Here is a 1,010,000-nt window from a genome sequence, read left to right on the forward strand (position 1 = left end):
CGGTTTTCTCAAAGGGTCCGTGAAACGGTTTGGACAAATATTGCAAACGCGCAGGTTACGGCTACAGTAAAACATTAGCGCCACAATATAAGTGATGCTGCTCATATTACGAGAGCTACTGGTGAGAGCGACGAATCAGGGAACAACGGCGCACATCAAAGATTGGCGCTACTTTGCAAAAGAGGCGGTGACGCGTGGATAGAGGGGGTTTTAGCGGAAAGGTTGGAGGAGCTTCGTGCGCTGGCTCCAAGACAACCGGAAGTAGACGACATGACGTCACATCACGATGCAGAGCCAGTGAAGGCGGAGCCAGTGAATCAGTTGGCGAACGAGTTGAGGAGAAAAAAGCGTGGCTATGAAGGAGGGTAACTTGTAATCGCCCCTAGAATTCGTAATATGGGACGCCTCACTTAAATTGTGCCACCGATGTTTTACTGTAGCTGTACCCTAGGTGTCCACAAAACTTGTCGAAACCGTTTCAGGGACGCATAACAGCCTAACCTAACGACTCAGCACAATTGTACGAAATCGTTTCAGGTTCGCGTTAAACGCTTGCTCATCCGGGCACTGCCGCAGTTCATGCTCGTTGTCTGGATGGAAAACGAGGCCTTATAAACCCGTTATTTAGAAGCTATAGAAATAAATGTCGCCCCAACGATTGTGATTATTTGCATCTTGCTCAACATGTAACCTTGTGAAATGTTTACGTTTATGCAACGCCCAGGTCGCAAGCATAATGTCATGGATTACACCATGTTTATACATTACACCATTCACAAGCTTCGCGGAAATGCAAACGCGAAATCTGGGGAATGTGGCATTGGAGCATGGGCGTTGTTGGGCGAGTTATTCGATTGAAAGGGCTAAAGAGCTGCACCTAAAATGCGTATACGCACCTGTTGGTAAGGAGCTTATGCAAAGAATGCGCAAGGGTGCGTCCCTTAACAGCGAAGCAGTTCAGACTTTGCCCGGTCACACCTTTGCAACTCCGGCGACAAGACGTTGATATTTAGCTATTACTACGATGAATTTTTGTCGTCTCAATGCAGCAGTTATGAGCTCGGCTGAAATGAATGCTCGTGCTCGTTCTGAAACAAGATCTCGGCGGCAAGCTAGTACCAGTCCTACCTTTGTATCAGAACATTTAAAGCACATATTGTTACAAATATTAAGCTTCATACTAAATATTCTTGTCTGAGCCAACTGTTACCATTATTAAAATATAAAATGCACTTAAACTTGTATGGTTGAACTTGTTGTATACGGTTATGCAGTTGTATGTCGGTATGTGTTCCTTTATTTAGTTGTGTGCAGATATGTCAGCCGTTTCGTCAACAAAACGGTCGACTTCGGTTCGTGTTTTTAGATTATTGGACTCTTTGCATACTTTCACTAATTTACGGAACTGTTTGTGTGTCTGAGTGTCCTTTTACTCTTCCCTGTGACTTCCGTTGCTACGGTTGTGTCCTCCGAAAACGTTCGTGCTACTGTATTGTTTTCAGTAAATGCTTTTTTTTCCTGCCTAAATATTTTGTTTGCCATACAAAGAGGAGTAGCCCTAATGGCGTCAACCTCCCCTTTAAATTTATACCAATAAATAAGGTAGGAGCCTATCATCAAATCGGGAATGTGCGTGTCGTCACCAAGACGGCATAGTCTGGTATCGATGCAGACCATGGGTCATTGCAAATCTTCGACCTTTTTATACATCATTTTTGGCCGAATACTGTTTGCATTATACATATTCGCATAATTGGTTTTGCTAAGAGCATGCAATAAGTCATACAAAAGCTTAAGCAATATGTATCGCACCGGAAATTTCTGCTGTCACGATTGTAGTGCAAGCGAAATAAGGCTATTTTGTTGAACTATTTTTGCTATCAATTCCCAATTATATGAAAAAGGTAACTAGGCATCACTCGATTCCAGTCACAATGTTCCGAAGCAAATGTATGCCTCATTCGGACGACGTTACTTGGACTTCTCGACCAAAGAACTATGTTTCCGCAGGTTACACCTTGTGAAATTGCAACCAAATTTTACATTATCAAATGCGTAATCTAAGCTATTATTCTACGCGGTGTCCAATGAGCGCAGAAACGCAAGCTCTTTAATCCTTCAACATTAGTTTCATGAAATATTTTTATACAATTAGCTTAAAACTGCAAGTGGAGCAGTGTGTGATAAGGAGTTTCCTGAGTAAGTTGCATTGATAGTGCAAAAAATACAGGACAGCTCGTTCACTGATATGGCGCTTTCTTTATTACCTCGCTTTTGTTACAGACATACTTCACACGGACATTGGTGCATTCTTTGTCTATATTATTCTCTTCGTTGCAAGCTGCTACGGGGCATGTAAGCATAGCAGACTCTTCCTATGATTTTCACTGCTTTTAGGTAGAACAAGGAAACAATTCGTGCTCTTATTTTTAACTTGCCTTACCTCATTCGGCCATTGTTACCGCGATGTCTTAATGGGAGTAACATCTGCAAACTTTATTACATGTTTTTGTGGTAGAGCTGTCCGGGCCAAATCATCGCATCATCAGCATTATGGTGGGATTCTTGTCATTCCTTCTAATTGCCTTTGTGAATTTGCAGTTAACTCTAGAATAAAATTGCAGTCTTTGTTATATTTAGTAAAAAATAACTGTTATGAATGCACTTTACGAATTTTCGTTGTTCTTCGTGCGTGGTGTGATAAAGTTACCCACGAGGAATCCTGTGTAATCAAAAACTTCGAGTATTCGTTTTTTATATATATGACATATATCCACCTCACGCATTCTTTTTTAATTTTAGAGGTTGGTTCACTCTATGCTAAATATATGTTAGTTTAAACGTTCGTGAAAATGTATGTCAAATAAGAAATTGACCCGCAGTATGCACAATATATATGTACTTTTAATGAAATCCGGATTATTTCTGGCGTAACATATTTCACAGGATTGTCTCAAATCATTTGTGGTGAGCTCTGGATGGCGAAGTACGCAATACTGTGACTTGAGGAGCCAAAAGACAAGCGTCTCCTTTTTTTTTCCCAAACTTGAAACAAACGCAACTCACTCCCTAAAGTTTCGCGCTGCCCTACAATGAAGGCTGTGGATGCCAAACCTTCATTTCTAATCGCTTCTTTTTTCTTTGATATGTTGCAGGTGTACTATTTTCCCGTAGCTACCTGCACACAACGTACAAGATGTTCATGGTGTCCGTACTCTGCCAATTGCTAAGCCTTCTGTGCTTGGTCACGTACTACGCCATGTATGCCGATGACGGAATCGGCATTCCTCAACTGAAGCTTCTTGGTGCGTCAAAGACTCGCGGAGTAGCCGTTATACAAATTAATAGAAAAAAATTGTCATGATATGCTCCTCTTCTAAAATGTCACCGCACCTTGACTTGTTTGGATAAAATTGAAGGTGTTGACAACTGCAGTGTCGCCGGCTTCTCCCCCAAATAATAAGGTGTTCAATTATCAAAGAATGGTAACATGAGGTGATATGAAAAGCGTTTCGGCAACAATGCACATTTGGCAAACGTGCTTAAACAGTCAATATAATAAACAGAAACCAAAAGCCACTTACTCCAGTTTCTGCGATTGGACGCTATACTCTATCTGAGTCGTTCGTTGCAACACCGTGGAAGCTGCAGGAGTATTTAGCCAATAGAAAGGCAGAACACCCCTCAAGACTTAGTTCATCCGCGCCGCGTCGCCTGCCTCAGCGTCTGTTCACGCAACAAATGTTTTGGCGTTGTAACCATAAGCCGCGCTTGCACGAATGGGACAGCGGGGCTTCACTTCGATTACATACTTTCTCAGCAATTCATCGCAGCCTCGTTAGCTAGTAGTATGAGTGAATGCCTTTATAAATGTTCACCCGCGCCGCATCGACTACACAGGATCTATGGGGCGTTTGCTCGCCTCGTCATCAAGTATCATACTATGGCGGATTAGTAAATTAATCACGCAGTGAACACGTAGGCATTAACAGCGTTCAACATCGGCAACGCATTTCTAGTGCCTAAATTTAGACGCCACCAACTGGAAATCAAACCACTTTTACGGCTCGTCGCCACCCGTGTAATTACAGCAGCGTAAAAACAAAGAGCTGATTTCAATAATAACCGCAAAGCATACCTGATCCTTTAACCTTAGCTTGTAATGAGAATAAGCGATGGCAGATATCGCCAGTTATATTTCGCTGTCAAGGCGGAGAGCCAGTAGCATGCGCGAATTCAGATCAAAGCGGGCAGTTCACTGTATGGGATGCTGCCATGATGCGACGTAATCGCGGTTAGAATAGATGCGACGCTTACCCACGGTAACCTCCACAGTAATTTGCGGTATACGACGTGCATGCGCAAAGAGCCTAACATGTCGTATGTCGCTCTAACGTGTCATGTACTAAACAAAACTGAAAATCTCATATCTCGCTAATAATCTGACAGCTACGCCCGGAAATATGCTTCACTGCACAATGATAGTGCCTGTCTTCACCTCGTACCTTCGGCAGCACTGAAAGTTACTTCTGAAATAGAGTACAGTCTATCTATCTATCTATCTATCTATCTATCTATCTATCTATCTATCTATCTATCTATCTATCTATCTATCTATCTATCTATCTATCTATCTATCTATCTATCTATCTATCTATCTATCTATCTATCTATCTATCTATCTATCTATCCAATGATACAAAATAAAGATTTTAAAAACACACAAGAACACGTTAAATTTTGATACACAGATACACTATCACTTTCAGTAAAGCAGGTTATTAACGTCTTTAGGGCACATTGCTGTAACGAGGCGTTACTTCAAGGCCCAAGTAATTTTTCGACGCTGAAAGGAAGATCACCAAGGCGACTCATTGCTGAGCTATACCCAGATCTTTGCTCCTTAACGTTGAGACAGCTTATGAGAGAGTGTTCTACGTTCTCCCATGAATGCCAGCACGTTCAACATATCTGAACGGCGTATGTGACACAAAAGACTTAGACGGTGGATCAGAAAGCCTACTGACGGCAAATACAAGCAGAGATAAGAAACTGCAGATATGGTTCATTTTATAAATGAAAGGTATGTTGATAAATTGACAGCAAATGTAGAAACTTCGCTGGACTTGTGTAGTTTTTTCGTTGAAATTTCAGCTGTCGTGAATTGAGTTTGGTGTGACACAAGCGGAATAATGCGTCATCGCAGTATTTGCTGCGATACCGACATGTCCAGGAATCTATTGCTACCAGGCATCCATATATATATATATATATATATATATATATATATATATATATATATATATATATATATATATATATATATATATATATATATATATATATCCACCTAATGCCTAATCCTAATCGACCGTGCTTTGCATTACGAAGATGGGTGAGTCTGCTTTTCTAGGAGCGCCCTTGTGGGCGCTTTGCCACCGCAGCTTTTCCTTCAGCGCCACAGAAAGTTGCCCACCCAAGTCACAGCAAAAATCAATGAAAGAGATAATTGACGACCATCCGCTATGCAGTCGTCGAGGTGCATTTTCTTTGCACACTATATCTGTCAAAATCCTGATCGTCACTCAATATTTCCATGCTGTTTTTGCAAAGATATTTCGTGGATGCAGATGTAAAACCCAAAGCAATCAGTGCATTGCGAAGTAGTATAGTCTTCAACTGTACCTCTCAATGCTACTAAAGCAGCTGAAGGCAGCAAGGTAGTTCTTTTTTATCTACGTGGTGAATACAAAGTAGAGTCGAGCTAATAAAAGCTACATAGTAAATACGAATACACTAATTACTTATCAATCTGATGTTTTCTTTAACTTGACTCCTCTGTTCGCAGGCAGGATGCTGTCGTCAAGCAGCACACTTGTGTTCCTCTTGCTGCTTATTCTGGTGGCAAAAGGCTACACGGTAACTCGAGGCAGACTGAAAGCCAGTACGTCAGCCAAAATCGGGACTTTCATGACACTATACGTGGTCGTGTACACGGCACTCTTCATCTATGAACGTCAGGTGAGAAAGTCATGCAGGGAATATCTGGATTTCATTACTTTTTTTTGTTGCAACTTCCAAAATGAAGCGAAGTGTGCACAGACCTTTCACTAAGCCCACAATATGCATGAGTAACTAAAGAACGACCTCGCCGGCTATCATCGTGCGAAATTACTTACCCTACGTTATTTTCAGGAGCCACCCGTGTCACATTGTCTATTGGATTTAAAACTTCATAGTCCGTGACATCCGCTGTTGCACTTCTTTTCTCTGATCACATTGTTCTCCTATGGCGTTGTGCATGGTAGCCGCGAATCGAATGCATTTCACACAATCATCAAGCGGTTTTCCTGCATGATAAGGAAGGTATATCATTTCAACCTGCATGGTTATGCAAATTACTCACGAGGTCAGGGAATTAAATTTCAGACTGGAGGTCCTGAACTCACTAGCGTATCAAACTGACGCAATCAGGCATTTAATTTCACACTCGACAAAATATCTCCGCTACTTAAAGAAGTCAGTGTTCTCCGCCCTTCGACGCATATATTGAACTGTGCGTGCAGTACTTCGACCCCGGAGAAGTGCTGTACCTGTACGAGAGCCCAGCCGGCTACGGTATCGTGGCGCTGCGCCTTGTCGGTTGGGGCTGGTTCGTGTACGCCACTGTGTTCACGCTGCTTCATTACCCGGAGAAGACGGCCTTCTACACGCGGCTGTTTCTCCTCTACACGGTCTGGTGAGCGTTTATGACTAACTTCGTTCGCGTGCGTTCTCCAGAAATTTGACATAAATTCGCATCAACTGGTTCTTTACGCAAGATCGCTGTCACTATGACGAACGAAAGTTCTTGTACTTGTGCACTATCGTACACAAGTAGTTTGATGGGACGTACTTACCTGCGTTTATATCTGTAGATTCACAAAATATGCGTTCCTGGTGTTCGCATCATTCATGAACAACAGGGCTCCGACAAATCGAGCATTCGCAGTATGTGCTATATAACAAATTATCGCTTATAACAAACAGCTACCAATGGGACTGCACTGCATTGAGTTCTCACAACAGTATCACGCCGAATCAACTGCACGGTAATTTTGTTGACGTTAACAAAATTGCTGAATATTTCGAAACTTCTCTAACGCGTCAATGCCAAAATTGATGCAGGTTGCTCTCGGCACCCGTCATCATTTTGATTGCAGCCTTTGTGGTGCCAAAGTGGATGCGAGAGAAGGTCATCAATTTCGTCGAGCTCATGGTCATCTTCTTTGCCCACATCGTCTTTCTCGTGAGTTTCTAGCAAGTCTCAGTAATCAGGAATTCGATCGCACGAATAAGGTCACATTTAAATGCTCGAAGCCTGCTCATTACAGCTTTTAGTTAACAAGGGTCAAGGCAAACCTTCAGAATGGCACTCCTGGAGCGCTAAAAATGCGTTTTTCCAAGTGAGATTGCCCTTATATATCCATACAGTTTAGACATTTTGGTGTGTACTTTGCCGTGCAATGCTAATCATTATCTTTCACGAAAGCATATTATTTAACACCGTGGGAGCTGTGGTCAAGAACATACGGCACTGTTTGGAGCTACAGCATTATACGTATACTGAAGTTAATGGACGAATAACAGCTAATTTATTCACTTCGAGAAAAAAGCGAAATCAGATTTTTTTTTTACACTGCGCATCTTCTCACAAGCATGGCATAAATATATCTTGGTCGGTTTTATAAATTATAGCAAGCTTGCTTCTCCTGAAAGGGACGTTGAACCCATTGCTGCGCGAATTTTGTTTATATACGAAACACACAAATGCACATCTTGCGTATCTCCACGAGAAAAGAGAACTGTTAAAAAATTCCTCTGTACCTTTTTATACTGCATCAACTTGATACCGCAGATCATTTCTTTTGCAGAGATTTCGTGAATACCCAACTTCTAAATGTAATTAAGGAAAATTCCGCAATGGGCTACAGTTGGTTCGACATATTTAACACTTCTGCGCAAAGCGACAAAGGGACTGGACTCAAGCGGGAGAAACAACACGCAACACCTGAGCACAAACAATCAGCTCTTTTACTTTTCAGAAAACGAGGCCTACTCGCATGCTTAGAGATGCTCTCCCCAGTCTACCTACGCCCTCTATTGTCAGTGATCAAGCTAATCTCTTCATTTCTGAGTGATGTAGACAGCCCGCTGACACATTAGCAGTGTGAGGTCGTCTAAATCATTCAGCAATAAAGAGATTAGCTTAATCACTGACAATAGAGGGCGTAGGTAGACCGCGTAGAGCATCTCTGCGCATGCGCGTAGGCTATACGTATGCCTCGTTTTCTGAAAAATAAAGCAGTTAACACTCCGCGCTCAGATATCCAGCGTTGTTTTTCTTGCTTAATGCCTGTATTCTTCGTCGCTTTGTGCAAAAGTGTTAATTATCTTAAAGGCACAGTGCGATTAATCACCTGTCCCACACTTCTGCATATTTTAGGCAGCTTGTCGTATCTGAAGTTTTTAAATTTCTAACTCTAAGTGTGCTAACCGTGGTCAAAAATTATTTGGAGGCTGTTTGCATGCCACCAAGAATATTTAGCCGTCTAAGTGTTCCGCTTCAAGGCTGTAGCACAGACGCTTACTGGCGGTGTGCCGCACCATGTAGACATTCCCAGCAAAACTAATGATCTGCCCCACCAAGTCCAGGTTAACTGTGCTTTCTCATTTTAGTTTTCACTTCCCCTTTTCTACCGATCAGATGTACCTCATGAGGCACTGATTCCTTGAGGAATTTGTGGAACTTAAGATAATTCTCATTTTTAACCTATTTATTGTTTTTTACAGATCTTGACAAGACCGTCCAAAGCCAACAAGAATTTCCCTTTCCACGTGAGGACAACGCAGGTATGAACACAATGAGTACATGAAGCTATCACTCGTACATCGACGATTTCATCGATTCTTTCTTACGAGGGCTAACCCAACTGCATGTTAATGTTACATAGTTAGGTCTGTGTGCTACACATCTTATCGTGTCTTTTTATAATGCTCCATAATGTTAGCAGTGTTGAGCGCTATTCGTTGCTAGCACTGTCACTGCATTTAGTGGTAGCAAAACTATGATAGTCACTAATTGGGACACACATAATTCAACCGTAACATAGGTGAATGGCCACTAACTTCGCACCCACTTCGTCAGGCTACCAGAGCGTATCAGTTATCTATTATAGACAATAGATTAACAGCCTAACTGCAGTTAATTATATAAAGCTCTATTAAAATATTGGCTACCCGTGCTTTCTCTCTCATCCACCTTTCTGTTTTGAAGCATTAAATGCTTTCGGCTCCCGTTGTCCACGACATTCAAGTGACCTTGACCCAAAAGCTAGAGCCGTTATCCAGGCACTCAAACGAGACGATCGGGCCAAGTTTCAAGAACAAAACAAGATCAACCGGGCGACCAGTCAAAACTTTAAGAAAATGCGGTATCTGTCCCCCAACCCTTTGTACAGGACTACATTACAAACAAGTTATAAAAATATTGCTTCCGAGTTCTTCCTGATGTTTGTTCACATCTCTCAATCTGCAACTTCTAGTGTGCTAAAATTTTTTGCCATTGCCAAAAGCGACGTTCAAAGGCACATAAAGGGCACCCCATACTTTATTGTCATGTTCTGGCGCTGAGACAGGGTTGCCTGCGCTCTTTTGAGAGCCAGCGGTCCGTGAGTTCCGCGGCGCGGGTTTTACGTCTCCTCAAGAGACGGCGCCACGCTGGCGCCAGGCTGCGTGGCACCTCCTTCAGGCGCTTTTCTTCTTCGAGCTGGGCAGTGCGCTTTGTCTCTCTGGCATCTTTCGCTGCCTGTCATGCCGCCTTCAGCAGGTTTTCTTCTTCTAACTGGGCAGCGTCCATATTAGCCAGTGTACAGTATGACATGGTGCGGTGTGGTGCGGTATACCCTTGTGAACGGGCAATACACCCATTTTAAGATCCTGGCTACTATGATCTCCAACCAACCTAGATTGCCGTTTGCCATTTCATGCTTACATCTACTCTCGATTACGGAAAAGCCAGCAATCTTTTTGCATGTTTCTTAATGTCACGGCTACAATTTGTTCGTTCTATCGCTCGTTCCACAGTCATCAGCCTTCTTTCTCGATTTTTATTGTCTTCCAGTTTCCAGCCTATAAGATACCACTGGCAGAAAATATCGATTTGTTTCTTTTCAATAATCAGGTACGCTTCCAGTATCCTTGTATAGAGCGATCAAATTAATTCGTTTCAACTCATAATATACAATCGGCGGGTAGAGACCGGGACACTTGAGGTCGCTGAAGGACCCGTTCATCATGCTGTTTACTAATAACGGGATCATGATTACAATCATGATATTTATTATAGCCGTTGAATGTCCTGTGCCATGATTTGCATTTTATTGGGAGCTTTGGTCACTGTTTGAGCTGTAATAATTTGCATGGGCAAGTAGATACGCACTGCAAAAGGACGCAATTCGACATAGGTCATGTTATTTCGATCCCTCAATACCACAGGTGGACGTTGTACAGCATCCAACCATCGGTGTCATCTCTGAGAACTACATCGACCGGTTCCCGCACCACGCGTACGCGCCCACAGAGTCCGTGGTCGCTGCGCCAGCAGCTGGCACAGTCACCGCAGTGGCAGCGATCGACTATGCGACACTCTTCGGCGGCGCAACTAGACACGAGCACGAGAACAACAACTGGCAGCAACTGGTGAGTGATCTAAAATGTGGAGGGGGTGGTTTGTGATGAAAACTGGTTTTTGACAACAGAAACTGTTCATGTGCGTATTTCGGCATATTTGGTCTATATTGAAGTACGTGAAGCAAATTTATGACAAATTCACAACGGCAAAACTTCGCCAGCGGGAGATCGAGTTGCCATTTTCGTAACGTACTGCCATAACTGCAAGCAGGCCGGCAGTCCGATAACCAAAAGCGTTTACTAATGGGATGAAGCGATATAAGTACATATGGAAGTAAGTGGCATAAACTTCACGTGTTAGTAGTAGGGGGGGGTATGATGATGGCTGCTCAATCTGTCCACAATACCAATCTCCGTTTCATAGTTTTTATCGCGGCAACTAGAGCTGCGAAACGCGAATAAGTTTGGCGGTTTGTTTTAACCAAAGTAAGACTACGACGTGGAGTATTAAATAAAAACATTGAAAACCGACTCAATTTTTTGCACACAGTGCATAATACTTTCGTAGTTGACTGCAGGAGTGACATATGAAATTGAAATGCAGCCACAACATGCCATATTTTGTGAACGTGTTGTTGGTGTGGTGTCGTGTCTGCATCGGGCGCAGTGACGTTTTTCCATTGACTATGGCTGATATACCTTGATTGGCTTTTTTGCGCACTTTATGAACGCAACCACATGTCTTCTTGAAAAAAAGTGCAGAGAAGTTACAAATACAGGCTTTCCGATAACTTTTTAGACGATGATGTTAAATGTAATATGTGATAATACAGCTTATCGATTAGAATTAGAATTCCGCGGAAATTTTAATAAATATGGATACTGCGCGGTACGTAATTCACAGCTGGGGCCACGAGACAAAGACGTAAAAAAACGCCTCTTGTTGCTATTTAATACAATATCTCGGTTGACTCAACTTTTAGTGTTGCAGGGGAGTTGCAAAGAAGTTTGAAGTCGGAAAGATGGCAGCATATTTTTCTGCATATGGGCTCGACTATTTCGGAATACTAGGCATTTCTTAACAATTGTCATGCGTTGAGTAACATAAATTACAAATAGAAGAAGGCCGAGTGCTGCACAGTTTTCTACCACGTTCAAATTAGCTGTTTTACTATGATATTTGTCAGAAAAACTCTAAATATTAAAGACAACAAATTAAATTTTAAGCGTTACCTTTTCATTTCGAAGCTATAGTCAGTAGGCCACCGAATGATCTCATCGTTCTTGTTTTCTTTTCAGAAAAATTATCCAAATCAACTCAGTGTGACACATATGCTCGATCACTTGAACGGACACGCAGGAGAAAGCATGGTAAGCGTAAAATTTGTGCGACACCACTGTGGCTTCAGAGAAGTATTGTTACGAACCTGTTATTGGCACCTTTTACATACGCAGGATCTCATTTGGCGCTATGACGCAATTTTTTTTCACAGAACAAACTATATTGTTGCTTATGAAGTGCGTAAGTGTAAGATAAACCAATATGTAGAGGTTTTTGCTACACTGAACATCGAGCCTTTAGAACATTCCAACCACGGTATCGCCATTTGCGAGTGTGCGCGCTGAAATTAGACGAATCGCGCGAAATCTCACGGTAGCTCTTCACGAGCCGAAAAGTTCGGCTGCATACATGTTGCGTAATTCCTTCCGGCTCTCAGTGATCATGTTGAGAAGGATGACTCGGTCCGTAGTATACATTTTCAAGCAGCGAATCCACATTATTCAAATCAAATAAAGCGTGCTGAGGCAACTACTACTGCTACAACAACCACTATTACAAACTGATTACTTCTACGGTTATCAACACTACACCCCGCTACCAATACCAGCTGTGTAATTACCGATTAGCGGCTCTTACAACAGGTCCTGGCATTGGAAGTGTACAGTGACCGCTTTAGTGATGAAGAGACAAAAGACAACTTGGCATGTTAGTGCCCAGTGACAGCCGGGAATGGTCATCTTTCAGACGATGTCACGTCTAAGAACACTGATGCTGACTACCTCTTTTTTACCGATTGCATTCAGTGAAGCATCAATTAGGCTTGCCCATAAGAGACGCGCTTATGGGTCTGAAACGTTCTTATCTGCGACAGTGTCATGCTCCACACTCGGGCTATTGCTCAGATCAAAAGAACCTTATTGAGACCAGTATATCTTTTTAATAACCCTAGGAAACTTGATGAAAACCAAACCTTCATGAATGACATATCTTCTACAATGCTTCGCACACCGAAACATTGGATATAATCTCCAATTTATTCATTCGGTTGTTATGAAATTACGCTGCCCTGCCAAATTACCGACTCACACGCGTAAGCCTCCGCAAATGACCTACAGCCGCTGCTGCTTCTTTTATTGCAGCCTCCCGTTAGAACATCCTAGGATTCGTCGCTCACCTACTTTTTCTCCTTTGCTCTTTTGCTTTCTTGTCCGCTCAACCGTCTGTGCTCAACTATAAAGTCAAGGGTATGTTGCTGTCGTACCTGAACGCACGAAAAGCACGACGTATGTTTGTGTGCCTGCAAACATCACCGCACACGTGATCCGTTTGATAAAGTCAATTAACGTGTCTTCCACAATTTTCTGCACTCACAAGCAAACACGTTGGCGTAAATTACAGCACGTTCAGGGCTCGTTTCTTGCGGGCCTTATCAGATGTATACGACATTTGCACAGTATTATCTTAGTGTTTCGACTTCACATTGCTACTTCGCAAAGACAACTAATCAACCGTGCTTTAGTGCACTACTGCCAAGGACAAAGCTTAGAGCGTTATAATTCTCCCTTACGAAGACACCGTCTGAAGGTTGGTACTCATAAAAGCTCTTCAAAAGTGCTCGCACAACTAAGCATCTCCAAGCAGATCGCTCAAAGAAGGGAACATTACCGTGCATGCTCAATAGTAATGTGCGCCATCTTTGAGCAAATATGATACAGGCTGGATTTCTACAAAAGCTGCTTTTATATTCCCCCAAAGTCTAGCAAATTAAGCGTATAGTATATATTTGCTTTCTTTTTTCAGATATCTGTTATAAGTTAACAGGTATTAAGAACTTCTTCCCATCCGTTTCATTGCGGGTACGGCCCTCTCTGTATGCTGTAACCTAACGCTTTGACAGAACTTGCTTTTACAAACTCTTCACTGATGATCTCAGAGCTTCGATTTGCCATCTCAAGTTCTAAGAGTAACACTTTTTTTTTACACAGAGCCAGAGGATAGACCGCAAAGCTCGCGTATGCACAGAAGTGTTCTTTATCTTTGCACCGGCTCCACGTGAAAACTTTCATAACATTAATTGTCGTGTTCGCTTCTGTAAGAAGCGCCATTCATTGGTCTTCACAGCCAGTTTAAAGGCACACACGCACCACGCAAGACGTTTCGCGCAACGGTGCCACCACTAACTTTTAAGAAACAAGGAGTGTTTATACTCAGAATGATCTATGGGCGTAAATTCTTGGGTGAGAATGCAGTAGCACTCGGTTGAAAAATTAATAATGCAAGCGGACAAATATAGTAGCGGTTCCAGCAATAGTTATTCCGTAACATTTTTCAGAAGAGAGCTTATTTTAAACAGCACTCTTTATCCTTTCTCAGTTATTTTTTTAGTGAGAAAGCCCGAGAGAGTTGCGAGAACATGTAAGAGGGAACGTCTGGTTATATAAGTGTTTCATGCGATAATATATGTAGTGACAGTTCGAATAGCCATCATAAGAAGTAATGAAGGAATACTCATGTTTTTACATCGTATGGTTAAGTTTATTCTTTAAATAATTGAAGTATTGCAATAAAGAGGTGATAGCCGAAGGTTTCACTACGTTGAAGAAATCGTTTACCATATTGAATGCGTGTCATGGCATCAGATACAGACTCGCGTCATGACCGTGCGTATTCCTGTGTTGATCTACTTGGCTTTTTTTTTACGTATGGAACGCTCGCAACGCCACCTGTATTTGCAAAATCAAGCTATTTACAAATACCTTAGATGCATGCGCACCTACCGCCGTTCTTTCATTGTGTACACCGCGCACAAGACAGCTGTGTGCACATGGCCAATATCTCTCAGCTTACTTAGCATGATAAGCTGTCAGTGCATCAGCCGTTGTGTAGCTTTGGTTCTGCCTGCCACCTGAGTGCAACCCTTTGCTCGGTTTTGCCTGGTTATTTGTTGAACAGATGTCACAAAATACAAGTCTTGAGTCACTTCTCTTTTAACGCTAATGTTATTTGTGTTGTATTCCAACTGCCTTTCTTCCTTCCTATTAAATTTGTTTTGTATTTGAAACTACCTTTCATTGGATCTCAAGTTTTTTGTCTTAAGCACTGAAATTGGAGGAGAGGAAATAATTTTCATACGTAAGAAATAATCCACGCCTAGAGAGGTGTAAGCGACGCGCAAACTTTCTCCCAATTCAATCAAGGAGCTTTATCGCAGTATAAGTAAACCAGATGACTGCGGTCACTATTGTCAACGTACTCGTGTCCTGGTCTCTTGCAGCCTTCACCGACACATGTTTCACATCGCACAGAAGAGGATTCCGAAGAATCGCCAGCGGCACCGGGCGAGAACACCGACCTCCCAGAGGCAGCTCCGGGCGTGCGCGAGCATTTAATATAAACTGATGCGACTTTCAGTATTAAAGTGATTTCTAGCAGTTGCTGATACTCGTACCCTTACGTTGCCAAAGACACAGAATTCCAAACTTTCGGTTGTGTGTAGTGTTCTCTGTGTGGTGTCCGTTTTCGTGTCGTTCAAGAGATCGTACAGTAAAGCGCATCAGATTTCCCAGCGAGAACTCTTTATTAACAAAATAACGAACGATACAGTAATTTCGCGTACGGCTAAATGTTTGTCATGCGTATAGCTGCCCACTTCAGGCAAATTATTATATGGTAGATATTCTTAGCTCTCTAAACCCTAACACAGGGCTACAGCACCCAGAAGTTCATTCGTTTTCTCAGCGTATCTTGTAATGCCACGATGAACGCTTAAGATCGAAAGCAGCTCTTGTTGAGATTCATAAAAGATAATGGGGAAGGTACTCTCCGCACTTGTGTGCCTACTCGGAATATCATGTAAAGAGTAAAATATCGCGTGCTCTACTTGTTTTCGGGACGTTTCGAGCGCTGTCAGCAGCTCCAGCAGTGCGGAGGGTGAGCAATGTGAACAACGCGGCCTTTCAACGGCAGGAGATAGCGCGCTGCTCTAGACGCCGAATGTTTCAATACAGTCAAGCCATTAGTGCGTGGGCTGATTTGCCCATTGGATTTGCTGTGCATCCCTGAACGGCATGGAGGTAAGCAGTAAGGTCCAACGACAGGAAGAGGACTGCATGACAACGACGCAATGACAACGATGGAATGTCGACGACGGCATGACGACAATGCAAAGATGACAACTGTATGATGACGTCGACGACGGAACAACAATGGCGATGTCATGGGATGACGACGACTACAACACGGCGGCGCTGTGACTAATGTGATGACGGAGCTAGAATGACAACGACGGAATGATGACGACACCACGGCAACAAAGGCATGGCTACAATCGGACGACGACAGTGGAATCGCTACGACAAAGCGACGATGATAGAAAGACCACGATGACACGACGACGTTGAAATGATGATGGTGGAGCAATGACAATGGAGTGACCCCGACAACATGACAGCGGTAGCATGTTAGTGTTGGAACTAACTCCCGCGCTTACGTCTATCATCTGCCGCCGCGAGCCGCCTCGATTCGCACTTTATCCGATTTTTGGTTGCGATGTTTGGGTGCGCAAATAGCAAATCGTCCAGAAGTGTAGCCAGGAAAAAGCAGGTATGTCAATGGAACGACCATGACGGCATGACGACTACTCTGTGATGACGCAATGATGGCGATGGAGTCATGACGATGGCATGAAAGCGATGGTATGTTGGTGTTGGAGCTAGTGTCCGCGGGCCGCCTAGTATCGGTCGATCGTCCAAGACTAGCCAGAAGTCATCAATGTTGAAAATAATACGATGACGACGGTGTGATGTCGACATTACTTTTAGTATGACCCAAGTATTCCGCAATCGCTATTCGACAAAACAGAGGCCATCAGCAGCAGCGACAGGAATGCCGACGGAATAAGTAAACAAAGCTTCGCATTAAGAAACTATCGCCGTGGTCTTGACAATAATCTACAATTGTTTCTGCCACTTTTTTGCTATTGCTTTAAAAGGGTCTGAACTTAAGCTTGCTGGTATGGCTTCATTACACTTTGTGCCCGAAAAAAAAAAACAAATGCTAGTAGTCAGCACCTGTCCAGTCCTTCTTAATTTTGATGCTCTTTCTTGCGCGTGTTTCTCAATGAATTTATTGTTGTTTTGTTTTATAGATACCTGTTACTTGAGCAGCTACGGGCATCAAAAGTCCAAATTTCTCGAGCCAGCAACAACGCAACTAGGCCCCCGAGGCTGCTCCACCAGATTGAAGTTAATTGCTTATTTAATCAAGTGTTAAATATCGTTTGTACACATGAGAACGATCCAAAATCGGAATGTCAGGGGTCAGACGGAGGAAAAGAAAAGAGCGTGGGTAAGCGCACAACAGCTGACACAGCAACACAAGGATCAGCCACGTTACAAGTTCCCGGGGAGCGCTAGCGCCTCTAGTGACCTTCACACAAAGCTAAGCACGCGACCAGGGCCGCACGATCTGCTCTCGAGAACAGAAGAAGAAGCGCGTTCGACCGCTTACGATGCAGCGGACCTGGAACGAGAGTTCCCTGCGGCGGTCACTGCCACGTCGGAGCCGACGGAGGTCAAGACGCCTGTGCAGTTCCGCGGAAGTGGCCTTCGACTCGTCGGGCCCCGAGTCCGTTACACGCTACGTACTGTTCGTGCTGTTCGCGGCTGCGACGGTGATCGTAGTCGTGGCGCCCGGCGCGCTGCTGCTGCGCACTCGTCCGTGTCGCAACCTGAGCGGATGCTACTCGCTACAGCGGGACCTCCTCGCGTCGATCGACAACCGCGTGCCTCCGTGCGACGACTTCTACTGGTAAGTGGAAGTCAGACTTGGCGCTTGCAGCCAGTACGGCTTGGGAGTGCAAAAATGTAGCGCCGTCCTGTGCCCGATGTTCAGACAGGTACGGCCACAATATGAGAAAAGCGTGCATGAAACGCCATGCCATACACATGTCCAGTCGCAGTTGAATAGCGTAATAAATGGAACGTTTGAGACAAACCGCGGCCCGTGTTCATAAAAAGCTCTTGCGCTAGGATTGTTAGTAACAGTAAATTCTAACCAGCCCTGATGCTGGACATATTGTTAACGAAGACGGTCAGCCAATGCAAAGAGCACTCAGTAAATAACCAATTAGCGAATTCGGCCCCAGATTTGAAGTTCGCACGGTGATTCTTGGAGGATATCCCTATAATGGCGCAAAAATTGACGCAGCCCTCCTCTGTAAACGTGTTTTGAACGTTCTAGTTGCCATGTTGTGAGGGTCCATGACATCTATACAAGTTCAACTGCAGACCAAGTTCAGCGCAGATACCACGTGCTGTCTACAGCTGTCCTTTCAGATAACGTGAATTTTCAAACCGTGGCAGCGCACAAAGAGGCGACCGTGAACGATGTAAGGACAAAGGAAGTTTGAAGAGAAAACTTTGTGCATGTTATTAAGGTTTCTAGATGCATTATATAGACTGAAAAGTGAACGTCAAAAGCGTTCGCCATAACAAAGTGACATCCAAGGTTGTTAAGAACGGCCCAGCTGAGGTGCAAGTTTTCCCAGCCAGTTGCGACAGCAGCGACAACTTTCTTGGAACGCCACCGTTACGCTCTAGCCTCGTCGCCGTTGTGACTGAATGCGATCGGTGAACCAACTGGTGTTACTCAGCCTGCCACCGCCGCCCTAGTCTGCCGCGAGCGGGGAAGTGCTCGCGGGAACGTAGTTCGAGGCTCCTTCCCACGCGCCGTCCAAGACGCAAGACAATCGGCACCCGGCCGCGCTGCGGACGTCAGCTCGAGGAATAAAAGGCACCTTTCCTGACACAAGCACCGAGTTCTACGAAGTCTGTCTGACGTCGGCTCCGGACCGTGAACTTGTGCGGAAGTGTGTGTGTGTGTAAACCGTCCCGCAGAGAGTCGGCTTGTTTACGATGCCTCCACGAACGTTTCCGTCAGCTTGGGAAAGGGGGGGGGGGGGTACCGAGTAGACATTAAAACCGCTGTGGTGCGGCTGCTCAGCGCACGCTCTGAAGCAGTCATGCTAGACTGATATAGAAGTTAGGAGGCCAAAAGAAGCATATAAAGTGCTAAAAAGTGGGCACGTCCTGTGCTACCGGGGCTTAGCGCAGAGACGAGAACTAGAAGTCGGTTTCCAGATTAATAAGAATATAGCTGGTAACATACAGGAATTCTATAGCATTAACGAGAGGGTGGTAGGTCTTGTTGTGAAACTTAATAAGAGGTACAAAATGAAAGTTGTACAGGTCTACGCCCCTGCATCCAGTCATGATGACCAGGAAGTCGAAAGCTTCTATGAAGACGTGGAATCGGCGATGGGTAAAGTCAAAACAAAATACACTATGCTGATGGGCAACTTCAATGCCAAGATAGGCAAGAAACAGGCTGTAGACAAGGCAGTGGGGGAATATGGCATAGGCACTAGGAATAGCAGGGCAGAGTTATTAGTAGAGTTTGCGGAACAGAATAATATGCGGATAATGAATACCTTCTTCCGCAAGCGGGATAGCCGAAAGTGGACGTGGAGGAGCCCGAACGGCGAGACTAGAAACCCTGGCATCATACAAGATGTGGACGTGCTCAGCAAGGTGCGCTGCAGTGACTATAGGATGGTAAGAACTCGAATTAGCCTAGACTTGAGGAGGGAACGGAGAAAACTGGTACATAAGAAGCCGATAAATGAGTTAGCGGTAAGAGGGAAAATAGAGGAATTCCAGATCAAGCTACAGAGCAGGTATTCGGCTTTAACTCAGGAAGAGAACGTTAGTGTTGAAGCAATGAATGACAGTCTTGTGGGCATCATTAAGGAGTGTGCAATAGAAGTCGGTGGTAACTATCGCAGGTGACGAAAGATCTGATCAAGAAACGCCAATGTATGAAAGCCTCTAACCCTACAGCTAGAATAGAACTGGCAGAACTTTCGAAGTTAATCAACAAGCGTAAGACAGCTGACATAAGGAAGTATAATATGGATAGAATTGAACATGCTCTCAGGAACGGAGGAAGCCTAAAAGCCGTGAAGAAACTAGGAATAGGCAAGAATCAGATGTATGCGTTGAGAGACAAAGCCGGCAATATCGTTACTAATATGGATGAGATAGTTCAAGTGGCTGAGGAGTTCTATAAAGATTTATACAGTACCAGTGGCACCCACGACGATAATGGAAGAGAGAATAGCCTAGAGGAATTCGAAATCCCACAGGTAACGCCGGAAGAAGCAAAGAAAGCCTTGGGAGCTATGCAAAGGAGGAAGGCAGCTGGGGAGGATCAGGTAACAGCAGATTTGTTGAAGGATGGTGGGCAGATTGTCCTAGAGAAACTTGCCACCCTGTATACGCAATGCCTCATGACCTCGAGCGTACTGGAACCTTTGAAAAACGCTAACATATTCCTAATCCATAAGAAAGGGGACGCCAAAGACTTGAAAAATTATAGACCGATCAGCTTACTGTCCGTTGCCTACAAAGTATTTATTAAGGTAATTGCAAATAGAATCAGGAACACCTTAGACTTCCGTCAACCAAAGGACCAGGCAGGATTCCGTAAAGGCTACTCAACAATAGACCATATTCACACTATCCGTCGGGTGATAGAAAAATGTGCGGAATATAACCAACCTTTATATATAGCTTTCATTGATTACGAGAAAGCGTTTGATTCAGTCGAAACCTCACCAGTCATGGTGGCATTGCGGAATCAGGGTGTAGACGAGCTGTATGTAAAAATACTGAAAGATATCTATAGCGGCTCCACATCCACCGTAGTCCTCCATAAAGAAAGCAACAAAATCCCAATAAAGAAAGGCGTCAGGCAGGGAGATACGATCTCTCCAATGCTATTCACAGCGTGTTTACAGGAGGTATTCGAGACCTGGAGTGGGAAGATTTAGTAACTTAAGAATACCTTAGTAACTTGCGATTCGCTGATAATATTGCCTTGCTTAGAAACTCAGGGGACCAATTGCAATGCATGCTCACTGACCTGGAGAGGCAAAAGCAGAAGGGTGGGTCTGAAAGTTAATCTGCAGAAAACTAAAGTAATGTTTAACAGTCTCGGAAAAGAACAGCAGCTTAAGACAGGTAGTGAGGCCCTGGAATTGGTAAGGGAATACATCTACTTAGGACAGGTAGTGACTGCGGATCCGGATCATGAGACTGAAATAATCAGAAAAATAAGAATGGGCTGGGGTGCGTTTGACAGGCATTCTCAGATCACGAACAGCAGGTTGCCATTATCCCTCAAGAGAAAAGTTTATAACAGCTGCGTCTTACCAGTACTCGCGTACGGGGCAGAAACCTGGAGGCTTACGAAAAGGGTTCTACTTAAATTGAGGACGACGCAACGAGCTATGGAAAGAAGAATGATAGGTGTAACGTTAAGGGATAAGAAAAGAGCAGATTGGGTGAGCGAAGAAACGCGAGTTAATGATGTCTTAGTTGTAATCAAGAAAAAAATGGGCAAGGGCAGGACACGTAATGAGGAGGGAAGATAACCGATGGTCATTAAGAGTTACGGAATGGATTCCAAGGGAAGGCAAGCGTAGCAGAAGGCGGCAGAAAATTAGGTGGGCGAATGAGATTAAGAAGTTTGCAGGGACAACATGGCCACAATTAGTACATGACCGGGGTAGTTGGAGAAGTATGGGAGAAACATTTGCCCTGCAGTGGGCGTAACTAGGATGATGATGATGATGATGATGATGATGATGATGATGATGATACTGTAAATAAACCCATATTCTTCGTTCTCGATGACAAGCAGTGCTTCCCTTCTTCAACGTCATCAGCGTGGATAAGTTGGACGACGGCATGGGCCAGCTACCTTCTAATTCATGCCCGACTCCAATCCTGACAACGGGTTACGAGCGATGGGATTCAGCCCTCTATCTTAACAAGGTCCTCCAGCAGAGAAGTCGGGCGTTTGCCCCCTTTCCGTGTGTGCAATGCTGTCAGTCGGCAAACGGAAAATACACTCCAAGTATGCTGTTGAACTGCGCAGTGAAAATTCCGTTTAGATCGAGGGCAACAGATAACTAAACATTCAGTTTTTCCCTGGATACATCACGGATTTTATTTGCACTCTAAGATATATATTTTCTTTAGGACAAGGGTTGTGGTGTGCATTTAATATTTATGCCAATGAGCTACTGACTCATCATAGCTTATTTCGCTTTCTTGTCATCAAAGCTAACTTATGCTAGCAGGAGTGACACGTCATGGTATAATCACATCGGCGACGAAGTGTCGAACACGGCAAAGTATAGTAGATGCATTTCAGTTTTCGCATTCGCCACTACATGAGATGCTAGCATAGCTCACTCATAGAGCCATCGCGCGTCGCAATTTCATTACATATTAATTGGAATGGTCTGCTTATTCGTTTGCTCGCTTCACGTTTAAGTCGAAAGCGCATGGTAGTGCATACTCAATTGCCGATGTAACCCGAGACGTAATTCAGTGCGTCCAAGTAGTGACCGCTTTGCTTTCCTGAAGAAGATACAGAATACGTGTTACCTTTCTTGTTCAAATGCATGCAAAATCCATAAATTATTATTTTATGCAACAACTGAACCAATTTGAACGCGATTGATTCGAATTGAAGGAATACTGGAATTTATATTGTTCCCTGAAGCTAAATTGACCTCTTCATGGAGGCGAGCACGTTATTTCCTATAACACAGCATGAAACCCTGCGCTTCAGGAAGATTCACCCTATGTTGGCCTGCAATGTGCGTGCCATGTATTCGTGCAACGAGGCGCCCTACGCTGGCGCAAGTGGCTGACGTGGGCAATGTGTCTGTTACGTGGCATACACTTCGCAGTGAAAGGTCAGGAAAAATGAAGAACGAAATAAAGGATAGGCTTATGAGCCTATCCAGAGTGCGATTGCAAGCACACAGAGTTCAATTCGTACATTTTTCTTTTTAATGGTGAAAAAGAATTATCTTCGGCGCATATCAACACAAACACGCGTACATTGAGACGCGTCCACAAGAGAGCTGCGTCACAAATATAAGATGGAAAGTCGCGGCGTGTGGAGTACAGGGGAGAGGGGGAGATCACGCCTGGCCTAGGGCACGCGAGGGATCGCATGTGCCAGAGGAATGCTTCTGTTTCTTTGTTCACAATTACGGCAACTTTTGTGAGACCAGGGTAAGTATTCTGTAAGAGTCCACCTAGTGGACATGTCCATTTCCTCTGCTATTGAAGTTCTGATTGGCTGAGCTGGGCTGTGCGTCCGCAGCAGCCAGGTGCCACAGCCAATCAGCACTACAGCAATGGGCAAAATGGACACGTCCACTAGGTGAACTCTTACATACCTCCCCAGGAAGGGGGTCATACAACCCCACGTCGTTATATGAGACCCAAACTATGACCTCCACTAATCTCCGTGTTCCGCGAACTGCATTACATAGCATTCTGCACAGGTGGAACATTTTGTGATTGCAGGAAGACTGCTTTTCATAGAAAATTTATACATTTATGAAAAATAAAATAAGTTAATCAAATGAAAAAAGCACAAACTGAAGTCATAAACATCAACATAACCGAAGGGCGAGGATAATCTCTTACAAATGATGCTGAAGACACATTTAGCTTCATAAATATGGTATATGTTACAAACCGTAGCTGTTAGTAAGTTCTTCCATGTGACCGACTTACCGCTCTTCACAAACATGCACTTTTTTCACTTTGACAATCCTAATACTAACGCATTAAAAAATCTCAGTGCCCTTCCACTCTGTGAAGAAGAATAACCAACGAAGCTGTGTATGTGGGCCCCTTAGTGGCGAACTGCACCTCCGCTGCGGGTCGACTCGGCATTGCACTATCTTCGGGATCGGCCCACTTATGAGGTGTGCTTAACGCCTGCTTCACCTCCGCCGCGGGTCCCGCCGGTATTGCACTATCTTCGGGATCGGCCCACGTATGCGGAGTGCTTAACGCCGGCTTCACCTCCACCGCGGGTCGGTCCCGCATTGCACTGTCTCCGGGATCGGCCCACGTATGGGGAGTTTTCGGTGGACCGCCACAAAAGAATCGCCGGTTGGTATAGCTAAACAGCTTTGCTGTAAAAGAAAGTTTTAGCCCTCTCGTGGGGCTCGCTACAACCGTGACGTTTGCGGCCATGGCCTGAGCTGCCGACGCTCGATTCCAGGCACGTCTGCGGCGGCTGGGACAGACAGTATGCGACAACGCGTGGCCAGACGGCGTCCTGGTACGAGGAAGTCTTCATGGATGTGTTCTTGTGGAAAATCATGCAGCGCATCGTCCCGAAGACTCCAGTGAAGACGTTGGATAAGGCGGCCTCAATGCTGCTCCATTGCGTGAAAGATGTACGTCCGAGCTAGTAGGCATGCGGACTACCTATGATGGCAGAAATAGTGATCTTCATGTCAAGACTCTACGGTTATCGTAACTGCGATAGATGTGCATTCCGCTTTCAATCAAATAGTGTAATCAATAAGCATAGCGCTACGCGAGTAACATTCTTCAGTGTGTAAAATGCTGTCTTCTGATTCATCGTTTGGTACCAGTCTCCCATGCTTTACAAGATACCAACGGCTACTGCGTGTCAGGTTTCTTCATCTTCAAGTGTTTTCTAATCACATGGGTAACCCCGACTTTGCACGCAGCATTCGGCTTTAAGGCGCGCGAAAAAGATTGTTGACATTACTGCGGTGCCAGGATTCGCTTCATTGATTCGATCAGTTAAAAAGGAAGTGCAAGAAATGGCACTGATGGAAATTGTAACCAATTCCCTTGACACCTACTGAATGCTATAGCAGTACAGATTTTACTGCGCGCCTCAAACGTGTTAGTTCAATACCGGTGGTTATACGTTGCCGTGACCCGCATTTTACAATGCCTCAGGCTCTATACAAGGCTCATTTAACTTGAGCCAAGCATAAAAAATATGTAAATGCCGCGTAGCTAGAGCGAACCAAGGTAATGTTGTTTGCCGTCGCTTGGAGATGCTCATAATTTTTTTGCATTCCGCCTAATTAGATAATTAGTCCTACTTAATTAATCATTATTTTGCTTGAACAGCCATACTACGGTGAACTCAGAGGCTAGGGCCACATTTGCTTGAGGTATCGCTAGTAAGAGACATTTTTCGACAACAGTCCATTTACCGGCTTCACGGAACATTTTCCGCCATAAAGGCTTTCGCAATCATTAAACAAATCCCACAGTAGTCGTTGTAACCACTGGAAGCACATCATCATGCACCCCTTATGCACCACGAGCCACCTCCACAGAGAGATTGGTGCAAATATTTTGAATATCTGCTCGAGTCACCCTCCGGCAACTGTACACCCAATGAATGTATAATACACAGCATTTGCCATAGCACAGTTTTCAACCTGTCCCCTTTTGATGAACCAAGTGAAACAAAGAAAACAAGTAAGGACTGCCAAAGCTGGTCTCCTGAAAACCTCAATCTCACCCTTGCCATGACTTCGCACTTGCTCTTATAGCTTTTAGGTGACAGAACGCTTCTTGGTCACGCCGTTTGCTTCCGCAAACTAATGTGTCAGGCTCGTCCACACTCAGAGCAGTCTAGATCGTTCACCCGAACGTAAATTGCTGCCCGACTGGTAAACGTCAAGATGTGGATTCTCGCTGGTGACGTCGCGCTGACCTTGGACGTTTTCGCGCTCGCACGCAACCTTCAGTCTGGGAACCACGGTGGCGAGGCGCTCAGACACTTCCTCCAAGAAGTCGGGCTGTCGTGGCCGCACAGGAGTCCGGCCACCCGTGAGCAGCTGTTGGACTCGCTGGTGGTGCTCTCGCTCGACATTGGCATGCCGACGCTGTTGAAGTTCGTCGTGGGTCGCCACCTATCCCGACCAACGGAAAACTCGCTGTACATGTCGCTGGACCGGCGGTACGAACTGTGGTCTCAAGACATCGACCGGCTTCACGGCAGAGGCGCGCTCAGCCGCTTTCTGCGCCGAGGGGCCGAGGTCATCGGCGGCTTGGGTGGCTCCTACAGCACCATGATCGAGGACGTGCTGACGACGCACGAGGACCTGTGGTCATTTGTACAGGCACGCGCTCATCTCAGTATCCCTGTTTCTGCGAACGTAGTCCCCGTGATGCAGCAGTCCTCGAAATTCGTCTCACTAACATCTTGGCCACAAGCACTGCTCCATCTCTTTAGTCGGAAAGATCCAAATGAGCGTAAATGCGCTCTATATTTTAGACGTAGAATTGATGTTTATGAAACTACACATATAAAAAAACAATGTAATGCTAACGAAAGTGACAGTCATGATTAGCATAGACGCGTTCATATCGTCTTCTCGAAGGTTTGGGGTCACTCCTGTATTTCATTATTGTGCAACTAAACGCAATGTAAAAATGTGTTTACCTTAAAAATCGATATGTGCAGATAAAGTAAAATGAAATGTTTTTTGCTAATATGCACATTTTATGATCCATACTCTACTACTGAAAAACAAACGAAAATGCAATAAGAGCTTTCATTGTTTAAAATATAGCAAGTAAGGGTGCACTTACCCATGAATACTTAGTTATTTGCACATTCCTCGTCTAGTTATCGAGGGCGTACAACTTTATCAGCGACCGAATTTTAGGCACTAGAAATTTGAGTTTTGGGCGCCCTAATACAGTCACTTAAAGCCATGTTTTAGACGTGATAGGGGCTTAAATAGGCACTAGAACTTGTTTGCAAACCGCGACTTGTTCTAGGTATCAAGTTTGTCCAGCCTATCGTCATGGTAAGAAAACTGCCATGGCGTTTACTTGTGAGGCCTGAACGGCAATAACCATACAGTGCAAGCCATCGATTTACAGAGCTTTGAAAGGTACATGAAAGGTCGCTATTTCTTCAATCCTCATTCTGCAGCCTTGTCTGTGTCTGTGTCTGTGCAGCTGTGTCTTGCCAGTACTCACCTACGGTGCAAAAACCTGGAGGCTTACGAAAAGGGTTCTACTCAAATTGAGGACGACGCAACGAGCTATGGAAATAAAAATGATGGGTGTAACGTTAAGGGATAAGGTGAGGGATTGGGTGAGGGAACAAACGCGAGTTAATGACATCTTAGTTGAAATCAAGAAAAAGAAATGGGCATGGGCAGGACATGTAATGAGGAGGGAAGATAATCGATGGTTATTAAGAGTTACGGACTGGATTCCAAGGGAAGGGAAGCGTAGCAGGGGGAGGCAGAAAGTAAGGTGGGCGGATGAGATTAAGAAGTTTGCAGGGCCGACATGGCCACAATTAGTGCATGACCGGGGTGGTTGGAGAAGTATGGGAGAGGCCTTTGCCCTGCAGTGGGCGTAACCAGGCTGATGATGATGATGATGACCCCTGCCACATTTGTTCTGGCAATGGCATTGCACATTTCATAGCCGACCTTTCTTGCTTATAATGCCGCATCAGATAGAGCAAGCTCGGAAAACACAACATACACCAGGAAAGATGCTAAGCGGTTAACGAGAACAGCTCAAAACTGTGCTTAATCGATTGAATTAACTTAGAAATGTTCCAGTAACAGAATAGTTGAGCAGTACACGTTTACAGGTCCTCGTTAAAAGTTATAAGAACAGAAACACAGGATTAATTTCTCCAGATATTATGGTTCAAGCTTTTGCCTTTTTTTCTCTCGAAATAGGTTTGATGGTTGACAAGGAGAAGCTAACATTGACAAAGAGGCGCTTTTTTTTTTCGAGTAATTGACGGCTGGGACACACTCTAGGATTCTTGAATGCTAGCCTTATTGTCTATACAGTGAGCTGCCCGGCGGGGAAAACAAGGTAAAAGAGGAAAAGTATGTGACCTCAAAGGAACGGGCATCGCCATAGTATCGGAAGAACGCCATCTCCTGCGCAACGTTATCACGTGACAAAGTTGAAGCGAGGGACGCGAGACGAACGGGCGCTCTGTGTTGTGGGCGTGTGCAGTGACCGAAGGGACTTATTTATCTTGACCAGTGTAATGTAAGATAATATATGAAGAAAACTTTTAAGATACCACTGGACTTATCGGCGAACTACAACAGCCTGTAAGAACCTCCGAAGTTGCTTTGCGCAGAAAATAAAAATCTGTTTCTTAGCTAAGACCGGCTGTTTCTTCGCACGGACTTGTTTCGACAGCCACTGCCACCTACATGAAATACATTAACCTTCTATAGTCACGTATCTGTGTCACGATGCGTAATCAGTTCACGAGAATGCTTCCTCAAGCGCTTTCTGAAACTGCTATGACTTTGTTTTTCGCAAGGTATCTTTCTTTATAAGAAGCATCTCAGAGCACAGGAGTACGAATCTCCTTACACGTACTTATTTAAATAACAAAAAGGGGTGAACCAAGCCTGAGCTAACCAGGTTAGCTCAGATGATAGTGCGGCTGCCCTGGACAGGCGGTGAACCCGGGTTCGAGTCCCGGATCAGGGCAAATTTTTCTTCAACTACGAGGCTTTTTCCTTCGAGGAACCCGTATGGGTTTCCTTTGTAGCAATTTGCTACATTTGGGTGGATGTCTCATTTTTCCTTTACCTTAGGTGAGAGTCGCACCCTCGACCTTTGGTGGGAGTGGAACCCACGGCCTTTATTGTTAATTAAGGCGAAGTTAAATAAGGTACAGCTGATTAAAGTAGCGCCATTAAGGCATTCGAGCCCACGAGCTTTAGTGGGAGAAAACTAGTAATAAGATGTAACAACGCATTCGAATGAGAATATCAAGCTATTTAATGTCTCTTGAGCAAGCACTTTTCGCCTTCAACCTGTTTGACGTTTAGTAAAGCGACTGCCGATTTTCGCACATTTCGTACCTTATTCATATTGTATTTCACGCGCAGTAACGTCGCCCTTGACTTATTTAGCGTCGACACTAGGGTGACCATTTCTTTTTCCAGCGTTTGACACTCTGGAATGCACCCCTCGCCTCGGTCTTCATGTTGCTATTGCACGCTACTGCGAGCCACAGGGCCTATTAGGCCCGATTCTTTAAGGTTTCTTAAAACACGCGCCAAAGACTCTCACGGCGCACTCACGTAGCCACCGAATCTCCGCTCTCGCAGCTTCTCCGAGCGAGCTCTTATCCGTTGCATGCTCGGGTACTTGGCGTCATCTGGCAGAAAGCACAACAGTGAAGTTAAATGGCACTTGGCGGTGGCACGACAGAGGCTGACAGTGACACAGGCACATACATCTCACCCCGTTTGTGGATCATTATTCTCATGTTTTATTATATCCTTAGTTCCTGACTATCCATGCGTGTTCTCGGCACGGAGAGCTATTATTTGGTGCGTATTCCATGTCCATACAATATCTACAACAACCTAACCAACCGTTTTTTCAAGTGCTTACAAGATAGCCAGATCCCAGATACGCCAACCGTGTGTGAACCCCGTGTTAAACCCGTGCGAAGTCACATAGGAAGACCTTGTCTTCAATAAGAGGAGATTATGACGGGATGATGGGCAGAGTTTGTTGCAGAAGGGCAGAGTTTATTCCTGCTTTATTGCAGAGTTAAGGTAAGCGGCCACCAGCCGGTATGTCTGTAGGTCTGCAGAACCAGAAAAGAAGCGTAGGCGCCGAAAAGGGGATTGTATTTCCAAAGGACTTCGCACGCTTCGCCTAACACATGTGCAGCCAAATCTACAGTGAAGCGTATTTCGAAGGTATAGTCTAGGGTACACCTGTTTAAAGAGACAGCATTTTTTCAAATCCCCACCTGCAAGGTAAGTGTAGTTCCATGTCCACTGGCAAAGGAGGAGACTTTTGGTAATCTTTATCTCTGGTATTGTTAACCCGTGTTGGGGAGATGGTGAGACGCTCTCGAAGCATCCACCAACGTTGACGACACAAGTGTTTATTTTCGAAATCACGCTGCTGGAGGCGTTGGAACGAGCTACAGCGTCTGCCGATGCTGCCAGTTCTCGCGGAAAGAAGCGAGATATTCTGCTTTCAAAACAAAGAGCTCCACAAAAAAAAAAAACCTTTTCAGGTGTCAAAAGTCAACACAGCCATATATAGGCACAGATGACACAAACAGGCATTTAAAGGCCTTACAAAGTAAGGGCTAAACAGCATTCTAACACATAATTTGTTCTCAAACAAAAGGGTGGGATCCTGACGAGCGGAAACAAATAAGCATTTGGCTATAATCTAATCTATACGTGATAAGGTAGCAAAACCAAATGTTGCTTTTTTCTCGACAGCAGACGGCTTACAGGTACGCCCATAATATATGTCTAACCTTTGTCGAAATATTCCTTCAGAATAGCAAGCTTATAAGAGTAAATGCGCAAGAACGTTGGCAGAAAATATACATACAGAACAGTTTACAATTTATCCTTCCCGCAAATAAAACATTAAATCTCATGTAGTCTAGCTCTCTCTTGATTGCCGCACCTATAGAGAGTGTTATTTTTGATTCATAGGCACCGCCATCGTGGGTTGTTACATGAAAAGTTTTTGTGCGAAGTGACCTTAAATCAGTATGGTCATGAGACACCGAGTGCATCGATACAGTCATTTTCATGCGCGGAAATCGACTGCAATAGAGTGCGTTTGGTTGTAACAGAGAAAATGGCAGCATTAGGAGTTCATAGGAAGGTATCCGTAGAATAGCCTACGTACACAAGTAGAGGCGTTTATGAGGCGCAGTGGCCGTTGTTGCTTACTATTAGTACATTTGGTCTTCGTGCTTTACGTGAGTAGTTTGCCAACTTCTTGTATATTGTCAGAATTTCTGTTCCAGCGGAATGGTATTCCGGCCTTCCTTCATTCACAAGATAGCTGGCACAGTTAAACACCTAAGTGTCTAGAACTTGAGCATTCAGTTAGAGCGTATACGTTCTCGTCGTAATCCAGGAAGTAAATTTGAAAGTTTTCATCACACTATCGTGCAAGCTAGCGCTGTAGTCAACTCATCTGACAAGTTCAACCATCTCCCAGTGCAAACATATTCAAAATGTGTACTTTAAATGAAAGCAGGTAGATTTCTGCGCGATTCCTTTCGATGACGTATTCTTCCTCTTTCGCTATTTTTGGACAAGCACTGCCGCCTTTTTAGGGCCGTTTTAAGACGTATAATGATTAGTTGTTGGTCAGAGATATTCTGCTTGTCCTACTGCGACTATTACACATGGAAAAGGAGGATTTGCTCTAATTAGATGTTGTTTTATTAAATAAACCTGTCGTCACAAAGGAACTATAATTCATAGGTAAGAATGTAAAGTGCAGAACACAAGTGCTAATCAGGGAGTCTAACCTAACCTAACCTGCCTAGATTCAAAAGGCTAAGATGCTAAAATGCAAATAGTGTGAAGTCATTAGTTACGGGTGCAGCTTTAACCATGGCGGCAGCTGCATGAGTTTCAAAGTTTGTCATGGGGCCCTATAACGTAAAACTATTCCCATATGTATTTATTCCAACCTCATAATGTCAAATTTGCGTAACTGCCGACGCAAGCATAGGGTGGTGAACCGCAGGGTTGTCTGAACAGACCAATCAAACGCCCTCCTCGTTCATAGGAGTTCAATCTTGTTTGCATAAAATATGAGTAACATTGCCTACACCGAGTGGCTTGTCTTATCTAATTGGCTGGTAAGAGGCGAGGAGCACGCTCAACTGGAGAGGGATTCGGTGGGGCCGAGCCACTGCACTGAAAATCGATAACCGGATGAAGAGGGTGGCGCCGGCGTCTGCGATTGGTCCGCTTTCCTTTACTTCGCTTGCTGTGGCTGGTTGAAAATCGCGGCGGCATGCAACGGAAGCATAAGAATTGCACTAGAACGGATCCTCAGCAAAGAAGAGCGGCAGAACGAGGTCGTAAACGTGCCGAAAGTGCTCGAAAACGTTACACGGCCACGCAAAAAGTTTGATTATGCAAATAAACCAATGCTCTCCGGCAGGTGCGAATAGCCAGTGCATGAACAATCGGCGACAGCCATTTTTTATTCCTTTCGGAACGGAGCAGCCTGCGGCTATTCAGAAGAAAATTCAGTTCCGCATATGGATGCACCTTTTCCGCGTACACGTCACTTTGACGCGGTGAGTTTTTGCGGTTTTGTGACGTCGCGTGACAGGCAGGTGAAGTGGGTGCAGCCCGAAAACTTTTGACGAATAGCCGAGAGCTAATGGCGAAAAGGCGTCGAATCAGAAATAAGTATTTTTGTTTTCCACAGTCAAATAATGGATAATAAATGTGTGTACGTCATATCAGATGGGGAGCTATCGCTGTTTTCGTGTCGTAGCGTGACAGAGCAAAACGGAGGGTGGTCCAAAAAAGTTTTTGACCAATCGCGGAGGGCTGATTGCAGAATTGGAAAAGTTTGGAATAGTATTGCGTTATAGCGCCCATGGTGCTGATTTTTCCCCCTATACTGTGGATTTTGACTTTTCTTTTAGTTTTAAAGTACTGATTGATTCACTGATTAATGACAAAGGTCGAACACAATAACTGGGCTACAATGTGGCTTCAGTGAAGTGCTTCAGTATAACTTTCAACGTCTCAGGTTCTTAAAAGCACTTCTGAATCTACGTACATGAGCATTTTGCTTTCTTTTTCTCGGAGCAACGTGGTCGCAGCGAAGGGAAACAGCACCAGCGAAAACGTGCCCAACACAAGGACGTGATATCCACTGAGCAGTGCAGTGCGCTCCACTACTTTATTTCCGTTTGGCTCTACCCTTCTGCAGTGGATGATACTCGCAATACTCAGTTATTTTGGCGAAATGTTGGTCTGCTGTGTGCATTCGATAAACGTCCACTCCTGCGCATTGCTACACGCAGCATTCTTACAACACCTATACCGCACCCCGGTACGTGAACCTGAGCGACCCCGAACTTCGGCGCGCTATCAACGGCCACCTGCCCGATGATTCGCAGCTCTGGGTTGACGACGAGGTCGTCGACTTGCACCCAGGCATCTTCGACTCCATTGACGCAAGCTACCTGAGAGTCGACGGACACCGCGAGCGTTTCAAACTGTTCCTCGGTGCCTACCTGGTCTGGACCCTGTCTCCCTTCCTGTCCAGCCACCTGCATAAGGCCATGCTCGCCGATATGGGCAAAGTGGACTCTGCTCTGGCACGCCGATCGCGCGAGTGCTTCGAGACCATCAGCCACGTGATGCCGCTGGCGAGCTGGACGCTGCAAGCCGACCTAATAGGAGACACCCGCTTCGCGTGGGGCGTCGTCGGAACCATTCTCCGCGCCCTGAACCATTCCGTCACATCCTACAGCCAATCGGCGGGCGCCGCAGTCGCATCGACGACGGCGCACGTGAAGATCAACGCGCTGAACATGAGCTCGACGTGGCCTATGCTGGACAAGGTGTACGCGTTTGTTCCCGGCGAAACCATCAACGGCAGCTACTTCGATCGCTACAGGCGCGTCGCGCATGCCGCGGTGCTCCGAAACAAGCAGTCACTGCGTAGTCCCCGCCAGAACATCTACCACCTGCCGGGTGTATCGCACGAGGTCGTTTACCGTCTCCTGGTGGCCCGCGAAGTTCCCGTGAGCTACGCCAGCTTATCGCCCCCGCTATCGCTGCCGGGACACGCCCTCGCGGTGCCGCTCGTCACGGTAGGAATACCCGCGACCAACCACGTCCTGGCGCTGCTGTACATGGACTTCTACTCCGATGACCATTTCCAGGTGAGGCACACAAGCGAGAGCGGCATTTGGGTTTCGGGATAAAATGTTTACACGGTGAAAAAAAAAATGGTGGCTTTCGATAGCGGGAGAATGCACCTGTTATTTATTGCTCTGTTAGAACTAATAATAACTTGATAATACGTAATAATTCATTTGCCAAAATGGTGCTTAGAAGCACATTTGAACGAGGTGTCTTAGACTAACTCATATTTTTCTCACGGCAAGAGTATTAGTTATGGCATAACTTCATAACATATCAAGAGACGCTTGCCATATAACACAACGAGGAGCCCAATTGGGCTCAATTTAGGAACTCGCGTCAGATGTAAAAATAAATGCACGTGGGAAACAACTGAGTGTTCTTGGAAGGGAATGCCCAATGCGAAGCGACAGGTAAAAAAGAATTGCACTTTCTCACTAATTATGAGGCATTGCAGCGATAGCTGGCGCAATATTGTGCGCATAAAAGGTTTTGTACTGTTTTGTGTGGTAACAGTTGAAGCAAACATTCGCTGACGTGAGCAAAACATCTCCTTTGAAGAACAAAAGTTGTTGCTCTAGTTCGAGTAATTCTCGTTTATGGCGGTGGCCCTTCCCAGTAGTAAAGTTTAAGTTCTTTCGCCTCGGTGATAGTTTATGGATAAGTTGCAGAGATTGCCCTCAGCCGATGGCTTTCGCCAGCGCCTAATAGTATATGAACTTGTGACATGAAACTGCAAGATATTGCCTGTGTATATTCTAAAAAATTGAGGTGTTCGTAGAGTGCCGACTGACCAAATCAAACATCGTTAACGAATTTTCTCGTAAAACAAGCCATGCATTTAAAAGGCTCAAAAATACAAAGATTTAGGAATGCCAGCAATATGCGGGATATATACAGACAGTACTTATTCAATTAATGTTTGGAAGAGTAGACAGTTGATGATATAACGCACATGCCAATAAAAGAAAGCGCATCAGGGCACGGAGCGCGGTTTTCTTTCATGCGCATAAGCAACTGTACAGTAGTTGCAGTGGCTGCAAAGCAGGTGCATCGCAGCACACGGATAAACTTTCATCCTTCTTTTTCACATCACTGACTTAATTTACAGGCGTTCAGTGCCTACATAGCCTGTATAATCTAATTCTTCATTATGAACATTGGAGTAGGTAGCTTCACGCCTCCTCCAATAATTCACTATGCGAAATCTACGTGCTCTCCAGAGACGAAGGTTTCGTCCCTGTAATGCACTGTGGTCCAGAGAATGTCCACAGTGTTGTTTGCAAAAAGTTATGTTGGTTTGAGTCTACCTAAGTATCAGGGGCTATACGTGCATATGGCGTCTTAGACAACACATAAACATCAGCAGAAAACCGTCCGCAAACTTTTTAGAACGCAACTCTTAGGCACCCGTTCCTGCATTGAGAGTCGACGTCCCTCGGCGTAACCGAGCGAATGAGCACAGCGAATAATAATGAAAGGGCGCAGAGGGGGATGAAAAACGGCGACATCGAAGACAGCGCGGTGGGAAAAGCGGATGAGGGAGGTGCAGCGGAATCATGAGGAGGAAAGCGGAGGACGAGAGTGTGGCGAAAGGTTGAGTACAAAAGCGGAGTGCCACACGAGACGTGCTTCACGGCGGCAAGCGTGTCCACTTATGTCATATATGGAAACAAAACGCTGGCGTGGGCTTCGGACCCACTGCGCATGCGCTACTTCGTCTACGCCCCCCCCCCCTCCCCCCGCCGCTAGAGAATACGCCCCGCGCGGGCCTCTAGTTGCCGTGTTCACGCTTTCTTTCTGACCAATGAGCGACGCATTCGGTGGAAGTGCTTCGTCTGCCGCTGCCACTGAACAAGCGACCCAAGCAGAGGCTCAGCGCAGCCGCCGAGAGGACCCTGTCGCTTAGAATCAAGTATTTTACCACAGTGTATCGCAAATTCAAAACACCTGAACAGCTGCGCTCAAAATTTGCATTAGGGAGTATCGCAACCGTCTGTCGACTTTATAAACCAAGTATATTTCAACGGCCTTAGTGCGGACCAAGTGGCGTCATATAGTTTGCCTGCCCTCGAAAGTGATCACCATGGCACTGTAGCCAAGGGACAACTCCTCGACATCATTGCGCAACATCCTAATACGCTCGAACCAACATGTTGTTGTTGTTGTTGTTGTTGTTGTTGTTGTTGTTGTTGTTGTTGTTGTTGTTGTTGTTGTTGTTGTTGTTGTTGTTGTTGTTGTTGTTGTTGTTGTTGTTGTTCGCGTCCATCTTTTCCGCAAGGTTACTCGAACCGCCCGCAGCCACACAGTAATGAGAAGATGAAAGAGATCCTGGGGCGGCCACTTTACAATGACATGGAAAATTTCGGGGAAACCCTCAAGAGCCGCATCAACGGCACGGCGGAAGCGCGGACCTTGACTCGACAGGAGAGGCACGACATCATTAAAAGCAGCATAGCGACGCTGTCGGCCGTGCACGTTATCGAAAAGCACTACGCAGAGCTTGCGAATGCCGTATGGTTGCCAGCGGCCACGTCGTTCCCTGGAATTCCGGACAGCAAGCTCTTATTCCTGCTGACCTGCTTCATGAACTGCGGCTCAACCGGTCGCTTACATTTCCTAAAGGTACGGTATTCACTACACATGGTTTCACCAAGAGGTTCTTCCCTGATTCAGTCTTACAGCGCTAATATTATGCAGACGCCTGTAAGCTCTGAAGACTGAAAGAGACAGAGAATAACCATCTTTGTTTGGCACCTAATTCCTTGCCCTACTGGATCGCGGACATAACGTAGCGCCGCGTATCAACAGCGCACAAGTGACGCGGGAAGTTGGATCACGTGCGGAGCGTCCGCTACAAACTGGCTTAGCCACAGCACTTAACCTACAACAAGGACGAAATCACCGTAAAATCACCGCGGGAAGGAATTCATACTTAAATCTACGCTAAAAACAGCCCCATACGAAAGAAAAAGAATGCAGCAGGAGGTTTGTATTCGTACCACAGCGCTCGTCCTGCGTTGTTTTCGTGTGGACGTCGCTTCTCGCGCTGATTTCAAATATTCATTTCAACTAGCTTGGCTTTACAGGTTAAGGCGAGGAAAAACGCAACTTTCGTAGGGAGCAAGTAGTGCTCCCTGTATCACATCGTATCGAGTAAAGCTTCGGCGCTTGGCTGACTTGAGGACGACCGAGGATGTTATTCCGAAAGCCCCAAGGCAACCTTTCCGCTGATTAGTCAGAAATAGGGAACGACAAGCGACAAAGTTCCTGTCCAAAAATAAACCACGTGAAAAAAAGGCTCGCTGCAAGCCATGTGAGCGCCACCGAGGCGAAGCGGTGTCACGTGAGCAAACTTTCGACGTCAAAGCGACAGCAGTGACAGCGCTTCCACTGGAGGCACTCGAGCCCAATGGCTCCAGGAACACCCTGACACAGGACACCAGGATTCCCTTGGATATTTCTTCGAGGACAGGGCCGAGAGCGCAAGATCTGAAACCTTACATTGGGTGAAAGTGTGACGCTACTCTCGACAGAGAAGCTTTCCTCCTCTTCTAAAAAAAGAAAGAATAGTTTTTTTTAGGCAGCTCTACTGTGCCAGCTGAATGTTAGACCGGGTTAATTTGTACAAGGTTTGCGCAGTTTTTATGCCCATCCTGAAAGAGCATGCCTATGGTCAAGAGGACAAGAGAAAGGCCTCTGATGAAAAGAACGGCCCTAGTCGAAGATGTGTCTAAATTCTCCAAATACTAAGTTCCTAGAGCTACAGCCGCTTCTTCGTTGAATTTTGTATTGTCGCATTTCACTAGCGTTACAGGGGAGTCGGCGTTTCAGTGGTCCCAGACTAGTTTGCGTGCATGAGCTTTTTGGCAAGTTGAAGAAGCGTGGTATTCACTCACCAAAGCTTCATCACCGATATATTGCAGAGGACATACTGCAACATCGCACTGCCAGCAGTACCAAGCTTTCTAAGGGTCTTCCATTGTCCCCCCGGGAGCCAGCTGGTGACAAATTTCAAGTGGCGAAATCCAGTGGAATGAACTACCTCACTAGACCGAGCATCGACATGGCACAACATACGCTGGGCGCTAGGGACAGTGAATTGTCAAAGCACTGCTCATGTTTTGCGAAAAACAGAGAGCAAGGGGGCAGAAGCGAAGGGAGGAACGTTTATTTTGTTTATAGCGTTTTCTTTATCGCGATTGTCCTCACTATAGCCGGTATTTTAATTCTAGTAGCAGTTTTGCTTCGTAGGGCGTTTTAAGAGATCACTCTGGAGATGTCTACTGCAATGATTGTCTTAAAGCGTCCTGTGTTATAATGCCTATATCTTTGGGACACAAAGGAAATTATTTATTGAAAATTGCTTTACATGCGGCAAGTAAAAGCAGCTCGATCTTCGTTGGCACTAATTTTTTTGTTGGGTGCTTACGTACATATGCACATCTCAGTAGAAAACAATGTCCTTATATAACCAGTGACTATGAAGACCACCTTCCTTGGGAACTCACGATGTTAATGTAAATTTTGTAAATAACTACCAGCAGCTGGCCTCACTTTGATGTGGCAATTACAATAGGGCGTTGCAGAACTGAGAGCATTAGCCAACCCTCGGGAGATCATACTCTACTTTTACCAAGTCGCTGTATACTATAAAAACACCAAATAAAGCACATGTTGCCGTAACTGACAAGAACCCTTCAAGGTTGACGCCTCTCGCATACGAAACGCACTAAGCCAGTGTTTATAGCCTCATGGTCCAGGAAATGGCGCCGCCTGTGATTCTTGCGAAATGGAAGTGCTTTTAAATAACCTTTCTGGTAGACGCTGGTCACCGCGAGATACTAATGAGTGTGCGTCAATAATCTGAACTGTCCGTACCATTTCACTTCTTTCTCATCTAGAGTAGCCTGCTACGCATGCCGCCAGCAGGAAAACCTCTCCAGTTGTCAGTTAGCCTCTGCCTCCCTCACTCGCATCACTCGTTTTAGCAGCACTTGCCACGTGAGAAGAAACAGCTGCCATTTTGCTCTGCGCATTTCAAGCTGATAAAATTAATCATCGCCAACGCATTCAGCAAAGTGTGCGACTACAATGCATGACAAGCTTTTATTCAGCTGGCACTGTAGGTGTTCAGTACAACAGCCAGACAACAAAAGAACAACGTAGTTCAGTCAAAATGCCTTAAGAACCTATTTACTTGCTTAATGACTCATTCATCTTAGATCACATTACTTTACCATCGCCTTACCTCACCTCACCCTACCTTACATTTTACTTAACCTTGCCCTTGACTTACTCTACCTTACTTTACCTTACTTTACGTTATCTACTCACTCACTCACTTTACTTTAACTCACTCACTTTAACTTACGCTAATTACTTACTAGCTTCCTAACTTACGCTACTTGCCTACGCTACTTGCTTGCTTACGCTTATTGCTTACGCTACTTAATTACGCTACTTACTTACGCTACTTATGTTACTTGGCTGTGAGACGGTTGTGAGCAGTCATCATTACTCCAACCAATCGGCTCTGCCAGTAGTAATTTCATGCTTATATCTACTCTCGGTTACAGGAGGAGGAGGAGGAGGAATAAACCTTTATTGTACAACCAGCCCTTTATGACGGCCGGGCCTAAGCCTCCCGTGAGGGGACGTGGAGGGCTTGCCTCACCGCCGCCTCACGGGCGTGCTTGGTCACCCAGGTTTGGTCGTCGAGGGCGGAGCTCCGCAGAGCCTCATGCAACCTTGACGAGAGAGTCGTGTTAGTCTGTGTGTACTGTGCTGGGCACTCCCACAGCCAGCATTTTTTTCCAGAGTAGTAGTACTCCTCAGTAGTAGGCTAAGTGAGAGCCGCCACTTGAGGAGTATGTGGTATACGCTCTCACTCGGATCTACACTGTGAAAGGGGAGTCACCGCAGTAGGGTAGTATTGCGCTATTGTAGCTGGGTAGTGCAACAAACAGCGCAGTTTTACTCTGTCGCCGTTAGGGCAAAGGCAATGGTGCAGCTCCCCCTACTTAGACGCTAGTTGATGCAGCGCCGCCCTTATTTGTGAGAGAGTAAGCCATCAAATAGCCTCAATGTATTTGGTTACGACTGCATGGGAATTGATGAGCTTTGCATTCTCAATTTTCTGTATCGAGAGCAACCGCTCGAGCGGACGCTGGTCGTCACCTTGTCATGCACTGAAGAAGCTTCGCCGTTACAAAGTGAGCCTGGTGAATATATTCCGCGAAGCTTGGCGCTACTTACATGCAAACCTACAAATTTCAATGCAAACTCGAAGTATATGATCGTCGGTGGATATTGCATGATAGAGTAGGCAACATCTGAAATCCAAAGGCCCTCTTTCTCACCACGCACATTTTAAGCATTGTTTAAATTAGCCACATTAATGTTTCTAGATCAGTACAGATCGAACGTTTCCATTGTTGTGAGGCCACATCTAAGCCAAACTCAATGTAAGCGTGCCTTTCGTAATGAGGGTAACATATAAAAAACTCGCAAATTGCATTCGCAAACAATTGAATGGAGTAGTTATTAAATTAGTTGCCAACGGCTTTCTGGAATTTCTGGAGAACGCTTTCTCGCTGTTTGGCACAATAAACATTTATTCCTCCTCCTCCCTGAGGAATTTACTATTTTAAAACGCTTCCTACCAATAATTTGGTATCCAGATAAGGCAACAGTACTGGTAACATAGTTAGACCTTTGCTATATTCAAAAGTTACAACTTATTGTTGGCCTGTAATGCTAACCACCGCGGTGGCTTAGCGGCTATGGATTTGCGATGCTAAGCACGAGGTCACGGGATCAAACCCCAAAAGCGGTGGCCGCATTTCAATGGGATCGAAATGCAAAAACACCCTTTTCCCGCGCACTGGCGGCACGTTAAAGATCCCCTGGTGGTCAAAATTAATCCTGAGACCCCCCCCCCCTCTTCGGAGTGCCTCATAATCGAATCGTGGTTTTTGCACGTAAAACCCCTGAATTCATTGGCTGAGCACGTCTTGGTGGGCGAATTGGTTATGCATGTTAACAACGAAGGCGCCAAATAAAACTACGGACGATGGAAGACGACATGGAACAACCACGTAGGATGGTACCAGCCAACCATTGACTAGTAATGGGAGTGGCAATCGGCGAAGTAAGCTGCACTCGACTTGCAAGTGTCCTTTTAATGCAAATAACGCAACAGTATACTGATAACACACCCAGGTATGTGTTACTCCTTTGAGATATTCAAGCGTTACAACTTGTAGATTAACAGCAGCCGAAATCACGCGTTATGTAAAACGAATGCTTTCGGTCAACTGCTATGAAGCTGCCCTGTGTACGAGGTGGCCAGGTTCACTTCAAGCTGTAACCACCAGCTTTCTCGCCTGGTCATCCTGGCAACTTTGTGGCGAGATAAGTTCAATTCAAAAAGAGTTTGATGGGTGGCACATATGACCTTGTACGTCTTACATAGTGTCATCTGCTAATTAAAGGCGACTAATACGGTCTCACAAACAGAATGCCTTAAGAGACAGCAAAGAATTTTTCACACATAGGATACGGAGCGTTAAGTACACGTCACGCTTAAAAAAAGAGTGACAGAATGCGTAGATTGTCACCAAGAGGCATGCCATGCATATTTTAGGTGTTTACAAAGCTCAAACCAGACGAAAATGGTGGGCAACGTCATACCTTTAATAAAGCAGTTCCTGGATTTCTAATACCGACTATGTCATTCATAATGATAGATAAGGGGAAAAGATGAAATATTGTTCAGGTTGATCGGCTGTACGAGAACAAGATCTATCGAACTGAAAACAGCAGCGCGCAAAAATTAAAGTAGCTTGAAGGTCGGTCGGAAATTTGAAAGTTCTACATTGCCGCCGTCCTTCAAAATGATTTGGTTCGACGAGAAAACGGAGTGACAAGTTAGGAACCACAAAACAATTTCGCGAACACTGACGTCATCTACGCCCACGGTAGCACACCACGCAAAGAAAAAATTCACTGATGATTACCATACTCCTTAATGCGAAATTTGAGCTCAGCTTTACACGTGTTTTTATTTCGCTGCATATTGGCAGGCGCGTACAATCTGTCTCGTACGGCAAGTTATAAGCGGAGCGAAGTGTGGCGCGACTGCTTCTGCAATGGGCGTCTTGCGCTGGAGTTTGAGGCATAGTAGCGGCGCCTGGTGGTGGCGCGCGAAACGTTATCTGGGTAGTACCGGCTTGGGTAGTATTGAGCCCTGGCTGTGGCGAAGCACGTTTATACCCAGAGTTTTGCGTCAATTCGCGCTTTTTTTCTGCCCTGTTGCGAGTGCGAAAAAGCTCGTGACTTCTCACAGACCTCGCAGACCACGCTGCGAGCTCGCCGCAGCCTATCGTTTAATGAAAACGGACTCTCCGTGAGACGTAATGCTGGAAGCAGAAGGAATCGGCGACGCCGTTCCGGAGAGACCTATCTTAGCCTCGAAAACGTGTCACCATCGTTACTTCTGCGTCGTGGGCTGCCATGAACAAGAAGGCCTGAATCCCAACTTCAGATTCTACCGTAAGATCGACGCCAAGCGTCTTGTGTGCATTGATGTGCCACAGTGTGGTGAATGTTAAAGCAAGGGCGTTACGTGGACGCGGATTTCATCTTCAGCCGCATCTGCTACGGTTCTCTCAATGGATCCATACTTTCTTTCAGAATGTCATTAGCTTATATTGTGCGTAGAACTATTTTTATGAAAATCCTCCAAGAGAAAAATCTCCCTACACCGAACTTATGCCGAAACCTGATATACGTAGAGAAATCGTAGAAATCGAGAATACGTAGAGTACTTTTTCAGTATGGCAAGGTGATGGTGGAATAGCCTTTACTCCAACTTAGTATGGTCCACGAGGCCAGAATTCCCGATCGTACTAAAAAAATTACGAGGTGCTGGTGTACAACGATCAGCTGGGTGTGGAATCGTCGTACGTTTAAACCGACAGCACCTTTGCACACTCATTTGGTCAGGGGTGGGCGCATATTGGGACTGTAATTGCGTGTTAGGCGTGGAGATGAGCAGCACAACTGAGTGTTGCGGGCGGGAAGGAAACTTCTCTCAAGCACACGTGAGGATCGGGAGCGACATTCTAGCTTACTATCAACAGCAACCTGCTTATGACCTCATTCCAAGGGTCACTTGTGATCTGCCTTTTGATGCATGATGTGCGTTGGTTGCTCACCTGCACCACCTGTAAGAACACCTGCACCACCTGTTAGAACAGGTTCACTTACGTCAGCATAAAAAAGTGAACTATAATTTTTATTGCACAGTTCTTCACAGAAGAGTACAATGTTTCAATAAAGAAGAGTCTGTGTCTCGCTTCTGAGCGTAAGTTCACGTGGTTTCGCTACACAGCTGTGTTTGGCTACGAGCACTGGTAACTTAGCTTCTTAGCTTATGAAGCTTATTGCTCACTTATTACTATATAGAGGTAATGATCGTGGTAGCATGACTGCTTCGCTTTTGACGCGCACATCAAGCAAGACGTTCTTGCTTGAGGCGCCAAGTAAATCAAAGCATACAAGAGAACAATTCGCAGATTCGCCCAAGGTGCAAAAAAACATCACAGCGATAAGGTAAAACACTTAAGACGCAGTAATAGTAGGCGCAAACATTCGCAGTGGCACGCTTGCAACCCGCGCACCTCGGAGCCATGGATATACAGGGTGTCCCAGCTAACTTGGACCAAGATTTCTTAAATGCCCAAGAGCGCTAGAGAAATCGTACTGACTGCATAGTAGCTGTAGTCGTATGTACTTACGGCCAGTATTTTTTCATCACAAAGTATTAATTAATTACTTTTAATTAGTGAACTTCTTAATTATTGTTTCAATCGCAAACACAACCATTACAAAGTTCTAGGACACCTTAAATAACCTCCTAATCAAGCAGTTATTTCTTGCTGAAGTGGTCCTGGTTGTTTTTTCCAAGAAAAAACAAAAGCCGGCGAAATACGCGAAATACGTGAAAAACGAAATAGATGTGCACTCGCACGCCGCTACTCAAGCGCCTACAAGCAACCATTGAAAGATATACGGCTGCATTCTCTTATCGCCGCATCGTACAACGCTCCACTACGCTTATCAATGCGTCAGCGGCGTGTTGTCTGGATGCCGCGACCATCACATAGCGGGAAGCCCTGTATCGAGCTGCCGCTGCTAGTAAAGCCGTTTATTCGGGGCTATTCGCTTGGGAGCGCTTGAGAAGCGGCGCGCGAGCGCGCATCTATTTTGCATTTTGGATATTTCGCGCTTTTGTTTTTTCTCAGAAAAATCAACGAGACAAAGCCGAGCACTAAACATATGCTTGATTCGGAGGTTATTTGAGGTGCCCTGCAACTTTTAAATTGATATGTTTGTGATTCAAGCGAAAATTAAACACTTCACTAATGAGAAGTAAATAATTAATACTTCGTGATGAAAAATACTGGCCGTAAGTACATGCGACTACGGCTACTATGCAATCGGTACGATTTCTTTAGAGCTCTTGGGTATATTTAAAATCTTGGTCCAAGTTAGATAGGGCACCCTGTATATAGGTCGGCCCTACACCACCGTGCGAGAGGACAGGGAACTGGCTTTCGGATGAATCCGAGCAGATTGCATGAACCAACCACGTGCGCTGCACCACAGCCATAGATCTGTTGTACAGCAGCCTGTTATATGCCATCTCACGAAATCATCGTTATTCTTTATGTTTTCTGCACAATATATGCCGAAATAGTTCTTTAGAAAACATAAAGGCGGATATCTAGCATGTGCGACATTAGCTTTCCCCTTTTGCCACAAGCCCTTGGGACTACTTTCGCCAACATAAACCAAACTTGTGAAAACATCATCTTCATGTACTGTTCTTGCACTAAAACGGCTTTCGCAATTATGGTTCAAAGCAGAAAAGATGACGCTTAAACAAGCGTTACAATAATAATGGTTATATGATGCTAAGTCGTTCGCTCCGTGGTATTTAAGAACTACAAGCTAGGTCTACGTCTATGTACTGTTTATTAAAGAGTGACGTAATGCACTTTTGGGAATAACAATACATGAACTAAAATGCCACGGAGGGAGCGACTGGATATCCTATAGCAGTTATAACTAAACAAATTGTACGTGTTTCACATTTTTCTGTTTCTGAACCACAATTCTTCAAGTTGTTTTAGCGCAAGAACTACTTATAAAGATGAGCTTTGAACAACTTTTCTGAGGAATAAGACGTTATCAAACTTGCCGGAAAATGGCAAAAAAAGTTTCCTTTCAGTCTTTCTTTAATCCAGCTGCAGTGCTCAAGGTGCAGCAGGAATCGACGGGAAATGAAGACAGCGATTGTCATTGCTGGCACGCACGTGTGTATCCGTCAGCGTTTATGCGTCTGGACACGTGACAGGAAGTGTTTAAAATAACAAAGTTCAGCCTATCCGCTCTGGGTGCTCTCCACAGAAATCACGCCAAATTACGGACGTTTTCTTTACAACTGCAGTTCTGGGGGAAACCGAGTCATTCCTGCAGCTGGTCAGTATCTCGAGTGCCTGCACCTGCCCAAGTGCCATGAAATACAAGAAAACAAAGCAAAATTTCATAAATTTTTACGCACCATCTTGCAGACATCATCAGTGGCACCAAAACGTCGAAACGGTAAGTTTCCTAACCTGATGGTGTTCCTTGCATGTCTTGAGCTATTTCTCGGGACCAGATCGTCCGACTTACGGCTAACACGTTTAATATTTTTACTTATGCTATAGCAGCAACCTCAACCAATGTTTGTTTAAAATCTAACCCGTATGTTCACAGTGATACAATGCTATCATTGAATTCAGTGAGGAACAGTAAGGTTTGATGTATGCTGGCTACAATTAAGGCGGACCTACAGCTTACGAAGCTCGGAAAAGGTTTATGGCTTGTGTCTACTCGATAAATGTTATTTTCGTTACTACGAGCCATGAACTGTCATTATCATGAATAATACATGCAGCTGGGTCATTTAGTTGATTCAACTTTGAGAATGGTGCAAAATAAGACACGGAGGAGAAGGACTTATCAGATGTCAGTAAATTCCTTCAAGTTCGTGTCTTATTAGCGTCGTTCAAAGTTCATCTCATTCTCTTGCCAGGCTATTGAATATTGCTTTGGTTTTCTGGATATTAGCCTTCAAACAAATACACTTATACATTGTCAGTTCAGGTCCTCTGTCATTTGTTTCAAGCCACCTGTTTTATAGGCACTTCCATCTGCAAAGCAAAGTTCGTTGAAATATTTTCATTTATATCTTACACATAGCGTAACTGTTCTTAATCCAGCACCTTGAACACTTACAAGCGTATTATATGTTTGAGAGGCGTGATTGTGCGCTTTCCTTCGACACTCGTCCTAGCAGTTTTTCTCATCTTAAGAATTATGACAGCCGCTGTGAAACTTCTGCAGATGTTCGGAAATTCACGCATGGTTTCCTTACTCATTGACAACGCAATGAACACTTCAGAATGCATCTCCATAACATATAAATGTTACTTAGAGGAGTTCCTTATTGCGCAATCTTATCAACGAGGTGAATAATGACAGCGACGTGGTTAATTGTACCGAATCAGAAGTGAGCACTCGCTAAAATCGGGTAAAAAATTGGCGCACAAGCTCCTGCGTTAGTTGTGTAAGTATGCGTGAGCATTGTGCCACTTGCTCATTTCCACGCAGCCCGCTGTCATTACCAATGCTATGAAACTTGATCCGGCCAGTACAAATGACAGCGCTGGGGCGACACAAACTGGTGCGGATGGCGGCGCCAGGTGCCTTGATGACGCAAGCAAAGTACTGAAGGTGGCGGCGCCAGGTGCGCTGACGACGCTTTCATCATTATAGGCCATTATCGCTCTTTAGCACCTGATCGAACCGCGTCGAACCGCTACGAACCGTGACCAAACGTACTGCGCTGGCGGCTTCGTATGGCCCGTCCGCGCGGACCATACCTTGAAAGCGACCTGCGATGCCAACAGAGTGTACCGACTGCTGATAGCTTCGCGCGCCATGTTCACGTCGCTTACTCAGCGCTGAAGAGATACGCGCGGGCCCGTATCTCGAAATGTATCTGCGAAAGGGGCAGAGTTCGGCGTGTGTTCAGAGCTCCGTTCTGGCCGTTTCGTTGGCGTTGAAGCGAGAGGTAGCACAAAGGCGAATTCGCTCGTTGGTGCAGGCGCTATCTTGATAGCCATCGCCTTACGGGACGGACAGACGGACGGACCGACGGACGGACGGATTTTCTCGTTGGGTAAGAGTAGAAATGCTGAAGTATTAAAACAAGCTTTTCTTTTGTCCTCGCCAGATGGTACACCGTCGAACTCTCGACTGTGTGGTTCATTGCTGAATATTTTTTTTCCTAGATCAAGTGCGTTTTCTGAGCTTTTGTGAGTATCTTGTACAATGTTGAAATTAGGCTAGTGAGAATTTATACACCTGTCATGGCGACTCAGCGGCTATCACTTTGCGCTGCTGAGGATGAATAAAAGGGTTCGATTCCCAGATCAGATTTGCTGGAAGTACTAGCCCAGATCTGAAACGCCAATCCTGGACTTCCGTTCCAACCACTAGTTGGAAGCTGGTCAAGAATGGTACCACTCTGTCTAGCCTAAGGAACGCTTTGTTGAAGTCGTGCCTCCACAATGTATGCGATAGATTGTCAGGGCCAGTAGCGTCAGAGCCAGCAATGCGTAAGTAGTACAAAAAAGGGGAGAGGGCCTCAAATAAACGCACGCTGACCTAAGGGATGCGGGTACGGCAGCAATGAGCTAGTGCATTGCTTGCCATTTATCCAACGGGTACAGTCCTCTGGAACATTAGACTTTAGTTTGGCATCCGTGAGAACCTTCGCAACCTGCGCAACAGAGCACAGCCACAGAAAGTGATTCCTGGCAGTTAGGGAACGTTGCAGGGTTATCAGTTGCAGATCAAAGCAAGTAGGGTAGTGGTACCAGAACAACTATCACTAAAATAAAGGTGTTCTTGTGCGTGCCCTCGGTAACGAGAGGTGTCTTTTCGGACGCGATTGTGATTGTTATATGAACAATATCTACGTCATTCTTTTTCGTCAAAGAATACAACCGACGATGACGGCAGCGTGCATCCAAAGGACGCGGCTGGCACTACTGTCACTTTTGCTGCTGCCATGGCGGACCGTTCTAGGCGACGACGGCAGAGACGGCGACGAGAGAGCAGGCGACCCCCTCTACTTGACGCCACTCATTAACAGCGGGCGCCTAAACGAGGCGCGATCCCGCAGCCAGACGGGTCGCATCGGCGGTGACGAGCTGGGATTCGTGCTGGGCTACTCGGGCTACCTGACCGTCAACAGAGAACTCAACAGTAACCTGTTCTTCTGGTTCATCCCGGCACTGGTGCGTACAAACACATAACTCAAAAAAAGTGGTGTTTGTTAGGCGTGGAAGAATGACACATTGCCGATCGCTGATACCGTAACCGCCTTGCTCGAAGTGGATGCCTATACTGTTCCGCCGTAGAAATAGACCCATCACCACACAGCGCTCTCCAAATGGTATCTCTTCCCAGATAATTACAAAGTGCAAGCCGTTTAACTTTGGCGATATGAAAAGAGCGGGAGTATTCAGCATGACATGACCGATGACCAGAAGTGGGCAAATGCCCCTTTTTATTGCGATAGCAATTATGGGGACACTCATAGGCGCATTTCTGCTGTCGCCGTCGTCGTGAGATTCCGTATGAGTGAAAGCATGAGTGAAAGCGTGTGAGGGTGAGCCGGCGAAAGCGGTTCAATCTCGGGTGCGCGAGCGAGGAACGCCTCCCAGATGCGTGCCCTCTCCTGAGGCGGGAGAGAGATTCTTGTTTGGGAAATAGGAACATGGGGTAAAATCCTGAGGCGCGCAAGGCATAGGGGTCAGGCGAGGGAGGAGGGGCGTTCTTTTGCGGCGGCTGCTAGGGTGCCTCGATATTTTCCTCTTCCGCCGCTTCATACAGAGTAGAGACAACCGCGGCGTCTACTACGGCGTTGGCCACGCGAATCCCGGGCGCTGTAGTAGACGCCTTTGAAGGATGCCGTAGGGACGCGTTGCCGGCGCTCGTGTTTCTTAAAAGCGACCTGCGACGTGGCCAAAGTGCGCGCCCGCGCACTTTGGCCTCATCTTCAAATGATGAAGCCGCGCGGGCCTCATCTTCAAAGTGATCTGCGATGTTTGCAGAGTGCGCGTAGTGCCGGTAGCTTCGCATGCGCTGTGCTTTCGACGTTTCGTTCGCGTTGAAGCGACAGATGCACGGAAGTCAGTTGGCTCGGGGCTGCTGACGCAATTCCTAACTCCGGCGTTTTCGCAGACAGTTTCCGCTGTCATCGAGCGAGATGTCTTCATGTTTACTTGTGCGCGCGTGACACCGTGCTGGTTAATTTAGTTAAAACACGTTGACGGCGCTATAGTTGGTTTGAATCTATGATAGAATGTGTAAGCACAACTGAACAAGGACGTAGAAAGAAGCAGACGCACTAAGACAGGGCTGTCTCTGTGTGTCTGTTTCTTTCTACGTCCTCGTTGAGTCACGCTTACGTATTCTATCATTATTAATTAGTTAATTAGTTTAGTTAGTAAGCGAATCTTCACATGTTTATACGGCCGATAAATCTGCTATCTTTACTTCGTACAGCTATCTACTAATTTGTTATCGCAGTCGGTGCTTCGCCTTTCGGGGGAAGTGCGAATGTTTTTTTCTTCCTCGCACTCAACGCTAGAGTTGCGCCTTCTACCTGACCATCATCCTCGTCTTGTAAAATTCACTCTCCTTGCCTTACCCTCACCTTCAGTGCATAATTTTCGTCCGCCCTTACTCAACCTCAGCGTGTAATTTTTCTCCCACCCTCACGGAACCTAACACTTAATTTTCTGCATTTAAATAATAGATTGCTTTAGATGGGATTGAAAACTGGCCATATACGTTGGAAATGGTAAAGAATGACTTCTTTTTTCGCTTTGACCTTTCGATGTACCGGCTGCGTTCATCAATTAGCCGGGACTGCTTAAGGGTAGCACAGCCAATTATCAATTCGGCCAAGTTGCCCTGTTTCCTATTATTGTGCCTTTTAATAAATTTCGGCTGTGTTTTGCAGACAATTGTACACACGGGGCAAGGAAGCGGGCTGTAACAAACCATCACAGAGCTCGTACTATAGCCAGCTATATTATTTTGCGCACTCAAAAAAACTTGAACTTTGAATACTTGTACGATTTAACAACTGCTCTAATGTTGTTGCGCTAATTAGGCTAATTTATAGCTAGAGCAGCACTTTCCCCTACACAAAGCAGCAGGCCAGAGGCTAAGCTCCTCCGGCTGACCTCTCTGCTTTTCTCACATTAAAGTCTCACGGTATGTTAGGCGCTGAGCAAATATCCACAATACTAAGCGAATAAAAATGAATACGTCTTTCCCATACAATGTGCAACTTGTAGTCGCTACAAAAGGTTCAAGTTCTTGGCTTGTCAATGGTGATAGCGGCAATCGCAGGCGTTTGCGAATGTGCCTCAAAGTGAGCTTTTACTTTAGGATAGAGGCGTCGAAGGTCGTGCGCATGAATCATCGTGTTTCATTGAAGGGCATTGAAGACTGGTATTAGCTAAGCATTAGCAGCACGACACTCTCGTCACACACAGCGCTTGCAGGCACACCCAGCGACAAAATATTGCGGGGCCTGAGAGCTGAGAAAAAGCTGAATATGTGCACAACCACATAACGCTGTCTGGTATTCACATTTCAGGCCTCGACTAGAATATGCTAACATTATCGTATACAGTTTTATTGGCTACTGCTACAGGCTGCTAGGGACGTGAATGTTTTCGGAGATGCCGTGGTCCGTAAACTTTTGTCGGCGGGTGCACCTCCTAAAGGAAATTCAAGAATGAACTGGGAGATACGACGTAATCTTCGCTGAATTTATCAGCCAAAACCGCAACAGCAAAACATTGAAACTAGAAAAATATAATAGCGTAATCTTAAGGTTGTTGAACTGTCGGAACAGCAACTAGAAAGACGTTGGCTTACGAGAGCAACATCACTAGCAGAAATCATTCCGTATAGCACTTTAGTAGTTCCTCCCCCAAGGTTGCGCAGACGGAAACTTTCATGTCTGTCAGACATTGCACAAGTGTGCGTCTAATAACAGCGAGAACTCAGTGCTTGGCATTCAGGAGGGTAGGGGCAGATAAAGGTCACGATGGAAATCTGGTTGTACCTGGCGCGTTTTCCCCATCTGGACATGTATTTGTGATGCATGGAAAACATACCACACAGGGAGACTCTACTCCACGCCTCTCTGTTCTTCTAATCAGCCATATCAAAATGGCAAAAAAAACAGATATGTTTCAAGTTAAGCTAGCAATTAGGTTGGCAATATTTCAATCACTTCTTTTTCAACTGAGCTCGTGTGACAACGTTGATAAATGAAAAAGAACCGTAACAGAGTCAAAGACTGCGCACGCTATTGACTACTTATTGACGCAAAGCTGAAGTGTTGCTTACAGTTAGATCAACAGCTACACTAATCCATCCATCCATCCATCCACCCATGGCTTGAATCGCGACCTCCTCTTTTTGCTTCCTGCATTTCATCGAAGTGTCCCTCCCTTACCCTCGACCTCACATACTTTCCAAAGACAATCATCACCTAGCCCTTTCCACACTCTATCAGGCTGAGGGGCAGATGAGGGCGAAGATGGCCTTGTGAGCCCTCTTGAGGGTGCCCATGTTGGTCAACGACCAAGGCATTCTAAAATGAGAATCGTGCCGAATATCACAAAAGGAATTATGAGACGCACGTCCGTTGGCATGGTGTTGTAGTGGGTATAGTATTGCGCGGCTAATCACGAGGTCACGTGATCAAATCTCGGCGGCGGCGGCCGCATTTCGATGGGGACGAGATGCAAAAACGTCTGTGTCCCGTGCAGTATGGGCACGCAAAGATCCCCTGGTGGTTAAAATTAATCCGGAGTCCCCCACTACGGCATGCCTCATAATCAAATCGTGGCACGTAGAACCCCGCAATTCAATGCAAATTTCAAGACGCATTTCCGAGTAAAAGCGGCGCTAAATGAAATGCATCTGTAGAGTTCCCGTGTGGGCTAATTACATGTGAACATGACTGAAGCTTGAGCCTGGATGTAAACTTTCAGCAAGTTGCCATAACTTTACCTTGTAGACTTGTCGAAACGTGGAGTGGTGGGCGATCATGGTCGATTATAATTTTCCCGTGCGGTTACTAACTTTTCAGAAAATTGTAGCAAGGCACGTGGAGTGGTGCGCCTCATGAAGATTTTGTGTTCGCTGCCACTGTTTCAAACCATCCTACAAATAGATAATAACGCAATACTATACTACGCATAAAATTCACGCAGCGGTAAGAAAAAGTCAAGTTTAATAGTAGCCGCGGACAAGTTAGCATAGCTGCGGGATTGGAGTGCTACTCTATGTGTATATAGTAATACGGGATGAAATACAGTTATACAAAAAGGATAAAACAGCTCGACTTGCGCGGAGGCCATGCAAGTGGCAACGTACTCACGTATCGTATGGTTTATTCCCACAAAATAGTAATACATGGCTCGTATTCACAAAAAGCTTTTACGCGTGAACTGTTCGTAAGAGAAACTTTCGGCCAATCTTGATGCTCGACATATCATCAGAGAAGGCAGACAGCCAATAGTTTCACCAGCCTAAAACCAGTCAAACCAAGAAGCACCTGAGAGGATACACGGTTTTCCCAAACAAAGAGCATGCAAGTCAAGGCACTACAACACACCGTATGTGCAAAGGCTGATGTCATAGTGATGTCATAATCAACAACATAGCGTACAATATGTTCAAGCACTCCGTTCGTAGCAATCACTCTTGCTGGCCCCGGTGAGCATCGGAAAAACGGATCAGGGTTCTTTTCACGAGAGCAAAATGTAATTAAAAAAGCAAAGGTGGTTCAATCGCTGTTTGATAAAGCATTCTTGTAAAACGCAATTTTTGCTAATTTTGCAATAGCAGGTTGATTAGAGAAGAAAAATGAAGGCCAAGGTCTCGTTTTCAGAATTTCACATTCATATTCCAGCACCGACCGGTGTGACGTCACGGACTTCAAAGTGCATTTTTTTTTTTTTTTCGTATTCGGGTTGATGTGGGCTCATAAATGTTCTCGTAATTTGTCAAGTTCAAACTATGGCTTTTTGTTAGGATACAATGTTTTGATACCGGTAAAGAAATTCATGACGTCCCGGCGGGTTACTGTGGGAACTACAAAAGCAATATCGCTGCACGTCTTTCGTTTTTGTGCCAAGCCTACTCTGTCGGTTAGAGTTGGATTCTTGGTTTTGCAGAAAGATAACTCACTAATACTGCTCAGATATATTTTTCCTGTTAAGCGTCCCCTTAACGCTACCTGCAGCAAATCAAAATTTTGTCTTTATTATTGCTCACACAGGAACGGCCAAGCAAGGCGCCCGTGCTGGCGTGGCTGCAAGGGGGTCCAGGTTCGTCATCCTTGCTGGGCGCCTTTGCCGAGCACGGCCCGTACGCACTTGTGGGAAGCGATCCCCCCGTGCCCGTGCGGCGCTCGACCACGTGGACACGATTCTTCTCGATGCTGTACGTGGACGAACCGGTAGGCGCCGGTTTCAGCTTCACCGAATCTGAGCGAGGATATGCGCGCAACATGACCGATGTGGCCCGAGACATGCTTGAGTTTCTGCAGCAGTTCTTCACGCTCTTCCCAGAGTACGCCAAGAGGGACTTCTACGTGACGGGCGAGTCCTTCGGCGGTGAGTTCCATTAACATCCACATGCTCCGTTCGAACTTCTGAAGAAGCCTCGTGGTTATGTTTATTTCTACGCAAAATAGAACTATCAGCAGTTGAACTGCTGTGAAGAATTCACCATCTAACTTCGTTTCAGGAACACTCGAATGCTCAAAATATTAAACAGAAATAGAATGCTACGCCATACCATTATAACAAAAAAGCATAACGATTGCTCTAAAATACACAATGACAGTGTACAATACATTCGTCTGCTTATAATGCGTGAATGAATACTGCGCTTATGCTTTTCTTTCTTTTTTCTGTTAGTAAGAGCATAAGTGCTCAAGGAAGAGGAGGAAAGGAGGGAAGGAAAGTAAGGTGGTCAACCAAATGCACATCCGGTTTGCTACCCTACACAGCGGAAGGAGTTCAAGGGAAAAAAAGAAAGGAGATAGAGAGAAGATACTACCAGTATGAATACGCGCGGTCATTCTAAACGTCACGCCTAAAATCGGTCACTGAGGCCAGTCGATTTCATGAACCGTAGCAGAGCCCGCGTCACTTTGTAAGCCGGCGACGCACCGGACCATGGTCCGAGAATCTTATAGTCTGAAAATTGTATGCTATATAATCGGTTTAAGACCCTCCGAATAACATCGCGTTCGATCTCATAGAGATTACAAAAACGCAACACGTGCTCGATCGTCTCTTCACATTTGCATAAGCAACAAATTGGTGCGTCGGACATTCCAATAACAAATGAGTAGGCTTTCGCAAAAGCCACCCATAACCAGAGGCGGCACTGTAAAGTTGTATCACGGCTGGAGGAGTTCGATGGAATCTTCAACTTCAGTGTAGGATCCAGCTGGTGGAGTCGGCAATTGGAGGAAATCTGGGTGTTCCGCAAAGTTTGTCTTGGTTTGAGCAAGTAGACGAAGACCCCTTGCAGCGTCTGTCCTTAATAAGGGTACAGGAAGGGTCAGGGTTTTTTTATGGGCTGACCGGGCGGCATCACGAGCAAGGTCATTTCCGATAATGCCACAGCGCCCCGGAAGCCATTGGAAGATGACGTCATGTCCGTTTATGAGGGCTTGATGGAGAACCTCTCTGGTCTAAAACACCAGTTGTTCATGGGTCTTGCAGCTCTGGAGGGCTGCCTTGCTGCTGTCTCATCCACCAGTTCCACAGTCACTGTTATTATCCTGGCCTTACAAGTCACAATTACGTTCAAACTGCCCTACATTACGACCTCTACGGCAACAGAACTTGCCACCCTGCGTGCCGCTGTTAATTACATCGCAAAAGCCAAACCTCGAAAGTGGGTCGTTCTTTGCGACTCCATAAGTGCTCAAAAACGTTATGTGAGTTACAGGAGTAATGTGGGGAGAAAAGTTGAAGTTTCTGGCTTAATTAGGAGCTGTGCAAATAATTATAGAATACTTGTTTTCTTCCTATATTCACTTGCGTATTACTAGGTACTTAGTAGCTATCCCCAGTCTCCTCGGAGACCGGAACAAGCGACCTTGCTTATATTTGACTTTGATGATTAACGATTGTAATGAGCTCCCCAATGAAGTGATGGCAGCGTCTAGTATTGAAAATCCTATTGAGAGCCACATTCTTTGAATGTTCTGTTACTCATCTCTGTACATACGCAACTGTTTTTTTAGTTACTTTGTAACTTACTTTGTTTGGCAATTTGTTATTTTGTCTACCGCTTTTGCGAATTTCAGGGCTTAAAAAATGTATTTACTGGTCTTTTCTATTGACGTTGCTGAATATTTTTCCATTGTGACCACCTGTATTTTAACCCCCCTACGATAATGCCGTGCAGGAGATGTAGGTGTACCGAATAAATAAATAAATAAATACAGGACACCTTATGGGGTGGTGTAAAGGCAAAGCTTAAGCTGTATGGACTAATTAACCTTGACAATACTATTACCTAAACTAGCGATACATTTATGCTGTAGACTTATACAGCAAGTACAATTCCTTGTTGAATTATTCAATTTCTTTGTAGCAAATGTGCATTTTTTATGTACGCTGTACTGCTTCTACTGGGCGGTATCAGGGACCATGGTGGGGAACTCATTGCTTTTTGCCCCTGTATCATCTTGATATTGTATGTGGTTGCAAGAGATAAATGCAAATTTAGATCATTTTTCGGTCCCCCATGGTTCACCATGTGTGATTGATAGATGGCTCCCTGTCTGTTAAATATAACTGACAAAAGAATTTCCAGGCTATTTCGCTTACTGTAATAGTAATTGGCAATATATATATATATATATACTACAACGGGCCTTAGCGGAGCAAGCTCTCTTCTTTACTGGGCCTTAGTGCTGGCCTTAACTGAAGCTTTTTTCCATTCCTTCCTTCCGGTGGCGGCGGCGACGGCGGCGACGGCGGCGGCGGTGGCGAACACGATCGCCAACCGAAACTGCCATGAGAATGAGCCCATAACAGATTACGCTGTAAAATATTAGCGACTTATTTCACGAGCAGAGAGGCTCAACCCTTAGCCTCACTTGCATCTCTCTCTCTCTCTCTCTCTCTCTCTCTCTCTCTCTCTCTCTCTCTCTCTCTCTCTCTCTCTCTCTCTCTCTCTCTCTCTCTCTCTCTCTCTCTCTTCAACTCATGTTAAATAAAGGTTTTGTTTTTCTGAATGTTCTTAACCTGCTTCATTGTGAGTGTTACGGTGAGCGACCTTTACAACGCAGTGACCTCTATAACAAAAAATTTTGGAGGTCCCGAGCTGTTCCTTATCAATCATCTGGCTGTAAAAAATTGGCTTCCTACAGTTACGAATTTTAACTTTTTTCTTTTCAAATTCAACCAACCTCGTCGATCAGAAAATCTATTTTGCCGCTCCCATTTATTTAGGCAGCAGCTGCCGAGATAAAGCTCCACTTAAGACCATTAATAACCAATTTTTGTTTGTTTCTTCCAACTGCCCCGTGTGAACGTAGTGATACTTTAAAACCATCGTTTACTGTAACATTATCCTCGCCCGACGCTTCACGCAGGAAAGTTCGTCCCGGCCACAGCATTTGCCCTACACGACGCGGGTGACTCGCTGCGCGTCAAGATCAAGCTTAAGGGCATCGCCTTCGGCAACGGGTTGACGGACCCGCCAAGCACGATAGACTTTGGCAGCCGCTTGTACCAACTGGGCCTTGTCGACCGGAAGCAGGCCGCCCACTTCGACCAAAAGAGAGACGTCGCTCTGAGCCTCATCAATGGCGGCCGCTATTACGAGGCCGCCTTCGTCGTCAACAACCTCATCTACAATCTGCCCAACGACTACTATAACCTCACTTCCGCATACTTTAACCACGTGACTGGCTATGAGAGTTACTACAACATGCTCGCGATCAAAGATCCTCCCGCTGTCACATCGTACGAGGACTTCGTCCAGACGCCGGCGGTGCGGCGAGCCCTTCACGTTGGTGAGAACGCGTTCCGAGACCGGAAGGACGTTGTGAACCACATGATAGGCGACATCCTCAAGTCGGCAAAATCTTACATGCCAGTGCTGATGGAAAACTACAAGGTCCTGATGTACAGCGGTCAGCTCGACATTGTCGTACCGTACACCGCCACGGCGCAATTCGTGGCGACGATTCCTTGGTCCGGGGCCGAGGCTTTGTCCGCTGCGCCGCGCCAAATTTGGCGCCCGTCCTCCGAGTCGTGGTGGCGAGCATCGGACTCTGATTCTGCGGTGCTCGGCTACACGCGACGCGCGAAGGGGTTCAGAGAAGTCATGATACGTAACGCAGGTCATTTCGCGCCGCACGACCAACCTGAAGCAAGCCTGGACATGATGACAAGGTTCATTTTCGACTTACCATTCGCCGATGGCGAAGACGCATCCCAAAAGTAAGCTGTCTAGACGCTACTGTCGGGAGGCGCAACACAAAGATGGAATAAACATTTTTGTTAAAATATTCGCTCTTTGGTGCCACTTGATTGTCTTGATCGAGAACTTCGTCGACAAAGCAGAACGGGGGCGGTATTAACGAAAATACTTTTACCCTAGAAATGTTCGTGTGATCATATATGCCAGCCAATCAAGATGTAGGGTATATTATTATTGAAACCTGCTGACCAGTAACTAGCAGCACTTACGAACTCTAGGCTTTGTTAATTCAGCCACTTGGTGCGGTTTTTTGTAAGGACTGATTTTTCTTGCATTTTGCTTATCTCCATCGGTTCCGACAACGACGCTCAATCACCGGGATTGGCCATTTCGAGAGAGGGAGGGAGGGAGGGAGGGTGGGAGGGAGGGAGGGACAGACAAACAGACAGACACATGCAGCAGGCTCAAAACGACTGAAGTAGGCAAAGAATGCTAATCACATTATTACTTTACAGGTTCACGCTCAGCTGACGCTGTTCTTGGCGTATGCCTACAAATACCAGGGTTGTTCAATAAAGGCTGAGATTGATGCTTTGAAATCTTTATTTCTGTAAATTATTCATTGGCACTTTTTTCTCTTTCTATGTAGCCCCCGGTAAGCGAAATTCACGCGTCCCACCGCTTCTACGAAGGCCAGATAACATGAGTGAAGGCATCTGTTAACGCCTATTCAGAAATCGCCTCCAATGTCTTAACTATATTTTGTTCCACGTCGAAGCAATGCACTTCGTTGTGTTTAGGACTGCTCGGCACTTCTGCTAGTGCGCAGTGATGCGGGAGAAAGACAGCCAGTCGTTTGCGAACGTTGTTCTATTGTGAACATTGAGGTCAACTGACAGAACCTTAAAAGAATATAAAGAAAGTTAATAAGCTGCGTAACGGCAGTCAGCAACGTCCAAACATGTGTACACGAGAATAAACGGGTCCAAGCAGCCCCAAGCTGAGAGGCTCATGGTTCCGCCGTCACGGCACTGTAGAATCCCCGTGCTTGAGTCGGCTGCAACGACGACACGTTCAGGCCCCTTCCAGCATGGTCCTCGGGAAGCACGTCCCGCTGAGGATCAGCAGCGGCAGCCTAGAGACAGCACGGCCTCGGTGCCCGGCTCGTACGCCGCTCGTAACTTTCGTGCGGCGGTCGCACGTGAGGACAGCTCAGGTGCGGCAGCTCACGGATCGGTGGCCCTCCGGTCATCCAGCGTCTCGAACAATGGAAGCTGGAGCCTTGGTACGTCGGACACCCTCGTCCGCGCTTGGGTCCGCGGTCCTGCGCACCTTGCGATGCACTTCTCGCCCGGAAGGACCTCGCTTTCCCCAGGTGCTCGGAACTGCTACCCGCCTCGTTCCGCCGGTCTCGTGTACCCGTTCACTTCTCCCTTCACGGAGCTTGGGTGTCCGCTACGATCTTCTCGCAGCACTTACGTATGACACCCTTTTTTACCGTGAAGTACACTCAGCGTCACCCTTGTGTAGAGCGCAAGAACTGTGTCCCCCGGAGCGCTCCGCAGCCAGCCAGCGACATCTAAAGGTAGAGGCAGGGCCCAAGATAAGATTATTCGGGCGCGCGTACCCAGACACTTCTTATCTCGTTTCCAGAAGCTACTGTTAGACGCCGCTGGCCCCCTCTTGAGGGCATAGTTTCCTACAATGAGAAAACTCTGGCGCTGTAGTCATTGACTCACCATGGGAATGATGGGAAGTACATGGATTTGTCTGATCTTCGTGCTCGTGGATTCAGACGTCTTTGTGGCTTTGTTTATTACGATTTCTATGCCTTCACTGTCATAAATTTCAGGGCAATCTATACTCTTCGAAGTGCAGAAGACGTTGCGAACACGCTCAATCAGCAATAATTGCAACGATTGAGCTTGTCGAGGTCGCCATATTGAAATGCGCCAAGCGTCTCAAGGCACTGGCATGCCCGCGATAAATTCCTACGGGCGTTTCACATTGCCTATCGACGCATGCGTCCGTGGGTTAATTCTTGTGGGATGTCCTCAAACGAACTCTGAAGAAAGAACTGCCGTTAAGTCCTTTCTGTATTCGGTTCTTACCATGCGCAGACACAGGGGGAGTGCCGACTTACTTGATATAAAGCTTTTGTGTATGAGAAGCGTATGGAAAACGCGTATGGATGTCAGGAATGTCCGCGTAGATTAAAGGTCTGCGAGGGAACACCTAAGTGAAAGTCTTATAGGTACACGCGTGATGCCCTCAAGCACATGATTGAACCACCAGAGTGGTTTCAGGAGCTTGACAGTTTGGTGTTTGTGACAGCCTCTTTGAGGGCCTTTGAAATATGTACAGTCTCTCCAAATTGTGTAATATTATTTTTCTGCACCACGTGACCTGCTTTGCACGCGTTTACGTGGTGTTGTAATGAAGGTAATAAAGAAAGAACAGCGTCCGTGGTTTAATGGTTTTAATATCAGGCTTCTGTGCTGGAGGTCCTGCGTTCGAATCCTGCCGTCAGTCAATTTCAAGAATCTTTATTTAATGAGTTATGACCCCATACATTGCTGAAAGTGACGAGTTCACAAAGTCACAAGCCCGTTTGACGCCAGAATGACGCAGTTTAGGCAAACCCATGTATTCCCATAATTCCCAAGCTTCCATTGCAGCTCCCGTAGACACTAGCGCCAGAGCTCCCGCTATAATCATTGTATGAAACTCTATGCTGGAGCGGCACGGCGGCAGCCGTTCCGGCGCTCTATGCAAGGGTGGTGCCGACTGCGCACATTGAAGTCGGAGAGTGCAGCTTCTAAACCATAGGACGATCAAGGGGATTGTTGCAATGCTTATGTGAGTGGTAAAAAAAGATATTGCTTTGACGTGGAACAAAGCGTAGCTAACACATTGGAGGCTACATTTAGGAAGGCGGCGAAAGATCGCTTCACTCATGCTATGAACGCTTGTTAGAAACAGTGGGACGCGTGAATTGCGCTTGCTGGGGATCATGTAGAAAGGGATAAAGGTGCCGATGAAAAATTTTCGGAAATAAGTATTTCAGTATTTTCATTTAACAACCCACAACCTATCTGGTAAATTTGTATGTATGTCCTAAAGTTTTCTTTCTGTATTTTGCTAGATCAAGCGAACTTCAACCTCTTCCTATTTTATATCTTTAACAAAATGTCCTCGCTGTATATTTAGTACGGTGTAGTTTCCGTGCACTCATAAATCATTTGCAGAATAAAAAGAAAGTAAAATAAATGTCATCGCACCACGGATGTGAAAAGCCGACAAGTTTATTGCTCGTGGACCTAGACGGAACAATGACTCCAGTGTCCTGCGTTGGTTGGTAACTGCTTCTTTTTCTTATTCCTGTAAATATTCCGTGTGCTTTGCCTGCCTCTCATTAGAAACTGCAACTTTCATCCAAGCCAACAATCGTGTCTCGAATCAAAACCTCGAGATTAGCCTAAATTTTATCGCTCGCGGAACCACGTTGGAACACACGATGACGAAGGAATTTCCACCGCAAGCAAGATTCGTAGGCTCATTGTCGTGCCCTTGGACAGTGCTTGTGCAACGGCAGCGTGCTAAAATAACGAATGATTTAACTACAGACGCGAACAATAAATAGATGTCAGTACCGTACTGCCCCACAAGAGCAAAGAACACTCATAGCACTCAAAGTAAGTATTATTTACTTGATAAAATGGGGCTACGAGAAACACCGCAACAGATGGCTCCCAGTCGACTTTGTCCACCTAGTGTTAAGCGCGTAGGCGAGCCTGGAGTGACAGAAAATCGCTGTAAGTTGCGTCTTACGGTCTTCACTTTAGAGCGAGTACCTCAAACACGTATACCACGTATCACGAAGCCGGAGCAGTCCAATCTGTGTTATCTATAGCGGCACTGATGACTGCAACCACCCATCTTTGCGAAAAGAAAAAGCACTGTTTTCTAGCTAGCACACCTCACTGCATCACTGAGTTAGAAGACCTCCGGCCTTCCCGGCGGGATATCTCGATGCCAGCAAAGAAAGAGAAGAAGAAAAATAATGTTGCAGTTCTGTTAGAAAGGAGAAACAATGACAGATAAAAAACCATTAGACTATTACATGACGCAAGACTCATAGTTGGATGGGCTATGTAAATTGCTGTAAACGCTATCTTACTAACTCTAGACGCCTGGTGTCACGCGATAAAAAGATACGTATGAACCCAGTTCTCTCGATATCCGAACAACGATGGAATGGGGAACAGCGCCGGGAGGAAGAGTGCTTGTGCTAAAGCGAACGTTCCGTACCGCCACCCCGTTGACTACTTCAACTGTGCCGTGTCTACAGAAAATTACTGATCACGTGGCCTCCAACACTGGGCATGCGTGATAGCGCGCATCAAGCCACCAGCCTCGCACGCTCGCTTTGGCACCAGCAGCATACCACATGGCATCCAACACGCACTACTCGTACGCAGTCGCACCCAGGACAGAACGGCTGCGCCGACGGCACAAGCGCGCCTGCAGCGTCGCTATAATTGCTATAGCAATGAATTATTCTTGCAATTATTATTTTTGGTTTCACGTATACCAAATCTCAATATGATATGAAGCGTAGTGGGAAGCTCGCCATCAATTTTGACCCCCTGGGGTCCTTTGACGTGCACTTAAATCTGGTGCATGAGTGTTTATGCATTTCGTCCCCATCTAAATGAGGCCACCGCGGCGGGGATCGAACCCGTGACCTCGAGCTCAGCAGTGCAATGCCATAGCCATGGGACTACATTGGCGGGTATAGCAATAAACACACCGCGTCCCATTGTGACGTCACTATGCTAACATAGCGGAGGATCACAATCAGTCTTGTTTGATCTGTGGTAAATGAGATGATTGTGTGTGGAAAAAGTAGAAAAGAAAAAGCTTGAGTGATTGCAAAATTGCAGCGCTTTAATATCCCACTGCCCGGACATTTTCGGTCTTCTGCCTTTTGCCAAATCGAAATGTGGCAACTACACCAAGGCATCGAACTTACAACTTCGTGTTTAACAAAACGCCTAATTCACTGGAAAAGCGCACCGGTATGAAGCGTAAAACGCGACAAACGAACGTGAATAGTGGGTACGAAAGGGTTTTTCAGATAAATGTGGTGAACTTGCTACGAACTTTCCTGAAACTTCCTGTTACGATAGGCTCAACGTTCTCATACAAAATACATCTATCCAAAAACGGGAAAAGGTTTTTTGTTCTGAAAGCAAAATCTACCCTGCTCATTCCTATACGTAAAGCCTCTCAGTGGAAATTCCATCGTAGGCCCTCAAAAACTTCGCTTTTTATTTGTTACGCGTAATCAGAACGACAAAAGCTGAGTTCCTGCTTCTACAGTAGAACCCCAGATTTCTCATCAAGCATCCGGGCAAATTATGACTGCACGCAAGATATCATTTCCAATAAAGGCCTTTCTGAGAACTGATTCCTAAAGCGATACCGCTCATTTGTTACAGTTGTCGCCATGGGATGACGACAAAGGAAGGCTTCAGCAGCGTTTGAAATATCTTCCTCGTTTCGAACTGTGGCCAACTGCTGAAGTTCACAAAGCAACGAAATATATGTGAATCGCGGAAAACAAGCACCAAACTCAAAGGCTTCCATCCGTATTCACAGAAGTTCATCCGCTAGAAGTTCTACCGTCACTTCTTGTGAATGGTGGTGGAGGTTTTTGCGACCATAGCAGGGTGCTAAAGAATATCGTAACGCAATCTGGACCGAATTCACGAAGCATTTCATACGCAAGAACTGATCCGTAGACCCGGTGATGGTCAATGGTCACATCCCTCAGGTGTCGAATTCAGAAAGCTTTTTTGTGCGTAAGTGCTGCTTTCCAATGGCCGGTCACCTACGTTAATAACGTGTTCAGCAACAAGATTCTCACGAAAAATTCCAGCGTAAGAACAACTGACGTAAACGTTATCACGGCAGAAGTGTTCGTGTAGGAGCAGGTCCCAGTCAATCCACATGATGGACGTTATTAGTGAAAGTTGTCGGATGATGGTAAAAGGGTCTTATGAACTAAATGCTTTGTGAATTGGGGCTGAACTCACAAATCTAAGTTCGTCCTTCGGAATGACACAAAGCATTATTTAGCCCTCCAGGCTGACACAAGGAAAGTTTTCGTTTTTGAAACTTCACCTGGCATCTTGATCAGGCTGAGCAGTCCAGGGGAAGTGTTCCAGCTTTCTTTTTTGTGCTCGAGTACCCAGATGTACGGCCTTTCTTTGAGAGCTGGCGGTGGCGCCGGCTCAAGTTTCGTGTTTGCGCTCTTCGTCTGCCCAAGATTATCTGCACTAATGCTATTAGCAGCATCCACGGGCCCGTGCTCACAAATCTGTTTTTGCGGTAGAACTGTTCGCACGAGCAGATGCCAGCAATTATGACATCGGGCAAATTGATATGGAACCAGCGGCCTCGTCTGTCGGCATGGTAGGACGGCAGTGCGCTAGTCCGCTGCGGAGTGCCGTCGTGCGCCGTCATCCATAATCAATCCCGACATCGCCGACAACATCCCGACATCCCGACGTGCGCCGAGATCCATCAGAAATGATACGGTTAGAGACAGAGACTAATAAAAATATATTCGCTATTCACAAGCTAGCTTGGGCACAGCCACTATGGCGGACAGTCTAGTCTAGCAGCATTGGGTGGTGATGGTGATGGTGGTGGCGGAGGTGGCTGGGGTGGTGGTGGTGGTAATGATGATGATGATGATGATTATGATGATGATGATGCCTCAATTAATGGCACATACGCAGTATGGGTGATAGGCCACGAACCAGGTCATAATATGATTGAAAAATAAATTAGTTAATAAGTACGTAATGAAGTGGAAAATAGACGAATAATCGAAGATGAGTCTCCTTCGTCCAATCGATGATCGTCGTCGTCGTCGGTCGTCTCGTATAGTACTCCGACAATGTTGTCTGTGAAGGTGACCTGCCAGTAGCAAACAGCCTTTGCGGGCAAAAAGCTTTGTGAATTTGGCCCCAGAACTTTAATAATATTACATTAAAATCATGCGCTTCGCCAAGGCGGTGCTCGCAAGGACATTCGTTGCTACAAAAAATAGCCTTTTCTTATTAAATTACGCCTGCAAGTGCTCAGGGGCGTTCTTGAGAATGGCGCCGAACGTATCCAGCTGTTTCGGAAGATTTTAAAAGCCATCAAAACCAAATATCGGTGAAAACAAAGGCAGCATTTCGGATGATGCACACGCAAAATTAATGTGTGTGGCTGAATGACAGCGTCTTAAAGATTTAATAAAATGCTTAAATCACTAGACGAATGTTATCCGCTATTTTCAGTGTCCCGGGAGAATTCTACATCCCACCTAGCTTACATTTGGTTAAAAGAAACGAGCGAGGGAGGCATGGATGTATGGGAGTGTAATGTACGTGAAAACTTTAACGTTCCTGTCGCAATTATGAGCTTTAAAAGTTATTACCGAATTATCGTCTTCGACTCTCCGCCAAAATGTTACGGGGAGGAAAAGACGTATAATATATTTTCAGGTTATATACAGAAGGACGCTTCGAATGTAACTCAAGATGGCTACCAAACCACATCAATAGGATAGGATAGGAGAGCAGAGGATACCCTTCTTCGATGACGCGTACCCACTGCAGAGGATTGGCCAAGTTTTGGATGGTATTAGGAAGATGTTGGTATTACAAAAACTGGTAAAAGTGTCATGTGGAAAAGGATAAAAATAATGTGTGAAGAACTTAAGAAAAATGCCTTCAAACAACCATAGATTCCTCCACGGCTGAGCCGACATCCCTGTGGTAGTTGCCAAGAGAGTAGACTCCTAGAGAAAGAATGCTTAAAATGGAGAAATTTAAAACAAGTTGCGTAAATGTTCGTTCTAAAATGCTTTTCCTTAAAGGGGAAAAACGGAGGCAGAATAAGAAAAAATGATCGATGGTTCCATCTACTGCACAGAATGGGCACAGAGGGGAGGGTGCCACACCAGCCCTGTGACGATAAAAGTTTAATAATGATGTTCTACAGCATAACCGAGTAAAATTACTTCTGGTGTGAAAGGAATTTTCGTGCAGAAGAAATACGAGGTGTCGATATTCTGAAAATTTTGCTATCGCTGGATTCAAATGTCTAGAGAAATTGCATGTCTCCTGAATCAAGTAGCGGTTCGGTAAACTGATGCCGGAAGTAATGATAGCACGAGGCCATTGAGGGCTGCTCTCGCGAGACTGTCAGCCATTTCGTTCATGTATAATCCCCTATGACCAGGCACCCAAGGTAATCTAATTAAATTTATGAACCACACGAACATCACCGAGCGTCGTCTTCTCCCCAATAGAAAATTTATTGGCGTCATTACGGCATTCGTGAACAAGCTCTAGATATCGGACATTTAATGATAAAACATGTTTGCGTTTTTTGGAAAGCGCCTGGGCACAAATCCTGCGAACATGACTTGGGATTCCACGTTGCGCTTCAAGTTGTGGCGCAATAGACGAAGCTCGCGTCACTCTTTGTGTCCGTGTTTCTGCGCGTTGAAGCTGCTCGAGCGTTTGTGTGGCTGCTGTCTCGGCATCGACACCACCTACTTTCTGCCCTTCCCGACATGTGGCCGGAGTCTATTTTTATCGACATTCACGAATTCATCACACCGTCATACTTTGCCCCCGCTAACCCTCCAAATATTCCCCCATGGGTCTTGTACACAATACGCGTGCGACTTTATATTCCCGGCATTTCCAAGGAATAAAGAATACCTACCGTGGTCCTGAGACAACTCACACTGGACTATGTGAATAAAGAGTATGATATCTTTATAAATGTCTTAGAAACGGTTCGGTGTCATTGTCCGCATTAGCTGGGGTTTTCCTCGTTCCGGCAAATCGTGTCATTCGAGAATTTCGTCTGCATAAGAAAACAACATTGATACCCATTGAACTTGTGGCAGTCAGAGAGGTAGTTATCTACACTGCGGCAACCTCCTCAACTGCGGAAAGCGTTCAGTGAGGCGTAACTTTTCCAGTAGGGATGTCAACTTCCCTCTCTCATGGCTCGTACTAAATGTAACAGAAAGGCACTGGAGCCATGCGGAAAATCGCCACAGACATTTCCAAAGACTAGGCCTTAGAATAACGTTAAGGCTACCACAAAAAATTTCCGCAATGAAGTGCCAGTGTTCTGCACCGTCTTAAACTGATAGTGGCGTTTCCACGTCATTACATTCACTTCAGGCCGTGACGACGTCTCCAAAGCGTGAGCGGCGCCATGTGCACGAATATATCAAGCATGCGGTACATAATTTTTCTCAATACTTAGAAGATAGACAGAAGTGGCCCGGTATTCTTGCTAGTCTCGACACCCAGCCATTGCCAGAGGACGTGATGTTGGGCCCCTCGTGTGACCATAATCTACTTTCAGGCCATCCAGGCCATACGTGATTTTTCAAATACAGTTCTGAACTCAAGGCTACAAGTAGACATTTCTATTATGCGCTTTGCCTCTTTCCTCAATCACCCATCCTGTTCCCCTTTCCCTCTTACACTTCCTCCCTGTGAAAGGTAAGAGTGCACCTCAGGCCGGCCTCTATGCCTTCCTTGTTATTAAAAACTCTCTCTCTATCTTTCTCTTCTTCACTGTGATGTCCCCTTACCACTGCCTCACATGAGGTCTGTAAATAAATAAGCAAATAGATAAATAAAAGAGCAGAAAGCAAAGGCGGTGATGGTTTCCGTGTTGAACTTATTTTTTTAACCCTTCATTCATTCATTTGAAATGCGATCTAGCCTGCTGTGTCGCCAGCCTTTTTTTTTTTTTTGCGGGTGTGTTCCTTCCATTTTGACATTAAATGAAGCATAAATGCTTACCAAAGACACGGAAACACATTGGAATCATACCGGAATGACCTGTCCGCTCGCAATGTTTCTAGACGCGCGGCGCGAGTGTACGTGGCGTAGAAAAATATAGTCGTCGTGGGCGCTTGACGACGAGAACTCAAAAGCTATGAAGGCGGCGGCATAATTTCCGTAGCCTAATATTTTAGGCCTAACATTTTTATAGCGTAATATTTTACGGGACATCCGCGAAAGGTCAAGCGAGAGTTTTGACACGGGGTGGTTGGCCGTCCTGCACAGGCCGCTCGTGGGACATTGAGGAGTTGACAGAAAGTTTTACCGTAGACTTACCTGGTGGTCTATCTGTACCGTTGTATCATACAGCAAAAGAAATATTGCTAATTAACATTTTAATTATTCACTTCAGGTCACATGTTGCAATGGCGAAATTTAGGCCGATAGGTATAGCGAAGTTAGCTTAGTAGGAACTGTCAGCCTAGCACCATGCACCTCTGAGATATCGAACATTATAGTATCCTACGAAATGCATGGACGTTTCAGCGAACAGTTTTAAAAAAGCGCGCGTCAAATAGTTTGGGATTACCTTAACTTACCTTAGCAGGCTTTGGAGGCGAATATCACGAAAGTGGCGTTAGTCTTAGGGTTTCTGCTGAGCAGACGTGACTACACTATGCTGCTCAATTTCAATTTCGCACTTGGAACAAGCGCCTGCAGTCGAATAATTACAATCTTGTGAATCTTTTAAATTAGCCATCCGGAGATTGTAATCTGTCGCACAAGTAACATCCATCTCTTGCGGTAATCCAACTGATCAGCGCGAAATGTGTTATACGCTCTGTGCGATTTCTTTGTAATTTGTCCGAAATAAAAAAAAAAACGTGGGGTTCAAGTACAAGGTTATTGTCATTGCATGTACAAGAAACGGGCTTACATATTATATACACTATAAGGAGGGCCCAGAGGGAGAAACAGCCAGGGGGACCTCCTATCATTAGTGGGTGCATAAGAGTATTAGAGCAGCAAGTAGAGGGCGAACAAACAAACAAAACAAAAAAGGATAAAAAACGCATCAAGAAATACAATTCGTAAGGAACAAGTTATAATAAATAGAAAACAATTTAATATGTATTAAAAACAGCGTGATACAGCAATATTACAATAAATAATCATAAGAACGAATATCTAGTAATAAGTAACAAGAAATTTGGCTCTTCTGCATATTACTAACAAAGAAAAATACAATGTGTTTTACGAAAATATGAAGCCTAACGATACAATAATAAAAGTAATGTGAAGAAAATGTTATAATTATGAAAATGTATTTTTGACAAATGAAAAGATGGATCTGCTAACAGTATTCTTTTCATATTGTGTTTAAAGAACTGAAATGAAAGAGAAGACTTAATATTAACAGGAATGCGATTCCAAAGTGAAATACCATATAAACGAAGTGTAAATTTTTCATAGTTTGATCTGATTTTAGGTAATAGAAGATTATTGCGTTTTGAAAACCTAGTATATTTTTGTTCACGAAGTTATCAAAAGGAAGACTGTCTAAGGTTATTTCACGATGAAGGAGACGAAATGTAATGAGTGACAACTTGTGATAGAACAGCTGTTGAATGAGTAAAACGTTAAGATGTTGATAGATAGGTAAAGAATGGCAACGGAATCAGCTAAAAGTCATTTATTTTATTGCCTGATTTTGAATTCGTTCAAGTGGTCTGAGATGAATGGCATATGTATTACTCCATGAAGATAAACAGTGTGATAAATGTCTATTAATATAAACGTGATACAACGATCTAATAGCATGAGGTTGGAAGAATGCACGTGTTTTAATGACAATGTGGATGCCAAACGAAACCTTTTTATGAGCGAGTTGGCATGGCTGTTGAACGTAAGATATTTGTCGAGAGTAACACCAAGAAATTTAACAGTGCCAGATGTCGGTATAACATAAGTATTTACCGAGACAGTTATGGAAGAAGAAATCGCCGTTTGTGGGTTATGAAATAGTACAAACGTTGCTTTTAAAGGATTGATTTGAAGTTGATTATCTGTGGACCAGGGATACACATTTTTAAGATCAGTGTTAAGTGTGTCTTGAAGCGCGGTAAGCGATGTCTGTGATGAATAAATGATCGTGTCATCAGCATATTTTTTATTGTGTTTTACGTGCCAAAACCACTTTCTGATTATGTGGCACACCGTAATGGAGGACTCCGAAAATTTCGACCACCTGGGGTTCTTTAACGTGCGTGTCAGCGTCATATAACAAACAGTTACAAGTGGTAAGTACATTTGGTAGATCACTTATAAATAATAAGAACAACAATGGACCTAGTATAGAGCCTTGGCGAACGCCACAGTTAATTACTTTAGTAGAAGAGAATTGGCCATTAAGATACACGACTTAAGGCCTGTTATACAAGTAGCAACGAATAAGATTTAAAGGTGGACCCGTAATACCGAACGATTCGAGCTTATACAGAAGAATAGAACTATCCAGAGGGTCAAATGCTTTTGTTAGACCGATGAATATGGCTCCTGCAACAAACCATTCATCAATAAATTGTTTAATGTTATCCGTGAAGTTAATTAATGCAAATTCCGTCGAATAACCCTGCCTAAAACCAAACATGGAACGGAGAAGGAAGTTTAAATTCATTTAGATAGTGCATTAGACGAGTGTATATAAGTTTTACGATGACCTTACTAAAAAACGGCAAAATGCAAATTGGGTAGTAGTTATTAATGTTTTCACGAGACGCCTATTCTAACATAGGGATTACTTTACCATGTTTCAGCAAATCAGGAAATATGCCTGTGCTAAAAATTTTGTTAACGATGTCTGTAAAAACTAATGATATGTCTGCCGCAACTAGTTTTATTCTAGAAAGCTGAATAGAATCTAGGCCAGGTCCAGTAACTTTAAGAGAAGAAATTACCTCTAAAACTTCTTCGAAAGAAACCGGTCGAAGGACGCGGGTGGGGAATCATCCCACGTCTACGCATTACGCTTGCCAAGGCGTGGGATCGTTCCCCACCTGTGGCAAGTTGTTTTTTCATCCACTTTCATTGCCATGAATTTATCATCTCTTTAAGTCAATTAGTACGTACAAGTAATTTCCCCTATGTTTTCCTTGGCGTCTTTGTTTGTATTTTCTTCATCATATCATGAGAAGCCAACAGACAGTTAAAGCACGTCGCACAAATCTTGAAACCATTTTCATTGAACCAGTGCTGCAAGTTTGAATAGTGTGTGTAAAGTCCTTCGTTAAAACGAGCTGGAATGTAGACGACTGGGTATTGGGCTCTCGGTGTCAGTATGGCATAATGTAGCAGGTTCCTTTTCATTTTTTACTATGTTTTACATCAAGTATATTATTCAAGTGGTTCGACAGATGTTTACAAGTATGCTAAATATGAAACAGAGAATGTTCTCACACCTTAAGTTCCTGTAGATAGTTTTAAAGCTCGCATGGAGTCAACGCTCTGTAACTTTTTATAAAGACATGTGGCGAAAAGCATCCTTTCAGTGAACAGAAGCTATTGTAACCTGAAGGGAGTCGTAGAATAGTTACGTTATAATATTCACAATTACTCAGCCAGTCCTTCGCAGACTTTTTCAAAACGCAATGTTTCGGGAGACCTTCAACATCTCTTGATTTACTGAACTTTCTGGGTTCGCATTCCTTGTTGTCTTTCCAAGGTTTCTGTCGCACATGCGCGTCAACCTTGTGAGAATAAAGAGTGAAGGAAAATTTTATATTTAGCCTGAATGCCTCGCACGCATGTTTTTAACCGCCTCTTCCAGGTTGGGCAAACTGGCGGGATCCCTATTCGATAGTGCCTCTGCCGAAGTCGCTGGTTTTAAAGTTTGTGACAGTTCTCTTATGACTGGCCGTGTACCTGATGGCAAAGTGTGCAGCTATACTCGTCAAGCCTCTTGAGTGAGTTCGCATTCTCTCGTGTAACATAACTTCGTCACGCTCGCTCATAAACCGACCAATTTTTGGAGCGCTGCGCTTTCAAAGCACTAGTTGTTCTTCGTTAGCACTCCTTAGTCAACAATGCTTACGATGTTCGCGTCTCGTATGACATGCGCGTAATACTTCTTACTTTTGTGCGTAAGGCCACTGCGTACTACCTGATGTCGTATGCATAATCTAATTTAAATGCGTCATCCTGAGATTACAGTCCGCACGGCAGCTACAGGTTTAACGGCCACGCAAATATTTCTCAGACCACTAAAGAGCGCTCAGGAGCCCGAACAGAAGAGTCGCACGAATTCTGGTCTACCCTGCAAAAGTTTCTTGAACTTCAAGAAAGAATGTGCCGCAGCTAACACGAACAGCAGCAGTCAAGTGCAGTCGTGACATTATTGGCATGCATCGGTTCGTCACCATGCCAGTTCAAGTTGGAATCGGTTGGCACATGACAAGGGTAATTGGACATCGGAGGGAGAGGACTTCGTCCTGCAGTTAATGATGATGATGATGATAATGAGGAGGAGGAGGAGGAGGAGGAGGACGACGACGACGACGACGACGACGACGACGACGATGATGATGATGATGATGATGATGATGATGATGATGATGATGATGCATTATAGTTAGGTTAGGTTAGATCCTTTAATGTGAATTCGAGGGATCACCTGTAAACTGAAATGTCTTAAATGAACTGTTCAGAAATAAAACAGCTATGTTACGACACGTTTCTCTTTGTGTTTATCTCCTTCCCGAAATTATGAAGCGCGAAAAATTACAACAGGGAGTCCACGGGACCGCCGTCTTTGCCTACACAAACAGAAGGCGGTTAGTTGGAAACGAGAAAACACCGCACTCTCTTGAAACGTACACCTTATGAGCAAACCCGAGAAGAATGTCAGAGGCCATTGCACATTTTTATCAGCAACTTTGCGCAGCCTGTCCCCGCGAACAACGCCTGTGGGTCAGTGCTTATCAAATTTTTCCGCTTTGGATGTTCTAACGGATGCCGCTTACAGAACTGCGATACCTGTTTCTCCTGTGTACTTAGATTTAGGGGCACGTTAAAGAACCCCCGGTGGTCCAAATTTCCGGCGTGCCTCATAATCAGATCGTTGTTTTCGCACGTAAAATGTCATAATTTAATTATCTGTTCTTTGTCCACAGCCACGAATTTGTAAACTTCTTGTTTCCATTCTTTTCAAACTTACCAATTTCCGAAATTTTATTTTTAACAATTGAGGCCTTGAATCAAAATTCAGCTTGAAACAGTCACTAGAAACTAACTTTCCTCTGAAAAAGAACAAACTTTACTAAAATCGACGTAGTGCTTATCTCAGAAAAGTGTTTCTGCGTTTTACATGCATTCTGGTAGGCAGCATCGGAGTTGGGCCCCAGCTAAAGCTAAGTTTACTTCCGTTTGAACATTGCTTCGTTTTCATTGTACCGCAGCTCTGAAGGAGTTTTACTTCTGTAATCTGCTGCAACGCTCTGCTGTCTATTGTAAAAGCGAAAAGAACCCCCATAAAGCTATCCCTCAGCGTTTAGTCCTGCCTCCTGTTTTTGGGCAAACAGATTGATTGATTGATTGATTGATTGATTGATTGATTGATTGATTGATTGATTGATTGATTGATTGATTGATTGATTGATTGATTGATTGATTGATTGATTGATTGATTGATTGATTGATTAGAGTACCCAGAGTGCTGTGCTTGCCTTCCGATTTGACTCATACAGTGACAAAGATAGGGTGACTAAAAGAAGCAACTGCCTCTAAAATTTGTCCAACCACTTCTCTGGCACAACATTCAACGTACACACTGCGAACACTTATTAAAAGATTACTTCTGCCGGCTGAGTGCGTTCACAAACTATGCACACGATACAACACCACAACAGCCAGTGGAAAAGATCGTGCGTCACGAGGGTGCAAATCAATTGACTAATACCATGCCACGGGAGATGTGCATGCGAAGCTCCTGGGACAGGGATGATCAGTCGCTCTGGATTTATCTGCGTAAGCGAGGTCACAAATTATCACGAACGTTTGTTCCAAGAGCTGACCTGTAGTAAAATACTTTGGTTATGCACATAACAGTAGAATAAATGGTGATGCGTGCGACTCTTAGTGAAAGTTTATCTCACATACTTATCAGAATGGGAACATTTATTCGTTTATCAAATGCGATTAGTTCAGTTGTGTGCATTGTGTCTGGTGCTGGCGGAATGTCGCTCAAAGCAATACCCAGGTAATAACTTTCCTCCTCAAGCTGGCGCAGTCGGGGTCCCTACAGCAAAGTGGAGAAGTGTGTTCCTTCATATAATGAGGACGTGGAAGTCAATACTTGTTGTGCGCTGTCACAGCAAGTTGGCACGAGATGGCACCATTTTTCGAACAGTATCTGTCGATATCTTTACAAGGAGTGCGCTTCCCTTGTGTGCGTTCGCTCGGCCATGCGGCTTAGAAGGTCGGGCTCAATTGCAAGGATGAGCACGTACGAACTAGACGTTCTCAAGCACTGCTTCGGGTCCACGTGATCGCCTGAAACAGCCTGAAACCTTGAGGTATTAAGAATCCGCCCCTCGATCTTTTGAAGGCACAATAACGCAGGTCCTCTTGGACTGCCATAGTTGAAGCGTTTGCCCCACATTCTCGTTCCAGAAGTGATTTTATTTATTTATTTTTAGCATTTAGCATTATTATTAGAATTATTTAGCATCTTTTAGAGCGAACTTTTATTAGGAGTATCACAAGCAAAAACAAAACCAAAAAAGCACGGGCCAGTTTTGTTCTTATCAACGGCGTAATCTAAATTATGTTGTTTAGCATCCCAAAACCGCAGAGTGTGTTATTTGGCAAGCCGTATGTACCAGAGGGCTCCCTATTAACTTTGACTACCTGGAGTTCTTGAACTTGCCCCGAAAGAACTGCACAAGAGCATTTTCGCACCCTGATACCATCGGAATGCAGCTGCCGTGACCGGAAAACGAACCCGCAACCTCGTGCTCAAAAGCGTAACGCCAGAGCTGCTGAGCTTCACGCGGCGGGTAGCGCTGTTGTCTGCTGCAGTGGTGGCCGCAGCGTGAACAGCTGTTTGCAGTCGCCCGCGCCACGGCTTTGCCCGGCGAAGGTCTCACATGTGACAGCGGATATCCCCCCCCCTACCTATACTCGCGTTGGCTGCAGTTCAACGCGCTACCTCCTTTCTCTCTCTCTCTCTCTCTCTCTATTTGCCTTGTCTCATATACGCCAACACTGCTTGCTAACTACTTGGTGCGTACAGTCAACCTAGTGTTTCCACTATCGAATAAAACGATTTTTCGTAAGTTATGATAAAGTTTGTGGCGTTAGCTAAATCAGCTAATCCCGAAGATTCCACGTGGTTTTAGTTACAGTAATGACCTCTGCTTCAGCGTGACGTCAGTAAAACAGAAAGCAGGGTGTTTTGCTAAATGTTAGAAATATTTAGTGCAAAGCACCGCCGACTAATAACTTACTGAGTGGCTCCCCGGAAACGGATGTGCGTGAAAACTGTGGCATGAAAAGCACGCAAGGACGAACAACATTCATGACGTGCGCAGCACTGGTAGGCCCTGTATGAAAGTAGACTGAATCGAACGCGCGGCATTTATTGAAGCTGCTCTGCGGGGGCACGGAACTCGTATAACGTTCATTGATAAATTCAGATTCCTAGGATTATCACGCTTAGAATTTCGCCAAAACGGCTTCAAATACATGCATACAAAGCCAAAGTAAGTATTTAAGGGGCAACTTCAGCTCGGGCCCAACTCCGAGACGCCGCCTATACTCAAATACATGTAAAACGCAAAAACACTTTTCTGAGATAACCCCTGCACCAATTTTAATGATTATTATTGCAAGTGAGAGAGAAAGTAAAATTCTAGCGTCTGTTGCAAGCGGAATTTCGATTTAGGGCCTGAAATGTATTGAAAGAATTTTCAAAAATTCCAAAGTTCGAAAAAAAGTAGAAGCACGAGGTTTACAAGACACTCTCCGTCAAAAACAGACATCGCGGTTTTTTAAACGGCATCCATTAGACCATTCAAAGCGGACAAATTCTATATGTTAATATATATATATATATATATATATATATATATATATGCGTGAATTTTTTACGTTGAGTACAAGGGTTCTGCAAAATCTGTATTTCCGTACTACTAATTTTTTTGTATTTATGTGTAACATATCAATTTTGTCCGCTTTAGGTTTACTATTAGGTACAATTCACTGAATTGTTATATCTTGATAGTTTCGTTTTCTGAAAATTTTTTATTTGCGCCACTTCTTGATAAAAAAGTGACGACCTAAATCAAAAATTCGAAACCAGCAGTCACTAGATTTCAAGTTTTTTTAGTGCAACGAACCTCGTCAAATTTGGCGCAGTGGTTGCCGAGAAAAACGAATTCTCATTTTAGATGTATTTAAATAGCAGTACCCGAGCTAAAGCTTCCTCTTGATTCACTTACGCAATCATAGGCTCAACTGCTTGGAATTTTTAGGCGGTACGCTGGTTAGTTTCTGCCAAAAAAAAAAAAACTTTTCTATCTAATCTTGACCGAACTCTTGAAGAAGTTCTATTTGGCGAAAGCGCTTGCAGACTGAAGTGCTGTTAATAAAAATTCAAGAATATCCTCTCATCCTGAAATAAACCTTATTTTGCTGATAAAATGCACATTATTAAGTATTGACGCGTTGTTTCGATACCTTTACGGAAAATATCGCAATAAATAAGGTTAGCACCAAAAAACTCGCTGAACTCAGCTGGTTTTTTTTTTCCTCATCGGTAACTTGGCATAATAACATCTTTATTAGGCGTGTTGTGGCATCTATGTGCAGCAGTGTGTTTCTTTTTCTAAGTTATTACCGATTTTATAAAGAGAGGTCTTTCGTGCGTTTGACATCGCCTAACACTTCCTGCGGTTACATACTTCTTGCAACTGTTTTTTTGCTTTCTGTTATCTCTTTGGCAGGTATGTTTTATTTCTTGTCCTTTGTTTCGCCGTTGTTAGTAAACACTAAACTTAATTTATTGTTCTTCGGTATAACCTAGTTTCTTGAAGTAAAAAAATAAACAAATGCCAGAAAAACCCGTCTACGATACTAGTATGCTGTGCGAAACCATTCGCACAGCATAAATGTTTTAGTCAGCTGTCATTGCAGCCGATTGAGTGGCGCTAGACGGTGCATTCGTCCGTTGGCATTTGCAGCCAAACTCACTGCGCGTCTCTGGAGACCTTGTCGGGACACTGTAATTACGAGTAGTTTTAATGAGGTGCGGGAGCAACGAAAATACAGGACCAACCCATTCGAAACCATAACGAAGAGTAACGCTTTATTCACAACACATACTGCACGTGGACAAGTAGGCCACACAAGTCAACCATGCTTACAAACGCACTACAGTAGCAACCACGACATATTCGTCCTTGCAGGGTTGAGCGCAGAGGAAACTAAACACACTACAAATTCTACCGGACCGGTGGCACAAGCTTGGGTGACCACATCTTGTGCGGCCACCGCGGGGTCACTACAGTGAACATCCTGTTCCTCATCAGTCCGCCCAGCAAGTGGGCTTCTTGGTCTAGTTGGACCAATTGGATTAAAGAAACGATAAAGCAATGGAAATGATGATGCATTAAAAAACAACTTGCCGCATGTGGGGAACGACTCCATGTCCATATAGAGTCCCACGTAATGCGAAGACGTGGGACCTTATACGGGCGTTGGATCGTTCCCCACTTGCGGCAAGTTTTTTTGTCATTTCTTTAATTCAACTAATAAGTAAAAGTAATTTCCCCTATGCTGTCCTTGATGTCTTTGTTTGTTGACTTCTTATGGTGTGATTAATAAATATCGGGCCCCTCGGTTTTCTTTCTTCTCGTTCGTTAAATAACGAGGGTTTTCTCGTTCGTTATATAACGAGGGGCATCAATGTTACATAACATTGATGCCCTCATGTAGCACGTGTGGATTTATTGACCAACTTACTTAATCCAAAAATACCACGTATTCGTGACGCCTGCGGCAGAACGGATGTTCCACATCCGCCACCATGGTTTGTGACTGGTGGCGCTGGCTAACACTCCCAGGGTTAGTTCTAGTAGTAAAACATAAATACCCCAGAAAATGGAATGGAAAACGGCGCCGCGGTATAGCTCAATCGGTGGAGCATCGCACGCGTAATGCGAAGGATGTGAGATCATTCCCCACCTGTGGCAAGTTGGTTCTTCATCAATTTCTATTCCCATTAATTTATCATTTCTTTAATTCAATTAGCAAGTAAAATTAATTTCTCATATGTTGTACTTGGTATATTTGTTGTCCTCCTAAGGTGTGTGTGTGTGTGTTTGTGTGTGTGTGTGTGTGTGTGTGTGTGTGTGTGTGTGTGTGTGTGTGTGTGTGTGTAAGAGACAATACAGACGCTGCTTGTTAAGAAACGTGTCAAAAGTTTCCCCGAAAACCTTTGTGCATAGGTGAACTTGTCAAGTAAAATGCACACTCATTTTTGTTCTTCGTACATGGTTTTAGATCTAGCCTTGGACCCGGAGTACACGTTGGAAGCATATGCTTCCTGATGCTACATTTCACTCCTATATGAGCAAAAGCGCTATGAATGATGAAAACTACTCGAAAGAAATGCCGAATAACATGAAAAATAAAAAGCCAAACCAGGGGTGGATGATTTATTGTCGTACTTGGAATTTTTCCCCTGTATATTAACCTTCCGCTCGAGACGAAATTATATTCACTCAGTCAATTCCGTTTTCTGCATGCCACTCGTTGTCAGGATGAGACCTGTACTCCTGCTTCTGCTGTGCGGCATCATTTCCCCACCTTGCGTCTACGCAAACGGCCAGCATGGGTAAGTCTTTGTTTCTTGTCAATAACGCTGTAAGTATCAGACACACCGCGAAAGTGATGTTTCGACAACTACTTTCGATGACCGTCATAAACGACACTCTGCGGAAGTGTTTTAGCACTGAGTGCATCAGAAATTCTAACCTCCTGCAGCCCTCGAGGGTCTTGTGCCAGCTTTTAGACTTCTAAAGAGCTGCCAAAGCGCTTAACTTCGAACGACAAGAGCAGTGCGACTAGGTTTTACGAGAAAATGGCATTCCATCATTCAGTACATTCTGAAATATTACTACTTTTCAATATTTCAAGTACCTGTTTTTGTATCAACAACGCTTGTTAACTGCTATAAATGTATTGCCAGTATTGTCTCTCGCCCCACTTTTCTAAGAATAATTATACAAACGTCGTTTCGGGGCATCTTGTTTTCGTCTTTGCTATAACCGTCGTTTGTCTTTATTATCTTTCATTTATTTCATGTCCGAAGCGGGCACTGCTACAATGCTCTGGTCGCTGCATTTTACTGTGAAATGTTATGTTAGCGTCGTGCCAACTGTTTTGCACAACATAGATGCACATCCTGTTTCTTCGTTATGCGTGCTGAAACACAGAGAACAAGTATCTGTCCTTATATCTGTGTTCCGTTTCCTATTCTACTCTTCAGTATGTATAACAAACAGCGTAAAGCAACTAGAATATTGCTCACAAGTAGCATTGAGAGTTGATCGCAATTTGTATTGCGCCACCCTTTTACATCGTCTCACGAGGCAATCTGTTGCTTCTGTCGTATAGTAAGATGCAGAGGAAGGAAATACACTCGAGTGATATGTCTACCACGTCTTTCACAGTTGGTGCGCGTGATGTAGGTTAGAAGCCGCACAATCTGTTTCTGTGCGACATTATATGTCCTGCTGAACAGTGCAGATTGTGCGGCGTGTTTTCTGGGCACTGTGTTGACACATCTTTAATGCGACAGCGTTAAGGGCCCCGCGTAACAAAAAAAAAATTCCGGTGTCGGCGTCTTTCGTCGGATTCCGAACTACAACCAGGCAGCATTCAGAACTACAACCAGGCAGGCCCTCCGCGTGGTGCAGAGGCGTTACTTAAATAATTCAATTCCTCGAAGCAATATATGCCAGAAAAAGCCTAAAGTACAACCTAAACACAACCTACAGACCTAATAACGTCGGACTGTAACTTGAATATACCCGAAAACGTCATTCTGTTAAGCCGAAATACAAACATAAACCACTTTTCCAGCCTTTATGCCATTCATAGGGCGGTGCGCTGCGCTCGGTTCCTTGCAGCGACACTATCCAGATGACGCTCGCCTCCGCACATCTGTGGCCCAAGCAAGAGGCCGCGTTTGTACCAGAAAGTTTGCCCGCTCGCCTTTGTGCATAGCGTTCGCCGCCAGCATTTCCCGGTAAACATTACGGTTACATGAGCTGCAGTAGCCGGGAAGCGCGAGAAGCAGTCAGGGGTATTCGAATGTTATCGCGCTCCACTCTTAAAGGTGAAGCTTAGACGTCCTCCAAATTTTTTTCCCTAGTGAATGTAATGCAGAAAAGGCCAGCCCTCGCATTGGAAAACGTACTGTAGTTAAAGTACCATCTGCTTCTCTACTCTGACATGCTCTATTGGTTAGCATCTGCATTTGTTACTGACGTTAATGTTTTGTTCGTTACCGTTACATGTCTATCCACCTATTTATCTGCTAATTTTTAGTTTATGCTCACTGTAACTTTCTTTGTTCTTTTGCTACGTACGACAAGCATTCGTACCCAGCACAGCTGCTGAGAATTGGATAGATGTAAAGTTTATATTAAGCAAAAGTTGTCAGAACATTCAAGACTGGCATGTAGGTCCCTGAGATAGTATGAAAATAAGACGAAAATAAATTGCGGGAGAAGCCATCTGAGAATGACTGTCGACGTTAATGCGATTAGTAGTAAAGCATGCAGCGATACACCGTATTGCCACAACCGAAACGCGTCATGAATGGATCACGTGCTGCAGGCGAGCTCCTCTCTCGAGCTTCTCGCTAAGCACGCTGCGGCATCTACCGGTGTCACTACGAAGTCCGCGCGTGTCTAAATATATATTCAGACAAGATTACCGGGAAGTGGGTGAAGTAGCCTAAGAATGCGAATTGCATTATAGATACATTTAACATATATTTAAATATATAAGGGTGCAATTTATAATTTACCACTACACATCAGAATGCAGCCCTAAATAATAGGCCTCCGTACTTACTCGTCGCGCTTTTTAATCTTTTTTTTTTTTTTGCCGTTTCAGCTTACCGAAAACAGATACTGTACAGCCATTGACGCACAAATGACAAAATTTCAGTATTATGCATTCGTTGCGAGCTAATTTCTGTCTTATTTAGCACAAATATTATTTATTTATTTATTTATTTATCATTGATTGATTGATTGATTGATTGATTGATTGATTGATTGATTGATTGATTGATTGATTGATTGATTGATTGATTGATTGATTGATTGATTGATTGATTGATTGATTGATTGATTGCAATATGTCGGCCCAACAATATCGGCTGCCTTTCACAACGGTAAATGGCAGCATGGTCGAAATATCGCATGACGTGAAATGAGTCCTTACCACCGTAAGCCCAATAGTCGGTTGTTTTCAAGTATACACAAAATTCAAGTACAACACTTGCGGTATACATGAAACAGTTCTTTTAAAAAAAAATAACGAATAGAAAAGGGCGGTACGAGATAGCAGGATCCACAGTGATCTACCTACCCCTGTTCCATTTATTATCTTAGATCTTCCTGGTATTAACGTGCAGCAATTTACTCTCAAGGTTGCTTTAGAAGCACTGCTAAATAATTAATGGCATCTGCGAAGTAAAGAAAGCATTCACGGTAAATTTTATTCTGGGCCTTTCTTTTTCATTCCTGATAACAGGCCTGCTTTACATACAAATGCAGTGTGCTTGGCTGAAATGCGACTTACGCTGCGGGTCTTCATTTTCGCAAATGGCTCTGGCCAGCTACCACGATCTTCACATGTCATTCACCTTATACCCGCGTTGCACTGCTAAGCCAGGGCGCGCGGGATGAAATCCCTGCTGCGGCGGCTCTATTTCGATGGGGGCGAAATGCAAAAAACACCCGCGTATCGCGCATTGGGCAAGCATTAAAGATCTTCATGTGGTGGAAATTAATCCGGAGTCCCTCTCTACAGCGCGCCTCATTATCATATCGTGGTTTCAGCGCGTAAAACTTTAGAATTTTAGTCATTCAACTTAACAACGTTGCCATTAAAGAGCGTTCTAACAGTTTGGTCAGTAATAAAAGATATAGCAAAAAGTAAGGTTAAAGAAAGCCAACGTAGTGGCGCAATATGGTGCCCTTGTGGCGAAGGTCTGCTGACCGCCTATGTAGAAAGAAATACACAAAATACAGTCAAAATGCACTCAAAACAAAGAGTTCTTGATATAACCACCTATAAGGCACTTGTTCTTTTCAGGTACCAAGAGGCATCGCGAAGTGATGGCAGTAAAGCTGAAAGAGGAGGTAAGGAAAACATTAACCGTGCCTTCTAGCAACCATAGAAGGCGCTTATTGTTTGCATTAAGGACAACAGTAGGCAGAAGTCCAAAAAAACATATAGAAGCTACCTTCGTTTTTAACAATTTCCAACCAAAGAACTCACGGCATGTACAGCCATCCTGTGCGCATTACAGCACAATTGCTTTTGAAAGCTATGAACGATAGTGTTCACTCCACAAATTGTCTCTTATTAGTTTAATTGGTGCCGACCAATGTTCTGACCTTAAATGCTAAACCATAATAAATTAATGTTCTAACGAAAGCGTAAAATGTTGCGAAAACTGACGAAGAATCAATTCCCCGACAAAATTTTGAATTAGACTTTTGAAAGTCAACGTTCGTGTTTGACGTGAATGCCTACGCACGGCACTTGTCATGGCAAGCTGCACGAAGCCGCACAACAGGATGTGCGAACAGTGCTGTCGCGGGAATACTAAGAAAGGAGGCACTTTTGCTTTTGTTCACTTTCAACAGATTTTGTTACGACGAAAGTAGTGAGCTTCCATCCCATAGCGAGTAGACGCGTCTGCAAATGCAGCGTATGTAACATAGCCCCGCAGTCACTATCTCCGTAGGGGAGACTCACAGACTACGTAGTTTAGATGCGTGTGTGCCACCACGTGAAGGCTTGAGACGCTGGGGAGGCTCACGACGCTTAGGCCGCGTCGAAATCCCTAGCGACGGTTCTCTCCGAGTAATGGAAAAAAATAATTTTAAGTACATGCTTTTCCATAGCACAAGCGTCAGAAACGCTTGTCCGCCCGCCCACGCGTTTCTTATTCGTGTTGCACCCATGTACCCAGATGAAGCTCACCCATGACCATGTATCGAACATTTTACGGTCATCGACTCTAGTCGACTAAGATAAACAGCTGCACTTTATATGGCGTGCTTACCCACTATTTGTACGCATGGCAAATCAGTTCGGCGGAAGCCCGCAATGTCGAAGAACGAAATATTGTCATCCACCCGCATGTAAACGCAGATACATACGGATGGATGACAATTTTCCATTTCATAAAGCTTACTCCCCGTTGTGGGCTTCCGCTGAGTAAAACTGCTACATTCAGTGTCCCTGTGTTTCGAGTTGCCGATAAATTCGCCCTCGCGATGCGATCTGATAACCTCTTGGTTAGCTCAAATGACAGAGACCGCCCCGAAAAGGCGTTGGTCCCGTGTTCGATTCCTAGTTCAGGACGAATTTTTCTTCAACTGCAAAGCTTTCTTTCTGAGGATCCCGTGCGGGTTTCCTTCGTAGCTTCGTGCTACATACGGGTGGGTGACAATTTTCCCTTTCATATATATATATCCGTAAACGTCGCTTCTTGCTGTCCAATAGTGCGAAAATTTTATTTTCATCGAATACTGACAGCTGTTATAGGGACACTGAAGGAAATTAATAAGTCGAGCTAGGTTGAACAATTAGGTTTCTGTTATAACGAATTCATCATTTGTAGCGAGAAAATATTTTTTGTTTTTGATAAAATGACGAAAATTGAAAATTGTAGTGGCGCTACCTGTTAAGAATTATGGTAGCTTTCACTTGACGTCAGGAATGACTGATTCGTCGAAAGCGGCCAGGTGGAGGTCAGGTGGAGATTATGTCATCTCACCAGTTTTGGAGCGGACGGTTACTATTTAGGAGCAGCAGCGGTACCCTCGGCAGCGATTTTCTACGAAACAAAGTGCTATATTGGCAGAGAGAAAACAATGGTAAACTTCTAGACGAATAATTTTTCGATCTAGCTCGGCCTAATATTTTCCTTTAGTGTCCCTTTAACCGCACTCGTAGCGGCAGCTGCGGCGTTTCGACAGTCAACATCTTCCATCCAGAGCTCATTAATATAGCCAAGTGAAGAACCGTGGATATTCGCATACACAACTTTCGCAAATCCGTACCCAAGCGAATTGATGACACGAGCGAATATGAGATCATGATATTGTTTCGTATGATGCAGGTGACATCACAAGTCAAGGCGACGATGTGGGAGAGCCGCTCTTCCTGACGCCTCTCATTGAATCTGGAAAGTATCAAGAAGCCTTGCATAAAAGCAGAGTAGGCAAGATTGGCAGTGTTCCAGATGTGCTCAGCTACTCAGGATTCATTACCGTCAACAAGGAGTTGGGCAGCAACCTCTTCTTCTGGTTCTTCCCTGCCATGGTAAATGAGGCACAAATTCACAGTTCTGGGGCCGATTTCACTACCCTTTTAGTTAGTAAGTGTTCTTTGCTACTGGACAGCCGCCTTCGATAATAATGTGTCCAGCATAAGGATCGGCTGAAATTTTGTTGCGAACAGTGCTAGCGCTTGAGGTACTTGTGCATACGTGTACTGGTCTTTATCGATTGCGGTAATATGAAGTTGTAATAGCATAGTGTTTGCCTGAGCTCGCTGGATGCGTCTTTCAAGGAAATGTCTCCAGCACAAAACACTGATATTTACATCAGTTTTCTTGCAAACATTTCTCTTTGAAACGATTTCTTCTCTTGGAATCAATTCTCTCTGAAACGCGTATTTTTTTTCATTAAATTTACGCCTAAAGGATTCACATATCTTATCAATATCAATATCTTCACACGAAAAGCATGCTGCGTCTATCTTTCTTTAATGCTGGCTTCTCAACAATTTAAGAAATGAACGCTCTGGTCAGCAAGCCACTTCATCATTATATTTTATAGAGTTTATATAGGTGGCAGCCTGCATGAACACCACGTTCGTACAAGTTAACCGCAAAAAAGTTAGAGAAACACGATAAAATGTAACCTGCGTTATAAGAAATTACAAATAAATAAAAAGATCATGCGCACGGTCAGACCCCCCTTCATCTGCATTTTGAGTGCATAGTGCATCTGCATCGGCACACAACCTACCAACACATCATGACATCGGATAACGCATGCACTGCGACATCTTTGCCCCGTAATGAAGCGAACTGCGGGCACTCCGCAATCTCATCGCTGAGAATGATGACAGTGTCCAGCGTCCAGGCAATCATACCAGGAGGGAAGGCGTGACAGAGTGCTTCGCGCCTCATTCTTGCATTCCTAACAGGCACTGGCGTGCTGGAATTGTGGTGACGCACACCGGTGGCATTGCAAGACACACTCAAGAAGAAAAATTGCCGGCGTCGATCACCAGGCGAAATCCGCCTGCAGCTACAATCCAATACCACGAAGGCCGCCAGAGAAAGCCCCAACCAAAAAAACACGCATTATATACAGTCTCTAGAGTAGCGGGCATTGTGAAAACGTACCAGGCCATGCGACTCCTGAAGCTCAAAGTTGCTGGTAGCTGCTGCATTAAGCATTTGGGCAACCAGCATCACAAGTGGTGCACAGCGGTGTGACGAAAGGGGGCACGTGGGAAAATACACATAGATAACACCTGCAATGGTTCATTTGCAGCTTGCAGAAACAAAGCTCGGAATTTTTTTAAGTGACGCTATCTCTACCTTTTTCCCAGGGTTTGGCTTCGTCGTTGCTTCCTCACCGGATATTTGTGAATGTACTCGTATATAGACAACTTTGGCCACTGCGTATGCTCTGGCCGCTGTTTCGCCGAGTAGACGACCGTGGCCAATGGGTAGGCACCCGAATAGAAAGCGTACTGCTGGCTATGGCCTGGCCTAGCAGACAGTCTGGGTCACTAGGTGCGCACCACTGGGCATGCGGGGTTCGGACACCTTCGGCACTGGGTAAGTGCAATTGGGTATCGCCACTGCGTGTGGGCTCGTTCCTAGCCAATCCCCAAGAACTGATGTGCCACCGTGGTAGAAAAGGTAGAGAAGCCCTAAATGTATTCAGATATGTGTCTTACTGCTCACTTCACACACCTCTCATCAACATTCTTCTCTTGACAAGCAACATGCATCACCTTCCTCTTCGCGACGTGAAGTTGCCAACAGCTACGGGAGGCGAGGGTGCGCTCGTGTCATGCGCTGCTGCTGCTACCTCGTTAACCAAGACAAGCTTCACGTCATATATATTCCGACATTGTGTTGCGTCTGCGTGCTTTCTTTTTTTTTGTTTCCTCGCAGGAAAGCCCCGAGAGTGCACCCGTGTCGTTGTGGCTTCAAGGTGGACCCGGGACGTCTTCTCTTTTTGGGCTCTTCGTCGAGCACGGTCCTTACTTTGTGGACGAGAACGGTGCCGCGCAGCTGCGTCCAATCACGTGGACGCGCACCATATCGGTTCTGTACGTGGACAACCCGGTGGGCACCGGCTTCAGCTTCACACAGAGCGAAAAGGGATACGCGCGCAACCAGTCGGACGTAAGCCGGGACATGATTGAGATGCTGCAACAGTTCTTCACGCTGTTTAGTAACTACTCCTCCAATGATTTCTACCTTTCTGGGGAATCGTACGCTGGTGAGTGCTGGCTTGAAAGAGTTTGATTATTGATCATAATGACAACGAAGGGGGAGAGGGCTAAGACTTTGTGCATACACCCAAGTGGGCAGCTAATCACAGAGGTCTGTCCAGTGGGAAACCAGCGCGCTTTTTTGGCTGGATCGCACTGGGGACGCTGGCGCTCGCTGGGAGTCACTGGGACACCGGTGAGAACACTGGACAAGAGCTGGGTCACACTGGACGAGCCGCTGGTTTCACTACCATGACGCTGGGGCGCACTAGTTTGTGCTGTACAGGCGCTGGTTCTCACTGCAGTTCGCTGGTTCGCACTGGAAGCTGCGCTGGTTGCGTTTGTGCCACGCTGATTGCAGTACGCAAGGAGTATAGACTGCGCAGAATATGTCATCGGTAGATACGAGTCTCTTTTCCTAAATAACGCTATATCTTGGGTCATAAAAGCTTATTTCCTGTTGCATCTTGGAATAAAGGTACGCGAACTGCCACGTTTATGCTTGCATATGTGACGCTGAAGATCACTTTCGTTTTTTGCATTTCCCTCTTGACTGGACAGATAGCTGTAGCCTTGAACGAAAGTATGCAGACGCATATAACGCCTCATTCCTTAGTAGTTTGTATGCAACCGATTACTGCGAGTTGTCGTCGTTGTAGTGGTGTTGTTGAGTCGACACTAAACCCAGAAGTCACTCAGACGCGTTCGAATGAACCCCAGGAAACCTGCTCCTGAACGATTGTACCGTACCGATAACAAAGCTGAGGCGATCCGTGCGCTTCCCCTTTCCCTAGTGTACTAAAAATAATAGATTAAAGGTTAGGTAAAATAAAAATATACGGTATAAAGAAATAAAGGTAAAATAAACATATACGGTATCCTAGTACCGCGTATTTCTCGATTTAGAGCTATTTTTCGCACCAGTGCTCAGCACCTTACCGGATGCCACGCCTGCCCAGCGCTCCAATATCCAGCGCGCGACCCTGAGCCGGCATGGCACTGGACACTGGATACTGGGCTTCGCAATTCGCCGGTATCTCCAACGTGGAGCAACGCACGCCGGCGAAGATTTCAAAGGCGCCGTTGATTCCCCGGTGTACACATGGGACAGCTCCATCATCTGCAGTTCTCGCGCATCTAGCACATCGTTATGGTATTAAGTTTTTTTTTTATGTTACAAGCTAAAAACGCACACTGATGCATCAGCTTTGTATTTTCGAACCTCGGGTGACGTTCACGTCATGGAGTAACATAGGAAGTGCATTTGCAGCTTCCGCAATCCAACGGCAAGCGTTCGCCCGTAACTGGCGCTATTAGGTCGTGATGCTCACGCGTTGGGCAATATTATTGGACACGGGAAACCGCAACGGGAACGTGAGATGACGGTAGCAGCCGACAATAATACATGTCCAAAAAACAGAAAAGCTTAATCAATACAGTCATCGTAACTTCAGTGTCCTTCAATAGTTTTTTTTTTCTAAAGTATTTAAGGACCCCGGTAATATCGTCTTATTCAAACGCCTTCCCCCTGTCGCCGGTCAGTGTCACCTTCTACCGCTTTTTTTCCCCTCTTTGAACCAAAATGCACCAATTTTCCTGAGCAGTTCTTGTTTATTCGTAAGGTTTTTTAACATTCTCCCTGTGCCAACGGCTGCCAGTACTCAAAGCTGCTCCCACATAATATCTCATCATGATTAATTAGCACCATGATCATTATGCACTGATTACATTACCGTCGGGCTGAGCTATCACTGAGCGACTTTGTGAACTCCTGACACGCGTATTCTCTTCGCAGGAAAATATATACCTTCCATTGGCGCTGCCCTCCATAAGTCCAAAGGAAAGCTTCGTGTGCCGATCAACCTCAAAGGCATTGCAATTGGCAATGGCATGATCGATCCCATCACCATGCTTCTCTACGGTGACTTCTTGTACTACGTCGGGCTCCTGGACAGGTACCAGGCAAACCACATGCAACAAGACTGCGACCACATAGCGGATCTTATACGTGAAGAAAACTACATGGAAGCCACTTCACTGGCTTACTCAACTGTTTTGGGCGTCGTCACGGGATATCCTTCGTACTTAGGCAATGTCACTGGCTACAAATACGGCTACAACTACCTGCTCACAGAAAAACCCGAATCGCACAGCCGCTACACAAGCTTCGTCAAAACACCCATGGTGCGCCAAGCCATTCACGTTGGGTCAACGCCTTTCAACAAAGCGGCCTTGAATGTGGCAGTCTACTTCACCAAGGACCTGATGCGGTCTGTTCGAGACAACTTGACTTTGCTGTTAGACAACTCCTACAAGGTACTCCCCTGTAGACATTTTCTGCGCACGAATTGAGCCCTTTAGACTGATCTTCTTTCTCGTAAACGCTGTCGTACTTCTTCTATAGTAGTTATTCTTTCTTTAGGCAACTGAGTTTCAGTGTTATAACAGACTGTTAATGCTAATGTTTTAATGTTATCATGACTGACTGACTTAATATTCGGGAGGAAGCCCGCGTGGAGGACCTGATTCGTATGTGCGAAAGTTCCACGGCTCTCTGTGCTACCGAACAGCGGACTTGCCTAAGCTACGCAGATACCCGAAAGTGCATGACAGAATTCAAAAATTTAATTTTCTCCAAGCCTGCAAAGCCAGTCCTTGGCTAGCTCTTATCGATACAATGTGCACTACGGCTCTTGGTCATCCTTGCGGCATGTCCCACATTTATTTTCTTTCACGCCGTCACGTGATCACGCTGTCCATGCCTCCACAGCGTCTCAAAATGGCACGGCTCTGGTATTTTTTCGCCAGCACTAGACAGCTGCTGTCATGGAAGAATTACAATCTAAAAGAGACGGGCGTCAATTGTGTCACGTTTTGTGTTAACAGGTGCGCATCTGGTAGCTTAATAGTGAATTCTTTCTAGATAGAGAAAAGCTCCAGTGAGTGAGTGAAGGCCTATTGTAACTCATGAATTAACTAATGACTAAACGTTCCTACGAACAAGAATGTTCGTAAGTCCGTAAGACCGCTCTCTTATGAGGAAGTAAACAATTAAAATACGTGCTTTCGAAATCTGAACTTCTTTTGCTTTTCTCTCCCCTTCCTCTCCCCACTTCTTCTTTGCTTATTCTCACAAGGTACTCATCTACAGCGGCCCCCTGGACATCATCGTCTCGTACCCTGCGACAGAAGCCCTCATGTACTCCCTGAAATGGTCGGGGTCCAAGGAATGGTCGAAAGCCGAGAAGAAAATTTGGCGTTCGAGCGACGATGAATGTGTGTACGGCTACTCCAAGCACGTCAGAAATTGTACGTTGGTTCTAGTGCGAAATGGAGGTCACACCGTGCCGTACGATCAGCCGGAGGCAGCGTACGAAATGATCACAAAATTCGTCAACAATGTCCCGTTTGTGAAATAGTACGCGCATATTGTTACCAGACCACAGGTCGGGGGCATAAAACAGTCGGGGGCATAAAACAAAAAAAACGCTGCTTCAAAGACGCTAGCTTTGAAGCAGCGTCTATGGCTAATACAAAAGAAAAGAAACTCACAAAGGTGACTATTTGGGCGAGTTGATATTTCAATTGCATAACGTTGTTTTGACATCAGCCCAGCTCAGAATGAATGCAGGGAAAATATGGAAAACAAGAACGAAAGACAGGAGGTGTACTTTAGCTCAGCCTCCCTCCACCCCCCCCCCCCCCCACCTAGTTTGCTTTTTCTTGACCTTTATAATGTTTTACTTGCCTTCTTTTCCCTGCTTCATAGGTGAATGAAACACTCTACCAAGGTCATTACTAATCGGTACTCATTCTGTACAACGAATTACTAATGTCGTACGTTCGGAATTGGAATGGGATTTGTTTGTTTTCTGAATGCGGGTGCAAATTATGTTCCTTGTATTGCACTATTAATTCTCTCATCCTGGACCCAGTAGTGTCTGCAGCATTGTTCTATATAAAATAAATGACTAAATAAAGAAATATTTTCTTTACTCAATCTGACTTTCATTAATGGCAATGAAATCTGACAAAATAACTTTTTCTTGTTTATTTACTGAACCTCTTATTTACCAAACCCCTGGGAAGGGGGAGTGCTAAGAGCCCGTTTCTGCAAGAAAAGTTAGAACTTCGTTCAGGAAAGTAGCAACAAGGACACTTGTCCGGAAAGAGATGGTTAGGACTATATATATATATATATATATATATATATATATATATATATATATATATATATATATCACTTTAGGCCGTGGGTATATTCTCACCGCCTTACGAAAATCTGTTGCATTGGCAAAGACGAGCGCGAGAGAGAGAGAGAGAGAGAGAGAGAGCACCTTTATTGGCAGGCAGAGATATTCGTGCACACGACCGATGACATCCTGCTCTACACAAGGAGAAGGAAGAGAAATTAAAGGCAAATTTTTGTGAATGCCTCTACCGTGTACATTAATTGGGTTGACATAATAAAGCTGAGCCAACGGTCAAGGCGCGCCCTTAAAAGTTTGCTAGGTCTGTGCAGCTCTCACGGCGCAGCCTTACAGATAGGCATCGTGCACAGGCACGTATCTGGAAGTCAACATCGAATGACACCTTCACAATGAGATTAGTGGCGCCGTCAGAAACTTTCCACTGTCCTATCAATGAAACTGTTCTATAAATGAGAAGAAGAGAAAGACGAGCACTGTCAATTATCCTGCTAATTATTCTAGTTTTATTCTACCTATCAGATCAGCATTGATTTCACTGAACTGGTTTCTCCAAATTCATTATTAGCATTGTATTTGTTCTCTCCTGTATTGTAACGTCTCTGAAAATTCACCCTTCAGTTGGTCTTACTGCTCGCTCGCATACTAGTCTAGTTATTCCAATATCTTCCTCAGTTTTTTTTTTTGTTTTACCTCGCGTTCCTCGTTTTCAAAAAAAAAAAGAATTTTCTTGCGCTACTTCCTGCCACCCGATTCTTCGCCTATCCCGCTTAGTGGCTGCGAGCCATGACAGAGGTTCACCATCATCATTCTCCCAGTATCGGCATGCATCGCAGTGATTAGGTGTCGGAAATTTTCAATACGTGGAGATTCCATCGAATCAATAACAACCTGGACGTAATTTAAACACTTCAAGTTTATCTGGAAAAAGTCAGTGGTATCCAACAGGACAATTAGAGATTATAATTTCCAGGTTACGTTCCCGTGTTCCCCCGCTAAACGTATATTTACAAAGGTAGTGGACTGGTGATATCGCCTTTACACCATTTCTACCAGGAAATACTGCTGACATCGCCTTTACGCCATTTCTACCAGGAAATGGAAATTATTGATCACTATTCTTTTTCACTCCGCCTTCGGTTTACATTGCAAAGGAAAAATACTTGAAGCACCGCCTGGTAAACATGAATTTAAGTGCTGAAATATTACCCTACTTCTGCACTTCGGTACTGGATTCTAGCCACAGCTACGTTTTTGACGCAGTGAGTGCTTTCATCACAGCAACAAGACACACGCGATCCTAATCCCTACTTTCCCTACAATTCCCACTCTAGTTCTTCTAAATTGCTATCATCCTAAATACTGTAACAACCTTCTCATTTTTTTTTATTTTACCGGCCATTTATATAATCTCCTTCAATTACGGAAAACTCTTTTTATCTGCAGTCACTCCTTTTTATTGCCTGATTTATTATTAGCTATTGACTGAGCGTAAAAAACTATCCGATCCTCGGCCTATCCCTTATTGTGGGCACGTGCCATGTTTTCAAAGCACACCAACAACAACAGTTGGCATACACGTATAATTCGAACGCTCCACTAAGAGGCAAATGGTTGTCGGAACAGAAAGACCGCGACATGGTTAACTGTGTCACTCGATTATTTACACCTCAACCGTGGTGTTGGAGGATATTTTCTACCCTTTAGCGTAGGCCCCTGCCGTACACTGGGGTAAACTCCTAATAAGCAACGTGCGCTTAAGTTGTATTGGGTAATGAGCCCGCGCCTACACAGAAAGACAGCAGCCAGCAGCCACAAAGTGGAAGAAAAATGCAAAAAAAAATAGATTCGTTTTGCAAAGAGAAAGAATGGAAAGGGAAAGCGTTGAGTACGGCGCATAACAAGACCAATGGTGGTTTTAAAGCACGGACGGAAGGAACGGATGCTCTTTCAGAATTCGCGGAAGACAAGCGCACCTCAACCTTGAAAGCACCTCGGCCCGCAAGTCTCGAGCATTATATTTCATTACGCCGCAAACGCGCGATTGTCCAGTGAAGGTTAGGTAGTAGCAGTTTGCTGTTCCCGAGGTTTCTCACACCCACAACACAACCCACCACACGGCAATGGGAGGCAGCGCTGTCCAGCTCCGACTCGACGGACCAGCTTAGCCTGGTCGACCGAGCGAGAAGGGCAGCCAAGGCCGCTGGGCTCCGGGACTCAAGGGATCACTCAATGCAGAGCAGAAGAGCTGACTATGTTCATGAGCTCTTTTGGATGAAGTTTATTCTCTCTCTATCTCTCTTTCCAAAAGAACGATTTCCATAAACCGGTGTGTTCGATTTATAGCGCCCACCGAACCTCTCTCGCCACAGCACTGAATGAATTTGACATCCGGTTCATCGATAAAACGATAATTTGTTTCTTTGTGACACTATGTTCCTGTACAGGTGTCATGTAATAAAAAAAAGTTATGTATCGCTCATCCCGTGAGTCTGTATGTGTGGTCTTTGCTTCGCGCTAAACGTGTTGTAAGCAACCATACACCAATTAGCCCAACTGCATGTTCTACTTAACAAAGTGTCTGTTTGCGACGTCACAGATGTTCCTTTGGAGAACACATACGCTTTGGGCCACCGCCTGTGAAAGATTGCCACACGCAACGTAAACCGTGATAACACATGTGCCACGCACAGTCTCATGTGTGGGCGCATTCCACAGTTTTATACATTCCACAGTCTTATAGCAGCGATTGATGACGTCATTTTTCAACAATTAGAATGAACAATAGGCAGTAGGAAATTGGAGTTACGTGCAAACCTGGTATTATTATTATTGATGAGGCACCTGGAATTATGAATTCCTATGAAAGCTGTTTAGTAAGTAAATTATAAAACATAACTATTAGGTGACAGTTGAACAAGTCCGTTACAACAAGGATGTTATTTTCACAAAGTAATAGGGTAGCACTCATGAAAAACCCACTGTTGTCGATAATGCGTATTGCTTGGTTTTGTAAGTGCTGAATATACGAGATATGACAGTAATATATGCTTCCCCAGGAAACAATGCCGTAATTAATGGGACTATGAATGAAAGCAAATTATAATGTTAATAATGCGTCTTTGGGGAAATACGCTCTTGATTTGATTAATTATCTAATACCGAAGGTACACTTTTGCTTAATGAAGGCAATGTGTTGAGAAAACTTTAGGCTCGAATCTAATTTGATCCCCAAAAATCATACACAGTCGGAGACTGGAATGTGATGACCATCTAGGGTTATCTGAGGCAAGCCAGGTAGCATTCTTCGGCTAGATCGAAAAATCAAGAATTTAGTTTTGGTAGGATTGATAATCAAATGATTTGAAGAACACCATGCAACAATATGTTCAAGCTCATTCTTTAGTTTAAGGATTATTGTTGTTAAAGATTTGTCATGCAACGAGGCAGTAATATTGTCTGCGTATAGTACACAATGTGCAGATTTAAGACGTAGGTAAATCATTAATATAAATGGAGAACAGTAAGGGACCTAGTATGGAGCCTCGTGGTACACCTTGGTTAATAACTTTAGTATCAGAATAAGCACCTCCAGAAAAAAACTTTTTCTTCTCTACCATGCAGGTAACCTTTTAGTAGTTTTATTATTGCACCGCTAATTCTCAGGGCTTCTAGCTTAGTAAAATGTACGTTATGATTAATCGCATCAAAAGATTTAGTGAAGTCCGAAAATACCGAACCAACGAAGTTACCCGTATCAATCGAGTGACGGATGTAGTCGGCTAGGGATATTAAAGCTAAGTTAGTCGAAATGCCAGCGCGAAAACCAAATTGAGAATACTGTAACAAATAAAATTTTTTTATGTAAATATTTAGGTGCTTGCAAAATAACTTCTCAACAACTTCAACTATCGCCCTATTTCTATTCTCTCGTCGATTAATAAACACCTCCGTTTTATCACCTTTTTATGTACAGGAATAATCTTAGCCCTTTTAAGAGTAGTGAGGAAAATACCGCATTTGAAAATATTATTAACTATAATACAAAGTATCAGAAATGAGCGGTGCAACAAGTTTTAGATGAAATACAGAAACGTTATTTAAGCCAGGGCTAGTATTCTTTACAGCTAATACCACAGAGCATACCTCATCTGCAGTTACGGAAAAGCAAAAAAAGAAGAATGATTGCAGCGATAAATGGGATAAGTAGCGATCACATGACGACTCCTGCACATGTTATAGAAGTAGTCACTGAAACTATTTACTATGCTAGAAGAGTCAGTATGAGTTTTATTGTTTTACTTTATTTTGTCAACAGTATTACCGGATTTAGGTAAGTTTATGAACACAGTAAGAAGTTGCCATTGTTTTATTGGGGAGGGGGGGGGGGTGCGTTGGCCAAGCAAAACCAGGGCTTCAACTCCAAAAATGCATTTCTGGGGCTTTAGGACAAGGTCGTGTTCATCCAAACATTCATATAGAAGGCGAAGGTGCTCTTTGTGCTCTTCGTCTGTGCGACATGCAACGAGAATGTCGTTAAGGTAGACGAAAATGAACGGGAGTCCGCGCGTAACCGCGTCCATGAACCTTTGAAAGGTTTGTGCCGCATTCTTCACATTGTTGCGTAGGAAGACGCAGACGAAAAGCTATATACAAGTATATTTACAAGGGAATAAACCGCACTTGGCCAAGAGGCAACAGCCCGCGCTATCCTCTAATCGTCGTCGTCATCTTCTCACTGCTCGCCTCTTCCTCATTGTAAACACTGTTCCGTAGCAATATCATAAGGCATACGGACGAACTCAAATAGGCCAAATGGAGTAGTGATTGCTGTATTCGGAGTGTCGCTGGGTTCGTGAGGAATTTGGTGGTACGCGCTAATCAAACTGACCTTGCTGTATATTTTGGTTCCTGCAAGACGGGCATCAAAGTCATGTATTTAGAGAAGGGGATATTCATCCGTAGTAGTGACGGCATTCAAAGCTCGGTAGTCACCTCAAGGCCACCAGTCGCTACTGTCCTGCTTTGGGGCCAGACGCAGAGCTGAAGACCAACTGCAAGAGGAAGGACGAATAACGCCGAGCTGAAACGTGTTCGAACTCACGGAGGGCGACTTCCAATCTCCGTCCGGCGAGCCTCAGTAGCCGGGCGGCGACATGTGGGCCGGTGGTGGTGATATGATGCGCCACCTTGTGTTTAACGGGCAGCACATCGTTTCGGGGCTTCGTGAGTTGCGGGTACTCAGCAAGTATTTTGTCGTGCGTTGAGACCGGCCGAAACGTACAGATGCCGAATAAGGTGAGGTTGGACTGCAAGTCAAGTACATCGAAATATGTGGCGTTATTCTTTAGGCGCCGATCGCGAACACTCACGTATAGGTTTACATGGCTGAGGAAGTCCTCTCCCAGTATGGCAAAGCTAACGTCGGCGATCACAAACACCCATGTGTGCAAGCGACAGAGCCCGATGTCTAGCGTCAGTGACCGGAGCCCATACGACGCGATGACGGTGTTGTTCACTGCGTGCAGCGTGGGTGTGGACTTGCCGCGTTGACGATCTGCGGCCGTGGCGGGAACGATAGAGAGCTCGGATCCAGTGTCGACGAGGAGGCGAGTGCCGGTGATGCAATCGACTACGAAGAATAGGCGGCTTGCTCAAGGGCCGATTTCGCATGCCACCGTTAGCAACTGGCCGGTGCGTTTCCCGTCCACGAACAGGGCTGAGTGCAGCGACTTGTTTGTTCGCGAAAGCGACGGTAGTACCAGCACAACTGGCGCGGTGAGTCTAAGTGCACTGCGAGGCTGTGAAGGCAAATGGTTGCGTCGAAGTTGGTCGCCAGCGTTGCCACCCGTCGTCAGGTAAAGTGGTTGACTGTTTCCTTCAGGCGCGAGAGTCGGCCTCCTGGCTCTGAGATCCTGTCAGCGGCGATAGGTAGTTGTGCCGCAGACGAGCAGTCACATATGCGGTCAGCGAGTGCAGCTAGCCGGTAGAGACCCGTCTTGTCGGAACACCCAGTGCCATGCGTGGGGACTGTGGGAGGCGTTGCAAGAACATTTGGAATTGGAAGCTGGCTCTCGTTTGCGGATTGCGCACCCAGTAACTGACGCAACCGGTGCAGGAGTTGTGACGGTCGTTGGTTGTCGAGTTCCTCGGAGAGGAGCGGCTGGAGCCTACTCTGTTGTGATGGCTCGATGCGCTGCAGAACCGTGCTTTTCAGGTAGTCGCATGCTGTGGCCGAAGGCGTACCCGCCAGCAAGTCATCCATGGCATCGGCGATGTCGGAGGGTAGCGCGGCGATGACGTGCAGTTACATTGCTGTCTTTGAAGTGATGCACCGGAGTTGAAAACGGGCCTCTACTTGCATAAACCAAACTCGGAGAATATTCAGTAGCTGAAGCTCTGCGGCGACGACAGGCGACGTAATCTTCGCATCGTCTGTGTCAGCAGGAGCAGGAGCAGCGTCGTCCATGGTAAGTTCGTCGAAGAAAACGTAAATGTCCTGGGTCACCACTTGTTGGGAGCTAGGTTTAGCGGTGGCAAGGAATACACGTCTTGACAGGTTGAGAACGGAGAGTCGACTGGCTTTATTCAAAAGTAAAAGCAAGTTTGCCTAGTGGCAGTGGTGGCACTCCAGTCGGGCCCCCACCTCGGTTCCAAGAAAGAACAGGGGGCAATGACCCCCACGGCAAGGCAAGGCGAGGTAAACTGGATTTCCGGAGCAAGGAGCAATGACCCCCCACGGCAAGGCAAGGCGAAGTGACGGGCGGTCGCTACAACGTAATGCATGACAAATAAAGAATCCACACGGTTTAATCCTCTAAAATAACTCTTAGCAATCCACTGCGTTATAGTTTAATCTAGAGGTTATGGAACCGTCTAGCTAGTCTTCCGTACACCTGCCAGTCTCACAAGTAGAAACAGAGTACAGATATCTAGCACATGAGCTCACAAACGAAGTAGGCACACTATTGATCCAAGTACTTACTTGAGTGTGGAAACTCCGTAAAGTCCATTCAATAGAAAAAAGAAACGGTAGGAGTGTTGTAGTTAAGCGGAGCTTGACGACAATTATTCTCAGGTGCTCAAATCGCATGGGAGAACTTATGGAAAGCGCATATTCGTATCTGTAACAGCTGCAGAAGCATAGTACTCGTCAGGATGTCCCCAGGAACGCAGTCGTCTGTCAGCCTTACCAATTGTCTTGTATGCGCACGTCGTAAAGCAGTCGTTTTCTTGGCCACACTTAAAGGTATGCGCAGATTTTGCGAAGCATCCTCGCTTCATTAAACAGGTTTACAATACGAATTTTGCAGGTTTCTCGGTGCATTTCTTACCTGGCGCAGTCATAGATTAGAAACCAGACGCAGTGGACAAGCGTTGCCCCAGTCGAAGGAACATTCATACAAAATTCAGGAGCAGAATATGCCGCGGCACTTGCACACGTGTTAAAACACATTCGGAAGTTTGGAGAATGCCTAAAGACACAGAAAATAAACCTCCTTTCACACTTCCGTCTGAATTTGCATTGCCGCCATTGCAGCGCTTTGTTTTCGACTAGTATCCATGGCGATGCGGCCGCTGCCTCTTGCTCAGAAGTATGATAAAAAGTATACTTTAAAAGTTCACTGACCAATGCGCATTTTTACATGTAAAATAGGCTACGTAGATTTTTTTCCAAATATATCAATAAATTCGGTAGTATTCATCTTATGCCGATTATCTAATTTTCATTGCAAATCTAAACTTCAAGACGGGTAATGCTTGGATAAGACAGTACACAGTGCCTAATTTACACTTTAACAAATACTAATTAACAATTTAATTATTTGCCACAGCGCACACATAATACAATCACACAATTTGTGCCAATGGATACGCAGGCCAACGCCATTTATATGATGAAATCCCCAAATGTCACCCTGAAGTGCATTACGGGATGCATCTGGCATATTTTCCCTAGAATTCGTAGGCAGTGCAGCTCAAAACTGAGGAATGACAGCATATACCATATAGTCGGTTTGGGGAATGAATATGGCACCTACTGGCTTCTGTACCTGAAGAACTGATACAGTTGTCATCACGTTCCAGAATAATTTTGTATTTAAGGCCTTTATCAAAGGAATCACTTGACGAGAAAACAGGGATGAGCCTGAGCTGCTTGAAAGTTATGAATGGCATGACATTATGTTGCTGTTTCCTCAAGCTGACTGGGAGCTACAAAACATTAATGCTGCTCCTTTAATAGGAGATAGTCAGCTTTGCAAAAGCTTAAATAACACTGTCGTAGAACAATACACCGTCAATAACAACTTCAAAGCAGAACCGTAATCTGTAAAGGGCTACCTAGAGTCCGTTTGTCTATCAAACTCAATAGTATTGCCACATAGAAGTTGAAAACACGATTCCTTCCACTAACATGGTTAAGCTAACGAATACAGCCACCAAATGTGTCAAACTAACTTTTGGCCAAACTAACTAGCAGCTGTGAAAATGCTGAAATTTTCGCAACTAGAACTTCTTGGAACTGCGAGAGTAGCCCAACTGATATCACTACAAAGAACTTGCAGGTGCCTATTACACGTCGTTTTGGTTCCATTTATCACTGGTGTTTGAGGGGAATGATTGAAGCCTAGAAAAAAAATGAAGACTTTTGTTGCGAACAGAGTGAAGAATATTCGAGTTCAAGCGATTCTTATCACATGAGTTGCTCAACATAGTCAAACCCGTCTGACATGGTTAACCGAGGTTCAGCAGGAAAATGCTTTCAAGAAGGAATTTCCCGTTAAGAAAGAGCGCATTCGCTGCATTAAAATAAGAAATTTTGTTCTCGTAATTTGCACTGCATGTAAGCATGAAGAAATTAATACAATTAGGATGTTAACTCAACAAAATTCAGTGGGGATCACAAGAGCTTATGAGGAGCAGAGAACGTATTCTGCATGTTATGGATAAAAGGCCTGAACTCTTTGCTCCCCTCGTGTAAGCAGTTAGTAAAAAACCTTTAACATCACTGCACTGGTCTTCCATTTCATGCACTACTACATATCTGAGTATCAGGACCCCTTTTTTCAGGTAGCCACAAACAGCAAAATAGTTTTTGATTATGAGGTTGCAAGCACGAATTAAAGTGTTCATGCTCACTATGTAGTGATTTCAGTTAAGGAAATGTGCAAATGCCTCTCATATTATAAAAGCAAATGACGTTGAGATCACCCTCATGAGATTTTGTCCATATAATAGAAACATCTTTGCATCAACTCAGCGTAACCATTATTTGATTGATAACTATTTGTACTGTGACATCTATTGACTCAGCATAATCCCACACTATACTGCACATATTTTCGCCCGACTCCACTATTCCCGCAGACTGGTTGCGTTATAAATACAAACGCGGTATTTTAGGCAAGTGCGTTATCTCAAAACATGCCAAGAGTTGGTTTAACAAAAACATGGTTGCACTGCACTGGGAACTTCTGGTTCACAAACTTTTTAGGCATGGCGCGTTCGGATTTTGTAAGCGGGAAAGATTTTGCATTCAGCATTTTCGTCATTCAATACAACGTCATTAGATTCAACTAAACACGAGTACTTTTTTATTTCGGTTTGCGGCACAGGAAAATTCCGGCACCGCCAGTGGGACACCGCAGCGTTATCTCTAAAGAGAAGCTGCAGACGGTAAAAACGCCCATCACACATTCCTCCACGTTACAGACGATTGACTGCATTAATGCCCTTTCTTGCATACAGTCATCGGCCGAAACTTTCTGCTCACAGCTTTGTGCATTCTCCTCGTAGGAAATCCGAAAATAAACTAGTGAACCCCATTACAAAACAATTTTTACCTTCAGCGTTTTCTAACGACAAATTCACGCCGTCGAGAACTTGTTCGTCATCCCGATGCGATTCTTTCTGCCGAATTTGTCACCCCTCCACGTGTTTTGGTGATCTCAGCCGTGCTGTAGCATGTTCTTGCGCTTACTCTTAAGACGGTTGCACCCTTTGTGTATATTTTTCGCACAACAATAATCGTCATCTGCCTTGCATGCGTTTCCTTCGTTCTAAGCTCGGCGCTCGCTACTTTCCCGTCGAGAATTCTTTGTCATGCTGATAACGCGCAAGCCGTTCGTGACTTGGAAGTACCAGGCTCGCAGCGTTAAAGAAAGGAAAGGCGGGCAAGCCAGATGACGATTATTGTTGTGGGACAAGATAAGCCCCAAAGGGTGTAAATTTATTTAAGAGTGTTGAGTAATGTGTTTACTCCAAAACATGCAGCGATTGTTTACGCACTTAGCCGCTGACCCACTCATCAGGTGATCTCAACTATACAGTATATCTCAACTTCATGTAATCTTCCCGATCTTCCTCCAAGCACGCCGACCATGCTCTCATGTTCACGTGGCGCGGCAGGCACTTCAGAGCGTCATAGGGAACGCACAGAAGAAAAACACGGAATTCTGGGGACAACTGAGGGAATGGATGGATGGATGGATGCAAAACTTTAATAAGGTCCTGAGGTACGCGACTCAGCGCGCTGCGGGCCGCTCCCACGTTGGGACAGTCAGGCCTTGCCCGACCGCCGCATCGTGGGCCCTCTGGACAGCCCATAGTTGCGCCCCGGCATCGGGGCTCTTGATAGCGGAGAGCCACTTGTCCACATTGATTTGTTCCGTGCCTCGTAACGAGGGGCAACGCCAGAGCATATGGTCTAGGCTAGCGATGTCATTGCAGTGCCTGCAAGAACTAGTGGCATAGGTGTCGGGATAAATTTTGTGGAATAAAGCCGGGTTGGGATATGAACCTGTTTGCAATAATCTGAGGGTCAATGCCTGCGCTCTATTTAACTTCTTGTGGGGAAGGGGAAAGTCTCTCCTGCCGAGATAAAAGTGCTGCGCAATTTCGTTGTATGTGGTCGGTTGATCTCTATTCTCCACCACTGCGGGCCGGCGTTGGAGTTCTCCATGGTCGCGGAAAGCGAGACCTCGCGCCTTGGAGTGGGCCAACTCGTTGAGGTTTGTGGGGCCTCCCATGATGGATCCCATGTGAGCGGGGAACCACGTGAGAGTGTGGGTGGCGATGCTTTTGCCTTCGAGGATGCGACAGGCTTCCTTACACACGGCGCCAACGCTGAAGGCGCGGATGGCTGCCCTGGAGTCGCTAAAGATATTGGCATGTCCGTCGTCCAGGAGGGCCAAGGCAATGGCCACTTGCTCGGCCGCATGCGACGACGTGCTTCGTACCGAAGCGGCGTTAACGGTCGAACCTCTGTGGTTGATTGAAACTACCGTGAAATTGTTGCTGTTTGCATACTGGGCCGCGTCAACGAAGCAGCTGCCGCCAGGGAGTTCGGTTGCGCGGCGTAGGAGCGCTACCGCTCTGGCCTTCCTTCTTTCCACGTTGCGCTGGGGATGCATATTGCGCGGGGCGGGCGATATGATGATGTTATCTCTCTGCTCTTTCGGAAGGCCCTGGTAGGCATCTTCGACAGTGGCCGGGGGGACGCCCATCTCAGTTAGGAGTCGTCTGCCCGCCCTGGTGCCCGAGAGCCTGAGAATCTGTGCCCTTTCTTGTGCTTCTGCAATCTCTTCCAGGGTATTATGAATACCCAACTGCAGGAGTCGGTCGGTGCGTGTGTAGTTGGGTAGTCCGAGCGCGCTCTTGATCCCCCTCCTTATCATGGCATTTAGCTTGTCTCGCTCGGCCCTCTTCCAGACGTGCATGGCCGCTACGTACGTAAAATGGCACAACAAGAAAGCGTGGACTAGCCTTAACAGATTCTCTTCGCTCAGGCCTCTCCTTCTGTTAGCTACCCGCCTGATTAGACCGATGACGCTGTCCGTCTTTTTTGCTAGTTTTTGAATGGTGATGTTATTCGAGCCCGCCCCTTCGAGTGTCATTCCCAAGATTCGAATGGACGCGACTTTGGGAATGGGATCTCCGCAATTGGTGTAGAGATTAATGTCAATTTCAGAGGGGGGTTTCCAGTTCTGTGGCTTGCGGCCCTTTCTACTTGGGCTGTAGAGTAGGAGCTCCGATTTCTTCGGGGAGCACCGGAGTCCCGTGTCGGTTAGAAAACGCTCTGTAGTGTCGACAGCTTCTTGGAGAGCGGCTTCGACTTGACCGTCACTGCCACCCGCGCACCAGACAGTGATGTCGTCCGCGTAGATCGTGTGACCGATGCCTTGGACCTTGCCTAGATACCTTGAGAGGTCGACCATTGCGATGTTGAAGAGGAGTGGTGAGATGACTGACCCCTGGGGGGTGCCTCTTCTGCTCAGCTCCATTTTCTCCGATTCCAAATCTCCAGCCTTGAGGATGGCGCATCGTTTGTTCAAGAAAGACCTGACGAAGGCATGGAAGGACGAGCCCAGGTTGAGTTTGGAGATGGCGTCGAGAACGAACTCGTGACGGATGTTATCAAAGGCCTTCTCCAGGTCCAAACCAAGGATGGCTCTCGTGTCCCGAGTGCAGCGTTCCAAGATTTGGATCTTGATAAGCTTCATGGCGTCCTGGGTGGAGAGGCCTGGCCTGAAACCTATCATGTTGTGAGGGAAAAGGTCGTTGGTCTCGATATACTCGGCAATTCTGTTATGGATTGCGTGCTCGGCCACCTTCCCTACACATGACGTCAGTGAGATTGGCCGGAGGTTGTCCAGGCTCGGCGGTTTACCGGGCTTTGGGATTAGTATGACCTTCGCCAACTTCCATTCTTCCGGTACGATTCCCTGCTCCCAAATCCGATTTATCTCATTTGTAAGAAACTCGATCGATGCGTCCTCCAGGTTTCTGAGAGCCTTGTTGTTAATGTGATCCGGGCCGGGTGCTGACCTACCGTTGAGGTCGTGTAGGGCGCGGCGGATTTCACTGATTTTGAAAGGTTCGTCCAGCGCGGAGTTCGGCTTCCCTTTGTATACTGGGTATGCCGCCTCATCGGCCACAGTTTTGAGCGGCAGGTACTTCTTAGCCAGCATCTCCAGCATGTCCTTTTCCGAAGACGACTTCTTGGCTTCGTGGAGCGCTTTAGCGAGGACACTTCTCTGGTTTGACTTGGTGCCGGAGTCGTCGAGCAAGTGTTTGAGAAGATTCCACTTCCCTCCCGTGCGCATCTGCCCATCAATTGAATTGCAAATGTCGTCCCATTGCTGCCTAGACAGGGCTTGGCAGTGCTCGTCGATCTGCTTGTTGATCTCGGCTATCTTTTTTCTGAGCTTGCGATTCAAGCGTTGGCTTTTCCACCTCTCGAGAAGTGATTGCTTAGCCTCGAGAAGGTGCGCTAGCCTGCTATCCATTTTGTCTGTCTGTAGATCCGTCTCTATGGTTTTGGTTGTGGAGCAGACATCTTGCACAATTAGTGCGCACCACTGGACGAGACTCTCCGGCTTTTCTCCACGGGCGGCGCGGGCCTTGCGAATCTCACGGAATTTGTCCCAGTCGGGCACCGAGAACGCCTTCTTTCGTTTCTGCTCCACTTGTAAGCTGGTGACCGTGATGTAGTGATCACTACCGAGGTCTATGAGCAGATTCGACCACATGGCTGAGCCAGCGTTTTTAACAAAGGCGAGATCCGGGACAGAGTCCCTGGTCGAGGAGGTGCCCCGTCTGGTGGGAAAGGCTGGGTCCGTCAATAGAGAGAGTCCCGCATCTCCCGCCTCCTGCCACAGGCTTCTGCCCTTGACCGTGTCGTGCGTGTAGTTCCACGCGTGAAAGGGGGCGTTGAAATCGCCGGCCACAACCAGTGGAGAGTTTCGGGCGAGTTTCGTCGCCCTAGTGATGATGGTTTTGAAACGTTGTCTGTGATCGCTCGGGCTGCTATATACGTTAAGTATAAAAATGCTAGAAATGTTGGATTGGCTTGGGATGACTTCTACTAGGGAGGTCTCCGTCTTGCTAGGCCGGACCCCTAGATCGTGTGCGACGAAGGTGAACTTGCTGCTGATTAATGTGCAGATTCCTCTGCCGTCCCCACGGAGAGCAAGAGCTTTGTATCCCTGGAGTGAAACCTGATCAGTCATCGTTTCTTGTAATAATATAACATGTGGCTTTTCTGTGTGAGTGCGAACAAACTGCTGCAGGGTGCATCTTTTATGGCTGAGTCCCCTGCAGTTCCACTGCCAAATCCTAAATTGGGTGTGTGGCGCCATCCTTGCTGTATAGAGTGCCTTCCGGCGTTGCTACTAGGGTCTCGAGGGAGATGGTTCTATTAATCGGTCCGGGCATGTGCAGTGGTGGCGGCGTAGGTACCAACGTGGCATCCGTGAAGTAAACGGGACGTACGTGGGTCGACGTCCTGATGTCCATTTCCTGCACCTTGGACTCTATCTCTGGCATTCTGTTTTCTAAGCATTGAATTTTGACATTTTGCGCATCTAACTTCTGATCCACGACCAAGAGTCGCTGATCCACTGCAGATAGTCGTTCGGTGATCTTCTTGATCTCGTAACAGATTGAATTCAACATTTCTCTGACTTCGGACTTGGCTTTAGCCGGTACATTTTCGGGCATGCTGGGAACGGCCTTTCTTTTGGCAGGGTTGCCCGAGTGGCTCGCATCCACGACCATGGGAACGTCTGCGGTTTCGGGAGAGGGGGTCCCCGAGGGCGATGAACTAGGGACTGGAGCGGCGTGAGGTCGCCGAGGGGGTTGGGGAGAGGGGGTCACCGAAGGGATTCCTGAGGGGGTTGAATTAGGGACTGGAACGTGGTGAGGTTGATTAGCCTTTCTGAGCTCAGCTATTTCGGCTCGCATTAACAAGATTATGCTGCGCATCTCGGCATTTTCTTTCCTAAGCTGGGCTATTTCAGACGAACCATGCTCTGGCGCCGCACCCCCAGTTACCTTTACGGCAGTTCTCCCTCCGCACCCTGTCTGCCCAAGTGGCGCCTTGTTTCCCAGCACAGGCTGGCTCCTCGAACCGGACCCTGTTCTGTGGGCCCCGGCAGTGGCTTCCCGATCTTGAGCGGCCCCGGGACCTGGACCTGGAACGGCTCCTGGACCTGGACCGGGAACAGCTCCTGGACCTCGAGCGGCTTCTCGAGCGGGAGCGCCTGCTGGAAGGTTTAGCCGGTTCGCTGTCGGCGCTTGTCTGTGCTGGTGACGGGTCTCGATTCCTGAATTCCGGATTTCTTTCCCTTCTCCTCCGCCGAACGATGTACGGGAGTTGGAATCTTTGCTTGCAAATCTTGTCCGCTGTGGCGTGCGGGCCCCCGCAGAGGCTGCAAGTAGGCGAGCAGGTGTGGTTGTCGTCGGGGTTGTTGGCCCCACACTTCCTGCATAGCTTGTCCTCCGGCGATGGGCAGACGTCGGCTCTGTGGCCTAGTCTACCGCAGGCATAGCAGCAGTCGTGCTGCCTGAGGTACAAGGAGCACTTGACTAGCGCCGAGCCGTAGAACACGAAGTTGGGGACCTTGTAGCCGTCGAAAACGATTACTACCGTTTCGCTATTCTTGATTCGCTTGGCTCCCAGGGCTAACGGATTTCTCTCGTTGAGAATGCTTCTGTCCAGGTCGGCCTGGCTCTCCGACACATCAATTTGACGTATGACACCCTTACACGTGGCGTGCGGCGCGGCTTCGTAAGTGCTGAGTTCGTACTGTTTCATTCCCAGGGTGATGCAATTCATTTTTAGATAAGCATCTGCGTTATCGCGAGACGCGGTGCTGAGGACGATAATATTTTGTGTTGCGTTGGGGCAGACGATGTCATGGCTAGCTTGCTCGGACGTGAGTCCTGCCGCGGCGGCAACGGCCCGACCAAGCCGAGCGGAGCCCGTTTTCTGAACATCCAGACCACCCCTGGGGCGGGCGATAATCTTCCAGTGTTCCTTCGGGAGCTGAGGCATTCGCGACGACTTGATGATCTTGTGCTTTAGGCTAGTGGGCTTCCTGCTGCCATTGAGACGCGCGCGGTGCCCCTCGCTGCTTGCCGCTTCACGGGTGCTGTCGCGACGAGAGACGCGCAGGGCGTTTTTCTTGACAGCGGCGGAGCGCCAGCCGTGCTCCGCACCAAATTCTTCCGGCGGAAGATCGTCTCCATCCATTACAACAACCATTCCCTCTGCCATGACGAGGCGGGACGAACCCTGCCCGGCGAGCGCTGGTTAGGCCTTGCCGTCAGACTGAGGGGAGCGCGGCGTCACGGAAGAGAAGCAGCTCGAAAAACCAACGAAAAGGCCACCCACCGTAGAAAAGTTGGTATCCGTGGGTTCCTCTTTTCCTTATGCATCCGGTGGTGCAGAAAGCATAGAGATTGAGATGAATTTTCAACGAAAATATCGAAGAAAGCAGGAGCCGGTGTGGGCACGACCGTACTACTCGGCGTCTTCTTCTTCCTTCACTGAGGGAATAAAAATCTGGTGTGACGTCAGGACATCTATTGTTCTCCGGATCCAACTGGTCTGCGGGGACACGCATGTAAATCTGAAGACCGGAAGCAAAATGGTGTCTGCCGCGTCGAAGCCCTTGTATAAAGCCGATCTGACAAAGTTTGCCGAGTACAATGCTCATGTCAGGAGCTACAATGCTCCTGACATGAGCATTGTAGCTGAAAGTGGTGTATAAATTGTTTTGTTTTTTACAGGATCGACGTTATTTCAAATACGTGTGCTGCACTGTGCAAGTTATGGCGTCGGCAGTACGCATTTCTTAATCGAATGAGTCCTGGCGAATGCATTAAATGTCGAGTAACATTAAGGCAAATTACATGGTTTGTCCGCGTGACATCATGCAAATGGCATTAAAATTTAAAGCATTAGCAAGGTAATGTCCTTTACTGCGTTCGTGGGGCACAATACTGCTGCTTGCACGCTACAATTAGTTCGAGTCGCAATCTGGTGGATTTTATGCATGTGACCAATCATTCCTTATGGATAAGGCATAATATCGTAGCCTCGAGTTTACGAGTTACAGTTGTTAGCGAGACTCCTTTAGTTCAAGCCGCCGCCGTTGTCAAAAACGGAAGCATCAGGCCCTGGACTACCCATGCAAGGTGTCGTGCAAGGGTGTAGGCAGTCTCGTGAACGGCGGCGCGCTGCGGTGGATAAGGATTCGCGCTTGGCACACAAGTAACGACGAGGAAATGGGGTTACTTCGCGAAAAACATTGGGATTCTCCCGGCTACGACTGTCACAATCACAAGAGAAAGTTTTGAATGCTGCCTAAACAGTGAGTGCAAAAGCAGTACTAAACGTGGGAGCTGCCATAAATCGATTAGGCTTCCTTCGAAACGTTCTTTACTGTGTTTCAAAAAGAAAAGGGCGACGAAATTTTATCACCGCCGACTTCTCCAAGCCTTAATATAAGAACGCTTTCATCGCACAGGTTAGTCCCCCATGTCCGATGGCGTATTGAAATCGTGCAACACACTCCAGGCTCAGTTCATCCTGGAGTTTCAATATGGAGGCAAAAGGCGTAGCGCATAAGCAACAGGACAAAAGAAGAACACACACGACACACACAGATTTCCCATTCTGCCGCGAGAGACGCTATCAGGTTGCTCGGAGCACGTGTTCTAATATATGCGGGAGAAGGGTATATATGTATGCTGTGGTCCCGCCATAAATACTCGTTGTTTAAGGTTAGCGCTAAACGTGTGTGTCGTCTGTGTCCTTCTTTTGTCCTGTTTCGGATGCGTCACACCTTTTGCCTCCATCATGATATACCAACAAGCCTAACGTACAAATTTAGACAACGTGAGTTTCAGTGCAGAACAGGAAAAGCGCCAGAGGGTACATGTTCTCGTGAAATTGTCGGTCGACAACCTTACTGACCCAACTGGCTGCACCTCTCAGTTGTGAAATTCAGCAATAAAAGTGAATTGAATGTTATAGCATGTACCATGGTGGCTGACTGACAGTTGTTATTTTGTGATAGTATGAGCTTTTACGCTCATGTGTCATGGTATATTCATTGCGCGCAGCAGAAGAAAGAATATTCAGCCAGCTAGCTCGTACCAAACTTCTGCTTGACGCACCTGCCCCTCCCGGGCTTGTGAAGGCAGCAGTGTCCACCAGTCGAAGCTCCTCTGTTAATATGTTACCTTGGTTTAAAATGGTTTGTTACGAATGTTGGCTCTCCCATAATCCCTAATGAAAAGGCTACAGGCAGAGCACATTGGTTGGAGATGATACTAGCCACAATCTTAAAATGGGTGTAATGCACGTTCGGAACAGCACACCTCATCCCATCACACCGGACCGCGCCATACTGTGCACCGGTCCATATGGACGCAATAGTTTCCTGTCACAGAACCTTATTACAAGTATCTCTCAGTAAAACGACCATTCGCGGCGCGTCTACGCTGCCGGCGTGGACGCTGCCGGCGATGCCGGCGCTACCGCCGCGCTGGATGCGCCGCGGAACTCGCGGACCGCTTGCGTTCAAAAAAAAACACTCAGCGCCAAAAGGTGACAGTTAAGTGTATAGTGCCATGTATCTGCCTTTTGAACGTCGCTCCCCCGCCCTCCCTCATTGGAAATGACAAATAGAACTTCAGCGTACTAGAAGTTACAGCTTCAGTGATATTGTGAACAAACATTAGAACAAACTCGGAAACGATGTTTCTGTAACTTGTGTGGGAATTAACTAGCGTATGTAATGCGGTCTTGACTAGTTGCCAGGATGATCTCATTTTGCTCGTGCAACTTGCGCGGCTGTTCTCGTTTGAGTAAGCGGATAACGGCTCTGGCTTTTGGCTCAAGGTCGCCGACAACGGGAGCTAACAGAATTTCATGCTTAAAACGTACCCTTGCTCGGGCTTTACATTCCTATTCGCTAAGAAAAGGTGGCAGCCCGGACGGCGCAATTTCGGCAAACGCTTTCGTGCAGACTGTCGCAGAAGAGGCGGTAGTGTGACTGGCGACAAGATGGTGCCGGAAGGCCGCCAATCTTCGATGAGGCCGTGTGTCACACCGTGGTCTCGCCTCTAAGACTTCCTAGCATTGGTGGTATTTCCATACCTCCCGCCACGTCTTTTCCGAGATACACGACCAATATGACACGATGATGATGGACGATGACCAGGCAGGATGCGCAGGCAAAAAAAGTGCTTTGTGAAGCATGAATTGTGGCATATTGTGGATTTATAACGGGTGAGTACGCGGTGCCACATGTCCCAGTTTCGAGTAATATATTGGGGGGGAGGGGGGAAATGACCTGGGACACGGATTCTATGCGTGATTCATCGTGGCAGAAATGTCAGTCACTCAGAATTCCATGAACAGCTAGGCGAGCCTGAGTAAAAGTAAGTGTTTTTTTTTTCTTTACATAGCCAACGAGATGGCGAGCACTTTGGTAGCGGATGCGTGCTCTATACGCATGACGCAGGAAAGATGATGCGGAACCTCCTCTGAAAAGGAATGCAAGGAGCAACGCAATTTCAGGAGCGATTTACCTTAGAGCTCGTTTCTGTATTTGGCCCTTTAGTGCAATAACGGGAGGCATGTCTCCCTTGCCTTTGGGGCACGAGAAAGATAATAAAAAGAAAAGTGATGACGTTAACTAGAATATTTCTCCACTCTCTAATATTCTCTGAGATTAAAGCACCACACGCGTAATGCGAAGACGTGGGATCGATCCCCACCTGCGGCAAGTTGTTTTTTCATCCACTTTCATTTCCATTAATTTATCATTTCTTTATTTCATTTAGTTAGTACGAGTAATTTCCCCTATGTTGTCCTTGGGGTCAATGTTTGCTGGCTTGTTGTGATATGATTAATAAAGATCGGGCTCCTTGGTTGAGCCCTTTGCTCATCATTCTCTGGGGGAGGGGCACGGAATGTTCAGATACATAAGACTCATAGGGCAAAAGGAAAGTGAAGACGCACTATCGCACTCAGTATGAGCTACAACGCAGGGAGATCGCAGGGACATCGCAAGGAGATGCCTTCGTCCTGCAGTGGACATAAAGGTAGGGTGATGAGCTACAACGGGCGAGCGTTCGCGCGATGTAGGTGATACTGAGCGCGATAGTACGTGCACAAGAAGTGCGTTATAATGTCAAAGCTACTAGCGCCAGCCGTTCACTCTCGAAAGGCGGCATATCGCGCAAGTTTGTTTTCTTTTTTTTTGTGGCAACTAAGGGCGAATTTGATGGCCCAGTATACTGTAACTTGCTGGTAGCAAATTGTCGATCTAATTACTAAACAGAGAGACAGAAAGAAGAGAGAGAGCGCCAAATTCTGTCCATAGAATATTGAGCGATAAGACCACTTGCTATCAATGGGACGTATCGACGTGGTTATCATTTTGTGGTATAAGATAAATGTAGTAGAAATATGTAACCGGAACTTCATCAGATTTAGAAATGCTACCGGTATCATGTAGATGTACCAGTACTTGTTAGTCAGCTTTGAATGTATGACGTAGCGTCCCTAAGCGCACGTGAGCACAAACGAAGGCGAAAGGGGCATTTTTTTGCAAATGACTTACCGAACAGACGATTATTTAAAAGTGTGGGAGAAAATAAATTATACACGCCTAGCCTCCACTTTCCCCTAACCCGCCATCCTAAATGAGTGATAGTGTTTTCAGTGGTCGAAATCCCGTTCCAAATCACGTGCAAAGTTTGAAGTACGGAAGTCTATGAAAAACCGTCTAAATTTAGAGGCGATCTCGCGTAGCCAAAAGCGATTTGCGAGGAAACTACAGTGTCACTTGAATTATTCTAGGAGTGTTACTAACTCCAATGACTCCGCTATCAGCTCGTCTTAAAGGGAAGCATTCTTTGGCTCATATTACCCCGCACCTCCACCAGGTATGTTTCGTAAGAAGACGCAGATGAAAAGCTATATACAAGTATATTTACAACGTAATACGCCGCACTTGGCCAAGAGGCCACAGCCCGCGCTAGCCTCTAATCGTCGTCGTCGTCTTCTTACTGCTCGCCTCTTCGTCATTGGTAATACTATTCCGTAGCAATATTAAGCACTATGTGGTTGGTAGGTAGGTTCCTGTATCACCTTGTTTTACAGAAAAGACGCTCAGTGCCCTCTCACTCTGCGAAGGATGACCATCGAAGCTGTGTATCTCGGCCCCTTAATGGCGAACTGCACATCCGCCGCAGGTTGGAGTGGCATTGCACTATCTTCGGGATCGGCCCACGTATGGGGAGTGCTTAACGTCTGCTTCACCTCCGCCGCGGGTCGGCCTGGAATAGCACTATCTTCGGGATCGGCCCACGTATGGGGAGTGATTAACGCCTGCTTCACCTTCGCCGCGGGTCGGCCCGGCATTACACTATATTCGGGATCGGCCCACGTATGGGGAGTGCTTAACGCCTGCTTCACCTCCGCCGCGGGTCGGCCTGGAATAGCACTATCTTCGGGATCGGCCCACGTATGGGGAGTGATTAACGCCTGCTTCACCTTCGCCGCGGGTCGGCCCGGCATTACACTATATTCGGGATCGGCCCACGTATGGGGAGTGCTTAACGCCTGCTTCACCTTCGCCGCGGGTCGGTCCGGCAGGTGGGCGCGGCGAAATCGCTGGGCGCATGTGGCTTACGGCCTCTCGTTTCTTCATCGTGCAGGCTCTGCTGATTTCTTCTGCCGGGGCCTTATCTTCGACTCCCTTCGCTGAACCGCTTTTTGGACTCAACCGAAGACAACAAAATGGATTCGACGACGCAGTCCCGGAAGGGGCTCTTCTGCATTTCCTGCCCGGATTTGTTACGTCAACGGTCACCAATGCTATAAGAAGTGGACTACCCCTCGGCATCGACAGTGGGCGCGGCGAAAGCGCTGGGAGCATGTGGCTTACGGCCTCTCGTTTCTTCATCGCGCAGGTTAGGCATGAATGTCCAATACGTAGTGATGACATATTTCTTGTTATTTTGCCGTGCCCGCGCACCTGCTTGAGTATTGCATATGAATGCTTTTGTTCGTGCAAACTTATCACCTGCGGGGATGTAGAGTTAAATCCAGGTCCTCTTACAGTTGAGGAAATGTTCGCGCAACTCTTGGAAAGACAGAATGAAATCAAAGCACAAATAGTTGACTTAAAAACTCGTCTTGAATGTACTGAAAAAGGTATTGAGTGTTTTGGTGTACGACTGAATACCCTTGAAGAAAACGCTAATGAAACCCATTCAAAACTAACCGCTAGCGTTGAGACTCTTCAAGAAGCCGTCGTAACACAGCATGCTAAGCTAGTTGACCTTGAAAATCGCAGTCGTAGATCAAACTTGATAGTTTTCGGTATTGCGGAACACGCGAATGAAACTGAACTAGACTTGAGGAAAAAGGTTATTGATGAGTTGTTTAGGAATAAGTTGGGCGTGAACTGCTCTTCAGTCGCCCGGATTCACAGACTAGGACAGAGCGAACAAAATCGGCCAGTAATTCTTTATTTTCAAGACTACAGGGAAAAGCAAGCTGTCTGGAAGAATGTTTCAAAGCTTAAGGGTTCTCCGATAAGTATTGATAACGACTACTGTGAGGACACTCGACGGAAGCGTAAATTGCTCTGGCAGACAGCGAAGGAAGAGAAAGCAGCTGGTAAAAAAGTATTCCTTGTGCATGATAGCCTTCATGTTGACAATGACATCTACAGTTGGAATGACTCCTCAAACACTCGAAAATGGCTTACAAAGGCGAGAAAGAAGCCTACAAAGATATAGCAGTTCCCAACTGCGCAGCCGCGCCTGATATCTTTTAATGCACAGAGCACTAGTAACAAACTTGATAAGCTTGAAAATATCCTTATTTTATATGACCCGCATATATGCGTTATTACAGAAACGTGGCTACATGATCTGATAGGCGACGACGAAATTGTGCCGCCTGGTTATCAACTCTTCAGGCGTGATAGAGGCTCGTGTGGTGGCGGCATAGCCGTTATTATAAAAGATAGCGTTGATGCCACTCTTGTTGATCAAATTGCGGATCATGAAAGCCTTTTTTTGAAAATATCGTTTAAGCAAGATACCTTTTTCCTTTGTGCCATGTACCGTACACCCAATGCAAATGATTTGTTTTTGAATAAGCTATACGATCGACTTTTAGGTTTGCGTAATAAAAACATATTTATAACTGGTGATTTTAATTTACCAACGATTGATTGGGAGAACCTACGTTATGGCTGTTCTTCTACTGGTGATTCTATTCTTGACATCATGTTTTTGCTCAACCTTAAGCAAGCGGTGACTGACTATACTCGAGGCAGCTCAATTTTGGATTTACTGTTCCTCAGTGAAAGATTCATTCACGGCACCTTTGTAATTGAGCCTGGTATTTCTGACCATAAGCTAATCTTCTTTATGTGGGATAAGGCTTTAGATCGAACTAAAAAAACTCAGTCAGTCACTGGTGTAAAAGAATTTTCTAAGGCTAATGATGCCGCTATAATTGATTACCTTGACACGCATATCCAAACCTTATCACACGATGTTGAGACCTCATGGCAACTCTTTGTTAAAATCATACATTATTGTCTTGATAATTTTGTACCCAGCCGAAAAATGTGTAAGCACCGTGTAAACCCGTGGATTAACCGAGAAATGATCCACATGAAGCGTAAAATTAAAAGACTACGCAAGAAGCGTGCAACAATGACTTCCCAGTTTACAGAATTAAAAGTTAAGCTACAAACAAGCTTGGCAAAAGCAAGGAAATATTTTTATACTAATACATTGACAGATTTTCTTCAAACTAACCCCCAAAAGTCGTGGCGCTACTTAAGTGATTCGAAAACCGGGATTAGCAAAATGAATGTCGATGGTTTGGTGATAACTGACTCCTGTGCTATTGCTGAACATTTTAATGCATATTTCCAGAGTGTTTTTACTAAAACCGATGATTACGAATTTCAGAATTCAGTCGTTGAAACTGATACTGACATAGAAGTAACGAGGGAAGGAGTAATACATATGCTGTTAAAACTTGATCCTAAACAATCTGCTGGGCCTGACGGTATCCCTAATGCCTTTCTTAACCGATACGCTGAGTATTTATCCGGGTTTCTAACTGCTCTTTTTAACTGTTCACTGCCTCCAGGGGAAATACCGGCTGACTGGGGTATAGCACGCGTTAAGCCGATTCATAAAAAAGGTGACCACTTGTCGTTTGAGAATTATCGTCCTATCTCTATTACAAGCAGTTGTTGTAAACTTCTCGAGCGCGTTATTGCAAACTTCATTCATGAATTCCTTAGTGATAACAATGTACTATCAAAATTTCAACCTGGATTTAGAAAAGGGTTATCCACCGTTACACAATTAGTTACAACTGTACATGAATTTTCACGAGTGCTTGATGCATCAGGACAAATAGATGTTCTCTTTCTTGATTCCTGTAAAGCCTTTGATAAAGTGCCACATGGGAAATTGCTGTACAAATTACAGTGCTTGGGGTTACTAGGAAAAATAGTTCAAAGGATTGGGGCTTATCTTCACAACAAACAACAGTATGTGGTAATTAATGATTCATCATCTGCTATTCTTCATGTCACGTCTGGAGTCCCACAGGGAAGTGTATTGGGACCACTTTTGTTTTTAATTTATGTTAATGACTTGGTTGATGTTACTCCCGAAAATGTGTCTGTACGTTTGTTCGCGGATGATTGTATCATTTTTAAACAAATTGTATCACCCAGAGATCACATTGAATTGCAACATTCACTGAATGTTATTGACGACTGGTGTCAAAAATGGGGCGTGCAACTAAATACTCAGAAAACAGTACTACTGCGTATCACCAGGAAACTAAATCCTAGCCAGTTCTGTTATACCGTTAGAAACAATAGTATCTCGATTGTAGGCAAATATAAGTACTTAGGTGTCACCCTCACAAGCAACTTAACTTGGTCAACCCACATTTCTGATATCTGCACTACGTAAGTTATGGTTCCTTAAAAGAAAGCTGAAATTCGCACCCTCGCAAACAAAGCTTTTAGCTTATAATACGTGTGTTCATTCTAAGCTTGAGTATGCTTCTATCATTTGGGATCCCTATTTGAAGAAATATCTTGCAACTTGAACGTATTAACAGAAAGGCTGTTAGGTTTATATTTGGCAAATATCGTAGACTTGATTCCCCATCCAACCTAATGCAATTAAACTGTATTTCTACTCTAGAAGCCCGCAGAAAGTTTAGTCGCCTTTCATTTCTTTATAATTGTATGTTTGGTAACATAAAAAGATCTTCCTGACAGTATAAAACCCTTAACAACACGACGCACACGCCATGGCCATGAATTTGCACTAACCCCAATCTTTGCCCGATCAAAATCTTTCAAATTCAGTTATTTTCCAAGAACTCTGGAAGAATGGAATTCTTTGCCGTCTGATATTTTTGGTTCCAATAATTTTCTCGCTGAGTTGGAGTGTCACCTTCTCTCTTAAGCTTTATTTCTCCTTTTTTCTTCTTTTTGCTTCTTTCTTTCTTGCTTGCTTTTTGTTGTCTGTTGTTTTGTACATTCATGTTGGATGTAACCCACACCTGCTCGGGCCACCACATTGGCCTGCAGTATTTTGAAATAAATAAATAAATAAACACTATCTTCGGTATCGGCCCACGTATGGGGAGTGCTTAACGCCTGCTTCACCTCCGCCGCGGGTCGGCCCGGCATTGCACAATCTCCGGGATCGGCCCACGTATGGGGAGTTTTTTGCTTACCACGCCAACGACACGAAACTTTGCTTGGACGGTAGAGGTATACACCTTCGCTGTAATAGAATATTCAAAAGTCTGCGATGGCGGAATCGAACCTCTAACGCCAAGCACAGCAGCCTTATAGTCTAACGGCTAGGCCACGATCCCGTCTGTTTTTTTCTTTATTGCTAAGCCACGATCCCACGCATGCTCCTTTCGTGACAACGCCAGCTAGCTCTTTGAGACGACTGGAACGTGCTTCAAGTCACACAGCACGAGCTAGAGCCTCGTGCGCGCAAGTCTCCATTCGGCTACAGACTTACCACTCTCTTTCCCTTGCGTTACCAGCCGGAGAGTGCCAGCTTCCCTCATTATTGCCTTGTGGCAGCTAACGCTATGAGACGCTGTGTTAGCACACCGCTTGCGGGATCGGCCCACATTCCCCACTCTTTTTTTCGTAGCAGAACGCTACGAAGATGCTGCGCCACACTCTGCCGCCTTGGGAATTGGTACTGGTTGTAACAGAACAGGCTGTAACGTTTTTTTTTTTTTTTTTGGATCAAAAGAAAATGTCTTATCGCCTTCATACTACGGTCGTCGTCCTGCTTCTACCGTCGCATACAGGCGCGCGTCAAACACAACTGCTTACCTTATACAAACACGTTGGTACATCTCGTAACTCTTCGAAGAATTCAAACGGGGCTGAACAGCCAGCTACCCGCAAAATGCTTCGCTTAACATCGATTCCGAGAGCGCGTGGAATCAGCATAATATTTGTCCCGTATGCTCACCTTATTCCTCAAATAGCAGCCTTTCAGATGCATGCCCAGAAATTAGAGGCATTTGAGCACTAAACACCAGGGGACGCCTCCTGACCTCTAACATTCAAGATTCCCGCGAAGGCGCGGCAGTGACGCATAGCACTATGTTTAGCCAATTACGAAGCTCAGCCGAGCTAAGGGAAAGAGCACTGACCGCGCGCCGGGTATAGAACTCACTTTCAAGTTGTCAGCGAATTCGATCGCCGCTCGTCGAACGCGCTGGGTCATCATCAGGCTTATATCTATAATTTTTTTTTTTCAATTTCATGACTGTGTTGTGAAGACAGCAGAATTGGGATAACTTTCTCGTCGTTTAGAGACGCGCGGTTAAAAATTAATAGGGACAATCTGCGTTCACGCCAGCAACGTCCTTTGCTTGTGCCGCGTCTTTGCCGCCAGCAGCTGCTTGCAGCTGTCCGGGCAAGGTCGAAAAATGCGACAGCGGATGCACACCGGCTGCCTGTACTTTGGCGTGTCACAGTGCGATGTACCCTGCTGGCGCTTTTTCGTCCCACTTATAATATTGTGCCCACTGCAAAGCCTGAGTCTTAGTTGTATGCGGTGTGAGCAAGGTCTCTTCGTGGATCAGAAAAACAGCTTATATGAACTGTTGTAACGTGTCAAAAACGTAAGTTGTGCCATAACGATGGTGACATTGTTTTTGTCTTGGTGATCGTGGTGCTCCTAACGTCTATAGCTGCTTCAGCATGGCGTCAATGAAGGCAAAAGTGTATTGTATCTTTGGAACCATCCAAGCGAAGCGCTGTGCTGGGGTAGTCCAGTGAGCAGTCAGACATAGGTATGTGCGATGTCCACTGGGTGTTAAACTCACTGCTGAAAAGACACATGTGCGCGAAGTAACTGTGAAACCTGGGCGCACTATTTTTCGACGTGAACGTCAACATGTTGTCATTCGTTAAAAAAAATCGCAATCTGGTGATGATGCGGTTAAAATCTTACACAAACGGCATAATGCGCTCACGTACAATGTTTTTGTCGTTCAACGACAGAGTCAAACACCCGGAAAGAAGAATCTAGTGATAAGACAGATAAGATATTTAACGACTGATGCTGATGGTAAGGAGTTCGGACTGAGTCGGCGAAAATTCGATGGCCTAGCTGGGGTCTACATCTTGACATTCAAGTGGGGACAGTTTTACGTAGCCAAAAATCGCGTAACCACGGCAAACTGAGATTTTGACTCATAGTTACAGACATTGCAATAGAGATATATTCGTGCCATAACTTAGTCTATACACATTTATCTCCTCACAGGTAAGACATCTTGTGCAAGGACGTTTCATAATGTGTTCTTAAGAATAAAAAAATTCCTTTTAAAATGCATTGGTAGGAATCGTTAATTTGCATTTTTAGACACAATTTCTCTTTAACATCCTATGGCTGCACCCTGCTAACGATTTATTTCTAAACCCGTTTCCGCTTTTGCGCATCAACTCAAGGAAACGTCAACGAGAAATCGTAAAATATTGAAATATTTTAGTGGGTTCGAGTTTTTCGACATTTGTAAACTCCCTACCGGACTCCAAAAAACAAGGTTTTAAATATGGAAGATAAACCGACCGTATCGAATTTACTTTAAGAGGAAAACAGCTTATATCGGAAACTCACTCGCATATATTATTGCCGGAAAAGAAGCTCAAAAGAAAGGCGCCATCTGCATAACGACATACCAGCGATGCCAGCGTACGCTCAGACGTTCATCTAGCTCAGCTTTTTTGTTCTCAAAACATGTTATACGTCATAAGCACATCATAATCGCTTTTACATCCCGTACAGAACTATTGTGAAGTATTTTACTATGTGCGCAAGACACTGCAGATTGATTATGTTTATCAATGCTCACGATTTTGAACCTTGACTTCGGCCTGTGCGGTTCTAGACGAACGTTGGCACATATATCGAATTTTAACACGCATAGGGAATGCAGTCACAGAAAAATCGAGTTTTCGAGCTCCATGCACAAAAGGCGCCTGGGAAATACTGCCGCCAGTGCTTTTCAAGGAAGTGCACGAAAACACACTAGGTGACGACAAACCATTTCGAAATTTCGCCCAACAGCGAACCGGCTATGTGCCTGCTATTAACGCAACATCTTAGCAACAGACAGAAGTGATATCGTACGCCCAACAGCGATCCGGCTATGTGCCTGCTATTAACGCAACATTATTTTTTTTACAATAACAAAAGAAAGGGATATCGTACTCAGAAACAGAAAACCTTAGCCATTTCGTCGTAATGTCGGAGTGAAAAGCAATAATGTACGCAATGTTACAAGTATTGCTGGCAAAGAATGTCAGTTAGGAGCGGCGTGCTTCGTTTGACAAATGGGTTTAACTTCCGGTGAACTTGTCTCGCGCTTCCTGCGACGATAGGTTCCAAGCCCCCCGTTGAAAACGTGCTTGTCAACTGAAGGAGGAAGTCGTTTTTGTTCTGATATATAAACACTATATATAAACACTATATAAACTCGTATATAAAACACTATAGTGAATACGGCATTGTTATTTGCTTGAAGTTCACCCTTTTCTTGCACGATAACCATTATCAGAATGAAGACTGCGCTCGGGCTCCTACTATGCAGCATCGCTTTTTCATCTATCGTCTGCGCAAATCACGACTACAGGTAAGTGTCCTTGCGTACTTTAGTGCCTATTTTTGAGAATATGCTTCATCACAGCAGTATCTTGGCAACTATTAAACTCATCACTGGCCCTGACCAGACGTTGAACATACTAACCGTATTAACATTCATGAGGTCCTTATTATATCCTCAGTAATTAAAGTACTGTCTCGTGGGCCCGCACTAAAGCGCTGAAGTACTGTGCCCGCATCCGCAAGTCAAAATTTAGACCAAGCTTAGCGATAAGCCGGCACTCAGACGTTCGGTAACTGTTCTTCGAAAATAACTTTATTTTACCAATACCTTGGTACTTCGTCAATGTAGGCTAATTGTGAATGCCGTTTTGGTTGCCCACTTCTCTACAAAAGCCACTGTTGACGTGGCTTCAAGTTTTGTCATGGTTTGTTATCCAACTCAGCGGTCTTTATAATAAAGTTTGGTTCTATACTATAGCTATTAAGTTATGCTTGTCACGGTATCTTAACTCGACTCGTTTAGCTTCTCGGTATATACTGTAGAGAAATTACTCCATCCGTGCCACGCTATTACTTCAAATTCTTACAAAAAATGTCCAAATTATTTGTAAAGACCATTGTTGCCGATATATTTTACCTGCTCAGAATGAATAGACTCGTTTCTGATTGCGCTGCCTCATGGACTGTTTTCTGCCGTCTGCCCAAATCCCAGCTAATCACTAAAACAAAACTAGGCTCGTCCATGGCATTGCTAGAAAATTCAAAGTACAGCAGACGAACTGAGCTCGCACTTGGCCGTTTTTACCAGAAATGCACGGGCGCACCCACCTCGTGAAAGGCATGGAAATGGTCACCGTATTCAATGGCTCTTTTTAACATGTATTTAGCGTTTTTATGATATACTGTACGCGTTGGGAACATTGGACGCACACAAAAGAGGTCGCGCACAGCTAGCACGATGAGTTGGGAAAGCGAAAGTTACCCTCCAGCCAACTGTTGCATGAACCTACAAAGGAAACCAATACGGGTATTCTAGCTTAGCGCTACAGTTGGGTGGATGACAATCCGTGTCCCTTTCATGAACCTTCCCCCACATTGCGGGCATCTGCAGAACTGATTTTCCATACAATTAATTGTACAAAGCTACAGATCTCCCTCTCCAACGATTAGCGTCTATTTATTTTCAACACACGGAGTCCGCTGATATCGTGTTGTGTCCACCACTCTTCTTTCACCGGCTTGTCGGAGTGTGTTTAGCAGCAGCCGTAGAAAGGCAATGTTCGCGGTCGTTCGGTGGAGCGGTCAGCTCTCCTGAAATTAAAAGCGCCAGTGAGTAGTACACATTGTGTGAAGCGTTTTTGTGGTACCTTGTGAGAATATTCCCGAATTGTGTGTGCATTAGACGCGCCGACGTAGTTACAGAAGCTGCAGGCATGTCTGGGCAGGCCGCGCTTCTAAACGGTGTACTAGGCTGCATGCCCTCCCAGTCGACACAATTTCTTTAATCGATGCTACGCATACCGTTTTTCTCTTACTCATCAGTTCTACTTTTCTCATCATCCGCAAATCATTTTAAGGCGAAGCTTTCTTTGTTAACAATCCCGGACTTTCCTGACTGTGGCCAGCGCCTGCTGCTGCTGCTGGCTGCTGCTCATGCGTTATCGCCGTATGGCTCACAGTCCGGTGCTAAAGCCAGAATAAAGGGGATCTATTGGCTGCGGGACGGCGGCCATCTAGGAGCGATGGCTCACACTACGCTCACACGCGTAGCATCGAATTAAGAAATTACTATTCTCAATGTCATGGCAGAAGCTACGTCAAAGAAATAATAAACTGTACAAATTACGAAAGGTATCCTCTTAGTTTAAAAGAAAATTTGGTATGAGCAGATGCTTACTTTCTCAAGTACTTTTTCTTTATCCTTATATAATGACGGGCCTCCTTTGTGTTCCAAGGTGCTTCTCTGATATGTTACTTCACTGCAGGTCATGTGATCTCCTGCGAACCCAATTTTGTTTGCGCAAATGAATATGGTCCCGCACTTCCACATCTCTACATCGCTTCATTAATTAATAAAATGAACAAACTGCGCCCACGTGGGCTTTTCTGCAGACAGAATCGTTGTGAACGAATTGCCACACGTGACGATTAATATAACGTTTTAGTCGCATACAGAACCACCGAAGCCCCGCGTAGTATTTCGCCAATCATCTCCATTTGCTTTCTGGCACAGCATTTAACGGCTCATGATGAAAAACGTTGAATAGAAAGTGTAGAATGGTGACCCCTAAAACACCTCTTTTCATTCGGTGGTTTTTCAGGCACAAGATAGCGCGGCGTTACAGTATCGATCCTGCAAGTGAAGGTAAGAACAATAATGGTCTCAATGGCGTTCACTGCTTCCTGCAACGAAGGTCCCTAATAGATGCAGCAGAAGTTGTCAGGTACCATCAGGTATCAATATATCTGGTATCGGGTGCCGTAGCAGTGACAGAAGAGCAGTCTCTGACAGCGATTAACTGATAACAGGGATAACGGTGATAACTAACTGTTACCAACCTCTGCACGAATGGGCAGAGGTTAGTATCAAAGAAACTTATAATATTTACATATTTCTTTACAGCCCACTCGTGCGGCCCTTGCGCTGTTGCATCCCATTCATAAAAATTCACATGCTTCTTATGATAATGTACATCTTAGTACCACTCCCGAAACAAGAAACAAATGGGTTGTATGATTAATGTGGACACTACTGCTTGCGCATTCAATCCGTGCATCCCCTATTATCATTTCTTGAGCCCCTGTACTCATACGTCCAGGAGAATGGTCGCAGTAATACATATCGGTATTTCTTGCACTTTTAAAAAAACCGATGCGCGTCATGGTGTGATACGATAACGAAAATATTGACAGCCTGCTAATTCGCCGACAGCTGCTATTTCATTTTTTCCTCTTTGTTACGTGTAGGTGCACCTTCGCAGTGGTTAAAGAAAGAGGCGTATTGCAAAACAACTGCGCGCGTAACGTACGTTACAACGAAACTTCACGTTTGAAGAAACACATCCAGCAGCGAACTAATTCAGTGCGCGAAGCGAAAGATCAGCACTTGCACACTTTCGCAACCACTGGCGCGAGACGTTCTCGTCTTAAATTGAAATTACATTCTGGGCTCTTGCGTGCTGAAATCACGATATAATTGTGAGGTGCGCAGTTCTCGTCTTCCCTTTTCTGCGAATCAGCGGCGCAATATGTCGTCGCTTCTGTCATTCCTAGCCTTCTTGAGGTGTGGGTGAAGTGCAGCTCTGACAAACCACCCTTTGCAAAAATAACGCATTTTCTTACATCTCAGTACGAAGTCTACTGAGGACAAAAACAAGTAAATGGAAACAAAACAAATTTTCTGTGTGTAACTCTTGTACGCAGCCTCACCGCAGGTTTCCCGTATTCAGCGTAACGTTTGTATTTTGTCAAACAGGCGCCACACTGATACGCTCGATTTCACGCCACAGTGTGACACCGTAGCAGAATCTACGGCTGCCGTCGTCCGACCAGGAGAGTGGTCATGCACACACACGTCTTTGGCTTCGATGATGTGTCACGTTTCTCACGCGGTATTGCAGAAGTGTGCAAGAACTCAATTTTCTCCCTCCGTATTTTCTTGTTTAATGTGACTATCTGTCAGGTGTTTGTGATATATTTGCCAACATTAGAAACCCACTGTGTTTGCGATATATTTGCAAACATTAGAAACCCATTTTCAACAACCTGTAAGTGAGACTATGAGGAACGCGATATACGTATCATTTTTTCCCTGTCAAGCTACGCACTTCCTTCTGTGCCCGACTACCTGCCTCATACTGTCAGAAAGCTCGTCTGCGTCATTACACGAACACTAGCAGCAACTAAGGAACAAAGCTCGCTCCTACCAAGGAATCGTCAGTATAATGCGAGAAGTTGCGTCCATTTTTTTGCGTTTCTATTTTGTTTTTAAGTAAACTGAGATGCTACAGCAAGAAGAGACACTATAAGCTTCGCGGCGTTCTCACATATTTCAAAAATCCCCGCGCAATGACAACAGCTGTGGACATACAAAAGCTGCTAGCTGGATCTTCACCCATTCGCGGACGCAAGATATTCCTTCGTTGTTCTCAAATAGTTATATATGGAGCACCCACAATACACTGCCAATACGTGGCGTCACATAAGCTGATGCGAGAGCAGTATTTTCGCTATCTTTCTGGAGGAGCAAGTTTGCACATCCGCCAAGGCTGACAGATTCACAATTACAAAAATGTTATCTACCGATTTGCAGCTCAAGTTACCGCTTGTCTTAAGTGCCCCTCTAAGCGCCAAAACAGAACGAAACACAGTGTTTGAATCCTTTACAGTAAAGCACAAGTTGCGATCCACCGCGCCTCTCGCAATGCATGCGTGTGAGTTCTACTTTCACGCAAGCGACAGCTGACCAGGCCGCTGACATTTGCCATAAAAGGCCCGCTGCTGACAAGTGATGCCGTGCCGTTAACCCTACTAGCCACTCTATCGCTAGTTTATTACCGCATAATATCCGGGCCAAGGCAGCGAATGTTCGTTCCAGTCATAAATGTTGAAAACGTTCAGGATGTCGGAGCAACCATCTGCAGATTGAAACGCTTTGTGCAGAGCAGACGAGCTGTCCGCACAGCCTGCAGCTACCAGGTGCGTCAGCCTCAGTGCGCATACGCGTCACTCCGCATCCGCCCGACCCTGCAAGAAACCTTCCGTGTAGCAGTAAACAGTCGCCACAAAGGGCACGATGTTTCAGCCCTCTAGCGCATGTTTTGCAGGTGCTAGTTTAATAACACAGAAAGTTTTGTTGTTGTTGTTGTTGTTGTTGTTGTTGTTGTTGTTGTTGTTGTTGTTGTTGTTGTTGTTGTTGTTGTTGTTGTTGTTGCAAATCACTTTCTTTTGCACCACCATTACATTGGTCCAGAGCCACACAAGAAAGCGCTCATACCTGCGCTGTCTGTCAGCAAGCAAAAGTGGGCAACGGAGAAAAGAAAAGCTGTGTTCTTTTTTTTTTTTTCCTCTCCTTCGGTGCATATAAAAATAGACATCAGATTTCGTTTGCGCCGCGGCCTGCCCAATAATGGAGAACGGCTGGTATGGCGGGACGTCAACAACATTTCCCGCGAAAGACAGGCTCTTAACACCTCAGGCAACAGAGGGTGCGCATCGCAGAACGCTGTTATTTTATGTGGAAAACAACGAAACTAACCCCGAACAGATATCTTTTGGCAGACGGCACAATTCCACCTCTTGAGCTGAATCGATTGACGATGTATATATTACCTCTACGAAAGGTAATGACGTCGGTTCAGTTAGCACAAATAGACCAAATAGCCATAAATTACTTACTTATCGGGACAGCTTCCTACTGCGAGAATGAAACTGACCAGCAGTCAGAGAGCATATATCTAGTAGAAACCCTTACTCTATAGCAGCACCTTCGAGATAAACTGCACCTAATTGTTCGCCGGAATACATTGGTAATCCACGTAGTTCTTTTCCGCAGTACTAAAGAAAATGGGCGCTTTGTAGGTGAAGAATCACGAGGAATATCAGTTTGTTTGTCCGCCCGTTTTGGCAAACAGACGTCTCGGAGCTAGCGCTTTTCCAATATAGTTTAGGCATTTGGACGCCTCCTTAACTGTGCTTGAGTTCAATTACGCAACTGAGACGTATTCGCTAAAATTCACTAAAGGATAGTCGATTAACGAGGTTTCCCTTTGTGTCTTAGTGTCAATTGGTATTTTTGTGAATGTGTTTGTCGAAACTCTTCACGTAATCTACATATGGCGTAATCACTCTGTCTCGTGCTCTCTTTTATTATTATTATTATTATTATTATTATTATTATTATTATTATTATTATTATTATTATTATTATTATTATTATTATTATTATTATTATTATTATTATTATTATTATTATTATTATTCAATACAGAGGTTGATGGCAGGCGTGAGACTAAAAACGAGAAACGCTTGACGAAGGGGTCACATCTTCTAGTGCAGGCGGCAGCAAGGAACATCCCACATACATACAATTACATTAACAAACTACTTATTCCTAATAGAAACAATTGCTGGAACACATTTGAGAAGTTTCATTCGGCCCCGTACATATTGTACAAGAAAGAGGAGCGTACGAATTGAGTTCGCAAGACTTCAGCAAGATGCAAAATAAGAATAAGAACGAAAAATGATCACACTTCAAGGTGGGGCATCAGCCCTGCAAGTAGATTGGGAATCGTAGCATGTTTAGGGGGAGAGACACTGCCGATGTGTTACGTTACGAAGCTTTTACTGTCACGCAGCTATCGATAATATGTCTGCGTAGATGCGCATTTGATAGGTTCTGAAGGAAAACGTCCGAGTTATTCAGTTCAATTAAAAGCACCGGTAACTGGTGACTAATCGTCTCAAAGGCTAGGCAAGTTATCCGTACAGTAGGCAACGCCCAGGCTGCCTTCTGACGGAGCGGATACGGAGATTTGAAAGGGCGCAGTGACGCTGATTTTGATGCAAGCTCTGTCGATTGCTTTTGTTTTTTTTCTATAATTGCATAATAATTTGTAAGCATGTAAATTTAAGGGATCTCTTAATTTCTCTTCGTTAAGCAAGTGCCTGACTGTATGTCCGTAAGGTATATTATACACAATACTACGAAGAATTCAACGTTGTAGGACAGATATCCTTGTTAAGTTTGTTGCCCGAGTGGTTGCCGCGCTAATGAAAAGTAATTTAGGTAATAATTTAATAGGGCATTCTACAGAAGCAACTTTATTTTATGTGGCAGGGCACACCCCCCCCCCCCCCCATGCCATACTACAAAACCTACAATTTGGAGTGGGGGGGGGGGGGGGGCTTTCGTGGCGATATGATTTATCTGTCGTTCCCACGACATATGTTCTGAAAAATACGCTTCCAGTAATTTAAAAGACTGTACAGTTTCTGTAAATTCTCTCTTGTACGATAAGTTAACAGTAGGGTCACTGTTTTTTTCTTTGTGTGTGTGTGTGTGTGTGCGTGTGTGTGTGTGTGTGTGTGTGTGTGTGTGTGTGTGTGTGTGTGTGTGTGTGTGTGTGTGTGTGTGTGTGTGTGTGTGTGTGTGTGTGTGTGTGTGTGTGTGTGTGTGTGTGTGTGTGTGTGTGTGTGTGTGTGTGTGTGTGTGTGTGTGTGTGTGTGTGTGTGTGTGTGTGTGTGTGTGTGTGTGTGTGTGTGTGTGTGTGCGTGTGTGTGTAAGACTCAGGAAATTCAAGAAATAGACGCACATTCCCATTGGGTGGCCTGTTAAAACACTAATGATACAGTGTTGTTGGCTACTACTGAAACAACTTCGACGTCATCGGACGAGTAACAGAAGTCTGGTACGAATACGCAGCTGATTTCTTTTTCATTGACAAGCATAGGCAAACCTTAAACGCGACTGGCAACACCGTTTGCATTGAAAGCTGAAAACAGTGGTAGTTGAAAACAATCATTATTCAGCCATGACTCTGATATCATTACGGCGAATTAGAAGCCGTAGCTTTGAAATAACAGTTCAAACTCCTCGCGTTCATTTATTTTTTATTTAGAGAGCATGCATTTATGTGAAAGCATGGCAAGGAACCATGATTGATCCACTCAGATGGTAAAATTACGTGCATGTCACGAGGTAACGTGCGCAGAAGAATCAATAAAAAACACTGACAAATTTTATACGCCGATTACCTCAACCCGATCCGAACCATGGTAGCTTCGGATGAACACTTCGCCACTGGAATGCCTGACAAACCGGCAGTTGTTCCGTGCCCATTCCTTCCTAATTAGGAACAGTGATCAGGCTCTACAGGTCAGCTCTTCACATATATACAAATTCTTCCCCGTGTTTCCCAAACGGTTTCTATTTCCTGAGCCAATTATCTGACTTTGCTGTTCAAATCAAACAATGATTTCCGGCACTCTGTCTCCCTTAACGGGAAGCATATGACATCCTTCATTATCGCAGTTTACAATCTCAGCTACTTGCATTAATCTAGCCACTTCGCTAACCTCACTCAACAGGTCTTCGTGCTCGTTCTAACGAACACCATAAAGCCATTTTTTTCTGCTTCGTACTTTAGGTTCATTTAAGACTGCGTTCAGTTGTTTGAGGTTTCGTTCATCGCGCGCGCATTCGACTCTTTCAACTCTTTTGCGTAGGTCAGCAAGTTCTTTGTCTTGACTGGTCAAGGCGCTTCATTATGATGTCAAAGTAATTCGACATAGTCTGTACCTGCTATTCAATGTGGTTATGTTGTCTCGGCTACATCAGACCATCAAGTTTTCTGCTCATCTCGGGAAATTCAGCAGCAACATTTATATCACCAAGGCTGGAAGCTGTGTTCGATGTGCCGTTGCGCTTTGCACGATCGAGTTTTACATGTAGGGCAGACGAATGCTTTGCGAAAAAAAAGCTGTTCTTATTTTCGCAGAATGGCTTGTTGTCCCCGAGCATACCCCGAAGTGATAGGAACATTTGCGCTATTTTCATTTTAATACACTATCGCAGTAATATATAGGCTTGCTGCAATAAGAACAAATGTCTGACTCGGCGCCAGCCATCACAACAAACGCTCCAGGCACCAAATGACAGTTTTGGCAACAGCAGTGACACAAGAACAAAGTGGGTGCACGTAAAGAAAGAAAGTGCACAAACCTGCACTTTAAAGAGAAAAGAAAAAAGTGCGTCTGGTGTCTGCTACTGCTGCCCCGAAATTTATTGTTGTACTTTCCCTTAATCACCTAAACCAAGCACCTATTTCAACTTCAGATTGTGTCTTTTTGTACACTTTTGTATATCAGTTTGTTGGACCTCGCAAAATTAGGTGATCAGCCCAGATAGCTCTCTGTACATTTTCTATTTTACAGCAAATTTAATTGTTGAATATAAACTTAGCACTCAGTGTTCGTCCCACTCGTGCTTCAATGTATGCTTTGGTGATAATGTTCCGGTCGTTCTGGAATAATAAAACTAGACCAGTCGAGATTAATAACCCCATCGGGCACAGAACTCGCCCCTATGGAAGCCAAAAAAGGCGCCAGCATGAATTCATCGTGTTCCTTCTATTCAGGTTCCAGGTCAAGCGAAGACGATGATGTTGGAGAGCCGCTTTATCTGACGCCTCTAATAGAGGCAGGAAAGTACGAAGAAGCCTTGCAGAAAAGCAGGGTAGGCAAGATCGGCGATGTTCCAGATGTGACCAGCTACTCGGGGTTCATCACTGTGAACAAGGAGCTGGGCAGCCACCTCTTCTTCTGGTTCTTTCCCGCCAGGGTGGGTATCAACATGGAAACCGCACCTCCGTGTTCACCATCGCGCAGGTCAACTTTTCCCCTTTTCAAAACTCAATTAGAAGCACACAAAACAAGCATCACAGACTTAAATGTTACCTTGGTTCCCTTAAGGGCCAACTGCACCGATATTTCACTTTGATTAAATGTTATTAATTATTAGTATATACCCCTAAAGCTGTAAATTGCCTAGTATTCTCGTTAGTAGCCTTTCAACAGCACCTAAACAGACGCTCAGTAGCGACAGAAGTGCACTAAAACCGCAGTGATGGCTCAGTGGTTATGGCGTTGTGATGCTGAGCTCGAGGCCATAGTGCAATTAGCCACGGTGAACGCTCGTGTATCGTACTTTAGTTTCACCCTGAAGAGCTCCGCGTTGTCAAAAATAATCCGCAGCCCTCCACCTACGGCATCCCTCATAACCCGCTGTCCAGCTTCCTGACACTAAACCACCACAATTTTAACTGCACTGTGGAAGAACTATTACCCGGTTGGCTTCTCCACACTGGAAAGCCTTCGTGCTGAGAAGAGCGCTGGTCTAAAAGCGCATCTGTCCTGCAGGTGATGTTGGGAACGATACGATGCTGAGTAAATCACGAAAATTTAACATAGTAACGCTAAGTCTCCTCATACATAACCGAGCAATAACGGCCTATGTAAAAGAGGCTTATGCAGGGGTTGAACTTCAGGGGTTGAACCCGAGCTGTTTCGATCTTCAGGCTGGAGGTCATCAGACTCCATCATTAGAGCAACGGTATAACCGCATAAATTGATAACCTGAAAGTGAACCTGAACGACGTCTGCGGTGTCAGATATCCGAGCAAATTATAACAAATGGTGCGCGATGACCTATCGAAAAAAAAGCATGCACCAAAAAAAAAAGACGCACGAACATCCTTGGTGATAATTCATTTGCTGCTTACGGCACGGAATTCCTTTTCTTATATTATTTTTGCGTGTACGTGTGCGCGTGCAGGAAAATCCCGAAAGCGCACCAGTGTCGACCTGGCTTCAGGGTGGACCCGGGACGTCTTCACTCGAAGGTCTGTTCGTGGAACATGGTCCTTACTTCATTGACGAGAACGGCGATCCACAGATGCGGAACCTGACGTGGACGCGAATCATTTCGATGCTGTACATCGACAACCCGGCGGGCACCGGTTTCAGCTTCACGGAGAGCGAGGATGGCTACGCAACCAACCAGGACGACGTGAGCCGAGACATGCTCGAGCTGCTGCAACAGTTCTTCACACTGTTCAGTGACTACGCCTCCAACGATTTCTACATGTCCGGAGAATCATACGGCGGTGAGCATCGGCTGTAGTTAGGGCGGGAAGTTATGTAAGAAAATGCCTGAGGGGGTCGCCAGCTACAGGCGGACGTAGCGGTTTCTTCTCGACTTGGTAATAATTTAAGGGTACACCAAGGGATAAATATTAAGCTGAGCTAGAGCGATATATTATTCGTCTTGTAGTCTATCGTCGTTTCCTGTGCACCATGCAATGTATGCAATGTATGCAATGCATGCAATGTATGACGTAATCCACACGTGACATTCCTCTCTGCCGTTCTCCGTGCATCAGCCAGTGTTGACATCACATGATAAGTACCACAGTCCAAAATAGGCAACACCTCTCCAATTTTCCATTTCAGTCATTTTCTCGCTTACAAAAGCCCTGTTCTTGCTGTGAATGACGAATTCGTTATTACAGAAGCTTGATATTTCGATCTAGCTCGGCCTAATGTTTTCCTTTAGTGTGCGCTTTCCCTGGAGGCTCAGCTCTCGGGCACTGTCACACATGGATGTCACCTCTGATGTTGAGGAACGTGTCCTTGATTCAAAGGAGTTTCACTGGCACAGTTTCTGTTCGTCTTGCTATGTCGTTCTTTATTTCTTCTATTGTATTTCTCACTCTCCATTTTTTCTTTTTGACTTCCTGCATTTCACGTCTTTTCCAATACCATCCGATTCTTTACCAGTCCCCTATACTGGTAAGCGCTATTCTCTACGAGTAAATCAACTCACATCGAATCTCTTCGCAGAGCCATGTCAGCAGTGTCTTTGCCTGAGCGACACATATGCACTCAACCTGAGTTAGACGCGCCACAATGATAAAAGGCGCATTAATTTGTAAACTGCCAAACTCTTTCCAGCTTGAGCATCACCGCAGACGAAAAAATGGTAAGAATGAATTAAATATGGCACAGCGTGCGTTTACGAGAGAAAGAAGTGTGTAGAACTTGCAGTAAAGTTGTATTTGCAAAGTGTTTGCACGGATGATCGCCAAGTGTGATAGCATATAGTCAGCAAAGCAACAAGGAACAAGTCAAAAAGAAAGTTTTCATTGAACCTGGAAGAGAGAGGGCGAAAGCTCTTTAATAAAACGCAGAGATTTCTGCCGCCGTGTGTACAGTGGCCCATATGCTATTCTGCACGAGGGAAGGGATGAGTGATTGAAACGCCCCATGAGAGAAGGGGAATGGGTGGAAAGAAACGTGCGGGAAAGATGGACTTAGCATTTATATGTAAAACGAAGTCGGATGCACTACATTCAAGATGAAGGTGATGTAAAAATGAAATTTGGTCACTGTAATCTGTATATAGCATTTCCTAAAGCTTGTAACGCAAGGCAATATCCCGAAGGTAAGCAAACAGCGAGTTTAAATCCTGCCGCTTCCTAAAAGGTCAAGTCATTGAACCTAATGTGCTTCTCAGCGCCAGTAGTGCCTGAACAATTTTGCCCATTTGACTTATATAAATTTTTCTTATCTCTATAGGGTAGGAATCCTAACAGGATATTCTAAACCGTTCACATAGCACCACAGTGGTAACAATATGGACCGGCAGATTGTCTAGTCATATGTGTAGGGGCGTTTCTTCTGTTTAAAAAATATAAGGGCGTGTTTGCAGGCTTATCTGCTTTCTTTTGCCATGGGCTTCTAGAATCTTGCGATTGCGTTATGTTTAGCCATGCCCAGAGATGGTCACATCAGTCGAGCACAGAGTGCTCCCGAACTTCTAATAATAAATCGGCAGTTTCGCCGTGAGGCCCGGCATCAAATGGTGTTCGCTCCAGGCGCAATTATTAGGTGCATAAAAGTGTAACAGCAACGCGAACTGAAAGGTTGGCACGAATGAGAGCTTTTCGGCGTAGCGCAACTATTACATGGACGCTTAGAAGAGCAAGACACACACACACACAGTGTTCGGTGTGCGTGCATGTAATAGTTGCGCGACACCCAGAAACGTTCAAGGTGGCGTACCAAGAGCCTAAAGCTTCCTACTGATCGACGAATGGCAGACCTATTATTTAGCAAATGAGGCAACTTTAGAAATCCGGGGTCGAATTCACAAAGCGTTTCAATCGTAAGTGTTTATTTTCCCCAGTGGCCGGGTGCCTTCGCTAATATGTCCAGCATCACGATTGGTTAAAATTATATTTTAAGAACAAATGTAGCGTAAGGGGTTTTTGTGAATACAAGCCCCGGTGGTCGGATTCGAAGCCATTTAACTGTCACTGACATATGTCGTCGCTGTAATACCGTTCCTTATACTGGACCTGCCGGCATTCGTTCTTAAGATTCCATTTTTGGCCATGAAAGTCGTTGTGAATCAACATGTGCGCTGGCCAACGGCCCCTTATTCACCTAGCCAACACCAGCGAAGGCCGTTTAGTGATAGGCGGGCTTGTTACCCATCGTCCCTTCGACTATTGACACTGTGCAGTCTACTGGGCGCTCTACTGGGCGGTCAACGGGCTACCCACTAGTGCAAGTTACGTGGGAGCGCATTCTTGAACGTTAGCCCTCAAGTGCATCGCTTCTACGCAGGAAAATTTGTCCCGAGCATCGGTGCCGCCCTGCACGAGTCCAAAGACAAGCTCCGGGTGCCGATCAACTTCAAGGGCATCGCTATTGGTAATGGCATGACAGACCCCATCACTATGCTTCTCTACGGGGACTTCCTGTACTACATCGGGCTCATGGACAAGCAGCAAGCGAGGCACATGCAAAACGAGTGCGATCGTGCGGCGAGCCTGATCCGGGAAGAGAACTATGTGGAAGCTACTCTGCTGGCGACCTCTCTCATCTTCGGCGCTGTCGTTGGAGACACTACGTACTTTGGAAATGTCACGGGCTACGAGTACTGCTACAACTATCTGCTCACTCAGAGACCCGAGCCGCTAGATTGGTACAAGACTTTCGTTGACACTCCTACGGTGCGCAAAGCCATTCACGTCGGGCAAATCCCTTTCGAAGGCGGATCAATGGAAGTTGCGGTCCACCTTGCCGCAGACCTTATGAAGTCTGTTAAAGAGCGGTTGACCGTGCTGGTGGAAAACTACAAGGTATATATTTTCGCGTATACTGGTGTTAATGGTGTTCCTTTGCGAGTCTGAGTAATCATTCGTTTGACATCAACTTCGCATTTACGAGCTATTGCAAACGTTCATGTGCCACGATGATGAGATCAAAAAGATCATGGTTTCAAGGTTATCTAGCTTCATAGTGTGACAAACGCTAGCACTCATGGGTAGCTTCATTTGTGTGATGGTCAGCGAAAAACGATGGTTGCTGGGGTGATCATGACCCTGGGTGTTATACAAATACATGTCAAAACTTCCAGATGTAATAGAAAAATTCTGTCCAGCCTAGGCGTCGATGCATTGTGGTGCGCTGCAGTTCACGTGTCGCTTCACAATATTTAGCGTATTTTTTATGGCCGATTGCATTCGCAGTAGTTCTATCGCTAAGCAACATAGGCCAAATTCACAGAGCATTTCGTTCGTAAGTGTTGTTTGCCATTGACCTGCCGACTTCGCTAATCATACGTCGACTATCTGCATTTCCTATTATCCACTCTCAGAAACAGCTTTAGCAAGGTCCTTCTACACTTTCCTTCTGGTCACGAAATCTCCCGAAACTTTCATATAGGGACAGAAGTTGGCCCCAGAGGCGTTGTCCCAAGTAGAAGGGAAACAGTATGGCGCGCCAGATGGCTGGGCTGCGCGATCATGCAAATATTTTACGAGAAAAGGCGCCTCTCCAACATTTATTTAGGCATGTTTGTAGAGGGAACATGCAATGGGAACTTTTGGCAAAGTAATTTAACGCGCAATGCGTTTGTGCTTAGATTATACAGGGCACTGGTGTATGATTCACGTGGCCCCCTCGTCCGCAGTAGCCTTCCTTGCACAAACCGTTTTGGTCGGCTGTGTCTACTTGCACTTCGTCTAGTTAGTTATATAAGCTAGTTCGGTAAATTAATTAGCTTAGTTAGTAAGTTAGTCATATTTGATTAGTTAATATAGGTAAGTAGATTAGTTTAGCCAGCGAGTATTACTGTTAGTTACATAACTTAGCTAATTAATTGGTTTGATTTGCTAGTCTAAATAATTCATTTTGGCTAAATAGTTAAGTAATTAGTTCGATTAGTTGTAATAATCATTTGGTTAATTAGTGCTATTATGCAGTTAGTTTATTTGTTCAGATAGTTTTGTTACTGTAGTCTGTTACGTTAAACAGGGTGGCGATTTGACACGTTGTGCCGACCATAGTCAGGCGCCGATAGCAATGGCAGTCGATCGTTGCGCAAAAGCGGGCGCGCGCACAGAACGCCCGTGGCGTCCGTAGCGCGTCCGCTCCGATGGCCTACATGTGCCAGCGCCGCGGTGCCTCCACTATGGGCGCTGTGTGAAGCGCTCCCATAGCGTTACGCGGGAGTTTTCGAGACCAGACGAAACATGTTGAAGGGACCTATAGTTTCAGCTTAAGAACGTTTTTGACAGTATGAGGCGGCCTGCTTCTTTGGAGTACTGGGGCCGAAATCACAAAGCTTCTTGATCGTAAGTACTGATTGCCACTGATCAGCCGCCTTGGCTTATACTCATATGTCGACCACCAGCATTTGCGGAATTTTTCCCTTAGGTACAGTTCTAGAGTAAAAGCTTTTTGTGGATACGGGCCCTGTTTATCATCGACTCGAACAGGGCTGCGAAGGTTGAGTTATTTTTGGCCTGCATTTACACAGAACCTGCGAAGAAAGGGCGATTCCTGGGCAAGGTCCAGCAGCGGCCAGTCGAGGTGATAGCACAGGCCTCTACCGATGTGTAATACCCACCAATAAACTGCGCATGTATTCATAAAAGCATTCTTGCAATGAAACGGTCCGTAGGAGGAGCGGCCAGCCAACTGTTACGTCGTGCATATTAGCGAATGCGGCTCATTGACAGACGGCGCCCATGCCAGCCTACTCATGGCAAAGGCGAACGTTAGCGCCGCCCCCCCCCCCCTCCCCAGAGAGTTCTGTAGACGAACGTCATCCTCGGCAAACGCTGAGTAGAGCTTTTATCGCCAGTCGAAAACTCGCTGTATGTGTTTTATTTGAACTGAATTTATGTTCCATTCTGGGCCTGATTTCATCTGCCTTTCTGTGAACTTACTCCGTGTTTTCTTATCTCCGCACGCTCCCTCCTGAATGTACTGCGTTTATGCGAGGGGACTTTGCGTTTCGGCGTGTTTTATGTGACACATATTGTGTAATCTGTCCTTAGAGTATTTATGTGACTTTCAGTTTGACTTCACTTTAAGGTTGGTTGTGTTTGACTTATGTGGGCTGACTGTAAGTTTTAGTGTATTTCATGCGAGTTTCTTATTCCTGTGGTTGTTCACTGTATGTAATGATACGTGAAAGAGAGTAGCTTACACTGCTTAAAGGTACCAATATCTCCTAGATATCATATATACAGAAAACAGTGCTCACAAAGGAAAAGCATTGTTAATTGGGCCTCTGTTTGCTAAATCCATTTCTTGATTATAAAATATGCCGCGTAATTATGTTCCGCAGTCTCACTTTTTTATCATTCTCTTTTTTTCTCGTCATAAGGTACTCGTCTATAACGGTCATCTGGACATCACCGTCCCGTACACTGCAGCCCAGGCACTCATGGACTCCCTGCAGTGGTCGGGGAGCGAGGAGTGGTCGAACGCCGAGCGGAAAATCTGGCGCTCGCACGACGGTCAGCACATACACGGCTACGCTCAGAACACGAGGAACTGCACGCTGGTCCTCGTTCGGGACGCAGGTCACATCCTTCCGTACGACCAGCCGGCGGCAGCGTACGACATGATCACCAGATTCGTCAACGAGGAGCCATTTGCAGTGTAGAACGCGCACATCAATCACAGATCGCGGAATAGCGGGGTAACCGAAGGCCGTCATTCCGATGGGCCAAGAGACAGCACGCTACCGCCAGAAACTGTGATCTCTACTTTTGTTCTTGTTAAGGGTGTGTGTGTGTTTTCTTTTCTTTCTTCTTCCTTCTTCTCTTCTGTCTTTTTTTAGCCTCTTGCCCTGCGGCATATATATATATATATATATATATATATATATATATATATATATATATATATATATATATATATATATATATATATATATACACATTTAAGCAGGAGTGTGGACGCCCCCTCATGCATAAATTGCAATGGAGGCTTAATGGAGTTATCGTCCATGAGTCAATGCGCGTAACCTTGGTATCCTTTGGTAGACCTCTTGGCAGCCCTTAGAAACCTCTCTCGAGTGACCCTCGCTTCTGGGCATAGCCACAACAGGTGGTGAGTGCTCGTTGTAGACACTGGAGCAGGGCCCTTTCGACAGTTCACTGGGTTGTTCAGGTGATGGACTCCAGGCCCCGGCGACGGAAGTTGTAAGTGCCGCCCCCTCCTCCCCCATCTTTCTGGCCTGTATTCTTCGAAGATAGACTTCCCTCCCTCGAGAAAGAATACGGAGAGAGGAGCAGATACACGGAGGGTGAAGACAAGCGTGTCCCGACGGAAAAGTTGAAGTAGTTTTTTGACTAAACGCTTAAAGCGGGGTTCTGAAGGAAGGTTATCAGATGGGATTTTTTTGTCCTGAAAGAGAGTGCGCATTTTTCTCCGGAACGGAGGAGAGTTGTGAACACTACGTGTCTTCGGAAATTTGTGACGTCTTGGAAACCTTCTTCGGCGTTAAACGAGTCAGTGTGGATGTCGACCACACTAATGTTATTCAGCCTATTTACGGCGTTTAATACAGGGCTTGCAGCTTAAGTATAGTAAGGCGTCTAGATTTTCTGTCCCGTAGCATCGAGTATCCTGAATTCGACGGTGTGATGGATTGGTGCGAAGGCGACTCAGCCTCTGCGTGTTTCTTCTCACACGAACTGCTTGTTTCTTTTAACCCAATAAAGACGGGTTCCTTTTATCGTGTTTCTTTTTTCTGCGCCTCAAGGACAGCCACCGAAAGCTGAAGATATATTTACATACAACTGCCGCAAGGTAACTCGCGATCTTTTGAACAGCACAAAATTGGCCACTGTAGCGCGCTTTGTTGAATCACGATGAATCGAAATGTGTGCTGGTCAGCACATATCCCAGTGTGACCTTATATGGTCAAAGAATCACTGTACACTGAACCAGTCTCATGCCCCGCATGCACAGCGGGCGCCCGTCCTGCCGCCGGACACATGCTGCGGGACTGATTCGGCTAGCAACGCCTCAGCGAGAAACACACGCGACCACATATCACCTCGTTCGAAGACTCGACTACCCCGACCGACGAACATCGAGCCCACGACGTACATGCTCTCCCTCTGCAAGTTTTGACGTGAGGCGGGCGTCCATCTTCGCCGGCGATTCCGTCACCTCAACCCCGACTTCCTCCCTTTCTTACGGTGAAGACCCACGCCGTTCCTCAACAAAGATTTTCGCCTGTATTTTTAGATCGGAGCTGTATATGGCTAGTGTACCATGGAAATTTCGTGTCCGCACACAAAAACTATCATCATCAATGGCTAACACCTCCGTAAGCAAGTGAAAAAAAAATGCAATGGCTCATAGCCCCGTAACGCAGAGGCTACAAGCACTCAGCAAAGTGAATCGAACAGTGCTTACATTCTTTCTAATCGCGCATACAACATACAGAACAGCATATCCATAAATGCCATCATCAATGGCTCATACCCTCGCAAGCAGTGGCTTGCGAGGGTATGAACCTTACGGGGCAAGCAGCCCGTAAGGTTCACGGATACTCACTTTGCGTGTATTAGTTGCGACGACACTACCCCTGTGGTCATCGGTGATTTCAATGTGGATGTGTCGGGACCGAAAAGGTAATGGTTTACGCTTTTCGTGTCGCAGACATATCGCTTGCGATGCTACATCGATCCAGCCCAACCGACCATCCAGTGGCGTGCGTACATCATCCTTGTTTAGATGTACTTTTGTTCGTTTATCATACCACCCGGTTCATGGCCTTTCTCCCGCAGTGGGTCTGTGCCATTGTATAAGAATCAATCATCGTCATCATGTATTCCGTTAGATTTAAATGACAATGGTGCGAAGTTGATGCAGAACTAATTTCAGTCACGTGCAGATGCACCTAATTCACATAAAGACTTGTGGAATTATTTTACTGCAATTTACTGCAATATGAAGCCTTGCAGTGTTCATAGTAATGTGATGTGGAAAGCTGGCAATAAAAACAGTTCGACTTTGTCAATAAGACGACAGGGCGAACAACTGAAAAACCTCGCTATAGCGAAATTGTTCGAAAGGAATTAGTGCCTTGAACAGCACTTGCACAGCATCTTTAGTTTCTATTTATGTACTGCACCGAACTAGTCGAAACCACACTCTTCGCGACACCGTGCAAGCTTTTAAAAGACTAATAATGAAAGAGACAGTCTCAAAGCTATCGCGCACCACTATTAGCATATTCTATGACCGTTCCAAATGCACTATAATTTGGAGTAGTACAGTTTGGCCTAAGCTACACAGAAATTGGCGCAAGCATACGTTTATTCGAGCATCCAGCAGTTTACGTTCTTAAGGACACCGTTTCTGCTGCGATTTGATTTTGTCATGTGTTCTTTTAATAATTTGTTCATTTCTAATTTCTTGGTATAATTCGTCATCAACTACTTTTAATTCTTGTTTTTTTTAAGCTTTGTGATTTTCTGCTTTAGACATTTCATTTCTTAATGTGTAGCCAATTCATATATTGGTATGTGCCATGTTTGATGAAATCAACATCAACATTATTAGCACTTTGTTGCTGTGACGATGGGTGGAGGGGGGGATGTTTAGAATTTTCCTACTTCAAGGAAATCTGGCTAAGCTTAAAGCTGTACTTTAAACATATTAAGTTAACCTAGATCGGCAGATTGGGCTTTGGGACACCACTTGGGACAATGTTTTCAATATTTTCTGGAGGACCGTATTTTCTTTTTGTATATATGTCAGTGAATAAAGTCACAGTGCGTTCGAATGTTATCCAGTGAACACTAAACTTTATTTTCCTTCCCTCCACGAAGTCAGGAAGCCTGTATACTTCTCTGCCAACAACACTGCTACGTCATCGTCATGGACCAGGGTGGATTTCTTCTGCGCCGACCGAGCAACCGATGGCGGTCTAGCCGAATTAGGGCACGTTCTTATTTGGAAGATCTGTGCCTGTACTCACAAGAAATTCTTTGAGCTGAGTTGTTCATTAGAGCAAATTCCTGCCAAACCTCATGCTGGACATGTTATCGAGGGCGATCCAACCAATGGCAAAGAGCACTTAGAAATGTTTTGTGAATTCGCCCGCCCCCGGGTCCATGCTTCACTCATGTATGGTAGCAGAAACGCACTCCCGCTACAGCCCTTACTTACAAGGCATGTTCGCACGCCAAAGAAATTCACAAGAGCCTCCGCCGGCCAATCGTGATAGTGAACATGTTATAGTGAACGCTGTTCAATATCGAACGCTTTCTATAAATAAATGAAGTTTATATTTTCCCTCTCGTACGGGCGAAAATATTGGCGAATTGTAGCCCTGCAGGACGGTATTCTCGCGCAATCACTTTCCGCGACACGGTCCCTTTCACGAGATTTCGCGAGACTGTAGCTCCGGACGTGTCAGCGTCTACGAGCGACAACGATCTTGGCCCAATGACAAACCTCGGCCGGCCTGGAGCGTGCGTCTGGCGTTCAAACCAACACTTCCCAGATTACTCAATCCCTCCTTGCTCTGACGGTGACGTCAACACCGTGTGCCGATGCTTCTATAGCACGGGCGCTCGATAAAGACAAGTTCTCGTCGAGCGGCCGCGCTTATCGCAGATAGCGCTCGTTTTTTTTTTCTGTTTTCTTCTGTTGGTCTGTGATAGATTCTTTTTTTTTCGCTACGATGTGCCATGATGTCAAACCAACAAGCCCAAACAGCCACAATTCTTGCAGCTGACCGTATTCCGCGGAAGCATTCCTCCTTGAACCGCAAGAGATCATGCCCTTTTTGCCTGTTGCATGTTTTTTTTTTTTTTTTTACATGCATAGTCACCATTCACGACGTCCCTTGGCGATGAGCACCGTTGTACAGTCTAGACTAATACTCGTTATAAACTGAACAGGACGAGCTGTCGTAGCCACGGGTTAGCCGAGCGCTATTTCGCTAACTAGTGCACAAAATATAAAGGCTTTAATTTCCGTTGTACGTCAGCAGTCGACAGTTAAAGGTGGGCTTTTTATTTGTTACTGAAGAAGTCAAGGCGTCATAGTAAGAAATGACTCGAGGGGTGTCTGAAAAGGGATTTCTCGAATTGCTTAGCGCATAGCTGCGCGAACATGAAAAAGTATTAATCGAGGTTTTTATCCCCATTTGTGCTGCATTCGCGGCAATTTCTCGCAAGGAAACACGGCTTTTAATGCATAGCACCATATAAGTTGTGTCAATTATGAATACTTTTGTTTATGTACTATATACGTTATGTATACGTATATACGCTGCAGTGAAATGGCAAAAAGGAAAATATCTGCCTCTCACGTGGAGACACGAACGACTAAAGTGGCCTCTACAAAAGTGTTGCCTACTTCTTTGATTTATTCGCCCTAATGAAAGCCTATAGCGTTCGTTGTTGCAAGAGAACAAAACGCGTAAATACATTCAGCTAAAACTCAAACAACTATGTTTTTTCAAACTGTAGTACCACTTTTCACGCTCGGCCAAAACCATGCATAATTCTCGGTACGTCCTTTATAGAACACTGCTATAAGGCAGAGGCCATAAAGATGCAGGAAAGAGAAAGGCTGCTGTTTATTTAGTTTTTTCTTCCTTTCTTTCTTCCTTGTTTCTTTCTTTTCGGGGGGGGGGGGGGGGGGTGCTGACAAACAGCCGGCAGGAATTACGTCCAGAAAAGCTTATGAGCGTGCGGTTTGCGAACAGCAGCGTCTTTTTTTTTTTCTTTAGTATAAATAGCATGTTATTTATCAGCAAGTTAGAAATAGCTCCACCTACCTTCGTAGAGGAGGTATTTCGTATTCCTTCCGTGATACAGCTCGTAGCCACTTGTATCGGCTGCTTTCTTCCTTCCGGAAGGAGAACTCAAGTACCTCCGGCTCGTTGGTGGTAATGCGCGGCACTCTGGCACACAACAATCAAATGGCATGTTTATAGTTTCCTCATTCACGTTTCAACGAAACAGCAGCACAACCACACAGTGACCGCAACGTCGACTGCACACAGCACACAACGAGGTATCGTACGCACGGCACGACGCAATCGCAGAACGACGTGTTCCCGCGCCGGCATCTCGTCGCCTACTGCCCGGCTGCGAAAAGTGACGCGTGTGACGTCACGCGAAAAGCGAGCAGGCATTCAGTTATATCGGTTACATCTAGGAGACGTCGTTCAAACGCCAGACGTACGCTACAGACCGGCTGTGGCCACGCATGCTGTAGCAGCACAATTCCGGGAATGATTTCACCCGTAGTCGCCAACACGTCGGTGCTAATCTCGCGAAAAGTATCCTTGACCAAATTTCCGGAGTCCCCCGCTACGGCGAGCCTCATAACCAGATCTTGGTTTTGGCACGTAAAACCCCATAATTTTTTTTTATGTGCCCTTGAAAGTAATTGCCCGATAATACTACACCAGGGCCCGTATTCACAAAATGCCCTGACACTAATATTGTTCGTACGAGAAAATTCCAGCCAATCCTGGTTCTGGACATATCATTAGCGAAAGTGGCCATCCAATGTCTAACAGCCCTTACAAACGAAAACCTTCGTGAATTTGGCCTGTGCAGTGCGTAGTTGTGATGCGCAAGGGTCGACAACATTGTCGAATAGTTCCTTCTGCGTAGTGCTGCCCTCGGCGATATTACAGCGAAGCTGTCTATGGTAGGACCTGGAACAGAATGTTTCCGAGATGTCGACAAGAACAAATTGTCATGTGGGCCGACCTTGGTGATAGCGCAGAAAGGGTGCAAGCTCAATGGCATATGCTCCTGTGGGTTCGGGGACCTGTAAGGCGCCCTTGAACTGCCCTTGAACTTCCCTTGTCACACGTGGGATCCAATGGAAGACCCAGGTACAAGAAAAAAAATGTTTTGTGCAACTTTTTGAAAAAGAACTGTTGAAAGATTCTCGGCGCGAACCGCGCAAACACGCTTGCCACTGCTCGCGCGTTCGTCGTCGTCGTCTTCCACAGCTGGCTCCGTTGCCGCTCATCATTCCAGCGTCAAATTTCACTTCTGACGTCGTAATGGGGAGACCGGGTTTACGAAGGGTAAGAGCGATTGCTTAAGGGGGTATGAGCCATTCATTGTCTTACATGAAGGTCAGATTTAATAACAGACGTGAGACGCGAATGTTTATGCGTACGCATATCGCCACAATGACCACAGATTAGGATAACAAACGTGTTCGTACCTCTGTTCGATATTGTGGGTCACCTCTGTGCTGTGCACTAAACAGCTTCGCTGGCCTTCTACCTTCACAGAGTGCAATGACTCATGACTTTTTCAGTCGAGATATCGCTTGTTTTGGGCAGAATTAATGCCTGCAAATAATTTCACCGAAAGTACACCACGTCGTCAAATGACCACGTTTTGGGAAGACAAACACAGCAGCAGCATCAGCAGCAATGAGAGAGCGTGTCACGAGGAAGCGCAGAAGAAGACGAGAAATCTCGTTCGGCGTACGCTGCCTGGTCGTCATGAGGTCCGGTGAGTCAAGTGTCTGTCGTTTTCGCACTAAAAGGAGCTCTTTTTAGCCGTTTCAGCAGAGCTGTCGAGTTAGCCGACACCACGACCCATAATTCAGAGAAAGATCTTACGCTATAGAATTGTTCGTAAGAGCAAATTCCAACCTATATCCTGATACTGGATATATTATTTGCGAGGACGCTCGGCCAGTGGTACAGAAAACTTACAAACGAAAAGCTTTGTGGATTCGGCCCATAAGCTGCGTGTAGTGTCGCATAGTGATACCTACCGCACAGCCATTTCATGGACGGTATAGCAATCATTTTGCGGCCCAAGAAGCGCGATTTTTTTTATTTTCCAACGTTACACTTGAGCTGCAAACGACCATGTAGCGTAGTGTTCTGTCGACTTCTGACCGTACCGGTGAGCTCGTAAGTGTGCCGGTGTCACACCATATTCACCTGTATATCATCGTGGATCAGGAACAAGAATCAAAACCGCATCTTCATGCTCAGCTCGGCAGAACAACAAAAGCCGCCGAGCTGGCTCCATTTGTCCTGAGGTCCCTAGGCCCGTATTCGCAAACCTTTACGTTCGTAAGTGCTCTTATCCGTCGGCCGGCCGCCTCCGTTAACATGTCCAGCATCAGCGTTGGCTGACAGTTGCTGTTGCAAGGAATTCTAGAGTAAGAGCTTTTTGCGGACCCTTGTCGTGTGTCGTGATCACGGCCTACGCCAACGCATCGTATACTTTTGCCGCTACACGAAGTATGAGAAACAATCATTTAGGATTCATCGTTATACATTTAGCTGTAAAGCGCACTTGATTGTTCCAGTGTTCCTTATTTTTTCTAAGCTAAACAGTCTAGATTCTTGACTTAATCTAAATGCTAAACTTGCATGCATGCTTTTAGACATAGGTATACAACTGCCTCTTACCTTTGGTTAACCAAGATATAACACAGGTATTTAAGGTACCCACACCTTATATAGGGTCTGGCGTATTGCAGTTTCTGTTACAGCAGCTGCATCTATTAAGCATCGAACATTGCCGCGGTTTAAAACGGCTCTTGCTGTTTTCTTGCGAGCAATGCAGGACTAGCCGGCGATGATTCAGCCGATTCAGAGAGCTCGTACACTTGTGTGTCTTGCCTATTTCTTACAGGAACCCCCAAGCAACACAGGCACCCTGACCCGTCGCCTCGCGTCATGTAAGGAATCGAGTTTTGAAGTGTGCACGTACTGAACATGAAAGAAAAAAAAAATCGTCCGAGACGCATTTTTTTTTTTTCGAGGAGGCAAGGGTTCAAATACTAAAATAAGGGTACTTGTTCTTACATACAGCAGCTCCCCACAGTGATTTGTGTAAGAGCTGCCAAGCCAAACATAATGTAAATTACATTTTACAATTTCAAAAAGGTGTCTTGGCGTGACCCGATGCTTGGTAAACCAGCAAAGATGCGATAACAAAAGCAGGCGGGTGGCAGCACAACCTTGAAGCGGGCGCGCTAGCTCTTCGTTGCGTCATGAATTTTGACTGCGTCTGCGTGAAACTAGATAATTGCTTATCGATCTAGAAAAAAATATATATATAAGGGAAAAAAAACGGCTCAAGTTTTCAAGACCTTTTTCAGAACCAACTGACACGCGAAAATGCTTTGAAATTCGTGACATCAAATTGACGTCGCGGCGGCGGGGCCTACACAGATTCGCTATTCGAAAAGCGAAACCTTGCGCTTCACTTTCTCCGCTAATAATAATATTTTCCAGCTTAAAATTGGTGAGAATTGACTCTGCAAAAGATTCGCCATCGCTTGAAACAGATTTAGTTTTGTTTTTTAGGGTCCCTATAAAATGAACGCGCCATCATCAAAGGCACCGACAGGCCTTGAACAAACATCACTTACAGCGCATACATAGACAGGGGACCAAAAGAACGACGAAGACCTTTTGGTCTCTTGTCTATGTATGCGCTGTAAGTGTTGTTCGAAACAATGGAATACCAACTAGCCCGTACCCAAACCTTGCTTGAACAAACGTTTATTACGAACAAAAAAGCTTTCTGAATTCGATCCCATTTCTTTTAGGCCCAAATTCCATCAAGTGTGGACTGGCGTCAGCCTATCGGGAACGCGAATGCACGCGTCCCTGCGCCATGTGTTCCTCCGTGACGTCACAGTGGCGTCATTTCAGTCTCTATAGCAGTTTAAAGGAGTTCCCGGGACACGTCTCGTCTCTCAACTTTCGCTACAGCGCCGCATAACTGCGAAACAGTTAAGGCAAAGGAACGTAAACGGACGAACTGCAAACAGACATACGACACGAGCTTTGATTGAACGCTTCCGTTACTGTCTTGCTTGTCCTTCGTCAACCAAATTCTCGCCGCCTCCTCTGGCTGCTCCTTACGGCATGCAAAGTTCCGACACGCACACTTTCGCGTGAAGTTTCGTTATAAACAGCACGAATCTTCCGGGACGCGTCTCCGTTTAACATAATTAACCCAGATGTATGCGTTTCCAACAAACGCGGTTTTTCTTTTCGCATTGTGCAACACTACAGAAGTAGTGTATTTGACTTAATCTCGACCTGAAGTTTCCACGAGCGTTGTCGGCGCCTGCCGCTACAGCGGCTGGCTGTGCACAGCGTAATAAAAATATCTACTCCGGGTACACATCGTCCGGCTTAATGGGCATCACAAAGATCTACATTTTAAAAAGCAGGAGCAGCAGCAGCTGTGCGGACATCCTAGAGCTATTCCGAGACTATATGAGAATTCTTAAAAGGGTCATCGTCGAACTATATACTGCAGCACTCGGTGTCGGAGAATCTCGGAACACGCTTTTCAACCGCTTCCTCTACCTCACTCGTTCGCACGTTTTGCTTCTTTTGTGCCTGAACACGACCATCTAGATTACTTCCAAGCCGACACTGACGCTGTCAGCTGCAACCCACTCTACGAAAAAATATAATAATGATAGAAGGTATGCGTAAAGCGTCGGCGGCTTCTCGCTTTGAATGTGCAAGCTGTCGACCTATATGCCACTGGGTGCAGACCTTGGCTGATACAGGAAATATATGTCGCGCTGCCTTCTGCGGAGCACCCTCCCCCCCACAGCGAGCATAACAGTCTCATAAAAAAGCCAACCAGAGGCTGACGCCGCACTACATGTGATTTCTTGCCGCTGCTTACATGCAAGCTAGTGAAAAGACTGGCCGTCTACCTTGTGTTCCACGTAACTTGTGCCAGAATTTAAATATATTCAAGTGCTCCCGCGTAGCTGGGCAGAAGCGAGTGATGTTGTTTGCCATCGATTGGAGCAAGTCGGATTTTCTTTACTTCGCCTAATAACTTAATATTAATTAATCAACTTCTCAAATATTATATCCAAAGCAAAATTGTCAATGAGGAAATTTTAGACCACCTTGGAAATATTCCCAATCCAGCTTTCTGTTGCTCAATACGTGCTACACAAAAGTGTTTTTTTTTTTTCAAGCCTGAAAGAAAGCCCGCGAAACACGAAAAAGTGCCGGACGACAAACTGGATCGGGAATTTTTCAGGATGGTTTAATTTTCTCGTTGACACTTTTGCTCTGAATGTAATGTTTGGGAAGGTGATTAATTAATAATTAGTAACTATGTAATTAGGCGAAATACAAAAACATACAGTCTTACTAGATCCATGCAAGCGACGGCAAACAACATTACACCTCGGGCCGGTCCGGCTGCGTGGCACTTGCATATTTTGAAATTTTAACACAAGTTACGTGGGACACCTGGCATATATCTAAATACACTAAACGGCCTCCAGCCCCACCACAACTAGGCGAACATAGCTCTCTGAAGATTTAAAGGCAGCCACAGATAAAATAATATGCAAATTATGCATATAAGTACAAAATTATGGTGGAACATCACTGAAGTCGAGCAACAGGCGAGTACATGTCATGGAGAGAAATTATATATCGCACCAGGCATTCAAGTTTTTATTGCGAGCTGACAGCTATCACGGTCCTCCACACCTACGGTGCAATACTAGCTGAAGGGAAGTTTTAAAGAACACATTAAGCATGACTCACGACACGCACCTTCAGCAACGGGACATCGTTGAAACTCTGGTGGTGTCCTGCTTCTTCTTCTTTGGGCGCTGCAGAGGCGTGTCTAGCATTCTTGCGGAATGCACGCCTCGATAAGACTTATGAGCCAACGAAAACGAGAAGGAAAAGGCGCGCCGGCTTCGACCGAATTAGTTCTCCTGTCATGCGACAGAATAATCGTCGTGCGCTATATACGGGAACTTCTCGCCCGCGCTTCGTCGCGTTCATCTCGGGCACCACCAACACTCGCTCGGAACTCTTGCGCGCGCATGCAGAGACCCAGCACGCGAGGAGGACCACTACCAGAACTCCGATGTGGCCTTCTACGTGGGCAGCTTCCTCATCATGGCCGCGCTCGTGGGAATACTGTGCGCGCCCACCTACTTGATTGGCAAGCAGTTCGGTGCGTGTGCTACGATGCTGGTTGCATAATCTGTTGGTATCCCATGGTCTGACCGTGTACTTGAAAGCTCGCCTACGGAGTCATAGCTGGGAGGTCGCTCGAACGCGCTCTGGCCGATTCGCAAGTAATTTTAGTCACGTCGACAGAGGCTCGATCGTTGAATTGATTTTTCCCCAGCCTAAACACGGCCGTGTTTTTTTTTTTTCAGCAATAGAGAGAATGGTGTCGGCACCACATTTGACTAATGCGAACGCTCACAGTACTTCAATTTTTTGTCTCTGTGTGTGTGGAAATTTCAACTATATTAGCAACCTAAGTGATTATCCAACATACAAAAGGAGTTCACAGCTGTCGGAGATGTTCGATTCTGCAAACTGCCCCGTCCACTGTGCGACATTTTGGACCAATTGACCAAAACGTGTGCCTCAACACCCTTGACGAGAACACACACAGGCCAAGTATGGCAGTTGGATTTTGTTTTTCTTATTCAGCTGTCTTTAGAAAAAAAAAAGGCGGGAAATTGGGGGGGGGGGGGGGGGGTGTTAGAGGGTACGCCATAACTGAAGCGGAAAATCTCGTGTAATATAAGCTTTCGGTGCCTTATGCACTAAGCAACACATGATGTGTATTTCACCTAGCGCAGTTGGCCACTTTTATATTTCGGTCAGCAAAGGTCGTATTTATCGCCGTGCTGTTTTAAAAGATTTGTAACAATACATATGCTAAGACGTGCGATCCGTTCCTTTGTTTCAGCCGTCGACAGATACACCTTCATCACGGGTGAGACAGACACGTATCAAATATTTTTTTTTGCTCGAGCAGGTGCATGCAATCAGTAATACGATATTGGCCACCATATGCTGAATGGCGACATCTCAGTACCTCGCCAACGTACTAATACACAAAACAATAGCAAGGACGATTTGCCGCGCAGGACACTGATTGATAATTTAATTACCACTCCACGGAAAGTTGTTCACTCCTGACGTCAGGTGTCGCGCATATTTTGTTACGAGTTTGATTCGCCTCTTGCTACCTGTTTTTCACTCCCTTTTCTTAGCTTATTAACGTGCGCAAAAGAGATGCGGACGTAATTCCGTTTCATGTGTGCAACCATAATGCATCGTCTTTGCTTAGTGCAAGATGCCTCAACCATTACAAAAAAAAACATAGCTATCCTAGCTGCATTTAGGACAGGTTTTGCACTCTGCGATATAGGCACCTCGCGCGTGCATATACGTTCACTATAGAGCAACATAGAGGTAAGCGTACAGAAAGGAGACACTTGAAAGTTCGCAGTGTTCGTGATAACTGTCGCTTTAGAAGGCGTGGTGGCAGAGCAGTGTTTATATGGGACTTACTCATACGAGAATCCGTCCTTGTAAGGTGACGTTGATCTGTTGCGACGCGCAGACCAGGCGGAACCTTCGGGAACGAAGGGTGCGGTTCCGTTGCCTCGACGCATCTTCGTGGCTGAAAGCGGTGAGTAAGGAGCCGCGCATTTCTGCGCTTATTAGCATTCTAAAGTGCGTGTGAGTTCCGCCACCAACAGTGTGTTTGAACTCGACAAGCTGGAAGCATATATAACAATGAAAATAATACCGCAGTTTGTCAGCTTTGATATCTCTTTCCTCAGTAGTGGCACCATTGTTGCAAAAGAACAGTCACATGATACCATGACAAAAGAATGGTCACATAATTTCAGACTAGGTAGTCTTAGTGGCGGTACGTATATGCCCCTTTGTCGTAAACGGTGGCATGACCTATTTGTTGAAAAAAATGCGTGCAATAAAGCCGAAATGCGCAAGCAGTATTTCGCAAGACTCTAACACTGGCTTAAACGCGTCGGCCCACACACGGAAGTCAATTGACAAAATAGAGTGGCTGTTTGACGCACTATAGCCTTGTTATTTCCTGCTGCTGCTACGTGTAAATTCAGCCAAATCTAATATGACGCACGAGACTCATCTGTTTGCATGCAATAAAACGCTCCAACCCGTCGAGCACTAAATTGTCATAATCTCTCATCGCTCTTCCAGACCCTTTGCGGCGAATGAACAGCAGCCAGAGACGTAAGCGGTTTGCGTTTCTTTTTGATGATTAAGTCTCGGCCAGGAGCAACCTAGTAAAACTATGTTGCGCAGCAGGAAAAAAGAAATCGTTCTTACAAAACAGTGAGCGTACTTTTCGTAAGGCGGTACATATGTACACAATCTACAGGAAAAGAATAATGTAACAATTCTATTTCAATGCTATTCCATCTTGTGATCAGAGATCCACGCTTGGCTCCGTCCACAATATCACCGGGATCGACCAGCCGTGAATAATTGATGACAAGACAGATAAGAATAAAATCGAGCGAAAGGAAACCGTAGATAAACCGGCTAAGCGCACGATTCGCGGTATCCATTACGCAAACCTTACCCACAATAACCCGCCCCTCGTTTTGCGGGCGATAAGGAGTGATTAACGACGACTGTGAATGAACCCCTCGAAATGGTGACATATTACTTCATCGACGACGTATACTATACTTTCACACGTGCTTAGCAGTTCGTAAGTGAGATACGTGCCTGCCAATAGTTCTATCAAACATGTTAAGAGAACGCGGAAGGCCAATGAGGAACAGTTCTTACGAATTAGAAGCTTAGCGAATTCAGTTTTATTGCTTTGATTAGTTTTTTCCTCTGTGGTGCAATCTCGCCACTAATATTGCAGTTGCAATAATGCGCGCGTCCGTCAAAATCTTACTTGGAACATTGAAAACTGTATTTCTGAAGTCATCACATTGGTTGCGCATGCAAGATATAATAAAACCGCAGACTTCAGCGCATCTCATGTTAAAGACAATGTCTTCCTTAGCTTGTTACCCCCCCCCCCTTTTCTGTATTGGATATCTGGGTTTCTATCCCTCTTTGTGAACCGATGCCGAAGAAGATGCAGTATAAATATACGGGCCGTTCCCGTGGGTATATGTGCAATCTACAAGAGTGCAGTGTTAACCATTGAAGCACTCCCATGCTCCCCCTACGTACCTCACGCGAGACGTGACGCCTGTTTCTAACCTCCAACTCGCTCAGGAAGATATTGTCCTCGGTCCATTTCAACTAGAGGTTAAACGCCTTCCAACTTTTTTTAAACTTCCCGAAGCTCCATGTTTAGAAGACAAACATTTATTTATTGCCCAGCACAGTTGACGGCAGATTTGAGGCAGAATTTGTGGCCTCCGGCATAGTGCTGCGCCTTGTGTGACCGAATCATTAACATTAGCGACTCATGTCTTTCACTTTCTCACTCATTTAGATTTTCTCGTCCAGAAAGGGGTCACTACAATGCAGCGCAAAGGTGCGTGACATCTTTTTGTGCTTCACTGCTCCGCCCCACGGCTGTCTCGGGGAGCTTACAAATAGAGTAGCAATCATTCGTAACTAGTTCTTAAGTAATCGATAATCATTTGAGGGCGTTTAACAACCCGCATCTACGCTCGGGCGTGAGAGAAGAAAACCTTCGGCACAGGGTTTTTGTTAGCATGAACGTAAAACCATGTGCATGACCGTTTTCGCATTCCGCATCAACGGAATGCAATCACTGAGGCTAGGAGCCGAAACTATCAAGCCGTAATCAGTAAGAAATCACCACAGCCCCTGAACCACCACTTTTGGGTACCGCCAATCGAACACGGCAGTCTTCCGTTATAAGTTGATGAGTGTACGACCCCTAAACCGAGCGAGTCTAAATTCCAGGCGCTCATTTTTAATCACGACCCACAGGTAAACTATCAGTCGAACTACTTTGCTTTTTTCATTTTTTTTAAATCCTTTCTCGGTGCGTTTTCCTGAAATGCTGCCTCGGCGCCCGCAGCCCAAGAGGTGAGCTCTGCTGAAACGCGACAGCGCCATAAGCACAGCCCTTTGCGTCACGTGGACGTGGCTTCCGGCGGTTCCCGTAACCGAGCACTAGTGCCCTTTCTCCTACCCCTTGGGGGAGCAGCGCCGTTCCGGCAGCATTCTCAAGTGCAGATGCCCTGTTCTGTAGTCCTTTACCTGTGTAGGTTCTGCAAGTTCTACGTGGACTGCACTTCCTTTGTAGCGGATGCAGTAGATGATACTTCGAAAGAGAAATGCAGCGCGCAGGGCGTTTTGCTCGTATTTTCTTTAAGGTTTTATAGTTTTTAATGAGGCGTGGCACAAAAGTAGTCACTTGCCGTCCACTCAACTGCTTGCGAGTTTACCAGCTCAGGAGGTGCAAGTGAGATACTAAAAGTAGCGAAAAAGAAATATTTAGAAACACAGGTTTTAAGGCGTCTGTGTGTGTCTATACATCTTCCTTTCAGTCTACGTCTGTCCCGCCGCGTTCCTAAAATGTCGAACCAACTGGCCCAAGCGTCCTTGCTTGTTAGCGGTATCCGAAGCCACCTTGGGTACTTCGGTTTATGAGTCTGCGCAAAAATAGTACCAGACAATCACCGTTAATTCGGAGCTTCCCAACACGGCACCCCTGACAGCAAAAATGTGGTTTTGAAACGTAAAAATAACATTACTGGCTCTGTTTACAAGAACGGCTGAATCCGTCAACTGCTTAATTGCTACATGCTTACAGTGATGGACGCGGGACACGCGGACAGAGGGGCAGCGACGGCCTCCAAACATCACCACGTGCCCAAGAACCCAGAGGCAGCGCACAATGCGTCTTCAAGTATGGCCAATTTTTGACTAGTTTGACATTTACTGAACGAGCATCCCTAAGGATGAGTGACGCTGTGAACGCAAACTTTTTTCTTGTTTCTTTACGCGTATGCAAGCGTAGCAGAATGTAACGCCTGGTGCAGGCTGATGTTCGCCAGATCTTTTAACCAGAGCTGATTCTTTTGACTCAATGTTTTCTTCACTGCATTTAATTTGAGAGCCATTTATTTCTACGTTTACTTTTTCTATTTTGCATCTGAGCCTTGTATTTATTGCTGTATTTTGTGTTACAACTTGTATTTAACATTTAACATTGTTAATCCTGTTCTTTTTGCATATATTATGTATTGTCCCTGCCTGCTTGGGCCTACTGTAGGCCTGCAGTATGTTCTAAATAAAATTTAAAAAAAAATATCCTGCAGCTAGGCGGAGGTTGGGAATGCACGTAGCGCGGCGTCTATTTTTATGGCAAGGCTGTCTCTCGTCTCTTAATTTTTTTTCTCTATCTCACACGGATGTCCTAGTGCACGCAAATCAGAAATGAATGGGCTGATCGTACAGCTAGTTTTCGAAGTTCGCTTTCTTCCGTAGACTATTCCTTAGAACACGAAAGTGGTTTAACTGCCTCGGCAAAATACTGTTTATTAAAAATTCAGCACTGACCAATTGCAACAGAACGTCTTCGTAACGAAGGTAGCTGAAGAATGTCAAATGTGGCATACCGATGCCTGATAGTCACTCATTTCCTATTTCTATTGTGCATGTCAGATCTGAGTCAAGATTGCGCTGCAAGAATTATATCAATCATGTACACCCATCCAGTAATTACACCACGTGTTCTTTGATCGTGCCTTCAGTTGGCAGCTTTGGTTTATAGCGCATGTGGAACGTATACGCCGCGGACACATTTATATGTGCCCGTTGGGTATTGTGCCAGAGCTGGTTGAAGGCGTCATGTCCTTGAGTGAAGAGGCGCGACCACCGCACAGCTGCGTAACGAGGATGTCGCCATCAATTTATGCGGCTTCCTCTCATCCACTCACTCAGGTGCTTTCGAATCTCGAACGACCGCTTTGTAAGCATGTCAAGGCATCATGTATTCAAGATATCGCTGATCATACATCTATATTCCTAACTCCCGGAAAACTCAAGCTGGTGGCGACAGCAATGCTGCCGAGTAACGTGCTTCTACATGTATGCTTAATTCGGTATATTTGAGGACGTATTCAAGCATGACGTGGCAGTGTTGCTTATATCAAATACTACAGAACGAACAATTAAGAAATAATAACGAGGAATAAAAAGAAGCACGTAGGTACCTCCAGCCACAACCACGAGAGAGAAACGCGAAAAGTGTGCATGCGTAACAATCATCACGCAAAATACCCCCCTCGTGTATTATTAACGAACGTTACATGGACTCACACCAGCTATCGACCGCGGTACGGGGAGCGAATAGTTATATACCTATAGTGGCAGCTCCTCGCACAGAATCAGACAGCCGCTTTGCGAATTTAACTGCACTATGCGTTGCGTGCGCAGAGCTCGACCATGCCCGCATCGAGAAATGGAGGACCACTATATTGAATGTCACGTGCACATGGCCGCTGGCTGCTTTGGTTTACATGCACTGTCGTCGTATGGCAGGTGGCGAAAACCCCGTGCAGCTGCTGTGCTTCTTCGGCGCCACTTTCGACGGCCCGTGGCCCACGAGTCTGTGCAGCCACTTGGTTTACAGCGGCGCCATTATGGGCGCCGGCGAGGACTGGCTGCAGCTCGACACTAGGCCGGGCGCCCGCAGGGGTACGCGAATTGGTTGTACTGGTAGAGTGTGCTCTATAGTGCTTCGGATACTGGGGAGTTACTGGACAATTCAGTCATGTTGTCAAATTGTGCGATGGCCGCGTTTAGAGCTAATCGGAGAGGCCGCGCGTAGCAACGCTCTCAGCCAATCAGAGCTGGCAAGATGGCGAATTCGACAATATGACGAAATTGACCGTGTCCAGAATAGCACTGATTGTTCTTGTAAGTAGCCGCGGCTTTCTTGGTTCCAATGGAGTCCGTCGTTGGTACAATGCACAGCGATCAAAAGGCTGAAGTCAAACCCACGGGTCAAAGCATGCATAAATGAATTACGTGACGACGAACCACATGCAGTGTCTAGTGAGCCTCTTCAAATATCGCACTTCCAGCATCTACACCGATGAAACTTAGCTAAAAACTCGAAACACTTGCCTTATTAGGTTATTCAATATAAGCACGTCGATTTTGTTGCACTTAACAGCAGACTCCTTGTGCAATATCCTTCCCATCTCCATTGGCTGCTTTGGCATGTCATACAATAAAAGCAATAAGATAAATAAGAATGATGTACATTAATGCCACACATCAATGCAGTCAGCCGGCTGCAGTCGTTGAAACCACACTGCAGGCCCTGAAAAGTTCCCTTTCACAACTCGCAAGAAGCTTAAATGCAAGAGCTCGCAGAAATATAATCATATCGAGCGCACGTCAAGACCTGCGTGATGCAAGGCTATAGCTGTGCGTCATATCCAGACGCTACGCAGATCGTTAACCATGGAAGTATCGAGTAACCACGTACTAACCATGTAACCCGAACACAACCATGTAGCATTTGCTTACTCTCGTTTACGGGGTCCACATGTGAAGTTGCCACGTGCCATGGCGCAGCTTTCAGCACCTTCCTGGCGCTGAAGGACAGCGCTGAGGGTGACAGCGCGAGGCAGTGGCAACTAGTGATGGGTGTGCGCGAGCCCCCGACCACTTTGGGCGCCGCTGACACCGCCGACTCGTGGCCGCTGGCGTTCGCCGGCCAGGGAAAAGCGCGCGACCTGGCGCGCCGTGCGGCCAACTGGCTGAGCAACCGGCGCATCGACGGCCTCGTCTTCCTCGAGCAGCGCCTGGACCCAGGCCGCATCGACGCCTACGTCACCATACTCAAGGCTAGTTACATCCAAAGAAGGATGTGCGTTGACACGTGGGGCTTATCTCTCCCGACACCGCACTGCAGCTGCAAATTGTATTTTGTGCAAGGGCAACGATTCGGGGAGGACAGGGAGATGAGAAAAATCTAAGAAAAAGGGCAGTGGGAGCGGGGTAGCCCGAACCCTATATGACACCTTTTGCCGCAACAAAGCGCAATATTTCACGTGGCTCTAGCGGAAACTCAAACAACTTCGGATGTGAAGAGCTTAACCATTTCGTCACCGAAACATCCCGTGATGCTTTCCGGCGGGGTACAAGGGTGACACCTCACACCAGATACCACTGACGCATTGACACGCACGGTGGCTATGGTGCGTTCAGTTGAGTTCATTCAGCACTCGACGGGACTAGAGGGGTGGAGTGTCCCCCTGCTTTTCCAAGAGAAGCGAAAAATGGGAAGAGCCAGTTTGGCAGATTTCGGCGACGCTGTCATTCCATGCTCTTCAATTGCAACATCCGCCCACTTCAGCTTTCGGCAAATTGAGAAGTAACCCTTTTCACGTCCGAGGCGACGCTGCGCTTGACGAACGTTTTGGGCGAAAGGTGCTGGGCAGAGGCCCAGAAAGCGCCTGACAGCCTTTTTATCTGCGGGTATACAGGGAACTGGGCGAAAGTGGCAATCTTGTTAGAATCAGGTTGGACGCCTACGTGACTGACGACGTGGTCAAGAAACTCTAGCTCCTCAAAGCAAAAATTACATTTCTCCTGCTTTAGACTGAGGCCGGCGGACCGTATTGACTGCAGATTAAGCCGGTCAAGGTGCTCTTCAAACGTTGCGGAAAACACTATGACATTGTCGAGATAGACTAAGCAGGTTTTCCATTTCAGCCCCAAAAGCACGGAATCCATAAGCTGTTGGAAAGTAGCAGATGCAGAGCACAGGCAGAAAGGCCAGACCTTGAATTCGTATAGTCCATCTGGCGTGACAAAAGCGGTTTTCTCGCGGTCTCTCTAGGGTCTACCTCAATTTGCCGATGCCCGATTTTTAAATCCATGGAAGAGAAATAACGAGCGTTTCGAAACCTAGCCCTCAAGTGAATCTTCTATACGGGGAAACAGATACACGCCTTTCTTTAGCCGCCTGATTTAGCTTTCGAGAATCCACATGGAAACGCAGGCTGCCGTCCTTCTTGACCAAAACTACAGATGATGCCCAGGGGCTCTCGGAAGGCTGAATCAGATCGTTTTCAAGCATTTGGTTTACTTGCTGTTGTATCGCCTCGCGTTCGTTTAGGGGCACACGATAAGAGTCGCGGTGACTCGGTCTCGTTGCGTCCTCTGTGGTTATTCGCTGCTTGGCTAGGGGCGTCCGGGCGACTCTTGACGTCGACGCAAAGCAGTCGTGGAACTCGGCCAGGATCGCAAGAAGCCGTTCTCGCTTGTGTTGTGGCAAAGTAGTGTTTACGTCGAGCACAGGTGCCGGGTCTTGTGCAGACGCTTCCTCGAGTACTGAAAAGCAGCCACGAACAAAAGCGACGTTGTCGAAATAGGCTGCAGCCGTTCCCTTTGGTAGGTGCCGTCGCTCTGTGCTAAAATTGTTTAACAATAGGCATGTGCGCCCATCGGTGACATTTACGATGTCTCGTGCAGCGGAGATACCGTGAGTAAATAACAACGGTGGTTTTTCAAAAGGCTGTTCCGCCGTCTTGCTCAGCGTGTTGATCGTCTCTTGTATATAGCACACAGCAACCTGTTCGGTCACCACAAGATTCAGTCGTAATGAAGAAAAGTATATGCCAACCACAGGAGTTCCGGACGGCGTTCTCGGGCAAGCTGCTGCTCCTGTTCAGCATCTTCTGGCTGTACGACATGGATAACAGGGTGAAGAGCCTCTTCTTGGAGCACCGCATCAAAGAACTCATCAGGTGAGGCGAGGCGCAACGGTAGACGTCGCCGTGCCCGACGAGAATGCCAACATGCTCCGAGACCGAGAAGCTCGCTTGTGCTGTCGAACGCCACATAGGCGCTATAAACGCAGCATTGCACGTGTTTATCTCGCTATGCGCGAACTGCGAGGTGACAATGGGCACACAATAAACGCCTACTTAACGTTCGCGAGAGAGACCATGCTTCGTATAAGAGTATGCGATTGCGTTGTTTATGTATAGGTAATCGTTCAAGTAGCACAACAGATTACAGCAAGAAATCCACACATGAATTCTGGTTTCAAACGCACGCGGCGCCTTGACAGCGTCGAAAACAACGCGGTCGTCGCGTGGTTGACGCGTGGACGCCGCGAATACGTCGGAACTGAGTCCCATGTGGTTACCGCTTTAGGCAACGGTTGTTCACAGCGTCCGCTTCTATGGTGAACAGAGACGCGACGCGCGCGCCGCAGGCTGACGGACTTCACCCTGCTGGAGACTCACGTGCCGCCACGTAAGGAGGGAGAGTGCGCCACCTTCTTGCCGAACTCTTTCAGCCGCTCGCCCGACAGCAATCGCCAGACGTTCACTATGGTAAGTACTGCAATAAACTTGCGGCTGTTGTGCACACTGACAACAAGCTCATCATGAGAAGCCAACAAATTTCAACACCAAGGAAAACATAGGGGAAATTACATGTAATTCATAATTGAAATAAAGAAATGATAAATTGATGGCAATGAAAGTGGATGAAAAAACAACTTGCCGCAGGTGTTTCTTTCATCCACTTTCATTGCCATTAATTTGGCATTTCTTTATTTCAATTATTAATTACATGTAGTTTCCCCTATGTTGTTCTTGGTGTCTTTGTTCGCTTCTCATGACATGATTAATAAAAATCGGTTCCCTCGGTTAACCCCCTTTCTTCTCGTTCTCAGAACAAGCTTGTCACAATAGTTTACAGAAAACCAACTAACGAGCGCCAACAATTGCGTTCTCATAGTAGCCATGTAAGACATTGGGAAACAGCAATCCCAAACAGCCAAGCTCTCCGTTTCAAGCGGATATGCACTAAAAGAGAGGACTTTGCATCGAACTGTGAGCAACTCTGTGTATCGAGTACTACGCCCGCGTTATCCTCCCTCTTTCATCAGCAACGCGATTCAGAAAGCAGACAACCTTGATCGTCATGCGATCATCAACATCAAACCAGCTCCCCCAGATTCATTATTCTCTGGTATTCAGCATCAACTCCCAACATAATTAGTATCCTCCGGAAACACCATACCATGCTCTTGCAGAGCGAAAAAATGCGCCAAATTGTTCCTGAACCTCCGCGGGTGGCGTACAGACGGGCCACCAAGCTCAGAGATGTTGTCACGTCCTCCAAAATAAACTCGGTTGACTTAAAAGGCTGCGCACCATGCGGAAGTACTCGATGCAAACTCTGTCCCATGATGAGTACCGCTAACGTTGCCATGAGCACCGCATCTTCATTTTCATTCAAAATCCAAGGGGATAACAACTGCCATACTTGTAACATTGTATATCTCCTCGAATGCACCATTTGTGGCGCACAATACATAAGACGAACGGAAACCCTTTTTAGGCTGCGCTTTAATAATCACAAATCACATGTCAAATTTATGCTGCAGCTCACCCTCTACAAATATGTGAGCACACTAGGCTACCCTATCGAAAAATTTAAGGCCACTATTTTCAAACCAGGATTCTCCACTCACTACAACAGACAAGCTTACAAGTCATTCCTAATGCACAAGATCAGCACACATTCTAGGGGAACTAATGAAAGCATGGGTAGGCTGACGTGCATGCCCAACTGGTAAGAGACACGTTTCCAAGATTGCCGACATGTTTGGTGCTACAATGAATATCCTTACTGTCTGTTTTATGCGTTTCTAAGGTTATATATGTTATATATAGCCTGCTTCTGAAGCTATATGTATATTTCCGCATTATACATTAGAGATTCTTCTCGCCCTTCTGCTATGTAGATGTCTATCACTTCACTTTGTGATATAATTTTTCATTATCTTATTTTTCATGCATGCATAGACTTTGTATAAAAAACAGTTTGCCTTCAATCACAAAAGATAACCACCTGTGCAAAGAATGCAGTGGAATTCAGTTCGTGGAACTCGGAGGTTAGTAGAGGTCACAGTATGGTTGTCATATAAAGATGGGGGCATATTGACCATCTTCGTGGTCTCACAAAAGTTGCAGTAACTTCAAACACAGAACAAGAAAGACAGCTATCTGCTAGCAGCGGCGACCCCTCAAATGTCTATGCTAAAATGTGACCCCTCTCCCCTCCATTCCACTGGCTGCGCCTTTCCATTTCATACTTCGCACGCCTTGTGGGCGCCACAGCATGTACACGTGTTTGTATTCATAGGCTACCTAAGTTATTGTTTTCTCGTTGTTTTTTTTTTGTTTTCTTTTTCTTGAGTGAATGTACACGTGTTGTTATTATGACGCCGTACGTTTCTTTTTTCGTATTTTTTTAAATTTGACTCTTAAAGAGAAAATGCATAAATTGAGCTCTGGGTGCTTGCAATAGGCTGGACCCCGGCCGAAACGTCGAAATTGCCAAAATATTAACGGAGCAGGAGCGTCTGTCAGGCCTCGATGCATTTTGCTCTTAGCCCCGTTTCTGTAAAGATACAGAAGAAAATAAATCTTTCTTTCTTTCTCTTTCAAATTAAATGTTTGTGTTTACTTCATTATGTGCGCCTGCACTTCTTGGAAATTATATATATATAAGGTGAGAGTCTGCCGGTATCCGGTATGAAGAGGCACCTGTAGGTTGAGGACGCACGTACGAAAAAGACGACGCTTTATTTTCTACGCTTCTGCCGAGTTCCGGCCTTCGTCAGGGAATGGCACTTGTAAGTTGAGGACGCACGTAAGAAAAAAACGATGCTTTCTTTCCTACGTTTCAGCAGGGGTCCTGCCTTCGACGGGGAATGCCGAAACATAGGAAATAAAGCATCGTTTTTTTCGTATGTGCACACTCAACCTACGAGTGCCTAAACCTATATAATGCGTATGTTTGTTTCACAATAAATTTCATGTATTCGTGGCCGCTCAGGTTTGGTCACACCCACTTGTCCTCGCAACTTTCCAAAAAAGTGTGTACATTGCCGTGACGTGAGCCCATGTTCGGCGCGCGTAGAACGCCGTGCTTGCATGGATGGACCGCGCGGCGTCCCAGGTGGACCAAGGCTCAGTGTGCTTCACGCTGACACTGGCGGTGATACGGTTCCTGCTGCCGCTGGAGCACACGAGCTTCGGAGAGACCTGCCAGGACTTCTACCCGGTCTCGTACATGCAGGCGAGTGCGCTAGAACCACTAACTAAAGTTGATGTTACGAAACAATAATGTTTAAACAGTGAGAACACCGAACTCTGATTCGGCTTGTGTCAGTCCGTTATGGCTAATTACCACCTGGTCATTAGAATGTTCTCCGAGATCTTGTGTGGTGGGCACGAAGACAATGACAGATTTGCGAAAGTGCGTGATCTGTTGGCGTCTGAAACAACTGAAGACACTAATAACTTTACGGTACCCCTCCTAAGATTCATTCAACCTAACTGTGATTTAGACTTGGTTGCGAAGTGATGACAAAAAGAAAAGAGAGTCAGTTTGGAAAGTTACAGTGCAATCATAAGTTTCTGCTACATAGTCCAGTGGGCTGTCTAGTTATTTGTCAGTGTCCACAATTTTTCAGTGTTTCTGTTATAGCACAGACAATGAATTTTCGAACAAAATGAGACTCGGACGCCTGTGCTGTTTTACAGCACCGTGCCTGCGAAGTTTTGTCACATGGCCAAGACATGGTGCGCTCAGTGATGCTGCTCCCGAGACACGTACAACTCGAGCGCGCTGCGGACTCACGTGACCTCTCTTTCCCCGCAGCACTGTCGGCTCTGGGAGAATGTGCGTTTCGACAGTTCCAATGCCGCGAACTATGCTGAAGTTCCGGGAAAGGGTGGCATGAGCTTTCACCGCCTGGAGGCCTACGACGACGTTGCATCACTCGACATTAAGGTCCGTAACACCCCACACCTGCCGAATAACTTCGTAATCTCGGGGAAGAAATGTAACAAAAAAGAATTTCCAGAGCGTTTTCTGTGCAAGGGTATGAAATCCCCCCTCCCTCCGCAACCTTCTGCATATATATTTTTCAGCGCTCTACAAGCAGATGGGATTTCTGTCAGCTACTCCACAAAGTAGTGCAGTTGACTACACTGCTGATACCTTAGTTAAAGAAAAATGAGGAATTGCTGTTGTGCGTACCCGGCCATCTGCAGGAAGAGTTTGTCAACATGGAGGAACTGATAACACTATAATTCTCTTGGTTACAGCGCAAGAGAAACGGAGACACAAGAACAGAAAATATGCATACACCTCTAGTTGGGATAGCAAGTTGTTTGCATTGGTACCTAAATGCTCTTGTTTTAGTTTCATTATTGTTAGTTTGCTCTTCGGAATAAAAATTTCACATGCGATATTGTAGTAACGCATATCCCACATAATGCTCCATTTTAAGCCTCTTAAATTGTGTCTCGGAGATAGTCACGCAAAATTTTACTTGCGAGAGCAAGTTACTGTCACCACTGGTTCATGTCATTTTGTCTGAAGCCTCGAGTGTCATATGTCGTTATCACGCAAAGAGAGCAGGAAAAGGCGGGAAAATACGAAAAGATGTGCACCGAAATGTTGGAAGCTAGAGTCGTCATTCGCCAAGCACAGGCAAGCTGGTGCCATAATAACGTGCCGCGATAAACTCGGAGGCTTTACCAAGGCCGCAGCACTTCGTCAGCTTGCGCTTGAATTTGAAAATGAGGAGCGAGAGTGCTTACATCAGAGACGCCATGTGCGAGAGCGACTTGAACTTGTCATAATGGCAGAAAACAGGTCACAACTTTATACCCCGTATTCTAGAAAATTCCTCCACTCAACACTTCACTTCGACTCTATGTATAGATGAATGGATACTATGAGCGTCCCCTTTGGAACGGGGCGGTGGGTTGTGCCACCAAGCTCTTGCTAATATATTGCCTAATGTTCTACCTATGTTAAAAAAGAAAAAAAGGAAAGGAAAAAAACCCACGATGAATTCCCATAACCAACCTCTCTGAACCCCCATTGGGAACTTTGTTTTTGCATGCCCTTGTTGTTTGTCGTTTCCCTACTTTTCTTCCACCAATCTTCCTATCGCCGCTGACCCATCTCTGCTGTGGACAGCTCTCACTGAACCCAACGGCTTCAAGGAGGCCAGAGATGCCTAAATCGACCGCTGGGCAGATATCTTCATATTCTAACACAACATGCTCCATTGTTTCCCTAGCTTTACCGCAGCAAGCACATGCTTCTCCTTCCTTCTTATATCTCGCTTTATAAGTGCGTGTTCTAAGGCATCCTGATCTCATTTCTAAAAGTAATAAGCTTCCCTTGGAGTTATTATATATTGTTGATTTCCTTATTTCGTTTTTTCCTCTTACATAGTTACCCATAGCAGGTTTCTTTTCCATTGCCGCCACCCATGAAATTATCTTAGCCTCTCTGACTTTCCGCTTGATGTTCTTTGTTGCCATGTATCTCACCATACAGGTCGAATACTTGCTGGTAAACTTCCTAGTTCTTTTCCTCCACTGTGAATCAATGCTTTTCTTGTACAAATACCTGAAAACTCTTCCAGCCCATTTACCTTCTTCTATATTCCTCAGTCGCCCTTCATAATCAATTTTACTGTGAGCTTCTGTCACCCATATCACCCCGCACAGCTTCATTTGTAGTTTTCTTGTGAGCGCCCAATGCGGGGCATCCCACTGATCTTTGGTTGCCATCAAGTCCCGATGGTACACCTGATTTCAAGCAACCAACCACATTTTCAAATGTAAGTTCCGGAACCATTATAGCTTTCCACATACCCCGGAGCACCTCGCACCTATCGTATCCCCATAGTGCTCCGTGCTTCATTATGACCGCATTTCTCTTCCCCTTTGTTATTGTTTCTTCCTGTGTTTCCAGATATCTATCACTTTCGTTTATACATGTACCAAGGTATTTATATTCTTTTACCCAAAGTATTTCCTGGCCCTTAATTGACACTGTCTGTTCAGTTTTCATTGAATACCATAACACCTGACTTCTTAACGCTAAATTTGAGGCCTAAGTTCTCGCCTTCTTATCCACAGATATTAACCAGACGTTGCATATCACTTTGCTTGCTGGCTAGCAACACAATGTCATCCACATAAAACAAACCTGGAAGCTGCTGCTCTACTTCTGTACCCACCTGAATGTGTGAGAGATTAAACCCGGTATTACTTTCTTCAGCGGTCTCACCATCCTCACCATGTACATCATAAACAGCAGTGGGGATAAAGGGCACCCCTGCCTCATTCCCTTGTATGTATCAATTTTCTCCTCGCTCCTCATCTTCCCATTCAATGTAAACGGTACTTTCTAGGTAAATCTCCCTCAAAAGCTGTATGCAATCATCGCCCAAGCCTTCCCCTTCCAGAATATCCCACAAAATGTTGCGTCCTACGTTGTCATATGCTCCTGCAATGTCTAAAAAGGCCGCATATAACGGTCTCTTTTCAAATCTGGATATTTCAATAGACTTAGTAAGGACAAATAAGTCATCATCCAGACGCCTACCTGTTCTGAAGCCATACTAAAGTTCTCCCAAAATGCCATTATTCTCTGCCCATGCTTGAAGCTTTGATTTTAGTGCCTGCATTGCTAGCCTGTATATTACCGATGTAATGGTCAATGGTCTATACGAGTGAATTCTGTCTTCCTCCCCCTTACCTTTATAAATTAGATTCATTTTGTTTTGTCACCAAATGTCTGGTATTCGCATATGTTTTAAAGTTTTTTATACTGCTTTCAACAGACCTTCCTTACTTTTTGGTCCTAGTTCATTGATCATCCTAACGGGAACCTCGCCTAGCCCTGTGGCTGTGCGCTTCAGAATTTTCTCTTCGGCTTTCTTCCAGTTGAAATTTCTCAGCACCAGCTCCTTTTCCATTTTGTTCTCTTTCATGCTTTTTTTTTTTCAAGAAAAACCTCGTCATTGACTTGAAAAGATTCGGCTGTTATTTTTCGGATGTAAGTTAATGCCGCGTCCCCTTCCGATTTGTTTCCATCTTCGTCTGGGATGTGCTGTTGTATTATTGCAGACTTCCTGCCTAATAAGTTTGTGTGGTACCAAAAAATTCTAGGTGCGGCCTTCTTTTTTTCACGTATTTCTGACAACCAACGTTAACTTTTACCTTATATCTTTGCTTGAACCAGTATTTGAACCATAGATTTTTTCTCCCGGTATATTGCCCATTTTCTGGCTACTTCATCCTGCGGCAACTGCGCTTTTTTTGCCTGCCCGTGCTCTCGGGAGGTCTTCTGTCGTTTGGCGATCGCTTCTTGTATCTCCCTGTTTCACCAGCTTTTCGGTTTATTTTTTTCCTTTCCAATGAGCATGTTGCTTCCCTTTCCGTATTTCTGTCGTTATTACACTTAGAAGCTCACCATATTCCCACTCAGTGCTTGATCATTTGCCAAGTTCTTCCTCAGCTCTTGTCCCTACATTTGTTATTTGCTCAGCGTTCAAATTCCGACTGGTCATTTTGCTCTCCTTGCTCTCTTTCGCAACTACATATCCCATTTTCAAAATGATGCGTTTATGCTCGCTCCCATGCTGCTATACCCTTCCTCGTAAAGGACCATTTCTTTCAACTTATCATGGATTCCTTCTGTCATCAGGCAGTAATCAATGGTCGATTGCCGATTTCCCACGTGGTTTGCCCGTCACACTTAAGCCCTGTATTCACGATAACGAGCTTATGTTGCTCACAAAGATGTAGCATTGACTTCCTATTGTTGTCGGTATAGCCATCTAGATCCTGTATGTGGGCATTCATGTCACCTAATAGAATAATTTCAGCACCATTCCCGAAACCCTTAATATCTTCACTTAGACATCCCACTAACTCTCCATTCCTTTCTCTGCAATTATTTCCAGTCCACAAATACGTTACGCCTAGCCAAGTTTTCTTTCCACTCACTGCACATGATAACCAAAGATGCACTTGACATTTTGATTTTACTCTTTTCTATTTGGCTCCCTGGTGAACGAGCATTCCGACTCCCCCTTCTTTTCTTTCCCATTTGGTTCTGTTGCACCCTTCCCAAACATAGTTCTGAATCACTTGCAGCTCTAAAGTGCGTTTCTGTAACCGCATACACCCCTATTTGTTCTCTATGCAACTGCTCCTCAATCTCTACCCACTTTTCCATTTCTCTTCCACCCTGCATGTTTATGTAGCCTATTGCATGGCGAGCTCTCTTTATTGTTTTCCTCCTTTTTCTCTTATTAATGGCTGTGCTATTATGAGGTTCCCCTATGGGACCTACTTCATTACTAACTACACTGTCCTCCTTATTGACCGTGGGCGCCCCAAAAAAGCAACTGCGTGACCAGCAAGTCGCCAGCCCACTTCATGTCCAAGCCTGTGATTGAAGTGGATCCCGTCTCGTTGAAAACCACCACACCTTCTCAATTCCGTGTTTACTTCTACAACCTCAAAAGTTACCCTCTACAACCTAGAAAGTTAATGGTAGCGCCGCCCCTCGGCAAGTGGTCATTGGTCTTCATTGAGGTCCCACGGCAATTCCTGAGAAACGTAGCATGTTCTGCACTCCAGGGATAACGCTGTAGTCAACTCGGCTAGGAGAAGTGCTGGAATTCAAAGATGGAAGGATTAACTGGTCAGCAGTCGAGATAAGAGACGATTAGAATATTGCCAAGGGAAAAAATAGAATATTGCCAAGGGAAAAAAAGCAGGGAAGTGACTGATAGAACCGGAATCATTGAAATGTAGATGTTACAGTATAGTGACAGAAATATTAAATATGAAAGTTAAGATCGAGATGACACAGGCAAAATACTAAGTAGCAATAGATGTAGTGAAACCCGATTAAATTAAGCACGCTAGGTGACTATTTGTCTCCACATCGTTTCAAAGGAGATGCCAATAAATATGATCATCATGGATTAGAGGAAGGATTAGAGCAAGTCACGGATGGTTTGAGAATATGGGGCTATATTCACTTCCTTCCTAGAGCGCAACATTTTTTTTTTTTTGCCTGATTTCCTTCATAAGCCTAAAATATTCCCAGCGATCACACATGGCGATTCCCTTCTGACTGAAATTTTAAAACTCAAACCGAAAATCCCTGAAAAAGGAAAAGTGCGTTAGTGGATTATCGCTACACCAGCTCCACATATGACGGCACAAATTATGAAACCATCTGCTTTAGGCTACCTGTATAAAAATGATTGAACTATGTAACAGAAACTTACTGCGGACGTCCCTGCACAAAAGATGGCCACGAATGCGAAAATACCACGAAAACCACGATGCTGAACTGACGTCATCCGCATCGGCGGGAAATTGAAAACGAGAAAGTTTGGCCTTCGTTTGAACTGCGAATAAACAACTCTCTCCCATTGAACGGATTCTAGCAAAAGGATAATAAATCATTCTAAACCAATTTAGTGTTTCTCCTTGGTCTTTAAAATGTGGGTTCCTTTCGCCTCGTCTCCTCCCCCGACATTGGCAGCTGGAGACCATCCTGTCGCAATTCTCGCGGCTATGCGTGGCGCTGGTACACGTGGACTTCGACGACTACCTGGGCGTGTGTGGCCGCAGCAAGGGTCCCTTTGCGCGCCTTGCCTCGGTGCGCGAGGTGCTACGCCGGTTCTCCATCACAGCGCAATTCTACGTCGACCTGAGAAGGCGCCGCCGTTGACGGGCAACCGCACAGCCCGGGGATACCAAAGCGAGACCACCCGGCGCTATGTTTCCTGCATGCCGCTCTCCTTCTACTTTTTGTCTGTTTTTTTATAATCACATACTTACTGGTTCAGTTATGACTCTTTCAAATTCCATTTGAAAACGTGCGAGCATTACTTATTTGTTGTCACTCCCGAAAATCCAATCTGCAAGACAGATGTGCGAGCGGTGTTTCTCGGAAACTCGTTGCAATGTTGATATTATGCTGCACGGGTATATACATCTCAAAAGCACGAATCATAATTAACGAACCGAAAGGAGGGATTCCTTGTAGACTTTCATAGCAATCAGTCGAAATTAAAATATGAGGAATTCATCTATATATCTAATGGCACGTTTAAGAATGGATGACGTGCAACTGTAGGTACAGAAAGCAAACACGTAAGAATTGTTATGCAAGCGTACAATTTTCGTATATACAAAATTAAAAGTTTTGCATAAAGCACAAATATAGAATTTAATGGACACAGTGTGGATACACATTTGTCTTTGTGTCTTTTTCTAGCAGGTCAGAACACAAGGAACACTTTTCTTTTTCATACTACCTCGAAAGAACCTTCCTTACCCCTCACTGCAAGTTAAACAGAGCACAGGCAACCACCCTTCGCCTGTTACAGACCAATACATATCCCTCCCTCACACGCTATCACATCATATACCCCGACATCTACCCGAGCCACATGTGCAAGATCTGTAAAACTCAATCAGCAACACTCCCCCACATGCTATGGGAGTGCAAACATCAATACCCAGACCTTAATCCCATGACCCTCTCGTCGAGATGGCATGCCGCCCTGCGCAACTTCCATCTCGACGACCAACTCTAGGCTACCCAGCAGGCCTACGAAGCGGTGAAGAGGCAAGACCTCAACGTCCATGTTAGGCCTAGGCCCAGCCGACTAAACTGCTGGTTCTCATTAAATCTCTCTCTCTCTCTCTCTCTCTCTCTCTCTCTCTCTCTCTCTCTCTCTCTCTCTTACTCAAGAGTCTAACCTGAAAATGTAGGTTATAGGTATATTTGCTAGTGTCACTTACGAAACCTGTCATTGCAGTGTTCACATTCCACTGCTCCCATATTGCATGATGTATAATAGCAGTGCCATGATTTTATTATAATTAACAAATTACAACAAACCATATGAAACTGGATGGTGTGTATATCCATGTGTACACCATAATTAAACAGGAGGATGCGTTTTCCTTCTTTCCACACTTCATATTAAGAATTCACACACAAATTTTCTTTGCCACCATGCCTGACTTAGCCTGCACAAAAATAAAAGGGACAGTGCAACGTTGCTTCAAACATTTTTTAACCTGACAAATAACTTTGCACAGTTGCACTAGACAATGCCGTCACGAGCATTTCTATTCAGTCAGCTGGGAGCCCACCATTCTGCTCGGAGAGTTGCCTCGTCTTTCACCACTGCAAGAACATTTTTTTTTAACTCCTTTTAATTTCAATGAGACACAAAGCCTGCCACAAAAGCACAGATCTCATCACTTCACCAAAGTTCATATACTCCATTTCACACATAAGGTGCAATGCTCTGGAGGCTTGAGAGACTTTTTGCAGTAGCTGCGTTCGTGCTTCGAAATAGTTCAAAGTTTTCTGACCCGATTTTTGTGAAAATGACGTTTGTATATCCTCAATTCTGAATGGAAAATGACTTAACCCTTACAAACAAACAAACCATACACTTATACAGCTGCTTTGATTTTTGTGTGCAGCCTGTCGTGGCACTCTCGCATGCACACTCGCGCAAGTGAACACCGCTAGCGAGAAACGAAGCATAGATGGAATGTGTGGAGGGATACATTTTGGTGATTGAACTCCTTACACAGCTTCCACAGCGTTGCACAGGAAGTATGAAACAGAGTATAGAATAACTATCACTGTATAAAGTCCTCCCTTAATGACTAACTTTTCATGAGAAGGCTGCAGGGCTTCTTATGAAACGATGTCCCACGATGGGAACATTGCTCAATGATTGTGAAAACGGTTTTTCATTATTTTAAAAGCATATTCTATATGCGAATCACTTCTGCCCCTATTCGATTTGTATTTGATTCGGTCTCAAAAATTGCTATTCGCATACCCCTACTCGAGCGTCATTGAGATATTCAAAGTGCAACCTTGACTGTGCAATGCTGGCAGTTTAGGCTGTGTTGCGCAAATTCAGCTTGGCGCTGTCTGCCTGCAAGCAAGCTAACCGTCCTGCAAGCATGCTCGCTGCATTTAACTTTGTTGCCAGCGAACCCGAACGGCCTTTTTTACGAGCTTCATTTGTGCGCGTGATCTCGAGCCCAATCACTGATGGGCCCGAGATGGCAGTGACTCACGATGGTCTGCGCGGACGTCACCACACAGGCCAGCAGTGAAATTGCGTCATCACCTGTGTTGTAGTCGGCCTAGCCAGCACTGCTTCGCCGGATGTCGCCGAAGCAGCAGCTTGGTGCTGATTCGATGCAGAGCTCTTCGCAGCAGCCACACGGCTCTCAAAATGCCAAGAAAACACCTCGCCAATGGAATGGCAACAATTTCTTCATGGCAACCATTTTTCCGACATTGTGCGCACAGATCATGTTTGAAGAATAGTGCGAGACATCATGCAGCATTTGAAACTACTGTCGCCATTATACATTAGTTCAATAAAGAATGTGGTGGTGTCACAGAGGTGTTCGAGTAATTGAACAGGTCCGAAAAATTGACCAGCGACTGCAAACGAATTCATATTGGTTTGTTTTGGTCATGAGCAATTGGCAATGCAACTTGTTTACTGAAACTGTACATGTGTTAATCTTTCTATTCGTCAGTTTCAAATAGTTAGAAAATTCCGAATATTGAAATTCGAAGCAAGGCAAATATCGAATAACATAACACTCGATAGAATATTCGAAGATATCGAATATTTGCACAAGTCTATGTGCAACCATTTGATTCACTAACCCTGAATATTCGCTCGAGGGCCATGCATGCACAAGCCAACGTGCAAGAACATGGGGGATTCTTTCTTGCCACCTTTTGGAGGCTCATTCCTGGCGTAGAAAGTAATGTCAACACAGTGCACCTGTTCAACACTTGTGCTTGCGTGAACCAGCACGTTTAATAAGCAAACATTGTTTTTGCACTGTCCACTGTAATGCAACAGCAGGACAGAGACAGAATACACCTTACAAAAAAAAACACAGATTTATGAACACAGCAAGAATGCCCATGTAACCAGGTTCATTTCACAGCAATTGTGCTGAAGTGAGTGTACACCAAACATCGTCCCAACTAACCCTCCAAGAGCCATATAGCAAATTACAGCAAAATGATAATTAGAGAATCGGCCATCACAAACATGCTTTCAAGATGACCCTTTAGTTTTTCATAGTTTTCACAAGCTTGTGCATTTTATTAAGGGCATAGAGCAGTTTGAAATGCTGGCAATAACAACATATAGTACAGGATTGCTAAAAGTCAGAGGGAACATCTCATTAACAGTGCAATTCAGTGTAACTTCAATATTTCTTCTACATCATGAAAAAATTTACATATGAGATGCTTCTAATAAAAGATCCCGTTGCTGAGCTGAGGCCAAATTTAAACTTCTCTGAGCATCTGACATGAGAATACCTTCGATATAGCTGATATTAATGATAAGTTTATCCCCTCTACATGACGATATCGGTTAGACACATTTTAGATTTATTTTGCCTTAGTAGATAATTCATAGTAGATAATTCATTATGTCTGTGTTTGTTATATTTAAGTTCAACTGTACCGATGAGCTGTTCCCCTAAGAGTGGGCAACCGTGAACTCAGTGCACTAAAGATATAGATATTCTTGAATAACAACACACCAGCACAGAATGGCTGTATTACCTTCCTCAAATATTTCTCATATGCTGTTTTTCTCTTCCTTATGTTAAAAAATGCAGTCTTGATAAGATTGCATTGGTTCGATCTAAATGACATTCCTCTACAAAGGCCACCATCAATACGTGCATTGCAGATATTTACAATACAAACAGCAACTTAACTGTTACCGAAGCTTCAGCAATGGCTCACTGCTTAATACCAGAATCTCAGCAGTCAACATTACTACATACAAGTGTACATTAGGTATAGTCGAGCACTATGCGCTGCGTAAATCTCTATTCCCTATAGACGGCAGTCTCTTCACTCTACATCCTGACTTGGCTCAAGGTTCAGTGGCATACCACTAATGAGCAGAATCTAATAAGCATTAACCATGTACATTCAAATCTCAGCAATTTAAGATAGTTCATTTGTGTATGCAGTTTAAAGTGTCATAGTGGCACATTTCTGCAACAAAGAAAAGTGTTGCACTGATTCGAATATTTGCAAAAATCATGACTGCTACTTGACCAAAACATGTTTTTCCATAGCACTGTGGGCCCCTCACAGTTAGTTTTACTTTATCCTTTTAATGAAGAAACAGAGTATAATGGTAAGGGAAAAACACAAAACGACACAAAAGTGCTCATGATGACCAAATAAAAGCAAGAATAAAAGCAGTAAAATGCATAGACTATTTGTAAGCCATCATAATGTAACAAATAACAGAAAACACAGCCACAAAAGGCCAACATCCACACAACAAACTACGAGATCCTTTAAAAAAGTGCCAAGCTGGTTTTTCCCGCAATACACAAATGAACAAAATGTGGCAGCCAGAACAGAGTTAAACAATGGCAATTACTGAACAGCTGGTACAATGTTATTGTTTCTGTGTGCAAAGCATGATGGGAAGAAGCACACAAAACCAATAACAATCCACAAGCTACACTCTAATCAGCATTTTAGCAATGCATGACCCATCATTTCGAGTTAATGTGCATTGCAGAAAATCCACCTTAACGCTATTCTGAAGGGTCTGCTGCAATGTAAAAATAAATCAAACGAACAACTAGCATCACTCCTTTCCTTAGCTGGCCCTGCCTCCTATGTATATTACACTTTCTGATTCCTATGTGCATAGCATGTGTTGCCAATACACACCAAGCCACAATTCAATGATCCCTTGTAGATAAATGGCTTGCATAAACATACTTCATTGAAGCATGTTAAACCTACACATGAAGGTTGTCCAAGAATTTCCATTTTTGTTTTGTTTCTGCATTGTTGGCCAAGATTTAAAACAAGCCTGCAATAAACACCATGCCTCAGTGTTACTGAATTGCATGCTCTTTTTTTTTTTTTTACGTCAGACGTTAGGTTGAGTATCAGCAGTGGTATCAACTTGTCAGGTGAAAAGACCGAAGTGATACCACTTTGCCATCTTATATTACGTGAGTACCATGGGAACTTTTCCCACTTTCAGCACAATCCCAACTCCACTTGGAACGACGGCAAGTGTGCCACAGAGGCAGCACCAAGAATCGCGCATGCCACAATACCCTTCTTCAGTTGCACATTCGGTGACGACTACAGAGCATGTGCCATGAAGCCTTCCTGAGACTATCCAAGAACAACTTACAGGAATGCTTTTACAGCTCGTTTCAAAACTGCAACATAATGTACCGCTATTATCGCAATTAGGATGCGCACAACAAACATCTCTGTCTGGTAGCACTTGAAATCATAGTTTCCAACCCCGAAATTTTTTTGTAAAGTGCACAAATTTGGGCCTGTTCTACGATTTTACTAACATTTCGTCAAGTGTTGCGAAAAATAGATTCTGTCCATGGAAAATTTTGAAAAGTGCGAATGAGGTGTCTTATAATACCTGTGCCCTTCACACGGCCTTTGGGATTGAGCAGTCATGCATCGTGCAAGTTTCATCAAGACGTACGTATTCTTGAAATCTGCAACGGCAAAACCACTGAAAATGCCATAGTTATCCAAATGCAATGCATTGCTTTTCGGTAGCTGCTGTGTCTATAGGTTCTCACTAAGTAAAGTGTGTGTGTATCCTGCAAAAGAAAGCTGCACACTTAACGCAAGCTTCTCCTCCTCCTCCCCTGTTATTACCGTGGAATTTTAATGAATCTTATCATTCATGGGTCGGCAGGTATGCTTGAAATCAAGGAAGGCACCCCTTTTAGGCTGGCAACAAAGTTTCCATGAGGCAAATTGACTTTCTCTCTTTTAGCCATGATGGCAAACTAAAACAGGGTCTTTTTATTCTACACATGGAATGCCGTGATTAATTTTCTACTAGGAAAGCAGTCCAGGAATCAGCGAGCAACCAAGAAGTCAGAAATCAGAAAGTTGAACTTTCACTGTTAAAAGAAGCAACAAAGGTAACCATTTTTCTCAACAACAAATAGGTGATTTTCATTTTTTAGCCATGTCGTCCCAAACATTGGTGGCACTTATAACCTACTTCTGAGAGTTTCGCCATTAAAATGTCTTGGAACAGGTTGGGCAGAGGAACAGTAGTAATTACGTATCCAAATTCTTCACATAACACATGATGCCTGTAGATAACAGGAGAAGATCTTTTGAGGATCGAAAGCTGAGACAACCGATATTCAGCTTTCTGCAGCTAAAGAAAACGCCGTCCACAAGTGCCTCCGGAAAAAAATGTTTTGATCATTGTGCATAATCCAGTGTTCTCACAATGCTTGCATTGCCCCAGAGGGCGAACAGCTGGATTATGAAAATTGCAAGTGGCTGCCGTAACCTGCTCAACGGAGACGACCTTACAAAACAACACAGACAATGTTTTAAGGTTAGTCTACAAGAGACCTCATCTTCCCAATTGCACATATTCGACAGGACATGCAAGTGGTCACAAGCACATGTAATTACAACAAGCTCTCAACGAATCGAAACAGTCATCTCAAACTGTGGCCAAATGAGTCCATAAAGATACGGACACGTTGGACTGTAAGAGCCCCCAGTTCCCAACGGCCGATTTTTCACAAAGCAAACTACAAAACACATAGCAAAAAAGAAAAGAGCAATAACGTCAGTCACTCGACAAACAATTTCCTTTCTCACAAGAAGGTTGTGCAGAGTTGGCCGAGTGCACGGCTGGGGCTGCCCGCACGGAGCTGCGCCGCGATAGGAGTCCGCACACCAAACACAGGCGTCGGCTCTGAAAGGCGCTGCCCTCTGTGAAGCCCAGCCTCAGAGGTCCTCCGTGTCGTCCTGTTCAGTCGGCACCTCCAGGGTGCTCATGGAGAGAATGCTGCCGCCAAGCTTCTCCGTGCGTCGCTGTTGACACTCAAGCACCAGCCTGTTCAGCTCGGAGGCACTGTAGCCCACCAGCTGCTTGAGGTCACACACAAACTTGTATACAAAGCGCTTGCCGTGAACCTGATGAAAGGGAGAGAAAGAAGCAGAGACTCGGTGAGCTCACAGCCCCCCTTGCATGAACAGTGGGGTAACAGCAGTAAAATAGCACTGACACATATTTTCGAAGTTGTAGAATTAATCACATGCTTCTTACACAAAAAAGAATGACACTCAGCAAACATGAAGGTTGGGAAACAATTTTAAGATACTTAATTTGACAATAAAGTGCAATATGCACACTCAATGCGCAGGACCTTGAGGCATCAGCATTATCATGATGTCATGATGCGGAGCAAAATTTGCTTACATAAGTAGGGCTAGGTATGGCAATATTGCCCTTGAAAACAAATGTGCTGCACAAATTTGGTCCGGTTGTGCTCACATGCGACAGCCGCAGCAGTTACAGGAACGAAGCCAGGCAATGTATCATGACATCATGATGTGTCTACCTCCGAAGTACTAAAACCAAAACTGGTTTGTTGACACAAGCATTATCAGTAAATTATACAAACTGGGATACATAGCGCAAGAATGACACAGGGACAAGCAGGAACACGGGACGAGTGCTAACTTTCAACAACTGATTTATTGCAGCTGGTGAGAATAATCCCAGTTTGTATGTATCCCACCAACACGCCCAAACTTCTTCCCTGCTTAGTAAATTAATTGGGTGTGCTGTAATGCTCAGCGTTATTTTTTCTAGCATTCAAGGCCAACTGCAATGAAATTTCACTCAAGCTAGAGTGGCTACAAATACCTATTGTATACTCTCAAAGTAATCCTGGAAAAGCCACAGGGCTGGTAATTGCCCAATTTTGTTTTTATTGTCGGATACAGCTCAAGTCTGCAGTGAATTCCCGCCCACGCCCTCATAATCGCCAGCCACTGTTACTTCGCGAGGCAGCAAATATTAGTTCGTACTTCAAACTTTCCCTGTAACCTAAGTAATGGTGTGTTATATAAGGCATCGCTGCCTACTCTTTGGACCATCTGGCGAATAGCCCTTACTGCAAAGCTAAGACCCATAAGTGTCGCAGCTGTGGAAAGACTGGCCATCTGGAAAAGGTGTGCAAGTCTTCCCGAAAGTCTGAAAAGAAAATTCAGCATGTCACAGAAGGCGACGCAGATACAGCTGACATGGACGATCACATCTCCAGATGTGTTTATCACATCTGGAGTCGTAAGAAGGGAATTTATGCAATGTTGGAAATTGAAGGAATTTCCGTATCGTTCCTGATTGACACTGGATCATCGGTTTCAATACTAGCCAAAGAACTTTACCGACGCCATTTCGATACTGCATTTCCTCTGACATCAACATCCGTCCAGCTCCTCGATTATTCTAAGTCAGCAATTCCTAAAAAAGGATGTATTATTGCTCCAGTTTCATTTCATGGCCGATGCACTTCTGCCCTTCTGTACGTTGTGTCGGGAGGAACGACAATTCTTGGTTTAGATGATATCGCGGCTCTGGATATGAAGATTCAAGGGTCACCTCTCAGGTGTCTGCTAAGTACGCAAGAAACTCCTGTGCTCCCTCCTGAATTACGTTCCGAGTTCGAGCACTTGTTTGAAAAGCAGCTAGGAACTGTCAAAGGTTTCACTCACAAGGTCAGAGTTCGCGCATCTGTTCAACCAGTGACCAGCAAACTGAGACGACTACCACTCGTCATTAGTGAGCAAGTCTCGGCAGAAGTACAAAAATTAGAAGCTCAGGACATCATTAAGCGCGTCGATTCTTCAGAGTGGGTCTCAGCAATTGTCGTAGCCAGAAAAGGATGGCTCGATTCGCATGTGCGTAGACCTACGAGAGCCAAACAAAGCTATAGTAGTGGACAGTTTTCCCCTGCCACAAATTGAGGAACCTTTGAACAGCTTGGCTAGTGCACAGCGATTCTCCAAGCTAGATTTAGCTTCTGCATACCATCAGTTACGACTAAGTCCAGAGAGTCGTGATCTTACGACGTTTATAACCCACGACGGACTATTTCGCTTTAAGAGGGTGTGCTTCGGACTGGCATCGGCACCGTCAGGATTTCAGAAGATGATGCATATGATCCTCCAAGGATGCAAATGCGTCTTGTTTTACACTGACGACATAATCGTGTACGAACACTCCAGAGAGGATCACTTGGTCAATTTGCGCACTGTTTTGAAACAGCTCTCTGACTCCGGCCTCAGGCTCAACTATAAATGTGTTTTTTGACGTCGCAGAGTTGACTTTCCTAGGTCATGTTGTCAGTGCCAAAGGGTTATTCCCACTGATGTCATCTATCGAGGCGATAACCAAGGCACCATCACCTACAAATATTAATGAACTTCGCTCGCTGCTGGGACTCGCAGGCTTCTACTCCAAGTTTATCCCGCATTTTTTCTGATGTTGTGGAGCCAATGCGTGTTTTGCTTCGAGGAAACGCGCCTTTTCACTTGGACTGCGGCAGCCCAATCCAGCTTGGAGCAGCTGAAAACGTTGATAACATCTTGCGAAGTTCTTCACCTTTTTTGATCCTTAGTTACCCGTGTACATTACAACTGATGCCTCAGGATATGGATTACGTGCTGTACTGCAGCAGGATAACGGAACATCACTGCAAACTGTCGCGTTCGCCTCACGCACTCTTCAACCGGATGAATGGAAGTACTCCGTCGGTAAATGTGAGGCCCTTGCCTGCGTCTGGGCCTGCGAGCACTGGCACGTTTACCTGGGGGGCCGACCTTTCATCTTGCGGACAGACCACGCTGCTTTGGTTACGCTCCTCTCAACGAAAGGCACAGGTCACCGTCCGTTTAGGATTGCGCTCTGGTCATCACGGTTGCTGTGCTACAACTACATCATGGAATACAGGAAGGGTAGCGAAAACTTCGTGGCTGACACACTCTCCCGGCTGCCCCCTACAGAGTTTCATCCATGATGCACCCGAAGAAGAATTTATATGTCTCTTGTCCCCAGTAGTTACTATGCAAGAGCTTCAAGAAGCAAGTGCCGCCAATCAGGCTATCTCTCAAGTTAAGCAGTTTAGCACTACTTCTTGGCCTGACAAGAAATCCTTGTCAAAAAGAGCTGCTACCTTACTTTCACGTGCGATCTGAACTCTCTGTTGTTAGCGACATTCTTTGCCGGGGTGACAGGATTGTCGTGCCTTCAACTTTGACCTGCCGTCTCATGGATCTGGCTCATGAGTCACACCCAGGAATTAGTCGTACCAAAGCTCGCCTTAGGGAGTCATATTGGTGGCCGTGCATGGATACTCACATTGAAGAACTTGTACGCACATGTGTAGCCTGCCAGTCATGTGACAAATCAGCACGTACATCTGCAGCTCCAATGCAACCCGTCACTCTTCCCGAGAAAGCCTGGGAAAAAGTTGCTATCGACATTGTGAGACCTTTCACACAAGCTTCAGCTGACTGCCGATTTGCCATTACACTTATTGATTATTACAGCAAGTGGCCAGAGGTGACTTTCATGCCTGATGCGACCACGTCTACAGTTAGAAAAATTCCTACTTGAACTTTTCGCAAGAGGAGGATATCCACGTGGTATCGTATCCGATCATGGTCCACAATTTTCTTCGGCGAATTTTGAAGATTTCCTCAAAGAGTGCGGAATCACGCATTACAACTCGTCTGTGTATTACCTGCAAGCTAATGGTTTGGTGGAAAGATTTAACAGGATATTAAAGTCCTATATTCAATTAGCCCTGTTAGAACGTCGTGATCTAAGAACAGCAACGTTTGATTACCTTCAAACATATCGCTGTACGCCTCATGTGACTACTGGTGTTGCACCCGCTGTTCTTCTTCATGAACGCCAACTCTGAACCAGGCTTGTGGACTTTTGAAGAGTGAAATTCTCAGACTCCATACACTTCATCCATGTCTGTTGCACACCTCATCACTTCCGCTGATGAGAAGACTCAAGAACAGCAGACCCTCCAGAGATATCAAGTACAACGCCATTTTGAAAAGGTTGCATGACGACGATTGTGTTTGTTTCTGTGATTGGCTGGCAGGGTAACACAACCCCGCGTGGTCCGGGTGCCTTGGTTTCCAACTGCTGCTTGTTTAAGTTGTATCCTACTAGCAGCTATTAAATAGCTCCTATGTGGACAATGCGTGCACCTGGCAGCAAAGTGGTAGCGATGCGGATACGGTGCATATTGAAGAACTGTACGCAACTGTTGATTTCTCAGTTGCGCCTAGACAGCCAGGCGCATTGCTCGCTCATCATTTGCCAGTCGATGGGCATCTCTCTTGGCGTGTGTTCTCCCTGTTTCGCTTGTGACTTCAGCTGTTGCAAGAATACTGATGCGTTGCGTGGCCATCGGGTACTGGTATACATACTCGAGCATGAGCAATGGCTGTGCAGTACGCAATGCTGAGTAGAGGAAGGCCGAACACATCTTTTCTGTCCCAGATTTCAGAGCTAAATCGTGCACCGCAACGCAGCAGGCAAGTGGGACACGGAGCAGCTAACCCGCACAAAGCATGCAAACTGCAGTTGACGAAGCTGCACAAGCTACATTTCAACAGTACAGTCACTTACCAATAAGGTTTGCTTGGCAAACGCTTTCTCGGGGTGTCTATAAATACTATAGCGCTGGCGCACGAAAACCAAAGGTAACGTTCAAAGGTGAATTGTATTCAAGGGTGATATGCTCGAGCGATAATTTCCGGTAGTGCATCATCTTCAAGATATTTCATGAGTCTCTACATCAGACGTGTCAAAGTAGACGAGCAAAATCCTTTCCGACAAGCACCAGAAACGAGCAGTAACTGCTTGCTGCATTCGGCACGAAGGAGAACGTGATGCGGCAGCCATGGTGTAGATGTGGCGGCAAGTCATGCAGGACTGCGATGATGCCAGAGCAAAATGGTCCAAGCTTTATTACGGCCGCCGTCCGGCCTGTCTGGCCATGAGTTTTCACACACTTAGCCACTTACCACCGAAACCCTCTAGCCTGGCCGTGCCACCTCAGCTACTCATAATCCTTTATTACAGATGGAGGTAGTAGTCCGATCAGTCGAATCCGGCACTTCCAGCATGCCAGGCAGCGGTCCGTGAAGTTGGATACGTCTTGTCAGAGATGCTAAGATCGCTAAAATTTTACCCTGCACTTTAAACGTGACCCACAGCAGCGAGGCAATCACTTGTTGCCACAACGCTAGTGGAAACATGCACGGTGAGTGAGCGTTTCCTTGTTTGTCGAAGGCAAATGCAACACCCTCGCTTCAGTGAAACTGAACAGCATACTGCTGGTCAGCCAAGTTAGCGTGCGATAGGACATGTTCTATTCCCCCGCCAGCCACACAAGACTCTGGAGTGTTCAATTTTCGCCGATGTAGCGCAACCGCGCCACGCGTGGACTGGGTCCGCAATAAGCCGGACCATATCCGCACCTTTAGCTTGGCAACCCCAATGCACTCTTCTTTGAGCGGAGGCAGAACAGATCAAGGCCCTGCTGCTGAACGTAGACAACCAGATAGAGAAAACCGGCTGGACTCGGAGGACGCTTCCCATTAAAAGAGCATCGTGGGTGCGCAACAGCGTTGTCACAGCGCACGAAGCAGCTAACAAAGTATACCAACTCTGTGGCTAGCGGAGGTGTGGGGACCTGTTCGCTGATACACCGGAACGGAATACAAGCAACGAAAGTAGGCAGCACGGGCGCTGGTTCTCTACATTCTTCACTGTACGTCACCTCCACCAGGCAATAATGGCGGCATTTTTTTCTTCGGTTTCGGTATTAAAAACATCTATTTTTGCAAGCTCATTGTGATGGACTGACCTGTATTTCAAGCGTAAGATTTTTGAACAGAGACTACTGCATGCGTAAATTATCTGAAACTGGGTTTTTTTTGCCATCAAAAATTTCGTTGCAGCTGGCTTTTAAAACGGTTTTGTATCTTGGTCTAATGCAAAAGCGAAAAGTTGAAAATGTCATGTCGGTACTCCTTTAAGATCAAAACTGAGCAAGTTGGTGAACTCGCATATAAACACAGGCATCATTCAAATTAACCAGGATGAAAGCAAGTTTGTGCCATGCAAGCTGGGCATTACTATGGACAATGAGTACATAGTACCAAAGCAACACATGTGGCCAGGAGAAACATCGTTGTAGAGGGCTCTAGATTCATTCCTGTCACCTGCGGGTAGGAGTCGAGCCCAAATATTATTCAAAGTCCCAGTTTACGACAACACACACATCCTACACAGCTGAAAAACTTTTCTATGCTGCCATTGAGACATTTCACATGGTAAAAAGAAAGGGGGACGGGGAAGCCTGTGTTGGGTAAACTTATTTAGTCCTTTAAGGGCCAAATTTTTTCAGAAGTGATGTTCCCTAAGGGTCACGTTTTTAGAGCACAGCTCTTAGGCACCAGTTCCCGAGGCAAGCGTAGGCGTCGGCTTTCTAACTCATAGCCAAGCATATGAGCACAGCGAAATAAGAGAACAAACTCGGAGCACAGTGGGAGATGAAAGACAGGCATAGCAAAGAAAGAGCAAGGAGGAAAGCTCAGGAGGAGGGTGCAGTGGAACCATGAGGTTGAAGGCGGAGAAGGAGGGTATGGCGAAAGCATGAGAAGAAAAGCATAGTGCCGCACACGACAGGCTTTGCAGTGACGATGGATACGAGATGGCACCAGAGTAGCACACATAGTCTGTATAGAAACAAAGCACTGCATGAGCAGAGGTCTGTCTGCGGCGGCGGCTGCTGTGCCTACGCGTCACAATTAGCAAGGCAGTCACGCCACACTTCACTCCATTTGCAATGTGCCACACAAGACAGATTGTCCGCACCAGCCAATATATAGCGCAATGAAAACAGGTATACTGCTGCACTCACATTTCGTATTACGGAGTATCATAAGCATCGGTGAATTTTTTATCACACATTTAAATTGTTCAACATGCCTAATTTCAAGGAACTTCAATAGAGATTTAGAGGTAAATGCGCATTATGTCGCACCTCAATGAGGTCCGGAATCTGACTGCATTCGACACATTGTTGTTCAGCTCCCACAACACACGTCACGACTGTTCGAGGAGCGAAGTACAGCTGACGGTGGTCTGGTGCAGGCCATCGTCAGTTCACTACATATAACGTACATGTATACATGCATACATACATGCCTGCACACCCATACATACATATACATGTGCATGCATGCACACACGTGCGCACACATACATACATATTTTTTATGTATTTTGTAATTGCCTGCACTGTTAATTTGTTCATTATTGTTCGCTTGGAATCATATTTGCAATACTTTAATTTTATTTCTACCAGACAATGTAATAGTCTGGTAATATGTAATATGTAATATTATGTAATATATAATACCCCCAACCAGAGGGCCTTTAGGGGTAATTGGAGAATGCAGGGAGAGGCCTTCGTCCTGCAGTGGACATAAAATATACCGATGATGAATAAATAAACACGCACGCACGCACATGCATATATACATATAGACATACACACATCCTTCTAAGCTTTGAAGAGTCTTGGAGCATGCAAGATTTTCCCCACCATCCTCATCCTTATAATCATCTCCTCTATTCCTTCTTTCTACACCCTTTCCCCCTCCACAATGCCGAGTAGCAGGTCAGAACATTGATTCAGGCCGACCTCTCAGCTTTTCTCTCATAATAAATACCTCTCTCTTTCTTCTAAGCTCTCAGATCTCTCTACCTATGACCGGCTACGACACAGAGACACGACCCTAGAGACGCGAGGCCATAGTAAAAGTGAGACATGCCATTTGAGCACCCACAAGCAAACTCAGTTATGCACGCCCATCAGAAAAACAATAAGAGGGAGAACTTTACATTAATCAAATGTTTGATCACTAGACTACACTCTAAAGGGGACATATTCTCGGGCAATCAGTTTTGGTGACACTATCACCAGCGTGTGCCGTAGTGCTCAGCCAGCAAATCAGTTCATCTGGTTTTGTCAACCAGCCAATAAGCATTCACAGAAAGTGATATCGCCAAAAACGATCATGTGAGAACACGTACCTAGTTCACACGCACCTCACAAAAAGAGATGCAAACAGCAGTATTGCCGATTTACGAGGACCCACATATAAATAATCGCACGCCTGGGATGAGCCATGCAAGCGAGCATCTCGCATTGGCACTTTGAATGATAAGAAGCACAACAGCACTCAGCTTTCCGAAAACAAACTGCGCGAGAGTGCCAATTATAAAGTGTGCAAACACAGCAGTGAGCATGCGGCAGTAAGCTAGGCAAAGCGGAAATACTCCACTTAAGCCTCTCCACTGAAGTAAGTTGCACCCTCCCCAACCCCCACACATGCATATAAAAAAATATTTCATAATGGAAAGTTTAAGAACACAAACCTTAGCAATCATGTCACCATCGTAGTAGTACCGAAGAGCACGGCTGAGCTTCTCGTAGTTCATGGTAGGCTTGTTCTTTCTCAAGCCCCAGAGCTGGGCCACCATTTCGGGATAGTTGAGCTTGAACTCGCCCTCGTCACCGACCCACTGGATATACTCACGACTGTCCCGTTCCGTCAGCATTTCCAGCAGGAACTGCCACAGTTGGATCTGGCCATTGTTGCCTACATATACCGGCATCGAAGCGTATCCTCCATGAACTATCACAAAAAGGCACAGGAAAAGCTAGAGCTGTCTGCTTTGCTTAACCAGACTTAAGCTTAACTAGGCTTCAACAGAACGTCCAAAATTGCTTGCAGATACAAAGCAGGTAAAAAGCAACAACATTATTTTAAGCAAGTCCACCACATATACAGTGCTGAACACAAAAGAAAGAAGAAGACAAAAACAAAGCAGTGTTTCTCCTGTAAGGAATGGCCGTACGGGGTGACAACGTGCCAGCTATTTCAGCCCGCTGCATGTGTTCCAATCCAACCGGACGGGGCGCACTTCAGAGAACTGCGAATAACCGGCAGCCACGTGGCGCGGGGTCAGCTCAGGAATGTGCTACCCGGCGTGCCACCTAGGACGGAGCAGAGTTCTACGAAGCCCCTCTGACGTCTGCTCCGGACCTTTACACATGTGTGTGTGTGTGCGGCACTGAAACCTGTGCGGCACTGAAACCTGTGCAACACGTGTATGTGAGCCCGCCTCCTCCAAAAGGGCGGGTCATCTTCAATGACGTCGAACTATGATGTCGAGCGGAGAGGATATAAGCAGCGATTGTCGGCTGCTAGTGAGTGCTCGTCGTTGGGAGCTGAGTGCTCGTTGTCATGCTAGAAATGTACTCGTGAGCTGTGTGCTCGTAAGCTGTTTGCTGTATGTTAGTCTTGTGGGCTCCATATGGGAGTCACGCTAGACTGTCGACGTATGTCTAAGATGTAAATAATGTAAATAAATCCTGTTCACCGAGTTCCTCTCTATGACTCCTACATCTGGTTGACAGCGGTAGGATCGTCGGACGAATCTAATACTCCATCATTTCAGTTAAACACAAGAAATGCTTTTGCATCACACATCTGTAGCACTCACATCGGGTCTTCTAATATTTTTTTTCTTCTTTTTTTTGCATAAGCTGTTTAATTTCCTGCACTCTCAAATTCACAAGCACATGATGTCATGGGTTAACCTACATATATCTGCTGAGACTAAGGCAGCAAGTTCAGGTTATCTGATTGTCCAAATTATCGAACTCTCACTTTGCTAAGCTTCCGTCAAACCTAAATTTTCTTTTTTCCCACAATCTGGGATTGCAAGGACAGCTAATTTTTAAGAAATTAGGTTTGGAGAGACTTGTCACACATTCCTTGACAACAACTGCATAATACAGGTTCGTTTTGAAGATGCAAGCGCCAAAACGTCTAAATTTACCAGAAGTGGTGGCTCAGTGCCTATGGTGTTGTGCTGCTGAACAGAAAGTCACAGGTTTGATTCCCAGCTATGGCAAGCTACACTGCAACAGGGACAGAATGCAAAAACACTCATTTACGGCGCTTTAGACGGACATTAAAGAACCCCAGGTGGTAAAGGTTAACCTGAAGCCCCGCAGTACGACATACCTCATAGCTTGCTGTGCATCTTTGTGAAGTTAATTTACCTAGCTCCTTAAGTTTGTTCAATTCACATCTTTTTACTGCGTATGTCTACTTTCAAATGTTTTTGAAGAAAGAGAGAAGAAATTGGATGCGCACCTTACAGGAGTTAAAAGCTTTGGAGAGCAAAATTTAGGCCCCGACACAAATTTTGTGACATGATCCTCCCCCTCCCCCTCGGCCCTATCAATGTTTGAGGGAATAACTGGCAACCATAACCGCAGTGCTTGCTGCAAGGAGGCTTACAAAAGTGTTGACTGAGCACAGATAGCAAAAGCCAGACACACCTGTTCTGTTTCCAGGTGACCCCTCATATGCTACTCTAGGCGACAGCTTGGGTACCCTGATTCGCGACCGAGCCGGCTGGCTTGCTGCTTTCTGGATGGCAATCACCTGCGGGGCTGGCTGAACATACACGGGCTGCTGAATCACAGCTGGAATGAGACAGATTATGCATGTATGACTTCATAAATATGTCCCTGCCTTTGATATGCATACAAATGTAGGTTTACTGTTTGTAAGACTAAAAAAATCAAACGAAAGGCATAGTGTAAGGCTCTCCTGCTTGACATGGCCTCATTAAAAGGAAGTAAAAGGAAAGGAAAGTTAAAGCTGTAGAAGCTCTACTGCAAGCTCCTCGCCCATAAAAGGATGACACTTAGGCTGGGAAAGACATATAAGGCGTTTTAATTTAATGCTACAATTACTCTCAAAGTGTCAGACCTGGAGTCCGGCATTGTCATGACACAGAGCAAAATTTGCTAACTTCATGTAGCTGTAAGGCTACATGTGATGGGGCTGCTCATAACAACATAGACAGTGCTGGGCATGGTTATTCTGGCTGTGTTTGAGTGTGGCAGCCACAGCGATCACAGGAATGGAACGAGCCATTGTTTCACGATGTCATGACGCATCCACTTTCTAAGTACCAGAACAGAAACTGGTTTGTAGAGAGAAGTATTAACAGTAAATTATTCAGTGTGCTGCGACATTTGCCAGCATTATAGGGGATTCAGAGGGCTTTGACTTTCATTTACTGCAAAAAAAAATTAATTAAAATAATTCAAAGTGTCATGTCAGCACTTCTTTAAAGAAATTTGTGGAGATCGGCACAACTTTCAGGAGATACACCTCAGACACGGTGAACAGGTGCAGTACCACTTGACTTCCTTCACAGTGTTGTTGTTTTGTTACTGCCTTGTGCACAGTGAAGCTGTGCATCAAGGGGCAACGCACTGCACTTTGTGTTCAGTAAAAAAGGTGGAGGCCTCACATGCTGCACAGTGTAGCACCTGTCCTGTGTTCCCTTTCTGTTTAAGTTCACGCTATTTATTCTTCTGCCATTACGAACCAATTAGCCTATGCTCGTGGACAACTTTCTGTAGCAATGAAGAGAAAGCTACGAAGGCAAAGCATGTGCAAGTAGGAGTGTTCCTTAAAAAAAGAATTGTTCAACATTCTCATTCGCCTTAGTTTAAATTGGGGAACAGAAGACATAAACATCTTATCTATAACAGCAAAATAAGACAAAATAGATCACCGAGTGGCAAAACACACTTGCAGAAGCTGCATCGCCATGGCTTCCCCTTCACTGCCACACAAAGATGTCCGCAAGTATAACAACATGTATATTATTAATCTACACTTCTACTTGTTTAGCTTCCCGTCTTCAACATGTTGCTGATTTAAGACCATTTCACACAGTGCAGTGCGGACCAATATGAGTGCCCCATGAGCAATTAATGTGCTGAGAGCTTACGCTTTGTCGTCGTCGTGATACAGCTGGAGCATGAATATTTCAGAGTGAAAGGTCCCAGGTTCCATACCAGTTGCAGTGCCTTCTTTTTATCAGACTTTTATAGTTCATTTTATCATCATCATTCTTGCTGTGGATGATATGTGGCTAGAGAGCCCTCGCGAGCAGTGTGGAATGAACATGTAAAAGTCAGCTAGCTTTACAGCTTTGCGTTCAGTACTGTGATGGCTCTCGATCCCAATTCATGCTTCCAGGCTGTTCGAAACAGCCATCAGCGCTATTGGAATTACAGAATCCTAAAATGTGCTTTTCATAAAGAAAGAACTCATTGAGGCCACATATACCACACTGAACCACAGTTAAAGAGAAGCTTGCAATGCAGCTTCTCTCTGTTCCCCCAGCTGATAGTTAGCTCCTCCAATTGCATATCAAGTACATACCTACAATTTTGCACTTGCGGAGCAGTTCGAGGTGTGTCCAAAAGGTATCACCAGGGTCAAAGGACACACGTCGAACGAACTCTGGGTGGCTGAGATCACACAGCTGCTTTCCTGTCAGGTTCCAGTCGTCTGCGTTGACATTCTGCAGGTTGAAGTGTTGCGATGCCCACTGAAACCATCGCTGCACGTGCTCGATCTTCCATGATGATGGGTCTGGATCCAAGACAAAGCACATAACAGCATGTGTTCTTTTTCTACGTCTTGATTATTTCTATGACCTGGATGCAATTCACAGTTTTGAAGACCCTTCTCATAATTTGCAAGTGCACTTCTCTGCACAGCAAATCTCCCCAACTGATGCAGTCAGCATTCAAATGATGACGAAGTGCTAGCCGCACATGCTAGTGTTTGTCTCCTGCACGTGGTTTCATCACCAGAGCCACATCCACATTTTACACGTCACAATACAAGCAAGCTGTGCTTGTGCACGCTGTTTGCAAAAATGACCATGCCATCATTAATTGGATTAACTCGCAGGAAAGTTAGCTTTACATTTATGAAAAGGGTGTATAGTGGAATTGTACAACAAAGTGTAAATGTAAATCACGGGAGTGCTTTCATAATTTGGAAATCAACCGTCTGATGAACATATGCCATCAGCATCAAAAGTTTACGGATTGTGGGACCTGAGAAAAAGCTGAATACTTCAGGAACTTGGGTACATAGCATGGTGTTTGGATTTCCATGCTGTACTAGTACAGTAGACTTCCGTTAATTTGAATTGTAGGTTAACTCAATCCCAACTAAAAGGTCCTTGCCCCTTTTTTAATTTGGCAAGCCAGATAATTCGATCCAATTCGTTGGCCCCATCAAGGTCAAAATAATGGAAGTTGACTGTATGTACAAACAACATAGTGTTGTACAATTTTACCGGATAGTGTCACAAAGTGCTAGAAAATTAATTGTACTCTCAGATTTGGTGGCCTGTAAACTTTTCGTGCGGAGTGCACATGCATGCATGTGTTCAAGTATAACTTGTAAGGCATCACTATGCCTTTTGTGTTTCTTCATTCCTGTAGTTTCTGCATTTGTACTGCACAGTGTCTGCCATGAATTTATGTAAATATTGGATAAAAACATAAAATGAATGCAGATGGGAGGGCTGTGAGGAAAAGTTGCCTTTAAACACCTTAATGGGTCTACAGTCCCGGACAACTACTTGGAAGCAACCAACAACGCAAATTACTTCATGCACATGAAATAATTAGAGGTGTACGAATACTGATAAGTACATTTCAAGTTGAATATCGACACGAATCAAGAAAGAAAAATATCTGATTATCGCATATCAGAAAATTTATGACAAAGTTTAATGTTTACAATCTTTATGCAAGAAAACATGGTGCTGCACATTCTAAGTAATCAACTAGCACTGCAACTAGATGCAGATGTCTGCAGCCAGGCGGTCAGCGCACTACAGTCACATGGCACTCTCATACCCACCATGTAAATTTAAGCTATAGTCTCATGAGGGGTTGCTGGAAGCTAAAAAAATACCAGTGTGCGTCTCTAGGAGAGAGAAGCTACCGTATGGTATGCAGCAAAGATGGAAGCCATGAACAACGTTGGTGCCATCCCATAAACAAGCTACCATAGACGAGGCGTTTTATCAGCTTCCAGAGTATCATGCAACTGTTTTGCATAGATATGCATCAATTCGGCACCAAGTCGAATGTGTTAGATCGCCGAATAAAGTAGCGCCAATTAGGTTTAAGGAGAGGAGGCTACCCTGGAGACCGAACTTTTTTATTTTTTAGGATATCCGGACGAAACTTTCAGGGTATGTTCACACCACCGAACTATGAGGAACTGCAAAGTTTCATGAATATGTGTTCATTAGTTCCAGAGTTATTGAGGCCTAACTAAGTGGTTTATGTATATGCCTGAGGAAGAGCCTGGAGAAATGCCAAGACGTCGTAGGAAGCTGAAATTCACTGTTATGATCGCTTGATAGATATCCCAGGAGGCTACAGAGCCCTTTTCTTTAATTTACCCTGCAAAAAATTTTAAGACAACTTTGACTTTGATGTAGCCAGTAATGACCAGATTCATCAAAAATTAATTGCTTATTATAAATTAACTGCACTAGCTTTAAAAAAAAAGAAGCCTTTTGCCCCTTGGCAAAGTCATTCAGGAACAGGATTAAAAAAAAACGGCATACAAGTCTGAAGAGCGGTTCTTGAGATATCACCTTCCACAGCACCACTACTAGCGAAAAAATCCATTCTAAGAAAACAGGCCTTAACTGAAATGCAGAAATTATAAGGAAAAGGAAATTGAAATCGGTCAAAAAGACAACTTGTCACAGGCAGGGGTTGAAACTACATTTTCTGCCTTACACTGCAGTGTAATGACAGTGTAATACCAGTGAGCTACCACAGCCAGTCCTTCTGTCAACATTTTTAGGTACCCTTGCATACTATAAGTACAAGATTGACCCTGGGAGTGCTGTCCGGCCCCACTCAAAGCCATGGCAGCCATCAAAGCACATCAAATGAAAAGTTTTAATAGAAGCTGGCAAAAGTGTGGCAAATGATGCCAATTTCCATAATTACGTGCACAATGCTAGGAGACAGTAAGGCTGTAGTATGGGCCAGATATGAAACAAGGGAGACCCATAGTGAAAATGGCAAGTTCAAAAGTATGTACACTTCTCACCAGTTGGTATCTTGTATTTATCTTGCTCCTTCTTGAATTCGCCGGAGACAATCCACCGTGTTACATTCTCCGGTTCTTCATTTTCAGGCAGTACTACTTTACGTACAACAGGAGGCTCTCCTATCAATTCCTCTGAAACATGAAAAGGAGAACATGCTGCAAAACAAGGACACTATGACCAGATAACTGTCGGTTTTACAGTATACTACTTCTATGGGCCACCTAAGTGTGTTGCATCATAAAAAAATGTGGTACTGAATACTACAATTTTCAGTCTTGCACGACCAAGCCATGCAAAACTCCAAAATAACCTCTGTGCAAACACTCAGGTTAATTAAAGATAACCCTGCTTTAAAAATTGATCAAACCTTTAATTTGCAGGACAATACTATCAGAGCTAGTGTTGGATGGCATTTAAGTTAATGCTGAAGCAAATGATTAACATCTAGCAACAGCTACACGCCAATCTGAATGTAATGTGAATTTGAATAGTAGCGCTTGTCCGCGTCTTTCGTGTCTTCTTTGTGTGTATGTGTAATTTTTGCGCTGTATTTGGAATTTACAATGATTTGAATGTGCTTGTGGCAAAAGTTTCACAAAGAGAGTAGGAATGAAATGTTTGTAACATAATGCGCTTGTTTCATTATCACTAACTGTTACGATCATCCTCTTTCCCTACTGTTCCCTTTTCCTTTTGTTTACCATGGAGCAGCTGGACAGAAGTAAGTCCTTTGGGCTGACCTCTCAAGCTTTCCATCAGTAAAGTCTCCCCCTCTACAAACAACATAAACACTTTAAAATGGTAAGGTAAATCATAAATACAAAGCTGACATGCAGCCGGAAAGGGTTTTATGGTTGCCTGATAGAATTATTCCTGTGCAATTCTGCTTGCATCTGACAGGTGCAGTTCTGTACTAAATGGCTCCTGTGGGTTGTTACCCAGCAGAATACATCAAATTAACAGTGCATTATCCAAGATTTTAATGGTTCGTTTTTTGGTTTTTTTAATGGTTCAAAGAAGGATTGCTTCAATCATTCCAAAACAGGCTCATACGTTCATTTGCAAAAGTTTGCAGGACAAAACTGCAAAGGTGCCCCTCACACATGAAAAACCGGAACATATGCCGAAAGAATTTATTTGGCAGCATACCTTGTGGCATCACATTCTGGGCCACTGCAAGAATCTCTTCAGCTGGCTTTAGCACGTCCACAATGTTTATCTTCTTCATATCTTGATTTGAGTAGGAAAGAAAAAAAGATGGCAAAAGGGGCCTTATTAACGCACACTTTAAAACTTGCAGAAACTATGGCACATGCATGCTGCATGTGTAAAGGCAAAACATAGCAAGTATGACAGTTTGGGAAACAGTTAATGGATATTTTAATTTGATACCAAAGTTGATAACAAAATGCCGGACCTTGCAGCACTAACATTATCATGACACAAAACAAAATTTGCTGATGTTGTGATGTTGATAAGACATAGGTATGATGTCATTAACATAAAAAATGTATGCAAGCATTTCTTACAGGTTGCTCTTGTATGCCTGTTAACACCACCGATTTGTCTGGGAGACTCTTGAATTCTAACCAATCTTCCCAATGGTACCGATACAGTCATAAATCTTCAGGAAAACTGTCCCAACCCCACCCCAATTAAAAGAAAAACAAAATAGTGTCATGCAGCACAGTAGCATTGTAATTGCCATTATGCACTGGGCAGCTAGCTGAAACCAGATTTAAACCCAAGCCATTTGTGTAGGCAGTACAGGCATGCCTAACTCGGTTCGCTTCAGATTGAGACATACATTGAGGAATGCGCGTGAGAGAAAGGTCTCAAATGCATTGCCTAATGGCCGGTTCATCGCAATACTGATTTGTTGTGCGGTGAAGCATATTAAAAGTGTCAAGGGGCCACTGTCATAGGACATGTGTTCCTTAATTAAACATGCATGCATGCATCATCTCCAGTCACAGTATGAGCACCAAAACAATTAGTAACTGTATTGGCAGCCCTTCAGAGGTGTTTCCAATGTTGCTGTGTTGCAACTACTAGTGCCAATGCGGGAAGAACTGTAAACACAGTGCTCGCACCCATGCCTGTGCATTTTGGCACGACATACAGGCCACATCTGTGCATTCTGATCAAGCCACCGTGCCAATACATGCTGTGTGAACAAGGGTAAATTAGAAAACATGAGCTTGGCACTATCATTAATGAATACAGTCAAACCCACTTATAACGGTACCAGTTTTAACAATATATTGGTTACAACGATAAGAAGCTGCTGCATCGTCAACCTTTGTATGTTTTCCATGATGAACTAACCGGCTTACTACAATGCCCCATGCCACATTATCAGTTATAACGACGAAGTCTGGCTGCTGAGTGTCCATGCCGAAAGGTAGTGAAATGCGAAATCCTTGAAAAGCAAAAAAGAAAATGAGAAATTCGAGCCACTGAATGATGGCCCCGACAGCCGCTGCATGCTCATTTTCCAACCTCCTCTGTGCAGCTCTTTTTCGTCGCCCTCCCACTCCTCCAAACGCAAATGGGCTGTGCCCATAGCTCTATGCCGCATCACCCTTTGAAACACAAATGGACTGCGCTAACTGCGCTGCTGCCAGATTGCACGCTGGCTCCTCATTCAGTGCAGTTCTGCAAACAGCTTAATCGCTCGCGTCATCTTTGTTGGTTGCGTCGAAATCATTCCTGGCCACATGGTTTCTCAGCCTCGTTTGACTCGCCGCCAAAACGGAAGATGGCTGATCCACCCGCTGATCATCAGCAATGCACGACGTTGCCGGTAAGAAGAAAGAGCATGGCCATAGATTTGGAAACTAAGTGCTTCTAACCGATGAGGCGATCGTTGTGAACGTGCTTGCACCGGATAGCGATGGCGACGATGGCAGCGATGACGCAGTAGGGCAGGCTGCCTCGACATTCTCCTCACAGGAGGCCCGGCAGATGACTCAGTCCCTCCGGTGCTTCATTTTTGCGAGGAAGCTTCCGCTGCACTATGTGGAACATCTGGAGGCCTTGGAGAAAGATGTCGGCATGCTTCGTGTAAAGCGTGCAAGGCTGACAGACATAGGGTTTTCTCACGCAAGCCAGCGAGAAGTATGTGGCGAGATGCTTGTGGCGATCTCGCCTCAGCATTTTTTCTCGATTTCTCAAGCTGACAGGCTGCAGCAGGAACATTCTCCCATTTTTAATGAGGCCCCTTCTGGGGCCACCAAAGCGATGCCTCGTCGAGCTTGCATATCGCTTGCCCCCTGTGCCCCTCTTTGCAGTAGTTATATTGGTGCCATTTTTTAATGCCGACAGCCGCGGCTTGTTAAATGCGATCGGAGCACCCAGGAAACAGTTAAATGAGTGAACACAAACAGCAGCCGGATTGAGGAATGTGGTGGGGAGAGGCACTGGCCTTTCCACAATTGTAGTTTTCTCACAACAGCTCTGCCATTCCCCTATATTGATTTTTTCATGCAACTCGGTTATAACAATTATCGGTCATAACAATGGAATTTTTATGGCAGTTGAATATAGTTATAAGTGGGTTTGGATGTACAACCGTTCAACTGGTGTTATCACACGGAATAAGCACACTTGCTTGCCATCTGCAGGTTAGCTGGGCCAAGCTGTTGGTCAAAATGTGCATGATTGTCTTCACTGTGCCGTTTGAGTTGCTTTTGCTTAGTTTCACTGCCAGAGTACATATTTCAAACTGCGAGTGAATATTCACCCCACTGCAGTCAGTATTTTTTCAGATCTTGTATTTCTTAGTTTCATTATAGCAGTAGAAGACTGACCAAGATAAAACATGGCCTGACCAAATTTTCCATTTACCTTATTATACCCAATAATTTATTACAGTCTCTGTTTGTTAAGTCGAGGGTCGACTGCAAAAAATTATCTTCTCTCCAGCACCGACCGAGACATCCAAACACAGGTCCTGGCACCAGCTGAAGACGCCATCGTGAAGCACAGCCTGGCAGCCTACGTAGCTTAGCCTCCCTTATCCCTTCTAATAATAAAGTTGACACTCACTCACTCACTCTTAATTCAATTAATTTTTAAAAATCAGTTGAGTTAGCTTGCCTTTGACATTCATAACGGGAGCACAAAATCTAAAGAAGTTTATGCTTTCTGTGGTAGATAAAACACTGAGCACTACAGATCCAGGTAGATGTCAAGGAAGTTGGGAAATCAGTTTATCTTACCAGATTTTTAGCTTAACATTTCATTGAATTTGTGAAACTATAAGGCCCCTGGCCTATTAGCATAGTAGAGAATTCATATCAACAGAGTTCAACCTAAAGGAAGAATGTTGTTAGTTTTTCAAAACAGAAATAAGGCTATACTAAGCAACAAAGTTGGGGTGGAACTGCACATAGTACTGCACATCTGCTTCACCGGCATGATGCTGTCCCAGAGGCTCAAACGAAACAAATTACAATGCTATACCTTTATAAACTTCCAGATGTGCCTTCAAGGACAAACATAATGCTCTTAGGCTTCCTCTGATGATTTATTGGGCAAACTCCTGCATGCTCATCAAGTGTGACATTGACATGTATTTAAAAGCAGGGTATCACATAGGAGACGTTCTCAGGAAAAACAAGTAGGTCAAAGACCAACAGCTCACCATCCTTATTGGTGATCTCTACGTTGACTTGCACAAGCCCCTCTCCTTGCACACACTGGTCAACTAAATTCTTTGTGGCATTCAGCTGCAACAGTTTGAAAGCACTGGTGGATCACTGGTACACATCCTGGCTGCCCACCATTCTAGCAACAACAGAGTTATCCCCAGATATGCAAGATGACATAGTACGAGGTCTGTCCCAAAAGTTCGTGCAGTACGTCTAAAAAAATTAATTCCACAAACTTTCAGCTACACCAATGTGGTCACCTTTAATACGCTCCCCATTAAATGCAATACGCTAGTTTCACTTCTTCCATTGCTGCTGGAGGCACCCTTGGAAGTCCTCTTTTTTTCAGCGATTCAGCAGCAATGTCATTTCCTTTTGAAACTCATTCATTCATTCATTCATTCATTCAAAGTTCTTTGTACAGGGTGACTTTGCTGGTCAATCTAAGCATGCAGTGCAATGTTATTGCATTCCCGAAATTCTGCCTTTGGAGCAGCAATTTGCATTTAGGGAACAAAAAAAATGACACAGGGGGCTAAGTCCGGCAAGTACGGAAGGTGTTCCAGCACAGTGATAGAGCTGCGTGCCAAAAACTCACACACTATCCGTGCAGACTTTGCAGGGGCATCATCACGGTGCAGAATTCAGCACCCCTCTTTCAACAGATTTGGTCACACGTGGCCCTTACAACCTCTCAGATGCTTCAGGACTTCCATGTAGAAAGGTGCGTTAACAATTCGACCTTCAGGTACAAATTCATGGTGCACAATTTCATGGCAGTCAAAAAACATGTTCAACATGACTCTGATGTTTGCTTTGCTCTTCTACACTTTACTTGGCCTTGACTCATCTTTTTTTTCCACTTCTTGCTCTGCAACTTCAGCTCAATGTCGTATTCGTAAATCCAAGTTTTGACGCCCTTTGCAAAAATTCATTGCTGTCATCTGAAGTTTTCAAATCAGTGCAACATTCTCTTTGTCGCAACCTTTGCATAGGAATCAGCAGTTTCAGCATCCTGGCACAAACCTTTTTCATTTCCAAATTTTCATTCAAAGTTCAGTGAACAGATGACTTTCCCAAACAAAGTGCTTCTGCTATTATGCTAACAGTTATTCAGAGGTCACTGAGCAAAAGAGAATGCACCCAATTAATGTTTTCATTTTTGCACAAGGTGGAGGGGCATTCTGATCTTACATTGTCCTTGGGGTTATTACAGCCTTCCCAAATACACTGGACCCACTTGAACATGTTTCTTTCCTTTAGGGAATCCTTTTCATAGTCATTTTGCTGCAGCATTTGATTAAATTCTGCACCATTCTTGCCCAATTTCTCAATAAATTTGATATTGATTCTTTGTTCTGTCTATTCTTTGATTTCAATTTTGACAAAGACTAAACATTCGTTCCACAAGTAGTGCACACATTAAAGTCAGCCTTGTCATGCAGTAGTCCATGTCACAGAGAGCAACCACAGTCCTTTTGAGTGGAGAAAGGCATCCATACACCCTTTCCCACTTTTTTGCTGACTCACTGCATGAACTTTTGGGACAGACCCCCTGTGCACATTCTTAAAGATATTTTGTTACACTTCTGATAAATTAAGACATCCATCCAAGTTTCCTTCCTGAAAGCGTTATATACTTCTAGGACTGGACATTAAAGGGCCCCTCACCAGGTCTGGCCATTTTGAGCTGACAAGTGCAGTGAATACGATGTGTGCTAATGATCGTATGTGCTAAGTATTACATACATCCCTACGCACTGTAGAAAGAGCTTAAATTTTAAACCAAACACCGTTTGCCCTTCTCCTTGCAGGCGCCGCGCTCTCAGGCAGAGAGTCAACATCAATCGCACAAGTGCGCCTACAAACACGGCAGTGCTGTGACGTCACTCACAGTGGCACATGACTTCGAGCATTATTCAAGGCAACATCAGTTATTTGTTTAATCTGTTGTTCCAATAGTTGAATTAAAGTGTAGAGAAGCAAGAAAACATACAAACCGAATGTCTGCGCGTTTTTGTTTTACTTCGCACCGTAGCAACAGAGATGTCCTTCCGTTTCGTCCACTTGTTCTCACGTCGTGCAGTTGCACACACAGATATGTTACAAAATATGTTATGAAAATATGTTATTTTCTACCATGTTCCAGCCCTGTGATCATGCTCTTTCATTCTCTAGCATCTGCCTCAGCGCTCATGACTGTGGCACTGACTTATACCGCTAATCAGGTGCTCTCGTGCAGAACACGCAAAATCATCTGCTGCGCAAAACGAAAGAAACATAACAGCTCGGGCACGACACCATCACCGGAAGTGCACCACTCAGCCAAAACACGAGATATAAAAAAATGAAAGTGGGGCCGGCGACATATTTGTCATGCAATCCTCTGGCTCCGGTACGGGAGAACACAGAGAACAAATTTCGCTTGTGGAGGCTAGATGGGGACAAGTAGAGAGAGTGTCTATATTTGGTGATGACGCTTGCCTCCTGAAATCATATGCTCGCAGCACCTAAAATATTTCTATCTCTGCTATTAATGAAATAATTTGAAAAATTTTTGCAGTAGAACACTCCTTAGAGGGCACGTAACAACTTCCAGTGCATAACCAAAATTTGCTATGTGGCCTTGTGAGGGGGAAACTGTAATCGGTTTCTTATGCATAATAGTAAATTCATAAGACTGGATCTTGTTGCACTGTGGTTCACCTGGCATATCTGAGCACACAGAATGAAATAAATAACTATGTAAAAACAAAATGCACTTTCATTTCTGCTGAAATAAAAACATGCATTAAATAAAACCAACCTATTTGCTCATATGCTCAAACAGCTAGTCATCGTCATTAAAAGCCTAAATGACTGCAATAACCATATTCCATGCCAGCACCATGTAAAGGGGGCTGAAGGCAATGAAAGAGTGGCATTTAAATTACAGATTACATACTATGTTTTTTCCAAGTATGGCGATTGCAAATTTTCACCATCATTCTGCTCGAGCACAGCACAGTACAGCTGAGTTCACACTTAGGAACAGCTTGCTACAATCCTACCTTAGATGGCGGCTATGTCTCAGCCACCCTTTGTCTCTTGAGAGCAGTGGAAGGCGAGATTACATTATTAACACCACTCAGTCATTCACTTCAGTATGTTTACACCTGGCACAAAGCATTCATGAAATGTTTACTAGAACTATTACAGGGCTGTTATTGTTATTCACCAGACGCTACGGAGCATTTTTTATGGCAGAGAATGCCTCTGTCTATTTAATGCAGCCAAGCTTCTCCTATCAACACGATTTCAGCAAGGAACAGCACAAGAGCTTCCTGTAACACAGGAACCATGCTGTCCATGTCAAAGCTCCACTAGCCCTGTGCAATCAGTAGCAGATTCACAGTGACAATGTCAGGCAATTAGGGTCTGAACGCTTGTCCACTCAGTTTGGCTTGATCATATTTATGCTTGCCTTCTACACAGGGAGAGTTTAGGCACTAAGGGAGACCAGAAGCAGATGGCTGTCCCAGGAAAGGAGTGGGTAGCACTCGTGTAACGACATGTAGCAAAAGAAGCAATCAATTTGCACTTCTTTGCAGTTTTGCAATCAATTCTTTTTCTTAGTTCACATGCTTCGCATTCACCGCACTAAAGTAGGGTTCACATTACTGGCAACACTATTTCCACTGTACTTCCACATGGTATTATGTGGCACACTTAAAGCAGCTGCGGTAGTTACTCAGTAGCATGTTTTGTTGGCACGCAACACACCCAGTATCTAATCCTGCAGAACAATAGAATCATCATCATCATCATGTATTCTTCCCTTAAAGATCCCAACAGGGACATTACATATTGAGGGGATACATCAGCGTAAGAAGGTCATACATAAAGAATAGGCATAAAAAGCAAAACAAAAATCTATAAGAATAACAAAGTGGGCAGGAAATATTAGGCAATCAATACAATGCAAAACGGAACAAAGCAGGGGGAAAAAAACAACACAGTAGTACCAGCAGCATAGATAGCTGGGAGAGGAGTGCATGGAAAGTAGCTACTGTAGGTTGAAATGGACGGTTAATAGCTGCCTAAATTTAGAGGGATTGGAGTCGGTAACAATAATTTCGGGAAGATTGTTCCATTGTTCTATGGCAGTGGGAAGCAAAAATTTATTGAAGGCATTGGAAAAACCGCGCCAACGCCAGATGCACAGGGAGTTTAATAATTCGTGAGATGAGCATAATGGAGCATGTAATAAGTTATCACAAAGTGCAGGAAAGTTAAAATATAATTTATGGAAGAGACAAAGCATTGAAAGTTTACGGCAGTGTGCTAATGGTTCAAGACCGAGAGACGATTACATGTTAGTTACGCTGAGCCAGTGAGTATATCGGGAAGTTATGAAGTGAGTTGCACAGTTCTGGATAGCTTCGAGCGAGTCAGTCAAGTAGGCCTGATGAGCATTCCATATTGCAGAGGCATATTCCAGTTTGGCACGGATGTATGTTTCGTACGCTCGTTGACTGATGGAAGGAGGGAACATAAACAGTGAACTTTGAATGAAACCAAGTGTTCTGGAAGTGCTAGTACAAAGCTTTGTGATGTGGTCCACCCAAGTTAACTTGTTCATTATTTCGACACCGAGGTACCTGTATATGAGTTTGTTAGTGATAGCGCCACGAAATTCAGGGAGTACGGGAAATGAGTAATGGAGCATTTACGTGAGACATGCACGCATTTACATTTCAATATATTGAGCCGCATGAGCCAAACGGAGCACCATTTCTGGATTCTGTTCAAGTCGTCTTGTAATAACTCCTGTTCGGTATCGTCGGAGATGTGACAATAAATGAAGCAATTGTCTGCAAAGAAATGGACAGATAGGAAAGAAATCCCAGATAGGAGGTCATTCTAGAAAATTAAAGAGAAGCGGAACAAGAACAGAACCCTGGGGTACTCCAGAGATAACTTATGTCCACTGCAGGATGATGGCCCCCTCCTACAAACATTAATTACTCCTGTCTTGCATCGGTTCCTTTGATAGTACACCCGCAGATTTCCTAATTTCATCACACCCCCTAATTCTCGGCCGTCTTTAACTGCCTTCCCCCGTCCCTTGAAACCTATTTTGTTACTCTAGTAGACCATCAGTTATCTGCTGCACGCATGGATTTACCGACAAGGGAACAGCTAGAACTGCTCTTATCACCATAAATCAGTATGTGCCTGTGTGATAAATGGACACGACCCCAACTCTTGTTTCGAACCCTGGAAGTTGTACCCCCCACACACAAACAACACTTTTGGAGCACACGTGTTTGTCCACTAGTAATCCTCACACATAGCCCTATGCCTGGCACAAGTTTGTCACACCTAGTGTAAAACACTATCAAAGCAACAAAGTAAAGTTAGAAAAATGCAAGCGTCATATAAATACCTCTTGGGTGTCCTGAAGAAAGAAGGAATAGTCCTGCAAGCTGATTCCTAGGCGCTGTTCCAGCAGCGTCCGCAGCGTACTAAGTGGCTCAGTAATGTCCATGTGCTGGGCAATTACCCCAACTTGAAGGCTGGGATAAAGCAAAAGCCACGAGATAAACAAATGTGACACATAATAGTATGCACACTTTGTGCGCTGCGGCTAAACTACACCTGTTGCATGTAGCGCTCTGGAGTAAAAATTTAACAGCACAAAGTACAAGGGAATCACTCTGACCCTACAAAAAAAAGCAAATACAAAGAAAAGCTCATCGTAGGTGACCATCGGTCCCTCACACTGAGTGGCCTTCCACAGCTTGCGGAGTGCCAGGATACAGCTAGAGCTGTCTACATCGAGCTCAGGCATTTCAAGCTATTGTCCATATCAAACAGTACAAGTATCCTTTTGGTGGCACCACAAAAGAGTATGAGAGCATTGCTAACTTCAATTGACTTCAAACTTTGCTGTGCATTCAATACATTGAACAAAAAGGTGAATGCACTTGTAAAGTAGGCTTTCCCTGCCTCACTTGCTGAATTCGTGATACTTCCCATGGTCTTGTTCAAACAAAGCTGAGTGATGCTGAACCAGTGTTCTTCAGGGGGTTTCCACTAGCGATAAACCACACAATAAAGGGATGTATGGGACTAGTATAAGTCATGTGGAACAAGGAAAAATTACATAAGCATGCCCTGATTTGCTTATAAATCCATCAGTATCCCATCTTCGACCCTTTTCTCTTTGTATTCATGCACTCACTCTCTGCCCACTTCTCCTGGTGTGCTGATTTAGGAACCTCTGCTCTCTGAAGGTTTCATTACTTTTAATGTAATGTGTTCAGTACCCTGTACCCCCCGCTTTTATTCCTGTTCCTCTTCATTATGCACATTTTAAGGGCTCAGTCACTTAACTTATCACATGACCGTTATTTGCATACTTTCCAATGCCTTGGATGCAAAATAAAGTGCAAGAACTAAGTCTGTGAAGAAAATGATAATACAGTTGGTCTAACAAAGGCAGATGAAGTCATTGGCCGCTAAGGAGTTTGGTGTTCCATGAAGCACACTAAGTACGAGTCTTCAGAACAAGGCTAACAAAAAAATAAAAGTGATGGTGCACAGGTGCACAGACGACTGTTGAGTGCAAATGTCATCACTGAATAAAACCGAGAAGTTCTTCTGGTTTCTGGACATCTATGTCATAATTTTATTCCTGAAGCTCATTTTGGACAGCTCGTATGAAGTCATATGAGAAAATTCTATGATATATAGTTGTCAGATCTTGTGATCCTATGGTGCAAGGACTTCCCATCCAAACAAAAGTTAAAAATACAAAAGCTGAAAGAGCAGTTTTTTTTTTCATTTTGATTTGTTTCTCGATCTTACGCAGAACATTTGTGTAATGCAAAAGTGCTTTTAATGCATTCTAAGTTAATGCCACATCAAAAGATGTTGCCTCCAGCCCTGCTGCTTCTGTCTGGTATAAGTTAACAGAAGCTCAAGAGAGAGGAGAGGAAAAGCTCTTGTAAGCCTCTACTACTCTCTGATAATATTAGGGCACAATTAAAAAAGTGCACCTGCTCGCAATTCTTGCATTTAGTGAGCTACCATTTAGTGAGGACTACTTACCCCTCCTGAAGCTGGTTGAAGAGACCCGAAGGAGTAGCCCCAGTGGAGTCCTGAAGAATGACATTGGTGGTGGTGCCATCGTCCGATGAGACGATGGCCTCCACAGCCTCAAGCATGGTGGTGCCATCGATGACAATCTCCTGGCAGCCACCTCCTGCTTCGGCCTTTCGGTCCCCTTCTCCCAGGGCCATCTCAGCCAGTGCGGCTCGCTTCATAACACTTCAAGCAGCACACAGCTGTTCAGCACATGCATGTGTGTGAGAAATAGAATTATTAGATAGTGATAGAATTATTAATTTTAAATGTTTTCCTAGTAATAATTATATTAAGACTTGATTTACTTGTCACTACAGAGTGACAGAGAGTTTTAGCATGTTCAGTATTCCGGTATACGCAGGTGGATTGGGTTGATTGCCAGATGAGCGGAGGCGTAAACGTGAATGGACAGAGTAATCATGTTCATGATTACGCCACTGTCAAAATTTACACCAGCAGCAAATTATAATATTAGCTCTGTGTTTGTCTGGTTAAGCTCTACACCGTCACTCCGGCCACTCGCATTGAGGCCTCTGCTCACTTGGCAATCTCCAATCCACCTGCATATAGTGAAATATCAGAGATGGTAAAACTCTCTAGTTACCTACTATGGTAGCTTAGTAGCAGGGGCATAGCCAGGGGGGGGGGCTTATGGGGCTTCAGCCCCCCCCCCCTAAATTCTTTCGTACTGTCAATGCACCGCCAACCAAAGCAACCCCCGGCGCTGGAAATCATTCTGGATTTTGTCTAGAATGGCTTTTTCATGCTGGAAAAGACATTTAACTGCGAAAATTGCAAACTTGGGCTGGATTTCGTGGCAACGCCCATGCACCAGGAGTCACATAACGCAAGCCGCCCCATCCGAACACAAAGTTTCAATGGCGTTTTGATGACAAACGGGCTCACTGCTACATCTCGCGGAGGCCGTGGAATCTACGGAGCGCATGGATATCAATTCCGAAACTTTATGGGTATAAATCTCATAAACTTTTGATGTGAAAGGTGCATTGACATTTCCAAAGTAGTGCTTTAGATTTTCAATTGCGGAACTTTGTGGGTCTAATGTTGTTATAAACATTTCACGACAAAGGTGCATTGACTTTTATAAAGTCTTGCATTGGAACATACAACGAGACAAGCCAAATCAACACGCTATCAGACAAGTTGACAAAGCCTGCAGCGAGGTCCGATAAGACGAAGCGTTGTGGTGGTTCATTTGTGCCGTCATGTCACATAAAAAAATATCAAAATTTTCTTGCACCTACGCCAAAGCATCCATGTTAAGACACTAAAGCCAGCCAAGGTAACTACATTCTTATTTATTTTTCCTACTTTGACTTTTATTCGCGAGGACACATTGAGCGTCTTCAATTTTTTTGGTCTTGCTACCCTACCCGCGGGCTGCCAGAGCCAGCCAGAGCGCATATGTTTTTCTCGTGTTGCCCTGACCACCGCGCGGTGCACTTCGGTGCGTTTTCGGGTTGCTCTGGCTTAGTGGATTTTCGCCTGGCAGAGTTTTAGACGCTTTCTGGCTAGCAGACGAGAAAAAGAAACAATGGTGGCTCGCCGCCATCACTGTGGGGACTCGACGGATTGCACCGCGTTCGCTTGAGGGCAACCTCTAGCATGCGTATGGTTCTCTATGGACCAAGCGTCTCACGCTTTTTTGGATATTCCTTCGGTAGCCACAGTAGGTGCGCAAAGTAGGCATTCAATTATGGCCAACATATTTTCCTTGGGTTTTTTTAATTTCGGTGCGTCTACACCACAAAAGGAAAAAAATACATCGTTGCAGCGCAGCGAATTGTTGCATGGTGAAAGTTCGATTTTGTTACTTCTTCCTTTGCGGAAAGTAATGGGCCACGGGACATTTCAGTTGCCGGATACTCTTATTATATTAATGCGATAGCAATTATATGGACACTCCAAGCGCATTCCTGTTGTCATCGTCGGCCTCATGTCTCGTATAAAGTCCAAGGACGATAACATTGTTACCGAGCACCACACGCTCTATGTGCGAGTGAAAGCGTACGGGAAGGGGGGGGTTGGAATGAGTGAGTCGACGATGGTGACTCAGTCTTGTGTGCGCAAAGGAGAAAAGCAGAGAGCAAGCTAGTCATCTTCCGTCGCGCGTGATACAACGGGGGGAATGGATGGAATGGGGGCGGTATCTATGATTCTGTGAATCTGTGATTGCGACACGTTTATTTGCTTCGTTTGACGCATTATACACCGTGACTTTTCCTTGGATACATACATATATTGGAGACTTATATGTACATTTAAATATCTTATTGGGATATTTTGTGTATACGTGCAGTGAACATTGTTTCCAGTGACACTTTTTTGTCCTTTATCAAGCTCTATCTTCGCATTTGTATATCCCATTGTATCTTCGCGTTTCTAATGTACGAGGGCAAGTCAAATGAAAGTAAGCCTACCCACCCCGTGCAATAATGGTTCGGTTCGTTATCTGCGAGGCATGTGCGTAGAAGAGAGGGATGTCTCATTTACAAAAGTGACACGCAGGTGTGAGGATAAAGGTTCTGTAATGCTCTCATACATTCGGTTGAACATGGTTGCGTGACATATTGGAAACTCCAAAAGTTGAACAGCGTGGTGCCATGATGTTTTTGACTGCTGAAGGTATTTCGTAAAAAGAAATTAGTTGCCGTATGGCTGCCGTGCACGTTGCACATCGCATTTCATTGGTCACTGTGAAGTGTTGGAGCAAACGGTTCAAAGGAGGACGTGAAAGTTGCAAAGACGATTCAAGACAGGACTAAAACCATCGTGAAATCACCCTTAACAAAATTGCAAAAGTTGATGAGGTCATGAGACAAGAACGGAGGATAAGCATCGATGAACTGGCAGAGCATCTGAACATCAGTCACAATTCGGTTCACGCCATAATTAATGAACATCTCTGTCATCGACTTTTGTGTGCGAATTGGATGCCCCAGATTTTGAACCACCGCCAGAAGACGGAGAAGTTCGGCGCTGCCTTGACTGGTCTGATCCGGTATCACAATGAGGGTGACGACTTCTTGTCTGCAATTGTGATCGGGGACGAACCATAGTGCCACTACTACGAGCCTGAAACACGACGGCAAAGCTTACAGTGAAAACATTCGAATTCACCATGCGCAAAGAAAGCAAAGGCCATCATTTCCGGCGGAAAGGTGTCGACTTTTTTTTTTTTCGATCGTCAGGGACCATTACGGATAGAATTTGCTAAGTCTTGAGAGACTATCAATTGTTTCCGGTACTGTGAAACATCGAAACGGCTGCGTGTTGCAATCAAGAAGAAACTAGAAAATTGTGGAAAATTGACGAATGGGGTCATCTTGTTCCATGACAATGCCCGTCCCCACATTGCTGATGTATTTAACACAAAACTGGCAATGTTCAAGTGGGAAACGCTGCAACATCCGCCACACAGTCCAAACCTGTCGCCTTGCGACATCGACATTTTGGGGCAACCGAAAAAAAACAGCTCAAGGGAACCACATTCATGTCGGACGATGACGTGAAAGATTCAGTTACAGACTTTTTGAAGCAGCAACCAAAGGAGTTTTCTGAGACCGGAATCACGCGACTCCTTAGTAAATGGGACAAACGTCTGAATGCTCATGAAGACTACTTTTAAATAAAGTACCCAGTTTGTCATATATTCGCATTGGCTCACTTTCATTTGACTCGCCCTCGTATGTTTTGCAGAACTCCTGCTTTTTATATGCGCTCTCTGTTGCGACTATAATTTCGGTGCAATTACTCACGATACACGACCGGTGACAGCTGCTCCTGCATAATACATCGGAACAAATGCCAGCGTCATTAATATTTTGCGCTGGCCGTTGCATACGCATGTGAATGTAGACACGGTTCTTGAATGATAAAGTTTCATTAACATATTTTTCCTCAACTTGTTCCCTTCATGGCCTTTACATTTTTCATATCAGCGGCATGCACTGCTTTGTGGTTTCGAACTGATATAGTTCTAAAGTTCGTGTGATGTCTTCTTTACTTATTAAATAGACAAAAAACATGGAAGCATTGATATCGGTTATTTTGGACACAATTTTTAGCACATACGAGTATATTCTTTTATGAAGAATGATATATTTTACTTGTTTTTACGGTGCCTAGCGTTCAAGTATTCGTTTGCCGTGTCTTTGGCAATGGCAATGCAATTATTATTTATGTATTTGATCCCTCGACAAATTGTTTAAGAGGAATCACTTTTGATGAAATTTGTTGCATTTTAGAGAGAAAGTTAAATTGTAGTGTCTGTTGGAAGCGGAATTTCGATTTAGGGCTGGAATTTTGTTTAAAATATTTCGAAAAATTTGAAAGTTCGAAAAAAATAGGAGCACGATATTTACAAATTAACAGTTCTGTATCAAGAAGAGATATCACGATTCAGTCAACAGCATCTATTATAACAGTCAAAGCGGACAAATTTGGTATGCCAATTTGTATCTTACGTGAATTGGTTACGTTGTGTACAAGGGTTCTGCAAAAGCCGTGTTTCCATAATACTAAATTTTTTCGATTCATGTGTCCGCTGTAGATGTGCTATTAGATGAAATTTACAGAATTGTGATATAATTTTTCATTGTTGAGTCACAGAGCTTTAAACTTGATAATTTTGTTTCCTGAAAATATGCAATTTTGGCCAATTTTTAATAACAAATTGACAACCTAAAGGAAAAATTCGAAACCAGCAGTCACTAGAACCCCCCTCCCCCCCTCCCTCCCTAAGATTTTCTTCTAAATGCAACAAACTTCGTCAACTTTGGTGCAGTGGTTGCCGAGAAAAATTAATTCCCCTTCTACATGTAATTAGATAGGAGCACCCGAACTAAAGGTTCCTCTTAAGGAGGATGCCGTGATGCAACGAGAGCCCCCCCCCGCCCCCCGAACGCAATTTCTGGCTACGCCACTGCTTAGTAGTTGTGGCATTTTGCTGTTGAGCATGAAGTCATGGGTTCAATTTTCAGTTACTGTGGCCACTCTCCCATAAGGGCAGAATGCAAAAACGCTTTTGTACTTATATTTATTAAAGAACCTCAAATAGTCCAAATTAATCTGTAGGCTTCACTATGGCATCTTTCCCTACCTGTGAGTTGTTTTGGATGTTTGGTAGTTGCTTCAAGATATCTACTATTGGCTGAATAGACTTTTTACACACAGGACCAAATTTATACAGTCGCATAATGGGGTAACCTAAAAGAACTATTGCAACTTGTGTTATTTGCTTAGTCGTCATACCCTTCAAGAATTGCAAATATCTTATCAGTTAAATGCAAGCACAATTTGCTCCCTGTAAGTGCCTAAGATATACGAGAAAATAATTAAAACTTATTTTAAAATCAAGTTAACTCAAACTATTTAATGTACAGTATCTCTCATGGATTCTTTAAATTATATACGAGTTAGCAGAGTGTGTGCATAAAGTTAGTGCTAATAGAGAGAGACAGAGAGTTCAGGAGAGGAAGAGACACTATTTTATACAACCCCTCAGGGAGCATGGCTCAGCACCTATGCTAATAGCAATGAAGAACATCAAACATTTTTCCAGAGCCCTCACTCTCAACTTAGATGAACCTTCAATTTCTGAACTAAGCACTATACAGTGGCATACAAATCTGTCCAAGCAAACAGTGTTTGTTGGACGATTGGAAAGCAACTGAAGGTGCGTGCAACAGATGGCAAGGAAAGAAAATGTGGTTTCATATGGCATTCAGGTTACTAATTAGTCTGAAGCATATCTATTTCACTATCATTACTAATAAAGACATTCAAATACTAACAGTGCCTCCAGCTGCAGTGAATCCTGCTTCTTCAGCCCTACTATGCATGCAGTAGGGCTGAATGCATGTACTTAATGTACGCTACATTAAGGTTCCCAAATTGTAAGCCCACAGATCCTGGTGATTCCACAAATGGCTTTCATGAACACTAAAATCAATGTATGTCCAGTAATGATACAACACCATTTGAGTAAAGTGACTAATCAATAGTATTGGTACTGACACATAGTACTATCCACAGTACTACAACAATTCATAGCGTTTGCAACTGGTAGTGCTTTCAATAGCTTTGCAAATGCTGGCTCGTGATACTACAAAAAAATATTGCAATAACTGGCTGTCAATAACACTCAATTGATGCATTTTCACCAAACATTTCTTGGCAAATTAATTAAATTGTTCTTTGTCCTTGGTGTCAAAATCCCAAATACGGCTAGCGTTATATTCATACTCAGAACTAACTATTAATTACACCGGACCAACAAAATTTGTAGCAGCACAGCCAAACACACTTATATTGGCTTTATTTCCACTCTAATCAAACAGTTAGACATACAATTTAATCACATGTCAGCCACACATTCTCGTAAAAAACACAAGCATGTCATGTCACTCTGCTCCTCCTGTCTGAAATCTGCCCAATGGCTGAGACCAACCACACCAGTATTTCACAGCCACTTCAGAGAATGTCACTGTGGAGTTCTGGCTTGACATCTATACTACTGATAGTACTATCATTAGCATGCTGTTGACAGTACTTTTTTTTTACCATCAATAATTGGTTTCGTTAGTACTACTGCTAATTTTGAAGCATTCATGTGCAGTTCTCCCCCCCTTCATCCCCTTTCAATGTTTTCGTCACCATAACATTACAAATCTCTGATCAGTCTCACCCATTGCACCAAAGAATGAGCTTTTCACATATATATCTGTGTTACAAACCTTCTGTAGCTATATGGTAAATCGTCATCCAATCAGCCAAATTATGTGCACTACACAACAAAGGGCCCTTCGAGAAATCTCGAAGTACACTAGTCCCACATATTAAAATTAACATGTCCTACAGATGCAAGTTTCTTATATCATCATTAAATCTAATCTCTGCCACCCTGAATCATATCTTCCTCTCATTGGCATCCATTATATCATTTTAATAAACAGCCAGTCATTTGTTTGACGCATTGCACGGCCTGATTAAGTGTCTCTTCCTCTTATTTTCAACTAAAGCTAACACTTAATAACCAAAAAGTCATGCATCTCGAGCTTGTTGAAGTAAGTACATCCAGGAGGTACTGGCAAAGCAGTACATTCTAAGCTTGAAAGACAATGAGCGAGAACTTTTTCTGCGCCAAAGCATATGAAATAGAAAAATAAAAACACTTTGAAACTCATGATGTCACATAGACATAGTGGTGCTGAAGTGTTGAAGCAAAATTATCAAGAACCTTACCTTCATTTAGTCTAGTAATAACCAGCCTTTCTCCACTAAATAAATGAAAATATGGTCTTGATTTTAAAATTTAATCAGTCTAAGTTGATTTAGTGTAGCCTCTCTAGTATCTCCATAACTCCAACCTGTCTAGAAAGGCCAAATCCACTATTTTGTACCCATAAGTGCACAGAATTATTTAAGTCTATCCAAGCTGTCAAATAAAATTGTTACCAACCAAACAAAATCCAAGCTGTCATGTGAACATGACGCATTACTACTTGTTGCTGGGCTAGTTGGTTCATACTCCTTGCAGTGGAAAAGATGTGAATACAAGTAAAGAAACAACTACACAGGAAAGAATGTTAATTGCAACTTACTGTATTCAGAGGTGAAGTGTGTTTATAAGGATGGAGGCATATTACATAAGAAAGAAACAGGATCTCTGCATAAGCAACACATCAGTGGGCCTGCACAGCAACGAACGTCAATTATTCATGTGCTTCCTGGACTAAGCATGCACTTTTTCAATTCAAAGTCAAATGCTATCTGGTTGGTCCAAAAATGTGGTTGTGCATACTGGCAACTTCATTGTAAAGCGTATCTGTCTTCTGAATAAAGTTAGTTGCGAGTAACATTCTTTTCTGTCCAGTCGTTTCCTTACTTATTCTTGCAGCTTTTGCAGTGCATGAACATGATGCCACTGGAAGCCGTGCATGCTTGATGCTGCTTTCTTGGGTGCACTCATTTGAAGACTAGTAGGTTTGTTTTTCTAAGAATGCAAAATGCTGTGCTAAAAGCAATAGACAGTGTGTAAAAACAAGAGACATTCAAGCTGGTAGCCTGCACACTGTCCTGTCCTTTCCCTCTTTTTGTGGGTGTGTTCATGTATGTTCTTTTTTTCCCTTTGATTCTGTGCAGCATTTCAAGTTCTGCTTTTGTGACTTTTCTCCTTGACATCCATTTCTATGAGGAAAATGATGACAACAGATGCCGACTCAGGGAATCAGCAACTGCATAGTGGTTGCCATAACGTGAGGCAACAACTTCTGGAACGAGGCAGCCAACAAGTATATGAAATCGTATTTTATATATGGGACATCACAATTTGCAAGTGAAACAGCGGTGTCCCATAAACCTGTCATCTTTCTTTCTCCATTTTGTTTTTGTCTATGTGGAACACTTCAAATAGCTGTCATATCTAGGACCCTGCTGTTTTACACTGTGTGGTTGGGCAAACATTAGCAACAAGAAAATATGCAACAATAATCTTGTTAAATACCTAGAATGTACTAGTTTGCTATTTAACTGCTTACTTTAGGGCAGATGTTGTAATTGTGAATATGAAGCCAAGTAGTAGTGACATTATGTCTGCTCAGCAGAAATCCTAAGCACATTTTATGCATTTAATTATTGTTGAAATTTTTTTGGTGCTAATGTCCATCTTGCCACTTAGCCTACCTACAAAAACAGGAGGAGTCGAGACACACGAGATTTTTTTTTTAATGTTCTGCATATATAACAAAAAGAACACCTGGTAGACTGCATGTTTGGGTAACATTAAACATAGCATGACAGCAGTGTGAGATAAGGATATCATCAGTAAGCTCAATCATTGCAGGCTGAAAAACAATGCAGTGCTGCTACATGGAAGCTGCCACCATTCAAACAGCATACTATCGTGGGCAAATGGAATGCAAAGAGGAAATCAGTAGAAAACCTCTTACAACTAATAACACAAGAGATTGATTTTGTAACACTGCAACCCTTTCAACAAAGATGATGCAGGCCTCAAACTACTTGTACAAGCTGAAATCATGTGGACACAAAGCGGAAACAGAATGTGTTGTAGTTAATCCTAACTTGTTCACATTCCACGACAGACAAAGTGGAAAATCATGCACTACACAAATGCAAGACACCTGCCTTCTTTGTATGTATATCAGAGATGGGGATTTGGATGCACAAAAACGTAAGAACTTGCAACTTACACACAACCTAAGTGCAGTCTTTGCATTTTTTTTTTTTGTCTATTGCTTCAACAGCACTTGTTTCAGCGCAACTGGTCAGTATGAACATGATAATCTCATGCCTTCACAGCAAGTGTGCACATCACTGAGTTACTTTTCATTGGCTTGCTATTAGAAACATCCTAAATGTTTCACTAAAGTCGGCCCTGCACTCTTGAATGCGAGTTGTCGATTCCTTTAAGAAACACCACATCACAAACAGGTTCAAGTGAATATAACACTAATCGATAGAATTAAAAGCAGGGGAGTAGTCTCAATCTAAACAAACTAACCCATATATTCATACTTAATATTAGGGTGTGAAAGGCTATAAACAAGCGTAGTAGCAGCAAGCAGTAACTGATACTCAAGGCAACAATTTCATCCCGTGCACTTGAAATGAATTTAAACTGTTTAGATGTGCAGTTTATCTCTGTAAAAATACCTTGTCATACTCTTATGCCTTTTTCTAGTTAACACACCATCCCTCCCCTCTGCTGCCCATTGTGGACATGAAAATAAAGTGGGGGATTTTAGTAAACATGTTTAACATCAAGGAAAACATTGTTTCTGACGAGATGTGTTCCTTTGGGATTTAATATATGTTACTGTTGGATGCATATTCTGCTTAGCAGGTTTACTTTTTGGCTCGTAAAGCTTTAACCTCCGGCATACCAGCACTTTCACTTATGCCTGGGTCAACGCAGGTCAAACTTAACACACACCGTGCTCTGGAAAGGATTTTCAGTCTCACTTGACCTCAAAGGTGTTAGTGTCAATATGGGTACTCCACAAAGCTAATTCCTGCCAGTCTTGGCCACACTTGGTGCACACATGAAACATTCCAATGCAGGCCAGGTTCAACGAGGACTGAATGCTTTCATGCTACATTAGTGTTATTGTGAGTCCTCAACGTCATTCCTGCATGTCTTGGCCACACTTAACGTATATGCATGAAGCATTCCAATGCAGACCAGGTACAATGAGCATTAAAGGTAGTCATGCTACAGCAGTGTTACTATGGTTACTCAAAAAACTAGGCAATTTAGACTACCTTAAAAAAATGGTCCCGTTCACATTTAATGGGCAGGAATCTTTCAATAAGGCAGTCACACATCCGACAAGAGCCACATCAAACGGCTAAAAGTATGTTTTCCTCAAGAAAATTTTTATTAAAACATACGGTACAGCACGAAAACAGAATACACAGACGAGAAGCCTTAGTACAGTGTGTCGTAACATGCTTTTTCATTGGTGACATGACTTTTAGTCATCACGGAGCTTACAAGCAATGCAGAACAGTCCCCGCCCCTAAAATCTAACGAATAAGCAGAGCGTACTACGAGTGAAATGTTTCACATCATAGACGCTAACTTTGACACACACTACATCCAGAGCCGCTACCAACTGTCGGCGATGTCGTGGGACAGCTAGGTTTTTTTTTTTTTTTTTTTTTTGTCACTTATTAGTGGCACCCCTTCCAAGGTCACATTCCATTTCAATTTGTAGGCGCCCCACAGGCGCTTATTGCGGGCCCTGCTGCACGTCTCGTGTGTCAACGTATGCGCCGCAGCTTACCAAGGGTCACGACTGAGCACTACTTTGCGCGTTTTTCAAACAGTGCAGCAACTCCAAGCTCCCTAAACGTCTTTACACAGTGGAATCACACACGCTCGTAGGACGCTGGCTCGCACAACGCTGGGTCCATCGGTTCAACGCAGTGCTTGCTGCACAGCTCAACAAAGGAACCATACAACCGCGACTATTAACGACTACAAACCCTAGCAAGGCAAAGCGGATGTGGTGTAGATCGCAAGGAAGACGCATTTCACGTGCAATAATTTTGAAAAGAGGAAGAGGAACAAAGGGCAAGATGGCTATTTCCGGATATGACGCGCCAGTGCCAGTACCATACCGGACGTGGCACATGCTGGGGAAAAACGCAGAAACCTAGGCCTACAAGACAGCAATGCCGCTCACACCGGCGCTCTCAGAATCGCCAAAAGTGCCTACCTCTACGACATGTAGCCGAGTGATCCCAGCGTCGGAGGCAAACCAACTTTTTTTACGCCGCGCGGTTTAAACAGGAAATTGCAGACCAAAGGAAATACTGCTGATATCATGTGACCGGATCTGGATTTCTCGCAGCATCTCGTACCTTTACACCAGTTTCGGTATTTTGCGAGACGAAGAGCGAGGGGCGTCTGGGAAAGTGCTTTTCGTTGGGAACGACCGGCGGCGAGGTGAGTTATTACGCGTGGTATTTATTACTTGTTAAGGTTTCTATTGTGAATTTTGTCCCCATAAATGTGGGAGAGCTTTATTCGAGAGTTTGTGTCGTTTCTCTTATAGAAGGTGTGTGTAATTGTGGATTAAGAGGAAGATTAATTCTTTCCAAATGGCCGTGTGGCCAAACCTGCCGTGTTAAAAGCGAAAATACAGCGTTTGGCTCCATGAAAATTAATCGCGCATTGATTTAAGTACCGAGAGTTGGCCACAAGTAGTTTTTACTGAACTATCCGCCACCTGTGGTGATGTGTTACGCTCAAAGCTTCAAGGTCGTTGTTGTGACCTGACATGTTCTTCAAAGTGCGGTGCGATATTTGAACGTGCTTACCTCCTATAGCGCTCGACTTTTTCATTGTATGTTGCGACTTGCTTGAACGTGCACGGTTGAAAATTAACCCTCCCCTACGCTTTCTCTATTCAGGAAACATGGCCTTGAACGCGAGAGTCACCAACTTGGCCAAGCAGTGCATGGCGCAGTGCAAGAGGAATTATGGTGTCAGCGCCGTTCTAATGCAAAAGTCCCTAGACCCTATTCAGCAGCTGTTTGTGGACAAGATCCGCGAGTACGCACAAAAGAGCAAGTAAGCAGTTCTGTCATCTCCAGTGCAAGTTCCCTCAGCGCAGCGTTCGTCGTTGCTCCAACCTGCTTTAACGACTGAACTCTTGCTGGATGTATTGTGGCTATATTTCATTTTGTGTACTTTTAACCTCACAATGAACTCCTGAGCCATCATGGCCGTGTTGGTAGGTTGGTGCCTAAAGCGCTTTCTCTCCAATCCTGTTCGGGCATGACGGTAGCGTAATAGCACCCTCACATTTGGGTCGCATAGCCAACATGTTTTTCAGTAGAATTATGTAGCACACATGGATATTAGCAGAGAATGAGAAAGTGAATTGCTTGTTGCTGATTTTAGTAACATGCTAGGTCATTAATGTGCAGTACCATACGAAATGTCGGTTTTAATGTCTACCTCAACACTGCTTTGTGTCTAACCTGCCAATGTCGCACAAGCATTCATGTTGGCATGCATACTCTGTTTCATACACAGCAGCCAACAGGCTAGAAACACTTCTCTCACTGCTTGCATTCGCAACCCAAAGATAGTGTGCCACATATGAAAGAAAGGTATAGGTATGCGTCATTAAATTCACTGTAATGTTAGGTCCCATACTTTTATGTCGCAGAAGATTACCTATATGAAAGGGAATGCAGACACGAACCCATTTACCACCGAATGAGCAGAACAAAGTTTCTGCAACCAGCAGCTGTAATTGATGTGCTTCTTTGTGCTCGCAATGGAACATGTGTCGCTAACTGGAAGCGCAAAGGTGCACACATATGTGATTTGACATAATGACCACAAGTTGTAGTTGTAATGTATTGAGTAGTTATCCTGTAAGAAGCGTTTGAAGATCAAAAACAACATAACTGCGAACCGTGTGGAGCAGACTTGTGTGGCCGCAGTGCTTGCATAGCTTCTGCAGCATTGCCTGGCAAGTATGAAACTTGTCAGGCAATGTATTAGTTTTGTATGATATGGCAAATTTATTGCATGAAAGATGTTATAGATCTCAACCTATTCACCACCGAACTAGCAAAGTGTGACATGTCAGCGGTCGCAACGCTTCATTTGCTGTCTCGACAAAAACGGTACGCCACGTGCTGAAAGAGCAAAAGTGCACAAATAATTTGACATTTCACGTAAACATGCATGCACAAGCCTGCTATGCATGAAAATTTTTTTCGTCGCTGCTTCGCTTCAATTCTGCAATTTGGACACACGCTCTGAAAGTGACCAATTACAAGGCTAATTGAAGTGTTCTTTAGTTAGGTAATGTTGCTCTGCAATGTCTTAAATGTAGTGCCCGCTTCTTCAACTACACCATCTGGTTTGACAGAATAGGTAGTATTCACAAAATTGGTATGACTTTGACACGAAACGTGAATGTGGCAAGGAAATTTTGTAGCCTTCCAGATTAAGTGCACCGACATGCATCAGTGTACCGTCGTTTGCCTTAACTGAAAAGGAGTGTTCGTATCTAGAACCATGAATGTGATAGGAAGTGGAAAAGATAGTGGTTGTAGCATTGCATTGTGCGATTGTACTTGATAAGACCTTGTGTGTTTGCCAACAATTAAAGTTCAGTTGTTAGGCCAGCATTCATTCCGTGTACTCCTTGTTGTTCTTGTGTATCAATTTTTTTCGCTGGTTTTCGTCTTACTTGCTCATGTGTCAACTTGCCCTGCATTTAGCTTTGTTGTTCTTTCACTGGAGATCTTTACTAATTCTTCCTTCTGTTAAAATAGAAATCCTGGATAATGTGGTGATCCTATTCCAGTGCTCTTACATTTAACTTCATCAGTGGTCTGATCATCACCCGATCTGTAGTATCACTGGGATCGCCCAGTCGTGAATGTTGGATGATATTTACCAATATTTAGGTGTCGTGTCTTCTTCCATCCTGTGACCGAAAACGCATGCAGGATATCCAACCATGAGAGCTGGCTGTATATTCAAAAGCACTGGTGGGCTAGTTGGTATGATATTTACACAGTAGTGCAGAAGCAGATGGATGACATAAGAAAAGACGGGACACAGCACTGTCAAATCTTTTTCTTTCACCATCCATGTGCTTCTGCACTACACTATGTAGATAATGTACATGCAACCTCGTCAAGCGCAGTGTAAAAGGAAGGCCTTCACAACATGAAAGCATGTCTCAAATTGTACACATTCATTTCTGTTAAATATGCGCTAAAATTTCAACAATGAAATGCTTTTCCACACTGGTGTAAAGTTCGTGTTGGAGCTGAAGTGGAAGAACTATGCAACATTAAAGGGACACTAAAGCGAAACAATAGATCAGTTTAGACCACGGAGTAAGACATTTAGGAGGTGAAACTCACGTCAGCGCGGGCGACCAGATAAGGTCACAATTGTTGTATGCGCCGACGGGGCCATATACAGTGGTGGCGCCATGCGGCGCGTCGTAGAAGCCGCAGCGAAAAAAAAATGCAGCACCCGGGCAGGCGGCTCCAGCGCGCTCTCAATGGCGGTGATTTCTTTCCAGGCCGCCAGCACGATAACGGCTCCGCGGGCATGTGACTTTTTCTGGTCGCCGCAAACAGCGGAGTTTCCACTCCTAAATGTTTCTTGCTCCGTGGTTTAGACTAACGAAGCATTGTTTGAGAACCCTGCAGGCAGTCATTTCAAAAAAATTGTTTATTAGATGAGAAAATGAAGGTTCAAGTACTATCAGTATTTGAATTTCGCACCGAAGCCCCAGCGCCGGTACGGCAGGGTGACGTCAGGGAATCCAAAGTATGTTTTCGCATTTGGGCCGCGTTGGCTGAATAAAGGTTCCCGAAACTTGCTATGTTTATTATTTGGTTCCTTTAGAACACAATGTAGTCAATCTGTACCACTATATATATTTAGTAGGCCCTAGAAGATGCCATCAAAATCCAAGACGTCACAGCACCCAGGTGCGGGAACTTAAGTAGGCGTCGCCACCCGTATTTCGTTCTTGCGCTTTTTCTGGCTTACCAAACGTCTTAGCGTTGTAAGAGTGGTGACTTTAGTGTTGTAGAACGGTAATTTACTGATGCAGAAGAAATCATTTTTCGCTTTAGTGTCCCTTTAACCCTTTCCATACGGACGAGCACAAATTGCTCTGTGCTTGTAAACACTGGATGGCGCAAGGGCACTGTTGAAGAGTGGAGATGTGAGCATAGGCTTTTTTGTTTTGGTGTGTTGCCAACTGTCTATTTCAAAATGGCATGCTCCATGGGATGAGTGAACAGTTTCAATCATGTTGGAATGGTTTCTTTGGGAGCAATTTTGCAAAACAGTTAGTCCTGTTGAAATGTGTGAATGAGAAACTTTAGTCTTGCTTTATATAATCAACAGAATCATTTGCACGCACAACAAATTTATTTTACCGTGTTTCAAGGGTTATTATTAACACATTTTGTGATACCTTTGCAGATCCAAGAGCGAGCTGTTTCTTGATGCTGATGCCTCCATCACCAAGGAGTACAATGATGAATTGCTGAAAACAGCACACCAGTATGGTGGTGGCAAGGCTGCCGACATGACAAGTTTTCCAAAGTTTGAGTTTCAAGGCAAGTTGTCGCAGTAGTTTATGTGCATAGATGATTTTTTTTACAAGTCAACAATTGGTGGTTGCGACAGTCAGGCTGAAGCTGGTTGAAATTCCATGCAGTTATGCCAGGCATTACAGCATGACCTTCTTGAATATACTGTTGTAGAGATGAAGAGCTTAATTTTATTGGACAGAAGTATATTTGTGCTGGTAGGCACTAGAAATTCTGCGACAACCTTTAATAAAGGCTAATTGTTTACAAGTTATCTTCTTATTTGGGAAGTGTGCTGTTATTGTGTAATTGAAGCTAGTCAGTCCTAAGGCACATCTAGTTGTTAGTTATCCCAAGACTCGCAGATTTTGAGATATCCTCCCATAAACCTATAGCGCATTCCATTGACATCACTTATCTCTCCCGAAATCTGGAACAATATGTATGGAAGATTTTGGAAATGAACATCTAGAAACTATTAGTAGCCTCAGGACTCTTAATGTGTGGCTACATTTAAAGCACTGACCAACTTCTTGCAAATCGTTGGCAATTTGCAGAATAGCAATAATTTATTTGTACCACCCAATGTGAACAGTCTTCAAAATTATGGGGTTTTACATGCCAAAACCACCTTCTGATTATGAGGCACGTCATAGTAAAGAATTCCATAAATCGTGAACAGTCTCCAAGTAACGTTGAACATGCTTTGCATTATGGCCGTCACCTGACTCACTGTTCTTGCTGTGCTCCCCATTTAGGTATTTCACAATGTACACTTTAGAAAGTTGAAACGGGCAAGTCGCACCTTGGGTATATGTGTTGTACTTCCAGTGAGGTCAATATTTATTTTCCAGATCCTACATTGGACCCCATCAACATGGAACAAAAGAAGTGATGTAAAGAAAGCAGCAATACCTTGTTAGAATAAAAAAGTAATTAAAACAGGTGCATTTATTTGTACATGTGTCATTACGTCTCTTAAGCTTTGCTATCTGTTCTCCAGGATCCAAGTGACACTTTCTTCAAGCAGGGGTAGGTGGAAATGTCTGAGGGGGAGAAAAGAAGGCAAGAAACTATTTTATTTTGAAACACAACACACAGCAGTTGCATAACTAGCAACCAGTGTACCAACCCAGAACTGAGCTGAACTCGCTTTCCCACCTGCAGTCGTATTTGGTGCACTATGCCTACCCCCAATAGCAGTGGCCCAGTGTGCGCTAATGCAGCCCTCTAAAAATGGCCGCATTTTGTGCTGCAAAAGTCGTTACACAGCACAGCAAATTTGCTGGCTCGCTAGCGGTACCAGGAAACACAGCCTAGTGAGCACAGTTCGTAGCAGGACATGAACCATTTGTGTGCAGTGGCCAACATTTTGCCTTGAGACACAGCCCTCCAGCCTCTGGTGAGTGCACTTCTGTATGTGGCTTCTCCTGTAGCATTTAGTCAGCCAAATATCAAATGCATTAGCACAAGACCCTCTGGAGAATCTGTGCTGCAAACACAGTATTGTGTAATGCCAGAGGCAAAGAGTACAATGGGCTAACAGACAGTGAATACTGCATGGTTGCACTCGGAAGTACTACTAGCAAGTGATAAATCCAGTGCCCGTATCTATCACCTAGAATATAATACCGTTTCTGCTGTAAAGGGCAAGCACCGGGTATCTAACTTTAGCAGATGCAGCAACACCCTCTAGCCAGGGTAGGTTTCTCATGGACCCCATTCAAAATTCCATTTGAGGATTTCAAAGAAATGCTTGAATGCCTCCACTGTGATGTGTGCCAGTGTTTAGGCACAATTAAATAAGTTATTCATGAGGTTAAAAGGGTCCCCTCAGGCTCTGAAAAACAAAGCCAGCGGATAGCATGTGCCGCTCAGAACATACAAGCCAAATTTCGCAATTATGTGGAGCTTGCGAGCAGAGTGTGAAGTCTCCTTTTTCTCGAACGCTCTCTTTTCAACAAGCTGCATTTTGTCACTGATTGCCATACGCTGCTGCTATTGGCTGACGCCAATCAAGAAGGGTGTCTAGAACAGTTCACTTCCCGCTCTTAATGTGTATATTTATTGACTGTTTCATAAACAGGCTGAAGTGAAAATCTGCATTTCAAATTTCAATATTCTGAAATATGAATTACTAACTTCCAAAAGTATGACTATCATCTGCTAATGCTTGGCCACACCCACCAGCATAGAAATGAAACTTTGGCCATACTGCTTATCAGTGTCGTCGTCATCGGGTCTTGCTAATTTCTTAGTTTGTAACACCCAACTAGCCTCGAACTACGCACAACTCAAGGTCAGACCACACATACACTTGACAGCGCATGCTCACTCGTGGCCGCTCCTGGCTAGATGTCATAGCAGACAACTTCGTATTGAGTTACTGTGCAATTTGGATGTGGCTGCTATCCTTTGGTCAAGCTGGTCCACACCAAATAGCACGACCAAACTGGAATGGATTGCATGTGCGCACACTCCAGGCCTGCCAAGCACATAACCACTATATTTGAATGTAGTTTCATCTGCAGCACAGCATAGATAGCGCAGCCGCTGCAGGGCGCCGTGACGAGCACACTCGCCAAGGACAACAGCGTGCTCCAGTTGGTATCCGCGGGTGACGTGACTCAAGGCCCAAGTGCCAACATCTGACAAACGGTCATCTGCTTCCCGAGTTTCATACCCTCGAGGTGTGTCGCCATCCTGGTTGAAGCTTGTTACGTTAGCCATTCTTCAGAGAGTCTGGAGTGCGGCATCTATCGCTAAGCCGATGTGCACGCTGCTGACATACTTGCACAAGCGAAGATGAAGCTTCTTCAGCCCTCGGAAATTGTGTGATCGGTGTAGAGATAAGAGCAAAAGGAAATATGAGCGAATAGCTATGCATAGCTATCTAGTTTACTGTAGTACAACAAAGGGATGAGACACCGTGAACTCTTCATTTTAGCGTGTCATAGACACCAAAATCAGAAGTACTGGAGTCTATTTGAATATCCAAAATCAAACTTGAACTGCATGCCATAGTGAAGTTCAGTAAGCGAAGCATTGTGGCCACCACTGCACTTCATAGTAGCCCTTGCAGTGTGAGGCATTGAAGAAGAAGCAGGAGCACCGCAAAGAGGATCATTGGTGATCTTTGACTGCCAATAATTTCACTTCTGCTGAATGCACTGAAGTAATTCTTGTGGCAAAGTATTTCTGAAATAGTCCGTCAAATGCATTTATCGACTTTTATGTTCCAAGGACACCCCAAGGACGTGAGTGATGCTGGGCTCTGGATAAATTTTGATCATCTGGGGTTAACATACACCTAAACCTAATAAGCACAGGAGTGCCTCTACATTTTGCCCTATTGGAATTCGACCAGGTATTGAACCTCTGACCATGTGCTCAGAACACAATGGCCACTGCAGTGGTTTGGGAAACAGCGAGTACGTTAGGCAACCCATACTTGCTTGTCGTATACTTTTGCAGAGCATTCACTTACACTGCATTGCCAGTAACAAACTAAGCCAGTGTTTTCACAAGAACATGCTGCAGAAATAAAATGAACACATTAACCATGCCAGTAAAATTACATTGTCCAGTATGTATCTTCTAGGTCATACTCACTTGGCTATGTTGAGGAATGTGTTGAGCTTCATCTTGAATTCCTCTGGAGAGAGGAGCAGTTCAAAGTTGCCCGCGCATTCACAGTATTTCATCATATTGGACTTTTTAATCTATTGGAAAAAGCAGAATATTTTATTTAGGCAGTGACATTAGAGCTGTATTCTTATGTTCAAGTGTGAATGCACTACGTCATAGTACAGTGAACGTGCTACAAATGCATAACCTATTATTACTTTTGCCTTATAGCAGTTTACAGTCAATGCGTCAGTAATATAAGGGGCAAGAGCATGCTTTGCATTTACTCATTCCAATGCCACATTCAGTTGCAGAAATTCATGCAAGATTTATACAAATGCAGAATCCATGACAGTGAGTGGTCTGTGACCATTCTCGGAGGTCGTAGAATGTGTTGCTACTATTGACAGCTAATGCATTGAAATTAGACTGGCTCATCCATTTAGACCACTTCAGCCATTCAGGCTGCGTTTCTCAAGGATTGTCTCAATGGGAGTCGGAAGACAGCCCTCAGCCAGGTACAGCCTTTGCAAGAAGTATAGACACCACTATGCAAGTGAGGAGCAAATTTTCAGGCCTTATAACAGGCACTCATAGCACTGCCTTTCTTGACTGTTGCAGCTCAGAGCAGAGAGAAAGTTCTACTAAGGCATCAGTGAGCAGCTCAGCAAGATGTGCAGTGGCCTTTAAGCTTCAGCTTTCCAAACTAACTATTTTCCTCCATGGAGCCTTTTTGCATTTAACGTAGCTGAACTACAACCATTGCAACAATTTCATAAATAGCAGACAACATACAAGTGAAACCTGCAAAATTTCCAGGCTCAGTACCGCGTAAAGTAACCATTTGTAAATATACGCAAGAAAAAACTTGATGAGATGCAATGGGCAACGATCACTTGACCTGTTTGTCAAACGTAAAATTGCTTTGGCCCCTTGTGGTCAGCATTTAGCAGATTACATGACTCACCATGTTGCATTTGGTGCAGCGCAAATCCTGCAGAACTTGTGCCATACAAAGGTGCTGCAGGCTTTCTTGTAGCAAAGCCTCAATGTCGGCAGTCTCATACGGGCTTTCACAAAGAGAGCAGTACCACCGGGGGCTGAAAAAAGCAGAGGGAGAACATAGTCAACATTAATTTGTGCATTACGTGGCCCCATTAAGCTGCTACGATAAGTTACCCTGCCACCCTGACAAGCATGCTGATGATGTCTCTCCAACAATATGTGTGCAGTGTTGCGATTTTCCTGCCCAAACCAGAGCTGTTGCACCACTTGGTATGCCATGCCACAGATGCCCTTCTATTACAAATGCTGTAGTATCTCCTCAAATGCACCTGTTTGTATTTTTCATGCCCATAATGACCAACCTGGACAATGGTGCACTGCTTAGGTTCGAAGCAAATAAAATATGTTACAAATGCCGAAGAAGAAATATTGCTTCATTTTTGATAAACGGTTAAATGTCATTTGGCACACAAAAAATTCATGTGTTAGTCAAGTCGTTGCTCATCGTCACTGCATTCCTCTCCTGTCATTAAGACATTATTTCCTTTGCCATATGCTGTCCTTCATATCACTGCTTGAGATACTATCACACTGCTGCAAAAGTAGCACTGCTGTGCTGCTTTTGGTATCCCGCAACAAATTGCATTTAAACCTTCAAATTATTTGTGACACTCCACTTCGCAGAAGAATTTCGACAACGCTGACTCCCAGGCACCCACCGAGCAGACATATAGAGACATATCGTAAGGGTGCTTACATTCACGAACAATTTTTCATTTCTTCCTACAAAGTAGGCAGTCCTGCAGTATATTGCTATTGGTACCTCTGTCAAACTTTGCAAAGCTAAGGGTTTATGCTGGAGAAATGGTGCCAGAAAAGTGCATGTTCTGAGTGACTGTCCTGGGTTACATAAACCGTTAAAATGAAAATTTACCAATGAAATGAACTGTCAAAATTTGTCCCATTCACAAATAAATAAGCCACTAAAGATAGGTAGAAAAGCAGCGCTTACATTCCATGACTATCACGGCCCTGGTAAGGATCTTTGCAGAGATCAAGGTCCCTGCAGTTGTTGCACGTTTTGCAGATGACCTGAGAAGGTGCACCAAAAACATTGATTTCTTACCAGAGATCATCGTAATAATTTCTTACAGTGAACTGTCAACGTTGGCCAGTGTTTGCAATAATGCAGTTACCATTCAAGCAATGTATTTAGGCAATGTATTGCCGTTGCCTAAATTCATATGTATCAATGTATCAGCCGTGTTTGCAGCAGGGCTCCTCTCTCACGCCTCGCTCTGTACACGCTGCATCATCTAAAACACACCCGGGATATCTGAGCAAGGTTTCCATCCTTTTGCATGGCCTCCGAGGTGTGTGACAGGCCGATGTGTGCTAACGCTAAAAATTAATCACATTCATGGTTCATCGCTAGAGCATCGGGCTGCTATGCTTGTGGAGCCTGTGCGATGCGATTTCAATTTTGCCCAGGACCAAAAAAATTTTTAATAATTTTTTTTTTTTTTTATTCAAGAGCGGCGTAAAGTTCAATGGTAATTTGGGTAGTTACCCAGAATGAGCTCATTAACTTTCTAAATTAAATATCTCTTTCGGCCACATGTTGCAATTATAATATAGAAGCCCAGCAGTAGTGAACCAGGGAACACAGCGGGAAAGCGGGAGATGTAAATTCAAGGCGATGAGCAAAACAAGAACAAGGTGAAAGCTGGAGCCAGCTGTCACCTTGTTCTCATTTTGCACAAGCAGTAGTGAAGTAAGTCATGTCTACTTAGCAGAAATATTAAGACTAGCACCACTTTTGAGATACTTATCAGTCTTCAAAATATGCCGAATGCTAATGCAATGCCATTTAGCACATTTTGGGGACGGGTGTCTCAACAGTGGTGTTTGGGTTCGCAGCTATGCTGAGCAGACATGATTGAGCTATTGCACAGCTCCAGTTTTACATTTTCAACATGCATCTAGTAAATCATTTAAAAAGTTTATTAGCACAGATCAGGTCATTCAAGATCTCAGTTGAAATATTTGTTACTGCTAACCTTCACCTAGCCACATAGGCTAGCTGCGCTGAGGGCTAAAGCCCAGATAACAGTTTTGGTTTAAAGATTTCCACTTAAGGAAAAACACCCACTACATAATGGTGATAATGAAAATAGAACCACACCTTGCAGTTCTTGATAGTGCCACAAGCGTTCTGAACCTCAAGTCATCACCAGTGACAAAATGCTAATTTTGTCCAACGTGCATTAAAAACAAAATGGAGCACTACCTCAGTGAGCACAAAGGAAAGACAGGGATCTTTCCAGGTTCCTTCTTCGCTAAACTCGCCCACTCCAATGAGCTTCAGGAGATCTCGCCGCAGCTTTGTGGACTCTTCTGTGATGTTGACATCCAGAGAGAGGACCTGCACACATCAAGGAGAGGAAAGGAAGCCACGTGTTAAAGACAAATTCAAGGAAATAGCCTGATCCATTTACATCTGACTTCACTCTCGTCACCAGCCTATTTTCAGCAGAGTGAACAAAAACTCTATTTAGAGGGCAGCTTTTAGGTGCCTGTTCCAGTGGCGAGCGTCAGCGATTCTCGTAACCGAGCGAACGAGCACAGCGAAGGATGAAAGAGTGAACGCAGAGCGTGGCGAGAGATGAAAGGGACCTATAGTGAACAGAGCGTGAGGAGGAAAACGGAGGAAGAGGGTATGGCAAAAGCGTGACAAGAAAAGCATAGTGCCACGCAAGACGGGCTCTGTGGCAACGATGGCTACGAGATGGCACCAGAGTAGCACAACAAAGCGCTGCACGAGCAGAGGTCTGTCTGTGGCAGCTGCTGCGAATCGCGCCCACGTGCTGCCTCTTGCGACCTCCCAATCAGCTAGGTAGTCACGCCACATTTCGCTCTGTTTGCAACATGCCACACGAGACAGATAGTCCGTGCCAGCCAATATATCACGAAATGAAAACACGTATAGAGCTATGCTCAAATTTCACATTAGGGAGTATCGTAATCATTGGTGAATTTTTTCATTTTGGTTTTCGTGAAACGACTCGATTCCGGTTAAACTCTAGAGTAAGAAAGTAGTAGTTTGAACCATTTTGAACCAGTTTATATTCGTTTGTGTAGACTAAGAGTAAATAAGAAAAACAGTATCAATTTATTCTGTACAACAGATTGACAGCACTGCTGATCTGTATGGAAAATCTGCAATCAAGAAATAGTTCTCGACAAAATGTGACTCTCAAATAGCTAAAATTATGGTTGTCATCTTCCCTTCTTTGATTTGCTGTGCCGATGTAGGCATGCATTACTTTGACCTCCTATACTCCATTTTATACATAAAAGGCAACGCTATGAAGACTAGAAAGACTTCTCACCGCGTGGATTCACTACCAAAAAGATAGTGTGCCAAGTATAAAATAAACATATGACTATGCATCATCTAATTCAATGTAACATTAGGTCTCATACATTTATGTCGTGACATATGATGTATTTACTATATGGAGAACATTGCAGATCTGAATTTATTTACCACCAAACAAGTGGAGTCACATGACTATGCTAGCAATGGCTATGGCACACTGCTTGCACTTGCAACCAAAATACCTATAGTATGTCACATGCTGCTGTAAGCACAAAGGTTCGCAAATAATACGTGATTTGATACAGGCTTATCTCCAAAACTTGTAGTTGTGATATTGGGGGCGAGGACGAACTATGGAACCGCCTGCCGCCAGCACCTGAAGGATGTATATAAGCTTGGACCACATGCCGGAGCATCTGCTTCAGTGCCGTCGCATGCTTCGTTTTTTGCCGTACAGCTGCAAAATTTTGATTGGTTGTAACACTTGTTCTTTGTTTTAATTTTAAGGTTTTATATGCTGTGTGAGAATGACCGGTGTTATTCCAAGCCAATTTGGGCCAGTTTTTGCTCTAAGTACTATCGCAGAAATAGAAAGCATGCTGACATCTGCAGAAGTGCTATGTTCATTAAATTTTCTGGTGTCAAACATTAAAACTTGCGAAATGTACGAAATAAGTTTCATTCGCAAGAGTGAAGCAGTCAAATATGTGAAGCGAGATATATGCGACTAATGCAGTAAGTCATGTGCGTGGCACAGCCAAATATTTCGTAAATATACAGCTTTTAGTTGGTTTGAAAGTGTGATCTTGTCGCAGATGTTTGGGATTTGTTGGTATGCCTTATGTTATTTCATTTACTTTCTCACGCACAACGTGCCCACACGCCTGTATCGCACCATGCTCAGTCAGATCTTTGGCCGTCTACAGGCCATAAAATGCACAGCTTTATTATCTTCATAACCTTAAGGTGCAGCTATCTTCCTTACTTAAGTTACCGGCAATCTCAATGGTATATACATCTTTGTAGTGGCATTTTAAAGTTTTATCGACTGTGCAATGTAAGGCCTTCAAGACCAGCACATGCCTTTGTTAGCCTGCATAAACGTATGGTGACATGAACTGTGTCCATTATGTGTTCAAAGGTTGATGGCGCATTACAAAGTCCAAAAGGCATGACATTAAATTCGTATAAGCCGTTGGGTGTGATAAAGGCTGTTTTTGGCCTATCGACGTCAGCCATGGGCACGTGCCAATAGCCGGAGCCTAAATCTAGGGATGAAAAGAATCAGTTCCTTGTAGGCTATCGATGGCGTCACCGATTCGCGGTAGCGGGTATACATTTTTGCGAGTGATCTTGTTCAGGTGCCAATAGTCTACACCATAGAGTTTCTAAATAAATACCCTAGAGGGAAATGTGGCGCCAGTGCCTATGGGGGTTCTCATGAGCGTTGCCTCAACCTACATGGTAATGATGGGAAGTACAGGCTTCGGATTAACTTCGGTCTTTAGACTAGTGGCGTTTGCTTGTGGCGCAGTAAACAAAGCTATACTCAAATATTATCGCGTAAAATCTAATTTTATTTCTGCAATATGTTATATAATGTACAACATGCTACATAAACTTTGTATGACTTTGAGATGGAAGCATGGTTTACTATGGTTTGTCACCAGGACACGCCAGGGTATGCATACTTGTGCGATTCTGTTCCTGATTTAACGCCAAAGAATAATTATTTATTGATTTTTGCAACAGCAAAACAACCGTGCATGTACTTATATAAAAGTACTCATCAAGTATTTTTGGAAATAAAAATGTTGTATTGTGACAATGCGTTGCGCCCTTGAGCGGAATGCTACAAGTGTCGTCTGCTACGACGCCTGCTCGCTGCAAATGCGTGACTTTTCTTGCAGATGACGGGCATTTGCGAACTCTCTCACTCTTTCGAAAGGCTGCGTCAGCTGTCACAATTGCTGAACGTCTTCAAGTACTTTCAAGCACATCTGATGCAGTGCTAGCTAGGACGCTAGTGGCCTACTATGAGTATTTCGTCATCATATTTTATATTGACGTACCGCTTCCGAAGCGTTACGGCGTGGCTTTGCACTTACCCATTTTGCGACACTAGACTACAGCCAGGAAGCAGCAACCTTTCCCACCACAAGTAAGTTTGTGTTCTCAAAGTCCTAAAACACGCATTTCAATGAGCATATAAACGAGCAATGCATAATGAAGTTCTCAATAAAATTTGATTGTCAAGCCACTAGAAGTACAACTGTATGTCTTGTATCAGTAGTGCCTTCTTTGTCCTATTCTGAAGTTTCATAAAGCATGTAACGCTACAGTGCCAACCTAACACACTTAACAAACCAAGGCCCAAACGCTCAAAACATGTTCTTTCAACGTTTACGATGCTGTCGCTTTCTCGTCAGGGCTTCGACGACACACTGCGACACAAGCATCGTCCCAGTCGCTGGCCCAGCGCGCTATCACCACTCCGAGCAACATAACAAAGGCAGAGCTTTGCGTTGCACTGTCCCACTGCAGGTTATAGCTATTGCGCTTAAAGCGAAACCAAAACTGCCAAAAAAATACTTGTAGACTAGTTCGCCAGTCAATAGAATGCCAATCCGAAGCCTGTATTTCCCATCATTCCCATGATGGTTGAACAATAGCAGCGCCAGATTTGCCTCTAGGTATACTAATATGAAACTCTATGGTCTAGTACACAGAACCGTACAGAGCCGTCTTTTCTTTTTTTTTTTTCGTAACAAGAACGACAGGAGATGCTCATGGACTGTTTGAGGGTCGGCTCACTTCACGGAGAAGCATTTCGTCCATTTGCTCATTAATCACACAGCGTTCTGAGGCAGAGACACGATATGGCCGTTGCTGCAATGGCGATTGGAAGCCAGTGTCAATATCGTGTGTGACAGCAGACGTCCGGCCCAGGGAAGGTTGCCCAACATCAAAAGAACGAAAGTCTGCTAAGATGTGCAGAAGCTGAGAACGCTGAGCTGGAGTGAAGGCATTGGCAATAGATGAATCGAACACACCTGTGGGCAAAGGGTCGGACGTAGAGAGAGAGAGAACCGAGCGTGCTGTAACTAGCGCAGGACATGTCACCAGGAACATCCGTAATTTGTACAGCATCGATCGCTTCCACATAGCCAAGACATTCGCCTTGAAGCAGCATCACAGGGTATGAGAAAGAGTTACAAACAAAAATAGCTGTGGAGCCCCATTTGACGTTCACTGTTGCAAAAGTTAGCAGCAGACCTTTTCGAGTATGTTACGTTTCGCCTACGACGCGCGGTATAGCCGGCGCGGATGCAGCGGACGCCGGGGCTTCGTTCAAAGCGGCGGACATTTTGGCCCGTTCGGCGCCGCCGCTACGCCTCCCCGCCTAGCGCGTCCAGGCATGTTCCAATGCCACGTGTCTTCGTGTGTGCGTGTGTGTGTGTGTGCATGTTGGTGCCCACGCTTGTCAAAGCGCGGCAGCCGGGGAGAGGAGCTCCCCCAACTGTGAAGCGAGGAGGTCTGACCGGCGCCGGCCCGGCAAATGCGTCACCTACTCGTCTCAACGTGTCTCTCAGCATGTCCGTGCCCCGCGTCACGTGCGCCTCTGACGAGACGTTCCTTCTTGCCCTCAACTGCGAGAGTATAAAAGCAGCTGCCCCCGGACACCAAGAGAGAGGCTCCGATTTCATCCGTCGAGTAACGTGCTCTCCTGGCTCTCCACATCGGTCGACCTGACCGGCCGCTCTTTTGCGATGCTAGAATAAACAAGTTGTTCTGTTAGCAGTCGACTCATGCTTTGCCGGGACCTTCGGATGCTTCCAGTTGTGCCCCAGGCCGCCAGGCCAACGCTACCCTTGGGGCTTGCAACCCGATTGCAACAACTGTCTGCCAGCGGTGAGATCGCGACAACGGAGGCCAGCAGCCAAGATATGCGGTTGACTGTATGCTGAGCAGCACAACGACCATCCGGGAGCAGTGCAACGAGCCCTGTGTGATGACTGGTTGCCTGCAGCGGAACGACTGCGCTGAATTCTTGGCTGCGAGGTTTGGTGAGTGCGGGACTTTCTTCTTCTGAGTTTTGCCAGGCTTTTGTTAGTGTCAGAAACAGAGCTGGTAATTGTGGTTGTCGTTGCTGCCGGGTTAGTTTGCGGCAAGACAATAGTAAGCAGTAGAGAAAGCGGCATTCAGAGCAGCCATGGATTTGAAGTCGTTGCGCAAACCGAAATTGCTGGAGCTTGCAACAGAGTTGGGTCTGGATGTCTCAGACAAACTCAGAAAACCAGAACTGCTAAGGGCTATTCTTGAGTTAGAAGCTGAGGATGACGAGCTGTCGGAATGCCTTGAGACCATTGAGGAGAGGGCAAAAAGAGAGGAGCGCGAACTTAAAGAACAGAAAGAGCGAGAGCAACAAGAAAAAGAGCGCGACCGTCAACACGCTTTGGAAATGAAGCGTCTCGAGATAGAGATGGAACGCGCTCGTAATGGAAGTCAGGCACACGGTGCAGGAGAACGAGTATTGTTCAAAATGACTGACCTGATGCGGCCGTTTAAGCTTGGAGAGGACATTGGTTTGTTCCTGGTTATCTTTGAGCGAACGTGCGAGAAGCAGGGGTTCTCTCGGGAAACGTGGCCACAGCGCTTGCTCACTTTGTTACCCGGCGAGGTGGCCGACATAGTCGCTCACTTGAAGAGAGAGGAGGCAGAGGATTTCGACAAAGTGAAATCGAGTCTGCTAAAAAAGTACAGGCTGTTAGCGGAGGCGTTCCGTCGGAAGTTTCGGGAAAATGAGAAAGGCAAAAGTGAGTCATATACAGAGTTTGCCTACAGGCTTATGTCAAACATGCAGGAGTGGCTCAAAGAAGAGAAAGCGTTTGGTGACCACGAGAAAGTTCTGCAGTGTTTCGGGCTGGAACAGTTTTATAGTCGGTTACCTGAGAACGTGCGGTACTGGGTCTTGGATAGGCCAGACGTTAGTACGGTGGCTAAAGCCGCCAAGCTAGCCGAGGAGTTTGTGACGCGTCGGGCTCGCGGAGCTAAGGACGGTCTAAAGGGTGAATTTGGCTCCAAGTTTGAGAGGCCGAAGTTCACACCCATGAGAGCAAGGGGGGACACACGTAGTGCGGATGCAAGTGAAAGTCCGACCGAACGTAAGGAGACGGCGGCAGCCGAAGCCGAACGCAGAAAGCGGCTCGAGACGAGGCAAGTGCGCGTGTGTTATACGTGCTAGAAGCCGGGTCACTTTTCGGCACAGTGTCCGGAAACAAAAACAAAAGTCGTGTTTTTGTCATTATGCAGCACTGACGAGAACATGAAGCTTCTCGAGCCTTACATGCGAGACCTCCTCGTGAACGGGAAAGAGTGCCGAGTGCTTCGCGATTCCGCAGCTACGATGGATGTAGTTCACCCCTCTTACGTAGAACCCGATATGTTCACGGGCGAGTGCGCATGGATCAAGCAAGCCGTAGAAGCTCATAGCGTGTGTCTGCCCGTAGCAAAAGTGCTTATTGAAGGACCTTTCGGAGCACTCGAGACGGAGGCCGCAGTGTCATCTATGCTGCCCCCCCAGTACCCGTACCTATTTTCGAACAGGTCCGATCACTTCCTGCGCGAGAAGAAGCTTTTGTTTGGTGAGGCTAGCGTTCAGGCCTTAACCAGATCGAAGGTTCGGGAGCTCGCTGCAAAGGCGGTAGTTGCGGGGCCGACGTTGTCGAACAATGAGAAAGGGTCAGAGGCGCAGCAAGCTGATATTCTGAGCACGTCCGAACTGAATACAATTGAGCCTGAAGCGTTGAAGGCACCAGATACTGGAGAGGAAATGCCCGACACGGGAAAGTTAGAAGAGCTATCTGCAGATTTGCTCATCGCGCCTACATCAGACGGACTTAATAGGTTGCTAAAAGTCAGCAGGGCGGCTTTGATAGCCAAGCAAGAAAAAGATGGCAGCCTAGAAAACATCCGCTACAATGTCAAGGAAGGTATCGCCAAGGAAAATGCTCGTTTTGTGGAAAGAGGTGGGGTCCTGTACCGGAAGTATCTAGACCGCAGGGGAGTGGAGTTCGTTCAGCTGATCGTTCCTCAGTGCTACCGTCAGGATCTGTTGCGCTTGTCGCACGGGGGTTCGTGGTCCGGACACCTAGGAGTTAAGAAAACTAAGGACCGTCTCTTGCAAGAGTACTATTGGCCAGGGTGTTTTCGGGACGCAGACCACTTCGTGAGGACATGTGACACCTGTCAGCGGGTGGGCAAACCAGGGGACGAATCGAGGGCGCCGTTGAAATTGGTACCTATCATTACGGAGCCTTTTAGACGGCTCGTTATTGATACAGTGGGACCTCTGCCGGTAACAGCCACGGGGTACAGACAAATTTTGACTGTGGTCTGCCCAGCGACAAAGTTCCCTGAAGCAGTGCCGCTTAAAGAACTCAGCTCAGTTGAGATAGTCAATGCACTACTGTCCATATTTGCGCGAGTTGGTTTTCCTGCGGAAATCCAATCAGATCAGGGCACAGTGTTTACTAGCGCTTTGACGACAACTTTTCTCGAAAGGTGTGGGGTAAAGCTGTTACACAGCTCAGTGTACCACCCACAGTCGAATTCCGTTGAGAAGCTCCACTCCGTCATGAAGCGCGTGTTGAGAGCATCGTGGTTTGAACAAACTGACTGGGAGCTGTGTCTGCCTGGGGTGATGTTTGCATTGAGGACCGCGCCGCATGCGGCTACGGGGTTTTTGCCAGCTGAGCTGGTGCACGGTCGCTCGCTGCGATCTCCGCTTCGCATGCTTCGAGACGGATCACTGCCCTCTCCAATGGCTGCAGACCATCTCTTCCACAAATGGCCGCCTCCTGCGCTGGAGCCTCGCTTTGCAGCAATGTTCCTTTGAAGTGCATTACAAAAAGGGGAGTCTCAACGGTAACGCCGATGGCTTAAGTCGAAGCCCCTAACGTAGGAATCAGCCTCAGAGTTGTTTGTTACTGATGTTTTTCTTCCTGAGGCAGGATTTTTAACATATTGCTTTTGTTTAGTGTTTCAAAGTGATGACGTGCTTTCCAGTGCAATTTTCCAATTTGTGGACGTGTTCTGGGTGCTGCTAGACTACTGTAAGGAACTAGGCAGTAGTATAAAAGGGGAAAGAGCCTGGCATGGCTTAGTGAGGGTTGTGCCGTGCTTGCTGACTGAGCGGTTGAGTTTCGGCGTAGTTCTAACGCTTGCTGGGAACGAGAAACAAAAATGGCAACTCTCCCGAAGTCACTTTGCAGTGTCCTGTGTGAACCTGAACGTGAGAACGAGGCCTTCTCGGTGCGCTGCGCTCAAGAAACGCCGAGGGACGACCGACTTCGGTTGTGAGCATCATCGAGCGACATCCCTCCGGACAGCGGATGCAGTCCCCTGACCATCGGGATCTCCTTCTCCCGGCGGGGCGGTCTGTTACGTTTCGCCTACGACGCGCGGTATAGCCGGCGCGGATGCAGCGGACGCCGGGGCTTCGTTCAAAGCGGCGGACATTTTGGCCCGTTCGGCGCCGCCGCTACGCCTCCCCGCCAAGCGCGTCCAGGCATGTTCCAATGCCACGTGTCTTCGTGTGTGCGTGTGTGTGTGTGTGCATGTTGGTGCCCACACTTGTCAAAGCGCGGCAGCCGGGGAGAGGAGCTCCCCCAACTGTGAAGCGAGGAGGTCTGACCGGCGCCGGCCCGGCGGATGCGTCACCTACTCGTCTCACAGTGTCTCTCAGCATGTCCGTGCCCCGCGTCACGTGCGCCTCTGACGAGAGCTTCCTTCTTGCCCTCAACTGCGAGAGTATAAAAGCAGCTGCCCCCGGACGCCAAGAGAGAGGCGTCCGATTTCATCCGTCGAGTAACGTGCTCTCCCGGCTCTCCACTTCGGTCGACCTGACCGGCCGCTCTTTTGCGATGCTAGAATAAACAAGTTGTTCTGTTAGCAGTCGACTCATGCTTTGCCGGGACCTTCGGATGCTTCCAGTTGTGCCCCAGGCCGCCAGGCCAACGCTACCCTTGGGGCTTGCGACCGATTGCAACTACTCGTGCCAGCGGTGCGATTGCAACAACGGGCGTCAGCGCTGAGATTCCAACAAGTATAAAAGCAGCCAGATGGAGAAAGTAATGCGACGGCGTCAGAGAGGCTGCTAAATAAACACCTTTAGAAAATGAACTTTTTTATGAAGAATCTGGTAATAAAGCTAAATAATGTGACTTCAGACTACCAGAGTAAATATTTTATTATATTTAATGCATAGATAGTACATAAGTCATATGCCAATGACTCTAGTAACAGCCTCATGTTACAGCAGCAGCCAGATACAATAACAAACAGCCATAATCTGATCGCAAATGAACCTTGAGAAATATAGACTCTAAAGAGAACAAATAATCTGCACAAAATGCAAGAGCATCTTGTCTAGGCACCACAAAAAATCATGCATCACCATTTATATCGGAACAAGTTCACATACACACTAGAACATAATTGTAATAAGTGAATGCACATGCTTTGCAAACAGATTGGACATTAGCAAGGCTGTACGAACCTTACAAATGGCCTTGACGAACTCTAAAGCAGGACTAGTTGGTTTCAAGTGGCTGCCTGGTATAACTGGAAAAACTTCTTTGCCATCCAGAAGGTTGGACGACAGCTTGTGCTGTATTTTTTGAGTAATGCTGAGAAGAATAGAGGATAATCAAACACGTTTAAGTCTGTTAGTTATAATTTGGGGAACCTTGCAGAATCATCAATGTCACAAGGAAACAACGCATCACAGGCATGATTTTCAGACAGGAATTTCACAGACATTCATACTCTCACAAAATCATTTACAGGACCGTGAAGCTGTAGCTGTTCAGTTGTAATGCGATATGTTTCGTATGCCTCATTTCAGTACTTTGTCGGAGGCCCAACACACCTACTGTTATCAAATGTCACAAGTAGCATAATTGCAGTTGCCGTCACCAGATGCCAGCACCTGTAATTAAGCTGCATCCTGCTCTATTTGAAGCTTAAGAAAATTTCAAAGCTAAAGAAAATTTGGCACAAATAGACAAAATACAAGAATCTGAAAACAGGTTTTTCCATGCAACTTGTACACCACAGCTAATATAGAGATGCTCGTGCTATCAGCACACACAAAGCAGGTAATATGTTTGTAAATGCTGCTCTCCTCTTGATACTCAAAGTACAAGCCTGAGTCACTCTATTCTGCGAGCATTCTATAGGCATTTTTTCATGCAGGAAATTAATGTGTCTTGTTCATCTAATAAAATGTAGCGGGCAAGCTTTCGCACAAGTCTCACCTGAAAAGCTTCTGGGACAGCTCACCACCAACTAGTCTCTTCATGTAGACGAGTGTCTCCACACCTGTGCTGTGCTCCTTGGACTGAATAGAGGAACAGGTGTGATTAAGCATCATGCACGCGTCAATATTGCTAGCCATCTGGTAGCTTTTAGGCACAAGCTTATGAATAGGGCTAGCGCATAACACCATTCAGTGTGCAGTGAAACCACACTGCCAACATTGATGGTTCCACAAAATCTGCCTCCGCCAGCATCTTCAACTCCCATGAAGGCCTTCAGCACCCAGTGGCAGAGCACTTTCACTGTGGACACACTGACTGTGACGTTGCCAGCAGCAAATAAAGATGCTGCCACTACCCAAGAAGCAGGCGCGGGTGCATGTTTGAATATGTGGGCTTCCCAAAATGCACCGAGGAATGATAACACTTGGCTTAAGAGGTAATAATTTTGTATTCCGCATGTTTTTTGTTTGCAGAAAATCTCCCAAGCAGTTTGGGGTCTTTTGACCATTCAAAGAAGAACTGGCACATATTTTTTAAGTTGCAGAAACTCTGCCACAAGCAAGATTTGATGCTGGAGGAGAACATCAAGAGCAATAGTTTGATATGCAGCAAAATGCTACCAATGGTGCATAAATGGTTGCTTTGCTTACTTCAACAAAAGTCAAACAAGAGATGTCGCGGGTGCATGTTTGAATATGTGGGCTTCCCAAAATGCACCGAGGAATGATAACACTTGGCTTAAGAGGTAATAATTTTGTATTCCGCATGTTTTTTGTTTGCAGAAAATCTCCCAAGCAGTTTGGGGTCTTTTGACCATTCAAAGAAGAACTGGCACATATTTTTTTAAGTTGCAGAAACTCTGCCACAAGCAAGATTTGATGCTGGAGGAGAACATCAAGAGCAATAGTTTGATATGCAGCAAAATGCTACCAATGGTGCATAAATGGTTGCTTTGCTTACTTCAACAAAAGTCAAACAAGAGATGTCGCTGGAGCCAATGTTTCAACAAGGGGACTTGCCCTGACAAAGACGAGTCCCCTTGTTCAACCGCTAGGGTGGTATTCTCGGGTGATCACTATCGCAAGACTTCATAAGAATAGGTCGGGCAAACGCCAAAAAGAAGCTCTCATAGGCTGAGTATCGTGAAACTACCTCAAAAAGCGATCTCCCGGGAATATGGCCCTTGTTAATCAATTCATGGTTTCATCTTCCTGTGAATGTCTGACTTGTTTGGCTTGTTTTTCTTTTATTTTTATACAAATCTGAATTTGAGCACTCCCATGACATGCATACTTAAAACCTGCATAATGAATTAGCCAGCAAAAAAGAAGGCTTTATTCCCAAATGCCACCTTTGCAGACGTTTTTTACACTTTTTTGTCCATGCTTTAGTAGTTTAAAGGAAGATAAGTTTTCATATTCTTTTTTTTTTTTTCTGGGGTGGGGGGGGGAGGAGGAGATCTGCCAGCAGCCTTTGCTTTGTGCAAAGGTGTGTAGCCAAAATTTTAATTTATATTGCATGCTATGTTCGCAGGCATACCACTTGACTTGCAGTCCTTCTCTGCACTTGTGAGGCTCCGGGCATGTCCAGTTCCTCCTTCAATTTTAGGTACACAGAGTTGATGTAGCTGCCTATGACCATCTGCAAAGACAATTGCAACAGTGGCTGAACAAGGTACACACTTAACTTGCGACTGATGATGTTAGGTGTGACTGAAATCGAAAGCAATATGATGTGTGTGTTAGGAGCAACATTAAAGGCTCTCCACAAGTGTCACCGTGTCATGCTGATACTCAACACATTGTGAACTGCCAAAGCACCACCTTGTCAATAAAACATGCACAACTTGCTTTACTCCAATAATGAAACAGAACAACGTCTTGTGGGAGAAAAGGGTAAACTTCTGTTGCATATATTCAATTTTCATTAATGCGACATACAAGGGACATGCCGAAATTGACTCTGATTACCAAAGTTTCAATTACAAGTGTTTAACAAGTTTGAACACATTCTGGAGCCTCGTAATGCAGTAACGTTAGAAGAATGGTTGTTTTACTGATTACTGAATTAATTGAAGTCAGCTGCATAAAATTTTAGACAGCCAACCAGGATTACCACAACCCTTGCGTACATTACACGAAATGGTAAAGTCCAGTAAAACAAATAAACAACAAGAATGTTGTAGGTGGGGACAAAGCATGCCACTGAAAATATTGCTACACTTGTTACAAAACTTGACAAATTCAGATTGTGGACATAATGACATCAGTAGAAACTTACATTGAAGTTGTCTTGCACACCTCCAACTTCAGGCAAAAAATGGGCAAGGTTCCAAAACATTCGCACTTCCGCCTTAAATAATAAAATAAAACAAAAAAGAAAGAGCAACGCTGTCAGCATGACTACTCCTGTGTTGTGAAAAACGTCCAGCTGTGATTGGCAGGTCAGTTACCTCATCGTCAGCAGACTCTTCTTCTTCTGCTTCCACCAGTTTACCTTGCACACCTCCGTGATTTGCCTGCAGATAATCAAGGCAGCTTACTATAGGGGTTGTCAATCATCCCACACACAGTGCGAGATTTGTACAGAAATGAACAGCCTAGTAATATGAATCCAGCTTTCCACTGCCTTTTTGCACCATATAATAAATAAGAACAGTGCGCAAGATCTGAGCGACTCATTTGTTTTAACCATACCAAAGCTAAGTCACAAGTTAAACAATATTACACGGTTCTGGAATAACTTGGCCAAGGCACGAATACCACCAGTTTCTACGCCGTTTGGCCTCAATTATCAGGACTATGACATGCGAATACGTGCACGCACAGCTGCCAAAATTCAATGTGCATTTTACAGTACCGGAACTGCACAGGGACGTTGTAGTGCAGGCGCTGGATTAATTTTGACACTGCGGGCTTCTTAAATGTGCATACAAAGCACGGTGCAAGGGCACTTTTGCGTTTCGCCTCCACTGAAATGAAGCCGCTGCAGCTGCAAATCAAGCTGACAATGTTGTGCTCAGCAGCAGAACACCATAACCACTGAACTACCAAACGGGTAGGTACATGGCTGTTCCTTCTGGTATTGCAGAAGTGCAGCTCACCAATTCATTTAAACTTAGCATTCACTCTAGTGTCCCTTTACTTGCCTTTCTAAACACCACACTGTACATGGCACAGGGCCACGACTGTGCCATGCACAATGTGGTGCATGGTCATTTACGCTAAAGAGTCATGGCAAATCAGTTATGCAGAATCCCACAAGGTAGAGGAAGGTTCATAAAAGGAAAAATTGTCATCCACCTGTATCTAGCACGAAGCTACAAAGGAAACCCATAGAAGTTTCTCAGAAACAAAGCTTCATAGCTGACGAAAAATTCATCCCGGTCTGAGATTCAAACCCAGTACCAATGCCTTTCCGGGGTGGTCGCTTATCGTATGAGCTACCATCTGCTAACCTCCTGGCTAGCTCAGATGGTAGAATGACAGCCCCAGAAAGGCGTTGGTCCTGGGTTCGAATTTCAGACCATCTGATTATGAGGCACTCTGCATCAGGGACTCCAAATGAATTGAGACCACCTGGGGTTCTTTGACATGTACCTAAACCTAAGTGCACTAGCCTTTTTACATTCTGCCCCCATCAGAATGTGCTTGCCGCAACCAGGAATGAACCCATGGCCTTGTGATAAGCAGTACAACACCATAGCCGGTGAGCTATCACGGCAGGTTAGAGGGCCTAGTCAGGGCTATGAATCCTTTAATTATGGGGTTTTACGTGCCAAAACCACAACCTGATTATGAGGCATGGATGAATGCTCCTGTGCTGCCATAATGCCCAAGATGAGCACTCACAGCACACGTGAGTGCCCTAGTGTTTGCAGGGGATACTAAAGGGAAAATGACGGCACGCAATAGGCATAGGGTGACATCATCTTGTTTAGGGCTAGGGGAAGACACAGGGGCAGGTGCCAAATTCAAATTGTTTATTGTCAACATTCGTGTTTCACTCTGTACCAGCGTGCAGATACAGAAATGAGTAAGGCAGCAAATAATGTCTCACTTGTTTTTTATTTAATGTGACAGGAGACATCTGCAAGACAACATGCGCTCATGCACCTTTGCAAGCGTTTCAAAGGTTATTTGTAATGGTTTTCAGACATCATGCTCTTCATGCAGATGCTACATCTCCGAAAGAGCAGATTGTGGCCAATCACAATAAGAGACGCTGCATCGACGCTGCATCATTGCAAAGCTGGCAGTCGCAACCGTGGTAACACAGTAAAAAGGAAGTTCAATAAGGACACTTTGAATATTACTTGTTGCTTTCATTTTCAGCCGCAAAGTAATTTGTCAAGCTTCAAGCTTTCATTTGCGCAACTATACAGTTTATCGAAAAACATAGTATGCCTCCAACCATTGGGATTGTGTTAAGTGGGCTGGGCCAGCTCAACGCGATCCTAACGGTCGGAGGTGTACTACATTTAGTAGTGATCATCATCAAGTGTAAAGGACATGAAAATTCAAAGCTTCATTGGCTTGGCTTAGTCTCTCCATACCGACTCTATGTTGGCTCAGTCCACAATAGCAAGTTTACGAAACATGTGGATTTCATAAAAAAGTACAGCGGAAGATCCGCAGTGACTGTGTCTTTCCTGAAAGTCCCCAGTACCACAGCAACCCTGCTCTACACAAACTACATAGGTTTGGCTAAATAAGAAGGCTCCCTGACACTGTTTTTAGTCATGTTCTCTCAAGTACTGGTAGACACTAAGGAAACTATGTTTCTGTTAAAATGTGTGGGTTACGACTTCAGGTTGAGAGAATGAGTGTGGCTGTATTTCCAATTGATAAGGAATGTTACATTCAGGAGCTTTTAAAGTTAACCATTTGCAATCCTGCATTGACCAATCATGACATCATCATGACATCGTGACTGAAGCGGCAAAGCACTGTCTAGGGTTAGCACTGCCCTTACTCGCCTGTGAAGACATCACATGTGTTGTAAGCTTGTAAGCTTGCAGACTTAAAGCTATTATCAACTCAAATCAACAAAAATCACACAACGTCATGCAATGATGTCATTGCAGTCCTACCTTGGAAAGCCTAGACTTAAAGTGCAATTTTCTCTGCTAATATAGGTAAGTGATTTTCCTGAGCTGAGCACAAGCTCGCAGAACTCCATAATAGTGATGTACTGCTATAACAAGATTAAGAGTTTGCCTTGCAATGTCCTTTTAACAATACAAGGAGGCAAGAATATCGTACCGGGTCCAGCCAGAGGAGAAGCTGCCAGGCGGCACGCACAGACAGGTCAAGGCTGTGGAAGAGTTCACGACCACGGATGCCACTGATGACATAGTCGGCGTGAGCCAGGCCATCCTGCAGTCGGCGACGCTTGGTACACAGCACCAGTCGGCTTGTGCTTCCATACACTACCACCATACCCAGGCGCTCAAACTCCATCACAAGCTGGAATTCAAGCCACACAGCGCAAAGAAATAAATGGGGGTGACATTTAGTTACCTTACGCCGACACACATTTTTATCAGTGAAAAAAAAGGAGGCTCATTCACTTCTTTATATATGCTGGCAAATCGTGTTGCACCAGTCTTGCATGCACAAATCCAAAGGAAGTAGTGTGAATATATTTCAGGCACTTTCATTACTGCATTACAATATGTATACTGTACTTCTTTTGATTTCTGAGACGAAATTGAATACGAATCGAATAGTGCCTCAAGTGAAGCGAATCGAATATTGAATATGTTTCAAACAGTTTTCCAATAATGAACAGTTGTTATCACAATTAATATAAAACGATGGTCATATTCCAGTATTCTTAAAGTTAGCAAGTTTCTGTCATCACATACAGTCGAATCTCGATAATTCGAACTCGAAGGATCCCGAAAGTTTGTTCGAATTAAAAGGGGGACTTGTTCTTGAAGTACTCATGCACCGTAGCACGATGCACGAATGGTGTGAGTCTTGAAATATCACGAAGCGCAAGCATACAGTCAGTGAGAACCATGAAACTGCCCGCACCAGCCAATGCTCGCTTCCCGATAACGGCAGAACACAAAACTTCAGGGAGCAGGCTAAGCTGCCGCCAGGCCAGCGCAGAGGCAGGCACATGCAAAGACCATTTAAGGTGAAGGAGTTACCAGTGAGTTGAGAGGCAGGCTGAGGGGAGCGCAGTTGCGAGGGGCGAGAGAGAAGCGAATTTGCTTTCCCGCCAGCTTGAATTACCTCTGCCGCCTAGGCTTACTGCCACCTAAGACTGCCACAGCGGAGTTGACGAGGCCGGGCTGGGCCTCCGCTGCTGCTTCCCTCTGCATGCTCGCATGCTTTTCCTTTTGTCTGCTGACAGATCGGCATTGCATTCATGTTCTTCATCCTGCATTCTTAACACGCCATGTCTTACGAAGATGACAAAGTCGTTTCCACTGATAATAATCATGTTGGTGTGCTCTCTTCTGTCGCGGCGTCGCTGCATGCGAAAGATAAGGAGAATGAGGTATTGGGTGCCGCCTTCGCGTCCTTGTATTCAGGGTTCGTCTTGTTGTACAGAATCAGATCTGGCGCACTGTCTCCGACAACCTTTTTGTCAGGACGTCTTGGTTTAGACTCCTCAGTATTAAAAAAAGCCACAATTTCGCTCGAAAGGCAAAGCATCGATTGCGATAGCAAATTAGTGGACAGCTATACGAAGCAAGGATAGTAGTTTTATCAGCCGTATAAACTTGTAAACGTAGGCATACTAACTAAATTAACAAGCATGGCGCCACGCACGCACAAGCAAACATGAACACATCTCACTCGACGACGGCGGTAGGGCATGCGATGACGGTTTTATGACCCTTGGACTTTATACAGAACCTCGCACGCGGTGTTGAGGGGTCTCTCCTAAGCTCTTCCTCTATGGCGGGTTCAGAGCAATGCTGGTCGAAGGCATCGCAGCGCAATTTGGCGCGCTGCTGAGGGCATTGTCAGAATGCGGTATGTTTGAATTAACTGTCACAAATGCTTGCGCGTTTGAATTACCAGGCGTTTTCGCCCATCAGGAAATACATAACTTTGATGGGAATACAGCGTCAGTTCGAATAAACCAGAAGTTCAAATTAAGTGTATTTGAATTAACGAGATTCGACTGTAGCACATTATGAAGCGTTGTTTATTAAAAGCACAAACGGAGCATTAGGAGCAAACAAGTAGTTTTTTGCATGCACAGGGCGCTTCAGAGAGTGCGAATGGTTGCTGTGCAGCCTGTAAAGTATGGCCACCTAAGTGACGTAGCCTGCTCCACTACACAAATTTTCATGTTGCATGTTTACACTATGCCTACAAGGGTGAAAATATACCGTACTTTTGCTCCAATTTCGTGTTTATTTGAATGTAGTTGACATTTTGAAATAATCGCAACATATATGAAAAATGCTCACACTTACAAGTAGTGACTATTCAACTCGAAGATCGAATCGAATAGGCCGCTATTCAATTTGTTATTCAAAAGTTTTGAATATTCGCACACCCCTAATAAGTACTGTTTACTTCCGTTAGCTCAAACCTGACGAGGCTGACAAAATTGACTGAATTATTCAGCAGGCCGAATAAAAACAAAATGTAGAAAAAATGCCAAAGCACACCGCTGCTTCATTTCACACTATGTATTTGCTGGATTCTAATGTGCCCCCAAATTGAACTTTCTGTGTGTTCAAATCCAAAAAATAACGTAGAAATGACATTAAAGCTTAAAGGAAGTAGAAATCTAATGCACACCCGATTTTTTTGTAAGAAAAGTGTAGCATGCCTCCGACTCTGGTAATAAGAAAAGGGTGAAACCAGCGAACTTTACCTAAACAGAATAGAAATTTGTTTACGCCTACAGGGTGTCTACCAAGTTGACATTTCCAAATTCCCTGAGTTTTCCAGGTTTACCCTGAGTGCCATTGCAAATTTCCCTGAGTGATGCAGAACTATGTTTTATGTCAAGACGGGCTGAAACCATATCGCCCGATACTGTCACTCTCTAGTAAGCTATAGAAAAAATTTAAAAAACGACTTAATCTAATTTGAATACTAAGGAGTAGTGTTCATGTAATTCAAAAAGAGAATAGAAGTCGGGGTTAGTAAAATGCACAGCAAATAAAATGTCTTCGAAAAAAATTGCAAATGGAGTCGGACATTCTCAAATACGATAAAAAGGAGATGGATATAGAAGCAAATATTTTCGAATATGAGCTATTTCTATCAACTGATAGCAAGCTAAGTGGTATGAGGCCCGAACTCTGTCACAATTGAGATTCTCTCTCAACAGCTCGTAAGTCAACCTCAACTGTCCTGACATACTCTCAGCCCGCGCACGACTCTTGAGTGTTGTGTTTCACTGCTTTAACGAGTTTATTTTGGTTTGGATGAGGGACACTTGCATCTCGGCATTAGCCAAAACTTAATTTTTTGAGCGCAAGCTCCTCCAAAACGGCGGCAGCAAGCTTCCATTCCTGTTTATTCCTCAATGCGTAGGTCATTTCTATTCTTGTTTTTCTTCCGCCACTCGTTCGCCCCAAAGACCATTTGAAGTATCTTGGTCAGTTGCACAGTCTACGGCCGATTTTTCGAACTCCCAAGGGCCGCGAAAACGTCCGAAAAATCGGCCAGTTGGAAAAAAAAATAAATGCGTGTCATTTAGTGCCTTTAGGGGCTCAAACCGCCACAGGCACGTTCGAAAACGCTCTGAAGGCCTGTCGGTACACATATTAGGCATATCGGTGCTCGTACTGTGACAGGAAATACCGGGTGCACGCGTGTATAATTAAGGAATACATACTGTGTTCCGTGGCAATAGCCCCTTCCCACGCTTGTTATGCTTCACTGCAATACTTTCGCGTATGCTTCACCAAGTAACATTTCTGTACAGAGGTGAAGCTGACTTTCAGGAACCGGCATTGTGCAACGCACCGTGCTTTCCAAGCTTCGAAGCCAATCGCGAGGACCACAAAGGCGGAGTCCGTGCCATTGCTGACAGCAGCTGATTCTTTCAATAAAAAACTCGGCATCCAACGGCAAGAAGCTTCATAGCGAACGTCAAAGCAGCTAGCTAGGCCTAGCGTTGCCGCAGTGGCGGCAACGGCTGCCAGCGGATCTGCGTGCGAGAGTGCCGGTTCGAGGTGGCGAAGTAATCAAAATGGCAGCGGTGGTGCCTTTGATTATTGCCGTTTCGGACCTGCGGTCACGGCAAAACGTCCGGAAAATCGGACGGCGAAGAGTTCTTGCGTCCGAAATGCCACACGTTCTGATACGTTGACTCTATGGGGTACGTGGCGGTGCCGCGAAGCCGTCCAAATTATCGGGAATCCGGAAAGTCGGTCGTTGACTCTACATTGGCAACTCCTCCAGCCGACGACAGGGCATCAAAGACGATTCATTATGATTCCTGTCTGTTACTCGAGCCAGCATTACCGCGACTTTCGACCCTTTCAATAAAATTGCCGCTAATTTTCCCTGATAGAGGCCCAAATTCCCTGAGTTTTCCCTGACTTTTTCCCAGACTACTCAAAATCCCTGAGAATTCCCGGTTTTCCCGGTTGGTAGACACCCTGGCCTAATGTCCACCATTATCAGTCCATGAAAGCACTTCATTTCTGCCTATGAACAGAGCACACATCCTTCGTACGGTCCATTATGCGTTTTATATTCAGGATTTATCGAACGATTTTGCAGCAGCCGCAAACAGGATGGTGGCCTACACCTAGACAAACCACTTCGCTAGTTTGTCCTGCGAAGCAATATTCCAGACAGCCAAAAAACATGTGGTGCAACTTGTTGCTGCTAGTTTAGTATGTAAAATACCTTAACTTTCAAATGAGCTTTTGTAATTGAAGACTGAAAGCAGCGCGACATCACTGTCATGCTATGCAAGGACTTCATCTGTCGCCATCTTGTAGTGGCGATGATGCTGACTAAGCCGGCTCTGATAGTAAGCTGTTGCGAACAGGGTTTTGGTTCCATATCCGACTGTACCGAGCAGGCAACTTTCAGCCCAGTTTTCTTGTAAGCAAAAGGCATGTGTGTTAGAATTGGATCGGTATAGTAATCATTAATTGTGAGGTACCGTTTTCACTTTGAAATCTTCCCAAGACAGGCTGAAAATAGGCATCTTTAATGGAATGACATGTGTTCAGTGCGTTTACTGTTTCCCAAGCTCCATCGAAATAGACGCTGCCCCTAAAGAGGTCTCTATTGGAGTCGCCATAGGGGTCAGGTGGGTGTGTGCTGACCAGTCAAGTTCAATTTATCTCTCAAAATCTAACTTTAGGACCGAAATAACAAAAGCTCGGGCACGTAAACATGTATGGTAACCGGCCAGGACCTTCTATTGTGACCTAATTAACAGGAGTAAAATTAATGAAAGTACTGTATTAAAAATTTCATCATAGCATGAAAATTTTACTTTCGTAATTTAAGTGAGCGCCAACTATGGATGTACTGAGATTAAATGTTTCCTTAGCTGTTGATGGGGCCACAGCTCCCACAAAATATATGATATTAACATGTGTCTCTATATGTTTAGTTCTGAAGCAGAAAAATAAAAAGCTTTAGAAGCTTAATCATTAGGAATCTGTTCTTATGAGAAATACATGCACGATATAAATTGAGATGATGAATGAGCATAGCAATCCCAAATTAATGCTCACACAATCAAAACCCTGCCCTGCAACTACCGTGACCCTCCAGAAAAGCAAAAGAAATGTGTTGTGATTCCTCACCTGCGTGAACATCTTCTTCATGAGATTGTTAAGAATCCTTTTCAGCACAGGCTCGTACAGTAAGGCTTGCGAACTCTTCAGCCATCTAAAAATGTGGAGAAAAACGAGGATAACAAGAATTCCATGTACTAGCACTGCTTAACACAACAGTAACGAAACAACTATGGCTACGGTGCACACTTAAAGCCATTTGTGCATACAAATAGGGCAGATGGCCAAGTGTCCATTTGTCATATACACTGTTTACTTCTTGTAGACGCTGCGAGTCATCTAAAGTAATGCCAACATCCTTTTCGCAATGTCTGTACAATTAACTACTGGTGGTAACAGCAAGAAAGCATTGTTTTGTAAGCCACTCTACCTACAGCCCATGAAGGTACACAGGGCACCTGCATGAAAGGAAATGTGTGAGGCCTCTTACAATGTCATCACTAGATGGCTTGGAAGAGCTTGACAGGCACTAGAAGAAGCTACAGGTGCTGCTTTGCGCTCTCTTCACTCAAGCAAGGCCGTGGCTTGGCACGCACAGTTTTTCCAGCCACCAGTAGCTGCCGCGAATAGCTGTGGAGCCTTCCCCGGCTTCCATAGAGCGCACACCACACACTCGCATGTTCCTTTTCATAATGGTGCTCTGTGTGATTATGTGCCTCAATGGAAAAAAGGAGAGGGCAACCTTGTGCCACTACTTATGGGCAAATAGGGGGAAGTTGGGAGACGGAAATTCAAGGCGACATGTATGTCGCCTTGAAGAAGACAAGTCCACTTGTCGTAACGTTGGCTCCAGCTTTCACCTTGTTCTCGTTTTGCTCATAGTTATGGGCAAGTGACACGCAGCCAATGACAGCATTTCCCTTTACATATTTTGAAATTTCGCATTCGTATAGTGCTTCAATGCGACCATATAAGTAACATCTAGTAAGTGAGCACCACACTATAGAAAAACATGTCACTGAAATAATTACTGTGCAGCAGTGGTTCCTTTCTCATGATTCATATGGTATAATAGAAAGACGTGCACAGAATGCTAAGGAATATAATTAAATCCCTACTTCTCTATGTATCTAAGATACAAATTAAATAAAGAAAGAAAGGGCCAAAAAGTACCGAAAGACATGAGCCAGCTGGTAGTCTGCAAACACATTACGATAGATTGCGACGTCCCGCATCCATCCTGCCACCATGGCCCGAAGCACACGGAAAGCACTGGCAGAGAGGGCCACGTCGTCGTAGCTGGTCAATGATGGGTTCGCACCCTGTTGATGCCCACCCACCATGCTGTCTAGTGAAACACTTGCTCCACCACCAGAATCAAAGGCAACACTCGAGCTCACGCCTTCCAGCTCTGTCAGGTTCTGAGACTGCAAAGAGAAGAGTTGATTGATTGATTGATTGATTGATTGATTGATTGATTGATTGATTGATTGATCGATCGATCGATCGATCGATCGATCGACTGATTTCACTTATTTGTGTTAGCTAGCACAAGCACCTTGATGCCTTAAGCATATCACCACATTGTTTTACTTTTTGCCAGTGACCGTTTTTCAATGAACCATCACTGTTATCAAAATATCACAAGGTGGAGGACATGTATACACCGTGTCTAAAATTGATTTAGTGCTGTCACAAATCTTATAGTGAAACAGACTTGTATAACCAGATTGTACATGTGACGTGAACAGCGTTGCACATTCTTGAATGTACACGAGTACCAGCAATTAGTTTGGAATGTACAGTTATACATGTATAAATAGCGGACAAATTCAACCCATGTGTTTACATTTGACGACTGACAAATGTGCTTGCCGCTATTGTCGTGATTTGGGTGTTGCTCATGTTTCTTGACACTTACTAAAGAGCTTGATTTTTAACTCACACTTTCGGCAGTGTTTGGTCATCCACCATCACTACATGACAATATCGCACAACACAGACCACAAGACAGCGTACACACAGATAATTCAAGCACAAATAAAAATGTCACACACACACACACACACACACACACACAGGAGTTTCCCTTTATTCTTGTTTAACATTATACAGACTCCAGCCACTGCTATAAGTGCTGCGTTTGAAAGTAGCGGCAAAATGGTCTGCACAGAGTGTCACCAAGTTAGCGATGTTGCAACGAAAGACAGCCTATAGGAAATAAATATAAATGAAGTACATACTGTGCTAAGACCTCACTGAGAGAAGGAGATTCTTGAATATGGGAAGGAAAGGTTGGGGTAAAGTGCAGCGCAGTAACTGTCTCTCAGCAGAGGACACCTCAACCGAAGACCTCACTGAAGTGGCAGTTAGGCTCATTCACAAACATGGCAAAGACATGCATGATCATCTGATTCATGTTCTAGGCTTCAAAAGAACTACAGGTAAACTAAGACAGATTACCATGCCCTCCAAGGTTTCATTTGTGAAAATTTTTCGTGCATACCTGAAGTATGGTAGTCACAGCCAAGCCATTTAGATCCATCTCAACACACACCGTGGTATAGGCCCCTGGGTTATTGACTTCAGAGACAGATGCCATATCTGCTTCAGCTAGGAGGCTGCAATGGAAATCTTTCATTCGATGCAATCCAAGATAGGCAAAATTTGCAGCCTATAATACCCCAGCAACTTTATGCACCATACAGGAAGCAAGAGTGCTAATGTGCAGGGTGTCTAGAAAAACACGGAGCTGCTGACCAGCTGTTGACATAACTGGTACATATGGAGTGTATTATCCCTTATGCACAAGCTTTAAGCAGTGCTTAGTCGACTTCTGTTAACTTGTTATTGGATTTTTTGCTTTAGCATATACAGAAATATTGTCATGTCTGTGAAGATGCAAATTTCTGTAAAAACTAAAATTTGGCCTTTAAATGAAATTTTTGTAACTAATAGGTTCCTTTTTCCCACTGAGATAATATTTTTATAGTGACTGTTTAAGAGCATAAAAAAGTGCCAGAGGAAGCAGGCTAATTAGTGTGAAACACTACTAAACATGACAAGTGAGGCAGACTCACTGGTACGAGACAGTGCAAAACAGTATGAAAATAATACACGGTTGCAACCCAACACTACAACATATCAGTTACATTGTGCAACTTCTGTACAATAAAGCTCAAGCTTTGAATCCTGGTCTCACCAGTTGTCATCAGCTTCTTTGCCGCCCAAGTCTGGCCTGTCTGTCTCTGAGCACCAGAGGACAAAGTTTTGCCTCTGCAGGTGACGTGCATAAAAGAGATCGCAACCAAACATGATGGCATCCCTTGGCAGGTTTCCCAGAGGAACGTGGAAGTAGCGACACTGTTCCAGCATTGTCTGCAGAGAAGTCAACATGATACACATTTAACGAGCATGGAGAACATCTGTCACATGTTGTATACCATAAAAAAGCTGCACACAAAAAGATATTCACAGGAAATAGCTTACTTCAACTGGTATTGACACTTCCAGTTGTTTCAAATTGACACCCTGCAGAGGTGGTGCTAGGCAGTGGTTGAGCAAGGGGTGTTTCGGGCTAGAGCGAACATTTCGGCAAGAGGACTCGTCTTTGTCAGTGGGTCCTACTGGAGACAAGTCCCCTTGTCGAAATGTTAACTCCAGCCTGAGACATCTCTCGTTTAATCAGCACCGATCACTTCAAGTCTCCACCTTCCTGTGAACATATTGTTCGTAGCATATTTGGCATCGTTTTAAATACCCGCTATGTACTTTAAACCTCAAAATTTATTCGTACAATTACATTTCTCTTTCAGTACAAAGCAGTACGTAATTAATCAATCTCGGACATTACTGAAAAACTTAAAAATGTATGCATTAGCACGTGCTGCCAATGTGAAATAAGCACCGTTTTTAGGATAAAAAGTCACAATTAAGGCAAATGAAGTTAAGGCCAGAACTACCACACAGTCCAGCTCAAGCATCCTTTGAAAAAGTTCACATCATAAAATTTAGAAAGCCTTGTTAAGTTCCTGTGACATAGCTGCTGGATGCAATGGCTGCAAATGTAACAATGCCCTTGGGTCTGATTTCAGCCACTGCGCATCGAAGTATGTGTGTCAATGAGGCTTAATACTAACTAAAGCAATTTCAACAATTAACATACCATTAAAATAGCTTCTAATTCGAATGAGTGAAGTCATGATCATAGATGAGGCATGAGATAAAGCAACTTGTACAGTTAACATACCGTAAGAATAGTTTCTACATTGAGGTAGTGCCTAATCATGGCTTTGGCCCCAACTCGCTGCCACTCAAGCACACGATAAAGGTCCTCCTTATCGTCAACATGCATCGGTACCACAGGAAATTCAAAGAGACCAGGCATAGCCAACTTCAACTCCTCCAGGGCTGTTGAAGAAAAGAAAGCACAAGAGAATGAATTTCACTGATGACCTTTTTTCAATGTTCTGAGCAATTAGATAAAACATTTTATGGCTATGAATATCACACTTTGGCAGAGAGACAGTAATGAGGAGCCCAAGTGATTACTATGGCTAACTGATTGCAACATGCAACAACAAAAGTTCCAGCTATAATGGAGCCTGACAGAATCAGCTGGACATGAAACTCACCAACACAGCTCTGTACAGCCACCATTGTTGGCCCCCTCTTTTCGTCTCGATATAGCGCTAAGCTTCTCTGTATAGCTCGATGCACCAGGCGGACATCTGTTTCCACTCGCACCTCAAATGCATAGCCGTCTTCAGGAAGTAGGTCAGCTGATGTGCCTCGTTCGATCCTGGAAAGGCATTAGACTTAACTAAATTGTTCAAGATATCTGAACGAAACATGGAATGCAGAAACTTGTAAATGCTCTGCCAACATATAACCTAAGACTACTTGAAGTTCAAATGTACAGGCGCAGCGATAAAAGATTAGTGCAAGTGACTGGTGGCCGGAGCGGCGAAATTGCAACATGCAGCACTGTTGTTTCCCGAGTGCGCCGATAATGAGAGTGCCAGGCACATTCCATTTTCCAAAGCAGGGGGGGCTGGCAGAAACCGACCCATCTGAAAGCCCGCATTTTGAAACCCATCATATGCTTCACTTTTTGGCCAAGCTATGCACTAATGAGGCTGCACACGTGAGCCCATATATTTATTGTTCACGTGCAGTCATTATCAGCGATGGTAGTTTCTTTACTGTAGCCTTGTTGCGCAGCCTCATTGGTACATAGCTTGGCCAAAAAATGAGGCATATATCAGCTTTCGAATGGGTCGGTTTCTGCCGGCCACCCCTGCTTTGGAAAATGGAATGTGCCTGGCACTCTCGTTATTAGTGAGCTTGGCAACTACGGCGCTGCATGTCGCAATTTTGCTGCTCCGGCCACCAGCCACGTGCGCTAATTTTTTCGTGCTGGGACTGTACACACTTGTAGCAGCAGTTTTGCACGCCTAAATTTGGAGTATAGTCGAATTCCAACACAAAACTACTTTTGTTATATCCAATATTAAGCATATAGTATTTGTCACACATTGATATCAGTGAGAAAGACTTTAAAAATTATGGGGTTTTATGTGCCAAAACCACAATCTGATTATGAAGCACACCGTAAGGGGGGGGGGGGAATCCGGAAATTTGGACCACCTGGGGTTTTCATGGGTGTTTTCGCACTTTGCCCCCATGTGAGAAAAACTTCAAATTTACTTCACTATATCTTATATTTCATTAACCTGTGCTTGTTATATCAAGGTTTGACTGAAAATCGGAATTTGTGTGCACAACCTTAAGTAAATTTATAGACTCAATATTGTGTAAAATAAGGGAGCCAGGTTGAAATCCCTCTTCCATTAAATTTTTTCCATGTAATGGAAAATGGATGCAATGTAGTCGCCTGTTTCACCCAAAATAAATTACGACTAAGTATTATCTGCAGTCAATGCAAGGCTAAAAAGGGCTATTTCCTCAGTAAAAGAAACTGCTGCACTTCCCGTCACTGTAGTACCACAACTATATGCATGCTACATATAAAAAATGTGACACTGGTGACAGCGTCACCATACCCCTGCTGAGAAAAAATCTACACTTCTAGTTTGGCACAGCCACGCACAAATTTTAAATCCCAATTTATTCTGCAATCAAATGGGCTATTATTGCATCCCAACACGGTATTGAACAAAACCCACCACAATATGCAACCCCAGCATGTAATGTGAATGTGAATGAGTCTGGCGAATGTGAATGAGCCATATTTGTACACATGAATACCTGATTTACACATCGTATTGTGCATTGCACGTACAGAAATAGTTAAGAGGAGAGGTTGCTGAATAATTAACTAAGAAGAAAAGGCTCGGCCAGGAGCGGTGAGCATAGCAGAGTGGAGCCGGCAGAGGAGAGGGTGAGAGTAAGTGACAAAGTTTTCCAACAATGCCATGAGTTTCTACCACACAGCCAACATGTGATACTGGTAAATGGTAGAGAAGGACAACAAACAGAGAGACAGACAGGAATTTCAAGAAAACCTCCACAAGTGCAAAAGTACCACTAAGTGGTAACACCACAATGCCGCTTGGTCCTGAGAATACACAGATAAAGATGGTAGATGATAGTGCCCTCACACACAAAAGTCAGCTGATAAGTGCAAGAAGAAGAAGAAGAAGAAAATAAGCCCCGTTCAACTCACTTGGCTTGGCGCTCAGCCTTGTACAGTGTGCTCATGTTTGGCATCTGGTTGGAGCGCACGGTATCCACAGCAAATATGACACTTTTCTTTATAGGTGGCAGGAACATACCAAACATCATCTTTTGGCCACTGCATTACAAGCACGACAGCACAGTAATACCATGAGTGAGAAACAGAGACAACATTCCAGAGTAAGTCTCTTCAAGCATTTCCAAACCTAACCCTTTCGTTAACGACTGCTCTGAATGCAAGCTTTTCAAGCAGTGAATCTACAGAACATACAGTTCATGGCATGAAATTATTTGTCTAGTTTTTTTTACTTTCACGTTGTGCCTCATTTCACAAACTGCGTAAAGCATACTAACACGCATGGCAAATCTGTGTAGATTTCTACATCAGCTCGATTTTGTGTACATGCTGCCGCCCAAAATGGATTATTGGAAGAGTGGGATTGCAATGAGTAGATCAAAAGAACAAATATGGTATGTACCAAGCAACAGCATGAAATTCAAAAGCAAAATAAAAGAAAACACACAAGCTATGTACACCTACTAGGTGGTGCATCTAAAAACGAATTTAGCAGCAATGTTCAAGTTGCGCCAGGTTGAGAATTCCAATGATCAATGGTTTGGGGAAAGAAAGTGTACTTGATGGTGACAGGTAAAATCCTTAATAGTACTTATGAGATGCCGCATACTGCCTTTCACTGCCACTTGGCACATAATACTTCATATAAACTGACTAACCAATTGAGCACAATTAGGTTTAAATATATTTAACCAGGAATTTTTTTGCTACATGAGCATCGGTGTAGTCGTGCATATGTAAATCCACAACATATGTACAAACCTATAACAATCAAATCTGCAAATTTTAATTCCCTACACCCTTTCTTTTGTGGCAATTATTTCAAATGACCATGACAGAAAATAGAATAACCTTCCCATGGCATTACATTGACGATGTGCTCCAGAAATCGGATGTCCCGAAGAAAAACTATGACAAATATGCAGCATCTATGCCCATGTTTGCCACTTGTTCTTACTGTTGCTGTCCAGACACAAACTGACCTAATTTCATTTGAACTGCAAGACCAAAATGAGGGGAAAATAAACAAAACAAAAGATGACAGAAAGGCAAGAAAAAAGGAACTGCAAACTCTCATGATGTCACTGCAATACCACTTGCAGACCATACTTGGCATGCAGCTGTGGCGACACTTACTCGACGTGATGGTAGAGGTACAAGTACTTGAGGGTACCTGGTTCCAGGTACTCATGCTGAGCCAGTGTGCCAAACTCCAGATGTCGAAAGTTGAATGTGTCAGTTTCCTGAAAAGATTAGGCAGACACTCGTGTTGTTGAATACGCTGCCATTACTTCATCGTCACTATCATCATGATCATATCTTTGAGTGCACTGCAGGGTAAAAGCTCTCTCATACTGATTTCCAGTTGCTCTCTATCCCAAGTTGGGTGAGTCCATGAAGCTTCCCAGTTTCATTGCTCCGCCGCATCTTTTGCTGCCTTTGACTGCATTTTGCTTCTGTTGGCGCCCATCCCACACAAAAATGCAGCATTCTGTTACTCGTACTAGGCACTTTAGGTAATACCACTGTCCTCCTTCCCCCTTTTTTTCTGCGCTGTACGGGACACCAAATTAAAACATTATGAGCATCAGTGCAGTGCTCTTAAGTAGCCCAATTTTCTCCGGCCTCATTCTGGTAAAAACTGTTTGGAGTAGTTGAGCATAGCTGTGGTTTGGGTAATTTGACTACAGTAAAAGATCGTTAACTCAACGCCCATTAATTCGGACATTCGGATAATTCGTACGGCTCTACTGGTCCCGGCCAAAGTGCATGTTAGTCTATGGGACCAAACCTTCGTTAATTCGTCATAATTTGACCCCACAGCGTTTAATTCGGACAAACGCTGACGGCTGCCGCTACACGAAAGTGTGGTAAAGCAGCACTGGCACCAGTGGAGTGAAACCGAAACATGAGGCATCGCCATCGTCATCAATTTGCGCGGGCGATCGCAGCGTCACCTAACGTCGGTGTCTTCTTTCTTCGCTCCACTGCGCCTTCAACGCCATTTTCCCTTGTGTTGTCGAGTCAGCGTCATCTGTTCTTGCGGAATTTTCTATTTTCGTTGTGACCGTGTTTTGCATGCCAACACCATCATGCGCTACAGTGATGGCAATGCCGGCAAAGCGGCAGAAGTATGAAGCCAAGAACTTGGCGACTGAGGTGGAAATTTTGCAGGCGCTGAAGAACGATGAATTGCAACAGTACGTTATGACCAAGTACAACGTGAATGGAGCACTTAAGGAACGTACATAAAAAATGAACAACAGATTCTTCAAGCCTTCGAAAGCAAGAAGTTTCATGCATCAAGAAAGCGGTTACAAACCGCAGCTCATCGCCAGCTCGAAGAAGCTTTGCTCCAGTGGGTTGCTGACTGTCGCAACGCGCATGTGCCTTTTAGCAGACCACTCATCATGGCACAAGGTGAGAAGTACGCAGCAATGATGAACAATGAATCGTTCAGAGCTTCAGAAAGGTGGTTCGCGAGGTTTTGGAAGAGACACGAACTCGTCTTCAGAAGTGTGTGCAGCGAAAAGGCCAGCGTTGACAAAAGTGTGTCCACCAAGTGGAAAAATGTGAAGCTGCTTGAGCACATCACCATATTTGAACCAAGCGACATGTTCAATGCAGACGAAACTGCTCTACTTTTCAGAGCTCTGCCTGACAAGACCGTGACTTTCAAAGGGGACCTGTGCATTGGTTGCAAGAAGTGCAAGCAAAGAATAACTGGGCTTCTTTCCGCCAATATGACTGAGACGGAGCGCTTGCCACTTGTTTTAATCGGGAAGGCACATAAGCCACGTTGTTTTAAAAACATCAAAAGCCTTCCTGTCGAGTACAGAGCGAACAGGAAGGCTTGGATGACCTCGGATATTTTTTGAGGCTGGCTGCAGCAGTTAGACCGGCACTTCACGTCTAAGGACCACAAGATAATTATGGTTGTTGACAACTTCAGTGCACATAACTGTACAGTCGAACTGAAGAGCGTCAAGGTAGTTTTTTTTGTCGCCCAACACTACATGTGCCCTTCAGCCAATGGACCAGGGTATCATTCACTACGTGAAGTTGAAGTACCGAAAGCACCTGCTACAGCGAATGATCTTATGCTCAGAAGTTGGAAAGCTGTATGAAGTGGACTTACTCGGCGCAGTGCACATCATTGCCCACGTGTGGAAAAATACACCTCCGCAAGTCATCACCAACTGTTTTTGGCACAGTGGTTTTGTGAGTCCCGAGCCTGGGGCAGTAGCCGATGAGGTGTCAGCAGAGTCCACTGATGATGACTGCCCAATCTTCGATGCTGTCCTTCCCACAGATGTGACCCTTCAGGACTACATCGCAATTGATGATTGTGTTGCCACGACTGGTCTCCTGACCGAGGAAGAAATTATTAATGATGTCATGGGCACCCAGGATAACCATGATTCAAACGAAGAGTCATGCGAGGAGGTGCAGCCGCGACCTCATCGCACCTCACGGGAAGTCACGGAGGCGCTTTTGATATTGGAGGACGTTTGCCTGAGCACTTCCCCGACAGTTTGTGGGCTGTTGGCCACTTGGAAAAAGAGTTAAGAAAAATTGTGACGTCAACCGGAATCTGGACGCAAAAGCAGACGACTATTGCAAAATACCTTGGTAAATAAAGGTATGCTTCTCCAACTTGATTTTAACATTGTTTTTCCTGTTCATTCGTTAATTTGGCATTAGGATAATTCTGACATTTTTCTCAGCCCCGTGAGATTTAAGTTAACAAGCTTTTACCGTACAAACTCTGAACTTAAACTTACAGCGCAAACACCTAAGACGGACCACAAAAGGAAGATACAACACACAGCGCCAGTGTGTGTCGTATCTTCCTTTTGTGGTCCGTCTTAGGCGTTTGCGCTGTAAGTTTAAGTTCAGAATTATGTACCAACTAGGCCCAAATGAAGTTTTACTGTACAAACTCTTTGCTTTGCATCCTCTTTGTACTCTATCTGTTTGCAAAAGTGCACTGTGTGCTATGGAGAACTGAACAATGTTTCAGCTCCGAGCTCTAAAATTGAAAGAGAATATGTGTACGCTTAGTTGACCCCCCCCCCCACACACACACACACACATATTTTCATTTAACAACAGTTATCACAGCGGAATAGCAACTTTTGAGCACAGAATGGCAAGCTAACGGAAGTAATCAGTCAAATTTAAAAGTGCATTTTTTCCACACATCTACTCCAGCATTCAAAGCTGATTAGACTCATACGTTCTTCCTTATGTTTCACGCTGTTACATAAGTTGCAATGAACCAACTAGCCCAGCAAGCAACCATTATAGTATTTATTGAAGGTTGTATAATCACGAGTTTCACTGAACCATTAGAGCAAGAGGCAGACGAAGCATTCACTCCCCGCTGCTGGCACTTTTCATGGTAGCGCCATCCCAGTGCAGGCGACGCTATTAGCCGCGGTGGCAGAGTGCATGTGAAAGCGTGGCGGGCTTCGCTTAATTCGTACCGCCTATGTGAAGATATTGTCAACGTGGCATGAAACCGTATCATTTGTTGCCGACTCCCAAATTCACCAAAATAAATTTTCTCATGCAAACTTGATTTTGTCGACTTCCCGATAATTAGGAAAATTCTGCGGCCCCTTTCCGTGCAAGAAAAATCAATCAACGACTGTACTTATTTGCATAAAAGGTCACATTTTAATACAACGAAATTTCTATATAGCAAAGCAAATTGCTGATTTTACCTACTTTGTTGTATTGAGGTTTAACTGTATTTGTCCACCCCTGATATTTTTACCATGCATCTGCTCCAGTGTGTCAAACCATCTAACCGAAGCAGTGCCTGCATCCTCGCAAAAATCTCTGCCAAAAAGTTTTAAAAGTAACACAGTTGACAAGGATCAGTCAAGTTCCCAGTGCCTTTCTATTGAGCATCTAATAACAGTGCATAAAACAAGGGACAAACATAGATGAGACATACACAGCACTGCATATGTATTCTCTGTTTATCCCTCGTTTTACGCACTGTTATTAAATGACCACGTACTACAACCAATAAGCTGGAATTTCCACTATAGTGAAGTTTAACTTTCCACTGAGTTTCCATTACCCAATGAAGCAATTAGGCATATTCAGAAATATATTCCACACTTACTTCAGCATGCAAGATCAATGAACCAAGGCATAACCTGCCTCTTAGCAAGAATCTCTGCCACAGAAAATCTTACAGTCCACAAAATTCAATTGAATTCTCATTGCCTTTTGTTGCCTTTGATAAAGACTGTTTTCAACTTCTGAATTTTACTGTAAGCTTTTGCTAGGAGTGACCCAGTACCTTGCTGGCATAATCCCTGTAGTGCTGCTTGGAAACAAGGCACACGCATCCCAGCTGAGCCATGACCCGAAAATCCAGGGGTACTTGCATTTCATAGATGCCTTCAATGTGCGGAGCTGACAACTCCTGCATGATGTCCCTGTGCAAGCAAGGGAAAAAATTGTTTGAGAATGCATTCAAGCTTTTACAGCAACTTCCTTTATGTGTTCTTTCAACTACGTAGCAATGTATCCTATGCTCACTTGTACGTAAGTACCATAACAAAGCTACACTGTACATCTGACAGCCTCTGTAGTTGCATTGCAGTATCCCAATGTTGGCTCTCTGTTACATTAAAGAGACACTAGACAGCTACACATCAGTTCAGACCGGTAAAAAGTTTTTTCTATGCTCCTATTCTCAAATATGTGTGAGTTTTAGTACTGGAAAAACTCAGGCCGAATTTTCCTTTTCAAGTTTCGTGACCAGAACCCCACTACCAGCATGTCAGCATGATATCAGAGGTGTCAGAGTATTTGAGCCATCTCTGATGCTGGAAAAGTTCTCAGAAGTTTCTAGGCTGAATAACTGATTCCTTAGGGTATAATGCAGTCACCTTTTTTTTTTGCGATAAGCAACTAACGAGGCCTGAGAAGAGGCTGTCAAAGTCCATGACATGAGACCAAATTAGTGTGAAAATTTCACGATGCAGCATCACCCATCTTTCAATTTTTGCGTGTTCTTTAATTTACAATGCCTCCTCTCACAGTAAGAATAGCCCATGTTGCTATTGTACAATTGACTAATACAGCTAAACTTAATATTCCTCTTTTTTGCCCCCCCTCAAACAATCATAACAGTCAGAAAGCGTTAATAGTAGTGATAAAGAATTCTAGTGCAAGTACACATCCGTTAACCTAAACTGTCAATACTACAAAGCTTGTTGTTCAATATCGTACCACGTATCTTTTAAACAAAGGTGATCCCAATACGACGCCAACTGGTGACTACAATGAAATAGACCCAAAAACAATGTGGCTATACCACAACAAACTATACTTGGTTGGTGCACTAACTATATCCCAGACATACACTGTTTAAAGTCAGCTTGGAAAGATGTTATAAAGGGCCACTGAAGCAAAACCTCAGTGCATCCGTTACCAGCAGAAGCTTTCTTGCTTCTTGGATTGAAGCTACGCATAAAGGTACGCCGGGCTGTCAGCGCCCAGCCCCGCAGCACCGGCGGACGCAACAGTCCCAGGCACAGGGACATCGGGGCCGCAGCCCAAGCCTCCAGTCACCAAGGTGTTGCTTCCGTGACCCTTTATATTATTTTGCATACAAACTGAAAACTGCAAATGCTGCAGTAAAAGGAAGAACAAAAAGAATCCTCAGAACTCACTCTGTTCGCTGTTGAAATGTGGCCTCTTCTATTGCATACTCATACAAGTGGTACACAGGATGAGACCTCGGCAAGTGACGCATCACCTTACGCCAAACTGCAACAGCGCCAGTAACGGGGTAGCAGTTAACAACAAAGGCGCTTCCCTGCACTAACGGAAGCTAGCAGGAAAACCATGCAAGTTGGGACCTTGTTGCAGCAGTGAAAAAAAACTGCAGTAAAAGTGTGTACTGATTGATTGATTGATTGATTGATTGATTGATTGATTGATTGATTGATTGATTGATTGATTGATTGATTGATTGATGTTAATGACTAACACAGGCACTATGAGTGATGCCCTTGTGGAGAATTCCTTAATAAATTTGACCAATCAAATTTCTTTTCATTTCATCCACATTGGAGCACGATCACCGCGGCCGGGAATCGAACACGCTAGCCTGTGCTCAGCTGCAGAATATCATTGTCTCTGCACCATCACAGCAGTTGAAAATGTGTTCTAAACAAGCGAGGAACATGTGTGAAGAAAACGTGCTGGTAGGAAAACTTCGATAATGGTTACTAAAGCAAGTGCATCCCGTAAATTAAATGAAATTTTTGAATACCTAGTTTTTGAATTGAATACGAATATTAAAAATATAATATTCGATAATATTCGAAATTTTCGAACATTCGCACACCCCTAAAAAGGAGATCAATGTCCACTCTATAAGAGCTATGGAGGAGGAGGAGGACATACAACAGCTTACAGGAGAAAATTGCAGCATTGCAATTCATGCAGTTTTGTGTGGCTGTGGCCACACATTGTTGGAAGCATTGTCAACATAAAAATGAGCGGGATAGTCACTCCTTGACTAGAGGGCTGATTATTTGATTTACTGATGTGTTCGCCAGCGCTTTCCATCTCTAAGGTTATCATTATTTTCTACATGATTAGAAAATTTCAAGGCTCCGTAGCGATTCAGGTGAAGATACCAGAGAATGAAATTATAACAGCGTATTCACTTGGACTGGTTGGTGCACCTTGTAAACAACAGCTTTAAACAGCATGAAACAGGGCACAGCCTGTCCTGTGGTTTTTTTGCTGTGTCCTGTGCAGCGCTGTTTAAAGCAGTCGCTGTCATTTCTAAAGTAGTAGCGTTTCCTCACCTTCACATGTCGCCTTTTCCCTGCTCCCCCCCCCTCCCCCATTCCCATGTACGGGAATTGCAAGCGAAAAGTGGCAAGGCTGTTTTTCACTCATTTCGCGACTGTTTTGGTTCTACCCATTCTATACCTCCTCTCCCTCCTCCTATCTACCATTCTATGTACCTCCCCTCTGGACTTGCACGTTAGTAGAAAGGTAAGTGCTGCAGTTTCTGCAATGCTTTTGCAGGGGGCCACATAATTACAGCTGTCAAGAGGCTAATGTGGCAACGCCCAGGGAGCTCCAGAGAGAATCGTGCACACTCAAAGTGATGGAAATGTCCAAACGAGTTTCTCGCATTGCCTTTCCTCTCTGCCACACTTCTGTCATGTGTATACACGACATGACTGAATGAATGAAACAACGTTTATTCCAGATTAGCATGCGCCGAGGGCGCTGCGGTGGAAAGGGAGGGGGTATTATTGCAAAATTATTGCCATAACCTACGCTCGACACAGCATGCAAGGCAGCCACAGTGCAGCGGAAAGGTCGAAGAAAGAGGAAAAGAAAGCTTCACTTTAAAATTGCATTATATTGATGCAGGTAAGATATAGATGCAAAGCTCTCACTCAGGCTTTCTTCCTCCCTGGGCAGTTTGGAGTTGACATAAAAGATCCTTGGCACAACCAGACGCAGCTGGTGCAGCTCCGCACCCACCAGGGCCCACACCCGAAACACACCAGGAGTACCTGTCCGGTCCAACTGCACACCAGAAAATGAAGTTTCACACTGCTGCTCAAACAAATTTGGAGGACGCTTAAGCTTCACCTTTAAGAGTGGAACATGTTAGCATTCAAAGATCCCTGACTGTCCCACACATCATGGCAACTGCAACATACGTAACCATAATGTTTACTGGGAAATGCTGGCAGTGAATGCTATGCACGAAGGTGAGCTTTCTGGTATAAACACAGCTTCTTGCATGGCCCACGGATGCACGAAGGCGAGCACCATCTGAATGGTGTTGCAAGGAACCAGGCGCAGTGCTCTGTGAATGGTAGAAATGCTGCAAAGCGATTTGTGTTTGAGTTTCCATGTAACAGAATTATGTTTTCTTGTATATTCAAATTACAATCCAACGCTATCATGTCTTTAGGTTGTGTGTAAGTTTTACTTCACAATTTTTCTTATGCATTTTACTTTGAGAAATTCAATTAGTTCAGTAACGTCTTTGCGCTACATGGAGGGCCTGGGTGGTTGGGTATATGTGGTTTGGAATGACTTTTCGTTCCCAAGATGGTCGACGCTGGGCGCAGGACGCCGACGCCAGATTTTCTATGAGACGGGACTCTTAACACTTTCGTGTTAATACCATATACGTATTTGGTTTTGATGCTCCATTGACAGTAATCCGAATATAATATTTTTGGTTAGAAAAGGAACTTGAAAGGGAGGATAGGAGAGAGAAAATATAGGAACTGCCTCGAAATGACTATCAACTGGCAAAAGCTTTTGTGTACCAGCACAATAAATCCTAAAAGCAAGCGTTAGTATAATAAGTTAACAAGGTAGGTTCTGTGGGAACTCACAAGTGCATATGCTTAGGTCAAGGCCCAGAAATCACATGAGTGCCAGCTGTATTTGTGTACTGGCAGCTACTGCAAAATGTAACAACCTTTAGAGTGCAGCTCTTATGCACCCATTACTGTGTTAAGCATTAGCGTCAGTGTAACTGAGTGAACAAGCACGGGGAAGGATGAAAGAGAGAATGCGGAGTGCAGCGAGAGATGAAAGACGGCTATAGTGGAGAGAACGCAAGGTGAAAAGCAGAGGAGAAGGGTACAGCAGAATCATAAGGTGCAAAGCGTAGAAGGAGGGCATGGCAAAAGCATGAGAAGGAAAGCATAGTGCTGTGCAAGACGGGCTCTGTGAGGACGACCACTACGAGATAGTGCCAAAGTAGCGCATTGTCGTGTGTTCACCGATGGCATGCGGAGAGCGTGCCCACCAGTACCATATATGGAAACAAAGTGCTGCATGAGCAGAGGTCTGTCTGCCGCGGCTGCTGTGAATCGTACCCACGATTAGTGAGGCAGTTGTGCCACACTTAGCTTCGTTTGCAACGCGCCACATGAGACAGATTGTCTGTGCCAGCCAATATATCGCGAAATGAAAGCACGTACAGAGCTGCGTTCAAATTTCGCATTACAGAGTATCGTAATCATTGGTGAATTTAAAAATTTTTTTTGGTTCCTGAAAACCGCAAATGACAACCCTTATTTTCTGCAACCTTATGAGATCTTTATTAACATTTTACTGCATACAGCTGAACAAGGCTACACAAAAAATTCTAGATCGCTGCTAAAAGAAAATCTTTAACTGCCATTGTTCATTTCAGTTAGCAAACACCCTCAAAAAGAATGAAATAAACTGTGAGGGGAGGGGAAGCCCAACTTCACTTTATGAGAGCATAGCTTGCTATGGGCTTTTAGAGTGCCACCTAAAACAGCACTAACAGGTCTGATGACGATCGTCCGGGCATCATGACAGTATGACAATGACATTAATTAAAGCCAGAAAAGAGTGCATAACAGCTGTCACTCCTTTTGGCCAAGCTCAGTTACAACAGACTTAACATTGCAGAGTCATTCCCCAGCAGTGCAAAAAGCTATAGCAGTGGCTGCAGTAAAGAAGCAAAGCTGCTAGCTGCAACACTGCAGCAGTAGCAGCAGCAAACACAACAAACCTGAATGATTTGCCAGGGTGAATCAAGAAGATTACGTTGCGCCCTACGCAGAAAACTTCCCAGCGTGCCAGATGTGCCAGCCCGAATGGCAGCTCCTTTAGAGGGAGCTGCTGCAGTCTTGTCCGTGGCACTTGAAAGGCTGTTGGTGCCACGGTTCAATCGCTTCACACGTTCTTGCCGCTGCCGCTTCTGGTGTGCCCACTTCTTCTTGTGAAACTGTAGCCACTCAATCATCTCTGCCTGTTAGAGAAGCAAAGCATATGGATGCCCATGAAAACACAAGTACATTCTCTCTTGCTAGATGTCTTATCAAGTACAGTTTTTACTGCACACACCACATGTGTGATACAAACACTCAATGTTCATGGAGATAATACTACGAAAAAAACCTTATAAGAGAGGCATGTAGCGTAACCTTTACAAAATAATATTGCGATAATAGCATGAACCAGACACTACATAGCCATATCCCTGAGCTTAGAACAAGGCCTTTCAGCATAGCATGCTAAACAAATTGTTACTGTGCTGTATGCCTTTCCTGAGCCACCTGTATGCAAGCCACTGACTGTGCAGGCATGCATCACACTAACGAATCGGCAATCAAATAATGATGAAAGGTTTTAACCAAAGCATGATCTGCTGCACCGAGGGGCCAAATCGAGGTACCAGGGAAAACGCTGGTTAAGGCAATAAAATAGGGGAAGTTGGCTGGTTGACTTGTGTGACTAAAATGCTATAGGCGGATATGCAACATGAAATAAAGAAGATAAGTGGGCAGCCTATCTGTTTCATGTTACCTGTCATTTCGCAGCACAAAGTTAGAAAAAGAAAATGTAGCATTACATATAGAGCATCGTTATGAATACAGTCCAACCTCCATATAACAAAGTTGTACTTTCAGCGAAAAACTTCACTAAATCGCAATTTTTGTTAATACGAAGTTTCAAAGCTCCAGCAGTAAAAATTATATTACGAATCCATAGAACATTCTTGTTGGATAGTATTCTTGTCAGTAAGCACTTACAAACAAATTGTAACAAGGTCAGATAGCATGGCTATGAAAGCCATGCTATGCAGATGACGCTGACAGCAATGCATCGGCATGGCTCACAGCGTCCAATAAATGCATGTGTTGATATTGCGCGGCACCGTAAATCTTGAACGCCACGGTTGACTGTGCTTATTGCCCGCAGCCATCATCAGATGGCACTCACAAATTAAAAACAAAAGTCTAAAAAGATACTGCTACTTGTCCTCAGAGAAAAAAAAAAAAACATCCGAGGACACGCCTAAGCTCTTCTTATGAGTTGTGAATGCGAAAGCATTAATGTCCAATTGAGCGCCGCTGAGCGGTCCTTCGAGTTATGAACTCCTTGCGGGCCAGCGATCGTGTTGAGACGCTTGGAGCGTTTTGATTTGGCCTTACCGAGGTGCAGTTAGAACGCAGGCGAGAGCTTGCACAGACAAGGAATGTGCAGATAACACAAGCTTGCAAAAGCAACAGCGAGGGTGATTGGGCATTACGGCGATGCCCTCTCCCTTTACGCAACACCTGGCAAGCTACTGCAGCAGCAGGTGTCCCATTTCGCCCACCCTGCTCCACTGAGGTATGCTCTTGCCATGGTGTCACAACCAATGGGTACCCCGTTGAGGAGCACTCAAAAGATGGTGTCACTGCCAGCGGGAATTTCGGTGCCATTTGGCTGCTACAGACGCCAGGCACCAGCTTTTTCGCTCGATGAGCCATATGATGCTTTCACATAAAAATAGTGCAGTTTCGCCAGAGTGAAGCATTGACGGCGACAGCAAAGAGACAACTACATGAAGTAAGGTCCGTAGTTTTATCGGTGTAATGCACCCTCAGGCAAACATTAACAGATCTCACTCGATGGCCACGCGCACTCTCTGTCACAACATGGGCGAACGCTGTGTACCGTATCACCGAAACTTGAGATTACATGATTGCGAACACGACGCACAGGAACATAATGCGCATCAAGGTACCAATTGTCTTGGCTCGCCCTTCGTACTTGCAACAAATTAGCTCCAAGAAGTGGCACGTGGTCCGCTTATGGACAGCCATGCGCAGCCACAGCTAGGGTAGAGGAGAAGACGCGCACGCTAGGAGAAGGCAGATAGGCACACAACTTGTGCCCTCCCCCCCCCCCCACCCGCCCCACAAGTGCGTGCTTGATCACATTATTGTGCATTCACCTCTTCCCCAACTCCTTGCGCTGAAGGAATCGTCAGCTCTCATGTTTCTTCAAGCGCTCTGAGCTGCCATGTTCCCCACGGCCTCTGCAAGTTATTTACCAACGCGACAAATGGTGCATCGGTGTTTCCTGCATACCATGTCCCAGCACGTGTGCTTTGATGGCAATTGTGCTGCTCAAACTTTTCCTGCAGAAGGAGGCTTGCAAATAGCTTCTGCCTTGGCCGACATTTTTATAGTTTCTTGCTAGATTTACAAGCCACATAGGCTCCAAGTACATGCCTGAAATGGCCAAAAACCTTGTTAAATCCGAGCTGTGTCATGAACTTACTCTGTTTTCAATGGAGCTAAGATAAGGAAATTAAAGTAGTTTGTTACATCATGAAATTTGTTAAGTTGAGGTTCGTTATACTGAAATTTGACTGTATAATGCAAGGTGCTTCTACAGAATGGTAATTCAGGAGTAAAAACCAAAAGCCTGTGTTATTTATTTGTGCAAACATGACGATACACAATGCCGTATTTCTTGACATGCACAAAACCATTAAGGCCTGCTCACTAGCTCGTTGATGAGCGAGCTGTTTATTGACCCTAATGAGGTTGTTTAATGTCACCATGACACTTAAAGAACTCAAGGCAGGTCACAAAAGCCTGAGAGTTTGTGGAGGTACACCATATACTAAAATATGAGCAGATTCGCGCAATAGTGATGCACTGGTTTTGCTTTTCAATTCAAAGATCAATCTTACTGTGGTGCTTGGTTTAGCTAGCTAGCTTGATAAGAGGGAAAATGTTGGTCTGGGCTGGTTGGTACATCATTGGGACGGGAGCAAACAGTGCTTGTACGTGATGATGTGAGGACGAGAGTCAGCACCTTGTCTGTCGTCATCACTTCGTCCCATCCAAGCGCTGTTTATTCCTGTCCCATTGATAAGAGGCTTTAAAGATGCAAAATACACGGTACCTGTGGCTGTGGCTGTTTTGCAATTCACATATGCTGGTTTGTCCTGATTATAAAGATTGCCACCCACATGCCTCCCAGCATATCTGGTAAATTATATTAGCTATGTTCACATACCCGCGAGCTTGTTCTGTGAATAAATTTCACCATGAGCTGTACAGTCTGGTTTCATGTCTTTCATAAGTGTATGCTGTTAGCTCTCTAGATAACCTTCAAATGGTCATCAACAATCAAACATGTCATCTGGTAAGTGGCAGCAACATGCCCTGAATGAAGTTCTTGTTGACTTGCCCTGGTTTGTCCAAGTGGTGGAGGTGGCCCTAGTGTCTCCCGCCATGACTTCTTCAAGCTCTCTTCGTTGTTATTTTCAGGCGACCGGCCCCTCTTCCTGTGAGTCACGGTTGCTACCACCGGTCTCATTTGTGAGCTGCAGCCAGGCTGTCCAAGGTCCTCAATGTCAGCCATCTCAGCTGAATCCTCAGCAGTGGGCTGAAGCAAATTAGGTCATGCATGAAACTTGCTTTCTTAAGCATTCCAAGTGCACAAAGAAAAGTGAACGAACAACAAGGAAACGCACATGGGGGTCAATTTAAACAAATGGATTTATTTGAAACATATGATGCACATAGATAAGCACCTACACCTGTAAAAGCATAATTTTCTATGGGACATTTAATTATGAAATTATTATGAATTACTTAATTCAAAATTACTTCTTAATATGAGACATTTAGTTAGAAAATTCTATCAATCAATCATTCTAATTTTTACAGCATGATACACAGGCATGATACACTGTGCAAACAAAAATGGTAGCTAGAGGAAAATGCTGCTCTCTCGCAGCTTGACAATACCTAAGTCCCAGAGCCAATGAAGCTCATGGTAGGTTTTAAGGCAGTTTGTACACAATCATTTCTTATGAATTACGATGCAAAGTCCACCAAAACTGATAGAACATAATGTTTTTGTTTGTTTATTTGATTGATTGATTGATTGATTGATTGATTGATTGATTGATTGATTGATTGATTGATTGATTGATTGATTGATTGATTGATTGATTGATTGATTGATATTTCATTTATATAACCTTTAGACCTAGTGCGATTGACAACAACAGGCCATCTCAAGGCAGCAGCACCACCCCTATGAGATGCGCAATGTCAAGTGCTGTGGTACAAGTGCCACACAAAAACACACAATTCAGCTTAGAGGGCAGAAGCAATTACCTATGCACTGAAATAGGCACCTGCGTCCTTGAGGTAACGTAATTAAAAGTAGATTTACAACTTTCACGCATCCCTCATTCATGGCTCCAGACATCAGTCAGCTACTACTACGGAAAGAAACCATGCCACAGAGAATGAGTGAAAACTAGGGATGTTTGAGTACCGAAATTTCCAAACTAGAATCAAATGTGAATATTTGAGAAAAGCTACCTCTGAATATAAAATTTAATACAGAATATTTTTTTCATTTCTAAACAAAGTGAAATATGAAGCTTGTACAGAGTCCATCTGATAAAAAAAAAATGAGGCTTGTACATACGTTATTTGGCACTAGTGCAATACCATTCACTGCTAGACATTTGGTCAACTGAGGAGCTTGTAAGTGAAGAAAAACTTATTTCAGTTATTTGGCGCATCACGACAGTGACAGTAATGAAACAAGGGAACAGCACGTCACCAGATGCATGTAGTGTTTTTTTTTTTTCATGGCTTATAAGAGGAGTCCTTAATCAAAATGCATTTCCAAGCAATGCTACATGTTATTTTTCAAGCATACTTACACTTAAATCAGACTATTAGTATTTCACATACACTTTGTACTTCACTAAGTCTTGAGAAGTCAATAAGACATTGACTTCAAAGTGGACTGAAACTGAAATCATGGCAAGAACACTCGTGTGGTAGCTCGTGAGACATGGAACTCGCAGGATTAACCAGAATGCACTAGTCCACCTGCTTCAGAAGTTCAACAGCATAACACAGACATGGACAAAGAACACACAACACAGGACAGGTGCCAACATTCAACACTGAGTTAGATGTTGGTGCCCATCCTGTCTTATGCGTATTTTTGTCCACATGAAGCTCCTGAGGTTATCTTGGTAGCTCAAACCAAGATTATGCTTGCCTACCTGCTGTGGCTGTTGCTTGGGTGCAGCGGTGAAGAGCTCACTGATCCTCTTCTGCTTGAGCACATCATTCTTTTCAAGAAGCCGCTTGTGTAGCCAGGGCGGGTGAGCAACACGAGGCACAGGATTCGCTACCTGCACGTTGTGTGACATCACGCACTCGACTATGGGCACAAGCCGTAATGAATGCAAGAAAGAAGCTGCAGAGAGTCCTAGAACATACTGCCACCCACACTTTATTCCAGGAGATTTACTCAAGGTCAGAGTCACAGTGTTTTTTTTTTAAATTTTATTTTAGCCTGAGAACTATCGAAAATTGGCTGCCATGCTTTAATTTTTATAGTTGCAACGCGTGTGCCACAATGTCCAAACTAGGTCATGTTCCTGTAACAAAGCCGTGCCCAGTAGAATGCTCATTAGGTGAAGAGTAGCTTACTACAGCTCATATGGTCTTCCTACATTTAATAATGAAAAGGCTGAATTTTCAACAGCAAACACAATACAGTTCAAAATGTTGCAAATCAAGAGGAATATTCTTGGTGACACAGTTCTATGCAGATCTGTAGAGCTTGGGACAAAGTTTGAAGTTCTAGTTAATCTGCACACACTAAACAAAAACTTCCAATTCAATTTGTTCACTGCGTTGCGTGGCTACGATTTGCCTGTGTAGACCGACAAAATCCAGGAAACCATTAAAATCTTAATGCTTCCTGGGATATGCCTAAGTGTAACCTAACAAAACACTGTCCCCCCCACTCGTGTACCAATCTGACCAAAACATTAAAGTCTGTGCTTCGCACAACAGCAGTCTAACAGGTTGGCCAAACCTCACCTGTTGAAGAGCTGCAGGAATGGTGATGATCTTCTGGATGGTACTGCCTAACCTCTCAATGTAGTATTCCCAGTCAAGAATCTTCCAGGTTTTGAAAAGACACCAGTAAAATATACGGTCACCAACTGCTACTCCTAAACTAAAAGCATACAAGAAAGCAAAAATTTTATGTACAATCTAAAAAACTTTAACAGCTTCAAGAATCTCGTGCACTGTATATATCTTATTTTTGTCAAGGTAGGCAGCTATGGTGAGAAGACAAATATGAAAAGAAATAAAGACAAAGAGAATCAATATTTTGTTTTGTACACTGGATCCACTGAGGTTATTATCACTAATGTTAAATTATATGCAAACAAGCTGTGAAAGGAAATAAAGCAAATTCATCTGGCACAATTTCATGCATTTCATCAGGGATAAGAATAAGCTATGCAGAAAATATTATACACACAGTTCGAATATCAAAGTCGTCAACGGATGAAGTCTTCAGCCATCGCCTCAGATAATGCCTCTTGACGCTTGGCTCAGCTTGAAAAATGGCCAGTGGAACAGCCCTGAAAAATTTAGTAGCGCATTACTTCAACATTAATGCAGCACACCATATTTCAAGTCAGAACTGCAAGACTTGCTGTACACACTTGGAAGATCCTTCAATACGGAGATAAGTACTTCCTGATTCATTTATCAGAGCCAGTGAGATGATAACCAATTATCATCAATCCATGAAAATGGTTCAACAAAGCAAAGCATCCTCATCCCATTGAAACTAATAAGTGTCAAGTATCATTGCAATTTAAGACATATCTGCTTCTGTTTTTGTCTAAGGAACACTTGAGTCTGTATGAATTAAGTATAGAAATGTGGTTACAATACACATGCTTGTAAAGGATGCTTTAGACACATAATATGCAGTGAACATACTGAGTAACACCTCCAGCATATCATTAAAGCTTGTGTAGCTCCTTCTATAAACTAATAGCGTTGAAAGAAGAACTTGGACAAAAGAGAAGAGATGGCCAAGCTCAGCTAGTCTAACCAACTAGCCCAGACCGGCTATCTGCTTAACCCTACAGTCCTTTTCTTCAAACAGACACAGATATAACTGCAACCGTTTTTTGTTGTTGTTTTTTCTATGGGAGCCAAAATAACTGCTGTTCCAAAAGCATGTTCTCAATGTGCATGCTGTAGCCCTTGTTTTCACAGGCATACTGTTCACTTCTGTACTTCTTTCAGCGCTTGTCTGTGGCATTTGTTTCCTTGTGTCCTCATCTTTTTCACGCTGCTTAACCTCAGTTCTAAGTATGAACCAACTAGCGCTCCATGAAGATATTACTTAAGGAAAAAAAGCTTTGCAGTGCAGTGACATGGTAAAAACTCTAGAGACATCTCCAGTTCAACTAATGTTGATTATTGTTCATTGAAGGTATCATCCCCACAACATTCTACTGGCTGGGAGTCTAAGCAGTACAGCCTTTGTTCCCAAAGATACACAGTTGCTTGGCAGTGCAGATGCCTTTGTCACCTTTCTGTTACAGGAGCCCCTTCAGGTTTCTTGGAGATGACGTATCTACAGCTGAGTCCAGCATCTTTGACCATCTGGTCACCAAGGAACTGTCACGTGGAAGAAAGCAATGGTGCAGCAATTAGCCTTCAAGACAGAACAGCTCTACAGAGTGCATGCTTGATGACAGTAGCATTTTTGAAGTAATCATCATCAGCTTGTTTTAAGTTCGCTGCAGGACAAAGGCCTCTTTTGCAGAGATTTCCAACTACGCTTGTTCTACATTGACCAAACCCACCATTTTTAATGGCAGAGTGAAGAGCTAAACGAAGCCCTGTAATGAGATAACTGTTATTATAATAAACTGAGGATAACAACCAGTGGAAAGATGGATGGCAGTGTCACTTGCTATCTCATCTGTATGGAACATCTACTTGGTGTTTTTCACCACTCAAAAGTCAAGCTCGTGGGCAAGAAGTTAAAAAGAAAATCCAAAGAGACATGAGAAGTACCCATGAACCTCTTTCTCTAAAGAGAACACGAATCAGTTACATAAATAGTGCCACTTTGGTGCTAGAGCTGCCACAGACACAAATTACCTGCCAGTCACTTCATGACTTTTGGCATGCAAAACTATGTATCACTGCTGGTTAACTGGCATAAAAAAGATTCTCTAAGTGGTATCTCATACTTTACATTCTTCTTGTTTCCCTTTACCAACTATTAAGTAATATCTGTTAAAATGATTACCTTATTTGTCTCCAACAATAAAAGCAAATGGTAATTACAAAAGTGATCACGGAAATTAACGTGAGCTGTCTTCTGCTGCACTCCACACTGGCAGCATAGGTGTATGGAGTGCATGCATTGTGAATTTGCCTTCCTACGTAAGCACCTGTTCTGCATGCAAGTCTTGCTCACATCAACGTATTGCCAGATGCGCCATTGTCTTGAAGTTCTTACCTCAGCAAGCCTTTTCGCTGTGGATATAGAAGTAGACTTTTGGACTCCATAGTCCTCCAGCTTCCGTGACATGCTCCGATTCTCAGAGATTAGTTCGAAGAGCTCATCGTCAGGCATGTTTTCTGCCTGCAAGAGAAAATCCAACAATAGGAGCAAGAAAGGTAGGAACTTTTAAACACATAAGCCAATTGACAAAGGAAATCGCCGAGGCTCACAATATAAAGATTAGGGACAAAGAGTGTATCAGTGAACCGTCTATCACTCTTCATGACAAGGAACTGCTACCTATGTCAAATTTGATTATGCGTCAGTTTGTCACAGTTGCCTCGATGCATCTCTGTATCTCGTGCATGTCATGGTTATCAAATGGTACCTATATATATGTTAGACATATCTTCAATAAAATATCAGTTGAGAGTCAGCACCATGTCGTCGTTTTATACCTTCTTTTGTGTTGTGTTGCGCTGTAACAAACCTTACTATGAATCCCAACCAACTGGCCCAACTTGCCGTTTTGATGTAGGAACTGAATACTGATACATCTTGTCCTCACCAAGAATTATTTTCCGATGCCACATTTAACCTTCTGTATCATTTCCTGAGACAACACTGAAATTTACTGAATTAGAAGGCAGTAAGTCAGTGAGGGAAAGCTGACAAATGATGAACTCAATACATATTTCACAAAGGCATTGGTGCAGATAAGTCTATGTGTCAGTAGGCACAGATCTGGGCAAACCAGGGTAGACGAATTTTGTCTTAGTGTTAACCTGCTCCGACTTATTCCTACATTCGCCTAACAACATTTTTGCTTTAACACATATTGAGCAGCTGCTTTTCCCCCAACACATGTCCACCATGTCTACCATGACTTGGGGACATGTCTACCATGTCCCCAAATCAACTGGCCTTCAACAAGAATAAAGTGAATGTTCCAAAATAATATGTCATTTCCACGAAGACAGCAATAGCCCACGTTCAAAAACTGAATGCATATTTTCATAACCAACTCAATCGAGGAAATACTGAATGCAGCAGCGAAAGGTTACTACTAAATGGCAGCTTTGGTCTTACTTGGCCATAATGTCATCATTTATTCTTTCCTGCATCCCACCCCATTTCTTGCATGGAGGTTGCCGAATGGTTCTCAGTCAATGCAGATTGTTTTACTGCACTCGAAGTGAGGGTTCATGTCATCTTTCCTATATGAAGGCTGCAACTTTCAATACACGATTACACACCTCCTGAGTTCTCGAAAGCATTCACCAGTGCACACAGTCAGCTGCTGCATTAACGGGATTTTATTAGTGGGTAACATTAAATCAGGTTCAGAGTTGTACCCTCTTAAGGCTCCGTTTTTATTCATTAGGTGGGAAAAGGTTGATTACCAGCTGGAAAAATGAAGACCGAAGGTGACTTTATTAAATTTCAAGGACTAACCACAGCGCTAGCAAACCAGTGTTATGTCACGGATTACAAGCTTTTTATTTTGTATGTTTGGGCCATTTCTGTAAAGAGAAAGTTCACAAAACCCTCTTCCTATTGTTCCTTTAGAATGCAATATAATCTTTTTTTTTTATCAACAAGATGTTAAATTGTCCAAAGCAGGCACTGTTTATATCACTGACGTTGTAGGCAGTTAGTGTAGGAAGTTAAATTAAAGTATGTGGATTTACGTGCCAAAACCACTTTCTGATTATGAGGCACGCCGTAGTGGAGGACTCCAGAAATTTCGACCACCTGGGGTTCTTTAACGTGCACCTAAATCTAAGTGCACAGGTGTTTTAGCATTTCGCCCCCACCGAAATGCGGCCGCCGTGGCCGGGATTCGATCCCGCGACCTCATGCTCAGCAACCCAACACCATAGCCACTGAGCAACCACGGCGGGTCGTGTGGGAAGTTCAAAGTGGCATTGCTGCCTGCCTTTTGTTTTGTTTTTATGTTATATTTAGCTTACCAAGTCTCAATGCGTGGCCAGCTTCATATATGTTTGGTGTATAAGAAGAGTACTTTACCAATGTAGTCTAGCTTGGCACTTCAGTGTCGCTTTAAAATTGCAATGATCTCATCCTACTGGAGCAAAAGAATGCATGAAGTCGTGATTATAGGGGCCATAATACGCTCAGCCAACTATTCTGTTCTTTATTTGTAACCAAAAGTAGGGCGGCCAATGTGGTTATAACATACAAAATATAGGGCTCTCAGAGCAAATATTAACCAGAAACTTTATTTTATATCTCTGACTCTAACCCCTCCCACTAACAGTGACCACCATTTCGACATGGCATATGAGACCCCAAGAGTCATGGGGCCACCATTATGTCATACGCTCGAAAACCATGTATACTACAACCCGTGCAGAGAGGGTGCGTGCCCAACACTGTACAAGGGTCCCAGCAGCAACAACTGAGCTCAATGTCTTCCGCTTCTATTTTTTCTGTCCCCAGTTCTGCTCCCATGCATTAGAGCTACATAAAGAATGACACCACCTAAAGAATGGCATCACCATCTCCTTGCTCCACATGCTCTGGCACCTGACAGCACAGCAAAGCTGCTGTTGATGCATTATGCCAGCAATTTATGCACAAACCAGTGAACACCTGTAGAAACTATCTTGGTTTGATTACCGACAACTGAGACATGCATGCGAGAATGAAACCATGCAAAACTGTAAAACTTGAATGAAATTGCAAAACTGTTACCCTGTAACAGCCGGGCAGGGCTCATAATATTGGAAATAAAATAAAACACATCTACTGCAATTTGTGATGTCACACATTGCTGCCAGACTGCTGTGTGGTTCCAGTGGAACATAAAAAAATATTTTATTATAAATTATGTGAAGCACCGAATGGGCCCATACTTTGCCAGTTTGCAGTGAGATACATATGGATTAATACTGAATGCACAGTTCAAGTTCAGATGCCCCTTTAACAAGGAAAAAAGAAGCAGTCAGGTTACCTTGCTGTAAAGCACATCAAGCCAGTAGTCGGCTACTTTGGCGACTGCCGCATAGCATTCCTCTAGCGTTTTGCCCTTGAGGAACGCCTCAAACACCGATGATTGGAAGATCTTGATCAGCTGGAGTTCACCACGTCGCTTCACCTCGAATCCTTTTAGTTCGGCCAAAGAACCATCAAAGTTGAATACTGCATACCTAAACATGACCAATCACTTGAGAAACATGATACATACGTTCAATTCTACTCATGTAGGACAGTGCCAGCCTGTCAGTGAAGTAGCCAACATTTGTATTGACAGAAATCCCTGCCATCATAATTCATGATTACCAGTAACATCGCTGACAGCCTTAGTACTACATATATAAAGGAATAGTGCTAGTTATGTAGACTACGCAGAAATTTAAACTGCTGCGAGTTTACGATGTAGAGAGCTATACCCTTATGGTTGCAGATGAGTACTAATGAAAACAGTTCAAAGTAATTGCATTAATCAAATTGTAGCATTTGCACTTAAGTTAAAGTACAACCAATACAGGTTCACTAATGCAAACAGCTCTGCTAAAACAACAGAAGTAATCTGACAAGCCTATGAAACTCTCAAATAACACAATAAAATGCCATCAGACTTGCACTTTGATTTCCCAGCATCTTTTTCAATTAGTTCACGTGCATATCTTAAGCTTCTTACCCAATTCATTCAAACTTCACAATGATAAAAACCATAACATTTAATTTCCATACATCTGTACTTCTGTAAGCAAGTCCAGATTGTTGGAAACTGCCTGGTTACATGAAACTCAAGTAGTGATAATGTCTTTATAACACCTTTTAACGAGACCTTGATTGTTATGCACAATTTTAAGCTTTCATATTGAACTTTCACTAAAGCGCCTGCTTCCGAGTTCTCTTTCAACACAATTTTCTGTACAAGTGTGGACAGCTGGGGCCGTATTTTGCAATTATTCTTGTCTTTCAATTATGTTAATTTCCTCTGCATCAATTGACCAGTCCTGGAGAAAACGCTTCTCAGTAGCTTATGAAAGCCAGACGCAAAAGGTGAAATGAATAGCTAGAAATCATTCTCAGCACAAAATAACACATGGACAAAGAATAGACACGGACAAGCACACTCGCCACTGATTTTATTTTTCTCGATGCTTCACTTCATATACCCTCAGGCATGCGCACAAGACCATAAACAAATGAGTTTACATGAGATAAATACCTTAATCACATCCTATCAGCAAGAAAATGAAAGTCATTCTCGTAAAGAGACGACGACGGAATGTTGATACACTGGTCTCCAAATTTTCTAATATGCATAGCCTCTGCTTGTTCCCGCGCCACCATATCTATTTTTCCACAGTATGCACGTGCTTGCCAGCAAATGTTCGCACATGCACACTTTGCAATGATATGGCAAATGCAAGCCTGCTCCATTTCCGATTGATAATGCATGCTCTCACAAGCAATCATTTATACAACGGCCAGCTTGGCTCACGTATACCTTGCCGCATCTTAAAGGAATCTTATAAATGACCCCGGCTGAACGTTTCAACAAACACTTTGCGTGCTTCTTGACACCATCGGTACTTTTTACAGATAACAGGCGAGCGCAAATACGAGAAAGTTTCTGAGGAGCTGAACCTACTACCAGAACATCATACCTAGAAGCCACATTCTCTAACGAATGAGCCACTCTGTGCACAAAGGGAATAACAGGGCATGTTTTCCTTTTCTTTTCGCTTTCTTCCAAAGCATTGTTTGGCTCACGCTGAAATTTCTTCAATGAAGCTTCGTCCTACCAAAGCTAACAAAGTTGGGAAGCCCGCTGATACAAGCCTATAAATCTGCAAACTGAAGCTTTCCTGCATGAAGTTGGAACAAGACCTAGGTAGTACCAACTGTAAGATTGTACTGGTAATAACTCTTTTGACTGTTTTCAAATGGACAGAATGAAACGAAAAGAATTATTTCTGTGCTCAGGGGTAGTGTATCCAACATGCATGGTTTTCACGGAGCTTGAGATGAAGATCTGAAAATTGCACCTTGTCAATATTAGGAAGCTCATGGGTAAACTTGCGCCCTTGTCCAAGTACTTTAAAAGTGTCTAAGATGCCCGTAACATGCTCAGTGTAGGCCTTATCCTGTTGCTTCTTCAACACAATCAAAAGGTCATCTACATACCTAAACACCTGCAAAACCTTGTCTTATAACAAAGCTATTTCCAGGTGCTGATCAACGTTTGCAAGGAAAGCACTGCATAGCACAGGCGCCACATGATCCTATACATACACCATTCTTCTGTACAAACAGCTCACCTTCAAAAGAAATGAACATTACCCCAGGATAAAATTCCAAAAGTGCTAAAAAACTTTCCAACAAAGCTTTGGCATTGTTCTGGAAGGACACATCCCCATTTTTTTCAATACAGGACCACACAGCCATAAAAAGCTCCCTGTGAGGTATAGAATAAAATATCTCTTCAACGTCAATCAAGGAAAAATATCCGACTGAGAAATTGCCCTCAAGCAATGCAATTACATCACAGAAATCTTTTAGTAAAAAAGAAATCATCCAATACAAGACTGTTAAACTGTTTCAACAAATACTGACTGACCAATAACTGCTATGAGTTATTTTCGCTGACAATTAACCTGAATGGCATCACAGGTTTGTGAGTTTTAACATTAAAAACCAAAAGGTTGCTTCTTTTACACTCACTAATACTCTTCACTAACTTTGGCAAGCCATAATCATTGGGGGCAGACAGCCACCCACTTCTGAAATTCTTCCGTATAGCCTCCATAGCCTTAAGGTCGAAGCGTCGGTCTTTCGCTGATGTCATATGAGTATGACGAAAGGATGAATCGAGTGGCACGGTTTTGTACAGCTTCAAGAGCGTCGATGAGATATGCTTGATGTGAATTCCAGACTGCTGAGGCGTATTCTAGTTTAGGTCGTACAAGTGATGTGTAGGCAAGTAATTTTATGTGATATAGGGCCATCCTCAAATGACGTTTTAAGAAACCTAAAGTTTCTTAGAAGCTGAAAAGATGGTATGCACATGCGTACGCCAGTTGAGGTCGTCTGACACAGTGACACCTAGGTATTTATAAGTGTCAGTTGATTCTAGAGCCAAATTATTAATTGTGTACGCAAACGTCCGAGGATTATGGCTGCGGGTGAATGACATGCTCTTCTATTTGTTAACGTTTAGTGTCATTAACCAAGTGGTACACCATTCTGAAATATTAGCAAGGTCACTTTCTAGGGTTATCTGATCCAAAGTGTTAAGTACGGTGCTTAGAACAACAGAAATCTGAGCTACTTGGTAAGGATTCATTATGCAGAAAGGGGTGAGGCGTGCGTGTCCTTGCATGCGTGTCCGTGAGGCGTGCATGTCTCTTGTGTCCTGTCTGCACACCTCATCCCTTTTTACATAATGAAAAAATTGTGGGGTTTTTGTGCCAAAACCACTTTCTGATTATGAGGCACGCCGTAGTGGAGGACTCCGTAAATTTCGACCACTTGGGGTTCTTTAAAGTGCACCTAAATCTAAGTACACGGGTGTTTTCGCATTTCGCCCCCATCGAAATGTGGCCGCCGTGGCCGGGATTCTTTGCATAATGAAGTACAGTGCGGTAGATAACACAGTCATCCACAAACATGCATATATTACAGTATACACGCAAAGATGAGTCGTTGATATAGATTAATAGGAGCAGGCCAAGAAACGAACCCTGGGGGACGCCTGACGTTACTGGAACCGGAGTGGATAGGTGGCTATTTATAACAACATATTGCGACCGATTAGTAAGAAATTCTGTAATCCATGTTAAGACAGTAGGATGTAAATTTAGCTGGGAGAGTTTCGCAAATAATCGTTGGTGAAGCACTTTATCAAACGCTTTAGCATAATCAAGAAAGATCGCGTCAGTGTGTACGTTACCATCCAGGTTAGAGTCGATGTCATGTAGAAAAGCTGCAAGCTATGTTTCACATGACAACCTCTGACAGAAGCCACGTTGTGAAGGATGAAAAAAGTGATGACTGTCAAGAAAATTTATTATGTGGGATTAGATCACATGCTCCATGATTTTACAGGGGATGGTTGTTAGAGAGATAGGGCAGTAATTAAGTGGGGAATTTCTGCTACCTGACTCGAAAACCAGAACGACCTTCCCTGTCCTCTAGTCGTCTGAAATGACTCCTGGAGAAAGTGACTGTGAAAAAATTAGGGTGGCTCTGAAATTTACTTTAGGTATAAATTTACTGTTAATTCCTTCAGCTTTTCTTTAAAGCGTGTCCAATTGGCATCAACATTATGGTGGTGAAAAGTTGTCTGAAATGTGGGATAAAATGTGCTAAGGCCCTCATTTATTGCTTCATAATCACCTTTGTCATACACCTGTATCGTTTTCTTGTGCATTTCACACTTTGTTGGTCGAAAAGAAAAACCGGCATGAATTACTTTGTGGTCGCTGATTTCGTTGAGATAATGGATGTATGATAGGCTTTCGGGGTTGTTAGTTAATATTCGATCTAAAATATTGGATGTATCCTGTGAAACATGTGTTGCTTCAGAAACTAGCCGGGTCATATTAAAATTGAGGCTGATATCGAGAAAGTTCCTGGCTTTGGTTAGTCCTGTCAATGAACACAAATTGTCAGTGCGCCAATCTATTTGCAGGAAGTTAAAATCGCCAAATAGAAGTATGTGTGCATTTGGGTGAGCAGCAATAAGCTGAAATATAGTTTGGTTAAGCTGGCTGCAAAATTTGGAAGTAGTGTGGGGAGGTCGGTAACCTACGCCTAGCAGTACGGCGGTCTGTAGGCATGAGGTCTGTAGGTCTGTAGGCCAATAACATTTCCAACTATGACTGAATATTGATGACTGCACAAGACAATCGCTCGTGGAATGCAATCAGCACACCGCCACCGCACGTAGATGCACGGTCATTGCGGTACACACTTCAATATCACTCACGTCGTCAGTGAGCCACATCTCAGTAAGTATTAGTAGATTACTCCTAGAGGACAATACAATGCTAGATATACGTTCAGGCTTTTGAAGAAAACTGCGAATGTTATTGTAAATTGCAGAAAGTGAAAGAGCATTGCTAGAGACAGCATATGCTCGGTTCTTTTCTTTCTTTTTTGGCGCTTCAGTTGCTACGATAATTTTTTGATGCTGTTTGTACTGTCGTCAAAGATGTACCGCTTTTGGTTCATATACAGCGTTTTGAAACGGATGGAAAATGGCTTGTTCTTGCTTTTCGCAAAAGCAATCAGTTGTTTGCAGGCATTTTGGACTGGGCGCGAGAAATCCTCACTGATGCCATAACTTGTCCCTTTAAGCATTCAGCCATTTGACAGTACTGCAGTTTTGGTCTTGTGTAAGGCAAGCTTCACTATTATGGGCCGGCGGCAACCAGCTGAGGGACAGCCTAGGTGATGCGCGCTCTCTACATCCCTTGGTTCCAAGGTTAACTGCAAGTTATCGCGGCAAAGGTTTGTGACCGACTACTCTGTCTCTGTGAATGTTTCCGAGGAGAAGGAATGGTAGGCGGAACACTGTATTTAGGCCCGTTCTTTAGCACCACAGAAACCTCACCCAGTACTTTATTGTCCCTCAGAACCTGGAAACTTGCGGTGCAAACGGTTTTTTTCTTACAGCTGGTTACAAGCATAAGACACCGTTGCCATTGGAATTCTGTCGTTTGAGCTGTTATTTTCCAAGACCACTTTCCTGTCCCCATGTCCATTCTTTGTCCATATCTTATTTTCTACCTAAAACCATCTCTAGCCACGTACCAACTAGCCCGGCGGCAGACGTTACTATTAAATGAATAGATAAAGAAAATTAACATTGCAAAATCTTGCCTCTGGATTTATTCCAATAAGGCACCCATAATTTGTCACTCTGTATGCATATAAGAACAATAACACACAGTGAGCAGAGATACTAAAATTTCATATTTGCTGTCAGAATACAGAACACAGTTAGACCTCGATATATCAAACACGGATGTATCGAATTATTGTTTATATAGAACACTTTCTATATCACCTGGAAAATCGCAGGCATTTTAAGTTTTTTATTTCGAACGGGGTCGGACGTAAAATGGATATATCGAACTCTACCATCCTAGACCGTGTGCACTCTGTGGACAGGTGGTGAGCTTTCCCGCAACACCCTCGAAAATAGCGGTGGCGCGATGTGCGTTCACGAGTGCTGTACACATCAACTGCACCAAGGGCGCTGTTTGAACATAGCGGCGCTGATGTCGCCGCGCTCCCAACTTCAACTGAGACTGTAGCTGCTTTGACTCTTCTACGCCACTACTGCGGCACAATAGAGGGCACCGGCCTATTGCTTGTGGATCGTTTAGACTATGTTGAGGACTTCATGTTTAAGCACGCGGCTGCCAATAAGAAGCAGGCTACACTACTGCTGTACTTTCGGCCAAATAAATAAATATTTTTTGTAACCCTTCAAGCATTTACTGTGCCACGGTTGTGGCACGATCGGGGATCGTTGTTCGGAGTGGGCGATTGGCCTAGACCGCGCTGACTAGCCACGCAAAGTCAGCATGATGTAATTGACCACGCGCTTCCGGCGGACAAAGTCGGCGCTGCCTAGGCCGATTTTGCACGGCGCAAACAAATGCGCGCTCCGAACAACGATCCCCGATCGCGCCCTTGCCTTATTGCTTGATTTTCAGAAGTTTTTGATGCGTTTTCTGTGTGATTTTACATATCGAATGTTGGCTATATCGAACTATTTTGCAATCACTGCACTGTTCGATATATTGAGATCTGACTGTACTTTCATCAATATTTGCAACTGCCTGTCAAGTAGCTTTATTAGAAGTTTAGAATAAAATAACTGTTCTTCTGTATGCAAAGAAAAATACATATTGGTTACAACCGATTGCCTCACCTCTTCTTCAATTTCTTGCCCTCTTCCTTAGAAGCTGGCAGGATCATGGCCAGGTAAGGGCCATCCACTTCAAAAAAGATTGAGTTCTCTGACCGTTGGACGTACTCGAGTGTCTCAGCATTGACAAGCTCATGGTACTGGTCATTTGTATTGTGCTCCTGCAACACAGCAATGCAACAATGAAACGTCAGTCCAACACCCTTACAATGCTATAGTGACATTAAAGGCGTCCTGACATTGAAAGCAATTTCCAGCAATTGAAACTGAAAGCAATCATTGCAAATAACCCCAAAATCAGTTATTCGCAAAGTGCTACACTCCACAGATTCATTAAAGTGTTTACTGGTTTACCAGACACACATAGAAGCAAAGAAAAAATGTCCTCAAGCTGATCCCAGGTCTACTTTAGATGGATACTAATGAGAAAAATTACACCACGCTATGTTGCTAGTCTTCATATAAAAAAAAATTAAATTAAATTATAGGGTTTTACGTGCTAAAAACCACTTTCTGATTATGAAAGTCTTCATTTTATTAAGCAACAAGTATGATACCATATACCATATACCAGAGGCAGAGTAAATAAAATTAACATAACACTCAAAAAGCAGGCACTACGCCCCCAATTCCATTTCAAAATTTTCATGCTGCAAGCAAATGTTGCATTTTTGTTTTGTTTCACTACTCTCCTCTCAGTCCCAATAATACCACCCACCAGCATGCTGAGAGCTATGCTGCCATGCTTTGCATACAAAAGAAATTGAGAGAGGAGTTTAGCATTGAACTGTAATTGCAGATGCAATTCACTTCCAGCAAATACTATTGCGAATTGATGTGTTTCTGAGTTCTTTACTATCACCCTTCACCAGGGACATAGCCGGGGAGGGGGGGGGGAGGCTTATGGGGCTTCAGCCGCCCCCTCCCCGAAATTTTTTCATGATGTCATGCACCGCCAACCAAAACAACCCCCGTCACCGGAAATCATTCTGGATTTAGTCTAGAATGTCTTTTTCATGCTTGAAAAGACATTGGTGTTTCGACGGCGAGCAGGCTTATCATGGCATCTTGCAGAGGCCGCGGAACCTACGGAACGCATGGATTTCAATCCCAAAACTTTGTGGGTGCAAAGTTTTTATAAACTTTTGATGCGAAAAGTGCATTGACATTTCCAAAGTCGTGCTTAAGATTTTCAATTCCGGAATTTGTGGGTTTAATGTTCTGATAAAAACTTGATGCCAAAGGTGTTTTGAGCTTTCTAAAGTCGTACATCGGACCATACGAGACAAGCCAAATCAACACACTGTCAGACAGGTTGACTTGAGTGTACTACTCCAAAGTTGACAATGCACGCAGCAAGGTATGATGAAAATAAGCGTCGTGGTGGTTCATCTGTACCGTCATGTCACAGAAAAGAGTATAAACATTTTTTTTCACCTATGCCAAAGCATCCATATGATGACACTAAAGCCAGAAATGGTAACTATATTCTCATTTATTTTCCTACTTTTACTTTTATTCGTAAGGACACATTGAGCCTCTTCAATTTTCTTGTTCTCGCTACCTGCGGGCTGCCAGAGCCAGTCGAATGCATGCGTTTTTCTAGTGTTGCCCCGACCACCGTGTGGCGCACTTCAGTGCGCATTCGTTTTTCTCTGGCCAAGTGGATTTTTGCCTGGCAGAGTTTTGGTCGCTTTCTGGCTAGCAGACGAGAAAAAGAAACAATGGTAGCTCGCCGCCATCACTGTGGGGACTCAACGGATTGCAACGCATTTGCTTGAGCGCAACCTCTCTGGAAAGCCTTGTCTCGCCAGTGTAGGATACTGAGCAGTGTGCGTATGGTTCTCTGTAGATCAAACGTCTAACATTTTCTTCGATATTCCTTCGGTAGCTGCCCGAAGTAGGCATTCGATTGTGGCCAACATGCTTTCCTTCATTTCGGTGGCTCTGCCCCACGAAAGAAAGAAAAGACATTGTTGAGGTGCAGCAAATTGTTGCGTGGTGAAAGTTCGATTTTGTTACTTCTTATTTTGCAGAAAGTAATGGGCCACGGGACGCTTCAGTTGCTGGATACTCTTACTATGTTATTGCAATAGCAATTATGTGGACACTCCAGGTGCATTCCTGCTGTCGCCACCTCCCTCATGTTCCGCATAAAGTCCGAGGGCGATAACATCGTGACCGCGCGCCGCATGCTGTATGTGCGAGTGAAAATCGGGGAGGGGCATGGGTGAGCCGACGATGGTGGCTGTTTTGAGTGCGCAAGGGAGAGAAGCGAGGAGGAAGTGCGCCGCCTTCCGTCCCACACGATTATAATGGGGAATAGGATTCTGCGATCTGTGAATCTGTGATTTCGTAACATGTTTATTTGCCTTGACGCATTATATACAGTGACTTTCTCTTAGATGCCTACATTTATTGGAGACTAATACGAATAGTGAACTTTCTTGTTGCAAGGTTTTGTGTATACATGCAGAGAACATTGTTTTCAGTGACACTCTTTTGACCTTTATTAAGCTGTATCTTCGCATTTGTATATTCCATTGTATCTTCGCATTTCTAATGTACGAGGGCGAGTCAAATGAAAGTGAGCCAACCCACCCCATGCAATAATGGTTCAAGATCAATAACGATCCAAGACCGGGTCAAATCCACCGTGCAATCACCCCTAACACAATTGCAAAGGTTGATGAGCTAATTAGGCAAGAACGGAAGATGAGCATCAACAAACTGGCAGAGCTTGTGAACATCAGTCACGTTTCAGTTCACACCCTAATTCATGATCATATCGGTTATCGGCTCTTGTGTGTGCAATGGATGCCCAAGATTTTGAACCACCATCAGAAGACAGAGACGTTCGGCACTGCCTTGACTCATCTGATCCGGTATCACAATGAGGGTGACGACTTCTTGTGCACAATTGTGAGCGGGGATGAATTATGGTGCCACTATTACGAACCTGAAACACGATGGCAAAGCTTACAGTGGAAACATTCAAATTCACCGCTCCCAAAGAAAGCAAAGGCCGTGATCTCCGCCGGAAAGGCACTGACTTTTTTTTCGATTATCGGGGGCCATTACTGATCAAATTTGCTAAACCTCGAGAGACTATCAATCGTTTTCGGTATTGTGAAATGCCGGATCAGCTGCGTGTTGCAATCAAGAACAAACAACGTGGAAAATTGACGAATGGGGTCATCTTGCTCCACGACAATGTCCGTCCCCATGTCGCTGATGTGTTTAACACAAGACTGGCAAAGTTCAAGTGGAAAACGCTGCAACATCTGCCATACAGCCCAGACTTGTCGCCTTGGGACTTCTATATTTTGGGGCAATCGAAAAAACAGCTCAAGCGAACCTGATTCGTGTCGGACGATCACGTGAAAGAGTCAGTTACAGACTTTTTGAAGCAGCAACCCAAGGAGTATTATGAGACAGGAATCACGCGACTCATTAGTCAGTGGGACAAATGTCTAAGTGCTCATGGAGGCCACCTTTAAATAAAGTACCCCGTTTGTCATATATTCACATTGGCTCGCTTTCATTTGCTTCACCCTTGTACATTTTGCAGAACTGATGCTTTTTATATATGCTCTCTGTTGAGACTATAATTTCAGTACAATTACTCAGAATACCCGACCGGTGACAGCTGCTCCTACACAATCTCTTGAAACAAAGGACTGCGCCATTGCGACTTTTCCCTGGCCGTTGCATATGTACATTAAAAATGTAAACAAGGTTCTTGAATGACAAAGTTTCATAATTATATTTGTCCTCAACTTGTTCATTCCATGGCCTTTCCAATTTTCATATCAGCAGCATGCACTGCTTTACAGGTTTCAAGCTAATATATTTCTAAAGTTTGTGTGATATTTTCTGTACTTATTAAATAGACAAAAAACATGGCAGCATTAATATCATTTATTTCGAGCACAATTTTTGGGACATACGAGTATATTCTTTTATTTAAAGAAACACATATTTTAGTTTTCTTGACAGTGTGTAGCCTTCAAGAATTCGTTTGCAGCATCTTTGGCAATGGCAATGGAGTTATTATTCATGTATTTGATCCCCCGACAAATTCTGTAAGGAGGAGGCCAGGCTGCAACGTGGGCCACCCCAGAACGAAATTTCTGGCTACACGACTGCTCTTCACTGTTTAGAGGTTGTGGGAACATAGGTTCTCAGACTCGGCTACGGCCCTCAAGGAAGACACTGAGACCACAACATCTAAGGCTTAGGGTTCTTCCCACAAAGCCAGGCTAGCTCTGACCGATGGGCATTTCGAGTGTGCGCATGAAAGCTTGGACCATGCTGTATGCCACAGCCAGTCGTTCTCTCAGCAGCGGGCGAGAGACGCCCCGTAAGGACTAGTGGTCACATATAATGTGACGGTCAGTTCACGTGCATGGCAATGGCAAAAAAGAAATCAGCAGAAGATAGCAGCAGGATTGGCATACCTGCACCATGATGTTGAGCACAGCACCAGGGTAAGAGATGGTGAGCTTCGGTTTCTTAGCATTGCTGGTTCGAATAACAAAATTCTCAGGGAAAGAGGCAGGGAGCACACACCAGATGCCATCAGTATCGAGCTCGAGAGGTCGCCTGAATGTGAAGCAAGCACATGCCTTAAGATGATGAATAAAGGAACAGTTATCATTGAATGAAACCTTTCATGGTGGCTCAGTTCCCACAGCATTCCAATTACAGTCAAAAAAGCTTGTGGAGAGTGTTTCCACACAAAGCTTGCAGAGAGTTAGTTTTCCACAGCAATGCAATTTGAACTGTGATTTCTGAAGACCTTAACGGGATGCAAAGAGATGAAATGCACAACAAATGCACTAATTGCCAGCTTGCAATTACTTAAATCTTGAACGGAACACAGAGGAGACATGGGACATACAATAAATGCACAAACTACCCATTAGCGATTCGTTGTATGCCTTCAGAAAGTACACAAGGAAGACAAAGGACGCACAGCAAATTTCGCAATTTACCTGCAATCTGTGCATTTGTTATGCATCCCATGCCCTCTTTCAGTCCAGTCCAAAGTCCTTATGAACACAACCTAGATTTCGTGCTTTAGAATTCTGATGCTGAGCACAAGGTCGTCGATTCCATTCAATACAGCTGCTACAACCAAACACAATTCCTCTTTGACATACCTTGTAGTCCAATCATGCGAATACATAAACTAAGAAACTACCAATTTTACTTTCTTGAAGGTAAAATTGGGAGGGTTGGTCCTGATTGCTCTTTGAAATGGCACTTAAAATAAGGGACAAGGCGAAAACGGGGACAGGAGGACACATGCATACATGTGCCTCGTCTCCCTTCTTCAGCTTGTCCCCCCGTTTTAAGTCCTTCAAACATTTAGTACTTCCCTTTTCTTCTTTTTCACGGAGTTGTGATATCGCAGAGTTTCCAGACTACTAGCACACTTAACAGAATTGACGGCTCCACAAATGCAGCTAAAAGGTATATATAAAATTATGGCTGTAAAAGAACAAAACATGCCAGCAGGGCAACTATTCTTGATGACCTGTGTGACATTATCTGTTAGAGATCAGGGTCTCAAAGGAGCATAGCTAATGTACTGCAATTCTGATATTATGCTTGGCGTAACCTTGCTGTAAACACTTTCTTTTCACTGATGCTATCTTCGCATGATGACCCTTTCTTCAAGTTTCCCAGATGAAGCTAATGATAACTCCATCCACATTTAACTGGTAAGAGCAGTGGGGAGGAATGGTCAGGATTCATTATTTTATTTTATTTTATTTACTTATTTACTTACTTTATTTGTTTGTTTGTTTGTTTGTTTGTTTGTTTGTTTGTTTGTTTGTTTGTTTGTTTGTTTGTCTGTCTATAACATCACAGGCAACACTAGGGCTATGAGAGACACCGTAGTGAAGGGGTCAATAAGTTAACTTTGACCATCGTTGGTTATTTAATGTGCACTTAAATCTAAGAATATCGGCAATTCTGCATTACACAGCAATCAAAATCAGAATCAGAATCAAAAATTTATTATTAGAAGTTGGGTCACAATTACAAGTACTTAGTATGCAGAAGGAGGTCCCATAGTCAAAGACTATGGGACCTCCTTCAAAGTCAAAGTTGGCAATTGAACCCGTGACTTTGTGCTCAGTAGCAGTACACCATGACAGTACACCATGAGCCCCCATGACAGGTACGCGATTTTAGAAACACTAGCATAGACTAAAAGGTGCAATATCACTTTGCACTTCATAGTAACTAGGTTCAACTGTAACAGAAAATTGAGATACACCATTGTACCCCATCAATTCAAGCACATGAAGTCGTTTTTCACCAGCTTTAGCATTCCGCCACCTTTCATCAGGTTTGTTTTTTTCAAGAAGCTGCCAAGCCACCCCGTACAAAAATGAGCATAAGCACACTTTTCAGCCAAGTAAAAGGCTGATTGAATTATATGTTAGAGGCATGTTAATTAATATAATAAAAATAAGAAAAACCCACCCTATCTGCTCCACGAGCTCTCTGGCGTGGGTGATAATTCCAGCACCTGTGTGGCACACAATGCCAGCCATTTCCATGCTGTACCATCTTGCCCTAAAACCAGCACAAACCATTAGATTTCACAGCTGCAAACATATGCACTAAGCTAGAAAAGAAATGATACACCATGCACATAGAATTAAATATAGCACAATGCACCAAGCCAGGTAATGAAAATCGATTTAATGAAAACTCTTTTCAACACCAGAAAAAAAAAGTATGTTACCTTAAATGCACACAGAGAACTTGCATTCTGTACTAACACAGGCTCTTATCTGCTGATCTGTAATTATCAATTTCTTTGGCTGTTTTCGATTTCATTGATACAGTGAAATGTTCTGATCTGCATTTTTATGTAGCCCAATACTAAACATGCAATCAATAAACCAAGTACAAGAAGAAAAAAAAATAACAGGATAAAAATTTCAGTCAAACCAACAATTTATGCATAATTGACAATCACAAAACACCAGACTGAGTTCGTCAGTCATGATTTCATGAATTTTCACAATTACACTGAAATGACACACACACACAAATAAAGCTTTAAAAAGTTTGCACCCTTTGGGGCATTTTGTCCCAGAACAATAATCATCATCTGCCTTGCTTGCATTTCCTTTTATTTTGAAAATTCTGCACAAGCTAATTTCCTGTCACGAATACTATGTCACGCTTACGACGCGCATGCCGTTCATGGCCTGGAAGTAGTTCATGGAGCATTCAAGAAAGGAAAGGTGCACAAGAAAGATGACAATTATTGTTATGGAATAGCATAAACCCTAAAGGGTGCAAACTGTTCTTAGAGTGTATGTATTACAACAAAAGTAAAATGTAAATACAGTTAAACCTCGATATAACGAACTTCAATATAACGAAATTCTCGATATAACGAAGCATTGAACTTTTCATAACCTGTTTCCCATAGAGCATCATGTATTTAGAATCTCAATATAACAAAGTGTGTTTGTATACGACTTCAATATAAAGAAATTTCACTGCCGCCGCTGCAAAGGAATGTCGAGACAATACATGTAAATGGAAACTTCCGTGGCTGCAGATGGTCAAATGATAGAATTACAAGCAACTGCTTGCAAATGCACCTCAAATCGTGGCCGCACGACAAGAGCGACCGCCGAAATGGAGCTGCATCATGTTCCGTATAAAGTCCAAGTGCAATAAGATCCTATCGGCACCGTGCACCGAGTGCTTTTGGTGCAAGTGAAAGTGTGCGAGGGTGAGACTTTAAGATGGTGGCTTCACGAGTGCCGCCTTCCCGTGCGAGCGAAGGGAAATAGGGGGAGGGGAGCGAGCTCGCGGCAATGCAATCAAGCGCGAGCGAAGAGGCAGGGGGAGGCGGATTGAGGGGTAAGTTTACGCACACCTCGGTCATGACTGTGCATGGCTGTAAGTGCGACTGGGTGCATACCTGGCCACGCACCCTGCTTTAGAGGTAATGTGCCGTGTGCACAAAGTGTGGGCATGCCGAGACGGCGTGCACCATGTAAACTGTCTTAAAGCGCATTTAGTATTGGAGGTTGTGTAATCTTGAGTTTCGGTGACTCGTTGGAGCTAGAGGCAGAACCCGCTGTGGTTGCTCAGTGGCTATGGTGTTGGGCTGCTGAGCACGAGGTCGCAAGATCGAATCCCGGCAACGGCGGCCGCATTTCGATGGGGGCGAAATGCGAAAACACCCGTGTACTTAGATTTAGGTGCACGTTAAAGAACCCCAGGCGGTCAAAATTTCCGGAGTCCTCCACTACGGCGTGCCTCATAATCAGAAAGTGGTTTTGGCACGTAAAACCCCATAATTTTTTTTTTCTGGAGGCAGACAAAGCATTCGCTCCCAGCTGATGATGATCGAAGTTTATTGGCGCAAGGGCATCTAAGGCCAAAGAGCGCCGGGCCTTGTGTTTTGATTTATCAAGATTGTGAGTTTAGACTATGACCTAAAACAAAGGCTGTATAGAGGCCTACACATAAGATAGATCTATAGAAATTAGCACATCATTTCTAAAATAATTACTAAAATAGATATAAGGCCTTAAATGCATTCGCTATAGGCACACATGTTAAATTATTCCGGATTGTCCGAGTCCATTGGTGTACAATTCTTGCTTACTCAAGGAGTGCGAGAGCTCAGACATACTTTTGTGCATCAGATTGTACCTCACCTGTGAGGCACAATCTGATGGTTAGGATGGAATGAGATGATGTCTATAAAGTTATCTTGAGCAAGATAATTAAGCACTCTTTTAAGGTTAAAAAGTGCATCCTCTGATAAGAACATTGAGGGATGGGGGGGTGTGAGTAAAGTTCGCTAAAATGAGCCACTCGCTCTCGGTGAAGTTGAGGACATTGAATGAGGACATGTAGGACAGTTAAGTTCTCACCACAGCGTGTGCACATCGGTGGGTCAATTGCAGTCAAGAGGTATTTGTGTGTGCCATAAGTGTGTCCTATTCTGAGTCGTACCAGGGTGACTTCGGTGTGTCTACCAAGCTTCAGTGGGAAAGATTTAGTTGACTGCGGTTTAAGCAGGTGCAGCTTATTTTCGACTTCCTTGTCCCATTCAGCTTGCCAATGATTACAGAGCACCTTTCGTACCGTAGGTTTCATATCTACACCAGGTACCCAGCTTACATCAATTGTACCCCAATGAGCCGCTTGTCCAGCATTTTTGTCTGCCATTTCATTGCCTGTGATGCCAGAGTGGCCTGGCAACCAGCATACAACAAGGGCAAGGTTTTGTTTATATGCTACGTGAATGTGTTTAATAAGGAGCTGGTTTAATACAGGGTTTTGGCTTGCTTTGCTACAGGAGAGGGCTGTGACAACGCTTAAGGAATCTGTGTATATTATAGACTTTTATATCTTATGATGTACAATGTACTCAGCAGTGATCAGAATATCGTACGCTTCCACTGTAAAGATGCTGCTATGGTTATGCAAGGTTTTAGAATTGGAGAAGTTTGGGCCATGGGCTGCACATGATATCGAAGTTGGAAGGTTTGAAGCATCAGTGAAAAATGCCATAGACCTATACTTGTCTTCAAGGGCCAAATACTGTTGCTGGATGAGGGCACAACTCTTTTTGTTAAGCTCTGTAAAGGACAAGTCACAGGTGACTGTACATTGCTCCCAAGGTGGGATGGGTTCAACATAGTCGCTTTCCTGCAGATCTGTGAAAACTACCTACTCCGAGTTTTTCTGCAACAGATTTTACTGCTAACGGTAACGGCGGGGTGTGTGAAGGCCTGTTTAAATACAACTGATTTGTAGACTGATCACTTATGAGTGCTTTGCATGGATGTTGTTTTAGCGACATCGTTCTTATTGCATAGGCGACTCCGAGATATGTACGCTGATAATCCAGTGGCCACTGATCTAACTCTACATAGAGACTTTGCATAGGGTTTGTACGAAAGTCACCAAGTGCTAGGCGGATTCCTAAGTGATAGACAGGATCGAGTAGCTTAAGCGTTGTCTTTGAAGCCGACTGGTAAACAATACATCCATAGTCTATGCGTGACAACACAAGGCTTTTAAAAAGAGATAGGAGGCAAAACCTATCTGTTCCCCACGACTGGTGAGATAAAATCTTTAAAAGGTTCATAGTTTTAAGATACTTCAGCTTCAAATGTTTTGTATGCTGCATGAAGGTTAGCTTACTATCAAAGATTACACCCAGAAATGTTTTTTCTTTTCTATTTACCAGGCTTCTCCCATTCATCGTAATGCAAGGGTCAGGACATACCCCTCTTCGTCTAGAAAACAGCACACAGGTAGTCTTTTCTGCACTGGATCTAACCCCGTTTTCGTCTGCCCGTTTCGCTCCCAGCTGCTGGCCGCTTTTCCTGATAGCGTCGTCCCAGTGCAGGCGACGCTATCAGCCATGGGGGCGGAGTGCACGCAAAAGCGTGGCTGGCTTGGCTTAATTCGTGCCTCCGAGAAGATATCGTCAATCTACGTGGCATGAAACCGTATCATTCGTCGCTGACTCCCAAATCTATCAAAATTAATAGTTTTCTCAATCAATTTGCCTTTTTCGATTGCGCGATCATTCGGAAAATTCTGCGGCCTCTTTCCACATAAGAAAAATCAATCAGCAACTGTACTTAATTGCATAAAAGGGCAAATTTCCATAGAACTAAATTTCAATATAACGAAGCAAACTGCCGATTTCGAGAACTTCGTTATATAGAGGTTTAAGTGTATAACATCAGCGGAAGCATGCTTCTCACCCTTTTCTCATCACGTATCCATAGAAGGAATTGAGAATACACTTGTGAGCTAGTTGCAGTGAGTCATACAACACTTCCAGGTTTTTGGTTGACTTGATTTCTGCTGCATCCCCTTTTGAAACGGCTTCAGACACTTTCTTTTTGGCAACCTATGAGAAAAAACATGTATGTTTTAATTTTATTCCACAACCTTGAGTGTACAGATGCTTTTTCCACATGGCAGTCTAACCGCCACAAGTGCTTTATGAAATAGCTACAAAGCAGAAGTAGAATGACATCTTGAAATAAGTGATAGAGCACCTGATTTACTTTTCAGTTTGAACAGATTTTATAAAGATTGCCTGCGACAGCACTGTGCTGACTTCTAAGGTGGATCTTTGGAAGAGGTGGAAATGACCTTCATGAGAAATTATGTCCAGGTGTTCACTAAATAATGTCCAAGTTGAACGTCAATATCACAAACACAGACATAGCGAAATGTTGAATATAACAAAAGCAATCTAAAATGTTTCTCGCTAATATCAGCATGTAACGAATATATTCTTATGATGAGTATTATTATGATTATGATGAAAAATATTTTTGTCTTTACAGAAATGCTAAAACCAGCACCAAGTTTGACATATCCCTCCTCAAAATGTGTTATGAAATGCATTGGCATTTCACTAAATAGTTCATAAAACATGTCTTTCTAGCAGCTCAGGGTGATCTTAACTGGAACGCCAGTGCATTGTTTAGCGGAATTCAGGGCAGATATCTCAAAAGTGATGCTAATCTTCAGATTTTTGTTAAGCAGGCATGACTTCACTACGAAGCAGCTTTAATTTTTAAAAAGTTTATTAATTACGTATATCAACATAGCAATTTGCATGCAAGTAATGTCTGCTTCTTTGAGTAATCCACTTGAGCACACTGAACTGTGCTATATATTATTTCATGCAATTCTTAGAAAATTTGTTCAAGCTAAAAGGAAAGACAACAGTATTATATTAATGGAGACAACGCACACAAGAAAATAAATTATATTGCCTGCACAGATGGAATGTGAAGTTAGGATGTCAAAATATTACACGAACAAGGATTTTTCAAGGTATTTTGATGGCAGACTGAAACCGGAACAATTTTGCTGTAAGCAAGCATGTAAACAGAAAAGAAGTACATTCTCGCATAAATATGGCATAAGTAGAAAGGTGAGTGAATGAGCTATGGTTAACGACTAAAGCAAGGACTTGAAATAACAAACCTTTAGAAGTGCCTTAAATTCATACCGGCGGTCACGGAAGTTTCGCACGGTATCAACGTAGAAAGAATTTTCCTTTTGGCATATGGTTGTCTCCCGCACTTCCGTGCGTGTTATGTGCACTTTCTTGTAGGCTTTCCTGCAGTAGTCTAAAGAAGCAAACACGGACGAGAAAAACATGGAGTGCCAGTCAGCACAAATTTGTCTTTGCTTTGCTCACTCATTGCAGCCATGCAAATGAGGAAAAGTGAGACATATCAGTGTTAGTTGAGCTAAGTGCAGAGCATAGAATGGACAGGGACACTACAGGTGGTTACATTCCTTTTGCATCACAGCGATCACATTCATGACGATTGTTGTAACAGGCAAAAGTTCATGTTTCCAATATAAAGAATAAAGACACTAAAGACCAGCGAGGTGGTCCTCAGTGAATCATTTCATATTATTTGTTTTCATACCCTTGCAGCCCAAAGGATTATAGAAAAAACCAGGGATGCTGATGCTGATGGAGTAGTCCACACCTGCAGGGACATCACCCTTCCGGACTTTGTTCGCTGGATGCTCGGCCTTGGACCAAAGTGTGCCGTGAACAACAAGGATTAACCTCCTCAGCTACCGGCAATGGTGTACCATGTGGCCGATCTTGCCCCTGTCGAGGAAGCTGGCATATGTGTCGCAGAAGGTGTCGACGTGCTTCTCCGGGGTAAGCATCAGAACAAAGTGGCCCCACTCCGTAGGGTACTGAACTTCCTAAGAGACAATGAACTGTATGTTGTTCCTTCAGATAAAGAAGGCGGGTTTGCTGTCTTAGTGCTTGACTTACTAAAGAAAATCCCAGAATGCCATTAGCTCAGTATTTATTTATTTATTTATTTATTTAAAAATACCTTACAGGCCTCAAAGTGAGGCATTGAGTAAGGGGGGCAGTACATAGAAAATACATTGAATACAAGACATCTATAAACCGTATCTGTTTACAACCTACAACCAAAGTACAACTGAGATGAAAAAAGAATTATTTAGATCACGATTCACTAGGGAAAAGAAGAAACATAAAAAAACATAATATAATAACAAGGAATAAATCACACAGATTGTTGTCAGTGAAGTCGTGTAATTAAAAAAAAACAGTTATGATGAAAAACAATAACAGAAAAGTTACGGACGCGACATTCCAACGAAACGGTAAACATAGCGACATAACAGTAATAATGCGAAAATAAGCTGTAAATATAGTGCAAGTATAGAAAGCATTGTGCGACAAACGTAAAATTTCACTTTTCTTTAGTCATGTAATCAATCAAGGCATCACGGAATGAATCGTAGTTAGATTGGCTTGCAATGCTGTCCGGGAGTGAATTCCATATTCTGATAGCACGAGGAAGAGCAGAGTAATGGAATGCCTTTGTAGACCCGTAAAGGCGGGCATAGCTGAAATGATTATGAAGCCTATGTGACGTGGAATAGGGTCGTTTCAAGCATGCGGGTGTTCGAGTGGAGTGATGGAATTTGTGGAACAGTGTTAAAAGGGCAATGTCTCGGCGAGTGCTCAAGGTTTGTAATGAAAGCTTAAGTTTTATTTGTGTAACACTAGACTGGTAGCTGTAATCGTTTATGATGAAGCGGCTTGCTCTATTCTGGATCCGTTCTAGCGTTTCAATTAGGTATTTCTGGTGAGGGGACCAAATGGGAGATGCATACTCGAGCTTGGGACGAACGAGAGTTAGGTAAGCTAGCTTGCGAACATTTGAAGGAACATTTCTTAAGTTGCGTCGCAAGTACCCCAACGATTGGGAGGCATTAGCTGAAATGGACGTGATATGCTCTGTCCAAGAAAGATTTGATGTGAATAGAACCCCTAGATACTTATATTGTGTAGCTGTTGTAACAGTGTAATTGTTAATATGGTAGGGATACTGTGAGGTTGCCGACTTCCGGGTAAAAGACATTACTTTGCATTTTGTGGTATTTAAAGTCATTAGCCATTTATTGCACCAGTTATTGATTTGTTGAAGGTCTTGCTGAAGAACGAGATGATCATCTGAGTTTTTAATAGGGCGATAAATTATGCAGTCGTCGGCGAATATTCTGATGGTGGAGGACAAATTTTGAGGTAAGTCGTTAATAAATATTAGAAAAAGCAAGGGACCGAGCACGCTACCCTGTGGTACACCAGAAGAAACGTCTGTTACGGAGGAAGAGTAGTCATTTGCAATAGTAAACTGCTGACGATTAGACAGGAAATTTCGGAGCCATGACAAGGTAAGACAGTCTAATTTAAGTGCGGAGAGTTTTGATATTAGGCGACAATGTGCGACACGGTCGAATGCCTTCGAAAAATCAAGGAACAAGCAATCAATTTGTAAGTTATAATTTAAGTTAGTGTGTAGGTCTGTTGTAAATTCAAATAACTGTGTATCGCACGAGAGGCCCTTCCTAAAGCCATGCTGATTATGAAAAAGGAATTTGTTAGTCTCAAGATGTCTGTAAATCTGCGAAGCGATAATGTGTTCAAGCAACTTGCAGGGAATGCATGTCAATGAAATGGGACGATAATTCTCACAGGAGTTCCTGTTGCCATTTTTAAATACAGGTATAACTTTCGCCATCTTCCAATCTGCGGGAAGGTGGCCTGTCGCAAGTGATTGTCTGAATATGTAAAAAAGAATTTTGCTAGATATTTCTACCGTATTCTACCGTATTCAGTCATGTACTGGTGTGAACTTATTGAAAGTGAAGACTAGGGCAAAGCAACTTTGCCGGGATTTAGATTTACGTGCCTTGGAAAAACGAATTGAGAAAAGCAAGAAGGCGGGTTTGGAGATGTTTCTTTTGGCAAAAGCTCATCAATCTGATGTTCCCTTCCGCGTCTTTGTTTCAGAAAGAGGAGCGTGGCAAAAAGAATTGGGGTTGTTCCTGCAACAAAATCTGAAGTCATTATCTGCTGAAGACCCATTTTTGATTAATAATTCCCAAGAGGTAATTGATTTCCTTAAGCCTAATGAATGTCGTAAGCTTGCCGCATTCTCAATCGACATTAAGGACCTTTATTACTCGCTTCCTCACAATAGGTTGTTGAAATGCATCAGCGAATGCATTGAAGATTTAGGTGAGGTTGACTTTCAAAACCGAGCAGTGTTAAGCTTGGGAAACTTCCTCAATCTGGTACAGTTTTACCTTGAATCCACATACGTGGAATGCAATGATGAAATCTATCTTCAGAACAAAGGAGTGTCCATCAGGTCTTGTATTGCATCCTTGTTGAGCTACCTGTTTTTGGCAAAATCAAACAGAGCCTCGCAGCAACTATTACAAGGAACTAAGGTTCTGAGAACCTTCAGATACATGGATGACTTTTTGGTAGTTTTACAGTTCTGTGTCTCGGAGTTGTTTTCCGCTTCATCACAACTAGTTGGTATATTTGAAGAATGTCTATCCCCCCTGGTCTTAACACATGAAATTCCACAAGATGATTCCCTCCGTTTCCTCGACCTCAAGGTCGTGTTTTCTAACGATCAGGTTTACTGGACCTATGAGCCCCGTGCGCAAAAACCACTCCTGCCCTTGTCATCAGCACACAGTAAACTAGTTAGGAGGGTTATTTTTCAGGCCTGCTTCTCGAACGCTTTAGATCAGTCCTGCCACCACAGACTAAATGGCGGTTTTCAAGCACAAGTTACACGCCTGAAAGCCTCAGGCTATCCTGACGGATTACTCATCTCAGTAACTGAGACAATTCGCAGAAAAGAACAAAACCTAACATTAAAGCCATGTTCTCCGAAGAGGAGCCCACAAGAAAGGACCGTAAGGTTGCAGTGATTTCATACGAGCATCAAATCACCCATCAACCTTAAAAAATCAGTGAGTGGGTTGGTGTACATGTAGTGTTTTCTGCCCAACACAAGCTCTGTTCGATATCAAGGAAAAGCACCCCTATCGAGAAACAAAAAGCCCAGTGTGAAGTCAGGCACTGCAACCGTTACGTGGATTGAGTGCAGGGGGTAGTGTACAGAATCCCCTTGAAATGCGGCGCATGCTACGTAGATCAGACAGGCAGGTGTCTGAACGATCCTCTGCGTGAACATGCGAATAATGTCAAGAATGGAAAGAAAGGTTTCTTAGCCCTGCACTGTAGTGCATACTAATGTACCCCTCTCTTTGGAAAAAAAAAAGTAATCTTCACACACAGGGATGATCTAACGGGCATAATCGTTGAATCCGCTAACATGGCACGTGAAGAATGCCTGTGCATAAGTAAGCCATCCCTGGCCTTATCACGAAAGGAGATGGCATTCTTGGACAATGGCAGCGCGAACAGTGAGCGGTGATGGCATCTTTATATGTTTTTCTTCTTGATTTTTTTCATCTTTATTGTTTCTTTTTTACACATATATTTTTTATGTTGTTTTCCCACTGTTTTTTCTATATACTAACACTTTGTATCAGGCAATAAAATTTCAGTTTGCAGTAAGCGCTCGTCCTCGTTTTTTCCTGTGTCCTCTGTCCCGCTTCGCGCTGTACTACAGTTTAAAATTAAAAACCTACTAGCCCAAACCATCACTCTTATAATAAAGCACTTTGTTAATGCATGGTGATAATTTTTTTGTTCGCTTTCTTTATTTTTTCATTATTCTAGCCCAAGTTAGGGCAAGTACCTAACCCAACCTGAAGGCGAAGAGAGACTGCTTTCCCTCTATTGCTAGTCTAGAAATAAACGCTTATATATATATATATATATATATATATATATATATATATATATATATATATATATATATATCATCATCATCATCATCAGCCTAGTTACGCCCACTGCAGGGCAAAGGCCTCTCCCATACTTCTCCAACTACCCCGGTCATGTACTAATTGTGGCCATGTTGTCCCTGCAAACGTCTTAATGTCATCCGCCCACCTAACTTTCTGCCGCCCCCTGCTACGCATCCCTTCACATGAAATCCAGTCCGTAACCCTTAGTGACCATCGGTTATCTTCCCTCCTCATTACATGTCCGGCCCATGCCCATTTCTTTTTCTTGATTTCAACTGAGATGTCGTTTACCCGCGTTTGTTGCCTCACCCAATCTGCTCTTTTCTTATCCCTTAACGTCACACCCATCATTCTTCTTTCCATAGCTCGTTGCGTCGTCCTCAATTTCAGCAGAACCCTTTTTGTAAGCCTCCAGGTTTCTGCCCCATATGTGAGTACTGGTAACACACAGCTGTTATACACTTTCCTTTTGAGGGATAGTGGCAACCTGCTGTTCATGATTTGAGAATGCCTGCCAAACGCACCCCAGCCCATTCTTATTCTTCTGGTTATTTCAGTCTCATGATCCGGATCCGTGGTCACTACCTGCCCTAAGTAGATGTATTCCCTTACCCCTTCCAGTGCTTCGCTACCTATCGTAAACTGCTGTTCTCTTCCGAGCCTGTTAAACAATACTTTAGTTTTCTGCGGATTAATTTTCAGACCCACCCTTCTGCTTTGCCTCTCCAGGTCAGTGAGCATGCATTGCAATTGGTCTCCTGAGTTACTAAGCAAGGCAATATCATCAGCGAATCGCAAGTTGCTAAGGTATTCTCCATCAACTTTTATCCCCAATTCTTCCCACTCCAGGCCTCTGAATACCTCCTGTAAACATGCTGTGAATAGCATTGGAGATATCGTATCTCCCTGTCTGACGCCTTTCTTTATAGGGATTTTGTTGCTTTCTTTGTGGAGGACTACGGTGGCTGTGGAGCCGCTATAGATATCTTCCAGTATCTTTACATATGGCTCACCTACACCCTGATTCCGTAATGCCTCCATGACTGCTGAGGTTTCGACTGAATCAAACGCTTTCTCGTAATCAATGAAAGCTATATATAAGGGTTGGTTATATTCTGCACATTTCTCTATCACTTGATTGATAGTGTGAATATGGTCTATAGTTGAGTAGCCTTTACGGAATCCTGCCTGGTCCTTTGGTTGACTGAAGCCTAAGGTGTTCCTGATTCTATTTGCGATTACCTTAGTAAATACTTTGTAGGCAACGAACAGTAAGCTGATCGGTCTATAATTTTTCAAGTCTTTGGCGTCCCCTTTCTTATGGATTAGGATTGTGTTAGCGTTCTTCCAAGATTCCGGTACGCTCGAGGTTATGAGGCATTGCGTATACAGGGTGGCCAGTTTCTCTAGAACAATCTGACCACCATCCTTCAACAAATCTGCTGTTACCTGATCCTCCCCAGCTGCCTTCCCCCTTTGCATAGCTCCTAAGGCTTTCTTTACTTCTTCTGGCGTTACCTGTGGGATTTCGAATTCCTCTAGGCTATTCTCTCTTCCACTATCGTCGTGGGTGCCACTGGTACTGTATAAATCTCTATAGAACTCCTCAGCCACTTGAACTATCTCATCCATATTAGTAACGATATTGCCGGCTTTGTCTCTTAACGCAGACATCTGATTCTTGCCTATTTCTAGTTTCTTCTTCACTGTTTTTAGGCTTCCTCCGTTCCTGAGAGCCTGTTCAATTCTATCCATATTATAGTTCCTGATGTCCGCTGTCTTACGCTTGTTGATATATATATATATATATATATATATATATATATATATATATATATATATATATATATATATATATATATATATATATCTTGTGCCTGAGAAGGTTATTTAGCATTTTAGGATAGTCAGCCCTAAAGAGGCCTACCTTCCCATGTTTCTGCAAAAAAAATTAAAGAAAAAAAAGGAAAGCTGTTGCTGCTTTGCATTAGCTTTCCCTATGACATCAAATGTTTAGTTATACTACGTGATTGTGAAGCCCTGTCTCTCACATGAAGATGAAAAAATAAGAGTGATGATTCTGGTATAGCACGATAGCATTCCAATTTTGAAGACTGCTGCAAGGTGACATGCACACGCAAGTCCACTTATAGTATCATAATCAAATGAGCAGGAAAATACTTCTTTTCTTTTTAACTCTACATTGATGGGTTGATACTAGATTTTTTCACTATAAAATTGAGTAGAGAAAGTATAATTTAACCAGTTATCAAAACAAGTAGCATGATTTATATGTACTGTATCATGGAAGAGGCAAGTGCACTTTGGAAATGAAGTTAAAGTAGAAACTCACAAACATGCCTGAAAAAAAATTTGTGATCTAAGTAAGGCATATACATTTTCACCGATAACGCATATACAGGTTTATTCACGTGGTCTGTAGGTGAGTATGAATAAAGTTACACTGTATAATAAACCATCAGAGAAACGACCGATTCTTGCAAAAGTGGCAAACAGTCTTCTATGTTGCCACATGAAAGGGTGAGACAGGGTCACCTTACCAGCCAGCCGTTTCTTCTCAGCAGTGGCTCTTTCCTCACGAGACAGCTCATGGAATGCTCGGAATGGCATGCCTGGTTGGGCTGGAGGAAAACGTTCAGTCTCCAGCTGCTGCTGAATCCTCTGGAACTCTGCTCGGCTAGCAGGCACTGCGAATTGATATCAAGACAGAGGAAAGGTAGGGCACAAGTACAAAAATATACAGAAAATGAAGGAAGTATATGGTACTCTGGCTCCATGCTGCTAATATTTGGGTTGAAGTAACCATTTTTGTTGTTCGCTTGTTCATACCAACTAACTGATTTTGAATACAAACCTGCTGCGATTTCATGTAAAGTGCAAAATAGTGACTAAAATAGCTAGTGCATTACTACACAAAGGTCAGTCTCGCATTGTTCCATGTAGTGTTTAGGCTGCAGAAGATATTTGCAACTGGATGTGAACAATCTGTTCTGATGAATCATGACTCTTCCTTCCTTTTCTTTCCTGTCCTGCGCTTTACCTTAAGCTTCCAGTTTCACTTAAACTTTTTCAACTTCAGTGCCATTTTGCAACAGTACCATGCACTGTAGTACATATCCCAACTGCTGGTTCATGGCCACTGCTGTTCTATGTACTTGCACCTTATCGGTGTACCAGAAGTGCCTTGGTAATCACTAAAATTCTGACCCTTTCACTACTCACAAGTAGCGTAACTCTTCATTTTTGGTAAGTCACTGTCCCTTTCATTTTAACCCTCTAATGCTTAAACACAGTTCCAAATTAACGAAAATTTGAACAAATTGATGGCATTTATTTCTGGCCATAGAGAGTACATATGTAGAAAAAAGAACTCAGAACTGTTTTTCCCGTTATGACCTAATTACTGTGCCAATTATTTATTTAGTAATTCATTTCTTAAATTATCTGTAGCTGAGACTTCACTCCAGCATATCAAAAATGCAACTATGAGCTTTGCGTTAAGTTTGCCATGATTAAATCAGCATCATCATTTGAAGGCATCAAACTCAGCATAGTATGTATGATACATACGGTGTTACAGGGTTAAAGATCCTAGATTAACTTCTCCCTGAAGTAATTCCACCCAAAACAACACTAGCATGATTTGCAGTTCTGCCAGCTAGGCCACCATTCTCTACATAGAGAACTTTATGACTCCACTGGTGACATACAGCAACAATATCAACAGTGGCTAATTTAAAAACTAACATGGTAGGGACGGTTGGCAGCCAAATGTGTTAGGGATCTCCACAAGCGGGGCCTGTCTTGCTCAAGGAACGTATGTGAAACACTCTGCGGCAGAAATTAGCCAGCACACGCAGTTCCCAGGTGGTATCTCTCCCTTAGAATGATCTAGCCACTTGCCGCCTACCTTCAGTTAACTGATGAGAATAATGAGTATAGTATTTAGCATAATATGGCCTACGATGAACACAGGAAAGAGTTCAGGAAGGGCGCACAGAGCAACTTTTCTGGCTATCAGCCGTGTTGTTCAGCTTGACATGGTTGATTGCAAGGGTCCAACATAACCATGTAGGGTAACTGCTCACCAGCCTGTCACCATAACTAGAGACACCATAAGACACAGAATAGCAGAGCTCTGTTTAGCTCGTAATAGAACTTGTTACTGACTGTACTCTCCCCTCCACGTCCACGGCATGGATCTGCGGCAAGTGGCGCCAGGTTTGTTGAAGTCGCACGCAGCACAGTCGGCCTCGTCGACCATGGCCGAGGGCTGTGTTATGGACAGTAGTCATATGAAAAAAATATGAAACCAAGAGCTCAAGACGCGATGCAATGCTCTTATAAATAAAGATGTAAGAAGCGTTCATAAATAACAATAAGCAGCAGTTCTTGTTTGATGTAAGAAACATTGAAACAAGAAAGTACTGTTTACCATTAACAGTTCTCGATTCATTTGTGACAACTTAAAAGCTTGATGGAATTAGTGATGTACAACTTTTCTGGCTGATACATATACAACTGAAACTTACAATAAATAAAACTGAGCTCTACATAACACAAAATTTGCAAGCGATAGTGTTTTAAGGCAGATGTAATTTGGCAGCAACAGAAGTATTAAATAGTAACTATACCAGTAATAACCATGACTATTAGCACTGAGAAATTAATGTCTCTGTAGTAACAAACTTCTGCAACATCAGTACTTAAAAACAGCCTAGACTTCTTAAGTAGCTTGAGATAAAGATATAGATGTTACCTGCAGTCGATTGGTGAGGATAATATTGGGATACATGGCACCAACATCAAGATGATAAATGATGGGCCTCTCTAGCCTTGATGGAGTGTCCCGCAGCGATGCCAGTGCCATCTTGATTTCCTCACATACCTTTCAGGAAAATGAAGCAGAATAGAATAAAACGTGAGCACCGTTCAGTCCGACAAACACGACAAGTTGGGTACACTGGTAGAATTTCATCGTGATGGATGAACAGCGCAAAAATATGCAGATCCCACGCACTGTGGGAATCAATGTAAGCGAAGCTTTCCGTGCTGGATACTTTGATTGACGATAATTAGCAGTGATGTTGACGGCTTAATCTTAATTTCTTCAATGTTTAGGCTAACATGAGAGTGGTGAGTTGATGTTAAACATTACCTTGCGTGCACCACTGCTGTTTGTCTGCGTAGTACACAGAACACACAGGGAGAGGTGTTTGCTTGAGGCATTGTTGTGCGCCATATTTTATAACTTCTGAGAGGTTTAAGCGTTGTCATTTCCTCTCATGGCACATCGCATTGTGGCGTAAGTATTAAATTTGAATTGGATAACGTGGCTGTACGTTCCAAAACCACACTCGGATTATGAGGCAAGCCGCAGTGGCGGGCTCCGGATTAATTTTGACACCGTGATGTTCTTTTTAACGTGTCCCAAAATCTAAGTTCACGTGCGTTTTATATTTCACCCCCATCGAAATGCGGCTGCCACGATTGGGATCAAATCCACGACCTCTAGCAATGTCATAGCTGCAAAGCTAATGTGGCGGCCACAGAAGTGTTGATTTGACGGTCGACCGCTTCACTAGTGTCTCCTGGACCCTGCCGTGCACTTTAATTAATGCGGCTCTGCTTCTGCATGCCCTGCGTAAGTTGCCCGCGTGACATATTTGCATGGCGCTTATTTTTCAGAAATAGCAGCAGCGTACTGTACCGTATCTTGAACTTAAGCTTATCCTGTTTTGCCGCAACTGTTGTGGTTTAGTGGGGTTTCCTTGCCTTCTCACGTCACCTCCCCCCTCTCTTATATTGGGACTGCTTTTTCTCCCTCTCCTTCTCTCTACAGTTCTATCTGCATCCCCTCTGGCTTCGCACGTTAGTAGAAAGGGAAGCGCTGCAGTTTCTGCAATGCTTCCGAGGGGAGTCACAGATAATTACAGCTGTCAAGCGGCTAATATGGCGACTGCCAGGGAGCTCCAGAGGGCATTGTGCACATTTGACGTGGTGGGGTGAAAACGAGTTCCTCTCGTCGCCAATTTTTCTCTTACTCGCGCTGTCATCTGCACACACGCTCCGAACCACCCTCCAACACGGTGTGCGCGACAGCAGCCCACAGAAGCAGCAGCAGTGGGATAGTCGAAGGAAGAGGAAAAGAAAGCTTCGCTTTAAAATGGACAAGTAAATTTAGAAGTCAGCACTTCTTTTGTTCATTTCTTCTCTAAATTTACATTCTTTCTCGCACTGTTTATCTGTCACTATGCTGTTCAGTCATTAAATTTGAATATACAGTCAAAAGAATTAAGAAGTTTCTTGATTAAGATGCAGCATTTTGTTGGAACCATTTCATACATGCTCTGGATAGCAACATGTAACTAAGCTGAGATAATGGTATTTGTGCACTGACCTCCTCAAAGTTGAGGGCCTCGCTCAATGGCACTTTCTCTTCCACCTCAATGGCATGTTGCATTGTCTTTGGGACAGCGTCAATCAGCATTTGGAAAGCCTCAGGTACCTGAAACAATGGCATCAATGCTATCAATTAAGCTTTGGCTTGACGTCTTGCTTTACTAAGATGACAACAAGGCGAGGCAAATGTTTAAAAATATATCTGCAACTCATTGCTGCCATCCATTCCCACACCAAAAGCAGTCAGTGTAGCAGACAGTGGCCTTTATGTCATAGCATTCTTCAGTACACTGCCACATCTCAGTACATGTCTTGGATAACCCAGACATTAACATCTCTGCACATAATCAGGGTGTCTACCAAGTTGACATTTCCAAATTCCTAGAGTTTTCCAGGTTTTCCCTGAGTGCCTTTGCAAAATTTCCTGAATGACACAAAACTTTGTTTTATGTCAAGACGGCCTGACACCATGTCGCCTGATGCTGTCACTCTCTAGTAAGCATGTTAAAAATCTTAAAAATGGCTTAATCCAGTTCAAATAGTAAGGAGTAGTGTTTATTTTATTCAAAAAGAAAACAGAAGGGAGGGCATAGTAAAATGCATAGCAAATAAAATATCTTCAAAAAAAGAATGGTAAAGCCCATTGCAAATCGAGTCAAACATCTTCAAGCATGAATAAAAAGAGGTGCATACAGAAGTAAATATTTTCGACTGTGAGTTATTTCTATCAAGTGATAGCAAGCTCATTGATCTGAGGCCCAAACTTTGTCACAAGTGAGATGCTCTCTCAGCAATTGGATAGTCAACCTCAACTGTCCTGACATACTCTCAGGCCACAAACAGTGCCTCAGTGTTGCATTTCACCGCTTTAAAGAGTTTATTTTGGTTTGGGTGAGGGATGCCTGCATCTCGGCGTCAGCCAACACCTTGCTGAACTCAAGCTCCTTCACACTTCCTTCCTCATTCATCCCTCAATGCGTGCTCCTTTCTATCCTCGCACTCCTTCCGCCACGCGTTCGCCCCACGGACCATGTGAAGCATACTCTTGGACAGCTTTAAAGTCAACGCCCGATTTTTCGGACTCCCTAGGGGCCGCAAAAACGTCCGAAAAATTGGGCAATAAAAAAAATGTATGCATGCCTTTTACTGCCCCCAAGGGGCTCAAATCGCCACAGGAACGTCCGAAAAAAGCTCTGAAGGACTGCCAGTACACTTATTAGGCATATCAGTGCTCGTAATGTGACAGTACACCGCGTGTGCACACATGTATAATTAAGAAATACATACTGTGTCCAGTGACAACTGTCCCTTCTCACACTTAAGCTTCACCACAATACTTTTGGTATGCTTCACCGTGTCACATTTCTGTATTGAGGCGAAGCTGACTTTCAGCAACCTGCATTATGAACATGTGCTTTCCGAGCTTCAAAGCCAATCATGAGGATTACAAAGGCGGAGTTGGTGCCATCGCTGACAACGGCGAATTCTTTCAATGAAAACTGCACCACAGAACGGCAAGAAGCTGAATAGGGAATGTTGAAGCAGCTAGGCCTGGTGTTGCCGCGGCTACGGATGCCAGCGGATCTGCGTGCGGGACCGTAAGTTCAAGGCGGCAAGACAATCAAAATGGCAGTGGCGATGACTTTCACGGCGGTCACGGCAAAAAGTTCGGAAAATCGGATGGCGAAGGGTTCTTGCGTCCGAAATTTCAGACGTTTCCATACATTGACTCTGTGGAGTAGGTGGTGGTGCCACAAAGCCATCCGAATTATAGGGCATGTCCCAAAATTTGGGTGTCCGGAAAATCTGTCGTTGACTGTAAACTGGCAACTCCTCCAGCAGACAACACGACGGCATCAAAGCTGATTCGTTACTATCCATTTCTGTTACTCGAAGCCAGCATTAGCACGACTTTCGTTCCCTTTCAATAAAATTACAGCTAATTTTCCGTAATAGAAGTACAAATTCCCTGAGTTCTCCCCGAGTATTTCCAGACTATTCAAGATCCCTGAGAATTTCCAGTTTTCCCAGTTGGTAGACACCCTGATAATCCAATCAAAGTTAATTCACTATGGCCCGAAATCAAATTGATAGTCTAGCAACAGCAAGAATAAGAAACCTCGTCAGTATGACAGGCAAAATGATCCTTTTGTTCCTTAAATTTGTACTGTCCAGTCATACTCCAATAATAGCTTTGAGGCGAGCTGACCATTCAGCATGTGTTTAATAAACATTGATCGATTGATCACAAGTATACTTGTGGACAACTTTCTCTAGCAATAAAAGGAAAGATATGGAGGCAAGGTACACACAAGAGTGCTCCAGAACTGTTCCACATTGTTATCAGCATTAGTTTAAACTGGGGAAGAGAAAACATTAGCATCTTATTTACAACAGCAAAAAAACACAAAATACACCACTAAGTGGTCAATTTGACCTATTTTTCTGCTTTTCTCTTCCACATTCGGGCAAATGCAAAACCATTGCACATGGAAGCTACGCTGACTCAGTATATGTTCCAGGAAGCAAGAAGAGCTGTCAAACTCTGCCAGAATACTAGGCACAATAGTATATAGGCTCTGCCTCTGTAACTTCCCCTTCATCACCGCAGAAAGTATGTTTCACACACTTCAGAACACTTTGAAATGCAGGAAGAATACAATCACAAGTTGGTGTTCTTTGTAGAACATGTGCAGGATGCATATTTCATGCCATTAAATGCATGAAAGTGTTTCACCTAGAAACATCTCTAAACCCTTTCACACACATAATGCCAACCATACCAATGCAAAACTAGTGGCAAGAAGTCACCTGCCCAAGACTAGTAACCAACAAAGCTTTTGTTCTCACTGACCAGGCGAAAACGGCAAGGTAGGTCTGCTCGAAAGACACCCGACTCGAGTGCTTCGACGTGACCACCGACGTAGGTTTCTTGGTCGAGCACATGGCCATCGTCTGTCAGCTTGTTAAAGATGGCTTCTTGCTTGTTGGGAAAGATGATGTTGGCATGAAACGCACGCACCATCAGTAGCGCCTCGCACAGTGTGCCAGACCCCTTGCGCAGAACCTATGCAGCATGAGACGGAACGAAAATGTAATGATGTGAAACCATCCTGGCTGTTTCTAACCTAGCCCTCCACATTCTTGGATAATAACTATAATTTACGATCAACATTCCGCAGCCACAGTTTGGCTATGAAGGACACCATAAGGGAGCGCTCCAAATGAATTTGGACCAGCTGGTTTAGTGCGCACTTCTATCTCAGTACACGAGTGCTTTTGCATTTTGTCTACGTCAGAATATGGCTACCCAAGCTGGGAATCAAACCCTCAACTTTGTACTCAGTAGCAAAAGCATTCTTTTGGCTAAAGACAAAGGAAAACAGTATGTCAAACACATTCCTGCAGAATTTTACATCGCAAGCTCTTTAAGAAAGCCTTTTTCTAAAGAAAGTAGCTTTTCAAAGGCAAAATACTCTCATTTTGTTCAATAAAAAATTCAACGATTTTCTGATTTTGTAAATTTATACTTGCTCAGATTAAATACAAATATTGATGCTACCATGGCTGGCCATAATAAGCAAAATATTTTGTAGGGCATCATTATAAGTGGACTGGACTGCACTGGCAAACATGCATCCAACATAGTGCCACTTTGCAGTGTTTCTCAAGAGTTATGGTTGACATTGCTTGCAATAATAATGTAGCTCTTACTTCGTCAGGCTCCATAGGGATGATGGTGCACAGGGCAAAAATGAACGGGTGGACGTATTTCATGTACAAGTAGTAAGTAGCCACAGCATCAGACACTGAATAGTTTGCGAGGACCTGTAGGAAAAGTAAATGTCATCAACAATGCATTAAATCTTATCAACATTGCATTCTATTCTAGACTGGTACACTCCAAGTAGGTCTAAAGAGTTGTTAGGCAAAGTTCCTGAATATTGCCATGCCAAGTTTCATCTTGGTTGGAGACATCGGTGTCCACCAACACACTTAATTCAAACACAACATTGTAACAACCATACTTTCTGTGAACATGCTCAAATATATATATTTTTCTGAATAATTTATGTTGAAGTACACGCATGGCTCACCTGCGGCTGTTCAGTAGCCATCCTGCACATATCCTCAGGATCCAATTCCACGGGGTCATACCTCAACTTTGCCTGCAAAGTTGAAGCATGGCAATTTGTTTGGTGAAATGAAGCACTCTACAGAAAACCTTGGCAAATTTATAAACTTTCATGACGACAAAAAGCTTGGTAGTGTTAGCCAAAGGTACGGCCACTTTAATGTCACATGTTCACACATGCTTCACACATGCAGCTTCACTATGTCTAAATGACAGCTAGACATACAAGTGACTTTCTCAGAATCCTTTCTTTTCAAGAAGGGAGAACTAAACCTCCATCTCAAATTAGGAGGACGAACAGATGAGGGAGAAGCAAAACAAGTTAAAAAATAAAGAGAGAGAAAAAAGGGAAAAGGAAACGAAGACATCCAGAGACAAACAAACCTTAGCTACAGCTTTGAGGTTTTGGCTTCCAACAGGCAGGTAGCTGTCACGACGCACCCAGTGAAGGCAGTCCATGTGGACACTGGGACGACTCAGGTAGTAGCCTTCACGGCTGCGTGCATAGCCCACTTCCTTGGACATCACCAGACCATGAATCGCTGCGCGCGCTTCTACAAACATCCTGCAAAAAGAAAGTCAAACTGTTACAACTCATAAAACACAGAAACAGACAAGGCATTCTAAGTATTTATCAATACCAGTGCGTTTCGCAGCACGTGGTGCTCTCAAAGAAACAGCATTGCTACATTGCAACAGGGGATTAAAAATCCAGCCAAAGGAAGCCTAAAAAGGGCTGCTGCTTATGCCCACAAATGCGACGGATAACAATGAAAACAACACAGCCCAAAACTTTCTGAAACTTCCTTTATCAACACATCTGTTGTTTCAAGTAGATAAGCTGCAGGAAGAATGTCACAATATGCCAATAAAACATTGCACCAGTCACATTGGCATTCCCAAGCATGCTTTGGTAAGTAGTACACTGTGATAATTTCTAACATAGATCCTTCTGTATGGACTCATGCTTTGTGCTTTAATCGTATTAGAAAAGCTTGATGCAGATCAACTTGAAGCAGGATCACAATGGCCCATGTGACAGTGGTATAACTCTCACATATTGCCATAATAGTGTGAAGCTACGGGTGCATGCAGTATACAAAGAAAACAACTTGCCAGTCGAAGTTGTCACCGTTGTAGGTCACAATGACTAGTGGTTTCACCTCGATGATGTGGTCAAAGAACCTCTGGAGCAGTGAGAGCTGACGAATAGAAGTGTCAGTGCTATTACTATAATAAATGTGAGTAAAATCTGTGAACACGCAAAAATTACTTCTCAAAAGGTAAAAAACATGCCTTTTCTTTCAAGTTTTGTATCAAGAAGTCAGCTGCTCTTACCAAGGATTTAAGGGTGCAAGGGACTGTGATGTGGACAAAATCTGTTAATGAACTACCATACAATTTTCAGTGTGGATTACACCAAGAGTAGAGGTACTCTTTCTTACCAGCACTGAGGGCAGAATGCTACTATCCTGACTATACTCAAGACATCAAAGCATTGCTACTCTGCTTCACATTTGTAGACATTCATTTTTCAAGCTAACGTAATTTCCTGTGAGATGGCTGGCAAATAACAACCATTAAAAAATGTTAGCTAGTTCTTACATTTCAAATATTTCAAGTCAAAGTTTTACTCTTTTTTGTCAGAAAAAGGCTTTCATTATAGCTCAATGTGCATTCCAGTCATGCACGCACTTGGTTGTTTAGAACCGCGAGCTGCAAGCATTCACTTTCATACCATTGCTACACCAGCCCCATGAGATTGTAAGTCAGCTTGACTAACCTCATTTGGTTCATTGAAGATGATGAACGGTCCCTCAAACTCAGGCCTGGGCGTGTACTCAAAGTCTTCCACATCTGCTGACACAATCTCACGGTTTGTAATCAGGTAGCCCTGGCCATCAATCATGTAAGAGATCATCATGATCTGATCCGAGGCAGCATCGGGAAACTTGAGAGGAAGCTTTGTTGTTTCGATGTCGTAAGCCAGAACGGTGACATCCTGCACAGTAAAAATTTACAGTAAGGCTATGGCTCTGTCAAAGTGCTGTGAATGTAAAATGTTTCTGTGTCCTCTGAACCCCCTGCAACATTATCTAGCACAACACTACATAAGCAAACCAATGAGAAAGCCAATGAGATGAGCTTCATATGCTTCCATGCATTCCTTTACAGCTGGGGTTCCTGACTGAGGAGAAAGGCAGCAATTTCAAATGCTTCTTGCACCTCTTTCTAAAATACAAGGAAAGAAACAGATTGATAAGCAGTGACTACCAATATAATGTTGAATGCCAAATATCGATATAATGTGGATGAGAACAAGACCACAATGACTGGTCTGCAGCGCGGCACGTGATATCAGCAATATAAGGCAGTTTAGGCTGAGAGGTTCATGGTGCTGCAATACAAAGCCAGCCACAGAAGAGATCAAAACACTGGTGCTTTTATATCATTACATTTTGTACGACTGTGAACTCAATATCTGTCGAGTTTTGGCGTCAGATTTACACATACACTGAGTGAAACCAGTAGCCACAGAACATGTCAAATATACTATTATGAGTTACTGCCGTTCACCCCCCCCCTTCCTTTTTTTTTTTTGTCTTATATAAAATGCAAGGCTATACCAAAGGCGTCTGACATTAAAATAATTGCTAGCTGCATAGCTGGAGTGAAAGAGGGATCATAATGAATACAGCTGGGATTGCAATAAACTTATGCCAACCTATATGCACTGAAAATAACTCAATTATATGAAGCAATGCTACTCAAATGGTGACGAAATCAGCTAAAGCACAGTCACAAGCACACACAGTCAGCTAATGTATACCATTAAAATGTATCAGCATAAACGCAGCACACAGCACAATTTCCTTCTTGCCACTATAGATTGAATGGCCAAAACATTCTACTTGTCTCAGCAATGCTTAATCTGCATGCATGTGATCAGCAGTGTAGAATACATTCTTTCAAAGACGTGCTGCGCTTACTTGCATCTAGTGCAATGCATAGGACAAGAAAACAAAACACATGAAACTCTGTGCCTCACCAGTTTTTTCACCACGCAACACGACCCTAGAATAGCACTAGCAAGACACAGTTTCACATACATTATGAATGTCATTAGCATGAACACCAACATTGAAAGCAGCCAGTACAAGGCACCGAACTGCACTTATTCGGCGGAAAATTTTCATAGAATTAGCAATAAAGAAGAGCAACACAGAATTCATCTTCGCTTTTTTAAGAAAAACAAATCAGTACTGGTGGTTTTGTACAGAACAGAAAGACAAGCACTCACAGGTACTTGGAGAATGTCCTCTCGCTTCTTAATCTCTGGTGCATCATTGCCACGACCTCGCACGGCATACCAGAGGCCAACAAAAATCTTCAGGTCAATAGAAACTCTGATGTGGTAGGGAACGTCATATTCTCTAGGATAAGAAAGATGGTGGAAAAAGAGATTAAGCAGGAAAGGTAAAGTTCTTCAAGGTTGTTGGGCTCTTTTTTTTTTTGAAATATTTGTGAATGACACAAACCTGAAACTGACACAAATATCTTTGCTTACCTGATGTCCACTATGTTTTCAGTCTGCTCCACAAGTTTCTTAGCTGATGCTGAACCTTCTGAATCATTTGACTGTGGCCTGGTAAAAAAGGCGGCATCATTTCAGCTTATAATACATTCAGTTTACCTTACACTAGACCAATGAGGAACCAAAAGCATGTAAATCAAGTATAATTTTTGTTTGTGAAGTTAATCGTTGAATAAAGCATGTCAGTTAGGTTCATACATAGCGGGTTTGTTATTGTTTTGAGTTAATAAAGAAACAGGAAAAAGAAATATTCAGAGGATGCTTCAGCTTTTGTTTTAACAGCTGAACGCGATAGCATTCAAAGATCACTGACTGCTTGTAACAATTCCCAGCAACCACAGCTTTCTTGCGGATGCGCGAAGGCAAGCGCCATCTGGATGGTGTTGTTGCAAGGAACCAAGCAGGTCGCGCTGCTCTATGAGTGCTAGAAATGCTGCAAAAGGGGCTTGTGTTTGAGTTTCTGCATAACAGAATTATGTTTTCTGGTATATTCAAATTACGATCTAATGCTATCATGTCTGTATGTTGTGCTTAGGTCATACTTTACAATTTTTCTGACACATTTTACTTTGAGAAATACAGTTAGTTCAGTAATGCCTCTATGCCACATGGAGGGTCTGCGTGGCTGTGGTTCGGAATGATTTCTTTACGAAACATTGTCCGGTGCAAGACGCCAACATCGGATTAAAAAGATGAAGATTATAAAAAAAGCAAGAAAGCATGAGATGGCAAAGGAAGAGATAAAGAAAAAGAAGATGTGAGAAACTAAGGAAGTGGCCGAACAAAAAGAATTGAATATATGAAAGAAAAAAATGCATGTGGAGCTACATGGCCAACACTGCAAAAGGACACATAACAGAAGAGAGCACTCCAGCTACACTCTGGGACCAGGGGCAGGAGAAAGAGCTGGACACTGGACATGACGGGTGACTCATGGAGATGACAGCAATAAAGTGGAGGCTGTGCTTCAGCTGTCGCAGCTGTGAGTTGTTAACTGAGTGGGAACCCCACCAGAGACCTCAGCTACAGGCTGACGACGCTGTTTCTGAGAGACTCTGCAGCTACATACTGCAGGCTAGCTTAGTCAGCTGGGCAATTCAGGCGTGTCAGTGGCCCCACTGTCCCTACCTTCTGGCCAGATCAACGTTGGACTGGACGGCAGACACAGCGACATCCCGTCTACAACACATTGGCGGGCCCAACAACTTTTCTTCAGAAACAACGACGACGAGGTTACATGGCAATGCCGGAGGACACAACGTAAATATTTCAAACTTTCTAACACATCGTGTGTGAGGGCTTTAGGGCATACTTTGAATTAACTCACGCTGTGTATAGGTTGTTGTTTATTACAGTTTTCTATTCGATTTGTAGTCGGTATTCATTGATGACATTTGCATTCTTCTTTTATGCTCATGTCCCATAAAGGCTTTTCATAATTCAAATGTTCCTTGTGCCATATTTACCACCACAAGACCTTGACAGTCATATGCGGACATGAGGCATAGCAAAGCCAAGAAAATGATGAGGCACAAATAGCGCCATCAATTACAAGACATACTGAGTGCATGGCTATAGAGAAAAATGCAAACAAGAAGTTGTTCTCCATGAAACAACATACAGAACTGAACACAAGTAATGTGTGGGTGTGCGTTTCTTCTTTTTGCGCATACTTCGGGCTTAAGGTCGAACCAGAATGAAGAAACTGTGGCTTTACAAAAGGAGATAAAAAAATGAAAATTAAAAATGTGCACACGATCATCACTCATATACACTCGGCCACAAAAGTTAACATACTGCACAATCTGAGAAAAAGCTGGATACCTATACATCCTGGTTGGTATTTGGATTTCCCAGCCTGTGCGAATACTATATGCAGACGACATAGTGTCGTACAGTTTTACTGGCTATGGTCATTACCTGCTAGGAAATTCACCGTTTTCGCAGACCCAGCAGTGCACAAGGCTTTTGTGGCCGAGGATAGATCATGTGGAAATATGGGTAAACAATCCCACTCAGTTATCATGCAATCGAAAAAGATCTGTTTAATGTCTATATTCAAGCAAAATAAGAGATTATGCCATTTTGATGGTTTTGCGAAGCTACATAGTGGCATTATATTGACTGAGGAGTTTATTACTAATAAACTGAAAGAGGATTACTACTGTATTAATTTTTTTCTCTGTAGCCCAAATAATAAAACAATGTTTTGCTATTATGCCTCAAGGGCCAATGAGCAGACAGAAGCACATCAATGTACAAAACTAAACAATTCAACAGAAATCCCACAACTGAGAAAAATGTGCATTTGGCTGTAACATTCAAAAACCTGAATCGCCTTCCTGATAAAGTGTTTCAAATGCAACACTGAGGCTTACATAAATTTAGCATTCGTAAGACAAAAAGAAGCAGTGCACATACTGCAACACACTGTCAACTATGGTATTCATCAGAGAAAGAACTTTAGAGCACCAGCAACGAACACAGCAGGCATAGTTTACAGCATTTGTACAGCTCACAGATTTTCAAAATGAGAGAATAGAAAAAAGCCACGATTACCCTAAGACATGTGCCAGTGAAGAACTTTTCCTCTCTTGATTTTTCCGGACAGCAGGAAGTAGATCTTTGCGCACTTTGAGCAGATCATTCACAGAGAGGAAGAGCAGCTTCAGGTAGGTTCTTTTGAGGCCCACAAGGTGATTAGGCTTGAAAGGGGAGAAATCGTACAACAGTTTCATCTCGACACTGCTCACTGAAACAGAGAGTAGTCTGACATTTTTACTAAAGAGCATGCTCTGTAGACATGCGAAAAGCCTTTTGGCAGTTTTATCATTTTAGCCAAATGTAAACAGTAAGTGATTGCTTTTAAACTTCATGTATGTGCTATAAGCATCTGACATCGCACCAAAATTGTACAGATTCGAATAACAAATGCCTAGGAACATCTGTAGACAGGTTAGAAGAGGAGGGCTTTATTTGGTTAGAAATGGTGAAAGGCAGACACTTCTGTCAAACATGCAGACATATTTTAGCATGAGAAACCCTGCCATGGTGATAAATATGCCAATATTTGTGCAAGATTAGTAATAACAAAAAAGGTCACTTTAAACAGGTTTGTTGGCGAACTGCTTCTAACGAGCACTTTGACTGACCAGACAGCGTGCAGTGTTTCATCAAAGGTATGGTGAACAAAAAAATAAAAAAGAAGACTAAGCACAACAGAGTAATGCGCACTACCTGTGGACTTCCAAGGTGTGCCAGTGGCATCTTACCAGATCAAGGTCTTCCTTTGGGCAGAGTTCCACGCGTGATAACGTTCCCTGATATTTGCGGGTGAGGAATGAGATGACCTCTTGCTCTGCGCCAGGCTTGGCAGCAACATAGAAGTAAGGCTCGAATGGCAGGGACACCTTGAATCGGCTCCCATCTTCTTCAATGAAGTAGTAGTCAACAGCACTGATGAGCCGCTTGTCTTCATTGAGTATCTCAGTCTTGAAGGATACGTGATAAAGATGAGAGCGGATTATTTTTATCAGCAAGGAAACGTTGCCGGAAATGTTGTACACGAAGCTTCATTAACGGTACTGGCACGTTCAAGATATCCTTAACACAAATCTACGCTGTGTGTTCGTGCCAAACGTCTGAACACTCTAAAAAAAAACTATAAAACAAATTACTCGTTTTACGTTACGCTAGTTGCTCTGTGCAAAGCATTCGTAGATATTCTAGGAACCATTCAACTGAAAACCGAGTCTATGTCACATACTGGCGAACCTCATCAACTGGACACGTCCACCACCGGTACATCTTTCAACATTTTAGTATAACCATCTTTTTCTTTTTTTTTTTTTTTCGATCAGAGCACCAGAGTTTACATATCGTTAAGACATCGTAAGCAGCGTAGCTCTAGAGTCTCCTTTTCTTTTTCCTTCTTTTCTTTTAATAGAAAAATATGTTGGCGCATGCGACAGGCTGCGGTTTCAGCGATCACGTACCGGATGGATGTTTATTAGCCAGCCGATTCTTTCGGTTCCTTCCCGGTGACGTTCAAAGCCGAACTTGGCATCAATCTCATCGTTAAATAGCGCATCTAACAGACGTCTCTCCGATGTGTCCTCTCTCCTGTAAAGAAAAACACAAACGTTTGTAATTGCGGACAGATCGCACGTCCGTGAACGGACCGCCGGAGACTCTCCGGAGCACTGAGCAGCTCACCCCGCATTCTTGGCGTCGTCGCCGCTTTTCGCGAACTTGTCGGACTTGAAGTTCTTGAAACGACCACTGTTTTGTAAAACCATAGCTATGAGCTAAAAACCATATTGGTGTAATGATCTACAGCAAGTTTAGTAGCAGCTGATGAAATCTAACACGCTGGCCCAATCCCTTTAACAACTCCCGCCAAATCGCTGACGCCCGCCGCCGTTACTTCGCAATGGCGCTGCAAGCGCTGTCGCAAAACCAAAACTTATTTTATGCACAGCACCCATGAATAGAGTGACCCAGGTCGCTCTCCCCAATGACATTTGGATACTTATTCCCGTCCTCCATTTTCTCACACTAAGTGCACAATGTGACGAGCATAATGTGACGATCACGGTGTGAAGACTTTAGTGACTCTACTCAACGTTGCAAAATTTGTGAGCACCAAGGCTGTGACCGAGGTCTGGATGCAAATGCGAAGAATTCGAATTGTCGCACATCCCAATTTCACTGCAGTCAATTGATGCCACGTTTATACAAGACAGATACTTCACTTAAATCACGCAGCGACAAACGTATTCAGCGGAAACATTCTTATTATATGGCACACAAACGTACATATTTGAGAAACTTCAAAAGCCTTCCTCATAATACAGGGAGTCCATACATGCAGAGGGCTCCATGCAGTACTTGTTTCCTTATACGTCAACCACAGCCAAGCGCGACCTCGGTGCTGAAAAGCAAGCCGATAATGCTTCGATATATATATATATATATATATATATATATATATATATATATATATATATATATATATATATATATATATATATATATATATATATATATATATATATATATATATATATATAACGAAGTAAGCCAACGCCCAAATTAGGTTTTTGAATGTCACACCTTAACTGCGGTGCACATCACGAACTCCATCTATTAACAAAAGTAATGGTGGCGAGTTTTGTATAGTCAAATGGAAATAATAACTCGCATCTGGCGTGTCACAATCTGTGATATCCCAGAAAGCTGGTGTGAGATTTTCAAGGCGGTGTCGCCACGTAGCTAGCTCTTTCGGCAAGCCGCCTATTGAATTGGCAGATTGCACGTCCGGAATAAGCTCGAAAGCTTATTCTGCACATGCAATCTACAAATAAGCAAAGACACGGTTAAAGAAATCGCAATTTATTTTAAGAAAAATAATGATAAAGCTAATTTTTCAGAATATGGTCTATATGGTGCCTTCAGGTTATCTAGTCATTCAAGATTATACTAGCAAAATAGCACTGACCAGTGTCACAGTAAGGATCAACGAAATTGTGCATGGGCACCACCAATTGAGCTTGTTTCACAGCATTTTCGCCATACAGAAGGCTAAGAAGCGTCCAGTGGCCAGCCAAAAAGGTTGCTATGCACAATAGCAAAATTTGGAGTACAAGGTCACACCACTTTGCAATACCAAAAAGTGAGGCTCCAAGGAGCGACTGCATGTGCCCTGGACACTTTACTGTGTCCCTTGCACATGCATGTAATAAGAGAAACATATGTCATTTGATGCTGCTAGTGAGTGATCTCCTGTTATCTACAAGAGCAAGTGAAACAAATATTTCCGCACTTGATAGAACGCCTTCACTCCATGAGTCAAGGTTCACCCATACTTGCAATGCTGGACAAGTTCTACAAGCTGCAACAGCTCAATGTATGGTTACCGTTGTGTTGATGTAATGACTGCAGGAGAGATATCACCGTGGATGTTGTCTACTAGTCCTGGGCGGCTGGAGGCTGTCAGTAACAATGGTGGAAATGCACCGGGACATCAGTGTACACTTAGCCAAGCCACGGCTTTAACAGGCATCATATATAAGATCAATTTGGCAGATGTTCTTGGATCCCATACTACTGCAAGCTTGAAATACACCATGAAATTTACAAAGCTTGAATATGCTGGTCAACAAAATGTAGAACTTAAGATGATGGCCTCGAAGGTGTTTATAGTTTGTTTCAAGAAATATTTGCTGGAGTGGTAGCGGTACACCTAGCAGTGTTTATAATTTTGTGCTTTAGTCCCAAAGTTTAGATTTAGAAAAGCTAATGTTTCCAAGCTACACAAGGTGTCGATCATTGACTTAATTTCAAGCTTTTTTTTTTCACCCAAAATTTATCCAAATATGCAACTATTGACTCAGGTTTCTCTATTGAAGGTTCTTTTCTATTCATAAAATTAAGAGGGGAAAAAAAGAAATAGAAGCAAGAGCACAGTTGAAGACAGCAGTATGAAGGATTTTGCTTCTAGAAAATTCATAGGGAAAAAAATTAGTTACATAAAGTGACCACTCTCAAAACAATCTAAAGCACAAATGTCACAAGCCATCATAAAATTCCTAGAAGATAGCTTTTCCAACCAAGCATAGTTGCTTAATGCTTCTGCAAGTCATAGCTTATATAACAATTGATCCAAAGCAATGAAATTTGATCCCAAGGGTTACACTAGTAGTGAAAAAATGCCTCTTAAAGTTAACTCGTATATATTAAACCTTTGATAAGTTGAGGTTCTTCCACCATGTATATATTCCCTAAGTGCCCATTTAAGGATCTGCAGAATCGGCACTCCCATCAATTGGGAAATCAACCCACCGTGGTTCCTTAAGTGACGATGGTGTTGCAGCTAAGCAAGAGATCACGGGATAGTCAAACCTCACCATAATGAAGTCTAATTTGACACAAAAATGCCTTTGTTATATTAGACTTTCTTTAAAAGCATATATTTTTTTATAGGCTAATATTGGCAAGAAAATTTTTAGAGCTACTTTGTTATATCTCACAACTCTTCATATTTGTGTTCATCATGTACAAGTTTGACTATATATTAGAACCTCATTGAATCATGCCTGTTCCTCATGCTTTCTCTGCTCTTACGCTCTGAAGCACCGGTCCCGTTAAGTTTCCATAGAATCATTTATATCAGCTTCTCGTTTGCTATGTTTCTCTTCTTAGTTGTTAAGCCCACGAGCTGCAATGGCATGCCCCAAATATGGTACTGACCATCGGCAGAACCTGTGTTAACTGCCACATGTTGCCAGTGAAAATGGTTACCTTGCAGAGGCTGCCATGTGGCACAGAGGATTGCAATGCCCGTGTCCAGATCATCACTGGTCACCTATCTCAATCCAGCTCATGAAGTCAAAAGCAAACAGCAGGTGGACAAAGGCACAAAAGGTCTCCCCTCACCCATAATAACGGACGCGGTCTTGCGACCTTCAATACTTTGCATGGCTTCTTCGATATACTACACCGCTTCATAGAAACTGAGAAAGGACTGAGAGTGCCCAAAACAGGCCGTCATTGAATATTCGGCCCAACTGCCAGATGTAAATGACAAGCTTTATTTAGTCATAGCATAAAAAGCCAACAAACCAAGACACCAAGGGCAACACACGGGAAATTACTTGTACTTACTAATTGAATTAAAGGAATGATAAATTAATGGAAATGAAAGTGGATGAAAAAACTACTTGCTGCAGTTGGGGAACGATCCCGCGTCTTCGCATTACACATGCGATGCTCTACCAGTTGAGCTACCGCGGCGCCGTGTTCCCATCCACTTTCTGGGGTATTTGTTACTACTATAACTAACCCTGGGAGTGTTAGTCAGCGCCACCACTCATAAACGTTGGTGGCGGATGTGGAATATCCTTTCTGCCGCAGGCATCACGAGTGCGTGATCTTCTTGGATGAGGGCAACTGGTCAATAAACCCAAACGTGCTACCTGAAGGCATCAATGTTGCCAGATTCGAGACCCTTGTTATGTAATGAACAAGAAGGGGGTTAATCGATGGGCCCGATACTTATCGGGCTCCTCAGTTAATCCTCTTTGTTCTCGTTCAAGCTTTATTTAGTGCGATTCATGGCTATGACGGCTCTATAACAAGCTTTGCTGGGCAGGTTTTCAATAGTTTTTGTTGTCTCCAAATTCAACTTCACTAAGGAATGAGGTGTTGTGTGAAAGTAGCTTCTTGTCTCATTAGTAGTGCTGCCCCAAGCATTATCGGAGGCTATATTTTCCCAGATGCTACATTCCTTTTCCAATGTATATACATATATCTGGCATTTATTTATTTTACTTATTCATACTGCAGGCCAACATACTGGCCCATGCAGGAGGGGTAATGCAGTTGACAAGGTAATAACAATGCAACAAAGATAATAAAAAAAATGTATATATAAACAGTGCATGAAAATGATGCATCCCATAGCCACGTTACAAAAATCACAATGCTTCCCTTAGCACAGTAACTACAACAAAATAATCGCACATTTGAATTTATATGTGGATCAAAACGCTGTGCCAAACAACAATCGGACACTAAACATAACTAAATGCAGGAAATTTCACATATGAAAACGAGAAAAATAGTGAAAAAAATTGTGTTTATGGTTGTGTTATTTTATGTGAAAAATAGTTTTCCAACGCATTTGTGAAGTTCCCCGATTGAAGTACTTCAACAGGGAGAGAATTCCATTCGTTTATAGTACGCGGATAAAAACTATTCATGCGAGATTTTGTTTTAGCAAATAATGGCGTAAGGGAAAAGTTGTGTCTATGTCTTGTTTTTCGTGCATTAAGAGGCGTTACATATTGAGGTATTTGAAGCCCAATTTTTCCATTTATGATGTTATGTAAAAACTGGAGATGACTAACTTCACGCCTGTGTTCTAGTGAAGAGATTTTATTCCTAAGCATTAGTAAGGACGGGGAATCCTCTCTTTTATATTTTCCAAAGATAAATCTAACGGCCTTCCTTTGTACACGTTCCAAATTCATGATGCCCTTTTTGGTATGAGGATCCCATACAACCGCTGCGTATTCAAGCTTCGATTGCACGAATGTGTTATATGCTAAAATTCTTGTGTTTACCGGTGCCTTTTTAAGTTTCCTTTTCAAGAACCATAATTTCCGCAAAGCTGCTGAACATGTAAGGGAAATATGGTCTGACCAGGAGAATCTGTTAGTGAATGTGACGCCTAAGTATTTGTATTGTTCAACTTCAGTTATTTGTGTGTCGTTTAGAACATAGGCAAATATACTAGGTTCCTTTTTTCTTGTTACTCGCAGCAAGACTGTTTTATGTACATTTAATGCCATTCCCCAAAGTTTGCACCACTTGGAAATTGCCATGATTATCTGACTATCATGATTATCATGACCAATGATTGCCATGATTGGCCATCTCTTGTTAAAAACAGCCTGTTTTGCAACTAGACCACCATAGCATAGTGTTGACAAAAGACTGCAGCACACTAGGCAATGTTCAGTATGTGTTTATACAGGCAAGCAATCTACATAAGCAGGGAGAAGCTGACAAAATGGTGATGTCCAAGGATGAATACACAAGAGCTGCAATGTGCACACGAAAAGCTGAGAGGATTGTCGGCTGCCTTCTCCAGGGAGCCCATTGTCACCTAGCTATGTCTGGTTTTGATCTGCAAAAGACAATAGGCAGACATTTCATTAAGTTATAACACTGGTCGAGGAAAAAAAGACAACTTTTCTTCATATTCCAATCTGACATACCATAATGAGGCACTATGCACCAGACTAATTAAATGTGTTGCCAGAACCATAATTAGCAGCATCCTCGAATGCAATTTGTCAGCACCAGTTGTATAAACTTCTGAACTGCTTGATAAATAGAAGCAACAAGTCCAGTTTCTGGGAAAATATATATTTGAGTTACAAATGGTGCTGAGCTGAAGCCCTGTCATGTAGTTTGAAAGAAAGTTATGCCATAATTGTTTGTGCCAGATCTTTTCTACTCTTGTAGTAGATATTGCCAGCTTCTGTTTCCTTATCAGAAATAGAGAACAAAATGTTTATCCAATGTATGCAAGAAAGGTCTGTTTGGGGAACCCATCGGCAGTATATAGCCATGAAGATTAGTTATTAGAGCTGTTACTATAATTCTAGCAAACACTAACGCATCAATCTTAATACCACTACTTTGCAATCGTAATGCTCACCTTTTCTGGTAGTAACTAAGAAAGCTGTGCTATTCGTTACTTTCAATATTTGCTTGGAAAACTAAAGCGAAACAATGATATGGTGCAACCGGCTGTCTTTAGGTCTAAAAGCATTGAAATGTAAATTGCATAAAATGTACATTACATTACATGAAATGTAAAGTTTCACTTCATGTAAACTGACCATTTGCAAAATAATGGTTACTAGTTGAGCATTTGCAAAACAGAACCAAATTGGTCAGAACTGCAGGTGTTCTTCTCATTATCACTTAAGCCAAGTAGTGAGAGAAGCTCATCTTTTAATGCACTGAGGCGCACATATCCATTCATGGTAGCATATCGCTTTCTCCTTTTCTTTGACAAAGGAATACATAGCTGCTCTTGAGAAGTGAACAGCATGGCTGGCAGCATTAAGATCATATACTACTCTTTCTGCACACACATTTTTCCAAAATGAAAAGCAGCCACCTTTGCCTTTTTCACAGTAAGTACTGTGTGGGTCATGTGACATACTAGATCTTACAGCAAAAAAAGAAAAGCTAACATCTTTCGCTTGCAGTAACTGCGACAAATTACTTGTAGAAGCCTTTGACTACACCACTGAGCTTTCTCCTCTAGGTCACTATGACTGGTCCTAGCATTTGCACGTCTGAAAACTTTGTGCCAGGTGCAAAGATCAAGTTTGATTGAAATAGTCAAATTTACTACCGTGCAGACGGCACTCAACTGAATGTAAATAGCTACATTGTATTTCTCTGTTCACACTCACAAAAACGTATATAAATAAATTAAATAATATAATAACAATATGACTCAAGATTGCATGATGACAATAATGATCACATTTTTATTTAGGGTTGGCTCGAACGCCTATTATAAAAAACGTTGCCAGATAATGCTTTTCATTGCATGCATTACTCCCTTGAGAAAAGGGAATAAAGAATAAATCACTGAACGATATTCTCTTTTAAAAAGTACACCATAGCTCCATAACTACTGACCAATATTTCAGCATGGAACATAGCACGCGCACAAACTCGAACACTCATACTTAACCAGGGAAAGGCTATTTATGCTTGCATAGAATGACTCCCAGGTCATAAACTAATCACTCAGCACAGGCCTTATGCCGTCACGGCAACGATGATCTATTGAGCAGTCTTCTCAATAAAATGGAGGCATTACTTTCTCGAAACTTCCACGTGTCTGCACAGCCTCTGCTAGCTATACAAGGATACTTAATAGACTGGCCCTCTTATTTCACAGCAGTGAAAGGAAGTCACAGAATAAGTTGCAAAAACTAGTTGCATACTTTTTCCATCGCAGGCAACTATCTTCACTTTGTCAGCTTTGACAAGCTCCTGGACTTCCCTGAACTCAACATCCTTCAAGACGAACGTCCAGACATTATCACAGAATCGGTAGGTGCTTAAGTGTCCAGCCTGAAAGGAAGATAAAAATTTAGTATTATGGCAACAACAAAGTAACGTAGGTGTAAGAAAACCATTGCAGAGAACGCAGTAAATGCAATAATGTTTGCAGATATTTATGATTTGCACCTGTGCACCTTTTATGCATGCATTACTGACCCACAACATGAAGAGACACTAAATAGGAACACTAAGTTAAGACTAATAATGTATCCTTTCAAAACTTGGTTTTTGTTTCGTTAATTTCACGGTAAGATGTTGAGTTGATGAGAAAATTAAGGGCAAGCTGTCATTCTTTGAATTTCACACCGAAACCCCAATGCAACATCCCAAATTTCAAGGTATTTTCTTGTGTTTGGGCCACTGTAACGCAGTAAAAGTTCTTGAAACTTGCTAAGTGCAGTCTTTGGCTCTTTTACAATAGATAGCAGTCTATATTTACTAATAAAAAGTTACACAGATCCGAACAGGTGCCGTCAAAATCCATGATGCCACGTAAAGTTGGTGCAGGAACATCAAGGTGGCTCCACCACCCATGTTATGTTATTGCATTTCTTATGGCATGCCAAGCCTTTTTCACAAGATAGGATTTATTTTTATATTGTACTAAGATAATCCACCAATACGCCTCAAATAATTTTTTTCTTTAGTGTCCCAATAACGATAAAAGAAAGGAGGGTCAGAGTGAGCATAAAACACCACTTGTCACGCTGAATGTTGCTGCCAATTATAATCACATAGCCATGCTGTGGGTAGTATACTCAATTAAATGTGCCATATTTCAGTGCTGGGGTGGAAGAGTACTATATAAATTTCATAAGATCCCAAAGCTTGGAACACTATGAACCCCTTCGTTCACCAGCACTTAGGTAAGTCAAATGCAATCTCGATGATGGATCACAATACTAGTAACAGACGACGCAGGAAGCTTCGGTTTCAGCAATTTCAGTACACATATCAACCCTCATCTTCAGTTACTTTTTACTTGTGAAATCTCACCAAGGGTACAAATAAACAACTTGAATAAACTAAGCACCAAGAAACTGTTCACTGAATTGAAAGTTCACTCAAGCAAAACAAACACATGGACTAGCTATAAGTAAGCTTCTGATTTTATAGTATATATAATAAAGAACATGCTGCAAATGTTATCCTCGGTGTTTAATATTAGTTGTTTTAATAACCAGTGCATTTCAGCATGAAAAGTCAAAAGACGATTAATTCTTAGAAAAAATTGTAGAACAGTAAAGAGAAGTGAATTCACCATTTTTATTGAGGATGAATTCTTAAAATCATTCAAGCCAATTTCCATGCTTACACACTCATACCATGCAGCCATAAACAATGCACATGTATCCAGAGATACTTTCATTTACAGGACAGCACATTTGTTAGTGTTTATTATCTAATTTTTATTGCTTTCCTAGATAGCCATTGGCCCAGTAATTACACTATGGAGCCTTAATTATCTGAGAGTACATTAAATACTAAATGTACTAAAAAATACTAAATGTGACCAGTTCTAAACGCACCTCAAATGCACCGCTCCTTCATACATGAAAAAAGCAAGCCACCATGTCACTGGAACCTGTTATGGTGTTCTCATGGTACCAGATACCATGGAAGCGTACACACACTATGGCAGTGCTGTCGAAAGCTGAGTGCATTCAGCACTCAACAGGACAAAAGGGGAAAGCATGTCCTGCAGACTTTCTGAGAGCAGCAAACAATTGGAAGGACTAATATGGCAGCTGTCAGCAACACAGACGCCTTTCTTACGCCTGAAGCTGCACTGCATTTCACATGCACATTGAGCAGGTTGTATAAAGGGTGCTGCACTTGCGCAAACATAATGTGCAGGGAAACTCTGTCACTCAGAAAAATTGAAAGAATATATTACGATTACAACGTGAAGCAATGCCACAAAGAGATCGGAAATGGCGCGCAAAGGTGGATACCTGCAGGGCGTATTTTTCCTTCGTTACTGTGAACTGCCCTCGCAAAATAAAGTGAAAGGCCAAGTGCGTGCACAATTTAGTTGTCCTCACTGCTGACGTCATTGTCAGCAAGAACGGCATCGTCTTCCATGGCACAAAGGTTATTGAACAGGCAGCACTTCAGGACTAAGAATGTGCTAAATCAGAGGAACAGAGACAGCACAAGGTGCACAGTGGCGACATACACAGCAGGGCTCGATACGTGGTAGTGATTGCGCTGGTGCTTTGTGGTTTAGCTCACTGCAGTTTGAAGTGCCAGAAAAAAATAACAGGAATAAACAAAAGCTTTAGATTTAAGTTACAAATCCAAATATAATGTGAGGCACATTCTCAGGACAGAAACCGCGGGGGAAGAAATCTTATATTGGTTCAAATACGGCAATAAATTATTTGTGGCGCTCTCAACGAATTAAGGCTTTGTACCATAATTATGGAGTCAAACTACCTAAGAAAGCAAGAAAATTGGGACACAAATTTTCATGGCAGCAATCCTTTAAAATTTGCAGTTTTGAGAGTGCCCTTTTCACTAGAAATCAGAAATCCTAAAGTGCCCAGAGATGACTGAGAGATTGGTCAATCTTCTGTGTTTGCAGTTCCAAAATATGGCGGTGTCGCTGCCGAGTTCTTTTGTGATCGCATGGTGCAAATTTTGCTTCCCAAGCAGATAGGCGAGAGCAATGCAGGAACAAGGGGCGCACACAGACCACTTTTCTTCGAGACGCGAACCCCTGTAAGCAGCTGAGCACTGTGCCAGGGGACATCTCTGCCCCTTAATAAGACTGGTGGGTTTCTGGCAGCCCCGAGGGATGCTCAACCACCACTAGGCTGCTGCTGCGGTACCATGCACTGGTATCAGGATCAATCCAAGGAGTCACCAGCTTCATTACACTGTGTCCAGGATCGGCTTAGTTGTGATTAAATGGTCTACAGGATCAGCCCAGTTTACTCGACCAGGGAGCTCTTCACGCAAAGTGGGGCGAAGCACCAAAGAAAGCTTTGCTTTAAAAAATACCAAACAACGCACTACGCAGCTGAGCAGTGAAATGACTTCAGTTTCATTTAGGTGAGTGACATGTCAGCTCAGCCTAGGGGCCAGAAACATTCTAAGCTCATGCTGGTTATTCCTATTATTTCTCTGCATCCACGCAGGGGCGGGATGGTAGTACCACTATAGTACAATGGCGTATACAGGCTGTTTTTTGTTAACATGTGCCCAGCTGCAGAAGTTCTCGATGACATTTATTGCCGGGCATAAGCTCTGGATGCCATTTAAAGACATTATTAAATATTCAATGGTCTTCGAACGCACTGCCGCGAGTGCAACCTGCCGCACTGCAATGTGCTGAGTGGACTATTCAAACGTTATTGCGGCTTTCCGTAGTGCTGACCTTTGAATCCGTGCTCTGACCGCGCGTACGCATCACTACGTCCCTCTCACCTATCTCTTTTAAAAGCTAAATTGACAGCACGAGATCATAGTTGAACAAAAAAAATCTCGTTGGAGAAAGTGACGTCATATGGGCAAAATCGGTAACGAGAGTGCCTTCTCCAACACTTTTTTTTTCTCACAGCATATACCGCTTCACTCAAATATTACCTTGAATGTCAATCTCGTCTTGACTCTATTTGCCAAGGCGTTGTTGATGGCTTTGTCAAACTGTAGGAGGACTTTCAAGGCGAGGTGAGGAGTGATCTGTCCACACTGCAAAAAAATCGAATGCAGCAGGTTGGTGAAAGCACATTTGAAGCGTTCACGAGCACAGCTCCTTGAACTTTTCCAGGTCTCCAAAAAGAAGCCTAGATTTGTCAAACAGGTTTTATTCGGTTCGGGAAACGTCCCTTGGCTGTGCGAAACTCCACAATTGATAGCCGATGCAGCTCTTCTCCAACTTTCGCCTCTCAACACAGTCGTTCAACGCGCGTAAGGGACGGTCTAAAACAAAATATCTTACCTGTATTAATTCATCTAAACTCTCCTGCAGAGTGTTTCCCAGCGTTGTGTTTCTATATAGCTGATAACTCATTCTGAAGTAAGTGCGTATAAAGTTACAGCTCACGACAAAGTTCACAAGCCGGCGCACCAACTACCGACATTAGACAATGAAACTACAGGGTTGCCAATCGGCCACGGCGTGAATTGGCTCAACTCGACTTCATTGCTGGTCACAAAAACGAGAAAAACGAAGTAACTTGAATAAATTACGTTAAGTACTAAAATATCGTAAGATGTTTCTACTTATTAAGTTTTTATATGACTTAATTTTGTTCGCTTGAACAGTAAAATATGATATACTCCGACGTATTGCCATGGCAACGCTTCGCTGCTTCGTTTCGTCGTCAGTGACGTCACTGACGTCAGAAGCATGTCTGCCCCTCTCCAAGCTGCCGCTCGTTAGCATAGAAACCGGGCCCTCCACGGGAGTGTTGTGAGCCGCTTCTAAAGGTGATACCAAAGAAGCTCGCCGGAGGAGTTTCTCTCCGTACATCTAAAGTGAGTAGAGAAACTATTTCATCTCGCACTCTCGCCGGCAGTGGCTGTCATCTGCAAGGGACTGCAGCTAGAGGCGACAGGCTCAATAGGGTCTCCGCGCGCCGTTCAATGAAGGCGGTATTTTGTTGCTCTCTTGGTGATTTTGATGCGCCATACCTTGATCCCGTCGTTTGGTTTCGGTACGGGGAACACGACACACTGAAGCCGCGTTATCCACGCTTCTCTTTTTCTAAACGCCGTGATCTGTTTATTATTTCTTATTTTTGTATTTTTTTGCCTTGGCGTGTCGCTGGACGAAACGACGGATGTTTATGTGTAGCCGCGGAATAATAAAAAAAAAAAATGCCCAATTGAACGTCTAAAGCATACCGGGCAAGATGACGAGTTAAATTCTTGTAAACGCCGCGGAATTATTCGTGTCACAGCTGTTTCAGTGTCACTGCGCATGTAAGAGCATTGGACGGCAAGCACACGACGTGCCGCAGGTTTGAATTAAAGATCGCTACCTTCCGTCAGCTACGAATGCACCGCATCAGATTTTCCGCAGCCCGCTTCAGTACCCGTAGCGTTCTCGAGCTTTGATTTTGATGCAGGCGTGTTGTCATCTGTGCATCCGCTGCTGACAAACATCGAAGCATGCACAGCGCGCACTTGCTGACTGCTGTAGTCGCGTAACCACTGGCGCTTTGCCCGACAAGGAAGCTGCGGAAGGCGCATCCGCGCCGCGGATATTCGCGCGGTGCGCTGCAGGACCATTTTTCGGAAGGAGTCAGCCAGTATGTAAGTAATATACTGCCGGCGACTGGTTGCAAATTGTAAGAAGCCCAGCCGGGGAACTGCGCGCCCGGTTTCGTGGAAGTCCGGCGCTCACTAGCGCGTTTTATGCACGCTGCGCTGGGCGGCCGGGAAGCTCATCCGTAAACACAGCGCTAGAGTTTGTTACCGGCGCTGCGCACCGTGCGCGCGACTAGAATACATCGCGAGCCGGCGGCGGTGACCTTGACGCATCGAGCGCCCAGCGCTCGTTGTCTTGGTGGCTTGCGATAGGAAACCTGCTACGGTTGCGCAATCAACCGGCGCTCTTGCCGCGGGTGTACGGTTCCATTCTGGGTGCCCACTCGCTTGTTTCTGCGAGTTCCCAAACGCCCTAACTTCATCGCAGCGATGTGGTGCTTTTTTTCTGACAAGTGTATTTCAAACACAGAGCGCGATATCGTTACGTGCGCGGTGCTTGCGTGACTTATTTAACGGTGGTGTGTTTTACCTGCATAGTTAACCCCGTCAGTGTCATAGATTAGTAATCGTTCAGCGAGTCTTGCGTGTCAGTTTAGAACAAACCAATTCAATTTATGTTTGTTGAAATAAAGTAGTTGCCGGGGTGTCGAAAGGGTTTCGGCGTCGCCTTTCTTCATATTGAGCATCCTCACTCCTTTTTTTTTTTTTTTTTAATCCGCTTGTATTGTGAAAGTTAGAGATTTGTTGTGCTACATTCGACGGCAGCTGTTGGACGCCATGCGTAGATTTTCGGCATGCTTAATTAAGCTTGTTTGCCCAAATTGCGATGCGTTGGTCAGTGCGAAAGAGAAATATAAGAACTGCGAGCCATTTCGCTATTTCTTCTCTCCTGTGTTTGTTCACCTTTACTTACTGGTAACATAAACGTTCAACTTCGAAACGGGTTCAGCGTCGAAGTTTTGCAGATTTCATTCGATGGCGGTGGCTCGCGAAATATCGCGAGCGTAAGCATGCGAGCCCGCAAGCAGACGTTCAGTCTAACGGCAGGCTTTGGGAGAGTGTTCTGCATTCCTGCGAAATGCTTGCGCTGTGTGACGACGCAGCGGCTATATTTAGTCCGAATAAGTTGCATGTGTGCATGCTTTCCCTCGGGAAGCAAGGTCGCGCTCGGCATCTCGTCGAGCCACTTGATTGCATTCATGACGACAATTTAATTCTTCGCATCGGGAGTCTTCCGCAGCGCCGAATTGGTTGCCTCTGCGGGCCGCGACCACTCGTCTGAAGGCTGCACACGGTGTATGGTCCACGGAAAAAGCGGGCGGTGATGGGAAAAGACCGTGATTAACAGCGGCCGATGTGTTCGTACGCATGCATGTGTTTATGGTTACGGTGTCGCCCTTAGATAGATCCTGCGCTTGTACGTAACCGTGCTCTTTTTCTCACTAGTCTTTTGACAGACCATGCACATTGAAAACCAGCTTGCGCGGTATAGATCGTGAAGAGCAAGCCTGACATTGATGAACTCGAGTTTTCAGCTTGCGCATGCATCGGAAAAGGCACGCGAGGTTGTTTCATTCCGTTATTTGTCAGAACAACTCCGTCTCCGTTGTGATAGTGAATCTACAGTGATTGCATCACACCAGCTACTGAAGCTTTATGGCCGGTTTAATTGTACTAAATTAACGCTGTCTTCGGAAATATGATATATACCTCATAGATGTACGACGCGTACCTCTCAACGTAACAATTGGTCGCACATAAGGGCAGGTGCACGGTTCCTTGTGCGAAGGTGTACAGCTTCCCACAACTTTGCTCATGCGGTCAATCCAAGTATAATAGGTATCCAGGCTGGGTTGCTTTCGGCAATCCCTGATCAGGTCTATATAGCTTCTAGCGCACTGTAATACAGCCTTCGGTGTTATGGTGGAGTTTATTTTAATTTTTTTTCGTCTTATTGCTCGCGGGAGCTCTGCGACACGCTGTGCGGAAGGATAAGCTTCCCGCACAGGTAAGAACGACGCTGTACGCAGCACTGTAATGCCCAGCGCTCAGCGTTTTGTCGTGCTGCAGTGTCGCGCGCGTGTCTTTTTCGCTCTGGGCTATGCACAGGTTTGACATATTTTGATTTTACGTGAATTCGCCGCAACGTTTACAAAGGTCTTGCAGAATTCCTATTCACGTAATAATTTTATAGTTTACAGCATGATACATCGGGTTTCACCGCTTAAGATATACTATTAAATGCAATTTACAAAATATAACCTTGTTGAGTTACAGAGCTGAAACTTGATAGTTTCGTTTTCTGAATATTTACTATTTCCAACATTTTTTAAAATTAAAATATCGACGACCTCAATAAAATACGCTTCCAACAGTCACTAGATTTTGACTTTTTTTTTCTTTTGTATGTAACAAATCTAAGCAAATTTTGTGTTGTGGTTGCCGAGAAAAACGATTTCTCATTTCCCATGTATTTATACAGGAGCCCCCAGCTAAAGTTTAATCGCCCTCGACCGTGCAGCGAGACAGAGGTAAAAAGGTTACAACTCCGTGTCTTGCGACGATGATAACGGGCGCGGGACATCAATTGGTTTCACTGTGAGAGATTACATGCAAAGGCTCACATTTGCGGCAAAATTCGAGGATACAGCACGCATCACGTAAATCACCCAATACGCGCGCGCATCACTCTAGTAACCAAATTCCTTAGTCAAGATTTCGATAGATGATGTGCTGATGCAGTGATCTTCATGTAGCCTATATTAGAGACGCTGCTGATGTATATTTATGAAATCAGTGGTTTCGTCGCGCGCTTTGCTCGTATTTCTGTGGCCTTCGAAGAGTTTCTTGCGTCCGAAAGTTCAGCTTGTTAACCACGCGTTGGTATCAATCATTGACATAGGAAAGCCTCGCACTGGACATTCCTGATTTCAGCATACCCGCTCTCTTCATTTGTTACCAGTGGCATCTTGGCCTTGCACGAGACCGGGATGCCACGTTGTCTCAGAGAGGCCCTATATAGACGGAGGGATTCCGCTCTGCCGACCAATGGCAGTTTTAGCAGAATAAAGTTTTGCTCCCCCCCCCATCTCTCTCTCTAATAGCCTAACCTACCCTCGCATTTCGATGAGGTTACTACGCAGGGGTTCCTTGCGTGCGCCACGCTCATTTGAACACACGCCGAAGAGGAGGCAGGAGGCTACACTTCGGAGTCGCAATGACCTTACACGAATAATGGCGAGCAGCGAACAAACGGAAGTTATCACGGGAGCCGCGTTTGAGAGCTTCGTTTTTCGACCTTTACGAGAGTCCGCGTTACGTGACGAACGAGAGGTAAATTGCCCCTCGTCGAACACAGCGTCTCACTGCTCATTAACGGGCTCAGATAGCAACTTCGCACCGAGAGGTGGCCGCACTTCATTAGTGCGACATTCGGATGTTGTTTCAAAGCGCAGCTATTTTAGGCACCCGTTCCTGCGTTGAGTGTCGGCGGAACCGGCATCACGAACGAACCCATCGAAGGATGAAAAAAAAAAAAGAAAAGACAGCGAACGCGGAGGATGAAAGATGGCAATAGCGAAGAGAGCGCGAGGAGGAAAGCGGAGAAGGAGAGTATGGCGAAAGTGTGGGGAGGAAAGCGGAGTGTCTCACAAGACGTGCTCCACGGCGGCGACCAGCTACGAAATGGCGCCTTAGTAGCTCCGCCGCTAAAGCTTTAGTCGTCAGTCGCCGATGAAGTCATTACTAAAGGTCATCTGGCGGGCGCGTCCGCCGATACCCTTTATGGAAACAATGCGCTGGTGTGGATTTCGGACCCACTGCGCACGCGCCATGACCCCTCCGCGCGAGCCACGCGTTTACACTCTTTCTGAACCGTGAGCGACGCAACTGGTGGAAGTGCTTTGTCTGCCGCTGTTTGAAAATGAGCTGCGCGAGCAGAGGTCAGCGCCACCGTGGAGAGGAGTCTGCCGCTCAGATTCGAATTGTTTGCCTCAATATATCGCGCATCTAAAACACCTAAGTAGCTGCGCTCAAATTTCGCAATTAGGTAGTATCGTAATTGTCGGTGAGCTTCACAGCGGAGCTGTATATGTCTAGCCTCCCATGTACTTTTCAATGTATGTGTCTAAAAATTCCTGCGTCCTCAATGAGGAGGCGAAGCAAACCGGTAGGGCATGTGCTGACACCTGGCGTAGCAAGAGAAAAGCTAAGAAACCGTCCAATACTTAGTTTCATTCAATAATTAATATAGAGGGAACTCTGACGCTAGTGTCTACGGGAGCTGCAATCGGGGCGGTTCAGCTAGCACGGAAATTATGGGAAGTACATGAATTTACCGTTCGTCGAGCCGATCGCTTATCAGGGACGACAGCGCTTCCTTTCCGCCGCTCACTTGGCCACGGTCCACGCGCATGGTTCTTTCGCACGAAGCGCGGTTGAAAGCGCTGCAATACGATTGAGCATGAGCGCAGTCACGTGGTTTTATTTCATATTTCGCGGGCTTTCTTTATACGCCGAAAAAAAAAATCACCACGCAGCATGTACGTTGACATAAAAAATTGGATTGGTCGTTTCTGAATCCCCTCTAGAATGCAACGAAACGCACTCGGTCCTAAGGTGAATAAGGAAAACCTTGCATAATTCATCTTAGTTAACTAATTAAGCGGTATATAAAGAAAAGATAATCCAAGGAGCGCCACATGACGGCAGACCATATGCCGCTGGTTTCATTCGGCTGCTGCTAACCACTTTATTAAAATCCTTCGTTAAAGTTGCGTGAAACACCCTATATAGACCGGCTATACACTGTTGCCGCTTCCCGGCAGCTGCAGTTTATACAACCATAATCTTTACCGGGAAACGCTTGCAGCGAATGCTGTGCGCGAAAGCGCGTTTTATGGTCTTTGTTTTTTTTTTTTTTTCTGGACGGCCGGCACTGCCGCGGACGTGGGCGCCATCTGGTAGTGCATCAAGATGACTTCCTCCGCTTTCCTTTTCGCGCTCTTCGCTATCGCAGTCATCTGTATTTCTCCTCACCCTTTCATCCCGTACTTTCATCTGCTCTCTCTTTCTCTCTGCCTCATGCTTTCACTGTAGCCTCATGCTCCGCTTTCCTGCTAGCGCCCTCTTCGTTATCGCCTTCTTTTATTCCCCGCTGCGCTCCGCGTTCGCTCGCTTGCGCCGACGAGGCACGCCGACGCTCAACGCAGGAACGGACGCCTAACTGCTATATATATATATATATATATATATATATATATATATATATATATATATATATATATATATATATATATATATAATGTTATTTTTGGCCTGCGCACGCGCTTACCGTATATAGGCAGCGAGCCTGCATGGTAAGCCCGGCGCTCCTGGATGTCAGCGGCAAACTTTCTTAACAGGTCACTGGGCGTCCGTTAACTGCAAGTGAAGCCCGACATACCATTATTTCCCTCCAAAACTTCGTTAAATCATGCGAAAGGATGAGTTCATTTTGCTGTTTCGAGATTTTAAACGCATTAAGCACTATGAATAAGTGTCTGGGAACCGAAAGCACTTCGGTAAATCGAAAATTTCTTAAGAGCTGGTCTTGGCAGATCGAAGTTTGACTGTACAAGAGTTTCGATGCCGCGAAAACGTATCCCTGAGGGCCGCACTGTTAGAAAGTTCCCCAGTGCCAAATTCTCCGTTTGTCTAGGTTTTATCATTCTCTGCTGGTTCTTCTACACTACGTGGATAGACGGACGGACGGACGGACGGACGGACGGACGGACGGACGGACCGACGGATGGATAGACGGATGGATTGATGGATGGATTAGGGGCCCTCATGATCTTTAATCAGTCAGTGGCCGCAGTGTAGAACGACCAGTAGAGGAAGTTGATACGTCTGTCTATACTCAGTTTGTAATGTGTCATTTCTTCACAGCAGCATACAGTTCTCAGTTCTTTAAATGCTTGAGTTGAGTAGTGCTAGAGTAGCGCTACAGTAGCTATTACTGACTGCGCTTATATCTAGTACGTGCCTAGTGCCCTGCGTGCTGCACAGAGGTAGACGTCCACCACTTTGTCGGTTGTCGTTGCAGCCACGCGGCCGCAGAGGACGTTCGGCTCGTCCGCGTTCTCGCTCCGCGAATATTTCGATATCGAGACATGCCTCGAAAAAGGGAAACGTATCAGCACTCCATGCGATTTCTGTAACAGCTGTTGTTCTCACGGCTCACTGAGCAACTGCAAGTTTTTAACGGACGAGAAGGTAGAAAAGGCCGCCTGCCGCAATATGCAGACGTTCGTCTCCTGCTGCCACTAATCCAGTGCGAAGTATGAAATCATAGCATAACAACGGACGCACACGCGCGAACATATACTCACATTTCAAGATATGAAAAGGGCTTTTGTACGTTCCTCTCCCAGCTGACAGCTATGGCACGATTTCGTTCTGAGCGCGTGCTCAAGGCCTGTGCCCTGTGTACATGGCGATTCCCCCCTCCCTATCTTTGCAAGCGTGCGGCGCTGTTATCATATTGCGGAAACGCGGCAAGGAGCCCACTAGAAGAGGGCTAGATCTCTTGTCGATCTGCCCTCTTGGTACGCTTGCACGTACAGCCAAACGTGACACCCCTTGCTCAGAACGCAGGAGCGATGCGCCGTTCCGGAGAGAAGTCGCAACATATAACTATACACAGCCGTTGTGCGTTCCAGGTATGGTGTACTCAGAACTGCGTGTCTTGCTCGTATACACGTGACTTCTCCCGAGTATACACGCGTTCTATCGGAGGCAGCCATCCAGCAGCTAACGTTCGAATACCGCCTGCTTTGCTTCGCAGCAAGCAGACAGCTCGCGTGTCGCGAGACAGGCGTGACGGCGGCTGCGTACGCGCACGGGGTGATGGGGTCGAGACGACCAACGTCATTGGTAGGGGTTGGTATTCTTGACCCCCGCGGCGTCGAGGCGGTTGTTGCGGTTCCGGCAGGCCGACCGCCCAGTTCTGTCAGCTTTCGCCCGTGGCTGCGGCCAGCGCGGAGTGCATGGGAGAGGGCAGGAGCACAGGCGCGTGCCTCGGACGTGACGTGGCGGCGCCCGGAAGCGCCGACTGTAGTCATGCTGTAGTCTAAACCAGGGCACCGGGCAGGGGCAAGTTGCTCCGCACTGTTGAGTGGTCGGTTTGGATTGGGTCCGCGGAAGGCAAAATCTGCGTGGGTTGCAGCGCAACCGGCGTATTAATCTTGATTACCTATAGCTGGGCTTGTTTAACGCGCAGCTAAATCTGATGCGCATAAGCATGCGGGCGATGTCGCTAACGCGCGACCTCATTCACTGCGGCAGAACGCTCAGCAGTAGTTATTTGTTTATATGTATATTTTTTAACATACTGTATATGTGTACCAAGCAGGATAGTTCGTTGAAAGCATACAAACCCATAAACAGAAATCAGTTATAGTTTCATTTTTACAAAAGATAACATGACGGAAGAGATAAACGTACGTCAACCAGGTGGCAATGCACAAGAAATGCATCCTACTATTGTAAAGATACTCCAAAACAGGTGAATAAAATATACACTAAGGGGTGGTGATAAAAGAAGTTTCTGAACGATGCAATCCAGTCGGTAACGTTTCCTTACTTCAAAACGTTAGTTCGTGCAAATATGGGTTTACTGTGATATCTGTGCTCACGACAGGAAGATGTAGGCCCAGCATGAACTGTACTCAAATAGTAAGCGAAAAAAAAAACAGGCTTCTTCTTCCGCGTCAGCTGGTGATAGTAAGTGTGCTTATTGCAAGTATTTCTGTAAGAGAATGGTGTTGCCTGAAGTGTTTGGTGGCGTAGCGGGTAGCTCGTATTTGAGCAGTGTATGATGTCTTGCGCTATATTTGATGCATGACTATTTGGAAGGACTACAATGGCAGAGCACGAAGTGTTCCTGGGATTTCCAAACCGTGATAGACCGTTTGCACGGTCTGTCACTTTAAAATGTTTACACCCCTTAAGGGGGCCGTTTTGTCCCGCAGCTAACCCCGTTATCCTTAAGGCTACAACAAATGTATTGCATACGACTAAGAGCTTAAACTAAAGATGCGGTGAGAGAGACTATACTTGAAAACTGTGTATTAATCATGACCATCGCTTGCGCACCGAAGTATCTGACATGAAAGTCTGACAGCGATAGCTATGAAAGTTTATTTCATGCATTTATCGTACCATCAATCGCAGCTATCACCGCGTTTATGCGCCACGGTATGTCACCCGAGAGGAAAACCTAATTTGTCTCGCATCAACTATTGTATCTTACTCCTTAGAGGTGAGGGTGTTAGCAATATGGTACAGGTCAAACACCTTTTATATGCCCATAATGGTGTTAAAATATTCTCCGTTTATGACTTGAAAACAAACGTTACGGCAGTAAGCAGATGAGGACGGAGTGAGACACAAACGACACATTGGCGCCCGCAAGTGTCGTTTGTGTCTGACTTCGTCCTCGTCTTTTTAGCGCCGTAACCTTTGTTTTTAAGTCATGAACCAACTAGCTCAGCAAAAAAGTTTTGTTAAATCGTATTTCTCCGTTTACATTGTGCCATACACTATTAAAAAGTTTACACCCATTGGGGCTTAACTTGTCCCACAACAATAATCGCCATCTGCCTTACTTCTGTTTCCTTTCTTGAGAACTCGGCGCTCGCTAATTTCCTGTCGAGAAAATGCTGTGTCACGATGATAACGCGTAAGCCATTAGTGACTTCGAAGTACCGGGCCTGCAGCGTTAAAGAAATGAAATGCGGACAGGACAGATAACTATTATCGCTGTCGGACAAGATACAACCCAGAGGGTGTAAACTTTTTTTAAGAGTGGGCGAGACAGATGACGATTATCGTTGTCGGACAAGATACAACCTAGAGGGCGTAAACTTTTTTTAAAAGTGTATAGTGGTTACAGAGAGAATTAATTGACTTTTACTTGTGGAGCATGGCCTGGTCGCGTCCATAATCGTGCTTGCTCAGAATCACACTTGTCTCATATCTGTAGCGGCACCGGAAGCTGTGTATCACTGTGTGCATGATTTCGTGTTTCTGCAGTTGTGCAGAAATTTATAGTTGCGGAGGGGCCGGTGACCTTATAGATGCGAATATTTTCCGTTTCCACCCAGATGAATCAATCAAGGTACGTACGTCATCCTCATGAAAGCTTGACAGCCGGGGTCAGGGTATAAGCCATCGCCAGCTTGCCCCCATTATGGTTTCAGAAGGTCATCTACGAGTATCACTCACTGTACGGGTCACACAAAGATCAGAACATGTTTAGCGCGGCCATCAGGGTAACTTCAGAAAGCGAGCGGGTGGCGAGAATATCCTTAATTGAAGATTTCACTGTTATTGCAAACGTTCCAGTGCGTCAACTCTAATGGAGAGCTGGTCGTCCATATCAACATTTCTTTTTCTTTAATGTGATTATTTCATTTGTTTGCAGTCTGACACCCACCGCGATAGCCGCTGCGCTCTTAAACAAATGTACACCCTTTGGGGTATATATTTGCCACACAACAATAATCGTCATTTGCCTTGCTTGCGTTTCCTTTCTTGAATACGCTGCGCCCGCTAGTTTCATGTCGAGAATGCTATGTCATGCTGATAACGCGCATGTCGTTCGTTACTGGGAAGTACCGGGCTCGCAGCGTTAAAGAAAGGAAATGCGGACAAGACAGGTGACGATTATTGTTGTGTGGCAAGATACGACCCAAAGGGCGTAATTTTGCTTAAGAGTGTATGGCGTTGCGCTGATGAGCTCGAGGTCGTTGGTTCGAATACAGTTGCATTTCGATGGGGAGCGAGATGTAAGAACGCTGGCGTACTTAAATTTAGGTGCGCGTTAAAAATTCCAGGTGGTCAAAATTAGTCCGCACTCCCCCAGTTCGGCGAGCCTCCTAAACAGGCTGTAGTTCTAGCACGAAAAACCTCGCAATTTATTTATTTAGTCTGACATGGTGCAACAAAAACCTGCGACCGCACTTCTCTGCAGCAACTGCTCATTCGAAAGCTATTATTATTATTATTATTATTATTATTATTATTATTATTATTATTATTATTATTATTATTATTATTATTATTATTATTAGCTGTTGCAGCATCATCATCGCTATTATTATACGGGGCTCGCCACCTGCTATGGCGAGCGCCGCCTCTTCTATGTTCCCGCAACCGTCTCCCCGTGAAACGTGACGTCACAAATTTCGGCAGCACCATGTGTTCACGCGAAAACATGGTGAAGTCCTCGTCGTTGCCACGACGTTGTGGTTCCTCGATGTGGGCGCGAACAGAAATTTTGGCCTTCCTTCTCCCCGCAGTATCTCTGCGATAAAAAGCGAGGGGGGGGGCGAAAGAAATAATGTTGGGCGGAAGCCACGGGAACATTATTGTCAAAGTCAAGCGATAGCTTGTCAGTAGACCTGCTGAGATGTGCTGCTAGTTAGGCCTTGTTGGCTTATGTCGTGAGGCATGTATAACCTGCGCTGTGACGTTACACTGCTTCCGCGATTGTCCCGCCTGCGTTACAAACGACAAGCATTGAGAGTACACACATCGTGCGCTGGTATCAGGATCATCCCACCAAGTTACCATAGGCCCAGTTTAGTAGGCCAGACAGCCATCCATCCATGAGAAGTGGGGCCAAGCGCCCCCGGTAAGCTTCGCTTTAAAATCGGGGAGAGTTACAAATGAGTACTGTATATGTAGGGTGTCCCAGCTAACGTTAGCCAAGCTGTCGAACGAAAAAAAAAATAAAAAAAAAGACACGTTGCAAGATGAGATTTCAAGATCTACTGTCGAGTTGTCACAACGCTCTCGACCGAACACGGTAGGTTTCATAATTGTATCTCTCACTGTGTTTTTTCTTTATTTAATTTTTTTTTTCATTGAACAGTTTGGCTTAATTTAGCTGCCAGACCAGCGGTGTACCAGCCTACCCACCGATTTAGTGGTTCTCTTTCATTTGGTTATAGGGTGTTCAAGCAAGCGCTACCGGTGGTACAGGTGTTGTATGCCTTGGAAAGTGCAATCAACGGTAGACGTACGGTTTAAAGGAACCTTCCCAGTCTGCCGTGAAGCTGCAGACCTAGATGGGGGAAGAGAGCCCTCGGTAATGGTGATGAAACGATTCGGCGATTCCGAGGAGGAGGAGGGGAGGGAGGGAGGGCGAGTGCACGGAAAGAAGTCAGTGTAGTGCGAAAACGATGTCGCCCGCCACGCTTGACACGCGGGCCGCGGCACTAGAGTGTAGCGGCACGCGTGGCCTGTCGTGTGTTCCGGGCGCCTCGCCTCCGATAAACGCGGGTCGTGGCGGCAGGGCTCGCGTGGGAGCCGGAAGGAGCGGCGGCGAGGGAGGGAAGACGCGCAGCCGCGGCGCTGCTGTCGATTTCTGCCGGCTAGTGCACATGCAGACCGTTTCAGTGACAGTGGCTTCCTTTTAGAATGGTCTGTAGCAGTACGACTTTAATGCGCCTGTGAGCGCGCTCGTGCGTGTGTGTTTAGCTTCGCCTTTATTGTCTAGAGTTCTGCCGCCGCGTTTCGTCGTTAATGCGATAGATTCTTTCTTCCTGCCTCTCTTTCTTTTTTTTTTTTTTTTTTTTTTCAGCGAAGCTGTATAGGGCTAGGTTCAGGACAAAATTGCGTGCGTCTATCGAGCCGTGTGGATCGAGAATTTCTCCCCATACTTGGGCCCGAAGATACAGTGCAATACCGGGCCGACCCGCGGTCGAGGTGAAGCAGGCTTTGAGCACTCAGTCAACTTGCAGAAGTAAGTTTAATATATTGAGACCACATACAACCCGTATCAGATATTAAGCTGCTGAGAATATATGCTGCATACACTGACCCGCGTCGGTCATGTCTACGTTCGTACCGCCCTCTCTTTGTCGGCGTTCCAAGCGCTTGCGTATCTCCGTTCCTCTCGCTCTGCCGTGGTGGCGGTCCCGTAAAAGCGTGCTGCCTGCCAGGACCGCGAGGCGGAAAAAACGGTGAACCGTCCATGTGGTACCGATCCCGCAAACTTGGAACGTTTCGCCGGAGTAACAACCAGGTTTTAGAGGGAGTTTGTGGGTAACCAGTTTTTTGTGGCCTGTGTTGTGTGTGACCACTTGTGGTTTTCGAGTGACCTCACAACCATTACTGCACTGCGGGACGTCGACCAACGCGCGATCGCCTTGGCTACGGTGAAGCAGTGTGTGCCCTCGGAGTGCGGTGAGGTGGCGTGTCTGCTGTATACGCGCCGGGATTCGTTAGTAAAAGGTGTCGTGCCGAGTTTTGCAACAATACATGGGTACGTATACCCCTGGTGCCTCATCATATTTTGAGGCTCCATCATGGAGGAGCGAATAGTCGCGTCTCACCTTCCATTCATGTGCGTACGGCGTTTGACTCACCGCAATGGACAGTTCGCCATTAATTAAGGGGCCCACATACACAGCTTCTCTGGTCATCCACCTTTACAGAGTGGAAGGGCACTGATATATATATATATATATATATATATATATATATATATATATATATATATATATATATATATATATATATATATATATATATATATTTTAAATACAAGGCCCTGGCCAAAGCATGCTATTACGATTATCAGTACGTGAAACAACGAATAAATACCATAGACGCGTTTCGTGTAGCGCCAGCACTTACAAGGATACTGTACGACAGGCAACCCAAAAACTTGATTATAGCAATGTCTGTCGATCGATTTGGCTCCCTAATCATGCATACCCTCAGGCTCCCCACAGACTTAGCTAACGAATTCCACGGATGTTCGCGTCACATGCGCTGTGACATGATAAGTTTGATGGAGCTTCAGCGCCGCAGCGCGAATGCCCTGCTGCGACATATGGTACACTGGTTTCTTCCACCGATATGCGTGGCAAGTTATTCGCAAGCGCAGAATTAGTGCAAAGAGCGAGAAATTCTGTAGCGATTTAGCCGCAAATGCGAGAGAAATCATTACGTCGCAACTCTTTGGGGTCCCGGATCCGTGATGTAAAGCGTATATATATATATATATATATATATATATATATATATATATATATATATATATATATATATATATATATATATATATATATATAATTTTGCCGGCTACACATACGCTTTGCCCACTTTTTTCAAAGTGTCAAAGGCTCGTACACCAGCCGAAATGGCGGAAATATATAGGGCAAAACAATATATACACGCTTTTCTAAGCGCTGTCGTCCCCTTTCTCCCTCTACCATGTGACCGGCTTCCCCCCCCCCCTCACAAACACACATACGCTTTGTCCCACTTTGACACTCCTAATGCTAACGCATTAAAGAAAGAGCGACAGTCGGGTCCACGGTGTTGTTTCCCAGTTAACGTAACGTGACGTTGCGTCGTCATTAAGCGGCCTAGCGTAAGTGACAGCGCACCGTCTCTGCTCGCTGTGCTCCCCTCGCAATGAGACCGTTATGCCTATTTCGCTCTCTTCTTCTGGCTAAGAAGGTGAGCAACGAGGCATTCATCGCCTTGTTCCTTTGTTGGCAGTGTTAATGGTCGTTGCACTGCCACTCTCCTCGTGGGTCTGTTTGTTTCTCTCCAACGTAGGCGTAAAGTGGCGGGTGTCCGCAGAAACGGTGAGTGTGTATGCGCGCGGAGCCCCGAAAGCAAGAAGGAGGCGTGTACGCGAACGCAGACTAACGGGCAAGGAAGCGAAACGTAACGCACACAGGCAGGCGCGACGCAACGACGACGCAATCAAATAAAACGCGCTCGACAAGCGAACGTCGCCGACGATTTCCCCTTCCGGCATTCCGCGCTGAGTTCCTCTCCGCCGCTGCCGGCGAGGGAGGAGGGGGAATAAACATTTATGCAAGAAATATGGAAGCGGCCGGCAGTGCTCGTCGGTCGGCCGCGCCTGTGTTGCGGGAGCGCCTGTAGGCTGTATATTCCGTCCCATTAAATCCATGCAGTACAGCTGAAGTAATTCTGGTCGCGTCGGAGGGACGAGAACTTGCAGAGTAGAGGACCGCCCATGGCCGGCAGCTAATCCCCTTCTGCTCGCGGAGTCGTCGAAGGGAATGATCACGGAAGAGGCTGACAGTAGGCGGACGTGAGGGGGCTTTTTCGCCTCCTCCTGTTCTCGCACCCGACTGCTCGTCACGATCCGTATACAGCGCGCCCTTTGCACTGCGCGCAGCTGATGAGGCGAAGTAGTATGTGTTAACACGCCCTGTACGAAACTACTCGCTGCAAGGTATATCGAGAGAGGGAGGCTTATGGGGGGACCTAAATACCGCGCATACCGAATGACTCGGCCTGCCGTCGTCGTCGGTGTCCTGCGCTTCCGGGCGCCGGCCGCCCCGTCCCGCGCGCGGCGGTTGCCCGCTCGCCGTCCTTGTCGCGTCGCCGCTGCTTTGCTATTTCATGGCGCCCCGTCGCATTCATTCATATTGAACGCCCGGGCGGAACGCGCCGTTTTATTCGTTACGTTGCTCTTTCTTGTCGAGCCGTCGCTGTTTTTAAGTTGCGTGCTTTCTTCGTCCGCTCGCAGCGACGTGTCTCATTGGCCGCCGAGTAGGAAGGGACGGAGGGGGGTACGAGCTTGCTCTGTTTTCGTGCTCTTTTTCGCCACGAGCCTACATTGTTTTGCTGCTTTTCGTCGCCTGGCCGTTGCGAAATTTCCGTTGGCTGTGACGGCGCTTGTCGTTTGTTCTCCGTTGACCGTAAATGACAAATGGCGTGCGCGCCGCGGACGTTTATTCTTAATTGCTGCGCGAAACATCGTGTGTGCCTTGTGCGGTCTGCAAGTTTCATCATCGCTCGATGAGAATAAGGGAGATAAAACGTTCCACGCCGCTGTGTTCGTTCATAAATGATGACATTTTGCCGGAGGAATATTCTGCCAGAATCTGTCACAAAAGAAATAGAAGAAGAAGCAGGTGTCCTACTTCGAGTACAACGTCGTACAACGTCCTTTGTGCCGTGCACATGAAGACGGCTTTTAATGACAGTGCCGTGCCGAGTGTTTGGCGTAACGAAATACTTGGACACTGAGAACCGTAACGTTACGCCCGCGTGCCGAAATTCGTGGGGACCAAAACGCGTGTCTCGATGCATGGCTGCCGTATTTTATATTCTACGTTCGTCGCATTTGCGCCACCATTTCCTTTTCTTCAAGATCGCAGTGCTTTATCAGTGGCGTGACGCAAAATCTTACGTGTCCGGCCAGTAAACCGCAATTTATGCGATAAGCTGCGCCGTATAGATTATTCGGCAAGTGATGAGCTTTTTGCCATGTTCGCTTCAACATTCACAGCTCTAGCTGGAAGCCTATAGCTATGTAACTGCCCTCCCAACGTTTCATTAAGCAGTGTCTCGTTCTCTCAACCGTACAGATAGGGTCCATGCTATATTAACGCTGTTGACACGTTTTCCAGGTTACAACGTCGCTGAAGTCCAATTTCGATGGAAAGGTACTTATAGACCTTCACGTACGTACGTTGTCATTCCGCGTCGTGATACGCCGCAAATTTAGCTCGCTGTAAATTGAAAAATATGTAGATGTATATCTTCGCCACTGGAGGAGTAATTGATGGAAAAGAAACGTGTATTAAACGACGCGTGGGCTGTTTTACGCGTTCAGTATAGCAAGCTAGATACGTGAAATCGTTAGTGTATGCATGTACACATGCACACACACACGCACATAGGCACGCGCGCAGAGGGAGAATGTACTTTTGTTTAAAATTCGAAAACATCTTAGTTTCGCTTCAGGCTAACCCCTCTCTCTCTCTCTCTCTCTCTCTCTCTCTCTCTCTCTCTCTCTCTCTCTCTCTCTCTCATTTGAAGCCGCTGTTGACGCTTCTCAAACGCGTTTGAGATGTTTTTTAATGATTGCTAGCACGAATGTTCGCACACGGGCGGGCGGCACGCGTTGTTCTGGTGAAAGTATGCACTGTAAAATAATTTACACCCCTAAAGGTGAAGAAGGGTTTAAATGTGCCGATGACTCACACCCTTACACCCATAAAGAAGGGCGCGAGGGTGTGAGTTTATATATATATATATATATATATGTATATATATATATATATATATATATATATATATATATATATATATATATACCCTTATTAACTTCTAAGGGCGTAACATTTTCTTTTATAGTGTAGAAAGTTACCCGGTGCGCGGGCGCGCCCATGCATGCCGTTCTTCACGTGGACATTTCTGTGGACGAAAGTTGCGCGCGCATGGTCAGGGACCGCATGTCATGGCACGGCACGCGGAGAACTCGATCCTCCAGCTGACGCAAGGGCAGTGCCGAGTGGTTTTTTTGCAGATCGCCACGAAGTGTGTGTCACCCATATATAAATTCCACGTACATGCAGGAGCAACGGGGCGTCGCAAATTGACGTCGCACATTTAGCTCTTGTATATACGAAAAAATATGTAGGCGTGACTCAACGAGGACGTAGAATGGAACAGACACACAGAGACAGCCCTGTCCTTGTGTGTCTGCTTCTTTCTACGTCCATGTTTAGTCGTGCTGCTTACACATTCTATCATGGATTCAAACCAGCTAGCCCGTCAACGTGTTTTAACTAAATTAACCAGCATGGTGTCACGCGCGCACAGGTAAACATGAACGCATCTCGCTCGATGACAACGGAAACTGTCTGGCAAACGCTGGAGTTAGGAATCGTGGCAGCAGGCGCGAGCCAATTGATATCCGTGCTTCTGTCACTTCAACGCGAACGAAACGTTGAAAGCACAGCGTATACGAAGCTACCGGCACTAGGCGCATTCTGGAAACATCGCAGATCGCTTTGAAGATGAGGCCCGCGCTTGCACGCATTTTCGCCACGTCGCAGATATGGCGTTCGCCAAAGGCGTCTACTACGGCGTCCGTGATTCGCGTGGCCAGCGCCGTAGTAGACGCCGTGGTTGTCTCCATTCTGTACAGAGCGGCGGGCGAGGAGGACATCGAGGCATCCCATCAGCCGCCGGAAAAGAACGCCCCTCCTCCCTCTCCTGACCCCCTAAAGCCCCTTAAACTTCGTAAACTACTGCCACGCTTTGAAGAATGCCGCCTCCTCCTCGCGCGCTCTGGCCGAGGCCGACGCCGCGTCGCTATTGGCCTAATAGCATCACGTGGGCCCTCGCGCCGTGCATCAGCGCCATTTTTGCTCGAGAAGCGTCAACGGAGTGGCGAGGAGCGCATGTTGGCGCCGTTGCTACGCTCGAGCAGTGTAGGCAGCGCCACGGTCGAGGAGGAAGCGTGAAAGAGAGGAGAAACAGAGTGAGAGGAGAGGAGTGAAGGCGGAGGAGGAGAGTGTCACTACTTTACTAAGTTTAAGGGGTTTTATGACTCCCCTGCCTCGCGCGCCACAGGAGAGGGCGGCGGCGTTCCTCGCTCGCGCACGTGAGATTGAACCGCGTTCGCCGGCACCCTCACACGCTTTCACTCATACTGAACCTCACGACGACAGCAGAAGTGCGCCTGGAGTTTCCATATAATTGCTATTGCAATAAAAGAAGGGCGCGACAGATACGGGGCTCCTATGGCCGTTGCAAAACTTGTCTTTTGGCCCTACTTATTCACTGACGGCGAATTCGCGTGCTGAGCAAGATTGCGTTCCTGGACGCTAGAGTTTCCTACGAAATATTACTAGAGGCAACTCCGGCGCTAGTCGGGAGATTAAAGTATGCCGGTTCAGCCAGCAAGGGAATGATGGCATGGTACATGGCTTCGTCCGCCTCAGACGACTTTGTGGCTTTGAAAGCTGATTATTTTCAATAGGGTATTGCATTGCAAATGCTAAGGTTCGCATTAATTGTACTTGTGCGCAGAGACTTGTTGTTCGTATACGGGCTTCGAAGAAAAAAGTTGCTGCTTGTAAGTTGACAAAACCAAAGCGTACTAAATAATTCCACAAGAGCGAATACAATATAAATCAATGTGCTATTCGTCATGTGCTATTCGTCAACGTGAATGATTACCCTGTCAGATTTAATTCTATAGTAATTTTAGTTGGAAACATTCCACGGGAAGCAAGCACGCGCTGAATCCTTTGGGAATATGCCCGATGTTTACACTCGATTCCTGCATCGTAGACAAATGCATGAACTTTGTTCGCGCTTCCCCGTATGCGATGATACAGAATCTCACGACGCGCGTCGTGTGTGGTTATTAGGCTTCCCACACACGCGTTCCCCCCATTGTCGCGGAACTTTGTATACGTTCGCCTTTCATTTCGGTGAACGCGTGACCTGACCGTCAGCTCCGTCGCGTTCACTATATATTGTGCATACGTGCGCTTAATGGTGGCCGCCGTCCTGCTCACGCGGGAGCACGTTCTGCGGCCGTTCTTCGCAAACGAACGCCGCGTGATATTTCTTTATTATGTCCTGCGGCGAGATTAACTGCCTCCGTGCGAATGTGCGCGTCCTTCCGCCCCGCAACCCTCGCTCGCTTCGCGCTGTGGCTCGCGAGAGAGCGTCCCCGATTCCTTGTTCTTCGCGACGCCGCGGCCGTGGTTCCGTGCTCTAACGGCCCCGGCGTGTTCGGCCGGCTGTGGTCAACCTTGCATGGAACATCCGATGTTTGCACAAAGAAAGCCGGCAAACAGCCGAGGCACGCGCGGCGCTCTGGTTCTCGCGTAGCGTTTCCCGCGCAAAAGATAGAGGAAACCCTGCTGTGCTCGTTCAACTGCCATGGCAGTGGTGGTCAGGGCATGGCTTTGTCTAATTTTCATGGTTGAGGTTTCAAACTTTCTTGTGACATTATTTATTGCACTTAATCTTTCCGATAAAAAAGCAAAGGCAATCGTATTATTTTTTTCTAAACGCGTAAAGACGAAGTCTCGGCCAGTGTGTATACATAACCATTGCGAATTGTTGAATTTGTAGCGCAACACTTTGTTGAAAGTAATCAGTTTACAAGGTCACACAGTCGTTTCAAGCCAGAAAGAGGAAGTTCGATCGGGCCAATCACCGTACTGCACATCATCATTCCCATGCTGGCTGAACCGCCACGCATACTTTCAGCTCCCGTAGACTCTACATATAGTGACGTAGTTCTAGTAATTTTTATAGGAGGCGTTGTGGGATTCTCGAAGGCTATCCCGCGGCACCTTCCGATCATTTCCGCGTGGTATACCTGCGTCGATCGTGAGCACAGCCACGCAGTCGAACGTGCCATTTGCATGGCACCTTACAGCACATGTTGCGACGGTGTAAGGCAAAGTGCGCTTCACCAGGCACGAATTGCTCTAGATTACGTCTTGTATAGACGAGCTCGCGCCCTTTCTGCAGTTGCGTGTGCCAGTGCAGTCGTCCTCCGCTCTTCGGTGCCGTCGAAATGTTCCTGCACATGCTTATGTAACCAATCGCCCGTACCATCTATGCTGCTCTCCGACCGACGCGCATATATATTCAGATGGACCGCATGATTGGTTATTGATAGCCGGAGATGTTGCGCGGACATCTTCTCGGTGAAGGCAATGTTTCCGGCCAAACGATATTCAGAGTGCTAAATAAGGAACCCATATTAAGTGTTTCGTGTAAAGAAGCCTTTGTATGGAGAAGAAGCAAAAAAATCGTCCCTATCAGGGAGTTGAAGTCGAAGGACTGTGCTGCACTTGACCAGGGCCATTTATTTGGGTACATAATTTAGGGGTGTGCGAATATTAGAAGTTTCCAATACGAAAATAACAGTCCTTATTCGATTCTTATTTGATTCCAAAAATCAACATTCGAAATTTTCGAATATTCGTTCTGTTCGAATACCATGAGGGGCAGCAAAGCATTCTGCTGTTTACAGGGAGAAAGAATCATCAAGTGGATACTTTTCCGAATGATTCTAAGGACCGCTGTTGTGTAGGTGTAACAGCTCCTGAAGAAACATATGGATGGGATCACTTGTTCACAATAGTTTATGCAGTCGTTAAAATAAGCATTGTTTGAATCCCACCGATGGCAACGGTTGTTGTGGTCGCACCGATGGTACGACCTGTTGGGAACTCGGCGCTGACGCCCGTGGTTGCACCTGGGTCGCAAGCCCCAAGGGTAGCGTTGGCCTGGCGGCCTGGGGTACAACTGGAAGCATCCGAAGGTCCCGGCAAAGCATGAGTCGACTGGTAACAACAAAACAACTTGTTTATTTTAACATCGCAAAGAGTTGGCGGTCAGGTTGACCGAAGTAGAGAGACGGGAGAGCACTTTACTCAACAGAAGAAATCGGAGCCCCCCTTTGGCGTCCGGGGGCAGCTGCTTTTATACTCTCGCAGTTGAGGGCAAGAAGGAACCCCTCAATAGACGAGCACGTGATTGTACAATGAGATAAGGTGACGCATACTGTCGTAGCGCCGCCGGTCGGGCACAAAGACTGGGAGGAGAAGGAGACTTCTACTCTCGTAGCGCCTTCGGTCGGGCACAATGGCTGGGAGGAGAAGGTGACTTCTACTCTCGTAGCGCCTTCGGTCGGGCACAATGGCTGGGAGGAGAAGGTGACTTCTACTCTCGTAGCGCCTCTGGTCGGGCACAATGGCACATACACTCACACACGCACATGAAGACACGTGGCATCGGAACATGCCTGCACGCGCTTGGCGGGGAGCGTAGCGGCGACGCCGAACGGGCCAAAATGTCTGCCGCTTTGTTGCAGTCGCGCCGGCTAAACCGCGCGTCGTAGGCGAAACGTAACAGCATGTTTCGCCTTAGGAAGCCTACGAATTTACTGTCTCGGGGTAGACAAAGCAATTTATAATTTGGACACTCTCACCATGTTTGGATTCCTTTACAACGACGTGCGGTGCTGTAGTATTGTATTTAGCTGCTTCATCGCGATAGCGCGCCTTGACCAAAGACCTCTAACAGAGGAACTTGCTTTAGAATGCCGACATCACACGCCATCGCAGCGTAGGGCGACAAGGGCACTGTTGCAGTTTTTAAGGGCAACAGAATTGGACAAGCGGCTGTAGCCTGAACAGATGTTTATAGCGCTGCAAGTGCTACTGTGCTGTATGGTGACGGTATGCTGTGACAGTGACCGACTTTGATTGTATGTCTATCCTCCTTTATTTATCTCTACTTTGCTGTCACTTTACCTCCCCCTCTCCTCTCTCTCCAGCGTAGGGTAGCAAACCGGACCTTCCGATATGGTTAACCTCCCTGCCTTTCCCCTTTCTTCGGTCTCTCTCTCTCTCTCTCTCTCTCTCTCTCTCTCTCTCTCTCTCTCTCTCTCTTTCATCGAGCTATACACTTTACTGCATGCGTCTGGTGACGTGCTCTTTCTTTGTTTCATTACTGTCATTGCAATGGCGCATCACATATATGACCACCTTTTCCTTGTTTCTCGTCGCAAGCTTCTCAATCGAGCTGAAATCCCACTGATAAAGGCATTAGATGTATCATGTAACGTAAACAAGCCTTTGGTTGCCAAACAGACTTCGCAAACCTTTTATGTTTTACTTTGTTTAGAAACTGTCGATATTCGGTATTTATTTCGATATTCAGAGGCCATTTCTCTCGCATATTCCTATTCGATTGATTAATTTCGCCATTGGACACCCCTACAGTATATACGTGCTGAATTAGCCAGGCAATTAGAAGCGTGAGTCGCAACTACTCACGTTGAAGGCTCGCGGATTACGAGAATCTCCTCTTTCTGCAATTAATTGCTGCACTGCCACGCCATCTACTGCTCTGTAATCAACTTCGCGCACTCAGATGCATCGGTTCCCCCTTTCCCATTTCTTTCTTTCTTTCTTTCTTTCTTTCTTTCTTTCTTTCTTTCTTTCTTTCTTTCTTTCTTTCTTTCTTTCTTTCTAGAGGACTCTGTAATCTCTGTAATATCATTTAGAGGGAGACGGAAACGCACAGTCCGTTTCTGGTCGCGAAATCAGCCGTCTGCCATGCTGAAACGCGTGCATCTATCGTAGTTCTTGTAAGATATTAAGCGGCAACCGACGCGCATATATATTCAGATGGACCGCATGATTGGTTATTGATAGCCGGAGATGTTGCGCGGACATCTTCTCGGTGAAGGCAATGTTTCCGGTCAAACGATATTCAGAGTGCTAAATAAGGAACCCATATTAAGTGTTTCGTGTAAAGAAGCCTTTGTATGGAGAAGAAGCAAAAAAATCGTCCCTATCAGGGAGTTGAAGTCGAAGGACTGTGCTGCACTTGACCAGGGCCATTTATTTGGGTACATAATTTAGGGGTGTGCGAATATTAGAAGTTTCCAATACGAAAATAACAGTCCTTATTCGATTCTTATTTGATTACAAAAATCACCATTCGAAATTTTCGAATATTCGTTCTGTTCGAATACCATGAGGGGCAGCAAAGCATTCTGCTGTTTACAGGGAGAAAGAATCATCAAGTGGATACTTTTCCGAATGATTCTAAGGACCGCTGTTGTGTAGGTGTAACAGCTCCTCAAGGAAATAAACAAGACTCGATTTCAGCAGCGGCGACACATTCAAAGGCATATTCGTGCAGTAGTTTGCGGAAAGAAGGATGACCTCTCTTCAGAAGAGTGACTTGCGAACTGTAAATACTACTACTACTACTACTACTACTACTATTACTACTACTACTTGCATGCCACTCGTACGGGCGGCCTGGGCTTCAATAGCACCCCCAGTGATGCGGGTACTAACGTAGGGAGGGCGCGGTCATTGCACGCCATGGCACGCAATGACCGCGCCCTCCCTACGTTAGTACCCGCATCACTGGGGGTGCTATTGAAGCCCAGGCCGCCCGTACGAGTGGCAATGCATGGTCGTGTACAGTCGCGTCCGCCGCTGCCCTGCAGCACCGGGCGTTGTTTACACGGTCGCGGAACTCTTCGCGTTGCGGAACAAGGACAGCGGACGCGCGTAACCAACTTGGATGGCAGACCGCGAGAGAGAGGTAGACGTTGGGCGCATTGCACACGCGCGGGCGTATAGCGTACGCACAAAGGCGCGCTTTTCACGCTGTGCCTTAGTTCAAACTCGGAACGTGATTGGCCGCGACTGAACGGCACGCATGCTCACTATGCGGTGACTATATAACCATTCAGTTTAATGTGAATGCAGCTGGCACTGCATTCATTCGTTATACCGTCGTTTTCCTGCTGTGAAAGGCACGAAACGTGCCGGATGTCAGATAAAACAGCGCACGCCGCGGGGCCTTGGCGTACACGAGCTGTTTTATGCGTCCCTTGTAAAAGGGACGTACGTCAAGTCAGTTTAGACTGATATTCCGGTAACGGTATTCTTTGAGAACTCTGTTATTAATTTCGCGGTAAGGCGCTGATTACTGGAATAGAAAACGGGGACCTCACTGGAGAACTCCGGCTTCGCTACGTCTGTGTGACGTGATAGATTTCCATGTATTTTCTCGTGTTTGGGTTGTTGTGGCGCTGAGAAATTTCTCGAATCTTGCTAAGAGCACATTGGAATACAATGTAATCCATCTTTACCGATAAATAATTAACCAGGGCGGAGCAGCCAGCGCCTCCTACATAGCACAAGGGCCGTGCACTTCGATCCATGACGTCGGGGGAGACGTCATGCTACCTTGCCCTACTGCCATAAACATCTAATGGGGATGCTCCCGAGTAAGCTGCGACGATTTTGACGTCACCGCTTTCGTCACGCCGGGCTTGACAGTGGAAAATTCGGTCCAAGTGGCCTGACCTCATAAAGCAGAGCGTGCCCTGGCCTGCTATCTACAGAAGGCGTTGGCCGAGCAGACGCCGTTAAAATTCATGACTACGTGGTGAGCGGGGTCCGGAAACTTCGAAGCGGCGTCGCTACCTGTCTGCCCCCCCCCCCCCCCCCCCGCCTTCTTTTCTGCATTGTTTATGAAGCATCATCTCGCGGTATAAGAGCGGCTGTTTTCGTCTTGTAGAGGTGTAAGTTACCAGTACAGCTAAACCAATCTTTCCTTTTTTAGCGTCCCCTTTGAAAGCTTTACACTCGCAAACAGGGTGGTGCTGTTACGTTCTTTCATCGGCACCCAAAATTCTGATACATACAGTGAGTTGTACGATCTATTATCAATAGCGCCACGTTATACCAACGCTTCCAGTGTTCTGTTTTACCGATTTTCTAATAAAACCGACAGAGCGTGTAATTGTACTCGAAGCATGTAGCTAGCTTTCCATCTTTTAGTAGTGAACTTTTCCGGCGTTTCTTGTTCACCTTGAAGCTTTTTTTTTTTCTTTGAAGTAGGAAATAGGCTTCCACGTATAGACACACCACGGGTGATCAGGATTTAAGGTGGTATAAAGGCGTGTACATGGAATAGATGCAAGGTCTGGGCCCATTGCTAATCTATTTGGTGAACGATCTACGCAACACAGTCGTGCGCGCTTCGCTTAATGAAACCAAAATGAGTGGGTCAGTGCGTAAAGGCAAGCGTAAAACCGTCGATAAATTGCTAACTCAGAGCACAGAAAAAAAAAAAGCAAATTAGATAGACCTTTGGCAAATCCCACCTGGTTCAGGGGAATTCTTTGTTATATAAAGAAAAATCTCTGTTGCGTAACTTCCATATGCGTTCACTAATTTCTAAATTTCATTTTGCCATGTAATGGTGGATGCGTACGTACGCGTGAGATCACTAAAGCTAAGCAGTCAGCGCCGTCACTCAGTTTAGGTGGAAAAACCACATGGAGTGCTCACGGCTTCTTGTTTACCATGGTGAGCCCCTTCCACGTACAGCCTAGACCCGAAAAAATTATTCAAGAAGCGGCATAGTTTCTCTTTATAACAATACGGAATTCTGAACCGCGCCGTATGAGCGCACTGTATCCTTTTATACCATACCAATAACGTATAATAACAATTTAAAAAAGTAAGATAACCATTCACTCGTTCTAGTATGCGTTCTCCAACATACTATTGCCGTGTTGTTATTAGACCTATAGATATGCTGTTCGCAAACGATTCCAGTATATTCATTGACTTGAAACAAATGTATCTCGATTGGTTGTTTTTTTTCATTTATTATTATTATTTATTATTATTAGGGGTGTAGTCCTTTAAGCCTGCTTCTCCTCCCCCGCGGGTCGGCCTGGTATTGCGCTATCTCCGGGATCGTCATGCGCTCACCTTTTTTATTGTTGACGCACAAACACCAGAAATACATGGAAATCTTTATTGATTTATTTCATTTATTATTATTATTATTATTATTATTATTATTATTATTATTATTATTATTATTATTATTATTATTATTATTATTATTATTATTATTATTATTATTATTATTATTATTATTATTATTTGTAGTAGTAGCAGTAGTAGTAGTAGTATTTACAGTTCGCAAGTCACTCTTCTGAAGTGAGGTCATCCTTCTTTCCGCAAACTACTGCACGAATATGCCTTTGAATGTGTCGCCGCTGCTGAAATCGAGTCTTGTTTATTTCCTTGAGAAATAAAATTCTACTCCTACGGAAACGCTTAAATTCATCATCGGCATTTCTGCGGGACGACGACTAAGCAGTTGTCGTGGAATGACTCCAGTCAATTTTTCAGCTGCAGTCTGTCGTGTTTTGCCATTAAGTTCAAGGGGCTAAGACATGCGCTTAATGCTTAGACGATATGCGAAACCTGCAAGTGAGCTTACATGTTCGACATTACCAAGAAGGCGTGTCTCGGGCTAGAATCGCAAATAACGTGCCAAGACGCGGACCGGTGGCATCATTCTTAACACCCTCCGTTCTCCGCACCGTCGAAGCTTTCAAAAAGAGCGTTGTAAGCTTTAACACTGCTATATGCAGGAACTCGGCGATCCTGTTTAGGGCAAGATTGATGTGTGGGAAAGCCGGCTTACTGAATTTTGTATATCGTCCCGTATTAGCGAAGCAGCTTAAGAAAAAGAAATGAAGAAAAAAAGAAGAAAGAAGAAAAGCGAGAACAAAACGCAGTGTTGCGTGTTTTTTTTCTTAAGGCGTTCTATAGTCTTCGCTTACGTAAACATGATTACAGTAGAGGAACGAGAAGCGCTGCACCCATTACCGTACACTGCGCAGTAAATTGCACCCTTTAAATATAATAAGGGTGCAAATTATTTTACAGTGTCCGGGCACGTCGAGCGGCCGGCGCGATATTGGTCATCTCATTCAACTAGCACACGAGCCGTCACCGCGTATGTAACGGTTGCCCTTGTTTCCCTGTTTTATGCGTTCCGTGGGATACGAAGCACAATGAGACAAGTCCGCGCCCTCGCAGAAACCTTGTACCATTCGGGTGCAGCGCCACTTGCACACTCGCTGCCCGCCCTGTTCAGCGAAAGGTGTCGGTCGCACGAGCCAGCCAGAAAAAAAAAAGAAAAAGAAAAAAAAAAGCCAGGACAAGGGCTACTCTGTCGTCCGCCGCTGATCGCCCCAGCCGACTGAATAGAATCGCTTCACGAAAGCATTAGTACAGCGAGCATGTGGGCGAGCATTGCATTCCTTCTCCGAATCACATCGCCTGCTCTTCGTCAGTGATTGGCTGACACGAGCTCTGGCCTTCACGGATCTGCAGCACGGAGTTGGCGACGTGGAGCGCACAGCTTCCGTACATTACAGGTCCGTCGGCTCAAGGACGAGTTTGGGAGCTTGCGTGCCCTAGCGGTTAAACGGTGTATTTGTTTAACGCGTCGTCGCCGAAATTACTACCCCGCGCCGTTCTTGAGCCGTCGAGGGCAGAGTCGTGCCGTGTCACGTCAACGTGAGCGAAGCATTTCCCCCCTTTTTTTTCTTGCCGTAATCGCAACTGTTCAGCAACCGGCAGTTTCTTTTTTTCCTTTTGGCGAGTCGAACGTGTCGAGCCAGTATATATGCGTCTCAAGTTTGATTTATGCGCAGAAACGAAGAGGTCTCCCACGGCCCCTCGGGTGTGTGCGGGGTTTACTTTCTGCCGGCTCCGCGCGGCGTCCGAGTAGCTTCTTCCGCGCGGCTCCTTTCGCGGCCGGGAAGCTCGCCGGTGTGCGTTCGCTTGTGGCGTGAGGAAGTCGACACCGTTGAGACGCGGTCGTCTACGTTCGAGCGCCTTTTAAACAAATAAAAGAGGAAGAGAGAGAAAAAGAAGAAACAAGTTCTGAGAGCAGGAGCTGGCGGGAGGTGCGAAAGAAGTATGTATCTAAAGGAAACAGGAAGAAAAACGAGTAGCAGAAACTGGTGAAAAGCGGGCAAGAACGAGCGAAAAACAACCGAGTCTGCTACCATCAGTCCTGGAAGCTAGAAGGATATATGAAAGAGGGAAGTAAATACAGAAAGAAAGAATTTGGAAGAGAAAGTGAGAGGGTAAATGGAAGGAACTAAAGAAGAATAACTGAAACGGGTGCGAAAAAAAAGAAATGCTGGAAAGAGAGGAAGATCGCGCGTCGGAGTGAAAAACTGGCCAGCTTCCCGAATTTGACGCGGGACGCATCGCTTGCCCAAGCACCGGTCCGCCCTCCCCGTCGCCGGCTTTCCAACGGATCTCTCGCCACCCACCCGCAATCTGTCATTCGAAACCTGGCGTGCGTATACATATACATATATATGCGCGTTCGGTCCAGCCGCAATACATACGCGTATACTGGCGGGTTTGCGTGCGTGGCGCGGATACCGTTATAGCATCGCGGTGACGCCAGACACCGTCACACCTCGGAAATGCGGTCCACGCGCAAATGCGCAGCGCGCCCGCGAAGTCGTGTCGGCGCAACCATGCGCACGTGCAGATCTCGGTTTCGGTTGGTTTTTAATAAGCGTTTCCGTCAACCGGTGATATGGACATCGTGTTCTTCGCGATCTCAGATTCGCCAAATTTGTACGATTTCAGTGCTGCACACGTACGGGGCAAGTAACGTCGGGCGGTGAACTTTCCGTGGGCTCGCCATTTCTGAAACTTCTCCGAACGTATATGCTAGAAAGGTTCCGAAGTGGGTCGACGCCGTTGTCTCACGTGCGCGCCGACGGACCCTAGGACTAACGGGAATGGTGCTGCGCATGCGCCGACTCCAAAAATGTGTTGGATGCACGGCCTCCGGCTTTAGCCTCCTGTTTCGATCCGGACTGCTGGTACGATCTGTTGGGAACTCGGCGCTGACGCCCGTGGTTGTACCTGGGTCGCAAGCCCCAAGGGTAGCGTTGGCCTGGCGGCCTGGGGTACAACTGGAAGCATCCGAAGGTCCCGGCAAAGCATGAGTCGACTGGTAACAACAAAACAACTTGTTTATTTTAACATCGCAAAGAGTTGGCGGTCAGGTTTGACCGAAGTAGAGAGACGGGAGAGCACTTCACTCAACAGGCGAAATCGGAGCCCTCCTTTTGGCGTCCGGGGGCAGCTGTTTTTATACTCTCGCAGTTGAGGGCAAGAAGGAACCCCTCAAAAGACGAGCACGTGAATGTACAATGGGCTAATGGTGACGCACACTGTCGTGGCGCTGCGCACGATCTCGTAGCACCCTGTCGTGGCGCTGCGCACGATCTCGTAGCACCCCGTCGTGGCGCTGCGCACGATCTCGTAGCACCCTGTCGTGGCGCTGCCGGTCGGACACAATGACTGTAACGAGAAGATGGTCCCTGCTTTGGCATCGCCTGTTTCGGGCACAATGACTGGAACGAGATCCCTGCTTTGGCATCGCCTGTTTCGGGCCCAATAACTGGAATGAGATCCCTGCTTTGGCATCGCCTGTTTCGGGCACAATGACTGGAACGAGATCCCTGGGCGGTCGCATCGCCGCAGACGCGCCTGGAAACACCTGGCGATGAGTGTTGCGGCGACGACGATCGGGCCAAAATGTCTGCCGCCCCGCCGCAGTCGCGCCGGCAAAACCACGTGTCGCAGGCGAAACGCAACAGACCGCCCCGCCGGGGGAAGGAGATCCCGATGGACAGGGGACTGCATCCGCTGTCCGGAGGGATGTCGCTCGATGATGCTCATAACCGAAGTCGGGCGTCCCTTGACGTGTCTTGAGCGCAGCGCACAGAGAAGGCCTCGTTCTCTCGTTCAGGTTCGCACGGGACACTGCAAAGTGACTTCGGGAGAGTTCACATTTTTGTTCTCGTTCCCGGCAAGCGTTAGAACTACGCTGAAAACTCAACCGCTCAGTCAGCAAGCACGGCACAACCCTCACTAAGCCCTGCCAGGCTCTTTCCCCTTTTTATACCACTGCCTAGTTCCTTACAGTAGTCTAGCATCACTCAGAACGCGTCCACAAATTGAAAAATTGCACTAGAAAGCATATCATCACTTTGAAACACTAAACAAAAGCAATATGTTAAAAAAAATCCTGCCTCAGGAAGAAAAACATCAGTAACAAACAATTTTGAGGCTGATTCCTACGTTAGGGGCTTCGACTTAAGCCATCGGCGTTACCGTTGAGACTCCCCTTTTTGTAACGCACCTCAAAGGAATATTGTTGTAAAGCGAGGCTCCAGCGCAGGAGGCGGCCATTTTTGGGAGAGATGGTCTGCAGCCATTGGAGAGGGCAGTGATCCGTCTCAATGATAAACCTCGAGCCGGCTAGATAGCATGACAATTTCTGAACGGCCCACACGAGACATGCACACTCTTTCTCGGTGGCGCTATACGCCTGCTCACGACTGGTCAGCTTACGACTAGCATACAGGACGGGGTGTTCTACTTCTCCATTTTCCCGTTGGCACAGTACAACGCCCATGCCTCGCTCACTAGCATCGCACTGAACAATGAACCCTTTTGTATAGTCTGGCGATCGTAGCACAGGCTGGCTTGTTAGGGCACTCTTTAGGGCGCTAAAAGCTCTTTCCTTGGTCTCGTCCCAGACGACTGTTTGAGGCTCTGTCTTTCTTAGAGCATCCGTCAGGGGAGCCGCGATATCAGAGTACCTAGGGATGTACCTCTGATAGTAGCCGGCGACACCTAAGAACGACCGAATATCGGTCTTGGTGCGCCTTTGCGGAAAGTCTCGCACAGCGGCCACTTTTATTTCAGAGGGGCGGCGACGACCCTGACCAATCACGTGACCGAGGTAGACAACCTCGGCCTGTGCTAACTGGCACTTAGGAGCCTTTACTGTCAAGCCCGCTTCGCGCAGGCGGGTTAGCACTGCCCGCAAGTGTGTCATATGCTCAGACCAGGATGCGGAGAATATCGCTACGTCGTCTAGATACGGTAAAGCGAATTCTTGCTGTCCCCGCAACACTTTATCCATGAGGCTTGAAAAACAGTATGGCGCGTTCTTCAAACCAAAACTCAACACTTTAGGACGGAATGTTCCCATTGGTGAAATGAACGCCGCATACCTACTAGCCTCTTCTGTAAGTGGAACCTGCCAATAACCCCTGACAAGATCTAGGGTGGAAATAAACTGAGCGCTACTAACTTTCTCAAGGCGCTCCTCGATGTTAGGGATCGGATAAATTTGATCCTTAGTGATGGAATTAAGCCTGCGGTAGTCGACGCAAGGACGAGGTTCCTTGCCCGGTACCTCAACTAAAATCAAAGGGGAGGTATAATCACTCTCACCTGCCTCAATAACACCGAGCTGTAGCATTTTCTTTACCTCAGCCTCCATAATATCGCTCTGGCGGGGTGACACCCGATACGCCTTGGATCGTACTGGCTCTGGGGAGGTAAGTTCTATATCATGAGTAAGTACCGAAGTCCTACCAGGCCTCTCAGAGAACAGACCTTGAAACTCTTGTAATAGCTGGTGTAGTTCGGTTTTCTGCTCAGGCGACAGCGGTGCTTTACTGATAAGGTCACTAATGACTTGACCGGTGTCTTCCCTGTTCGTCACTGAGCCTAGTCCTGGAAGCTCGACCGGAAGCTCTTCAGGAACGTTTACCATCATGCACACCACTGCTTCCCTTTGTCTATAAGGTTTGAGCAGATTACAGTGGTAAACTTGCTGTGCTTTCCGCTTTCCTGGCAGACTTACCACGTAGTTAACGTCCGACAGTTTCTGAACAATTCGTGCTGGGCCCTCCCACTGCACGTCTAGTTTGTTGTTTAGCGATGTGCGCAATATCATGACCTCATCGCCAACCTCAAAACGACGGGCCCTGGCTGTCCGATCATAATAAACCTTGGCCCTCTGCTGGGCCTTTGTCATTGCTTCACCTGACAACTCCTGTGCCCTTCTTAAGCGTTCGAGGAGCTTAAGCACGTACTCCACCACGACTGGGTCGTCGCCCCTACCTTCCCACGATTCTCGAAGCATGCGAAGCGGAGATCGAAGCGAGCGACCGTACACCAGTTCAGCTGGCGAAAACCCCGTAGCCGCATGCGGCGCGGTCCTTAAAGCAAACATCACCCCAGGCAGACACAGCTCCCAGTCAGTTCGATGTTCAAAACACAACGCTCTCAACACGCGCTTCATGACGGAGTGGAGCTTCTCAACGGAATTCGACTGTGGGTGGTACACTGAGCTGTGTAGCAGCTTTACCCCACACCTTTCGAGAAAAGTTGTCGTCAAAGCGCTAGTAAACACTGTGCCCTGATCTGATTGGATTTCTGCAGGAAAACCAACTCGCGCAAATATGGACAGTAGTGCATTAACTATCTCAACTGAGCTGAGTTCTTTAAGCGGCACTGCTTCAGGGAACTTTGTCGCTGGGCAGATCACAGTCAAAATGTGTCTGTACCCCGTGGCTGTTACCGGCAGAGGTCCCACAGTATCAATAACGAGCCGTCTAAAAGGCTCCGTAATGATAGGTACCAATTTCAACGGCGCCCTCGATTTGTCCCCTGGTTTGCCCACCCGCTGACAAGTGTCACATGTCCTCACGAAATGGTCTGCGTCCCGAAAACACCCTGGCCAATAGTACTCTTGCAAGAGACGGTCCTTAGTTTTCTTAACTCCTAGGTGTCCGGACCACGAACCCCCGTGTGACAAGCGCAACAGATCCTGACGATAGCATTGAGGCACGACCAGCTGATCGAACTCCACTCCTCTTCGGTCTAGATACTTCCGGTACAGGACTCCACCCCTTTCCACAAAACGCGCAGTTTTCCTGGCGATACCTTCTTTGACATTGCAGCGCACGTTTTCCAGGCTGCCATCCTTTTTTTGCTCGGCTATCAAAGCCGACCGGCTGACTTTTAGCAACCTATCAAGTCCGTCTGACGTAGGCGCGATGAGCAAATCAGTAGATAGCTCTTCTAACTTTCCCGTGTCGGGCATTTCCTCTTCAGTATCTGGCGCCTTTAACGTTACAGACTCAAGTTTATTCAGTTCGGGCGTGCTCGGAATATCAGCTTGCTGCGCCTCTGACCCTTTTTCGTTGTTTGATAACGTCGGCCCCGCAACTACCGCCTTTGCAGCGAGCTCCCGAACCTTCGATCTGGTTAAGGCCTGAACACTAGCTTCACCAAACAAAAGCCCCTTCTCGCGCAGGAGGTGATCGGACCTGTTTGAAAATAGGTACGGGTACTGGGGTGGCAGCATAGATGACACTGCCGCCTCTGTCTCAAGCGCTCCGAAAGGTCCTTCAATAAGCACTTTTGCTACCGGCAGACACACGCTATGAGCTTCCACGGCTTGCTTGATCCATGCGCACTCGCCCGTGAACATATGGGGTTCTACGTAAGATGGGTGAACTACATCCATCGTAGCTGCGGAATCGCGAAGCACTCGGCACTCTTTCCCGTTCACGAGGAGGTCTCGCATGTAAGGCTCGAGAAGCTTCATGTTCTCGTCAGTGCTGCCTATTGAAAAAAACACAACTTTTGGTGTTGTTTCCGGACACTGCGCCGAAAAGTGACCCGGCTTCTGGCACGTATAACACAAGCGCGCTTGCCTCATCTCGAACCGCTTTCTGCGTTTGGCTGCCGCCGTCTCTTTACGTTTGGTCGGACTGCTTTCGCTCGCATCCGCACTACGCGTGTCCCCCTTTAATCTCATGGGCGTGAACTTCGGCCTCTCAAACTTCGAGCCAAATTCACCCTTTTGACCGTCCTTAGCTCCGCGAGCCCGACGCGTCACAAACTCCTCGGCTAGCTCAGCGGCTTTAGCCACCGTACAAACGTCTGGCCTATCCAAGACCCAGTATCTCACGTTCTCAGGTAACCGACTATAAAACTGTTCTAGCCCGAAACACTGCAGAACTTTATCGTGGTCACCAAACGCTTTCTCTTCTTTGAGCCACTCCTGCATGTTCGACATAAGCCTATACGCAAACTCTGTATATGACTCACTTCTGCCTTTCTCATTTTCCCGAAACTTCCGACGGAACGCCTCCGCAGACAGCCGGTACTTTTTTAGCAGACTCGATTTTACTTTGTCGAAATCCTCTGCTTCCTCTCTATCCAAGCGAGCGACTACGTCGGCCGCCTCGCCGGGTAACAAAGTGAGCAAGCGCTGTGGCCACGTTTCCCGAGAGAACCCCTGCTTCTCGCACGTTCGCTCAAAGTTAACCAGGAACAAACCAATGTCCTCTCCAAGCTTAAACGGCCGCATCAGGTCAGTCATTTTGAACAATACGCGTTCTCCTGCACCGTGTGCCTGACTTCCATTACGAGCGCGTTCCATTTCTACCTCAAGACGCTTCATTTCCAAAGCGTGTTGACGGTCACGCTCTTGTTGCTCTCGCTCTTTCTGTTCTTTACGTTCACGCTCTTCTTTTTCTTTTGCAGTCTCCCTCTCTTCAATAGTCTCAAGGCATTCCGACAGCTCGTCATCCTCAGCCTCTAACTCAAGAATAGCCTTTAGCAGTTCTGGTTTTCTGAGTTTGTCTGAGACATCCAGACCCAACTCTCTTGCAAGCTCCAACAATTTCGGTTTGCGCAACGACTTCAAATCCATGGCTGCTCTGAATGCTGCTTTCTCTACTGCTTACTATTGTCTTGCCGCAAACTAACCCGGCAGCAACGACAACCACAATTACCAGCTCTGTTTCTGACACTAACAAAAGCCTGGCAAAGCTCAGAAGAAGAAAGTCCCGCACTCACCAAACCTCGCAGGCAGGAATTCCGCGCAGTCGTTCCGCTGCAGGCAACCAGTCGTCACACAGGGCTCGTTGCACTGCTCCCGGATCGTCGTTGAGCTGCTCAGCATACAGTCAACTGCATCTCTTTGCTGCTGGCCTCCGTTGTCGCGATCTCACCGCTGGCAGACAGTTGTTTGAAGTCGTAGGCGATCTCACCGCTGCCAACCAGATGTTTGGATCTGACTGCTGGTACGATCTGTTGGGAACTCGGCGCTGACGCCCGTGGTTGTACCTGGGTCGCAAGCCCCAAGGGTAGCGTTGGCCTGGCGGCCTGGGGTACAACTGGAAGCATCCGAAGGTCCCGGCAAAGCATGAGTCGACTGGTAACAACAAAACAACTTGTTTATTTTAACATCGCAAAGAGTTGGCGGTCAGGTTTGACCGAAGTAGAGAGACGGGAGAGCACTTCACTCAACAGGCGAAATCGGAGCCCTCCTTTTGGCGTCCGGGGGCAGCTGTTTTTATACTCTCGCAGTTGAGGGCAAGAAGGAACCCCTCAAAAGACGAGCACGTGAATGTACAATGGGCTAATGGTGACGCACACTGTCGTGGCGCTGCGCACGATCTCGTAGCACCCTGTCGTGGCGCTGCGCACGATCTCGTAGCACCCCGTCGTGGCGCTGCGCACGATCTCGTAGCACCCTGTCGTGGCGCTGCCGGTCGGACACAATGACTGTAACGAGAAGATGGTCCCTGCCTTGGCATCGCCTGTTTCGGGCACAATGACTGGAACGAGATCCCTGCTTTGGCATCGCCTGTTTCGGGCCCAATAACTGGAATGAGATCCCTGCTTTGGCATCGCCTGTTTCGGGCACAATGACTGGAACGAGATCCCTGGGCGGTCGCATCGCCGCAGACGCGCCTGGAAACACCTGGCGATGAGTGTTGCGGCGACGACGATCGGGCCAAAATGTCTGCCGCCCCGCCGCAGTCGCGCCGGCAAAACCACGTGTCGCAGGCGAAACGCAACACTCCCCGTAAACGTATTAAAGTTTACGCAATACATAAGAAGGAGAAGTAGTTTAATGATTGGAAAATGTAGAGAGGTCGGCCGGAAACTGGAGCATCTGGCTTGCTACTCTGCGTAAGGGAAGGGGAAGAGGGGGAAAAAGGGTCACAATGGGGGGCGATAATGGGAGGAAAGAGGTGAAGGACACATTGCATAAATGTTATCACAACCGTGAGTCCAGGCCCGTGTCGCCTAAGAAACATGAGAGAGCACGCATTGTCTCCATCGTTTGCCAACTCTGTGGCCATGCGCCTACCTAAAAAATACGCAATACAGGAACACCGGAGTCGTCTACGGCAGCAGCAGCGCTGGAAAGCGCCATCTTGTGAGGTTTTCTTCAACCACAACACATTAGAAACGTTTACGTGTTGCGCTATCGTGCTCACAGAAAAGAAAAGGAAAAATAAAAAATAAACGATACACACTATACGAGAACGATTGTGGCTTCTATACGCCTTTGCGCCATCGGATAGGTAGAACATGGTCGTTGCAGTTTATCTTTGTGCTCTCTCTATATAATAGTTGACGTCAGGGTCACAAGTTGACGCACCCACAGTGACGCTGCGCACTTTTGTGTCTCCATTGTTCTGTTCTTCCGTTAATTGTAATACATTTACGGGCAGTCTAAATTTATCCAATGAAGCTCTTTACCAAGAAAAAATACATGCCGACGGAAGCTCCGCGAACGTGCTTTCTGTGTATTCTGAAACTCTCTCTCTCTCTCCACACATACGCACACACACACACACACGTGTGTGTGTGTGTGTGTGTGTGTGTGTGTGTGTGTGTGTGTGTGTGTGTGTGTGTGTGTGTGTGTGTGTGTGTGTGTGTGTGTGTTTGTGCGTGTGTGTGTGTGTGTGTGTGGGTGTGTGTGTGTGTGTGTGTGTGTGTGTGTGTGTGTGTGTGTGTGTGTGTGTGTGTGTGTGTGTGTGTGTGTTTCCTCCTCATCATTGCGCAGAGCTGAGGTGAGGAAGCGACGTCATCCGTTTCCTCGTATGGAGAGCCTTCTCAGAAGTGGAAAGCGAAAGGCGCGCCCTGCTAATGAGACGCATGCATGCGTGTCGCTGCAGGTAAAACCACTGCCGTGGTTGCAGCCACGCTCGGCGTCTATTAACGACGCCTGTCAACGGATGCGTGGGAACCGTACCGTTTAACGTTCTTCGCTTGTGTGGCCTTTCTCGCGTCACCTTATAGCGGAGAGAACGCGAGGCATTCTTCATCGCGCATATGCCGTGTATCCCAGCCAACTTTAGCCGAGCTGTTCAACGAAAAAGAAAATACTAAGAAAACGCGGTGCAAGATGCGATTTGAAGAGCTATACGGTACGTGTTCGGTCGTCGGACCTGCTACGACTGGACACCGTAGGTCTTCAAATCGTATCTTGCACCCTGTTCTCTTAATCTGTTCTGTTTCGTTCAACAGCTCTGCTTAACTTCCTGGATGCAGGCTGGTTTGCAACAGCCAACAAGGGCCAAGGGTTTAAGGTATATGCCTGGCAACCTACATATATTACGGTGCGTAATGGAGGTCTCAAAAAAACAATTGTGTGGTTTTACGGGGCCAAAACCACAGCCATATTATGAGGCACGAGGTGTATAGTGTATACACCTCGTGTCTCATAACCTGGTTATAAGACGGATCAAATATCTCCAGATGAATTTCGACCACCCGGTGTTCTTTAACGTGCACCTAAATGTAAGTACACAGGCGCTTTTTGCACTTCGACCCCATCGAAATGCCACCGGGATCGAACCCACGACCTCCAGTTCAGAAGCGTCAACGCCATAGCCATTAAGCCACCGCGGCGGGTAACGGAGGTAGGTCTCGGAGTACTGCGCTCTTAAAAAAAAACGCAATTTTCGTTCATACAAGGTCGTCAGGGAACCGATGTGTAGCCTTTCGGTGCATCGGTAACTACAGCACGCGGTGCATTATCAGCCGCGGTGTGTGTATGTGTTGTGAACTATTTTGGGTATATCGGTTTTGATTCAACGAAGAGAACCGGCATCTTTGTATTGCCAGCATGAAATGGCAAATCTGCTTGCTCACTGTCTGATCGCTTGGCGTAGGGACTAAAACGTAAGAACGCATGCTCGTGCACGGCCAACCTAAGCAACCACGAAACGTCTATAGGCGCCAGGCGCTCCCAAATATTTGTGATACACCGGCATCGTTCTCACGCATTTCAAGTCTAGTAGACTTGAAATGTAGTCGCTAGCCTCCTGCATGAGGCCGATGACGCTGCTGAACACAGCGGTCACTGCGGTTGGTGAACCAGCACAATACATATATAAGCTATATGCTTCGGCATTGCCTTTTTTTGCCCTGTAAAGCCTTAGTAATATCCGAGAGGGATCGCATAAAAAGAATGCGACGGCTATTGTTGAGGACAAAATTTCCGTAATCCGGGAGAGTGCGTCGTCGAAAACGGGACGAACGCAACGGGGAAAAAAAAGAAAAAGAGAAACGGTTATCATCCTCTTTCTCGAAAAAAAAAGAGAGAGAGAACAAACGGGATAAGGCCGCAATACCTCGCATAGGCACACCGCACAACGTTTATAGATCTATAAACGTTCATGCCGCATGCTTGGACCATGCGCTATGTAGCGCAAAATTACCTGTAATCCAGCATGTACGACTTCTTAGAACGCTCGCGCAGTTCGTAAACGGTCGCTTTGCTGGGCCAGTATAATTCACACTGCAAGGTATGATGTTATTACTAATCAAAACTATTTTATTCATGGGTAGAAACCTCGTCCACCGAACCCAGTAGTCGCGCAATGTAATCCGCAGCTATCAGTTTGAACGCTTTTCAAAGTATAAGGTTGGTATTTATTATGATAGAAAAGCTGAGAGGTCGGCCTCAATCAATTTTTCCGCTTGCAAAGTATAACAGCTCAAGTTCTACCGTAGCAGAACGGTACCCACACTGTTACGATCGTCGCGTGTGCTTCATTGCTCCTAAACCGCAGCTTAAAACTAAAGGAGAATACTGCAGTTAGGTCACATTAGCGAATGGAATTTTCAGAAGTACACAATCTATCTCCGAGGCTGATTGTACGCTCAAACACGCGCGCACACATCGCGCTGCGTGCTCCGTCCGCCTCAACGTACGGCCACTTCAGTACGACTCACAGAACCGTTTTGCACATAGAGGATGCCACGTCAGACTAAAGAGACCGCACGAGCGCCAGAATAAATGCCAGAAACTACCGCTGAGGATATACAAGACGGAGCGCTCGCCCAAGCCAGCATGCCGACTGCCCATAGGTGGCGCCGCTGCATAGCAATATGGTCTGGGAGAGTGTTGAGGTATCTGTACAGGAAAAACATTGATTCACAGTGGAGGAAAAGAACTGGGAAGCTTACCAGCAAGTTTGCGGCCTGTAGGGTGGGCAAACACAGCAACGAAGAACGTCAAGCGGAAAGTCAGAGAGGCCGAAATAATCTCATGGGTTGCGGCAATTGAAAAGAAACCTGCCATGAGTAACTACTTAAGAGGAAAAAACGAAATTAGGAAAGAAGCAATTTATGATAACTCAAAGGGAAGCTCATTACTTTTCGAAGCGAGATCGGGATGCCTTAGAACACGCACCTACAAAGCGAGATATAAGAAGGAAGAAGAAGCATGTGCTTGCTGCGGTAAAGCTAGGGAAACTATGGAGCATGTTTTATTAGAATGTGAAGACGTCTGCCCAGCTGTCGATTTAGGCACCGCTGGCCTCCTTGAAGCCCTTGGGTTCAGCAAGAGCAGTGGAAAAGTAAACATGTCCGCAATAGGGATTAGTAACAGGCGATTGGAGGATTGGTGGAAGAAAAGTAGGGAAACGACAAAAAACGGAGACGTACAAAAGCAAAGTTCGCAATAGGGGATCAGAAAATTTGGTTGTGGGAGTTCATGGTGTTTTTTTTTTTCTTGTTTAACCTGGGTAGGACAATATGCAGTATACTAGCAAGAGCTTGATGGCGCAACCCACCGCCCCGTTCCAAAGGGGACGCTCATAACATCCATCCATCCATCCATCCATCCATCCATCCATCCATGGTGGCGCCCACGAAAAAAGACAGCAGCGGATGCGGCTGTGGTATTCAGGCTTCGCCAGGAATTCGTCAGATTTCGTACGAGTCTGTCCAGGAATCTATAAGGCTTAGACCGCGGTAAAAGTCTGGCCTGTACTGCACTCGCACTTATACAGCGCGTACACGCGAAGTCAGATTATGCGCGTGTGTGCCCCTTTGCCGCGAGTATCGACTTACCGAAGAACAGTTCGCCATACACGTTCCGTACAACATTCCATACACGTGTATACGTGCGCGCAGAAACGTTCTCATTGGTAGGAAGTCGTTCACGTGGTATATAAGGGCGAATCAGAAAGTCTTTGCCTCCCACCCCCCTTTTTCTTTTTTCGCCAAATTACAGCTGTAAATGCGAAGTCAGCACATCCATTCCCAGCGATGGACCTTTCTTGGACCGGCCTGGCCTTATCTGCCGGTAGTTCCGCGGCACGGCGCTGCTGTCAGTTGTTGAAGATGGTGGTTGCGCTGCACACGTCCACGGCGTTCGAGCAACGCAGTGTGGTTCGTTTTCTATGGAGCGAGGGACGAACGTCCATCGCAATCCGCAGGGAAGTGCAGCCCACGTATGGGGAAAGCTGTCGCTTTGAAAAGTTTGATGTGGTGGTGTTGTGAGTATGCAAAGGGCCGTGAATACTTGCATGACAATGAGCGTTCGGGAAGGCCACGTGCGTCGCCGACTGACGACTGCGATGGGACAAATTTCTGAGCCGGTGTGGGGACTATGTGGAAAAATAGTGTAAGGTACGTAGAATAGTACGTACATTTGTAATTACCTTTACGTACCTTATTTTGGCTTATAAAAATGGCGGCATATACCTTCTGATTCGCCCTCGTATGACTTCCAGAAACTTCCATAGTAATTTCGCGCTCAATATTTATGGAACTATCATATCGGCATCGACTGGCGTGTGACTCGGCGCTCAGAAGGGAGTACTACGGAGGCCACTTTGCTGCGTATGCGCGCGTGTGTGTCCGTGTTTGTCACGTCCCTGATGATTTGGGCCGTCGAAAATAGCGGTGTCCGCACCTTGGCCCCCCTCTCGCCAGCGGGCCGGCGCCTATTTCGAGGCGTTTCGAAAACCCCAGCTCGAGCAGCCGCCGATGCTGTAACCGCGAGGCCCTGGCACACTGCGCTAGAACGCCTCTGATTCAGCCGTGACGTGCGTCCGACCCTCGCGCTCCAGTTCGCGCTCGACTTCGCCTGCTCGCTCGCTCGCGCCACAGCCAGGTGCCTCAGTTCGCGGCCATGCGCTCCTCAGCACGTATATATATACACGTACGAGCACCAGATGTGTGCGCCACCTCCGTACTGAGACTAAATAAGCGAGGAAACAAAGGCAGCGGGCGCCGCGATTGAGGGAAAGCTCTCACGCAATGCATGGCTGCCATCTCGTGCAAGCGGGAGGCGGGATCGTCGTGTGGTTTACGGAACAGCTTTAAGATCACCGCAGCGCGTCAAATGCGCAGCACATATAAGTATATAGAGCGGCACTATTTGTGAAAGGAAAATGGGTTGTTCTATACAACGTAACTGTGCATTAACTCTCCAGATTTTTTCTACTCGGCAACTACATCGCATGCAGCTGCTAGACCTGCATCTACCACACACTGTCGTGCATTGAATGTATCTCGTTTCCATCGCCGCGCTGAGATGTTCTAATGCCGCAGTTTTGTCCGCGCTATGTATAAATTAACACTGGAACATTCTATCCTGGTCACGCCAAATATTTGTCACCTACTGTATTGTGAACCACTCATCTTGCACTGTATCTTGTACTCTCCAATTCTGCGATGTTCCTTCGGGGCTCAGTATGTTGCAATTAATTTTTATACCATTTCCCAGAAATCGGAAAAAGAATTCCGGAAGCGGATGAGGTGCCGATCGGTGGCGCGTGCCCTTGCCAGCAGGCATGCTGTTATACGGCGCGGAATTACGCCCTGGCAGTTCGGTAATAAGGTTATCCGCTGCTTTGTTCGTGCATAATTGCGGGACGGAAATATTTATCGCATGGCCTTCTGCGTTTCCGTGAAGCTTTGTTGTTTGACTTTTAACGCGATAGCGTTAATGGCTGAGGCTGCGGCTGTCGCAGAAAATCCGGCATCGGCGTCCGGCGTCGACCGTTTCGCAAAAATAATTTCGAACCACGCAGGCCCTCCATGTAGCGCAAGGAAGTTATACTGAACTAGTTGAATTTCTCAAGGTAAAACACGTCAGAACAATCGTAAAGTACGACTTACACACAACCTGCAGAAATATAGCGTCGGCTTGTAATTTGGGCATACGAGAAAACATAATTATGTTACGCGGAAACTCAAAACACTAACACAACAAGATTTGTGCGCGACGGCACGCGCAAATCTCCAAGGCCATGAAGCGGCCCGCCCGTTTCGTTGCAACACCTCCAGGTAGCGCTCGCGTCCGCCGCATCGCGGCCCAAGCATGAAGCCGCGTTTCTACCAGAAAATGGGGGTTTTATGGGAAATTATGGGGTTTTACGTGCCAAAACCACTATCTGATTATGAGGCATGCCATAGTAGCAGACTCCGCAAATTTGGACCACCTGGGGTTCTTTAACGTGCACCCACATCTGCACGTGCACCTACATTTAACGTGCACGTACCACGGGTGTTTTCGCATTTTGCCCCCGTCGAGTTGCGGCCGCCGTGGTCGGAATTCGATTCCGCGACCTCGTGCTTAGCAGCCCAACACCATAGACACTAAGCAACCACGGCGGGTGTTTCTGCCAGAAAGCTCGCCTTCGAACATAGCGTTCTCCACCAGCGTTTCTCGGTAAACATTGCGGCTACACAAGCTGCAGTTGCCGATAAGCGTGAGTAGCAGTCAGGGATCTTTGAATGCTGTCGCGTCTTAAAGGCGAAGGCTAAGCGTCCTCCAAATTTTGCTGGAAGGTATTGTAGTGTGTCTTTACCGACGACCAATGAACTGCACCATTAACATCTATGACGTCACGATGAATTACTGCGGCGAATGCAAGGCGGTTTACCAAGTCTTACCAAGGCTCGTCCTCCCAATGTAAGAATGATTTTTTTAGAAGGGTGATTTACTAATACAGCTCAGTTGTTTATTTTATATATATATATATATATATATATATATATATATATATATAGATAGTGTTTCTTTAATAATAAAAGAAAGTCGGATAGACCAGGTGAGGCTATTTTGAGCTGACAAGCGCAGTGCGTACAATGTGCCCTAAGGATCGTGCCTGCTAAGTAGTACATTGCTACGCGCCGCGGAAAGATCTGAAATTTCAAACCAAACGCCATTCGTCCTTCCCCTCGCTGGTGCCGCGCTCCCAGCCGGAAAGGGGACGTATATGCGGAAGTGCGCCTACGTACATGTGTATGCTGTGACGTGGCACATTGCATCTGTTACTTGTGCAAATCTGTTGTTTCAATAAACAAATTAAAGTTTGGAGAAATAATTAAACACAGTCATAATGTCTGCGTGTTTGTTTTATTTCGCACCGTAGCAATATGTACTTCCGTTTCGTCTGCTTGTTCCCGCGTCGCTCAGCCGGAGGCGCAGACAACGAAACTATGTCATTTTGTACCGTGTTCCAGCGCGCGATCGTTGTGATCGCTCTGTGGTCCGCTTGTGTCTGCCTCAGTGTCCATATAGCACTGACTTGTAGTCATTGGTATGTGCGTAACAACACACGTGCAGTTTTGCAGTAGCTCGGCGGAAAGACAGCAGGAGCGTACGAGGGAAGCTGGATGCGTCGATTGTATTCCGCCTACGAAATGTAGACTGCAGACTCGTGACCACTTTGCCGCCTGCCATACGGTCCCGTCTGCACTGTAAAAATATCGATTAATTTTCACGGGGCGTGAATACACAGCGAACTAGCGACAGCTTGAAGTTGTTGGGCTTCGGGCTAACGTGCCCGGACCCGGCTAGCTGTAGCTCGTCTCCAATCCGCAGCGCACGCAAAAGGGGCGCCGCGGCGGGTTCGCTGACTCACCGGCAAAGCGTAGAGGCGACTCCAGCCGTGGCACCAACGAATGGGGGGTTTGTTCCCTGTTATGTACAAAATGCGCGTACAATACAGGAATTCGGCACTGGGGTGGCAGTCGCAGACTACGGGTGAAAGCACCCGGGAAGTCTGCTCCGCCACGCTGGCTCTTGCGAGCAGGTTCGCCACACGGAAGGGGTCCGCCTTGATCAGAGGGGCGCGGGACCAAGTGGGTCCGCACGTCCGACAGCCACGAGCACCGAAAGTCAATCTGTCCGGGAGAAAGCGCCCGCGCACCTCCGATGCTCAAGGAGAGAGAAGCCGAAGAGAGGGCCAGAGGGGCCCGCTCCTCAGGCACTGTTCTTACGCGCGGCGCACGGCACAACATGAGCCGCGGCGCAAGCTGCAGGCTCCGCGTCGCGACGGCGGCCGCGGGGAATGTATACGCTATGCAAAATAAGGATTGGAACTGCGTGTCCCGAGCGATCGCGCGGGCGAATGGCCGAAGTCGCCCGTGAACAGGAGACAGGGGTCCAAAAGGGGTCCCCACAAAGTTTGTAGATGTCCGCGATCACTTATTTCACACGGCGTACACTGCGAATCTAGCGCTCTTGCTGGTCTCTGAAGCATGGCCGCGCGCCGGAAAACTGAAAAACCAGGTGGGCAGCTCTTGTAGCTAGCTATTCGCGCAGTTTGCGACGCAGCAATTCATACGCGACATTGCAAAGCTCCGACCTGACACGGCTCGACTCAGCGGCCTGCTGCTGCAATGAGCACGCGAGACGCGTTCGCTTGCTGCCGCACTGCGGCGCCACCGGATTTCTATTATTCTATTTCTATTTCTTCTAATTTTCTATTACGTTCCCCACGGTAATAGAAAAGTACGTTCTTGCGAAAATTAACCCGTCTGAAGTCGAACACCATTCCACATCGAGAAAAATTAGAACAACTTGTTCATCTTCATTCCTGGTCATCGAGAGTATATATTCATACAAAAAAAAAGGAGAGAGAGAGAAAGAAAGAAATCTATGAACTGTCATTATTTGAGTTATAATCAATGTGTGCATCAGTTGATTAGTAATTGATTTTCTGACCCATTCAAACTTCGATCTAGCACATCAGAGACGCTACCGTGGAGACGCTACCGTTCTAAATTGCGAGGTTACACACACACACACACACACACACACACACACACACACACACACACACACACACACACACACACACACACACACACACACACACACACACACACACACACACACACACACACACACACACACACACACACACACACACACACACACACACACACACACACACACACACACACACACACACACACACACACACACACACACACACACACACACACACACACACACACACACACACACACACACACACACACACACACACACACACACACACACACACACACACACACACACACACACACACACACACACACACACACACACACACACACACACACACACACACACACACACACACACACACACACACACACACACACACACACACACACACACACACACACACACACACACACACACACACACACACACACACACACACACACACACACACACACACACACACACACACACACACACACACACACACACACACACACACACACACACACACACACACACACACACACACACACACACACACACACACACACACACACACACACACACACACACACGCATATATATATATATATATATATATATATATATATATATATATATATATATATATATATATATAATGATGAAAACGAGTACGACGTACGTTTAATAAGCACAGTATATTTTACTGACGTTTGGGCTGGTGGACCAGCCTTTGTCAAAGTCCACCAGCCGAAACGTCAGTCAAATATGCTGTGCTTATTGAACGTACGTCGTAGTCTTTTTCTTCATTTTACTGCCGCAGCCAGCGCGATTTCCTCAGCCATCACTATATATATAATATCCCGAAGGCGCTGTAGAGTAACTACTGTGATCGCTTTTGTAAACATAATCTCTACGGTGTTGCTTTGCGAGCTTTGTGGCGGGCGCGAACGGAACTAGTCAAAATAAGGGTTGGTGGCGTTCCGATCTTCGCTATGTATCGAGACGCATGCGACTTTTTTTCGGGAGATATATTTACGCGTCGTTCGTATATATACGTACGTCTCCGCGCGTGCTATACCGGCTTCCGCGCCCCAAGTGCGCGCATCGATCAACCACCATTTTCGTGCAACGGAATAACCGCCCGGTCGTCTCTTCTTCCGCTTCCTTGCACTCCACTCTCTTGCCCGTGCCGCTTCCTTTCTTTTCGTTTTCTTCTTCTTCCCCCTTAGACAGCTTTCTTCGTGTTTTGGCCGTTGGGCATTCCCGATTTCAGATCAGTCTTGCGCCAGCCTTTTCGCGGCTGCCGTCGTGTGCCCCCCCCCTCCCCTTCTCCCTCTCTCTCCGTGGACGTCCAGTCGGTTCGCTTGGCACGGCGCGCACGCTGTCAAGTCTTCCAGAATGATGGCCGCGTCCTGCGCTCCGTCAGAGTTCCCATTCCTCCCTTTTATATTTTCCCAGGTGTATGGAACGGAAGGTACACCCTGCGAAAAAAGAAGAAACGAAAGAAAACGGAAAATAGATTGGGCGGAGCAGCACTTGTATGTGTGTGTGTGTGTGTGTGTGTGTGTGTGTGTGTGTGTGTGTGTGTGTGTGTGTGTGTGTGTGTGAGAGAGAGAGAGAGAGAGAGAGAGAGAGAGAGAGAGAGAGAGAGATGTGGGGAAGAGGGGGCAAGGGAGCCAGTAATATGTGGTTACTTCCGAACGGACACGGTGTTTGCTGCCTTCCGCAGCCATGCCGGGGCATATTCCGGAAGAAACATATAAGCACGTTTGTGGGAGACGGTGCTGCTATTTATTTTATTGTTTTATTTTTTTCTTGAGGGTAATCACTATAAATAGTTCCACCTTGATTCGCCAGTAGGTACCTGGTGGTAAAGTATTGCGCCCTTCGCGGATAAAAACCACCGCGGCGATTGTTATAGTGTGTGTGTAGACTAAAAGTTCAATGGTTCATTGGCCGAAAGCGTTTTTACAGTGTCCCCTTTGTACGTATATTTATGTCTGACAAGTTGTACACGTTAGAGCCGCTATACTGACTACTGCCCCATTTGTCGAATGTGACGTGAAATGCAAACGTGCTTTTTTCAGCTGCTTGTACTCGAGTGTATAGGTGATTTCGGTTGAGTCATTCATTGCGGGGCCGCCGTCTTACGCGCCCTGATTTAACCCCGGCCTCTTTCCCCGCGGGCCCTTCCTATTAGAAATACGCAACGACAACATTCGTTGAGCTTTTCCCGGAGGCCTTGGTGAGGATTTGCAGCTGTACCGTAGATCCGCATGAAACTCGCGTAATATTTGGAGCATACTGGTAAGGTGTTTCGCAAGTGCGAAAATCGCAGCCGCTATGGTGATCTATATACTGGGTGATAATTCTGTAGTTTATTAGAACTTAAAAAATATATATCCTGTTGCAGATTCGTATTTCTAGTCGTTGAGCTCGATTATTCTGAGAGGCGGGCATTACTTGCAAGAGAAATCAAAACGCATATTGAAGTAATTAGGAAAGACCCATTAATTATCGTTTCACTTAATTATATTACGGCACATACTGCAGTTTACGAATTGTAGGCCGTTCAGTTTGCAAGGCGTATCCACTTGAAATTAATTTCCAGAATGACGCCAGTTTGCATATATTCGTCATCAAACTTGCCCTAAAAATGCACTGTTGTTCCACTTACCTTTTTAACAAGCCACTCTTTTAAGCAATGAACCACAAAAGTAACTGGAACGCCCACGTATTTCGTTCCACACTTTCCGAAATAATGTCTTGAAACTGGTGTCACCCTGGAAATTAATTTCAAGTGGATACGTCTTGCAAGCTCACCGGCTACAATTCGTGAATTGTAATATGTGCCTAAAGTAATTAATTGGGAAGTTCATTGTTAAATTTTTATTATTTATTTGAACATGTGTTTCGATTCCTCGTGCTAGTAATGTCCGCCTCTTGAGAGGCGGACATTACTCAAGGACATGAATTAGGCCCTCTGCCATTACTCAAGCTCAAGGACATGAATTAGGCCCTCTGCCACACAAGCGGTTCCGTAAAATTTAAAAACGATCACCTTGTACATTTGGAACGGGAGTGCGAACGTTTCTTTCCGCTGCACCCTTGTCTGGACACTTGTTCATGCATCTTCACTTTTATCACATGGCAAAGAAAAGAAAAGCTTTGGAAGTCGGTACCGCCATTGGGAATCGAAGTCCTACCCCTACGGCAGTGCGCTGTTGCAGTGGCGTATCCAGACAGAGAGAGAACTTTATTGAGAACCAGCAGTTTAATCGGCTGGGCCTAGGTCTCCCACGATGAGACGTCGAGGTCTTGCCGCTTCGTAGGCCTGTTGAATAGCCCAGAGTTGGTCGTCGAGATGGGAGCTGCGCAGGACTGCGTTCCATCTCGACGCGAGGGTCACGTGATGTAGCCCCCCCTCCCCTCCCCAAAAATAAGAAAAAAAAAACCTCAGTGTCCTTTTACTCTGTGAAGGATAACCAGCGAAACTGTGTATGTGGGCCTCTTAATGGCGAACTGCACTTCCGCCGTGGGTCGGCCCGGCATTGCATTATCTTCGAGATCGACCCACTTACTTTTGTGCTTGAGTACCTAGAATGACGTTTTGTTAAGAAAGTGACTGGAACGCCAATGCATTTCGCTGCAAAGTTCGGGAACTATTATCTCGAAGCTGCTGTCATCCTGAAAATTCGTTCCAAGTTGATCCGCCTTGCGAACTCCACGGCTAGAATGTGTAAACTGCAATATGGGCCATAAAGTAAGTGCTTAAACAGTTAATAAATGTTTTCATTGGTAGATTATGCATTTCAATTTCTTGTGCAAGTAATGTCCGCCTCTTCGAGTAGACCAGCTCATGAGATAGACTTGTGTGCTATCTGCCACAGGCAACCATTAAACAAAAATTGAAAATTGAAAGTGTTCGCTGAAACACCCGGTATTCACTGCAACATTCGAGTTGTGGCGTCGGTGCACGTATTTCGGATGCCGCAGCGCGCAGTATTATAGCGAACGACGACAACGTTGCGCGCATTGCAAGCAAGTCGTATTTTTTTTTTTTTTTTTGAGAAGGCGGCAATGACACGTCTTTTTCCAATGATGCAGTTTTTATCTCCTAAACTTGTATTGATTTTGTGCGAACCGCCCAATTATTGGCCTATCCCCCACACGTGAGTATGTGGTGCCTGTACGCAGCAAACAACAGTTAAATATATATATATATATTGTGGGGGTTTTACGTGCCAAAACCGCGATCTTCAAGCTGGCTGTGTTCGTTGTGGTCTACTTTTTTTTTTTCTAGATTCTGGTTTCGCGACGAGCGCCGTTCCGCCTCTCTGCGGCTTTACGCAAAATTAAAAGGAAAGGAGGAAGAACATCACGGTCATGGCACAGGTGTGCGTGACATGCGGACGTGTATATATAGTATGTGTGGTCGGCGGAGCGCTCGGATCGAACGTCCCGTAACGTCCTTAACCGCTATACACCGGCCTGCCACCTCCCTCCTTTTCCTCGGCGCGTTATGGCTGCGTTCGTTCGGTCGGAAAGCTTCCGCGGTCGGTCAGTCAGGCGCTCGCCCGCTCGCTTGGTCGGTCCACCGGCGCCCACGGCGCGCTTCGCCATTATGCCGACGGCAGCGGGGTGTATTTTTAGACGCGCCACGGGCGTTCTGACTCAGCGGTCAGACTCGCGCACGTCGCAAGCCGAAAGAAGACGCAAGCTTGGCACCCACCCTGTCGCCGGTGCCGAGGGGGCGAGGGGACAAGGTAACCACGGAGCTAGGCTCCAGTTTCTGCTCCTTGCACTGGCTCGAGTGTTTCGCCACATGGCCTGACCTTTAGCGAATTGTTCCTGCCAAGCCGGCGGGCGTGTATATTTATTTATATTCCTTACATACATACATACATACATACATACATACATACATACATACATACATACATACATACATACATACATACATACGTACGTACGTACGTACGTACGTACGTACGTACGTACGTACGTACGTACGTACATACATACATACATACATACATACATACATACATACATACATACATACATACATACATACATACATACATACATACATACATACATACATACATACATACATACATACATACATACATACATACATACATACATACATACATACATACATACATACATACATACATACTCGTTTTCGTGGCCCAGCTGTGCTGCTTTTCCGCTTGTTTTACCTTTTCCTGCGCTTCTTCGTGACGTCTCATTTCGTCACGAGACTCCGCGTGCGTGCAAACTGTGGGCGCGAGCGTGCGCGGGGCGATGACGTTGCGTAATGTTATGTCTCCATGCTACGTGGCGCATAGCGCTGTAGCGCGCACACTTGCTGTTTGTATACGGTGGCTTTGTCGCCATCGCGGCTGTTGCGTGACTCTTCATGCTCATCGGCCGCTGCGCGTGTGAGCCCGTACAGTGAAATGTCGGGCTGGCGTGCGTCGATACCGTGGGTTTCCGCACGCTGAGCCATATACCGCGGTCTCTGCAGCACGCCGCGGAGCTCGCGGCGTGTAAGGCTGCAACCGCAGTGACCTTCAGGGTATCGCGTTGGAAACCTTTGTTGCTGCGTGGACAAATGGAGGGATACACCTTTAAGAAAGGCGTGTATGGTAATAAATCCACGCGCTGCCTTCCAACGTTTATCTTACGGAGCTACTTCAGAAACAAAGTAGAAGTGTATGAGAAAGCTGTAGGGTGAATGGCGAACCGCAGAGAGCATGATCATTGATGCGTGTGCCGGAAAGCGCCCGTTTCGTCACATGTGTTTTTCATGGAGTCACCGATCGGAGGATTGCAACGCTTCCGCTTTAAAAGACAGTGCACTCGCTGTGTCTCCGTCCCCGCAGCAGGCTGTCCCCTCCTTCCTGTACTCCCTGCGTGAAGGAACAGCTGATGCGTAAAAGTATAGCGTCACGGTAGTGAAGCGAAGTGGTGGAACAGGCGAGAGGTGGGCTGCAGAGCGAAAACGGGAAAACTATAGATAAAATAATATTGACAGTTGGGGCGCCTGCACCAAGACAGTGGGAGGAAACGCCTTGTTGGTAAAAAAAAAAAAAAAAGATAGAGCTGGCAGATCGCCAAAGCAGTTTCCTGAATTACGTTAAGTCTGAAATATTGGGAGGCTGAAAAGGAACAAAGAAAAATGAATATCGCAGCGCTTGGAGCGACAGGGGTTCTGAATCTGGCGCTGTCACCGCTGTTCTCATTTTGTGAAGACGAAATCATATATACTTCTGTTTATTCTTTTTGTGGACGGCTCTTTTTCACTCTCTCTCTGCTTTAAGGAAAGTGTCGCTCTCTCATGATGAGCGCAGCTACAGGAGCGTTCTCACAGATAATTCATATATATATGGGAATATTATAATATTTATAAAGTTGTATATATGTACACCAAATTTCATGGTACCAGGTAGGTTAACTTACTGAATTCAGCGTTCCTTTTTCTATTAATTGTCCTTGTGAATTTTTTTTTCATCACAGGAAATAAAGAACAGAAGCAGTGCAAACAAAAGCAGACCGCTTGTTCATGATCTGTATTACCTAATCTGTTTCCCTTTGCTATCAGCCGCATAGCGCTGATATTGTATTTGCTGACCGTCTTTATACACTAGCTCTTACGCACTGCCCTACTCTTAGCCAGTGCTACAGAATGGGTATGTGCCATTGCTTATGCGATCGTTAACAACGTCGAGTACGTATGTCCAAACCCGGCCTTACGAAATTCTCCACTCAAATTCAAGGATTTCGGTGCGCATTCGTTAGTTTCTGTGTAATAGAATATGAAACAGGGAGGAACTCGTCTGTGCATGGTGCTACAGGGTCGCTTTGCATCGTTGAAATCGTTGTACGAGAGCAGCTAGAGGCGCAACCACGTATTTCGGTATAGTTGCTGCGATATATAGCAGCCTCACCTGGCCAGAAGAAGCGTATTATAATTAATATCGATGTCACGGTTCCTACGAAACCACAAGTCTGCTAAAAAAAGATACATTCTTTTTCACCAACACCTGAAACGTTCCGCTGCAGAAAGTATTTCAGATAATGGGGTTGAAGGAAAATCTCGTTTCGTGGATGGTTGGAGAAACATGAGAGAGAGAGAGAGAGAGAGAGACGTATTTACGAACGCGAGCGGTATAAGGCACGACTGTTTAATGAAGGAAAACTGGGGGGGGGGGGGAGGGTAGAGGACTGCAAGATAGTTTAGGTTGGGTAGGTGGGGGTGAGAGGCGCTGCATTAGGCAGGGCTATGAGATAGTTTGATCTCTCTAATGGGGGAAGCACTGCGCACCCTTATGGGAGAATACATTCAGCTTTCAGCACGGCTGCCTTCATCGCCCTGGAAATAAGAGGGCGCCTGCACAAGTTGATGGCAGACGCATACATAAACGCACCGTCGCGCACGATTCAAGCCGAGTTTGCCCGTATAGCTGACTCTTGGCTGATACTGCGCAGCACGTACGCCGTTATATGTTCGTCACGTGATCGGCGAGAAGCTGAGAAGATTGGTGGCGGAGGGATGTGCGTCGCTTAATATGCGTGTCACACGGCTGCCTGCGCCCGTCCTGCACGCACTGGTGGTCTTTGTTGCCTCCGTCGCCGGTCCCGCGTGTGTATTACCCACCCCAGGAAAGGATACGCACGCAACGGCCACCGCTGCAGTGGCTCCTTTGGCAGCGGCAGGCTGCAGACACTGGTCAGACGCTCGCCAAGGCCTGGCGTTCGCTCATGACGCGCGCCGGATGCGGCATGGCGGAGGACGAAGGCTGCGTGAAAGCTGCTGCATCTTGGGCGTACGGCGCGCGAGCTCGGCTAATTACTTCTCCCCGACGTCAGTCAACGTGACCCGAGCTCTTTCGTGCACCTCTTTCGTGCAGCAGTTGCAGTGGGGCGAACGTGGCTGTCGCGCTGACATTACGCGCGGTGTGGATATATAGGCGATACTTAATTAATCAGGCGCCCTCCTGTGACGCCAACTTTGTCGGTGAATCTACGGAAGCTTTCTTACTCCTTTGTTTACGGCCCTAAGCAAAATGCTATACGTAATAGGATTATTATTATTATTATTATTATTATTATTATTATTATTATTATTATTATTATTATTATTATTATTATTATTATTATTATTATGTTTGAAACTTACGTACAAATGACTGACAGATAAAAAAGGCATCGAAAAAACAGGATGATGACTTGAAGGGGAACGACGCCTACCTACTCTTCGGGAACCAGGGGATAGAAGCAGAAATAGAAGATAGGAAGAAGGGAAGTAAAGAGGAAAGAAACAGCAAGATGGCAGGCCACAATTAGACTGAAGTAAAACAGTGTCAAAGAATAGAGCACGGCAGTAAAGAGCACGACCTCCTGTATGGCGCTCGACGATGGCTGCAGGGTGCGCTGCTTTAGCAACGCCGGTCAACTGTTCACACTATAGGAGCTCCGAATTTTCGAGATACAGCAGTGCTCACATATACATCGCACTAAGAACGAAAGTTCTCCAGCAGCTCAGCCGCCTTGTCTTCCGAAATGTGCCCGATTATCCGTTTATTTCTCTTGTTTTCAATCCATAAATCACTCCGGAACACTGTCCCGCTTTCACAGCGCTCAACCATTCTGAAGCTGATCCTTCTCGCCTTCCGCCGCGGTCCATGTGGGTAAGGGTGACCCGCCGGTGGGCGCGAAGTCGCAGGTTCGATGCCTGACTTCGCTGGCCGGATTTCGGTCTGCGCGGAACGCACGGATGCATGTCCGTTGATGTTTAAAGTGTATATGTGCTGACGGACGCAAGAGAGGTAGGTGTGTATTCCCAGCAGCTTACTGCGTCGGAGACCTTCTCCGTCTGTTCGCTGGCGTGCGCGTCGCTGCGTTCGGTCGATATTCATTTCCTACGGACCTTTCACCAAATAGCCCTTACAGAGGTCTAGCCTCTGATCACCGCACTCGTTGCTATATAGGGGAACTATTAGGTGTTCTATTCTGGTAGTCTACAAGGCGGTGCTGCGGCACATGGTACGGCTGTCAGCGTGGTAGCGCGGTGTCTTTAAGGGGGTACGTACTGACGTCAATGAGGCCGCCATTGTGTTGTATACAGCCACCGCGGTGAAAAGCTACGCGTTTCTCTCGATTCGCTTATGTCCAGCGGCAAAGTGGAAGCTGTGAGATAGGACAACAGTACGGCGTATGTGACGTCGCGAATTCACCTCAATGAGCGTCATAGTCGATACCTTTCGAGGACGCAGTTGCATGCAGAATTGTGCTATGAGACATGTGCTGGTTGTGAATGGTCCTGTAGCCTACACACCGCTCTCGCATTTTCGCGGAGAACAGTGGCCAAAACAGCAGTATAGTAAAACATAGGTGCACGAATAAAAATTGCAGCCGCCGGTCTCCAACGTCAACGATAGTGCGAGCGAATGATGGTTAGAAGTCAGGCTCGCGATCTGCGATATTAGGACGCGGCCAGTTTCAGAGGAAGCTGTCAAGACCGAAAGCCGCTGTGCAGCGACGGGGAAGCACCTGTGACATGCGCGCGTGTGCACGGATAGCAGCGTGTACATTTTCGCTCCATGTATACGTGATTGCGAATGCGTATAATTTTTTTTTTCGGCCAGACGCACGAAGCTGGGATGCACAGCAGTATATATACATAGATATGTATACGTGTACAGATGCGTGCGTGTATGCTGCACACAGTGGGACTACACCGCTGTGACTGCGGCTGCGTTTTTCTTTATGCACAGTCTGCGTCGAAGGCAGCGCCATTTATGTGCCTTCGCCTGTTTGAGCGTGCATGTGTTCGTGCACGCGCGTATCCGCGCGCGCGCGCGCGCGCGTGTGTGTGTGTGTGTGTGTGTGTGTGTGTGTGTGTGTGTGTGTGTGTGTGCGTGTGTGTGCGTGTGTGTGTGTGTGTGTGCGTGCGTGTGTGTGTGTGTGTGTGTGTGTGTGTGTGTGTGTGTGTGTGTGTGTGTGTGTGTGTGTGTGTGTGTGTGTGTGTGTGTGTGTTTGCATGTGTGTGCTTGCGGGTGCGTGTTTAACGCCGCATGGTGATACGTTGCAGTCTTGTCAGAAGCTCTGCAGCTCGGTACCCACGCACACTGCAGGTTGCGCGATAGGCGCAGCCCTTATACAACGCGTGAGCAACACCGCATAATGAAGGGGGTCTCCGAAGGTCGTGGCGGCGTCGGCAACTCCATGGCGCGTCGCCGGGTGTTTAACGCGTCCTGCGGCACTGTCTGCGGTGCTTTGCTGCTCTTGGCGCGGCGGTGCCGTAATGGACGAGGCGTAGCGAACGTGCGGCGCTCTTCGCTGGCGCAAGCTCCTCCTGCGAGATTGCGCGAAGCGGGAGCGCGATACGCACCAGCTGAAGAATAATAAAAACAGGAAAAAAGAAAGGAAGGAAGAGAACAGGCTTCAACTCGCGGCTTGCGATCGCATGCCGTGATTGCAGGGTATGTTCTGTGGAAAGAAAAAAAAAAGAAATAAAAAGACGAGGACCGCGTAAAGTCTCGTCCTTCACTTTTTAATGTTGATGTATATTAAAGGAAAGAAAACGAAGCGCTGTTGGCCGCGTGGGAGCAAATATTTTCCTCTTTGTGAGAAAATGTGTGTGGCGTATACAGTAACGGCGAAGGTCGGTGTCTGCGGTCTTCGAGCCCGCAAGGTTTCGAAACCTGACGCTATAAAACGAGCAAGAGGGGTTGGAATGGTACGTAATCTATGGATGATGAGAAAAAATGGTAAAGTATTGTAAAATTATAAATATTGTAAATATAATGGTGTAAATACACGCCAAGGTGGCGGTGTACTGCTGGCGATAAATGAAAGGCTGCCTTCAGGTTGCATTAAAATTACACCCAGTTTGGAGATTGTGTGAGCAGTCGTAAAACTAGCTTATCAGAAGATAATTTTGGGTGTCTTATCGACCCCCCCCCCCCCCCCCCCCCCCCCCCCCCACACACACACACGTTTCACTGCAGCATTTGTGAGCGATTTGCATGATCCGATTCATAGTATTTGTTCTCGTCACACCACAGTGCCAATTTTCTTGCTTAGTGATTTTAATATGCCGAATATTATGTAGGAAAATGATCCCCCCCCCCCCCCCCCACACACACATACACACAGTGTATCCGAACTCCTCTGTGACACAAGATTTCTTAGAACTCTGCAATGTCATATCGCTCACACAATTCGTTAAGGCACCAAGAACCACCCCGTCTGTTTCCAATACAGTTGGCCTTGTTTTTACTGCTCGACCCCATCTTATTTCCGAAATAACATGCCTCCCCGGTATCAATGACCACTGCCTACTTTCATTTAAAGTTTGCCTCGAGCGACGTTTGCCTCGAGAAGTTATAAGAAGGCTGACTTTCTTTCAGTTAATAATGAACTCGCAGTGTTTCTTGATGGATACTTGCGTGAATTTGACTGCCGCAATGTTCAGCCAAACTGGTGTATCTTTGTTAATGAAGTTACCGAATTAACAGATAGGCACGTCCCTGGTTACACGATTTCCACTAATCTAAAAAAAAAAGGTATAATCGTCTGCTAAAACGCTTGTTCAATAAAAAAAAAAAGCGCCTGTTTAAATCAGCTCTACTAAGCCATAGCAATGCTCGTTGGTCCCTATACATTTTAACCTGGATTGAAAGTTTTCTTGCTAACCGCTCTCAGTTTGTTTCAGCTAACGGCACCAATTCCGAAGAATTCTGGTGTACCGCAGGGCTCAGTGCTCGGTCCTCTTCTTTTCCTCATCTACATTAACGATTTACCATTTTGCGTTTCCTCATCCGTTCATTTGTTTACCGATGATTGTGTAATTTTCCAAAAAATAACAGGTAACGACGCCGCTCTTCTTTTAACATTAACGTCGTCATTGTAAAACATGGCCTATGGTAATAAACATTAAGAAATGCAAATTCATGTGAGTGTCTAGGAATACTACCAGTTTACCGATTTATCATTTAACGCACAACTTGACTGCGTATCTTCACATAAGTACGTTGGAGTTCACATTAATAGCAACCTAATCGCATGCTCGGATACCTTCGTCGCAACTTTGCAAAATGACATTGGTCTCTCGAACTAATGCTATATGAAACGCTCATTCGCCCTAAGTTAGAATATATGCCGCGTCGGTTAGGGATCCGCTTCATAATAATTTGGTACACTCGTTGGAAATAGTGCAGAGTAACTCGGTCCGTTTTAAATTCTCCGATAACAATCGAATCGCGAGTATCACTTTATTGAAACCTGACCTTAATGTATACCTACGCTTGCTTCCCGACCTACGATGCTTCGCTTAAGCCTTCTTCACAAACTGTATCATCATCCCTACCTGCGCGATTTACTAATACTTCCTCCCCGTTAAGTTTCGCGCCGTCTGGATCATGCTCATAAAGTTGACATTGCTTCGTGTAAAACCGAATCATTCCTACATACCACGCACATCGAATGATTGGAATTGCCTTCCCAAATCGATAGTAACAATTTCAGGTCATGAAAAATTCGTGAGTTTATTAACCAATGTATTGTGACATTGTATTCTGCCTCCTTATTAGTTATTATTATATAACTAGAAACATTGCACTGCTTCTTTGTAGTTAGTGTTCTTTTTTTGTAACATGTTCTATATTCTGCCTCTTCATAACTATTATTGCAAAATTAGACACATTGTATTGTTCTTGTATTTAAAATGTTGTTGTTTTTCTGTTTTTTATATCATTCCGTTCCGTAATGTCTGTTGACCCTGAGGATATGATAAATAAAGAAATGAATAAATAGGGTTGCAATAAACACGTTGACTTCGGAAAGCGGGACGGCAACGCACGCGCACGATAGAAATAGCACCTCATCATCATCATCAGCCTAGTTACGCCCACTGCAGGGCAAAGGCCTCTCCCATACTTCTCCAACTACCCCGGTCATGTACTAATTGTGGCCATGTTGTCCCTGCAAACGTCTTAATCTCATCCGCCCACCTAACTTTCTGCCGCCCCCTGCTACGCATCCCTTCCCTTGGAATCCAGTCCGTAACCCTTAGTGACCATCGGTTATCTTCCCTCCTCATTACATGTCCGGCCCATGCCCATTTCTTTTTCTTGATTTCAACTAAGATGTCGTTTACCCGCGTTTGTTGCCTCACCCAATCTGCTCTTTTCTTATCCCTTAACGTCACACCCATCATTCTTCTTTCCATAGCTCGTTGCGTCGTCCTCAATTTCAGCAGAACCCTTTTTGTAAGCCTCCAGGTTTCTGCCCCATATGTGAGTACTGGTAACACACAGCTGTTATACACTTTCCTTTTGAGGGATAGTGGCAACCTGCTGTTCATGATTTGAGAATGCCTGCCAAACGCACCCCAGCCCATTCTTATTCTTCTGGTTATTTCAGTCTCATGATCCGGATCCGTGGTCACTACCTGCCCTAAGTAGATGTAGTCCCTTACCCCTTCCAGTGCTTCGCTACCTATCGTAAACTGCTGTTCTCTTCCGAGCCTGTTAAACATTACTTTAGTTTTCTGCAGATTAATTTTCAGACCCACCCTTCTGCTTTGCCTCTCCAGGTCAGTGAGCATGCATTGCAATTGGTCTCCTGAGTTACTAAGCAAGGCAATATCATCAGCGAATCGCAAGTTGCTAAGGTATTCTCCATCAACTTTTATCCCCAATTCTTCCCACTCCAGGCCTCTGAATACCTCCTGTAAACATGCTGTGAATAGCATTGGAGATATCGTATCTCCCTGTCTGACGCCTTTCTTTATAGGGATTTTGTTGCTTTCTTTGTGGAGGACTACGGTGGCTGTGGAGCCGCTATAGATATCTTCCAGTATCTTTACATATGGCTCATCTACACCCTGATTCCGTAATGCCTCCATGACTGCTGAGGTTTCGACTGAATCAAACGCTTTCTCGTAATCAATGAAAGCTATATATAACGGTTGGTTATATTCTGCACATTTCTCTATCACTTGATTGATAGTGTGAATATGGTCTATTGTTGAGTAGCCTTTACGAAATCCTGCCTGGTCCTTTGGTTGACAGAAGTCTAAGGTGTTCCTGATTCTATTTGCGATTACCTTCGTAAATACTTTGTAGGCAACGGACAGTAAGCTGATCGGTCTATAATTTTTCAAGTCTTTGGCGTCCCCTTTCTTATGGATTAGGATTATGTTAGCGTTCTTCCAAGATTCCGGTACGCTCGAGGTTATGAGGCATTGCGTATACAGGGTGGCCAGTTTCTCTAGAACAATCTGACCACCATCCTTCAACAAATCTGCTGTTACCTGATCCTCCCCGGCTGCCTTCCCCCTTTGCATAGCTCCTAAGGCTTTCTTTACTTCTTCTGGCGTTACCTGTGGGATTTCGAATTCCTCTAGGCTATTCTCTCTACCACTATCGTCGTGGGTGCCACTGATACTGTATAAATCTCTATAGAACTCCTCAGCCACTTGAACTATCTCATCCATATTAGTAACGATATTGCCGGCTTTGTCTCTTAACGCACACATCTGATTTTTGCCTATTCCTAGTTAACCTAACCTAACTTGGTACGATATGCGTACCAAGTTAGGTTAGGTTTAAATATTTGTGCTGAAGGTTAAATATGCGCGTTTATTTCAGGGCCTATTTTTTCATTGTTGCTACTTGCCTGTAGCTGCTATTAAGAGGCTATGACTTCCTAACGGCCACGCTACTGCGCATGCGCAGTACCTTGGCCTCAAGTTCTAGCGGGCCCCAATACTTGCGTCCCCCTAATCTAAATCTCTCTATTGTAGCGACCGTTTCCGTGTGATTCCGTAGCACACTGCACTTGTAGAGTAAGAGAAGAGAAAAAAAAAAAAGGGGGGGGGTTGTCGAATAGCTATAGGGTAGCGAACCTTGATAAACGTGGTTGTATTATTATGATGCTGCTGACAGCTTTAAATCACCGGCTAAGTGATAGATAACCTATCATTGCAATTCAATAGTATACACGTATGCATTCTAGTTTAACTAAATATCGCAAGATGGGGCGGTACCAACGCTGCTATTGACGTCTACGCCTTCGACATTCCGGCACCAACTAAATATCATTGTGCATGTCATCCCGATTTTCTTTCTCTCTCCTACGTGGAATCTGAAATCATTTCGGCTTTCACATTTTATTCATTTATCTTTTCTTTTTCAACCGAGAATTCAGCTCCCGAAGAAACTTGCTTCACTCTGTAGCTGGAGCTTAGCAGCGTTTGTATTCTACGTGTCTCTTCCAGATCGGTCCATCGGCATGCAGACGAGAAGAGACAGTTTTCTGTTTCCACGCGCAGGAAGGTATATGCCCGCCGAAGTGCACAACCTTCTTAATTTGACACGCGGTTATCGTTGCACGGGTTGAGCGGTGATCACTGCTGCCGTGCTCGCGGTCGACAAATTGCCGGCAGGCACGCGATGGCTGCGTTGTGCGGCCGAGCGTGTCGTGCGGGGGGGGGGAGGGGGGGGGGGGGGTGTCGCAGTGCTTCGGGATCGAATGGCGTGCTTGTGTCGCAGCTTGTGAGGTTAGCGCGACCTCGAATACTGTCGGAAATGTGGGCGCATTTTTTCATGCATTACTGAACGAACTTTGCGGAGGAATACTAAAAGCTGGAAAAAGCGATATGCGCACCAATCAACCTCGAGGTACAATATGCTCGGAGAGGTCACCCTGTATATATAGATTTCGTAGTGCTGCCACTACACCTGTAATTGTCTTCCTTCTTCTAACGAGTTTCCATTCCGTTCCATGATAGACCACTGTTCATCTGCATCACTTGTTACACGGCCCTCTTAATCTTCACTCGAATGCCACCTGCTTGCAACTGGCCTCTAATCCACACACAACGGTCTTTTCACTATCTTAACTTAGCACATAAATTACTTTCCGTTGTTCGTTGCGCTTTACTTAGGTTAATGCTATATTTATTTGGTGTCTTCAAACGCTCTGTCCGTGGGCCAGTAATGCCGGAACGCAGTGATTGCGCAATTTTCTCTTCAAGGATGTTGGAAAGCGGCGCCCTTGAACTTTGATAGTACTTGTCGAATGCAGTCCAACGCATTTTCATTCTGCGGCCATTCGCCTCATGTTCAGGTCACATTGTAATTACGGCGCATTAAATGAGTCGTCTGCGCGTGTCAAAATTGCTGTAGGACACAGGACCAATGGGCATCCATCGACCTCGGAATCGTGAAATGTGGGCATATGGCAGGGAGCTGTGCTCCCTTTCGTACAACAGGCGCAACGCTGCGGAACCTACGCAACAAGGTCGGTCACCAAAACGTATCACTCCGCGCGTTCCTTCTATACTTCGCTGCGCGCCAGCTTCATTTGCTCCCGCGAGTAAGCATGTGAGGCTACAAATAATAAACACGAAAATAAAAACAGAAAAATCAAATTTAGCTTTAAAAGAAAAGTGCTTAGCAGCCGTGTAAGTGCGCGGTTTGTTTGTTTCTAAGGGTGAAATCTGTTTTCCATTCAGAACTGAGCCCATAATAAAATACATTCTCACAAGAAGTCGCTCAAAAAACACCGCAAAAAGTATCTCTAGCCTCCACAGCGTTGCACTTGATGTTTGAAACGGAGTACAGGCGACGCGTTGATGCGGTCAAAAGAGCATTCGTAAAATGTAAGCGACACAGCGGTGCACGCAACGTTTATTTGCCTGACTTCCCAATAACTACTCTTGTCTTACAGTCTTCGCTAGTACGCACTCGATGTACAAGACCATTGCCCGGCCGCGGATTATGCTGCGCATAATTGAGCAAGATTTAATTGTTGAATGGCTGCAGCCTAACCAAAAAAAAAAAAAAACGCGCATTTATTCTTTGGGATTTGCGCATCACTGTGCGGTGGTTCTCTCTACACAAAACCTTCGTGCGTCTGCGAAACTTCGGCGGCCGCCTCTGTCGCAACCGAGCGGCGTCGCGCTGTCGAGGCCAGCATTGTATACACATGCACGTCTCTGAGTTTTCTTTCGTCGCGAAGAATGGTCCATCTGGACTTCTCTGGCAATTTACTGCGAAAGACTGCAAGCGCCGAGTGAATGAATGTAACTTAATTTGAAACGGCTCTTTGTCGATTCATTCACTGCCACAGCAGACACCGAGAACGTCTCAAGAATTATATGCTTGGTTCGTTGGTTGGTCAAGGTGTTTATTACAGGCGGTGTAATTAGGCCAGGATGTCTGGGCCGGCAGTTGGTTCGCCGCCTCTTCTTCCACTTGAAAGCTCCTGTGCAATATTCATTTATCAGAAAGCCACGAAACACGGAAGCGGTACACACGCAGATTCGCGTGAGCCTCTCGCGAACAAACCCAGCCTTTAAAACGTGCGCTCCTTTCTAAATTTGACATGTATGGCGGTATTACTCACCTGCTGGCTTCTATATATCTATATATATATCTATATATCTATATATATATATCTTCTATATATCACCGTAACATTTCTTACAAATGGTAATTTGAATTACTGCTGCACCTGCTAACGCCCCCCAATCGAACGTATTCAGATAAATTACAGCAACAGCAGCATTGAGACCTGTCCGAACGGGTTCTGTGAAGAATAAAGTAATATGAATTTTGTGAGCATATTGTAACTTCTGTTTACTTTCTTACTTTCTTCTTATCCTTCTTTCTTCCTTTCTCTCTTTCTTCATTTATTTAAGACAATATTACAGATTGTCTTAGGGGACGTGGCTTAAGGCAAACATTTGCCTGCAGGCTGTGCCGTGTTACCCGTACAGTTGCAGCAGGGCAGAACGGCATTCAACGGACAACGCATGAAACTAAACTTAGTACACACGTTTCCAAACAGTTCAATACATAATTCATGGAAAAAGAAAATGAAACAAAATGTAAAGCTTGCCTTATACAGTTTGTTAAGGACCACCAACACATATGAAACATTTTTATACTCGTAGGTTAACGCTTCCATCAGCTTTCTGATATAACAGTTCTTTTCTAGTCTTCATAAAATTTTGTCTCTCAATGCCACAATTTAGGAGGTCCCACACTATGTGGTATTCATTATGAAGGCCAGGAAGATGCGCTGCCAATTCCTGATCTCCGTATGTTGTTCATCAACGTGGTTTAACTGTCTTGACTTTTTCTGAATTCATGGCTAATCATTCTACCGGGACTCTTGTGTTGGAAAGAATATCTGTCTGCCAAAAATAGGCCGCAATATTTCCAGAATGGATTTATGAATGTGAAGTTTTAGTGTTGTTAGCGCTTTATATTTGCTATAGTATGGTTTAGCAGAGTCTGCACGTCCCAAGTAGTTTCCTATTGCGTGCAGTACACGGTTTGGAAGTTTTTGAAGATAAATTTAGTTAGATTGTGCAGCTGTCGACGAAACCAGGGGTTTGACGCAATATTTCGGCTCAGTTAAGCACAGCGTATGCATACCTTTCAACCTGTGAACATCAAAATTCGTAAAAATCCTATAAACATGACAAGAGGGAAAAGTGTGTGTGATTGTGTGAGGGGGGTTAATAGCATGCATTTCATTAAAGTTTGCACTGAGCACACGCAATATGTGGGACACATACGCACTTTATTAACGATGATTCACGAAGAAAAAGAAAGAAACTAGGAACAGGAGTAGAAACTCAAAATAATAATAATATTTGGGGTTTTACGTGCCAAAACCACTTTCTGATTATGAGGCACGCCGTAGTGGAGGACTCCAGAAATTTTGACCACCTGGGGTTCTTTAACGTGCACCTAAATCTAAGCACACGGGTGTTTTCGCATTTCGCCCCCATCGAAATGCGGCCGCCGTGGCCGGGATTCGATCTCGCGACCTCGTGCTCAGCAGCCCAACACCATAGCCACTGAGCAACCACGGCGGGTTTAGAAACACAAAAGGACCCACCGTGGTGGTGTATAGGGACTTTGACCTCTGCTAAGCCATACTGCGCGGCATCATATCCCTGCCGCGGCGGCCGCATTTCGATGGCGCCGAAATGCAAAAACACCCGTGTATACCCGTACATTGGGCGCACGTTAACGAACCCCAGATGGCCAAAATTAATCAGGAATCCCCCACTATATACGGCTTCCCTCGTAGTCATATCTTGGTTTTGACACGTAGAACCCCAGAATTTAAAAAAAAGAAAGAAAAAAGGAGAAAAAGCGAAAGAAACTGAAAAGCAATCCAGTGGGGTTTTTTTTTTCTTCTTCTTTTATTTATACGTCACAGTTACTTTCTCGGCGACCTTGTTTTGTCTAATTTTGCCTTCGCAGCAAGTACCCCTCTGGTGTGTGGCGTTCTCTGCTGCCACAAATTTCGTTATATATATATATATATATATATATATATATATATATATATATATATATATATATATATATATATATTGCAACCTTGGCCAGCCCCAGCTTTCAGCTTAACTCATTTTTGCTTTTTGCAGACAGAATCTATATTTCTTAAAACTTTACGTGCAACATTTGTATTCGGGAGGGTTCGCAGGTACTGCGTATGGCATCCAAGAGTGTGCACTCTTTCATCCCTCTCCATCTCACGTGGAGCAGTATGCCAGGCATGTCACTTTCTCCGCTGAGTGCAGAGTGCAGTATACCTTCAGTATGGTCACAGAGCCTACGTGCCGCAAAACCAGTTTCGGATTCGCAGCTCTTTAATAACGAAGTACGATTTAGAAATCCGTTTTAGCATCAACCTTCTTTACTTTCAAGCCGCCAGAGTGGCGCCAAGTTGTTCTGCTTGTCTCTAAAAAAAAAAAAAAAAAAAAGAAATCACTTCTCGCTAAGCAAACAGAAAAGTTGCTAAATCTAGCGACGAAATTGCTACGATGGCGTCACTGCACGGAACGCAACGGAAAAGGCAGTAGGCTGCGCTCGGCATACCACTTTCGTGCTTTTAAATGCTTTTAACTGCTGTCTATAAAAGGAAAGTCGAAGCTGACTTCTAGTGTAGAGGACGTTTGTGGCAGTCCCGTGGGCTAGAAGGCGAGAGGCGCTGCTGTTCTTTCGTTGCGTCCGTATAAAACACGCATTTGTCTAGAATGCATTCGAATGGATAGTCTGGATCCGTTTGGACGAACGTAATTTACTTTTCTGCGGAATAACCCCTCGGCCGTATACGCTTTACTCAAAGGGGGGCAACGTGGATATTCTTCTGGAGGTCGTGCCCAACTGCCTATCAGGAGCTGATGTGCATCACTTATATGCTGTGACGGCGAAGGCCAGAATGGCCTCGCAAATTCTCTTTATAGAGCCGCGGACGTTCATCGGCCGAGGGCACTGACAAGCGCAACAGCGGGGCAGGTTTGCCAGGGTCACCTGGTACGCAGCAATGTCACAGAGAAAGACCGTAGCAGTATTTTTGATGAAGACGCCCAAAGTGTCGGCCAACGACCTCTAGCCCTCGATCGCGCCGCTCGCGCGCTTCGACGCTATGCACGCGAAGCTCGATTGTACCTTTTGTACCGATTGTACCTTTTATTTCCATTACTCGATGCCGCCGCCGCCGAGACACCAACGAATGCGCGGGTCAAAATCGCGGGCGAAGAGCGCACGCTTTTAGCCGCTACAAGCTGCTGCTGCTTCCCGGTGGCTCGCGTTTGTACGCGCATACACACGCGCCCTGCTGGCCCTCATGCTCACGCCCGTGCACCCGGCACGTGCATGCGTGTCTCGCCGTTGGAAGCTATAGATCAACCCACATGCTCCTGCCCAGATCGTTTGGAATTGACAGGTCTGAACGGACAGACGAAACGCAAGCGGGCTCGCTTCCGCACACACGTCGGCTGGCCAGGCAATGCTGCGCAGCGGCTCCGTGCCGATCGAACGAGCGCGTGCCCGCCCCGTCCCCGGCAGCGCGGAGGCTATCTGCATGCTTGACGACGACCACCGCCGACGGTCAGGGAGTTGCGTCCGTGACACGACGCGGCGTCGCCGATTGGCGTTGCAGGAACGAGGAAGGGTCGGCAGTGCGCGTGTTGGCTCAAGGTCGGGGACGCGTCGCCGGGCTCTTCGTCGGCTGCGTGCTGGATGTGCTCGATGGCTCTGGCTGCGTGCGATGCATCACTGCTGCGTGCAGGCGCCGCCGATGCGCGTCCCGCGCACTGAGGCCGCTCGCATCGCGCTCTGGCGCATGGCGTGCGCTCACCGCGTGTGTCCATTGTCTTGGATGGCGTCCGAGATCCAGACCTCACTGATCGCTCTGTGTGCGTCGTGACGCTCCGTCCCGCCGCGTAATATCTGTCGTTTTTAGCGCGCTCGTGCGATGTGGTATTCGTTTAGGTAAGGAAGACGAACCGTTCCGTGCCCGTCTATGGGCCTGCGGTCTCGTAAAACCGGTACCGACCGGCGCGGGACCCTGTAGTTACAGCCATCCAGTGTTTCACCATCTGTCAGCCGCGATGAATTAGTGACTATGACGTCTCACTGCTGAGCGAGAGGTAGCGGGTCCGAATGCCGGATGCGGCAGCCGCATTCCGATGGGGACATATGCAGAATGCAAAAGAAGCAATACCGTGCATGGGGTGGTCAAAATTAATCCGCAGCCCTCCTATACGGTGCCTTTCCATAGCCCAACGTGTGTATACGTTCGAGACGCTAATCCCTGCAATTTAATTTTTAATTATGTTGCCATTTCGGCCTCTTGTTTGAAGGCGAAGTTTTTAACCATAGATTCTGTGAAGCATGCACGATGTTTGCAAGCTGTGAAAAACACTTTAGCGCTGTACTATAGCGCGTCGCATTTCACCTACGCGGCAACGAATAATTTTCGTATTTGACCTCCGAAATATCAATATGTGATGTCGCTTATTGAAAAAAATTACATGTAAAAGATGAAACACATTTTCTTCTTCTTTTTCTTTTTTTTTTTACTCGGTAGGCTTCGTTAGCCAGAGCACACGTGACCATATGTGTTTTCTGGGCACGCCACTATATAGCTGCCAACCAAGTAGTCTTGCCGGCGTGCTATACTGCGCTAGGGTGCTGTTAGTCATTATCTTTAGAATCGCTTAGTCCTTCTTCGACCGATTTGATTTTTTAATGCTGCCGGTTCGTCAAAACTGATGTGTTTATAGCTACCGAAGCGATTGCCGACGTCGCAATAGTGTCAAGAATATCGCTTATCTTTCGACTGACAAGAATTACATATTCAGTGCATTCGCAGTCGCCAATACACGAAGCGAAAGTGGTGAACCGCTGTCACGCGTGGCTTCGTGGGGTCAGCGCTCCCCACCGCGAGTGTAATTAAAGCAGGCGTCACATGTCGATGTGCTCGCGGAGGAACGCTCTTGAAGCGCTGGCGATATCGATCTCCGGTGCACATTCTGCGAGCCGACCGAAGAATATTCGTTACCTTTCTTCAACCCGCGCACGGATAAAGTTGATTTGTTTTCTCGGCGTTTGTATTTTACACGCCGCAAGCCGCTGTCTCTGATCAGTGGCACCGCAGCCACCCTTTCGCATGCGCATTGAATTCAGTAATGTTCATTATCATCTATTTTTCCCCTCCTCCTTACTTCACCGAGAGACGCGCCAGTTAGCTTGTCACCGCTGTATGAGATCTGATCGTCAAGTCAGCTTTCGGGTCTTGGACTCTTGTTAGCTTGCTTTTATTCTGAAAAGACGGCGGCAGTGCACCTTTCAAAGATGAAAAAGAAGAAACAAAAAAGTAAAGAAAGAAAACCTGGTTCAACGAGGTTTCTGGCAATCACGAAGTCTTTGTACCGTTATCATTCTGAGTTGTGCACTCCTATACTTAACAAGGCTCGGCTATACCTCGAACGAGGTTGAGGGTATACAGCATGCAATTGAAGCATGCCTTATTAATTTTTTCCCCCATTCTGCTTCTCAGAATGTGCGTGTCACCATTGATTGGAATGACCTCAAAATTGATCGCTTATTGATTAATTGGTCATGTTTGGGATGATGAATAGCGAGGGAATTTCCACATGGACTCACCCGTTCGTAATTCTGCGAGACCAATAACAATATGCCATTCGCCGCCCCTAGCCTCTCATCTACCTTCTGCAATCCTCGCTTACGCATTCTTCTTTTCTCGTCTCATTTCGTGTGTGCTGCCCAGTAGTGCTCCCCCCTCTCCCTCTCGCCCTAGCTGCACACGCCGTCTTGTCCTTTGATGCATATAAGAGAGGCTCATGGAGGCGAACGGATGACGCATTGCCTTTAAGGAACTCGATCATCCGTGCAATCGATTCGCGACACATGTCTCTCCAGAGCTAGCTGCCCGGAGTACGCGGTACACTTTTCGCGGAAAGTGGCCCCCGCTGTTCACTGCGGCAAATTAACGGGGCAAAAGAAGGCGTGCCGTTGCACGCCCTGTGTTTGCCGACCGCCGCTTTGCCGGCAGGGAAAAAAAAAAAAGGAAAGAAAAGAAAATACGGTAAATAAAAAGACGATATATATAGATTGCTAGGTGGAAAGCGCCGGCTTGGCTCTGTACACGAAACAAGGATGGACCAGCGGCGTTACGGAAAGATTCGCGTAGATTACGGGCGTCGGCGGCGCGGCTGGATTAGCTGGTCCCGAACATGTAACCGGGTGTGCCCTGACGTCATCGTGTGCTGCTGCGGCCGCCGTTGGCAGCGATGCAGAACTTCTTGGGGTCCTTGCAGCGTAGATTTACTTATTTTATGTGCTTGCGCGTGTTATCGTAGTGAGCAGTGCTCGTAAGTTTGGTGATAAGAGGACCGCGGTGTTGCGGGCGCTTTTTTTTTTTTTTTAATAGTACGACTACGTGCTATTTGTGCGATGTCGCCTCCTGATGACGTCCGCGCCAGGCTTTTTTTCCTTCAGAGGCTGCTGAGAATAGATTCGCGAACGCGTGGAGCAACACTCGTGAGCCCGAGAGCGTACCGAGTATGTCTTTATATATAATGATGGCATGTTGCGCGCGTATTCTGTACCTGACCACATTAATATTTACCAAACAGTTTTTCCGTTCTACATTTAATCTATAATGGATTTTTTTTCCACAACCGACAAAGATACTGTGCATGCATTTGACTCTTCGAATGAGAATTTTTGCGTTCGCGGTCGTGTTACTGACTGGGTACGTACTTCGATCAGCCTTCAAATTCGCGAGTTCAGAACACGCGACGAGCCATAGATATCGATTGCCCCTAAAAAATTGGCGTCCACTGTGACCGTGTCGTGACCAGACAGGGTCTTTGTTTCAAACCCTTTCTGACGTCTCAGTCGGTTGTACAATGTTACGTGAACAAATCCGCCGCGTGCATACTTGCGTCAACATGAAGATAAAATCAAAGATTTGCGGATATTTATTTTATTTACATATACGAGAACTCCCGTTGCAGTCATTGACTTTGGGACCCTCGTCTGCATACTATCTGTTACATAATCATTGTTATTGAACGGATAATGAACTGAAGCTGAAGGGGCCGGGTGAAACCAGGCGAAAGCAACAGATATGGGGAAAAAAGTGCGTCACTTGATTCCATATATGTTGTAGCTCCACTTTATCAATCGATTCCGTACGACTGACTGAGGCGAAAGCCGGCACACAGGGTACTTGTAATAGATTCAGTCTCGTTACCTGCTCACCACTTCCAGTCGGCAGCAATATAAATTTTCGATGCAGTTTTTGGCCGAAGGCCCGTATGTACCAGTGGAGGGTGAAAGTGAGGGAACAGCTGCACCGCGAAAGACGTAGCGAGGCCTTGCTGGTTATTTGGTTAACGGGACGCAGTGTACAACGAACAGCTCCGAATTAACCCGGTGTCGTTCCAGCGTGCATCAAAGGCTCGGCACGCGAGTGTCTTCACATTCTGCCCGCGTACGAACGCGGTCGTCAATCGCACCCACGACCTCGTGTTCAGCGCGCACCTTATACCTAGCTACTGAAGCACCGCGCCGGGTGCAAGAGATATCTTTTTTTTTTAAGATTAAATCTGAAGGTGGATAACGTCGCTTCTCTGGGTGTGAAGCTTGAAATATGAAATCACCCGGGAAGAATTAATGCGCAAAGCACCGCCGGCCTGCGCTCAGTGCTACCGGTGCTACCAGGGCCCTTTCTGCCCCATGCAAGGCCAGATTCGAGGCTTCTTTCGACGCGCCGAACAGCTGTGGCACAGCGCAGGCTAAAGTCACTGTCAGACTGATCAGGCGGTCGGTAATGACGACGTAGTTAGTGAATGGCTAACGATTTCAGAGACAGTGCAAGGACGCGTTTCACGTGTGATGGCAGCTGTCCGTGTCACACGCATCCAGACAGGACAGTCAGCAGTTCCCGCCGCCTCCTTTGTCTTGCGTTCGTGTCTGAACGTTCTGGCTATTAGTGTCCTTGGTTATGGCAAGTGGCGATCTCACTCAGCTACGGGTGTACATCAAACATCAACGAACATTAGTGCAGTGGCATTATAGTTAAGTACGTCGAAAGCAGGAACTTATGAGGCGATTTTAAATCGCTTTATTTCATGCGTCTTTCGTTCCCTTTCCTGTTTCAGATAGCAGGCGATGTGGACTTAACATTTTTCTTTAAAGCGGGATTTGCGCAGAGGCATGCTACTTGCGCGCGGGTTGGATGTTTTGTTTTGTTGGCAGATTAATGGTCGTCCTTGGTTGTAGATCCCTCTCCTTAACTACGTGACAGTTTATGTAAGCTTAATTGACTGTCGTTTGCGAGGCCGTGCTCGTCCCCTGTAATTCTACGCTTTTAGAGTGCCAGAGACTCGAGACAAACCCTGAGGCAGTGTTTGTCGTTTTTCTTTCCCTCTATATCGAGACACCCATTTGTTGTCTGCGTACGATAGTCACGGATTGCTTAGCCCTCGGGCTTCGCGTTGCACCACTTCACCTCCTTTCTTCCTTTCTGTTCACCTCTTCTACAGTGAAGCTGAAAAGAACTGAGTTTCGCAGCTCTTTCAGTGCGGCGTGCGTGCGGTGGCGTGCCCGCGGCGTTAAGAGTCCATCAAAGAGCAACCAGCAACGCAGCCTGCGACGGAGTCCCTGATTATCAATCACTGTAAAATAAAGGGTACTTTCCGCATACCTCTTACTAATAGACCACTTCTTAGCGCGGTTTCCTTAGCCAGGAATCCGTAATATTTTTTTTCTCACGTCTCCTTTTACCAGCTTCATGCTGGAGGTCAACTGTGAGTTTGTGTATACGACTGCGGCGCTGAAGGCCTGACGGCGTGCTCAGTATTAGTTGTCAACGAAAGGCAAAATGTTACGAAACAGCTAGAGGACTATAGTTTCTAAACAAGCTATACGAGTGGCCCGGAAGATCCCTTTATGACCAGGGCATCGGTGAGAACGCACTCGCGCGGCCGGAGTCGGTGATGAATTATCGTCGCTAGGAACAACCAGCAAAGAGCTAACTCCCGGTACTTCCAACGATGGCGGCGAGAAATGCGTAGGCATCTTAGCTGTCTTTGATGTATCACTTGTTCAGATTGCAGCATACATCTGTGAAAGATTTTTTAATATATATTAAAAAATATTTCGCAGATGTACGTGGCAATCTGAACAAGTGATACATCAAAGACAGCTAATATGCATACGCGATTATATATATATATATATATATATATATATATATATATATATATATATATCTCCTTAAGCACCACTTCCCTGACGCCTCATCTGTCATGAAGGCCGGTGCTGTGCCTCTTCCGGGTGCTGTTACAAACCTTTCTATGTATTTTATTTTTGCTTGCGTTTACACTTCGATCGATGCTAATAGCAGTAGCAGTTCGGCGAGGCGTTGTGCAGCTGTGATTGCTGTGTGCGTGATAGGCATCCTTCGTACCAGCGCCGCAATTAACGCTGCGGATATACGTGTGTGCTGCCAATGTAAGCACCCCATTTTTCGTCCGCGTTCTTGTTGCTTTCGGCTTTATTGCGCAATCGCTCACACGGAGAGAGATGACAATAGACGCGCGGCGAATGCTGCATGTTTTGTTAAACATCCTTTACCAAGAACTATTTGTATATATTAAAATGATAACTGTCGTATTCCTTTTATAGTGTCTCTGATATTGCCAATTATGTTTTGTGTACGTACGTGCGACCGCTTATCCTACCGACATGGGCAAAAGTCAACCCTTGATAGATTCACTGCTCTATTAACGAAGGGCCCCATGTCGCAAGAAATCTGGTCTTGGACGTAGTTTCACGGAAAACCACGCATACCCATTACGCATACCCAATACGCAGGCGCTCCGCATGGCGCAGAGGAGTTACTGAACTGATTGTATTTCTCAAGGAAAATGGCGTCAGAAAAATCGTAAAGTACGACCTGAACACAACTTACAGACATGATATAGCGTCAGATTGTAATTCGAGTATACTAGAAAACACAATTCTGTTACGCGGAAACAAAAACCCATTTTTCAGCATTTCTGCCATTCATAGAGCGGCGCGGCCCGCTCGTTTCCTTGTTAACAACACCATCCAGAAGGCGCTCGCCTCCGCCCATCCCCAAGAAAGCTGCGATGTCCGGGAAGCGTGACAAGCAGTCAAGGGTCCTTGAATGCTATTGCGTTCCACTCTTGAAGGCGAAGCTTAAGCGTCCTCGAAGTTTTTGAAGCTGTTAACCCAAATGAATGAAATCTGTAAAGATTCACTATAATGTCGCGAGAGGAAAAGGCAAGCAGTCGGTTATTCCAAGAGAACGGTCGTTTACTGTTCCGCTTTTGCAGCAGCTACCACACACACTTCGTCGTCCTTGGCTTCCAGCGTTACTAGCGCGTGGCAATATGATAAATAAAGGCCTGCATTCGCCCGCCCTCTCACCTGCAGACTTCAGTATCGCTTTCACTCGCGTATTTCATACTTCCCCCTTATTACTGTCTCATTCTTTTTCCAGTCTCCTCTGGAGTGCTTTAATCACCGTCCACTTTTCTATACCGAGAAGCATGCGAGCGGTCATTGTATACATGCCGGCAAAAACCTAGCTCCTAATAAATAATAAAAAATCTACGCTCTCTCTCTCTCTCTCTCTCTCTCTCTCTGCGTGTGCGTGTGTGTGTGCGTGTGTGTGTGCGTGTGTGTGTGTGTGTGTGTGTGTGCGTGCGTGTGCGCGTGTGTGCGTGCGTGTGTGCGCGCGCGTGCGCGTGCGTGTTCTTTTCAACAGTAACGCATGCCACCTGCCTGCTTTCGCGCGAATTCCTCGCTCTGCCGTCCGGCAGAGTTCCGCCCTTCTGTCGACCGTCGTGCAAAGCACCGCTACTAGATACTTCTAGTAATAAATAATCTAGTAACGTTGGTGCAAAGCGCATGCAAGAGCCAGCGCGCGCTGACTCAGACGCGTCGCCTTCGCCCCGCCTCGTCGGGAGTTCGGCCGTGGGGCGGCGTCTCCAGAGAGGTGGCGTGTCTTCTCGATGGCGTCACCAGCCTTGTGTATCTGTGTCGGCAGCCTTGCTCGTTAATTCCTCGGCCGCGACTAGCGCGCCGCGCGAGGTTGCTGACCGACATTCTTTCCCTCCGCAGTGTCGCGCGCCGGTTGGCTTCGACTATGCAGCGATGGTCGAGGAGCCGTTTTATACCGCTGTTCACGCCGGGGTATCCGGAAGCGAGCTAGGCCCCCGCCGTCCCTGTTGCATTTACGAACCAGTATCCGCGCGCCTTCGGTCCTGCACTCCTGAATACGTCACAGATAAAAAAAAAAAAATTGGCCTATCACAATTACCTCGTTCAGTTATCCGAGATTTCAGTTATTATTACTCAGACATGTGAAATTTCGCTCATCGCAGCCTCGGGAGGCGAATGAGCTACAGCGAAGGAACCAGCCGATTACTTTTACGTTATACCTTCAAGTGAGAAAGAGAAAATAGAGGAAGGTCAGGGCGAGTAAGCAAACGGTTTAGCAGGTTCCGCCGTGGTTTGCTACCCCAAATTGGGGGAACAACGACACGGGAAGAGAAAGCGTCCGAAAGTGATGCGGACGCACACACGACGGCGTTCACTGCGCATTCGAAGACAGTCGGACAGTCTGTGGTCAAGAATCGCAGGAGAAAAGAAAATGTACGGCGAAGCAGGGGACAGTTTCTGCGAAAGCTTTCTCACCCTTGAGGACGATGACACCGACCGCTGAGTGTATACGTCTACATGTGTACGCTATTTATGGAAGCGGTGTTGGTGGCGAAAACGTTCATTCGGGGGAAACCGGGGGCAACATCTACTGCATGTTGGTCCCGGCGAAAAAAAAAAAAAAAAACTGGGGAGGGGGAGAGGAGGAGGAGTTTAGTTGTTACGATGGTAGCTGTGTACGGGGGCCGATCTGTGGAATCGAGCGATGTGGGGCCACTGTTGTTCGGAGAGAAGCAATTAGGTGCACTCTGCCGGGTGCATGATGCGGGTTTTCACAAGGGCTCACTAGTCGCGGTGCGCCAGTTGCTATGCGGGGCTTGGAACTGGGGGGGGAAAGGATAATTTAGATGATGACGGACACAAGTTCGTACATCCTATCCCTGGAGAGAAGCGCAAACTAAATAAAGCCCATGCAAACTGAAGTCTCTAGTGTAAGGCGTTTCTTAGTGGAGCAACAGCGCAGCTGTAGTGCAGTCAGAGTACGTATATGCGCCTGCGAGCCTCGAACGCAGAAGAGCAAAAACAAGGTGCGCAAGCCGGTGTACACAACAGCTGTGAGCAGTCGGGTCTGCGTAGCGCTGTGCTGCATCAACCCTTCTTTCCCAGTGTGACGTTGTTGCCCCTACTCCGCCACGTTGTTGCGTGCCGATTCGAAAAAGCGAACTTGCGGTTTATTTCCTTTATTCATTCGAAATGATAGTGAAAGACACTCGTGCCGAAAAGATAGTAGTGAAAGGAGGATAGAAGGAACCACAGAGAATGAATGAATGAATGATGTTCCTTTCAACACATCCATTGTGAATGTCAAAACAGAACTGCTATACTCGGAACGAGACGGCATACTTTGTTCGTTTCCTTAAATCAACGTGAAAGGTGCAGTAGCCAGGACGAGCCACACTCGACTGTGATGCGCTGCTGATACACCCTGCGCGGAACGAGTTCAGCTCAGACTCCGCAGTGAAAGGTCTAATTAAAAAGTCGTTTTGGTGCAAATCCATGCGTGATCCTACTTTGCACGTATTACCAGCCTCTAAGTAATAACTGCGATGCGTGGGCCCCTTGTTTTATATCTTCTTTCACTACACATTCTTTATATCTGGTATGCGAACACAGCCGCTGCTCAGCTCCTTTGAGAGAGAGAGAGAGAGAGAGAGAGAGAGAGAGAGAGAGAGAGAGAGAGAGAGAGAAGGAAAGGCAGGGAGGTTAACCAGACTGAGTCCAGTTTGCTACCCTACACGTGGGGAGGGGAATGGGGAGTGAAAGAGAGAGAGAGAGAACTTAAGTGTAGGATGTTTTAGTCGGGCCCTCAAATCTGTTGCCTTCAGGTAGTGAAAAAGCGCTCGAACTGCTTTCCGCGCTAATGAACTGTGAGGCCAGGCTCCCAAGATCTTCGCTTCCGTAAATGACCTGTCATCCAGTCTATTCAAGGCACACTGGAGAGTCTCACGTTGATTATCGAAGCGACAACAGTGGCACAGAAGGTGACTGATGGTCTCTTCACACTTGCACTTAGCGCACATTGGCGAATCCGCCATTCCAATACGATAGCTGTAGGAGTTGGTGAATGCTACTCCTACCCACAGCCGACACAGCAGTGTTGCGTCACGTCGATGCTGCAAGAGAGCTTCGTAGTCTCGCTCGTATCATCACGTTAAGTTACTGGCATACACCACAGAACTCTAAGTGTCGTTTATACAGCCTCGACCCATCACCGAAACTTAAATCAGCTCCTTTGAAACTACGACGCACTATTATGAGGCAGATACTCTCTCTCGCCGTTGTTATACGGGCGCTATAATAAAACAGTAAATGGAATTGTACTGATCCGCGCTTCCCGGCATCGAAATATAGGCTCCTTTCCGAATGGTGACACACACTGACTGTATTTCCGCGACGCTGTATGCCAACGTGCTGATGGCCGCACGCAGCTGCGCAACTGATCACGTTGGCAGAAATTATACCTATAGCTCGGTTTGGCCGAATAGTTCGTGCGGGGAAGATGGCGGCGCGGTCCACATGTTAACGTAATTCCCGCGCGCGCTATATACGCGCGAATATGTTTAGCTAGAGGTACGCTCCCCTTGGGGAGCATGAAGTAACTCTACGTTTGGCAACTTCGTGGCGCCAACTATAGTGGCGGCTTTATTGGGGGAAACAAATATAAGAGGAAGACAGAATGGAATAAACTGGAGCGCGGATCAAATTAGCGCACGTGGCGCAAACTTCGGGAGTATGCTGCCGAAGTTGGCCTCGTGCGTTCAAGAGTACTTATAGGAACCTTCTGAGTAGCCCGTTTTCCATGTGAACAAGTAAGCCGCGCGAGTCTCCAACCGTCATTTCGTTTTGACGTGAGTAATTTCACCTGTTTTTTTCTCCCCCTAACAATTACGTTACCTGACCAGACGATATTCCTTTGAGCTCTCGACTACCGTGTCTATATGGCCGTAGATGTTACCAGCATCAGATTGTGCGGCGCCGCGCAGCATATAGAGGGAGCTGTGTCCATCCCGCCGCGGCTGTCGTGGGAGGCTCGCTATTTGGGCGAAGAGCAGCTGCTTGCGTGACACTACACACCGACCGGGCGCACGCGCGAGCCCAGCACCGCGTGGGCGCTACTTGGGGCACGCTTTTTTCTTTTTTCCTCTCTTTTTTATTTCGCTCAGGCGGAGGTCGCGAGGCGGGGAAGCCCCGCGGTAGGAATGCGTCTCCACAAACGCGGACTCGTTCGTCAAGGCAACGCGGGCCATCCTTGGCGGAGTTTACGCTCTGGCTGGGCAATGAGGAGAGAGGCTATACGAAGGGTTTATTGCGATCAGCGCCATCTTAAACTCCATGCATGAGACAAACGCTGAGTCAGCACGCGTCCTGTTGTTCTCCCCTTTCGTGTCCTTGTTTTAATTGTGCGGTGCTGTTCGAAATGAATCGTTACCGATTAGCCAAATTTGTGATAGGGTTGCTTTCTGGTGATAGACTGAGACCCGCAATGCCTTACTGTGTAGTGAAGGTCGCCCGTGCCCCTGGAAATAGTGTTCCTGTACTTTCCTATTAATTAACGCTTATTTATTTATTTATTTATTTATTTTAAAGCGACATATTTCTTCAGTTCTTCCTCCGGTTTCGCGGTTTGTATGTTTCTGGTAGTTTATGGGAGAAGAGTCAACTTGGGCCACCGCGTACGTGCTCTCTTGACGAGCAGACATGTGGCACTGGAAGTGTGCCCGCACAGACAACTTCGGCACTGCGCATGTGATAACGGTATGCGCCCATTCCTGGCCATGGAATACCCCGTAATGGCTTTGCCAAGGCGGCACAATGGGTATATGTCGCCTTAAGTATATTAAATCGGAGCGGCACCCCATCCGCAGCAGACATGTCCGCGTCGGGCGTGGCTGCTTGATGCGTAGCCACTGCAACGAAGCTGCAGCCGGGCACTATACATACGCGGATAGTGGAGGTTGCCACGGGGTTTCAGCTGGAATGCTGTGATTACAGCAAGACGCGCTCTCTTGCTATCATTTGGCATTGTGGCTGCCAGCGAAATTGCCACTTAGTATGTCTGCCGATGCGCCCATAAGGCAGCGGGATTCAGGGATGGCATGGTGGTATGCAGTATAGGTTACGTGAGAAAGCTCTTGCTGACATTTGCGGTCATCTTCGATGGCTTATGTCGCAATTTTCTTTCTCTTCTCTTCTCCCTCTTGTTGTGTGAAGTAGATTGACCTGACGAAGGGTAGTGCCGTGCGCTCCTTTGTTTTAGCTGTACCGCCGTTTTCGGTCCGCCGTTCGCGCGCTGTCTGTTGTTTATAACCGGTTCACGAGTCCTTCCTCCCTCTTTTTTTTTTTTTCTTTTACGATACAGAGTATAGTGCCGCAAACAGAAGCAGTTCATTTACGCACTGTATCGATGTTCACAGCCTCCTAATTAAATATCGGCACTATGCAGCTACGTGCAAGGGCAACTTGTATCGTGTAAATATGCAGCGTAGTTCACTGTGTACGCATTCGTGCCGAAACTGTGAAGGCACACACGAGAGCCGCGGCTGTACAGCAGTTGGCAGCGTGTGAAGCGCACAAAAAATTTAGAGCGCGTTTGCTCGGCACCAAAGAGGCAGGTGTGTATAATCAATCGGCAAGCACGCGTCGCGTGAGAATGCGACATGGTGTGCGGCAGAATAGCCCCTTTCTGGAACGAGTCGTGCTTCGATGCACATGTTTGTCCACTTGCGTGCTTTGCGTGCTTTGCGTGCGCCGTGCCTTTTTCATCGTCCACTTGCAATGTGGCGTGCGTCGCTGTATCTCGCTCGGCGCCGGACGATACACGCTCTACCAAAGCAGGCGGCCTCATGCGTCGAGCTGCGTTTGACGTCATACCCGTTGGAACCTGATTAGGCCTAACTAACCACGAGAACGACGTGTTTCTCCTCTATAGCCCGTTGGCTTTCTGCGAGGTCTCGGCGGTGATATATATGTATGTGTACATGGCACCGTATATTTCTGGACTGCATTCGTGGCCTCATCCCTAATCTTTTCCGTCTGTCTATATATAAATCGCTCGCAGAGATTTTATCTTCGCTTATAGACAACATCTGACTGAGGGATTCTGATTTGTGGCGCGCAGTCGAAAACGTCTCAAGGTTAGGTCTATAAATTTGAGTGTGGAAACCGTGGGGGCGGTCAGAAAATGTAACTATTATTGTTTCGGTTATTGCCTTCTAGTGCAATAAGGTGAAACTCCAGTAGCCATGCATGAATCTTCACAGTATAACTGAGTACGTTATCTTTAGAAACGTCCCCCCGACTTAGTATGAAAGGTACCGCTCGCCGAAGCAGCTTTCTTAAAATAATCGGACTGTAAGAAATACATTTCGCGAAATACTGGTAACGATGTCATACGGTTTAAATTGGGGGTGAGGTTTTAATCACCAGCGTCATGCTTGTTTGCGTGCGCGCGTGCGTTCGGCGAGTGACGCTGATCTGGCGCAGGTGAAGCCAGCGGAAGTGCGGCGCCTTGTCCCGGAAGCAGCGCGTATCCTGCACTTAGCTATATTGCGTGCGGTCAGATAATATTGCTGCCGTAACATCTTTTTCTTTGGGGGTTACCGCGTTTTAGGGGTTGCTGTCTCCGTTCATGTCCGGTAAGAACGTATACAATAATGCGAACACGTATGCGATCGTTATTTTAACGCGATAGCGTTAAGGAGCTCGTGTCGCAGAAAAGCCGGTGTCGTCGGTGTCGGCGTCCGCGGCGTTGGCCGTGAGTGATAAATCACGGCAGGCACTTCATAAATAAAAAGCAACTTCCAAGATGGGCTGGGTGGGAATCGAACCAGGGTCTCCGGAGTGTGAGACGGAGACGTTACCACTGAGCCACGAGTTCGATGCTTCAAAGCGGTACAAAAGCGCCTCTAGTGAACGCGGTGTTGCCTTAGAAACGAGCTGTTTCTAAGGCTCAGGCGTGCGTCGCTTGCTCAGGCGCACATTTCGTTGTCGCGCCGAACGCTTCGTTGCTCGACGCTCACCGCGTCCGATGCGGGGCGCGTAGTCGCTGCGCCGTAGCCCATTGTCTTACACCCCTTGGCGGGTCGACGGGAACGCTGTCGCGTTCCACTCTTGAAGGCGAAGCTTAAGCGTCCTCCAATTTTTTTTCTTAAAGCGTTTTTCTCAGTCACCGGCGTTTACCGCGCGCCACCCATCTTAGCGACGCTCTCGGCGCGCTGTAATGGAAAATTTTGGACGTCTTCCCAAAAATTTGGAGGACGCTTAAGCTTCGCCTTTAAGAGTCGAACGCCATAGCGGTCAAATACCCCTTACTACTTTTCATGCTTCCCGGCAGCTGCAGCTTTTGTAACCGTAACTACCGGGAAACGCTGGCTGCGAACGCTATATATGCACGAAGACAAGATTTGTGGTAGAAACGCGTCCTCTTGCGTGGGTCGATCTCCTGTTATTGTTTCGCACATTTAATGTACCACTCTGAGAAGAGCTAACAAAAAGGACATGCGCTGCCGGTGTTTTTTATGCGAAGCATATTAACGTAGGTTTCGGGCCTTCGCGCGACGCCCGGCGGTGGCCACCATTGACCCTGAAGTGGGGTCACGTGACATGACGTCACGTGATGCCGTCACACCGGCTGCAGATGGGGCCTCATATCGCGCCGTCGGTCGCCTCCCGGCGGTGGCCACCATTGACCCTGAAGTGAGATCACATGATGTGACGTCACGTGATGACGTCACACCGGCTGCAGATGGGGCCTCATATCGCGCCGTCGGAAGTCGCCCGGCGGAGGCCTCCACGCTTCGGTTCGCGCCGTCGCGCGCGACGCGGCGGCGGCGCCACCATCGCTGCATCACGTGATATGTGACGTCACGCCAGGGATGAAGCGGCGCGCGCCCGCCGTCGCGTCAGTCTCTGTGCCCGCAACCGCGCCAGCGTCTTTGCGCCGGGCGTGTATGCGGTCAAGATGCCTCCAAACGCTAAGGATACGCTAAGGTTAAGCCCAGTGGATGCGAAGCATCCACTGGGCTTAACCTTGATAAGCCTCCAATTTTTTATTTCTTCTAATTACATTTCTTTGTGGGCTGCCGTTTCTCAATATTCCGAGGAATAACTTTGTAATGAATTAAAGACAAGGTGTGAGCAACTTTGGTGGTAAAGGAGTGGTTGGGTATGCGTGGTTCAGAATTCTGTGCGAAATTCTTAATGCCGAAACTACGTCCGACGCGGGTAGCCGACGCCGGATTTTCTGCGACGCGGGCTCCTTAACGCTGTCGCGTCGAAAGACTTCACCTGCCTTCTTCAGTAGCTTATACGGCACAACAGGGAGGTATTTCGGAGGAAGAAACGAAGGAATTTCGTACTGCCGCGCACATGAAGTGCTGTTGCAAATTGAGTCGCGGAGCGCCAACTTCCGGGACAAGGCTGGCTTGAGTCGAGGGCGCTCGATGCGATCGGTGGTGAGCGCCGCCCTTTGCGCCGTCGACGCGCAAGGCTTCCTCTCCGACCGGTACCGAAAGGCCCCTACGACGCGTTCTTACTAATTACTACACCGGCGAAGTCGCTCTCGCTTTTCTTGTTTTTCTCTAGGCCGGCGCTGTCCCCCGAGGGTTGCTTCCGGCGCTGATATGTATACCGCTTGGCTGGCGTGCGAGTCCGTAGAGTGCGCGGTAGCCCGAGATAGATGGTTGCAACTCCATTGGCATGCGCCGGGTGGCGCGCTCTTTTGTCTGCGTCCGCTCTTGTAGACGCTTGTCTCCGATCCCTTGCTTCCTTGTGCGTTAGGAGTTGGTCCTGTTTTCGTAAACGGCGTCCCTTCTTTGCGCTGAACGCCTTTTGCGCTCTTGAATCCTTTCTTCCTTTTAGGTGGACTCTCGCTGGTGGCCGGTAAAAGGGGGAGGCTGGCGGGGGCGCAACATGTGCATGCACACGCGTGCGTGCCTATGTGTGTAGTGGGGAACAGTGAGCCATAAATAATTAAGAAGCACGTGGGTAATTTAGTCGTGTTGTGATGCTTTAAAGAGGCCGTCTTGGATCTTGTTATTTAACTTTTTTTTTTTTTGGCGGGGAGGGGCGACATATAGGTACCTTTTCTCGTTCTCATATTTTTTTTTTCCTTTTTCCCCCTTCTTTTTCACCGCAGCACAAGTGTTCGACGTTAGTTGTTTCTCTTTATACACATTTCATTTCCTTATCGCTGCCGTCGGCCGAGGCGTACGTATATGTAGCTGTCGCGTCGTTTTTCTCTATATCGAATTTTGTTATACTTCCCTGTTGGTCGCGAGCTTCGCGCTAACCTTTGCTACTTTTCTTTTTGTTTTTGCATTTTATGTGATGCAGTGTTGCAGCTGCACTCTCTTTCGGCGTCACTGTGTGTGGTACCGCGTGATGCCATTGCGTATGTATGTATGTACGGCGGCGGTTCTTCCTGCTGATTGGTGCTTGCTCGGCTTCAGGTGGCCTCCATTTGCACAGACGACCCGCCCACTTCACGACAAAGCTCAAAAGAAAGTAAACCGTGGAAGACATTAGGGCCGTACATCCAGTGAATCCGTTCTTTCCTGATAGCTGCAAACGTAAGACACCGCTGTATGGTGGCCTTGTGGTTAAAGGAAAACGTTAATTCGGTTTTCCAAAACACTGCTTTCACAAAACTTTCGTCGCATTTCTTCGGCACAAAGAGATTAGTCATTTGCGGAGAGGACGAACACCGAACTTGCCTCGAATTTAGCGCCCGAATCGCGCAACTAGTGGATCGGTTGTGACGTCACGGAGTGTACGCTTTCGTGCATTTGTAACCTTATTATGCAGAAAAAAGTCTGCGAAAAGCGCCCGCGGTTAGCTCCTTTTATTATGTTTTACAATACGGTGTCACCGTTTTAGTTCTAATTTGAACCACTACCTCGCCATTAGCAGATGCTTTCGAAATTTGTGACGTCTGAAGAAGCTGGCGCTGAGATTTCAAGGTGACGTCGCAAGCTGGCGCGTTTCAGCTCACGCGTCTTTTCTGGCCCCGAGTCAGTCTGGCTTTGGCTTCATTTGCTCTTTAATGCATACATTTAACTCTTTGTCAGTGGCTATGGCATTCTGCTGCTTAGTCCGCTGTAGGTCGTGAGTTCGATTGCCGACCACGGCGGCGCCGCACTTGAATAGGTCGACAATGCCGACGGGTGCGGGAAGTTCAATGTGGCGTCGCCACCTGCCTGTCGTTTTGAGTTCTTTTTTATTGCGTTTTCGTGCGTTTTTTTTTTTGCATATCATGTCTCGACCCACAGTAAGAGTGGTTTCTCAGTATTTTAGAAGCGTAATCTTTCTCGAGTTGAGGATCTTCGGTGAGCACGGGCTACGGTGGTCCTTGCACTTACCGTCGCCTGGGTCTGAGAGGTCCAACACCTGAAGACCCCGCCGTGAACTATCCAAAGTTCGTTGCTCCAGCTTCTACAGCGGACATGAACCACCAGTTGTGGTTATGCCCAGGAATGAAGGCTATACCGAGCAAAGGTTATTGGAGCTATACCAAGCTACGAACGGATCGAACAGACAGCTTTAAGCGTCGGCTCATGAACCACGCGACGAGTTCTAAGTCACTATACTGCTATTTCTGTATGAGGAGGACCTCCACATTTTTATTTAAGTAACCATCTGTGTCGCAGAAGAGGCTTTTCAGAGAGAGAGAGAGAGGTGCTATTTACTACTACAGTTCAACGTTATTTCACAGCGAAGCTGCATATCAATAGGAAATTTCCGTCGTCCACGAACAAACCGCGAACCAGCTCGTTGGTTCTTGTTCTTGTTCCCTTAGGGAAATGCGCGCAACCCACTCTGGGGAATCGGCCATGAATCGGGCGGTGAAGGAACTGTTAGCATCTTTTTTTTTTTTTTTTTTAGTAAGGGTGAAATGAAATAAATATCATGCAAATGTGATTTAAAAGAGAGTTTTAGAATAGGGGCCCCAAACGTTTTGAGGCCCCAAAGAAATAGCGTCGAAGCCACTGCTCATGCGCAAGACGCAAACTCCGTTTGGGTTTTGCGTTGGGAACGCTATTTCACCGATTTAGCGGGAGCCCAAATAGCGGCCCCAAAAGCTTTGCGTCGGCAAACATGGCGGCACCCATCGAAGCGACGGCTCTAGCCTAGCACAAAATTCGGTTCGATTCGCGGTAACGCGTGAAGTTCGCAAGCTAGAAGAAGTGATTGCGGTTATCGCTTTCTCTCAACTAGCGTGTGTTATGAAGATTGACTCATTAGACACCGCTGATTTTGAATTCGATTGCGGATTTTATGGCTCGTAGGCCTAACGCGGATAAGCTTGGCTGGTGAAGGCTAGTAAAGTTGGTTTGCTCAAAACTAACCGCAACTAATTGTTTGCTGCTTACAGAATAACCTCTAAATTGTAATTAAACGCGAATACACGCAAGTCAAAATTATTATTCCTATCATAAAATGGTATATTTTATTTAGTTATTTCTAATAGCTTTCCTTTGACGCCGTATTGGCGCTGTCAGCGCAAAACGCTATCCGCAAACGTAAAACCCTATTCTAAAGCTCTTCACTCCTACGTGCCCCAACGCTAACAGCCGAAAAGCTCTTTGGGGCCCCAAACTATTGGGGCCCCAATTCTAAAACTCCCTAAAGTGTCTACTGCTACAGGCATGAATAGTCATTTATCCAAACATATTGCGAATTTTGTGAGCATAATAAGTATTTAGAAGAATTCTAACATGCGTTGGTGTCACTGCTCACGCGTTTGTCGTCGTCGTCTGCTTGCACAGCCGTTGCCGCTCATCATTCCAGCGTAGAATTTCGTTTCTCATCTGTCGTCGTAATGGGGAGGTCGCGTTAAACATTTTTAACGCGATTTAAGGGCCTCGTGTCGCAAAAAAATCCGGCGTCCCGCATCCAGCGTCGACCGTTATTCTACGGAATGTAATTCCGAATCACACGTACCCAACCACTCTTCTGTCACCGGATTCGCTCACACCTTGTCTTTCATTCTTTACAAAGTTATTCGTCGGAATTTTGAGAATGACAGCCCAACAAATGTCCAGAGAAAAGAAAGCACCGACAGCGCATGTATAGCTTTTATGTTGGATCTTCTCAGACTGAAGTGTTAAAAATGCGAAACAGTAAAAGGAGATCGACCAACGTAAGAGGCCGAGTTGCCGCCAGAAAGGTCGCCTTCGTGCATAGCGCTTGCCGCCAGCTTTTCCCGGTAAACATTTTAAAGCTGCAGTTGCCGGGGAGCGTGAAAAGCAGTCAGGGATCTTTGAATGCTATCGCGTTCCACTTTTTAAAGGCGAAGCTCAAGCGTCCTCCAATTTTTCTTAAGTTTATTTACGGTGGTATGAACCATTGCTTAAGGGGTATGAACAATTCATTGTCTTACGCGACGGACGCATCTAATAACAGAGGTGATACGAGAATGTGTGTGCATACCTATCGTCATTGTGACCACCGATCAGGACAAATAACATGTTCGTACCTTTGTTCAAAACTCAGTGTCACCTCTGTGTCGTCTGCTAAACAGTTTCGCTGGCTTATGGAATGGCTTATGACTTGTCTTTTTCTCCTTGGTGACTATTTAATATGTTCGAGAAGGTCCTTTCACTTAACTTTATCCGAGCGAGGCGAGATGTTCGCCGATCCTCCGCAACGCGTGCCTCGATTGGGGTATGTACCGTAACGTGGGGCAACGGTGTGCGGAACAGCGAGGCACCGCGCGTTGTGTGCAGTTCGACGTCTCTGCATGCTAATTAAGTGTAGCGCCGTGTGAATACCGAATGAGGGATTCGGCGGCTTCTGGTTGCGTAGTCGGCGCTGACTCATTTCCTCAACGTGACTTCGATCTTTTTTTCTTTAATCAGAAAGATAAAAAAGAAGTCATGCCTGCGTGCATGTGCTCGATCGGTGCTTCGATTACAGCCGTCGCTAAACGTAAAGTCTTCTCGGCCTCCCACGTCGTTTAGATAACGTCGGCTATTGCGATAAATGTCAGCTGTTGAGCACGTGCCTGCCTCGCGGTCTCTTTGCGTCATGGAAAAAGCTGAGCGATCAAACAAAGTGGAATAAAACTGTTTTCGTTTACCATGTTCATATGTTATATCCATTCGAATGACCATCACTTCGGAACCGAGGAATATTTTTATGATTAATTTTCTTTTCCCCGTTAAATCATTTTCATCACAAAACCAGTCTGGATTAATAAAAAGATGTCACATTGTGTTTCTTAGCTAGTAGAATACGTAAAGCGGTTAATACAGAAAAATGCGCAGGGGTGGATGTATTTTAACACTTCTTGTAACCTCTCTCTCTCTCTCTCTCTTGCGTTTAGCGATTGGGATTGTTTGTACGCCAGTTAAACACTCACACAAGGAAGGGACAGTGTTTTTTTCGAATGTATTCACCTCAGCCTTACGTGGTGTGTTTAAGCTCAATATGCAGTTAATGTTCAATGACATATGCATAAGGGGGATCGACGAGCTTGATCATTTTGTTGTTGACAACTATGTGAAGCATTTACAACCATAGGAGTATGCATATGTTTAAGATGTTCGTCACGTTTCTATACTATCTTCTCATGCAATTTTTACGCTGTAGTTTCGCAGTTTCTTTTTTTTTTTTGTAATTCCTCAGTGAAGCTAACAAAATCTGGCAAGAACGAGAACAACGACAACGGAAGCATTTCTCAAATATATGTATTAAAGAACAACAACACTGGTATTGTTGCTGTTGTTGCGGCTGCTGCTGCTGCTGCTGTTGTTGTTACGCACTCACACCAGAGGGCACGGTTTGACCTTCAGGGAGCCTGGTGCAGCTTGAAGCTTGGTTTTATAATGTCCACCTTCGTCACCTTTAAGCACTGCCGCCGTACACGCAGCCTTTAGCTTACGCCATAATCTGTACCTAACTTGATTTCACCGCACTCCGGGGGGGGGGGGGGGGGCAGGAACCCAATGTGAAATGCTACAGCGCAGGTTATTTAAAAATGTATGTTGCCCCCTTCTCGTCAAAGTAAAAAAGAAAAGAAAAGAAACTCATATGCAATCTAATTAAGACGCGTCTAAGCGAGCTGTAAAACCCCGAATGCGCTGACATCGGCAATGAATTAATCTCGACTATGGTGTACACTGTTCAATCGTTATATCGAGTTACGCACGATTAACGCTCGCCATAGGCGTCTAATTATGTTAAACAAGCGCTGGAACCTATTTTACAAGTTATAAAAACGCTACCAGATGCTTTCGCAGATAAAGAGAGAGATCGCACTTTGCAATCGTGAAGCTTTTTATGATAAAGTTGTGTTGAACTGCTGAACCTGCCGCCATATCGACGTTACCGTGGTGTAGTGATGCAGAGCAATGATTGCTGACATCGTTTATGAATTAGGCTGGGTATTATGACGTTGCTTATAAACGAAGAAGGAAACTAGTCCAAACGAGAGTGCTGTGCGCGTTTCTTCTGATATCACTCGCGCGCGGCGACAGCAACGATTACAGTGACGGAGCGAGCCATTCTGTACCGCGACGTCATACGGCATCTATCTCCTCGGTCCTGGCTATCGAATCCGGTTCGTAGAAGCAAGTACTGTAGCAAAGTATCTAGGGAGCTCCGGTGCTTGCCAGTATATTTTCCGATGTTTAAGGTTGCCTGCGTAACCAGCAAGCAGAACGAAGAGCTAGAACAGCTGCATCAGTAGTCGCTATGAACATTGAGGTAGCCGAACAGGTCGCCACAGCCATGGCCGTACGGACCTGCCGATGGCACGCGCCGGTCATCGTCGTCACAGACTCTCAGGCAGCCTGTCGCCATTTTCGGGCTGGAAGAATGAACAAGAACGCAGTCAATATCATCAAGAACCAAGACATCCCTGAAACGTACATTGTCTGGACCCCGGAACGCGAATCCTTGGTGGGAAGCCAAGCGGCTCACGCCGCCGCCCGAGAACGTGTACGCCTGGCAACCCCACCAGGACATTGTCTGCCGTCAGACGAAGACTAAATGGTACAAAGAAAATACTACAACATTCTAGAATATTACAGGAAGAAAAGGAGGGAATATCCGCCATCAGACATCCAGCTTAACAGAGAAGAAGCCGTCATATACTACGCCGACTTCAGATGGGCAAGTATACCACCACGGCACTCTGCTACACGCGATGCACCCGTCGCAATTTATGAGAGACTGCCAACTCTGCAATGCGCCAAACACCCTTTACCACGTGATCTGGGAATGCAAAAAGAACCTGCGGCCAACGCCTATCCAAGCACCGACAGAAGATCAGTGGGAGGCACAGCTGACAAGCTCAAAACCTGAGCGCCAACTACGGCACGGTGAACAGGTCCAGAATATATTAGCACAGGGCCACGGCCACCTGGAATAGGGTGGCCGCCCACCTTTGAGGGCATCAACATTTTGGTCTCCTAAATGGTTTATTCACTCACTTAAGCGCTTGCACCATTATATTACACGTTATTGCGCGTTATTATATTGTCACGTGGTGGTGACGTTGAAGAACACAGTAGCAATACTGTGAAAGACAAAACTAACTTTTATTGGGTGAATCTGTGCCCACAAAAACAGGCTACACTTATATAGCACAACAATAGCGGCGAACATGGTCGGCGGTGGTCGAAAATCTCATCAACGGGTCAAGCGCAAGAAAAATGTGACAAAAAATGCAAAAAAAAAATGTGACAAATCGGAAATGTTCTGTCAGTATTCCTGTAAAAAAAATGATGGCGTTTTACATGGCAAAGCAAGTCACGCACTATGAGAGTTGCTGCATCATATACGCAGCAGCTCCCGATTAAGTTGAGTTGGGTTCTTTACCGTGCCCCAAAGCACGCAGTGCACTAACGATTGATATTTTAAACGACGTTTTCCTTCCCTCAATTGTGCCCACTTATAGCGCGGGCGCAGGGGGCTGCTGTCTTGCTGATTATGCAACAGCTGTGGCCACTGCGGGCATGTGCACGGCACTGGGTGTGCGAACAGCCTTGGCACCTCGTGCAGAATGTGTGTGCGCTACTGGGTAGCTGGGTGCCCGCATAGACCAGCAGAACGAGAGGCAATAGGAAGTGAAGTAGTCGGCAGCAGAAGCAGCCGAGTGTGGAAAAAAGAAGTAAAGGAAACAAAATGAGGATCAGGACGTGCACTTAGCCACCAGCGTTGAACTCCAGAACGTTCAAGGTGAATTCAGCAACAGAAAATTGAATAATCTTGGATAGCAGAGAAGTGGAAAAGATGTCGGTAACAGAAGCAGGCGAGTGTGAAGGGAAAAAAAAAGGAGCACAGAAAACGGGACCAAAGCGTGCATTGAGCGAGGAGCGTGGGTCACGCAGAAATGTAAAAAAAAAAAAAGGAGTAGTAAAGACGTCCCGGTAAACATCAAAGAAGGTTTACTTATCACTGATTCCCACGCATGCGTGGCATATCCGCCGACTTTTTCAATTCATTTCTCCCTCATCGGAATACCGTCGGGAAACGACTCCGCGACCTCCATGCTCCGCAACAAAGCTCTGTCGTAGACGTGCACTGAGCTATCGTGGCGTTACACAGCCCGCAGGTTACGTCACAGCATTGGAAAGCGCGCGCGCTAACCGCCTGCTATCTTCGGAACGTTAATGGCGCGCAGCCGTGAGGTCATTAACGTGCCCGAACAGGGCGAGCGGCTGGCACCGTTCTCTGGCGACCCGTGGGTCTCGCACGGAGCGCCCTGTTCGCCTGTGCACCATCATGTGGGCACGCGATTGGCTTGGAAAAGGAGCCTCGCATGCATATAGTGCTATGTGTATATATATATATATATATATATATCTATACGCTAGGGTCTATATTTAGGGACTTCGGTCTGAAGACGCGCGTCCTCGCGCGTACGTACCTCGCGTGCAATCTTCGTGCGATGCCTGTGTACGTGCACGTGGCCCGCTCACTTCAAGCTCACTTTCACCGCGCGGTTTCGCTGCTTCCCCTTCGGCCGAAAAACGTGCCCTCGAATGCGCCGTTATTCGAGCGTAGAAAAGGACAGCCACCGCGCGCGCATGCAAATGCACGGCCCATTCAAATCGGGCTGCAGCGCGCGCGTGCGCGTGCCCTCCGCGAGACTTTTTGCTTAGATATGTATATAAGTTATACCCTTGACTAAACTAACCCGTGTGTACGGGTTTTTGTTTATAGACTTCGCGTCTCTTTATGTCCGTGACTGTTTTCTTCTTTTTTTCTTTTTGCTCTCCTATGCCTAGCTCCCGTTCAACCTCTAGAAGCAAATATGCGACTAAACACGCGTCTCTTGGCTCGCCCTGCTGTGTGTATACGTGCGTATATAAGCCGTTTGATTTTTAGGGGGCTTGTTAGTTTGAGAATAGCTGCGTGCCTTTCGCCACCTGGCGTCGGATGACCCACATGGAGGTTATTGTCGTGTCGCTGCCTCTCGAGGCATGTCTGTTTTATGTGGTTGTAAGGCTTATACTGGCGTACTGCGCGGACGCCGGTGTAAATCTACGGCGATTGGCGTCAGTGGACGTTTATCTGCCGGGGTACTGTACGGTGTCCGTCTCCGCTTAATTGCTCTGTTGGCAATCCTCGTAAAAAAAAAACTGTGCGCGTTGCCCTGCATGTATTCGTTTCACGGTCCGTCGCTTGTATATTTCGCGGATGCGCCCCGCTCGCGGCAGTAACAGGTGGCGCGAGATCGTTGTGGCATTTAAGTCTCGTTGTATGCAACACCGCTCCTCCCTCATGCGCAACGCGGTGACCTGTCCATTAACGGGTTGTTAGGCGGGTACCCGTTGATTGTTTTTTTTCTTTTCTTTTACGTTTTTCGGGCTGGATCACCATTTTAGTAACAATCACCACCTTCAGAAAGAACCTTGCGACAAACCTATAGTTGTCGACGGTCGAAGCTGCATTTCGTCTACGCCCTGCACGTAAGTACTTGCCATATTGTCGCACTGATGTAGCGTCGTGGTTATTATTATCGTGACACAATTATCAGCGCTGGAAAAGAGTCATCCAGGGGCTTTTATTGTCTCGCGCTGAGCGGGCCGGTCAAACATCTCTTCCCTCCCTTTCGATCCTCAGCCCTGGGTAGCCAACCGGCCTCGGTCCTTGGGCGGCTTGCGTGAACATTTAGCGAGGAAAATAATAACGAATTTAAGAACGCCTTATTAAATGTTTCATAGACAACGCCTAGTGCGCACAAGAACGCGTTCTTCGATTAGTTATTATTTTAGTTATTAAATGTCCGTGCAAGCCGTCCCTGGTTAGCATCCCTGCCTTTCATTTATCCTTCCCATCTCTCATCTTGAGTTAGTCCCCTGTTTAACCGCCCGCATTAACCACGGGTTATATGTTGAAATATATGTTGAAATACGTTATATATGAAGCATGTTGAAATCCGCGCATTCGTGTATGTAGCGTATGAGTAATATCGTTTTGTCTCATCTTGAGTTAGCCCCCGTTTAACCGCCCGCGTTAACCACGGGTTATGTGTTGAAATATGTTGAAATATATGTTGAAATACGTTATATATGAAGCATGTTGAAATCCGCGCATTCATGTATGTAGCGTATGAGTAATATCGTTTTGCCTGTTGTGATAACGACGGTCTCATGTTTATGCGAGCCTCCACATGTTGAAAGGACGGACAAAAACGCTTTCTTCCACGTTCCTGTCAATGACCAAACACGTACTCCTCGTACAATTGGCATAGAATAGCAACAAAGTGAGATGACATACGCTTGATCCATAAAAGGTACAGCAAGTGCTAAACATCTGAGCCTGCAAGATTGCAGGTCTTCTCCCAGGTATACATAATATTATTCGTTTTCTTCTTTTTTTGTGTGTGTACGGATATTCATTGTCAATACGATTCGAACAGTCTTTGTTATCTACGAATGCCAAGGCTGCTTAACGTGTCCTTTGTTGATAAAACGGATATAGTTATGAGTTCACCGGACCACTGCCATTAAGGACTATACACGTCAACAATCATCGTTGTGCTGATGCACCGGTTCCGGAGATAACGTGCGAATTGGTGATTTTTGCACATAATCCAGCTTTCTTTTATGTATAGTCAAGGGACTTCACTCGTGGAGGCAGTCTGCAGATCTGTTGCCGCATTTTATGCGAAACAGGCGGCCCGCCATCATATTTGTGGCGCTGAGAGTGATGTACTTTGTTATTTCAGTATACGGCTTTGAAATATACGGGAGTCCATTCGATATTCGTAGTTTCTCCTCGGCAATTTGTATTCGATTCGACAGTTCCACACTTCGAACACCCCTATTCTTCTCTCTCTCAGAACTGGCATCGCTTTTGATTTTGTTAGCGTTCGAGGCTGTAGTGCATCGCGAATGTGGTCATTTTCGACAAGGGCACCCTTCCGATCGCGTGCGCCCGCCTCTGGCACCGACCCACCGCGAAACCGGTTCCGTTAGCCAGCCGCAACCACGTGACCCCGCTTCTTGTCCTTTCGTCGTCGAGCGAAGATTGCACGCACAGCCGCCTGTCTCTCGGAGCGCCGGCTCGCATCCAGTGCGTTCGTTCGCGACCTTGCGCAAGGTCATGTAAGCGCGGTGGCATTTATGCTGTCCGCGCCGTGAGCCGAAGTGGGCGAAGATCGACCTCCGATCTCCTTGTCTTGTTGTGTCTCGCGCTCCGCTTCGTGTCACGTACGGCGGGGACACCGCCGTGTGTACGTGAAGGTGAAATGCATGTCTTGGCTCGCGCCGGCGGCCGTCGGCGCTGCTTTAATGGCGCCCAGTGCGCGCCCTCTCTCGCATGAGCTGTCTCCGAGAAGGGCGTCCGAATATACTGTATATGCGTGGCTGCTGTCGCATCGCCTCGGTGGCATTCTCCGTAAGCTGACCAGCGGCTTCGTTCGCGGAACTCTGCTCGTTTGTTTGCGTGCGAACCGTTTCTCATCGACCGACCGTTTTCACTTATGATAGTTGGCACGATTGGCTAGCATCTTGCGCTGACATCTTGTCTATTAAAGTGCTTTGTGAGTGCGGAGCGTTAATCGCCACGGTGCTGCAGGGAGCGCACAGAGGTGTTGCGGTGGTAGGGGCGCTGGAACTGTAGACAACAAGTGGGGAGAAGAGCATTGAAAAGGAAGATTTTACTGCCCAATGTTGCGTGCAGTAACTTAGCTCTTTTATCTGGTTCGATGTTCGTCTTTAGTTCTTTCATTGCATGTAGAGCGGATAGGTCAGGTTCTTGTTTCCGAGTGAAACATTACTGTTTGGTTAGCACTCTGAGAGATCAAACATTAAGGAAAGACAAGATAAATTAAGCAGTGTTTATATGCAGTCGTTTTGCATACGTGCGTGCCCGCGCGTTCCATAGTCGAAAATTTTGCGACAGCAGCTTTCCTTTGGGCCTTCCTTCGCTGGGCAGTGCGTGAAAGGTGCCCCGGTTGAGCTAATTGTGCGACATTAGACAGAACGTGCAAGCTTTGCACGCTGACTCCTTCTCGCTGCACAGTGTAATCCGCGGTTGTAAGTCGCGCCCTAACACTAAAGTGCAAGCGTGCGTCAGCGATCACGTCTCGCGGCACTCTCGCCTTCATTTGCATTGCGCGTGCGAGAACGAAGCGTGCGGCGACCGCGCGGATGAGGTCAGAGGTCGCAGCGAAACTGAAGCACGCGCAGCACGCAAGTTCGGGGCCGAAAGATTTAGTGCGCTCGCAATCGCCTTCAAGTGAATGCGCTTTCGCGAACGAGGAAACGGAAGGCGGCCACCGTGTGTTTGTGTGTGTGTCTGCGTTCGCGCCAGCTTTTGTTCCGTCGTTCTTTGATCCTCTCCTCGTGGGCATCGTGTTCGCTACTGGCCAGTCTAGGTGGTTCTGCACTGGCGCGGCTGCTGTTGACCGTGTGGCCTCGTGAGCACGTGCCCGTGGATGTTTTGTTCTTAACGCGCGGCCAGCACGATTTGGCCGCAGTCGTTGAAGCATACATGCTTCGCACGCGCCAGAGCCAGGGAAGAGGGACAACACAGATCGTCCGGTCTCGAGCACGCTTTCCCAGCCTTCCCACGCGGTTTTCTGTGCGTTCCCGCCGAGCATTGCGAGGCGAGCCACGTGTATCGGCGAGCTAATGGACTTTTTTTTTTTTCTCTCTCTCTCTCCCGCATCTCGAGGAGAGGCGCGGCCTTCGCAGCTTCCGCGAATGCGACGATAGGGGGCACTCTCGCGGTTGTCTGGAAACATGTCCGGCAATAGAGATTAGTAAGAGGCGATTGGAAGATTGGTGGAAGAAAAGTAGGGAAACGACAAAAAACGGAGACGTACAAAAGCAAAGTTCACAATAGGGGGGTCAGAAAGTTTGGTTGTGGGAGTTCGTAGTGCTTTTTTTTTTTTTAACCTAGGTAGGACATTAGGCAGTATAATAGCAAGAGCTTGGTGGCGCAACCCACCGCCCCGTTCCAAAGGGGACGCTCATAACATCCATCCATCCAACCATCCATCCATCCGTCCGTCCGTCCGTGCATTCATCCACCATCCATCCATCCATCCATCCATCCATCCGGAGTAAAGGAAGCTCTTTACTCCTCTTTTAGCCCGCTTCATCTACCCTACGGCGTCGTATCTTATTTAGTATCGAACACGTTAGTAAGGTCGCCTCAAACCCACACGTGTGCCGTTCTATTCTAAAACTTTCTTCGCTGAGATACGAGCGTCAATACCCGACCTATGGCAAGCGCTGTATAAGTGAGCCTATGCGTCTTGTGCACAGCGTATACCGCCATGCTGTAATCTCCGAACGTATTTATTGTCATTCCAGATTGTCACTTATTAACACGATATGATGTTGAGATTAGGTGTCGCCTGGCTTTACCACGTACTGATGGAGCGATACTGCGAGCTGTCGAGGGAGAGATTTGTAGGCGCTTGTTTCGAGCGGAGGGAGATAATTAAAGGTTTGCACGCCGCGTCGTGATGTGGAGTTCAAGGCTTACACGTGCCAGTACCGACGATCTGGAAAACCTTTCCTTAAGTTCATAGCACCTGCGTCGCTTTCGGACCTCGTTCTGTCAGATAACTGGAGTAGCAGGACGCCTTCTCGACGAATGACAGCGAGTGCGCGGGCGGAGAGATTTGTCAAGATTGATTGTTATGGCGATATTGACGCGCGAGTTGGAAGGGGGGGGGGGGCTCGAAACTGGTATCGATTGTTCTGGTGATATACGGTTCTGTTGGGTTGTTGATTTATTGTCCTGGCGATATTGAAGTATGAGGCGGTGTAGTGCGGAGAGGGCGGAACCAGGAGAACGCGTTGCACCAATGGAGGCCTGTATTGGAACACTTCGTTCACTGTGTCTCGGTTGCGACGCTCCCAAAGCATGATTCGGTTCAAAACGCGAGTTTAAGGAATTGGAGCGAAGCCCTCAGCGCACTAAAAGCGCGTGCAGTATGCAGCAGCCCAGTAGGTGAAGTTGGCATTGTGCGCATGGCTGTCTTAATATCACAGATTAGTGTATTTGGCGAGTAGGGACGAGCGGTGATGGCCGAGGCCAACTGGGCATCTAGCGAGGCTGCTACAGGGAGCGCCGCGAACGCCGTCGTCCCCCTTTGCCTTCTCAGTTGCCTGATATCGCGGCTCCGTGCATTCGAACAAGCTGTGTCACGCACATGTTGGGAACATTTGTTATCGAATTACCCCTTCACACAAGAGAAAGTTCTAGGACACTGGTCCAGATGGGTTTCGGCACTCAAGGCCTTAAGGGCTTTGCTCAAGTTCTTAAGGACATGTGAATTGTGCGACCGCCTTTGACTATTGTTGCGCGTAACATCGCGTTATTGTGTGCATTTTTCTTCTTTTTTTTTCTCTCTCTTCCTTCTCCTTTTATTCCCTTTACCCCTTTCCCCACCACAGGGTAGCCAGCCGGTATTTACACTGGCTAACCTCCCACTCTTTCCTTCCCTTGTGTCTCTCTCTCTCTCTTGTACATTTCCTGTACCGCCTAGGAACGACTCTTGCTATATCTTCTGGATCTGCGGACTTCGAATACTGTCCTTTTGCCAGACGTTTCTCCCGGCAGAGGCCGCAGCCCGAGGACTCTTGCCAGTCTTTAGCGCTTCGTACAGTCAGGAACTCCAACTTTGACCGATGCTACATTTTCTTTATAGCAATTTGTTGCAATAAATCACGCGTTCCCAGTGGGAGGGAAAGTTCGTGTATGCGCGTGCTCTTCTCATGACTCGTCACGACCCTCGTCCTGACGTAGCCGCGGCCTTGTTCACATCAATGCGACGGTATAGCGTATCGCATTTCACAACGCATTGCGGTAATACGGTGTGACAGCGTTTCCACGCGGTGCGTCCTCCTTCGTCCGAAACAAGCCGGAACCTGTTTTATGGCGAGCGCGTTTCGCCGGTGAGTGAAGGAGATCCGCGCACACCATCAGCCGGCTAAGCTGCACACATGGCTTATACGAGGGACGGAGTCGTGGAGCGTGCCGTATTGGACTTGACCACCTGGGGTTCTTTAACGTGCACATAAGCATTAGTGCACGAGCGTGTTTTCATTTCGCCTCCTTCGAAATGTGGTCGCCGCAGTCGAGACTCGAACCCGCGACCTCTTGCTTAGCAGCAGAGCGCCACCACGCCACAAAGGCGGGTTACCCTGAATGTTAGGCAGACCGAGCCATTCGTCCCAGGGGAATAAATAAGGCGGTGGAATGAAAGCATATGCAAAGGTGCCGTATCAATTGAGGTAAAACCTGTAGGTCCAACTTATTGTTGACTGCTTTGTATTGTTGTAGATTTGTCCTTTCGGCTGTATAAAGCCTACATATACATATATATGCAAAACTCGTTAACAAATCAATTTCTTTTGGTCTGTTGCGCTTCGTAGACTTTCAGCGGACTGCTTGAAGAGATTCTGTGCAAATATTCGTCGTCAAAAGTTAAGCTGTAAATACACAGGCCGTCTATATAGACAGCGCACGTACTTCTGTGGGTCATTTACGGGTGTATAAATAAATTTTCGGGAGGGCCAACTCTATTTCTGTTTATTTTATACACATTGAAGAGTTCGACGTCACCAGCACTATCGCTTAAGGCTAGTCAGCAGCCTTGAACTTATGCCGTTATTGGCATATAACTCACTCGAAAGGCGTAACCATTGATGTCTGTATACGGGACAACGAAGCCGTCATCTCTGCCAATCTATGGTTAATTCGTCGCTGTCGCATAATGCGACGGTGCCGTGCGTTCTCGTGTCTCATCGCATGCAGCGGCCACGAGGGAGGTGCTGTATTTCTGCCGGGGCATATATACTGCACGCTATGCAGTGATTGACCTTGCGATGTCAGGCCGATGATCGCGCCCCCGCCCCTGCGATGTTCGATTAGGACAGAGGCCGCTCGCATCGCAGGATCGGCTTGCCCGCCCTGGCGTTCTTCGATCGCCCGGACCCCCTTTCTAATTGCGCAGGGTGGCTGACTGCTCGCTGCATGCAGGTGTCACCGGCGTGTGTTGCGAAAGGAGCGCGACGGGCGATCACTTCGCCTGAGCAGCCGATGGCGATCGATTGCCCTTATCCGGGGTCAACTGACTACGTCCGCGGCCGTGGCGGGATCGTGCTTGTACAGCATGGACTCTGTGTGGACATAGCGGATTGCGGGAAGCCCACGCCTCTGTTTTGCTGTACACGAGATGGCGTTGACCGCGCGTACGCTGGCTGCCCGCACTTTTGATGTGACCCACAGATTGACAGTCGAGAGAGAGATGAAGAGTAAAGGCAGGGAGGTTAACCAGATATCAGTCTCCGGTTTACTACCCTACACTGGGGATGGGAGATAGGGATTAGAAAGAGGACAGATGACAGATTAGAAAGAGGATTAGAAAGAGGAATACAGCGGTGGCGTAGAGGTAGACCATCCGCCTGGCGTGCAAAAGGACCGTGGTTCGAATCCCGGTGCCGCGCAATTTTCCACCGGATAAAAAGAAATCCGCGTGTTGATAAAATTGCATAAACAAGGCCTGGAGTGCGGCCTGATCCCGGTGATCAGAACCGGTAACGCACTCCCTCACCAGAGCAGGATTGGCCACCCTGATGCAGTACTTGGCCACAACCTCCTATATGAATACAACAATCAAACCCCGGCACTCAGTCCCCATCAGCTGCGAAGCAATTGACCACGGCGGTGGTCAGACCTGTGACGCAGCAGAGGGTGCTAAGAATCCCTGGATCCGGACAGGCCGCCATTGGAATCTCAACCTGGCAACGTTTAACGCTAGAATGTTATCTAGTGAGGCGAGTCTAGCAGTGCTATTGGAGGAATTAGAGGGCAGTAAATGGGATATAATACAGTGAAGTTAGGAGGCCAAAAGAAGCATATACAGTGCTAAAAAGCGGGCACGTCCTGTGCTACCGGGGCTTAACGGAGAGACGAGAAATAGGAGTCGGATTCCTGATTAATAAGAATATAGCTGGTGACATACAGGAACTCTATAGCATTAACAAGAGAGTGGCAGGTCTTGTTGTGAAACTTAATAAGAGTTAAAAAATGAAGGTTGTGCAGGTCTACGCCCCTACATCCAGTCATGATGACCAGGAAGTCGAAAGCTTCTATGAAGAGGTGGAATCGGCGATGGGTAGAGTGAAAACAAAATACACTATACTGATGGGCGACTTCAATGCCAAGGTAGGCAAGAAGCAGGCTGGAGACAAGTCAGTGGGGGAATATGGCATAGGCACTAGTAATAGCAGGGGAGAGTTATTAGTAGAGTTTGCGGAACAGAATAATATGCGGATAATGAATACCTTCCTCCGCAAGCGGGATGGTCGAAAGTGGACGTGGAGGAGCCCGAACGGCGAGACTAGAAATGAAATGGACCTTATACTCTGCGCTAACCCTGGCATCATACAAGATGTAGACGTGCTCGGCAAGGTACGCTGCAGTGACCATAGGATGGTAAGAACTCGAATTAGCCTAGACTTGAGGAGGGAACGGAAGAAACTGGTACACAAGAAGCCAATCAATGAGTTAGCGGTAAGAGGGAAACTAGAGGAATTCCGGATCAAGCTACAGAACAGGTATTCGGCTTTAACTCAGGAAGAGGACCTTAGTGTTGAAGCAATGAACGACAATCTCATGGGCATCATTAAGGAGTGCGCAATAGAAGTCGGTGGTAACGCCGTTAGACAGGAAACCAGTAAGCTATCGCAGGAGACGAAAGATCTGATCAAGAAACGCCAATGTATGAAAGCCTCTAACCCTACAGCTAGAATAGAACTGGCAGAACTTTCTAAGCTAATCAACAAGCGTAAGACTGCGGACATCAGGAACTATAATATGGATAGAATTGAACAGGCTCTCAGGAACGGAGGAAGCCTAAAAACAGTGAAGAAGAAACTAGGAATAGGCAAGAATGATATGTATGCGTTAAGAGACAAAGCCGGCAATATCATTACCAATATGGATGAGATAGTTTAAGTTGCTGAGGAGTTCTACAGAGATTTATACAGTACCAGTGGCACCCACGACGATAATAGGAGAGACAATAGTCTAGAGGAATTCGAAATCCCACAGGTAACGCCGGAAGAAGTAAAGAAAGCCTTGGGAGCTATGCAAAGGGGGAAGGCAGCTGGGAAGGATCAGGTAACAGCAGATTTGTTGAAGGATGGTGGTCAGATTGTTCTAGAGAAACTGGCCACCCTGTATACGCAATGCCTCATGACCTCGAGCGTACCGGAATCTTGGAAGAACGCTGACATAATCCTAATCCATAAGAAAGGGGACGCCAAAGACTTGAAAAATTATAGACCGATCAGCTTACTGTCAGTTGCCTACAAACTATTTACTAAGGTAATCGCAAATAGAATCAGGAACACCTTAGACTTCTGTCAAGCAAAGGACCAGGCAGGATTCCGTAAAGGCTACTCAACAATAGACCATATTCACACTATCAATCAGGTGACAGAGAAATTTGCGGAACATAACCAACCCTTATATATAGCTTTCATTGATTACGAGAAATCGTTTGATTCTGTCGAAACCTCAGCAGTCATGGAGGCATTACGGAATCATAGTGTAGACGAGCCGTATGTAAAAATACTGAAAGATATCTATAGCGGCTCCACAGCCACCGTAGTCCTCCATAAAGAAAGCAACGAAATCCGAATAAAGAAAGGCGTCAGGCAGGGAGATACGATCTTTACAATGCTATTCAGAGCGTGTTTACAGGAGGTATTCAGATACCTGGATTGAGAAGAATTGGGGATAAGAGTTAATGGAGAATACCTCAGTAACTTGCGATTCGCTGATGATAGTGTCTTGCTTAGTAACTCAGGGGACCAATTTCAATGCATGCTCACTGACCGCGAGAGGCAAAGAAGAGTGGGTCTAAAAATTAATCTGCAGAAATCTAAAGTAATGTTTAACAGTCTCGGAAGAGAACAGCAATTTACAATAGGTAGCGAGGCAGTGGAAGTGGTAAGGGAATACATCTACTTAGGGCAGGTAGTGACCGCGGATCCGGATCATGAGACGGAAATAATCAGAAGAATAAGAATGGGCTGGGGTGCGTTTGGCAGGCATTCTCAGATCATGAACAGCAGGTTGCCATTATCCCTCAAGAGAAAAGTGTACAATAGCTGTGTCTTACCAGTACTCACCTACGGGGCAGAAACCTGGAGGCTTACGAAAAGGGTTCTACTGAAATTGAGAACGACGCAGCGAGCTATGGAAAGAAGAATGATGGGTGCAACGTTAAGGGATAAGAAAAGAGCAGATTGGGTGAGGGAACAAACGCGAGTTAATGACATCTTAGTTGAAATCAAGAAAAAGAAATGGGCATGGGCATAGGCAGGACATGTAATGAGGAGGGAAGATAACCGATGGTCATTAAGGGTTACGGACTGGATTCCAAGGGAAGGGAAGCGTAACAGGGGGCGGCAGAAAGTTAGGTGGGAGGATGAGATTAAGAAGTTTTCAGGGACGACATGGCCACAATTAGTACATGACCGTTGTAGTTGAGAAGTACGGGAGAGGCCTTTGCCCTGCAGTGGGCGTAACCAGGCTGATGATGAAGAGGACACACAGTCGAAGGTTGCACCTAACCTAATGTCACCTTACCTAACATCCATGCTTCAGCTTTCCATTGAACTCGGCAGTGCAATGCCAATAGCCCGCCTCACAAAATTGTGAAAGCCGCCCATCGTTCTGCTATCGCCGGAGTGAGTGCAACCGTGGTTAACCATCTATATTTTGACCTTTTCAACAACTTCTGAAAATAAAAAGCTGGTACAATAAGTCAGTGTTGTTGTACAGACCTTTCTTATGTTTGTACAGCGTTTTCCCTCCAAGTACACGCCTACGCCCCGGCTAGCTGGCCCTCAGCGTCGTTATTCTGTCAATAGACAAGCCAAGCCAACGCATCGAAAACGTCAAGCAAAAGCAGCGCTGCTTGACGTTATCTGCGCATTGTAGGCTAAAAAAAAATCTTAGGAATTGTACTGCATTTCAATACCAATAAAAAGACCAGGAACCGCGTGCACTATAGGAGAGGGTCACGTGATATCTCACTTATGCATCTTCATATTTTTGCCGTGTGGGGCGCCAAAGGTCATTTTTGGGGACCTTTAGTGAAAAATTAATTGTGTGTATCCACGTTTAACGAAAAGAATGGGGCTCGTTTTATCCAATAGAACAAGCAATCTTTCCATCAGCGGGCTATCTCGATTGATGTTCTGAGCGATTGGCTGCCCCTTTAAAGATAATCTTCAAAAAAAAATATACAGAACTTGAGCGACAATGACGGTTTTGGAAAATAGGACATACAAAGGTGGGAAGATAAATTCTCAAGTTGATAGATGCGTTATGGTGACACGTAGGTATTTAGCCACGAGAAAATGCCAGGCTGCGGGAAGTTACAAATATATATATATATATATATATATAGCATGAGACAGAGGAAGTTTTGAAAGAGACGCCATACAGACGTGACTCTCGGTACACAAAAAGTGTTGCTCCACTTTGTTGTTCGACTCGTTGCTGCGACAGCCAAGTTCGTCACGGAGAGAAGCGGCAAGCACGGCCGCACGCACTTGTGACCCCTGGCTCGTTGCCACGATCTCACGGGAAAACGGAAAATGCCGAAGGTATATTCCGTTTTCGTGTTGCCGAACTAGAAGACCGCGCTTCGCGATAACCGCGGTGTGTGTTAACCATGGTTAAAACCGCCCGTGAAACAGGGGTATTGATTAGTCACTCGCCTGCTCGCTTGAATTTTATTTGTGGCAGTACCGTGGTTCCCGGCGTAACGCTATACGTCGACTGTTGCCGGCTCGCGTTGGCTCGATATCGAAGAATTGGCTCGGTATCTAAACTCGGAAACTTGTGTGGCGGGCGCTAGCTTCCCTCTTGACGTTTGGTGTTCTATACCGAGCACCAAAGGTGTCCGTGAAGTAGCATATAACGGTACAGTACGTTCGTCGGCGAATTGTTAAATAGCGCCAAAGGGGCTAGCGCAAAGCTCGTTCAAACACTCCAGAGTGGCTGTTCCAGCTGGTAGCGTTGTGAGTTTACTAGTTTGTGTATTTAATACAGCGACGACTCATTCATCTTTCAGGCCCTTGCTTGCTTGCCTGCGCTTCTCTCAGTGACTTTCAACAAAGCCACGTATTGAAAATCATACTTCACATTTGCGCAGTGGCGTATAGTGCGAGCGCGGATTTAGCTGCGCGCAGAGGCGAAACACTGTCGAAACGCACCACAGCAGCAGTACATTGTTAAACGTGAAGCTCGACTAAATCTTCTCAGCGGCAGCAGATGCCCCGTTCGCGCTACCAGCCGTACACGGTATACTTTGAGCGCTGAATGCAGCGCTGGCACGGCTGAATGACAAACATCCCACGCCCCACTCCTCGCGCGCCGGGGCCACGAATCGTCTGCACCAACACCTGCGTCTCGCCTTCCATCTGCGATGTCTCTCATTGTTGTCGACAAGTGCAGTGCCCCATATAGGAGCGTTACCGGCCGGTCGTCGCCACTCGACGCGTGAACCCGTCCGCCCATCGCGGCAGAAGACAATGGCGCGGAGTGTCACGCTGCGCTACGGCGGCACGCGGGGACGTGTGTGTATACCCGCAGTCCGCGGCTTTCTTTTGACTCTCTAGCCCTTGATTTTTATTATTTTTTGTTTATTTGGCGTTGGGTTGTGCTCTGGCTCCCGTGCGTCCCCTTGTCTGGTGCCGCAAAACAGCTCACTGCTCTGGCTCTGTACGCGGCTTAGACCTATAGCTGGAATACGCGCCTTTGTCGAGAGGCCCGGCTGGATGCGGGAGAGCTGCCCGATGCAGCGTACTCGCCGCACGGCTTGGAGAACCTCTCAACGTGTTTATTGTGTGACATTACCTCGTTAATTTAAAAAATTCAAATTAGAAATTAAGAAAAGAAAAACTGTCCCGCCGAGTCTCCGTTGGCAGCCTGCGTCGCTAACACTTGTAAGGCACGCACCAGCTCGCTTTTACTGAGTAAAACCGAGGTGCGCTATATAAACCGAGTGTTTCACGTAGCCGAAGGCAAATTACGAAAAAAAAAATTCTTTTGTAGCTTGATGAGACCCACAGTACCGATGCGGACTCGCCTTGAGAAACTTTTCTTTCTCATAGCGTCTACTTATCTATCTAGATTATATATCAATTAGGACTATTATTGGAGATTCATCTGAGAGCTTTCTTAATATAGAGGTTATTATAACGCGTAGCCTCTACTACGCCACGTACGTCGCCTGCTCTGATGACGTCAGTAGCGCTATACGGGAAGAGAGAAAAAAAAAACAAAAAAAAGGGAGGGGTGGTTACTGATTTGCTCAAACGTGAGAACATGGTGGAATTCGACGGAAACGGCGCCCTTGTTCTGGGCCCTGCATTCGTCGCTAGCGTGTCATCCGTGGCCGACGCGATGTCTCCTTGGGCACCAAAGCTGCGTGGTGCCGATTGCCCTTTTGTGGACAGCCATGTGGGCTTCGTTCTTATAGAACTCGCACTTTTAGGGCGCTTTATAATCCAGGCACTCAGTAGCGCCATTGTATATAATTAATAGAGGGACACCAGGCAGCTCCGTTATACGCGCTAAAGCGCATTTTGTGGCGTGTTAGTGGAACTTTTTTAACCCTCGCGGATTTTTCTGGCTTTTGCTGATGCTGTTTTACCAAGCAGGCGCGCGAGCCTCACGTTGGGTAACACATGCGCGACCGCGTTCGCACGGCAGTTTCCGTTAGGCTGTATATAGACGCAGGCATGAAACGGGGAAAAAAGTATAACGGTCAACCTTACCCCTATCTTTGGCGTCGTATTTCTCTAAGCAAACGTCCGTCTTCGCCCTTCTTCCCTGAGCGAACACCTCCTCCGTCCTCGCCACATATCACTGCCTCGATGTCTCACAGTGTGCATTCGCACGAATTGCGGCATAGGCCTTTTAGCTGAGGCTGTGAACGGTGTAGCTCGTGAGCATAAAACATTTTGCATCACATTGATGTTGCGACAGGTACGGGGCATAAACGTAAACGTTGCATGAGATTGCACGCTGCACTATATGACAATAAAGACAGTTGCACGCGTAGAATTTAGTTTTATAGTGTTTCTGTAACCGGCTTCGCGAAAGCTTCGCTTCTTCACCCGCCTTGGTGCCTTGTATAGCGGCTTTGGCGTGGCGCTGCAAAGCACGAGGCCGCGGGATCAAACCCCGGCCGCGGCGGCCGCATTTCGCTGGCGGCGAAATGCAAAAGCGCCTGTGGTGCTCTACGTTGGGTGCACGTTAAAGAACCGCAGGTAGCCGAAATTAATCCTGAGTCCGCTCAGCTGTATACGGGCCGTCCAGAGGGCCTGCGGCGCGGCGGTCAGGCATGGCCTGCCCGTCCTGCCCGTCCCGCTATATATATATATATATATATATATATATATATATATATATATATATATATATATATATATATATATATATATATATATATATACATATATATATATATATATGTGTGTGTGTGTGTGTGTGTGTGTGTGTGTGTGTGTGTGTGTGTGTGTGTGTGTGTGTGTGTGTGTGTGTGTGTGTGTGTGTGTGTAATTTCTCTATAGCAGTTACTTCAGAGAATGAAGAAATGGAAGAAAATCTAGCTTCATGGAAACAAATGCATCAGGTGGCTTTTCTTTCACGGTGTACACAACTTTTCTTGTAACAGTCGCGTCGTTTGATGATTCATTCAGTATATTCATATTTTCAAGTTAATTAGTGCACTACGAAATATTCTACAAATGTCAGCAACATGCCTTTGACGTCATGCGTGGGACGTGCCACATTTAAAAAGTAAGCTTGTATTTACGTAACGCTTTAAACATGCGCTGTATAGGCGCGCAGCTTTTCTTTGTTTTCGGCGCGTACTAAGCACGCCTTATTCGCAACTTGTCGGGTTCCAAGCGAATGCGGACAGGCCCTCTCGTGCATCTGATCCGAATGTGTAGTTTAGGTCGAGGGAGCCTTGGCACAGAACATATAACCCATTGTTCTCGGCTAAACAAAGCGGTCACCGTCGTAAAAGGCAGAAGGGGCGCGATAAAAAGAAACGTAAATATTTTTTATTAGTATTCTTCCTTGTACACGCTATTGTAGTTTCCTCTTGCGCGATTGCTGATAAGCCTCTGCTCTCAATAAAGCTTGTCACGTGGGTATTATCGCTTGGAGACCCACATTCTCCATTGGACGCCGTCGCTCGCTCTCTACGTCGACCTTGTACTATGTTTTCCATTGGAAACACACTTGTTGAATATATCCTGCGATAGTTATCGCAGTTTTGTCTCATCAGCTGCATTACTTGAAGCGGCGCGGATGCTGCACTGGCAAGACAAATTTTCGAATTGGTGTTAGTTAATTAACAAATTTTCACTAACAACGTTTGCGAATAACAACTTTAGGGCAGATGTCCCAATAACGAAATGGACGCTGTACAATAATCAAACAATATCCAATTAGTATACATGAGCTTGCCACCAGTTTCGAGAAATACGAGTATATAGTCCGCAAAATCTGTGTCGAAATAAGCACTGATGTGCCACTTGACACTTATCAGCATTGTGAAGGGCTTTGTCGGCTTAGTGTGAGCCTACTGCGACATTCGTTGAATCGAGCTTCGTCGACCTTCAGCACCTCGTTCGTGCGGGCCACTTCGTCTCTCGGTGTATCGCCTCCTTTCCGCTAGAATCGTAAATGCAAGCCCACTATAGCCAATCCAAATATATTTTACTGCTACCGGCCCGGCGCAGTACCACAATGGCTGTGGCGCTCTGCTGCTGAGCACGTGGTCGCGGGTTCGACTCACGGCCGCGGCCGCAGCATTTCGATTAGAGTGACATGCAGAAGCACTCGTGTCCTAAGTCGGTGCACGCTACAGAGCCTCAAGGGGTCAAAATTTATCCGGAGCTCTACACCATACGGTGTCCTTCCTAAACCACTGTGCAGCTTGGGACGTTAAACTCCAATATATTTAATGTTTTACTGTCTGCGTTCCATGTTTCTTTCTTTTCTTTTATTTTTTCGCGTGAAATGTTTTTTTTTTCAATTCGGGAGGTCGCTTGCTAAAACCGCCGTGTAACAAGAACATGTAACGGTAGCATACCGCCCACATCTTTTCAAACCGTACTACCCGTGCGCCTAATGCTTCGGTATCGTTGTGTAGAGGAAAGCAGCCTTTTCTCGATCATGCACGGGTCGCGTGCGCACACGGCACAATTGTTGCGCCACGCGTGACGTAATCGGAGCTTCAGTAATGTTCACCAAACGAGGGCTAGTTAGTGATGCGTTCTTCTAAGCATGCAGTGTTACAGCACACATATACACGAAGGCAAAATACAAGAAGGGACAGGAAATAGCAGACTCCGGATGTAGGTGCCTTGTTCGAAGGCTTTCGACCTTCTCTCAGTCAAGGTCAGCACTCTGTCCCAACCCTTCTTGACATTTTTCCTGCGTGCTCTAACGTTGCTACGGAGAATGCAATCGGAGCAAAATTTGGCCGGCTCGCGCGCGGCGTTCACAGAGGCGTCGTTTGTCAGTATACGTTTGTCGATCCGAGCGGAAGTGGTCGCGTTCAAGAGAGCTCACTCAGCCATAGCTAGTCCATTCAACTTAAACCGGTGCTCATGAGCAGTTAGAGGACTTAAAAGTGCGGAGCTTGTCGCTCCCAATAGCCCGAGCGGGGGCCGGACCACAGCCAGAGCAGATCATGATTGTGTGCCCAAGTATACCACGTGCAGGGACACCGGGAGTTGGCTGCATGCAGCGCGGTTCAAGTCCGTCTTCATCGACAACGAGTTCGGTCACAAGTGTGATGTGTTTAGGAAGCGAGCACCATTGCGAGATCGAACCGTAGGACCTCCACTGGTTGTATCATAAGTGAAGCGCATGTCAGATTTGAAATGCGTGAATAAATATCGCTTGTGCGTTTGGTTACGTCGTTTCCATGCCCTACGATCCATACACCTTTAGAGACACGCGCAAGACGTCTCACGTACCCTTTACTGCGGCAGTGTTCCCAACGCAGCCTATACATGGAGTACAGATTTCTTGGGCTAGTTGTTTCGTTGCAGTAATTGCATTCTCATGCGGCAAAGTGTATACGTATGCGGCAGACCGGTAGATGCCTCAATAACAGATTAAGGGAGCATAGGCAAAAATTGAACAGTTATCGAGATGGGAATGTTTCAGTGCACTGTGACGATTGTGGGTGTGAACCACTGTTGAAGGATTGTTCCGTCATATATAGAAATTCGAATAGGTATACGCGGGAAATTGTCGTAGCAAGCTTGATTGTGAAAGAGGGTGCTAACTGCGTCAGCGCCCCGTCGATTACTCTCAGTGGAAGGGAAATTGCCTATCTGGAAAATGCTGGTTTGCACTTGCGATTATTTTTACTTTGTATTCGTTTTGTCGGTATGAGTACCATGCGCTTCTGAAATACAATCAGTTGATAGTTAGCGCACGTCCTTGTTCTCTTTCTTGTCCGTGTCAGATCAGCGCTATGACATCCAATTACAGCCTATCCGACTTTTGTTTTTCGTTCTGTTCAGTCATGGTGAAATACTGCCCGTAGCGATAGCCAAATTGTTCGGTAAGAAAGAAAAACGAAATAAAAAAGAAAGTTTGAACCTATTAATGCATAAAACAATCCTATTAACCAACCAATCCATAGACATAAAGCAATCCTATTATAAGCCTATTAATGCACTTCGCCTCTCTCTCTCTCTCTCTCTCTCTCTCTCTCTCTCTCTCTCTCTCTCTCTCTCTCTCTCTCTCTCTCTCTCTCTCTCTCTCTCTCTCTCTCTCTCTCTCTCCTATCTTTTGCATTTATATATACAGTTCTGGCTCTTCTGGGTCGTAAACATCTACTTCAACCTTGCGTCTAGCGCGGTAACTGTCACTCACAGTGACAGTCGACCTCCGAGTGACAGTGAAACCTCTCTTGTCTGACCCAGACTCTGCACTCGTGCGATGGAATACGTCCAGAGTAAACGGACACACACGCGCACGATGTCAAGTACAGTTGCCGCTGATAAGCCGAGTATATGGGATACAGTCGCGCTTGCTGTTCATGCACCTCTGTATCGGCTCATCGATGACAATGTTATCGGCTGGTGCCACGTTGATCGCGCCATTGCTGGTCCCAACCCTGCAAGGCATTTCAGTGCGCGTACTCAAAGACACTGTGAACAAAGGAGCTACATTGCAAAATACATGAATCGCTTCTTGCAGCCTTGTAAGCAATGTTCATTTAATGCATGTAGACGCGGGGCGAAAGCTCTTTAATGAAATGCAAATCTGCCGGCGCGTATGTTGCTGCCTGTATGCTATTCTGCACAGGAATATGTATCGGAGACAGAAAATCCCTATAGGTGGGGGAGAGAGCGGGCAAAGTAAACGTTGAATGAAATTATGATCATGGTATCTACAGTTGCCCAAAAGGTGCGACAGGTGCTGCAAAGGCGCCGTCTCTATTACACCATTTCTGGGAACGTTGCTTAGCGTTTCCAAGTTTTCTTTTTCTGTTCATCCGGGCAAACCATGCGCGTCTCCTTCTACAATATTTTACTATAGCCTATTTACGCACGCTTCAAGACGAAGGCTTCTGCAAGCGATCTCCCTGCCTTGTATCAGTTGTCACCATCGCATGCCTGCACGTTTCCCAATTTTCCTTCCTTCCATGTTTGGTTTCTTTCTTATTTGACTTGCATTTTGCTTCTCGTTTGTCATCCAAATGTCGCGCACATCATCATCGTGGCGGCGTAGACGGGAAAATGCGAAGGTCGCAGAGCTCGATCCTGTGAGGGTGACAACAGTTCTCAATGTGCTCGGTAATGGCGACACCGTATCCCAGAGATCATGCAGTGATGCGCGTGCAATTAACCTACGTATATAAGCCGATTCGTTGTATGTGTTTACCACAGCTCCCTATAGCGTTGGCAGTCAGAGACAATTAACCAACCACCCATTGATTGAAGGATTGGATCGTCGCCTAGAAACTAACACTTCATAGCAAGTGATTTAGCCATTGCAAGCTTGGCATTTCAACCAAATGTGCTCCATTATTTCTAGCGCACAACTGGTACCACGGTAAGTATCGATGGTCATTCAAAGACGACGCAGATGCCTTTGTTAAATGCAGCATTAAGACCAGGCTGATGATACGATGATTGTCTGAAGCTAAACGATAAAACTGATGTGAAGTGGAAAAAATTGACAGCTCCTTCCAATGAAAAGCATTTGCGCTTACGAAGCGTGGTTACTACTTGTGATAACGTAAGGCTCGGTATAGAAAGCGGCAGACTCTTTGCACTCTTAAGTCATTTACTGTGAGGAGCAGCTGAGACACAAAGAGAGAAAAATAAGTTTAGATATATAAGTAAATTACCTTTCTACAATGCGAAAAAAGAAAAGGCCCCTCTTACCGTGACTGTAGGCTTCATAAGCCAAAAAAAGACGCAAGGGCGAAAGACGTGTAATGACGACGCCTTGAAGTTGCCGCTGCAGCTCGCCGTGAAATCATAGATTTTATTGCCGTCTGCTCAGGTCAGGGTAATTTTTTTACAATAAAGACGGGGTACATATTTTACTCCTAAAAGAGCTAGAGACCGAACTTGACCAGTTTTGAGAACATTTACTACGCCTAAACTGCCCAAGTACCTGAAAATACTAATCGAAATATGTGACTCACACTGACGTACCAGCGCTGAGGTTCTGGCGTGAAATTCAGAAAAATTGAAGTTTGTCCTTCATTTCTTTTTCATCTATTCAACCATGAACCTCGAACTGCCAAATTATTTAAAGCATACCTCTGAAAGAATGATTTACCAGTGTGAATGGATTTCGTGTTTTCTTTTAGTGTTTATTTAATTTAGAGGAATTGTTACTACTCGCTCCGCTTCAACTAGTGCATCAGACCAGGCTTCGTCTTCACTCAGCATTTGCGGAACGCTCTGACTCATACTTTGCAGGTGGGACGGCTACCTTTCGTAACAGCTGTCACGAGCTGTATAGATCTGAATAGAGCTGAACTTGTACAGAGCTAAATGAGAGCTTGCTGTGCACCTTTATGAAGCAGTTACTGAGGAGTAACGAGCTCGGAACTTCCGCGTGTGTATCAGATTTCTGCAGCTAAATTAAGGCAAAATCAATTCATCTTGCTGGCATGACTCGGACACCAACTGCGATCATCCTTTAATGCAGGACGAGGTCCTTTCGCTTCAAGTTCGTCCTATAGTCACACGTGAACTTGGTGACTAGTTGTATGGACATACTGGCGGATAAAGATCGAACGGGGGAACGCCCGCTAGTGAGTCAGCTTGCGTTTGCCCTGCAGCGATAGATCAAGTTGAATGGCCCTGGTCTTGCAGACACAAGCCGGTGAACTGATGGCAGTGTCCTTATGTCTTTTTCTTCTCCTCGACCGGGCGCTAACGGTTGCTCCCTGTGTTCTCAGTTAAACGGGTGTGTCTGCCTTTCGGCAATGTCTCACGCAGATTGCATCTGGCGATCCTATTGTGAAGGCAGGGGAGAATCGTTTCGGCCATGATGGAAACGCGCGCCCGCTATGTTATAGCCTCCTGCGGGCGCGGTCTCGCCGTTGGCGAGGCCCGCGCAGTTGCGGCGAACCGGCGAAGCTGCCTGTTTGCCTTCCATTGGCGGTGTTCCCTTACACGGCGACTGTTGACATGGCGAACGGGTCGCGCACTTTGTTACTGGCTTGTGTAACTCGAGACATCGGATTTCGGTATACACTGCGTTTGTGTTGTTTGGAAAGCCACCTTTGCTTGGGGAGGCAGTGTCCCGAAGAATGCGCGAGGCTGATAAAAAAAATGTGCAGTACCGCCCGAAAGGCGAAGCACCGATTGCGATAGCAAATTAGAAGATAGCTGTGCGAAGTAAGGATAGTCGTCTTATCGGCCATGTAAACTTGTAAACGTTCGCTTACTAAGTTAACAATGATAGAATATGTATGCGTGACTGACGTAGTAAGAAACAGACACACAGAGAACAACGCTGTCTTTGTGTGTCTGCTTGCTTCTTTCTACGGCCTTGTTCAGTCGCGGTTACACATTTTATCATGAATTCAACCAACTAGCCCATCAACGTGTTTTAACTAAATCAACCAGCATGGAGTCACGCGCGCACAGGTAAACAGGAACGCATGGAAACTGTCTGTAAAACGCTCGAGTTAGGAATTGCGGCAGGAGCCGCGAGCCAATTGACCTCCGCGCATATGTCGCTTCAACACGAACGAAACGTCGAAATCACAGCGCATGCGAAGCTACCGACACTACGCGCACTCTGCAAACATCGCACATCGCTTTGAAGATGAGGCTCGCGCCGGCGCGCACTTTGGCCACGTCGCAGATCGCTTTCAAGACACACGAGCGCCGGCAAGGCGTCCCTACGGCGTCCGCGAAAGGCGTCTACTACGGCTTCCGCGATTCGCGTGGCTAACACCGTAGTAAACGCCGCGGTTGTCTCCTCTCTGCCCGGAGCGGCGGGCGAGGAGGACATCGAGGCACCCTAGCACGGTGTCACCCCAGCAGCCGCCGGAGTAGAGCGCCCCTCCTCCCTCGCCTGACCCTCTGCCTCGCGCGCCAAAGGAGAGTGCACGCATCTGGGCGGCGTTCCTCGCTCGCGCACGCGAGATTGAACCGCGGTCGCCTGCTCACCCTCACACGCTTTCACTCATACGAAACCTCACGGCGACGGCTACGCCGACGGCGACGTCAGAGATGCGCCTGGAGTGTCATATTGCTATCGCAATAAAACGGCAACCAAGCTCGACAGCACAGAGTCTGCCTGTGCGAAACGCGGCGGCTGCTATGACGCTTCCTAGACAGTTTTTCGTTTAGGATTCGAAGACGTCAATCTGAGGAGATGGGAAAGGCGACCTTCCTGGGCTTTGGTTTTATAAGGATTTAGTCCGAGTATTGCGTTCGAACCAGCGGCTATTTAACGTGCACTAGCTGAAATCTCAGCGCTTGTAGTGAATGCGTGCCCGGTATGATGTGGATGTGCCATTTTGTTCTGTTGTGATAGCAATTATTCGTCAGCCCGAAGCGCGTTCCCGCCTACAGCGTCGCGTACAAGATTGTTTATTGCCATCCTTTATGCAAAGCGTAATATCATGCAATCTATGCAATGCGAAGGTCACAATTGTATTCCCATGCAATTTTTTTTTTATGTTTACACGCACTACACCGCTCACATGCTCTGCCGAAACGTAAACACCGAATCCGGCGGTTGCATTTAGTGTGAAATGTCTACGCAGCGATTTCACAAGGACTAACGCAATGTGCGATGCTTGTCGAGGGACGAATGGCGATAACAGTTGCATGCACAGTGAAAGACGACACATATCTCTAGCTGCATTTTAGGATTCTGTGCCGCTCGTGTTACAGGCTCGCAGTGGCACATGTCCATTCTGTAGGATTGGCCGGGGATGGGCAAGCACCCAGTGGCACATACCGAATGGTTAAATAAAAGAAAACCAAAGAAAAAGAATGCGGTTAATATAATGTCTTATTCATTTAACAGGTCGGTGTGCTCTAGGGATAGCAAGTGAACCGACATTATATGCATGTTCAGGTTCTATGTCGTTTTTTTTTTTTTTTTTTTTTTTTGTTACGCATAGCAAAGGCGCACTTACGGGCACTACTTTGTCGGTGAGCATAAACCGGGGTTATGTACAGTAAGTCCGTTCACTGTGTACAGGGTGCCCCAGCTAATTTTAGCCAGATTTTTAAGATGTGCAAATGCCACGTGGCAGGACAGAACAGTAGCTGGCGACACAGGTGGCAGGCGAAGTGGCAAGTGAGGGTCGAAAGAGTGCAAGCGTAAGTTGGAGAAGCCCGGCGGATTCTATCGCATAAGTGTGATGTAACGAGCAAAGTGATTGAAGTTGCCGCGCAGCATCAGTTCTTGAAAGTGGTATAGCAACCCACTGATATTTTTGGTGAGCCGAACGCGCAGCTTCATCTGCGCTGTCATTGCCGCCAATTCCGCAGTGGATCGGTAACCATTATAATACAATGTCGTGTCGTTTCTAACTTGCTTTGCATGACCATGCCGATTTGTTTTCGTTGCCGTCATTTTCCGGGTACTTACTTTCGGCTACTGCTTAAAATGGTGTATAGTTTTCCCTCCCTCCCCCCTCTCTGTCTCTCTCTCTCACACTTTTATTTCTCCACACTGCGGCTCGCTCTGTGCGTGAACACGTGGTTGGATAGGAATAAACCCGCGCAGGGGGCAACACTTCCTTCCCACTGTGGTTTCCCATCCATTCAGAAATTAGGGCACGGGCGCATGCACCCATGCAGCAATGTTGACGAAGGCTGCGCGTAACCCCGCGTTGATATTCGCGTGCGCGCGCGTGCGCATTCGAACTTGCGGCGATTTCCTTTCGTTCTTCCACCGTCGCGGTATTTGTGCCACTTCGCTGCGGATTTGCGTAGCAATATCCGGATGCGATCGAAGCACCGCCCACGCGTGTGGTTGGGAACGATCAGCTGTGATCGGGTCGGTCGTTATAACCGTAACGAGCGGATATGTGCGTGCCTGTGCGAGGGTCTCGAGCTCGCGTTGATGAGCGCCCCATTTGCGACGGAAAGCTCGGCGGCTTTTCTGCTCACGTTTTTCTTGTCTTTTTCTTCTTCTGCACTCTATTTGTATCGTGCTGTGTAGCCGTCTGTACCCTTCGAGCATCCGCGATAGAATGAGCTTGTACACGTCACTCGCGGCATTGTACAGGAGAGGCGCGAAATTTTCCACGCCGTGGTGCATGCGGGATCGAGGTCGGTGAAGCTGCTTAGATATAGACCGAAACTGCATGGCCGAGCTCTCTGCTTGTGGTTTTTGCTGCCGAGCCTCGGTATAACGAAATGGGTTGTGACGAACTAACGGCTATAACCAATCAAGCGTAATTCTCTTTGAATTTCCTATTGGCGCTCACGCATATAAAATCTTGGTTTAACAAAGTGAAAGTGACCTCTGACTGGATATGCCGATGCTTGTTTATTGCGATAGCAATTATTTTCGGGCGTTCGCAGGCGCATTCACGGCTTCGGCGCTGCCGCCGTTGTCGTGCGGTCCCGCTGATGGCGCATGCGCGGCTCGTGCGGGAACCGCCATTTTAAGATTTTTTTTTATTCAGAATGAAGACAATGATAATTTCGCAGCAGAAGACCATCCAAGACTTCTTTGGAGCGAAGCCTGCTTAGGGCCGCACCTGTGTTAAGCACGCAGCGCTTTTACAATTTGCGCTATTTTAATTGTTTAGTTCCTTCGGCTGTGTGCGGCACGCTCTTGCATCGGATTTTCTTACGACAGATTGAATACAACCCCTCCCAACCCAACAGCGGCCATTATTGGTCGTTATAACAGACAATGTTATAATGAAGTAAATGTTATAATGAGTTAAATACGCCTCCCTCGTTATCTTCGTTATAACGAGGTTCTCTATTTTCATTCAGCGAATGTAAAGATTCTTCAGTACGCCCCTTCGATGTTCTGCGCCATTGAAGAGTTAACCTGCGCATTAGCGTTACTCGTTTTCAGTACTGCTTATACTTAGGCCGACAAATGTGTGCAGCGCTAAGTATACATCTGAGATAACGGACATGTACACCTGAATAATGTTCACCGAAGGAAAAACATTCAGGAATCAATCATTGTTCTCCCTCAAAATTTTTTTGCAGAAATTGTCGCTCATTTTGCGCGGCTAACGTCATAACAATGTTTCAAAGGTGTGTTTCTATGATATGTTGTTTCATGGTCGTACGCGCGGAGATTTCAGAACATGATGATCGTTACGTCGACTCGTGCACTATAACGTTGCGCGTACGCGACGTATCTTTTTTATTTTTTTTTTCGTGACTCCAATATCTTCGCGAACATTAATTATTGTTTCACGCTTCCAAGCTTCTACTGTCGGGGGTTCGAGTTAAATCAAAGGGATGCGCTGCGCAAGTATGTGGCTTGAAGAATGAAAACAGAACTGGTGAAAATGAGGATGAAGGTGTGTCTGGCGTATAGCGCCCTTTTGTTGGTATGTGTACGAAAAGAAAAAATAACGCAATAGATGAACCAAAATGTCTTGCCGAACTCGCTCTTGCAGCTGCGTCAAGGCGTAACGTTGGGCTGTATTTTTTCAGCTGCGAAGTTGATGTTGCTCAATCTGTCTCGCGCCGTATATCGAAGCTGCGCCATCGTTCGCTCCTCCTCTATTTGTTTTTCCTTGTTTTCTACGCAAGTTCCTTGTTCTCCGGTGGCTCTGCTTATGCGTCCAGGAAAAGGGCAAACGTGTCTTATCGAATACCTGGCACCGAAGAAGCCGCATATCTTTCCGCTATAGTCCGGCGCCGCCGAAAGAGGGCACATGAAACGTGGCCTGCTCAAGACGAATGTCGTTGTTTCTTTTATGTTCGCTGTTTCCGTCTCCCTCGTATACTTCGCGGCCTTGTACTGGATGTCTCCGTCTTCTGTGGCGTGGGTATCATATCAATATACGTCGCCTTCGATAGTGACATGGGTATGCGTTGCCAACAGCGCGCCAGCGACCCAGGTTTATATATACCCCTATAGTACAGGCGGAGCTATCTTCGTATTTTGCTTTCCTTGACATCGTCTTTATTAAATCGCTTCTTGCGTATGGCGCAATTCGGCCTTTCCGGATGGCGTTTTTGAAACGGTCGTACATCACAAGAAACGATAAGAGGTTGGATTACTCTGAGGAAGCAGATGTCTCACCCTGCTGTGGTAATGAGACCCCTTCACTGAAGTTTAGGCGCGTATAGAACCCTAAAACGGCAAATGCTTCGTTTTGCTTTCGCTATACCGGTGTCGAGTGCTCGGCACAATGGATTATTTGGTCTCTGCCAAGGTCTGGCGACCTGAATTGTGTGTATCTCGTGCAGATAAGAGGCAGGCTCGCGTCTCCATTGATAGAGGGTGCGGACTACCCGCTGTGGCGCGCGTGTAAGCAGGCGTTCTTATCGCCCTCAACTGGAACAGCAGCGTGTAGTGTCAGCTCTGTTTGTTCAGGTTGCCCCACGCACATCGCGAAACGCTGCCTTGCAAGTGTTTTTCCGCGTGTCGCGCACGAAGTGTACCATAGCGAAGCGCCCTGCTTCACAAGGCACGGGTTCCAAAACGTTCAGCCCCGCGCCGCACTCGTCCACACGCGCCCTTATGCTCGCCCTCTGGCTCGCGCGTGGAACGGCGTCAAGTTTTCCGACTCGATGAAGGCTGTGGTGAAGGCGCAGCTAACCTCTTGGTTGGCTGCAGCCCCCTGCAGCTTCCCCACTCAGTGGCTGGAAACGAAGCCGCCCACGATGCCGCCCGAGCTCTCGCACACCGGGCGCATCATCCTTCTCCTGCGTCTTCCGATCCCGACCAGCCCTCTGTTCTGCATCGCGGTCACGCGCGGGACCGAATGGTCACGTTGAGAGAAATTCTCCTTCACTACCGCAGGGAGCGGTTACGCTACCCCCCAGCACACAAAACACTGAGTAAGTCTCAATCTACCACTTGGCGACTCCTTCAGACACGAACCTTTCCGAACCCCGTGCTTTACAACCGCATGTACCCCGATGCATACTCTCCACTCTGCAAAGCGTGCGAGGCCCGCGCTGACCTCGATCATATTATCTGGCAATGCCCCAAAGCCTCACCCACCAACACCTCCCACACTAACACACGCATAACTACGGCCGAGCAGTGGGAGACATTGCTGCTCAGCTTGGACCCAGAGGAGCAGCTCTGGGCCGTCCGGATGGCCGAAGACGCCGCCAGAAAGCAAGGACTGGCCGCCGTCTGAGGAAGGGGTGATTGGGGGTTAGTCTCCCGACCCCCGCCACCCCTGAACCCCATCAAGGACATAACAAAGTTTTATCTCTCTCTCTCTCCCCACTCAGACTTTGATACTCGCTCCCAACCGAGTCTCTCTCTCTCTCTCTCTGTTTTATTGTTTTAGCGCGCGTTTTCTTTGTTTCTCCTCTATTCTCTCCATTTTTGTTTTCAACCTTTCCTTTCTCCAGTGTAGGGTAGTAAACGAGAAGCTTTTCTCCAGCTTAACCTCGCTGCTCTTATCTAATTTCTCTCTCGATCAAAAGTGACGTGCTCTGTCATCGTCGTTCTCATTCTCTACTTTTATTTTGATCCCTCTCCTCTTACTCTAACGATGAGTAGCTGGGTAGAACATATTGGCTTATCAAGCCGACTCCTTCATTTTCTTTTCTTTTTCGTTTTCTTTTTTCTTCACAAAGTTCTCCCTCCACGGTGATAAATCTCCATTCCTATGATCTGCTAATTGCCTCTTGGCGTGTTTCGCAAAAAGCTTGTGCCTATCTACGTGAACACATAATCGGACGCTTACGATAAAAGCCGAGCGTTTTGTAGTTGTGCTTTATAACGCAAATATTTTGGCATTCTCGAAACGAAAACTGAAACCAAACATGAGATTTCGCTAAGGTTAGTGCTTACCATTGTGATGGCGCTATGAACTTCCTAGCGTCAAGGGGCCTATTCGAACGACTCTCGACACCCCGGCATTTTCCTTCTCCGCTTTTCATTCTTCCTGTCTCCCTTTGCATCTCCCCTGTGTAGGACAGCAAAGCAGATCCATATCGTCCGGGTAACTTCCACGCCTTTCCCATCTCGCTTATATATGTAAGAAATCAACCACTCAATCAATCAGGTAGATTTTGCACACCCAGTGATTCAAGCGTTCTCCTCGTGACTAACTCACGTATGTTGCTCCAGAAAAAAAAAAGAATATGAAATGAAGAAAAATACAAATAAGTAAAGAAGGTGCGGACAAACAATAGAAAACGGTGTAGGCGCTGTTACAGCTTATCAGGGCGCCACATAGTCACACATAGCGTCAGTGTCAGATAAAAACAAAACATGTATCGCCCCACGGTGGACAGTGTCGGGCAGTGTCAGTTTGTTCCACAATCCAGTCTCTCTCAAGTAACGCGACGCATCCTTTATAGCAACTCGCGCCGACGTCTGTTTATGCCAGTGTCCAAAAAATGTTGCTTTCCGCGAGGTGGAGATTATCCGGCCGGTCTAATGTGGCGGAGTGCTCTGCTGTTTGCTCGCTGAAGCGAGGTTGCGGTAGTTGAAGTGCGCTCGCTTTGCTGCGACTTTCGTTAAGTTGTGCCGGAGCCGCGCACCCTCGCCTCGCGGTTCAGGCTCCGTCAGTAGTTGCTCGAAGCACTTTTCCCTCCCCTCTCGGTTCTCCCTGCGCCTATACGGCGTCCATGACTCTCATTCGTCGCTTGTCCTCGACCGCGCTCGCGGATAGCCTTCGCACCGTGCGTCAACAACTGACCAACTTCCTCGGTTTTACGTTCCACCCCCTGTCCGACGCATACATTTATTTGTTTATGTATCTCCGCGCTTACTGACCCTGTGTCGGTTGGGTCGTATCTTTCTGCATATACGTGCGTCCGAGAAGCCACGTGGAACGACGTCGCGTCCTTATTGGCGGTGACTGCCGTCAAACTGCCCGTTAGCGCGCCTCCTTTTTCTTCTCCGTGTCTTCAGTTTTCCTTTCCTTTTTTTGTATTTTTTGCACGTTCTCGTTATTTGTAATGGCGGACATCGCGTGCCACCGGGGCACCATATCCGGGGCGAAAACAGCCAAGCCGCGCTCGTGTTACTCTCTTCCTCGCAGAAAAGCCGTCGAAATCATGAGCTCCGCGACCAGCTTGCTGCTTCACTCTCGCAGATAATATCTCGTGGCCTTTTCCTTCCTTCGGCTTAAAGTTTCTCCACCCTTCTCATCCGCCGTGTCCTTTAACTGGAGTGGCGATTTAGAGAAGCCGCTGCTGCGGCCGTCAGAAGCACGCACCACCCTCCCACGCAGTTGCGAAAACCGTCCACCAGCTTTATTATGTCGCTTTACTGTTGTCGGCCCTGCTCAAGCCAGGGAGGGGAGAAAGGGTGCATTCGCGCGGTTGAGGAAGGCCTCGGGTTGGGGGAGGGGAAGTGCTGTACTTTGTTTGCCTGGCTTTGAAGTGTGCAGGGACGTTAGCTTGCCCGTTCATTCTCTTTTCGTTGATGTTAACGCCGCAGGCGCGGGGTGAGAGCGCTCGCATTTTCGACGGGCCTCGACGTTCGCGAAGCGAGGCGGTGGCTGCGCCGCTGCGATTAACGTGTTCTCGCCCCCCCCCCCCCGTCATCCCGCCCCCTTCGCTGTTACTTTCACTCTCTCACTCACTCCTTCCTTTCCTTTACGATCTGCATCACTTAACCGGCCTCCGTGGCATCTCCCGCATACTACATTTTCTGCTCCCGAAACTTATCTTTGTACTCTTGTTCTTTTTTTCTTCTTCTTCTTTCTTGCCCGGTGAACAGTGAGCGGGTAACGTACGACGATAGCGCAAGTTGCGCGCGTTCTCGCCAGCGAAAAAAAAAAAAAAAATCGCCGTTGTTGCTTTGCTGTTTTCCCTCTGAATCCTCTGAATCCCAGTGACGGCGGCGTTGAGAAGCGCCGGCGTTTCCTTTCTCTCTTTCCTTTTTCATGTTTTTTTTTTCTCTCTCTCTCTTCTGCTGCTGCGCGCAGCGGCTCCTCTTCTTATGGCATCCCGCCTCGAACCGCCAACTCTCTCCGTTTCCTCCTCAACCTGTCCGTAGCGCCCGCTGACCCGCTGTCTCTCTCTTGCTCCCCTACTCCAGCTCTCCCTCTCCGACTTGGCCTCCCCTTTCTCGCTGGCGCGGATGAATTCCTGGCGGAGCGCGGGTGTCATTCGCGTGATGCGCTCGTCGGCGAGCGCACGCACTCTGCGATAGACTTGCGCCGAAGAGAGAGGAGACGGCTCTCCTCGCGATTAACCGACCCTTTTCACTCGACGCCGCCGCTAGCGGTCTCGGCTTGTGGGTGTGTGTTTCTTGCTCCCTGTGTTCGTGTGTGTATGTGCGTGTTTTCGATTCGGTGCTTCTCCTAGGCTCCCATCGAGGGAACGTCGTCCGACGAAGTGATACGGCTTATTAACGCTCGGAGAGGGGTGCCGGTGGGCCCTTGTAGTTTGTGCATCTACCTCAGCGGGCGTCTGCGTGTTGGGATTTAGTGGTTCGCAGTCGGTGCGGTTTCGACGCCGTCGGCTCTCCCGTGTTCCACCTGCGTTTTTCATCGACAGGAGTCTATTCACTGCTGGATTGTGCGGATTGCCATGGTCTGTGATACCGGCCGCGCGGGCTGAAGATCATTGGAAACTTTCGATTCCGTGTGTTTTGGTGAGTATTTGATTGCCATTGCCTTTAAAATATCGTGTTTGTGAACCTTAATGGTAGTTGTCTGGAGCGCTCGAATGCCGCAGTCTGGAATGGCGTAAGAACGTTCACCGGTGTCTGCTGGTTGATAGCTTTCTGCGACGCAGTGAGACGGTAGAAGTTAAATGAATAGAACTGTGGAGACGTAATTCGTGCAAGTACATATCGCAGGAAGCCCCTTCGCGTAGCGGTCAGTCCGTACTCTGTCACATATACTATTTGGCCGATACTGCAGGCAGTGCGCAATATACGACTTCAGCCGCGTACCGCTTTTCTGTTGGTTAAGTTGCCTCTAACCCGCAATTGCTTGTGAAAGCCATTCTTTAGAGAACGGCGGCTCTTACTGGCTTCTGCTAGTATTCCAGACACTGGACGTGCAGGACTAATAATTCCTTGAGACACGTATGCAACACTTAGGTCATGAGCGCATCTATGCAGTGTGGAAATGCTGAGCACAGCTTCCGCGGCAGGCACTGGCCCTGCCGCAGGTCAAGACTCTTTCGAAATGCGTTTGGTTAGAATAGGGAATCGTTGATCGGCAGCAAAGCACGCGTTCCGTTCGCTCCTGCACCTCTCGTGGAAAACGACAGGGCGTTATTCCGATAGTACTAAATTTGGTGGTACGAACGCCGGACCAACCAGTTATGCACTTTCCCTTCACTCGTAAAACATCGCCACTGCAACAGCAGGCGTTAAAAAAACAATCGTGCCGCAAGCACGCGAGGCTGCGCGCTTGACAACCTGTGTCCAAGGGTGCCTGCCGCGTTGTTCGATCCGTAAACAACACATGCGAGGAGGCCTTGATCGGCGCAGCGCGCCGTTCGCCTTGGAAAGGCCGCCGAAACCATGGTTATGATCCGTAACAAGGTCGCGCCTTGGGAGTCACGCTTTCGTAGAGCTGAGGAGCAATATTCCGGTCCCCGGATTTTTTTTTTCCCCGTTCTTTCGACGGTGCGCTTTCGGCCGTGCTTCAATGATGGTGTTCCGGTGTTTTTAATTGTGAGCTCCTGTCGCCTATCGCCTATCGCGCACCCAAGCCCATGTGTTTCTTCTACTTTCGACAACGTGGGTTTTGTGTGCGTGTGTGTGCCCTGGGATACGCTTCCTGTCTAAGTTACTGTGCCGCGCCTATAGCTTCTTTGAGTTTCCGTCGGGCCTCAACGATTATTGCATCAGAACCTTACCGTTCTACCGTCTCCTTCCAACTGTAAACACGCACATGTTTTACGAAAAGGTATGCTATGACGCTCTTGTGGCACTCTATAGATTCCCGTACTTTTAGATCGTCTCGGACACCTTCAGCCTCTCACCGGTCGTCGACGGAATCGCATGTGTGCGCTTTCATTTATTTATATATATTTCTCGCCGAATATGTGCGGGTAGGCAGGCGTCAAGCTGTGCAGCCCTAGCGAGCAAATTGGTCGGACATTTGCCAGCTGTGGGGAATATTTCTTACTTCCCCTTTCTTTTTCTGTCGCTCGCCGTCTTGTACTAACATTCAGAGAAGTGATGCGCGGTCTAAGATGATGTTGGCGTAAGGCTATGTTGAAAAAAGTCCAAGTGCTACGTTATTTTCAACAGTAAGTTTTTGTTTCTCATCACACGCGCCACCGATGCCGATCGTTTTGCTAAAATCGCAGCTCCACGCCTGAACAGGTCGCCGCGAATGTCTTGTCAGATGCGTTGCTTTTAACCTTTCTCGGAAGCCGATGGCCGGCACGGAAATATGGTAAACGTTTATTTTAGGGTAGTTAATTGTACGTCCTTTACCATTTTGGCGACGTGACTCGCGAGGGACTTCGACACGCTTGTGTAGGTCGTCTCACGTTTGTCGCGTACGCGAGCGATCAGGCTCGGCAGGTCTTCGATCTTCCGTGCCAACAGTCTGAAAGTGTATGTGGTTGCACTTGATAATTTAAGTGACCTTGTTTTTTTTTTATTTCCGAGATATCTTGGTTTCTTTCTTTCCACATCTATCTCCTCCTATGCCGCCTTCCTAGGTGATATACTTGTACCAAGTAAACTCAAGGAGGCTTTGCCTCAAGGCACTGGGCTTGGATGCGTCCGCGTTCCCCTCCATGCTTCGGCGTATGTATGCAGCTAGAACCTTATTTCAGGGGTGTTTTCAATCTACTGGTAACCTATTCCTTCGTTCATGAAGGGCTTTTAAATAAGTAAATGATAACAACGATAAACAGAAAGAGATCATCGGTGTTGAGACACCTACCCCCTCCCTTCCACCCCTATACATCACTTTCCTCCAGCTACGCCGCTGTATGAATGTTCCTAAGGTAACATCGAGAGTGGTCCAAAATACGGTTCGTCTTTCATTGTAAACTCTGGGGACTTGGAAAATTCCTTGTCATGATAAACTCCACTATCTCGACCTTTTGTTTCTTTTTTGTCGCGCTCGGTTTGTTTTCATCCGCTTCGAATCAAGTACCGAATCACGCTTACTGAATAAGCTGGGTTCTCGTTTTCTGCTGTTAACTGCCATGCTTTCTGAATCCGGGATTTCTACGCGCGTCGGTAGTGCCGAAGTTCCAATGAAAAGCGCGACGGGAAAACAAGCCGCAATAGGCGGGACTTTCCATAGCTGGAGCACTTCTAGCATACATTTTTTCTTTATTTTGTTTTGTCACGTCTTCGTGTTCGCCTAGACTTGGCATAACGCTTTCATTTTACGGCGGGTACTTTGGTCGACGAGCGCCCAGTATACGCGTTGTCACTAGGCCCTGCATGCACTGCTGTTCCCGTCTGGCGCCGACGCGCCTGTATCGCCCGACTTCCGTCCTGCGCCGCTTCAGGTATTTCGGCGGTGTCCCCGTGTACGACCTGGAAAGTTACGAGCCGTAGGCCCGAGTCGTCAGCGAGGGGGCGGGGGGGAGGGGGAGGCCCGGAACTCGTAAACGGGACGCAGTACCCTGTACGCAAAACGAGCCTGCAGGAAGTTATCCTGTCGCGGGGGTCCCGTTGATAGCGAGGTCTTTCGAGCGGGTTCGTTCATACTAGCAGTATACATACTATCTCGCTCAACTGTGGGCCTGAAGATACCTTGACTAGGGTGTAATGACGTCGGTGCCTGCGTCGCTGCAGCCAAGGGTTCCTTAGGGCGTAGCTCTTTAGCGCGCGCACCCCTTGGCCGCCAGCCGCATTGAATCAAGACTGCGTTTCCTTGCCCTATATGTTGCCGTACTGTATTGTGTACATGCATTCTAGAAAGATAGATTCCGGCACTTAGAAGCTGGAGATGCTAGTCTGGCTAGTTTCCCGCCTTGTTATAGTCCAGGTGTCCGTGACAAAAACACATACACAGTCATGACAAAAACGGCTCATGCACCCACGGGCACGCTCAAACGCGTTCGCATAGTATGCACATATTCTCATTAAGACCTGTAGATGTTAGAAGAAGGAAAAGTCCACTAGTGCCCCACTTAATGACTTTACACATACTCATATGCGTGACACCCACGGTACGAGTAAGTTGTGGCAAAAAAATAACACAGAACTGTAATGTAATTACGTGATTACACAGAACCGCGGAAGGAGGAGACACATTGAGACGAGAAGAAATCGTGTAGCGTCCTGCCTTCATGCCAAGTATGGTACGCATTATATAGACAGAGACAATTAAGCTTCTGCCCAGCAAGACGCTTCTGTGTAATAACAAACCGCATCCACGAAGTCGGTTCGTGCTAGCCCGACCTTGGTGGTGCCTGCAAGGCACAAATCATGTACTGCCAACGTGGTTTACCTCAGGATATATGGCGCTGCAGTCGCCCGATGACAGAGTGGGAGTAATGAAAATGAGGGAAATTCCGTCCACGCAAGCCGGTGGACTCCAAAGAAAAGAAGGTGTCCGCGGTCCTGTGGCTTTTTCCGCATCATATATACGCTGTGAAAGCCTATATATTTGGTTTCACACACGCACGCACACACACCTTCTCTGTCGTTACCGAACCTCAAATCGCCTCTTCTAATCCCTAATGCGGACATGTTTCCTTTCCCCCTGCTATCCCTGAACCCAAGGGATTAGGATGTCAGAGGAGACTAAACCGACAGCTGGGTAGATATCTTCAAATTTTATATAACATGTTCCATCGTTTTCCCTATACTGTACTGCAGCAAGCATATGCTTCTTCTTCCCAGGAAAGAAGAAGCTTGTGCTTCTTCTTTCCTGATCTCGCTTCGAAGAGTAAAGAGCTTCCCTTTGAGTTATAAATTCTTTCTTTCCTGGTTTCGTTTTTTCCACTTAGGTAATTACTTATAGGAGGTTTCTTTTCCATTGCCGCCGCCCATGAGATTGTCTCAGCCTCCCTGATTTTGCGTTTGACGTTCTTTGCTGCCACGTTGTTTACTATACTGGTCGCATATTCGCTGCCCAGCTCCCTAGTTCTTTTCCTCCACTGTGAGCCAATGTTTTTCATGTGCAAATACGTGAACACTCTCGCAATCCATTTACTTTCTTTCATATTCCTCAATCGTTCTTCAAAATAAATTTTACTCTCGATCGCAGCGCCAGAGTTCCCTCTAGTGATTGTTGTAGGAAACTCTGTCGCTTTCGACAATGGGACGAAAAAGCGTGCGGCTTTCTCACCCTGCTATGCGGGCAGCTGCGTCAGCAGTGTCGGCAATGCCACAGTATAGCCAGGGACCCTTAGAAATGCTGTGCTGTGCTCTCTTTCAACCGTTAGGTGACACGTTCCTTTTATCTTCGATGCCTCTGTTCGAGTCACTGCTGTTTCACTTCTTCCTGTCATAGATAATTTAGAGCCACGCATACGTTATTCGCAAAACGAAGGAAGACAGGACGCGTGCAGCCGACGTTTTTTACTCTTTCACAATGTTTTTTTCGACCACATGTCGCTGCTTTGAACGATCGGCGGATATGGTCGTCTCCGGATGTGTCTTCCTTTTGTCTTTCGCCCTCGTGAGACAGCTGGCCCGCGCTTCCTTTGCGCTGTTGGCGCGATTGGTCGCTCCGAGTTGCGAACCCGCAAAGGCGGCTCTTTGTATTCACACTTCGTTTGCAGATAATCTGCGCTGGACGAGGTAGCACGTATACAACCTCATCGTGTATTTCCCATATTACTCGCAATCCCGGCAGAGCTAGTTCTCTTGCTCCTCTAAAAGCCTATAACGAACATTGAACAACACTGTCGCTGAGCTGCTGTTACTGTGCGCCAGGGTCGAATTCGGCTGGCACGTGGAACACGTCGGACGCTACATAGACGAACCTTTGCGTTTTCAAGAAAGACTTCCTTTTCCAGAAGGGTTCTTGCCAGTTGCGCCAGCAAGAGCCCTTCTTCCTGTGACGTAAATCGGGAGTGCAGTCGTCACGATGGTCACATGAGTCATCGCAGCTTCGGCAACACTAGTTTTTGTGGCAATATCTCCACCCCCCCTCTCTCTCTCTCTCTCTCTCTCTCTCTCTCTCTCTCTCTCACACACACACACACACACACACACACACACACACACACACACTTGGCGCGGCTACAAAAATATCACCGGGTCCCTCCTGCAGCTCTCTTGTCTGCCTGTCGGTCGGTGGCACACGCGGGAAGGAAGCGAATTAAAAGCGCCCATAAGACCGTTATAGCTGTCGCAAACAACACTACGCGCCACTGTGAGCGCGTGCGCATACATAGTATGGGCGCGCAGTTCCGTCGCACAATTGTAAAGTGGCGTTTTTTCCGTAGTCCGCCGGGGCGCCCGGTCACACGCGGAGCGCGCACACCTCCTTCCGCTCGAGCTTTGCGTTCCTTCCTTCCTTTCTGTTTCACGGCATTTCTGTCTGTGCTTATTCCTTCTTTTCTCTTCCCCCCCCCCTCCCCCCACACACATTCTTTTTGTTTGTTTCAGCATTCGTCGGTGCGTATTTTGGTGACAGAGGCGGCACGTACACGCCTCACAGAAGTGCTCGCTCGAGAATATTTTTATTTATTTATTCGTTTTTTGCGGAACGTCGACGCTCGAACGCGAAAAGAAGAAAAAGCCAGCGCAACTCTTTCCATGCCGGCGGCTCGCCGTGTTCCTTTTGTTTTAACGGCCGAGCGGGATGCTTCCTTTTGTCACCCGCTCGTGAAAAAAGGAAATAAGAAGAAAAAAAAAAGAGTGCGGGAGAGCGGCGGTGTGTGTGCTGCGCGGAAGGAACCGGAAGCCCCCCACCGGCGGGGGCAGTGTTGGACAGAAAAGCGTGCAGCATGCCAGCCGCCGCCGATTTGGCCCACTTTCGGTGACAATCCCCCCCCCCCCCCCCCCACTCCTCTTTGCCGCGGAACGCAGCGCAGTACACCCGCATTCAACGCTTCCTCCGCACCCTCCTAGCTTTCTGGCCACCGTTGTATACGCGCTCGTTTGCCCACGCCGTTTTCCAAAATCCTACGTGAATTAAGCCTTTTGGTTCATCTGCGACAGCAGCTGGAAAACATCGAAATTGGGCTGCTGCGTCCGGTCCTCGTTTTCGTTTGTAGTTGCTAAAGTGGAAGCTTGTTCAAGTTGGTTTTGCTTCTTCAGGCATGGTGCGCGAACGGAGAACGACACGGCGACAATGTGACGCGCACACACAAAAACGCTTTTTTTATTTCCTGTCATTACTGTTCCTGTATCGTCGTCCGTTCGCGCATTGTGCCTGAACAAAAGGTTCGTTGTGCGGGGTCTTCGTGAGGTCAGTTCCTGGGATTAAGCACAAGGCGAGGAAAATCTGCCTAACATCGTAGTCGCGGTTTGTTTCGCTGTCAAATATGCAGGTTGTTTGAGCGAACCCTTCCAAAAAAATTTTTTTTAATTGTCTTTAGCAGGTAACAGAATTCTATAGAATAGTAAGCTGTTTGAATAGTTGGTTTGACATGATTTTTGCAAAGGGGAGCGCAGAAGCGTTGCGGAAAAAAGAAGACCTGGAGAGGAAAGACGTTCACTTGCGTGTGCGTCTTTCCTGTCCAGGTCTCTTTTCCGCAAGGCTTTTTTTGCGCTCACCTTTGCAAAGAATCAGCGCAATTCTAGTCCACGAGCTGGTCTACTCGAAGAGGCGGACATTACTTGTAAAAAAATTTGAATGCATAATCGACTAATTAACAAAAATGTACTAATTAAGCTCTTTAACTAGTGGCCTTGTGGTACATATTACAATTTACAAATTGTAGCGGGTGCGACTGCAAGGCATATCCACTTGGAAAGACTTGTGTCTATGACGCTACTTACGAGATATGCGCCGTCAAATTTGTGGCAAAAATGCGCTGTCGTTCCACTTACTTTCTTAACAAAACGTCGTTTTGTGCATTGGAACGCAAAAGTAATTGGAACGCCAATGCATTTCTTCGCAAAGTGCGGGAATTACCATCTCGAAACTGGTGTCATCCTGTGAATGGATCCGCCTTGCGAACTCCCCGGCTAGGTTTTGTAAATTGCAATATGTGCCATAAGGTAATTAGTTACACATTAGTTATTATTTGTTAATTAGCGAATTATGCATTTCAGTTTCTTGCGAAAGTAATGTCCGCCTCTTCTAGTAGACCAGCTCATGCACTAGAGCTATTCTACTGCCACAGGCAAATGATTTTTTTTTTTTTTTTGAGCGTTTGCTGAAACACCTGGTATGTACAGAAACTCCGGGGTGGCTCTGCTGCCGAGCGCAAGGTAGCGGATTCAAATCCCAGCCACTGCGACCTGCGTTTAGCGGTGGGCGGCACATAAACTCTCGTGCACCGTTAGTGCACTGTGATTAACGCTAGATTGTTAACATTAATCCGTATATAGGTATACGATGCTACGTCCCCCGGAAGGCCGGAACCAAACTGTAAATTTTGAACGACAACTTGCACCATTTACTAAACACGCTCACGGACCGCGACGTTTGTATATTCTCGTACTCTCGTTAGGATCACTCTTTTCTGCAGATGTCTCTGCCCGCACTGGGAATCTTGAGCGAAGAAAAAAAGTTGACTCTGTTCACGGCGCTGCTTCCCTGTAGGTAGTGTACTGTCGCACGAAATTAAGTGCGATTCTCATTTGTGGGGAAAAATATCCTTGTAGTCCCATGCAGAAAGCTTGCGAAATTTGGTTAAGTGTTACTAATGACAGTGCGACATAGCGTAGCAACATAGCTCACAGATAAGGCATCACATTATAACCCTTAGAATAACTACCTTTATTTCGATGGCGTACAGAAAAGCGAGATAGAGCGAAAGGCCAAGGAGCGTGACAACGGCTTACTCAAGATTGCAAGCAGTTCGCAATTAAAAAAAATAACTGTCCTAATTAACACGGCATGAATAGCGTGCCTGCACAAAGACGACCTCTTATCTCTAGTTAAAATGACTTGAAGTATTCGTTAAAACAAATGGTAATACGAAACGATACAGTAGTGCTGCGAGCGTGAGTAGTGCACAACATGAGTGCCGAAGTTCTGGGATCATGCGGAATGCAACTGCATTGGTACGCCTTTCGTTGGCACATACACATTGAGACACACCCAGTCTTTGCGTGCGACAATGTTTCCAAAAATAGCAGGGCCACTTGCGTCGGTTACACGTGCCGGTTCGCCGTAATCAGCAAGCACATCGTTCTTCCTTTCACTTGGTTCGTTTTTTCCTTTTTTTTTTTCCCCCGTTGGTACGAGGAGAAAATGGCCCGCAATTAGTGATCGGCTCAGCCATCGTCGCTTCGAGGCGTTTTATTGCCAGTTTCGCTCTTCGATCTTCTTTCTCTTGTGATCACTCATGCAATGGAGGAAAAACTAAATTGTGCTGCCGCCCGTTGGACGGCGGGCACATACAGACGAGATTTGTTACGAGACCAGCGCCGACTGCCCGTCTTCCTCATCGGTTTTTAATTTTGTCTTTAGCTGGCAAATTTTGTCTTTTGTCTTTAGATAGCATACTGTGCAGTGAGCTACGCAGTACAGTCTTTGCGAGCCTACTGCAGAGTATGCTATCCATCTCAGCCGTATATATAACTACCTCACCTATACCGAATGTAATGACTTAACGAGGTTACGCGACGCGTGCTGATAGTTCACGCGTGCGGGCCTCCTGCCTTTGTCGACGACAAGCTGTTATACACTTCGTACGCATCGTAAGTCAATGGCTTTGTTTAACACAGACATGTAGCGCACAGCCCACGCTGTTATAGCGCGTGCACTGTAGTCATGCAGCACACGTTTCAGTTACGCGGTGCGGCTTCTAATTGATTTCGATGTGCGTGGCGTGAACGTAAACGTGTGCAGCTGACAAACAGTGGTGGCTCTCCAGGAAAACTAAACGTTTCGCTCCACATAGTAACGGTGGTCTAGTGCATAGATCAACATTATACCAGAACCAAACTTTAGTTTTGGCAATGTCGCGCTATAGGTTCGACGATGCGAGGATATGTGTATTTGAGGAAAAGGGAGAGACATTTCGCGCGCATAGCTGTGTATACACGCCGTCGAAAGATGCGAGCTTCCTACCTGCTGCTGGAAGAAACGAAAGAGGCGCGTTGAAAGAGGCCACCCCAGGCGGTTTCTGCGAACGGGCTGCCGGCCTTCCTCCTGCCCGTCGCGGGCACCCTCGCGTTGCGTCACTGCTATTCGGATCCCGGCTCACGCTTCCCGTTTTGGGTCGCTTGCTCGGCTATCTGCCACGTAAGAAGCGGAAACGGCCGCTCCCGCGTCGATTCGCGCGTTTGCGGCGCAGTGCGTGTTTGCTCGTTCCGCGGCACGTCGCCTCGCCGTGTACACGTGTTATGTTCGTGGCTCCCCAGAGGCATGCCCCGTTCCCTGTCACTTTTTTCCGCGGGCTTTCGTTTCTTTCTTTTTCTACGTGAGTTTGCGCGAGCGAGCGCCCTGTCACCATATAGTCTGCAGACCCAGGTTTCTGCAAATAAGCCGCGCTAACGCGTCCTCTCTGCACCCGGCTGCGTTTTATTTCTTCCCGTAGGCTGCTGCTGCTGCTTCCGTTTAGCCCTCCCCCCCCCCCCCCCTCCCTTCCCTCCATTGCCGCTCTTATTGCGGTTGTGTGGCGCGTGCGGTGTGCGCCGACAATGTGCCGACATTTGAATTTTCCCCGTAAACGCCGCAGCCGCGCCTCCGAAGAGCTTTTCGATATTTTTATTCCAATTGCTGCGATAAACATTGTGGACGTTTTCCCAACCGTGTTCGCCGCGTTGCCTTCAGAACTTCCCCGGTAACTCCGTGATCTCTTGCTTGTCCTGTTGTCGTGGCAACCATATAAATGAAGCATAAATAAATAATTAGAATTGCTAATTAAGTACATGTATACCAGGGACTGTATGCCACTACACATACGCGCCCGATTGGGGAAAATTAAGAAAAAAATGAAGGAAGAGAAAACATTCAGAGCCCTTCGACTATGGGAAGATAGAAGACCAGCGAAGGTGTACATATATATATATATATATATATATATATATATATATATATATATATATATATATATATATATATATATATATATATATATATATTGTTACGTAAGAAGACGCAGATGAAAAGCTATATACAAGTATATTTACAACGTAATACGCCGCGCTTGGCCAAGAGGCAACAACCCGCGCTAGCCTCCAATCGTCGTCGTCGTCTTCTTACTGCTAGCCTCTTCGTCATCGGTAATACAATTCCGTAGCAATATATTGCTCAGTAGCTATATTAAGTTCTGTATGGTATGCTGTGTCGGTTGAGTAAAGACACAAATACATAACTTCGTTGTTTGTTTCGTCTTGTTTAGTATTTTGTAATTTTTATTCTCTTTTTTGTGACCTTTTTCTTTTCCTTCTTTTTTTTTACTCTCTCTCTATTTTTACTTTATACATATACACTGACGTTTCGACACGCATCGAGCTCACAGGGGTATGTGCCATTGAGCTTGGACCCTTTCTGCTCTGTCACCAGGATCGACCCACGTGATGATTCGTCTTTTCATTTTTTTTTTTTCCAGATCCAAGCCATAGACAGCTTCGTTGTAAGACGTAGGCGTGTTTACAAGCTATGCTGTGCGTGTCCGCTCGTTGCCGGGTTGGGCCCGATTTGCTAGTCCTCATTGTAGTGCATCAATGCGACGCGTGCGTCACATTGCTATAATATCTGAACGTAGCTTCAGTTCGGCGTGTAGTGTCTGTGCCACAGGGGACGTTCCCGGTTGTCTCTTTCTCCCTTGTGACTGGCTCCGGTATGACCCACTTCGTTACGCACCACGCCGGTCCGAGTGCGAGCACGAACGACGAGTGAGGAGACGGTAAACCGTCTACGCGTCTTCGATGCCCACTCGTAGACGCTATTGTTGCTGCCAGCCGGGCACGACGCGGCCTGTTGGTCTTTGTTCATTCTTGCTCTTTCTCTCTGTGCGCATTTTTGTAGTTGCGAATGGATAAGCACAGTGCACACAACGCAGCAGCCCGGCGTGTCTGTTGTCGACAGACGTGTGTGGTATGCGACTATATAAGATAAGAGCCGCTGTCTCTCCTTGATGGCGTGTTTTAGATGAGCGTTGCGGATGCCCACATACGCCTTCCGCCGTTTGTCCCTCGCGTTTATTTTAACGCGATAGCGTTAAGGAGCTCGTGTCGCAGAAAAGCCGGTGTCGTCGGCGTCGGTGTCGGTGTCGGCGTCGGCGTCCGCGGCGTTGGCCGTGAGCGATAAATCACGGCAGGCACTTCATAAATAAAAAGCAACTTCCAAGATGGGCTGGGTGGGAATCGAACCAGGGTCTCCGGAGTGTGAGACGGAGACGTTACCACTGAGCCACGAGTTCGATGCTTCAAAGCGGTACAAAAGCGCCTCTAGTGAACGCGCTGTTTCTAAGGCTCAGGCGTGCGTTGCTTGCTCAGGCGCACATTTCGTTGTCGCGCCGAACGCTGCGTTGCTCGACGCTCACCGCGTCCGATGCGGGGCTCGTAGTCGCTGCGCCGTAGCCCATTGTCTTACACCCCTTGGCGGGTGGACGGGAACGCTATCGCGTTCCACTCTTGAAGGCGAAGCTTAAGCGTCCTCCAATTTTTCTTTTTTTATCTCCGGGTTTTGGAGCAGACGCCGACACTCACGCCAACGCTGCGGCGTGCCTCGCGGAGGGTTGCATATGTGCTTCCGCCATCGTAAGTGGCTGGGATCACGTGGCGAAAGGAATGTCTCCACTGCGCCGCGGAGGACTGTACAGACGGCTTCCTGTGCACGAGAGATAACGCGAAAGGAAGCCCCTTGCGGGTGTTTCTGTCGCGCTTACACCGAGGCCGCTGTGTTACGCGGCTGTATACCGTATACCTTCTCCGTATATCCCTGGCTGCATATATATAATCTTATCAAACACGGAGCCCCGGTCAGGTAACTGGAAGATGGTGTACTAACGTTTTCGCACACTTGGATGACCTTTCGGGTGGATAGTGCTTGGGATTTGAAGTTGGGATTTACGATTACCTAAACATCGACATCCCAAGAAAGCGTTGCAGGGAGAGAGACGGAAGCGCGCACTGGTATAACATGTGGTTCCTCCACTTCGCCATTGTTCATGCCAAACTGTATGTGCGCCGCTTCTCGTCTGATTAGCCGAAACTGGGCGGCATTGTGCTTGTTCATTGCACTTGGAGCCGACATCAGCGGCGAGCACACAGGGATGGTGGCTCGCCTTCTTCCGCCGAGTAGCTCAGGGGCGGCCTCATCAAGTGAGGCACTTGCGGTGTGTTAATTTAGCGGATCAGTCAGTACGCATCTCAGTATGTGAGCCGGCTTCATTTGCATGTACCGAGGTAACAGAATTAAACCTCTCCGAACGGCGTTAACTGTTCCACACGGTGCCGTAGCCATGCAGTCATTACTACTTCCGTGTATGTATCTTTTCGGCCTGCTGATTAACCCGCGTTTGTTCAACAGCAGGGGGGGGGGGGGCTCTTTCCATAATGGTTGTCATTAAAATTTCGGTGATTGACCTGGCAGTGACGGCGGCTCTGCCCCTGCTCTTGCAGAGGGGAGGAGCGTCGCCCTCGGCCTCCCGTGGGTGATCAGCGCCGCTGGTAGCGGCCGCAGCAGTGCCACCGCCGGCCGTGGGGGCATGCCTCGCGAGCTGGCCGACGTGCAAGTGGTGTCCAGGATGCCCGTGCCGTCGTCTATGTACTCGTCGCGCTCGTCGCACCTCTACTCGTCCACGTCGTCGCTGCGATCGACGAGCCTCGACCGGCGGTCGGCCACCCTGCGCGACAGCTCGAGCTCGTCCTCCACCTCGAGCAGCAGCTACATTTCGCGCCTGCCGCCCAGGCCGTCGTTCGAGCACCGATCCAAGGTTTGTATACCCACGAGTGGCAGCAGCCCGTTCTCCTCTGTACACTTCGTGCGGTTTCCTACGGACATTACTAGAGGGAACTCTGGTGCTACAGTGTCGACTGGCGCTACAAGCACGGCATGCAGTCCAACGGGCATGTGCCGCGATCGGCAGTTTACGGATTTGCCTCAACTTCGTCCTTCTGGCTTTGAGCGTACTTGCGACTTCGCAAAGCGGCCGTTTTCGACCCACAGTTGCGCTGTAAATGTAACAATTCGCAATGACTACGCATGTACGCGGATAGTTAATTGCGTTGTTGTGTTTACAGGACTGAGTGCTTGGACATTTGGACAGATGAAGCGTAGTAAATAACGTCACAAGAACGTCCGAAACCATAAGCACGAAGACAAATCCGTCTACTGATATTCCCATGGTGTAGCTGAACTATCGCAACGCCAGAGTTCCCTCTAGTAACTTTTGTAGAACTTTCTATGGTGTACGTGGGCATGTTGTTCTTATTGTGAATCTGTAAACGTGGAATGCGGGCTCTTACAGGTCGTGCACTATTTGAACCGTAATTGACTTCCTTTTGAGCTACTCTTCGAACTTGTAGACGATAACTGGCACGGCAGTAAGCGGGCACCCTTCGTAATATCTGCGCCGCGCCTGCCTTGATAATGACTCGCAGAGTATGCTGGCGACCCACGATGGCGCACTTGGCATATGAACACCCTTTTAAGAGAGAGAGAGAGAGAGAGAGAGAGAGAGAGAGAGAGAGAGAGAGAGAGAGAGGAGCGCCTTATAAAATTTGAGCGTATAGCAACAGTAATGTCATGCTACTCCATATGTGTGTTATGATGAAAGCTCCTGTGACATCCTCAAGATCGTTTAGGTGGAAAGAGCGTAGGGAGCGACACACTTACTTAATTTTAAGCACTACTTACCTCGAGCCCGGGATCCCATGTAGAACTGTGGTTCATGCATATGTCTTGGTCTAGTCTGTATTTGCTAAAGACACGCTTTTACCGCTTAAGAGGAAGATTAATTATCTCGGGCCCAACTCCAACGCGGCTTGTTCAAATAAATGTAAAACGCAGAAACTTTTTTCTGAGATAGCCTCTGGACCGATTTTAATGAAATTTGCCACGTCTGAGAGAGAAAGTTAAATTCGCGTGACTCATGGAAGCGGAATTAAATTCGATTTGGGGCATGAATTTGGTTAAAAGAATTTTCAAAAATGCGAAAGTTGAAAAAAAGAAAAGAAGAAACACGAAGTTCACAATTTCAAAGCTCTGCGTCAAGAATAGATATCCTGGTTCTGTAAACGGCATCCATTAGATCATTCAAAGCGGACAAATTTGATATATAAATTCATATCTTACGTGAATCCATTACGTTGTGTACAAGGGTTCTGCAAAATATGTATTTTCATATTACTGATTTTTTTTTAGATTCATACGTAACGTATCAATTTCGTCCGCTTTAGATGTACTATTAGATGTGATTCACAGAATCGCGATATTATATTTCATTGCTGAGTCACAGAGTTGTAAACGTGATTGTTTCGTTTTATGAAAGTTTGCGACTTTTGGAAAACATTTAATAAAAAAGTGACTACTTAAATAAAAAATTCAAAAGCAATCGTCACACTAGATTTTGAGTTTTTCTTCTAAATGCAACAAACCTCGTCAAACTTGCTGCAGTGGTTGCCGAGAAAAACGAATTCCCCTTTTACATGTGTTTAGCTTGGAGCACCCGAAGTAAAGGAATTTCTCCTCTTAAGAATGCGAGGGGAATGAACGGCGCCGTAGCGCGCACAGTTCTACAGCATGCGCTCGGCCAACGCGTGGTGCTCTCCCCGCAGGTGGTGTCCGACCTGCCGCGCCTGTCGTCGCGCGTGGTGCTCGACGTATCCTCGGGCAGCCGTCGCAGCCTGACGCGTCAGCGCTCGGGGGACGCCATCTCGGACGCCGGCTCGCCCGTGCTCACCCGCTACCGGGACCTGGGCACCGACTCGCCCTCGTCGCGCGCCAGCTCGCCGGCCCGGCGACTGCTGGACGAGAACTGCAACCGCGCCTCGACCCCGACGCGCCGCTTGGATTGGAACCACAACGTGTACAATGGCAGCGGCGGGGGAAGCCACTCGCTGCCGCCCGACAGTCCGGGCAGGGACTCGGGCGCCTCCATCTCGCCGGCCTCGTCGCGCCACTGGCGGAACCTCGGCTCGTCCACCAGCTCGGTGGACTCCGGTGGATCCTCGTCGTCCGACTGCTCGCCGGGACTGAGGCGCGCCCGCAGGCTGTCGCTCACCTCGGAGGTGAGTACACACGCCCGAGTATCCTATGGGAGGGCACGTTCGACCGAGCTCCTGTACCGCGCTACGACACGGTCGATGCGGATGCCTCTCGGCCATTGGATATATATATATAGAGAAAACGCGACCGAGCCGAACGTTCAGCTGCTTGCTCCCCGTGCTATCGGAGGAGCCGCGTGATTAGAATTCGGTCGCATCTCCCAGCTCGAAGAATTGAGCGCCGGCTGCGAGTGCTCTGAGCTGGAGCTTGGCGCTCGGGATGAACCAAGCGAATGTGAACCGCCCCGCGAGAGCGCTCCAGAACGCTCGAAAGCAGCCAGTCGAGTGTAGCATTAGTTGGAGTGATCGATCTTCGCTGGATCGCTGCTAAAGCAGGAGACACACTGCGCGACTCCGCGTGACATCCGACGCACTGTAGTGGTAGTAGTAACTGCAGTAACCGCATCTGTCGGCTTTCAGTAGTCGGAGCAACCATCGTTCCGGCGTCGTGTCGGACGCTTCGTCGTACCGCGTCTCTCCTGCTTACTTTGCCGCCTTTCGGGAAACGTGGTTGACTATACGTGACGTGCTTCGGGATGTGCGTCCGCCATTTGAGGGACTATTTAAAACGAAACTGGAGACAACGCAAGTGCGTATGTGACGAAGTGCCAGTGTCGCTGCCGCAGCCATAATGACGGAGGAGGAGGAGGAGGAGGAGGAGGAGGAAAAAACTTTATTCATGTCCTGTACAAGGTTTGCCACCCGCCTGGCTAGTCCCATGTTGGGACCGGGAGGTCAAGCCTCCTAGCCCTATCACGGGCGTACTGGACAGCCAGGACTTGAGGGATATGATCTGGAGATCTTATCATTCCTAAAAACCGATTCCGGGAAAGGCCAGGGCCGAGCGACCCACACTCCCAGAGCATATGTTCAAGCGTGCATATCTCCTTTTTGCATGCTTTGCATATAATATTCATGTCTGCAATGTCATACCATTCCTTTATTTGTGCAGGTGAATTATAAGACTCTGTTTGTAATTGCCTAAGTGTAACTGCTTGTGCTCTGTTTAGTCTATAGTGAGGGGGTGGAAACTCCCTCCTTCCCATGTAGTAATGTTTTGTAATTTCATTGTATGTAATGAGGGTATCCCTCTGTAAGTTCTCCAATCCAGCAGAATCAAAACCATATGTAGAAGCGGCCCGGTCTGTAAGGTCGCGGGCGACGCTGTTGGCCGATTCATTTGGATTGACAGGAATACCATCAAGTGAACCAAGGTGCGCCGGGAACCAATAAATGAAACGCGTAACATTTGTTTGCCTTTTGTTAATTATTTTCGCAGCCTGTGCGGCAATTTTTCCCCTACTGAAAGCTCTAATAGCTGTTTTCGAGTCGCTATAAATTTCTGTAAATCTATCGTCTGTTAGTGCCAATGCAATGGCAACTCTTTCAGCGACTTCAGGTTTGCTAGTGTAGACCGTGGCGCAGTTGGTGCAATTGCCCTGATGATCCACTACTGCCGCCGCGAACTTAGTTCGATCGTTGTAAGCAGCCGAATCAACAAAGCAGGCTCCTCTGCCCGCTTTATCCATTTTCTTGATTAACGCCCTGGCTCGCGCAACTCTCCTGTTGATGTTATGTTTTGGGTGCATATTCCTGGGTAGCGGTGCGACAATTATGTTGTCTGCGAATTCTAATGACGCACTGTGGCTTGGCTTGTGGATAACACCTCTGTATGAATTTTTCTTCGTAGTTTCTAGTTGGCACCATTGTGGGCGACTCGTTGCTTTAGTTATTTCCTTGCTGCTTGTCGCGCTACAATATCCCGCCGCCCGGTATCCACATATCGCGCGATGCTCAGTGGGATACTGTATGCACAGCCTTCCGCGTTGCAGCCCACGTGCCCTCGTTGTGTAATTCGTTCTTCCTCTGCGTGGCAGTTATCGGCGTAGTTGCACAACAAGATATGCGACAACCGTTTGGAAGGCTATAATGAGCCTGCGGTTGCAGCGGTGGTGCAACGTTGTTTGTGAGAAGACGTCAGCGCTCGCCCAATCCCGTAACATATTTCCGCTAGGCGCTTGTTGCGCGGCATGGGTGTGTGCTAGTTGCCTGTTTCAACACAAGCTCGAAACGGTTCCAGCCCGGTCATTGACGTCAGCTCTGAGCTGTGCGCATTGAAACATCTAAATGCCCGGCGTACTCGACCGGCTGACGTAGTCGAACGTGCTTGCTAAAGTATATTGTTAGTCGGCCTTCCTCTGCCTCTTTTTCTAGTTGGCCGGTTCAGGTCTTGCAAACGCTGTGTACTAACACCTCGCGGCCGGACGTCGTGAAGAACTCTTGCGTTCCGAGACGGCCCAAGGCCTGGTTCATCCCGCTCATCCAGACGGTATTCCTCCGATTGCGACAGCAGTGGTATATACTCGTTGGCGTGGGAGCTCGGTCGCCTAAACGCGTGCGCTCGAGTATATTTAGAGGCCACGAGAGAGTAAGGGCACAAAGCGAGGGTGAGAGTTAAAAACAGAAGAGCGAGTGTCTGGAGAGAAGGCACCCGGCTCAGAAGCCGCGGCGGCGCCTCTGGAAGCGCGTCAGGAGGCCGCTGCCCTGGAAACGCCGCCGCCTCCTGGCAAAGGGGTTGGCGGCTCGCCGCCTCTCTGGCCTTTCCCTCTGCCTCTTGCCGTTCCTTCTCTCAGCTGGCCCTGGCTGCGCAACTGACATTCGAGCCGTCTGGCCCGAAAAGGGGATGCCGACACCACCCCCCTCTTACACAGCGGTGCCTCCGTTGCTCCCGCTGCTCTCGCCTGGCCCGCGAACGTCCGCTGTATACGAATGCGCCCACGTGGCTTCTTCGCACCCGCGAAAACTCTTCGCCGGCCTTTCGTCAGCGAATTTAATTGAATTCTGGGGTTTTACGTGCCAAAACCAGGATTTGATTATGAGGCACGTCGTAGCGGGGACTTCGGATTAATTTTGACCACCAGGGGATCTTTAACGTGCCCCAATACACGGGACTTTTTTGTCAGCGGGAGTTGCAGTGTGGGCTTTTTGGTATATGACATCTTAAGGAGTATTCTAGGAGCGCAAGCTACAACAAGAGCGTAGCTTGTTTGTATATTTGTGTCTTCTTGTGTCCGCGTTCCTGATTTCGCTACCAGAGTAATGTTCTTGTCACCGCTGTTTTGAGGGCCTTCCATTCAGTTATTCGGGGGAGTTATAGCGGCGACGTGAAGACTTTACTGCCCGCGACTTTGGCAAATTCGGCAGCGGATCTGTCCGGCTTTGATGAGAGGCTTCGTAAAGGTGCACTTCTTCTACGCCTGTCTGTCGCCCTAGGTGGCCAGGTTAGCGGCTGCTTCCATTGCCTCCGTTCCGCACGACGTGGAGTCTTTGCCAAAAGTTGCGAAGCCAGTGTCCTGTCGCGTCACGCGTCTGCCCCATAAGCTGAGAAGCGCGAGCGACAGCGCGCCTGTGTATACGATACTATGGAATCGATGGAATTTCTTAACACCGGAAAACATGTCCGGTCACGCGTGCAACGGCTTCGATACCTTTGACGAACACTCCTCGTCAACTAGGCGACAGGATCATTGTCTTCGACCGGGATTCGGTTGGCAAAAGTGTCTCGCCGTTCTGTCGACGTCATCGTCCCCGTTCATTGTGCCGTTGTCTGTCTCCTCTTGCTCGGAAGGGTGGCTTCAGTGGATCGCGAGCCAATGTTCAATCTCGCCAGTCTTGCACCGCTGTAAGGATCTGTTAGTCGTTGCCGTGGTCGTGCATGGCAGGGTGTAAACATTAACGGCAAGAGTCCTCAATTCAGAACCTTGAGAACCGACATTACTGTTGGCAATCGCAAGGAACTCCCGTTGTGGCGTTCTTTCTGTCATAAGTCGCCGCAGAGGGCGGCTTAAGACGACGCGGTTATGTCGGCTGACGTAATCGATGCCTTATGAAAGAGAGACAGGAGGCTGGTCTCGTACGCACCTTTCTCATCGCGCGCGCGCGCCTTGTTGGGCGTTTGTGGTCAAGGCCGTCACTAGCGGGAGGCCTCGCTAAAACATCGACGCGACTGCGGAGCGATGCATCAGCGCGTGCCTTTCCCGCTTTCTTTTTTTTTTCGAGGCCATTGAACCGTTATATGGAGGCCTCCAGCAGGGTAGATCCAGGCGTCGAAGTGGCACATCGCCGATTCTGAGTTTGTGCTTTTTTGCCGTAAACGCGTCATTACCTCCGACAGCGAAGAGGTCCTTGAAATAGTATGCATACTCGTGGCTTATGAGATAAGCGAGAAGGCGGTAAAAGAAGAACAGGAAAATAAAAAAAAAACACAATATGTTGTGCCGCTTAAATCAAGATTTCCAGCCCCCGTTTGGCCGCTTCCAGAGCGTTGTCTGGCAGATATCTATAACGGTTCAGGGATGAGTTCGTGCAGGCCTCGCTTGCTGCTGCATGCGGACGTGCTCCTGGTCGATCTCCGGCGCATATTGTGGGTAGAGAGCTTTCGGCTTGTCGGGTCGTTCGTTGCATTGTTTGAAAATATTGTATCGGAGCACTCGGCTCAGATTAAAACGCAGGTCTGCTCCCGCAAGTATAGCGCTCGCAGTGGCGTTTCTCGAAGTGTCCTAATTCAACGAGACGGCACTTTCGTCACTTAAACCCGGCGCGAAGGTCATAAGCGCTGTGAGAGGGAATTAACGGTGTAATCACTATGCATAATGCCGCGCACGAGAGCAGTGCTTAAGAACGACGTAAAAATGCCATCACTTTGACTGTAACAAGAAGAACAGTTACGCTAGCAGCTGTATTGAATGGTTGTGCATCGATATGTTCAGTAGCATTCAATGGGTCACTGTATACGTCAAACACCTGATTACCTGTTAAAGCCATTGCCGACACGCTGCTAATAATTTCGTGTTAGTAGGGAAGGCTTAAAAAAAGGGGGAAAAACATGAAGTTGTAGCTTGCTCAGCAAAGTTGGTAAGGCCGAATCAATGTGGACATGAATGTCCAGAAAATACGAATTTACGAATTCTGTTCATCTAACGAAAGGGAAGAAGCGTGGGAACTGTGTAAAGTCACTGTCAACGGGTAGTATTCGAATGCTCAGTATTTGTCTGGTTTTTGCGCTCCCCAGTCAGCTCGCATATAGATGCTGTTGTAGTCAAGGTCAAACTTCCACGTATATGAATGAGGAGACCGGGCCAGAGCGGTATAGCTGAGGAGAGATTAAAAAAAAAAACACGCATATTTACAGTAGTTACACCGTGACGCGTGTGGAGACTCGAAGCTAAGTTTGGAGCTATAGCCTCCGTGAAAGGATATCTCCGTATAACAATGGGGCTCACGCAGAGTTGCGAGTCGCGATTACAGCAATCCGCGCGCAGTCACACAGCCAAAGCTGCGCAGCAAGTGAAAGTGGTCAATTCCGTTGATTGTCTGCCGCCATTGAAACATTGAAGTGCATTCGGCCTGGTAATCGAACCTGGGAGCGCGCGAGAATTCGCAAAAAAAGAAATCTGAACAGTGGGAAGTCGAAGGCACAAAAGCCTGGTCCGCATGTCTCTCCGTGGCACGCGGCGTGTGTAACACGTTTTCCGCTGGAGCGCGTAGCCAAATTATGCAGCCCGCGCGTAATGAAACCGCTCGGCTTGCTCGGGACGAGTCCGAAATTAACAGCATTCGAGGGCTTAATCAGTGTCGCGCCGGGAGTAATTGCACCGTGTACAGTCAGTGCACTCGGGCAGCTGCGGCGTCGTCAGCGTATATACCAGCGGAGCCGCATTTATGAATAAATTTGCCGCCTCGCCCTTTGTATATACGCGGAGCTCTGCACCCGACGGTGCTAACTCGTGTTGACGCACGCTTGTGTGGCGTCCGTCAGCAGCGCCGATCGCGCCGACATTGCCCCGGGGCTCGGCGGGTTTCGAGTTGGCCGAGCTCAATCGCCGTAATGGGGGATCGCTTCGCTGCGTATAGCTGTGCACCTGTAGTTCTCTGAGCGAATTCACTGAACGCCCTGTACTTCGGATCACGATGTCGTACCTTGTCACTTAATGGAGAGTGCGCGCTTTATCGTGGGCTGGCTGGCGCGTATACTCATTTGCATAAGAATCGTCGCTCGTCGCGATGCTGCTCATGTCTGCGACCTGTCCGGAAGCTTCGCTTCGTTGTCCTGTAAGGAGCCTTAGTTTTGGCTCAGTCTGTGGCCGCTGCCTCGGGAACGAAAAACGAAAACGCAATGTGATATTGAGGTGGACAACACCTCCCCTACGCTCTGCATTTTGTCTGCTAATGGTTATATTATGCTCTGCTTTATTTTTATGTATTTTTTTTCCATACCGCACGACAGTGAATGCAAGATGATATTATAGCTCGGAGGAGGGCAGTCCGTTAAAATTTCTGTCGTGGACTCTTCTCTGAAACGTCATACTGTATAAGATATACGTTTATGGGAATTCTATATAAGGTAGAATTTCTTGCCAGAAGCCGGAAATGCGATCGCACCAAGCGACTCATATTTACAGTACATGTACGCCACCGGGTGCTATGTGCTGAGGGCTCAGCGGCACGCCCTCCGAAACACCTTCACCTCTGGAACAATGCGTCGGCGCTTCTTAAAAGAGCACTGCCACTGGATGTGACGCAACTTATAACCTAAACTAACTTTACCACCCGTTGCCGGCTCGGTGAGGCTGCTTGAAAGTCGGCGTGTACTTCGCGCCCTTTCGCCGTGTCTTCCTTCATCATCACGGTGGCCTTAGACCCGCGACTTCTTGACACGTATTACTACCGCTCGTATATGTGTGTGCGTTTGTCTCCGCGAATGATGATTGAGCGCCTTTGTGTTGGAGGTCCTCGTCGGGCGCTCGTAGCTAGAGGTCGAGAAGTGGCGCGAATAGCGTATAGGCCACGGCCGTGAAAGAGCCGTACGCCTTTGTATTCAGTATATACCTCCGCAACAAACCTGCGCCAACGGCGGCAAGGAGTCGGTGAATGCCCCCTCCCGCACCTGCTCGGCGCTTGGGCGCGCCGACCGGGCGCGTGTGTGTGTAATACCTACACGCACAAGCGCGCCGATTGAGCTGGCGCCTATGCGTGTAAGTAGCGCGCCCCATTGTTGCGAAAGTTTGCGCCCTCCTCCGCATTCCGCGTGTGCTATACATCCAGACAGACAGGCTGCCGCCGTATGTGGCTACACAGCGTTGGTGTATAGCGCCTCGGCCCGCGTGGCGCCGGTTATGAAACCGCACTCCTTATTTTTCTCCCTCTTCCTTTGTACCCGGCGCGCTGTGCCCACGTCGCGATGGATCACCGACGCGGCCGCCGCTTCTTCGCAACGGTGGCAAGCAAGGGGCGCGCGCCTCGCGAGTATTGTCTCGCTCTTCGCGTTCTTATCCTCTCTTTCCGAGACTGTATACTTGCCCCACGCGCCGCCGCCGCCATCTCGCACTTTTTCGTTAGGTACCCCGCGTTGCCGCAACAGTTCCTTCTTTTTCTTCCTCTGCTGACGTCACCGCGTGCGTTAACCTTTGATGGAGAGGGGGGTCGACACATTTCGAGACGTGGCGGTATTGCTACGCGTGCGTGTGTTAATAATGTCGCTAGTGGCGCTTTCGTGCGGCTAACCTTCTTGCACCGCTTTCGGCGGCGAGGACTTCGGCCCGCGGCGGCACAGTCGCGCCGACTTTCAGCCGCGATTGATATATGAAGCCGAATCGGTTCGCGCCCTGTATGTATACACATGGTGTACACCACGCCCGTACTCTCCTATACGCGCACGCGTTGATGCAGTCTGCCCCCCCCCCCCCCTTTCGTGCGCGTGTTGAGGTGGTGTGACGAGGTACCTTGAAAAAGGAATTGAATAATGCGCGTGCTTGTATATGGAGTAGCATAACGCGCGCCGCACTTTGTGCCATCCGTATATACGCATTCGTCGAGAAGCCTTAGCAGCGTTTACTGCGCGCGCTCTGTTCGCCTTTGTTGTGTGTGTGTGCGTTTGTGTGTCTCTTTTTCTACTCTCTGTTGACGCGCGGCTCAGACGCAATGTCGAAAGGTGGTGGATATCGACCGTCCTCCCATCGCTGTCGGTAAATGGAGGTTTAAGTCCTGTGCCGCCCGCTTTGTGTCTCGATGATTGATCGTCCCGTCGCTAGCCGGGCAAAGTGTTATCGTCTTCTTTCTTTTTTACTTTTCTTTTTCTTGGATTCAGCGCGCGACGAGCCGCGGTGATGCTTTGACTTAGCTGCCAGCGCCGTTAACGCTGGCCGTTGTGTCCTTCGCTGACCTCGATCTAGCGCGCGGTGCAAAGAGAAAGAGGCGAAGAAAATTTTTGCTCTTGTTTCGCCGTCTCTGCGGTGCTTCGTTCCGCGAGGAAGTTAGTCGCAAGCGGCCGTTGCTTATTTCTGCGCCTGCGTTTTCGAGACCGGTGTCGGCCCCGAACGTTGCCGTCCGTCAAATGCAGATGTTGCAGAATATAATACTGCCTGGCTCGCCTGACCTTATAAAGCCATTAATCGTCATCGGTCTTTGCTCCCATTCGCGCTCGGCATTTTCATTTCTCTCGCTCTCTGTATGTAGCACGCACAAACTTAATTTATTTCGCTAATTAACTAAGGCTGGCGTTGTCGCTGCATTACACTGCCCTCTCTCTCTCTCTCTCTCTCTCTCTCTCTCTCTCTCTCTCTCTCTCTCTCTCTCTCTCTCTCTCTCTCTCTCTCTCTCTCTCTCTCTCTCTCTCTCTCAGTAAATTCGGTTCTCATTCGCGAAGGCGCGCGAGGAACGGTGACGTCGAATGTGACATTATGGCAAGTGGATCGCGCTGTGTACAGTCGGGTCCCCCACCGTTTGGCCGGACACGCGCATGCGCGGAGCTCGTGCGAGCTTCCCACTGCTGCAGTGTATAACATATAGTCTGGAACGACCATGCTGCACAGCGGCGTCAAATGGCACCGTGTTCCCCTCTCTGTCCGCCCGCGCACAATGCGTCGGCACTGCTTCGGTCGGCAGCCGCAGCTGCAGAGGGCCGATGAGGTGCGAGCCACGGGTTGACGGACTCCATTTATAACAGTGGACGCTTCGTAGCTGACCGAGGATGCGTGTCTGTATTTAAAGGCCAAACCGCGCCCTTCTTGCCCCCTATGCTTTCGAACACTATGCAGTTCGGGCAGGCAAGGTCAAAATCGCGAGTGATTGATTTGCTATACGCCACCCTATATGCATCGCTTATCCTATATTCGACTGCGTCACAGTGCATCTCTATCAGCCGGCGGGGTGAACCGCCCCGAAACCACAACCTCTGTGTGAGTGGTCGTTAAGCGTCGTTGCCGCGGAGACGCAGGGCGTGCGGCTGGCCACGCGCTTGCATTACCAGGCGAGAGAGCGCGTGGCCCGCTTGCGCTTCTATAGCTGAACGGCTATATTTAGCGGCGGCTGTATTACGAGCACACGCGCGCGCGTGGGCCTGCGTTGCGAGAACGGGCACTCTGCGCGCGCGCGTGGACGAGTGTAGAGAAAGCACGCGCCTGGCAAAGTGATGCCGGAGATAACGAGTGCGCAAGGAGTCGAAGACAGTGTATACGGCCTCATAGTAGAGATTGTGGTATGTTGCCTGCGTGTGTACTTGTAATGGCGCCTTGAACGTGTGGTAGAGCGTATGGTACAGAGCGAGGTCTCTGGGAGGCATTGGCTCTTTGGTTTACGGGCGAATGCGTCACTCCGTCGATAATGGGAGCGTGTGAGAGCGAAAGATGCTCATAGCCCTATGTTTTAACGACGCTTTTTCTGTAGGGACCCCACGTTTCGCCCCCGTTCAGTTCGTTTCGTATATAGATTGTAAGCCTATCACCGTTTCTGTTTTATTGCACCGAGATATTACTCGCTTCGCGTTGTCGGTCAGACACCTATGCAGCGCATAAAAAAAAGAAAAACATTTACTGTATATTTTCTTAGTCAACTTCCAAATCTTGTTAATGCTCTTGCGCAGGTTACAATGACGAATAAATAATAAGGGCACCCGCAGAGACGCAGTTGTTGCAGGCACATACACAGCGACGGCTATAGAGAGAAGAGTGCAACAAAAACCGAGCAAAGAAAAGTAAAGAGAAAGAAAGCGATGGGCTGGCGTTGTTTATAGATAGAAACGGCAACCGTGAGCTCAACCGTATTCGGTGACGGGTGTGGAGACTTTTGCGGCCGGCTTACCGGTGCTGGTGTTCTTAAAGGACAAGAGCACGTGCTCGGGCTCCGACCTGCGGTCGCCGGGGAGCTCATCGTCCCTCTTTTGTCCTCGTGCGTGCGAAAAAGAAAAAAAAAAAAATCAGGAAAAGAAAGGTTGAGCGATAGGGAGGGGGGAAATGTATGGAGAAACGTTTCGCAAGACGCCGACGCACTCTATACTCACGGTGTATGTGTGCAGACGGCGCCGCTGCGTCATGGTGCCGTCCATTTCCTCGATATAAAAATGCCGTTCCAAAGCCGCGGGGCGAATGCGCCGTCGTTTCCTGATACGTGTCACGCCGCCCCTTAGGGAACGTCTTGCGTGCATACACACGCACTCGCCCATCTGCCGAGTGCCCGCGCTGCTCGGCCAGCCGTGTGCATAGAGCCCTCGACAGAATGACCGCACCGTACGCGCGCCGGGCGCGTTTATTACCTCGGGTGGGCGTTGCTGTGCTTGGCGCGAAGCTGAAGAATCCACCATAATTCGCCTTATTTCCCCGTAATTCACCTTGCTCCACCTTAAGTCACCTTACTCTAACTGGGTCCAACTTTAATTCTGTATTACTACTGGCGTCATACAAGACGCTGATGACATCACTGATGATGGTGATTTTCGTTGCCACACTCAACGGACAACGCCGGATTTTTTTGCCTCATGGGACATATAATGGATCCGCATTAAAAGAGAACTGCAAAGGTAGCCCATATATGCCTCTGCAGGCGTTGTCTCGACGCAACTTTATATATCTATTCTCGGAGCGCGAAATATTCTCCGCGTTGGCTCTCAGTGGCTATGGCTTTCTGAGCGCGAGGCCGCGGTATAGCCATTTCCGGGCACGGCAACCGCATTCCGAGCAGGGGCAAAATACGAGGACGCGTCTGTGCTTACATTTAGGTGCACGTTAAAATGACTCCCAAGTCGCCGAAATAAACCGGGAACTCCCCGACGCGGCGTCCCTCGTGACACACGGCAGGTGTCTCATAATACGCAACGCCTAGTGACGCCGCCGATCGGAGTACAAGACGGTTCCTCGCCGTGTACACCGTTACTTGTTGGCAGGCGTATACGGTACACCAAACCGAAAGCGTGGCTCCGTCTCGGTCTCGTTTTGTGTGCGGAGCCCCCTCATTGGTGGCTGTATAGGTAGTCTAGCCGTCGCTTCCAGAGTATAACGGTACTTCCGCTCACGCGTCGACCGTCTATAAAAAGACACGCTTGTTCTCACCCGTCTTCCTGTATAATGCACGCCACCCTGCCTCTTCCTGTCGTGCACATGATACCGCCGCCGGAATCCCTCGCACTTTGAAGGGGGTGTGCTCGCTCTCCTCTTGTTTGCGCAACGCGGTGCGCCTGCCGGGTGCGCTCGCACGAACTTGTAGGCATGCGTGCCTGTGTATGCTCACGTGGGGCATGCACAGGGACACTGCTTGTGGCATGGCACTCACTGAAGCAGGAACTGTCGGGCGAGTGTGGACTTTGCAGTATGCGAACGTGGTTCCGCTGTCATCGGGGCGCGCGGGCGCATGCATCGTTTCAGGCTATCAGTGCTGTATATCTGCGCGCGTCCGCTTCTCCGTGTTGACCGCTCGTATTCTTTACTTCGACGACGTGGGCGCCTATTTTCGGAACGCTGATGCCACTGCGTGTGTGGAGGAATAGCGCTATAGCGTTCCGGCGCGGCCGTGATAGAAGGGTGATAGAAGAGTCGGGGCATTGTCCCCCGGCCATTCCGAGTTCCTGGAACATTTATTCCCGTCTCGACCGACCGAGACCCACACTGCCTCGCTGCGCAGTGCTCGCGCCTAGTTTCGATCTGACGCTGTTGCTGCTTCTCGAATCTTTTCACGCTGCGTCCCCTCCTCCCACTGTGCATGGTGCCAGCAACCTCCTCCAGACCCCTTCCACTCTCTGTTTAGGGAGCGTTCGTTGACGTTCGTACGGCTCAGTATTCGAGCCTCGACTCGAGGAAATCACCTTCACATACTGTATGTGCTATAGGGCGTTGGCTCCACTGTCTCCTGCCTCACAGGCCGTTGACCACACGCGACGTATACCGCTTCCGGTATAGGAGGAAGAGTAACGCTTCCCTTGTCTATGACGGGCGCGGGGAGCGGCGGCTGCGTGACAAACTGCCGCTTGTTCCGTTTTTTTCGACCCTGTCCTTATCGAGCTCACAAAGGATGGCAAGCACGTCTACCTAGCGCAGCGTGCCTGTGTAGTCAGCATTGTTGGAAACACGGCGGATTCAATTTTTTACGCGCAGACTTGACCGCAATTGGGTGTTTGCCGTTGCTTGTGCAGTTCCGTGTAGGACATGTCTCACGCGGCACTGACCACCCTTTAAAATGGCATATCTCCGCCATAGCATTTATGAAACCGATCTACAGTCCGATTGCGGGTACTAGCATACACATCATTCTCTCTCTTGCGTAGTCGCTGTCATTGTCCCTTCGGAGTGTCCGCGACAGTGTGTGCATACGTGTGTGAAGGGAGGGAGGAAGGGAGGGCGGAGACATGCTGCTCGATTCTCGATCCGTGAAAATTGACGAACCGCCATGCACTGAACATATGCGTGCACTGCATCGTCCGCGCAACTATCGAGTCTACTCATATAACAAGAAAGATGGCAAGGCACGGAGAGTGTTGTCGCACTTCGAGGAGGGAACACCTGATTTACATTTAGGCGGAGCATAACCTTCGCGGCCATCTGGTTCTCGCCGGCAAAAAAGAAAGAATGAATGGAAGATAGAAGGAAAGAAAAACAAATGGGTCATGCAACGCGTTGTACAGAGAGCCGGCTAACAGGCATCCGTATCTAATCTGAGCTGTTATCGGCGCTTTATACAGTTCCGCTGTTCTATATCGGTGCGCCGCGCGATCTCTCTGCACGCGCGCAACACTGACCGCAGCTCGCTTTTCTGGCACCTCTTCACTTCTTGACCATCGGGTCACCTTGAAACGAGATCTCGGCCCGCGATTCCCGCCACATCAAGAGAGAGAGGGAGCGGACAGCGGCTTCGCCCGCATTCCTCGAACCCGGCGTTGCGCCGCGCGGCGTCCGATCGCATTCCCGGCCGGCATTTCTACTCCGCTGGCTGCTTGCTGCTTAGTGGCGGAGATGGCGATGCAAGCGAGAGACCTTCTCTCGGAAGCGCGCCCGTCGGACTTCTCCTCCGCCCAGGCGGCCCCTTCTCCTCCTCTTGTCACGCTGACAGCGAGCGCGATAGAGCGCGCCACACTGAGTGCGGATGTGACCCACTTTTTCCGGCGGCGATCTCTCTTCGCGCTGCTCAATATATAATACGGCTTTCGGGCAGTGGCTGTTGCGTGCGGGTGCCAGGAATAGGTTATTCCAGCGCACGTGGCCTCGGGCTTCCCAGGCCGCCCGCCATAGCTGGCTTGCTGACATGGGGAAACGCGCAGCGTTTTTCTCCGCCTCAAATTATCTCCGCACACGCCTGCAGTTACGTCAGCGACGATACGCCCGTAGATTGAAAATTGCCGGCCTCGACGTCTCACCTGACACATCTGAAGGGGCAGAGATGCCGCCGCCGCCGCGCATTGATGGAAAGTTCGGCGAAACGTTTTGAGATGCGGGTTTATGTTTTAAACATTCACTTTCTGGTCGAGAGAGATCGTGTTTTGGATCCACGTATAGGGGCGTGCAGCACTTTCTTTGGGCCCGGTTGCTGTCAGGACGGAAGCGTGTTTGACCGCCACTTTTGTATAATGGACCTTCGTGCTTGCTCAAGTTCGGCTCAGACGGTGTAACGACAGAGCTGTAGTATTAGCCAGCTTGTTCGTGTGCGCCCTCCCATAAGGCGGTAAATTTGCGGTGACGTACAGGGGCGTAGCCAAGGGAGGTGGTGGGAACACACAGAGCACATGACGCACCCCCCGAAAAATTCCTCGTTGCGCCGCTGGTGACGTATCACACATCCCCGAAAGCCCGTAAACTGGAACATGCACTATACTATGGCCAAGCTGTGTACATAGGGTGAAATACGTGGCAGCCTTAACACACTTTAGCATAAACTTTCGCATGCGCACGTCAAAGCCAATGCACAATGTACCTTGCTGTGCCGTTGCATAATAGCTGCCTACTCTGACAGGCAATATTCGACTTCCAAGGCTTTGATTCGAGACTGTGTCAGCCGCGTTTCTTGGTTTGGCGGAAGAAACGTTAGTAGGTACACGTACAATAGGTTCAGGTCTAGATTAAACAGCTCCGAGTAATTAAAATTAACCCGGAGCCTCCGATACGGATTCTCTTCTGACTCCGATGTTGGCTTCGGAACTTTAAACTCCGCGATTCAGTCAACCAACGCCACAGATGAACTTCCAATTCGCTCTGGCTTTCATTGCACGTGAGTCTTCTCCCCCGCTCTTGAGGGCGGTTGAAGGCAGGCGCAGCTGTTAAACATGGCCTGGCGGCGCGGGGAATTCCTTTACTTCGAACGATTGGGAAGCTCGGTTCGGCTCGCTCATCGCAGTGGCGGGAGGCCCCTCTCATCATTGCATTACCGGTAGCGATCACCGGCTCTCTCTCTCTCTCTCTCTCTCTCTCTCTCTCTCTCTCTCTCTCTCTCTCTCTCTCTCTCTCTCTCTCTCTCTCTCTCTCTCTCTCTCTCTCATTCTTTCTTTTTTATTCTTTTTTTTCTATAGAGGGGGCGGGGACGCAGTGAGTGAGTGAGCGAAATCTTTACTGAGTTCTAGAATTGTGTTTTTCTGCGGCTGGGGCGGATTCTTGAGGGGCGTCTTCCTCCTTGTGTCTATGCCGGAGGTCTTCACCCGCTGCTTCGTACGTCCTCTATCGCAGTGGTCGGCTGTCCTCAGTCCAGGGCTCCACTGGCCTCTGCGGAGGGCGCTGGTAGTCGGCAACTTTGTCGCTGAAACTGTGGCTGGGGAGGTATTCTGTAAGAATCCACCTAGTGGACTGTCCATTTCCACCGCTGCTGATTGGATGCAGCTGCACGAGCGAGGAGGAGACGAGCGGCCCTGGACAGTCCACTATAGATAGTCCACTAGGTGGACCATTACAGAGTACCCCCCTCCCCCCTGCTTCGTTTGAAAAAAAGGCGTCGCGAAGTTTAAACGACTGTCGCACCGGGAGAGACCCGAGTCCTGCATGCGCATCCAAGCTCGCTTGCAGTTTCCGATCTTTCATGTACTGTAATACCGCGCAACGCTAATATCGCCGAGTTCGCCACTCACAGCGTTAAGGAAAGCTCACTGTCGCGTACCTGCACGCACGCACCTTTCTTCTTCTTCTTCTATTTCTTCTTCTATTTCTTCCTCTTCTTCTTCTTCTTGAACTTCTTTTTTTCGTCGCGATCGCTACCGTTCTCCCTCAACACTCTCTCCTTTACTCGTCTGCTCCCCACAACGCTTAATGTATAGCACGCTAGAGCCCAGTGTCAGTGACCAATGTGTGCCTCTTTCCATGTGCGCGCGTTCAATTCGGATCACTTTGTTTCCTTCCTCGCTTCTTTTCCTTTCTTTCTTTTTCTCTTTTTGCTCAGATCGGCTGACTCTAGCCTAAGCTTCGCACTCATACATTTCACCGCTGATCCGGGTCTTTCGAGCAGCTGTCGCTGTCGATTCCACAGCAGCTCGTTGCTATACAGCTGCGACGTATATCGCTGTTCCTCGTAACCGCAGCCTGAAATAAAATTGCTAACCCTTTGCACCAGCCGCTTCTCGTTCTCCTTATTTGTTCCACTTGGAAACAGTACAGAAGAAAAAAAAATCCGCAGGTGTGTGAATGACCTCGAGCGTGGACCCAGTTCGAAGAGGTTTCTATGAAACAGCTGCTGGGGCACCGCTCGGTCTCCCAACTGCAGCGCACTCTCATTTTGGGAGCTAATACAAATCAAGGACGTATACCCGCTAATCGTTTCGCTCAGGAACATAGCGAGCGGTTCGAGAAGGGCAGCGGATACTAATAGCCAGTTACAGCCGCGGTATCACCCGTGATAAGTGAGCGTTATGCCAACGGCTCGAAGGTGCACTGTGGTAACCCTCCAGCGCGGTTACCGATTTCCCCCCAATTCTTGATTTAAAACGCTACACAGGACGCTGTGTGTTTTCCGCCCATAGAACCGCACTCTCGTATCGCTCCAGTGCGCCGCGCTGTCCGCGCGGACATTACGAAATCAATTTCCGGTTACCTAAAAAAAATAAGAAACAGTGTACACACGTGTTCGTCTCACGCTCCTCTATTTCTTGTGCATTACCAACTCGCCCAGCAGTGTAACTAGCTTTCATTGTAAAGCTTACACTTACGATGCGCCGGGAAGCCCAGTATGTTGTGCGTCACTCAGCGCTGGCTTTCCTTAATGTTTTCGCAGAAGGAATGACTCCATGCTGGAAAAAAAAAAAAAAGAGAGAAGAATTTAAAATCGGGCTTTCTTGTTGCGTAACGCGTGCTGAAGTCTCGCATCAACATTTCCTTCTGCGCATGCCGTGTAACGACATACATATCCTTGTTCCGGCAGTCGTAGTATAAAGCGTGGGTGGTCTGCAACAATATAAAGAAAGGGGAGGGCTATTTACGTCATCTTTCGCTCTCACGTCTTACGCAAGCAAGTTGTAGGGCTTTGACCTAAGAGTCTTTAAGTACTGATGACGTCGGGCGCCAAGGTGGTCGTTCAGCGATTCCGCGTGCACGGCCATGGTGTTGTAACAACCAGCGCTGTGGAGACAGACGTGACGAGGAAGGGCGTCCACACTCCAAACTGTGAGGAGGTTTTCTGTGGCATTCGTACCCACATAGCTGTGTCGCGAGCGACAGCCTTTCTTTGAAGGCCGAGAAACGGTCGCTATGACCGTTCTTGGCGTCTTCAGTTTGTGACGCAACCGTGTCGTTGGCATGGCTCCTTTCCTGGTTGTGCTGGTCTAAGCGATCTTCATGGATGTGTTCCTCGCACCCTTCGTATTGTCATGATTGAATCATCGGGTTTATTTAGCCGCCAGGTTACTTTAGTGACCGCCTCTCTGTAGAGAGAGAGAGAGAAAGGTTGTATGGGAAGGCGGGGAGGTTAACCAGAGGTAGTTCCGATTGGCTACCCTGCACCGGGGGAAGGCGTAGGGAGATAAAAAGAGAAAGATAGAGGAAGGAGGGGAGAGAGAAAGAAAGAGGGACGAGCACACAAAAAAAAAACGCGCACACTATAGAGCGGTAGGGGACGGCGTTCTTAAAGTCTACCGTGAAGGCCCGTAGACCGCAGAAATCATAATAACGCGAATAAGACCCTCTGCGCAAATGTGCTTTTGGAGCACTGGCCTAGAGCTTTTACTTCTGATAGTAGAAGATTGTACAATTGGTCCATCACTCTGGGGTCCGCGTCTCTAGGTTTTTGCGGGAAGTGGTATAACGAAACCTGGGAACCTTCGGTGAAATTCTTTTGAACGGTCACAGGAGGTTAATTGCGGCGCCAGACATCGTAGCTTACATGTCTTATCGTTTAGTACCTCATGGTTGCTTTCTACTAATTGCTGCTGGGCTGTTGGTTTTTATTCACGGAAAGCGGAAATAAGATCTAGCTAAGACAAGCCAAATGAGATCTTTAAAAAGGAGGGGAAAGAAGGATATATATATATATATATATATATATATATATATATATATATATTAGAGAGGTTACTTCAATCGATGTTAGCTTAATTCATCTGGCGAAATATATAACGAAACCATCAAAGCCATCATGATTGGTGGAATTTCTTTCTGCAACGCTGATACACTCAAGGCCGCCGTAGCCGCCGTAGTAGGAGTGCAGTTTTCTGCATGTAGAAATGCCATTTTTCAATGTTTCTTTCATCTTCTTTTCTCGATCTGGACAGCTGATCAAACGAGGTGTGACTGCAAGACGACATACATTAGCCGACGGCCAAGTGCCTGCAACACGCGCATAGAGCTCGCCGTCCGACGTGTTGTTTTCGTCGTCGCTGCGTGATATATATTTTGACGTTACATTTCGTTGCGAAACCGTTCCTCACGCTTTTGTGCTTGGTTGCCTATTTTTTTTCCGCGCACATCCACCGCACCGGCCGGTGGTGCAACACCGCCAGCAGCTGCGAGCTCTTTCGCGAACACCCGAGCTTGACGTGCTATACGCGGGGACACGATGTTTACCACAGAACCGCATGACGTCACAGGCGACGGAACAAAACAGTGCCCACACACACGCGCGCGCGTCGTGAAGTGCGCGTAGCGTGCACTACGCCGCGAGTCACGTGGGCCCGCACTTTCAGGAAGCCACCGCATTACTCATCGAGCGTTGTTCATCAGTTAAAGGTCCTGCAGGCCTTATATACGTTGCCGGTACAGCTGGCGGATGGACGAATAGTTAAGCTTCCGTTTAAATGTCAGCAAACGTCTGTTCTTTCTTTCTTTCTTTCCTTCTTTCTTTCTTTGAGGAAGTAGAGCATTTCGTTTGGATTTCAAGCGGCTATTGAATTAAGACACGTCAGGTGGAAGAAGATTGAAAGAGAGCTTGAGTCGTACGATCGGTTATTTTCGACTCTCTGAAAGCATTAGTATATATGCGTGGTGGTTGCCTTGTGTCGCTTCTTTCTTTGTCGTTTCTGTACGTTCCTTTGAAAAAATATCGTGGCTTAAAAATGCCGCTGCTGCGAAACTCGTTGTGTTTCGTGTCCACATTGCCTTTTTTTTTTTTCCCCGGAGAACTGCACTTTTTCGCAATGCGGAGAAATGTTAGCTGGAACAATGTACCCATAGCGAAACATTTTGCGTGTTTATACTTCTCGTAACTGGTATAGTATAGGCATAATATTTGTAGCAATTCCGTGTGCGTGCCTGAATTCACTTTTGCAATTACATGCGCCTTCCCCTTACGTAAAAATTTTAATTACTAAGGTAATTGATGAATAATACTTTGTAAGCCCTTCCATTCATGGTTATTGCGAATGACGCCGCCAAACGGTGTGCTTCAAGAAATATTCTAAAAAATCGTCTCAGTCTCTTGTACGCTTTGCTTAATAAGCACTTGATGTTTCCTGGAACACTCAGTTTATTGGTTTGTCTTTTGAAATGTGTTTAAATGTGTTCTTTCTTCATGTCAACACATGTTCCTTTATCTCGCAATCCACTTTTACAGCGCCAATATCGCCAAAGGCCACTGTCTTAGCGCGACTTCTTTGCCCTTGGCTGTGAGTGAACCCTAACGTGTGCCCTATAGCCGTTGGGATCAGCCTTTCGAGTGATGACTTCTACTGTCCTTTGCTAAGCAAAACAGATTGCGAAAGAAGCAAACGATCTCCATTTTGTTTCCTAGAAGAAAGAAAGAAAGAAAGAAAGAGAAAATGGTCTGAGCTTTCTTTTTCTCTGGCACAGTATACGTGAAATAAATGTTCTTTTCTCTCGCTTCCTCCATCTGGTAGTCGCAGACCGCTGAAGGTTATATCTTGAACTATATTTAGTTATCGCCATGTAGTGGTACTGAGGCAGATTAGCATAATTTCAGCTATGTGCGTCCGCCAGTTTTTTAAAGCGAGTAGCTTTCTTTTGCTCTTTCGGCCGTTTCGTGGTTGGTCGGTGGTCGATGGTCAAACTCGACGAGGAGAACGTTCGTTCGCTCCCTCCCCCTCTCGTTCATCTGTTCGTTAGTTCGAGTTGTTCGCTTACATTGACGATAATCGTCCTCGATTTCTGCACAATTTTATTTTTATCCACGGCATTAAGACTGTATTATTTTTTAACGCGTTAGAGGGGCACCATCTTTGTTTTTTTCTTGGACCAGCGCTGCTTTTGTGCACGAACATGTCATCTGTGCCAACGCGGTGTATGTAGACCGTCTCGACCGTGTGTGCATGCAGCCTTCTAGCGCTGCTCCGCACGGTCGCCATCACCGGTCTGAGAGGCTCCTTTTGATTACTTATGTTAGTAGCACATAATTGCTCTTTTTTTCTTCCTTTTCTTTCGTTTTCTCAGCAGCCGTTAGAGCTGTTATGAAGTTCACACAGGTCACAAAGCATGCACGCTTAGCCAGAAGTTTTAACGTTGCTGGTCGCGGGACCTCACCTTTTCTTGCAGTCTCGTTCATGGGGGACCTTACAAAAGGCCAACCGCAACGTAATTTCACTTTGGCTAATATTATTACAAATGCGTAGTATGTAGTACTGAAGCAACATGAGCAAAGCTGCGGGGCTTGTACTTATCTAATTTTATTACATAGCAGCCTTTAAATAGCACTTAAGCAGACGACGCGTGCACCTGGCGTACATGACGCGAGTCCCAGCACGTCGCCTCCGAGATTATTCAGCGCGCCGCACGTAGTCTCTGAGGACGGCGCGTAATCTCGCAGGTCAAGCCTATGAGCCGCACATTCTGGGTGATGAGTCACTTCGGGCGAGCGGCGTACTTTTCTTTCGTGATTTTTTTTCGTGAGCGAGTTTTTTCGTGATGCGTGTGTTCATACTTTAGTCTTACAATTTTGTACAGATGCTTCTCTGTATCTTTCTTTTTCTTTTATTGCCTTTTGTTGCACTACAGAATACATGCAAAACACTGCTTAGACCCATAGCCAGCGGCTAGTAAAGGGTCCAATGGAGAAAGATATACGAATTGTCGGCAACCGTTTGTCAAAATTAGAAATGTCAATGAAGAGAAATTTACAGGAAACGTGCGAAAATATTCATAGTCACTCTAAACACTCGTTAGAGCACCAATTGCCAGAAGTAGTAAAATTGCATAAACTAAAAACTGATGAATCTAACAGGAACGCGTAGAACTTATGCAAGGATTACAGCAACGTAAATTGATTGTATACTGTCACATCACGAAGACCACAAATAGTATCAAATCCCTCGGATCACCACGAATGCATAATATCACACCACATAGCTCATAGAATGCATAATATTGTATCACATCGCCAAGCAATGTCACATCACCGACAAAATATGGGTGTAGGTATAGGATTACGTGCAGATAATATCAACTGTAAGCGCGTATTCAAAGTGTGTCATTCATATTAATGTAGTGATCTTATTTATTGCAGTGGAAAAGTTGTTGGTAATTTTGAGGTCATGCGGTGGATTATTCCAAATTTTCACACCAGTAAACTCCAGCATTAGCTCACCATAAGCGTTTCTTTTTACGGCTAAGTTAAAATTTCCGAAGGTATGGCTCGGTGTTGCGCGTGTAGGAATATTAAAGGTAGATATATCAAGCGGAAGGTTGCTTCTTACTATGTTGTGTGCGTGATGTAATCCATAATGTGTATCATGTTGACAAATGCCTTTTGTTCATTTTTTAAAATTTATTTTTACCACCTTGTACATTATGTAGTCTCCTTCACCCCTTGTCTATCCTCTCTCTCTCTCTTTCTCCCTTCCCTCTCCTCTCCCATATTACCGACCGTCGTTCAGGTGACGGTAGATGTGTAGGTAGACAAAGAGTGCGGTCAGCGGCAACTTTCCACGAATATCCGTTTCTCCGCTTTATTTAAGAACCGATCACTGCCACCCGAGTGTGCAAGCTGTGCAGCAGGCACGCGGACATGCTCGCGGGCTCTCTTGCGCGCGCGTGTGTGCGGTCCCGACGCTCGCACCTCGAACAGGGCGGCGCGTTCAAGGGCAGAGACCATCGACCGATATCGATCGTCGCGCGGCCACCCCCCGCTCGCGGGCGCGTGCCGTACCGTACAGCGCGCTGCCGTGGACCAGATGCGGATCTCTCCCTCCCTCTCTCTCTCTCTCTCGGTCCCGCGCACACACACACACGCACAAGCGCGGCAGCCCTGCCGACGACCCACTTTGGGCGCCCTTTCCGCCTTCGCCGCAGCGTTCACCGCTGGCGAAGACGCCCGCCGTGCCCGGCAGCCTTCGCCGTTTCGCGCAGGGAGCAGCGTCCTTGAGAAAGAAGTCCCACCCCCCACGGCTGCTACTGTGTCGAGCTGCACACGCAGTGACTTTCGGGAAGCCCGTCGATACGCGGCTTGAAACGAGATAGGGATTAGCGACGAGTGCGCTTGTCGAGTCTTTTAAAGATATAAAGAACAAACGGAGTAGCGGCGACTCCCTTTCGCGAAAGTAACGGCGTTTGTCCCCTCTTTGAACCCGTTTCGAGAGTTCTCGTATACCTCGATAAAACACTTTTGGTCTCATTGAGGGCAAAGCCAGTTAAAACTAGTTCGAACGTTTGCCGCAAACGCAGCATTTCAGAAAGGCAGGCCATAACCCGCCGGGGTTGCTTAGTGGCTATGGTGTTGGGCTGCTAAGCTCGAGGTCACGCGATCGAATCCCGGCCGCGGCGAAATGCGAAAACACACGTGTACTTACATTTAGGTGCACGTTAAAGAACTCCAGGTGGTCCAAATTTCCGGAGTTCCCCACTACGGCGTGCCTCATAATCAGATCATGATTTTGGCACGTAAAACCCCATAATTTAATTTGAACGTTTAAGGAAGGCCATATATATATATATATATATATATATATATATATATATATATACTTATGATAAGGTGTCACCCTGGGCATTCTACGAGGGTGAATCAGAAAGTCTTTGCCCCTATTTGTTTATTAGCCAGAGTAAGGTACATACAGGTAATTACAAATATAATGTATACACTATTACTCAGTGTATACACTATTAAATATATACGTTACACTATATTTCCACGAAATCCCCGCACCGTTTCAGACCATTTGTCCCATCGCAGCACTAAATTTCAGGTGCCCCTGTTGTCAGTCAGCGACGCACGCGGCCTCCCCTAACACTCATTGTCATGCAAGTCTTCACGGCGTTTTGCGAACTCTCAACACCACCGCCTCACACTTCTCAAAGCGAGACACCTTTTCCCCTTACGTGGGCTGCATTTTCCTGTGGATTCCGATGGGCGTTCGCCCCTAACTCCATAGAAAATTAATCACACTTCGTTGCTCGTACGCTCTGGAAGTGTGAAGCACAACCGCCATCTTCTATGATGATGATGACGATGATGATAAGGATTTAATGGCATCCCCTTTGAAACGGGGCATTCACAGATAGCAACCTAGCCTGCTTGATTTAATCAGGCATGCTTCTTAATTCTCTCCTTAATCTTAAACATCTCCTTAGTATATTTTGTTCCTTCAGAATCTGCCTTGTACCGCTGGCTTCGACTGTGAGAGGTCCCGTCGTATCAATCTCTTCCATGCTTTTTCTTTTCTACCAATACTCTAAAAGTCTCTTGCCTATCTCGACTGTTGACCGTTTTACGCTTCCGTGCACTTTAAACCCAAGCGCTTCTGGAAGATGTACGTTACCTACGGATGAATCCCTTCGCATTCCATTAGGATGTGCTGAGTGGTGTCCAAATTTTTGCTGCAGCATACACATGCCTCATCTAGTTCCGGATATTTTCTCCGGTATGTTTTTGCCCGTAGGCAACCGGCTTGAACCTCGAATAGCAAGGCACTGCCCTTTGTGTTATCGTAGGGATTTTCCCTTCTAATTTCTGTCTTCTCATTCTTGTAAATCTCCATGGTCGTTTTCGTTTCTATTCTTTGCTTCCAGTTCACTCTCTCTGTTTCTCTCACTTTCTTCCTGATGACTCCTCGTTATCTAGTTACAGTTTCAGTTACCTTGTGCTTGGTTGCTAACTTTCTTGACCTCTTTCTCCATTCTGTGTCCACGCTTTTCAAGTACAGACACTTGTGCACTTTAGCTGCCCATTTATTTTCATCCATGTTCTTGAGTCTTTCTTCAAAACTAATGTAATCTGTGCTTCTCTGACTTCAAATGGGGCCCAACCCATGTCCCCCTGCACTGCCTCATTTGTGGTTTTGCCGTGGGCTCCCATAGCCAACCGGCCTACCGATCTTTGGTTAACTTCCAACCTCGACAAGACATCCGATTTGAAGCACAGAATGGCATTTGCAAACGTTAGCGCTGGCACCATTGCTCCTTTTCAGATTCCACGCACCACCTCATACTTATTGTGTTCCCACAGTGTCCTGTGTTTCATTATTGAAGCATTCCAATTCCCCTTTATTTTCAGATTCTCTTTGTGGGTGCTTCAGTGAGTCTTCGTATATGTATACGCCGAGGCACATATATATTGCTTGACTATGGGTGTGACTTGCTGTTGAATTGACACCACGTAATTACTCGACTCTTCAATAAAGATCATAATTCCTAATTTATGTGTGCTAAATTTGAGGCCTAGATTTATCGCTGCTTTGCCACAGATATTCGCGAGTGCCTGTAAATTTTGTTATTGTCCGCTGCTAGCACTACATCGTTCGTAATAATCAGTCCATGTAGCTTCTGTTGCACCATTCGTCCATTACGCATGCAGGATAAGTCAGGCCCTATTTCACTGTTTTCCAATCGTCTTTTTATGCCCTTAACATAGCGCGTGAACAACAATGGAGACAGAGGACATCCTTGCTTCAGTCCTTGGTGAATTCTCACCACTTCATTACCTTTTCGACCTTCCCACACAACTTGTACTCGATTAGCTGTGTATATCTGCCCCAGCAGCTCCACGAAATTGCCATCTATGTCTTCGTGCTTGAGAATATCCCATAACTACTCCCTGTCTACGTTGTCGTAGGCACCCTTAAAGTTTAGAAATACTATCCATAAAGGTCTATTCTGAGCTACTGAAATCTCTATGCACTGAGTTAGAACAAATATATTATTTTCTAAGCGTCTGCCTCGCCTGAACCCATTCTGCAGTTCCCCTAGTACACAATTTTTCTCCACCCACTTCGACAGTTCCAATTTTATTGCTTGCATTGTGATTCTATATCTCACCGACGTTACTGTAACTGACCTGTACGAGCTTAATTGTCTTATCATTATCACCTTTACCTTTGTCGATGAGGTTCATATTACTTTCACTCCATCCAACCCGGAATTTTCTTCGTTCTAATCACTAGCTCTATGGCATTCGTCAGCATTGCCTTGCTCTTTGGACCTAGGTTTTTGAATAGCTGTATTGGGCTTCCATAGGGTCCTGCTGCCGTATTCAACACTGACTTCAACACTGACACTTCAATAACTGACAGCAGCACCGGGCCGGCCCAAGAAAGGTCCACTGCTGGTAATGGATATGTTGACTTCGCATTTACAGCCGTAATTTGGCAAAAAAAAAAAAGGATGCAAAGACTCTCTGCTTCGCCCTCTATATGTCACGCGAAAGTGGAAGTGTCCCGAAATAGTGATCGGTCTTGATTACGGTCTCTTATTGGTCGCGTGACGAACGCATTGAAACGACGTATATACGCGCGACCGAGAGGCAACCGAAAAAGCTACATGACTGAGGAAATGCTGCTCACGTTCCGCGGAACTTGGCGGGATGGGCAAGTTTTCGTTGTCACGCGATGTTGATTCCCGCTCCTTTTGGTGAGTTACGAAAGGCGCGGCGTTATTGATCCCTTTCTTTCTTTCTGTTTGGTGCGCGAATGTTAGGAAAGGCCAGCTCGTATTGACCGTTTTTTGTTGCATCAAGGTGATTGACAGAGCTAACTTGACCTTTCTTAGGCCGTTGTCCTGTGTTTTTGTTCCGGTTCTCCTTCACCCCCCCCCCCCACCTTTTCTTTTTCTTTTCCTCGTCTTCGAATACTTATGAAGACATGGCGTGAATGGACTTTTATTCTCATTGCCAACTTCTTTCTTTCTTTTGTTCAGCGTCCAACATATAGGTCATGTGACAGTTACGAAATCTGTTCACATTGCGTTTCAACGCTTCCTGAACAGAAAATAAGCGAACGAACAATTTCTTCTTGCTTGACTGCTTTTGTCTGCTATTTACTTTTTACAACTGCCTCATCGTATAAAACGCGGATGCAGCGTTTCAAGTGAAGCGGGTGATGTACATGTCCTATCTGTGCCTAACTCGCGTTCTTATGATTTTTAAATTTCTTCTCTCCTGCACAGCTCGCCAGACTGGTATTGTGATCTAGAGAAAGAAACTCTGAGCTAAGATGGTTAATTACGACGCTAATTAAGTTGGTATTTTAATGCCACCGAGGGTAACCCTGAACTTGACGCGTATTTGTTTTATGTATGGTTGCGGTGGAAGCTGTTGCAGGCTGAGCTGGAAGTAGTGACCGTGGAGGGCGAACGAAGTCGTGCGCATAAGACATAGACGCACATCTGCAATGCATGTGTGTCAGTGCGTAATATGTAAGAGCAGTCAGTCAGTGACATTGGTTGCAGTGCACGCTATGAATGGATGGTGCAAACAGGTCGTCGGATAAAAGGCAGTAGACGTTCAAAGCCACTGCCTTAATGTTTCACACAGCACACAGAGAGAAGGGGTGACGCTTTTTGCGAAACGCGCATCAGTTACAACGTCCCTGTTAACTCATTCAGGCCCTCAACACACTATAAGGCATTTCTATGCATGGTTCCGCTCTGTGTAGTACTACTGCTACTAAAAAATAATAACAATAATAAAACGGAGAAGCAGCAAGTGCAACGCGCGTGTCGTGCATTGCTGTTGCAATGCGTTTCACCGCAGACCTACGCAGTTATGCCGTATTTCGTGCTTGGTTTCCGTCGGTGTTGAACGTGCGTGTACGGGTGGTTTCAGCAGAACGGCGACGTGACGTCTGTTACTTGACGAGAAACTATGCGCACCGCGTGACACTGACATTTACCGGGTGCGTTCACGTAACCAGCTGTCGGTGGTGAAGAACAGCGACGTTCTGTTTGCCGTGCACACGGTCGCAGGTGCGACTCCCGTCTGCGGCGGCCGCATTCCGGTGCGCGCGGATTGAAAAAAAAGAAGAAGAAAAAAACAGAATAAATGAAAAGCTCGTGTGTATGGAGGATTGCGTGCTGGCCAAACGGTCCCAGATTGTGAGGATTAATCCGGAACGCTTGCAGTGCGCCGTTTTACCAGAAGCCAGGTTGTGATAGATTTGAGACGCCAAAACGTGTTGTAACAGCGATCGAAATTTCGCATAGCAACCTCTCTCTCGTTTTCTCCCCGAAGTTATGGGCGCGTATTCGCAATAAGAAGCTCTTAAGCTAGAATTATTCGTGAGAGCAAGTTTCAGCCAATCCTAATGCTGGAGACATTAGCGAAGACTTCCAGCGAGTGGCAGAGAACACTTACGTACGAAGTGGGCTGTAAATACGGCTCCTGGGTCGTTAAGGCCGTGTATGCATAATTCATTCTGGCAAAAGCAACCATCGAAAGTGAAGTTCTGCAGTGTTTAAGCAACAAGACGAGAAGGAAAGTTCGACGTGTGCCGACGGCGCGTGTCACGTGATGCGCAACCACTTTCGTCTGTGCCCACTGCGAATCCGCCTTCGTAAGCGCACGATAAGCGGAAGGCGTCACCGTCGTACAAACGTATATACTTGTGCTCTGCGAGCAAGCCCTTCATAAATGAATGCGAAATGCGGTATAGCCCCGTTTATGTCGCCTCTTTCCTCGGGCACTTAGCTAACGCGGCAAGGCGGCGGCGTTGCTACTTCTCGGAACTCGCCGCTGCAGCCTCTCTCGATTCGGTCGTCTCGATCTCGTTCATCCCTGGAAAACGCAAACGGGTACTCGTCGCATAGGGCGGCGAGCGATGCCATACGCGTTGCGGGGATTACGTAAGAAAGCTGGGATGACGCGAGGCGGCCCACGGTGCCAGGCCGCGGTGGCGTCTCACGATCAGATTGCATTAATTAGCCGTCCGGTCCACTATTTTCAGAGCTCGGGCCAATTCGGCGTGTTGCTGTTGCAGTCCTTTCTGCGTGCTCCGTTTTCGTTTGTCTTCAGTCCTTCAACTTTCTTTCCTCATTTATCTCATATCTCTTTCTTTCTGACCGCGTTCTGTTTGCGTCATGGCTCGTGACGCACCCGCTCGTCGCATTTGTGTGTGTGTGTGTGTGTGTGTGTGTGTGTGTGTGTGTGTGTGTGTGTGTGTGTGTGTGTGTGTGTGTGTGTGTGTGTGTGTGTGTGTGTGTGTGTGTGTGTGTGTGTGTGTGTGTGTGTGTGTGTGTGTGCGTGCGTGCGTGCGTGCGTGCGTGCGCGGGGGGAGGGGGGGCAAGTGGAGTTGCTTGTTGCAAGGCGGGAGGCTGGCGGAAGCGCGCGTAATGGAATAAGCGGTCGTAGTTCGTGCGGCTATAGTCAGTGCTGTATTTAGCCCTAGTCTGTATGCAAGTAACATGCGGCGGGCAATCGGCAGGTATAGCCACAAGCTAAGGGGTCGCAGGGGCTACCGAAACTTTCAACCTCGGGTCACCGACGACTTGCTCGAGCATGGACTGATAGCGAAGACCTCGTAAACAGAGGACGGGGATCAGTGTCAGGAATGGTCAGCTGAGAACAGATCGACACAAATGTTCGGGTAGGGAAAATCGCTGCACAAAATCGCGCACTCCTACGGCGGGACACAAACCGTCGTTGTGTTTAAGCGCTCACGGCAGCCCAAGTCTCGCACACGAGCCCGCAAAATAATCGTTTATTGACATATTTCTTCTTAAGGCGCTATGTCGGCCACTCCTTTGTGCCCGAGAAACTCGAACGGTTGTTTAATTTATACTCAATTTAATGCTTGATAAGTTACACATTTGTACCGCTGGCACCGCGAAATACTCGTTCTTCTTGCGTTCTTCTTTTTTTCTTTTTTTGCACGATATAGAACGGGGAGAGCGGCACGATACAGAACGGCGCACAAATGTGGCGTCGGCCAGTCAATTCTTGTCTCACGATCAGGTGGCGTAGTTACGCAGATATAGTTTCGTAAGCTTATGCGCCTTGTTTGTGCAGAAGAACGAATACCAGAACATTTGCGATGCACGCTGTGTTTCATCTATTATTTCTTCTTTCCCTGCACACGTGCTCTATGAATATGACGTAGCGACGAGCCCCGTCATGTTGTCGCCGCTCTAAATTTCATTTCCAGATGTGCTGACCTTCTTAAAAGTGGCCTGCCATATATGTACTCGTCGACGCATTCGCTCAGCGTAATCGCGCTCGTTCGTCTCCACCGCAGCCTCGCAATACGCGCGAGTGCTGCGGGGAAGCAGATCGTAGAGTAACAGAAGCGCTTATACCGGCAGATGCCGAGCGCCGCGTGAAGCCATTTCGAATGCGTGCGCTTTGTGTCGACACGATGGGGCGGGGACGCTTAAAGCGTGTTCGCGCCGAATTAATTATGCTGGGGCTTTCGCAACGCGTCGTCACGAACGGTCTTCGGCGCAGCGAAGTTCCTTTGTGCGAACACCATGACGGGGTGTGCGTTCCCCGTCGCATCCCCTTCGTGCGCCCGCTGTTAACTAATTCATGCGCGGGAGCTTGTACCCGCTACAAAAGTGAATATTATCGGTAAAAACGGCTAGACAAACGCAAGAAAACACCGTTCAGTTGGAACCGCGAGAGCATTTTGATAGGAATTAGATGGGTACTGACACGTGTCTTCCAGGTTGTGGAAACTCTTCCACGCGCTTCTCCCACGTAAAAGGGTGACACTTATCAATCATGAAGGTTGAGAAACACTTATAATATATTTTAATTTGACGCTGAAATTAGTTTCCTGATGGCGAACGTGGCGTCATCGACGTTATCGCGACAAGGTGACAAAGGGCGGATGCGCCATTGGGTGGATAGATGGATGAATTGTGGTTCTTTAGGGCGTTAGCGAATACCATATATATATATATATATATATATATATATATATATATATATATATATATATATATATATATATATATATATATATATATATATATATATATATATATATATATATATATATATATATATATGGGTTTCAACGCCTTTAAAAAGGAGGCGTTGAAAGGGAAGAAAATTCACCTCTATTCCGGCAAGCAGAATGCACATATGGTTGGACCCTCCATGACCGAGAGAAAAATGTTCATGACCCATTTGGCGATCCTGACTCGCAGTTTGAGAAACACTGAGATAGGCGGAGTACGTGGAAAGTAATATGCAGAATAATTACAAGAAGCGACCATCGTTCCACCCGCGTAGTTTGCTTACGCTGTCACTTCGTTGAGTGTGTGTCAGTGCGATGGCCTTGCACACCGTCACTGCGTTTATTGCTTCCGCAGAGCAGCCGGGTTGCGAGGCCCTACTGCTCTATACAAACAGTATAGTGCGGGAAACTGCAATGAAATCCGTGACGTCGCCTGACGTCATCGGTGCTGTGGTCTGGCGCTAATTTCAAAGCTTTCAAATTGTGGTCTGCCACATTCTGCGCTGATAACCTTTTTCTTTCGCCAGACACCTATAATGAAAGAGAGAGTGTGTTTGTTTACATGAAGGCAGAGAGGTCGGCCTGCGCTATGTCTTGCTCTGTCATGCTACTATAATGTGGGAGAGGGGGACTGGGAAGGAAAAAAAGCGACGACGACGAAGAGTAGAAGGGGTATGTGTCCACCACGCACATGCCAACCACGCACATGTCCATCACGCACATGTCCACCACGATGCGGCATCTGTAAATGGCAGTTTTGAGCAAACGCCTTACCAGTGTAAACTGATTCCGGGTTTCCCTTATTCCGTGTCCCATCAATCCGATCTGCTTATCTCGAGCTTATCTTCGGCTGCCCTATCAAAATACTGTTTTTTCTTTGTCGGCTACTCCGTGGAATCTCCGTGGAATCTGCGACTGGGATTCCGATATGGCGTCCATTCCTCGGCCGTCGTGCCCCCCCTGCTGGCCCGAGAACAATGTCGATGAGAGGAGGAGACTCGGTTTATTAGGGTGCCGCGATTCAGGACATCGCGCGGCGGCTGATTGCCGGGCACGACGAAGGCGAAAGTGGCCTTTTCTTGTCGAGGAGGAGGGAGGTTGGAAGGAGGGGGGGGGAATGAAACTGGAGGGGGGAGTGGCTTCGCTGTGCGTCCCCCTGGCCGCGCCGCACGCGCGGCGGTCGTTGCGCTGCGCCCGCGTCGCGAAGGCCTTTTTTTTTTCCGACGCTCGCTGCGCTCGAGAGGTGACCTCGCATCATGCCTTCGCCGCATTTTTCTAGGCTTTCTTTTTGTTTGTTTGTTTCTCCCCTTATCTTATTTCTGCTCGGTTTGTTGGGGCGTGTTATTTGTGGCCGCGGCACCCATTTCTAGCCGTATTTCAAACACTGGCGGCCAGCGTATACTCCATGGAGGGCGCAGCATTTTTTTTTTTATCTTCCGTTTATACGGTACGGAGCTCTGCCGTTCCAGCTTTTTTTTTCTCCCTGTCTCTCCACCTGCCGCGTTGTTGCTTGTTATCTGGGTTACCTGCCTTGTGGTCGAAAGCGCTAGCTACGCACTCTTCTGATATGTCTTTTTTTTCTTTTTCCGAGCCAGCAAAAAGAACCCACCATTTATTCCTGCGCGGTGCTGAGAGGCTCGCGCCGCCTCTTCGTCTAACGGCGCCTGTTTTGCTCTCCTTCCCTCGGACGTGTCGGCGATGATGCGGCCGATTGTCGCTCGCGGGGCGCAAAAATGCGGGCGCCGTTCGTTGATCGGCGCTCCTCAGCGAGCGAACAAGTAGGCCTTGCCTTTCTTCTCTCCATCTTCTTTTATTTCCAAGTGCGGAGTCCTCACTCCCAATACGGTTGCCGCCGCCAAATCGGCGGCGCACCCAATACGTAATCGGCGTAACGCATCGAATAGCCGACCCGTCATCCAAGGTTGAACGCGTCCCCGCTTTTATTGAACGCTGCTATCGCGTACAAGATTGAGGCAGAGACGGAGGCGCACCTTTGATGTGTCGTTTGTTTCGCTGGAACACGGCTGCTGTGTGTGGCGTTTCAGGATCAGTTAACGAGGAAAGGGGGGCTTCACTTCTGCGATATATATAAACTGGGTCGTTATACTTTACTGTCAGAACGGGAAAAGCAGTTACGAATCCCCCTGTTATCGCTTCAGGCCACAAGGCAATTCGCAAGCGAGTAAGCGCGCGCGGTGCAGAATTCCGTAAGATGGGCGATACAGTTGGGGATAGAAAACCTATACGTGGCAAGCTTGCATGTAGGTTCCTTACCTGGGGTCGTAGTGATGATAATGACAGTGGATGATACTTAACGTCTCAATTTTGCACCTTTGAGCTATTAGGTATGTTGCAGTGAAAGACTATGTGTCATTTCTGATCAGCTGTAGGTGTTTTGTAACTTCCGCGGTGAGTTGTATAGACGCGGCTGACAGCGATGCGAGGCCTGTCATTTCTTGAATCAGTCTGGTTGCAGGCCTTACAGCTATCAACATTGTATTCTAATAAATAAGCTATCCATTCACTCGCCGGCTTCGCGCACTAACCGCTTCGTCTTAATCGATCCAGTGTCGCCATGTGTCATTCTCTCCCATTTTCGTAGTCCTCTTATATGCTCATATACGCTGTAACGGTCCCCTTAAACTGTACCGGTATCTGAATACGCAGACGTCTTTGTTTATCTTTTCTCCTCCCCCTCCCCCCCACTCTCCCCTCATCCTGCGTTCCTGTCGATGAGGTCAGTACGAGCAAGAGGACCACGTTATTCAAGCCATCGTGGAGCTCGAGTTTAAAATTTGCTAGCCAGTGGTATGCGGAACTAACATTACTTATAGCTACGTGACCGAGAGGAAAAGAGGATGCGTAAGGCTTTGACCACTTCTATTTTTGCATTCGCGGCTTTGCTGCTCTTATTTTCAGTCGCACAGCACAACCTATGAATAGGTGTCGCGCTGCAGTGAAGTTCTAAACACGCGCACACGAAGGGAGACGTTTCGGATTGACGTTATATAGCCTGTTTCCGGGGGAAATAAAGCTACAGAGTGTACAGAGAGACGCGCGCACATTGATGATCGTGCAAACCCCCACTCCGTCCCCGTGGGCGTTTCCCGTTCGAGTCGTGTGTCACGATTCGAATACCATTCTTGGCGAACATATATGATCTGGCTGCTCAGGCTGTGCTCCTGTAATGACGATGTCGAGCGTCGCCTCCGTTCGGGTCGTCGTCGTTTCCTGCGCGCTCGATTCGGCGTTTCCGTATATCGCTTACATCCTCAATGGGAATCGGAAGCAGCAGCCAGTCTCGGTCTTCTCGCCATCACCAGACGTCCACGAGAGTTTGCGGGCGCTTTGGAGAGGCGCAGTGTGGGCCCGTCGGGGCATCGCACGACACGCGATGTGTATGTGCGCTTTCACGAGAAGCGCGAAGCTCTCGACCGAGTAACAACGTTTTTAGATTGCCGAGTAAGGTCTTTCAGCGCTGGAGGAAAGGCGAGAAATAACGCGTCGGGGCAACGCAGGTACAACGGAACGCGCTTTCCTGCGCGCATCAGCGTTTTCTTTCACCACTTCCCCCCACCCCCCACCCCCCCAAACACACACTTTATTTTTTCTCGAGGTAAAAAGTGTGCACGCTTGCGGCTTCTGGGACGATGTACTTGACGCTGCGCAGCTCATATTTAGATTGATGCCAGAGTGCGGGAAAGAAGGAACGAGAGCGGTGCATACCAGACGCGGAACGAAACGGCGCGTTCTCTGAAGTGGGGGGGGGGGGGGGGAGCGCTCTGAGAAACGTCTTCATCTGTGGATCGCTTTCGCGTCGTGCTGCTCGGGGAAAAAAAGAAACTTGGAAGAAACGGGCCGCGCGGGCTTGCAAGCGAAGTGAGACGTGTACGTGTGTACTTGTACATGCCTGCCGCCGCGGTTCGTTGAGCAATAGATGCCCGCTGCACACGCGTGCGCGGGAAGACAGTAAGTGCGGACAGAAGACATTATGTGCGTTTCCTGCATGTCGAATGGGGCTGACCACTTTGAACGGACGACGCGCGCCCCAGGAAAGACCGCGTCGAGTTCGTGGTCCGCAGTGGCTGAGCGCGTCTCTCATCTTTCGCTCGGAGGCTGCTATTTTTGATGCCGCTGCGGGGGGAGCGAGATCTTCGTAGCCGGCGCGTGCGTCATTCGTTCCCCGGCGGCTGACGGCACAGATGCGATGTGTTCCTCTTAAACCTGCGCCTGGCCGCAGCCTTGATTTGTCGCCGAGATGATATTGCGCGCTCACGCGCGAAGCAGACGTCGTTTGTGTGTTTGTCTGGGTTCCCATATACATCTATCGCCAGGCCGGTTCTGCGCTTGTATCAGCCCTACCGTCCCTTCGCTGGCGTTTGACTGTCGCTATGCGTCGAATATAGCATTGAGGAAAAAGTGTCCGTAGCTGCAGTTTTGCGAAGCGAATTGCATCGATCGCACTGCACGCGCTGCCCTTGGCAGTATAATGACGGGCGCCGTCGTTTCCTGTATACACGGATTCGCCGTCGATGATGTCGTGAAGCCTTTTGCGTTAATGTGACGGCTTCTGCATACGGAGGATGCCTGTTTCTCCGCCGATTTTCGTGTTAACTTTTTTGTTGTATCATTTCTTTAGTTGCATCACGTGCATCCGCATGCTCGTTCGTCTTCTTATTTAACAAATTTTGTCGAATAAGCTCTCAGTCCTTGGTCAGCACACCTCGCGTCTTCGGATGCCTGTCTCCGTCTGTTAGCTAAACTCGTTGAGTTTTCACCATGTACCGCATTCGCTTCTGTGAATCCCACTGTAGACGAAGCGGTGCCATCGAAGCACTATTTACCGGAAATTTTGCCGGCAGTGCGAAAATAAGCGGCATTTTATGTGTCGTTTCTTCGTTGTGCGCAGAGCGAGTGACACGTGTACACGTGTTCTTCGGCCTCTAGCTCGGCGAAGATACGTCATGCTCCGTGCGATAGTTGCCCGCTGCGCGCACACAGCTTTGCGCTTTGCTGCCAAATCGCCAAAATGGAAGTTTCTGTGCGCCTGACTATGTTTTGTGCATACAGACAAGGGGGATGGGAAGGGGGGGGTTCAAGAACATTTATGGGAGCAAGTCTTACAAGATAAAAAAAAACGACAACTTTATGCGCTGCCGTGGACATGTAAGACGCACAGGACAATTAAAACATACATACACACGCATGGAAATGCCAGAATTCAGTTTATATATTTCGTATTATTTCTTCCCTGTGATAACAGTATACGCGCGTCGAAGTTTCATGTATGCATACTCAGACACGCCGGTGGTGTTTAATGGAATTGTTTTTTTAGTTGACTTGAAGTTTATTTCTTGCGTAAAGCGTACATTGAAATATGTGAAAAAGAAAGCGTTCGGATCCGTGTAGCTCGAGGCACCTTGAGATCCCTAACAAAATTATGTACAGGAAGCGAAGCAAACTGCAGGTAAAGCAAAGAGACATGCTTAGGTGCCTTTACGCCTCCACCGCAAGCTCAGTTCTGTCGTTTACCCGTTCCGACTAGAATTTTCGAGTTCTGGTATTTATTTCTCCGTGATCGTACCACACGTACCGATGTTCATTGTCAACATCATGCGTACCATGCACCGGAGCATTGCTTCTGGTTAAAAACCTCCTTGCCCCCCCCCCCCCTCCTCTCTCACGCGTAATCTTAATAACGTTGATTCGCTTTTGTGCTATCGCCTTGAGGACTGCTTTGGTTTCTGAGACTGGCTGAATGGTTATCACTCTGATTAATCGATGGTTCATCCAAGTGGGACATCGCAGCGATTAATCTGGCGCAATCGTTAACTATCTGTACTCGCCTGTGTAGGGGACAGCTTCCGCTTTCGAGTCACCTGCCAATTATGGCAGCGGGGCATCAAAAGTAGTTTTGCTGCATCACTTGTGTTAGGGTGGAATTGTGGACCTGGTCGCACCGATGCGTATTGAGAGGGCGGCGTGCAAGTAATCTTGAAAGAGCGCGTCATGCCGCTGGAAACCGTCGAAAAGTGACCGCCAAGAACAGCAGACCCTTACTTATAGACTTTCCTCTAGCCTGTTTGTCTACTGCGCTGGACACAATTTAAAGGGCCAGCTCGTCTTGGTTGATGCGGTTAATTTTGTCAAAGCTCTGACGCTTATATCGATTACAAAGACGGCGCCGAATAAAACAACACACGAAGAAGGGGGACACGAGACAGCACGTAGGCGAAGCAAACGTGCTGTCTCGTGGCTGTCTCGAGGACATTTCAAGCACTTCATGACGAGTCGTTTGCAGCGAGAGGGTCAAGGAGGAACGCATCATGATATAGACTCCATGATTGAGAGTCTATATAAAACTAACTAACTAACTAACTAACTAACTAACTAACTAACTAACTAACTAACTAACTAACTAACTAACTAACTAACTAAATAAATAAATAAATAAATAAATAAATAAATAAATAAATAAATCGGGATACAAAGGTGCATGTGAGGGAACTCTTGGTTATTTGCATTAAGTACTGCACTCTGCAGCGTTGCTTCTTTCGCTTGGCTGTTCAGAAAAAAAATTAGTTCGATATATTGTATAATCGCACTTGCTTGTTGAGTTATCTGAAGTCTCGTTTTGAAGGGAAGTATATATATGACAGGGGCGGCTGCTTACTGGCAATTAAGGTGAGTCGTTGGAAGGAGGGGGCTTTCGTGAGTTTCGTATAAACACGCTAACATTTCATTCATAATCATCTTTTTTCTTATTACGACGCACGTTATATCAGAAGGCGGAAATTAATTCGAAAAGTGACAAGATCTAAGACGTGGTCCTTCCTCGAGCTGTACATGCATAGCGGGCGCTCCTCTGTGGGCAGCACACACGTATACATGTAGTGCTTATGACGGGGACCGTCAGAAGCGTGATCCGAAACGTCCGTCTCGATGCGCTGTTATTTCTCGCCCTCAGGAAGGTTTGACGTCATAGCGTTTCGTGTTGCTTTGTACCGTGCGGCGTTGGTGACGGCTGTTCCCATGCGTCGGCTCGCCCGCCCCGTGCGTTGTCTCTGCGGTGGGCAGTATAAGCTACGAAGGCTGCTGGGGCTTCTGCCGAACTCTGGCACGGCTGCGAAAAAATAAATAAGAAAAGCGACTCGTCGCGCTATGCGCACTTCCGCAATCTGGAAATGCGTCTTCATGCTCCACTGATCACCTCTTGGATGAGACCTCGGGGAAGCAGCGACTGCTACCGTGTGTTCTGGCGAACGCCCTTTGTATTTCGCGCCATTCATGAAGGAGGTCGAGCCAGTGGAGCTTCACGTAACCTACATTGCGTCCGGATTGCGCGAATAGTCAGGCTGCCATTGCATGTAGAGTTTCGTTAGAGACCGCTCGCGTTGGAGGCATTAAACAGCCGCTATTTTCCGCGAAGTATATATAGGGTAACTGTTCAACGAAAAACAAGATATAAGAAACACGGTCGAAGATGTAAGACATATATACGGTCGTCAGACCTCTGACGACCGAACATTGTAGGGCTTGATTATATACTCCACCATGTGTCTTTCAAGTCTTCTTGTTCGTTGAATAGCTTGGCTAAGTTCACACGGTATACGGCAAACAATGCCCGAGCGGTCATTTTTTAGATGCGGGGCTGAGCTGTTTGGCCGGCAGCGTCTCTTATTCCTGTCAAACCCGATCGGTACCGAATCTCGATCATGATTGGCTCCTTTCCGCACCAAGCGCAAAGGACCCGATCGCTTTCGAGAAATTCAATCTCAATCCGGCTTGATCGCGATCAAAATGAAAGCGCATCCGCAATCCTTACGTTGCGATAAAGTCGAGTTGTGTCGCGTCAGTGTTGAGCGCGTGATACGGAGTTTAAACCTCGCGGTATCTCGCTGCGTTTGTCCTGCCTGCTTGCTGTGAGATACTATGTATGCCAAGGATTATGTAGTCGTGAATGTGGACCTCTCCGTATAAAACACCACGCCACGCGGCCGTTCTTCTACGCATGCGTATACACTGTAGAAGTGCAGTGCACTGGTGACCTACACGCGTTTTCTGCGTGTTTCGCTCAGCCCCGCTTCCAGAGTTTGTGTGTGTTTGCCACATCCAGAGGTCGATAAACAGGAAGAGGACGCATGGCGACATTGCGTGTGCGTAGGAGGTTCAGCGGCGGAAGGTGGCCAATGCGTGCGGTTGTGACGACACGTCGACATCGTCGTATTGCTCAAGCGCCGGGTCGGTTCGGGTCGCGCGCCGCTGTAGTCGGTACATGCTCGACGTCTGTCGTCATGTTTTTGTTCTCGGTGCTGCATGGAAACGCGCGGAAACGGAATGGTGTGTAGGCCAGGAAGGAGATACGCACGCGTGTAGTTCCGTGTTTTCGACGATTGTGACTCATCGATGCACGCCTGCCTGCCTGCGTGCATATGCGTGCGTCCGTGCGTGTGTGTGTGTGTGTGTGTGTGAGAGAGAGAGAGAGAGAGAGCACAGCGATATAGCGATTCCCGATGTGCCATGGCTCCTCTCTTCGTGTTGAAAGCGCTGGCGGCGGGAAATAATTAGCGTTGCGAAAAGTCGGTCGCGGCTTCCGCAGCTTGGCTGACGCTCACTTCCGTTTGTTTCGTGCGTTATCTAAGTCACGGAACTTGATGTGCTAGTCGCGCGAGATCGAGGAATGATACAGGGAACCTCTCGGGCCATGATATGGAAGATTGCAAAGCCTTTCATCGTGCATGTGGTGTAGTACACAGCTGCCGATGCATTGCGAGATGTTTCTTCAGTTTAATGTATATAAGGCCGTGATTCGTCCGTCTTGTCATTTGCGCTGTTTATGTGTTTGCATACTTCGGGCTATTGCGATAAAGTTTTCGCTTCATCCTGCAGGCTCGATATGTTTGGCTTTATTTCGCATTGCAGAAGTTTTACACGAACTGCGTTGAGTTGCTTCATTCAAAGCAATGCCGCTGGACCTGCATTAATGCGAATCGCGCTCAGTGATCAATATCAAAGGCAAGACCGAAAGTTTCATGTAAGAGACCAGAGTGGCCCGACGTCTTGCGCTAAAAGGAAAATAATATTTGTAGTGGGATCGAGCTACATGATCCCTGCCATGTTCGAATGCTTGAGTCAACTGCAATTGGAGATAAACTGCCGTTTATGCTCGCTGTTGTAAATTCGATTGGGATTTGTAGGCTGTTCATTCTTTGTCAGCCTCTTTTTGACATTTTCTTTAGCCGTCGTGGGTTGGCCTATAAGCCGGCCGGCGAGACTCCAGGAAAACTTCGAAAGACAGAAGCACGGCCGCACCCTCGGTCGCACTGATCTCGCAGATTTGTAATCTGCACACACTAACGCCGAGCGCGCGCGCGCGCTTCGCTCGCGTAGACCCTCTTTTGCAGGTGTTACACCTGGCTCAGTCCTGCATGCTCGAGCTCTGCCGCAGACGTTTCCTCTGCTTTCTCCTCCCAACGGCTTCGCATTTTCTTTCTTTATGTCACGGCACGAATGACTGGTCATGCGGTCACCGCCGGCGAGTCAGTTGTAGCCAGCCTCGTGCCCAGCGGGACACACTCCTTCGCCGACAAGTAGGTAGAAAAAAAAAAAAAAAGGAGGCGCGGGGGGGGGGGGGGGGCGTCTGCGGCGTTACCGAACCTCGGTACCCGTCGCGTGCCGCTTGGCTGCACCAGCTTAGCCGTTGCTGCCCCCGAGGAGGTTGTTTTTAATCGTTCCGAGTGGTCTCGCCGCCGTCGCTTGGAACAAAGAGAGGCCTGCGACTTGCGTGTACGAGAGACACAGCCGGGGGCAGGCCGCGGACCCCTCCTACTTTCTGTTTGCGCACTTCGGCTTCCTCTCGGAGGGGCAGGGAACGGCCGGAGAACGGCCGCGTTGTGTAACGGCCGCGGAGAAGCCGCGATGCGTGTGTTGCGCGTCGCTTTGAGTGTGTATCAGCCGAGTGACAATATCTATCTTGCCGGAGCGTCGCTAGCAAGCCATTTGAGGTGCAAATCAAACAAATACAAAGAAAAGGCAGGACAGCCGCGTTTTTTGTTCTTTGTGCTCGTTTCACTTGCGCTGCAATGGCTCCCTCAAATATCAACCAATGTGCTCAAGAACAAGTTACCATGTGGAGAACATTTAATCAGGCTTGCTACTATATGGGCGAACTCTCTCTCTGCACTTTCTGTATTCCGAAGCATTGCTTCCTTGGCCTCGCTTCGCGACACGCCACTGTTGGTATAGCATTGTGTGATTGGTCCGTCGAGCCTGTAGCTGGAGATCGGTGGACAAGGACGGAACGACGCCAATTAAGCTTATTACGCCTGATGCGTGTAACGAATAACGATCGTATGATCTCTGTTGCTCTGTTTGTGTAACACGGTTGTCACGCGTGAAGTCGTGCGTGAGCTTGTCAATTTCAAACCGACCAGTCTCTGCGAGAAAGTCGCTTTCCGTAAGCGTGGCAAGAACAGTGACTGGCGTGCGTCGGACGATCGAATCGGCTACGACAGGCCGAGTTGAAGGGTAGATCAGTGTCGAAGCGGCCAGGCGCAAAATTTGTGAAACGTTCAGAAAAAGAAAACGAATGAAAAAAAAATATATGGGCCCGATTTTAAATTTTTATTAGTGATATCATAAGAAGCCAACAAACGTTGACACCAAGGACATCATAGATAATTTCGCCTATGGTGTCCTTGTTTGTTGACTTCTTTATATGTTAGGCATGTTCGAAAATTACATATATCATACGTAATTTTCGAACATGCCTCCTCCACGGCCCGTCACGAACGAATTCCCCCTTTCATGATCATAATACAATACTGAACACGCTTGCATTTGGAATCGTAGAATCTCTCCGCGGGGCTCGCTAATATAAAATGAGCTCGCGTATCCCGGAAACCCGCGCCTTATCGCGACCGCGTTTTGAACCGTGCGGGATCGTTAGAACGAGTCGTCTCCGTAACGGCGGTCTTCTCCTTGACGTGCCCTCGTCAGGCTCACTCCGCCGCTCGAAACGGATGCACTTATGATATGAGCTGTTATTCAAACTGCGTCGTACGCCAGACGCAAGACAAAAATATTAATATAAAGGTAGCTGAAGGGCAAGGGAGGCAAGGGCAATCAACGAGCACATTCAAGACTGTGCGGCGTCGCACCGGCGCTGCAGCCTAACCAAGGAGCCTTAATGACTTCCTCTGCGACCGGTGCACGAACGCGCTGGCTGGTAAGGCTCGTCCTCTTATCGGCCTCGAAGCGGTGGCGCTGCCATTGGCCCGCGGCCGGAAGGTGTTTCGTCGCCCGCGGATCGCCTAACGGCCCGACACGCACACGAGGGCGACGAGCGATGTCAAGCGGCGCCCGCAAAAAAAAAAAAAAAAAAAAAAGAAGCCAGCGAAAGGCTAAAACAAAAGAAATGGGGGGGGGGTAGGTGTCGGAGGCGCGCGGCCTAGAAACAGGAAGCGGCTGCACCGCGACCGTTTGCAGCTGCAGTGGTCGGTGGCATCGTGTACGCGTGTCACGATCTCGACTTACTGCGGCAGTGTCGGGGGGGGCGTAGTCTTCCCCGCAGACACGGGGTCCTCGAATAGTTTGACTGCAGCTCTCCTCGTGCGTATCGGGTGTGTGTGCGTGTGTGTGCGTGCGCGCGCGCGTATCACGCATGCTGTCATCCTGTTGTATATACACACCCCCTTGCGTATATAGGTTGCCCAGGTTCCTCCTACGTGGAGGATGTGTATACGCGTCTGCATCGCGGTTTTGTTTGATCTGGAAACATTTGACAGGAGGCCTGCGTATGTTAGGAGGAGCGGGGCGCCGCAGTGTAATCGATCGTGCGTGGCATCGATCAGTCTTAAACGTTTGTCGTGATTTACCGATTGGTATGCCATCTACCGCAACACCTTTATTATGAGAAAGATATATATCTCTCTCGCGCGCGTGGGAGGGGGAGGGGGGCGGGACATTTCAGCGAATATTTTGATTTTACGACTACGCGAGATATCTGTAGAAGAGGCGGGCCATAGTTCTGCGTGCATTCACCGCATCGTGTGTTTATACGTACACCGCTTCATGTATTGTTCTGTCTTCAATGGCTAGAAGTGTGCGAGGTCGTGACCGAAAATTAGTCTCTGATAGGTGCATGTGCTTTTTGGTTGTTTGTTTCCTCACGGACAGCCCGCTCTGACGACGGCGCTAGTTTAGAGAAGACGGTAATGTGTGCGGAGCGCTGCCCTTTCGCTGACGGTGCGCGGAGCGTCACACGCCTCCCGTTCTAAGGAAGGTTCCTTCTCGAAAGAAAACACGTCAAAGTGCGAAGAGAGGGGAGCGGGGCCAGGGGCGCTAGCCACGTGTGTGTTCCCGCCGCTTTCTTTCTTGTCTAAGGTCGTGGAGAACGGAGCGTTTCTGGCAGGCGCCAAGGCGTGACATCGGGGCCACGGACGGCCACCGGCTTCAGCTACGCGCACGTATCCTGCGCGGGCTGTTGCTGGCGCGCAGTCCGAAAACATGGTGGTGTATAGCGCCGCGGGTGTGCGCCTATAGCTGCCGCCTGGCAGTGTGTTGCGCATGAGGGGGAGGGAGTGTCTGTGGCAGCCGACGCACGCTCCTGCACTGACGCGCGTAACCTTGGCCCTCGACAGCCGGAAAAGAAACTGCTTGAGGATGCAGCAGCGCCGCTGTATACAAGGGCGGCCCACGTAGCGGGGCCGTGTACGCATGTCCTCAGTCTTATTCTGCGACCTATTATCCTTTTCTTCAACGCCACGGTGAACGCTGAGGTGCGAGGAAATTGCAGCCCACTTGCTCTATCGGGCCCCGCGTTTTGAGTGTGTTCGCAGTAGGTGAAGGCTATTTATCAAGAAGAGGTATGTGTCTTTGAGAGACGGGTGGCTCTGGGCACGCGCTTGTCAAGGGTGTCAAAGTTGTATGCGGCTTGGAAGGTGAATGCGCCTCCGATGATTACGCGAGCTTTCAGATTTGACTACGATTTGCTGCAAGCAAAACGAGCTGTGGGGAGGAATAACTTGTGGTAAGGCGAGGAATGGTAATGAACGCGCTATAAATATACAGTTGGGCGGGCGCTACAGGCTGGCTGCCAACCTGTAGCATGCCGAGCGACTCGCAGAACACACAAGAGATATATTGCTTCGTCTTAAGGTGTAAATGAACTTACTGCTCGTGCTTTTTAGTTCGCGACACTTAAAAGTACGTCACGTTCCTTAAAGGGACACTAAAGCGAAACAATGAATCAGTTTAGACTAATGAAGCATTGTTTCAGAACCCTGCAGGGAGCCATTTAAAAAAAAATAGTTTGATTATTAGATGAGAAAATGAAGGTCCAAGTATCAGTATTCGAATTTCGCGCCGAAACCCCAGCGCCGGTATGTCAGCGTGTGACGTCAGGGATACCAAAGTATGTTTTCGCATTTGGGTCGCGTTGGCTGACTAAAGGTTCCCGAAACTTGCCATGTTTAATAGTTGGTTCCTTTAGAACACAATGTAGTCAATCTGTACCGCTATATATAATTAGTAGGCCCTAGAAGATGCCATAAAAATCCATGACGTCACAGCCACCAGGTGCAGGAACTTAAGTAGGCGTCGCCACCCGTATTTCGTTCTTGCGCTTTTTCTGGCTTACCAGACGTCTTATCTTTGTAAGAGTGGTATTTTTGGTTTTGTAGAAAGGTAATTTGCTGATGCAGAAGAAATCATTTTTCACTTTAGTGTCCAGAACTTGGGACATAATGTTCCTCGGGAGGTTTACATGTCACGCGGCCGATCAGAACAGTTCACCTGCTTCGATGGCGATCCACCGCTGGTCTCTTCTTCTCTTCTTGAACACGTAGCTGCCTCTCATGTTCTCGCTGCACAAATCACTGTGTCGTTTCCGGATTTCGGCATCGCGTCGGTGCATTTCCATCCTCGCCTTCGCTTTCCTTTTTTTTTCTTTTTTTTTTTTTTGTGCTGCGCTGTCAGAGGGCAGCATATTTTCCTTCGCGGAGCGCGGGTGCGAATATCTTCCTCGAAGCCCCGCGTACCGCTTCGCGAAGTGCCCTTTACAATCGACGCTAACGCTCGAACTATATGCCGAATGAGCGTGTTTATGTATAAACTGCTCGCGCCGCTTCCGTGCGTACACACGGAAGAACGCTCGCGTGATATCTTGCAGCAGCAGTTTACATATGGCCCGCTCGCGTATTCCTCGTCTGCGCATTTCGCTCCGAAGCTAGCGTGAAAGAGGCACGCAAGCGCCGCTAGCTAACCTCGATAGGGGCAGCTACTGGGTTCGGCAAGAGGGCGCGCCACCCCCCACACACGATGGCGTTGCATCCCCGCCATACACGCGTGCGCTGCGGCGAACTGGATAGAAAGGGTGAAGTCTTTGGGCTTCTTCAGCGGTATTCGCTCTCTCTGCCATTGCTTTTCTCCCGCTGTCGAGTCCTTGTTCGCTCGCCGTTTGGCTGCACCGCAGATCTGGTACTCGTTCGCTGGACTGAACCTGCCCCATTCGAATGCGTGGTCTTGCTCCGCCGCAGGGTACGCTTTGGTCTTTTGTCGTACGTCCGCCGTCCTCGATCCCTTTGTTGCGGGTTCTTACAAAGAGGCGGGGAAGAGAGTAAAAGCGAAAATATCTGGCGGTGGCGCGTGTGCACGTGTGTACAGACGCGCACGAACGCATTTCGCCTAGTGCGGGCGATACCCCTTCGCGAGGGCGGCGACCGCTATCGTGATCGAGGACCGCAGTGCGTGGAGTCGGGGCCGCCGCTGGGCAACGTGCCGGGAGTGAGCAATCGGCTCCCATGCCCGGTGCACTTGTGTGCCGCTACGTGCGGTCTATTTGCGCGTCTGCCACGGAACGTCGTCAGGCCATTCGTGTGCCTGCCTCTGTGCTTCCATGTTAAGTGGGAACAGCGCTATGTATAGGTATAGACATGATGGAACCTTGCTTTCTGTCGGCTGACTATACTCCTCCCCAAGTGAAGGTGAACGATAAAACCAATTTGGATGGGGGGGGGGGGGGGGAGGGGTTCGTGCAATTTAGAGCATTCAATCGCAAGTTCTGAGGATCTACCTTGGATTACCACGCAGTGCGTCAACGGCCCAAACTATTGCCATTGCTCAGGATTATTCAATTACGAAGCGCATAGCCGTCGAGACAATGCGTTCACATGTTAGGCACATTGCCCGGACCCCTTGCTACCACCTCGCCGCATTCACCGTGGAAAGACCCCGCACGTCATTTATCACAACTGTCAGGGCATATCGTGCCTCGCTTACATCGGGGTACGCACCTGCGGCCAGGTCGGTGTCTTCTTCATGGTGTTTGTGCCGTCCTGAAGTAAACCTCAGAATTCCAGGACTTCAGAAAAAGTCAGATCTACCATATATGTAGTCAGATCAAAAAGTCAGATCTACCATACTATCTGTAGCCCTTCTCTACAACCTCGCTGGTGGGCTGAGGTCGAGCTCTGCTACGCCGAAAGCATTCATTCGAGAACCGTTGGGTAAATGCCAAAACATGACTAAATATACACATATGCCACTCGTAAAGAACTCAGCGCCGAGGAGACCAAATATCCGTCGCCGATCAGAAATCATCGCATTGTTTGAAGTCGTATCATTCCTTCAGTAACGGCTGTAGTTTCAATGGGATAAAGCAGGTATAGAGTCCTTTTTAAGCCTGAAGCAAACAGTTCGGGTATTATTTGACATGCCTTGTTGGAACATGGATGTAATAGCAAATAAGACGCAGCGCCGACCAAATTACAGTTTTAGAAGAAAAACAACAACGCGATACCGGCGGAATTGAAGCTGTTTATCAGCTGTTTCAAATTTCATGTTGACTGTAAACGCAACGCTCCTTAAACATTCGTTCGCGGCTCGCGTCTTTCATATCCTGCTCCGCGTTCGCTCTTTCATCTCTCACTGTGCTCGTTCGCTCGGTTACGCCGACGCTCGGCGCAGGAACGGGCGCCTAAGGACTGCTCTCTACGTAGCACCTTACATATGCCGTTTTCGCCGGTTGTTTTTGGATGTTTTGTGCTTAAGTCGAATGACAGGAAACTACGTATTGCGCGATTTGGCACGGATTGAGAATAACCGTTCCTTCGTCTCGGTGACGCGGGCAAGTTTAACTGCCAAGCACCTGCTCATTGTTATGCGCGTATTCCCCTTCGCGGCGCGCACGCGTGCTTTGCGGAGGGACCGACTTTATCTTTCACGTGCGCTTGGCGTGGCTGGAGTGATTCGGATGTACCTTGTCTTTTTTTGCTTTCTTCTCTAATGCATGCGATTATAACATTAGCCGTTGCTGCGGTATATGAGGCACGCGCCGCCGTCTGCGCTTCGGCGCCTCCGCCTTTCGCGGTTATTATTATTCCGCCCCTTATATTTCCTCGTCGACATGTAGCGCGTGATATGAGGCGAAGCATTACGGCCGCGGAGTGCTGCTCCCCCGACTTGTGGAAGCGTCCTCCTCGTCGACGTCATGCACTACATTGGCGTATAATTCCGTGCACCCGCTCGATGCCACTTTAGCGCTGCCCTGGAGGGCAGCCAAGTATTGCGTATGCGTAAGGATGCCGAGCTTCGCGTCCCATATTGGCCCTGTCTCATTGCCTCTTGCCTATATGTTTTCGTCTGTCTGGCCGGGCGGGTTCGGTAGCAGCGACTCTTGCGGCTGGCCGAGCCGCGTGCACGTTTCTTCCTGCTGCGTGTTTCTTTTTCTTTCTTTTTTTTTCGTAAGCACGGCAGACGGACTTTGAACGACTGGCGGTTGATGTCTGCAGGGCGGGGCGAACTTTAATATGGCGCGCATGACTGGGCAGCTTCGACTATATACCGTGCCGTACGTGGTGACCGGTTTGTTTCCTGCGTACGCTTCGTTTTCCTCTTCGTATATTAATCGAGGGGAAAATGTGTTTGTTTGCTCGCGTGCTCCTGGTAAACCGAAGTTGAGGTTTTTCCCAGCCGTGGTTGAACTGAGAAAGAGATATGGGAGTCACGTTAATTTTGTCCTGTTTGTCACGCGCGTGGAGCGGCACTCTTGAGAGCTTCCCGCAGGGTCGCGGAAAGTACAGTGTCGAGTTACGTGGCAGATATTTATCATTAAACGAACTGACCTTTATACTGTATGTTCATGTGGACATTTGAAGCGGGCATGTTCTCGTCTTCTGAGGCTGTACTCTGCACTGACCGCTTTCGCAAGTACGTTTAACATTTGCGACACGCATTTGTCCAGCGCGACGCCCCGACAAAACGGCATGCATCGTTCCTGCAAACGCACTCGAGGACTTAGCAGCGACGTGAAACCAACGTTTCGTGGCTGGCCTGCCATTCCTTCTCCACAGTCCGCTTTCGCTTTCTTAATCGATCAGCGAACGCTAAAAGTGATATCGCCGAAAGTGATCAGTCCAGAGTATACGGTCCCTGATGCGCAAAATTGATTGAGCGGTACTTTACCAAATGTATAATGTGCAGTTAAATAGGTGAGAGGTATATATATATATATATATATATATATATATATATAAACGAGGAGAGGGGCTAACCGAGGGTCCGGATTTTTATTAGTCATATTAATATTATAAGAAGCCAACAAACACTGACACCAAGGACAACATAGCGAAAGTTACTTGTGCTTAATAAATGAAATAAAGAAACGATAAATATAATGGAAATTAAAGTTGATGAAAAAACAACTTGCCGCAGGTGGGAACCGAACACACAACCTTCGCATTTCACGTGCGATGCTCTACCAATTGAGCTACCGCGGCGCTGTTTCCCCATCCACTTTAATTTCCATTAATTTATCGTTTCTTTATTTCATTTAATAAGCACAAGTAATTTCCCCTATGTTGTCCTTGGTGTCAGTGTTTGTTGGCTTCTTCTGATATGACTAATAAAAATCGAGCCCCTCGGTTAACCCTCTTTCTTCTCATTTATTAATATGTATATATATATATATATATATATATATATATATATATATATATATATATATATATATACACACACACCAGTGAACCATAGAAGGAAGTATAAAAATTCGAGAGAAATGCGTCAGCATTACGTCGCACTTCTTTGAAGTCCCGAATCCATGGTTTAAGCCCCGCCCCGTTCACCACATTGCAAAGCGTTGTTCGGGAGCTCACTCGACACACGTGCGCGTGCCTTCAAGAAGCGAAGTGCTCCTCGAAGAGGCATATATGTGTATAATTATGCTCTCCTGTTGAGAAGTCAGGTTGCATTGTTGACTGAAGCAGCATAGGCATGCTGCATAAGTGTATACCGTACAATACCCTGCGTGAGCCTTGGCTGTTCCCGCCGCGCTCATGCGCAGGTCGTTAGTCACGGCGCGTTTTCGGCGTTGTCGTTGAGTAGTTGGCCCGGCGTCTCCTAATCGTGCGCATACGGCTGTATAGCAGGCGCATCTCTGTGTGCGTACAGGCGACGGCCGTGTATTTGTACGCACGGTCGGCTGTCGTGCCTCCACTGTCCTCGCCTTCTGCTTGCGTCCGCGTGCTTGCGCGCGCGAATACGGCGGGACGCTGTAATGGCGTGCATCGTTTTCATTTCCATCGCTCGGCCGCTCACGCATTCCTCCTCCCGTGGGAAGGTAGACCGTTTTTTCCTAGGCGCCGCCATATTGTGAACGCAGTGGCGCCGCCTATGAGCAGCGCCATACTGGCTTGGGAGAAAGCGGTCTTTTGCATGGCAGGTATACGCTCTGCGGTGGGTTCTGGCGTTTGTTTTCGCGGTCGTGTGGTCTGTTTAGTATGACATGCGTCTTCTACGTGGTAAACGGTTCTGTGAGACGTGCTGAAGTGGTTTAAGGCGTCATGGCCGGAATTTCTGCTGGCGTTGAGGTGGACCGAACACGCAGCGCGATGTGTGCGTGCATATTTGAGCCTACAATCAGCCTCGGAGATCAATTGTGTATTTCTGAATGTTCCAATCACTAGTGTGACCTTATTGCAGTATTATCCTCTATTTCTAAGCTGCGGTTTATGAGCCATGAAACATACGCGACGATCGTAACAGCGTGGGTACCGTTCTGCTACGATGGGAGCTGTGCTGTTATACTTTGACAAGCGTTCAAACTGTTCGCTGCAGGTTTCATTGCGTGACTACTTGGTTGGGTGGATGAGGTTTCCACCTATGAATAAAATAGTTTTGGTTTGTAATAGCAGCATACCTTATAGTCTGAATTAAGCTTGTCCAGCAAAGCGACTATTTACGAACTGCGCGAGCGTCCTAAGCAGTGGTAGGTGTTGGATTGCAGATATCATTGTTCTATATAGCGCATGGTCCAAGCATACGGCATCAGCGGTTATATATCTATAAACGTTGTGCGGCATTAGCCCGTTTTCTCTTGCTTTTTAGAGAAAGAGGATGGTAAAAGATTTTTTTTTTCGGTTGTGTTCGTTCAGTTCTCTACGACGCGCTCACACGTATTACGGAAATCTTGCGCTGAAAAATAGCCATCGCATTATTTTTATGCGAACCCTCTCATATATTATGGCTGTATAACGGCCAAAAAAGGCAATGCCGAAGCACACAGCTTATATATGTATCGTGCTGGCTCACCAACCGCAGTGATCGCTGTATTGAGCAGCACCATGGGCCTCATGCAGTAAGACATATGGTAATTTGAAGCATACTAGACTTGAAATGCGTGAGAACGATGCCAGTGTATCACAAATATTTGATAAAGCCTGCCGCTCAGGTGGTTCGTGGTTGCCTTAGGTTGGCCGTGCACGAGCATGCACCCTTATGTTTTATGTTTTACTCCCTACGCCAATCGATCAAACAGTGAGCTGATTTACCATTTAATGCTGGTAATGCAGAGACGCCGGATTTCTTTGTTGAATTGAAATCGATATAAGCAAAATAGTAAACAAACACGCACCGCGACTGATAGTGCGCGTACATCGCGGCTGATTATGCGCGTCACATTTTTGCGCCCCCAAGACATATTTCTGCCTACAGTATAGTTACTGATGCACCGAAAGGCTTCCCTGACGACCTTACATGAACGAACATGGCGTAAAGTTCACAAAGTAAGGTCTAAAACATCTCGAAATCGTTCCGCAGCACGCGACAGCAATACTTTCAAGCAGCGCCGCGCCGGATCGCCCAAGCCAGAGAGGAGGAAGAACTCTCCGCGCGCCCTATCCTCCTCGCCCGATGAAACGGTCTATAGATTTGCGCGTGAACACATACGTTTGCGCGCGCCAGTTCCAACGCACACTGCGTGCCTCGTTGCGGTAATCCGCGCACGAGTAAAATATTTGCTCCCGGAGCGGAGGAATGCGCACCTGTAAATGGAAACCGCGGCGGCCGCCGAGGCTGCCCGCGGTCGCGTGGCCCTGTTTGTACGGCGTAGGAGCGTTGCTTTGATGTAGCAATAATAATTTCTGGTGTTTTATGCGTGTCATAACCACGATCTGATGATGAGTCTCGCCGCATATAGTGGGAGACCCCGGATTAATTTTGCCCACCTGGGGTTCTTTAAAAGGGACTGACAGCGGGCCAGAAGAATGTGCTGGGAGACGTTGGTGGAAATGAAATGATGATGATTTGTATCGATAGAATCCATCACGCTGTTAGCGATTTAACCAGGAATTATAATTTTAAAGTGGCGATGAAAGTCCGAAAACCAGTAAATGGCGCGGCCTGGCGGTGAAATCTTGGTACTCCTGATGTAGTAGTATACAGGGTGTTCCACGTAACTTGAGCTAAGATTTTAAAAATGAAAGACGCGTCGGAAGTGAATCGAACCGAAGGCATACTATTGGAAATAGCCTATAGTAAGTCAGACAATTTTTGTTTTCCCCATTACTCACTAATTAATTAAGTTTAATTATCCAACTTTCTAATTATTGGCTGAGGACCCCAAGTATGATGCGCAGGTTTGTAGAGCACCTTCAGAAACCACCGATCGAGTTGTTTCCTTTACTATACGTCTCACGTAGTCCTTTCTTCCGGGTTGCAAAGAAAGCCCGCGAAATATGGGGAAAAAAATGCCACTTGACGGAGCGTTTGCGCAGTGGTATTGTTCTACTGGGCAGCGTGCGTTTGGTGAACAAGGTCGGGTCCTTTGTGAATGGCGACAAGGAAGCGGCAGGACGTTCTTTATCTCATCGGCAGCGCTCGGCCAGCAGCACGCATTTTCGCCGTCATCCGACGGGAGCCGACCTTGTTCGCCGAACGCACGCTCGAGAGCAGCACAATACCACTTCACAAGCGCTCCGTCACGTGGCTTTTTTTCATATTTCGCGCGCTTTATTCGCAACCCGGAAAAAAGGACTACGTGAGACGTATCGTAAAGGAAACAACTCGATCGGTGGTTTCTGAAGGTGCTCTACAAACCTGCGTATCATACTTGGGCTCCTCAGGCAATAATGAGAAAGTTGGATAAGTAAACTTAATTAGTGAGTTATGGGGAAAACAAAAAAAAAATTGTCGGAGTTACTATATGGGCTACTGCGAATAGTATACGTTCGGTTCAATTCGCTTCCGACGCGCCTTTCATGTTTAAATTATTGGCTATATGGGGCACCCTGTATATATGAGATTGCTGTACCTAATACCCCTGTCAAGCGGGCAAGTTAAGTGCACTCCGGTCGGAGGGCGTTCACGGAACGCACTTTGCTGGTCGAGTATACGTAGCCTCGCCGCCAGCGGTTTCAACGGTACAAAATGTAATGCATAAAAAAAGGACACGGAAGTTAATTCTAGCTGTTGAACAGCTTTTAACAAAATAATCAGAGAATAACTCGCTGATATTCTGTACTAGCAGGATCAAATGCCGCCTCGTCGCACGCCACCATATTGTTCTGGATCGGCTAAGCATTCGTCTTGGCCGGCCTTGACTTGCAACACTCTTATGATAAAAATACTTTCGTTTTTTGTTGAGTAAATATAGATTAGAATTGTTCTTCTTATTTATAATACAACTAAAGCAATCGCTTTTTAAAAGTTTTTATTTTATTTTGATCTACATCTTCAAAAAACATGCTTTTAGTCTGTCGCCATTTTTTTTTTTTTTTTAAGTGCGAGTCCACTGTTTTCCCGTTTAGCACAGCGTAGCCTAAAGTGTCACTCAAGGTCCCGAAGTGCACTCCCCGTAAGTGCACTTAACTTACCCGCTTGACAGAGGTCTCTCTGCTGTTATTAAGTACAGCACACTTATTGCTTAAAATTGTAGTTCGTGTATTAGACGCTTACGCTTTATTCTGCGCGCATTCCGATGTGAAGAAACTCCACACCGACGAGCGTCCATCGCGTCCCTTAAAGCACGGCGGCGCACATGCTGCTGCATACACGCGCGCGAGCTTGCGAATAACGAGTACCCGGAGTTTTTGCGTGGTCTGCCTGTGAGATACAAAATGCCATCGGCTAGCAGCGCCCTAAATTAGTGCCAGCACTGCAAGATTAGCGCACGCGAGTGGATACGGCAACACACTGAACTGCGTGTCACACGCAAAGGCGTCGTTTCCGCGTTCGAAAACTTGGCTGAAAACACTCTTGACTGGTTAATGAGCAAAGCGGTTGGACAGGAAACCACGAACACACGTTGCTAGTATTGTAAATATAATTTAACACTTCGGGAAAACATGAATCGCAGGAACATCGGCTTGATAAAATAACACTATTCGCACATCTATACGGCCGCGCTTGTGGTCTGCGACCCACCAATGCTGGCGTATACATACAATCGCTATCGTGCGCACCTGTCACTCAAGAAACAGTGACGCCTACGCACAGCTAGGGGCGAGAAAGAAAAAAAAAACACTAACGAGCGCCAACTCTCGTTCCCTGTGTGTTCTCGTCATTCTTTCTTGAGTATAGAATACCAACACGGCCAGCATTCAGTACTTTAAGTCACATATCACTGTTTTCAGCATGCTTCCATGAACGACTGCAGCCTCACTGCAGACTGGAAAGATCTAATAAAAAATTGTTCCACGACGTTTCCCACGTTAACACTTCATGCTTAGGCACTCTGACTGGTGAGCTTTCCACACACACACACACACACACACACACACACACACACACACACACACACACACACACACACACACACGCACACACACACACACACACACACACACACACACACACACACACACACACACACGCACACACGCACACACACACACACACACGCACACACGCACACGCACACACGCACACACACACACGCACACACACGCACACACACGCACACGCACACACACACACGCACACACACACACAAAGGTGCCATGAGAAATTGGTTGTCAGTCCTTTTAATGTGCGCGCAATGCACAGTACACACGTGCGTTGCATTTCGGCCCCATCGAAACGCGGCCGCCGCGGCCAGGATTTCATCCCGCAACCTCGTGCTTAGCTGCTTTAATATGGGAACTGTCGATTTTTTCCTCGCAGCCACGGCCGCAGCCGGGCTTCGCGAATGCAGGCACCTCGCTCTCCTCTGAGCTTTCCTAGTGAGCTCGAAAGGTGACGTCCACGTCTCCCTCCTTAGGCACGAGGGCGCTGCATATCGTCATCTGATTTGACTCGTGGGCCCGCGGAAACGCCCTCACTTATGGCAGATGGACATACAAATGTCCATGTGCCCATAAGTGAGGGTGTTTCCACGGACACACGAGTCAAAGCACACACAAGCGCACGCACGCACAACTGGTGTTTTGCTCCGGACCACCGTCAGTTGCACTTCGTTCCTCCACAAGACGCGTGTCGAGTGAACTCCTGAGCCGCACTTTGCAATGTGGTGAACGCGGTTTAAATCATGGATCCGGGACCTCAAAGAGGTGCGACGTAATGCTTCCGCATTTAATTGTTCACATTTACCGCTGAATACGAAGCCCAAGTTACCGCATCGTGGCGGACGACGACTGATGCTCCCCTGCTTTTTCGCCATGATTGTTCTCTGATCAGTGTAGACGCTATTAGTATAGTGTCCTTCTCGTGATAGTTTCTGATATGCATGTAGTACGTGGCGTCGCCGTCTTGCGAGTGTACAACTTCTGCCAGACGCGTGATCGTGACGGCCAGATATAGTATAAGGGACCGTTGTCACATTTAAGTGTTCTCACGTTGTGCAGTTCTCAGCGTAGCCCTCCACTCCCCTCCCTCCCTTCTTTCGCGTCCTTTCTCTTTCTACCGCAAAATTCAAGGACCTTGAGGCATATTATCGTATAATGCGACGAAATAACTTCTTTTCGTCAAGGTACGTCCCTTTCTCTTTTCGTCAGCCGCCGTTCATTTAATTGAAACCTCCACCTTTCACACACCGGCCCTGCGTCAACGCCGTAGACACGCACACACACGCACGCACTCACTCACTCAGATGTAGCCAGATCCGCGCCGCACTCGCGATCGTGGCCTCGGCGTTCGTCGGACCCCCCGAGGGCCGTGCGGCGTCAGATTTTCGACGCCTCGGGCCGCTGGCGCGCGCGCGTGTCCCCCCTCCCGATCGCCTGCCCTGTCTTCATTCCCTTCTTTCTTGTTTTGCGTGTACGCGTCTCTCTCTGCCTGATTTATTTTTCCGTCCGGGGCACCGGGGTCTCCCTCAAGGGCGGCCTTGCGCCGGCCTGTCTAATGACACAGCTGCGCCTGTCGCCTACGCCGGGCACTGTCGGCACGCGCGCGTTGTGTGTATGTGTACGCAGCCGCCCTCGCGATCGTCACAAATCTGACCGTTCTTAGATCGGCGGCCTCTGTCGCACAGCATGGCGTATTTGCTCGTCTAAAGCACTAACCCCCCCAGTTACAAAAGAAAAAAAGACGACGTAACTTTGCATCAAAGGGAACTTGCACCATGGCGCGCACCAGGGCAGGCAAAATTTCAGTGACGGTGACAGCAGAAATGACGAAGACTATGGTAACTCAAAGTTTCCCCATGGTCGGTGCTTTCGTACGCATCAACTGTCTTGCGCGAGTAAATACGACACATACGTGCGCGAGTCCTTGGACGTCCGCTCTCTGCTGCGTACACACCGTCCATTCTTGTTCCTCTGTAGCGCTGTCAAAGTAGCAGCTGCGAGCACGGCCGAATCGGAAGGCCATCGGAGCTTTTTCCGTCCGTGCCAGAAGGTGCTTTCTTTTTAAAACCGCTGTATTGGTGTGTCTAATTTTGTATGAACAAGAATGGCTATCGTTCTATAGACGCTTATTTCAAACGTGGCTATTGTTTTTTGTCACGTTTTGAACAGACACGTGCGCCAGTTCCGGAATCGAATTTAGCAACAGCAAAGGGAGGCGGAAAAGAACTGTTCTTGAGCGTGCACTTCCGTTCCAAGAGCTACGCTCACACCTATTTTTCATTTCTATTATTCTGTTTTGTATGTTTGTGTTCTCTTCCTCTCTCTCTTCTGTACCAACATTTGCTGCCGCAAATGCCATTGCAAGCTGCGAGCACAATTTGTCCCGCCTGAAATCGTCAGACGCCCGACCGTTAAATTATAGAGCCCAGCAGGAACTCCGTCGCCGCCGTCGGCATTATCACCATCAATGTATAAGGTCACAGTGATCTCCAGTTACACGTGTCAAACGTCGACTGACTCACTCCTATGCCTGCGGAAGTGAAATTAGGGAATTTTAATGCATACGGCTGCGACGCCTTTGCATTCTCCTCTAAGCAAATAACCGATTCTATACCACGCTTCGTCGAACTCCTTGCACCGTGAACGGTTCTCTCAGCTTCTTCGAGGGCTCGCGACGCTTGCGCAACACTTCCAAATACGCACTTACTTCGAAGCTTTCAAATGGGAGTCTCGCCAACGAAGCCGTGAATCTAAAGCACCATATAGGGTGTCCCAGCTAACGTTAGCCAAGCTGAGAGATACAGTTAAGACATACGGTGTTCGGTCGTCACATGTCCGACGACCGAACACCCTATGTCTTATAACTGCATCTGGCACGGTGCCTTTCTTTTTTTTGTTTTAAAGATCTTTCCCTTTGTTAACAGTTCGGCTAACGTTAGCTGGGACAGACGGCATATACGCGCATTCGCAAGTTTGCCTCCGAGAACGCAGCACTGTAGCTGTCTGCTGCTATTGTGCGACTGCAGGTGACTTTTTGGCCCGACGGGAAAAGCCGCGTGTTTCTTCGCCGCCCATCGCTCTTTCGACGCCGCAGCTTTTTCGGCCGAGCTGCGGCACGCGCACCGTCCGTGCAATGCGCGCTCGTGCGTCCGTCTGTCTCCGTTTTACGCCCGCTGCGAGAGGAGACTTCGTTTCCCAACGCGCTGGGAGTGGAGCGTGGCGCGACGGCGCGCTCTTTTCACGCCTGCTTACACGCCGCGAAACTGGCGCGCGTCGCCGTCCTTCTTTACCTTTGGCGTGGCATGACGTATGCCCACGCTTTGCTGCAGCGGTCCCGTCGTCCCGGCCCGCGAGCACCCCCCCCCCCCCCCCTTTCACGAGCCGTGTCGGTTTCTCCGCCTCATATTGTACGCCTCGTTTTCTCGTGCCCTCCATTATTTTATGCTCTTTCTCTCGGCAATGTCGCCATCCTTCGCCACGTCATCTCTCCGGAGGCCCGAATCCTTCAGCTATGGAGCGCGCCGCGCGCGTGCTCCTTCAGTGGGTGTCCCATTTCGTGACCTTTGTCGCGAGCTTTCGCCCCGGTCGTAGGGCGAAAGCTCGCGCACCGGAACGCTAGCTAGCCGAGCTAGCGACTGCGTTGGCGTGCGAAGCCAGAGAAAAAGAAAAAAGAAGAAAGGGAAAGAAAGAGGATGTAGGAGGGGGACGGGGGATGCATCTTTGCGTCAGCCGCGTGACGGTTTCCTTTCTTCTCTCCCGCGAAAGTTGATCTCTTCCGCGCAGGCGTACTTCACTGCCGATCTCCTTTTTGTTCCGTTCCGCCTCGATGATTCAAGACTGACGTCCGGAGACGTCTCGCAGCTGTCGAGGGTTGGCGGGTGCTAACGTACTCGCGCATGCTATATGACCTGTTCGTCTTCTTGCTTGCAGCAGTCCGCCCACTGTGTAGCGTTACCGTTGCGGATGGCCTTCTCCCGTCGCGTATTCGGCCTGACGCCGTAGGCTGCTTGTGTCGCTGTCTGTTTACCTGCTTCCGAGGCGAAAGCGTCGGCGGCTGCTGGCGCTCAAAACGCATTCGACGCGTGGACGCCTTTTGCTACGCATGGTGGAAGCGACGCACTGACGCGTCGCTCCAGAGACTGTTCTTTCTGGATTCCGTGGACTGCACGGATTCTTCCAGTGGCTGATCGACTGAACGCGTGTCATTTCTCTTTTATCATCATTATTACTTCATGCGCAATCAGCTTCCGTCCACTTCAGGATGAAGGCGCGCCTCCCGGCTAACTCCTATGGCCCTCTAGTCTTGCGTTAACCGGATTAGAAGCCCATGCGCCTGCAAAACTTCATAATCTCCAATCACCACGGGGTTGCTCTGCGTGTTTCGTTTAGCTCCGCTATACGCTCGACGATGCGGTAACTTGTACCGTAAAACTTGAAACTCATGCTTCGTCGCTCTTTCGAGCTAGATGTAAAATGACTGAACAGAGCTCTACACCGCATGACTCGAGAGTATGTGACGACGTGGCTGGTTTTGTCACCGACATATATACAAGGTGAACTAGCGCGCGGAACACCACTGCGGCTACGTTTTTTTTTTTTTTTTAGTTTTGAGAGAGAGGTGCGGGGGGGGGGGGGGTATCACTGTATCGTCATAGCAATCGATAATCGAACGTCCTGGTGCTTTGACGAAGGTGTGGAAAAAGAAAGCGAAGACGAGGAGTGTCAATTTGAGAATGGTAGCGGAGAGAAGCTTGCAAGAGGTGACGCACTCAAAAGCGTGTCGGAAGAGGTGAACAACACATGCACTCGCGCAAACCCAGAAACGGATACACGGATCGTACGCCGCACGCCGGTGTCGAGATCCACGCACATCGACGCGTGACTCATTGCGGAATCGAACGAGCCGGCGTTCCGCGTTGCCTGAGCTTATCAGGGCCGCGCGGTTACGCATGATCGCACTGTGCTCTTCCTTATTGCTGGAGGTTCTTCGCGCGTCGTCGATTTTTGATCGCAGAACCGCGTTTCGTTCGCTTTCGGTTCCACTTGCGCAGGCCGTGTCAACGGCACGTATTCGTAGTGTTTTTTTTTTCTTTTTAGTATTCCCTCCTTTTATCTTCTTAGGATGCGTTCCTTTCCGCCTGAACAGTTAGCCATATTTTCGCCATTTCGAGGTTTCACCAATCATTAACTTTCTTGCAGTTCCTAGCACAAGCGAATGCAGCTATCATGTAGTAGTAGATTAAAATTCATCCCACTCTAATTGGTATACCTTGGCACTAAGTTTCATGTCGCGCTATAAATTTAGCGTTTACTTAAGAAGAGGACGGAAGCTATATTGTCAACGGCGAACGTATGCATTCACGTGCGCACAACCTGTGAACTGACCTTCGCTGTGAAAATGTGTACGCGGGAATCTGAAATCGTGTGCAGGAGCTCGAAACGAAAAGGAAAACCGCTTCTTAAACAACGCGCGCAATTTTGCATCCATTCTCGCCCATGTATAGCCGCTCTAGCAAAAGTCAATAATGCGCGCTGTATGATGCGAATGCGTGTCTTCACTTTTATTTACCCTGGGCCTGCTGAAACACTGGTCTATTTCTGCACGAGAAACGCTTGGAATACACAAGACGCATATTCGTAAATGAACAAAACACTTTACGCGAGGAGCTCCGTACAGTTTCAAAGTGCCCGTGGCTAGAGTGTAGTAAACGCTTAACTATAAACATCTTTCTAAATGTACGGATTGACTCATCGCCATCCGCCGCTATGGGATAAGCTCGATGAAAGGCTTGTCCGCAAATATATATATATATATATATATATATATATATATATATATATATATATATATATATATATATATATATATATATATATATATATACAGCGTTTCGACAAACGTCGCTCGTGCTAGTATGGTTTGCGTTATGCAGCGGGCTGCATAGTTGCAGATTAGAATGCGTGTATGTTGGATAGTTGTGAGAGTAGGAGCTGGCACGGAGGCGGCGCCTGCAGCCGCCCGGGGTCGCCGCAGACGCTGACCTAGATTCGGCCGGGACTGCGACCCGGTGCCGGAACACCCAGGTTCCGCGCCTCTCCTCTCCCCGTTGAGTCCCTCGCACGCGCGCGTCAGTTTGTGTACACCTTCTTGGCAGCCTCGTTCTCCACGCCACAACCTCTCCCCAACATCCCCGGCCGCGTTCTTCCGCACACCGGATATATACGCTCTCCTTTTTGCGAACTGTCCGCGGGCGGCGCGTGGCATTGGTGTTCGCCGACCTCCTCGCGAGGCTCCTCCGGGGAAAGTATGAGCGAGCAATAATAAGAGAGCAACGAAAACGAAAGGCGCGCTTTGCAACGCGCGCCATGCAGTGTGCCAGTGCAAGTATCGATTCAGGTGAGGAGGGGCTTTGTCGCGAAGACGACCCGAAGAGTGCGTGTTCTTTTTTTTTTTTTTCACTTTATATTGTGGCCGTCCTAGCCTTCCAACTCCCCCCCACCCCCCCTTCTCCTCTTTTTTCTCTCGACCGTTTGCTTTTCCATCGGCTTGTTTCATAAAAGGCTACCCGGACGCGTCTCAAGCGGGAAACGGATAAATGTATCGGAACACCAGCCACGTTATATGTGTGCTAGACGTCGCGGTAACTGCTGCCATATCGCTGCTAAGCGCTGCGGCTGTCGTGGTGGAGGGAGTTCGCGGCGTCGCGCACATCTCATTCGTCCGTGTTTTTACCCGTAACGTCGACGGTTCCTGCGAATGTAGCGGCAGCGTTTCGTACGTATTAGGCGCGCGTTCGGGCGAAGACGTTGCTCGTGCAGTCGTCGCTGCTGGTAGTAGCGAACAGTAGACATTGTGACGAGGGAGATTTGTAGCTGACATGTGCGTGCCAAAGTTCGCGTAGCGCATGTACATGCGCTATACAGTTATCCGTACATCCTAAGCGCGTGTTGTGTAGCCTGTGAATCTGCGTCCGCAGAGTATGAAATTTTCATCTGATAGGCCCAGAATGGTAACGCGATTGCGGTGACGTCAGATGAAGCTGCTTGGAAGTTACGCCGACTGTTCATTTCGCCACTCATTCTTCTTTTGTTTTGTTTTTTACATCTTGAAATATCGCGTCTGGGATCGGTCTCTGCTGGATACGCGCGTCTTCAACGTTGTGAGGCATGGACGCAGGAGAGAGAGAGAGAGAGAGAGAGAGAGAGAGAGAGAGAGAGAGAGAGAGAGAGAGAGAGAGAGAGAGAGAGAGAGAGAGAGACGCAAAGATTTCAGGTTTGGTTTGGTGATTCTCCGCTATGTCATTTTTGCAAGAAATTTCTATCTGTTACCGCTATCTTATTCCATTCTGTTGCCGGTTTATTGTAAAGAAGAAGAAAATTGGAATGCGGGAATGGAGGGGAAGGGAGGGGGTTCTTGCAGCTCGTCTCCGTAAACCTGGCTTGAATTTATCTGTTTTGTTCTTGCCCTTCTCTGGTGCCTCCTCATTTGGTTTGATCCACAGGGATGTGTTTGACGCTGCGCGTGATTCAAGAAACAAGACGTTTACGGTGCTAATTCTCGCTTTCTCCTGCTATCTCCGTGATAATTATTTTAGATTCCTTTCTGACTAAAACCGTTCAATTAAACTTCTTTTTGCTTTCTTTAGACGTAATAATCCAGTTCGTCTGATCTGACTTCGCAATTAGGCTCACCATTCCTTTGTTCCACGTTTTACGTTTTCCAGTACTTAATGCGTTCCTGCTGTTACTATCTCGGCACACAACCACCCGGTCCTTGGACAAATCCCCCATTGTGGATACGCGCCGTGTTTGAAAGGATCATCATCATCGGCGGCCAGTGGTCGAAGCAGGTCTGCGCGACGCACGCCTCTGTCGCGACCCCTTCTCGTTGCAAAGGACGCATGTCACGGTAGCGCCGCGTTCAGTAGCCCCAGCTGGGCTTATAGACTGAACGCCATCTGTCATGCCCACACCAATTCGTTGCCCTCATCCGCTATATATTATATATGTATATCTCTCTGTTATTGTAAAATGCAGATGTGTAAGTTGAATCGACAAGTGATCGGTTATTTAAAGACGACATTGCCTTCTCTTTGTGTCCTCCTCTATACCCGCCTTAACAACGCCGCCTTCATTTGTCATCGTGCTTGTCGCCATTAAGCCGTCGGCATTTGGCGACTTTATATTTTTGCAGGTCATTTCAGCCATAATTTACGCGCTGATAGTCAGGTGGCTCGGTTCGTGAGGGGGAATGCTTCACGGCATTCTTCTCACTAATTAGAAGTCGATCCAGGCGTTTGCACTTTGCGTCAGCTGTAGGCGTACACAGCTGACGCAAAGTAGAAGCGCCTGGGACCGCATTTTATATGCAGCAGTTGGGAGCAAGAATATATAAAATACTTTTAGAGATAGTCTTGCAAACTTTCACCCAGGAAAGTGGACTCACTGGGATAACTTGTCTTTTCGTCCACTTTCATTTCCAGTCGCCACATTTCAGTGGAACGTAATTTCTCCGTAAGCGAGCGATAAATCTGAAACAATCCTGTTTCGAAATTTGAGCCTTCTCACAGCTTTACACCGTCTCGCCCTGCCGAGCCTTCCGGGTCGTACACGATATATATATACGAGCCACTGAATATATATATATATATATATATATATATATATATATATATATATATATATATATATATATATACGCCACGTCCTATGCGGGTTACACGCCTCAGTCGTTCTCGCGTTTCTGCATAGGCACTCTTTTCGTGAAGCTCGGCGCGCGTCCGAAAGGGCTGTGGGCGGGAAGCGTGGCGGCACATCCGCCGTATATTCTGTGCGCCAGCACGTTTTCAGCGCCCATCGCTGCAGGCCGCGCGCGTCTGGCTGATCGACTCGTGCCTGCATTCGTCTATCGCGGAGGTCCGCATGCCCTGCAGGCACCGATCAGGCTGCGGGTGAGCGCACCCCCTCTGGTCTCCTGGTCTCTGATTCCATACAGTTTCTTACTAAAATAACTATAGAGAGAACTCTGGAGCCGCTATCGTCCTGCTTATATACCCAAATGATGGCCATAGTAGATGTGGTTGAATTTGTCTTATTCTTGATCTTCTGGCTTCAGTCATTTCGAGGTAACAAAATTTCACTGCGGAACACAACAGAATCCCTACGACGGCTTTTGTAATTTGTGCGCAGTCGCGCCTCCACAGCCTTTTCCTTCTTCAGACACGTGGAACGACGGATTTCCGACGCATCGTATATGCGAGGCGTGCTCGATTTTCCGCTGCACTCGTGGTCGCAGAGCGTTCCGTGCGGTTGTCGACAGAAGGATATCGTCACGTGATACGCACTTTGGCGCAAAAAAGGACGCGGTAATTGCGCTGCCCAGAAAGGACGCGCCGCCGCCGTGTGTCGACGAAACGCCCGAAATGCGTCGGAAATACGCCGCATGTGGTTATCTACGTATGCCGCTCGACATTCCTCTATATAGGCGCGCTCGCGAAATGGTTTCTCGCAATTCAACTATAATGTGCGTGCCACGAAATACTGGTTCGCATGCTTAAGGCCACAAACTCGAGCGTGATCCGCTAACGAGGTTAGTTATCTGCAAATAAATATTGCTGATCGATCGCTTTACGGCGGTGAGCGGTTCTCGAAAGCAATATGAATTGTCTCATTTGATGCATAAGTGGTATGCAGTTCAAGCCGTACTTTATACAGCTTAATTCCTTTCTTTCTTTTTTAATAAAGGGGAGCAAAGCTTGGGCCCCGAGCGCGTTTACATGCATTTCGCCAAGCGGTGCTTAGGCAAGTCAGGCCACCTGCCCTTTGAACGACCCGCTACATAGCGTCGACGTGAGCCCGACAGGCGGTTTCGGCCCGACTATAGCCGACGCTGCCCGACAATGCCGGTGCATGTAAACGTAGCCTGAATATGCTCTGTTGCTAGAATGTGCTCTGTTGCTAGAGAAAGACCGCGCCTTCTTTCTCGTGTGCACATGCGAATGACTGGTATATAGACGCGAGGGCGCCCTGTGGTATGTATATGCCTGCCCCGTCCCTGAATTTCTTTCGTGCGCACGCGCACGTACTCGTTGATTTCAATGAGGCAGCTCTGAACTTTACTCGAGGCGTTGCGACTTGCACACGGCGCGTGCATGCAGCCGCCTTCTCCGAAGCGGTCCCGTGTCGTCGGAGCGATGTCAAGGCTTTCAGCGACGCGGAGCGTGTCTGTGTGCTTGTATGCGCGAGATACGGCAATGCAGATCACGCGATTCGACCAAGGCCTTACAAGAAGTGTGCGTGCGCTTCGCGCAGTTTTGTGTGTAGGCGGAATTCGGTGAATGGGAATCCCCCTGGTGGCGTGTAGTATAACGTGTACATCATTTTGACCGACTTTTCGAGTATAGTCGGCCCTGTCTTCGTTTTGTTTTTCTTTTATGTTTCGATTCTTCTTTGATAAGTTGCACGAAAGAAAGAGGAAAGAAAATGCAGCGTTCGCGGTTGTTGTTCTATTCATTATTTATACCTTTTATTAACATGTGCGGGGCAAAAATATTTACTAACCCTGACCTACGCTTTCTGTCGGTCAGGGGCATTATAACGCTCTCTCACTTTCATGGTATCGCACCAATAGTGTCACGCGTGCAGGCGAGTACGTTGTGTCGACGGGAAGGATCAAGTTTCGATATATACTGTAATGCACGCAGATGGGAGTATACGGTACGGGGACTTCCGGTGCGGCAGCGAGGTTCGTGCATTCTAAACACGCTACCCTCTATCAAATTTCACATCTCTGCATTTAAAAGCTATTGCCAGCTGTTTTGCCTTAAATAAAGGCAACAGCCGAGCGATTTTGTGCGTTTCTGATATTTTCTGCCCAGCCTAAAGTTAGCGTCAGTCGGAGTAAAATTTACAGCGAACTCCAGGCACCTGCGATGCTATTTTACACATGTTTCAACATGTGTAACATTACGCCTGGCGCAGAGGTTACAGTTAATAAATGCTCTTGTAAACATTGCCATTATGACCGTCACAACTTGGGAAGACTCACCAAAACATTGAATCCCGCGCGCGGCCGTTGCTGTTTATTATTTTAGTCAAAAGTGCACCGCTATACTTTTGCGGTTGTAAATGTGCCTTTATATTAGTTGTTGCGGGTAGAGTGTAACTGCATGACCGTCCATTAATGTTCCTCGTGGGCCGTGTTTTCGTTATACCGCGCGATCAGTTTCTGAGCGTATAATACCTTAGCTGTATCTATACATAACGCATACGAGACACAATCAGATAAATCCGACTCGTTCACCAGGCAAACTGGCAGCGCGGCCGCTCGCTTCCTCTTTGGTCGCGAGTCGTTATATACTGATTGCGGACGGTGCGAGTGAGCCTGTGTCGAATCCCTCGTGGCGCCCGTTTTATTGCGAGGTCCCCGTAAACATCCGCTGCGGGCCAGCGCGCGCCTCGTATATACATGTACGGGAGGAACCATTTTCTCCGCCTGCAGTGGCTAACTGATCTGGCCTCGGGGCAATCGTCTACCCAACGCCGTGTTCGCGATTGGGGGCCCTTGCGCGATCCGGATCCCGTTGATCACCGGCGCCTCCGCGGCGCATGTACGTATGCGGTCCGCAGACCGGAGGGCAGCCGTATGCCGTTCAAGGCCGTGCAGCATGCGCTCGTCAATGGAGGATTCGCCGGGGCTGCCCGAGACCCACGGCCGTGGCCCGTGAGAACGGAGAGGGAGGCGGACGTCATCGCACTTCGTGGCCGAGACCTGAGATTAGTAGCATATGTCGGTGGAAAAGGAGCAGGCGGGGCGGATGGTGACGTCACGCAGTTAGAGGCCACGCAAGCATCGAACGTGGTAACACGATCGCGCTAGAGTGCGCACGCTTCGCGTGTGTGCGGCTAGCTCTTGGTTATCGGCTTGGACAACGTGGTCTGTATAAACAAACCGTCCTGTTGGTTTGGCGGGCGTCGTTTGCATTTAGCGGAGTCGCGATTTGCGCCGGTTGGTACATCATTTTTTTTCTCCTTTTTTTCTTTTGGTAACCGGAACAGCGCGGAAACAAAGGGCTCTGTAGGGGACACACGCAACGCTGCTTGTGTGCCCCCGTACTGTCTTCGTGTGTGTTTTGCCGTTCCCGAAAACAATTCCCGCGAACATTCCGAATTCGCTTGTCTTCAACCCTATGAGGAAAAAAAAAAAAAAGGTGTCCCTCGTTGGAATGAACACATAAACTGTTTAAGAATATTGCTTAGTAGAAAATGTCTTGTGTTGGTCGTTTACTTCCAAGAAATCCATTAGAGTCACTCAACGTTGATGGCGTATTCATGACTAAGTCATGCATTCGCATGCCATTACGTATGCGAATTACGTATGCTTGCACCAATTTGTAGTGGTGTACCATTACTGATTCGTACAATGACTTCATTGTGGAAATATTTATGATATGGAGCGTCTGGCACATAGACGGTGCTGCTCTTTCCAGTGAAGCCGTACACTTTCTCCTCAGAGGCACGTGGGCGCTCTGTTCAAATATCTTTATTCCGCGCGAAAAACGCCGTACGGGCAGGGCGGTGTCGTCAGTCCAAGCTGTGAGCTTCTGCGATTGCCCGTGCGCGTCCACTGCCGAACTTTCTTTCTTTCTTTCTTCTTCTCGTGCATTTCATGGAAAACCTTGCCGTCTCACCAACTGCGCAAATAGAGCGATCGAGCACCGGCGCTTGGAGGAAAAGTGATACGCACGGAGGGCCACCAGCTGATGGTATAAGAATCTCCGCGTGGAAATTTTCCCCGTCCCCTTATGCTGCTGGGCGATCTCCGCGCCTCTTTCTCACATCTCTCTCGCACTCACGTTTGACTTTTATTCGCCGGATGTCGCTGCCTGGCGGGAAACGACGCTGTTGTTTACCCGCGTTCCTTTCCTCGTTTACGCCGACGCCAAGCGTGTACGCGGCGCGTCTGCGCGCACGGTCTTGTTTCGCACGGCGGCTCAATCTGGCCCGCATTTTAACTCAAACACGGCGTCGGCATCCCGCGGCCGGCGTCGGACGTCGTTTCGGCACAATGTTGTCGAACCACCCATACCCAGGCCCTCCGCGTGGCACAAGGAAGTTACTGAACTAATCAAATTTATCAAGCTACAATACGTAGAAAAATCGTAAAGTACGACTTAAACAATACCTACAGACATGATAACGTCGGATTGTAATGTGAATATACGAGAAAACATAATTCTGTTACGCGAAAACTCAAAGAAACACCTTTTCCAAGGTTTCTACCAATCATAGACCGGCCACGGCGTCCGCCATTTGCGCGCGCCGACGCGCTATCTTGGACGCCACAGAGCGGCGCGCCCGCTTCCTTGCAACACCTCCAGATGGCGCTCGCCTCCGCTGCATCGCGGCCCACGCAAGAGGCCGCGTTTCTACCAGAAAGCCCGCCTTCGTGCATAGCGTTCGCCGCCAGCGTTTCCCGGTAAACGTTCCGGTTACATACGCTCCAGTTGCCGTGAACCGTGAGAAGGAATCGGGGATCTTTGAATGCTATTGCGTTCCACTCTGAAAGGCGAAGCTTTAGCGTCCTCCAAATTTTTGGTTCCTCGTAGCCTAAAATGTTTATCTCTCCCTCTTGAACTTTGTCAGTAGAGGTGCGCTTAAGCATTCGGTTGCCTGGAGAGAAAGAGACATAGATATTGCTCAACAATAAAGTGGAAAGACTGGACCGTAACTGTGAAACGCTAGAATGCGCTTACTTGGGCGGCGTTCGGTGTAAGCTCACTTCGCCCATTATTCCACCGTCGAGTGTCTAATTTATTGACCGCTGGTAGATTAGCTATCGCACTTTGCGAAAGCACAATGTGCTATAAATAAAATACGGCAGGTCTGTCTACATATTTGTTGCACATCCGCACGTAGCACGCGTTTGGGCGCTTCCTTCCTCATTTGTGTAATAAGTCGCAGACGAGCGTATGTGTCTGTGTGATTGAACACAAACTCGCTCCAGTTGCCGCCCCTTAGAAAATACCTTCTTACTACGATTTCGCTGCAGTGCCGCTGCTCCGGAAAACGCCGTCAGAAGCTGGCACTTCTTTCCAAGCACAGAAGGTGACCATGGAGAGCGAATGCACTGCGGATCACGCAGTTAAATTGTACCATATAACCACTCTTCCCCTCTGCTATGTTTTTTTTTCTTAACTGAACTGCGACTAATGAGTCAGAGAGAGTTGCTGCGGAATTCGCTTGGGTGATTGATTTGACCGTCTGGCCATTATTTGCGCCAGTGCACATGACATTTTACCCATCAACAGTGGAGCGTGGCATAGTTTTGCCGAACTCCAATTTGAATGTGAAGAAGCCGTGTGACTCGTGAATGGCGGCACTCGAAGGCGTGCACGCAGTCTGACGTGCAATTAGTCCTTATCGTTAGTCCTTGAAATCTCGTCACCCTTTCGCTATATAGCTGTCGCAGCGGTCACGTGACGTCTACTGGCTACGACCGGCGATTATCTGCGTACTCGCCCGATGGCAGACCAATGCGGCTTACAGACCTCGCGTAACGATAATCGCGACCTGCGCCTCGTCGAGTTCCCGATGTGAGTATCACCGTCACCAATTATCATTATTCGATACTGCAGGGCGCAGCAACGTTATAGCCCGCGCCGGCCCATCTCGCCTCTCCGCAGCGCAGGCTGCGATAGGAGTCGACCCGAGCCCAGGCCGGGTTATTTAAAGATCCTTCTGGACGCCTGCCATAGGAGAGTAGACTCAGGAAGAGTTGTTCTTTCTTCTGGTTCTGAGCTCCGTCCGTTTTATTTGTTGGCTCGCATCTTGAAAGACGCGGAGCCCCGAGCCTGTACGAGCAGACAGACAGGACGGTCCCCGCGATGACTGTCGCGCCCGGCTGGCGCGCACAAAGCCGCATTCTCCTCCCGAAGCCTACTACCAGCCTCCTCGGAGGCCTGCTAACCCTGCGCGCCAGTCGTCCGGCCGACACCATGCCGCATTCTTCGTTCATGAGGTGACGTAGGACAAGCCTGCTGGCCAACGTGTCGGCAGTGGTTGTGCATGAAGGACAACCGCGTCCGCCGTGGGGCGCCTCGTCGCCAGCGCGGGCACGTTTGGCACGCGCCGCCAAAACTACCGCTGTTCTGGAATGGTTTGGCACTCATCGTGGGGGCGGCGCTGCTATTCTTTCTCGTGACGTCACTGGTGACGCTCCTGTCTCCGCGTCGGCGACGTCATGAGCGCCGCGGCCGCCACTTGTCGCCGCCGCCTGCGTGCTTTTCTTGGACGCGTCTTGGGGCTAAGGTACGTTGACATTCATCAGTCGCGTGCACGCCATGGCGCCTATAGTCTATGCTTGCCGTTGTATGCCTCATTGCCATTTGAGCATACATTCAGTGCGGCTTACTGGGAACCGTTCTAACCGTTTGCTTCGCCGAAACTGCTGTGCTGCTACGTACAGTAGTTCATCCTAAATTATCCCAGTGGAACACGTGACGCAAACATTTCCGGCACGTGTAACGCGAGACCCTGACCAGCGGTGCCTACAACGGTGACGTTGCCGTGTTTGTGCCTCAGTTAAAGCCAGCGTGAAGGAAGAAAAAAAAAACCTGCTTCCAACTGTTTTATTCTTATAGATTCGTATGCGGTCTTCGACACAAACACATAAGCTACGGTGTCAGCGCGAATTGACCTCAGTTTTCACTCTGAGGAAAAGCCACGTTTCTGTGACTACCAGCGTGCATCTACCACGCTGCTTAATTCAAAGTCCGTGCGAGAACGGCGCACATTTCGTCATTTCGTCAAATAAAGACACCGATGCACGCATGCGCGTGCATTGGTATCTGTGATATCAAGCACAAAAGCGCACGCGCGCCCTAAATGCCTGGAGTGCCTGCATTTAAAGGTCGTTAATGCGAGCACATATGCATGCTTTTACAACGGACAGAAAGTGAAAACATAATATTCTGGAATATATTTATGTCGAATACGTCTTGGTAGAGCCGTATTTTTAGAGCGCAGATCTTTGGCGTCCGTTCCTGGGTTTCGCGTCGTCGTCGGCGTTGTCGTCGGCCTCGTAACCAGCTCCGCCCCCCTTTCATCCCCCCAGCGCTAGCAGCGACCGACTGATACCGCTGGATGCCGCTGACGCCGCTAGAGAGTCAAGATAACGTGACTGCATAGAACACCGTCGCCGCCATGCAGAAAGAGGAGGAAAGGGTCCCCCCCCCCTGTTCTTGTGTGGCGGATAGGGTGCTCTTCAGTTGCCGACGCGCCGGTTATTTCACGTAGGCCCCGGCACGTCGACGAATACGTGACCACCTTCCCACGGCTAGACCTGGTTCTTAGCGCTGCGGAAGCGAGGGTATCATATTTTTTGTGTCGGCATCGGCGGCGTTGTCCCTGAAACCAACTCCGCAGCTGGGGTTGGCTCACTATCGGCGTCAGCGGCATCAGTCAGTCGCTGCTATCTCTTCCCTCCTCCCTTTATCGTGTTGTCCGCTTGCTGCGCGCGCTTCTGCCCCAATCGTTTGCCGCTGGGTGTACACGCCGCCCCCCTCCCCCCTCTTCCTGCGAGTCTCCGGTTGTCAAAGCGCCGGCTCGAACTTAATTCCTTTCTTCGCTCCTCCTCCAATGCAACCCCTGTGCGGTGGCAATCAGAGAGCCAGATCGGTGGCGGCGGATCTGTATATGTGCACCGCCCGAGCCGAAATTGCCGCTGCCGTTGGCCCTGTGCGGTGGCAATCAGAGAGCCAGATCGGTGGCGGCTTGACATAAAGACAAACAGCAATTTCCTAACACTTATGCGGGAGAACATCCCGTTCCTCTCGCTCGTAACGCGTCCCACGGCTGTGACAACCTCGCGAGGCACTTGTATAGATCTCGTCTTTGAGAATCAAGCATTGGTGTACCAAGTCGAACATATATCAGTCTATTTCTCCGACCACAAAGCTTCCTTCATGACTGTCAAGAACTGTTAGTGGAGTCTTTGTTAAAGGAATACGTGTGAAAAATAAAAAAAAATTCTGTGATAGCGCATACATGTGTTGCTCGATTTCTTTGCCTCAATCTATCGAAAAGGTGAAACAGCTTATTTGCTGCGCTCAAATTTCGCATTAGGAAGTAACGTAATCGTCGGTAATTTTTTTTTCCAACTCGAAGAGCAAGGACCTCGCACTTGGTGCAAAAATGCGGGTGAAGCAAATATACAACGAACTGGTACTTGTACATTTAACACCTAACAGATGTCGAGTTTCTCCTTCGTTCCTAATTTGTCTCCCGGGCCTCAGACGAGCGTGTCTTTGCTTTCCATCTTGGTTGTGCTCGAGCTCAAAACGCGTTGATGTTGAGTTGTAATTTCAAGAGACAGGAAAAAAAAAAAGGTCTAAAAGATCATGCTTCATAGATTGGCACCGAGATAGCCTCATTTTCTAACTTGAAAAAAGAAAGCCCGAACACTGCGATGACAAAGTGGTTTCAGTCCAACCGTATACTCCACTGCACCAGCTCGCTGCAGTGCGGTGAAATCATGTTCAGACAATCGGGAAGCACAGCAGCATGTTTTTTTTTTCTTCACCGTTGATTCTCCCGTGCGCCACAGATAGAACTAAAGGATCACGGATTGAACGGATGCAGAAATTAGGCGAGCTCCCTATTTTCTTGAAACACGCAGCTAGTCCTCGCTCCTAGTTGGCTGACGCCACTCGGCTTCCGCTACGCAACAAATTATATTCTGGTACTAAAGTCTCTCACTATAACGTTGCCCTCGCTTGTTGCGTTAATGTGCCTTATAACAATCGCTAGCATGAACTATAGCTAACAGCCCTGAACGCTAAGCGCGGCAAGCAGAGGAAAATGGTGCCCGTTGTGTGCTGCGGAACATTGTGATTTCGACGTGTACTAAGTTGTATTAACGATTTTGATCTTTATGACGAGCTGACGTTTTCAGCGAGGTAAAATATCATAGTTTACTCATCTTTGCTTGGGTTCACGGAGATGATCATCATATTCAGTGGCGGATTCTTTTTTTTCTCTATCTTTTTAAAAACGACCATGTAATACAGAACGGCGTATCTAATTTTAGTCCCTGTTTCCGTGCATCGATCGTCTCCGTCCACGATTGGGCCATTGCACCCTGCGTGACGACCGCGTGCCATAATTTAAGTCCGATACATGATTCCAAGAGTATAATGTGCGTATTCTTGAAAGCTAAATGTCACCTACCGTTCGTACGTACTCGATAGTGTATCACAATAGTGCGTTTGAGAAGCGCATGGTATTGGGCTTTCCACGAAGCACTCGTGATGTTAACGTCCTGGAATTATTGGTTTTAACTGCTCTAAAAGTCCGAGCAGTGTCTGAGAAAACGAAGCGACACGCGTCCTGGCCTGCAAGCAGGGGCTATGGTGCTTTTCACTAATTAATGCCTGAGCTTCGCACAGTCGGTGGTTCATACAATCGTAAGCTGACGGGCGAAGGAATGCGCAATACATACGTCTAAATAGAACACCGATGTTTTGATAGTCTGGTATTATGCTAAGTGATTTGCGGTATTCGGTGCTTCGCTAAGAGAGTGTTATGTTCTGTATTAGGCGTGAATAACGCGACCGCTAATATAACACGAGGGGGAACTTTCTGTCTCTCCGAAAAAAAAAAAGAAATAGAGAAAAGATGCAGCAGATCCAACGAGTTAGAATCTATATACAGCGAAGTTTTGTGTGAGTTCATAGAGCCGAACCACGAGTTTATGTGTATTGAATGTCCGCACAAAGTGACAGGGAAGGCTTTATTCAGGCATTGTAGAGAGGTTAATGCAATACCGCCGCCGCGGATGTGCGGAGGCGAGCGCCATCTGGGGGTGTTGCAAGGAACTCAGCGGCCAGCGGCAGTGACGTCGCGCGCGTCCTCCGCTGTGATTGGTTGGCCAATTCGCCGACAGAACAGCCACGTAGCTCTCGCAGTAACGCAGACCCGGCGATGTTCGCAAGGCTTCGCTTTTAAAGAACACACACTGCGATTATACGCGTCACAGATCCGAATCTAACACGGGACGCGTCCTGAAGATGGAAATAAAAAAAATGGCGTTATGTTCTTGCAGACATATCTATGTCTAGCGACTATACGTAAATAGACTATGGAGAGTGTACAATCAAACTGGCTTTCATATGCTTCAACAAACCGAAGTAACCGTTTGTGTAGGCTCAAGGGCGTAGATTATAGGCCGCCAAATAAGGGGCATTGTGGCGTTCGGCGTTCAAGCCGACAGTTGTTAGCCGCTGAACACCCTCCTTGAATAGCGCAGCCACGCATCGATGGTGCGCCTGTGTATCGAACGCTTGAGGCTCGCATCTCGAGCTGTATACATATTTCGCTTTATCGAGTTGTTTGGATATGTTTCCTGCGCGCCTAGTCGTACCACTGATGCCGCTGTGGCACAATTCATAACTTGGGCGCGACACGTTTTCTGTCCCTTTCATTCGGAGGGCGCGACCACGTATGTCTCGCCAGAGAATCCGTTTCAGCATTATTTGGAGCAGCCGATTCGAGACCCTTTTCAGCTCGCGATTGCATACGTATGTACGGGTTAAGGTTAAACCTGGCATTCGTTTACAGACGTCGCCAGTGCTAAGTCCCGACAATATAACTCCTAGTTACGTGCATGGTTAAGGTACGCGTATCCGCGGCTGCACTGACGTTCGTGCGTCAGCGCTTGAAGCATGTTTGCGCTTCATCGCTCCGCGGTTGCTCTCGTGCAGGCCTGTGTAAATATTCATGAATAGCTGCGTATACACTTGTTGCCATGTGCGCTGTACACATGCTTCGTATACGCTCGAACGTTTTTCTGCCTCCTGACCGTCCGTTTTAGAATTTCCTGCAATATTCCTATCCCCTTGTTCCGCCCGCTCGTGAGCAATCATGTCGTATTTGTTGTACTCGTTTGGTCGATGAGTGCTCTCCCTGTGTGTAAAATAGCGGGCCGGTTATAACCATGTATACAAAGCGGCCAAAGCCGTCCACCATTGAACCTCGTTAAAGCCTCGTTAAAGTAACCTATTACTTGAACCTCGTTAAAGTAAGAATCCTTGTATATAGAGCTAACTGGAAAGGCGTTTACGTTTGCGCCCCATGCCTTCACAATATTTACGGAGCGTGCACGTATACGGGCCTTCGTCAAGCCTTTTGCGTGGTTTATTGGATGTGTTCTTTATTTCGACATTTCATGTCGGAGTAAAGATGTTGCTTGTTCGAAATAACGCGTTCTCTCTATACACATTCGAGCTTTCGCACGAGGCTTTGTTGCCCATACGTGCGTTGTAAAATGATAGTCGCAAGCTGCATGTCTCGTCGGAAAACGAGGGCCGCATGTGACCGCGCTAAAGATAAGCATGTTATGTATATTTGTGCACTGCGATTATTTTTATAAGCTGTATATAGACGCTATTCATTTATTTTCTTTCGCTGTTGCTCACCGGGCTGCTGTTTCTTTTTTTTTTTTCGGAATTGAAACATTCACGAAGTTACGGCGGGCGTGGGCATAGGGGAAAAATGTTTTCCTGCATAGACCCAAATCAAATATAACTGATAGTTCATGAATTATACTTAACGTGCAATTGGCTGTATATAGTAGAACTGCGCTTGAATGTGCGTGGCTGACTGTATAGGCGTCTTGTTAATCGTGACCAACGTGAGCTCCTACCCATCTCAGAGTCAGACATTGCGGGCGCTCCCGGGAGAAGCGAAACTATTTAGAATTCACATTGGTGGCTATACTGCAGTATATGCGTGCTCTAAGGTGAATATATATCCCGTTTACTGTTCGCTGTAAACAGTCTATTGTATATGTACACTGACGTCGCTTATGGTCCGGGCTGCCGCATTCCCGTGGGGGCGGAATGCAGGAAACGCTCGTGCGCTTAGATTTAGGCGTCGTAAACAACCCCAGGCGGTAGAAATTAATCAGGAAACCTCCACCATCTACGCGTCGTGTATGAATAGCCGCGAGTTCCTTTTGGACGTTATATAGTCTCCGAGATTTGGTTTCATTATGACATCGTTCATTCTGGTTCGATATCATGTGGACAGTTTTAGTTAAGCGTCGCTTTATGCCGTCCGATCCGCTCACATTTCGCGCGCTCGGGCATATTTATAATGCAGAGAACTGCTTTGATTTCCCATTTTTTGATAAGCGTGTCTCCCAGATATGCGGAAAGTAGGGATAATTCATTACAATTTACAAATGAAAGGCGTTTAAGTGCCCCCGGACTTTCAGCTGCCTTCCTCTGCCGCTAATCGCAAGTTTACGAATCGATCTCTGCATATCTCTGTGTCTGTGCTCAAGGCAAGATGCGCATTTATTTTATTCGAAAACACAGAAAGAAACGCCTCGCGTACTTTAAGCCGATTTGAAAATGCGATTTCTTTTTCTTCTGCGCAGTAGGCTAATACGGCGCGGGACCAGAAGCTTTTCGAGGCCGCGCGCTTATTGCTGCCAATGGCACGTGCAAAACAGTCTATAACCGCGTGGCACTGAAATGCTTCCCGTCCTCTGCTCCAGCTCGAATATTTCGAGCGAGGTTTCTTCGGTCTCTGGGTTGGCAACCGCGCGGGCATTCTCCACTCTCGTACGAGAGAGCGTCTTCGCGGCTGCGCCGGTTCTTGCCGGTTCTAACCGCCCAGCCGAGACGCGATCATCGCTGAAACTCGGCGACGGGTGTCGAACTCCGCTGAGCCGCACGTGCGTGCCTCGCTTTGTCTTTGTGTGTCGCACGCCGCCCCTGTCGATTATTGACTGAGTGCCGCCGACGCCGGCTTCTAGTTCAGTTCAGTTCTTTACCCTCGCGCGCGCCTCCCGTTCGTCGCGGATTGGCGCAACAAAAGGCTGCCGCCGTTTGGTAGCCTCGTGTTGGCGAAATTCTCGTTAAAAAAAGAGAAAAAGAAGGAAATACAGAAAAAAGCGAGCTTCTCTGTTCATGCTGCTGCGCGCACACACCACACCGTGTGTGAAGGGACTATCTATCTATCTATCTATCTATCTATCTATCTATCTATCTATCTATCTATCTATCTATCTATCTATCTATCTATCTATCTATCTATCTATCTATCTATCTATCTATCTATCTATCTATCTATCTAATCTAATCTAAGGCGGCTATGCGCAGCACTACTCGTCGTTTGGAAATGTCACATTTAGTGCGCATTGAATGGCCAAGTGAGCGATGCGACTGTAGAGTCACGGCAGGCCTATCAGCGTTAACTTCACGTCACACATAGTTCTCCAGCACATCGGCGAAATGCCCGTCGCTCCGTCCAGTGAGGCGTCACGCTGAACAGAGCGTCGTTTAACGTAACAGCATTCTCCGAAGCAATCGGTCGAGGGTACAGCCTCTTTGGTCGCACGACCGAACTAGAGAACACGTTGCTATAATGTGCTTACAGCTAATCCAGCCTCGGTGGTTGTGACTGACTATCGGCCACGAGCATCTCGGCGAATCATCGTTTCACTCGCGTTAATTAACAGAGCCCTCTAAAGGTGAGCTAAAAGCTGTGCCGACTTTAATCCCTACCTCAGCTGAGAAGGCAGCGCAACGATGAAGTGTGCTGTGTGCCCTTCGTTGCGAATGACGTTGATTTTCTTTATATAAACGCCGCCGTTCCCTTCGGGTCTTCTCCGTTCGACGTGCGTGTTATCGCATCATGTCGTGGGAGTGCTGGGTGCGAGCGGCTCCCACCACAGCCGGCGCGGCTTTATATGCACACGCGGACACGTGGCCTCGCTCGACGGCCTCGCTGTCTTCTAGTTCCTTATAGCCTGTGTTGCTCAAACGTCTTTTGTGTGCACGATTAGCAAGCGAACTGAGGCAGATTATCTCTCCAGTCGCTGCGGTGGCCCACTGGAGCAATTAAGCCGCAGCGGTTGTGTTCCTTCCTGCGTCTCAGAACAGTCGGATGAAAATGTAACGAAGCCTTACAAGGCGTGTGTGTGTGTGTAGGTTCTGGGCTGGTGACAGTTGAGAGGTGTGGCTCCTATGGTAATGACTATATCTATCTATCTATCTATCTATCTATCTATCTATCTATCTATCTATCTATCTATCTATCTATCTATCTATCTATCTATCTATCTATCTATCTATCTATCTATCTATCTAATCGTTTCTCCCTCTCTCTCTCTCCCTCTCTCTCTCTCTCTCTCTCTCTCTCTCTCTCTCTCTCTCTCTGTGTGTGTGTGTGTGTGTGTGTGTGTGTGTGTGTGTGTGTGTGTGTGTGTGTGTGTGTGTGTGTGTGTGTGTGTGTGTGTGTGTGTGTGTGTGTGTGTGTGTGTGTCCTCGTCTTGATAGCCAATCGCATGCATTGGTTCGGCACTTGAGAATATCGCTGGCCTGCAGCTATGCGTGACTGGTTATCTCCAACATCTTGTGTGCAGATACTCTCTCAAAGTGCCAGAAACGCTGTATACACTATGTGGATGAGTAAACACACAGGATAGAAATTCTTACGCTCGTCATTTGCATAACTGCTCTTATTCACAGGCATGCTACAGCCTCTGTGGTATAGCAGCTTCATGTTTGATAACATTTCTATTCCGCGACAAGTTTCGTTTGCATGCTGCACACAAGAGTTCTTTTTCTAGGGCTCTTTCGTGGACCCTCTCTTGAAAAGTCTCGCAGAGTACGTTTGGAACAGGCCCCTTTGCGGGCATATTTAACTTGCCTCTTAAGTAACGACAAATGGTAGCCGCCAGATTATATGCAGTAAAAAGTATTCATCGTCATCAAAAACGCTCGACTTGCGGAGCGTTCCGGACCGTATCATCTTGAGGGCTGTTCGGGTCCCTCGAACTTCGCTATGTATGGACGGAAAAAAAGAAAAGAAAAGGAGAGGTGCAACCTGTCCTTTATATGCGCGCGTTACTGGATTGCACAGCGGCTGGCGGGCTCACTCGTGCCCTACAGCTCTTTCACAGCATTTGAGCGCTTGTTTTTATGTAGTTGCCGTGTTGAAATAAGCGTTTGTAATATACCGCTACCTTGGGCTATATAATTTGCGGCGGCTTATATCATCAGGTGCCGTGCGCTGGAATATTGTAGTATACTGTAGGGAGCCTAACCTTTTGGAAAAGTAGTGTAGGGGAAGGGATACAGGCGTTCTCGCAATAGTTTTCAGCCTGTACTCGGGAACTTCCATAGCCGGCAGGTCAGCCAACCCTTATTATACAATGAGGCAACCAGGATGGTGAGAACTCGACCGCCATTGTTCTTCAACTCGTCACTTCTGAGGCACGAATGGCGGCGGGTCCTTGATGAGGTACGGTTTCCTACTTAAACTGCTAGACGTATCTCTGGCGCTGCGATCGCTCAGATTCCACGGGAATGATGGTTAGATTTACGTGGATTTGTCTTACCTTCGTGATTACTGCTTCAGACGTGCTCCCTCTTGTGGCTTTATTTATTACCCGCTTTGCCTGTCTCTATTGACCTGAAATCCGTAGCTTTCCCTTCATTGCCACCCAAAGTAGTATAGTCCACGAATATAGCCATATAACATACGAAAACTAGGCCCCCGCCCCCTTCGGTTCAAGCCCCGTTCTTTATGTAGTTAAAATGAATCTCTGCACCCCGACGCTCGGTGCGAGCGGGCACATTTACGTACGCCGATGCCGTACAGCTGATGAACCTGCGCATCGCTGTTGCCTTTGGCGCGTGCCTCGGGTGCTTGTTATGTGCGAGTCCCATTTGCATCGCATTACGACTGTTGCTCCAAGCAGCTCCGACGAATTGACGAGACCGTGCAGCAAACAGCGAGGTTCGCTGCGTGTGGGGAAGGCTCGCGGGCATCGCTTTCGAGAGCACACGTCACGCCAGATTGAGCTGCTGCCCTGGATAAAAAAAAAAAAAGAAGGGGGGGGGGGGTAGGCTCCATAAAAGCGTTCTTTTATCGCGCCAAGCCGTCAGCGCCGCAAATTGCTGGAGCCACAAAACGGCACCGAAACCCTGTTGGCGGTGCTCCGCCGCCGTTCCTCTTTATTGGCGGCGGTCGAGGCGGCCGCGTTTACGACGCCGATCGTGTCTCGCTGCCGTCTCCTGCGTATTCTCCAAACTGCAGCCGCGCATCGTATACAGGGGTGACAGCGAATAGTGACCACTATACGATGCCCGCGCGTTTCTCGAGTATACCTGTCACGTGTGCGTGATTGGATATATCGGGCTAAGCGTTTGCGTCAGTATTCGCCTTTCTATATAGAGTGTACATTGTCGCATCTAGCATTCGTGGCGGCCATACCGAGAAACGTCTTGCTCGCCTTCCGTGCTGCCGTACAGGTTTCGTAAGCTCTACACGCTGGACTCAGCCGACTGGATAATAGAGCGCCATCGGGGAAAGAGATCCTGGACCATGCATTCTTGCGTGACACAAGGCCACGATCGCCCGTATGCGATTCTCGAAGGCTACTGGACTGTACGAACGCTTGTTACAGCGGACACTCCTCTGCGAATGGGTTCACATTAACTGACTTTTTTTAGTGCGAAAGCATTATGTGGACCCCATCATGCGAAAACCCGTCGGCGTAGTCGGCGTGACCTGAAGGTGGTACCAAAAGTGGCCGACGGCGCAAAGAGTAAAAACACGTCACAAATTGCTCGGATTGACAGCAAACTCCTCAGGGAGGTTCCTGTAAACAAAGTAAATTAATGACTTTGAAAAGGTGGGACTCGAACCCTGGCCCCTGGAGACTGCACGCTTCCACGTCCCCACGGTTCTCGTTCACTGGTGCTGCAACAACATTAAAATCAGTTGCTAGACTGGTTCCTTTATATAGGAAAGGCTAGGGACGTCACTCTCCACGTCGCAAGCTGCCGTCGGCGCAGCAGCTTCCACAACAGTAATCTTTTGCGGGAAACTTATGCAGGGAGCACTGCGTGCTCCCAGCGTACTGGATATAAGGAGTTGTTATCAACGCGCCTTATCATAAATTATGTGCTTCGGATGACTCTTTTGTGCTTGTTCTTTATCGAAACGTGCGCTGTTCTGTATGTTGTACGCGGGATTCCAAAGAATGTGTGCACTGTTAGCTTCACTTTGCTGACTTCTTGAAGTGTTCATGCCTTATGGGGATACAAGCCACTGCTAGGCCTGCTCCTGCACTGCCGCCGGTATCGGCGGCTGCGCAGTGCAACATTTTTGCTAACGGACGCGCACACGAAAAATTCCAGCCAATTAGAGGCTAACAGCTTCGCTGTAAAACAGCATTAATGTCCAGTTGAACGCCGCTTAGCGGTCCTTCGAATTACGAATTCCTCGCGGCCAAGCGAGCACGTTGAGACGCTTGGTGCGTTTTCCTTTGGCCTCACCGAGAACGTAGCTATAGAAAGCAGGCGAGAGCTTGCGCCGACAAGGAACGCGCGGGGAAAAAAAAAAAAAAAACTTCACCAAAGGGATTATAATGCTTTCGCATTCCCATACGTGAGCAATCTGAAGTGTCGCGGCCGAATTTTATTTTTCTTCTCTCTTCTGCGCCCTTCACCATGTATAAGGTAGCCAACCGGGCATGTCCTTTATTAACCTCCGAACACTCTCTCTCTCTCTCTCTCTCTCTCTCTCTCTCTCTCTCTCTCTGTCTCTGTCTAATTGTACAGCTCCTTATACGACGAACCCCCTATGGACGTTGTAGGCGCAGGTCGTGTGAAGTTCTGTGGCTATAAAACAGCGGTTCGCTTTAAATCAGTCGAGTGCAGAAAGCACAAGGAAAAATAATAATTATAGGTGGATATTTTCGTAAAAATCTAGCCTACTGCGGATTAATAAAAACGGGGCATTAAGTTAGTCGGAATACATTCCTGATTTACAAAAAGCGGGAGATGGTACGGTCGCTGAAATTCCACTTTTCTTTTTACTCCCTCTTTTGGCGCTGTAAATCATTAATATGTGCGTGTGCGTATGTATGTATGTATGTATGTATGTGTGTGTGTGTGTGTGTGTGTGTGTGTGTGTGTGTGTGTGTGTGTGTGTGTGTGTGTGTGTGTGTGTGTGAACGAGAAAAGAAGGGAAACCGAGGGGCTTGATTTTTGTTGTTAATGATCATATACAGCCGATGAAGCCAAAGAAATGTATATACATATTATGTACGCATTCTGGTTGATATGAGCAAACTTCTTTGCCACACGCTACACCGCGCGATACTCTAGAACTTCGACAGCTACATTTTTTATTTAGATATGCCTACTTCTTTCTAAACATTTTATAAGTATTTAGGACGGCCTTCCCTAAGCAAATTAGTAATCTACGGGGCTAAAACTCAGTGTATTTCGTGAAATAACTTGCATTTGGGCAATTTAGTAAGCGGCCATCTTAACTGGAAAAAAGAAAGAAAAGCACGACTTTATGTGAAACGTTGGCAGTTTGTTTCTAGAGCCATTATCACGTGAGGAGATAAATGACGTGACATATACAGGGTGAAAAAGTGGCACCGACGGTCATTGGAAGGTCGCGGCTTCACCAACAGGTCAGCAGTGTTCCGAGATGCAAGCTGGGCGACGGGAGATGTAGGGTGTATGGATGGATGGAGCGGAGGGGAGACTTCTCTCGTTATATAGTTAGAGAGCAGGCACATGTATTTTTTGCCCATCCATTCTCGTATTTCTTTTCCTTTTTTCCAAGTCCTGTGGTACCAATTGCTGCAGCTGGTGAAATTGTGTACGGGCGGCATTGCGCATGCGCAAGATAAGAAGGGAGGGGGAGAGCGAGAAAATGTGTGTGTACTGCTAAGCTATACACATAGGGGGGGGGGGGGGATACCTCTTTCGTGTGCACACGCCCAGCGCTGTCTCAATGGAATTGGAGAATGGCACTGTCCGATTCAAACCGACGCAGTTGTACAGCGGTCCTGTTTGTCGCGTCTCTCTTTCGCTGTGACGAGCAGTTGTCAGGCCTATCTTCTTGCTCCCCTGTTTAGCGGGCAGTCGTATATTGGTGCCGTCTCGTTCGAGCTTTTTTTATTTGGTTTTGTTCGCTGCAACGAGCTTTGCTCTCCCGCGTGAGCCGTATACGTTAGCTGGCCCGCTTCGTAAATCGTGTCATTTACTCGCTACATTACGCCGCAGTCAATGGTGAACCTGTCGTTGGTAATGAGGTTTGGACGAAATGAAAGTTGTCTGCGTTGCGTGGTATGTGGCCCGAATGTGCTGCATGCTACCTCTTGCCTCGTCCTTAATTTTTTGTTTCTCGTTTCGTTAAGTATACAGCCGTGGACGTGTATACACCGTTTCCACGAAAGTCCATATGGAGTCTCATCAGTTCCGTGCATTACTGCGAGAGCTGAGGTTCGCGGCGTCAACCATTGTTGAGCTAGGGCGTTCCTGCTGCGTGTCTCTATAAGAAAGGAGAAGGGCTTGCCCATTATGTGCCGCAAACCCATTCATGATTCGTTAATTCGATCGCAGTTGACTTCAGGGCGTCAATGATTAACGGGCGACAGTATGGTCGCGAGACGCCCAGCCCGTGGGCTCGAGTGTTGCTTGACTGACGCTCTGTATATAGCTTTCGCCGCAGTTCACGGAGTCCATGAGGCGGAGCATTGAGCGAACGAGGCATCGCGCAGCTATGTTCTAAAAGTGGATATACGTGGCCCGAGCAGCCGAAGGCGTTTAAACTATACAGGGGTACAGTTTACTCTGGCTGCTCAGTGAATAGCGGTGTCTGTACGTTCTGCCTGTTAATACAGTCCACGAATGTCGACCTGGGGAGGTATTCTGCGGGAATCCACCTAGTGTAGTGTCCATTAAGGCCGCTGCTGATTGGCCGGGGCCGCTCATCTCCTCCTCCCTCGTACAGCTGCATCCAATCAACAGCGACCAAAATGGACAGTCCACTAGGTGGACTCCTGCAGAATACTTCCCCTGTAGAGCTTGTCGCCGTTCATATCGGATGCTTACTGTGCTTGCGCGTCGCCTTGTAACTAGCAGCTGATTGCTACTAACGGCCCAAAGGTACTAGGTCTCGATTCTGGAGGGCGCCACGTTCGATGGCAGGCAATGAATTACGCTCGCCATAGCGTGGTTATTACGCACCTAAACCTTGGCACACGGGCGCTCTTCTTGTATCTGTCCTTCGTTGACACGCGTGAGGGAAACCTAACCCGGCTTATAATACCTCTGGCTCAGCGGCATGCAGGAACTGCGATGGGCGCAACTGTGGCGACGTAAACGAGCCGACGATGTTCTTGCACGTGTCCAATTATTTAATGCGAGAGTTGCGTTGATTGGCGCGCGGTGACCCAATTCCGTGCTTACTGGTTAGTAAAGAACCGATGGTCGCCGATAGCAGCTGACCGGTGGCGTCCCACCCGCGCGCGCTCCTCGGCGCGGCGAAACTGAATGGCGTGCTCGCGGCGAAGCCCGCGTTCCGGTCTGCGGAGCGTAACGTCCGTGCTTTGACGGGGGTGCGTGCGGTCAGCTCTGCGTGACCGATGCGTATGCGCGCGGGGACTCCTTAAACAGCAGTGCGGGCGCCTACGTCACGTGCACTCTGCGCCGTCGCGATAGCGCCGTTGACGGAGCCACGGCTGTCGACGCTCGCCAGCCGTATTTGCGAATTACACGCGTACTTTCCTTTCCCCCGTAATTTTTTTTTTTCGTCTCTTAATCATCTGTGAAGCAAGGAAAGCAGCGTCGAAATTCGGAACACGTTTAGAAGTTGATCTGTGAATACTATAATTGATGTGGGCTTTGAATTCACGTCGCCCGGACAACATTATTTCTAGCGATTCAGAAGGAAAATAAGAATGTATACGCGTACGTACCAGCCTAAATACCAGCCGGCCGTATGTACGTTGGAGTTGTTTTATTAATTCAGCCTAACGATCCTATCTGTTATAGCCTCCTGGTTAGTTCAGCAGGTGATGGAGCGTTCGCGCCGCAAAAACACTGGTCTCGGGCGAGATCCCGGCGCCGCCATGAACTTTCCTTCAAGCGCGAACTTCGCTTTTTGAAGACAGCGAAGTATGTAGGTCCCTTGGTAGCATTCTGCTGCAGTCAGGTAGATTTGAAGTTTTTTCTTATATATATTTTTTTCGTAAGTAAACTAGCTCGAATTTGTGGAATACCACAGAAATTTACTTCAGTCAGGCGTTTAACAGCATCGCGTCGAAAATAGCGTGCGCTTTCCTTCTTGACACACTCTTTCTCTCGTGTTAAAAAAAGAAGAAGAAGAGGAAAGGGAAATACGCGCATCGCGGCAGCGCTAGTGCGTGGGTGCTAATGTCGGCTTCCCTCTGTACGCATGAGTTACTCCCCGTAACACAGTTTGCTTGCAATGACGCAGCTGCGGCGCGCGCACACTGTTTTGAAACCCTCTATATTAGCGCCGGCTGACTTCTCATTCATTCCCATCATGCAGCAGGCCGCGTCGAGCTGTGTGTAATTAATTCCCCTTCGAAAGGCGAGGCACGTTCTTTCGCATCTGGAAGCATTGCGCAGTTAGCTACAAGCTCGCAGAGTGGAGCCCCTACGGTTCCTCATTTGCTCGGTGAACACGCTCGGTGAAATACAAGTTATAGTGCCAGAAATAAAGGGTTCACAACAGCAAAGTGCCTATTACGTACAAAGATGGCGAAATTGTCCGAAGTATGCATATATAGACGTAGGTGTGATTGCATTCTACCAGATCGTATTCGCTCGCCGCTTGTGTTGTGGCTGTGTGTGTGTTTTCCTTTTTTTTTTTTTTTTCAACCTTCCATCGTCACCCGGCCTCCGCGGTACGTGACTCGATCAGTGGCCACGGCGTTGCGTTGCTACGCACGAAATCGCGGGTTCGACTCCCTACCACGGCGGCCGCATTCCGATGGGAGGAGGAATTCAAAAAACGTTCGTGTACCCTAATTTAGATGCACGTTAAAAAAAGAAAGAACCACACGTGTTCAAATTGATCCGGGAGCCTACATAACGGCGTCCATCGTAAACCCCTGTACAGTTTCGCGACGTAAACCAGCGCAATTTAATTTTAACTCTTCTGTCCGCGAAAGCTCGCAGTGCGTCTTATGAATTACTACACATTTATCCTCCCCCCCCCCCTTTTTTTTTTTTTGCGGAGACTTTCTTTCACGTCATTTAACACCTGTCATTGAACGCCGTACGAATCAACGTTACTGGAATCGTTGGTACGAATGTCGTCATTCTCACTATATAGGTGACCTATAGGTAACCACCCTCTCCCTCTCCCCCCCCCCCCCCCGGTAGTCACACTCGTGTAGAAGGTAATTCAATTACGCTGTTGCGCATAGATCGCTCGGGGTGGTGTCTGACCATTACGCGCTACCGCGGTGATAGGTGTGTATGCGCGCGTAGTATATAACGAACGTGCGGCGATTTCATTACACTAATGCAGCAGCAGCAGCCGCTGCTGCTGTGGAGTCGCGCAGAGGGGCCTCCTCCCTCTGGTCGCTGTTCGGTGATCGGGTGCACGCGTCTTTATCTGCAGCGAAGAGGAAAGGCACCGCAGTGTACCGCGCCCCGCGCGCATACCATCGACCGCAGCGGCGCGCGAGCGAGTGTGCGACGCCGTGGGAAGCACAGCGGATCGAACGCGGAGGCTATACCTTTTATAGTCGCGGCTCGCACACTGCTTGGCTCGCTGGCCACGTTCGCAGTGTGCTGTTCTCTAGCGCTGGGGAGCATCAGCGGGGGAGCGGGGCTTGTTTCTCTTACCGGGTTGCTCTCTCTCTCTGTTTTCTCATGTGGCGTCTGAAAATAGTGGGGCGACCCGTTCGCCCGCAAAGTGTTAGATCGCCCTTTTCCACTCTTCAAGCTTGACTTGAAATTGAGTTCATCATCATCATCATCATCATCATCATCATCATCATCATCATCATCATCATCATCATCATCATCATCATCATCGTTATTATTATTATTATTATTATTATTATTATTATTATTATTATTATTATTATTATTATTATTATTATTATTATTATTTGCCCTAGCAGAGGTGCGGGCTGTCGTGGACGTTGGTGAGCGGCACAAGTAGCTTGACGTGTCCTGCTGGAAAACCGTCGCATGACATTGATAGGCAGGGTGGATAGTGCAGACGATCGGAGCATAGGTAAAGAGTACATGGCTGTCAAAAGTACGACATGAGTGGACGGACGTAACAAAACGAAGAGAGGAAATGGTAGGGAAACCAGGCATCTGCGCCGATGCGCCTAGCGTTGCGCGTGTATAGCATATTCGTGCGACCGAAATATGCGACAAATAATAATAATAATAATAATAATAATAATAATAATAATAATAATAGATTCAAAAATAGACAATAAAGAATGAGAGAGAGAAGAAGTGGGCTGACTTATGCGCCATCGAGCTCATTTAGAACAAAGCAGACGCTAATGACAAAAAACTGTAACGAAAGCAGAACGAAGCGGATATGAACTATAATAGAGTACGCTCAAATATAGCTTGACGGCCCGCGCGATGCTATATTGCGCCGGTCTGTACGTCGTCGTTACGCTTTCGCTTAATCGCCGAGGATGCCATGTTGCCGAATGCGTGAGCTCTGTGTACAGCTGTATAGAATTCGCCTGGCGGATCGACTGACAAATAAACGAAAAAAAAAGGGGGGGGGGGGTCGTTGGTTCGAGATGGGGGGCCTCCATGACTGCGAGCAGAATTTTGCGTCAGGCATCAGATACGGGCTAGTCGGTGCATTATGCATTCTTCGTGGCAGTCACGGTTATTTATACAGCGCGTACACAGCGCAGGAAAAGCGAGCAGCGCTCTGTCCTCTCCCTTGTTTCTGCGCCGCCTTGTGCGCGTGCTGCAACACTGCTGCGAAGAATGCAAATAGGGCAATCTCGAAACTTTTCTGGAGAAGCTTTACGAAATTTTCGGGCGAATAGCTTTCGTTTTGCTTCTCATGTATACTTGAAACCCAGCAAACAGGCTCCTTTTTATTTTCTTTATTTTTTTTTATTGGAGATATCTTTCAGTGAGAGATAGTATACAGGTATCCGCGTCTTTCTTTTTTTTTCTTTTTTTTCAGTTGTATTCATTTGCGAGTGTTTTTGGGCCATCTTTGTCGTTTGAGCAGCGTTTCGCGTTTAAACCATTAGTTCACGGGGGTCAGAATCAACGAGGTGTTCAATGTCCCTTCACGAGCTTCCTCAATAAGCTCTCTCTCTCTCTCTCTCTCTCTCTCTCTCTCTCTCTCTCTCTCTCTCTCTCTCTCTCTCTCTCTCTCTCATAAGTCGAAGAAACTACTTCTGGGGAGTTCTCAAAGCCGCTGCTCTTAATCACGAATGTGAAAACTGAGCTTATCTCTCAGTCTTTTGGCTTTTGCGAAGACCAAATCATTTCTATTTTCATTCATTGCACTACAAAACTCTGACCTAGGATCTGCTTAGTACGTGTGTGACGAAACTACGAAATGTGTAAAAGAAGTCTAGTAGTAATCGCTACAATCACCGTCAATCAACACAGTGTCCGATGTCAACTCGTATGTAACACTACTATTTCAGCAATTTATTCTAACATACGTAGTTTCCTTCCCAAACGTGACGTCTTATCTAATCCAGTTCTATCGTCTGGATGTAACTTCTTGATACTCACCGAAAGCTGGCTAACCGCAGACGTATCCGATGTAGAGGTCACGTATGACCTACCCGGTTTCCATGTTTCCCGTAACGACCGCCAACACTATAGAGGCGGCGGGGTGCTCATTGCCGTGAGTATTACGATACCGTGCTCCGCTGTTCACAAGCCAAGTGACCTTGAAATATTATGGCTACACTTTCGTGCAACTCCGCAAACTATCTTACTCGGTGTTTGCACCCCCTTCCGCGAGCAGACACTGGCATTACTGATAAGCTTAACCGCGTCCTAGATGTGCTAATGAAAAAGGAAATACACTAGTGCTCAGATTTTGCTCTTCAGAGACTAATTTCCCTCTTATCAATTGGAATAGCTATCCACCTTTGTCGTATAGTAGAACCGAAAATGATTTCCTCGAAGTCTGCTTTAACTTCAAGTTAACCCAGCTAGTTTTAGAACCAACCCGCGTAGTGCAGGACTCAGCCAGGAATTTAGGTCTTATATCAACTAACAATCCGTCTAGCCCATCTTCGATGTATTATCTCCGGGAAATTAGCTACCATAAGGTAATTCACGCTGTATTCAACTTTGCCTTTCCAAAACGAGAACCATGGAATAAAGTAATACGCTTATGCGGTAATGGCAACTACGTTGCGATTAACAACGCACTTGTGTATTTCTACCGCACTTTCAGTGCGGAATTCCGCAACCGCACATGTGCGGTTGCGGAATTCATCTTTAACATATGGCTTTTGCCGAAGATGAAGAGGTTGAAGAATACGACGGAGGTGTCCTGGGTCGGGCCCTAAAGGTACTAAAATAGTCAGACGAGAGGTATGGGCTTCTTGCGCTGGAGTTTGAGGTGTAGCAGCGGCGCCTGGCGGCGGCGCGCGAAACGTTATCTGGGTAGTACCAGCTTGGGTAGCATTCAGTCTTGGCTGTGGCGAAGCACGTTTCTATAGCCCGAGTTCTGCGTCGATTCGCACTTTTTTCTGCCCTGTTGCGAGTTCGAAAAGGCTCGTCACTTCTCACAGATCACGCTGCGAGCTAGCCACAGCCTATAGTTTAACGAAAACGGACTTTCCGTGGGACGTAATGCTGGAAGCAGAAGGAATCGGCGACGCCGATCCGGAGAGACCTAGCTCAGCCTCGAAAAAGCGTCACCGTCGTTACTGCTGCGTCTTGGGTTCCCATGAACAAGAAGGCCTGACTCCCAACATCAGAGTCTACCGTTTTCCTTCAAGGCCTCGCGAAGCGGAGCCTCGGGCGCGCTGGGTAGCTGCAGTTCGTCGCGCTGGGTAAGCGAAACTTCGCGCCATGCTGACTGCTTCGCCTGTCTTGAAGCTTGCTTGATTATCTGCGTTCTAAAATTCGGTATTTTGCACCTACAGTCCCCACGGCAGACCGACATAGCAGCAGGTATGGCTGGTGATTCACGATTCGAGACTCGGCCACAGCGACAGTTAACAATTCGACCGGTGCTAAGTGGTGAAGTGACCAGGTGTGTGCAAATTATCACAAATGGTAGGGCTGATTCGGTAACAATTCACTACCCCACTACGAGCAGCACGTACAGGTTAGAGAGTTAAATGTGCTCATCCTTGACCTCAAGCCAGCACGTTGGGGCTGCGCACCAAGGTACTATTGATTGCAGCACATCGATGTTCGAGCGCTGTCATTAGAAGCTACATCAAGAGCAGCGCACGAGCTCGCGCTGCAGCGCGATTCGCACGTACGTTACTGCGAGCTCATATGCATTGCATCAGTTATTTGTCGGTTGCTAAAGGGACAGATGGCCGCTACTACAGCGCAGGCATAACTACTTGTCTAGCGGCAGGCAGTCAACAAAGATAGCAGGAGGCCCAACGTTTCGCGGCATGTCGAAAGACCGCTGCCGTCGTGGGGCGTGCTGTCGTGCGTTCGAGTATAGTTCCGTACACATGATGGGGGGGGGGGGGGGTCTGCTTATCGCTGCTGTGAGTTCATTTACAGCAAGCATTTCCTCGCCTTTGTGCGCCTGAATCTAGCAGCGTGCAAACGTTACCTGAAGTTCAACTTTGTACGCGACTCGCTTCCACTTGCGATTGACACCGCGCTACAACTTCGCCGCTTATTTCTTGAACGGCGTATACACGTATTCGGCGTTGCATAATTTCTCGCCTATACGTAGCGTGCCACCCCTGAAAAAAATCTTCGGTGCCCGATATTCGCTGCAAGCTTGGTACTACCCAGTTCAGGACAGAGGGCGCTTTTTAGCGCAATTTTCGCAGCGCCCCCTGGGCAATGCAAGAGCCCCATACTGGAAGAGTTCGTTGCACAGGTCTGAAGGTTTGCAACGAATGTTTGCGATAGTGTTTTGTTGAAAGCTCAAGAAATCCTAACAAATGTCTGTTGACCAATCCCCTGTGACAACGACGACGACGACGTTCTTTGTGAGTGGTCATCAACGGCGTCTTCTGTTATGTGCCCTCTTGTGGGTCTGTGCCATTTCTTTGACGATGTCCCCCCCCTCCCCCTAAAGCATTCTAAATTCTCAATCCAGGGCGATAACAGCTGCCTATAAACTATGACCCCGGCACCACCCGCTGCGGTCTTGCTTACATGCACAAAGCACACCCAAGAGTTCTTATTATTGAGAACGGTCGATCTTCTGCATGATCGACCGCACTTGCATTCATTCGGAATCCGGCTGACGCTAGCGTGGACCAGTTCGAAAAAAATGCTGGTCGTTTTCTATTGGCGCGCTTTATTCCACGGCAGTCTTGCTTGTCTCACCAGAAAGAAAAGATAGTAAAACTAAGAGGAACAACAACGGGCAAGAAGAGTACATTGCCGAAGAAGAGGAAGCGCCGGATTTCGCGGCCAGCAGACGGGCGATGTCGCTGTCGATGGGCGACGACGAAGCCGGCTTGTGCGCCGAGCTGGAGCGGCGGCCGTGCAGTCGCGCAGCGCGGAAGAGGTTCACCGGCGGAGGCCCAGCGTGGCAGCCGGAGGAGCCCCATGCGGCGCCGCCGCCGTCGCTCGCCGCCGGGCCACCGTCAGCCCTCCGATGCCTAGAACCGGCGCCGCGGCTGCATGCTGCGACGTGCCCAGGATCGCGCACACCAGGACACAGCCCGCCTGCTGCAGGAGGGCTGGCTTCGCGGCGCCGTGCAGTAAGGCTCGCGTCGCTCTCTCTCGCTCTCCTTTGTACGCGTACCGCAGTATATATGCCCGTGGCACGCTGTCTTCTTTCTGCACTGAGGCACAGCCGACATGTCGACATCGTTAGGACCATAGGGCTTCCAGCTTGCTGGCTACTATTGGCTTCGCGTTTCGCGCGCTGCCGCGGTCGTGGCTCAAACTGCTCACACTGCTTTGGCGATTGAAGTCGCGGTGTGCGGAAAACACCGCGCAAACAAACAAAAAAAAAATCCTCAGGGCTCACCATATATCTGCGTACTCGCGATTGCCTTGCCTTAATTATGCGACCTTAAAACAGATTCCGGTGCCAGGCATGAGGGAGCCCGCGTGCCGCGAGCGGGCGGCGGCTGCGTTCCCAACCGCGAGAGGCCCAGCACGATGGCCCGAACGCCGTGTGACTGGCGCAGGAGCGCTGCCGAGCCCGAAGCAAGCACCGCGAAGCCACCAGAACCATCCGAGCCTGAGAAACCAACCGCTGCACCCTGCGGCACCGGCGGCCGGGGCTGTGACGCACGTGCACCGCCAGCAGCAGCAGCAGCAGCAGCCACAGCCACAACAGCAGTCGCATAAGTCGCAGCCTCAGTCGCAGCAGCAGCAGCAGCAGCAGCCGTGCAAGCAGTCGCGACTGTCCAGCGGCTCCCACGGCGGCACTACCGAGCCGTGCGTGCAGTCGCCACATAGAGCGTCCTCGCTCCAGCGCCGTTCGGGCTCCGATGGCGCTCACGGCAGCAAGCAGAGTTCTTCTAGCGATGGAGACATGTGGGCCTGCCTCACGCGACTCTTCCGGGTTGTCGTTTTGAAAAGGTCCCACTTGCGCCATTGGCTGAAAACGACCTCCTGGAAAGATGTTAGTAGCGTCGCCCTACCTCATGTGTACGCATGCACGTGAGAGTGTCGAAGCACGCGTTCGCCGCCCGTGCAGCCGCCGTGGAGCGCGTGCCGTTTTCGCGGCTGTGTCGAGCATCGCGATCCGTTCGTGGATTTCCGGAAGCAGTTACTCTTAGCTGCTTTTATTTCTGATTTCTCGTTATTTCTCATACGATGCAAGTGGTAACTGTTGTAACTTAATGAACGAGATCGCATGCCCATCGCTGTTTAAATGAACCTTCATGAAATTAGTCGCTATAGCTTAATCGCAATGCTCGGAAAGTATGAGTGGTTTGTTTCCATGGCGGCTGCACGTGACTATTTGTAGAGACTGTCCTGCTCAGTGTCGCAGCTTAGCGTCCTTGTGTATGAAGCATTCGCTGTTGGCCTCTGTCGCCGAACGAGAATGTGGCATACACGTTTTCATCAGGACGAAAAGGTATACGCCTCTCCGGGCTCTTGCATTCACGGTCACGGTCGTGCATTCAACCTATCTTAGCGTTTTTGAAAGCAGCGTGGGTGCGTGATCGTCACGTGTTGGAGCATGTCGCACGCGCGTGACAAACTGCTAACAATCGGGAATTATTTATGGATAACGTTCATTGAGAAACTCGCTTCTCCAATCTGTACCACACAGTGCACTGACTCGAGGATGTGGATGTTGCCGAGACGCACGCGAGGAGCGCATGGGTTGTCCACGCGTGAATGCATGGGACTTGCGCGCATTGTTTTCTTGACATTTTCCAACGATGCAGCTGCTTCGATCCCTCGTTGACATTTGAGCGGCTGTTGGTAGGCGTCACATACCCCTTCCTTCGCTCTCACTTTTCTCCTCGTCCTTTGGCTGCGTCCTGAAGACACGACATGGTCTTTCGTCTGCGTTCGTGGTCAGCGCCGTTTCTTGAAAGATTCCTGTTCCTGGACGCGAGATTTCGCAATGGGTCTCGTTGCGAAGAAACGTGATCAATAAGAAAAAAAAAAGAAACATCGCAGCCAAAGTTATCCGCCTTCCTAAAAATGTGCTTGGATAAAAGCCAAGTATCTGAGAGAGAGACGAACTGACGAAGTAGGAAATATTGTGCCTGGTTTGCTAACTACACTCGACTGGAAGGTGAAATGCATGGAGAAAGAGAAATGAGAAATATGACCAGCGAAGCTGTGTGTGGTGGTGGCGAACTGTCCATTGCCGTGCGTCAAGCGCCGTATGCACATAAATGGAAGGCGAGGCGCGTCTATATATAGTCTCACTTCCACAGTGTTGAGCCTCTGAAGACGACGAGGCTCCCGGGAAACGTTCGGCTGGATTGTAGCCACGTCGGCGATGGGCGTTCTCGGCCTCACGGTACTCTGTGGTCCTGCTGGCGGGCGCACTGCGTTAGTTTAGCGTTAGCGGTACGACGTCGGTCATTTTGGCCCGCCGGCGCCGCGCATATTCCCGTTGTTGCTGCCTCCGACGATCTAGGCGGGCACGCTGTTCGTGAGGGAACAGCTACTTCAGGGGCCCGAACCGTCGGCCCATGCGCGCTTCTGTTCTGCATTTCCGTTCCTTGAGGGCACGTTCTTCTTCGGAGCGAAAGATACACGTCCTGGCCATAGCGCGGCCAAATTACAACCGATAACGTCGCCATGGAAATGACTAAAGAATGAAGCACAACTGTTGGTGGATACAGTATTACATTTTACTATGACGCGCCCGGCGTCGAACGACGCGCGCCCGCGCGCCGCGAAAGTCGGGCTATAAACGCTAAACGCGTGTTCTGCACGGCTCGATAGACGCACAAAATCTTTTCCAGAACCCAAGCATATACTACTTCGCTGTTAAAGAAAAACAATAGAAACGATAAAGTCTGTGGAGACTTGAATTGGTTGACAGTTGGCGATAAATAAGAACTGCCTCGGGCCTGGTGGAGCTTACGTTTCGTCAAGGGCACTTAAACGCCCTGCGAGGACAAGTCAACCCTTGTCGAAACTTGTTTGTACCAGGTTCGGACGTCCTTCGTTCGCCCACTTTTAATCGGGTCCGTAAGAAGGCACACAGAGGAGGATCGCGCTGTTCCAGCATTGCGTTCGCTGTCCTCCAGGTGACGCGCCTGCGGCTTGGCTCCGGCACTTTGAGCCTGCGAGGTTTGGGGTCGCGATCCGCGCCGTTGGCGGAGCACGCTGGATCCACTTCCAAGCTTGACCTGCAGGCTTCTGGCGTTCTTGCGGAGTGCTTGGCGGATGGTCTCCAGTCTCTCCACCGGGACGTCGCCGCGGTCCAGCGGCGCGTCGGTGAACGTACGGCTGCAGCGACCCATCGCTACGCCTGAGAGCTGCCGTGGCCGCAGCTCCGCGTTCGACGTGCGTGTTGTTGTCTCCAACAAAGGGGGGGGGGGGGTGCTTCCTGGCACTAAACGCACGTTTCGTGCTTAGCATTATCCATGCGGCCATAAATGCGAACGTTGTTGGCACCGAGGCATCGACCGGGTTCGAAAGGGAGTTGGGGGAAATGCGCTGGGAGATTGGTGGTGCGAAGGATGCACAAAAAAAAAAAAAAAAGAATGATATTGAGAAAACACATCAGGGAATTGAGGAAAACGAGCTTGGTTGTGCCATAGGAGCCTGTTTCTATAGAGGATGCTCATAGCGTCATTATTGTGATCGCGTGTTTAAAAAACTCAGTGCCCTTCCACTCTGTGAAGAAGGATGACCAGCGAAGCTGTGTATGTGGGCCCCTTAATGGCGAACTGCACCTCCGCCGCGGGTCGGCCCGGCATCTTCGGCATCGGCCAACATATGGGGAGTGCTTAACGCCTGGTTCACCTCTGCCGCGGGTCGGCCCGGCATTGCAATATCTCCGGGATCGGCCCACGCATGGGGAGTTTTTTGCTTACCACGCAAACAACGACACGAAAATTTCCTTGGACTGTAGAGGTACACAGCTTCGCTGTAAAGCAAGCCCTCGTGCGATACACTGTCAAGTTCCGCCATATTGTGGAATATGGCCATCTCGCGAGCCCTGACTTCCTCAAAGCGCCAACACGGTGTCGAGACAAAGCGGACTCGCATTAGTCAAGGCAGTCCCCTTCTCGAAACGTTGGCTCCAGCCGTGTCCATTGTTCGACGACGTTTAATCCACCTTCCTGTGAGAAGCTCCCGTCTTGTTTGGTGGAAAGAGGAAGCGCGCAAACATGTATCGGACGCCCCAGATGTGCGTCAAACGTGGTGCACCAACGTGCGTAAATAAAAAGAAAATACACGCGTAATTAAAAAATTGCCTTTTATGAAGTCACGTTCACCGAAAATGTGCGAACGTTGTAACTACCTAGCGCGTCAACAAAGGCAGGTACGGTTGAACAGACCTGAATGCACGTACTATTACAAAGTGCTCTACAAAACAGTGAACAGAAGAAAAGAAAAAAAAAATGACGGAGCGTTGTTGTAATGTATTCGATATTGTTCCCAAACAAGGTGTGAAGAGCTTCGAAAGATGACAGAGCCCATTGTAAATGCATAACCGCGGCAGAATTACAATGTATCGGCGGTGTTATTGTTTTTTTTTTTTTACGATGTACCTGTCTACGGTAATGAGCGCTCGAGTAAGAAATTCCTGTTCATCACCATTCTTCGAGCCTCAACATCAGTGTGAAAAGCTTTAACGGAAATTCACTATGAGAGCTAGGAGACAAGAGAGTCGAATTCGCGTTTTCCATGTACGCTAAGCTCTCTTCGAAGTTTCAGGCAGCATCAATTCTTTCTCTTTGTTAGAGAGAGAGAGAGAGAGAGAGAGAGAGAGAGAGAGAGAGAACGACACATATATTCACCTGTAAGGAATGGAGGATCTGGCTGCTAAGCTTATGACAAGAAAGAAAGCGAAGGAAAGAAATAAAGAAATCTGCAATTGGAAAAAGTAAGCCGCTGGAAATCAAGCAGAAATCTCACCGGGGATTTTCCCGCAACGGGTCCCCGTTTTATATTTGCGTCCATTCACCGCGTCGTTAATAAACGCTCCGCGGCTCACTTTAAAGTTGCAGGTATGTCTACCACGTTTGTGCGCCTTCTGACGAGCAGAGCACCATTCATTCTTTTCTTTTTCCTTCTTTAGAAGAAAGCTAGAGAACTCCGCGACGAGGCCGCTCTCACTTTGCCAAGTTACGCACCCAGTGCTCGTTTCGAGTGGATGTAACTTCGCGCACCGAACGGGCGAGCTGCTTCCTCCACACGCGTGGCACCTGCGCGGTGCGTGTTTATGGCGGCCACAGAGCCGTTGCAGAGTAGTCTCGCTGTCCTTCCACATGTGGGGCTTATACCGATGAAGGTGTGGTTATACACGCAATTCTTAAGTAGCCTTCGTGCGCTGTTTATCAAACGCGGCGCGTATAGCACAGGTATGAAGAAATGTATCGGAATACATTGCATGCGGCCATTGCATGCGTGAAGCCGCTTCGGCAATGAAGGAAGGAAACAAGGTGGGCGATATGAGAGTGAGAGAGGGCCACTGGGGGGCTACGCGGATTACGCATAGAAATGTGCGCGCGGAGGCTTAAGTGACGTTCGTATCGGAACGCACCAGCTGTTTTCTTGTTTAATGGCAGCAATGCGGTACGCATATACTGTCAGTGACGTCGCGGTCGGTGTGCCCTTTCCTCTGTCCGAAAAGTTTTCCTTCAGTGCACAGAGGCTCGCGAGACTTTCCTTGTTCGCGCGCACGGGAGGGTTACTGCACGTGGCCTTTGCATATTTGTGTGTGCGCTCGCGTATCTATCGACGGTTCGCCTTTGCCGTTTCTTTCTGCGTGTGCCCTTTGGTATATACCGGTGTACTCTTCGCTGCTCGCAGAGTATATGCAGTGTACAGCGTCGACTCCGTCAAACTTCGCTCGTATACGAAGTTCAGGTTTTATAGTTCAAGGTTGACTAGGGCGTCGCGTCACTTGTGACGACACTGGTGACACGCGGTTGCTCTTGCGAAGTTTGTTGACCCTATCCCACGTGCTCCTTTCCCAGCTGCCTCTATTCATTTCGCCGTGTCTTTTTTTTTTCCCCTTCTTATTCTCGGCAGCTTAATCCCACGTTTACATGCAGAAATCCGCGCGTGCTGTGTCCAAGGCGCGGCATATCAACGGCGCTGCGCCTCCACGCGCCAACATATCTCGTTTCTCTGTTTCTCCGGGCACTTTAATGCCCGCACACGCTGTATTATTTCACGGGGACGCTGTTTCAAAAGCCGCTGGCAAGATAGAGCGGTCAGACTCGTAATTCAACAGCTTCGGCATGCCGAAGAGGCTATTATACAGCAAAAGCTGCATGGACGACAATGGGCGATGCTATCTATGAAGTATATAGGCATATACGAGCTGTCATGGATGCAACCGTGTGGTCCGGTGCTCAGCAGTTGTGATAAGGGAACAAGAAGCCCGCGCTTCGATAAGAGCAGTGCCGCTGTAATCACCTTCGCGACGATGCTATGCAGACCTCTTTCTGGGCCCAACTCCTTATACTGCACGCCGTGTAGGCCCCATGTATAACTGCTTTTGCGCGCTGAGCGGGATATGTGAGGCTGATAATGGCGTTTATAAAAAGTAAACGGATGCGCGCTGTGGACATTTTCCGTGTGCGGTGTTTTATTTTGAGCATATGTGAAACCAGGCATTCATTAATTGCCAACATATTCCACTCGTGCAGTTCCCTTGTGGGCGAACTCGCCCTCACCGCATGACGTTGTAAGACAAACAGGGAAGCATTTATCTCGCGAGGCTTAATTGGGAGGGAAGATCCTGACATGGTCTATAAACAGTTTCTTTTGTACCAACTTTATGCGTACGTACAAAAACTGGATATACATTAACATGCTCAGGCTGCCCGGGCCATTGCTGTAATATATACATGCAGGGCCTTCCAAGTATCTCCTGGATAACGGATATAGCTCTATCGCGCGTGCATAACCTAGTGCGTTTGGCGCGAGAAAGAACCATTGTTACGGGACATTGCTCTATTTAAAAACTTATCTCGACCACTGACCTTCGTCAGCTTTATCACCGGATTTCGGATTGCGGCGTTTCCTGGTTTGAACCGAAAACGCTTTACCCATAATGACAGGTGTCTGGTCCAAAGCTTCGATATACAGATGGCTTTTCGAGCGTGCGGAACATCACCGAGCCATAGAGGCTGCACGGAAGTTTCGCTTCCGTTGGCCACTTCTCGAAATTCCTCGTGCGTCACGACAGTGAAGATTAATGGTGCGCGGAGGCTGCATGCATGCTGTTTGTTTCCGCGCCAGGCCAAATTTGCCCGCCTACGCTAGACACGTGCCGGAAGCGCGTCGTTGTCCTTACCTGCAACTGTTTTGCAGTAGTGTGAGCAAACCTATACAAGTGAAAAACAGTAACCGAATGCTGCGAGTGAGAGGTGCGCGCGCTCTCGCCTTCGTTTTCACCGAGGCGCGCTTTCCACACGCGTGTCGTCGCGGTGTCGCTGACTTTGCTATTATAACAGCTCAGCAGTTTGTCTTCCGCTGGATGAATTCGCCTCCTCGTCTTGATGGTCGAAGGTGCCTTGTTTAGACGGCTTCCGTAATTAAAGATGCAGTGTGCATCCTTCAGACTGTCAAGTGAAAGAAAAAAAAAATTAGGTAGCGGTCGCTGCGAAAGAAACGCACATTTACTGTGTATGCAGACTCTGAGCACGAGGTCGCGGGATCGAATCCCGGCCACGGCGGCCGCATTTCGATGGGGGCGAAATGCGAAAACACCCGTGTACTTAGATTTAGGCGCACGTTAAAGAACCCCAGGTGGTCGAAATTTGCGGAGTCCTCCACTACGGCGTGCCTAAACGTAAAACCCCATGATTTTTTTTTTATATGCAGACTGATGTCGCTGCATAAAGGATTATGCTTTGGATGCTGTGCTTCCCTTATTCAAAAGCTTACTTGAAGCACATGGTGGGGCACTTGCCGAAGTCCGCTTGCTGAAGACTCGTTGAAATGCGAAACCTTTATGTACCATTACGCATAATTTCTGTCGACTTTAGTATCTGGCTTTTTAAACTCTATGGCTCACGTTGTCCTGCGTTCGGCCTTCGCACAGTGTAATACCGCTGCCTTGTTTTAGCGGATATATGGCGTTCAGCTCGAAAGCGCGAGGTCGTGGAATGAGGGCGGAATGCACAAAACGTTCAGGTGGTCGAAATTAATCCGTAGCCATCCACCACGCCCTTTCTCGTAGCCCGTTTGTGTAGCTTTATAACGTTGAACCAGATCAGTCATCAGTTTACAATCTAGTAGTCGCGATCATTCTTCTAGTGTACCCGCCGTGGTGGCGTAGTGGCTTTGGCGTTGCGCTGCTAAGCCCGAGGACGTGGTATCGGATCCCGGGTGCACTTCGATGGGGGTGAAATGAAAAAAAAAAGACAAAAATCGCCCGTGTACTCTGCATTGGATGCATTTTAAAGCAACCTAGGTGGTCAGAATTAAACTGGAGTCCTCTACTACGGCGCGCCTCGTAATCATATCGTGGTTTTGGTACGTAAAACCCCAGGCTTTGTTTTTAATCTTTCCCATAGCGCCAAGTGCTCGTGCCATCGAAATAAAAGTAAAAAGAAAAAAAATTCGCACTGCGCAACTTGCGTGTTACTTTCCTTTATATTATTTCCGTCCCCGTCACAGCGCCCTGCCCCTATTTGCGTCAAACATGGTTGTCAGGAACGGAGACGAGCACCCGAAAAGAAAGGGGAAATAATAGCGAACGGCGTGCGGTTTATAGCGAGCACATCGCGAACGGCACCTGAGTTCAGGGGCGTTCACACATCGTCGGCTCGCCAGCGCTGCCGTATCGAAGGGGTTGAGAGAACGTGACGGCCTCGTGGCGAAGGAGCGCAGGCGCGTCGGACGACGCACACGCGACGCAGCCCTCGTCTCGTGCAGCGGTCGTGCGTCACTTGCCCGGCCGTGTTCCCCCTCCCCCCCGCGCCCCTCCCCATTTTCCTCCACCCTGTCGCCCTCGCTTTATCGTCTATTTTTTAAACACCCGAACAAAGGAATGTGCCCCGCCGCGCAGCCGCCGAGATTGGTCGTTTGCTGCTCGCCCTCTCCCGTATATTCTCACGCCCAGGGCACGTGCGCGGCGTCCATCGGCGTGTGGTGACAGTGATCGGTTTTTTTGTGAAGTACGTATTTGCAGAAAGTACGTATTTGCAGAAAAAAAAAAAAAAAAACGCGTGCATTGGACAGTTATAAAATTATGGCATATTCGCATTAGTAGGCGTCGAGTGCGTTACGCACGTTCTTTTCTTCGGTGTGATGCAGTACATGGCAAATTATCTTCTGAAAATAATTTCAGGACGAAGTGTTCACCCTTGTTTTGGTAGTTTAGGCAGACAGGAAGACGTTGCCCGTGAGCAGCATTTCATGGAGCTGCGCGAACGCGTACGGGCTGACAGGTGCGAAAGAACGCGAATGCACATTGAACCCGTTCTAACTAGTTATTTCCGCTCGTTACTCTCAGGAGCGGATTCCTCCGCTTTCCGGGGGCGACCTGTCGCGTTCTATCGCATACATTGAAGGCGTCCGTGACGAGCAAGCAGCTGCCAGCAGTCGTATTACTCCGTGAGCTTTCTGTTCACTGCGCGCGCGCGCCCACAGGTGCTGACGTCAGCAGTGCGAAAACTCCCGTAGAGGCCCACCGCCGCTAACAGCCTTTGCGGTTGCGCGCTCCCCTGAGCGGCGTCGAGATTTTTTGCCTCTCCCGTTCTTGCGCATGACGAATACTTGCCGCCGGCAGTGGTGTGGCGGCGCATCGTCGCGCGATAAAGGGCGAATCCTTCGCGCGACCTTGGATTGTGCGGGCCTCCTGCGAACGTCAGTCGGCTTCTTGTGCTCGTTGTCGCCGGCTTCGGGACTCGCCCCGAGGAGATCGCGCGACGATTGCTCGGCGAGCCGTCGGCGCGGCTGATCGTGCCTCCCAGCTGGAGCGGCGCCTCCTGCCACCGGGCTTCGTCGTCGCGGACTCTTCTTGGGACAACACGAATGCCGGAACGCTGCACGAGTAGCCGACGGTGTTTCTCTCATCGGCTGTGTGCTGGACTGTAGTTTTGCCGCGCCGGTGTGTGCGTACCTCCCGACGAGCGCGTCAAAGACGCAGACCTGCTGCATCCGCGACGGACACGCACATCGGGAAGCCATGCAAATCAAGTGGGCTGTGTCGAAGAAGTTGTTCCTCGTATGTGATGCTTCGCCCCATTCTCCGCAAAGCTATAAGCGTGCAAATTCTCTTTGGAACGGGAATGTGATTTTCTTCGTAAGTGGCTCTCGCCAAGATTCAGCGCACGGTGGCATTGCTCGAAAGTCGTAGGACGGCATGGTCGATCGGTCGGAGCCTTACGGGCGGCTGCGCGTGTGTGTTAAATTGTGGTGTCAAATACGTTGGCAACGGCTGGGGAAAACTTCTGGTTTGCCCTTAATCTACTTAATGCACGCGTGTATAATATTGGTGAGCCTGCGACATGCGGCACCAGTAGATTAACAACTACTCTACAGCGGGGGCGCGGTTTATGCCATGGTGACATATTTGTCATATCACGCGACTGGTAATCTCACAAAAGGAAGCATGCATATTTGCTGGTTTGACCATGTGTGCCCGTCGGTGTGTAATACATGTGCAACTTTCTCAGTACAGCATTTACTTTCTTCAACATTTGGCAGTGTGGCCTATAATAGCTTCTCATTTGAGAAACAGAAAAAAAAAAATGCATGCGTTGTTGACATTCTCCTTTGGTGTGCTACTATGCACTTGTGCAAACTGTCATCATTGCCAGCGGGTTATGTCAAGAAAAGTGCATTCCACATGTCCAAACTGATTTAATTTCACAATACGCATGTGCTGCTCTTGAGCAACTTTAGAAGGTTGGACAGTAATTCGGTTCTGGTAACAATGAAAAAGAAATTGTCTACACTGCTCAAAACATTTTTGGGGTCATTCCAGCCATGCTGAAATATAACGGCTGAACTGATCGCTAGCAAAAAAAGGTTAATGTATTTTCTGTGTGGTTTTATCTCTTCGTTCAGTAATTTTGTTGGTCAAATTGGTCTGTAATCCTGTGTGCGATATCATGCTGAGTTGTTTTATTTTTCTATTTACAGGAGAGCTCAAGTGGGGTCAGTGTTGGAAGCTCAAGATCCCGAGATCACCTGGACAAGGCTCCACTGGGGCTTCGGAACCTTGGCAACACAGTGAGCAACATTTGGCATCATTATATATACCTAGCTATAGTGACCATCTTGAATAAGCACATTCATGGTTTTAATAGTACTTTGGTTCATATGATAGGGCATGTAATGTAAAATTGTACCACTTGGGTCTCAAAAGTATCAGCACAACACTGCCTTATTCACACATTTGTTTTGTGTTCTCCACTGGCTTGATGTAACAGTTGGCTGGGGCAAAAATGCCTTGTTTGAAGCCTGTGTCCATTATTTCTTGCATTCCGTTAATTGCTATGATAACTGTCCAAAAATGTGCCATTAGTTGCTTCCATGAGTGACAGCATTCTCGCCAAAGTCATGGCTGTAATAAATCAATAGAGAGTTTTAGAATAGGGGCCCCAAAGAAATAGCGTCAAAGCCACTGTGCATGCGCAAGACGCAAACTGCGTTTGGGTTTTGCTTTGGGCATACTATTTCATACATTTAATGGGAGCGCCAAAAGTTGCCCCAAAAGATTTATGTAAACAAACATCGCGGCACCCATCGAAGCGACGGCTCTAACCTAGCACCAAACTGGGTTCGATTCGTGGTAACGTGTGAAGTTTGCAAGCTAGGAGTAGTGACTGTGGTTACTGCTTTTTCTCAACTAGTGTGTTATGAAGATTGATTCATTAGACGCCGCTGATTATGAATTCGATTGTGGATTTTATGGCTCGTAGGCCTAACACGGCTTAGCTTGGCTGGTGAAGGTACGTAAAGTTGGTTAGTCAAAAACTAAGCACAACTAATTGTTTACTGCTTACAGAATAACCTCTAAATGGTAATTAAATGCAAATACACGGAAGTCAAAATTACTATTCTTATAATAAACTGTTATATATTTTTATTTAATTATTTCTAATAGCTTTTCTTTGACGCCGTAGTGGCACTGTCAGCGCAAGACGCTATCCGCAAACACAAAGCCCTATTTTAAAGCTCTTCTCTCCTGCGTGCCCCGACGCTAACACCAGCAAAGCTCTTTGGGGCCCCAATATATGCCCGTATTCTAAAGCTCTACAATGTTTCTATTATGTTTTAATTAAATTACATGCTTCATGATTTGCTCGTGCTGCATTTCGACTGATTTTGCACCAGTACCAGGCACCAGTTATAAATGATAAAAATTGAACAGAATAAAGAAAAAGGTAACATTGGAATAGCCGCTGTGATACATTCAATTAGGTATATCTCACTAGTAGAGTGTGATTGACGTTGAGGAAAGTATTTCCTTCACGAATAATATTAGGGCTCTTAAAAACTGTTGCTTTATTACTTTTCTATCAAATCTGTATTGTCTGGTTCCAGTATTCGTTAATTTTTACCTCAGAATTCCATTGAGTATTGTGTAATAACCTTGAACAGTTGCATCATGCATACAACTTTTCATGTTCCAGACAAAAAGTAGTTTAGGTGTGTTTTGTATTGCATGTGGTACATCTATTCTTGTTAGGCAATGATAGCTACTCTCAATTCATCATGGCCTCTTTCAAGAAAACACACAAAGTTGTCAAATTACTGTGATATAATTTCCTTCAGTAGTTCGCTGCAGAGAACTGTTGCATTGCACGTGAAGGAATTGGAAATTGACATCAGTACTAGAACCAGATTCTTTAGTCAAAATGCTGTTAGCACACACAATTTGCTAGACTGTATACAATAGCTGCAATGTTGCTACATTTACTAAAAATTTTTGGTAGTGAAAGTGCTAAATTAGTAGATATTAGTATACGCTTGAGTTTTGTTATTGTGTTCTTTTGTTTGAGGGCCACTCAACAGCCCCCATAAGAAATTTACGGTAAAAAGTAGAAGTTGTACGGTGCCATATTAGGGAGCCTATTATTGCAATACTTTTTCAAATTGGTTGATGAGAGGAAATAGGAGAAATTGAATTGTCACATTGCCATTGCTGTCAGGAAGGGAGCTTCATTGCCAGCACACGCCCTATGCCTCAACTATCATCCGCAAGCACCATTTCTTCCCTGCCTTGTTGCGTACCATGACCAAAGGACCACGTCACGTTTACGTCACGAGCCCTGCCTACCTTCCTTTTCTCCCTTTCCCCCCTTTTTTTGCTGGGCAGGGCACTTCTGTTGTTGGCATTATGTAACCTGTACTGGATGACTGAGCAAAGTCTTGTGTTATAATCTGTGACATTGCAGGTATTACGTAAAGGCATTTGTGTGTGTAACCTTGTCCATCTGGCTGTGAGCGGGGCCCCCTTGAGAGGAAGAGTGTGCAGTTTGATAATGTGAAGACACAATTACCACCATGTCGTCTATGCACTGCACTTGCCTGTTTGCAATGCCCAAGCCTGGAGAGGGGCCCTTTAATAAGCAGGATGAGTAAACAGGCATTTTGATGGCTCGGCCAACGTTGCAATGCACGTTAGTTGCACGATCACTTACTCGTTAAGTCTTATGGTTCCAACAGTTGTTGCACCAACTGGCCGCAGTGTCCTGGATTTTGATGGTGTCTGCTCGGGCCTATAGAAATTTTTATCACTGAAAATGGACTACAGTGTATTCCGAAGAAGCCAAGGACTGAACTTTGCAGGCTTCAAGAACTTTCACCACAACAATCCAGATACCAGAAGATACTTTGACATCACGTTGACATATATAGGCACGGGTGTTTAGGCGTGAAATTTAAGAAAAAATTTGGACATTCAGTTTCCATCCTAATTATCAACCCCTTACTGCAAAATCAACAGAAATGGAGTTTTTAAGCACTAATTTAGTGTTTCTCTTTTAGCTTCCTTATAACTGTTAACTATTATAACTATTATTAACTATTATAACTATTATTATAACTATTAACTATTATAACTCTGTGCACTTTGTGGTAATGTTGATCTCATTCTGCCATGCAGTGCTTCATGAACTCGATAGTGCAATGTCTGGCACACACCCGACCCCTGCTCGAGTATTGCCTGAAGGACGGCTATGTCTCCGAAATAAACAGCAGCACCTCTTCCATGAAGGGGGCCCTCTTTGAAGGTATGTGGGCAAGTGATAGTGACTGAACGTTCACGGTGCATCTGCATTTGTGTGTTCAAATTTCTGAAAGAGCCACTTCCCCTTATTTGCATCTTGTCTTCTGGATGCTCATTATTTCGAGTAACTCTTGTTCCGCACGCGAGACGTGTTGACAGCTAGCAAGGATTTTAATTTTACAGCTCCAAAAAAGCCTTTGCTATATAGTCTAGAAATGTTTTGAGACAAAATTCATGTCTTGTGCGGCTAGAGAACAGTACAGTCGGGCTTTGTTAATCCTACATTTAATACTCGAATCCATGTTTTAATTCAGAAGTACATGCTACTTAAGCACTTAATTTAGTAAGACAGCCTCTTGTCAGAAGGCAGTGGTGAAGTGTAATGATAGCCCGTAAGTGCCTGGAGCGAATTTGCAAAGCTGGAGTTCTTTTTTTTTTTTTTTATGGTTTTGTTTGCAGCAGTTTATATTACCTTAGGTGTTATGTATACTTAAGATTACAAAATGACAGTTAGTATTTCGTCAAGGTTTTGACAAACCATGTATACTGTATAGACTCGTTAAAGGCCGAAGCAAGAAAGAAATTTTCCTTGCCGATATCGCCATGTAACTAACAGATGCTTACAAAGAATATATGATGTAATATATTTTCATGTTGAATGCAGCTTCATTATAATGAGGTCTGGCTGTTTTGAAGATATATTGCCTTTACGTGAAACTACAGGTGTTTTTAGACTTCCCTGATTTGTGCGTTCTTCCTCTTCATTTCCCGCAGCCTTCGCAACACTCATGAAGTCAATTTGGAGGTGCAGCAATGGTGAATATGCCATCAGCCCTCAGGCATTTCGCAGCCAAATACAGAAGTTTGCACCACGCTTCATGGGCTACAGGCAGGTTCTTTGTTCTTTCTTCTCTTGCTGCTTAGTTTATTGTGACAGCCAAATTTGTTTAAGCTAAAGTGAATATTGTGCCAGTAACTGAACTTTTGCTGCTGTATACTATGAATTTGTAATGTATTGCTTGAAAGCTGCCTGTATGCCAAAAAAGTGTGTGTGTGTGTGTGTGTGTGTGTGTGTGTGTGTGTGTGTGTGTGTGTGTGTGTGTGTGTGTGTGTGTGTGTGTGTGTGTGTGTGTGTGTGTGTGTGTGTGTGTGTGTGTGTGTGTGTGTGTGTGTGTGTGTGTGTGTGTGTGTGTGTGTGTGTGTGTGTGTGTGTGTGTGTGTGTGTGTGTGTGTGTGTGTGTAGGCACTGTTTGCTGCATATTCGGTGCTGCTTGACTGACATATGGCACTGTTGATGAACATCTGTTAGAGGCTGACATTCATTGCTAGCTTTGCGAGGGTGATATTGACTGATAGAGAAGGCTGATCAGTAATGCATAAGTGCCTTGTTGTGTGCAGCACTTGAGCATTACATGCAAACGTGTGATAAATTTTTGCTGTAGCAGTTAGTACAGGCTCATTCAGTATTCCATTTTTCTTTTCCTTATTCACGTTTATGCTGCTTTCTCAGCTCAGTTGTAATTGTGCTAACTGTAATAAAGCTTTTAAAATATCCGTTGCTTTGCTACGAAGGGCCACAGATTTTGACTATAAGAATTAGGTAGAAAGACAGACAAGAGTATTAAATAAATAAAATAATTTAGTGGCACTCTTCCATCACACCATTTCAAAGGGGATGCTCGTACCATCCACCCATCCATCTGACAGGAAGAGCAACATCACACACATTCGGGCTAGTTCGTAGAATTTTTAGTAGCATTTAAGGCTTCCCTGTGGGTGGCCCTTTGCAATCTTTATGATGGTTGCAAGCTTCAATGTTGGCTTGTTTTGGGTATGGACACACTATAGTTCTAAGCTTCCCCTCGTTATGGTTTTGGTAGTGTGTGTAAAGTATTTACTTGCTGTTTTTTCTGCAGTCAACAAGACTCCCAGGAGTTCCTGCACTATCTACTGCAAGGTCTTCATGAGGACATTAACCGAATCACCTCAAGGCCAAGGCACCTCACCACGGAGATAGATGACAATCTCAGGTTGGTGGAAAGCTTTAATACTGCTTCATTTCAGTGCCTTCATATTATGTCTGTGGGAGCCAGTATTACTCTGTATTTGGCACAAAGGACAAGCACTGAACTGAAGGATTTGTTGAGGTGGTAGCATACATACATAAACAGGCATGAAACATTGTTTCATTGCTGCTATTTACCATGAGAACTGTTGAATCTTGCATGTTATTGTTCTGCATTTTTCTTTTTCTATTGTACCACTGCTTTCTGTCATTCTTTCGGGCCTTGGAGATATGAATAATAAGTAAATAAATAAACATATGTGGAACATAAGCTGCAAATTTTGTTGCAATTAATGGCTGCACATAGCTCACGTCGTATGTATATTTCATGCCCGTCTATATACGTTAATTACAGCCACGTCACATCTTCTTCACAGAACTCATCATGCCACCGCAAAATCACTAACACTGTCTTGGCGCTCTTTGGCCATACCTGCCCCTTGTGCCACTAAACAACACACATTCATTCATTCATTCATTATATACGTTAATTGTGTAAAAAAAAACAACCAGAAAAACATTCCATCCAGTGCTTGTTTCTAGTCATCCATTCTGTTCGGTGTTTATTGCGCATTGATACATATATGTCGTATTAAATACCACGAACATGCACAAGTCTCAATCATATTTCAATAATTTCCCTCCTTGTTATAATGAAATGTATTAAATGTATGAAATTGACTCCTCGTATATGTATTCCTGTGGTGTTCGAAGGATCAGCATCAACCTTAGCAGTATGAAAAGTGGCAAGACTTCAAGATGTTCTAGGTTTCATTCTGTTTAGGGTTACATTGCACACCTAATGTAAAACATAGCCTGTACACAATTGAACCTGACTGTTGTAAAAGTGCTTTCCATTCTTTATACAAGTTTGACTGTAAAGACTGTATGGAATTTCTATTGATGACACCTTGCAAGACAGATATAATGTCTATGCTCTGCTAGAACTTTGCATATGTGGTATTGGTGCCTGTGGGAGTATGGAACTTCGAATATCATATCGTAAGATTTCAATATTGTAATTTAAAGGTAAACTTTCAGTATTTAATTCATGCATGAGAAAAATGTTCTGGTAGGATTCTGTACAAACATGAAATTGCAAAAAAATATAGAAAGGCATAAGGTCAATGTTTTGGTAAAAGGTAGATTTACGATTGCTTCGTGCTGGTAGAAATAGTGTAGGACCATTTTCAGAAAATTTGAGGCAGCATGACTACACTTGTTCCGATGTTCTCACAGTCATTAAGCACTTATAGCACTTATTGTGTAAAATAAGAACAGATTAATTTTAATAATATCCCGTAAAGCACAGATAGATGTAACACTGGAGCTAGTTGAATCCTAGCAAAGTTTGTGGCTCAGTTTTTTTTCTTTTTGTGCTGACATTGCAGTGAGTCTCAGAAAGCAGCAGAGGCCTGGAAACGATATCTGCGATATGACGACAGCAAGATTGTGGGTAGGTACAATTTTCAGACACGTAGGTGCGAATTGAGTGTGAATACTAGATACTATCACGAAACTTCACGGAAAACAGACTTAATTGTTTCACAATATAATTTATTAATTGCGGTTTTAGCAAATGTGCTGTGGTTGAATTATTGGTTCTACAAATAATTCAGTGCAGATTCATCCTCCTCTCATCTGCAGTGCGACTCTCATCTGCCTTGGCCAGCTTGCACAATTTAGTGCCAACATGAATTGCTGTAAAATTTCCTCTGTTCTGTTTGACTTGTTTGCAAATGTGCTGGTGGAAAAAAATGGAAAAAGACACAGGTGCAAAAAATTAGCTGTTTGGAAAGATCTTGAATATTGTTGAGTTTTAGATTTGATTCTGGGGTTTTACGTGCCTGAACCGCAATGCGACACAGGTACGCCGTTCTGGGGGACTCCAGATTAATTTTGACCACCTGGGGTTCCTTAACGTGCATCCAATGCACAATGCATAAGCGTTCTTGCATTTTACCCTCATCAAAATATGGCCTCCATGGCCAGGATGTGATCATCCCGCACCCTCTGGCTTAGCACCACAATGCCGGTTGAGCGTTTCATGCCTAAGTGGCTAATGCCAGTTACACGGAGGAGGAGGAAATAACTTTATTGTGTGCCCTGCTAGTTGGTGGGGAGGGCCAAAGGCCCCGCCTAGGTGATGGCCAGGAGTTCTTGGGTCCTGGCGGCATCCTTGGCCCGCTGGGCTGCCCATAGCTAAAAAAATTCAGTGGTTTCTGATGACTCTGAGGCACCTGATCCATCTGATTTTGAGCAGTCCTCTCCTTGGCAGTAGCCTCCACAGTCATTTGTTTTGTGGTAGCTAATTTCTTAAACTGCCAGAATAAAATGTGTACTCAGAAATAATGCTGCAAAAGCACTTCACATTAGTTCACATAGTGTTGCATGTGCACGTGGGCCTGTATTTGGGGTAAATATTCTTCTTTTCTATTCCTTTTGATTTCATCATGGGTCATTCCTTTTGCCTTTGTCATTGGCTTGGCTGCTTCTGCATCGGCATTATCGCTGGGATTGGCCAGTCCGTGTGTTGCATTTTAAATGAAGGCAGTGTGCACGGCCATAGTGGTTTAAGCAAGCATTTACAAAGTACCAAAAAACTGCTCAATGAACCCTTAACAGCTTTTCACTTTAGAAGAAGTTCAATGTTGTTAAATTCAAGCACATCAATCATACAGGGAATTGCCATTGTGCCTTCCCACTTGTAGCTGTTGTGAAGCTGCCTGTAACTTACGGTATTGTTTTTTTCTCGAGCATCTGTTCCACCAAGTTTCTAAGTCTGATGGCACTTTGTAGTGCAAGACGACTGGCTGTGTGGACATGGTGGACTGAACTGTTAAATGTCCTTCGTTCTGGCTGTGGTATAATAGAGCATCATGTGGCGCTCTGCTGTGAACACAAGGACTACTTAGCGCATTGGTTCACTCTTCTATCTGCGTAGTACCATTAAGTTGCATTTCAATTCATTCTTCAGCAGTAATCGCTGTTTGAGCGTAAATTGATCAGTAATCGCTGTTTGAACATTGATCCAGCAGTAATCGCTGTTTGAACGTAGATTGTGTGTCCCTTTTCATATTTGCACCCCCTTGTAAAAGCACTTTGCCTCTTGACCTGGCACCCGCCGTAGTTGCTGTGGAACTCTGCTGCCGAACACGTGGCCGTGGGTGCGATTCCCAGCTACCGTGACCACATTCCGGCAGGGCGGGAATGCTAACATGCTTGTCTGCCGAGTTTTGCACGCATGTTGATTAAGGCACCCCAGCTGATCTCCCATAGTTCCAGTATTGCTTTGAGGCGTTCAAAATTGATCAATCGTGATGTGGCATCAAGGTGTTTGCCACTGACCACTGTGCTTATTCTTTATACAGACTGCTTCGTTGGCCAGCTGAAGAGCACGCTCAAGTGCAGTGTCTGCGGCCACAAATCGGTGACCTTCGACCCCTTCTGGGATCTCTCCCTCCCGATACCCAAGGTGAGAGCTGCCTTTGCACATGGATTCCTTTAAAGACAAGCTTTTGTTAAACGTTACCAGCACAAAATCAAGCTGTACGCAGAGGGAGGGCGCAGACACCACAAATGCAGAAGTGGCAAAAGAAATAAACTAGTAAAGAAAGTGGCAGCAAGGCAGGACGTCCCAGCATTGTTCTCAGCTCCAGACAGGTTGGCACGTGTGTTCCCGGTCGTCATTGACATGACTAGGAAATCCACCTGTGCAAGAAAGTATGCCTTGCACTTCCTTACACATAAACCACCCGAGTTTTGTGCAGAACTGAGTGCGTTTAGAAAATACCACTCTCGATTGTGTTGAAGATGCTATAAATAGGTCAGACTGGAAGTTGACTAGGTTGACTAAATGATAGCCTGAGACAACGCAGCATGCATGTAGGAGCAACAGCAGGGCCATGACATCTAGCTGGACATTGTCAAAGATGTCAGTGTCGCTTGCTTTTTGATAACGTAAATATCCTATGTCACTTCAAATCAGAATAGATTGGTTTTTCTGGCTTTTTGCAGCAAAAAAAGGGGGGAGGGGGAATGACTGTCAAAGTGAAAAGGCGGGCGAGTTGGTTGCTGCAGTTTACATTCATATTGGCAGTGGAAAATTGCAGAGAACACACAAACGAGGAAACAGTATAGATGGAGTGAGTGCTGGTATTTACATCAACTGAGTGTTATTACATTGTTGCAAATATGCATACCGGCCCGAACAATTGTGCACAAGCGAGGGTGAAATTTATCTTAACGACCAATGTGAAAATAGCAGTATTGGTGTCCTAAACAAATGTACTCTACCAAACATGGTTGCTGCTGCATGCTTGCGGAACGTTCATTTAAGTATTGATACTTTTCTCATGCTAGTGCCACACTGATGGGGTGTTCACACATTTATTGTGGTTGTTGCTGGTGAGCAAGAGCTTCAAAAATCTCTCGCATTGCTTATTCCTGACTTACCCAGTCTACATTGTTTCTTTGTGTGCGTGTTTCCTCAATATTACACTGCCAACATGAACAAAAAGTATAGGAATAACTGTATTAGCACTACTTCTATTGGTATCACAAAAAGAAATAATCTCTTAGAAGATGACTTGCATGTATGCACGATAATAATACTGTTTGGTGCAATCCTTGTTTGATGTAAGCCCATGTTGAGTAAATGTCAGTTGTAATCCAGTGTTTGTGCTGTCTGGCTTCTCTTTGTGTCCGTTTGATTTTGTGCTAGTAACATGTATCGCGAATCCAGCAGCCAATTAACCTTTCTAACAGCATTAGTTGTAGCCCTGTGTTTAATTGGGAGCAGACGAGTTTAGGACCTTGATTCAATGCAAAAATATATGGATAGTCAAAAGTATGATCTCGGAACCCCTTTAATTCCATCGCATGTGAGCTGTGCTTTCATCGAGCCACACTAACATAAAAATCACGCTCGATAGGAGTAAAGCTTAACCTTGATATAATGAACATGAATATCATGAATTATTCAATTAATTAAGCAAACTTAAAGCTGTTATCGGCGATATCAGCAAGTAAAATATGTATGCTTGTAACTGTTATCATATGGATTTAAACTGTGATATAACGAAGTAGGTAAAATTGCCAATTTGCTTCACTATATCGATGTTTTGTTGTATTGAAATTCGACCTTTTATGCAAATAGGTACAGTTGCCGATCGATTTTTCTTTCACCAAAAGGGGCTGCAGCATTTTCCAAATTGGGCAATCGAAAAACGCAAATTTGAATGAGAAAAATCATTTTTATGAATTTGGCAGTCAGTGACCAATGATAAGGTTTCATGCCACATCGACGATATCTTTACACAGGTGATACGAATTAAGCGAAACCAGCCACGCTTCTGCGTGTACTCCGCTCCCACGGCTGGCAGTGTTGCCCGCACTGGGACGACGCTATCATGAAATGTGCCGGTGAATTTAGAAGGCGGAGCGTTGTGGGCACGCTCCACTGCGCCAAAGCCTTCACAGTGCAAGGCATTGAAGAAGGAACGGGAGCACAGTGGAGGCCGTGTTTGATTTTCAATAACTCCGCTTCCGCTGAATGCATTGAAGTACTTTTTGTTGCAAAGTATTTCTGAAATAGCCTATTTTCACTTAAGTGGTTTTCTCCACTTCAATAAAAAGTAGTTCAGGGCCCCTTTAAAGTATAATTGTCTTGCATTGTTATATTAAGTTTAGAAAAACAGCCTTATTGGCCATCTAATATCTATATCCCTTCACGACGGAACCGTAAATGGGTGCCGTCTGCGGCGGTGACAGAGCTTGAAGAAAGTGCTATTTTAGGTCTAATGGTCACGGCAGATGGTGTCACTATTGTATAAAGTATGTTGCGATGAAACATTTTCATATTTATTCCGATAAGAGGGCACAGGTTCTGCACCTAAAAATAGTATGAAACGATACCCACTGCTGAGTAGCACGTCCACTCAACATTTCATTGACAGTGATTGTGTTTGAGTCTGGTTGTCGGAGTGATACAGTGTGCCATCCATTGTTATGTACACTGTGAGTGGGATGAAAGTTATCACATCTTTGCTTCAAAATCATGTTTGATCATGTACAGTCAACAATGTAAAAGTATTGAAAACTATTAAAAGCTTATTAGAATTTTTTAATAATGATTATTTCATTCAAACACAAAATTGAATAGTGACTGTTCGATTCAAGGACCAAATGAGCTCTTTATTTTATTCATTATCTGCAAACTTAGAATATTCGCACAGCCCTAGTATACGATGCAGGAACAGCTACACCTCTGCTAACATAGCTTCTATCCTTGTTCCATTTGAGCCCTACCCTTTTCAAACTGTTTCACTGGCTCTATCACCACTATGGCTATGCTATTGCCAGAGTTTATCACTTTGCACAGCTGTTGACAAGAACAGAATAGATGGAGTAATGAGGATCATCATTATATACCATTGCTTTCCTTGTTGTGCCATTTAGTGTTCCTTTGTTCTGTGTTCATGCATATACTGACTGTTTATGTGCCTTTGCAATTCTGCAGAGCTCAGACCCTGTCACAATCCAGCAATGCCTGAGCCTCTTCACCAAAGAAGAAGTGCTCGACGGTGACGAGAAACCTGTAAGTTTAAGCTTGCCCATTTGGCTTACGTACACTGTGGCTTGCACACCTCATTTCACCTAACCGAGATTGCAGATATCAGGCTAGAATAGTAATTAAGGTGCCTACATGCGGCCTGGTGACATCTATGTCACCGTCCTCTGTTCCCTGTACCATCCAAACTTTCATTATGCGTGTCCCAGGCAGGGTACCAAACCATAACTGAACCGAAAACTGAAAAAAAAAAAAAAACATTATTTTTGATAGAACCAGAAGTGAACCGTGATGTTACAAGTTTTTTCACTAGGGTGCAATACTGAACAGAAAGAATAATGGTTTTCAGTTCAGGTAGGCCACCTTTTCTGGAGTTTTTCATCTATACATTGCGTTCACTTGTGACTCAACTATGCTGATTCACATACATAAATAATACTGGTAAATAATAATGGTAAATACATACCAGCTTTCTGTAATTCAAAATGTAGCAGTTTTCAGTCTATTGCATCCACGGGCAGACTAGGTTTTGTTAACGCACCAATATTCGCATCATATCTGGTGCCTCGACTCGCCAAACTGTGAAGTGTGCAAAGTACCTGAGACAGTGGAGCATGTATACTTGTTGGTTGCCCCAAGTGTGCCTGTGAATGGCAGACATTGGTCTCTTCGTTAGCACCAATTATCAGGCCTTTCAGATAAAGCGTTACTGTGCCGTCAACTGGATATATCAATGAATGAGCCATCACAGCTCTCAGAATATTGAGTTAACAAGAGCCTAGATTCAAGGTGGTAAACGGGCCCTTCGAGCACAAGCATGTTTACAATTGCATGCTACTGCCTGTCCTTATCATTACTCCTCAGTCCCCTATTTTTTCTTTCTTGTTACATTTCCTCCTGAGCAGAGTAGCACACTGGATAACTCTCTGCGTTTCCTCAATATATTCTCTCTCTCTGTTCCCTCAATAAAGTTGTAATAAAACTGCACTTAGCAGCTTCACAGCACAGACTCGATTTTGTTCTTTCGCACTTCTTTATTCTCTTTTCTCCCCTTGCCTTGTTTCAACTTCTATTTTCAGGCCGTCATAGGATTGCTTCATTCCCCCCAGCATTGTTTGCATCCCTCCTGGGATGATACTTGAATATATTCCCAATAGCGGTGGATTCCATGGTGTCATTGGGACCAATTTATCATATGGTCTTTAAGTGTCCTTGTTGAATTGCTGTCATGATCACACGAAATGGTCCGTTATAGGCGGTGTTCAGGCTTGGCCCTCTTTTTACCAGTACGAAGTTATCGAAGTCGAGTGTTGGTAACGTTGTATTCTGCCTCTTGTCAAAACTTTTCTTCATTCTTTCATGATACCTTGATCTACTATCTTCAGTTCTTGCTGCTTCTGTAAGCTTTATGTTCTTGTCAATGCCGAGGCTTATATCCACGGGCAGATAAGGTGGTCTCCCAGTTGCAGCGAATAGAGGAGTGCATCCCAGGTCACATGTATACGAGTGGTTGCGGTGAGCTACTGCCTTTTCCAGACATTTCCAACCACCTGGCAATCCTGTGTACATGCTAATGTATTGTTTGGTGTCCCTGATAGCCATTTCAGCTATCTCATTTGCAGTGGCATGATAGGGCACAATGAACCGTAGCTTGATATTATGCTTTTCAGCCCATTCCTCTAGCTGACGACTTCAGAAAGCAGGTCCATTGTCGCAGACAATTACTTTCACATTGCCAAACATTTTCCTGTTGCAAAAGGAAATTACGCTGTTAGCGTCTTCTTTACTAGCTTTTGCTGCAATCATCCTGGGGCGCTCGTCAATGCACGACAGGAAGGCTTGTCTCTCCTTAACTCCTTCAGACTTTTTTTCGTAGTTGCGGGAAGTCTAGATGAATAACCTCAAATGGGGGCCTGTTAGAATATTGTGGTATAACCATTTTTTGCGTTGGTTGTTTAAATTTTACTTCGTTAATCTGGCATTTATGACATGATAATGCATAGTCTTTTGTTTCTTGCTTCATACGAGGCCAGGAGAACCTTTTTGTCAATTTCATGTAGGTTCTCCTAAAGCCATCATGGCCTCCTATTTCGGGGCTATCATGATACAGTTCCAATATTTTTGGAACAAAGGAAGTAGGAACAGCAACTCCTCTATTTTTAGTATGTTACAAAACCTTGGTTCCTTCCCATATCCTTGCAACATTTGCCTCGTCATGGTTGTCTGGAAGCATAATGACTAATCGTAATATTGCATCCATGTCCTTCATAGAAGCTCCCGGGCGATGAACTACTTCAAAATAAAAATGCTGAAGTTCACCCACCCAACAGGCTACCTTTCCTTTCAGTTCGGCCATCTTCAATATGTACGTTAGTGCTTTATGGTCTGTGTATAGCTTGAACTTTGCACCTTCCAAATATGAATGGAAGTAGCGGATGGCTTTTAAAACAGTGAGAGCTTCCTCTTCTGTCGTGGTATAGTTCAGTTCAGTTTTATTGAACATGTAGCTATAGTATCCTATTACACAAAGCTATTGGTTTGGTGGTCTTGATGAGTCTCTCTGATACAAGACTGCTCCCGTTCTATAGTGAGATGCATCGGTATTCTATTCAAAGGGCAGCGCAAAGTCTGGTAAGCACAACACAGGATCTGAAAATATTATTCAGACCACTTCTCTGTAGGCATCACCACATTCTTCTGTCTAACAAAAGGGAACATCCTTTTGTTGACTGCGCTAAAATATGTAATAAAACTGCACTTAACAGCTTAACAACACAGACTCCATTTTGTTCTATCGCACTTCTTCTTTATTCTCTTTTCTTCCCCTGCTCCTTGTCTTGTTTCAACTTCTATTTGCAGGCCGTCATAGGATTGCTTCAAAAGTTTCGATTCGCATAGATTACAGCATTGGTGTTCAGTCTACATAATCCTTTTGCCACTATATGCAGCCTGAAAGGTGTAATCTTTCAATGAAGCTTAGCTGCAGTGTCACATTTTTGTACAAAATAAATGGGTGCCATTTTTCTGTAATTGTTCTTCTGTTATGCACATGACCAGTGGTTTGAACCATTAACTTTCCGCTCCGAAGTTGAACCAGAACTGAACCGTTTTCAGTGAACCAAAATGAAAACCGGAAGAAAAAAAGTTAAGGTTCGAGACTCTGGTCCCTTGTTTAACAGTGCCACCAACAGGTACACGGCCATCCTGTTTAGGACAAGTTACGTGTGTGGGAAAGCCTGCTTACAGAAATTTGGATATTGTTCATCGAAAATAAGTTGGTGCAATTTTGATTTGAAAGAACTGGTACTTGAGGCCACTAACTCATCAAGAGAATGGATATGAAAGAGTATAAATTGTTGCTAAATGTTTAGTTGGCCTGATCTATGAGCGTTTAGTCAAGCATAAATGGCATAAAATAGGTTTCGTGTTTAGCACTATGCTTTCTTGTTTGCTGTTACTTAAGACACATGGTCCCCATTCTAAATGCTCTTTTGTTCTGTTTTTCATTTTCAGACTTGCTCTCACTGCAAGACCCGTCAGAAATGCACGAAAAGCTTTACCATCCACCGGTGTCCAAAAATTCTTGTGCTTCGTATCCTTTTTATCTGATATATTAGAAAAAGATTTTTCTGTGCATATTGATAGTGATCTAATTGCTGTAGGCTCTAGATGAGTAGTTGTCATGTGCTATAAATTTCATTAACTTTTTTAACTCTAGCATTAGTGACGTTTAGTGAGACACCTAAGCAGTGTGTCAGCAGAAACACACCTCTTTGTAAAGGTGGTCAAAGCACCATCTGCAACACCTTGGCGTTGTTATATGCCCGAGGAAACGTGTGTGAAAAACATTAGTGAAGTACCTTCCCACAGTTAAAAGTTAAAATGCAGACTTAGAAAGTATTTATTTTTTAAAGTAGTGGCTCAAAATGGAGCATAACTGATACATTGGAAAAGCTTTTTATCCTTGACTTGTGTTGTTGCCAGATCTAAAGCGATTCTCTCCCAGTGAAAGGTTTCGGGCGAAGCTGAACACTCGTATCGAGTTCCCACTGACGAACCTTGATCTCTGCCCATATATGTCCAACAGTGAGTGCTTTTCTTCTTTTTCTTGATTTATCAAACAAAGCTTTATGTCTACACCTTAGTTCTCATTGTTGTCGTTGCATTGTCATCGGAGGCATTAGAGCTTGTGTGTCTCGCATTAGCAGCATGAGGACAGAAATAGTCCTGCGATTGCTGATGACAGGCTTACCTAAGATAGACACATTCACGATTGTCAGTCAGTGACTCCATTCCCCGTGATCTGCCCTTGTCTTGCAAACAGGGCATGAGCTTTGTTTCTAATGTCGTCATCTATCTGCTCCTGCAGCTGAAGTGACAGGTTTCATGGTATAACTCTCTGACGCATCAGAAATGTCATAAAATATTGTATATACTTGTCTAAGAGCAGCACTTTTTTTTTTTCGCAGTCTTGATAAGGTGCGGCCCTTATGCAGGGCATGCCATTGTGGTATAATTCTTCTTGCCGTGTATAATGCCCTTGATTTCTATTTGCAAAAAGAGAGAGCTCTGCTGCTGTTATAATGCAATATTTGTTCATACGAGCACACCACACAGGTAGGGCCCGTCTATAGTCCTCACTACTGTCGCTGTCGCCACTGTACACTCATGGATACAGTTGCCCTCAGTGCTCTTCATAGCATTAGATATGACTGCAATGCAGAGCTTTTCACAACGATGTGTGGAGACCACCACACCCCATGCTCAGAATCCAAGAGCCTGCACACAAGCTGCAATGCTCTCTTCCATCTTCGAATTCTTCATTTCAAAGTATTGGTGTTTTCGAATCTTGGGCTCTTAAGTTGGAGGTGCAGTTTTTATGAGTGCTGCCCTTAGTCAAGTATATATCGTATCTGGTACATATGCACACTGCTAGACTAGTTCATTTCATCATTTTGCAAGCAGACTGAAAATTGCGGTTGCTCTCACCAGAGCTGCGCAGGTAAGACTGGCGCATTAGTGACGCTGGCTCATTGGTGTGAAAAACATTTTGCTGATGCAGTCTTAAACAATGAATAAATGCAGAGCTACAATAATTTTAAAACATGTTCTTCTGGGTCCAAATTTGTTTCTCACTGCACCCCTCCTTAAAGGGACATTGTTAAGTCAAGCTAAAGTGATAAATAAGCTTTCCAACATGCTTAGAGCACCACTTTTACAAAAGTTTTCGCAAGTGAGGAAATGTTATGAAGATAACAACAAGGTTTATGCCAGTACTGTGAAAATACGGTACCAGCTTCCATGGTCTAACATATCACATTTATAATTGGCCAAATGTTCTCAACCAGAGATACTTCAAGAGAAAAAAAGTTATGCTGCAATTCAGCATACGAGGTAATGTAGTATGGTCGATTTTACAACTTTCCTATAAAACAGTTCATTGAGGCTGCCTTATCACACTGCTTTTCAGGGCGACTCAAGGGAGAATGGCATTGGTCTGTGCCGACCTCTGACTCAAACAAGAGGGGATTAGTGCCCTGCAGAGCGTAGATTCTGAGACTGCTGTCGTAGCTTTGCTCTTCTTCCTGCAATTAAGTCGTCTCACCATAAAACGAATGTTTGCAATGTTTTTAATGTGTGATCTAAGAGTCTATGTGTTTAATTTCCTGTTTTACTTCGGGCTTGACCTAGCCTGTTACATGCCAACTGGCAGAAGCATTATTCCTTTTTCCTTTCCTAAGAATTTCAATTACAAAGCATGGCAAACTGTTCTACAGGCATTCTCCTTAAGAGCAATTGGCGGCAACGCTGCAAAGTTTGAACAGTGGCCACAAAAATTTTGTCAAAATTTAGAAACTACGAACACTGCGGTGCACGTTATTATGTACAAGTGTAGTTGCCTCACAATAGCATCTTGATATAGCAGAAAAATTTCCAAGACATCCTTCTGTGCTGCAGTATATCTGCAGAGATAGCACATAACTGTTCAATTGTTCAGTGTGGTGTGACAGTTGACATATGGGCAGTAGTTATATTTTGCTTCTATATGGTTGTAGTGGATTACAGTCGATCGTACATTTTACACATACGTTAGATCTCGCGTGATGTTTTATGGGCTGTTTGGCTTGCAGTAATAAGTAATGTTTAAGTTCATTTGCAGTAAATCTTTGTTAAATTTAAAGCACCTTAAATGTACTCAGTAGGTGCACAAGATGACATGAGGATGACATCATGTCTACAGTACACTATAACAGATATTTTTGGGTTATCCAAAATGTAAAAAATGCAAAATCAGAATGCAGCCCACAAGGTTAGAGGTGCTGCTTCGTTCATTGTGATTTACAATGGTTAAAATTATGGCACCGCCTGCTTACTATGACCCCTCTCATAGCTTGTTTGTTTTGGAACATAAATTTCGTAATGTAGCATAATGGTTAAAATGTAGTTATGGGAATATTATTATACTTGTATTGGGGACCCCCTACAAAGTTGGACATTATTACCACTTGTTGCATCTTTTAGAAAGAAGTGCTAGAAATGTTCGACACACATGGCATTTCCCCACATTAAAGGAGGATGACTTGTGTATTGGTTCTAATTTACAAGAAAAGTTGTGCCGGTCGGTCACATTCTGGCTATATTAAAGGATAAGGATTGGGCTTCGTTAAATGCTTATATTTCTCCAGTTGAATATAATGCAGCTAGTGACTTATGCTTCATTTCAAGACTGTAGTAGAGTTTCACTCCCTGTGCCTCATATGAAAAGCTTTGAGAACCTTACTTCCTATGACGTTCGTCATGAATGCTCATTTTGCTGTGCATCTGGGCTTCTTGCAGGTCATTATGTGATGTACAACCTGTACGCGGTGTCTAATCACAGTGGCTCAACCTACTCTGGCCACTACACAGCTACCTGCCTGCATCCCAAGTCTGGTGAATGGCACGAATGCAACGACACAAAGTAAATGAACTTTCTCAGCTTCTCATTTTTCTCATGCTTTCATGCGTGACCTCTCAGTTTTATGGACAACACAATCATTCTTGTTACCCTTGAAATTAACTGTTAATTACACTGTTTTGTCACCTTTTTGCCAGATGTTCACTTCACCTAAAAACTCTTGGTGCATGCTAACACTGAGAATAAAATTTTGTGCTCTCTAAAAAAAAAAATAGTTTCAGAATTTTTATAAATTTTCATATTTTCAATATTATATTTCTTTGTTGAAATTAAATGTCAAACAAATCAGCTGTCTGTAATCAACAGTGTTGGGATGAGGGGGAGCATTGGCTACAGCCTAGAGCAATTCTCTTGTTCAACTACTATTGCCTCTCCATCTTTCTATGAACCTCTTCCTTGTTTGGACGTTAGCTGTTTGAGCTATGTGGCAGCCCTTCACATTCAACTTTATCTGAAAAAGAGAGCACTAATTCGGCCTTGCACCTTTACTAGCATTCTCCAGACCTTGGACAATTACATTTCATCTTTTGCAAACTACACATGCAAGCTGTTGTTTCAGGTGTGTACAGGTGTTCACTTGTTTCACATGTTGGATCACACACTTCACATGCCGAGCATAGATGGCAGCACCGTACCATGCCAGAGTGATTTGGAAGGAAGTGTTGGCTGCTCACAGTTGCTTCGTGTCAGTCCATCAACAAGGCATTGCAAATGGATATGTCGTGTGCATCAAACATACGCAAGGGGGAAGTTTTCACTGCAATTTGCTTCACCTCTAATGGAAGTGTATTGCACTTTTGCCTCTTAAGTAAAAGCCACAGCCATTACTTATTAAGAAAGAAATATGGTACAAATTTTCCCTGCTGACAAAACGCAACCAGATTATATATAGGCTACATGGATGCGAGATTCTGCAGTTGTAAAATTTCTTCAGTCATTGCATATCGACTGCTTTTTGACATAAATAACATCGTTAGGTTACAAGCACAGGCAAACCAGCTGCAACTTTAGAAATTTGGAGGGAACATCAGAACTAAATGCAATAAAATTGTGAAAGTGATAGGTCAAGACTGTAGCTGTGCAGTCAATGTTTGATGTTTCGAACTCCCCAGGGACCGCAAAAACATCTAAAAAAAAAAGAACAATGAATGCGTGCCTTTTACTGTGTTCAAGAGCTCAAATCGCCACAGGCACATCATAAATAGCTTTGAAGGCCTGCCACTACACTTATTAGGCATCGCAGCACCCCACAGCGGTCACTATCTCTACACTCTGTAGCAGACCGCAGCTACACACAAATGTATGTATGCGTAGCGTTTGCTTTGTGCATGACAGGGCTTGAGTGCGCGCTCATACTCCAGCCTTGCTGTGCTATATTGTGCAGACCGGCTTTGTTCTGCATCAGCTTGGCCGATGGATAATAGTCACATCCAGCTTGTGCATTTTTCAGTGCTATCAATAGCTCGGTATGAAAAGAAAGTGAAGTCTGCCAAGGTGTCCAACCAAGAGCTGGCAAGAAGTGAGAGCGTGCTTGCAGCTGTGCATGTGGTCTGACCTTAAGTGTCCCGTGGTTCGAGGCTAGTTGAGTGTTCAGAACGAGCAAGACCCGACAGCTACAACACCAATAAGCAGGGTGACCAAAGTTTAATTCCTGCGCGGGCGGCCGCGGCCAAGCATGAGCAGACGATAGTTGGCTTGTTCCAGAAGTACGTAACTGTAACCGTATTTAAAATTATATTTTCGCTTCAACCCATAAATTAAAGTGCATCAATAAATTACACAGTAACAGTAGGAAGAAGTGCACTGATCCAAACACCCTTCTTGAGCGATTGATATTGGCCAGTAGCAGTCGCGTACGGGAATCTGCTATATTATGAAATAAAGGGTCCAGAAAAGATTGAGGAGCAGGCTTCTCTTGAAAAGAGAATATTTGAGAAAAAAGTGACTTCGCGAGCTCCGCTTGCAAGCTCCACACACCGTGCAGGACTGCAAAATTTGTCCGAGATGTTCATAACACGGTATGCTATCTGCAGACTGTGTTTTTTCAGCAATCCCAAGCAGCAGTTCAGGACTCCTTTAAGGAATAGATACTGGGTATCGTGACAGTTGCCCCCTTCCCACTGGTATGCTTCACCTCAATACATTTCCTTGGTTCAAGGTGCAACACTGCTGTATTGTGGCGAAGCTGACTTTTGGGAACTGGCATTATGGCAACGCGCCATGCTTTCAGCACTTTGAAGCCATCGGCAAGGATTGCAAAATGCGGATTGCCACCATTACTGCTATGTATGGAACGGAGTATATAGCTTGGCATTGTTGTGGTGATGGCTATGGCTGAAGCGGATTGGCATGTGAGAGCACCGGTTCAAGGCTGCGAGATTATCAAAATGTGGCTATGGTCTCTTTGATTAATGCTGTTTCAGACCTGTGGTCACGACAAAACGTCCAGAAAATTGGACAGTGAGGGAAATTCGCATCTAAAATTTCAGGTTGTTGATTGTGCACCATCTAAAAAATTTTCATATCAAAAGGAGTCTTAAGAAATGCTCTTTTTGAAATTGTTTCAAGAAAGAAGAGCTTTGTGCAAAATGGTCCCATCAGTGCTGAAAAGATTCTTTGCTGTTCCATGCAGGGTCTCTGAAGTGAGTGCTTCACGCGTTGTTTCGTCGGAAGCATATGTGCTGTTCTATGAGGCAGCCACCCAGTCGTCGCGTCTCTGAGGACACGCCCCCGCAGTGCCTTCTGCCTTCCCGGACAGGTGGCCCACATGGCGAACGGGCCACCGGGCACGGCCGGGCCACTGGCAGACGCACTGCTCCCTCTGGCAGCCCACTGCCGAGGAGGAGGATGACAACACAGACATCGCCCGTCCCACTTCGACGCAGTCAACACCTGCAGCTACGCCACACCGCAGCCGTCAGCGGTCGTGATGAGCTGCCGCCCATGCCGCAGTTCATCTGAACAGGTCACACAAAAATAGCGGGCTCACATTTGTTAAGCACCGACTGCAAAAAGGCCCACTTCACATCCTGTGCTGACGGCATTGGTTCCTGTGCACACCAGCCAGGAGGGACGGCAGCACTAGCCAACGCTTGTGATGCGCACTGTCAGCTACCCTGTTGTCTTGGGAAATGTTGGCCTGCTATGGACACGTATGTGCAGCTGCACAAGTGAGACTCGTGAGTGAATGCCAACTGCCCACCCTTCTACTGAACTCGTGTCCTTTTGTGACATAGTGGAGCTTGTGCTCGAATATATGTTGCTTTCGTGTTTTCTGTTACCGAGATGTTTCAGTTGAACACGTGTGGAGCTCTCTCGAGCTGGTTCTTCACCCAGCTGCATTGGTGGGCTGATCTGCCATGAAGACAGCTAAGTGAATGGGGCTGAAAGGAGTTGTACAGGGCAAACACTTCAAAATGAAGGCATGTTGTTCATTGTGGTGGGCTGCATAGATGAACATATTTATCGCACTGTACAATAGGCATCATGGGTCAGCTCTAGCTGTACAGTAGTGTTCCAACCTATTTTTAACGTGCCCCACCTTACACTTAATGGACCCACGCAGACTGCATGCCCCAGGTTAGAATAGTAAAACAAGAGAAACAAAAGCAGCTTCACTCTTTTTGCTTCCTTGAATGGCATACCTTGAACTCCTCCATAGGTGGTTCCCTGTACTAGAAAAAAAAAGAAAAGTGATTGCACAGTCCTAGCCTGGAAGCAGCTTGTTTTCAACAATTTCTATATAGTTCACATGACGGTATCGCGAGTAGCAAGGTGATTTCTGTAAAATGGTAGCACCTTGGCTGCAGAGAATAAAATATTCTGCCAGTGCTTGAGAACAGGGACTCAAAATGTTTCTGCAACATTTGCCGGAAATCACAAATTGGGGAGGCCTTTCCTGGCAGTCACACACACATCAAAATTATACAACTGGCGAAATGGAAACTCTGAGCGTTCTTACCTGTGCTGATGTCAATGGCCCCTGTAATAATGCTTTGTGCTATGAGTCACGCTACTCGCGACCGAAAATTTTGATCAAACTGCCAGCACCCCTTGGTTCCTTGCAACTTTTTTCGTGGTAGTTTGGCAGTTCTGGGTACACCTACTGCTATGTGCTTTTTCTATCTGTGGACATCAAGTCAAGACTGCAATCAAGCCAGTGAAAATGTGGTGCTTGTGGATGGTCTAACGAACAAATCTTGCTTGCATGACGAATTCATTTTTTTTTTGTACCTTGCACCCTTGCCTCATTGGAATTTGTCATTCTTTTTTCAGGTAATTTGTGTATGTGTGGGTGTGCACGTCAGGCTTTGGTTTGTGCATTGACGAGTTCACTGCAGCTGCTGTGAAGTTGCCAGTCGCATAGTATTTCCTGTCAAGCTTGTTGACCTAGTGCAGATGCGTCGTCCCATGTGGAAATGCTAGAGCATTTATTACGCCATTCTGTGTGAGCACATCACTGAACAGTGCATTGAGGAAACAGTGTGCTACAATTAAACGGTGCCCCTTTTCTGGATTATCCAGCACCAACCTCGTAGTATAGTTCACTTTCTCTTGCTTTCAAGCAATGTGCCGAGTGAATACAAAGCTTGGAACCGTAACACTTGGTGGTGCAAAGCATTCTCGAAGAAAGCTACTGTGATATGGGTGTGTGTATCCAAGGCGTGCACTGTAGCCGTCGTCGTGCAAGGACACCAGCATTGCAGCCGCACTGTGAAAGGGCAGCAGGTCAGTGTGTTTGGGCGGCTGAGTTGAGTATGCATCTGGGGTGCTATTCTCGGTAACATGAACAAAGAACATGAGAGCAACAAGGGTGACCCAGGTTATCTCCCATCATACGTGAAGTGCTGCTATCTGCACGCATGTATGTGGCTCAGACATTGCAGAGTCTGAAAGTGCCGAGGGCTTTTCACCTTGACATTAATAGGTGCACTCTTATTTTCAGTCCCCTAGCTAAAGCAGCGGAAGTCTTGCAGTTCGATGGCATTGCAGAATGAAAGAGAAACTGCAGATGTAATTGACTGCTTATTGAAATGCTATATATATATATATATAAATATATATATAACCACACGTTTGTATATAAGCATGTTTATTCTCAAAGTATGTCCTATTTAAGAAAAGAAGCTGAAGTTCTCAGTGCAGTGGGTCGAGAGAGAGTACTCCCTCTTGCTCTTGTTTTTGTTGAAATTATTTTTTGTGTTCTTGAGTGCAGGATGTGTTGATGTCAGCCAACTTGGCACTCTGCTGGTAAACCCTTGAGCACGGCCTGCTATAGCGGCTTTAATTAATGTTCACAGCAAGTGCAGGCTTTTGTTGTTTCAAGCAAAGTTCTAGTGTGGCATATGCCAAGCTTTTGCTATTTAGGGGTGCCAATGTTGTTTTTAAGCATGTTGCGAGTGAAGATACGAGTTTTATTTTTCTTTAGAAGGTGCGTCCATTAGATCTTAGAACTTTATCACCTTTTAACACTGTTTTCATACGTGGTTCCTTTAAAGCAGTAGTCTTATTTTTTTCTTATTTTTTCTGTGATGGCATTTTTTTTTCTTCCCTGATGCCTTAGCATATTGTTGAGTGAAAATGTCTGGCTTCACGAGTGCTTACTTGCCATTATGTGAACAATCCTATTGTGCAAGAAAAAGTGATTCTGCAAGTTATGGGATGTGCACTTGAATCCCGCCCTATGAGCTTCAATTTCATTGATTTTCACTGTGAATATATTTAAAAGAAAGCCATTCTTTGCTGATTCGTAGAGCAGAGAGTGCTGTTTTCACTTCTCCACTCGGTCTTGGTCATAATTTGTTTATACTAGGCCCCAATTTTGATTGCAGATGCTTTTGGAATCTCTGCACTGCAATGCACGACTTTATTGAAATTCCAAAATTAAAGAGTCAGCATTTTCCAGCTAGTTATAAACAATCGGTACCTGTCCTACAATAGTGAAGGCAAGCACTCTTTGATATGCCACACGTGTAAAACAGACTTTTGTACATACACCACAGAAACCGTAAATGCAACGTGCCAGGTCTACGTGGAAAGACTATCTGAAATGCACTGTTTGCATTTTTTGGAGAGAAATATAATACTGTTGGCAGTAAGGCGTCACCTGTTGTTCTAATCACTCAGACCAAGCATTGCTGGATTATGACTGTACTGTTGCATTGAAAAGAGAGAAGGAAAACAGTGAGCATGCTGTGAATATGGTCAGGAAGGTACAGATTGTGATCTCTTCAGAAGATCTTCATCACATGTGCATCGGAGGGCTACGTGGAGTGTTGGTCAGTTTACAAGTCCCAAGCAGAATGTTTAATAGCACATAAATATGGACCCTTGGCCTGCTCTAAGCAAATTCTAAATAAATACCCATTGATATAGATGTTTTTCCCTACACGTAATTTGTTTATTTAGAACTCGTGAAGAAATGCTTTCTCTTGCTAGCTTCGCCCAATTTGTACAACATTGATAATGTGCAAGGGCGAGTCTTGCGTTGCACAGAAAGCACATACTGACATTCGTACATGCATTCACTTATAGAAGTTTCTGAAGTTCTTTCAGGATTGCTTGCTTGGTTTACAGGCCAAAGGTGTAGCAGACATGCTATAGTCGGCTCTCTTTTTGTTTCCTGAAGTCAAGCGCTTCTGTAGCTCTCTGTAAAATGTGAAAGCCACAAATCACTTCTGTTTGTCATATAGAACTCACCTTCTTGGTGGAGTGCATGCAAATGCACGCTGCGTATAGAAGCAACACTCATGTGAAGCACATGCATGTTCGAAGTTTAAAGCATCCTTTGTGAAATAAACAGTGTTAGGCTTTTGGCCTCCTGTGTGGTTGTGTCTATGAGTAGAGGTTTACTTTTTTGAATGAGTAGTATGAAAAAAAAAAAAATTATTCACACATGTATGCAAATCTGAGCAACTCTTACATCAAGGACAGCGAAGCTGTACCAGGGATTTTTGCACATTTCAGACATCCCAGGGTTCCGGTTTGCCAGTGCCCAACATATACCCTAGACTTTGCAAACACTTTACTGTATCAAATGCTTCGCTAGACCAGAGCTGTGTACTTCTGTGCTGTGAGTGCATGCTGACAGATGTCAATGTGTATGCTGTACCAGCTCCACAGATTTCAGTGTCTGGCTATACATGCAGACTTCCCAATCACATGACCGCTTCGAGGCTGTAAAGCTGGAGTCCAGCTATGCATTCTCACTGACAGCCTGGTCATATGGCTGCTTCAGGGCTGACGCAGGCTGACGCTGGCCATTCTCTGGCTGACATTTGAGATGAGCCACGCTGCCTCGCAAAAGCCGTCAGACAAATTTTCTATACAGTGTAACTGTGAAAGAAATTTTCCCGAATCTGTGCAAACATTTTGCCAACTGCTCATGTTAGTGAAGAGCCTTTTGTTATCTTTATTTTTAACACGATAGCGTCAAGGGCCCTGTGTTGCAGAAGATCCGGTGTTGGCGTCCATTGTCGACTTACTTTTCGTGAAAAATTATTTCGAACCACGCAAGCCCTCTGTCTAGCACAGATACACTGCTGATTTCTCGAAGTAAAATGCATCAGAAAAATCGTAAAGTATGACTTGCGCACAACCTACAGACATCATAGCATCAGATTGTAATTTGAATATATGAGAAAAAATAATTCTGTTAAACGGAAACTCGAACACAAACTCCCTTTTCAGTGTTTCTACGATTCAATAGAGCGGCCTGCCTGGTTCCTTGCAACACCTCCAGATGGTGCTTGCCTCCGTGCATCTGCGACCCATGCAAGGGTCCGTGTTTCTACCAGAAAGCTCGCCTTCGTGCATAACGTTCACCGGCAGCGTTTTTCAGTAAAATATCATGGGTATGCAAGCTGCAGTTGCTGGAAGTGTGAGAAGCAGTCAGGGATTTTTGAATGCTATTATGTTCCACTCTTGAAGGTGAAGCTTAAGCGTCCTGCAATTTTTTTATATTGGATCTTGGCCGCAATTGTGGCTGCTTGTTAAGAAGCAGAGGTCGTAAAAATTAGTCCAGAATCCCCCATTACTGAGTGCCTCATAATTGGGTGATGGTTTTGGCACGTAAAAATGCAGAATTTAAATTGTTTTTAACATTTTTTTTTACCTGACCGTGGCATGTTTACAAACCCTTAATTTCCAAAAGCCATCACTAAGAACGCAGTGGTAACAGTGAGCTGTGGCTTGAGCACCTTTATGTTTGGCCTTGCTGCTAGTTATATTGCTGTGACACAGCGATCGGCACAGCGCACCTTGCACCCTGTTTGGCACAGACTTCTGAAATCTCCGACAAGGACTGTTGCTCCACGTAGGAAATCTTTGAAGCAAAGTCGCAGCTAGTAATCCAACCTGTGCAGTGCTTTTTTTACTTGTGGGAAGCTTCATAGTAGGATGCTCATATCCTGTGCAACTGACTTAGGTTTAATTCCTGGCTGAGGCGAGATTATTTTTTAGTGTGCAGCTGATATTGTGCTCATAGCCACAATTAAAAGTGTGACAAGACATTGACAAAAATTGCAGTAAAGGAAACCTAGCAGTCGCTGCCATGAAAAGAACTGAAAGCTCATAGCAGGGTGAGGGGTAGGGATGGTGGGGGGTTTTTGAGCTTAGTGCACTCTGCAAGGATGTGTGCTAGAGTGCCTGTTGATCGTCTGCAAAACGGGCATGAAGTGTCATGCTCTGTTGGGAACATCTTGTGCAAGAGCACGGGATGCGCTAGCAACCCCGCTTGCGTGTGTCGCACAATCGTTTGCTGCATTCGGCTGAGTTGCGGAAGATGCCCCCAACCGCCCCGAGCGATGGGAGACCTTGTTGTCCAGCCCCGACCTACCGACCCAGCTGGCGCTGGCGGCTAGGGGCCAGGAACTGCTGGACGCATATGGGACCTGAGAAGAAGGTTCCATCCCGTCTGGTGCCAGTGCGCACCAACCTTTACTAAGGGCTCAATAAAAGTTTATTCTCTCTCTCTCTCATAGCATAAAACCAGCCTAAGCGTGAAGCAATCGCAGCAATATCTCTAACAATATAGCAGTGGGCCGACCACTATGCCCGAAAACTGTCAATCCGGGCCGAAGACGAGCCAGAGCTACCGCACCCCGTGACAAGTTGCAAAGAAATCACCCAAATGTACAGAAGCGGCAGATGTAGGCTTCCCCGTCCGCATCCGCAACTCAGCCGAATGCAGTAAACGATCGTGCGACGCACGCTAGCGCATCCCGTGCTCTTGCACAAGACGTTCCCAACAGAGCATGACACTTCCTGCCCGTTTTGCAGACGATCAAAAGGCACTCTAGCACACATCCTTGCAGAGCTCAAGAACCCCCCACCATCCCCAGCCCCAACCCCGAGCGATGGGAGACCTTTTTGTCCAGCCCAGACCTACCGACCCAGCTGGTGCTGGCGGCTAGGGGCAAGGAACTGCTGGATGCATACAAGACCTGAGAAGAAGATTCCACCCCGTCTGGTGCCAGCGCACACCAACCTTTACTAAGGGCTCAATAAAAGTTGATTCTCTCTCTCTCTCATAGCATACAACCAGCCTAAGCGTGAAGGAATCACAGCAATATCTCTAACAATATAGCAGCAACTTGCAAGTCTTCCTTTTGTCTGTGTGCCTTCAGAAGCACTAGCGAAATAGCCTGTCAGGTCAGTATTGTCTCTATCTTCCTCTTTACCTGTTTCATTACTGAAGTTGTCGTCTTGTTCCTTTCTGCTGTCTAGAAATCTTTCATGTGGCCTAATCGATGTACAATCAGTTATTCCTTTTATGCAAAGAGAAACCTGGTTGTAACAATTGGTAGACTTGCTTATGAAGCACTTCCACCAGTTTTTTTGTATGACAGGACATATTTGTCGCACAAATTACTGCACCCGCACGGTCCAGCACTTATGACATTGCCATTCCAAGTAGCAGCACTCCATTTTGCTTCCATAATTAACAATAACTATTTTGTAAAATTTACTAAAATGTAGGTTGCTACAATCCACATTATGTCGAGCAAACATAGCTCCAGTGTATGAGAATAAAACAAGCCAATACTCTTAAACTCTGGGGACCGTAATCATGGCTACAGGCAATAATTGAGAGACAAAGGGTTCTCGCAGGAACATGAAGACTTGGAACAGATCAACTGCACGTGAACACCGGAAGCCACAGCCTGAAGCCAACATTTCAACAAGGATGTTTTTTTTTCATTTATTTTGCTTCCATTTGCAGTAAACGATCATTCATTATATATTTTGCTCTCTTATAAGACACATTCATACACATTGCTGTTTCTTTTTCCTATTGGCACTTTGTATTCTTACAAGGACACTCAAGAGAAACAATAAATCAATTCAAACTGATAAAGTTTCTTTCAAAACTCTGCATTTGTTAAGTTCACATAAGAGGTAAAATAAGAGGTAAACCAGAAGATAAAATGAAGGCCATACTTCCATTTTGTTGGCTTTTCCGCCAGAATCTTGGTGCCAGTACATCAGTACGACATTGTGGACAGAAGCTATATTTTTCCTATTTGGACTGTTGTGGTTCAGTCAAAAGCTCCTGAAACATGCCAATTAAGGCAAGTGAATATGAATCAGTATCTGCTTATTGTGGTGACCTGTGCTGCAGAGCCAATTTTAGGAACCTCATTAAGAAACTTTGTCCTTAGGCTCCTTGATTAGCCGCACAAACACCTACATGCTAGGTTTTGACCCCTTTTTTCTTCTTTCTATACTTGGCTACAGCACTGTCCTTCGTTTCCATGTATGCATTGCTGCATATGTGGTCAGAACGCATGGAGTTACTTGTCACAATGGGAATTATTACCCAGTCTTTCAACTCCGAAGTGTGCATATGTCCGTCCCGCGGCTTCGCATCAAAGCTAGCTACGTTGCACAGCTTCTGCAATTGCTTCAGGTTCTTATGTGGAGGTTGTGTAAATGTTCTGTTGACACTCATGACAGTTGTAAAGATTATTTCAGTCAAACAGCTCTAAAGCACTAAGAGGAACGATAATGAAATTCTAGCACAACCTAATAATGCCATTACCAGAAAGCTTGGGTCTATGTTCTATGCTGCAAACAATGTCGCATCATAATCTCCAAGAGCCAACAACAGGCCATTCCAAGGTAATGGGAGCACAATTAAGTCTACGTAACCGTCTCGTAAAGTATACAATTTGCTGCTTGCGCATGCATCATTTCACAATTTCATTGGGCTGCTTTTGGAATAAGTATCCTTTATTTATGTTTCTTAGGGTTGTTGATATAGTGGAATTTTCTCATTGAATCTGAATATTTGAAGAAAATTGCATGCAAATACAGAATTCAATACAGAATATTTCCATACTTTTAAACAAAGTGAAATATGGCGTTCATGTGGAGCTTGCTTATAAAAAGAAAAGGGAAAAGGCGCTTGTAAAGAGATTTTGTGGTGCATGCATTCAAAGCCGTTCACAACTAGGTCTCCGATCAACTGGGAGTTGGTAAATGAGAAAGCAACTGCTTTCAGTTATCTGGTGCACCATGACAATGAAAGTCTTGAAACATGAGTATGGCGCATCACCAGGTGCAAGCACAGCACTCTGTTCATAGAAGGGGAGAAAGGCGATACTGCAGCACCGTACATCACTTTAAAGGAACTTTAACATGACGAGACTGTCCAAATAATACACAGGTCTGCTTATATAGAGACAACAAATTCTTATACAGGCTGCCTCAAAGCAAGCCGATCTCACTGAATGACTGCAAATTATTCAGCAGAATAATTCGTAGCAGACCCTGCTCACATCGGGCTCCCTCTGTCGGGACTTCAATAAGTATTATCCCTTATATTCAAAGTGCAACAAAGACTCAACTTCAAATAGCGAACTCTAGAATCAAACACAACTTTGATTTGTATTCAAAATGTTCTATATTCGCACAGCCTTATTTCTTTATAAATTTTGATGTCCCAAAGCAATGCATTAGCTGAGAGATATGCTATAGTGAAGAGCAGCAGATTATTTTTGAGCGCCTGAGGTTTTTTAAATATGTACCAGAAGCCTGATGCGTGATTGCTTCTGTGTTCTACCCCCATCAAAATGCAGCTGTGGCATCCAGAAAATTCGCAGCGTCTTCCTCAGCAGAACATTACAGCCATTGAATGGCCATGGTGGGTGACAGGCAGCTTTAGATAATCGCCCTCTATTAGCTCTGTCACATATTAACTGGATGCCATGCACAAACACTAAAACAGTTGCTCTGCCGTGAAACTGGCGTAACTTCCGCTTTTATTTGAAATGTTGGAAGTTACATAATTGAAAGTTAGGAGACTTCATACACTGTATAAGATCTGCTGAGTGACGGGGCAATGTAGTTAGTTGCCAATACACTTTACCAATGCCTCCTTCACCAACTCATACATACAACTCAGCCGTTCAAACTTTCGAACCTAAACACCCTCCCCCCTCCTTTTCAGTGAAACGGGGGCAGCCGTACAACTGTTTGGCATCACAATAAAATGATATACAGAAGATGGACCTTATGTGACAAAACATGACCTTGCCTTTGTGCTTTGCAGCTGGATGGGCACCCTGCAATAGGCGACAATGAATTTACGCACTACGTAATGCTAATAAAGATGTCTGGGTGCCGTATTTGGATTGGCGTACTATTCGACGGTCAGTGGAGAACACATTGGTGTTGCTGACAGACACAATGGGAAGCGAGCAAATAAGCGTTTAGTCGTGTTGCACACTAGCCCCTCTCGATAAAGTTCGTATAACCCTGCAATGTGCCGGAAGGCTAAGCCCAGCCCAACGCAACGCGGGCCGCTTCACTCTGCAGGGTGTTATTTAAACTTGGAATCCCAGTATGCACAGCACTTGAGATAGTACCGGTTTACGGGCGTGCTATGCGAAAACGATAACCTACCGAACTGTTATCCAAACGATTTGCTCTCGAACTTAGCCCTGAAAGAACAAAAACAAAACCTGAGTTCGGGGTGCGCTGCGGCTATGCCGCAAAGACGCTTGTTGTGGTAAAAAAGTCGAAAGGAACATAAAAGCGAAGTTACAGCGGAAGATGTTACATCACATTACATCGAAGAGCGCCTAGCCACCCGAGCAATGCACAGCTGCCACTGCGATGCCTCCATGCGGCCATGCACCTAGCAACCGGCAGTGGCTGAAACTCGAAAGTGATGGCGGAGCCAGGAGAATCCGAGGTACCGCTTGTTGGGAAAATGATAAAAACTCTAAAATAAACTTAGCGACAAATAAAACAAAATGTAACTGTTACAAAATTAAACTGTAGTTTAATGAAATATGTACTTTTCTTGTATAATAAACAGTAAATGCTCGATTTTATTATGTTCATACGAAACTAGTGTTAAAAGGTAAACTTGAAGGAAGCTGGTGCCGGCGGAGCTTCCGCTGTTCAAGGTCAAAAAGAAAGAGGGCGCTGCAATCGCCATGTCTCATGGAGGCGAGGTAAGTCCATTTTTATACCGACCGATCTATTTTAGTGCTCAGCGTTGTCATGACGTGATTTTGAAATGGGATTACTGCATCAAAGTCTTCTATGAGTGATTTCTTTTCGTTCTAATAACAAAACTCATCCGGGACGAGACATTTCCATTGAAATGTTTCGATTTCAAAGTGGCCGATTCGAGGGATGTACACGTACCGCGGAGGGTGGGGGGTAAAGGGGGAAGAGAGTTGGTCCTGTTTTCAATGGTGTCCGCCGCTGCTCACGAGGAAAATATTCGCCTGCCTTAGCCGCCATTTCGATGCCTGGCGAAAATTTGGCTCTCTCAAGCTCTAATCCTACGTATTGAGCACTTTGGCCCACACCGTGGGTCCTAGCTGTTTATAAACACTCTCATGCTTTATCTCCGCGCTGAAATTCAAGGCCTCGCCGGCCTTAGCCTTGAAAGCGTGTTTTCTTTTGTGGTTGTTTTTACTTGTATCTTTCCGCGCGCCGCTCATCTTTGTGCGTTTCTTTTTTCGCTCGGCGCGATGTGTCCCGTCTTGAGGAGCGGGTTCGTCGCGTCTAATGGAAGTTTCGCTACGCTGTAGCTTCGGTTGTTCGAACTGTTCTGTCGCGCTTTTCGTGTTCGCTCATTATGTCTCGTAGATTCGGCCTATTTGTTTATAGTTGCCATGTAGCGGCGTTCTCATCTCGTATCCTTACGGATATCGGTGCTTTTGAAAACGCTTTGAGAATGGCGCCGGACCATTCCTTACCAATAGCTGATTTAGTTGTGCGTGTATTCGGCTTTCTTCGGGGCGCCTTATTGTGCAATCCGAATCGTTTCTGAAATAAAATAAGCATGAGGAGCGCTGTTTTGTCACAAAAGGAAAGAAAAAAATGCTTGTGACGCTGCGTCAGAGGAATAATAATAAAGACGCGACTTAGCTGCTGTGGCTTTGTACATGAAGCTTCGGCGCAGCATTGAAGTAATTACTGGTGCTGATGTCCTGGCGTCCCGCTGGCGTCGCCTTCCTGCTTATACCGACAACCAGCAGTTGGCGCGGTATTTCAAAAGTGCCACTTTAGCAGTAGCACCTAGGGAATGTTACAAAACGACGTGGATGCATACCACATTTGTGAAAGTATAGGCTGAAAGGCCAGACTGGTTTACTGTTGATCGTTTTTCGGACGTCGGGTCTGGCGTTGCGGATAACTTTTGACTGACTGACCATTCGAAATAAATAGCAGTGAAATACAAAATCAGAGGAGTGCTGGCTTAGAGAAGTACAGAAGCAGTCTTCGCCACCTATTGAAGTGTGCTATTGAAATTGCTGATGCAGAGAAGAGCGGGTCTTCAATGACGCGTGCTCGATAACTGCGTTATTAATGTAGAGAATAAAATGTGGCAATAGAAATGTTATTATATATAGCAGTAGCTCTCTTCGCTGTATTGCTTGCACCATAATGACATCATAGAGCTGATGTGATTGACTTATGAATTAATGAAGCATTTTGGAAAGTTAACTGGAGAATGAGACAATGTTATCACTGCTATACTTTTGTTTATGTTGTCTTTCAACACAGCAGTTTAGATGTTTTTAAGTGGTTTCATTGCTTGACAAGACATATTGTGATTCAAGTTGCATCTGCAGATGAATGGAGCTGCTTTTAGTGGCGGTTTTTTTTTTTATTTGTAGAAGAAATGTTTCTTTGCAAATGACTGCCACCTAAGTCTGTCAAGTTTAGCCAACTAGTTTCCCGTTCTTGACAATTTTGTTTTATGTAACAGAGCTGAGTACATAAATGCCTCATCCGTACAGATATATCAAAATGACTCAACAGTTAGGAGTGGACATATATCTTCGTATTTCTGTTGCCAAAGCTTTGGAGTGATGTTGTTACATGTGTACTTATTGATTCTATGGGAAAAGGGCTGTTGAGTCGGTCTTTTGTGCTATCAGCAACCACTGAAGAAGATTTATCTTAATTTCATTGCTTAGTAAAGAATCACTCCACCTGAGTGGAGTTTATTAATTATAGCCTTCAATCTCTTTTGTGCTTGTGCACGTGAGTGGATCTGCTTTGCATGTTCTTTTTGAAGAAATCTGTATCTCAAGGTTAACTGAGTAAAGCAGCCAGTTATGAATACCGCATTTTTTTACAGTTGTATTTTGGAATTCGAAACCTCGGCTTGTGGCAGTTTGATTCAGTGTTATATTCATAGGCTTCTGCGTGCATTGGATATAGCCTGTAAATATCTTTTTTATTTCTCTCCCACCTTTTTGTAATGATATAGCACTGTTAGATACATTGACCACAAAAGAGATTTGTGGACGTTATACAAGAATTTGTGCACTGCAGTTGCGGTGTCATGGAGTATCAGATAGCAAATCAAGTCCGGAAGTCAAAGTATTAATAGAAAAGTCAAGAAATTCGTTTTGCACTATGCCTGAAGACACGGCTTTTTTTTTCCTTTCCTTTTTTCACATTTATTTGCACTAAAAGCCCATTTGGACACTACATAGGGTGGGGGGGATGAGATAACTGATACAAATAAGTGCGAACATATTTTAGCCGAACAATCAAAAAGCATCCTATATACAATATATATTAGAAAAATGAACAAAGTAAGCACCAGCAGAGAACTGCATTAGTCGCATTCATTTACACAAGGAGCACCAAGGTTGCAACAACGTTACAATTTGCAATGAAAGATTACAGCAAGGTTACAATAATTTTTTGATGGCTTAACGAAATTGAATATACACTAATGTGGATGTATTCGTTTTTTTAATTCCTGAACATTTCATGTAGCACATGTTTTAATGTATCGTGGTCAGTTATCTCAGCTGTATTTTTATAAAGGCAATTCCATTCCAAAATGGCTAAGTGAAGGAATGAAAACTTCAATAGGTTAGTATGTGCAAATGAAGGTTCGACCTTACAGTCATGATCCGTTCATGGGAATTTCTTTTGGGAGGGTAAGATGTGTAGTTGTGAGGAGGGGTTAGGGCAGTGGTAAAGCTGATGGAAGAAAGTTAACTGAGATATCTCCCTTCTAGTCTGCATTGAAATGAAGCCCGTAATTTTTTAAATTTTGACGATGCTTGAAAGTTTAGAGTATTTATTTGGAATAAATTGCGGTGCCTTGTTTTGCAATGATTCCAATTTGTAAATAAGGTGTGCCTGCTGCAGGCTTCTGATAAACGAGGCGTGCTCAAGTTTTGAGCAAACTATGGCAGTATATGCACCAAGCTTTTTTTTTTTACCTTACAAAGCACACAATGAATGAAGGCAAGGGTTTTACATGTAGCAGACACACTACAATCCACATGATAATTCCAGGACAAAGTAGAAGAAAGATGGATGGCTAAATAATCTAATGTATTCCACAGTTTCTAAACCTCCACCTGTTAGTGTGTATTTGTGCATCGTAATATCACTGTGAGTGGTAAATCTCATAAGCTTAGTTTCGTTTGCATTTATGCACATTTGCCAGGCTGAGCACCCTCCTTCAATCATGCTTAAATCATTTTGTAATTTAGCACAATCAACATTATTTTTTGTGCGGTGATACAAAGCACAGTTGTTGGCACATTAGCTTTGGAACCTTAGCTTTCAACCATAAGCTAAGGTTCCGAAAAGCTTCATTTGCCAGTGGACATAAAAATCCAACCGACATTATCAGTGGTAATGTAGACTTGGAGCTGGCTTCAAACAGCCAGCTATTGCCCGTAATTAGACATTTTAGAAAGCTCCATAGTTTTTGCAGAATATAATAATTACATTTTTAATATTTGGGCTGTCCTTCATTTTCAGCAGCTTTTGATGAGCACCTGCATTGTAGAAAGGAAGCACAAGGAATTTATTCTTATCATCTTCACAATGTTTCAGAGACAGCAATGTTTCCGAAGTAGTCAAGTTTGTTGGCACAGCAATGTAGATGTTTATCACGTGTCGAATCTGGTGAAATTATCAGCTTGTTCAATGACAAGAGTGGTAGAGAAGAGATCATGTGGGTGAACTCTGTACTTGTTTCAAAGATTTCCTTTTGCCTTTGTCATGTAGAATTCATGCTAGGTTCAGTGCATATTACACACTCATCGTTTAGCACGTTTGCATAAGTAATTTTTATATCATTTGTGCTCTTTTCTGTTAACATTGAATAATGAAAGTATGCTGGCACTTTTTCACAAAGGTTGAACTACATAAGAGTGTTTTTTTTTTTTTTAAATCACGGATAACATAGCCTAGCAGCTACTCGGGTATCGAGGAATGTAAGTGGAACACTTAATGACTGCCGCCATAAGCACACCATTGTTCTTCTCTTATGGACTAATGCAGCTTAAATGATGCTTTCTTTTTTAGTGTCCCACGAACCTGTTAAGCCCTCAACTAAATTTATTTATTTTTATGAGAACAGTAATACTTGAATTTCACTTCAAAGCATTTCTCTGTGCTGAGAACAGCTAAAAATAGTCACACAGGTTGTTGCCCAAAGGGGAAGTTTGTGCTTGTTATGAAAAGCAGAAATGAATGTACAGCACACAATTATTGTATGTATACCTTTTCTCACTCTAAGCCTTTCGGTTTGGAATGCCTGGCATTTTACGGAAGCTTGTAAAATTTGTATGGCAAGTGTGAACCTTCCAGTTTCCACACTTGAATGAGTGCAGCCATGTTGACATTTTGGTGTCGTCAGCCTAGTCAGAAATGTTTGTTTTGAAATGAGAGTTGTTAACATGCTGATAAGTTGCTTTGGGTAACTGCGCTTGAATTCAAGGTCCAATTTTCCCACGCATCTCAATTTTCGATCTTGGTGCTGGGGTGCTTATCGTGGCACCCGATCAGAAGGAGCTAGTTAAGCAGTATCAGAAGTAATAGTACCATTGAGGAAGACATGCATCTGAAGGTTGTGTTGTTCCAAGAGAACAGGCGCATGACTGTTTATTATCCTGCTGGTGTTCAAATTCAACTTGAGTCGGCCCTTTCTGTTAGCTATGTGCACCATCGTATTGATCCCATTTAATACTCCTATGAAGATGTAATGGAACACTCTTGATAGAGTAGTTATTTGTTCTGCCTTGTGATGTTGCATTATTTTAGAGACGATACTGTATTCATGGTGTGTGAGAGAAGAGGACAAATGTGTGCCAGGCCTGCCTGCTGTTTTTTTTTTTTAAGTTGTCCAGGTGCCTTTTGAGGTGAAATGCAAATTTGTGATATGTTGCTTGGAGTGGTCTTCGTCATGAATGGGCAGCGTATGGCAGAGTACTATATTAGGCGAGTTGGTGCATAGCTAATCTGAACTACTGCTGTGTAAAGTAAAAAACACCAGACGGAAAGAAGGATGAGGCAGAAGGGGCACTGTTTCTGTACAGTAACAAGCTTTAGTTTTCATTTGTGATATGTTAACTCTACCAATAAGGGGACAACAGTCATAATCATTGCATATATTCTTATTTCCTTCTTGAGTGTGGCTACATTTGTCCATTCTCATATCCCCATGTAACCAGAGACGGATGTATTCAGAATCTCCATTCCATCTTATTGCGCTGCCTGGGAATTGTTCATATACCACAGGCACATGTGACAACTCGAAAATGCACGCAGGTTGTGTGAAGACACACACAGGGTATTGATGATGATTTCGATTTCCGTACACTGGCACGTACCCACAGCAGTGGATTGTCCAAGAAGCAAGCAGTACATATCGTATACCAGGGCCAACTAGCTCTTTGAGAAGGTTGGTGTTTGTTGTAATTCTGAATCTGATAGTAAGTTCCATACCCACAATGGGGGAACAGCCAAAAAAGATCACCGTCCCTTCCATTCCAAGAAGATGGTCGAAAAGCTGAGCTGTGCTTGTACATCTTTTGTTTCACCATTCTTTCACCTCATTTTCGCTTTTGCAGTAGACAGCTTCCTCCTCAGGAGTACGCACTTCTCGTGGTTTTCCCATAGTTTTAGCTAGGATGAAATGTGTGGAACCACTAATCCAAAATTCCATATATTGGGCACAAGGCCCACCACTGGAGATGCGGGCGCTGCAGTCGTTTTGACGACTGGTTGGACTGGTTTGACGATTGACGTCTTTGTGGTTCTTAATGGAATGAGGTTACACACACGTTCGGCTGCGACGGAGAGAGCGACGTCTGTGACTATATGCCCGCAGTGCGCTGTTGTCGCTTGCGTTCTACGTCACGAGTTTGCTCGGTGGCGTGGTTTTAGCAGCATCCGCCCAGCATTGCCGCTTGCGAGTCTTCAAAATTAAATTGCTTCAAAATTAAATCTGACCGTCACGTAATGAATGGCTCATACCCCCCTTAAGCAATCTCTCATATCCCCGTAAACACGGCCTCCCCATTACGACAGAAGTGAAATTCTACGCTGGAATGGTGAGCGGCAACAGAGCTATCTGTGGAAGACAACGACGAACACGGTAGTGCAGATGGGTGCCAACGAGCCAGCTGTAAGCTGTGAAAGAAGATGCTCGAGTAATTGCTGATGATGGTCGTTTTAACGAACGCCGACGACACAGGGTCCGCATAGGCAGCTTCACTGTAAAAGCGTGTCTGCGTTTTAATGATGATCATTGATGATATCCATACGGCGAGTGTAGCTGAGGCGCAAATCAGCGAAAAGTAGGCTGAGGGCGCTGCGAATGAACTTGATGTTCGCTAGGCACGCGCTGCGGTGGGTTCAGCGGGCAGGCGTCTCTCTCCTTAGGGGTGGTATAACGTAAAACTATTTCCGTCTGTTTTTATGCCCATATGGGCGAGGCCTGAGCCATCTTGATGTATCACTAAGAGTTATTGGTGGATTTTCAATAAAAACATATGAAATAGTTTTACGTTGTACTAATCGGTTCTATAACTTTCTGGTATAAATTAGGCCAGAAAGTTAAGCATTAGGTGCTTCGGAATCGTCCTGCTCTGTTATGAAAGAAATGGCTTTAAAAAGTCGTAGTTTTTCCCGAAAGGCGAAGCATTGATTGCGATAGCAAATGAGTAGACAGCTATACGAAGTAAGGATAATAGTCTTGTCGGTCGTGTAAACTTGTGATCACTCCCTTACCAACTAAATCAAGCATGTTTTCACGCGCGCACAAGTAAATCTGAACGCGTCTCGCTCGATCACGCGCCATCGCAGTCGAAACGTTAGAGTGAGGAAGCGCGGCACCAGCAGCGGGCAAATGGACTTTCGTGCTGCCTCTCGGTCCAACACGAACTAAGCGGCGGAAACAGCGCACACGAAGCTATCGGCACCCGGCGTGCTCTGTCCCCATCGCAGATCGCTTTCAAGATGGGCCGGTGTGGGCGTCTCCCCACCTCCTTCCCTCCCCCGATGCCTTGCGCGTGACGGAAGACGGTGCGAGTTCTCCCCACTTTCCTTCCTTTCGCGCGCGAGATTGAGCCACCATTGTCGGCTCATCCTGGCACGCTTTCACTCGCACATGCGGCGCGCGGCGACAAAGTTATTGCCCTTAAACTTTATACGGAACATCGCGGCGACGCTGACGATGATGGCATAGATGAGCCTGCAGTGTCCATGTAACTACTATCGCAATAATAAACCACAGTAGTTCATAACTTTGGCTTCTCCTTACGGTCTGTTGGTGAAGCGGCACTTTACCCACACTGTCGAGACATAAAGAAAAATGCATTCATAAAGACTGTCTTGGGCTGCATTTAGAAATTTCGGACTCGCTACTACAGAATGTATGTTCTTGCGATCGCGATCGCTAAAAAATCTACAGGCACTATTACCAAAATGTACACGCACTAGACGGCTTCATTGTCAGAGTAAGCTGCTTCAAAATTCAGCTTAAGACGTTGCTTAAGGAAGTCGCAGTACAGCGCTCGTGTTGGTTTATTTTGTTTCGTTGTGGTTTCGAAGGCCGCTGCCATATTACATATTGCCTTATTCCACCAAAATTCTGATTGACCTGTTCCATGCTGCTTCAAAATGAAATTTTATGTTCTCCAAAGTGCTCCTGCTCTAAAACGCAATTTCACTGGCTCCAAAAGTTGCTCCAAAATTACTTTGGGCAGTCTCGCCACTGATACTGTGTTAACGCCAACTAACTCTTCGATATAATCGCCAGGAGTTGATGGTTATAATTTCCATGTTTTGGTCTATATACACAACGAAGATGGACCAAGAAATGGCCGGTATACTTAAAACAAATAAGAAATGAAGAAATGCAAGGCAAAAATTCTGTGGCGATATTATGGTAAATGCAGGAGAAATGCGTTGGCATTACGTCGCACCTTTTTGTGCTACAGGTTCACAATTTAAACCGCGTTCACCGTAACCATTGGTTTCAAGCATCTGCGTAGTCATCATTATAAATCATCGCCCCCCCCCCCCCTCCTCCCGGTCTACACTGTGATATAAGCAGCACTTAGCGCACATAAAAGTGCATCAAGAAATAAAAGGCATACCAAAGAGAAAATTGGCGCTGCGCACGTTAGAGATGAGCCTGCTTGATCCAAGGGCTACTTGTGGACATTTCAACAGTTTTTCACCAAGTGGTGAAATTTGTTGGTTTGATCACGAGGATAAAATTAATTTAGTTCACAATGACATTGATTCTGCTATGTGGCACAGTCACAAGCTGCTGTTGGGTGTTTCTAAATGATCTATGACGTGTTTGTTGACAGAGAGTGCTCTCTGCTCTGAAATTAAGGGGCTGTACTCGTCTTCGCAGTCCGAGGGAATAAAGCGTACCCCTAAGGGTTTTGATGAAGAAGATCAAGACATGTGAGCACTGCAAGGGTTTTACGTGATTCACTGGATCCTGCCTCTGGATAAGAATCAAGAATATGTCTGAACCACTTCCATACAATTCTGCAGCACCTTAATGCACATCTGTGATGAATATTCGTGTAATCAGTTCCGAGTTAATTTCGAAAAAGATTGAAAGCAATCTTCAGTGCAGTGTACCAGAGGTTTCGGAAGGATATAGAACTAAAACGCGTTCTCGTTATTGCATTTAGATATTGTATAACGCCCGTTTTGTTTTTGCTTGCTTTCACGATTTCCATATGGTCCATGTTTTTTACAATATCAGTCTACCGCCCCACCTCACGCTATGCTCCAAATAAGAGGCCGCGAACAATCTTGGAATAAATAGTACTGTCGAGTCGCTTCGATGCCCAAACCTTGCGAAAAGTGCCACTTTCGAGAGGCTTCCAAAACGTTGTCTCGGAAGCGCTGCATGTGGCCGAGGCATGTGGCCGTTCGTCGCGCGCAGTGCCCAAGATTCGATCGACGGCTGGTTGGCGAAGAAGCAAGGAGCGCGTGCATGACTCGACTGGCGAGTTATGTAAACGGAGCCACGTAATCGTCGCTCGCCTGTCTGTCGCGCGCGGTGTCTGTTTGCCGTGTTGGGCGACGGAACGCGGCCGCCCCCATTTGCGTAATTGCGCGTTTCCTTCGCCAGGTGTGATTTGGCCCGCAGCGAGCGAACGAGCCCCGCCGTTATTGTGTAACGCTCGCTGAATTCCTTTGGAGGAGTAAAAATGGATACGGCGCTGCCTCTGTGTTGTACAAACCGTGTCGCGCGCGCGCTCGTTTGTGTGTGTGTGTGTTTAAACGCATTGCGGTTGGGTCACGCCCGAGCAGAAGTAACGCGTTTGTCGAGTGCCGCGTTGCTTGAAAATGGTCGTAAAGAAAAGAAGCGAAATCTGGAGAAACTGTCTGTCCCCATCAGCGTCTTCTGTGGGCTCTGCCGAACGCGCAAGCAAACGGTTAAGGACAGGTTTTGGTAACTTTCGTTCGTTCTTTCATTTTTTTTTTTTCATTTAAAATGAATAGCTTTCTTCGCAGGCGCGTGCCGAGTTGCGAAGCGCCTTCCTCGCCGAACGCCAACTATGGTGGCGCTTTGAGGCACGCTTTCTGTTTATATTATATGCCGCTACAGACGTACTTGTTGGCGGCTCTGTCCTCTGAAGAATTACGCAGTGATACAGCGAACGCTACCGAAATATCCTCACTAAAACAAATATACGCCGTCAAGGGCATCATTGCCTTTGACAGCTATTGACGGCTAGAATAGTTCGGCTATTTGCTTGCTTTGACAATCATCGCCACCGCTTCTAGCACGATATATTTTTTTTCTTTTTGCGCAGTAGTATACTTTTCTTGTGTGTATCTGTATTGTTCGAACCTCATTGTCGGTCGGGTAAAGCCGGTCGGCAGTGATTCAATCAGCCGTCGTTTTCCCAGGTGTTCGGCCTGTTTATCGTGATTTGCAGCTTTGATTGAGGTCACGCCCTGTGGCGTTTCGTTTAAACGAGCCGTCGTTACGGTTTGTCATCTAATGGTAAAGTGTGAAATGTGAGTACGGTCCTTTTAACGAACCTTATATATATGCGCCCCGAATTATATAGCTTCAAGTCGAATGATTCGTCGCTGGAAAAAAAAAAAATTAAGAAGAAGTCAGTTCGTCAGACGTTGAATCCCTAACCCCCCTTACTTCGTGTCCAAGGTCTGTGGCGAACTTGAATCCAGTGCCGGCAGCGACACCTAGCGTCATTATCCTGCATGTAGAGTTTCTTCTTTTGGTCGTTTTTAGGTGGTCCGTGGAGACGTACGTCAGGCCGTCGGAAATCTTTCTGCTGAAATGAAGTTTCTTTTTTTTTTTTTTTTGGAGCATGTACCATGACAACGCAAGAGCAAGTTGGTTTATTTGTGAGCGCGAAGCTCGAACGCTCAAAGGGACACTAAATAAATAAAAAAAATGTGTAAGCTGTATTAGTAAGTTACCCAACTACAGTAAGAAAAAGAAATCTCACCCTGAGAAGTGTCTTGATAAGCTAGAAAAAGGGCAAAAACAAGACACATGGGGTCGTCGCCTTGGAAGTTCCACGGATCAGCTAGCCGTGACGTCATACAATGTGACGGCGTCTCCTCGAGCCTGGTTAATTAGTTATCGATGATGGACTACATTGTATTTTAAAAGGCTCGATGACTGAATCTGTATTAAGATTCAAGGACATTTAATGAGCTGCCATGGTCCGAATACAAGAAAGAACAACAAACATACTTTGAAATTCGTGGAGTCACACCGACGAAGCAGCGATAGGGTTTCGCGCGAAATTAGAAAAGGGAAAGAGAAAAAAAACTGGTGGTCCTTTTTCTTTTTTTTTCCTCTTTTCTCCGCGAAAATGACTAAAATACCGTTTTTACACGATTCTTTATCAATACAAACTGTTTTGTTGTCTCTCATTAGTGTCAGCCAATGAACACAAATAGGAACGCGGAAGGGGAAGCATTCCGAAAGCTCGCGCATTAGCGCAAGCAAATTGAACTAACTTCGATTGAGCTATGTAAAGCATTCCCAAGAAGGTTTTTCGTGTTCATTTTTTCGTTAATTCAATATCATTATAGGAGTTAGCATTAGCATACTAAATGCCGCTCATGGGCATGACAGGGCTACTGTTATTTAAATTTGATTGGATATTTTTATTTTGATCTGACGCTTTCGGCACACTGATACTACGTCACAACCGAAGTGTTTACATTTCCGCTAGGAGTTTTTCTAGGGAAAGAGAATAAGCTTCTCTTGAAGCGATTTCCTATCCTCTGCTGTGGCGTACTGATACATAACTTTTGAGAACTCAAACATCCTCCTGTTCAGGAACCCGCACGTCTTGTTTCAGCGTTGTAAGACGATTTCTGCAGCCTTCTATATGCTGTTCTCTGCAATGTGTTCGCCAGAATACCTCACGTAATCGTGCGCCCGTACTTTTTTTAATTTCGCACATCGGCTCAAACAAATGTAATCGCACGTAGGGCCGTGCAGAATCTTTTTTTTCTCCAGTGGTGTGTTACCCCCGTGTTATACCGTGTTTACAACGTGTCACGTGTTGGATGTGAAGGCTGGCTGTGAAGCGATTGGTTCGAATAGTTTGCGCTTTGCATGACAGCGCATGCGCAGACCGACACTGCCATTTCAACTAAATAAATTAATAATAGAAAGCACCGTGATAAGCGTTGTCTGCTTAGCCCATTGAAATCTTTTGGCTTTTAGCCAAAAGATTTCTATGACGTCGCGAAAGGGCTTTTGGCCTGCTTTCGTGACGTCATCCGTCCAGGCGCTCAGGCCTTTTCCTATCGGCAAACCAGGCAGATATGCGTGTTTCGGGGCCGGATGTCCACGCGCATTTATATGCGCCCACGGCTGCAAATTTTCCCTTTGAGTACGCGATAAAGCCAGACCTCCCAGACGTAATAGTGGGCGTTATCAGTTTTTATGTGGCTCTGTTGCCGGTAGGTGCTTTTCTTTTTACATTCTTTTTATTACCATCGGCACAGTTGCAAGTAGTATCAATCCCCGATAAGACGTGAATGCTGGAGCGTTGCGTGCTCTTTCAGTGTACTAGAGGATTTGCATGCCGATATGCCTTTTAAAAATATTTAGCTGATTACGGTAAAACATTGCGTACTATATTATTCAGTCAGTCCTCCTCTACGGCGCTGTCATTATCTTCAGATTTTTTTTATTATTGTTACTATTCATACCGCCTACATGATGTATTTGCGCTCCTGGAGGGACGTTCAACGATCAGGCAAGCAGACTCCGCATTGTCTCTTCGCCCGCCTGCAAGACGTCCTTCCGATGTCGTGCGCTCATATGCACGCACGCCGGTTCGCTTTGTCTTCATTGTTAGTCATTAATCGTAGTTACGGGTCTCTCCCCTCCCCCCCTCTCTCTCTCTCGTTTTTACGCGAGTCGTATGTTGGTCTAGCGTGCATCGGTATATCTCGAAGGTTAGGGCGACTGTACGTGATTGCTCGTAAATTGTAACTAATGTTACAAGAGTGTATACACATATAGATGGGATTCGCGACGTTCACAACTGCGTGTCGTGACTTTGCACGTTTTCAATTACCTTCGCGCTGCTGTACCTCTACAGGAACAAGCGGCTGTACGCGCAATATTTGGGTGCCTGCCGGGGAGAAGAAAAGAAAATGGCAGTCGTTTGGTGCGTTGTCCCCGCGGTACTCCATCGCGGACGTGCAGTTCGTTCACTGCGTTGCGGAGGTTGTACAATTTCGACGTGCGCATTTGCATCTCCAACCCTGGCACGTGTTGGCCGTGTCGCCGGTGAAGAATTCTTGGCAGTATTCTCGCGCGCCGTCGCATTCGCTGCTGGTCGTTGACTCGTTGCTTGCGCGCCACGTGCGATGTCGAGGCTTTTGCGCATGTCTTGGCAGCCCTCGCGCGCGTGCGATGCTGATCCGCCGAGGTCGTCCATTTTGTGTCCAGTGCTGCTCTTGTCGCCTCGAGCTGCAGCCGTGCACACATGGGCCTCTGCGGTCGATGCTGGCGGTGGGCTCGGAGTTTTCTCGCGTAGCCATAGGCCCGGGCAGTGCGACGTAACACCTAAAGTACGCTAGATGGGCGTAGTGCGTTCAGGGGCGGCAAGCGCCATGCATTGCCGTGAGGCGGCAAATGTGGAAAGGTCCGGCGCTTGGATGCCAGCCCGTCGATCCGTCGCTCATTCCTGCTGTTGTCAGTTGTGCTGGTTGCACGCTGCTAGCGCGCACGTCGAAGGTGGTGGTGTCTGGTTCTTCTTCTTTTATAGTTTATGTAGTTTAAACGACACGTTGTTCAAAATAGAGGTTTGATTTCCCCTGAGCTATCCCAGTTTGAATTATACACAGTGGTTGTCACCGCAATATAAAGAGCTGAACGCGTCTAATACTTAAATATTGAAATAATAGTAATTATTGAGCAATAACTCGAAGTAGCTAAATCTTGTGAGTACTAAACAACTAATTAAAATAATTGTGCTGTTCGCATTACTAATACCTAAATAATTAAGTAGGTAAATAATCGTTTTGTAATTAATTATGCTATTCCTGTATCCAATTCATTGTTGATTTTGTGACTTATAGAAATGAAGTATGTTGGGCTGCTAATCACGGGGTCCCGGGATCGAATCCCAGTCGCGGCGGCCGCATTACTATGCGGGCGAAATGCGAAAACACCCGTGTACTTAGATTTAGGTACACGTTAAAGAACCTCAGCTGGTTGAAATTTCCGGAGTCCCCCATTACGGCTTGCCTCATAATCAGATGGCGGTTTTGGTACGTAAAACCCCTTAATTTATGTTGAATTCCAACGGCGGAGTCGGAGCAGCCGACGGACTCCGCGACTCTGGCGTAGAGCAACGCCTCCAATTCCACGAGTGGAAGACAACCTGCGCCGCCGGAGCAAGGCGGAAGCGGTACTTCTATCGCCGAGTTACCAAGGATCCCTTGCGTGTTGTCGTTGCCTTCCGCTGTTTGCTCCCAGCACCACCGCACCAGTCACTTGTCTCTTCAGCGCCGTTCACCTGTTGTTTCAAAAGTGCGGAATGGATATCTCGTCAAGCGTGCAGCAGCTTTTGCTTCCTCGCGAGTCGCGACCGGTGGCGCCTCCCAGCAGACAAACGTAGTAAAGGAAATACGTCACGCAGAGTTCCGGTCCACTCCGCCGATTTTGGCGGAGCATCTTTTTCTGCTCCACGGAGTGACTCCCGCTCTGAATCCCCTCCGACTCTCTCATTGGAACACCTTACTCCCGCCCTCACTCTGTCATTGGAACAAACTTGCTCCGAAACGAGCAGAAAAACTTGCTCCGACTCCGCCATCGGAATTCAACATTACTTAATTTAATTTAGAAATGGAGTAGCCAGTCTCTTTAAATATTGACGTATTGTTTGAGTGAGATCTGCATACGAAGGAGTAGGTTTTCATTTATACATACTTTTTTTCACGTGTGACACGTAAATGTAAGAATTACATGTGCATTTCCGCAGTTGTTCTCTAACCTATCCTGGTGTAGCTAGGATCCGTTAGAGCTTCTTCAGGATTGTCAGATAATCATGTGGATCAAATGGTCTTCCCACAGCAACGTAGCACTTGATTGTTGTAAACTGCTTGTCATCTTATAACATCTGAAAAGCAATCAGCTCGGGTGGCTCGGGCAGTGCAAGGCTTGACGATGAGCTCTCTTGAACCTTGTGATGGCTCCACCCCAGAAGCCAGGGCTAATAATTTGGACGACGACGTCGAAGCAGGGACGTGTTAGCATTTTCTTAGCCATTAAAAAAAAATCATATCTTTAAGCGCAACGTATGCAACGCGCATCGAAAGCGGTGCATGATGCGACAGCCCATGCTTTGGTGGCGCCATCTCGTGGCTTTCGACATTGAGTGCGTCAGCCGTGAGTCCTCCTTGAACACACTATACCCCATATTCTAGTACACTATAGTGACACGGACAAAAGAAGAGGCGAATAGACGGGACACGCGCTGTACTCGCAGCAGTGCCCATGGTATAGCTATGAATCTGAACCAGCTTGCCCACCTTTCAGTCATTCTGCGGAGCTTTCTCTTACGGCTATGGTGGAGGGATTAGGAGGGGAGGGCGGGCGTTGGGCCACCGTCGAGGGTAAACACAGCCTCTGCCAAATTGGCAGCTTTCCACGCGCGGCCGGCAACATATTAAAATGCCGCGTCGCCCGCAGCGGCGTCGTGGAGCCTGCGGCTATCCCGACGGCCGAGCCGCCCACGTCTGGTTCGTAACGCCCGCTTCGCCACCGTGCATGCTCGCGGACATGGCTGGCTGGCACGCTTTGTGTGTCTGTGCGTTGCGCACGGAGGAAGGCGCCCGCTCTGGTGCGCCGAAACGCTGGCGGCGGACTTGCGCAGTCATGGTTTGTGGGCAGGCCTTTTTTCCCACCGGAGAGATTCGGAGGTCGCCGACGTTCGCTGTCTCCGTGTTTGTTTCCCACCGTCATTGGGACGTGTAGTGGTGACACGCTACTCCGAGAAGTGCGCAAGTGCTAGATTGCCATGGGAGTGCGATTGGAAAGCACGAGGGCGCTGGTACAAGCGGTATGTGGCCAGTGGCTGCCACGTTGAACACGTGGCTCCACTGGACGTTGCGCTGTCCAGTGAGGCTAAATTCTTCTTTCTCGCTTTCATTATCGGAGCGTATCACATTACAGAAGCGCAACATGTGAAACACAGGGTATGAAACAGACGGAAAGAAGCTGGTAATGATGATTTTTTATTGGCATCCGCTTCCAAACGGGGCAACTACAGTCATCTAGTCTGCTTGATCTAATCAGGTTTTACTGTGCCTATTCCGACATGGCTAGTTTTTGCCGATATTCCCTTGGTCTGTTCTCTCTCCATTAAAATGTATATACATCTACGTTGTTAGTTACGTATGCCTGTAGCGACCCTAACCATATATCAATGTCTTCCCTGCTACCCGCGACGGTGGCTTAGCAGCTACGGCGTGCTAAGGTCCCGGGTTCGATTTCTGGCCGCAGCTACTGCGTTTCGACGGAGGCAAAAAATACAGAAGCGCTTGCCTACCGTGCATTGGGTTCGCGTTAAAAGAACACCAGGGGATCAAAATTAATCCGTAAGACCCACTACCGCGTGTCACATAATCATATAATGGTTAGGGCACTGAAAACACAGATGTTTGTTTTAACCTCTTTCCTGAATTTCCCCCACGAGTACTGTAAACGTTTCTTGCGTATCTCGACCGCTGTGCAGTTACAGTTAATGCTTCCATCCGCTTCGAATCCCAGTGCTTCTGGAAGGTGGACGTTCCCTACAGTTCTTGCCGGGAATAATATGCTCGTGCCGCCACCTTGAGGTGGTGTGTTCAACTAGTTAATGCACTGAGCGACTACTGTCGTGAACATGCCAGCAAAGACACGATGTTCCTGGAAGTAGTTCTCGCTCATATTTCTTCCGTTCAGGAGCTAGAAGGCATTCGTAACACACTCTGATTGAACGCATCGATCCAGAACAATCGCCCTTTATATACATTTAGGCTAGATCGCTCATTTAGAGAGTTTTAGTGTGCGTGTAAGTTATATGGCTGAAGGCGTGGGTAAGAGCAGCGCAGGATGGTTCGCAACATCTTAATTCTGGTGTTATACGTCTCTGCATGTGTTCGCCTGTGTTTGTGTCGACTCTCGTCTTGCCGACAATACGTGCAGCGCTCCAGAAACCGCGCACGTGTGTCTGCAAAACTAGACCTGTGCACACTGCATTTTTTCAGGACAGTACTTAACATACAGAGGCTTGCCGCAGGAAGCGCGGCCATATGGGTCGCCTATGTAAAACGTCGTCCTAAAAAAAAGTACAGTGCCTGCTGCGGTCCGTAAGATGCTAGTGGCTATCCTGCGTGCCCCAATTATTGCGATAAGGCAATAATTGGGGCAAGCAAACGAGGCAATAATAGGGGGCTAGCCCCAATTATACTGCCTTGTTTGAGGCTGCCACAAGCGATATACAGTGGCCCCATATTTCAAGTGCGCGATGGCGGCAAGTTCTTTTCGGGTGGACGCGAGACTGGTTAATTTCGCCCTGAAGCCTACCGCTTCAAGCGACGTCGCAGGTCTGGCGGGCCGAAGAATTGCTGACCGCTGCAGCGCTGTGTCTTCACTCTACCCAGGAAGGGCGCGTCGTGGTAGCTCTATGGCCAAGTGTCAAGGTATATGTAGAGCCGTTTTCCTAAGTTGCGAACCCACTGCGCCTAACCAGCCTTTGCCATCGAGGCGCCTATAGGGTACCCTGTGTCGACAGGCTCGCGTTGCTCTAGGGCCACGGGTTTTGACTCTTGAGTTTTGGACTATCGGACATCCGACAGGAGCTCTGCATGCGTTGTGGATGTCTCCGATGAGACGACTGCGGCGACGTTTATCTATCGGGAAGCGACGGAGTGGCCCCAGCGTGTGTACCGTACGTGCTGGCCGCTGACTGGATTGCAATGTTTTTGTCTGATGAATACATAACACTACGGGGCATTAGCCAATAATCGGACAGGTGATTCCAAGCGATAATCCGAGGTAACTTTGTAGCTCTGCTAGCAAAGTGAGTGACGCGAAGACGCGAAATTACCTGTTAACGTGGAAAGAAAGCAGCTGTAAGAATCGGCAACCATAATTGAAAAAGTGCAAAAAAGAGTGAAAAAGAACAGTTGCAAATTTAAAGGGCAGTCGGTTGAACATTGTAAGCAATTCCTGCACTGCAGAGCAAACATCCCTGTGGTTGATACCAAGTCTGTACACTCGAAACTAAAGAAGAGAAAGAAAACGGAAAGAGAGAGAGGAAGAAACGATCTGGGAGGTCCAGGCCAGGCCAAGTCTTCCAATGGGAATTTGCAACACTGAAGCGACGGGACAACAGAAGTGGTGAACTATGCGGTCGAGGCTGCCTACTTCCTTATTATTATTATTATTATTATTATTATTATTATTATTATTATTATTATTATTATTATTATTAATAATCAGTGAATTATCCGCAAGGCATATGTAGTGAAAAATGAACGTCTTCCTGGTCGTGTATCACGCTTCAGGCTAGCTGCTACAGCATCAAGGCTCCTCTAGGCAAACCTCTTAACTCGCGGATTGGCTTCAAAACTTCCAACAATGACTGTACGTGGCTTGCTAAATTACACACCGAATTGGTGCACGCGGAAAAAAAGAAAAAAACAAACGTGTAAGTAGCCGAGAGCTCGCAATTGCATTCAGAGGTACGAGGCGGCGTTGTCGCGTTCGGTTGGACAAGCGGCCGGTAGTAAAGCCTCTCCATACATGTTTCCGCCGACCGGCGGTGGCGGAAACCTAAAGCCCCTGCATCCACGCGCCACCGCCGAGCGGCGGTGGCGCGTGGATGCAGGGGCTTTAGGTAGCAGCAACGCGGTGGCGACTGGTATTTCGCTACGGCGCTCTTCGCTTGGACACGCATTGACGCGCGTGAAGAGAAAGCGTCCAGGGTACTTTGTGGAAGGAGTGCGCGGGCTGTGTACCGCTCGATTTGTCCCGCGCATCGCGGGGCACCGTGTGTGCGCCCGCTTCGCTCGGTCTGCGTACAATTAATTGGGACTGATTGTCTCGAATCGGTCGAGCCCGTCCTTGAAACGTCGCGGCCGGCGCACGCGTTGGGTTGTTTGAAGGCGGCTTCTCGCTTTCTTTTGCGCATGCGCCGAGTATGCATTGCGAGCCAACCCGGGTTAAAAGCTTTGAAAGCCTCGTGGTTCGCAGTCGCTCTTCGATATCGGGCAGAGCTATTCAACTCCGAGTCGCACCTGGTACCAATGACGCTGCGAAGTATCCCTCAACTGAGAGTTTTTATTTGGCGGAGTGGTCTCTCCCTCTCAATGGCGAGGAAAACAGATGACAGGGTGTGAGAGGATTATATGCACGGTTAGAGGATGTGCCCTGCATCTTTCTGTCGTACTAGAATTCGTCTACTGTGCTATGAATTGTGTTACCGTCTCTAGAAGCCCAGGGATAACACGGGGAAGGCGGGAGATGGAAATGCACGACGATGAGCAAAACGAGAACAAGGTAAAAGCGGGAGCCAACGTTTCTCGAAAAAGACAAGTGCACATGTCGAAACGTTGGCTCCCTCTTCTGCCTTGTTCTCGTTTTTCTCATCGTCTCTAGAAGCGCCACTTGAGAGAAGTAACGCGAAATTACCCGGTTAAGAGGACCACCGCTATCCTCTCCATTGTTATTCTCTTTCCGGCCCTTGTCGCCTCTTCCACAGTATTTAAGCGGTGGCATTCCGCTGGAAAGTGAAGGGCAGCTGGTATGCTAAAAAATGTCGTCCGAGTTATCGCCGTTCTTTTGGGCTGAAGAAAGGCCACAGCTCATTTATACAGCAGTGGCCGCTTGCAACTGGCCCCACTGATCTTGACGAGCTTAAAACTAAGGGCTCATTCACACCGGCGACGGACAGTGGTCGCAAAGCGACCAGTCGCAAATGGTCGCTTTTCTCGAAAAGCGACCATTTTGGGCCAGTCGCTCTCTGCGCGATTTTTCAGTTGCGCGACCGTGGTCGCAAAACTGATAAACTAATCAGCGGCGCACCGGAAGTGATCTTTCATGTGTCAACATCCGGCCTCCTCCCGCGTCGCGGCAAATTCCGCGTAGATTCCGAGAGTTCTCGCTGAGATCGATAATCTCCGGGATTGCGGCTTGCCGGTGTGAACATCAGTCGCGTTCGGTCGCTTTTTGATCGCGAGTCGCAAAAGGTCGCGCGACCTTCTCAAGTCGCCGGTGTGAATGAGCCATAAAGCTCTCGTTTTCTTGGCTTAAAGAAGGAGCAATCGGACACCGTGCAGTCTGTTAGTGTACGTAGTAGCCAGGTTGTGCTACAAGCTTGACGCGCGCGTCCGCTCAACCCGCTCTTGGAAAAGCGCCCAATTAGCCTGCGATTCGTCAGTCCGTCACGTCGTCTCCCAGCTTGCGGCGTGGTGGCAGCTTGTGTCACCCGAGCCTTGTGTTTCGCATCCTTAGGCCGGCCGACCCAGGGGCGCGCCTGCTGTTGCTGCAACGTGCAGTGCACTCCCCTCGCTGCACTGCCGCCCAACCGAGGGGGAGAGTCTATTTGCGGAACGTAAATTTGGCGACGCGCCATTTGATCTTGGCCGCGTGACGGGCACGCATATGAGCCGCCGTCGCATAGCGCCGGCGACAGCGAGAACCCTCTCGCCCCCTCCAGAGCTTTATCCACTCCTAGCTGGAGCTCCTGCTTCTTTATTTCTTCTTTATTATATTTCGGGCACACGAAGTAGGGAGTGGCAGTGTCAGCCGCGTGCGCTGCTGCTGCTACGGCGGCGGCACGCGCGACGTATATCATCGCGTCCGTCCGCGACCTGTCCGCGCAGCGTTTTATACGACGGGCCCGCGTTCCACACGGCTCGGGTGGGAGATTTCTGCCGCGCTACGCGCGCGCTCGTGCCCGCGTGCGTATGCATTGCTGCTGCGGCAGCAGCGCACTGCCAGTGCCCCCCCTGTTCTCTTTTGGCGCGAGGTGGTTGACTGGTCTGCCTACCTGTCTGGGCGCTTGACGGCCAGCTGTGCACGAACGCTGCGAGTCGTCGGCTCGTTTGTGGCGTGCGACGTCGGTGCGCGGGTGGGTGACCGACTGTTGGTCGGCGGCAGGCGTTCGCCGCGGCATAAGTTAACGCCGGCGTCTCCCCCCCCAAAAAGAGGCAGGCGCTCGGAGAACGAAAGGGAATAAAAGGGCGGGCATGTTTACGATCCGCGGACGGATCTGTGTCGCGTGAATCATGGCCCCGCAGTGTGCGTGTGTGTGTGTGCGTATCCAGTACTTGCATTCCACGCCGAGCACGGGACCCTGCACAAAGGGGGCTCTGCGGAGGGAGTTTCGAAGCGTGGGCTCGGCCAGCCCGCGACGACGACCGCTGGTTGAGAGTGCAGCGCAGGCCGAACGCGTGCTGCGGCGTCTGTCACCTGGATGAGAGGAGAGCGCTGGAAAGCGGTGGGGGAAGTGGGACGAGGCGACTGTCTCTCCCCCCAACCCACTTTCCCGCGCGGCCATTTGATATGTGCGTTTGCTGGAACTTTCACTTTGGATGGCTTTCCCACGCGACGGGCTTTTGTCTGTCGGGTCGGGCGGATGCGGGAGAGAAATTTTATTGCCTATACGGGGTCCCTCTTAGCTTCTATAAACCATCCCTCGTTCCCGTAACGGCTTTAGGTGACTAGGCTGCCCGGACGGTTCCTATAATCGCTCCGCATAACTTGAATGGTGACTGGCGACTCGCAAGGCGCCGTTATATCGGTGGAAAACTCCAGTCGGACGCTCTGTGCACGTGGGACATGCGACGGACGGGCAGGTAACAAAGGAGTTACGTCAACGACATCCGTTCGCGCTAAGTGCGTAGGTAACACCTCGAGTGTGGCCACGGGGCCGCCCACGAGTAGTTCACGAAAACATGCGTGGTGTGGCGCGGGACTTTATAAAACGGCGCTTTATTTTATAACAGATAGTCGTTAAGAAACGCAGCAGAGGATGAAACGAGCGAACGGCATGACTTTGGGTGGGTACCTGGGATTGAGAAGGTGCATTCAAGCTAGCCGCAAGTGTCACCGAAGCTTCTCCTGCCGAGGCCGGTTTACGGTCAGCGGAGGCGGACCGTGTGTTCCGTTCTAGCGCCTCTGAAGAACGCGCCTCCTCGGCGCCCATCTGGCATCAGCGGTGTGAAGTTGGGCTCGCTGACTTGGCTTTTTTTTTTTGAACGGGCCTTTGTCGCCCGTTCATCTGGTGGGATACTGCGTAAGCCGAGCCAAGCGCAAACCGACCTCTGGCAACCAAAGCGCCGGTGGTTCTCGGCCACTGCGGGCACCAATCGGCTACACTGCTGCCTTCAGCCAGGAATACACTCCTCGTTTCTTCACTCAGTGCGTACCTGTCGTTTGTCGTTTGAATGTGAGCGGGTGTGGTCAAGGAAATCGAGAAATAATTAAGCTTTGTTTGGACGTTGTATTTTGGTCGTGATGGCTATTTTGTGTCTTAGAACGACAGAAAGCTGAGCTAGTTGGTAAGGATTCATAATGCAAAAGAAGGACGTTCGTGTTGTCCACTTCTCTTGTGTCCGTGTCTGCACGCATTACCCGTTTTTGTATTTTGTGTCGTCGTTTTCTAGTTAAATCTGCTGTGCTTGGCGCAAAACAATTGTTTCAAAATTACCTCACTGTGCGGCACTTTTCCTTTGCCACGGGAGCGTATTTGCGGGATTTTTTTTACCCTCCTCGGAAGCGGTGTTGTGATGTTATCCTGTCGTACCCGTCGTAACTAAGATTACGACCAACGTCAACCATATAGTCCTAGCTCGCCCACTGTCGCGCTGTCTAGATCGACTTATTTGTGGTTGCGGGGCCTTTGTATTGATTTGTGTCTCATGTACTTGGTTGGGATTCAATTTGGCGCAACTCCAGAATGCTTACGGAATGACCCGTTTCCCGGCTGATGGTTTTGCGTGCTCACCATTCGTCGGTCTCTCTAATGACGATGATCGTTGGGGATATGTGCCGAGCTCTCTTATGGCGTAGCGGATGGCCGAAGCACGCAACTAGCTCCTGGCGGGAAGCTATAGGACATGTTTTCAGCAGTAGCTGTTAGGGATAATTACATACACCACAGGAAATCTTGATGGTGGCGGGAATCATACCTAAGTTTTAAGTGCGTCCGGCTGGTGTCTTGCGGTTCACGTGTGTTTCCCTCAAGTCCTTAAGAGGAAGCTTTAGGTCCGGAGCGCCTATATAGATGCATGGAAACGGAGAAATTGTTTTTGTCGTCAGCCACAGCACCGAATTCGATGAGGTTTGTTGCATTTTAAGACAAGTTAAAATCAAGTGAGTGTCGAAAGCAGATTTCTTTTGTTTTGTACTGTCGTTTTTTTTTTTTTTGCAAAAGTTGTTTAAAATTGCAAAACTAAAAAAAAAAATACTCGGCTATCAAGTTTACAGTCCTGCAACTCGGCAACTACAAACGATATCACACTTCGTAAACAGTACCTAATAACACTTCTGAAGCGCACAAAATTGATGCATTGTACACTGCTATAATATATACCACTAATTTGTGAGTAGGACTTTTGCAAAAGCCCCGTAAATAATGTAATAACTGCGCATAAGCTGTAAATTCATTTATGAAATTTGTCCGCTTTAGATACTCTGACGGATCCAATTTACAGAAAGATGATATCTGTATTTGGTGCAAAGGTGTGCATTTGTAGACTTCGTTTGGATTCATTTGAAACTTTATTCTGAATTCTTGTAAAAAGTTGCTTTCCCTAAATTAAGATTCTGCTTCCAAGAATAACTGTATCCTTTTCTGTCGAATGCAACACATTTCATTCAAACTGGTCCAGCAGTTGTCTCATAAAAGCATTTCTATGTTTTACGTGCATTTCATGGGGAAAAAGGAGTTGTCCCCGAGCCAAAGCTTCCTCTTAATGTGGTATGAAATGTGACTTCTCCTTCGGGATACTTCACTGCAGTGTGTGTACCTTCGATGGCTATAATGGCAAGATTGCTGTCGTTAGTGTACCGATATGCCGATGATGCGCTGGAACTTCAGTCAACTTGTTCGTGAAAAGCTATCTGTGAACCAAGCAGAAAGCGTGTAGCTAGTTTCGCTGAAATGAATAGCTGTCCTTCGTTGCTCATTTCGTGTGCGTGAGACGACAGGTTTGTAATAGATATCGGTAGGCTTTTATGCAGTTGGTTCCCAACGGCGTTTGATGGAATGCCGGCGAGTGTCGGGGAAACTTCTGTTTCCGAACCTAGCGTTACGGCTTGAGGACGTGTGTGGCCCCCATGTGGTTGCAGCGATACTCTGGCCATGACTGCGTGCGCTTGCCCACTGTGCTTCCGGGCCCCTCTGTTTTCGATTCGTCCCGGCCACGGCGGCCGCATTTCGATGGAGGCGAAATGCAAAACACCCTTGTACTTAGATTTAGGTGCACGTTAAAGAACACCAGGTGGTCAAAATTTCCGCAGTCCCCAACTACGGTGTGCCTCACAATCAGAAAGTGGTTTTGGCACGTGAAACCCTATAATTTAATTTTTGTAATTTCTTCTTGTTTTCGATTCGTTAGTTTGGAAAATATTATCAGTGGAACAGCAAGGATTTTAACGCCTAAAACACGATCGCAGAAAGGGAAGGACATAAAGATCGGTCTTTGTATTCCTTTTCTGTGATCGTGTTTCGGGCGCCGAAATCAACTGTTCGACATGCACCACTAGCCCAACAGCAAGTACTACCAGACTTATGCGTCTTGCGTGACGTGATGACTGGAGCATTGTCTCACGGTAGCGATATCATTGAAGATGTGCCGTTCGTTTTTGGCACATCCACTTCAGCTGGCTTAGCCAATCAGCGCTCACTGTATCGGATATCTTTCAAAGGCATTGACCGAGAACACGCAGCCCCCTGGTTCGTGCTCCGTCTGGCGTGTTCCTAATTCTGGAATTCCGCAACGGAAGACGATTATGAGTCAGCTCGCGTACGCGGCTTATATTGCACGTCCGAGGGGCGCAGCACACACAACGAGGAAGAAGCGGAGGGATGCGGTGAGGGTGGGGTGAATTTCTCTCTCTCTCTGGTTCGCGTAAGTAAGGGTTATGCGAGTCTCATCTTTGTGCCACCCCGACTCTCGAAGACTCTGGGACGGTGGATAAGAGGGGAGCGCGTGCGATTCGCGCGGTGTCCACGGCCAGTATGATTTCGCGGAACGATTCGGCGCGGTGGCCGTGCTGTGGCAGCCGCAAGGCCCGGCCACGGGCTTTCGAGAGGTCGCGTGCCCCTCAGGGATTCGTTCCGGTTACTACGCCTGCAGTCCTTTGAGGCCGGAGAGTGCTGCGGGCCGGCCTATGCGCAGGCACGCGTGCTTTCTCCGATGGCCGAAAGAAGGGGGGTGGGGGGGGGGGTGGAGTTGAGTGGAGCGAGCAGCCAAACGAGCACCCCCCCTTCTGCTGCCGGCAATAATGATGCGCGCGCACGGGACTCTCGAAACAAAGGACGGGAAGCCCCTCTCGGCGCTCCCTCTTGTGAGAACAGTGAGTAAGCTGGAGTAGGGGGGGATGAGGTGGGGGGGGGGGGCATTCGTTTTAATAGCTGCCTCGCGCGTTGGTTTGGCGGGCACTCCGGCAGCAAGCAGCGGCAGCCTGCTTGGTGCAACATGGCCGTTGCTGCTCAGCGACTGGGAGGAGGAGCTGTGAAGAGAACGGCCAGTATGCCCCCAGTGCTCGAGCGGCTACTCCAGATTGAAGAGCATGAATAATGAAATGCTGCCCCTCTCTGTTTCAGGAACGCGTGTACGCTTGCACGACTTTGGGAACGTGCGCTATCTGCAGGGGTGGTTAAACGTCCGATCAAGAGCGATGTCTGCGAGAGGGGCAATAATAGCGACGGTATTAAATGCTGCGCCATGCCGGGGGTCTGCCTAGACGCATCATTTGAGGGTATGGGAGGCTGCGTGGCGGATTTGGTTTGACCGTTCGTAGTTTCGTTTTCCCTCGACGATAATCGCAGTCGCTCGCGGCGCCCGGGCGTTTCTCTGTGGCGATTGGTAAGGCGATATGCCGCCACTGTTCGCAGTGCCCGCGTCTATTGTGCTGAAACACCTTTTATACCGTATACGCTGTATTAAATACCCTCTTGACGGAGCTCGGAAAACCAGAGGCGAATACCTGTGTCCTCACGAGAAGGACGAGAACTACTTCTAGTGTGCGCCATATGACTTAGAAAGTGCAACTGCCGTAAAACACTCATTTTGATGAAGCCAAGTGTCTCTGCCCACCCTTGTCACCCTGTGCGGCACTTCAAGGCACCTGCACTGCTCTATATATGGCGTTTCGACTTGATGACTTAGCTGAGCAAGAATAGAATGTGGTGTTTGTTTCATTCGGCCAGTGTAACGTATTGGCGAGGCATGTACGCCTGTATGTAGCCGTTAGCAGCCTTTCAAGCGGCGCGCCAATACGCTCGCCTCTGTCGTTTTCCACGAGGTGGCGGCACAATCGCGGAACTTTCCTTTCTGGCCTCTCTCTCTCTCTCTCTCTTTTACGTCCACCTCCGTCGTCCCTCCTTTGCTTTCGCTCCCTCTATTATTTTTTTCTTTCCTTCTTTCTCAATGCTTTCGTCATCGTGTTTCCTTCCTCTCCTCATCCGTATCTTTCTCCCTTGCTTTTTGCCCGCCGGGTCGTCGAACCCCTTTCATCCGCTTCGCCTCTCTCTCTCTTTCTCTCTCTCTCCTTCCTCCAGCCGGCACCACCACCTCGTGGTGTGTCTTGCCCTCTCGCTTTCGACGAACGAGACGCCCGGCGGCGAGGACTCCTTCTCATGCGCCTGGCCAGCCAGCCGTGGCGCTGCGTGCAACCGCTGCTGCTGTGGTGATTGCGTTTGTTAGCCCTGCCCGTGGTTTGTAGCCAACCTCGTCACCTTCACCTTTCACCTCAGGGCGTTCCTCTTTTTTTTTTTTTTTCGCACCTTTTTCCTACTTTTTGGCTGAGCACTCAGCCGGGATGTTGTCAGCCAGCTTTGTGCACCTGACTGAACCTGAAGCGCTTACTTTTCTTTCTCTTGCCTTTGGCGTGCGGATTTGGCTGTGTTTACATCCCTTGATGTTTGTGAACGCGTTCCGGCATCACGGAATAGCAATAATACAAAAGAAAAAAGTTGCAATGCGTGGCAGGCTTTCATTGACGGTGTAAGCTCCTTACACCACCTTATCATTCAGGATAGACAATCATAGGTAATGGTCATGGCTACGATAGGCAGTGGGGGGTCCGTGAATGCCGGCGATAACGGTTAGCCAAAGCAGTCTGAAATTACTCGTTTAGGTGAGGACCCTGTGATTGCCTCCAAAGTTCGTCCAGCGCTCAAGTGGCTGCCGACACACCGAAAAAGTAATAATTGACGTCGGGACTACCAGTTACGTTTTGCTGTCGGGTTATTAGTATTAGGAGTAGGCATAGTTCGAGCGACCTTCATATCGAATGTCTCGCTATCTCAAATAGTGTGAGCACGCTGCAGACGTGCGCCTGATTAGGGTGGTTAGAATGGGTGGCCATTCTTTACAACCTAGCCGAAATACGTAACAGCAGCGCTGGTGGCGGCACCTTGTGGCGCTGTGCTTAACCAGAATGCTCAGCACGCAGCGTTCTAGACCGTGCCCACAGGTCGCGATCTCTGCGGCCATGTGCAGAATTGTCATTTCTATGTGTGCCGTGTTCCACTTGTTTGCTTTCGCACAGGTACCGGCAGGTACGTAATGATCAGGAAAGTTTGTTCTTGTTATAATTTCCTCAGAAGCGGCTGGCAACGTGTTTCGATTTCTCGTGCTAGTAACGTCCGCCTCCCTAGAATCATTCAGCTCAAGGACAAGAATTACACTATCTGCCACAAGCAAGTTTCAAGAATTCAGGGAAACTTAAAGGTGATCACCCCGTACACAGAACTCTCCAACTGACATCAGTTTTCCTGTATAGGGGGTATGCTGCAAGTGCCCACCTAGTGAACATGTCCGTTTCGTCTGCTCCTGAAGTTCTGATTGTCTGGGTTGGGAACCTGCGATACCTTGGTGGTGCAGGCTGGGCATCCTCTTGACGCCCTTCTCACATACTGTCTGGGGTGGGGTACGCAAGGAGACAGGCGCCCCTAGCCAATCACATCAGCATCAGGCGAAATGGGCGTATCCACTACGTGCGTACTTACAGAATAGCCTCCACCCCCCCCCCCCCCCTTCACACGCACACACATAGAATCTTTGACTAGCGAATTTCAGTGCCAAGTACATCAGGAAAGCTGCATACATGAACTCGACGCATGGGCACGTTCATTATATTTGAGCACGTCGAGAACTTGTGCCTATAGTTTATTGTGGGACAAAATACGTTTTTCTTAGATAACTTGGCATTCAAAAATGCATGACCGGGTAGCTTTCTGGGTTTATGAACACACTGCTTCCAAAGCGCGGATAAAAGGGTCTCTACGGCACTAATCCTCGCCAGCGAGGCTGTGTTTAACATATAATTGCCATTGACTCACTTCAGTCGGATCCGTGGACGAATACCGTGCGTTGAAGCATAACTAAGCAGTTACCAAATTAAGATCGCGCTTTTCTTCTTTTTTGACGTTCAGCATGGCAAACTATGCCGTAGCAGGAGTTACAGCGTGTCGCACTTTGTTCAAGAGTTTTATTTCGCTTCTGCTTATTGCGCGGAGAAAGAAAAATTAAGGCTCCCAAAACGAAGACGAGTATTTGCGAGAGGCCGTTTTCGTTTTCGCCGCCTACCGGTCATCGTATCGCAATCACGCCCTCTCTGACGTCCATATGAATGAGCGGTCCCATCTTTTATAGTGTGATCGATTGGGGTCTGACGCTGGACGTTGTATAATCACGCCCTATCTAAAACTGGCTTGGCACCGGTCTTGATGAAGTGGGTCCCATCACTCATATCGGCCCGGATAAAGGTTCTCGCATCTCTTCCTTGTCCAATCGTTTCCCGTCCTTGTGTTCTGTTTTGTATTGGCGTCCGTGAGAAGTTGTTCTCACCCTTCTTCGACGGAGAAAGTGAAGAAGCCGAACTTGAAACAGGCTGGCCCGTTTCGAGGGTTTTTAACCTCATTTAATAGGAGGTCCTACGTGTTTAAGCAAAGTGGGAGGTGAGCGGACTGTATATGTAATGCGCTCCGTCGTGACGATGTAATGAGTTGCCGCTGCTACTATTTTTCGTTTTCTTTTCTTTCTTCGACGCTTGGATGTAAATTGCCGTGATTATCGCCTGGCTGCACAGCCGTTGTAATTATATCTACTTTATATTCTGTTCGCGTTTGAGGTTGTTGAGCCGCTGCTTTCGCTGAACGGTATGACAAGCTCCGCGGTGGAAGCGGAATTTGATTTCTCTTTCTGGAAAGCGCAGTTGCACTGTTAATCGGATTCTGTTTTATTGGACCTTCAGTAGAATCGACATCACTTCACGTTGATTAAGTAGGATAGGATTTGAACTTGCAGGGTACTTATTTCGCCGAAGCTATCCTTGATGACGCTCAGAACTCTAGTATAGGAAGTAAACAGTATTGGTCGAACTCTTGAGTACAAGTCCTGAGACCTCTTATAGTGTACGTATAACCGTGAATCTAGCGAAACTATTTGATTAACCGGGATGAATTAGCCGGAGGGACAATCCCCACTTTCTTGGACTTTCCCAGGAGATGGGTGGGGCGACTGTGTTTTGCCGGTGTTGCTCCGTTTAGGTCGTTTGCGCGGCTGGGCATTTCCAGACGGTATGGGTGTTTTCAAACTGGGGCGTCACACTATGCCCATAACGAGTTTGAAAGAAGAGTGTGCTTGCCCCCCCCCCCCTCCCCCCCTCTTTCGGTACAACTTCTGCTTTACGGGAATGATATCCAATGGAGTACTTTTCACTAGCCTTGCGGAGACATTGCGTCTGTCAAAAGGGAAACAGAAAAAAAAAAGGACAATCGTTATAGTAACCAGAAACGTCCAGTCGAGTGGGCGTTGTGTCAATACAAGTTAGGTGCATTTACGGTTTACAGTCGCGGTCATAGGCATTTCCACTAGCTCCCGGAAGTAATAATTATTGCGTCAGCTGCTGTGTCGTATGTCAGAAGCCCGCCCTACCTCGTGAGCGACAAGAGTTCCTGCAGCGTAGGTCTGGCTCAAGCTGTCTGCGCTCGACAGCGTGTTCCAACTGCAGTGATGCGCGCACGCGCGCCCTGGCCACAAGGTGGCGCCGTGAGTCAAGTCGTCGGCTGTTCCAGCCGCACGTAGCGTGGTTGTTTCGCCACCGCTTTCCCCCTGTTCGCCGAGTTGGTGCTTTGCCGCAGGACTCGCGATGAAGCTGGCGAGAGGAAGAGATAGCGATACGAAAGGAAAGGAGGGTAAGCTGTAGTGCAAGGCAGCGCCGGGCACTGCTGCTGCGGATCTGCCCGTTGAATCTGCTGGCGGCGGCTGCTGCTCGGTCTTTTCCCAGCACGGCGTCGTCGTCTTGGTCGGGCCGAGTGCCTCTCCTCCGGTTGCGCAACACTGCAGCCACGTGACGCGATTTTCTCCTCCTCGTTCTCGCTCCCTGCTCTCGGGGTCTTTGCACTCCACGCCGTTCTCGCGCTGCTGGCGCGAGGGACGGCGTCGCGGCGTTTCGCTCCTCGTGCGCACTCTGCTCGCCCTGGCTCGTTGAGGCAGCACCTTCGTCGAGGACGAACTAACCGTGTCCCGCAGTCGAGCACTGCGGCGGTCCGATCGCTCTCGAGAGGGTGATTAACGCGTTTTGAGTTGCAGTGGTGGAGACAAATGCAACGCCGCCCACTGCGGGCGGGCGCTGCTTGCCTCAGTCCTCGTGCACGTGCGCGGGCAGCGGAGATAGATGACGTTCGAAACCTCACTCTCCCCTCCTTGCTGGCTGCGCGTGCACGGGACTTGAAACGGCTTGCGAAAGCGTGTCTTCCATGCGCGGCGGCGCCCGACTCTCCGCCCTGTAGTGCGGTCGTGCGGGGAGGATTTCTGCGTGGTGGTCATCAACTTAATTGCCTGTCCGTTTCCTCTGACTGGAGACGAAGCAGACGGAACCGCGTTCTGGGGAGGTACTTGACCCTTGGGAACATGAATGTTTTCATCGGTGTATAATTGCGGGGGCCTTCGGCAGGCTGCTCGAAAGGAAAAAGAGGTGCACGCCACACCGTTCGTCTCACAGTCGAGCGGCGGATCAGCGGCTGTAAGCGTACCACATGGCGCGTCTTTCCGACAGCTTCTCGCCGTGGCGTCTTCCAGCGTCTTGTGCTTCCGTTGTACTCTGCGTAGTAAATCGCGCTTGTATATATTGCTTCAGAAATACGTGCCGTAGACAATGGGCTACCAGCTTTAACCGATAACTACGTAGAACATATTCCTGCCGCGGGTACAGCGTGTTCGTTGCGCTGTGTGGGATGGCGACGCCGAACATGCCGCTGGAATACGCTCCACGATGTTGCCTTTTTAGTGTCGCATATGCTTGTAGGCCTAATGACGACGGCGTGAGGTCGTGGCCACTGGCAGTCGGACGGTCTCGCTTATTCGTTTGTTCCGTCAACAACATTGACAGTCGGCGAGCCTTCCTGGCAGCCGCTTTCCGAAAGACTAGAGCAGATGCTTCTGGTTGTGTGTTCGCTGTAGCGTTGTACAAATCGCAGCTGAGAGCTACAAACTGCGCAGCGGTAGTGGCTCACAGAGAGGTTGTGGCATTTCGCTTGTCGTTTGGTTGTTACTGGTTTCTTTTCTGGGGTAATTCGGCTGCTTTCTGATAGAGACCAAAATATACGTGGGCTTTGGTTGGACCAGCACTCGTACGACACCAACCAGTCGAAACTAACTCGAAACCCTCAACTACGGTGTCCTTCATAGCGCATATAGTACTGTTACTTTGGGGAGCGTATTCCGCTATTCATGTCAAGCAGTCAGCACTGGGATTGCATAACGCGTACTACAGTAACACAAAATGCACAAGCGGCTCGGGTGCTATTATTTACGTCGTTTAGCTGCATAAAGCACCGTATAAAAAGACGCGAAGTTTCTCGTTTTTGAGAATTGCTTGTCGATTACCGCTTGCTTTCGTTAATATACGCTCGATACACCGATTGTGTGGCTTCTGCCCCCTGCGGACCGCTCTAGCTTTCAATCTACTTTGTGAATATGGACTCGGGGACCGTATCCACAAAGAAGTTATTACGCTTAATTAATTTGCTCGTAAGAGCTAATCGTGTTGTTAGGCACATTATTACCAAAGGCGGCCAGTCAATGGCAAACAGCATATACGAAATAAGAGCTTTGTATGTTCGGCCCCGGAATTGGCACCATGGACGTGGCAGCTAGGCACATCCGCATAGCGGTCGCGCTTCCTTTTGATGGCAGTCGTAAAACGGTTCTTTCGGGATGCTCCTTTGCTCGAGTTCTGTTTTGCGCGTTTAAAAATACCTCGAACTGTGTGTGAAAGCTCGAACTTCCGGCGGTGGGGATGCACGGGCGAGCACACACGAAAGCGCACGACCGGTTAAACGCCCGTGACTAATCGCTACAGGCCGCGTGGAGGACTTGTGTGACGCGCTTGTGCACGAGGCGGCGAGTTCGGCTGGCAGTTGTGGCTGGCGGGCTCCGGGCCTGTGCCCGGGCTCCAGGCGCGCGCGGTAGCTGCAGTTTGCAAATATGCGGCTGACAGATTGCTGACACGGCGGCTTGCCAGCTGTCTGACAGGCTCTTTAAGACACCGCCTTCGAACGGCTGTGGTCGTCATCCCTGCAACGGTCGCCAGCGCCTGCTGACGATCGTGTGACGCTGTGAGTCACTTCCTCTTCTGACACGCGCCGCCCGTCTCATTTAGACTGTGAAACGGGTAAACGCTTTCGTTCGTGTGTTCTTGTATACCGAGACGAGTATCGGGCATAGGGCGGGGACGTCGTCCGGCCACGGACCAACGTTTAAGAAACACCGTGGAGCTTCGCATTTGGAGCTTCCACAGCGAGCACGCTCCAGCCGGATGTCCCTTTTCCCTCTGACGCTTTCTCTAATACTGGAATAGGCCTGTAGCCATAATTCAAATTCTCTCTCTCTCTCTCTCTCTCTCTCTCTCTCTCTCTCTCTCTCTCTCTATTTGCCTAATATTGAGGTTCAGAAATGGACACGTAAATCCGCATTCTCTTTAAACGACCTAAATTTCGCTATCTTTCTGGGTGTCCTATCCTCTAACCAGCAATAATTTGTTCACAGAACAAATCGTGCTTTGACATGAGTGAGGTACCGTTTTCAGGGCATTGCGAGGGCGGAAATGCAGGCCGCGAGAGAGACAGCTTGCCGCCATTGGGAGCCGAACCCACAAACTTCGCTTAGAGAGAAGCACTTTTTCGCCTTCTTGGGTACCAATGTCGTTCAAACTACGTGTAACACGTTACAGGGCAACCCTCACGGGGCAAGTTGCATTCTTAAAAAAAAAAAAAAAAAAAAAAAAGGAGTTTTACGTGCCAAAGCCACTTTCTGATTACGAGGCACGCCGTAGTGGGGAAATTTGAACCACCTAGGGTTCTTTAACGTGCACCTAAATCTAAGTACACGGATGTTTTCGCATTTCGCCCCCATCGAAACGTGGCCGCCGTGGCCGGGATTCGATCCCGCGACCTCGTGCTTAGTAGCCCAACACCATATCCACTAAGCAACCACTGCGGGCAAGTTGTATTCTCGTCGAGTTCGGTTTTCTTTCTCTTTAATTACGATGTAAACATTAATTCACAAGTAAGTCCCCGACGAGCACCATGGACATTATATAATCTTTAAGCAAACGAACGTAACCCCCCCTCCCCCTTTTTTTTTTTCTGGCTTCGTGCCTATCGACTTTAAACAGTGTGTACTTAACCAAAAAAGGAACACATTCCCGCTTGAACCCACCGGGGTGGCGTATTGGCTTTAGCGTTGCGTTGCTAAGCTCGAGGGCGGGAGGAGGAGGGGGGGGGGGTATTCCGACCGCGGCGGGCGCATTTTGATGGCCCGCGCATTGGATGCACGTTAACGAACCGCATATGCGGCCGGATCGTGGTTTTTGCACGTAAGAATCCAGAATTTCATATCATTCCCGCTTGGTGTAGGTGTGCACAGCCAATCGCGCCGCACTCTTACGCCGCCGTTGTGGGCCTGACCCGCAAATAGCGCCCGAGCCTCGTGGGGGGAAGGGAGGGGGGGGGGCTCGTTCCGCGATTTCCGCACTCCGAAGGCCGTATTGCCGCGGGCGCATGCGACACTCGCGCGAGCCTTGATCCTCCTCCTACGCGAGACCCGGCGCTCGGGCACGACTTCGTGCCTCGCATAGCCTCGTCCGGCGTGCGCGCCTGTGCGTGCCGGCCGCAGTCACGGCGGGCCGCGGCTGCAGGGACGGCTGGGCGTGTGTGTCACCCGAGACTGCTTGGGAAACGGGTTGGGAGAGAGAGGGAGGGAACGTCTTTCAGAATTATAACATCCCCGCTACCACATGCTGCGCCAACCACATGCGACGCGCTTACTTGCATGTTTGCGGCGTGCCGTCCAGCGCAGTGTACAACAATGCGTAGGCGTCCGAGAGCCGCCGTGCGGGACTCTCCTGCAGATAAGACTGTGAAGCTTAGGCAGCAGCACAGATCGTGTGCAGTTTGATTTATTTATTTATTTATTTATTTATTCTTTACTAAGAAGCTGTCTTTGACAAATGACTTTTGCAACGACAATTTTGGTTTGGTTTCGACAAAAGTGCGATTTTCGAACGGTCACCTACCCTTGGTAATGAAATCATGACAGATGAGCACACTTGACAGCAGTTGCGTAAGCAGCAGGCCTACTACATACGTCGTGGACGGTGGACTTGGTCTAGACCCGACTGCATTAAAGGGACACTAAGTACAAAATTAAGTAAAGCTCGATTGGCAGACTCGTAACATATATGTATATACGCCAGAACACACACACAAAATAAAAGCGGGGGAAAAACAAGCAGCGGACGTTGCTTCGAAGTTCGCGCACCAGCTTGTCGGTACGTCATGGATTTTCACGACGTCTAGTCGAGCGCAGTCAATTTTTTTATCGGTAAAAGAAAAAAAGAAATGTCGACTGCGCTGTGTTTTAAAGGAGCCATAGATACAATTGACTTAGCAAATTTTCAGAACTTGACTGCGCCGCATGTAGCCGGCCCAAGTACGGCAACATAATTTGAAAGCTTTGAGATGCGGTAATGTAACTTCTGCTACGGAATTGACGACAATGGTGTTTTCCAAGAATATCACTCTAAACTGTTCTTGTGATTTCCTTTAGCGTATCTTTAATGATGTTAAGAAAGACTTTGACCTAGTAGTTCTGCGGAAACCCGCAAGGTGGAGAAAAGTAATGAATAAATGGAAAATCAGACATCCGCCAGTCCTTAGCAATTGCTACAAAGGAAACCCATACGAGTTCCACGAGGAACGCGTGTGGGTTTCCTTTGTAGCAATTGCTACGAACTGGTGGATGTCTGATTTTCCCTTTATTCAAGTTAAGAAAGACGTATCGCAGCCGTTTTGGTACCGCTTCCAGCCCCTTTCCTCGTGCACCCTGTTTAGGGCGCCTCTCCCACGCGTCGATCTGGTCGTTTCGTGGCCATCTCATTTGAATTCGTCCCGTCGCCGCCTTGCGTTCGCCCTGTCGCATCGCGTTGTCTGCTCAACTCCTCCCGCAGCCGAAGTCCTTACCTTACCAACTTATCCTTACCAACTAGCTCAGCTTTCTGTCGTTCTATTCTTCTTTCGTCACGAGCCGTTCGTGTGCAGTGCCGCAGATGTGGCGCGAGACTTGACTGCCCGCTGTGTCGACGCGCCCCGAGCGTCTCGGCCGTCTCCGGTGTCGTCCGGCGCGCGCGCTTTATGGGCGTGCGCCCGCTCCCCTCGCTGTACGGCACCCGCCCGCCGTGACACATGCTCGCGGCCGGCGTTCTCGCACCGCCCGCTCTCTCTTGTCTGGGAGGAGGAGGATACGCGGTTCGATTTGCCTGGAGCGGGCGTCTCCCGGTTTTCACAATGACCGTGTTTGCACGAGTGCTACAGTGGAGCGTCGCATTAATGCGCCGGGAGAGAGTAGGGCATGTCGACTCGCGCGATTCATGTAAACGCTGGCGTATCACGTCGAGGAAGAAATTCAATAAAAGCGTTACATTTCGGGCGGTCCTTGCTAACTACGGTAAACAGAAATTTACATCAATGGCTATATTGAGCACACTACCACGCCAATTTAACTTGCAGTGAACTTATTCTGAACAAACCAACAGAAGGTTTACTGTATCCGTTATTACTCTTGTGTGAATGCTCTCAGTGTGATGCTAATTGTTGTCAACTTTGTCATAACTGTGCAATCTCCTTTCTTTTTCACATTCGCCTCGCATGTTGCTACTCGTTGTGAAAGCAGATGTAGCAGCATAGCGTACGACCGGCCGAGCCGGAGCAAGTGTCACAGCTTCACATGTTGAATTCCAATGGCGGAGTCGGAGCAAGTTTTTCTGCTCGTTTCGGAGCAAGTTTGTTCCAATGAGAGAGTGAGGGTGGGAGTAAGGTGCTCCAATGAGAGAGTCGGAGTGGATTCAGAGCGGGAGTCACTCCGTGGAGCAGAAAAAGATGCTCCGACAAAATCGGCGGGGTGGACCGGAACTCTGCGTGACATATTTCCTTTGCCACATTTGTCTGCTGGGAGGCACCACCGGTCACGACTCGCGAGGAAGCAAAAGCTGCTGCACGCTTGGCAAGATATCCATTCCGCACTTTTGAAACAACAACAACAGGTGAACGGCGCTGAAGAGACAAGTGACTGGTGCGGTGGTGCTGGGAGCAAACAGCGGAAGGAAAATGACAACACGCGAGGCATCCTGGGTAACTCGGCGATAGAAGTTCCGCTCATGCCTTGCTCCGGCGGCGCAGGTTGTGTTCCACTCGCGGATTTGGAGGCGTTGCTCTACGCCAGAGTCGAGTGCTCGCTCGCGGAGTCCGTCGGCTGCTCCGACTCCGCCATTGGAATCCAACAACAGTATCCTGCTCCTACGTGACCACATATTTTGTCGTGACGTCACGACGCAGTCTCTTCCTAGGAAACGAAACCGGAACTCTGCAGTAAAGCTATTGCCTTAAATTATTCAGAGCGCTGTAAGGCATCACAGTACGTTTCTTCTTTTAGGTTTATAAGTACTGAACCTTCATTTAAAGTAAAAAATTAAGACTCCTACATAACGTGCCAGTACCGTTTTAATTTATTATTTATTTTATTTCACAATACCCCTAAAGGTCATCGAAAGGGTACTGCATAAACGGGAGGGGGGGGGCAATAAAAAATATTGAGGTGAACTATGTTATACAAAAGCTCTAAGAGTATATGAAATTCGGCGATAAACACAACTCCGGAAATGAAACATATTTACAAATGAGTGTAAAAAAGTTGCAAATGGCAAAATGAAACGGGTCGCTAATTCTACACACTTCGTCCTGCAAAAGATACGACTGTAGCCGACGCTATGGCATTAAGGTTAACGGCTGGATAATTGGACTGTGCGGACAGATAACTTTCGCGTTTCCCGCTCGCTCTCCCTTCTTTTTTGTGGCCCTTGTTATTCTTGTTTCGTCTGGCAGACGATCCCTGTTGACATTGGTGGAATAGGAATGTCTTGACGAGAACGTTGGAGCTAAGCGGTCGTGACCAGCTTACATCGGCAATGGGACAAAGAAAAAGACCGAAATTGTGAACAGGTGCCAGCGGGTGTCCCTTTCTTCGCCATTCCTCTCTGTCTTGTAAGCAGGCCGTTACTGTATAGTACCGGTAAGGTTAAATAACCGGCAAGCATAAGTTCCTGGTACATATTCCCGTTCCCTTAACACCAGTATAGGGTAGGAAACCGGACGTTTGTCTGTTTTCAACCTTCCCCTCCTCGCTTTCTCTCTCTCCCTCTCTCTATGATAACTTGCAGAGGTTTTTCATTCAAAGTATTTAAAAATTGCTTAGGCATACACGGCTTTGACAGCTAACTTTACCTCTGTAGCGCAATATCACGAAGTGTCAGTATTTGTTAACACGGCACAGTTTTAATCGCTCCCCCCCCCTCCCCGCTTCGTTCTTTAATTGAGTAAGCATTTTTATGCCTACCCAACGAGGAGACCCGTCCGCCACGCAAGACGGTCGCCTTTAAGATAGGGCCTGCAGCAGCGAGAGAATTCACTTTCGTGCTGCCTCCCGCCTCAGCGCGAACTAATGTTGAATTCCAATGGTAGATCGCGAGCGCTCGGCCGGATCACGAACGGAGCGCGTCGCTCCGACTGAGATCGCTCTCATCTGCTCGCACCATATCTGCGAATGGAACGCGTGCGCTCCCGCGGGAGCACTTAGTACAGGAAAATCATGTGAGAGGGCGCTAGAATAGAGAGAGGAACAAGCGCTTGGAAGCGCAACCCACCACCCCATTACACTGTGCGTGTCAGAAGAATCATCACTCGACTTGGAAATTGTACTGTGTGAGTCGGAGCTGTCTTGGAGCGCGAACAAAATCGCACGGCGCGAAGCGTCGTCCACGTTTCCAGTGTCCGCGACCGGAAACAGGCGACCGTGACAGGAAGCAGAGGCGGGTGAAGGAAATACGTCACGAGGATTTCCGGTCAAATCTGCCGATTTCGGCGGAGCAAATATTTTTGCTCCACGGAGCAATCCGGGATCAGCGGCTGGTCTCAATCTGCCATTGGAACACACAGCTCACGCTCCCATTCTGCCATTGGAACAGGATTGCTCCATACAGAGCAGAAAAACTTGATCTGGATCTGCCATTGGAATTCAACATAAGCGGCGAGAACACAGGCCCGCGCGGCAGCGCCATACGCAGCCGCCGCCGGAGTACGGTTGAAAATAGTTCAACACGGATGGGTAAGGCACTAAAGAGCCATAACGGCTCATAATGATCGGACTGTCGTCAGCGCACCTGGTGCCGCCACCTGCAGTAGTTTGCTTGCGTCATCAATTCACCGCCTTGAGCCGCCGCCCGCAGTAGTTCGTGTCGCTGGTCCGATCAAGTTTCACAACACTGATATTGAAACCAGATTGCATGTAGATGAGCAAGTGTTACAATGCTTACGCCTACTTAGTCTTAACTCCCAGAGGAGTGCCGCGGGATTTTTTTTTTTTATGCTTTCTTTCGGTGTTCATCGGATCCTGTGGCCGTTGGTGTGGGCTAAATACAGTGGGCAAGCTAGAGTGAACAAACTACCTCACTGCCTGCCGTGTATAGCCTAGTTGTGGTTTGGTCGTCTCGAGCTTATATGCAGCGCAGCGTAACCCACGAGAGCCGTTCTGCAAAACCTTATTTGTCCTTGCCGCTGCGTCTTGCTAAAGGTGGGGGCATTCCTTTGATCCCAGTCATGCGTGCTCGCGCGCCCGGTAATAGCGCTTTGTCGATTCTATTTGCATGCAGATGTCGTTCTTCTCTTGCGCAACATGGGTTCCCCCCGATATGGATTCTTTTATGTTACGCAGCGCGCACGATACGCACACGGCAACGCGCAATAATGCATGCGTTCTGAATCGATGATCGCGGCCGACTCGTTGGAAAAAAAGGAGATACGTATCGCGCGTCGTTTTGCGCCAAGAGGCAGCCGTGACGCAACGGCTACGCGGTTATTGAACCAGATAATGTTGCTTTCGGCGTCATTTCAGCTAACCTGCGTGTGCCCATCGTAGTTGCGTGCTGTTTGTAGGCGTTCCCTCGTTGTTCCTCCTGCATCGCTGGGGTTACGCGCTGATCGCGGTGGCAAAGCGCACTTTTTGACCACTCTCTATCGTCTGCGATAATGATGCAGAATCCTCGACGTTGCGTCATTGATGACGTATCTTGCGGTTTGAAAACATTTAACGCGTATGGCCCCTTACCTGTTTTCCTTCACTGCTTCGATTAAAGCTGTGAAAAGAAGTGTAGCCGTTCTACTATAGAAGAAGCAGATGTCCACGGCAGGAAAGAGCAAACAGGACACAGCGATCCAGTTTTGCGAGGGACACGACCAGCGGGTGTGATTAGGGTTTCCTCTTCCACGTGTGCACGCGGGAGGAGGAGCCGAGGTGTGCGTTTGCGGGTGAGACTCTCTGGGGAAAGTGACGCCCGCTCCGGTTGAGCTTTGGCTCCGAACAGACCTTCACGAGTGGGCTAGCTCGTTGACGCTTTTAGTTTAGCAGCTGCTAGTCGCGCCTGTCTCGCTGCCGTATAGCGCTTGTAGAGGCGTCCCGGTTCGGGACAACTGTCACCGCCACATTTGTACCGGCGAGGTGAGGTGACGGATAGAGCGAAGATTCCGTGTGTGTCTTGCCTTTGGCAAACGAGGGTGCTTGCCGTTTGCGGGTCCGTGGCGGCTGGTATGTACCGCTGTCTCGCTGTCCCGTTGTATTTGACGTCTCCCTCGCAGCAAACACTGCAGCGGCGGAGGCTGCGCGAAGATTTCGTCGAACGACCGCGTGCGCGCCGACGCGAACATCGGACCCGTCGCCCGGCTTTTCCGTCACGCGCCGCGGCGGAAGAGGAGCTGTTCGTTCCTTGGCAAACACTGAACGTCCCCGCGTGCACGCGCCGCTTTTGCGGGAAGCCGGAGCTGAGAGGACGACGCTCCGTCAATATTGCGCACGCGAGCGCCTCTCGGGAAGCAGGATTAAAAAAAAAAAAAAATAGAGAGAGAGAGCCTGCCCCCGCCGGTTCTGTTCGACTTCCTCGTTGTGATGTGTGGCCTCTCCTTTTCGAGAACCGCGGCAGCGCCCGGGGTCCGTGTTAGTGAGTGTCGTTGCGGGCGTGTATACGGCGACCGCGAGCGGGCGGTGTCCGCAGTTGGCAGCTCCGTCGGCGCCTTTTCCCCGGTCGTTCCTGTGCCCCATTTCGCTCTTTCGCTTGAAGGAACAACAACAAAGTTGCGGCACGTCGACGCGCTCGCTTCGTAATTTGCGACGCCTCGTGATCGTGTCGTGTACAGGTACATAACGAGCGCGATTTTCCCGCCTCTGTATACAGTTTGTGCACGGGGTAGTGGACACCTCGCGTGGACGCACTTAGGAGGCGCACCTTTTTCGTCGAGGAGCTCCGCAGTGCTACGCACGTGGAGGTTGGGCCCGGGAACAGAGAGACCCATTTACGAAGGCGTTCAAGAGGGAGACACGCTTTTAGCGCAAAACGGGCCGAACGCGCTGGATCGTGATGCATGGCGTTCTAGAGCGGATTTATTGTGACAGCGTCTTTCCTAAGCGTAGGAACAGGTACCCCGGCAGAAGGTAATTTACATAACCTCAGCGTACTTCTAGTTAAAGAGGGCACAGAAGAGTGTGGGGGAAGGGGTGCACAGCGATACGAGTAGTTTCAGGATTTCATCGCGGTGGTAGTTTAGTAGGAGACGGAGATAAAAGGGTGGTGCATGACCCGGTCACGGTGAATCATGCGCGTTGTAACTTACGTCGTCACCAACAGGTCGTGTGCTTCCTTTCTCATATGTTGTCTCTCTTTATTTTTACCGAGGCGACTTCAGAGCCGAACGGCTTATCCTTCTCGTGGACCTCGCTCGGGAGTGGCTGCTGGTTCCACCGAATGTAGCACAGTGACCGCTGAGCGTGACATCCGGCTTAGCGGAGGTAACAAGGCTCGCGGGCTCCCATGCGAACGATACGTGTACACGCGGCTTCAATGCACACACACACACACAGTACGCCACGCTATAGTGTCAATGGCTGTTTTATGGCGTCGTGTCGTCTCACAAGTGGCCAGGGCCTCGGAGAAGCGTCGACGACGCTCGTTATACGAGCTGCATGCGGCGGCGTATACGACGACTCGAGGCCGTCGCTGGTCCGGAATAGACACAACGGTCCCCGCAGCGCTGCTGCTGTGTGCGCGCCTTGTCCTCGACCAGCTGACGATCGGAGGAGACGCGATTGATGCTTTGCGCCTGACGGGATCTCTCGTCCGTCGTAGTCGCGCGCGTTTTGTGTGTGCGCAGACGTCCGGCGAGGTCGGTTCAGCGACCGGCCTGATTCTCTCGCCGCGTGCGCCTGTTCGCTGCCGCCGACGCTGCGCGCCGCTGTGTGCGTTAAGAGGTCTCCTTGTCGACTTCTCGTCTGCCGGCGCCGCCGCCAGCGCGCGGCTTAATTCGGCCACGGAATACACGTACGCGTCGCCTTGTCCCCACCGAAGCCACAGTGGCGTGAAGCGTTTAACTGCTTGAACTGTCTCGATTATGCGTAGTGTGCCTGGCTGGGTGGTCCTCCCCCCCCCCCCCCCCCCCCCCCTCCTTCGTTCACCCTTCCCGGTTCCGTTTGGTCGGCGCTTATACTGTACGGGGAGGAAGACGCGAGCAATGCGCACAAACGCTAGAGTGCAGTGTTGCTTTCTTTCTTTTACTGTTTTGTTTTATTGACAAGCCGGAGCTTTACGAGAAGCACCGAGTGCCCGAACGCAGCTCAGGATGATGCCGACGATTTTCGTTTGAGCCTTTAACGTTGTCGCGCCCGTCATGTTACACAGCCGATTGACACGGTTGGTTTCGCATGTAAAAGGTATTCGCCCTCGAGTTTCCTGGGCCTCAGTTCCCTGCATGCATCCGATCGGCACGCCGCTGTGCGAGTCCCGAACGGCATACTTGCGTGCTTTAGAAGGCGGGGTCGCCCGCATCGAAATACCGAAACGCACACGCGGTATGCGGACTGCGCAGTATCGCCGCAACGCCTTGCGCCGTGCCCTATTGATGTACGTTCAATTCGTATATGTGTGACGCTAAACGGCGGAGCTGAGACGCAGAATATGCAGGGAGCAGTGCGACCGATTCGCGTTGTGCTGAGACAGTGACGAGAGAGAGAGAAAGAGGAAAAGGGTGCAGCTCCACTCTGCTACCAACCAGGTGGTGGTGGTGGTGGTGGTGGTGTGCCTCTTCGTTCACGCGTGAAACGGAAGCGGTGGCTTGTGTGTACTGTACAAAGGCTCGGCGCGGCGTTCACCTGGAAGGCGTGCAGCCGGGTCTTGTCTCGGTCGGGCGGCTCTTATCGGGGGCGCCGATCGGCCCCACCCTCTACCATCCGGTCCCGGTCTGCACTCGGTCGGCAGGGCGACCGGCGCGCGCGGGGCTCCCAGGCGCTACGTGCAGCATTTGCGGGTCGAGCTGTATAAGAGTGACGTGCATTTACTAACCCTGTAAACCCTGTAACATATCATTTTTTGCTACGCTGAGTTCGATACCTCAGAGTACTAGTTTTAGCGCCGGAAACTTAACACATTAGGCATTGCGTTTTCGATACACTGGTTCACAATTGATAATTTATGACATACTAAATCATCCTTAATCAAAAACCATATTAATGTTGTCATTTTTATGAAGGAGTATACTCCCCATAGCCAGAAATGAAGGTAAACAAGTTGTTATTTTCCTCGATGTAGAACTGCGTTAAGGAATTACAGGGTTAAGCGCCTGCGGTTCGGAGCGACCGATGCATAAGTTGGCTTACAATTTGCAATGTGTAAAGTGCATTGCTTAGTCTAAGCAGAACTCGAGTATAAGCACCCTGCCATATAAGTTCGGTCTGCAAAAAGCATTTGTTCTTCATTCATGACTGAGCGGCGTCGCCTCGTGGGAGAATGTCGACTGTGCTGGTATAAGATGGCGGCCGCGCGGCACCACCGCCTTAAAGCGGGAGACACACGGTCCGATTCGGTGTCCGATCCGGCGTCCGACGAGCCGGAACGGCAGCCGGAATCGAGGTGTTTTGCTGTGCCGAAGCGCCGGATCGGACGTCCGGCGTGCGGCAAACCGGGCAGATTTTCATCGTCCGACGCGACCGGTAACCGCACCGTCGTCTGGCCACAGCCAATGACAGCGCGGCTGGCATGTGACGTTCTCCGACGTTCCCTCCAGGGAGGCGGCGCTGGCTGGCCGGTTTATCGCAGTGTTTTTTTTCCTTGCCTGCTGCAGTTTGTTTCCGACAAGAAATAGTTACCAGTTCAGTGAAATTATCTCGAACGTGTGCCTGTTATGCAAAGCAGCACCTAGTACACTAGCACTAAGCTACTGGCGAGATCGGGAGCCGCGACGCGAGAGCATTTCGCGGGCAGAAATCCCACACCGACCCTCTGAGCGACGCTGCTCGCTTCGCTTGCACGTTTGCCCTTCGCAGCGACTGCGTCGAGTAAACCAATTGTATTTAATTACGGGCAACCTAAGTGTACAATGTTAATTGTTTTGACAAACACAAGCGCTCTTCGACGAGCTTGGGTGGGATCGTAAGCGTCGTCTGCCTAGCTAGGCCTACCGGCCCTATCGCTGGCTGTTAGCGGAGTCGTCAGTGGACAACGCGCCGTCGTGAAGTGTTCTGTCACTTGCAGGGGCATGATTTTATTGATAGTGTTCGTGTAAAGCGAAGCAGTGTTGCGCAGAGTTGTTTATATTGCATTTCTCGACGTGGCTATGAAGTCGAGCTTGGGGGCTGGATCTGGGCGGAGCTTACGCGCCGCTCAATCGTTCGGATGCACGCACCGTGTGCCCCGAATCGTCGTATGCCGCATGCCGGAGCATGCGGCGCCGCACGTCGGATCGGACGCCGAATCGTACCGTGTGTCTCCTGCTTTAAGTGGTGCTAGATATGTCTCACAGTGTTCAGTGGCTATACGCGTATAGCGTGCTGCTCCTGCAGGTGACGGAGGACATTAAATGACACATTCATGCATTAGATGCACACATCACACCCAAGCAGTAACATGTGGTTGGAGTGCCTGGTCCAGGCTAGTGTCTTTGCGGAAAGGCTAAAAGAGAACCTTCGTTGCGCGCAAAGCACTCCCAGCGCTGCTACTAGGACCGATGTCTAAATGTGGCTCTCATCTTCTTTTCGTCGTTATTCCGTTCTCTCTCTTTCATCCATGGCCTCGTGCTGCGGACCGTGTCACATTCTATATGGCCCACTATGTCAGCCCTGATATAGTATGAACGGGCCGTTTCATATATGCCCAACAACCGGACCCTTGCAAAACGTTCGCTGGTTGAACTTTGCATTAATTTGTTTGAACAAATGGACGACATAGTGCAAAAGTTCAGGGCGTTCTTCCAACAGCCGCTCTAGTAAAAGCGCTTAAGGATTCGAGCTAAGCGTGAACAACGGTCTAACCGCTTTGATCAGCTGCCACTGTGGTGGTTAAGGAGACGGTGCAGCGCTACGGAACTTTCAGTTCTGCAGGTATATATGTAGAGTGGCAGGTATTTATACATTCAGATGAGTTAACTGACATTCATATATAACCTGTTTTTATCAGCCGACCGCTGACTAATATTGAATATATGTCAAGCAGCTCTCGCACAAACTAATCTGATCAGCCGGTCTAAGAAATGCTAATGGAAAGCGTAGATGTAGCGCGGACTTACTAATTGTGATCGATGGGCGCTTCACAAACGCCGTCGGGCGCATTGTCCTGCAGAAGCCACGTCATTAAGGAACGTTTTTGTAAGAAGCCTTTTCTTTTATCTTGCCTTCTGCATTGTTTCTACGATCAGATCCACCAAGCTATAATCGCCCGATTCAGAGGAATTTGACTACGCTGTCATCATTGATTGATTGATTAATTGATTGATTGATTGATTGATTGATTGTACCAAAAGAAAGAGCGAGAAAAAAAGAGCGAGAAAAGAAGGCAGGTACGTGGCATAGTTACGCAGCGTTGCAGGCACCTGAATAGCCCCAGCAGCCATAATGTAATGATGTAGAGAGTAGAATACAAGAACGAGGCTGGGAGATTCATGAAATGAAAGAAAAGACGGGCGACGAAAGAACAGGGCGAAGCAGCTCTAACGCTCTCTCTGATTTAATTATGGCTGTTCGCCTTGATGGCTGTAGCATTCCGCTGTCGAGCACCAGTTGTCGGGCTCGATTCGTTGACTCGGATGCCGCGTTCCCATGGTTAACGCAGAAACGCCCGTGTGCCGAGCCTGGGATTCACCAAGCGGTCAAAACTAATCCGAAGCCCCGCGTAGACCCCGCGTTGCTTCGGGAAGTCAAACCCGATCGCCCGAGTCGTCACATTTCGTCGTTATCGTCATCATCAGCCTACGGAGCATGCCGCGAGCGACACATACAATACATACCCCGCGACCGACTGCTGCAGCAGCGCCAGTTTCTGGCGTTCGTGCGCTATAGGCTGTAACGAGCCACCTTCGGAGCCTCCCTTGTCTCTTCGACCGAATAGATCCCGCCATTTAATGAGCGTGGCCGTGATATGCGACGAATCGCTCGGTTTCGCGCGCCTCGTTCCACTGCGTCGTCCTTGCCGCGGCGGCAGCGTGCGCCGGTGTCTCTCACCTGGGCGTCAGAAACAGCGTGTACCGAGGGAGACGCTCGCGCCATCGCCGGTGTTTCGGGTGTCTGGCCGCGAACGACCCCCCCCCCCCCTCCGCCCTCACTTATGCTTTTCATTCCTCTTCGGTCCGCCTGCATGTCTGTGGGGTTTTTCGCTCCAAAGACGCGGCGCCCGCCGCCGAAGGCCGTCACGGACACCTCCTTAATGAAGCCGGCACGGAAGATGCTAATGCAGCTGTTGGTTCTTCCTTTGTTTCGTCCCCCCCCCCCCCTCCCCTGCGCGCGTCCGGTCTCCCGGTTTGGCAACGGCCGCGCGCGTGCGCCAGGGACCGCGGCGTTGTAGGGGAGAGGGGGGAAGCACACAGAGGGAACCGCCGTCAGGTGCTGCGCATATATATGCGCCATATAAGCGCCCAGTGATGTAACATCTGACGCCGCCGCATCCGTCGTCTCGCCTGTGCGTGCGCGTATGTGCGTAGATGAGCGGAGCGATTGGCCGCCGTCTGATCGCGGCGACGGGAACTGCAGGCGCCTTTCACTTAGCCACTGTGCCGCGTGCGTGTTTTGTGCCTGAATGTGGGTGTGCTTGTATCGTCCTTTTTTTGTGTGCGTGCATAGCGCCGTCCCCACAAGTGTGCAGTGTAGAAATAGACGCACGAGCAAGCGTTGTAGGCGCGGTCGTCCTGTATATACTGTATGGTGGCATTGTAGTGTGCCGATTGCAACTCTGTTTCGTTAATTTGGCTGCTCTGCTTTGGCAGACCGAGTTTATTGTGTCCAAAGGAGGTCGCAGTTGTAAAGAATAAAATACACGTACCTAATGGAACACATTGTCCGGCTAGTTGGTGTGAGCATATAGACGGGAAATATGTATCGCAAACAAAGGAGACGATGGCCGAAACGACACGCGTTGTGTGTCGCCCATTCATGTCGTCTGGTCTCTGTATCTCACTTGCGCCACATTTCTCTCATTATCGTATCACACCGTTGCCTCTGTGGACGTGCGCTTACTGGTTACTTGCTGCCACTATATGAAGAGCGGTGTAGTAGAGAAAGATGGTATGGTAGAGAAAGATTTACAGGTACTGGTTAAGTTGAGCAGTATGCTTTTTGTATGTGTGTTTGTCCAGCGTTTGTAAAACAAGACGCTTAAAAAGATCACTTTTTGGTGTGTAGCGGAAAGTCGCAGTGTTAGCCAAGCGCTGTCGAGCCATCTAACGACACTCTCTTCGCGAGGCCACATATGTCGCAGAACTTCTGATTCGGCATAGCATCAGGCAGAGTCCTAGCGTCCTTTGCCGTCCAGCCGCGTACTGAAATGACCGACGCTGATTCGTTAATACGAATTCCCAGATATTGCGTATCGCCCGCGGGCATTGCGGACGACTCACGTATTATACGATCCCCATGACTTGTCGACCTGCTGCGGGAGTCCCTCGTAATTCGTCGCAAATTTAGCAGAGTGCAGCAAAAATACCTGAAGTGTGCATTTGAAAGCAGGGGAAGCAGAAGTAATAATAATCGATTACGCATTTCGGTCAGCTACGTCGAACGTCTATTGAGGTTGTCGGTAACCAACGCGCTCAACCTAAACTCTCTTGTATACGCAAGACTAATTGATTATTATTAGAGACCAACAGGAAGACACTGCCAATTGCTTGCGATCGTTGGCCCCTCTAATTGAACTGCTTTCCTTTTCCTCTATACATTAGGTGCTGCACACAGCAAGGGCGCAAGCATATTCGCTGTATGCAAATGCGGTGACGCATGGTGCTATGACTGGGAGCGCGAAAGCTCGCAATCTCCGAGCGCCACTTGCTTGATTTTTTATTTCTTATCCGCCGTTGCCTTCGCCAGGCATTCTAGGCAGTGGTTTGCACGTGGAAGGCAAAGGAGGCGGCCAGAGGAAAGGGCAATCTAAACGCTAGTGGAGAACGAGCAAGCGAAAATAAGAACGCAGGCAAAAGCGAGTCGTGCGCAAGCCGTTCGATGCGAAACGAGCGACTGATTTCGCAGCACCGATCGGGCGAGAGCGCGTAAACGGCCGGCCCGTTCGTGTGTGCCGGCTTATATTTTACTCGCTCTGCCGCCCGATCTCGCTTCGCCGAGTCCCACGCGAGCGATCTCGCGCCGCCGTTCCCACGTGCATCGGCAACGCGAACCGTCCGCATCGATCGATCGGCTGTTTTATGTGTGTACGTATATACTGTATACCTCATTGGTGGCCGTTGCGTAATTATTCGGCATTAAAGCGGCTGGCTCGAGTCGGGAACTTCGCCGTCGTTCTCGCTCTGTTTGCGTTCGTCGTGCTTCGCGCGGAGACGTCGGGTTGCCTTTTCTCTCTAATCTTTATGCCGCTGCGATGTAGCGTGCACATATTTACTGCGTATACAGTGAGCAGATATCGCAACAGTACGCGGACGCACTGCAGAAGGCGGTGCTTGCAGCTAACATTTGCATGCCGCTTGCGTTTGTCGTTCGTATATACGTATATATATAGTTCTTTTCGCCCCTAACCTTTGCAAGGTGACACGCCAAACTTAATTGTTTATCTAGACCTGGTCGAGTAGTTCGCCTGATTGTCGTTGCTCCAGTTCTCTTGCTCGCGCTGAATAATAGCATGATTTTGATTGTTTCGCATGTCAGCATGCGTGTCTGTGTCAGGGGTCGGTAGAGTAGAATGGTCAGCCATGTCTTGCAAAATTGCTAGTAAGACGTATCCGTGTTGAGCGCACAAGGCGTGGTGGTATATACGTGCAATTAATTTGCTTCTGAATTTTCGTTTCATACGTATCCAGTTTATCTTTTCTTCTTCACCCCCCCCCCCCCCCCCCTGCGTGCTCACGCATCTCAACATGTGGACCATCAAATGCGCTGACGCACTAACAATGCTTTATTGTAAGTCGTCCGTGCTTGTAAGTCGCTCACATGTCCTCTATCGCCACGGTTCACTATGTGTACACACAGGCGTGTCTGTACGGTGGCGGGCAATCGACACGCGAACAAGTTCGGGCAAACTAGAAAGCGTTCTTTTATTTCTGCTTTCGCCAATTCGCATAATATCGGCACTATTTTTGACTTGGGCGCTTTTTGTGAGGCCTATCACACTTAAGCATTTTAGCACGCTAATGGATGTATAAAAGGTGACCGTTTGCCCCACGGCCAGCACCCTCGCTCTTAAGGAGTAAAATCGAATCGTTGACGCGGACACTATAACGAAGTTCTCGTTTCTGGCGACAGTTCGTGGCGGGCAGACGCAACGACAGGTGTGACGGGCGACGCGAGAAGCGTAGGAAATAAACTTTAATGTTTAACGCGGTCGGATCTCGCGTGGCAGCTATTTCTGTGCGCATCAGCTGGTCCGAATTAATATACCGTTTTCAGCTATGGCTTCTCTCACCGCGGGCGCAGTTTGAACCCCATGTCATGTGCAATTATATATATATATATATATATATATATATATATATATATATATATATATATATATATATATATATATATATATAGCCATTGTTAAAGGTGTGAGCCACGCGACAAATAAACCAGCCCCGTTAGAGCTGCTGTAATTTTCTTAGAGCACATGCCATCTTTGGCGACCGCCTCGGTAGCGCGATTAGAGGTCGGGCTCTTCGAGTTATTGTTTGTCAAAATGTACTGTACCGTGTGATTTGTCATTCGCATTTCATTGGTCCGCGACTGTGCATTGAGAATCCAGTGCGGTTGCCGATGGAAGGACAGCCCGATTGCGCGTATTGCCTGCGCTGGCGTGTTGGCACACACCCGGTCCGTCCGGTCTCGCCCTGATCGCGATCGCCGGCTTTCTCGGAGCGCAGCGCCGAACGATTGTCCCATAAATAGCACGCGATTCGCCGCGGTTATCGGTCGTCTCGTCCGTTATAATAACGGGGTCATTTTGTGTGGCCGCGCGCGGTTAGAGCGCGCACGCCATGTGTATAGCGCTTTCGCTTCCTATTCTCCGCTCCACTGTGTGTGTGTGTACACACACGCGCGCGCACAGTGCGTGCGACTCCAGACATGTAAATTCCGCTGTCGCGACCGCTCGCAATTTGCAAGAGCGGCTTGTGCGCGAGCGCGCCGTTTTCGTGTAGCGGTGCTCGACGATATCTGACGAAGATTGTGTCTCGGGCCTCGCCCTCTCACCATCTTGTATCTTGTGTTGAGCCGTACACTTCCTTTTTTGTTTTATTACATGTATGTACATATATATACACGCGCCGTTCCGTGCTCGCTGCCCTGCCGCTATGCGGAGGCAGGGGACCCCCGTCACGATATTGGGATTCGCAGCTCAGACCCCCTTCCCCCCCCCCCCCACCTGCTCCTTCAATCATCCACTTTGCACTTGGTGAAGCCGACTGCGGCGCTGCCGTGTTCCCATCTTCTTCCGGGTTGTCGAATCCTCCCAGCGATGCCTTCTTGCCTCGAGTTCGGCGTGTCCGTGTTTGAGCGTCGACTGCGATTGTCCGGTGAAAAAAAAAGGAGTGCGTGCGTGCACATATATTCGAGCTTGGGCCTCCGCCGCCAAGGTAAAGAACGGAGGGCTTTGCACCTCCTCCACCCCTATCCTCCCCCGCCCAAGCCGAGTTTTCACTTATCGGATCCTCGGGATCGAACTGACCTAGTTATTGGGATTTCTCGGTAACCGAACAATGGATCGGACGTCGCCTTTGCAGTAGGCTCACACTATATGCAAGGCGGAGTGTGTTTGTTTTGTGCTTCCTTAGCGGGCTCTCCTACGGGCCATCATGTGTGTTTAACGACGCGCGAGGTTCGCGCTGGGCTTTCTGGCGGCATTATACCGGCGGAGCGGGATTGTAAGCGGACTGTGGGCGGCGCGGGGCAACGGCCGGCACGCGTGCCTCTGTGCACGGCCGCTGGCCATTTTATTTTTTGTATTATTTTTTGACACTCGCACCTAAACCACACTTCGTACTCTGCACGGCGATCGCCTTATCTTTCAGTCCGCGCTGTGTATAGACGATGATTCACGTGCTGCGGTATAGCGGTCACTGGAGAGAGAGGCGCTGCGTTTTCTGTTTGCGGTTGGTGTGTGCGTATGTATGTGCATATACAAGACTCACTGACAGGCGTTGCGATTTCGGCGACGGTGTTTCTTTCGTACTCATCCCTGTAATTCGGCGCCTGCCCGGCCCGTTTCCGTTCTCACGCGACCGCTCTCCTCGCCTCGGGCCGATCTGCGGCGAGCCGCACGGTCCGCGCATTCGGCAGCCGCCTGATCGCCGCGGATGATTTAGGGATTCATACACCCTGGATTTCTCCCCACTGGACGCTTCTGCTGGCAGCCACCTCGGCGGCCAAACTGCGTCTTTGCGTGTGTATCCCGCATACCGCTCGAAATAAGCTCCCAGCGCAAAAATAGTATTGAGACGTGCGCTGAAGTGTGTACGCACGAAGCCCTCGTCGCCTATGGTTTTCTTCGTTTCTCAACTGCATAGCAGATGCCTCATTTGCAGCGTGCGCATTCCGAACCCGACTGAAAGCCTATCTTGTTGCATCGATGTCTTGTGTGCCTCGCGGCGCACGCAAGCAGTGTAATAAGACCACACATGCATGCGCAAAAGCGGGGGACGCTTAACGTTGTAACACCTACTTCATCTACGCACTTCAGCTGCTGGTAGACACAGGTAGATAGTTCCAAGGAAGCCGCAACAACCGAACCGCGTACAAGTGTAAACGATTAGTTTGCACTGCAGGTACATTATGCCGACTTTGTGAACACCGCGTGTGAATTCGTTCATCTGCAACTGCTCATTTTCTTTGCGCTATAACGAAGCTGCATGATGTTCACGGCTGCCGCGAACACGTTCTTAAGATGCAGCTGTCTTTTCTTCCGTGCCGAGACGCTTTGTGCACCTGGCTACCTTTCTAGTTCACTGTAACCTGGCAACTGTACGGGTTAACGACTGTGCGAAAAAATAAAAAAGACGACAAAGAAAATACAGCTGAAGGGACGAATAAAGAGAATGTCAGGCGCAATTAAGGGGCACTACCACTAGACCTATTTCCTATCATTACTACCGCTCTTAGTCTATCCTACCAAGCGCCTTAACCAAAGCAGAAGAGTGGAAAGAGAAGATAAAGGAAGGGAACGGCCGAGCACCTAGCGGCGCCTATCGCAACTGACGCTGTCGTCGTCCATCATCATAGCAGTCGCGGTTGTCGGTACTGATTTCTGGGCGCTTTGTGGAAAGCCGTAGGGCATAGAAGGGGGGTGGAATACTCCGTTCGTCCACTTTCTCCGGACTTTCGCACGCGTCGTTCGGTGAGAGACCTGCTTTACCCGCCCGCCCTCTCGAAAGCACTGCCCCCTCCCTCCCCCCCGCGCCTTCCCACCGCTCTCTTCGAACTTTCTGTGCGCTGACATCGGGTCGTTCCCGCTGCGCGGCGCTCCCGTTCCAGGAGTTTGGGGGCGCGTTCTCAAGAGGGGCTCACGTTACCAGAACGAATGACTTCGTCGGGAACCCAGGGGTCGTGTCCCCGTGAACCCGGAAGAGCTTGCTTCTTTGGAGCCAGCTGCCGCGTGGGCATTCCCAGCGCTTCCCGAGGCTCCAGGAATGGGGGCGGGGAGGGCTGTTACTTCAACCCTCTTCGGGACGCTAGGTTTCGTGTGCCCAAGAAAAAGGGGCTCGCGCGGGCGCACTGCATGCTCCCCGCGGAGGCTTTTTTCTGTTTTCGCTTCGCCTTTCTCGGGAACAGGGGAAGGTGCCCTCGGGTTTGTGCTGCGATCTCTTCCGCGTGGGGTCGGCTTTGAGTGTTCTCTTCCGCGTTGTTTAGTTTTGGTTTCCCTTTTCGCCACTCCCTGTTGCCCTAGTTCCGCGCCCTGTTCTGTCACTCTGCGACCGGGCCCCACCCCAGGCGCACCGACGGAAGTGTAAATAACGGGAAAGCGGAACAAGGAAGGAGCAGTGCGCGCGCTTGGTGTTAGGTGCGTCTCTCGATCTTCGGAATAACGGGACAAGTGGGGAGCAAAAAGGCTCGCCCAGCAGGTCGTGCTATGCGGGGGAGACGTGCGAGGGGCGAAGAATGAGTCATCAGCCTCTTTGTGACGGGGTCCGCGCGGCCGCGCCTGCTTTTTCTTTCCTTCTTTGCCTCTCTCTCTCTGTTTTCTTTTTTTTTTCTCTTTTTTTGTGATTAAGTTCGTCTTTTGTCGCCGGTCGTCGTCGTCTTCGCTCACTGGCTCGTGCAGCGTTGTTGTGCGGTCGCGCTTCGTCTTCGGCTGGAGTTCGCGCCGCTCGAGTTTCGTCTCCGCTCGCGTCATTATAAGTGCCTCTCTCGAGTGGCCCTCGAGTAGCGCCGGTATAAATGCGCTGTTTGCGTGGTCCCGTTCGCTTTTATCTACAGCTGGCAGATAAATACCGGGCGTCGATGAACGCCATCGCGGCTAGTCCTCAGCGCTTCTTGCGTGGGAAGCAGCGCTCTCTTGCGTGCATATTGAGGCAGCGGGGCTGCCTCGCTCCATATTGTTAGAATTGAGTCATGCTGCCAGCTTGGCACGTTCTCGCCGCGGTCAGCTCTCCTGCCAACATTCGCAGTGTAGCGACCGCTTTCTTCGTTCCTTCGGCGGCGAATTCTCTTTTTCCGGTGCGCAGCTGCGCTTCTCTGCGTTGCGCACTTGCTCAACTAACGGCGATACCGGTCATGGTTCAAATGAAGGCGAATGAAATATACCGCCATGAAGGCACATGCTCGCACGGTTGCACCGCGATAGCCAGACAGCGAGGCCTAAATTTTCCGCGTCATATGACATGGAAACGGTTCTCGTACCCACTGTTTCCAAAATGACCCCACTGCTATTAGTTTGGAAAGCTGCCTGGCAAAAAACGATAGCTTTACAATAATAAAAAAAAAAGGCCCGTTACATTCGCTGCCGCTGCGGTGAAATTTTTGAGCGGCAAATTTTGTGTAACACAGCGTTTCTCGGCTGCATATAGACCACATTGGCGAAATATCGCGTTTCGCCCCGCAGTCCAAATTTCTGCGAACTCTGGTCGCGTCGGGGAGCGCTTGAGCGTTGCCTTTCGCCACGTTCGTGTTTATAGCACTTTGGGGGGCCCACGCAGAGGGTAAAAACCGGCGTTCCTGGAAGCACGTTAGGTTAAAGATTGGTTGGGCGCATGAATCAGGCAGCTTTGACGCGCTTTCTTCACCGCGCCGCTGTCAGTTGCCAACCCTTGCACACGCACGACGCCTATGCGCACGTCTCTGCGGAATGTAGTAGGAGGCGCTCATCAGCTCCGCACTTGGCGTGCTGTGCATGGTTCTTTCCCAAGCCAGTCCCGCGCTGGCTGGCGCCCACTATAAATTTCCCGTCGGACGGCAATTGTCTCCGCCGGACGCCGCAGCGTCTTGCGCTCCCCTGTTTACTGCGAGCGCGCTCGAGCACGTCGAGGCGACTCGAGCTGTTTCTTCACGCGGAGACTCGCTTCCCTGCGTCCGGTGTGGGCGCGGCGGCGGCTGTAGCCACTCTTCGTGCTTCCCGGGCTGCGGCAGAACCCGAAAGGCAAAGGAAGATCGGCTACGGTATCGAACGGGGTAGAGCGGTCACCACGTGCCGACAAACAAGGGAGCTGGCGTTGTCGGGGATGGCGGCGACGTCCGTTGTGAAAGGGCGGCGCGCCCATGCACGGTTGTGGCAAGCCGCGTTCGTGCAGTGGCTGCAGCCCGTCGCGACGAGCGAGAAGTATAGGTCAAAACGTGTCGCCGAAAAGCCAGAGGTCGCGACTTCCCCCTCCCCGCTCTCGCGCGTGCGTGCGCCCGCGCGCGCGTTTGTTTGTCTCCAGCGTCTCAAAACCATCGGTATTTTTTCCCCCCCCCTTTTCTCGTCTATCCTCTCTAAAGCATATCGAAAACTTGCTCGGAAATCGTATCGCACTTTCTCCATTCCAAAATGAGTGCCGCCCATGCATGTTCCGCTCAGCGGTATGAGGAGCGCTTCGGCGGCGTACTGCGTCTGGTGGAATTCCTTGAGCGTATTGATTGCGCTACTTCTCTTGCGGTACTTTCGCTAGCAAGAATAAACTGCCTCGGTGGCTCACTGGACAAGACGGGCTGCTGCTGAGCACGAGGTCGCTGGTTCGATCCCCTTCTGCGACGGCCACGCTGCGATGGAGGCGGAATGCAGAAGAAAATAATAAATAAAAATGCTCGTATACACAGCTTTGGGGGAGCGCGAATCACGTGTGGTGAAAATTTATTCGGAAGCCTCCCGTGAAGTGTTTAATTATCATGTATACACATTTACACGCTAGTAACTAGCACGCACAAATGCGGTTACTAGTTAACCACGGTCGAGAGGAAAGTATGGATCATTTGGGGTGCTCATCGTTTGTACCTTGCGGTGCAATTAAGCTTCGCGGTCGTTCTGGTTGCAGCTGCAGCTTAATTGACAATCCCTAGATATATGATCGAAGACCATCCTAGTCACCTGCCTGTGGCGCTAACACGTAATTACCGGCCCTACAGGTGCCGCAATTAAAGTACGGGAAGACACTTTGTATCCGTTGACACGCGGATTCTGTACTCCAAGGTAATCAGAACAACTGACCTCGGGGTATACTACACAGTGAAATCTCACGTAAATGAAGGAACTTCAATAGAAGCCGCATTTGTCCCTTGGTAATATTGATTCATTGTGTTTGAACAGAAATTGCAAAGCGAGGTACAAGGTAGGGAGTTCGACGAAAACAAACGTCTGCTTTAGGAGGTCGATGGGATAAATCAACGCTGCTACGCTGCCGAACAAGGGCCAGTAAAGGAGAACCTAGAGAACGAATGAAAGAACTCTGCAAACGCCATGACGCCGCTGCGACTACAGAGAAAAAGGATGAGAGGCTATGAAGGAGCCGTGAGGACTCTCTCTCTAATGTGCTTCACGACGACATTTGACAGCGGCCGCAGATCACAGGTTTCTCCAAACATTTCACGACGCATGCCAGTTTCGTGCACTATGTGTAACCTCTTGTGATCACATATTACTAAAATCTGTCTCTGACTTGACCAGTCATCTCTGACGGTTCTTGTCTTGTCTCCTCGTGCTTCTCTCATCTTTCTGCTTGACATTTGAGCAAGGCGCCAGTGCTTTACTCAAGCTGCCCCAGCTGTAATTAATTAGCCTGTATGCCGCCCGATGGCGATGTATTCAGATGTGACTCGTTGATCTACATAGCTAGTCGTATTCACGTAGGAGCCCTCGTTTTGACCTGACCCTGTTTGTTTTTTTTTCGATACGCCCATGGTAGCATGGGTGTAGACGTTGTAACGCCTTATGTGTTGCTTTGGTCATGCCAGATCCTTAGGTTTCAGGTGCTAGCCTTAGGGCTAGCACCTAAGCTTCGTCGTTAGCCGGCTCGGAATTCGGTCGTGATGAATTCATTGTTGCGTGCATTCAGGCGTGGCCGTTCTGGTGTCCGTGCATTCGTTTAAAATGCTCGCAATGATTTTTTCTGCGCAAGCGAAATGCACCTCGCGTAGAGCTTCGTATTTCTTTTGGATTGCTTGCTTGCTTCTCCAAAGGCACAGGCACACAGAGCGGTGGTGTTCGTCATCCGAAGGCGGTGGGCCGGCCGCGCTTACAGCGCGGGGTGAACGACCTCTGGTGCTTTCTAGCCGCTGGGAGCTGCGTCGCGTCGTCGTGAAGTGAGCGTTGCGCGCGCCGCCGTGCACAGCGGTGCGCGAAGAGAAAGCGGCGACTTCGCGAGCGAAAATGATAGGTGCTGCGCGGGGCGCGAGAAGCTTGTGTCCGCTCTCCGCCGGCGGCTTTCGAACCGAGGGGCAGTGCCTCTTTTCGGCTCGGTCTTTCGAAACGAAGAAAATAGGAGGAGGATAATCAAGCTGTTCGGCTCTTGTCTTCGCCCGCGCTGCTTTTGCTCGTGGACGCGACGGTTTCTTCCGTCGTCAGGGGCAGCTTTCCGGGTACGCGCGCACTGTCCGCCGAAGGGTTCTGTCAAGTCCTGACGACTGTTCGAGGTATTAGAGCGGTCGGCTCGTTTTCTTTGACGACTTCCGTCGTCTCATTTTCTGTGAACGCGGTAGCGTGCTGGTCGTTGTGCTCGAGTACAAGCGCAGGCTCGTCATCAGTTTCTGTTCGAAGAACAGACAAAGAGCAGAAGGTGTGGGGGATTGTGTTTTCTTGAAAGAGAGAGCGAGAGTAGTTGTGTTAGTCTTTTTGCGTGTTGTGTACCTCGGACGTGACTGAAATTTCTTGCACCGGTCTGAAGAGAAAAGTGTCGCTGCTGTTCCTCTATATGCATGGCAATGCCAAGAGGGAAGTGGAGGCTTCGGACTGTACATATTTTTCAGAGAGCCGGAATACGCCGAAAAGGATTCGATCTGTCACCATGGTTTCGTCTATGCCGCATGCGACAGCGTGTGTAAGGTGCCGGTTTTGCTCCATTATTATGTGAGAACTTGTCAAAACTTAAGCACTCGGCACTATGGTGCATATATTTATCATCGAGTGGCAGGTCGCTATATTTGGCAAACAAGTCGACGAGAAGGTCTGTGCATAATGGGCCTTGGGGGGTAATCTAGGCTCTTGTAACGTACATTTGATTCCGAGAAACCTTTATATTGTTCATCCATGAACTTTAAGATAATGCGATCTTCTACTACCCGGGCAGCTTCATGGCATCACAGCGCCCTTTGAGGGACTCGCATAGACGGAGTCGCCAAACTGCCCGTTACATACCAGTGTAAGAAACTTAGCAGCTGTAGCACTGTACATTCGCGTATATTTGCCTGCGCGCCTGGTTTTAGTCGCATGTGGGCCACGGTGGTGACGTTGCTCTCGTTGACGCTGCTGGGAATCTTCGGCGTCAGGTCACACACATACACGAGAGAGATGTAGAGGGAACTTAAGAAATTGCAGGCAGGTAGCCTGCTACTCTGCGCTTGGCTTAAGGGAAATGGGAGAGAAAGAGGGTTATAAGAGGCGACCATGTATGTGGACAAAAGGCGTGAATACGTATGATCTGTCAGGTGGGCACATCACAGCCGCGGGGTAAGACCTTGTGCTCTGAAGTTAGCAAGCAGTGCACGAGCTGTCTTACAACGCCTTTTTTACACTCTAGTCGAGTTCCCAGTAGGACGCTAATGCTCGACTGCCGATTTTGGACGGGCAGTCAGCCAAAGCCTGACAGATATTACATTTTAAAAGAGAGCGGGTGCAGGGAGCCGTCACAATTCACGTGTTGTAAGCGGGCCGTGCGAGTCCGACAGATTTGGCGTCCTAACGTCAGCGGGCTAGGCGCGCAGTGGGCCCTTATATTTTACGACGCGGGCTAATCGACGCGCGCTGTCGAGGTGATGACGGCTCTAAATTGAGATAAACGTTAGGCTAATCGTACGTTTAATCGTACGTTTAATCTGTTCCGTCTTTTTCTCTAGTTGCGCGGGAGTGGTATATTTTTCGAAGGCAGCTGCCGCTACCATATTTCCCTCCTGCTCGCCTAACGAGCGGCGGAGTTGAGCTGTTTTATTTATTTATTTGTTTATTTATTTATTTACCTTTCCTCGTACTCGTTTCCTTTCTACTTCTCGAGTTCGCACGCGTGCCGGTTTTGAACTGCCCTGTCTTTTCCTCTTAACTACTTTCTTTTTTTCTCGATCCCTCGCTGCGATCCGGAAAACGGAAGGTGTGTCGGCGCTCACCCGTCGTCAGTATACTCGTTGGAATGGGTCAGCGTCGCGCGGAAAAGAAATCAGTGGGGTGGAGGAGCAAAGTGGCGAGTGGTCGTGAAGAAAGAAAGCGAAAGGCGGGAGGATGGAGGGAGTATTCCATTAGTTGGCGCGCGAGCATGCTTACGGCGAAGCAGAGCGAGCGGGTTGGCGCGAAGATGAAGGAAAGAGGCGAAAATCGTTTTTGTGGTCGCGGTGGAATGCGCAACTCCTCCTCTTTTGCCCCTCCTGGTCGTCGTTTCCGCTGTCTCACTAGAAGTAGGTGGAGTGCTGGGAGGAGGGAGGTTGGGGGGGGGGGGGGGGCATGTAGTGCGCGTAGCACGCTCCTTTGGGTACGGTCGCAGGCACGAGCTCGTTGACGGCGCACGCAGGTCCGGCTTGCTCCACGCGGGCGCCGCGCGATATCGTCCTCTCTCTCTGTCGTACTCTTCGGGAATGCTGCTTGCTGCCTAAAGCTTGCTTATAGGGTCACTAACGAGAAACAAGAATTCCGTTTGGACAGGTAAAGCGTTCGTTCTAAACTGTATATTAAATTAGAGTAATATGTTGATTACTAGTTACTGGAGAAAATGTAGGTCGAACGTCCATTTCTGAATTTCGCGCCGAAACCTAAACCGACGCCAGTGCGACGTCGCGGATTTCGAAGTATTTCCTCGTGTTTGACTTCTTGTGGCTGATTAAGAGCTATTGAAACTTGATAAGTTCTGGATTTGGATCATTTAGAATGCTGTGTGCAGTCCATGTTTACCGACAAGATTTTACAGCGAAGCTGTTAAGGGCTAGTTTCCCCAGGATGGTGTCCGTGTGTGGACACAAAATCCCGAGGGTAGTGCAATGCCGGGCCGACCCGCGGCGGAGGTGCAGTTCGTCATTAAGGCGCCCACAAACACAGCCTTGCTGGTCGGCCTTCCTGACAGAGTGGAATGGCTCCGAGTTTTTTGCTCTAGAAGCTGTTTATGGCTGTAGGTCTCCCGCAGACTTCCGGTATCAGGAATGGAACGGAGCTACCTCGTGATCCGACACGGCAGCATCAGCAGCAGCCTGCCCGCTTCGGGCCGAACGGCTAACCATTTATTACCGGCAGTCCCTTTCACAGGAACCGAATGGCTTTGTAGGCTTTCGCCACCTTTCATATGATCTCACTTCGGTAGCAGACTTCTGGCGTTATCTCGGACGGTCCTCAATAACGGGGCACGAAGGCCTAGCCGATGGTAGCACATAGATGGCCCGGCCACCATGTCACCCGCTTGGATTGGTGTGGCTTCAGGCAGCACCAATCTAGCATACTCTCGTCTTCGTTTGTGGCATAGCTCGCGCCTTGAAACTATCGAAACATTCATTAACGTGCACCAACTTTTTAAAGCACAACTTTATATACTGGCATGTTACCGTTTATACAGAATACCGGAACACCTACGGCAGAATGTATCGCTGCTGGTATATCTGATTTCGGTGCCCACAAAAAACCCCCCCGCCCCCCGGCCCAGAAGTATACGTACGACCTCTATCATGGTCCTTGCGTTGCCTTGGGAAGTTAACGTCCATGAATTGCGGACCGAACCTTATGTCTGACGCTGACGCGGAGCATGTCAACTGCGGCGACAGGCGCTCCCGTCGCATTGAGTCCCAAGCAAGACGCCGGCGGATGACGCCGTCGCCGCCAAAGCGTCCCGCGCATAAATCGGCCTGGATTGGGGCATTTGTGGAACAACTGCCGTGGCGCCGGACTGTCCTTGCGTGGTGCCAGCTGTATGCGTAAGACTGGCCGTACTGCGACGCCTCCCTCAGCTGCAAAACGGGATGCAGTTTGTCGGGCTGGCTCCGTATTCTGTGTCGAGCACTTCTGCTATATAGTGCAAGGCAGCATGAAATTTCCGCTCCGTTATTGTGCACTGGACTATCCAGTACATCGAACAGAGAGAAACGACAGAGCCCCCGACTGGGCCCTTTTCTTGCCTAGCGCGTAGCGCCCTCACGCTTGCAAATCTTGCACGCTACCCGGAAAACTATTGGACCGACCACAGGGTGAGCTAGTCTGCAGTGATGGTGCTGCGACACACGGGGACTTGGGCTAAAACTGGAGCCCTATGTTTCTGCGCTTTAGAGCCACACTGGTGGAGCGCCGAAAATAATGGGGCCGAAGCGAAACGGACGAGGACCTCGCGCGCCGCTCTGTCATTGGGATACTTGGTTGCTCCGATTCTTGGCCACTCCGTTACTTTTTCGTCGCTCGCAAGTGAGCGCGAGCGCTCGCGGTTTCTCTGATTTCAAGTTTCCTGGGGCGGCGGAGTGTCCCGCCATAAATGCTATGCTTCTGGTCGCCAGCGCTGTGTGGCGCGAATAAGTCAACGCGTCTCAGCGTAGGATTAATGGCACGGAGTAAACGCGGAAGCGAGACCACATGGGGTTCTCAGTGCGAATGAGTAGCTGTAAGGGCGGGCTAAATGGCATAGAACTCAGTTCTCACCTCATGTGGCTTTGCAGCGGCGCGTCAGACGAGTCCATGCTTCTTATATGCCGCGGACAAGAAAAACTACCGTCATTAGGCGCCTATTTTAATTTTTGTACCTGGCTTACCGCCTGGCATCGTAACGCAACGTAAGCTCTTACGTTTAAAACGGGACGGGGAGGAACATAGAAAGAAAGGGGCCGAGACGAGGAGATAGCTTCTTGTTTGTCTCTCCTCCGTCGTCGCTGCTGCTGCTGCTTCTCCCGTTTTTCGCCTTCCGTATACGGGGAATTCGCTAAAGCGAGAGAGAGAGCACGAACAGTGGGAGGCGGGGTTTTTGCTGCGCAACTGGTGCGCGCGCCACCGCCGCCGCCAACGTGCGCCGCGTGTTAATGTATGGGACCTCCTTTTTCGTTAATGGCGTCGCCCGTGCACACGACGTGTGCGGTCAGTGTCCGCCGCCGTCGCTTCGTCGTCGTCGCGCTGCACGCGCGCGTGTAAAATATGTACGCGCATGTGCGCGACGAAAGAGAGTCCGCCCCGTTCTTCTTCCTCCCACCCCACGCTTTGTCTTTGAGCTCTGACAGCCGCTTTGCTGCTGCTGCTGCTGCTGCTGCTGCTGCTGCTGCTGCAGCCTCTCTTGTGACTGCCACTCTATATACTGCTTGAGGTCGTGTGCCCCTCCCCCTTTTTTTCATTTTTTGTATTTCCTTTTCTTGTTTCCGTGATGCACCAATGCTGCCCCTCTGCTGTTAAGTTGACCGCACCGCATTCGTTTTGTTTATATATATATATATATATATATATATATATATATATATATATATATATATATATATATATATATATATATATATATATATATCGCTCTTGCCCTTTGCTGCCGCCTCCTCCGCGATGTCCGGCACTACGGCGAGGATGGAGAAGCCTGGCCTCCCGCAGCGTCTAAGGCGGCACGGGGGTTGGCCGAGCGGGGTGCGCGTTAATCAGGCCCAGGCCGCCGCCACCATCTGAGGAAGCGGCGGCGACGCTGCTGCTGCCCCATCCATCAGGGCAGCACGCCGACGCTGTCGAGCTTGCGAGCGAAAAAAAAAAGTGAAAGCAACCGGTCCGTCCCGTCTCATTCCCTCCTTCGCACTGTTCGCGCTAATGGCTCGCCGCCCGATGGAGAAGGGCGTCGTGTGGCGCACGGAGGATTCGTTTGGCCGCCGCTCTCTCGAGTCGATTTAACCAGATATCTGGGACAGTCGCAGCGGCTGCTGGGGCTGTCGGGGCGGAAGCGTTAACGAGTGCGCGCTGGCGTGTGCCGCGCAACGTGCGACGTTTCATGAGCATGCTGCAGTTAGGCGCAACGGGCATACCGCGCGAGGTTCTTAGATGTCGCCTGTTGAGGTAAGCGCTGCTAGCCTCCGCTGTTCCGGTCGCGGCGGCAGGTATCGTCCGACGCGGGATTGATTGGATCGGCAGGAATCGTATAACTTGGCTTGACTTAATGTCCAGGACGTTGAGACATTTGCGTAATGTGCGCGTCTTGGCAATTAAAACAAAAAAGGAAAAAAATATATGTTCAGTACATATTACGTACTGTTTGCGAAAATAATGCGTTGCTAGAAAGGTGACACGCGACTGACAGTACCGTGTTAATCATCAAATATGCTTACGAAACGATAACCCGCCATAGTTACACTGTTTTAAGTTTTTAAAGAAGTAGGACAGAGTCGGGGGAATTTTTCGAATTCGGAAATTAATGGCGGAACCCGGACACAATGGACGGAGAGACAACGGATGGAGGATGGATGGATGTTCGAGTTCTTTGTCCCCGTAATACGCTTTTTATCATGAGTGATCATTTGGGGCTCACAGGTGCATGTAGCAGCTGTTGAATGTTGCGAAAGGGGCTTCAAAAAACTCGTTGCGCTTCTACGCGTTGAAACAAATGGCGACTCATGTTTTCCCAGCATCCATCACGGGTGCTGACATTTCCTGGAGGAGTTGATCCTACTGCGTGAACAAGAAATTACATCTGCGTACTACGCTTCGATGCACGCCTGTTTTCAGGATTTCTAAAGAACTTTCCTGCGCTCCTTTAGCGTTTCTTTTTTCTTGTTTTCCGGAAGTTGGGACAAGGAGAAGCCTCACGGCTTAGGATTCGCTTCAGTCGGGACACAGGCCAACCCTCTAATAAGAGTAGTAAACTGGACGGTTTGGTACTAGTTCATGTTATAAGGGTAGCGCTATAGCTGGCACGGAACGAAAGACGCAATACCACGGACGAAGAGCTGACTTTCAACTGACCGATTTTACTATATATGTAAACGTCTATATATGTCACATGTCTCTATAGATGTTAATCCGACAAAAGTCTGGTTGGGTCAGCTTGTCGCATCGAAATCCGGTCATCGAGTTCATGCAAGCAACTGTTGGTCGTGTAGAAGGAGCCCATCTCGCTCGATCCGATTCAAAGACCCGCTGACGCGGCCCTTTCGCGTCGACCAGTGACGACGGCTCGGACAAACAGCCGTCGAGTTCATCTCGGTGAGACTTTTGACTCGCAGATTCAACAACACAGAAGGCAGAATGGGTTAACCTAGCTCTTGGATGCACTTTTCTTACCCGGCAGTCATAAGAGCTTTCACACGTTAAGTGCAGCCGGATGCCTGTGCATGATCGCGCATTGTACCGTTGCTGTAGTGGGCGTGCACGATGATTGAAGCTCGGTGTCAATTCTAGAACACTTCTCTTTCATCTCTCTCTCTTTTTTTCTCGCGGCAAGCTATGGGTGCTGCTGAAGCGATCTGTTGTTGGCGGTGCGTTGCCAGTAATTTCCGTGCGCGCCTGGTGGAGGCGAAAACAAACAGCTTCTGCTCTGCAGCCGAACTATAGTCTCGCGACCGCCTAACTTGTGTGTCGGCTTTCATCGGCCACGGTCATCGCACGCTCGCATTAGCTCGACGCGCCTCGATTTCTCTGCGCGTTCAAAAGCAGACACACCTCTCTACGTGCGCCGCACGGTCGCGCCTTTCCGGCACTCTGCTTGCCTGTAGGTCATTTTTCGGAACTCATGTGCCACAGGCGTAGGACTTCTGTGAAAAGCGCGTTGTGCCATGACCGAACGAGAGGTTTTGTGAGCGTGCCCAGTGGAGGTGTGTGGTTTTATACCGTTTTGCTGGGCTTCAGAAGCTTGACGTCACAAGTGTTCCTCGCGCTTCCGCTCAGGGTTCAGTGAAGTGTAATTATGATTCCTTAACGTCATCGTTGCGAAGTACTGTTAGCGGCTGCATATCTCCGTATGTCAAACCTTTCAAGACGTCTTTAAATCGTGCGCGACGCGTTTGCCCTAGAAACGGATAAAAGCTACGGGGAAAACGAGCGTTTGGGAAAGCCACACATTTCTTGGTTCAAGGCGTGTTTCTACAGGCCAGCTATCTGCAATATGACATCGCAGGGTTAAAGGAAAACGCCTCGCTGACGCTACAAATATGGCGTTTGCGGTGCTTCCGACTACCGAAAAAGTCACAACTTGCCGCTATTTGTCTGTCTGTATTGCTTTCTAATGTGTCATTGTCAGAATAACAGTGCTGCGACGCGTCATTGATATGTGACAGAGTGAAAACAGGAACGGACATTCGCGGTGCATGGCGTGCTGGTTCATAATCGTCAGTGCGAAAGATGCGGCACCATATAGTGCTTCGTAATAGTAGGGGGACACCTCTTCGGTCTAGGCTGACGCCTGAACTATTGCGCAGCAGTGCCACAAGTGGACGACGCGTTCGCACCGTTGTCATATACGCTTTCCGGCGTGTTCGTGGTTGTCGCGCGGTTCGTGTTGGTGCTGGGTGCACTGTTGTTTCTGCCACCGCCCGCTTGATTCAAGTGGGAGGCGTGCATTGAGATCGCGTGCGCACCACTCGTTGGCCTCGCCGTTTGGACGGCGGTCGTGCCGTACCGGTTCCGGAACGATGCGAGTACTGCGCACAGTTTCTTGTGGCCGGCGGCCTGAAGCTTACTTTCGCAGTGGTCCTAAGCGTCCATCTTCCTGTCGTGCGCACCTGGCTGGAAAACAAAGAGCGAACGCCATTGCGCTTGGTCCTTTCGGAGCGCAGCGGCGGGAAACAGTCAAGCCCGCGCGACGGGCAAGCTCACTCATTGGTCCAAGCGCCTGGCGAAGGCGCTGATTAGCTGCGGCGGCGGCGGCGGCGGTCGGGGACTCGTTCTGAGAAAATCCGGCTGTTGAACCCTTCGGGTTCTGAACGCGCCCCGGCCGGCTGCGCAGGTCATCTCTCGGCCCCCGTGTGTCGATGGACGCCCCCCCCCCCCCCCCCCCAAACACACACACACACTTCATCTTGCGGGAGTGAGCGAAGGACTAGAAACAAGAGACGGTGGCCGCGCGCCAGGCAGGGGAACGACACGACTGCGCGCCATGTCAACACGCGAACGTCCGTATTGCCTTCTTAAGAACGAGGAAGCATGTACGGGAAATCCTGATGACGATATCTCGGCGCCGCCATCAAGGGCAGGTGGTGGGGGGTTTTACCTCTTGGATAGCTTTATGTGACTTGAGAGGTATCGGATGCATAGGTTTCAAATTTCTACTGACCGTTATATGTTTGCGCAATGAAGTAACGGAACACGAAAGTGCGTCCTCTTCTTTCTTTCTTTTTCTTTCTTTCCTCTGTCGCATACCAATAAAAAAGAGGAAAGAAACTGCGACCGTTTTTCGGAAACTGGCCGGTAGCCTTCTTCCCAGCAACATGCTAGTGATGTCAAATTCATCTTTTCTCTACTCGAAATACTGCTTGAACGACAGAGATCAGCTGCTCGTGTCCGCGGGCGGCGTCATCTCACAGTGTTCACACAGGTGAATCACAAAGTACCTATAAGGACGCATGAGTGTATGTTTCGCAACCATCATTGTGACTGTTATATATACATCACTGCACTGTTATATATATATAATGTTGCCGATGACATTCTATGGGCGTGTACGTACTTCCACCCGTTTTGAAAACCATTCCCGAATATCCACGCGTGAAAAGCTGCTGCGCGGCCGTTCAGATGGGAAGTACCGTGACAGCGCACCGTTGAAGACCGTTACGCGAACGCAGGGGCGCCACACTCGCTCAACGACCAGTCCATTAGAGCGATGCGGGGCGGGCGGACGTCCGGCCGCTTTAAAAAGCGAGCCCGCGCGACTCGACCAGAGTGGGCGCTTTCCTTTCTTTTCCTTGTTTCCGTCTTTCTTGTATGTGTGTGCGTGTGACGCGTGCACGCGTGTGTAACGAACGGGTTGCACGCCATATTTACAATACGCCGGCTGCATGCAAGCGCTTTGGCTGTGGTCCGCCCCGGCCGCTCGTGAGCACTGTAACAAGCACGCAAACCGTGGCGTGTTACAGCGAAGGTCGTCAGCTGTATAGTGGTTTAGGACGGGATGGACGACCACGCTGTCTGGCTGGCCTCGCGGGCTCGCGTAATTATACATTGAAACTATAACTCCATAGGGCGGGTGTGTTTCTTGCGCGCGCCCATGCGCGTAACGCGCGTGCGCGGCCGGGACCGGACGGACGCCACGAGTGAATGAAATCGTCGAGGTTCGGGCGCAGCAACGCCACGCTGCCGCTTCAGTTTGGTAGTACGCCACTGCGCTGGGGGCGATGGCAAAAACTGCTTCTCGTTAGCGTGCAGTGACGAGAGACGCTATATGTGCTTGCAGTTCCGTTGATTGCTGGGGTAGCGAGCTGTGCCACGTTGAATGCGCCGGGCGTTTTTTGTTTTGCACACTTTCGGAGCGGCAGACGCGGTGACAGTGCGCTAGCGCGCTGTTAACTACGAAATTCAGTGCGTGTGTCCGCACGCACGCGCACACGAATACAGGGAAAGAGAGGAATGATTGTTAGGCGTCGGGCAAATATGATACTAGTAATGGTTCACTGAAAACGCTGTCGGGAGGTTTGTCCGTATACTTACCGTGTACTCTACACTAGAGTGTTTTAGTTGAGCGTCTTTACGGTCTGCTCCGCCCCAACTTGCCCCGCTAAGCCACAGCGTGGCGGAGTGCGACTTTCATAGTTGCAGCGCATTCTGGTCAAATTCAAGGCAGTGGAAACAAAATAAAAACGCCATTGGCCACTGTTCTAAAGTTATATATATATATATATATATAGATATAGGCGTGCGCTTGTAATGCGTTACTGGTCTGTTCTATCGAGTGAAAAATAAAGCGCCGTCTTGGGGAACAGTGTTGCCTCCTCGTTTCTCAAGAATCCCTCCAAAAAAAGGCAATAAAATCAGCTAGAATCCGCCAGCTTTCTGCCGTGAACCACCAGGTTTTTCGGCTAAAGCGCTAATAGCAAGTGACGTGTATTTTTTCGGACCCTCACGAAAGAAAAGCGCAAATATAACATAGCGAGAGAAGTTCTCAACACAAATGTGATCTTAAGTTTTATTTGCAATGAATGAAGTGAAATAATAAATTGCCGATGAGAAATTTCCGCAGTTGCGTTGCTTGCGGGACATGAATTTAAACGGCATGTAGATTTCTTGTCCACATGACAATGATCATTAGACTCACAAGAATCTATCACACTTTCACAGGAATACAAGATATTGCATAGTCATTTTTATACCGGGAACACTCATTTCTCTATAGTCAGGTACAACTTTAGGGAACAAAAGAAAATGGCGTTTAATCCTCCAACGCGGATGCCCACGAGCCTCCACCAATGGCTCCGCTCTCTAGAATGACGTCATCAGCCGGACGGGCGGTGACCCCGCCATTGGAGAAGATGGCCGCCCACGCTTCTAACTGGGCCGAATCGCGTGCGTCTGCCCCTCGTCAGAGTGAATTCCCAAACTGTTCGTGGTGGTCTACCATGCTGGAAATATTACTGCGAGCTTGCGATGCCCCATTTGTGGCACGTGCGTTTATTCTGAGCCGTGATCCGGCAACGAAATATTGCAGCGAGCATCGCTGACGCTACGCTACGCGAACTTGCGAGACTGCAGGCCTGAAAAAAAAAAAAAACGTGAAAAGCAACTAGAGCACATTCTTGAAAATAAGTTTGTGAAAACTAAAAAAAAAATGTATATATAAATCTTATGCTATTAAAATAACCAAGAGTATTTAAAACGATGGATGAAGCATTTTTCTATCTTTCCTGCCTCGATCGTCTTCTCCCCTCAGGTTTGTAATGGTTTCGATAAATGCATTGTTTTTTTTAAGTACTTGTTAAAGAACTGATTCATTTTAAGCTCGGAAAACGAGTAGTAAATATGCCGTGTACATGTAAACCGGCGCAAAAGCCATGCAGAGCTGTTCTTTCTTCTTTTGTCCCTTGAAATGAAGCTAAAAAGCAGACGACGCGCAGCATTAGGAGGCACGGGGTTATTTTTCTCTCGCGATCCGGCAGGTGCTGTCGCGTTCCACTCACGAGAGCTCTACCAAACACGAATCAAAATGCAAAAGTCTTTATTTATACCGAGAATTACGCGTTTTAGGAGCACTATTCTTTGAGCGGGACTATTTTAGTCTCGGAGGCAATCGGCTGTCGCGCTTCGGTCATGTGGGCTGGGCTTCCCCTTTTTTTCTAAACTTGTACCCGACTATAGTGACCACAATGCTCTGTATTTCCCTGCAGGCACAGATGCGTAGAAGTCTCAAAGTATAATGTCGAGCTCGTCATCATCAGTATCTATGTCCAAGTCTCCCCCTTGGCCGAGCAGCTTTCCTGGCTGGCTTGCAACGCCTGTCGATGTCGACGGCTGATCTATGTCATTGTAGGCGTCACAAGTTCCAATGAGGCGGGTAACTTTCTCTGGAAGCTTGTGGTCGAAGCACCCTTGTTGTGTCCTTGCAGCCGAGCTCTGTTTACCATAATGACGTTAAATGTTGAGAGCGAGAGCTTGTTTCAGAGCTTAGTTTTCGACAAGTTCATCTGGCCGAACGATTGCTCAATTTCAGCATTCAGGTATGGTAATACAAGCATTGAGATGGCAAAGTTTGCCAGTTCTCGGAACAGGTTTTCACTAGAGGAGTCGCGACAAGTGCTTATTTCACACCAGAAGTTCTGCGTCGATGACGTGTCTACCCATGCAGCAGTCGTGATACTTAGGCCTTCTATGACGTCAATTCTTGTACGTGGCACACCCATTTCTCCCAGCAGTGGAGCAAGCGGGGGCTTCAGCACGCATAACGCCTTTTCTAGTGATAGTTGAGACACTTTCCTCAGGATTTGGTTTATTATCAAGCAGCGTTTGGCGTATCTGGTCAATGAGGACAACAAGAAACTTGGAGCATCGTTTACTCAGCGTCTGCTCTTCATCAGCACCTAAGACAGTTTTCTTCATGTCATCAATGTGTTTCTCAAATGAATAGCCGAAGTACAGCTTGGGATGGAGATAGTCTTCCACTTTCGTCGCGTATACATCTATTGGCGCAGTTGAAAGCACTAGTTTCTTGATCGGTGAGGAGAACAATTGTACAAGTTCATCCAGAAGCTTGGTTTGGTTTGCGTTATGTGCTTCAAAATACTTATTAACTCTTTGAACATCCAAGAGTACTAGCCTAAAAAAAATAATAATAACCTTTGCTGATGCCTTCACAATACATGGAGTACAGTACCTTTGCGTCGCAACACTTTTATCCCAATCTTACAACTTCGAAGTGAGCTTTTAGCTCAGTCCACTGGTTCAACACCCGTTCAACCGCTGTTGCAATTGACAGCCATCACGTGGAACAAGTTGGACAATTTTCAAAGGCTATTCTCCATCGTTTAAAAGAGCGAAAAGTTCCTTGTATGCTTGCTGCCGAGTATAGAACCTGGCAAACCAATTTTAGGTATCACCAACGAGGTAATCAAGACTTCTTGGGAGCCATTCTGCCACAGCGGCCGAAGTCGCCACCTGCAGGGAGAGGCAGACACATCGAATGAGGATAAGATTTGGCACATCAGCCTTGAGCTGCTTGTCCATTGTTCATCCCCACCATGACGCTTGCATTGTCAGTCCCAATACAAAACATGTTTTCGAGTTTTAGGCCGTATTACATTAGTGTGCACTTTATACTTTTCACAATGCCATCTGCATTGCAGGCTCTTAGCACGCAGAGAGTTACCGTTTCTGACCTTTGAGTGCTGTGATATATAGCTGACACAGCCAGATACTTCGTGATGGCTATGCCTGTGGACTCATCGACAATAATACTGTATTTATTGGAACCGATGTCGGCTTTGATGTTCTCCTTAAAGTGTGGGCACAATGCGTTCTTCACAATTGCTGCGCATTTTGCCCTCTTCATTCAATGATCCTTGCCGGCCGCACTGTCAGGGAATGATTTCGTGACGAATTCTGTTAAATGGTCGGCCGTGTCAATGCTGCAGTGTTCGGCGATGAACAATGCTGCCGGTCCTTCCGCCGTGCTAACAGTTGTTTTCACTTTTTTTCGTGAAACAAATTTGCGCTTGCGTCGTACAAAGTACTGCCGTCGCACGCTGGCGCTTCTTGCTAGCTTTCTGCGCCTTCAAATCGCTGTACTTACCCCCGTAGTCAGAAATGCATCTTAACTGGGAGCCGACGCTTGACTTGAATTAAATGACGCCTGTCATAAACCCACCAAAGAAAACGCAATGAGCCTTGAGCGCGTTCACACCAGGCGTCACTTATATCAAGTCAAGCATGGACTTCAACTTAAGAGATGCATTCCTGAATACGGCAGCTAGAAGCAAGTTCACAGTTGCACTCACCCTCGACGAACTCCACTCCGTCCGGCTTTCACCTAAAGACAAGCCATATGCATAGGTCTGGATCCGTCAGCCATCCCTCTCGGAACTTCTGAGTGTAGCGCACTTTCGGCGCTTTCGGCATGGCGAGGTTCAGTTGGGGACAACGAGCCAATGTCACGTGCACGCCGTACACTGTGTAAATCGAAACTTTCCGAACAAGGCAGAAGCGCCACCACCCGCGAGTTCGCTTTACTAAAATTAGCTGAAAATTCATTATCACACATGCAAATTCGCCAAGAGTGTACTATCCATGAACATTTTATTCAAATTCCACTATATAATCTGCTAAATGCAAATTTTCTCCGCTAAACTTATACAAAAAAAAAAACGCTAGATCTAGCGGAAAATCCGCTAGGATGGGAACACTGTTAGAGAATGCCGCGTAATAGCCAGCGAGCTTGCATTGCGCGTCCAATCCAGTCCTTTCTGACGCCAACGCGCTGCACAGCGCGCACCGCTGCCTCCCACGCTGCGGGGTTTTCAAATGCGTCAGTGCTTTCAACTTCTTTCAGCAAACATAAATCTTCGCCCATGCGAAATCGCTTTCTTGGCTCGCGTGGTTGAAGTGCCCGGCATGGTCGAGAACTTGCCACTGGAGGCAGTCATCTTGGAAAGAGCGAGGCAAGTGGAGGTGCCTCGACGCACCCATGAGAGAAGGCGCGCGCATCGACCACCCTCTAAAACCCCTTAAACTTCGTAAAGTAGTGCCACGCTTTGAAGAATGCCGCCTGCTCCTTGCGCGCTCTGGCCTAGGCCGACGCCGCGTCGCTATTGGCCTAATAACATCACGTGGGCCCTCGTGCCGTGCATCAGCGCCATTTTTGCTCGAGAAGCGTCTAACGGAGTGGCGAGGAGCGCTTGTTGGCGCCGTTGCTACGCTCCAGCAGTGTAGGCGACGCGACGGTCGAGGAGGGAGCGTGAAAAAGGGGAGAAACGAGGAGGAGTGAAGTCGGAGGAGGAGTGTCGCTACCTTACTAAGTTTAAGGGGTTTTACCACACCCTCTTGCCACCCTCGCTAGCGAGGGGCTTCAGCTAGCGAAAGACAGCGGCCGCGCCCCGCTAGCCCTAAAGTCCCTAGCTACCCCGCTTGCGTTGCGGAGGGCGCGTGCGCATTCGCGCTTCCGCTCCCCTCAGCTGCTGCTGAGTTTGTTCTCTATTTTTTCAACGTGTGGCCTCTCCCTATCTCCTGATTTATTTTAAGGGTGGGTGAATGTTCTGAGTTTCGAATACGAATCGAATATTACACACCAACTATTCGTATTTGAAAATGAACTCTTCGGTATTTTCGATTATCGAAACTGTATATATATATATATATATATATATATATATATATATATATATATATATATATATATATATATATATATATATATATATGTCCTTGAAAGTCTTCGTTGCAATCCGGCTCCAAATGTGTTAATAGGCTATTCGTGCAGCCCGTGTCGCAGAAAATCCGGTGTCGGCGCTGGCGGAGCCGTTCGTCCGTGAGTGAAAATTACCGTATATATTTGGGTATATGCCACGCCTTGCTATATGACATGCGGTATATGCGGGTTATATTGCCACACCCTTCTATCACTAAAGTTGCTCGCACCTTGTCTTATATTCTTGGCAAAGTTATCCCTCGGAATATTGAGAACGACCGCTCACAAACGTCACGAAACAAAGCACCGAAAGCACATGCATATTATGTTAAATCTTCTCATACTGAAATATTAGAAGTGCAAAACAATAACATAAGCCTGAAAACAATGTTTTTTTTTTTTCGAGCGGCTTTGCACTACCTCCGGGATGCGCCCAAGCAAGAGGCCGCGTTTCTACCAGAAAGCTCGTCTTATTGCATAGTGTTCGCCGCCAGCGTTTCCCGATAAACTTTACGGTTGCATAAGCTGCAGTTGCCGGGAAACGTGAGAACTAGTTGGGGATCTCTGAATCCTATCGCGTTCCACTCTTAAGGGCGAAGCTGGCCTCCCAAGGTTTTTGTAATGACTATTGGTAATCTTATGTTTAAAACTGATCCGAATTGTTCCTAATACTGAGCTATTTTTCACTAGCGAGTACAGGCGTGATGTCTAAATATACCGAAATATGTGTTCCTGCTTCTAATATGTGTTTCTGCGTTTGACTAGTCAGTATTCTATACTTACTATTTGATTCATGTTTGAAAAAAAGTTGGTATTCGCCCACATATAATTTCCATGGGTGAAGCGTATTCCCATACTGGCATGCGACCTTTAAAACCTGCATCTCCGCGAACAAACTGGCACTGCGCCCGCGAACGGGCGCCCAAAATTACACGCGCGTATCTTGTGTAGTTCTACTCCAGTTGCGTAAGTGGCTCCACAAGTAGCCCAGACAAGGCGTAATGGTGCTTCCCGAAAGGGCAGACCTGCGTGGGCCCTAGTCGAGGTCGTTTTCGTTTCCCCATCTGGGTGCAAGACACCAGCCGCTCCGCGACTTTTTTTATTATTTATTTTGCCTCCCGCTGCAGCTTTATCAACCGGGATGTGGTGCACGTTTACACTCCGCGTAGAAATGATCATGTTTGCACAACGTTCGTTCTGACCTCGAACCTACGCGACGAAATCGATGGCACGTTGACCCTTGCGACACAACCATCTTTTGTCGGTGGGACTAGCTCAGCCTCTCCCTCCCCCCCCCCTTTTTTTTTTAAATGCCATGTGGGGCAATGTCGTTGTCTTCCGGACGTCGATTTATTTTACCGTAGTCCACGTGGAGGAGAGAGACCTTGAAAACAAAAGCATAAGTGACAGAAACCATGTTTCCGCGAGTATAATAGCTCCACCCCCTCCTCCCCCGTCGCAGTTTCGACATCTTGCGAGCATCCAATGATTACGTTGCGAAATGATGAGCCCCGTCGGGCCATAGAACCCGCCGACGTATACACCACCGCACGGGGACCGTATCGCTCGGGCGCATTGTCGCAGAGGCGCTTCGTCAGCGTTTTGCGCCGCTTTGTGATTGCCATGTGCGCCACATGATTGCGCCACATTCGGTGGTCGTCCCCCCCCCCATTCCCCACCTCCATCTGCGCAAAGGTTGAGGCAATATCCGAGGGCAACAGCCTTTGGGGAAAGAGAAGAAACTACTTGGGATGCAGCATGGACCTTAGGTATACTCAGACTATTGTGTGCCAACCTCTTTTGAAGAAGTTGCTCCCTCTGAGCTTCAAATCATGCCAATGCACCACGCGCTTGGTCTCTAGACGTTTCACGCCTGGTTTCACGTAGTGTCGGATTAGTGGTAGGTTTTAGAACCAGCTGTCGGAGCGCTGGAATACCATCTTCATGGTGCGTTTGCCTTTGCGGTTCCTCTCTCTCTTTTACACACACTTCAGTATTGAAACATAAGTGCTTTTTTTCTTAGGCCGGCATGAATTCGGCATGCATAGCTTTCGTATTGTTCTTTTTGGCGTTGACAACCTATACACCTAGGTACACTATGCTCCTTTATAGCTAAATAGGTGACCGTATTTCTAACGATACGACGTCTGTCGCTGACACCAGCTTCGGGCCAGCTATCAGCGCTGTAGTTCTTACGGAGCGGTGTTCGGTGTAAAGTTACAAAAAAGGCCATAAAGGTTAGTCGTGTTAGTAAATTATACTTCTGCAGTAGCCAAACGGCAGATAAGGCGGCTCGAGGGGATGTCATGTATATTGAGATAATCTACGTGGGTGCAGCTTCATGTATCGGTAAAGGCTTACGTTGCGTTCTAAAGAAAACAGTGCCTCCAGCTAGCTAGTTTAGGGAACTTTTCCTGCGCCATGACATCACACTGGCGTACCGGAGTGATATTCGACAGGGGGAAGCTTGCCCTCAAATTCCTATTACAAGATTTTTTTCCGTCAAGTAAATGAATATTGAGTTTTTAAAGAATAAATTACTGCTCTAAACTCTGTTAACATTCCTCATACTTGTCCCTTTTAAGCTTATCTGGGAGGAAATGGCTGGGTTGTTACATTATTTTATGTTGTCAGTTTGTATTGACAGTTCTGAGGTGTGTTGTCACAGTTATTGTATTGTGAAAACGAAATCGCAAATAAAATTGACACGATTCTGAGACCTAAAAGAGCCTTAGTGCGTAATCTTATATGCTTGCCAGGGCCTGTAGCGGTGTAGCACTTATTGTTTGACGTGTGCCGGGGTTGTCCTCATGTGCGTTACTCGCGTTTTTCCTTTTTTTTTCTTCTTTCCTGGCGGTGTTGGTTCTTGCCTCTCAGCATGCTACTCTAATTGTAGCCGCACTTTCTTACGAAATAATCACAAAAAAAAACGACAGAGAAACCATGGCCACCATAATCTGCATGCAAATCCAATAAAAGCATACAATGAAGTGAGCCCATACTGCTTTTGATTTAGGAGCCCGCGTGGTTATGAGCTGATTATTGCATGCGGCGTTTTCGGCCCATATATGAAACTTTTCTATAGGAGTTTAATTCGTCGCGGGTACTACAGGTAATTCTCTTCCGCGAAAGGAAAGACCCGCAGTGCGCGCGCTTTAATCGTTCCGGTCCGACGACTTCGCCCCTCGCATGGCACCGGCATCGTCTCTCGTCCTCTCCCGAAGCGCGCGCTCTCCCCAACTCGGGAGTCCCTATTTACTGTCGCGCCGTTTCACGAAATCGTCGCACGCCAAAGCAGGTTTACTCTCCTCTGTCCCAGGACGGTGGCTGCCGGGTGAGGCTTAATTAAATTTGCTGCCGGCTGTCGCGTCGAGGCGACACCTGACACCTCTCGCTCATTCGCGCAGCGTAACACAGCACCGAGCGACGCCGGTGTTTCCGCCATTGTCCGCGCCCGTGATGTCCGCGCGTTTCTCTTTCTTTCTTGTTTTTCTTTCTTTCTCGTCTCTGTATAACCTTTCCCCAGCGCTCTGAAATGGAGATTAATGATAGGAGCTTTTCGCGCCGGTGCGACGATATATGCCGAACGCGGTGTCTCGCCGCGGCAGCCCGGTTGCGTGATGTGCGTGCTCGCCGCGTTCTCAAGCGTAGCGCTGTGCCACTCGTCTGCGTCGACTGAAAATTCGCCGAGGAGCTGGATGTTAAACGGTTCGACGGAAATCGAGTTTTGATATATATGAATATACGTTTGAGCCCCCGGGCTCGCCGCGGCGACAGAGGCGGTCCCGTTTCGACACATTCGTCCTCGATTAATGGATTCGCGAAACTGCCGAAAAATGGCCCTTCGTCGCTGGAAGCTATATCGAGCCGACGCGACGCTTCGTGTACGTGTTTGCCCGTACATCGCGTTTCGGACCTCTGCCGGCGGCGCCTCGTTCTCTTTTCGCTTTCTTTTTTATCTTTTACTTCTTTTTGTGCTTGCTTTTGCTATTTCTTCTTGCGAAACTGGCGGCTGTGATCTCTTCGCGGTGATTGACCCAGTGCTTTGTCGAGAAAGTCTTGCTGCTTGAACTCCGCTTGATCTGGTTCGATTTCTCGACTACGAGCGGAGCTGTTGGAGCGCGCCGCTAGTTTCGAGCGTTCTGTCGCGAGTAGATGCGATCGCGAAAGGTTTGGTTTATTGCGGGGACGGCTCTCGAAGTCATTGTTTCACGGTTGTTAGCGCATTGATCTTTTATTGATCCCGATATATTTTGTTGCACGCCACGCTCCGCCCATCGAAGCGAGGCGGGCTTTCCGAGGGCCGGGCAACACATGTAAACCTCACGTACGACTTGGCGTGAGACGACGTTCTTTTTTTTTTTAAATATCCGTGGAATTTAATGTTTTGTTTCCACAACGCTTCATCGTACCATCGTCTTGTGCTATATGTATTTCTGGCTGCTGATTCGGGAGGCGCATCTGGGGGCGGGGGGCGAAAATAAATAGACTTTTAATGATGCTTCTGTCCCCTTGAGTGCGCAGTCACCGGTTTAGAGGTAACAAGGTTCCTTCAGTGCCTACATGTCTACGTGCTTCCTCGTTGCGATGATATTAACATATCGAGAATAAATGGAGTATGCTTGTTTAACAGCACAAGTTTTCTTCGCTAACCCGTGCCCGCATCCGCTTGCAATGTCGTCTTCTTGCTGTACAAGTAGGCACGTCCTTTCCTTCTTTTCAACACCGTTCACCTCAAATAGCTGAAAGCGAGAATCAAGAAAAAAAAAAGAAATTCGGTGGGTCCTCGCGTGTTCGCCACCTCGGCTGGGCAGAAATACAAAAAAAAAAAAAAGATGTGTGTGTGTGTGTGTGTACGTGTGCGCGCGTGTGTTCATTTTTTTGTGTGTGTGTTCAAACTGACCTTTCGTCCCTTATTTTTTTCCTGCTCCCCACAGAACCGCTGCGAAAACAGATTGCCCGCAGCGACAGCGCCACCGACGGTAAGTGCAGCATCTCCTCCCCGCGAGCGAGGCACACCGGTCGCGATCCGGAGCGACCAGGCAACGGTGTGTGCATTGCGGGACTTTGGTCCAACTGCCTTGCACTTACGGAGTCGAACACTTCCTAAGAAAAAAGAAATGAGATAAGGCATTCGTGCACGCACACTGCGTGGTGCCCTTGAGTACTCTTTGGAGCAGTCTCGGGGCACTATTCAACTCCTTTTTTTTGTTTGTCGCCCCCGCACAGCAGCCGAGCGGACCGGTGTAGCAGCGCGTATGTGCAAACTGCAGTCGCTCGCCGGTCGTCAGCACTGGAGGTCGGTCGCCTCTGTTCTTTGCGCAAGGCCGCAGCCCGACTGTGTCGCGCGCCGTCGTCGCCGCGTTGTCGCCAGAGCCATTATAAATGGCCTTCCCCCTCCACACGCGCTGTTGTGTGCTTGCGGCGGCGAACGAACGGCGAGGGAGGGAGCTCTGGCTAGGGGCCGTGTATCACTTGCGCGCGCTTCGAGTCTCGCGTGCGTCACGCTAAGGCCGAGCCCCGGCTGTGGCTGCGGTGCAATAGCGTCTCCGGACGAAGGACACCGAAGGTCAGTCGGGGATGGATGCCAGGACAGGCGCTTTTACGCCGACCACGTGGCGATTCCCCGTGTTGACTTGTCGAGGAACGTCTCCGGCTTTTCTTTTCTCTTCTTTTTTTTCTGCTTCGCATTCGGCCGAAAGTGATCTTGCTTCACATCCAAGCGGACGCGATGGAGCTGCTGAGTCAAGCGTCCAGTCATGTCCTGGTTTTGGCGCGTCACAGTCTTTCGTATAGCTGAGATTTTTTTTTTAAAGCAAAGGTTTCTTTGCCTCTTCTCCCGACTTTCGGGGCTCTGCTGTTGTGGTCTAGCTTGCGCGCGCCGCTAGGTTTCTTGCAACACCCCCAGATGGCGCTCGCCTCCGCGTATCCCTGAAGTTGCTGTATATGGCTCCCTGCGGGAGCCATAGTTGCGCATAGGTCCGCCATCTTGCAATCTGCTTTTCTCCAGTGAAGGCACCTCTCGTTCGTGCGGGGGCTATTTCATTCATTATACCCTCAAGACCACGAAGGTATTACAGAGGGGATCCATCTCAAGAGCTGCCTGCAGCACTGTGGAAGCTACACGAATTCTTAGCCAATAGAAAGGCTGAATGCCCCTCGAGATGTGCTGATCCGCGCCGCGTCGTGTGCTCAGCGGCTGCTTGCCGTCATGTTACATGCAGCGTGGTTTGTGGATTCACGCAAAAAAAAAAAAAATCTTTTGACGCCGTAACCATAACCTGCGCTTACACGCATGCGACAGCAGGGCTTCGCTTTACCTGTACGCTTTCCCTGCAGCTACCTCGCAGCCTCCTTAGCAAGTAGTACGGGCGAATGACCTGACAAATGTTCACTTGCGCCACAGCGTCTGCTCGGCGTCTACTTGGCGTTTGCTCGCTACCGTTATCACGTACCATGCTAGAGCGGGGGGTAGTAAATTAATGATGCACTGAACAATTAGGCATTTTTAGCTTTCCGCATCCTAAACGTATCACCTGTGATAATGCTGTGGCGTCATGTGCTAACTAGAAAGCAAACCAGTTTTACGGCTTGGTGCTGTGTCTGTAGTCCTAGCAGCGTGAAAACAAACAGCCGATCTCAATAATTAGGAGAAAAATTACCTAATGATTTGACATCGGCCTGACATCAGACTTGGCGATGACGGATCTTGCCGTTTGTTTCTTGCTGGTAGGGCGGAGAGCGAGTAGCAAGCGCGAATTCAGATCGAAGCGAGTGGCCGACGCTGTATGGGCGCTGCCATGTTGCCACTGTTGGGGTGACTTCTCTGCAGCAATTCGGAGTTCCACGTGACTGCGCTTGGCGAATAACAACGGACCGGCACGTGAAAAACAGAAGCCCAACTCTGGCTCCCTGCGGTAGCCATATGCAGTAACTCTACGCAACTCTGTGCATTCCTACCCGCGCCGCCGTGGCAGTGTTTTCACAGTTTGGCCGTATGGCAAGTGCTGTGCTTGCTTTCCTATGCGACAAAAATGCAGGTGCAGAGTTGTGGAGGTCGCGTGCTGGGCTGTGATAGTGTACAATTGTCCATAGCCTGACGAGAGCGCTTCGAGCTGGCGTCCCTGACGGTAGTCGTGGTGGTGAAGCACGCTTGCTGCCGCGTCCGTAAATGTCAAACGTCCGAACGCGCCTTTACAGCAGCCGAACGTGCAATAGCAGTCCCCTTGCTGACTAGCCGTTGTTGAGGAAATGTTCTTCTGTACACTTGTGCCACGATGCGATGTGCCATTTGAGGCAATGGTGATAAAACTCTATCCTCTCGGAGATTATGAACAATGACGCACAATGACGCCTTGAGCAAACACGTATCCCTGTGTGTTCTGTGGACTACACAGACAAATAGCAGTGGTGCGCGCAAGGTAACATTTGACATCAACTCACCACTCTCGCGCCTGACTAAACGCCGAAGAAATTACTCATTCGCCGCCAACATTACCGCTAATTACCGCCAATCAAAGCAAACAGCATACAAAGCTTCGCTTACATCGATTGCCACAGTGCGTGAGGTCCGATTTTTTTTTTTTTTTCCTGCTAGCGACCCGTCGCCCAGTGGCTATGGCGTGGCACTTCTGCTCATGGGTCGCGGGTTCGATTGTAACCGCATTATGATGAGGGCGGAATGCAAGAACGCTCGTGTATCCTGCATTGGGTGCGCGTTAGAAAACCCCAGGCGGTGAAAATCAACCCGGAGTCCCGCATTACGGCGTGCGTCATAATCGTGTCGTTGTTCTGCCATGTAAAACCCCAGAATTATTTTTTTAATGCGCCTAATGTGTCATACGATGTTCATACTGCGAAGATACGTGCTTGGAGAGCACTGAAGAACTGAACACAGCGCAGTACGCAGTAAGGGGTCAGCAAGCAGATCTAACGAGAGAAGACATTTTGTTATATATATATATATATATATATATATATATATATATATATATATATATATATATATATATAAAGGGATGGTGAACGGGTCTACTTGAATGTCTGCAGCCTTCACGAGTTCCCGAGAGCGAGTCGAGTGTACTTACTTTACCGTTATGCCGCTGTACATTTATTTTGGTGTAAGCTGTAAATCAACCTTCATCTTTCTGAACACTCGCAAAAAGGGATCGAAGCTCCATCCCTCACATGTGGCACACGCTGTGAGCCCTGCTGAAGCCCTTTATGACTGAACGTAGCGATGGTTGGTCCGGAGGCGTTGCTTTTTTTTTTTTTTTCCTACGCTGCGATTTCGAACAGCATAAAAGACAGCTCACACCCGTCGGTATTAAACTGTTCCGCGCTGTAGAAGTCAGTTAGGCTAGTCGGTCCCCGTTTCTGAACGGGGACACCGTAACCAGTGCGAAAAGACGCAGGACAAGAACGAGGTGTGTGCGCAGGGCGCTACGCTAGTCACGTCAACGCGCGCACTCCAGCGAGGCCGACGCGGCCGCTGCCGAACAAACTGTGCACCCCTCCGACGTCGGTGCCGCCGCGAGCTCCCGGAATCCCGGCTTGGCTTTTCGATCGGGTCGAAAAGGGGAAGGCGGTCCTCTCCTCGCCCCATTAGCGCTGGCGGCGCTGCAGCAGCGTCCTGACCACGGGCTCCCGCTGGGCTCCTCGCGGTGACGACACTGGGCCGCCGCCGTCACTTTCGCAGTGCACTGCGTCGTTGTCTACCCCTCCCTCCTCCCTTCCCTGCCATCTCGTCCCGAGCTTTGCAGGGAGCTCGTGCGGCTGGTCGACCGACCGGCCGGCCTGGTGGGTGAAAGGGTGTTGCGCGGCGCTCCCGTTCCTTCCCCAACTTGCACGCTGTCCGCTCAGCTCGGCGCGTGGGGTTGTCGACCGCTGCGTGCCCAGGCACCGGGACCGAGTGCGTCATCGCCGCTGCTGCTGCTGGCTTTGCTGCACTGCGCTGCACTGCAGCTGTGCGAACAAAGAGGAAAGAGACGAGGACGCGAACGGCCCGGCCTGGTTATGTGCAATTTCCACCGATAACGTCAATGACCCTGCGCGGATGCCGTCGCCCGTAGAGCTTCATATCGCAATGCACGCGGGGTGTTTTTTTTTTTTTCTATTCGGGAATTGATTTTGGAGCTCAGTTATCGTGATTTACTGGCGCGCGAGGAATGACGGGCTTGACAAGGTGGTCCATTACGCCTCCTCCCCCCCCTCCCCCCAAGTGAAAAGAATACAGGGAGTAAGCGAAGCCGGCCGCATTTGTCATTTCAGGTATTGGTGGCCCATTAATTGACTAATGTTAGTATATCCGTGGCTAATGTAACACAACAAATTTAATAGACATCATCTTGTGCGTGTTTTGCAGGCATCCGCATACAAGCTGGTTTTGTTCGTGCAAGCATTACGACGTTATGCAAAGCTTTCAACTTTAAGTTGAGGAAACATTGCGAATTCTGGTAATGCTTTGCAGCCTTTTGTGTTTGCTAAATTTGCCAGTGATCAGATCGTTTCCAGTTTTGTTTGACAGGCACGCGCTCCTTGACGTTGGCATCGCGCAGATGTTTATGCGGCGTCCTTGGCTCGATGCGGTCGGCGCTGTCTCGTCGGTGGTGCTCTCTCGAGAAGCGCGTGAACTTCGCTATCATGCACGTACTTTCCATACGGGCTGCAAAGTCCACGCGCACGTGTTTTATATTCCGGGCGAATCCGGCGTTAATTATCGCCCTTGTCCTCATGAAGACACTCAACCCTGTGGCAGAACTGCGACGCGTGAAACAAGCGCAGCACTAAACCGGCTCTTCGCTGTCGTGGCCTTATATGTGCACTGAGTCGGTTTCAGTTTTGTATAGACGTCTCGCTTTTACAGAACGCTGCTTGTGAGAGACGTATGTGTCGCCACGCCAAAACCGTTCTCTACAACCAAGACCATAAATGACTTAGGTGATGGTTGTTAGGTCGACCTAGAACATACGGGCGCAACGTCAGTGAACCCGCCGTTGTGGCTGTGGCGCGTTGCGCTGCTAAGCACGATCGAGATCGTTGGCTTCGATTGCCGGCGGCATTTATATAGGGGCGAAATGCAAAATCGCTCGAGTACTTGCATATAGGTACATGTTAAAGGACCCCAGGTGGTCAGAATTAATCCGGAGTCCCCCCGCGTACTATGACTTGCCTCATAGTCAGATTGTGGTTTTAACGCGTGAAGCGCCACAGTTGAATTGAAGCGCCAGCGAAATAGTGTACGCGGTTGCTGTGCAGATGACGCATTGACCTGGTAGCATTCTGCACCGCGAAGATAAAGCCAGCGCGAACGGGTTCATGGTGCTGCACTGACTGGTTGCGTGTCAGGGAACCGCGTAGGCGTGTCGCGACATGTGATGGCCTAATTCACCCTCTCCAGTTTTCACCGAGCACGGTCCCTCCCTTTCTCTTTGTCTTTTTCGCATAAATGCGACCGGCTTTGTAAATTGCACAAGTTAGATGTAACACGTTCGTGTGCTAGCAGTGGCGTAGCCAGAAATTGCGTTCGGGTGAGGGGCTCAGGTTGCAGCTCGGCCTCCTCCTTAACAGGAAGCTTTAGCTCGGGTGCCCGTATTTAAATAGATGTAGAAGGGGAATTAGTTTTTCCCCGCAACCATTGCACCAACTTTGACGAGGTTTGTTGCATTTGTAATAAAAACATAAATTGTAGTGACTTTTGGTTTCGAATTTTTCATTTAGGTGGTCAATTCTTTAATAAAAATTGGCCAAAATCGCTAATTTTCAGAAAACGAAACTATCAAGTTTAGAGCTCTGTAATTCAACAATGAAAAATGGTATCACAATTCTGTGAACTGCATCTAATGATACATCTACAGCTGACGAAATAGATACGTTACGCATGAATATTAAAAAAAGTGTTATGGAAATACGGCTTTTGCAGAACCCTTGTACACAACGTAACCAATCAACGTGAAATACAAATTTGCATAGCAAATTTGTCCGCTTTGACTGTTATAATAGATGCCGTTTACAGAACCACGATATCTGTTCGTCACGCAAAGCTATTAGTTTGTAAACGTCGTGCTTCTGCTTTTTCAAACTTTCGAATTTTTCAATATATTTTAAACAAAATGCGGGCCCTAAATCGAAATTCCGCTTGCTACAGACAATAGAATTTAGCTTTCTCTTTCAAACGCAACAAATTTCATTCAAAGCGACTCAGGGATTATCTAAGAAAAGCGTTTCTGCGTTTTACATGTATTTGAATAGGCCACGTCGGAGTTGGGCCCGAGCTAGAGCTTCCTTTTAAACAATTTGTCGAGGGATCAAATACATGAATAATAACTGCATTGCCATTTCCAAAGATGCTACAAAGGAATTCTTAAACGCTATGCACTGTCAAGACAAGTAAAATGTGCATTTTTTCATAAAAGAATGTACTCGTATGTGGTAAAAATTGTGCTCAAAATAACTGATGATAATGCTTCCGTGTTCTTTGTCTATATAGTAAGTAAAGAAGATGTCACACGAGGAAAGCCGCGCATGCCGCTGATATGAAAAATAAAAGGCCATGAAATGAACAAGTTGACGACAAATATGTTAATGAAACATTGTCATTCAAGAACCGTGTTTGCGTTCTTGTACATATGCACAGGCCAGGGAAAAGTCTCAATGACGCTGTCATTCGATCCAATGGATTACGCAGGAACAGCTGTCACCGGTCGTGTATCGTGAGTAATTGCACCGAAATTACAGTCGCAACAGAGAGCACGTATATAAAAAGCAGAAGTTCTGCAAGATATGCGAGGGCGAATCGAATGAAAGTGAGCCAATGCGAATATATGTGAAACGGGGTACTTTATTTAAAATTAGTCTTCATGAGTATTTAGACATTCATCCCATTGACTAACGAGTCGGGTGATTCCCGTCTCATAAAACTCCTTAGGTTTCTGCTTCAACAAATATGCAACTGATTCTTTCACATCATCGTACGACACGAATCTGCTTCCCTTGAGCTGTTTTTTTTTTTTTTTCATTTGCCCCAAAATGTGGAAGTTGCAAGGTGCCAGGTCTTGGGCGTATGGCGGATGTTGCAGCGTTTCCAACTTGAACTTTGCCACTTTTGTATTAACCACATCAGCGACATGGGGACGGGCATTGTGGAAAAATTAAAAATAAAATTATGGGGTTTTATGTGTAAAAACCACTTTCTGATTATGAGGCACGCCGTAGTGGAGGACTCCAGAAAATTAGACCATCTGGGGTTCTTTGACGTGCACTTAAATCTAAGTACATGGGTGTTTTCGCATTTCGCCCCCATCGAAATGCGGCCGCCGTGGCCGGGATTCGATTCCGCGACCTCGTGCTCAGCAGACCAACACCATAGCCAGGTCGTGGAACAAGATGAACCCATTCGTCAATTTTGCACGTCGTTTTTTCTTGATTGCGACACGCAGCCGATCCGGCATTTCACAATATCGGAAACGATTGATAGTCTCTCCGGCTTTAGAAAATTCTATCAGTAATGGAACGATCGAAAAAAAAAAAATCGTAAACAACACCTTTCCGGCGGAAATAGCGGGCTTTGCTTTCTTTGGGGGCGGTGAATTCGAATGTTTCCACTGTAAGCTTTGCCGTCGTGTTTCAGGCTCGTAGTAGTGGCACCATGGTTCGTCCCCGATGACAACTGCAGACAAGAAGTCGTCACCTTCATTGTGATACCGGATCAGATGAGTCAAGGCAGCGCAGAACCTTCTTCTGGCGGTGGTTCAAAATCTTGGGCATCCACTGCGCACACAAGAGCCGATGACCGAGATGTTCATGAATTATGGTGTGAACCGAACCGCGACTGATGTTCACACGCTCTGGCAGTTCATCGATGTTTATCCTCCGTTCTTGTCTCATCAGCTCATCAACTTTTGCACTGGTGTTGGGGGTGATTGCATGATGGCTCTGGCCCGGTCTTGGATCGTCTTTGCAACTTTCACGTCTTTTTTCAACCGTTTGCTCCAATGCTTCACAGTGGCCAATGAAAGGCAATGTTCAACGTACACGGTAGCCATGCGGCGAATAATTCCCTTTTGGGAAACACCTTCAGCTGCCAAAATATTCACGGCACCCCGCTGCTCAACTTCTAAAGTGTCCATTACGTCACGCAACCACGTTCAATCCAGTGTATGAGAGCATTAAAGAACATTTACCTTCACATCTGCGTGTCACTTTTGTAAATGAAAGATGCCTGTGTGCTACGCGCATGCCTCGCAGTCAATGAACCGAACCATTATTGCGCGGTGTGGGTAGGCTCACTTTCATTTAACTCGCCCTCGTTCATTAGAAATGCGAAGATACAATTGAATATACAAATGCTTGATAAAGGGCAAAAATGTGTCACTGGAAAGTTCACTGCACGTATACACAAAACCTCGCAACAAGACATTTAAATATACGTATAAGTCTCCAATAAATCGAAGTATCTTAAGAAAACGTCATTGTATATAATGCGTCAAACAAGGCAAATAAACAAGTAGCGCAATCACAGCTTCACAGAATCCTAGATCCCGCCCCCATTCCATCCACTCCATCCAATGTATCGCGTACGACGGAAGGCGGCGCGCTTGCTCCTCACTTTTCTCCTTTGCGCACACAAGACTGAGCCACCATCGTCGGCTCACCCATTCCATCCCCCCTCCCCCTCCTACGCTTTCACTCGCACATACAGCATGCCGCGCGCGGTCAAGGTGTTATTGCCCTGAGACTTCATACGAAACATGAGGGCGACGGCCACAGCAGGAATGCGCCTGGAGTCTTCATATAATTGCTATCCCAATGATATAATAATAGTATCCGGCAACCGAAGCGTGCCGTGGCCGATTACTTTCCGCAAAAGAAGTAACAAACTGTCACCATGCGACAATTCGCTGCGCCGCAACAGTGTATCTTTCTTTTTTCCTTTTGTGGGGCGGGGTCACCGAAATGAAAAAAAAAAATGCAAAGGAGAGTATGTTGGCCACAATCGAATGCCTACTTCGGGCACCTATAATGTGGCTACCGAATGAATATCGAAGAAAACGTGAGACGCTTGGTCCACCGCATAGTGCTCGGTATTTTACACCGGCGAGACAAGACTTTCCGGAGGGGTTGCGCCCAAGCGTACACGGTGTAATCCGTCAAGTCTTCACAGTGATGGCGGTGAGCGACCATTGTTTCTTTTTCTCGTCTGCAAGCCAGAAGGCGTACAAAACTCTGCCAGGCGAAAATTCACTCGGCCTGAGAAAACCCCACGCGCACCGAAGTACGCCGCGCGGTGGTTTCGGGGCAACACAAGAAAAACGCATGCGCTCTGGCTGGCTCTGGCAGCCCGCAGGTAGGGTAGCGAGAATAAAAAAAAAATTGAGAGGCTTAATGTGTCCTCACGAATAAAAGTCAAAGTAGAAAAATAAAGAAGCAAGTAGTTACCCTAGCTGGCTTTAGTGTCTTGACATGGATGCTTTGGCGTAGGTGAAAAAAAAAAGTTTTTTTTAATGCGACATGACGGCACAAGTGAACCACCACAACGCTTCGTCTCATCGTATCTCGCTGCGTGTTTTGTCAACTTGTCTGATAGTATGTTGATTTGGCTTGTCTCGTTGTATGTTCTGATCTAAGACTTTAGAAAAGTCAATGCACTTTCGGTGTCAAATGTTTATAACAACATTCAGCCAACAAAGTTCCGGAATTGAAAATCTAAAGCACGACTTTGGAAATATCAATGCACCTTTCGCATCAAAAGTTTATTAGAACTTTATGCCCATAAAGTGTCAGAATTGAAATCCAAGCGCTGTCGATTCCGCGGCCTCAGCGAGATGCCGCGACGAGCCCGCCCGCCACGCCTTTAGAACTTTGTGCTCGGATGGAGCCCCTTGCGTTACGATATGCGAGTCCCGGTGCATGGTGTTGCGTTTCGCCTGCGACACGTGGTTTTGCCGGCGCGACGGCGGCGGGGCGGCGGACATTTTGGCCCGATCGTCGTCACCACAACACTCATCGCCAGGTGTTTCCAGGCGCGTCTGCGGCGATGCGACCGCCTAGGGATTTCGTTCCAGTCATTGTGCCCGAAACAGGCGATGCCAAAGCAGGGATCTCATTCCAGTTATTGGGCCCGAAACAGGCGATGCCAAAGCAGGGATCTCGTTCCAGTCATTGTGCCCGAAACAGGCGAAGCCAAAGCAGGGACCATCTTCTCGTTACAGTCATTGTGTCCGACCGGCAGCGCCACGACAGTGTGCTGCGCAGCGCCACGACAGTGTGCTGCGCAGCGCCACGACCAGTTGCTACGAGATCTTGCGCAGCGCCACGACATGGTGCTACGGCATCGCTACGACAGTGTGCGTCACCATTAGCCCATTGTACATTCACGTGCTCGTCTTTTTAGGGGTTCCTTCTTGCCCTCAACTGCGAGAGTATAAAAACAGCTGCCCCCGGACGCCAGAGAAGGGCTCCGATTTCTTCTGCTGAGTGAAGTGCTCTCCCGTCTCTCTACTTCGGTCAAACCTGACCGCCAACTCTTTGCGATGTTAAAATAAACAAGTTGTTTCGTTGTTACCTGTCGACTCATGCTTTGCCGGGACCTTCGGATGCTTGCAGTTGTACCCCAGGCCGCCAGGCCAACGCTACCCTTGGGGCTTGCGACCCAGATACAACCACGGGCGTCAGCGCCGAGTTCCCAACAGATCGTACCAGCAGTCAGATCCAAATATCTGGTTGCCAGCGGTGAGATCGCCTACGACTTCAAACAACGGTCTGCCAGCGGCGAGATCGCGACAACGGAGGCCAGCAGCAAAGAGATGCAGTTGACTGTATGCTGAGCAGCTCAACGACGATCCGGGAGCAGTGCAACGAGCCCTGTGTGACGACTGGTTGCCTGCAGCGGAACGACTGCGCGGAACTCTTGACTGCGAGGTTTGGTGAGTGCGGGACTTTCTTCTTCTGAGCGTTGCCAGGCTTTTTGTTAGTGTCAGAAACAGAGCTGGTAATTGTGGTTGTCGTTGCTGCCGGGTTAGTTTGCGGCAAGACAATAGTAAGCAGTAGAGAAAGCAGCATTCAGAGCAGCCATGGATTTGAAGTCGTTGCGCAAACCGAAATTGTTGGAGCTTGCAAGAGAGTTGGGTCTGGATGTCTCAGACAAACTAAGAAAACCGGAACTGATAACGGCTATTCTTGAGTTAGAGGCTGAGGATGACGAGCTGTCGGAATGCCTTGAGACTATTGAGGAGAGGTCAAAAAGACAGGAGCGCGAACTTAAAGAGCAAAAAGAGGAACATGAGCGCGAACTTAAAGAGCAGAAAGAAAAAGAAGAGCGCGAACACGCTTTGGAAATGAAGCGTCTCGAGGTAGAGATGGAACGCGCTCGTAATGGAAGTCAGGCACACGGTGCAGGAGAACGCGTATTGTTCAAAATGACTGACCTAATGCGGCCGTTTAAGCTTGGAGAGGACATTGGTTTGTTCCTGGTTAACTTTGAGCGAACGTGCGAGAAGCAGGGGTTCTCTCGGGAAACGTGGCCACAGCGCTTGCTCACTTTGTTACCCGGCGAGGCGGCCGACGTAGTCGCTCGCTTGGATAGAGAGGAGGCAGAGGATTTCGACAAAGTAAAATCGAGTCTGCTAAAAAAGTACCGGCTGTCTGCGGAAGCGTTCCGTCGGAAGTTTCGGGAAAATGAGAAAGGCAGAAGTGAGTCATATACAGAGTTTGCGTATAGGCTTATGTCGAACATGCAGGAGTGGCTCAAAGAAGAGAAAGCGTTTGGTGACCACGATAAAGTTCTGCAGTGTTTCGGGCTAGAACAGTTTTATAGTCGGTTACCGGAGAACGTGCGATACTGGGTCTTGGAGAGGCCAGACGTGAGTACGGTGGCTAGAGCCGCTGAGCTAGCCGAGGAGTTTGTGACGCGTCGAGCTCGCGGAGCTAAGGACGGTCAAAAGGGTGAATTTGGCTCCAAGTCTGAGAGGCCAAGGTTCACGCCCATGAGATTTAAGGGGGACACGCGTAGTGAGGATGCGAGTGAAAGCAATCCGACCAAACGTAAAGAGACGGCAGCCGAAGCCGAACGCAGAAAGCGGTTCGAGATGAGGCGAGCGGGCGTTTGTTATACGTGCCAGAAGCCGGGTCACTTTTCGGCGCAGTGTCCGGAAACAACACCAAAAGTTGTGTTTTTTTCAATAGGCAGCACTGACGAGAACATGAAGCTTCTTGAGCCTTACATGCGAGACCTCCTCGTAAACGGGAAAGAGTGCCGAGTGCTTCGCGATTCCGCAGCTACGATGGATGTAGTTCACCCGTCTTACGTAGAACCCCATATGTTCACGGGCGAGTGCGCGTGGATCAAGCAAGCCGTGGAAGCTCATAGCGTGTGTCTGCCGGTAGCAAAAGTGCTTATTGAAGGACCTTTCGGAGCGCTTGAGACGGAGGCGGCAGTGTCATCTATGCTGCCACCCCAGTACCCGTACCTATTTTCAAACAGGTCCGATCACCTCCTGCGCGAGAAGGGGCTTTTGTTTGGTGAAGCTAGTGTTCAGGCCTTAACCAGATCGAAGGTTCGGGAGCTCGCTGCAAAGGCGGTAGTTGCGGGGCCGACGTTATCAACCAACGAAAAAGGGTCAGAGGCGCAGCAAGCTGATATTCAGAGCACGCCCGAACAGAATAAAATTGAGTCTGTAGCGTTGAAGGCGCCAGATACTGGAGAGGAAAATCCCGATTCGGGAAAGTTAGAAGAGCTATCTACTGATTTGCTCATCGCGCCTACGTCAGACGGACTTGATAGGTTGCTAAAAGTCAGCCGGTCGGCTTTGATAGCCGAGCAAAAGAAGGATGGCAGCCTAGAAAACATTCGCTGCAATGTCAACGAAGGTATCGCCAGGAAAACTGCGCGTTTTGTGGAAAGAGGTGGAGTCCTGTACCGGAAGTATCTAGACCGCAGAGGAGTGGAGTTCGATCAGCTGGTCGTGCCTCAATGCTATCGTCAGGATCTGTTGCGCTTGTCACACGGGGGTTCGTGGTCCGGACACCTAGGAGTTAAGAAAACTAAGGACCGTCTCTTGCAAGAGTACTATTGGCCAGGGTGTTTTCGGGACGCAGACCATTTCGTGAGGACATGTGACACTTGTCAGCGGGTGGGCAAACCAGGGGACAAATCGAGGGCGCCGTTGAAATTGGTACCTATCATTACGGAGCCTTTTAGACGGCTCGTTATTGATACAGTGGGACCTCTGCCGGTAACAGCCACGGGGTACAGACACATTTTGACTGTGATCTGCCCAGCGACAAAGTTCCCTGAAGCAGTGCCGCTTAAAGAACTCAGCTCAGTTGAGATAGTTAATGCACTACTGTCCATATTTGCGCGAGTTGGTTTTCCTGCGGAAATCCAATCAGATCAGGGCACAGTGTTTACTAGCGCTTTGACGACAACTTTTCTCGAAAGGTGTGGGGTAAAGCTGCTACACAGCTCAGTGTACCACCCACAGTCGAATTCCGTTGAGAAGCTCCACTCCGTCATGAAGCGCGTGTTGAGAGCCTTGTGTTTTGAACATCAAACTGACTGGGAGCTGTGTCTGCCTGGGGTGATGTTTGCTTTAAGGACCGCGCCGCATGCGGCTACGGGGTTTTCGCCAGCTGAACTGGTGTACGGTCGCTCGCTTCGATCTCCGCTTCGCATGCTTCGAGAATCATGGGAAGGTAGGGGCGACGACCCAGTCGTGGTGGAGTACGTGCTTAAGCTCCTCGAACGCTTAAGAAGGGCACAGGAGTTGTCAGGTGAAGCAATGGCAAAGGCCCAGCAGAGGGCCAAGGTTTATTATGATCGGACAGCCAGGGCCCGTCGTTTTGAGGTTGGCGATGAGGTCATGATATTGCGCACATCGCTAAACAACAAACTAGACGTGCAGTGGGAGGGCCCAGCGCGAATTGTTCAGAAACTGTCGGACGTTAACTACGTGGTAAGTCTGCCAGGAAAGCGGAAAGCACAGCAAGTTTACCACTGTAATCTGCTCAAACCTTATAGACAAAGGGAAGCAGTGGTGTGCCTGATGGTAAACGTTCCTGAAGAGCTTCCGGTCGAGCTTCCAGGACTAGGCTCAGTGACGAACAGGGAAGACACCGGTCAAGTCATTAGTGACCTTATCAGTAAAGCACCGCTGTCGCCTGAGCAGAAAACCGAACTACACCAGCTATTACAAGAGTTTCAAGGTCTGTTCTCTGAGAGGCCTGGTAGGACTTCTGTACTTACTCATGATATAGAACTTACCTCCACAGAGCCAGTACGATCCAAGGCGTATCGGGTGTCACCCCGCCAGAGCGATATTATGGAGGCTGAGGTAAAGAAAATGCTACAGCTCGGTGTTATTGAGGCAGGTGAGAGTGATTATACCTCCCCTTTGATTTTAGTTGAGGTACCGGGCAAGGAACCTCGTCCTTGCGTCGACTACCGCAAGCTTAATTCCATCACTAAGGATCAAATTTATCCGATCCCTAACATCGAGGAGCGCCTTGAGAAAGTTAGTAGCGCTCAGTTTATTTCCACCCTAGATCTTGTCAGGGGTTATTGGCAGGTTCCACTTACAGAAGAGGCTAGTAGGTATGCGGCGTTCATTTCACCAATGGGAACATTCCGTCCTAAAGTGTTGAGTTTTGGTTTGAAGAACGCGCCATACTGTTTTTCAAGTCTCATGGATAAAGTGTTGCGGGGACAGCAAGAATTCGCTTTACCGTATCTAGACGACGTAGCGATATTCTCCGCATCCTGGTCTGAGCATATGACACACTTGCGGGCAGTGCTAACCCGCCTGCGCGAAGCAGGCTTGACAGTAAAGGCTCCTAAGTGCCAGTTAGCACAGGCCGAGGTTGTCTACCTCGGTCACGTGATTGGTCAGGGTCGTCGCCGCCCCTCTGAAATAAAAGTGGCCGCTGTGCGAGACTTTCCGCAACCGCGCACAAAGACCGATATTCGGTCGTTCTTAGGTGTCGCCGGCTACTATCAGAGGTACATCCCTAGGTACTCTGATATCGCGGCTCCCCTGACGGATGCTCTAAGAAAGACAGAGCCTCAAACAGTCGTCTGGGACGAGACAAAGGAAAGAGCTTTTAGCGCCCTAAAGAGTGCCCTAACAAGCCAGCCTGTGCTACGATCGCCAGACTATACAAAAGGGTTCATTGTTCAGTGCGATGCTAGTGAGCGAGGCATGGGCGTTGTACTGTGCCAACGGGAAAATGGAGAAGTAGAACACCCCGTCCTGTATGCTAGTCGTAAGCTGACCAGTCGTGAGCAGGCGTATAGCGCCACCGAGAAAGAGTGTGCATGTCTCGTGTGGGCCGTTCAGAAATTGTCATGCTATCTAGCCGGCTCGAGGTTTATCATTGAGACAGATCACTGCCCTCTCCAATGGCTGCAGACCATCTCTCCCAAAAATGGTCGCCTCCTGCGCTGGAGCCTCGCTTTACAACAATATTCCTTTGAGGTGCGTTACAAAAAGGGGAGTCTCAACGGTAACGCCGATGGCTTAAGTCGAAGCCCCTAACGTAGGAATCAGCCTCAAAATTGTTTGTTACTGATGTTTTTCTTCCTGAGGCAGGATTTTTTTTAACATATTGCTTTTGTTTAGTGTTTCAAAGTGATGATATGCTTTCTAGTGCAATTTTTCAATTTGTGGACGCGTTCTGAGTGATGCTAGACTACTGTAAGGAACTAGGCAGTGGTATAAAAAGGGGAAAGAGCCTGGCAGGGCTTAGTGAGGGTTGTGCCGTGCTTGCTGACTGAGCGGTTGAGTTTTCAGCGTAGTTCTAACGCTTGCCGGGAACGAGAACAAAAATGTGAACTCTCCCGAAGTCACTTTGCAGTGTCCCGTGCGAACCTGAACGAGAGAACGAGGCCTTCTCTGTGCGCTGCGCTCAAGAAACGTCAAGGGACGCCCGACTTCGGTTATGAGCATCATCGAGCGACATCCCTCCGGACAGCGGATGCAGTCCCCTGTCCATCGGGATCTCCTTTCCCCGGCGGGGCGGTCTGTTGCGTTTCGCCTGCGACACGTGGTTTTGCCGGCGCGACGGCGGCGGGGCGGCGGACATTTTGGCCCGATCGTCGTCACCACAACACTCATCGCCAGGTGTTTCCAGGCGCGTCTGCGGCGATGCGACCGCCTAGGGATTTCGTTCCAGTCATTGTGCCCGAAACAGGCGATGCCAAAGCAGGGATCTCATTCCAGTTATTGGGCCCGAAACAGGCGATGCCAAAGCAGGGATCTCGTTCCAGTCATTGTGCCCGAAACAGGCGAAGCCAAAGCAGGGACCATCTTCTCGTTACAGTCATTGTGTCCGACCGGCAGCGCCACGACAGTGTGCTGCGCAGCGCCACGACAGTGTGCTGCGCAGCGCCACGACCAGTTGCTACGAGATCTTGCGCAGCGCCACGACATGGTGCTACGGCATCGCTACGACAGTGTGCGTCACCATTAGCCCATTGTACATTCACGTGCTCGTCTTTTTAGGGGTTCCTTCTTGCCCTCAACTGCGAGAGTATAAAAACAGCTGCCCCCGGACGCCAGAGAAGGGCTCCGATTTCTTCTGCTGAGTGAAGTGCTCTCCCGTCTCTCTACTTCGGTCAAACCTGACCGCCAACTCTTTGCGATGTTAAAATAAACAAGTTGTTTCGTTGTTACCTGTCGACTCATGCTTTGCCGGGACCTTCGGATGCTTGCAGTTGTACCCCAGGCCGCCAGGCCAACGCTACCCTTGGGGCTTGCGACCCAGATACAACCACGGGCGTCAGCGCCGAGTTCCCATCGGATCGCTCCACTGTCGCGATCCAAAATAATGGGCGTTGCCGCGAAATCCAGCCCCATTTCGCAATGTTCGCGCTAAAATGTTTTTTTCGAGCGTGCAAAGGACATTCTAAACAAAATCGAGCATGATTTCCGGCTCCGGGGGTTGTTTTGACCGGCGGCGCATGGACAGCACGAAAAAAATTCGGGGTAGGGGGGGGGGGGGCTGAAGCCCCATAAGCCTCCCCCCCCGCCCCCCTGGCTACGCCCTTGTGTGCTAGTACTCGCTGTTGTGTGCTTAACCAGGTGGTCATTACGGCTGTCAGTACGAAACAGCCCCTCGATATATATACCTTGCGCAGTCACATTGACAGGGCTTCGTTTCTCGCTCTGCGAAAAGCTAAATTGAGTGCGGGTGGCTACCAAGTCACGGCTTCGGTGCTGTGGGGCTCGCGCGTTTAATGCATGAAGCACTTAAGAAGCAAATACAAGCCATAAAATAAAGTTTTCCACATGACTGTTAAATACGTTCTCTCCACTATAGAAAGTCTGGTCTTTCGCTCGTCGAAGTTGTGCTCATCAACCGCACGCTGATTTATATACAATCTGTACAGGGTACGGTCTAACGGTGCATGCACGCGTTAAAGCATCAGAACTTCACTCCAGCAAGCGCTGCGAAGCCTGTCGAAAACAAGTGCGAACATTTTCATTGCCTGTGAACTACGCCGGTTACTTACGAGTTGAATAGAACGATGATGAGAAAAACATTGGGAAATACACCCCTTACTTTTTTTCAGCATAAGGTGGCGTGACAAACCCTAGCGGCCGGGAAGTTCCTGTTTTTACTTTGCACCAAATGAACCGCGCATTATGGAACCCCCCCCCCCCCCCCCTCCCTAGATTTCCCTCGTCTCATTTTGCTGGCGAGCCGCTGCTTCGGGTCGTGGCTCCTTTTCTTTCGGCGTCCACGCCCCTCGCCTCGCACTCTTTTCTCGATTCATCTCCTTGAATGCGAAAAGTTTTCTCGAGGGGGCCGGCCGCCTTTGTTCGGGAATGCGCGCGCGCCTTCCAACGGGAGACGCGCCTCCATTTAGAGGAGTGCGCGGGAGCGCATGGACGCCGCCGCGTCTCGTGTGCATGTGCGGATTGGTTGGGTAATCGGCCACGGCGCGGGAGTTATAAGAAGCCGGTTGAGACATCGGCCTCCGCGCTGCAGCCGGCCCTCCTCCGTCGGCCGCCACGTGTGTGTGTGTGTGTGTGTGCGTGTGTGTGTGTCGAGGATTGTCCCGCGCTCCCAACTGGATCGCGTCCAAGTTCGTTCTCGGGCCGTGGTGTATGCCCATTGTGTGTCTCGAGTATCTCCGCTCGCTTTGCAACATCCGCGGACGCGGCTGGAAGCTGTGATCGGCGGCCTTCCTTTCTTTCGCGCGCCCGCACTGGCTGGCGCGGCTTTTGTTGATCTTCGCGGCTTCTGTCCGTGAACCGCGTCGAGAAGTGTTTTGATTGCGGCTCTGTGGCGGTTCTCACGATGCAGAGCGAACGCAGTTTCCCGCGCGTCGAAGCACAACTTTCGGAGCCAGCCGCGGTTGCAAGACGTCGTGTAGCGGATTCGTCTCGGTTTCCATCGCAGCTCAACTAGGTGGTGCGCCGCCGTTAGCCGTGGCCCGGGCCACAAGTTTCTTGGCGGCCGCATTGCAACGGGGGCGACATGCAAGAACGATCGTGCGTTTAGATTTAGTTGCCCGCTGAAGATCTGCGCAGCATAAAAGTTGTTTCGGGACGGGATCAATCGATCACCGTTTTGCTGCGAAGCTGGTTATGGCTAGGTTTCCGTGCATTTTTGTTCTGCGTCAACGAAAACTATCAATCAGCAATGGCTCATACCCCCCTAAGCAGGCAAAAAAGTGCTATGGCTCATCCCTCACGTAATGCAGATGCTATATATACGAGGCTCGCTCGCTCGCTCACTCACTCACTCACTCACTCACTCACTCACTCACTCACTCACTCACTCACTCACTCACTCACTCACTCACTCACTCACTCACTCACTCACTCACACACACACACACACACACACACACACACACACACACACACACACACACACACACACACGAGACTGTTCCAATAAATTATTGTACTTACAGATCACAGAATCAGTTCTCTGCGACATTATCACCTTCAAAGTAGTCCCCTTCAGCATTCACACACTCCTGCATTCGGTGCTGCCATTACTCGTAACATTTCTGGAACGAGGTTTTCTTCCCTTTAAGCAAGATTTAACTTTAGGAAATAAAAAAAAAAGTCGCATGGAACCACATCAGGTGAATAAGGAGGATGCCCCATCACAGTAATGTTTTTGCTGGTCAGAAACTGCTTTACAGATGGGTCCGTGTGAGCGGGTGCATTGTCCTGGTGCAACAGACATCCATCACTCCACAACTGTGACCTTTTCTTCCCCTATTTTTTTCACGAAGTCTTTTTAGTACTTCAATGTAGTATTGTTAACAGTCTGACCACTGGGAACCCACTCAATCAGCACAATTCCATTAATGTCGAAGCAGACAATTAACATTGCCTTAAATTTTGATTTTGACATGCGTGCGTTTTTGGCGTCTTGGCGGTCCTGGAGACTTCCGCTGCATTGACTGGCGCTTACTTTTTGGATCATAGGTAAAAACCCACGTCTCATCATATGTTACAACAGATTCCAACAAATTTGGCTCGTTCGCAATGCGTTCTAACATGTCCACACACACGTCTTTACGGCACTGTTTTTGGTCATCGGACAGGACTTTTGGAACAACCTTCGCACAAATATTCGCCATGTGTAATTCGTCCGTTAATATGCGTCGAACACCTTCCCTATCCAAGTTAACCAACTCTGTCCCTATCCAAGTTAACCACACTGCACGAATACTCAATCTTCGGTCACCACGAACTTTGGCAATGTTTTGGTCTAGAATCGCTGAACTTGGGCGCCCAGCACGTTCATCATCTTCCACACAGTCCTTTCCCCCTGAAAACCGCTTATGCCAGTCAAACACACGTGCACGAGACAAAGTTTCATCTCCATAAGCCTCGGTTAGCATTGGAAATGTTTCCGTGGCTGATTTCTTAAGTTTCACAAGAAACTTGGATGTTGATTCGATTTTCGGTTTTTACATCAGTCATTTTTCCCGCAGAATGCAGTTGCACGTGTTCACTCAATGACGCAGCACTCTCAACTTCCGTGATCGGTTCCGTTGAAACTGGGCGCATGAATAGAGGAGGGTGTGGGATGACGTCAGCAAAACAGTTGTTGCCAACTCCACTTTTTTCAAGCTACGCACTTAGTCTCGTTTCTATTGGGTCACACATCGTATATATGGTCACACACTTCTTTAAAGGTTCATCGAGCAGAACGCCATGGCTGCGGAATCCGGTAACGGAACTCGGTCTTCCTTATGGACTCCTGACGATGAACCCTTAAAGAAATGCTTTCCCAGTGTGATATATATATATATATATATATATATATATATATATATATATATATATACTCCTTCCAAGACATCAAAAACGCTAAGTACTATGGTTTGTGCCTGTTAAGTTTTCCGCGCCTAAATGAGAATTTAGAGGTATGCAACTCAGGGTACCGATAACGATACGTGGGTCACCGCGGGGTTAATTCGGATTTGTTGTATAAGCCTAACATGGTTACCTTCACGTCGCGCGAGACCGTGCCCCTGCTCGAGGCCTCGTCAGGCGCATGCGCCGCCTCTTCGTTACGTGCTTGCGTGTGCCGCTGGCTCTGCCGCCATCATTCAGCTGCGGGCGCTTTTGTTTGCCACCCTCGTGTCCACGCCGTGCGGCCACTAGGGCCTCCGCTCTTTTTGTCTTGGCCAGAGGCGCGCACAAAGGAGACCTCCGACCGCGCCTTTGTTGTTGTCCGCGCAGAAAGGAAGGGCACGCGGGACACAAAGCTTGGCGCGCCGAAAGTGCGCATGCGCGGGGGCGCCCGCCCGGTGGGACCGGAAACTGGTGAAAGCGACGCGCGCCGTGCGTATGTATTAGTTGTGGTAAGCGGCCCGTGGTGGTATGGTCTGGTTGCGTACGTGACGCGCTCATGCTCCGCTGCGCCGCCAGTCGCGTTGCACGTGCGGTGCCTGCTGAGGAGAGCATCTGACCCCGTCGGGGCGCCGGACGGTTTCGCTGAAAGGAAGCACTGCGGACCCAGTTGTCCACAGATTGCCTCGTACTCGGGCCACCGCGGCGTCGCTGCTGTGTACTGTTTCCTTTGCCGACCATCGTATAAGAAATGGGTGTATATCGATGTCGATAGTCACCGGGCAGGGGACAGATCTTCGTAGGGAACACTTACTCACCTTTTTTTTTTTTTCTTTAGAGGTCGAAGTTTTTGAGATTCATTTAGGACGTGCCTTGTAAGCCGGTTCGTTGCGCGACGATTGGCTCGTCAAAGATCTCTGTTTAGATTTGATAGGCTGTGTCACCGTACTTCTCGGCGCCGTCTAAAGTCGAAACTTTTCGGGATGCCGCGCAGCCCTGTCTGGGCGGCGATGTCGGTTGTGCGTTGAACAGCACAGCTTGCGTGTAGCGGCTTTCTATACCGGGTGTGTCCACGACTTATTGCAGAACGCCCGTCGCATGTTGTGACTCTAGAGCCTCCTTTATGGAGCCTCCTCTTTCTCTCTCTCTCTCTGGTTTGTTTATGCGGAAAAGCATCAAATGCCCGATTGAGCGAAAAGGCCGGCATCGTCTGTAGCAGCGGAACGACACCTAAATTCCCATTGGCTGTGACGCACGTCACAAGCGCGCCTGTACGTTGCAGAGCGAGCGAATCGGAACACCTGCTTTTAGCGCTAGCTCGCCAAGGGTTGCGTGAGGGGAGAGGGCGTCGCCGCCATGGATGTGAGGGTGCTACGAACGTCCCCTTTGAAACGGGGCGGTGGTTTGCTCCATCAAGCTCTTTTCATTATATTGCCTAATGCCCTACCTATGTTTAAAAAAACGGAAAGAAAAAGAAAACGAAGGATTTCCATTCATATACTTTCTGACTCTATTGGGAACTGTTATTGTACGCCTCCGTTGTTTGTCGTTTGCCTACTTTTCTTCCACCAATCCTCCAATCGCGTCCTACTGTTCCCTATTGGGGACATGTTTATCCCTGCTCTCGCTGAACCCAAAAGTTTCAATGAGGCCAGAGGGCCTGGGCTCCCGCGTTCCCACGTCACCAACGCGCCTCGGCGAAACATGCAAATACGGCGACGCGACTTAGCGTGTAGGCGCTGTTCTCTGGTTGCTTGTGTTATCCGCGCGTGCCTTGCCCGCGCAAGCTCTCGCCTGCGTCCTAACTGCGCCTCGGTTAGGCCTAGTCAAAACGCGCTCGCTTGCTCATGAGGGGTTCGTGACTCGAAGGACCGCTCAGCGGCGTTGAATCGGAAATTAATGCTCGCGCATTCACACTCGTACGTGCCTAGGTCTCATCGGGTTTTAAGCATGAACTGCTTTTAGCTCCCGTTGTCGGCGACCTTAAGGTAACCTTGAGCGAAAACACAAGAGCCGTTATCCGAGCACTCAAACGAGAACATCCGGGCGAGTTACGGGAACAAAGCCAGATCATCCGGGCGACCAGTTAAAACTTTAAAAATTGCGGTCTCTGGACCCCAACCCATTGTACAGGACCGCATTACATACGCTAGTTACTGCCAAAACAAGTTACAATATATATATATATATATATATATATATATATATATATATATATATATATATTGTGAGCATTATTGTACCCCGTCATCATCATGGCCAGCGTCATCGTCTTGAGCGCGCGACCTGCGAAATAAACCGTTGAGGCCTGTCTCGCAAGCGGTGGAGGTGCTGGGTATATATATATATATATATATATATATATATATATATATATATATATATATATATATACATTGCTTCCGAGTTCTTCCAAATGTTTGTTCGCAATATCACTCCAGCTGTAACTTCTAGAACGCGCTGAAGTTTTATTTGTCATTGCCGATAGGGACGTTCAAAAGGCAGATACCAATCTCCAACGTAACCTGCTTTGTCGGTTGCCATTTCATGCTTACATATACTCTCGATTGCGGGATACCCAGCAATTTGTTTTTTATGGAAAAACATTATATGCCCCATTACGCGAAAATTCATCGGCGTGACCGAAAGATAGTAGTAAAGATGGCCGATGGCGCAGAGAGTAAAAAACACGTAAAGAAATAGCTCGGATTGGCGTCAAATTTCTGAGGGAGGCTCGTGTAAACAAAGTACATTAATGGCTTTGAAAATAAAGTTTGGTACATTTCTGTATAGGCGGGAATCGAACCCTGGCCTCCGATGTGCGAAACGAGCACGCGTTCACGACGTTCCGAGGTCTACAAACGGCATAATGCCTTCGCATTCCCATACCTAAGCAGTCTTAAGTGTCTCTGCCGAGTTTTGTTTTTCTGGCTCTTTGACGCGCGCTCCGCAATGCACCGGTATTGGAGCGCTTGCGCCGTTTGAAAAAGCACACACCTGTGAATATTACTAAGAACGGTCGAAGTTTTATTGCTATGGCAATTATATGGGCACTCCAGGTGCGTTTTTGCCGTCGCCGTGATGTTCCGTATCAAGTCCAAGGGCGATCTCCGAGCGCCTTATGTTGTATGTGCGAGTGAAAACACGCGAGGGGAGCCGACGATCGCGGCTCAATCTGGCGCGCGCGATGGAGGAAGGCGAACAGCAACGCCGTCTTTCGTCGCGCGGAAGGCAGTGGGCAGATAGGAGAGAGGGAAGCGGGGAAGGGCTCCGCCAGCAACTGCGTATTTCGCGACCGGTCGCAAGGGGAACTGACTGTCGCGGCTCAATCTCGCGTACGAAACGGATGAGAGTGGGAGCCAGCGCGGAAAGGGGAGCGGCTTTTACTCATGATTTTACTCTGCCAGCAACTGCGTGCTCGGTCTAGCGCGCCGTATCTTGAAAGCGATCTGCAGACGGCTCATACGTTTGTGCATGCTGTTGTCTCGCTGCTGTTTGCGTTGAAGCAATAGGCAGCAAGAAGGTCAACAGGCAGCTACGTATGGCGCGGCCGCGCAGCTTCTACCTTGATAGCGATCTGCGATGGGGACAGAGTGCGTCGAGTGCTGATAGCTTCGTGTGCGCAGTGTTTTCGCCGCTTATGTTTAAGCGAGATGCAGCACGAAAGACTATTCGCTCACTGCTGCTGCCGCGCTTGCTCATGCCAGTGCTTTATAATTGACAGCGGGTGTTCGCGGTCATCGGGCGTGTTGTCTTCATGGCTGCCTGTGCGCGCTGACACCGTGCTTGTTAATTCGGTTAGTACGCGAATGTTTCCTAGTTTATACGGCCGATAAAGCTACTTTTCCTTACTTTGTATAACTGTCTACTAATTTGCTACGCAATCGATGCTTCGCCTTTCGGGCAAAGCTGCGACTTTTTTTTTCTCGGGACGTTTGTGACAGCTCCCACGATCCGCCGACTTTTTTCCTCCACGTATGTGGCTGACCCGCCTGTAGCTTTCTCTTCGTTTCCCGTCTTGCGCATGTCTCTTCATTGCTGCTATGCGCAGTCTCGACTAACGGCTTGTTTTGAGTTGTGCGTTGGAACGTGGATATACCTGGTGTTTCAGCGAACACTTATATATATATATATATATATATATATATATATATATATATATATATATATATATATATATATATATATAATTGCTTGTGGCAGATAGCATAAATATAGTCCATGAGCCGGTCTACTCGGAAGAGCCGGACATTTCTTGCGCAAAAATTGAAATGCAAAATTGACTTATTAAGAAGAACATACTAATTAATTTTTAGCTAATTATATTATGGCACATATCGCAATTTACCAATTCTAGCCTGGGAATTCGCAAGGCGGATCCACTTGGAATGAATTCTGAGGATGACTCCAGTTTCAAGATATTAATTCCCGAACTTTGCGAAGAAATGCGTTGGTGTTCCGATTACTTTTGTGCTTCAATGCATAAGACGACGTTCTGTTAAGAAAGCAAGTGGAACGACAGTGCATTTTTGCCGCAAGTTTGATGGCGTATATCTCGTACATGGTGGCATCCACACAATTCTTTTCAAGTGGATATGTCCTGCAGTCTGTAGACCCAGCGCGTTCACGACAGTGAACGCACTTAGTTCTGTATGTCTTGGTACCTGTATGTCTATATTCTGAGCGCCGATCAATGAGTAGATGTTAATTCGTGCAAGATGAGCTGCGGTTTTATGTGGAAGAGGAAATGAAAGGAAATGGTTACGTCAAGGCTTGCAGTGATACTGCAAGCCGTCTTCGACGAAAGTGTTCCACAGCGCAATTAAAGTACTGCGTGTATCTATATCGCCTGCGAGGAATACAGCCAGTGGTCAAGAACCCGCACAGTCTTAGGCTTGCACTGATTTCGGAGTCTAGCGAGGGTTATCACTCCCACGGCAAATGTTCGAGATTTGGATGACTGTCAGTGGAACTGCATGGACGTAAAACCGCTCAGTGTCGCGTGCGACCTGTAGCGCCGCGAAACGCGCACGTGGAGGCATTTGTATGTCGTCCAGGGTGCCGTTGCATCCGCCGCCGACCTCGCTCGCGGGTGAAGCGCGCGTCAAAGCATGGGCGAAAAGAGCTGCGGCCGCGGCCCAGCCTTCGCGATATTTAGTGAATGCCTGTCACTTCTCGACCTGCTTTGAGCGAGTACCGCAAACACCCACACATTAGGCGGCGGAAGCCTCCCTCCTCCTTGGGGCTTTTGAGAACCGAGCTAGATGCCGATGCGAACTTGTGGAATATAAGCTCGACCGAAGCCCCCCGACTAGTAAAGAAAAAAGGATAGCGAACATAAGCACCAAGTCGTTTTAGACTTCTAAAGTATTGTTTGGAAAATATATTTTCGCTGATTTCGCGGTAAGAGTTTTATTAGTGGAAGAGAAAATAGAGACCAAACACCTTTTCTTCTTTTCGGGCCGATACGTAAGCATGACGTCATGGATTTGGGGTCGTTGTTGCTAAGCAAAAGTTAACGAAAATTGCTCAGTTCACTCTGTGGAGCTTTTAGAATACAAAACAATCCATCATTTCCGATAAAGTTTAACGACATCCGAGCAGACGTCGTAGAAATCCATGACGTCACGGTGGGCAGGTGCGGGCAAATTCAAGGCGTCGTCGCCACCCGCCTTTCGTGTTCGCGTTTCGTCTGGCCTAGGCCTCCTCTCGCGGTGACAGTGCCTGTTTTTTTAGTACTGCAACAGTTGTAATTTACTAATACGATTGATCTTATCTTTCTTTTTGTTATCTCTTAATGCACATAGAAAGGCGTATTCGATTATGAAACCGATACAGATTGGAGTTTGGGGGCTGTAGTGGCACATATCGGAATCAAGCCGTCGAATATTATGCGCTATTCCAGTGAGAGGTCGGTGTGCTTTAGAAATGAGTATGAGCCGACATTAAGTGTTAAAGCGTTATATGGGCACCTTTCTTTATTATTACGCAGAAGAGAGATCAGCTTACTTTAACTACTTTGGTGGTCAGCATATTAGGATTTATGTAAAACCTAACGTGCTAGTACTTTATATATAATATACACATGCAGCGAAGAAACGCCCTCATATATACTTCTTATTCATTCAGACCATGAATGAATACTCCCATATTGGTAACGACCTAAATTACTGCACACTTCTGTAACGTCCCTGCAAACACGGTGCACACAGGCATACCGAAGATAAAGAAGCAGTATTCATCCAGGCGACGAGAGAGCAAATCACGGAGGTCGCTTGCGGCAGTTTTCTCGGCGCGTGTGCCTTCAACAACCCAGTGGCAAGTGCTGGCGATTGTACGTGATAGGTCTGCGCGCCTGGGAGATTGATGTGCCATTACTCCCTTCGAACGGTGTGGGGTGATGGGCGCATGCTGTGCAGTTTCGCGATGGGGCAAATTACAGGGCGGATGCTTGATGCGTGTACACCGAGAAGTGATGCCGGAAGGTATACTTAGAGAATCAAAAAAAGGAGCGCTTATTTCAGCACGGACGCTTGCTTCGCATGTGTATTGCACGAGACGTTACACGGAAGCATCAATTCATGGTGCGCCACCCGCTATATAGTACTTGTGATAGGTTGCACAGTGCATGGTCTCCGAGATCCGCTGACGCTGCCCGATCTGGTAGGCCGTGATAGCACTCTTCTGCCTGGGGGCTCGTTTAAGCTGCTATTACGCAGTGTTGTCTGGAAATTGTGCCGGTTAACGTGCACTAAACGAGAAACATTCGTTTTTTTTTTTTTTTTGCACCCTCATATATTACTACACTCACTGACGGCTTTCTGTACCAATGGGTGAATCGAAAGCTGTGCAAGGGTGGGGCTTTTGCACATGTATTACTTCGCCAAGTGGTCTGGCAGTTCGACAGCCTCTTCAGTTTCTCGGAGGAACCACTGAATTAGCGTAGCTTGCTACTTGCGGTGGTTGGTATTTACTTAAACGCGTAACAGGCAAAGGGAAAAAATAAAATAGATAAAATTCGAATTTGACAGTGAGTGGAGTATTTCTTCTTTTTTTTTTTTGTCTTATGTTCATACGAGTGCTGCAGTGATTAAGGTGTTTATCTCTTTCCCGGCTTGAACAAACAAATGCGAATGAGAATGTGTGGCTCTTCATGAGCGCTGTCTGCCAGGCTTGCACTTCGCCTCTGTAGCTTTTCTTATCTGTAATTACGAGGACTCGCCAGAAAAATGCAGAAAGGATCATCCGAAAATTGTTCCTGAGTGTAGGCGCAAGCTTAACGCAGTAAGCTTGAAAATTAAAGAAAGGATAATACACGTTCGTGTTATGCGCGGGTTCTTGCGGTACGTGTACTCCGCGTGCGGGAGTTTCTCACCCTGACGCGTAGGGAAGAGTCCGCCCGCATGCAAAATGTATTTGGTGCGGCGGCCATCTTGTGTGTGTGTCTGCTGCGCCTTTTGTGCCCGTCATAACACAATGGGCTCCGCGCTCGCGCCGCCTGACGTTGAATGCGGACCTCAGGCAATTATCTGCCACAGGGATTGATTCACTCTCGCCATTGTTTCCTTGACGTTGACGCGGAGGGGGGAGAGAGCGGGACGGTGCGCTTTCGGCGGCGAGGATGCAGGAAGCGCGCTCGACGCTGCTAAACCTTGGCAGGTGTATTCTTTGCGTATATATGGAATTATGCACGCGGCGGAACTGACCTTCGCACATTGTTCCAGTATCACGTAACGCTAACACATACGGATGCGCAGAAGCACAAGTCCGATTGAAACTGCGCCCCTAAAGCGGCGCCTGAGGAAGACCGCGCATTTGTGGGCCTAAATAGATCCGCTGGCCGCGTCTAACGCAGTCTGTGCGCACGACGAGGGGCTTCTTCAGACAGGTGCATACGATGTCGTACAGGCGGAGCCTAGTGCGAAGTGCTTTTCCCTGTAATGTGTCGCCCCTTTACAAAGCGAGATTGTCTCACGAGCTTTGTTAGTCTCTTTTGCGGCGCTGCGGGCCGGCTCGATATACTGGCGTGCTTCTATAGTTAATTTCAGTACAGCATGCAAATTTTGCCAGTTGTGCGGAATGTTACGATTAGCATGAATAATAAGTACGTACTATTGGGATAGCAATTATGCGGACACCCTAGGCGAATTGCCGCCGTCGGCGTCGCCGTGAGGTTCCGTATGAGGTCCAAATGCGATAAGATCGCGGCTGCGTGCCGTATGCTGTAGGTGCGAGGGTAAGCAGAGAAGCTGGCGTCTGGTCGCGCGCAGTTGGGGCAGGGTAGCGCGCGCCCTGTTACCGTGGAGGTAACCTTCGGTGGGCTCGAACTTTGAAGGCTACCCGACTCGAAGTAGCCGATGGCTTCGCGTGCGCTGTGTTCTCGCGCGTCTAGTTCGAGTCTAAGCGAAAGGCAGCATGGAGAGGAATTCGCTCGCCACTGCTGCCGCTCATCATCAAGCCAGCGTTCGGACAGCGGCTGTCCGCGGTCATCGAGTGAGATGTGTGTAGGTTTGCCTGGTGCGTGCGTGGTAGCGTGCTTGTTAATTTAGTTAGTAAGCGAATGTTTGCAGCAGTTTAAAAATCTGATAAAGCTGCTAACCTTACTGCGTATCGATGTCTAATAATTTGCTATCGCAATCAATGCTTCGCCTTTGACTGCGACTTTTTTTCTTGTGTGTTTATGAACATTAGGAGTGTGCTCGTCACGGAGAATGCGTTCCCTGACATGATCGTGACCGAACCACGTGTTAGAATCGCATGTTTGGAAGGATACGATTTCTGTTGGAGTCTTCATAATATGGGGGGGGGGCGCACTAAACAGGCTGTTGCGTTTATTCCCTTTGTAGAACGTGAGTGTAGCTCTCTTAAATGGGAGCAAATCAATTATTACCCTTAAACCGTAAGAACATTGTTCGCCATTGCTCGTCATTGCCGTGTCTACTTGCGCACGTCGCTTTTCGCTGTTCTACGTGATGGTATAGCGCTAAATATTCTTAACAATCTGAATTCCCAGAAACGGCTAACATTGGTACAGCGGCATGTTCGCATAGCAGTGCTCTGTTCCGCGGTTTCAACTCACAGGCGCGCACGTAATCTGCAACGCGCTATAGTCCCGTCGGAGCAGCTCTGTGCATAGAGGGAGCTGAATTTTTCAGCGGCGGACGCACGCGATTTCGAGATGCAAATCCGGCGCTTCCAGAGTATACAATGCGGCGCGAGATAAATCCCCCTTGGGGCCACATTCGCTCGGGCCACATTCGCTCGCCTTTGTGAGCACGCGATCGCTGTAGAATTGTTCCTGTACAGCGGAAAGGCCGACGATCCTTTTATCTCCGTATATAGACTCCGCGATTTTATAGAGAAGTGGGAAGCGACCGGAGGGTGTACATATTGCAATAAAGTATACATCAAAGGATCGCTCGACCATGCTCGCCAGCTGTGTGCGATCCGTAGAATAGATGGAGGCAGCGAGAGAGATAGGCGTCAGTATTTCTGGCGAGCTGTCCCAGTTTTCTTTGTTTGTTTGTTTCTTTCTTTCTTTCTTTCTTTCTTTCTTTCTTTCTTTCTTTCTCAACTCGGCATGTTTTATAGCTAGCTGTCACGAGAGCGCGCTCTGACTCAACGGAAATTGAAACTCGCGGCTTCGGGAGGCCCGATAACAACAACAACAAAAAAAAAGGTTATTGCCTCGCGGCGCCTCTTGTTGTATGTCTGTGTTCGCGTGTAGCCCGTGCGTTTCCGCGCGCTCTTTTGTTTCGCGTTCTTCGCAGCAGCTGTCTGTATCAGAACATGCGTGCGAGGCTTTGTAACGCAGAGAGGTTCCTACAGGAATCACTAGAGGGAATGCGGCGCTGCGATCGTTCAGCTGCTGTAGAAATGGTGGTTAGTACATTGATTTGTAAATGGCTGGTTCTTGCGTCGTTATTTGTTAGGCTTTATCTTTCTAAATTTCCAAGCACTCGTAGTTTCCTAAACGCAGCAAGGCGATTAGGCCCTGCGCAAATGTGTAACCATTGGAAGTTATGTCCGTTTTTAAAGCGATAGGTTGTGTCCAAAAACATGGCTCGTAACTTGATTAGTTTCCGTCTACTGCAACTGCTTCCGGCTCTTGCTGTGAACAAAATTGTTGCATTCGAGGTTAGCGTTTCCTATTCGAGGTAGTGCGATTTGAACACCGCCTGTATATTGTCTCTGAGATAATCCATTCACAAAGTCGCAAAGCCATTTCAATCCAGAAGGACAAACTTCAGGCATATCCATGTACTGACCATCATGCTGCCCGAACGGCCATACCGGCAGGTCCCGCATATACACAGGCGCCAGAGCTCCTATTTGTATTTTTTTTCCTTTGTAGAAAAATCTATGTTATGAGGGTACTTTACACCGCGTGCACCCGATAGGCACCTTATGAAGCGGCCAAACACTTAAAAGTAACATGTAAGAGCGCCACTGCGAAGCATACTTACAGCAGGTTAATATTTTGCTGTTGCTGTTTACCCTCTTGTAAATTGCAATATGGAGCGTGGCTTTCGGCTAAGTGTCCGCATATACCCACTGTGAAACTCACATTTCATGTTTTAATCTGTCCTAGCTAGATACTTCTTTCAAACGCGGCGCCTGTGGTACAGGTATATCAAAACGCAGCGGTGATTTTCCACGCAGAAAGATAAGTTACGACGTGCAGTTTATGGCGCTCGTACATACTGTCATTGGTACATTGTAAAAAAACGACTTGTTTCTGTTTTACGAGCTTTTAATTGGGCCGTGCACCGGAAAACCTGACAAAACTGAGTTACAGGGGCACTATAAACAGAAAAGATAACTTCAGCTGTGGTGAGTAAATTATGCTTCTGAAACGTCAAAACCGCATATTACCCTGATAGGAGGATTGATAAGTCAGAAAAGGCGCGAGAACGAAACATATATAGATGGCGACGCCATTTTGAACTTTCCGCACCACCTTGTCATAAGTCATGAATTTTACAGCGTGTGCTCAGGTCTAGTTCATTGTCAGCAATGATGGCCTACACTGCACTCTCATATATATATATATATATATATATATATATATATATATATATATATATATATATATATATATATATATATATATATATATATAGCGCATGGAAATAATAAATAAGTTCTACAACGGCCGCGCTAGTTCCGCGAACAGCTCCCCCTTCGCAACGGCTCTCACTATAGGCACTTTGAATTCTGCCACATCTTGAGCGCAATTTTGGTTCCCCACAGAGCAGAAGGTGCACGAGGAGAACGGTCCTGACCATGGGCTGACTAAGGTTGCACGTTGGTCTTGTTGGTATGACACACTGAAAGGCCGTATGCATAGCGTACCCTACACTAGACAAAGGGGACGCACGCACACACACAGAGAGAGAGAGAGAGAGAGAGAGAGAGAGAGAGAGAGAGAGAGAGAGAGAGACGTCAGGCAGGGTAGTTCTTTCGCTATTTATTCTCTCTCCTCCCGGTTCAATCATTCTGTTCTTTTCTTGATTTCGTTCCTCGTCGCTTTGTATTCGTGGCCTACTGTTCTGTCAGCCGATTCCTCTTCTTTACCAACGTTGCATTAGACAATCTGTTTCTCCTTTGACGTATGCGTTCTTGCCGTCGATTTGTGCGGCGCCGAAGAGTTCATGCCCGTATGTGCCGAGGAGCTCCGTTTGATCATACCACCACCCGAGAGTCCTATTTTTTTTTTTTTTTTCCTCGATGAGTAAGAAGCTGTATGTGCCGGGCGCGCCGTGACGGATGGGCTGGCCGAGCGGATTGGCTTTTGTACATATACGACGGCCAAGCGGCAGTGTGGGGAGAGGCCATAAAGGAAGCGGGCGGGTCGTCGCTTTTTTGCATTGCCAGCGAGCCGCCTATCCGCCTCTATGCGGTTGTGCGGCGGACGTAATGTGGCGGCCCCGTAATCCTTCCGTCTTTGGCGGAAGGGACTCCACTTGTCATGCGTTGGGAACCGCGCTCTCCTTGGTCTGAATTGACTCTTTTTCGCGGATCAGTTTGTTCTAGAGCACCGAGATGGCGCTTTCGGGGGCACGCCGCACTTCGCCTCAGCGACAGCGCACGAATACGAAACCATTACCACTTCCACCTTGCTTTTGCGCGATCAGCTGTCGGAAAGGCAACTCAGTTTTCGCTAACGCACTGTGCCCCAAACGTACCGGATCGAATCATGTGCATTGAAGACGTGCGCAGTAGTTGGCCGACAAAAATAGTGACTGGCGTGTTAAAGGGACCCTGAAACGATTTTGACGATTTTCTACAAACGTACTGAGTCGTTAGAGTAGGTCCTTCTCATCATAAATTGACACATCTAAGCGCGTAAAGCGTGTAATTTATTATAAGATTTAAAAAATGCACATCGCTTCCGATCGCAGCACACTGCTCGGTGAAATTTTAAGCCGCCTCTACCCATATGATGGAAATCGCCCATCTGACGTCAGTGGGGCGAGCTATCCGATTGGCTGAGCAGGGCGCGTGATCGATAATTTTTCCAACTTTATGGTTAACAGATGATGTTTGTAATAGTTGTAATATTAGTTAGTTTTTATAAAAAGAAAGTAGCATAAAGAGAATGCACAAGAACAATTTTTCAGTAGACTTAAGCACTTCCGGCACACAGCAAGTGTCGTCTGCTTGTGTTACAATGTGCTCCGTCTTTGACGAGAACTCCGCCGTCAGTGTCGGTCTGTCTTTTCGCGAGCGCTGTGATTCGACTTTGTTGCGTTGTGGACTGCAAACGTAGCGACTGGCAATATGTCAAGCTGCGACATCGTGTCCTTCTGCAAGCCAGTAGACGAGCGGACTGGCTGCAGCGCATTGGACAGCCGCTATCCGATGTGCGCCAGGATTTGCGCGATTGCGGCCGTCACTTTACACCGGAATATTACTAACGCAATAGCGTTTCGCGAGTCCGGTATTAAGGTAAACGCAAGCGCAAGGGGACAGGGCCTGGCCGTGTCCCCTTGCGTGTGGTTTCAGGGGATGAACAGAAGCGCAAATGTGAATGGTCTGCACGGTGCAGCCACCTGGTGGCGTAGAGCTCAACCACACACAGTAGCAGTAACAAAATGCATTCTTCTTTGCTGCTGGTATGGAATGAATGGAATGAATCCTTGTAGCCAAGTTCGTGGAGCGTTGCTATGTGTTACCGGCACGTCAAGATGTACGGCTTTCTTCGAGGATACAGAAGTTTGCTCGTCCGCCAATGTTGCATCGCTAACCTTCAAAGACGGTGCTTCGGCCCGAGAACGTCGGCAGGAATGAGTACCGCTCGTTAAACAATGACAAAGAGAGTGTGCCACTTTCTGTCATCGTACGTTTCGCGCACAATATGTACGCACATCTACCCCAATTGGTACGGAATCTTACGCCCACTCTATCGCCAACGTGTCAATAAGTGAATGGGCGCACACTTGAATATATGCGCACCGTATACGCACAATAAATGACGGACTACACCGATAGCGCGCGAATGATCGAAGCTGAATGTTTCGTGACGGTCCACAAGAGTAAGCAAGTCACTGGCGATAATGCGTCTTTGCTGCAAGAACGGCTGTACAAAACGGCTCAGTGTCAAGCCTTGCGCGCAGCAAGAACCAATCTATCGGAACTGAGCACACCCGTGAGCGATTATATAGTAACTGCACCGAAGAAGTCAGAAATGTGACAAGCCGCTGCTTCAATATATTTGCCAAATAAAGAACGAAGAGCAAAACACACTAATCCTGATTCAATTCATGAGCGGAAAGTTTGAATAGCTTGGAATACATATTTAGCCTCGCTTTTAAAACAAGCACCATATATGCTGCACGCGCCGTTTGGACATAGCCTAATTAGCTTCGAAAGCGCTTTTGCATGTTCTCTGAAGCTGTGGCCGAAGGTTCGTGTCGTCCACTCAGTCACAGTCTACGATATCTTCCGAAACAGAGATTTGCTAAGCTGCACCGACGTCATACACACACCCATGGTAAACACGGAGGTAACGGAGACAGTTGAGGCAAGCTATGGACTCGTCACACGTGATGAAACATGGCAGCGCCCACGGGATCGCCGCGAAAAGGGTGAATAGAAGCCGTAATGTAATGGAATCTTTGCAAAAGTTGGCTCCTAGTAGCACGTACCGTGTGTTGGTGAGAACGTTGAATTGTGCGTCGTACATTCCTCGCAGGTTGTCAGCCGAGTTTGTCAACCCAAGCCGGCCGGCAGTGACTAAATAATTTCCCGTTTCCCCGTAACGCTATCAAAGGCCGCTTATCGCATGTTTGCCGGTAGAAAAATAGCTTTAGGTTAGGGGACGCAAGCCGCGCCCAAGCGTTGGGGGACGCAAGCCGCGCCCAAGCGTTGGGGGACGCAAACCGCCAAGAGTACAAAATAATACAAAGCGGGCACAAAAGAGCGTGGAGGGCCCACACTGGAGTTTGCGTCCCCCAGCGCTTGGAATGCGGCTTGAGTCCCCTAACTTAAAACGCCCGCGTTGACTTCGGAAACGCAACTCAATACAGAAAAATTTCAACGCTGCCTGATCGTCGCTGTTCGTTGCTGCCTCGTGATCAGGAACCGTCGCTCGACCGGGTCCGCATTGGCTCTGCAACTTTCAGGTTGAAGTCCCTGCTCTCGATACAAACCGTTGCGCGCACCTTATCGCTTCCCTCCGATAGTCGGCACGGGCGGCGGACACACAGCGAGCGACATGGGGGCTCCCGTTCTCCGCGAGTGGAATGTCCGCATGCCCTCGGTGACCGAGCGCACGCTGCGCGGGCTTCTGCTCGGCTTCGCTGTCGCCCCCTCAAAGCGCCCACGCGTGCTCGATGGCCTATGAGCGCCTTTTCGTTTCCGCCTAGTTTGTCGTCTATTCGGGAAGCGGAGAATGATCCCGGCCGCGGGCGGTCAGCGCTGCGCCCACTTTTGCCCCCAAACTGTGGATAGTAAGTTCACGACGGCTGCCGACGCGCGTCCCGTGTCTGTGGGGGGTGTGACGAAAGAAACAACGAAAGTACGGTTGTTGCGGCGAAGCTTCCAGTCTCTAATTGGTCGGGATTGTTTCGTGTCCGGGGCGCTTACACAAAAGCAAGCGGCAGCTGGAAGGCCTTGTGTTTGAGTTTCCGCGTAACAAAATCGTGTTTTCTCGTATATTCGAATTACAGTCCGATGCTATCATGTTTGCAGGTTGTGTGTAAGTCGTACTTTACAAATTGTCTGACGCATCTTACTTTGAGAAATTCAATTAGTTGAATAACGCTTCTGCGCTAGGCGGAGGGCCTGCAGGAATGAGGATGTGTGCTGCGCTTAACGTTACCGTCACCTAGTGGCCGCGGCAACCCAGACCGGCCTGAAACGGCAGCTGCCTTTCAGTTTCCGCGTAAGAGATTTGTTTTCTGGTATGTTCGAATAACAATCCGAAACTCTCATGTCAGCAGCGTTGTGTATGTCGTATATCACGCATTTTTCTGACGCAGTTTGCGTTGAGGCATTCATTTAGTTCAATAATACACTTGCTCTTGGCGGAGGGCCTAGAGGTATTAAGAGGCATGCTGCACTTCCGCACAGTGCATGCTCGCGTGACGTACGTACGCTTGTGGTGGCGATGCTTGCCTAACGTCGGCAACAGCTTCGCAGTACATCCACTTTCACAGGACGGAATGGAGAGGCGGATTTTTTTTTCTTTAACGGCTGGTCTTAGCTTGTCCGGTTTACGGCAACAATGTGGCAGCCGGGGTCGCGTTTAATGGTGCGCTATAACGCAGCCCCCGGTGAAGCGGTCGTAGTGTGCTGATGGTGAACGCGTGAAGTGTTCGCGGCAGCGGCGAAGCCTGAAATAGTTGCTGCATTTCCTCGAACTGCTCAAATCCGCTGCTATACAGAGAGAAAGAGCAAAGAGTATACGGCACCGTTTCACGGATGGCCGTTCATTCGTACGTCGTCCTCACCGTTGTCGTAACTCGCTGTTTACGCTATAGCGGCAGCCTCGGGAAATGGGCGTGATGGTATTTCACGCGCGTATTCTATATACAGAAAGCGAGAAGGACGCGTGCGTATGTCGTCGTCGTGAAGTTCTGTCGGCGGCCGTTGTAACTGGAAACCGCAACCGTTCCTGGCTGTAGGAAGAAAGCAGATTGCTAGTTGTCGACCCCCCCCCCCCCCTCTTCCTTCCGGCTCGCCCCTTCTTTTCCGGCTTTAGAGCGGTGCTAGCTTGCCGTATGCATACGTACGGACGCGATGCGCAAACACGCACTAGAGCCTTGCGGCAACGTGCCGTTTCCTATCATCGGGTGGAGGTGGGAAGGTGCGGCTCCCTTTTTTGATCGTCGTCGCGCGAGTGGGCGGGCGCCGCGTTGTTTGCCGTCGCTGTCCCGGTGACCCAGAGGAAACGTCGCCCCGCTGCCGAGTCTCGTCTCATCGGCAGCGGAGGCGGGCGACGCAAAAAGCGCTCGCTCGCTCGCTGATCCTTCCGGCGACCCAGCGCTCGGTGCATGCGCTTGCGTGTTCCCTTGTGTGCAGGAGAACTATAGTCTTCAACAAAATGGCGGTTTGGACGTGTTGCTATTGCATTTTGACCGTAGCGTAGCAAGCGGGGAGGGACATCGTGAAGCGCTGCTGTCTGTCAGCGGTTGTCTCGGTCTCTCCTTGTTTGCTTCGCTGGTATTCTCCCGCAGCTGAGTACGACAGTTAGTAATTGAAACCGACAAGTCTCTAATGAAAACGAATCTCCAGGGACATGATTTCGCATTACTACAGGCGGTAAAAACGAACGTTGGCCTAATGGCTGCTGTGTTTTAGACGCCATCTGTAGGCGGCCTCTTGTCATGTTTTTCATACTTTTTGTTATGTTGTTTTTTCGAGAGCCCTATTTACGACAGTTCACTTTCTCCCGTCGCTTGTCTTCTTGCCACTGCAATGAAATAAAAAAAAAAGAGAGAGAGAGAGAGAGAGAGAGAAAGAAAGAAAGAAAGAAATGAAATACGCCTTGATTTACTTCCGTCTTACGGTTCTCAGACTTCCTTCCCACCTCCACATTTCGGTTATGACATCGCCGCGCTGTGTTTCCGTCCCGTCTCTTCGCTTCTTCGGTGGAGCGCGCACTTTCTCGCGCCTATCTTCGCTGCTACGCGTGATGGATGGGCGCAAACACGTTTGTTTCCTAACTCTTTCTTTCTTTTCCTTTCCCGGTGTCACTGGCGTGTTTTCCAGTACCGCGGAGACGCAGCTATCCGGCCAGCTTGTAGTATACGCTCTGCCGACAACAACGATTTCGTTATTTTTATTTTTATCTTCCCTCCTCTTCCCTGTGCGCCTGTATGCTCGCGCTGCGCGCGTCTCACGCACACATAAAACTGTGCACCATAGTTAAAGCTACTAGTGTAGAACAGCACCGAGGTGGTTGTATAGGGCGCACAGAAGAGGCTATATCGGCTGCATTTTGTTTTAATGAAACATCAGCCTGCACGATGTCTTATTAAATCAAAATGCAAACAATTCGGCGTTCGTGTAGCCCACTTCTCTTGTGCCAGTGTCTGCACGCCTTACCCCTTCTTTGCATTATAAATCTGCAAGCCCGCACTTCAGATTGTTCTTTCCAGTTTGCTGGCGTTTGTGTCCGTGTCCTGGTATTTCACCGTAAGTGCAAGGACGAGGGACAGTCGCCAAGTTTTGAGGAACCCGCCGGGGTTGCTCAGTGGCTACGGTGTTGGGCTGCTGAGCACGAGGTCGAGGGTTCGAATCCCGGCCACGGCGGCCGCATTTCGATGGGGGCGAAATGCGAGAACACCCGTGTACTTAGATTTAGGTGCACTTTAAAGAACCCCAGGTGGTCGAAATTTCCGGAGCCCTCCACTACGGCGTGCCTCATAATCAGAAAGTGGTTTTGGCACGTAAAACACCACAATTGTTTAAGTTTTGAGGATGGTCATTGGACTGTCGCATCGTATGTTGCTTTCCATATAGTATAGGGAGAACAAGAAGTCATGGAGATGTTTGAACAGTCACCTTGCGAAAGTTAGCTCTGGGTCTCGATGGTTGCAGCAAGCCCGGTGCAAACCTTATCGAACACTTCTGAAGGCTCCTGTAACACGCCTATCGGAAAGCTCCACTAGTCGTCAACCAGATGTGGCGTATATACGACGTTTCCTTAGCGTGGCATCTCCCGGCGTCGCCGCGTACGCCTTGGCGCTGATATGCTGATATACTTGCAACTGGCGATTCCATTTGATCGATATACCTCATTGAACATATTTCGGCCTTATCACAATGAACGCGCCGCTACCACTCCTTAGGCGCGTGGAGAAGTACTCTCCGTGCGGATCGCACATCGACTGTTCCGCCAAGCAGGAGGCGAGCTATGCAGAAGAACGCGTTCCATATTGGCAGCGCTTGGTTTTTGAATGATTTGCTGGCATGACGCCTGCAGCTGCAAATCGCTGCACACATTTAACGCGACTGTGCCTCGTGAGATGGAATCGCTCGCGTGCGCCTTCTCGCAGCACGGCGGCCGAGGATAGGCGGCCTTAATAAAAACAAAGCGGATGGACTGCGATGGCGTGATTTATTGCGAAAGGAAATGGGGGGGTGGGGACGATTGGGAAAGGAGGCGGTGTGGGATTTGCGTCGATCGCGCGCAATTCCGCCTGGGCGGCGCTGTTGGCGTACTCGGTTGTCGGCGCGAGCTGTGTGTTGTACGAGACGAGGCTTGCTTGGAAACGTGATCGCGCGTCTGTGCCATGGATAGCGACCCGGTTCACTTTGGGTTCGTGCGGTGTTTGTTTCGGGCGGAGCCGGGAAGCGATTGTCAGCGTTCGCTGAAACTCTCACTCCGCTTCCTTCGTCAAGCCGAGAGAGAGAGAGAGAGCAACATTATATGCCGTGCCTCCGGGTGGAGTGTGTGGAAAAACAAACGGAGCGAAGAGCAAAGCTGGATAAACAGTGACGCAATATTGCTGCCAATATGCCGAGAGAAAACTGGGTGCCGCAAACGCATGTTCCTCAGCGTGCGCGCGCTGGCGTACGTGTTTGTATACGCCGCCTCTCCGCTTCTGTGATTGAGATCCGAATTCTCGGCCCCGCGGGATCGTCGTGTGTCCCGCTCACCGAGTCTGCGACGATGTGGAAGCGTTGATGACTCTCTTCGCGCTGTTTGAAAAGAGAAGTTGATTGGTTTTCGAAGCACCGCTTCTTGTTTACACTGACGCGGCGTTGCCTTCAAAGTAAGCTTCTGTACTGCATCGGCGAAAGCGCAATGACGTTGGCATGTTGAGTCCTGTGTTGCGTCTAGCTTAATGGAGTTGCGGTAAGCGGGCCATTATATAGGACGCGCTTTCCTACTCTTTGTGACTTATCATTTTGCGTCGCCAGCTGGTTATTTTTGTTAGTTATGGATCGATTCTTCCTCTCCGGCTGTAGAATTCCGAAGCTATACGCGACTGCGCGTGTTACGTGCCTGGCTTATCCCAAAGCGTCATTGTTTCAACTCGCGCAAGCAGAAATGACATGCGTGTTGTGGCAAGTAGTGAGGCTAGTCATGGTAGTTTGATCTTCTGTAACATCGTCAGCGCGTACACGTACTTCTTGTGATTCAAAGCGTGAATTATCCGACTTGACATTGCGTCCTAAAGCAGCGCAGTGGACAGTGAGGGGCACCGTAGTTAGGCGGCTGCGGATTAATTTCTACCTTGCTCGCAAGGAAGAAAATCGAAGTAAAATTAATGTTTCATATATACGACTCACTAAAACGTCTGCGAATTTATGCATTCAATCCAAAGGATGCCCGGAGACATGGCAACTTCATAGACCGTTTTTTTTTTTTTTTCAGCGTACGTCGGGTCGGTTATAGTTACATTTAATTTTGGCCAATATGTATTTCGTACTGCTGCCGCTGTAACTACACTGGCCGTGCTATGCCGGATGCGCCACATCTCATCAGGTAACCGTACTTACGCAGCTCTGTACTCGGCTCAGTCCTTGGGAGGGAGAGCACCTGCTGGAACCTCGAGTGCCGATGGCCCTCTCTTGCGCCCACGGAATAGATGAGGGAGCGTGTACAGCGTTGAAAGTGGGTAGCTGACGGTAAGGAATTTCGAGGGTAATAACATCGTCGTCACTGCGCGGCGTAGTGACCTGGAAGCGCCGACGCCACGCGGCGCCACGCCGTAAACGCGGCGGATATGCGCTCCATGTGGCCACTGCCACCCGATTGCGTGTGGCTTGCAGGCAGACCGCGTGCGATGATGGGTCAGCTTCCTCGGCCCACCTGTCTTCTCGGTCGGTTGTCGCGAGCGTCCCTCCCTCTCATATATTGCGGAACACCGGCAGCGCCTGCGACGCGTCGGTGTCGCAAGTGCGGCAATTAAAGATGACCTTTCCTCCTCCTCCTCCTCCTCCTCCTCCTCCTTGTGCGTCTTTCCCTGGCGACCCCGCGCGATGCCCCGCGCCGTGCTCCCCTCGAGTCTGCCGGTCGCGAGCATGTTCGAGCCCCGAGAGAAGTGTTGAGTCCTGTGTTGCGTCTAGCTTAGTGGAGTTGCGGTAAGCGGGCCATCATATAGGATGCGCTTTCCTACTCTTTGTGACTTATCATTTTGCGTCGCCAGCTGATTATTTTTGTTAGTTGTGGATCGATTCTTCCCCTCCGGCTGTAGAATTCCGAAGCTATAGGCGTGTAGGGCGTGTGTGGAGGCGTTTAGGATGTTGGCGAGTGGCTCGGAGTGGGACGCGCGTGCCGGTGGCGGATGCGACTGTCACCATCGGCCACTACAGGCGCTTGTGCACGTGGAGCGCAAAGCGCCGTGATCTACGGGTTCGGTGACCAACGCGGCGATAGTAATTCTCGTAGCTTTGTGCACATTCGCGGTCGTAAAAACGTTTGCACAGAGATGCAGTGGTGTTTATTATAGAGCGTCGCTAAGCGCCAGTAAAATGTGACATATAGCGCAAACACGTTGTGCGCAACCGCAAGCAGACGTTGTTGCGCCATGCGTCTTTAAGCAGCGTTGAGAGGAGAATCTATGTGTGTTTTTGTTCCCGCTGTTTGGAGTCGGCGAGAGCGGGAGTTCGGTGTTGGGACACCGCGGGAAAAAAAGAAAAGAGGAACCGCAGGCTTTCGCCCTTATAAGTGCCGCCCCAACTGCTAACGTTTCTCCTGGTCCGTCTCGCGCCTTGTTCGATCCTAAGCAAGACTCATCGATTGGATGTCTTGTAACAAACCACTGCGATGGTGGTGACAGAAGTTATTGACTGTGTCACCTTTCCTTCTTTCTTTCTTTGCCTGAACTCTGTTGAGGCAGATCCCCTGCTTACAGGGTTGCGTAGAGTACTTGAGGCAGCACACGGGGAAAACGGCGAGCAAAATGCAAGCTGCAAAGGCAGATGAGGGCAGCGGTTGTTCCGAGTTGCGAAAGGAAGAAGAGGATAAATAGACGGCAGGGAAGGTGCTGAGAATTAAGCGGGCACTAATTAAGCGAGCGCCTGTAGGCGCCGGCCCGCTTGGCCTTGAGAGGCCTCAGCTTGCGCCCTGCTTCCTTGCGGTTCTTCTTTCTCCCGTGTTTTTGCGATCTTTGTTCTCCTTTTGGCACTTTCTCCGTTCCCCTTTCCTCCACCGTCCACTTGCACAGCCATCCGAAGCTGCGTTCTTTCGCAACACTTTAAACTTGAGCCGTCCGGTGCCCCCCTTTCCTTGTCACCCCTGGGCTTCGATCGTGCAACTGGAGGACATGGCGTTTTTTTCTTCCTTTTCTTTTTCTCTCTTGGCACGGCGATGGTTCTTAATGAAGCTTCCCGGACGGATGCCTCGCTTTTTGTGGCACATTCGTGTATTCGTATAGTCGCTGAATCCTCTCGTGGGGTCTCCCTCGTGGCAGTTTATAGCTAAGCTGCGTGCTCGCCTTTGTCAGCACGCAATGGTGCAACGAGTTCGCGCATTGTCCTGTTATTTGGGCAACACACACACACACGCAGACACGTCCGCATGGGACATGCGCGCTCGTAAAAGTGCATAAATATAGCTACAAGCGCTAGTTCGTAAACGTCGCCTTCTGTGTGGTGGCCATTCGTATCGTTTTGTTTCTCCGTGGAACCGTTAATTAGGCGCATCACGGCTGCAGTGTTCCTGTGGCTGTGTCTGGCAGGTTTGTGTTATTGGTTACATGGGCGCTAAAGAGAAATACAAAGTTAAGCTAGATTCGTAAACTACAATGTAGCGACACTGAAAACGCCAGTCGCAATGCGCGAGCTAAGCTAGCAAAGGCGCAAAAACGACGCAATCCCTAAGCTTCCGCACAAGCTACCTGTGACGTAGTGAATTTGGATGCCGTCTGCTCGGGACTTATCAACATTTTGTATATATAAATTTACTACAGTCGCTTTCTAAGCGAAAGGAATTCATCCCAGCGAGAACTTTCAAGAACTTTTGTGGCGCACGCCAAAACACTCCGCGATATTCATGCACATATACTTACCTGCCATCACCATCGTCATACACTACTGCTTCTTGTTCTTCAATTTCTTTCTCTCCCATAGTTTTCCTTCCTCCTTGTCTCCCAACGCTGAGTACCAGACTCACAGCATAGTGCCGTCCGACCTCTCACCTTCTCTCTTATAATCTCTCTCTCTCTCTCTCTCTCTCTCTCTCTCTCTCTCTCTCTCTCTCTCTCTCTCGCGCGCGCGCGCGCGCGCGTCGTAATTACACTGACGTACTAGCCCAGCGGTGCCCGCGCTGGCAAAATTTCTCGTTTATTCTTTATGTTGGTAACCAAGCAAGCATTTCCCGCCAAATAAACGCAAACAGTCGTGTCAGGATACCTAAACGCTTCTAAACCGACTTAATGTTGCTCTTTAATGTCACTAGAGTGTGTTGTAACTGCGGGCTGGGCCAAGTATAAAAAGGAGATCCGCGTGAAGCGTTGTCGACAGTAGAAGCCCAAAAGCAACTCAAGCCCTTGCTCCTGTTACGGCAAGGTCTGCCCGAACAGAAGCTAGGAGGGGCTTGCGTTGCGCAATCTTTCTTCAGTTCGTTCTCCAGTGCTCGCTTGTTACCAAAGTCACTTACAGCTCGCCTCCCACATCTGCAGCAATCTCGAAGCGCCGTACCGTTTGTTCCTCGTCTCTTTTCGGCAGGACGCAGGAGAGGCTATACACGTGTGCTTTCTGCTATATAGCATTCGCTCGGAGCTGGTGGTTGTTACATTATTGACAGTGGCAGTCCGCGCGCTCGGTCTTCTTTCCCGCCGCCTCTTCGGGTTAATCAGGTCGACGAACCCCGGTTTGGTGCGCTTGCCTCGGTGCTGCGGCTCGCTTTTAGGGGAGGTTTGTGCCTTTTCGGCAGCGTGTATCCCCCACGTGGCGCATGCGCGCACCGACGTTTACTAAGGGCTCAGTGTAAAAGTTGATTCTCTCTCTCTCTCCACGTGGGCGGGATCCGCCGCCGAACGAGAGATGATGGCATTCCTTTTTTTTTTTTTTCTGGGGGAGGGAAGGTATTTTCCCGTCTGTCTGCGCCTTCATTAGTCCTCTGATGCATCGGGCCTGACGCTGCAGTTCGTTCGCCGTTGCTGCGTGCCTCGCTAGTTCCCTCGCAAGGGACGTGTATGCTCGTTTGCGAAAGACCCTCTTTATGGGGGAATGTCATCCCGGAATGGGGAAAGGTCGTCGGATGCGCCGACGGCTGTTTCTGCGCCTCATCTTGCGGAGCGCGCAATAAGCAGTATACGCGAGCGTTCAGGTATACGAATGGAGCGCCTGTCTCGCTCCCATAGTTGCTTCGTTCTGTCTGTTTTTTTTTTTCTTCGTTTATGTGTTTTCTCGCAAGCTTCGCGATCTTACGGAAGTTCACAAACTTTTGCCGTATCGCTTTTGTGTAGTTTCATGAAGCGCATGTCTCGATCGCTCTGTGCGGGGGCAGTTTTCGGTAGCTGTGCGGGTGCACCTCCATACATACAGGTTCAATCTCTCGACATCGATGGTGCGCTACGGGGTGATTATTCTTTTTAAAGATTTGCCGGAATATTTAAAAATCGCTCATTGCAGATAATACAGCTCTTGTCCTGGATTGTCCTGAGAGGCGGCCATTACTTGCACGAGAAATCGGAACACGCATTAAACTAATTAAACATACTAATCAACTTAATTACTTTACTGCGCATATTGCAATTGGCGAATTGAAGCCGGTGAACTTGCAAGGAGTATCCACTTGGAATGTGTTTCCAAAATGACACCAGTTTGGAGATATGCGCCATCAAACACGCCGTAAGAACTTGCAAGGAGTATCCACTTGGAATGTATTTCCAAAATGACACCAGTTTGGAGATATGCGCCATCAAACACGCCGTAAATATGCACTGTTGTTCTGCTTAATTTTTAACAAAACGCTCTTTTATGCATCGGAGTACGAAAGTGACTGGAACGCCCATATATTTAGTCCCACAGTTTGGGAAGTACTATCTCAAAACTGGCATCATCCTGGAGATCATTTCAAGTGGACACCGGCTACAATTCGTAAAAATTGCAGTGTGTACCGCAAAGTTATTTATTTATTTATTTATTTATTTATTTGTAAAATATCTTACAAGGCCTCTAAATGGGGCATTGAGTAAGAGGGTCATGGAATCAAGTAAGCACATACAATCTCGTAACAATATGAAGGTAGACAAGAACACCAGCCAAGTGCACAGCCTAAAAGTTAGAGAAACATATTTAGCTACATACAGCTAAAAAATAATAAAATAAATAAATAATAATAAAAAAAGAACTGTATAAGGTTATGACAAACGTATTACAGTGCAATAAGAAAAGGGGAAAAATAAAACCAGACAGTGAGTATGATAGCAATGGTTAACAAGGGTTAAGCGAGTTGAGTGAGTGCCTGAATTTTTCACGTTCAGTTGCCACAACTATGTTATCTGCGAGGCTGTCCCAGAGACGAATGGCTCGGGGACTCGCGGACGAGTTAAATGCTTCAGTTTTACCATAGATGCGCGTGAAGTTCAGGTGATCGACCTCGAAGCGCCCTACCGTTGTGTTCCTTGTTTTTCTTAATTAAGAAGTTTATTAATGAACTTCTGTTACTTGAATATGTGTTTCGATTTCTCGCGCTAGAAATGTCCGCTTTTTCGAATGATCGAGTTCAGAGACAGGAATGACGCCATCTGTCACAGGTGGTTTTTAAAAATTCTAGAAAGCTTACGAGATGATCACTCCGTATATGCGTATAAGACCGAGCGCAGACTTCCCTGCCAAAATCTGTTGGAGAGAAGACTGGCGCTGTGGTTGTTCAGCTGCCGTGGCATAATGGGCAGCACATCGATTTGTCTGATTTTCGTGCTTGTGGTTTCAGACTTTCGTTTAGTTTTATTTGCTGCGCGCTTTGTCTGTCTTTTATCGGGCAAAATTGCGAGAGTCAGCCTTTTAACGCACGAAGACAATGACTCGAATTATTGCAACTCAAAAAGCATTAGAGAGTTTACAAGCCCCAGAGATGGCTACATGGGAGCAACGAAAGAGAAACTCGACTTTTATGTACTGCCGGATATATATATATATATATATATACATATATATATATATATATATATATATATATATATATATATATATATATATATATATATATCGGTGAATACGATCAATTTGCAGAGTCGCGAGGTCATTTGAAACTAGACGGAGCGAGTTTATTGAAGTCCACCTACTTTATACCCACTATTCCCGTGCTGACTGAACACGTCGTGCTTGCAGCTCCCGTAAGCACTATAGCGCCAGATCTCACCCTCGTTCTTTCTGTCTTTCTTTCTTTCGTTCTTTTTTTTTTTTTTTTTGCAAGAAACTCCGTGCCGCATAGGACGTTAACACGTGTGCAGGCTGCGCCGTCTCCCGCAAAACAAAACAAAATACATAATGATAATAATGCGGATAGTAAGAATGCGGAACATGGACAGCGAAGTGCTCGCTTCGGACGCGCGTGTGTACACAGGTCGACGTTACGCTAGCTGCCGCAGCCTGCGCCCATGCCGGGAAGCCGCACGTGCCGGGAAGGCAGTTGTGGGGAAGATAGGCGCCCCCGCCAAGACGAAGACACCCTGGCGTTGAGGCGCGCGATTGTTTCCGCCGGGGGCGCACACGTCGCCGCGTTTTCGCCCGCTCGGAAACGAGGTGACGCATTCCGGCGCGCTCGGCGATGCGCCGCCGCGGTGACCGGAGAGGGGAGGAGGGGTCGTTGGCGCTGCCGCTGGATCGGCAGCTCGCTGCTGCTGCTTGGCGTAGTGGCGGTTGTCTCTCTTTTCTGCTTTCAATTACGATGCTCTCGCGTCCTTGGCGTGTGTGGTTGCCCGCGGAGTCATATCGTCTCCACCGCTTGCCGCTTTGTCCGCCCGACCGGTTAACGCCCGTGTTTTCTTTTCTTTTTGTCTTGTTTTCATAGCCTCGCCGATGCATATCGCATCGGGCGATGAAACAACGACGGCGTTCTCGTGTTTCCGGTCGCTAATCTCTTGCGTCGGCATAAATTTGTGTCTTCGCGCGCTCCGGCCGTTTGTCTGTGTCGCGGGTCGTGACGGATATATATATGTATATGTATATAATGTGTGTGTGTGTGTGTGTGTGCGCGCGCGCGGAAGGACTTGACTGTTTCTCGGCTGTTGCGCGACCAAGTTTCTTTTTTTAACTTTGCGGTGTTTTGTTACTCTAGCCCTTTAGAAAACGTGCAGAACTGATCGAGATGCATTTAATGCTGTGTTTTGGCGTCTTACTTGGCTCTTGCATGCTCGAAATGTCGACAGGTCGTGGCGCATTCCAAATTTTCCTTTACGATGTGCCTGTTTCTGTGACGAAGAGACGCTGCGTTAGGCCTCGGAACAGCATTTATGCAAACCTCGACCTGTATATGCACCCTGCACGTCAGAACTCGCTGTTGATGCTTAAACAAAACAACGACAACAACAACAACAATAAAGTAAGCTGTAAATGGTCACTACTTCAACATTGATTCAGTCGTGTTACGATCGGCCTCTGCCAGCCCGCTGTGACGAATCTCTGTGTGAAGCCAACAATGCGCAGAGAGCCAAGCCGCCTTCGGACAGCCCAACGGCGCCAGCAGGGCTATCCACGTTTGGCGGACCAAGTATTGTTAGTTGGTTCGCTGTCCCCTTCACGGTCTAATTGGAGCAAGAGAACTCCTGGAAAGCGGTGTTTTACGTCGCTTTCTCACGGGCCCCAGTAATCGTCACTGTCGTTTGACAGACGCGGCGGCTAACTGCGGAGTCAGCTTTGGGATCAAGAGGCGCCAGCTTGAGTCAAGCGTGACAACCCCTGTCTACGAGGACCCTCTCCACTCGGTGTGTTCAGTGAAACAAAAACGCGGGAATGAGTGTGTGATCTCTCACCCTAAAGGTGGGTCGACTACGACTACGACGACTTTGGGCGGTCCGATTGGACGAAGGCTGGACGGCAGTTTTCCCTCACCTAGGTATCTAGGGAGGACAGAGGGTTTTTAAGCAGCCGTTTTCGGTTGTTCGGTGTGCTTCGTTTGCAGTCTTGCTAGACTGATGAAATGTAACGTTCTCCTGTCTTCATGTAGATATTGCAAATAAATTCCATACTCCTAGTTCTCGATGAGAGCAAGTTCTTCCCTTCAACCACGTCCCAAGCGTGGATGAGTCGGACGACGGCATGGGCCCGCTACCACATTTTTACACGCCCGACTACAACTCGTACAGTCGCTGACATTGACACTAAGGCAGGGGTCGCCTCTGTAGACCTCATTTTCTTTTTATTTAAGTTTTGCTCTTTTTTTTTCGCACTCACAAATTGAGCTTATCGATTTTCGGACAATGAGGTTGTGTACATTCAGTGAAGAGTCTCAGACATGCGGCACGCGATTGGAAACAATAACCATGCTCGCGATTGACTATTACTACTCATTGGTTATTGTACCACTAAATGCGAGTACGGAATATTGATTGGAGAACAGCTATGGTGCATTTTGCTGCATATAATAGAAACCCATTAGTTGGTTCTTTCACGACATGATACAGAGAAAGAAGGGATACGCATAATCCAGGAAAACTTATTAACCAAACATGTCGCTAAAAACCACAACTTATTACATTAGCTGCGTATTTTGTTGTTAACGGTTACTTTTGTTAAACTTTCTTGTGGTACTCTGACCTCGTCTCTTTCTTGTACTTCCTCATTTCGCTCTTTGCGTCAGTTCGACCTAAGCACTTGAGGAATGCGTATGCGGCATGGTGATGCGACGTATATGAAGACTAGAATGCTAAATAATAATATTAAAAATAGTAGCCTCTGGGCGTCTCGTGGCGTATAGTTAGTAGCAGTGAAAACATGGTATATCCTCTTCGCTGCGTAACTGACACCCTGCAGCACGATGGCATGTGTCGAAGCAGAGTTTAACCTGTGCGCCCTTTTTAAGTGGAAGCTACATTTCTGCCACATGAGAGCACTCCGATTTAGGATAGGGGAACAAACCTTGCTACAGCGCCGGTGACTCACGCTTATGGAGCGTGTAGCAGCACACAAGTCCGGGTCGACAAGTCCTGTAAAACGCATGTTCGGTGGTGGAGAAGCGGATGCAGGGAGTGATACGCGTCGCATAACCGCCGAGTTTTTTATGAAATAAGGATGCTATATTTCGGTGATTGCGAAAGTTACGCCGCTATATATTGTAGTGGTGTAGCGCGAAGAACGAAGACAGACTGAACATCGCTAGCGCTGACATATACAACTGGTGGCTTATTGGAGGGAGGGAAATATGTACAGGACAAAGACGGGAACAAAACAAGGTAGCGAACGTGACAAAAGCAATTAAGACTGCGGGTTCATCAGGCACCAAATGAGGCCATGACCGTTGTTCAAGTAAACTACCGCTTGATAGTGAGCGCTCGTGCGTGTGTCTCTGTCCCCTTTCTCGCGCTGTATCCACTACCAGATAGATGCAATACCAACTAGCCCAGTGTCGCACCCTTTTGCAGGGATTGTGTATATGTGCCGCCATTTCGTTCATATCGGTGACGTCATAGTGGGGTCTAACTCAACATGGTGATTCGCACGCTGGCTGAGCTGCCATACTTGACACTTCTGTATAGTTTCAGAGTTCTCCCTAGCGGTTTATTTTTTGCAGGAAACTCTGATTCACACCGTCATTGAACGACTGCAGCGTCCTATTTTGTCTGTTTATTTTTAACGCAAAGTTCTCTCGATGACACATATAGCTACGTTATGTGCTCACCGTGTCGAAACAGCGCTGCGTGCGCTTGGCAGCGCGTTGTGGGTCCTGTGGGAGGCCTTCGTGCGGCGTTCCCATCCCGTCGCGTTCCTCGAAGCAGTTTCTCCACTTTGGAGCTGGCGCCTGCCGTTGACGGTGCCGCGCTCTCTGCCACAGGCACCGTGGTGTCGTCGTGCTGGCGTTCTCTCGATCTCCGAGCCACAGTTCACGTTTTCTCTCTCGTCTTCGTCTTTTGCATACGCGCGGCAAGTTTAACAGGTTGGCCGGCCGCTCGTGTGTATACACGACGAACTTTCGTCCGCCTATAACTTGCCGTGTACACTCGTCGCTTGCGTTCGTGCAGCGGAGACCTGTCGCTCGGCGTTATTAATGGCGCTTGGGTTACGTATCGGGAAACAATCCATAGAGAAGGCGCCTGCGGCTTCCAGTGGGAACGGGATCCCATAGGCTGTCAACGACAGTCGCGCTGTAAGCGCGAAGGAAAAGTGGAGGCGACTTAAGACGGAAATCCGGCGTGTTGGCCTCTTTCCCTGTCGCGTGCAGGGGCATGTATGTACCACGATCGGAAGAAGAAGAAGAAAAAAAAAGAACATGTTGCTTTCACGGACTTTGACTTCGCTTTGTCTGTTTGAACTGGGATCGCAGCGTGTGCGGTCTCTTTAGCGGATGGAATTAGCGTGATGCATATGAAACACGTGGATTAACTCGGGGCCGGCTCACCAGTCAAGGAGTATTCCACGTTATTCAAAGAAGCTCTATTTCCTATTTGTTCGTTTCGTTCAAAGGTGTTTTACATTGGTGGTTTGAGGACATCCGCTCTGGTCACATCGTAATTTCATGAACAAGGTTCAGTTCAGTTTATTTCCTTGAGGACCCCTGTGTTAGGTGTATTACATAAGGAGTGGGATTACACAGGTTGCTATATTATTTGAATGCATGTTCTGTTAGCCTTTTCACCAACGTCGATGGACAACTTATAGATGCAACTTGGTGGAGAAGGCCCTTCCAGACGTTCCAAGCTTCATTATGCAAAAAGGCGAGGCGTGCTAACAGGACGCAAGAGAAGTGGACAACACGAACGCCGCATTCGTCTTGTCCACTTCTCCTGTGTCCTGTCTGCACGCCTCACCTTTTTGCATAATGAATCCTTACCAACTAGCTCAGCTCTCTGTCGTTCTAAGTTCCAAGCTTCCTTCGTATGGAAGCTCGGACGTTTAATAATTCTTAAGCACATCATTTTGGTTGGCGTCAGTGCAGGCTAGTGGAGACAGCAGACCCGATTTTATGGCGTATATAGATTGAAGTGGCGTTATTGTAGGCGGCAGCTATCGAAACAGACCTCTTCCCGTCCCGGGTATATGCCAAGCAATAGTCCTGAAACAGTAACTTCAGAGTGTTTTGCAATGATTCATATAGGTCACAAGTTGACGCGCGCTTAATGCTATGACCTCCTATGAACAATATGTTAGGCTACCACCCAGGGCTCGACATTGCTCGCTATAACACTTACGCAGTGTGACGGCGACAACAATAGAGAGCTGTAGTTTAGGGGGAGCAAGCGGCTTGCGTACGCAAGAACTAGGGGCGACGGTACTGCGCATGCGCAGACCGCTACGTCTAGGTCTGCGCATGCGCAGTACCGTCGCCCGTAGTTCTTGCGTACGTAAGCCGCTTGCGCCCCCTAAACTACAGCTCTCTAATGAGAGCAGCCTAACGTGGCTGTTTCGACTTGACAGTCCTTTCACAACATATTCGTTTGGCAACAACCTGTCACTACTGGGGTTGTTAGGTAACAACCTGGTGACACCTTGTCAGGGTGTCACCTTGTGCAAGTGACGACGGCTTATAGATTGAACGAATGTTCGTTACTAAACTGACTAGATTAGCGTCAACGTTCTGAGTGATTCTGAGCGATGAGAAATCGGTGGAGTAAACGAGACGAGTTCTTTCCCACACGACGCAAGTACTACCGCACAGCGCGGCCTGCTGCTTCTGACGGGACGCTAAAGATTAACATAGGTTATTGTGATATACTATTCTTCTAAAGTGCTATTTGCGTTTATTTATGGGGAAATGGGTCAAGACTGGCGAAAATGTAGAGACAACGTCACTCGTATTTAATAAAGCTGAATTATCTTGTCTGAACATAATATGAAGTTCAATTATATAAAGAAGAAAACTGGAACCCAGCCGTCTGTGTTTTAACTTAGTGCCCAAACTACGGTGCATATTATGTGAGCATGTTTCACAGATAATTGCGGCGTTTTGACGGTGTTTGCGGATCAATTTCATGGTGGTATCGCATATTTGTGGCGTTTTTGTGCCGAAACGTTCCTGCAGTTTCCCCAAGGTCAGTTCTGCTTATATTCAAGCGCAAATTAAACGTTTTTTTTATTATTGATGGACACTTTACTATCCTCGAGGATACACTGTCAAAATTCTTGACCTCACTGGGACTCGGTGATATATGTTTGAGTTTGCGTCAATCTCCGGGTTTAATGTTTGTGTTTGTTCGTGCCTTAGCAGGCCTGAACTCCATGTTATGACTTACCCGCTTGGTTTGCAAGTATAGCTTGTCGATGTGACTTAATACGTTTTTAGGGCTCTTTTGCAGTAGCAAAAAAAGACATTCTCAACGTTAATCGAGGCTTGGTGAACCAGTAATAATGAGAAAACGAGAAAGCCAGGTGGCGACCTAATGAATACATTGTTGCGCCAAAAAAAGGAAAATAAGGACCTGGGAAGGAAGAGTACGAAACGACAGATTGAGCCTTCCTTCCCAGGTCTTTATTTTCCTTTTTTTTTTTTTTGCGCAACAATGTATTTATTCCATCCCAACCAATTCGCCCAGCAACAAGTTCTACCCAGGTGGCGACGCAACTTCGAAGTTTTCGAACCAGCTCGCTGGGGACTCCAATATCGTCCGTTAATTGCATAACTGTTGCATGAATTGTTAACAGTTCATTGTTCATCGACAAAGGAGGACATGTCAATGCACTCTAAGAAACTGCATAGGCAAACTAGCGAGTTTTGAGCTACGTTTCTGAAGTGAAACAACGTTATATAATACGACCAAATGCCTTGAAATCTGTGACCTCACGCTGACCTATATTCTCGCACTGATGTTGCGGCGCGAAATACAAGGAAGGGAACTTTGAACTTTTCCAGAAATAATCAAACCTTTCCGCGCCAAATGATTGCCAGCGTGACTCTCATGACTTGTGACTCTATAAGCCTAACTGACGGTTGCATAACAACGGTAGTTATTCCACGATAATGTTTGCTGATGGCAACACTCTCTTCGCATCAGACACGCGCGCGCTCTTCTTAACGGCGTTTGTCGTAATTGCAGACATTTATAGGCCTTGATTGCCCGTTGTTCCGCCCACTGTACGTGTCGCTTCGCGATGGACTCTCGGGCGCCTTTACGCGTTCGCCTGCGCCTCTGTACTCGTGTCCTCGTTTTACCCTTTAACACGCGACGTATTCCGTCCCGCTTCCCAAACTTTCGATTTCTGATGAGGGGAGGGGGGGGGAGGTTAGTCGAACCACAGGCGCTTATTTGGTCGCAACTTGCTGACAAGTGTTTGCGTACGTTAAGTCTCATCGCTGTCCCCCCCCCCCCACCCAACCCCTCCCCCAACCCCCCGCCAGTCTGTGTGCACACACACACACGGCGTGCGCCTCGGGACTTGCTTGGCCTCGACGCGGGGGAACATAGCGGACGACGATCGAGTGTTTGCTCGCCGCCACTGCACTCTCTCGCGCCTTGTTTTGCTGCGCTGTGCTCATCGTTGTCACAGATTTTGACTATAAGGTCTTGTTCACTGGGCGCTGAGATTGGGCGCGCCTTTGTGCACGAGTAAAGAACTTCGCGCCGCGAACAAGGCTCGTCGGTCGGTTTGTTGACGAACCGATTGTCGCTGTGCCCTGACATGGATAAGCACCGCGGAATGTTTCGCTCCGCCGTCCTTGCGTATGGCGGGCATTCCCGCACTGAAAGATGTTGAATTATTAACATACTGTGTATCAATAGAGAGCGTTTGATTAAGGAACGCAAGCGGGTTGAGTGCGTAAGCGGAATGCAAGCTTGCATGCGTCCCTGACCTATGACTTTAAGTACAGACCCTATTGACTTCCAGTAAAATCTTTTGTGTGCGAGCTCGTGCATGCATATATATATATATATATATATATATATATATATATATATATATATGTGTGTGTGTGTGTGTGTGTGTGTGTGTGTGTGTGTGTGTGTGTGTGTGTGTGTGTGTGTGTGTGTGTGTGTGTGCGGGCTGCCGGGAGACCCACTGTGGGCATGCAGTTCGTTATGTTGAAGCGAAAGAACTTACGTGCGCGTGCAAACTGGGCCGCGCTGTATTACGTAATAGGCGTGCGCGTGCAATTAACGCTCCGCGCGCTGTGTGCAGCGCCCTCCGCTGTGGGTTCCCAGCATTGTGCATTCTAAGCTGCGTCCGCACTGTTTACTCCACTCACCTGTGTTTGTTTACGGTGTGCCTCGAATAAAGTAGATCTCCGTGGCGGCTTTCCAAAGAAGCTGAATGCGCGAAACCTTTGACGCCGCTGCGCTTTTTTTTCCCCACCTTTCTCGCGGCGCGCGCATTTGCCCCCGTGCTTTGCCGCGGTAAAAAAAGACTACCGGTTACGCGTCCCTTACTTTTCTACGCCGAGTGCTAACGTGAATGCCCCGTCTTTGTTGAGGCTCGCCTACGGCGAAGCGACTCTCGCGAGTGGCGCGCGCTCAGCAGCGGCTTGTGCCAACAAACCAATGGATGTATCGCAATGGCACGCTCGTTAAATACCCACGCATGCGCGTGCGGGTAGCGTTAATTTGCAAACGAGGCTTCGTCTGCGCGACCGCGCAGACAGACGTAAAGTCGTCTGTAGCGGTGCGCGGCAATTTGCATGGCGTCCCCGAGCCCACACGCTATACATGCGCCCGGCGAAGCCGAAGCTCGCGCCTGCGCGGAGATCGTCGTCGTGCCTGCGTGGCCCACATGCATGGCCGCTGGGCTCGTAAAAAAAATATGTATATGTGCTTGTCTTTTCGCGCCCCCGCGCACGTGTCGCCGTGGTGCGGCAGATGACGAAATGCCGGGCGCCAGTTTGACGCTCTTGCGGCGGCGGTGCGTCTGCGTACAGCTATGGCTGCCTTCTCTTTCGTGCGGCGTCTGGGGTCCAACGCAGCGCTTTAATGAAAGGCGGTGAGAATGTTAGTAGGAGTAGGAATCTCAGTGACTTGGTTCGCGTCTTTTGTTACGTCTTTGTGGCTCTTCGGCGCCGTCATAGAAGCGGAATACGTGGTGAATGCGATGGTTCTCAAAACGAGCGCATCGCTGTAAGATCGTTCGTGTAACATTTCCGTTTCTGCGTTGCGTTTGATCCTACAGCTTACAACGTGCTTCCTATTAGTTTCTTGGCGAGTCGCTCGTAAGAACTACATCGCGCCCCGAGTGATTGTGAGTCCGGGGAAGCCAACCGAATCCGAGAACGAAAGACTCTTAATTAGTGCGCGGGTTGAGCCGTTAATTGATCCTTTAGTTCAGCCGTGCATCACGATGCAGTTATGCAGCGCGCACGCTTTCATGCGAAAAGGAAGTGGCGTACGCGCGTACTTTTCCCGTTACGAGTTTGTCACCGCCGAGTTAAATGTAGCGTGGTCCCAGCGTATGATGATACCCTATAGCCGCTCGTCAAGTGTCACATCTTCTGTTTTTCGACTACGTTGCCGGTTTGTCGCAATGCGGGCATCCTGCCCGTCCGTAGGGACGCGGCGTGGCCTTCCTCCACCTCGCGCGCGTTGAAGAGGGCACGACAGTGTCGGGGCGCAGTGTAGACCTGTGCAGAACAACCGCGCGAGGGCGCAGCGAATGCACGCGCGCCGTGCCGGCAGCGCGTGCATTCCGAAGGCACCGTGGTGCCTTGGCGCGGGGGCATCGCTTGTTCGCATTAGGCCGGCGGCCCTGCATAATAAACGTAAGGGCAGTATAATTTCTCCCCCCGGGTGCTCAGTGTCTGCTAGCAGGGCGCATTAGCATGCGCCTTCTAGCTTGGTCGTCGCACCGCGCCAGCCCGATAACGACATGCGTCGGCGGCGCTCTCCCCCGCCGACGAGCGGCGCTGGAAGAAGAGGTGCGCGAGCGCTGAACCTCTGGCACAAGGTCGCCGCCACGTCTTGGCGGATGTGCGCCACCGGAGGACTGCATCACGTGGGTCCGCCTAAGTTTCGTGTCGTTTACTACCTGTCTGCGTTGCCGCGGGTGTCTTCGTGTACGCCGATGTGGCGGCTGTGGCGACTCAATTTCCCCGCAGTTTATCGTATATCTGAGGTCGCCCGAGTAATTCCGCTGACTGGCGCCAACATGTGGAAGATAAAGTCCTCGACGGGTCTACTCCTGTGCATATAATGTATTCGACAATGTTGGTACCTTACGGGAAAAAGTATTTTCTGCCTGCTTGTCTGCGTGTATGTGCTACATTTTAACGTCGAACATAGATAACAAAGTGTCTGTATAGTCATGATAACGTTCACCGAAAGGGACACTAAAGGAAAGTATGAAGTCGAGCTGGATCGACAGAGTATTCGTCTAGAAGTCTATCATCGTTTTCTGCATGTCAGTATATCAATTTTTGCCTAGGAAATTGCCGCCGAAGGGTCTCGCTGCTGCTCCCCCATTTGAACCTCCCGCGCCAAAGCGGAGGACATGACGTCATCTCCACGTGACCACCCTCTATGCCGTTGCTATGTATTTTGTAGACTCCTTATATAGCCTTATATACGAAGTGTACTGCTTGGCGGTGTAGGCGTTCAGCTTGCGAGACTCACTGTGTGGCTTTGCTTGGGTTCAGGTTACCAGTTAGTCGCTTGACCCTCTGCAGCCGGAGCCTGCAGGGTAGTCAATTACCGCACGTTGCCGCATCGTACGCTGTAAACATACAAAAAGCGATGCCGTTGGCAGTGGCGGGTTGCAGCCGCTTTCTGTGAATCAGAGGTACTGACGTGACACATGGAGAGGTTCTGTAGTCGACAGCACATGGCGCCACTCCGATTTTCTATTTTCGTCACACATTCGGTTTCAAAAACTTCAATCTAGCTTCACTTAATATCCTTTAGTACCTCTTTAATTATTCGTCGCAATTAGTGTAGAAAGAGAAAAATTACATGTAGTTAACTACGCAGGCAAGTGGCCCTGCATAAATACGCATCGCCAGCAGCCATTAAAACGAAAAAACAAAAAAGGCCCGACGAAAAGGCCGTAGTGATTTGTGAAATGATATCGCCCTCCGCCCGTGACGCGCGGCGGTAACCGATTTTATCCGATAGCAACGGAGACGTGCTTTGTGCAAGACACGTCAGCGCGTGGAGGTAATTTGACGTGGCTGTGAATGTTTATAAACTGTCGTGTACTTGTACTGATGTGGGAATGAGCCGTTCAGGAGGGTGGCCGAAATTTCTGCAGCTACAGGGTGGCCTTGTAAGATAGCGAATTCGACGCCAAGTCGCCAAGCCTGGCACAGGCCTGCACAGAACGCCCACAGTTCGTGGCGCGCCTCGGTGTGCGCACGTCAAGAGGCACGTGATGCGCCTTCCGATAGGCTGGTGAGTGTGTCCGTTTCGCGGCGCGCGCACCTCTCATCTGCGGTGCTAAAGACCGCGTAATTTCTCGCCGTCTCCTCGTGCCCTTGGCCCTGCTACCGCTGCCGCCGGGCTAGGGAGATACAAAACTTCGGCTCTCGAAGTGCCACACTCCCGCCTGACTTTTCAGCGGGGAGTTGTGGCACCTTTACGGAACGCTGGAAGGAGCATCCAGCGTTTGTGGTGTAACCCCTTCGGCGCACTGTTTTCACCATAGTTCCCCGCAATATTACCCTGGCGCTGCTATTGTTCGGCTACCGCGAGAATGATCTGTTGTACATGAATTTGTCTAATCTATGTGTGCTTCAGACACTCTTGTGGCGTTATTTAGTAAATATTATCTGCCTAATTTTCCAATCGATGATATAGTTTTCCAACACGAGCAAGGCAATAATGTTATACGCACGTGCGTAATCAGTGCGAATTGTTTCGTTCGTTATGCAATATTTCGTTGAAAAGTATCGATTTGCAAAGGCACGAAGTCGTTGTGGAGAAAACGAGTCAGTAGAGGGCTAGGTGTGCGAGAGGGGTCTTCTTGCTAAACAAGTTTGGACACAAGCTGTATATAGGGGCACCATCCTCGGCCATTCTATTCTTCAGTGGTCTTGTCAACAGGTTTCTGCATTTTCTTGACGTTTACTGTTCGATTACACTGAGTGCCACTCAAGCACTCAAAAATCCGCCCGCTGCAAGTGCGCGGCAGTCTTGAGCCTAAAAATCGCAAATCATAACGTCTTTACGTGCGTTTTGATTACCCCAGAACTTGTGTAATCTAAGCCCACATTGAACACGGGTTCGTAAGAAACGCATTCGTTTTAGCACTTCTTTTTTTCTTCTATATATTTCGACACCACCTGTCAGCATGACGCTCTTACGAGGCGTTCAGAAGTGGGATGTCAGTGACAGCAGCAGACTCGATGGCGGAACGCTGTCGATGGGGCGGAGTGCGAGGCCGGGAAGTGTTTCGTGGCTGGTCCATCAAGTTGAGGACGTGTCGCAAGCGCTTAACCCGGCTGTCTGTCTGTCTGGCCGGCCTCTCGGAAGAAGTCGGCACGGCAGTACGAAGCCTGCCTGCCGTGGCGGCGAACGAGCAGGCCAGACGCGTGGGTGGCACGTCGCGTCTGCATTTAGCAACCAGTACTATTCGTATCGGTGCGACGACTTGTGGGACGGTTCTTCGAAGATAATCTTCCCTGTAGCTTGGTTTATAAGTGCGAAAACAATGTGGAACTTCTTGACAACCCTGTAGCTAAATTCGCTCCCGATTAGCGTCGAGGATGCTTACGAGACATGTCGTATAAGGGCTTTAGACCATGTAGCGGTGAGAGATATATTATGGCTGTGAGAATATATGCGTATTATTCGTAGTGATATAGACCTCTCATAGCTACATGTATTGAAGTCCGCACGTCTGATAATTCGCCCTCTCGAAGGGGCCATTGTCGCCGTGGCAGAAATCGCACCAGCTTGTTACTTCTCGAGTTGCGCACATATCCGACTGCGGAAATGTGCGCCCGATTGCGGAAACGACCGCCCGCTTTCGTCAGTTGTTCACGAATGATTCGGCGCATACCAAACTCCGGTTCTTTGACTCCACAGCTATATGTGACGACTTTCGGTAATCTCAATTTCCGTTCGTAAACAGGCACGTGCAGAGAGGCAAGCGGGCACGTCGTCTTGGCGGCGGCGCCCGCGAATCGCACGAGGGCGCGTCCGCGTTCGACACACTGCGTGGGCGTCGCGCCTTCGCTCGGCTGCTGCGCTCTTCGCGTCGAGAGCGCCGCCGCGTTGCTTGCTGCCAGCAGCAGCCCCGTGGCCCGCTTCGCATTGTGCACTCCTCCCCACCCTTCAGAAAGCCTTCCCTTGTTGTTTCTTCAGCTCCTTACTGTGTCTCTTCGCTCTTTTCACCCCCCCCCTCCCCCATTCCATGTCTTTGGAGCGCTGTATTGCAGCAGCGGTGGTGGTGCGGCGGCCTCGTCTCGTTATTTCTTTTTGCTTGTCGCCGTGTTTCTATCGCCCGCGCTTGTCCCAGCCGGATAGGCCGTCCTGCCCGTCAGAATGAGGAGGGGTGCGCGCGTACTCACGAAGGGGCTCTGACGACCGAGCAAACAAGCGATTGGCGCGAGCAAACATGTTGAAAATGGGCGGCTCTGGCACGCTCGGCGTGAGCGCCTTGCCTGCCTGCCTGCTCTCCACGATGGAGCGGTACCGCGCGGCCCGCGTCCTGGTGCAGTCGGTCGGTGGCTGCGGGGCGTCGGCGCCTTCTCGTGTCGCGGACGCCTTTGAGTGCAACGGGTTCTCGATGTGCTTGCTCGAGGTTGCCGGGGAAGACGTGGACGCTCTGCGTCGGACGCGGAGACGTCTCTATCAAGCTGCCAGGGGGGCTGGCCAAGGACGCCGATAGGACTTGGCGAGGCGGTGAAATTTTGAATTGCTCTCAGCGACCGCACTCGCGATGTGTTTAGTTGTTGACCTCCCTGTTTCTCTCCCTCGCTGCTGGCACGCCAGGCGTGGCTGTGCATTCGCGTTAGAAGTCCCCTTGTTGCGGCGCCTAACGTTAAGGCATGCGGCAATCACGTCATGTCGGTGAAAGAAAGAAGGCAAGCATCGAACGGACCGCAACATGTAGGGCGGCAGCGCATAGCGCGCTCTTGACCTGAGGGGGCTGGTAAACAATGTTCAGGGTCTGATGAGCTCCGTTGGAGTATAATCCGATACTGGATTGCCATCTTCTTGAAGCAAAAGCCGACCAAAGCCGTGCCCTTACTTCAGGCGTGCGTCAAGCGTTCTCCAGTGGCATCGATCTTCTACTGGTCGGTTCGGAGCGCTCCAGACAGCACCGCAGGCGCGGCGCGCATTCGCGCTTGGCTGATGTCGAGGGTCCTCATTACGTTTAGCAGGTCGTTATCGACCTTCACGTCCCGACAAGGAGCGCTCCGACGCACCCTTACTTAATTAGGACGCGCGCTCGAGATCTCCCGAGGAGCGGTCACGTGACATCAACCATTCTTGCCCGTACGGTCCGTTTTTGGGAAGGTGGCTTCAGGAAACGTTCAAGACTTGTTAAATGCAGTGGCTGGCATTACAACTAGCCGTACGTAGGGAACGCACCGGTAATCTGTGCTATGCGACCGCCGACCATGCGTCTCATAGGAGTAGAAGAAGCTGGATGGGGGCGGCAGCGGCTGTCTGCGCGGGGTGTCGGGGACGGGCGTCACAGTTCCGACCGCGCCTCGTGGCGCCTTTGGAGCGGGCCGGGGCGTTCCGGCGGAATTCACCCGTGACGCCCTGGATCCGGAACAAGCGCCCCCTCCGTGCGTTACCTGCGGATGCATACAAGAGCTCTGTGCAGTCGTCGCGGTGCACGCAGCCTCCCCTTTGCTATGGCTGGCCGGGGCGCCCAAGAACAACAGCCCTGCGACAGATGACAGCTCCGCTTCTCTCTTGCGCTAGCGGGGGACTGCTATGTGTGTGTGTGTGTGTGTGTGTGTGTGTGTGTGTGTGTGTGTGTGTGTGTGTGTGTGTGTGTGTGTGTGTGTGTGTGTGCCTGTGCGCGCCGTGTTGTAAAGGTTCTTCGAAGGTACTGCGCTGTGCACTTTGCAGAAACCTGAATACGGCGTACGTTATACTTTTGGCTCATGGCCCATCGGCGTAATCGTTACTGAAAGGGATATTTCATGAGGCCACGTTGCTGTGTTCAGAGACAAGCGTATGACACATCCTGACGAGCCTTCGAACTCTGAAAATATCGCATAATAAAGATAAACAATACGCCTCTATCGGTGTCTCTCCATTGCGGTGAAACACATCGGCTCGCCGAGTAGCGCTTAGCGTGGCCAATGAATCTTCTATGCCCAAAAGATGCGCCTCGTACCATGCCTTCTACGGGAGAGTTCCGAAGTACTCGAGTCTGCTGTCTCTGTTTACTTATTCAATTAATTTTGTCGCGTAGTCCTGCAATTCACGTTGAGAAGCGCTTAGTCAAATCTGCCTCAACACGCAATTATACACGGTTCTTTCTTGAGGCAGCGTGACGCTGTTATTGTCGTGAAGATCACGGAAACCAGCTGTGTGATACATAGGTTGCTTGACTGTAGATTAGCTGACAAAATTGCGCCTGGGCGAAACTCGGCTTCATGCTTCAGCGACACTGCATCGAATTATTTGAAATTGAGCCTGTAACTTGTCACTTTGCTCCCCCTCTTCCTCTACTTTACTATTGTCATTTTTTATGATGGTTGGTTCTGCAATGCTTCTAGTGCTGAACAAGGTTCCTGAGAACTGGGTGTGAGCGTAAAATATAGGAACTGGGTAGAGGGGTACATGTTTAACTTACATTTTATTCGGCTTACGCGTAAGAGGCAGCCACTGTGGCTTTTTCTTCTTTACGGGCTCAGGAAGCGTGTCCAAGTAGGCCTTGTTACCTTCATGTGCGCTTCCGAGGGGGTGTCCTCGCGCTTCGAGATTCTGTAGTCTGCTGCGAAAGGTGGAGCCCGGGGGATCGGTCCTCGCTGGAGCAGAACAAATGCGTGTTGCGCCGAGCGGCCCAACCTTACCAAAGGCGCGCGATGAGTTTTCGCTGCATTGTGCGGCGACCGCGCACGGGATGTATACGCGCTCGCCTACGATGCATAAACAACGCGAAACACTGCTTCAGCATGAGGCTCACAGCTCTGATGCGTTGCTTCAACCGGAGGGCAAGTGGAGGCGGGCGCACCTTGATTGCCTCTCTGGCGGAAGCCTTCGCTCTCTCTCTCTCTCCTTTGTGTGTGTGTGTGTGTGTGTGTGGGTGGGTGCGCGCGCGCGTGGTTTTTGGGTGATGCAGGCTTTTTTTCTCGTTGTCGTGTTGTTTTAAACTTTATTGAAGGACGAAATAATCAAAGGTTAGGCTCTGTAGCAGGCTCTTTTGGCCACCGACCACGTCGTTCTGCATAGGTGGTTTCTCTTCCGATAACTTATGATCAGACGCGTTGAATTCGATGCCGTCATCGGGAGGGAATCCACCTGGGAGCGCAAAGGGCCGATATCTACTATTTCGAGTCAGCCCAAGTTTGACATCGCGGGCTAGCTCGATTTCTTTCTTTTATTTATTTATTTATTATTTTTTTTTTTGCACACCGAGTATCCAACTACTAGTCACTGTTACTGTTTCGTAAACTTTGCGAGTTGGTAGCTGACATTGTGAAGCATGTTAACAGCGCTATAGAAAGACTGCCTCCGCGGAGAGCCCGTCCTTGCGCACTTGTCTCGTCTTCCTTACAGTGTCGCGAACATATTTCACAATGCCAGCAACACGCTTGCTTTAGGCCCCGTGCTCAGCCTCTCTCGTTGAACGCTGCTACAGCGCTTTGGTAGAGCACAGCGTTGGTGCGCCTTAGACAAGCGTGACTGGCTTTGTGTGTACTTCCCATCTTTTTCTCTTTTGGGGCAATTAATACACCGCGATATCCCGCGTCGCCAGGAGTGTTTTTAGGAGCGGCATACAAAAAGAAATTGCCCTGTTCTTGCGGCGGCCGAGCGTGCGTGTATACGGGCGTGATGGCGTTGAGAAATCGTGTTGGGAAGACAAATGCGACCGCGGCGCCGCCGGCACCTGCGTTGGTGTATATTACACGCCTCGCCGTTTCGTTGCCCGGCGCGAGCGATGTTCGTGCCTGCGTCGTGTTGTGGTGGCCGGACCGCGGTGCACGTGCTCGCGGGCGGCTTGTGCTTCGCGAAAATAAGAAAGAAAGGAAAGGGGTGCCGCAGCCGCCGCCACCACTCGTGGACGTCATCTCGTCGATGATGGATTCGCGCTCGAGCGCGCAAAACCCGCGAGCGAAGCTCGTGCGGCTTTGCAGTGTATGGCACCGGCTCTGTTCCGTGCCTGCGCAATATGGGCGCCACACCCATGGGCTAGTGCCGTGGTTGGTGGACAGTGTATACGTACGACCTGTGCAGCCTCCGCGCTTGTATCCTGAGGACCACGACCGCTAGCTGTGCATTTATCGCCCCTCCTTCTTCTTCTTCTCTCTCTCTCCCAACAGCGAGGGGAGAGGGTGGGAGAGGAGGGTTGTTCGGAGGGTGGAGCGCGCGTTCAGAGCGGCTTCGCATGGAGTAGCTCACCGACGCGACTTCGAAAATTGAGCTGTGGAAGATGTGGCAGTGTAAGTCTCCTCCTCGTTTCACACTGATCGACTCTGCGCGATAAGCAACCGTTTCGAAACACGCCCATTTAGGCTCACGTTAAAGAAACCTAGGTGGGTCAGAATTAATCCGGAGCCCTCCACTCTCTTATTGTCCCAGTGTTGCTTCGGGACGGTTGCACCCCGTGAAACCATCAATGGTGAAGCACGCTTCGGTTGGGTCTTCGGCGTAAGTCATTGCGGAACGTAAAGTCAGCGCGGCCAGGCGACGCCACGCCGTAGATGCGCCGGAACTCCGCCGCTCGCTGTGTTTCCCGCCTTCGGCGTTGCGATCCTAGCTAGTAAGGCGCTGCGCTAAAATATTTTAGTGATATTTAGGAGGAAGAAAAGGACTTCGCAATGACACGCAAACGCTCAAAGCGGATATTCTGAGTAAGGACACCACTGGCAAGTAGATGTATAGTCGAGAACGGGGAGAGCGTGTGATATCAAATTCGCAGGTATACAAGTTTTGACGCAAGACAAACGTATTTGATAAGCGTTGATGAGAGGTTTTTGTTCTGCATTGGGTGTACAACTCAGGCGATGATGAGTGCGCTGGAGGAAACAGTATACGATGAAGGCTTCGAAAAAAAAAATAATTCTCAGTTATTATACGTGCCAAAACCACGATAATCATATGAGGCACGCCGTAGTGAGGCACTCTGGAAAAATCATGAGCCATTCCACCCTGTGAAGGTGTTTGACCAGCCAAGCTGTTTAGCACATGACACGGTGTAGACACATAATTTTGGAACGAAGGTACGAACTCATTTATTGTCTTGATAGGTGGTCATCGTGACGAAAGGATACGCACACTCGTTTATTCTCTTGATTTGTGGTCATTCTTTCACTCGTAACTGCAATCACACTCTTTGATACGGTCAAATCGGTGCACGCACACCGCTGGGTGGTCGCTTGTGCCGGATCGGTGTGGCATCGCAAGGGATGTCTCCGACACTGAACGCGTAAACCGCTCCCTTTTCGGTACCGACACATCCACACTGCGATCACCGACAACGACAACAGGGGTAGTGTCACCGCAGCTAATACACGCAAAGTGAGTAGCCATGAACCTTGTGGGACTATGAGTCATTGCATTTTTTGCATGGTTGCGGGGGTATGAGCCATTTAAAAATAATTTAGGCACTGTTCGTTTCACTTTGCTGTTTGCGTGTAGCCTCTGCCTTACCCGCCGTGGTTGCTCAGTGGCTATGGCGTTGGGCTGCTGAGCACGAGGTCGCGGGATCGTATCCCGGCCACGGCGGCCGCATTTCGATGGGGGCGAAATGCGAAAACACCCGTGGTGCTTAGATTTAGGTGCACGTTAAAGAACCCCAGGTGGTCAAAATTTCCGGAGTCCTCCACTACGGCGTGCCTCGTAATCAGAAAGTGGTTTTGGCCCGTAAAAGCCCATAATTTAAATTTAGCCTCTGCCTTGTATACGGGGCAATGGGCTGTTGCATTTTTTCTTGCTTACGGGAGCATGAGTCATTGATGATGATAGTTTTTGTGCCCTAGCCATGTACGGTCTCGCTGTAATAATTTTTACTACCTGGGTATTTCTAACGTGCGCAAAATGCACGGTGCATGGGTGTTTTGCATTTCGCGCCCGTCGAAATGCGGCTTAGCAGTGCAACACTGAAGCCACTATGGGTCACTATATACGGCCGGTCATGGAGGCACGTAATGTCTCGAGTCTCGAATTTTATTACGATAGCAATCACGTGGACACTGCAAGCGAATTATCGCCGTCGCCGCAAGTCTCTGCAAATGTTTAGTTATGTGTATGCTGTATGCCTTGCGATAATGTTATGCCGTGCTGTCTGTATATGCAGTTTATATTTCTAAACTATTCTATCACCAAATTTGCTCATGCCAGGTCTTACATTGCTCAGTAACTTATTACTCAGGGTTTTGAGAATATCAGCCCACAAACAAATGTCATGAAACACACCACTCACCGCGCATGCCTTCTATCATAAGTTTTCTCAGACTGTTGAATATTAAGCCCAAACATTATCAGAGCTCGAGGCTGAAAGTGGTGTAATTTCGCTTGCACGGCTCTTTACGGGCAGCGCATAGCACGTTAGAGGCACAACACGGCTTTTAAGGTAGCGAGAAATTTTGGCGCACCCGCGTATATCGCGTCTGCGTTAGTCGGACCTATATACGTGTAGTTAGAGCAACGTTCGAGAAGTTCAAGCGCAACGCCGAACCTTGCTATTGCAGTCAGTGCCTCGCCCTTGTGACCGAAACTCTTCTTTTTTTTTTTTTTTTGGGGGGGGGGGGGAGTCTCCCCGTTTCCGCAGCGCCTCGTCATTTCGTTGTGAAGTAACGAGAAGTCCGTGCTCATGCCCCGCCTCCTTGCACCAGGGTGTTGCATCTCGCCGCCGTTTCCGGTCTCCGGTCCCGTGGAAGTTTAGGCGCGTCGTTCCCGGAACCTTGTAGTTCTGTTAGCTTGCGCTTTCCGGTTGCGCGGCTCTGCGCTGTGTCCCGAACACCGCGTCGCATCTCGACATGGGGCGCTCGCTCCGCGTGGCCCACATGGGCGCGAACTTAATTTATACACGCGTCGGGGCTTCCCAGCGTTGTCGCCTCCCGCGCGGCGCCGCGTGTGGCCTGGCGCGCGCCGCTCATGCGCACTGCGCGGCTTGTTAGCGCGCTGACGCCAGAGGCCGGGGGCGTCGACGGAGCGTCGAGCGCTAGGCGCCGAGCGCGTCCCGCCGAGCGCACCGGGCAGGCGGCCGTGCGCCGCAGGGACCGCGGCCACGGTGATGCATCGGATGCTCCGATCCGGGATGGAGGCCGCGCGCGCGTCCGTGGGACCTCGACAAGTCTTGTTACGCTGTTGAGTACGAGGTCGCCGGTTGGACTCCCGGCCACCCCGGCCGCCGCACAGCAGGAGGGCGCACGGGGGAGACGAAGTTTATAACTGGGAACGGTTAGTTGCAGGGGGCTGCGCGAAACGTCACCCAGTTCGGCGGCACCCCGAGAACGTCGATAGCAGGATTGAGCACGGTTAAGACTTCGGCACGACAGCGATGGCGCAAAGGATCGATAACGTGTCGATTCGCGTGCCACGAAGTTTTGATGAGGTACAAACCGCAGCGGAAGTGTGAACAACGCGCCTGTCTCCGTTCCCCATAGCAATTTCAAGTGGTCCGATATGGCGCCCCTCAGAATTACCCCTGGCGACTACTTCTCGCAGTTAAGCTCTGCGATCAGCCATCATTCGCCATTACTAATATGCGTGATGAGTAACTTGGAACGAAGAACCTGGTACATAAATGTTTATTTTTGTATATACACTGGCAGTTGCCGACAGAACCGTGTAAGCACAGGAGTCAACCCGCTACATTATATATCTCGTTTAAATATTAGAGTATATTTCAACAAGAGCGCAAGAAATAAATAATATATATATATATATATATATATATATATATATATATATATATATATATATATATATATATATATATATATATATATATATATATATATATAAAGCTGGAAATTGACAAAGGACGGGCTTCTTTCTCGTAGGTGTTATATTGAGCTTTTCTTTAGATGAGGGCGTAAGCAACTTGCCCAAATATCTGTTCTATTAGACTACTATCGCGGGCATCTTTTAGTGTGAATGAAGGGGAAGCTTGGTGCAGGTGCAAGACTTGTGCACATTCCAACATCGTTTGACAGGGCTTTTTTGTTTTTTGGAACAGATGTACTGAATCAGTGTAGCTGCCACGGGCGACTGCTTCGAATTAGCGCAAATGCGGAAGGGGGAAAAGAAGATGGAACAGCAGGAGAATAACTGACATTTAGTACCCAGTGGTGTACTTCGTCTTATTAGGCTGTTTTAAACAAGGTGTTTGTTTCCCCTTCCTCAGCTTAGCTATAGCGCGGATGATAATGCGGGCTTCTTTCTTTCTTTCTTTCTTTCTTTCTTTCTTTCTTTCTTTCTTTCTTTCTTTCTTTCTTTCTTTCTTCTATATTTCTTTCCTTGAGCAACGCTTTTACTTGTGCGTTTTTTTTAAATCTCCAGCTTTTTTCTTCACTACCACAAAAAGTTGTCTGCGAGTACCAAAATCATCCCTTTGCTGATTGTTGTTTATGTGCGCGTTTGTTCTCTTGGACGTAAGTATGTGGCTTTGGCAGGGTAACCTACAAAACGATTGACTGGAAGCTTAAGAATAAACCGGCGCAAATACACGGGGACAAGGAAAACAACTGAACAACACAGGCCTGTCTTCTGTACCTTTGCCGCATGTTTGTTTACAACGTGGCGTCCGAAGTGAGATTCGAATCCACGCCTACATTCGGGGTCACCGGACTCGGTATAATTTCTGGAGCGCCCTTATATATCGAAGACTCGTTTCTGAGAAGCTCGCGTAGTTCGCCGCCGCGTGGTGTCTGCTTTATTTCCTGTTAACCCAGTTTTAATAAGTATATATTTTTCAGTCGTCGGCGGTGTTCCGAGCACTTCGGAGAAAATGTATAATCGCTGTTCTTTCTCACTTTACGACGAAATGTGCCGATCGAGCGTAAGAGGCGAATATCGATCCCAATAATAGTTCGGAGGAAACCTAGTTTCCTCTGAACGATTAGCGGATCGATAAATTGATGGCACGCCAAGTGTTCTGACGCATGACTCGCCATCTGAAAAAAAGAAAAGAAAAAAAGATCACGAACCTCGCTTACGTCGCTGTTCTTGCTCGGTTCAGCATGCACTTGCGGCTTTTCATTCATTCATTCATTCATTCATTCATTCATTCATTCATTCATTCATAATGGTGGCGATCGAATTACCGTTTACCTGCCAGCTCCAAAGGTCAAGTTGCCGAGGCTGACGCATACAAAAGCCGCGCCCTGTGCCACGTTTTGTATTTATGCCCTGCGGTACGCCCAGCCGCCCACGTGTCTCCCTATAATCTTGCTTAGAACATGCATCTTTAATCCAGCTTAATTAGTACACCCGAGAACTTGCAATGCGAGCTCGTTAAAACGCTGACGAAGACTTTTCATGCGTGCTGTCGAGCATCCCACTTTGTCCGAGTAATGGACTGTCAGCAGTTGACACAATTTAACTTCAACATTCCATAACTGCCAGGAGAAAAAAATAAATAAAGAAAAGGTTATTTATATAGTTTAAATTTGTAAATGTATATATAGTTGCCTTTTTTTTTTTTTACGTCATCTACTATCCTCTCCTTTCTCCCATGCGCCTTTCCCTTTCTGCTGGCCGTTCAGGTGTCAATCGCATCAACTAAACGCTTTACAGTGCGACCAGCAGGAATTATCTTCCTCCACCCCTTTTACCGAATAATAAACAACCGATTCTCTCCGGAACATTTTGTGGACGAAGTGTTAAACGTAAAGATTGGTAAAGCCCTGGAAACAATATACGACGTATGAACGCCGTTGTCACAGGGCTAATTGATAACCCTCTGCCACGTCACCCTACCTTTTCCCTAACTCGCCGATCGCGCGGCAGCCTTCGTTGCCGTTTGCAGGCAACGCGTTCCATATAGCTTTCACTGAAATGAACATACATGTGCAAAACTACTCCATTTACTAAGTAAAACGACATGTTCCCGACCGTCGGCCCTTCAGTCGAGCTTCTTGCCACTGTTGGAGCTACACTGTATATTAACATAATTCCCTATCATGCCGCTTACCCGCCGTGGTTGCTCAGTGGCTATGGTGTTGGGCTGCTGAGCGCGAGGTCGCGGGATCGAATCCCGGCCACGGCGGCCGCATTTCGATGGGGGCGAAATGCGAAAACACCCGTGTGCTTAGATTTAGGTGCACGTTAAAGAACCCCAGGTGGTCAAAATTTCCGGAGTCCTCCACTACGGCGTGCCGCATAATCAGAAAGTGGTTTTGGCACGTAAAACCTCAAATATTATTATTATTATCATGCCGCTTAATATCGTTACACTTAGCGTTACACTAAGTGGAACATCATCTAGCTTCACATATATTCCATCAGCTGAGTGGAATATATTTGTTCCTGTCACGAACTCGCGCAATTCTACGAGGATTCGTGCAGAGCGTGTCCGCTCCCGAGCACGGTTCTCTCCCGTCACCAGGCCACGGCTGCCACAAGACTCGATCCGTACTGAGTTCGAAAAAACTTGGCTCAAGTTTCCAAGCAAGAGTTCAGGCCTAACTGCAGGCACTGCGAAGCATTAACCGTAGAGGAAGACCACATACTTTGGGGGTGCCCGTTCAACCCCTCGCCAAAGACGATTCTTCGGCAAGCCCCCATGCTGGAAGCCTGGGAGTGTGCGGTCAAGACGGATGTCCCAGAATGCCAAGTCATACTGGCAGAATGAGCTAACCGCGTCGCGGCCACATGACATCCACGCTGCCAGTGTCTCAACTGCGAATTTACGCATCCAATAAAGTTTACTGCTCTCTATCTCTCTCTCTCTGAAAAAAAGGAGAGAGAAAGAGAGCAGAAACACGTGTTTTTTTTTTTTTTTTTTTTTACTTAAGTGGCGTTTTTTTGCAACGATATTAACAGTGCAACCGTGAACGTCTGCGTGACCAGTTGCCCGAGCCGTGGTCGGCGGCGGAGCGTCCGTGGGCCGATCAGGCTCGTCGCTGCTGATTGATCGGCCCCCGGCGGTTCCTCTGATGCATTGGCGGCGGCTGCCGTTCGCTCAACTGCCCCCTCGTCCGACCCCCGGTTCTCTTCACGGGACCCCGCGGGAGGCCGTTCAGCACCCCCTCCCCTCTCTCTCTCTCTCTCTCTCTCTCTCTGCGGGATGGTGTCTAGCGCAACCGCACTTGTGGCGTGCGACGGTTAAGTTGCCCGCATGCAGCTTGCCAAACCCATGTGCTGCTCGTTGTTGTACGCGCATGCTTACACACAGGACGGTCCGCTTCTTCTCGCCCGGTGTGTCGGTCGGTTGGGTGTCCTTGCGTCCTTTCACCGATCCTCCTCCATCCAGAGATTAAAAAAAAAGAAGGTGCCTTTTTATGGCACGCGCCCCGTAATGCAAAGGGAGGCTGGGCTGTTGCTGGCGGCTACGGGACGCGCAACGAAGTCCTCTCGAAGGTCGTTCGAAACGGTCTGCACCGCCCCCGTTTCTGTTCCCTCTCCATCGTTTGGCCTTTTTCCTTTCTTTTTCTTTTCCTTTTTTTAAATTATCCTTTCTGCTCGGACGCGCTTCTGTTCTTTTCTTGCTGTTGTATACAGCTTTCCGTAACCGAATGTCCTCGTCGTCGTTATTTGGTCGCGCCGTCAGTGTGCCACGCGCGTTTGTGGGCGTTCTTTCTTTCTTCATTTTTCGTTTGATTTGCTATTTATTTTTTATTCTCTCTATCTCTCTTTTTGTAGCACGTGTACTCGGGGTTCTAAAGGCCCGTCCCTGTTTCCTCAGCGCGTGTTTGCAGCGGCGAGCCGGACCGGGCCCCGCTGCATCGGGCACCGCTAGCTATGCGCCGTTTCGCTGTTTGCAGAGACTCTACGAAAGCTTTCTGTCATTCTACAGCCTAGAAAGACAACGGCTGGATGCAGTAGTGCGGGAAATGAGAAGACCGCAGATTTTCGACAGTCTTTCTGTGCGGCTGATTGCAAATTTACAAGTCAATTATCTGGGCTTCAAGCCCGATAAGCAGTTATCTTGTTTTAGAGTGCAGGAAGTTGCCCGTCGTATTTTGAATCAGCGCATTTTTATGTTAGCATTAGGATTGTCAGAGAGAAAAAAAGCTGTATGTGTGTAAAGTGTGGGGAGCCGTTCACCTGGTAGATGTAGATAGAGGTTGAAAGATCTTATATATATATATATATATATATATATATATATATATATATTACAGTTGCTCTTCGCTCCTTGAAGAGGCAATAGTTGTGTCGAGTGAGTTCCTGAACAACTCTTCGCAATGTGGTGAACATGGTTTAAATCGTGCATCCGGGTGCTCCTTAAACGTGCGACAAAATGTTAACGCATTTTTCTCGCATTTACCGCTAAGTCGCCACCGATTTTATTGTTTCTAACACAGTACAGCGATAGGACACGCGACCGGAAGTTTGTTTGGGCGCAGACTCGTTGCTGGCCACGGCGTTCGCAAAACCGTCTATAGCCGCCGCCGCCTCCGCAGCGAGCGGTAGCGGCAGCAGCGCGTGGAGCGCCCGCTTGTCCCCCCGCGGTGCGGCCCAGCCGTCAGCGGCGCGCACAATGGTTCCGCCTGGTCGGAAGCGGCCCGCGCGGGGTGGCTGCCCAGGGCCGCGGCACGCGATCCGCTCGCCGGCCTCGCTGTGTGCGGCACCGCTTCGTCCCCCCCCCCCCCCCGTGTGTGTGCGGCTCGGTTGTGGCGGTCGGCTCGCTCCCTGTTGTTACGCAGCTGCCCCGCGTGTGCCCCACAAGGCGCGCGACAGGCGCCGTTTCTGCTATGTCGTCCAGGGACGCGAACCAACGGACGCGCGACTGCGACCTCGCGTCGAACGAATCCTCCCCCCCCCCCCCTGCTCCTGTGGTGCAGGTATAGGAAGAGCCCGCTGGGAGCACACGGAATTTAGCTTTGCCACAATGCACTGGCGGGGCTGGAGAGCAAGCTGGTTGCATGGTTTCGAAGGCCGATGGCTGGCAAGGAGGATTTAGGAGCCTGTGTTTTTAAGGGGGTTGGCAAGAAAGAGAGAGCGGGGAGGGAGGGAAGCGTCGTCTGGAAAGTGCTGAAGGTCATCTCGGCGGCAAGCGCGCTGCACTGAACACGTAAGCGTGGCAGTAGCTACGTTTGCATAAATGCGAACTCTGGTCGAGTCGAGCCAGAAAAGAACGTCGTGGGGTTCATGTGAACGCTATCGGGTTGGCCCTAGGGAGAGTCGAGGCGAGTTCCTGTCAACCCGCCTGCAACGGTGTGGGTTGACTACGTTGGGCTGACTCACCCGAACGGCAATATGCGTGTAAACGTGATCAGGTCGGGTGGATTATCTCGACTTCTAACTCGACCCACTCGCGCCGGTTTTATGTAAAAGAACTGTCAACTAGGGAAGGTGCCTGGACGCCGGTTTTGCTGGGAAGTGATGGAGGTGGCGACGCGTTCTCTGGTCGCTGAGCGCTAACGTAATTGAACTCGCGGCATTCCTTCTTATCAACGTCACTCACCAGTCTTCGCCAGCCATAATCAATCAAGGGCTTTACGCAGATTATGTTGGACGATGTTCGAGTTCACCCATATGTGCAAGTCTCTATGTAGCTGTGATATAACCGTATCGCGGCAATACAGGTCGAGACAGAAGACACAAGCGCTAACTTTCCACTAAAGTTTTATTACTGGCACAATACTATTGTATAGATGAAAAGCAATGCGCATGAGCTATACCACTTATGAGCATAAAGGGCAGAAATAAACTTTCAGTCGAAAGTTAGTGCTTGTGTATGTCGTTTCCATTCTGTCTCGTCCATTGTTTTCGCGCTACGAAGTTACATCATTGAATTCCAACGAGCCCGATCTCCAGAATTGTTAAGCTCTGTAGCTGATGTGGTTGAGTGATTATGGGTGAAACGGCTTTGGTATTTTTTTTCCTCGATATACGCGCGCAATGTCTTTTGCGAAACGTGGCTTCCAAGGAACGTGTCGTTGGCGTGATGAGCGTGCCCGCGTATATTCACTCGGCGCTTCCTTGAATAGTCGCACCGACACCGTTGCCTGTGTGCGTGTGTGCTGCAGCCGGCCTCCTTTGCAATTCATGATGCGTGGAAGCCGTGACAGACCCCCCCCCCCCCCCCCTCCCTTGCACAGACGTATTCCCGTCGAGGGGCCTTTCCTTAAAGAAGTCCTCGTTAGCGCTCTGTGAGATATTTGTATATGCGGAGGGGTACTGAATTTCACTGCTAGCTTTTGACTCGCGGAAGGTGGTGAACTTCGCGGTGGAATTGGAAACAAACCGTGATCCGCGAAGCTGGTGGTGCCATTCCTGTCACGTTTGGTCTTTGCGCACGATTGTCACATTCAGCAGTGCGGCGAGCTTGAGGTCAGCCATGTTTCGTAGGATGACTTGAATCTTCAGTATAGGTACTATGTTATATGTTGGGCGAGTTGGTGCATAGCTAATGAAGGTATTGTTGCGTTTGTGTCGTCTCCATTTCTCTTCTGTATGTTATTTTACGTTGCGCCACAATACCTTTATTTGGATCTTCAGTGCACGTGATCGTGACAGCCGTTTTCAAACCTTCGGGGCCTGAACGTAGCCGGCTCTGGGCTGCACAGTGGTCGGCACTATCTTGGCACCGTTGCTCCAGCCGTTGAGACAGTGACTGTTATCGTTGTCACCTTCGGTAGCCTTGCTTTCCCAAGAAAAATCCAAATGACTCAGAAAGTGAGAGGGACCCACCCAGAAATAACAATCCAGAATCAGCGGGATGCTATAATGAAAAAACAAAAAACGCAAGGGTTCGTCAGCAAGGAAGCCTCGCAGTAGGGAAATTCACCCTGGTCCGAGGATGCCACTGTGTTTTCGTCGCAATCGCTTTACCAAATGAACTAATGAGGAGATTTACAAAGAAGTGGAGAAGAAACTTGACCTTCTGTTGACGTCTAGTGAGGTCGTATACTGACCCTCTGTTTATGCATCTCTTTATCTCACATCGTATGGTCCAACTGCAACTCTTGAAACTCGTATTGACGCCGACGTTTTCGCATTTATTTGCATTTTTTCGCTTCATTCAGTGCTATATTCAGTGAGCGACTTCTTTTAAGAGTTATATGTGTTTGCATTCGTTTACCTTCGCAGACGCCGTTCACACCTTTAAAGACGGTTCTTTATCGCCCTACAGCTTGCATTGTCTTTATTTATCTTCGCTTGTATCTACTGCACTTTGTGGCGCATATCAAACGTTCAAATTCGTTTTTTTTTAATCTTCTGTGTGGTATTAGTTGTGGTCTGTTGTTGTTGTTCTTGGTTGTGGCTGACGGGTCGCGACCTCGGAGTCCTTTATTAGCGCACTGTAAACAACCGTGTACCTTTCTCTTTCCAGTTTAGCAGCGGCGTGTGTGTTACCGGAGGTCAACGACTCACGCTGTATTCCGAGTAGGGACCTGCTCTTTCGGACCGTACGCGTGTAAAAGCGCACCTTTAGAGACGGTCGAAAGGACGCATCAGCGTGCACAAATATGGATAGGAAATCTTGTGCGCGCCGCGTGTATCCTCTTCCTGAGCGCCCGGGGCGGCGACTGTGAATTTTCGAGACGGTCTCGAGTGGAACGTGGCGCGCTCTTTGACGGCGCAAGGTTGTTTCGTGCCGCGTAGCGCGTTGCCTTTGGCTCGCAGTGCGCAGTGCACGCACAACGCACAAAGCCCTGCGCAGCGCAGCGTCGTACGACCACTCCAATTTCGTCGCGTCGATGCGTTTCATGCTCGCACTTCGCAGAAAGGGGGAAACGCCGACGGCGTGTTCGCGCGTGTAGGCGGACGTCACGGGCGCGCAGAAGGCATGCCGGTGTGCGTGCGCATTTCTCTGTGTGTGTGTGTGTGTTTTCGCAGCGCGACGGGCAATGCCCTGCACTGTTTACCGTTTCTCGCTATTCAGAGTCATCCCCGATTGGAGTTCTTTAGCCGCGTTTGATCGGCCGTCTGCGCGCCGTATGCGCCAGCTATATTATAGGAAGGCCCACGTCGTTTGACAGGGCAGGGAGCGTTTATTCACTGCGACCATGTCCGGCGCTGCGTGTTTTCGCAACGCACCGTCGTTAAAGGAAACTCGTTACTGCGGAAAGCTTTGCGCTGTTCTGACAAAAAAGGCGTTCGCTTCCTTGTGTTGTTCGGGCGCGCATAACGTTCACTTGCGAGATTTGTGCACGTATAAGGTTTCCATATGAGTGAGACACTGGGCTTTGGCTGGTTTGTCGTGTGCTTTTGCAGATATGCGGAATCAGCAGTTTCATTTAGTAACGCGCCGTTGGAACCGACGCAGTGAAGTCGGAAAATGGAGGGCGCTTTCAACATTGATTTAGAGGCGCTGAAAATTCACCGTACACGTCGGCATCGTACAGAAGAGGAAGTATGTATAAAAGCGTGTGAACGAGGCTGCCCGCAATGTCGGTAAACAAGGTCGCTTGTTTCTCACGATAACGATGATGTGGTGAAGTGAAGCACCTCTCCAGCGAAGCAGTTCGCCGAGTGGTATCCGCGGGGCTGTCAGACGCCGCTTGGCGACGACTGTTCAAAGCCTTCCGCTCCCGCGCAATGCTCAGAGAAGACGGCCCGGCTTCGCACTCATCCATGGCCAAGCTCGCACTGACCAGGGGTGCGCGGCGCTCCGCTTAGTCAGGCTCGCGGCGAGTCACGTGGTCAGGCGGCGACCCAGCTGCGGAGAGCGCATGCGCCAAGCCGGCGGTAGCGACGGAGCTCGGCGCGGCGAGTCACGTGATGAGTTGCCAAGGCTACGGCGCAGCTGCGGTCAAATGAAGGTCAAATTCGCGGCGACGCCGAAACTCGGCTCGACGCGGTTAGTAAAGCTTTCGCTTAAAAAAAAAAATAAATAAAAGGCGCGCGTAGTGAAGACGCCAGAGAGACAGCGCTGACGGTGGTCTTCGCAACGTCCCGTCTGTTGCCCTCTTCGATTCCCTTCGGAATGTGCACCAACCAGCCCTGTTCATCACACCTTTGCCATAAACCGTAGTTTTCCATGCGCAGGCGATTAAACCAGTCTCGAACCGTCCTCCCTTGGGACATTAATTCGATTCACCGTTTTGGAGCATTACCGCCCTTTACGTGGTTGCGGTGCGATGCATCACTGCCGAACTCATGGAATTGCGGCTATCGATGGGTGGTCAACCGGTTTGTCGAAGTTTACGTTACGTAATTAAGGATAAGCCGTAATTAGAATTAAGGCTGTAGAAACTATGGTACCAGTGTTCGGTAACTTCGTTAGATCCCGCGTGTATGCCCAAAAGGGGGCGCCTCAGTGTCAAAGAAAGTTATGCCCATCTAAGCGAAAGCAGGCACAAATCCGCTTCGGCCAGACAGCAAAAGCGAGTGAAAGAAGAAGAGGGATAATTGTTGAAACCTGTCCTCGCTTAAGTAGCGGAAGTTGCAACGCCATCGTGGGGAGGGAAGGAGAAAGACACCATAGGGATGGCGGGCGGGGGTCGGGGGGCGTTAAGCAGCGGCGGCATAAATAACCAGCGTAGTTATGGGAGTGCGCAATTATTTCCTCCCTCGCGTGTGCAGCCGTTGTTCAGGGATCTTTTTCGCGTGAGTAATGGCGACTCGCGTTTTTGGAGTCGGCCTTCAGCTCCCCCCGCTAACGAGACGAGCTGCGCCGTGCATCTGTTTGTTTTGTCCCTTTCTCCTAACCAGAAAAGACCGCAAACGATTTACTACTTGCGGTAATTTGTTTCGTCCATAACGCGAAGCCTTTGCAGTTCTCAGTGTAGTCTTTCCAGGTCGTCCCTATATTAACGCAACGTCGCTTACATTGTTTACCTTTATCTTGTTTCGCTTGTTAGGTGGATACCTTGTGCGGTTATTGCGCAAAGATTCGATCGGATGTCATTGCAGCAGTTGGCCAATTTGCAAATACTGCATTCATCATTGCAGTTGTCGTCATAGAAGAGAACTTAAACTTCACCAACTTGTAGAGTCCCTCGAAGGTTCCAAGCATCAGGCCTGTAGCTGAGCGCGCGTTTCGACGAACTTCGTCTAATGTGCCACAGTGCCTCGTATGGAGCGCGTCGCGCATCGCCTAACTAGCACCACGCGGATGGGCCGACGCCGCAGGACGTTGACCGGATTGTCTCGTAGAGAGGGTCGTCCTGGGAACGAGTGTCCGCTAGGCTAGAAGCTGTGGGTGCACCGGTCTGGCGAACTTTTGCATGGCTCCCGCGGGACCGGACCCCAGACGGCGCCGCGCCGCTTACCGACGGCGCGTGGTCTCTACAGCTGTACACGCTCACTGTTGTGCGCGCAATTAACCGAGTACTCTGACCTGCAACGTGTGCGGATGCAGTACACTACGCGCCAGTCCGCTCACAAATGAATGCGTGGCGGAATATGCACGGTTCGTGTAACGAAGCTCACTTTCGTATTCATCCAAACAAACCTCGATCCTTACTTTTTTTTTTCCCTTTCTTTCTTTTTTTTTTCTTCTGTGCCACGTACTGCCGCCGAGGGCAGTGCACACGGTGTTTCGCAAGACGGGACCCCCTTCCCCCTGTGTTTCTGCTGCGTGCGCAGACTCCGCCGGTAGGTCATTAGCGTCGTGTGCGCGCGTGCGTGTGTGTGTGTGTGTACGGAGGCACCATCGATTGGCTTGCATTAGTCCAGGGTTCACCGGAACGCCCGACGGCCCTCCCCTCCCGCGCCGGGGCTCACCTGAGTGGGGAGGGGGGCTCCTACGAGCGGTAGCTGGTTATAGCCTCGGGCGCTCGCAGGCGCGCGCCCCGAATGCTCGCTAGCTATTTTCAACACGGTAACCAGGCGACAAAAGGGGCCGTTGGCCGCTGCTTGCCCCCCCCCCCCCCCCGCCTTCCCTTCGCTCGCTGGCACCAGAAGCGGGTGGAGGGGTGTCCTGACCGAGCGGGTCCGTATTTCCGTTGCAGCTCGCTGCACGGTTCCTCTCAACAAAGTAGGCGCAGTTGCAACTCTGGAGAGAGTAGCAAGCGGGAATGCTTTCCTGAGATGTATCGATGTCCGTCACGTAGAACTTCGGCTGTGGGTAATCTTGCACTCTGCTTTTTTTTCTTTATTTTTCCTCGTTATCTCATCACGTCGATTGACCCAGTGGTGTCACTGTACTGGTCTGTGTTTTGGCAGAGCTCGATTGATCGCGTTCGATTTTTACTCTCCTTGAGCAATTCGCGTTTTGCGGTGCGAAAATTAGGTGTATACGTTCGCCGTTACTGCTGCGGTACATAAAGTACATCGTTGGCCGAGGAACGTAGGAGAGGTCAGTGAGAGTCGGAAGTGGAGGTACATCACAAATATATCAAAGTATATGAAGATGCGTTCAGTGTTGCTCTAGTTGAACAAGTGTGCGCAAGTTCTCCGAAATATACACGCGTATAGCTAGCAAAGCAGCGCTTTTCTAGTCCAGTCATCTGCCCAGTTAGCGACTGATTACGGCATATTATAAATAGCGTTTTACTGGTGATCACGATGATTCCTTAGTTTTATTCTCGGCTCCAGCTGGTGCGTTCCAATGAAAACGGAGTACCGTAGCAATAAGAAGAGGTGACGCGACGTATACTATGATTCTGTTGCACCGACAGGAACATTTCTGCGTACTTTACGCATAAAGCAGTCTATGAATAGGAATCCACACGCCAACATTAAGTTGTCCTGATAAACGAGAGCAACTGCAGTTGCATCATTGTGACGGTTCGGCGTTTTGCCGTCGGTTATCGTTACTGTCGGCAGTGCCGTGCTCGCTCGCGCTGCATCGTCGGCGACACGGCCAGCCTACGTCAGGCGCACCTCCGTTCGCCCAGTTAGGCCGCAGACCATTTAGAGGCCCGAGCCGCGGCTCCCGCAGAGAGCCCGCGCGGCGGGTACATTTGTCATGTCGAGCTGCCACTTTGCGCGGCCCTCTTGTCTCTGTGCCTGCTCGAGTTTCGTCATTCGCCGCCGCCGACGACAATGGGGCGGCGGGCGGATCCATTTCTCTGGCCGGCGGGGGCTGCCCGCGAGACAAGTGTACTCGGCACCACGTGGCGCAGCGTCTGCACAAGTGCACGCGTGTGTATGTGCGTGCGTGTCCGCTGTCGCGCCAATGGCCGTTCATTCCAGGACCATTTGTCTCGATCGCTGCCGCGCCCGATTACCGAGAGCGCCACGGGGTGCGCTTATGTCAGAGCTGCGTGCGGGTGACGTCATAAACGAGAACGAGCTCCCCGAGAATATTGACGGACGAAGCGCTTTGCTTTGTGCGTGGGCGCGGACAAGGCAGGTGTCGTGCTCGCGTGTGCCGCCTGTATATACGAAAAGGTGTAGCCTTAGTAGCCAGAAGGCAGGTTACACTCGCGTGTCTACGAGGAGCGCTGGTCCTCTGGGTGCGTGTGCCTGTACTGTATTCGTCTTCCCTTGCTGTTAGCATTGGTCTGTACGGTTACGGTGTGTTGCATTTCCTTCGAAACGGACGGCGTGTTTCGGGTGTGGACAGTATACTGCACGGAGAGCGAGAGCACTTAAAAGAGTCTGGCCGTGCCCCGTTTTCGCATTAGCCGTATATGATGGAAATACGGTATTCCCGTCTTGTACAGGTTCCGTTTTACTCGCTGAAAAAGTTATCTGTGATAGTCAGATGCTTTTCTGTACAGTAATGCAGCATTGATGAAACTCTGCTTTGTCTCTAGAGTCGTATACGTGTGCTCTAATTGTCGCTGTCGCATACCGGGTTGTGTACAGCATTCGGCATACACAACGTGCGTTTGGGTGTTACTTCGATTTGGATGGGAGTGAACACAGCGCTATTAGGAAGCAGGAAAGTCAATATAGCCGTCTATTTCAAGGTGCTATTAAATGCGGGTTTACGCCCTGCGCGGCGCTGAGATAGGTGACGCTGGTACAGGATCGACACACCAGCACAATATAGACGTTTTTCGCGGCAAAATTGCAGTGACCTCGGAGGTGCGTTTACCGTCTTCGTATATAGCGCTCTCGGCTAGTAGTGCCACGTAGGTGCGCACCTCATTTGCATATGATTTATGGTCCGCTTGTTATAAAGACGCAGAATGAGCGCAGGGAAACAAAAAACTGCTTGGTAAACCCGGATCGCGCCTGGTTTGCATGGAAGGTGCGGAAAGGAGACGTCGAGCAGCTGTCTTCTCACGCACGCTCGCGTGTCTGTACCACCCACGCGCAGGCGGCTGCTGAGGCCGGTTGGGTGTAACAGCCGCCACAGCGCTCTTGTGGCTTTCTGCATCGTCGACGTACGAGGCCATGGTCTTCGAGATCTTGCTCTTAGACCAACTTAAGTGTACCTGCGAAGGGCGTGCACGCTTTCTTTGTCACAAAGGAAGAGGCCCAGTCTCATGAATAGGCCCTGTCACAGGCGGAAAGTTTTTATCATCTTTCCGGGCGAGGGGGGGGGTGTCCGGTCTCTCTCTCTCTCGCACACACACACACACACACACACACACACACACACACACACACACACACACACACACACACACACACACACACATATATATATATATATATATATATATATATATATATATATATATATATATGTACTTGAAGAAACTTCGTGTGACCTCGAAGAATTGTTCACTGAAGCGACGGCTTTATATCAGCATTTGCAAGACAAACATAGTAGTAGTAGGAGTTAAAATTTCACAGCGTGAATCCCCTCGTGCCACCAAGAGACTGATGTCTCGGATGAGCCATGCGACAAGCGGATTCAGGTAAACACGTTAGGGAGATACACGTGTTTAGTCGGCGCCTGTGGGCCGATTGAGACCTTTTTATGCGTTATTATATGACTCTTAGCTACCAAAACCATCTGTCCTTTAGCGATGATGCATGGCGTGCACATCGCAGCGTCGCCCACGACGTTGTTTCCTCTGGCTCAGTTAAACTGTCCGGTCAGTCTCTGCCCTGGCTGTGGGAGTCAAGAAGTTTATTTCAGTTAATAAATAAATAAATATAATTAATTAATGCTTTCGTACTTTCAGTTTCCCGAAGGCTTTCCAGGGAAGGTGAGCAGGTAATTGGGCGAGCGGTTTCGTTATTGTCTGCAGTGGTGCGGCGTGAGGGAATTGCCGCGTTCCGACTATGATCCGTCCGATTTGTGAGGCTGAAGAAGCAGCTCGTCTTTGATAGGCCCGTTAGCGTAGGAGACTTTATGGAGAAAGGCACAGCCTACGGGGCTTTCGGCGTAGAGCGAGACTTGATTGCCGACTGATACATGCGAGGCGAGCGCATAAGCTGAAACAGCGCAACCAAACAAGGGCAGGCGAAAAATACGGGCAGTGGCGAAAGCGTCAGGAAACCGGCTGCGCGCACGGCGCCTTCGTGAGCGCGGGTTTTAAGTTGCAGCTGACAGCAGAGGCGGCGGCGTTGTGTCTGCGGTGTGAAAAGATTCGCAGGCAAGGAAGGGCGGGCAAAGACAAAGGCTTTGTTCACAAGTTCCGTTACGCAAGTCGCGGCGACGTATAGCGCGTATATCTGCATGGATGGCGCTGGAGGACTGCATTAACTGACGCAAGGGCCGCGTCGAGGGTGGATGAAGGGATGGCGTGCCGTCGGGCGAAATAAAGGGCTCGGCTTGGAACACGAGGCTTAACTGGACCCGGTCTCGAAAGTTACGTGCAGCACGAGTAAAGCGGAGGGGGGGGGGGGGGTGACCGGTTCGGCGACTTGTCGTACGAATCCTGTAGCAGGCGCCATATAATATAGTTCCTCAGATATTCGCTCGGCAGCGGGCAGGTCGCCAATTGTTAGTTGGTCTCTCTTTTCATCTTTTTTTTTTTGCCCTTGTTTGGCGTTTGCTGCGGGGCAGCGCTTTCATTTTCTCCTTAACGTTTACACGTATAAAGTTTCTCAATTGTCTGTGTTATTCGCTGTTTGTCTGGACGGTATAGTGGTTTCATATCAGTGCGGCACAAATCCCTAATGAATGATTCTGAGGACAACGCACGGGATGTTTGTAATTATTCCTCCATTTACTTTTTCTTTCATCTCCATTTCCTCTCTCACGATCTTTTGGTTTTCTTGCTTTCCTTCGTTCCGTTTTTCATACGTCAGTCTTTGCCTCAAGGAATGTATACATACCCTCGGAAAGAAAGAAATGACCGTCGGCTACGCAACGGACTTAATCCGCAATTGGCGCTGCTGCACAGCCCCCCCTCTCTCTCTCTCTCTCTCAGTCCGTGCATTGCACCACGAAAATCCGTTGTGGCTTCGACACCACGTGTACGCCTGTCAATGCTGCTGCTGAAATTTTCGATCGTCGTATGCCGTGAACTCAGGCCCCGCGTTCGCCCGCCAGCAGCCCCCTTTACGCAGTGTTCTTGATAAACACGGTTCGGGAAGTGACGACCGCGCTGAATCGTTCCCACTGACGTCCTTTGTTTATTAAACGGCGGAAAACGTGAAACGGAGCAATTTGTCGTTGGCAATGGTATACATAAAGAGTACGTCGGTCACCTCGTTTATCGTCGCTTTGCCAGCCCTGACCTGGAGGTGGAGGTCCGTGGAAACAAGACCCCTTTCTGTTGCCTGCTGCGACCTTTCGACGGACTCCTACGCACGCGCCACCGCACGGCAAACACCGCAGTCGAGGCGCGAGGTGCACAGATATCGCCAAGGTCACCATAATTTTCACGGGCACCAATCGAGCAGACGATGAGAAGCCCCCTGTGACGCCTATACGAATGGCCCGACGCTTGGTTGAGACAGATGGATTTGCGCGGTTCCCTCTTTTCGCTCGCTAGGCACAAATACGAGCGGAAAGGCGACTAAGGGACAAATAAACGTACATATTGCCGCTCAGTGTTTTAATGCTTAATGTAAAATTGGCACCGTCGCTCAGCACGTTGCTTCGGTAAGCGTTCACCGTTTGATAACCGTACCGACGTTAGGAGAGCCCAAATTCGGTATTCCTCGCCGCATGGCGTTACTCGCGTTCTCCGTGCAGGCGCCTGGCACGAAATGGCTTGTCGGGAATCTTTCGACATCGGGTACCACACAAATTCATTATTTACGCGATAGCGTTAAAGGCCCCGTGTCGCAGAAAATCCGGCGTCTGCGTCCAGCATCCGACGTCGTTTCGGCAAATGAATTTAGAGCCACGCATACCGAACCACGCAGGCCCTCCATGTTGCGCAAGGAAGTTACTGAACTAATTGAATTTCTCAAGGTAAAATACGTCAGAAAAATCGTGAAGTACGACGTACACACAACCTAATGATAGCGTCGGACTGTAATTTGAATGTATGAGGAAACATAATTCTGTTACGCGAAAGCGAAAAAAAATACGCAAACCCCCTTTTCCAGCGTTTCTACCATACCTTCGACATTTGCGCGCGCCGGCGCGCGCAAATCTCGAAGGCCATAGAGTGGCGCGCCCGGTTCCTTGCAACACTTCCAGATGGCGCTCGCCTCCGCCGCATCGTAGGGTGCCTCGATTTCCTCCTCGCCCGCCGCTCCGTACAGGGTGGAAACAATGGAGGAAGGAAAATACTTGGAGGGAGCGTCACGTGACAATATTGAAGCCTAGTCATAAAAAAAATTAGAGGAATGGGATGATGGGAAATAGGCACTCACGTGATAGGCAAGCGGCAGCTCTAGTCGGCTCGGTTTGGTTGCGTCAGCTGCGGGGGTTTTGGAATATGTGCACATAGCCGGCGTGGAAAACGCAAGCCGATGTTGAGTGAAGAAATTCAAGTGTGGGAAGCAGTCGAGTCTGTGTTATGTCATTCAGGCAAAGCACCGAACCACCACGCTGCTCGCCGCTTAAGCAAGCAGCAGACAGGCGCCAATGGAGCAGCGAACGAAGTCGTCGGCATTATGCCCAACAACCCGCGACGACCACCTCAAAGAAAATTGGTGGCATTTCGGGACGGTTTCAAGGAAACATGGATACTTTTCGCCCTGCAAACGTGTGAAGGCAACCAAGCCGCCCTTCCACAGCGATTCGTCGCGTTTGGGGGCACTTTCTGGGAAACAACATGTCTTTCGCCCCTGCAAACGTGTGCAGGAGCGCAAGCGAACGTCGAGGGTCCACAGCCTATTCCTACCCGAAGACCACCGCGCTCAAGGCGCCGGTGAGCGGGAGGGGCGGCTTCAGAGGAGGTCTGCTTACCGAGGCTAACAGAATCACTTGACGCTTACTCCTAGATTTTTTTTCCTTCCTCCTCGGCGGAAACAACCGCGTCGTCTACTACGGCGTTGGGCACGCGAATTGCGGACGCCGTAGTAGACGCTTTTTGTGGTCGCCGTAGGGACGCATTGCCGACACTCATGTGTATCCGCCCATTCGCGGATCCAACGCCATAGTATAGAGGGTAGAAGGTTTTCCTAGTGTCAAGACCGAGCCGGCGCAGCTGAAATAACTTGCTATGCGCAAGGCAGATGGCGCTACCGCCCGCTGGCGCGCGGGCGAGCGCAAGAAGCCCTTATGGGGGTAGTGCTCTCTGGTTCAGTCGGTTGATCGTGTGTGTGCTGCTGTCACTGCCTTGACAAGGCGTTAAAGTGCTAAAGACAGTGCAAACTCTGGCACAGGTTCTCTTGTCATTTAGATTCGATACGGACTAGCTGTAACATCGACAGCGTGCCGCCGCGGCAGGAGCAAATGCAAGCGTCACGTCGGGCCCGACCTACTGCGCCGTAAAGAAGCGTAGAAACGCATCTTGTACGTGATACCGAAACGAGAAAATGAAGCGGGACAAATTGCAGGGTGGGATGTCTTTATTACACAAGGTTCCATGGCAACAACATACTAATGCCTTTCCTTGTGCGAAGTGCCCTGTGCGAGGCTACCGACAGCGCCTAATTTTCAGCAGCTTTTTTTTTTTATCGCGGCGCTCTTTGTTTACTGACTTTACAAGAAAATGCATCCTAGTCAAGGCGTAAAACTTCATCATTTCTGCCGTAATTCCACGTCCATGCACCTCGCAGCTCACACCTTGAAGCTCACGTCCCTGAAGAAAATGCAGAAAGCTGACCATGCTATCTGCGTGCAGATTATTGCGACTGAAAAACACCGTAAATGCGTCCTCAAGCTTTGCTATGAGCTGTTAAATTGGCCTTGATGGATAAACTAAGCCTCCATGGTCAAAATTTCGAGTAAGCGAGGCATTGTTGTTTGACTCGGCTTGCAAAGATGAAGTGCTGAAACAAGTTGCACATTCAGGGCAAGGAAATTTTTAAAGGATTTTTCTGACAACATACCCAGCTACATAAAAAAAAAAAGTTAGTCTGCTGTCACTTTCTTTTTTTGTCTACACAGCCCTGAGGATCGCTGAGGCTGCTGTGCTCCTCGAGCAGCTCTGCATGCAGCAGAAGCCAAGTTTCCGCCATCCAGTATGTAAATTATCGACAAGTTCAGTTATTCGCACATTTTTTTTTTCCTTTGGGGACATAAGATGGTTGCAAGAGGGCAGTCACTACTTCTGCAGGTACTTTTGCTCCTTTTGGAGGCTTTGCGAGGCTGCAGGAAGCCAGGTTGTTGATAGTTATCAAAAACTGCCCAACTATTGGATGATCATTGCAACCGAAGCAGCTGGCACGCAATACCAAATACATTCTCCATCCTGTCTTGGCTTAGGTTTGCGGTCAACAAATACTTGTATTGCAGGGACGTGGTCAGGTATTTTACAAGCGGCAGTGTGCTTTGCAGCGTTACACGCAGCCCAAGGGCAGTTCCTGCACTTAAAAAGCCGCCACCATGCTGTGCAGCATATTCCACCCATTCGTTGAGAAAAACAATAAACTCATTCAAAAACTGTGCACTTCTTGAATCAGCACGTAGGCCTTTTGATGGTATTCTATACTAATAAGTCGAGGGATTTTCGCTTCCTTGCATTTATTTGTTTAAAAGTCGCTAGTCGTTTATTAAGCTGCCTGCTGAACTGGTTCAATATAAGCTTTCTTGACTATTTGCATCGTAGGCAAGTATTTCATATCGGACGTCGTCACAGTGCAGGGTTTCGAGAAGTACGCTTTTCCATACTGTGTATGTTGGCCAGGTGAGAGAGGCTCAATCTAACAGCCGGGACAAAGTAGCAATTTATCTCGTCCTTAGAACGTATCGTTCGTCGAAATGCCTTGAGCACACGGCGCAGGTTTCGTCGAGAGCCTTGTCATCTCGCTTTATGTTTCGAGCCCATTCTTGCAACCGATGAGGGTCGGACGGGGCGCGGAACGACACTTTTTCTTTCGACGTCTTTTAGCCGCCATTGCAGAGCGGCACGAAACACGTACGAACTTTTTTGTCGGCATCATCACACGTGCATCGAGAGGCACAAACAAATCACGCACAAATCCCAGCCCGCGCGCACTTGCCAACTGGCTGGGCGAACGGCGCGCTGTAGGGGTTGGGGACGGACTTTGGGATGAAAAGCTTGGGAGGTTTATTTTACATTATTTACAGTGAGACGTCAATGAACAGTCGTACAGTTATCACGGGCCGGCAGCAACTCGGACGCTGCGGCCCGCGGCAAGAAGTTCGAGAGAGGTCAATCAAGGGAATGCTCCAGGAATCTCTGGAATGCTTCTTTTAAACCCTTCGAGGACTGGAAGTCGCGTTATGTTCGGCCAATGGGAGAGTCCGCTCAGATGACGCCATTTTCGGCCAATGGTTGGCGCCCGTGTCGCGGTGTCACACCCGGCGGCTCTCTGCGGTCTTGCCTTGCAGACTTGCAATGCGCTCTTCAAAGGCCGAGAAGGGGGACGCTTGGGCTACATTGTCCGAGGGCCCACCTACTCCCAACAGTGCCGGGCTATCCCCTCGCTTTCTGGAAGAGTCAAGCAGTGAATAGCTACCGGCGGCGTACGAACTTGTTTGCACGTGAACTTGTGGCCTTCAACTTGTTGGCTCGAGCGCTCCTCTGGAATGTGCTTTCCGTGTTACTGCGCTTCTCAATTAGTTGTGCTGCGATTCGATGTGGTCTGGGGGAACTCGAAGTAGGCGCAGGAAACAGCTCCATATCTAACAGCGCCTAGAACAGCGCTGCCACAGCCGCTCGCCTGGTAGCTGCAGCGCCACCTACGCAGTGCATCCAAACTGGTTTCACAGGGGCCCCTTGAAATGGCGGCCGTTCACGACACTAGGAAAACCTTCTAGCCTCTGTAGCCATCGTAGCTGCCGCGGTTGTCTCCACCCTGTACGAAGCGGCGGGCAAGGAGGTTATCTAGGCATGGCATCGCGGCCAAGGCAGGATGCCGCGTTTCTACCAGAAAGCTCGTTTTCGTGCATAGCGTTCGCCACCAGCGCTTTCCGGTAAATATTACGCTTACACAAGCTGCAGTTGCCGGGAAGCGTGAGAAGCAGTGAGGGATCTTTGAATGTTACCGCGTTCCACTCTTAAAGGCGAAACCCAAGCCAAATTTTTGTTAAGGTCATTTTTTTTCTGTTTCGTTTTTGCCGCTGTCTAGCTGTGGCTAAGCCACCTGTGGCTAAGCTTAGCCACAGCGGAGCGGTGGGTGATTTTCACGCTTTAGTTATATGTTTAGTGTAGCAGAGCGGACCTTTCTTTAGACCTTTCGTGGTTACAGCGCCCTCTGGCCAAATTCAGGGTAATGAAACAAAAAACACCTATTGATCACTTTTGTAAAGTAAAACAAATATATATAACTTATTTGTCCATGAACTATATATCTAGACGTGCGCTTGTAATGCGTTACCCGTCCATTTTATCCAGTGCAATATAAAGCGCCGTCTTGGGGAACGCCACGTCATAGCCAGCAAGCTTGCTTTCTGCATCCAATCCAATCCTTTCTGATGCCAACGCTAGCCAACGCGCCGTTCAGGCAGCTTGTAAGTGAACCGTGTTGGTCGCTCCGCTAGCCCGCTTGCGGGTAAGCGGGGGGCGCATGCGCATTCGCGCCTCCGCTCCTCTCAGCTGCTGAGGGGAGCGTAAAAACGCCAAACTAAAACACTGTAATAACGCGCCTTCAGGTAATGCGTCGGCGCTGCCCTTCGGCATAGGGAGATGGGCGCCTATAACTATGGCTCCAACAGAAAATAAAAAGAAAGTTTGTCGTCTTTTCTTTTTTCCCCTTCGAAGTCTCCGTGTCAGCAGAAGTTTCGTAATAGCGAAGATTTAACTCTTCGAGGACTCTCTGCGTCCAGAGCGAGTGACGCACCTTATGAATGTGTTACACTCTGTACGACGACGCGACTCGTGCTCTCTCCTTCGTTTCGACTCGTACGACGGAGGAAAAAAGAAAGAAGGAAAGTCGGGAGAAACGCCCAGCTTTATGTGGTACCATCCAGCCAACCGGTGTTGAGAACGGAGGGCGTTGACGAAACAAACGGCTTTCTGCTGCTTTCTCTGACGCGTCTTTGGGAGTTCGCTCCATTAGCGCCCTCCTTTCGGGGTCGTTTTAATGAAGTTGTGTCTTTCGGTTAGTGTTCTGTAAGGTGTTCTCATGAGCTAGTCCGTAACATTCCATACAGTGAACAGCGCCAGATTCCAACAGCGTGAAGCTCAGACTAAGACAACAGAAGAGGCGAGACCAACGGGTGATATCCAATTGTATCTTACTAAGGTACTCTGTATTTCCAACTCATTCTATCTTCTGGATAAAAGTTGGTGTCTAAATGCCCGAATATGGTAGATCAGATGGCACTAGCGCTTGCGTCGTCTGCTCTCTCTCTCTCTCTCGCTCTGACTTGTCCGTGTCTATGCACCTTACAGTATTTCAATGAAGACGGTGTTCCATGGTTTTCCTTCCTCTGCCGCTTTGCCACCACACACCAATGGCGCGGAAATCTGTCTACGGAGTTCTTTTTTTCCTCTCTCTCATAGGTTTCCTTTCTTTCTTTTTGTCTTCAGTTCCTTGTGAACACCACTTGCCGTCGTCTCACAGCATCTGCATCTGCCATGATATGCTATGGTTGGCTTAGCTACACGTTAGGTATTTCCGTAGACAAGGCTTGGCCAACACTCGAAGCAAGACAAGGGTGAGCTTGGCTAGGTCAAGCGAGAAGGTTAACAAAGCCTTATAGGCATTCTCGAACGTTGTCGCTTGTCTTTCGCGCCACGTGCGGCGTAATGGCTGAAGCGTGGAAGGAACTTCAGTCGGTAGTCGTATTGCGATGGGGGCCCCTTTGCGTACAGCTGCGCTTCTCGGGCACGCCGCTGTGGCGTTTCGAAATTAACCTGTCCTACAGTACACGCTCGCACCGCGTCACGCTTGCGGTAAGTTTACCATTAGCGAACTGTTAACGCTAGAGAAATGCGGTGGCAGCAGCGTTTAGAACTGCAAAAGGTGTTGCGTTAACACGGGGGGGGGGGGGGGGAATGAAAGCAAGGAAAAGAGAGCGAAGACGGGCTGACGAAACTATAAGGAAATCATCTTATGCGTGAATTCATATGCGTGTAAGAGGCGGCCGCGCAGATTCACCAAATATACGATGCTTCATTTTCTAGAAATGCGTCTTTGAAGTACAGTGGCGTGCGAATCTTGCTAACCAGCAAAAATCAAGGTCCAAAAATGGGTTTGATCTGTCGTACGTCCAAGCGGTGCGTGCGGAGGACTGCCCGCTGCTTTACGGCGGGGAAATCCACAGCTGTTCCTCGCTTGCTGACCGTCTCATTGTCGACGTGTGACATAAAACCCCGCGCGTCGCCTAGGTGGCGGTGAAGTAATGATGACGTGCGTGTGTGAGTGTATGTGTGTGTGTGTGTGTGTGCGTGCACACTTTGGCTAGAAGGCCTACGCAGGTGCGAGTACAGCGCACCCTAACCAGCATAGTGCTCTGACAGTGTAGGAGAAATACGGTAATTTCTCGGAATACTGTACGCGCCTACGCAGATGCTGCGGTCTTTTTTTTTTTTTTTACGTTTCTTCCTTAGTAAACTTCAGTTAGACAGCGCTCGATCTGTACGCTTCCATTTTGTGTCACCATCGTTTTTCGCGCCGAATCAAGGAATGCTTCTTCGAACGAGGAACTCATGACGAAAGGTGCAGGACCCCCTAGCAAGTTCGTCCACGTCTTTTCTGTTTCGGCATCTATTCGTCCTCTACAGCGGCGCGCGTAAGAAGCGACTGTATTAACAGAGGTGGGCACCGAGCACTACCCCGTCGTCGCTGCTGCGTTATGGGCAGGTGCCTTCCTCGGGAATTCGTAATGCAGCCACGGTCGTCGCTGTAGCCTCGCAGGGTGCGCACTCTACCGGAGGTTGAGCGGCCGCACTGTGTGCGCGACCGGGATATGGGCGGCCGGAGTCGAGGCAGTAAGAGTTTAACAGCGGCGCTAAGAGCACTCCACTACAACTACCTCGCCTCCCCGTGCCCCCTTTCGGCCCATCTGCCGCAGTGGTGCTGTGTTGCGCGCCCACGAAGAAGGCGCGTAAGCTCGGCCGCCGGGGCCCCCAATGTCATTTATCTTTGGCCTGTTGTGTGTGTGTCTATATGGCCGCGTGCTCGCGCGGCGCAGAGTGGACTGCCGCCGCCGCCGCCGTTTACGGGGCTGCTTGCTTGCAGGAGCGCTGAGACTGCCGAAGCCAGCGGCGGTCACTCACCCGGCGGGCGCATCTCTTTAATTATATTTCTCCTTCCTCGCCGCGTGCTCGAGCGCGCGCGCCCGGCTTCTGCTCCAGAGCTGGCGCCGAAACAAGCTCTGCGAGGAGGGGAGTGCTCCCTTGCACTTCTCCACCCCAACTCGCCGCTTTTTTTCTTTCCCTCTCTCTACGTTGCTCTCCCGCTGCTGGTGCCTGCTTTTCTGGGCTCTCTCCACGTCGTATTTCTTCCTTCTTTAGTTTTCTTTCTCTTTTATGATCGCGCTGCCGAACTGACCCACCGCTGTGCACTGTCGTTGCATGTGCACGGAATCTCCTTCGGCCGGTTGAACGTGGGAGTGGGCCTGGAGTGGGCTCTAAAGGAGGGCCACGACGCCGGGTGTTCTTCGTTCCCTCAGATCACCGGTGAAAGTGGGCGTTCTGCGCCAGTCTTTGTCGTTGTGGCAAGGCGGCTGCGTACCGCAGCTGAGACCGCACCGTTCGCCGATTTACGCCCGAGCGGCCCATCGCCGCAAGCCGCACCGCACGCGTGCGGTCGCGCGAAAGATTGCGCGTATCAAACACTTGTGCACAAATTTCGGTTTACAATGTGTAAGGTATACACTGTGCACACAGTGTAAACGGTAATTTGTGCACAAGTGCTGGATACGTGCAATTTTTCGCGCGACCGCAGGCGTGCGGTGCGGCTTGCGGCGATGGGCGGCTCGAGCGTAAATCGGCCCTAAGAAAGAAGGACGCGTCATGTTGTAGTAGCTTCCGCCGTGGCTTTTTACTTCGGTCGAGTATCGAGAACCACAGTTTTGGCGACAAAGGGAAGAAAAAAGAAAGGAGAAATAAAGAAAGAAAAAGCACGGTGATAACGACGGGTAGTGTTGCATTCGGAGGCGATCTCACCGCTGCCTACCAGTTGTAGGGGTTTGAGGACGGACTTCGAGATGAAAACAAACTTGGGAGGGTTTATTTTACATTATATACAGAGAGGTGAGAGTCAAGTAACAGTCGTACAGTCATTACGGGCCGGCAGCAACTCGGACGCTGCGGCCCGCGGCAAGAAGTTCGAGAGAGGTCAATCAGGGAATGCTCCAGAATGCTCTGGTCTCTCTGGAATGCTGCTTTTAAACCCTTCGAGGACTGGAAGTCGCGTCATGTACGGCCGATGGGAGAGTCCGCTCAGATGACGCCATTTTCGGCCAGTGGTTGGCGCCCGTGCCGCAGTGCCACACCAGGCGGAGAGAGTCGCCGCTTGGTCCCCCTTGCTTGACCGCCGTCACAAAAGCCAGGTGGGGGCGACGCTGCCAGGCCTTCCCGGTACATCGCAGCCGTCTTGTTTCGGGACCCACGTTCCTTGCAACAATGCCGGGCTATCCCTTCGTTTTCTGGAAAACTCAAGCATTGAATAGCCTTACCGACGGCGCACGAACTTGTTTGCACGTGAACTTGTTGGCTCGAGCGCTCCTCTGGAATGTGCTGCGATTCGATGTGGTCCGGGGGAACTCGAAGTAGCCTCAGGAAATGGCGCCACATCTAACAGTAGCAGCCAGAAGCATGTTATATTAAACTGACCATTAGAGATTAACAGGTCATTTTCTTCTCGTTATAGTAGTTTTGAGTACTGGTTTATAACGAAACGAAGCCTTGGTGAATCGGAGCTGAAATTTGAACGCGATTAAATCTGCTTTGTACAGTGGGCTGTGTTGAGATACTAATCTCGACCCTTTAAATGGGAAAGTATTGTACAGGATGCGAGCGGAGGTCAGCGATTGTCATTGTAATTTTCCTTACCGTAGAATATGAAAAGCTTACAATGCGTAATCGTGTACTTACAACACAGTGTAATGTAATCGCCCATTTCTTTCCTTCTCTGACATAATTGTTGGAGTCTCGGGTAATGAACTTACCCGATCAAATAGATATCCTCGTTTCCTTCCATTTTTTTCACATTGCACAGTGTCGTGCTTTATATCTGCTGTCAGTGACAGGGTAGACTGCCCAGTCTTTGCCCTCTCTATCTCTGTTTTTCTTGAGTTGCTTCGTCGAATGTAATATCAATTGTAGCATGCTGCTAACAGTACGCCATTAACGAGGGCAATAAGACAACCGTATATGAATGACAAGACGAGCACACGCTCGGTGCAGTGTTTGCATCGCCTTGTGCCGCGTCTTCTCGCTATCTTCCCTAATCGTGCGCGAATCTCGACGAAGACCATATGAGCCACCCGTTGCGCTCTGCGATAGCGCTGCCGCTGTAGCTGGTACCGCCGCTGTATAAGCGCCGTGGCGTTCAGCTGAGGATGCGGACGCGTCCTCTCCTCCAGGACTACAGGACAAACATTGCGAACGCTGGATATGCGAGCGCGTGTGATCGCGTCGACGTCGTCCCCGCCTCTTTCTAGCAACGGCGTGTGCTAGTGCGAGCAAGCGTTGCACTACTTGGTTTCTCTCGCGTTCCCTCTACTGACAGGCGCAAGCGTTGTCGAGCGCCCTGGCCGCGGCTTGTGTGCGTCGGGTGGGCTGCGAACCCCCCGCCCCCTGCCCCTCTCTTCCATGCTGCACGGGCGTCCATTATGTCCCCTTCGAGCCAAGCAGGCGGCCTGCCTTCTGTGCCTGTCTGCAGGACGCGGGTGCGGCGAACGCTATTTTCGTCGACGCCGCCTGCCGCCTCTTCGGCGGCGGTGGCGTGCAGCTTCTCCGTGGTGCACGCCGCCGGCTGCGGCGTCGAGGAACGGCTCTTTCGGCCGAGCCGTAGCGCGCGTGAAAGACTTCGCCCTGCCGCACCCTGCCACTCCTGCGGGACAGTGCGTGGCAGCTTCTTTCCGGGCGAAGGACACTCGTCTTCATAGGGGTGGCTGGGCGGAGAAGGGGAACCCCCCTCCATTTTATTCTGTTTACTGTTGTAGATGGTTGTTTGGTATTCGACTTTTTAATCTTTTTCTCGCAGTCTCTTCTCCCCTGTGCTTTCGTTGTCAGTCGCACGGGCGTCGCACGCGCTTGTCGCCTCTGCGTCTGGCGTTCCGCGGTTGTTCGTGTAATGGGCGATAGGCCGCCGCGAGATGGAGCGCCTGGCAGCGGCGGTGATATGAAGAACGCGCGCCGCGGCTCTTGCGCTCCGGGGCGCCTGAGGGCTCGCGCCTCGTCGCTGCTACTCGCGTGTCTAGCTCAAGATGTTTCGCACCCACCCCTCTGCCTCCTCCCCCTTTCGCCCCCCATCCTACGGCTTATACTTCATTTGCTTTCGGAGAGGGGGCTCCTGGCGTTGCCGAAATTAAAGCTGAAGGCCACGCGGTAGCGGTTGCGCCAATTTCACGGCCGCACAGCTCCGTATGATTCGTGGCAGCACCTCCACGCGCTTAAAAAATACGGGGCAAGGTTGTGAACTCTTGTTCTTCTTGGTTGTGTGCGTGGAGTGAGTTGGATGGGCGCTTTCATCTGGGTTGCCTCTTGACACGGTCTAAATTTCCATTCCAGGGCCTCCTGGCTGCACATGTCGCCTCGTGATCGCGGCCATTGCGGGTCAGGGTCCGGGTCTTTTCCTAACATCACGCTTCAAACCCTAACATCCTAGGGGTATGAATCTGCGCAATTTGCGTAGGTTAGTTGACTGACGCCCCGCCATGCAGCGACGACACGAAACTTCGCCGTGTCGTCGCATATCGCCTGCCAAGAAGTGCGTGCAATCACAAAACCCGAGAGAGAGAGAGAAAGACAGAAGATGAAGAGAGGCTGAAATCACTTATGTCATCTTATGGCTGCTGTGTTGGAAAAGTTATTGGCGCTTTATAGTTGATGTGTTGTCCATAGGTGACCCAGGCCCCCCACACGCTGTTTGCTGCTCAGTGTGTCTGCATCCTGAAGCATGGAGCCTATACTGTGGGGAATTTCGCAGTAGGGCCAGTTGAAGACCTCCGAGTCATGATGAGTACGGCAGCCTCTCAGAGGGCGTTTGATAGAGCTATGGAATGCAGCTGAACTCAGTTCCAGCTGCTGCAGGATCTTGCGTTCAACGACGCGGCGTGAAGGATCGTCTCTGCTGGAAACTTGTCGCACCTAACTTTAAGTTCAGTATCACCATACGCGAACGATGAATCGTATCATTACTCGCGTTTCGCGTGTTTCACAGCGTACGTGTCAGGTGCTCACCCACCAGACGATGCCAGCCATAAAATTTTCGACGAAATTTTTCTGATCGTCTTTTGGCTTCAAATGGTGTCACTTTTCAAATTGGTCATATTCAACGGGATATTGCGTCATAAATGTAACAGTTCGCAATGATGATTTATTTGCGCTCCCATATTGCTTTCGCGCGTTTAGAAGAAAAAAAAGTTGTTTGTAAATTCAGGCCTATTAAAGCGGTTAGATAGCCATGAAGCGACAAAAGCGTCTGAAGCCACAAGTAGGAATATTGGACATACAAATCCGCGAACTACCCATCATTCCCGTAGTAGCTGAACGATCGCAGCGCCATGCTTCCCTATGCGTTTCCTTCCCTTCAGTAGGAAACTCTGCGGGATCCGAGATAGCGCGCACTCAGTTTTGACCAACCGCGCACAATCTCGGAGGCATAGGAAGAGCCCCCAGTAACCTGGTTGGTACACCGCCGCCCATAATAAAGCCCCTCCGTACACGTTTTCGCCGAGGAGGCGATGGCGCGTGGATGGCGGGGCTTTATTGAGGACGGTTCCAAAACACGGGGAAGCTCGCAGTGGGACCAATCCAAGTTGACGGTGCCTCGTCGACAGTTTTTACAAAGGTCTGTGTGCGGTCGTCTGGTTTTCAGCTTTGGAAGGACCGGGAACAAAGGAACGAATGGCGCGTCCAAGAGGGCTGTACACTCCCAAATCACTGGGGTGGGGATGGTAGTGCGTTGACTTTTGGAGGTGCTGGGTCCTTATCTAGCGAGACGCGGAGGCCGTTGTGGCAGCAGCGGCTTTGGAGGTGGCTTAGCAGTCGGCCGACATTTTAGCCTCCGTGAGCGTTCGACCTGTATGTGACCTCGGGAGCCCCGTGGCCATCCTTGAACGCGCCGTCGGGGTTTTTTGCGCACGTCTCCCACCGCCGAGAGTGAGTCTGCGTGAACTTTTCGAGTCATGTTCAAATGAAGGTATTTAAGTTCTTCTACTTTCTTTATCAGAAAAGCTTCACAGCAATTTCCGACATCTTCTTTGTTTTTTTGCTTTTTTGGTCAGTATTCGCGCGTGATATTCTGTCCCGTAACACAGGGGTTCACAGGGAGACAGAATCTGATGTGATCAACTAACAAGGTATGTACGAGGCTGTAGCCAATGTTTCGATAAGGAGGCTCATCTTTGCCGGGGGTAATTGCGCCACGGCGACGCAGTGGCTACTGCATTCAGCTGCTGAAGACGAGGTTGCGGGTTCGGTTCTTGGCGACGGCGGCCGCATTTCTACGGGGACGCAGTGAAAGAACGCTCGTGTACTTAGGTGCCCGGTAAGGAACCCCAAGTGGTCAAAAAGTAATCCGGAGCACCCTCCATTATGGCATTTCTCATAGCCCTAGTGCTGCACGGGGACGTTAAAACAAGCAAATAAATAAATAAATAATGTTCGCCGGGGCCCCGATAAAGATAAGTTCACGCGTCGAAATATTGGCTGCTTCCTGATACATCACGTGTTCGATCTTTACTCCCGCAAAGTGGATGCACGTTTCAATTTTACGTGATCGTATCCAAACAGAAATGCCGCCAGAGAAATATTTGGGAGGTCAACGCAGCACTCAATAGACGGACGTATGTTTTTCTGTCTGGTTTCCTCCTCCAATAGCTAGCGGAGCCCCAAGCGTGGTTGAAGGGCGCCAAAATGTGTCTTATCGGCGAAAGTGAGACGACAAATATGGAAACCGTTCGTGCTGTGAGACGCTGCGTGCGATCTTATACGAGTCAAATATTTTTGGCGCGACAGGTTATCCAATATATATATATATATATATATATAATTGTGTGTGTGTGTGGGGGGGGTCATCATCTTTAAGTTTCCCGGAATTTTTTAAATACCGCCTGTGGAAGGTAGCATAATTAGTGTCCTTCAGCTGGGTTATACGAAAAGGTAAAAAATACCAGCACTAGAAATCGAAATGCTTATCGAACTAATTAACAATCATTCACTAATTAACGTAATTACTTTACATATTGCAATTTGCGACTTGTAGCCTGTGAACTTGCAAGACGATCTGTCCACTGAAATGAAGTCCAGGCGTTACCAGTTTTGAGGTATTTCCCAAAGTATGCGACGCGTTTTATTGAAGAAGTGGAACAGTGAATATTTACTGCACGTTTGATGGCGCATACCTCCGCACTGCTGTCATTGAGGAAATTCATTCCAAGCTTTGCAAGGTTACCGGCTACAATTCGTAAATTACAGTAAGTGCCGTAAGATTATTTCATTGAAAAGTTAATTAGTAAAATGTTTTAATTAGTTCAATGCGTGTTTCGATTTCTCATGCAAATGATGTCGGCCTCCCAGAATAATCCTGCTTAATTACTAGAATTACGCTATCTGCCACAGGTGATACTGAGAAATTCCGGTAAACCTAGATGTGATCACTCTCGTGTATACGTATTCAGTACGACCGTGCACCTTTGTCTGGCGTGGACGTTACACAATCCCCTGGCCGCTGCTTCGCATCGAGGATACCGTTGCGTACGCACACGTCTTTGGAAAGGCCAGTGTTTCATCGGTATTCATGCTCGGCGCTCGTTCTATACACGGCGGCCGCCTTGAGCGCCTCTTGTGTGCACCTGTATAATACATCCGTCCGTATCTGCGGGTCCTCACGCATATCGTGGGCTTGCATTTGCTAGCTGATATGTGCCCTTCGCCGTGTCGTGAGCCATTTACCGAGCGTTCCATTTCACCGATGCGTTTACGCAGCTGCAGAGAAAAAGCCATGTGCTTTCTTTTATGCTGGTGAGGGCTGCGACAATCCTTCCGGATGCAGGTCAGCCGGAGAACGTCATTATTCTTTTGACGCTGTTTGCAACGCCACGTGAATTTTTTCGGCCTCTGCTTGTCCCTGCACCATGCTAACGCACTGTGCTCGTTGCTGTGATAGTCCCTTGATAGGATGGTTTAACTTATATAGCGGCTTTAGCTCCTCGATATCACTAGTGCATCCATGGTTTCCATGCGGGCGCCGTGTTCTTGCTGTACAAATAACGGAATGCTTATGTTATGGACTGTCTAAAGAGAAACACCCAAACAGTATGCATTGAATGCAACAGTATGCATTGAAAAACAGTATGCATTGAATGATAAATCAATTTTCTCTTCAGTTATTTGGCTTGAATGAATTTGCTTGTGACAAAAAAAAAATTGAGTTCTTGCGCATATTACGTCATGGTGTCGTCACAGAATTTACTTCCGTCCTTAATGTTCGCCCCCCCCCCGCTCCCCCCACCACACTCATAAACACGTACACCATTTCTCTCGCTCTTTTTTTTCTCATGCTTTTGGTAGTATTATTAGCTACTAGCAGGCGCTGCCAATATCCTTGACGTATGGAAGAACAGAGGTGCTATTCTGTACACTCGCTAATTCCTACATGTTGGCACTTTGAGCCAATCAGAGAAGGCGTAGCTGCCATGTGAGCCAATCAGCGCTGACAAAATGCCGAATCGCACAACATGGCGCAGTAAGACGGGGTCGAGAATTACATCCCTGGTGCAGGTAGTTGAATGTGGCGCCGCCAACCGTCTTTATTCTCTCCGGCGTTTCCCCTGGCATTCCGTTCTCCGCTCGCCGGAAGAGTGGCGGCCGTTTTTGCTATTAGGCAAGCATTATTCTGGCATGCGGTCTAGCTTCATTTAATATTTTCCTCAATGTGTCTTCAACGCTGACAAGAGGGTTTGGGGACCTACTGCTGTTTGTGCGAGGGCAGTTCGTGCCGCTAAGGCTGATGAAACTTTTGTCCGCTTGAAACTTGCGCGTCGCGCGCTCACCGTGGTTTACGCTGAGTGAGAATAATTCGTCGACGCTCTGGCGTAAAGTAAGTGCTACACGAAATAGCGCAGCGTGATTGCGCATGCTCCGCCCGCTCCCGGCTGCTCGAGCTTCTTGGATGTGGTGGCTGAAAATTGTGTGTGCCTCCAGCAGCTTTTGTACCGTCTCGTGGGTTCGTTAATTATTCACGTCATTATGATTGTCTTTCTATCTTTCCGAATGCCTTGTTAAGTGGTGTTTCTTCTTTTTAGTCTTTGTGTCAGCTGCTTGAGAAATTGGCGGAAATTAAATGGTTAAAAAGGAGTTGAATTAGTCGTCCCAGTCGCTTTATTGTGCGAAGTTTTTTTTCTTACGTGTGGCCCCTAGTGATGACCGTGCTTAAAGGGTCACTATACTGCAACTGAACGCTGCAGGGATCCTCAATCCGGGGGAGGGGGGAGCCTGCGCACTGTGGTGTTCAGCTCCGTCTCTGTGTTTCGCGCCCATAATGCTCCAGCGCACGCGTGTCTTTAGAAGGCCTGATTGTATGCTGTAGACTCAAGCGCCACCTCTCATGTGTAGCGCACTCGATAAGGCGCAGACTATGTATGGCCTTCGAGATTGTGCGCGGTGACAGGTTTTGCGCCAGCGCGCGCCATCTCGGGATGCCTTCACAATCGAGCGTTGAACAGAGGCTGGTATTTCATATGCAGGTTCAAGCATGGGTGAGGGTGAATTCGTAAACACTGATTTACTCTCTTGGTGTGTCGGGCGCCGTTTAACCGTTTTGCCGTCAAGCGTTTAGCAAACTCTCGCAAATTTCGTGGGTTGTCGTATTTATACATTACTGTGGTCGTAGCTGAAGTGTACAGGTTGGTGACACCTCTTCTGACCCCTTCGGCCACCCCTCCTGTTTTTTATTATTTTTATGGCGTATTGTATGTAATCAGCTAGCCTTTACTCGAATCGAATGTCAGTGAAAAGCTGGAGTACAGAAAAAGCTGAAAAGCAGAGCAAATATCGCTCACTGGCGCTAACGTTAACGCCCAATTTAGAAGTCCGCCGGCGCGCTGGCACTCTCGCTTTCACCGGATTGGCTGCTTTGTATGCTCTTCGAAGCGGTGCGCCCCCGCCTGACCTCGCGTCTGGCGGACCTCGTGTTCAGCATCTCATATGCATGGGCGCCGTCATGTTCCTTCTCTTTTACGAGGGGAAGCAGCGCTGCTCGTCGTCGGCGTCCACTACTACTCCTGCATCAAGGACATCGTCGCCTCTTGTTTCGCCGGGATCCTCGAAAGGGGCATATTACGGCGCTCGCACAGGCTTGACTACGTTCTCCTCAGGCATTCGCGCGTGCTTGCGAGCCTTTCATTCTTTTCTCCTCGTTCCTTTTTCTTGTATTATTTTTTTTTCATCCCCCACCATTTTCCATCTTACTTCTCCGCTCATTTAGGCGTTATTGCCCGCTCCGCTGCCGCGCATGGCTCGCTCGCGTGTGCAGCGAGCGGGCCGGGCCGAGCACACGCACGCACACATACTTCGTCCCGAGGCGTGTTCCTCTCTCGACGAGCCGTTCTTCTCCGTTTCGCATTTTCGGCGCTGCTGCTTGCCTGCCTGCTCCGTACTGCTTGCTTCCTCGCGCACGGTGCCTTGCTTTATTCTTTCTTTCCCTCGCTCTCGCGTGGCCATTTCTCCCCCGTCTTTCTATCTCTTCTTTTGGGGGGAGCTCTCTTTATTTTCTCTTTCAGGCTGTCGGATTTCGCGTGCTCTCTCTCCCCGCTGTTCTTCGTGCCCCAAGTGGAGAGCGCGCGCGACTGCGCAGGGTTCTCTCCTCCGTAGCGTCCTCGCCCGATCCCTCCTTTCGCGTTTTTGCTTGTGCCGCTGGCTAGCCTGCTTGACTGCAGCAGCGGCGCGGCGTCGTGTGCTTCTCTCTCGCCCCCAACGCCCTGTTCTCTCTCCTCCTCGGCTTCCTCGGCGCGCGGTGGCTGTCGGGAAGAGTTGAACGATCTCTAAACTCGATCGGGCTTCTCTCTGCCGCTGCTGCCGCCGCCTGCGCGCTCGCCCGTCGCTGGCTGTGCCGCCGCCGCCGCCGCTGTGTGTGTGTGTGCCCCGTTGGAATGGGGTTGCCTGCAGCGCACCTGTAGTAGCCTAGTGCTTGGGGCCCGAACCCGGGCTCATCCACGCTGCACACCTCGGATACACCTCCTCTCGCGAAGAAAGTGCTCTCTGACGCTGCTCCCCCCATGGATTACGACCCCTCTGGATGCCACGCTAGGTGAGTGCTGCCTGTCTAGCTGGCCTTCGGAGCTGGCGGCGCGCGTCAAACGCTGCTGCTGCTTGGGACCTGACCGAGTAGCGAGCCCCTGTGCCGACGCTGGATTTCTCGCACCACACGGGCGTCTCGTAGGCACAACCCAGCCCGCGGGCTAGCGCGTCTCTGGGTGCGTTGTGTTGCCCCCGTTTGGCGGCTGCGCCGCTTTCGCTCGCGACGAGCGCAGCGGCGGACCAAGCTGAGCGCGGTTCCTGTGCCAGACGATGGGTCGGTTGTGTGTGTGTTGTCCGCCCGCGGCCTGCGGCGCCCGGGTCGTCGTGCTCTCAGCGTGAACTCCGAGTTTTGACGTGCGCTGGCGCACAGAGGAAGGACCCTGCGGTGGGACCGACGGAGCACAAGCAAGCGAGCGAGCAGCATTTTGGGCGGTCGAGGAGTGTGTGGGCCGGTTATTTTTGGCAGTTCCTGGTGTGCCGTCTCGGCGTCTTCTCGAGCCAGTCCCAGTTAACCTCGCGATCGCGGCGATTCTTGTCGTTTCCCTTTTTTCAGCTTTTTTTTGCCACCTGGCACTAGGCAGCTCGTTTTTCTTTTCGTCACTACTTTAGGGACCTGGCAGTTTTTAGTCATGGCGATCCCCTCCGCACCCAGTTTTCTTTATTTTCTACATTATTTCTGCATTTCTTTACTTTTCGGTCTTTCATTCTTTCTCCCTCTCTCTCTCTTTTTCTTTTTTTTTTTCTGGTGGGACTTCGATTGACCGTATCCAGTGCAGCGTTCTCAGCCTGAGGCGACGGGTCGATACCCCCACTCCGGCTTTGTTTTTCGTGCCTCCTTTTGTTCCCAGCCTGAGGCGTCAGTGGTTTTTTGTTCGCTTGCGTCGGGGTTAGGGCCACTAACCTGCCGCTGGAAGCGAGCGTTTGTTTATCTGCCCAGAGAGCTGCGCGACGCGACGATTTGGTGCTGTCCGCATAAGCCTAGCTCGCTTCCTTCCGGTTAGTTTGGGCGAAGCCGTCCTCAAACACTAAAGCACCCTTCGAACTTCTGTGGGATTAGAGCGGCCAGGTTGAAAACGAATCCCCGTCCTACTCCCAACGATTGTTGATACTGGGTCTTTTTGCACAAATGGATAGTTGCGTAATATCGGGACAGACGCCACAGTAAGAAGGAGTAAGGACCGGAAAGTGAGGTCCGGAGCTCCCACTACTTGTCAAGGGCCACTGTGAACGGTATCTCTCACATCGTTTTGTCTACATTCTCGATCTGTTGTCGTCAGTCGTAGCTCGCGATAAAGCGCGCGCTGTCAAACAACTCGTGGTTCGCGGCGTTCGTTCGCGCCATTGTTTCTTTTTCTTCGTTTCTGTTGCTGGGAGAGCGGTGGTGGTGGGCGGCCCGTGCTCGACAGCGGAGGGAGAGGTCTCGCGTGGAGCGTGCTCTTGCGCAACTCTACGTCGAATGGCTCGCAGCAGCGAAAGGCCACCAGGCACGACTTCGTCAGTGCGCTGCAAGCCCTTCGTGCCTTCTGGTTCGAGACTCCGTTGGGGCGAGCGTGTTTGCTCCCGCCTTCCTTCTCTCTTAAGCGCTCACCCCCTTTGTCTACCCGTGGTTGCGTCGCGGACTCAGCGATGGTAGAAGCTGGCCCTTGCGCTTGCTTTTCCACTTGGCTCGCATTATTTTCTCGTGTTGATCTGTGTTGACACCGTCGATTTCTTTTTTAACGCGCTTCTCATTGGTCACCGGCGGTATTTTTTTTCTTTTTTGTTTATTTCGCGCCGCGTGCTGATGTTCATTGGGGCGCCAGGTTTACTGTCCCGTCAGGCGGCAATCAGCTGTTGGAGCGGTGGAGGAGGGACCGCGCCCAGCGAGAGATGGCGCCGCGGTCGCGTGCCACCTGCGCCATCCTCGAACTTAGCCAGCCATAGCGGCAGCTGTCAGCTCTGCCGCAACTATCGGCCTGCTCTTGTTTGAAACATGACCTTTTTTTTTTCTTTGTAAAAAATTGTTCTTCTCGCGCGATGTTCAATGAGACCGGTACTTTCGACGAAAAATGTGCTTTGCGGAACAATTGTCGCTGCTCTCATCTTGGTCAACGAGTTACACGACTTGAGATCATTCATTTCATTTAAAATCGACCCTATGGGCAGTGTCCTTGACGTGGTGAGTGCTATAGGTGTGTTTTTGATGGCGTATAACGGTGCGCACCTATTTGTTGGCATTGAGAGACAGCGGAGAGTGAGCCCGATGCCGAGTTGAGCTTTGTCCACGACGACCCGCTCTTATCCCGTTGGAAGTTCGCGCAGTAAATTTCTGCGCAGGTTACCGCAATTTCTATGGAGAGCACTGGCAACCTTTGTGTGTATGTTCATTGGCAAGTTTTCCAACTGTCCGTCGACGACAATATTGTCGTTTTGTTTTTAGTTCTTATTATGTACACACGGCGTTTAGAGGAATGAGAGAATTGCAAGCGTTGACAGGAGAGAGGCCGATTGCATCGCTTAGCTTTGTTTTCAAGCCATTGTTACAAAGACTGCATTATCATCCACCTGCCGTGTTTTTGCGAATTGCTTTTAGTTAGTGTTCGCACTTTTCCTCTCGGTTTCGGAAGGTTGTTGCCCCGAAAAAAAAAGAATACCTCGTCCCTGTTGCTTTCCCTTTTGTAACTCGAGGCCTGTCATACTTCCCCAAGTGCTTCAACTGGTCCCGTATGTGCCGACGTCTCGGGCTGTTGCCACCGGTAATCGCAAAACCTGTCCTCCTTTTTGGACCCCCCCCCCCACCCTCCCTGTCTCTCTCTCTTGTTTATTTTCAGGTTTGTTCAAAAGTTACTTAGGTTGCCCTGCTGCCGCAAAGTTACTGAAATTGGTCTCAAGGGATTTGTTTGCTGATGGCCTTCCTTCCGTGCTTCCGCCTGGTTGTCTTTTTCGCTGCGTGTTCGCATTTGCCATGTTATTTTTGCTATCGTTTGCTAACTGCGAACCGAGCTTGAGTACTTCTGTAGGCACGCGCTGTGACGCGGTGAAAAAGAGAGCACAGTGCGCGGCAATAACTGTCTCAGACAAGCTTACGTGAGCCGATAGGAGCGAGGTTGTTATATGTACATATATATTTCGCGTCGAACAGGTTCGAAACTCCATCGGCTTGTCTTAGATTTCGCTTCGAACCAATCTAGTTATGAGCATACGTTTTATGCAACTCTCTCGAGGGTACACAAGGTAAGGTCATGACCTGTGTCACAAGTACTATCTTTTAAATGTCAAATTTACTTTTCACAAAAGAAATGCACATTTTCCCCCCACGGTTCGGTCCTTAGTCCGCCATGTGTGCGCCATCGTCTGATCTGTCTTCGTTATCATGGCGTCGTTATCAGCGTTATCGTCGTCGTTGTCGGACAGCCATCGCTGTTGTAGTGAGCACCAAGGCTATCTTCTGTGGTACTCTTACGTTTTTTTTCCCCCATAATGTGCTTGTTTGAGCCGTACAAAGAGTCTACGAGACTTTCATAACGTGCTTATTTGAGACCTCCGCACCTCTAGATCAGAATGCCTATCCTCCTCCTACCCCCCCCCCCCTCAGGCATTCTACTCTCAGGGTCGAGCTCCGAACACTGACCTTTGCGCTGCCGGAGCTGCACCGGCCATGCGAGCGTGCAGCAAGCGTCGCCGCTCGCCTTCCGGCCGCGGTGGGTTGCACGTCCGCAAGCGGCGCAGGTTGCCATCTCGACACATCCGGTGCTATGACGTTGTGACGGCGCAGCTTGCGTTTGAACCGGCTGCGAATGATGTGTGACCCCGCCACCTCCTCGGCGTCGCGCAGTACGTTACGTGAGGTGAAAGTATTCCAGAAACTGATTTATATGGAATACGGTATAGCCTCTTGAATACCGTGGCCTACGTAGGCAGTGCACTTAGTATTTAACAGTAGCAGTAAATCAGGCTGGGCACCGATACATTAAAATCGTTGGCCTTTGGTTTCGTGCGCATATGATTGGAGGACGTTCGTAGAAAGCTTTTTCCAAGCTACTTCGGCCGGTGATAATAATTGAAGTTGTCGGATGCCTGCTGCGCTGGAAGTCATGCGTATTCTTATGCAGTCGGACCTCGTTATAACGAAGTCGCGTCCGACACAAAAATACATTTGTTATATCCGATACTCCTTATGCGCATGTGTTCGTTACACGTTGATATCGGCGAGTCTAAGCTTACTTCGTTATGTCCGACGTTCGTTGTATCCGTGTTCTCCATAGACTGTTTTTCAGAAAAGGAAACTTTGGCTGAAGACGATGAAGGCGTCGCAGAGACGTGCAAGCATCGGCCGCGGCATGTGAGCTCGCGCTGCAGCATCTGCCACCGCTGGTCGTCTCGCTGTGTGTGACTCACAGAGCGGCGAAGGGGTGGGGGGAGGGGTTAGGTTGAGTGCTGCGGGCGGCCGGAAGTCTCCGCCCGGCACTACCCCCTATTCGCCTTACTGCGTTTCCTTCTTCTAATTCTCACTGCGTTCTATATGAAACGTTGCGGCATCCACCTTTACCAGGAAGGTCTTGAGAGCGGATGAAGGGGGTTCTGTCTGGCGCGTGTGGAACCCTCCCCCATCGGTCATGCGTCCCGCGTCTGATCTGCGCCACCTGCACATTGGCGGCGCGTGCGACGTGCCTTCTTTCGCAAGTCGAAAAAACAATTTCTCTGCGTGTGTCACGCACGCATGGGCTATTCACACAAGGGGGAGAATTGTAAAAACGGGGTATCGCAAGAACGCAAGAAGACAGGCCTTGTTTCCCCTAACTCTTGGAGATTGTGTCTTTATTAGCGCATCGTGTAAGACAGGAGGGAAATGGGTCGAGGTGGCCGGGCTGGAGGGATGGCGCTTTTGCGGTGAAGCGGAGGAAAACAAAAGCAAGTCTGGGGGAGGGGGTGGATTGATTCCCTCCACTTCTCCCGTTAGCGCTTCCAGGAAGATCACCAGGTGGTTTGGATTTCTCCATGTGTGTCTAAGGTTGCCGTATCCTTTGTATACCCCCCCTCCCCCTGCCCTGCTGTAGCAAAGATGTCGACTGATTCCTTCCTATCCATTTGTTCCCGCTTCTCTTTCAAATTGTGTGCTAAGGCCGACGCGATGTGCGTGCAGCTAATTTCCAACATTTCTGCAGCCTGTTCTGGTGTGCGTGTACTAATGGCAAAGCGTATAGCAGTTTGTGCGCTGTTTACTTGCGGCGCCTGTTTCCATGCATATTTACCTAAACTCGGCCCTCTTCCGACAGCTTCACATCGCGTGTGTTTGCGTTGACTAGCGGCCGCGTGCGGTACGGGACCAACCATCGACTGCTTTCGTGGGAGTCAAGTGCGCTGAATTGCCGTCGTCGTTTTCAAAGTCCAACAAGTCGGCGGAAAGCACGCGTGCGTGGGCATCGGGTGGCTGGGGCGACGACATCCCTGTGGCCTTCGTTCGTGCCGGGACGATCGATGGTCGGAGGTCAAGCCACTTTTCCTCGCGCGCTCTTCGACTGGTTCGCCGGTTACAGCCTTGATGAGATCCGAACGGCTCTGGCTTGGCCGCTGTTGGCGCATCGCCCGCACCAGCCGCTGCCTTTTGCCGTCCATCTCGTGCGCGGGAGCCAGCTCGGAAAGCACTACGTTTCAGACAAGTCGCGCCTTGACTGCTCTGCACTACCTAAATAAAGAGTGCCGGTGTGCGGGACCTGCTCTACAAACACTTGACCAAAGAGACACTGCACGCGAACTATGACTTTTTTCTCGTTTGCACAGTCGTATTTATTCATTTATTTACTTATTAACGTCATTGTACAGCATGCAAACTGTTCCATTCCTCCTACTCTGTCCTCTCTCCCTGTCCCTTATCCCCCTCCCCCTCCTTTAACCCTACTTCCACTACTGACCGCCGTTCTGGTATCAATATATATCGCTGGACAGTTGCAATGCTATCACTGGTAATTTCCCTACTTTGCTTTCCTTCCCCATGTGCAAAAATAAACAATCAGACTACTACTACTACTACTACCACTACTACTACTACTATACTACTTCCACCACCACCCTCGCCGCCGTGCATAGAGCTCCTGAAGCGAAAACCTTCGCGCCACCAAGGCCGCGTGTAGTGTGAAGAGTCAGGTTGTCGGTGATTCTATCTGCGTTCCCCAGGCTGTGACAACGCGATCGCAAAACAGTGCCCGATTCCCAGTCGGTTTCTTCGTCGCAGTGCTTAAGCGGACCTCTCGGTCGTACATTTACGGTACTGTTAAATAGGACAACGAATTATTATTTCGCGGCTGATTGCCACTCAGTTGTGACACGAAGACCTCGAGAATATATATACCAATCTAGGTCTACCTAACGCGCCTCATGGAGCGCTTTTTTCTTTCTTTTTAGGGAGTTGATAATGCGTTGAAGTCAAGTTCACTTGAATGCTAATTAGGTGTGAAAGGAAGGAACCTTTGAGAGTGATTCGTACTGTACACTGTATGCTAGTACGGCCAGGCATCGTTTCCCACCAGCCGTAAGCGGTTGTGGCGGATGTTTTGCCGTCCATTTTGTGTCGTTCTTCACCTGCCGTCACTCTCTCTTGTTGATGTCGGCCGGCCTGATGCAGATGACCTGTACAGAAGTCTACCCGTTACACCGTCCCACTTCCAGAAGTCGGAGTTCTGACTTCATTGTCATCTCCGACTGGTGTGCCTCTCAAAGCCTTGCGTCTTTTGTTTGTTTGACACCTTGCACCTGGCGCGGTTCGCTGACTCTTCTCCACGAACTCCTCTCCCCGCGCTGATTGCTGTTAAGCGCACCTGTGACGCGTGCCGTTTTTATTTGGAATGCCAGGCTTGTGTGACCTTTTTTCCTACTTTTCCCAATAGCTTCGAGTTAGACGCTTCGTCTTCTCTGAATATGAGATATTTCTTGGGAGCCGGACTCGTGGAGCATTTTATCTTTCGTAAGAACTGTTTGGTATTGACCGATGCCTGTCTCGGCATTCCATTCAATATTTCGATTGGCCAAAACAGGGGCCGAATGCACCAAGCTTCTCCTTCGTAAGTGTCATTTGCTATCGGCCGGTCACTTTCGCTAATATGTCGGACTCCCCGATTGGTTAACATCTGCTCTCACGAACGATTTTATCGTAAGAATCTTTGCGAATATGGGCCCAGTTTCTTACGAGCCTTGCATGCGCACTGACGGATGCCCGAATGTGCACCCCATTTGGCGCACATAGATTTCGTTCTTTTTTAATTTGTCTTTGACGGCTGTATTATTTCAGATTGGTTGGCAGGGTCATAAGTCCTTTGACACTTTCAACAGACATCCTCAATGTACTTACAGCGCAAGAAATATACAGAGACATCCTCAATGTACTTACAGCGCAATAAATATACAGATACATCCTCAATGTACTTACAGCGCTAGAAATATACAGGGACAAGAAATAACACGTGCATGTCTCTGTCCTTTCGCTGTAAGCAGGTTCAGGATGGCCCGTCAACTAGGCCGGACGTTTACCTTTCAGCACAGAGCGTTTATAGCCTTGCCCTTGGGCGTATATTGCTGGCCCTGCGATGCTGGAGAACTTGCGTATGCGAGATTCTTCGGCAGGCCCTCTTGTGCGTGTTTGAAAGCGAGGGCATTACTACTTGCCTTTCGATCAAACTGAGTTAGTTCGAGCGCCGCGTCGGCTTCGCGCAGCGGTCTCGACTCTCGAGGCTCGCCGGAAACGGGACTTTTACACAGTGGTGGCCGAGCGCGTGCTAGCCCTCGTCCTGGCTTTCTCAAGGAGACGCCGTTGCTGCGGGCGAAGAAGCCTCCCGCAGCAGCATTGCCGCCGTCGCCTGGACCGGCCGGGCAAACGTCCTCGCACGCCGGGCCGCCTCTTCTCCACCGTCGTAGGGGCTTCGTGCTTTCGCTTCTCCGGTATTCTTTGCTTTCTTTTTGTTTTCCCGTCCACGTGAGCTGTTCGGAGAACCGGTTCTCCTCTGCCGCCGAGCATTCCTCTGGCGCTTGACTTTTTCTTTCTTTGCTTCCTCTTGCGCGGACGAGCGTCGGTCGCGTCGAGGTGAAGCGGGGCGTAGGATGGACCCGACTGCTGTGGACTGCCGCCGCCGCTGCTGCTGCTACAGCCGCACCAGCAAGCGCCGCGCACGCCGGGCTCTCTCTTTCCCTCCTCTGCACTGTGCGGGCGAGGAGAAATGCAAATGGCCGCTCGCTGGACAAGCAGCGGTCAGCACTTGGAGACCTCCTCTCCTGGCTAGCTTCGCCTTCTCTCCCCCCTCTTTTTTTTTTTGCTTTTACTTTTTTTCTTCAAACTGTTCTTTTCGTTCTGTTGTCCAGTTACGTTCGCAAACAGTTCGTGTTTTCGAGGCCTATTAGGCCCACGTGATTACTTGTCGAAGCGGTTGCAGTGTTTTTCTTCTTTTAGTTTGCTTATCTATCGTTTTCTTTTCGGCTGTTGCTTTCTCACTGCTCTCATTGGCTCCCGCAAGACCCCCCCCCCCCCTCTCCCGCTGTGTCCGGCGTTGTCGTCGGCTTGCCGTGTCCTGCGTTCGGCGTGGGCTACTTAACCTGCGCGGCGTGTGCGAGCTGCTCGGTGGGGGGCTTTCTTTATTATAATAATTTTTTTTGGTCCGCAGGGTCGATTAAAATTGTTACGGGCTAAGGCGACTAGGGAGAGGCACGGAGTACATAGACACTAAAATGGTTCCAGTTTGAATGCTGTGTGTTAGGCGAGACTGTTACCCCCTGTTGGCTGTGAACAGATTAGCTGTTGTCAGGGGCTAGTGGTAGTTGAGTAGGCGGAATGAACTCGATGGCTGAGCGAGATTTTTCGTATGACACTGTCTTCAATCATTCTACTGAGGTTGACAGCCGAGCGAGTTGGTATCAGTTCATACTGGAAAAACAGCGCTGAAGTTAAGGCACGGACCCCAGGAGAGACAAGCGCCGTTAAAGTAGAGCGAAGAACACCGATGAACCGGGCTGAGAGTACTACAGAAAAGTACTAACACGGAAGAAGGCTCTGAGCCCTTTCCGTGTTCCTTGCTTTAGCTTAACAGCACTTGTGTTGTTCAGTTTCTTCCTGTCCCTGCGTCTTAGTTTCTGCGCACTCTTTTCCGCCATGACTTCTTTTTCTGTGGCTCGATGTTTTTGTTTTATTTCTTCAATACTTACACGATTAACGCCTCCTGCGAAAAGTGACAAGATGCGCCTGTTCTGGTTACTACAGTGAAGCTGTTCACCTCTAGCCCCTGTTTGCATCCCCCGCATGCGTTCCCTCGAGGGGCACCCCGGCCAGCTTACGTCCGTATGGGCGACAGGAATGCGTGGGCCGATCCCGGAGATAGTGAAATACCAGGCCGACCAGCGACGAAGGTGAAGCAGGCTTCAAGCACTCTACCAGCTTCCAAAAATAAGTTTAATATCTTGGGTCCAAACAGAACCACATTAAATCCGGGGTTGTAAGAGAAACACTATATATATATATAAATATGCGAATGTTGTGGGATCGTTCCCCGCCTGCGGCATGTTGCTTTTTCATCCACTTTCATTTCCCTCAACTTATAATTTCCTTAATTCAATCAGTAAGTACAAGCGATTTCGCCTGTGTTGATCTTGGTGTCCCTTGGTTGGCAGAATTCTTGGCAGAATTCCTCCTCCTCCTCCTCCTCCACCACCACTTTTCTCCTCTCTTCTGCACCTTCTTTCACTTGGCCAGCGTTCGTGCTCACCGTTGTAACGACACCAGGTGGTTTGCTTTGCAACTAAGCCAGTGATCGTGTCACCCCGTTGCGGCGCGGCCTACGGAGTGCTCCCTCTCCACTTCAGTGACGCCTCTGGCGGTTGCAGAAGCCTGCTGCGCCCGACATTCGCAAAACAAGAGCAATCTGTATGGAGTGAGATCAAGAAGGGGTGGGGGGCTGAGTGGTAGAAGAGACCCCCCCCTCCATTTCTTTCTTTCTCTTTCTCTTTTTTGCCCCCCTGGGTGCAGGAGTTGTAAAAGCTGGCACCGGTACAGCGTTCTCGCGGAAACACGCTGTCGTGCTCTTTCAACTGCCATCTGTGCATCTTGTGCTGATGGTGGAGGGCTTCCGCTTGGTGTTTTCTCTCTTTCTCTCTCTTGTTGCTCGGCGCTTGGCCCACCTCGCATGGTTGAGCGCGTTGGAGAGGACTGATGTGCACTGCTTTCCCCAGGATGGCACGTTCTGAAACGCTTGCTGGTGCACGGTTCTATACCCCTACCTCGTCAGTTGCTCGCAGCGCAGCAAAGGCTACGGGTCGCGTAAGCTAACACGAACACTGCACTTTGTCTCAGTAGTTTCGTATGGCAGGGCCAAAGCCGAGAGTCATTCAAACGCAGATGCTTGCACAGGACGTTAACAACGCGTGGATGGGTACCTTTAGATGTGCTTGCTCGCCTAGTTGTTCTGGGCGCCCGTAGCTTGTACAGTACTGCATAGAACTGCTGAGGCCGAGCATATAGCGCCGGCAGCGTGCCTCGCGGAGGAAAGGACACGCACATTGTGCGTCGCTAATAGCTAATCATTTCGTGGTCCATCCATCCAACGGGTGACGCGCGCGTCGTACGATCAGCAGCAGGCAGTGCGACACAGTTCTCGTTCGTGATTGGCTTACACGACCGGCTGTCGCTGCAGTGCACGGACTTGTTGAGACGAAGTGTAAGTGCAGGCTCTCTGAAAACAGGCTAATGTCCTTTCTGTCGGACATGTGAGTTTACGAGAGCGCGGACATCTTTCTATAGTGCTAGAGCAGTTGTGGTGATCGTAGCTGTCCCCGCCCCCCTCCCCACATCCTCCCTTGTCCCCTTGACATAAAAGAAAAGAAAAATTCGATACCGAAAAGAACTCGTTTTTGTCCAGACATCATGCCTGATTTAATTTCCCGCATGCAAGATGAAGCTAAGTTGCAAAGAAGCTAAGTTCATCACCATCATCATCAGCAGCAGCAGCCTATGTTATGTCCACTGCAGGGCGAAGGCCTCTCCCTGCGATCTCCAATTACCTCCGTCCTGCGCCAGCCTATTCCAACTCGAGTCCGCGAATTTCATAATTTCATCACCCCACTTCGTCTTCTGTCGTCCTCGACTGCGCTTCCCTTCTGTTGGAACTCATTCTGTAACCTTAATGGTCCACCGGTTATCTAACCTGCGCATTACAGGGCCTGCCCAGCTCCATTTCTTTCTCTTTATGTCGGTTAGAATATCGGCTATCCCCGTTTGCTCTCTGATCCACACCGCTCTCTCCCTGTCTCTTAACGTTATGCCTAACATTCTTCGTTCCATCGCTTTTTGTGCGCGCCTTGTTCTTGAGCTTCTTTGTCAACCTCCAAGTTTCTGCTCTATATGCTAGCACTAGTAAGACGCATTTATTGTATAATGTGTTTTCAATGATTGTGGTAAACTTCCAGTCATAATCTGATAATGTCGGCCGTAAGCACTCCAACTTCTTTCACAGCATCGCCGTTTTGTATTATATTGCTCTTTGTGAGCGCGGTATCACAATACGAGGAGTTAGAAATCGGTGGTACGAGCGGGCTTTGGAAGTAGCTTAGTTTTCTGTTTTGCTGCATCATTCTGAGAGACTTGGTGCAAACCTTCCTTCGTGCCGCGCTGGTGAAACACCGGGAAAGCCCAGGAAGCAGCTGGTTTTCTCGTGCTTCCGCCTGTTGTCGCGTACAATTTTTCTCCCGCTTTCGTAATTGCGTTGCGTAAGCGTGAATGAGTCGTTCTTGGTATTCTCGTTCGGTTGCTTTTGCTGCCCTTTGCGTGGATTGCGGTTAAACGTGTTTCTCCCTTCATTCTGTAGCGAGCGCTCTGATTACTTGTGAAGTAGCGGCGCGCTACCCCCCCCCCCCCCCCCCCCCCCGAACCCTAGCGTTCTTGTCAGCGGTGCCTGCTTACGAGCGAACCTTTTTGCTATCGGGGCAACCCGCCACAGGGGGCTTGCTGGTTGTGTAGGATCGAAGCCTGCGACTTTTGCTTAACCGGTTTGGGCCGCAAGTGTCGGTACCTCATGAATTTCATTTCACGATAACGTGGCACCGCATGTTATAAACGCAGCGGCTGGCGTCTGCCAGTCGAGAACGTGATTATGCTAACGAACGTGTGCTTGCACGCGCTAGCACTACATCAGTCTCGAGCGCTAGAGCACGGCTTTTAGCTTCCGCTTGAGTGCAGATTGTTGTGAAACCGAGTATGGATAACTATTAGGCGTGCTCGACGAGTGGGAGGACCACTCGTAAAGGTTGGAAGGCGGTTTCTCGCCTTGAATTCAGGGGCCTTAAACCTTCCTACATGCGACGTCGTCACATGCGAGTCTAAATGTTACTTGAGGTGTTGCGAGTGTACGCGGCTGCTTTGCGGCCCTGCCTGAAGAGTGGTGTGGCTCGCGAGGTTATTTGGAAGGTGCATCTGTGTCAACGTCGCCGTACGAAGTGGTGACTTGCTTTGATCAGTCTTATGCGGCCTCACTGGGTCAAGAAACGCCGCTGAAGTCCCTGTCACTCAAATAAGCAATGCAACAAGCGTTCACGAGCGTCGAAAGTCGGTTAAAAAGAGAAAAGAGAGCGATAAAAAGTAATCTCAATATTTCCCGGCATAAGCAACTGTGATCCGATAAGTCTGACCTACCGCGAGATGGCGATGGTTGTGGCGATTGAACCACCAAATATGGCGGCGTTGTAGGACGTGTCATTTCGAGCAGAGGGGCGCGTGGGTAGAGACAGACGTTACGAGCATGGCCGAGGAGGAAACCGAGGCTGCTACGGGGGAGTCAATCGTCCCAGCGCCAGAACTCCGCGAGTTATTTCTGTCTTCTCCTCCGGCAGGGGCGACCTCGGCAAATCCCGCAAGTGCGCGCGTAATCGCGAAGTTCTCGCTGTTCTCGCCGAGGCGAGCTCGCACCGTGATTCGGCTGTGTTTCTTCTTGTCCATCGCGGAGCTTTGCCAGCGGAAGCCGGCATTTCTACTCTCTGAGGTGCCTTTTTCCTCTTGCGCTTCTTTTTCTTGCTTCCTTCCATTGAGCCCTTCCGTTTCAAACGGACACTGAAAGGTCCGCGGCAAACCGGCGGCACAGTCGTTGCAGTGCTTCCTTTTCGGAAGAGGTTCACGAAATCGCTGGGCTTCCTTGAAAGCTGTGCCCCGGACGAAAAAGAGAGAGCGTGCGCCGAGAGAGAACGAAAATGAACGGATACGCGGGAGAGACAGAGGGAAGCGTTGCTCTCGGAGTCTTACGCAGCGCGGCGCAAACCGTGCGCCGAGCGGTCACCGAGGACGCGCTGAAGACGCTCCTGCCTTGCCTACTCGCCACGCTCGTTCTTGTGTGCGGCGGGCATTTTCTCTCCGCTCTGCTGCCACTGCGAGTTGGGCAACGCGGCGCGCACTGCTGCTCCTCCCCGATTCCAAGGTTACCCCCCCTCCCCCCCTTCTCATAGCCGCCACTTTCAGCGCTGCTGCGGCTTTTCTGCAGCCGGCGCATCCGGTAGCCGGCCCCTAACCAGCGCTGACTTCGCTCTTTGAGCAGCCGGCGCAAGGGCGAGGCTGCGCGCGCGACCTGCACTGCACCAGCCATGGTAACTTCGATGATCGCACGAGTGATGCCTACTGCTTATAGACGCGGAGCTGATGTCGTTAGTACGCTGTCCGTATTAGACACCCTAAATCGCCCGTATTACACCCCCGTATTAGGCACCATAAATATTTTTTGCCCTCTGTGGGCACTGCGCAGGTGTACTCGGCTGCTGCCCCGAAAGATTTCCGAAACAAAACCGTGACCGCGTTTGTGCCTGCCAAGCGTTGGATAAGTCTGCATGCCTTCAACGGGTGCGCGAACTCTGCGAACTCGTCCCTTTCGATCGTAAAAGTTGTTCGCGAGGGGGGTCTTAGCGGCACAGTTTCCACATAGGTACCGCTGAGTTGCAATCGGCGTTGCAGAGGCGTGCACGGTCTTGCAACGGCGTAGACCCGCGGGGCACCGCAAGGTACGACGCAGGAAGTACCTGGCGGTATTTATGCCACGCGCTTCGAGGAGCCACTTTTCCTCATTCGCGTTCTTGTAGGCGCGAGGACAGGTAGTGGGAAAGAGGGCTAAAAAACAAAAACAAAAGAGAGGCGATCGTTCGCCGGGCATTTAAAGAGCTGTATAGGCAAAGGAAGTCTAGCCAATAAACTTGCAGGGTGTGTATAGTGGTGTACGAGGTCCCGTCTTGTCCGGACGTTCGGATGGCGTGTGGTTTCTTCGGTCTATACTTAGCGGTCCGGCAGGGCGGCACGTATGCCAGACTCGCGCTCGAGCGGCGATCGCCTGCGATGTTCGCAGGACGTGCGTGCTCTGTCGTCTCTGAATGCCGTTCGAGGCAGCTGTAGCGCATGGTCACATGCCGTTTTTATGCGTTTTGTTTGCATAGTGTGAGCGCATGTTAGAATGATGACGCAAATTCAGACTACCTGCCTTAGCTCTCTCTATTGGTATGAATGAGGGGGACTAACTCTGTCGCATAATCCAGTCTTTTGGGTTGGACCGTCCTCGGCAGGTACGGTGACACGTCCCTTTACCTCTGAAATCTGACTGTGTTATTGGAAGCTCGCCCTGTACCGTTAATCATTTATCACTCGGCTTAGCTGATCCCTGTGTGAATCGTTCCGCCATCTTGTGGAACCGACCTTAACACTGTTGGAAGCACCAGAGCGGATAAGTTGTTTCATTTGCACGAGGTGGATCATTGCAGTTTCTTTAAGCGTATCAACATTGGGACATACAGTAGAATATATGTACGTGAACAATTTTCACTGTGCTTTCGAATCACTTCTAAAAAGAATGGACTCTTGACGGTTTGGCCCGTGCGTCACGTGGTGCAGGTTTAGGAAAGATGGACTTATATAGGGTGAGAGAGTCGGGACCTTCCAGGGCAGTCATCCTTCTATTCATGCTTGCTTTTATTTCAAGGCGTCCGGCTCTGCTGCCCGCATGCCCGGCCATCGTATCTTCTGACCACGCGCTCTTTCTTTCCTCTCCGTTTTTTTTTTTCCGTTTTTACTTTTGCCCTGCGCCGGTCAGCCTCCCGCGATCAAGGCCAAATCAAATCCCACTGGCGGGGGGAGCGAGCAGCTGCCGTCCACGGATGGTGCGGCGGCGTCGTGATGCCGCGGGAATCGCTTCGTGGAAACGGCGGGGAGTGCTGCTCTTCTAACCGACGCGTTCTCCTCCTGTGCGTCTCTCCTGGAGGTCGGGAAAGGGAAGTGCAAACCAGGCACTGAGGGAGCAAGCGGCGGAAGGGGTAGTTTAGGTGCGCATATATATATATATAGGGGGAAGGGGGGTGATGGCGTGCATTGCGGGCGTTGGGCGCAACCGCTGTGGGTGCCTGGCTCGACTTGGATTCGGCCGCCGCTGCCGCTTTGTGGGACCACATGGCAGTTGAGGCCGCCAGTCCAGAAAGGCGCGCCGGCGGCTTGCTGTGCGCTTGCCGCGTCGGACGTTCGCGGCTTGTCTGCACGTGTGCCCTTGAAAGACTGCTCCTCCGGAAGGGAAGGAAAGAAAATGAAGCGTGTGCGGAGAGAGTCTTAATTCGGGTGTCCTCTTTGTTGCACACTTAATTTCTTAGTAGGCGCATTTGGCTTCCGTCTGCTTGGAGCGCAGCCAAAACGGTGTCAACTTTTCGAGCGTCCTTCTCTAGGGAACAGCAATTTAACCTGTGTCCGTGTGAAATTCGCGAGGCATTTCTCTGGCCTGCAGGAGGCAAACCGTTATTACCGTACTTGGGTTGCGTGACATAGGCAGGCGCAAGCCACGTGTTTCCAGTGCTACCGTACGGCTGATGCGGAGACACGGAAGGTCTTAAACTTTGCGGACTTTCCGAACTGTCCCGCCACAGATTCATTTCAACCTCCTTTCAGACACTTGCATCTTAATGTTAGGTCGGGGCTGCATTCGATCGTGTACCGTATCTTTATGTTGCCTTGATTGCTTCACTTCGGCTCCCAGCCTTTCGGTTCACTGTGGTGCCGGCAAAAAATTCAAAATGATATAATTTGCTCTTCATTATGTCCGCTGATAATAGTCGACCTTTTTTCTACAAACAAATGCAAGTCGAGTCATCAAGAACTACTTAACTAGACTAAATTTAATGTTGCTTGTCTGGTAACCCTTCAACCCCTAGGGCAACGACTCGATTGGAATGACGGACATCCTTTCACTGTGCACGAAAAACTTTGAGGCGACGTGCAAGTGGTGACGATTTCATTCGTAGTCCCACCTCAATTTCGGCTGCCTTCAGGCGATTAGCGCCCTCGAAAGAGTGTTACCTTCAAAAGTGATTGACAGAGAATGCGACTTCTGGTGAACCTAATGTCCCGTTATTGGTTCCGCAATGCAGTCTCAGTCTATAGCGTCCCCCCACCCCCCTTCCCCTCCGTCCGTGGCTAGGCGTAACCTCCGGGATCGGAGGCAACGGGTGAGACAAGTTCACTGTTTTCTACACCGAAAGCGTCGAAGTCGTTGTCGAAAAACGCTCTTAGTGTATTCAGGCACGGAAAGCACACTGTGAGGGTTGAAGGTTCACTTCCTGCTGTTTAATGTTCATTTTCCCTGCTTATAGAGAGCACCCGGCGTTATTCGAACGCATCGGTGTTATTTGTGGGAACCGCGACTTGATCGGTCTGCGTCAGAGTAACATCCGTTCGTTGGCGTTCGCACGGTTCGTTGACGTTACACTTTCGAGTGCTCAAATCAGAGACGCACGCGATGACCGGTCCCGTGGCGCTGACGGGATGTCGTCGATTGCTGAAACCTACCACTTGTGTGTACAGCCCCGCAGTGAATGACACCCCAGCCAGTTGGAAGTCCGCAATTCAGCGCCGTGTTTTACGGCCCGCTTGCGCGGCTCCTTCCGTTCGCATCGACCCCGGTCGAAGCACTATTGGCCGCAGCCGTTGTGAACGCAGGCCGGCTGCGCGCTCGATAGAAAAAAAGAAAGAAAGAAAGAAAAAAAATCATATATGCAATTGCGCATGTGACGTGTACTCTGGCCTGTCTTTTTTCACATGGACGCGACACTGAACCCGGGAGCGGATATAATTTACTGGGAGGCATGTCGCAGCTGGAAAAATAATTGTGGGGAAGGGAAAGGTGAAGGTTTTGTGGAGGCGGGCTGCATGAGGCTCTGGAGACGAGTTGTCAATTGTGGCGTCTTGTTGTGCGTGCCCAAGGGATATGGTTTTCCTGGCGAAGTAGTTTTCCGGTAAAAGCTTGCTGACAAAGGCGCCTGCTTAGCAACCAGTGGTGAGACTTCGCTCGAAATATGTGTCAGTTATGTGTGGTTCCTTCTACGCCGTTTCCAAACGACAAACGGTCGGTTTCATGTCAGGAAAAGCATGCAAAAGGGAAAAATGAGGTGTCAGAAAGATTGGTTTTGACTGAGGCATTCTATTAGTTTATGCGACTTGAAAGTTGGACTGTACGACTACGCTAGACCGCGGCCTCTCAGCGGGAAAAAAACACAATCATGAAATGCATGGAACCATGAGCACGAAACTTCATGGAAGCTTTTGGCATAGGTCCCTGGGTATTCGGCTAATTTAGCTAAATATCACTACAAATTCACGATTTAAAGCGTCAAGCTTGCTATTCTGCTGTTCCGTAAGGTTAATACTTTTTAGAAAGTGTAACCTACTTCATTTGGGCCTCAAATCTGAAAGACGCCGGTATTTTGTGGATGGAAATATTAATAAGCTTACGCATAGCTGTTGCAGTAAATTCAAATAGCCTGATGATTTAACGCGTTTTGCCCGCTTTCAGAACATTCATTTGCGGTTTTCGGAAATAACACTTGGCGTCGTGGCGGAGTACCATGTTTGCTTGATCTTTCCGAGATTTTCGACATTGAACCGTCCAATACTCGATGGCCTAAAATCTGATTTTTCTACCCTCGCTCGTGAGTAGACGGAATATGACATCCTGTACACAACAAATTTCAGCGCATTTAACGCAGATCGTTCCTACTTCAAGTGTGTCACGTGCGACTCTGAATTTGCAAATCGAGTTCGGCGAGAAGCTCTCTACACTGATTATAAAAGAAATGATGAGACAAAGAATGCACCGGTATATAAGACAGAGATCATTTAATAGGCCCTGAGGCGGTTCGATCTGGTCAGCGCTTGTACATCCCCAATGCTTCAGGAGTTGTCGAGCGCCTTGTGGCCAAAGGGCTTTCGAGCTTCTACAGCCTACTGCTGCAGCTGCTGCCTTTTGAGGATCGCCCTTCTTTCTTCGAGTCTCATGCGGCCTTGAAATTGGATCGTATTCCGTTGCATCGAGGCCGTTGTCGAGATACAAAAAGAAATACAACAATCGTCGGAGCATTGAAATATTCGCTGCACCCGTAGCTAGGAATGATGATGTTGAACACAACGATGTACTTCGTCGACGAAGGAATCAACTGTCGTGGGACCAACAGAAAGTGTTGGGGGTGTTGAGCGAGTTAACGCTTCGCAGATCGTGGATGTTTAGCTGCCGTAAGCGCCGCACTGCGTGCTCGGTCTCGCGCGCCGTGTTGAGTCAGCGGCGGACGTGAACGGGGCGCGCCGGTCGGAGCTCTGCGCCGACACGTGCTTGGTTCGTTCGCCGGCGGGCCGGCGCGTTGTTTAGCGCTCCCCCTTCCCCTCCTCGCGAGGCCGCTAACGTCAGCGCTCGGGAAAGGGCACGGCGAGGGAGAGGAGGGCACGATGTGAGTGCTCCCTTTATTGCGCCTTTCACAATCCCAGCTTGCCGCTTGCCTTCTTCCTTTATTTTCTTTTTGTTTGTTTCACGTTTCACCTCTGACGGAACTCGCTCAGCGACAAGTTCACTTTGGCACCGAAGCGGGGACGCGCCGGGGCTGTTCGACGCCACCGCGTGTGTCGCCGGCTTGCTTTGCTAAAGCGTGCGACGCGGTGGCAGCAGTGGGCGCAGTGCAGGCGGCAGCGACGACTCCGTGCGGGGTTTATTGGCATTGTCACGGCGTGTGCTCCGGTGACAATGCGCTCGTGGGATGTGCGAGAAGTGTGACTCGCTTGTCGATACGCCTCTCTATCTCTCTCCGTCTCTCTTTCTTTTTTTGTGTATATTCTGCGACCCCGCGCGGTATCTTTTCCTTTTCTGTCGTTTCTGACAAGGACGCCGGCGATAAGCGACCGTATGGCTTGTAATCGCGGGAACGACAATAAGTAACTGCGTCGTCTGGATCAGCTGCGAAACCCGAGTGTCCTCCGGTGCTGGAGTGCGTTGATGGCATGAATTTGTGTAACTCTTGATTGAGCATTGTTTAGAGCGCTAGTGACTGCACTTGTGACTTACGCCTAAATCGTGACGGAATGGACGCGACTGTTACAGTCCCGAAAGAGGAAACTTATCGCACGGCGTTCCGTGCGCACAGATTTCAAGGTGGTGTTGCAGAAACGAGCGGGAATAATTAGAATGAGCGCAGTCGATTAGCCGAAGCTGCCACGATTGCTATAGCGAGCAGCAGCCTATAGCACAGGAGCGTATTTGCGATTTCAAAACGATCTCCGCATGCATGAATAAATGTGCTCGGTTGACATTTTCCAGAGATAGCGAGGCGCACTTTGGCGGATGTTGCAGCTACCGCAGCGCTCGGGACATCAGTAGATAACTCAGTGTCTCTATAAGCGACTTCCTCTGGTGTCTTGAAAGAAATTATACTTGGTGTTTTTATGCTTCGAAAATAAATAAACACATAATAATAGAGGCTGGGAGGGTATAGTCAAGGGACTGCATGGATTTGGAAGCATAGAGAAACATCGAGAGATAGCTCACTATTGAAAATTGGAGTGACTAAATCGGCGTACATTAGCCTAAATACTGCTCTGCAGTGCATGGCAGGACACAGAAAAATCATCCTAGGTGGTGGACAGAAGAATAAAAAGTGCAGTTCTAGGGATCTTATCGGCATAATAAATGTTCAAAGTGATAAAAACGAGTGTTTCACAGAACCTTTAGCCTCGACTGGTAACGTAGGAAAAAAAATAAAATAAAAAATATTGCTCTATGTGGAGTAGGGTGAATCGCAGTTCCGGGAGTAAGCGTGTATTAATTACTTTTTGGTGTTTGGATGGGCGAGGCCAGAGACCCGACATCCACTTCAAAGTAAGGGACCTTTGGACGACCTTTTCCATGTTCGTGTGGTAAATCGATTCGCCTTAACCGTTGCCTTTATGGAAGCGCAAATCGTAAGAATATGAAAGTGACATATATATTTGCATGTCAAAAGTTTCAAAGAGAGACCATAATCGTAAAAATGGCATTCCAGAGCGTTAAATCTCGTTAACGCAATTTCTAGACTTGCGAGTGAGACTGGAAGGTTTCTTATGTACAGCGATTCTTTCTCTTAAGCCTGGAAATGTTTTGAGCGGGGGAATAAATGCGTTTTTTTTTTTTATGTGTAAGCTTTAAAAGGTCTAGCAGATTTATCCTATACAACTTAGACGTCTACTTCTTCTTGTGCGACTATAATGTCACGAACGTGGTTGTAGGCAGCAATTTCATGTACGCCATTGGCGGCACTGTGTCTACTCTACATTCATAAGCTAGTATAGGATGTAAGCTCTTGCAAGTGGTGATGCGCATTACCATTGAATGTGCCCGCTAATTCGCGCCCGCAGAATGGACTTATGGGATTTTCGCTTATTTGCAATGTTTGGGCTCAAGTTGCTTTAACTGGTATCAGTGCTATGACAATCTAGTCGTTCATAGATTTCTGGAAATGTTCCGCGATACTAGAAAACCAGTATTGATTTGCCCCCTGACTCCCCCAAGAACATGGGCTTCCATGGGCTTTCTCTCTTTGTCACTATCTTTATGACTCTGATCTAGAGAATGCCATCTGCTGCTCGTCCTCGACCCGCCGCTGTGGACTCATGCGCAACTTGTGATATTCGTGATATTCCTGTTATCTTTGTTTCTTGGCCCTTCGAGTGAATGTCCCGATTAAGGACTACAGGGAAGGCGGATCGCTTGAGTGAGGGCTGGAGCTTTTCCCGGCGAAACGCGGGAGCTTATAGCCTCCGTTCAGTACCCTCGTGTCGTTCCAGGCGGACGGGTTCTTTTCTTCAAGCCGTCTTTTTCCCTGCGCATCTGTGGAAAACTTGGGACAAGTGAGAAGTCCGTTGTTCTGACCGACAGATTCCCTGTCATGGTTGGTAGCTTTCGTTATTTGTTCGTTAAACGTTAATTTCGTTAGCCGTGTTCACTCAAGCTCCGTCCTTCCTGATGGTTTGGCTTCAGTAGACAAACCTGAAACGGGTGATTTTAATAGCTTAAACCTTATCGGCTTCCTTGCTAATTGCGTATCTTTTTTTGTTGTCCTTTTTACCATGGTGTGCATCAACGTCCCCCGTTCTTGCCAGCCAACCGTTGTGCTTAAAATTGGGTCCCTGTCGCGCAAAAGCAACTAGCTTGGTAGAACCTAGGTATAGTAACTCCGGTTCGACGTAGTCAAAGAACCGCATATGGTAAACGAAAGTGCCGGTAGTGGTAGAGCTGTCCATTGTTGCATAGAATTTGTAGGAAAAGGGATGTATGACGCTTGTAACCCTATCTCAGGCCTGATGAGCGCATACATCAACAGCGCCATACAGGATAGCGGAGATCCATCGCGAAGCTTCTCCCGTAGCTCGGCCGCGCCTCGTGCGAATGTCGTACGCTTCGGGTTTTGCACGATGGTCAGGCACGAGGAGATGACAGGTCGGCATCGGAACTGTTGCGAATCCCTCTGCTGGACTTGTCTCTGAACGGTGAGCCGTAGCCTCTCGTAATGTGGCGCCGCCGTAGTCCACAGGCGCGTGTGTTTTTTCTACTAAATTTTCCAATATAGCGCTGCAATCGAGTATTATATACTGGTAGTTGTGCTTGTTTGTTCTTGTGGCTGCATTTGTTAAGTTTTATCTTTCTACATTCCGAAGCGATCGTGTTACTCTATTCTAAGCGCATGAAGGCAATAGGTTCCTCGCACATGTATGCTCTTTGGGTTGCGCTTATATATGTATGTATAACGCAGTATATATGGCGAAGAAAAAGGCCGCGGACTTAGTAAATGCCTCGCGTTTGCATAGACACCTGAGCTGTCCCGCGGCTTTAGAAACGAGCAAGGCCTTTAGCGTTTTGCCCCGCATCGATCTTACGCGCATCGCGCTAGGGCAAGGCCGCTGACTCTGCCTCTGTCTGTCGCCCCTGCCTCGCTCCATCCCCGCCGTTCTCCCTCCTTTGGAAGGCTCTCTCGCTGGCCTTCGTAAAGAGTGCGAAGCTTTCACTTTTCCCCCCCTCCCTGTCTCATTTTTCTTTTTCTCCTCTGCGTCCTTGGGGACACGCCTACCGTCCGCCGATCCCTTCTTCTTCCGTTCTTTGTGCTTTTTGTTTCTCCCCGTTGCTTGCGCAAGCGCCCCTGCCGGCGCCGTCCTCGTCGCTCCGCGTTATCTAACCTTTCGGCTGTGATGTAACAGGCGGAGAAGAAAACCGATTCGCACCTAAGGCGGCGGCCCTGAGGAGAAAGAAAAAAAAAGAAAAGACGACAGAGAGGCCCGACCTCCTGCTGCTTGGAGAGCGCCGGTTGAATGGAAGGGTTGTGTGTGAGCCGAGCCCCGTGCTCGACTGACCGTCCGGTGCGCGGGCAACGATGACTCGGCGTGGGCGGGGCCGCGCCGTGGTTCACCCGATATGTGGAACACGTGGCGGGCATTTGCGGCCGCCGCCGGCTCCGGTCTCTCCCTCCTCGGCGCACGTGGTTCGTTGTACGGGTTGGTGTGGCGTTACGGCTCACCACAAAGGCGCGGCGGAGGGAACACATGTAGTGGACCACTTGGGCGAGTTGTTTCATCTTGAAGGCGCGTCGAAGCAGCGGGATGGCCCGACGACGAATAGCGCCCACAACAGACTGACGGCCATCTGGAAAGAGCACCAGCAATTTATAGTCTGCTAATGGCTGCTGCTTGTTCCAATGAAATTTGGTTTATAGACAGCGCTAGTCCGGTTGTGCATATTTTTTTTTACCTCCTACCTTCGCGTTGCTTTAATAGACATTGTAGGGAGCATTCCTTGGAGGGCGTGGTGCGCGGCACTCGACGAAACTTGGATTACGTACGACACGGCGGCTGAGTCCCTCCGCTGATCCGTTATGTGCCGCCGAGTTGTATCGTGCGCGAGCACTTGTGGGCCATAGAGTTTCATACAATAATTAATTATTGTACGAAACTCTGGCCGGTATTTTGTAGCGATGCCTTTTCCGATCCTATGCTTCTCCAGGCTTTTCGCGCTTGGCCAGTGGTCAGAGCGACGGTCTGCCCACCTTATCAACGGGATCAGGCAGCCGTGCGTTGTGGATGATAAGAATAGCATAGAATAAGGCATAAGGCATCGCTGAAGAATAGCGGCCTCTATGTAGTGGTCGACTTGCCACCATTTTTGCGTCCTCCTGTGTGCGGCCTGCTGCCCGAGAAACGGTACGCGAAATTCTGCAAGTGCGCTTCGCCACGCATCTCGTTTCACCTACACATGATGGCGGACGTTTCCCCAGAAGCGCAAATGAAGCAGGAGCGCTAGGGCTGTTGCCGGTATCTCCCAGCCACCATCTCTTCCTCACTAAATGCTCGCTGTTTGCGAGCCTATCCTCAGCTCAGTCGTGCCGTTGGCGGTAAGGGCGATCATTTTGTGTGGGACAACCTAATAGCGTGAAAAAGCCTACTTTCGCCGTTCCGCGCGTCACGGCATTCTCGCCTGTGGGGCACTGCAAGCTCTGGCGCGTCCGAACAGGCAATCGAGTCGCCGGTTTGTCTGCGGGAGAGAGACGCTCGTTGCGTCACTTTCCGCTAGCCCACATCGTCGTCGGTAGGCAGAGCACGAGAACAAAACGAAATCCCACGGCTGGTATCCTCCTCTGCGTGGGCGAACAAATCTCGCGGCGCGCGCGGCTGGCCCGTGCGCGTCGTGGCGGCGGCGGCTTCTAGGCCGCGCCACTGGCGTCGAGCGCGGTTCATGCTTTTCCAGCGCCCATGGGCGTCATTCTGGCGTCGTCGTCGCCGCCGCTGGGCGGTGGTTTACGGTCTGTCCCACCCCGCCGTGTGGGCGTCGCCTGCTCGTAAATTTGTGCCGCCGCCGATTCTCGTTTGCAGTGCGCGCGCGACGGCGGCGGCATGTCGGTCCTTCGAAGCTGCGGTGGGAAGTCTCGTATTTTCATTACGTAGCGCTCGCTTCTTTTGCCGAACTCGCTCCAGCGCTTTTTTTTTTCTTTCTTTTGTTCGCATTCCCCTTTTTTTCTCAACGCAAGAGCAGCGCCGGCCGAGAGAGACGGGTTAGACGGGTGTATGTGTTGATGACTTCTTCGTTTATCAACTGTCGCGCTAAATCTTCGGTCGCGCCTGACGACGCCCTGTCAAATGCCGTGCGTCACGGCGGGAATGGTGGCCTCCACGTGATTGCGGCGGTGCCCCGTCTTCCCACTTGGCTTTCATTGGATCGCGGTGGCAGCGCCGCTCGCGCTTCTTTGCGTTACGTTTCGCGATATCGCGCGGCGTCGCCCTTTCCCACTTTTTTTTTTTCAAAGCAAGCTCGTTCTCTTTTTTTTTGTTTGTTTTTGCGGTGCCCTGTTCGTGCCCTCAGAAACACGCGTGACCGTCGCGCTAGTTCACCAGCAGCGCGAGATTCGAATGATAATGAGCGCGCGTTAGTCACACGCCACCCAGCGCCAGAGTGCGTCAGAACGATTCACTCTTTTCTGCTTCTTCGTCCCGCCGGTTTTCGTTTACGAAACTTTCTTTTTGCGAGCGCTTTACGGCTTCATCTCTTTCGTAATGTCCTCGCCTGATTAGACTTGTGCGTGCGATTCCATGCGCAATCACTGCTCATTGCAGGTAGCGGGTACATTTTGTTCAACTGTATTCTCATCTGAGCTCACGTGTAGCGAGACCAACATGAACAGTCACACGTGCCTGCACTACGAACACCTGAGGAATACCTTCCCTGAGGAAGCCAGAGTGAGGTTGGGGCGTCCAGAACATCATAATACTTACGAGAGAGCAGCCTCACCTTTTTATGTTTATTTGCGTTTGTGGCGCTGGAAGAAAAGGGTCGTTGAGCTTTATTCAGATTAACTTCGCGCAGCTCGTTATTTGGGGCGTAGAAGCAGCGCTGCACCCTGCGTCTCCTTAACCTGTTATTCCGTTTTCGCAGGGCTCTTTAGCCACGAGAAACGGTTACTTGTTTCACGTTTCAACTGAAGCCATAGATTCATCAGCATCATCATCATCATTTAAATGTCCGCTGCAGGACGAATGTCTCGCACAGCGATCTCAAACTACCCCTGTCTTGCGCTGGTTGATTACAACTTGCCCCTGCAAATTTCCAAATTTCATCACCCGCCTAATTTTCAGCCGTCTTTTCTTCGCTTCCCTTGGCGCAACCGGTTATATACCACACGCATTACGTGGCCTGCCCAGCTCCTTTTTTTTCTCTCTCTCTCTCTTAACGTCGATTAGAATATCGGCTATCCCCGTTTGCTCTGATCCACACCGCTCTCTTCCTGTCTCTTAACCTTACGCTTAACATTTTTTGTTCCGTCGCTTTTTACGTAGTCGTTAATTTGTTCTCGAGCTTCTTTGCTGACCTCCAAGTTTCTGCCTCACATGTTAGTGACGGCAAATTTCACTTATTCAAATTGCGCGATCTCTATCTTGTGTGTTTGAAGCGTGGGGCAGCCGCAAGCATGCAGATAAAAATAAATGAAGTAAGCGCAGTGGTGGGTAAAAATAAAAAGCCGAGTTCTTCGTCGCTCTGTTACTGAGTGGCATTTTCTTGCGCGTTTGCGCGACTCGCAATGTGAACTGCTTGCACGCTTGCAGCACCCCCGCGCGCATGTTGTCCGACGGCTGACGTGGCCTCCGAGATTGGTGGTGCTCTATTGGAGGCTATGTTGCGTCATTGTGGTGCACGCTTTCCACCCGCGGACGCCGCCGGTGGCACTGCGTCGCGTGTCCTCCAACGTGCTCTCTGCGCCTCCGTTCTCATTACGGTTGTGAACCGCGTCTACCTTCTCTGCGTGCGCCCCGCTGCAAAACTCATTTCCTCCCACTGCATTACCTCGGCGTCATCAGGACACACACACACACACACACAGAAGCGCTTTGAGTCGTAACCGGGGGTATTGTGAGGGGGCACAGAACAGAGGAAGCGAAAGTGAAGAAAGAGGCAAGAGTTGTAATTGCGTAATTGCCGTGGCTGTATGCAAGGCTGGTTTTCCAGCGAAGTCGTCATCTCCAGCCGGCAGCAGCCCGGTGGGTTAGGCGCTGTGCCCGCACCGGCACCGTCGCCTCCTCCGCTCGGCGCTTCCACCTGGCCCTCGTTGCGAGCGCGCCCCGTGCCATGCTTTGCGGCGCGTGGTGCGCGCATGTGTATCTGTCGGGCCAGCTGCCTGCTTGCTTGCTGCTGCCTCCGGTGCCAGGTAGCTGCGCGGTTGGTCGCGGGCGCACTGAGCCGTGCAAAACCGCGCCGCCACGCTCGCAGGCGGTGGTGTCGTTGCGTTGCGTTTCTTTCTTTCTTTCTTTCTTTCTTTCTTTCTTTCTTTCTTTTTCGCGGGAGACCTTCAACTTGGCGGTCCTCAGAGCTTCGATAAGAAGAGAGAAGCAGAGCTTCTCACCGGCACGAGATATGGGGGGAGGGTAGGCAGGGAAGGGACAGGTTGTCGAGGCTATGCACTGCGATCTCCCGGGAAAGCAAGACCGGGTGGGAGGAGGGAAGGGTGCGGCGGAGGGCGGCTCCCGTGCATGAAAAAGCACGGGACCCTCGGGTGATACTGGGGGCCGGACGGGCGCGGGCCCCGTGAGCTTCGTCTGGCGGCGGTGGCAGCGTGTGTCTCGGAAGAGCTGCTGGTTCGGTATTCCACCCCAAAGCCAGCTGCCCGACACCGAGCGTCGTACGCTGAACGTGTTCCAACGCGTGATTCATTTAATTATTCGCTTTTGCTGGCCGGGTATTTGACTCGCAGCATCCCTCCCGCCTCAAGCCTTCTGCGTTTGATGCTGGCCTTGAGGCGCGTAGCCGCAGTATGCAGTGGCTGTGACGGAGTGGCAGCGGTTAAGTGGCTCGATCGAATGTCGAATTAGATGAAGGGTCCTTCTTTCTTTCTTTCTTGTTGACTGTGAATTTCAAGGCTGCCGTAGAGTCCCGGCTGCTGCGGGCACGTTCCTGTGGTGGCGGAATACGAAAACGCTCGTTTACCGTGCTTGAGGTGTGCTTTAAGCGACTCCGGTGGGCAGAAGTTAATCCTGAGCCACGTAGCTCGCGTAACGTGCAATGCAGTCGGACTTCTGCTTATTATAGCCGCGGGCAAACAGCTGAGGCCATCGTCCGGCGTGCGCTGTCTGGGCCGCAGAAGAAACAATGATTGGGCGCCCAAGGGGATGTCGCGCAGCGTGCAGCGGCGGTCGTCTTGCGGCACTTCCTGGTGCCTGGCCCCCCCGCCCGCGTGCACGCCTGCTGTGTCGCGCCCCCATCGCGTTCTACACCGGCGGCCACCCGCTGTGCAGGAGCTTCGCCGGCAGTCGTGCCCGACGAGGACCCGCGCGCGCCCTCTGGCCGCAGGTTCCCGACCGTTCGGCGTGGACCAGACTAGCGTGCGAGGCCCGGTGGGCCGCCGCTTAGGCCGTAAAGTCCCTGGATGTTCTTGATTTTCAGCGTATCGATGAGCTTCGTTATATATTCACCGCTTTGAAGACTGCGTAGGCCAAAGGTTGCGACTCTCCAGCTGGTATACATACGGCCTCGGTTTCTCCGTTCAGCTTTAACCCGCACCTTACGGGCCCTGTAATGCCTCGAGCTTATTGCCTGGATCTTACCTCGTTGTCCCGTTCTCTGAACTCGCCGCAGTGCGCTCCGCCTGAGGTTGTATATCCTGTGATGGCGGCTCCGTTCTTAAAGAAGTTAGTCTTCTGTAGACGCTATGTTCCTGGTACGAGCGGGGCGCCATGCTCATGTGCGGAAGTGTTGGAAACAGCTTTTCCTGAGGTCGCACGCACCGTCTTCTAGCTCGTACCAGCATTTATGTCCGCAGGGTTCAGTTTGCTGCAGCAGTGCCTTTGTGGTATCCAGGTGAGCTAGTTTGGTTCATAGCTAAAGCCAGCTGAACAGCAGACAAATTGCTGCTGAGGAATGATAATGACATGGCTAAATTTATTACAGCAACGACTTTTCTTTATTGATATTTTTTATTGTGATAGATAGCACTTCGTCACCTTCATAGATCGGGAGAATGAGCGGTTACTCCTGCACACTCGCAAATATTTTTGCAGTCAACGTATGTGCTCACTTACACTCATGTGAAGTCTCTCACTGACTCGCCGACAGTCACTCACGTTGATACTCACTGTAGCCGGCGATCACTCGTTCATACTCACGTCCACTCAAGCCCTTCGTCACTCACTAACGCCTGTGCAGCGAATGTGGAGCGACTCGGCGTACTCGTGAGTGAGTAGGCTGACCTATGGGACTCGCCTTGCTGCACCTGCTGCCGGTGTCGGGTGCTGCCCTGGCACCCTTTGTGCGAGGCGGTAGTGAAAGAAACGCCTGCGGAACATCCTGCGTGTGGGGAAACGGCGTACGCAAAGAATCGTGCGATTACGAACTTGACGCTGCTGCTTCTAAAGTGGTCTCTCGTTGATTGTTTGATACCCGCTGTTTATTGGTATAACGTCAAGTCGTCGATGTCGGAGGTAACCTAGCTTATGGGGAACGCTTGGTCGAATCGTGAATGAGAGAGAGATACTTGAGCAATTCTGCCGGCTTGGAACTCATATACTGCAAGAGCTGTAGATCAGGAATGCCGGCACGACGTCAGCGGCGTTGTCGAACGTGAGGCGTCACTGATCATTCACATATTGATAGTGTACCCTCTGTAGGCGGCGGCATGACGCTGGGACTTAGTGACTACTACCACTACTACCACTATTACTAAAGGAGGGAGGGCGGGGTGAATCTCGCCATCAACATTGCTGTGCAAACGTATTGCATACTGTTACCTCCGAGATGCATGCACAGATGTCACGATTCTCCAAGTCTGCGTCGCACGAGACGACGCCATGCTGCGGCATAACGACTACGTGACGGAAAGGACGGACGTGCCGGCGCACACAACCAATTAAGCATCGATCTCCTCCTAACTCCTCATCGCAATAAAATGAAACTGGCATAACTATTATTGACTACTGCGATTCAGGGTGTTGTTAGTACTGGTTCTCGTATTCGTTTAGCGTATTCATTCGACACTGTAAAAAAAAAAAAAAAAAAAGGCGTGTCCATAAACTTAAACCCGCTTCGTTTCGCGCTCTTTCGTGCTGCTTCTCTTTATGACACGCTGACGAGGCGAGCCTAATTTATGCTAGCCGGAAAACGATGAGGGTGACGTTGCTCTTTTTTTTTTGTGTGTGTGTGCCGCTCTTCGAGCCCTGAAGCGGCTTCCGCCGCATGCCCGCGGTTTCGCATGCAGACCCTGAACCCGCCAACGTGCGCGCACGGCCCGCGAACGCGCCAGGGTTCATCGAACCGCCTCGCTGGGCCGGAGATCGCTCGGCGGCGCGTTCGCCGAAATCTCTTGGCAGCGAGCCACGCGCCGGCGCCTCCGGCAGACTGCCGGGCGGCCTCCTCGCACATGGAGGAGGCCTCCATGTGCTCCGCGCCGCTTAGCAGCCGTCGCTTAAAGGGACACCAAACCACCTTAAAACTGATAGGGGTACTCTTAAAATACCCGGCTTTTCGTTAATTTCACCGTGAGACGGTCACTTACTGAGATATTAAGCGGAAGTCGGAAGTTTCCGTTTCTAAATTTGGCGCCGTACCCCTAGCGTCGGTACGTAAGTGTGACGTCACGGATTTCAAAGTGTGTCTTCGTATTTGGGTCGTTCTGGCTCATTAACTTTCTTTTGTGAAACTTCCGAACTGCTGTCTTTGGCGCCTTTAGAATCAATAGGCGCTGGGTTGGCTAAGTCTGCGGACGTTGATGGGACGAAGCGAGTGGGGCATATCTCGGGCGTTAGCGCCGTTTCCACGCCGCATGTAGTCCTCGCGTGTGTCGACAGGAAGGCCGTCGCTCCAGTGATGCGTGACGCTGGTTCTTATGCGACGCAAAAAAAAAAAAAAAACATTGAAAACAGCCCTATGAGTAATCAATTAACGGAGTCCTAGGCTGACGCCCCTTGGGACATAATTCGCGCACGAATTAATCCAGCTCAAGCTGAAATGTATTACTCGACGCGGTGGTACTGTGGATTGTGTTCCACTGCTCAGTATGAGGTCGCAAGTTCGATTCCTGACCACGGCAGTCGAAATAACGGTCACGCACCTGATTCAGCAGCCAACCCTGTCGGCATCCTTCGTAGCCAACCGAACAGCTTTGGGACATAAAGTCACATCAGTTAATGATTAACACGATTCACTCACAAATATTGTACTGGGAATTGAGCAAGAGAGCCACGTATCATTTTGCTGTATGTTAACGATTTGTTTGGCTCTTTTTGCGTTATACTCGGTGGTACAAGCTATGTTGCTGTGCACTTCGCGAAGTGTCGACCATGTGTTTTTTTGGGTGAGATAAACCCGCTGTGTTCCGCACTGATTGGTTTAGTTAACGCAGTATACGGCTCGCACACGGAGGTAGCCTCATATTAATAATCTATAGCATTGCTTGCTGCTCGGGTTAGGCTTGGAGGCAGGTGTAAGGTGACGTGTTTCTTTAAGATTGTCGAACCTGGTGTCTCATACAGGTCACTTTTCTCCGGGAAACCAGCTGAGGAAGGTATGTCCTCATTTTTTCGAATTCCATTTCGGCGACATCTGTCAGTCCGCGCGAATAACTTGTACTTATTGTTTTGGAGAAATACATTGATTGAATTGACTGAAACACGCTTCAGAAAACGTTGCGCCTGTGAAGCACCGACCGGCCTGCTGCGCGCAACACTGTCAACTTATTTTTTTTTTTTTTTTGTGGTGGGGGGGGGGGGTAGGTGGGGGGTGTTCGCCTCATCTTCCGTATATTTCAAGACTAATTCGATAAGAAACTGCGGAGCGGGTAGATGGGAGGATCCCGCAAACTTCGACCGTATGCATTACGTTTAATACTGCTCTGGGTAGTTCAGTTACCATCTGAACAGACAAAACGCCCGCCTCGTGGGTTGGAGGCGCACGGCCGACGATTCCACGAAGGCGCACTTCACGAAAGGCGCCTTTGTCGCTTCGTCGTTTTAAAGCTCTGCCCCATCTCTGTGAAGAGCTCTTTCTTTTTCTTTCTTCTTTTTTTCGCTCTCGTTCGCGCGCCGTGAGCAGTCTGGTTGCGAGCGCTTCCTGCTTTCGGGAAGAAGAAAGGGGTCATTGCCCTGCGCGCCGCCCCGGTTCTCGGGAGGGCGCGTGCGCCGCTCGAGGACGGCGGCGCGGTTCGTCGCTCGCCGCGCCGCCGATATTTCGTTGTCTCACAAATGAATCGAGCGTTGCCTGGGTCGTACTTTATCCGCGTGTCCGCCTCGCGCTTAACCCCTTCCCTGCACGCAACGAGCACGGGCCATTATGGCCGCCCGAACAGTATGCATGCAAATGAGCTTCGATCGGTGCACTTTCGTTTTTTTTTTTTCTCTTCTTCTTGGCGGCCTGGCGCCGCCGCGCTAAGCGTGCGGTGGTCGGCGGCGTCGATTAGTTATTGGTGTTCGATTAGCTTTTACTCCGTCCTGCCCTGCAACAAGGCGTGCGTGTAATGCGCCTCGTTAATTTTGCGCAGCGCTCTTTTGCGGCGGTGCCACGTCGTTTGTTTTGCGAGGCGGAGCGCAGCAGTCCAGAATTAGCCACGGCGTTATATGTTACTCGGGTGCCTTGCTCATTCTTTTTTTTTGTTGTTGAACGCTGAGCACGATTCTTTAGGCGGCTGTGTAGTTTGGGCTGCCTTTACTTTGCACGCCGCATTGTGCTTCACTTTGCATTATATCGGGTACATATGTCGATGACAGTTACGTCGTGGCGCTAAGTCGAGGTGCTATTTGGTGCATTCAGGGTTCTATGACGTAGCAGACGAACGTTCGGTCGTCTGCGTAGCTGTCACCCGAGCCCGTTGTGCAAAGTGCTGCAGTGGCTGTGCGTGCTGCACGGGCGGCATATCTGACTGTAAAATTGTTGCGAAGTTCTGACTCTAGGCTTTAGTAATGCCGTCGTCGTCGTGGTCTAAGTTACTCAAGTTTTTTTTTTTTATATTTGAGGTTTTACGTGCCAAAACCACTTTCTGATTATGAGGCACGCCGTAGTGGAGGACTCCGGAAATTTTGACCACCTGGGGTTCTTTAACGTGCACGTAAATCTAAGCACACGGGTGTTTTCGCATTTCGCCCCCATCGAAATGCGGCCGCCGTGGCCGGGATTCGATCCCGCGACCTCGTGCTCAGCAGCCCAACACCATAGCCACTGAGCAACCACGGTGGGTGCTAAGTTACTGAAGTTACAGCTACCTTGCAGGAACTATCTGCAGTGTGACCCCTGTGACGGCACGGAAATACAGTGTATCTTAGTAGCCTCTATGTCGATCTTACATATATGTTACGTCTGTCTATACATCTAAATCCTAGTAGCAAAGAGCCTCCAGGATTTCTCATTTCTGAAGCTGCAGTCTTTCATTACCTATTTTTATCATTTGGCTATGAAGTATATTTGTTTCTGTCGTGTTCCTCTGGATAGCCTACAGTGTTTTCCGCTTCCAGTATTTTTGTTGGTCAAATTATGATGTACGTGGTTCTCCTGCCACGTTTCTAATGTTTTCGAACTGTCAGAGTGTAATAAAAATATAGGACAATTCAATGGCGGCGCGACAGGGCCCGAATAGGCAGAAATTTGATTGAGGCACAAACGTGGCCTCATTCGCTCACGCCCCGCTCTTGGTTTAGCTTTGTCGGTCTCTCAACGCACGACCACAATGACGTCACAGCTGTCGTCGATATTTGAATCACAAGTTTTGAGAACGTTTGGTTGCTTGGTCTCGAGACTTAGACAAGTTGGCAGACTCGACTGCGCCGCCATAATGACAGTTTAGGAAACGATTGCTGGGCTTGCGTCAAAACGAGCAAGAATAAAGGGGTGAAGTTGAGTCAAAATTGGCGTCGACTATTTTTCACCATGGTCGACATTCCAACATTTCCCGTGTTTTTCATCTTGGGTGCCATTGTTCGTAACGCGCCTCCTTACAAAGCGTCCAAGGTAAACACCTACGCAATTGTCTCGTTTCGCCGCTTTCACTTGAAATATCGAAAATCAGGGCGATTTTGTGCGCGTCCATTTCGGAAACGGCGCGAAAGAAAGCGTGGACCGTGCACCTGCGAGAAAGGTGCGAACGCCTTCTTCACGACTCGCGTTCAAGCGACTCCCGCAGGTTGGCAGTCTGCGACTCCATGGACTGCAGCACCACGTCTGAAATACCCTTCAGCTCAATCGTTTCTCCTCCCATCGCACTGAATGCGGTCGATACGGTTTTTGTTGCCGTAATCGTTGTAAGTTAGCGCGGCGGCGAGTCCGTGGGTGGTGGCCGTCTTCGGCACAACGTACGGTCCTTTTGGTGGAGCGTGACGCAAATCGATACGCCAGCACGGCCACGCCTTCGACGGGTCCAAACGGATTGCGGCTGAGTAGAGGCGGTTGTTGCCGTCGACGACCAGCGGGCGCCGTGCCGCGTTCCGCTAATGAAAATTGGCAACGGCCGCGCCCGGCTGACTAGCTACCAGACTTGCGCGAGCCGCAAGCCACTTGGCCGCGCTGTAATCGCACGGATCTCCTCATCTTCGCTGTTCAACCTGACAGCGGCCGATCCGCCCCGCTCTGTTATCAGCGACCGAGCGTTGACGTGTGCGGTGGAATTATGTTGGCCTCCTCCTCACCCGATTCTCTGGGGAGCGCCTTGTTGCTCCGGCGCCGAGCAGGGTCTCCCGAGCGGCGTTGCTTTGCTGTGTCTGAACAAACGGATTGCGTGCGCTTCTACACCCGTAAACGAAGCTCTCATCGTCGCCCTCGATTGGGAGTACCCGCCCAGTCATGTGGCACATTCGACTGGCCGTTCCCAGAGTGTTCCGATAACGAAAAAAAAAAAAAAATCATGTTTGCGACTAAGGTTTACTTTGTGCGTGATCTAATGGTGATAATGAAGCCGTAGTACCCCTAGACCTTCTTACTCTCGTAATAAGGATTTAAAGTTGTCTTACACGACTTTCTTAGCATCGTCAGAGTACCCTTGAATAAATAACAGAATGTGTATATAAGAAATGAAATTGCTCGATACTGTGTGCCTTGCTGCACGAGGAGTGTTGCTTTTGTTGTCCAAATATGCGGGAAAGTCCCCGCAGCGGTAAAAAAATGTAATTTCTTCATCCAATTCGTCGGCAAGATTCGTGGTTAAGGGCAAGCGTCCATGAGATGCGAGGGAGTCGAGACGATGCAATGGAAGCCCGGTGCACACTTATCTGTCGACGCGCGTGCTCTCCGTGGTTCGATCTACAGCGTTTTACCGTGGTTGATTTTGTCGACTGCACTTTCGTGTGCTAGCGGAGGCTGGTGGCATTTAGAATCTATTGAAGTAGTTAGCCCGTTAGCGACGACATCAACACCGCTCGTACTACTACTGTTACTAGTAACTATGCAAAAAAAAAAAAAAAAACCCGAGCCATTACACTCTGTGAAGGTGGTTGACCAGAAGCTCTTTAGCACACGACACGGAGGTGGCACATAATTTTGAACAAAGGTACGAACATAATTTATTGTCTTGATGGGTGGGCATCGTGACGAAAATGTACGCACACTCATTTATTGTCTTCATCTGTGGTCATTATTTCACTCGCAACTGTAATCACATTCTTTGGTTATGTCAAATCGATGCACGCACGCCGCTGTTTGGTCGGTTGGGCCAGATCGGTGTGGCATCGCAAGGCATCGCATCGCTAGGCATCGCATATATATGCCTGCGACACGGAACGCGTAAACCGCTCCTTTTTCGGTACCGACACATCCACATTGAAATCACCGACAACGACAACAGGGGTAATGTCTTCGCAGCTAATTCACGCAAAGTGAGTAGCCACGAACCTTACGGGACTATGAGTTATTGCATTTATCGCTTGTTTACGGGTGTATGAAACGTTGATGATGATAGTATTTGTTTCCGGAGAACAATATGCACGGAACCCTAGCCATATACAGGTTCGCTGTAGAAAGAAAGAAAATCGTGTTGTTGGACATATCATTAGCGAATGTGCCGGCCCTTAGCAAGCAGCGCTCACGAAAGCCTTCGTAAATTCGGCCCCATTTTCGCACGTGTCCGGCGCACCTTTTCATGAAGCTGCCCGCTGAACCGAACCAGCGCACGCAAGGTTTGATCGCTATGCATGTCGTATCAAAAATCGAAGCGAACGACGGACATCTGTAGACTACAACTCGGCGGTGGAGATGTTCCGCTCGGGCAAGTGGACCCATTCACATCGGAAACGAGCGTGGGCGCCACTGGGGATCCGATTGCACGCGACGGGGGCTGCGCGCTGTGGGAGCGCGCGCGCCCGTCGCTTTTCCTATCGTGACGGCGTCGTCGTCGTTCAGCGCGCTGTGTCGCAACGGGAGCGCGCCAGTGTGCGCCGCTCGTGTAGGGGTAGTGCGTCGAACCCAGCGTCGTCCTCGTGGAGGGACGCAAAGCGGCGAGGCTGTGGGGGATAGCTTTGTAGCCGCGGAGAAAAGGTCGGCAGAGCCATTTCTCGGTCAAGGCCGGCGTATCGATCTGCCTTGGTCGACTCGCCCCGGAGGATCGGGACGGCAGAGTTGGGCGCGCGCCGACACCACCACCTCGCGTGCCGCCGACACTGCTGCAGAGCACTGGGCGGGGAGAGAGAGAGCTGGGAGGGACAACACTCGCTCGGAGCTGCGTCAGCGCGGGCGTGGAGGGCGAGGTCGCGCTGCAAGAAAAGGTCTCCCTCGCGCGGCGAGTGCGCGCGATAGTCGAGGAAGGGGGGGGGGGGGGGGAGCTGCCCCGCGTTATAAAGAGATCTGCGAGCGGATCAGTTACGTCATCGATTACGAGGCGCCCAATCGATTTGAACCAAGGACATAGTTCTAAGTTATTCTTTCTTGCGTGCTTATGTGGTCGTTTGGATTTCTCGAGGCGGTGGCTCCATCTGTTGTAGTATCCTGTCGTGGGTTTCCAATGTGGTATATCTTATAGTACACATGTAGGCTTTGGGGCGTCAGCCAATCGTCGCAACGCTACTGGGAGCTGCGTTTTGTAACTATATTGTTTTGTAACTGGCATCGTTGACTCGCGCGAATCCGTGCCTTCGTTATTGGAGGAACGGAATTCTTAAGAAAGGGCCGGCCCCCTGGAGTCGGGTTATGATGGCCGGACCCATGACAGTGCTTTCTTCATTTTTACAGGCAAGGACAATATTTTTGCGGGATCTGCGAACCGCGTGCCCTCTGATGAAGTAAGCGCTGGCTTTGCCAGTTCGCCGGCACACGAGCACGAAAGAACGCGCATCCCCTGCCGCATGTCTCGACTTCAGGCTCCCGCTTCGTCAGAGGGCGCAAGAATGCACTTAGACACGCGCTCGCCGAACCCGTAAAATATTGTCCCCGCCTGTAAGTGTGGCGTATTGCGTATATATCGACGTACCTGAGTAGGCTGAGTAGGCTCTTCGACGGCAACTGCTCTCGCATTCGCCGTTCCGCCCCGGATGGTATATATAAGCGACGAGCTAACTACATTGAGACAACGGACTACATGACATGCGTGGCACAGCGCGGGACAAAACGTTCCATGTGGTTGACGCCTGCAGTGACGATCGGCGGCCGTAGGAAGGACGTTTTTGATGCAGGCGGCTATCGGCGGTCGCGCAACCAGTGTTTGAGCGCGAAACGAGCGCTGTCGGGACTTCATTACTCTGAAAAATTTTTCTACGTGTCTCCTTTCTCTATCAGTTGCGGCGTCGCGTGTTCTGCGCCGAGCGTCGATCGTTCATTTAATGCGCTGTACAGTAGCACGGCTATGTATTTTCGGATTAGCGTGGTCTTAATTTGGATGGTGCTTGTTTTGAACTTGAGCGCGAGTCGAGCACGTGCCGCAGCATGCACTTAGCCTCAATGTAACTATATTTGATCCCGCGATGTTGGATATTGCAATTTCTTGAGAATTGTCCATTATCTCTGCCTGTTACCTATAGTTTTCACTTACCACGCGCTTCACGAGTTTGTGAGGCGTCGAGTGCCTCAAAATTTGTGGCGTAGCTTCAGTGTTTCCTGTAAAAGTGAATTAGCGCCTTCGTGTCTGGCGTGTGATTGATACCTCAACGCGCGCACACAGATATTGATCGGAATGGAAAGCCAGGTGCAGTCACCATTCGAGTGAGCCGCCTCTCGTTCTTTTTTCTCGTGCAGTGCGGTTTTGGCGACCGCGGCTGACCATTGATTTCACGCCGGGGGCCTCGTCTGACTCATACGGTAACGGCGCATACGGCCTGTGCGCGTATTTCGTACTGGATCGGCTCAGGAGCGCGCGTGTGTACGTGCGTGTGTGATGCAAGGTGGAAAAGTTTGCGATTTCGGATATATCGCGCGGCAGAAAAGGGGGCCTTTGTCACCGTCGCCTTGGAAACGACTTGGGGAAAAAGAAAGGGAGATCAACGCCGCAGAAGTTGCGCGTGTGCTTTTGCTCCCTCTCCCAGCCCTCTGCGCTAGGCGACTCCTCGTGGGAATAAATAAAAAAACAACAACTAATGACAGGGAATAGATCGGAAATGGGGAGGAGGAGGGGGACTAGATAGAGGCGTCGCGCATTTCTCGCGAGCGGGTTTCGACGCCGAGGCCAGCGAACTCGCATCGCTGAGCCCCTTCCCGCGGGGGAAATACCGGGTGACCCTCGCCTGTCCGGCTCGGCTCGGCCCGGTCCGTCCTCCTCGCCGAAAAGAGCTCGGCGAAAAAAAATCGATGGGCACCCTCTGGTCGTTCTGCCGGACAGCAGCCCGTTCCCGAAGACCAGTCGCCGCTTCCATATACGTGCAGCGTCTCCTTCCTTCAGTATGTGCCGTCTTTTCTGTCTAACATTCGTATGGCTTCGTTTCCCGTGTTTGTCGCGTTGAGAGTCCCATCGCGTTTACTACTTTTCCTTTCGATTTCGCCGTACATGGTGGGCCCCGTGTGCCTCGGAACGCGTGCTGCGTGCTCCCCCGCAGCATTCCGAGCGGCCGACTCTTCTTGTCGACCCCGCGCTGTGACTCTGGCTTTAACTCGACCCGCGTCGCCGATTACGGCGCCCGCTGGACAACGCTTGGATGGACACTTCCCCGCGAAGCTGCAAAAGGGAAACCACGTGATAACGAGGTCGCATACAGAGGGTTACTATGCCTTATAACGAGCCCGAGGCGTTCAGTTCGCGTTATCGATGTAAAACGTATTGCATATCGCGGAGCTTGTTCCGCCACCACCGATGCCACGCCTAAACTTTAGCTCGTCCCGGCAGCGTTGGCTGTAATACATGCGACTATAACCAGATGCACTAGGCGAATGAGCACAACTTTGAGGATGGCGAGGACAGCGCCATTTCCGTGCGTATGCGTTGCATTCATTTGCTCACGATTTTCAGTAATTGTGGTGCGGTTGAGACTTCTGAACACTCACTCGTGTAGTGCAGCACTTTTACAACACTTCGGAAAAAAGTGTTCCATTTAAATTTTATTTTTCGTAACAAAGGGAACTGGAGCGACATCTGGGCAGAAACCTATTGCATTAGCTTGACGAAGGCCCAGGGTCCATTACGTGGCAGTGTTGTTCACAAATACATAACATATTCAGCACGAAACAAGGGAGAAAATGAATATAGAGCTGCTAACCTCGCGCATGTACTGCCGAGCGACATCGCCGAAGCGCCTTTCTGACCGCGGGTCCCGGGATTTTAACGAGTGGTAAACTAATAATCCACATGGTGGAAATAAATCCAGGCAGCCTTCCCTTGTATACCGAGAACCGTATACAGAGTATTCCTGACAAGCTTCCGCACGCAGCCCGCGCCTTCACGGGTGTACCACTGTAGACCTCCTCTCCATGCCTCCTCGTTATCAGATGCTGTATCGATTCTCTTGCTATAGGAAGTTGTATTACAGACTGGCTATCAAATGCGAATGCCATTGGCCTAGTCACAAACTTGGGTAGTCGGTGCATAATTCTCAAAGATATTGCCGCAAAATATGCACATAGAACAGCAAGGGCGATACCACTACGAAATTGAGCGAGAAGAAGAGGGAGAGAAAAAAATATTATAGCGTCGCCTTTGTTAACTTACCAGCCTGTAAGTGTGTTGGGAACCTGTACGTGCCGCTGGCGCAAAACGTGTCTGATTGCCTTCCGCTTTAGCGACGCTTTTATGCGACCACGTTAGCACAGGGATGTAACACATTTACGGCGCTAGCATTGTACAGCTCTACAAACAAGCACGCCCTGCTGCGAGTCTGACCACAGGCGTCGCTGGACCGACTGTCAGTGCGATCGCTTACCGCGAGGAATCGTCGGAGAGACGAACGATACCTCTGCGAGGGCAATGACCTCCCTCGAGTGTGACTAGGAGCGCAGCGCATGTTGCCACGCGAATGCGCGCTGCCGAGGCGGCGCTGTCGACCGGCATTCATCCAAGTTAACGAATTCACGCCCTGCTCTAGATATGCGCGCACTTGGGGTGCGCCTTAGCGTGGAGGCTCCCTATCGGTGTCCATAGTTACCTGCCGTCAAGCTGCTGCTTTCCTTTCTGTTGTCAGAGAGGCTCTAAACGGCAGTACAAGATTGTTGTACACTGGTAAAGTGCACTTAGCCGCATCGGCCTTCCCCTTACCCACTTCCCCATAGTGTAAATATATTATTTATCTGTCCAAAACTCCTGTAATGCATTCATTTTGGGAGGGATAGGTTGTTGTCTAGAGATAAAATGCTGGCCAGGGTGCCATTTTTCTTAATTTCTCGCCGGAACAAATGCGCCGGCACGGCATGGTGTCGTAGATTCCAGAACGTTTTCTCGTGATTGGGCCGTTTGTATGCTGGAAAAGTTCTCGAAACCTATTGGGCTGCGTCCTTGGTTTCTTTCATGGTGCAGCGTATATGGTCTTTCTTTGCCGATAAACGATGCACACAGGGTGCGTGCAGAACGTGGAAACGCTTCCCTCAAGGGGTGCGATGGCCAGCGAGCATCGTGAATGCGTCTCCTGCAAGATATTCATCCCTTCGCTATAGGCGTGTGTGATCTGGTGCACTGCTCTCGGCGCAGCAGCTTAAGCGCCCAGGGGCCCCTCCGTGTGGACTGGGTAGATAAGCCAGCTCGTTTGGAAGCTGACGTGGCCGGCTGCAGCTGCCAATCGCTCTCTCCTCTACGCATGCGTCCTCACGATCTTGCTCTATGGGCGATAAACAGTCACACTGACGATAGCTTATCGGCGCATATATTTATTTTGCTTTTCCCGAATACTTATCGAACACAGCAGGACAAAGCGTTGAACGGGATTTGCCTTGGAGGACGAGATCCCGGGCTGTTCTTTTTCTTTTGCTGGCGACTCTGTAACGTATACGGACGGATCGATAAGGCAGCGTGTTGTCCCCCGCCTGCCGCGTAGTCTTCTCGAGTCGAACGCTCAGCAAGCGAGATGCCGCCGGCCGAGAGATACCCAGCGCGTCACGGCGTGCGAAGGTCGACCTCCCAAAGCCTTTATCGTCCCGCGACCGAGCCAGCGTGGTGCACCGTCAAAGGTCGGGCGCTCTCGTCGAGGACGCGGAGAGCGTACTGCAGCGCGTCACGGTTGCCATGGAATTTCCTGCAAAAATTTCTAGAGGGAACCCTGACGCCGTGATCGTTCAGCTACCATGGGAATTACAGGCAGTACCATCAGTGTAAATTTAAATGCGAAGAGAACGTCTGTTTCATGGAAATACCTGAAAGTGCGATCTGTAATCCCTTCGTAGGCGGTCCCTATAAGCGTAGAATAGTTCCAGGCGGACGTTTATATGGTTTTATTGGCCTACATTTGCAAGCAGTTGGTCTTCTAAATGCACGAAGGCAGCAAGTCTGGGCACGTGCATGATTGTCACGAATAGTTGAAAAGTATAACGCAATATTTTTGCCGAATACGATCAATTTGCAGGGTCGCAAAGATGTCTCGAATCGGAAAGACGAAGCGCAGCTAAATCCATGCACCACTGATTATGTCCATCCTGGCTGAACCGCCAGCCATGCTTGCACTTCCTATCGACGCTAGTTATTTTTGAGGGAAGCCTTCTGACGGTGATCACGTCCAGTCGTTGCGCGGTTGCCAGCACGGCGTCTGTTGAGGTAATGATGTGAAGGCTTGCCTATTGGCCGTGTTACGGTTGCACAGTTTTCTCGTTCCTTCCTCGCTTTGGAGACATTCGGCAACGAAGGTTTCTTTGCCGCTTCTCCCCACCTTGCGTCTGCCTTGCCGATTATACAACTTCGGTCTCTGGGCATGTGGCACTGAGCACGTGTTCTCGGCCACTCCACTAGAAAGGGCATGTGCATGCCTCAATATACAAGCAGAACAAGGAGCAAGAGCTGAAGACGAAGGTAACAGGAAATTGGAAGTTGGCTGGAGAAAAGAATGAAGAAATTAGCAACAGAAACGGCCGATCGAGTGTGAAGAAAGAAGCGAACAAAACGGGGCCAGGCCATGCATTTAGCGAGGGGCGTTGAGCCACACGGAAGTGAAGGAGGAGGAGGGTAGTTAAGTGAGGACATTTCAGTAAACGTCAAAGAACGATTCGCTTATAACAGGTTCCCACATATGCGTAAGATCCATGCACTTTCTTTTTTTCTTTTTTGTAAGATCCATTCAATTCGCCCTGCGTTTGGGGAACAATAGTCCATGCCAATTCAGCGTTAGTTGCCGGCTCGCGAAGAACGAGCCGTGCTTTCTCCTTGCGCACTGCATCGCTCGCAAACGCCGGGAAGCCGTTCTGCACGAGGCCTACACCGTGCGAAGCGAGTGGCGGCGTTCGTTTGCACACGCTGCGCCAACTTGCACTGGCCAAGCGGTCTAGCGAAACGCAGCACCGTCTGAACTTGCTCGGAAAGTGTAGTCGAAACAAATTAATTTAATGTTGTCTCGTTTCTTTGTAAAAACAAAACCAGCGCGAACTGGTTTTACTTGAGGGAGAAACTATGGGCAACCGCATGTCGGTGCTATCACACACGCTTAATGAAATTTCCTCCGAAGACAGCCGATAATTGAGAAATACCGCGGGCGAAGACGTTGGTGTAGCGGTTGCATCCGCAGAAAGACGTCGAAACAACGGCCCCAGCACACTATAAAGAAAGAATAGAGCTGCTTGTATAGAGCTGTCTAGCAAGCTTTTTATTGATAATACTTTATCTAATCGTTTCACGTGAACACTTTCGGCTGATGCTGGGCTGCCGGATGATAGTATTGTGCGACGCCGTGGAAGCTTCGTTTCATGCCACCGTAGGCGGCCAGCTTGGGTCCCGTATTCCGTGATGGTTTGTTTTCGCTTCTCGCCCTTCTCGGTGTCTCTCCGTATGCGGCAGTTGAACTGAGACCGCATTCTCGGACCTTCATAATTTTCGGGAATACTTTCACTGGAGCGGCCGGCACGCTTCTCGCTGGCTTAAACGTGTTCATAAACGGACCTCTATTCGAAGCTCTTCCTTGGCTCCATGAATTAGATGATTTTCCTTTGAAACGGGAGAGTGGCATGTGCGAGCACATCTCGGCATACGAGTTACGTTTATGTGCAACTTTAATGTAACTATATCTGCTTTAATCTTCACTCCTTGCTGTCTATATAAGCTCACGGTTACACACACCATCCTGTGGTCATGTGCCATGCACGTCACTCTGGTTCTTTCCTTTTTATTTATTTAGAAAGTTTAGCGCTACCAATATTCTAAAGGACTCCTCATGCTGATGTTGATCGAGCCAGCGTTTACCCCCACACCATCTTTTAAACCCTGTATAGGGCCTAGTTTGGCGCTATTTGGCCATACCTGGCCCTTGCGCCATAAAACCTTATACATCATCATCTGTATAGGGCTTCGTGGAGACTGACCACATTTCTTTACGTATATCTGGATGTATACTCTGACAGTCTAACAAGTTATGCGCATACTGTCTCCGCGGTATTCCTGCATGCTACGCGCATGTCATCTTGGGAAGATCTCCTTTTTAAAATTCGTGTTCTTAGCCTGCCCTAGCATTGAAAAACAGTGCATTTGCCCTTCGAACCATCGTAAAATTCATCCTCCTTGATACGTTTATCTTTTATAGTTTTCTATTGCTGTCTTGTGTTCCATCTTCTCGAGCGATTTCCGTCGGCTGAGTAATGTCCTTTCTTTCTTTCTTTCTTTCTTTCTTTCTTTCTTTCTTTCTTTCTTTCTTTCTTTCTTTCTTTCTTTCTTTCTTTCTTTCTTTCTTTCTTTCTTTCTTTCTTTCTTTCTTTCTTTCTTTCTACAGCGAAAGTGGAGCAGGAGCTAAAGGCTCAAGGCCTGACAGAGGCTCCTGCCCCTGCTGTAACGATCCTCTCCAATTTGGCCTTTATTTTGTCCAGTAATAATAACAGGCCTTTCTTTTTTCTGTCAAATGAATGCACAGTATTTAATGTATACCCAACCAGCCCAAACTAAATTGTTTGATCGCTAGTGTCCCTTTAAAAGTGTAGTTACTACTTCATTCTAAGGGCGGCGCTGCAATTCACTTTCTTGTAGAGTTGACGCGTAGGCTCCCTCCCTAAAGGGAGCCTATGCCGTAACTCTACAAGAAAGTTGATTTTAAAAGAAAGTAAAGTGGAACATTACTGCCTTTCTTTTATCTACCTCCTCGAAGTTGCTTAGATTTTTTTTCCAAGCCACAGCCAACAGACTGGCTTGCGGACTCGACTTCGAGGCGCACTGCCGACCGTCATCGTATCGCGAGCTCAGGCGGCGTTTGTTTGCGATGGCTCAAACTATGTAACACGACGTTTTCTACCACAATCCAGATAAAATCTGCGAAATGAAATGGGTTTTGACATCACACGGGGTTTCTTCTCACATGAGCTGACATAATTTGAGGATGACTTGAAGGTGCTTGCTTTTGTTTCGCATCATGACTGATCTCTGAGCGTAGACAGATAGCGATATCTAAAGCACCTCAAATGCCTAAAGCATCTGAAATGCCAACCTTACACATACAGAACTAGCATGTTCTGAGAGTTGTGGCCGCAGCCTGTGCTTTTTTATGCGTATTTGCTCATAGGGGTCCTCTGTACACATTAACGGCTTAAGAAGTCCAGGAGAGCCCATGTTGTTGACAAGCAGTAATGGTGGCTTTACTCTGGCGCACTTAAGGTAGATTGGTATGTCGCACTTCCGGAACACCAGATATATTATAGTCCACTATGGGCCCTTAACCAGCAGCGGAAGTTTGATACGAAAATGAAAGACCAGAGGCGACGTCACGGTGACATCGCCGCAGCGTCTGTCCGTGTTGTCACGGGTTTTGAAAGCGGCCGCTCGGGGCTAGTTAATCGTTAATCTACAGACAGCGATTGTAATTAGTTCGTAACCAAGCAAGCGAACACTAAAGCTAGAAACTTTCCTCACACCTTAGACTGCCCAAGTGTGCGATAGTTGCCATGCAACTCATGACGACACTGACGTCGCGAGTCACGTCACGAAAGGCGTGGCCGTTTGGGCGGAAAGTTCAGAAATTAAAAATCCGCCTTTATTTTTTGCCCACTAATAATCGACTTCCTTTCGCTTGAGTAGTGTATTTAAAGCCTAAACTTACTATTATCATTTTTTGTGTTGCTTGAGTATCCATACTTTGTGTCAACATGGTGCGCTAGGTCCGCTTTTGTCGCACTTCCGTGTGATATCCTTGAAGGCCCAAAAGCAAGCCGAATGATTGTGGCCCCTGATGTCGTCGCAGGTTGGTGAACTGCATCCGTAAGTCGGCGGCTTTCCGTTGTGGACTTCGCAGTTTCTAGCGCATGCCTCTACTGGCGGGCATGGTGCCAGCGCGTCGACTCGGCAGAAACGGTGTGGAGAAGAGCGCCCACCTCGCGCACGTTTCTCGCGCTCCTGCTTTCTTTTTTTTTCATTTTTTTTCAGTCCGCGCTCTCTACGTCGTCGTTAGCTCGGGCCGTTCCTGCAATTGTTTTGGTTTCCCCAGGCATGCACACGCCGGCAGAAGGGCCGTTGGTCTGTTCCTTTCCGCATTTTTGTTTTCTGTGCTCCGGATGAATCGTGTGGCGTCGCGCGGAAACCGGAAGCTTGTGCTTATGCGTGCCCAGAGCACTTGTCGTTAGGACCGTTCCGATTCCGTGCGCCCGCCGACGAAGGGGGGCCCGTTGGAGCCCGAGCGGCTCGGCGTGGTCTGGGCTCCGTGAGCAAAGATGTGACGGCAGATGGTCTGATCAGGATTGTCCGAGCTGCAATTGGGGATTAAAAAAGGAGAGAAAGAAAGTGGGGGGGGGGGGGGCGAAAGAATAGTCTCCGAAAAAAAAAAAAAGATTCTGGTTGGTTGAAAGACCGGATTGTAATTGTGTATTCCTTTAACCGCAGCGTGTAGCAATGTTGGCTATACTTAGGAGCCGGCTGACCCAACACACAGAAGCAGCCAACATTATGAAAAGAAAAAGCGCAATTGAGCCATACATACCATAAAGGCGCAGGCATGCTAACCCTGCACTGTGAAAATAAAATAACGATATCCTTGTGGTATGGTTCATGCAGTCGATAAGCCGACACTAAGTGTAGACAAACAAAGGGAATTGGATTGCCGTTCCCAGAAAAAAAATCCACAGGGTGGTGTAGCGGGACATATGGTACATACTCGTGTTAAGAGCCGTACTTTCTTTTTCTCAATCTTTAGGAGGCACGGAATTCGCGGTTTAATTTTTCTGGTGGTGTGTAGTATTTCTGATATCTTTGTGCTAAAAGAGCGAGCGTTGTTGTTTTCATGGCGCATATATTTGTTCACGCAAGGACGCCACCCAGCTGGTGCCCGTCTATAGTCCTCGCTACTGTCGCTATCACCGCTGTTAAGACGCGGTTCGGTAGTGCACTCATGGATTCAGTCGTCGTCAGTGCCCTACATAGGGTGAGATATAGCTGTGACGCCACAGCTTTTCACTGCGATGTCCGACGACCGCGCATGACAAAAAAAAAAAAAATTAAATTATGGGGTTTTACGTGCCAAAACCACTTTCTGATTATGAGGCACGCCGTAGTGGAGGACTCCGGAAATTTTGACTACCTGGGGTTCTTTAACTTGCACCTAAATCTAAGTACACAGGTGTTTTCGCATTTCGCCCTCATCGAAATGCGGCCGCCGTGGCCGGGATTCGATCCCGCGACCTCGTGCTCAGCAGCTTAACACCATAGCCACTTAGCAACCACGGCGGGTGACCGCGCATGACAGGCGCTCAGAATCAAAGAGCATGTACACAAGCTGCGACGCTCACAAGTCTTCGAGTTCTTTATTTCAATATATAATATATATTTTACAATTGTGGGCTGCCAAGTTGGGGGCGCGGCTACATGAGTACGGCCCTCAATCGAGTATATATACGGCATTGCTTCTGCGCACGATGCTGCTGCTCACTACAGGTTAGTGCCGATGTTCTTGGTCGGTCAGTCGGGCCCCAGTATTACGTTCCAGAGATGTGTTGTATGCTTTTGACCACGCACTCTGAAGACGCGCATCGGTAGAGGAGTTTCATAACTAGCGGACGCAAAGTGCTTGCGTACGCTAAAGAGCGTTCAGCGCCATAAAAAAAAACTAGCGCGTGCAAGGCGGATAGCTTTTGCCAAATTTGGGTCAACTTCTAAAGCAATACCCAGTGCTTGCGCAGCTGCTGCATTTGCAGGTGCGCAGTCCGATTCAGACGAGGCCTCCGCTTCAAGCAGTGTGTGGGGCCGCCATATTGCGTACCACGCTGCCCCGACTTCTGCCATGAGCGTTTACAATACGAGTTGTAAGAAGCCGTGGATGTCAGTCAAATGCCCTCGCGACTCTCTTCCCAGCGCTAGCGGTCAGGCCCTGGACACGCACCGCGGCGTGCCCCGGGCGTTCGTAGAGATCGGGAGGGGGGCGAGCGCGGTGCTTATCGCGGCAGCGCGTGGCCAGACTCGGCGGAGGGGAGCGCGGAATGCGGGCCGCCGCCGTGATGGAGCGGCCCCACCGGTCGGTTGGCCGACGGCGGCGGCGGCGCGGGCCGTTGACCTCCGGCGCTGCTGCAGCGCCCCGCGCGCCGTGTCTCCGCTGCGCCCGGATATTCCGCTCGGCTGGGCAGCCAGCGTCTCGCTCCAAGCAGCAGCCTCTCCCCCTCCCGCACTCTCCTTTCCTCTGCCCACTTCCAGTTCCGTGCACCTCTGCGCGACCTGAGACGCGAAGGCACCTGCCGCTGCTGTTACTCTGGCGGCATTGCGCGCTTTCACAATGTGCGTAGCCTCCTCTGCTGGCGTGCTAAATTGAGTGCGTGAACTCCGGATGCAGGCGATGGCTGAAGTACGGTGTCGAAACCGCGCGCGCAGTCGTGCCACGGGGGTTTGCGCGCCGCTTTCGTGAATGGCTCGACGATGACTGCGCAGCGTGTCGCTGTGGTGCACATAAATACTGCCATGAATCCCGTGCACCTCCGCTGCCGGGCGGGCAGGCCTGGCGTTCCGCCGTCGCCGACATGTTTCTTGAGCTGCGACTGGAAGTGGCTGAGGTACTGTGGGTATCGCGAGCGCAGTGCCGATTTGGCGGCGGCGGCTTACCATCGTTTCTGTGATCGAGGGATTAGCGCAGCAGACACGTAACTACGGTAAATGCTGCTTGCCTTCAGGCCGCATGTGATCCGCACTTGTACTTGTCCTATCGCTTCCTGCATATCTGTGCCTCTTATGGTCGGCCACCTTAGCAGCAGGTGTACAGAGGACGTCCGGAAATTGCTGGACGTGCCCCCGTTTGTTGTGTGCACAAGACATTGGCAAAAACCGAATACACGTTTAGTTTGAGCGTGGCTACACGGCATGAAGCCGTCATCTGAAAATTATTGTTGGTGGGCATTTCATTGTTTGAACACGCATGTACAAAATTTTGTGCTTTTAAACAGCCAGAAGTACAGTTCAAGCAAGCACAGTTGCACTGTTAAAGCCCAATTTCACAGTGTTCGACTGGGCTCCTGACTACATTTTTTTTTTTCATTCATTAGCCCAAAGTAGCATCGACTGTACATTCATCTGTACATTTAGTTTAGATTGGGAGGCTTCCAAAGTTTGGCTTCATTATATTAAGGAAGACCTTACATGGGGGACAACCCGTGCATGCTCTCCCTGGTGCTAGTTTATGACAATTTACAGAGAGGACCACACAAACTGACTTCAATTTTTCGCTTACTAGTTTGCGCTTTGAATTCTTTACCAAAGCTTCCATGATTTATATGATAAGCTTGAGGGAAATGAGATTCCTAAACACTCCATTCACTTCTGTCGGCTAAGAAATTCAAGTCAAATGCTTTTATTAACTATGGGTACCAGTGAACGGAGAAAGGCTTAATTGCAATTCTTTGCAAATTCTAAATGAAAATATAATGCCTCACTGGGCAGACTTAAAACAAATCTAGAGTCATGGCACGGCATTTTTAAAGGTAACTCTGATAACCAGTTCAAATTTGGGCTTGATTGATCTTTGTCCTGCACGTCAAAGTGCATACGTTGTGCAGCTATCTTTTTGGTTGCTATAAATTTCATGTGACATTACATGCTGGAACACCCTGCATGAAACTTCACTAGAGGGAAGAACATTGTTTAATATCACATGGTTATTTCAATCTGGTTTATCGGCACTCTTGAGTAGTGTCACATGAATGAGTCCACACCTGCAAATTTTTTTGGCTAATCCAGTCAGTGAAAGCAAATAATGACTGATCGGCATCAAAAAATCAGGAAACAACAACAACGACAAGGATCACTAAACAAAAAGTGGGGCCACTAGAAGTCATTGTTGCAGAATATGAGGCCCCTGAAGGTCCTGGGAAAAAAAAAAGGATTTGATGAAATCATGAAAGTTCCAGATGTCATTGGTTCTTACTTAAGATGTATTAAACATGTTAAGGTTGAGTGAGCGCCACTTGGAATGCATTCAGCAAAACCAGGGTGATAAAAAGAAATTATCGGTCAGTTCGTTAGGGATTTCATGTACGTTGCAGAAATTTGCAACGTTTTGCAGAAAAGTTTCAGCAGTCACACATGTGGGACCTGACAAAACACTATTGCATAATCTTGACTGTTATCTAGAGGAATATGGCTCTTCTTTTGTCGCTCAAACTTATCTCACTCAGCACCAGACAAAAGCTTTCTTATCTTCATCTTCTACACTAAGCATGTAGCACCCAATGCGCATTTATGGCATGTGGGAATATCGTTTGTTGTTTATCAATTGCAGGCGGGCCCTTCAGCCGAGGCCCTGGTGGTGCGGGATGATGGTGAGGACGAGGGTTGCTGCCGGGGGGAGGAGGACTGGTGTGGCGGAGCGGGCGGAGCCGGGGTGCGCAGGCCCATGAATGCCTTCTTCCTGTTCTGCAAGCGGCACCGCAGCGTGGTGCGTGAGCGCTACCCGCACCTCGAGAATCGCGCCATCACCAAAATCCTGGGCGAGTGGTGGGCCAGCCTTGAGCCCCACGAGAAACACACCTACACGGAGCTTGCCAAGCAGGTGAGCTCAAAAGCTGTTGCGTTCACCGGGGATACCTTCACGCACACTCTTCTCCAGACTGACTCCAAAGTGGCGAGAAACCATAGAAAAAAATGGGGCACTGAAAAATTTGCATGTCTCGTATGTCACACAACACTGCAATGGCCTTTAATACTGAGTTACACTGGCGCACTAGCCTCAGTTATGCTCATTGTGGTGCCTGCTACAGTGGCTTAGTGGCTATGGTGCTGCGCTGCTAAGCACGAGGTTGTGGGATTAAATCCCAGCCACAGTGGCCACATTTCGATGGGGGTGAAATGCAAAAACACCCGTGTCCTGTGCGCTGGGGGCATGGTAAAGATCGCTCGGTAGTCAAAATGAATGCATAGTCCTCCACTGTGGCATGCCTTATAATCCAATTGTGCTTTTTGGCACGTAAAACTCACAATTCAAGCTTATCTTGGTTCTAAGTTGATTTGAGTCCACTTACTCGAGAAACCTAACTGTGGTTATGCCAGTAACTGTATGTGCTAACTGCATAAATGCTCAGTTACTCAAAAAGCCTAACGGAAGCTATTTCAGTCTGTGCACAGCAAATCTCTTGCTTTTGCAATGGTGGTAGGCTATCAGTGATGTTCAGCGCAACCAGTGTTGTGCCCATGTTGCTGAAGCATTATTGCCATTTGCTGCCTGCCTTTCCTTCATCTTGTCTCACTCTTTCTCTCATATGTGCACACTCCCAAACTGTGCATTCTTGCTTATCCGAAGTCCAGCTGGTGTTTATCAATTCAGTATGTTGTGTTGCTCTACCCGCAGTACAAGGAGGCTTTTATGAAGGCCAATCCGGACTTCAAATGGTGCAAGATGCCCACCTTGCCCACGCGGTCTCCAGTGACGCGCACTAAGGGGGCCACCACCAAGGGAGACACGCTGCGCTGGAGCCCCGAGCAGACAAACTGCCCTCGGTCGGATATGCCACGGGTGCCCACCCTCACAAGTGTGTGCCACCTCTTGTCTTCCTCATTGTTGTTCTGCTTCCTTAAATTAAAATGGCAAAGGAAACCTAATCATCTTAGACTAGTGATGGCTGCTACTTTTTGATCGTAGATCCAGCTAATCCGGAAAGTTCAAATTATAAGTAAAATGAAAGAGGCAAAGATGGAAAGTAAAAGAAGCTGCATATGGCACATAATGTGTACAGGATAAGTTACATAAGCTGGCTTGATATTTGCAGAGAACGTGCTGACGCATGTCTATAGAACATAATATAGATGACAATGCTTACAGCCTTACTGGCCATACGAGGAAATCTGTTCTCTCAAAATCTGTCCCATTTCATGGTTTAGGGATGCTAAGGAGAAGCGCAAAATCAATTTAGACTGATTAAGCATCCTTTTGAGGCTCTAGTTGAAGTAATTTTGCGTAAAGCTTTTACCGTTAGCAGAGGGAAATGAATGACAAACTTGCCTTCTTGAATTTTGAACCCAAACCACAACAGTGATGATTTCACTGTGGTGTCATGTCTTTTGTGGCATTTTTGTGCATTTATTAGGCCCTTCTTGTGCAACCAAAGCTCCGATAGTTGTCAGGTTGATTCCAATCTAATTTTGTGTGGCAACATGGTAGGCTAGCCATAAGTGGGCGCTGCTAAAATTCATGATTTTGTGAGGGGCTGGCAACACAATTACAATGCAGCATTTTCAGTGCATCATAGTGACATGGGCAACAGCATTTAAGACAACACTCCAGGATCAAGATCTCTAGCTGTGTAGTTGAAGACTATGGATGCTGCAAGTATAGTTGGTGAACCATGCTTGCAATTGATCACTTTTCAGAGTTACATTCACTTCTGTGTGATATACTGCACAGCAGACAGCCTCACTGGAGTGGTATGCATTGCATAATGTCGATGCACTTGAGAACATTGGGACATGATAGTAACACTCACCAGGGTGCATCCGATTGCATTGTCACATTCACTTTTTGCTAGCTTTAGCCGCTGGGTGTACACTGTAAGGGATGTCCCCCAAAACAATGGATTGAGAATAAGGCCTAGTGATTGTCAACTGCTATATTATATTTATTGTATAAAATATTTACCAAAATTATCTCCAATAGAATAAAGGCAACACTGGACTTTAGTCAACCCAAGGGAACAGGCTGGCTTCAGGAAGGGATACTCTACAACGAATCACATCCATGTCATTAATCAGATTATCGAGAAATCCACAGAGTACAATAAGCCTCTTTATATGGCTTTCATAGATTACGAAAAAGCGTTTTATTCAGTAGAGATACCAGCAGTCATAAAGGCATTACGTAATCAAAGAGAACAGAATGCTTACGTCAATACCTTCGAAAATATCTACAGAAGTTCTACAGCTACCTTAATTCTACACAAGAAGTAAGATACCTTTAAAGAAAGGGGTCAGACAGGGAGACACACTCTCTCCAATACTATTCACTGCGTGCTTGGAAGAAGTATTCAAGCTATTAAACTGGGAAGGCTTTGGAGTAAGGATCGACGGCAAATATCTCGGCAACCTTTGATTTACCGATGACATTGTTCTATTCAGCAACAATGCAGACGAGTTACAACAAATGTTTGAGGACCTTAACAGAGAGAGTGTAAGAGTGGGGTTGAAGATTAATATGCAGTAGACAAAGATAATGATGAATAGCCGGGCTAAGGAACAAGAGTTCAGGATCGCCAGTCAGCCTCTAGAGTCTGTGAAGGAGCACGTTTACCTAGGTCAATTGTTCACGATCATGAGAAGGAAATTCATAGAAGAATAAAAACGGGTTGGATCGCATACGGCAGACAAGGAAGATGTACAATCAGTGCATTTTACGAGTGCTGACATATGGGGCAACGACTTGGAGACTGAGAAAGAAGCTTGAGAACAAGTTAAGGACCGCACAAAGAGCAATGGAACAAAGATTTCTAGGTATAACGTTAAGAGACAGAAAGAAAGCGGTTCGGATCAGAAAACAAATGGGTATAGACAATATTCTAATTGACATCAATAGAAAAAAATGGCGCTGGGAAGGTGATGTAATGCGCCGGCTAGATAACCGTCGGACCATTAGGATTACAGAATGGATACCAAGAGAAGGGAAACGCAGTCGAGGACGGCAAAAGACTATAGTCTGGTACAACTTAAAAAAAAGGGGTGTTTACTCCTCCAAGGCAGATGTACATGAGCCTCCACCAATGGGTGTGCACTCTAGACAGACGTCACAAAGCCGGATGGCCAGTGACCCCGCCAATGGAGAAGATGGCCACCCGCACTTCGAACTGGGCCAAATCGTGTCACTCGTGTGCGTCTGCCCCTCGTCAGATTGAATTTCCAAACTGTTTGTGGTGGTCTATCATGCCGGAAATATTATTGCGAACTTACGATGCACCATTTGTGCCGCGTGCGTTTATTCTGAGCCGTGATCCGGCCACGAAAAATTGCAGCGAGCATTGCTGACGCTATGGTATGTTAACTGGCGAGACTGCAGGTTTGCAACAACGACAACAACAACAAAAAAAAAACCTATTCTTGAATATAACTGTGAAAACACAAAACCAAAAAATATAAATCTAAGCTATTTAAAACTAAGAGTATTTATTTAAAACGATGAATAAAGCATTATTGTATCTTTCTTGCCTCGATCGTCTTCTCGCCCCAGGTTTGTAATGGTTTCAATAAATGCATTGTTCTTTTAAGTACTTGTTCAATAGCAACTGATTCATTTTAAGCTCGGAAAACGAGTAGTAAATGTGCCGTGTGCATGTAAACCAGCGCAACCCATGCCGAGCTGCTCTTTCTACTTTTGTCCCATGCAACATTGCAGCATTGTAGAAGGCACGGGGTTATTTTTCTCTCGTGATCCGGTATATGCTGTACCATTATAATCATGAGAGCTCTACTAAAACCAGTCATCAAAATACAAACGTCTTTATTTGTACTGAGAATTGCGCGTTTTCAAAGCATGGTGTTTTGAGCAGGACTATTTTCGTCATGGAGACAATCAGCTGTTGCGCTTGGGTGGGGCTGCCCCTTTCTTCTAAAGTTGTACCTGACTATGGGTGGAGCGATGAAATTACGAAATTCGCGGGCGCTAGTTGGAATCGGTTGGTGCAGGACAGGGGTAATTGGAGATCGCACGCAGGGAGAGGCCTTCGTCCTGCAGTGGACATAACACAGGCTGCTGCTGCTGATAATGATTGTCAACTGAAACATGCCAAAACTGGGGATTAACTGAATGTTACTGTATGTTACTGCTGCACTTCAATGTAATGATGTGCTAGCTCATCTGGCTGGTTATTGCTTCTGGGTTTAATATGCTGCGGGAGACAGTGAAAATAATAATTCATTTAGTGAAAAAGAAGGCACACACAGACATCATTAAAGGATACAGTGTGGGTGACGTTAGCTTTTTGGCTGATTGGTCTGGTCGTTCACTTTTCTCCACGCTCACAAAGATGAAACTTGACTTACTGTGTAAATAAATGAAATATAATTATGATTATAAAGATTCTATTTGCACTTCATACAAAGCAAGTCGGGGAGATTGCTTCAGCGCATTGTATAGCATTAATTAAAACAGTTTAGACTCGCATAGGTAACCTATATTACCCAGTGCAATCAGGAGGCCCACAAAGAAGTTTGCACGTACAAATACCAAGAAATGGAAACCAATAACATTGTGGATAGGGTTTGCATTTTTGGATTTAACATATAACCAGGTACAATGTGCATTCCTATGCTAGCAAGCACAGTTTCCTGCTTGGCACAAAGCTAATGTTATGTCAGTATAGGTGTAACAAAGACATTGAAGTCTAAAAGGAAGTGTTTGGCCTTAATTTTTTATCCTGAACGTTGCCTTGTTGCAGAGGACCCGCTGAGCATCTCGAGGCAGAACAATAATAGCCCAGTGCTGCAGCAGCAGGGATCAAACTCTCAGGACGAGCCACTGGCAACAAAGCAAATGACCGAGTCTGGCGGCAACGCGGCCGAGCAAGCTGGTGCTCCAAACCCGGCACCCTCGAACAACCCGCCGGTCTGCTGCAAGCCTCCAAAGAAGCGCTACCTGGAGAACCTTGAGAATGGCACATATGGCGGGGGCAATGCAAGCCGGCTCAAGTCGGAGTCGTCGCCGTCGCCATCTCCCTCGCCGGTGCCCTGTGCGCCACTGCAGAGGGCAGCCTCCACGGATCAGCAGACTAACAATGCATGTTCAGCCCTGCTCGAACTGGCAGAGGTGGGTGGCGCTCAAGCATGAAGGAGCATCCAATGTTTCTTGAATATGCAGTCAGCCACAAGTTTATGGGACACAGTTTACATGGGTAACCGCTCTGTTAATCCCTCAAGGGCTCATTTTTTGTTGTTGTTGAAGCTACCATTGGCAGAATTTATTACATAATAACATGGTTAAAACCCACAAATATGTGCACAAATGTTGTGGGAAGTTTAAATCTATAAAAGTGTCCATAACTAAATGTCCATTGCCATCTACATTATGAGAAAGGCTTGTCGTAAGCCAAAAGGTGATGGTGACTCATGACGAGTCAAGGTCGTCAAGATCCCTTAAGGAGTTAAGGCATGGTGCCTCCAATTTAGTTGGATCATGGGGTAAGTCGCAAAAGTTTCTGCGCACTCAAACTTTTAATTCAAGGCCACATGCTCAGGATCCGCAGTTATTCATTTTTTTTGCAAGTTCTGTGCCCTGTAAACATTTGTTGCAATCTGTACATTTGTGTTCCGTGCAGAGAAAGGGGGTTTGAAGAGACATCCTTATGTTCGTGGTACTTTCCCTACATTTTGCAGCATTTGCACACACTGAACTCTTGGGGATGAGAAGAGTATTTCTTTTTAAATTGTATGCATAATAAAAAAAAAGTAAGCATGCTCGGAGCACGAACATCTCACCCGTGTCTTGGATGTATCATAGTCTCACGTGTAGATAGCTTGCAACAAATTGCAGAAATAGAAGAAAATTAAATAGAAAGTCGGGAGTGCAGGGTGCACACGTTTCTTTTGAGTGAAGATTTATGGCCGTGATCTGCAGCACATTCTCACAAGCAACGAAGTTGAAAGCAGTATTCGTATTGCTGGAAAGTCACCAGAAGATAGAATTCACGTCTTGATTCACTGTGCTTTGCTGGGAAGCAGTGTTGATGACTGCACTTGCAAAGATGCAATTCCAGAAATTCACATTACCACTATAGTAGCGCTGAGTTGCATTGATTAAACTTATCTTGTGTGTGAGTTATACGCATGAATATTTTTGAATATTTTTCTTCTATTTTTCTGGGCGTTGTATTTGCTGGTGCAGGTTACAAGCAAAGGCAGGTTATACGTGCCGAAATTTGGCACTTTCTTTTATCAATTTATGTAGGCCTTGCTTGCCAGGCATTGCAAACATATATAACACTAGTGGTTTTGTATGCTTGGGTATCTCCATCACTGGCAGGCTTTCTTGAAATTCTGTTAGGTGTCAGTAGTTGACCAGAACAGATACACAATTTCTGTATTGCATGGCAAGTTGCACATCTTCTGTTGTCAGACTCCATGGTGAGACTCGAGCATGTGAACAATAGTTTATTCGTCTGCTCTGTGCATACTAGAATATGATGCAACTTCAACTGCTTCAATCATTGCATTGCAATTCCATCAATTGCTTAGGCAGTGTCACAGTCTCCTGCAATATTTCTTGCTTCATTTTTCCTGTCTGGTTTTATTTCAAGCCTGCAGTGGTGTCACGCTGAGCATTTAGGCTAGTCTCAGAGGAGTGCGTAGTTGCTTGTTGCTGTAAGCAACTTGTCTTATGCACGGTTTTGTTGATGCACACCTCCTTTCAGGGGTGCCAGGGTGGGAAGAAGCCACCAACTGCAGGAGCTCGCCAGAAAACTGGGGACCTGAACACCAAGTCACAAGATAACGGCAGCAGCGGCTTGTCTTCTACTGCCACAAGCACCACGACTACAACGTCGACGAGCACTAGTAGCAATGGAAGTAGTGGTCTGTGTGGTGGCGGCTCGGTTCCCCCGGCTGGCTTCGGCCCAATCCCCATGTTCGACGTCAGCGCTGCCAACCGCATCATCGACCAGGCATTCAGCCAGCCCACCACTGCCAGCAGCACATCTGTGACACCGCCGCCGCCATTCACAGCGCTGTCGACTTCGTCCTCAAGCACGCCTCCACCCAGCTCGAGCAGCGCAACGAGCCTCGGAAGTGGATGTGGGAGCAGCTCGGCTGCAGCTAAGGCACGTGAGCGCGAGCGCTTCTTCAACGTTTCATCGGCGCTGAGTCTCGCGCAGTCTCTCAACCGAGGCGATGAGGAGCAGCCGCTGAACCTGTGCAAGGAGCGCCCTATGACAACGATCAAGACCTGCCAGCAGGACATCATCAACCACATCATCGACAAGTTCCTCTGCGGCCCTAGTAACGTGCAGCCGCTGGACGGCACCGTCTTCTCGGCGCATGGCTCCTCACGTCATCCCGATGACAGCCCCGCAGTGCCCGCTGTTGTGGCCGCTGCCGTCCCGGGTACAGTGCCCACACCAAACGCAGGATTCTACCGCGGCAGTGCAGATGAGGATGGAGACAATGTGCAGAAGAAGGTTTCTGCTGGAAGCCACAAGAGTGGCGTTCGGCGCAAGGGGCTCGCTGGCAATTCGCCGAGCAAGCGTGCGCGGATCAATGCATCCTTGACCGGGGACGAGGACGGGGGCAGCAGCCCGGAGAGGGGGCGGAAGAGTCAGCGGTCATGCAAGGGCCAGCGTTACCAGGCGCTGGTGTCGGAAGGTGTGCTGCCGGGCTCCAAAGAGCGAAAAGGGCTTGCCCGCAAGTCGGATGAAGAAGGAGATGATGAGCCCAGCAGGCTGGGTGGAGGAGGACGCAGGGATGATGGGGCCAAGGTGCCTCGCAAGAACAGGTGATGCATGCACTTAAGTTTTTTTGTTAATATTATTTAACCGCTGGTAACCTGCCACAGCTGTGACTTCGGTGTTGCACTACTAAACCTGGGCATGCAAAATCACAAAACCCAGAGGCAAAATGCAATATTGCCCATGTAGCATGCATTGGGTGCACATTAAATAATCCCAGGTGGTTAAAATTAATCCAGTCTCTCCCACTGCAACATGCTCATAATAATGGTGGCTTTGGTGTGTAAAACACCAGAATTTAATTTTTAGTTAACCCTTTGAGGGTCGATTTTTTTTTATTGCAGATTCCCATTCTTCTTAGGGACTTATGTCGAAAAAATTTACCATAATTTTTCTAGGGTTACCGTAAAGTGAAAAAAAATATATATATTTTGTGTTGGTATATGCGTACTCTTCATTCATGAATAACCAATATAAGATGAAAATAAACTTATAGGAATTAACAGTTTGATGCATTGCGCACACGAGAATATTTCGCAAGACTTAAATGTTCCTGCTCTTACACTAATCTGTACATCCAGAGCGTAATTGAACTGTGTTGGTGCACTCACTCAAGAAAACTGTGTGGTTGTGTGCCCGTCAAAAAAGCAAAACGTGTGACAAACTTCCACTAATTTTCATGTTATCGCCAACCAGAGGCAATTAGTTCTCGCAAATCTTCAAAAAAAGAAAGGAAAGCATACATGGTGGTATCCTTCCTATGCGCACCTCCGTGAGCACTAAACGAGTGAGAAACAAGTGGTCGCCCTTTGAGCGATTAGTAACGAGATAGCCATCAGTTTTGCAAGCTCAAGCCGAAACCGCCCGCGGAACAAAACCCAAACCGCCACCCGCCCGCCCGCACGCGCGCCAATGCGCGAGCGGTAGCATACAGACGTGTGGGAACAAACTAGCTCTAAAACAAACCATGCAACGGAAACCGAGAGAGGCAGGCACGCGAAAAAAATTCCCTGTATTCCTACATAGTGGCAGTACATAACAGAAAAGAAGAAGTTGGAAAATAGGCGTGCTGTTTAAAGGTACAGTCAGCGCCGTAAATATGCGGCATCGGCTATTTTGAACTCGTTCGTGGCGCTGTATATTTACGTCATTGACCCTGAAAGGGTTAATGTTCTTTTTAACCTCTGGTAGACATATCTCATTCTAATTGCCATCATTCACCTGAAGCTGCACAAATGGCCTCGTCAAAAATCTAAATAATTGAGGAACACATACAGTCGACTTCTGTTAATTCGACCTTGATGGGACCAACGAAATTATCCGGGTTATCCGGCAGCTTGAATAAAAGAACCAACAGAAAGAACACCCATGCACACTGCTGTTTTGGTTGGCAGTACAATCGAACCTCATTTTAACAAAGGCTCATCAGACGCGAAAAATAACTTATGTCCTATATTTGTTAGAAGCATATATTTTTGACATGCAGATATTGTTAATAGAGATTTTAAATTTGCTTCATTATATCCAATAATTTGTTATGTTCATGTTCATTATATCAAGATTCATGTCTATTACCTGATTCTAATGTGCACCTAGTGTTTATTTGTTCATAGTAACAAACAGTGTCCACATGATTTTACAAACAAAAAGTGTAGCCCTCTTGTGATTCTGGCAATCTGGAAGTAAGGCGAAGCCTGCAGCGTTCACCTTGATAGAATGAAAGTTCATTTACACTTAATGTCCATCATCGTCAACAAGTTTTTATAACTGTCTGTGGACCGCATCGTCGTCATTCTTGTTGTCCATCATGTTTGATATTCCACATTTCTCTGACCACTTTGCTGCAATTGCAAAAGGGACCGTGGCCCATGCCTAGACTAACCACTTCACCAATTTGTACTGCAATATGTGGAACTTTCCGAGTGCCTTCAGCCAGGATTGAACTAACCAAAGAATCGAATTGAACGGATTTGAATTAACAGAAGTCTACTATAACAGGAACCCAGGTGCGCGCATTGTCTCAACGTCATGATTCTTGCTTGTACAGTGGCACTTTCAACCTGGACGCCCAGATAGCAGCACTGCCCAAGTGCAGCATGGAGTCATTCACACGGCGCAAGAACAAAAAGAAGTCCAGCCAGCCAGAGGACGATGGCAGGGACGATTGTGCCTCTGCTGACGCTGCAGAACCAGGAAGCAAGGACGCTGACTTCCGGACAAGCTTAGCCAGGTCCGTGCGGCAACGCAGTGAATCGGGGGCGTCTGGCACAGACGAGGCAGTGGACGATCCCTCAAGCCCCCCACCTGCATCCTCGCCTAGTGACCATTCATCTATTATGCCCAGGAAGTTCAAGACAGGGTACTTGCTTGTTTGCCTACTCATTTATTTCTCTCTCTATTATTCATCTGAAACCTCTTTTGTGAACCGTCCACGGCTTTCCTGACCATAGCTACTGGATGTTGAGCCTGTTTTGCCAAATAGACCGTACTTAAAAGAATCGCATTGCGAACCCGATGGTGGGATCGAACCTCGGTTCACCAGCACACCAGCCTGATGCTCTAACCGTTATGCCACAGTCTTTTGTTTTTTTTTTTCGCAATAGCACTTGTACTATGTACATGATCGCGATTTTTTATGATGATGATGATGATTTTCATACTATATGGCACATACCCCACAGTGGTGGATTGGCAGGTGGTACATATCGTGCCAACTTTCGGACCTTGTGAGGACCGAAAAATAGCCCGAAAAAACTAGATCGTACGAAAAACTCATTCAGCCAATAAAATGAAATTTATTAGGCTTAGAGCGACTTAAAAAAATTTCTAATAACACCTTGCCTCATACTACGCTTCGATTCAATCACGTTTGCTTGGATTTGCGCAAGAGTGGCGTCGTCTTTGTATACATTCTGACAAGAGTGTCACCGCGTTAGCGATCTGTAATCACCGTTGCCGGAGATCACCATGGCGATCGAAGAAACAAGCCCCGTTTCTGCGCACCACTTTGCTCTCACGAAGGCACACGAGGTGGTACCGATCACACATATTTGAAGCCGCACAAATACACACAAAGATGCGATGTCGTCTCTGAGACACACCTGCTTTGTGGGCACACCATGTGCAAATAGCAACTGAAACTTTAAAATAAATAAATGAATAAAAATGGACCCCACATTAAGTGATTATGATGATAGTGCCGACTGAAAAAAGAAATAAGCAAGAAAGAATGCAGTCCCCTAGAGCATTTTGTCAGCCAAGGAAGAGCAGGCACAGCCTCTGAGACTAGAGGATGTCGCACATTCTCTATTGAAAGCGTGCATGTTCCAATCTTGGAGGCTATAGGATGGATAGGTGGGCTAGTTGGTAACGCATTATTATAAAAACCTTGAGCGCTGTTAACACACATGGCATACAGAAGCAAAAACACCGAATGCACTTTGTTGTGTGTGTTGCTTCTCTATGTCCTGTGTGATTATAGCACTCGTAAAGTTTTTATAATGAGGCTATAAAGTGGACCACTGGAAGCCAAGTCATCTGAATATCTAACATGGCGGCCCCCAAGATTGGGTTGTGCAGCTCGGAATGAGCAATTTAGTCCGGGAAATCAAACTTTGGGGCCTAAATTCGTCTGAAAAATTGGTTAAATTAGCTAAACGAAACCCAGACGATGCATTTATGAAATCTGCAATAGCTATCAAGTCTTAATTTTGGGAGTCCAAAAAATATGTTGGCGACTGTAGGTCTTCGAGACGTTCGCCACGTGTTGATTAATTAGGATTTCCCCACTATGGCAAATGGCCACTGAAAGGGATTGGCCCAGAAGCGTGTTTGCGCGTTGGTTATGATGATGATCTTCCTACTGTGGGACATACCCACAATGGACAATTAGCTAAGAAGCAACCGTTACATTCGAACTAAATAAAGATAGATGATGAAATGCAAGCTAACATAAGAGTTCTCACATTGCGTAGTATGGGTGCAAGAGAGCACATGTGAGTGCATCAATTTCTTTTATGCCAAGGACGTAGGAATGAAAGGGGCAGATTTATAGCAATTTCGTTAACCGCTTCACATAGATTGCAAAGTGCGCACATCTTTTTTCCTGTGGCATAACCAGACAGGATAGACGATGGCTGTGCAAATGAATCCTAACACAACTTGCACAACTGCTTGCCTGTAGTGTGGGTCATGTGCCCATAGAACCATACCGCATGCTCATCTACTTTTACAGCGCAGTTGTTTATGGTTAGGTTCTGGCAAATCTCGTCTCCGCGGACACATACTAACAATTTTTCATACGTGGGCAGATTCAGAAGATAGTGCAATGCCAGGCCGACCCGCGACGAAGGTGAAGCAGGCGTTAAGCACTCCCCATACATGAGCCAATCTCGGAGATAGTGCAATATCGGGCTGACCTGTGGCTGAGTTGCAGTTCCCACATTCACAGCCTTGCTGGTCATCTTTCTTCACAGAGTAGAAGGGCGCTGAATTTTTTATTGATGTACAGCAGAGCCTCGTTGATGTGATCCTGTTTCGTATGATTTTCCATCGCCAATGTTCATGATGGAGAACATAGAAAATGATCCAATGCATTTACACTTACTTTTTGCTGCTTCGTATGTTCCTGGAAAACACTATCTTTCGGCACCAACATTCAGTACATCGCCAAATTCTAATTGTATAGTATGTTATTCGGCCGCTAGATCCCATGTAAACAAGAGAAAGTGCGAGGCACATGTGATCGAAAGCAGTAGGCGCCCGCCACAGCAGCTTCCCCGCTCTGCTCTCTTACTCGTGCCACATGAAAATGCTGGCTTGCATGCATTCCTCTTCCTGTGCCAGTAAAACCCTCGGATTGTCACATGTCGCCATCCACGGTTATCGCTGTCAACCTTATTGCAATAAGTGTCTTCACCTATCTGTTTCACAGTGTGTGCGCGTGTGGCATAATGTTGTTGTGGAGTTTAAGAAGTATGCTGCATGCTTTTTATTTATTTATTTATTTATTTATTTATTTATTTATTTATTTATTTATTTATTTATTTCAACATACTGTCAACCCTTTGACAGGGTTATTACAGGAGTTGGGTACCGAAAGAAGCAATAACAATAGTAATTGTCAGGGACAGATATGCTAAACAAGTACATATAAGAAGAAAAAATATACGTACAACAGGAAGTATGAATATGAGTATTGACAAGCATGCCAATACAAAAAACAAATAATCATATGGAGAATACAAATAAATGACATCAGGCTGATGAGTATGTATTAAGTGAGTTATGTAACATCTCAAGGAAATCGTCAATTCTTTGCTGTTCGACTACAATTCGGTCAAGAGTATTCCATTCCCGAACGCTTCTAGGGCGAAAAGAATAATAGAATGTATTGTTGCACGAATATTCTTGGAGTGTGAGATCATGTGTATGACATAGGTGCCTTGTTTGTTTAGTTTCGACTTATCTTGTGTGGTCTATCTTCAAATAGTTGTGCAGTAGCATATATAAGAACTTCAGGCTATGAATTTGAGCTCGACTTCGGAGTGAGGGCAAACCTGTACGGCGTAGCAATTCTGTTGGGGAACCTAGGCATCGATAGGGGTTAAAAATATATCTAATCGCTGTATTCTAGAATCTGTCGGACAAGTGTGGTGTACGCTAAAAGCTTAGTGTCGTGGTCAGCATGCCGCAGCGTCCGCTTAAGGAAAAACAATTTTTTTCATTGCTTGCGCAGTTATAGCTTCCCTGTGAACTGCCCAACTGAGATCAGAAGTTATTATTACACCAAGATATTTGTGCTGGCTTACATTTCGGAGCGTGACATTATTAAAACCATAAGGAAATGCTAAACTTGTTTTCTTTTTTGTTATTGACATTACAACTGTTTTGTCTGAATTAATCACCATTTGCCAGTTAGAGCACCAACTTACTACTTCATTCAGGGCAATGTTCAGCTAATGTTCAGTTATGGGCGATAACCCACACAGGCTGTCGTTCCCTGCTGCAGGTGGCATGAAGTGAGTGTTGTGTTTTGCTTTTGAGGCTTCTCATTCTATTGTCGCCTGCCACTAAACACCCTAAACACACCTTAAAATACCCTAAACACACTGCCCTTCCATGCTGCATGCTGCAGGAAGTGGCAGCATGAGCTCCCCACAGTCGCGGTCACCAACTGCAAGGCCAGCTTTTCAGAAGCAATATTTTATGCTGCTTGGCTCATACTGCGCCCACACCATTGAACAGCAAACCTCGGATCAATCACCGAGTCTTGCTTCTGCTGCATATCAAAGAGCAAACGCTCGGCGAAGCATGTGCTATATGTACTTCGACTTCAGTGAGTGTGCAGTAATGTTGTGGCTGATGAAAAAAAAGTTGCAGACGATTACGATGCGCCGTAGTGCGAAATTTGAGTACAGCTCTTTAGGTGTTCTGATTTTGTGATATGTGAGGCAAAGAATTTGAGAGAGACATGCACGTATGTACAATTACAGAGCACTCTTTATTTTCCACACTGCATGGGCACGTTTCACAGCAGTCGCCGCAGACAGACCTTAGCTCATGCACCGCTTTGTTTGCAGTTATGGTTTCAGCAGACATGCTCACCACACAACTCGCCAATGAAGTGATCTCCAAATGGACGACGTCGTGCTACTCTGGCACCACCACCGTCACAGATGGGCCTCGTGCAGCACTGTGGTCATTTGGTCGCTACTCTCCTCCTCCACTTTCTTCCTCATGCTTCTGTTCTACCTTCCTCTGCGTCTTTCCACCTCTTGCGCTCTTCGCCATCACTGTCATTCATTTTCCGCTGCACTCCGCATTCGCTCTCTTTCATCCTTCCCTGTGCCAACTGATTGTTCGACAGCGACGGCAACGCTGGTCAACACACGAACAGGCGCTTAAAAGCTGCGTTATAGAATACACCACATCTGTGGCATAAAGCTCCAGAACTTGCATGTAGCTCGAACAATTGTTGGGCAAGAGCAGCACATTTCTCTTTTGCTTTTGCATTCTGCTGTCAAAGCCCAGCAGCCATTTGTTAAAAATGTCCTTTGTCATCCACACACTCTTGTTGTACTTCCAATGCGTGGGAACGGGCACATTGCATACGCAAAGTGGTCTTCTGGACTTGCCTATGACTAGCATCCTTGTTTTCTCGTACTGTCCACGTTGTAACAGAAGCTAACACACTCTTCGGACTTTTTTTTGCCCTGGCAAGGATCCTCTGAAAAATAGGTTTTTCCTGGCCTCAACTTGTAGGAGATGCTGCTTTCGTCGGCATTGGAAATGTTGCGTGATTTGTTACCTGCGAGGTGCACAGAGAGAACCTTGGTTTTCCACTCATTTACGACAGTGTCGTCAATGCTGGCCAATTTGCCAGAAAGTCATTTGAAGGAGATCCTGTGTCTCAATTTGAACCGGTTGAGCCAGCTTTCACTGCACTTGAAGTCATCTTGCTTCAAAACAATGGCAAATTGATCTGCACGTTTCCATACCAGCAGGCCGTTGTGGGTGTCTCGAACGGGCGTTGTGAAGCCAAACGAGTAGCACCTCTTGAACGTAGGGAAACGCTTCGCAAAGTTTGAACTTCTTAGGTTGCAAGTCACCTGATACTTTCTTGGCCGCAATTGCCTGCTTGTTTCTGACGATTGAATTCACTGGCAGCCCGCTGGCAGCCAGACGGCAGCCAGCTAGTTCCAGTCCTGATAAGAAGTCACGTTGGCTGCAATCCCTAGACAAACCGAAGCTGCCCGAAGTTTCAAACGCCGGGACAGCTGGCCGCAGGATAAATGTGAACTTGCTACCAGTATGGCAGCGCCCGGTGAGGCCGGTGCGTGCTTGGCTTAGTTGGTGATTTATGCGTTGCCACCTTGAAAATATATAGTTGCATCCAGGGGTACGATCACTTTCACGAGATCTTGCGCTTCTCGGCACAGGACACGCACTGGGCCAAACTCACCTTCAACAGTGCAACAGACGGACTCCGACGTGTTCGATGCCAAGGCGTGAAATTGCGTGTAAGTTGTTGTATCCCTGAAAGCGACTGCTCGAGGATCCCTGCCTGTAGCAATCGTGTCGCCCAACGGTGACATTTATGAGTTGGTGTTGTGTCATCACTTGACAAAACATGAAAAAGCAGGATATTGGGTACTTCTTATATGCATGAAATTTCGTGCTGACCTGCTTGGGCTTTGATCGCGGAAAGCTTGTTTCGGCTGAGGGTGCTTCTCAATTTGACCCATACGAACTAGGGATGTGGCTGGCGCATGAAAATGCACGCTGCTTGTCACCAGCAAAAAGTTTCATACGAAAAACAATATTGGTTGCGATCATGAGGGCAATGAGCTAATGTACGTGTGCCTATTTACCCAACCAGTGCATTCTTAACGTCTGCTCTCTTAACCTGCACTTCTAACACACATCGGTTTCGAGCTGCCACCCAAGCATACCACGGAGAGGCAGAGTGAACACGGGCTAGCTGCAACAACTTCGCTAACTGCAGGAAAAAGAGGTATCGCTGCATACATATGGGGGAGATGTGATAAGACCACCAGCGAAAGACAAACCGAAAATGTACTACAGTGTGTGTGAATGAGCGTCTACAACTTGCGGGGGACACGATGCAGGTAACATGCACGCATGAAAGCGCGATGCGCTTATCACTGACGGGAAGAAGCCTTCGTGGGACACACACACACTTACACAGAAAATAGCTTCAAACGGTTGACCGCCGCTCGTATCGCACCGCCTCGCAATGCAGAACGGTGGGTTAGAACCTAAGAAGATAATGCTGGAAGTAAGGAAATGCGAAGGTGACCGCAAGCAATTGTCTGAACAAGGTAAATTTAAGTCCTCAAGTACTGTGTTGCAAACTGTCAAGTCCCCACAAAGATGGCAGCAAGTGCCCATCACCTCTTTCAGTCATCTGCTAGCAAGAGAATTTCCAGAGAACAGCCAGACCAAAATAGTCTTGGCTGGCTCTTGCAGCCCGCGGGTAGCCAGAACCGTCCATCCCAAATAAAATTAACGCCCGGTGAAAGTGCGTGGTGGGTGGGCGGAGTAACCCTAGAAAAATGAAGGCATTCTGGCTGGCTCTGGCAACCCACGGGTAGCCAGAAGTGTAAAATCAAAGGGGCCCACCATTTGCTTTGATAAGCCGAAGGCATCTGCGACGTCTGCTTCTTCCCCTTTTCAACTTGTTCGATGATCGCAAGCTTGTCCCTGAGGGAAATCTGCTTTCACTCCATCATTTTGAGATTTTCGCACACACGGCACTTGCTGATCAGTTTGGCTCCATGACATCCGCCAACACTCTCGTCATCTCAGTCTGGTTAAAGCCAGTCGCTCCTGATCGAAGCCAGCCGGCATAATCCAAGCCCAATATGGCCGCCTCAATATGGCCATCGCCTTTGTAATTCCTGCTATTCTTGTTGCAAAAGTATGTGCCAAGCGATTTTTAAAGTTGGGAGCTATTGGATTTGGAATGTCCGCCATACAGAAGTCTGCTGTAAAGGTGTACAAGCACCTTGTTGGCATTCGAATTTAGTCAGTTATATTCAATTGTGTCTTTTAACAGAATCCGTTGTATATGAAGCTCAATCAGTAGAAGAGATGGGAAGATTGGCATACCACCGCAAATCAGTATGTTATATCCAAATGTCCATTGTAAGCAGACCTGTTGTAACAAGGTTATACTGTATTTATTATTTGCAAACATGCTCTGTTGTTCTGTGCTGCACAGGGTGCACTTGTCTGGATAATGGGAATTCCATGCTCAGAAGTTTTTATGCTGTTACTGTAGGCCACTGATTCAAGATAAGTTGCTTTGAAATGCTGGTTGGGCTGGTCACTTCTGTTCACATGCGAACAATTGCATTCCGTGAGAGGTGAGCCTTAGCAGTTATGTTGCACAACGAAGGCATGTCTTATTGCCTCTTATGTCCTGTTTTCACTACATGTTTGCTAGGCTGGGGAGAGATAGAGAATATATTCAAATGGTAGCTAAAGGGCCTACTTTCGTACTGGCCAGGGGAAAGAGGGATTGAGCTAAGTGTGACTCACTATCAAAGCTTCACATGCGAAGCTCCATACTGAGTTAAGTTTGGCCGGTGTGATTCTATTTACAGCACTCCAGTCAGGGGGGGGGGGGGGGGGGGGGCACTTCTTGCTCGTCTTGTCCCAGAAAACTTCCAAAGATGTAAATGCAGTCTGTAACATGCCATCCCTTGTGTTTTTGACAGTTGTGTATGGAGCTGTACGAGAAGACTGGTTGGTGGTAGTGTCTATCTCTAGTGATATGTAGATATGTTAGGCCTCCCCATTTGGTTCAGCCATGTGGTGCTGCAGCATCTTGTGCCAGAGTAGTGGGAGTGGTGCTAGTTCAGCTTCTCGCAGCATTTGGCTTTCAAGCTAATGCTGAAGTGCAGTCCATGTCATTTATTTGGAGGCATGAAATAGTTGACACGGTTTTGAAGCTACAGATTTTAAACCAGCCGGGTCATTGATTGTAGCAATATGGCTGAAAAGGCAATTTCAGTCACACGCAGTGCGTATTAAAAAGGCATGTTGGAACATTGTGGTATTGCTACGTGGAGGGACGACGGCATTCAGGTGGTTGGTGCGCGACACATAGTGGATAGGTACGATGAATTCGTTGTTGGCTGTAGCGAATGAAAAAGACGTGTTATAAAGATTTAGTTTTGACATTCTGCGACGATTGGCCAACGATGGTGTGTGTTCAGGTGTACTTAATCTTTTTATTGGTGAAGTTGGACTGCATTGTAATATAAAGGGGCCAAAGAGTGAGCTTAGCGAGCTTTCTAAACTTTTACTGTGCCAAAACAGCTCAATTATGGAAAAAGAAAGAACAAAAAATACTTTGAAAGCCACGACAACATTTTGATGGGATGCTGATGAAGGGCTTTTGTGCGAGATTCAAGAAATAGAAGTTTTACCTTCATTTTCTCTCCTGTTTGTAAAGGTCTTGCTGCTTAATTAGCAGAACTAGAGTTCTGAAAGAGTAGAAGTTACTCTATACCTATGTTGGCATTGATTTGAGGAACCAATATTGTTGACAAGGATGTGAAACGGAACTCCTTAGAGCGTGCCTCTGAGCTTGATTCGTAGCTCTTTCTTGTTCTTTCCTTTTTCTTTTTTTTTTCATTGCTGGTACATATCACCTTCTGAGTAGGGTTGGTAATATTGATGAACGATTAATCGATTAAAATGATCCTGCAAAATGATTGTCATCGATGTCCACCTTTCATTTAATAGACTTAATCAATTAGGCATGTTTGGATAATTGTTTTGTTGAGTTTGACAGAAGTGATGTGAAAATTTTGAAACATTAGAATGGTGGAGTACGAGCATTGACTGTGTGGCTGTGATAGAGCGATTGCCGACTGTTTTTGTGAGTCTCGAGCGATGCTGAGGCGACTGCTTCCCCTCTCTCCCCCCGCACTCCACCACGCTGCCCGAAGCCGGAGGCTCGAAATATCCACGCAATTCGTGGCATGTTATAAAAACCGAGCCATTTATCATCATGTCTCTCCCAGTCCACTAAAGATATGGCACAGCATTTGCGCCAGTTTGGAGCATGTATTTGACATAGCAATGGAGTTCATGTTGATTCCAGCAAATCTATAGCTTCCGAGCGTCTATTCTCGCATGCTGGTTGCGTGGACGTTCAAAGAAAGTGTCGGTTTCACCCGAACATCCCAGCCAATTGACATTCCTTCGCTCTGTAGAAAGGAACATGTGGCTTAAAATCCTTAACCAGTAATTTTCTTTTCCCCTGTGCTTACTGCAATTTCTTGCATATTTTAGTTGGACTTCACCTTCCACTTTTGCCATTTTTCTTATTTCCTGTTTAAAGGGGCCCGTAACCACCCCTTGTTCTTCCTGAATTAACGTAGTCCACGAGTAGCATACGCTGCTGCGAACATCTCAGCCAAGTTCTGCTGTTGTACGCTGTGCCTGGGGCTTGCAAGCGGATTGCGAAGTCATCTTTCTCTCAAACACTCTCTTTTCAACTGAAGTCTGGCTGTTTACTCTCTTAAGGAGGCAGGCTTATGCTTTATTTTGTAATAAGGCTGATTCCCATATACAACTGCTATTGGTAGCTGCAGTCGGCTACATAGCATACATATCGTGGCTGCTGTGGGGTGACGCCACGAGTCCACTGGTTGAGCACACTGAAGCTCACTGAAGACAACTGCGTTTTGCTTATGTTTAGCATGTGGTAGGCACCAAAATCTGAATTCGTGGCATTTGCTTTAACATCCTAAATGAAATTTGAACAGCGCGTCAGGTGACAAGGCGGAGCGTTGTAGTCACGCTCCACTGCGCCGTAGCCTTCGCAGTGCAAGGCATTCATGAAGAAGGAATGGGAGCACTGCGGAGGCCATGTTTGATTGCCAATAATTCCACTTCTGCTGAACACATTGAAGTACTTTTTGCGGCAAATGCCGCAAAAATGCCTTTCTCCTCTTTGGTAAGAAATGGCTCAGGGCTCCTTTTAGTGCATCACTTAATGATCAAAGTGCACTAGTGCCAACTCTATTTAGTCTTTAACAAATGAAAGATTATTCTTATCAAACTTTATGCACTTGTATTTCTAACTTGGTTCCACCTCTTAAACATTTAAGATAGGTTTCTGCAAAAGTAGATAACTGTGTTTCAACTTTTTTAATGTACCTGGCAAAAATTTTGATTAATCAGTTAATCACTGAAAAGCCCCGCATCGAAAGTGATTAATTGATTACGGTCTAAAACGATGAATGATTAAGTGTTAATTGAACAAAAATTAATTGACCATCCCTACTTCTGAATGCTTTCACTGCTGGATTGGCCGAGTTTATGTTTCAAGTTCGGCTATTTATTTGTCCTCTTGTAGGGACTTTGACCTGGACGAACACCTTGCTGCCCTTCCAAAGTGTGACATTGAGGTCTTAAGCCGACGAAAAAAGGAGCTACGGCGGGATTCTGGCTCTTCTAGCGGCAGACAAGGTGAGTAAAGCGTTGAATTGTCAAGAACGTTGAAATACATACAGTTATTCCAAGTTTAAACAGGACGTCAACATCTTGCATAGTACCGTATTCACTACGCATAATGATCACACTCGCGTAATGATCGCACCCCTGAATTTTGTCGTCGAAATTCGATTTTTTTCTTTCCCATGTAGTGATCGCACCCTGCACTTGTTGAAGCGATATGTCGTGTGCCAAGTGTAGCTAATAATGATTGCACTTACCATCTGTTGAATTCTACACAAATGACTCTTGAAGACATGCCAAGCGGTCTGCATGCACCCAACATTCATAAGCAGATGCCCCATTTCATTCCTTTCATCACTTTCCGCACTTACATGAAAAAAAAAAAAAAGAGCTACAACCAAACTTGCCTCGGGTTTATTATAATGGCTTCATAATGGTTTTGGTCAACAACAACAACACAAAGGGCACCTTTCGATTTTTCTCATCTGCACTCGTGGGCACGCAACGAATCGCAATCCGCAACGATAGTGGCCATGTTTACACTGATACATTAAAAGTGTACACTATTCATACACCGACGCTTGTAATGCAGCTAAGATATTCGCTCACCCTTAGCGGAAACGTGCCGTATTAGGATAGCAATTAAAACAAATGCCGCAGTTTCCGCAGCATGCCCGCCATGTGTTTCTATGTCACTGGCAGCTAAGCGCACCCATCTCTGTTTCTGTCCCCTCAAAGTGGACATGGCTAAGTTATAGTTGCAAACTTGCCGATATTAACGATAATATTCATTACTGATACGGAAGAAACTGTTTCAATGCGTGTAATGTACTCGTGAGAAAAAAGAAAATAATCGCGTTCGGCTTGCTTTTCCGGCCGCCATTTTTGTTTTGGTGTCCCGCACTGACAGCGGCAGCCACCTGCTTGTCATCCCACAGCAAATGCAGGATGAAAAAAGAAAGTGTTTCTTCTCGTGGGAAATTTAACCCGCGTAATGATCACACCCCTGAATTTGCGTCAATTCTTTTGACAAAAAAGTGCGGTCATTATATGAGTAAATACGGCATTTTTGCTGTGTGCCATAGGCCAAGCTGACCACTCATTTATTGAAGCTGGGCTTTGTAAGCTATTCGATCCGGGTGGTCATCATTGAATTACAAAGTATATGTAGAGCTCATTAGTTTAGAAATCAAAGTGCATGGTTGGACCCAGAAGCTGCATGCCTTATGATCTCTTCGCAGACACTTCAAGATAACCTCAGTGATGAAAAGGAACATGGTCACACATATTTGGGATGACCACATAAGCAGCAGTCTTACAGATTTTAGCAGTAAGGCTGTGGGAAACTGCTGTAATGTCAAAAAGACTACCTAGCACAGGCGGCGTAAAGGAAAAGCCACATGGATGAAATCATTGGATGCATGAGGCTTGGGGCTGAGAAAAAGAACAAGATATGTGGAAACAAACGGTTAGCAAAACTTTGCTTGACTCAGCTTGACACCATCTGGATAAGTGGCAACCCCTCCAAATGAGTTGGTTTTGAACTTAAAGCTGTCGCTTGGACTTACCCTGCACATACCCTGCATCCTCGCAGGATGCGTGGTGCTCTCTGTAAGGCTGTGTTGTGCGTGTGCTTTAAGTGTGCTATACTGTGAAAATACAAAGCCAGTTCCCGATATTTTGCTTCCTGTATGTATATACAGGAAGCAAACTGGGTTCCACTGTATAGTGGAACCCAGTTTGTTGCACCTCAGAAAAAAACACACGAAAATGCATACTAACTGGCAAAATCTATGACCCGAAGTCACTAAAAAAAATTGGACATCTACATAAAGTGATCCACAAGTCGTTGCAACACAATATGGCAACATGCCAAGCTGGTGCACCCTGGTGACCTGAGACACATGCTGTCATTTTCCTATTACGTAGCGTACTTTAAGACTGTGGCAATAAAATTGAGCTGGTGGGCCAGAATACGATGCCTACGATGCCAGGACAGTGCGCTCTGGCCCTGGGAACCAAAATTTTACTTTGAACCTGTGCATCACTGCTTGTAAGGCACCCTGTTCGCTTGTCTGGATTTCAGCCGTCAACATAGAAGTTTATTGGGTCTTGTTTTGGCACATAACAGCCTTGTAGTGATTTCAGTGCTTGCTTTTCATTTGACCCAAGGGTCTGGCCATTTGACCTATTTGGCGCGTAGATTGTGGTTGGTTTGCGAGAAGCTGACCTTTTCTGCCTGTGGGAAACCATTGCAGACTGCAAGGCTGATGACTCGGGGACAGAGTCCGACCATGCGGGCGCCTCGGAGTCTACTGAGGAGAATGGAGTGAGAGAATGGCATAGCGGTGAGGAGGAAGAATCGGAGGATGCCGGACGGACCAGCCCCAAAAAGGACAAGCGGAAGAGGCGCAAAGGTGCTCCCATTACTGAAATTTTCGGTTACTTTATCAACTTACTTTGGGGACCGAAGTCTTGCAGGAAGGAGTGGGCGATAAAGAAGGCACTTTGTAAGGAAAGCAGCCCACTTGCACCAAGTCTGCAGGAATGGCATACGTCTATATAGGTGGCAGAGTGGGGTAGCTCCTGCTATAGAAGCGCGGGAATGCAAGCTGATGGGGCAGCAGGGTGGAATTCGTACTGGCAATAATTTTTCAAACAAAATTTTCTGTGGTTGGAAATTTTGCTCATCCCCATTGGCTGTGATATGAAGAATATGTTGCGTGCGATCAGGTCATCATAGCTAAGTGTCATTGGATTTCGCCAGTACCCACAAGGAAGACCATTTGGAAACATTGGATTGTTATGTCTGTGCTGCTTCTGAATAGCTCAGGGCCAATATTCACAAGCTTTTTTCATGGTCACGCTGTCCACATTCATGAGTGGTAGCCATTTCCGCTAGCCAATCAGGGAACACTCCTACAATTGATAAATGTTAAATATGCGCCCGAGGTAGTACCACCTACCTTGAGGGAAACAGTTTGCCTGCTGCTGAAAATGCACCACTTGCCTCCAACTCTTGCAAACGCATATTATGGTGTTAAACACATAGAAAAGATCTTGTTCCTCTCCCATGTATGCCAGTTTTACTGCTATAATTTTTTCATTCCATTGTGCAAAGGGCCTTCTTCATGAAGAATGTATAGTAAAAGCCTTTATTGGGCTGGTGGTTTGCTTAGATGGTATGGTTCACTGTGTTCCCAGGTGCATTCACAGAGAAAGATGCATGGTTACATATGCCTGTATATTATGTCAGGCACGAGTGAAGCACTGCAGCGACTGAGCACAGTGGCCTCTGCATGTACCGTTAAACCTCAATATAATGAAGCCAATAAAATTCGCACTTTACTTCGTTATATTGAAATCTCGCCACATCGAAATTTGACATTTTATGTAAAGTACAGTTGTCCACCGACCCTTAGTTACACAGAAGGGGCCGTAAAAAATGTCTGAATGATCGTGCAGTAAAAAAAATAACTAATTTCAATACCAAAAGAAATCAACGTTGCTGAACTTGAGAGCCAGCTATTACTTTTATGGTTTGATGCCTTGCTGACAAAGTTCTCCTGACAGCGGCCGTACAGCACATAGATAGCCTAATAAAGAAGTGCAGCTCCTATGCTCTATGGTGATTGGTGTAAGGAAAACTTTCATGTCCATTCAACTGCTGTGGCTTCCCGACATAACATCTCCTTGGCGTCAACCAGAGTGGTAAGACACCGAACCGAACCATTTTCCTCACACCTCTATCAATGCAGCATCAAGACGCATGGCCCGGTGCAGAAAGCTTCGCTTTAAAAGCGCTTGAACGCAAGCAAAGTGACAACCTGACTTGCAGCAACTTTATTCACGACTGCCACATTTTCTGTTTTGCAACATCTCGCGCGCATCATGTCTGAAAAATTGAGCAAGTTCTGACAGGGCATCAGGAATTTCAGTCACCCTCATGCATTGGTTTAAGAGAACTCCTACAAGTCAGCTTTATGGAGTAAGTTAGCGGTGCTGCAAGTAAAAGTGAGCAGCTCCGAAAAATTGCTCACTTGCTTATATCCAAATGTTACAGGAGCAACGCACTTACTGAAAATACTTTTATTTGCGGCAAAATTAGTCAGTGAGATGATGGGAAGTTTTCATCAAGGTGGCATGAAACCATGGCATGAGACTCTCAAATTCAATAAAAGATTTTTTCTTTTATTCAAATTTGCTTCTCTAATTGCAGGATAATAAGTAAATTTTTGCGGCCCCCTTTTGTGCAAGAAAAATCAATTGGCGAGTGCTTATATGCATAAAAAATCGAAGTTCAATATGTAGAGATTTTGATGTAATGAACTGAATTGCTAATTTTACCAACTTCATTATATTGAGGTTTAACTCTATCTGCCTGATTCTAACACTCTCATAAATTGAATGCGAACCTACACTCTATGTGTTTCAAGTAGAAAGCTAACGTAAAAATGACATTAGAGCTGCTAAACTAACTAGAAATCAAATGTGCACTAGATTTTTGAGCAAGAAACATCGTGCCTCCGATTCTGACAGTAGGATAATGACGAGCCTGCCAACCTTAGGTTCACATAATGAAGATTTATTCATGCCATATGTCGGTCATCGTAACTCTTAGAGAGCACTTTATCGCTGTCTGTCAACAACAACATGTCCTCCGTACAACCCCTTGCGTATTTCATATTCTGCATTTCTTAAACACCTCTGCAACATTGCAAACAGGCTAGCGGCCCGTATTTAGAATAACCACTTTGTCCTGCAATGCATGCATTCTAGGAGGGGCTTCTAAAGAACACAAGAAAGCAATTTCTTTGCACTGGCATCCAGTAACATGCATTGTTCAATAAGAATGGGTTGCAGCAGTCCGGTGGTGGGTGCCAGCGAAGTAGGACGCAAATCTGCGAACCCCTCAACATGGCGGTGCGCGCACATGCAGCACTTAATTGTGGATGATGTCAGATGCAATAGCATGTACTGCAATATGCATTTTCCAAGGTTCGTACTTCATTCTGGCACGGTACTGCAGTTCATCTTCGATATATCGAACTAAAGGGGATCGTGAAATATAGTTTGATGCATGAATAATTCAAAATATAAGATATGCCTGTCATTATGAAGCTTACCTGAAAACTCTGCATCTCTTGAACAGTCTTCTGATATCGTGAAAAGCGGGAATTTACCTATTTTTGCCACATTGAAAGGTCAAAAGGTTACTTATTTGTAATTTTTTGCAGATGACTGTTGCAAGTCACCCATAGTGCAGAATATTCATTAAAGTGGTTGCAACGCTTACCCTAAATGTTTGCATTTCTGTGCTGCGAAAAACCGCAGTGCACCTCATGCACTTGAAAGGGCTTGTTGCGCATTTGGTGGTTTCACTATGAATATTATTCACTGCGTTACACGGTTGGGTTGCGGCGAAACTTACTAAAGCAAATGCGTCATTATGGAGTGCAAATAAGACCCCTGCTGTACGAGCCATCCATAGTTTGAAAGATGCAGTTTGCTCGTTTTTACTACTGCCCTTCAGATTCAATGTCTTGTTTGTCAGTATCTGCCAAAACAGTGTCATTTTGCTGGCACGAATATTTCTTATGATGTGAAGAGTGACACAAGGAGAAGTGCACTTGCAGGGATGCAGCATACGATATATCGAATGTAGCGGTGAGTGGTAGTACGATATACAGTCGAAGCCACTTATAACGACCCCGGATACAGTGAAACCTCGTTAAACCATAGTTGGCCGGAGTTCGGAAAAAGTATGCACTTAACGGTAGTACTGCTTAGCCGAAATAGCATGAGATTGCCCACTTACCTGTCAAAAACGGAACTCAGAGAGAGTGCGATGAAAGGGTAAAAGGACATGCAGTGTTTATTCACTTCACGCTACAAGAATGTTATTTTTGCTTGATGCCGCGGTGGCCTAGCAGCGACGACAGTGGCCTCAAACTTACTGAAGCTGTAAGCCAGCTTTTCAGCCAGCCCCCTCTTCTCGGCAAACACTCGCATGGCAGATTCCTCGTTGGTGTCGCATGTTCTCCGTGCACGCGGGCGATAGCGCTGCAGGAGTCGCGGGGCACCTTTTTCATTGCGTGGTGCTGTTCTCGTCGCGATGATTGCATTCATGAGGCTGACGTGACGCGCAGCTTCTGCCACTGTCAGGCCTGAATCGCCTGTTCTGTCGCTCTCCGTGTCGTCCTCATCACTGTTGCTTGTCGACACTTCGGCAACAGCAGACGCAACGATGGTGAAGAGTCGAACCTCGTAGCCGACATCTCTACGCAGTCACAGCAGTGCTGCCGAGCAACTTTTTCGCATTCCAAATCCATAGTCAACCATACTCGCCATAGTCAACAGTAGATCCCTGTCGCATGCCAGTGGTGACTATTTCGTGTCAGGTTCGGTAGCATGAACGATGTCTAATTTTTCTTCTATGCTGGGCACCTGGCGTCTTTTTCATCCGAGCTTCGGCATGATGGGAGTACTTGTCACAACACTCTCTTGCATGGTTCTTTATGCTATGGCACGGCGCTGAAATGATGTTGATATTGATGTGGCTTCACATGCAAACGCACAGGGTGCTTGGAGGCCGTTGTTCTGATCTCTGAGGCTTGTTGTTCTGCCGGGCCGCTTGATGGAGATGATGCACCCGCCATGTTTGCGTGACGAAAAGTGGAAACACTATGTGTTAACAGATTTGTACGCAATAAGCTGGTACGGTCTATGTGAATACAAAACACATTATGTGCAATGGCCGCTGAGTCGGGGATTTGGCTTTACTACTTTTAAAACGAAACTACTCTTTAAGCGGGTACGGTTTAACGAGGTTTTACTGTATAATGATCTATCAGTTACAGCGACCACACTTCAGTGCATTTACCACTTTACGACTCTGTGTATTTAAACTGCTGCCAGATATAAAATTCTTTAAATCGCCGTACTATTACAACAAGTGCGTCGAATCCTGTCACGGTAAAAAGAGGGCACATGCAAAGTACCAAAGCATGGGGGCACAACCAAACTGGGCACAAAGTTCTGCTCCAGTCCGCTCCAGTCACTTCAACTTGGCTGCATCTCCTATTCCACAATTAATATTCAGCACTATAAAAGATTTAATATAAGCTCCACATGAAAAACCACGTTGCATCTGCCCTTCATACTCTGATACATAGTTCCTGAGAGATGTAGATACAGTAGACTTATCATAATTTGACTCTGTTTGATTCAACTTCTATTTAATTCAACCCCGGCCGAAAGTCCTGGTCAGTGCCTATGCATTTCCGTGGGCCCAAGATTTACTTATTTCGATACTAAAGTTTGCCTTCGCTGGATAATTTGAATATGACCAGTCACCATGCACATGCCTGACCCCTATTGTGACATCGATAGTGACTCCATTAGTGGCAGCGTCTGTCTTGGCTGAGCTAGGGGACAGTTAATGCGTTGAACACAAGTCACACCTGTCGTCGAAAACGCCTGTTTTCCAAGCAACAACTGTAGTTCACAGCGTTTGATTCCGGTATTTACCCGATTTTGGCCTGGAAGATTTTCAAGCCATAGCCGTAGCTCACAATGCTTGATTACGGTATTTACCCCTTTTCGGCCTGCCCTAGGAAGATTTTCAAGCGGTAACAGTAGCTCACAATGTTTGATTACAGTATTTACCCGATGCTAACACCCGCCTTTTTGTAAGAGAAAATTCGACCAAAAATTGCCTGTGCGATACAATCAAGAGACAAAACCACAACTGCCTTCACAATGTGTGCATGTTTTGCCGCATAACACGGATGTATTGCAGCGAAGCTGACTTTAAAGATACCTTGTGGCTGATTTGCGAAAACCGGCCGCCATTGTGCAATATTTTCTGTTGCTTAAAAATCGGGTGTGCATTAGATTTATATTTTGTTTAGGAGCTTTAATGTCATTCTACATTAGTTTACTATGTCGGACACATTGAAAGTGGGTGCATGTTTGATTTGGAGGCATGTTAAAGTCAAGCAAATACAGTCGCCGACTGATTTTACGGACTCCTAAAATTCGGACATGCTTGATTATTCGGTCTGCTTCACGGCACCGCCATTCTCCCCATAGACCATAATGTATAACAACTGCCGAAAGTTCGGACACCTTGCAACCTCTCGTCTGATTTTTCGGACACTCCTTGAGCCAACTCAATCGAGAGGACCATGCACCGGCTCCGATTGGTGCATGGTCCGACTTGCTGAATGCCATTTTGTTTTGAACGGAGCCTCCTTGCTGCCCCACGAAGTGGCGCTACTGCAAATCCCCGCTCATCATCATCGTTTCTGCCTGTTTCGATAGAGTGGCTCTACAGCAGGTCCGGTTTCAGCTTAGTAAGACGTGTCAAGACAATCCAGAAGCTGGTTTGTTTCTTCGCGCACGACGCTGCGCGTAAGTCACATTTTTCGTTTGTGCAACTGGTGTCGGCATGGTGGTGTTTGCTTTGTGGGCTGTGTCGAGGTTCCGGTGATCCAACGCGGCATACAGAAACATCGCGTCAAGTGTCTAATGGCGCCGACAGTGCCCGCGTAGACTGCGCTGGGAAATGACGGCAAGCGGGTGCCGGGAGGCCTAAGATTTGTCGCCTTCCAATGTGCTCCCTACTGAAGCAGAAAATGTTCTGCCGAGACCTGCGCAGTGGTTGCATTGCGATTCCGGACACCGTCTCATTTGACAGTTTCACAGGTGCTGACACTGCTGTACTGACATGCGCAGAACTCGACGATGGCGAGATCATTCGTCAGGTTTCTGCTGCTACGCCGGACGATGACTCTGAGTCGGAAGATGACGCACCATGTGCTACGCTGCCGTTGCATGCGGAGCATGTACAAGCAGTGACTGTGCTTTCAGCCGCCTATAGTGACCGTACGACCCTCTCCAAGATTCAGGCTTATCTGATTGCGCATAAACGGAACAGCGTGCAACGGCACATTAACGATTTCTTCAAGCCTACTGCCGAGCCTGAATACCATATTTACACTATTGTAAGTCGACCCCCCCATATCGCGTGACAGTAAAAAAAAAAAAAAAATAAATAAGGAGAGCATACCCGAGGGCGCATTCGATAACGAAAATTTATTAGTAGCTGACATGGTCACTGGGCTACTCATCTTTACTAGTGCTGCCATCGTCATCGTTGCTGCAGTCCCACAGCGCATCGCAGTCCAGCGAAATTTCACATTTGGCAAATGACCGCACCGCAACATCTTGTGGAACAGCAGCCCACACCAAATGCACCCAACCACACGCAGCCGTCAGGGAGGCTCTTTTGACAGGTCCGGTTGGCGTAATTCTGCGGTATTCTGCCGCCAGCCACTAGTACTCACGACGGAGCAGGGCCTTAAAAGGCAAAGGTCCGGGCTTGTTTCATGACCATGTCGCACTTCATTGGCAGGGACCGATCACGCATTTCAGCGACGTACGCCACAAGCTTAGCCTACAGCTCCAGAAAGCGTCCAGACTTCGGCACGTGGGAAATTTCTCACTTGCCGTCACCAGTGAAAATTTCGCTTCGCTGCAGTCGCCACTCTTGCACCACCCGTTCAGAAACATAGAAATTGCGGACCGCTGCGCAGTGATTTGTTTCTTTGGCGTAAAGGATGGCAGCCCTCTTGAACGCTGCTGTGAACGAGTGCCGTCCAATTAGTGGGCCTGGAGCACTCATGACGACTGGGGAAGCATAGAAGTAGCACCTAGCCGGCAGTCAAGTGAAAGGCGTCAAACCAATGCCTTTCAACAGAGAAAGAGAATCCCACGAGCGGTGTCTGCTCTTCCACGAACTACCGATACTCCCCGCAAGCGCCGCCATTCTCAGGGTGCCGCCACAAATAAGAACAGCGGCGCTTCCATCAACTATCGACACCCCCCACCCCCCATGATTTTTGCGTGCACTGTAAAACTCTAAAAAATGTTGAGAAACCCTTCCGAAAAGCGAACAAACATGCGAGATAGCGAAAAAATACGGGTAGGGCCATAGAGCAAACATAAAATTGTAACTACGTTGTAGCTCCCGTTGGTCGCGCTTTTTTGGCGGGGACATGTTTTGGTTTCAATTGTAAGTCGACCCCCCAACTTCAGACTTTCAAATTTTAAAAAAGTGGTCGACTTACAATCGTGTAAATACGGTAAGTGCAAGGAAATAAAGGATTTCATTTTTTTTCTTAATCTGCTTTTTCGGACACCTGCTTATTCGGACATTTCCGCAGTCCCCATGAGGTCCGAATAAACGGTCGGTGACTGTACTGCCAAATGAATCAGGGGTGTGTTTTAGCATTTTTTGTGCATCTTGTTTAGTTCAACCCGCTGGATAATTCGATCAATTTTGTTGGTCCCGTCAGGGTCAAATTAACAGAAATTGACTCTATTTGAAAGAAGTTAGCCTCTGCCATGATGTCTTGGAATCGGTTAGATGTTATTGGCTAGTGCATCTATATGATTCTTCTTCGAGTTGGACAACAATGTACAGTAGAATCTCGTTCTTGTGTTTTCGGGAAACAAGATGTGAGAAAAGCCGTATCAACTGGGAAAACGAACTAACTGAATGCAGAAAAAGAATGTAGAAGGCTTAACCGTAGTTGGCATATCTACATAATGCGAAGCGTCACGCAAATCATTGCCACATGAGATGCCCACGGGGAGCCTAAGACTCACATTGTTGTTCTTGTTGTTTTGGCAAGTTTATGTTTATTTGCGTTCAGTTTGGCCTGACCGTGGCGTGAGAGACTTTTGTTGAGCTGGCAGGGCCTAAGCGGCCCAATACGTGCTTTCTTGTTTTCCTACTCTATAGAGTTTTAAGACACACATCATAAGCCAAAGCGAAATTGAGCAGATGGGTGACACTGGAATATGATGCTGCTAGAGTGAAAGAAGACACTCCCATTGGGCTGCCTGCAGCAGAGAACGGTGGCACTTTAAGTCATCGCCTATTAAAAGCATGCATTAAGCTTGCAACAGTACTATGCCACATGCGTTGTCAAACAGAAGGAAGTTTACTGAAATTGAGTTGGTTGTGATAGCTGTGAATGCGATGTACGACGGCCCTCGAGGATATTTGCTGATACCCAGAGGAAACTGAGTGCGTGCCGGCATTTTTGTGTGACACAGGCAGCAAATACTGCGGGGAACCTGCTGTGGCAGGTACCTACTGCTTTCGATCGTGCACGCCTTTTTGTGTTCACGTGGGATCTTGTGGCCAGAAAACACATACGATCGCAGTTTGGTGACGTACTGAATGTTTGTGCTGAAAGATAATGAAAGTCACCAGGAAATCATACAAAATGAGATCATATCAGCAAGGTTCTCTTAGCTTGTCACCAACTACTATATTGCTGCAACAAGTGGATTGCTCTCTTGGAGTCTATTTGTCCACTGCTGTAGTGGCTCCTTTAAGACGTTGATAGTAGCCAGGTAGCTGCAGAGGTAATGAAATGAGTCCGCAGTAATTGTTTTTTCTTCTTCTTCTTCTATTAATGCCTGTTAAAGCAACTGGTGTGTGACTTGAATTCGAAGCCTCGAGCTGAACTTTTTTTTGAGGAAACGTGAAAGTGATGAAAAATGTTTAGAAGATTTATGTGACTTTCACTAAATGTGCATCATGGCTAGTATTGCTCAACTGATTTCATCTTGTTGCTAGTTAATGATGGCTTAATGCATTGTGTGGAGAGATGTGATGACGAGGGTAGGTGGTACTGTGCTTCCCCATTACCTTCAGCAAAGATTAGAATGTGAAATGTCTTCATTGAATAAGAAGATGACAGCGCACAACTAGTTTTGAGGCACAGGCAGAAAACTGACAGACTCATCAGCAAGATGTTGACTTCTACGTTAAAAAAAAGAACTTTGAATTTGGTGCAGTGATACTAAGCCAAACAATTTCAACATGCCCATTTGTTTACATAGAGCTCCTAAGGTAAAGGAGCATGGCTCCGAAAAATGTCAGTTAGCCTGGTGAAGCCTGAGCTATCCTTGCAGACCACTTGAAAATGGTGGTGTATACCTACAAATGCAATATTGTGTGGTGGAATGACATTTGCAGTGCTTGGTGGTTACAAGGGAAAAAATGGTCAAACAATGTTTAGTAACATTAGGTTTACCCTTTGTGTCATACGAGGATGTTGGTTAGAATACTTCTTTTTGACCTCTTTGTCTGCCATGTGTACACAAGGAGAAAAAGTAGGAACTTTTTTACAGTGATATCTGGTATGAGTCATTCCTCTGCTTTTAAAAGACTGGTGGTTATATGTCATTTACTTGGAAAAGGGCAGCTTGGCCCTGTGTGAGCGGTGCACTCATTTTGGTGTGCAGATACACTGGTGTCGCAAATTTTGTACGTTGCAACTGCAAGGCCACCACACTGTGATTGTGGGCGTGCAGCAAAACTCATGAATATCTGATAAGCTAGCACAGCTGTTGCCCCCATTATACTGTGGATCGACAGTGTAACAGTGTATTATGTAAGGAATGGTTCGCATGTGTGCAGGAAAAAGCAGGTGAATAAGTTGAAACACCTTCTTTTTAAGAGCACAAAAGCCTAGCATATGGGGGCCTCTGTCAACTCGGCATTGGTGAATAAAGGGTTAATGCCTTGCCCACAGGTGCGCCTATGGAGGAGGAATACCCTAGCAGCTTGGCGACTCTGGCCGACATTGCGCTGAGTCAGAAGGAGAAGATGCAAGACTGACACAGGCCTAGACCCCATCAGAGGAGGAGAAGGGGGGGCCCAACTGCCAAGCAATAAGTGTCGTCTGCCGCAGATCCTGGGCGCCTACTTTGTGATGACTGCCCTCTGCCTCCGGCCATCTCTCGTGACACGCAGAGATCCTCCCCTTCTCTGTTTCTGTGCAAGGATGTGGTAGCGTAGTTCTGGCGTCCATTCTGTGGACGTCGTTACTTTCCCTCCTCCTTGGACGTCATGACATTTTTTTACCCTTGTCATCACGTGTGTGTGTGAATGCGTGTGTGTGCGTGCGTGCATGTAACTTGACTGGAGATGAAGAACTCGACGTGCGGTGAGAGTCTCGGACCTAGAGTGATGCGCATCAATGACCGAACTGGCCCCCCGCTCGTATGCGGCATGGCATTTCCTCTAGGTCATTCGGTTGTAAGACTTAGACACACGCACAAGTGACGGATTTTGACACAGCTGTGCCAGATAGCGCCTTCCTGTGCTCCAAGTCTTCTTGTTGTTGAGCGCGGACACTGCCGACAACGTCAGTCGCGGATGTGGTGTTGCCTTTCGGCGAGTTCTAGTGGGAAGTGCTGCCACTCTTGAACCCCTCAACCCCAACCCTCCCCCCCCGCCTCCGACGACCATTGGTGTCTTAAGACTGCTGCGTCACCCTTTCTGTGATTTGTGTTGGAAGTGTTATCGTTTTGTTTTTCTTTGCATAATTTTAATGCAGTGACTTATCTCTTTCTGGCTGGGACAGTGGTCAAGTATGTGCGAGGGCAGTGCATTATCTCAGCATTAGCAGCAGTTCTCCTACTCCCTATTTTTTTAAATTTTAGAGCGCCTGTGTTTTCCTTTTTTTCAATTATTCATCTGATACTAGCTGCAGGTTTTGTCTTGGCAAACTAAGTTGGAAGAACAAAGTGTTTAGGAGCATTAGCTTGTCATTTTTAGGGGCCTTCTAGGCTAACACAAGCTAAGGCTTGTGCATGTAGAATAAAGTAAGTAGCGACTCTTGGGTCCACTTTTTTTTTTTGTCTTTGTGTATATATATATAGTGGCTGAAAGAAAAAAAGTTTTAAGAAGTGTTCAGAGCATATTTGTGGTGATCAGAAAGGTGTGTCCTTAAATGTAATGGCCTCCATACCATTACTGTGGTCTTATTCTTTCTGCCCAACTCTGACACTGTTTTCACATAAGGCTGCTGAATCTGCTTTTCTTGTAAAGAGAGAGAGAGAGATGGAGAGAGAGAAAAATTGCAGAGAGTCTGACAATATGCACCAAACTGTACATATGCAGAGCCGAAGTCACTCGTCAAATGTATAACAGAGTTTTAAGAGAGCGAGAAAGAGAGAGAAAGAAAATGAGAATATGGCCTGTGAGCAGTAGAGGGCCTTCTCGCACGCAACTGGAGCTAAGGATCTCAGCTGCAGTGCCTGCTAACAATTTTGACCTTTTTTTTCCTCTCTCGTGAATGTGCGCACACAAGCAGCACACAACATACCTGCACATTCTGTATATAAAGCACAGCTAGAAACATGCATTAGATCCAAGTTTTTCTACTTCATTGTTGTTTCTTTTGACCTCCTCCCATTCTTGTCGCACAAAACCGACGGCACAGCAGCAGCAGCAGCAGTGGTGGCATTTCTGTCCCATCATCTTGAGCAGCATGAGACAGCAGTAAGGGTAGAGGTGTTTTGATGCGTACTAGTTAACAGTGGCAGTCTGGCAAGGCACGTTCCCACTTGATTTTCACCAATATTTTCTTTTTTCTTGTGGGTGGCATCTCCATTACAGAGTTTTTCTTGTTGCGACATTTGTGCTGAAAGTCAATTGAATGAGTTGTTTCATTTAGAACAAAAGCCTGTTCTCGTGCATATGACCGACACCAGAAATATGAGATTCGAAGGACGAGTTGCTGGCAAATTTTGCCTTCGAGTGCGGCTATGCAGCAGTCCACATTGTATTGGCAGGGGGCCGCACTGGAAGGCAATATGCAAATTAATGCGTTCCGTGTTGCCATAAGCTGTGCACCGTCTGGTGAAAATGGGTGTTGCTGATTGTTCATAACAAAATTGTTTGTAGAGCTTTGCTCTGTGCTGACAGTTGTGCTGGGTTGCGTTAGTAAAAATTTGGCCTTTATATGTACGGGTGCGGTTATACGGGCTCGAGGAGACAGTAGTCTGTTTCCTGGCTTTTACCAGTTGTCAAATAGCGCACAGCACCTTTTTTTTGTGTTTTCTGCATTTCAAGTCGCACCACTCATTAACTTAATGTGGGCTGTCTCAAGTTTGACCTTTGTGTAGTGAATATGCGAGATTGTCATCTGGATTTTGTGAACATTGGGCAGGCTACTTCATTTTGGTGCCATTTAAAGGAGTTCTTGGCCATCGGGAAAATCATTCGAACAAAAAGAAAAGGAGGCGCTATTGTGTTGCTTCACCAATGTTACTGTTTGCTGATCAAAAGTACTGGCATTAGCTGAGTCTGCAGTCAGCTCTCTGCCTTCTTGTACAGGTCCTTCGAACAAGATTCAAATTTTTTTTTTTCATACGCTCATCTGCCCAAAGTTATGAAGCCACTTGCCATTGGCCTTACTTAGGGATGTCGTCAAGAAACTAACAAATTATGAAGCGGTGGAATGAATACAAGATTACAGTTACTTTAAAATACAGTTTTTCTTGTGTCCTTGTTTGCATTGATTTCTTTTTGTCTTTGTCCTACACTCAGGTTTCATTGGCCTAAAAACAAATTTGATTGAAAACATTTGGGTAGGTAAAACTGGTTTTTTTTTTTCCTTTAGTAAAATGCTCGGCCTTTCTCAAGTAGTCGCAGCAATCTGCTTCATGCGAGTGTGAGGAAGGCTGAAGTATATATGGAAGGCTGAAGTCTTCCATATGCCTAATTGGATGCACACTTCAGGGCGAGTGATTGTCTTCACTCCGAGGCTCAGGGAAAGGAAAAGAAAGCAACGCTATGCACACTTAAGCTTCCTAACACTAGCTTTCTACAGCTTTGGTTCCGTAGGCTGCTTTGACAATTCACAGTTAACCCTGCTCAACTGAAAACAACCTGTTCATGCTATGTAAACTTAGAAATGATGCTGGGGAATTTATTTTGACAGGCATCTTGTCTTTAGTTTCATTGGTAGAAGGTATGGATTTGCAATTACAGTAAGGGTTCAATGATGCAGTTCTATAGCTTAGTCCTCGACACAGCTTGACTATTTAGCCCATTAACCACCAATCCAGCGCTGTAGTTGTCATGGGAGGTTGTATTGATATAGTAAAATGTAGAGTCATACTCGTTCAGCCCGATGTTCCACTCCTCCCACTTTCAGAGATGAGTTAATTTTTGTGTTAATTCTAACCAGAAACCAATCAAGTAATACAACTTCAGAATTGGAATAACAACGAACAAATTATGACAATAAAAAATTTGGGTAATTCGGTACATTTTTTTGGAATTAATTTAGGGTTTTGAGGGTTTTAATTTCATTAGCTTAGTAAGTAAAAGCAGGCTTCATGAGGCTTTACGAGGGGAAGAAAAAGATGGTGCAAAGTCAATGATCTCTGTCACATTTTTTTTTTTCATATGTATTTCATGATGGGGGGGGGGGGGGGCTGTGACTTTAACTAACTCTGCTATGCATTTCGATAGGTTCTGTTTCAAGCTCACTTACTTGTTTGACAAGGATGCATGGAATAGGGTAGAAAATGTTAAGGTCAGGATTGCTTGTTGGTTGGAATTTAACAGAAGTTGAGCCAACAATTAAGAGATTTCATTATTCACTGTTTAGGATGTGCAGAGAAAAGAAAGTGTCCACATGTTTTCCAACATGAGCTAGTTGAACATTATACAATTTACATCTCGCAAGCTTTTCTTGTATGTTTAAATCTCTCAGCTACCTAACAAAAGCATGTATTTAAATTTAATGTATTTTGCGGAAGCCACAGGGATGTAGTAGTTCTTGACCTACTACAGTATGTTTAGAAGGCAGTGCTTTGGAAGGTCAGTGTAAATGTGCAACTTGGAAGTGTAAATGCACATTTGCACTTATAATATGAACTTGAAGTGCAAATAACAGCAGTTATTGGGACTTTTTTGGCAAAAGAGCAGTCTTCCCGTTGTTGACGAGCTTGAAGTATGATGACAAAGCTTTATGAACAAGCGAGCAAGCAAGAACGTTGTGCTGCCGATGCCTCCTTTAGGTCTAAATTGGTATGATGGCCATGCCAACACTGTGACATTGTTGCTTATTTGGCTGGGATTTCTAACCTGACTGCAGTTTGGCTAACAATCCTAGATGTGCAGGGATAGATGTGGCATGCATTTTATTTTATTCTTTCTTGGAGATGCTATCTTTTCCCGGGCTTTGTCTGGCATGAAAGTGTTGCAGTAGTATGGTTGCAGGAAATTTGGCTTCCTTGTCCTTTTGGCAGTGCAGAACAAAGCAGTGACGTTTCGTGCTATCGTGGCCGACATTTTTAATTTCTTGTTGAACAAAAGACATTGTTCTATGTTCTTGTGCAAGTTGTGAGCAGGTATGTGACTTACGGTCATGTGTTGGTTTCAAGAAGTGCTATGGTTATAGAGACGAACGTTAAGAAAGTAACCGCAGCACATTATTGAGTTATACTTTCTATTTACCTATGTGTACTTGCCTCTTAATGCTGCCTATGCTAGATTTCTTTTGATGTTGACTGGCAATTTTTTTTAGAAATTACGATGTGTGAACTGGGGGAATGTTGACTGGCAGAGGAGGGCAAGATGCTACATGCTCGGTGCCTGTACACCGAGCCTGTACACGAATTAATGGGGGGTGTAAATCTGTGATAATGGCCGACATATCTGGACATCGCCTACTCACGAATGGGTTGAGCCCCTGTGAAAGGTCGTTTTGTGTACAATCACCACGTTGAAACTCCTTTGTTTTGCTGTAGCATGATCAAAAGGCATACAAAGTTTTTCCTTGATATTTTTTTGTTGGTTTACTGAACATTTTTTTTGGCACATCTTAAAAGAGGACACCAGAAAAAGACGCTAACTTCGGCTGTATTGGTTGGCAAGTGTAAGCTTGGTAATTTGCCTGAAAGGACGCAAAAGAACAGTGTATGGCTGGCTACATCTTGAAATTCCTGTACCAACTCGCTGCAATGTCATGCATTGTTTATCAGTTGGCATTTGTGTTCAGAAGCATGCAGATAGTTGGAAGAAGTGTGACCTGAGGGTATGGGACGCAGCACTGTGTCCTCAGTTTGTGCTTGCTATTCAGGCTCTTCCTACTTTCCCCCCCCCCCCCCTTTTGTTTGCAAAGTAAAAGAAAATTTTTAACTTAAGGAGATGCTTGGTAAATTTCCCAGCATGAAAAGGAAAACACGACCAAATGTGTGAAAGTACTCTGTAATCGGTGACATTGCATTGATGTCACTGGCACCATGGCATGGGTGCGAGTTTCAGAAAAGGAGGTCTGTCCTTGGATTTTCTCAGCTAATGAGCATTTCTTTTTAAAAATCACAGGAGGGGAAATTTGTCTGAGATTATTGTATTAGTCTAAGTTGGTTTAGTGTTTTTACCTGGTGTCCCTTTAACAAATAGCATGCACTTTGATGATCGATTATGCTCGTTTGCTCACAGCTAAGATCACTGCATGGTACATCTGAGAGCACTCCAAAAATCTCCCCATGTGAATATCCTTACTTGAATCGTACTGTTGCTGGCCATGCCTGTAACACTGCAGCTGTGTTTTGTCATCCCTCGCCCCACCCCCCTGACACCTCTCTCCAACTTTGCTTTACTTTTGGGTTAAATTAATGGCACCGCATGGAGTTTGCAATTCCTTGCTTCATACTTGTAGTGCCTGGCTTTCACAAGGTTAAAGTTGCTCGGCTGTAGCCTTTAGCAATTCTGTGACCCAGAGGAACTTCGAATTTGAAGAAGTGAGCTTGTATTAGCTGTGTTTGGTATAGACGAAGTACTGTATAGTTGAGTGAATGGGAATGGGGCTATCTGAAACATAAGCTTGACTCGCTGGCAGTGGATTGTCTTGACTTCCTGACGTACTAAATTACAAATAGGCTCCTTGTGAACAAACAAAACTATGTGTCGAGAGGGCTGCATAGGCCAGTGACCTTTTTCTGAGCGAGATTTGGAAAGTGTATAACTCTTGTGAATCTGGTTTTTTTTTTTTCTGTGCTATACATTTTATTCATGAGCTTTCTTACCTTTTATCACGCAGTCATTTAAGTGGAAACCTCACTGGGCGCTGGTCGCATTTTCTTCTTTTCTTCTTATATCTGGTATGTTGCCAGGTAAATACCATCTGTTTCAAAAGTGTTCTATGGCTAAATGTTAACCGCATGTTCATGCTGCAAAACTATAACTGGGCTGCAATACAAGCCTTGACTGCTTCTGATTTGGCCTCTTACACATCTATTGGTCTAAATACTTCCGAAAAGGACTGTTGTGTTGTTTGTAATTGTAAAGATTGGACACTCTGGTACTTAATCCCAAATTGAATCTTTAGATCACAGGCGCAGTGAAAGGTGAACGGCAATGGCTGCACCCTTTGCATTGCATCCACATACTTGCAGCAAGCTTATCACCTGCTGAATATTTTGCTTCGCATTGCATTGAGTCTGATTTCTCCCATTACTTTGTCAAAAGCTCCAGTAAACTTTTAACACTGTGGGCCTGTTAGGTTGCATAGTGGATCCATTTGCCTGTTTCACAGCTGTAGATTGCTGCGTGTAGGAATTATTACTTTGATGTTTTATACTCCCCTTTCGTCTCAGTGGATTTGCCATTGTCTGCTTGTTTGCTGTGGAGACAAGAATTGCAGGCGGCTAGGGGATTAGTGGATGCAGGGGAAAGACAAGGAACATAAGCCCTCTAGCTTTTATGGCTCTCTTTGAGCAGATACACATAGTTTCACCGCATACATGCACCTTCAAAGTTATGCACATATTTTAGATGTACAGTAGAAGTAATGAAAGTTACATAACAGTGGCTTTCAGTCAAAACACTGTAAATGAAAGTGCGGAATATAAAACCATCCTGTGAGCTTCTGAGTCAAAAAACATCCTGTGTGGAGGTAGAGGTGGGAAAATTGCTCTGTACTAACGCTAAAAAGTGAACTATATTACTGACAGATACAATTTAATGGCTCCTGATTGCTCTAAGCAGAAGTTATTGATATTGCAAGTCACGCACACATGGTTTCCTCTAACATGGCAGAAGCTTTTAAAGAGATGTATATCTGATATAGTTGCAACGGCATGTATCAAAGGAATTGCTCCTTTATTCTTAGCAAAATTTCTTGGTTTCAGAAGTCGCGTGTGCATGTGGTTTGCTTGAATATGATGGAAATAAAAATGTATATTTTATGAGTGGCAATGAACGTATCAAACAAATTGCGTCAGCAAATTGCATCATAAGCAATTTGACAGGTACATTTTTGTAGTGCCAATGAAAGAGCTTTGGCACCAAGAGGAGGCTTTTGCTGACCTTTGCGAGATGATTGTTGTAAGGTTACGGATGTTTTATTTCAAACTTTGATATGGCAGTTTCACAAAGCTATTCACAAACCCCTGTAGTTTTCCCACCCCTTCCTCTGCACCTCTGGCCTTCATTTGCTGGCGTAAAGGACACAGGTGTCGGGCATTTGGAGACAAAGCAGTGCACCGGGAAGTATGACGGGTATGGCATGGTGGTGAATGGCACAGAACAGTGATTTTTGTACAGCATGCAGACTTAAGAACAAAGGGTGGGCTTTGTACGCCTTGCATATGCAAGGGCAGGGAACGATCGAGAAATGCCTTTCTGGTGGTGCGTTTCTATACGTGTGTGTTACTGTATACACAGTGGGTCATGCTCGTACAGACACGGGTGTGCATTTTGTTCTGTACAAGCAATCTCCTTTCCTGACGCTAGCATTTGTCACAGGTACTGATTGCATCGTAGATTGAGTGTCAAAAAAGAAATTCGATGCATTTCATCAGTGTTCTAGAAAAAGCATTTGTTTGGCATTTTCGTGAAATGGAGCAATGGCTCTTTGTTGCTGGATTTGTAAAATAAGCTTCGAGGAAGCCAAATGCTTGCATAGCATCACGTGGGAACCTCTGCTTACCTTGAGCACACTCATGCTTTAAATACACTTGTCAGGCACTTCAAGTTATGATTGGTTTGAGTAGGAGGTACTGAACTATGCTCATTGAAATATTTTCTGCTCATCATGCAAAGATCAAAAGCTTGCGCCTATTTGTCTCGTAGCTGTGCGTAACATGACCCATTGCAAAGTGATTCAGGGTGCTGCGCAGGTTTTTGTATGTAACAGTGATGCCGAATGGAGTGACTGCCGAACGTCTTTTGGAAAGAACAAGAAAAATGAAAAGCAAAAAGAAAGACGCGACACTTGTACAGCGCGTGTGGTGACACTGTTCTGGTGGAACGACAGTGTCCGCCATCTTATTTTGCTCTCTTCACCACTTTTTGTATGTGTGTTCGTTTGCTTGTCATTGTTTGGGTGCTGCGAGACGAGTGAGAGAGGTTATTTATCGCCACTTTGATTGTGAGACGTGATGATATAATAAAAAAAAAACGAAATTATGAAATGCCTGACTTCATGTCTCTTCATTAGCTAGATAAATTTATTGTGCACAAGGGAATAAGTGCAACATGAAATATATATAGTTGCATAAAGAGACTATGGATTGCATAAATGGGTGGATGCAGCTCAACTATCTGTCAGCAATGCATTATGGATGCGTTGAAACCTGAAACATTTGCAGGTCTGCTGCCTGTTAGAGAGTCAATTTATGTGCAATTATTTCCTTCCGTGGAACGAGTTGGTCAATAACTGCCATACAGTGCTTTTTAAGTTGACGCTTGTTTACTGCGAGCAAATGGCTGCTGTTTCAAGCGCAGTTTGACAAGCGAAGCGTGATTCATTGTTACGCGCGCTGGAAGCTGCACAGGGGATATGCGAAGGAGCCGAAGCCCCGCCGAAAAGCTGAGCGTCTAAGCCTGCGGCGTCTCTACAATTGCTAGTTAGTACAGCGGGGCGTGGCATTTCCATAGGCACCCGACGTTTGTGCGCAGACGCGAGTAAGAGCGGGTGCGTTAAGGTCACTAGATAAGTTTTATATAGGGGCCTTGGGGTGCGTGAGAGTAATCTAGGGATTTTTGCTCCTTGAATATCGAACTTTGACTAGGTATTGCGGAGAGAAGTTGCTTCGCTCGTGTTGTATGCGTTTGTCCATAGGCGTGTCGGCATTGTGGAGTGACGTCGAGTTTGTTTACGTTCCGACGCTGGCTGCCGGCGCGGTGGACGAGGTGAAGCAGTGGGCACTGGTGATCGCTGTGTCTAAAGGTATGCCGGACGTACGCCGATCCCAAAAGCTAAAGGTACGTCTGACAGGCTTTCTTGTGCCTGCGGCGCTCTACCTTAAAGAAAGTCGCGGTTTCGCCCGAAAGGCGAATCATCGATTGGGATAGCAAATTAGCAGACATCTATACGAAGTAGGGCATTAGATGTATCGGCCGTATGAACTCGGAAATATTCGCTTACTGTTTTAACAAGCATGATGTCACCGCGCACAAGTAAACGAACGCATCACACCCGATGAGCGCGGATACTCGCTGTCATAACGCTGGTGTGCGCAGGCGCAGCAGCAGCAACGAGCGAAGTGACCTTCGTCACAGCACGCACAAAAGCATGAGCCGCCTGCGGATCCCTTTCAAGATAAGGCACGCGCGACCGTGCAAAGTACGCACTTGGCAGAGTGACCGAGCGCGCCGCTCCGTGGCCTCCGAGACAACCGCGCACCGGCGCGCGCCAATGGCGGACGCCGATGGTGGTTTGTGAATGGTAGAAACGCTGGAAAAGGTGTTCCTTTGAGTTTTCGCGCAACATAATTATGTTTTCTCGTCTAGTCAAATTACAATCTGAGAGCTATCATGTCTGTAGGTTGTGTGCAAGTCATAGTTTACGATATTTTCACGTATTGTAGCTCGCGAAATTCAATTATTTCAGTAAATTCCTTGCATCACATGGAGGGCCTGGGTATGAATGGTTCGAAAATTCTTTTCTCCGAAACGACGGCTGACGCCGACACAGAATTTTGTTTGACATGGGCTCCTTAACGCTACCACGTTAAAACGAGCGAAGAAACTTCTCCTCCGTAGCACCTAGGCAAAGTCGGATAGATATTCAAGGAACAAAAGCCCCCAGATTTTCTCTCTAGCACCCGCTCTTACTCGCGCTTGCGCACAAACGTCGGGCGCCTCCGGAAATATCACGCCCGCTGTACTTGCTATCGCCGCGGTATTGTGCTACACAGCTCGCCGCTGCTATCTCGGAGGCCATGCACAGCAGACGCAGCTACGCGCAACGTCGTGCGTAGACCGGCAGTGCAAAAATGAAATGCTTTTTCTGTATTTGAGATTTGCAGACAGCTGTATTTTTAATTTATTCAACTCAGAAGTGGACATATTAGTATTACCGAGAATGTTCTCGCGATCACGCGGCAAGCGTTCACAAGCTGGGCATGGCAATGGTGGTTTTGGCGGCGAGAGTCCCGTTACAGTGGCCACTGTAGCCATTCTAGCCACTGTAGTCCCGTCAAAAAATGTCTCCACCTTGTGCGGAGAGGCGGGCGAGGAGCACATCGAGGCACTCTACGCATCTGCGGCAGCGGCGGCTTCCGCTGTGGGGGAAGGGAAAAAGGAACCAGAAAGCTCGCCTTCGTGCCTAGCGTTCGCCGCCAGAGTTTCCAGGAATACATTACGGTTACATAAGCTGCAGTTGCTGGGAAGCGTGAGAACCAGTCAGAGATTTTTGAATGCTGTCGCATTCCACTCCTAAAAGCGAAACTTAAGCGTTCTCCAAGTTCTTACTTTTAGCGCCCCCCCCCCCCAAAAAAAAAGAAATGCTGGCTGTATATTTTCTAAACTTCTACAAAAGCATGTACATATTTTGTGCTAGAAGCATTGCCATCTTCGCTTTCAATAAAAAATGCACACGGATATATTGCCGGAGAAGCTGAAGAAATATAGTTGAAACGGCGTGCGATCGCACCTGCTTGAGTACAACGTCACCGTCGCTTATGCTCGTAGTTTTCACGAAAAATAATATAATGGTAGGGCTATATTACGGCTTTTCTAGATGTGACAATTATGGCGTTGGGCTGCTGAGCGCGAGGTCGCGGGATCGAATCCCGGTCACGGCGGCCGCATATCGATGGGGGTGAAATGCGAAAACATCCGTGTGCTTAGATTTAGGCACACGTTAAAGAACCCTAGCTAGTCGAAATTTCCGGAGTCCTCCACTACGGCGTGCCTAATTAGAATATGGTTTTGGCACGTAAAACCCGACAATTTAGTTGTGGCAATTAGCCACGCAGCAATAAGGACGGCCTCCATGCTTCATGTTTCACGGCTTTTGCACGTCCTCCACCGCACCGCGCCGCTGGTCATTTTCTCCTGTTTGTATGACTAAACAGCTGTAAGAGCCGGGGGTCGTGGCCTCAGATTCTGGCGTCACGCAAAGGGTCGCTCTCTAGTCTATGCCACCGGCGCGTAACACGAAGGCGAAGCGGGCCCACGCCGTCATCCGAGTTTTCTTGACGAAGGTTGCTCCCATCGTGAAGGTTACGAGGTCTAGAGGATGAGGAACGGAACAGGGCGTTTATTTGCATTGGAAGTGCAAACTTATCTACGTGGAACAAGGGGGTACCGCAATGGCCGGAGCACGGACCCCAGTACGTCGTTCTCGTAGCACGAGCTACAGGTCAGCAGACTACGTGTTTCCGGCGAGCACACATCAGAGCACACTGTACACATTTCAGCACTCTGCGTAAATCTCATTGGTCCTCCCTCGATCGCTAGGTCAAGGAAATCTGCGGTCACACTTTCTTCCAACCGGAGCGTCCAATGTCGCCGAGGGCTCTGCCCTGAGACAGAGAATGCGCATAAGCACTCCGGCATCTTTGTCCCATGAACACGAAGAAAGGAAGGGAGCTTCGTCGACAGGGTTTGTAACGCTTGACTCAAACTGGAGCCTCTTGATTGACCGTGGCGGTTACAAGAGTTGTGAGCGAACGGCATAGAACAGCCTTTTCCAGGAGTTTCTTGCTCCTATCGTACGTGACGGGGACAGTGAACCAACAAACAACACTCGATCCGCCAAACGTGTCTCGCCTTATCGCCGCAGATCTGTCCGAGGGGCAGCAGTTTTAGCTTCACGAAACGATTCGTCGCAGTGGTGCAGGAGAGGCCAGAAGGTCACTACAGCTTGATCGGTCACGTTGGCCGATCGTAACACCGCAAATACACGCAAAATTGCCGCGCGAATGGCCGCTCTAGGAACTTTGCGTGTATTCGCGGGCTTTCACGCTCGGAAAAACACTTTGATGCAGTGCGTATCGAGCTAGAGAAACCTTATAGGGAGTTTTTCACGTTGCTCTACAGTTTTCCAGATTGACGCTTTTCATCGAAATATAATATTTGTGAAGTTGATTAAGTAATTAAGACTACTTATCTAATGAGGCGGAATGAAGAAATAATCTCCACACCTTCAAGCGGTGGCAAACAGCATTACCTTGGTTCTGTCCAGCTACGTGGCATTTGCATATTTTTTAATGTTTGGCTCAAGTTGGGACATCCTGTATATATGGGGTTCGGAAAGGTGGTCGGGCCTCAGCTCTGCCGCCCCCCCCCCCCCCCCTGCCCGGAAGAAGAAAACTTTTTGTTTATGGAACCAGCGCTGAAGTTTGGAGATGACACACAGCACCTCCTTGCGCACATCGCGCGCATTGTTTAGTTATACAAACATAAGAAAATGGCCAGTGGCGGTACGGTGGGGGCATACAAAACTCGTGAAAGAAAATTACTGCAGGAAATCTAGTGGTACTTGTCAGATAGCGCATAAGCATTCTTTCCAGTCGCTCATTTTGTACACATACGTCTCTCACGTATACGAACGCGTCTGCTCGTATGATGGCGAAGTTTGCTCGATTTATTGTTTGTTTGTTAAATAATCTTAATATTGATCAATTAAGGTAACCAGTCTTAATTAGACTTAGTCATCTTTATTACTCTTAATAAATCCTGATTAGCCTCAATCAAACATTTCTCAGTTGAAATTATGTTGAAGTTATTAGGTGCCCTGAATAATTCTTGATTGCCATTAATTAATTTATTCCTAGTTATTCTTGATCCGCCTAATTAGATTAGGCTATATTAAATTTTAGTGAAGCTCACTATTCTTAGTTACCCTCAACTAATCATCATTTTAATTACCCTTAGTTAATCATGATTACCCCTAATTATAATAATGTTGATCAAACGAAATCAGGTGTCAATAATCTTAAATACCCTCAATTAATCCTGATTAGTCTTATTTACTTGGTTAATTAGACCAGTTTAATTACTTTTTGTGGCAACTGTGGTGGGCTGCTTTATCTGCACCGACAGCATGGTATACTTATTGCGGCAACTGTAGTGCATGGCCTACTTTCTACACTAAGTGTATGATATAGTTATTGTTGCAGCAACAGTAGCGACCGGCTTTCGTTTTGCACGGACTGTATGGAATGGCCGACTGTAACGTGTACTTGTTACATCAACTGTAGTGGTCAACTGTATGGTATACTAGCTTGTTGCAGCTGCTGCAGTGATGAGCTTTCTTTCTGCACCGACTGTATGGTATGGCTGACTGTATGGTATAGTTGTTGCGGCAGTTGTAGTGGCCTACTTTGTTTCTACATTAACTGTATGATATAGTTACTTGTTGTGGCAACTGTAGCGGCCTGCTTCTTTGTGCATGGTATAGTTATTTGTTCTGGCAACTGTAGTGTGTCTTTCTTTTTGCGAGGACTGTCGTGGAACTGTAGGTCTCTCGTGCTGACACGTGTACTTATGCTTTTTGCGGCGAATGCATTTCGCCTGCTAACAAAAGTTATTGCTCAGTGCAAGACCTCAAATTATGGGGTTTTACGTGCCAAAATTACTTTCTGATTATGAGGCACGCCGTAGTGGAGGACTCTGGAAATTTCGACCACCTGGGGTTCTTTAACGTGCACCTAAATCTAAGTACACGGGTGTTTTCGCCCCTATCGAAATGCGGCCGCCGTGGCCGGGATTCGATCCCGCGACTTCGTGCTCAGCAGCCCAACGCCATAGCCACAGTGCAAGACCTGTCTGCATTATTTGGAACATACTGGAGCGTTATCGTTGATTGTATCTGTTGTGTGTTTTTTCGCTGAACTTTTTGTAATCAGATTGTATGCGCGACACGAATTGTGTAGTGCATTCTGGAAGGCACGCGGGCACCAGGGATTACACTGGTACTTTTGACGACTTATGCACGCCAATGAAGCCGATGCACTTGACCCTGTTGCGGCTCGGGGTAGCCTTTAGGCCAGGAATCCTAAAGGCACAGGGACGAGTACGTCGGGGAGTAGGTGCAAAAAAAAAAAAAAAAGAGGGGCGGGGGGGTATTTTTACATTATTGACGCTGGCTCCAGATATGGAAACCCACTCCATGTAGGCGCACTTTAAATATCTGAGCTCACTACATGTCTGAGTACACATCAGGACACATCAGGATGCCCTCACTGCACCAAAGATATCCTCATTTAAAGTAGCCGTCCTCCCTAGGAGGTTAGACTAGGGAATCTGATGACTGTGTCTCGGCCAGTCATAATCGTCGAATCGTTCGCAAAATCCCTCCCATGACGTACGTCGCACGGTTCCGCCGGACTCCGCCTCCAATGATGCGCGATCGCTCCCACATGCGACGCAATCACGTCGCAATTTGGGAAGCCGAAGTATTCCCTTTTTGTGCAATGCGCGCAGAATGTTTGCATTGTGGCAAGCCTCCTGCCACGTTCCTCGGGTGTCTCCTGGGCATGCACGCCAAGGCCGCGTCTTTTGACAGACTTGCTCAGCTTGTGCCCGTCACTTGGCGACGATTTCGGGGTCGGTCGATTCGCGCTCGGCCTGCCGTCACCTTCGTCCCTGCTCCGTCCTTCTCGCTCGGCGCTCGGCCTCTCGATCCCGAGACTAACCCGGCACGTCCATAGCGCACACAGATCTCTGGCAGCCTCCAGATAAGGCCCACCCAGCGCGCCATGCCCTCCTCCTCCGGGACGCTTCGTCTCCTTGCTCCTTCCCGCTTCGCTCAACGCCACCTAGAGGAAACTCTAGGTGACGTTGGTTTGCCGAGCTCATGTTGCTACACATGCAAAGAGGCGTCGCGAACATGCGCAGCGCACGGCGGCGTCGAAGCATAAACGGAAAGGGCGCGAACGCTGTCGCGGACGCTACATTGAAGTGGACGGCGCGGCGCCTGTTATCCACATCCAGGCGCCTTCCTCCTCCCACTCTCGCTTCCCTCTCGGGGACAAACATAATATCGCCGATTTCACAGACGGGGCATGTACGCTTGCGCGTGAAACTACCTGCAGGAACTCGGCAAGAAAGCTTCGCTTTAAAATATGTATAGGCGTTAATTGTCAACGCGCTTGAAATATGTCCTCGTTCAGATATATAGAGATTATTAAATATGTATGATTAATAGACTAACCAGGAATTTCGACTCGATCAACTTGCGTGTCTTGCGTTTCACCTGCTTCCAAGCCTTTCCTATACCGACGGGGCTTCGACAGGAAATCAGAGCGTCGTTGTAAATGGACGACCGCGCTCACTGTAGTCCGCGGGCGTTGTCTAAGCTGCGAAGGGAATTCGTAACAAGTGAGTGCACGCGAAACAATTCGAAAAGAAAAAAAGCGTCAATAATTTCGTTGCATCTATACGTAGTACTTCAATATCTCTTTCACAGTACAAAGAAATGCGTTTGCTGGTTAAAACATAGCAATTCGCATCAAAACATATCAAAGGCGACAAAATACCTGCGCGCTCTGACTGTGACGTCATGTGGGAAGGCCAACGAGCCATTGAAGACCGTGCTTCTGCAAAACAAAAAAATTTCACCGACGATACTCCTTAATGCGAAGTTTGAACGCAGCTCTTTACGTGTTGTCATTTCGCGACATATTGGCTGGAGCGGACAGTCTGCCTCGTGCGGCACGTTGCAAATGGAGCGATGTGTGGTGCGACTGCCTCGCTAATTTGGAATTCGCGAGAGGCAACGCATAGGTGACGCGTGGGCGCGATTCACAGCCGCCGCTGCAGACAGACCGCCCAGGCGTGCGATAATCTGGCGCCATCTCATAGTCATTTTCGCCGCTCTACGCGTCTCACATTTTCACTATACCCGCCTCCTCCACTTTCAACTCATAGTTCCGCTGCACTCTCTTCATCCGCTTTCCTCCTCGCACCTTTCATCCCCCGCTGTGCACCGCGTTCGTTCTTTCATATTTCGCTGTGCACGCTGTCGCGATCGGCCTGCAAGGGTACTGACCTTCGAACCTTTCCCAGCCCGCTGCGAAGAGTCGCTTTGTAAAGCCAACAATGCGCCTCCTTCGGACAGCCCAACGGCGCCAGCAAGGCTAGCCATGTTTGGCGGACCGAGTATTGTTAATTGGTTTGCTGTTGCCTTCACGGTCTACTTGGAGCAAGAGAACTCCTGGAAAAAGGTGTTTTGCGGTGCTTTCTCACGAGCCCCAGAAATCGTCACAGTCGATTCACAGACGCGGTGGCTAACTGCGGAGTCAGCTCTGGAATCAGGAGACGCGAGCTTGGGTCAAGCGTACCAACACCTGTCTACGAGGATCCTCTCTGCTCGGTGGGTTCAGTGAAACCAAAGTGCGCAAGTGAGTGTGCGAACTCTCCCCCTCAAAGGCGGATTACGGCTACGATGACTTTGGGCGCTCCCATTGAACGAAGGTTGAACGGCTGTTTTCTCTCACCTAGGGGTCTAGGGAGGACAAAGGGTTTTTAAGCAGCTGTTTTCCGCTGTTTGGTGTGCTTCGTGCTTCCTTTTCAGTCATGCTAGACTGATGAAATGTATCTCCTGTCTTCATGTAGATATTGTAAATAAATCCCGTAGTCCTCGTTCTCGATGAGAACAAGTCCTTCCCTTCAACAACGTCCTTAGCGTGGATGAGTCGTACGACGGCATGGGCCCTACCACTTACTTCATGCCCGACCCCAACTCTTACAACGCCGGTGCCCGGCGCAGGAACAGGTGCTTAATAGCTGCGGTGTAAAATTCCGGCAGAAACCATCTCACGATGAACGTCGACGTTACTGCAATTAGCACTGAAGCTGTGTAGCGACACACCGTATTGCAACCACCGGAACTCGCCTTGTATGAGGTGTGTATGCAGCCGGTTTCCGCTCTCGCACATATCCTTGTGCACATGCTGCGCTATCTTGCGGCACCACCGCAAAGTCCGCGCGTGACGCTTGTCTTAATGTATATTCAGACAAATTTGCCCGAATTCATTTGACGCAGCTAGGTTTGATTTCGCCCAGCACCAGAGAAAGTTTAAAGGTTGAAAGGTGGCACATAAACAGCGGAACATACCCAGTGACACCAGCCGGCGTTAAGGAGGTTCATCGAAGAGCGGCGCATATCTAGTGGCACAAACCCAGTTTACCAAGTTGGTCTGGAAAATGTTTATTGAATGGGAACGCATACCCAGTGTCACATACTCAGTGATACAGTTGGTCCAACTTTGTTGTTTCGAACACGGTTCGGTACAGAAACCCGATGCTCTACCCATTTGACAGCGGACTACCCAGTGACCCAAACTTGCGGGAGCACGGTGTTACGACTTTGAGGTGGTCCCGTAGCGCTCGACACCCGTTTCGTGACAGAGCGTTGGTAGCGAAGACTCCGAGTCAGGCGTCGGTGAGAATAACAAAAGGGACTTTATACACTATATACAGGTCATTATACAGGACATGAAGGGATCGGCACTGGGGCCGAGAGCTCACAGCAAACGCGACTGTTCCCGCACGGCGACGTCCGGCGAAAACGCGTGACACATCTCACTCCAGTCGAGAGCGGCACTCTGCTCCCGGTGGGTCGGCGGATCCGGTTTTCCAGGCGGCGCGCCGCGGCTTATAAGCCCCCAGAAACCATTGTCACTCAAACGGCCCAATACAAAGTGAGCACTCGACGGTCGTCGGAAGAGGTCCAACCAGCGATCACGCTGGCCACCCCGTTCAAAGTTGGCGGGCGCGGTGACCTCCAGGGAAGGGGAGGTACGGCGCCGGGCTGTCTGGCACTTGGCGACACGTTTGAACATGTTGCCCGCCGATGCTTCTCCGGAGGACACCACTGCCTGACGGCTCAGCATCTTGACTTGTCAAGGGAGAATTAGGGCGCTGTGCCTTTCGGCGCAGCCCCGGGTTTGTCCAAAGGGCGCTCGCAGGAAAATTCTCCATCTTGCAGATTCGGAATCCGGGCTTGTGGTAATGGCACAACAACGGTTAGATCCGGGCATATGCAGACACCGGAAAGTCCGTAAAGTAGCAAGGTGCCCTAAGAATGGCAGCAGGGGGCTGACGTATAGTAGTGTTTAGGATGTTCAGGCCTGAAAGTACCTAAATACCGGTTACATTTCCCATGACAACGCGCTGTTTCTCCATTTATGAGTATCGTTCGTAATTCTTGCGAGCACGGACACGTTCAACCCGTTTCTTAGCTCATTATTGCTGTTCGCAGTAAAATGATTGCCGCCCACGTTTTTTTACCTTCCCGTGTGACGTCACCGCTCGAAGCACTGGAGCATTCTTCTGCTTCGGGTGAGGATAAAGCAACCGAGACAAATTTGCTCTTATGGGTGGCCGTGCTCAGAGCCTTGCTCGCTCAAGTCCGTTAGGCTGCTTGCAGTGAAAGGCGATGGGCTTGCGTGCGAAACGGCAGCAGTTTTCTCCAATGACCTTTGGGCTAACGAAATAAAAACGTCACGTGGCATAAGCAGAGAACGACGTCTGCAGCTTCGGCAGTGTCCTGTGCTCGCTTCTTTTCCCACGCGACGACCGGGCGAAGATGCATGCATCAGCCGCCGCGTTTACGCTTTAACATTTGACGCCTTTCCTCCTTCCTTTGCTTCTGTTTTCTTTTTTCGTTATTGACGGGAGGGTGGAGGGTGGGTCGCCAGCAGCAGCAAACAAGGAACAAACGCTGCCAGCCTTGCGAGAAACGAGCTCTCGCAAGCGATGGGGCTCAAATTTTCATCGCGGCACTTACGCGTCAATATCAAATTGCACGCTCTGCAGGGACATCGGCGCGTCATGCTGTAGCGATAACAAACGAATTTATTAATAAAAAAATAAATGATAAAAAGGGTTGGGTGGAGGGCGGTCGATGTGCGTGCAACGGAGAGATGAAAGCTAAAAAGAAATATTTTTTTTTTTTGTGTGTGTGTGTCCGTGCACGCTTCCAGAGCGACAGTTACGCTCACAGTTCACGGCCCAGCCCCGACAATGAATTCTCCTCGCCAGGGCTCCAGTGACGCTTTCGCGATGTTTGTGGCCCGCGTGCTACTCCAAGCGTGTTTCTCGCGATGAGGTTGAACGAAAAACGGTTCCATATTTTACACGAGAAGTGCGTCAAAACTGTTATTTCTTTCCTTTCGTTATTTTGATCTGTCTTCCTTTGAATAGCTGGTAGCTTTAAAGCACATTCGCCGCTGACGGCCAATTCACTCGGTGGCGTAAGCGAGGCACTAGGCTGCCAGAGCCGTTGGGGCCAATTTTTTTTTTTTTGGCAAACCTAATCAAAAAGAACAAAACCAGTGTTTGAGCGGTCGAAACACTAATTGTTGTTGCTCGTCATTTAGGCCCACATATGAGCAAAGGCTGACGACTCTGACATAGTAAGCCTTGAGTAAGCCTTGATTCCGACACCGGCTTCAAGTATGCCTTGGAGGAGCAACCTCTTTCTGATATGCTTACTCGAGTGATTTAACATCCAACAGCAACCGTGAGACATTCCCCGTATTGTGTTTCAGGCTAATTTTTACCTGACGTTCTTTTACATACAACAGAAGAGGGGGAGGAGGAATGCAATTTTATTGAAACGCAGGAATTTCGAGTGGTTGGCAGTGTCCTCCGTCCAGGAACCCGGTGGATTTTGGTGGCGTCGACGCACGGTCTACCAGCCGGAGCTGGTCCTCAGGACGAGAGCCATGGTCATCTCTCTCTCTCTCTCTCTCTGATCGTAAGAGGGATTAGGAAATACGTCTAGGCTGGGGTTGCGCTTGCAGACCAATACCAAGTGGTAGAGCGCCGCGGGCTTTTCACAGCGAGGGCACGCGAAAGCATATGCTATAGGGAGCGCGGGATATGACGTGTAGGCAGGTTGGGAGTGGACAAGTGTTAGTCCTAAGCTGCTTCACGATTGTCTGCTACTCTTTGATGAGGGAACTGTGCCTCGAGGGGTTCGTTTTTACGGACTCGTCTGGTAAGTAACCATCGGTTGGTCAGACTTCTGCTGGTCGTCTCACGGTTCCCGGCCGCTGCTAGCTCTCGGGCTCTCGAGCAAGCTACGAGGTAACAGAATCTCAGGACATGTTTTTCCCTTTCTTTCTTTCTTTCTTTCTTTCTTTCTTTCTTTCTTTCTTTCTTTCTTTCTTTCTTTCTTTCTTTCTTTCTTTCTTTCTTTCTTTCTTTCTTTCTTTCTTTCTTTCTTTCTTTCTTTCTTTCTTTCTTTCTTTCTTTCTTTCTTTCTTTCTTGCTGCTAAGCACGAGGTCGTGGATCCAATCCCAGCCACGGCGGCCGCATTTCGATGGGCGCGAAATGCGAAAACACCCTTGTACTATAGATTTAGGTGCTAAGAACCCCAGGTGTTCCAAATTTCCGGAGTCCCCCACTACGGCGTGTCTCATAATCAGAAAGTGGTTCTGGCACGTAAAACCCCATAATTTAATTTAATTTTATTTCCTTCTCTTTCTTATTTCTTTCTTTCTTTCTTTCTTTTCTTTCTGTCATCACGTAAATAAGATTGCCAGGAATCAAACCTATAACACTGTATTCAGGAGAAGCATGCAGTGCAGAACGGTTTTAACACACTGTTATCACTCTAATATTGCCACATCAGCCAGGTACCAGCAGCACGCGCCATTGCTAATCCACGCGCATGCACATACGGCACCTGATCGTGGCTGTAACGGTAGTAGCACAACAATGAGATGCTAAAGCATCCTACACTGCGTATGAACCGACCGAATTAGATAGCATGGACCGCCGGTTGCGCGACACCAAGGAAGAACTGTGCGATGCATCCAGATCATGCATTGTTTTGATAACAGGATGATTGTCATCTTCAAATAAAGGTTTTTGTTCGCTTCTCTTTATTGCTTATCGCAAAGGCCTCGGATGTTTTCTTTAAGACAATCCGGGAAATAGCACCAGAGCGAAACGATATATATATATATAAGTCGCAGGTGGCGTCCACAGACGCATGCGCCACCACGAACACATCGATCATTGAGTACAATACTATGCTATATTCGTTCCTCTTTTTTGACCTCACCAGGTCAGGTGCACCTTCGAATCACTTTGAATTAACGGCGCGATTTGTTTGTTTGTCATCTACTGCAAGTTCTCTCGACCACCACTTATCTCATCCCAAGGCTTGACCGGCTCTTCCGTGTAGCGAGGGCAGTCGTTATCTGTGACGTTTTCTTCATGTGCTGCACGTCTTGCTCCGTCATTTTGGTGTTAGGGCTTACGAACGACACGGCGCACTCGAGCGTCGTGGTAAGCGGAATGCTACGCGGAATCGACATTAAACGTTCAAACTGCTTGCTTCCGAGAAAACAAATCGAAAACGCAAGCTAGCTGGCAGCAATGAACCTCCTCACTGAGATGGGCCATGATGACAATGTCAACATCACTAAAGGCTGGGCGCGGTGAGGTCAACGTCATAGGCTTTCTTTTTCAGGGTCGGTTACGATTTTTAACAGAACCAAATTTTCTGAATTAAACATATGTGAAACGTTCTTCAAGTGAATCGACTTGAGTAATACGGCATTTGTGTAACCGCTTCACAAAAGTGTCGCTTCACATGCCTAAAGGAAAAAGGAAGGAAGGAAAAAGTGGAGAAGGAAGGCAGGGAGGTTAACCAGTTTAGCTTAACCGGTTTGCTACCCTACACATGGGAGCGGGATGGGGGGAATGAAAGATGGGGAGAAGAGATAGAGAGCACATAACATGACACACACATCGTTAGTTACAGTCTGTCACTCTTGCGCGGTACGTGACATCACTGTCACAGCCGCTTGTCCAAGCCCGTCTCCTTCATAAACCGAAGTAGTCCCTTCGTCACCTTCATCTGCGATGTCGTCTGTCGGCGATATGTGAAAATAGTTGCAACTGACAATGGTCTATTGTCAAGGTGCGCTAGAACGGACGCCAGGGACTAGATTCCTAGATTCCAATCGCACTTGTACAGGTTAGAGAAAAAGTAATACTTAAAAAAAAGTAAAAGTACAGGTTGAAGAAAAAAGGCCCTTGCGTTCAAGAGTCCTGCTGATGCATTAGTGCTGCTGACATCCACATATTTTGTATACAGTCCCTTCATTGCATATTTTTTATGACGATGGTACGTATCATACCTCTCATGTCATTCTCATCGTTTTGACGCATATATATTCTTCGCACTTAAACTTTTAGGCCTCTATACACAGCCGTGTCGTCTGCCCTTCAAAACTGGCAGTTCGTGCATCATTAGCAGCTAATTAGCATTGCCTTGGCTCTCTTTGGCCTCACATGACCCTTGCGCTAATGACATCCAATACTAATCATCATCTCCCATAATTTAACATTGCTCAAGTGCAGTAAATAGAACGAGCTGGCCTGGCTGTTTTGGCGCGTCCACTGCAGCCCTACACATGTTGTCAATCAATATTTTTCTTGGACGACTTCCCTCTGTTGCGTTCTCCAGGGTAGCGTATCCCACCGCTGCCGAGTTGTTGCGACGCCTGTTTATCGAAGCTCGACCGACGTTACTATTGGGTAGCGTGGCGTTGTCGGCGGGCTGCAGGCACCCGGTACACCATGGCGACCAGGCAAGGAGGAGACGATTTCTAGTGCGAAACTTGCACGATTTATTCAATGGTTAGGGAAGGATAAGAAGAATAGAATAAAGTGTTAAGTACACTGCGCAGCCCCTTTACATAGGCTCACTAAAATCGTGGGCAGGAACTTGCTCACGTCAACGTCACGTGACAGGCACCGAGTCTGGCTGTGGATGGGAGGCGGATACCTTTTCCCCTGGTGACCTTTCTTCTAAGCGAGGTTGTGGTTGGGGGGCGTATACCTTTTCCCCCGGTGACCTTTCTTCTAGGCGACGTTGTGGTGGGGCGGCGGATACCTTTTTCCCTGGTGACCTCTCTTCTAGGTGACGTTGTGGTTGGGCGCGGATACCTTTTCCCCTGGTGACCATTCTTCTAGGCGACGTTGTGGTTAGGTGGCGGATACCTTTTCCTCTGGTGACCTTCCTTCTAGGCGACGTTGTGGTCGGGCGGCGGATACCTTTTCTCCTGGTGACCATTTCTTCTAGGCGACGCTGGTTCGCGGAAAGGGTCCCTTCTAGAGTCGCACAGTTTGCGGAAAGGGTTTTCACGCACACACAAAAAGGGGCCTGTGAACACTGCGGGGCATCTGCCAGACCAGTCATCCACTCGAGACATCATCCACATGGCATCGAGCCTCCTAACTCCAGCTCATTCGCAGCGCCCTTGGTCTGTTTTCGTTACACCGTGCTTGAACGAGTAACCCTCGTAGGGCTCGCTCGTCGATTGTTTTCTGCTACGATGTTGTTAACCCCTAAGGCAACTAACGCAGTTTCGTTTTCTGGATAGGTTTAGCTACAGAGCAGCTTTCCTAAGTGGGTCGGCGGAGTGCTGCTATTTAATATTCCTTTTAGTAGCCGGTGCTCGAATGCTGTGTTAATTTCGGTAACAGTCTCCAGTTGCGATTAACCGAAATCTTTAAAAAGAGATCACTGTGTATATAGTCCGCTAACCATATCACGAACCGTCTTTCCACATACAGAGCGGTTGAGCCAGTTTTATTTATGCGAACTTTATCTGCACTCCACAGTAATAAAAAGAAAGTTTAATTTTTTTTTTCGTAATTTATTTTCTCCACAAGCTCGCCATCTTGCGGAGCGATCCACGAGGAGTGGGCGAAGAAGAAGAGAACCAGGAGGAAAGAAGAAGCAAGGGTATTCTTTTCCCGGAGAACGCCGTCCGTCCGTCCCGTCCGTGCGCTGACGTGGCCTGGTTCCTGAGCTCCCGAACACTGGTTCTGGTCAAGTAGCTGGCGTTTTTCTTTTAATCTGTGTCTTTTACGTATTTGTTTTTGACCTTTTCTTTCAATATCTGCTAACCTGCCAGAGTAATTTCCTGTTTCTTTGCAATGCCACTCTCATCGCCAGCCCAGGAGGTTTCCTCCTGGTCGGCTTCTGTTCCTAACTCTCATTTGCCGGTGGAGCTTTTCTTAGGCAGTGGGGCGAGCAGCGTACCTGTGGCTTTGGTTCCGAGTGATGGCAGTGTGATTCGCATGAAGAATCCCAAAGCAATTGGCCTCGGCCTCGGCCAAAAAGAACATATATGTTCTTTTTGCAGTGCACCTGAAACTATCGAGCATTATTTTCTCTCATGCCGCCGCTTTCTAAGACAAAGAAAAATATTACAATACGCATTTACCAAACTGGGCCTATCGCTAACCTCGCCAAGCATTCTTTCTTTTGGGGCGACTTCACTGGGCTCCAGCCACAGGGATGCTTTTCTTGCAGTTGACAATTTTATTAGAGAGACAGAAAGAGTGCCTTGCTGATTTTCTACAATTATCCATAGTTTCTATTATTTCATTTCATTACGTTAGATTATTTTATCAAAATTCTTAACAATATTTTCATTGCAAGTCTAAATTAGAGTTCTATCGTCCCACGCTCCACTATTCAAATCTAGTTTCTCTATACTTCTAACCTTACGGAAAACCGCCTGCTTCTTGGCCAATCCCCCATAGTGGGTATGCGCCACTGTCTGGGACAAAAGACAAGACAAGACAAGACAAGAACCTCGCAACAAAGGATTTATACGTGAGCGAGTCTTTTGACTGTTTCGACGCGCTCGGAAATGGTAAGGTGCACAAGGGGATGTTGTCCATCGCCACCATTTGCGTGTACATACACATCGTGCCGTTCATCTCAACCGACGTCGGACACTGGCGCAAGAGGCCGCCGCATTCCAACATATATCCCAGGCCGACTTGAGGAATACGGCTGGACGCGTCTGGGAGGCCAAGCCGATGCAGCATGTACGAAAATCCCGAGCAGCCCGACGACGCGATGACTGTGCTTTGCATGGATTGGGAGTACGAACAGCGCTGGCCCAGAGAGAGCGCAGTGTCCACGTGGAACATGGTCTGCTCGAGGCACTCGCTCATCGCCGTCATGATCGTGGTTCAGAACTTCGGATCCGCTTTGTGCGTGTCTGCAGCAGGATACTTTGCGGACCGCATCGGTGGGAAGTCCGTAGTGTTGCCGTCGCTGGTGGTCATGTTGCTGTCGATGGTCATTCTGTGCGTTTCCGCTGCTTACTGCGTGTTTGCAGCGGGCTCCAATGCCGTCGCTATGATTGTCTCCTGTTTGATCCTCTTCGAGGTATCCATGCACGCACACAGGCCTCTGCTGAACATCTTCGCCGGAACGTTCGGCGACCTCTATTCCAATCTGGTGATGGCTGTTCTGGAGCGAGCCTGGCTAGACTGGCAGTTCAAATTAGCGCTCTTCCTCCTGCCAGCGCTGTTGGTGCTGCCAGCGTTCTGCTTCATAGATGAGTCACCGCGCTGGCTTGTGGCAAAGTCCAAGCTCCCCGAAGCGAAAACCATCATGCTCGTAGCGGCCGAGGTCAACCACTTTCCTCTCTCGAACCTGCTGGAGAGACTGAAGGCGGACATCGACGCCCCCTTTGGGGAATTCACGTCGACCGACGCAGCAATGCTGGGCAAAGCGGCCATCCGAAAGAACACGGTGATCATATTTGCCTGCAATTTTACAACCGTCTTCGGTTACTATACAGCGCACCTATTTCACCGATCTCAGAACGGGATCCGGCGCTTCGCGGGTTCGCGTTCGGAGCTGCTGTATTAGCGTACGCCGCTACAAATGTTCTGATCAGGAGAGTAACCATGCTATCGACAATCACCGGACTACTCGGGCAGCCGTTTGGACTCCATTGCCTACTGAGCATCACAGTCGCAGCTGCGCCGGTGATCGTCAGCGAGGTCCTGTTGGTGGTATTAGATTCTTCGGACGATCCTACCGCTGTCAACCAGATGTAGCAGTCGTCGGACGACCTCGTCGCTGCCACCATTTGAAGGAGTTGAAGGTCGTAGAGAGGAACTCGGTGAACAGGATTTATTTACATTATTTACATCTTAGACAAGACATATATCGACAGTCTAGCGTGACTCCCATATGGAGCCCGCAAGACTAAGATACAGCAAACAGCTTACGAGCACACAGCTCACGAGTACATTTCTAGCATGACAACGTGCACTCAGCTCCCGACGACGAGCACACTCTCGCAGCCGGCAAACGCTGCTTATAAGCACTTGATCCCCCCTTGATTCCCAGTGGTATTCGACGTCACCGTTCGACCTCACCGTAGATGACCCGCCCTTTTGGAGGAGGGCTCACAAACACGTGTTGCACAGGTTTCAGTGCCGCACACACACACAGGTGTAAAGGTCCGGAGCCGACGTCAGAGGGGCTTCGTAGAACTCTGCTTCGTCCCGGGTGGCGCGGCCGAGTACCACATTCCTGAGCTGACCCCGCGCCACGTGGCTGCCGGTTATTTGCAGTTCTCTGAAGTGCGCCCCGTCCGGTTGGATTGGAACACGTGCAGCGGGCTGAAAGCTGGCACGTTGTCACCCCGTCCGGCCATTCCTAACAGTGGTGACGAAGTTTTTATGCGTAGACGCCGCCATCGTGGTTCCTTGCTACTCCCTGGAACGCTTCCCGACCGCCGTGCGCGGCTTGACCGCATGCTGCGGCTTCGGCTGCGGTGTATTCGGTGCCGCCAGTGCGGCCGCGGTGGCGCTTCTGCTCAACCGCCAGGGTCGTTATGAGGCCGAGTTCGCTCTACCGGCGTTGTTGCTCGGCGGCTCGTTGCTGGCCCTGTGTAGCATTTCGCGCCCCACGACGGTCGAGTGCGCCAGGAAAACCGTAAGCCCTGACACCGAAACGACCAAGCAAGACGTGTAGCACATGAAGAAAACATGGAAGATAAGGACGGGCCCACAACACGGAAGAGTGGGGCAAGCGGCCGGACTAGATAAATGACATTCAAGAGAACACAAAAACACAAACGCAAACAAATCTCGCTGTTAAGGAGAAGTGATTCGAACCTGCACCTGAGGTGGTGAAATCAGAAGAGTGGAGCGAATATATAGTTGTGTACTTGATGATTTGTGTGTTTGTCGTTATATATGTCAGGGGACGTCACATTCTACTAATCTATATTCCACGAATAGCCTAACACGCAGCTCCTCGCACAGTTTCTTTTATCTGAGCTAAGTATACTATGGTGAAAATGCAAATGACCTTTTTATTTTCATGCTTGGCGTAGTACGCGGGCCAGAAAAATCACGAAAGCGTCACTGGAGCCCTGGCGAGGAAAATTGATTGTTGGGGCTGGGCCGTGAACTGTGAGCGTAACTGTCGCTCTGGAAGCGCCGGGGACACGAAGAGTGTTATTCTTTTTAGCTTCCTCCTGCGCATGTACATCGACCGCCCCTCGCCCAACTCGTTTTATTCTTTTTTTTTACTAATAATTTTGTTTGCTATCGCTACAGCACGATGCGCCGATGTCCGCTGGAGCGTGCGATTTGATATTGACGCGTAAGTGCCGCGATGAAAATTTGAGCCCCATCGCTTGCGACAACTCGTTTCTCGCGTGACTGTCAACGCTGCTGCTAGCGACCCGCCCTCCATCCTCCCGTCAATAGCGAAAAAAAAATGCATAATGAAAGGAAGGAGGAAAGGCGTCGACGGTTGAAGCGGAAACGCGTCGGCTGATGCCTGCATCTTCGCCCGGTCGTGGCATGGGAAAAGCAGGGAGAAGAGGACATTGCCGAAGCTGCAGACGTCGTTCTCTGCTTGTGAGACATGGCGTATATATCTCATTGGCCCGAAGGACATTGGTGGAAATTGCTGTCGTTTCACACGCAAGCCCATCGCTTTTCGCTGCACGACGTCTAACAGACTAGAGTGGGCATGCCTCTGAGCACGGCTACTCATTAGAGCAGCTTTGTCTCAGTTTACCCGCCGCGGTTGCTCAGTGGCTATGGTGTTAGGCTGCTGAGCACAAGGTCGCGGGATCGAATCCCGGCCACGGCGGCCTTATTTCGATGATGGCGAAATGCGAAAACACCCGTGTACTTAGATTTAGGTGCACGTTAAAGAACCCCAGGTGGTCGAAATTTCCGGAGTCCTCCACTACGGCGTGCCTCATAATCAGAAAGTGGTTTTGGCACGTAAAACCCCATAATATTTTTGTCTCAGTTTGTTCCTTTATCGTTACGCGATGCAAAAGAATGCCCCGCGCTTTGAGCGGTGCTGTCGCACGAGAAGGTAGAAATAGTGGGCGACAATCTTTTTACTGCGAACCGCAGTTATGATCTAAGAACGGTTTGAACGCGCCCGTGGGTTTGCAACAGATTGAAACGATGTCAATATCGAGAAACAGCGCGTTGGCATGGGAAACTCAATCAGTATTTAGGTTTTTTCAAGAGAGCGGAGCATCATTTAACCACTACTACACGTCAGCGCTCCTCTGCAACCAACCGTTATCAACGAGAAAATAGACTTCACGTGTCCCTTGCTTGCTGAGAAGATTCCATGGGCTGTGCGGAATGATGCGCGGTAGAAAGAAAAGGGATTCGGCTCGGCGGGCGTGAGGCCAGAGTCAAGTCGCCATACCTCGCTATCAGTTCATCACATGCAGGCATTGAGAAACAAGACGCTCACCAACTGACAGAAGAATGGGGATCAGTGGCTAAAGAGAGTCGCAGTCACTGACATGCCGAAAACAAGCTGTCCAGGAGCTGGTACACATGCTCTTCCAGAAAGGCAGGCAGATGACGCAGCTGGGGGAAGAGAAGCGGACCGGGGCTGCTAATCACGACAAAGGTAACTTCTGTCATGTGGGCTGTTTGAACAAATCAAAGAGGCCGTAGCAGCTATGTGAGCCAATCAGAACTGATAAGAAGGGGCATTTGACAATGACGGCCTAGGAAAGGAAAATAACTGCGATAAATCGCGCCACAAGTACGGTTCGCAGTAATTTAGTCCACAGAATCAGAGTTGTGCCAGTATTATTTTTTTATCGAAGCACGATTTTAAGAGCCCGTCGGCCAATTGCCAGTTGATGTCACCGTCGGAGCGCGCAGGTATGTGGTCACTTTTGATATGTTCTGACTCGAATGAACACGTTTGAACCAGCAAACGCTTTTCTTTGCTTTGTAGCATGTGGAAGAAAGTTTGAGAATTGTTTCGCGGCGGTGGGAAATGCTTCAAAGGAGGTGAGGCGCAAGACACGCCAGTTGATATCAAGTCAAAATTTCGGGTGAGTCGGATAACTATGCATGTTGAATAATCTTTATCGCCTGAAGAAAGGACCCATTTCAAGCGCCCTCATTATTTGACAACGCCTACATACATTTTCGAATATGGATATACAGAATAGTTACCTCGACGTTTGCATACGCAAAACAGGTGGTCACGGGCACCGACAAATGAATGGTGACGTTCTTTATAGGTGATTATTGACCACTTCAAAGCGAAGCTTTTTTTGTAGATTCGGACGTGTTTAATGTGGTTGTCAGAAGGGCTATGGAGTAGGCCTGAGGCTACATTTAATTGTAAGTGTTGAATTAGGTGTGCTACACCGAGCAACAAGAACGCAGTGCTTTCTTTCGCCGCGTGAGTTCTTGTTGCTCAGTGCCGCGTTTCGATTCAACATGCCGTGGTCGGCGGTTGGACTGTTACTGCGGACGTTATCTTTTAAGAGCAAAGCTTTCTTTATCTCTCCCCTTCCACTTGGCGCGGATGCCTGTCTGGCCGTATAAGCTGGGCTGATCCCGGAGATGGTGTAATCAAAGTGCGCGGGACTTAATGTGCCCATCCTGATAACCATGCAGTTCACGACATATGTCCCATGAAATTCCACATTTCGATGGCAGCGAAATGCAAAAAAAAAAAAAAACCCACATGTGTACGGTGCGTTGGGTGTAGGTTGAAGAATCTCGGGCGGTCAAAATTAATCCAAAGTCCGCCACTACGACGTGCCTCATAATCAAATATATTCGTAACACGTGTAGACACCTCGAATTGTCAACATGGCATAAGGTGATATTAAATTGCCCCGCTAATTAACCACGCAGTTAGGAACAAATTTAAAAGGAAACTTATTTTTCTCTCAGCGCAATAAATGTCTAACTCACACATTGGTCACCTGACTGGTATATGGAAAAGGCCTCCACGATTTCGCGAGTCATTTAATTAGGGAGAGTGCGTTGGGAGGCTAGTTGGCAAGACATATTTTTGGGAACTTAAACTGCGCTAAGGACGGGACACAGAGGTAGAAGGGCTGAATGGGTTCAGGACTGCGTCCGTCCTGTCTTGTTCTACCTTGGTGTCTCGTCCCTAGCACAGTTTAAGTTCCCAAGGATATCACTACATTAGCATTCTTCAAGAAAGTGTTCCTTCTTTAAAACATCACAGTACACCCACGCGACCGGCAGTGCTGACCTATAAAAAGGAATATGTATTATTTTTGAACTGACATTACATGTCCCTTTTAATCGCACATTGATGCATCTTCCAGTGAGCCCATGTACAGTTTTCCGCAAGACAATGGAATCTAATAAACAACGCACGTTATATATCGATCGCACAAATGTATTGGCGTGTTTGACACAGTAACCGCGTTTTATCGACCCCTGAGAAACCTACGACATTATATGAATGACGGAACAAATGCTACCTAACTTCTTCGGAGATTAAAATCTTACTTGTATATTGTTTCGCCGTGAAACGTGTCTTAACATGTATTGAAACCTGATTAGTTCAAGCAGGCTCGGTGACTATTAGTCACCATCCCGTTTCAAAGTGCATGTCATTAAGGGTACTCGTCATCATCGCCATCATTTTGGCTCATCTGAAAGTGCATAAAGGGCTACCACGCACCTATAGCTCTTATCGTCGCTGTAGAAAGTCTATACATGCAAGCGCTGCCTGCGCGTATGGGCTCCCTACATCACTGGCGAACGCAGCGTCGTCGCACGAGCTCTAGTTGGGCGTCCGCTGCAGCTCTGCGTACGCAGCAAATCCGCGGTGGCGTGAGTGCGCATGCGCAGTACGCAGGAGCACGCACGGTATCTTGCGTGCGCCCGCAGCTTTTTAAAAGCTGCTTTAATCTGGCCTCTGGCCAGATTAAATGACCAATTAAGTGATTAAATGATTAAATGATCTCTGGCCTACTGACTTCAAAGTGCAGCCCTGCAAGCGTGCAACGACTCCTCGTAGGCGCTGTCGCTTCCGTGACAAGCGTTTGCCTTGCCGCCTTTTTCATTGTTTGGTCGCGTTTATTTTAGCGAACTCATGAAAAAGAAAATAGGCGGGAGTCTGCGCTCCATGCGCGCAGCTTCGCCGAGGTAACAGCTGAGGAAGCTCATTAACGTTTTCCACGCGTCGCTAATGACCTCGCGTCGTGGGTCTGCTCGTCAGCAGCTTTTATAATAGCGATAAACAATTACCGTTCTCGGGCCCCATATATGGTTCTTGCGAACGCGCGTGGAGTCAAACAACAAAGATTTCCCACACCTAGGTTGGGAAACAGTGTAGTTCCAGGCGCCATCTGGGTCAATTTTCTTTTACCGGCGCGAGCTGACATCCTCGCGTCGTCTTAGCACTATTATTCCCTCGTGACTGCTTAGTTTTTAGTACTAGATGTCATTTACGTTTAAGAAATCCTAGGTCCTAATTAAGTGGCTGAACATCTTAGCTTGTATGACGTAGTAGATCTGCGGAAACCCGCAAGGTGGAGAGAAGTAATGAATAAAGGGAAAATCAGACATCCCACCCGAACGGGTGGGATGTCTGATTTTCCCTTTATTCATCTTAGCTTGTAGCTCGGGCTTTATGTCAACGAAATACCCACTTTGAAGACCCAAAGTGCGCGTGGTTCTCCTTCGAGCCGGTGGTCAGAGATGCAACGCCGCCAAGTTCGCCAATGGTGAATTGTCCACGCGTGTATAGAATAATACCCCTGTCACACGGGCGCGGCTAAAGTCCTTTTAACTCCCTTCACTCAAGGACGTCTTTATCTGGAGGGAGATGCGCGCCGTGTCACACGGCAGTCCTTTAGCAAAGGAAGTTTAAGGAAGTTGCTAGCGAAAGGAGATAGAAGATCTTCCTTGCACACTGAAGGGAGTACTCTTGTTCCCAGCGTGCTTGAATTTCGAGCCAAGAAATAACCCTCATTTTTATTAATTTCGATTTTACCAGCAATTATAGCTGTTTTTATTGCATATAATATAGTATTTGAGCACTGACAAATATATTTGAGTTGAGCAGCTACATTCAACTCTCGAACCGGGCGTTTTCGGAATGGCTGCTGCGTTCGCCATCACTGCGCCATTTTTTGTTGTAATAAATAATTGTATTTTGTAAGAAAAGACAAGTAACCAAAACTTTTTAGCAATATATAACGTGTTTCTTTCATGACTGAGTACGAGGTGAGCAGCGCCTAATGGGCCCCCAGCGACAGCTTTCAAAAGCTCGCTTATAGGCCGTGTGACACGGAGCCGACTCCTTTGAGGTGAAGCTCCCTTGCGGTCCTTTAAGGGAAGGAAGGTTGAAGGAGATCCGAGTTGCTCGTGTGACACGGGTATAACATGGAACAGTCACAAATGGTCACAACGTGACTAAAGCGGCGAGCTGCTACAACCGAACCGCAGTGACCAACCCGCCAGGGTGTAATTTAAACGTACCGAAACACCGATACACGCATTCGCAGTCTCGCTGGTCAACTATGTGTTTTTTGTGCAGACATTTGCTCGACAATTAAGGCAACCTTTAAGCACAAGTAGCGGTGATAAAGCGTTTCGCCAAGAACGTGGGGCTTCGTACCTGAAATCCCGAATACAAAAACAGTTGACGCTTTTGCAAAACAGCACTCGCATTCACAAAAGCCTCTTAGCCCAGAATCGTTCTTAAGAGGAATGCTGGACATATTATTAGTGAAAGGCATTCACCCAGTGACAAATTGCACTTACGAACGAAAAACATTTGTACATTAGGCCCCAGGACCTTGACAGGTGCTGACATTATGAGGCTAGGGACGAATTCAATAAAGCTCTCGGTTCATATACGGGCTCTTTGCCTCGGTCACCTTCTCTAATATCATGTCCAGCATCGGGATTGGCTGGAATTTGTTCTTACGAACAATTATATCGTAAGAGCTTCTTTCCGAATACGGGCTCTGACTCCTATACGACAGCTGGCTAGCGCGGCACTTCAAGGTCGTCGTATGGGAAAAAGCCGCATCTCCAGTGTGCTGCTGGCGATTGGCCAAAAATAGCGGATTAGATCAACGCAAAGCGTTTCGTTGTTCTACTACGGTGTTATCATTGGCGAAAGTCTAAGAAATCAGTACGAGCTCCACCCAAGAAAAACGCACAGCGCCCTCTCTATCGTGCCTCCGCGCATAGTATATATATTATCATGCCATAAGAAGCCAACAAACGAAGACACCAATGACAACATAGGGAAAATTACTTGTACTTATTCATTGAATTAACTAAATGATAAATTATTGGAAATGAAAGCGAATGAAGCGAGCGTTCGGGCGCCGGCCCTCGCGTTCCCTGGACTGAAACTCGGGATTCTCGACTCGGCGTCACCTCTTCTCAGCCGCAACTTCGGCGCGGTGTTCCGGATCGGCTCCGCGGCGACGCGTCGCTTCTCGCTCGGCAGTACGGCACTCTTCCTGGTGAGCCGCTTCTTTTTCGGGCGCCCGCACTTTCTTCGGTCTTCTCATGGCAGCAGCACGTTTCTCGTACAAACATTTCTCGTACAAACGAACGTACAATCTAGCAGGGCGCGCTGCCGCTTAGAAGCCGACAGGCCAGTGACGCAGTCGTTGGCTGTGCGATTTACGCCATCATGATAGCGATTAGCAGGCATAACGGCGACACACTCGACTAAACGCTATATTCCTTTGTACGTGGTGTGATTGGAAGCGCTGAAATCACGGCGCGCAAGCGGGCATGTCACATGGTATTTTTTAAATTGCATTTCGTAAGCATCTGCAGTAAGCAGAAAACCACTAATGCCTAATAGAAAGAAAGTTGGAAACTGTATAATCGGACGTTTCGCAAAGCGCTCTACAACTTTCTAATTGAAATTTTTGGCCTAACTTCGTTGCTTGTGAAGTTGACCAACTAATCTTCACTAATTATGCAGTTAAGCAGAATCCAAGAGATAGTATGACTTACTCCATACAAAAGTTAGCAATGAGCATTTGGTCACGTCGTCTTAGAGTGCATCGGCATATTTTGAAACTCTGGCCAAAGCTAGCTGGGACACCCTGCTTATCTGTGATTCAGAGGAGCACATGGTACCGCCCAAGTACAGTCTTTGTAATAAAGTAGACTAGCCACATTGCCTCCAACTGCCAGGCTGAATACAGGCTGTTTAAGAAAGTTGCTGCGGTGTACCGTAAGTTACAGCGCCCTGGGAAGGAAAATACTCTCGTCATGAACATCCAAAGGTCCGGAATGTCAGAGGCGCCAGGGGAGCCTCACCACACAGGCGCTCGACTATACGGTGAAGGCACGGAATGACCCGTATACTTTTGACAAAAGCTGTACATCCTGAATTGCAGAGCAAGAACGCGGAGGGTGTTGTGCTGTTAGTGCGAAGCGAGTAAATGAAGCGCTGCGTTCAATTGTTTTTTTTTTCTTCTGTCTGTAGCATACGCACTTCACCTCGTGCGCTCCATTTTTGGCTTTTATTTCGATGCACCTGATCTTTTATGGTGGCCTTCGCTTTGTCGTCGACCGAGCTACGTGCTTCAGTGTTCGCGAGGCGGAGCTCTCGCGGGAATAACATCGCAAGGCTGCAGCTACCTCATCAAGGCAAACTTTTGTTTTCGAGAGTGATCAAGTGGGGGACAAGATTCGCACAAGATTAGTGCGATTCTATTGCTTCTGTGCCTGACCGTTCCTAGGCTTCTTGACATCGCGTCTGAAACTGACTAAAGAAAAAAAAAAGAGGTGTGCTAGAATTGGAAGCACAAAGGTTAGTTTTAAGGATCCGCCGTTCTGTAAAGAGAGCGAGAACTTCATTTAGATCGCGCTGGAGGGTCGGTCGAGCAGGAACTGGCCTTAGTGCATTGAAGAAGACGTTTGCAATTAAGGCTTGTAGGGATGTCGTCCAGGATTTCCGTTCCTTTCTCGTAGCGCTGCCATTGTTAACTTTTAATCCTACCAAAGAAGTTTCACGAAGAAAACATAGTAAAGCATGGAGTATTCTACACTGCAATAAAGACTAATTTCTTTCTCCTTTTCGTGACATAGTGGTGTATTAACAATTAAAAAAAGAATACTGGGCGCAGTTCGAGATCCTGACTGGGTCGTGTACGTGCGAGATACCGCGTATTTCCAGGCAGAAAATTACTTCAGCGCTTCTGCGCCCCTTGATTTACGTAGCGTGTGGCCGTGAATGCGCAAGCTACGTTTTTCTGCTATGACAGCTTTGTACTCGCGCTCATACTTACTAGATGCAGGGAGTCCCGACTTGTATTGCCTTTCCCTTTCATTCTTCTATTGCGATATTCATAACCTAATATGATAACTATATGTTTCATCACAGTGGTGCCTCCCCTGACCCCTCTGTACCTATGAGACACTTGACAACTTAACGCAACTGCCTTCAATAGTTTCTCCAAAACAATATGAGTTTCGCGCCACAATAACGAAAGTCGACGCAAAGAGGGCGTAATACAGGCAATTTAGGATGCATATGCGTCAATAAAAGGTTGCCACGGTTAACTTCAGCAGCTTTTGTTCGTATCTACTTTCATCTTTCGCTTACTTTTTTCCTGGGTGAATATGGGGAACTGTATTTGGCACAGGTCTCATTATTCGCACTACTCACCATACTTGGTTTTTTATTTTGCTCAAATTGGTCAAATAGGGCTGTTTGTGATGTCTACTGTAGGTTATCTTCAGAGTACTGAAATAAAAGATAAAAAATAAATAATAAATTATATAAAATAAAATCCATGAATACATAAATAGGTCAATAAGTAATTAAATACATAAATAATATTCTAGCGCTCCACATCTTGCATTGAGTGAGATGTATGCGGAAGCATTGTAACACTCGGATACGCACCCGACGCGCTCTCACAGCATAATTTCCAGATGCTCAGATGGCTATTACACACTGGCATTTGGCTGGGCCTGTGAAGGGTGATTCCTTCCTGCCGTGCCCCGGTCCCCATACAACGGGACGGATATCACTTCCGGTTGAGACGTCGTCCCCTCTGACGAACAGCACCAGTGGACAGCGCCCACAGCGATGCAAACAACTATATTCTAGATAACTTAGTTGCCCGAACACTAAAATTAGAAATGCAAACAAGACCCTTTCTATCTCTTCTGAATGGGCGGCCACCGCAAATCCAGCCTCCTTTTCAGCAAAGCAGGTCACAGTTGAATGCTGGGATCAAAGAGAGCTTCGTATTCTTTCTATAGATAGAACGACGATCTTCCGAGACGTGTATCCAGTCAGCGTTATATGCACAGCCATCTTTCTCTACCCGGACCTCGTATGTGTCCGCGAAACAAACTCGACAAGACGGAAGGGCTAGCGTGGGCGTCCACGTGTGCTCTACGCAAGAAGGATCGACGCTGGTCTTGTCGTTCGTGCGACCTTCGTAAATGGAAAGAGTCTGATATTGCAACATTGCCACCTACATTCTCCACATCACTGTCAGGAGCGCGCTGTGACCGTTCGCTCGGGGATTGAAGTAGCAGAGTGAAGCATGCTTAGAATATTCTTCCATGTTAAGGTGACATTTGCATTGATTTCGAGAAAAGGAATGTTATGCAAACGTGAGTAAATACGAAAATGTATGGTCGCCATCCACCTGAATGTATTGCGGAATGCTTCGGAGAGACCCGTATTGGCTTCCTCGAATAGCAAGCTTCGCCATATGAAGAAGATTCTTTTTTTTTGGTTGGAACCTGTGACATTGAGGGCAGAGAGAGAGAGAGAGAGAGAGAGAGAGAGAGAGAGAGAGAGAGATTGGAAAGAGGAAGAGGCGCAGTCACTATGCTTTTTAAGCTAACCAGGTTAGCACAATTGCACGTGGCGGCACGAGGCCGAATTCAACTATAAACGTCGGAAGCTTAAAATAAATAAATAAATAAATAAATAAATAAATAAATAAATAAATAAATAAATAAATAAATAAATAAATAAATTGTCGTAATAAGTTCTGAGGAAATCCGCAAGGCGGAGGCAGTTTCACGCAATGAAATAAATTTCCAGCATCCTAATTAACTCTGGCTGGATGTTTCAAACATCCAGTATAAATTCGTAGGTGTCCTGTTCGTAGCCACGGCTATAACGATTAATTCGCGTCCAGATTTCTATTATTTAAACGGAGCAGGTGTCGGAAAGAAAGTATGCTGTAAGCTGGCTGAAGCTATGTCAAACACGTGGATTCCACGCATATAGGGAAATCGGCTACAGGAGAAACTTTCGTGGATGTTTACTGAAATGCCCTCAATACTCCTTCACTTCGATGTACGCTCTCGTCCTATTTTGTTCACAGCGAAAATGAAAATTATTTCATCAGCATTAGGGAATTATCCTTCCACAATACGAAAAACACGACACTTACCGGGAGAAGAGGTCTGGTAAGTCAGAAAAAGTTAAAAAGAAAATAACTGAGAAAGGATGGATGTAAGGCAACACGCATGGCGACGCCGCCTTGACGTTTCCGTACCAGCTGGCTGGGACATCACGCATTTTTACGCCGTCTGCTCGCGTCGAGTTAATTGCGTATCGGTAAAAAATTGGCCCCATTGTAAACCAGCCACAAGTTTAACATGCGAAGTTTCTTGAGCTTTTAGCGAGCTAACGAGGCCCAAATACGAAAAATATGCTTTCAAATCCGTCAGCTCAGACTCGCATATCGCCGCTGTGGTTCCGAAAGGAAATGAAAAAAAAAAAAACAAAAACAAATTCATACTTTGACTTTTATTTTCTGTTGGTATAGTCAACATATTATCGCAGTATATATATATATATATATATATATACTTCATTTGGAAAGTGTTTCCACTTTTCATATAATATCTTCATATATATTAATGAAACTGCTAATGCTTGCACACTTCAAACATATATGTATTATAAACGAGTAGATATGTAAGCCTTAGAAATAAATGCTCAAGAATAAGCCTAAGTAGCACGCGGCTCTTGCTAACTGTGTCTCAACTGTAACCAAATTTGAAAAACCCACCACAGTTACAGCACTGTGACTGTCCCTCTAACTTTAGGACATGTTTATCTACGTGGATATCATAGAGACACAGTTCAAGAATGTTGGAATTTTACTTTGATTAATATTTCGCTTTTTAAAATAACCAAATATCGCAAATTCTGTTGTAAACAGCCCTACAACTATTTGTTAGAGCAGGCTGAATTTTGGAGCAGTTATAGCTCGACGAATGTCCACTTAGCAGGCTAAGTTTTATTTGTGTGTGTTTGGTACTTTTTCTTATTAATGCGACCGAAATCAGGCAATATCCATAATATTCGGTAGAAGTTGCGCCCATTTTTGCGGGACGGTACCAAAGCTATGAGGCTGTGGCTTCGAAAAAAAAAAAAAACAGAACTAGAAGCCTCAATGCACTCCTATTTTGTTTACTAATTTCACCACACTTGGTTGTTTTTATCGCTAACTTCTTCATTTCTGCGTAGCCGACATGTTAACTTTTTTTTTGTTTGCTGCCGAATTCTTCACTTCTGTTTAGCTCAATGCTCCTCGCTCACTGCTTGCTCTGGTCCAATTCTGTTCACTACACTTCCTCACACTTGGCCGCCCTTGACGGCCAAGTGTGAAGTGCGACTTCATCACTTTTCTGCAGCCGACTTCTTCAACTTCATATTGCCGACTTCTTCGCTATCTTGCTTCCTTTTCTGCTAGTATGTTCGGGCACTTACCCAGCGGCAAATATCCAATGTGGGAAATCGGTGAATAATGCTCGTATGCGTAGTGCCGGGTACTGCTGTATATATTCAGTGCCCCAAGTTGTCTATTCGGACACACGTTCATTGGCCATGCCTCCGCTTACACATATCCACTGGCTTCAAGTTTTCCATTCGGGCACACACTAAGCAGCACTTACACTGTGGCACATACCACGTGTCTCATGTGTATATATATCATGTGTATATGTGTAGCAGCAGCCCGCAATCAGTCCCCACAAAGTGAGGAGAAGAGGTTAAGGATGCTTAGCTTTGAAAAAGGTACCATGAGAGAGAGAGAGAGAGAGAGAGGAAGACAGGCAAGCTGCTTGTGCCAAGGTGCAATATGCACTCATTTAAAATGTTCACCATCGCCCAACTTTCTTTCTCAAACTTTACTTTTGCTCTGTTTAACACGCGTTCGTTTAACGCCCAAGTAAACATGAAGATAAAACAGTGTTCAAAGCCACAACCGTCCCGTTGACAGATACAACGCTACGGCTATTTCTTTAAGTGAGAGCCGACTAGCCCAAGAACAAGTCTTGGTAAAATAGTTCTTACTATAGTCAAATTCTACATTTTACAGCGAAGCTGTATATGGTGCATTTTTGTTCTCCGTGAACAAAAACTATCATCAGCAATGGCTCATACCCCGTGAGCATTCATGCTCTTGTAAGCAAGCAAAAAATGCAATGGCTCATAGCCCCGTAAGGCAGAGGCTACAATCACTCAGCAAAGTGAAGCGAATACTGCTTGAATTCTTTCTAAAGAAGCGTACAACATACAGAACAGCATGTCGAAAACTGACATCACCAATTGCTCATACCCCCGTAACCAAGCAAAAAATGTAATGACTCATAGTCCCGTAATGTTCATGGCTACTTACTCTGCGTGAATTACTTGTGATCACACTACTATTGTTGTCGTTGTCGGTGATTTCAATATGGATGTGTCGGTACCGAAAAGGGAGCAGCTTACGCGTTCTGTGTTGCAGTCATATCCCTTGCGATGCCACACCGATCCGGCCCAACCGACCACCCAGTGGCGTACGTGCATCAATTTGACATTATCAAAGAATGGGATTGCAGTTGCGAGTGAAATAATGACCACAGATCAAGAAAATAAATGAGTGTGCGTACCTTTTCGTGACGATGACCGCCCATCAAGGCAATAAATAAATTCGTACCTTTGTTCAAAATTATGTGTCACCTCCTTGTCGTGAGCTAAACAGCTTCGCTGGTCAACCACCTTCACAGATCGGAGTGATTTTTTTCCCCTTTTCTTCGGAATTAGGTAAACATGAAATAACGAGTAAAAAGAGTGTTTGAAAAAGGAAAGGTATGTGCTTTACGCACGCGTGCTGCTCGTCAAAGTGCGTGTTGCAGTTTCGAGCAAATAATTTGCAATCCGAGAAGTTTCACTTCGTTGCATCGCGCGGCCACAAAGCTCCTGAAAATTCGCCCTGACTCACATTGCAAGCACAATTTACCGCCCTAATTATTTCCTCGGAACGCATTCTCTCTCCCTCTCCACTTCCCGTACTTTCAGCTTGCAGAATAATCTGTTAGGCGGCATATAAAAGAAAACGAAGATAAAAACAAAACAAAACCACTAGAGCCTCGAGCAGTAGTGCCTATGTGAACAGGATAGAGATAGAGAGATGATGGGGTCTGATAGCGTGCATAAAACTTCGTTTAACTTTTTAACTCGCTTTGTGTGTATAACAGGGGCTGTTAAGAGCTATCTTTGAGAAGATTGCTCCCAGCGCCTGAATTCTTACCCTTGCGCTCCATCCTTTGACAAGCTCTGCTGCGTGGCTTCGGTCTTTCCAAAGAGAGCACCTTTGTTTTCGAGCCACGTCTGCGTATTTTTAGCCCCAAACAGATTAATATCACGAGAGCACCGGCCTGCGTCCACTTTCACGCAGTCCTAAATTATTCGACAGGCGACCAAAAGTAAGGAGAAGTGGTTTACGCCTGCCTTTTTCGATGATGTCGCATGTGAGGGCAGAGCGAGCTCGAGCACACAACAACGGCTTCCAACAAGACGAGTTTGTTCTCCTGCCTTCAGGAAGAGTTTAGCCTAGAGTGCACGTTCTTTAATACCATCTTCGTTCCGCTGATTTTTTAACCCTGGGGCGTATAGAGTACCGGAAAAGAGCTGAAAGATGGAGATAATTAAGGCAGGAGCCCTGTGCTGGCATACTTTTTTTGGCTTCAGTATGCTTGCGACCGATTCCTCTTTGTTATTTGTTGACTTACCTATGTGATTATTCGCTCGCTTGATAATGCATTTGTACACTTCTTACGAAAACTCTTGTGGTGCTCCGTTCTGTGTGTCCATTGACTCGTGTGTGAAGAAAAACTTTGCGTCTGTTCATGTTATGAGGCTGTCCTCAGTGTGTGCGTGTTTTCTTTTTTAGTGCTCTTTCCGTTTTTTTATTGCCTTGCGACGAGGAGTAAACTTGTGCTTATTAAAGGCGTCAACCACTCGTTTGTTTCAATTCGTATCACGCATCTCTAAAGTAATAACCATTTCCGCAAATCATTCACGCATGGCTGCAATTGTATAGAAAAACAAATTTGACAGCTCTATAGTTGAGATCAGGCAATACTAAGTACCAGACGACGGGTATTAACAAATCCTGTCTGGGAGCTTACCATTGTCGTTGAGAAGTGTGCAATCATTGCATTCTACTGGTGTTAACATATGGGGCAGCCACTTTGGGGTTAACAAAGAAGCTCGAGAACAAGTTAAGGACCGCACAAACAGTGATGGAATGAAAAAAAAAATGTTAGACGTTAAGATAAAAGACAGGAAGAGAGCGGTGTGGATCAGAGAGCAAACGGAGATAGCCGATATTCTAGTTGACATTAGAATAAATGGAGCTGGGCAGGTCATGTGATGATGGTATAGTGGACACAGCTGCTGCTCATGATAGTTGACACCTACGCAATGCGAACTCACGCCAATAGCTGCAGCCCGAGACGCCGACGCGCGTCGAGCTGGTCAGTCACTAGCTGCCCGATACGCGCTTGTCGTTTTCGTATTACCTAATGTTGTAAGACATTGAACCAGCGAGAGAGCGAACGACGAAGTTTGCCACGAAAACGGCGAGATGCCTATATACCAGAAAAACTGGCATGAATCGGAGACGAGTGCTTCGCATTAAATATATACTGCGACGGCGGTGCTATGTATTCTGCATACCACGTTCAGTGATGAGCTCGCAACTAATCTTATCAGTTGCGAATGGTTATCAGACTGGACGAACGGACGTGCGACAACAGCAGCAGCAACATCAGCAGTAGCAGAAACGAAGACGACAGCACTGATACCCACGCCACGAATTCGCATCGAGACATATTCGAGATCTGATAATGTTTCATTGACCAGTCTTCACTAGCAGCGTATCGAAATCATTCAATCCCCACCCCAACTTTACTCAGCAACACTGCGATATGGGCTGAAAGTATAGCAGCTTTTGTCGCAATAGAGTGCGACCTCGTTCGTAAAAGTGGATGAAGGTTTCAGGAATCGAAGATTAAAGGCCCATCAGCTGTTCCACCAGTTTCTGGAAATGTGCCTCGTGCGCCACACTGCGTGGCGTCGTTGGATGCTTGTCCGATTTTAAGTGAAATGACGCAACCACTTCGGGCATACTGCCAGAAATCGGTTCACGGAAGGGATAAATCGCAATCACACTCTTTATTTGATGGCGCGCAAGGTGGCCTTCTAAATAAACACTGAGAGTACCACCGAGAGTACATAGAGGTGAAGTACTTGGTATTGCTTGGAAGGATAACATAAGATGTATTGTTAGTTAACCCGCCGTGTTTGCCCAGTGGCTTTGACGTCGCGATTACGAGCTCGAAGTCGCGGGTTCGACCCCTGCCGCGGTGGTCGCATTTCGACGCGGGAAATGCAATAATGCTCGTGTACCTAAATTTAGATGAACGTTAAACAATCCTAGGTAGTCAGATATAATCCAGAGTCTCTCACTACGGTTCGACTCTCAATCATATTGTGGCCTTGGTACTTAGAACCCCAGAATCGAATTTAGAGTTGTAGTTGTAGTAACATTAAGGGTCCTTGATAAGGCTACCAGACAGAGGTGGAACTGTAAGGTGCCCATGAACGTTTGCACAAAAGGGACTTAAGAAGTAACGTGCGTGGTGCCACAGGTGATTAAAAAAAGTCGTCGGTTCATGAATGAAAACATATTGCGATCACCTTGGTCACTGTTTGAGATCGTAGGTGATCTCACCGCTGCCAACCAGATGTTTGGATCGGACTGCTGGTACGATCTGTTGGGAACTCGGCGCTGACGCCCGTGGTTGTACCTGGGTCGCAAGCCCCAAGGGTAGCGTTGGCCTGGCGGCCTGGGGTACAACTCGAAGCATCCGAAGGTCCCGGCAAAGCATGAGTCGACTGGTAACAACGAAACAACTTGTTTATTTTAACATCGCAAAGAGTTGGCGGTCAGGTTGACCGAAGTAGAGAGACGGGAGAGCACTTCACTCAACAGAAGAAATCGGAGCCCTCCTTTTTGGCGTCCGGGGGCAGCTGTTTTTATACTCTCGCAGTTGAGGGCAAGAAGGAACCCCTCAAAAGACGAGCACGTGAATGTACAATGGGCTAATGGTGACGCACACTGTCGTGGCGCTGCGCACGATCTCGTAGCACCCTGTCGTGGCGCTGCGCACGATCTCGTAGCACTCTGTCGTGGCGCTGCGCACGATCTCGTAGCACCCTGTCGTGGCGCTGCCGGTCGGACACAATGACTGTAATGAGAGGCTGGTCCCTGCTTTGGCATCGCCTGTTTCGGGCACAATGACTGGAACGAGATCCCTGCTTTGGCATCGCCTGTTTCGGGCCCAATAACTGGAATGAGATCCCTGCTTTGGCATCGCCTGTTTCGGGCACAATGACTGGAACGAGATCCCTGCTTTGGCATCGCCTTTTTCGGGCCCAATAACTGGAATGCGAGGAGGATCCCTAGGCGGTCGCATCGCCGCAGACGCGCCTGGAAACACCTGGCGATGAGTGTTGCGGCGACGACGATCGGGCCAAAATGTCTGCCGCCCCGCCGCAGTCGCGCCGGCAAAACCACGTGTCGCAGGCGAAACGCAACAGACCGCCCCGCCGGGGGAAGGAGATCCCGATGGACAGGGGACTGCATCCGCTGTCCGGAGGGATGTCGCTCGATGATGCTCATAACCGAAGTCGGGCGTCCCTTGACGTTTCTTGAGCGCAGCGCACAGAGAAGGCCTCGTTCTCTCGTTCAGGTTCGCACGGGACACTGCAAAGTGACTTCGGGAGAGTTCACATTTTTGTTCTCGTTCCCGGCAAGCGTTAGAACTACGCTGAAAACTCAACCGCTCAGTCAGCAAGCACGGCACAACCCTCACTAAGCCCTGCCAGGCTCTTTCCCCTTTTTATACCACTGCCTAGTTCCTTACAGTAGTCTAGCATCACTCAGAACGCGTCCACAAATTGAAAAATTGCACTAGAAAGCATATCATCACTTTGAAACACTAAACAAAAGCAATATGTTAAAAAAAATCCTGCCTCAGGAAGAAAACATCAGTAACAAACAATTTTGAGGCTGATTCCTACGTTAGGGGCTTCGACTTAAGCCATCGGCGTTACCGTTGAGACTCCCCTTTTTGTAACGCACCTCAAAGGAATATTGTTGTAAAGCGAGGCTCCAGCGCAGGAGGCGGCCATTTTTGGGAGAGATGGTCTGCAGCCATTGGAGAGGGCAGTGATCCGTCTCAATGATAAACCTCGAGCCGGCTAGATAGCATGACAATTTCTGAACGGCCCACACGAGACATGCACACTCTTTCTCGGTGGCGCTATACGCCTGCTCACGACTGGACAGCTTACGACTAGCATACAGGACGGGGTGTTCTACTTCTCCATTTTCCCGTTGGCACAGTACAACGCCCATGCCTCGCTCACTAGCATCGCACTGAACAATGAACCCTTTTGTATAGTCTGGCGATCGTAGCACAGGCTGGCTTGTTAGGGCACTCTTTAGGGCGCTAAAAGCTCTTTCCTTTGTCTCGTCCCAGACGACTGTTTGAGGCTCTGTCTTTCTTAGAGCATCCGTCAGGGGAGCCGCGATATCAGAGTACCTAGGGATGTACCTCTGATAGTAGCCGGCGACACCCAAGAACGACCGAATATCGGTCTTTGTGCGCGGTTGCGGAAAGTCTCGCACAGCGGCCACTTTTATTTCAGAGGGGCGGCGACGACCCTGACCAATCATGTGACCGAGGTAGACAACCTCGGCCTGTGCTAACTGGCACTTAGGAGCCTTGACTGTCAAGCCCGCTTCGCGCAGGCGGGTTAGCACTGCCCGCAAGTGTGCCATATGCTCAGACCAGGATGCGGAGAATATCGCTACGTCGTCTAGATACGGTAAAGCGAATTCTTGCTGTCCCCGCAACACTTTATCCATGAGGCTTGAAAAACAGTATGGCGCGTTCTTCAAACCAAAACTCAACACTTTAGGACGGAATGTTCCCATTGGTGAAATGAACGCCGCATACCTACTAGCCTCTTCTGTAAGTGGAACCTGCCAATAACCCCTGACAAGATCTAGGGTGGAAATAAACTGAGCGCTACTAACTTTCTCAAGGCGCTCCTCGATGTTAGGGATCGGATAAATTTGATCCTTAGTGATGGAATTAAGCCTGCGGTAGTCGACGCAAGGACGAGGTTCCTTGCCCGGTACCTCAACTAAAATCAAAGGGGAGGTATAATCACTCTCACCTGCCTCAATAACACCGAGCTGTAGCATTTTCTTTACCTCAGCCTCCATAATATCGCTCTGGCGGGGTGACACCCGATACGCCTTGGATCGTACTGGCTCTGGGGAGGTAAGTTCTATATCATGAGTAAGTACAGAAGTCCTACCAGGCCTCTCAGAGAACAGACCTTGAAACTCTTGTAATAGCTGGTGTAGTTCGGTTTTCTGCTCAGGCGACAGCGGTGCTTTACTGATAAGGTCACTAATGACTTGACGAGGTGTCTTCCCTGTTCGTCACTGAGCCTAGTCCCGGAAGCTCGACTGGAAGCTCTTCAGGAACGTTTATCATCATGCACACCACTGCTTCCCGTTGTCTATAAGGTTTGAGCAGATTACAGTGGTAAACTTGCTGTGCTTTCCGCTTTCCTGGCAGACTTACCACGTAGTTAACGTCCGACAGTTTCTGAACAATTCGTGCTGGGCCCTCCCACTGCACGTCTAGTTTGTTGTTTAGCGATGTGCGCAATATCATGACCTCATCGCCAACCTCAAAACGACGGGCCCTGGCTGTCCGATCATAATAAACCTTGGCCCTCTGCTGGGCCTTTGTCATTGCTTCACCTGACAACTCCTGTGCCCTTCTTAAGCGTTCGAGGAGCTTAAGCACGTACTCCACCACGACTGGGTCGTCGCCCCTACCTTCCCATGATTCTCGAAGCATGCGAAGCGGAGATCGAAGCGAGCGACCGTACACCAGTTCAGCTGGCGAAAACCCCGTAGCCGCATGCGGCGCGGTCCTTAAAGCAAACATCACCCCAGGCAGACACAGCTCCCAGTCAGTTTGATGTTCAAAACACAAGGCTCTCAACACGCGCTTCATGACGGAGTGGAGCTTCTCAACGGAATTCGACTGTGGGTGGTACACTGAGCTGTGTAACAGCTTTACCCCACACCTTTCGAGAAAAGTTGTCGTCAAAGCGCTAGTAAACACTGTGCCCTGATCTGATTGGATTTCCGCAGGGAAACCAACTCGCGCAAATATGGACAGTAGTGCATTAACTATCTCAACTGAGCTGAGTTCTTTAAGCGGCACTGCTTCAGGGAACTTTGTCGCTGGGCAGATCACAGTCAAAATGTGTCTGTACCCCGTGGCTGTTACCGGCAGAGGTCCCACAGTATCAATAACGAGCCGTCTAAAAGGCTCCGTAATGATAGGTACCAATTTCAACGGCGCCCTGGATTTGTCCCCTGGTTTGCCCACCCGCTGACAAGTGTCACATGTCCTCACGAAATGGTCTGCGTCCCGAAAACACCCTGGCCAATAGTACTCTTGCAAGAGACGGTCCTTAGTTTTCTTAACTCCTAGGTGTCCGGACCACGAACCCCCGTGTGACAAGCGCAACAGATCCTGACGATAGCATTGAGGCACGATCAGCTGATCGAACTCCACTCCTCTTCGGTCTAGATACTTCCGGTACAGGACTCCACCTCTTTCCACAAAACGCGCAGTTTTCCTGGCGATACCTTCTTTGACATTGCAGCGCACGTTTTCCAGGCTGCCATCCTTTTTTTGCTCGGCTATCAAAGCCGACCGGCTGACTTTTAGCAACCTATCAAGTCCGTCTGACGTAGGCGCGATGAGCAAATCAGTAGATAGCTCTTCTAACTTTCCCGAATCGGGATTTTCCTCTCCAGTATCTGGCGCCTTCAACGCTACAGACTCAATTTTATTCAGTTCGGGCGTGCTCTGAATATCAGCTTGCTGCGCCTCTGACCCTTTTTCGTTGTTTGATAACGTCGGCCCCGCAACTACCGCCTTTGCAGCGAGCTCCCGAACCTTCGATCTGGTTAAGGCCTGAACACTAGCTTCACCAAACAAAAGCCCCTTCTCGCGCAGGAGGTGATCGGACCTGTTTGAAAATAGGTACGGGTACTGGGGTGGCAGCATAGATGACACTGCGGCCTCCGTCTCAAGCGCTCCGAAAGGTCCTTCAATAAGCACTTTTGCTACCGGCAGACACACGCTATGAGCTTCCACGGCTTGCTTGATCCATGCGCACTCGCCCGTGAACATATGGGGTTCTACGTAAGACGGGTGAACTACATCCATCGTAGCTGCGGAATCGCGAAGCACTCGGCACTCTTTCCCGTTTACGAGGAGGTCTCGCATGTAAGGCTCGAGAAGCTTCATGTTCTCGTCAGTGCTGCCTATTGAAAAAAACACAACTTTTGGTGTTGTTTCCGGACACTGCGCCGAAAAGTGACCCGGCTTCTGGCACGTATAACACAAGCGCGCTCGCCTCATCTCGAACCGCTTTCTGCGTTTGGCTGCCGCCGTCTCTTTACGTTTGGTCGGACTGCTTTCGCTCGCATCCGCACTACGCGTGTCCCCCTTTAATCTCATGGGCGTGAACTTCGGCCTCTCAAACTTCGAGCCAAATTCACCCTTTTGACCGTCCTTAGCTCCGCGAGCTCGACGCGTCACAAACTCCTCGGCTAGCTCAGCGGCTTTAGCCACCGTACAAACGTCTGGCCTATCCAAGACCCAGTATCGCACGTTCTCCGGTAACCGACTATAAAACTGTTCTAGCCCGAAGCACTGCAGAACTTTATCGTGGTCACCAAACGCTTTCTCTTCTTTGAGCCACTCCTGCATGTTCGACATAAGCCTATACGCAAACTCTGTATATGACTCACTTTTGCCTTTCTCATTTTCCCGAAACTTCCGACGGAACGCCTCCGCAGACAGCCGGTACTTTTTTAGCAGACTCGATTTTACTTTGTCGAAATCCTCTGCTTCCTCTCTATCCAAGCGAGCGACTACGTCGGCCGCCTCGCCGGGTAACAAAGTGAGCAAGCGCTGTGGCCACGTTTCCCGAGAGAACCCCTGCTTCTCGCACGTTCGCTCAAAGTTAACCAGGAACAAACCAATGTCCTCTCCAAGCTTAAACGGCCGCATCAGGTCAGTCATTTTGAACAATACTCGTTCTCCTGCACCGTGTGCCTGACTTCCATTACGAGCGCGTTCCATCTCTATCTCGAGACGCTTCATTTCCAAAGCGTGTTGACGGTCACGCTCTTCTTTTTTCTCTTGTTGCTCTCGCTCTTTCTGTTCTTTACGTTCGCGCTCTTCTTTTTCTTTTTGCTCTTTAAGTTCGCGCTCCTGTCTTTTTGCAGTCTCTCTCTCTTCAATGGTCTCAAGGCATTCCGACAGCTCGTCATCCTCAGCCTCTAACTCAAGAATAGCCTTTATCAGTTCCGGTTTTCTTAGTTTGTCTGAGACATCCAGACCCAACTCTCTTGCAAGCTCCAACAATTTCGGTTTGCGCAACGACTTCAAATCCATGGCTGCTCTGAATGCTGCTTTCTCTACTGCTTACTATTGTCTTGCCGCAACTAACCCGGCAGCAACGACAACCACAATTACCAGCTCTGTTTCTGACACTAACAAAAGCCTGGCAAAGCTCAGAAGAAGAAAGTCCCGCACTCACCAAACCTCGCAGGCAGGAATTCCGCGCAGTCGTTCCGCTGCAGGCAACCAGTCGTCACACAGGGCTCGTTGCACTGCTCCCGGATCGTCGTTGAGCTGCTCAGCATACAGTCAACTGCATCTCTTTGCTGCTGGCCTCCGTTGTCGCGATCTCGCCGCTGGCAGACAGTTGTTTGAAGTCGTAGGCGATCTCACCGCTGGCAACCAGATGTTTGGATCGCGACACTGGAGCGATCGGGTGGGAACTCGGCGCTGACGCCCGTGGTTGTACCTGGGTCGCAAGCCCCAAGGGTAGCGTTGGCCTGGCGGCCTGGGGTACAACTCGAAGCATCCGAAGGTCCCGGCAAAGCATGAGTCGACTGGTAACAACGAAACAACTTTATTTTAACATCGCAAAGAGTTGGCGGTCAGGTTGACCGGAGTAGAGAGACGGGAGAGCACTTCACTCAACAGAAGAAATCGGAGCCCTCCTTTTTGGCGTCCGGGGGCAGCTGTTTTTATACTCTCGCAGTTGAGGGCAAGAAGGAACCCCTCAAAAGACGAGCACGTGAATGTACAATGGGCTAATGGTGACGCACACTGTCGTGGCGCTGCGCACGATCTCGTAGCACCCTGTCGTGGCGCTGCGCACGATCTCGTAGCACTCTGTCGTGGCGCTGCGCACGATCTCGTAGCACCCTGTCGTGGCGCTGCCGGTCGGACACAATGACTGTAATGAGAGGCTGGTCCCTGCTTTGGCATCGCCTGTTTCGGGCACAATGACTGGAACGAGATCCCTGCTTTGGCATCGCCTGTTTCGGGCCCAATAACTGGAATGAGATCCCTGCTTTGGCATCGCCTGTTTCGGGCACAATGACTGGAACGAGATCCCTGCTTTGGCATCGCCTGTTTCGGGCCCAATAACTGGAATGCGAGGAGGATCCCTAGGCGGTCGCATCGCCGCAGACGCGCCTGGAAACACCTGGCGATGAGTGTTGCGGCGACGACGATCGGGCCAAAATGTCTGCCGCCCCGCCGCAGTCGCGCCGGCAAAACCACGTGTCGCAGGCGAAACGCAACATCACCTATTCCTCATTTGTCCGTTGCGTGTTGCAGACAACGCTACCTGAATCATCATGCGTTTCAACGTAGGTACTGGCTGCAATGACTCATTTTGTCTTATTTCGATGCGGAATTGTGTTGGCATTGGTGCTGCTAGCTGTACAACAAGCGCAGCAAGCAGTAGATATGCGCTTTCTTTCACAGAACAAGCGGCGAAATATATTTTTCAACAAAATTCTTAAAGAAATAATAAGAGATGCTGTAAGCGCGTGCAGGCTGTTTGCTATATACTTGCTGCAGATTTATGTGCGACACCTACGGACCGTAAAACGTCGAATAAACCACTCATAATGCATTTCCGGAAACTAGAAGAGAAGCCTAGTCATTACACCATTTATGACTTTCTGCCCTTCCGTTTATTTCTTGCGTGCCTGTGTTACACACAGTCTATGCACTAACATAGTAGGAATTGACTCTCTCTCTCTATATTTTTTTACTTACGCTGGTTTCTTGAACAGAATATTAAGCATAGATTAATATCGAGTAGCGTGTTTAATACGCAAACATTTCTTTTCTGGCCGAGAGAGCATTCAACGCGACTGAACGTCGCGAATATTGACAAGCAAAGAAAGATCACGAAAGACACCAGTAAATTGACCCGGTCAACGTTGAGAAACTGGCAGATTGATAACTCAACTGCATGCAGACCAAGAAAACGCCACACTTTTCAAGCATTCCATAGTGTCGCGCTTTCCATTTAATGGAGCTGCTAACCCGATTTGAAACTCGACTTAAGGTAACTCTCCCCTAGAGAGCTTTGACGAGTGCCTGCTTTTTTGGCCTCTTAGGAATACTTTTGCAACCCGGCATGCGATTTTTGCATTTGCGAAGGGGCCGTTGATCATCCTTTATGCTAGTGTCCCAAAATTAAGGTGCAGGACCGATCACTCTTGTTTCGTAAGAACGATAACACGACCGGACACTGACTGAGGAAGCATATAATTGAACATAAATATTGCCGCATTTTTCCTTTTCAGTGCGCGGTAATAAACCAGACTCTATTCTGGTTAACTTTCTTGGATACGTTCCACTTCTCTCCATCCATGTGTATTTTGCTTACTACAGTCAACGACCATACACGGGACAGCTTCTTCAGCTTCATTTTTTTTTGTTCCGCGGCCGAGAGGGGACTAAGACCACCTTACGATCTCAGCGGAGAAAAAGTACCTCCAGTTAACATAATCCTGAAATGGCATGCGTTAGTAGTGATACAACCAAAGGTTAGTTTAAAAAAAAAGCGATTGTGAGGGGCACAAAATTTACTAGCAAAGTGCAATTTCTGCGTGCGCTCGTGCGTAGTATACGTAACTTGCAACAGAAGACGAAAGTGACTTTTCTTAAAGTCGTCGCAATCAATGATGCTCGTCATCTATCCTTAAAACACGGCAAAGAACGTTGTACTGAGATGAGGGAACACTGACAATGACACTCTTGCAACACCTTGCAAGAGATGGTCAATCACCGACTTGCCTTAATTTTATGTCTACTGGAACAGAAATCTACCGAGACAAAAATGAGACTGACGTGCGCATTTACGTAGTTCTCTTTCGAGACGTATGGGTTTCACAGGGGGTCTTGTATGCTCGAGCAGCGAAACGGTTTTCACTTCGGCGTCCCTGCCGAAGGTACCTGTAAATCTGGCTTCTTTGCAATAAAGAAGTATTTGCGGGGAAACCCATTGCTGCAAATATGTGCGGTTCGCGGTTTATATAGACAGTACGCTGCGGTATCTTAATGTACGTGCGTGCAACCGCGAACGGTCACATTCGTCTATACAGGTCGCACCAGCTAACCTGAGGCACATTTTTCTGGAAGTGAGTGATACTGTCTGAGTGTTTGTTTCTGTACTGTTTCACTCAATCTCCATTGTTTAGCAAATAATAATAATACTAAAACAATCAAAGGAGCCAACCAACATGAACTGCCCACCGATGCCACGATCAAATGAATGGCTCTGTTACCGTGGTTTAGTCGTATTTGGAAGTATTTCGTGTGCTCGTCTGTTTTATAGCTGTTTCATCTGTTTCATAGCAGTAAACGTTACGCGCATATTAACGTGGCAGCGTTAAGGGCCCCGTGTCGCAGAAAATCCGGCGGCGACGTCCCGCGTGCAGCGTCGACCGTCGTTCTAACAAAAAATAGTCCGAACCAAGAAAACCCACGCGTACCCGGCCACGCAGACCCTTCGTCTAGCGCAAAGTTGTTACTGAAATAATTGAATTTCTCATAGTAAAATACGCCAGAAAAATCGTATAGTATGACTGACACACAACCTGAAGACGTGATAGCGCCGGGTTGTAATTCGAATATGCGGGAAAACATAATTCTGTTACGCCGAAACTCAAAAACGCACCTTTTCTTGTGTTTCGACCATTCATAGACCGGCCACGGCATCCAAGATTAGATGCCGCCGGCGCGCGCAAATGTGGAGGCTACGGAGCAGCGTGCCCGGCTACTTGCAACACTTACAGATGGCGCTCTCCTCCACCGCATCGCGGCCCAAGCAAGAGGCCGCGTTTCTATCAGGAAGCTTGCCTTCGTGCATAGCGTTCGCCACCAGCATTTCCCAGTAAGCATTACGGTCACATAACCTGCAGTTGCCAGCAAGCGTGAGAAGCAGTCAGGGATCTTTGAATGCTATCGCGTTGCACTCTTAAAGGCGAAGCTTAAGCGTCCTCCGAATTATTCATTCTAACCTGTGCATTATACACGGTATACGGAAACGTATGCAGTTTGGACACTTGTTCACTTTATAATCTTGCTTTAAAGTCCGCGGTTTCTCTGGAAGATTTATCGGTACGGATCTAAGGAAGGCTGGTGTCAAACAAATATAACTCTGTCCTCACTTCTATCCAATATCTTACAGCGTATTGAAGAGAGCCAGATGTGAATACTTCAAGCAAGACGGCTTCCACCTTTCAACTTCGACACGTCCGTAACCTCATGGGGCAAGAGTGGCGAACCGCGTATTGCCTCAAGAGACAATGAGAAAGATAACGTTTGATTTGTATTTTTCAAGCAAGCACGTAATAAATTGATCGCTAATCATATAGTGGGACGCCGTTCATTGCCAGTTTAGTACTGGTCTTCACCAAAGCTTCGGTTTTTGTTAAAGTAAGCAGAAGAAGAAGAAGATGGGCAAAAAGAAGCTCTTAAGAAGAAGAGTACGTCAACTCCCTTCGTGTCCTTAGTGTGCCACTACTCCTCTTCCCTATTTCTTTTTATGCGCGCGCTGACCTGCGACGTCAAGGTTTTCTTTTATAGAAATCTACATATTCAGGCAGCCCCCGTCTCGGCGTTTCTCAAGCAGGGTCGTTTCGTTATGTATCGAGGCGAACGTTTCGCCGAGGCAATCTCCCCACACCCCCAAAATAAGAAAGAAAAAGAAAGCAGAAATAAGAGTGCGTGCAGATGACAGCGCTCATATCTCAGGTCTCAGCCGTGGCGCTGATGGCCTCTCCCGATGCCATCTAATGCGGTCAGCGTTCAGCTCCTGTCGTTACGCCGTAGGCGGTATAGAAGATGGCCTCTGAGTCTCCGTCTTTCGACGACATGCCCAACTTAACGGCCGTGTATTTGCCGCTCCTTACTATGTCCTCCCCTTCTTTCATTCCTCTTAACGGGGACCTATTGCCGTAGAATCTCATTCTCGGGATCGTGACAGTTGTCATCGAGATCGCAATGAATAGAATAGCAAAAAGAAAGAAGAGCTAGACACGATAGTAGAAAAAGAAACAAACAGAAATGCAGGTACCACCCAAACGAACGCACGTAAAAACTATTCGGATTGGACGTGACTGCTGAGATGCTGGAGACGTGCGCCCATCTTCTTTCCGTGGTCGACGACCGGAACCTTTCAAGAAGAGCGCTGACGTCTGCACTGTTACCCAGCTTTCATTGCATCGTTTTGGTGAATGTTTCCGCGCAATTTTCTCAGTGCTCGCTTTCCGAATGTGTCGTATGGTGGAGGGACGACATGGAAATGGCGGTACTGATGCGTGACTTTTCGCCGGCGCCACTCTATTAATCCTTTACGTAAATGTATTTTTGCGGTGTGAAAAACTTTCCTAAATGTACGTCCATTCTGCAGCTTGTACGATTATGTCGTGTATTGGGGAAAAAAAAAGAACGGATGACGTCACTGTTCTAGATACACATGAACTTCCATTGAGTGTTCGATCCATTGTTTATATTAACTCCTTATGAGTGAACGAATATTTCAGCTGATCAATTTGACGTATGTCTAATTACTGTGTACAGCGAAGGATAATAATACTACCCGTGTCTCATCTTCAATCGCTACTGCCACGTGCCTTCTTCTTTTGTCTCTATGCTTTTTTTAGCCTTTCACTGCACTTTACAGTCCGATTCATAAATTAATCGTTCCGACCTTCTGGAGGTGTCTGCTTCATCTCGGTGCCTTACGCTTAGTTGCTTTTATTTTTTTTCCCCTGAGTGAATTGGAAGGCGTATGAGTAGTTTGGAAAGTGTGAGTGGTTTGCTTGTGCGAGTGGTTCGGCACACACGTTATGCCCGGGCCTTCCATGCTCGTTCAGCCTGACACTTTCTCGTCTATCACGTGCAGTCAGCCACAAATGCAGAGCTGTTGCATAGGCTTTGCTTTCGTCATCTTTTATCTGTTTATTTTTTTATTGCATTCCTTCTTCCCGGTTGATCCTTATTCCATTCTCTCGTTGCTGCTGTGCACCTCTTAATAATTTGCGAGGCTGCTCATAAATAGTTTTTCTTTGTTTTCAAAACGTACACTGATCAGACACATATTAGGCACTTATTGGACGTTCCTTCAAATTAGACGGAACAAGGTGCAGTGTAATAAAGAGAGAGAGAGAGAGAGAGAGAGAGAGAGAGAGAGAGAGAGAGAGAGAGAGAGAGAGAAGACAATAACAAAAGGAGGAAATAATATAAAAGAATATAACCATAGGTCATGGTACTTACCTCATAGGCAATTCGTGCTTTGTGGACACCAGGAATCAGAGCTAATTTCTGTTCTAGGCTACGAGATTGCTCAAGTGTCTGGAGAGCTGATTAACACTGTTGCGTCACCGGCCTAACGAAATGCGGGGCTGAATAATTCCCAGTAGAGTTTGGCCTCACTTTTCCTTTCCTATGCCTGCATTTCTTTCTTTCTTTCTTTCTTTCTTTCTTTCTTTCTTTCTTTCTTTCTTTCTTTCTTTCTTTCTTTCTTTCTTTCTTTCTTTCTCTTAGCGGGTATTCACTTCTACCTTTATTGCTAGGTGTTTCCGCTGTGGTGGTGCGTTTTGGAAGGCCGTAAAGCTTCAGCTTTCCTTTTTTCCAATTTGTAAAGCTGTTTCCGCTGCACGATCTACCCTTCGTCGGATTGCAAAGTTAATTAGGTCACTGCTGTTGCGTACTCAGGTGAGCTTCTTTCTTAACGTGCGTATTGTGGGCAAACTGTATTGAAAAGTTTTAGAGGTTGATTGCGTATACCTTGAACACGTAACAATGATGTTACCTTGTTACAATGAGTCCAAGAGCAGCACTCCCCTCGGCAACGTTTTCTTTTCCCGCACGTGTAAAGGCACGGCCTTATTAAAGTTCCTAATGCGTGCACCTAAGCTACGTGGTGAAACCGTAGGAATGGCTTGTGAAACTGATTGTTCATTAGACAGACGGACAGACGGACGGACAGACGGACAGACGGACGGACAGATGGACAGATGGACGGACAGACGGACGGACGGACGGACGGATAGATAGATAGATAGATAGATAGATAGATAGATAGATAGATAGATAGATAGATAGATATAGATAGATAGATAGATATAGATAGATAGATAGATAGATAGATAGATAGATAGATATAGATAGATAGATAGATAGATATAGATAGATAGATAGATACAGATAGATAGATATAGATAGATATAGATAGATAGATAGATAGATAGATATAGATATAGATAGATAGATAGACAGATATAAACGGCAGGGCGGTAAATTAGAAGAGATGCCTTTGGTTTGCTATTGACCCTTTTCGCAGCGATCCCGTGGGCGCTGCCATGTTTTATCAGGCAGTGACGCGTCTATTGCTTGCTTCAACTGCCTCAGTTGCCTCCGTATTTACAATGGACGTCTATGACGCCGGTGTGGCTTAGCAAAGCTGTGTTTCGGGAAATATTGTAGACGGTGACTGGGCGGACGACACGAAGATTTGACCACCGCTTCAGAGAACATGCAAAACGCTTTCGAGGCAGATTAAGCTATGTCCAAATGGCGCGAGCAGCGTATGTGGTGCTTGTTCTAAAAGCAGTGCTAAATTCCAAGCTAACCAAACTTTCCGCTCATGAATTGAATCATGATTAGTGCGTTTTGCTCTTCGATGTTTATTTGGCAGATATATTGAAGCAGCGGTTAGTCACGTTTTTGACTCGGTAAAGTTTCTCGGTGCGGTCACTATTTGATTATTTTCTGCCTAATCGTTCGCGGGTGTGGTCAGTTCCGATTTATTTGTTCTTGCTGCACACAAGGCTTGAAACGTAACTGTTTTGTATATTGTAATATCTTCTAGCAAGGATGTATTGTCGCTAGTGACTCGCTTACTCTCGTGGACCTTCACGAAACATTCAACCATTTGTGCGCTATCGGTGTAGTCCGTCATTTATTGTGCATGTATAGTGCGCATATATTCAAGTATCCGCCCATTCACTTATTCTTAACACGTTGGTGACAGAGCGGGCGTCAGTATCCATTCTAGTTGGCGTAGATGTGTGTAGACACTGTGCGCGAGACTCCCTACGACAGGAAGCGGTGCTACTCCCTCTGTCATTGTTTAACAAGCGGTACTCACTCCTGCCGACGTTCTGAAGCTGAAGCACCGTCTTTGAAAGTTGGCGATGCAACGCAGGCGGATGAGCAAATTTTTGTATCCTCGAGGAAACACGTACATCTCGAAGTACTGGTAACACGGACGGAGAGTTACAGCAGCGGTCCACGAACTTGGCGACACAGATTCATCCCATTCCTTAATATGCCAGTCACTATTTTTGCAGCCAACTACTGCGCATGTCTTCGATCCACACGATTCAATCCAGCATGATTGGAGCACAGTGCGCTAGGGAAAACTCAGTTGCATTTCCGACAGCTGATTGCACAGAAGCAAGATAGAAGTGGTAGGGGTTTCTATTCGTGCGCTGTCGCTGAGGTCATGTGCGGCATGCCGCCGAAAGTGCCATCTCGTTTCTCTAGAACAAACTGTTTCGCGAAAGGGGTCAATACCTGCACTGTGGGAGGGTGAAGGGAGAAATACTGTCCGTGAATTACCGTGCGCAGCTTACACGCCGTACCATCCGCGTCCCAGTACCTCTAGACATTATCTCTCTTGATCGGTATTTACCTCCCAGCAAAGCCATGACAGATGATAAGCATGTGCGGTAAACGCGAGCGCGGAACCACGGTGTGCAGAACACTTGAGCAGTTCAGAAGCGTTTGAGCTGCTCATGCCCAGACCTAGGTGAAGGAACGTGCAAGGGCCTACCTGAAGACTCTGCAGAGAGACTTCGCCCACTGGAGTGAGATTACGGTGAAGGGAACTTACACACGGGGTGATGAGAGCGCGTATCCCATCGCTGAAGGAGTTTTCGGGCAAGCCGCGGTCAATATAATTAGTGACTCAAAGAGAAGGAAAAGAGCCAAAGAAGGAGAGCGAGTGATATTGTCCGCAAGACAAGTATAGAAGCCTTGACGATGTCTCTCCAGCCAATTGACTCTGGTGTTGTAAGTAGAAGGCCGCTGAAGTTTCTCTCTGTATCTCTTCAAATATGCAGAAATATACGATTTTTTTTGCAGCATATCTCAGCTGCTTCGCAGCGCTGGTGGAGACAGTGTAGATGTGTGGGGCGTTATTGAACATTACTCAAGGAGGTGAAAGCTTTGATCGTGCCTTTCATAGCTTGCAGCATGAGTGCTAAAGCATCTCAGGCCCAATTGACCAAGCTTTTCGTTTGCGCGAACTATTTGTAGCAGCGCTGATCGCTTTGGATGATTGCACATTTGGCGCCATGGTTGGCTGGCGTCTTTTCTTATGAACCGATTTAGCGCACAAACTTCTTCTTGAGTACGGGACCGTGGGTCTCTTAGTTGCGAGCGGCTTGGATGCTGTTTGGGGCGCGCTTGGCGGGCTGACGAAGGTGACTTGTTACTCCATGTTGGTGGGCATCTGCGTCTGTACAGGTCACGCAGCGACCTCAAGGGAGAACGTGGACAGTCTAACGTGAACATCTCGTCATCATCTCTAACGTGGACGGTTATTTTTGCGAATCTGTCTTGTTCCATAGTGGAATTAATGTTGTTCAACCAACTGCCCTTAACCCTGTAAAAAAAATTGGTCCATGGTCACCAGCGGGCTACAGAAAAGAGCATTCGTGGCCTTAATATTTTTTGGGAGAGAAATCTTAGGTTCATGCTAAGCGTTCGTGCCTAAGTTCACTATTCCTTTAAATATCACAGGTTCTACATCTGTTAACGTTTCAATTTGTTATATATAGCGATGTATTTATGTGTTCTGTTACGTAGCTACTGCGTAACACTATGTCACTACGAGCCGTCTTGTTGGTTAAACTGTCTGTAAACTTCTCGGCGTGTTTCGAGATTTTTTGGTGTACTTGCAATTGTTTTCTGACTGTTTCTGTCTGTCCGTTCTTTTTTTTTTACTCTATTCAGTCCGCAGAACTGCCCAACTGCTTGTGATTTTTGACTGCCTTCAGTGTTTTTCAATGTTTATAATCGGGCTTTTAGTTTCCTTTGCCGTGTGACAAAGAGCTGCTGGCGCCCCTAAAGGTGCTAACTTCTCCCTTAAATTTGTATCTTTAAAACAAAAAGATGGTAATAAATGCATCGCATAATGGTGAGAGCGCAACAGCCTGCGCTTGATCTCTTCGAGATTTAGTCCCAACAATCGTAATATATCTCGGCAGCAACAGAGTTGCAGAGGCTGAAATGAATTTCACAGACATTTTAGCACTACATAATTCTTTTTATTACTTTATACAGTTTGGTTTTTCTGATATATGAACAGTTTAAGAGTCTCTGCTTCATAATGTTAATTTTCCTGCCCACTCTATAGTGTATTCACGCGTTGTATGCCTTACGTCGTTGCTTTATTGGAAAGTTCAACTATGCTCTAAAGATGAAGAGTGCTCCGCAATACATTGAGGGTACAATATTTAATATGTGCGCTATTTGCAATAATAACTTATAAGTATAATTTGCATGCTACTATAAACAGTGATAAATGTTCTTTTTCTCTGATTGTGTTGTGGCTTCGCCTTTTATTCTTTTAACCGGCTCTTCTCCCATTCACGCTTTTGCCGAGGGCTTTGTGCTAGCCTTCTTCGAAGGTGTTTCCCTTTCTTTCTTTTTTTTTCTCTGAAATATTACGAAAGCTGAACTGAACAAAATAAGAACCACGGCTGTCGCATTCCTCTGTGTCGAAAGATGGTGATTCCTTTCAAAAGCAGACACTTTGCATTTCAGCTGATGGCATTAAAGGCCGACAGTAACAGGTCGGAAACGAACATAACATTTTTTTAAAAGCTCCAACTTATCGAGAACTCGAGACATGCGGAAACCGCCAGAACGTTGCTCTATCTTGTCACTACGAGGCGCCGTGGCCGGCTCGTGCGTTGTTTATATTGATTTGAAGAATGAAGAAATTGACCATTTCTTTTTTGCTTCTCCAATGGAGACAGGAGATGGAAGAGAAAGAATGCTTCACATCACAGCTTGGGGAAACCTTAGCCCAATAGAGCTACAAACAAAAGCCAAAAGCGCGCATAAAAAACAAAATATTCGCACTCATAAAACGAGGTACTCGATGCGGAAGGAAAAGCTTCTATGAGAAAAAAAAAAGAACAAGAACTAGGTGCCACCCGACACAATGCAGAGACGGCAGAAAGCGTCGGTATGCGTAGGATGAATGTGGCTGTTCACGGAAGCACTGCGCGGGCGGGACGCCTCCGCAGATCAGCCGGTGGCCATCCCACGCCATAGCTACGGCTCGACGAGGCCGTGGAACACGAGAGCAGGCGGGCGGACTGCAGCGCGACTCGATACTCTGTAGCAAAGAGAGTGCTCCTACAGCTGCGATCGCATAGGAGAGGCAGGGTGTGGAAGTTGGTGCTGCGGCTATAGCCGAGCACTCTCCGCCTACGCAATCTCTACTCCGCACCTTAGCAGGCGTTGGAGCGCTCGCTACACTGCAGCGAATTCCGAGAAGCGGAGAATCTACGGTAGGCTGAAGGAGCGGGCGCAAGAGAAGGCGTTTCACACATGGCGCCGTGATTGAGTGGCGGAGGCGCGTGAGGCAGTCGAGGATGAATTACATCATTATAGTTAATTTTTCCTCCTACATACAAGAAAGGGGGCATGGTTTCGCCTTGTGTCCTCGTCGTAGAATGATGGACGTTCCCGGACGGGATGTATAGGACTCCTATATGATGAATTAGGGCGTGCATGTCCCAACACGTTTCGTTCTCGCCGTGAATGGAATCTAGAACGGTATTTGCGCCTCTATACGAGAAGGGCGAAATGAAATAAGGAGGAAGAGTGTGTGTAATTTTTATAACCACTTTCTTTTTCACGGAGGAAGGCAAAATATTCCTATTGAGCGACGAAAAGGGAGTGTGCCGTCATCATTCGTTAAGTAGCAAGAAGAGAAAAGTAAGAGCCCGAAAGTAAGGAGTGTTGCAGAGAAGCAGAAGCCTGTGTGGCAGTTGGGCAGGTCGGTTAACAACCAAGTCAAAAGGAAAGAGTGCACACGAACTGGACGAGGCGCCTGCCCTTCTTCTTTTTTGGTACCATCTGTGTGCGCGGCCGGCTTTTATTTACATAAGAGTGTGCTTTCAAGGAAAATAAAAAAAAGAATAATTCAGTCATGCTGTCAGGCAACTTCTATGCATACAAACAATTCCAGAAAGCTTACTTGAGGAATTTGAGCTTCCTGGAGCTTTATCTAGCTACTAGCAGGGTAAGACATCGACACATCGATGTTTGTGCACTACAGAACATTAATAAGCGAATTTATCCTATAGCTCTTTATGTATAGTGACCCAAATGTTGTATTGACGGGAATGGTACCGTGGTCTGCACGAATGTGCTTGCAATCTGCGATGAGTGTAATGTTAAATGCAGGTGTTTTGTGCGCTACAACTGTGCATAACCTGAAATTACGGGCTACACGCTCGAATGGCATTTTATGCGATTCTTTTAGTCTCGTTTGTTTGGAGCTTATGTTTTGGTGCCTCTTTTTGTTTTCCTCTACCTTGCCGGAACTTCTTTTTATGTTTGTGAAAGAGGACCTGCTTTTCGGTAGCTTTTTATTAAGAATATATATATATATAAGTATATATAAGCTCCCAAACCGAAACCAAACAGAACAAAAATTACATTTTATGAGGTGTCGCCGAACGGTGTTGCCACAAAATTATTTCATAGATGGTTATTAATAAAACTGCCAGCTAGACTCTTAGTCACGTAGATCTTTTGTTTGTTTGTCGAAGAGGTTGCCTTTGGGTTCTTTTTTCTTCAGATGTATACATTAGTTCACAAACCGTACAAGACAAGAATATCATTTATGAGGCGCCGCTGACAACGTTGCCGCTGACAACGTTGCCGCAAAATTGTGTCTTCTGCTGTTGTTCATAAACCTGCCACGTAGATAAAACATTTATTGGGTGTATGCGAAAACGATCGACTAAGTTGATTTCTTCGTCACTGTTGGTTGCCGCTGTCGCAAGGGAAATGCAACAGAAACAAAATCTCAATGAACTATTCGTTGGACAGGTCAATGATAACGCTGCGGTACCGCGACGGTGGTGCTACTGATGTTGTTTTTAATGTTGTTATTGTTGTCATCGTTGTTGCAACCTGCGCCGCCTTTAACGTAGGGCACGAGGGGGCATTAGGCAAGCTTCGCAATGGACCGTGCTGCAACGCACTTCTAGATTGCTTCGTCTTCTAATGCGACCTGCCTCCAACGCTTCAACCCATTAAATTGTAAGCATAATGCAGTTAACCAGAACCGCGGGAGCGGAGGAAAATCCCTTGGAAAGGCACCCGCAATTAGAGGTAATTAGTGTGAGACGTTAAAGAGTTGCGGCGAGAGAGAGAGAGAGAGAGAGAGAGAGAGAGAGAGAGAGAGAGAGAGAGAGAGTGTGTGTCAAAGAATGTACGAAGTGACTTGCGGGAAACTTGAGCGTCTACATTCACATTGCACACTTACAACTGTCTGCTGCAACTTTTGATGCTGCATGATCCCACGAAAAGTAAGTATCCTAAGAGCAACGAAGAAGCGGTCTAATTATAGCACGACTACGTGAATCGGGCTTGCTAGCGGTGCCCTAAACGGGCTAACGCACGGCAAAAAATGTTAATGACGCGTTTGAACCGCTGCCGCAGAAATGAGCCTCCCTAATCGTTTCCTCGCTTTTCTAGCCGATGCCTGACGAAACGTGTAAAAGGATAGCGCAAGCACTGCACTTAGGAGGGGAGGCAGGTCGCGTTAACTGTGCAGCACGCTTACCTCGTTTCGTGTAAGGATGATGTGTAGAAAATTTGGTATTCGATATATATATATATATATATATATATATATATATATATATATATATATATATATATATATATTGCAATGTAATATATCAAAATAGAAGGACTTCGCATTATTATAAAATCCCTCACTTGTCCCAACCACGATCGTGCCCTAGCCAATACCTTGCTTAAGTGATTGAAAAGTACACTAAAGGCAAATATAGTTCTTCGGAAACCCACAAGGTGGAGAAAAGTAATTAATTAAGGAAAAATGAAACGTCCACTCAATCGTAGCAATTGCTATAAAGGAAACCCTTACAGGTTCCTCGAAAGAAAAGCCTCGCAGTTGAAGACAAAGTCGACCTGCTCCGACACTCGAACCCGGAATCATCGCCTTTCCAGGGCAGCCGCTCTACCATCTGAGCTAACCAGACGGCTTAGCGGATGGCAGGGCGAAGTCGAATTTGTCAACAACTCGAAGCAAGTGCAAGGGTTTGACGTAATATATGACGTAATATATATAATATATATAATATTGTTACGGAGGAAGACGCAGACGAAAAGCTATGTACAAGTATATTTACAACAAAATACGCTGCGCTTGGCCAAGAGGCAACAGCCCGCGCTAGCTTCAAATCGTCGTCGTCTTATTACTGCTCGGCTCTTCGTCATTGGAAATATATCCCGTAGCACTACCCCCGGCGGCAAAAGCGCCGTCCCGGAGCGACTAAAGGCCGGAGTCTGAAGCAGTGTAGTAGGTCTTGAGCCTACTGACGTGCACGACATCAGTAGATGCCAGAGTAGATGACGAGGTTGAGCTCACAGGAGTAATTTCGTAAGTCACAGGCGTCACCTGGCGCAGCACGCGGTAGGGCCCTGTGTATCGCGAAAGGAGCTTTTCGGAAAGTCCGACGTGACGAGAGGGCGACCACAGCAGCACGAGTGCACCAGGCGAAAACTGTACGTCACGGTGGCGGGCGTTGTACTGACGCTACTGCGTGGTTTGCGAGTCCGTCAGTCGAGCACGGGCAAGCTGGCGTGCATGGTCGGCGAGGGCGATGGTGTCGCGCGCATACTCGGTTGTTGAGATCGCAGCAGGAGGAAGTACCGTGTCAAGGGGCAAGGTCGGTTCGCGACCGTAGAGTAGATAAAATGGAGAAAATCCGGCGGTGTCGTGCCGGGCAGAATTATAAGCAAATGTGACGTAAGGAAGAGCAACGTCCCTGTCGTGGTGGTCCTTCGAAACGTACTTGGACAACATGTCGGTAAGAGTACAGTTTAACCATTCTGTCAGGCCATCGGTTTGAGGATGGTGTGAGGTAGTCAGCTTGTGTTGAATAGAGCAGGAACGCACAATGTCGGCGATAACTTTCTAGAGGAAGTTACGACCATGGTCAGTAAGCAGCTGTCGCGGGGCGCCATGCACTAAGATAATGTCCGGCAAGAGAAAGTCCGCGACGTCAGTGGCGCAACTGGTAGGGAGAGCTCGCGTGATAGCGTATCGGGTGGCGTAATCAGTTGCGACGGCTACCCATTTGTTCCCAGAGGATGACGTGGGAAAGGGACCGAGGAGGTCTAATCCAACACGAAAGAACGGTTCCACAGGGACGGTGATCGGCTGTAAATAACCGGAAGGTAGCACCTGAGGTGTTTTCCGACGCTGGCAGGGATCACAGGCAGCAACATAGCGTCGGATGGAGCGAGCCAGACCAGGCCAATAGAAGCGGCGGCGGACGCGCTCGTACGTGCGGGTTACCCCAAGATGTCCTGCAGTGGGTGCGTCATGCATCTCAAAGAGCACAGTCTGTAGTAGATGTTTTGGCACGACAAGAAGAAGATCAGGGCCATCAGGGAGGAAATTCCTTCGGTACAGAATGCCGCCCTGCAGGACATATCGGCGAACGGATGCGTCGGTAGGTGTAGAGCGCAGACGCTCGATGAGTACTCGCAGCGATAGGTCTCGGTACTGCTCAGCGGCGATGTTAGCGAAGGCAGACACAGAGAAAATGCCGTCGGCGGTACTACTGTCGGCGTCGTCAGGCTCGTCTACCGGATAGCGAGACAGGCAGTCAGCGTCCTTGTGTAGTCGGCCAGATTTGTAGGTGACAGAGAACGAATATTCTTGGAGGTGTAAGGCCCAGCGACCAAGTCTTCCTGTAGGGTCTTTCAATGAGCATAACCAGCACAGCGCGTGATGGTCTGTGACAACGGAAAAGGGTCGGCCATTTAAGTATGGGCGGAACTTCGCAACTGCCCAAACTAGGGCCAGACACTCACGCTCAGTGATGGAATAGTTGCGCTCCGCGGGCGAGAGGAGCCTGCTGGCGTAAGCGATAACACGGTCGTGGTCACGCTGGTGTTGTGCCAGTACTGCGCCAATTCCGTGACCGCTGGCATCAGTACGGACTTCGGTAGGCGCAGAAGGATCGAAATGGGCCAGAACGGGAGGCGTTGTGAGAAGGTCGATTAGAAACGAGAATGCAGAGGCCTCGTTATCGCCCCACTGGAAAGGGGCGTCTTTTTTCAAAAGCTCGGTTAGTGGTCATGCTATGGCCGCGAAATTTTTCACGAAACGGCGGAAGTACGAGCAAAGGCCGATGAAGCTGCGCACATCCTTGACACACTTTGGAACAGGGAAGTGCGTAACAGCATGGATCTTGCCTGGGTCCGGTTGCACTCCGTTCGCGTCAACGAGATGTCCCAGGACGGTAATCTGGCGACGGCCGAATTGGCACTTCGACGCGTTGAGTTGCAGACCGGCAAGCCGAAAAACGTCCAGGACTGCAGAGAGGCGCTCGAGGTGCGTAGCGAATGTTGGGGAGAATACTATAACGTCGTCCAAGTAGCAAGGCACGTCGACCATTCGAAACCGTGAAGAAGGGAGTCCATCATGCGTTCAAAAGTGGCAGGAGCGTTACATAGACCGAACGGCATCACTTTGAATTGATAAAGACCGTCGGGTGTTACAAAGGCAGTCTTCTCGCGGTCGAGATCGTCCACGGCAATCTGCCAATAGCCGGAGCGAAGGTCAATAGAGGAGAAATAGCGAGCACCGTGGAGGCAGTCAAGGGCGTCATCAATCCGAGGTAGGAGATACACGTCCTTTTTGGTAACCTTGTTAAGGTGCCGATAATCCACGCAAAAGCGCCATGAGCCATCCTTATTTTTTTAGCAGCACAACAGGTGACACCCATGGACTACATGACGGTTCAATAATGTTCTTGGCAAGCATTTTGCGAACTTCGGAGTGGATAACTTGACGCTCAGCTGGTGATACTCGATAAGGGCGGCGATGAACAGCAGGGGCATCGCCGGTATTAATGCGATGTTTGACAGCTGTTGTTTGGGCCAAAGTACGATCGTTAAAGTCAGAGATATCGTGGTAGGAAAACAGAACGCGGTAGAGTTCACGAGCGTGCTCGGACGGCAAGTCGGGCGCAATCATTTTCTGTAAGTTGGCGATGGTACAAGTTGCCGACTGCGATGGTAGAGGAGGATCGGCTGAATGGTCATCTACTGAAATCGATGCTACAGAGTGATCCTCAAATGAGCAAAGTTGGGCCAGAGACATCCCGTGTGGCAGCACTTGTGTCGTCAAGCCAAAATTGACCACTGGCAGGCCGACGCAATTCGCCGTAATAGATAAAACTGTATGAGGTACTGTGATCCCGTGTGTTAGGAGGACGTCTTGCATAGGAGCCGCGATGTAGTGACCGTCGGGGACTGGTGAGGATGACACGAAGTCAACGTAAGTCAGTGCCGAAGGTGGCAAGCGAACGAAGTCGACGGAACTGAGGCGAGTAGGGTGTTGTTAAGCGGGATCCAGAACAGGCAGGTCGAGGCAGAGAGTACTGGCGGAGCAATCGATGAAAGCAGAATGTGCGGAGAGGAAATCTAAGCCGAGGATGATGTCGTGAGGACAGTGAGCGATGACTGTGAATAGCACGATTGTTGAGCGATCGGCGAAGGCGACGCGGGCGGTACACATACCAATTACGGGGGCTGTTCCGCCATCGGCGACACGGACAACAGGCGTCGTGGCGGGCGTGATTATTTTTCTCAGCCGGTTACGAAGATCCGCGCTCATTACCGACAAATGCGCCCCAGTGTCTATGAGAGCTGATACAGGAACACCGTCGACTTGCACGTCAAGAAGGTTCAGATGAGTGGGCAACGTCAGGAGAGGATTTGGCGGCGTAGGGAGCAATGCAGCGTCACCTCGAGGCGCTGCATCGTCTAGTTTTCCGGCTGGGAGCGGCGTCCGAAGGGAGTCGGCGAATAGGAGCGACGGGGCTGGGGGGAGCGAGATTGTCGTCGTTGGGGCGAAGGCGAACGAGAATAGGAGCGGGTCGGTGCAGGAGAATCAGCGGCGGCGTTATCGGAGCGTGCGGCATAGAGACGAGAAGGGCCACCTGGGGGGCGAGAGTAGGCAGTATATGTAGGCCGGGTCAGGGAACTCAAGCGACTGTGACAATGCCGAGAAATGTGCCCGATTCGATGGCAGCGGAAACAAATGGGCTTGTCATCAGCAGTGCGCCATTCTGATGGGTTGCGGAAACGTGGTGGGTAAGATGATGCGGGACGGGGCGGAATCGAAGAAGCCGGGCGGGTATCAGGACGACGTGCCGAGCAGATGGTGGGAAGACCCATGTTTTCAAACTCTTGGCGGACAACTGCCTGGATCAGTGAGACCGTGACTGCAGATGTGTTGGTGGGACTGGAGTCGAAGGCAGCCGGATAGGCGGCCTCGATCTCACGCCGGACGATCCTGGTAACATAGGCAGCGTTGTTGGGACGAGGAGTGTCGGCACAGGAAGATGTCGCTGGGGTGTCGGGCAGATGGGCAAACTGCTGGTCAATACGTCGGCTTTTAGCGAGTTCCAGGCGGCGGCACTCTTTTATAACAGCATCCACCGTCGCTACGTTGTTGCAAACGAGCAAGTTGAAGGCGTCATCGGCAATGCCTTTGAGGATGTGGGCAACCTTGTCGGACTCAGTCATGTGGGTGTCAACTATGCGGCACAGAGCCAAGACGTCCTGAATGTACGTGACATAGGGCTCTGTTGACGTCTGCACACGGCCGGAAAGCGCCTTCTGCGCGGCAAGTTGGTGACCGTAGGGGTTGCCGAACAAGTCTCGAAGCTGTGTCTTAAGTGAATCTCAACTGGTGAGCTCATCTTCGTGCGTGCGATACCAAACTCTAGGTGTGCCACTGAGGTAAAAGACTACGTTGGCGAGCATAATAGTAGGGTCCCACCGGTTATTGCGGCTGACGTGTTCATACAGGCTGATCCAGTCATCGACGTCTTCCCCATATTTGCCCGAGAATACGCCTGGATCACGGGGAGCGGGGAGAGTGATTTCATTAAAACTTCTTTCTGGGCGAGTTGGTGCATACTTGACATGAAAACTGTTTACAGCGCAAACACATGCAACCACAAAGTATAAGGGACAGGACACAAGCGCTTTTACTGACCCACATCGTGAAAGCTACATGCCGGGCAAGACGCTACGCCTTCTGTATTCGCAAGGGCCTCGTCCCAGATGAAGTAAGTGCTCTCTTTGGCCCTGTAAAACCGTCGTGGGGACACGTTAAAAGACTGTGCAGATTAATGCGGTCAGAACTGTGGCGGCAAGTTAACAGCGCTTGTGTCCTGTCCCTTATACTTTGTGGTTGCATGTGTTTGCGCTGTAAACAGTTTTCATGTCAAGGGAGAGTGATGTAGGTCGTCGAGGTGGCAGCAGGCGTCGGAGCCGGCGGAGTCGGGTTGTCGTCGCCGGGAGCCATGAAGGAAGGCTCGACGTACCGTCCACTGTGAAGCTCCGTGACGAGTTACAGGGAACGTCCACCTCCACCGGATATGTTACGGAGGAAGACGCAGACGAAAAGCTATGTACAAGTATATTTACAGCAAAATACGCTGCGCTTGGCCAAGAGGCAACAGCCCGCGCTAGCTTCAAATCGTCGTCGTTTTCTTACTGCTCGGCTCTTCGTCATTGGAAATACTATCCCGTAGCAATATAATAACAATATAATATATAATATATATAATATATATAATAATATAATATATATGACGTAATATAACGAACGAACTAACTAACTAACTAACTAACTAACTAACTAACTAGCTAACTAACTAGCTAGCTAACTAGCTGGCTAACTAGCTAGCTAACTAACTAACTAGCTAGCTAACTAACTAGCTAACTAGCTAACTAGCTAGCTAGCTAGCTAACTAGCTAGCTAACTAGCTAACTAGCTAACTAACTAGCTAAATAACTAGCTAACTAACTAGCTAACTAACTAGCTAGCTAACTAGCTAACTAGCTAGCTAGCTAACTAGCTAACTAGCTAACTAGCTAGCTAACTAGCTAACTAGCTAACTAACTAGCTAACTAACTAACTAACTAGCTAACTAACTAGCTAACTAACTAGCTAACTAACTAGCTAAATAACTAGCTAACTAACTAACTAGCTAACTAACTAGCTAACTAACTAGCTAACTAACTAGCTAACTAACTAACTAGCTAACTAACTAGCTAACTAACTAAATAAAAAAATAAATAACGAACGAACGAACGAACGAACGAAAAGCGGAAGTACGAACAGACGCCGTAAATGTATTAGCGTTTGCGGAATGCCGGGTAACGGGAGAGGTGTACGGTTGCAACATTAGTGAAACAACGCCGGCAGCGACATCTTGTACCGCAGAGTTTCAACAGGGAGCACACAATACTAATGCTGCGGGGACTTACCGCGTTCTACTTAACTGCTGGTGCAGAGCGTCGGGAAGCGATATAATCGCTTATGTGCAGTCCTCTTATGATTTTCCTTCGATGAGATCACCCTCGCGGCACAAAAAACTTCTCAAACGCCTTCTTGTTGAACAAAGCATCATGAGATGTCGCTACCAGCTTTACCACTGCCGTCCGTGGCTCCGGCAACCCAGTAATCCATTAAACACTAAGAAGTTTACGGGCACGCTCCTACTTTCTAATGTGAGATCATACGCTGCAGCATATGTGGCGCCACAAGTTCTGCGGGCTGGAAAGCGATCATATTCAAAACAAGTAAACTAAAAGTAACGCCGAAACCGATAGAGGGGAAGGGGGAGTTTCAGAATTTGGGCCTGTTGGTTGAGCATTTTGCATTTAGAACAGCGCAACAAGGCACGGAGGAAGAAGAGGACGAACACAGCACTCGTGTGCTTTGAGCGGTGTGCGCGTTCTCCTCTGTACGCGACCTCCATTCTGAACGGAATGAAAGGGGACGAAAGAAACAAAGCGTTTGAGTTCAGCAAGTCAAATCACTTTCCCGTAGCGCTCGAATCGAGTTTGAGGCAACAAGGTTTCGTGCATGCCACAACCTGCGCTACCGGTACGTTTGCCGCTGTCAAAAAGTCAAAGCCGTTCCTGTTTAGACTGAGAAGCATTTCTTTCTCCCTTTCTCTGCAGTTTGATGCATCTAGGCGTGCTTTTGTTTGACGCTACGTCCGTGACATTTTTGTATTCAGCAGGCTAAAAAAAAAGAAAATAAAGGCCAAACTATCGGACTCGACGCTGCGCTGTCGGCGCACGGGTTTTGGGCTGCGTCGAGTAATGAGAAATGTTAGCAGTCACTGGCACGGAGCAACGGATGTACTTTTCATTGTTTAATTTTGCAGGAGTCAGGGAAGTCGCAAATTTTATGCCGTATAAACGTTTAAATAAGGTAGCAGTGTTTATCGTCGGTCGTGTTTGCTTTTCGTGCGAACATATGAGCGTATGCGTTTGTGCTTAGCGTATCTTTACTACTGGCGCAGAACGCCATTATGTCCATATTGTTTTTCAGAAGCGAACGAACTAAGCAATACATGAATCCAGAACAGAAAATAAACGAAAACTGACTTAATTATTCAGAGCATATTTTTGTAGCAGGCGTTGACTGCCAGAGATAGCCACATGTAACGTTTGTTATACGGCGTATGTATAACGTTGCATGGACTTGCAGTTCCATTTGAAGGATTTGAGTCTTGGTTAAAACGGAAACTTCTAGGTTGCCTTCGTCCATAATGTCCTCGACGTCGTCCAGAGAACTCATATCAGTGGCTTCCAGTATGTTCCAGAAGAATGCTGAAGTTTAAGTGAAATAAATTGCTTAAATATTTAATTCGTTAGGGTATTATAGTCTGAGGCCGAGTAATTCTTCATCCGAGATCCTTCATAGGATCTACTCAAACAAGATACACCCACAACATTCAATGAAAAGGTCTGTAGGTACATTAAGAATTGATTAACTTAAGAACATGACAGTTTTTGACAGTTTTGCTCTGCGCAACGACGCAAGATTGCACTTTTTTTTCTGTTTTCCACTATCAGATTTCAGATTTATTATTTTCTAATAGTAAAGCAATACTGGAGGAGGTCCCAGAGTTCAAGTCTGTCAGGGAGACCTCCTGTAAAACATTACACAGCGAAAAGTGAAAATTTACATATGTAAATAAATCGCGACGCAATGCTAGTACACAACACATATAATGTTGTAATACAAATAAACTTTAGGGAAGAAAATGTGGGATTGTACGTATATTTGAAAGGCATGCAATACAGGCATACGCAAACGAAATTATCTACATGCATAAAAATGAAGAAATTGCAGATCGCGTGAAACGGTAAACATGTACGACCGACGAAAAATGTGTGAACCCAATTATCCGTTGTTGTTGTCACTCGCTTGATTTGATTAGTGTTGTGCGTGCGGAAAGTTTACACACACCTGTCTTGACCATGCCACATACGTGCATGCCGGGTGTTTTGTTATCTGTTTGCTAATTGCCTGTGCTGGCTTTAAAAGGCCGTTTCGACGGGCTCACCGTGATCAGTGTGTAATCTACTCGCTGCATGCCAAAGAGCAAGAATAAACATTCGCTATCGTTTAACCGATGTGCTCTTGTTTCTGGATGCAAGACGCGACAGCTAGAAAAGTTGTGACCGATACAGAGGTATCCGTCGTGATACATGGTTCCTGCTTCTACTTCCGGCAATCAGGCTCCCTAGTCTAGCTAGGCCGGCAATTGTACTACACCGTATTTCGCACATGTCTCTTTCGTGGCACTGTATGAGGTGACCATGTCCGTGTATTACCACGTGTTATATACAGTAACTAGGGCACCGTAAATGCGCAATCCATTTCTAGCCCCCCCCCCCCCCCCCCCCCCGAAAGTTCTTGTTTCCGAAGTGCTGGTTTCTATTCCATACAGCTTATTGTGAAAGGACCGCATATTCACCATCAGAGGCATAGTTACTGCCATGTATTATGTATGAGTGCATTCCCCCTCCCCCCCTCCCCCTTCTTTTCTTGCTGAGTGCTTTGCACGTGAGTGGCTTCGGCTTAATAATGTGATTTAATTGGAAGCACAATAAGTGAAGCGGTGGCTCCATGTCAGAAAACCAGTTGTCATAACTTTCCCAACAAATGGCGTACGTTGTAGCGAGAGCAGCGTACGACAAGGATATTACCAAATTGTCTCTTTATAAGTCACCATACGACGATGAACAATATTAATGTAATAGAAAAGAAGATGAGAAGGTGGTTAACAAAGAAAAAAGCGTGCTTACTTCATGTTGTTGACACGGAAACATAAGGCGACTAACGCTCTACGGCAGTAACGGGGCTCAAGCACAGCGGGTAAACAATTAATGGCGCACCTCGTTGCTAAATCGAGATCCAAGATTGACGTAACGGCTCGATGGGTCGTTACGCAATGATGCTTCTGGAACGATGTTTCCATCGACCTTGCCTTTTAATCATCGTGGAAGTGTAGGCCACTGCACAGAGCGCTAGTCTCTGTCTAGATTAAACCGTTTTTCTATGCGTCTTGTTTACCGAACCACAGCTTCTACGAACTGTGTCGTGGAATGAGTGTTTGTGATCTAGAAGCGGGTCGCGCTAAGAAGTACCGATTGCGATGGACAGCGTTTAACCTAAAACGTGACACTAACATAGGCAGGACACTAGCACCGCTCGGAATGCGCAGGTAAGCCTTGATAAGAAACAGCTGCCGTCCCGTGATGGTGGGGATGAGGATGATAATAATGATGGTGATGATGATGATGTGAGCACCTTTTTTTGAAGCGATGTCGTCGCTCGTGGTAGGAAGCTCGTTCTGGCGTATCTTAATGTTTAAATACCTTCCTACATTAAGCTAGATTACGTAAAATAGGAAGTTAGTTTCATGGAATGTTCTCGCTTTCTCTGCACCACCAAACTTCGAGCCATTCCTTGCTACGTTCCACTGCTAGATTCATTTATGTTTCTCCCATGTTCCGCTTAACGTGAGAGTCGTTAAATATTCTAAGGTGTTGACACCAAGAGTTCGTGCCTACTACTCATTTTCACATGAAAAGCATAAAAGCATATAACAAATGGCACAACGTCGCAATTGCAAAAATAAATATATTGTTACGGTGCATTTGGACAGGACCGTGCGCGCAAGAGGGAGACGCAGAGGAAGTGGTAGACAGTGTCCTGGGGCTGAAACACGAAACACGAGACATGCATGAAACGACACATCAAATACTCAGAGTACAAAACGTCACGATTGAGAAAGAAACAGCTTGAAATGCCATGAACAATATGTGTACATAAAGCATATAACGTTGTATTATGACTTTCTCGATTCTTGTGTGACACCACTATGCAAATCTTGCACAAAAATTCCTTGCCTTCGCACATTTCAAAATGTTTTACCAGTTCTCAAGATAAAAAGTTACAGAGCTGTGCTTATGCTAGAAGTGCATTGTAACGAAATATCTAAATACTGCGAACAGTGGTTGATATTCTGTTCTGCCAATTCGTAATCCCCTCAACTAACAACAAATAATATTGGAGTAATAAAAGTGCAATAAACATTAACATTTTTAAGTTCTTGTCTCTAAGGAGCAACATTATAAAAAACTTAGCTATTACTCAACAAAAATTGTTGTTGTGTCTCGTCATTGACGAGAACGGTCAATGTTAAGGTAAAAGAATGGACGGATGGAAAAGGCAAACCCGCTTTCGAGCGCTCAAGTGCTGTCGCAATAACAACAACAAAAAAAAGAATGCTCTTGATCCCGCGCTGTATCGTGCCCTTCTCGACGCAGCCTCCCTCCAGGGAATACAAATAAAGGATGGCGAAAAAGCTTCGATAAGAAATACAGCAGATCTAACCAGCTGGAATATATATGCAACGGAGCTTTGAGTGAGTGCATAAAGAGTCGAAACACAGGCACATGTTTATTGAGTGTCCCCCAAAAGTCGCACGGAAGGCTTTATTTAGACATTGCAGAGGGGCTAATGCAATGCTGCTGCCGCGGATGCACGAAGGCGAGCGCCACCTGATGGTGGTGCAAGGTACGCTGCGGGTCACGCGGCGCGCGTCCGTCGCTCTGATTGGTTGGCCTGTCCGGTTAGAGGACAGCTACGCCGCAGCGCCCACGGTTGCGAAACCCGGTGATGTTCGCAAAGAAAAGCTTCACCTTTTAATATTCAAGCTTAACACTATGACGTTGCGTGGCAGCTTCGGTTACTCCGTTCTCTGCAGGCCCTCGATCGCGCCTTCGTAACGAACAGTGCCGTCGCCTAATTTCCAAACGCGCCTGCAATTCGACGCGGCGCACGTGGACACGAGCTAATTGAGTGCATCGCTGCTTACGTCGGTGCACGAGTGGAGGCGATCCGTACGCTTGGTTGTTGCATCGTTGCGTATATAGCACGTTTTAATTGAATGCGTGCGTCACAATTACGGTGACACGATTTCTTACTGCGGGATGCACGCTACTGGGCGCCGGCACATTTCTGCCTCTGCTCCTTAAGTGGCGGAACGGTCAAGTACTCAGAGCCTGTTTTTGACATTTCGCGTAACATCAGCTATCTGTTTGTTCATCGCGCGCGTGCGGAGACAAGGCTACATGTACCACGAAAAGAAAAACAACTATTTCTGCAAAAGCAATTAGCCTGCGCTCACGTTGGAACGTTCGTTGTGGCATCGCCAGGTCGACAGTTTATTCTCTACAGCACAAGGTTGCACAACGCGTGGGGATTGTGTGGACCCGTAGTTTAAAGAAAGCTTTAAAGAAAGCCCGCAAAACACAAAAAGGCGCCGCGCGACCAGTGACGTGGTACTTTTCGCGTGCTTTCGCGGGCTTCTTTCAGGCTTGGAAAATAACTTTCATGTCGCACGTATAAGGCAACAGAAAGACGGATCGGAAATTCTTCATGACCTAACAGTCTGACTTGCTCCAAGCGACAGCAAACGAAACTATTTTGTTTCTGTCCAGGTACGTGGCACTCACATATTTTTTTAAATTTTGGCGCCAGTTACGTGCAAAAGCCTGAATGTGAGACGTATTATGGAGCTTAGTATGAGCTACAACAATAGATAAATGCGTGTACTCTCCGCTACCTCAAGCCAGTGTACTCTAACAATTTGCTCGTAGGCGCTGAGTGGAACGCTAGTGGGACTTATGCGCATGCGCACAACGCTCATACTGGCAGCGGAACTTATAACGCTGCCTGCGTTCCTCTACGAAACCGATTGAGCGGAGCATTAAAGTCACCCTTATGTCTGTTTATAGTTGCTTACATATATGTGGACATTACAATAAACACATTAAATAATACATTAAATACATTAAATAAGGACACATGACGTACATATCCCCCTTAATTCGAGTAGTCTACCTTGCTTAGTCATCCATCTTAATTCATTTAGTCATCCCCCTTAATTCGCTGAGTCATCATCGTTATTCGCTTAGTCATTCCCCTTAATTCTCTTAGTCTACTTCGCTGAGTCATCCTCTTAATTCGCTTACTTGTCCTCTTAATTTGCTGAGTTATCTTCTTAATTCGCTTACTCATCCTCTGAATTAGATTTGTCTAATTGGCTCAGTCATCCTCTTAATTCGCTTAGTCACTCTTTAGTTTGCTTGGTCAGCCTCCTAAATAGCTAGCCACCAATGTTAATTCAGTTGCCTTTAACTTGCCTGAGTCATCCAGTTAGTTTGCTTAGTCATCCATCTTAATTTGCTTTACCGTCCATCTTTATCATCCATCATCTTGCTTACGGGGGTACGAACCATTGGTGATGATTATAGTGTTTGTACCTTTCGTATCGTGGCGGCGTTCTTGCTCAAAGACTTCGAAGGTCGACTGAACGATGAGACATATAATGATTTCGCCTTAAGAGGAAGCTTTAGCTCGGGCCCAACTCCGACGCGGCCTATTCAAATACATGTAAAACGCAAAAACGTTTTTATGAGATAACCCCTGGACCGATTTTGATGAAATTTGTCGCATTTGAAAGAGAAAGTTAAATTCTAGTGACTGTTGGAAGCGGAATTTCGATTTAGGGCTTGAATTTTCTTAAAACGATTTTCAAATATTTGACCGTTTGAAAAAAATAGAAGCATGAAGTTTATAAATTCATAGCTCTGCATCAAGAACCGATATCGCGGTTCTGTAAACGGCATCCATTAGATCATTCAAAGCGGACAAATTCAATATGTCATTTTACATCTTACGTGAATTGGTTACGTTGGTTACAACGGTTTTGCAAAAGTTGTATTTCTCTATTATTTAATTTTTTATGTTCATGTGTAACATATCAATTTTGTCCGCTTTAGATGTACTATTAGATGCAATTTACAGAATTGTATTATCATTTTTAGTGGTTAAGTTACAGAGTTGTAAACTTGATAGTTTCGTTTTTTGAAAATTTTCGATTTTTGCCAATTTTTAACAAAAAATTGACAATCTAACTCAAAAATTCGAAACCAACAGTCACTAGATTTTAAGTTTTTCTTTTAAATGCAACAAACCTCGTGAAATTTGGTGCAGTGGTTGCCGAGAAAAACGAATTCTCCTTTTACATGTATTTATATAGGAGCACTTGAGCTAAAGCTTGGATTCTGGCGGACTTTCGTGCCGGGCATTTTCAGGCGAAATGTTTGATAACTGCACTGGTATCATTGTAGAAGTGACAGAGTGAGGCTTCCGTTTCGTGTGGTGACCATACGAAGTGCCTTTCGAGTGGTTTAACGGCGCACTCAGTGTAACTATGGACACCGTGTAACTATCCACCGTTAATACGCTCCATGTTGTCTCTTCTTCGTGGCGCGCCTATCCTACAATAGAACTTAGTATAGACGTTATTGTACTGCTCCGTTCAATATAGCAACATTAGCATTGTGTAAGGAGGCATGCCGTCTAAATGCTGTCCATAACCAAATCCATGCGCAAAGCGCCCGTCTAGCGGAGCTCAGTCTTTTAGCAGCCCTTTATACAGATGTGAAGTACACGTTCTGTTGGTGCAGCTATAAAACAGGCTGCGTTTATATGCAGCATTATGAGGTAGCAGGAATATGTGTGCTATATAATCTAAGCACCTTTTGTTGTTCTGATGAGCGTTGACTTGGTACATGCTGTGCTCGTCTTGTGATGCCAAGAACGAAGCATAACGTTATTGTTCGCAGGAGATAATACGGTACTGCTAAGCATGTTCTTGACGTTTTATCACCAGTTCATAGCCTTCAGTCATTCGTATCAATGCAGTGAAGGCAAGACCCTATGCTGAGAGAGAGAGAGAGAGAGAGAGAGAGAGAGAGAGAGAGAGAGAGAGAGCGAGAGAGAGAGAGAGAAAGCAAGGGTAGGAAAGGCAGGGAGGTCAACCAGAACAGCATCCGGTTTGCTACCCTACACTGGGGGTGGGGGAAAGGGGAATAGAAAGAGAAAGAAAGGAAGAGAGTAAGAACTGAGTACGTGTGGGAGGGACAGCGACCCTATGCTGATGCTGCATACAACACTATTCAACATCACGTCTGTCATGCGCACACACGACAAATTGTCTTTAAGCCTTTACTGGCTGATAGTAAATGCTGTAATCTTTTACTTTTTTCTTGTTACAGTCAATAGAGCTCTCTAAAATAGCACCTTCGTTACCTTTGTCCCACCACTCTTGGACGGCTGTATTCTGCGAAGTTGATTTTCAACTCACCGCGGTATATCTAATTCATGTTAAACATAAGATTCATACATAGTGCTCAGAAACAGCTAGTGCTATGATTCTACAGCGAAGCTGTATATAGCTATCCAGCGGTGGCGTTCGATGTCCGTCTGTCTACGCGTCGCGTCGACACGAAAAAATTGTCTCTTGTTTCTCGCAAATGTTTTATAGCTATCAATATAATGTCGATATCCTGAAAAAATTACGGTTAAATTGGTCGCTAAGACGACTCTATCATTACGCCGAGTTTCATTTACATGTTGTAATTATTTAGCCAATTAGTCAATACATGGCCGTCTACGGAGGGAGTATGGTTACAGAATATCGCTGTAACCCTTATTTTATCAAAGGTATCTCGAAACAAATTATATGAAAATCAGCTGCTAAGATGATTCTGACATTACGCCGAGTTTCATTTACTTTTATTAATTACGTAGTTCACAGTGAAGTTGTAAACATTCTGGAGTTCCCGTCTGCTGTCAATACATTGGTTTCTATACGGCAGGGAAACGGACAGCCCCATGTTTGTCCACCAGAAAATAAAAAAAACTTCAATCCTACCAAGTTTCATTCAGTTAATTAACTAGAAAGTATGCTCAGTCGGAAATTACAAACAAACGTGTTTTGTTTCGTACATTCGTTCGACGGCGACCCGGCCAACGCATATCGTCGCTCGCGTCGAAGTTCGATTTAACGGCCACCTGCGTCCGATACACACGGTTATCACCAGTGGGCGTTGTGTTTTATGGTTTCGTCATAGTCGCCTAAACAACAACAACAACAACAACAACAACAACAACAACAACAACAACAACAACAACAACAACAACAACAACAACAACAACAACAACAACAACAACAACAACAACAACAACAACAACAACAACAACAACAACAACAACAACAACAACAACAACAACAAATATACGGACTGAGATGCGACGATTGAGGTAAAACACACCACAACTTCGCTGCTCGTCCTTCGCAGAGTCGAAGTACTGATTAATTTTCTTTTGTTGCTTCTTTGTCGCGGACTCGCCATTTGTTTGCGGTTGTGGGCGCGTGTCCGCAGGTGCAAGTGCAGTTATTTCAAAGAATAAAATGGCGAGTGTGTAGGGCCATACACAACTTGGCCCATGCACACAGCTTGACCCGTGCTTTGACAAGGGCGAACTTAAGTTCTGTCATTGTTACTTACGTGAAAAGAAAATTCGAAGCGATTACGACTTTAGAGTTCAGCTGTAACGCCTCAACAGGGCCCTCTGCGCGATAAGTTCCTGCGTATATGTGTAACTAAAGATGTATAATAAAACTTTATGGGCTTTGCGCGCAGAATAAAAGGGATATGATATTTAAAAAAAAAAGGAACACATTGAAGCGTTTTGCTGCGGTTTACTTAAGTGTCCGGATGCTCACGACATGAGCTCAGCTCTTCTATTTTTGATCGTTGTACTTCAGCAACCTGTAGTAAGTTATACATGACCAAAGCGGCAAACAATGTTTTCCCGTCCACACACGCGCTTTAAGTTGATACATTTTTCACCTTATCGATTATTTTCGCATGTCTTCGTGCCGACAGTTAGAAGGAGATGTAGAAGTGGCGTACACAACTGTGTAGAATGCAAATTCTCATTCCAATATGGGGAGAGCGAGAGAGCAAATTATAAAGGAAAGGTAGGGAGGTTAACCAGGACTGAGCCCGGTTGGCTACCCTACACTGGGGAAAGAGAAAAGGGGAAGGAAATATTAAAAGAAGAAGAGAAAGTCTACTGGGTATATCGTTCGGTCACTCAGTCCGGATCACAGACGCTGACTCAATCCAGTAGCTTTCAAATATCGCAGCAGAGCTTTTGTGGCCTTTTGTAGCTGCGATATGCGAGGCCATGGTCCCAAGATCTTCTTCAAGGTGAACGGCGTTCTATCTAGCTGATTGAGAGCTGTGCAGAGGTCATGTCTTTCGTTTTGAAAAGATGGGCAGTAGCACAGTAGATGTTCTATAGCTTCCTCGACACCGCAGGCATTACAGTCGGCGCTATCAGTCATTCCAATCAAAAACGTATACGCAATGGTGAATGCGACGCCCAAGCGTAAGCGGCACAGCATTGTTTCCTCATTTCGCAGAAGCCCTGGTAACAGCCGCAGTTGCATAGAGGGATCGAGGGAATGCAATCGTTCTTGGGTGAATTCAGGTGTGTGCCACTTCTCTAATGTCATACGGTGTGCTACCTTGCTTAGGTGTTGGGCTGCGTCGGTCCGCGATAAAGGTACAGAAACAAGAGTTGCTCCTTCGTGTGCTTTCCTAGCAGCTTCGTCAGCGAGGTCGTTGCCGGAGATACCGCAATGGCCAGGCAGCCACTGAAACACGACGTCGTGTCCTTTTGCTATCATACGATGGTGCATTTCTCGTATCTCTCCAATATGGGGAGTTACAGCTTATGTCAGGCATCTGAAATGCAGCGTGCCTTATAGAGGCGAGAAAGTTAGCTTTAGCAGCTGCCATTCTCAGACCAAGGAGCTTCGCGAAACCATATATCTTGGAGTGTTTAAGCAGCAGCAAATCCTCCGTGCAGCCTGTATCGTGCCCCATCTGCGTGGCGTGAGATCCTTCTTGCCATACACCTGTCTCGATCCTTGGCTGGGATTTGTTCCTGAAGGATTTATATTGCACCTTTCGAGTACAACTACTTCGTGGCAGATCACTTCTTTCGTGCAGTTATTTAGCGTCGCACATTGAGAAAACGCGTTTTTTATTAATATGTGAGGTTTGTTTGTTTGTTTCTTTTTTTTTTTTTTGCTGTCGAGATGAGAATCCTGAAACCGGCACTTGTTCATCTTTCCCGGAGAACTGATCTGCGATGCTTGCGGTTGCCTTGGTGACGTTTTCTATATAACGTCTACCCATCACATTCTTCGCGTTGTAAGGATTGCGGAGACGCCAGCGACAGAGTTGAGGCGAACGATTTCATTTTCATTTCATTTTCAAGCTCGGGCTTAAGCAGTGGTGTCGGTCTTACTGTAAACGTTTGGCCCTATAGCGAAGCCTTCTTCAGGCACATTGTTTCAGTCTTTTTTTTCAAAGGGAAATCATCTTCGTCCTTATCAAAGGGAACTGAAGCATGTGGCGAATAGCCTCGTCGGCAACATCTTGCGCGGTGTCGCGGTGGGACGAAAAAGGCTGGACACGATAAAACATTGCCATACACAGGGTGTCCCAACTATGATGCATCAAGATTTAAAAATACGCAAATGCCACGTCGCAGGACAGAATGAAGGTAATGTTGTTTGCCGTCGCTTGGAGATACTCAGAATTTTTTTGGCATTCCGCCTAATTACACATTTAATATTGTTTAATGAACTTCTCAAATATTTTAAGTTGATGTAAAGTGTCAGTGAGAAAATTGTAGAGCGACATTAAAAAGCTCCCAGCACAGCTTTCTATAGCTCAATACATGCTTCATAAAAAGTGTTTTTTTCGAGCGTGAAAGAAGCCCGCATCACGCAGTATTGCCGCGTGACTGGCCACTCGAGGCACTCTGCGTGTATTCGCGGGATTCTTTCACGCTCGCAGACAGACAGACAACGAACTTTATTTAATCCTGAGGAGCTACCAGGACCTCCTAACGGGAGGCCATTGTAGCCGCTGGCCGCGCCCACGTAAAGGACAGAACGCCGTGACGCTCGGCTCTTTCCTGGGCCCTCTGGATAGCCTGGGCTTGCTTTCGGAGTACCGTGCTTCTGATGGCCTCCTCCCATTCGGCTTCGCTGGAGAGGAAGTCGTTAGGCAACGCGGGACATCGCCAGAGCATGTGAGCCAATGAGCAAAAGGTTTCAGTGCAGTCGGGACAACTAGGGTCCACATCCGAGTACATCCTACTGAGGAATCCCCGCGACGGGAAAGATCCCGTCTGCAGCATTCTAAGTGTAGCTGACTGACCTTTCACGCTCGCAAAAACACTTTTTATGTACGCTCGCAAAAACACTTTTTATGTAGCACGTATTGAGCAATAGAAAGCTGTGCCGGGAGCTTTTTAATGTTGCTCTACAATTTTCTCACTGACACTTTTGATGTAATGCTAATATTCGAGAAGTTGATTAATTATTTAAGAATAATTATGTAATTAGGTGGAATTCGAAAAATATTCCGAGCACCTCCAAGCGATGGTAAACAACGCTAGCTATGTTCTGTCCAACTAAGTGGTATTTGCATATCTAAAAAAATTTTGGTGCATGATAGTTGAGACACCCTGCATAGGCCTTACATGAGAAACATCGAAAGAAAAGGAAGAAGATATGTTGCTAGAACACTCTTTTTCTCTTTTATAGTTCGTGTAATTAGCCGATAGACCACTTAGGGTAATAGTTAAATAAAATTCAATAAGCACGCCGCCACGAGTGTCGCAGGTGTCGAAACAAGCTTATCACTAATTCGTTGAATTAGATTGATTTGCTAACGGACCGGACGACATCGCTACCGTTCCTCTGCCAGAGGTTTGTAACGCGTTCGGACGGACCCCTCTGTAGCACGAGCGACACCTGCAGTGTTCCGACATAGACGTTCTGCCTAGAGTGCGCAAATATGTTGGCCGAGTATTCTTACAGGCGAAACTTGTTTGCTTCATTTCAACGAAATACAAGAGGCCATTTTTTTTCCTTCTTCATATCTGGTGTGCACCTCTACAGTAATGGATGAACGCACACATGTTTACGCAAACGCGAATAGCTGATTGGCTTTTATTGTGGAGCGCACCAAGGTGAACCAGCTAAACTGCCCTTCAGTCACGGGACCAGAGTGCGCGAACGAATGCACTCTGACGAACGCCTGAAGGGAGTCAAGAGCGAACCGACGGACGACCTAACAAATGCCTTTCTGAGGCATGTCACACCGATCATGCGGTTACTTCCATCGCGAGCACTAGAATTTCTGATGCGAATGGATGACCTCACACGAATATGGTTCGGTTTCTTCGATTAATAAATGAATTCGAGCTTTCTACCGCCCTTCATTGCGAGCTCTGGGCGGCAGAGTGAAGACGAATAGACGGGGGTCACGCGATCGTCCCCTGTAAATGAGCGCATCTATTATTTAGGCTCTGGCAGCGCATATGTGCCACGGACCCCGGCATGACTGGTGACGTCTCGCCTGCCCCTCCACGCAAAGACGAGCTAGCAGGAAAATCTTCTTTTCTAGATGCGTGGGTTTCTCCCACGGTTGTCGTTGGCCAATACTTTTTATCGGCTCCCGAAGTGGCCCCATATTGCCTTGCCGACGTTCGTGCGTAATCGATGGCCAGGCTGAGCGTCAGCACAGGCCGAGTAAAGCCGAAACCAAGCACTACAGCTGCGTCGTACTCTTTAGTTTGCTTAGCATATGACCTCGTGGTCTCAACATACTTTAATATACGGGGTTCCATATTTATGATTTATTTTATCTTTTTAACACTACTGCTAATCTCACACGAGATCATAGCAGGGAGGGTGCGTACGTGAGTGCAGAGGCGTAAGACAGGTATAGTAAGACACAGTACGGGGTTTACAATGGTTATGCATCAGGTCAACGTGTGATAATGTACGGAACGTAATCACACCAAACACAATATCAAAAGCAAGCAGCCCAAAACTAAATCAACAGAAAGGAGGGTAGCACAATTATTGAGACGCGGGTGCAAATTCACAATAGAGAAAGCATAATATAGTTCAAAAATACAGAAATGAAGATGTGAAAATAAGTGATAAACAGCTATGCACGTATTACTCTTTCGGCCAACACTAGAATGTTTTCTAAAGTGAATGTGCTCATACATGAAGGGTTCAGTTGTTCTTGCTCTCTGATTGCACAATTAAAATGAGAGTATTTAAACAATTCGAATTCTACTGTGTTCAACAAGAGCATGAGGGCGTTTATGACATGTAGGTCTTGTACGTGATAAGGAGATAACTTTATATGTGTCAGGGTTTATTTCGTCATTGAATTATTTAAAACAAAAGCTTTAGTCGGACTAGTTTAGCTCGATTTTGTAAGGTTAGCGTACTAACTTTCTTTAGTAAACTGGTTGGTCAGTCAATTAGTTCGTGTTTATTAAAAGTAACCTTAATGTGCTTCCCTGCACCGCCTCCACTCTGGCAATAAATTCTTTACTCGAAGGAAACAAAACAATGCTAGCGCGCTCAATGATTGGTTGAAAAATCATGCGATAAGGGAAACGACTTTGTCTCCAGCGTTGCCAGACGAAGGAATCTTCTCAGCAAGAAGAGTCACTTCAGCGCAGTCGATGTAATATTTTTAACATGCGTTTCCTATCGGAGATCCTGTGAGAACGTTAAAGCTAAGTATTTATTCTTGAAAACCCTAGTCAGAGGTGGGTCATAGTGTAAGTGGAGTCATATATTTGTTTCTTTCTTGTTGTTGATGTTGCCGATTTCTGTGCATTCAGACTTCTGTGCCACACCTGACAGTAAATTAACACAGACTTTAGAACATTATTCAGGATTTGATGTTCACACGTTTATTTCACGCAATCATACGCAATAAGACGGATATATACATCATACCCAGAAGGCGAGTAATTTATGTAAATGAGGAAGGAAACAGGTCCCAGGACGCTACCCTGGGGCACACCGGTGGTTACAGGCTCTATACTAGAGGCATCGTTATCACTTTGATCGAACTACGATCAGTTATCGAGGTATTTCTTAATCCATTCAACAATGTGGATTGAAAGTGTTTATTATTTCTTTTATGTAGTACGGGCTCGTAGGCCTTTGAAAACTGTAATAAAGTCAGGTTTGTCTGTTGTCCATTGTATATACATCAAAATATGTCATGTGTTAGTTCTCTGAGTTGCGTGACTGTTGAAAGTCCCCTGCTGAAGCCATGCTGACCTTGTGATAGTATAAACTTTCGGCCAAGGTATGTGATTATATGTTCAAGGACTACGTGGTCAAGAAGTTTGCATATAGTCAAAGTTAGTGAAATCAGTCTGAAATGAGACAACTAAGAAGCGCTTCCAGATTTGTGAACAGGGACAACTCTGGCAATTTTCACACCTGCAGGAAATACCTTTGTTGCTAAGGGTATATTAAATATGATGCGCAGGTATCTAGCGCTTCATTCAGCATATCTCTTAACAAATACGTTGGGTATGTTTTCTGGTCCAACAGCTTTCTTTATGTCAATGTTCAGTAAAATTTTACTACCCCGGCTTCAGTTACACTAAGGGAATCGATGTGCCTGTGGGCACATGACTCTATATGCGAAAGGTTCCATCATCGATATTAAATACTGCTTGGTCATCATTGTTAAAATAAATCATGGTGTTTCGGTTGCGTGTAGCTACTAGAAGCTGTTGGACCGCCATGCTGTTTAGGGTTAAACGTACTTTCAAGAGCTCTTAGGCGCACAGTTATATACTGTGTATTAATACACTGTGCAGCGTACAAGCTTGAGTTGTATTCCCCATGGTTCCAGATTCATTATTGGTTGGCTCAATCAGTGGGCTGCTTGAGCAGCAGTCGTAAATATTGTGCGTAGATTAAAGCGCACTCGCGGCATTTACATCCGCATTCCCAAACGACCCTTGACTCGCAGCTATTCCTCCCCTCCATCGGGTTTAGCACACCGCCGCCCCACGACTAAAGACGACGCCACGCTCCTGAAGAATTTCCGCGGAGTGCCAATGCGCGGCCGCCTGGATTGCGCGCAGCGATCAAGGCGGTCGTGGTCAATGAAGCACAGTGACTGTTTCTGTCGAGTGGTGGCGCTGCCATCCACTTTCTTAAGCGTAGTTGTAGCATTTAGGGGAGGACCGATCTTGAATATGGGGTTCAGTACTTCAGCATTTGCCCTAATTCTTTTCGCGTAAATAACCGACTCTGGCGCTTGAGGCGTTGTTTAGAATACATTGCTCATCAATACTGGTGGTCCTCCCATATGTATTGAACCTCTTACTAAAGGTGCCCCCTCCGACAGCTGCCGACAAATTCGAGTGACTGCAGAGCTCATAGTAAGTATCTCTATGAAGATAAAAAGTAGCTCACTCAGATACCGTTCTGCAACTCCTCCCCACCGTTACCTGGAAAAGTTAGGCGAAGGGCGCACGAGACAGGAGCCAGCGCTATGGCCTCGTCTGGTGTCTTATATCTCACAGGCATCTTCACGATTGCCGGATGTATAAAGATAGATGGTGCGGGAAAGCATCACAGAAAATAAATATTTCTTTCTCTCTCTCTCTCTCTCACACACACACACACACACACTCACATAGATGCGGTAAGGTGTCGACAAGCTGTCGGCACGGTGTGACCTGTCAATAAGTTTTTGCGGGATATCGGCCAAAGGAAAATATTTTCTTTCCCTAGTCTTACTTGACAACGTGCAATGGGAACTATAAATGAAAACCGAAAGCCGAATATTGGGAAAAGGCAAGATAGTAATTTAACGGCAACACAAGAAAGACCGCCGCCGTGATAGGTACCGGCACATCGCAAGATCGACAGGTGGAAATGTATACGCTGGGGTCACCAAATTTTTCCAGTGCTGCCAAGCGAGCGTAAGGGACACCGTAACAGACATGTTCTCATTTTCATCGCCACCGTTTCTGACAAGACACGACAGACAACTAGCGGGAACACGGCCACTGACGCGCAATCGATGCTTGGCGCCATCGTTAATAAGCTCAGCGAAGCTATAACAAGGGTGGCTCTCGTTTCATCCTGACGTCATAAGCGCCCACCAATATCGCAATAAGCGAGCCAGAGCAAGGCCCTCGCTCAATGCACTGAGCCAGTCACGTTCTAAGAACGGCGCAACAGAACGCGACACGTCGTCAGCAGGGTCGTGAAAGCGAGCTTCCCTTGCCAGCCGTTGCGTGGACTTTAGTTTCTTGACTACGAAAACCGCTCCGTTCATCTTGCGAGTGCGTCGACAGCGAAGTGTCAGCTTCTAGCCTAAAGTCTTTTACGGTGTCAGCCGTCTCTCTGTGCGAAAACACTGTATACTTGGTATGTGCCGAGCAGCCGGCCAGAGGCATGGATCTGTGGCCAACCTCTCCACCTTTTTTTTTTCTTATCAAAGCGCTGAACTAAGTGTTCAATAAAGATGTTTATTCCCTTTCGTTCTCATCGAACTTTTTTCTCCATATGCACAATCGACATCAACCCAATCCCCACCAATCAATTCTTGTCACCGCTAAAACTTCTTTTATGTACATCAGTGGTACGCGGAGATGTTTTCTGCGTTCCGCTTGAGATTTTTGCACGTTTCGTCAGCCCACTGCGTCCATGCTTCTTTTAGGCGTCTTCGCTAAATTGTTACCTTGAATTCTGAAAAACCGTTACATCTGACGAGACACGGGAGTCACTTTCCTCATTCATCGTACAAAGAGTTACGTCGGTGGCGCAGTCTCTTGGTTAAAACATGACCATGCCGACCAGTATAGTAAGCAGCTTTGAATTTCTGAGTTGCCATGACAGAACATATAATAGTAATATATTTAAATAGTGGCTTGAAGCTGACTTTTGTAACTACGGGTTGGAGAAGAGAAAATAGCGCTAAGTATGTCTCGCGATGACAATCTTCAACGCCAGAGCTCATAGCGTTCTAAGTGCTTTTTCTTGGCGTTAACCCAAGGCCAGACCGAGCCCTCGAAGAACGTCACCGTCTTGGGACGGTGCTAAATCAATCTGTTTTTCTATTTTTATACATATTACGTAGGCGACGCGACGATCTGCGTTACGAGCGGCCAATATACGTCACCGTAAGAGCCGCAAAGTGACCTTCATATGCCCGCCCCCTGGAAAACGAAAACACAAATACAAGCAAAACTACAAAATTTTGTAGTGTCGAAGTTCAGTGCGGATATACGCCTGCGCTGTTTCGCCGATCCTCGTTGGCGGCTGCAGGGGCAGCTACTCCTCCGCAAGACCGTTCTTGTAATGTCCTTGATCTGCGCTAACAGCGATTACTTTCCTTCGACGTTGTGCAGCGAGATTTTTCTTCACTCCGCAGGACGTGCTCAGGTGAACGGAACGCATTTAAGAAAATGACACCGAAATGACGTAGGAAGAAAAAGAAGGAAAAGCAGAAGAGCTACCCTGATGGGTGGTGCGCCGAGCAGCGTATGCTGTGGACCCGTTAGGTGCCGTACATCTAACGGCTGCGCACGGAACTCACTTGCCCACTCGTGCGTGAAACGACAGCGATTCCCGCCTACGCCAGCGCTAACGAAAATCGAACGGCGCTTATATGACAAGCGGAAGACAACGCTTGCTGCTCTGACATCGCCCTTCCCTCTCCTCCGACCCCTTCTGGTCCCCTCCTCTTACACTCTTCTCTCTTCGCACGTCCGGCCGGTGTGGAAACTGCGTGCTATGTTCCGATTTTCCCTGTGACGTTCTCCCGTCTTTTAATTTTTTTTTCTCTCTGTCCCTTCCATATCTGCCCGCTTCGCGATGAGCGCGCTCTTGCAAGAAACAAGCATCCCTGCTCGTGTGGAAAAACGAGGTTTCGCAAGTTACGCAGTTCAAGTTTTCATCATGGTGGCGCTTGTGAGCCAATGTCAAATACTACCCAGCTAATCAGGTTCTTAACGCTAAGGAGACTGTAATTGGAAAGGCTGGCGTTTCCAATTACATATTTTTATGCTTGGAGCGGCGCCTGACAGCCGCAAGAAAGAAAGAAAAGAAAAAGGAAAACGCTGAGAGCCATTGGCGCTATGCTAGACCAGATGCAGCCAAATTCGGAAGAACCTTTAAGCTTCCACAAAGACACTCCCTCACCAGAACAGGAAATGGCCTCTCTGGCGCTGTATTCGAGCACTGTATATATATATATATATATATATATATATATCCCTTATGACTCTTGAAATTAACCCGTGGCCCTAAGTCCCCACTGGCTGCGGATCACCTGACCAAGGCGGCATTCAGACCTGAGGCGCGGCAGTGTGTGCTAAGAATCTCTGGATCTGGACAGGGCGCCACGGGAAACTTCACGTGGCTACGTTTAACACGCGAACCCTCTCAAGTGAGGCTAGCTTAGCAGGGCTGCTTGAAGAATTATTGCGCGTTGCCTGGGATATTATTGGCCTTAGTGTGGTTAGAGCTGGCGATGCTTATAAAGTGCTGACTAACGGCCACGTCCTCTGCTACGGAGATCTTCCACATAAGGGTGAATACGAGGTATGATTTCTAATTCATAAGTACATAGGGGGCATTGATGAATTCTACAGCATTAATGACAGGGTAGCAGTCGTTGTAAAACATAGAATAAAGGTAATACAAGCCTACGCACGAACCTCCCCTCGTGATGATGAACTAGAACGGTGTTAAGAAGATGTTGATATATATATATATATATATATATATATATATATATATATATATATATATATATATATATATATATATATATATATATATATCTTGGATCAACACACACACACACACACACACACACACATATATATATATATATATATATATATATATATATATATATATATAACATATTGATCTGCCGGATGTCCGTTTGTCTGTAGAGAGAAAGGAGGTTGTAAAGGCAGGGTAGCTAACCGGAAGACGTACATATGGTTTCTTACCCGACACAGAGGGAGAGTGCGGGAAGGAAATAAAGTGGACGTGAAGATTGCAAGAACGTTGACAGAAACAACGGCGCCAATGCCTGCGAAGAAAGACGGTAAAATTGCAACTTTAGAAAGGAGCTTCTACGTCAAAGGGCAAGCATTTTATATGAGAGCCTAAGCATGCTGCCTCACTTGAAGTGGCACGCACCGTACACATATGCATGTTGGACAAATGAAGAATGTGCCGATCCCGGCGTTGACGGGGAGGCCAAAGTAAATTAGTATTCTCCGTTGCTGCCGTGGCCTCGAAACTTGAAATCGGGATTGTGCTCACGTGGTAGAATTGGAACTTACTCAAGCACCCGAAACCGTATTGTTTAGGGAGCGGCGTCAGCGTCGCCTGATATTGAAGAAGCTGAAATGACGTAAAGTGAGACATTGGACGTTAAACACATAAGCTCATTGGCTGCAACTTCTAGCTGGACATCGCCAAACCTTTTTTAGAGTCATGCTCACTTCGTTCTTACTCTGTTTTCGGTCTAGTGTTGTAAAGTTTTCAGAGTAGGCCCACCTAAAGTTCGGGGATATCAAAATTAGATAATGTGTAAAGTTACGGATGCTCGTGTGCTAACCTTTGGAGGAGCATAATGTTAACACGTGCACGGCTGCACAAGGAAAGAAAAAGCAGGCAGGTCGACCAGACGAGCTTCCGCCTTGCTACCCTACACATGGAGTGAGGGAAAAGAGGGAATAGAAAGAGAAAAAGAGGCGGAGAGCACGTGGGGGAATGCACAGGAAGGCCATTAACGGTGGCACCTGAAACGTGTGAAACGGGGGGGGGGGGGCGCATGCGAAATGTATTTTGTTATATGTTGTATATGTTGTAGAAACAATCGTTTTTGTAGCTTATGTTACCTGTATGCTGTATTGTTATTTAGTTTTTTTATTGATATGGTATAACGAGATATTGGCGCACAATTTAAGGCGCCGGCTACTCCTTAACATTTGAATGGGTCTAGCCTACAGCATACAGAGTTCAACATTACATATCAACTAACCTTTTCGTAAACGTGTGTGCTAGCTATATTGCATGTCAAGTTGCCGCGAAGAGAGAGAGAGAGAGAGAGAGAGAGAGAGAGAGAGAGAGAGAGGGAGATACGTGCAGACGAAGCTGGACTGATACCTACTTTATGATCGTATCTATCTTCTTACTATATGCTTTTTTTTGGTGGTTCAGTAAGCTATGCGACGCAGAATGAAATATTTTGGTATTGCGGTCATCAACTGGTTTTCCATTTGAGAGCTTCTATCATGAATTCAATACGAACGAACAATTTTTTTGTTCGTCACATATTAATCCATGGCCTGCATATTTTTGGAATTTTGATCAAGGCATGGTCGGTTAAAATATATACAAACACACGTTCACACATGTACTAAGCTTTAGAATAAGGGAGTGCGATTACGCTGTATAAATTGTTCACCGACAGTGCTTACAAAGCCCGTGTTTAGAGCATCTGATCTTTTAATGCTGTTCGGTCCTTCTGCCACTTTCAGTGCTTCGCACTTCGTGACGACAAATCATATCTCGTCGTCGCAACGTCCTTTCAGCTAAATGAGAAGGCAACTTGGATGCGCTGTCTGAGTACTTGTAGTGGCTGCATAAAGTGCTGGCACTGAACTTGTTTGAGCACGATTACCGGGACATAAAGACGTTACTTCAAAATTTATGGACTCGCGCATCACTGTTCTTTTTTAAAATATTTCTTCCATTCATCTCTCATTAGTTCTACTATATTCATGTACTTCGGTTTCATCCTCAGGGCGTCTACTTCGAAAAGTAAGGTCGCAAGAGCTGGCGCTAAATATAGCCAGAGTGTCGCCAACCTGGGCCGAGGAAACTATTTGGGGAAATAGTAAAACAGTTGACCCGCCCTTAGGGTCAGGGATTTCCAAGCTTTATGCGTTGAGTTTCTAATGTAGAGCACTTTGTGCTTTTGCCACTGGCATTAGCATTACGGCATATTTCTAGGAGGCATTTTCACATGATTGAATCAGCTCTCAATTTTTAAAGATATACAGTTCAACGTAATAGTTCTGCGGAAAGCCGCAAGGTGGAGAGAAGTAATTATTAAAGGGAAAATCCGACATCCACCCGTTCTTAGCAAATGTTACGAAGGAAAGAAAAGCCTCGCAGTTGAAGAAAAATTCGTCCTGGTCTGGGACTCGAGCCCGGGACCACCACCTTTCCGTGGCAGCCGCTCTACCATCTGAGCTAACCAGGCGGCTAGCAGGGCGAAGTCGAATTTTTCAACTGGAAGCAATGGAGAGAGTTTGACGTAATAGTTTTGCGAAACCCACAAGGTGGAGAGAAGCAATTATTAAAGGGAAAATCTGATTTTCCCCTTTTAGTATACAGTTCAATTCAAAAGAAAACAGGTTTGTTTATTTTTTTACAGGTGATAACACAGAATGTGTCGGTAATCTTTGATACGTGGATGAAATAGACGCGATAGTGTTTGCGGTCGCCTTTCATGAACCAGGATGCTTTTATATTGCATATTCGGAATGTTTAGCAGAGCCTCATTTAGTTGTAAAATATTTAATTATTCGGTTGTGCCTAAATGAGACAGTTTATCACTGTCTTTGCAAACATCACCTTAAGTTGTTTAGGCAGCGTTTGCTCTCACACTGAGGTTTATATTACCCGCGCTGAAGAAAAGAAAAGCGCACGAAAGTGACAAAATTGTCCTACTGTGGCTGGCTTGAGCATTGTTACCGCACTGCCATCAGTTTCAGTTCCAGTTTATTGTTCATTCAAGACACATAGTTGGTTGTTAGTAGTATACAGACGAGGGTCCCCAAGTCAAACGACTGCAGCAGGGCTCTCGGTTAACAAGAAGGCTGGTACAAAATGATTAATTAATGCAGCAGCGTAAAATTATGCAATCTATGAGCAAATAAAAAGTCAGCGAAGTAGTGAAAAGTAATACATTCGACTTTTACACAAGGAGTCATATATGTAAAATAAAAAAAAATCTCACATTACCAATCTAAATTGTATAAACCTATTTAACAAATGAAGTACACAGTTTATATACAAAGTAAGTTAGTAAGGACAACTAGTTATACAAAGTGAAATTTTTAAGTTCCTATTTGAATGCATAGAAAGATGATTATTTAAGAGCAGGGGGTAAGTCATTCCACAATTGAATCGCTGAGAAGGAAGAAGTCATTTTGCAATAGTTAGCGTTGCATTTAGGTAATAGAAAGTTGTGATTATGGGCAAACCTAGTGCTGTTGTTATTTGTGAGCAACCTAGAGTCTATTAATTGAACCGCGAGCTGTTTGTTAAATAATTTAAATAGGGTGATAAGTAAATGAAGTTTAAACAAGCCAGGTATAGGAAGAATGAAGTTAGCCTGAAGGAGCGGAGCAGCATTAGAGTAAAAAGAACTGTTGGTAATAATGCGAATGGCATGTTTCTAAATGTGATGTATGGACGAAATGTGACGGGTATATATATTTCCCCATGAAGTAATGCTGTATGTGATGCGACTATGCATGAAGACAAGAGAGAGAGAGAAAATAATGCAGAGAAAGGCAGGGAGGTTAACCAGAGGTAGTTCCGGTTTTCTACCCTGCGCAGGGGGAAGGGTTAAGAGGGATAAAAAGAGAAACAGAGTAGAAGGGGGAGATAGAAAGAAAGGGAGACAAGCACGAACAAAGCGCGTACACTACAGAGCGGTAGGGGGAGGCATTCTTAGAGTCTGTCGTGAAGCCCCGTAGACCGCAAGAACCTTACTAGCGCGAGTAAGGCCTTCAACGCGGATGTTCTTTCGGAGCATTGGCCTAAAGCTTATACCAAAAGCAGTTTTTTGTTTAACATAAGCAATATGATTATTAAACTTCAGGTTAGGGTTTAATTTTACGCCAAGTTACACAAACAGCCGCTGAGATTAATTGATGGCCTATGGATACTTGCGGCAGATAAGGGAGAACTTCTTGAGATGTTTTAAAAAAATCATAAACATAGTTTTAAGTGGGCTCAAAATTACGTTGTTCAAAGAACACCATTGACTAACTTTGGTCAATTCGTTGTTCATTGTAGTGATTAGCGTTGTTAACGATTTGTGTGACATTGAAATGGTGGTATCATCATCGTAAAGGACAACGTTAGGAAGATTAATGCAATCAGGTAAATCATGAACGTAGACACAAAACAATAAAGGCCCAAGTATTGAGCCCTGCGGGACCCCTTGATTAATGACCTTAACATTTGAATACACAACACCTATGCGGACTCGTTTTTCGCGATCAAGTAACTTTTTAAAAAAGTTAGAGGTGGACCAGTTATACTCAATATTTCTAGTTTAGTAAATAAAATATTATGATTAATGGTGTCAATAGCTTTAGTAAAATCAAGAAATACAGAACCGACGAAATCGCGTTGTCGATGGAAGACTTTAAGGAATCGATTAATGATAGTAAAGCACCCGCCGTGGTTGCTCAGTGGCTATGGTGTTGGGCTGCTGAGCATGAGGTCTTGGGATCGAATCCCGGCCACGGCGGCCGCATTTCGATGGGGGCGAAACGCGAAAACAATCGTGTACTTAGATTTAGGTGCACGTTAAAGAACCCCAGGTGGTCGAAATTTCCAGATTCCTCCACTACGGCGTGCCTCATAATAAGAAAGCGGTTTTGGCACGTAAAACCCCATAATTTAAAAAAAAAAATGACAGTAAGGCTAAATTGGTTGAACTACCTGAACGAAATTGGCAAGGTTTTAGCAACTTAAATTTGTCTAGGTACTTGTTAGTACGTTACGGAAATATATTGTCAATAATTTTGCTAATTGAGGACAGAATAGAGATAGGCGAGAGTTTAGGACCTCTGTAATATCCCCTTTTAAATGCACCGGGATTAATTTGGCCTTCTTAAGTGAGCTCCGAAAGTTACCACACTTAATTATGAGAATAATTATATTGCTTAATGCTTCTGCAATATATGAAGCAGCGAGCTTTAAATGATCAGCAGAAATATTGTCTAGCCCGACGCTGGAGTTTTTTAGATTCAGGATTGTAGAACACACTTCGTCAGGGGTAACAGGAAAGAGGAAAAAACATGTATGGTTACAACGTGTAAGGGGATACGGTGAAGCTACAGGCCTATTATTGTATATATCGTAAACATAAGCACTAAACGAGTTAGCAACACCGGATACTTCAGTGTATGTTTGTTGTTTATAATTTATTTTATCAATTATTCTACTAATCTGCGGTCTATTCAAAAGGTAATTGAAAAGTTTAAATGTTTTGTTGTGATTACTTCTGTCTTACAAAATTCTTTTTTAAAATAAAGTCGCTTAGATTTTTTAGAAAGTTATTCAATAGATTACTATATCTGTATACCTAAGTTTTAGACCCACATTGAATGGCTGTTTTTTAGTATTCCTATATAGATTATCTTTCTTTCGCATGCTACATAATAAACCTTTTGTTAACCAGGGATTATGCGGAAATTTAAATATTTTCTTGCATTTGACAGTTTTAGTGTTTGCATACACAGCTTTAAGAAACAAGGAGCAGAAATTCAGGATCGCACAAATTCCCAATGGAAGTTCAGTCAGTATAGTGAACTGTATTGATAAAGTTGTCCTGATTTAAGCTAGACATAAAATGGCACGCGTTATATTCAGGTAGTTTTGCGGCGAAAGTTACAAATACGGGAGGATGGTAAGTGATAAGTACATCAATGACCCCTGCACGTGGCGTTGGTGTGATATTGCTTAAAGCGGGGTCAAGCAACGTGTCATTTCCCTTCGGTGAAAATCGAGTAGGGAACGAAATTAGGGACTCCAGCCCGAATCCAAGAAACCAATCACTATATGCTGTTGTGCTGTTGTTATGTGTGTTCAATAAATTATTATTGATATCACCAGGCAGCGCAACTTTCTTCTTTTCAGGAGAAATTATATTCAGTACCGCAGCAAAATTGCGTAGAAAATCCGGATAGATGCTAGACGCTAGCTTTGCGGTAGCTTTACGCTAGCTTTACGCTAGCTTTACGAGCTTGGTGATTGCTTGTAGTCTCTACAGGATTATTATTTTCTTTTCAGTTCGTTTAAACTTGGATGAAAAAAAAAAGCAATGGCTTTCAAAAGCCATCGCTTTTAAAAGCCGCGAAGCAACCACGCCGTACCTCGATAGTATTCTGTTCAACCACTAGGATTAGTGGTATAGTGCGAAATTCTTTTCCAAAATATGGCCCATTAGAATGACTTATGCTAGAGATTAGGCAGTATTTGCTCTGAAGCTTTTGCTCCCACGAGAACTCCGCGATTTCCATGAAGGAGCCCCTGGAACTGTCCTTTTCAAATTGCAGTTCTAATGCGAGGCATACTTATATAGCAAATGTTCAGCCCTTCTTTAAATCAAACAATCTTAAGATATTGTACTTTTTATTCAAATGCGTGGGAGATTTACCTCTTCAATGAAGCCAGCTGTTAATGTTAAGCTTCTCAACCTTTCGTCGCTATCGTGCGAGCGACCGTGAAGCACTGTTGTATGCCGGAGTTAACAGCTGACAAGGAAAAAAAAAAGACATCTTCAGAAGTGATTGCTGTTCGTAAATGTGCATAAATTGTTCTCCCGGTATCTCGTTTAAGAACACCCTTTTTTATTTGAACATCGTATAGCGCTATTATCTAAGCCTGATTGCTTTGCGTCACATTTACTCGTCCTTTATTTGAACTTAGGTTGCTGAATCTTCTGACACTCCACTTATTATTTTCACTATACGCCCACGAAGTGGCCTCTGCGGTATGTGGAAGTGCCTACTTGATGTCACTTTACCTCTTGTAAGTGCCAAGGAAGGACTGATGACCAGTCACTTGTAGCTGAGTAAATAAGTTAGAGACGATTCTGTTGGGTGCTGCTTGAACGATCTGCATGCTGGCAACCAAAACTTAATTACATCATTGTAATAATTATTTCGTAGTCTCGTGACAGCGCTCCCTTCGCGAGCAAAAGTTCCTTGTAATCACTCGTAACTATTAGGCTTGCGAGATTTCAGGATGGAGAGCGAGTTAAAGGCAAACACAGGGATGTTAAACTGCGGATACCTGCGGTTGTCTACCCTGTACTGGAGAAGGGAAAGCGAGGTGTGAAAAATGAGTGAAAAGAAATAAAGGAAGTTAATTAGGTACGGTTGAACAATAGAACACCGCATGCGCGCCGTTACACAGTCTGTCAAAGCGCCACATCATCGCCCACAGTGTCACTCTCATTACAGACACATACAACGTCACACAGCACCCATTGTCGCACAATGTCGTGCAGTCACAATTAGTTGCGCAATGCCGACCCTTTTATGTAATACAGCAGCCCCTTTATAGCCGACCACGCTGACGTTAGTTTTGGAAAATGTCCCAGAATTTAGTTTTTTTGCGAGTGGGCATCTTGAAGCGTTGTCTAATGTGGAGGAGAGTGCTGCTCTGCGGGTTTAAAGGAGGGCAGTCGCAAAGAACGTGCGCCATTGGACATTCCCTGAATTGTGAAGCTGGCCCCTGGGCCTGCACCATAACCTGCTTTTCGCCGTACGGAAGTAACATCCCTTTGTCGCTTGTGCCTGGTCGTTGCATTCAGTAATGCATGCTCATTCTTTATGGGTATGACCAATAGCACCGAGTGCATGCCTGTGGGGGCGAAGACACTGTTGAACGCTGTTAGTGCTGCTGCCCATATTTTGAAAATGGAAGGCTTGCCCTCCGTAATGTTGTAAAACAGTTAGACGATAGACCTTCCTCATTGGACAAGATCTTGTAGGCGTGGTCCAAGACATCTCAGCTGCACAAGGCCACAGAAGTGCTGCTGCGATTCCTGAAAGCAACTGGACTGTGCTACCGTCTGTGATAAAATGCTCAGAATTTTCACTATGACGACGAAACGTACACTGGACGTTGTCTCCTCCTCTTAAATTTTTTTCTCAGCTTTCTCCTTCCTCCAGTTCCGGGTAGCCAAGCAGTCACAGTCCTACTTAAAATCTGTCTTTCATTTATTCTTCTATCTCTCTTTTTCTCTATTTGACATTAAAAAAGAAACTCTGATAGCCGGAACAAACATTCGATTCTAGCAGTGACTAGAAATTGAACCTTTCGTTTATGGGCAAGACGTTCTTGTTAATTTGTTATAATGGTTCAGCGGCTGCTTACGGACATGAGCTTCCCGGAGTTCAGGCTTATTTGGATGAGGAACATAAGCGCTAAATTTTCTTCTGAATTACTGAATTTGAAGTGGTGGGCGGGCGTCGTCTGCGCCGCCTACGCTTGAACAAAACATATACTAAGGTTTCTCTAGCTTATCCGAATAGGTTGCGCTACGTATACGTTGTTGTACAACAAAAAGAATGGTTGGCGTAACACAGTACGAAAGCAAACGCGTGAACTATCATGCGTACGTGCAGTTGAAAGCCGGCGGGGTTGGTTTGGGATCTGCGTCGACGTAGCACGACCACACTGTCGTGCGGAGGTGAGACTCGCAAGTCGACGACCGACTGAGGCGAAGAGCCTCCGCCACAGTAAGTCGTCGGCTTGCGAGTCCTCTCAGCTTCAATGTCTAGCTTTAGTGTTGAACGTCGACAAATTTCAGCCGTAATTGTACGGCAAGGAATTCCCGGCGTGCCGCCATGGTCGATTCGGCTTTAACGTGGCCTGCACATGAACACTAACGTGATGGCTAAGCTCTCTCGCCAATGGTAGAGCCATATACAAGAGACTAGCTTCAGAGCTGAGCACATAAGGAACGCCTGTCACACTTCTCGACTTGGGGCTTGTTCTCTATTAACTATCTCTCTCTTCCCCTCTGGCTGCATTTTCTCTAATTTCAAGGTTGCTACTGTCCAGAAACAGGCGAGATGCGGGATGCTGTGCAGCTAGCTGATATAGTGACGTCGCTTCATTCATGACGCGATCGACTCTTGTCAGTTTGTCATGCAGAATATAGAAAAGCTAGACAGGCGCGAATGGCGGTAGCACAATAGTGGCGTCGGGACACTGGACAGTTACGTCACTGTCTGGACATGCGGTATTTATTGAGTTGCTGTTTTACCTGAGGACGGTTTCTGCAGGTTTTATTAATTTATTCAAAGTAACTTACAGGCCTCCATTTACTACATTGGGTAATGGGGGCTGGTACAATAAAATAAGAACGCGAAAAAAACAGGCTTAGAACAAACTGCATCTAAGAATACAGGCATCAATAGATATACAGACAAAATTATAGGCAAGAGTTAGTATATTTCAGGCGAAAACTCTATACAACATACACGAGCTATCTGAATATGCATGTTAAGGAATGACAAGTAAGAAAACCTAGTTAATATGGAAACGCACGAAGAAAGCTCCAGGAACAGAATGTATGGCTGTTTCATGTTTAATGAACGTAAATGAACATTGAAGTTACAGAAAGCGGAAGCAATAAAAGATACTGATATGTATCTGCTTGTGAAGTGCGTGGTAAGGTACTGACGAAATTTTGGATTACCAAATTCGGCGACAATCAAACGTGGGACGTCATTGCAGAGGTAAATGGCACGCCGCTGATGAATTCACAGTGACCGTCGTGCCATAGATGCGTACGACACTGAAATGAATATGCAATGTGCGTGATGTTAAAGATGCGACATAAAGACATAAAGTAGAAAGGCTAGCACAATAAACGTATTTGTGAAACAAGCAAGGAAAGCGTAATGTCACGATGGATACTTAAAAATGGAAGTAAAACAACGCGCGTGATGTTCAGTAAGCTGGAGCGATAATCATATTTTTGGAAAAAAAAAAAGAGAACGAGTGGACCTATACTGCACTGATTCTATAAGGTTAATTAGATTATTGTGGTAAGGGAAGCAGATAGGAGCTTCATATATGCTGAAGCTGTGGACGGACAAGTGTTTCAAAAGCCAAGTTACGTATGTTAGTCGGGCAGTTGCCTAAGTTACGGTGTACGTATGCTAAATATCTGGAAGCACTAGAGCAGACAGTGACTATGTAAGAAGACCAGGAGAGGTTTGGTGGTGGAACTTTGAGCTAGATTACAGGGTAATGGAGATAGAATCAGACCACACACTTAGGCGGCGTGCCTGAAATCGATCTAGGAGTAAAGCTAAGAAAGGAGCGACAAAAGCAGTGGCGCGATTGGCGCCCTGGGAGCGTGCAACCTGCTAATTAGGTCGCGAAGAGCAAGGCCGCTCTTTATGGGCGGGGTCATCCTACACTCTCCTAAGTGCCTGAATGTGACTCGGCGGGCAATTCGCTTCGCTTTTTTCTCTTCGCTCTCGAGTCGGACTCCGGAGATAAGGCGCTCATGTCGTGATTGTCGCCAGAGGGCGTTGACAGAAAATGATGTTGTTAATGGTAAAAAAAAAAAAAAATCAGGGAAGAGGTGGAGCCGGCGTTGTTACAGACATAGCTAACTAAGTTAGAGCTAGAGAAAATGACAGACTGCAATATACGTAGTAGTAAAACCTGATTAGCTGAAACAGGCTATGTGACCGCAGGGTAGCGTTTAGGCCAGGAATCCTCCAGGCATTGGGATGAGTATGTCCGCGAGTAGGAGCGAAAGAAAAAAAGAAGGTGTATTTACATATTTAAACAAGTAGTCAGATTCTAGTCAGAGCTCTCTCAGTGCTACCTCAGAGATTTTTTTTAAGCAGTTCTTTTTCCCTGGTTACCCACACAAGGGAATTTTATGACTGTCGCGGCCGATCCGAGGGGTCGTACTGATCACAGAACTCCGACCATGACGTCACACCGTCTCGCCAAACTTCGCCTCGTATGTTGCGCCATTGCCCCCGCATACGTCGCAACTGCGTGGCAAACTGGGAAACCGAAGCCGACGCAGTTACCCCGGTATATCTTCGACGTTGGCCCCTTTCATCAATTATTAGGCTCCCCGTGACGGTCAGCTTGTCGGGGTCAGGGTCTGGTAGGGTGGCCTTCGCTGTAGTTACCGCTTCCACTGAGGAAGGTGACAATAGACTATCAGAGCCGTGGCTTGGACATTGCATCACATTCCATCGTGAAAAATCGCGATAAAGAGTTCGTTTTGAAAGCACGTTTTGAGACGCGCCAATAGTAGCCGAAGTCTACAAAAAATATTCGTGGGGTTTCGCATCCTGAAACTGGCACAGTAGATTATGAGATTATTATTGTAGTTCTTTAAGGTGCATCTTAACGCAAGCCCCTAATCTTTTTGCATTTTGCCCCTATGGAACTGCGGCCCCCGGGGACGGGAAGCGAAACCACGATCTCGCGTTCGAAACCTGAACGCGGAAAGGATGTTCGAAATTTCGTGAACTTTGTTGCGAATTCTCTCGCAAATTATGTCACCCCTCCTGCAAGGGCCCTCTTCAGGCTTGCAGTATTCTTGTAAATGAATGAATGAGTGAAATGTAGCAAAGGAGGCGTGTCTGATAAGATTGTGCATGCTGCGCGCATATAGCGTTACACATTCTCGAATGTACGCGAGTATGTATGTATGTATGTATGTATGTATGTATGTATGTATGTATGTATGTATGTATGTATGTATGTATGTATGTATGTATGTATGTATGTATGTATGTATGTATGTATGTATGTATGTATGTATGTATGTATGTATGTATGTATGTATGTATGTATGTATGTATGTATGTATGTATGTATGTATGTATGTATGTATGTATGTATGTATGTATGTATGTATGTATGTATGTATGTATGTATGTATGTATGTATGTATGTATGTATGTATGTATGTATGTATGTATGTATGTATGTATGTATGTATGTATGTATGTATGTATGTATGTGCAAGCTTTCATTAGTATAATAAATTTAAAAAAATCGCCTTTGGCCGATAGCGAAGTTTTAACCCTTGAGCTAAATTACTCGATGGTTTTTGCTTCCACGAGAAATGAAAGTGCTTAAGTGAATAATTACCAGAATTGTACAAATTATTTTTAATGTAATTACTTTATGGCAACTATTGCAATTTGCGAATATTAGCAGGTGAGTTCATAAGGCGTATCCACTTGCAATAAATTTTCAGGCCTTCTCCAGTTTAGAGATCGTAATTTTCAAAATGTCCGAAATTATGCACTGTGCTTCAATGCATAAAACAGCGCTTTCTTAGAAAAATAAGTTGAACAACAGTGCATTTTTACCGCAAGTTTGACGGCACATATCTCGAAACCGGCGCCATCCTCAGAATCCCTTCAAAGTAGATATGCCTTGTAAACTCCTTAGCTACAAATCGTGGATTGCAATATGTGCTGTGAATTCATTCATTCACATTCAGTATGTGCTGTGAAAATACATATTTAATGAACTTGTACTAATTGGTCAATTCCGCATATGATTGCTAGGAAAGTAATGGCCGCCTCATCGAGCAACTTAGTTAAGATATAGAATCGTGCTATCTGCAACAGCCGTGATATTTAAAAATTTGGGGTACGTAAAAAATATTGAAGCACGCTTAAGGTTCACCTTTAAGAGTGGTATGCGATAGCATCCAAAGGTCCCCAACTGCTTCTCACGCTTCCCGGCAACTGCATCTTATGTAATCGCAATGTTAATCGGGAAACGCTGGCGGCGAACGCTGTGCGCAAAGGCGAGCTTTCTGGTAGAAACGTGGCCTCTTGCGTAGCCGATCTTGAAGGTAGTGCATAGCCGCGCCAAAAAATTATATCATTTTCAAATTGCTGTTATATAGTTTCGCACTTCTAATATTTAAGCCCCGTGAAGATTTAACATAAAAGGCACACACTGTCAGTGTTTTGTTTCACGACATTTGTTTGTGGGCTGTCATTTTTCAACATTCCGAGGAATAACTTTGTCAAGAACGTAAGACGAGGTATGAGCAACTTTAGTGATGGAACGGCGCGGAAATGTAATCCGCATATACCACATGGCGTATAGCAAGGCGTGGCATATACATATACCTAAATATATACGGAAATTTCCGCTCACGGACGACTCCGCCGGCGCCAACACCGACACCCGATTTTCTGCGAGGAAGCTTTACCTCGGTCCTCTTGTCTAAATACACGTTAAAGGAGAATTCGTTTTTCTCGGGAACTACTGCGCCAAATATGACTAGGTTTGTTGCACTTAAAAGAAAAACTTAAAATCTAGTGACTATTGGTTTGAAATTCCTGATTTAGGAAGTCAATCTTTCAGCAAAAAAATGGCATAAATCTAAAATTTTCAGAAAACCAAGCTATCACGTTTACAACTCTGTATCTCATCAACGAAAAATGATATCGAAATTCTGTGAACTGCATCTAATACTACATCTAAAGCGGACAAAATTGATATGTTAGACATAAAATTTAAAGATATAGTAACATGGAAATACAGCTTTGCAGACCCTTGTGCACAACGTAGCAAATTCAGTTAATATATAAATTGACACAATCAATTTACCCGCTTTGAGTGGTCTAATGGATGCCGTTTACAGAACTGTGATATCTGCTCTTGAAGCAGAGCTATTAATTTCTAAACTTCGTCCTTCTATTCTTTCGAACTTTCGATGTTTTGAAAATTTTTAAACATAATTCAGGCCCTCAATTGAAACTCCAGTTGCAACAGTCACTGTAATTTAGCTTTATCTCTCAAATGCAACAAATTTTATTAGAATCGGCCCAGGGGTTATCTCAGAAAAGCATTTTTGCATTTTACATGTATATGAATAGGCCGCGTCGGAGTATGGCCCGAGCTAGGGCTTCCTCTTAAAGCTTTCGCGTTGAAAGCTGCACTAATAGCTTATCAACACATTTAGAGCCGGATTTCAAGTAAGACTTCAAAGAATATATTTAGTTTCGATAATCGAAAATACCGAATAGTTCATTTTCAAATACGAATAGTTGGTGCGTAGTATTCCATTCGTATTCGAGACATTCGCCCAGCCTCAATTAAGTAAGGAGATACGCAGAGGCGACACGTTGCAAAAATGGAGAACGAACTTCGAGATGGCATAAAGGTCATCATTTTCATCCAATTACAAACTAAAACGAGGCCAGACCCCCTCGAAGGTTCAGGCGAAAGCAGACTGCTTTATTTTGGCGTCTTTACGCTGCACTCAGCGGCTCACAGTTTTGACAGTGTTTGGCTGTTCGCCGTCACTACAAACGCGACATTATTCATAAGGAAGGCTTAACAAGAAGGCGTGCCGTCGATTTCAGGGTGCGCTGCAACGCACTGCGAACGCACCCCCACGACAAGCTTCGATTAGCAGCTCTGGCACACTCTGAGACTCACTTTTCTGGGCATGTACAAGAAGGCTGCTCAGTCAATTACTATACGCTTTATGCTTCCAGCGTATTCAGCTTTGCCTCGTTAGCAGCTGTCGACGCCGGACTCGGGCAAATGTATGTAATGATATACCGCGTAACTTTAGTCTATTTGGTTGAACGCGACATGAAACAGCGTTCGCAGGCGGCGCGGCTCTTTCCTAGCCCAAAGCATGGCAGGCCTGATCTCAACGAGTCTTACGCTGTATTGCGGCAGCTGCGTTTTCCCTGTCCACAGCGCAGTAACTGGCGATGCGGAAGTCGTTCGGTTGCTGCTCAATATGTCACTGTCACGATCGACGCCCGGAAGAGTCGGTTGCGAAGGGGTAAGCTCGCCTAGTTTGCGCGAACATGTTTGCAGACAGCGTGATACGTGAGAGGCCGTCGTTATGACCAGGTCGGCTGGCGCTGTTTATGCAGCCCGACGCACAATCATTTTAGAAGTCGGCTGAAGGCCCGAACATGCTGCGAATGGCTACTCGGGAACCGGAGCCATCGTTCCGAATAACGGTGGGATTATCGTCGTTCAGCACGCATCCGGGAGGAATGAAGGCAGCTCACGCGGAAGTGGAAATGTCTTGCAAAGCCCTGAGCACCGAGAAATGCAGGTCTGTCTCAGTAGAAAAGACTTAGTTTCTGAGTTGTTGGTGTGATGGACGAAATGGACGCAAAGGCTCCTTTGTAACGTTTCGTAAGTTTGCTTCACTCAACTTCAGTTGTATTCAAGGTCACGTTGCTCCCCTGGGCGTCGATAACTAGAAGGGTGTTACTGAATAAAGGTGTTACATAATTTAGGACGAAAGAAACATTAACGAGGTGGTATTGCCGCGGTACATTAAAATGTCGTCGGAGGAGTTGTTCCTACTGCTTTAGATTGGATCGTTTCATTTGTAACGACGAAGACAGCCCAAGAGTCGCTGTGGCCGGTTGGCTCCTGAAGTGAGGAACACATGAACCAAGGATCGGTGTTGCTGTCTTTCTCGCTCTGGCGCTTATCTGGAACAGCTTGGCTGCTCTGTGCGCTAGATCCGACGTGACTGGGCTGTCAATAAACCCCGTAGAATTGTTTATGGTTGTCACGAAGCCGAGTAAAAGTCGCTTTCACATTTTTATTTTCCCTAAATGGTCCCCCGTCTTTGCAAAATTTGTGATTTCGTCACAAATTATTTGAACAAATTTGCGGAAGATGCGCTAAGTTTAAAAAGATGTATTGATTGCATGTATTCATTTCAGTCGAAATAAACGCCCAATGAATATAGAAATACACGCCATTGCTTGTAGTCGTCCAGCCGTCCTTTAACGCGTTCCCTATTCAGCGCAAGGAAGCTTACATTATTCGAATGGTCCTCTGTCGTCGCTGCTAACTTTTACGGCCGATAGTGGATGCGGAGCATATTGACACATTCGAACGGCCTCATAACAAAGTTCTTGGGTCTTCCGATATAATGCGTTGTATAGGTCACTTTGTTGTAAAGGTCGCTCACCGCACACCGCACACCTCACAATAGAACCGGGACAACATTATTCCTTCGTTATACAGGTCATTTAGTGGTAGACGCGTTCGTTGTAAAGGCGCACGAGTGTACTGGCGAATCATCCATGAACCGCCTTTGATTCCTTCCGTGCGTGTCCTACCGAAAGTAGAAGAGGGAAGCGTGTACTATCAAGGGGAGGGGGTGAAGTAGGGAAGGAGAATGGCAACGGCTATGTACTTTGGCAGCCACTCCACTAGACAGGCGACGGCGTCATGTTACCTTGCGTCATTATACTTACTATAAAGACGGCTTACGCTCACGCCACCAGACTTTCGCAGTGACGAGAATTAAGTACTTCCCTGGGCCGGTCGTCCGATAACAGGATTTTCAAAAAAAAAAAAAAAATAGATTTGACTTGCCCCTCGAGACCTAATTTCGGCGCTTGCGACGAATCGGGGACTTGCGTGTCGTGCTTTTTTGAACAGGGTTAAGGCCTGGCCCCGAATTCGATCAGAAAGCTGCCCCAGAGGCTCAAACTGTCGCTGGGTTTACGAAAGCATCGAGGACACCAAGTAGGAACGAAGCGGGTGGCATAACGCGGTTACGAGGAGGAGATGAGGGAGGGGACGAGGATGAGAACGGGGGGAGTAGGGGAGAGGGAGGAGTATCTGCAGGGCCTTGCGTAAGACGCCTGTGGCCTTACAATGTTCTACGCGCATTGGCTTTTGTACATAGCGTACTTGCCTCTATGCTTTTGTGTGAGAGAAGGAGAGGAAACGTTTTCTGTCATTTTACACACGAGAAAAGTTTTTTTTATGTCACTGCGGTCACAAGCCTTCACGTATCCGCACACTTTCTGAGCTTTCGCAGCTTTCTGAGTAAGCCGTGTTTTGCTTTCAAAATGGCAGTGCGATGACATTAATTTTCGTAACTTGTTCTTTTTTTCAGGCTTTATACTTGACGACTGTATTTGCTACACTTTGGGTCACGGGCACGGTCTTGAAGGGAGGGCATGCCGAGCGCAAATATAGATGAACATTAGTGAGAGGAACACGCAAGAAAGAAAATATGCAAAAAAGAAAATGCGGCATCTGAACACAGCTTGGCACATTTTTTTTTCGCTCCATCAGTGCCTGTTTAGTTTTCAATACTTTCATTATAATTTCTAAACCGAATAAGTAGTCTCGTCCACTACTTGAAGTACTACATTTTATTTGCTATCGCATTAAACCTGCGCCTAGAATATTGTAAAAGTACCATTTAGGGCCATGTGCTCACATGGATACTTCAGTAAATACGTATACCAAACCATTATTAGTAGTTAATAGTTAATATATAATAACTAGTTAATAACTATTAACTATTAACTATAAAATGAGAATAGAGACTGCAGTGGCCGCCTTCGAATTGCAGAATATCGTCCACTTGTGTGGCGGTTCATCACCAGTGTGATGAAGGGCAGTAATGCCCTTCATCATAATGCTATCGCATTAAACATGCGCCTAGAATATTGTATTGTAAATGGGCCATGTGAGCACATGGCCCATTTAGGGCCATGTGCTCACATGGCTACTTCAGTAAAGACATACCAAACCATTAATAGTAGTTAATAGTTAATAGTAATTAATATTTAATAGTAAGGGGCGTATGACAACGTTACGCATGAAGCCATCCTCTCTGCTCTCGCAGAGGTAGGAATGGGTGGTCGGATGTTTCAATGGATACGGAGCTATCTCTCCATGCGATCCTTTTTTGTAAGCACCGAGGAAGGCCATACCTGTCTACATTATAGCTACCGCGGCGTCCCCCAGGGCGGTGTACTTAGCCCTGTGATATTTAATCTAACACTAATTGCTCTCCTTGAGCATGTGCCAACCAAAGTCAGGCTATCAATATACGCAGATGACATCTGCACATGGGCGCCTGCAGTAACACGCCTACAGTTGCGAGCGAGAATTCAGAGAGCCGCCACACAAACCACTATCTACCTCCGTAATCGAGGCCTGAAAATTTCCTCCGAGAAATGCGCACTAGTGCCATTTACGCGCAAACCGATGATAAACTGCAACGTAATGATAAATGGCCAAAGAATACCATATGTCCGATCTTACAAGTTTCTAGGTGTCATAATCTACAGGGTCTTGTCATGGAGTCCTCACGTATCATACGTGAAAAATTGGTTGACTGGCATCTGCCACCTGTTCAAGTTTTTCGCTGGCAAGACCAGGGAAATGTCGACAAGTGCCATTCTACGATTTCTGCGATACAGCTTGCCAGCAATAAACAGCGCAGGTAAAACGAATCTACGCACAATACAAAGTCTTCAGGCTCAAGTGCTCCGGATCTGTCTAGGCCTGTCTCAGAGTGCTTCAACAGTGGCTACGATAGCAATCACTAGAGACCACCTTGTCAAGACCCACATTGAAATTGGAGTACTCAGGACCCATATAAGGCATCTAGCCAGGACTCCTAGTCACCACTTAGCCTCTCTACCAGCGGACAGACCACACACATCTTTAAGCCAAATGATAACCGCATAAGATGAATCACTGCCAGCTTGTTTCACTCCGGCTGCGAGACCTTCAATTCCTCCATGGTGCCTCGCTCAGCCAAAAATCAATCTCACCATACCTGGTATCTGGAAGAAAGCTGATCTATCATCACCAGCCCTTAGACAGCTCACGCTACTATATTTGTACGAGAGCTACCGTGACCCTACGCATATTTACCCTGATGGATGTGTCCTTCCAAGCGGCTCCGCGGCGGCAATCGTCATACCAGCGAAAGCTACAACAATCAAATTTAAGACGACCCACGGAACAACATCGACGGCAGCAGAGCTCGCAGCGCTCTTTACTGCCCTTCATCACATTGGTGATGAACTGCCACACAAGTGGACGATATTCTGCGATTCGAAGGCGGCACTGCAGTCTCTACTGTTACCTTTACGACGTAGACTGCACGAACAACTAATATTCCATATTACAGAAACGTTACACCATATAAGTGACGCAGGCCATGAAATAACCTTCCAGTGGCTTCCAAGTCACTGCGGGATTATCGGCAATGAACGGGCGGATGAAGCTGCCCGCTCAGCCCATACTGAGGAGCACCACGTCCCAATTCCTCTTTCTAGGACTGACGCTGCACGGAAGCTCCACCTACTTGCTCGGCAGTGCACCGCGTCCCAATGGAATGAGCCACATCTAAGAAATACTCTACTGTACTCACTTGATCCCACATTAAGTCTTCGAGCGCCATCACAGCTTCGCCGTAGAGACGCCATACTTCTATATCGACTTTGGTTGGGCGTTGCTTTTACCAAAGTCTATGCATTCCGCATAGGGAGGACCGACACCGCAACCTGTGACCACTGCGGTCACGAAGAATCAATTGATCATGTTTTGTGCGCCTGCCTGCAGTACAGTCCACAGAGGGAATGCCTTCGCCACGAACTTGACCAGCTGGACGACCAACTGCTGCCAGAAAAAAGAATTTTACACCACCGAAAGGACCTACCGGCACAGAAGAAGGCCGGGCAAGCACTATTGCGCTTTTTGCGATCTACCGGCCTGTGTGAACGACTTTAACTGGAACGGCTCTTGTGTGTGTGACTCCGTGTGTGCGTTTTTTTTAACGTTTTCCTCTCTGTCCTCTTTATATCCCCTATCTCCCATCCCCAGTGCAAGGTAGCGAACCGGAGACCGATATCTGGTTGACCTCCCTGCCTTTCCTCTTTATCTCTCTCTCTCTCTTTCAATAAAGACGTTTGTATTTGGATGATTCGTACGTAACTGTCGTTGCGAATGTCAGAGCTATATATTTCTGACAGACCCTGGAATAGTATCCGACAGTAGGAATTCGCATGCAGCCGCATCAACTGCACAGACGCTGCTACGGTGTTATCGCTTGACGACAAATCACGATAGGCTGACACCTGCATTTGCGAGGTAGCGCTGTAGCTGGTTTTGAGAAGGAATTCATCAGCTAGTAGCGACCGTCCGGTGGTTTTATCGAGCAACATATAAAAATTTTTTTTACATTACACTACTTCTCGCTAAACACGTGGTGATGGTTCCCTCTTAGAGACGTTTAATTCTTCTTAATTAAGCTCGGACTGATCAATATCCATTAGTCCATGGAGCTTTCAGCAATGACGGTGATAGATTTCTTAAAAAAATGATGCTTGCCACAGGCATATTAACGAAGTTTTTAGATCTCGGGACAGAGCTTCTTTATCTCGAGTATGTATTGATTTTATATAACGTCGTCTAATTCGCAGTTTGTACCATGACATGATTATTTTACGTGCTTAATTAGTCGAGCTATACTTGTACGATATAGAATAACTGCCTAATAGCTTTGATCATGACAAAGATATCAAAATTTGTAATCATCCTAGCAAAAGGAAAAAAAAAATCAATAAGCCGCGTGAGCACAGAAAAAGTGTTCTTATTCGAAATTGTACAGGAGGCCTTAATTAAGGCAGAAAGCAGCGCTACGAATTTGTAAAAAAGTAAAATCTTAGTGAAGTGGATTTTTCTTCCTTTTGTTGCTTTGCTTCACTACAAGGGCGAGAAAACAGACAACTTACACGCTTAAGAAGTGTCGCAATAGCTTTTTGCCTCCTCAAGACATACTACGAACGCTCAGCCCTTTGAAATCCAACGACCAGGGCTAAAAACCGGAAAGGAGCAAAGAATAATAGCTAAAGTACTTGGAGTGGGTGAAAAGAGGCCACTGCCTTCGCCCGGCTAATTTTCTTAGGCCATATTTAGCCACACTGAAAGTAAGAGCAGTTAAGATGCGAAACTACAATTCGAGCAAGGCTTCGTGCTCAGCTAGGAACTACATTAGCTCCCTCTTGAGCTTGATGCTAGAGGTGCAGTCTTCATTCTAAGGCTTAACCTCACTGCCACTGATTGAATGTCCTTTGCTTCTTATGCCTGCTATATAGTCTATTATGGCTCCAGGATGGTGTATGCTACATTTTGCTCTCGTCTTTTACATTGTCTCAACATAGAATGTCTCCATTTATTCTTGTCTGTGCCTTGTATTGCACAACTTTCTAAGGCCCTCGCCTGACCGAAGACTTGTCTGTAAGCTTTGATGCCAGTGTTGGTCCAGTCGCCGAGCATTGTGTCCCACTACTACAAACGATCAGGGGTCTAACTGTCAGAATTACCAGCTGTACCAGAATTTGTATGTGACATGTATCTTTAGTGTCACGTCAGTTGCTTAGAAACGCCTCTCGGCAAATTAAAACATTTGATGTGGTGAGCTAAGCCGACTTCTTGGCTGCTATTGACGTCTTGTACCATTTATGTCTTCGTTTTCATTAAGTATTCGAGGAACTTACCTGACTATGCCCAAAATAACTTCGTTTACGCATGGCAGCTGGCGGGAAGCAGGAAGGCTGCTGTTCTTCAAACGAGGTACAGGATCTCCAATTAAGGCGGATTCGCAGCAACCTTTCCGATAACGTCGAACCTTTGTAAACGGCCCAAGTTCAACCTTCGTTAGCATTGGGGTCTAGCTGTCGACACGTGTAAAGTTGTTGTCGTTCCGCGTTTCCAACAATGTGGACATCCGGTATTTAATGACAGTCACCAACAATTGTTCCTTAATGCGGCCTGTACAACGGTGAAGTGGCCCCTGGGACGCTATCCTTGTAATTCTGTATATGTGTTTTTATTTGGGCTAAACTGCAGCACCGGTAATGAGGTTAAGCTGTCCAGAGTCGCCAACGCTGAACTTTCACTCACTGCAAAGCATTATACCTAATTGGATGAACCTTGAGCTGTCAAAGAAACTTGTGCTGTCCGTCCCATTTCCGACGCTGGAAAACATAATGAAACACTAAATCCTCTATAGTGAACGTTCCTGAATGTCGCATTGCTGTAAGGATTCGTAATGAGAACGCTTTGCAACTTTTTTTCTGAGTTGCTTGGTGGCTAGTCGTGGATTTTTACTTCTTTGTTTACAGGACGCTAAGCGAATGAACCAACACACCGGCTACATGGTGAACGACGTACGAACGGAGCACGCAGGGTCGTCCCTGGGTGGTTACACTTCCACATCCGTCGTATTGCATTAGAATGAAGTTAGAGCATATATATATATATATATATATATATATATATATATATATATATATATATATATATATATATATATATGTATATGGGCTTTGGAAAGCTGCTCGGGCCCAAGTACGCTCCCCCCCTTGCCACTGCGGAAAAATATGAACTTTCCGCATATGACCAACGTCTTTGCGAGGCACTAACCACCACTGTTTACGTCCAAGCCTGTTTGAAATTGTTATGATAACTCACTTTGTGTTGCTGTTCTCTTTATGATTGTATTTTTCCCCACTCCCCTCAGTAATGCAATTGGCCTTGAGGTTAAATAAAATAAATAAATAAATAAATAAATAAATAAGATACGTACACCCTGCGCATAAGATTGTGCGTTTACTCAATACCGCGAAGCTCGAGTCTGGGTCCTCTATGAAGGGTTACGATTTATCGTAGCGGGGGAACAGAAAAGGCGCTCACGGTTGGGCCAATGAAAAGCTGAAAGAAATCGTCCGTAGCTGATTTCCTGGCGTCAACGTCCGAAGTGGCGATCGCCATCGAACTATAGAAGCGACGGTTCAATTCATCGGCCAACAACTGGTGCAGCTCCTGCCGGCGCCCTTCACTCGTTAGTGATTTAGACTTGAACCAAGCAGATGCAAAGGGCGCCAGCAGAAGTTCATGTTCCACGAAAAGGGGACCAAATATGTAATGCAATTAACAATACAACTGCATATCATTCAATGTTAAAATACTCTTCGTGTCTTACAATCGTAAAATCAGCTGTATATAAGTCATGGATCAGAGTGACATGGACATGTACGCTTAGTGGCCAAAATCTTCTGCCTGTATCCGAAAAGCCTTAGACGGCGCTAAGCGAAGAAGGATTGTGCAGCTCCTCTTGCCGTCATGGATGCCGCTAAAAGCGTTTTAACGCGACAGAGCTAAGGGCTCCGTGTCACAGAAAATCTAGTGTTGGCGTCGGCGTCCGGCGTGGGCGTCCTCGTGAGCTTAAATTCCCGTATATATTTAGGCATATGTTTATGCCACGCCTTGCTATGTGACATGCGGTATATGCGGGTTATATTGCCACACCTTTCTATCACTAATGTTGCTCATACGTTGTCTTACATTCTTGACAAAGTTATTCCCCGGAATTTTGAGAATGACAGCCCACAAGCAAATGCTATGAAATAAAACACCGACAGCGCAAGCATTTTTATAGCGAAGCTGTTTACCTCTAGCTGTATGCATCCCCCGCATGCGTTCCCAGGGGAGGGGGGGGGGGGTTACCCTGGCCGGCTTACGTCCGTATCACGGCGCGTGGACAGGAATGCGTGGACAGGAATACCCGCGGCGTAGGTGAAGCAGGCTTCCAGCGCTCCTCCTACTTCGAAAAATAAGTTTAATATCTCGGGTCCAAATAGAACCGCGCAAATACGGCGTTGTAAGAGGAACATTATACATATATTAGAAAGTGCACTTACTGTAGCAAGTTGGCCTTCGTGCGCTTTATTTGTTTTAAATCCTGTTGGATGAATAATGAGACGGGGAGAGAGCGTGGCGACGGCGCCTATGCATGTGGCCTGCACTTCTGTGGTTATAACGTCACGCGCGTCGGAGGTGCCGGCGCGGCTGCAGCAGCGGTTGCGGCAGGTGCATGGGAGGTGCGGTGATGGCGACGGCACTTGCGTCGGCGTAGTTGGTGCCTTATTAAAAAAAAATGTATGATTTCATAATGTATGCAGCCTGAACAGCTTCGCTGTTAATCCGTCCCTTAATGAATGTTGCGACCCCACGAATTTTAGGTTAAATCTTCTAAGATTTATATAGTAAAAGTGCGAAACAGTAAGAAACACGAAAATGATGCAATTTACTTTTTGGCGCGGCTGTGCGAAACCTGCGGGATCGCCAGAAAGCTCGCCTTCGTGCATAGCGCTCGCCGCCAGTGTTTCCCGGTAAACATTTGACAGTTTTAGTGCTGCGCCGCGCCGATACGTACGCAGCATGCAAGGGCTTTGCGGAACGTAGCAGCGCGTGTCACGTCAGGAAATGCCTACGTGCGCGAGCGTCGTTAGACGCCGGGCGCATGTAGTTTCAGGACACTGATTGTGAATCCGTGAGGCTGCTCCATTGCTCGACCACAAGTTTTCCGCTTTAGTTCCTATCAAATTTCGCAAAGTGAGCAAAGTTGCATGGCCTTGTAGAGTTTGCTCGTCCATAGAGTAACTGGTTACATGTAATTGGTTACCGCAAGAAGTACTTCAATTACAGTACCAATTAGCTAGCAAAAAAAAAGTAATCGATCAATTACAAAACCAGCAAAAAGTTAATTGATTGCAAGCGATTAGTTTTATGTAATTCGCTACGTTCGAGTCTGCTCTCTACCCATACAGATGCCCGCACGGCAATGAATACGGCTCCTACCTCCTTATACCATATAGTATGAATATACCACAATACTCCTCCTCATGAATATGTAACAATACTCCTCCTCATGAACATACCACAATACTCCTCCTCATGAATATACCACAATACTCCTCCACAATCTCACCTTGGACCAGTGGGAAGTAGCCTTGTCCAGCTCGAGCTTTCAGGAACAGCTATATACGGATGGCGGGGTGGATTCGATGGACCATGACTGCTGCTGAAGTTCTGGACTGAGGAGCCTATTTGGCGGCTGGTACAGAAACAACACAATCTTTCTCTATCCGGTGTCCTGCTCCTTAAGGCTTTAATAAAGTTTCACACGCTACTGGTGCATGCGTTTCCAAAGAGAGAGAGAGAGAGAGAGAGAGAAGGAAAGCCAGAGAGGTTAACCAAAGTTAGGTTTCGTAAGGAGAAGAGGAAAGGGGGAATGAAAGATAAGGAGGAAGAAGGAGAGCCAGTGTGCACGTCGTCTGTTCATTACGCTTGTCCGTTCCCATGCGCTGTCACTCCATTTAACTATCCGAATATATTGCTTGACTACTACCTTTTTAGGAGGAAGGAGGAGGTATTTTTTATTTATATATTTAATTATATACCCTCAGGGCCAATGGACATTACAGAGAGGAGTGGGTTTTTATACAATTGAACAAAAAGTAGTCAGTACAGTTAAGTCACACAAATAAGGCTCCTAATTATACAAGGTTGGCTAAGACATCACGAAAGCTGGGGTTATCATTAAGAGAGGCAACATCAGCGCGAAGTCAGTTCCGCTCCTGTGATGCACGAGGCAAAAATGAGCTAGGAAAGGTCTTTGGGTTGCATGACGGGATACCTATTTCGTGATGACAGCTACTACGTCCACGTTTTGTTTACATGAACACATGCATGTAAACGCACAAGCAACGCGTGTGCGCGAGCATTTGGCTTTACTGGCAGACGTGCGCGTAGTGCAGTGGTCCTGTAGAGGGGACAGAACGTGCACTCACGAAGGACCTCTGCGGTTGCGGCGAAGTCGTTGGCGCCTCGACTCAATTTCATCCGGAATCTAAATGAGGCGTGTTCTGGGAAGTCTGAGGTGTGCGAAAATGAGAGTAGAGGCGAAAGGGAAATATACATACTTCTAGGCCTAAGAGGAATCGATCCGGTGCGGGGTTCGCGCACTTCAAACGCGAGCGGCATTTGAATTAGCACCGCGCGCGTGACGACAGGGTACTGCTATATGCAGCTGCTGGAACGGAGGCGGAATGAAGATGAATTCGTTGACCACTCTTCCTTCTCCAGGGTTGACGCGAGCGTAGACGCGGAAGTGCAAACGAAAGTTCCCGAGGGTTGACGCACACTTCTTCAACCAGGAGGGTTGAAGAAGTGCGAGTCCATGTGTCTTGCCACATGTGAAGGCTGTATATTAGGTTGTTTGTCTTTTATTGAAATTGAAACAAACGAAAACGATTCAGTCATCCTGCAATGGCGATGGATGGATGGAAAAACTTTATTATGGTCCATTAGGTCGCGCTAGTTTCCTAGCCCGAAGCGGGCCGCTCCCTCGTTGGGACCGAAAGGCCAAGCCTTTCGTCCGCTTCGTGGTCCAACGGTCCCACACAGTCTCGCTTCGTGGGTCCGTTCGACCCACGAAGCGAGACTGCGTAGAGACTGCATAGAACTACGTGAGACTGCGTAGAGCTGCGTCCCACCGCTCTTCAGTGTTGTCCTTGTCGCCGCGTAACGCGGAGCAACGCGAGAGCATATGACTAAGATCTATGGTGTCGTTACATTTATCGCATGTTGTAGGTGTAGAAAACTCCGGATAGACCTTGTTTATTAGAAGCGGGTTTGGATAGGTTCTTGTTTGCAAGAGCTTTAGCGTAACGGCCTCAGCTCTGTTTAGTTTACTGTGCGAAGGTGGGATTGAGACCCTGCGCCCTAGGTAGAAGTGCTTGGTCAGCTCGTTGTACGTGAGGAGGTGGTCCCTGCAATCTGGAACCTCAGCATCTTCTTGCCTTGTGGCTGCACGGTTGGCAAATCCTCGTGCAGCGTTGTGGGCAGATTCGTTAAGGTTCGCCGGAGCACCGGTGATTTGTCCCATATGAGCAGGAAACCGGATGACGATGTAGGGTTTGACGACCTTTCAGTCGAGAATTGCAAGGGCCTGTCTAGAGATGACTCCTTTGGCCTCACCACATCCGTTCCATCAAATTTTAAACAAGCAATAGATTGGCCCGTGTTTAAATCCCTTATGGAAGACGCATGCCACGAAAGCATTTCGTCCACACTAGAATTTGAGATCGCCAAGGCTATGCAGGATTCTTTGCGCTCATTTCGGCCATTAGAGAACTACACGGATTTTGATTCGGAAATACAGAGCCTCCGTGCAATCCGCCGGCGAGCGGAGCGACGGTACCGACGGACTCAATCACTCTACGACCTTAGAGAGGCCAGACGCATTCAAAAGAAAATTCAGCGTCGCCTTGCTGTACTTCACAATCAACGCTGGAAGTCGTTTTGTGAGTCTCTCAACCCACGCAAACCTCTGTCGGTTATCTGGAGAACAATCCGTGGTCTTCGAACAGCTCATCAACAGCGTCGTCCATTTAAGTCTCTAGCCCTACATCAAGGACGCCGAGAAGTCGAGGTAGCCGAAGATTACTGCGCAAGGATTGCGGGTCCGGCGCTCACGTATTCACCTTGCGCACCTATTCCCATTGTGCCCCCTTGCTCCCGGGATCCTCGTATGGACACTGCTTTCTCCATCGAAGAACTGGAGGCCGCACTTGCTGGTTGCAGGCGATCTTCGTCACCAGGACACGATGGCATCACATACTCTGCGCTTGTAAACCTTGGTCCAGAGGCCAGAGATGCCCTTCTTGGCCTATACAACGCATCATGGCGTGACGGCTTGGTCCCTACAACGTGGAAATCCAGCCGGCTTGTTCCACTCCTCAAGGCTGGCAAATCCCCGTTGGAATTATCATCTTACCGTCCAATAGCACTGGCCAGCTGTGTCGGCAAGGTAATGGAAAGAATGATACTTGCACGGCTAGAATGGTACTTGGAATTCTACAACGTCTATCCAGAGGTAATGGCTGGTTTTCGACGTGGCCGCTCGTCAATAGATAGCGTTATCGACCTGGTAACATACGTACAACACCAGAAACATCTGAAACGAATCACTGCGGCCCTATTCCTTGATGTTAAAGGTGCGTACGACAATGTAGATCATCAGGCAATTCTGGACGCCTTAGAAGCTGTAGGGATTGGTGGACGCACCTTTCGCTGGATATGCAACTATTTGCATGGAAGATCTTTCTTTATTTTGACTGAAGACGGACCAACGCCATCTAGCTATACCAGTCGTGGTGTACCGCAAGGCGGAGTACTCAGCCCTACCCTTTTCAACCTGGTGCTCGTTGGTCTCGCTGATTCGTTACCGCAAACCGTACAGCTCTCCGTATATGCAGACGACATTTGCATATGGGCTTCAGGCGTGACACGTGTACAAGTCCGCGCACGACTTCAGAAAGCCTCAACGGCTGTGTCAAGATACCTAAGAAGACAAGGCCTGGAGCTTTCTGCTGAGAAATGTGCAGTCGTTGCTTTTACTCGTAAATCGATGTCCCCGTATGCTTTGCGGATTAATGACCAAATCATACGATATAGACGAACGCACCGATTTCTTGGCGTCATCATTGATAGAGACTTGTCTTGGAGCCCTCACATCTCGTACATGACGAAGCGTTTGGCCGCCATTGTGGACCTTCTTGCGTTTCTCGGCGGGAAGTCCTGGGGCGCAACAGTACCGTCAATGTTGCAACTATATCGAGCACTGTTTTTGGGCTTCCTGCGGTACAGCTTACCTGTAATAGGTAATACTTGTACTACGAATATTCGCAAACTCCAGAGCGTGCAAGCCCAAGCACTCAGGACTTGTCTCGGTCTTCCCAAAACAACGTCATCGATTGCGACAGTGGCCATAGCCAGAGACGCGCCTTTGACAGTCTACATTGATACAGATGTCCTGCGAGCGCACATCCGACACCTGACTCGGATTCCCTCACACCATCTTGCTTGCTTGCCAGCAAAAAGGCCACTTTCAACTTTTGCTAAAACTATTGTAAGACATCAGTCGTACTTGCCATCAGAATTTACGCCCGCTTCACGATTGTCAGATCCATTGTGGTGTCTGCACCGGCCGCAAGTGCAACTGACAATTCCAGGAGTCAGAAAGAAAGCTGGAGCGCCATTGCAATCTTTGAAGCAAGCAACTTTGGAGCACATTCACAACGTGCACAGATTCCGGAAACATGTATACACAGATGGCTCAGTAAAACTCAACAGCGCTGCTGCTGCAGTCATCATCCCGGCACAATCTGAGGACATCAAGTTAAGAACTTCATGTGTGACCACATCAACGGGTGCAGAACTCGCGGCGCTCCGTGCAGCACTTGATTTCATTAAGCAGAAACCACCGCAACAATGGACAGTCTTCAGTGACTCCAAGGCAGCCCTTCAGTGCATACGAAGCCCAATGTGCCACGGACCCAATGAACAACTGGCCTCAGAAATTCGGCACATATATCATCAAAGCTATGATAAGGGACACAACATAATCTTTCAGTGGCTTCCAGGACATTGTAACATCAGCGGGAATGACCAAGCCGACGAAGCCGCCCGATCGGCACATGAAAGTGGTCAACGAGTCTTCATTCCGCTTTCGCGAACAGACGCTGCGGCTGGGCTGCGATTGATGTCCCGTGAGTGTACTTTGCCCCTGTGGGACTCAAATGTTTTCACCATGTGTCGGTTGCGTTCGTTGTCTCCGGACATACGGATGCACCTCCCGCCTGGATTACCACGACGTGAACAGACCATGCTTTACCGTCTGTGGCTAGGCGTTGCGTTTACAAACGCCTATGCTTTCCTCATAGGAATGGCCGACAGCCCCACGTGCGACACATGTAACATCGACGAGACGCTCGCACACATTATCTGTGTCTGCCCGCGATACAGTGCTGAGAGACAAGTGATGTGCAGGGTACTGGACAAGCTGGACAATCGTCCACTTTCAGAACTAAAAGCTTTAGGCCAATGCTCCGAAAGAACATCCGCGTTGAAGGCCTTATTCGCGCTATTAACGTTCTTGCGGTCTACGGGGCTTCACGACAGACTCTAAGAATGCCGCCCCCTACCGTTCTGTAGTGTACGCGCTTTGTTCGTGCTTGTCTCCCTTTCTTTCTCTCTCCCCCTTCCACTCTGTTTCTCTTTTTATCCCTCTTAACCCTTCCCCCTGCGCAGGGTAGCCAACCGGACCTACCTCTGGTTAACCTCCCTTGCCTTTCTCTGCATTATTTTCTCTCTCTCTCTTGGCAAAAGATCGGACGGCTTCCCTAGACTCGCTGTGGACCTAAATAGTTAACATCAGGAAAAAAATTGTTAGCTGAAAAAAGAAACGAAAACGTCACAAATGCTGGGATGCTAGCTCGAACACAGTTAGCTAAAAAGAGTAAATGAGGTCCGCAAATCCTTTCCCAGACCACACCCAGACCCGCTGGAACTGCAGAAATAAAGGCGCGGGGTATGCCATACGTGTACGAACCTTGCTTTAACGGCTGTGGGTCGGAGTAGCCTTTACGAAGTCTTTCGCCTTCCGTACAGGAATATCTGACAGCGCTGCCTGTGACAGCTGTGGTCGCTAGGAGACCGTTGAGCAAATTCTGTGCCAGTGCAGCCACTTTAATATGCAGAGGCGTTTGTTTGCGACTGTAATAGCTCGCGTTGACGACAGACCGTTTCGGAAGGGGACCATTTTGGAATCTCTGCTTCACAATTTGTATCAGCAGCGCATGACGAAGGAATTATTAAGCCTCTCAAAGACGACAGAGTCGTAGAAACGACTTTACAACTGTGTCAACTTGTGCCGGCGGCCAGGGTCGTGCGTACATGAGCAGTGTCTCTCCCTCTATTTTATTCTTTTGCTTAAGCATGTCCCTTCCTCAGCTCTCAGTTCTGGGTACCAAACCGATTTTTTTTTGGTTCCTGTTGACCTCCTTGCCACTTCCACATTTTTGCTTCGCTTTTCTCTCTAACAGTCATGGATGAAGACTTCAGCGATAAGCTATCTGCACATTTTGACTTCGCTTCTAGTATTTGCCTCTCCCCATACTGTCTTAAAAAAACCTTTCTCTTAGATGCAATGGACTTTAACTTCCGGGGTGTTACGTGCCAAAACCACGATATGATTACGAGGCACGCCGTAGTGAGGGACTGCGGTAACCTCGACCATCTAGGTGCAATATAAATATGTATCCAAGAGCGCTGATCATTGCGGATTCTGTACTCTTCTCCTGTAGCGAATGAAATATGACGAAATGACATGCACGTCTAGCTTGCTCAAGAAACGCAGTGCTTCGCCGTCAGTATCATCGTACGAATGAGCAGCCGCCTTCTCGAGGCAAATAGCTATATGGCGGCCGGTGCAGCAGCCGCGACAGGAACACCCACTTACGCGGCTGGGAGTCGATCTTGTCTATACTTCCGTTCTGCCGTCCCTACAACACGGCCGGCAGTGACTTGAGCAACCAGGTCCGGGCAGGACTGCTTACTTATATATTTGCGGCACTCGATATTAATGATGTCAGCCCGAGGCATCGCGAAGAAGGGGTGCTAACGTTGCGCCGCGGTTATTGGGGAGGGCGCCACGATCCGTCGATCAGCGTCAGCGGCTGCGTGTCCACCCCTGTCTTTCGCGTTTTGTCAGAAGCGACGGAGATGACGACGTCGGCACGCATGTCACAGTGTCTCTCGCTGCACCCCCCTCCTTTCCCACCGACCTCTCCTTCTCTTTCCATTCTTGTGTAGGGCCGGCGTTCTTCACCATGTGCGCATTCGCTGTTTCCTGTATTATAGTCGTGTGCAACTGGTGCGTACTATTACAACGAGAGGCTATTTTCTTACGCTGCTATAAAAAGCACCGTGCCTTGTGCCTTAATTCGCTTCTGTTTTTTGACTTCCGCTTTGCATTTTCTGTTTCCACGCACCTGATGGTGCAGAAAACTTATTGTCTCCCGGTATGTTGCCTAAGCTGATCGGCAGCTTTGGTAATGCTGCGTGCTGAAAAAAAACTAACATGCGCGCAGATTAGACGCGATGTTGGAACCAAATGACGCGAAGCTTGTTTGAGTAGGCAAGGTAGTAGTGGTAGTGGAGGAGACGTGGTCGGCCCCGTCACTTGTAGAGATTACAACTCTTTGTCCCGAAGACGAAGACAATGAATGGTGTTTGTTGTGGGAAGACTGTTAATGACAACTGTACGCGCAGAGGAGTACGACAGCTATGTAAATACATTAGAGACTTCTATATCCTTTTTGCCACGATGAAACATTCCCGTTCTGGGGGAGTGGCAAGGAAAGGGCGAATACTACCCAGTCGCACATACCCAGTGACTCAAGTTGTACTTGAGGACGCATACACATGTAGCTCGTACGCAGTGGACCAAGTTACTCGATAAGACAGCACCCACGAAGTGGGGAGAAGAGGCAAATAACGCTTTGCTTTTAAAGCCCGATGTTAGGTGGATTCGGGAAACGCGTTACCAGGGTAAAATTGAAAATATATAAATTAATGGGGTTTTACGTGTCAAAACCACGAACTGATTATGAGGTACACCATAGGAAAGTGGGGGCGGGGGGGGGGGGGGCTCTAGAAATTCGGACTACCTGCGTGTTTTTAACGTGCACATTAATCTAAGTACGCGGGTGTTTTCGCATTTCGCCCCCATCGAAATGCGGCCGCCGTGGCCGGGGTTCGATCCCGCGTCCTCGTGCTTAGCAGCCCAACACCATAGCCCCTAAGCAACCGCGGCGGGTACCAGGGTAAAATCAAGCGAAACACAAGGAGAAACCTGGTCTCAGTATCTGACAAAGTGATGCATGTGTCTTCTTTCTATGCACGATTTCATTCTGTGCTGGTGACATGTTTCACGAACACACTGCCTCTTTGTGCTTACTTAAGGTACCTTAAGGCGTCGGGATCTTTGTTGTAGACTTTCTGGGGATTACGGAGAAACCTGCACTGTAACATGCTGCCAACCTTGTTTCTGTAATTAGTAAGCGGAAGAGCTGGGAGAAAAGACAATCCGTAATACGGAAAGTCTGTTCCATCACGTGCGAGTGAGAAACACTGACGTATTCTGTAATTTACAAAAGAGGTGAGTCTCTTGTAAAATTTACAAGACACTCATGCGTACAAGTCGCTACGTTGCTTCGAGAGTTCATGAATACGATAAACCAGGGTTAACAGATCATACATGCACAGATTACCACGTTGCATTACGCACATGGGAAACGAAAGGCCGGCGGCATCTCAAGACACATACCGACAATCAACTCTACAAGTATGTATAACTATGCTTTCAGTGTTATTGGCCGGCAAGTGTACTTTTTTTTTTTTAGAAATTAAGATGAATTGGCTTTTGCCCCATAGATGTATGTCTGTCTTCACTTCAGTTGGTGGTGAAGCTGCTTACAATTGTTAAGTGAAAATAGTAAATTAAGAAACAATCGCAAATATTAATGCGGCCAGTATTCCCAGATACTCCTTGCAATGACATGCATGCCATTGCAAAACAAACGTACATTATGTTTTTATGAATGAATGAATGAATGAATAAATGAATGAATGAATGAATGAATGAATGAATGAATGAATGAATGAATGAATGAATGAACTTTATTTCTCGTCCGAGCGAGGGGAGACTGGGACTAAAGGCACGAAGGCCTGACAGGGGTCCCAGGCCCCAAAGTTACAACAAGAGTTGTAATCAGTACAAATGAATGCATATAAAACATACATACATTTCACTCAAGATAACAGAATTTCAGTAACAAAAACGATCACATTATTTGTTCATTGGACTGAGGAAGCCGCATAAACATTAGCACAAATGCTATCTATATGGACTCTTTGATAGGTGATACAAGCACACATACAGATGCAATAAAAAGAAAATATGAATAATTAGTGAAAGCAAATGTAATCGGCGAGTAATGCACTAAGCTCTTTTTTGAAGGAGCTTTCTGAAACTTTCTGAATTTAACAGTTCTCCTAACTTGTTTAATATTCCTATCGGGTGATATATGAACGTTTGTTTTCCCTAATTTGTTCTTGTTTTCGGTGAATGACTTGTATTTCGGCGTAGTGAATAATGATATATTTCATCGTTTTCTGTTTCGGTGAATAATTTTCGTTTATGCATGGGGATCAGAAGCTTCTTATTATATTGTGTCTGCACGAAAAAGGGAGTAGTGTTGAAATAATGGTGTTTTAAGGTCTACAATATGGCCATGATAATTGCAGTATATACGAAGGATTCATTTCTGTAAAAGAATTCACTTGTTTGTTTTTGAAGTTCTTCCCCAAACCAGGACCCCGTAGCAGAGTTTAAAGGAAAGCATTGTATAACTGTTGTTTGAGCTAAAGCGGAATCAGCTGGGTTATCCTGTATCCCTATATGCGATCCTCAAGATAAATGTTCATCAAACCATACGCCTCAGAATTATTGTTCTTCGATATGGTTAATTGCCGTACCATTGAAATGAATGTTAATGTCATTGGTAATGTTCTTGTTACGAGCCCTGAATAAAATGCATGTTGTAAATTAATGTATGCTGTAACTGTAGTTGTAAAGAGTGAGTGTCAGTGTTTGTGAAACGAATAAATATAACACCCATGAAGCGCATCACAGAAAAAAAATTTCGTGCTCAAATTTTACGCACATTGCGTCCGCATATTTTATGACGCAACGATTGTCCCTTTTATTATGGACGTCAAATTACGGATTCTGTTAGGCCCGCCAAATCACGGATTTTTTTTTTTGCAGTGTACATGTATCAGCCAGCCATTGATCTTTGTACTCCTGCTACTGCACCGCCAACACACTGCCAAACGCACTGTTAACGTTGTCCTTATACCTCGGTAATGAGGGCAATGAGGGCGAAGTACAAACTGATGAAGAATTCACATGATTCGGCAGCATTGACCTTATGCCGCCAAACTTATTTTAATTATCTAGGCCTATCTCACCGCATGCTTAGAAGAAGTATTCAGCTAATTAGACTGGGAAGGCTTAGGAGTGAGGATCAACGGCGAATATTTCAGCAACCTTCGGTTTGCAAATGACATTGCCCTGTTCAGCAACACTGAAGATAAATTGCAACAAATGCTTGAGCACCTTAACCGAGGAAGTGCATGAGTGGGGTTGAAGATCAGCATGCAGAAGGCAAAGGTAACCTTCGATAGCCTGGCAAGGAAACAAGAATTCATGATCGCCCGTCAGCCTCTACAGTCCGCACAGGATCGCTTGCGTTTATCTAAGTCAGTTACTCGTAGGGGACCCGGACCACGAGAAGGAAACTTACTGAAGAATAAAAATAGATTGGAGTGCACACGCCAAGCATTACGAAATACAGACTGGGTGTTTACTATACTGTCGTTGAAAAGAAAAGTGTGCAATCACTGCACTCTCCCTGCGCTGACACGCGGGGCAGTAATTTGGAGGTTAACAAAGGAGCCCGAGAAGTTAAGGAGGGTGCAAAGAGCGGTGGAATGAGAAATGTTAGCCGTAGCACTAGGAGATAGCAAGAAAGCGAGGTGGATCAGAGAGAAAACGGGGGTAGTCGGTATTCTAGTTGACATTAAAAGAAAAAAAAAAAAGCAGCTAGTGGGCAGGTCATGTAACGCGTAATGTAGATAACCGGCGGACCATCAGAGTTGCAGAATGGGTGCCAACGTTAGGGAAGCGTAGTCGAGGGCGCCAGAAAATTAGGTGGGGTAACAAAATTAGGAAATTTGCAGGCTCAAGTTGGAATCACCTAGCGCAAGACAGGGCTATTTGGAGATCGTTGGGACAGGCCTTCGTCCTGCAGTGGGCATAAAAGTAAGTTGCTGCTGCTGCTGCTGATGATGATGATCTCGCTTATCCCGAGGAAGAACAATGGGAGTCAACTTGTTAAACTTGGCCGTGCATGTGATGCACTATTGGTGGCATTAAAATTGCTTAACTGGAGCTGCAGGTTATACAGAAACGAAACGTGTTGGCTGAGGAAAGCGAGGACAGCTTTTGATGGCGGTGTGGCCAGAGGATTGGTTAGTGCGACACTGACGTAGCTGTGCCGTGAAGTTGAAGTCAAGGCAGAGAGGCTAACGGAAAATCAAAACTATGCCCACCGCCATCACTTAGCATGGATCGCGTACCACGCAGCAATATTATGACGGGTGGGCTAACTAGTTCGTTATCATGCAGCTTGCGCTCTTGTCAGTTTTGTGCGGGGTTCGCTTAGCGTGCGCACTGCAGACTCGAATCGCTTTCGCATCTTCGCGTTCATTTCGGTGACAAGAGCAGGCATTGTGCTCGCACACCATATCTCGCGCTGTATAAAGTTTCTAAAATGGCAGTTGAAGACGCTGGACTTAACATTTGAGAAGGAAAGAAGCCCAGCAGCTGAAGACGAAGAGAGTTGAAAGGGAACGCGATCGTAGGGAGAATATGAGCGAAGGCAAGGTGGTTGCGAATCAGAGATGTCCTGGTGAGTATGAGTCGAAAAGCGCTCAATGGTAAATGAGCAGCGATTAATCGGCAAAAAAAAAAAGACCCTTCACCGTTGCAGGTTACCGAGAAGTGTGTACGCGTGTATGAGAGAGGTACATGCCTAAAATTTTTTTATTTTTGAGGGACATGCATTTTTGTTCGGATGATCGCTGGGGCACAATACCACACGATAACGGTGTACATTTACAGCCTTACAGGAGCTATTAGGAGAATTGGTTACCTTAAGTAAGATAAATTAATGCATAAGAGGTCTTCATTTCATTTGGTGCAGGGACATGTAGAAGCTAACGGGCACTCTTGTGGCATCGTCCACTGCCCCGTGAGGCTACGGGCATACTCGAGATATCTGAACTGCTTGGAGGGGACACGATGTTTCAATAGGCGTTCGGTGATGTGGTATTTGGGAAGTAGATGGCTTTGGCTAAAGGGACCGCCCTCCCCTCCCCCCAGAAACGAAGAATGGAAGAAATTCACGAATAAAAAGCGTACGTATGAAAATAAACAGCTGTAAGAAAATTTATATTTTATATATTTACTTTTTAACCAGGTACAAATATAATGAAAACAAAAAGTACAAAACGTGCTCTTGCTAAATATTGATCAGACTTTCTTGTCATCCCTGGTAAGCTCTTATTACGTATTTTATTAAAACTGACTTGATGTTCTTTTACGTTCTTAACTTTTCGTTGTGTGCCTTTCTTCTTTAACCAAATCGCTTGATTGACATTTCTGGGACTTCAGTTCTTATTTTTTTTTACCTTTTTTTCGGATCTCTTCACGTGACCTCACTCTACGTTTGTGTGTGTTTGGGTTACATTTCTTTTTATTCCTGCTCCCTTTCTTATGTTCAATAATCACGGCGCTATTGCCTTCTCCCTCGTTTTTTAACGCTCTGGGCAAAAAAAAAAAAAAAAGAAAGGCAGCAGAACGTTTGTTACGCTTTAATGGAACTCATTGAATTGGAGATTTTAATGGGCCGAATCGGCGCAGTTGGCTATGAGGACGCCGTTGTGGAAGGTTCCGAATTATTATTGTATTGACTCACTGGGGTTCTTCGATGGGCACCTAAAAATCGTTGAAAACGCTGTTTAAAACAACGTTTCTATGTTTCGTTTCCTCCAGAATGCAGTCACGGGAATACGAACCCGCATCTTCGCGCTCAGCAGTGCAAGGACATAGCCAGTGTAGCGGGTTCGAAGGAACAGGCAGACAGAAAGAGAGAGAGAGAGAGAGCGAAAAGAAAAAAAATGAGATAAAAAAGATGCTTGACAACGCGCTGCATCACGGTTTCACGTGTGTTCTCTTCAGAAGAAAACTTGAGAAGAATGCTGTACCACGCATACTCGCGCTGTATGGACCGCAGTGGTTATGCAAGTATGGTGACTCGAGTTGAAGGCAGTGTGAACGCAAGGAAACATGGAAAGAGAGAGTGCACACCTTTCGAGTACACAGCAGTCTTTCCTACGGGCAACACAGCTGGAGAGTTTGTTAGTCGTGTCTCGATCTGGTGCATCGGTACTTTATAACACTAGAGCACACCAATCTCGTCGTTACGCGTGTACTGAAAACCCGAAGACCCGACACAATGAATCCCAGTGAACGACGAAGCTCCCCGCCACAGAAATGAGGGGCCAGTAAGACAAAGAGCTTTTGCAATCGGAGTTAGCGCGTATATTCGGCACTTTGCTCCCGGACGTAGCAATATGCACCTGCTCTTTTTTCACTTTATCTCGGTCTGGTTTGTATTTGATGCGCCCAGCACAAAGACGTGAGACCCGTATGCTTGTGGGCACCCGTTTATCGCTTTCGACGCTGCAGTGGGGGTAAGAGCCCACAAGAGAAAGTAATCGCATCGGGCACTTCGTTCGATCGGAGAGCTGGTCTGACGAATAAAGCACAAAGTTACAGGACGTGTATATCCACCGTACTTAGACACGATGCGGGTCGTTCGAACACGGGCGCCGACAATCACGATCTATTGAGCAACTCTCTCTGGGAGCAGTTCAGGGCGATACTGCCGCAGTAGAGTACTTCGGACGAGATTGTGAGAGCATATATCTTGCTCTCCTTCGCTCGCGGATGACACCAGGATACGCGCAACGTTTTACGTCTCCTCTGAGGGAACAGCCCGTAATCGATGTGCAGACGAGGTGTTATATAGAGGACATAAAAGAGGTGCTGCAGAGATGGATGACATTTGTTTTTTATTCAAGTCTTTATAGCTCGCTTTTCCTGACCAAAAAAAAAAAAAGATATTACGAAGACGGAGGCGCCTTAAATAGGGCAACATGACCTCCACGAGTGAGAAGTAAAAAAAAAAAGGAAAAGAAAGAAAGAATGGGTATGCGATTTGCGTGACCGACCATTAACCGCCGAGGTAATAAATGCGATAGTTATATATCGGACAAAAAGAGTAAGTAATAGTATACAGACACGTACTGTATCGTTGGTGAATTGGCACTAGACATCAAACACTCACGTACCCTGTCGTAGTTAGGAGGCATACACGAGGAGGAGGAGAAATAGACGGAAAGACAGGGAGGTTAGTCAATTCTCAGACCGGCTGCCCACCCTGTGCTGGGGAAAGAGGGGAAGGGCATAAGAGATAATAGAAAAGAGATATTACGAAAAAAAGGGAAGAGAAAACAGGGAAGGATGCTTGTATTGCAACTAACAATGTGAAATCTGTGCATGACAACTCTTTCCGCGAGAAGTAAGCCAAGTTATCAGGACAAGCTGAGGATTTGGCCGTGAAAAGTAGGACCGTTGGGAGCAATGTTGAGCGGTTACCCCCGCTGTCCGCTGTTAAGAACGGCCCAGCTGAGGTGCAAGTTTTGCCACCCAGTTGCGACAGCGGCGTCAACTTTCCTGGAACGCCACCGCAAACCTCTAGCCACGGCGTCACTAAGTCGACTGTGTGTGAAGAACAATACGCGCGTCCTCGGCTCTCCGTCGCTGGAGCCAAGATGAGTGCGACGAAGCAGGCTTTGTGCCTGAACCCGCCACCGCCAATCTGGTCTGCTGTGAAAGAGGGTGTCCCCGAGGGAACGTAGTTCGAGGCTCCTTCCCACGCGCCCTTTAAGAGGCAAGACAATGGGCACCTGGCGGCGCGCTGCGGTGGTCAGCTCGGGGAATAAAAGGCGCTTTTCCTGGAGTAAGCCCCGAGTTCTACGAAGTCCGTCTGACGTCGGCTCCGGGCCGTGAACCTGTGCGGAAGTCTGTGTCTGTGTAAGCCGTCCCGCAGAGAGGCGGCTTGTTTACGATGAATGGACGAACATTTCCATCACCTTGGGATCGAGGGGGGGGGGGCAAGTCTTTATAAACCGCTGTGCTGCGGCTGCTCAGTGCATTTCCTCTCGCCGTCATGCTAGGCTGATGAACTGCAACGTCCTGATGTAGATACTGTAAATAAACCCATATTCTTCGTTCTCGATGAGAAGCAGTCCTTCCCTTCAACAACGTCCTCAGCGTGGATAAGTTGGACGACGACATGGGCCAGCTACCTTCTATTTCATGCCCGACTCCAATTTTGACAACTGATTACGAGCGATGGGATTGAGCCCCCCCAATCCTAACACCGCCTGGATTTTCGCTCCGTATTTAATGACGTCGGTGACTCTTATAAAGCCAGTTTCTCAAATGAGGGTCGTTCCTCGTATTATTTGTAACTACTTAGCAGTACAACTTCACAGCTTCTAAACAGTCATTAATGAAAGGTTACTACTTGCCACTAGCTTGGTGATATCATCGCCAAGGTGCCAAAATTAAAGCTGTACTTCTAATTACTGAACAACATAATGCTGACTGGCAAGCCTTTGCGGGGTTATTTTCTTTAATTAAAAAAAATGAAAAGGAAGGCGAGTTGAAAAAATTCACCGGCAGTTTCGATATTCCCAAATAAGAAATCTGAGCGCAGCTCTATAGGTGTTTTCATTTCGCGGTATATTGGCTGGAGCGGACAAGCTGTCTCGTGCTGTACGTTGCAAACGGAGCGAAGTGCGACGCGACTGCCTCGCTAATCGGTAGATCGCTAGAGGCAGCGCGTGGTTGACGTCAAGACGCGGTTAGCAGCAACCGTCACGGACAAACCTCCACTCATGCAGCGCTTGTTTCCATACAGACCACGTGCGCTACCTTGGCGCCGTTTCGTAGCCATCGTCGCCGCAAAGCGTCACGCTTTTGTCCTAACGCGTTCGGCCTACCTTCCTCCTCCGCTTTCCACCTCGCGGTTCCGCTGCACCCGCCTCCACCGCTTTCCTCACGCTCTCTTCGCTATCGCCGTCTTTCATCTCCTGCTCTGCTCCGCGTTCGCTCTTTGATCCTTCGCTGTGCTCGCTCGCTCGGGTACGAGGGACGCGGACGCTCGCCGCAGGATCGGGCGCCTAACAGCTGCATTCTAAAATGCTGTTTGGATGACCGCCAGAAATAAGTAGCTTATGGATCACGCACAGCTGTGCCATTAGCGTCATTTATAGTCTGCTAAGGGCAACGTGGGAGTCCGCAAGAATTGCAATCTTCGATGTGGTTGACTGTCCTTTTGCACACGTTATAAAGCAACATCAATCGCAGCTAGCTCTCCAGTTGTCAATGAGGCTGGATGCGGTATGCGAAATGCACGTCATATTTCAGTCGAAGTGCAGAAGAAAGCTGCAGAGGCTCAGTCAAGGAAGGTATGATATATTGCAGAGACGCACAAATCCTATACTCCAGCCAAGACTGCATATGTAGGGCAGGGTCCTGGCTTTTCGTGCGTGCTGAGAAGTTTCTTTGTGTCTCGCTTTCAATAAGGCGTCACGGCTCACGCCCTGCGAGGGATGGAAGTTTCGCAAAGCTCTTTTGTATCCGAAAGCTGCAGCAGATGTTGGCACTGGCGTATAGGCGAAGACGAGCAATATTTCAATTCTTTAGCGGCGAACTTTATGTCCCAACCTACAGGGGAAAAAAGCGATTTCTCAACATTGTGCACGCCTTTGGAAAGTTCTTCTTAGTCTTGGCGTCGGCTAAAAGAAGAGTAATATACAACGCAAGAATGCATGAGCGAGCGTTTTTGGAGCAGCTTGGCTGATCCGATGTCTGTGAACGAAAGTGCGAAGTGGCAACGAACGGAGCCGCTTGGAGATACAGCAGGCGGCGTTGTTTGAGTTGACGGCGAAACACGAATGGGAATCTTGGCGTTCTGAATGTCAATGCATTCTCCTTTATTGGCAAAGTCTTGAACGAGGTCGAAAGCGCAGAAGCAGACGGAAAGCAACAGCAGACAGTGCGCTCAAACACGGAAAATAAGGGGATAAAAGAAAGGTGAGACTGAAGCGTACGCGGCGACTATTGGTAGCGTCGTTGAAGACATTTTCCGCTTCTACAAAGTGTTGAACAGAGCAGGCCTCCTTGCACCTCCTTGTCGTTTCATCATCATCGTCACTACCATCATAACCCCCACCTCCACCACTGTTGCGGTGTCTTAAGAAAATCGGACCAGAGAATTGTATTATCGCCCCCATTTTTTTCGTTCATTGGGCCTGGCTTCAATCACCAAGCTTCCAATTTTGCTATTTTAAGCCTGACCCTGAGTGATTACGCAATAAAACAGAAAGCATGAATAGAAAGTTGTACTAGTGGGCATCGGTTAACTACATCGGCTAACTAAAGTCGTCCCGCACCAGGACTAATCTTTCCTCAACTGCGAAGCTTTCCTCCTGAGAAACTCCTACGGGAATATTTTTGTAGCTTCGTGCACCGTTCGAGTGGATAAAAAATTGTCCTTGTGTGAGACTTCCTCCACTTTGCGCGATTCCGCAGATCTAATTTGCCACATTCGGCGGCCTTGTGCTTCGAGCTGTCGATTAATTCGCTCTCGCACTGCGATCTGCTGGCCTCCTGGTTTGTTCAGATGATAGAGCGAGCACCCTGGAAAGACGTTGGTCCTAGGTTAGAATACGGGACCAGGTCAACTTTACCATCAACTGAGAAGCTTTATTTCTAAGAAACCCTTATGGGGTTGCTTTTCTAACTTCGTGCTACGTACGAGTGGATGACAATTTTTCTTACAGAAAAACTTGTACTAGGTGGTACAGGTAAAGCCAAAAAAATAATCTGCAGAAAACTATAGTAATGTTTAACAGTCTCGGAAGAGAACTGCAGTTTACGATAGGTATCGAGGCACTGGAAGTGGTAAGGGAATACATCTACTTAGGACAGGTAGTGACCGCGGATCCAGATCCTGACACTGAAATAATCAGAAGAATAAGAATGGGCTGGGGTGCGTTTGGCAGGCATTCTCAGATCATGAACAGCAGGTTGCCATTATCCCTCAAGAGAAAAGTGCATAACAGCTGTGTGTTACCAGTACTCACCTACGGGGTAGAAACCTGGAGGCTGACGAAAAGGGTTCTACTTAAATTGAGGGCGACGCAGCGAGCTTTGGAAAGAAGAATAACGGGTGTAACGTTAAGGGGGGATAAGAAGAGAGCAGATTTGGTGAGGGGCCAAACGCGAGTTAATGACATCTTAGTTGACATCAAGAAAACGAAATGGGCATGGGCAGGGCATGTAATGAGGAGGGAGGATAACCGGTGGTCATTAAGGGTTACCGTCTGGATTCCAAGAGAAGGGAAGCGTAGCAGGGGGTGGCAGAAAGTTAGGTGGGCGGATGAGATTAAGAAGTTTGCTGGGACAACATGGCCACAATTAGCACATGACCGGGGTAGCTGGAGAATTATGGGAGAGGCCTTTGCTCTGCAGTGGGCGTAGCCAGGATGATGATGATGAGGTGGTACCCATTGGTTTGCTATTCAGAGGCTGACGAGAAGGCCAATGAGACTCAAAAATGAAGTCGAATTCTGAGGTTCATCGTTCCAGAGATAAAGAAAAACAGACGAAGGGGGTAAGGTAGGGAGATTACCCAGAAGCAAAATCCAGTTTGCTACCCTGCACTTGGAAACGTGGGAGAGGTAGGTAGGAAGGAAGTAAAGAAAGGGAGAAGAGACGCACGGTCCCAACCGTTCTTTATTATCGCACGTTATCACGGTACATTATTACGTGCAGCACAATGAACACCAATTCATGCTACAGCTGCTTGCGTGGGTCTGTTGCCCATAAAAGCTGTAGCAGCGCCAAAAGTAGCGCGCAGACTATGAGGAACGCCGCAATGGGGGGGACTCCGGATAATTTCGACCGCCTGGCTTTCCTTACCGTGCACCTAAATCTAAGTGCAGAAGCGCTTTTATATTCCCACACCATCTGAATGCAGCCGCCCTGGGGCGAGGAATCGAACTGGAGACCTCGTGCTTAGCAACTCAGCACCGTAGCAATTTAGCCACTGTGGCGGCATGACTTGACAATGACATTTGACGTGATAAACTCGCTACGCATATCCAAAACACTTACGAGTGGGTCCTTAATGATTTTCCCTGGTTTTTACTGCAGACAAAGGATGCTATTCTGGACATTAACAAATTCCACCATATTGTCAAATTCTCTAATGACGCCATTTTGAGCCAATCAGAGAGTCCCAGAAGGCTGCTACGACCTCCCTAATTGGTTGAAAATGCCGGACTTACCAAATTTAACAATACTACGGAATTTGACTATGTGCATTATAGCATCTCTATTTTACTCTCGAACCTGCGTTTAGAGCAAGCGCACTCTAATCTCGAACCTCGTCACCATCTTTCGGTAGGGCCCGCGCAAGGAGCGTTGGTCTGTGACGGGAAGGTTACCGGGCTGAACGATATCCTTCTTACTGGTTTACCAGTTCCCGCAGCTGCCGTCAAAGATGGCTGCCACCTATAGGCGCTCCAGATTCTGGTGTGTAACGGAATCCGCGAGTACTTCTTAATACTTTTCACACTTTGGTTCACTACTGAGCGAAGCTTCACTCATCCCTAATGGTAGTAGCTGTGAAATCGCAATGGAAGCATCGCAGCAGTTCCTTAGCCGTAACAATGTTGCTTGCGTTTATGTTACCGCGCTGTTTCGTCTTTTCTCCAGGAGCGAGCGCTGCGGTTTCACTTCTCAGTTTGGCACTCTCTTACACTCCGAAGTGTTCGAACAGCGACAGTAATGCTGCAGCAAACATTTGAGAAGAAAATCATAGCGTCCTCTTGTCTGCAAAATTTACGTGAAATACACGTTGTAAGCCCTTTCCTATTCTTGCTAAACAAAAGTACGATAATTCATATAACGAACCCTCAACGTCGCAGCCAGTTTGAAACGTTTTTAGATTCTCCGATAATTCCTCGTTGACGATCGTGTTAGGAGGCACCGTGAGCAAGGGTAAGAGGGAGAAGCGAAAGTGAAAGGGAGAAAGAAAAAAAAGAGAGATGGAAACGTTCTTTAATAAATACTGGAGATGTTTGCCTAGCCATTCGCCCAGTATGCTACTGCACATTGCAAGGTTGACACAAGAAATGACCCATTCATATATAATACACAGGCAGCCAATAAATACCTGAACTCATAGTAACAAGCAGAGTATGTGGTCAGTGTTCAGGAGGAAGGCCAAGAGGGCGTCGTCACTTCACGCAAAGCACGTCCAGTGTTTTTCCAAGTTAAATGATCAGTGATTAAAATGCGATATGCGGAGCGCATGGCTACCGGCGATTTTTGCGCCACCTGTGGATGCTGGGGACCCCGAGATATGCCTTACGATGAAAGTGAAGCCAGTCGTAACATATTGTGGCTGAATTTGTGACTTTGTGGCTGAACCAGCCCCCACCGGCGAAACCACACATACACATGATCAAACAGCAGTACCGGCTGCCATGCGGTCCGAGTATCTGGTTTATTCACTGAGCACCGTGCGCGGTTCCGTTCAAAGGAGTTTCTAAATAAATTTAAAGCAGGTAAGAAAAAACAAAGGCTGTTCAGACCGCATAGCATGGCCAGACGCATAAAACACTGCGCACATGAAAGGCATTGACAGAGACAAAGGGCGAGCTGTTAAGAAAGCGCGCATGACGCTTTCTATAACATTTATGTGCGAAAGTTCAACATGATGATTGCATCCTGGCGTCCCTGACTCTCGAGAGATGTTAAGAATAACCAAATGTTCTAGCTATAGAATGAGTAAGTTATGCGCTGGGATCCACGATACCGTAACACAATGTAGGAGGAGGCGAAGTGTGCTTTCAAGGCATTCAAGACTATCGTCATGACCGATCCGATGGCGCTTTGACGCATATGGTCTCGGGACTCAGGGTCACATACACTCGCAATATCGAGTTTCCGTTTGAATGACACCAGCTATAGCTTATAGTTCACTGTCACTTTGTTTTAGAACACACTGTAGTACAAGAATTGCGCCACTATTTGCCTGCCGGCTAAGACACGCCTTCAAGTTTATATTAACGCTCCTTGCAATGATTTTTAATAAGACTCCTACCTAAAAAAAGAAAAAAAAATGAAAGAAAAGGACAGCGACAATATATTTTTTCAAAGCAGAAGCTCTTTAATCGTCTCCTCGTTAGCACGTTCTTGCGGTTATTAGGACTGGACTGAAGACCGATAATCGTTGCGCGAACAGTATGCTCGTCTTATGCGCTTCCAGCCTACTGTATTCGATATATTCCGGTAGTCTCACGAAATAAGTGTCGGAGATGTTCTACTGTCCTAACAGCGTATGCACAAGAGACAGCACGCGCGTTGCTTTTCTATCGTGCTTGGTGTTACGCGTATATAATTACACATTCTCCTAATGATACCAGGATTACAAGTACAAGGCTGTTTGTAATAGCTGGCAGCCGTTGCGCAAGGGGTACTAAAATTTTAGAATCGTCTGCCCTTCATTGCTGAAGAACACAAAAGTTAAGGGTATTCTAAAAAAGGGCTTTTCTAGGCTGGCAATTACTTTGAAGGCTATAAGGACAGGGCTATAAGGACAGGGTACTTAACTGGGTGATTAGAAAATGAAGTGTGAGGTTCAAGAAAAAAAAATTCAGAGTCATTCCGCTCTCTGAAGGCGGATGACCAGCGTAGCTGTATATATGGCGCTAAATATGTTGATGATATATATCGATTGAAAATAAAAGACACATACCACAATGAACTTCGTTTTCTCATGTTTCTTTTGTTGTTTTATATTAAATTGCAAAATCAATGCTATCTTTATTTTTAACCTTCCTTTGATTTTTTTTGCATTTATTATTTGGTCACCAAGGTGGCTATAGCTTTATGATCGCTATGATATGGAACCAGTGGCTCTGTGGCGACACTGTAAAGGTTCCTAGCTAATGTGAGGTCTAAGCACGACCGATGACACGTCGTGGGCACACTGATGTTTGCGTAACATTGAATGCTGAACCTTTCCAAGAGAAATTCCACGAATCACTTTCCGTCTAGCCGAAACACTTCTGTGTTGAAATCAACCACAATTACGATGGAAATGGAGTCGGTAGGGATGATCCAGCCAAAGGTACAAACGCTTGGCGTTTACGGCGCAACCTTCGTTCGTATTACGTGGCGCTCGCCGTCGCCGCGCAGATTCCTGCTTCTGTTCACAACAGTGTTCTTCGTAGGCGCGCTGTTCTTCTGCAGTCCTCACCGGACGCGGCCTACCCATTGCACGGGCGGAAGGCAACTGATCTAAGGTTACGTGGTTTGCCGTGACGTCAAACCGCAATCCATACGAAACGGTGTCTATACCGGTTTTATTTTTTTTATTACAATGTTTTTTTATCATAATAATTCTTGACACTTCTCGTGATTAAAAGCAGCTGGGGCATACCCGGCGATCGCTTTTGCCTTATGCTTTAGCTCTTTTAGCTCTGGGCTGGCCGCCATATTTTTTGCCTACGTACACAAACCGCCAGAACCTTGCGTATAACAGCTCCGCTGTAAAATAAACCGTGGTGAACACGTTGCGCCACACAGGTGCCCTTCTATAACCACAATACACAGCTACTCAAGTGTAGTTTACCAAGGCCCACTATCTTAAAGAAAAGTAACAAATAAGCTTGAAGGTTGAACTTCAAAGTAGCGATGCAGAAATAGCGACTACCAAAGATCCATAAGCAAGTTGTTTGTATACATATAGCGTATTTGCACTCTTAGCAAACACGAAAAAGAAAAGAGTACCACGTTGCCGGTTTCACCCAGTGCATTTTCTACTGAGAAAATTTTAGAAATTCTGCTTGAGCTTCTTTTAAACAAAAAATAAAAAATAAATAAAGAGCGTTCTTTATTTGAGCAATCCTATTCATCGCCAATTTACTGCGCTGCCAACCCCTTAGTTTCGAGTCGGCGAAGAATGCAAGAAAGCGGCATTTTCATGAGTGCGGATGTCAAGGTGAGTTTAGCCCCTGCTGATAGCTTCTGTAATGAAATCGGCGATGTTGTCTATGGAAAGGTGCTTGGAAAACTGCGCATGCTGATCGATTCCCTTTGATGGCCGTTCCGTGTTTCATATAGTGCAGGCTTTGCTCTGCACTTGGAAACCAAGGTCAGCCCCAGGTGAAGGAGCCTTCGTGCTCTTTTTCGGCACTTGGTTTTTCGTACGTACCCCAGGTGGAATCCCAGGTGGTCATAACTGATCCGGGAGTTCCTCACTACAGTGTGCCTAATATTTACATCGCGCGTTTGGCACGTATAATCCCAGAATTAATATTTTTGTGCGTCCTGCGTTACTGTTAAACGTGCTTCCTTGTATAGGCTGTAGGAAGTGAAGCACTTTGGGCAGGTGTCGAAAAATTAACATTCGTGTAATCCCCATCCTATGGTAAACTTGTGGACAGCCGGAAACCTCTTAACAGGGGAGCTTCATATTTATGCAAATGATTTCTCGTTCACTTAGCTCGGTCTCAGGTAGGGCGTTAAATATGGAGAAGGTAAATGACAGAATTGGGGCTCGCTTTTCTGCAGCTGTTGCTATTTCCTATGAGTCATCGAACATGTCCTGCTTGCTTACGCCATGGCACAACCTTGTTACTGCTAAATGCTGTGCTCGTTGAATTGAAGTTTTGCCAATCATTTTATGTAGCCTATCTCTGGGGGCGGCCTAATTCTTGCTAGCGGGAAAAAAAGAAGATATCTGCCATCGGCATAATAAAAAGGAGAAGTAAGCTGAAAAGGATGAAGGGGGATGCTTGCAACAAATTGGTTATTATTATTATTATTATTATTATTATTATTATTATTATTATTATTATTATTATTATTATTATTATTATTATTATTATTATTATTATTATTATTATTATTATTATTATTATTGAATATCAAGGCTTGCTTTCCTTTCCCCATTCAATTTCTGTTAAAATGCTCCGTATATTCAAGAGGACTGCTGCGCCTGTATACACCTTGGAGTTTCTCTCCACAGAAATGAGTGTTCCGCGTGCTGCATAGGATTGTTGCTTCGAAATTTTATGTTGCGCGAGATATGGCTGTTGCAGTCATTCAACAATACAACTTTTCGGAGAAACCGGTGAAACATCTGTTGCCATTGTTCGGCATCGGACTTTTGCGCTGGGTGACCCTGTTTCAATCCCGCGCCATTGGACCCGTGGATTTTTTTTTTTTAATGACGAGGTTCCAAATGAGGCGAGACATGAACTTACCTTCCACAAAGGGCCCGGTATGCGAGGCAAAGAACGCTTCGCGTTAAGATATGCATCGGCGTGTAAGCATTGCTGTCGCGTCCAGAGCGCGCGCCTTCGTTGCCGAAGCTTGAAATTGAGTAGTGTGGCGGAGTCCGTTTTTAAGACAGGGCCAAGTAAGGCACCGGAATAAACAAACCGGAGCGCTCCCGTTTGTTTATTTCTGTGCCTTGTCTTGTCCCCGTCTGGAAAGCGCTCCCCGCGCCACAACATGTAGTTCCAGCTCGCCCGAGAAGCTGCATTTGGAAATTGATGTGTGTGCATTACTCAGGGCCAAATAGGATCGTGAGATGAAACGACGGTATGGTGCAGGTTTTATTATGACCTATAAAATTTGCAAGATTTTCAAGTTAAAATAAAAACGCTCCTTTAGATGTAGGTTCTACAGGATAATAGATTAAAGTCCTTTAAAATGAGAGGAGTAAATGTAGCATGTCAGAAAAGTGGCTGAATGTAAAAACATATGTTCAGAAGGCAGAGAGAGAGAGAGAGAGAGAGAGAGAGAGAGAGAGAGAGAGAGAGAGAGAGAGAGAGAGAGAGAGAGAGAGAGAGGGCGGGGGGGCAGGAAAAGCATTCATGTCAAGCAGACGAGTGTCAGGTTTGCTCTTCTACACTGGAAGTAAGAAAAAAAAATGAAATAGAAACAGCAAAATATGGAAAAGGTGAATGCTGCGCGCACGTGAGAGCATACACGGGCGGGCTGCAAATGCCCACTCAAGCCGGCGCACTTCAAGAACTGCAATACTGCGTGGATAGCCTTGTGCGCCGGCGACAGATGTGGCACCGTTTTGAGCATATTTGACTCAGAAAAGGGCATCGATTCCAGCCGGCTTAAAGTTGTTCGGAGAGACAGCCTTCTGACATCGGAAGGTCTGAAAAAGCTCAGTGAAGAGAAATAAGCAGTCATGTGAGGAAATTATTGTGTGCTTGAGAAACACCATTCGCTCTTCTTGACTTGACTATTCAATATGCGTGCAATACACAGATGCCTCTTCAGCAGCTCCAGAACATAGACGATGATGTCGCATATCTGGGAGTTGGAGTGGTCGCCGAAGCTCCCTAACAAAGACGGGGAAAAATGTCCTTCTCGTGATCTTGAAGTGTTCGTAACATTGAGGCCTGCTTTACTTTCTTTGAATGCAGTTTTCTATTATATAAAATGGAATACGCAAATATTAATGTAAGAATAACGAGCCGCATTGTAATTTCTTCACACGATACTTCTATAGTATAGCTTAGTCGAAGAGAGAGATAAAGAGAGAGAGAGAAATCAAAGGGACGAAAGGCAGGGGGGTCAACCAAACGAGCGTCCGGTTTGCTACCCCACACTAGTGTTAATGGAAAGGGAGAAGACAAAGAGGAAAAGAGGAAAAGAGCGAACACTCAGTGCACGTGGGAGGATGCGCATGCGCTGTTAGAATCGGCCTGCAGGGGTACTGCTCCGCAAAACTATCTCAGCCCGCTGCAGGTGCTTCGATCGATCCGCGGTGGTGGCGCCATTCAGAGAACCAGCGAGAACGACAGCGCTAACCAACCATGAACTACCTTTGGAGAACTTGACTACGGTGGCGTTAATCCCCCATGCGCCTCGTTCGGAGAATCGGCGACTACAGGACAAAGGCAGCTCTGGAATTTAGAGGCGCCGGACAAGGGACAACCGGCGGCCACGCTGCGGGGGTCAGCTCGGGGAACCAACGCGCCTTTCAAGACTCAAGATAATGGGCAAGCGGCCGGTCGACTGCGTTGACGTTTGACGCTGCGAATCGGCAGTGAAAGCTGTGCGCACCTGTGTGTGTAAACCCCTTCCCCCCTTCCGTCAAAAGGGGGCCGGCTGCGATGACGTCGAACGTTTTTGCCTCACCTAGGGATCTAGGGAACACGAAGTGCTTATAAGCGGCTGTTGTCGGCAGCTAGATGTGCTCGTCGTCGTGCTCGTGAGCTGCGTGCTCGTCAGTGTGTTTGGAGCTTCGTGCTCGTATGCTGTATGCTTCGTTTTGCGGGCTACATTTGGGAGTCACGCTAGACTGTGTAAATGTACCACTTGTTCAAAATGCAAATACTGTAAATAAACCCTGTTCACCTAGTTCCTCCCTAGTTCCTCTCTACGACCTTCAACCCTTACAAATGCTGGCAGCGGCGAGATTGTCCGACAACTCCTACAACTGGTAACAGCGATGGGATCGTCCGAGAAATCTTACAGCGCCCTATAAGTGGTACCTCAGGCCGGTGCGCCTCAAGTACTGCACTAGAGTACGAATCGCGCTTTGTGCCAGTGACGGATGTGGCCATGGCCCGAATGTCTTTGACTTATAGAACGGTCTCGAGTGAAGTCCCGTTAAAGTTGTCTGGAGAGAAAAGCACTGGACGTCGTAGTGGGGACAGATACACAATAAGCATGCTCGATGGTTTCCTCGCACCTACAGAGTCGCACATCGGGCTATTGGAAAAATGCCTCAGAACGTTCGTAATTAAGGGGGAGACTCAGCGAGACCTGAGCGCGCTGTTCATTAACGTCGGGAGTGAGAACCTGTCGTTTAGCCATGTGCGCGTCGACGCGTGTTCAGACCATGGTAATTTCGACCCCGGACTCATAAGACGACTCGAAGACCGTCGGACCGTCCTCCTGAGAAATTTAGCTGGAATCCTGCGTGAGAATCGGCAATATCGGCGTGTAATTAAGATAAAGCGGGGAGTCCCGACATGTTGGCATGCTTTTGCTCTTAGCGTTCTTGCTTACTGTTCTGTTCAATCATAGTTTCTGTGTCAGAAATATGTTGCCAGTGTTTTCCTCTGTTGCTTATTTGTTGCGCGGCTCATTTATGGACAGAGGTAGAGCTTAGGGTCGCCGCGTTAGCCCCAATTTTGTGTTTTCTTTTATTTCCGGCTTTTATGATTCGCTCTGCTGTCCTTCCGTAAGTTTGATAGAGACGTTGACGCACTTATTTTATTTTGAACGCGTACTCTTTACACGTGCGGACAGCTGCTTCTGATACTGACCTATGACGCGAATCCTGCAGCTGTCGCTTGTGTTAGTCTGTTCTAATCAAAGCAATTTCTGCGAAAATTATTGGAGGTGTTACGTTTCGCCTACGACGCGCGGTTTAGCCGGCGCGATTGCAACAAAGCGGCAGACATTTTGGCCCGTTCGGCGTCGCCGCTACGCTCCCCGCCAGGCGTTTCCAGGCGTTTCCAGGCGTTTCCAGGCGTTTCCAGGCATGTTCCGATGCCACGTGTCTTCATGTACGTGTGTGAGTGTATGTGCCATTGTGCCCGACCGGCGGCGATGCGACAGCAGGGGGTCACCTTCTCCTCTCAGTCATTGTGCCCGACCAGAGGCGCTACGAGAGCAGAAGTTACCTTCTCCTTCCAGTCATTGTGCCTGACCAGAGGCGCTACGAGAGCCGAGGTTACGTTCTCCTCCCAGTCTTTGTGCCCGACCGGCGGCGCTACGACAGTGTGCGTCACCTTAGCCCATTGTACAATCACGTGCTCGTCTATTGAGGGGTTCCTTCTTGCCCTCAACTGCGAGAGTATAAAAACAGCTGCCCCCGGACGCCAAAAGGAGGGCTCCGATTTCTTCTGTTGAGTAAAGTGCACTCCCGTCTCTCTACTTCGGTCAACCTGACCGCCAACTCTTTGCGATGTTAAAATAAACAAGTTGTTTTGTTGTTACCAGTCGACTCATGCTTTGCCGGGACCTTCGGATGCTTCCAGTTGTACCCCAGGCCGCCAGGCCAACGCTACCCTTGGGGCTTGCGACCCAGGTGCAACCACGGGCGTCAGCGCCGAGTTCCCAACCGATCGCACCAGCGTTGCGACCACAACAACTCGCGCCAGCGGTGCGATCCAAACAGAGGTAACTCTGGCGCCAGTGTACATGGGAGGTGCAATAATGGCGATACCGTGAGCATAGGGATGTCGGGTCGTACATAAATTCGCCTAAAAATCGTTCTGGTTTCGAACAAACCGTTTCACATGGCAAATTGCTCATTTTCTACAGTAAACTGCGTTATAGGTGCAACGAATTTGCACTGCAATGATTACGCACGCACGTGAAAACTTGCTGCCTTCATGCGCTTTGAAAAATCTGATTGCTTGGACATTTAGAAATGCGAGGCGAAACGAACACCTGAAGCCACCTGAACGAAGATTGGAAGCCAGGGTTCACTCTGGTAATTTTTGTAGAAGACCCAGTGGCTCCAAGCACCTGTCCTTTTCTGGTTTCTGTCTTTGCTTTGATTTCACTGAATTCGACTGAATTCCCACGACTTGGACCGTCAAGCTGCATCACTCGGTTTCGCGTTCATGATATTGTTATGCTCTATTTCTTATTTCATGATTCTGAACAAAATTGCGTCAGAATACCAGTTCTAGCGGTTTCTAACTTCAGATTCTCGTCATTAATAAAGATCATTTATCGCCGTTGATGACATCTATTGTTTCATAATTTAATTGCTACACGTGTTTGCTTCGTGTAAGAGTCTGCATTCTAACGAATACTTAACCTGGACACCAAGGTAGTTCGGGGCTTTGAGCTTAGTCAGAATGAACTCAATTCGAAGTTAACTAGACAAATTTCTGTGCCGATGTCTTTTTTAACGCGAGGAATATTCTTGGAGAACTTCATCCACATTGCGGTATGCATATCTGTATGGGGTACAGCCGTATCTAACCTCTTTCACGCAGTTCTTCAATGACAAAACAAAAGGAGAAGAAGAAGAAAAAGAAAAAAAGAAAGGATGGTTACGAGTGTATGACGCGAATGTTTAAGCATTAGGCTGTGGTGCAAGTTAGGTATTTTCGCTCGCGATCTCGAGCACCATGTGCCAAGCCTGCGGGCACAATTAGTATGTTCCACTTCGCCATTCTTGAAGCCGAACGCCCCTGTCTCTGGAGACCCCCGGCTAACATTCGCCACGTCCGGACTGTAGTCTGCGCGCTGAGTCCAGTCAGAGTTGCTTCCGTGCTCGTCCTGCGGGTGCACCTCCGTTAGGGATCGCACGAATACTGCAGGCGTGCTGCGGATGCTGTCGGCATGTACCGCCACCCGCGAGCTTCTTTACATTTAAGAACCTTAGTAGTGCGTAGGGTGCGGAGACGCAAGCGCTTGCAAGTAGGCTCCCTAGTTGATGCTGACTTATTGGCATACCCTTCGAAACGGTGCAGTGGTAAATAGTTACCTAGCCTGCTTGAGATACTCAGGTATGCTGTAGATGCTTTTCGGTCTAGAGTTCTTTGTATAGATCTCATTAATCTGTTTTTTTCTCTCTCTCAAAACTTCTATATCTACCTTGTACCGCTACCTATGCCTCTAACTAATTCGGCCGTATATCAATCTCTTCCCTGCTTTCTTGCCATAAATACTTGGTGGGTCTCTTGCTTATAAGTGACACGAGGAGGGCCACATCATCTGGGGTTGTTGAAAGGAACTGCGATCGAATTGCCCACTCTTATTCGCGCATCTCTAAACTAAACTAAATTAACCTGAACTAAACTAAACCAAACGACGCATATCGACAAGAGACGCGCAGCACACTTCAGCGACGAGTGCATATCGCACCTGGCAACCGTGAGTCTTGGCGGTGGGGAAATGGGAAGCTTTGAAACACTCGTCTACGTCTATGGAAGAAAAAAAAAAAGAACAAACAAGCTAGGGGGGGGGGACGATGTCACTCAGCTAGCGTCAGAAAGCCAACCTCCTCTGACGCCACCACTCCCCCTCTGCAAGGCCTATCTGCATGCGCGGTGGCTCACCGGAACTAGGGTCCTCAATGGTCTGCGAACCATTGAAGGTATTGTTTGATTCGTGGTAGCCTTTAGTGGCGCCTGCAGTGACAGGCACGGATGAAGCAGAAAGGACACAGAGAAAGGAACAGGCAGTTTTCCGCTGCCGCACGTGTTGTACTTCGCTTCAAGTCTGCTGCCCTTGAAGCACGGACGAAGGCTGGGGCGTTTGCAGCACATGACCACAAAATTGACAAGACGTCACTCGGGCTTGCCGCCATGGTTGCTGTAGTCTCCAGCGCTCTCGCCTCTAAGCCAATGCAGAACAGCCGAGCGTGATCTACGTTTCCAGCGCACTCCTTAGGGTTCATTGTAACAGCCGCAGCGCCCATTGAAGTGCGGCGATTATTGAAGCAAAGCGAAGCACATACCATTTGCATCGGCGGAAGAAGTTCGGCCACCGACTCCTATAACACGAGCGGTACAACTAAAGAAAGCTTTGCGCTTTAAAGCATTAGCTTTAGTGAGTATCACACGAGCACCGACATCGCAGCACCGCCACATACAGTACTGCAGGTCGCAGACACGTTCGTCGATATCGAGAAGTCAGGTTTATTTCCATTATTCCTTCGCAGGGATGATTTGGTGGGATTATATTGGCATTGCATGAATTTTAATACGACATCCATTATATGGAAACTCGAGGCGCGCTCACGTCGTCGGCGCCGCCGCGCCGTCGTGCTGTCACGGTGTCGCGGCCCACGCGCGGAGTCTTAGGGTTTCCATAAGGCCTAAATCTGCAGAGACGCGGTGGTGGTAACAACTTTATTTCGTCAACAGAAAAGATTTGGTTAACTTTAGTGGGCTTCCAGGGTGCGTGAGGTGGCCGTCCCATCAGTTCCTCTAGTGCCACCTGTTATGGTAGTGAGGCCCTGTCTGTCGGCGACTTCCAAAGCCCAGCTGACGGCCTGCAGTTTAACCGCTGGGTCCGAGCTGGACACCGCATCCTCCCACTCTTGCTCGTTAGAGAGATGCCATTCTCTTTTCGGTTTTAGATTGTCGCAATCGAATAAAATGTGTTTTAAATCTGCCTTTGTGACCCCGCAGAGCTTACATTCGGGGGTGTAGACTCCTGGGTAGGCCTTGGAGTATATATAGGGGTTGGGGAAGGTGTTAGTTTGTAGCTTCCGCCAGGCCACTCGTTGATGTTTACTAAGGCTTTTGTCCGGCGGCGGGAGCGTCCTTCTGTTGTTTCTGTAGTATAATGTGATCTCATGGTAGGTGGTCAAGGTCTCTCTGGCCGACCTCAGGACCGGCTCGCCCACTGCCCGGTTGACGAAACCTCGGGCTAAGTTGTGGGCCGCCTCGTTCCCAGGATGCGACGCGTGGGCCGGAACCCATATGATTCTAATGGGTCTGGCGTTGAAATTTTGCGGTTTTAGGATTTGTTTGGCGGGTTTGTGGACCCTCCCTTTTGCAAAGTTTCGAACGGCTGTCTTCGAGTCGCTAAAGATCGTGTTTGCTTTAGTGCTTATAATGGCTAGGGCGATGGCCGCTTCCTCCGCCTCGTGTGCCTTTTTGCTCCGCACAGAGGCGGCTGAGATTGGTTTTAGGTCCATGCCCACGACGCCTATCGAAAAGGCATCGTGATTACAGAGCTCTGCAACGTCCGTACAGACTGCCTCCTTATGGTTTGAATATTGCCTGTGAAGGGCTTTGGCTCTCGCCTTCCTCCTTTCTTCGTGATGTTCGGGATGCATGTTTTTCGGTATTGGATCTATTCTCAGATACTTGTGTATGTCTCTAGGCATTTGCACGGCATCCGTCCCTATGCATTCTTGCCTGATATCCAAGGTCCTTTATATGTGTCTTCCCGTGGGTGTTTTTGTTAGCCTGTCGTACTGTGCGATTCTGTGCGCCTCGACTAGCTCGGGAAGCGTGTTGTGTATGCCTAACATTAGCAGCCTTTCTGTTGATGTATACTTAGGGAGATGAAGGGCTGCCTTGTACGATTGTCTTATGAGGCATTCAACCTTGTTCTTTTCCGCTGCCTGAAGTTTGAGATAGGGGAGAGAATATACTATACGGCTGAGCACGAAAGCCTGCACTAGCCTCCTCAAATCTGTTTGTTTCATTCCCTGGTGTTTATTAGCTATTCGTCTTATGAGCCTGTTGGTTTGTCCAACGCATGCGACTAGTTGGTTTAGTGTAGTTGTGTTTTTTCCGTTGCTTTGAATGTGCATTCCCAGAATTCTCAAGGTTTGTACTTCTGGAACTTTTGTACCATCAACCCTAACATCCAATTGTGCCGGGGGATCGTTTTTCTTAGGCCTGTGTCTGATAACTAGGAGTTCGGATTTTTGTGGCGAGCACGTTAGCCCGACTGTCCTGGCGCATCCGGTCACTATATTCGCTCCCGTCTGTAGCGTGTTCTCAATATCACCTTCGCTTCCCCTGACTGTCCAGAGGGTGATGTCGTCTGCGTAGAGTGCCGACGATAAGTTTGGTATGGCGGCAAGAAGCTTGGCCATGGGTATGAGGGTTATGTTGAACAGAAAGGGTGACAGCACTGACCCCTGCGGTGTGCCTTTGCTTCCTAATTGTAGTGTATCCGACTTGATGCTTACGAATGTTATTTGAGCCGTTCTGTCGGTTAGAAAAGCCTTGATGTATGAGTATATTCTCTCCCCCACGTTTAAGTCGGAGAGGGCATTCATGATGGCATTGTGGGTGACATTATCAAAGGCTTTGGTGAGGTCCAGTGCCATTATTGCTTTAGTGTTGGTGTTATTCGGTGTGTTTATTACCTCTTCCGAAAGCCTGAGCATTATATCTTGCGTAGACAGGTTGGGCCGGAAGCCTATCATCGTGTGCGGAAAGAGATTGTGCTTGTCCATGTGGTCTTGTAATCTAGATAACGCCACGTGCTCCAATAGCTTCCCTAAGCATGATGTTAGGGATATGGGCCTGAGGTTGCTTAGTTCGAGTTTCTTGCCTGGCTTGGGTATGAGAGTTACCTTGGCGTGTTTCCACGTCTCTGGCAGCCACCCATACTTCCAGCACTTGTTAAAGTACTCCGTGATCCCTTGAATAGAGTCCTCGTCTAGATTTCTTAGTATTTTGTTCGTCACCCCATCCGCTCCTGGAGCGGAGGATGTTCTAAGTTTCTGCATGGCCGCCTTTACCTCTGCTACCGTTATGTTTTCGTCAAGTTCAGGGTTGGGGTTGCCGTTGTAGTTGGGAAGCGTCAGGTTTTTCGTTGTGCATAGGTATCGGTTTTGTAATTCCGTTATCATTTCTTCGTCATTAAGTGGGCTTGCATGAATTATGCGTGCTACATCCTTCTGGTGAGCGGCTCTGCTGTTTTCTGGGTCTAAAAGATGTCTCAGAAGGTGCCATGTGTCTTTGAGCCCCAATTTTCCGCTCATTTGATCACATGTTTGTCCCCATTGTTGTTTAACTACGTTTTGAGAATGATTTTCGATTTCTCTTTCTAGTTTGGCTATTCTAATTCTAAGTTTTCTGTTGTGTTTTTGTTTCATCCATCTTTTTTGTAAGCTATTATGTGCCTGCCACATGTGTAATAATCTGCTATCAGCGGCTTTGTTTTCGGCTGCTATCTCTATCGTCTTAGTGGTGTGCTCTGCGTCGTTCAATAGTTTGTGAATCCATTCACTTAGGTTTTCAATCTTCTTGCCATCTGCGTTACCCTGTCTCCTTTCTCTGAATTTATCCCAGTCTACCACTCGTGTCACCCTTCTTCTTTCCTTCTTGAGCGTACTGCTGGGTATAGTGGTCTCTATAATGTAATGGTCGCTCCCTAGGTTTTCGTTCGTGTTGTGCCATTGTGCATCTACTATGTTTTTGCATAGGGTCAGGTCAGGGCATGTGTTAGCTTGCACACTGTTCCCTATCCTAGTTGGCACCAGCGGATCTGTCAGGAGCGTGTATCCTTCGTCCTGAACATATTGCCAGAGGCTAGTACCCTTCTTTAAATTTGTTCTGTAACCCCATGCCATGTGTTGTGCGTTCATATCTCCGACTACCATTAGGGGATTCGTTTTACTGATTTTTCTGGCTTCGTTCATGGCTGTTATTATGGGGGAGGATTCCGCCTTGGGGGTGCTATATATGTTTAGAATGAAGAGCGGGGCCTCGCTTCTTTTTAGGGGTATGACCTCTATCAGGAGGCAGTCTGCACCGTTCGATTGAATTTCGTGCTCTATTGCAGTTAGATTTTTATGGACCAAGAAGGCCGTGAGTGGTTTTTCTTCCTTGCCATTTTCATATGTTTTATAATCCCGAACCTTTACTTTTTTCTTGGTTTCTTGTAGGGCTATGACATCGGGAATTTTTTCTTTTTCAAGGTTTTGAATGTGGAGCTCTAGGTTCTCCCGCTTTCCGCGGAAGCTCCTACAGTTCCATTGCCATATTCTTATCTCCGTCTGGCCCTTCCCCATGATTGGCTTTAGGGAGGGAGATGGATTGCGCTGTGGTGGAGGCCATGGGTCCTGGGGCCGGAAAGAGTTTGCCCATCACCTTAACCAGCTGATTGTCATGTTTCTGTACTAGCTCGTTTGTAGCCTTTGCTGCGTTTGTAAAAACCCTTACTTGTTCTGCTAAGGTTTTATATTGTTCCCTGGTCTCGTTTCTGATAGCTGTGAAGCGTGCTTCTATGTTTGCTTCAATATTGTTTTGCCTTTCCTCAATTTTATCTAATCTCGTTGCCACTGTTCTTAATAGGCTCATTACTTCCTCGTGATTTCGTTTTTCGTGATTCTCTGAGTCTTCCATCAACCTCTTTTTTGCCGGTGGCCCTCTTGCAGGTGAGGGTGCCCTAGAGGATGCGTTTGACGGAGGGAGGGATGCCCTCCGCGGTTCCTGTGCTAAGATCGCGGGTTGTTGAGCAATATGTGTTTTACTTTCTTGCTGCTGTTGCGTTATTGCCTTCATTAGTTCCTGAATTATTCTTTCCTGTTTTTGTATGATTGCTTTAAGTTCCTTAATTTCATTACTCTCGTGGGAGGATTGCGGTGTCCCGCTCACCTGATGTGGTGCTCCTTCCCGCCAGGCGTTCGGTAGCGCCGGGTAGGACTCCGATCGGTCTCGTTTTCCTCGGTCGTTACCCTGGGCTCGGTTTCTCGATCTGCTTCTGCCTCGCTGTTGCTGCCGCTGTGTCGGGTGCGCAGGTTGCGCTCCCTGTCCCTCCGGTCGCTGAAATTCCACTTGAGGCTTGCCACTTCGTTTCTTGTTTCCCTTGGCGGGCGGTCTCTCATATCTGATCTTGCATTGGTTGGATCCCGTGAAGTGTTCTCCCTTGCACAGGATGCACCTCGGCGTGCACGTGGGCTCGTCTTGGACCGGATGCTCATCGCCGCACCTGTAGCAGAGATTTCGTCGTTCTTCCGGACACACGTCCGAGCGATGTCCCGGTCTTCTACAGTTGTAGCATGCTTCCACTTTGGGTCTGAAGAGGTAGCAGTTGTGGATTCCTCCGCCAAATCGAATGGAGTCCGGGACTCTCTTGGTGTTTGCGAAAGTGATGAGCAGGGCTTTTGATGATTTTCCCATCCTTCTTGCGTCCACAATCTCTAGCTGTGGGTTCACTTTCACGATGTCGTCCATGATCTCGGCGTGGCTTTGGTCTTCTAGAACGTGATACGCAATCCCCTTGATGCTGTTGTCCGGTGCCGCTACGTATGCACACGTCGAATAGACTTGGTCTAGGATTTTGATATGCTGTACTTCCGCGTATTTCCCTGCGCGTTCCATAGAAGGGGTGCTCATGGTAAAGGAGTTGTTAAAAGGATTGATCCTTACTTGGTCGTGTTGCTTGATGTCCCCAAAGTTCACTCCGATGTCCAGGCACAGGGCGTACAGTAGTGTAGTGGCCGTGTGGTCACGGAGCCGAAGTCCGCCTCTCGGCCGGTGTACGATCTTGTAGTCGCTCTCTGGCAGACGCGGGAGCGGCTTCTTTTTATATGGGCGGCGTCTTATCGATGCGTTCACCCCACTGGTCTGGGCGGCCTTGCCGGTGGCGTCCGTCGGTGTCATAGCTGCATCCTGTTGGGCATTGGCGTTCCCATGCTTGAGGCGAGCTCGATCATGGGCTTTGATGGCAGCCTGTATCCATAGGCTTCGGTCTTCATATTCCTCCGGGGAGATTTCTTCTCCGTCTACGGCGTACTCCATCGCGACAGCGTCGGTGACGGCTCGAGGGGCCGGCGGCGACGCCGATAGCGCCCCTAATCGCGCTAGGCCTGAAGTAGGCCCAGCTCGGCTAGTTGCGGCCGGTGAACGAAAGTGCCCCTAAAGGGGTAAAAAGGGGTCTTGCGCCTCGAAAAACAGCGGCAGGGTTCCAGGCACACTCTGTGACCTTGTGGGAGCAGGTCCGGGTCTGCTGGTACAGAAAGTCGCTCGGAAAAGACCAATAACTCGGGAGCCCATACGGAGCACATCCGCACGACTCAACGCGCCAAGCGTCCTCCGCAGAGACGCGAGCGACGTGCAAAATTTGATGGAGCCAAGTGGACACACCGCCTTCAATCCCGCCTATAGTCATCTCGGCAGCGGAGCGAACGCAGCGATATTCTGGCTTCCGCTGCTTTTATGGGTGTTGTGCGGTCTCGGTTCTGGCCTCGCGTTGTCTCGCGTGTACAAAAAAAAAAAAAAATCGAGTGGTGGGATTGAACCTGGGTCGTTCAGCACAACAGCTCAATGATCTAACCGTTATGTTACGGTCGCCTTTTTATCGCATACTCCTTTTGTGCCAACGGCAAATATTTTAGCTCTTTGAGACGCTCTTTTGAGAGAGACAACTATATTTCGAAGCGTATGACATGTCGCATAGCATGGCGGAGACCATGTGAGAGCGAGGGAACGTGTGGCCCCAGAAGGTGCCATTTGACCGTGGACTTACCCCTCTCTTGCCACTTACCACACGCGACTTACTACGACTTACCACTTACCACTCGCGATGCTGAGGCCGTATAGCAACCAAATTACCTATATAATAGAATATTCCGCAGCTTCTTGCGAACAGAGGTCAGGCCACTTCAATTCTAAAATAGAGCCTTGTCGGCTCGAGTACGCTCACATATCAGCTGCTTTGGCTGCGGTAACGTAAGTGCTAGGCTAGCTAGAAAATTAAAGGTGGTGGTTCCCCAAGGAAGCATTATCTCCTGCTGAGTATTGATGAGATGAACTCCAACATTTGCAAGATGTTCAGTCTTCATCCTAGGACCAGTAACACAAACATACACGTCGACCAGTATCTGTGCGACAGAATTAAACTCTCGGGGAGTCTCCCGAAAGCATTTCTTTTCATTCACTATATATGGTAATATTTTATCGTGTCCAGCCTGAGATAGCGGTGGTCCGGCTTGAATTTCTTGACATCATTTTCGCTGAAATAACTTTATTTTATTTTTCTGAAAAAACGTCATTGATAGCAACAAGTTGCTTATAAAAGCTAGTGGCAGCGAACGTCTTGAGGCGTTGTGTTAGACTGCACCACCTCCGGATTGGCCCATATTCTCCCGTCCTCTCTTCGTAGCAGCTAACGCTACTTAGACAGTGTGCGACATACCACCTCCAAGACTGGCCAGGACGTAACGAAACAAGTTGTAACCTTTCTTCGCCAGAGTAAAAAATACAAATATTCCTCCTGCCGTTGGCGTCATGATACTGCCGTCGCCATTGCCTTGCAGCTGTCGTCCCATCCGCGTTCGGGTCGCACGCATGATTGCTCACCTCGCATGAATCAATTCGTCCATCTGGTTAACGCTTCGCAGAACACCGAAATATCCTGGATAGCGAAGTTGCTGCTGAATGCTTATAGCATCGATTGCGACAGTGCGAGGGAGCAGCATAAGTTTTCTGCGCGTTCTCGACCACCTCCTTGTCTGTTCTTTGGTTTTACAGCCCTGTCTCGTCTCCGAAGCGATAATAACTGCATTAAAGTCATGCGTTGCCGCAGTACCTGCCTGAAGCAATGACGCACGCTTTCCCTTACAAAATTCGTTATAGATATCATGTTGCTTTTCTGTTAACTCTTAGTTGCCTTTGGAATACCTTTTGTTGATAAAAAATTGAATGTTACTAATAATTTTCACATTAATTAGATTCACGTCTGCCACATTTACATGGTTCGCGGAAGCTTGCTCGAAGAAGAGAAGGCGTAATTAAGGTATATATATATATATATATATATATATATATATATATATATATATATATATATATATATAGTTGAAGCGAACTTTTAATGCAAACGAAGGTTAAGGTATAATTAGCGAGAAGCCTGGTTTCTCCGAGATTGCGCCAAACTGGCGCCTCGTGTTATCGTTATTCTTTAAAGCTACTTTCTCGCGTAAACTACAGCCTTACTTTTGTAAAAAGAGTAATTATTTTTTTACTTTATCTGCGTGAGCATCGCACCGTTGTGCACTGTTTGTGAGTTGTCGTAAAGACGATGATTAGTTAGCGAAGCAACTCTTCGCCAGCCAATTTGAATACGGTCGTGCTCATTGAAGCAGCCGTGTCATTTCTCACTTGA

At 47.3% G+C, this 1,010,000-nt stretch overlaps 14 protein-coding genes, 1 long non-coding RNA gene, 1 other non-coding gene and 1 pseudogene across 25 annotated transcripts in view; 11 read left to right on the forward strand and 6 right to left on the reverse strand.

Annotated features, from left to right (window-relative positions):
* The window catches only part of LOC142582870 (transmembrane protein 145-like), a 26,604-nt gene extending 11,218 nt beyond the window's left edge, over positions 1 to 15,386 (forward strand). The window contains exons 6-15 of one of the 2 annotated variants that reach the window (XR_012828508.1): positions 2,284 to 2,355; positions 3,156 to 3,305; positions 5,849 to 6,021; positions 6,567 to 6,739; positions 7,168 to 7,288; positions 8,833 to 8,892; positions 10,537 to 10,740; positions 11,971 to 12,042; positions 13,093 to 13,197; positions 15,228 to 15,310. Coding sequence is in view for 1 of the 2 variants with exons in the window: in XM_075692959.1 (XP_075549074.1) it covers positions 2,284 to 2,355; positions 3,156 to 3,305; positions 5,849 to 6,021; positions 6,567 to 6,739; positions 7,168 to 7,288; positions 8,833 to 8,892; positions 10,537 to 10,740; positions 11,971 to 12,042; positions 15,228 to 15,347 (1,145 nt within the window). In the remaining variant the exon portion in view is untranslated. Of the gene's footprint in view, positions 1 to 2,283; positions 2,356 to 3,155; positions 3,306 to 5,848; positions 6,022 to 6,566; positions 6,740 to 7,167; positions 7,289 to 8,832; positions 8,893 to 10,536; positions 10,741 to 11,970; positions 12,043 to 13,092; positions 13,198 to 15,227 lie in introns of both variants that reach the window. The other variant, XM_075692959.1, reaches the window with a different exon arrangement.
* A 2,063-nt stretch (positions 15,387 to 17,449) lies between these two features.
* Positions 17,450 to 27,992, forward strand: LOC142581916 (neprilysin-1-like). Its single transcript, XM_075691359.1, has 3 exons — positions 17,450 to 17,761; positions 24,113 to 24,290; positions 25,635 to 27,992. The coding sequence occupies exons 1-3, from the start codon at positions 17,463 to 17,465 to the stop codon at positions 26,238 to 26,240; spliced, it is 1,083 nt and encodes a 360-aa protein (XP_075547474.1). The 5' UTR covers positions 17,450 to 17,462; the 3' UTR covers positions 26,241 to 27,992.
* A 4,707-nt stretch (positions 27,993 to 32,699) lies between these two features.
* On the forward strand, positions 32,700 to 38,259 carry LOC142582869 (uncharacterized). The gene is made up of 3 exons (XM_075692958.1): positions 32,700 to 33,595; positions 35,877 to 36,200; positions 37,502 to 38,259. Exons 1-3 carry the CDS (start codon positions 32,990 to 32,992, stop codon positions 37,613 to 37,615), a joined length of 1,044 nt encoding a protein of 347 aa, XP_075549073.1. The 5' UTR covers positions 32,700 to 32,989; the 3' UTR covers positions 37,616 to 38,259.
* A 6,865-nt stretch (positions 38,260 to 45,124) lies between these two features.
* Positions 45,125 to 57,304, forward strand: LOC142582868 (putative serine carboxypeptidase CPVL). Its single transcript, XM_075692957.1, has 4 exons — positions 45,125 to 45,248; positions 47,695 to 47,995; positions 53,077 to 53,413; positions 56,422 to 57,304. Exons 2-4 carry the CDS (start codon positions 47,708 to 47,710, stop codon positions 57,276 to 57,278), a joined length of 1,482 nt encoding a protein of 493 aa, XP_075549072.1. The 5' UTR covers positions 45,125 to 45,248; positions 47,695 to 47,707; the 3' UTR covers positions 57,279 to 57,304.
* A 20,648-nt stretch (positions 57,305 to 77,952) lies between these two features.
* LOC142582092 (putative serine carboxypeptidase CPVL) lies at positions 77,953 to 89,388 on the forward strand. The gene is made up of 6 exons (XM_075691502.1): positions 77,953 to 78,026; positions 81,527 to 81,573; positions 83,568 to 83,770; positions 85,647 to 85,977; positions 87,765 to 88,285; positions 89,107 to 89,388. Exons 1-6 carry the CDS (start codon positions 77,953 to 77,955, stop codon positions 89,386 to 89,388), a joined length of 1,458 nt encoding a protein of 485 aa, XP_075547617.1.
* Positions 89,389 to 117,107: 27,719 nt separating this feature from the next.
* On the forward strand, positions 117,108 to 135,924 carry LOC142582871 (venom serine carboxypeptidase-like). The gene is made up of 7 exons (XM_075692961.1): positions 117,108 to 117,208; positions 119,150 to 119,224; positions 121,518 to 121,561; positions 128,337 to 128,539; positions 129,533 to 129,863; positions 132,388 to 132,905; positions 135,443 to 135,924. Exons 1-7 carry the CDS (start codon positions 117,183 to 117,185, stop codon positions 135,722 to 135,724), a joined length of 1,479 nt encoding a protein of 492 aa, XP_075549076.1. The 5' UTR covers positions 117,108 to 117,182; the 3' UTR covers positions 135,725 to 135,924.
* Positions 135,925 to 153,397: 17,473 nt separating this feature from the next.
* LOC142582874 (uncharacterized) lies at positions 153,398 to 167,051 on the forward strand. Its single transcript, XM_075692965.1, has 7 exons — positions 153,398 to 153,547; positions 154,436 to 154,707; positions 156,497 to 156,615; positions 157,089 to 157,209; positions 159,812 to 159,970; positions 160,556 to 160,687; positions 166,274 to 167,051. Exons 1-7 carry the CDS (start codon positions 153,493 to 153,495, stop codon positions 166,460 to 166,462), a joined length of 1,047 nt encoding a protein of 348 aa, XP_075549080.1. The 5' UTR covers positions 153,398 to 153,492; the 3' UTR covers positions 166,463 to 167,051.
* A 2,525-nt stretch (positions 167,052 to 169,576) lies between these two features.
* Positions 169,577 to 211,921, reverse strand: LOC142582873 (GA-binding protein alpha chain-like). The gene is made up of 10 exons (XM_075692964.1): positions 211,792 to 211,921; positions 200,489 to 200,724; positions 198,822 to 198,951; positions 193,387 to 193,471; positions 189,888 to 189,968; positions 188,738 to 188,869; positions 186,020 to 186,232; positions 184,111 to 184,257; positions 182,133 to 182,356; positions 169,577 to 173,782 (listed from the first exon to the last, which is right to left on the reverse strand). The coding sequence occupies exons 2-10, from the start codon at positions 200,701 to 200,703 to the stop codon at positions 173,594 to 173,596; spliced, it is 1,416 nt and encodes a 471-aa protein (XP_075549079.1). The 5' UTR covers positions 200,704 to 200,724; positions 211,792 to 211,921; the 3' UTR covers positions 169,577 to 173,593.
* On the forward strand, positions 211,889 to 217,126 carry LOC142582875 (ATP synthase-coupling factor 6, mitochondrial-like). The gene is made up of 4 exons (XM_075692966.1): positions 211,889 to 212,021; positions 212,489 to 212,648; positions 216,057 to 216,193; positions 217,021 to 217,126. The coding sequence occupies exons 2-4, from the start codon at positions 212,494 to 212,496 to the stop codon at positions 217,059 to 217,061; spliced, it is 333 nt and encodes a 110-aa protein (XP_075549081.1). The 5' UTR covers positions 211,889 to 212,021; positions 212,489 to 212,493; the 3' UTR covers positions 217,062 to 217,126.
* On the reverse strand, positions 217,082 to 315,417 carry PolE1 (DNA polymerase epsilon catalytic subunit 1). Of its 2 annotated transcripts, XM_075692962.1 has the most exons (51): positions 315,214 to 315,416; positions 314,994 to 315,120; positions 314,271 to 314,489; positions 313,558 to 313,703; positions 310,972 to 311,049; positions 310,705 to 310,837; positions 309,187 to 309,405; positions 308,520 to 308,605; positions 307,788 to 307,968; positions 307,366 to 307,437; positions 306,983 to 307,096; positions 306,123 to 306,335; positions 303,267 to 303,374; positions 301,626 to 301,754; positions 301,037 to 301,139; positions 299,407 to 299,553; positions 292,082 to 292,227; positions 290,839 to 290,987; positions 286,559 to 286,651; positions 284,518 to 284,662; positions 280,061 to 280,218; positions 273,113 to 273,308; positions 270,151 to 270,276; positions 269,209 to 269,297; positions 268,138 to 268,240; positions 267,687 to 267,767; positions 266,858 to 266,989; positions 265,005 to 265,206; positions 261,545 to 261,780; positions 259,428 to 259,560; positions 257,673 to 257,769; positions 256,292 to 256,430; positions 252,109 to 252,215; positions 250,885 to 251,013; positions 248,831 to 248,997; positions 248,446 to 248,606; positions 247,399 to 247,574; positions 246,703 to 246,817; positions 245,370 to 245,623; positions 244,266 to 244,350; positions 238,768 to 238,971; positions 235,956 to 236,021; positions 235,784 to 235,855; positions 235,043 to 235,144; positions 233,501 to 233,583; positions 232,741 to 232,870; positions 223,089 to 223,223; positions 221,811 to 221,890; positions 220,761 to 220,893; positions 219,779 to 219,888; positions 217,082 to 217,212 (listed from the first exon to the last, which is right to left on the reverse strand). In XM_075692962.1, the coding sequence occupies exons 1-51, from the start codon at positions 315,294 to 315,296 to the stop codon at positions 217,155 to 217,157; spliced, it is 6,750 nt and encodes a 2,249-aa protein (XP_075549077.1). In that variant the 5' UTR covers positions 315,297 to 315,416; the 3' UTR covers positions 217,082 to 217,154. The 2 variants fall into 2 exon arrangements, with proteins under 2 accessions (XP_075549077.1, XP_075549078.1); XM_075692963.1 differs by lacking the exon at positions 267,687 to 267,767 and having other exon boundaries at positions 315,214 to 315,417.
* Positions 315,418 to 320,511: 5,094 nt separating this feature from the next.
* TfIIA-S (general transcription factor IIA subunit 2) lies at positions 320,512 to 326,766 on the reverse strand. Its single transcript, XM_075692968.1, has 4 exons — positions 326,606 to 326,766; positions 326,251 to 326,355; positions 322,539 to 322,668; positions 320,512 to 320,689 (listed from the first exon to the last, which is right to left on the reverse strand). Exons 1-4 carry the CDS (start codon positions 326,675 to 326,677, stop codon positions 320,673 to 320,675), a joined length of 324 nt encoding a protein of 107 aa, XP_075549083.1. The 5' UTR covers positions 326,678 to 326,766; the 3' UTR covers positions 320,512 to 320,672.
* A 244-nt stretch (positions 326,767 to 327,010) lies between these two features.
* On the forward strand, positions 327,011 to 589,215 carry LOC142582879 (ubiquitin carboxyl-terminal hydrolase 2-like). 3 transcript variants are annotated; one of them, XM_075692974.1, is made up of 14 exons: positions 327,011 to 327,144; positions 460,422 to 460,735; positions 462,579 to 463,031; positions 563,711 to 563,800; positions 566,682 to 566,808; positions 567,579 to 567,693; positions 568,721 to 568,834; positions 570,261 to 570,325; positions 572,241 to 572,344; positions 575,390 to 575,467; positions 578,954 to 579,032; positions 579,425 to 579,526; positions 582,278 to 582,401; positions 585,031 to 589,215. In XM_075692974.1, the coding sequence occupies exons 2-14, from the start codon at positions 460,508 to 460,510 to the stop codon at positions 585,116 to 585,118; spliced, it is 1,767 nt and encodes a 588-aa protein (XP_075549089.1). In that variant the 5' UTR covers positions 327,011 to 327,144; positions 460,422 to 460,507; the 3' UTR covers positions 585,119 to 589,215. The 3 variants fall into 3 exon arrangements, with proteins under 3 accessions (XP_075549089.1, XP_075549088.1, XP_075549090.1); XM_075692973.1 differs by lacking the exon at positions 327,011 to 327,144 and adding an exon at positions 446,942 to 447,434; XM_075692975.1 differs by lacking the exons at positions 327,011 to 327,144; positions 460,422 to 460,735; positions 462,579 to 463,031 and adding an exon at positions 553,029 to 553,577.
* On the reverse strand, positions 510,608 to 510,680 carry TRNAS-UGA (transfer RNA serine (anticodon UGA)). Its single transcript has one exon. It is a non-coding gene; the product is annotated as a tRNA-Ser (tRNA).
* On the reverse strand, positions 570,291 to 595,549 carry LOC142582880 (uncharacterized). 4 transcript variants are annotated; one of them, XR_012828512.1, is made up of 5 exons: positions 595,447 to 595,549; positions 595,305 to 595,342; positions 592,839 to 592,950; positions 579,693 to 579,809; positions 572,338 to 572,580 (listed from the first exon to the last, which is right to left on the reverse strand). It is a non-coding gene; the product is annotated as an uncharacterized LOC142582880 (long non-coding RNA). The 4 variants fall into 4 exon arrangements; XR_012828510.1 differs by lacking the exon at positions 572,338 to 572,580 and adding an exon at positions 570,291 to 570,613 and having other exon boundaries at positions 595,305 to 595,549; XR_012828509.1 differs by having other exon boundaries at positions 595,305 to 595,549.
* Positions 595,541 to 866,050, forward strand: bbx (bobby sox). Of its 3 annotated transcripts, XM_075692969.1 has the most exons (10): positions 595,541 to 595,861; positions 673,300 to 673,344; positions 823,611 to 823,880; positions 824,676 to 824,856; positions 828,745 to 829,112; positions 830,713 to 831,788; positions 833,789 to 834,100; positions 844,640 to 844,752; positions 846,999 to 847,157; positions 857,358 to 866,050. In XM_075692969.1, the coding sequence occupies exons 1-10, from the start codon at positions 595,844 to 595,846 to the stop codon at positions 857,441 to 857,443; spliced, it is 2,628 nt and encodes an 875-aa protein (XP_075549084.1). In that variant the 5' UTR covers positions 595,541 to 595,843; the 3' UTR covers positions 857,444 to 866,050. The 3 variants fall into 3 exon arrangements, with proteins under 3 accessions (XP_075549084.1, XP_075549085.1, XP_075549086.1); XM_075692970.1 differs by lacking the exons at positions 595,541 to 595,861; positions 673,300 to 673,344 and adding an exon at positions 773,822 to 774,107; XM_075692971.1 differs by lacking the exons at positions 595,541 to 595,861; positions 673,300 to 673,344 and adding an exon at positions 821,726 to 821,892.
* Positions 783,410 to 783,586, reverse strand: LOC142583785 (U2 spliceosomal RNA; annotated as a pseudogene).
* Positions 866,051 to 882,675: 16,625 nt separating the features above from the next.
* Positions 882,676 to 883,512, forward strand: LOC142583597 (beta-alanine transporter-like). The gene has a single exon (XM_075694086.1). It carries the CDS (start codon positions 882,676 to 882,678, stop codon positions 883,510 to 883,512), a length of 837 nt encoding a protein of 278 aa, XP_075550201.1.
* Positions 883,513 to 1,010,000: the final 126,488 nt, after the last annotated feature.

The sequence above is a fragment of the Dermacentor variabilis genome, chromosome 5, assembly GCF_050947875.1.
Source record: "Dermacentor variabilis isolate Ectoservices chromosome 5, ASM5094787v1, whole genome shotgun sequence".
Classification (NCBI taxonomy): Eukaryota; Metazoa; Arthropoda; class Arachnida; order Ixodida; family Ixodidae; genus Dermacentor; species Dermacentor variabilis.

Bases quoted from the DNA above. Each gene is read 5' to 3' on its own strand.
- LOC142581916 (XM_075691359.1), top strand. From the start codon at position 17,463: ATGCAGCGGACCTGGAACGAGAGTTCCCTGCGGCGGTCACTGCCACGT. The intron at 17,762-24,112 runs GTAAGTGGAAGT...GCTCGATTCCAG, and splicing joins CCGTGCGACGACTTCTACTG to GCACGTCTGCGGCGGCTGGG. The intron at 24,291-25,634 runs GTACGTCCGAGC...CGCAACCTTCAG, and splicing joins TGCTCCATTGCGTGAAAGAT to TCTGGGAACCACGGTGGCGA.
- LOC142582869 (XM_075692958.1), top strand. From the start codon at position 32,990: ATGCTCGCCGATATGGGCAAAGTGGACTCTGCTCTGGCACGCCGATCG. The intron at 33,596-35,876 runs GTGAGGCACACA...AACCGCCCGCAG, and splicing joins ACTCCGATGACCATTTCCAG to CCACACAGTAATGAGAAGAT. The intron at 36,201-37,501 runs GTACGGTATTCA...GATATATTGCAG, and splicing joins GTCGCTTACATTTCCTAAAG to AGGACATACTGCAACATCGC.
- LOC142582868 (XM_075692957.1), top strand. From the start codon at position 47,708: ATGACGGCAGCGTGCATCCAAAGGACGCGGCTGGCACTACTGTCACTT. The intron at 47,996-53,076 runs GTGCGTACAAAC...TTGCTCACACAG, and splicing joins TCTGGTTCATCCCGGCACTG to GAACGGCCAAGCAAGGCGCC. The intron at 53,414-56,421 runs GTGAGTTCCATT...CGCTTCACGCAG, and splicing joins GACGGGCGAGTCCTTCGGCG to GAAAGTTCGTCCCGGCCACA.
- LOC142582092 (XM_075691502.1), top strand. From the start codon at position 77,953: ATGAGACCTGTACTCCTGCTTCTGCTGTGCGGCATCATTTCCCCACCT. The intron at 78,027-81,526 runs GTAAGTCTTTGT...TGTTCTTTTCAG, and splicing joins TACGCAAACGGCCAGCATGG to GTACCAAGAGGCATCGCGAA. The intron at 85,978-87,764 runs GTGAGTGCTGGC...TTCTCTTCGCAG, and splicing joins TTCTGGGGAATCGTACGCTG to GAAAATATATACCTTCCATT.
- LOC142582871 (XM_075692961.1), top strand. From the start codon at position 117,183: ATGAACTGTTGTAACGTGTCAAAAAC. The intron at 117,209-119,149 runs GTAAGTTGTGCC...AACCATTATCAG, and splicing joins TGTTGTAACGTGTCAAAAAC to AATGAAGACTGCGCTCGGGC. The intron at 128,540-129,532 runs GTGGGTATCAAC...GTGCGCGTGCAG, and splicing joins TCTGGTTCTTTCCCGCCAGG to GAAAATCCCGAAAGCGCACC.
- LOC142582874 (XM_075692965.1), top strand. From the start codon at position 153,493: ATGGGCGCCGGCGAGGACTGGCTGCAGCTCGACACTAGGCCGGGCGCC. The intron at 156,616-157,088 runs GTGAGGCGAGGC...CGCGCGCCGCAG, and splicing joins CGCATCAAAGAACTCATCAG to GCTGACGGACTTCACCCTGC. The intron at 160,688-166,273 runs GTCCGTAACACC...CGACATTGGCAG, and splicing joins TTGCATCACTCGACATTAAG to CTGGAGACCATCCTGTCGCA.
- LOC142582873 (XM_075692964.1), bottom strand. From the start codon at position 200,703: ATGAAGCGAGCCGCACTGGCTGAGATGGCCCTGGGAGAAGGGGACCGA. The intron at 198,952-200,488 runs GTAAGTAGTCCT...GCTTTATCCCAG, and splicing joins TTCAACCAGCTTCAGGAGGG to CCTTCAAGTTGGGGTAATTG. The intron at 186,233-188,737 runs GTGAGAAGTGTA...TCTTGGATCCAG, and splicing joins TAAATACAAGATACCAACTG to ACCCATCATCATGGAAGATC.
- LOC142582875 (XM_075692966.1), top strand. From the start codon at position 212,494: ATGGCCTTGAACGCGAGAGTCACCAACTTGGCCAAGCAGTGCATGGCG. The intron at 212,649-216,056 runs GTAAGCAGTTCT...ATACCTTTGCAG, and splicing joins GAGTACGCACAAAAGAGCAA to ATCCAAGAGCGAGCTGTTTC. The intron at 216,194-217,020 runs GCAAGTTGTCGC...TTTATTTTCCAG, and splicing joins TCCAAAGTTTGAGTTTCAAG to ATCCTACATTGGACCCCATC.
- PolE1 (XM_075692962.1), bottom strand. From the start codon at position 315,296: ATGGTTTTACAAAACAGTGGTCGTTTCAAGAACTTCAAGTCCGACAAG. The intron at 245,624-246,702 runs GTATGCACGAAA...TTCTCTTTGCAG, and splicing joins CTGTGACTACCATACTTCAG to TCTCAGAACCTGACAGAGCT. The intron at 232,871-233,500 runs GTGAGACTTGTG...TATTCTTCTCAG, and splicing joins CTGTCCCAGAAGCTTTTCAG to CATTACTCAAAAAATACAGC.
- TfIIA-S (XM_075692968.1), bottom strand. From the start codon at position 326,677: ATGAGTTATCAGCTATATAGAAACACAACGCTGGGAAACACTCTGCAG. The intron at 326,356-326,605 runs GTAAGATATTTT...ATTTTTTTGCAG, and splicing joins GTTTAGATGAATTAATACAG to TGTGGACAGATCACTCCTCA. The intron at 322,669-326,250 runs GTAATATTTGAG...TCTTCCTTTCAG, and splicing joins AGACGAGATTGACATTCAAG to GCTGGACACTTAAGCACCTA.
- LOC142582879 (XM_075692974.1), top strand. From the start codon at position 460,508: ATGCCTCGCGAGCTGGCCGACGTGCAAGTGGTGTCCAGGATGCCCGTG. The intron at 463,032-563,710 runs GTGAGTACACAC...TTCTATTTACAG, and splicing joins GGCTGTCGCTCACCTCGGAG to GAGAGCTCAAGTGGGGTCAG. The intron at 568,835-570,260 runs GTTGGTGGAAAG...CTGACATTGCAG, and splicing joins GAGATAGATGACAATCTCAG to TGAGTCTCAGAAAGCAGCAG.
- bbx (XM_075692969.1), top strand. The intron at 844,753-846,998 runs GTGAGTAAAGCG...AAACCATTGCAG, and splicing joins CTCTTCTAGCGGCAGACAAG to ACTGCAAGGCTGATGACTCG. The intron at 847,158-857,357 runs GTGCTCCCATTA...CCTTGCCCACAG, and splicing joins CAAGCGGAAGAGGCGCAAAG to GTGCGCCTATGGAGGAGGAA.
- LOC142583597 (XM_075694086.1), top strand. From the start codon at position 882,676: ATGTACGAAAATCCCGAGCAGCCCGACGACGCGATGACTGTGCTTTGC.